The sequence below is a fragment of the Callithrix jacchus genome, chromosome 5 (genome assembly GCF_049354715.1).
Source record: "Callithrix jacchus isolate 240 chromosome 5, calJac240_pri, whole genome shotgun sequence".
In the NCBI taxonomy this organism is placed as follows: domain Eukaryota; kingdom Metazoa; phylum Chordata; class Mammalia; order Primates; family Cebidae; genus Callithrix; species Callithrix jacchus.
Window position 1 is genome coordinate 144,291,996 of NC_133506.1, and position 1,114,418 is coordinate 145,406,413.

Genomic DNA, 1,114,418 nt, shown 5'->3' on the forward strand with positions numbered 1-1,114,418 from the left:
ATCATAACCTAAATAACCCAATCTTTCTGATGTATAAAATAGTCAAGTTGCTATTGGAATCCCATTTTCAGAAAATGAAAAGAAACAGTGTAAGAAGAATGACAGGCTGGCAGCTCCAGACAGAGCAGTGTGCAGAGGCTCACATTGTGAATTTAAGCTCCAGGTCAACTGCAAGAGCAAACCAGCAATCCTGAAAGGACCCACAGACTCTCTGAAGGAAGCAGACTACTCCTGCAGAACTGGGGAGACACCCCAAATACTGTGAGTGCCCTAACAGCAGAAGTGAGAAAGGGAGACCCTCCTCACCCAAACACACACCCCACTGGAGAAACTGAAGGTCCGTTTGTGGGAGAAGTTTCTGACCTTACCTGTAGCTGAGTCAATTTAGAGAGTCGAGTGAAATACAGGGGTAGAGGAAGCAGCAGAAAGGCCCTGGGAGCTCACTGGGTCCCCACACAGCCCATTCCTGCCTGGCCCCACAGGGATCCATAGGGAGGGCAGCCAGAAGATTGGGGGTAAAACTCCACAGGGAGAAGGAAATCTCTAGCTGAACTTTGTAACAATTTGAAAGGAGCAAGAAGCCTCCTGCCAGATACAGGAACAAGAAGCCTCCTGGCCAGAACTCAGGGGAGGGCACAAATCTGTTGTGCAGACTCCACAGGCAAGGGAAGAACCAAGCCCTTTTCTTTCACAGCTGGGAGGCAGGTAGCCTGGGGCAAGTTTTCAAGCCCATCTCACCCACAGCCTGGAAACAGGCTCGTGCTGTTGAGGGAGGTTGTGTGGTGGGAGGTGGGCAAGGCATGTAACTGCCAGCTTTCTCCCACTCCCTGACAACGTGCATGATTCAGCAGAGGCAGCCATAATCCTCCTAGGAATACAACTCCAGTGACCCATCCCCCACAACAGCTGCAGCAAGACCCGCCCATGGAGAGTCTGTGCTCAGACACACCTAGCCCTGTTCCCATCTGATGGTTCTTCCCTACCCACCCTGGTAACTGAAGATAAAGGGCATATAATCTTGGAAGCTCTAGGACCCTACCCACCATCAGTTCTTCTCTGTACTACCACAGCTGATGCTTTCTGGAAAGTGTCACCTCCCAGCAGGAGGCCAACCAGCACAAAAATAGAGCATTAAATCACCAAAGCTAAGGATCCTCATAGAGTCCATTGCAGCTATCCTCCTCCCCTGCCCTACCCACCTCCACCAGAACTGGCGGAGGTATCCATGGCTCAGAGACCCATAGACAATTCACATCACAGGACTCTGGGCAGACAAGCCCCAGTATCAGCACAGAGCCTGGTCGACTTGCTGGGTGGTTAGACCCAGAAGAGTGACAACAATTACAGCAGTTTGGTTCACAGAAAGCCATATCCACAGGAAAAGGGGGGAGAGTACTAAATCAAGGGAACAATCTGTACAACAGATTGTTGTACATATTTAGCCCTAGACCTTCCCTCTGACAGAGCCTATCCAAATGAGAAGGAACCAGAAAACCAACCCTGATAATAGGACAAAATAAGGTTCTTTAACACCCACCAACCCACCAAAAATCACACTAGTTTACCAGCAATGGAGTCAAACCAACAAGAAATCCTAATTTACCTTAAAAAGAATTCAGGAGGTTAGTTACTAAGCTAATCAGGGAGTTACAAGAGAAAGGCAAAGCCCAATGCAAGGAAATCCAAAAAACAATCTAAGAAATGAAGGGAGAAATATACAAGGAAATAGACAGCATAAAGAAAAACAATCAAAAGTTCAGGAAACTTTGGACACACTTATAGAAATGTGAAATGCTCTGGAAAGTCTCAGCAATATAATTAAACAAGTAGAAGAAAGAAATTCAGAGCTCCAAGACAAGGTCTTCAAGTTAACCCAATCAAACAAAGACAAAGGAAAAAGAATAAGAAAATATAAACAAAGCCTCCAAGAAGCCTGGGATTATGTTAAACAACCACACCTAAGAATAATTAGTGTTCCTGAGGAAGAAGAAAGTTCTAAAAGCTTGGAAAACATACTTGGGGAAATAACCAAGGAAAACTTCCCCAGCCTTGCTAGAAACTGAAACATCTAAACACAAGAAGCATAAAGAATACCTGGGAAATTCATTGCAAAAAGATCATCACCTAGGCACACTATCATCAGGTTATTCAAAGTTAACACAAAGGAAAGAATCTTAAGAGCTGTGAGACAGAAGCACCAGGTAACCTCAAAGGAAAACCTATCAGATTAACAGCAGATTTCTCAGCAGAAACCCTACAGGCTAAAAGGGATTGGGGCCCTATCTTCAGCCTCCTCAAACAAAACAATTATCAGCCAAGAATCTTGTATCCAGCAAAATCGGCATACAAGGGACATATCTTAATGTAATAAGAGCCTTCTATGACAAACCCACAGCCAACATAATACTGAATGGGGAAAAGTTGAAAGCATTCCCTCTGAGAACTGGAACAAGACAAGGATGCCCACTATCACCACTCATCTTCAGCACAGTACTGGAAGTCCTTGCCAGAGCAATCAGACAAGAGTAAGAAATAAAGGGCATCCACATTGGTAAAGAGGAAGTCAAACTGTCCCTGTTTGCAGGTGATAAGATCGTTTACCTTGAAAACCCTAAAGACTCCCCCAGAAAGCTCCTAGAACTAATAAAAGAATTCAGCAAAGTTTCCATACATAAGATTAATGTACATAAATGAGTAGCTCTTTTATACACCACCAGCAACCAAGTGGAGAATCAAATCAAGAACTCAACCCCTTTTACAATAGCTGCAAGAAAAAATAAAATACTTAGGAATATACCTAACAAAGGAGTTGAAAGAACTCAACAAGGAAAACTATAAAACACTGCTGAAAGAAATCATAGAGGACACAAACAAATGGAAACACATCCCATGCTCATGGATGGGTAGAATCAATATTGTGGAAATGACCATACTGCCAACAGCAATCTACAAATTCAATGCAATCCCCATCAAAATACCACCATTATCCTTAACAGAATTAGAAAAAACAATTCTAAAATTCATATGGAATTAAAAAAGAGCTTGCATAGCCAAAGCAAGACTAAGCAAAAAGAACAAATCTGGAGGTGTCACACTACCTGATTTCCAACTATACTGTAAGGCCATAGTCACCAAAACAATGTGATACTCATACAAAAATAGGCATACAGACCAATGGAACAGAACAGAGAGCCCAGAAATAAGCCCAGATGCTCATAGCTGACTGATCTTTGGCAAAGCACACAACAGTTGGGAAAGGACACCCTTTCAGCAAATGATGCTGGGATAATTGGCAAGCCACATGTAGGAGAATGAAACTGAATCCTCATCTCTCACCTTATACAAAAAATCAACACAAGATTGATTAAGGACTTAAACCTAAGACCTGAAATTATAAAAATTCTAGAAGATAACATCAGAAAAATCCTTCTAGACATTGGCTCAGGCAAGGATTCAATTACCAAAAACCAAAAAGCAAATGCAATAAAAACAAAGAGAAAAAGCTGGGACTTAATTAAACTAAAGAGCTTTTGCATGGCAAAAGGAACAATCAGCAGAGTAAACAGACACCCCACAGAGTGGAAGAAAATCTACACAATCTATACATCTGACAGAAGACTAATATCCAGAATCTACAACAAATTCAAACAAATCAGTAAGAAAAAACAAACAGTACCATCAAAAGTGGGCTAAGGACATGAAAAGGCAATTCTCAAAAGAAGATAAACAAATGGCCAACAAGCATATGAAATAATGCTCAACATCCCTAATGATCAGGGAAATGCAAATCAAAACCACAATGTCATACCACTTCAACTCCTGCAAGAATGGCCATAATCAAAAAACCAAAAAACAATAGATGTTGGCATGGGTGTAGTGATCAGGAAACACTTCTACATTGCTGATGGGGAAACAGTGTGGAGATTCCTTAAAGAACTAAAAGTAGAACCACCATTTGATCCAGCCATCCCACTACGTTATCTATCCAGAGGAAAAGAAGCTATTATTTGAAAAAGACACTTGCACACGCATGTTTACGGCAGCACAATTTACAATTGCAAAATCACTGAACCAACCCAAATGCCCATCACTCGAGTGGATAAAGAAACTGTGGTGGCTGGGCCTGGTGGCTCATGCCTGTAATCCCAGCACTTTCGGAGGCCAAGGCGGGTGGATCACGAGGTCAGGACTTCAAGACCAGCCTGGCCAACACAGCGAAACCCCATCTCTACTAAAGATACAAAAAATTAGCTGGGCATGGAGGCGCATGCTTGTAATCCCAGCTACTCATGAGACTGAGGCAGGAGAATCACTTGCACCTGGGAGGCAGAGGTTGCAGTGAGCTGAGATCACGCCTGGGTGACAGGATGAGATTCTGTCTCAAAAAAAAAAAAAAAAGAAAAAAAGAAACTGTGTGGCATATGTGTGTGTGTGTGTGTATATATATATGCACACAAAGGCATAAGAATGATACAATGGACTTTGGGGACTGGAGGGGAAGAGTGAGAGGAAGACTTTTAGAGTCTCCTTTTTTAGAGTAGGCAGGGAAAGTTGCCGCATGGGTTGTGTGCACAAAAGCTCAGAGGGTTCCACAGTGTGGCTGAATGGTCAGTGTGTGGATGCTGATGTCAGCCTGGGCTCCAGATGCATTCTCTGGGCAGTGTGCTTATTCTCCGCATCTGGGTTCCCCAGCTGTAACATGGGTGATCATCCCCACCTTCAAGGTTGCTGGGAATGCTAAATGAGAGAACTTCAAAATAGCAGGGCTAGCTGTTACAATCATTTCCCACCCAAGTTCTGGGGTGCTCTGGAGAGCAGCCCTGCCCTGTGGCAGTGTCCTTTCAAAGTGTTAGTTGCTGGATTATGAGCACTAACTTTGCTTTCTTTCTTTCTTTTTTGTGGGGCAGGGGGATGTCTCCCAGGGTGTTCAGTAGTGATGCAATCTCAGCTCACTGCAACCTCCGCCTCTCGGGTTCAAGTGATTCTCATGCCTCAGCCTCCCAAGTAGCTGGGATTACAGGCACATGCCACCAAGCCCAGCTAATTGTTTTGTATTTTAGTAAAGATGGGGGCTTTACCATGTTGGCCAGGCTGGTCTGGAACTCCTGAGCAATCCTCCTTCCTCGGCCTCTGAAAGTGTTGGGATTACAGACGTGAGCCACTGTGCTGGGCCTATGAGCACTAACTCTTTCTAATGCTTACTACCCGCTCACGATTCTTTCCCTGCAAAGGGAGGTAGGGTGCAAGGGAAGGCTAAGGTCTGCAGAGGCATCTGCTGGCTCTCTGTGTACATCAGCTCACTGTGGTAGCTACCACTAGAGCATCTGCAGATCCAAAAAGGACCCAAGAGATCCATTTCCTTGCCACCAACATACAGCATGTTTCACAATGGGATAGCATTTTTTTTAAAATTATTATTTACTATTGATATTTTAGAGACAAGATCTCGTTCTGTCACCCAGGCTGAAGTGCAGTGGCATGATCATGGCTCACTGCAGCCTCAGCCTCTTGAATAGCTGGGACCACAGGCATGCACCCCTGCATCTAGCTAATTAAAAAAAAAAATTTGTAGAGATGGAATCTCACTGTACTGCCCAGCTGGTCTTGAACTCCTGGCCTTATTATATCCTCCTACTTTGGCATCCCAAAGTTTTAGGACTGTAGGCATAAACCACTGTGTCACAGGGACTAGGATTTAAATGCCTCTTTTACAACACGAGGGTATTTCTTATAGCCCTGGCCTTTTTCAGGGCATCTGCTTCTTTTTTTAAAAGGAACAAACCACTATGAATTCTCATTGTTTGCAGATTCTTTAATAACAGAATAGAAAGCACATTATTCTTGTTTTATATAAAAATAAGAGGGAGGTATGTATATAGGTCTTCTAGCTCCAAGTATGTGTCTCCAAATCAATCCAGAGCCACAGCAGTGAGTGACAGAGATGAGAAGAGCTGACAGAGCCACCTGCCTCCCTGCTGACAGCCTCCTGATTATGTTGGGCTGGGGATCCCAGCCAGGGCTGCCCCTGGGCAGCAGCGGGTAGAGACTACCCTAGGTCCTCCCTGGCAAACTGCTTCCTGGAGGGCCCTGGCCAGTCTCTCAGCAGGACACCCCTTGAAGGCTGCATCCCTCGCAGTACCCCACCCTGCTGCCTACTTCCCAGATGCAAGAACATGGAAGACAAGCAGATGTCTTTATACCAGACTTTGTCAGGTTCCAATGCCTAGAAATTGGTCTTTCTGAGTAAGAAACCAGAAGAAGCAATCATCAAACTATTCTAAGATTTCAAAGGCAGTTTTTAGAGCAATCCCTCAATATTGAAAAACTCTTTAAAATGCATAACAATAGCTGGACATCAGATGCATAGGGGAATTAAAAAAAAAGCAATGGTAGGGCAATGAAAAGAAGGGAAAAAGAACAGTTTGCAGGATGAAAGTGCCCAGAGTAAAAAAAAAGTGCTGAAATAATATGCACAGACCTAAAAACAAACCTTTTTAAGGTTCCCCTTAGATTGGGGAAGAATTTAATTTGCTGCCTTCTTTTCTAGGTTAGATGCCACACCGGTGGTTCACTTCTCTAAGGATCCATACCAAATTTTATGGGGAGATGTTGCTTAAAATGTGTTATCTTCTGCTACACATATTGGAATCCATTTTTACTTAAGTTTTTGGAAATGCTAATGCTAGTTGTCAGCATATCCTTATGCTTATTGTTTTATTTATATCATAGTTTGGTCCAGAAAGAATTTTAGATGGCATATATAAATACATAAAATCCAATAGCAAAAGCAAAGAATTGGAAATAGGCAGATGAAGAAAATAAGACAGAGGGAAAATGAAAATAGAAAAAATGGGCAGGCATTCCTATATTTACATCTATGTAAATTCCTATATATCAGTTTACATCAAGAAACTTTTAGTGCTAACTCTGAAAGTGATATATACAAATCATGTAAAAATTAATATTTAGCACATTTAAAATGAAAAGACATGGTATATTTCATGAAAATATATACTGTGTTTAAGGGAGAAGGATGGTGTTGTGATGAGGCAAGGAGGGCTTGAAGCTTCTGGGGTTGCAAACAATTATAATTACTTTTTACGGTGTATGTATTTGTTTTGTGTACTTGTTAGACATTTACCATGCTTAGTTTACTATGATAGAAGAAAAAAGTAATCTATTGTTAAAAGAAAAACTTTAAGCAAAGTAAATTTAACAGACTTAGAGTAAAGCGTGATGCATGAATCAGGCAGCACTCCAGACCAGAGGAGGTTCTGACAGCTCCACTGAAGCAGCACATGCAGCCAACTTTTGTAGCTGATGCAGAAGGAAGACAAAGAAAATGTATTTGATTGGTTAGAGTGGAAATGTGAGGTGAGTTGGTGGCTTCTGATTGGCTAAGCCTCTAGATTCATTTTACTGTTTATGTTGGGCTTGGGTTTGCTTCCATAGGAATTTAAAGGACTAGAGCTGCCATAGCCTAACGGACTCCCAATTAAAAAAATTTTAGGCCAGGTGCAGTGGCTCACACCTGTAATCCCAGCACTTTGGGAAACCGAGGTGGGTGGATCACAAGGTCAGGAGTTCGAGACCAGCCTGGCCAACACGGTGAATCCTCGTCTCTACTAAAAATAGAAAATATTAGCCAGGTGTGGTGGTACACACCTATAATCCCAGCTACTCAGGAGGCTGAGGCAGAAGAATCACTTGAACCCAGGAGGTGGAGGTTGCAGTGAGCAGGAATCACGTCATTGCACTCCAGCCTGGGTGACAGAGTGAGACTACACCCCAAAAATAAAAAAAAAATTTTTAACCCCATATAGGCAGTGTATGGTTCTGTTTTCCTCTAGTGAGACAGTATAGGGAAGATACTCAGTCCTGGCAGACAAGAGACACAGTTATCAGGCTCCCCCTAGGCCTCACACATCCAGGCATCTTTCTTCCTGTACCTTCTTTCCTCCTTTAATAAGCTGACCCAAATCATGGAGTAGAATTCCTAAGCATAAAAGGAAGAATCTTACCATTTGTCTCCCTGAGAAATATCTGCCAAGGTTGTGGAAGTAAGGCTCTGACATTCCTAATAAGCACCTGACCAAATTGGATCCAGCTGGCCACAAGTTAGATTCCAGTGACAAGACAGATTCCAGTGCTGACCTTTCACTGACTTTTGCCTCATTATAATTTCGTGGTAATACTAAAATCTCCACCTGAAGAAGGGTGTATTTGCCATTTTCTGTACATGGAACACATGTTAGGGTGTGATGCCCCACTATACAGGTGCAGAGGAAACCCCACCTAAACATATTTGGGTGCCACTCCCCTTTTCCCCCTCAATTTCCTTAAAATGACAAGTGCAAAGCCCCTTGGTGAGCTGGCACTAGGAGCCCATTTCTGTGCACAGCTCCCCTGTGCTGCTTGAGCCACAAGCTTAACCCTTGCCTGAGAAAAATTCCCATTTTGCCTGGTGTTCATCTCTACTTACACAAAAGTCAAAGACCTCAAGGTCCAGGGTACAGTGACATTAGTGTTCTAATCACTTCTGGAGAGTTAGTAAAATTATTTGAGAAGTAGGATTAAACAAGTATCTAGATTCCATCTGGTTTCGTGTCATTCAGCCTGTGAGCATAGTCTGTGCTTGGCAGCCGACTTGCTGACCAGCCTCTCCACTTCTTCCGCCCATCCCTGTGTGTGACTTTCTTGGTAGCCGACTTGCTGACCAGCTTCTCTGCTTCTTCTGCCCATCCCTACGCGTGACTTTCTTGTGTGTTTCCTGGGTCCTTGTTTCTCCCATCTCTGCTCAGAACTGACTTAGAGAGTACACTGAGAAACGTTTCCAACATTAGCCACAAATTTGTCTGAGATGGCATTTTGGTAGCACTTCTCAATTTGACCTGGATCTTCACACACAGAGTTAGGAAGAGGCTGATGCAGAAGAAGAGGTGACGTTGGGGGAGACTGGTGGCCCCGCAATTCAGGAGTGCCTGGGTCTCCAGAAAAGGGGGCTGAGCATTCAGTCACACGTGAAGGTGTCGGCTACTTTTCAAGTAAATAGCTCACATAGGCTGGTGGAACACAGATGGTGCCTCTTACCAACACACAGCACATAGAGTCAAATCTGTGTTCACTGGAGATTCAAGAATCCAGTGGATGCTCCACTTGATTAGATATTGCTATCCATAAGATTTAGCTCAACACCACCCTAGCCAACTCATTTCTCAGCTTCTGTGTTCATTTATGGTTAACCGGTTTGGTTAAAAACTTCTTCTGCCTTTTGAAATACATAGAAACACGTTGTGCTCCCATCCTGAGTCCCAAGCTAATATACCCCCAAAATATTAGGCTAATTCTTTGTGATGTTCTTAATTCTAAGCATACAGACAAAAATATATACTTCAAAATCTCTCCAAGTTTTCTAATATAATATTATACCCATGAATTGCTCTAGTGCCTTATTTGTCCTTGAATTAAATGAAAGCAAATTGAGAGAAAGGAGTCACTCCTATCTACTGTGCTAAATCCTTCTAAGCATCAAACAAGCATTTCATCTTGGGACCCTAATTAAAGTTACTCCATACCATTTTTATTGTGAACCCCAGAGAAATGCACACGTAAACAAAATACTGACAATATTGGACAGTTATTAACTATCAACGTCAAACCTTGTCACCCTAACACAGAATCCCGTCATGCTGTGGTGGTGCACACAAAGCCCATCCTCAATCTACCATGTAGAAATGATGCCAAAATTGAGGATCCCTAGTAAATTCTCTCCTTAGTAGGCCCTTAAGTGTTAGATTTTTCCCTAAAGCTTTCATTGTGGCCAGTTGTGCATACAGCTCTGTTATTATTGAAGAAATGGTAACAAACTGTTATTCCTCATTTTGACTCTTGTTCATTCATTCATTCAGCAGCTATTTATCTAGTAACTATGTATGAGGCAAGATGCTAGGCTCCTGGGAGTTTAAAAAAAAGAATTTCCCAGAAGGGCATCAACAGATAGGGGAAAGATAAAGTATGTGTTCATCTAATTCCTGGAAATTAAATTTTGGTTCAAATGTGGTTTCAAAAGATACAACTTGAAGAATCCTGTGGAAAATTCTTTTACAAAGCAGGGATCCCCATTATAACAAAAAATTTACAACTTACTTTGTAAATTGGAATTTTGATATAAAGAAAGTGGCTGCTAAGATTGAGAGGTCGCTGAAGAATGGTAGATTTCTTCCTGCCATTCACTAGAGGGCATACGTGGTGAGAAGGGCATCGAAGATGGGGAGAGACTTGGACAAGAAAACAGGAGAGAGTGCATGAGGGGAGGAGGGAGAATGGGGACGCCCAGAAGAGAGGGGAGAGGTAATAGTACCGGTTTAGGGGATGCCTCTAAATTAAGGCAGAGAAGGTAAGACAGACTGAATGCCCACTGTCACCCTCAAGGAGCTGGTGGCATGGTGAAAACTGCTCAAGTGAGGACTATCATCCTGGCCACTGGGTGGCTGAAAGTGAAACAAGCAAAACTGGGAGTAATCCAGGAATTGGGACCTTGACTGTGACATAGTAATTGTCCCATAAACGGCATACCTCGACCATACCTTGGCTTTCTGTTGAAACTGCTCTCTGTAACCCTAATGTGACAGACAAGCAGTCCAAACTAATGGCATTTTGGCCCCCATGCCATTTTAAGAAAAACTAAGACTTGTAATAAGTAACTAAGGGTCTGTAATTTTCCACCCTACCCAGACATTGTGTAAACTAACGCTTATCTTGACTTATGTGAACCACTTAAGTAACCATCGGAATGTCCAAAGCCCCTGGTCCTCGGAATGTCCAAAGCCCCTCGCCCTCACCCCCCCAGGAGGTGGGTTTTGGGCATAAAAGGTCTTGACACCCTCCTTTCAAGGCTATGGGTTAGAGAGACGTGAGTTCTCTGTGGCCGCCAGCAATAAAGACCCTGTAATTTGGCCTAGTCTTTGTCTCAGTGGTGATTTCATGCTCGCTCAGTTACAACATAATGTTCTTTTTCTTTTTTTTTAACCCCCTCAGTGGCTGAGGCCAGGCAGAGAAAGTCTATCAGGCAGATTCAAAGAACCTTGGGGAAAAAGAACAAGTGGCCTTAGGAGATGGATGTGGAGGAAGATGGAGTCCCCCTGAGCCCACCTCGGTTTTCTCTGTGTGGCTTCATGCAACCCTGTTATCCACCCGACTCAATTAGTTCTCCTGGTGTCATGGAGGCAGCAGCAGCCGGTTGCCAGACACGCTGAAGAGGCAGCCTCTGAGAGAGCAGCTCCCTTTCCAGTGTAAAATAGCAGATCTTTGCACCGCTAAGAATAGCCCAATTCACCCAGGGCTGTTTGCTCTTTAACAACAAAAGGGGGAGGAAAGGCTGTTGTGGAGGACTGTCCACACACCTGGCACCCTCACCTCGGCTCAGCTCTCTGGAGACACATACCTCGGTGACGTCATTGACCGTTTCAATTCCTAGATCCCTTCGGATAATCCATTTGGAACCTTTGTCCACCAGCTTATTTCAATCTTTTTGAATGGCTTCAGCTCTCAGCCTGTGCATGTTCTCAGGAACAATGAGAGGCATCTAACTGAACATCACTGCAGAAACGGTCCTTTGGTTTCTGCTTGCCTCGCTAGAATACCAGGGCGTCACAGGGCAGACCCTCATTCTGTGCTCTTTGCTCATGGCCGTTCCTTCGTTCATTTGCTCCACAAGCACCGGTTTAGCATAAACCGTATGCTAGGCTCTGCTTCAGGCAGGGAAGAAACAAAGCAACGTGTTTTCTGCCCTGAAGGAACTCGCGGTATAATGGTGGAGACTGAGAAAAAGATCTTACAGCTGGAATGCAAGGAAAAGTCTCTGAGCAAGAAGGGTGTCATAGAAACACCAAAGAGAAAAGCCAACTCACAAACATGAAATTCTTCAGGACTGTGCCTGTCACTGCCAATTTAGAGAATTTCACAGATTTGGCAGAACTGCAGAATCCTCCGTTTAGCCTCACCTTTTGAAATTAAACATCACATTTTTAGCCAGTCTTCTATGGAAGCCTCCTTAGACTCTTTCTTCACTTTTCAAGTTTAAGATTTGTTCTATCCTTCTTGGCATTTGAGCTGTACTTAAATCATCTTTCAGTTGTGGAGACAACATTATAAAAAGATTAGGCCGGGTGCGGTGGCTCAAGCCTGTAATCCCAGCACTTTGGGAGGCCGAGGCGGGTGGATCACAAGGTCAACAGATTGAGACCATCCTGGTCAACAGGTGAAACCCTGTCTCTACTAAAAATACAAAAAATTAGCTGGGCATGGTGGCGCGTGCCTGTAATCCCAGCTACTCAGGAGGCTGAGGCAGGAGAATTGCCTGAACCCAGGAGGCGGAGGTTGCGGTGAGCCGAGATCGCGCCATTGCACTCCAGCCTGGGTAACAAGAGCGAAACTCCGTCTCAAAAAAAAAAAAGATTATGCCCTCAGGCTACTTTGCTGTTAGATGTCAATTGTGTAAACAATTCAGCAGCATGAACTCCAGGTCTGAGCATCGTTTCTTTTGGAACCCACTTTAACTGTAAATGTTGGGAACCTCTCCCTCTGGAAGAGGCCTGTTCTCCTCATGGACTGATCATGTATGTGAGTGTCTATGTGTCTTTCTGTTTTTCCCTTTTATTTGCTGATGCTGAAGTTGTTAAATTCTTCATAAATACTAAACCACCTGTCCAGAATGCATAATGCAAGGATATAGTTTTACATTACATGCAGCTGAAAGGATGCAGGTATTTTTGCATAAGAGATTTGAGTGGATATAAAGAATGTAGCTACAGCACCAGCGAGAAAAATCCCAGGTTCACCCATCAGCAGGCAGTCCAGTGTCACCAAGTAGTTGACTTCAACTTTTGGAAAAATGAACACCCGGTCTAAAACCTGCAGCTGCAGTTCCACTTCATGGATGCTGAACGTTCCTTGGCCACTATGACAGGAGAAAGCTCTCAAAAGCTTTCCCCAGAGTGCTTATATAATCACCTGAGACCCTCACTCAGAAAGCATGAGAACGGAAGAGGCTTTCCTGCTATTCCCTGTGGGTGTGTCATGAGCTCCCTTCTGGAAGTTGGCAAATCACACGTGAGAAATCCACCCTCACATCTTTTTTTTTTTTATATGTATGTTTCTGATCTGGGCACTAATGAGGGCACTGACTACCCCTGCCAGTGAATCAAGACCAGTAGATTCTCTCCGAGTACTCTGGCACACCAGGACAAGAGTTGTGTCAGGATGTGACTCTAGTCTTGGCCACCCTCACATCTTGACAGGCAACTCTCCTCATATTTCAGAAGCACAGAAGGATACGTATCTAGTTAAAAAGCACTTATGGCCTGAAGAAAGACAAAATAATAGAAATATAAAATTAAGTACTATCTTAGTTTCTTCTCACTACGTTAACAAAATACCTTAAACTAAATGGCTTATACACAACAGAAATTTATTTCACCTAGTTCTGGAAGCTGGAAGTCCAAGATTTAGGTGCCAGTAGATTTAGTGTCTGGTGAGGGCTGACTTCCTCATTCAAAAACGGCACCTTCCAGCTGTGTCTTCACATGGTGGATGATATGGTTTGGCTGTGTCTCCACCTACATCTCATCTTGAATTACACTTCCCACAATCCCCACGTGTTGTGGGAGGGACCTGGTAGGAGGTAATTCATTCACAGGGGTGGGTTACCCTCATGCTGTTCTCGTGATAGTGTGTGAGTTCTCATGAGATCTGATGGTTTTGTAAGGGTTTTTTTCCCCCCTTTTGCTTGGCAGTTCTCCTTCCTGCCTTCATGTGAAGAAGGACATGTTTGCTTCCCCTTCTGCCATGACTGTAAGTTTCCTGAGGTCTCCTCAGCCCTGCAGAACTGCGAGCCAATTAGACCCCCTTCCTTTATAAATTACCCATTCTGGGGCAGTTGTTTACAGCAGTGTGAGAACAGACTAACACAATGGAAGAGAAGAATTCCTCTCTATTCAGCCCCTTATAAGGTCACTAATCTCATTCATGAGGGCTCCACTTTCATTATCTAATCACCTCCCAAAGACCCCTCCCTCCTAATACTGTCACATTAGGGGTTAGGTTTCAACATATACATCAAGCGGGGAACACAAACATTTAGTCCATAGCAAACACATTGATTTATACCATTTAACTAGCTATCCTGATGCTTTTAATCCCTTGAACTGCTCATCGCTGGCCTCACAGCTTGTGCACTGTGGGTTCTCCTGTTGGAACTCTCTCCATACAGCTGCCTGGCTCACCTCTTGCTTCCTTCAGGCCACTTCCCCATTGTCACCCAAGCAGGGGGACTCTGATTAACCAATGTAAAATAGCAACACAGGCCACACACACACACACACACGCACGCACACCCCATTATATGCTGCTATTTATATTTTCCATCCCATGTGTCACCGTTTGACCTACTATCTGTTCACTTCTTTGTTTTTTGCCTCTTCCCTCCCACTAGAATGTAAGCATCACAAATACAAGGTCTTTGTCCATTTTATTCCCTGTTACAGTCCCAGCTCCTACAACACTTGATAGATGCTCAGAAAATATTTACTGGATGAATTATGCCTTTCAAAATAAAGAACTTGCTTCTTAATATTTATCAATCTAAAATGAGGAAGTTTCTATTTGTCTGCAACTTTTCCCATCATTTTAGAGGGTGTTCGGACAGCAAGAGGTTGAGAAGTGAGAGATTTATGCTTTTGTTTTTTATCTATTGTTACTCATTTAAATGAAAATAAGAAACTAAAATACACACGCCAAGTTCTCAGAACAGAAGACACACTGAGACAGCTCTGTGTCCCAGAACTAGGTTGAAAATTAGTGTAGCGGCCGGGCGCGGTGGCTCAAGCCTGTAATCCCAGCACTTTGGGAGGCCGAGGCGGGTGGATCACGAGGTCAACAGATCGAGACCATCCTGGTCAACATGGTGAAACCCCGTCTCTACTAAAAATAAAAAAGTTAGCTGGGCATGGTGGAGCGTGCCTGTAATCCCAGCTACTCAGGAGGCTGAGGCAGGAGAATTGCCTGAACCCAGGAGGCGGAGGTTGCGGTGAGCCGAGATCATGCCATTGCACTCCAGCCTGGGTCACAGGAGAGAAACTCTGTCTCAAAAAAAAAAAAAGAAAAAGAAAAAAAGAAAATTAGTGTAGCTTAATGCCAGATCCAATTCCAATGTTAAGTCATCTCATGTGACCTCTCTTCAGAGAAAACGGCATCTGATTATGGATTCAGGGGCTCCTGGTTAGAATGCAATAACGTTGTAGAGAGTGAGAGGTTATTAGCTGGAGCAAAGGTCCACACTCTTACATGTTGTGATATGGATTCCCCCATCAAATCCCCTTAGATTTGACCTAGTGTTCTGAAACAAGCATGAATACTCCTGTGGCCCCTGCTGCCACCACCTCCACCATTGCTGTCATTTCCCTGCTGAGCCCCACAGTTCTGAAACTCCCTGATGCTCAGGCCTTGGGGAAGAATAAGCAGAGTGGCTATTGCTCTTATAGTGCCCCCAACCCCATCCTAGCTAAGATGGGAGGAGCTGGCCCTGGGAGGGAACCAAAGGCACTGGTGGAGGGAGAAGCTGAGATGAAGCCGCTGGTTTTTGCAAACACAGCAATCCTTGATGTAGATAGCCTCAGGCACTCTGAGTCCAAGGTGTAGGAGAAGATGGATTAATACCAGAGCGCACAGATTCCAAAGGGAACTGAGTAACAACAGACATCCAGCCAGGCCCTCCTCACCACCCAGACCAGAAATCCCAAGTCAGCCTGTACCCCTAAATTGTCCCCAAGCCTCTCCCTGTCTGTTTTTCAGCCAAGAAGAGGACCAGGTGGCTTGGCTTCCTGATTTCTGGAGATTTTTGTTCTGAGTAAGGCTCCATGAGGTCAGTGAAGCCAAGTGGCTCAAGGTGAAAATAAAACCCCAGGCAGCCTGGCCCAGTATCAGCCACAGGTGCCAGTGCTGTGTGCAGTGATTACACAGCTTAGGAAATCATTCTGAACCTCACTAGGCTGAACTCGCTGCAGTTTCCCAAGTTTCCTGTTTGGGAGTTGCAAACCCTCTGCCAGTAAAACTCTTCTGTTCCCAACTGGTTGGCTTGGCTAAGCATGGAAGTCAGCTAAAGCAACACCACCCCCAGGAAGCCTGTAGACATCCATAGCCTGGGACCTCCTGAGCATCGGCAGCATCTTGTGCAAAGCTCCAGTGCCGCATGAATCCCACTGGAGAATGTCCTGTTGGCTAGGCTGTCACCTCCTTAGACTGTGATCTACTTGAGGGCAGGAACTACCCTGGGGGTCATAGGTCTAGAATACATGAGGCACTTAATAGATGTGTATTGAATGAATATGTGAAGAGAAAGAGGTATACACAGATAAATGTTAAGAAAATGCAGAGAATGAAGCACTTTTTTTCCACTAAATTTCTTGGGGAAGAAATATTTTAACAACTCCATGAAAGGTGAGATTGGATTTAGCAGGTGGAAGCTGGCAGAGGGAGGACCCCTCAAGGTACAGGAAGTGCAAAAAGCATGGGTGGGCAACACTGTGGCCTCTGCCACCTGCTCGCTGCTATGGTCTTGAGCAATCTATCAAGCCCTGTGCCTCTCATTCCCCATCAGGAAAGTGGGAATAATAACAGCACCCATTTCTCAGCTTCTGAGGACCAGATGAGCTAACACACTCCCAGAGCTCAGAACAGCAGCTCTGGGCTCACCGCAGCCTGGCCAGGCTTGTGGGTTTCTTGGCTCACATGCTCAAAAACCATGCTCTGGAGGTTCAGTGATGCCAGCCAGGTGCACACAACTGGCTGAAACCGGCTTATGCACCTCCACACTTACACATTTTCCATGACCTCTCCATGGGTTAGCACTGATAAGACACACTAGATAAAGAGTCTCTAAAAGGAAAACTGTGCTCTTACCAAAGCACTTCCTAGTTAACTTGAAGCTCCCTGGTAAAGCCTTAAGGGAACTGAAGTAATGAATAAATCATCTTTCAAAAAAAAAGTGGTATAATTGCATACAGTAAAACATGCAAATCTTAAAGTTTCATAAGCTTTAAAAAGGGTATAGAGCCAGGTAGTGACCAGCTTCATAGAGAACATTCCCCTCACCTCGGAAATTTCCCTCCCCCGCCCCTTTCCTGTATCTCCTCCTCACCTGGCAAACCAGGGTTTGGTTCCCATTCCATAGGTGAGCGCTGTGGCTGCAGCGCTTTACACACAAGGAACCCTGCGGAAAGGACTCCCTGGTGTCTGGCTTCGGCTGAGTGTGATGCTTTTGGGATTCATCCCTGCCATGTATTGGAGGTTTGCTCCATTTCACCGCCTGGTCGTAATCATCTTTAAGTGGATGACTGATGTATTTCAGCAGGCTTTGCCATATCATTATTCATTAATATTTTCTCCATTGCAAGAATATTCACATTTTAAAATTTACATTTCTCATGTTTACCATGACTGTATTTCTTTAATAGAATTAAGATATAAACTATCTTCTTCCAGTAACACATCAATAGACTGACAATATCCTAGGCTAGAATCGCTAAACACTAATTGATGGGTTCAGCGCCCCATTGTTGATAATTAAGGCCATCTGCTTCAAATTGTCATCGTAGAGGGAAACCAAATCCCAATTACAAGGTAAAGCTTCTATAAGTTTAGCTGATGTTGACAGATTGTGGAAGTGAGGAAGTGTTTCTGTGGATGAATTGCAAATGAAGGCAGCTGCACACTGAGGAAAACTGAAACATTTTGCCCTAAAAAAAGAGAAAGGAATGTGTCTTCTGGAAATAGTGTAGCTATTTGAGCATTGTGACCTTGAAAATGACTAGCAAGGGCCAAGTAAAGGTAAAATCTAAGGAGACCGGGTGGCCATGAGGAGGGCGTAGAAGCTCCAGGATGTCACCAGAGATGATAAAGAGAGGTGGAAATCATAGTTTTAGCACCATTTTTTAACTGTAGGTAGAAGCGGATATTGCCACCTTCTCTATGCTCTGTCGACTTCACAAAAAAAAGATTATTCAGAGGAAATTATGAGAAAATTCACTGAGTTTTTTCTACTGAGAGTGCAAGTAACTAGGACTGTAATAGGCGTGTTTCCTTCCCAGGCTCCTTTACAAAATCTTGTCCATCTGATATGAACATTTCTGTACAACTTAGTATATGCCCAGTCCTCCAAGTCCCTAGCCTAGGACAATGCAGTGTATTCAATTATGAGTGAGGTTTAAGAAAAGAAAAAGGAAAAGACACCCAGTTTTAATACAAAGATGCTATTTAAACCATGTGAAGCAGAGCACCAGAACCTACCAACAAATGAAAACTGTGAAGTTAATAACCATTAAATTAAAAGATTGCATGGAGGGGCTGGGCACAGTGGCTCACACCTGTAATCCCAGCACTTTGGGAGGCCAAGGCAGGTAGATCACCTGAAGTCAGGAGTTTGAGACCAGCCTGACCAACATGGTGAAACCCATCTCTACCAAAAATACAAAAATTAGCTAGTTGCACTGGCATGTGCCTGTAATCCCAACTACTAGGAGGCTGAGGCAGGAGAATCCCTTGAACCCGGGAGGCAGAGGTTGCAGTGAGCCAAGATTGCACCATTGCACTCTGGCCTGGGCCACAAGAGTGAAACTCCATCGCAAAATAAATATAATACAACATAACATAACATAACATAACATAACATAACATAACAAACATAACATTCCATAGAGCAAACAAAAATGTGACCAAACAGCACTATGAATTTAGAAAATTTATGGAAGCAATTGCCACATTGGGGAAAAATCACACAGTTGTGTGAACAGGTCTCATTTCCAGCAGATAATTAACAGTATAAAAGTAAACACTAAGGGAGAGAATATTAGTAACTAAAAAGTTGATTGGTGGATAATAATACTACTACTATTAATATTATTTTTGAAGCAGAGTCTTGCTGTGTCACCCAGGCTACAGTACAGTGGTATGATCACAGCTCACTGCAGATGTAGCCGGGACTATAGGTGCACGCCATCACACTTAGCTAATTTTTTTTTTTTGTAGTAACAGGTTCACTCTGTGTTGTCCAGGCTGATCTCAAACTCCTGATCTCGAGTGATCTTCCTGCCTTAACCTCCCAAAGTGCTGGGATTACAGACATGAGCTACTACACCTGATCAGTTAATATTATTAATGAAAAATTTCTCATAGAATGGAACTAGTATATACCATATGAAGAAATACAGGCAATAAGGTATTATATAAAGTGATAATTATAAAGATATTTTCTAAACCAGAAATATAAACTTTTCTGAATTTTATAAGAACATCACAGAAAGTACAAAATAAGAAAAACAAATGACTTAGTGAAAGACTCTAAAAAATTATAAAAATAGAATGTAAATCAAAATGATACAATCAGCCTAAGAAGCAATGTATTTGCCTCGTCAGTCACTGTAAATGGGCTGACTTACTTTTTAAGAGTGTTAAATTAGATGAAAAAGCATGTCTCAATTCCATGCTATCTACAAGAGACGCACCTAAAATGTGTGATTCAGGAAGGTTTTAAAAGAATTAGCTTAGATATTCCAGGAAAATACAAACAAAAGTCAAGGTCACAAACTCAATGTGAGATGTGATGAAATCCAGATGAAATGTGTTACACAGGAACCAAAAAAAGCAATTTATGATACATAAAAAAATTCACAATTTATATATAACAGTTATGAATACCTAAATACTAATAATATTCAGAAAGCTGAAATTACAGACATCACAAGAAGATAATGAAGAAATAACACTACTCATAGCAGACTTCTTTCAGCCCATGGCAGATCATGTAGAAAAAAATAAACATAAGTATACAGAACATTTCTGTAAACTCTGTAATCTGAAGATATAAGTCTTTCTTCAAATGTTCGTGAAATGATAATAAAACTAACCACTAGACTGCACACACACACACACACACAAAACCCAAAGAGAAATGTAATTTTCTGATCACAATATCAGTAAACTAGTAATCAGTAGGAACCCTAGAAATTTAAAAATACTTTTTAAACCAGACATTTTAAAAACCCTTTTAAATAATTCTCCACTAAAAAAGAAATGGAATCCATAATTGTAGAATTTTGAGAAACCAACAAAATGAGAATGCTACATATAGGAGTCTACAGGATTGAACTGAAGCAGAGTCCAGAATAAAATTCATAACTTTAATAATAATATAAATCTAAACAAGAGAAAGGATGAAACTATTCAAATGTTTAAGAGAAAGAGACAAAAGGAAAAAAAAACACCTAAGGATTAAAAACAGAAACTAAAGTGTCTCTTGACTGGGGCAGTAATAACAAAGCAAATTAGTTTGATAGCAGAAAAACATAAAACCAGAAGTTGATCCATTTAAATAAACCAACAAAATAGACAAACCATTAACCTGCAAAAGGAGAAATGAATAAAAGAAGAAAGAGGAAAATAAGCAAACTAGACGTGATGCCAAAAGCTGAAAATACTCCACAAAGAGAAAAATCAGACACACATCTTGCTTATAAATACTGACTTTAAAATTTTAAGATAAGAACCTAGAGGCATGAGACAAGGGTGTTCTTTCTCACCACTCCTATTCAACATAGTATTGGAAGTTCTAGACAGAGCAATCAGGCAAGAAAAAGAAATAAAGGGTATTCAATTAGGAAAAGAGGAAGTCAAATTGTCTCTCTTTGCAGACAACATGATTGTATATTTAGACGACCCCATCATCTCAGCCCAAAATCTCCTTAAGATGATAAGCAACTTAGCAAAGTCTCAGGATACAAAATCAATGTGCAAAAATCACAAGCGTTCCTATACACCAATACTCTTATTTGGCTCTTCAAATGAAGAGCCAAATCATGAGCAAACTCCCACTCACAATTGCTACAAGAGAATAAAATACATAGGAATACAAGTAACAAAGGACAGGAAGAACCTCTTCAAGGAGAACTACAAACCACTGCTCAAGGAAATAAGAGAGGACACAGATGGAAAAACACTCCATGCTCATGATTAGGAAGAATCAATATTGTGAAAATGGCCATACTGCTCAAAGTAATTTATAGATTCAATGCTATCCTCATCAAGCTACCATTGACCTTCTTCACAGAACTGGAAAAAACCACCTTAAACTTCATATGGAAACAAAAAAGAGCCCTCATAGCCAAGACAATCCTAAGCAAAAAGAACACAGCTGGAGGCATCACGCTGCCTGACTTCAAACTATACTAATAAGGCTACAGTAATCAAAACAGCATGGTACTGGTACCAAAACAGAGATATAGGCCAATGGAACAGAACAGAGGCCTTGAAAGTAATGCCACACATCTACAACTATCTGATCTTTGACAAACCTGACAAAAACAAGCAATGGGGAAAGGATTCCCTATTTAATAAATGGTGTTGGGAAAACCGGCTAGCCACATGTAGAAAGCTGAAACTGGACCCCTTTCTTACACCTTATACAAAAATTAACTCCAGATGGATTAAAGATTTAAACATAAGACCTAACACCATAAAAACCCTAGAAGAAAACCTAGGCAATACTATTCAGAACATAGGTATAAAAGCAAGGACTTCATGACTAAAACACCAAAATCAATGAACTGCAAATAATGAACAAAGAGTAAACATCAGACTTAACAGAAATCATATCAATAATTTAAGATAAATGGACTAAACACTCCAATCAAAAGACAGATATTGGCAGTTGAAATGCAAAAGCAAGAACCAACTATGTGTTGTCTGCAAAATATGCTGTTTAAATGCAGAGATGCAAAGGAGTTGAAAGGAAAGAATGGAAAAAATGTACCATGGATACCTAAGAAAGTGTGAGAAAGCTGGAGTAGCTATATGATCATAGACACATCGATTTTATGAAAGAAGTAGTGCTAGAGATAAATGGGAATTTCATAATAATACAAACTCAAAGTAGGTACAAGGAAAGAAATAATAAAGATAACAGTGGAAGTCAATGAAGTAGAAAGTGAACAAACTACATTTTATTGAGAAAAATCAATGAAATCAAAAGCTTGCCCTCTGAAAATATCAACTAATTTGATAAATCTCTAACTCAACTGGTCAATTAAAAATGCACAAGATATCAATATCAGAAATGGAAGAGAATTATCAGTATAGTACTTGTAGTCATTAAAAGAATAATGGCTCACACCTGTAATCCCAGCACTTTAGGAGGTCAAGGTGGGCGGATCACAAGGTCAAGAGATTGAGACCATCCTGGCCAACGGTGAAACCCCATCTCTACTAAAAATACAAAAATTAGCTGGGCATGGTGGCATGTGCCTGTAATCCCAGCTACTCATGAGGCTGAGGCAGGAGAATCACTTGATCCTGAGAGTTGGAAGTGGCAGTGAGTTGAGATCGCGCTACTGCACTCCAGCCTCGCAACAGAGTGAGACTCCATCACAAAAAAAAAAAAAAGAAGTATAAAGAAACATTGCGAACAACATTATGCCAAAAAAGGTTGATGATTTAGATGAAATAGATTCCAAAACAGAAGATTTTGGAAGATTTTCAGGAAAAACAGAAGACCTAAATTGTCCTATAACATATAAAAATTATTTTTTAATTAAAAACCTTCCTACAGAGACAACGCCAGTCTCAGATGACTTCATGGTGAAACCTATCAAACATTTAAGTTGGTTTTTTTTTTTTTGAGACGGAGTTTTGCTGTTGTTACCCAGACTGGAGTGCAATGGCACGATCTCGGCTCACCGCAACCTCTGCCTCCTGGGTTCAAGCAATTCTCCTGCCTCAGCCTCCCGAGTAGCTGGGACTACAGGCGTGTACCACCGTGCCCAGCTAAATTTTTGTGTTTTTAGTAGAGACGGGGTTTCACCTTGTTGACCAGGATGGTCTCGATCTCTTGACCTCGTGATCCACCTGCCTCGGCCTCCCAAAGTGCTGGGATTATAGGCGTGAGCCACCGTGCCCAGCCCAAACATTTAAGTTTTAACATTAAGTTTAAATTTTTCCCAGACTATGTCAGGAAAAAGAAGATGGAATACTGCTGTATACATATTATTAGGCCTGAATTACCCTGATTTAATACCTGACAAAGACATAACAAGAAAACCATAGACTGATATAGCTCATGGACATTCATGCAAAAATGTTTAAGAAAATATTTAAAAATCTAGTGATGTAATAAAATAATAATGTATCATGATCAAATAGTGTGAAACGTTGTAGGCCAAAGTTCACAGCAACATTATTCTTCATGGCTCCAAACTGGAAACAACCCAAATATTTATAAACTAGTGAAAAGATGAACAAGTTGTTGTGTGTCCGGACAATGGAATACTGCTCAGCAAAAAGATGGAGTGAACTGTTGATACCTGCAACATGGATGAAACTAAAACATCACACAAAAGACAACATATTACTCCATTTACACGAAATCCTGGAAAGGCTAAATTATACTAAAAAAAGAAGACCAGTGGTTGTCTTAGGCCTGAGTTGGAGAGAAAAGATTGGCTACAGGGGAGCACAGAGGAATTTTGATATTGGTGGGGCCTTGCATATTTGTATGTATTTGCCAAACTTACTGTACTATACTCTTAAAATCTGTGAATTTAGTTGAATGCAAATTGTGCTTCAAAAATGAAAAACAAAAAGGAAAAATCAGTATTTTACATATGTAAACAATAATGGTCAGTAGAAAATTGAGTGGGAGAAAGCACACAGCCTTCGGTGTCCTGTTTGCCTTCCAGATTCACTCTCACTGGACTCCCTCCTGCTCTCTCCCCAGCAAGGCTTGTCAGGATTGAGTCTATCAATGGACCCTCTTGCCCTCTTGCCTCTGGTTGGCTTTAGCAACTGGGAATTTCTAGCAGGAGATCTAAGGAATAGAGGAGAGTGGGGGAACATACTCATTTCCTCTTTTACCCCTATTCTGTCTGGAGGAATCACAGTGGGCTAGGGAAAGGTTACAGCTCCTATCAGATGGACTCTCCAGAGTGCTGTCTCTGGATTTCAGCAATGACTCCTTCAAACCCTTCATGCCTAGGTGTGAGAATGAGAGACCCAGGACTTCTGCTACTAGCCCAAAGGTACCACTCCATTCCGTTGGTTTTTCTGTGCTTTGTTCACGTTTTTGCTAATATCCCCTTTCTCCTCTAGTTAACCAATTTAAATAGAGTCATTTGTTTCCTATTGGAACTCCTACTGATACAGAGTCCATTTATCACAATAGGAGCAACAAAAAATTCATTGGAATTACTAAGTGAGAAATCACAGGAGCTATATAAAGAACATCAAAATCAACATAAAAAGACAGAAACAAATGCAAAGGCATTTATGTACTTGTACAGAAAGCTTCGACATCATACAGATGGCAGTTCTTCCTTAGCTCATTCACAAATCAGATACCAACAGATATTTTATTGTTTTGTTGCTGTTGTTGTTCTTACGCTATTAAATTAAACAAACTAGTTTTAACATTCATGTTGAAAATCAAACAAACAACAATGGTTAGAAAAACTCTGAAAAGGAAGAGTACATATTAGAACATAAAACTGCAATAATTATGAATTGAAGGAAAGACATGTTATCAAACAGTCCAGAAATATACCCAAATACTCACAAAAATTTACAACAAAAATTACATCTGAAATCAGTGGGGAAAAGACAGACTAATAAGTGGTTTAGGACAATAGGTAGCATTCTGGTAATAAAAATACAATTGAATTTATATCTTATTCAACAGGAAATATTCATAACAAATCAAAGATTTAAATTTCAAAAATGGAATCAAAAGTATTAGAAGGAAACACATGATAATTTGCTGTAATTTTAGAGTGGTGTCCTTGTTTTGTGCTGCTGTAATAGAATGCCTGAGACTGAGTAATTTATAATAGACAGAAATGTATTTGGCTGATGCTCCTGAAAGCTGGGAAGTTCAGGATCAAGCAGCTGCATCTGCCTAGGGACTTCTTACTGTATCATCCCATGGTGGAAGGACAAAAGGGCCCAAGAACATACATGAGAGAGCAAGAGGGGAAGGAGGCTGATCTTAGCTATTTATCAAGAACTCATCCCAAAATAACAGCACTAGTCCATTCATGAAGGCAGAGTCATCATTGCCTGCTCACCTCCTAAAGGTCCCACCTCTCAACATTGTGGCACTGGGGATTGAGTTTCCAACACATAAACTTGGAGGGATACATTCAAACCATAGCAAGTGGTAAAAGCCTTTCTAATTACATATGTTCCTTTGTATACATGTTCCAGGACCTCCCTCAGATACCAAAATTCATGGATGCTCGTCTGTTATATAAAATGGTGTGTTACTTGCATAGAACCTATGCATATTCTCCTGTATACTTAAAATCATCTCTGTGCTTATAAGGCTTACTTATAACACCTAATACAATGTATATCCTATGTAAATAGTGGTCATATTTTTTTAAAATTTGCATTATATTTATTATTATATTGTTATTTTTTTCTTTTTTTCATATTTTCAACCCACGGTTTGGGTGAATTCACAGATACTGATAGTTAACTGCATAACACAAAATCCAGAAGTTATTTTTTAAAAATTTAAAAACAAAAACATTATAAATAACATTGAAAGATGAACTGTGAATAAAATATCTGCTCCTAGAAATTCATAAGAACAAAAGCAACAATCCAGTAGGAAAATGACCAGAACAGGTACGTAACAGAAAAGAAAATACAAAAGAGCTTAAACGTAAGAAAAGATGCTCAACTTTTCTCATAATAATAAAAAAAAATTAAAACAACACTTCTCAAGTAGGAAATTACTACTCACTTCTCAAGTAGGAAAACCGAAAAATATGATAAAGTATTTCTGGTGAGGCTGTGGAAAACAGGTTCTATCATACACAGCTCTTAGAAGTGTAAATTAGTACCAGCTCTCAGGAGGCTGTTGACAACATTTATTAGAATTTCAAATGTGTTTACTTTTTGATCTAGCTCTTCTATTCCTAGATATTTACTCTGCAGAAATATTTGCACAGTTGCAAAACTATGTCTATACAAGCTGTGAGAATTGCAGAGACCAGGATGAAATCACTCTTGTCAGACCCTGACAAACTCGGGCTCGGAATGCACAAAGGAGTGGGAGTTCATGCTAGCATGTCTGAGATAAGGACTGTTTCAAAGGACTTTCTACAAATCTGCCAAGAAATCCCTTCACATCCTTTGCATATCTCTGCCTTGCAAAGTTTGCACATTTCACTCATATGCATGTATTTCTATGACAAGCTGCATCACTAGATACTCTTTAGGTCTGCAGTAATTCATATAAGATGCTCTGAAAAGAACACCTGCCCAGTAACAGCATCTCTACCAATAAACTGATGAGAATTCTGACTTGAACCACTGCAACCAATGAATTATGCTTCTGCGTGGCTTATATGAACCTCTCTTTTTGCCAGTAAAAGCTTTCCTTTACCCTTCTGTCACTTGTGGTTTGCCATTCCATGAATCCCAGATAATAATTCTCTTTTTCCATTCCTGAATAAATTCAATATATTTAGGAATAGTTTTCTCTAATGCCTTTTCTTCAGGTTGACATAATCTGGTGTCAGAAGTGGGATAAAACAATTACCTTTGGAAAGGATTGGTGACCTCTGGGACAAGGTGACGCACACACAATTAGGCCTTCTGTGCACTCCACTTCTACAGATAGCCTTTTTTTCTACCCAGGTACATCTTCTGTCAGGTTAAGCTCCCTTCCTTTGGTAGTGGTTGTCTGTTGATTTTATTTAAGATCTGGTTGGCTTAAGGGACCTTAGTAAGGGCTCCTGCTTCTGGAAATATAAAAGATTTTTTGTCTTTTCTGCCCAGTCCTTTCTGGTGTAAAGACAATTTGTCTTTCTGGTTCTAGCAATGCACTTTTGGTTGCAGTTCTATTCTGAGTATTTGCAGACGCCTACACTTCTGTTTGCTGCTTGATGTTTTTCCTTCTGTTTCCAAACATCTTTTGAGAACAAAATTTATTTTCTAAAAAGGTCGGCACAGTCGACCCTTTAAAAGTCATTAGGGCATTTGCCACCATTCTGCAAGGGATATCAGTCTCCAAAGAAGCCTCTCACGTCAGCATAAACCAGGACACAGACAGAGATCACCACTAGGGGGCCTGCCAGTTTCAAGAAAAGATGTGTGTCTCTAGAGAAAACTTGGTCACCAGTGGGGTGATAGTGCATAGGCTACATGCCATGTCAAACAAAACCCTGTGCCAGGCCCACTAAAACAAACCTCTAACATGCCAGTTCAGACCCCTAAAATTCCCTGACAGGGCTTACAGATTTTTCTTTTGTTCTCAAGAGAGTAATAAGAGAATAGGATCCCAAAATTTCAAAGGATGCAATAATGGTTCCCCTTCTGAGAACCCTGCAGGCTCTATGTCAAAAAATTATCTTCCCAATGGACAGAGTACACCAAAACTAATTTGGAACTTCAATAGCCATCCTGAGGGTCTTTTGAGATCCGTCAAACTTGTCTTTTTTAGGACAAAATTAGAAGACTCTGGTCCTAAAATTAAACAATCCAAATGGGAGGGCCTAAACACATTCAGGATTCTAACATTGCCTCCCTACCTCCCTACAAGATACTGTCCCCAATTAACTGAGACAAACAGGGAAAGAGGACAAAGTGTTGGGGCCCAGACATTTTCCACCTTGAAGGGGACCTCCTTCTCTCTCCTCTGTCCCCTCTCTCCAACCTCCTTTGGCTGAAATGCCTTTCCCTCCAGATTCCTCAGCTCCCACTACCCTGAACCTGATCCTGTTAAAACCTGTCCTTCTAAAGTTAAGCTCACTAATGATTCCTCCACACCCCAAGTTTCTTGTGTTCCTTGGTGCAAGCCTGAACTACAACTTGCTGCAAAGAATTCCCAAAGTTGTTGAGGACTCTCGCCAGCTTGCTGATGAATTAATTCATCGTGGTAATTCTGGTGGGTCGGCCAGAACCTCTCACCTACGCTGGCGGTTCGCGTGCCTGTTGGTGAAGGTCAGGTCCAATGTTGGATGGCCTAGGCTCGCTGACATGGTCCTGAAAAGGATTTAGATAAACATACCCCAAAAGACTGTGAAATAGCTAAAGGTGTGGCAAAAAAAGAAAACTTAACATAGCTATTCTGGAGGCTTCTCCTAAAACCTTAGCCTGGAATAAAATCCAGGCCTGTACCCAAGATCATAATGAGCTAGTTTGTACTTACTATAGTCAGCCTCAGATTGCATTTTAAAAATTCTGGATTACCTGTAGATGTGGATTCTATTCAAATCGGCTTTCATTTTATGTTTGTGAAGGCCTTTTCTCAAGAACTTCCCCAGCTTGTCAAAAAAGCCCACGTAGGACTGGGCACACTGGCTCATGCCTATAATTCCAGCACTTTGGGAGGCTAAGATGAGAGCATTGCTTAAGGCCAGAAGTTTGAGACCAGCCTGGGCAACCTAATGAGAATCCACTTCTACAAATTTTTTTTTTAAATTAGCTGGATGTCATGGTACACACCTGTAGTCCCAGCTACTCAGGAGGCTGAAGTAGGAGGATCACTTGAGCCTGGGAGTTGGAATCTGCAGTAAGCTATAATCAGGGCACTGTAATCCAGCCTGAGCAACAGAGTGAGTCCCTGCCACTAAAAAAAAAAAAAAAAAAAAAAAAAATGGGGAGAGAGAGAGCTCATATAAAAAATTATACCCACTTCTGGTGGAGTTAATTTGACAAATCAGCTCTTTCCCACACACTTCAGACATTAATAAAAATAAAACCACTAAAATTCTTTTATTTTAAAACTTCTATTTTAGGTTCCTGGGTACATGAGCAGGTTTGTTATATAATAAACTCATGTCACAGGGGTTGGCTGTACAGATTATATTGCCACCAGGTAGTAAGCCTAGTACACAATAATGATTTTTTTCTGATCCTCTCCTGTCCCCCCTCCACCCTCAAGGAGGCTCCAGTATCCATTGTTTCCCTCTTGTGTCCACATGTTCTCATCATTTTATCCTCCACTTACAAGTGAGAATATGTGGTATTTGGTTTTCTGTTCCTGCATTAGTTTGCTAAGGATGATGGCATCCAGCTCCATCCATGTTCTTGCAAAATACATCATCTTGTCCCTTTTTATGGTTTCATGCTATTTCATGGTATATATGTACTACATTTTCTTTATCCAATCTGCCACGGATGGACATTTAGGGTGAGTCCATGTCTTTGCTATTGTGAGTAGCAGGACACTATACTGCTTTGCTTGTTCATTTGGTCCCTGTCCACCTCTTCAGATGTGATTTTCTGAAGAGATTACCATGCTGAAATTTCTTTTTCCTGAAAGGGAAAAACTGTTTTAGAGCTTGACACACCAAACTGTGCTGACTCAGCCTGGCAGACTTCTGCCTCCCTGAATTCTCTCATGTGTTACATGGTTCCCTTTCAGAAAACAAAACTAACGTCACCCCTTCACTGCTGGACCAAATACTTGACTCTTTATGGGAAAAATGACTGATGTCGGTAAAATTCATAGCACACCTCCTCCGAAAATCCAGATTGATCCATCCAAACCCCTGCCTAACATTCAACAATATCCACTCATCTAGATGGCATCACACGGTTCCAAACCTATTACAGAAGAATACAAAAAAAGGGCCTTGCTTTTCTAGGAACTGGTCCTGGTAGTACCCCAATTCCACCTAGTAAAAACCCAAACAACTATGGGTGAAGGTTTGCTTTGGACCTCTGAGGAGCAAACCCATTGCTGTTGCAAGCGTGCAGGGGTTTCAGCTGCCACAGTACTAAACCCAGCACTCACTGACCGGAGGACTTTTACCATCACTGATCCAGGAAGTGTATGTGCAGTACTGCACTAGATTCAGTCAGCTGAGAGTATTTTCCCTTTACCTGGGAAGGCCATCAGTTCACCAGGACAGGAAGGCCCCAGGATTTTACTGAAAGCCCATCCTATTTTTCTCAAATATGAAAGGCAAACTTGGAGGATGTGTGATTTCCTCTAAAGCGCTCCATTTACCACCATATGCAGACAATGTCCTTCTTGGCTTGCCTTCAGAGGTAGCCTGTGAGAGAGACCGCACATCTGCCAAAGCATCTAGCTGCCAAAGGTCAAAAAGCACCTCAAGAAACCAGCAGCTTGGCCAGGCATGATGGCGCAGGCCTGCAACCCCAGCACTTTGGGAGGCCAAGGTGGGAGGAACACTTGAGGCCAGAAGTTCAAAAACAGCCTGGTTAACATTGTGAGACCCCATCTCTATAATTTAGAAAATTTTAAAATTAGCCAGGTGTGGTGGCACACTTGTAGTCCCAGCTACTCGAGAGGCTGAGGTGGGAGAATCACTTGAGCCCAGGAGGTTGAGGCTGCAGTGAGCAGTGATTGCACCTCTGCACTCCAGCCTGGGTGACAGAGGGAGACCCTTTCTTAAAACAAACAAAAACAGCAGCTAGCAAAAATTCGGGTGAAATATTTAAAAGAATGGAATGCATTTAGATTCATTTAGATCCTGAGTTCAAGACGTTTTGCAATTTCCTTAGCAAAAGCCAAATGCCAACTCTGTGGTTTCTTGGACTTGCTGGTCACTGTTGTAGCTGAGTCCCTGACTTTTCTTTTTTGGTCCAATCACTGTATGCTTTACTCAAAGTTACCAAACCTGGCCCCATTACTGGGACAGGATCTGAAGAGCAAGTTTTCAACAAACTATAGGAGAAGTTGGCAAATCTCCCAGCTCTAGTTCATTCTCATTAGAAATTCCTCTTTTTGTCTGGGTGTGGTGGCTCATGCCTGTAATCCCAACACTTTGGGAGGCCAAGGTGGACAGATCACCTGAGGTCAGGAGTTTGAGACCAGCCTGGCCAACATGATGAAACCCCATCTCTACTAAAAATTAAAAAATTGGCTGAGTGTGGTGGCTCATGCCTGTAATCCCAATACTTTGGGAGGCCAAGGCTGGTGGATTATGAAGTCAAGAGATTGAGACCATCCTGGCTAACATGGTGAGACCCCATCTCTACCAAAAATACAAAAGTTAGCTGGGCATAGTGACAGGCACCTGTAATCCCAGCTACTTAGGAGGCTGAGGCAGGAGAATCACTTGAACTCGGGAGGCATAGGTTGCAGTGAGCCGAGATGGTGCCACTGCACTCCAGCCTGGCAACAGAGCGACATTGTCTCAAAAAAAAAAAAAAAAAAAGAAAAAGAAAAAGAAAAAAGAAATTCCCCTTTTCCCTCTTTGTGTATGAAAAAGGAAGGGAGTGCTTTGGGGGTCTTAACCCACAAGCATGGAGGCTGATGCTGCCCTCTGGGACACTGTAGTCCACACCTGGATCCCACTGCTGGTGGAGTCCTTTCTGCCTGAGAGCAGCCCCCATGGAAACTGAGAGATGGCTGTGGGACCCCCAACTGTACGTGAGCCTGGAGCTGTGGATGCGCTCACACCTGCACCAGGCCTGGTGGCTTCCTGTGGACCTCCCCACTCCCTGCAGCCCCTGCTGCCCCTGCTCTTCCCACTCACACCGCCAGTAACCTTACCTCCAGGCCAGACTCTGCACACCTGCCTGACTCTGAGATCGTTTATCCCCTTGGTAGGGTCTGCAAGAGGCTCCCCAGGGCAATGCTGAGCTGTCCTGGTTTACACATGACTCACATGTAAAGATCAGCTCTGGTTGGTATCATGTAGGCTGTGCAATCACTACCACCATTGAGGTCGTGGAAGCGGCTTATTTGCCCGTAGCCACTTCAACCCAGCAGACAGAGCTCTTTGCTCTCCTGAGCCTGTCTCCTTGCTGAAGAAAGACTGCTAAGGTTTGTACAGCTTTTGGAATAGTGTAGAAGCAAAGAGGCTTCCCACTTCCAATGGAGACAAAATAAAAAAAATGGGTCTTATGTACAAGAATTATTAAATACAACATGGCTACCTGCTGCCCTAGCCATTATCAAAGCTCAGGGCTGTTCAAAACTAGACTCTGGGCCGGGTGCGGTGGCTCATGCCTGTAATACCAGCACTTTAGGAGGCAGAAGCAGGTGGATCATCCGAGGTCAGGAGGTTGAGACCAGCCTGGCCAACGTGGTGAAACCCCATCTCTACTAAAAATACAAAAATTAGCTGGGTGTGGGGGTAGGTGCCCGTGATTCCAGGTACTTGGGAGGCTGTGGCAGGAGAATCACTTGAACTTTGGGAGACAGAGGTTGCAGTGAGCCGAGATTGTGCCATTGCACTCTAGCCTGGGCGACAGAGTGAGATTTGGTCTCAAACAAACAAACAAACAAAAACACTAGATTCTGTGAGAATAGTGGACCCTGGAGACTATAAAAGGTGGAAGGGTGGGAGGCAGATCAAGGTTGAAAAATTAACTATTGGGTATAATGTTCACCACTCTGGTGAGGGGTACACTAAAGGCCCAGACTTTATCCCCTACACAATATATGCATGTAAGAAACCCGCACTTGTACCCCCTGAATATGTAGAAATAAAAATTAACTTTTTGAAAAAGAAACTAGACTCCATGGAAGCTAGAAGAAATTGCCTTGCTGGTCACGCAGCAAAGGATGCTGCTCTTCAAGGGCCTGTTGACAGCTCTCTGTCATGGCCCAGCTAAAAAGCTTCCTGAAAGATAATCTTACAACAGTTACTAAAGATGCACAGAATCAGGCATGAGAGGCCAAAAAATAAAACTAGGAAAATAATGGCTACTGGTTCAATGACCAAGAGGAACTCTGGTCTTGGACAAATGAAAACCCTGTCCCACACAACACTCCATGATATTTCCATTATTAACTATTGCACATGATTTAAGTCATTGGCTTCCAAAAAGATGATGACCTTTATGAGACAATATTCGTAGAGTAATATCAATGGAGTGGCCAAGGCTGGATGCAGTGGCTCACACCTGTAATGCCAACACTTTGGGAGGCTGAGGCAGGCGGATCACCTGAGGTCAGGAGTTTGAGACCAGCCTGGCCGACATGGTGAAACCCCATCTCTACTAAAAATACGAAAATTAGCTGGGCAGTGTGGTGCTTGCCTGTAATCCCAGTTACTCGGGAGGCTGAGGCAGATGAATTGCTTGAATCCAGGGGCAGAGGTTGCAGTGAGCCGAGATCGCGCCATTGCATTCCAGCCTGGAAGACAGAGCAAGACTTTCGGAAAAAAAAAAAGAAAAAATGAAGTGGCTGAAATGCTCAGTTAGCCTGCCCCACCCATCCTAAGCTCAATCCTGGAAAGCCAGTGCACACGATCCCCACCATTTTCACCTCCCTCACAGCTCCGCAGTGCTCCACAGCCACCAAGGAACTGTAACTATGTCCCTGTTCAAAAATTTAAAAACATAAAAATACATGAAAAGCAAAAAAAAAAAAAAAAAAAGGTTAAAAACAAAAATCTAAAATGGTGAATATGAGTGTGTTACCTAAGAAATACTCCCTGTTTTAGAATGAGGTCCCCATGCCCATTGACACCATGTTGTAAGGTGAACATTTTCCAGCCTCATCCAGACAGAATGGACCAAGACCAGGCTTGTGCCTTTGTTGGCCAGCTTGGTTAATGAGATGAGATTAGACATGCTTCTTCTTCAGCTCTTCACCAGACTCAAGACTTTGACTGATGAAAATGGTCTTAATTATGATTTTCTTTCTATTAATTATTTTTTGGGTTCCTACCTATGCTGATTTTCATAGTCTGGAAAAGTGTGTATTTTTTTTTCAAAATGTTTCTTAAATTTCTAACTTTTATTTCAAGTTCAGGGGTACATGTGCAGGTTGTGCTGGTTTGTTACATAGGTAAACATGTGCCCAAGTGGTGTGCTGCACAGATCACCCATCACCCGGGTATTAAGCCAGCATCCATTAGCTATTCTTCCTGATGCTCTCCCTCCCCACCCCCTGCATCCTCCAGGAGAGCACAGTGTTTGTTGTTTCCCTGCTACATGTTCATGTGTTCTCATCATTTAGCTCCCACTTATAAGTGAGAATACATGGTATTAGGTTTCCTGTTCCTGTGTTAGTTTGCTAAGGATAATGGCCTCCAGCTTCGTCCATGTTCCTACAAAAAAACATGATCTCCTTTCTTTTTATGGCTGTGTAGTATTCCGTGGTGTATATGTACCACATTTTCTTTATCCACTCTATCATTGATAGGCATTTATGCTGATTCCATGTCTTCCCTATTGTGAACAGTGCTGCAATGAATATATGCGTGCATATATCTTTTAATAGAACAATTTATGTTCCTTTGGGTATAATAGCCAATAACAGGATTGCTGGGTCAAATGACATTTCTGCCTCTAGATTTTTGAGGAATCACCACACTGTCTTCCACAATGGTTGAACTAATTTACACTCAAAGTATTTTTTTGCTCCAACCCTTGCCAGCATGTGTTGTTTTTTGACTTCTTAATAACAGGCATTCTGACTGGTGTGAGATGTTACCTCATTCTGGTTTTGGTTTACCTTTCTCTAGTGATCAGTGATGCTGAGCTTTCTTTTATGTATGTCTTCTTTTGAGAAGTGTTTAATCATGTCCTTTGCTCGAAAGAGTATATTTTTGTACTTCTCTATTCGTACAAGTACAAAAGTGTCATTTTGTATGTTTCTATTTGGACAATTTAATATGTGTAGGTGCAACATGAAACATTTACAACCGCACTGTACAACCTGACACCATTGCCCATAATAATGTGTCAACAGGGTAGGCTGACAGCCCATATTTTATGCTTTCCATTTTTAATTCGTTTTTTAACCAAAGAACTGACTTTATTCTGCCTTATTTGTGCATAAGACTACCTTAGGTTTTATCTGAAAACAAACCAAAGACCAGATATTTTCTGCAGATTATCAATTCTCCAGGAGAACAGTCAAACTTATAATTGCTAAAAATCATTAAATGAAAAGGAAGCTCCACAAAAGGGAAGAGGGAAACTGTAAGAATTAGACATGGGGATTTCTATTCCCTATGACTCTGGAAATCGTGGTGACTGAGAGCTGTGATTGAGCCCTATAATATGCCAATATAAACTTCGAAAGATCTGGGAAAGAATAAATTTCTCTGGCCGGGCATGGTGGCTCACACCTGTAATCTCAGCACTTTGGGAGGCTGAGGTGGGCAGATTGCTTGAGCTCAGTAGTTGGAGAGTTCAAGAGTTTGAGACCAGCCTGGGCAACAAGGCACAACCCCATCTCTACAAAAAATACCAAAATTAGCTGGGTGTGGTGGCTCATGCCTCTAGTCCTAGCTACTTGGGAGGCTGAGGTAGGAGGATTGCTTAAGCCTGGGAGGTGGAGGCTGCAGTGAGCTGTGGCCACCGCACTCCAGCCTGGGCAACAGAGTGAGACTCCGTCTCAAAATAATAATAATAATTAATAAATCCCTTCAATCTATTCAGTTTCTTTTCCTTCAAGACAAAAATTTTTCACACAAATCAATTAGTTTGCTAACTTCATTCAGGGTTTGCTCTAAATTGTAACGCAATCGGTAGATTAGTTGCCCAAGGGAAATGGCCTCCTCCTGCATGGTCTAGGCTTGTTTTAAACCCTCTACCATCACTGGGCCTGGGCTTGCAATCCTCAAAACTTTTAGGAAATCTGAAAATGAAGTTACAGATTAAATCATAGGTCTCCAAGAACCCTGGAATTGATATATTACTCCTGGTTTTCTTCCTCCCTAGTGTATATTCTGTGAGCTGCATCTGTTGGGAATAAGAGTGAGCCCATTCTCACATTTTTGTGAATCTGCTTTCCCCCATGAACACATGGAAATGGTTCTGCAAAGCTGCCTTTCTCTGGAAGAGCATTTTGCTTTTGTTAATGAGGCAGAAAATCAATCTCAGATTTTTGAGCAATCAGACCCTTCCTAGCACTTGTTTTTTACAACCCTACACTGTTGGAATGATGGATGTGTTCTTAAAAAGCTGTGCATCAACTTAATTTTTAAACTTTTAATTGAATTTTATATTAGTGGCAACCACTATTTAAAGAAGTCCTCTAGGCCACGCGTGGTGGCTCATGCCTGTAATCCCAACACTTTGGGAGGCAGAGGTGGGTGGATCACCTGAGGTTAGGAGTTCTAGACCAGCCTGGCCAACATAGCGAAACCTCGTTTCTACTAAAAAAACACAAAAATTATCCGGGTATGGTGGTGCTCACCTGTAATCCCAGCTACTTGGGAGGTTGAGGTTCAAGAATCCCTTGAACCCAGGAGGTGGAGGTTACAGTGGGCCAAGATCGCACCACTGCACTCCAGCCTGGGCGACAGAACAAAGTTCTGTCTCAAAAAAAAAAGAAAGTATAATAAACTATTTATAAGATGAACAGACCCTCCTGATATTTTTCGTGGGACTGGACCTTTCCTAAGAGATTTTCTCAAAGAGAATTATTTCAGATAATCAATTACTTAGATATGTAGTCGTATCAGGTCATAAGATTAAGATTGTATATTTATGATTATAAAACTTATACTTAACAATGAATCCCAAACTGATCTCGAGACTATATTATATATAGTACTATATTAACATGATATATTTATGTTTTACATTGTTATATAATATAAAAAGTAGAGTTTATTTATATATATATTTTTTGAGACAAGGTCTTGCTCTGTCACCCAAGCTAGAGGGCAGTGGCACGATCTTGGCTCACTGCAACCTCCACCTCCTGGGTTCAACCAATTCTTGAGCCTCAGCCTCCAGAGGAACTGGGATACTCAGGTGAGCACCACCACTCCCAGCTAATTTTTTGTATTTTTAGTAGATGGAAAAAGAAAATATTTTATAAAAATATATCTGTGTAAAGTAGAACATATACAAAAATATACTAAAGTAGAAAGGAGAAAAAAATTATTTCATTTGATTAATTTTTCCTAGGCATTTTAAATTTGGATTCTAAAAATTATCTTAGAAAAATCATGAATGCTCTTTTATAAAATAACCCGGTGAAGCAGCCAAGCCCGAGCCGCCGGCCTGGGACCCCGCAGCAGCTCCAAGAAGGAACGAAGAGACCGAGGCCTTCCCGCTGCCCGCAACGACACCTCCACCCTCGCTCCCCGCCGGCAGCCAGCGCCAACGGATGGACAGGGTTCTGCGGCCGTTGAATAGTTTTCGATTCCGGAGGTTCTTTGTCCCTCTGCGCTTGCCCCCGTTTCCCCCACCCCCCACCGCCCCCCCCACTCCAGCCCCGGGTCTGGCACTCACCTTCCTCCTCTCAAGGAAAGGTCGCGGCCTGTGGCCCGGCCGGCAGCGGTGCTGCGATGAACCCCAGCACCCCCAGCTACCCCATGACCTCACTCTACGTGGGGGACCTCCACCCCGACGTGACCGAGGCGATGCTCTACGAGAAGTTCAGCCCGGCGGGACCCATCCTCTCCATCCGGGTCTGCAGGGACATGTTCACCCGCCGCTCCTCCGGCTACGCCTATGTGAACTTCCAGCACCCGAAGGACGCGGAGCGTGCTCTCGACACCATGAATTTTGATGTTATAAATGGCAAGTCAGTGCGCATCATGTGGTCTCAGCGTGATCCATCACTTCGCAAAAGTGGAGTGGGCAACATATTCGTTAAAAATCTGGACAGATCCATTGGTAATAAAACACTGTATGATACTGTGTCCGCTTTTGGTAACATCCTCTCATGTAAGGTGGTCTGTGATGAAAACGGTTCCAAGGGCTACGGATTTGTGCACTTTGAGACACAGGAAGCAGCTGAAAGAGCTATTGAAAAAATGAATGGAATGCTCCTAAACGATCAAAAAGTATTTGTTGGGCGATTTAAGTCCCGTAAAGAACGAGAAGCTGAACTTGGAGCTAGGGCAAAAGAGTTCACCAATGTTTACGTCAAGAATTTTGGAGAAGACATGGATGATGAGCACCTTAAGGATCTCTTTGGCAAGTTCGGGCCCACCTTAAGTGTGAAAGTAATGACTGACGAACGTGGAAAATCCAAAGGATTTGGATTTGTAAGCTTTGAAAGGCGTGAAGATGCACAGAAAGCTGTGGATGAGTTGAATGGAAAGGAGCTCAGTGGAAAACAAATTTACGTTGGTCGAGCTCAGAAAAAAGTGGAACGGCAGACAGAACTTAAGCGCAAATTTGAACAGATGAAGCAAGATAAGATCACTAGATACCAGGGTCTTAATCTTTATGTGAAATATCTTGATGATTATATTGATGATGAACGTCTCCGGAAAGAGTTTTCTCCATTTGGTACAATCACTAGTGCAAAGGTTATGATGGAGGGTGGTCGCAGCAAAGGGTTTGGTTTCGTGTGTTTCTCCTCCCCAGAAGAAGCCACTAAAGCAGTTACAGAAATGAATGGTAAAATTGTGGCCACAAAGCCATTGTATGTCGCTTTAGCTCAGCGCAAAGAAGAGCGCCAGGCACACCTCACTAACGAGCATATGCACAGAACGGCAAGTGTACGAGCTGTGCCCAACCCGGCAAGCAAACCCTACCAGCCAGCACCTCCTTCAGGTTACTTCATGGCAGCTCTCCCACAGACTCAGAACTCTGCTGCATGCTCTCCTGCTAGCCAAATTACTCAACTAAGACCAAGTCCTCGCTGGACTGCTCCGAGTGTCAGACCTCATCCATTCCAAAATATGCCTGGTGCTATCCGCCCAGCTGCTCCTAGACCACCATTTAGTACTATGAGACCAGCTTCTTCACAGGTTTCACGAGTCATGTCAACACAGTGTATTGCTAACACATCAGCACAGACAGTAGGTCCACGTCCTGCAGCTGCTGCAGCTGCAGCTACTCCTGCTGTCCACACCGCTCTGCGGTTTAAATATGCCGCGGGAGTTCGCAATCCTCAGCAACATTTTCATGCACAGCCACAAGTTACAATGCAACAGCCTGCTATTCATGTACAAGGCCAGGAAGCTTTGACTGTTTCCATGTTGGTATCTGCTGCTCCTCAACAGCAAAAGCAAATGTTGGGTGAACGGCTGTTTCCTCTGATTCAAGCCAGGCGCCCTACTCTTGCTGGTAAAATCACTGGCATGTTGTTGGAGATGGATAATTCAGAACTTCTTCATATGCTCGAGTCTCCAGAATCACTCCGTTCTAAGGTTGACGAAGCTGTAGCTGTACTACAAGCCCACCAAGCTAAAGAGGCTGCCCAGAAAGCAGTTAACAGCGCCACTGGTTTTCCAACTGTTTAAAATCGATCAGGGACCATGAAAAGAAACTTGTGCTTCACCGAAGAAAAGTATCTAAACATTGAGAAACTTACATACTATGGAAAAAAATTGCAAAAATATAAAATAAATTAAAAAAGGAAAAGAAACTTCGAACCTCATTTATGTACTGACCAAATGCCAGGTCTAGCAAACATAATGCTAGTCCTAGATTATGTATCGATATAAAAACAAGAAAACCCCACAAAAGTAGTAAAATATAAAAACGATGTTTCATAGACCCTGGGGAAAAGAATTTTCAGCAAAGTACAAAAATTTAAAGCATTCCTTTCTTTAATTTTGTAATTCTTTACTGTGGAATAGCTCAAAATGTCAGTTCTGTTTTCAGTAACAGACTTTGTAACTGAGCAAGGAAATGTGATTTGGATTATAAAATTCTTGCTTTAATAAAAATTTCTTAAATGGTTAAAAAAAAGAAAAATCATTAATTTTACTAATAATCTTTCTTTACATTTTCTATAATTGTATTTCCCACTATATTTCAAATATAAAAATCATCTTTTCACCAAAATTTTAGGTCTTTATATAATAATGTTTATTTTTAGTATTTATAAATGAAGAAAATATGCAATGACAAAATAGTAATTATAAATTCAGTAATATTTGTTCAAAATTGTAAGAATTATTAATTTATATTGCATTATTTTTAAATCAAAAATACATAGTTTTAAAATCTATTTGAATAGGTTCTCATCACAGATAATCACTTTGAATCATTTGGTTTTAGTGTTTCTGATAGTTTATTTTCTTCAATAATAATTGTACATAGTTATCTCTTGGTTTATCAATCTCGTAATTTATTGACTTCCTGCCGTGATAAATAAGGAGATGTTTCATTTACCCCTTTCCACCATCCCTCCTCCTCCTCCCAGTATAGTTTATCGCTATTTGTAGTTCCTTTATTGGTAATATTAATTAACATAAACATTTACTTTATAATTAATGTTACACCTGGTGGATTGTATCAAAGGACAGCCCATTTGAGCATTCTCTTTTAAGATGAGTAGAGGCTGTGACACTGCACTACATAGAGAGAAATACGGTTATAACCATACCATATTACTTTGCAATGAACTATGTATATACAGAGAGATGGTCACTATATATATAATGCATGGGTATAGCTATACACACACAAACAGGTAGCATGTGTGCGCATATATATTATATATACACATATATATGTATTAATAATATACATATTGTTTATTCATTCCAATTTTGGGAGCCTGTAGGTAAATTACGGAGAACTTCATTTCGGTTACAGTTAAAGTTAAGCTTAAATGATTTTCATTATGTATACAATCAGAATGTTTATATTTGAAAAAACACAAAAAAGGTTTGGGGTCTATTATCCACTCATGACAATGTCTGATGTACACGTGGTACATCCAGCAGGGCTTCAGTCCTCAGATGTTGCCAGTTACCAGGTTGTTAAATACAAGTTGCTGAAGGTCTTGTTATAAGTATCCCAATAGTTTAAATAGTTTCTTCTTCTTTTTTGTTTTATTTATTTATTTATTTTGAGACAGGTCTCACTCTGTCACCCACACTGGAGTGCATTGGTGTGATCTCAGCTCATTGCAATCTCTGCCTCCTGGGCTCAAGCAATTCTTCCACCTCAGCCTCCCAAGTAGCTGGAACTACAGGTGCACATCACCATACCAGGCTATTTTTTTTTTTTTTCGTAGAGACAGGTTTTCACCATGTTGCCCAGGCTGGTTTCGAACTCCTGATCTCAAGGGATCCACCCACCTCTGCCTTCCAAAGTGTTGGGATTATAGGTGTGAGCCACTATGCCTCGCCTTCTCTTTTAAGATGGGTTATTCTTGGTTTAGCAGTCCTACAATTTATTGACTTCTGGCCAAATTAGATTATAAGCTTCCTAAATACAGAAATGGGGTTTGCATAGCAGACAATTAAATGCTTGTTGATTGGCCAACATCATATGTCCTGAGGATTTTCATATACTTAACACTCAAGTGCTTAAATTCTCATAACACTTCTCAGAATAGCGAGGGAATATTGGTGTGCCTGTGCAGTGCTATTCTTGATGATGTGGAATAAACAGAAAGAAATGACCTCCATTCCACACTATTGAGAAGAGCCCCCTACTGAGGGGCACACATGTCCACAAATAGCTCCTGGCCATATGGAGGGGTGAACAAAGTATAGGTGGAAGCACAAGGTACCACAGCAGAGAGATCTGGGAGGACTTGTGCATAAGACAGCTTGTAAGCCAAGCCTTCAAAGATGAGTAGGATTTTGATGGATAGTCAAGAAGAGAAGTCTGAGGCCAAGGAAATTTGACCAAAGGCAGATGTTTCATCAAATTTGACAATGCATTCTGTGGAGTAGTGTTGTCTCTGAGAAGCAGGTGCTTGTTCAGAGGCTGTGTGTCCCAGCTCCTTTCTGCATCAGGACAGGGCATGTCACTAGCCCTTACCCAGGAAACGTGAGTGGGAGTTATGCATGTCTTTCAAGGCAAGGCAGTTAAGAAACTGATGGACTTTCCAATGTCACTTTTCCCATCCGCTGGGTGAAGAACATTGCAACTCATTGAGAGAGGAGCCACAGGACAGAGGGAGTGTGTGTGTGTGTGTGTGTGATTTTACATATATATATATATATATATATATATATATATATATATAGATAGATATATAGATATATATATATATATAGAGAGAGAGAGAGAGAAAGAGAGAGAGAGAGAGAGTCTTGCTTTTTCTCCCATGTTGGAGTGCAGAGGTGGGATCATAGCTCACTGTAATCTCGAACTCCTAGGCTCAAGCAGTCTTCCCACCTCCGCTGCCCAACAGTAGCTAGGACTACAAGCACACACCACCATGCCTGGCTAATTTATTTTATTTATTTAGTTTGTGGAGGCAGGGGCCTTGCCATATTGCCCAGGCTGTTCTTGAACTCCTGGCCTTAAGCAATCCTCCTGCCTTAAGCCTCCCAAAACACTACAATTATAGGTATGAGTCACTGCATCCAGCCTAGATATATTTTATTTTACATAAAATTACAATGTTTTATATAAAATGTGTATATTACTGATTTGACTTGAATATTTTTACTGTCAATTATTCAAACTTAAATTAAGTCCAACTGCCTGATCAGTGATACATTAAAATATCATAATATGTACTTATCCAACAATCTCAACTCTTAGTCCCTTCAGGCTGCTATAACAAAAACTGGTGGCTCGAAAACAACAGAAATTTATTTCTCACTGTTCTGAACACTGGGAAGTCCAAGATCAAGGTGCCACAGATTTAGCATCAGGTGTCTGGTAAGGGTCTGATTTTTGGTTCATAAAGTCTGTCTTTTCACTGTACCCCCACATAGGGGAAGGAGTCAGCTTTACAGGCCTCTTGTATAAGCGTATTAATCTTTTCCCCAAGGGTTTCACTCTCATGACCCAATCACTACCCAAAGACCCCACCTCCTATCATCGTAGTCGGGGTTAGGACTCAACATAGGAGCTTCTAGGGGATGTAAACATTCAGTCGACGGCATCAACTACCTAATACAGAATGGAAAACATATCATAAGCAAACAGGGCCTTTAGCCAGCTGCAATTAGTAATACAAAGAGCACACATTTTCTTCTACCTTGAACATCCAATATGCCCTCACTCAGAAACTAGCTACTTTTATTTTATATAAATAGTTATAAATTTAAATATGTAGACATATATGTAAATTTATATAAATCTAACAAGGTTAATTATTTCCTTCTTAATAGAAAATCAAATTGAGAGAGAGAGAAAGAACAGAAATAAATACACTAAAAGCAGGAAGAAGTAATACTTGGTACTCAAATAGCAAGGAACAGGAAAAAAGCAAACTAAGTACTCAACAAAAATAGCATCAGCAGGCCAGGTAATCTTAACACTTTGAGAGATCGAGGCGGGAAGATCCCTTGAGCCCAGGAGTTCAAGATCAGCCTGGCCAACATGGCGAAACCATGTCTCTACCAAAAAAAAAAATATATATATATATATACAAATATGGAACAAATATCAGTGACAATGGCAACTCTGAGTCTACAGGAGAAATGGGATTATCCTAAGTTTATTGTCACTAAAAAGGCATGGAAGCAGGCAAAACCAGATAGACATATATTTCCCCAAGGAAAAGTTTTAAAGAAGAGTTTTCTTCTTAAGGTAATAATAAACTTTATGTGGAAACCCCCTTTTCCTAAGAATGCTGTTAACGTGAAACATTATTGTGGTTTATTCCAGAAATGCAAAGTTAGTTAATATTTAAAAATCAATCAATGTAATCCATCATATTAATAGAATAAAAGAGAAAACCCATATGGTCATCTCAGTAACGTTGAAAAACTATTTTATAAAATTCGAGAGCTAGTCATAAAATGCAAAAGCTCAGTAAACTAGGAATAGATAAGCTCAGCGAACTAAAAATAGATAAAGTATATTTACAAAAAAGCTAGAATAACATCACGTTGTTCTAATGGTGAAATATTGAATGCTTTCCTGGTCAAGGAATAAGAAAAGAAAATCCATGATCAACATTTCTATTCAACGTTGGACTAGAGAACGTAACCAGTACAATAGGCAAGAAAGACAAATTAAAGCATAAAGATAGGAAAGGGAAAGTAAAGCTATCATTATTCGTAAATGACATGACTGCATGTGTAGAAAAGCCCAAAGAATCTGTTAATAAATTGAAAGAATGAGTGAACTTAGTAGGTCACTGGATTCAAGGTCAATATACTGAAAAACAATTCTATTTCTACATACTCACACAAACCAATTTAAATATAAAATTTAAAAACCATTATCAATACAATCCCTTTGGAAAAATAGTTTAATACTTTCTTAAAAAGTTAAGATCCAGCCTACCAGAAGATCCAGCCATTTTGCTCTTGGTGTTTTACTCAAGAGAAAGAATACCATATGTTTTTTCAAAGACTTGTACAAATATTCATAGCAGCTTCATCTGTAATATCCCCAAAATGAAAACAACCCAAGTGCCCATTGAAAGGCAAAACAAATTGTGATATAGTCGTACGATAGAACACTACCAAGCAATGCAAAGACTGAAATAGTGATATGTGCAAAAACACAGAGAAATCTCAGAATAATTATGCTGAGTGGGGGAAAAAAACAAGCCAAAAAAACAGACTACATAAAAATTCTAGAAAAACTCAAACTAATTTATAATGTTAGAAAGGTTGCTGGAGGGTAGGAAGGTCAGGGCAGGCAGAAAGCAGCCACAAAGGAGGACTCCACAGGGGCAGGAAAAAACTTTTGAAAGTGATATGTTTGTTTGTTTGTTTTTGAGATGTCGCAGTGGCGCACTGGAACCTCCACCTCCTGGGTTCAAGCAATCTCCTGCCTCAGTGTCCTGAGTGGCTGGGATTACAGGTGCCCGCCACCAAGCCTGGCTAATTTTTGTTGTTTTAGTAGAGACGAGGATGTTTTTTGTTGTTTTACCATGTTGGCCAGGCTGGTCTTTAATTGACCTCAGGTGATCTGCCTACCTCAGCCTCTCAAAATGATATGTTTATTCTCTTTTTTTTTTTTTTTTTTTTTTTTTTGAGACGGAGTTTCACTCTTGTTACCCAGGCTGGAGTGCAATGGCGTGATCTCGGCTCACAGCAACCTCCGACTCCTGGGTTCAGGCAATTCTCCTGCCTCAGCCTCCTGAGTAGCTGGGATTACAGGCACGCACCACCGTGCCCAGCTAATTTTTTGTATTTTTAGTAGAGACGGGGTTTCACCATGTTGACCAGAATGGTCTCGATCTCTTGACCTCGTGATCCACCCGCCTCGGCCTCCCAAAGTGCTGGGATTACAGGCTTGAGCCACCGCGCCCGGCCTGTTTATTCTCTTAATTGTGGTGATGGTTTGATGGTGTATACATTTGTCAAAACCTATCAAATTGTACACCTAAATAAGTGCATTATGTAATATATCAGTAAAGCTCTTTAATTTTTTTAAATAAAGAAATTAATGCATTGTGCAGAAAAAAATACAAATTCTGACATAAACAACACCCATTTCATCAAGTGTCTAGGAATGCATCTAACAAGAGATGTGCAAAAATGTTACATTGAAAGCCAAAACACTGTAGCAAGAAATCTTAAATAACCTCAATAAATGGAGGAATATACCAGGAATAGACTGGAAAATTCACTATGGCAAGATGGCGGCAGTTCCCTTCAAATTTTTCTACAGATTGAATGAAATCCCAAATAAAATCTCAGCAGGTTTCTTAAATGAACAAACCAAAGCTAAAATTTATATGAAAATACAAAGTACCTACTGAGTGTAGTGGCTAATGCCTGTAATCCCAGCACTTTGAGAGGCCGAGACAGGGGAGTCACCTGAGGTCAAGAGTTTGAGACCAGCCTGGCCAACACAGCGAAAGCCTGTCTCTACTAGAAATACAAAAATTAGCTGGGCGTGGTGGCAGGTGTCTGTAGTTCCAGCAACTCAGGAGGCTGAGGCAGGAGAATTGCTTGAATCTGGGAGGCAGAGGTTGTAGTGAGCCAAGATCTCACCACTGCACTCCAGCCTGGGTAACAAAGCAAGACTCCATCTCAAAAAAAAAAAAAAAGAAAGAAAGAAAGAAAAAAAAGAAAAGAAAATACAAAGAACCTAAAATGGCCAAAACAATCTTGAAAGTCAAGAACAGCATTGGAGATTGGCACTGCTAGATATCAAGACCTACTGTAAAGCTACAGCAATAATTAAGGCTATGGCATTTGTGCAAGAATAAACAAATAGAATAGTAAACCAGTTGGAGCATCCAGAACAGATACACACAGAGTCACTTGATTTATAATAAAGGAAGACACCGGCTCAGTTGGACATCTGTATTGTAGAAAACAAACCTTGACCTTTACCTCACAGCACACACAAAACATAATCTGAGATAGACCCTTGACTTAAAAGTGTAAGGTTACTTTAAAGACCATGAATAGGCACATATTTTTTAAACAGGACACAAAAGCAGTAGTCATAATAGAAAAGATTGATAAATCAGTCTTTATTAAAAATAAGAACTTTCGTTCAATAAACAACAACATTGAAAGTAAAAAAGCAAGCCCCAGATGGGGAGAAGACATTTGCCATCCCCATGTCTGGCAAAGGATTCATTCTGAATATTCAAAGAACTCCGACCAAACAACAACACCCAGTGCAACTTGAATTTATTGATTATCTTTTACTAAATGAGAAAAAGACTCAAATGGGCAATGAACAAATGAAAATATCCAAATAACCAGTAAGTATTTAAAAATATGTTCAGCAGGATTCATTACCTGTACAGCACAAATTAAAAGCACAATGAGGCCGGGCAAGGTGGCTCACACTGTAATCCCAGCACTTTGGGAGGCTGAGGTGGGGGGCGTCACTTGAGGCCAGGAATTCAAGACCAAGCTGGACAACATAGCGAAACCCCATCTCTACTAAAAATACAAAAATTAGCTGGGTGTGGTAGCACAGACCTGTAATCCCAGCTACTCAGGAGGCAGAGGCAGGAGAATCACTTGAATCTGGGAGGTGAAGTTTGCAATGAACAGAAATCAAGCCACTGCACTCCACCCTGGGCAACAGAGCAAGACTCCATATTAAAAAAAAAGAAAGAGAAAAAACAATCACAGTGAGATATTACTACACCCCCCCCACCCACAGGATGGCTAAAACTAATACTAACAATACCAAGTGATGGAGAGGATATGAAACAACCAAAACTCGCATATTCTGCCCGTGGGATGTAAATGGCTCCTTTGGAAAACTGGCATTCTACAAAAACAGAGTGAACAAACATCCCAAGATTTTCGTTCGTAGGTATATATTCAACAGAAATGAGGTCTTAACAGAAAAACATGAACAAGAAAGCTCACAGCAGCTTTATTCATTATACCCCCAGACTAAAAAAATCTAAATGTCTATCAACTAAAGAAGAAAAAAATAAATAAATTCCTATGGAAATACTAAAGAACAGAGCACTATACTGCAACAAGAAAGAGCAAACTACTGATGAACGGGCTGTGTGGATGACTCACAGACATTATGGTAAACAGAAGAACTTGGACCTGACAGGGCACGTGCTGACTGACCCATTTTATATGAAGATCAAGGACAGACAACACTAATTGTGATGGTAGAAAAAGAACAGGTGCTGGACTTTGCCGGTGATGGGGGCACTGACTGGAAAGAGGCAAGAAGGAGCCCTTTAGGGTGCTGATAACTTTCTGTACCTTTATCTGGGTGGCTGGTAAATGAGTCTATGAATGTGTGAAAACTCACCAACCTGCACTGTTACATATCAACTTTAAAAAATTAAAGAAGGTGGAAGAGAAGTGGAAGCAACACATTCCCCCAAAAGCTGCTAAACAAAGTTCCTGCCCTAGTGTCAGAGTGGTATTGATCTAAATACAAGAAACTTCCTTCATAAGGAGAAAGCCACACGCCATAGACAGCATTCCTAATTAATCGCTCCGTGGGTGAGGACACACTGCTAATTAAGCTCCCAGCAAGAGAAGGAAGAAAGAGCAGGTCTGAGTTTGGATTCTCCTCCTCCTGTAACTGGTGGGTTTGCTCTTGACATCTGTGTTTTGCTTCTGACTCAGTTGATTTGCTTTTGATTGAAAATTTTGGCCGGGCTCGGTGGCTCAAGCCTGTAATCCTAGCACTTTGGGAGGCCGAGGTGTGTGGATTGCCTGAGCTCAGGAGTTCGAGACCAGCCTGGGCAACACAGTGAAACCCTGTCTCTACTAAAATACAAAAACTTACACAGGCGTGACAGCATGCACCTGTAGTCTTAGCTACTCGGGAGGATGAGGCAGGAGAGTCACCCAGGAGACCAAGAAAAAATAAAATTTCAGAAAATCCAACTCAAATTGGTTTAAAGAAATATATGGCCACGCTAAAGGAAAGCTTGGAGATTCGTGGTTGGTTGACCTAACCGCTCAGTCTCAGTTTTGACAGCTCCGCAGTCTGTCTCCTCTACTGTACACATTGTGGGATTCAGTGTCAGCTGGATCCCTTTGTTGGGGGACCTGGTTGATCATTGCAGTCCAGGCTACATCCATCCTTTCTTATTTTTGCAGGGAGAATTACTACTAGATTTCTCAGGAGAGTGAGGAACGATGTCCCTAGAACTTCCAGCAAACCACTTCTTACGTGTCATCAGCCCAAATGTAGTCATAGTTCTGTCTAAACCTATCACTGGCACTGAGAACACAAGGATTGGTTTAGTCTAATGAGGGTGACCCTAGAGCTGATAATAGGGTGCATACTGGAACAAAATCAGGGTTCTGTTTAGAACAAGGAAGGGGGCTGGGAAATTGATACTGGGTTGGCAAACAACAATATCCAATACAATTTCAAGAAGATTGTAAGTACCTGGGTGGCAGGGACTGTGTTTTAGACCTCTCCCTTATCCTCACGACCTGTTACTGTCTGAGGGCTATGAGATTAGGGAGTCCCACTAGGGACAGGGGAATGTGTAGGACCCCAGAGTCATACACATTAGAGGAATAGTGGCTGATGCCACTAGGTGATTAACCACCCCAAAATGTGGCTAAGCTTGTCAAGCATCCTCAATGTTTAGAAAACTTTGGAAGAGATGAGCTCTTACTTGGTAGAGACTTTTGTGGCCACTACCTGTCTCTATCAAGCCTGCACAGACAATGAGCTAGAACAAAAGTGACAGTCAATCAAAGAGCACATGGCCACCTGCAAGGGACAGTCAAAGGAGAAGGCAGTCATCCTTTGTTCCCTCTCTTCTCCCTCCCCTCATAGTAAAGGACATGGAACAGGGTAGAAGGAGAGAACATAAGTCTAGTAGAGACAGGAATAGAACATGAGGTTGAAGCTTAGAAATAAAACAGTCCATTGATTACATAGGTGTATACATTTTTATAACAGCTCTATTGAGATATAATTCACATACTGTGCCATAAACTTCACTCTTTTCAAAAAGTATACAATTTAGTAATTTGTAATCTAGTTCAAGAGTTGTGCAACCACCATCATGATCTAATTCCAGAACCCTTTTGTCACTGCAGAAAGAAACCCCATACTCATTAGCTGCCACTCTTCCCCTGCCCCTCCGGTCCTGACAATCACTCGTCTACTTCCTGTCTCTACCTAATAGGGTCTGTCTATTCTAGATAGTTGTATAAATGGAATCAAAATATGAGGCCTTTGTTTGTTTGCTTGGGCTTTTAAATTTTTTTATTTTTGTAGGTACATAGAAGGTGTATATATGTGTGGGGTTCATGAGACCTTTTGATACAGAAATAAATGTATAATGATTACATCAGAGTAAATGGGGTATCCATTACCTCAAGCATTTATCTTTTCCTTGTTTTACAAAAATTACAATTATACTTTTAAATATACAAGAAATTACTGCTGACCGTAGTCACCCTGTTGTGCTATCAAATGCTAGGTTTCATTGATTCTACCTTATTGTATTTTTGTACCCATTAACAATCACCACTCCCCACTACCTTTCCCAGCCTCTGCTAACCATTATTCTATTCTTTACCTCCATGAGTTCAATTGTTTTAATTTTTAGCTCCCACAAATAAATTAGAACATGTGAAGTTTGTCTTTCTGTGTCTGGCTTATTTCACTTAACATAATGACCTCCAGTTCCAGCCATGTTGTTGCAAATGACAAAATCTCATGTTTGCTATGGCTGAATAGCCCTCCATTGTGTATATATACCACATTTTCCTTATCCATTTATCTGTTGATGGGCACTTAGGTTGCTTCCAAATCTTGGCTACTGTGAATAGGGCTGCAGTAAACATGGGTGTGCAGATACTTCTTTGACATACGAATCTTTTGGGTGTACACCCAGCAATGGGATTGCTGGATCATAAGGTGGCTCTATTTTTAGTAATTTGAGAAACCTTCATATTGTTCTCCATGGTGGCTGTACTAATTTACATTCCCACAAACAGCGTACGAAGGTTCCCTTTTACATCCTTGCAAGCATTTGTTACTGCCTGTCTTAAAACGGATAAAAGCCATTTTAACTGGTGTAAGATGTATCTCATTGCAGTTTTCACTTCCATTTCTCTGATGATCAATTATGTTGTATACCTTTTCATATATCGATTTGCCATTTTTATGTCTCTTTGGAGAAATGTCTATTTCTCAAAATCTCAAAGACTTTTTTGCCTATTAAAAAAATCAGATTATTAGATTTTTTCCTATAGAGTTGTTTGAGCTCCTTACATAGTCTGGTTATTAATCTCTTATAAGATTGATAGTTTGCAAATATTTTCTCCCATTCTGTGGGTTTTCTCTTCACTTTGTTGAGGCCTTTTGTGACTGGCTTTTTTCACTTAGCATGATGTTTTCAAGATTCATGCATGTTGCAGCATGAATCAGTACTTCAGTCCTCTGTTATGCTGAAGAATGTTCCATTGTGTAGATATACGACATTTTTATAACCCATTCATCAGTTGATGAACAGTTGGGTTGCTTCTACTTTTTGACTGTTTGGAACAATGCTGCTATAAACATTTATGTACAGGTTATTGTATAGATATGTGTTTTCAACCCTCAAGAAGTTGAATGGCTGGGTCACATGGTAATTGTATGTCTAGCTTTTTGAGGAACTGATAAATGGCTGCACCATTGACAATCCCACTAGCAATGTACAGGGAGTGTAGTTTCTCCATAGTCTCATCAACACTTGTTATTGTCTTTTTTATATTAATTACTGCAGTGAGAAAGAAGTGATGCTTTGTTATGATTTTGATTTGCATTTCCTTAATGACTTGATGTTAAGTATCTTTTCATGTATTTATTGATCAGTTGCATATTTTTTTTAAAAATGTCTACTTAAATTTTATTGTTGAATTGTAAAAAAGTCTATATATTTTGGCACAAGTCTCTTATCAGATATAATTTGCAAATATTTTTCCCATTCTATGAATTGTATTTCACTTTTTTGATGACATGTTTTAAAGCATAAACATTTTTGCTTTGGATAAAGCCCAATTCATCTATTTTTCTCTTTTGAAGTTTGTGCTTTTTTTGTGTCATATCTAAGAAATCATTGCCTAATTCAAGGTAGAGATTCTTTTACTTTGAATTAGGCAATGTTTCTTAGATATAGCACAAAAAGCAAAAGAGTTTTCTTGTAAGAGTTTTCTTCTAAGACATCTAGTTTTTACATGTAGGTCTGTGATCCATTTTACGTTGATTTTTGTATATGGTGTGAGGTAAAGATCAAATTGTGTGTGTGTGTGTGTGTGTGTGTGTGTATCCAGTTGTTCCACTACCATTTGTTGAAAAGATTAGTCTTTCCATATTGACTGGTCTTGGCAACCTTGTCAAATATCAACTGATCATACATATAAGCCTTCATTTCCAGATTCTAAATCCAATTCCATTTATCTATATGTCTGTACTCATGTCAATCCTAAACTGCCTTGATTTCTGGAGCTTTAACATACATTTTTAAATTGGGAGATAAATGTCCTCCATCTTTATTTTTCTTTTTCAAGATTGTTTGGCTATTCTGAGTCCTATTAATTTCCATATGAATTTTAGAATAATTTGTCAAGTTCTGCAAAAGAAAGGCAGCCAGGATTTTAATAAAGGTCATGTTAAATTTGTAAATCTAAGGAGTATTACTATCTTAACAATATTAAGTCTTCCAATCCATGAACATGAATGTCCTCCCTTTTATTTATGTATTTATATTCTTTTCAACAGGTTTTATAGTTTTCAATATATACTTCAATAAAAATGGAATGTCTTTTAAAAAAAATGAACAGGACTAAGAATGTTCTAATAACTGAAAACACTATGACTGGACTGATATGTCATTAAGCAAGATTCCTCTCAGAGAATGGAGAGGAAGGGTGGTGTTCAACAGAGCACAGCTAATGGCTGTCCATGGGAAAATGAAGCCCTTCAATGTTGATGCTCTGAAGAGTTAAGATCACTCACTAAGTCAGTAACTATGGTGATAGAGAACATAATAGGCTATAACTTGCATTACACTGACATTTACTTCTTCAGAGCAATCTTACAAAAGAATAGACATTGGTTTTCTTTTAAAAAGAAAATACTGTGCTTTTGTCAAATGCTTATTGAATTTGCATCTGTCAAAATCAATGAGAACCCAAGTCCCAGGGTCCTGGTCCGTAGCACTCCTCCCTGTCTGGTTCACATCTGCAGGCCCCTGAGAATGAATAGAGCTTCTGCTCTCTTTAGCCCCATCCCAGAGGCTGGGCCTGTACTGTTTGGAAACTATCAAGTGCAGACACAGCTATCAAGCCAGGAATATAAGGCTCTGTTTGTGCAGAGCTTCTTGTGAAACTGTAGGAACCACTAGCAAGTCTTCCCAACTACCAAGACAGGCGGGCCCATCCCTTGCAGGAATAAAACCCATTCTACTTCTTCTAGAGAGAAGAGATTTTTGTACCTGAACTTAAAGGAAAACTGACCAAAAAGGATGCAATGGGCTACCCGAGCCAAGTTCATTTTCTCACTAACAGGGTGATTCATCTTCAAAGATATTAGGTCTCAGCAGACCCTAGTCTAAGAAAACCCTGAGTGAAACTAGCTAACATTTATTTAAGACAATCTGCTTATCTGTAGTCTCTTTATATGAGCTGTTATCATGCAAATAATCTAGATGTTCCTGAGATCATTACAAATAATCCCCCTTTAAATTACATGCTGTAAAAAATGGTATTAACATTTGCTGACTGACTGTGCCCCATGCACTGTTCAGGTGCTTTTATATGTAATTCTCAGCTTATTGAAATGTGATAAAAATGATTTAAAAATCACTTTACCTCCCAAATCAATTCAACAAACTGTATTCACTAAACAGACAAGTAAAACATCAACCATGTATACATATACACATGCATGATGGATATATGCACATATTCCACTATTTTTTCTTTTCTTTTCTTTTCTTTTTTTTTTTTGAGACGGAGTCTCATTCTGTCACCAGGCTGGAGTGAAGTGGTGTGATCTTAGTCCACTACAACCTCTGCCTCCCGGGTTCAAGCGATTCTCCTTCTTCAGCCTCCTGAGTATCTGGGATTATAGGCATGCGCCGCCATGCATGCGCCACCATGCCCAACTAAGTTTTGTATTTTTAGTAGACAGGGTTTCACCATGTTGGTCAGGCTGGTCTCATCTCTTAACCTTGTGATCCGCCTGCCTTGGCCTCCCAAAGTGCTGGGATTACAGGCATGAGCCACAGTGCCCGGCCCACTATTTTTTTCTTAATCTTGTTTTGATCTTTCTCTTTTTAAAAATTTGATCTCTTTCCAAAATTACTACAAGAGCATTTAAGAAAAAAGCATCAGAGTTCTACCCTTCCTATTTTCCCAGTAGAGGATGAGAGAAAAGAAAGATCCATATCCATCTAAAATCTATTAGTAAGTACCTTGGCTGAGTCTTGAAACTAAGATGTCACATATCAATTACACAGGAATGAGCTGACATTTGCTTCCTGCCACAAGCAATACACAGATTCAGAGAACTGCTACCCTGAATGTAGTTACAGAAAATAAAATATTTACATTTGCACGGATCTGGGATTTACCAAGCTACTATTAAAAGTTGTATGTTAAAAATGAAAATTTAGATTCCAGGGAGTCTGTGGACGTTCTAGGCTTCTTCAGTGTGGGGTCTCTAGCCAGCTTGTATGAATGTGCTGAAACAAAGAAATGATGCTTTCCTTTACTTCTGGCAGAGTTTGACAGAAGTAATGAAGGAGGTGGTGATAAATCATTAATTCTCTCCTAATACCTCCAGAAAAAGACTGAAATGTTAATACTGAGAGGGCCCCTAGATGCCATGTCTCTCCAGTCCTTACTTTACAAACAAGGAAACTGAGGAAACGGAGACTGTGACTTGGTGAGAGCTTCTAGCCCCCTAGTCATCCCTCCTGTATGCCATTTGGAGATGCTGTCCACCTAGAGTGGTTTTGCTGGTGGGACTGTGACTTAGGTTCTCTGCAGCTGAGTCAAAGCAAATGTGAAAATGATGTTCCCTAGATGTATGACCCACAGTAGCACAGAACAGACAGAGGATTATTGAGAGTAAGAGTGTATTCCGCTCTCAGAGAACAGCTGATCCTTTCCACCATGCTCTCTAAGGAATTTCAGGTAATCCAGATAAACTGGCATTCATCCCAAGTGCCATTTCCATCACTTAGGACAATCTGCTAACAGAAGGTGCTCTGTGCTTCAGAATTAGCTTCAGGCTTTGCCAGCTAGGAACAGCCAGCCATAGACTGGCTGCTTTTAAAAATATCACTTGGCTGCAATACAGACCTCTAATACGACAGTTGTCTACAGTCTTAATATAAAATGAAATTAAGTTGAAAGAACTTTCCTACTATGTGAGATCTGTGATCCATATTTATATATCAGAGATTTATAGTATATATATAATTTATTTGCAAAGTATTAACTATATATTAAACTATAAATGTATACATTTACAATTAGTAATTACTATACAAAATATACTTCTCATTAATATAAATAGACCGAAGTATAATTACTCTGGTCTATTTATATTAATGAGAAGAGCATATGCAATCCTACTAAACATCTTTCTAGGAATAAAATCAACTGTTAAACTATCACTAAAACAATTAAGTTAAAGCTTCCCTTGTCTAAGAAAAAGATGAGTGTCTGCTGGCCGTGGTAGCTCATGCCTGTAATCCTAGCACTTTGGGAGGCCAAGGCAGGTGGATAACGAGGCCAGGAGTTCAAGACCAGCCTGGCCAACATGGTGAAACATTGTCTCTACTAAAAATACAAAAATTAGCCAGGCGTAGTAACATGTGCCTGTAATCCCAGCTACTGGGAGACTGAGCAAGGAGAATTGCTTGAACCTGGGAGGCTGAGGTTGCAGTTAGCCCAGATTGCGCCACTGCCCTCCAGCCTAAGTGACAGAGCAAGACTTTGTTTAAAACACAAACAAACAAAAAAACAAAATGAGTGTCCTTTCTGAAGCACAAAACACATTAAGAACTTCTTACTGAAAGTCTGCAGTAGACCTGAGAAAACCCAAATTTCAGTTTCCCAGCTCTTGTCGCGAAAGCAAATTTTCAAGCAGTGGATCTTATTCATTATCGAAGCAAAGATTTCCAACGGCATATGCAAGATGTATTTTCTGGAAATTGGGACATAACACCCAGCACTTGAATTACAGACCACAGGAAAAGTGTTTTTTTCCTCTTTCTCCGCCATACGATTCAATCATATTGAACAAAAGACTCAGCCTGTTGTTATTGTTCTACAAACAGTGAATAGTTTTACTGGTAGTGCAAAGTAATACAGGCTCAGATAAGAGGAATTAGTCCCCTCAAAGTCTGACTCCTGGGCGACAGTGTCCCGCTGCTGCCATCTTCTGGAGAGTCCAGGCTCAGCGGCCGTGAGCAGACGGTTTTAAAATTCAGATCACCTTGGGCTGATTTCACCTCACTCACTGACAAAGCCAGCCCTGCTGCATTTGCCGGTATGGATGTGGTTATAGGCGGAAAAGCCTTCCTGAAATGGGCTGAAATCATGAAGGCTTGATCTAGGAGGGAAGGTATCCTTCCCTATCTGTATAATAAGTGACTACAATAGCTAAGGAGTGGAACTAATGTCAAAACCCTGTTCTGTCTCCCTCCTCCCTTCCGCCATTGAAATCAGAAATAGATGCGGAGCCTACAGAATCCTCTCCCGGGGCCCCAGCCTGCCCCTGCGTGTTTTCAAGCTCAGTGGCAGAAACACGAGGCCACCTGCCCGCCCGCAGCTAGAGGGAGTCGGCTGTGGTCCCAGGACTCCAACCAGGGTGGTGTCTGATCACCAGAGGGCTGGGTGTCTTCCCTGTCCATTCTCATGATGTCAGGCTACTTGAGAGGGTTGCTGTCCAGAAAATAAATTAATAATAATAATCAGTGCTGCTTCCTCTTCCTCCCTCTGGGCAATTTCAGAGCCCACTTCCGAGAGCTCCCTGGGCAAAGGCTCCACACCTGCTCCAGGGATTGGCTCTGACCAGCCCTCTCTTCTGTTTGGCCCCTCTCAACTCAGTGATCCCACAGGAGATGGCATCCCCAGAGGCCCAGTGAGTGGTCCCAGCCCACGTTGTAAACCCCGGGCAGTTGCTGAAGGCAGATCTTCTGCCAGAGGTAAATGTTGGGTGGAATTCCCAACACAGGAGGTTGCCCCAGGGCAAACTTGCCCTGGAAATACATGGAAATGCTCCCTGATCTGTCAAGTCACCCTTCTCAAGGTTCAGAAAGCCTCAATGACCCAGAGGAATACCAAGGGGGAAATGGTGAGATGGCAGGACTATTCCCTGCCCTCCCCGCATCTCCCCACAGTGTAGTCTCATCTTCTAAGCACCCACCACAGGCATGCACACATGCACGCACACGAACTCAGAGACCCCACCCCCAAAACACACACACTGCCCACTCTTCTACCTTGCAGCCAAGTGTGTGACTCCTTAGATGACACAGAAAGGATTTATTTAATAGGAGACTGAACATTTTGAACACGGGAATAACCTGGAAATGTGAATATTTATGAACGTTGAGTAGGCTGGATTAGCAAGATCAGAGACTGGAAGAAAGACCAGGTGGGTGTCTTCTCCTGTCTTTTCCTTCTAACTAGCATTCGGTCAGCCTGTGTAGAGGGCCTGCTACACCCTGCGGGTAATTCATGCATTGTCCCTGCCTCCCAGTTACCCCTCCTCTGATGCTGGCTTGCAAATGGGCTTTCTTCCATCATTTCACCCCCAAAACATGTATGAATTGACATTGTTACTTGCCAAACAGGAAATAACATAAAAGCATGAATTCTAGAGGAATTTTTTTGGAAATGAAAATACAGATTTCAGAAGCCATTGGGAAAGGAAGATTTACAGGACAAAATAACTAACAAAAATGCTAATATTCAAAACTTCTATTGGCACAAACCTAGATGACTGGGAGAATGAGAGTGCTTGTGTAGAGGAGTGAAAACAATTTTCTCCTCGACCCTTCATAGGTTCCTAGCTGGGTCTCCCTGTCAGACGTGTCTGAGCCAGAGCAACTCCATCTTGAGTGAGGGCTAGGAAAAATGAGGCTGGGCCTTGCTGGGCTGCATTCCTAGAAAGTTAGGGATTCTTAGCCTCCAGATGTTTACAGTTAAGGGAACAGGTTGATAACATTTACGAAACAGACCCAGACTTAGGAGTCTCCTGATATCCCAATAGCTTGAGAATAGGTGCATTCCTAATTTTGCTTTAAAGATAATAATATCGATTCTTGCAAAATAAATTAAGAAAATTAACCCTTTATCACAAACCCTGGTAGCAGAGTACATCTCCCCATGATCTTGTTTTTAATCCTGTATATAGATGAGCACTGTACCCAGGGAGGACGCGTTTCTCCTCTTACTTTCGAGAACACCCTGCTCTGTCTGTGGAGTAGCTATTCTTTCACCCCTTTACTTTCTTAATAAACTTACTTTTGCTTTGCACTGTGGACTTGCCCTAAATTCCTTCTTGCACAAGATCCAAGAACCCGCTCTTGGGGTCTGGATGGGACTCTTTTCTGGTAACAGCGCTATGTTGCCCAGACCGGCCTTGAACTCCTGGCCTCAAACAATCCTACAGATTCGACCTCTGAGTGCTAGGTCACAGGCATGAGCCACTGTGCCCAGCTGGAACAATCTTTATGAAGACGAATTAAAGCTGTGAGAGATGAAACCAGAAAAGAGGCAGCAGGAGTAATGGATTTTGTTGGAGAATGAGCCACAGAAACATGATCATAAGGCAAACCGTGGGGCCTAACCCTGCCTTCTCAGCCCTTGGGATGGGAGATGACACTAGAGAAGAGGAGACTGGTATGAAAATGCCAGGAGGGTGAATTCTGGCAAAAATGGGGGCATCTTCAGTTTTACTTGGCACCAAAAGGAAAATTCAATGCACATTCTTTCCTAAATGCCCAAAAGCCTAATGAGGTTTTGCTTTCTTTGTCTTCTCTTTCCAGAACTCTCGAGCCTCATTCTTAGCCACACCATGAGGTTTTAGAGGCCTAAGGTGTGAGGACACTGTGGTGCCACAAAAATAGACAAGCAGGTAATCATACGGGATGCAAATGGCATGTGCGCTGAAGTCAGAAGAGCCTTCTTCCATATTTTCATTGCAAAATCAGAACTTCGGTGAGTTTTTAAAAATGTTTGTACCTCTGTTTTGCTGATGACCCAACTAAGAGTCCCAACTGCCCCTGGGAATCCCAGCACAGCCTTGTAACCAAGCACTGCTTCTCAGTCTCTGTGAGAGCCTGGAGCTCTGTGCGCGGCTCTTTCTTGTTGTCCTGGGCTGGCCTTGTGCTTTCGTGACTGGGCCAGGCTCCTGGGCTCTGTGTCCGATGCAATCAGTGCCAGCTGAATGCCTGGACGTCCTCAGCATTCGGGATGAAACACTGGGCCGGGCCCTTGCATGTGACACTGTGGCTGTTTCAGATCAGCCGCAACGCCTGGCCCCAGTATTCTCCCCCATCCCCTCACACTCTGGACAGATTTTCCAGAGCCACTCTGTCCTTTCCTTTAGCAAAGAGCCTGCTCCTGCTCTCTCTAAGGCAGGGCCAAGCACAGCTCCTGTCCCCCAAGGGCATGTGCCTTTGCATTGCCTGAGGATGCTCCTCGGTCCCAAGTCCTCGGTGCTTTGCTTCTCGGGACAGTTTTCTGCTCTCAGGTGAGCACTCAGAGGAGCTCTTCCAGTGACACACTTCCAGGTCCACCTGAATCCTTTCAGGAAGGACCTTGTCCCTCTGAATGCTGGCGATCACATTTCCGCACAATTTAAGAAGTACACCTCGTAGAAAAACTTAGAAAGCTTTTCCAAAACCACCAGGCTTAGGCACCCTTCTGTCTTTGCTTCAAAGAAACAAAGATGGTATTTAAGCTCTTTGGGATCTACCCTAGAGAATTCCTCACTGTTCTGGGTCATCGCCCAGGTATTCAGGAGATACACATACTGTTAAACTTCTGTTTGTTTCTCTCTTGTTAATTTGCCTTTTGTTACAGGGAGATTCCCAAAGAGGAACCCGGGAGGGTGGAGGTTTATGGGAATGTCTAGATATATTTATAAATCATAAAATTGTTATTTTGTTATTTCAGGAGAAGCAACAGTATAGCAGAAAGAGGCCAGACTGGGGGCAGCAATCCCAATTCTGCAAAGAAAGGGCTCTGTCACTGTGGGGCCTTTCCATGCCACTGTGGGGCCTTTCCATGCCACTGTGTCCTCACCTGAAAATGAGCAGGTCAAACTAGATTTTTCACTACAATTTCTTTAAGTTCCACCATGTGGAGGTTTTTTACATTGCTACCTTCTTATGTGACGTAGTTTTGCAATTAAGAATTCCCAAGTTCCTCTTTGCCATTGGTATTTGAGATGTTAAGAATGGAAACATTGATCCCCTCAGACTCCCTTTGCAGAAAACCCTGCATTTTACGGAGATGCCAAAGCCGGGAGTGCCTGGCTGGAACATCTGCTGGCAGCCTCGTCTCTTTTTGCAAGATCATGATGTTCTGCATGCTCCCGCGGCCTCTTATTTCATGTTGGTAGGAATTTTACTTTTATTTGTTAACCTAAGGTAATGTGGTAAATTCCATGGTGGCTCACCTAACTTCTGAGTAAGCTTTTTTTTTTTTTTTTTTCATGCTCCCTCCTGGCAAGCTCTCCGTGCAAATTTTGAAGCAACTTTAAAGATGAACACAAAGCAGTTCAGCAAGTGAATCCCAGACCCAGGTAGGAGAGTGTCTCCCCCAACTCACATAGTGAGGGGCCAGATGTGTGCATCATCCCCAGAACCACCGTGAGGGTGAGCCTGGTAGGGGTGGCACCCCGCCTGTGATGAAGCCAGCACACTGTGATGAGCAGTAGCTCCTAGACCCATGGACCACGGGCTCTGCCAATGCTCTCCCTCCAGGGACTCCTCCTGCCACCCATGCAGGGCCAAATGCTGACATCCACGAGCTCGCTCAGAATTGGCTCAGGCCGCAACCACTTCTCTTCTTCTATCTCCCCCCAGTTCCCTGATGGGGGCAGCTTCTCCTTTGAGAATCACACACTCCTTCCCAGCAAAAAGGATTCACCACCACCACCTACCCTCCTGCTGAAGGCTGCTCCCCTGGGGCCTTCTCAGCACACCTCTTTCTGTAGAACACAAAGTTCACATGCTGAATTTTTGCCTTTTTAAAAGTGACTTCACTTCCTTTCCAACTTGGACCTGGCAGAATGGCTCCCACAAAGAAGGGTGGTGAGAAGAAAAAGGGCCGTTCAGCCATCAATGAGGTGGTGACCCGAGAATATACCATCAACATTCACAAGCACATCCATGGAGTGGGCTTCAAGAAGCGTGCCTCTTGAGCACTCAAAGAGATTTGGAAATTTGCCAAGAAAGAGATGGGAACTCCAGATGTGTGCATTGGTACCAGGCTCAACAAAGCTCTCTGGGCCAAAGGAATAAGGAATGTCCCATACCAAATCCACGTGCGGTTGTCCAGAAAACGTAATGAGGATAAAGATTCACCAAATAAGCTCTATACTTTGGTTACCTGTGTATCTGTTACCACTTTCAAAAATCTATAGACAGTCAATGTGGATGAGAACTAATCGCTGATGGTCAACACAGAGAAAGGAGAGAAACCTAGGCTGTCTGGGCTGGAACTCAGGGACCTGTGGCTCCTGTGAAGCACCCCTTGGGCAATGGTTTCCTAAGAAAATATGCCCTGTTCATGCATTAAAAACCAAAGGAAAGGAAACAAAGAAACCCCCTGAAGCGTTTGTAAGAAATGTACCATTCTTTTATTCTGTAAACTTTCATTTATTGAAGACCGGCTTTGGGAATAGAGGGATCAGTAAAACTCAGCTGAAATCCGGGACTGAGGTCTGTCTGGATTGACAGACAGAGCAAGATGGCTGAAAAACATGCAGTGATCATGCCCCGCCCTCTTCTGCAGGAACACTGAATCGAGTGCAAACCCACACATGAAAACACCTTCACAAGAGCTAAAATATCAGGTGAGCGATCTCAGGACCCTGTTTTAGCATAATAACAAGAAAAGAGGCATTGAAGAGAGTAGGAAGGGCAGCCTGCATTGCCCGCACTGTTACCCCCCCAGGACTAGGCAGCTCAGTGTGGAGAGAGAAGCTTTGTGCTTGGGAAAGGGAGAGGGAGGTGACTGTAGCACTTTGCATTGGAACTCACCGCAGGCCCCACCACAGTGGAACACAGCACTGGGCAGAATTCAATGCCCTTGATTCCAGGCCAGTGCTCACAAAGGGAACATTTAGATCTGCCCCAGGTCAGAGGGGATTCCACCACCCCAGTGGGAACAACCTGATTTCCAGCCTGCTTCATCACTTGCTGATTGGAGTGGCTGCTAGGCCTTAGTGTCCATGATCCTTTGGCAAGCCCTAGTGCTGCACTAGTCTGAGGGGTTGTGGGCTTAGGGTGCAACCCAGCCTGACACCAGCCATGGTAGGCATGGGAGTCCTCACCTCACTCCTTTCCCAGCTCCAAGCAGAACAATGTGGAAAGAGACTCCTTCTGCTCAGAAGGAGAGGGAAAGGTACAGAAGATTTTGCCTTGGAACTTACTACCAGCCCTGCCACAGTAAAAGACAGAATTGGGGAAAACCCTGAAGCCCCTGATTTTAAGCTGTTGCTCCTGGACAGTGTGTCTAAAGCCTTGCTGGGCCAGCAGGGAATCTGCTATAACAGTGAGACACATCTCAGTCTTGGCCAACTTCACTACTGGCTGACTAAAGTTGCCTTGGGCCTTGAATAAACATCAGCAGAAATCAGGCAGTAGCTGTCTTAGGCCCTGACAAGCCCTCATACTGCACTGGTCTGGGAGGTCATGGGCTTCAGTGTGATCCAGCATGGTGCCAGCTTCAGTGACCATGGGAGTGCTCATGTCATCCTGAGGGACTTCTCTTCCTGGTCCGCAAGGGGTGTGGTTTCAAAGCCAGGAGTTTCTCGGCTCGACGCCCCTATCAGGAACCAGATTCTTCCCTAGTGACGTGATTTCAAAGGCAGGAGTTTACTGGCTCCACCCCTCCATCCGAGAACCAGAGGGGTTTCAAATGTAAAGTTCTTTGTCTGGGTGGGCTAGGTGGGGAAAGCCAGGTGGGCTCCTTTGTCCCAGAAAACCCGCTGAAAGCTCTGGGAGGAGGGGACTCTGTAACTCAGAGATGTGGATCAAGTAGCCAATCCAGTATCAGAGTCAAAGATCAATCGGTCTAGAGAAAGTCTGAAAGAACTCCTCTCATTGGAGGAGAACATGAATGGGGAAGGAATGACTCAAGGGTCAAAACCCCAGCTGCTCCTCCCTATACAGATTCCTTCTCTGGGTTCCCTCCCACGGCAGCATGGGAGGTCTCTTTCTCTTCTCTCTCCCTCTTCTCTCTCTTCTCTCTCTCTCTCTCTCTCCTCTCTCTCTCTCTCTCTCTCTCTCTCTCTCTCTCTCTCTCTCTCTCTCTCTCTCTCTCTCTCCCCCTCCCTCCCTCCCTCCCTCTCTCTCTCTCTCTCTCTCTCTGTCTAATAAATTGCTTTTCTGCAAAACTCTTTGGGTCCATGATATTTATTCCAACGGCAAACTCACTGCACCTCTGGGGCCCCTTTCCCCATTCTTCCGGGTTTAGTGAGGCTAAAAACCTCTTGGATGGGGAGGGAGCTGAGTAGGCTCCTCTGGTTACAATCCCACCCCCAACTCCAGACTTACAGAATGGAGAGAGAAACCTTTTACTTGGGAGAAAGAGAGGGAAGTGAGTGAAGGACTTTGCCTGGAAACCCAGGGAATTCTCCCTAATCTTACCCAGGTATATCAGAGCTAGGTGTTTAGGAGTCTGCAAGAAAATCACAGCATACCTGAGCTTAGGGTGTCTTCTTGGATTAAATAAGGCACCAGTGACCCACCCTGGAGAGATGAAGATGTGTGACCTCTCAGGGAATTCAAAACAGTTTTTATGAGGAAGCTCAATGAACTTCAAATAACACAGAGATGCAATCAAAAAATGTATGAGTATTTAACAAAGAGATTGAAATAATTTTTAAAAATCAAACAGAAGTCCTGGAGCTGAGAAATTCAGTTGCTGAGCTGAAAAATCTAATAGCTAACAGTAAAATTGATTGAACAGAAGGAAAAAAAAATCCATGAGCTCAAAGATAGGCCATCTGAAATACAGTCAGAGGAGGAAAAAGGAAAATAATTTTTAAAAGAAACAGAACACCTACAAGATCTACAGAACAGTCTTAAAAGAGCAAATCTAAGAGTCATTGTCCCTTAAAGAGGGGTAGAAACTTGATTCAGTGAAATAATAACAGAGAACTTTCCAAACCTAGACAAACATAGGAATATCCAGACACAAGAAGGTCAAAGATCACCAAGCAGATTTAACCAAAATAAGACTAACCAAAGTAAGACTACTCCAATGCATATAATAATCAAACTCCCAAAGGTCAAAGACAAAGAGAGGGTCCTAAAAGCAACAAGGGAAAAGAAGCAAATAACATCTAAAGGAGCTCCAGTACATCTGGCCACAGCCTTCATAGTGAAAGCATTACAGGCCAGAAGGAAGTGAGATAACACATTCAAAGTGCCGAAGGAAAAAACTGCCAACCAAGAACTGTAACCAGCAAAGTTATCCTTCAACATAAAGCAGAGTTAAAGACTTTCCCAGACAACAAAAGCTGATGGAATTCATCACACCAAACCTGTCTTACAAGAATGCTAAGGGAGTTCTATCTGAAGGAAGAGGGTACTAATTTGCAGCAGGCAGACATGTATAAAACTCACTGGTAAAAGTAAGTACACAGACAAATTCAGAATACTCTAATGCAGTGATTGTAATGTAGAAATTCATATCCTTAATATGAAACTAAAAAAAAATCCATTAAACATAATGTTAACTACCACAATGTGTTGAGAGATAGGCAATATAAAAAGATGTAAATTAAGACAATAAAAACGTAAATGTGGGAGGAGAAATGGTAAAGTGCAGAGTTTTTCAGTTTTTCCTTCCTTGTTTGTTTCTTCTTCTTCTTTGCAGTCACAGTGAAGTTGTCATCAGTTCAAAATAACTTGTTATAATGCTAAGATGTTTTGAATAAGCTTCATGGTAATCACAAAGCAAAACCTATACTAGTACAATAAAAATAAAAGGCAAAGAATTAAAACATACTTCCAGAAAAAAATCACTCTCCATAAGGAAGATATTAAGAAAGGAAGATAAAAAGAGGCATTACAAAATAGTCATAGAATAAATAACTAAAGGCAGGAGTAAGCCTTTACCTATAAATATGTTGTATCGGACCAAGCACAGAAAGTCAACACCAAGACAAAAATATGCCAAATTGCAGGGTTTATTGCCAGCGACCACGGAGGACTCACGTCTCTCCAACCCGTGACCCTGTAAAAGTGGGAGACAAGACCTTTTATACCCATAAAAATCACCTTGGGGGTGAGGGGAGAGGATGGGGTGAGGGGCTTCAGACATTCCAAGGGCCAGTGGATTCAAATCACCTTCTGGGCGGAGATGAGGGTGAGGGGATTCCGGACATTTCAAGGGCCAGGGGACTATTTGACATTCTGATTGTCATTTAAGGGGTTCACAGATGCTAAGATTAGCATTCACTTACACATCGTCTGGGTAGGGGTGGGATCCATAGATTTTTATTTACTTGGCGCCAGGATGGAATTATCTGGGGGTGCTTACTCTGGGAAACAAAGGCCAGCAATTCTGGCAGTTACAGATAAGAGAAGGTATGCAGCTTTACCTCACTTTGCATCCTGCAAATAATCTAGCAGTTTACAGAAGCCAAGGTTAGCAGTCATTGTGAGGAGAATGGAAACAATTTTGTTCTTTATAAAATGGCATTGTACAGGTTCTAACTCTAGGCCAGCTATATCACAATAATAACATTAAATATAAATATACTAAATTCTCCAATTAAAAGATTGAGTGGCTGAATTTTTAAAAAACTCAACTATATGCTGCCTACAAGACATGCACTTCACCTATAAAGATATACGTAGACTGATAGTGAAGAAATGGGAAAAGATATTTCCTGTAAATGGAAACCAAGAAGAAAAGTAATAGCTATGTTTTATCAGATAAAATAGACTTCAAGTCAAAACTGTAAAAGGAGACAAAGAAGGCAATTACATAATAATGAAAGGGTTAATTTAGCAAGATGATATGACAATTATAAAAATATATGCACCCAACATTTGCTCACCAAAATATGTAATGCAAATATTAATAGATTTAAAAGAAAGACCTCAATACAGTAAGAGTTGGAAACTTCAACACGCCACTTTCGTCAATGGATAGATCATTCAGACAGAAAATCAACAAAAACATTAGAATTAACTTACACTCTAAACCAAATAGACCTAACTGGCATTTACAGAACATTTCATCCAACTTCTGCAAAATACAGTCTTTTCATCACATGAAATATTCCCCAGGCTGGACCAATGTTAGGCCATAAAACAAGTTCTCAACAAATTCAAACAAATCAAAATTGTATCAAGTATCTCTTTGACCCCAATGGAATAAAACTAGAAATCAATACCAAGACAAACTTTGGAAATTTTACAAATACATGGAAATGGGCTGGGCACAGTCGCTCATGCCTGTAATCCCAGTAATTTGGGAAGCTGAGGTAGAAGGATTGCTTGGACTAAGGAGTTTCAGACCAGCTTGAGCAACATGACCAACCCCACCTCCACAAAAAATACAAAAATTAGCTAGGCATGGTGCCACCTGCCTGTAGTCCCAGCTACACAGGAGGCTGAGGTGGGTGGATCACTTGAGCCCAGGAGGTCAAAGCTGCAGTGAGCCATAATCACACCATCACACTCTGGCCTGGGTGACAGACTGAGGCTCTGTCTCAATAAACAAATAAATTAACACTCACATGGAAATTAAACAGTATGCTCCTGAATGACCATGAGGTCAATTAAGATATCAAGAAGAAAATTTGAAAACTTCTGAAAACAAATGAAAATGGAATTACAGGCCGGGCGCGGTGGCTCAAGCCCGTAATCCCAGCACTTTGGGAGGCCGAGGCGGGTGGATCACGAGGTCAAGAGATCGAGACCATCCTGGTCAACATGGTGAAACCCCGTCTCTACTAAAAATACAAAAAATTAGCTGGGCATGGTGGCGCGTGCCTGTAATCCCAGCTACTCAGGAGGCTGAGGCAGGAGAATTGCCTGAACCCAGGAGGCGGAGGTTGTGGTGAGCCGAGATCGCGCCATTGCGCTCCAGCCTGGGTAACAAGAGCGAAACTCCGTCTCTAAAAAAAAAAAAAAAAAAAAAGAAAATGGAATTACAACATACCAAAACCTATGAGATATTGTAAAAGCAATACTGAAAGAGAAGTTTATAGCAATAAATGCCTACATCAAAAAAGTAGAAAGACTTGAAATAAACAACCTAACGATATACCTCAAGAAAGTAGGAAAGCAAGAACAAACCAAACATAAAATTAGAAAGAAAGAAAAATAAAGATTAGAGCATAAATAAATGAACTCGAGACTAAAAAATACAAAAGACCAACAGAACAAAAACTTGGATTTTTGTAAAAACAAAAAGCCATAAATGTTTACCTAAACTAAGAAAAAAAGAGAGAAGATCCAAATAACTGAAGTCAGAGACAAACAGGGAGTCATTACAACTGATACTACAGAAATACAAATGCTCACTAGAGACTCATATGAACAACTTTATACCAAAAAATTGAAAAACCTAGAAGAAATGGATAAATTTCTGGACACATACAGCCTACCAAGATTGAATCATGAAGAAACAGAAACCTGAACAGAACAATATGAGTAATGAGACTGAAGCTGTAATAAATAGTCTCCAATCAAAGAAAAGCCCAGGACCTGATGTCTTCTTTGCTAAATTCTGCTGAACATTTAAAGAAGAATTAATACCAATTCTACTCAAACTATTTTTAAAATCCTTGGGAATACTTCTGAACTCATTCAATAAGGCCAACATTATTCATACCAAAACCAGACAATAACACAACAAAAAAGAAAACTATAGGCCAGTATTGCTGATGAACATAGAAGCAAAAATCCACAACAAAATACTAGGAAACAGAATTCAACATCACACTAAGAAGATTATTTACCATAATCAAATGGAATTCATCTCAGGAATGCAAGGATGATTCGACATAAGCAAATCAATCAATGTGGTAAAATACATGAACAGAATCAAGGACAAAAACTATATGATTATTTTAATAGGTACCAAAAAAGCATTTGATAAAATTCAACATTGCTTCATGATAAAAATCCTCAACAAACTGGGTATAGAAGGAACATGTCTCAAAACAATAAAGGCCATATGTGACAAAGCTAACATCATAGTAAACAAGGAATAATTGAAAGCCTTTCCTCTAAGATCTAGAAAATGACAAAAATGCTGATTTTCACCTCTTTTATTCAACATAGTACTGAAACTCCTAGCCAGAACAATTAGGCAAGAGAAGGAAATAAAAGGCATCCAAATTGGAAAGGAACAACTCAAATTGTTGTTTGCTGGTGACAAGATTTTATATTTAGAAAATCCTAAAGACTCTACAAAAAACTGCTGGAACTGACAAACAAATTCAAGAAAGTTGCAGCATACAAATGCAATATGTAAAAATCAGCAGCATTTCTATATGCCAATACCACACAATCTTAAAAATAAATCAAGAAAGCAATCTCCTTTATAATAGCTACAACAAATTAAAATACCTAAGAATAAGTAGTGAAATTTCCAAAGAAATTTCAGTTTTAATTGTAGAGATATTTCCCAAGAAGTATAATATCTCTGCAATTAGAACTGTGAAACACTGGTGAAAAAAGTTGAAGAGGACACACATAACAAGGAAAGATACCTCATGTTCATGGATTGGAAGAATTGTTAAAATGTCCATACTACCCAAAGCGATCTACAGATTCAATGCAATCCCTATGAAAATACCAATAATACGCTGGGTGCAGTGGCTCAGACCTATATATAATCCCAGCACTTTGGGAGGCTGGGGCAGGCAGATCACCTGAGGTTGGGAGTTGGAGACCAGCCTGACCAACATGGAGAAACCTGGTCTCTACCAAAAATACAAAAAATTAGCCGGATGTGGTGGCACATGCCTGTAATCCCAGTTAAGGGAAGCCAAGGCAGAAGAATTGCTTGAATCTAGGAAGTGGTGGTTGCAGTGAGCCAAGATTGCACCATTGTACTCTGCCTAGGAGACAAGAGCGAAACTCTGCCTCAAAAAAACAAACAAAACAAACAAACTAACTAAAAAAAAAAAAAACGATGTTCTTTACAGAAAGAGAAAACAAAATCTTATAATTAATATGGAATCACAAAGACTCCAAACAGCCAAAGCAATCCTGAGCAAAAAGAACAGAGCTGGCAGCATCACAATAGCTGACTTCAAATTATACTACTAAGCTATAGTAACCAGAACAGCATGGTACTGGCATAAAAACAGACACCTAGACTAATGAAACAGGATAGAGAACCCAGAAATAAGTCCACATATTTACAGCCCACTCATTTTTGACAAAGGTGCCAAGAACGTACATTAGGGAAAGGGCAACCTCGTCTGTAAATAGCACTGGGAAAACTGGATATGGATATCCACATGCAGAAGAATGAAACTAGACCCCTATCTCTTGCCATATTCAAAAACCAAATCAAAATGAATTAAAGATTGAAATGTAAGACCTGAAATTATGAAATTACTACAGGAAAACATTGTGGAAACACTCCTGGACATTGCTCTGGCAAAGATTTATTGAGTAAGACCTCAAAAGCACAGGTAACAAAAGCAAAATAGACAAATGTAATTAAGCTAAAAAGCAAAAGAAACAATCAACAGAGTGAAAGGACAACCCACAGAATGGGAGAAAATATTTCCAAACTATCCGTCTGACAGAATATATGAGGAAATCAGGTGACTCAGCAGAAAACAAAAGCGCAGATAATACAGTCAAATGATCTGAATAAACATTTCTCAAAAGAAAATATGCAAATGACCAAGAGGTGTATAAAAATATGATCAACATCACTAGTCATAGGGATGTATAAATCAAAACCACAATGAGATGCCATCTCATCCCAGTTTAAATAACTATAATCAAAGAGACAAAAAATAACATACGGGCAAGCAAGCCAAGGAAGGCAAACCCTCATGCAATGTTGGTGGGAATGTAAATTAGTACAGCCATTGCAGACAACAGTATGGAGTTTTCTCAAAAAACTAAAAATAGAACTACCCTATAATCCAGCAATCCCGTGACTGAGTATTTATGCAAGAGAAAGGCAATCCACATGTTGAAGAGATATCTGCACTCCTGTGTTTATGGCAGCACTATTCACACCAGTCAAAATATGAACTCAACCCAAGTGTCCATGAACAGATGAATGGATAGGGAAAATGTGGTATAGATACACAATGGAATATTATTCAGCCAAAAAAATGAATGAAATCCTGTCATTTGCAGCAACATGGATGGAACTGAAGGACATTATGTGAAGTGAAATAAGTCAGGTACAGAAAGACAAATATCATATGTTCTCACTCTCACATGAAAGCTAAAAAAAACAATCTTATGGGGTAGAGAATAGAATGATGAGTACCAGAAGCTGGGCAGGGGAGGGGAGTCGGGGATGAAGAGAGGTTGGTTCATGGATACAAATGCACAGTTAGATAAAAGAAATAAGTTTTAATGTTTCATAGCACAGTTTGGCGAATATAATAAACACTTATTTATTTTATATTTTTAACTAACTAGAAAATAATATTTGGAATGTTCCCAACACAAAGTGATGATAAATGTTTGAAGTGAAAGCTATCTCAGTTTCCCTGACTGATCATTATGTATTATATGCACATACGTATTTTGATACGTAGTGTGTCAAAATATTACATGTACTGCATAATATGTAAAATCACTATGTATCAATAAGAAAAATAAATAAAATATAATAAAGGCTAAGACTGAACATGTTCCTTCAGAAAAACAAATTAAAAGCTTGGCAGTCATTAGAATAGAAGACAGTTGCATTCATCTGTGAAAATACCTACAAAACCCGCTCAGACTGCTGGAACTCAGTTCACACGGTAGCTGTCCCTTATTCTGCACCAAATGGTGAGAGCCTGGCCTACTCCCTAACCCTGAGGTGTTCTTAGAGGGAACAGTTTAGGATTAGAGTTCTCTGACAGCACCCGTGAATCCTTCATATCTTTCAAAACCTTGGTCCCAGCATTCCTGGCAGATCAAGGAAACAGCCCCTTGAACCCTCCATGTCACCACCACCCATCTGAGGCAGCACTCAGAGGATGTGTTTGGACAGTGGGGAGGCAAGGGGCCAGGAGGCCTTTTAAGGTACTTGCCATCCAAAGACACTCTCATCACCCCAGCCAATGTATATCAAGAATACTATCTCAGAGATAATACTTCCAAGAATATCAAGAAGATAAGCAGGAGAGAGAACAGGACCTATGTCTCCTGGGTTCTGGGTCACCTTTCCCCAATTCCCTGAGCTGAAAGATAAAGGTGATGTCAGGCAGGGGTTGGCAAGGATGAGGAAGAGGAATAAAGACCAGCAGGATCAGAGAAGTGCACCCGGAGTCCTGTTTCCACACCACTGTAGGTGACTGCAGACTATTCTGTACTCATGGAGTTGAGGCAATGCCTGGTTTTATTAATATTTTCATGGAAGGGATTATAATCAAAACACAGGCACTGCTTGCACACTGTAGATTCTTAATATTTGTGAGTAAAAGATTAAATGAGTGTGTATCACAGATTAAAATCATTGGCAAGTTAACCAAGTGGAATTTATATGCTCAGAGTCCAAGAGGTTGAAGTGATGATTTGCAGTGTAGTTCAGGAAGGTTTCCTGGAAGAGAGATGGCAGGTGAATGATGGCAGGTTAATAATGGCAGGACAGGCATTCCAGGTCACATGAATAGCATGGGCAGGGCTGTGAGCTGCCTTGAGGGCTAGTTTATACCTTGGTAAGAAATTTGCTATAATGAGACATAAAATATGGGATGGGGAGAAGTGGGAAGTGATGTTTAAAAGATTAAGTTTTTAGTGAGAAATGTAGACTTGTTCTATAAAAGCTAGACATCAACTAAAGTTTGTAAAGAAAATGACACAATTAGGATTTATTTTCAGAAAAACTGGGTAGCAATGTAAAGGAGCAAAAATTCTAGAAATTTCTACAGCAGAAATTCTAGAAATTCTGGTGGTGGTGAATCTAGCTAAAAGGCTGCTGTTTTCCTGAGTGGTGGTCAGGTAATGACGTGGGATAAAAACTTGGGGTCAATTTGGGAACAAATCTGAGCTACACAGGCACTACTAACATAATAATTTGGAACAAGTTGGATAAGGAAAGTGAAAGAAGAAAGAAAATAGGAGTGTTTTTAAGGAGAATAAAATGAGTTCCATTTTCAACATATTAGATTAGAATACCTGAGGGGCACCCAGAATGAATAAATACAAAAATGGGACTATAGTTCAGTTTGGAAATAGAGCTTGAGATACTGACTTCGGAGTCATCAGCATATGATGGTAGTTGTAACCAACTGACATGGATCAGATCACTCAGAAGGAGTGCAGAGGATAAGAAGAGAAAGGACACAGGCTGGGTGCAGTGGCTCACACCTGTAATCCCAGCACTTTGGGAGGCTGAGGCGGGTGGATCATGAGGTCAAGAGATCGAGACCATCCTGTTCAACATGGTGAAACCCCATCTCTACTAAAAATACAAAAAATTGGCTGGGCATGGTGGCGCGTGCCTGTAATCCCAGCTACTCAGGAGGCTGAGGCAGGAGAATTGCCTGAACCCAGGAGGCGGAGGTTGCAGTGAGCCGAGATCGCGCCATTGCACTCCAGCCTGGGTAACGAGCGAAAAAAAAAAGAAGAGAAAGAACACATTCTTAAATAGTAAGTTTGAAAGTGAGAGGTTGACAAGAAGATGACAGTCCTAGAGTTTAGAAGGAGGATCAAGGAGAAAAAAAGGGAGAAGAGCAAAGGCATGGGAATGTTTGAAACCAACAAATAATAACATAGAGAAGGAAACTATGCAAGCTCCAACCAGGGAAGCATGCCCTGAACACTGGCTCTTCAAGGTGGCGAGCAGGTGGGCTGCCAGTCCATGCACGGGGTTTAGATGCACAGCAGCGCCTTCTTGGACACTCTCAGAAAACGAGCTTCCATCTCTCTTGGGCTGGCTGATCACAGCCACGGACTGTGGCCCTCAAGAGTCACACCCCAAGATGCAACAGTCAAAGCACACTGAAGAGTTCCTGTGCAAGCTTTCGGAAAAGGTGGAAGACACTTCTCAGGCTGATGCTGAGACAGTAAAGCAGGTGGCAAAGGTCTGCTTTTCCCTGCTAATGAGGGCCTTCACTTCCTATATGCCAGTTTTCATTTTATCCACTTTTCAATGACAGCTCTTAAAATCTTTAACCGAACCTTCTGGTGGACAGGATCCTTTCTCCCAACATCCCACAGTATTTATTGTGATTCTCACTGAACTCATACTGTGTACTAATCACCCTCCATTCCTCTCCATTGTTACTTAATCCTGCATGCACGACTCTGATTCTCCAACACAGAATAAGTTTACCCCACACAACATCTGGCCTGTAGAAATGTATGAACTCCAATATATGTTTAAATGAGTGATTTTCCTGGCCATCTGGACAGCCAGGACCTCTAGGTGTTTTCCAACTGACAGCAGTGCAGGGCAGACACTGTGAATCAGATCACTCACAAGCAGCACATTTGTGAAGCCTAGACAGTGCATCCTAGAGTTTCTACCTTCCCGCTGGGGTTTCAGTCCAAGCATGTCCAAAAATTGCAGAGTCAAGGAAGCAATTCGAGGCTGAATTATGCTTTGGAAATCAGAATACAGAACTTCCCTGGGCTTCTGGAGGGCGTAATTGACTGAGCCATTTGTAGTATATTCCAACCTAATTAAATACAGATGTCCTCAGTTTGTGAGCAAGGCTGGGAGATTGCATCATTTTCTAGGTTAACACCAAGTAAAGGAGGTCAAAGGAAGGAAGAGATAGGAATGGAGAGGCTCTCAGATCACCTTCCACAAAGCACTTTAGAAGAAGGGTCCAAACTCTGGTTGTCTTTGGCGCGAGTCCTTGGATTTACTTTTCATAGGGGCTATTTGTTGCTGGCTGTTTTGCAAGCAGGAAGGAGGCTTGGGGCTGTCACAAGCCTGCTGCTTCAATAGCAGCAAATAATGTTGGAGAACAAGTTTTGTCCAGTTAAAGCTATTTCTTCTTTAATTATATCCACTCAAATAGATACGCATTTGGGGTCCTTTAAACTAGCTCAGGGTGTCAAGCTTCTGTTTCACCTGAGTTCCTGAAAATTTTTAGTGGAAAGAAAGATAAATTCAATTAAAAACAGTGTTTTAGTCTGTTCTCATGCTGCTAAAAAAGACATGTTGAGACTGGGTAATTTACAAAGGAAAGAGGTTTAATGGACTCACAGTCCCCCATGGCTGGGGAGGCCTCACAATCACGGCAGAAGGCAAAAGAGAACCAAAGGCACATCTTACATGGTGGCAGGCAAGACAGCTTGTACAGGGGAACTCCCATTTATAAAACCATCAGATCTCATGAGACTTATGCACCTACCACAAGAACAGTATGGGGGAAACCACCCCCATGATTCAATTATCTCCAGCTGGCCCACCCTTGACACGTGAGGATTATTACAATTCAAGGTGAGACAGGGACACAGCTAAACCATATCAAACAGGTAACCCAATTCAAATAGAGAAAGTGAGTAAGGCCAGTGGAACAGCATAATTTTACCTTTGTTATAATGGAGCTATTGTGCACTGGAAAAAATATGGCTTGTGCCTGTGTAGAGTGGACACCTCACCCCAGAAAGAGAGAGCCATGTTCACTCTGTCCAGGTAGGGCTGGCCTGCAAAGTCCTCTCTCGGGTAGGCCCCCCATAAAAGCTGCCAGCTTGAAGGAGCACGAGGAATGTGCTCTTCCACTGCAAGGCCAGCCGTCAAGAGTGGGAAAAGAGAAGGCTGGGCTACTGCTTCCTAAGTTACCTATTAGGAATCCAGTTATCTTTGGGGCTTGCATTCTGGTGCTTCCTCCACACAAAAATGGAACATCCCCAGTAAGACGGACCCTCACCCCAACTTATAATAAATATGTAGGTTACATAAGGAAGACAAGAGATTCATCACAAACTTACAGCTTGACAACTATGTTAGGCCAGACCCTTTCACTCTGAGGTGAAAGACAACAGGAGAGCAGGTTCTGAGGCATCAGATGATGAAGACCACAGGGAACATCCTGAATTAGCAGATTGGTCTTAGAAAAAACTCGCCTTTTACATATGAGTAAAAAACATCATCTGAATCCTGCTCCCCAAAGAAAATGAGAGAATTTAGGCCATGCGTGGTGTTTTGTGCCTGCAATCTCAACACTTTGGGAGGCCAAGGCTGGAGGATCACTTCAGATCAGGAGTTTGAGACCAGCCTGGGCACCACAGTAAGACCCCCATCTCTACAGAAAATACAAAAGTTAGCCAGGTATAGTGGTGCACACTTGTAGTCCCAGTTACTCAGGAGGCTGAGGCATTTGAGGTTGCAGTGAGCTTTGAGCACTGCCCTCCAGTCTGGATGAAAGCATGAGACCCTGTCTCAAAAAAAAAAAAAGAAAAAAAGAAAAGAAAAAAGGAAAAGAAAATGATCGAATTTACGTTCCTGATAAGCATCTTAGAAACTCCATGGTGCAGACGGTTGGTGATGGGTAACCATGTCAACTTAGTGAGACGGCTTTCATGGGAAGAACACTAGATTAGAAGAGCTGAAGTCCAGTCTTGGCTCCACACGTGAGTGTGAAAGTGAGTGGGGGAGAGCATGAACCTGGTCAAGTTCCTTAACCTCTGAGGCCCACATTCTCAAACTTGAGTGCCTTTATAAGTCGCCTGAAGAGTGTGTTAAAAACGCGAGTTCCTTTGTGGTGATTATTTCACCAGGTAGATGTATAGCAAAACGTTATATTGTACACCTTAAAATACACTTTCTGTTAATTATACCTCAATAAAAATAAAAAGTCAGATTTCTTAAAAGACAAATTTCCAAACTTCATCTTAGAAGTTCTTATTTCCTGTGTCAGGAGCAGATATCAGAAACCCAGTTTTAAAATAAATGCTTCTGATGTGGATGATCTATGGGCTATAATGTGAGAAAAACTGAGATTGGCTTCTCATGAGTTAACTTAGCATAATTTTTTTCCTGTGTTTCTCCTGAGGTCTCAGCAAGCAAAAAAAAAAAAAAAAAAGACAATCTGTATAAAACCATGCTGTAAATTGAAGACACTATACAACTGCAGAACATTCTGTGAATAAAACTTCTATTATTCCCCATAAATCCTTTTGTATCCTCCACTAAAATCGTCCAGATTCTTTGCTATGTATGCAGTATATTGGGCACAGAGTCTTTTATGATTTCTGTGCCTCACTCTGCATTCTAATCTTCACCATCTTTATGTGTGTTTTTTCCTTTCCATTTTTCCCCAAAGTCCAAAGCTTCCTTGAGTTTGGGGTTTTACATGATCTTGTCAGTCAGCCTTCATCCAGTTGCATTTCACTTGCAACAGATGCTCTTCGAGCCCCTGCACTGTCAATCTCGTCATGAAAATCACTCACAGATGCAGAGCTGTCAGTAGTATAGGTTTGCGACAGATTTGGGACATCAGAGCCATACTGAGTCCCATGGGACTTTACCCAGGCCCTGGGACTTGGTCCAACTTTGGTTGGTGATGCTTTTTATTTCTGGCTTCGCTGCTCCTGCACTCTCTGTCCAAAGCTGTCTCTGACCCTTGGTTGACATCCTCCATTAACAGTCCCTCGATACACAACAAGGGACTACACCTACACACCTGTCTCTCAGAGGCACCGGCCCCTAGGGCTGGCTAGGGAGTGGGACCTCAGTTCTGTTCTTCCCGAACTCCCTGACACCCAACACAAACATCCTCTGTGATTTAATGAATTCTCCTCCTTTCCACTTGTTCTAACTCAAATAAGCTGTACTATTCCTTCTGTTCTGGCCTGTCAGCCAGTGAACAGGCTGAAATGAATGTGAATGAATGAATAAATAAGTGATACAGATACAAAAGAGTCAATGAAGTGATAGCTAACTCTTAGGGCTGTGTGGGCCAGGGTAAGGACAGAGCGAAACTCCACTGAGGGTGGCCAGGGCCTGAATATAAAGTATAAATAGCACGAGGCTCTAATGACATGGCAACTTGGAAAGTCTGTGTAACTCTATCACGCTTCCAGCTATTGTCATTTCTCCAACTTTAGGTTATTCTTTAAGAACACTTTCTTCGGCTACTCTGCAGCTGGGATGCTTATAAGCCGGTTAATTGGTGCCAACATAAAGGCCCTCTGGTTCCATTTTCTTAGGTTTTGGGGGACATTTGAGCCAAGAGAATTGTGACATCCTCATACATTAATGAGCTATCTATGACCTGGGCATTTTGGAACGAAAGTGTGGTGTGGAATGTGGCCAAATCACTCATGCAGTGTGTAAATGCATTCACTTCCTCCTCCTACGTTATAGATGACATGCTGGGGTCTAGCAGAGAGGGGGTGGCACGAGTCCAACAGTGAACAAGACATCCTGGCCTTTCCGAGGTCATCTCAAAAGAAAGAGGAGGAGTCAACAGGCAAGTAAAACAGGCTGCAACAGAAGGTTCTGTTTTGTTGTGTTTGTTCTGGGAAAAAACTGCTCCCCTCACAGTGTAGCTATGGTGTCATGAAATCAGAAAACAATGTTGAAAACTCTGTTCATATTAGATGCCTACCAGAACACTCCCATGGGAGAAGGTGTGTTCCTGAGTCATGGAGAAGCTGAGCAGGCAGGTGGAACTGATACCATGAGCCAGAATATTTTGTGGGTCCAGGGTCCATCTTTCATCAATGCCATGTGAGTGAGCTATGAAGTGGGAGGGGACTGTATATGGACTGGGCCTCAGATGCTAGAGGAGAATGAAGACTCTAGAAAGCAATATTTGGTATAAAACTTGCTTTAGAAGAAGATGTTGAGGCAGCAGCTTCTTCAGCTCCTGGCTCCTCAAAGTTGGCAAGACCTAAGTGCTTGTTAGAAGTGTCAAGTCTCATGCTACATCCCAGATTTCCAGAATTAGGTTATGCATTCAGTAAAATCTCCAGGTGGTTCATAAGCACATAACAGTTTCGGCAGTGCTGATCTACAACTGGAAAGAAGGTACAGCTTAGGGCATATCTCAGAAGTCTAGACCTGGAAAGAAGGTGCAGCTTAGGGCATATCTCAGAAGTCTAGACCTGGAAAGAAGGTGCAGCTTAGGGCATATCTCAGAAGTCTAGACCTGGAAAGAAGGTGCAGCTTAGGGCATATCTCAGAAGTCTAGACCTGGAAAGAAGGTGCAGCTTAGGGCATATCTCAGAAGTCTAGACCTGGAAAGAAGGTGCAGCTTAGGGCATATCTCAGAAGTCTAGACCTGGAAAGAAGGTGCAGCTTAGGGCATATCTCAGAAGTCTAGACCTGGAAAGAAGGTGCAGCTTAGGGCATATCTCAGAAGTCTAGACCTGGAAAGAAGGTGCAGCTTAGGGCATATCTCAGAAGTCTAGACCTGGAAAGAAGGTGCAGCTTAGAATGAAGACAAGAGTTGGAGGAGACAGAGTGGGCACAATGCAAAGAAGCCCAAGAAAGTGCTGCTACAGAGGACTGTCCAGGGAATGAGCACATCTTGTACTGAATAAACTGCTTGCTGCTTTTTCCAGGACCTCCCCTTAAAACCTGAAATCATCTGCCTTTATAAAACCAGTAGTAGCCAAGATTTCAATGGCTCCAGACACTCTTCCAAGCACTTTACCTGTATCAATTCATTTAATCTTCACAACCCATAAGGTGGTTACTAATATATCCTCATTCCATAGATGAGAAAATTGAGGCACTGAGATGAAGTGGCTTCCCCTAAAAGCCCACATGGCTAGCAAGTAGCAGACCAGGATTCAAACCCAGGCAGGGCCATCCTTCACCAACATGCTCTTGTGCCTTGGAGGATCTTAAGTTGTTTTATATTTGCATTTTGTTCTTTTTTGTTTTCCTTGGTGCTGTGGTTTGAGTATGTCCCCCAGGAAAGCATGCATTAGAAGCTTGATCTCCAATGCAACAGTGCTGGGAGGTGGGGTCTAATCTAATGGGAGGTTTTTAGGGTAGAAGGGTTACACTCAAGTAGATGGATTCATCCCAATTACAAAGAGACTTCAGGCTAAAAGCTCAGTCTCCCACTTGCTCTCTTGTCATGCGAATCCTTCTGCCATGTTATGCAAATGCAAAGAAGGCCCTCGCCAGATGCTGAGCACCATGCCCTTGGACTTCCCAGTCTCCAGAATCACAAGCCAAATGTCTTAGTCCATTTTGTGTTGCTGTAACAAAATACCACAGACTGGATGATTTCTAAAGAAAAGAGATTTATTTTGTATAGTTCTGTAGGCTGGGAAGTCCAAGTTCAAGTGGCTCACATCTGGCAAGAGCCCTCATGCTGCGTGTCATCCCGTGGTGAAAGGTGAGAGGGTAAGAGAAGGTAAAAGAGAGGGAATACAATTTACCCTTTTTCCAGAAGCCCACTTCCACAATAACAGCATCAATCCATTTATGAAGGTGGAGCCCTCATTACCTAATCACCTTTTAGAGGTTTCACCTCTCAACACTGTTGCATTGGGGATTAAGTTTCCAACACATCAACTTTAAGGCACACATTAAAACCATGGCACAAAATAAATTCCTCACTCCAGCCTGGGTAACAGCAAGACCCTGTCTCAAAACAACAATAATAATGATTTTTAAATTAAATAATTTCTTTTCTATATAAATTACCCAGTCCATAGCAGCTCAAAGGAACTAAGATGCTTACAGTGTCTGCTTTGGTTTGTTTGATTTTATTATCCTAACTCTACAGTCCTAAAGAGAAATAAGAGGCAGAGACAGGTGTGTCCTAGGCTGTCCCCTCCTCTGGTCTCCTGTCCTGTCACCTTTCACCAGAGCATGCAAACTGGCAGCCCAGGGGCTGAATTCAGCCCTCAGTGTGTTTTGCTTCACTGTAGGTGTTTTAAAAATCAGAAATTTATTTTATTTTATTATTTATTTATTTTGAGACAGATTCTCACCCTGTCACCCAGGCCAGAGTACAATGGTGTGACCTCTGCTCACTGCAACCTCCACCTCCTGGGTTCAAGCAATTTTCCTGCCACAGCCTCCCAAGTAGCTGGGATGACAGATGCCCACACCATGCCTGGCCAATTTTTTTAATGTTTAGTAGAGACAGGGTTTTACCATGTTGGCCAGGCTGGTCTTGAACTCCTGACCTCGTGATCCACCTGCCTCGACCTCCCAAAGTGCTGGGATTACAGGCATGAGCCACTGTGCCTGGCCCTAAAAAATCAGAAGTTTTTACACAAAAATCTATATATTCACATTTGCTCTCTCTAGTTGCCACAGTCTAAAGTCTAATTTCTGGTAGCTTCATTTGTTCACACTGTGCCTCCAAAACAAAATGACATATTTCTTCCATTTGTCTCCTCCCATAAACTACCAGTTCCATAAGACTGCATGTCTTCAGCTGGGTGCGGTGGCTCATGCCTGTAATCCCAGCACTTTGGGAGGCCAAGGTGGGTGGATCACCTGAAGCCGGGAGTTCGAGACCAATGGGGCAAACATGGAGAAATCACACCTCTACTAAAAATACAAATTAGCTGAGCGTGGTGGCACATGCCTGTAATCCCAGCTACTCAGGAGGCTGAGGCAGGAGAATTGCTTGAACCTGGGAGGTGGAGGTTGTGATGAGCCAAGATCATGCCATTGCACTCCAGCCTGGGCAACAAGAGTGAAACTCCATCTCAAAAAAAAGAGTGCATGTCTTCTTTTAGTCATGGGTGTCCCCTAAATCCAGCACTGTGCCTGGAATAATCAGCTGGATTGCAGATCCATGCTTATCACATTGCATATTCTTGAGGAGGAGCAAAACGCAGAGCAGGTGGGAAGCAATGCCTCTGAGGAATGGCTGTGGAAGTGAGAACAGGGGAGTTAGCCTGAATCTCTTAGACTAGATGGAGAAGGCTTTTGTACAATCTTTGTGATTCATGGTGATCCAGGGACAAATCTTTCCTTCAAAGCAAGCTGTTGGGAAATCCCTTTTCTCATTGAAAATTGTAGTAGTCCATGGAAACTTGCCATGTTATATCAAGTAGCTGATTTCTTAATAAGTGAATTTATCTCCTTTTCTACAGTAGCATTCTCTCGCCTTCATTCACCATCTGTCCTTTTGAATTTATATTAATGGATCCCTTCCAAGACATTCACAGGTTCTGATGTGGGATAAATGTGTGCAAAAATGCTCCATTGCCAGGAAGGCTGTTCTGTTCCCCACCCTCACTGGTTCCAATAAAGATGTTCTTCCCTGCGCTCTGCTTCTCAAAAGTGTAAGCGCTTGTGACTCATCGATGCAACACTAAAATTCACTTTCTAAGGGAATATAGTAGTGCTCTCTTAAAGGACAATATCAATAAGGCCAGCTGACTGTGACTGACTATTGAAAAAACCAAAGCCTCCATATTTTCCACTTGTCAATGTGATTCTGGAATAGCTGTGGCAATGAAAGATTTACCATTTTTGGCTGCAAGTAACTAAGTTCAAAAAACAAATCTCCATTTAATGGAAGTGATGATTTTAGTCCACTTGAGAGAATCATGGCAGTATATTTTATATTCTTGTGATCCTTTTGTCTACTGGGAAATATTCAAGGGGAAAATCAGACTCAGGTTATGATTTCTGGGATGAGAAAAATGAATCTCTGCACTCAGCCCTTTTGGATTTGAATGCTGGCCCTGAATTTACCACCTACGTAGCCTTGGGCCAGTTACCTAACCTTTCTGGGTCTTAGTTTTCTCATCTGTAAAATGGAAATAGTAACAGCGGGATCACAGAGTCATTATAAGAAACAGGTAAGGGCCGGGCGCGGTGGCTCACGCCTGTAATCCCAGCACTTTGGGAGGCTGAGACGGGTGGATCACAAGGTCAAGAGATTGAGACCATCCAGGTCAACATGGTGAAACCCCGTCTCTACTAAAAATACAAAAAATTAGCTGGGCATGGTGGCGCGTGCCTGTAATCCCAGCTACTGGGGAGGCTGAGGCAGGAGAATTGCCTGAGCCCAGGAGGCGGAGGTTGCGGTGAGCCGAGATTGCGCCATTGCACTCCAGCCTGGGTAACAAGAGCGAAACTCTGTCTCAAAAAAAAAAAAAGAAACAGGTAAGTGAACATACGTGAAGTGTGTAAGCCCGCATGGAAAGCACCATACACTTGCCTTGTTGTGAATGTAGCAATGTTGTGAATGCCCTGGATGACCTGTGACTGCCAGTTAGGGTTTGGCATAAAAGTCAGTGGCCACACCAGAAAGTCTTACAATCGGGGGTTCATATCAAAATGACTACAAAGTAAGAAAACTCAGCAGTGATTTTGGATATCAGTTTTCCTTTGCTCTCTTCTAAATGCCACCCAGGCTGGAAGTAGCTGTGGTTTGGGATTCAAACATTTAAAAAGCAGTGGAGAATCTTCTGCCATTGTTTGTGGAAATAGCACGCAGCTGGAAAGAGAAAGACCTGCAGGCCCTACCTCCCGTGAGGGTAAGGAGCCCTCTGTCTCTCCCAGTCTCATTAGTCAAGGGATAAGGGCAGCAGTGGCTCACATTTCCACTTCAGCCTTCCCACCAAAAAAAATTAAATCTGATAAGGCAAAAATGGTAACATATTTCAAAGCTCCCATTACATAATTCAAAGAGAGTTTAGATGCTTTATTTCTCTTAAATTATTCATACCATCAATCTTTAAAATATTGAAACTCCTTTCCCGAGCAGTCAAAGGAGAATGCTTATGGCAAGCTCTGTGCCTGACTGCAAGAGACAAGATCGATGCTGGGGGCTTAGGAAAGAGATGGCAGCAGGCAGGGGAATGGCCTCCCCATAGAACCTTCAAAGGATTTCATTCAGCCTGCTCTGCTTTCTGGAACTAGGAATGTTTTTCTTTTGAGATCAAGGTTTTACCAAATGGCATTTATTTTTTCAAATGTCTATCTCAAGGAAGAGCCTTTAACAAGACACAAGCAAAGATGTGAAGAAGTAATGTCCTCCCACAGCAAATGAAAAGTCCCTCATTAGCAAAACACCGGGGTGCTACTATCTAGACACTGGTGCAGCTGGCACCAATTCTGAGAGGAGAATGATTCATTACCATGGTTACTGATGCCAGAAATATTACCTTCTGCAATCAGCGTACACAAAGATCCTTTAAAGAGAGTGTAAAAATTAGAGCACTGTAAACAATCGTGAAAATTGCCAGCAGCACGGAGGCTGAACTTACACAGTGCTGCTTTTGGGCATAAAAACAGGGGAAGCACCATTGCTGCACCAGCAAATCTTGTTGAGGGCAAAAAACAACACTCAAGCCCAAGGAGCTAGCTGAAGTTCCCCCAGCAGACATTTCCATACAAGTTCTTTACCTGTCCCACTGGCAATTTTAGAGCAAGATCTGGCTGACTGGTAATATCTGCAGGATCAAGTTCTGGTTCGTTTAACTCGTTAGTCAGATTTGCAAAGGATCTTGAAAAACGCAGTTTATTATAGTAATGTATTAGTATAGTCAAGCGCTGTTGCTTCTTGAAAACAAGATAGGAATAAAAGCCAGGCGTGGTGGCTCACGCCTGTAATAACACTGAGAGGCTGAGAGGGGCGAATTACTTGAGGTCAGGAGTTTGAGAACAGCCTGGCCAACATGGTGAAACCCCATCTCTACTAAAAATACAAAAATTAGCCGGTCATGGTGGTGCATGCCTGTAACCCCAGCTACTTGGGAAGCTGAGGCAGGAGAATTGCTTGAACCTGGGAGGCAGAGGTTTCATTCAGTGAGCTGAGATGGTGCCACTGCACTCTAGCCTGGGCGACAAAGCGGGACTCTGACTCAAAAACAACATCAACAACAACAACAAAATAGGAATGAAGAAGTTTAAGGAAGGACATTTTGCTGTTAAATGACACACAGTTTTTATTTTCAACTGCAGTAGATGATTTCCCAAACTCTGAAATAGGAAAATAGCTTAACGCCCATGAGAAAGTTTTGCCTGAGTGGATGGGTCATTTCTGTACATATTTTATTCTGTTTAAAGACTGTCTATTCCACCTGATTCTGGTAAAAAAAAAAAAAAAGGCTGTCAATACCTTCAGGTAATCCATGGTACCTTTTTTTTTTTTTTTTTGAGATGGTCTCGCTCTGTTGCCCAGGCTATAGTGCAACCATGCAATCTCGGTTCACTGCAACCTCTGCCTCCCAGGTTCAAGCAACTCTCTCATCTCAGCCTCCCAGGCAGCGGGGACTACAAGTGCCTGGGAGGCACCCACTGTTCCTGGCCAATCTCTGTGTTTTTAGTAGAGTCGGGGTTTCACCATGTTGGCCAAGCTGATCTGTAACACCTGACCTCAAGTGATCTGCTCGCCTTGCCATGGTACTTTCAATGAACTCTAGTTCAAACTTGGCAAATTCTACTGAAAATGACTACAGTAAAACCTGTTATTCAAAACTAATGTCTAAGTCACAAGCATTTGAGCAGATAATAAATTGACATTTACCTTCCTTAGCATAAGTTCTTCATAAAAAGTTGTTAAATTAGTGATATAAATAAAATAATAGTAGGGAATATCGGATCTAATAGAATAAAATGTTTTGCGACATAATTTGCAATGCTATTAAAAACGTTCTAGATGTTATGTTTGTCGTCTATTCGCAAAGAAAGAATAGCAATTTATCAATACCTTTTTAGCCACAGTGTGGGTTTAAGTGGACATGATTTGACAAATACATACGTATACACATACGTATAGTTGTAGATGTAATATAGATCTGTAGATGTAACGGAATCTCCATATGAGTAAGGTGTTTTGTTTACATTGTTCATTGTTTTATCCCAAACACCTAGAAAAGTGAAAGCACCTAGAAGATTATATATGGATATAGCCTTCTTTTTCTTTCTTTTTGAGATGGAGTCTCGCTCTTGTCACCCAGGCTGGAGTGCACTGGCATGATCTCAGCTCACTGCAACAACCACCTCCCAGGCTCAAGCCATTCTCCTGCCTCAGCCTCCTGAGTAGCTGGGATTACAGGGATGCACCATCACTCCTGGCGAATTTTTATATTTTTAGTAGAGATGGGGTTTCACCATGTTTGCCAGGCTGGTCTTGAACTCCTGACCTCAGGTGATCTGCCTTCCTTGGCCTCCCAAAGTGCTGGGATTATAGGCATGAGCCATTGCACCTGGCCTAGCCACTGCACCCAGCCTAGTTTTGTAATATCTATATAGTCTTCAGATACGCGCGCGCGCGCGCGCACACACACACACACACACACACACACACACACACACACACAGAGGAATGAATATGAAAGACTTTCTCCCTCCTCAGAATTCAAAAAGGTTTTCATTGACCTTCTTTGTGAGCTTTCTTTGTCAGAGTCCACACGTCACCAGCGCTCCAGGAAGATGGTGAGCATGGGTCACAGTTCTGTGGGTTCCAAGCCATCTGACACTTGGCAAGTGCTCTCCAGATTCGTGCACTTGGCCTCTCCAGTTTGACTCTGGTCTACCGGGTTCATGGCCTGGCCCTGTGTGCTGCCTCTGCTTCTGTCCCTGATCCTGTGTCCCTGAGTCCAACTAGGAAAGAGCACCTGATTCTTCTTTGCTTCACTTCCACATATTCCTTTCAGCCTCCAGATAGGAGCTGACAGTGACGTCACTGACTTCTGGTCTCTTCCAAGCATGGCAGCATCTTTACTAGCTTTTCCCTGGTGCCAATGGTTGATATTCGACCATATGCCACCCACAGCTTTCAGAGAATGAAATCAGCTGCTGGAGGAGTCCCTTTGTACACCAAGACATGGGGTGGCAAAGGCAAGACTGGCCACAAGGCTAGGGATGGGCTAAAGTGATGAGCTTGCTAACGTGGTAGCTCCCAGACAGATGCCACCTAGAGGCAGTCACTAAACCCTGCTTGTTCTCTTTGAAAGAATTACATACCTCCCTGAGGTTAGCAGGCCGGAGCACAATCATGTGTTTGCTGGGACCTCAGAGTGGAGAGGCTGAGAAGCACTACAGAAATTGCAACAGGAACTCCACAAGATGTGGGTGGATGGCAATGCCTGTCTCTCCCAAAACCTGCCCTATCTCTCACAAAGTGAGGCTGATAGGACCCAGCTGGTGTGGAGCCCCTGTGAGGACCCTCACTCCTTTACCCCACTTCTGTCCAGCGAAGAAACCTGATAACAGATGTATTTGCGAGTCTGCTCTTCCTCAGTTGGCAGTTTGATGGAGTAGGTCAGAGCCTCAGCGTAGAGCCCATTGCAGATGGACTTCAGTCTCTGCTCTGCTACCTACTACCAGCTTGATCTTGGGAAAGTTGCATAACTTCTCTGTGCTTCAATTCCCATAACCATAACATGGCGGAAGCAGTCACCTACCTATGAGTTGTGGTGAGGACTGGTTGCCGGTAGCGTGGAGTGTCTGGTGCTTAGGAAGACCTTGGTGACTCTGTTCCCACTATTCTCTGGTGATCATCAGAACAACCTGGATGGACCGGCCCCACATAACCAGCCTCTGTTTTCTCCTCTGCCCACTCTGAGCAGGCTTAACACTTGGACTCAATTCTCATCTGTGGCTAACCCAACTCTGTGATGCAATGATGGGAAATCCATATTTTATTCAAGATTTCTTGAGGATTCCATAAAGAAGACTCACAATACCTAACCCACAGTAGAAACAAGAAAATTCCTCATTAAATACCTACTTCTTTCTTCCAACGTGTTCCTTGCCTGTCAACCCCACACCTTCTCCTCGCCCTGTAAAACAGAATCTAAACATCTTGCTTGATGCTCTAAGTAGCTGATGCTCTAAGCAGTCCTGTCAACACCTTCAGCCTCAAACTCCACACTGAAAACACAGGGCTGGGGTCAGCGGATGCCTGCCTGGCCTGACAGCTGGTGTGGTTCTGAAGCCCCACAACTTTGGCCTAATCGTCTCTCTCAGGGATTCTCCTCTCCCCTGTCCTTGGGGAAGGAAACAAGACACATCAACCCCAGTGTGAACAATGACAGGTTTCATTCCTTCACTGTTTTTCTGGGATGCTCCAGTTTGCACAACCAGGGGGATTTAAGACGCTCTGACTCCAAGGCTTTATCCTTCTCCATCTTCTATATGGGTTTCTCCTGGGCCTTCCGCAGATGAAAGGTGTTTCTGTCTCATCTTACCTTGGTGCCGTTTAACAAGAATATTGGAGACGCCCATATCCACTCCTTCATCAGCCATGAAATGGAGCGAACCAGAGTACAAAGCCCTTGACATCCTTTCAGGAATTGAACAAAAGACATGGTTTCCTGGCAGAACAGAAACTCTCTGGCCTTCTTGCTTCCCAGAAATTGGTGGGCAGCTTACCTCTGCAGAGCCCTACCCTGCTTCCACCCGGAGGCCTGGCTCACACATCACCCCACTCTGTGTAGTGATAGGGGGTAGAATATAAGCTATACCATCCTACAGCTTGGAGTTTCAATCTTGGATTTCCCCACTTACTAGTGCATAAGTTACCCTCTCTGGGCCTCAGTTTCCCCATCTGCAGAACACAGATAACATTACCTTCCTCCAAAGATTATGGTTAAGACCCAGAGCCTGGCATGACACACATTCCCAGCAGAGAGTTGTGATTTGTTTCTAACATTGGCAGAGCTGGGTCTGGGGTTTCTGTGCCCATGTGGCTGGCTTCATGGTAAGTATCGGCCCAAGGAGGCTGGCATGCTGACCTCAGGGATCCGCTGCCTGGCCACTTGGACCCACATTCTGCCTTCCTGACTAGACCATGGGACTTCATTCACATCATTTATTTCCCTCAGATAAGAAAAAATAGACCAGTGGTCCTCAAGTGAGGCAATTTTACCAAGCCTCCCACCCCCAGGGGACATTTGGCAATGTTTTTAGATGTTTTTGGCCATCACAACAAGAGCAAGGGTGCTACTGGCATCGGTGGCAAAGGCCAGGAGTGCCGCTGATCATCCTGCAATGAACAGGACGGCCCCACAGCAAAAACCATGCAGCCCACAGGCTGACAGTGCTGAGGTGGAAAACCCTGAACTAGACCAAACGACTCATTTGGTTTCATCTGTGTCCAGAATGCAGATAAATACAAGGACATTTTTTTCTTAGGTGCGGGAAGAAGTGGTTGGAGGTAGCCACTCCTCCAACCACTTCTTTGTGGATAAATCCTTTGAAAAGGACAATAAGAATTGTTTTCCAGAGAGTAAGATCGCAGATGAATTTTCTTGTATTTTAAATCTTCCTCTAATGTTATTTGGACAACAAACAAAGAAAAAGAATCATTCTAGGATGTGGCACAAGATTCAGCTGGAAATTTAAACAAGCAAACAGGCATTTAAAGACTCAGCAACCTTCAAGCCCTCCACACCCAATGCACTTTGAAAACACCTAAGATAGAATCAAAGGGAGCAAAATCAGCCTTCGGAAGGGTGAGAAGACCACCCAAGTTAAAGTAATTTAAGTAGGGCTTTTACATTCATTTAATTTTTACTTCACTGTTCATTAAACCAGAAAATGACAGCGATTGTCATGACTGGTTAGGCAAATCGAGACAAAAAATTTCTGGTATGACTGATTGTTTCTTTAAAATTTTTTTTTGCCAGAAACTATTTTGACCTGCCAAGTCATTAAAAACTTGCAAGCCAATCTGTGTGTACAAATAGAGCCAAGGCAGAACAGCGGGGCCTAGGGAAAAATGCAGGCACTTAAAATACCTTTTACATTATTATAGGATCGATAGCTGCCATTATAATGAAGGATAAAATATGACATTTATAATGAAGTGGCTGAACATCAGAAGATGTAATTAAAATGAGGAGGAAAATGACCCCAGTACATGATGCTAAAGGTTCATCAGGGCAAAATGCATAAAGTCCTATTCATCTGAGGCCAGAGAATGGCTTAGATCCCCAAATACTGTACTATTGAAGAATGAGTTACCACATTTCTTGCTAGCCGAACATGTGAGATACAATAAATGCTTTTAGTCACTGTCAGCACAGTGGAGATAATTTGCATATGATTTACATATAATCTTTTTGCAGGCAGATTACGGCGTTCACAAGTCTAATCTTTTTTTTTTTTTTTTTTCCAAAGAGAAGGAGCCATTGACTAACGGATTTCTTTTAGATAATGTTAAGAGTTTTTCAGCTTTTGTTGTTCCTGCCTCTAACCACTGAATATCATTAGCAAGCTCATAAATTGTCCTTTTGATTTACATATTAACACTCTGATCAAGACAAGAAAGCATGACAATCTAACCTTTGAAATGGTTATATACTATGGGGTTGGGCTTAGTTCCCTGGGAGAAAATGCCAAAGTTATAAAATTATAAACTACATTATTTATGAAAGGGAAATGTATCCTGACAGAAATTAATTTCAAGGCAGAAATCTGTAATGGTTACAGCTTTTTTGATCTGCCCATTCTACCCTGTCTAGTCTTGCTGTACTAATCTGTTTACTTACTCATTGATTCATTTATGCTGCACTCCACAAATGATTCTAGAAAACACACACACATACATGGAATACACACACATAGAGAATAGATGAGATGATACAGTAGAGGACAAAGAATTAAGCCAGGGAGAGATTATCACACAAAATGCCAGCCATACAGAGCTACAGTTCCCAGAGTGAGCTACAAAGTTGGTGCCAGACTTCTTAGCAGCCAAAGCAAAAGGTGCACCCCAATTATTACAAGGTTCACAGAAAACACTTTTCAGAAGTAGAGTATTCCTTAACTGTGAGACTTGGAAAATTTCCTATTGTGTCTCATGACAGCAAGTTCTTAAAGGATTTGTTAAATAACAGTAGATTTTATTTTCTGTTTTATTACTTTCTGCACTGTCTGTATTGTTTTTGAAATATGTTAATAGAACACAATTTTGAAAAAACGCTACCCTAAAGAAACTCATATTGTGGGCATAAGAAAACATGCATAAAGAAATTTGTACAGCATTGTTTTATTACAGACTAAATTTTCATCAGTAGAAGAACGGCTCCCAGCATGCACAATATAACAAAACCCTGTCTCTAATTTAAAAAATACAAAAACTAGCTGAGCGTGATGATGCATGCCTGTAGTCCCAACTACCAGAGGGGCTGAGGCAGGAGGATTACCTGAGCCTTGGGAGGTTGAGGCTGCAGTGACCCATGATAATGCCACAGTGCCACTGTACTCCAGCCTGGGCAGTAGAGCAAGATCCTGGCTCAAAAAAAAAAAAAGAGGGAGACAGAATGGCTTTATAAATTTTGATATATCCATACACTGGGATATATGGCAGGTTAAAATAGATAAATTAGACCTATATAGATAAATCTCAAAAACATTAAATAAAAAGTGAAACCACCTTTGCAAAAATTATAACAGTAAGAATATATGTCAGGAGATTATATAATTAACAAAAACATATACATATTTTTACATATGTATACATATACATATGATTAATCAAAATATATAAACATGGATGAAAAAGATACAAGACTTCAGGATAGTGATTCTGTCCAGAGCTGCAAAGAGAGGAATCTGGTGGCTGCCACACTGTGAGTGCCAGAGGGGGTGCAGAGCAGCAGAGCCCCCCAGATCTGTGACATTATGAAATATACATTTGGTCCCTATTTGCTGAAAAAGCTCCTAAAACCCTTGAAATTTCCAGTGATAAGAGTGTCTTTTGTACGCTAATGAGAAGACTGGTAGCTGGGGGCCTCTAGATGGCTTCAGGGTGGGGACTAGTCACTGGACCAAGGCACGATTAGAGGGTTGACACTTTCAGCCCCACTCCCCAACCTCTGGGGAGGAGAGATGGGCTGAAGGTTAAGTTGATCACCAATGGCCAATGATTGAATCAGTCATGTCCACATAATGACCGCTCCATAAAAACCCTTAAAGGACTGGGGTTGGAGAGCTCCTGAACTGCTGAACACGTGGAGGTTCCTGGAGGATGGCCAAGAAATGGCATGGAAGCTTCAGGGCCCTTCTCCCATACTTTACTTTATGTATCTCTCCATCTGACTGTTCATGTGTATCCTTTGTGATATCCTTCATAATAAATAGGCAAACGTAAGTAAAGTATTTCCTAAGCTCTGTGAGCTGCTTTACCAAATTAATCGAATACAAGGAGGCACCATGGGAACCCCAATTCAGAGCTGCTTGCACAGAAGCATGGTTCACAGGTGAGCCTTATGATTGGCATCTGAAACAGGGGCAGGGCCAGTCTTATGGAACCAAGCCTTTAACCTGTGGCATCTGAGGCTATCTCCAAGGAGATAGTGTCAGAACTGAATTGAAGTGAATTGCAGGATACCCAGCTGGCGTCCACTCTAGAACTGTTTGGTGTGTGGGAAAAAAAAACCCACACATCTCGTATCAGGGGTATTGTGTTGAGTGGTGCGTGAGATTAGGAAAACTATTAAATAGTTTAATATTGAACTCCACCAAACATCTTGGTTGGGATTTCCCTCCCCCATCTCTAAGAGTATCTATAAGACTTTCTTTAAACAAAAATCAAAACAAATATGGCAAACCAATTAACAGCCTCATCCTGGTTGTGGGCACTTGGATGTCTCTCATACTCTTCTGTCAACTTTTCAGTGTATTGAAACATTTACTATTTAAACATAAAAAGTTAAAATAATAAAAGGGAAGTTTGAGGACAGATTTGAAAAGTTCTAGAAGATCATAAACATGCAACCGTTATTCTCTAAGCAATCAGGGTGTTTGATCAAGGTGAAGCCTTGTCAGAGCTGTTTGGGAGAAAGATGACTCTCCCAGCCACATAGACAGAAGGGTTGCAGGCAAAAAGATGTATTAGGAAGTTGTTGTGAAATGTCTATTTTAAGAAATATGGTGCAATGGGTATTACTTAGAAAATACACAAATATTTGCTTTATATAAGGAAATCTCTTGCTTTTAAATTCCTAGGATACATAATTAACTCCATCTCTGTACTTGAAGGTCATATTCTCAAAACTTGTTCTATGGGGATTATTGGAGCCCTCACTGTCCCATCTCACCATCAAGCTCAATGTTTTTCTCTGACTCAATTGTAGATTTGTGGAAGATATTTTGATTACTGTAGAGAGTGAATGAGAAAAACTGAGACTGGGGGTGGGGAGGGAATCAGGAATCAGGAAAGATTATTGCTTCTATTAAGAATACCCTAAGGGGAGCAACATAAAATTAAAACTGAAAGCAGATTTTGTGCAAATCACATGCTAATTCACTGGTGGCCCATCTATTTTAAGTACTGGCTTAGTTACATGTGATTAACATGAGCACATCAAATCCAAGAAGGCACAAAACTCACAGTCCTCACAGCAATGCACCGTGTTTATCCCACTGGGGGATCATTCCAAAGCATATAGTTACATTTTCCCCAAGAGTACATTCACCTATAGAAGCTGAAGACCCACACCTGCTCCTTAGCCATAACTTGTCAACTTGTTGCATGATCTGTGCATGCTCCAAGAACTTCCCACAAATCAGTACATTGTGACTGATTTAGAGCACTTTCCATTCTAGAGATAACTCTGCCTACATTGGGTATATGTCTATGAACATTTCTGCTTTCACACTCTAGGTCTGGCTACCAAGTGCTGCATTAAAAAAAAAAAAAAAACACTCTCATTATTGTGCTGATTGACTTATCTATGTATTAGTGCTGTCTAACCTGGGTGGGGTGATGCTTATAATCTTGTATTAATGTGTAAACTATCTCTTCTCAGTCACCTTGCGGCTGTTTCAGACTTTGGCAGCCCCTTAAGTCCCTCCCACTTTCTGGCTTCCCTTTCCAGTTTCAGAACATGAGTCCTCCTGGACCTGAAGGAATGCCTGTGGTTCACATATCACCCTTGCCTGCCCTGGATTTCCTCATCTTTTTTTTTTCTTGAGACGGAGTTTCGCTCTTGTTATCCAGGCTGGAGTGCAATGGCTTGATCTCAGCTCACCGCAACCTCCGCCTCCTGGGTTCGGGCAATTCTCCTGCCTTAGCCTCCTGAGTAGCTAGGATTACAGGCACGCGCCACCATGCCCAGTTAATTTTTTGTATTTTTAGTAGAGACGGGGTTTCACCATGTTGACCAGGATGGTCTTGATCTCTTGACCTCCAGATCCACCCGCCTCAGCCTCCCAAGGTTTCCTCATCTTTTTCCTTCTTGGGAGAAATTTAGTTTGAGTGTGGCTCCTGCTGTGTGCTATGGGATGGAACACCTGACCCACATGTGGCTCTTCAGCACCCAGCAATGATTGGGTCAGAGGTGATCACGTGTCCCAGGGGCTGACCAATCACAGTAAGACAGATCCCTGGCCACAATGATTGGTTCAAGAATGAGTTTAAGATCCCAATCAGTTGACTCCAGGTCAATGCCAAGATTTGGACTTGAGCTCCAGGAGGAAACCACCCTTCTCTTTCCTTGTGCTCCATCCCAAGAGGATGAGCCAGGGACTAAGCAGTGGTCCCTGAGAATTGGAACCAATGAAACAGAGAGGGAAAGAAACCAAGATCTGATGGCACTGTTTGAACTCCTAGATGCATACCTCCCTGAAAGCAGCCCTGCCCTTGGACTTTCTGTGAAGCAGTGACTGTCTCTTTGTTTTAGTAAGTCTGAGCAGGGTTTTCTATCACCAGCTGTTGGGAAGTCCTGACTAAGCCGGTGCCCTGTTCCATCCTCCAAAGCAGCCTCTGCAGTCCTTCTCCAGGCTACAGGCAGACCTTGTCCTCACACCCTTTACAGATGGCCTGCCTCTTATGCCACTCAGCAAAGAGAAGCCACCAGGCACGGAGTCCCAGCTTCTCTCTTCTGACGTATCATCTATCTGCACCTCCACCATTGCAATATCATAAAAGGTGCCCTGTCCAAGGAGACCCTGCCCCCTCTGCTCCTGCCCCACCTGTCTGCCCTCCTCTTTCACCTCACTTTATCAGTAACCCCGCTTCTTTTTATAGCTTCAATCTCTCCTGCCACATAGCTCTTGATCTTCACCACATGAACTTACATATGCCTCTCATAGTCAAAAGAAGAAAAAGATCCAGCATGGTGGCTCACACCCATAATCTCAGCACTTTGGGAGGGCGAGACAGGGGGATTGCTTTGAGCCCAGGGGTTCTAGACCAACCTGGGCAACATAGTGAGACCATGCCTCTCAAAAATAAAGACAAAAATTAGCCGGGCATGGTGGCACATGCCTGTAGTCCTGGGCTATTCAGGAGGCTAAAGTGGGAGGATCACTTGAGCCCAGGAAGTTGAGGCTGAAGTGAGCTATGTTTGTGCCACTACACCCCAGCCTGGCCAGAACGCCAGTGACAGCTCAAGCAGCAGCTTTCTTCATCTAAGTCCTCTAGCTCCTTGGTCAGCAAATCCACTTCTGCAGATTTCCAGACTGAGATCCTCTCTCTAAAATAAATTAAAAATAAAATAGAAGAAAGAAAAGGAGGAAGAGAAGGAGGGAAAACTTTTCTTCCAGAAAATCAATCTCTCATTCTTTTCTTTGCTTCAGAACATGATTTGTTCAAACATCTCCTGTCCTCACTCTACTCTCCCATCATTCACGGCAATTAGGATGCTGCCCTCCACTTCTGGAATCTGCCAAGTGCAGTGGCCTACTTTCAGCTTTTCACTCCTCTTTCACAATTGCTTCTGATTTATCCTCCTCAGCATGGCCTGGTGAGGGCTTCCTCATGGATCTCATGCTCCTTTTCAGTGGCTCTTCCTCCTCTTTCTATCCCTGAACCCAACCAGCTTTTTTGGATGACAAAACTTGCTGAAAATGTGACAAAGTCCACAGTTTGTTTCCCTAGAAACACGTACTTTGCACAGCATCGGTCAAGGCTCTTAGTAACAAACTGCACAATACAGTACAGTAGTTTAAGCAGAAGGGGCTTTGCTCAGAGAACAGATAGCTCAGACAATGGTGGGGAGCCCACAGCCCTGCTGTGAACTGGTCTGCCTCTGCCCAGCGAGGAAGTTTCCAAATAAAAAGCCGCCACCAGCTACTGGCACAGAAGCTCTCCGCCTCCACCAGGATCTGTGCCAGCAAAACGGGAGCCCCACACCCCACTCTTCTCTCCTCCTGTGTAACTCCATCCCAGATCAAATCTCACCTGAGGTTCACTGTCTCCAAGTGACCTTGTTTCTAGTCGAGGTCTCCCGCAGGCTCATCTTACTGGCAGAATCTAAATCTCGTCCAGAGTCCCAGCTTCAAAGGGGATGGGAATGTCATGTCCAACTTTCCAACTTCTGCACTTTAAGAAGGGCTGGAATGGGAGCTACTATACAATCTACTATATCACCATCTACCCATCAACACAGAATCCAGAGACTGAAGTTCAAGAGCCACATTTTAAAGATTAATGCTCCCTAGTGCTTTAGTAAGGGTTTCTGTTGTTATTACAAGTGCTGGAAATCACACTGCAAATCACCTATACTGGGAAAGGGAATTGATTAGCTCAGATAGTCAAAAAGTTCAACAGTAGAGCTTGGTCACATTCACGTCAGGTAAGCGTGAGCATCGCAGTCTGCTTCCCGCTCCCCGTCTCTCTCCAGTGCTCCACTCTGCTTGCTACCTCTTTTCTCTCAGGCAGGATCTCCCTGCAGAGACTGTGGACCAAGAGCCACCAAAAGGAGGAAGCTCAATGCTGTGAAGGCAAATCAAGACTGCCCGGGTGGGTGGCTACCTTAAAACCAAAGTGCTGTCATCCTAGCACTTTTTGAGGCCGAGGCAGGAGGTTCACTTGAGGCCAGGAGTTCACGAGCAGCCTAGGCAACATAGGGAGACTCTCTCTTCCAAAAAAAAAAAAAAAGACCACCCATCCATCCATTATACCAGGATACTCTCAACAAGTCTTGACTTACCCCTTGACTTATTGGAGGTAAATCTTACTTTGATTATTTTCATTCAGTGAAACAGAAATTTAAAATCACCTGAAGACATGATCCAACTGAAAGGAAATTTCTGGAAGGAGAGGCACTCTCCTCATCCATTCCTTCAGAATGGTAAACAATGTTCTGAAGTGACTTGAGTTCTCCTCGTCTTCTACTGAAGGTGAAACTGTTCACTGTTGAAAAATCCAGCTCACTTTGTCAGAAGGATGGGCATAGACATTTCTGTCCACAGAAGAATTTTTAAAACATATATACATATTATTGCTTCCCCAGGAACAGAAGTGTGGATGCTTATGACCTCCAAATCAGATGATTCAGTTACTCTTTCATCTCGTGTAAGGACGGCTCAATGGTCACATTAAATCCCAATTCTGTCAACTCCAAGCAAGCGTGATTTGGGGCAATTACGTTCGTATTGTATTTTCTCCTTCCTCAGTGTAGCTTATCCTCTGGGAAAGATATCTGGGTGGGTGACTGCCTTAAAAACCAATTTTCCTTCCAACATTTGCTTTTTATTCAGTATTTTTCCTGTTTCAATTAATCACCTTCTACCCTTTACCCAAATTAGAAACTTCAGAGTCATCTGTCATTTCTCTCTCTCTCTCTTTTCATACCAAGTTCTTCATCAAGTACTGTTACAAACTTCTCTCTCAAATCTGTATCTTCCCCTCCTCCTCTCTACCTGTCTTTATTAATAAGGCCTGGAAATAGAGCAAAAGCTTGAAAACAGGTTTCTCCCCTCCAGTCTGGCCCTTCTGCATTCCACCCATTGCTGGAAAAGAGAACTGGACTCGCATCTGACTTTGGAACTGCCCCTCCCCGTGGAATCTTGAGAAAAGTCATTTCTCCTCCTTAGACTTGAGCTTCTTCATTTGTAAACTAAAAGAGTTGGGAGACATAATGTCTGAGGCCCTTTCCAGCTCAAAACTCCTGGAATTCTAGTCCCAACAATTCCGCCCTACCCATCTCATAATGTTATTACGAAAATCAAGAGGTAATTCACGTGAGCGTGCTGGAAACCTCTGACTTATTAGGTTTTAAATCTCTAGGTGTGTGATTAATTACCCTTGATTCATCACTGTCACCTCCACCTGGTGCTAAAGGTATGCTAATAGCTAACATGTACTGAGCACTGACTGTGTGCCTGGTGTTCAGTGACGCCTTTTGCACTCATTATTTCATTCAATTATCTCACATAAAAAGAGAAGTCTGTCATCACTTACCAGGTCTTAGAATGTGGTCTACCTGTTATCAGATGAGCCACATTCGCTGCACCGGATCCCCAGGTGGCTGGAGACAGGAAGTCAGAGCAGATAAAACAAAAACGGCCAGGAGAATGTTCATACAGCCCAGGACTGCAGACCGTCAGGGACAAGTGGGGCAGGCACCCTGGTGTGCGGCCTTCAGACACCAGGTCCTCTGGGGTCGAAATGAGTACCCCACCCACAAATGGCCAAGGGCAAAGCCACAAACACCTCAGTCTCTGTCAGAGATCTTTCCGGCCACCTCCCTGGGCTCGGGAAACCTCAGTTTCTCAGCAATTTTATCTTCCCTGTAAGACGCACAGAATGTGCACCTTTCCTAATTTCCCTTTCGCTCTGCCTTCTCAGCCCACATTGCTGCTCTCCAGCTAGACTGCCTCTCTCACATTCACGTGTATTCATTTGGATTCCCTTGTCCACACCTCTCCCTCTAAATCTTAGGAAATCTCAACTTCAGGAAAAATCCATCTTCCCCTTCGATGTCAGCCTGGGTTCCCTAGAAGCAGGGCCGGGTGGGACCCCTGGGCCAGTGTTTTATTCCAGGAGGGCTTCTAGGAGCATCCTGAAAGCAAGGGTTAGGAAAAGCAAGAGGAAGGGTGAGCAAGGATGCGGTTTCTGGGGAGATCTACCCTCTGCCAGACCCCACGGGGGCCTGAAGCAGTGATTTCACCTGAGAGTCTGGCCGGCTTTCAGTTCAGGGAGCCGCTGTCTCCTTCCAGGCACACCTGGAGAGAGAGCTCCAGCAAAGAGAAGGTTGCAGAGATGAGTCTGTAGGAGCCAAAGGAAAGCTTCCCCTTCACCCTCTGAAGGTTCACTGAAAAATCAACTCACAAAAGGCACACACATTTATTAAATGCTCATACGGGAGAACCAGAAAGCCATTCCACCCACCCCCAATGGGGTTCAAAAACATATATCACCTTGAGGTTACAAAAAGAATGGGAGCTTGGATTGTGGCAAAACAGGTTATGGGAGCAGGGAGGAGAGGAGGCCTGGCCAGCAAAGGTGGTCTTGTTATATAGGTGAAAGCAGCCTTCAGAAAGAACAAATGGTAAATGATTTTTTCAGACCTTTATTTTAATTTTTTTTAGATTTACCTTTTATTTCTTCTTCTTCTTCTCCTTTTTTGAGACTCGCTCTTGTCACCCAGGCTGGAGTGCAATGGTGTAATCTCACCTCACTGCAACCTCCACCTTCCAGGTTCAAGTAATTTTCCTGCCTCAGCCTCCCAAGTAGCTGAGACTACAGGTGCTCATCAACACGCCCAGCTACATTTTTTGTATTTTTAGTAGAGATGGGGTTTCACCATGTTGGCCAGGCTGGTCTCGAACTCCTGACCTCCAGTGATCTGCCCACCTCAGCCTCCCAAACTGCTGAGATTATAGCTGTGAGCCACCACACCCAGCCTTATTTTTTATTTTTTAAATTGACAACCAGTAATTATATTCAGGGGGCACACAGTAATGTTTCAAAACATAAAAGTACGGCGATCAGAACAGGGCAATTAGCATATCCATCATCTCAGATATTAATCATTTCTTTGTGTTGGAAACATTCAGTATCGTCTTTCTAGCTATTTGAAACTATCTAATTATTATTGTGACTATAGTCACCCTGTGGTGTTACAGAACACTAGCGCTATTCCTTCTATTTGGCTATAATTTTGTACCTTTAACAAGTCTCTTCCTGTCCTCCCTTCCCCCAGTATCGTCTGTTCTACTTCTTAGTTCTATGAGATCAAATTTTTTGGCTTCCACACATGAATGAGAATCAACTGTCAGCCTCTCAGTTCATCCTTAGATGCAGACAAGGGAAGGCCTCAGAGAAACCATGATGGCCTCAAGCCGGGTTTTCTCCACAGATGCAAATCTCCCTCACAAAAGGCGGCTTTGCAAGACTAGTTCTGTTCGCTGGTCCTCTGAACAGCCATCCCAAAATATGCCAAAGGATATTTTGGGGTGAAATGTTTTTGTTTCCTTCAAGTTAAGGAAACAAAATTCCTTATTATTAGCACCAGCACCTGAACCTCCCTGGTGACCTGGGCAGGGCTCCCCTGGTGTCTGTGGCAGAATTCCTCCTTCCTTCCATTTACTTGCCCTCACTGTTTTCTCTTTTATGTAATCCCAGGTAGCAAGGGTGGAGAAATTGTTGTTAAAGCTGGCACCAGATTTGCTACTAGGGAAAAACATTTGAATTGTCTTGTACCTGGGCAGGTTGAGAGCAGGGGCTTTAGGGAGATGAGGAAACAAAGTGAAAACTAAGCGCAGTTGGTGATCAGAAAACAAAACCCAAACACCCAGTAAATACAGAAAAAGATTCTCCGTCTCCCCGCTGAAAGTTGGCTGGCACGGAGAAGCAAAGGCCCACTCACTTGCGTCAAGGTGGCTCAGGCTTTGTGGTGAAATATATGTTCCAGATCTCCTCTGAACCCACATTTTTGCTCAACTGGATTGCCCACTCCTGTAGTTTGAATATTTGTCCCCTCCAAAACTCGCGTTGCAACTTCATCCCCAATGTGGCAGTATTCAGACGTGATTGGCGGAGCCCTCATGATGAATTAGTCCATTCATGGATTCATGGATTGATGGATTGATGGATTAATGGCTTGATGGGTTATTGGGAGTGGGACTGATGGCTTTACAAGAAGAGGAAGAGAGACCTGAGCTAGCACATAAGCACAGTCAGTCCCCTCCACATGTGAGGCCCTGTGCCACCTCAGGACTCTGCAGAGAATCCCCACCAGCAAGGCCCTCACCAGATGTGGCCCCTTTGACTTCTCAGTATCCATAAATGTGAGAAATAAATTTCTATTCTTTACAAATTACCCGGTTTCTGGTATTCTGTTTTAAGCAACAGAAAATGGACTCAGAAATCCACCATTTGAAGGATTGCATTTAAACTCAAACAACCCGGTTGCCATTTCTATTGCTTTCTGATTTTTTTAATGAAACATTTATTAAACCTGTGTACTTATATTTGCAGTTGAATTTATACTAGAATCCACTGAGATTCATTATGTTATTTATTGGTGCTCTTGCTATTGTTTAACAGCTGCTGGGGGAGGGAGCAGCAGAAAGTCATTTTCTTCTGATGTAAAACAGGGAGAATAACTGAAATTGCTGACTGCAGCCTGGAGTTTCCCTAAAATGTGAGTGAATCTCACATGAGTCTGGAGACCTCACGACATTAAGAAGGACAGGGGCCTCCCAAGCTTTCCCTGTCATGGAGCTCATAGAAAACAACAATATTTATACAGCACTCTGGGGATCTGGGGACAACCATATGGGCCTTGATAAACCACATTACATTTTCTTCTTATTATATCATAATTATGCCAAGAAAAATAAGTATCCAGGGAAATACTTAATATTAACTGTCTATAAAACTTTCCAATAAAGTCTCGAGAACTTTACTGAGAAATGCGGGTTTGCTGTCTTGGGCATAGCTTGTGTCTTGGGTTTTGAGCCAAAAGTGGCTCCGCATTTTTTTTTTTCTAATTCTCCATAGCCACCATCCAGGAGAAAGCGTGTTCATGCGAACGAGTGATAAAAAATTGAAAACCATCTCGTAAATCTTCCAAACATTTATAACACTTGAAATTAGAGTGAAAGAATCTAACGCTTTCTTTTCTTTCATGGAGGAAGGTCTTACAATAGTGGCAAATGGATTTTTACTGCAATTGGACTTTTTGGCATCAAATATTTTGCAATGAAAAAGCTCTCCTTTGTTTATCTCATATGTATTAGAGCAGCTATTCGAGGACAGAGACTCCACTCAAAGTGTCCATCAGCTAGAAACAGACAAGCCTGCTGAATGGGAAGGCAGAGATTGGGGCCTGGCCCACCTGGCTCTCCCACCCCAAAAGAGGCTACATGTTGCATGGAGACCTGCTCCTTGGACATTATCAACAAACTCCACCAGCTGCTCCATCACCTTGTCCGCTAAATAAGGAGCAGGCAGCTGAAGTCCATCTCCAGGTGCTGGGTCACCTTGGTTGCCCTTTCTAGCACTGCAAGGAGTCCCAGTGTTCCTCATCCATGCTCAGTCCTGGGGGTACCGTGGGACAGTGTTGGGTCCCCCACCTACTGCCCAGCCAGTCTCAGAGGAACGCCAGGCCAGCATGCTGGCCAGCCAATCCAGGACCCACTAGGCTGCCCTGAAGGCTGAGACTATTAATTCCTCAAAGGAATATCCAGTGAAAGCCATAAGCAGGGAGGGGACAAGTAATTCTTCAGGGAGACAAAACTTCATGAAATAGCTGGGAAACAAGTGTGGCTGGTAGAGCAATTGGGCATACGTGCTATAAGAACATACTATCAACTTTTACTTCTTTATAGAAAATAATTTTTTTAAATACTTTATGTGGAACTGATAAAGTTAAGCCTTTCTTTTCACTGTATTCTGCAATTTGTTTCTGATGTCAGCCACTCAGGTGGGCATAGATTCTATGAAGTGAAGGGAGCAAGACTGTCTTCGTTTCAGATGCCAGCCACATGTTCAGGGGTCTTGGGCCACTTGCACAATTTGGGGGTTCCCATGACCCACTTATGTTTGATAATTCATTATAACCACTCAGAGAACTTAGGAAAGTACTAAACTTACTGTCATAATTACTATAAAGGATAAAACTCAGGACCCATTAAATGCAGAAACACATGGGGCAAGGTCTGGGAGGGTTCTGAACACAGAGCTTCATGTTCTCTGTCCTTGAAATCGGGACATGTCACCTTCTTGGCACATCAATGTGTTCACCAACCAAAAAGCTTATCCAGGAAGCCCCCGCATCCAGAGATTCTACTAGGGTTTCATTTTATAAATCACTGGCCACATACTTGAACTCGATCGCCAGCCCTCTTCCCCATGCTGGAATTCAGGAGTCAGGAAGTCATGGCTCAGAGGCCCAACCCTCTAATGTCAGGGTTGAGATTTCTGGTGTGACCAGCCCCAAACCTACATCATCATTAGCATAAACTCAGGTGTGGTCCAGGAGCCCCCCATGAATAATAAAGGCAATTTTATTACTCAGGAATTTCCAAGGATTTAGAGGTTATCTCCCAGGAAGAGGAACCAAGACCAGACAAATTACTTATTCTACGAAAATCCCAAAGAACACCAGTTCATCACATGACTCTCAGAAAAAATTTCCCCCCAAAAGCAAGAATTGTATGGATTTGCCCCAAAGGAAAAAGAAATGAATTATTGGGAAGATAATGTTGGGCTAAAGGTCAATATGAAGAAAGTCAGTTAAGAGAATAAAAAATAATGATGTTAATGATAGGGAAAGATTAAAACCAAAAGTCTGAAAATACATGATCAAAAAAATTTTTTTTTTTTTGAGACGGAGTTTCGCTCTTGTTAACCCAGGCTGGAGTGCAATCGCGCAATCTCGGCTCACTGCAACCTCCGCCTCCTGGGTTCAGGCAATTCTCCTGACTCAGCCTCCTAAGTAGCTGGGATTACAGGCATGTGCCACCATGCCCAGCTAATTTTTCGTATTTTTAGTAGAGACGGGGTTTCACCATGTTGACCAGGATGGTCTCGATCTCTTGACCTCGTGATCCACCCGCCTCGGCCTCTCAAAGTGCTGGGATTACAGGCTTGAGCCACCGCGCCCAGCCGTACATGATCAATTTAAAGATGCAAGTCCTTCGGCAGCTGGCACCACAGTTCCTCGGAAAGAGTGCAGCTAAGTATAGTATCACCTTTTACTGCTATTTAAAGACCTAGAGGTTGAGATACCAATATTGGTGGATCATCACTCCTTGAACCCAATGTTGTTCTTAGACCATGGATGGGACACACTGCCTGGGAGAGAAGAAAGCCAGCTGACATCCACCAGGCAGCGACATATTATGGTGGTAGGCATGCATGCATGAGGCCTGGTGCATTTCTACAAGACTGAGAAAACAAGATGTGATGCGAGGCTTCTGAAATGCACTCCCATGGGCAACAGAAAGAATTAGAAGCTTGTTAAGAAACACATTACCATCTGGAAAGAAGTACCAGACATATATCTGTGAGAAACTGGTGTCTTCTGGGAAACACTGAGGTGCCAGCAGCTGACAGGGAGAGATAAAATGATGATCACTGTATTCTTGCCTGCCACGTTGGGAGGGCTGCTTGATGAAGAAAGAAAAGAGGTAAAAATGTCAGGCGTGCAGGCCTTCACTTTCTTCAAAGTGAGAAGCTTGCAGAATAACCTGAGTACAAGTGAATTGGTTCCATGTTCGTTTCACAAAAAGTATGTAAAATTCTATACCAGAAGGAATATACAATTTTCCTAGTCTGAGATCTTGATTGTGTCTGCCTAATGCATTCTTTGCTACATATTAATTGTTTCCACATGTCTGGATATTTGGTATCTGTAGATAACTGTCTTTTTCAAAAAGAAAAAAACAAAAAAACCTTCCTTTCTCTTAGGGAAGAGGAAAAATATGGTTACAAATTTTAACAAACACATCAATATTTCAGCCATTCTAAGATGTGCATTTTCACTATTTTACATCTCTGAAATTGGGAGCATCTTGTAACTGGCAGCTTTTTTTTTTTTTTTTTTGGCAATAAATGAAAGAAGAGTGCATCTATAGTACCTTAAATTGAATGAAATCTGAACAATTGCTTAAAATAATGTTGCTAGACAAGTGTTTAAAGTTTAAAGAAACCCAGTGTCCTGAAGAGCTGAAGTACTTTTAAGGAACAGGACAGGAATTAGGTATCCAACCTCTGGAATTGTTAGAGATCACTAAGGACTGCTTCAGTCATGTGAATCTATCATTTTGAGATCTCATGTTTCTTCTTCAATCTCTTAAAGTGGTAATTTATATTTATAGAGATCTTATTTTAACAGGAAACCATATTTGTATTCCTGGAATAAACCCAATTTAATCATGACGTATGGTTGATTTTACAGACTACTAGATGCAGTTTTTTCTGATAGTTTATGTAGAAATGTTGAATTTCATGATAGAGATGTGTTTATAATTTTCTATAATTATATAAATTTCTATAAATTTGGAATTGCCCGATCACTAGATTTTGCAGAAACACTGTTTCTGCTATCTGGTTTTACTGCTTTGTTTTGTTTTGTTGGAAAGGGAGAGAGTTTAACTACCAATTCACTGTCTCTCATAGTTCTAAGACTCTTTAGGTTAGCTATTTCTTCTCAGGTCACTTTTGGTTATATATATACTCGCATATATTCTGATGTTTCATACACACACATAAACCCACACGCACACACACACACACACAGACGAATTTATATGTACTACCTTAGTTTTAAAAATGTATTGTCATAATAGGCCGGACATGGTGCCTCATGCCTGTAATTCCAGCACTTTGAGAGGCCAAGGCAGGAAATTGCTTGATCCTAGGAATTTGAGACCAGCCTGGATAACATGGTGAAACCCCATCTCTACAAAAAACAAAGTAATTAGCTGGGCATGGTGGTGCGGGTCTGTAGTCCCAGCTATTTGGGAGGCTGAGGCAGGAGAATTGCTTAAGCCCAAGGGGTCCAGGCTGTAGTGAGCCCTGATCACACCACTGCGCTCCAGACTGGGCAGCAAAACTAGACCCTGTCTCAGAAAAAATATTACTACCATGATATTTATAACATTCTTCCATTATACTTTTTATCTCTACTGCAACTGTAGTTATGCCCATCTAACTCTGGACCATACTTGTATCATTTCTGCTTTTTTCTTTAAAAATATTTTTATACCTTTATCAAAAAATTTTATCTTTGTTGATCTACTTTAGGGTATCTTTGTTTTCTGTGTTATTGCTTTCTGCTCTTATTCATATTAACTCTTATTTATTTATTTATTATCTTGAGATAGTGTTTCACTCTTGTTGCCCAGGTTGGAGTGCAATGGCCTGATCTGGGTTCACTACACCCTCCACCCCCTGGGTTCAAGCAACACTCCTGCCTCAGCCTCCCAAGTAGCTGGGGTTTACAGGCCTGAGCCACCATACACAGCTAATTTCGTATTTTTAGTAGAGGTGGGGTTTCACTATGTTGGTCAGGCTGGTCTCTAACTCCTGACCCAAATGATCCACTGCCATGGCCTCCCAAAGTGCTAGGATTACAGGCGTGAGCCACCAAGCACGGCCAGTCCTTAATTAAACTTTCTATGTGTTTATTCTGTTATTATTTTCTTAACTTCTTATATTTAATTAAAATAGATTCTCAGCTTATTAATACTCAGCTCTTTATATTTTATAACCTATTTGAAGTTATTTATAAAATTTCTCCTAAGTACAGATTTGGTTATATTTCATATCTTAATATGGATCATTTTCATAATTATGCACATCTAATTGTTTTCTAACATCCTTACTCATTTATTCTCTGATCCATGAACTATTGAAAGGTGCAGTTTTCAAATAGCCAAACGTATGGAGAGATTTTAATTATCTTTTTATTACTAATTTCTAGTGTAGTTGTGTGTTGGTAAGAGAACACATTCTGTGAGGAACTATTTTTTGAAATGTGTCAAGACTTACGTCATGGTCTAGGATGTAGTCAATATTCACAAATGTTTCATTTGCTTTTGAAAAGAATATGGATTCTCTAGTTGTTTGGTCTAGGGTTGTAATGTGTGGCCAAACATGTTGCTCAAATCCTCTTTATTCTGACAGTTTTTCTGCCTGCTTGACCTATCAGGTACCAAAAAAAGGTCTGTGAAATACTTGCCACCTTGCTGTGGATGCATCCACCTCCCCTTTCTGTTCTCAACCCATTCTTGGACCACAGAATAGAAAGCTCTCGGCCTCAAGGGATCAGTAGCTACATCTGAGGGTTTCCAGCCTCCCTTTCATGAGAGGCTTCCCTACCTATTACACATACAGGAAATGAAAATACACCATCAAAAACAAAATAAACAAAACCAGAAAGCAACTCTTTAGAAAGACTTCAGTGGCCCTAATGTTGCCGTTACCTGTCAGTCACAGTGGATTAGCTGGCCTCATGAGGGATGATAAGGAATGGAGATTTTCTGAGTAAAGGGCTCAGAAATCAGATCAGAGTCAGAATAACATGAGCTTTTCAGAAGGCAGCTGCCCAAACCTAACAAGGAATTTTTCACTTGTTTACAAAGTGTAGAAAGAAATAGGGACCTCTCATTGGTCTCTCCACGAGACAGTCACACACACATCACCTCCTCATTATCACCATCATTAGTGTAATTTCTAAAAATTGAAAAGGCTGGAAACAAAATTGATTCTGGAGAAATAACAAAGAGTTCACTTTAAATGCAAAGGAGCAACAAAATTTATTGACTAAATTAAACACAACAGTTAAAATGGCAGTGTTGTAGTTTCATTTTCAGATGTTTGAATGGAACATGAAAAGTGCTATTAGTCCAACCTTCTTACATTCATTTAAAGAGTGACTATCAAAAACAGCAACATGCACAATGGTACATATGCACAAAATGGAATCATATCAACAAATATACAAAATATCCAAAATAAAATAGTTACAGGTTTAAAAATAGAAACATTGATTCCTCTATCCCATTAAACCACTGGAGTGGAGAAAGGAGAAAAGACCCTATTGCTATTTAGAATCCTTTTTTTAAAATCAAGTTTTTAAAACATAGAATTAGTTCTAGGAGACAATTTTTGATGTTTTTCAGGGGTTTAACATTCTATTATAAAAATAATATCTATAAACCTACTAACAATTTTCCTCCTGTGCACAAAAATAATACCGCCAAAAGCTTGTCCTCAAAGACATGCCTGACCTTCAGGAAAACTAATTATAGACATGGAGTTTCTCGTTTGGGTTTTCTTTGTTACTATTTTGAAATAACCTGCAATTCCCTCTATTACACTGAGATACTTTATATAAACAACTCGGGCAAAACCTGAAGTTCACAATGAGCCTGCTAGGTAGCTGGTGTCAAGTACAAATGACAGGAATTTACTTTGCCTACAGCATCAAAAGCATTTTCCCTGATATTCCTGATAGACCTACCACTATCAGATCCTCCATGCTCAGTAAGATTTACCCTGGAAGAGATGAAAATGTTAAATATTATTTCCTTTATTTAGAAATAAATGTGTAGTGGGAACCAATGGTTGTAACGTAGATATTTGAGAAGGTTCATTAATTCCTTCAGACCACCCGGAGCCATTTCAAGGCAAGTGAACAAGCATTTTCTGCATGTCTACTCCGTGCCCCTACGCTATTTATTGAACCAGATATTTTTGGTAGTTCCGCTTTAGTTTACTAAATGATTCAGGTCTGAGAGTATCTGATAAAGTATAATATGTCTCAAATAACCAGAACCTAGGCTATATCTTATTTAAAACACACCTTCTTACATAGAACAGAAAGTTATTATACTTGATTATTGAAGAATTTCCAAAATTACCCCATTTTACCAATACCTACCTTACATGGTTCTTGTGAACAGTAAAGATAACAATGTTAAAAAAAAAAAAAAAAAAGCAGAGAGCATCCTCCCTGGCACCATAGTAGACATACAGGATATGTAAATAGATTTCAACATAAAATACTCATCTTCACGGTGACTGACTTGTTGACGGTGTTCATAGCTATTAGTGGAATGAGTTAATGAATCAGAAAATGTAGGCCAGGATTCAATGGCTGTAGACACAACATAGGATGGACTGCTCTTAAAGGACCCAGGTGCTTATTTCTGAAGTTCGCAATTGCATCAAAGCAAGAGAGTTCATACAGCTGTCATTTAAACAAACCACACAGATAACAAGTTGGGATAGATGTGGAGAAATTGGCACCCTTGTGCACCATAGGTAAGATGTAAACAGTTGCAACCACTGGAAAGTAGTACAGAAGTTCTTCCAAAAATTAAAAATAATCCTATTTTTTATTAGAATCACCACATGACTGACCCAGTAATTCTACTTCTGGGTATTTATTTAAAAAAAAAAAAAACTGAATTCAGGATCTTAAAGAGATATTTTCACTACCTTGTTCCTTGTAGCATTACTCACAATAGCTAAGATGTGGACATAATCTAAATGTCTGCCAGTGGCCAAATGGGTTTTTTAATGCAGCATATACATACAAGGAAATATTAGCCTGAAAAATGAAGGAAATCCTGCTATATGCAACACCATGGATAAACTTGGGAGACATTGTGCTTGATGAAATAAGCCAGTCACAGAAGGACAAATACTGCACGTTTCCACTTCTATAAGGGACCTAAAATAGCCAAACTCATAGAAGCAGAGAGTGGATGAGGGTTGTCAGGGGCGGGTCGGGGAGGAAATGAGGAGCTGCTGTTTGGTGGGCACAGAGTTTCGGTTACACAGGATGCATGGGTTACAGAGATTGGCTGTACAGCATTGTGTCAGTGGTTAACAATACTGTATTGTGGACTTAAAGAAGGTAGGCTGGGCGCGGTGGCTCAGGCCTGTAATATCAACACTTTGGGAGCCTGAGGCAGGAAGATCACTTGAGGTCAGGAGTTTGAGACCAGCCTGGCCAACATGGTGAAACCCTATCTCTACTAAAAATACAAAAATTAATGGGCGTGGTGGCGCATGCCTGTAGTCTTGGCTAATTGGGAGGCTGAGGCAGGAGAATCACTTGAACCCTCGAGGCAGAGGTTGTAGTGAGCTGAGATCATGCCACTGCACTGCAGCCTGGGTGACAGAGCGAGACTCCATCTCAAAAAAGAAATGTTATAGAGGGTACATCTCATATTCAATATTCTTACTGCAATTAAAACATACACACATATGCCTAGACCAAGGTAGGAAAAAATACAAATGAAGCAAACATGCTTGGAATGAGGGATACCCTATCAGGAGGCAGTATCGCCATGACAACAGAAGAGATTTCTGTCTGTACTTCCCACGTTTATCCTAAGAGAAGAGGATCCCTCCAAGGGAAGGCCAATGTTTGCCTGCTCAGCGTAGCACAGCGGCAGGGTTGCCTGTACATGATTGTGAGCACCGTCATCTCAGACACAAAACTAATTCTCAGCTGCATGGACACAGGGTGGCTCTTTCTATTAGAAGTGAGCTAATAATGATATTAAGCAGTTCTCAGCTCTTCTGTTACTGAAAATCACTAAAGACTTTATATCCCTGTCCTAGAGACTACGGGAAAAGAGAGAGAGAGAGAGACAGAGATGGAAAGGGATAGAAACAAAAAAGGGTGAATTAAAGCTGTCATGCTAGGGAGATAATATTACCTACCCCATATGGCTGTTAAGAGGACTAAGTAATTATTTCTAAATCTCCTTGCAGCGCCTGACACATAGTAAGAATCCAATGAATTTAACCTTTGTTATATTTACTATTTTTTAAGAGGCATTTGTGTGGCTTAATTCATAGTGCCTTTCTTTAACCTCACACCACTCTGCTCCACCCCACAAACCTTAAGCAACAAATGCAAATACAAAAAAATGTAAAATAAAATTGTTTTGTGTTTTTAATGAATATTAAGAAAATCCAATTACAGCACTACTCAGGTGTGAGCTCCAAACTGAATGGGTTTTATTAGTATTAGAAACAGTATATGCCCCATAAATATGTGTTGCATTGAATTAAAGTAAATATCAATCATAAAAGGGGTCCAATTTCAGTTCTGGAGGTTTTGTGACTGTTTTTATCTTTCCTTTTGCAGTTGGAGAAGGAACTCCTTTCCGTAATCATGAAACTATCATTCTGAGTCACCTCTTAAAAACATCATCTGCAGTGAGATAATAATATTCCTTACGAGTGGCTATTGTTGCAGCAAACTGTCTCCTTTAAACCATTACCACAGTACAAGGCTTTTCAGAGGCAATGCATGACAGCCACCAGGAAATCTTCAGAGCAAGATGAGGTCTCACAATCAATGGCCGCCTGTGAGGAACCACACTTACTACACTGACAATGTTACAGCTCGCTTCTGCCTGTGAAGTCCACACTTGCCTTTTGCTTTCCCACACAGGCTCTGTAAGACACTCGTCCACCCTACTATCCATCCCTTTGGTCGCAAACTGTTTCATAAATATTTTTTGTGTGTAATGAATTGAAATTTTCTAAGGCTGAGTTTACACAAATAAGAACTGTTCCGTTCATTCCTTGCTCTGCCTGGAGGAGGGGAAAGAGAAACCCGGTTAGGTGAGGTATTTGGGTTTCTCCTCTTATTTCACTCAGATACTTTAAACTAGCTTTCCTCAGTGATGAGGTGAGGCAATTGTGATGCTTTTGCCTTATGTTTAACTGCAAAAAACTTCTTGAATTTATTTCTTAACAATGAGAGTGGGAGCAAAGCATATGTGAATGTACTGGAACAGGTCTCAGTAGAAGCCAAGCATCAGGGGAGCCAAATCCATATATTTGTAATTCAATAGAGAAATTTAGAATGACTAACAGCAGGGAACTCATTCCCCCAAGCAGACAGAGCAAACATGCTAGCATCATGTGAAGTGTCCCATCACTGTTGTCTGAGGATACTTAGGAGACATGAGCTGTATGAGTCAATCTCTTTATAGCAAGCTAAAGTCAAGAGTCCCCTTTAAAATTAATCTGACAAAGGCATAAATAATGAAAACTCTTAGAAAATTCAAAGAAATCTCAACACCTGACATAGTCTTTTTTACCTGGATAATTGTGTAAGCAAAGGGCTATTTGCATAATGTTTAATTGCAAATACTTGAAGATTACCTCTGAGATGAAGAAATAAATTCTTTAAACTCAGTAAGTTATCACCTTCATAGATATTAATCATTTTGTATTTAAATAAGCAGATAATTTGTGGAAAACGTACCTAAAGGAAGTCCTTCGTATCTTATATTCTATTGTTGTTATTAGGTGAAATAGTAAAAATCTACTCCCCCTTGTGATTATTTAAAGTGCTGAAGTAAAATTTCTCCCAATTGGTGCTAATGGCAGGATAAAAGCATCAACCACCATCTGTACTAAAGCAGAGTGTTTCAGCTAAGATTGTATGCGTAATATAGACATTAAAGTCAGGCTGTCTTTGTGCAGAGCTATTAAACCAACTGATAAATTCTCATCCAACAATTGATTTGGCTTTTTCGTGTCTAATTTGGGCAGCTTTTCAACCAGGAAGTCAATCAGCGAAATATCTTGAATATACACCTACATGGGAAAGATATAAATAGCCTCTATCCAATCTTTCCCTTAAAAAATCTGCAAATATGGGCCTGAATAATCCTCACAAGGTCATTAGATAATGTATTAATAAAAATTGAAATGTAAATCTAGGAAAATTCTTGAAAAATACAACAATCTCCATGAATACGTATAAGAGAAAGTAGCCCTTGGCACAAGAAAGCAACCATGATCCCTTTTTTATGGCTGGAAAAAGTTGAGAATTCACTCTTCCTGCCACTTCAGGGGTTCCCAATCAAGTAATTAAGGCTGTTTAATTCATTGCCCAAATCCTTTATTTGATTGGTGTGCGTTCAATTCTTTAAAATATAGGGTAATATAAAGTGGAAAATATAAATTTCAAAAGAAAATATTTTATATCTTTTATAAGTGGTAAATTGACAGGCCAGTGAAAATTAAGATAAACTTTGCTCACGTGCTCCTTTACTTATAAAGAGGAGACACAGCATAACGGTGTGAATGGAGAAATAAGTCCTAAAATTGTGAAAGCAACAACCTTTCTTCTAGTGCTTAAGAAACATATTGCCTTTACTATTACAATATTCTCATAAGTTTTTCAGGTATTCTTAACTTTCCTGTACAATTGAACAAATGAACGAACATAACTTTGTCATGGATTCATGCAAAGGGGAATCCTTGCAGGAAAATGTACAAGGAAATCAAGATCCTTTGTTTTACAGCAAGGAATAAGATTTATATTTTCTCTATTCACTAGGGGAAGATGAATGTATTTTGAGTCTAAATAGTACCAGCATCATGAAATCAAATTTAAATCCCATGTTTAAGACAGAAATAATTTCAAAAATAATTTCCAAATCTAGAGTAGATGTCTTTGTTAGTCTGCACACAGTTGAGTGCATGAGCACGTGAGTGTGAGATGCTTATATGAATTCTTGGTAGTGTGTTCAAAATGCTTAAGGCTATGTCTGCATACAGGGCCTCATCTACACACATAAAGAAATTAAATATTAAAAGATTACTTTGAAGTAACATTATGGATCTGAGACAATGCAATAAGAGCCAGTCATATAACTAATGAAGAAACTCAGCAAATCTCTCCTAATTGAATCACTGCAAATTTAAAATGGGGAATGGCCTACTTTCTGCTACTGGCTCACATTTGCTTTCCTTTGATGCCCATTTATTTTGTTACTTTCTTTATATTATTAAAATAGGTTTTCATATATTTAACTTGCCTTATTCTTTCATTTATAAAACAGAAAAGAAACTTTAAAAGCATGTAACAAGAGTTCATTTCTAATGCAATCTCTCTGGAAACAAGACTTATACAGAAGCGTTCATGTCATTTACATACGTGTAGTTTACTTGAATATTCATAATCTTCCTGGTATGATGAGTCACCTCCTAGCAGAAGCTCTGGTCTTTTGATTAAATACACCGAAGTGTATTTCAAAAAGGATATTAATTTCATCATTAGACACCAATAGCATTCTAGGAGCTGCTTCAGTTTATCATTCAAACAATCTAGGCATATAATAACCCTTTCTAAAATAAATGTTTCATCTGCAATATTAGAAAACATACATAGAAGCAAACCATTTTTCAAAAAAAATCTTGGCATAAGGTGTTTACAATACACAGGCTTGCCAATGTCATATTCTGAACACACTTGTCTTCATCATAAGTCTATAAAGCAAAAGACAGATGATATGAAAAGCTACATCTTTCTATCATTTTTCTTTATGTGTTCCTCATTTTGCATTCACCATATTGAGGAATGGTTGAATCCAAAATTTTATAATCAAGGTTAAAAAAATATCTGAAAGCCAGGGTTTGGGGCGAGAAACAGACTCTTACCCAAGACAAGGCAGAGCCATTCCTCTGGGACACCAGCACAATAGATTTGTTTTTGTTTTTGAGAACGGGAGAACACATACAAAATAAAACCCGAATCGCTTCCCATTACATCAATGGTTTGGGGACCATCATCATGTCTAGCTATAAGACCAGATTTTATATTCTAGATTATTGACTGATTATAAAATGTTAACAGCTGGATAAACTGTAAAATATGCATTATCTTCACATGAGAAGGTTTCAGCTTATAAATGCTAAAATACTGTATCTAGTGGCATTTAGTAAAATCTTTCCCTGATCCTGATTTCTGCACTGGGTGGGGGAAGGAAAAAAAAAAGCAAAAGCCTGCTCTCCTGAGCCTTTTATATTTCCCCAAACAAATGATCCAAACGAATCAAACCAAAACTCGCCTTTATTTTCCTAGTGTTAGATACTTATCAATTTGCATACCTAGCAACTGAAGGTAAGGAAGTTTTCTGCCAATCAGTGGTGCCCTCTGCTCATCAGGTAAAATACCTGGCTGTTTCAGCTTTGGAGGTGTTTTCCAGACAGTGATATAGCAAAGGGTCTTTTTTTTTTTTTTTTTTTTTTCCTGGAAAGGAAAGAGGAAAGAAGGGAAGGAAGAAGGAAACATGTCTTGGAAGAGGAGATCTCTGGTTCTTCAGTGGTTCTTCCAGGCCTCTGGACACTGGCTCATGCCAATATCCAGGCATGACTCTCACTTAGGTTTGGCTAAGTCCTGTTTTCTGCAAAGGCAAGTAAAGGTGACTTCCAAGTGTTCAGTGCATTAAAGAAAAAAGAAGAAAAACCTAAAGGTAAAAAAGAAAAAGTGCTTGAAAATAATTTTCACGGATTTATCTTGAGAGGAGATTCCCTAGTGTAGCATCCCTCTTTCTGGTATTATCCGGACCCTGCTCAGGGCACAAAGACCTCCTCGGTCCACGCTCTGGAGCAGGGGGTTTCTAAAAGACTTTCTTTAGGAAAAGCAAAACTTACTTTAGTGGTTTCCAGGGAAAAGTTGTATTCCTTGACATGTGGCCTGTCCACAGTGGCCTGGAAGACCTCACAACTTTTTGGCACTGTCGTGGCAGGCCGCTGCCCTGATGGTGGTCCCAGCCAAGCCCCGGTTGCTGACTCTGCGGACCAGCACTTTGGAAACCGGGATTTTTGTTCTGGGCATCTCACTCCTGGAGGGTTGCTGGTGCACCACGGGATGGCTAGATGGAAGGTTGGCCAGGTGCTTGATGCTAATAGGGATCTTAGAGTCCTTCAGCAAGCTGCCTGGTGTTCGCAGTGGACAGGTGATGGTGCCTGGAGACACAGGCTTTAACCGGGACAAGCAGGACGTCTCCTCGTTGTCCTTCCCTCCAGGAAGGGTTGCTGGGCTTCCGTCCGGGTCAGCATAGAGATCGTAGAGCGCGTCCCCGCTGTAGCTATCCCGGGGTATGGCCGCCTTCTTCCCGCTGCTCGAGCTGTCTTCCTCTGGGCCTGGCGTGGTGGAGTCCCAGTAGCCCTCGTCGCTGTTGGGGACGCCCTCCTGCTGCTCCTTCTCCGGGTGCTTGGGCTCCTCCTTCGGATGGGGCTCAATGGGAATACGGTTGAGCCTCCTGCGCTTGACCGAGGACGCGTCCTTGGCCGCTTCCACACACCTTGTGTCTTTGGGGGTCTCAGGCACCACCTTGGTTTCCAGTGCAGCTGCCGCCTTGGCCGCGCCCTCCTGGGGCCCGGGTCCCTGCTCCTCGGTCTGGGACAGCATGTCCCAGAACTCCTGCAGATAGGTGTCGTCCACCTCGTCCGGGCTGGCCATCTCCTCCCCGCCTCCTTGGTAAGCCACCACGCCGGGGTTCTTTTTAGAGAGAACGGGCTTGCCTGGCCCGGGGACATGCTTGTCACAGCTGGGACCTGCCTCTTCCTCCTGGTCTGCAATAATATCTCCACAGCCTGTAAGAGAGTCAAAGCTTTTCAGTGAAGTCACGTCAGAAAACATCAAACAAATACGATCTGCCGACGGGTCTGAGGGTGGATCGACGGAGGCAGGGTCCGGGGCGGCGGACGCCCGGCCGCTGCCGCCTTCGGAGTCGACAAGGGGGACCGTCTTTACCGGAACGGCCCCTGTCCTGGAAGCGTCCTCGGCCGTGCGGACCTCCCCGGGCCCCGGCTCGGGGGGTGCCCGGGGCTTCTCGGCGCGCCGATGCCCCGCGGCGTCCTCTCCCCCGGCGCCGGTGTCGCCGGGGCGCGCCGGGCCCTCGGCCTCTCGGCAGCTCCGCGCTGGGGCGCGGTCGGCGGGGGCGGGCACCTCCTCTCCCCCTGCGGGCTCACCTGCTGGGTCTCGCCGGGCATCCTGGCTGGGCTCCTCCGGCTCGCGCGCGGCTCTGGGCGTCTCCTCCTTGACGCACTCCAGGCTGGCGGTGAGCGAGCCGGGCAGGATCAGGCCGCCCCCGGGCGCGCGCCCCTCCGCGGCCTCCGCCTTGGCCCGCTTGTCCTTCCTGTGCCAGCGCATGCCGCTGAACAGCCCCCGCAGCCCCCGCTTTTGTTTGCCGCCGGCCTTGCTCGCGTCCGCGGGCTCTCCCTTGCCGTTTTCCGAGCGCCCGTTCTTCTTCAGCAGCGAGAAGAAGCTGTGTGACTTGGCCACCGAGCTGCTGGCGAGGGACACCCCGCCGGGGCCCGCGGCTCTTGGGGGCCCCGGGTTCGGCAGCCCCCCGCCGCCCCCGCCGCTGTCGCCCCCGCCGCGCGGCTCCTCCTTCCTGCCGCTCTCCAGCACCAGCACCTCGGCGAGCCCGTCGTGGGTCCTGCTCCTCACCAGCCCCGTCGGACCCGAGCCTTTCCCGTCCCCTTTGTTTTTGACCCCAAAAATGCTGGGCATGGTGCCACCCGATTTCCTCTTCTTGAATAATTTGAAGGCAGCTTTATTAATCTTCCCCGACGGCGGCTCGGCGGCCGGCGTTTCGGCTGCACAGTCACAATGCAAGTCCATGTCTGCCGCGAGGGTCCGGGCCCCGGCCTCCGCCTTCCTCCTGCAGACCCCCACGGACGCGCCGGCTCCGCCGCGCTCGCTGACAGCCCCGCCGCCGCCGCGGCTCCAGCTCGTCTCCATGGAAACCGCGCGGGATAAGCCGCTTTCGTCAGCAATGGGCTCGCGCCAGGCCACTGTCACCCGTATTCTAAATCAACCTGAGTCGAGCTCGCCGCCGCCGCTGCAAAAGAAACACACATAAAAGACCATCTTCCCTCCCGCAAGGGCTTATGTAATACCCTAACCCACTTCCATCCGACTTGGCTTGGCGCTGCATGGCTTTTTTGTGGCAAGGGCAGGCAACACAGCCGCGAGCTGATGGCAGAAATTCGAGTCGTAATTACGGAATTCAAATCCCCTCAACTCTCACCCACCTTCCGATTCCTCCTCTAGACTCGCTCTTCATGGGAGCGCAACCGTGGATCACGAAATGTCTCTTAAACCGACATAGCAATCCAACCCAAAACAAAATGCTTGCTTTTCTTATTCTCTCTTCTGGACTCCATGCATCTTCATGCCTTTTCCAAGCCCTTCATGTCTGTCCTTAGCATCCGTGCACTAAGCCCAGCAGGCAGGAAGCATGTCTGCCTACAACCATGTCTTGTCCAGAGTTGAGCAACACTCTAGGTCCACGCTGTGTGGCTGTCATTGCGGTTATGATTCTTGTGACAAAAGTACACGCCACCAGTCAATCAGTCTATCAGCAACCCAGCAATGCAAGCACAACAGCTCCCCGGGGCGGAGTCTGGCTGTACCTTTGGGACAACCATGACTTTTATCCCAGACTCCAGCCACCACGGGATGAAGTCACAGATGCCGCCGCCCAGCCCACATTTGATAACAATAGACAACTTGACAGAGAACACAGCCTGGGAATCTCAGACCCACTCCACAGGTGGGCCTTGGAGTCCCGGGTTCTGCCCTCTCCTTACCCACTCAGCAGGACACTGGCATTATTCCTGTCACTGCTGTGCCACCCGCCCCATACCACCAGGACTGCCTTGTGGCCCCCTTCCCCAATATACAGAGAAGGAAAAGCTTGATAGGGGTCCCTGAGCGTCCAGTAGGGATCTCTTCTGTGCTCTGATTTCAAAAGTGACTGCTAATATTTTAACCTTGACATCTGATTTCATGATTCCAGCTGAGCACTTTTCAGCAAAAAGAAGAAATTTGGAGAAGCATATACATATATTAATATAACATGAATATATAGTATATATTATTTAATCATTTGATTTATTATTTATTAAATATCATTTAAGAATATATGTAATATTTACATATATACACAAATACCAGTCTTTTCCCCACTCATTTTTTATGTGCTCCCTGCATTATGCCAAGAAATCCCAATCCTCATCCATATAAGCTGGCGTTTTCTTAATAATGTATGTTGGCCATTGCAGCTTCTGTTGTTATGAGACACAGCTGGTTTAAATTTAGACCTTGGGTTATTAGTTGTATTATTGCCTTTTTTGTTTATTTTTATCAAGAACACTGTTTCGTAAAACGAAGAAATCAGTGAGCATAGGTTTAGGAGAGGTTGTCCCTTCTGGACTAATCCCATCATCGAGCATCTCTCCTGGAACAGGAAGTAAGGTGAAGCCAGAGAGAGGCTTTCCTGGATTCTAATTGACCACTTGACATGATAAATCAGAGTCCTCGGTGCTTTCTGGGGAGATCAGGTGTAAGGAACTGTAAAGAAAAACCCATTTGTTATGTCTTTACAACCTTTTGAAAAACAATAGAAAGTCTCTCTCAATTTTACACACACACATACACACACACACATGCTTAGATTTGTGGGTTACTATGTAGCTCTGTCAGTATGGAAGAGTTTATGACTAGGATCTAGGAAATGTGAAGTTGCCTATTAAAAACTCTCCCTTTTTCCATTGGGAAAAAGTGGTCTGCTTTTTCACCCAGCAGGACAGGCCAAATGTGACTCTAATTTACATGAGAATCTTTGGGCCTCCTGGGAGAAATCTGACAGAGAACTTTGGGATGGATATCATTCCTTTGGGACGTCAACAACGCTCAAATGAAGAGAAAGAGACAAAGCTGTCTTCAGCTTGGGGACGGTGCCCTCGGTGTGAATTACTGGTCCTGAGAGAGAAGAAAGCAAGGATCCCTGGAACCACCCGAAGGTACTGGGCATGGGGGCTGTAGAGGCTGTGGTGGGAGTGAGGACCCTCCAGCGTCCTCCTATCCAACATCCCTGTTACAGGGACTATGGGGAAAAGAAGGGTGAGGCCAGCTTAAAGGAACTTACCAGAAGAGCCAGACAGGTGAGGAGAGAGCCTGAGGGGGAGAGAGATGACGGCAGGATGGTTTGATGGTCTGATGGTTGGAGCTAGGATATGAACCATCACGAAGACTCAGCCAAACCTTACATTAAACTTCACCATCAAGGGTGGAGAAAACAAGACGGTGATTTTTTTTCCCCCAGAAAGACCATGAAAGTGAAGACAATTTACCACAAGCACCCCCATTTTTGTTTACAGTTTCTTCTTTCATTCTTTCCTTCCATCCTGCCCCAGTTTGGGAGTGAACAGAATATTAGAGTAGAAAGAAATAGAGAACAGGACTGAGGGGAAATGTTTCAGGGAAAAGCCATTCCAAAAAATAGGGTGCATCACAAATGCAAACAGCAAGTGGATTTTGCTGGAAGACGTGTGGGCTTTTCTGTGTTGGCACTAAAGAGTATTTGTCATTTTGCTGGGGCTTTTTTCTCTAGGTAGTGAGCTTCTCTGGAGGGTGGTACTCAAAACAAGGGAAACCAGAAGAGAAACACAGGAAGAGCCGTTTAAGAACCTAACTTCATCATCATCTTTCTCAACACATCATTGTTTCCTTTTTTAGATACCTTCGAAGCAGTCCAGCCCTTTGCCCGAAGCTTACTGGGTAAAATTTTCTTTCATTTTTTTTTTTTGAGACTGAGTCTTGCTGTGTCACTGAGACTAGAGTGCAGTGGCATGATCTCAGGGTTCACTGCAGCCTCTGCCTCTCCGTCTCAAGCGATTCTCCTGCTTCAGCCTCCCCTGTGGCTGGGATCACAGGTGTGTACCAACATATCTGACTAATTTTTTTTTTTTTTTTTTTTTTTTTTTAGTAGAGACAGAGTTTCACCATGTCGGCCAGGCTGGTCTCAAATTCCTGACCTCAAGTGATCCGCCCACTTCGGCCTCCCAAATTGCTGGGATTACAAGCATAAGCCACCGTGCCTGGCCCTGGGTAGAATTTGCTCTTAGGTGAACCACCAGGAAGTTTCCCTTGGAGGCCCTGTGTGGCCGTTGCTGAGGGACTTCTCAGGTATCACAGTGTTTCTGCTTAAGGAGGCCGCTAGCTTTACCTTAAACTTGCCATGGATTTTTTTTGTTTTGTTTTTGAGGGTTTTCTTCTTTTGAGACGGAGTCTGTCTCATGTCACCCAGGCTGGAGTGCAATGGTGCAATCTCGGCTCACTGCAGCCTTTGTCTCCCAGGTCCAAGTGATTCTTCTGCCTCAGCCTCCTGAGTAGCTGGGATGACAGGCGCGAGCCACCATGCCCAGCTACTTTTTTTATTTTTAGTAGAGACAGGGTTTCACCATATTGGTCAGCTGGTCTTGAACTCCTGACCTCGTGGTCCATTGGCCTCGGCCTCCCAAAGTGCTGGGATTATAGGCGTGAGCCACTGCACCAGGCCTGCCCTGGGTCTTTAAAGGGGTACTGCTTCATCATTATCCCTTAATAGCCCACAATTCAGGTATTATTTGTAAAACAAGCCCACACGTCTTCCAGCAAAATCCACTTGCTGTTTGCATTTGTGATGCACCCTATTTTTTGGAATGGCTTTTCCCTGAAACATTTCCCCTCAGTCCTGTTCTCTATTTCTTTCTACTCTAATATTCTGTTCACTCCCGAACTGGGGCAGGATGGAAGGAAAGAATGAAAGAAGAAACTGTAAACAAAAATGGGAGTGCTTGTGGTAAAATTGTCTTCACTTTGATGGTCTTGCAGGGGAAAAAAAATCACCGTCTTGTTTTCTCCACCCTTGACGGTGAAGTTTAATGTAAGGTTTGGCTGAGTCTGCGTAATGGTTCATATCCTGGCTCCAACCATCAGACCATCAAACCATCCTGCCGTCATCTCTCTCCTCTGCAGGCTCTCTCCTCACCTGTCTGGCTCTTCCAGTAAATTCCTTTAAGCTGGCCTCACCCTTCTTTTCCCCATAGTCCCTGTAACAAGGATGTTGGATAGGAGGATGCTGGAGGGTCCTCACTCACACGGCAGCCTCTACAGCCCCCATGCCCAGTGCCTTCGGATGGCTCCAGGGATCCTTGCTTTCTTCTCTCTCAGGGCCGGTAACTGTCAGTGAAGGTACCATCCCCAGGTATTATTTGTAAATAATACCTGAATTGAGACTGTCATCTCCCATCTACAGACCACTTGGCCAGCGCCTGACCTCAGCCCAGGTTGAAACGTCTACTCCCTGCTCATGTCCACTCTTACCCAGGATTATCCTCCAAGGTGGACTTGAGAAACTGTGTTGCCAATGAGAACCCCCAAATGTCCAACCCAAGTTCCTCTTTATGAGATGAACAGGAAAAAGCTCAGAGCTACTGATCTTAAAGTCCCCTGCTGTCCACACTGTTCCTGTATCTATGGAAGCTGAGACCACGATTTGAAGTGTACGGGTGCTAGGAGAGAAATGTGTGGATGCTCCTTGCAGAAAGCCTGGCCTGGCGTGCAATGCTTCTGGCATGTTCTTTTACCCACCTTGCCTGGGTAGACGAGGCTCGGAGCTGGGACAAGCAGCATGAGGGCTACAGGTCTGAGAACTCTAGGCCCAGAGATAAACTGAAGTTCTTGTCTTTTCTTCAGCATATTTTGATTCCTGATTTCTCCCAAACATCAGCTTTCACTGTGAGTTGATAGCTGTTCTGGGTATATGCTTATTCAGAGGATAAATTTATTTCTAATCAGTAACGTGCAAGCGAAAAGCCCAGTGCAACTCGAGATTTTCCACATTAGCCCTGGCGTACACTCAAGGCTGACAGGGGAAAGAGCCCATCTCAGGAGGAGCTTCAACCCCACGCAGCAGCCTCCAGAGTAAAGGAGCAGCTCAGAGGGGAGGCGTTCCGGGCTCATAGGACAGCACCTCAGCCCGTCTCCCATGGCTTTGTACCTGGATTCCAGGCCAGGAGAATGCCACAGAAGACAAGATAAAAGCAAAAGGAGCTTTTTTTCCCTGTTGGGCTGGTAGGACCAAGGGGGCACAGGGCATGTGCCAGCTGACAGAACTGGTATTGGGGCAGTTTCCACGTCTCTCCCCAGGCTTCCGGTTGCTTGATCTTTGGAGTCCATTAGCTTCAAGACACAGCTTTCCAAACTCTGGCTCAGTGTGAGGCAGAGATGTTAAGTTCTCCCCTGCACTCCTGTCTGTGTCTCTTCTCCTCTTCTTAGAGGGACATTGGTCACATTGAAAGGCCCACCCTTCTCCAGTATGACCTCATCTTAACTTACATCATGGTTACATTTGCAAAGACCCCATTCCCAAATAAGGTCACATTCACAGAGATCTGGGCTTAGGACCCAGCAGGTCTTTTGGAAGACACAATTTATCCCACAAAAGACATCACCGCCAGCAATGGTGACAGCATCTGCCTCACCTTCAGTCCTTCAATGCAGTCCCCAGGCCCTTGGCACAGACACGATTGTCCTTGGGCTCAATCATGAGTGGGTTCAGGTTGAGCATGAGCTTCTTCAGCAGGTGTAGGCCTTCAGCAGAGTTCAGGGTCACTGATAGCACTTCTGGGGTTGCCAGCAGTGTGGGACAGTACCAGTGCCAGCCAGAGGAAGCAAGAAGGAAAACAATGTTGACCAAGAAGGGTAGATCTTGGTGTACACATCTGAGACCCTGGGGTCTCTCTGGATTTTCTAGGAGGAATCTAAGACAGGTCTCAGAGTTCCCATGTAGTGGATAGGGTAGAACAAGGGACCACTGTCTCTCCCTGTTCTCCTCGTCCCTGAGTAGAAGCCAGAATGGCCTGAGAAACATGTCACACCATAACTGCTCCTCCCAATAATTCCCTTTTCTCTGGCTCTGCCATTTAGCTAGAGCTACTCTTAGAAAACATTGTATCTCAGATTGCACAGAGGGTGGGATTTCTTCAGCTGTTGGCACCAAGGTGGGTGCAGTGCAGCCAAAAACAGGGCAGAATGAGGTCAGATAGCAAAGGGTGCGTGGACAGGATGCCAGGGCTTTGGGCATGGATAGATGCCCTGTTAGAGAGCAGCCAAATGAACAGTGGGAATCATCTAACCCCAGCGGAGATGCAAACCAGAACCAGAGCCCAAGATGAGGGCCCTCAGTTGTTAATGTGGAGGCCAGGCTGAGATTCGAGATGGGAGGCTGCAGGGGGGCTGCGGGAATGATCTGCCCCCACAGTGGGATACCGAGAGGAAGCCCAAGCCCCTGGCCCTTGGGTGTACTTTTGCTCAGCTTAAAGAAGCTCTACTCTGCATCTGCTTCTTGACACAAAGCTGGCCTCACACACAGGCCTTAGTCCAGTCCACCCAGCATATACACACAGCATGAACCACCATGTGTAGCTAAGGTAGGCCTTCTGCCCAGTTCCTCATTGCCCCCAATCTCCAGCCATATGAGCAAGCTGCTTTCTGCCATGGCATCCCCACATCACAGCCCTGGACCTTTCCAAATCATGGCCCCTTTTCCCAGCTCCTTCCACTTCCAGCAAAAAGATGTGGGGAAGTTCTCTTGCTTTCTCATGCCACTCTAGGTCTGCCCCTGCCCCTTGTCATAAAATCCCCTCCATTGGCCCTGCCCTGATAGCACTGAGGACATACACAAGGGTTTCGGACACTAGCAGGGTCCTCCCTACTCTCAGGTCCCTAAGCTCATGAAGGGAGGAGTTTATTATCCCCACTCCTTAGGAGCTAACCTGGGAGGAGGGTGCAGGGAGCAGAGCCCCTTCTTAAGGACCCTCAGCAGCTCTCGGATTCTTTCTGTGGAGCAGTTTCACTGTGCACAGGTATCAACCCCAGGGAAGGACTCCACACACTTCACCAATAACCACACACCTGTAGCAATCCACCTGCACAAGTGCAGTGAGACGGAGCACTCACATAACCAGTTAAGTGAAGTGATCCTCCAAGGCTCAAGAGATGGAGTCCCATTTACATGTGCCTTATGTTGCACCATAGCTAAGGGACCCTGAAAACACACTCTGCCTTAGGTTTTATGGCCTGGGGACCCATGGATCGCTGGGCTAAAGGGTTGCAGGACCTCCCGTTGTGGGGGTGATGGGAACAGAGCCCGGGCTATCACAGCCAGCTCCTCCTTCTCTCAGAGTGCTGCATTGCCAGCACATTCTATGGTTATTCTGAGAATTTCAAGCAAGTAATGGGGGAAGAGCTGGTTATCCAAGGCCATCTGGGGACTTGTCCTGCACTTTCCTCCTCTGCAACTTCTATTCTTCCATTTCCCAAAGTCTTGGGATCTTAACTTATCTCAACAGTAGGCACAGAAATTACATATTTGTTTAAACTTATTGCTTAGGTCAAGATCTTGGCTCCTGAAGTTCAAATGACCCTAGCTTTTGCAAACAAAGAAAGCTTTTTCCCCCAAACATATCATGGACTTCAAAAGTATATTTTGAATTCACAAAGCTGAGTCTCGTCATCTTTTTTCTGTGTCTTTGCCTACCTATTTCAGTTTAATTGCCCTTACCCCATCCCTAACCTGCCACACACAATACACAAACATATTTGCTCTCACAGTCTATGCTCCAACAATTTTGAGCATATTTCCTGAATATGTCATTGTCCTCTTGCTCTTGTAAACACTGCAGCTATCTTCTGAGATGCTATTTCCCCCATGTGCAGCTAATGAATTCCTATGCATTCCCCATGCAATGGCTGGGGCCCCCAGATCCTCTGTTCCTGTCAGAGGCCCAGCATATTTCCATGATACATCACGAAAATGCTCAGGCCAGTTTCTATACTGTGTCAATCATCATGGTGCCCCAGGGCTGACTTCCCATTACTTGGCTCTGACTTTAATGGAAAGAGGGCTGTGATGACAGTGAGAGGTATAGTTCTTCCCTTCTGTGACAGGCACAGCAGCCGACCAGCAGAGCTGTACTTGAGTGGCTCAGTCATCTCAAGCAGAGGTAGATGACTCGTTTTCTTGGGCCATGACCTCCTTTCCTTCTTTGAGTCACATGGCAGGGTGAGTTACTTCCCTGGGTAGTCAAATATGTTACTTAGGATTGTGCTAGTTTGTGTATCAAATAAATCCCAAAATAAAACAAGTCAACTCAATAGAGGTCTATTCTTACTCACTGTTTTAGTCCATTTGGGCTTCTATAACAAAACACATATATTGAGTGGCTTATAAAGAACACAAATTTATTTCTCCAGTTCTGGAGGCTGGGAATTCCAAGGTCAAGGGCACCAGCAGATTAGCTATCTGGTGAGGGCTTGTTTTATGTTTCACAGACGATGCCTTCTACCTGTGTCTTCACATAGTCGAAGGGGGAATGAGCTCTTGGCCCTATTTTATAAAAGGACCAGTCCCATTCCTGAGGGCACCACCCTCGTGACTTAATTCTCTCCCGAAAACCTCATCTCCTGATACCATCACCTGGGAGGTTAGGATTTTAACATATGAATTTGAGGAGGGCACAAACATTCTGATCATAGTACTCACCTATAAGTCAAGTATTAAAACCAGAAGGGTGAGTCTCTTCCATGTGATCATTCAGGGTCCCAGGCTTCACTTCTCTGTGTCCCTGCTTCGGGGTTGTTGCCATCTGCATTGAGCTGGTGGAAAGAGAAAGAGATCCTGGAAGAAGCACATCCATTTCTAAGAAGCTTGACTCAGACATGGTCCAAATCACTTCCTCTCACTTCTGTTGGTGACATCTAGTCACATGGCCACATCTGGCTTCTAGGAGTGGGAAATATGGTCTAACCACGTGCCTGGCCACATTCCTATTACCACAGAAGAAGAGAACAGATTAGAGCAGGCAGCTGGCAGAATGTGCTACAAATCAACCTACTTGGCAGCTGTGCTGGGGAAAGGAAGCATTCCGTCTCCCCAGTGGTTCACTTTCCTCCACGCTTTCCCCCCCATGAAATGGTGCATTCCCTCTCAAGACCTCCCTGTACCAATCTCTATCGCCGCTCCCAGCTCTGTTCATACCCTTCAGCCTTCCCTTAGGGGAATGTATTTTTGGTTAAAGCAAACACATCTAGTAGATACTTGAAACAGACTGGTTTAAAAACCTGCTTGTGTTTATTCCCATCACCGGAGTAGCCTAGGAAGGACCTCCATGCTGTCCATTCAATTCCATGAGCATTTATATGGTCTCTCCAGTGTGCTGGGCGCTATCATCAATAAACCATCATGCCACCCTGCACGGTGACCAGGAGGCTTATCAGTGTGAGACTTGGTTCAGTGTGAACTCTTCAGCTCATGAAACTGACAGTACCTTTGGGTTGTAGGCCCGTGTGGTCAGGCCTCAGGTGCTTGGGTGTTAGTTTTTACTTCTTTGAAAAAAAAAAAAATCTATGTTTTCCTCCATGATGGTTAATCCCCAAATAGTCAGGCTTACTTCTGTCCCAGATCCTAACCACCTACTGGGTTTTCTTCGTGGGCTTAAGGTTAAGTCCCTGATCCGGTTTCATGCAGCTTTCATTGATGTTTCATTTGCTATCCACCACAGCAAGATTACTTTTTTCAAAAGACAGAAATCTCAGCAGATGTATTCATTCTGGGATGTTTCCTGGACTCACACCAGTGAGCTCATTAGCCCAGGCTAACTATGGGCCTTTGGAGGCTTTTTCTTTCCTTCTTTTTTAAGTTTGTAGCAAAAAGTGGGATCATGTGATCTGTGCATAGCAGCTCTCCTTCCTGTATGTTCAGTGAGCAGTGACTGAAACTCCCCCCAAGAAGGAAGGCTGTGCTTTCTAAACATGCGTACATCTTAGCAGTGTCTGCTTTTGTTTAGTGGAGACTGAAGCTGAAACCGGAAATTGCTAGGTCAGCTATACCACTCGAATAAAAAAAAAGTCTAGCCAAAAAGAACAGCAAAACTATGGCCTGGGCTTTTTGGAGTGTCTTGTCTGATTACCCAATTATTGCAGCTCAGATTAGGAAGGGATTAACCCCTGAGGTTGGACAGATGGAGAACACTATTAAAATACCCCATGTGGGGTTTCGGAGTGAGCAGAAAAGTGACCACCTGTTCCTGTTTCTTGGGTCAGTCTGCCCTCATTTAGAGTCTGAAGATCACTGTCTCTGATGTCCGTGTGTGAAGAAACTGAATAGCACAGGAAGCAAGCAGAGGCCCCACCCTGTCTGGCCCAGAAGCACTGCTCTCCTGAGTCTCTGTCCCAACCTGGAGCCCTGCCCTAGACTGACCTGGTAAGGAATATTCATCTGAATTACAAGTGATTTTAGGGTTGTTATCTCCCAGGGCCCTTGGGAACAGTCTGAGGACACTTTATGAGACTGTCACAGACAGAAAGGTTTCCATTTCAGACCTCCCTTTTCCTTTGATAACTATTGAAGAAGTTGGTACCTCCTCCTTTCTTGAACCTCTGCATTTCAGAGGCTCCATTGGGGCTGTTTCCTTTTAAGCATTCTCAGAAGCTGCAGAAGAGTGAAGTGAGATCTTTGGCTTTGGGCCTTTTTGTCCCTGCATTTCTCTAGGCAGGGAGGCTGAGTGAGTGTGCCTCATGTTCCAGCCTTGAATTCACAAGCAGGAAGGTACTGTAAGCAGTCCACTCAATAATTAATAAGCCACTTAGTTCTGCTTCAAGTCCTTTATCTTACGGATAAAGGATGTGTTCAGGAACATTAATGGTTGATGAGAAAACATTATGCCAAATAAAATATGTTGGGCAATCTTGAAATTGCCGTGATTTAGCTGGGTGAGTATTTCTTCCTTATGTATCTAACTTGTGTCAATTCGAGAAAAGCATACTGAGCACATTGAATGCCCACTTCATCCCCAGCACCACGGAAACATAGAATCTCGAGGTTGGCAGGGTCTTCGGTCCCAAAATTGTGTAAGCAGCCAGCCATTCATGATTGGAATGCTTCCAGGAAAAGCACCTCACTCATCCAGAGGCAGCTTACTCCATGTCCCAACAATCCCACTAGAGATTTTTTTTAGGGCTGTTTTTTTTTTTTAATCTTCACAGCTTCTATCCCTGAGTTCTAGTTATACTCCTGTATTGAGCAACTTTTGTGGGCTAGGTGAGGTTCCAGGTGGTTTTCGTACATTCAGTTATTTAATCCCCAGAGTCATCATATGAGGTGGGGGCTCCCCATTTTACAGATCAGGAAACTGGCACAAAGAAATTAAATGATTTGCTCAAGATCAGTAACTAGTGAGTGACAAAGCACTCTGGCTCCATTAGTATATCTTCTTCTTCTCTTTTTTTTTTTTTTTTTTTGAGATGGTGTCTCACTCTGTTGCCCAGGCTGGAGTTCAGTGGTGTGATCTCAGATCACTGAAGCCTCTGTCTCCCAGGTTCAAGCGATTCTCATGCCTCAGCCTCCTGAGTAGCTGCGATTACAGGTGCCTGCCACCACACCTGGCTAATTTTTATATTTTTAGTAGAGATGGGGTTTCACCATGTTGGTCAAGATGGTCTTGAACTCCTAGCCTCAAGTGATCTGCTTGCCTCAGTTTCCCAAAGTGCTGGGATTACAGGTGTGAGCCACTGCACCCGGCCTCATAATATATTTTCTTAATCACTGTTTTGATTATCTGTTACTGAGTAATATACTACTCCAAAACTTAATGGCTTAAAATAATGATTATTTTATTTTCTCACAATTCTGTGGGTCACATATTTTGGCAGGGCTAAGCTGGGTGAATCTTCTGCTCCACATGGCATCAACTGAGGTCTTTCATGGATTGTAGCATGATGGCCACTAGGACTGGGATGTCCAGCATAGTGTCACTCACACATCTGGCAAGGACAGTTGGGAGGTTCCATGTGGCTCACACCAAAGAACTAGCTTGAGCTTCTTTTCCTGACAGCTGGACCCCAAAAGCAAGCATTTTAATCAGCAAAGGTGAGTGCTGCATAACTGTTCAGACTCATCTTCAGAAGTTATACACATTACATTCACATATTCTGTTGGTCAAAAGAAGTCACAGTGTAGATTCCAGCAGAGGGCAATTAAGTTCTGCCTCTTTACTGGAGAACAAAAAGGAGCATGTAAGATGGAATGTATTGTTGCATCCATGTGTAGAAACTCCAGCAACCAAGAGCCACAACGCCCATTCTGCCCATCTAGAAAACAAACTGATGCACCCTCCAGATAACATCTATCCAGGTACTTAAAACTAGCTCTCAGGCATCTTTGTCCTGCTCTTCAAGCTTCTTCTTTCTTTAAGTGTTTCTTATAAAGTGTGGAATGGTACTGTCCCTCTCCTCTGATGTGTCCCAGAACTAAATGTCATACTCCAAGGTATGCCTGGCCTGGTGAGAACAGAAGGCCCATCATCTCCTGTCTTTAAATATGGTGATGGAATCAACAGGAATTCTTGACCAGCACACAGAAATTCTGTTACTTGAAACTCCGATGCCCCCACACCCTGTAATTGTGCAGTTGTTTTGAAAGACCAAAGTTAAATTATATTTTATGAAATTTGACCTAGCACTCTCATTCATTGATTTCATCTTCCACTGCATTCACGGTCCACTCAGCTTTCAGTCAAACCTACATTTGACTCATGACTTAACTCCTCCTTCCACAGCTTCTTCCAAGTCATTGACAAAACTGCTGGCCTATTCATCTACAAGAAGATAGCTCTGAGGAACACCATGGAACACCTGTCTCTGTTTTAAAATCCACTGATCTGTAACCTACGTAAACTGATAAGGCAGAATTGTTTAGACAATTCTGGATCCACAACTTGTCTATGTATCCAGCCCACGTTTTTACAGCCTGACTCAGGAGCATCGAAAGAACCATCACCAGCACTGTGCTCACCCATGATCTTGGCAGCAAAAGAAATTAGGTTAGGCTGAATTTGTCTTGTTTTGGTTTGTTTTAGAGACAGGGTCTCACTTTGTCACCCAGGCCAGAGTGCAGTGGCAAGATCATTGTTCACTGCAGCCTCCAACTCCTGAGCTCAAGTGATCCTCCTGCCTCAGCCTCCTGAGTATCAGAGACTATAGGCATGCAATATCATGCCCAGCTAATTTTTTAAATTTGTGTTTTCGTACAGACAGGGTCTCCCTAAGTTGCCCAGGCTGGCCTCAAATTCCTGGGCTCAAGTCATCCTCCCGCCTCAGCCTCCCAAAGTGTTGGGATTATAGGTGTGAGCCACTGCATCCGGCCAGGAAGCTCTTCCTGAGGCCCTGCTGACTCCTGGCAATCGCAACTTCCCTTCTCAAGTAATTTCTTTAACACCCCATGCTGGAAGGTCACCCCGTCTCATGCCCTTTCTCCCTCAACACTGTTCACCCATTTGCAGCTTTCTTTTCTCCAGAGTTCTCCAGAGATAACCTCAGTGATGCAGGCACCGAATCAGTTATAACGGCAGGATCTTAGAACCTAATCCTTTTTTGAATCTGGGTCAGGAGACATGAAATCAGAGCAGCAGGGGCTGCCCACTCTTTTCAAGAAACATGGGCTTCTGCTCCCCTTCACTATTTATTTTACAGCAAGCAAAAGAAAGCCACAAGAGTCTCCCTTCAGGCTGCTTACCGCATACCTCAAGGAGAAGGTATACATGCTAATAGTAATAATATGAAACAAAATAGAACCACTACCTGGGTGCAGGGAACGTGAGACATTATAGGGTTTATAAGACAGATTATTTACAGTTGGTCAGATCACAAAAGGCTTCATGGCGGCAGTGGCATATGGAGTAGATTCTAAATAGCAGGTGGGTGCTGGCGAAGATGCACAGAAATGGCTCTCACATCTTTGCTAGAGAGATCGAGAGATCTAGAGATTCACAGATATTCTCGGGACGTCTAAATATTAATTTAAAATGCTTGTGCCATGCAACCTTGTGATTTCAAAATCCAAGTAGATAATCTGAACACAAACTTGTTCGAAGTGTTACTTAAAGGACACTGGTGTTTAATGGAACACAGAGCAACCACCAAGACTTTGTGAACATCCACCCGATGCCAGCTGAGGGACTGGAGGGGTCTCTCAGATGTCTGATTAACATGCCCTGATTCTCCCTTCCACAATTTGTGAAAATGCAAATCTTTCCCATTAATTTTGTAGATTACCAAGAGCTCCTTTTCAAGTGCTTTTTTTCTGGCTATGCCCTGCCCAGGGCTGCCTTAATTCAGCTGCCATTTCCCTCAAGCATTTCATGATTTGCGTGATTGACTGTGGTTGTGCAAATCCTGGCCGGGGTTGGGATTGCGCAGTTCGGCTCCGTCTCTCACTCGCTCTTGCTTCCTTCCTCTACCCCCTGGAGCAACTGACAAATGATTCCCCACGCTCCTCCTCAGAGCTTTTTTCTTTAAAAAGGCAAGTTTTCCCTAAAAGGAATTCTCATATCAGTTGCTAATAATATATATTTCCCCTTGCATTATTATATGAAGAATTTTTTCATGACATGGGAAAATGCTTATGATAACATATCTCCCCATTCCCTTCTGAGCAGGGAAAAAGCAAGACACAATCTTGAAGCTATACCCAGGGTAGTGTCAACCATGTAAGACCATATGTATCAAGGGAAATTTAATCAACCGTAGCAGTGGCTAGCTCTGGAATTGGATGCTGGGTGATTTGTACTCTTCTAGACAAATTTGCTGTCTCTACCAAGTTTTCAGAGATTACCCAAAGATAGCGCATATTTGGAGCCCGGGTACCTGGGAAAATGGAAATTTTACTATTCAGAAAATGTTTTTAAAAAATCAAAACGCGGGAAGCAGCCAGTGTGGAAAGGGCTGCTGAGGTTTCCTTTCCCCTCCAGCCATGGGTGGTGAGCTTGCCGATGGGTGCTCCTGCCCTTCTTACCCTGCACTAGTAACTATTGCCTCGAATTGGAAGCTGGAAAGTTCAAACATTTGTAAAAGGCAGACCTCAGTATTCTGACTTCTCCTCCTCCTGTTGGCAGTCTGCCTCCATGACATACCGGCAGGATTTCTAGAAGGGCGCAGAAGGCACCAGGAGGGCGGATGAGGACCCTGTGGCCTGTGAGTATGAGTGTGGGTGTGGGGCACATCTGCTGGTTTCAGACCCCCTACAGGTCCCCAACTCACCTTCAGCTAGTACCTGCACTGAGAACTGCATTTTCCAATATAGATGGGTCCCCTTTTGGCAAACTGGCAAAACTCAGCGGGCTACCCAGAGAAAACGCTCCTCTTGCTACCTCTGTTAAACATTTAGCTTCTGACTAATCAATCTGAAACCATCACCCCACTGCAGCCTTTCTGCAGCTGACAGACTTGAATTCAAGAGGACGGGAAAGGGCTCCTAATATTTCCATCTGAAGCGATATCGCTGAAATTTCATAGACAAGCCTTGGAGTCATGCACATATCTTTCGGATGTCTCAGAAGCACAACAGCTATTCACAGCTCCTCTGAGAACAGACAGGGAGTTTGTAGGTGGGTTGTACTTGAATAAGCTTCTTTCTTCCCTTCCTCCCTCCAACAGCATGAAGCACCAGAATAACTCCCTGTTACTAATGTGCAAGAAGTTTCTTGTAGGTGGTCCATGCAGACACTATTCTTTCATTTTTTTTAAATCACTATAAGAGATCAGTTCTCTGTATGGAGGTAATTTCCTTCCTCCCTCCCTCCCTCCTTCCCTCCCTCCCTCCCTCCTTTCCTCCCTTCCTTCCTTTCTTACTGGGTCTTACTCTGTCTCCCAGGCTGGAGTGCAATGGTGCAATCTCGGCTCACTGCAACCTCCGCCTCCCCAGTTCAAGTGAGTCTCCTGCCTCAGCCTCCCGAGTAGTTGGGAATACAGGCACCTGCCACCACACCTGATTAATTTTTGTATTTTTAATAGAGAGGAGGTTTCATCACATTGGCCAGGCTGGTCTCAAATTCCTGACCTCAGGTGATCAGCCCGCCCTCAGCCTCCCAAAGTGCTGGGATTACAGGGGTGAGCCACAGCATCTGGCCTGTATGCTGACAATTTCTTCTTGCACCTATGAAACTTATGTAGGGATAAGGTGGCATGGAGGGGGCAGTTAGGAGGGTTCCTGGTGGTTTGGGCTAAGGTGGTAGCAACAGAGAGAGCAAGAAGTGGCGACATGTCTTAACAGACCACATTCTCAGACTTCATTGTCAGTGACGACATTAAACATGAGGTTGATAGAGCCACTTATATAGCTGGATGTGACAGCTGTGATAACTATGTCTGCGTCTCATCACTAATATTCAAAGCTATTTACTGAGCTCAAGAAAGCAAAATAAGACACGAGCCCTATCCTCAAGTAGCTTACAGAACCTAGGACAGAAGTTTTGCCTATGACCAGGTAGAACAAGTGCCATTTGAAAGGCACAATTCAGTGGGATTCAGACCCTCCAAACGAGGACGATGACCCCTGACAGGGGTAGCCAGGGGTGCTTCCCTGGTGTGGGTGAGCAAATGTGGAGAGGAGGCCTTCCTAACCAGCAGAGGTCTGTGGGCAGGACAGGAATGGCTGGGGATAGGGAAGTGTGCAGTGTCCTCAAAAGGTGTGAGTGCTGATTCGGGCTGGAGGGCAAGATTCACAAAGGAGGAGTTATTGGGAGGGAAAGCTTGAAGGCAGATTAAGATTAGTTTAAGGAAGGCTATAAATGCAAAATTAAAGGGTTTATTCTGTGGGCTGAGGGAAATGTTGAAGTTTTGGGGCAGGAGGGAGTTTATGATTGTCTGTAGGCAAGCAGATTAAAGGGGGCAAATCGGGACGTGAACATGGAGCTCGGTCGCCCATCTGCTGCCAGACAGGAAGAGAGTAGATTCTAAAAACACTGTGGGCATCAAGCCACATTGTGATCACCTAGCTGAACATGAAGGGTGAACAGAGGAGAGAAAAGAGAACTAGAGGATGCTGACATGTAATGACTAGGGGAGTTGGGAGTTGCAGTTCATTTCTCTCCAGTTGAATTTCAGGTGCTTCTGGCACAGGAGGGTCGAGGTGGCCAGTGGGCACGTGGAGATGCATAGCTAACACTGGGGAAAACCAGACTGGAATAATTCTCTGAGCCTTCTTTTTAGAGACAGCAGTCAAAGCAATGGGAGTACATGAAATTGCCGAGAAAAAATAATGAAGAACTAGAGGAGGGAAGGAAAGGGGGAAAGGACTCATCTTATAGAAAACCCACAGCTAAGGGGAGAAGGAGAAGGTTACGCAGGGGAGTGATCGGAGTGTGGTTGATAGCTCTGCTCTGTAGACCTTTAATTTGTTTGGAACTTGGTGCCACCCTGATATCATAGCTGACTTGCTAATCTTCCAATGACCTCCAGCTTGCTTGTCTGGGTACCTCGCTCCTTTACTGGACGTTATGATGCCCAAGTAACAGAATACTGTTGCTGAGAAAGATCTTTTACAAAATCTCCGTTGTACAATTAGGTCCATGAGCTCGTTCATTTTCAGATTCTTTTTTTAAAATCAGACTGTAGTTTTGCATTGTGAGTCTTTCAGGTCTCTATAAATAGTATTTATGTCTTCATGGCTGAGGATCTCAAAGATATTCAACAATATTTGAATCTTAGGCTGGAGGACATTTCGGTATTCTTTGGTCAGGAATAACATTTCCTTTTATGAATAGCAGCTTTTAGGGATTATATCATGATATACAAATAAAGAGGCCTTCACCTGACAAATAATCCACCATTTGTGCATTGTGTACAGAACACAGTGACTGTCAAACTTGACATGCTTCCTGTGTAGAAGAGTGTGGTAGAACCTGAGAGGAGAGAGGGTTGGGGAGAAAGAACCCCAGCTCAGATGGTGCGTGTGATTCAGACTGCAAATCAGGGAGGCTTCGTGGCATGCGGCATCGGTTGCACCGGGCCCATACTGAGCTAATGCCCTGCTGGTGAGTTTTGAAATTCTTAATACTTTTTGAATGAGGAGCCCTGCATTTTTAATTTTTGCCGGGCACTGCATCTGACCTAGCCAGTCCTGCTGCAGAGCTTAACACATGTCTGACTAATAATCAGAGAGGTCAATGGGGTCTCTCTTAGAAATAATGTCTGAAGTGGTTCTATAGGTCCTGCAAGCTGGGACTGCAGCATGTGGCCCCATGGGCTTCCCCGACGGTGGTTCACTGGGGGCAGCCTGGGAGGGCAGGCACTCTGCAGACGGTAGCGCTGGGAGCTCTACCTTTGAGGCCACTGTCTGAGCAACAGCTGCTCACTCTGCATGGCCAAAGAATTTAGCTGCAAAAATCTAATTTGAAACTCCCTAATTAAACTAATGAAGTCAGAGCATTTTAATCTGTTCTTGGTGCAGCCCTGTGTCTAATCCCAGAATAAATAGATAATTGTGACTTAGTGGCATATGTGTGCTGTTTGTGTGCTGCTTTTTTTTTTTTTCTTTTTTCTTTCTGTGATATGCAAGCCAGGCAACATCTTTATATCCTTTTTTAAAAGCTTGGGAAAGGAACTGATTTTCTTTAGCCAAATGCGATGTTTAAAACAAAGGAAAGTTGTAGTGCCTTTAATATCAATCACGCATCTATTTTACCATCCTTCACTGACAGCCATAAACAAGTCATGCCCAGTAGTCCCTATTCCTGAAAGATCCTATTTGATCCTCAAATTTTTTTGTTTTAAAGAACGCTCATGAATAATAAATGCTACCACACAGATGTCGCCTAAAGAGACAGGTTGGGAAGTGCAGACTGAGTCTTGTCTCTCTCCTTTAGCCTCGCATTCTGTAGATGAGGAAAATTCACTGATTAACCTTCAAACTATATCACATTATTTCCCTGAGACACATACATCTTCATAATGTTGGAGAAGCTTATAAAATCCAGAGACTAATGGGTCTTTCTGTTTAATCCTTCCATCTTTCTGCCCAACAAAAGTGTTCTTTATTAAATATTTCTACCTCTTTTTTTTTTTTTGAGACAGAGTCTCACTCTGTCTCCAGGCTGGAGTGCAGTGGGGCGATCTTGACTCATTGCAACCTCTGCTTCCCAGGTTCAAACGATTCTCCTGTCTCAGCCTCCCAAGTAGCTGGGACTACAGGCATGCACCACCACACCCAGATAATTTTTCTATATTTAGTAGAGATGGAGTTTCACCATGTTGGCCAGGATGGTATTGATCTCTTGACCTCATGATCTGCCTGCCTCGGCCTCCCAGAGTGCTGGGATTACAGGTGTGAGCCACCATGCCTGGCCTCTACCACCTTTTCAAATAACTGAAATGGAGTCACTCTTTCCCCCTTCAGAATTTATTGATTTATTTCCTGAATCTTTCAAATATTAATCCGAGTGTTAGGCTACTTTCTTTTTTTTTTTTTTTTGAGACGGAGTTTTACTCTTGTTACCCAGGCTGGAGTGCAATGGCGTGATCTCGGCTCATCACAACCTCCGCCTCCTAGGTTCAGGCAATTCTCCTGCCTCAGCCTCCTGAGTAGCTGGGATTACAGGCACACGCCACCATGCCCAGCTAATTTTTTGTATTTTTAGTAGAGATGGGGTTTCACCATGTTGACCAGGATGGTCTCGATCTCTTGACCTCGTGATCCACCCGCCTCGGCCTCCCAAAGTGCTGGGATTACAGGCGTGAGCCACCGCGCCTGGCCCTACTTTCTTTTTTTGAGATGGAATCTCGCTCTGTTGCCCAGGCTGGAATGCAGTGGTGCACTCTCTGCTCACTGCAACCTCTGTCCCCTGGGTTCAAGCAATTCTCGTGCCTCAGCCTCCCAAGTAGCAGGGTTACAGGTATGCGCCATCACACCTGGATGTTTTTTGTATTTTCAGTAGAGATGGGGTTTCACCATGTTGGCGAGGCTGGTCTCGAACTCCTGACCTCAGGTGATCCAACCACCTCAGTCTCCCAAAGTGCTGGGATTGTAGGTGTGAGCTGGGATTATAGGTGTGAGCCACCACACCCAGCCCTCAGATTCTTTTACGAAGGAAAAATCTCTGTGCTGCAGCCTCTCACTATACCTCTGGCTCAGCTAAGTACTAAATGGAAGACCACTGAGAGAGCAAGGACAGTTAGCACACTCCATCTCTACTGGCAGAGAGGAATAACTTCTCAAGTGAATGATGACTATTTATTATGCCCAAGGCTGGCTTCTCCAACCAGGGGACACAAAAGTCCGCAAAACACAGACCCTACCTAAGGAGGGCTTATGGACACATTACAAATTTTCTTGATGATAAATTTGTAATTTACAGATTTCATTGATAGGATGTGACCAACCACCTCAATTTGCTGAAACAGAGAGATTTCCCAAGATATGGGACTTTCAGCTTCAAAATCAGGAAAGTCCTTGGCAAACCAGGAGGAGTTGGTTACTCTACTAATAAAAAAATAAGTAGTATTATTGTGTATGTGGAAAAGAAAATACAGTACACAGGGCCAGCCACGGTGACTCACACCTGTAATGTCGGCGCTTTGGGAGGCTGAGGCAGGATAACTTGAGTGAGACCTTGTCTCTAAAAAAAGAAAGAAAGAAAGAAAACACAGCACACAGAACCCTGTTTGTGGGGCCTCTGTCTGAGAAAACACACGGCTTTTGTGGACCTTTCTGTGTACACCCCACGAACATGGAGGCAGAATGAGTTACCTGGTTCAGTGACATGCTCAAGACGCACACCTTGAGCTCTGAGTTCCTAAGACTCAGGTGAATAAGGACCAACTCAGGGAAAGGTAGGCTCTACAGGAGACCTTCCAGAAGCCCTGTGGGTGGGGAGGAGAAGGGAGCTGCCCACATGGGAGGCAGTGCTTTGGGAGGACTCCCTGGGAGCATGCTTTGACTCTTCTCCCTTCTCTGTGTTGCTGGACTCCCCACAACCATCCTGTAACACCTGACTTTCAAGTGTCACCCCACAACACTGACTCCTCCAACAGCAGGAGCAGGCGCCACGGCTCTGCTTGGACTCCACTCTAGCCTCGCCCGGCCACTCTGGGCTCACCCTGCCGGTGACCCCAGCAGCAACGTCCTCCCTGTACGCTGCTGTCCTTTGTCTGGGGTCATTGGATAAAGCTCAACAGGACAGACATGCTGGAGAAAGCAAATTTTATACCAGAGAAGCCTTTGAAGTTGGAAAACATTACAGTAGATGGAACTGGGGCTTTTCATGAAGCCCGTGAAGAAATGCCGGAAAACTGGAAGAACAGAGAGACAAACAGCTTCTCTTTCCTTTTGTCTTTATTTTGATATTTGTTCTTGAACAGTCCCTTGTTTATTATCCTAGGGGCGTGTATTCCTTCCCCATGATGATGTCTACTTCAGAGCCAAAATGTGAAATGAGACTCATTGTCCACTGCAGATGTGCTGCTAGAGGCTGGCGGGGCGCGGTGAGGGAGGGAGCTGAACCCATGACAAAGGGATGCTCTGTGTGTTGTTTACCATGACTTTCACGAGAGTCCAGATGGGGAGCTGTACACTCGAGGTCTGAAATCCACAACAAGGGAGATTCTAGGGAGAGAAGAGGAGAATGCGGTTGAGCTTGGAGAGATGAACTGGATCGGAGTTCAAAGAAAGAGGTAGTACTTCACCGTGGGCAGGGTCATTTGATGAGCTGAGAACAAGTGCTTGCTCTTGGGCAATTAACACATAACAGTGTCTTCTGGAGACAACAGATGCTGAATCTTATTACTACTTAAGCTGATTTAAGATTTATATTAGCTTGGTTTAAGTGTGTCACTAGAATAACGTTTTTTATTTCCATTTTAGTTTTGAGGTTGAATTGGGAACAATTATGAAAACAAGGATGAAATTAATTTCTTTATAATCTCTCAGTAGTAATGTGACATCAATCTCAACAGAGCTCGTATTGAAGAACTATTTGACTCAAAAACAATTGTACGTCAGGCACTAAGTTAGTCTTAGAGAATTAACAAAGGGATCTCCAGGTAAAATAAGCACTCGATTTAATTTTATTCCTTATTTTGTTGTCTTCATTCCTGACTGGGCTGAAAACTTCACAGGAACAGGGATCAAATCTGTCTGTACCCCTTATTGCCTTGCACAGTGCCCAGCAAGCATACAGTAGCCACTCAATAAATACTTATTGAATGTGTGAATATATGAATCAACGGAGTTCAGATGAAGCATGATCTCTTCCTTTAAATTGTGCAGTCTCATAAAGAAAACAAATATAATCTTTAAAAAATCCATACAAAACAGACTGAATTAATTGACAAACAGATAACCATATTCTTTCATTTTATTCACTCAACAAATATTTATGGCCATGTAAATATTACATCCCAGGACTTTGGGAGGCCAAGGTGGGCAGAGCACTTGAGCTCAGGATTTTAAGACCAGCCTGGGCAACATGGCACAACCACATCTCTACAAAATGTACAAAAATTATTCAGGCATGATGATACTTGCCTGTAGTCCCAGCTGCTCTGGAGGCATATGAAAAAATACTCCACATCATATGTCATATGTCATCAAGGAAATGCAAATTAAAACAGTGGTGAGATGCCACTACATATTTATTAGAATGGCTAAAATCCAGAATGCTGACAACACTAAATGCTGACAAGGATGTGGAGCATTAGGAACTCTCATTCCTTGCCGGTGGGAATGCAAAATTGTACAGCCATGTTGGGAGACAGTCGGACAGTTTCTTACAAGACTAAACATATTCTTACCATACAATACAGCAATTGTAGTCCTTGGTATTTACCCAGTGAATTAAAAGCAATACATTTATGTCCACACAAGAACTTGCACACAAATGTTTGTGGCAGCTCTATTCATAACTGCTAAAACTTGGAAGCAACCAAGGTGTCCTTCAGTAAGGGAATAAATTGTGGTCCATCCAGACAATGGAATATTATTCAGGACTAAAAAGAAATGAACTAAACTAACAAGCCATGAAAAAACATAGAGGAACCTTAAATGCATATTACTAAGTGAAAGAAGTCAATCTGAAAAGACTGCATAATATATGATTTCCAACTATATGATGCTCTGGGAAAGTCGCAACTATGAAAAAATAAAAAATGGGAGGAGGAAGGAATGAATAGTTAGAGCCAGGATTGTTAGAGCAGTGAAACTACTCTGTATGGTGGGTAGACTACAATGGTGGGTACGTGTCACTGTACGTTTGTCCAGCTCCATGGAATGCTCAATACCAAGGGTGAACGAATGTCAACTATGGACTCTAGGGAATAATGATGTGTCTGTGCAAGCTCATCGATTGTAAAAAATGCACCATTTTCTTATGGGATGTTGATAGTAAGGGGTGGTTTGGTGGGGTGGGGGTTCAGGAGGTATATGGAAACTCTCCAGACCTTCAACTTAATTTTCTGTGAACCTAAAGCTACTCTAAAAAATAGTCTACTAAAAATGTATAGTGAGGAAAGGAAAACATTAATGTCTGATTATATAAAACTTAATAATCTCTATTCAGTAAAGATTACCATAAATAAGATGAAAGGAAAATTATAACACTTTAAAATACATTTACATTTTAAACATTTAAAAATGGAAACACATTAAAGCATCATGTGTTGAAATTATAACATTATAACACTTATTTTCACTGTTGCAAATGTCATCTCCCCAACCCCACAACATTCGCTTCACCTCACACAACTTTTCCCCAAACCGTCAACATCAGCTGGTCTTCATGTACCCGTAGAGACAGCAGCTAAGAAACTCAGCAGGATTCGGATCCCGTCCCTGCTGTCCTCTGGATGCTGAAGGAAGTGCACCTCTCCCCTGTGGTAGAGCATCGCTGGTTTTCCTGTCCCTACTGGAAGGGCCTGTTACAAAGTGCTTCCTTTGGCTACGGCCTTAGTGAGCTTTCTGGGCATTTTTGGTTTTTGATTACAGGGCAGGTGTAGCTCACTGTAGCCAGCTAATAACTTCGCCTTTTCCCCTCTGCCTTCATCACTCTGAGTTTAACCTCTCACTGATGGGAAAAGTAGCTGGTCAGGAAGCTTCAGGCTGCCCGTGAGGAGGGCACATCACTGGCTGTGGTTTCATGTGGCTCTGACAATAACCAGACCTGGGTTTACTTTCCTCCTGAGTTCCTTTTTTTTTTTTTTGAGGTGGAATCTCACTGTCTCCCAGGCTGGAGTGCAGTGGCGTGATCTCAGCTCACTGCAACCTCTGCCTCCTGGGCTCAAGTGATTCTCCTACCTCAGCCTCCTGAGTAGCTGGGATTACAGGCATTCGGTACCACACCCAGCTAATTTTTGAATTTTTAGTAGAGATGGGGTTTTGCCATGTTGGCCAGGCTGGTCTTAAACTGCTGACGTCAGGTGATCTGCCCGTCTCGGCCTCCCAAGCCCGGCCCTGAGTTCCTTGTGCCTGAGCTCCAGGTTGCTAAAGTCATCACAGTAGGAGCATGAAATTCAGTCAGAACATCTTTGTTTTCATCATTTTCTATTTCATCAAAACTTCTTGCTGCCACTACTCAGAGGCCCATGAGGATGGAGGGGCTGGGCTCTTATTTCAGATATTCCTCCAGGTTTCCACCAACACCATTCCTCCTGCAGGTCCCCCACATGACAAACTACCCTTCGTCTGAGCTCTAACAGCCACAACTCCAGGGTGCCTTCCAAGCCCCAAGTAAGAAAAGTTATGGCCCAAAGTCTGCAGCCAGCTATGACAAAGATGGGATTCTCTCCAGCACCCAGAAACTTTTGTGCCCCAAAATTGTACTGTTTCTCCTATCATTAGACTCTTTCACATTCTTTGTACAGTTCCCAACAAAGTCAATCGTGAGTGGGTCACTTCTTTGTATCAAATCTTCATCCTCCTTTGTCTCCTAAGAGCAGAATGTTTTCCTGCATAAATTTCTTTGGTCTTGCCACTCTATGTGTGTTTCAATGACCTATTGCTGAATTACAAATCACCTTGAAACATAGTGACTCAAAATAACACTTCATGATTTCCCATGGTTCTGTGACCCGTGTGAGTGGTTCTTCATGGGTGTCCCCATGGATTGCACCCACCAATGTGTCTGTCTTGGGGCTGGGCTGGCCAGGAGGACCATGAAGGTGTCTTGCACATCTGAGGGCTGGGTGCCAGCTGTACACTGGAGATTGTGGGTTTGCTCCCTACCCCAGGAGTCTCTGTCCCTATGCAGTGTCTAATCCCCCAGGGTCTCCCATGTGGCTGCTGTCTTCAGGAGAACAGTTTGGGCTTCCTTACATCATGGTGGCTGGGTTCCAAAATCAGGAACGTGAAGTTTCCAGGCTTTCCCAGGAACTGGCACAGCGATTCTGCATTCTATTAGCCAAGCAAGTCAAGAGGCCAGTGCAGATTCACAGGGAGGGGAAGTCGCCTCTACCTCTGGATGAGAGAAGTGGCAAAGAATGCTTAACCCACCACAGTGTGCCACAGTCCTGCCCTCAAACGCACTGCCCTGAGGCGAAGAGTAAAGAAGCGATCTCTTTCTGGGGTCTCACACTTCTTCACCAGATGTTCCTCGTGTCTCCTCATGTGCTTGCGTTTGGGTTGGGGGCAGCTTTCAGGAGCCCTGAGTGAAGTCCACCAAACAGGCTTTTGCAGAGCCCAACACAGAAGCATTTTAGCTGTCCGTGAACAAACTCCTGCTTCCTGCCTCCACTGCTTCTTCAGGTGACTGGCAGTTCCACCTAACTTAGGCACCAGGATTGTTCCCAGCTCAGAATGCCTTTGAGTCAGAGAAGCACTGTCACAGTGTTTGCTACTCACGTTCCAGCTGCTTCGGCAGAACTGCGATGAAGGTCAACTCTGGTGCCTGCCTCCTCTCACGCTGGGGAAGGCCTTGGGATAATGCATTTCACGTGTCAACATGGCCAGGCCACCAGATAGTCGAACGTCAGTGTTGATGTTGCAATGAAGGCATTTTTAGATGCAATTTACAGTTAAATCAGTAGACTTGAGTAAAGCAGATGCCCCTCCCTAATGGGGTTGGGCCTCCATTCAATCTGCTAAAGGAGTTAAAAGCTGGAAGCCTCCTGAATAAGAGGGAATGCTGCCTCCGGACCGCCCCCGGATTGGAACTGCATCAACTGTTGCCTGGGTCTCCTGCCCCATGAAATTTGGACTTACCAACCCCAACAATCACATGAGCCAATTTCTTTGAGTCTATGTGGGGATGAGGGGTGTGGAAAGGACCTCACTATGTCACCTAGGCTTGAATGCAGTGGCACAATCACAGTTCACTGCAGCCTTGATCTCTCAGGTTCAAGCAATCCTCCCTCCTCAGCCTCCTGAGTAGTTGGGACTATATGTGCCATCACACCCAGCTAGTTTTTTTGTTTGTTTGTTTTTTTGAGTAGAGACAGGGTTTTGTCATGTTTCCTAGGCTTGTCTCAAACTCCGGCCTCAGTCTCTTGAAGTGCTGGAATTACAAGCATGAGCCACTGTTCCCAGCTCAATTTCTTAAAATATATCCCTGTCTCTATTTACACCCATCCTGTCAGTGGAGGGTGTTTCAGCAATGTGTGGCTCTGTTTCTCTGAAGAACCCTGATTAATGCAGGCCTTGCAGTGCCCTCCAGGTGGGAGAACTGGGTGGGCGGGAGGCTCATGGAGCTGAGGTTGGAGACATGGCCCCAACTGGTCCTCCCTAAGCTCCATCAGAGGCAAGAGTAAAAACAATCCTGGCAAGAAACAGCACCGATACAGAGAAAGGTCCAATGCACATCCCGAGTGAGGGGCTGAGGGAGCTGGAGGGACACAGGGTCTGGACCCTGCTGAGATTTCAGCATCCCAGGGCTCCCACCCCGAGCCTGCACCCTCCGCCTCCTTCCCAGTGTGCTCAGAGGATCTGTTCAGCAGAGAAAAATTGTGTGAGTAGACAGAGCATAGTTTGTTTGCCATCTAGGCTTTTTAAAATTAATAATATTTAGTTATTCACCATGCAGTGCCAGGCATTCTGAAACACTACCACGTATGAGTTAGCTTCTGCTGCAGTCGTGAGTCATAACCAACAATCCCAAATCTCAGTGGGCAGGAAGCGAAAACAGTTCTCCCTCACAGGCATCTGCCCTCCCTCGTGGCCACACTCTTTTCTATTTCATTCTCCACATGGAAATATTCCTGGCACTCATAGCTTCTTTGCATACCTGATGTGCTGTCCTAGGAAAGGCTGGGAATTGGGCTTCATTTTGTCATCTGAAGCCCTGTGTCTCCTCCGTTGCAGGTCACTTGGCCAGCTACATTCAGCAGCACCACACGAAACAGTGAGTAAAATCACCACCAAACCTCTAAGCAAGGCCAGATGCATGGCGTTTCTTTTCTTTCATGGCCGGGTGCAATCATGTGTTCAGTATTCCCAAAGGTTGGCTGCTACCCCACACATTTGCAGGGCGATAGCAGCAGTTCCTATGCTGGCTTCGTATGTGATTACTGCAATTACTGTTAATAATAGCCCACACATCATCAGAATGCCTGGCGTGCTCTCAGTATGGCCCCCAGCCTGCAGAGTGGGGTGTGCTGCTTCAGAGCAGTGTTTGTGTACACGCATGTGTATCTACACATTTGCACATGTGCACTGCTAACCCTTGTTCAGCTGTGAGATGGCTTGTGCCAGTTCCCATCTGGCCATCCATTCTGAACCCTCCAACCTTTATTTCCAGTACCCAGGCAATCCCTGGTGTTCTGGCAGGGTGGGTCTCTGCTCTAGGCTTCAGAGATGACAACTGTCACTATTACCACTGCTGGGTGAACATGAATTAGATGAAGATCCTTACACACAAACTCTCTTACTTCATTCTCATCATAGCCTATTGAGGTAGGTGTTGCTATTCTCATTTCTGAATGAGAAAACCTGAAGCTAGAAATGTTAATTTACAACCGGGCACAGTGGCTCACTCCTGTAATCCCAGCATTTTGGGAGGTCAGTGCAGACGGATCACGAGATCAGGAGATTGAGACTATCCTGGCTAACATGGTAAACCCAGTATCTACTAAAAATAGAAAAATTAGCTGGGCATGGTGGTGCATGCCTATAATCCAAGCTACTCAGGAGGCTGAGGCAGGAGAATCACTTGAACCAGGGAGTTGGAGGTTGCAGTGAGCTGAGATCACACCACTGTACTTCAGCCTGGCAACAGAGCAAGACTCCATTTCAAAAAAGAAAAAAAAGAGAGAAAAGTTAATTCACTTGCCCAGAGCTAGATGTGAGTTAAGAGGGCAGGTCCCAAGACTCTCATCAGCCTCAGAAAATAAAAGTCTTTCCATCCACTTTAATACAGTCTCATTTCTGTAATTAAAAATGTCCAATTTCATGTAATAGCTAAAGCTCCAACTTAATTTAAAGGGAAATGCTTCTCCAGACAGATTTGGTCTGTAAATACCATTTTCCACGAAAAGGAACCAGGGCTCCTTGGAGAAATCATTGGTGTCAGAGTTGGAGCGGAAAATGTACAAGATGAACCTAATATTTCTTGACTCTAAAGGCAAGGGAAATCAGAGGACATCTTCAAAACAACACAGGACCTAACTTGAAGGCACACCAGCTCACCATAGACGAAAATTTGGCCATCGTAAAAAGAAAGGTGATGGCAGTCAAGTGTAGGAAATACTCATGGGCTTATGGTAACACTAAATCAATCAAACAAACAAAAACACCAAACTTATCAGCTCCCTTTGGAAGCTGCTAGGGCACCTACTCATTATTCTGAAAATGGGCATATAACAGAAAGAATCCAGCACGATTCTGCTGTTCTTTTTTTTTTTTTTTTGAGACTGAGTCTTGCTCTGTTGCCAAGGCTGGAGTGCAGTGGCGCCACTTCAGCTCTGCCTCCTGGGTTCAAGTGATTCTCCTGCCTCAGCCTCCTGAGTGGGCATGGGAGGTTGTGGCACTCAGATTAGGACCAACATGGAATTACAGGCGCCCACCACCACACCTGGCTAATTTTTGTATTTTAGTAAAGATGGGGTTTCACCATGTTGGCCAGACTGGTCTCGAACTCCTGACCTCAAGTGATCTGCCTGCTTCAGCCTCTCAAAGTGCTGGGATTACATGCATGAGCCAACACACCCAGCCCTATTCTGCTTTTCATATACAGACTGCATTTCAGAGTAACCAAACAGTCAATGGGGGAAAATTCTGCTTAATAGAAGAACCCACCTAATTGATAGTAAAGTAATTACTTTGTTAGAAAAATAGCAAATCTGTAACCCCCGAAAGAAATAGAGGAGCTTCACGGCAATCATTACCGGCTGATAAAATCCATCAGGAGAAAAGCGATGTGCTAAGAGGCCTACCCCACACATGGAAGGCGAGAGTCCTGTTTAGACCCTGATCTGAATAAATCTGCTGAAAAAATCATTTCTGAGTCCAGGGGCAAAACTGAACATGGACTACCTATTAGGTATTAGATATTATGGGAATAGTATTAGTTGGTTGGGTGTGATAACGCTATTGTGGTTTTTTTTAATATCCTTATCTATTAGAGACTTATACTGAAGTACATACCAGTAAAATGATGCAACGTCTGGGATTTGCTTTAAAATACTATAGGAAAAATGGTGTCAGGGCAGAACAGATAAAACCTAACAGGCAGAACACTGATAATCGTTGACAGTAGGGGATGAGTGAATGGGGTTTCGTTACTGCAGTCTTTCTTTTTTTGTACGTATTTGAAAATTTTCGTAATGACTAAAAAAAAAACTTACAATCTTAAAGCTTCTTACCAGCTTGCTTCTTCTTTGGGCTGGAAGGTCCAGAGGGAAAAGAGGGGCCCCATTTCTCCATGGGTCTTCCATTTCCTCCTTGCCCAGTGTTCCAAAGGAGAAGTAAGGACAGGAACTTCCTCACCCATCGGGTGCCTTCGTGATCCAAGGTTGGTATTTTCTGGGCCTGGGAGGGGTCATAGCCCCTTTTCCTTCGGGGCTGGGTGGACTTGATTTTATTTTGTAGAGACTCTCCTTCGTTGGGGCTCGAGCGCCTCCCACCCACAGGTCTCTTAGCGTGGGCATCAGCTCCTCCCACTGGCCACTAATTATCTTCCCCTCCCCACCCCACAGCCCCACGCATTTGGGTTTCCAGCCTGGCCTTCTCAGATGAAGGGCTGTTTACGATGGCTTTGGGTGGGTTCCCTCTTCCGTGGAGACCACACCTCACCCTAGCCCAGGGACTCAGCAACGGAATTGACTTCTGGGTCTCCTTATTTGTTTCCTTTTCAAATTATCTCCTAAGAGATACAAATAGGGACACTTGACCGGGGTGGCATCTGGGGTCATGAGTGGGGACAACAGCAGAGCCTGTCACTTTCTGGAAACTGGTGTCGTTTCTTGGCTAAGGTTATCAATAGAGGAATCTATCCATCCTCCTATTCACCATTTTTCTCAGTCTTGTGTGCAACAGGCTTCCTTCCTCAGGCTCACTCCACCACTGCGGGCCTGTACCAGGAGGTCTGGAGGTGTGTTGGTGTCTGATACATCAGTCAGGGAGCTTTTGGCAGCAAGTAGCAGAACATGTGAGTAAGAGTGGCTAAAGCAAGGGGGTTGTTATTACAGATAGTAGGTACAGAGGAAGGCAGATCCATGTTGATCCAGTGATTTGATGGTATCAGGGCTCTGCATCAGCTTCTCTGCTATCTGTATTTTTTTCCTCTTGGTCACGAGATAGCTGCCACAGTTCCAAGCATCACATCCTCACACAACAATATGCCAAGGCAGGAAGGAAAGGGTAAATCCTCTTCATGGACTTCTATTTTCCGCAGGATGAACAATCTTTCACCCAATTCTCCAACAGAATTTACATCTCCTTGGCCGGAATGGGGCCCCATATCCCCACTCACCCTGTCCCAGTGCAATCCTAAGGGGACTAGGATTCTCATGGTGGGTTTAGACTCATCATGATTTTTCCTGTGGAACTGCTTCCATCTTCCCTCAGTCAACTATGCCAGAACAAAACTGGGAGTCTGCTAGCAAGGGAAAGGGGTGGGGGGACTGGCTGTTGGTGAGCCACCACACTGTCACCACAGGCGCCAAAGATGACACCACCTACTTCTACCTCATGGCGCTACCCAGGGCATTCATCAGTCCTTCTGACTTGAAATCAGTCACACACATGATTGCGGTGACAGGAGCGAAGCTGAGTTCTCCAGTGTGAAGAGCTTTGTTCTTGCCTCATGTGCCCTGACCTGCCAAACAAGCTGAATGAAGAGTGGGAAGCAGGCCTGGTGTCATTCCAGGACATGTGCTCCAGGCTGCAGTGTGGGGCTCCAGCCATGCCCCTTTACTGGGTGGCACTGCCAGCCTGGCTTTGCTTGTGCCTCAGCTTCCCAAGATGGAAGCCTGAGTCTGCTCAGAATCAGGGCAGGGGAAAGCATGGGAGGTTGTGGCACTCAGCTAAGGACACAAGAATAAAACACAAACAACCTTTAGCTGCACGGGGAGCCGCTGAGAGGTAAGCTGAAAATCCACCAGAACAGTGTGAGGGGTGAAGGAGTCTACAGCGCCTGCAGATGCGGCTGCCAGGACGCCGTGAGGAGCAGACTCAGAGGGAAATGAGACCAGAGTTGAATCCAGAAGAAAGGGAGAGGAAATGGTGAGTGGAAGTAGAGAGGGTGGGGAGGGCTGGCAGAATTGGGAGGGAAAAGGGTCCTTTCCTCTGGGTTTACAGGTTCACTCTTAGATGCTGGACTTCTCTTTGTGTTTTCTCCTGAAAGGAAGTGAGTTAGGAGGAGCTGGTACCCACATTAAGAGGCCTGTGGTGGGAGAGACCCAGCGAAGGAGCATCTCTAAACTAGTTTCTGCCTCTCACTGAAGCGGGTTACAGTGCGGCTTGTCTTCATTAGTTTGAACATCCATGCTCTGGGCTCGGGGATGAATTTAACTTTCACCACTGTCATACACCAATCAGATCCTCCTCATGGGGAGTTCGAATGTGAAATACAGAGAGTTAGAAAACAGAGTGGAAAGTGGAAGGGAAGGCAGGAGCAGAGCCCAAGAGGGAAAGCATTGACGTGAGGAAGCCGTGGCCACAGGGTCCCTGGAGAAAGAAGTCATGCCCGGGTGGAGAGGGAGTGCCAGCGCCAGGGAGGAGAGTGGCACTGGAGCAGAGAAGGGAGGCCAGTGCTCCTGCTGCCCTGGGAACCACACAGCCCTGGAGCTGCCCTGCACTCAGAACGAGAACGCTTCCCCTCTATCCTCCTGACCCCTGCCAGGTAACACATTCCCCATTTCTTTAATGAATATCCCTTAAATAAACCTTCCTTACTTAAAGTAACCAGGTAAGTACCTTTTTCAGCTCTAAATGAGCTCATTAAGATCATCATCCTGTACTTGCTTCTCCATTTTCATCCTGAATCAATAAGAACATTTTTCCCACGGTGAAATATATTCCTGTTTTGTATTCATGAATGACGTGATTGCTGGGGCTTTGGTTTGCACGGATGGTGCGTGTGTGTGGACAAAAAATAAATTCAGTAGTTTATTCACTCACCATGCACATATTTAACATGCATACTAGGTCCCAGGTGATGAGACTCCGGAGGTGAAGAAGATGGTATCCAAGTGTTATGATTCTGTCTAGAGCATTTTATGCCTCAGAAAAGAGCGGAGAAAAACTGAAACTAAAGACAAATGAACTATGGAGGAAGAAAGATTTAAAAGATGTCCACTAGCTTAAGGAGAAAGAAGACAGAAAGGACCACAAGCCCATCCATCTCCTGGCCGGGGTGGGGGACAGGAAAGCAATGAAGGTCCATCCATATGTGCACAGTGGGTCCTCTCCAATAGCACGTGTCACTCAGGGCCACTTGGTCCTTCCTCTCCAGGGTAGTGGCTGTCCTCGGGGGCAACACGAAAAGTCTCCTGCCAGCACCCCTGATAGAGAGCCCCCTCCACCCTGGTGCTTCTGCCATCGGAGGCTCTGTCTGCCTGGGGGTCTAGGGCAGCAGCAGCAGGTGCGGCACAGACATCAGGGACACTGCCTGCGTGCTGGGCAATAGCAGCTAGGTGCTTGGTTTTTAAGATTGAAAAGATAGGCTAGGTGACGCTGACGCCTATAATCCCAGCACTTTGGGAGACTGAGGCAGGTCTCAGTCTCCTGAGGTCAGCAGTTCAAGACCAGCCTGGCCAACATGGTGAAACCCCATCTCTACTAAAAATACAAAAATTAGCCGGGCTTGGTGGCATGCACCTGTAATACCAGCTACTCAGGAGGCTGAGGCAGGAGAATCACTTGAACCCGGGAGGTGGAGGTTGCAGTGAGCTGAGATCACATCACTGCACTCCAGCCTGGGCAACAAAAGCAAAACTCCATCTTCAAAAAAAAAAATTGAAAAACAATAAAGGTGTATGTGTTCAAGCATGACTATGGCAGCGCTGTAAATGATGTGTCTGAAAGAGCTATCTAGACATGTGTGCCTTTGCATGCCAGGGTTTCAGAGGTCATCTAAGGAAAGGAAAGGAATGAGACTTCTTGTCAGACACCAGGTTTGTGCTAGAATGAGAGAGTATCAAAGCACCCGCTGCTTACATTTAGAACAATGGAGGATTGGGCGGGGGGGAGGGGGCGGTGCAGCAGCTGCCTGATTCAAGGCCAAAATCAAAGGCTGGATGCCGAGTCACTGCACTTCATTTACATGGTTTTCTTTTTAGAAAGTGGCATCACGTGGAAATCCAATCGTTTGTGCACTCTCAGAATCCTTCCAACCTTTGAGGTATGTGTGCTAAGTGCACTTGTAAAAAGGAGTCAAGAATGATTTCGCTTATTGCAGTAGTCTGACTTTACACTCGAATAATGATTTTATGCTGACCTTGACTGATTTCATATCATCACTGCCTGGACTCTCACACATTGCATGGGAACTGCTCAAAGACGCTAACAGCCTAATAATGCTTCATTCCGCGTCTCCCTTGATGACCCTGCTCTTACTTAGTGCAAGTGAGAACCATCACCGCTGGCTTGAACCCACCCAGGAAGAAACATGGGCTCAGGAGGGAAAGCACCTGGTAAGAAACAGAGCCTTGACTTTCAACTCACAAGCCATGGTCTGTGAGTTAATTTAAAAGAAATTAACCTAATAATCTGAATAAAACATAATAAAGAAAAAGTAAAGTTTTCGGATAAAGACTGTGGATTTTTTTGACTCTTCATACTGACACAATTCTCACCCCTCTGGCTGAGTTCGCCTGACCCAAGACTGCATAGATTTGCTTCACTTCTTCCAGGAGCGCACACCTGTGTTGCTGAGTGTCTCAAGGAATGGCAAGGAGATTGGCCCAGTCCTGTTTGCTCATGTGTGTTATGTGTTGACACCCAGGACACTACTTTCTGTCAGATGGAAAGAGTCGTGGATCTGTGGGAAAACGGCCCCCTTCTCCCTGGACATGCTACGTGATGCTCATGAGTGCTCCACAGTTTCCAGCCAGAGGCACGTCCCACTGGGGGGGTTGTCCAAGTATCCGGATAGCAAATGGAGAAAAAAAGTCCACCCACCACCCACAAAACAGATCTTCCAACTGCTGCTTTTAGAAAAGCTCTTCAGACCCTTTTCACAAGATGGCGCCAAGGGCGAAGAAGGAAGCTCCCGCCCCTCCTAAAGCCAAAGCCAAAGCGAAGACTTTGAAGATCAAGAAGGCAGTGCAGAAAGGCATCCATGGCCACAAAGGAGGAGAAGGACCAGAAGGAGGAGGAGGAGGAGGAGAGGAAGAGGAAAAAGAAGAGGAAGAAGAAGGAAGGAAGGAAAGAAGGAAGGAAAGAGGAGGAGGAAGAGGAGGAGGAGGAGCAGCGCACACTGGCCCAAGACATTGCAACTCCGGAGGCAGCCGGAATATCCCTGGAAGAGCGCCCCCAGGAGAAACGAGCTTGACCACTATCCCATCACCAAGTTTCCGCTGACCACTGAGTCCGCCATGAAGAACTAGAAGACAACAACACACTTGTGTTCATTGTGATGTTAAAGCCAACAAGCACCAGATCAAACGGGCTGTGAAGAAGCTCTGTGACATGGATGTGGCCAAGGTCAGCACCCTGATTCGGCCTGATGGAGAGAAGAAGGCGTATTTCCACTAGCTCCTGAGGTCCATGCTTTAAATGGTCAACAAAATTGGGATCATCTCAACTGTGTCCTGCTGGCTAACATCTCTTTTCAGCAGAAAAAAAAAATTAAATTTAAAAGTTCTTACAGACTGGGTGCAGTGGCTCACGCCTGTCATCCCAGCGCTTTGGGAGGCCGAGGCGGGTGGATCACCTGCGGGCAGGGGTTTGAGATCAGCCTGGCCAACATGGTGAAACACTGTCTCTACTAAAAATACAAAAGTTAGCTGGGCATAGCGGTGTGCACCTGTAGTCCCAGCTAGTCGGGAGGCTGAGGTAGAAGAATCACTTGAACCAGGAGACAGAAGTGGCAGTGAGCCAAGATGGTGCCACTGCATTCCAGCCTGGGTAACAGAGGTTTTGAGACTCCATCTCAACAAATAAATCAGCTGTTATATTTGCCTGGTTGAAGCTGTGGCTGCATCGCCACCCACTATGCCTGGCACAGTACTTGGTCCCAGGAGGGACTCCGTAAGTATCTGTTGAGTGAACGATTCACACTGCGCAGCCTCTGTCCATCTACACATGGATGTTCCAGCTCACTTTACCTGCACTGTTCCTCTAAGTGAGACCACTTGCGCAGGACCAGTGTAGGCTATGTGTCTCAGCTCCTGGGGTCAGAACCGCAGGGAGCATGGAGGTCCTAGAGGATGGGCCAAGCTTCCAGAGCTGGTGTGAATAGCAGGAGCTCCGTAGAGACCACACCAGCATCTCCTCTTCCATTTCTACTTTCAGAATAAATGAAGTCACTCTCCTGCTTAAATCCTTATAGAAATTTCCCCCTTTTTTTAGGGTGATCAAGTCTGAACTCCTTAACCCGGTCTACCTACCCCTGGCAGCATGGCTCTCGATGCTCTGTCTTAACCTACCTCCGGCCACTGTCCCCTTCATCCACCGGGCTCTGGCCACCTGGCTCCCAACTGCCACCTGCTCACTTGCTGCCTCAGGCTCTGCCTACTCCAGCTCTGCCCACACCTCACCTGTCCCGCACAGCACTCTTTCCACTGGAAATAGAAGCTCACAGATGTCAGCCTCTCCCTCCAGACCACGAGGGAGGCAGAACCTTATCCGTCTTGCTCATCGTCATCCTGTGAGAGGCAAAGCAGCAGAATCCAAGCCCAGCTTGCTCATTCCAGCAGAATTTCACAAAGCCCCCGACTCTGTGTTGACATGCAGCAGCTCTCTGAAAACATGCTTTGAAGACAAAACAGAAAAGAGCAGCTCCCTATGTCTCGTGCCAGTCACTGTATTCCTTAAAAGATAAATTACTCTCGTCCTTGCCTTTTCCTACACAAAATATGGATGGGGCTAGGGATTATTCCTCTGTATTCTAGAAACAGATGCACTCTTACACTCAAACCTTGATGTGATTCTGTTTCAGTGTAACATCTGTGCAAGTTTGATGTGATTGTTGCACATGCTGAATTTCCACCACCTGTATAGAAGCTACAGGCTGAAATACTGTGGTGGAGCAGTCTGACCGAACTTCTCGAAAGGGCTGCTTCTGGGTTCTAGGCCCCAGTACATAGACTTTTTGTGTATGTGTTATTTAAAAAAATTTTTTGTAGAGATGGGGTCTTACTATGTTGCTCAAGCTAGTCTTGAACTCCTGGTCTCAAGTGACCCTTTTGCCTCAGCCTCCCAAAATGCAGGGATTATAGATGCAAGCCACTATGCTTGGCCTAAGACATTTGTTTTTTGGTTTTGGGTTTTCTGGAGTGGGGGAGTGAGATGGGGTTTCACTCTGTCACCCAGGCTGGAGTGCAGTGGCACAATTACAGCCCACTGCACCCTTGAACTCCTGGGTTCAAGTAATCCTCCCACCTCAGCCTCCTGAGTAGCTGGGACTATAGGTGTGCACCAGCATGCCCAGATAATTTTTGTATTTATTGTAGAGGCAGGGTTTCACCGTGTTGCCCAAGCTGGTTTTTTTTTTTTTTTTTGGGGGGGGGAGGAAGGCAGAAAGGAAGGGAATAAGGACGGTAGGGAGGAAGGAAGGGATGAAGGAAGGAGGGAAGGGAGGAAGCGGGGAGGGTGGGAGGGAGGGAGGGAGGGAAGGGAAGAAAGGAAATCAAGCAATGAAAGAGACATTGCCGACCTGGATCTAGAGGTTTACAAGTTGATTTCTTTTTTTTTGGGAGAAGGAAAGAAAAAAAAAAAATAAGTAAAGGAGAGGAAGAAAGAGGAAGAGAAAGAGGGAGAGTAAATGGAAATATTGCTTTATTTTGAAAAAAATTGGGTATTAATAATGGCCAATCAATGTTTCATTTAAACTAATGGGTAGGTGTGATGTGGTATTGACAAGAATGTATATTTTGTGTATTTGAAGTGGAGAGCTCTATAAATATTTATTAAGTTTACTTGTTCTGGATCTGAGTTCGAGTCCTTGACATCCTTATTAATTTTCTGTCTCATTGAATCTAAGTCTCCTATCTGGGTGTTAGGATCGTTAGCTCTTGTTGTTGCATTGATCCTTTTACCACTATATCTTTGTTGCTTTAAAATCTATTTTATCCGATACAAGAATTGCAACTCCTGCTTTTTATTTATTTATTATTTATTTTTGCTCTCCATTTGGTTGGTAAATCTTTCTCCATCCCTTTGTTTTGAGTCTTTGTGTATCCTTGCATGTGAAACAGGTCTGGATGTAACATGCTGTTGGGTTTTGGCTGTGTCTTTTGATTGGGAATTCAGTCAATTTAAATTTAGGGTTACTGCCATTTGATGTTGACTGGCTGTTTAATCCATTTGTTGGTGTAAATTCTTCTTTATGTTGGTGCTCTTACTTTTTGGTGTATTTTTAGAAAGGCTAATACTGGTTGTTTCTTTCTGTGTGTAATGCTTCTTTCAGAAGCTCTTGTAAAGCAGGCCTGGTGGTAATAAAATCTCTGAGTTCTTGCTTGTTCATAAAAGATTTTATTTTTCCTTCAGTTGTGAAGCTTAGTTTGGCTGGATATGAAATTCTGGGCTGAAGGTTCTGTTCTTTGAGGATGTTGAATATTGGCCCCCACTCTCTTCTGGCTTGTAGAGTTTCTGCCGAGAGATCTGCTGTAAGTTTGATAGGCTTGCCTTTGTGGGTAATCTGACCTTTCTCTCTGGCTGCCCTTAGTATTTTCTCCTTCATTTCGACCCTGGTGAATCTAACGATTATGTGCCTTGGGGTTGCTCTTCTTGAGGAATATCTTTGTGGTGTTCTCTGTATTACCTGGGGTTGAATGTTGACCTGATTTGCTAGTTTAGGAAAATTTTCCTGAATAATATCCTGAAGGGTATTTTCCAGCTTGGATTCATTCTCTCCGTCGCATTCAGGTACACCTATCAAACGTAAATTTGGTCTTTTCACATAGTCCCACATTTCTTGGAGACTTTGCTCATTCCTTTTTATCCTTTTTTCTCTAATCTTTTCTTCACATTTTATTTCATTAAGTTGGACTTTGACCTCTGATATCCCTTCTTCTGCTTGAACAATTCGAGTGTTTAAACCTGTGCATACTTCTCGGAGTTCCTGTATTGTATTCTTCAGTTCCATTAATTCACTCATACTCCTCTCTAAGTTGTCTATTCTCAATAGGATTTCATCAAACCTTTTTTCAAAGTTCCTAGTTTCTTTACGTTGGGCTACAATATGTTCTTTTAACTCACCGAAGTTTGTTATTATCCATTCCTTGAAGAGTGATTCTGTCATCAGGAGGCGCTCGTTCTCCATCAAGCCTTGTTCCATTGTTGATGTGGAACTGTGATCATCTTTAGAGGGAGAGGCGTTCTGACTTTGAGTATTCTCAGCTTTTTTACGCTGGTTTCTTCCCGTCATTGTAAATTTATCCTCCTGTTGTCTTTGAAATTACCAACTTTCAGATTAGGTCTCTAGAGTGGACGTCCAGGTTGTTAGTTCCCAGGGCCAGAGCAGCGGTGTTAAAACTGATGGTGCTTTTCTGCCCAGGATTCTCCTGTCGGGCTTCCTTCTTGTGTCCGTAGTAGGCGACTCTGCCTTCCCGGTGCTCCAAACCTCGGTCAGAAGGGGAACCGGTCCTGTTTACTCTGTGCTGAGCGCTGCCGCGGTGCCGGCGGAACCGTTGTGCCGACCACGAGAGTCGCGCTGGCGACTCGTGTGTTTCCACCACTGGGGGATCTTCTGCTCCGTGAGCAACCAGACTTTGTCTGAAAGTGTGGCATCCTCTAGTTCTCTGTGCCTTCCCTGAGAGCTGCAACCCCGGGATGTTAGCGATCGGCCATCTTGGATCGTTCTCCCCAAGCTGGTTTTAATCTCCTGACCTCAAAGGATCCACCTGCTTTGGCTTCCCAAAGTGTTGGGATTACAGGCATGAGCCATTGCACTCAGCCTCAGCCTAAGACCTTAACACTAACTTTAATTCTTGAAAAGCTTGACTTTTATTCATTAGTTGGTCCCCAGTAACATTACCTGTCACAGCGCAGATAAGCGATGAATATTGGAAGGAAGGGAGGGAAGAAGGATGTGGGGAGTGGGGGTGAGCAGCAAGGGAGAAGGGAAGGGGAAAAGGGATGGGAGGGGGAGGCAGAGGGGGATGCTCCTTACTTTAAGAAGGCCCCTCCTTCCTTCCCACGGACTTACAGGGAGAGACAGGGAGGAATTAATGAATAGCCTCCAACAGATGATTCATTTCATTACATCCCATGGTCTACAAAGAAACAGTCATTTAGGAATTTTTCTCACAAAATTATATTAGTTTTATGGTATTGACTGGATTTTAATAGTAGTCTGTTTCGTTAAAGATGCTTTCAAAAGCTTCCCACTGGAAAAACGCCCGGACACAGATAGCACTGTGCTCAGCCTCTTAAATAAGCCATTTCTATAAAATCACTCATTCCCTCATTCTGAGCATAATCATGTAGACTCTCTGACAGAGACTAAAAATCAGACCTGTTGTCACTAGGTTTTTCTAGGTCTCATTGGGGGGGCCACCCCTCACATGGACTGGCAAGGGGCATTTTCCAAAACTCCTGGTTTTGTGAAGAAGGTAAGGCCTAACACCAGGACTCCAGGAGCCCTTGCCCTGTGCCAGCACTAGGAGAAGCAGGGCATGACTGTGTGAAGCTCTGTTTCCATCCACGCTTTGTTGTCCAACAGGTGGCCTCAGGCGGGAACTTCCCTTCCTCTGGAAACTGAGGACTAGGGTAGTACCCATCTCGGGGGCAGTGACAAGGATCAAGGGTCAGGAGGCATGCTGAGTGGCCCATGAAAAAGCCTCTGAAGGCCAGGCGCGGTGGCTAACACCTGTAATCCCAGCACTCTGCAAGGCTGAGGTGGGTGGATCACTTGAAGTCAGGAGTTCGAGACCAGCCTGGCCAACATGGTAAAACCCTGTCTCTAGTAAAAAAAGAAAAAAAAAATAGCTGCATGTGGTGGCACATGCCTGTAATCCCAGCTCCTGGGGAGGTTGAGGTGGAGAATCCCTTGAACCCGGGAGGTGGAGGTTGTAGTGAGCCAAGATCTCTCCACTGCACTCCAGCTTGGGCGTCGCGGCAAGACTAAGTCCCAGGGAAAAAAAAGCCTTTGATACAAGTTGACTGTTGTCTTTCAACAAACCCTCCAAGTGCCTCCTCACAGGAAACTGACAACGGATGTGCAGGTGTGAGCGCCAGATGCACGTGTTTATTTGCTGCTGTATGATTCTCATTGTATAGAGGAGGTTTGGGGGAGTGATGCTAAAAGACAACTGAGGGAAGTCACCGTGACAATGTCAGGTCCTGGGGCAAAGGCAGGATTTTTGCCCATGGTCTTGTTCTCCCAGCTCATGCTGTCCCTCATGGCTGTGTCTGGAAGGAGAAGAGAAGACAGCCATAGCTGCGTGTCCCTGCACCAGGATTGCCTTAACCCATGCAGAGACCGGTGAGATGCCAGAAGCTGCCACTGGTCAGTCTCCCCATGACCCAGCGGTGCTTTTCTCTCTCCAGAAATGAGCACCAGATGAGGGAGTGGGTCCACATTTTCACAGTGGCTTGAGGGCTGTGCAGCTTTGGAAATGTCACCTCATCTTTTTCATCTTCAGATTCCTTAGCTGTGAAATGAGAGTAACATTCTGCTACACATAATCTAAAGGCTTATAGTGAAAATAGAATAGGATGATAAATGGTTCCATTCCTTATACATGTTGAAGGATTCCACACATGTAGCCTTTAGGCTTTGGGAGTTTTTGTCCAGCAACCTCTCTGTGGTCACAGAAGCACAGGCAGCCCTAGCTCCCATGTGGTGGCCCCAGGACCTTAGCCCAAGTCCTCGGAACCTCTCAGACTCTCCTTCCTCCTTTCTAACTGGACAGTAAGCACACGCCCTCCCTGGGGTATTGCAAGGGTTAAATGAGAAGTATTGCAAGGAGCTCTGTAAACTGTAAAACTCTACCCAGAGGTGATATGTTATCACTCCCTCTTTGGGGGGAAGGTCTGTTCTTCTCCCCTGAATGGCACTGCAGTTGCTTTACTGTGTGACCTAGGGCAGGAGGGAAAATTAGACCTACCCAAAGGTCTCATGTAGTTTCCTTTTCTTTCTTTTTGTTTTCTAGAGACAGGATCTGGCCCTGTCACCCAGGCTGGAGTGCAATGGCAGGATTGTAGCTCACTATAGCCTTGAACTCCTGGGCTCAAGCAATCCTCCTGCCTCAGCCTCCCAGTGTGCTGGTATTACAGGCCTGAGCCACAGTGCCCAGCCTCATGTCATTTTAAAATTCCATTTCAGACTTCCTCTCTTCCACGCACAGTACTGATACCGACGAAGCAGAGTGGAAGCCGGTGTTCCTGACCACTGTCCCTCCCCGTAGAGCCAGCCCAGTTCTGCTGCCAGGCGTTCCGAACACATGGGCACTGCGTGATCATAGTCGCAGCGCTCTGACTTCCTCAGGGCAACTTCAGAAGGAAAATGTATGGCTGATAAAATATTTCTGGAATACGGATTCTGCAAATTTTGATAAAAAATAATATTTAGGAAGTATTCCAGGCTTTGGTTGAAAGTGAAACATGAGGGTCATAAATATCTCATCGAGCTCATTAGGCAGGCCACAGTCCTCGTGCCATGTCAAGTAGGTCTCCAGCTCCGGCTTCATTCATCACATGACTCTGCAATTATCTTGAAACCAGTAGTGAGTCCCTTTGTGGGAGTGATGATTAAAGAAGGCATTTATAACTAGGAAATATAAAATTCCATCTATGCTGCTGCCATGCGAAGAAATGCTGGGTGTGTGAAAACTTAGAAAGCAGTGTTTGGACTCCCCCAGTAGCTGTGGCATGGGGTAAAAACTATATTTGGAAAATGGACAGTGTTGTAGCAGGGTGGGTCCCACACTTACCCTTTCCCCAAAATCAGCAGAGAGAAAGGCCACCACTTTCTCCACCCCTGAGCTGCTGGTTCTCAAGAACTGTTCACACATGCAGGGAGGGAGCTGAGGACAAAATTTACCTAGACTCTGTGAATTCAGCCTGCCGGAATCATGTTGGCATCACCTTTAGGATACGCTCACTCTTAAAGGTAAAATTCTGGATCTCTAAAAAACATCTCCCTTCTTTCTGCTCTTCTCCAAGACAGAGGTTGAGAGTGAGTGATGACAGCCTGTGGAGTTGCAGGACTCCTCTCCCCTGGTGTCTTCCACAGAGCCCCTGGTGGTGACTGCAGAGTGGTTGATTGATTGGGGCCAATGCCAAATTTGCTGAGGAACTATGGGGCCTTTCTGGATTTGGGAGGGAAGAGAACGTGCCAGCATCCTCCATGGAGTCCTTGCTATGCTTCTGAACTAGCTTTCTGCCATCCGTGGGTTCTCCCCAGTTTATGAGTGCATGCTGGGTTCTCTGCACACCATCACTGAGGGACCAGCCCTGGCAAAGGGGCTGCCGGCCAGTGGCCTTACGCCACACCATAGGGGATCACATAAAGACTATTGATAATTACAAAGGTACCTTCAAAGAAAACGCCACTGTTTCTCAGCAACCACAGTGGGTAGAACTGACTCAGCAACCACAGTGGGGAGAATAGGAGGCATCTATGGCAGGTGGCTTATCAGAGGCAGTGCCACAATGGGACAAGCAACAGGTGTGGGGTAGCCCTGGCCCTGAGCCCTTTCACTCACAGAGGTGAGCAATGGATTTATTGTCGAAAGGACACACTACAGCAAAGATCCTGGATTCCAGCTCTTCCGGGAAGCCATGCCTCGTACTGTCAGCAGGCAGCGTGAAGACGTGTAACCTTCACTCAAGTCCTCATAGGGCCAGCGAGCCAGGGGCCAGCTCCTGCAGCAATTTCTGCATCAGGGACAGCAGCAGTCAAGGAAAGCTCATGCCTGCTGCTGCCACACTTGCCGGCCACCCCCCTCCTAGCCTCTGGTCATCTATTGCTGCATAACAAGGACTCCTTCCTTGACCAAACTTCCATCAGCTCCTCTGAGCCCTCTTTCATCTCATCTAGACCTCACCCTGGGTCCCCGTTCTTGGCCTCCGAGCCCAGTTTTAGCAAAGAACCCTACTGTGTTCCTCTTGGTAGTTTTCCATCTACCCTGCCGTGGGCTATAGATCGCCACTTTCCCTGCTGTGTTTGGAGCTGAGTTCAATCTCCCTCTCCTACTGCGGTAGTCTTGACACCTGGCTAAAGTTTGGATGTTTTCCCCCAGACTCATGTTGCAATTTGATTCCCAATGTTAGAGGTGGGGCCGAATGGGAGGAGTTAGGGTCATAGGGACAGATCCCTCATGAATATCCTGGTGCAGTCCTCAAGCTGATGAGTAGGTTCTCACTCTGTTAGCTCCCATGAGAGCTGTTGTATAACAAAAGCCTGGCACCTCCCTCCCCCCGCCTCCCTTGCCATGTGATCTCTGTACACACCACTGTCCTTCATCTTCTGCCAAGAGTGGAAGCCACCGAAGGTCCTCAACAGAAGCCCCATCTTCCAGCCGCAGGATCATGGGCCAAAGAAACCTTGTTTTTTTTTTTTGATAAATTACTCAACCTCAGGTATTCCTTCATAGCAAGTTTGTCCAACCTGCAGCCTATGGGCTGCATGAGGCCCAGGACGGCTTTGAGTGTGACCCAACACAAATTCGTAAACTTTCTTAAAACATAATGAGATTTATGAAAAGATTTTTTGTTTGTTTTAGTTCATCAGCTATCATTAGCGTTAGCGTATTTTATGTGTGGCCCAAGACAATTTTTCTTCTTCCATTGTGGCCGAGGGAAAGCCAAAAGATTGGACACCCCTACTTTATAGCAACACAAAACATACTACAAGACGCCCCTATTCCAATAGTCTTAAATAAAATCTTCCTTGCCATTTTTAACAAGTTCAGAATAATTCCTCTTTAAGAGTTTCAATACTACCCCAAAACTCAGTTGCTAGAAACCACCATTTGGTTTAGCTCACAGCATGGGAGGGGCATGGGGGGGCAGTCTGTCTCTGACCCATGAGGAGTCAGCTGGGAGCTGGGACTGAGCAGGCACTTCCATGATGGCATCTTCACTCCCACGTCTGGCACCTCAGGATTTCCTGGCCTCTCCCTCTGTTCCAGCAGCTCATCTTCCAGGGCTTCTCACTGTGGCATCTCCAGCATGGTAGGTGCAGGCATTCCTGACACATCTTGCATGGGGTGGCAGCTGACATTCCTGAGTGTGTGTCCTACCAGGGCCTGGAGAAGCTGCAGAGCTGGAAGTCCCACGTGTCACTTCTGCTACATGCTAGTGGCCAAGCAAGTCTCTGAGGATGGCTCAGAGTCAGGGAAGGGAGAAACAGAGTCCACTCCCAAAGAGGAGGTGGCTTGCATGTCCAGGGAGGCGGCATCTTAGAGACAAGCTACCCATCTACTGTCATCTGTTCCGGGTTTCACTACTCTCAAAATAGGACACCCAGCCAGGCTCACGCCTGTAATCCCAACACTTTGGGAGGCCAAGGTTGGTGGCTCACCTGAGATCAGGAGTTCAAGACCAGCCTGATCAACATGGTGAAACCCTGTCTCTACTAAAAATACAAAAATTAGCTGGTTGCAGTGGCGTACACCTGGAGTCCCAGCTACTCGGGAGGTTAAGAAAAGACAGTCACTTGAATCAGGAGGTGGGGGTTGCCAGTGAGCCAAGATCATACCACTGCACTCCAGCCTGGGCAACAGAGCAAGAGTCCTTCTCAAAAAAAAAAAATAATAAATAAATTAAAATTAAATTAAAATTGAAACAAGACACCCCAAGGAAATAACCCTGGGGCCACTGGCTTCTCTCTGACTTACATTCCAAACTTCACAGTCACTTTATGTTTTTAATAGTAGATGAGTTTCCAACCTGAAATACTTCCAGCGGTCAAAGCTCAAACAATTTGAGCAACAAAATAAATAACATGGTATTCATTTATAATCCAAACTGTAAAATAAAAGCCCATGAGTCCTTACGAGGCAGGAAAATAGGGAATTAGCATAACCAAGGGTTAAGGCAAAAGCAAAAGAACAGCAGGTGCAGCCAGTTCTAGGCAAGGTTAGTCAGCACCCAGATACTCCTGTGATAATGAGACAGATATTTCCACTTCAGCTTCTGATTGACCGCGGGTCAAGTCTCCTCTTCAGCCTCTGATTGGTTGCAGGCCAATCTTTCAAAGGGTGTAACCAATTGGAGGCCTTCAAAGGGCACCCAGGAGTGTTACCAAATTCTTTTAGCCTAATAAAAACCCCAAACAGCTGGGCACAGTGACTCACACCTGTAATCCCAGCATTTTGGGAGGCCGAGGTGGGTGGATCATGAGGTCAAGAGATCGAGACCATCCTGGCCACCATGGTGAAACCCTGTCTCTACCAAAAATACAAAAATTAGCTGGGTGTGGTGTATGCGCCCGTAGTCCCAGCTACTTGGGTGGCTGAGGCAGGAGAATTGCTTGAACCCGGGAGGCAGAGGTTGCAGTGAGCCAAGATCCCGCCACTGCACTCCAGCCTGGCTCCTGGTGGCAAAGCGAGACTCTGTCTCAAAAAAAAAAAAGAAAAAATAAAACCCTAAACATTGCAATTGGTCGGGTGGGGGGGCGCTCTTGATCTGCTTTCTCAAGCCCACTCCCACTCTGTGGAGTAAACTTTCCCTTCAATAAATCTGTGCTTTCACTACTTCGTTTATTTGTTGCTTTGTGTTTTTTGTTCAATTATTTGTTCAACATGCCAAGAACCTGGATGACTCACAGTCAAGACCTTCCATCTGGTAACACTGACTGTTATAAATGAATGAATGAATGAATGAATGTGTGGAGGAGATGAGACAAATATCCCATACAAAAGAATTCCAAATCATGTATATAGATACTCCCCTATCAAGAAAGTGGACTTTAACTCCACCCGCTTAAGTGTGGGCTGCATTTGCTTTTGCTTCCAAAGAGTAGATATGCAAGGAGGGAACAAGTAACAATAGAAAAACCTGTCAAACGCTACTTCCGCCAGGTGATCACGGTCAACAAAACCAGTGCTCTGTCATTTCGATAGTAGGTGCCCTTGATAGGATGTGTGGTCTTCCTGCCAAGAGCACATAGCCCCAGTCTTACTGTGGGAAAACCGTTAGACTCATCCCAGTAGAGGGACAGTCTACAAAATACCTAACCAGAACTCCTCAAAACTGTCAAGGTCACGTAAAGCAAGGAAAGTCTGAGAAACTGTCACAGCCCAAAGGAGGTTAAGGAGACATGATGCCTGGATGGGATCCTGGAACAGAAAAAGAATAGTAGGGAAAAATGGATGAAATCCAAATAAAGCTTACAGTTCAGTCAATAAGAATGAACAATATCAGTTCTTTAGTTGTGACAAGTGATGCCATAGTGTGCCATAGTGATGCAAGGTGTTAACAGCAGGGGAAGCGGCATGGAGTACAGTTAGCCCTCCACATCTGCGCGTTCTACATCCACGAGTTTAACCAACTGCCGCTCAAAAACAATCTGAAAAAAATTAAAAAGTAATGATATAGTAATAAAAATAGGACAAAAGTTAAAAATTATAGCAAAACAACTATTTATATCACATTTACATTATATTAGATTTTATAAATAATTCAGAGATGATTAAAAGTATATGGAAGAATGGCTCACGCCTGTAATCTTAACACTTTAAGAGGCCAAGGTGGGTGGATCATCTGAGGTCAAGAGTTTGAGACCATCCTGGTCAACATGGTGAAAATTCAAAAATTAGCTGGGCGTGGTGGCGCATGCCTGTAATTCCAGTTACTTGAGAGACTGAGGCAGGAGAATCGCTTAAACCCAGGAGGCAAAGGTTGCAGTGAGCTGAGATGGTGCCACTGCACTCCAGCCTGGGTAACAGAGCAAAAAAAAACCTCCATCTCAAAATAATAATAGTAATAATACTGATGATGATGAAGCACATGGAAGGATGTGTGTAGGTCCTATGCAAGTACTTCACCATTTTGCATCAGAGACTTGAGCACCCACAGATTTTGGTATTGGGCAGCTGTCCTGGAACCAGTCCCCTGTGGATACTGAGGAGTGACTATACATGGAATTCTCTGAGCCATCTTTGCAACTCTTTTGTAAATCTAAGACTATTCTAAAACTAAAGAGCACATCTAAAAAGTCAGATACATCTAAGTCAAAACAATCTTAAGTCATTAATATGAGACTAAGGAATAGAAAACTGGGGTTGGGGGGAAGGTCTAAGGCTAACAACACCGGGAGCCTGTTTCTTAAAACAGCAGTTAATAGGACACAAATGGAATCCAAAGCAGATCATGACTTTACTAAATTGTGATTACCTCAGATTTGGGATTTAGAATTTTGAAGTTATCAGTGACTGTACATGGAGTCATTAATTATAAAATATAAGTTAGACTGTGATTCAATTTAAATTTGGAGTTTCGAATTTTGCTCTCCTTTCTTCTGGGTGATCCCAACTGGATATATCTCTGAACCACGTTTGCAATGACAGCAAAGGCATTTGAGTAAGAATATCCTCTGCGTGATGACTATGTTCATGAAAGGGTGATGAAGTGATGCAGTCATCTCTTGTACATTCTAGCTGCCTGATGACCCTTAACCCACCACCAGAAGCAACTTCTCCTAGGTGAGGGAAGCCTGCAGGAATTGCGAGTTTTAGAGCATTAACTCCAAAAGTGCTGTTATGGATGCCGGTGATACCAGAGAAGCAGCAGCGTTTTCCCACAGCTGTTTCTCAGTGGAGATGCTACTTGGACGCTCACTTGGCCATGGCAACGGGCTGTCAGCTTCCAGTCAAGCTGCCATTTGACTGGCAGCTCAGTGGGAAACCCAGATAAGCACAATGAGGCCCCGCTCTTCAAGGCCGACTCCGTAATAAATGTAGCTCTTTTCCCAGGCTAAGGGTGTTGTGCAAATGGCCCTTATTTCCTGCATCCCACTGTGTCAGTTCCCATCGCTGTCTTTTTCATTGAGCCGGCATTCATACACGAGATGCAGTAAGAGCACGGTTTTGAGAGTGCATTTGATTTTGTCTTCCTAAGAAAGGACTCACGCGGAGGACAAAGGCTCCCTTCATCACATCCTAGTGAAGTGCGTGAGAGGGAGGCCAGCAGAGAGAAGGTTACATATGCGGTGAGGGGGTTCGATTTTATTCCAAGTGCACTGGGAAGGCATTGGAAGATGCAACTATTCAAGGAACATGCTGGGGAATTTAAGAGATCTGCCTGGAACTGGGGGCAAGTTCAGTGTCTCTGCCATGGCCCTCATACATTTTAATGACATGGTAGAAAACTGGGATAGGAGGAAGCAATTCCCTGAAGTTCTGTTCTCTTGAAAGGGATTTGCCTACAAGCAGCTGTTTTCAGGGGATCCCACAATAAGATGGCATCAGGTTTTAATTTGCAAAGGGGCTCCTGGAACTCTGGGCCATCAGGTAGCATTTTTTAATTTGTACGCTAATGAATATTTCTTCACCACTAGCAATGTGCCAAGCACTGTGCTGGGTACCAGGATTCACAGTAAGCAAAACTTGGCCCCTGCCCTTAATTCACGTACAGCCCAGGGCTCAAGAGAGGCAGTAAAGGGGAACTGGCCTAGGAAAGACCAGCTCTGGTTTCATTAGGCTTTTGTAAGTTTGACCAACTCATGCCAAGTTTAAACGTCTGAAAGAATGATTTCCAGATTATCTCTGGGACTGAGACCGAGCAGCTCTTTATGTCTGATGCCTCCTTCAATCATCTGTCAAGTGTGTATGTTATTTAAGAACAACTTTTGGCCCAGAGCAGTGGCTCAAGCCTGTAATCCCAGCACTCTGGGAGGCAAAGGTGGGCGGATCACGAGGTCAAGAGATCGAGACCATCCTGGTCAACATGGTCAAACCCCATCTCTACTAAAAATACAAAAATTAGCTGGGTGTGGTGGCATGTGCCTATAGTCCCAGCTACTCGGGAGGCTGAGGCAGGAGAATTGCTTGAACCTGGGAGGCGGAGGTTGCAGTGATCTGAGAATGTGCCACTGCACTCCAGCCTGGTGCCTGGAGACAGAGTGAGACTCTATCTCAAAAAAAAAAGAACAACTTTTTCATTGACATCAATGAGTTTGCCAAGGTCAACAGCCATCCATTCAGATGCCTGAAAAGCTGGGACATTGACAAGGTTGAATTTGGGTGCCTCATGTTCATCCTTCCACATCCTTCCCACTCTCCTTAGAATTCTGAAATCTTTCATTCTCTCTCCTCATTCTATCCTCTCAGGAAAGAATCTAAAACTTATCCATATTGAGATTTAAGGAACTGAGGACTCTCAAAGCATGTTTTAGGGGGACAAAGTTGCTTTCTTTGCCTTTGGCCTAAGCTTCACTGAATTCCTCTGTAGGTGGTTAATACATGTTGAACGAAAGAATAAATGACACACTTAAGCAAAGAGATTAAGGTAAAAAATAAAATAGGCTGGGCACAGTGGCTCACATCTGTAATCCCAGCACTTTCAGAGGCAGAGACAGAAGGATCACTTGAGCACAGGAGACCAGCCTGAGCAACAAAGTGAGACCCCTGTCTCTACAAGAAAATTAAAAAATTATCCAGACTTGGTGGCTTCCACCTATAGTCCCAGCTACTCAAGAAGCTGAGGCGGGAGGATCCGTTGGGTCCAGGAGGTCACGGCTGTAGTGAGCTATAGCTCCAGCCCAGGCAGCAGAGCAAGACCCTGTCTCGCAAATAAAAACAAAACAAACAAATAAATAAAACAAAATAAGATGTGTGGGCCAGAGCAAAAGGGGAAGTAGAGTTAGGCAGTAGCATTCCACTACGCCAAAGGACTTCATTAAGTAATCAACAAACAAAAACAAAGAAAGGATATTATAATAGAAAAAAATCCAGAGATGATGTGGCCCCAGAAACAAGAATTATCTGCCCCAAGAGAAGACAGTTAGCAGCCTGATCCCCACACATGTGTACTTACTACACATTCCACCCTCCACTCATTTGGCCAAGACTGGAAGAGCTTTATCATGGCCTGAGGCCAGCAGCAGCCCTCAGGCTATCTGGTGTCTGAAGCTGCTGGGCCAGAAGTTGACCCCACTGACAGAAGCCCCCTCTTTCTAACTGGGAGGGATGGGAAGTGTGATGTGAAGCAACAGAATTTTGTATCCCACGTGTGCGTTGCTCCTTCCTGGAAGGCGGAAGCCTCTGATCTGTAAAAGGTGAGGACTATTGAACTCAGTCTCCCTGATAACTTGGCTCAGAAAGAGGGCACCACCTCACTCCATTTTCTTCTTCCATCCAGTTCCACTGCCTCGTGTATACATTTCCTTCCAGTAATCAATAAATTGTTGACTTCTTTTTCCAAAAAGGAACACTTAAAGGTCTTAAATTATTCAACTTGTACCAATTGATACTGACTCCGTAGGTAATTCTTTCTTCAAGCCACCCTTTAAACAGCACAAAGACTCTGTGTTATATGTTTGTTATTCTCCATCCACTACACGCGCACGCGCACACACACACACACACACACCTTAGCTAAGTGATTCTTACCTTTAAGATGAATTTTAAGTGGAGTTGCTTCCTCAGCCTTCCCAACTTCTCTGTGGGTTGTATTGTGTGATAAACTTTCCGGAGGAAGGTAGAAGACAAAACCACAGTCTTTTTAATGAGGTTGTGATTACACTTCTGAATTACAACAGACTATTTGTTTTAGACCAAGGAAAGAATGTGGCAGTTTGCTGGGACAGAAGCAAGCTAACAATTTTTAGGTATTTATCTTGCCTTCAAGCTGGGCGTAGTGACTCATGCCTGTAATCCCAGCACTTTGGGAGGCCAAGGCAGGTGGATCACCTGAGATCAGGAGTTTGAGACCAGCCTGATCAACATGGTGAAACCCCATCTCTACTAAAAATACAAAAAATTAGGTGGGTGTGGTGGCACACACCTGTAATCCCAGCTACTCTGGAGGCTGAGGCAGGAGAATCATTCGAACTCGGGAGGCAGAGGTTGCAGTGAGCCGAGATCACACCACTGTACTCCAGCCTGGGTAACAAGAGCAAAACTGTCTCAAAAAAATAAAAAGAAAAAAAGAAAAACTTGCATTCAGCAACTTTACTGATTCTGTATCAAATGAAATTCTTTCCCAGTAGATTGTCTGGTGCCTTTTTAGGTAAACAATACCGCCTGTGGTTTTTTTCTCCTTTTAAATAATTAGACCTCTTATTTCGGTTTGATATCTAATTGCATTGCCCAGAAAGTCCCAGAAATGGTAAGTAATAACAGTGATGACAGATATTCTTGGGTTTTCTTTTCAATTTTCTAGGAAATATTTCTGAGTTTTACATTTATTACTTTAGCGATTGTTTCATAAAGTCACATATTTTATCCCAAAAGTGCATCTTCATCATTCCTTATCATCCCACATTTTTCTATTTATACTGTCAAAAAAGTGTAAATGTAGAATTACACTCTGGATTTCTCTGCAGTATAGGAAGCCAGAAAACAGCAAATCAAGGCAAGGGGAAGTTTCCCAATCTTTCAGCGTCTCTGGTAAATTATCAAACTGTCCTACAAGTTGTTCTGGATTTGAAAAGGTTTTAAAGTAAACTGCTTCTTTTTCTTGGTCTCTTTAAGCCTCAATCCCAGTTTTCAAATGTGAAATGTCCTTCAAGCATAAAAAGGCAAAAAGGGATGGTATAAAATGATATGTTCAAGGAACAGTTTTTATTTTCTTTTATTTGAGATGGGTTCTCACTCTGTTACTCAGGCTGGAGTGCAGTGGCATGATCATAGCTCACTCTAGCCTCAAGTCCTGTGTCCTCCTGCTGCTGCCTCCCAAGTAGCTAAGACCACAGGTGCGAGCCACCATCCCTTGTTTTTTTTTCTTTGTAGAGATGGGTCTCGCTGTGTTGCCTGGGCTGATCTCAAATTCCTGCTTTAAGTGATCTTCCCATCTCGGCCTCCCAAAGTGCTGGGATTACAGGTGTGAGCCACTGCACCTGGTCACAAGGAACAAGTTTTAAAGAATTAGATTGCTGTATCACCTCACAGCAGACAGTTTGAAATGACAATGTGTAGGACGTTTGGTGGTATTAGCAGAATGGTAAATGTAATGTATATGTCATTTTTATTCCAGACAGAAAGAGTAGAGGTAGTTACTAGTGAACGACAGGAAATTCTACCAGATTCCAAGTAAAAGTTTAACAGCTTTATAGCTGCACATCTTATATTCACATATTCATCAGTATGTTAATCTGTAGCTATAGAACTCAAGGTTTGAATACAACACCACATAAAAAGAAAATTACAAAAGTGTCTACAAAACAACATTCGGCTCTTGAGACAAAAATTCAGTTTGATCAATACATTATTCTCTATCCACCCGAGAGAAATAAACATATATCCACACAAATGCTTGTATGTGAATGTTCACAGCAGCGTTATTCCTAACCCAAAACCAGAAAGGATCCAAAGGCACTTGACCTGGTGAATGGCTAACATGTGGTCCATTCAGACAATGGAAAATTATTCAGCAATAGAAAGAAATGAGCTACTGATGGATATACAACATAGAGGAATCTCAAAAATATGTCGAATAAGCCAGATCAAAAGGCCACACGTCGCATTACCCTTATGAAATGTCTAGAAAATAAAAATCTATGTAGAGAGAAAACAGATTGGTGATTACCTGGAGCTGGGTTTGGTGGGAGGGAATGACTGAAAAGGAGCATGAGGGATCTTTTTGGGGTGATGAAAGGCTCCAGGGGTGGATTTTGCTGATGGTTGCACAACTATGGATTTGCTACAAAACATTAAACTGTACACTTAAAATGGGTGAATTTTATAATATGTAAACAATAACTCAGCCAAGTATGGTGGGTCATGCCTTTCATCCCAACACTTTGGGAGGCCAAAGCGGGAGGATCACTTGAGCCCAAGAATTCAAGACCAGTCTGGACAACATAGCAAGACCCCATCTCTACAAGAAACTTTAAAAAATTAATTAGCTGGGCATGGTGGCACCTGCCTGTGGTAATTTGCTAGTATTTTATCCAGGACTTCACATCTATGTCAAAAGGTCTGTCTGGTCTACAGTTTTCTGTTTTAGAATTTTGTGAAGATAAACCTTTATTGACAATTGTAACTTTTTTTAATGGGTCTATTCAAGTTCCTATTTTGTCCAGTTAATAAAGATTTTTTTAAATTTATAAGCATTTACTGTGAGATAAATCTTTTAAAACTGTATATTTATTGATTCCTTCCTACACTTGACAAATGTTGATTGCTTGTATTTGACTATATAGACTTAATTCATAGTAAGGTATCTGCCATGAAGATTGCACGTTTTAAGAATTTAATCACTGTAACTGGCACTGATTTTGCTGCTGGTAACACAGTTGTGAATGTGGCTGGAAAAGTCCTGGAAACCACAGACAAAGTCAACAAATGGATTACAGACAGTGGAGGTGGGCGGGTGGGGCTGCCTGGGACACGCTGGTCAGAGACAGGGTCTCCAGGAAGATGAGGAGCTGTGATTTCAAGGGAAGGAGGCTTGCCAAGGCCAGGGACCAGCATGCCTTGGCTGGGAGAGTAGCAAGTACAAGCCTCTGAAGCTGGAAAAAGCTTGGCAGGTTAAAGAACAGAAAGAAGGTCAGAAAGAAAAGGTAGGCAGGCAATGATAAAGGAGGCCAGAGAGGCAGGCGCAGGTGAAATCAGGGACTTCTCAGCCATCGTGAGGAGGCTGCGGATACTTCAAGGGCAACAGCCATATACTGAGGATTTTATGTGGACAGTGACATGATCCAGTGTATGCTATGTCATCAGTCGGGCTGTTATGTGGAGTTGGGGCAGTGCCTTAGTCTGTTTGCACTGCTAAAAAATACCTTAGACTGAGTCATTGATAAAAAATAGAAAGGTATTGTTTACAGTTCTGGAGGCTGAGAAATCAAAAGGCACCAGAGTAAGGTTAGCTGAGAGAAAGGAGACTAGACCCAAAGTCAGGCAAGCAAGTTTTATTAACCCGCCGTGCTGCTCTATAACAATCAGAGGAGGCAGCCCCGAGCTTACAAAATGAGGGGTTTGTATGGGGTGAGGGAGCATAAGGGAGTTGCAGGACTGAGGTCATCTATCCTCTGGTAACAGGCACGGAGATAGTTTGTCAACTTGTAACAGACCTACAAGACATCATCCTGTGACTTTTGTGGAGGCAGTCTTTTTTTAAAAAAAGAGAGAAACCAGGATTTTTTACAGATATGTGTCAACAGGAATTTACTAATATGGATAACCAGCAGTATTTGTTTTCCCTGTCCTCCCTCAAGCTGCCTGGATGACTGTAATCAGGCTTTGCTTAATTGTAGCACCGGAAGGCACTGTTTTTACTTAAACACAATCAGATCCCCACCTAAGTGTTCATGGATCAGGATCCTTTCATATGTCATTCCTAGAGTTGTAAGCCTTTAAAAGGACAAGGATTTTCTTTGGTTGTTAGGCATCTATGCCGCAGCCACAGCTCCTGGCTGAATAAAACACCACTTCCTTCCCAGTCGATGTTTGAGAGGTTTGTTTGCTACCCCTCCGGCTTCATCACAATCATAGCGGAAGGCAAATGAGGAGCAAAGTCACATCTTACATGGTGGCAGGCAAGAGAATGTGTGCAGGGGAACTCCCATTTATAAAACTATCAGATCTGTAAGACCTATTTACTATCACAAAACCAGCAGGGGAAAGACCCAATCCCATTTTAATTATCTCCACCTGGCTCCACCCTTGACTCATGGAGATTGTTACAATTCAAGGTGAGATTTGGGTGGGGACACAGCCAAATCTTACTGGGTCGAGTTTCCACGTAGACAAGTGTCAACTTTTTAACCCTCTTAAGTTTGAGGAACTCTCCACCATATATGGCAGAACCTCACCTGCCCTATTTTAAATGAATACTCCAGATACTTTCCCAGCTCCTCCTGTGCTAAGACATGGGTCCGAAACACTAAATTAGAATCCAAGGACAGGAAGAGCTGGTGGCCATGCAGCGCCCTCCTGGGATGCAGGTAGCCAGGGCCACAGCCACTACTATGATGGAGGAGCTTGTGGCACCTGGAAACCAACAGCATAAAATGTTCCATGAAAGAGGGCTGACCAAACACATCAAATAGACCAGAGAAAGGGAGCAGTGAAAACTCACACTGGAGACTATGGGGAGTGGAATCAGGGGGCCACCTTTTCTGATGGTGTCTTTGTTCTACATGAACAGGGAAGGAAGTGGAGGGGCGGGGGGATGTGGGAGGCTGGAGGAGAGAAGGTGTGTGGGTGTCCACAGAAGGGAAGACAGCTACTGAGGCTGGCACCTTTTTGAGATTTCTTGAACATATGCAAATCTCCAAAAAATGTCTGTAGCAGCAAGTCCCCATAACATGTGTATTTGTTTCAGAGAATGCAAGAGTAAAAACTAGATACACTGTACTCTACCCTAGATACACTGTACTCTACTCTAGAGCCAATGATGGGGTAGAACCTCCAGGCAGCTGGAAGGATGTACCAGGTCCCCAGAGTCCGTGGAGGGAATTACAGGATTGCTCCTGGACACCCTGAGTGGGCAACAAGGGCCGAGTTGCTGGTGGTCAGGCAGGAACCTTGTGCTCCTCACTGTCTAAACCCTCCTCTAGGTGGTCTTATCTTCCATGAGAAAAACTGGACTTAAAATGTTTGGATTTCACTAATTTAGATCTCAAAAAAATCTTTCAATATATCCCTGTAATTTCAGAAATCTAGTGGAGGTTATTTCATGCACTCACTTCTGCTTTGACTGAATAATATGTCTCCTTCTCCGGATGAGGACACATTTTTAATGTGTTCCATCAGAGGCCTCTGCTTTCCACTGTGGTTTAAATGCTTATCTTTGAATGTGCTCCTAGTCTATAAGAAAATTGGAAGAAGTGTATAAATATTTAAAATGGCTAAAAGCAGTCTTCCCCGTCAGAACAACTGCACTTTGCCTTGAAGAGTGAATCCCACAGAACTTAAGAGGCTTCCATTTCAGGCTTACACCCAGAGACAACACTTCAAACCTAATTTTTGGGCTTTCTGATTACTGACTTTCACTTTTTTTTTTTTTTTTTTTTTGAGACGGAGTCTTGCTCAGTTGCCCAGGCTGGAGTGCAATGGCATGATCTTGGTCACTGCAACCTCTGCCTCCCTTTCTCAAGAAATTCTTGTGCCTCAGCCTTCTGAGTAGCTGGACTACAGGCGCACGCCACCAACCCCAACTAACTTTTGTATTTTTTGTAGAAACGGGGTTTTGCTGTGTTGCCCAGGCTGATCTCGAACCCCTGGGCTCAAGCAATCTGCCCGCCTTAGCCCAAAGTACTGAGATTACAGGCGTGAGCCATGGCTTTCCCTTTTAAAAGAGTCAGAAATTCTCCACACGTGTTCCCTACAATGTTAAGTCTCTGTAGCAAACAGGAGGTTATAAATGGAACTTACAAAGATGCAAATTGTAAATTGTAAATTTAATTATAAATACATAACCGTATAAAATTATAAAATAAATTATACTTTAAACTATAAATTGAATCTATACTTTGAAAGCTACAAAAATTATAAATGCCAAGTACTACAATCCTGAATTGAAGGGTTTTTAACCCTATTACTATTTACAAAAGGATATTTAACTACCAGACCTTAATTTATTTTCATGTCAATGTTAGGCATAAGTTGCACCCCTGTGAGGATATAGACACAGGCAGTGCATATTCTAAGAGTGAAATACTGATTTGATTGTAGATGTCAGCTACGCCACTGAGCGGGGATGTTTTCACTGCCTGCACTTAAGCTCCCGAATAGGACTCCAAGATAAAACCCTAAATAGCTTATTCCTATTTTCCAAGTACACCAGAAAAACCATTGTGGAGAACAACTGAACATTCTACAGGTCAGCATTTGAGACCATAAATAAATAGGAGATGATCAAAGCTGATAAACAAAGCCCAAGATTCTTTGGGTGCTTGTTGTCTTTACTGCCTGTTGCATTTCACACTGTAGATCACTCCGCTTTCAAAGCCTTTCCCCTCTTGATCCCCTCATATCCCCAGTGTCCTTGCGAAGCGTACACTAGATGTTTGACATTTAAGAAGGTCTCTCTGCAGCAGTGCTGAAATTGACAGCAATGATGGGCAGGAGAGGACATGCTGAAGCCAGCGTCTGCTCTGCCCACCTGGTCCTCGCCTGCCTGGCAGTGCCAGCCCGAGAGCCTTCCATCTGAGGGCTGACCCTTGCCTGTTCATCATTGCCTCCTTAGTGAGCCTCCCCATTGCCACTCCAGGTATCTGCAGCCTTCCCCTCCTCCTAAGCCCTAAGGCCCTTACTGTTTTTCACAGCAGGTATAGGTTTCCACTGTACAATAGAAATCGCTTCGACTGATGAGGGTCGATTGTCTCTCCCAGGAAGCTTCCGCAGAGACCCCTCAGTCTCCCTTGCCCTACCTCCACTTCATATGTTCTCTTGGGTGTCATGCTCAGCTTTTTTCAGTAATGACTTAGTGCCTGCTATCCGTCAGACATTGAAGATACAACGATGAAATAAGCCTTGGTTCCTGTCCTCAGGGAGCTTCTAAGTATCAGAGGAGGCAGGCGTGTAAGCATTTTCACTGTTCAGTCCTCTGCTATGAGCTATGTTCAAGAAGTACATGGATTTATTTGAATTCCTAGGAGATCACAAGCAGACCACTCAGCCCTGACTTCAGCCTATGGAAGACCTATCGTTGATGGTGAATTCAAGGATTCATTGGCCTAAGATGATATTGAAGGATGAGGAGAGGTTAGGTAAAAAGAGGGACATGGGGGATAGTAGAACAGGGGTTAGGCTGGCAGAGCCAGTCATCCGTCCCCACTCCCAGGTAGATGTCCTCTCGACCTGAGCACATATGGTTCTTGGTGGCTGCACCTCTTGATGACTTCCCAGAGCCCCTAGAAAACCCGAGCCCCTCACCTGCACACCTGCCCCTCCTACCTGCGTGTCTTGCTCTCCGGCGTGATGGAGGCATTTCCGTCTTTACCATGAGAGCTTTTCTCAGGAAGACAAAATTAAATAATAAAGCTATGATAATATTAGTTGTGATGAAAAAGTGTTCTAATGTTTAAAAAGGAAGAAGATGGTGATAGGCGACTAAACACTGGGGCACAGGAAAGAGGGCAGTGCCATGGTGCTCTCATGGCACCTGACCCTGTCCCCAAAGGTATGGGAAAAGAGCTCCACGCAACTGACATGAGATAGTATTTGTATTTTCACGAGTCACAAATCTGCCAGGACCAGAGCTATTTTCTAAGCTGCAGACTCCTGAACCCAGCTTCCTACTAACCATCTCCCCCAGCCTTTCCACAGTGCCTCTGTCCTTCCTGTGAAAAGCAGAACCCATAATCTCCTGTACATATACCCGACCCCTGCAGCCTTATTTCTCAACTTGGTTAATGACACTGTGGTCCCAGCTGGCAATCCAAGAGATATCAGAAACGCCTATTTCTGCTCTACCCTTACACTGGATCGGTCCTCAAAATCTTTCGATTCTCCTCACTACAACCCTCTCCACTCCTTCCCCTGCTTGACACCCCAGCATGAAATGTTTGCTATTTTATCATTGCCTGAGCAATTGCAAAAAGTTCCTCTTTGGAACCTGCTGTCTCAGTCTGGATTCCCACTCTCTTCCTTTCCCTAAAGCAGAGCTTTGCTAGAACCTGTGAGCAGGTAGCTGTCCTGGGAACTACTAAAGGGGCAGGAATGAAGGAGCCCGATGAATAATGGGAAGAGCAAAGCCAACATAAACGTGAATTACTGAGATCACCTCTGTAGGCAACTGGGGCTTGATGCCACCACTTGGGCACATGCAGATTGTCTCTCTGAACTGACCAGGAGAATGTAGCCACTGGCTCCATCCTTCCCTGTGTGAGGGAATCCCCCAAAAGGGTTAAATCTCCTGCACTTTGGAGCTGGGTCATTCTGAGCTGGGCACGCCCTACCTGGAGTCAGTGGCTCTGGAGAATATCTGGAGCAGAGTACAGAAGGTGTGAGGTATACCCTTGAGACAAAAGCTTTAGTGCCACGTGCATCCAAGCCACAGAAAAGTGCTTACTGCCCCGAGAGAGGTGAGGGGGTGTAAGGCAAGGCTCCAGAGGCAACTGACACTCAATAACCCAAATCCTCCTTCCTTCCAAAACATCTTTCTAAAGTATGTCTGATTATGTAACCTCCTGCTTAAAATCCTCCAGCTCCCGGAGGCTTACAGCACAGCACTTGCTCCCAGAAGAATACAGTCTGCATGGTCTGGCCACCGCTATCTTCGGACCTCATCCCCCGTCTACCTCATCTCCCCACCAAACACATCAGAGCATCTGCCGCACCCTGGGCTACTAATGATTTTTTCATTCCATTGTTATTTATTTTGAGACAGAGTCTCACTTTTGTTGCCCAGGCTGGCGATCTCAGCTCGCTGCAACCAAACTTTGCCTCCCGGGTTAGAGCGATTCTCCTGCCTCAGCCCTCCCGAGTAGCTGAGACTAAGGCGCCCACCACCACACCCAGCTAATTTTTGTATTTTTAGGAAAGATGAGGTTTCACCATGTTGGCCAGGCTGGTCTCGAACTCCTGGCCTCAGGTAATCTACTCACCTTGGCCTCCCAAAGTGCTGGGATCACTGCCTGAACTCATTCCTTTGTTTTTATTAATCTCTTTATCTTGAATGTTCCTCTTCTTTTCTACCTGGTGAATTCCTACTTACCACCTAAAACTCACCCAAGTACCATTCTCCTGTAGAGCCCTCCTGACTCCTACCACATGCCCCCATCTGGCACACAGAGGGGGAGAGCAGAAGCACCCCTCTCTTGTTCCTAAACCCAGTCATCACAGGCCATGTCACCGGTGGAATGGTGAAGGCTGCCTGTCCATTTTCTTGTATTACATGCTGCCTCTCCCCACGATCTTATGAGACCCTTCAGGGCAGCAACTCTTCCGTCTTATTTTTGCATTTCCAGTGCCTTCAACACTGTTTGACCCATCAGTCACTCACAAAATGTTTCTTGAGGAATAACATGAATTAGCCATGCATAAGCAGCCACTCTGCTAAGTATTTAATGCATGTGTCAACCGAATGGAGGAACCAAAAAACTTGCCCTAATAAAGTACACCTGAAACCCTTACCAACACGTAGTCAGGCAAAGGGGTTAAAGGAACAGAATTAGATGTAAACAGCTGAGGGTTTTGTTCCTCCACCACTCATCTTCACCGTGCAGGGAAGCTTATTCCCTTCTATTTTTATATTTACCCTTTAAAATATAGTCCTGGAAGAGAAAATGCTGTATATCTTATTAGTTCAAGTCAGAATCCCCAGGGACTTGAAAATGGACACGAAATCAGAGGATTTGGAGTGAAATGTCTCGAGAAAGGGTAAGCGGAGAAATGAATGGTCCTTGCAGAGTGAGAAACTGGGTTAAAAGCAGTGGGAGCAATCAGGGAAAAGAGCCACAAACACTACATCTCCCAAAGACGAAAGCACTTCCCTAGCAGTTGCATAGGAAGGAGGAGCATGAAACATTTATTAATATTGCACGTTTTCAGAAAGCATTTGGCAAATAGCCACCTGGCCTGACTCTGGGACGTGCAGCCCTAGTCCACCCCAACCCAGCCCCACAGCCAGGAGATGCTGCAGAGGCCCTCTAAGTGGGGTCTCTCCAAGGGCAGAAGGCTCTTAGCCATGGTGGATGTATCCCATTATGATCTTGCATTCTCACTATCTACTATTAACACTAAAATTGTAAAATCCTAACTTTCTTCCAACTGTGTAATGCACTCAAATATTTACAATAAATATTTGCCCAAATTAGGAGGAAGGAAAGAGAAAGCCGAAAAAGGGCCGGACACAATGGCTCACACCTGTAATCCCAGGACTTTGGGAGGCCGAGGCAGGGGGATCACCTGAGGTCAGGAGTTCGAGACCAGCCTGGCCAACATGGCAAAACCCCATCTCTACTAAAAATACAAAATTAGCCAGGCATGGTGATGCATGCCTATAATCCCAGCTACTTGGGAGGCTGAGGCAGGAGAATCGCTTGAACCTGGGAGGCAGAGGTTGCAGTAAGCCGAGATTGTGCCATTGCACTCCAGCCTGGGCAACAAGAGTGAATCTCTGTCTCAAAAATAAAAATAAAATAAAAGGAAAGAAAAAAAAGCAGGTCTAGCAAATGGAAAAGTTATAGGCTATTTGAAATCTAAAAGTATAATTCTTGGTATGTAGCAATATTTTAACATGGTTCCTTTAAATTCCCTCTGAACTCAATCTGAAATTTGAAAAAACCCTCAAAAGTTTGAACCTGTATATCCATCCATCCACCCATTTATTCAATCAATAAGGATTTTCTGAGTGCCAGCAGGATGGCAGGCACTGCACTTAAGTGTTGAGGATAAAAAGAGGGCAGCACTTTTTTGCCACTGAAAAAAAGCCTTATAGTCCAGGACAAAGAAATGAGACATTTTTCCTTTTTCACCAGCCCTTAGGACATTTTTAATACATTCACTTTTTCCAATTCTTCCTCTTTTTTTTTTTGAGACAGGGTCTTGCTCTTTCACCCAGGCTGGACTGCAGTGGTGCGATCATGGCTCACTGCAGTGTTGACCTCCTGGGCTCAAATGATCCTCTCAATTCAGCCTCCCAAGTAGCTGAGACCACAAATGCATGCCACCAAACCAAAATTTTCATAGAACGGAGTCTCATTATGTTGCTTAGGCTGGTCTTGAACGCCTGGGCTCAAGTGATTCTCCCACCTTGGCTTCCCAAAGTGTAGAGATTACAGGCATGAGCCACCATGCCCAGCCTTACTTCAATTCTTTTATTAGAAAAGCTATAAAGATAAAAATATTTTTTCTTCATATGTGGGTCATCTGCATTCATGGTCTCTATTTACTCATGTCCCATTAAACTATAGAGCCTCTCCTACCTAATGTCTGCCTCTACTCCCTACTGAAACTGCTCTTGGCAAATGAAAACGACATGGAAAATTTCTACTCTTTAAACGACTTCTAGGTGGCGCTGGATATAGTTAATAATTTTTTCAATCACACTTCCTCCCAAATCACTCTTTGGTTTTCCAGTGCTCTCTCTTTGTTTTTTCTTGGCTCTGCCCAGTTTTCAGGGATTCCTTCTCAGATCTCTTATGTTATTCCAAGAACTGAAAAACTTTATGCATGCCCACGGCTTAATTCTGCACTATAACCTGGTGGCTTCCAGACTTCCCTCGCTAATCGAGGTCTCTTTTCTTAACACCAGTCGCATACTCCAATTTGTATAAAATAGTTCCACTTGGATGTCTCAGAGACATCCCCAGGTAATACATCTAAAACCCAAGCCTCTTTCCCATGTACCTGATTCTTCTCTTTTATTTCCTTCCTAGAAGAAGGGCAGCCCCATCCACCCCAGTCAGCCTATGAAAAACCTGTAAGTCACCACTGCTTTCTACCCACGCTCATACCTAGGCCCTCTAAATTCAATCTGATCTTATATCGCTCTTGCTTTAAACCAAAACTTCAAACTGCCTCTCCATCATCCTCAATAAGACATCCAGTATCAGCTCTTACTAACTCTCCAGTCACATTTTCATTATGATCATATTTTGACATATGTTGCTCCCCTTCTCCCAAAAGCCATGATCCCCCATATTTGCCTCTCTATATATTCTAACCAGATAACTTTCCCCTCCTTACCTGGCTAAACCCTACACATTCATCCAAAACCTACTCCTATATGCAAACAGGTCAAAAGGAAGCCTTTGATGACCCCTCCCCAATCTAGTCTTTTCTATGCTGTAAGAGCAGTAATTTACAGCAGTGAAACAATAACAGAACATGGCCGGGCGCGGTGGCTCAGGCCTGTAATCCTAACACTTTGGGAGGCCGAGGCGGGCGGATCACGAGATCAAGAGATAGAGATCATCCTGGCCAACATGGTGAAACCCCGTCTCTACTAAAAATACAAAAAATATTAGCTGGGCATAGTGGCGTGCACCTGTAGTCCCAGCTACCCGGGAGGCTGAGGCAGGAGAATTGCTTGAACCCAGGAGGCGGAGTTTGCAGTGAGCCGAGATTTCGCCACTGCACTCCAGCCTGGTGCCTGGCAACGGAGCAAGACTCTGTCTCAAAAAAAAAAAAAAAAAAAAAACCACACAAACAAAAAACAATAACAAAACAACAACTAATGTTTACTCAGGGCTAACCCGTCACACTGGTTCTTACATGTGCATAAGCATCCCCTGCGAGCCTGAGAAAATGCTGGTCTCTGGGGCCCTGTCTGATGCTGAGATCATATGATCTGGAACTGAGCTCAAGAGTCTACATTTTTAACAAGGTGCTCTAAGTGATGCTGACACAATTGATCAGGGAACCAGATTCTGAGAAACACTGGCTCTCCTCCAATCCGCTCAACATGTTGCCATCAAATTAGTATTCATAAAATAGCTTTGGTATTAAAACATCAAGTACTTGGCACCAAGCCTGATTATGTGCTTCACACATACCTGTCAACTAACTTCAATTCAGTGAGGTTGATATTCTCTACAAAGAAACAGATTATTATAGAGGTTAACGTGCTCAAATTCTCATTCCTAGTGATAGGATTTAAACTTGAGTCTCATTTCAGGATACCATATCTTGGATCATTCTCTGTTATTAAAAGTAACGACCAAAAGTTTCACTGGTACCTCCCTGACAGCTGATGGACTCAAATCCTTGGGCTGGATTCGAAGGCCCTGAATCTTCCCCTCCCTATTTACCTCCCAATACTCCCCACATAAGTGCCTTCTGGTAATTTTCTTAGCAACACTCCCTTTACTCTTATATTTTAAATCTCTCTCTCCTCCATTGCATCCCTCTCTGACTGCCTGATACTTGGATCTTCCTTTAATTCAATCGCAGGATCTTAGAATGTAAGGGAACTTGGCAAGCAATGCCTTCACGCAATGGGTGAGGGAATGAGACCCTGTGGGGAGATGTTTTTCCCGGAGTCCAGTGTAGAGCTGGAACTAGGTCCTGGTTCTCCTAGTCCTTGGGATAGCATGCTCTCCTCAGAAACACCACCTCCCTTCATTTATTCCAAAACTATACCTTCCTTTTGTGTGAAGGAGCTTTATGGAGCAATGAAAAGGTTCTAAAACCAGAATTAAGTGATAGCTGCAAAACTCTGTGTTTACTAAAAATCACTGAATTGCACACTTAAAATGGGTGAATATTAAAGTTATGTAAATGATATCTCAATAAAGCTGTTAGAAAATAAAATCTTGCCCTTGGAGAACGGACTGCACAATTAGTCAGAACCAGGGTCCAGCCCAGGCAGACAGTGGTGCATTACAGTTCTCAGCCTGCTGCTTCCTCTTCAAGTTACTGTCCCTGTTCTTCCTGAATTTTTGTGGTTTTTTTTGAGATGGAGTTTTGCTCTTGTCACCTAGTCTAGAGTGCAATGGTGCAATCTTGGCTCACTGCAACCTCCACCTCCCAGATTCAAGGGATTCTTTTGCCTAAGCCTCCTGAGTAGCTGGGATAACAGGTGCCCACCACCATGCCTGGCTAATTTTTGCATTTTTAGTAGAGACAGGGTTTTACCATGTTGGCCACGCTTGTCTTGAACTCCTGACCTCAGGTAATCCACCTGCCTCAGCCTCCCAAAGTGCTGGGATTATAGGCATGAGCACTGCACCCGACCCCCGTCCTTCCTTTCATAGTAGCCATCTTACCTGCTGATACTGGAAGGTAAGCTTCCCGGAGACACAAGCTTCTGTATTTTGTCCTTACCATGTCCCCAGTTTTTACAATAATACCTGGCATGTGGTAGGCATATCAAGTATTTGTCAAATGAATGAATTTAAAACATACAAACTTCTTTTTCATCACTTGACCACATTGAACCTGGCTTGTTTTTCGAGGGAGGGGATGACCAACCCGCCCAAAGTCCACAGATGCTTGGGCCAGGCTCCAGGGTCTGTGTTCTAACCACTGTTCTGTGCTGCCTCCCATGAGCACTGGACACACATTGGCTGGGGGCGCCAGCAAATCTACAAGTAGTAAGATTACCTAAGTCCTAAGAGATGGCCACATTGGTCAGTATCATTTCTTCACTTAAGAGAGAGCTGGGTGAATTGTTTTTAATGAAGATTAAGAAGGGTTTTGGAATAGAAGCAGGGCTAAGTGTGAATACGGATTGCTGGCCGTGTAATGGTGAGCACATTACCTAACTGCTGAGTTGGTTTCTTCACAAAAATGAGGAAGAGACTACTATCCTTGCAGGGTTACTGTGAATCTTGAACAAGCTAATGTCTGTAATGAACGCAGCACCCTGCTTGGCATGCACTAATCACTCAATAAATGCCAAATGACTGAAAGAAATTGGGGGAGTGGGAGGCAAAGCAGAAAAAGCATCACAGGAAAGGAGAGCAAGGAGATAATATAAGACAAGGGCAGAAAGAACGGGCAGAAAGAGGCACTCAGTAACACCTATGTAAATTTTAAACATACACACACTCGCTGAACAAGCATCTTGAAGGGCTTATATTCATTACGTTAAATAGACATTCTGGGGAGAAAGGAATTCAAGTGAGCTGAAGGCGAATACAGAACGAGGCAGAAGCTTGTGTGAGCAGAGGCAGCAGATGCAGAGCTCTGAGACCTGAGACACCCAGTCCCACAGGCCTTTCTATTTCTCTCTCTCACACACACACACCTCCCTCAGACTTACGTGGGACAAGCAAAGAAGGAGGAAAGGGCAACCTCTCTGCCCACTCAACTTTTGTTCCTAACTCTCTGATGTTTTGTTTCCCTATCTACCAGCTGCTCAAAAAATCTCCCTCCTGCTGGCTCCAGTGAGCCCCAAAGCCTCCACAATTCCCTGAGGCCCTCCCTTGCCACAATGACTTTGCCACCAGCCCTCCTTCCCCTCCTCAAATGCCAAGATTGCATGTCAAGGCCTTACTTCTTGACAATCTGCCCGATGTCTGCTATTTCTAGCGAATACATTATTAGATAAAGACTTTGAGATTTACATCTTCCTGTATTGTATACAAGCATGCAGTTGGATGAGTTAAAAACAGAGGGCAGAGAAGCTGGCAATTTCTTCTGTCAAGCTTTTGAAACTAAGCTGAGGAACAGCTCTGGACTTGGGAGATCCAGCAGCCTAGATCTGTGCTACCCAAGGTACAGCAGGTGCACTGAGCACTTCAAATGTGGGGAGTGCAAAGTACAGTGTGCTGTCAGTATAAAACATACCTGATTTTGGAGACTTGGTATAAAAATGTTAAGATCTTAGCAATAATTGTTATATTGATTCCTTGTGCAAATGATATTTTGTATATACTTGGTTAAATAAAATATATCATTAAAATTTATTTCACCTGTTTCATTTTACTTGTTTCGTGTAGCCACTAGAAAATTTAAAATCACATATTGGCTCACGTTGTATTTCTACAAAAGAGCAATGGTCTAGACTTTCCTACTATTGTTTTTCACTCAGCACTTTATCACAGGAACATCCACTGATAATAATGTCTGGTGATCTGGCCATTTGAATAAGAGCTTCTCACTCACCCAAATTCACACTCACGTGTTCTATTCAACATCTCCAACTTCATTTTTTAAATGATATTTTGTGTTTGCTTTCAGATAGGTTGGCTAGAGTGCACCTACGATTTCTTATATATTTTATACGATCCTGTGTGTTTTCATATTTTTGGCAACCATATCAACAGAGCAATTTAGGATGAGTAGAAATGTTTGTCTTCCTTCTTCCTTGCTGAAGTGGTCAGCTTTTTATGGTGGTCACCCTTTCTCTAGTTTACAAACCTATATCCTGCCAACATTAAAGAAGAGATGAATGAAAGCCAAATAAGACAATTCAAGAAAAGAAGGATACTGATGTAAAAATCCTCAACAAAATACAGGCAAATTGAATTCAACAGCACATTAAAAGGATTATATACCATGACCAAGTGGGATTTATTCCTGAAATGCAAGAGTGGGTCACATATGAAAGTCAATCAGTGCAATACACCACATTAAAAGAAAGAAGAAAAAAACCCACATGATCATCTTGATGCAGAAAAAGCACATGACCAAATTCACACGTTTTCACAATAAAATAACACTCAACAAACTAGGAATAGAAGGCAAGTGCCCCAACATAACAGAGGCCATACAGTATATGAAAACCCCACAGTTAACACCATACTCAAGGGTGCAAGACTAAAAGCTTTTCCTCTAAGATCAAGAAGATAAGGATGCTAGCTTCCACCACTTTTATTCCATATAGTACTTGAAGTTCTAGTCAGAACAATTAGCCTAGGCGTGATGGCTCAAGCCTATAATCCCAACAGTTTGGGAGTTCAAGGTGGGAGGGTCACTTGAATCCAGGAATTTGAGACCAGCCTGGGAAACATAGTGAGACAATTTTTTTTTTTAAATAGCTGAGCATGGTGGCACATGCCTATAGTCCCAGCTACTCAGGGGGCTGAGGTGGGAGAATCATCTGAGCCCTGGAGGTCGAGGCTGCAGTGAGCTAAGGTTGTACCACTGCACTCCAGCCTGGGCACTGGAGTGAGACTCTGTTTCAGTAAAAATAATAATAATAACAATAATTCCATTAAAATAGTATCAAAAACAATACTTATAAACTTAACCAGGAAGACTAAAGACTTGTATGCTGTAAACTAAAATATTGCTAAAGAAATTAAAGATGATGCAAATAAATAAGACAACATCCCATGCTCACAGACTAGAAAACAATATTATTAATTTGTCAGTACTACCCCAAGCTATCTATGGATTCCATGTCATAACTATCAAAATCCCATGGCATATTTTGCAGAAATAGAAAAACCCATGGAAGAATATATATGGAATCTCATGGGACCCTGAATAGCCAAAACTTTGTTCTTGAAAAAGAACAAAGAAGACTCACACTTTCTGATTTCAAAACTTACTAAAAATCTACAATAATCAAATAGTGTCAGCTGACAGGGTAACTCACGCCTGCAATCCCAGCACTTTGGGTAGCTGAGGCTGGAGGATTGCTTAAAGCCAGCAGTTTGAGAGCAGCCTTGGCAGGATAACGAGACCCTGTCTCTACTAAACAAATAAATAAGCTTATTTATTTATGTAAATACAGTGTAGTACTGGCATAAGGGCAGACATGCAGACCAACGGAATAACATAAAAAAGCTCAGAAATAAACCCTCACATATGTGGTCAATTGATTTTCAACAAGGGTGGCAAGACCATTCAATGGAGGAATAAATGGTCTTTCCGACAAATGGTGCCAGGAAAACTGGTGATCCATATGCGAAAGAATAAAGTTTGATGCTTACCTACACTATATACAAAAATTAACCCAAAGGGGATCAGAGACCTAAATATAAGACATAAAATTATACAATTCTTAGAAGAAAATATTGGGCAAAAAAATTGGATTTGGTGATGATTTCTTGAAATGACACCAAAAGTACCTGCAACAAAAGAAAAAATATATAGGACTTTATCAACAGTAAAAACTTCTATACATCAAATGGCACTGTAAATAGAGTGAAAAGACAACCCACATACCGGGAGAAAGTATTTGCAAGTCACGTATCTAAAGGGATTAATATCCAAGATATATGAAGTATTTCTATAACTCAACAAAAAGCCCAATTACAAAATGAGCAAGGGACTTGAGGAGACATTTCTCTAAGAAGATATATACAGGCCAGATGCGGTGGCTCACATCTTTAACTCCAGCACTTTGGGAGGCCGAGAAGGGTGGATCACCTGAGGTCAGGAGTTTGAGACCAGCCTGGCCAATATGGTGAAATCCCACCTCTCCTAAAAATACAAAAATTAGCCAGGCATGGTGGCGTGCACCTGTAATCCCAGCTGCCCAGGAGGCGGAGGCGGGACTATCAATTGAACCTGGGAGGCGGAGGTTGCAGTGAGCCAAGATTGCGTCATTGCACTCCAGCCTGGGCAAGAGAAGCGAGAGACTCCATCTCAAAAAAAAAGGAGAAGATATGTAGAAATGGCCAGTCTGCACGGAAAGGATGCTCAATGTCACTAATGATTACAGAAATGAAAATAACAATCACAATGAGGTAACACTTCATACTCTAACAACCATTAGGATGGTTATCAAAAAAAATAAAGTGGAAAATAACAAGTGTTGGCAAGGATGTGAGAAAATGGAACCCTTTGGGATTGTTGGTAAAATGGTAATGTAAAATGATACAGCCACTATGGAAAAGTTTGTTCTTCAAAATAGTGAACATAGAATTATCAGAGAATCCAGTAACTCACTTCTGGATACATATCAGAAATAATTGAAATTCTTTTCAGTTCTTGCTGAGACTGGAAGACTGATACACCAATGTCCACAGCAGCATTATTTACAATAGCTAAAAAGTAGAAATAACACAAGTGTCCATTAACTGATGGCAAGATAAACAAAACATGGTCTATACATACAGTGGAATATTATTCAACCAGAAAAAGGTATAAAATTTTGATACATGCTAATGCATGGATAAATCCTGAAAACATGCTGGGTAAAACACACCAGACAGAAATGGACATAGACTGTATTCTACTTATATGAAGCAACTAGAATAGTCAAATTCATAGAGACAGACAGTAGAATGATGGTACCGGGGGCTGGGGTGAGGGTGGGTTGATGAGGAATTACCATTTAATGGGTACACAGTTTTTGCTTGGGATGATAAAAAGCGGAGGAGGTAATAGTTGGACAACATTGTGAATGTACTTAATGCCACTGAATTGTACATTTAAAAATTGTTAAAATGTTAAGTTTGGTGTTAAACATATTTTACCGCAATAGTGATCAACAAAAGAATACTTGAGGGGGTTGGGTTCCCACAGGGTAAAAGGCAGCTACCCAAATTGGAATGTCCACATCCACCAAAACAACCATACAGATCAACAGGGAGGACAAATTAGGTTGCCCCTGGCATACACTTGCAACAGTATTAAGAGTCAGAGAATTTTATAAATTTCAACTTAAATATGACTGCAGAAATAAAGACCTGAGATCAGTAGATCTGGTTCCAGTTTCCACCATCCATACCAGAGTGGATGGTCAAGTAACGAACGAACAGAGGAGAGTACAATGAGGTTTTGCTGGTGATGGATCAGGAAATGTCAACTAGAGCTCATTCCCAGAAAGAGAATGTCCCTCTCTCAGTGAAAATACTGACACCATGTCTGAAACTGGGGAGTCAAAGGAAGGGGCAGTCTTGAGAAAACATTATTTCTAAAAGAATATCTTTTAGAAGAATTATCTTGGAAGTGTGAAGGTAATGGAAGAGAAGAAAACAGCTAAAGATAAACATCCTCCTGAGACAAGATGATATAAACAAGTCAGGAGACAGACGACAAAGGCGCCCTTTATTAAAGACACTGTACTCCACTATAGCAATGAAAGAGGAAGCTCTTGAACTACGAAAACTGTTAAGACATGCAAACTTTTCCATTCTTCCATTCTTCTACATAGGATTGTCTGTTATCACCGGTCCAGGCAAATCCAACACAAATACTCATTAACAGAAAATGAAAACAAACAACAAAACAAGCATTCGTGTGAAGTTATTAATAAAACAATTATACATAAAACCATTCAATAGATGAAACCCAGAAGAGAAAGGTTAGAGGCAGAGGCAAATGGTAACAAAACTAAAAGATGGATTAAAATATAAATAAAAATGCAAGTACTGATATGCTAAACAGCCACTTACGATAAATACAAGGCTCTGAATAAAGATGGAGAACAAAGGTCAAACAAGAACTACTGAATTTAAATAAGCTAAAGCAAAATATTTCAGAAATAAAAAATTTTATTTGCAAAGGGAAATAATATGAATAACTGAACATACAATAAGAAATATAAAAGAGGACGGGCATGGTGGCTCACACCTGTAATCCCAGCACTTTTGGAGGCTGAGGTGAGTGGCTCACCTGAGGTCAGGAGTTCGAGACCAGCCTCATGTTGTAGAGTGCCCTTGCCATGTTGACCAGGCTGGTCTTGAACTCCTAACCTCAAGTGATCTGCCCTCCTCAGCCTCCCAAAGTGCTGGAATAACAGGCATGAGCCACCCCATGTAAGTAAACATCCTCCTGAGACAAGACAGTATAAACGAGACAGACAACAAAGGGACCCTTTATTAAAGATAGCGTACTTCACTATAGCAACCAAAGGGGAAGCTCTTGCTAAGAAAACAATAAAGACATGCAAACTCCTCCATTCTTCTACGAGAATTGTAGTCTCTAAGTTTTGAGCATGGTAAAGGTAGCATTGGTGGATAAGGCCTTAATATATTTTTAAATTTTTTCATAGAGTTAAGGTCATTTGCACTTTTTCTGTCAATTGTCTGTGTCTTTTGCCAATTTTTTCTAAAAAAAAAAAGATATTATTTTTCTAAAATAAGTTCTATGTTTTAGGGCGATTAGCCCTTTGTGATATAATGTCCAAAGGAACAAAGATTTTTTGGACAAATGGTTGATTCCAAAACTGAAGGGAGAATATAAGATGAGCCTGAGATATCAGAAAACAGGTGTGCAAATAATATTCTCCCAGTTTGTCATTTGCTTCTTATGTTTTTTGCCATATAGAAGAATTTGAAATAGGAGGTAGAATTTTATTAGCCTTATATTACTTCTTGTTTTGAATCATAATTAGACTTCTCTAAAACTAGGCTATAAAGGATTCATCATGTTTTCCTAACAATTAAAGGGTTTGATTTTTTTTTACATTTGATTGATCCATTTGGAATTGGTTCTGATATATAGAAAGAAGTATGGATCCAGATTATCTGTTTCCCAAATGGCTGTCTGGTTATTTGAATCTTTTATTAGTAAGTTCATCTTGTCAGTGATTTGAGATGACATTTATGTAGTTCTTGATTCTCTTCTGTAGCATTCGTATCTGTATTGATGTACCAAACCCATCCAGTTGTATTTATCTAGGCCATGTGGTAGAGCTGGCTCTACCTCATCGTTCTTCTTTCTCAGGGTTTTCTTTGCTATTCTTTTTATTTTGAAACCATCTCAGCCACGCTGAAAAACTGGCAAGTACAGTAGAAGGGACATTTTTTCCTGATGAGAATAAGATGCTATGATATGATGCCCCATGTTCCTTAAAGTGTGTGTTCTGTAAGAACAAAGGCATTTTCATATGACCATGCTCACAATTCTTTCCTAGGTTTTCTTGAAAATGTTCCATTATTTTCTTGTTTTGTATGTTGTCAAGAAGTCTGAAGCCAACCTGATTTCTTTCCCTTGTAAGTGACTTAGTTTTTTGCCTGAAAGTCCAGCCTCATCTCTATAAAAAATACAAAAATTGCTGGGCATGGTGGCGTGTCCCCGTGTTCCCAACTACTTGGGAGGCTGAGGCATGAATCACTTGAACCCTGGAGGTGGGGATTGCAGTGAGCTGATATTGTGTCACTGCACTCCAGCCTGGGCAACACAGCAACGCTGTGACACTGTCTCTAAATAAATAAATAAGAATTTCCTACTTTGGAAGGCCAAGGCAGACAAATCACTTGAGGTTAGGAGTTCAAAACCAGCCTAACCAACATGGTGAAACTAAAAATACAAAAAATTAGTCAGGTGTGGTGGTGGATGCCTGTAATCCCAGCTGCGTGAGAGGCTGAGGTAGGAGAATCGCTTGAACCAGGTAGGCGGAGGTTGCAGTGAGCTGAGATAGTCCCACTGCACTCCAGCCTGGGTAACAGAGAGAGACTCTGTCTCAAAAAAAAAAAAAAAAAAAAAAGAATTCCTTTCTTTATTTACTCAGGATTCCCTGAGTTACTTCTAGCCTAGCTGACCTGTTCAAAACACCCTCAACAAAAATATCCTCTTCTCAGCCATTTTCTTCCTCATATTTACATCCAGATCTGTCTCTGGAGAGACATTTCACCTTGAATATTTGTACTCACTGGACCCAGCGCTTCTTTTAAAAATGCCAGCAAGGCCAGGCACGGCAGCTCAAGCCTGTAATCCTGGCACTTTGGGAGCCTGAGGCGGGTGGATCACGAGGTCAGGAGATCAAGACCATCCTGGCCAACATGGTGAAACCCCATCTCTACTAAAATACAAAAAAGTAGCCAGGCGTGGCAGTGTGAGCCTCTAGTCCCAGCTACTCAGGAGGCTGAGGCAGGGGAATCGCTTGAAACTGGGAGGTGGAGGTTGCAGTGAGCCAAGATCGTGCCACTGCACTCTAGCCTGGTGACAGAGCAAGACCGTCAAAAAAAAAAAAGCCAGCAAATAAGTGTAAAAATTAAGACAAAATTAGAAAATCAGCATTTTATAACACCAATGAAATAATTGATTTGGGCAAGTATAATAAATAGGTCGTTAGAGAATGGGATATTCAATTTGATGCCAAAATATTGCCCCATAGAGCTTTTACTGAGTTCAAAGGGGGGAAAAAATGTAACTTTACAATGAAAAGATAACCAAGTGATTAAATTTAGCATCACTAACAGTGGAACCACTTGACATTATATCCTCCCGCAGTAATTCAATATAAAGTACACAGCATCCTTCCTAAAACTCTAACCCTGAATTTCATCTAGTACCTAGATGACAGCAAGTACAGCAGACAGAGGAACAAGTTAAATTACACCTCAAAGAAACAATCACAAAAGCAAAAAGTGGGAAAACTACAATTGGTATGGTGCTAAAAGTCAATGCAGAGGGGAAGAGGTGAGGGGACTGCCTGTTCCACAAGAGACTGAGGAGCTATAACCAAACGCAAAGCGCAAACCTCAGCTGGATACTGATGCAAAATGGCAGGACAACGGTCATTCGGGAACCAATGGAAAAACCGAACTTTGTACAAATAGTTTCATCCCTCAGGAGGGGCTCGGTTATGTTACAGTAACAAAGAGCCCCAAATCACAGTCTCTATTAAAAATACAAAAAATTAGCTGGGCATGGTGATGCATGCCTGTAGTCCCAGCTACTCAGGAGGCTGAGGCAGAATTGCCTGAACCCAGGAGGCAGAGGTTGCGGTGAGCCGAGATCACACCATTGCACTCCAGCCTGGGTAACAAGAGCGAAACTCCGTGTCAAAAAACAAAACAAAACAAACCAAAAACAAAATCGCAGTGGCTTAAAACAAAGGTTTCTCACTCTACTTGTATCACAATGTTTCAGAAGTGTGATGCTCCCCAGCCCGTTGCTCTTTTTACAAGAGTAATTCTGAGGCTGGGTGCAGTGGCTCATGCCTGTAATCCCAGCACTTTGGGAGGCTGAGGCAGATGGATCACCTGAGATCAGGAGTTCGAGACCAGCCTGACCAACATGGAGAAACCCCGTTTCTACTAAAAATACAAAATTAGCCGGGCGTGGTGGCACATGCCTGTAATCCCAGCTACTTGGGAGGCTGAAGCAGGAGAATGGCTTGAACTGGGGAGGCAGAGGTTGTGGTGAGCCGAGATTGTGCCATTGCACTCCAGCCTGGGCAACAACAGGGAAACTCTGTCTCAAAAAAAAAAAAAAAAAAAAGAGTAATTCTGCATCCCTTTAAGAACAAGAGGTGTTTACTGACCATGACAGGTGGTTTACAGCAGTGTTTCTCAAAGTGTGATTCCCCAACCATTTGCACCACAATCTCCAAAATATTACTAAATGCAAACAATTTATTTGTATGCAAATGATTTGAACTCTAGCGTCCCAACCCCTATCTCCTGAATCAGAAACGGAACACCAGGGCGGTAGAGTCTACTACTAGCTTCTCAAAGTTCCTTTCAGTTATGCAGGCCACTATTTTACAAAAGTTGCCATTTAAATGGGTATTTTACTTTCCTAGAAATAACTAGAGTAGCATAAATACTGTTGATTAAAATGTCAGGGTTTCATGTTTATATTTTCTTATATCAAGTACAATGGTATATATACTCTTTTTTTTTGAGATAATTATTCTAGATTCCAGGCTTTCTTCTAAATACAAGTTCCTTAAACAGGCTCCAAATTTTCTTTAATTAATCAAGGTATGTTAATGTCACTTGGAATTCTACATGGAAAAGCCAACAAAATAACTGAAATGACTGAAGAAGATCAATCAACATCTCTATTAAAAGTCCAACTGCTATATTAGGTTGGTGCAAAAGTAATTGCGGTTTTTGACATCCCGTTCAATGGCAAGAGCCACAATTACTTTTGCACCAACTATACATTTTGTAGATGATCGGCATTTAATCCAACTTAGCATGTCAACTGGAAATTTGTATTTTCAAGCTGACCTTCTGCAAAAATTTTTTCAAAACAGGCTTGACACCATCTCCCTGCTCTGCTACCCAACCAAATAAATTGAATTTGTTTGAAAAAAAAAATAAAAAGAGTTCCCTTCGTCTTTATTTACTCAAGATTACCTGAGCTACTGCTAGCCTAGCCAACCTTTTCAAAACACCCTCAATAAAATTATCCTCTTTTCAGCCAGTCATTTTCTTCCTCATAGTTACATTCAGATCTGCCTTTGGAGAGACATTTCACCTTGTTGTACTCACTGGACCCTGTCTTCCATCAAGTCGGTGAGGTCACAATAAAATACTGATTGTAACATGAGCAAGTGACAGGAACAAAAGGAAAACTTAATGACATTATTACCTACATCTGATGAGCCTTGTATGAAACAGGTATTATTTATCAATAAATTTTTGGAAAATAAACTCCTCAAACCTTATGCTGTTATGTTAATGTAATGGGCAAGTCTACTTGCCTAGGTGAGAAGAAAAAAACAACAACTACAACTTGATTCCATTTGCTTTATCCAGAAGAAAAACATTCAAAGTAAGATGTAGACATTTAGTTACCTTTAAATAATATATGAAATAACTTACATGCTATACATTTCCAAATACACCGAACATAAATCCAACTTTATAAGACATATACACAATCTGCTTTTGCCAACATATACCCTGTAGGTCACTTACGATGTAACTGATTTCTCAGTCCATCTGTGAGCATATTAAACACACAAATATATGTCTAAAGTTGAAGATTAAGATAATAAACCAGAGTTGAATACAAGAAGTCAGCCACAGAAGATTCTAAAACCACAATCAGTGACTGGAACACCAAGGCACAAAAACTTCCCTTTGTAGTCACAGAGATTAAGTTTCCATTCCCAGTGCTTAAATATGGAAGTAGGATTGGTTAATCACATACTGTATTTTATAGTGTATTTCTGTTACTGTTTAAAAAGGAATACTTTAATTACATAATGTGTTACAGAAAAGCACTGGAATAATAAACAGGATTAGAAAGTTCTTATAAAGTTTATTTTTGTCTGAAAAAGATGTTTATGTTCAAAACTAATATAATAGAGGTGTAACAGAAAGCAGCATAAGGGACCCTTTGCAAATTTCCTAATACTTGAATTGTACCTCATGTCACCATGTTATTTAAATTTTTAATTTTAAAGCCAGTGGGTGATACTGCTAATTCCAAGTGATAGCTTTGGGGTTTTTACATTTTGTTTAGCTTAGTTTTTTGGTAATTTAAGACATGTACTAGTACATAAAATAAACAGTAAATATAACATGGCAAAATGAAATCCTTCCCAGAGTTTAAGTTGATTTTGTTAAACAATAACTCTGTACTAGAACTCTTTAATTTTCTTTTCTCTTCTATATTTAACAAGAAGAAAAATAATGTTCCACATAGAAATGACTTCAAAATTCATGCAACCATGCAAAATCTAAACTATCTGTACTTCCCTTTTTTATTTACCCAAAAGTTTTTGGGTAAACTGAAAGTTAGATACTCCAGGAACATCAACTCATCGAGCAATAAGGCAGTTTAAAAATATACGTATACAGGTACTATCATTGTTTCTAAGAACAGATTTAGAGCTTTAGCTCTTTGAACTTACATAGTTATGAAAGAAATAAAGCCAACCACAAAATAAGAATCAATGGAATGCAGTAATCCATATATAAAAGACACAAATGTGTTTATACATGTTCAAGAAATCAATAATCTAAGCTGTAAATAACAAATCATCAAATGTGACACTAAACAAATTATGATCAAAATAAACCTTCAGTTTCATTTATTTTGAATACAAAAGTGGGGCAGGCTAAATGTGAAAAGTGTACTTCTACAATTGCTTATATAGAAGTATTGTAGCATGCAACCCCAGCAGTAACGAGAGCACAATTCTTTACAAACAAAACAAGACTGGCCAAAAGAAAAACAAAACAAAAAATCTTTTGTAGGCTATAAAACTTAAGGGTAAAGAATCCACTGGGAATTTAAGGCTTTCTTAGAAATATTTTTCATGGCACTTCAACATTAAATATCACTAAAAGGCAAACTATGTAAATATTCATAGCTACAAAGCTACATAACTGAAAGAACATGCCATATAAATTATTAAGAAACTATGTTGTCAAGTTTTGTCTTGAAGTTAAATTATACTTAAGGAAGGCTATTGATGTTTGGCTGAATGAACATAAATCATATAGAAATGTCAAATCACTAGTGTACAGTGCAAATTATGTTTTAAGTAAATACATCAAATACCACTCATTTCTTACAGAACTGAATGTCATTCCTTGCTGTAAGTGCAATTGAAATGCCTTATTTCTCTCACAAGGACAGTTATTACCCTTTCTTCAACTATTAGCCTACTGTTAAGCCCTAAAATATTTATTAGACAAATTCCTTTTGGTAATGCTTTCAAACCATCCTCACAATAATCCTTTTCTTACACTACAATCATTGCAGAAAAAACTCTGAGTCTAACAAGTCATTCTTGCCACACCATACTCTAAGCTGACCACAGCAGGTTCTGATTTAGAAAACTCTTCTGCATATTCACTGTAACGATTATCTGCTGGGCTGCTGCCCTCTATAGTTCGAAGAGAATCATTCACAGGTAGCCGAGTCTGCTCTTTAAAACGCAGGGAAGTTTTGAGAGTAGGTGATTCAGGATGAACTGAATGTAACAATTCCTTGGTGAGGATGTCATCTGTTTGCTTATTTTTGCGTTGTTTAATTTTCTAGAACAAACAAAAATTTGAAAAAAAATTTACTAATTGCATATACCACAATATGTTACATGAAAAAAGAAAACATGCTTTTGCAAAATATGTTCTCTATATGTATAATGCAAAACTAAATCTCAAAAAACTAAAAACATCTAATGCATATGACATCCTTGAAAATTCTAATCATATAATTTTTTTGCTGTGGAAAATGGTTAGTTTATATATTTATTAAACAAACACTCCAGCCAGACTTAACTGTAGACGATCACTAGGCTTCCACACTTGAAACCAACATATATTACCTAGAAAACATAATGTATATGAAATATTCACACTGAAAACAAACAAACAATTACTTATGAAGCTAAAGGGCTCACTGACTGTAAAGAGCTTTTCTTACATGGTTTTCCTATAGTGGTTTGTTAGGTAAAAAGAACAGACTTTGGAACACAACAGAACTTTACTTTTTTAACAGAAGATTTTTAAAGTGTCCTGTGGCAGAGTATCATGCTTTCCAAGTTCTTAGACTGTCCAGATAATCTTCCTGTATTACCAATCACCTTGGACTTGCCGCTCTTGACTATATCCTTCTACAATTTGCTTAAGCAGTCATTACTCACTTATCTAAAAGATGACTAAGGGATACTCCTACTTGAGAGGTAGATAGGACAGTTTGACTGATGACTGTCTAGGATTTTAAAAATACACATGTACTTACTGATCTTTTTTGCTTATATATGATGGCGGAAAAAAGATTATAGGAAAGTCTTAGGGTAGAGAGGGATTTGTTAAACAAGACACACACAAAAAGCAAAAAACAAAGACTGATCAATTTGACATGAAAATTCAAAATATCTATATATAGCATACCATAAACAATAAAGTGGAAAAGACAAGAATAGACTGGACAAAGCCATTTATAATATATGTAACTAACAAAGAATTCGTGCCTGGCACATAGACAACTCTTACAAATCAATAAGAAAAAGGCAAATATGCCAACAGAAAAATGAGCAAAGGTTTGAATAGGCCATTCACAGAAAAGGAAAACCAAATGACCAACAAATATGAAAAGTCATTTAACTTCATTTGGAATCATGGAAATCCAAAACAGAAAACAATTTAAATGTTCACCCACAGCTAAATGGATAGACTGTGATATGCTCATACAATAGAAAGTTATACAGTAGTTACTAATAAAACGAATGATTTAAAGCTACATGTATCAACATGGATAAATGTTAAAACAATCTTGAGCAAAGTGAAGCACATAAACAGTATGGTAACTATAGTTTTAAAACATCAGTTTTTTAAGCAGAGTGAAGGGTAAATGGGCATATACATTGTTTCCCTTTAAACCTCATACAAACATTTATAGATAGTATTTGTTATTTTTTTCAGTACACAATAAACATATTTTAAGTCAAGAGAAAGGTATTATAAATTGTGGATACAAACATCTGTAATAAAAGTATAACAACATGCCCAAGAAGGACTCAGACCAAATTCAGCACAGTGAAATCTGCCCACCTCAAAATACATGGGTGAAGACTGGGTTAGTATAGAGGGTCTTCAAATAGATCTATGCTTTATTTCTTAAAACAAGAACAAGAAAGACCTGAGCACATACAGTAAATGTTAAAATCCCACAAAAGCTAGCTGGTGGGTACACAGATATTTATTGTGTTTATTCTCTACATTATGCTATATACTTCCAGTATTTTAAAATATAAAGAAAATGATTCAAACTAGCATATTCAATCAAAGTAGGGTTGACTTAATTCTGAAGCAACTATATTTACTTCAGAAGTTTTTTTATGTGCTGATTTATACCAAGAATACAAGTATTGGTTTAATTGTAAACTAATTTCACATTCCAAATACAGTAATTAGATACTTCAGAATACTTACAGATTCTAGGTCTTTAATATCTTTCTCTAACTGTTTATTTTGCTCATTCATATTCATAATTATATTAAATACAGACTGCCTAGGATGCAGTGTTTGATCAAATTGGTGGTACATGTTCCTCCAAAACCTTTATGACAAAAAGAAAAAGTTTCAATAAATTGTGTTTAAGAAAATCAAATATAAATACTTCATGATGTCAACTTACTTAAAATTGAAAGATACTGTATTTGGCTCCAAAACTATAAATCTATGAGATTTGGAACTGTAGAGAGGATTTAAGTACTTCTTTTGGTCTTCCAAAAGAAATGGCCACAGGGAATAAGTCTTCTCCTTCAACCTTAATGTAATGAGAAAAACAGAGAGATCTTTCCTATAGATGCAAAGTAGTAATGATAATATTCATTTTTATAAATCAGGCAATGGCTTCAAAGCAGATTTAAATTTTAGTTTTTTCTTCTATTCACAGTCTAACCTTGTCTCAAAATTCTGTATTCTCTCTATTCTCTTTTTTCATTCATAATTAAGTAGTAAAGCCATGTTTCTTGAACATAACACGGTATACCATTTTCTCTCAAAACCACATATTTTAAGGAATTCCTGTCAACTCACACAATTTCAAAAACTTGGTCTCTGTTCCACCACAAACACATAGAACAAGACACTAATGTATCTTTCTGCCTGGACTTCTTCTCTTAACCCCATATCTGGGTGGTAGTGGCAAGTATCACAGGGCAGGAACACAAGTAAGTGTGAGTGGGTACAAAAACGGAAATGGGCAAAATCAGGTTGTTATGCAAGAATTTAAAAAGTCAATTATTTTCCTAATCTAAGTGTGGGTGGGCAAAGGTAAGAATGATTTAGACTGGACATTTACCAGGTAAACATAATGTAAGTATCCAGGGGGAAAGCGGAAAATCTTCTCATTTTTCCATAACTCCTAAGATGACCCACAGGTGTGTCTTAGAGAAAAACTGCTAGGAAATATCTACTTTTATTTCCATCTTTCCATTTTTGAGAATGTTGGCACTAATTAAGAATAGTTTTTCCTAAAATAGCTCTGTACTCTTCTTCTAGGAAGAGTCACCTCTGTGCTCCAAATTATAATGAGCTATTTTGAATTACTGTAGCACAGAGCTAAAGTCTCAATCTTCCTTGATTTGTTCATCTCTGCCATACTCATATTTTATTCCCTCTACACAGCTTTAGAATTTTCTACATGCTCTCAGTTCTGCCGTTAACTCTGTTGCGTGTGAACATGTGGCTATCTTCAAATATTACCAGATTTCGATTCTCTATAGTTAGCTTCCCTTGGATGTTAAAAAGTCTGTTAAGTGCCCTTTATTGCCTACTTTAAGAAATCCAGGCCGGGCGCGGTGGCTCAAGCCTGTAATCCCAGCACTTTGGGAGGCCGAGGCGGGTAGATCACGAGGTCAAGAGATTGAGACCATCCTGGTCAAAATGGTGAAACCCCCGTCTCTACTAAAGATACAAAAAATTAGCTGGTCATGGTGGCGCGTGCCTGTAATCCCAGCTACTCAGGAGGCTGAGGCAGGAGAATTGCCTGAACCCAGGAGGCGGAGGTTGCGGTGAGCCGAGATGGCGCCATTGCACTCCAGCCTGGGTAACAAGAGCGAAACTCCGTCCCAAAAAAAAGAAAAAAAAAAAAAAAGAAATCCAAACTCAGAAGCTGAACCTAAAAATATATACACAGGACCTCTAAGACCTACTCCAGAGATCTCCCTTGTATCAAAGTTTAGGCAAAAACCCCCATCCCCAAACACTGGTCAGGAAATAACATGAACCAGGATCAAGCAGTGTCTCAGAGCTTTGCTGAGACCCTCCCCAAGGACGGACATGCTGCAGCCAACATAGGTAGATTTATTTTCCCCAAAGAACTGTCTGTTTAGAAATGTGAGAAGTGTAAGACTCCATCTCACCTTAAAGCAAACCAACAGTTTAAAATATTTCATACTTTAAAACTAGCAACCAATACATTCTGGGAAATTAAATGGTGTAAAGATTTCTCTGTTCTAAAATATATACATGCAGAACAAAACAAGCATGAGGGAACTTTTCAGGGTGCTGGCAATAGTTCATATTCTGGATGCTCATTACATACGTATGTGAGTTTGTTAAGACATACAGAGCTTCACACTTATGCTGTATGTACTTTTCTGTAAGTATGCCACAATTCAAAACACATTTTATAATGTGCTTTTACTACTACCGGAAAGGTTGGGGAATATTAGAAGGGTACTCAGCTTCAGGAGCTTCAGGAATATAAACAATAAACTCTCTACAACAAAGTTTCAAATTGTCAAGATATTTTATTAAGTTTCACCCATGATTTTGGTTAGACCTTGGCCAACTAGTAGGCAAAAGGAGACCCTTGAATCATCTTACTTGAGCTCTTCTCTTTCCTTCTGACAATTTCCAAGGAAGTTTCCAAATTGGCATGAATGAATATGTTCATGGATCTGAAGAAGAAATGCTTCATTGAATTCAAAGGCTTGTGGAAACTGTTCGGTCAAATGCCACACACATTCCAAGAACTGAGTAAACACTGGTGAGACTTCCTTTGGGTCACCATCCAAATGGCCACACCTAACCCCACAGAAAGGACAAGCTTTTAAAAATACCTCTGAAAGAAATACATTGTTCAGGTATTGTTAAACATACAAAAATATTCCTAAAGCACTGTTACATTAGCACAAAACCCATAATTTTTATTGAAATCATTTATGAGCTTTTAAACCACAGCTTTAAAGGATCTGTTTCCATCTCTAAATATAATGCAGCCAAAAAGGAAGGTAATAAATAGCCATGAAAATTAACAAGGGTACTAGAATTGAAAGAAATTACAGAAAAAAAAATAAAATGTCTTCATGTAAAATACAGTACGATACCATGACACTCTTACCTCCCATTACATATGTGAGTTCATAAAGAACAGAAACATTCTGGCATTCTAAACTTAGTTTACTAATTTTATAAAATCTATGATTGTGTAACTGTGACTCACCTCTCTGAAAATTTATGTCCAAAAGAGATCCAGTCCTTTTCTATTAAAACCTTAATGAGAAAAAGTAAAATTCACTTTCTGACTACTTTCAATTATTGCTTAGACTAGATTAAGTCTTATTAGTTTAGAAACAGTATTTACTGTACACTTTTAACTTATAAACAGCACAAAAAACCACAGGCAAAAATTGCCAAAACATTGATTCAAACTGAGGTTAAAGAAGAGTAAAATGCATGAAAAGAAATAGTTGTGTGACTTATATTATTTCCGCTGGATTTACTACATTTTAAGTGAAAAGTACATGTTTTAAGCAGTATTACATTTAAGTTTTTGTTTTTTTTGAGGCGGAGTTTCGCTTTTGCTACCCAGGCTGGAGTGCAATGGCGCAATCTCGGCTCACCGCAACCTCCGCCTCCTGGGTTCAGGCAATTCTCCTGCCTCAGCCTCCTGAGTAGCTGGGATTACAGGCATGCGCCGCCTAATTTTTTCTATCTTTAGTAGAGACGGGGTTTCACCATTTTGACCAGGATGGTCTCGATCTCTTGACCTCGTGATCCACCCGCCTCAGCCTCCCAAAGTGGTGGGATTACAGGCTTGAGCCAAAACTGCTAACAAAAGTTACCTCTGGGTGATAGACTGAGGTGGGTATTTTAAACCTTTTGGCTTACTTGTATATTATTTATATACTATATTTTTGAAGAAAAAACAACTAATGATAAAAAGACCAATGATTTTAATCAAATCATCTTACTTGAGTTCATGTTCAAATCCAAGTGTTAATATCTATCCTCTTGAATGGATTGACTTTATCTTTTCCATGCTTTTAAGATAAACTCAATCCATTCATGAGAACAGATGTTAACACTAAAAACAGATTTCTAACTTTTTCAGTCTAATCTAAACACATATTCATAGTATTTAGTATACTTTATCACTTCATTATGTAGTCACCAAGCACATTCTTTTCATAGTGTCAAAACTGCCAGTTTTAGCTTCTCTGATTTTGTCTCAAGCCTCTGCTTTTGCAAGTAGGCCATACACTGACATGGCTGAGGATGCAGTCACTGGAGCCCAGGCACTTTGTGTGACCTTGGGCAAGTGATCTTTTGGCTGGAGCCACAGGTTTTATTCTGGTCTTTCTGCCATTCTACTACACAACCATGTTTAAAGGATAACTCAATATTTTTCTAACTAAATGTATTCCTCGGCTCATCTCAGTGAAGAGCCAGAGGGCAGCATCATCCATCCTGGCACCTAATACAGAAGCTTGGAAATCATCCTAGAGGAAGACTCCTCTCTTCTATCCTACATCCAATCCATGACCAATTCTTTTTTTGTTTGTTTTTCTTTTTTTTTTTTGAGACAGAGTCTCACTCTGTCACCAGGCTGGAGCGCAGTGGCACAATCTCAGCTCATTGCAACCTCCACCTCCTGGGCAATTCTCCTATCTCAGGCTCCTGAGTAGCTGGGATTATAGGCATGCACCACCATGCGCAACTAATTTTTGCATTTTTTAGTAGAGATAGGGTTTCCCCATGTTGGCCACGATGGTCTCGAACTCTTGACCTTGTGATCCACCTGTCTCAGCCTCCCAAAGTTCTGGGATTACAGGCGTGAGCCACCATGCCCTGCCCATGACCAATTCTTACTGACTCTGTTTTCTAAACATCCCTGGAACCCATCACCTCCCCTCTTACTTGTGTGTTACTGCTTTAGTTCAGTAAAACTAAAAATTCTTTTGTCTGATAAGTTATCAGTGTAATAGTAACAGTAACAATAACAGTAACAGTGTCTATACTGGCCTCCTAGCCGCCATTCCCACTCCCTTTGGACTTCAAGACACCAAGACTTTTTTTTTTTTTTTCAAAAAAGCACATCCAATAAAGTTACTGTGTGCTTGTTTAAAGCTCTTTAATAGCTCCCATTATCCAAAGAGGAGAAAGCCCCATTCATCCTTGTCTTCCCCAGGCCCTGACCCCACTCTATACCTCTGCATCCACTCTAATACTCACTCTGAACTCCATGCATCACACATTACCTGCAGTCACCCAAAGAGGTTATGCTTTAGTTCACACTGTTCCTATTGCCCAGGAAGCTCTCACCTCATCCCTGGTCATTTATTACAATTTCATTCGGATGTCTAACGAATAATTGAAGCCAAACATGGCAACGAAAATATTCCTTATCTTATACTCTCAAGGTAAGCTGAGCATTATTTTCTTATTAGCAGTACTCCCACTTGGCCTGTCCCAGAGTCAGTATGTTAGCAGCATGAAATAGTGGTGCTGAAAAAGGACTGGTGATTTTTATTCTTCCCGTGCTTTAAGACGGCACTGTATTTAATAATTCTAAACTAATGAAAATTTTCTAACATCTCTTCATTTAATTTACCACAAGTCAAGATGTAAATTTTGAAAACATATAATCTGATCACATGTTTAAAAGCAAGCAAATAAAAATCTCATCATACCTTTAAAAGCAAAGAAGCAAAAAGCAGGAACTAGGGCTTTATCTTCACAAAGGAGAAAATCTACTGAACTAGAAATTTAATCTCAGATATAAAACATGCCTAACATGTTACTACACTTACAAATGCAGGTGGTTTAAACAGAAGGTTTCCTTCAGAATTTAATTTTAAGTACTCTTATTTGTGACTTGTTTTATCACATTATTTATATTTGTTAGATAAAAATCTAAATAATGAAAATACTGAATATTTCCATTGGAATATTTAGGAAGAAAAATTCTTTAAATCTAAAGTTTATTGTCAGCGTCAGCACAAATGGAAATGAGTCTAACTCAAGGTTTCTCAACCTCAATAGTGCTGACATTACAGGCCAGATAATACTTTGCTGTGGGGCTGGCCCCCTCAGCAAAAATTTTGTGTATTATAATGTTTAGGTTAGCAATATCCCTGGCCACTACCATGGATGCCAGTCTCATCATTTCCTTTAGTGCAAAATTGTCTCCAACTTTGCCAAATGTCCTCTGGAGGGACATGAAATTACTCCTACTTAAGAACCATCAGTCTAACCAAATAAATCCTTACCATGAATCCTCTGATTGTCCTGTAGTAGGAATCCAATAAAAGAGAACCCAGGGAACAAACCTGGGAAGTCCTATCCCAACCATCAGAACAATGTACCAGCACACTTGCGTTTTCAACCATTATTGCCTGAAAAGAAAGATCACATAGTTAGATTCTAGCGTACTTTTAGGTAAACCAGTAAGTTCTACTTGAAAACCACACTAGCAGGTATTGTGTTACAAAGAAGTGCTATCTATGCCTGCAATAATAATGTCACAGCATAATTTCCAAAATACACAACAAAATATAATAACAAGAACACAAGCAAACAAACAAAAAACAAAGGCAAAAATGTTGCTTCAAAGTATTTGGGAGCATTTTTTTAAGTCTCCACATTAAGTGCCACATGGTATTTTTAAGGCTCAGAATAAAGTGAAGCTTATTAAAGAGGTAAAAAATAATAAAAGTTATCTGATGAATAGATATAGTCCCCAACAGAACAAATCTACTCCTTCCCACCATTACAAACCCCAAGACCAAATATGAAAGATAAAGTGTTACTCTGGCCAAGAAGATTGCAGCATCCATAACAGCTTTGATATGGCGAAGCCATCCTGAGCTCTCCAAACCGGAGTAGAAATCATTGACAGAAAGCCCTTTAGTGCCATTGACTAAAAGAGCGATAAAAATATTTCAGTTAGAATATGGCTAAAATCTCTGTTTTTTTTCAAGATCTTTCTAGATAAGCAAACTAAGAAAGAAGACAAAATAATTAGGCAAGACTCTTTATAAATGAAAAGATGCTATTAAAAGCTCAATAATTGATTTTTGGATATATTTTTCTATTATTCCTGTGCTTAAAAAATGCTCCAATCTCTTTAAAAACATTGTGGCACAAGCATCTAACTAAAAATAATCTTATATTTTAATTTTTAAAATTCCATACTATGAATGGAATATTTAAATGAACATTACCATAAATTAATATTTACTATACTGACTACTCAAGAATATCTATCTAATAACAATTTTTTTGCAAAACCATTAGAATTGTACTAATACAGTAGCCATAATTAAAAAAATGGCTACTAAACATTTGAAATATGGCTTGTGCAAACTCAGATGTACTACTATAAGTGTAAAATACACGCTTGACTTCTAAGGCTTGATGAAAAGAAAAATATCTCATTACTAATTTTTTTATATTGATTACATTTTAAAATAATGTTTTAATATATTAAGGATATTATTAAAATTAATTGCACCTGTTTCTTTTTACTTTTTTAAATGTGACCACTGGAAAATTCTAAATTACATGTGACTAGCATTAGATTTCTTTTGGACAAAGGTGCCTAAAAAAGTAAGCAATAATATACCTTCCAATAATTTCTGAAGGCTGGATCTCATGACATGAATATTTTCAATTCCAACAAACTGAAATCTAATACTGGAATAGTTGTCTTCATTTTCATAACCTTTTCCAGCTGCTCTGTTGGCCATTGCATTCAGCTAAAATTTAAAGTTTTAGAAATTTAGAGACAAATTACTTTTCTCTTTTCATTTATCAAAATGTGATGAAAATACTAGGTAAGCAGTATTTTAGCTAGCAGAGAGTTTAAAGGAACTCATCAACACTGAATAAGCTACCATCTTTTGAAAAGTAAAAATACCACGTTATTAAATAGTAATGAAGGATATAATAAAGTAATATGATTAATGAAAAGGTGTAGACAAGAAGTTCCCATAAGTTCATGAAGCCAATTCATTTATGTTTTTAGTCAGTTTTTCATACGTTTGTAATATTTTAAAATTAGAAAGAAATGTCTCCTATCTTAATTTCTAAATGATTCAGTTGAGCAGAGCTGGCTGGGGGACTTTTCTACCTATGAGATTTACTTCAGAACAAGCCTAGAACACTGATCATTCTGAAAGCCATAGGGACCTGAAAATCAGATCTGAAATATGCTTCAGATTATTTCAGGTCTTCTATATGAGAGATTACTGGAGGCCCATATACCATGTAATATGGCATGTAATCAGCTATCCAGATACACCTCCAAGAACTGGGCCAAAAATAAACTGGTCTCCAGGAAAAAAACAGATTGCTCATAGTCCCATGGTCTTTAGCTATTAGATCAAAATGTTGTCAGTGGTCCCCTTAGGATTTCGCATGATTAATTCTTCCAGGCTAGGATTTCATACAGAATATTAATATAATTTATTAAAAATTTTTATGAACGTGGATAAAACAGACTAAATGAGGAGAAAAGGAGCTCTTCTAGCAATCAAGTTCAAAATAAAAAAATGAAAAAAAAAAAGGAGCTCTTCATTTTGTAGACTGGACTTCAGTTTGGTAACAAGTAGTTAAATTGTATCCTACTGACTCACTAGTTATTCAGCACCTAAAGTAAAATCCACAGTTAGATGTTAAAAAATGCTTCCGTGTTACTATCTGATTTACCTTTAACTAGTAAAACAATCAAAGAATGATATATTTTCTGTGTAGAAGACAATTATACAAATGAGAGCTATGAGGTCTGAAGAACAAATCACTGTCAGACCTCATCTTCAAAAAGTCTATTACGATCACCTTTTATACTTAATATTACTGAAAAAGTGTTCTAGAATTTTTTTTTTTATAAGAGACATCGCCAACACTCTTAACTCCTAATAAAGTCTTTTATTTTTAATACAATAAAAGATTATCAACCAGGCACAGTGGCTCACACAGGTAATCCCAGCATTTTGGGAGGCCGAGGTGGGCAGATCACAAGGTCAGGAGATCAAGACCATCCTGGCTAACATGATGAAACCCGTCTCTACTAACAATACAAAAAATTAGCTGGGCGTGGTGGCAGGTGCCTGTAGTCCCAGCTACTCGGGAGGCTGAGGCAGGAGAATTGCTTGAAACTGGGAGGCAGAGGTTGCAGTGTGCCAAGATCATGCCACTGCACTCCAGCTTGGGCAACAGAAAGAGACTCCATCTCAAAATAAAATAAGATAAAATAAAACAAAAAACGAAATAAAATAAAATATTATCAAGTTATCAATTTCTATTTTTAAATAATTCTTAATTTTTTTTTTTTTTTTTTTTTTTTTTGAGACAGAGTTTTGCTCTATCACCCAGTCTGGAGTGCAATGGCACAATCTCGGCTCACTGTAACCTCCGCCTCCCTGGTTCAAGCAATACCTCTGCCTCAGCCTCCCAAGTAGCTGGGATTAGAGGTACCTGCCACTGCACCCAGCTAATTTTTTGTATTTTTAGTAGAGACAGAGTTTTCACTACGTTGGCCAGGCTAGTCTTGAACTCCTGACCTCAGATGATCCACTCACCTCAGCCTCCCAAAGTGCTGGGATTATAAGTGTGAGTCACCATGCCCAGCCAAATAATTCTTCATTTACTCAAATTAATCTCTTCTTCTGTTTTCTAAATTATCTTTTGTGAAATTGTATAATGATGAGAATCACTTCTAAAGTAGTGACCATTCCTTTTACAACGCTGCCTAAAAACCACTTGTGTTCTATATTGCTCACTCGCTTTTTCTCATTGCTTTCTCTTATTTTCTCATCATTCCGGATTTTTGAAGAAGTCCTCACTATAATTCTGCCAATATCCTTTTGTGTAGCCCACCAGCTCTGTATGCGATGCTATAACAAAAATTAAAAGTAATGTTAACTCTTACCACTGAGGATTTTAATTACTTTAGTTTCAGAATCCTATATGAATTGGTTGTTCAACTATGCTAATAAAAAGAAGGGACTCTGACATTTGTCCCAATGATAAAAATTTAGCCCCATAGCACAGATACCTAATATAACCCAAATTCCTGTTCACTATTTATAATTCTCTAGTTCCATGTTTCCTAAGTATCTGTTTTCCTTATTTTCTTGAATATTTCAAGCTAAAATCCATTATTTTGCATAAAAATGTTTTGCCAATTGAAAATTCTGCAAAAAAGAATAATAAGAATTTAGCCTGGGCATGGTGGCTCATGCTTGTAATCCCAGCACTTTGGGAGGCCAACTGAAGTGGGCAGATCACTTGAGGCCTGGAGTTCAAGACCAGCCTGGCCAACATGGTGAAATCCCATCTCTACTAAAAATACAAAAAATGAGCCAGGAGGGGTGGTACGTGGCTATAATACCAGCTACTCAGGAGGCTCAGGCAGGAGACTTGCTTGAACTGGGGAGGCAGAGGTTGTAGTAAGCTGAGATTGTACCACTGCACTCCAGGGCGACAGAGAGCAACTCTGTCTTAAAAAAAAAAAAAATTAATGATAATAATAATAATAATTTATTTTTCACAACACACATTTCATTATTTCTTCACAATACCATAAGACTTATACACTATCAAGAGTTCTCAATATAAAATTCAGCTTTCCTGAATTTATATAAATATTAGAAGACATAAGAAATCAACATTAGTTAGTCAGAAACTGGTCTTCCAAATTGGTATCCTTTAAATAAAGGATTGATTTCCTTAGTATCATTAGCCTTAATTTAAAACTACGATTCAGATATTTTAAATACAGGAAAGTTTACTAACTCTTATTAAGTAATAAAGACAATTAAACTAGCAGACTGTGCTGTATTCAAGATACATACTTTTGGCCTGGTATCCACGACATACATATAGCAATTGACTGGATTGGCTTTACTAATGGCTTCAAGCAAACGTTCATCCTCCATGCACCTGGCACTGAATCCAGAGAGTGGTTGACTACATCGACAAATGGCAGCCTTGTTTTAAAAGGACAGAAAACAGATTATGCAAAGATCTCTAAAACATGTCTTTAAAAATGCTTAGAAGAAAAAAAGCCAAAAGTGTTCAAATCATATATGACAATTAAGAGGCAGTAACATTAAGATCTTCTTTGAATTAAATATTATTTCAATATCTTGACATTCCCTAAGTTTCCCCAATATTCTCTTTTCATAAGAAAACTAAATACCTTCTTATCTAGTTTGATGAAGAAAACCTATAATTCTCTGTAAAGTAATATACTGCTAAGATACCTGCATTTGGTGCTCCATTTAAATTATAGGATACTTCCAACTGAAGTGCAAGTAAAAGATTAGTCAATAAAAATAGAACAAGAGTTTTTAAGTAGCAACACTGAAACTTGTCCTTTCTAAAGGCTTTAAGATCTCTAATTAGAAATCAGCAATCAATATAAAATGAGAAAAATGAGCTTCAATTCAAATTTGGATTAAAAGACAGTCAATCGAATACAGCAAGAATATCTATAAGTAGTGAGTGTTTGGATTCAATATTTACTGCTTTTTTGCTTGTTTTTGAGACAAGGTCTTGTTATGCTGCCCAGACTGGAGTGCAGTGGTGCAATCACGGCTCACTGCAGCCTTGACCTCCTGGGCTCAAGCAATCCTTCCAACTCAGCCTCCAGAGTAACTGAGACTACAGGTACACAACACCATGCTTGAGTAATTTTTGTATTTTTTGTTGAGATGGGGTTTTGCCATGTTGCCCGGGCTGGTTGTCAACTCCTGGGCTCAAGCAATCTGCCCACCTCAGCCTTCCACCATGTTGGGATTACAGGCATAAACCATCACGCCCAGCCTATAGTTGTTTAAAGTCCTAAAGAAAATTTAAAAGATTTAAATCCATATACATTTTTTCCAATGGAAAATATATACATATATATACACAAATTTGCACATCTGCATATTTTAAATTCACACAAAAAATAAAACCATGAAAATCTGATAAACTAGTAGAAAATAAGCACTGCCTTATTAAATTCTTTTCATGCCTACTTTCTGACTTGTTAAGTTGTTCACTGAATAACTATCTTCAGCCCAACTTTCCAATAAACAAAGTTTACACATATGACTATGTCAAGAGAGGCCATAACCATTTAACGTCTCTATGATTTAGTTGTGAAAAGTAGATTAGAAACTTCTGTCTGAATCCTTACCCCTTTGCCTCTGCTCCTTCCCAAAATCCAATGGAGGTTCAAATAAAGAAAGTTGAAATGTATAAAACCACAGGGACAAAGAGAATGGGAAAAAAGGCAACAATAGAGATGTCAATAAAATTTGGGGAGGTGACAGTCAACTAGCAAGTGATAACCAATTTTACAGGACAAAGAAAGCTGCTAACTCCCTTAAGTCAATAAGAACCAAGGTATTTTGTGCAGCAAAATTCCAAAAGGCACAAAATCTCTGAAGGCCTGAACAGGAATATAACTGAAAAAAGGAGAACTGGTTGCATGCCTATAAAAGGACTAGCTAAGACTACCAGATTCTCTCACCTTGAAGACAAAGTTTATTCTATGATGAGGATGAACCTGGAGACTCTATAGCAACAGACACAGTTGTGGGCAGGGGTGAAGCCCTATACTCACAAAAACTAGGAGAATTAAGTGAAGTCTATATAACAAAATGTGAGATCCTGACATCACTCTTCTCAGATTTGAATCATAGACAGACTTACTATACACATTGGGACCAAAAGTAGAGGTTTCTTCTTTAAGGAAACCAATTTATACAACAGAAAGAATCCCAAAGTCAGGAACGGTAGCTGACACCTGTAATCCCAGCACTTTGGGAGGCCAAGGCGGGTGGGTGGATCACTTGAGGTCAGGAGTTCCAGACAACATGCTGAAACCCCATCTCTACTAAAAATACAAAAATTAGCTGGGCGTGGTGGCACATGCCTTTGATCCCAGCTACTCAGGAGGCTGAGGCAGGAGAATCTCTTGAACCTGGGAGGTGGAGGTTGCAGTGAGCTGAGATTGTGCCAATGAGCTCCAGCCTGGGCAACAAAGTGAGACCTTGTCTCAAAAAAAAAAAAAAAAGAAAGAATACCAAGATACAAACCACTTCTGCACACAAACTTTAAAACAGCTTAAGTATGAGAAGTCACCCAAGAAACAGGTATTTTAAAGACAGTAAAGACAAAAACACTAAATAAATCAAAAAAATGGAACTCTGAGCACAAAGATAACTAATGTGGGAAGCAAGAGAATTTTTTTTTTTAACTTTTAACGTCCTCAAAGAACTCATACATTACATACATTACATCCAAGAATAAAAAACAATCTTTAAAAATTTCAGAAAATAGGAAAAGCTCTCAGATATTAAAAACACTACAGCAAAAAAGGATCTAAGACACACAATGGAGATAAGATGGAGGAAATCGTCCAGAAAATACAAAAATATGATACAGAGGAGAAAATTTTTATTACAAAGTATAAGTTTATTTTACAAAGCCCAATTGTCAACTAATGAATAAAAAGTGCAAAGAAAATTTATAGAAAAGAGGAAATTACTAAAGAAATACAGGAGGAAATTTTCAAAACTGAGACCTGAGTTTCTGGATGAGATTTTAAAAGACATGCCAAGGCACATTACTGTGAAATTTCAGAACAGGCCAGGTGCAGTGGCTCATGCCTATAATCCCAGCACTTTGGGAGGCTGAAGCAAGTGAATCACTTGAGCTCAGGAGTTCCAGACCAGCCTGGGCCAACATGGTGAAACCCCATCTCTACTAAAAATACAAAAATTAGCTGGGTGTGGTGGGGGGCGCCTGTAGTCCCAGCTACACAGGAGGCTGAGGAAGGAGAATCGCTGAAACCAGGAGGCAGAGGACACAGTGAGCCGAGATCTCACCATTGCACTCCAGCCTGGGCAATGAGAGAAACTCCATCTCAAAAAAAACAGAAAGAAAGAAAAATAAATTTCAGAATACTGGGGGGGAAAAGAAGATTCTAAAAGTTCTCAGATAAAAAAAAATAAGGTCACAAAGGATTGGGAGTCAGAAATGGCACAGAATTCCTCAACTTATTTGCTGTGAGATGCAGGGGAAGTGATTACCCTCTTTGAACTTCAATTTCCCCACTTGAAAGTTTCAGGTAAATAGTAAAGCCTACCTTACAAAGTTAGGAAGATATCCATATAAAGCATTTAACATATAGTGCCTCCTGGCCTTCAGTAGGCTACAAAGGTAAATTTTACTCTAAGAAGCAACCCTTATTACAGCATCTCACTATAAGGATGTCTCCTACACCGCTTCATGTTACAAAATCCTTTTGATGTAAGCTTACTATTAAAATGGGACTCTGAAATGCCCTTGGTTCTCTCCCTTGTCTCAGTGGTTGTCTTATCAAAACTATTTGGTTTTCCCAAATACAAGCAGAATCGGAAGAACCACAGGAAAGGAAGAGGATCACATCCGTTAACTAATTCTATTATTTTCAAGTCACTGCTGGAAGGAAGGGAGGGTCTAGAAAAGATGACAAGAAGTATGAAAATTTCTATATTTGAGTAGTTTTGTTTTAAATTTATAAAAATGTAATTAAACAAAAAGCCAGTGCTTCTCCATTAGCAATCTTTTTTATTTTACTTTTTTTTAAGATGAAGTCTCGCTCTGTTGCCAGGCTTGAGTGCAATGGTGTGATCTTGGCCCATTGCAATCTCCACCTCCCGGGTTCAAGTGATTCTCCTGCCTCAGCTCCCTGAGTAGCTGGAACTACAGGTGTGCATCACCACGCCCAGCTAATTTTTGTATTTTTAGTAGAGTCAGGGTTTCACCATGTTGGCCAAAATGGTGTCTATCTCTCAGCCTTCTGATCTGTCCACCTCAGCCTCCCAGAGTGCTGGGATTATAGGTGTGAGCCACCATGCCCGGCCAGCAATCTTTTAATGTAAAAAATAGTGTTCTTGATCCAGGCACAGTGCCTCATACCTGTAATCCCAGCGCTTTGGGAGACTAAGGCAGGCTGATCACTTGAAGGCAGGAGTTTGAGACCAGCCTGGCCAACGTGGCAAAACCCCATCTCTACCAAAAACAGAAATTAGTCAGGCATGGTGATACGTGCCTGTAGTACGAAGTACTCAGGAGGCTGAAGCACAAGAATTGCTTGACCTGGAAGGCAAAGGTTGCAGTGAGCTGAGATCATGCCACTGTACTCCAGCCTCAGCAAAAGAGCAAGACCCTGCCTCAAAAAAAAAAGTGTTCTTTTACATATTTAAATCTGAAGAGGAGTTATACTTTATTTCTAAAATCAAAAGAAAAGCATCCTACCTTCTTATCTTGATGATAATAGGAAAGAACTGGGAATCTTCCCTTGCTCCGGAACTTGGAACTACCAACAATTACTGTTTTTTTTGCTGTCCAGGGAACATAAAGTTCTCTGGGATAAGTTTCACAAATCTGTAAATATCAAACAAAACATAACCATTCTACTCTTAGTTCAAAACCACCTTGAAAAACTTTTAAACCTTATTAAATGCAAGAACAGCACATTTTTAGTACATAGACAACTTGGTACTCTGACACTCTCTGACCCTCTGGTACTAACATTTTCTGAATTTCTCCAAAACATTGTTAAGGTACCTTGTATTCCTGGTTGGCATCAGACAACTCCCAGTGTGAATTTGGCACTCCCATCCTCTTATATTCCTCAGCAAGGTCAATGAGCTGCCAGCCTTGTAGTCGTTCTGAATCATTTTGTTTGGGATTATAAGAAAATGCATAGAGATCTTCGTATTTTGCTATAGAATACAAAATTTTAAACATTAAGTAAAATTTATAAGACTAATACACTACAAATAAATTCAGTTTTTTTCCTTCATTTTCTCTTTACAGTCTTCAAAGAGATGGCTAATAGTTGAATATATTTGATGTTCTATATGCAAATGAGTATACCTAAAAAGACACATATCAATCTGAGATTGGATTTATGTCATCAGCAAAAATAAAGATAATAGACTTATGTGTTAAATACTCTATTGCATTTTAAAGTAAAATTATAAAGACACTAATACTCACTTCCTACTAACCACTTTCCCAAATTAGATATAAAATAGACTAATGTTATAATGAGAAGCTAGAGATGGCATACAGAACATGAAATTGCATTATCCATCCCTATAGGACAGTGTGGACCAAAGCTGTTGCACAGAGCTCTGGGGGCACTTCCTTCTGAACAACGATAAGCCTGGAAGTCATTGAATCATCTTTACTATAAACTCTGGCTTAAGACAATAGGATGTTACAGGCTTATGTCCTCAGAGAGAATAATGAACAAAGACCTGCTCTGAGACTGCTCTTGCAGGCAGCAATCCAGACTGCTCAACCAAAATCCAGTCCAACATGTAATTCAAGTCACATTAGGGGAAGGAAGTCACAAGATTCACAGGGCGTAAGTGGTGATAAGATTCTTCTTTAGCACTGATACCCCTCTCAACCTTACTTCTACTAAAATAAAATCCACCCTTTCTTGTTTCTCTGCTCATCTTCCATATCTCCCATTCAAATCTATTGAATATTTTAGTCCCATTTATACCAAAGAACCGTGACCTCCCTTAAAATTTTCATTTTGTAATATCAACTTCCAAGTCATTCTCTTTGATTGTGAAATACCCACTTAAATACCCACTTAAAAAATACATTGTGCTGCTTGCTATCAATAGATTTAAACCATTAAGATGAACCTGTGGTTTTGTAAGTCTACTATAAATGCTTTACTTTTTCCTTACCTTTACCCCATTGTTATATCAGATCAATAGTTTCTAATTACTTTCAGGCCAATTTTGGGGAGACAGAGTACATGAGAACTTGACTGTCAGAGTAAAAAAGTGTACAATAACAATAATAGAACATTAAATAAAGTATCTTAGATAACCCATCTCAAATTGAGCATGTAAGCTTTGGTCTCTAAGAACAATACCTTGTTTTGACAGTTGTAGCAAAGAGTTGTAAATATCATGGCAATCTCTTTCTCTGGGAACAATGAAATGCACAATTCTGAAGTTCTTGCACTGAATCACAAGTGGGCATCCAGAAGTAGTCAAAGCAAGCTTCTCTACTGAGGCAATATGGTGGTGTAATATCTACAGCATGAAAAAACATCCAGGTCATCAACATGGAAAGCACTAAATATTCTCTTCTAGAATGTGTTTAGTGTTAAGAAATGTCCTCCTCAAAAAAAGTTGCAAATGTTACATACTACTCACTCACACTTCAAGTTTTTAAGTGACTGAATGCCCAAATCAGGAATATGGGTGTCACTCTGATCCTTTCTCTAACACTCCACATATTCAATACATTATCAGACCCTGGGAACTGCATCTTCTACATGTTTCTGTAACCTATCCACTTCTCTCCATCTCTACTGTCTCATCCCTAGTTGCAATCTCCCCACTGTTTCTCACCTGAACTATTATAAATAGCCTCCTAAATGCTCTCTCCATATCTACCCTTGATCCTCTGATCCATTTTCTACAACACTGTAGTGAACACTGAAAAGCAGACTAAAAAAAGAAAGGCAAGCTAGTCATTTCAAGTCCCTCCCCCAATCACTGACTATGTTCTGGTGACAACAGCCTTCTTTTGGCTCCTCAAATGCACCAAGCTCCTTTACACATGGTCAGATGCTCCCACTAACTGGGATACTGTAGCTCCACTCTTCATCTAAGAACTTCTAGACACATTTCTAGCCTTTGCTTAAAACTCATATCACCAAAAGTGCAGCCTCCCATGCCCCACAACCCTTCCCAAGTAAGTTAGGTCTCCTTCCTTTTCTTATTGCAGATCAACCTATACTTTTCCTTCACAGTGATGGTGGCAGCAGCCTGTCCAGAGTGGCTACTGTGAGGAAGCCAGCTGCAGCTAAGGAGGCATAGCCAGGGCTGTGTGCTCTGCAGAGCCAGCAAGACCTGGGAACAGGTGATCCCAGTGGAAGCCACACACCCTACTGAGTTCACAGGGAAGGACCCCACACTCCCAGGCACAGTTGCAGCCGCCCAGCCATGGCTCTGGACCTGGGTATCCTTGCGCTCTTGGGGGTGTGGGAAATCTCCTGCCCCTGTAGGTTCAGAACTACCTGCTCTACTCCCTAGCACCCCCCAACTCCCATCACCCATTCTGTGGTGGAGCAAAGTTGTGGACATGTCCCAATAGCTGAGCCCAGGAGCTGCTGTGACCTGGCTGGGTGTGCATGTGCTCAGGGTGTCATTGACACACCAGCCCCTGGCTGCCTTGGCCTCTCCGGAAACTGCTTCTGAGGCTGAAACTCTGGGTGCCTCAGAACCCAGTTCTGAGCAAAGGAGGGAGACCGAGGAGCTGGGAGGTGGCATGGTATGGAGCTAAGGGCACTCCCCAGGACAGACAGCCCAGGTACCATGGGCAGCATGTTGATGGCAGCAGGAGGCAGGTTTCTAGGTGGGAAGGAGAGGGTCCCCAGTAAAATCCCACTTTGAAGCCAGGGATGGCCTTAAGCCTGGGGACTGGGCTACCAGTTCCAGGTGGAGTCTGCCACCCAGAGAACTTCCTTGATGCCTTTTGGCCAACCAGACGGTACTTTTTCCAGGCCAGCCAATGGAGGCCCATGGACCAATATCACTTCCTCCATTCTGAGCCCATAAAATCCCCAGACTCTGACACCCTGAAATTCATCAGGACTACCTGCCTATGGGTAGAAGCTACCCACTTTGGGTCTCCTCTCTACTGAAGAGCTGAGAGTTGTTCCATTCCTCAATAAAGCTCTTCTCTGTCTTGTTCATCTCCAGTTGTCCACATAACCTCATTGTTCATGGATGTGGGACAAGAACTCAGGACTTGCCAAACAGTAAGAGCAAAAAGAGCTATAACACTTCTCTGACCAGCCTGCCAACTGCAAGTGGGAGCTAAAGGGATTTGTAACACTACAGCCCTCCTGCCCTCTATTGGCACTGGGTGGCCACCCCATGCAACAGGAAACAGCAGCAGGGCCAGGCCAGCCCAAGAGCCGCTGGCCAGAGCAGGGTGGTGGAACCAAAAGAGCTGGAACTCAAACAAGCTAAAACATGCCCCCCAGAAACATGCTCCCTGCTGCCCCATGCTGTGGGTAATGAGAAGGAGAGTAGAACTGCAGCCTTTCTGGTAGCCCAGACCTTGGGGTTCTCCAAGCTAGGGCTGTTACATGTTGTAACTCCCTTGTTGGGGCTCTGCAGTTCCTGATATATCTGAGCTCCAGGGTGCCACCATGTTCCCCTTGTCCAGACACTGGTGCCCATAGCAGAAGCTGCTTGCAGTACATGTGGTCCAGCTGCAGCCTCACATGGAGCCAGCACTTGTGCCAACACCTGGAGCTGCCCACCCCATTGCAGCAGCCAGCATGTCTGGCTGTGCACAGTAACCAGACCCTGGGCTTGCTTGCTCACACACCCATCACTGCCCCACACCTGGCAAGCCCTTGGCAGGCATGGGATCTGGGCTGGTAGCACAAGCCAAGCATAGTCTGCCAGGCCAAGTGAGTGGAACAAGTGCAGCAGGTGCAAGCAAAACTCAACCAGAGGCATCAGTAGCCAGGGAGGTTTCCAGCTGGCTAAGCAATATCCAAAAAATCCTGTGACAACAGCACTCACTACATGAGTAATTTGTCATGTGGTGAATGTCTGTTTCTCCAGCTAGATAGTGGGCAATTTATAAGAAGCGAGTCTAGTGCTCAGATGATCAACATTACATCTCTAGCACCTAACACAGTACCTGAAACAAATATTATCTATCACACAATACAACTTTAATTTTTTAAATGTGAATCCCCAAGCCAGAAATACAGATGTCATCCCTGATACTTCCCTTATCACAATAAGAGTTCACTAAATGAATGAGTAAAAAGTCCTACTATAAACTCAATACTGGATGGTATTTTGAACATATGTTTATCATTCTCACCTACTACCAATAATATTTTGTTTGCTAATAAAAATGTCTACTTTTTCTTAATACCACTCCTTTTAAAGTATTTATAGAAAAGTTTTCTGGAGAACAAAAGATCATAGGCTCCAAATCATGGCAAGAGATCCATTAATCCCAAATTAATCTAAAAATTCAACATAAATTTCAGTTTAAAAATTCCAATCTGCTTTGGGTTTTTTTGTAGTAGAATGAGGGATGAATACATAATACACATATATAATTATAACCACATTTTAACATTAATTATACATATTAAATTTACAGTTCACCTGCAAGATTAAATGCATATAATCAAGAAAAGCCTGAAAGAGAATAATGAGAGAAGCAGTTGTCAATGGAAATTAAAACTACATCAAAAACAAATAATTAACATACACACACACACACACACACACACACACACACAGCCCATACTTACACATTGAAGATTTAGCACCATTATCACTTATACTGATGGGCCTGTGACAAGTTACTCAAAATGATCTAATAATCACATTTAAACAGAGATTAAGGAACAAAAAGCTAACTGTAATATTAGAAGCTGAGAACCCCTTATCCAAAATGTTTGAGACTAGAAGTATTTCAAATACTGGATTTTTAAAGATTTTGTTATATTTGCATTTTACTTATCAATTGACATCCCTAATCCAAAAATCTGCAATCTGAAATGCTCTATTTCCTTTGACCATCATGTCAGTGCTCAATTTTCAGATTGGAGATACTCAACCTGTCTATCACTGTTCTCATTCTAATTATAAAGACCCAAAAGTGGCTGGGTACAGTGGTTCATACCTGTAATCCCAGCACTTTGGGAGGCTCAGGCAGGCAGATCACCTGAGGTCAGGAGTTCAAGATCACCTGGACCAACAGGGTGGTCCTCATCTACACTAAAATTACAAAATTAGCCAGATGTAGTGGCGCATGCCTGTAATCTCAGCTACTTGGGAGACTGAGGCAGGAGAATCGCTTGAACCCAGGAGGCAGAGGTTGCAGTGAGCCAAGATCGCACCATTGTACTCTAGCCTGGGCAACAAGAGCAAAATTCCGTCTCAAAAAAAAAAAAGACCCAAAAGTATTTGCAGGAAGAAAATGAAGAAGAAACCTGGTCCTACCACTAACTAGTTACGTGATCTTGAAAACATAACTGTAAAATGAGAAAAATGATAAAAGGTTGGTAAGGCCCCTTCTGGATCTAAAATGTTCTTATCTACGGCTCTAGTATACTAAACAAACTTCATTTAGGGGAAACATAAGGGAATATACTGATATGAGAGCATTTAAAAGACAAAAATAGAGTGGAGAATAACACAGATATCTTTTTGCTGTCCTTCAAACTATATTCCTAGCAGCTTAAGGAATAGCTATATGGGAAGCCTTAATTTATATCTCTAGGAGATAGACAATAGAGAAAATATTGAAGTAGGTGGACAAAGGAGGGATAGATGGAGTAGATGATAATATGACTAATTATTTCGGAAGGTACTGCTAGGTAAAATTCCTGGCAATTCTTGGGCAAACACTGGATGGAGAAGGGATCTAGTGCCTCTAGGGAATACAATTCTCCAAGATCAGTATCTCAAGTGAATTTCCTTAATGGTTGATACACAATCACATATCAACTGGTTAGCCTTCTTGGGGAAATCAGAAGAGTACAATCAAAGAGAGAAAGAGAAGAGTACAGTATGTGCAGTACAGGGGTGTACCAGAGAACAACAAGACTCTCTGGACTGGGAGGCATAACTGACCTCTAATCTTAATTCTACTGCTTAGAAAAATAGTATGGGCAGCTATAATTTATTGTCACTACGATGTTTTCGGCACAGATGCTTTTCACACTTTCTGTCATCTAAGATTCACAAAAACCCTACATGATGACTGATGCTATATACCCATTTTATATGGGTGCTAAGCTTGAAAGTCACATACTTTTTGGCAGACACTGTTGGTCTGTCATTCCTCCCCACCTTCCTTACTTGCAACACCCCTTTCCCTCAAAAGATCAAAAATACTAGGATCTGCATTCTCTGCCTCCTTTTCAGGTAGGAGTAGCCAACTGTCTGGATTTTCGAACAATCATATGTTAGGGACGGCTGGGGGCCTTCTGAGAGAGGTTCTCTGCCCTGATAAAAGGAGAGGGGGGCTACTGAGGAAAATCCACCCACCTCTCCTGCTTTGCAAGATTTGGCACCATGTTCAGTCAGGTATTCATTTACTTACAGCGAAAAGCACCCTGACACAGTCACCTAAGCAGTGAACAGCAGAGCTGACATTTGAACCCCAAACTACCTGACAACACAGCTTACATGAGCTCCCTTTACTACTCTACACTGAACGAATTGCCATTTCCCTGAACTTCAGCTTCTTCATCTATAAAGTGGAGGTTCTAAAACCTGGCGTAGCTAGTGGCACAGAAACATGCCCAAGTCTCTTCCTCTCAGGCACACAGATGTAAGCCCCATATTCTAACCCCCATGCCTACTTCTTTTTCTGCCTAGCACTTATCACTGTATTTTACTTATTTACCTATTTATTGGTGATATTATCCATATCTCTTAGCATTAGAATGTGGGCTCCACAAGGGCAGAATTTGTATCTGTTATTATTGACTATTATTTCCAAAACACCTAGAATAGCAATATGAAACACACTGGAGATGCTCAATAAATGTGTGCTGAATGAATGAATAAATTAATTCTAAAATAGAAAAGGAAGAACAAAATAGCCATTGCAATTTTGAAGAACAAATTGGAAGACTATGCTCTACTTGGTAGCAAAACTTATTTAAAAGCTGTAGTCAATAAAACAGTACGACACAGCATGGTCAATATACCAAAAGAATAGAAAACGCAAAAGCAGAGCCTCACGTACATGGAAGACACATTTATGACAGAGTTTGTAATAAAGTTGAATGGAATGAAACACTCAATAAATAGTGCCAGTTGTCTATGTGAAAAAATAAAACTGAATCCCTATTCATATCATACACCAAAATATTTCCCAGATGTATTAACAACTTACAAGATAGAATTTAAGCTTTTAGAAGAAAATATAGAAGAACCTTTATGACTTTAAGATAGGAGATGATTTCTTAAGTCACAACAGAGTAAAAAAATGAAAAAAAAATGAAAAAAAATGTAAAAAAAAGAAAAAAAAAGAAAAAAAATGAAAAATGTGTAACATTAAAAATATAAACTTTAACTGAAAGACATATATACTCAGAAACATAGAACACAAGCCACATACTAGGAAAAGCTATCTATGATGCACACATCTGACAAAGCATTATAACCTAGAACTCTTTATTTCTTTTCTTGAATAATACTATTTTTTTTTTTTAGATTTGGGGGTACACATGCCAGTTTGTAATATGAATATATTGCACGATGTTGAGGTTTGAGCTTCCATTGAACCCATTACCCAGGAACATAGTACCCATCCATGTTGCTGTAAAGGCTATGACTTTGTTCTTTTTTATGGCTGCATAGTATTCTGTGGTACATATGCACCACATTTTCTTTCCCCAATCCACTGCTGATGGGTATCTAGGCTGATTCTGTGTCTTTGCTATTGTGAATAGTGCTGCAATAAACATGCAAGTCTTTTTGGCTGGATGATTTATTTTCCTTTGAGCACATATCCAGTAACAGGATTTCTGGGTTGAATAGTATTTCTATTTATAGCCCAGAACTCATAAAATCAATAAAAGACAAACAACCCAATAAAAAAAGAAAAGGAAACTCTTTTTTTTAAAATCTGAAACTGGCAAGTTCTTTGTAATCAGCTCATTAACATTACAATTGCACTAATCTACTAGATAGGCAAAAATTGTAAGTTAACAATATCAATATCATTGAGAATGTAGAACATCGGGTAATACAGTACTGAGAATGAATTGAAACAACCATTTTGAAGAGGTCACATACTCAGTAATGTTATATATGTGCCTATTCGAGCCCCAACAATTTTATTCCCAGGCATATATCCCAGAGAAATTCTAGTGAATATACAGAAAGAAACATATACATATGTCTCATATAAATACACAAAATGTTGGTTATATATAGATGTATTGTAACATTTATACTAGCAAAAAATAAATAAATACCCTAATTGCAATTTGTATAAAAACACTGTGGAATATACCAAACAATCCATTTGATCTGTTAACATGTACATTTTTTATATTTTTAAAAATTAAAAGGAATAACAGGCATTTTATAATTATGGAGAGAAGAGTGTGGTATTTTCTAGAATTCCACATTACACATTCTATTTATTAGAATTTAAATAGATTTATTAGAAGGGAGGGCAGGACTGATCTGGAGACCAAAAGACATTCTGGTTGAGATAGGCAACCAATGATTAAAAACTGTGTTATACACATTCCAAATCAAATACAAGAAACCAAGTCCATTATCATCATTATGATAAACAGTACTGCTGCCGTCCTCCTTACCCAGGTTTCTTTTTGAAGAGAGTCTATAAATAATAGATGTGTAGCCGTAAGATAGAGTGTTCCTGTTAATGACTTGTTGTTGGTAGCGAATCGGTCAAGTAATTTTACTTGTTCAACCTAAAAGAAAGAAAGATATTATTTCTCATTTCAAAAGTAGTATAAATTATTTTTCTGTTAGCCCAGGACTTATATGCACCATTCTCAATTTTTTCTTCCTTCTGTCTAAAATCATAGAGCTTATTTAATACTTAGTGTTAAATTCCATATATCTTTTTGGGGAATCTATAAGCCACAAACAACATAGAGATATTATTTACAGTTACAAATGTAACCAATAGAGAGCTGCATTGTAAAAAAACAGTAATACATATTCAGAGGAGCAAGAAAAAGAGAGGCGCAGTACAAATAAGCAAAAACATTTTTCTCAACATTTTTATCTAAAGTTGGAAAATTAAAAAATAAATATATTACTATCTAGAGTTTTAGAGTAAACTACCAGAAAACTAAATGAGGAAACAGTTAAATGGTTGCCAACTCCAACTTAGTCTCTATATTCTTCTCACTGTCCCACAGCAGGGCAATGATTGTTTTTCTTCCAGCGCTGGGCTTTTACTTACACTGTTCTCTGTTCCTAAAATGGTCTCTTCTGCTTAGCTAAGTGCTAAGCATTCTTCAAAACTTACTAACATCCTGCCTCCTGACATGAATCCTACTTAAAAAAGTAGTTCATTACTTATGTGTTAGCCTTGTATTCTCTAGCTCTGAATTCCCTGGCATAAATTATGTCCCATGCTACTTTGGCCTCCCCTAGTGCCTGAGCTGATCAGGTACATAGTATGTCTTTATGAATACTAGTACACACACACACACACACACACACACACACACACACACACACACGATGCCACAGGAGTGGAGAGTGGGATTGGGCTGACCAGGAATGTGCAGGAGACTACTGCTGGGCATCTTTTTGTGATTCATTCTTATGGAACAAAGTAAAATAACCACTACCAACCTAAAAAATGTTAATTTATGTGTACCAGCAGGTTGTAAACAGTTTTTAAAAATTATCCATATCTTCAAAATCATCTACGCAGATAACCACTAGCTCATTAATTCTGTAATTTTCTCCCATTTATTAATATATTTCATTATCATTACTAATTGAACAAAATGTCACAATATAAAATTAAAATTTTCAAAGTAATCAATCACTACCATTTAAAAGGCTGACTAGCTTCTCCCTCTCTTCCCCATTTCCACAAAGTAACTTCCATGGAAAATTTTTACTTATAATAGCACTTGTTCAAAAAAGTTAAAATTTAAATGTAAAATTAAAAAATTTGTTTTTGATACAAAACTTCACTTGCACAGGTAAGATAATTAATTCAGTTTTAACACTTTCCTCTAGAAACTTAGAGATATAATCTATTTTAAATAACTATGGTCGGACAGTTGATTTGTTACACAAAAAACTGTTTGATCATTATTATATATTGTCCTTCAAGAAAATAAGAAGGCTGACAGTGTGCAGTGGCTCACACCTGTAAGCCTTCTCATTTCAAAAGAGTATAAATTACTCTTATTTGGGAGGCCGAGGCAGGTGGATCACCTGAGATCAGGAGTTCAAGACCAGACTAACCAACATGGAGAAAACCCATCTCTACTAAAAATACAAAATTAGCTGGGTGTGGTGGCACATGCCTGTAATCCCAGCTATTCAGGAGGCTGAGGCAGGAGAATCGCTTGAACGTGGGAGGCAAAGGCTGAGTGAGCCAAGATCACACCATTGCACTGCAGCCTGGGCAGTAAGAGCGAAACTGTCTCAAAAAAAAAAAAGAAAAAAGAAAGAAAAGAGGGAAGGGGAGGGGAAGGGAGAGGAGGGGAGGGGAGGGGAGGGAAGGAAGAAAAGAAAGAAAATAGGAAGGCTTCCTACTTATAAACTTGAATAAAGATTTCTTTTATATGTAAACATTTATTTCATTGTTTAGGACCACTTCCTTAAATAAATATCTAGCTTCATTTTATGACACATTGCAAATCAAAATTTAAACACCTTTTAAGACAAATGGGATCAACTACTGTTTACTCCTCTTCATTGTGCTTCACTTGGCTGGAAAGGGCACTGCAGCCAACCAGCACTGAGCAATTGCTGTAATATAGATCTTGCCTGTCTTTTTGGGTGGGGACACAGAGCCAAACCGTATCATTTCCTAAGCTATTAAAACAAAGTTTTTAAGGGTCTAACAACAAGACAATTGATGAATATATAAGGAAATAAAGGTAACTTACAGTAACCTTAAAGTATCAGCACTACTCAAGCAAATAATTTGTGTCTACATCATTCCATAGAGTTTCAAATAGCTTCTCAGAAAAAATTAAAAAGTATATTGGCAAGTAGTTTAAAAGTAGCGAGGGGCTGATTTTATTACTATTTAATTAAATAGGAAGTTTGCTTTAAGAAGAAATCCATGTGAAATTTTAAATTTGTGAATTTTTCAAAGGTCATAAATATCCCTGGTTGTGCTCCAATCATAAACCTTAAATTGCAACTTCTCTAAGAGGCACAATTATCTACAAAGCTTCTATACATAGAAAACGATCACATCGCTTTTCATTTGGATTTTATTCCTCTCTGTCCAATCCCTGTTCACTACTAATCTTCCTCAAGGGTCCATTCTCTATAGGAATCTTACCCACTGTCATTATTTTAGACTATATGTTTATGACTCCCCAAACTGGACGTCTCCTGAGTTCACACATACTATTGAGGTCTCACTATGTGCCTAGTGCTAAGTACTTAACATACATTATTTCTGTTAATTTTCACAATTCCTGTGTAGTAGGTACTAGCACTGTCCCCACAGAAACTGAGACTTGGTAGGGTTGGTTAGTTATCTCAAAGTCATACATGGCTTAGTTATAACCCTACGTGGTCTGATTCCCAAGCCAAAACACCTTCCACTGTGCTATACTGTCTCTAGTTAGATGTGTTTGAGTCACGTTATACATACTGAAAACAAAACTGATTTCCCCTCCCACCCCTCACAAATATGTTTCTAATTCTGTATTTTGGATGTGAGTTAATGTTATTCTTCCATCCTCATCAAGTCACCCACACTGGAAATCTGTGAATCATCCTATGACTTTTTCTCAGCCCCCAACACGCAATCACCAATTCCTACGATTTGTATCACCTAAAAATTTTTAAATCTGGCTTTTTCACCACTATTAAAGTAATTCCTAAATTATAATGAAAGCCTCTGTTTATGTATCTGTTTTTTTCCCCTAAAGACTATAACATAGCCCAGGGCAAAGACTGTCTTTCATTTATGCATGAATATCTATTGGCTAGCAGAGTGAATGACATAATAAATGTCTCTTGAACTAAGAAGAACTGCCACAGAAAATTTATTTCCCCCAGGTGAAAATCAGAAGGTGTGCTCAATTTACCAGTGAGCCCTTTTGTTGAAATCACTGAATTTATTAAATAAGATTCTTCTTTATCCCATTATACTTTCCCCCTCTCTCTGCTATCTTTTCCCTACACAGTGGGTGAACAGTAGGCATTCATTGAGTAATTCTTGAATACATCAGCAACAACTAAAAACAAATAGACAAACGACTAGTAGAACACATAGGTATAGTTCAGTTTTTTGTTTTGGGTTTTTTTTCTGTGTGTAGAACCCATTTGGACTTTCAATCCTCTATCACTCAATTAGAATAAAATCACTCCTCTAGAATTGTGTAATTCTTTCTGGCTGGGTCTCTTATCAAGATGGGAAATTAGTGAAAATGCTGTTTCCAATACTCTAAGCCTATTTCCTGATTCCCCCTAGTTTTACATGCAAAATAATCTGAAATTATCTTTGTTAGATCTTTCATTTTGGTCAACTATACATGATTCAAATCCTAGCTGTTCATATGACTCACCTCTAAAACTTACAAAAGTACAAATCCAAAGCCTCATGCCAACTTCACTTAGTCATCTGAGGAAATGAAGACCAAGAATCTGTATTTTTCACAAATTCACCTGCTCATTCTTACGCAACTGATAATCCTTCTAACTTTAACTCCAAATTAATTCTTCTGACTCTTAACACACATGAGGCTAGCATCCTTCTCTACCTTTGGCTCTTTTCCCAAATATTTACAGCCTCAGCTTATCTAGCTCTCCCACTTTTTAAAGAAGCTTATTACAAATTTGATCCTTTAAAACACACAATTACTACTACCAGGTGCCATGGCTCACACCTGGAATCCCATTACTTTGGGAGGCAAAGGTGGGCAATCACTTGAGCCCAAGAGTTTGAGACCAGCCCAGCCAACATGGCAAAACCTCTTCTTTACTAAAAATATAAATATTAGTTGGGCATGGTGGTGCACACCTGTAATCCCAGCTACTCAGGAGGCTGAGGCATGAGAATCACTTGAACCCTGGAGGCAAAGGTTGCAGTGAACAGAGGCTGAGTCATTTGCACTCCAGCCTGGGTGACAGAGCAAGACTCTGTCATAAAATAAAATAAAATGCACACCTGCATTACATGCACGTACACACACAAACACACATACATCTTTGGAGAACATGCAGATAAATACACACTATCAGGAAAGAGTTTACTGTTTCACTGAACAAAAATGTACCGGCTATCAACTAAAGGCTGATCTATCTGGATCTCATTTCTTTATCTCTAAAATAAGGACAATAATCTCTTTTCAGAGGGCTGTCGAAAGGTTGGATAATAAATGTCAGGTAATAATATGGTTTGGCTCTGTGTCCCCAATCCAAATTTCACCTTGGATTATAATCCCCATGTGTGGTGGGAGAGACCTGGTGGGAGGTGATTGGATCTTGGGGGTGGTTCCCCCATGCTGTTCTCTCATAACAGTGAGTGAGTTCTCATGAGATCTGATGGTTTTAAAGTGGGGCAATTTCCCCCTTTGCTCTCTCTCTCTTTCTCTGTCCCGCCACCATGAGAAGATAGCCTTACTTCTCCTTTGCCTTCTACCAAGATTGTTAAGTTTCCTGAGGCCTCCCTAGCCATCTGGAACTGTGATCAATTAAACCTCTTTCCTTTATAAATTACCCAGTCTTGGGTTGTTATTTATAGCAGTGTGAAAATGGACTAATTCAGGTACTCTATCTTTATTTGCCAAATAAATATAAGCAACAAAGTGTTCAAGTAAATATTTGTATAATCTAGTGTAGTTAGTATTCTGATGAAGTAGGTAGAGCCTTGACAGTCTTCTATGTTAAGCTACTGTTCAGTTAAATTCAAATTTTAAAAAAGGATGCATTTGGAGTTTAAAAAGCAAATTATATATTCTAGGTGTTCTATAGTTGGAAAAACCCACCACAAATGATGAAAGCAAAGATCAACAAAATGTTCTTCACTAATGGGAATACAGAGAAAATAGAAAATTCTCAACAGAGGAGATATAACATTTATGTCTCAATAGCAGAGGCATAACATTTCATCTGATTAAAAAAACACATATGTTAAGGTACAGAATCTGTGCTGTAGATTAACAAAAATACAGAGGTTTAAAAGTACAGTAGTCTATTAGCAAATATGGCTTATAAAATCATTCCAGTGTCAATGTGGAGAAAATGCTGGGTTGATTAAGGGCAACCAGGTAAGAAGCTAATGAAGCCATCTAGGTGACTGGTTGATATTAAGGCCTGGAGTAAGCTGTGACAGAGTGGAAGTCCATCTTGAGATAGAACAAAACTGATAAAGGAAGCAAGAGAGGAGGAAAAACAGAGGTTTCTTAAGGGTTTTAAACTTGTCACACTGGTTGCCATTCCCTAAGATAAGTAATACAGAGGAGAAAAAGTCCAAAAGAAAAAAATGTCTTTAATATAACAAATTGAGGACTACCTTAGCATATGCCAACTTACATTCTAATCCATATAATGGAAAATCATTACATACAACTGCTTCAATAGGACAATTTCTATATGAATTGGCAGATAGTGAAATTAATCTGAAATTATTCCAAAACATTTATTTAGTATTTACCCTAAAGTTCTCAATAAGAGAATTTCTGAGAAAAAAACACTGATTATTTTGCTGTTTTGGGCAAATCCCACCCTTCACCCCTAACGAGGGGAAATCAAATCTTTATCTTTGCTAAAATCACTGGGATACAAATTTCAAACCACAGACTTAGTCAACTTCTAAAAACCAACTGCTTCATTATATTTCCCTTTCACCAAGGAACTAAAAGTATTTTACAGATGTTGCTACAGATTTTCCCCAGTCTTTTCTTGGAAATGTGTTAAGTCAGATGTTTAGGAAGCAACTATAACTCTTTCAGGTAACTATCACTGAGGTACTACAGAAACAGTGTTAGGATCATTAAATTATAGGTATCATCACAACCAAAAAGTAAATGGAAAAAAGTCTTTGGGAAAAGAAAGAACAAACGAAGAAAGAAAATGGGGCAAGGAGAAAGGAACTGGAAGATGGGGAGGAATGGTACATGCCAACGCACATTACTTTAAGGACTATTTAGCTGAATTTTTGCCAACTATGGGCCTAAACTAAAAGGTACCCTAATCATCTATGCAGAAAGTTCAAATTTCAGCCAATTATGAAGTTAGAATTAGAAAACAGAGTACCACCCCCCCGCCACACACACACACACACACACACAGAATCACATTCAGGAAATGTTGGGGCCAGGTGTAGTGGCTCACGCCTGTAATCCCAACACTTTGGGAGGCCAAGGCAGGAGGACTGCTTGAGACAATGAGTCTGAGAACCAGACTGGGCAACATAGTGACACCCTTATCTTCACAGGAAAAAAAAAATTGTTTTTTAACTAGTCAAAAATGATGGCATGCACTTGTAGACCCAGCTACTTGGGAGGTGGAGGCAGGAGGATTGCTTGAGCCCAGAAAGTAGAGACTGCAATGTGCCTAGGTGACAGGGTGAGGTCCTATTGGACAGGAAAGGAGAAAGATAGGAGAAAGGACAAGGAAGAAGAGAGAAAGGAAAGGGGAAAGAGAAAAGAGGAAAGGAAAAGAAGAAAAAGTTGGAAATGAAAAATGCAGAGAGTTTTTGTTTTGAAAAACACACAAACAGAATCACATTCAGAAAATTCAGATACCTCTTTATCCCCAAGGAAAAAGTGGCTTTTGGGACAAGAAGGGACCAATGGCTTTTTTCAATCAGACTTCCGTGACCAATAGTTAGACTTATTCTACAACTATACACAACAACAACAGATTTCTAAAACAACAGATGCTGTGGCTACTGAAGTAGAAAATGCACCATCACTGCTCCTCTGGTTTGTCATGCTCCTTCCCTAAAGCCAGGCACTCATCTGGCACTCTCAGAATCATTTCCCACTGACATCCTGCCAAGAATTCTCTTACAAAATGAACGAGCACATCAAGTTGCCGTTCGTAAAGTAGAGGGCAGAGATTATGTTTTTTGTTCATGAATTTCTAGAACAGTGTCTGACTGCATAAATTGTCAAATGAAGCAGTCATGGACCTCGAGAGGCGAGAGAGTAACCTCAGATTGTAAATCCAGCGGGCAGTTTTCAGTTTTATCTTACTTTGCTCATTCTATCAATAGCTCCCTATTTCACTCAAAAAAAAAAAAAGCAAAGATTTTTACAGTGGCCTTCAAAACTATAGTAACTTGCTCCTGTCCCCCATCTTTAATCTTCTACTGTGCTCTCCCTTCACTCACCCTGCTCTAACTGTCTTGCTTGTTCTTAGCAACCAGGCATGCCCTCAAAGCATTTTTGCCCCTGTTGTTCCCTCTGTTGGGACTCTCATCCCCTTCCCCCATGTGGGGATGGCTTACTCCCTTATCAGTTTCAGGTCTGTACTCAAGAGTCACCTTCTTAGTAAGAGCTTCCCTAACCATTCGATTTATAGTGATTCTCCCTTAAACTCCCTCCTCAACCCTCATATTCTCCAGAGCCCTGGCTTGCTTTATTTTTATCCATAGCATTTACCACCATCTAACATACTATACATTAATTTGTTTATTGTTATCTCTTCTCCAATAGAAAATAAGTTATAAGGGCAGGAGTTTTTGTCTGAACCTAGAACAGTACCTGGCCTAAGAAGGATGGGGCAGAGAAGGAAATTAGAACAGGGAAGACAGTGTCCTTCCCAACTGTGCTTCACCGCTTCCAAATACATGTGGCTTCCCTTCCTCTGCTTGCCACCCTCCCCCGATTTCTTTTTGTTTGAGACAGAGTGTTGCTTTGTCGCCCAGGATGGAGTGCAATGGTGCGATCTCTGCTCACTGCAACCTCCGTCTCCCTGGTTCAAGTGATTCTCATGCCTCAGCCACCCAAGGAGCTGGGATTACAGGTGCCTGCCGCCACGCCCAGTTAATTTTTTTTTTTTTTTAGTAAGACAGGATTTCACCATATTGGCCAGGGTTGTCTCAAACTCCTGACCTCAAGTGATCCACCTGCCTTGGCCTCCCAAAATGCTAGGATTATAGGTGTGAGCCACCATGCCCAGCCTGCTTGCCCCTTTTTAAGTGTTTAGACTCTTCTCTACAGTCTCAACATATTCTCTTTGCATAAACCCATCCACAATAGAAACTTCAATGATTTACCTAAACACAGACAACTCCCTCACATGTCTACTCTTGAGGCTAGACCTTTTCCCCCACACTAGATCCTCAGAATCAGTTAGCTACTAGAAAAAATCTGGCCACGTAAGCTTCTCCTATCCATCCTCCCCTCTCTATTCTTAAACTGCCCCAACTGACTAATCAAATCTCCTGATTAAATCATTCTTCTGTGAGGCAAGAGAATGTGGTTAAGAAAATAGGCTTGCTATCAGAAAGACCTAAATTCAAATTCCCAGCTCCACCTCTTCCTTGGTAGAGCTAACTGTGTGAGCCAGGACAGGTTATTTTATTTATTCTCTCAGGGTTTCAGTTTCCTCACCTGTAAAATGGGATAGTATTAGTGAAAATCAAAATAGCACTTTACTTAGAAAAAAACATTAAGGTACCCCTCAAAACCTACTGGCTCTTATTTAAAAGATAATTTAAATAATACCAGTTTCTCCTTATTCTTGATCCATTCTTATTTTTATATCTCCTTCCTTCTTTCAGAGAGAAGCTATATTTGTATACATACATGATGATCTCACATTCTAGTGACAAAAAGAGGAAGCAAGCTAAAGAACAAGTTAGGCATAACTTTTGGAATAACTCAATTTGGACCTTAGTAGGATCAGATTTTTATGGGACATTCCATTCAATTACAAACTCTAGGAATCAGTCTTTCATTTATAGCTTTAAAAAATGTTCTTCCATTCCATTCAGTAAAGTTCCATTCACAGGTAGCACAATATCATTCAACATCAATATACGATGTCAGCGAAGTACTGGAGCCTGGCAGAGAGAGGAGAAAGACTGCATAAACAAGAACTGTCTCTGCATATTTCTCATTGTTTCTTGGCAGGACTATGTCATTATGGCAAAATTAGAGCTCAAAGTGATAGGAAGCAGTTACATGATTCATAAGTATAGTTTGGAAATGCTCTTTTGGAAATCCAGATCCAGGGACTTGACATCTTGGATGCTATACAGTTAGTAAACCAAATGTGGCCAAAACAGAAGGATGTAAATGTACATTAGTATTCAACTAAAATACTTAATCTGATAAATCTCTGGTTAGCAAGCAATAATAATCCTAAATATGACTTAGAAACAATGCCACATAAATATTACTTATTTATGACAAGAACAGGTTTGGGGGAAAAAAGCTCTTAGAATTATCAGCATTTATTTCTGAATTAACATTAATGCACATTTAACAGTAAGATTAAAATTAGAGAGGCTCTGGAAAAACCATACATAGTCTTGGAGTTAAACAAACCTTGGTTTAAATCCTAATTCTTTCTCTCATGAGCTAATTGAGCAGGTTACTTAAATTCTCTAAGCCTATTTCCTCCTCACCTATAAATGGAGATAATACCCAACTGACAGGGTTATTTAAGAGATCAGTGATGATACTGTATCAATTAACACATTTATGCAATTGTACATATTATAAAGTGATAATATATAATTGGCTAATTGACATACATTTGCTCAATAAATGGTAATTATTACTTATCAAATACAACTGGTTGAACAACATAAAAGAAATCACTAAACAGTCACAAAGGCCACTCTATAGTCAATCTTGATCACAATGACTAGGCTACATAGAAGTCAAAACAGCTAATAAATCTGAAACAATCCATTTTTGGTTCTTAAATACTTACACTTATTTTTGCAGCAATACAATCCAGAGTCAATACAGTGTCTGCCACATACTAGGTACCTAGCAAATATTTAAATGTGGTCTATACACACCCACTTAATATTACTCCAAAGTAGTGATCCAATGTAGAAAAACAACCCAAAGTAATAAAGGAGCATATCTGAGAAGTAGTTTTAATAGAAAATTCATAAGAAATCTCTTAGCCTCTAAAAAGGCCTTCAGCAAGGAACCACTGTGTCAAGTTAAGCCAAAATCACAACATTACTTGAAGAAAAGTTCATTAATTGGTAGTTAAAGAGGAATATAAGGGCCAGGCGCAGTGGCTCACACCTGTAATCCCAACCCTTTGGGAGCCAAGGCAGGTGGATCACCAGGTCAGGAGTTCGAGACCAGACTGACCAACATGGTGCAACCCCGTCTGTATTAAAAATACAAAAATTAGCCGGGCATGGTGGTACATGCCTGTAATCCCTCCTACTCTGGAGGCTGAGACAGGAGAATCACTTGAACCTGGGAGGCGGAGGTTGCAGTGAGCCAAGATTGGGCCACTACACTCCAGCCTGGGTGACAGAGCAAGACTCTGTCTCGGGGGGAAAAAAAAAGGACTATCAGATAAAATGAAAGTCACCAGAGACAACCTTCAAAGAGCTAGTAAGAGGGGCTACAACTCTACAAATAAAGATATATTCATAATAAATTGAAGGAGGAAATATTTAAAATAACCAAGGGATCCGAAATATTTTCTCAGTCTGTTCACTCTTATCATCTGCCTTAGAATAGGGTTTGTTCTAGTGGATCAGATTTCAGTTTACTTTTACTGTTTTTTTCTCCCCCACCCCCCACGATGTCACCCATGCTGAAGTGTAACGGCGCAATCTTGACTCATTGCAACCTCCACTTCCTGGACTCAAGCCATCCTCCCATCTCAGCCTCCCAAGTAGCTGGGCCTACCACGGAATCCGGCTAACTTTTTTTTTTTTTGAGACTGAGTCTAGCTCTACCTCCCAGGCTGGAGTGCTGTGGCACAATCTCAGCTCACTGCAATCTCCACCTCCCAGGTTCAAGCAATTCTCCTGCCTCAACCTCCTGAGTAGCTGGGATTACAGGTACCTGCCACCGCGCCTGGCTAATTTTTGTATTTTTAGTAAAGACCAGAGTTTCATCAGGTTGGCCACGGTGGTCTCCAACTCCTGACCTCAAGTTAACTACCTGCCTTGGCCTCCCAAAGTGCTGGGATTACAGGCATGAGCCACCGTGCTCAGCCTTTTACTGGTTTTCGATTGTGTGCTAAGCACCATAGAAAGTATATGAAAAATACACAGCGGAGGTTCAAACTGATGCAGAAGGAAGTCACATGCACATAACTACTATATAATACATATCTGGAACCAATACAAGAACCTAATCCAATGTCCACTCTAGCCTCTTTTCCATTTTCTACTAGCTGGTTATAGACTTAAGCACCCTTCTATTTTCAAATTTTAAGTACCAACAACTTGACTTCTCAAGTTATTTTATCTTCTCTTAAAAAAAATTTTTTTAAAGAGTTAGTTTTCAGCATCTTCAATTTTATTAGACGTGGTATGCACAATGTTAAAGACAAGACCTAATAAAAAATCATGTGCACTTTTAAACGGTATGTGAAACATTCAAAAAACTTCTAAAAACACAAATTCTTCTTGGAACAATGAAGACAACAAACGTCTGGTGGCCCTAAAATGAGCCATAACTTTAAGATGGGCAGCAACTAACAGGACTTCAGCTTTGGCAAAACATGGAGAGGCTGCCTTGCACTGGGCTCGCAGTGATCTTAAAATGTTATTCAATTCTTCTCGTCTCGATTTATGTTTTTCTCCCTCCCAAAGTTAAAGTTTAACTTAAATGTCGTTGGACACGTACTTTGGTGATATTCTAATGTCATTTCCTTACGTTTTTTAATTTGTAACGAAATAAAAATATTTGTTCATTCTCAAAACAAAGGTCTTCCACATACAAAAATTAAGCATGGAGTGTAATAAGGTCAATCAAAGCTGCATTCGACCGTTTAAAATACGAAGTAACATTTTTCCCTTCTGCAGAACTCCTGTTCAACTGACTACTGACACTTAGGACACTGCCCGAAGTTCGAAGCGCAGACACGGAAACACCGGATCTGAAAGACTGGAGACCGAGATAGCAAAGGGAGGGGAGCGGAGTGCTGATCTCAGCTCCTCCAAAACTCATAATGTTGAGTCTGTGACACGGAGAACGAAACATGAGCAAGGACAAGCTTACACAGCATCATAATGTTAACACGAAGACCGGTTTTCCGGTAGATGAGGCGAGGAAAGGCTGAAAGACCCCGAAGTTAAAGGAGCCCCAATTTGGTCCGAGAAAACGTAGAGCTAGGAGAGCGGTGACCGGTTTTCCCGGACTTACACCTACACACTCCGAGATGCTGAAAGAGGGACCCCTGCTCCCGTAGGAGGCCCCTGCACCCAGCTTGGCCCAAGCTGACCCTGCCCTCCAAGACCAGGCCTGGCCAGACCTTCCCGCCACGGGCCAGGTCTCCGATAGGCCGGCCGCCAGCCCCGGTCAGGACTACCGAGGCTTCGTAGCCTCCTGGCTCAGCCTGGTCGGACCAGGGCTCCCGGAGATTGGCTGTCCCGCGCCCGACTACCTTGGTCGTCCGGATATGCTCCATCGCGAGGAGACGTCAGCCGGCAGCCGGTCTCACGGGCCTACCATGGGGCTAGAGAAACCGGGCGGTGACAACGACCGAGAGAAAGCGGGAACTCCCCTGGCCAGCCAGCGCCGCGGGTCCGTCAGGCGGGCCCGGTAGCGTCGACCGCGCAGGCGCAACCGGCAAGCGCGGTCTCCCAGAAACGCTTCCCCAAACCCCGCGGCCTCCCGGGGGAAAACTGGGTAGTGGGGCAGAGCGTCGGCGGACCAAGAGCGGCTTGCTGGTTTGTCCCGGACCGCCGCGGATCCCACACCGCCCCCTGCTGGAGGAGGCCGATACTGCTCCTCACCACTCCCGAGGCGGTCTTTGTCATCCCTCCTAGCGGAGGCGAGGGGCGGTCAGGCTGACTGCAAGAGAACGAATCCCGAGTAAAGAACTCTCAGCGGGTGAAGGCAAGACTGGAGGATGTTCTGAATTGCATCGCCATACCACTAGATAGCACCAAATTTAGTTTGAGCTCAGTCTACTCATAAGAATGTATTCTAAGGAAATCATCAGATTTGGAATTACTATTCCAGGAAAATAAGCAAATAAGGAAACCAGGCTTATTTTAAACAATCAAATCTCTAATGCTACGGATTCCTTATGTAAATTATGATGATTAGCTAATCCTCAATCTGGCCTGGTGTCAGAGTCCCACCTCCTACCTCAATTTCATACGATGTTAGCACCAGCATCCATTAAAACTCATCCTGTAGAGGGATATCACATAATGGAAATGTTACTGTGGCATTACCGAGTGAAGAAAAAACTGGCTATAGAGCAGTAAGTTCAATATAACCGTGCTCTGTAATTTTGATTTATGTAAAGAAAAATTTTACATTTCTAGATGAGGGTTACAGGTAATTTTTGTGTTAGAATACGTCTAATGTGGTACTTCTCAGCCTGGAATGCCATTGGTACTTCTCTCCAGGGGACATTTGGCAAAATCTGGAGATATTTTTCATTGTCTCAACTAGTACTGGGGCGGTGGGGGTGGGGGGGCGTGAGTTGTGGGGGGGGGTGAGTGGTGGCGGGGGGGAGGGTGGCGGCGGGGGCAACTGGTGGGTGGAGGCCAAAACCTTACTAGGCACCAGACCAACCCCCAACAACAAGGAATTATCCAGCCCCAAGATGACAACAGTGTAGAGGTTGAGAAATCCTGCTCTACGCCAGGTGCGGGGGCTCACGCCTGTAATCCTAGCACTTTGGGAGGCTGAGGCGGGCCTCATGAGTTCGGGTCCAAGAAACCCTGCTCTGTGTTTTGTAAGTATTCCGTACTAAGTGGGTTAAGGTTTGTAATCTTCATCTTTCTTACTGTGATTGGTGTTAGAAAAGCCTAACGTCTAAATTTTCTTTTATAATTAAAAATTTTATTAAAATAAATTTCACTTATTGTTTCATTTTGTTCAAGTTCTCTTGGCTTGTTTTGTTTTGATGACTACTTATGTGTCAGATAGATAGCCAAAGCAATGGAGATGCTTATTAAACACAACAGCCTTTGTGGTGAAGTTGCTGACTCCTGTAAGGTAAATATGTAATAAGAGTAAGATTAAACCACCTAGAAACAAACCTTAGTATAGTATCACATCCACCGCACCCCAAAAAACCCACAAATCCTGCTCAGAAAAAAAGAATATATATAAAAGTAGGCTGGGCATGGTGGTTCTCGCCTGCAATCCCAGCACTTTGGGAGGCCAAGGTGGGTGGATCACGAGGTCAGGAGTTCAAGACCAGCCTGACCAACATGGTGAAACCCCATTGCTACTAAAAATACAAAAATTAACTGGGCATGATGGCACATACCTGTAATTCCAGCTGCTCAGGTGGCTGAGGCCGGAAAATCACTTGAATCGGGGAGGCAGAGGTTGCAGTGAGCCAAGATCATGCCACTGCACTCCAGCGTGGGCAACAGAGTGAGACTTCATCTCAAAAAAAAGAAAAGAAAATAAAAGAAAAGAAATGTAGGTCTTTACTGAGGATTGCTTTTTGGGAAAACAGAAAGAGGTGAATTATATTGTATAACATACAGCAAGACTTGCTTAATAAAACCTATTTTTATATCATTTTCCTCCCAATTTGTATCTTTCTCCTTCCCTATTCACCTACAGACCATCCTCCCTCTTCTCATCTCCTCATTTTTTGTGTCCTCTCTTTACCAATTCTCACAGAGAGGCAATCATAATGATGTCAGGTCACCGAATGTACTCAGTGCTTTACGGGTATTCTGAGGAAAATGCTATTGCTTTCCTATTTTAGAGATGAGACAAGTGAGACACAACGAAGTGAAGTGACTTGCCCAATATCACATAGCAGATAAAGCCAAGATCCATGTTATAAAGCCAGACAGGCTGACGCCAGAGTCTATATTCTTAACAACTGTTTTACATTGATTTGCTTTTCAAAATCCATATTAAAGTTCTATTTACGGTAATATGACAGGCTAGAAAATTACCCAGCTTTTCAGGAAGAAAGTAAAATAAGAAACAAAATATTAAATGATGCTTCTTTGACTCTTGAGTTGAGTAGGCTTGCACTAGATAGAATATTCCTTACGGTGAAATCTGACAGATCATCACTCAGTTCCATTATTTTTCCTTGAGGCATCTCTTTAGAGGTCTCCAGATGCTTCCGGGAGCCTTTTCTCCTTTTGCTCCAGTTTGCACCTGTGTTCTCTCAGCCTACTGAACAGATGTTTTCCTGGGACTCCCCTCACCATGGGTCTGAGAAATGTGCTGCTTACTCACGTATGCAGAATTTTTAGATCCTGTGGTTTATCCTTCCGGATTTACTTATCTGCACCGTTTTATTTTGATGTAGTATATTCTGTATTAACTTCCTGAGAAAGGGAGAATGGAGCATAAATCCCTGACAGGAGGTTTGGTTGGATCTAGAATTCTATAATTAGGATTTTGCAAGCTCCCAGAGACGTATCCCAGCGTTCAGTGCAGTTGTTCAGAAGTCCTGTGGCATTCCAATTTCCCTTTAGGTGTCGCTTCTGCTTTCTCAGGATGCCTTTTGGACCGCTTTATCTCCAATGGTCTGAAATTTCAACATAATAAATCTTAGCTTTCATGTTTATTTTTCTGCCTGGTGTTTTGAGCTCTGTAATCCGAAAACACAAGGCCTTTAATTCTGGGATGTTTTCTTATATTATTTCTGTAATAATTACTGTTTCGTTCTTTTTCCTTCCTCCTTTTTTTCTTCCCTTTTTAAATTTTTTTAATTCCTCTCACCTGTCTTCTCTCCCTCAACTTTTCTTTCCTATTTCCCTCCTGTTCTCTTTTCTTTTTATTTTACTTTATTTTTGTTTTGTTTTTATTTATTTATTTTTTGAGACAGGGTCTCACTGTGTCACTGAGGTTGGAATGTAGTTGACTACCTCCTCTATCTCCTGGGTTCTAACAATCCTCCCACCTCAGCCTTCTGAGTAGCTGGGACTACAGGCATGCACCACGAAGCCTGGTTAATTTTTTTGTAGAGACCTGGTTTTTCCATGTTGCCAGGTTGGGCTCAAACTCTTAGGCTCAAGTGATCTGCCTGCCTCAATCTCCAGATAATAACAGACAAAATATTAAACATCATTTAATATTTTTTCTGTTATTTTACAGGCGTAATTCCAGCTCCTTTCTTTTTTCAGTAGAAATTCCTGGTCTGACTTCCTAATTTTACTGTTCTTTCACTCTTATTTTCCAAGTATTTGCCTTTCTAATCTACTCTCTGGGAAATTATTACAACTTAATACTCCATTGTTTCTACTATTTTTAATTGCTGCAATTGTATATATGTATATGTGTGTCTACAATTATATGTATATATGTGTGTGTACATGTATATAATTGTAGACACATATGTACACCTATATATGTACACACATACACATATATATAATTGAAGACAAAGCTTGTGCTCAGATCTTGGATTTTTTTTTTCTTCTTTGTCTACTGAGCACAAGGTTTGCTTCTCAAAGTGCTGGGATTACAGGCATGAGCCACTGTTCCTGGCTTATATTTTAATATCTAAGTGTTTTCACTTTAAATAGACTCTATTTTATCTATTTATTTATTGTTTAGAGATGAGACCTTGCTATATTGCCCAGGTTGGAGTGCAGTGGGTATTCATGGGCACGACCATACAGCACTATACCCTCTAACTCCTGGGCTCGAGCAATCCTCCTGCCTCAGCCTCCTGAGTAGCTGGGAATACAGATAAGCTGCACCACAAGCTTCTCCAGGCTCATCTTGCATCTTTCCCACCCCAGCCCTAGAATCATCCATTTCTCCAAGGAGCTTTGCATCCTTTTATTGGAAGATGATATTACAATCCAAGATCTGTTCTGAAGCCAAGATGACCTAACTGGAAAAAAAAAAAAAGAATCCAAGATCTGAGCACAAGGTTGGTCTATAGAATGTTATTGTTTCTAAGTGAAGAGATCTTTTTGATTACATACATTTTCCTATTTTTCTTGTTTTTTAGTGGTTTATTAATTTGTTTTCTAGCCCTGTGCTCTGATAGATGTGAGATCTCATCTCTCCTAGATGAATAATAATTTTATTTATATATTTCCTTTAATTTTTGCTTCCTGAAATCTGTTCCTTTTAGGTTCTCTTTACGTTTGCTGTTTTGGTCTCGGACTTTGATGCCAAAAGCGATCCTCCAATATATGATCGTTTTTAATGGTACTTTCCAGCGATAAAATGCTGATTTGAAATATATTCTTTATAGGACAACTTGCCTATTGGTAATTTCATTACTGAATAATGGGTGGGGACTTGGTACTTTTGTTGGGGATCCCCACATCATTATTTGAAGACCCTGTGCATGTGAAGGGCACAGGGAGCTCTGGGAACCGATGTCCTGTTAGCAGCAGTAGCTGAGTAGAAGCCCCAGTTAGGTACTGTATATAGGATCCGGATGATCCAGGCCATACACTTCTCTGTTGCCAGCTCTCCCCTTGGTGATTACTGCAAGAAACAAAGAGACCCATTTCCCCTCAATACAAGGGGTGGGAAATGAAAAGACATTGGAAAGAGAAGAGGTTCATTCACTAATATTTGTTTTATTGTTAGTAATATTTATAAAGCACAGGATTCAGTTTCAGAGGATTTCAATATAGACCCCTTGTTCTGAAATTCCTACCCTTCCCTTAAAAATGTTGACATCCAATAAAATTCATTAGATTAAGTATTTTCTGCTGTCTGATCTCATCAATTATGCCAAGAGAACACTTAATACAGTTATAATTCAATTGAGTAGTATAATTCAATTCACTGCAACTTACAAACTCATCTGAAAGAAGACAACCAAGAAGAGATCTGTTTTTAGGGTTAGTTAGTCTGGTGAATTTCAAAATACCAGTGTAATCACTGACCACAAGAAAGCAGATGAGAATGAAGGTCAGCATCTTCTCTTCCTGTAAAACTTTGGAGGAGGTCACATTACAGTTGAAAAGATTGCTTAGTTACTATGAATTCAGAGCAGGGGAAACTAGCTGGATGATATGAGAGGCTGTTGCCATTCAGCCAAGTTCCCGATGCATCAGTCAACCCTATTAGGATGTACCAACCACAAGAAAAGGCAGGAGTGACTCTGGGCCAGGCAAGCCTCTGGAAGCAGCCCTGAAGGCTCATTATTTGAGGAAAATATTAGATTCCCCTAATCTAGGCCTCACTGTTGAACAATCCTCCCTCTAAGGGCCCTATTCTTGCTTTAGATATGCCATTCCATCCTCTAGGTTCCTGTCAAGACATGGTATAGAAGCTATGCTGTCTTTTTAGGAGACATATCTGTAACTTCATTTTGTTTTAATGTGTATATTTATAATTTCCTTTATCATTCAACTTCTAGGAGACATCAGGTTCTTTCTTACATGTGCCTACAAAAGCAACTTGAAATAGTGACATGGCTAATAATTAATGATTTTAATAAAATGTCATTTTCTTAATTAACTTTGCATTTAAAGATAGAGGTTTTTTTGCACAAAAAGTTAAAAGTTAAAAATTCACAAAAAGCATCAAATAAACTATTATTATGGTTTGAAATGATGAGGAATCAGAATCCTTTTTTTTTTTTTGAGACAGAGTCTCACTGTTTCCCAGGCTGGAGTGCAGTGGTGTCATGTTGGCTCACTGTAAACTCTGCCCCCTGGCTTCGAGTGACTCTCATACCTCAGCCTCCTGAATAGCAGGGACTACAGGTGTATGCCACCTCACTGAACTAATTCTGTATTTTTAGGAGAGACGAGGTTTCGCCATGTTGGCCAGGCTGGTCTCAAACTCCTGTCCTCAAGTGAGCTCCCCAGCCCAGCTTCCCAAAGTGCTGGGACTACAGGCGTAAGCCACTGTGCCTGACCGAAATCAGTCTTCTACCTTTGTTTCTCTCCAATGGTTAATGCTTATTATTACACTAAAAGAAAAAGAAAAAAATAGTACCCCTGTAAAAGCCACAAGAGATAGTTGATATTTTGATTATTATGTAAGAAAATATTTTACATTTAAAATGAGATATTGATGCTTTTTTGACGGGTGGCTTAAACAACAGAAATGTATTGTCTCACAATTTTTTTTTTACTTTAAGTTCTGGGATACATGTGCAGAATGGGCAGATTTGTTAACATAGGTACACATGTGCCATGGTGGTTTGCTGCACCTATCAAGCCATCATCTATGTTTTAAGCCCTGCATGCATTAGGTATTAGTCCTAATGCTCCCCTCCCCTTGCCCCCACCCCCAACATGCCCCAGTGTGTGATGTTCCCCTCCCTGTGTCCATGTGTTCTCACTATTCAATTGCCAATTATGAATGAGAATATGTGGTGTTTGGTTTTCTGTTCCTGTGTTAGGTTGCTGAGAATGATGGCTGCCAGCTTCATCCATGTCCCTGCAAAGGGCATAAACTCATTCTCTTCATGGTTGCATAGTATTACATGGTATATATATGCCGCATTTTCTTTATCCTGTCTGTCGCTGATGTGCATTTGGGTTGGTTCCAAGTCTTTGCTGTTGTACATAGTGGATGCTTTTATAATTATATTTACTGTTTACCAGCTAATGGGATATTATAAAAGCAATCACAATTCTAATCTTAGTGATTCTTAAGTAAGCATGAATCATTAAAAGAACAAGAATCATTCACTTGATTTCATTTATTGGCTTTTATTTGTAAGAGTTTTATGGAAGAAGGTGAAGTCTGTGATTAGAATTCTCTGCAAAATCAAAGATATCTGAATTCAGATTTCATTTCTGCTACTTACTAGCTATGAATTTACTCAAATTATTTAACTTTTCTAACTCTCGGTGTCCTTATCTGTAAATAGTGGTACTTATCATTATGTTCTCCATCAAATTATTTGTGCAGGTTAATGAAATAATGAACAGAAGTACTTAGCATAGTAGCTGGCCTTGATAAGTGCTCAATAGCTGGATATGGTGGCATGTGCCTGTAGTCCCAGCTACTCAGGAGGCTGAGGCAGGAATAATCATAGCTCAATCAGCTCACTTAAGCCCAGAGGCTGCAGTGGGCTATGATTGCACTATTACACTTCAGTCTAGGTGACAGAGGAAGACCCCCGTCTCTAAAAATAATAATAATAAATAAATACTCAATAAATAATAGTTGTGTGTATGTACATGTTAAACAGAATAAATCCTACAGTTCCCAGAAATATGGAGATACCTGTTGATCCTCATTCTAACGCTTCATTGTGGAGTTCAGAAATGTATTTATATCAGGCTGTGTTCATTTGGGGAGACTGAAGTTGTCTCAAGATGAAATTTGTCCGAATGCACTGTATACTGTATTCAAGTGATCACATTATGTATTCTCTACCTCTGCAATTGAGGAGGTACACCTGGCCCAAAGAAGTACACTAGTATTTTGTTTCCGTCAGGTTGGTGTGATCCTCAGTCTTTCAGGATCTGGGGGTTTGGAAGACTTGTTCCTCATTCTGTCTTTAAAAAGGGTACTAGCCATTTTTTTCCTAAGTGTCCTTCTCTCTAAATCCTTTAGATGAGTAAATCTTGGTGATTTACCCAAATGGTATCTGTGTCCGGGATTTTGCACTTGCTATTGACATTGGCTGATACAGTGGTTAGTCATGCTGCATTCTACTTAACCACTTTATTGTACACTGGGTTCTGTGGGGTGTGAGCAGATAGTATCTTTCTTTTGCTGCACCGCTACCCTCCAAGCCTGCTTTGTTGGCTCTCTCTTCACCTCTCCTCAGTAGGAGCTTGAGCTGACCCTAGAGAAGTACTAGTTCCTCTCGCATTTTGGAATAATCTGATGTATATGCATCAAAATGTATCCAGTTCACAGCTTCTCCTTTTCCCTATACCACCCAGGCTTGATGACAGTGGGATGGAGGTGGGATGGGGTAGAAGAATCTGTTTTGACCATCTTGGCCCACTTCCTTCCTACTTGCCTTCTAGCTCCTGTTTTGGCTCCCCGAGCATCAGGTCTTACTTGACAAAACCTTTTATAATCTGGCATCACTGACTTGTGTGCAGCAGCTGCCTGAATGCCTCCTCTTTCTCGCTTGGGCAACTCGGTCAGTTACTTTTCCCTTCGTCCAACCTCTGGGGCTTACAGAACACCTCAGTTCCCTGAAGTAGACGCCGCTCTCTCTAGTTCATTTCTTATAAGCTGGCTCTTGGTTTCTGATATACTCAAGGCTTGGCTACTCCTCTTTTTCTGGATATCCTTGAAACTCGTCTGTATCTGTACAATAATTCTATGTTCGCCTCCACCATATATGCACACACTTGTGCTTGAACTACCTTGAGAGAGTTTCTATTCCTTGCAATAAAAGAGGTCCAATTAGGTTATGGGGAAACTGCTCAGAGCAAAGGGAATTGGGCAGGTTTTAGGGAGATTGTATCCATGAGATGGAAAAGACGTGAATGTACTCCTATGTCATTGGACATCTGTCTCTAGTGACCAGAATATGTGTATCTGTCAAGCACAATGACTTGTTTCCATGAAAGGTGAGAGCAATAAATGCAGATACATTGTTCCTCTTTGGCTCCCTTTTTGTTTTTTTGAGACTACATGTTGACCACTGCCTTTCTGTTGGCATGCTGCAAGGCAATTAGATAACAGGCTGTTGGTGGCATTTTTGTTCTTATATTCCAGTCCTATATACATTTTTGACTTTGCCAATCTTGGATATTTCCTAGGTTTCCTCAGTAACACATGTAAAATTGAACTCCTACTAAAAAGGCGTACTACATTTAGTTATGAATAATAAAGATTCAGCTCTAATGGGCTAAATAACATAGAAGTTGATTTTTCTTTCATTTAAAAGAAATCTGAAAGTAGGTAGTATAGGGTTGGTATGGTGCCTCTGTAGTATAACATCAGGCACCTAAGCTCATTCTATTTTTTTGTGATACCCTCCTTTGCATATGACTTCCATTCTTAAAGTCACTCATGGACCAAGATGGCTATTGGAGATCCAGCCATTGTGTCTAAGTTCCAGGCAGCAGAAAGAAAAAAGGAGAAGAAAGGCAAAACTGATGTATGCCAGCTATCTGTCCCCAAGAGAATGAATGATCCTGGAAGTCTCATCCCATGCCTCCTACCCACCTCTACCTGTAAAGCAAGCTGGAGACGTTTATCTGGTTAGTTTGCCACCCTGGAGAAGACTGAGGTTTTAAGGAAGAAGGAAGGAAAGAATAAATATTGGTGGCCAGAAGATAGCTTCCATCATGTATCTTATGTTGGCATTGCTTAGTTCCTCTTCTCTGTCTTTATCCACTAAAGTTGTCAAGTCATGAAAGCAACTTTTTCAGGTCTCATCTTTACCAATAGTAAGGGTGTATTTCAAAATAAATGACTATAATTTGAATAAGATACAATTAGCTTTGTGGTAACTCCTTACATTTATTTTTTTCATTTCTTGGGTAATGAGTGAAAAATTTATCAGGAAACAGACAATTACTCTTCTGACCTGTGATTGGGAACTTCTGTTTTAGCTTTAAGCTTTTCCCCCTTAACTTTTTAGTTTGAAAATTTCAAACCTACGACAGGTTAGAAAATTACTGCAGTAAACACCCACATACCTTGTTTTGAGAGTCATCGTATAACTTGCATTATTGATTTATCTCTCTTTATACATTTGGTTGTTGTTGTTGAATCACTTGAGAATTTAAATTTTTAAAGTGGAAGGACACTACTTAAATATTTAAAACCCTAAAATATTTAAGACCGTTTCTGAGAATAATTTTCAAGATAAAGACTGTCATCGAAGGCAACTGGTTACATGTAATTTCTAAAAGATAAACTCTCTTCTGGATATTTCAGAGAACCAGAACTGGAGATATTACCGATTCCTTTCAATAGACCTCAGATGCCCACTTCCTTTCTGTGTTAGAACCACTGCCGAAAGAGGTTTTCAGATGGTTATCCTGATCTGAACACCCCCACCAAAGCAATCACCTATTTTAGATATATTAATGCAAACACAGTGAGAAGTTTTAGCCTGGGTAACATGGCAAAACTCATCTTCACAAATAAACAAATTAGCCAGGCATGGGGGTGCACACCTGTATGTAGTCCTAGCTACTCAGAAGGCTGAGGTGGAAGGATCACTTAAGCCAGAGAGACAGAGGTTGCAGTGAGCCAAGATGGTGTCACTGCACTCCAGCCTGGGCGCAGAGCCAGACCCTGTCTCAAAAAGGAGAAAAAACAGAAAATAAATTATTTACAGTGCTATTTCTGTTTGGATAATTCCGTTTGATTATGACATTAACAATGTCATCATCCAGCTGGCAAATCAGCAAAAGATGGAGTTCTCTAACAGAATGACTACAATAGAAGAAGCAAGGAGAGACAAAGTGGCCTGCTGTAGAATTTGGAATCTGAAGCACTTGCTTCATCCTTGGAAACAGCAACTCACACAGAAGTGACACACGGGTTCAAGTCCTATAATGCTAAAAAGAGTAATATTTGGAAGATCCTTTGGGACAGGATTTGTTACTCTAACTAGACTAGGTCAGAAAGGTTGAGCCAGATTCCAGTGCTCCATGGTTCTGCTCAGTGAGATAGGATTCAGGCTTAGGTAGGCATAAAGTTCGGTTACTGCTATTTTACTGTTGTCAATTGACTAACCAAACCACTGATCTTATTGAGAACTGCTTTCTGTGGAGTTCCATTTCTGTGGAATGTAAGGATGTAATTTCTTTTTTCACTAATAGAACAACTGATACAAGGTATATGAGATGAGAAGGGGTCTCTGAGGTCTAGTCTTTTTTTTTTTCAAAGGCTTGTTTTATTTTAATGGCTGATCTATGTAATCACAGAGGCCAGTATGTACAAAGGGGGAGCTTTTATTTCTTGGTCTCTTTCTTCTTGGACAAAGTCTTGATGATCTCCTCCTTCTTGGCCTGTGTGCTTCCTTGGTCTTAGACCTGCGGGCCTCAGTCTGGTCAGCCAAGAGCTTCTTGCGGGCCTTGTCTGCCTTCAGCTATGGATGTGTTCAATGAGAAACTGCTGTTTTTGAACACATTCCCCTTCACCTGTAAGTAGAGGCTGTGATACATGTGGCGATCAATCTTCTTAGATTCCCAGTATCTTCTGAGCAGCCGGTGCAGAATCCTCATTCTCCTCATCCATGTGAACTTCTCTGGCATTTGGGCATTGGTTGTACCCTTATGCTTACTTATGCCCTGTGCCTGCCCTTCCAGTGGGCCAAGGTATTTTTCTGGCATTGAGCTCAGGAATGGACCATCACAGGCTTGTGGATGATCAGCCCATCTTTAATTAGCTTCTGGATCTGCTGATGGGAGTTGGCATTGGCGATTTAATTGGTCTCATTGGGGTCTAACCAGACCTTCTTCTAGCCACAGAGGAGGACACTAGTGGTGAGCCTCTTCTGAAGCCTGAGCATACTCATGGCTGAGGCCACAGAAGCGAAAGGTTCTGAGGTCTAGTCTTATACTTGGTGCACCTAGTGGTAGATTGCGATAGTACTCATCAGACATTCCAGTTTTGTCTCTGCAGTGCTCCTCCTTGAGTGATTTGGGGATTTGTTACTATAGCATAACTTAAGCTATTCTGCCAGATACAGGGCAAGAAATGCTACACTAAAATTTTGATTAAAAAAGTTGAAAGAATAGTTTGCTTGTTAATTGGAATGGCTTCCCCCCAAACCCAAACTTTAACCTAAGTCGGACTTACTTTCTTTTATAAATGTTTAGCTTTAAAAGATATGGATTTACAGAATTATTACAAAGAGAGAGTTCTCATATTCCTCACACCCAGTTCCCCCATTCTAAACATCTTATATTAGTCCCTACTGTATTTTTACATGCTATTTCCTTCCTGTGAATATTACAAGTCTTGTTCAATTGCATATATTTAAGTGCCAGCCATTTTGCTATTACTAATTTGTAGGTTGGTATTCTTCAAAAGTTTTGGAAAGAATATATGAGAAAATCAAAAGACCTAGGGAGCATCTTTCTATCTTCCCATAAAAATCATGTGGATCTTTTGTTTTTTCAGTCAAAAGGAAGCCCCTAGATTTTATGTAAACAATCCTCATACTGGCCACCCTATAGCCATCACTGAAAATGGCATTCTCTGTAACACTGAAGTTTTAAAACTCACAACAATCTTTTATTTTTGCCTCCTGTTCAATAACTATGAAGTTTTTATTTATATCTTAGTCCAAATATATCCCTGTTTTCTTTTTTATCATTCCCATTATGACCTACATGACATTTAGAATGTTATGGCCAGGTGTGGTGGCTCACACCTGTAATCCCAGCACTTTGGGAGGCCAAGGTGGGCAGATTGCTTGAGGCCAAGAGTTCGAGACCAGCCTGGCCAACATGGTGAAACCCCCATCTCTACTAAAAATACAGAAATTAACTGGGTGTGGTGGTGTGTGCCTGTGATCCCAACTACTTGTGAGGCTGAGGCAGGAGAATCACTTGAACTCAGGAGATGGAGGTTGCAGTGAGCCAAGATCGCACCACTGTATTCCAGCCTGGGCAACAGAGCGAACAAAATAAAATCAACTATAAATTAAGTTAAATTAAATTTAAAACAGTAATAAAATAAAATGTTACATATTTATTTTTTTAAATTATACAAATACAGAGGTGGTATATTAGTCTGCTTAGCTGATAAAACACCATAGACTGAGGTAGCTATAAAAACAGACATTTACTTCTCACAATTCCGGAGGCTAAGTCCCAGATAAAGATGGGGCAGTTTGGGTTCCAGGTGAAGGCCCCTTCTAGCTCTGTCCTCACATGGCACAGAGAGAAGAACAAGCTCTTTGTTGTTGTTTTTTTTCATAAGGGCACTAATCTTGCCATGGGAGACCCACCCGGGTGACCTTATCTAAACTGAATTACCTCCCAAAGGCTCCATCTCCAAATACAAACATATTGGGGTGGGGTAGGGCTTTAACAGACGGATTGGGGGAGGAGGGATATATGTTCAGTACGAAGCTGATGGCAATGCCCAAGCTCAACGCAAGGAAAAGTACTGAATTAAGGAGAGCTGTGAGACGAGATTAGAAAGACTGATCTTATGGACGACATCAACTGCCAGACTAAAGAGCCACTCGGCTTTTTAGATCAAGGCAGGGTTGTGGTGGGTATTGTTTTAGGAAAATAAATCCGGGGGTTGCTTATGGAATGGATTTTGTTAGAGATCACGAGTAGGACAACCATTTGGGACAGTAATGTAACAATCCCTGAGGGAAATATAAAAACTAACACTATGATGACAATCCTTGAATGTACCACCACCAGGAAGTCTTTCTGGATGCTTCGCTGGAGGGTCTCTCTTTAAACGAGAATTTTCCTCGAGATAGCCTAGAAATGTAAGTTACCCCTTACATTTCGCCTTCTATCGCACATCTTTGTGCGTTTCCCAAACCTTCCACTTTGCAGTTCCTCCAGCATAGCGTGTATCCGAGCGCCCTAGAGCCGCGCATCGTCCTCCTGCGGGCGCCACACGCGCTCGGCCCCAGGTCCCGCTCTCCCTCATCAGGATGCGCGGACAGTATTTGTGGACTTAACCGCAGGCCAGGAGATCCAGGGGACCTGGTCACTTCTGGGCGCCAGGACCACAGCCGGACGCCCCACGGACACCTGGGACGCTCTTCTGGGTCCCCTTCGGGGCTGCGCGTCGGGCTCGCCTGACCCGCGTCCATCTGGGTCCGAGTGGCTTGCGGCGCAGGGGTGGGGCTCACTTCGTGGGACGGATGCAGGGATTACTATCCATTGATTTCCGAACTTTCAGGAAGCAGACACGCTCCTCTTCCTTCTCAGGGATGGGGCGGCAGCCAACGAAAGCCCTAAGCCGTCTTCTTTTCTGTGTGGGGAACTTGGAGATGCTCTCGAGGGACCTCCCCAATTCTGTGATTTTGAGCATCATTTTTGGCAGAAGGCTAATAGAAGCAGTAATGACGCTCATCACCCTAAAGTGCAGATTATGTCAGTACACCCTATAGTGCAGATTATGTCAGTACACCCTATAGTGCAGATTATGTCAGTCAGATAGAAGAACTAAAAATGACAGAAATGGTCTGTTTTTAAACTCTGAGAGCCTGCTCCTTTAAGAGATTAGGCTGTGCGCCGATCCCGCCGGGTCCCGGGGTGCCTTGCGCAGCTCGCCTACGCCTACCTTTGTCCCAGGACTCCCTGCGCGGCGGGCTCACTTCCGGCGGGCTACGGGAACGCGGCGAGCGTCGCCCTGCTTTTGCGTGGTTGCTCCACCCACTCAGCCTCGCCTTCGCAACCATTGGGGCTGAAGTTCCCGCCAGGTCGGTGCCGGGCGAGAGAGATGCAGCCCGGCCCGCCTCGGCTTTGAGACGAGAGAAGTGTCCCAGACCCCTTTCATCTTGCTGACGGCGTCGAGCTCCGAGCAGACATGTCCACGGGGTTCTCCTTCGGGTCCGGGACTTTGGGCTCCACTACCGTGGCCCCCGGCGGGACCGGCACAGGCGGCGGTTTCTCTTTTGGGACGGGAGCGTCTAGGTAACCGCACTTTCTCGCCTTCCTGGGCCGGATCTCCCTTTCCCCCGACCCCTCGAAGCTTCCTGGCGTCCCCATCCTCTCTCTTCCCGCTGGCTTCCTTCCCGGTGGGGCTGGAGAGTAACACTTATCTAGCCGCCGGCGTCGTAGGCCTCTCGCTCGCCGCGGTGCCAGGGCCCAGCGCGGCCTGGTGAGGTAGAGGGCGGGATGGGTTCTGTGCTGTGAGGTTTCCGGAATCCATGTAAAGTTCAGGCATCGTTTGGACCTAGAGGGGTCTTGGCTGGGTGGAGAGGCCCGGGGCTCTACCCCGGAGCTTTAGCGAGGCATCAGTCTTAAGCATGGAATGAACATTGAATGAATGAATGAAATTGTAGCATATTGTGGGGTTTTGTAATAGATAATTCCGATTTCATTGCAGCATTTGCGGTTTTGGATATTACGGTGTTTTAATAACTTTGCAGTTATTTATAACCAGCCTTTCAAGCTTTTGTGCCACGTGGGACCTTATCTGTTATCATTTACAAAAACCAAAAACACCTTTTTACAGTGTTTATTGGTGATTTTGTGCAATATGTGCAGTTTAGTATATTGGACTAAAGAATGTTGTATCCTAATAACTCAACATTGTCTTTCACTTAAATTACAAAATGTAGGTAGCATGTTTCTCGTTTTTGTGCAACCCATTTGTTGAGGTGGCGACAAAAATGTAACTGTCCAGAAAGAGACAAAATGGTGAGACATCATTTTAATGAGAGATTTAAGCTTTAAAACTCAATTTTTTTCAAGATAAAGGTGGGGGGGTTCATAAAGTTAAGTGTGCACACTGTCAACAAAATATCTCCTGAAGCTTAAAAGATGTGGCTGTAGATTTAAAAGGCAAAAACCTCAGCGTGACCTGCAGTTTAAAGAGGGAGGAGGCTGCCCCGGGTGGCTCAGGTGGCTCACGCCTGGAATCCCAGTATTTTGGGAGGCCAAGGTTAGCGGATCACCTGAGGTCAGGAGTTGAGACCAGCTTGACCAACATGGGGCGGGGAGGCTGAGGCAGGAGAATCGCTTGAACCTGGGAGGCGGACGCTGCGTCGAGCGGAGATTGCACCATTTCACTCCAGCCTGGGCAACGAGAACGAAACTCCGTCTCAAAAAAAAAAAGAGGAGGAATCACAGACTACACAGTCAAGTCAGACATTTGAGAGTTTTCATCCATTCCTCCGTTATTCTTACTCTACTCGCTCAACATCAAATCCTAATAATTTTTTACTTCTGCCATTTCCATTTGTCTTTATTTCCAGTTCCATCACCCTGCTCAGCTATTGTCATTCTTGGAACAAATATTTATTGGACAGATTCTCATGTGCAAGGCTCAGTTTTACGTAGTAACATGAGAGTCTTGCTCTCTTGATCCTTACATTCTTATGAAAATACTTCTGATTCTTTTCAGATGTTTAACCAGCTGTCTTGTGTTAGATGACAGCTACTCCTATCAACGTCTTCAATCCATTTTGCCACATTGTAGCCAGAATAATTAAAAGACAAATTGCTCCCCCTGTAATCACTTCCCACTATCCTTAGAATGAAGTTAAAACAACAACAACAACAACAACAAACTTACCATAGTCTGCAAAGTACACTTCTGCTGGAACCTCTGGGGACTCATCTGGAGCCGGTCTTTTTATTTCAGTTATCCAGACTCACTCTTAAAAACAGACAACTATATTACTACCCAGTACACCAGTACCTGCAGACAAATAAATAACTGAAACAAAGTTTCAGAGGGGGACACTTACCTTACTTCATTGGATGCACTTTGATATTTTCTATTCTCTTTCTTTTTTTTTTTTTTTTTTTAATGTTTCTTAGAACTTGATGAATTAATTTTTATACTTCTCTCATGGTCCTGATCTTAGTATGAGAAACCTTGCCCTAGCAACATGGCATTTTCTCTTTTCCTCAAGTGGGCTTTGCCAACCCCTTCCTTCTACGCCATATGCCTAGTTCTTATGCCTACTTATCTTTTGCGACTGTCAAATGATTTCTTCCCCAGAGAGGCCTTTACTGACCTGTCAGTCTAGGGGAGGTTTCCATTCTCATTAGTACTCTTACAGTGCTAATCACAATTGTAATCAGTTCTTTATATTTAATGTTAACTTGTTAGATCCCAGCACAAGAATAATTAATATCTATGTCTCTCACTGACTAGAAGCTGCCTGCAGGCAGGGTCAGAGTCTTATTTACCACCTCATCCTCAGTCCCAAGAACAGTGCCTGGCATAGAAAAGGGGCTTTAATAACAATTTGAATGACTGAGCAAATGAGTTACTAGTAATAAGCTAGAAGAAAATGACCCAAGCTTTGGAGAGGCTTGGATAAATTAAAGAGGAGACAGTCTGACGTAAATTTGTTAAGAGTGCTGGTTGGGAGGCCTGACAGCCCCCAGTGCCACCTGATGATTAGATCTCTTGAGGTCAGTCATTTTAGAGGAGTTCTCACATCTGGAAAAGGAGTGTAATATATTTCCTGAGTTGCTGAGTGAGATGAAGCATTTAAATACTTAATATCAAGTCTGGCACTTGCTAAGTGCTCAATAAATGTTAGCTATTATGTTAGCTATGAAGTCTGCATTAGGGCCAGCTGGGCAAGTTAAAATAACATTCCTGATGTGATGGAGTCAAGCTGGCTTTTCTACAGCACATCCTATAAAGTCCCTGGCAGATAACACTGGTTTGAGGAGGTAATTGGTCAAGTCTAGGGTAGCTTTTGTTTTTCTTGAATTTAGTAAATTTCTCTTTTGCTTCTGTGGTAGAATAAGATTTCATTTTGATATGTTTCTTTGGCAGTATTTTCAACTTCCATTATTTTTTCATAATATATTCAAGTTATGAAGTTATTTTCAACTTCCATTATTACTTCATAATATCTTCAAGTTATGTTGTCAAGAAATTATACATGTATACAATTATTATTGTTTTTTTTTTGAGACAGTCTCACTCTTGTTACCTAGCCTGCCTGGAGTGCAGTGGTGCTCACTGCAACCTCTGCCTCCTGGGTTCAAGTGATTCTCCTACCTTAGCCTCCCGAATAGCTGGGATTATAGGCACGCCACCACACCCAGCTAATTTTTTTGGGGTGTGTAAGTTTAGTAGAGACAGGAGTTTTACCATGTTGGCCAGGCTGGTCTGGAACTCCCGACCTCAGGTGACCCCCCACCTCAGCCACCATGCCCTGCCTGTTGTCAAGAAATTTTAGATTTTAATTCATGGTGTAAAAATACAAATGTTTACTTTTCATCTTTTGTATATTTCCAAAATAGCAATTTTAAAAAAATGAGATCACTGATTTGTTTGGGAATAAGGAAAGCTTAATAACCATTTTCCTAATTATATGTCTTCAAAATTTGCCAATAGTGTTTTAATATCCCCCAGATAGCCATTTATTCTATTCCACATTGTACACAGAACAGTTTCAAAATAACAATGCAATCAGACTACCACCAGCTAAGCTAAATGTTTTTGGCATATATGCCTCTTTTATGGTTGTCCTACCTATGTTGTCTGGATATAGCCATTACATACTGTATTCTTTTGCTTGTAGTGCTCACTTAGGTTTTTGTATGTGTGATATCTCACTTAGTTTTGAATGTAGCAATATGTTCTTAAAAATACCTTATAATTTCAGAGTAAATGTTTAAAGATCTGTGGGTTTTTTTGTTTTTTGGTTTTTTTTTTTAAGACAGGACCTCTCTTTGTCTCCCAGGCTGGAATGCTGTGGCGCAATCTCAGCTCACTACAACCTCCACCTTGTGGGCTAAAGTGATCCTTACATCTCAGCTTCCTGAGTAGCTGAGATTACAGGCATGTAGCAGCACGCCTGGCTAATTTTTGTTTTTCGGGGTATTTTCTAGTTTTTTTCCATAGAGACAGTTTCATCATGTTGCCCAGGCTGGTCTCAAGCTCCTGGGCTCAAGCAGTCTGCCCACCTCAGCCTCCCAAAGTGCTGGGATTACAGGCATGAACCACTCAGCTTGGCCAAGATCTGTTTTAATTGTTGGTGAGATCTTGCAGCCCTGCTCTACCTTCTGCCTCGACTTCGAATTCTCTGGTGCACACAAACATATTTTAAAGATCAGTGGTAAACTAAGTACTTCCTCTCCTTTTACCTACTCAGTATGGATGGCCCATCTCAAGTTCTATCCCTTAATAAGCTCCTCTGTCTCCATTCTTATCTCAGTGATTAGCTCTGCCTCAAACTTCTGCAGTATCTCTTTGCTATCATTTGGTACTTGATTATAATCTGCCTAATAGTAATTATAAACTTACTGAAGGTGTACATTTCTACTGCTTGAATATTTCCTTCTCCCTTGTCCCCCAGTGTTTGCAAAAACCTGAGTGGCTTTTCGGGCTGATTATGAAATTGAAGACCCCCAGACCCAAGTAACTTGGAGAACTCTTATGGCTTGGAGTACAGTTATTTGTGTTGTTTATCCCCCAGTAAATGGCGTGTTCCTTAAGTAAGGGTTTAGTCATCTTTCTGCTCCCTCGCTATTCCTGGCATAACGCCTTGTACATAATATGTTTAGTTGAATTTATAAGTATCCCTAACGATAACAGTCATAACAACATTTACTGAAGTTAATTCACCCTGTGCAGTTCCTTAACCCTTTTATTAATTAATTTAATATTAATATTTAAAAAATTCTGCTAAGCGGGTACTATTAATTTCCATTTTGCAAATGAGGAAATAGAGGTTCAGAAAGGTTAAGGAATGGCATCCAAATACCAGAACATGGGGGAATTGGTACTGGAACCCAGCCACACTACTGGGTTCCTCTTACATTTCCTCTTTCATTGAAACGTTCCAGGGTTTTTGAGACTTTGAAAATGATATTGGGTTCTCTCATGATTATTCTTTATGGAAGGACAGTCAGGGAAGTAATAACTGTAAATATGTAGGATAAAGAGGATTCCCCATTATGCTATGCTCCCTTAACTCTTCTACATAATTCTTGAAGTGTCAACTTGTCAAAATTTTTTACTTATTTTCACAATTTGTCTTCCCACCTTTAGATAGCAAATCTGAACTTTTGAGTCTTAATGAGAGCAGTTGAAAAGTTGTGAACTTTGTTCACATTCACTTGTTTTTATCAGCTGTTCTTTTCTTAAGCTTTTTAACACTCTCTGAAGATTTTCTGCTACTGAACACATAATCCCGAGACAGTATGATTTTGCTTTGTGTTTAACTTTTGCCAGGAAATGTCCCCACTAGTTTTTCTGTTTTGCTTTTTTTGGTGGTAAGATACCTAACTATATGCTCTCCCCAACCTCATATTGCTCCATGAATGTGGTAATGTAGCAACAGAGAGGTAGTGAAGACAACTTAGAATACCTATGGCCATTTAAAAATATGCTAGGTTTCAAAAATTGGTGAAAGAATAATTGTGATCTCTACTTATGATTACCTTGAGTTCTGAAATCCTTATTGCTATAGACTGCTTTTCTTGAAATCTGGTACTATATTTTTTAAGACTTTTACATGTGGGTTCATTTTTAAGGAAGAACAGAAACTACCCGTTCTTCCTTAAACTTGGTGGGTTGAAGGTAAATTTATTGTTGTTTTTGGGTCCTATGACAATGTATTAGATATGTTACATGAATGAAATTATCTTGAAGAGGTAATTTTTATTTTTCATAAGTAAATATTGGCTCTAGTAGACTTCCTTTTGTGCCTGTGGTTTTTGTTTTGTTTCTGTTTTTTCAAATAAGCAACCCTTCTGTGGGGCTCAATTTTGGAACTCTTGGAAGTACTGCAACTCCAACAACTACATCTGCTCCTTCAAGTGGTTTTGGAACCGGGCTCTTTGGATCTAAACCTGCTACTGGGTTCACTCTAGGAGGAACAAACACAGGTGAGGAGGATCTGATCACACTGGTAGAGAGTAGGCTTGGGATATTCTTTCCTAAATTCTGTCCTATATCTCCCTTTACAAGGATCATCACTGGTAGTATATCTTAAAAAACGGTAAACGCTAAGATGAAAAGAAATATAAGGAATTGGAATCAAGAGCCAGTGATAGGCGCAATCATAGACTGTCATCTGTTCCTTTTCTGTTTTTCTCACTGAATTGTGGCAGACCCCTCTCTCTCTCTTTCTCTCTCTCTCTCTTTTTTGAGGTGGAGTCTTACTTTGTTGCCCAGGTTGGAGTACAGTGGCTCGATCTCAGTTCACTGTGAGCTCTGCCTGGAAGATCTCTTTCCTTAAATATAATGAATTAAAGTAATATAAATTTTTAGATTATATAATGCAGTGTTTTTCCTTAGTGGAGATTGTTGTTTAAGCCAGCTTTATCAATTTGGAACATTAACATACATGAGAGAGTCAGCATTCTTGCTGTAACGTAATTTACGAGACATGGTCTCGCTCTGTTGTCCTGGCTGGAGTGCATTGGCATGGTCATGGCTCACTGTAGCCTTGCAACCTCTTGGGCCCAAGTGACCCTCCCACCTCAGCCTTCTGAGTAGATGGGGCCACAGGCATGCACCACCACGCCTGGCTAATTTCTTTTCTTTCTTTTTTTTTTCCTTTTGTAGGGAAGGGTTCTCCTCCTGGTAAACTTCTGGGGTCAAGAGATCCTCCTTCCTTGGCCTCTCAGAGTGCTGTTGTTGCAGGCCTGAGTTATCATGCCTGGTCTATAATTTACATTCCTAAGAGATGTTTTACATTTTTGTATTTTTAAAGCAATAAGTGGGAAAAGGGCAATAGGTAAAGGACTTGAAGGTTTCAAAAACAATAGAAAATTTTTGTTTTTAATGCTTACAGCTGGAAAAATAATGTTTCACTGGAGCTGACCATTTAAAAAGTTTGCTTCTTATTTACCCTTTGTTTTCTACCCTCAGAGCCTCTTGGTCTTTCTTACTACTTTTTGCATTGATCTTCCTGCTATGAGTGCATCACATTTCACAGCCACATCTAGAAAATGGAGTAACTACAGAGATAAATATGAGCAGATTGATCAGTGAGCTACTTGAGACAGCTCAGTGTAGCATTTTGCTTGGAGTTGCTCTTTTTGGTCTTGCTTAATTTTGTTATGAGCAGTAGTTACTTGCATTTTATACATTTTTTTCCTTAATCAAATTATATACAGCTAGTAATATGAAAACCAGTGTTATGGGAAAAATGCTTGATTTGTGTTTATGGTGACAGATACTAAGATATGTATTTTTCTAATTAGAAGTGTTGTTAATCCCTGAAGGTGATTTTAAGTCTTTCCCTTGTGACAGGTAAACTAAAAGAATGTCATCTTAATTGATGAATAAATTTTATTTCTCTTTTTGTCCCCAGGAATAGCAACAACGATAACTACAGGATTAACTCTGGGTAAGAATTTTTGAGGAAAGATCCCAGCTCTGTGGTTTTCTAATAATTTTAACAAATTGAATGATCTTTCTACTCTTCTTTCTTCTAATATCTTAAAGAGCTGGGGTATAGAAGAAAGTGTGTATATCACAGATAGTGACTTATCAGAGAACCTTGCAGTATTTGAGTCATGAAAAAAAGGAATGACAATAGAGTACTTTTATAATTCAGAAAAGTATTTTAAATGCAGAAATTTTTTTTTAATGTGGAAATTTATTTCATATTACTTTTTTAGTCATTTGACTACATTTAGTGAAAAAAACAAACTTTAAGCCAGAAATGTTGGAATTAAGCCATGGTTTGTTCCTCTAAAATAGTTGTGAGACCTTAGGTAATATTTGGGGGCTTTTAGTTATCTATAAAATACAGGATGTTGAACTAATATCCAAACACATATTACCTTCTGTATTGTTACACTGAAGGGAATGTGAATAACTAGGGTTTCAGCCAGCTTTCAATCTGGATGTCAGTAAATAATGTGAAAAGAAAGGGAAAGGAAATAAAAGAACATTCAGAAGCTCTTAAATTGAATTTTCAGTTAAGGATTGGCAAACTTTTTCATTCGGTTGCTACACCTGTTGTTAAGAGAAACACAACACATCTGTTTATCACCAATATTTTGGACTGAATTGGCTACAAAGACGAGCAAGTGAATCTTCTTGTTTTCTTTTTCTTTTCCTCAGACAAGTTCTTCTGTTGTCCAGGCTGGAGTGCAGTGGCATCATCACAGCCCTCTGCAACCTCAAACTCTTGGGCTCAAGTAGTCCTAGCTACTTGAGGTTCCCAAGTAGCTAGGACTACAGGCATATACCACAACATTTGGCTAATTTTTTTATTTTTATTTTTATTTTTTGTGGAGACAAGTTCTCACTATGTTGCCTAGGCTGGTCATGAGCTCCCAGCCTCAAGCCACCTGCTCTCCTTGGCCTCCCAAAGTGCTGGGATTACAGGCGTGAGCCACCATGTCTGAGTCTTGTTTTCTGAGGTTGTAACCAGTACATTATTTCAAGGCACTGTACTCTGGCAGGAACTTCCAGTTGTGGTCAGGGCAATCCAGAAGCCTAGTTTCTGGCTTCTCTCAGTGATTTCAGGATAAGTCAATGCAGGTCATTCATACATTTCTTCATTTAATATTGTTTGAACAGTTACTACTTCTAACCATGTGGCCTTGTGTATGTACATAATGCCTCGAACATTGAATATTATCTTGTGGCGCTGGTAGTGAGGATGGTCCTTGATAACGACCTTGGGAACTGCTAAGGGTTGAAGCAAGGCAGTCAGTCTGTTGTGAGGTGAAAGGGATAGGCAGGTATATTAACATAATCTGATAAAAGTCCTAAAAGATGTAGGAGAGGCACCATGGAAGGCAGAGGAAGAAAACAGTAGGGTTTACTTTATGGGCAAGAAGCATTTCAGACAGAGGAGTGGCAAGTGTAGAGGCCAAATCATAAAAGCGTTCAGAGAAATATGAAATATTTTGTTTCGGAGCTTAGAAATCAGAGGTAGAAGTGGTGGGCAGAGCTGAGATTTGAGGAGCAGTTTGGGATCGGATAGGAAAGGGAGATGTATGTCATGCCTTTAGACTGTATTTTGACAATCTAGAATATAATAGGAACTTTAAATTGGGCAGAATCACTAGGATATTTGCTTTGGTTTTGTTGAGACGGAGTTTCGCTCTTGTTGCCCAGGCTGGAGTGCAACAGCTTGATTTCATGGCAGCCTCCTTCCCGGTTCAAGTGATTCTCCTGCCTCAGCCTCCTGAGGAGCTGGGATTACAGGCATGCACCACCACGCCTGGCTAATTTTGCATTTTTAGTAGAGACAGGGTTTCTCCATGTTGGTCGGGCTGGTCTAGAACTCCTGATCTCAGGTGATCTGCCTGCCACAGCCTCCCAAAATGCTGGGGCTACAGGTGTGAGCCATCGTACCTGGTCCCCCCCTTTTTTTAAGGTAACTGAGATAATTTCAAGAATAGATTAGAGGTTGGAAGAGACTGATACCAGAGAAATAAATGCTGTTATAGTAGTTCTTAAGAGAGAGATGGCCTAAGCTAGGGATTTTAAGGATGCTTGGAATACAGGATATTCCTCAAGTAGAATCAGCAGAATTTGTGAGTAATGGAATATAGGAGAAGGAAGAGATGTCAAGGATGACTGGTTTCTGGCTTGAACTGACCAAGGTTGGGGATTTAGCAAAAAATTTTTCTGGTGAGATATATAGGAATCCAAAGGGACATCAAGATAGGACTAGCCAGTAGGGACGTAGGTGGATGTCAATTTAGATTTATGTACCTGTAGTTGAAATGATTAAAGTAGATGAGTCACTGGGGAAGTAAGGAAGTAGGAATGGAACTGTAGAAAGTGTCATTTAAGACATGAACAGAGGAAAGAGAGGTACAAAAAAAGGACTAAAAAGGAAAAGGGGGACAGCTGGGGGCTGACAGAGACACGGGCCAGAAGAAAGGAATAGAGAATGGCTCTTGATAGAGGATTAGAGAGGAGGGACCATTTTTCTGCTGAGAGTAAAGGAAAGGAGGAGGATAAATGCTGCATTAGCAGGTAAATCTAGGGGTGGAATTAAAATTGATATATTGCATCAATTGGATTTTCTTTTCTTTTTTTTTTTTTTTGTAAGATGGAGTCTCACTTTGTTGCCCAGGTTCAGTGGCGCAATTTTGGCGCACTGCAACCTCCGCCTCCCAAGTTTAAGCGACTCTCATGCTTCAGCCTGTTGAGTAGCTGGGGATACAGGTGTGCACTGCCACACCCAGCTAATTTTTGTATTTTTAGTAGAGGCAGGATTTTTGGCCGGGCTGGTCTCAAACTCCTGACCTCAAGAGATCTGCCTCACTTGGCCTCCCAAAGTGCTGAGATTTTAGGTGTGAGCCACCATACCTGACCATTCTTTTGTTTTTCTTAACTCAAAGAGCCATCTTTTCCGTGTTCACCATGATTTAGTCTCAACTTTTATTTTCTCTCACGAGTACACCCTTCTTCTATTGGCAAAAGGTAGTATCACAGACTTTTAGGGATTTTTATTGAAACCAGTATAATAGAAGACTTACAGGTAAAGGATTTTGTTTGTTTGTTTGTTTGTTTGTTTGTTTGTTTGTTTATTTATTTATTTATTTATTTAAATAGGAACACCAGCCACTACATCTGCCCCTACAACAGGCTTCAGTTTAGGATTCAATAAACCTGCAGCATCTGCCACACCATTTGCTCTACCTATTACTTCTACCTCAGCTAGCGGTCTCACTCTTTCGTCTGCTCTGACATCAACTCCAGCAGGTGAGGCAGAATGAAAAACCATTGCATTTAATGGTTAAATTTTGATGTTATCTGATTAGAGAACATAGATAGCCACCTTTACTAAACATTAATTTAATCATTTAGAATTTTGACTACAGAAATTATTGATTTATAAAGAAGAAAAGTGAGCTTTGAGCATTAGAGCAGGAGAGGCTATCTTGGGAGATAGTCCCTATTTAGAGAACAAAGCAGGGGAGAGGGCCAGAGAGGTAAAATGTAAAGCTGTTAATAGTTACTTTGTTTTCAAGGAGCTATATCATGTCAGGAAAAGACAGATTTGGCATAAATCTTGCCTGTCTTATGATTTATTTAATGTGAAGGTGACAGTGGTGGTCTGGGTTGAAAACAATATTGCTGTCAAGAATCAGTTACCTGGTACCATTCTAATATTCCTCAGAGCCCTTATTTCTGTCATTGGTTTTTGCTTTAAAGCTACTGTTTCTCTTTATTCTTAAGTATATAATTTTATCTTTAGCAAGTAGTTCTTCCAAAAAGCCAATTTTATCATGGAAATTAGTTTTTAAAACATTGTATTTGTATTTTTCTATGCTGCTGGTAAATAATATTGCCTTTTGAAAGTTTACTATCTCTTTTTAAAGCTTCCACAGGATTTACCCTAAATAATTTGGGTGGGACAACAGCCACAACTACAACTGCGTCAACAGGCCTCTCTTTAGGGGGAGCCTTAGCCGGTTTGGGAGGTTCACTTTTCCAGAGCACAAACACAGCAACATCAGGTAATTGATGGCATTTATTCTCCAGAATAGTAAATTTAAATGTACTTATTATTATTTTGGCCCTTTGAGCACATGACTTTTTCTGTTTAATCTGCAATTTCCCTTTGAATATGAAAACTAAATTATAAAATGATGGTTTTCATACATAATTGGATGTAGTAGCCATATTTTATTTTATATGTATTTTTATATTTTGAGATGGAGTCTCGCTCTGTCACCCAGGCTGGAGTGCAGTGGCGTGATCTTGGCTCACTGTAACCTCCACCTCCAGGGTTCAAGAGATTCTCCTGCCTCAGACTCCTGAGTAGCTGGGTTTACAGGTGTGTGCCACCACATCTGGCTAATTATTGTGTTTTTAGTAGAGATGGGGTTTCACCGTGTTGGCCATGCTGGTCTCAAACTTCTGACCTCAAATGACGACCTGCCTCGGCCTCCCAAAGTACTGTAATTACAGATGTAGCCATAACACCCAGCCTATTCGCCATATTTTAGACAAAAACACATTTTTGTCTTTCTCAATATTGACTAGATAAGGAAACAAAGAAGAGCCTGTTTAAGGAGTCAGTAAACTGATCTAGAGATAACATTTTGTTTAAAAAGAACAACAGTTGTATCAGCTCAGGAATGCATGGTCTTATAGAAATACAGATTTATTAGGCTGGGCATGGTGGCTCACACCTGTAATCCCAGCACTTTGGGAGGTCAGGGCGGGTGGATCACCTGAAGTCAGGAGTTGAAGATCAGCCTGACTAACATGATAAAACCCCATCTGTACTAAAAGTACAAAATTAGCCAGACATGGTGATGCATGCCTGTAATCCCAGCTGTTTAGGAGGCTGAGGCAGGAGAATTGCTTGAATCGGGAGGTGGAGGTCACAGTGAGCTGAGATCGTGCCATCACACTCCAGCCTGGGCAACAAGAGAGGACTCCATCTCAAAAAAAAAAAAAAAGAAAAGAAATATAGATGTATCAACCCAAGGTTCTTGAAATTTTGCTACTTGACTCACAAGTATACATGAATGACTTATGATTAACCATAATCTAGTCCTTTTTATTTCTTTTGTCAGTGAGGGAAGATTTAAATAAATACATGAATTCTAATACTTTTTTAAAGTTTTGTGAAAAGAACTCGGGAGTGTGAAATTATATTTAATATGTATTATATTCAAATCCTATAAATTGACATTAGATTATTTTAAAAGTATGCGGTTCCAAAGTGTGATTGGAAGACAAGATGTATTCACTTGAAAATACACCAACTGAAACTGCTTTTGTAGAGAGGGTTTAAAAGCCCTCTGTAACAAAACCCCTTTATGACAAAGGTTGAGTGCCTACATATATTGAATTGTTACACTTTATGGCCCTTGTAATAATGAAAAATCACATCATCCAAACTACATACACCATTCAATTCAAGAAAGGTTATCAGTCTTTGGCCAAAACATGCGGTAGACTTATTTCCCTAAATCAAATATGAAGAAAATCTGGAATCTGACTTTAAAATTAGTATTAGAGTCCTTTGATCAATAGGGGGAAATTGTTGTAGTCTTTCAATGAAATTTATAAGTGGTGTTTGATTTATTTATAGGACTAGGACAGAATGCTTTAGGCTTGACTTTGGGAACTACAGCAGCTACTTCAGCTGCAGGCAGTGAAGGCCTTGGTGGCATAGATTTTAGTAGCTCCTCAGATAAAAAGAGTAAGTAATGCTATTGTAATTTTACATTCTGACAGTCTGGGTTGCTCAAAATTCCTTTGTGTGGAAGATCATATATTCAGTAGTAATAGTTTTTACTTTTAAATTTGTTTGCATTAATATTTCACAAATAGTTCACACATTTTGTGTGTGTTGTGCATATAAGGTTTTATTTTTGTAGCTAACAGATTTGTATGTGCATATGTCTTATATAGCTATCTTAATGTGTATATGAATATGTATTTTTAAATTGGGATTATGATACATATGCAGTATTGTTTTGTAGTGTGTTCTTATGTAACATATCAGAAGCGTTTGTCAGTGTCGGTAATTCTTTTTAAATATTTTAATGCTGCTTAATATCAGTTTTATGGATGGATCATAATTTAGTCAACCATTGTTCTCTTGTTAGATGTTTATTTCCAGATGTTCTACTCTGAGATGTAAAAAATTGGGCATCTTTATCTAAAAAGGCAAAATAATGTAGTAGTTTAAGAATGTCTACTCTGGAGGAGAATTGCCTGGGTTCAGATCCTGGGCCATCTGCTTTGTGAGCTCTGTGACCTTATTGAAGTATCCTATGTGCTTTAATTTTCTGTATCTGTTAAATGGTTTGAGGATACTATTTGTAAAACCTTAGCAGAGCCAGACACACAGGTGTCTCCTTTTATTATCAATGTTTGTTTATATTTTTGGTTATTTCTTGGGGAAAATACCTAGAAATTGGATCATTGGCTTGAAGAGAGGGATATTTTGGAGCCTTAGTATATAGATTATGCCATTGCCTTTCCAAAAAGATTTTACCAGTTTTACCCCCTAACCAGTATGAAAACAACTTTCTTGCTCTGCCCCTGCCACATTGAATATTGGTTTTAAAAATTTGCTAATCCAAATTCATTTTGAAAATGTTTTTATCGTTCTGTGTGTTGCTTTGTTTTGTACTATCTCTTCTGCTTCTGACGAAAGCATGTTTCACTAGAATATATACCGTATATACTAGATATGCTAGGGTATACACATACATACTGAACTTCTCTGAAGAATGAGATAAATGGATGAAGGTATGAAATAGTGTCCGTGTCGCTGTATTTTTTTTTAAAACTGGACATGGATTTTATTATAAGGAGATACTATTTCAAGGTGAATTACTATTTTAAAAGTTAGTAAAATCTTTGTAAACTTTTTACAAAGTTCAGTATCTCTTTCAATGAAAACTGGCTAATTTCTAAACAGAGTTTGTTTTTACTTAGTTTTCTCTGTAGCAACTCCACAGTGAGAAAAGTAGCTTTAGCAGCTTATTTATTACTCAAGTGGAATAGCCTGGTACCATTGTTATTACTTTTATTTTAAGCCTGAGAGTACTTCTTTATTATACTTGTTTTTAGGCTCCATGTCAAAGAGCAGGCTGAGTCAGAAGAGTAAAATAAATAAATGTAAGAAATTAATCTTCCCTCCTCTGCCCCTCCCCACATCTTCCTGCTTTTATAGTGTACCTAAGATAGAGTTGAGCAAGGAAAATATATAGAATAAATGGAATAAATGTTTTAAATATGACATTAAATTTTATGAATATGTATACACAAATGTGTATAAAAAACTTGGGCCTGTTTCTACCATGGATCTCTGATTACTACATTCTTGTTTCCTTTTATCTATTGCTCATATCAAGGGATTCTTCTTTTTTTTTTTTTTTTTTTAATCCAAATGATTTCTCTTTTTCTAGTAAGCTATGTCATTTAGCCTGGACCCTGCAGTACTAGTGTGGGATTTAACCAGATGGAGAGTAGCAAAAAATAGCGTTCAGTGAAGAGGGGACAGCATTGAGTGAGCCTAGAGATGAGAAGGACCTTTTGAAGAAATTGTAAAGGCCAGATTAGCCATAGAGCAGAAAGATGAGGTTCTAGAAGTTATGGAGGCCTTGTTTGCCATGTTGAGTTTTGTCATTATATTAATACCTCAGGCAATTTGGTTCTATTAAAGGGATTTGATGAGATTTGTATTTTAGAATTAAGAGCATTCTGACAGCCATATGGAAAATAGCATTCAGGAAGGCAAGAATAGAATGGAAAACTGTTAGGAAGCTTTTGTAGTGGTCTATGTGTATTACTGAGGCAAAGCTAGGTAGTCTAATTGGGGGTCCGTGGTAATCAGGGATTCATGGTAGAAACAGGCTCAAGTTTTTTATATACGTTTGTGTGTATATAAGTATTTATAAAATACAACAAAATGTCATATCAAAGAAATAACATACTAGTCAATTTAAAAGTTGGTGAATTATTTGGAAGAACATAAAATTCCTGTTTTTATTTCTATGTCTCATAAAATTTAAGACATAGTCTATAGAAGATGACAATTTCAGAGATACTAAAATATGAAAAAGTAATCTTAAAATCAGTGAAATACAAAACATGGAAACATAAATTACAGTTAGATGAAAGAGGTAAAAAAGTAAAACCCATGTGCAGAGGTAAAAGGTAATTGAGGAAAGAAATGCCTGATTTTTTGTGGATTGGGGGATACAGAGCCTTGCACTGTCACCTAGGCTGGAGTGCAGTGGTGATCTCACCTCACTGCAACCTCCATCTCCCTGGCTCAAGTGATCCTCCTACTTTAGCCTCCCAAGTAGCTGGGACCACAGGTACACAGCACTATACCTAGCTAAGTTTTAAAAAAAATTTGGGCCAGGTACGGTGGCTTATGTCTGTAATCCCAACACTTTGGGAGGCTGAGGCAGGTGGATCATGAGGTCAGGAGATCAAGACCAACCTGGCCAAGGTGGTGAAACCCCATCTTCTAAAAATACAAAAATTAACTGGGTGCAGTGGCAGACGCTTGTATCTTAGCTACTTGGGAAGCTGAGGCGGGAGAATTGCTTGAACCTGGGCAACAGTGGTTACAGTGAGCTGAGATCGTGCCACTGCACTTCTGCCTGGGTGATGGAGTGAGTCTCCATCTCAAAAGAAAAAAAAAGTTTTGTAGGGATAAGGTTTTACCCTGTTGCCCAGGCTGGTCTCCAACTCTTGGGCTCAAGCACTCTGCCCAAAATGCTTGATTTTTAAGTGCTTATTTTTACACATTTTAACATTTCTGAAATTGAGATATATCTTACAAGAGTCTAACTTTAGAAATAGACACATGAAATTATGTAAATGAAACAAATAATTAATATACTTAATATTGAAATAGCTCTTATTAATAAAAATACCTCAAGAAAATTGTGCAGATTACAAATAGTTCACAAAACCAGAAATATGCTTGTCTCATGAGCATTTGAAGAAAATGGTTTTCTTCACCAATACTGTAAGAAATACAACTAAGAATTATTATGAAGTGACATTTTTCAACTACATGACTGGCAAAAGTTTTTAAAAAAAACTATGTCCGTTGTTGTGAGGGTGTGATAAAGAACGGATTTGTGGCAGATAGGAAGGTAAACTGGGATCATTGTTTTAAGGGATTGTCAGATTGGAAAAGTTTGGGTAATCTGACATAGTATTCTATATTGATAGGGGCTTAAAAAGTGTCAGGTAAAGTTATCAGGAGTTAAACTGGTAGGCAACAACATAAATTATCCATACAGGATATTTTTCATGGAAGATGGTTGAGAAAGGAAGATTGTTGACCTTGAAAGTACATGCTGTTCTTCTGAGTTCATGACGAGTCATGACATCACATGATGTTTAAGAGGCAAGCAAAGAAATGCTTAACAGTTTATATTTATACTTTAATTTGTGTTAATTTAAAACTTGTATTTGGAGTATGTTGTTAAATTACCTGTTTTTTTTTACATAAGCTTCTTGAATTTTCTAGGTGATAAAACAGGAACAAGACCAGAGTAAGTTTACAAATTTACCCTTAAGACATTTTAATTAAAGAGTTTAACTTATTAAATTGTAGGCAGATGGTATAATTGGAAGTAGTAGAATCATATATGTTTAGGAAGAAAAAGTTTTTTTTTAACAGTCTTTGTTAAAAGTAAAATAATATACATGTTCTGGAAAGATAATGAAAGGTCAAATCTTTAGCTTTTAGTCTTTAAGAAAATTTAAAACTCTTTCTAGAAAGGTGTTTGGTATTTCCCTAAATAATACAAATAAATACAAATGTGTGTATTTCTTTCTTTAGCCTATTAAATATTGAACAACTCCTGGAACTTTACTTTTGGAGCATTTTATACACACACACACGCACACACACAAAACACACACGTACATGTATATGCACACACATATATACATATACACACATACATTTTGTGTGTGTGTGTGTGTGTGAGAGAGAATTATTGTGCCAGTCTCATTTTATGCCCTGGTGTTTTCAATGAAGAGAGGAGTCTCCATATACATCATGTATATGTTTAACGATGGTCATTCTTCTTATTACCAATTATATTTTCTCACATTATTTGTACTATATTAAAGTGTTCGTAAATAAATGATAAAATTCACTCCTTAGAAACATCTTGTTTATATTTTAGCTTACTGTTTAAATGAAGAAGATTAGAGAGAAAGATCTGCTTAAGGGTTATGAAGTCTGATTCATGATTCCTTTGCAGTATACCAAATTTCACTTGTTCTTGTCCTCATTAAATATTTATGATTCTGTAAGCTCTGTGTAGGTCTTATTTTTTCATTCTAATGCATGTTGAAGTAATTGAAGTTATTTTTCAAAAGTATTTTGAGCATCTCATAAGTTTTGTAGACTTCCTTTAATGAATACATTAGTATTTTGGAACTGAACAAATTGTCAGTCAGAATCTAAGCCAGAGGGAACTTAGTTTAACATCTTACCCAATTTGTAGTATTTTCTGATTTTTTTTGTTAACATTTAGTCAGTTGCTTTTAAGTATGTTTTTAATAGATGCTAATCTTCTTAGATAAGAAATCTACATGTCAGATGAGTTAACGTTATTTTATAGATTCTGTTAAAAAATTTTTTTTATAAAAAACTTTGAAATCATCCAAAGAAGCTATAAGTGATTCTTTGCTATATTTTCTTGTATCTTAATACCCTAATACTCTATTAAAACTCAGCTGTCAACTTTCTAAAACCTTGGTGATCTTAATACAGTTTTTACATTTTTCTTAGGGATAGTAAAGCTCTGAAGGATGAAAATCTACCTCCTGTCATCTGCCAGGATGTTGAAAATCTCCAGTGAGTGTCAAATGTAATTAGATATATAACACTTGAAGAATTGTAGAATACTTAACATGAGCATTGCCTTCCTTCTAAAATTGCATTCTAGAGGAGCATCTCTTAACTTGGGTTAAAATGTTAATGCTTTTAGAAATCAGAAAGCAGAATGACAGGAATTAAAATTCTTTAACTGCCATTCTGTAAAAATGTATGTGAATTGTAAATGAATTTTTCGTTTTGTTTCTTAAAACTTGGACTGTTTTAAGTATACTTTTTTTTTTTCTGTAGGAAATCAAAGGTATATTTTTAAAAACTCAGTTTTAAATATATACTTTTTAGGAAATTTGTCAAGGAGCAGAAACAAGTTCAAGAAGAAATTAGTAGAATGTCTTCAAAAGCAATGCTTAAGGTACAAGAAGATATTAAAGCTCTGAAGCAGCTCCTGTCCTTGGCTGCCAATGGACTACAGAGAAACACTCTCAACATTGACAAATTGAAAATAGAAACTGCTCAGGTAAAGTAAATTAGGTCATTTTTATCATAGGGTTTTGTTTTGTTTTGTTTCCCAAAATGGAAATACGGGTTTTTTTTTTTTAAGTTACAAACTTTGATACAGACATACTGGTAGAAAACAGGATAGCTCATATACTTTAATAATGAATTTTCATTAGGTATTTTCTGTATACAAGACAGTATCCTAAGCAATTTGTATCTGTTAAAATGGATTTCTGACAAGGCCCTACAAGGTAGGTATTATTATCCTCATTATATAAATAAGAAAACAAGCACAGAGCTTTGTTAGTAAATTGAAGGGCCTAGATTCAGACCCTGGTAATCCAACTCCAGAGCTTATTCTCTTAACTAACTAGGTTTCATAAGAGTGGTTGCTGGCTAAATTTGTCTATTATATAAGATGAAACACAGCTAGTCAGAAAATAATTTTTTTTTAAATCTGTCAGTTATTAAGTAAAAATTGTATCATGCTGTGTGGATATTAAATTTGAGTGGTGATTTGCAAATCATGGTTAAATCTTAGTTAATACAAATAGTAGACTGGGCACAGTGGCTCACGCCTGTAATCCCAGCATTTTGGGAGGCCAAGGCGGATGGGTCGCCTGAGGTCAGGGGTTTGAGACCAGCCTCACCAACATGGTGAAACTCTGTCTCTGTTAAAAATACAAAAATTAGCCAGGTGTGGTGGTGCATCCCTGTAATCCCAGCTACTCGGGAGGCTGAGGCAGGCGAGTCACTTGAACCCGGGAGGTGGAGATTGCAATGAGTTGAGACTGTGCATTGCACTCCAGCCTGGGCAACAAGAGCAAAACTCTCTCAAAAAAATAAAAATAAACAAAAATAGTAATGTGGCTAATGTTATCTGTCACCAGTATCTACTTGTTTTTTCTTCTTATGATATAATGTACAATACATATTAAATATAATATGTAGTCTTTTTCTACATCAGTGGGAAAGGATCATGATAGGTGATTTGTGTTTTATTTATCATAATTACAGAATATACTTGATCGCATCATAACAGTCTAGAAATCTTTCTGTAAAGTTGTCCCTGATCTGCTAATGAACATCATGTGAGATTTGCTTTTTTAATGTGGATTTCTCAGAGGGCTGGGATCTTCACAAATGAAGTGTTAGTATTTTAAGTAAAATTCTTAAAGGTGCTTTTGGGTCTTTAAATCCACTATTGGAGAATACCTTGTGATCTTTTTAATAACTGTAATGGTTAAAGGGATTTCAAAGACTTTATTGTCTATTCTCAGATTTCCTGGTCTCCTAACATGTTTATTTGGTTAAATACGAATATAATACAGGTTGAGCGTCCCTAATTCAAAATCTGAAATGCTCCAAAATACAGAATTTTTTGAGTGCTAACATGATGCTACAAGTGAAAAATCCCACACCAGACCTCATGGGATGGGTTACAGTTAAAACTTTGTTTCACGTACAAAATTATTAAAATTGTATAGTTACTTTCAGGCTATGTATATCAGAGACATAAATGAATTTTGTGTTTAAACTTGTGTTCTGTTCCCAAGATGCCTCATTTTATGTATGCAGATATTCCAGAATCAGAAAAATTCCAAAATCGAAAACACTTGGTGGTCCCAAGCTTTTTGGATATGGTATACTCAACTTGTATTGCCCCATGTTTCCTTTCCACTTAATCTTCCTAATCCATGTATGTCCTTTCTAGGTAATAGAGTTAGTTATGTTTTTATATTGGAGAATGTTTAGACTGTGATTAAACATTACATGAAATTATGTGACATATATGAAATTATATAAAGTTATATAGAATATGTCATTAGAGGAAAATAATGGAGGAGGCAAACTTGAAAAAGAAATGAATGCTATAATGGGACCCATTTTAATTCTAAAACTGAATGATTCCACTCACCACTGTTTGTGGAGTAGCATTCATAGTGGGCATGTTAATAGTCTTTTAGAGATAAGAAGACAACTCCAAAGGTACTCAAAATCTAGGAGGGTGAATAGAATAATAAAAGCTTGAGAAAAGCATAAAGGTGGCAAAGGAATAAGACATGGGCGTCAAAGTTTCCTTAAGGAAGAATCATCTGAGCTGAATTTCAGGAATTGTATAGCGAATGTATGCTGGGCTTCATACCTAGGTGATGAGTTGGCAGGTGCAGCAAACCACCATGGCACACGTTTACCTATGTAACCTGCACATTCCTGCACATGTACCCTGGAATTTAAAAAATAAAATTACATTTTAAAAAAAGATTTTTGTTTTGTGCTCATCAGTTCAAAGAGGAAGAACAAAAAGGAAATAAGAAAAAAAATGAAATAAGAAAAAAAAATTGATCTAAAATTACTCTAATTTCTAGTAGATGGGAACTAATACTCTACTAAGAGTCTAGTGAATTACTAATTTTAAAAAAAATGTTCTGAGTCCTCTATGAAGTATCAATCTTATGTAACCCTAAAGGCTTTTCTTCAAAGAAAGCCTTTCTGGGAAATATAAGCAGTTCTGCAGTTAGAGTTGAGGTAGACCAGACTCTTATGGAAGGCAAAGTCTTTTATATACCTCATTTTTAGTAAGTAACTTGAGTTTAAATTAAAATAGGATGGCTAGTTCTTCTTTTGGGGGGAGGTCCACATGGTTTATTGAAGTTAAATTCCTTTGTTCAGCTTTCCAGTCATTCAATTAACATTTTTAAAACATCTGTTGTGTGCCAGGTACTTCAACAGGCATTAGGGATCAAGATTTAGACTAGGGAGAGTTAAATCCATCAGGTGATATGATCCAGGTAACAGGTTTTGTAGGGGCACAGAGGCCTCAAGTGGACACTTAGCGTTTGTCCATGTAGAATACCTTTACACTGAGTCTTAAAAAGAGGGAAGTATCATGAATGAAGGTATGGGCATGTCTGAAGATCTGTAAGCAGTTTTGTATTATAAGAATCTGGGCCTGGCAAGAATAAGTGCTTACAGAGATAGCAGGGGTCAGAGTCTTGAATCATCCACACATGTATTTGTATTGGAGTAGGGTGGTATGGAAGCCTGAGTTGAGTGAAAAGGAAGTAGGAAAAAACCATCATAGACCTAGCAGCTTGGCAGTTTAATGAGGGAGAGATGTTGCTACAAGGAATATAAAGTTAAGATATTTATTTCACAGTTAACTCTGTGAAATAAAGAATACTTAAATAGAGATCTAAAATGTAGTGAAATGATAGGAATGTGGAATGTAAGGGGGTAAACAGAATGCTAATCTTGGACAACAATTGACTGGAATCGTAGAAAGCAATGTAAGAATGGTTGAGTGTGTAAGTTTTAAAATATTGGGGTGCCTAGATCCAGTTCTCTGGTCTTCTAGCAACATGGTATTGGGCAAGTTACATAATGTCTTTGTAAATTCATTTCTTCATCTATAAAAAGAGAAACATTACCTACATTATAGTGTTGTTATTGAGAAATAGCCTTTGGCATAGTGCTTGGTACATAGCAAGCAACCAAATGTTAATTATACCTGCATCAGCCTCACCATTACTACCTGCTTTTAAAAAAAGTGTTTTCTGCATTTGTATATTAAAGATTTTTTTTCCCTCTCTAAGCTATTTATTCTCGTTAGCATTTCGTCAAACCTTTTTTAAGAAAAGAGATTTTAAGAAGTAATATAATCTTTTCACTGTAGATGAATTTACTTCATGAATCTTACAGAAATCCATAGTTTAAAAAATAGATTCACAGCTTTTTATAATTTTATCATAAAGTTTGTTAAAACTGTAATTTGTCTGCCCTTGAAAGAGGTTTTAGCAACTCGTAAAGCAAGCTTTGTCCATAATATGTTCTTATAGTATGAACCTCCAAGGATGGCATTGTTTGAAGTTTCCGTCCAGAGACTGTATATTTTCTTTAGTATGGTATTTTTAATCTAACCCTTAACTGGCTTTTTTTTTTTAACCTCTGGTATGTTAGGAGTTAAAGAATGCTGAAATAGCTTTAAGAACCCAGAAGACACCACCTGGACTTCAACATGAATATGCAGCTCCTGCTGAGTAAGTTGCTGGATTTTTAAAAACAAATGTTTCTCACTTTAAGAAAACAGAACAATAATAATAGTTTATAAACTAAATATTTTTAGTATACTGTATGGAAAGGCTGAGCTAATAAGCACTTTACATGGATTTTTTTTACATAATTACCCTAAAAAGATTTATCTCCATTAACACCATTCTGCAGGGTAAGTGAAGGCTAAGATCTGAGCTTTTCACTATTATGCATTTACATTTCATGTATATATTATTTACAGGGTCTATTCCATTTTATTTAATTTTGCTGATAATGGAAAATTACCATCATTCAGTTACATAGGTAATAAATGTTCTGGAAGAAAAATTAGAAAATGTAGGTGAGGAGAAGATAAAACCACCCTGTAATCACATCACTCAGTTTGTATATACATCTGGTTTCCATACATGAGAAATATATCTTGTCTCTCTTTTTATCTTCTTCATGTTGATAAACATAATAGTAACTAATGTTTGTTATATGATTACTATTTGCCATGCAGTGTGCTTAGGAGTATATATGCTTTACCTCTTCATATTTCATAAGACCTCAGTAGCTGTTGTTCAGTTTTAGCAATAAAGAAACTGAGGTATGCAAAAGTGAGTTGAATGATGGAGGTCTGTTTGATTCCTGGTCCCTCAGTATTAATTAATTAATTAGTTCATTTGTAGAGATGCCATTTCTCAGTGTTGCTTGATCTGGTCACAGACTCCTTGGATAAAGTGATAACTCCTGCCTCGGCCTCCTAAAGTGGTGGGATTACAGATATGGGCCACCACGCCTGGACCCTTACTTATTTCATTCTTTTAGTTTTTTATTATAATTTTAGTCAGAAAAGAACCAAAAATTCCTGTATACCTTTCATTCTGATTTCCTACATATTAACATTTTTACCGTATTTTTGTTCCTTACATTCTATGTGTATATATACATTACTCCCCCCAAACAGTTTGGGTTATTGGCAGAAATAATGTTCACTATACTAAAGTACTTCAGTGGATATTTCTTAAAAATAAGGATATTCTCATACTTAACATTTCTCAAAATCAGGAAATTCATAATGACCACGATATTCCTCTTATTCAGATTGGCATGGGATGTGCTTCCTCACTGGACTTTTATCTGCTGTTTTATCCCCCTGTTTTGTTCTGAATACTGCTATCAGAGCCAATTTTGCAAAAAGCTTTCATGGTTGCCTTTTTTTTCTTTTTTTTAACTGAAAATCATTCCGATTCCTTTGTCTACTATTCAAGATCCCTTTTTATCTAGCTAGCACTCTGGGTAAATTTATTAGAAGAGTAGCAGTAATTATATGTGCTTTCTGTAGTATACTATAGTGTTCTCAGATTATAAATTTCATTGATAACTATAAATTCTTAATTCTGGAATCTGGTTGATAGACTTTTCTACTTTATTTTAAATTTATTTTGACTTTACAGAAAATTTGCAAAATAGCAGTACAGAGAAATTATTTTTATCATTTCCTCTGCTTCCCCTAATGTTAACATGTTATATAACTATAGTATAATTACCAAGAACAGGAAACTAAAATTGTTACAATATTATTAACTAAACTACTAAGCTTACTGCAATTCAACCAGTTTTTCCACTAATGTACTTCTGTTTCAGCATCTTATTTGGGATTAACATTGCATTTGTAATTTCTCCTTAATCTCTTCCAATCACTATTATTCAGTCCTTCCTTTCCTTGGATAACTGTGATACTTCTGCAGACTAAGCTATTGCAGAATATTCCTTAATTTGGATTTGTCACTCCAAATTAAAAAAAAAATTTGATCTGACTTTTTAAATGTTTTTTAAAGCTACTTCAGAATCTTGGTTCAGCAATTTGAGGTACAGCTTCAGCAATACAGACAACAGATTGAAGAACTAGAAAACCATCTTGCCACTCAAGCAAATAATTCACATATAACCCCTCAAGGTAACATGCTTACTATGGTAATTTTTTTGAACTTTTGTTTGTAGGCGATAGATTAAACTGTGATTATATAATAGGTATTCTGGATAACTACTGGTAGCTGCTCTAAGAAAATTTCCTTAAAAATCATTTATTAGTCCTTTATTCTCTATAAATATAATATGCTTTATTATATGAATTGTTACTGTGGTAACAAGGGCAGAAATCTTAGGGCCTTCCTCCGCCCAGATTACTGTTGAAGACATTCTTCTTTCGGTCTACTACTCTATATGTTGTTCGCTGGCCATGAGAACTCCAATAAAGGTTTTTTCTTTTATGTATTAACTATGCCAAAAATTGGACTCAAATAGAAAAATTAAATTGTGCTCTCTCTCTCTCTCTCTCTCTCTCTCTCTCTATATATATATATATATATATATATATGTATATGTATATGTATATTTGGGTGATAATGTAATTTTCTTTTATAGATTTGTCAATGGCTATGCAGAAAATTTATCAAACCTTTGTAGCTTTAGCAGCACAACTTCAGTCTATTCATGAAAATGTAAAGGTAAGTTTTCATTGCCCATTTATCTACCTGGATATCTATACCCAAGTATTTGTTCATCTTGGGACAAATGTGTCCGTGCTTGGTACAGAAATAGCTAAAATTACATATAAGTGAAAAGATGAAAACTATTGTAATCTATAACATATTCAGACATAACAATTGGCAATATCTGTTCTTTTAAAAAATATCCAAGTACCCTGTATAGTCTGTTATTACAGCTTTTTTTAGCAGTGTATTGTGAATAACTTTCTATGTTATTACACATATTTCCTGAATATCATTTTTAGTAGTTAACATAGGAGTTTGTTGTATGTTTGTACATTGTTTAACCTATTGTCTACTGGATATTTAAGTGGTTTCTTTTACCACTATAAATAGCACTGTAGAAAATGAGTATTCTTAGTAGCAAAATCATTTTGTACTACCTTAATTTTAGTGTGTTTTAAATGTTTTGGCTACTGCATTTAAAACTTGCTTACATTTCTCCCTTCTAAATAAATACAGGGAACTGTTTGTGTTTATTAAATAATGTAAATAAAATGATTTATCATTGAGTATTTTGACTCTCTCTCTCTCTCTTTTTTTTTTGAGACAGAGTCTTGCTCTGTTGCCCATGCTGGCATGATCTCGGCTCACTGCAACCTCTGCCTCCCGGGTTTAAGTGATTCTCATGCCTCAGCCTCCTGAGTAGCTGGGACTGCAGGCATGTGTCACCACACCTGGCTAATTTTTCGTATATTTAGTAGAGACAGGGTTTTGCCATGTTGCACAGGCTGGTCTTGAACTACTAAGCTCAGGCAATCCACTGGCCTTGACCTCCCAAAATGCTGGGATTACAGATATGAGCCACTGCACCCAGCCTGAATATTCTGACTCCCATATAATATAATGTTAGTTTTAAAATATAAAATGTTAGTTTTAAAAATATAAGTGAAATGTTAAATGTAAGTACATCTTTTCTAACTGAGCAAATGTAATTAAATTCTTTCTCAGAGTATATGTGGTTCAAAAAAAACCTTTAAAATTCAAGCGGCCAAACCTGAGTCTAGATAAATTGTCAACTGTGTAGAATAGAGTTTAATTGAGATTATCAGTATTTTCATTTTTATTTTGATCTGATGCATAGTAACAATTTTTTTTAAGTTAACCATTTAAATTACACCATTTTTGAAATGGTAGTGCATTTAGACCTTTTGCTTTAGGAGATTTAAAACTAACCCAAATTTTTAATTTTGTTCTAAAGGAGGAATTTTATCAGATTTTTTGAAAATTTTATTAGTCTAAAATAATTGTTACTTTAATTTTTTAATTAAAAAAATTAATGTATGGCACTTTGAAGTCCATTGTGCAGAATTTTTTTCTTTATTATGAAATCTTTCAAATATACACAAAAGTAGGGTATCATTATAATGAATGCCCAGGAATGATTACCTAACTTCAATCATTATCAAAACCCTGCCGAACTTGTTTTATCAATGCTCCACAGGAAATGCTTTTTTCCCTCTTGAAGTATTTTAGAGCAAATGCCATGTGTAAATATGTACTTTTTTTTAAAAAGCAGCACTTTCTCTTCTCTGGTTTGGAAAATATATCCTTTTCGGTAACATGACCTTTGAACAGTGAGACTGAGACCACATAAAACTGCCCCAGATCATGTCAAATGAACATAGATGTGAAATTTTGACCTCCTCTTTAAGCAACCCAAGAACAAAAGGATATTCTCAAGAACCAAAGAATATTTTATGATCAGATTTGGTATGCTGCCATTATTTTTAGCTTAGTTTAGTGAGCAAACTAAGCTCTAGGCCTCTTTATTTCTTATCTAAGTCTCACAATACATATTTTTTGTTCGTTTCGTTTTTCATTAGATAATCTGTTGAAATAGGCGTAAACTGTCTTATCCAGCCAGGTCTTAGGAACATTAACACATTTGGAAGTTTTAGCAATTTATTTTATAAATCATGGCTGATGTCAAGGTTTTTGTTTGTTTTATTATTTTGCTTTGTTTTTGAGACAAGGGCTTGCTCTGTCTTCCATGCTAGAGTGCAGTGGTGTAATTATGGCTCATTGTAGTCTCAGTCTCCTGGGCCCATGCAATCCTCCCACCCCAGCCTCAGCCTCTAGGGTAGCTAGGACTATAGGCATGCACCACCACACTTAGCTAATTTTTTAGCTTTTGTAGAGAGGAGAACTTGGTATGTTGCCCAGGCTGATCTTAACTCCCGGCCTCAAGGAGTCCTCCTTGTGTAGGCCTCCCAAAGGGCTACGATTATAGGTGGGAGCCACTGTGGCCAGCCTGTTTCTTTTAACTAATTGGTCTTAAGTTTCTAAGGTGGATCATTATTTTTCATTATCTGAAGTAGAACTAAAATTTATGGGGTACTGATGCTTGCTCAGGAAAAGGAAGGGTGGATTTGGGGATCAGTAATGTTTGTTTTTATTATGTCATATGTCTTGATTCTGGCACTTCCCCAATTTCCAGTTCTTCACAGGCCCCCCTTTTTAATACGTCATAAATGTAGCAAAATTTGGAACTGGAACATAGAACACTGACATCCACACAAAAAGGGTGGTAGCTTTTAAATACTATAAACAATACGATTTTTAAGTGCTGTGCTTGTAATCAGAACCTAATACTTGCTAATTTCTGCTAAGAGATGTAAGAAATATGAAAATTCTTTATCTCTTCAAAAAGTGGTAAAAAAAAGTATCTAAATTAGGCTAAATCTTCAATGAAAGTGCTAAATAATTCTAAAGTAAAACAGAATTGTTGCTGTTAATAGCCTTAAGGCAGATGCAGCATTGGGTAGAAGCAGCTCACTTTATGAACTTGGAAATTTTTCTTACTCTGGAATTATAAACTCATTTTTTCTTTGAGGCGGTTGAGTTATGGTTGAGTTCATAACTTTTACATGAATCAGTCTCATTGTACAATGAGGGATAAAGTAGAAGCCCTCATTATACCCTCCAAGCACTCTGCTGTGGTGTAACATCTTATTTTAGCATGTTACCCAGGCCTTCAAAAAAATGTATTTAAAATTTATATATATGTATATGTATTTAGTGCTGACTTTTTTCTTTCTTTTTTTAACTGTTCTAAAGCCTGTGTAAAGATTAGATATTTGAGGGGAAATTTTCTTGAAAAACTGGAATATTTATTTTTAAATTATTTTAAGTCCACCCACCTGCACACTGATGGAGGATTAATTTAAATATTACTCTGCTTGTCTAAAAGCTGAGCTGATTTATTTTAAACAAGGCCTCACAAAGACTATTTTAGGAAGCATGTTGTAAAGATATGTCAAAGATAGGAAGTAAACTATTCAAGGGAGCAGTAAAACTCTTGAACTCATCACTTACTACACGAAAGTGCATTACTAGCACTCTGAAGTTTAGATTGGAATGTATAATATTGGCATTATCTTTGGTAACATCATGTTTATATTCATCCAAATATTACTGTAGTCAATGTGGAACTTCATTTAGCTTTTTTGTTTGTTTGATTTCCATTCTTTTAGGTTCTGAAAGAACAGTACCTTGGCTACAGGAAAATGTTCTTGGGAGATGCTGTTGATGTGTTTGAAGCAAGACGAGCAGAAGCCAAGAAGTGGCAGAACACACCCAGAGTTACTACTGGACCCACCCCTTTCAGCACCATGCCAAATGCAGCAGCCGTTGCCATGGCTGCAACACTTACACAGCAGCAACAGCCTGCTACAGGTCTGAATGCATTCAAGTTATAGCTTCTTACTGTTCCAATGCAGAACATTTATGTGTGTTTTTATAAGTCTTCCATTTGTGTGAGCACTGAAGAAATTTCTATGAGTAGCTGTTCTAATACAATCTAAAATTGTGAAGGACACAATTATAAACATACCTGATAAAAAAAGCAGGGTAGTCTTAGCAATAATTATACATCAATTAGATATTTAATATTGTGAATTAATGTTATTTGCTGTATTGCTATGAATACCCTTTAGAACATGGTGTTCCACTAGTGAATTACATTTAAGAATAACATTAGATTCTAAAATCATGATTGTACCATTTATTGTTTTAAAGTCAGAGATCATCCATCCATACGTTGACTTTTTTGTATATGATACTGATAGATGGTGCAGTCTCATTTTCCTCATACATAGTGATTACAGAGTACCCACATTCAGGATGAAGTACGCTTTTATTGACTGAAGGTATGTTGAAGATCAGTAGGGTTGTTTCTATGTATGTTGACTGTAAACAGAATACGGGCCCTCTAAACCAAATTTTGAAGAAGATACATGCTAGAATTGTACTTTTTCAAGGTGAACAGAACAGCAGGAAGAAGGATGTTTTGAGATGTGAATTGCACATTAAGCACAGGAGAAGGATGTTTTGAGATGCAGATTGCACACTAAGGAGCAATGGGAAGCTGAACAGATGCAAATAATTGGTAACATAGAAAGCAGGTTTTATTCCTTGATTTAGTTACACTTTTAATCAGAGAAACATTTTTGTGGTCATTCTACAGTGTTTTATTTGGTCCTGTGTCTTTTGGAGGTTATTAATTATCTGAATTCTGCCATCCCTTTTGTCAGGTTTGAAGTTTTACATGGAAAAATAGTCTTAATGGATATTGATTTTTTTCTTTAATCATTTGTAATTTTTTAGTAATACTTATTCATTAGCATGTGTCTTTCTGAGAGTTCCATATAGTCCAGTAGTAAATTATCATACAAAAAAAATTAAAAATACATATTTAGATTGCATTCAGACTGCCTATGTTAGGGAAGCATTCTCTGGTTTTCACTATTGGCAGTTTAAAAAATTGTTCTTCACATTTGGAGATGACAGAATTGACTTGCCATAAGTAAAGGGTTGATGAAAGATTTGGCGTAAGCCAAATTCTCCATATTAGTGGTGGCTGGACCCATGTGAATAGTGGCTTGCATGAGCGCTGTCTGGTAGCTCTCTAGCTGGCTGGAGTGTAGGATTGCATTCTCAAGTTATGGAGGGAAAAAGTCATTATGGGATTGATTCATTTGAGGATTGATGATTTCTTCTTTAAAAGAATCAATCCCAACCAAAATTATGACCATCAGCTCTCATGATTATTTAACTAATCACATCAAACAGTACTAGTACACTTTTTAGACCAGTATTAATCCTAAAGTAGGTAAGTGTAGATTTGGTTAAGTGTTCTTTAAGCATAGTGAATTTCCATTCTGATAAATAAAACTTGAGAAGTGTCAGTTATATAAAAAGTTATGTTGTAAGTGAATATATTCTATGATAAATTTCTAAACTTGAAGCAAAACCTCCTGTCAAAGGGGTGTGTGTGTGTGTGTGTGTGTGTGTGTGTGTGTGTAACTTATCTGGACAGTATTATCTTGAGAAATTCGTAGGTTTTCATTTATGCATTTTGAGCTCATGGACATATGGAGATGTGTGTTCATTCTCTAAATGAGTGCCTACTATGTGCTGGGCTCAGAAATACAAAGGTGGACAATATAGATTTTGTCTTTGCCCTCTGTGGTGGTTGAGAATGTTAGTTTCATTTGGAGTAATCTTGCGGAGCCTTTTGCTCATAGGCTTTACTTTTGTCTTTTGCCAGGCTTTGGGGAAATTGACTGCTTTCAGTCTTCCCTGAAATTTTGAAGTCCATGTAAGGGCTTTCTAATCAGATGGCAGAAATTATAATTTATTAACCTAAGCAACCTTACAGTGTTTTCACTTTGAATTTTATGAATTCTTAGAACTGAGAAGCTAAACAATAGTGATAATAATTTTACATTATCTTTTCTTTTTCCTTTTGTTTCTCTAAAGGTTTTCCAGGCCTTCCCAGTCAAAATTTTAGTTATTTTAGTTATGTCACCATGATGTGAGATTTATGGGCTCTGCTAGATACATTTAGAAATGTCCCTATTTATTGAATAGTGTTTTGTACTAGTAAGTTATTCCTTATTCCCTGTGACTTTTGTGAAATCATTTTTTTTAAGTGCCAATAACAAATTTTAGACTATCTAGATGAAGGTAGTTTGAGCTTATGCATTGTTTTTATACATCATTGTTGATATATACAAGATTTGAGTTATCAGAGGGGTTTTGCTTTTATTTTGCTTATGGATTTTTTTATTAACATGAATATGGGCAAATCGCTTCTTAGACTGCTGCCTTCTGTAGGTGGCTTCTGTGTCTTTCTCCAAGGAGGAGGAATAGACTTAAATGACTTCTTTGTCCTTCTTCAATTCTTTTTTAATGAAAAAATCTATATACTAGGGCTCAGGCATGTGTAATTTTATGGTTATTTCTTCTGAAGCCTGCACAGAATTGATGAAAATTCAGCAGGCTATTTGTGTATGAAATTATGAGCATCAATACGTGGATGATGTAGTTTCATGTTGGCAGAACTTGACACTTTTATAAGTGCTTTACAAGCCTCCCGAAAAACTGAAGACTTTACATTAGGCTTTTCAGTATAATTTTAATTTAGGATAGGTTTTTAAGCAATGTACCTGGGATTGAGTTTTGCTGTTGTGTTTTGACACTTTTAAGAGTTCTTGATGTTTACATAGTAAGACTTTTCTTAAGTGACTTAGCTGCTGTTTTAAGGAGAGCCAAGACGTTTTGTTAGAAATTTCTACTTTTTAGCTTAGTATAGGTTTGGACATTTAACGTGTAGTGTTAAATAGGAAACTTTAAGTATTTCATCTTAGTTTCTTGTTTTGTGATTTTGTTGCATTTAATAACCAAAGGAACATTCCCCATTAAATCAGTAAGAGTAAAATTTTCAAGCTGGGGAAAAGGCATTTTAGGTTTATTTAAAGATAAATTATTTTAAAATGTGACTTAGAAATAACCATACTAATTACATTAGGCATTTTGAGTGATCATGGAAAATTATCAAATATTTTTAGCACTTTAGTCCTTTTTCTGTTAATGCAGTTTTACTTTTAAGAAAGTAGAATTTATTCTGGAAAATATGAATTACAGTGCTAAACCTGGTTTTGTTGTGTGTGAATATATTGTATGGTAACTTTTGTAAAATGTTACTCTACATGAAGATTTCACTTTGGGCAGTCATTGGTATATATCACTACTAACTTAATTTTATTTATGGAACTAAGAACCTTTCATTGAATGACTATTCAAATTTCAAAGCAGACTTCTTGAATTGTTTACATAACTTTTGCCTGAAGGATTTAGACTCTGCTTTCTAATAGTGAAAATAATATATATGGTGGCCAGAGTGTAATATATGCTGATACTTTGGCATGGGAGATATTTATCATGAGTTTTTACTATTAAAAAAATGTTATACATTTGCCTTCGAGTTTTATAAATGATGTTGCCTTCAGAATTTGTGTGAAGGTACAAAACTAAAAATATGTATCTGATGTGCAATGGAAAGTCTTGTCATCGTTAGATAAGTTCTTGATTACCTATATTCTGAATATTGATGATTAGAAAAACCTTATGTTCTGTTGCGCTTAACGGTAGACCCACACACAACAAAAAGCATGCTATTTGAGTCACTCTTAGGACTTACAAGGCTGAGGGCTGTGGTGTGCATTCTTTAGGGTCTTCCACCAGCAGTGCCTCCTATTAACATTTGACATGCAAGTCTCTCAATGTTAAAGAAACTGGACATGTGTTTTTTATGTATTATTTTTGTTAGGAATTAGAAAGTATAAAAATATGCTTGGTTTCTTTTTCCTATAGTAACATTTTACAAAAGAGCTGCTAGGCAGGTATTTTATTCTCAAATTGATCTCAAACTGGATGTAAGATTTTAAATTATTTTTTTTAATTATAGTATAAGAATTTTGGCTGCTATTAGTTGTTATTCTTTATTTTCTGGGTAGAAGCTATTCGAAAAATCCAGTTTCTGTCCCAGTGTAGCAAAATGTAGTTAGTTCCTCAGTTGTTTTTCTTTAAATGCTTTATAATTTTACACTACCTTTTTAATATACAAACCTCATTCTTCATTGGACAACTTGAAGGCATTGATTTCTTTAAAAATTTAAATTTTAATTGTATATTACTTTGACAGTTCCCTCAACTTTGAGATGCACTGATCACTGTGCTTGAAAAAGACAGTACTGAAGATTGTACTATGAAATTTATTGAATAATTTTCATAAATTATTTATCCAAATGAGAGATTTTTAGATTTTTGTATTCTGCTTAGTTAAAAAAAAAAAAAATAGTAGTTTAAAAGAGAGGCTAGTAAGTTTGATGCTATTCTTGCCAAACAAACTCAGCCAAAATCTTTAAAGTAACAAGTGGGAAAAGGATGACTAATCGTTCTGCTTCTGAGTACATATTCCAAAATGTTGGAAAGAAACTTCTGAATTGAAATCTTGAATGTATTGAATCTGTCAAGGTACACAGCGGTGCCTTTGTAAATGTTCATTATCTTATTTAATCAGGTGATAAGTGGTGTAATGTAGCAGAGCTTAAGAATAGAACTCAATTATCACATTTTGTGAACAAGTTGGAATTGTCATGTTACTGTGTAATTGATTTGCTTTACGATGAACAATAAATTTAATAAAATAAAACATTGTCTTGTTTTTTTATCTATTTATTGTATATATCATTTATATTTCATATAAGAAATCATGCCTAGTTTTTTGGGTACTGACTCTTATGAAGTAACATGATAGTTTTGCCATGTTAGTGTTAGTCTCTCTTGATCAATTGAGACTTGACTCTAAGGAGCTTGATTTAAACAAAAAGTAAAAACCGCTTACTGATGATACCTACTAGACTTATCAGAAAACAAGTGAGGAGATCTAAAATAATTCTAGAAGTAAATCTAAAGGAACGATAATTTATGTTACATTAAAGATTTCAAATTATTTAGTAGGTTAAACTAACTTCTTTCATTGTGGTAAGCCTCTTTTAATTGTCTAGTTCTGAACAGGTTAATTTTTTAAAATATTTTTTTAATTTTTAGATAGGTAAATCAGTTTGGATACGTAAGTTAGACTGGAGGGACATCCTGAAAACTAAGTTTTGACAAATGGAATCAGTTAAAAGTAATACTGTTCATTTTTTTTTAAATTTCATAAATAAACTTGAATCTTGAAAGAGTAAGGCAAATTTGTTTCCCCCCCCATTTTTTTTTTATACCAGGGCCACAGCCATCTCTGGGAGTTAGTTTTGGAACGCCATTCGGCTCAGGTATTGGCACTGGCTTGCAATCAAGTGGCTTAGGTTCTTCAAACCTTGGAGGTACACTTTAACTTTTCTAATATTTCATTGAAGTATTCTATATTTGAATTGATACTAGCCTGTAAAACAAAAAATTTCTAAGAGGATCTGCTGCTATTTTGGAAGTTAAGGTTCCATCTGGCAGAAACGATTCTCTAAACGTAATCATTGCTTTCTAATATTAGATTTAGAACTTAAAGAATCGTTCCATCTTCTGTGAATAGTAAATATAGAGTATTAAAATTAAGTGGTAGGTATGTTCATGTTTTCAAAGCAATATGCCGACACATGAACTTGAGAATTCTTTAGTTTTAATAATTTTAATTAAAAATCTTAAAATTAGTTGTCTTAATGTTAGTTTGGAGTCCGAACTACTTCTGGGTGATATACATTCTCCTAATCAGAATCTTCTTTTTTTGAAAATGAGAACTTAGGGAAATTATTATGAATGGAACAGCTCAACTCATGTCCATTTCTAAGCATGTTTGGCAGATTTGCCTATATACATACTTGTTTACTTAAGCAATTAAGCTTATTTTAATACTTTAATAAGTTTAGTAAGGTAAGTCCTCTGCAAAAACATCATACTTAATACAAATGCATTCACAATTTGGTATGGATAACCGAAAGTTGGTTGTATATTCACAGGCACGTTATAATGTAATGAATAAGTTGCCCTTATTTCCACTAAAATATAAGATGGGAAACTTGTAAGCTAGTATGGTTGTTTAATATAGACTCTGTTCCAAACTAGGTATTATTAGAATCATGGCAGACAGCATAATTCCTATAATCTACATAATTTGCCATCACATTTCTTACTATTACAGGCAATGATACTGTCACACTCAACATTTTAGATAAGCTTTTGCAAAGTAACTGAAAAAGAATTTGAACTTTATTAGTAGAGCACCTGGCTCTTAGGAGAATTGAAACTAGTCTTCAAGTACTTAGAATGTCATGACCTTTGTGTGATGAAAAATACTTCCTTTTTTAAAATTATGCAGATAGTATTGCTAAGAGAAAAAGCATGATCTCACCACCAATTTTTCACTGTTACATTGGCTGGTAGTATGGCAGGAGTCTACTGTTACTGAGTAGATTTAAAGTGCTTGACTGTGTAGTGCAGTTTTCAGCAGTACAGATTCTTAAATAAAAATGTTTTGGAAAAGAGTAGAGTAAAATAACCTTGTGGTATTTAATATTCACATTGTTGTGCATGTCATGCTTATTAATATATTTAGTCCTTTTTTTGTGAAATGAAATACCCCTAAAGTAGAAATGTTTATAACTGACTAAAATCATACTTGAATGGTGGGTAAAATTTTCTAGCACGTTTAAAAGAGAAAAATACTAATATTTTCTTTTCTTTCTTCTTTAAAAATTATTGATGAGTCACAAACTTAGTCTAAATAGACATAAACGTTTTATTTCAGAGTTAGTCTGGTTCTTCTAAAAGTGTCATGCAAAGGAGTAAATAGATTTCCTTAATAAGGCCATGTTTTTCAACACTGTGTCTATTAGACCTCTGATGATTTTCGGTTGTACTTGTCCGTATCCTTTAACCTGTGTTTTATGTGCCATTGTATATTTCTCTATTACCCTTCCACTAGGATTTGGAACTAGCTCTGGTTTTGGATGCAGCACCACAGGGGCCTCCACATTTGGATTTGGAACAACAAATAAACCCTCAGGAAGTCTTAGTGCAGGTTTGTGTGTTTCTGCCTGGATTTCAGGCAAATTTAAAGATGCAAATTATTTAAAAGTATGTGTTGTTATTTCCAGTAACCCAAAAGTTCCCTCTCTGATTCAGTTTTTGCTTTCTAGATGAAGTGTGCAAGCCTATAACTAATCGTTTTGCTTTATCTCTCTCATAAACTAAAGGCCAGGTTTGTAAAATGTTTCTAACAAGACTTCTTAGTTTGATTTGATAAGTAATTATATCTTCTAACTAAGCAGAGATTCATTTGAACCCTAGTGACTAACTTCATGGTTAAATAATTTTCTTCATTATTGCCAAAAGGAACCCATCATTGTGAAAGTTTAACCAAGTTTTTTATCGTTATTCATCCAGGAGAATGATTTCCATTTCAGAGTCCCTCTGGTTTTAAGAATACCACAGTCTTACAAGTGATGATTAATTTAGTTTCTTGTTTATTTTTGAAATAGGTCTAATTTTTGACTCTTAATGAAAAGTTCCAAATTCCATTTACTTTTGCATTTACTCTATATTGGTAAATATGTCTTGTTTTAATGTGCAGTGCTTAGGGACAAATACTATATCTAACATAATGACATAATACTGTGAAAGATGTGTTTAAATTTACAGAATTTTAAGGAAATTCTGCTTAATATAAGTAGTGTTTAAAATCAGCAGTTCCAGTTGGAGGAAGATAATAAGATTCCATGTTATCAGGATTATAATTGAAATATTATATTAGTTAACTAGGCAGTTGTAGCACTAGATCTTAATTTTGCAAAAGCTCTTATCAAAACAGTAAGTACTACTCTTGTGTGTATTTGTTGTCCTGAACATTGCTGGTTGAGGCTTTCCTGAAAGAATTGGGATTGCAAGGGTAGGTCCAGATATGTGAATGTCCCTCTTCTACATGTTGATAAAATGTTTTTGGTGGGGCTAAGGAGAAAGGCACCTTGACATATTTAATTAACAGGAAAGTTTCTGGCAACTTGAAGTTTCTATAGATTTTAGTTATTTGTGCTAATTTCTCTTTTGGCCTGCATCACTGAACTTTCTTTCAAGGTGCCACTTAGTTGTTAGCTAAATTATTTTCCTGTTAAAATTTTATGTTAGAAATTTAGGGCTTTAAGATATTTGCTGTTCTTATAGATTATGTATTCTTTCAGAAATTTACTGCTCCTCCCTGTTTTTTATATTTGTTTTTGGAATTCAACTTCTGATATGAATATTTTTTTCCCTAAACATAAGGCTTTGGCAGCTCAAGTACATCTGGGTTTAACTTCAGCAATCCTGGCATCACGGCATCAGCTGGTTTGACTTTTGGGGTGTCCAATCCTGCCTCTGCAGGTTTTGGAACAGGAGGACAACTCCTTCAGTTGAAGAAACCTCCAGCTGGAAACAAAAGAGGAAAAAGATAAACATGAGTTGATGTGTTGAGAGAATCCATAGCAGCACCATTCATTCTGAGTCTATTTTTCTAATGATGCAGTAATTAAATTGCATCCCAGGAGATTTATAAAGTTTTGATATTTTTCCCTACTCTGAAATTTGAACTTTCTTCATGTTTGCCATACTGAACATCTTTTTTCCTGTGAATTTAAAATCCGGTTGTGTTTTCTTTTTGATTCTCAGTGTAAGAAATGTTCTGATTACGTTGCTGATTGATAATGGTTAGAAACCGTTAACCTAAAACTTACTATTTAACTTAGTGTTAATAGCAGTGTTTTTGTTGATAAGGTTTACATTACGTGAATACATGCACATTTGTTTCTTATACAGATGGTGTGAACTCTAGGGCCTATACTAGAATCAATTTGTTCCTTGATAAAGGCCTTTTGAATTACACTGCAGGGCATCTTGTGAATATGTATGTAAATATATACAGAATAATACACACAGTTGTGTGTGCATATAAAATATATATTTATGCCGGGCGTAGTGGCTCACGCCTGTAATCCCAGCATTTTGGGAGGCTGAGGTGGGTGGATCACCTGAGGTCAGGAGTTTGAGACCAGCCTGACTAACGTGGTGAAACCCTGTCTCTACTAAAAATATAAAAATTAGCCAGGTGTGGTGGTGCGTGCTTGCAATCCCAGCTACTTGGGAGGCTAAGGCAGGAGAATTGCTTGAACTTGAGAGGTGGAGGTTGCAGTGAACCGAGATTGTGCCATTTGCAGTCCCACCTGGGTGACAGAGCAAGACTCCATCTCAAAAAATAAAATAAAATAAAAAATATATTTGCAGGCCTACAACTTTGCCTCAGACTGTTCCCTTTATCTAAGGTATTCAAGTTTTCACGTTTTAAGCTTCATATTCTCAGTGCTTGTAGAATGATGAGCTAGAGGTAACAGGTCATTGCAGTTGTTTGCTTAAAGACTTGTGAAATGGTTATTGGTGTAAATGTTTGGCCTACTCTACTTTATTGCCCCTGGTCTTTTCCGTTTTTTGTTTCTACCTTAACCTTTAGCAGCTCCTCCAGACGGAATGCTGTAAGACTCATCAAAAAGATTTTAACAGTTTTATTATCCTGTGTGTCCTTATATTGCTTCTGTGAGTTGTTTTTTTCTTATCAGAGATGAACTTTCAGGAGCATATTTGAACTCCAGACTGGTGTTCTGGGGCAAAGAGCTATTAGCCAAATGGATTCTATGCAGGTGAAGGATGCACTGAAGTTCTTTAGTGAGAACTTTTCTAGATATTCCAATACAGAGTTCTTTCTTATAGGGCTATTGATATTGACACCAAATGGAGTGGCTTCTCAGCCTCTTAATGTCTTAAGTAAGTGCTTAATTTGGAATACAGAAACCAGTATATTTTAAAAAAGAAAAATATTCTTTGTAGCAACTGTACATTATCCCATTATAACAGTGAACAGAGCTCCAGGTAATAACACATAGGCATGTCAGGTTACATCTGTATATTTGACTACATTAATATTAGTGACATCAAGTGGATATAAAAGAAAACCCTTGGAAAGAGAACTGCCTTAGCCATGATATCAGAGAGAAACCATTAGTAGACCTATTTATGATTGAATTACAGTTTTCAGATAGAATGTGAACATGGAATTTCATTGAAAATAGTTTAATTTTTTATATAAAAGGTTTTGTACATAATGTATCAGTGACTATTTTCAAACTCACTTTCACCAAGACATCTTTTTTCTAAAATGCATTGCATACACACACATGCACATGCATGTGCACACACACACATAATTTTAGCATAGTGTTAGTTGGGTTTGATTATAAAAGCGTTGTCAAATCTGTTTTATTTATCTGCATATAGCAGTGATGGGCTTTTTGAATTGAAATTTTTGCACACTGATGCATTGAGATAAGGAAAATTATTTATCTCTGAGCACTAAACTTATTTTTGCATATTTCTGTGATATTGCAATCCCCAGATTCAGATCATGGGAAGTTAGGGAAATGGTGTGATTTTGTGTTTTGAATTATTGTCAGAATTATTACACAATTACAACAAACTTTTTTTTAAGAGACATTTCATTGTACTGCAAAAATCTGAATATTTATATTTCTTGTTTTTTTCTTTATATATTTTGCATTTTAATATGTTGAACCACTGGAAATTTGTAACATTAATTTGTTATAGGAGTTTAAATGTGTTGTCATTGTCTCCATTGTCTTTGTCCAGAGCCTATTATTATGGAAACAATAAAATTTATTGTGTCAGTTGCTTTGATTCTTTATAGGTGTCAGTAACTGTTCTTAATATGTAATTTTCTTATTATTGCTCTTTTATTCTCTGGTTGGGTTTTAATGTATTCTCTTCATTGGTTTATACATCTTGCTCTTTTCTAAACAGAAGACTGAACGTAAGATAGAAAATTATTTGTCCCTTGCTTTTGTCTTCTCAAAATGACAAAAAGCATAAACATTTTTATTTATAAATAAGAATACTGAGTAAAAAAGGAAAAGTCGCCTTGAACTTTTAGGCCCTAATTCCACTCCATTCCCTAATGGTTTGATGTGTATCCTTGTAGACCCTTTTAAATGTGTCCCCAGGTGTATATAAATGCTACTTCTCTTTTTCTTTTGTATTCTCTCTGATTTTTTCTCACATTTTATTCTCTTAGATCCCTCTACTTTTTTAACAAATAGATTAAAAAGTCTGTGTTCTGGACTTGTTCTTTTTCCCTTCTGTTGGTATATTATCAGCATCTTTCTGTGTCCATATAGATTTACTTTTTGCATACTGTCCCATAGAATGGGTGTACAATGATCTGTTCCAACTCTTCTCTGTTTTGTTTTTGTGGGGTTTTTTTTTAGGAAATGGAATTCTTTAAAAATTTTTTTTTATTTCCATAGGTTTTTGGGGAACAGGTGGTATTTGGTTACATGAGTAAGTTCCTTTTTTTTTTTTTTTCTTTCTTTCTTGGACGTCCGCATTGAATTCCTGCAGAGGTTACATGAGTAAGTTCTTTAGTGGTGATTTTTGAGATTTTGATCCAGCCATCACCTGAGCAGTATACACTTAGTTTTTATCCCTCACCGCCTTTCCATCCCTTCCCTCCTAAGTTCCCATACCATTACATCGTTCTTAATGCCGGTGTATCCTCACAGCTTAGCTTCTACTTATGAGAGAGAACATAGGATGTTTGGTTTTCCATTCCTGAGTTTCTTCCCTTAGAATAGTGGTCTGCAGTCACATCCAGGTACTGCAGATGCCATTAATTCATTCCTTTTGTTGTTGAGATGGAGTTTAACTCTTTTTACCCAGGCTGACACCATCTTGGGTCACTGCAGCCTCTGCCTCCTGGGTTCAAGCAGTCCTCTCTCAGCCTCCTGAGTACCTGGGATTACAGGTGTGATTACGCCTGGCTAATTTTTGTTTTGGTAGAGATGGGGTTTTACCATGTTGGCCAGCCTGGTCTTGAACTCCTGACCTCAGGTGATCCTCCTGCCTTGGCCTCCCAAAGTGCTGAGGTTACAGGTGTGAGCCACCGTGCCCAGCCGATTCATTCCTTTTTAATGGCTGTGTAGTATTCCATCGTGTGTGTGTGTCTGTGTGTATACACACCTATACCACACTGACTATTCTCTGTTGATGGATAGTTAGGTTTATTTTACTATTTCAATTTGACAGAAAAAGTTGGAGTGAATATCCTTGTACATGACTTTATGTGCTTATGTTTAATGTTTCTTTGGGGTTGATTCTGGAAAAGAACTGCTGAAAAGTCATAAATTATATGTTTTAATGTCACATTGCCTCCAAAAATGCCATACAAATACATACTCCTACCAGCAGGTATATCGACTTCCTAGTATTCTTTGTGATCCTAGTTAATTGTAATCCTAATTATAAGTTTGTGATGTCAAACTTTTTAATATCAGCTATTTGTACGTTAGTGTAATTGCTTATTGTTTGTCCATTTGTGTACCAAATTAGGGTTTTTTCTTAATGATTTGTAGGACTTCCATAGATAATCTGGTCAGCTGCATTCAGAATCTTGCCTTGACCATGTGTGATCTTGAGCAAGTTACTTAACTTTTCTATACTTCAGCTTTATCTGGAAAATGAGGATGATATACAGGGGTGGTTATATTAATAATAGAATCAAATTTAAAGTGTTTGGATAGTGTAACCCCTGACACTTTACACGCATTGGCGATTCCTGCACCGGTACCCCACTGCATTAATCATTGTAGCCAGATGTTTCATTTGCGTACCTGATTGCAAGCTGCTTTATCTTATCCTTTTTGTTTGTTTTTGTGTGGGGAGGCTATTCTAGGACACTTAGTCTTTAAGATGAACTTTAGTCTCTATTTTATTGAGTTTGATTTTTCTTTAAAAAATTCTGTTCAGAGTTTTATTGGATTTACACAAATAATATGTCCTGGGGAAAATTGACAACAATCTGCACAGCATGATATGTGCATTTGCTGGGTGTTTTATCCTTTTAGCAGTTTTTATTAGATTCTTGTTTGATTACTTTTACTAACCATCTTGATTTTATTTCTGAGTGCAAATGTGTATCCTGTAGTAGGTATGAGGTCATTTACATTATTATAACCAGTTAATTCAACTGTCCTTTCTGACGATAATATAGTAAACCCGAGTTAATGTCCTACTTTTTCTGTGAATAATGCTGGCTTTGCCACACTTTTTGAAGCACACACCGAGACAGGCTTATTCAGTCACAGGATTCTGGGACTTGCTAACATGAGCCAGTTTCCTGGGAAGTCTGAACTGGCAGACCTAACTAATCTCAGTCACAAAGTCCTCTTTGCCTGCTACATCAAATCCTCATTTATTGGTTGCATAGTCTCTCCTGGGTACCACTCTCAGTACTTTGTATACTTGACCTTGTTTAATCTGAATATTACCAGGTAAAGCAGAAATACCCAATTTATAGGAAGAAACTGAGGCTAAGGTTAAGCCACTTATTTGAGGTCACAGAGCTAAGTCATAGGTCAAGGGTTTAAACCCAGATCTGTTTACTTCTAAAGCACAATATTTTACTGCCTGTCTGATACAGGAATAGTGTGCTGATTTTCATGACTAACTGAGAGGCACAGAAAGTAATGTGATTACACAGATCATATGGGGGAAACTACAAGTATGTAATAGACTGTAGATCAGGGCAAATTAAGGTAAGTACCTAGGTCTATGGGATTTAAAAGGAGAGAGAATAATTTCTATGGTATAAAGAGTGTTACGAAGAAGCACGAGCCAGACTTGTGCATTCCATCTTTGACCTTTTTCTGCTGGTTTCCTATGAAGAGGTTTATGGAAAAAAGCATCATCCCAGCAACTGGGCAATGTGGGGAGGAAGGTGGGGGTGTGTCCACCTTGGAAAAGGTAAGCAGAGCAATTTTGACTATTTTAGGAACTGACAAAGTTTAACAAGAAAACCTTTCCTGGAAGGCTTATATGACTCCCCTGTCACTCAAAAGAGCACCACATGCTCAGACCAAGTGAGACTTGCTGGTTCAAATAAGCAACTAGCCCTTTAAAAAGCTCAAGAGAATCATGGAAACAGGCAAGAATGAGAGGCCACAACATAAAAGAGAGTAGGGATTAATGGAAAAATTGATAATGGCCCAGAATGTGTTTTTGCCTTTTTCCCATTCATTCATAGAATGTATTTGTTTTTTCTACCTAGTCGATTTGTCAGCTAATAGGAACAAAAAACCTACCAGGCTCACAAAGCTTTCATTGCTGACAAGTGTGCTGTAGAATTAACTTGGGGGGAACTCATTTCTTATGACTACCCCTCTTAAACCCTTGGGTAGCAAGTCAGTTTAATTCAGTAAGCATTCTTTAATAATTTGTGTGATCCACTGCTGGAAATTTAGGAATATATATTAATAAGTATGGGTAGGATATTGTCTATACTCAATAATAGCTAACAGTGCTAAGTAGGGGCTGGGATCTGCTCTTGCGACCTGCCATACATAGTTAGTCCTCAATCTTGTGAGCTGGGTACTCGTGGTCCTTTTTTTTCAGGCAAGAAAACAGGCACAGTTGTTAAAAATAGTCACCACTCAACTAGCCAGCAAATGGGCCAGGATTCAAACCCAGGCAGTCTATGTAGAGTCTGTAGGCTTTCAACTTTACATAATTTAATGATCTAAAGTGGATTTTCTTAAGTGATACATGAAAAGTTCTCAAGTAGGTGAGGAGAAATTAACCTGAGGCAATCAAGAAAATAGCTGGCTTTGAGGAATAAATATGAATATAGTTTATGAAGTATTTACAAGTTTAAAGAGCCATGTATTTAATTTAAAATCTCAAATTTGAACAACATAAAGGGGTTCAAAATAAAAGACACTTATATTTCACCCTCCAGAGGAAGTTTGTATCCCTTACCATGCTTGGGACAAGAAGTGTTTCAGATTTTGGAATATTTTCATATACATAATGACATCTTGGGGAGGGGATCAAAGTTTAAACATGAAATTTATGTTTTTTGTACACATGCTCTGGGGGTAATATACAATATTTTAAATAATTTTATGTGTGAAATAAAGTATTGTCTGGCCCATCACATGAGGTCAGATGTGGAATTTTCCATTTGTGGTTTCATGTTGGCACTCAAGTTTCAGATTTTGGAGCATCTGAAGTTCGGGATTCTCAACCTGTATTTGCCTTCCAGCTCGTGGGAAGAAGGATTGAAGAGGATACCTTTCTTTTGGCAGTATGAGCCAGCAGTTGCATACTTCTGCTCATACCACATTGGCAGTACCTAGTCACATAGCTGCACGTAGGGCGGGGGAATGTCTTGGCAAAAACCTGTACTTGGTGAGGAAGAAGGGGGAAACTTACCTAGGGCACAGTAAGTGAATCTCCACAGGCCACTGGGCCTCGGCTTGCCTCCTGAGCAGGACTATAACCTCTACATCTCTGTTAACAGCCACGAGTCTCAGTGCTCTGTCCTTCTCATACTTTGCCTTCATTTTTGGCTTTTAAGAATTTACTTTTTTTGCTAATTCAGCTATGCATTAAAAAAAGTTTTTAAAAATTGTCATTATTTTCAGGTGTTTTGTAGTGGGGCTGTGTTTTAGGAGTTTACTCAACGTACAGCTTTAAATAGGCCTTATGACTTAGAGTTCCATAATGGAACTTGTTTTTGTAGATGTTTTTATAGGTGCGTTAATAACAAAGATTCTTTCAAATCATTGTTTATGTCTTCTCAATTAGCCAAACAAGGATTGATCTAAAGAACAATACTCTTTTTTTCGTAACTTAGCCAAAAACAATAATGTGCTGAGTATTTATTCCTTCTGGTCTCAAGAATTTCTACTCTTCTGTACTGTGTTTTACTTGCAGTTGGTTTAGAACGATTCTCCCTTTTTAAATCCTGATAATAAACATATTTTGTGGATACCTTTTATAATCCAGGGAGTGTCTGGTAAGTCGTTCTCCCTTGGCTGAGAAGCAGCGCAGTCTGCACTGTCCACACTAGTAACCACTGGCCACATGTGGCTACTGAGCACTAAAATATGGTAAGCGTGGTTGAGGAACCGAACTTTTAACTTTAATTTTTATCAATTTAAATTTAAAACCTGACACACCATTCAAATATTGGGCAACGTTTAAGTATGTTTGGAACAACTTGAGTTTGTGAGTCTACATATTCAATTGTAAAATTTATAAAATCTAAATGCAAATTAAGTTTCAAAGGAAATTTAGCATTCAAATGGAAAATTCTTTAGGTATAAAATTCACACTGGATTTTGAAGATAGTACGAAAAATGCACAACGTTAATGTTTTTGTGTTGACATGTTGAAATATATTGAGTTAAGTATATTTCAAAATGTTATTTACTTGTTTTAATGTGGTTAAAACATTTCTTTTTTTTTTTTTTGAGATAGGGGGTCTTGTTACGTTGCCCAGGCTCAAGTAATCTTTCCACCTTAGCCTCCCAAGTAGCTAGGATTATAGGTGCACACCATCACACCTGGATAGTATCAAATTTAAAGTTATCTATGGGGCTCACATTATGTTTCTATTAGACCATGCTGCTTTAGATGGTGCAGACCATGGTTCTGGGACCAAATACGGCTTATATGTCTAAAAGAGAAATACTTTACAGGTAATTTAATTTGCTTCTTTTTGCCTCTGATGTCAGTTGGTAAAACAGTTCCTTCCTGGTATTCCCGGTTTCTTTGTCTACCCTTGCTCATTATCAGAGTTCTTACAGTTATTTTCACAAACAGGATTATGTCAAGCCCATACTCATTGGGGCTCTTTATTCCAAACTCTTTTTCGTACCACACAAAGCCCCCACAGTCTGGCCTCTACTTTTACCAGTCCCTTCCAACGCTTTCCCACACCAAGGCCATTCCCGAACACTATGTTCTTTCACACCAGGGGCTGTTTGTTTTGTCTGGAGTAAATGTTAGCCCTTCACCATCATCTTTCCTCATCCTTCTCTAACTACCCGCAACAAAGTTAGTCTGTATCTCTTCACTCTGGTTGGACTTTGGACTTTCTAACAGAGGCTTACCAAGCTATATTTTTATTATTTGGTGGTATCTTTGTCTCCCATATTAGGCTGTGTAATCCCCGGGCAGGAGCCCCGTCTTGTTTTAGTTTGGGTTTGTTTCTGTATCCTCAATGCTTACCATCTAACTGGATTCTATTAATGTTTATTAATTAAATAATTAATGCTGTTGGGAAAGGGTCACTTCAGTGACCTTCCCTGCTGATCCTTCTCCATATAAAAGCCTTGGAATCATGCTGCTAGGTAGAATCTCAGCTTTATCACTTGGTGGCTGTAGGACCTTAGGCAAGTTGTTTAACATCTTTGTGCCTCAGAAAACGAAGATAAGAGTCCATCTTATAGGTTGACTGAAGATTGAAATGGGTTAGCATATGTAAGGTGCTAAATACATACTTGGTGTAAGCTAAGATGCAATAAATATTAACTATTGTCATAATATAGTCTAAACGATTTTTCTCTTTCTCTCAGGCAACAAATCAGAGGTTTTAACTGGATTTCGAAAACCCAGTGTTACAGAAACCAATGAAATAGGAAGAAAACTCCAGTTCTGAGCAGTCCTTGAATCAACAAATATCTACCTTTAAGGAACTTCTAATTCTCATTTTGTAAATCTTATTTAAGAAAAGCGCTTTAAGCTTAGCATAGGTTTGGTCAAGATGTTTAGAAGTAAGGAAATAAAACTTGCCCTTGATGTTTAAGGACAATCTAATGGCTTATATACCAGATCCTGGGAGTATTTAGAGAAATTGGGACGCAGACCACTAATTCAATGTATAGAAGGGACTGGTGAAAAACTCATGGAATAGGAAAAGTCAGTGCAAAATAAAATTGACCAAGTATAGTGAATTAAGTACTTTTAAATTCCAATTATGCAGCTCACTCTTTAAAAAAAATTTGTTGAGATATAATTCACATACCATTATAGTTCACCCATTTGAAGTGAAATTCAGTCCTTTTTAGTGTATTCACAAAGTTGTACAATATTATCACAGTCTAGTTTTAATTAAAACAACATTTTTTTTTGGATTGCCTGAGCTCAGGAGTTTGAAACCAGCCTGGGCAACATGGTGAAACCCCATATCTACTACGAATACAAAAGATGCCGGGCATGGTGGCGTGTGCCTGTAATCCCAGCTACTCAGGAGCCTGAGGCATAAGAATCACTTGAACCTGGGAGATGGAGGTTGCAGTGATGTGGAGATTGTGATAGTGCACTCCAGCCTGGGCAACAGGGCGGACTCTACCTCTGAAAAAAAAAAATTTTTTTTTAGAGATACTCTCTATCACCCAGGCTGGAGTGCAGTGGGGTGACCATAGCTCACTGCAGCCTCCAACTCCTGGGCTCAAGCAGTCCTCCTGCATCTCCCTCCCAGGTAGCTGGAACTACAGGCACATGCCACCACACCTGGTTAATTTTTTTTTTTTTTTAGATAGGGTCTCTATGTTGCCCAGGCTGGTCTCGAACTCCTGGCCTGTAATGATTCTTCCACTTTGGCCTCCCAAAGGGCTGGCATTACAGGCCTGAGCCACCATGCCTGGCCTCCATCTAGTTTTAGAATGTTTTTCTCACACCACCCCCCAACCCCCGCAAAGAAAACCTGTAAGAACATTTTGTCACTCCTTATTCCACCCTAAACCCTAGGTAATCACTTTTTGCCTCTCTAGCCTGTTCTGGAATGTTCTGGATTATTTTGCATAAATGTGACTGTCTTTCACTTTGCATAATATTTTCAAGAGCCATCCATGTTGTAGCATGTATGAGTAGTACTTCATTTCCTTCTATTGTCTCATATATATATATATATATATATATTTTTTTTTTTTTTTTTTTTGAGATGGAATTTTACTCTGTCACCACCCAGGCTGAAATGCAGTGGTGCAATCTTGGCTTACTGCAATCTCCACCTCCCAGTTCAAGCAATTCTCCTGCCTCTGCCTCTCAAGTAGCTGAGACTACAGGCACACGCTGCCACACCTGGCTAATGTTTTGTATTTTAGGTTTCATCATGTTGCCCAGGCTGGTCTCAAACTCTTGAGCTCAGGCAATCCGCCCGCCTCGGCCTCCCAAAGTGCTAGGATTAGAGGTGTGAGCCACTGCGCCTGGCCTCTTGTCAAATAATATGTGATTGTGTGAATACAACGCATTTTATTTATCCATGCATCAGTTGATGAAGCAGAGTTGCTAGGTCATATGGTAACTCTAATAAACATTTTGAGGAACTGCCAAAGTTGCTGCACCACTTTACATTCTTACCAGCAATGTATGAGGGTTCCATTTCCTTTACTGTCCGTCTTTTTTACTATAGCCATCCTAGTGGGCATGGAGTAGTATCTCATTGTGCTTTTGATTTGCATTTCACTAATGACTAACATTGAACATCTTTATTCGCATGTTTATTGTCCATTTGCATATTATGCAACTCATTCTCATGCATCCATCATGTCTATGTTCATCGAATTTGCCAACAAAGATTTGTGAGCAACTATTAAGTTTCATTTTTTAAAGTGTTGGAATAGGTAAGTGAACACACCAAACAAAAATTCCAGGTCAGGTGCGGTGGCTCATGCCTGTAATCCCAGCAGTTTGGGACATAGGCAATATATAAGATAAACACGTTAAATATATAGACTGTTAGGGGATGGTAGTACTGTGGGAAGAGAAAGGGAAGGATAGAGACTGCCGGGGGTGAAACTTAAAACTTTAAATAAAGGAGCTAGAGAAGGTCTTGCTGAGAAGATGGTGACTGAATCAAGACAGGTGACCGTAACAGAGGAAGGCACGCAGAGACAAAGAGAAAAGAGGCCCAGAAAATAGCAGATGAGAGCAGAGAGGTAAATGTGATCAGATTGCACAGACCCTTGGAGGTTGCGGTGAGCTGAGATTGCACCACTGAACTCTAGCCTGGGTTACAGAGGAAGACTCTGTCTCAGAAAAAAAAAACCGAGGGGAGAAAGTGGGAACAGAACTTTTGGGGATTAAGTAAATGCTTGCTTTACTGATTGTTATTATTTCATAGGTGAATACGTATGCTTGTCAAATTAAGTGTATGTGGCTTATTGTACACAAATTTTGCCTCAAACATGTTTGAAAAGAGAGACAGGGAAGAGGGAAACTGAGGCAGCAAGTAAAGGCAATCCTTTTGAGAAGATTGTTGAAAACTGGGGTAAGAAATGCCAGGAAAAAAATCAGAATGAAGTGTTTTGTATTTTTATTTTTTTAAGATCCAAGAAATGTGGCGTGTTTGTATGCTGATGTAAAAGACCCAGTGGAGAAGGGAAAATTGGTGATGCCAGAGAGAGAGAAGAGAATTGTCAGAGTGATGTCCTTGGATAAGTGAGGGAAGGTGGGATCTTTAAAATGGGACAAGTCTGGGGCTGCACACAGTGGCTCATGCCTGTAATGCCAGCACTTTGGGAGGCCAAGGTGGATGGCTCACTTGAGGTCAGGAGTTCGAGACCAGCCTGGGTAACATGACAAAACCCCATTTCTACTAAAAATACAAAAATTAGCTGGATGTGGTGGTGCATGCCTGTAATCCCAGCTACTCAGGAGGCTGAGGCAGGAGAATCGCTTGAGCCCAGGAGGCGGAGATTGTAGTGAGCCAAGACTGTGTCATTGTACTCCAGCCTGGGCAACAGAGTGAGACTCTGTCTAAAAAAAAGGCAGGGCACGGGGGTGGGAGGCGGGTGGACAAGTCTGAAGAGCAGAGACATAATAACAGAAGAAAGTGTGGAGTTCACGGGCACAGATGCTAGAAGGTGGGAGATGGGTGGGTGGAAGCTTGTAAAAGCAAATAGTGGGGACGCAAGTGGAGATGGGGAAGTTTGAGTAGAGAGAAGATATAAAATAGTTACCCTGGCACAGTGGTAGAGTGAAGAAGTTAGCTGGCCAAGCAATGCCCTGACATGCTCTTGAGGTTGGCAGTCATGAATTCGATGAGCCCAGTCAGTAGAGCTGGGCATTTTTCTTCTCCATATTGAGATGTGCAGATCTCAGTATGTAGAAGGAAGAGACTCAGATTAAATCAGGTTTCAGTTTTTGCCAAACAGAAGCAATGAAGTGGGAGAAGGACGAGTGTTTGGGAGATGATGGCATGCAAACTGGCCGAGGGGGAGCATACAGAATTGAAAGTCAGTGAACTAGCTGTACAATCAGTGGATTTTAGGTCTCACAGGGCTGGATCAGTGGATTTGATATTAGAAGGAATGTGCTGGAAAGGTAGATGTTGTTGTAGAGTGTGATGATTGAAATGAGGTTGGGGAAGGGCTTTCCAGTTACTGATTGCGACGATGTCCAGAGCTGTGCTTTCCAAAGCAATAGCCACTGGCCTTGGGTGGCTATTTGAATTTAAATTAATGAAAAGTAAATCAAATGAAAATTTCAGTTCCTCAGTCACACTAGCCACATATTTTTTTAAGATGGGGTTTCACCATGTTGGCCAGGCTGATCTCGAACTCCTGACCTCAAGTGATCCACCCATATTGGCACCTAAAGTGCTAGGATTACAGGCATGAGCCATGACGCCCGGCCTAGCCACATTTTTTTTTTTTTTTTTTTTGGTGACAGAGTTTTGCTTTTGCCCAGGTTGGAGTGCGATGGCATGACCTTGGCTCACCAAAACCGCTGCCTCCTTGGTTCAAGCAATTCTCCGGCCTCAGTCTCCCAAGTAGCTGGGATTACAGGCATGTGGCACCACGTCTGGCTAATTTTGTATTTTTAGTAATAAGTGGGTTTTCTCCATGTTGGTCAGGCTGATTTCAAACTCCCGACCTCAGGTGATCCGCCCACCTCGGCCTCCCAAAGTGCTGGGATTACAGACTTGAGCCACTGTGCCCAGCCACACAAGCCACATTTTGAAAGCCTCTGTGACAAGCGGCCACCACACTGAATGGTGCACAGATTTAGAACATTTCCATCATCATGGACAGCTTTATTCGACAATGCTGGGCACATGACCAGGAGAGTGAATGCTAAAGTAGGGTGAAGGTCAAAGTCAACAGAGGAAAGAAAGAACAGCCTGCAAGCAGCAATGAAAACCAAGAAGGACACTGACACCATTGCCTGGCCAGGAGTGTGAGCCACGTGAGAGGAGGCAGCAACTCTGTGAGGAGGCTACAAGGGGAGCAGGGTCCTCAGGGGAGAAGTGGGTTTCGGAGATGAGTTTGAGGATATAGGGGACTTTGCTGATGACTCACCCCGTGTCACGGAGAACACCGGATTCGAGAATTGGTGGTGCAGGGGGGATTCAATGAGAGAGATCCATCTGCCAAGGCTTACAGAATCTGGATGTGGGAAATTCATGGTAAATGGGGAATCCTGGAATTCTTTGGACATAAAGGTAAAGGACACAGTGAGCCTACTTCTGATGGCATCACGGCTGTGGGGCTGAGTGGCAGACGGGTTGGGAATCTTGCCTGGAGCATGCAGAGTTCCAGTGCCTCCTTTTGGGAATTGCCAGTGGAGATTTGGGGCTTCAGGCAAAGCTGTTCTAATACCGAGTCTATGGGGCTTCTTCCTCTTGACTCTTGCAGATGGGAACTTGGACCAAATCTACAGTTATATGGGCTGACTGCAGTGGCTCACGCCTGTAATCCCAGCACTTTCGGAGGCTGAAGTGGGCAGTTTACAAGGTCAGGAGTTCAAAATCAGCCTGGCCAACATAGTGAAACCCCATCTCTACTAAATGCAAACATTAGCTAGGTGTGGTGGCAGATGCCTGTAGTCCCAGCAACTCAGAAGGCTGAGGCAGGAAAATCGTTTGAACCTGGGGGGTGGAGGTTGCAGTGAGCCAAGATCATGCCACTGTGCTTGAGCCTGGGTGACAGAGTGAGACTCCTTCTTGGAAAAAAAAAGTGTTATGTTATATCTGATCTATACAAAATAAGAAAGTATAAGTTGGAAAATAAGTATAGGTACAAATATATCATAAGCATATTATGCATATAATATATAATAACCACAAAATAAGTATAATAATCATAATATGGGTCTAAATTATGAGGAATGATGATGAATACTTGTGAAACCACCATTTGATTTAGGAATCAGAACATGATCAATATTGTCAAAGCTACATAACTTCAGAAAAGTAACCACTACCCTGATTTTGTTTACATTTTTTTCCTTGATATATGAAAAATGGTTGTATCACATATGCGTATTTCCCTATACATTTCATTTGCTTTGTTCTGGGTGTTAATAAATGGTGTATTATGTGTAGTCTTCTGCAGATTGCTTATTGGCACTCAATATTGTATTTTCAAGAGTCAGCCATGTTATATCAATGTGTTGCTCACACGTTTTCACTACTGCGTAATGATTCATGTGAGTACTGAACTATATGGTCTCCTGAAAGTGGGCATTTTTCTTGATTCTACATTGTTTTCTGTTATGAACAAATGATTTGTCATAGGCATTTTTGCACAGGGTTCCGGGCACATCATGTGAGAGGTTCTCCAGGACAGTAGTTTTTCAAACTGTAGGTCACAGTCCATTAGTAAGTCATGAAAATAAATTTAGTAGAATGCAAACAGCATCCATAAAAGAAGCAGAGGAGGGAGAAGTTGGGTGGGGAGATAGGTTTCAACCAGAAAGGACATCTTTTTTTTTTTTTTTTTTTTTTGAGATGGAGTTTCACTCTTGTTACCCGGGCTGGAGTGCAATGGCGTGATCTCGGCTCACCGCAACCTCTGCCTCCTGGGTTCAAGTAATTCTCCTGCCTCAGCCTCCTGATAGCTGGGACTACAGGCGCGTGCCACCATGCCCAGCTAATTTTTGTATTTTTAGTAGAGACAGGGTTTCACCTTGTTGACCAGGATGGTCTCGATCTCTTGACCTCGTGATCCACACCCCTCGGCCTCCCAAAGCGCTGGGATTATAGGTGTGAGCCACTGCGCCTGGCCCAGAAAGGACGTCTTTGACAATAACCAGAATGGTGAACAGAGAGGGAAAGAGATTCTCTACAGTTCCTTAGGCCTTTTGGAAAATATGGAGCTGTTCCTTTTTTTTAATGTTTGTTTGAGACAGAGCCCTGTTCTGTCCATCGCCCAGGCTGGAGTGCATTGGCCCAGTCTCGGCTCACTGAAACCTCTGCCTCTCGGGTTCAAGTGATTCTCCTGCCTCAATCTCCTGAGTAGCTGGGATTACAGGTGCCTGCCACCATGCCTGGCTACTTTTTAAATTTTTAGTAGAGATGTGGTTTCACCATGTTGGTCAGGCTGGTCTCGAACTCCTGACCTCAGGTGAACCACCCATCTCAGCCTCCCAAAGTGCTGGGATTACAGGTGTGAACCATTGCTGCCGGAGGAGCTATTCCTTTTACTGCATGCAAAGGAATCTCCCAGGAAGTTGATATTGTAGACATTAATGGAATGACTACTATTCTGAAAGGAAGATCTCACAAATGTTACCATGGCAAAGCTGGAAAGAATCTAGAATGTTAAACAGCATGTGGCTGAAATTACTGGATCAAAGAAGATGTTTGTCAGGAGAATTAATTTGCAATTTAAGTATATTAAGTCCTGTAATTAACTGAGATAACTTCCAGGAACGTGAAGAAAAACATCGGGAAAAAAAAACACAAGTCAAAAAAGAGAAACACCAGGGTTCATCCTACTTCATCCCAGAAAAATCTATTAATGAAGGCCCAAGGTAAGGAGTCTAGATTGCCAGGATTCACATTCATGCAGTGGTGGTGCAAAAGACATGAAGACTTTTATATGAAAAAATATAAAATATCAGAGCCTATCACTACAGTAAGAGCAAGTATTGTTTGGTTGAATGGATTTTACTTGTAAGCATGTTGGCGCACTGGGTTGGGTTATAAAATGTGTTTCTTACTGTGGTGATGGTCAAAAGGTTTAAAGCCACTCCTCCAGAATATGCAGGTATGCAAATATTCAAAGTCTTTTACAGTGTGAATTTATGCTCCCGCCTGCAGTGTTTGAGAATCCGTTCTCTGTCTCCACTAGCCTTAGTGATGAGAAATTCCTTAATTTTTGCCAGTCTAATTGGTATTAAATAGAATCTCCCGATGGTTTAAATTTGTAGCTCCTAAATGACTAAGATGGTTGAGAATATTTTCACATACTTATGGGCCCATTCATGTTACTTTTCTGTTAAATACCTGTAATATCTTTTGCCCATTTTTGAATTGCATTATCTTTTTCTTATTGACTCAGAAATGCCAGTCATTCATCCTTTGCTACTTAACTATGTTATAAATATTTAATCCCAGTGTGTGGCTTTTTTTTTTTTTTTATCTTTGATGTCTTTTGATCAGCAGAAATTCTCAGTTTTAATGCTGTTGAAATTATTCAGTTTTTTCCTTTATGGCTCGTATTATGTTTGTTTATTATAAAAAATCTTTCTTTACTTAGAAGTTATAAACGTATTCTCAAAAAAGAAAAAAGAAAGAAAATAAACAACCCAATCATTGGAAAATGAGGAGCAAAAAGAAGTTATTTTCTGTGTTACACTATGATAGTTTTACTCTTTCCAATGGAAATTGACTCAGTTGGAAACTGACTTGTGTGTATGATGTGAGAAATCCAATTTTAATTAATTAATTAATTTATTTATTTATTTATTTTTTGAGACAGAGTTTTGCTCTTGTTGCCCAGGCTGGAGTGCAATGACTCAATGTTGGCTCACTGCAACCTCCGCCTCCTGGGTTCAAGCAATTCTCCTGCCTCAGCCTCCCAAGTAGCTGGGACTACAGGTGTGCTTCATCATGCCCGGCTAATTTTATTTTTAGTAGAGTTGGGGTTTTACCATGTTGATCAGGCTGCTCTCGAACTCCTGACCTCAATTGATCCACTCACCTTGGCCTCCCAAAGTGCTGGGATTACAGGCTCCAGTCGCTGTGCCCAGCCAATTCTATTTTTTCACATGGAAACTGAACACTGTTTATCGAGAAATCTATTTTTTCCATACTGCTCTGAGTATGACCTGTGTTATGTAGACCAAGTTTTATGTATGTCTGCATCCTTTTCTGTCTATTCTGCTCTGTTGGCCTGTTTCGCTCAGCATTGAAATGACACTTAATTACTGTAGAGTCTGAATTATCAACTTCTCTAACTTTATAATGTGTCTAGTAGGTTAAGTTCTTCTACTCTGTTCATTTTAGGAGTGTCTTGTCTATTATTGGCTTTGCCTTTGCTATACAAAGTGGAAAATTTGCTTTTTAAGTACATGAAAATTCCTATTAAACAGTTTTAAATTTCATTATGTAATCCAAAAAGTGACTGAGGCAGATGTCAATTGATGAGAAGTTTATTTTGCAAAGGATGAGGACATGCCTGGAAAAAGAAACACAAGTTACAGTGGGATCTGTGTGACCTGCCTGTGCTTTTTCCAAAGAGCATTTTGGAAACTTTAATATTTAAAGGGAAAAGAACAGGCAGGAGGAGAAAAGGGGGGGGGAATGGAGGGAGGGTAGTCAATGAGGCAAGTGGTTACATTCTTGTGAGGTTTTGGTTAGTGCTCAGTGAATCTACATTTTACATGTGGGGAAAAGGGGGAAAGAATCTACATTTCACACAAGGAAAAAGTCAATTATGCATTCGTCTTGTGTGCAGCAAATCTTCATTTTACTTAAGACAAAATATGCATGTGAAATTATAGCTATCTGCCTGGGAACAAAAGAAAGGCAGTTTTTTTGCATGAGTCAATTCCCAAGCTTAACTTTCCCTTTGGCATAGTGAATTTACGGTCCCAAGATTTGATTTTTCTTTCACAATGAAATCTATAGATTAATTTGTGGGCAGCTATGTCATAGACTACTTAGTCTTCCTATTAATAACCATAGTTATAGTGTTCTATTTACTTGAGTCTTTTAATAAAGTTTTATAACTTTTTTCCTAATAGAACTTGCACATTATTTAATAAATTTACTCACAAGCTCTTATTGCTATTGTAAGTGGTGTTGGCTTTTTATTTTTTAACTTAATTTAATTTTATTTTTTGAGACAGGGTCACGCTCTGTTGACCAGGCTGGAGTGCAGTGGTGTGATCACAGCTCACTACAGCTTTGACCTCCTGGGTTCAAGTGATTGTCCCACCTCAGCCTTCTTAGTAGCTGGGACCACAGGCGAGCACCATCATGTCCAACTAATTTAATTTTTTTTTTTTTTTTGTAGAGACAGAGTCTCATTATGTTGTCCAGGCTAATCTCAAACTCCTAGTCTCAAGAAATCTTCCTGCCTTAGCCCCCTAAGGTGTGGGGATTACAGGCATGAGCCACTCTCAGCCCTGTATTGACTTTAAAAAAACCAAAACTTTAAAATATTGAATAGAAATATTATTGAATTTCACACAATGAATTTGTATTTAGCAATTTTGCTAGACCCTTATTGATTCTAATAATTTATCTGTATATGTTTTATAGATTTGTGCTTTGGTAATAATATCACTTGAAACTAACCAGTTTTGTTTCTTCCTTTCTCAACCTTTTATCTCATATTTGGTTTTATTCTCTTCCTTTCTTGGCTGAGTGCTTTGGTACAATGTTGAATAGAAGTGGTAATAATAGCCCACGTCCTTGTCATTTTCCTGATCTTACTGGAAACACTCTCAGAATTTCACTAATAAGGACCATATATATACTTTTTTTTTTTTTTTTGAGATGGAGTCTCACTCTGTCACCAGGCTGGAGTGCAGTGGCACGATCTTGACTTACTGACCTCTGCTTCCTGGGTTCAAGCGATTCCCCTTCCTCAGCCTTCGGAAGTAGCTGGGACTACAGGTGCCACACCGCCACGCCTGGGGGATTTCTTTTTTGTATATTAGTAGAGACAGGGTTTCACCATGTTGGCCAGGATGGCCTCAATCTCCTGATCTGCCTGCCTTGGCCTCCCAAAGTGCTGGGATTACAGGTGCGAATCACTGTGCCCGGCCAATAAGGGTTATATTTTTAAATATTCTCTTTATCTAGTTGAGGAAATTTTCTTGTATTCCTAGTTTGCCAAATACACTTTTTTAAAACATGAAAACGTTGTGAATTTCTTGCTTCTCAAGCAACCATTGAGATAATATAGGTTTCTCCTTTAATCCATTTATGTGGTAAATTTCATGAATATATTTTCTGTTAAACTACCCCTGCATTCTTAGGACAAGCCCAAATGGGTCACAACGTATTTCCTTTTTGATAAGCCACCTTCTTTCCTTCTCTCTTTCCCCCCATGTCCCACCAGTGTTTTCTATTCCATTAGTCTTTTCAAAATGTAAACTTTAGACCTTGTTGATTCTCTGTATTGTGTATTTTTTTCCCCACATTTCATTGATTTCTGTTCTCATATTTAGTATCTTCTGCCTTCTTTGGGTTAATCTATTGCCCTTTTTCTAATTTCTAGGAATGCACATTTAGCTAATAATTGTGTGAAATTTCTTTTTTTCTCATATAAAGATGAGGTTTTAAAACTTACCTCCTTGTATCAATTTAGCATTATGCCACAAGCTTGATACTTTATTTTTATAAATGCTTACTTCTAAGTATTTCTTAATTTTTAGCCCGATTTTCTGGATTCATGAGTTATTTAGAAGGGAGTCTCTACCAACCATATTCTTTAAAATACACGTATTTATTTTGTTATTAATTTCTCCCACCCTCACCCTCCACCCCGACCCCCGCCCCAAATCTCTTTTACTCGGCGGCCCTCACTGTACAGCTTGTTCCTCCGCCCTGCTCCCCGAGTCCTGGGACTTAATCACGTCGGGCAGCTCGGGTGGGCTGGAGCAGGCTCGGTGCACTGGGTCTCAAAGGCGTCGTCTGCTCTGCCCGGAAGGCCAGTCCCACTGTTGCTGGGCCGGTGTCCGTGCTGTTTGGCTGGTGAAGCCACAGTCGCCCAGGGTCTTGCCATCATCCAAGAGTCGGTCGTCCTTACACAGCCGCTGCTCGTCGGGCGGCCGCTGGAGGATGCCCTAGACGACGCGCTTCAGCTGGAACACCGTGCTGGACTCCCTGGGGCCCGTGGCCATGGTGGTCTTGCGCCGCTGGATCACCAGGAACGGGTCCATCGCGGCGGCCGCCTCTCCCCTCGACGCGCCCGCGCGGCCGCGCGTCTTTGTTATTGATTTCTAACTTAGATGAATTGTGATAGCATGTGTTTCAAATATTACTTTAATGTTTTTGAGACTTATTTTATGATCTAGCACTTGTTCTTTTTTTTTTTTTTTGAGATGGAGTTTTACTTTTGTCGGCCAGGCTGGAGTGCAGTGACGCCATCTCGGCTCACCGCAACCTCCACCTCCTGGCTTCAAGATTCTCCTGTCTCAGCCTCCCAAGTAGCTGGGATTACAGGCATGCGCCACCACACCCGGCTAATTTTTGTATTTTTAGTAGAAATGGGTTTTTGCCATGTTGACCAGGTTGGTCTTGAACTCCTGACCTCAGGTGATCCTCCCACCTCAGCCTCCCAAAGTATTGGGATTACAGGCGGGAGTCACCTCTCCAGGCCGCTTTCTAGAAGCTTTAGGTGCTTAGCTTTTTATATTTAAGTTTATGATTGATTTTTAGTTAATTATTGTGTATGATTAAGGGATCAAAGCTTTTTTTTCCCTAAATGAGTATCAAGCTGTTATGGCACCATTTATTGAAAAGACTGCCTTTTCTCTACTGAATTGCCCTGATACCTCTGTCGAAATTAGTTAACCATGTATGTGTGGATCTATTTTTGGACTCTGTTCTGGTTTAATGATGTATTTGTCTATTCATATTCCTATAACGCACTGTTTGATTGGTAATGGTATCATAGGGAGGCTTGAAATCGAGTAGCATTAAGTCCTTCACTTTTGTTCTTCGGGAGTCCAAATGCCTTGTTTTCAGTGTGGTGGTCTTATACATCTTTCATTAATTTTTCCATAAACAGTATGTGATTTTGGTGCAATTATAAATGTTATGAAAATGAAATGCTCCTTGCCAGCTTTGATAAGTCGTATTTCTAAAAATGGCTGCAACAATGCTTCCAGCTCTCACATTCTTCCAGAATCTTGTCATTGCCCCATCAAGAGATGGAGTCTATTTCCTTTCCCCTTGGCCTGACCAGGCCTTTGTGATTGCCTTAACAGGTGGTGCGAGTGATGCTGCGTGATTTCCAAGGCTAGGTTAGATTATGTGATACAGCTTCCACCTGGTGCTGTCTCTTGGGATGTCCACCCTTGGGATGTGGGGCAGCCCAGGCAGAAAGGCTGCAGGTAAGTATACCAGCTGACCACCTGACAGCCCCAGCTAAGATTCCAGCTGCCAACCAGCATCAAATGCCAGACGTGATGTTAATGAATGAGTGCAATAACTTTTGGGGAGGGGGTCTGGGGCAACTGTTGCTTTTGTTATTAGGAAGACAGTGATTCAGAGTTCTAAATATTTCTTCCTAGTCTTGTTTGGGACACTGCTCTCCAAAAAGAATATGTAAAATGAGAAGAATTCTGAGAAGACTTAAGAGTCATCAAAACTCACTTACAGAATGCATAATAAAAGAATAAAGATTTCCATTGATTCAGCTCCCTTCCTGGATCCTTTGCCAAATGCTGTCAGGGTGGCTTTTTAGTTGTTAAGTTTTAAAATAATAATCAAGAGAGAGAAAACAGGCCCAAGGCACTGGGGACAGAAGGAAAGGAAAGGGATGAGGATGAGTACACAAGGGACTTCCAGCAGGCCTCTATTGCTTTGTTTCCTCAACAGAAGAATTAGTACAGGGATGATTGCTACATGCTTATGTATAATTTTTAACATGCTACTTATATGCCATTTTCTTTTTTTTTGAGATGGAGTCTTGCTCTGTCACCCAGACTGGAGTGCAGTGGCAAAATCTCAGCTCACTGCAACCTCCACCTCCTGGGTTCAAGCAATTCTCCTGCCTCAGCTTCCTGAGTAGCTGGGATTACAGGCACCCACCACCACACCCAGCTGATTTTTGTACTTTTAGTAGAGATGGGGTTTCACCATGTTGGCCAGGCTGGTCTCGAACTCCTGACCTCGTAATCTGCCCACATCAGCTTCCCAAAGTGCTGGGGTTACAGGCATGAACCACCTCAGCACCTGTAGAAGGTGAGGCAGGAGGATTGTTTGAGTTCAGGAATTTGAGAACAGCCTGGGCAACATGATGAAACCCGGTCTCTACAAAAAACACAAAAAGTAGCTGGATGTGGTGGTGCATGCCTGTGGTCCCAGCTATTTGGGAGGCTAATGGAGGAGAATTGCTTGAGCCCAGAAGGTCGAGGCTTCATTGTGCTATGTTCATACCATTATACTCCCTCCTGGGCAACAGGATGAGACTTTGTCTCAAAAAAAAAAAGAGATAAAATGTTTACATATATACATATATATGTGTACAGATATAAAAGATACACACACATAACCATTTTAAAAAGGAAATGGGCTTTTTTAGTTTGAGGAAAAGAAGGGTTTAAAAGATGACTTGAAGTCTTCATTTGTATAAAAGAACTTCTTGAGAAGGATGCCAGCAGACTGTTTTCTAGGACCGTGAAGACTTAATAAGGAAGGATAGGCTTAACTTAAAATAGAACTTTATAATGGTGAGAGGATGAACTGCTTGAAAACACTAGTTTTTGAACCCCACTGGAGTGTGCTGCCAAGAGAAGCGATCTGGCCTGCCTCCTTGGGAATATCCACGAAAGGAAGAGGCAGCCTCTGTGCCATCATGGCACTGGAGGGCTTGGGTCCTCTCCTGGGAGATCAGTCTGTCTTGGCTCAATTTATTGTGTAAGGAGAGGGGCACACAGAATAGTGAGAGGATGAAGACAGCTGCCTTTCAGGGAGAGAAAAGGAGTTCTCCCTTTCCCTTCCTCCTCCCGGAGGAAAGGGCCGCTCTGGCTTAGTTAAGTTCAATGACATTCATTGACCCACAGCGTAGGGACTTGGTGTGGCTCCTATGGGGGCTGCAGGCTACCTTTTTTTTTTTTTTTTTTTTAACCTGTATTATGAACATGTAGGGTTGTGCCTCTAAGAATTGAGGCAGATTTTCTTTGTTGAATTCTTGCTTTCACAGAGATAGAGCACATCTCCCTGACTGTCCTGGTGGCTGTGCCTTTTGCATTTGCTGTTTCTCCTCACAGGTTTCTTTATCTCCTTTGGTTCTAACCTAGGCTGCCTCTAGCAAGGGTGAAAGGATGTCTCCTAGCCAAGCATGGGTCACAGGGTGGCCCACATTGGCATTGGATTCTTTTTTTTTTTGAGATGGAGTTAGGCTCTTGTTGCCCAGGCTGGAGTGCAATGGCACATTCTTGGCTCACCACAACCTCTGCCTCCTGGGTTCAAATGATTCTCCTGTCTCAGCCTCCCAAGTAGCTGGGATTACAGGCACGTGCCACCACATCCAGCTATTTTTTTTTATTTTTAGTAGAGACGGGGTTTCACCATGTTGGCCAAGATGGTCTCGATCTCTTGACCTCATGATCCACCTACCTTGGCCTCCCAAAGTGCTAGGATTACAGGCGTGAGCCACCAGACCTGGCTGGCACTGGATTCTAAGCATAATAATAAATACTGCTCATTTGCTAGCTTTTGTCCTTTGTGCATATATTTCCCTTGAAGACCTCAAAGATGGGATTTAGGCAGGGTGAGGTGGCTCATGCCTGTAATCCCAGCACTTTGGGAGGCTGAGGAGGGCAGACCATGAGATCAAGAGATGGAGACCATCCTGGCCAACATGGGGAAACCCCGTCTCTACTAAAAATACAAAAATTAACTGGGTGTGATGGCACATGCCTATAGTCCCAGCTACTCGGGAGGCTGAGGCAGGAGAATCGCTTGAATGCAGGAGGTGGAGGTTGCAGTGAACCAAGATCCCACCATTGCACTGCAGCCTGGGCCACAGAGCAAGACTCCATCTCAAAAAAAAAGGGATTTAGGTCTGGACTCTGGCCAATGCCAGTCTACTAATCTGTCCAACTTCCCAAGAGGCAGCCAGATCAGGGAAATTAACCAAGACATCAAGGAGACAATACAAGTTGCAGTGAAATATTCACCTACTGCTCCTTGCAGTCTGTGCTGTCATCTTCAAGGTGAGCCAACCGAATTATCTTAACACACCTACATAGCCATCAGGGCAGTTTGGTTATCAGGAGATAAACACAGAAAGAGAAGCAACAACCCCATTTCATGATGGGGTTGCACCATGTCAGGGTAGGACATTTCTCCTCAGTGGTCAAGGCAAATATTCTATATGTAACATACTCTGCATCTTAAAAGCAGATTAAAATAAAAAATAACCATTACTCTTTCTGTTCCCATCTAAGTATAGCAAAAAAAAAAAAAAATGTTTTCTATTTAACTTGAAGTTTGAGGATTGAAAAAAACACATTTTCCTTTTAAGTCCCTTTTAATTCTGGTTAGGCCCTCAAGGTGTTATCATAGACAGAAAATTTACTGAATCATTAGTGACAAGTTTTTGACAAATCCGGTCCTAGGATTAACCCCAGCTTTAAGATTATCCTCAGCAGCTATGAAGAGCCACTGAGAAAACATCCCCCACTCTGAAGCTTAACTCACCAATTTAGAAAACGTTGTTTTTCTTCAATTTCCTGATAAAGATTCATTTCTTATCAGAAAATTGTTTTGAGGGCCCATAACAGATGGGTAAAGAATCCTAACTGAAGCTGCATTTAGAGTAAACTCTTGCCAGCCTGTAGTTTTCAAGCCAAGTTGCCTGTCCCTTCTGGATGTTTGTTCTTTAGAAAACCAGAGGCAGAGGCCAGGCAGCAGCCCGCACTGCTGTCTTTGCTAGCACCGATCCTTTGTGCTGAACTCTGTACTCCTCGTCAGTCCCTAATGTTAATTTAGGTTAAAGAAAGTGTAATGATCGCATCAGTAAATGCAAGGTCAGGCATATACTGAAGGGTTTTCTGTTATGTTGTTCCGTTTTTATTCGGAGGTCAGAATGTCATCAGGTACAATAAAGATTTAGCTTTTTTTTTTTTTCTTCATGGGATTGTGCCCGGAAAGACCAAGCACAATCTGAACATTAAGCGATAAGAAAAACAAAAAATAGATCAAGTGACCTTGGACCAGTCACCTTACCTCTCGATGGAAGGTGTGTGTGTGTCGATGGGTGTGTGTGTGTGTGTGGGGGGGCGGTGCTGCTAAGGTTCCCTAGGGCTACCTGCAGCTTTACTATGCCTGGTTAGAATGCCAGGCAGGTTGTGGAGAGTGGGGAGCTGGAGACCCCCAACTTCTCTGAGTGCCAAGTCACACATCAGACACTTTGGAAATACCCGTTCCATGAAGACCCTACCCAGATCCCACCAGGCTGGGCTCGGAAGAACAGAAACTGCGCAAAGAAAGGGGCATTAAGAGTCCTGGGGGATGACAGCGCCTCCACTAACACATAACAAGTGACAGGCAGGTAAATAGCAGACAGGCCGAGACTCCGAGCCCCCCTGGGGTGCCCCTCTCCGGGAAGAGCCCTCGAAAGCACCAGCCCAATCCCCCACCCCACCAAGCCCGCCCCATCGCCTTCCCCGCCACCTAAAAGCCCCCGGTCCTGCGTAACATTGCGGATCCTTCCCAGCCTCCCGTCCGCTCCTCCTCCCGCCGGCCTCCGCTTGGGGCCGGTCCCCCGCCCCCACGCCGCAGCCCGGGCCAGCGGGGCCCGCCGCGGTGGCGTTCGCGGGCGCTGCCGCATTGGCCGCTGCGGCACGGACGGCGCAGCCTCGGGCGCGGCCCGGCACAGGCGCCGGCGGTCCCGGCGAGCTCGCAGCCCGGCGAGGCGCCGGTCCACCCATGGCCCTCGGGCCGCGGCCCCTGCGCCCACCCTTGAGCGTCGCCTCCGTCTCTCGCCCGGGGCCGCCGAGCCCCCGACACGGGCGAGATGCTGAACGGCACAGGCCTGGACAAGGCTCTTAAGATGTCCCTGCCGCGGAGGTCGAGGATCCGCTCGTCCGTGGGTGAGTTGGGAGGGGCGCGGCGGGGGAGGGTGGGCCCGGGGCGGGGGCGGCGCGGGGCGCGCCTGCGGTTCTGAGACACTGCACCGCCCGCGCCGTGCTCCCCTTCCTCGGCTCCGCTCCCTGGGCTCCCTGGGCTCCCTGGGCTCCCTGGGCCTCTGGGCTGCAGAATCCGCCGACGCCGCTGCGTGGCCAAAAGGCCCCAAGCCTGGGCGAGGGGAGCGGCGGGCGTCAGAGACCCCCGGGCCGTCCCTGGGACAGATGTGTGTGTGTGTGTGTGCGTGCATGTGTGTCTGCGCGCGCGCGCCCCGTGCGCGTGCCCGTGCTCCCCTGCGCACGGATGCGGCTCAGGGATGCGACCGAGGCGGCAGCCCCCGCGGTGGTGTGCACGGTTTGGCCGCGCAGAGAAGATCCGGCTTTCCCCGCCGGCGGCCGGCTCCGCGGTGCTGCAGAGCTCAAAGGCAGAGGGGGAAAAGGCATCCGAAGGGGCCCTGGAGTGATTCTCACCACTTGGTGCCCCAGGTCCTCGCGTGCGCACAGCCGCGACGCACTGGCCCGTGACCCTCCCTGCAGCCACCTGGAGACGAACACACACACACACACGCACACGCGCGAACACACACAGACACATACGGGTACACACGCACGGGTGCACACACACCCTGCCTGCAGGCGCCTGGGCGTTGGAACTCTAAACCTAAACCTAAAGCCGAAAACGCATATGCCACCCCCACTCACCACTCACACTGCTAGAGGCCAGCGGGGAGAGCACATTTAGAAACCGTGATGCCGTGAGCCGGATGCCATGTGGCCGTGACACTTGATAAGGTTACCTAGACTACTAGCTAATGCAGGCTTGAAAGAGGAGCCTGAAAAATGATTTCGTACCGTTTCAGGACTGCGGCAAGTTTGCAGGCAGATCTTTGACATGAGGAAGGTGGAGGGTGTACAGTTTGGAGCTGGGGTCACTTGTCTTCGTGCTTTTCTATGTTTTTTGAGAAAACAGGCGCATAATAATTTAAGCGACTTTTGTATTTCTGTAGTTGAGTAACCTGAGAGGGAAGCAAGCTTATCAGGTAATTTAAGCCAATGTTACTAAACTTGAGTAAAGTCAGGACACTTTCACATTCGTTCTGAGGAAAATCCCAGCCTGAAGAGGTCACAGGGCACAGGGTCAAGACTAAATAGCGGGGAAGAGCTTCGGCAGAGAGACAGTGGGAGGGCGCAGTCATCCAGGCTGGGGGTTTCCCAAGATGGAGGCAGCGCGAGGAGACCTGGGGATACCTGGTCTGTAACACTGCAGGTGGAGCCAAAGGCAGTTGCTCATGGTTTGGATGTGGGGCTTCAGTACAAGAAAAGAATCAAACATGGCTGTAAGAATGTTGGTCTGAGACACTGGAAGAATGCACCCCTTGCTGAGATGGTGAAAGTGCAGAGGACCAGGGTTCCCTTCTGCAGAGAGGGAGGGTGTGAAGAGTTCGGTATGAAATATCTACTATAGAGCTAAGTGGAGATGATTAGTAGAGAGCGGGATTTATGAGTCTGTGCAAGGCCAGACACAGAGATTTAAGAGTCCTCGGCAGGACGGGCTCCAAGAGTGTTTGCCCCGCAGCTGCAGTCTGGCTCTTAGAAGAGTCTGCACTTGCTTGACTCTTCTGCGTGGTGTTCTGTCTTGAAAGTCTTACTTTTTGAACAAGGGCCTACATTTTCATTTTACATTGGCCTCTAAGAATTCTGTGATCAGTCACAGCTGTCAATGTGTATAGAAGTGGCCTAAAAAAGAGGGGTCCTTGGATAGAGTCCTGGGCACTCTAACATTGTGAGGCTGGGGAGATGAGGGATAACAGAAAGGGCCTGAGAGGATGGCCAGGGAGCTCATTCCAGAGAGGATGCTCAAAACTCAGAGAGGAGATGTTCAGGAAGGGGTGGGGTGTTCCCGTGCCGGGTGCTGCTGAGCTCAATGAAGATGAGGCTGGAGACCTGTCGTGTAAGTGGAGGTCACTGGCGATCTTGAAAAGAGCTGTTAACAGGTCATAGTGAGGAAGAATGCCTAAAAGAGCAGGTGTAAGAGAGTTACAGGACAGGAACTGGAAACAGCAAGTCTAAAAAACTCTTTTGGGTGAATATGGCAGAAAAGGGAGGAGGAGAAGCAGATTGAGTGATAGCTGGAGGAAGATGTGAGTTCAGGAGAGGTGGTTTTGTTTTGACACTGTCCTACAGTCTGACGGCATGAACATCAATGCAGGGAGCTTTTAGGGAGTAGGGGGAAGGCAGTGATCTGAGAGTAACAACGAGGAGCAGGGTCCTCCTAGCAGAGCAGTTAAGGCAAGAAGTTTCAGGAATAGTCTGAGGGATGGGGTGTGAGGGACCTTGCTGATGATAGGCTGAAAGTTCCAGGAGACAGAGTGGAGGCTCTGAGGTGGGGTCTGTTTAGAGTATTTGTGTAATGTATGGGTAAGAAAGAGGATCTGCATAGTGTGGGCTCCTGGGGACACTGATGGTAACTGGGGCAAAGGGCCTGACAATCGTGTACTCCTATAAAAATACTAAACGAAGATGTATGTTTTTAAATGAAGCCATCTACTTCTCATCTTTAAAAAATAAACTAATGATGAAAGGATTACAGATCGCAGTCAGCTTCAAGATTATATGCTGAACTGTATACTGTTTTTCAAAACGATTCTGACATAATTTCTTGTCATATTCAATTGCACTTGGATCAGTTTTACCTTTCCCCAAATGTCGACTTGGTGCTAGTGTGTCTTATTTTACCAAATGATGAAAATCCAAAGATTTGTGAGCATGGGGGTCCTCTTGCCCTGGTAGAGCTTACAGTCTGCTCAGGGTGGAGCCCCTTGGAATGGAAACAAAGTCAGTGGCAAATACATATCAGTGGCTTCTATGTGCCAGGCATGGTTGTAGGTGCTAGAGACAGAGCAGTGAACACAGCAGTGTGTCTCACGGAGCTTATGGTCTAGGCGATGATTACAAGACACATGGGAAGAACTCTCAACTCTCTTCTCTCATCTTGACCCAAATGAGTAAGGAAATTAAGTGCGTGCATGTGAATGTGGGTGTCGGGGGTTGTGGGAGGGGAGCAGTGGGGACACAAAGGAAGGAATTTGCTTTCTATGGACGACCGCATCAGTGCTGTCTAGGGCAGCCTCTTCCCTATCTTACTGGATTTCTGGGCTTGGTGAAAGAACAGGCAGGCAGGAAATGCGCAGACCAAATGCAGAACACAGAGGACTACAAACCTTCTAGAAACTGCTCCTGGAGAACCTCCTCTGAAGGCCACACCCCGCTCACCCTGCCCTCTGCTGGTCATCAAAGGTGTTTTTTGTGTGTATTTTCTGTTTTTGCCAGAACAACCTGTCCCAAGTTTCAAGGAGAATCAGAGCAGCTGAAAATATGAGCAGCTGAAAATATAAGCAGCACTAATTTGAGAATGTAAGAGCTGGAGGGTATCTCAGAGATGGTCTAATCCCTTCACTTTACAAATGAAAAATCAATTCAGAGAAATTCCTTACTTGCTGCGTAATTTCTGTCAGGACCAGCTAATTAGCAAGTTCAGTGTGGTTCTTACAGCCCACCTGCCTAGTTCAATATCAGATCTAAGTGGAACAGAATACATTCATTGATTCTACATTGTTTTCTCTTCCTTGATAGGAGATAAAGACAATAATCTAATTTCTCCTGCTTCCATTTCCTATACCACCCTGTATGTGTTCAGTAAATACAGTTTTACTCAACTCTGTCATGGGCAACTTTTGGACTTGGTCTAAGGGTCTAGATTCTGCTTGGAAGTTTCTTAAGGTCAGTGCATATGGGGGTTAAAACCCCAGACTTTAAAGAGAATTGAATTCAGATTTTAAAACTACCATTTCAGGCCGGGCACGGTGGCTCATGCCTGTAATCCCAACATTTTGGGAGGCCGAAGTGGGTGGATCACCTGAGGTCAGAAGTTCGAGACCAGCCTGGCCAACATGGTGAAACCCTGTCTCTAAAAAAAACAAAAAACTGCCATTTCTATCTAGATGACATTCAAAAGGTTCATTTACTTATGATATAGATAACAGAGTAAAAATTTAAATAATTTTTAACTTCTGTTAAAAATAAGAGTTTGTACTTCATGGGTGTTTGTAATGGTCTGTGAGTATGTGCATAGAAGTGCATGCATTAATTGACACATGAAAGATCATACCGACAACATGTCAGATCTCTCCCATGCTGTCCATCGTCATCTAAGGCAAAGTCCTCCATCTCGGTAGTTTCCCATGGAATAGAAAAATTGGCAAACACTTTCGTTATTATTTTCCCCTCTATTAAATCTAATGATGGAGGCCTAACTAGGAGAGGACCGCATTGTCATCGCAGGAGAATTTAAGTGTTCTTTTACTGTCATTATCCTGTGTAAATGGTTACAGGAATAAGCACCTACTCACCAGGAGCTCTGATTCTGGATAGAGCGTTCATCCTCTAGTGGCTCTGAAGGTCATCACCTTCTGTTGAAAGGAGTCCTGCCTGCAAGGCTGTCTTCTGCCCCACAGGTGGCCAATACGCACCTCTGTGGACGGCTTCCGTTGTTCAATAATTGATTTTACATTTACAACGGATGCATTATCTTAAACCCTCCTCGGAGAGAGGTGCCAGCTAGGCAAATGGAGTATTTTACAGTTATTTTCTAAAAAGTTTTTAAGCATTTATGAGAGGAAGTATATACGATGCCTCTGAAGAAGGGTCTCTATTCTTCCTCCTTGAATTTTTACATTTACTAAATATAACTTCTGGTCAATACCACACTGGATACAAGATGTTATTTACATCCACCTAGGCTGGGAAAAGTGCTCAGCACAAATGTTAACAACCATTAAGCAGGACTAAAAATAAAAGTGATCTCACCTCCATGCCCTGGGAGTTTCTCCCCATCATCATCAAGGGCAAACATAGAAACAGGACCTACTCCAGGACAGGAGAGAGCCCTTCCAGGAGTAGAGCAAGGAGGGGGACCTGTCATACCCCAGTAGCTACCTGGGTCTGCCTGCACAGATGTGTCATAAAAGTACATGGATGGACTGGGCATGGTGGCTCACACCTGCAATCCCAGCACTTTGGGAGGCCGAGACGGGTGGATCATTTGAGGTCAGGAGTTCAAGACCAGCCTGGCCAACATGGTGAAACCCTGTCTCTCCTAAAGTACAAAAATTAACCAGGTGGTAGTGATGCATGCCTGCAGTCCCAGCTACTCGGGAGGCTGAGGCAGGAGAATCACTTGAGCCTGCGAGGTGGAGGTTGCGGTGAGCCAAGATTGCACCGCTGCACTCCAGTCTGGGTGACAGAGTGAGACCCTGTCTCAAACAAAACAAAACCAACAAAACAACAGTAACGAATGGCCAAGCCTGGTGGCTCATGCATGTAATTTCAACACTTTGGGAGGCTCGGGTGGGAGGTTCACTTTAGGCCAGAAGTTTGAGACCAGCCTGTGCAACATAGTGAGACCCCATCTCTACAAAAAATTGGTAAATAGCCAGGCATTGTGGCACATGCCTGTAGTCCCTGCTACTTGAGAGGCTGAGGCAGGAGGATCACTTAAGCCCAGGAGTTCAAGGCTGCAATGAGCTATTGCACCACTGCATTCCAGCCTGGACAGCAGAGCAAGACCCTTTCTCTAAAGGAAAAAAAAAGAGCGCAGGAATGATGCTGGTTACTCCCCAGCTGTGATGCAGGAGGGCTCACTGGGTCCAATATTTTACCATAGATACATGTGCGTGTGTTTATGTGCATACGTCACTTGCTCTGATGGTTCATCTCTTCTCTCCCTCCCTGCCCCTGTAAAATTTATTGTCTAATATTTCATCATAAAAAGTGATCTAATCCTCATTAATTCTGTTTTTTTTCCCCAGATTTTTCATTTTTGTTTTGTAATCATTAGTTGACAAGTACTGTCCATTTTGCTTTCCAACACAATCATTCCAAGCTGAGTGTAGAAAAAGCTGCATTCAGGAATACGGTAAAATGTTACAGGAAGATTTATGCCATTTTCATTGGATTGTTTCAGGTTGCCTGAATTTTTAATACCCCTTTCTTGTCACAGAGAAAAGAACTTTGTTGTTTTTTGGCTTTCACTGGAGTTCTCACTTCAGAGTTGGTTAGTATGGGTTTCTGCTTTCCAAGCTGACATGTTTTTTTCTTTCTGCATCTGCTCCATATACAGGGTGAATAGCTACAGGGTTCCAAAACTGGGAGTGAAACAGCTCCTTCGCGTATTCCTCACTAGCCAGCATAACCGACAGCACTTGGCTACCTGTCCCTGCCCTCCTAGCTCCGAAGGGACTCTAGCTCTGCCCACCTGATACTGTGCCACTGATGACAGGCAGTGCTGTTGGGAAGAGAGCAAAGGTAGTGAGTCTGGTGTGTGAGAATAAAGATAATAAAGGTAATTACTAATACGCCTTCAGTGTTTTTCATACACTTATCTTACTGATTCTCACACCATCCCTCTGAGAAATATATTATTCTTGCCTCTTATTTAAAAATTCTATATACATATTTGCATACTTTTCTAAGAAAAAGCAGGAGAGAATAAATACTCCAGATAGGAGAAATGTCTTTTTCTTTCCTCCTCTTTCGCAGAGAATGTTAAGGCAGGCTCATTAATTTTGATTCAGAGGTTTTGCATTCGGAAGTAAGTGTTCTCGTCTTGTGTAATCTTTTGCCAAATCATCAGCAATGTACATTTCACACATTGCAGGGAAGCATCTGAGTGTTCCTTCTCCCTTTTCTATCTCTAGAGATACCATGTAAGCCATACGCAGCACTGAGGATCCCAGGATTACTGTAAATATTTTAAGCACATTACAGAGACTGATTACATGGGAAACTAGGGTAAGCAAACTACTCCATGGAGTGAGTGAGTACTTCTCTATGCTGACATTTGGAATCTCATTCCAGAGCTTCAGTTTAAAGACAGTTGCTTTTTTCACTGTCATGATATGTTAATATCAGGGAGCAGTTCATTCATATTCAAAGGCGAGAACAGTGGCCTGGCTGATAATGTATTCAGTTAGTGCACGGTGGGATCAGGCCACTTATCAGTTATTTTTAGCCACATAATGATTATCCTTATTTAAGTGTCTTCCATTTTCTTTTTGTTGTCTTTATTCTAATGCATTGAGGAAATGTAACTTTGGTTTTAAAATGGCAGGATTTTTGTTTTTAAACCCTCAAAGCAGTAGCTACGGTATATGTAGCAAACAAACTAAGTGGTCTTCCATCCTCTGAGATCTCAGGAGACTCAGCGGAACGGGCCCTGCTAAACGTGTAAGATAGTGTGCCGTTTCTGATGCATCTCCTGCCCCAACATGCCACGTTCCCCAGATTACTCCGCTGTCCATTTGTGCTGGATGGAATAATAGAAATAAACAGTCTTTCTGGGTCTATTCTATTTTCCTGTTGCACCTTCCTGAAGCTTGGAAATACATTTATATCAACTTGATTGAACTCTTCTGCTGTCTGATTTTTTGGTGTTCGAGTTTGGGAAAATTTTCTTTTTCTTTTTTTGAGACAGAATCTCACTCTGTTGCCCAGGCTGGACTCAAGCAATTCTTCTGCCTTAGCCTTCTGAGTAGCTGGAATTACAGGCACGTGCCACCATACCCAGCTAATTTTTTGTGTGTTTTTAGTAAAGACAGGGTTTTATCATGTTGGTCAGGCTGGTCTTGAACTCCTGACCTTGTGATCCACCTGCCTCGGCCTCCCAAAGTGTTGGGATTACAGGCATGAGCCACTGTGCCCGGCTGGGCAAATTTTCTAGAAAGGAAGACATCAGTGTGGGAAGGCAACTGAGAAGGGTTCTTGGGTAGGAATAAACTGGGCTGGATGCAAATACAGGGATGAGTGAAGATTATAAATGAAGTGCACAGTTAGGGCCTGTTATCATACCCCAGGTGCAAAACAATGAGGCCTGAACCTGTGCTGTATCAGAGAAAAGTGCAAGTGATGATAGAAAACAGCTGGGTTGCCATCAAGCCATACAATTGGAAACCAGGGAGATGAGAGATGAGGGAGGAGCTTTCCCTGGTCTTGGGCAAGTAGAATTGTTGAGCTTGTACCTTGCTTGTCTAATATTTGTTGTTTAGAGAGCTGAGATACTTTGTACAGAGTAGGCAATACTTTGTAGAGTAAGCTTATTAAAGTTGAAGGTGACTCTACAGGTCTATGCCATGTAGCAGAGTGGCCACCAGTGGCAGGTGGCTAAAGAAATAGTGAGTCACAGTTGAGCTGGGCTGTAATGGGAAAATATGCACTGGATTTCTGAGACTTAGTACGAAACAGGAAAGTAAAACAGTTCATTCATAATGTTTTCTGCTTATTACATATCGAAATAATATTTTGGATATGTGAGGTTAAGTAAATATATTATTCAAATTATTTTATGTATTCCTTTTTACTTTTTTAGTGCAGTTGCTAGAAAGTTTAAAATTGTATATGGGGTCTACATTATATTTCTATTGGTGAACACTATTATAAATCACCTAGTCCAAATATTTTAATCAATTACTTATGGAATTGCAGACTTTCAGAAATAAAATTATCTGACAGTCAAGGTCCTCGTTGCTACACAGGGAAACCAAGGCCATGAAAGGTGAAGTTCCAGGGACTTGTCTGATCTTCCAAGGATAGTACCAGAGTGAAGAACTTAAGTCATGTCTTTAGATTCCCTGAGTATTTAAAATGTTTTTTTCTTTCCTGCCCCCTCCCTCCAGCATTTTTTGCAGGGTTATCTTTCTCTTGAGTGAAAATCTTCCTTGGACACACTCTAAGATACCCACTCTAAAATACCGTCTTAAAAAAAAAAAAAAAGACAATACCGTGTGATGATTAGTAGTCTGATAACTTGTATCAGTGTGTGGTTACTTTGATTTCACTCATAATTTGTGTGTCCATGTAATGAGAGCTGTGTTGTCTGCAGTCTGTGATATTTTTCAGTGGAGATCTTGGCCTTATGAGCATGGGTATAGAGTATGGCTGTAGAGCCCCAGGGTAGGAGAGCTAGTCCAGAGTTCTGAGACCATCCACCAGGTTCTTTCGAGCAGGATGATATATTGACGAGATATTACAGGGCAACGTTGGCAGTGCTGTGCAGAGGAAGTGGAGATGCTCTCTGTGTTAACACTGTGAATTCAGCACCATAGTGTCACACCATATCACACTATCACACTGTGACAAAGTATAATGACATGTATCCCTCAGTGTAGTATCATACTGAAGAGTTTCACAGGTGGAGCCCTAAAAATCCCCAGTGCTCCACCTGTTTATCCCACCCTTCCTCTCTAACCTCTGGCAACTACTGATCTTTTTACTGTCTCCATAGTTACAGTTTTGCTCTTTACACAATGTCATGTAGTTAGCATCATACAGTGTGAAGCCTTTTCAGATTGGCTGCTTTTACTTAGCAATGTGCAATTAATGTTCCCCCATGTCATTTCATGGCTTGATAGCTCATTTCTTTTTATCCTTGAAGAATACTCCATTGCCTAGATGCACTGGAGTTTATCAAGTCACCTACTGAAGAACATCTTGGGTGCTTTCACTTTTTTTGAAATTATAAATAAAGCTGCTATAAACACTCCTGTGCAGGTTTTTGTGTGGACATACATTTTCAAGTCTTTTGGAAAAATGCCAAGGAGTGTGATTGCTGGTTCATATGCTAGGAGTATGTTTAGTTTTGGAAGAAACTGCCAGATTGTCTTCCAAAGTGGCTGTAGCATTTTGCATCCCCACCAGCAATACATGAGGGCTCCTGTTGCTGCACATCCTTACCAGCATTTGGTGCTTTCAGTGTTTTGCATTTTAGCCATTCGGTAGATGTGTAGTGGTATCTCATTGCTTTTTAAATGTGTAATTCTCTCATGACATATGACGTTGAGCATCTTTCCATATTTAATTGCCATCTGTATCTCTTCTTTGGTGAAATGTCTGTTTAGATCTTTTGTCCATTTTTTAATTGGGTTGTTTTCCTGTTTTTGAGTTTGAAGAGTTCTTTGTGTATTTTGGATACCAACTCTTTAAAAAAGATCAGAGATAATGTTTTCCAAATATCTTCTCCCAGTCTATGGCTTGTCTTTCATTCTCTTAACAGTGCCTTGCAGGACTGAAGTTAAATTTTAGCAAAATCCAACTTAAATTTTTTTTTAAGATCTTGCAATCTGACACTGTGTCTTTCTTTCTGGGAGAGACGTTCTCCTGTCTCTTGTCTTCAAGTGTGGCCTCCTGTGCATTCCCCCTGTTCTGGCGCAACTCTGGAATTAGACTCCTCTGGCCACTGGCGTCTTTGCTCCCAGCTTTCTTAACTTTCCTTAAATCTCTTTGTGCCCCCTTTTTGAAGAGTTCTTGGCTTTGTCTTCTTGTTCAATCATTCGCTCTTCAGCTTCATTGTGCCTTTTTCCCTCTCCAGTTCATAGTATCTACTGAGTTTTTATTTCGACAATTATATTTTTTCTTGGAAAGATCTCTAACTGACTCTTTTTTCATAACAGCTTAGCGTTGCTTCATGTATTGAATATGCACCCATTTGATGTCTTTTTCTGACTTATTATTTGAGTTCTGTTTGCCTCTTTTTCTTGGTATTCATCAATCTTAAATCCCTTGTGATTCCAGAACCCCCTTCCCCTGCCTTTTTTTTTTTTTTGGCAGTTAAGAGCCCCAGGAGGGGGCTGTGAGGCCCTGTGACACTGACTTGAGGAAGTGCAGGAATGGGTGGGACTGTGCCCTGGGTTGGCTGCGCAGTAGCTGGTTTGCTGAGCTACATCGCTCAATGTTTCTTCCACATAAGCAGCTCCATGTTCCGTAAACAGCAGAGAAACCTTCTCCAAAGGGCTTGAATTAGTCTTTCGATTTCCAGAGGGCCAGTGTTTTAGTGGCTTAACCCTTAACTCGTTGTCGTTAGGGACCACATTAGCGGTGCAAGGAGCTTAGATTGCTCTTTCCTTTCCTTTCTTTTGCCGAAATGCCTGCATGCTGGTGGAGGAGGGAAACCAACTGAGCTGTGCTGTTTCGTGTGACTTGTGCTGCGGTTCAGGCTGAAATCAGCCCTTTCTTTAGGCAAGGATATAGCTCAGATGACTCCAGTAAGACCTGCTTTTACGTTTTAACCCTTGGCACTCACTAGCTGGGTATCTTTGGGGAAGTTACCTAATTCGATCAGCCTCACTTTCTTCCCCTATAAAATGTCAGTAGGAATACCCCACTCACTGAATTATTAAGAGGCTTAAACAAGGTAACATATATAAAGCACTTCACACTACCTGAAACTTAGTATTAGCTATTCACGTAAAATTAATATTTAAAAAAAGATATTGTAATTATTTCCAGAATAATATACCAGGGGCATAGGGAGCTGAACCTCTTCCATTTTATTTTGTCTATAACTGGATTGGTAACTGCTCTTCATATAATTTGAATTTCATGTGGATACAATGCCTTTGGAAAGTTTAATGATCCCCTTGGTGGGCTTAAGATTTTTGTTTTCGTTTGAGACAGAGTCTTGCTCTGTTTCCAGGCTGGAGTGTAGTGCTGCAATCATGGCTCACTGCAGCCTTGACACCCCAGGCAAGCCTCTCACCTCAGTCTCCGGAGTAGGTGGGACTACAGGTACACGCCACTATGCCCAGGTGGTTTTTAAAATTTTTGGTAGAAACAAAGTCTCCCTGTGTTGCCCCGGCTTGGGCTTAATTATTTTGTTTTGTTTTGTTTTTTTGTTTTTGAGACAGAGTCTCCCTCTGTTACCCAGGCTGAAGTGCAATAATGGCATGACTTTGGCTCACTACAACCTCCGCCCTTCAGGTTCTAGCAACTCTCCTGCCTCAGCCTCCCAGGTAGCTGGGATTGCAAGCATGCACCACCACACCTGGCTAATTTTTATATTTTTAGTAGAGACAGGGTTTCACCACGTTGGCCAGGCTGGTCTTGAACTCCTGGCCTCAAGTGATCTGCCCGCTTTGGCCTCCCAAAGTGCTGGGATTACAGGTGTAATCCACCATCCCTGTAATCCCAGCATCCCTCTAATTCAGCTGTTCCTGAGAAACAAAACCAGTTTTCTTTGTGGTGATGGTGCTTTGTTAAACTTAGAGTAAGTCAGTTATTATGTAGGGTCCTATTAACCAACTTCCCAACCCCTGCCCTGGGCACTGATAGGAATATCCAGGCAGGCTGAGGTGGCCCCATTCAAACTTGCACTTCAGCAAAACTATGTGAAGCCTAAACATTAATAGGGATGGATAGTTCTTCCCTTGGAATCCAAATTGCCATTTCCTCTTCTAAGAATGAAAGCTATGACCCCCACATTAATTCCAGATTCTGAAACAATTATTGGTGGCATTTTTTCTCTGCCTTGATTTCCCTACAGTACATGTCTTCTGGGGACCTCTTGTCAGTGGATCCTCTCAATACAGGATTCTTTGTGCTCAACTACTTATTAAAAAACACAGGATTCCATTACTTCTCTCTGGACTTTTCTGAAGATAATTTTCCCTCTTCTTTAGCCTTGTTAATACAGAACCAGCTCATTCCATGCTTGGGACGAAGGCAGTGAATAACCGAGAAACATTGCTGACGTGGTTGTGCTTGGAAAGCAATCAAGGATTTCCAGGGCAGCGGTGAGCAGCCACGAGCCTCAGACTGCAGTTTTAGCAGGAGTTTAAGTAGTGCGACGAGTCTGAGCTGCGGGGTCTAAATGGACCTGTCTTTTCCACACCTGAAACACTTCTTTCTGTTTGTGCGTTTGTACTCATTCATCTCTAATCATTTGCTTCTGCTTCTGTGGGTCATTCTGAGGTGGACTGAGTCCTAGTCACATCCTAGGGTATTGTATCCTAACCACTTCAGATGTTGGACTGAGCTCCTGGCAGGGTCCACCTGCTAGAGCCGGGGGTTAACAGCGGTCTGCTTCCATTGCTGGGATGTGCACAGCTTCACTGCCTCAGCAACCTCACTGGTCCCTAACATGGGCATAAACAACAAACCCATTTATCAACCTACTTCTAGGTGCACCTAGAGAAACAGGAGAACAGTTGGAGTAACTGAAACATTATTTAGAGCTGTAATTTCCTAAAACTTGAATGATTTCATAATTTTCAGAGTTTTTGATAGGTCTTTAAACTTAAAAGTTTAAAGATAGGTGATTTGTTCTTTAATCTGTAAATGTTTCTGTTTATTGATGAACATCTTGTTACTAGGCCGGGTGAGGTGGCTCACTCCTATAATTCCTGCACTTTGGGAGGCTGAGGCAGGTGAATCACCTGAGGGTCAGCTCATTATTTTGCTTTCTAAAAAGTCAAGGTTATTAAGGTACATTTATACACAGTGAAATGTGCCCTTTTGAGGGGTATAGTATGCACGGTGTATAGGTGTATAGTATGGCTTGATGACTTTGACACATCACAGCTGTGTACAGTCAAGATAGGAATTTTCCATCACCCATAAAGTTCTCCTCTGTCCCTTTGTACTCAGTTCCCTTCCCCTCTCCCAACCCCTGTCAGCCACGGATCTGATTTCTGTCTCCATAGTTTTGTCTTTTCCAGAATGTCATACAAATGGAATGATACCATGTGCAGTCTTTTTGTCTGGCTTCTTTCACTTACATACTGCTTTTAAGATGCATCTGGCTGGGCGCGGTGGCTCACGCCTGTAATCCCAGCACTTTGGGAGGCTGAGGCAGGTGGATCACGAGGTCAGGAGTTCAAGACCAGCCTGACCAAGATGGTGAAACCCCGTCTCTATACAAAAAAAAAAAAGATGCGTCCATGTTGTCACAAGTCTCAGCAGTTTCATTCCTTAGGATTCCTGAGTTGTGTTCTATTATTGTAGGGACGTACTGCAGTTTGTTCATTAGTTCCCCTGCTTCTTTGAGCTATGTTTCAAAGGACAGTAGATTTAAATGATCAGGAGAGAGGGGAAATGGGCTCACTGGAGTCAAAGTGGCATAAGGTGGAATAGAATGAGTCACTGAGATGTATCCTGCTTCTGGGCAGAATCAGTAAATCAGAGAAGACGACTCCCGGATATGAGGCTTCATCTGTATTTTTATTATAAATTAATCCAGCCCAAGTCTTATCTCTTCCTTCATACTCCAACCTGCAGTAACTTTTCCCTTCTCTGAATTTCTATTCACCTGTCCACTCTTCACCCATCTGTCCATCTGTCCATCCAGCCATCATTGATCCACCCATTCTTCCATCATATATCTATTTTATTTGTTCTTCACTTAACTTTGTTTCAGGTCTCCAAGGTGCCAGGCACTGACTCATGAACAGTTTAAACGAGTTAAAAATTGTAATCCCTGCCCCCAGGAAGTTCTTAGGAACTGGAGGAAGCAGCAGAAAGGTGAAGCTAGTAATAGTTACCGTATTGTGCTTTACATCATTGTGTTACTCTCTGTGTGTGTCCTTGCGGCAGGAAGCTCACCTTGCCGTTTACTTCAGTACCTTCAATATCATAAGAGTTCAACAAGTACAAAAAATAGCCAAAGCTAGAGCCCTGTAGCTTAGTTTTGGTCTTTGGAAAAGAAAGAAAGTTGCATGGATGGATGCTGACGTGTTTGCCCTTACAGGAGGCCAAACGGAAGCCGTTCCGAAGGAAAGCGCCAGTGGGGACCCTTAACAGGCTGTGTTAAGTGGACAGAGCATTCAGGGAAAAATCACAGCATGCAACAGTTACATTTTCCTCATCAAGAATATGCAGTTGAACAGATGGTTTGGAAAATGCCAACGGGTGTCAATCACACTGTATGATATATAAGTGCATGAATATAAAAGTAAAACTATCAAATTCCATTGCAGAGGTGGATGGGCAAAGGCAGCCTGTTTGTTGCTGGGTCTACTTGTTTAGTGCTGAGCTGGTGCAGTGTGAGAGTGCAGTGAGCTCCGCCCTCGCTGGTCAGCAGAAGCTCTCACGGGCCGACCTCACACACAGCAATGGGTAGTGAGCACTGCTCCCCAAATGCCTGATACACTAGTCAGAAAGACATTCTGTCTCTTTGGTGCATGTTGTGTCTTTCCTTTGCACATCAGCACATGTCTGTGAAAATAAGAAATTTAAAATCTAAACTGTTGAAACTTTAATCGATTTTGAGCCTTAAGGGAATGTGATTTTGGGACCTGAGCCATGTGACAGGCGGTTGTAACCTAGGAGCCCTAACCTTAGTTTCCCTGATTATAGACTGACCTTCTTCCTTACCTACATTGTTTTTAAAATGTTGTAAATGATTGAAGGGCCCCAGGGAAGACCTCCTCCCTCTCCACTGTCATCTTCCTTATAAAATTAACTGCCCTCTTTGTTGTCTCACACAGAATATCACACTAAGATGAAATATTAAATATATTCTTTTAAATTAGAAAGGAAATAAAAAGCCTTTGAGAAAAGAAAACAAACCGCAACTAATTAAATTGTTGCAACTTATAAACTAGACTTGTATAGAAAATGTTGTAATCCTGCTGAATTTCTTTGTTTTCTTCTTATATATACAGGACCTTAACTTTGAACTTCAGAGCACTGATCCCATTTCTCTGGAACATGTGTTTCTAGGATGCCAACATTTTGCTTGAACAAAGTTTTAAATACTGGATTCTAAGCTGGGCGTGGTGGCTTATACCTGTAGTTCCAATGACTTGGGAGGCTGAGGCAGGAGGATTGCTTCAGGCCAGGAGTTTGAGACCAGACAGTGAAACCTGATCTTTACAAACAAACAAACAAACCAACCCCCCAAAAACAAAAAACTGAATTCTAATTCTTTTGATTATTTCAGGTTGATATGTTCCTCCAAACCCAAATGTCCCCTCTTCTCTGGGACCCTTCATGGCTGATCGAGATTGATAAGCTTTTCTTTCCCTGAGCCATAGTGACACTTTATCTGTACCACTTTTTACTTCTTTTTAAACTTCTCAAAATTATTTACATACTTTTTTTTTTCCTTTAAGACAGAATCTTGGTCTGTCACCCACATTGGAGCAAAGTGGCATGATCATAGCTCACTAAAGTCCAAGCAATCCTCTTGGCTCGGCCTCCTGACTATCTGGGGCTACAGGCATGTGTCACCATGCAAGGCTAATTATCTTGAATTTTTTGTAGAGCTGGGATCTCACTATGTTGCCCAGGCTAATTTCAAACTCCTGGCTTTGAGTGATCCTTCCACCTCAGCCTCCCAAAGTGCTGGGATTATAGGTGTGAGCTACCTCACCCAAACTATTTATATAGTTTTTTTTTTTTGGGATGAAGTCTCACTCTGTCACCCAGGCTGGAGTGTAGTGGTGCAATCTCAGCTCACTGCAGCCTCCGCCTCTTCGGTTCAAGCGATTCTCCTGCCTCAGCCTCCTGAGTAGCTGGGATTATAGGCATGTGCCACCACACTTGGCTAATTTTTATATTTTTAGTAGAGATGGGGTTTCCCCATGTTGGCCAGGCTGGTCTTGAACCTCTGATCTCAGGTGATCTGCCCACCTTGGCCTCTCATAATGCCGGGATTACAGGCATGAGCCACTGTGCCTGGCCCCTATTTACATATTTTTTGATTCCTCTATATGACTTTAAGCATCTTGAGAATCTGAGGTTCATTTTATCTTGTGCATGCCTTGACTATAACACATGCTCAGTACACGTTTATTGATAATCTAACGTAAGACAGTGTGGTTAGCTGAGAAGGGTTAGAGTCCCACATCAGGTAGACTGAGGTTGAGTCTCAAACATTGGTCATGAGATCTTGGGAAAACTATGAAACTTCTCCAAGACTCTGTGTATTAACCTATAAAACAGGAATATTATTTTAGGATCAATGAGAGGAACGAGACAGTCTGCAAACTACCTGGCTTTTGATAGTCATTCTATAAGTACTGTTTTTATTGTCTTGTCAAAAAATGAAGTGAATGATCAGTAAAACTGTCATCACCTTGTAAGTGCATCTTTAAAACAGCTTGTAAAGATTCTGATAGATGGTTTCAGTGTAATAGGCGGAGTTTACAGGCTATAGATGAGCTTGGCTTGTTCTCTGTAGTATGATTAGACACATCTGCCTGTTGTGGCCATTGGCAGGCTGAGAGTGAGCAGGGGGCAGTCCAGAGGGAGGAGAGATCATTACTCGCTAGTGGAGAGGCAGGGAAGCTGGGCTTAGGCAGGCATCAACAAAGCTGTTGCTTGGGATAATTCGTTAAGACATAAACTTGTTTTGTGTAATTTTTGGTATCGATGTTTTACGTTATGACAGAAAACAAAACAAAAGAAGCAAACTGAAAACCAAGACAAAATTAAACTCCAAGTCTAACTAGGACACAGCAGGCTGAATCCGGGATGTTTCCCTGAGCCTGAGGGGCAACCAAGCAGAACAGGAAGATAAAGACAAAGTGAGAGGTGGCAGAGACCAATTGCAGGCCATGTTGACACAGGTCAGATCTAGGCTGGCCAGGCCTGTTAAGGGGACCAGAATATGCCGTTGTAAAATATGCCTTTTGGGCTAAGGGTTATTTTGAGCTGAAGGCAATTAAGAAACATCAGATACAGACAAAATAAAAATAAATAAAAAACTTACTGTCCTTCCCCTATGTGGCTAGAAGCAGAACATAAATTTCCATTTGTAAAAGTGTCTCCCTCTTCTATACCAGAAAGAGCAAAGCCATTCTTCATCACCTGAGAGTCTTATCAGCCCAGAGCACTGAGCAGAGCCTGCATGACAAGCCTTACTAAACCAGCCTTATCTTCCATTAATTTCCCCACATATTTATCCTGCCACAATTTACTGCCCCTAGAAGCCTTCCTTTTTCCTTTGTCTTGTCACAGTTTCACAATTTATCATTCTTTGTTGAAATGGTATATAAGCTGTCCAGCCTGTCCAGACACTACACAGGGTCTCTCTCTGTACATGTACACAAAAGCCTCTATGTCTTCCTAAAACTATGACCATCAAATAACATTTTCATGTCTTTTCTTCTCTTCATCTGTCTTTTGTCAGTTTGATTAGCAGGGCCCTCACTGCTAAACCTAGGGTGGTAGAGGGACAGGGTTTTTCACCCACTATTGGCATTCTTCTGGTTATCTCTCAGTAGGCTCCTGGCCCATCTGGAATGTGTCTACTTAGTTACTAAAGCCAGAGATCTTGTCTTATAGGCCTGAGGGGGCTTCTGTCTTTTTAAAAAAGGCCTTGAGACTCTGCTTGTCATCCTCACCTTCGGTTCTGTGGCTTGCAGGGTCAAGGGAAAGCTTTCTCTTTGCCCTCTGAAAGTTTGCTGAAAAATCTACTCATAAAAGGTAGATTACTTGGAGAAAAGGCATACACATTTATTAACCTATACATGGGAGCCTTCAGAATAAAGACCAAAAGATAAAGGAAAATTTTTCCATTTTTATGCTTAGGTTTAACAAAGTATGGAGAGCCAGGTGGAGACATGATTGGGCAGAGAGGGCACAATCATAGCTCACTGCGCCTTGAACTCCTGGGCTCAAACGATCTTCCCAGCTCAGTCTACTGAGTAGCTAGAACCACAGGCATGTGCCACCATGCTTGGCTAATTTCTGAATTTTTTTGTAGAGATGAGGTCTTGCTATGTTGCCTAGGCTAGTTTCAAACCCCTGGGCTCAAGTGATCACCCTACCTTAGTCTTCCAAAGTGCTGGGATCACAGGTGTGAGCCAGTGTCTGGCTGATTCAATGTTAATAGACTGAGTGGGGAAACCCAGCAAGGCTTGTCTGTCTAGATTCTTCTCGGCCTCTTGGAGCAGCATTTCTTTCTTGTTGGTGTGGAGCCAGACCTTCTCTGTAATGAGAAACTTAGTACCTACAGTCAAACAAGGTGGGTCAGATAACTTTTTTTTGGCCAATTTTTACACAAAAACAGGAAAAGTGAGAGTGCTATTTTTAGGTTTTATGGCTGGCCTTGGGAAAAAGGGATTCTAGTTTCTATGACCTGCCTTGAGGAAGAGGGATTCCAGTTTTTATAGCTAGCCTTGGGGGAGACTGGGCCAAGAGACAATAGGGCAGAAGAAGGTTAGAGAGAAACTTTTGCTTCTGAGGCCTTGATTTTAGGGTTTTGTTTTCTCAGTCCCAGTAGGCTTCTGTCCTAGCTCTTGCTTCTAGGAACATGGGCTAATTTGCCCTTGACCCTGTGCAGCCTGCAATCTCTAGTTTAATGTTAATGATGGTCAATCATGCCTAAACTTCAAAAGAGAGACTGGATAGTGAGGTCTGTCTGGCCCCCTCCTTCCTATCGTGGCCGGAGCTAGATTTTCAGGACATCTTTGGAATCCTTTTGGCTGGGAGGGGCCCATTCAGTAGGTTGGGGGCTTATAATTTTATTTTTGCGTTACAGCTTTCACATGTACAGTTACCCAGTTGTCATCACTGTGGGCCCTTGCCCCCTCTGGCTCCCTGCTGTGTCCCTAGTGCTAAATATACAGTAGATGCGAATAAACATTGTTGACTAAATGCCCTTTGCCAAAACTTCTGGGAACACAAATTTGAATGAGACTTCATCCCTGTCCTTGAGGAACTTGGGAGGGGAGGAAGGTATCTGCAGAATTATTTCCAATACCACATGATAAGCTCTGTTAAGAGCTGAGTGAGGTTAAGAGGTGGCAAGGAAGAGAAGAGCATCCTTCTCACCAGGTGTGGGGGTGAACAAGAAAGTCTTCATGAGAGAAAAGATTGCTGTCTGCCATAAAATATTCATCCATAACTGAAGTAATGCATATGAAAAAAAAATAAGACAGGTGGCAGACATTATGAACTCAGGAGGATGTGATATACCGCCCAGCATGGGGACTACTGGACACGGCAGTGGTTCTTACACTGAAGCACGCACTGGAGTCACTTGGAGGCTTATTCACATGCAGGTGGCCGTTTCCCACCCTCAGAAGTCCTGATTCAGGAAGTCTGGGATGGGACCAAGAATTTGCATTTCTCAGAAATTCTAAGGTGATGCTGCTGCTGTGTCTAGACTGCACCGCACTTTCAGAATCACTCGTGCATAGTAAGATCCCGATTTCTTGGTGTCTCCTCCTCTTCCTCTTCCTCCTCTTCCTCCTTCTTCCTGCTCCTCCTTTCCCTCCTTCTCCTCCTCTCTCCTCTTCTTCTTCTCTTCCTCCTTCTCTTCTTCTTCTCCTTCTTCCGTTTCCCCTTCTTTTTCCTTTTTGGTGACAGGATCTTGCTCTGTCAGCCAGGCTGGAGTGCAGAGCCATCACAGCTCACTGCAGCCTTGAACTCATGAGCTCAAGCCATCCTCCCACCTCAGCTTCCCAAATAGCTGGGTCGACAGGCACACGCCACCATGCCCAGGTAATTTTTAATTTTTCTGTAGAGATAAGGTTTTCCTGTGTTGCCCAGTTTAGTTTGTGAACTGAGCTTAAGAGATCCTCCCACCTCAGCCTCCCAAAGTGGCTGTGATGACAGGTGTGAGCCACCACACCTGGTTTCTTGGTGCTTCTGGGAGCACAGCATTCCACATAAATGACTTATCTAAATAACGAAAGGTTGTTTAGCTGGAGATGCATTTAGCATTTCCAAATGCCAAATCTTTGTTTCTTCAGATCATATTAAAAGAATGCTTTTTGAAATAATGTTTTTTTTTTTTTTTCTTTTTTCTGAGTCGGAGTCTTGCTCTGTCATCAGGCTGGAGGGCCATGGCACGATTTCAGCTCACCGCAGTCTCCACCCCCTGGGTTCAAGCGATTCTCCTGCCTCAGCCTCCCGAGTGCTGGGACTACAGGCACGCACCACCACGTCCAGCTAATTTTTGTATTTTTAGTAGAGACATGGTTTCACCATATTGGCCAGGATGGTCTCGATCTCTCGACCTTGTGATCTGCCTGCCTTGGCCTCCCAAAGTGCTGGGATTACAGGCATGAGCCTCTCTGTCCGGCCACTGCTGCATAGTATTTTACGTATTTATGGAGTACATGTGAGTGTTTGTTACCTGCATAGAATGTGCAGTGATCAAGTCAGGGCATTTTGGGTATCCATCACCTTGAGTATTTATCATTTCTATGTGTTAGTGTCATTTCAAGTCCTCTCTAGTTATTTGGAAATATACACAATATTGTTGCTAACATTTCTTTGCTTTCTTAACCAGAGGATTCTGAACACCATTGAAACCTTTTTGGATGACTCAGGATTATTCTAATGAACATCCGTATGGTTCTGCACGGTAATACACAGTGTGGGTGTTCAAACCATTTAATACCAGACAGCATAGGTCGCACCAGGGAACACAGACTCCTGCTGTAACGGTGCAGAAAGGCTCTTAGGCCTCCTATGCTGTGGCAGTTACTGGCTTATGGGAAGGCCTTAAGGGTCCTGGAAAAGGGGCTGAGAAGGCTGGCATCACGGGGCGACAGAAGGCCTCGGGACAGTGGCTTTTGCCACTGTGTGGAAGCATTTTGATATTCCACCAACACGAAGGATGTATTCTGCAGGTCAACCCTGAATACACATCGGTTCTGTGACTGCCCACTTAACAGGAAGTTTCTGTCTAGTGTTTCTTTATTATCAAGTCCTGGGCAATTGTTTATTGTTAACTTTTCTTCATTCATAGAATAACTGCCAGGCGTTCTGGGTTTAGAGGGACATGAACCAGTGTGCAGTGAGTGTGCTGCACAGCTGGGAAATGAGGCAGGGTCCTTAACTCCGAGACACCACAATCCCAGTAAAATTTGAATACATTCTTATCCTTCCAATATTGCAGAAGAGTGAGGATAAAAGTGAAAGAGGATGCAAAAGCCCTTTAAAATGTGCTGTTTACAATGAGTGTTGTGCAAATGAAAGGATTGTTATTATTTTTTACTGGAAGTGTTAAAAAGAAACGGCATTTCTTAAATATTTTCAACCTGAAATAGTATACTGCAGCAAATGCTGATATCTATTGAGTTATAAATTGAATCTGAAAAAAGAGCTAGCAGCAAGATTACTAATAAATGTTTGCTCTCGGGCTGTGGTAAGAAGGCTCGTTTCCTTGAAGTGGCAGCCAAAAGCTTTTTTCTCTGAAAATAACCAGTTTTCATTATTATTCTCCGGCTTCAAGCTGTTCTTTTTTTTAGCAATGAATACAATTAGGCTAGGTTGTGAGTGACAGAAATAAATGTTTGTTGGTTCAGGAGGGAAAAAGCAGTAGATGTGTCCAGTATTCATGGGATGCACATTCCAGGACACCCAGTGGATGCTGGAAACCTCTGATGGTACCGAAATCTACACGCACTATGTTTTTCCTGTACATACATACCTATCATAAAATTGAATTGATAAATTAGGCACAGTAAGAGATTCATAACAATGATAAAAAAAATAGAACAATAATAATATGCCAACATCACTACCCTTGCGCTTTGGGGCTGTTACTATTATCAGTTAGAGAAAAAGTTTCACTCTGTCACCCAGGCTGGAGTGCAGTGGCATGATCGTAGCTCCCTGCAGCCTTAAACTGGGAGGATCAAATGATCCTCCCACCTCAGCCTCCCAAAGTACTGGGAATACAGACATGAGCCACTGCACACAGCCTGGGACCTTTAGTAAGTTAAATAAGGGCTACTTGAATCCGAACACTGCGTTACCATGACAGGCGATCTGCCAGGAAGACTCCTAAGTGACCAAACGGGCTGGCTGGGAGCAGCCTCATCGTGAATTCTCTGGATAAAGGGATGATTCACACCCAGGGTGGGAAGGAGCAGGATGGTGTGAGATTTCCTTATGCCACACAGAATGGCATGCAATTTAGAACTTATGAGTTGTTTATTTCTGGAATTTTTCATTTAATATTTTCAGACCATGGTTGACTGCAAGGAACTTAAACAAAACAGTAGATAAAGGTGGCTGCTTATATGAGAGCAAGGTGTCAGACACAAACAGTCTTCATGGACGCCTGGCCCTGTGTGTGTTAGGGTGTGAGTGTCTTTCTGCATGGATGAAGGGACAGGATGATTTTAAAGGTCCTTAAAAAGAGCATCATTTCTTTTCTTCTGTGCTGATGTGGCTCCTGGATCAGCACCTAATCAAACATATGATTTATTGGTTCAGTCTAATTCTTTCTTTGCCTGTTCAGCAGGGAATAGCTGAGTCAGGCTGGACTCCAGTGAAAAAGGCCCTCGTGGAAATATGCTTGCTATCGTTTGAATGTTTGTGTCCCTCCAAATTTCACGTTGAAACAGAATTCCCAGTGCAACAGTATTAAGAGGTGGGGTATTTAGGAGATTATTTGGCCCTGAGGGCTCCTTCCTTGAGAATGGGATTAGTGCCTTTATGGAAGGGCTTGAGGGAGCACGTTTACCCTGTCTTAGTCTGGTTGGGCTGCCATAATGAAATACCTTAGACTAGGTAATTTATAAGTAATAGAAATTTATTTCTTACAGATCTGGAGGCTAGGAAGTCCCAGATCAAGGCACAGCCAGATTCAGTATCTGGTGAGGTCCCAGTGTCTGCTTCAAAGATGAAGCCTCATTGCTGAGTCATCACATGCAGGAGATAGAAAGAGAAAGAGGATGGACTCATTCCCTGAATCCCTTTTATAATGGCACCAATCCTCTCTGTGAGAGTGGAGACCTCAAGTCCTAACCATCTCCTACAGGCCCCACTTTTTAATACTGGTGCATTAGGGATTACACTTCAATAAGAATTTTGGAGGGGATGTAAATATTCCAACCACAGCACCTCGTTTTGCCTTTCCACCATGAGGGGACGCAGCAAACAAGGCACCAACTTGGAAGCAGAGAGCAGCCCTCATCAGACACTGACTCTGCAGGTGCCTCGATCTTGGTCTTCCCATTTCTCCATTACTGTGAGACATAGTTTTCTATTTATAAGTTACCCAGCCTGTGGTATTTTGTTACAGCAGCAGGAAGAGACTAAGACAAAGGTCCCAGATGGGTTTGCCTGGGAAAATGGTTTTTCCCAGACTTAGTTTATAATATTGAGTTAAGTCAGGCTTGGGGAGTACAGCAATGTACTGTGCTAAAAAAAACTATAGAAAATTCTTTAAAAGGAGAATTCAGGCTGAGTTGTGGATTCTATCTCCAGCTTCACCAGGACCTTACTGAGTGACCTTGAATATATTTTTCATTCCTTTGCATCCAGACTTTTCATTCTAAGCCAGCTTTCTATCAGGACTTTAGATGGTTACCTCTATCTGTGTGGCAACCACACTTTTTCCAGAACACAGTAGGAACACATGGTCTGGAATTTTTTTTTTCTAGCATTCATTTATTTTTAATGGAATGTTACCTGCCACCTTGATTCCTTGGTCAATGGTTACAGCCATGACACTTGGAGATTAGGGGTTTAGAAGAGTAGATGACTTGAAGTGGGACTGTCCATGAAAATCCCATGTAGGTAGTTGCTACAATCAATACAGAAGTTATCAGTTTGCTTTATTTATCCCAGGTAAGATAAATCCTAAAAGTATAAGGGAGGGAGAGGGGCTGCAGGAAGGGATCCATGCATTCATTCACTCATCCACCCATTGGAATGTTTATTGAATACTTGTTCTATGCCAGGAACCATGTTAGGTGCTGAGGATATACTGGTGAATAAGGTATAATCCTTGCTCTCCTGGAACTTATGGCCCAGGAGACATAGATTGATTGGTAAAGCTTCAGCAGGGAAACTAGAGGAAGCACATAGGAAAATCACCTAGTCTCAGAGACCAGAGCAGGCTTCCTGAGGGCAGTGGTCTTAAGACTGAAACCTCAGTTATACAGATAAGGAAGCTGGGGGTGGCAAGCATGACCAAAGCCAAGGTGACTGGAAGCCTGGAGATGTGTGAGAGCTGAAGAGGAGAGCTAGGAGCATACACCTGGCTGGCATTCAGGGAATGAGGCAGAATTGGCTGAAAAGCTCAGCTTGGTGAAAGGATTTGACTTTCATCTGCAGGGTGGTGGAGATCCTTTGGAGGATGTGACTGTGCCACAGTGAGATTCACACTCGAGGATCTTGGCCCGGGTTCACTGTGGAGAATGGCTTGGAGAGGAGAGTGGTCACGGTGAGAAAAGCACTGAAGGAGAGGAATAAGCAAGGGTTGGGGGGAACACCCAGGGGAGTGGCAGTGAGGGGGTGGGCAGTAGATGTGCATCTGGGAAACTTGATCCATGTGGAAAGGAGGGAGAAAGAGGAGGCTAGTGTGCTGCTCGGATTTCTGGTTTGCACAACTGGGTGGGTGCAGAACGTGGAAGGAAGAGCAGGGTTGTGTGGGGATAATCATTTTTCTTTTTTGGCTGTGCTGGTGTGAGGTATCTGGGGGTGGGGGGCAGTCAGGTGTCCAGCAGGCAGCTGGATCTGAGGGCTAGAAGGTGAGAGACTGGAGAGTCATCAATGGGTGCTCGTGGGAATTGATGTTCTAGTGACGGAGGAGATCTAGCATTCTATGCACTATTGAGCTATGTTTTTAGGCTGGACAGTGCCTTGTACTTCAAATTGCACATTCCAGGCGGGAATGTACTGGGGGAAATGGAAAAAGTGATTTATCCGCAGGCATAGAGCCTTCTCTGCTTCCCCTTCAACTCTTCTTTTATTCTCCTACCCCTGTCTTCTCTCCACCTAGCTTCTGGCATGTTGAGTCATGACTCATTCATTCATCCATTCACTCATTCATTTATTTATTCATCAAATGTATTTTGAGGACTCACCTTCTAGAATATGACTGGGGACGAATTCTGAGGAAGCAGAGAGGCTGAAGAAAGAGACTGATATATACAGTTTCTCAGAAAGAAACATTTAATAGGGACTTATGAACAGGAGCCATGCCTCTGTCTTGGTTGGTGGAGAGAAGGTGGAACCCTAGTGCTATTACCCTACAAACCCAGGGCTTATAGACTGTAGGGGAGGGGTGGTTCAGAAGGAAGGTGCAGACAATTGAAGTCCGAGTAACATAAGGTTGTTTTGACCTAAGGGCAAGATTTATGGTAAGTGCCTGCTCTTACAGAAGAAACAATAAGTAAACTGGAAATCTTAGAGGCCATCCTTGAACGGGAGCTAATCAGAAGCCAACATGGTGAGTTAGCTCCCAAGATGGAGTTGTTGGAGTTGCCTTTGCTTCCACATGGCCAGTGCTACCACAGAACCCTGCACACGCTACAGTGAGAACCCAACAGAGGGCGCTCATGTATCTCCCTGGGAGTGCAGAAGGGACAAGGAGGGCTCACAGAGGAGGTGACATCTGAGTCTAGCCTGGAGTTGGCTCTCTCCAGGTGGCTGGCATTGAGACTATGCTTGAGCTTGGAATCTCCTGCCTCCTCTCCCTCCTGGGGACCCACCTCATGCTTGGAAGACCAGTTCTGGGGTAAGGGATTGCTGAACCAGTTTTGTTACTGCTCCCAGAAAACGTTCTCTCTTCCAGGTCAGATAGTTTTCTTTCACAAACCATTGTATAGCTAATGCCTCAGCCCAAGCAGTGGCTTTCAAGGGGGCCACATTCTCAGGCTGGCAGATGGCCATGCCTCTCAGATCATCAGGCCACCCAGGTGGCTTCCCCTCTTCAATGGGTCCAGCCTGTTACCACTGATTCCAGTTTCTGGACACAGCAACGGCATTGCTGAGAAAGGACTCATACCTGGCAGTGGTGATTTTAAGGGCCACTTAAAGATACCATGATTCGATTGAACTAAGAACCACAGAAGAGACTGCCTAGACCTCACATGTGTTGATATTCTCAGTGTCCATGCAAGGTTTCATGAAAGAAAAGATTCTATCATTGAACCTAATCGAACTAGGAAAACTGCTGGCTTGAGAAGAGAATGGGCGTCCTATCACCCTGAACATATATTTGTCCTGATGAGGTGATTTAGAGAGAAAACAAAACATAGGCATTATTTCTGGATGGCATATTTCAGCTAAAAGGAAGCACGTCTTTGCATTCTGATATAAGGATTTGTTTCTAGACTATATTTTGCATGTTTGTTTCAATGAGGAGACATAACAGGCACATGATAAATATTCATTATACATATAAATGGGAGAAAGAATGAACAGAAGTTTCTCTCTGATTGCAATTACCAAATTACTATGCAAGTTTAAGGTTACTGTAGCAGTTGCAGTTTTCTGCTTTTGAATTAAGGCTGGGGACTGTCTCTCCCAATTAGTGCTTACAGAAGTACAATAAATAAACTGAGCAGCAGCTGCTGATGTCCCCTCTTCTTCAATTTTAACTATTCTTCTCCTCTTAGGACTTAGTGAAATCTGTCTTTGTGGATAGGATTGATTATTTTAACTACCCAGAAGTGTCTGGAAATCATACATCCTTAAGTAACCGAAGGAAACCACCCAGTGAGAAATTTAGATGCAACCCTGGCTTCCTCAACAGGCTGTTTGCCTGGTATGCACCCTGATAGTTTAGGAACTGGTCCCCATGAAGAGAAGAAGCACCATCTTTCCCAAGAAGCTTTGAGGGGCCTGATGTCCAGACAGGCCAATGTCGTGATCATGCGGTGGTGTGGCCAGAGGGTAGGTTGGGCTTCTTCCCAGCATTCTTTTAGATCCAGGGTTTCTTACAGAATTGCAAACACTTCTGAAAGAATCAGCCCCACTTCAGCACAGATCAGTTGGTTGTAACTCAGAGAACTCTCTGGAAATGTGTCACGCTGATAAATACCAAGGCCTGCAAGCCGAGGAGAAAAGCTGTGCTGTTTTGGGGGAGGCAAGAAAGACGAGTTCTTTTTTTTTTTTTTTTTTTTTTGAGACAGAGTCTCACTCTTTCGCCAGACACCAGGCTGGAGTGCAGTGGCACAATCTCAGCTCACTGCAACCTCTGCCTCCCGGCTTCAAGCAATTCTCCTACCTTAGCCTCCCGAGTAGCTGCGACTACAGGCATATGCCACCACGCCTAGCTAATTTTTGTATTTTAGTAGGGATGAGGTTTCACTATGTGGGCCAGAATGGTCTCGATCTCTTGACCTCGTGATCTGCCCGCCTCAGCCTCCCAAAGTGCTGGGATTATAGGTGCAAGCCACCGAGCCTGGCCTGAAAGACGGGTTCTTAAACCTTCATCGTTTGGTTTCTTTCCCAGCCTGTACCCAGAATCTTGAGGAAGAAAAAGGCTAATCGAATTTTTGCTCCAAATGAAGACCCTTCCTCACTAGTAAGGGTTAAAACCCAGCAGACAAGAAAGAAATTTTAAAAAACCAAACTCTTCCAACTGTATGTATTTTGGAAAGTGCCATTTGCATCAGTTATGGTAATACTGAAACACAATCTAAATGAGAAACTCGTATCCCAAATATCCAGTGAAGTCTGTAAAGAGTAAGAGAAAATGCCTGGAATCTCCCTTCATACTGAGGCGCAGGGAAGTGGCTATGAGCTTGACCAGTGGGGATTATTTGATTTTGAGGAGGATTGTAAAGAAACTTATGAGGAAAATGGTGAGCAGCTGCTTAGAGGCTGCACCCAGAGGAAACAATGGGAGACCTACAAGAAAGTGGATTAACATTGAAGATGATGTTTGAGGTCAGGAAAGACTTTCTCCCTGGGTTTTGCTGGGGAGATCTACATGGGTTTCCAAAGGTGACTGCAGTCCGTCCTCCCGTAAGCTGAATAAATCAGCAAACATGCCTTGGATGACATCACGGTTCTGTCGGGGATACCAGGGAGCATAAGAAATGAACTCCCACCTACGGGAGCCCATGGTTTGAGTTGAGGGGAACAGACTCCATCGCCTCTCAAAGCCATTTATTCAAGAGAATGAATTAATCTTCTAACAGTTTTCAAAAATCAATATGGTAAAGAATATTTTGCCTTTACAATTTGTAATTGACCCAGCCAGCCCCCATCAACAAGCCACAACCCCCTTTCCTCCCAGTGCTCTCTATAACTTTTCCTGAACATGCCAGGCTCTGGATCTGGCCTCATCCCAACCTCTTTGTTTTTTTAATAGACTTCATTTTCTTTTCTTTTTGAGATGGAGTCAACAAATAGAAAAAAAAAAAAAAGAGCAATGGAGTCTTGCTCTGTCACCCAGGCTGGAGTGCTGGGGTGCAGTCTCAGCTCACTGCAACCTCCACCTCCTGAATTCAAACAATTCTCCTGCCTCAGCCTCCCAAGTAGCTGGGACTACAGGCATGCTCCACCACACCCGGCTAATTTTTGTATTTTTAGTAGAGACAGGGTTTTGCCATGTTGGCCAGGCTGGTCTCGAACTCCCAACCTTAAGTGATCCACCTACCTTGGCTTCCCAAAGTTCTGGGATTACAGGTGTGAGCCACCACGTCAGACCTTTTAATAGACTTTATATTTTAGAGCAGTTCACAGAAAAATTTCCTGGAAACCACAACCTCCCTCAGCCCCTCTACCAACCTTCCCTATTGTCAATATCCCAAACCAGAATGGTATGTTTGCACAGGCAATGAACCAATACTGACACATCATTATCATTCAGAGTCCATTGCTGACATTAGGTTGTAGATTTGGACAGATGTATAATGACATGTATCCTCCATTATAGCATTGTACAGAACAGTTTTACTGTCTAAAAAATGCTCTGCGCTCCACCTGTTCATTTCTCCCTCCTTCCCTCCCTCCCTCCCCACTAACCCCTGATAAGCACTGGTCTTTTGCCATATTTAGAATGTTAGCGTTGAAATCATACAGCAAGTATACTTTTCAAATGGACTCTTTTCACATAGTAATATGTATTTAAGATTCCTCCATGTCTTTTCATAGCTGGTTAGCTCATTTCTTTTCAGTGCTGAATAATACTCTAACCTCTTTTGCAGACTCTTCATAGCTCTCAGGCTGCTACCTGGTACAGAGACAGAAGCAAAGGGGATATGGCTGGCGGGAGGGCCAGTGTCCCTTAGGCACTGCATTTGAGAAAGGGTTGCCCATGGAGAAAAGCTCTGTCCCTTCAAAGCTCTGTCTTATCATGAAATTTTGGAAATTTTAAAATCCTGTTTTAACGGGAGGATTAACCCTTACTTACTTGCATGATCCTATCATCCTGCATTTGCAGCAACTTGGGACAGATTCCTAGTTTCTGTCTCTGAACTGGAAGGAGCAGAATGATTGGAACTTGTTCCCAGTCCTCCCTTTCCACATAGACCCTTCTCATACCCTGTCTCCTACTTTCTGTGCTGGCACCCACGTTCTCCTGTTGTCACTGTCTGTAGGGCTCCACCGGGCCACTTTGAAGCCTCTGTTCCAGGAGATGTGCTGTTGCATGGGATGATGTGAGCAGGCCTGCTTGTACATTAGTTTTGCAGCTGCAGTCAGTATAATTGGTCTGATTTTTATTGATGTGGAGCTCCTGTCTCCCCTGGTCATAGAGAAGGCTTCCTCTCCTCCAGTGTTAAAATGCTTGTGCAGCACATATGTTTATTGCAGCACTGTTTACAATAGGAAAGACTTGGAACCAACCCAAATGCCCATCAACGATAGACTGGCTAAAGAAAATGTGGCCCATATATACTATGGAATACTCTACAGCCATAAAAAAGAACAAGATTCTGTCCTTTGCAGGGACATGGGTGACGCTGGAAGCCTTCATTCTCTGCAAACTAACACAGTAACAGAAAACCAAACACTGCATATTCTCACTCATAGTAGGACTTGGACAATGAGAACACAGGGACATGGGGAGGGGAACAACACATACTGGGTCCTGTCAGCAGGTGGAGGGCAAGGGGAGGGAGAGCATTAGGACAAACACCTAATTCATGTGGGGCTTAAAACCTGGATGATGGGTTGATAGGTGCAGCAAACCACCATGGCACATGTACACCTATGTAACAAACCTGCACATTCTGCACATGTATCCTGGAACTTAATGTAAAAAAAAAAAAAGTATATTTGACGTTAAAAACAATGCTTTTGCAGGATCCCAGATGAGTTGGCCCTGCCCTTTTGGGTTCCTACAGACAGGATGGTGAGCAGTGAAGACTCCTACACCATTCACTGTGGCAGGCTCATGCATATTTGATGTGTTAATCTTGCTGAAAGACATTTTTCTTTGGTGTTCTGTCAGTGTGTTTTTATTTGGTAACTAGGTTTTAATATAATGAAGTAAAAATTTTCAAAGGATTATAGTAATATCTTATTAATGAGTTCTATTTATCGGTGATCTACACTAAGCCCTTACCTTAAACTCTTTGCTTTCCCAAAATAATCTTGGCCTTATTTTAAAAGACTGTTTAGTTAGAGACTCCTCAGATCTCTTATGCTTTGGGACCGGTCTCTTGGTTCCTTGATTGGATAGTTCAAGGACACTAATTTTACATGCAGTAATTTTAATTTCTGATTGTAGATGTAAACAATATTATGATCCTCTTTGAATGCAGCAAAATGAGCTTTCTGCAAACATGCAAAGAATTATAATAATACTGAGAGAAATAAAGCATTGTTGTGATGGTTGATTTTAGTACCTTCAATTATAGTTTGCAAATTCATATGTCATTTCATGGAATTGTTATTTGAATATCTTTCTTCTGTATTTTTCTGTACTAGTGTATGCCCTCTTCTATTTTGATCTTTCTGTAAAGCCCTCTTTTTCTGCAAACAGCAATTTCTGGAAATAACACTACCGGCGAGACTAGCAGGCTTGCTTTCATCTCTTCTCAGCCCTGGTACATGCTGTCTACTGAAGTATTGACCGAAAGTCTGCAGGCTCAGTAATAATGTCTATTGTGCCTATTTATGGAAAAGACATTTTCTGGGCCTCATTTTATTTCAAGGAGAAAGGGAATAATTATGGACATTTATATATCACCCTGGGCATAATTGTGTTGAAGCAGGAAAAATAGAAAACAAAAAGACAAGATTCTGGACCTCTAGGGCTCAAGGTCTAAGATGTAATATTCCAACTACCGCAGCAAACAGCCAAGCTGGAATATGAAAGAGGTGGCAAAACAGGTAACTTGGAAGAGTACATGGAAAAAGTGATTCAAGAGAGCGATAATGTCTTCTTTCACGTTCTTGTATGGATTCATCATGAGCTTCGTTCAGACAGAGCAAAAACACTGGATCAGGCACCATGAAATTTGGTCAAGTGTGGTACCTCCCCAGAGAGGATAACAAGGGGAAATATTGAGAATTTTTAAAAAGTTGATGCACATCAATGAAACAGGAGGTACAGCCTTGCAATCAGGAAGGATCACCTGCCTTTCAAGGTTTGCCAGGAGGGAATAGAGTTTCTGTACTGCAGTGACACCTAATTTTGTATTGCAATGACACCGTAATTACTTTCACAGCAAGTAGTTGCAGTTAGAGTATAGTCTGACTCCAGTCAGCTAGAGAGGCTGAGCCCATTAGACAATGACTTTCTGAATACATGACATACAACGTATGCTTAGGCTTCTGCACGGCTGCTGCTGTAGTGGTTTGGTTTACCACATAGACCCCATTAGCTTCTCCCATCAGCCATGGCACTTACAAGTGTAAGTGGATTTCCGTAGACAGTCCATAGTGGGTTTTTCCCCCTTATGGTAAAATGTTCTCCCTCTAGTTTCTGGTATCGAATTTATGTTTGTCTTCAAGACCTTGGTCAAATGCTATTTGTTCTGGGAAGCTTTTCATCTTTTGTTCTGTCAGAATAAATTTAACATTTCTTCAAAGCCCCAGTGGTGTCTATTTGTACATAGAAGTTAATTCACTTTCTCCTGTTGTCATTATATACCTGCTTCTCCCACTGACTTTTAAGTTATTTGGACTCAATGACCATATCTTATTCTTATTTGTAATCTCAGTGCACAAAACAGTGCATGATGCATGTCGGTTCATTCTAAACAAAGTAAAAGGATTAGTACCTTGTACAGTAGATCTCGTTAAATCAATACAGTTTTTCAGTACTCCTGTGAACAAGGCACTGCATAAGGGTCAGGTGTTCTGCCAAGCCCTGCAGTAAGGGCTGGAAGAATGTGCGCAGAAAGCTTCCTCATCCATTAAGTGGGGTGGTCTGAAGATCGAGTCACTTGCATATTCAGTCTATAGAAACCAAAGCTGTCACTTGGGAAATTCTCTGTTGGCTACTGACTGAGCTAACATCATCCCTGGGATTTCACTTTGGGAGTTTCTCTGAACGGGTTCAACTCCCTTCTAGGTCTGCAGCCTGCTTCCAAGTTCCCATGACCATGCCCTTAAGCATTTTCCTTTGTTCTTGCAATCAACACCTTCATATAACCAATCCTGCTGTGTTCCTCCAGCTTTTCTGCTCTGTTTTTAGCATCTCTGTTATCCTACTGAGTGTACTCCAGGAGTTCTGGGCTCTTAATCTCCCAGGTAGATCCTTCCCTTTTCCTTTGTCCTGGCAGCAATTCATTATGATAATATTAGCAAAAGATAATGGCTTACTTATAATGTTGTCAAACTTACAAAATTTTTACAACCTTCTTTTAATACTAGCTCTATACTAGGGATATACCACACTATTTGTAAGTTTTAAGGAGGGTGATCTCTTTTGCAAAGACTGAAGGTTTTTCCCCTGCCATAGCTCATGCTTTGTTCTACGCAGCCAGAAGGAGAATACCACATGTGTTTCCACATGGTTGCTTGCTCCTGAGACGTGGCTAGTACTGTGAGAGGAGACCTAGATGAAGAGGGAGAATCCAATGTTTGCTTCATGGCTCCCTCCTTATCAGCTTACATGAGTTTTTGCAAATCACTTAACTTTCTCAGAGCCTTAATTTTCTGATACATAAAGCAGGAGTAATAGTCCATGCCAATCTCAGAAAGTTGTCTATCTTGTCAGCAAAAATGTTTTATACTGTTAGGAATTGAGAAGACTGTGGCCTAATGAATTAAGTGCAGCCGTATGAGGAGGCGTAGCTCTGAGGTCCACTGCTTTGGGAAGATGCTCAGAACATGTTGCTTAAAAAAACTACTGCACAATTCCATTTTATGTTAGAAAGTGCATGTTTATGTGTGTATATACATATAATACACATACATATTTATATATACATACATACATTAAAAAGTGGCTGAAGCTAGAAGGCAGCCCATGGAACTGTGAGTGCAACGTGATTGGAGAGTTATATCATTTCATCTCATTTCTGAGATCTACATTTCTCTAAGTGGTGGGATTCTGGGTGACTTTTATCTTTTCTTTGGCAGTACTGAAAACAAATGAATAAAAAGAACTTTAAATCTTCCTGCCCAAACTCATAGTATTAATTCCAAGGTGCAAAGTCTCAGAAGCACACATGATACTGAATTTCATTGCCCAAGCTGTGGTTAATTACCTAACGTACACTTCGAGCTGAGAGAATTGCCCTTGGTTGCTATTTGCTTATTTTCCCTTCTTTTGTGCTCTCCCCACAACCCAGCCATCATTCACCTCTTCAGTAGCTCCTGTTCCATGCTTGTGGTGAGCAGGTGCTGGGTAAACACTTTACCAGGGGAGCACACAAATTTCCCATTTGTCAGAGAAAAAGCAAAAGAGTGTGGTGCTTTTGCTCAGGGAGATGGTATAGAGAGATGGTTTCAGAGAAAACTGACACTGAAAGCAAACTGAGACTGACAGCTATGAGAGTTTTAAGCTTTTGCATTAGAATGACATTTTCACCGCTACAGATCTGATAGCACAGAACGTTCTTCACTGCCACGTTTACCTATGAACGTGGTTGGATGTCTTGTGGGTATATGACATTTAGCATATCCCCCTCCTCATGTGCTCTCCATGCATCCAATGTGTGTCCCCAAATCCTGGGGCAATGCTTGATTGCCTTTTCTCTCACACCCCACCACTAGTCCTTTAGCAAATCCTGCTGTCTCTGCCGTTGAAACAGGTCCCCAGTAGAACCACTTCCTGCCACCTGCGCAGCTAAGGCCCTAGGCCAAGCCACCATCATCACTCAACTGGGGTCTGCACTGATCCTCTACCCTGCTCCCTTCTTCAACCGTTTATTATCTAGCCTGCAGCAGATTGAGCCTTTGAAGATTTCATCAGATCATATGACACTCCCACTTGAATCACAAAGTGGGTTTTTTAGTTCCATGTAGACATAAACCAGAGCTTGACAGGGTAAATGCCCTGTGTAGTCAAGCTCTTGAGACCTAACGGACATCCTAAGTCTCTTCCCCTTGACATGCCTGCACACTGGCTTCCTGTTCTTCAAAGGCACCAAGCACATCCCTGTCTTGGCCTCTGCTCTTCTGTCTTGGGTGCTCTTCTCTCATTGGGTTTGTTTCTTTAGCTCAATCAATTATCTGATCAAATGTCACCTCTTCAGAAATGCCCACTTGGCCTCCACATCTAAAGGTTATTTACTTAGTCACTTTGTCCCTCTCTATCCCCTATCCTTTTTCTTTTTTAAGACAGGATCTTGCTGTGCCATCCAGGCTGGAGTGCAGTGGCCTGATCATAGCTCGCTGCAGCTTTGAACTACTGGGCTCAAGGGATTCTCTTGCTTCAGCCTCTCAAGTACTTGAGACCACAGGTGTTTGCCACCACTCTGACTATTTTTAAATTTTTTTTGTAGAGATGGGATCTCATTATGTTGCCTAGGCTGGTCTCAAACTTCTGGCCTCAAGCAGTCCTCCTGCTGTGGACTACCAAAGTGTTGGGATTGTAGGCCTGAGTCACTACACCTGGTCTCTTTTTCTTTATTGAATATATTATACATTCATTCATTTGTCATGTGCCCAGCACCCCCAAACCCCGGCTAGATTGCAGTCTTCATGAGACAGGCATTGGGTTTGGTTCAATGTTTCTACTATAGAAAATAAACATTTGTTGAATGAATTACTAAAATTATCTGAGAACTGTATTTCAGTGATTATAATTCCTGATAAAGCCCTTATGACTGAAAGGGCACTGGCAGCCTGCAGACGGTAAGACACTAGGGCTTGTCCTGTCATTGCCATTGGACTTGTTTGTGCTGCTGTTCCCGCCTCCCACACCTACCCCCATTTAAAATAAAATGTTATCAATAGATTTCACTTGAAAGTCTCTTGGAAGTCTCCAGGGTTAGTCCTGGCACCAGGATTAGAAGATGAGAACCCTGGATGATGTGTTTTCAGAGCAAGCACAGACAGTGTGTATTGATTCTGGACAGCTTTAATGTCTGCGTGTTTATCTCCTTTACAGAAATTTAAGAACCCATATTACTCTTGCATCCAGTCCTCTCAAAGTGGACAGATTCCAAAGCCCTCAGGAAACGTTAGCTGTGGAACACTACTGTCATTACTTGGTGAATTTGTTGTATCACATGACTTGGAAGTTGCCCAGGAGAAGCATAAATAGTCACTAGTTCTTCCAGAAAGGTTAACTTTATTGGTATTTATCATTAGCCTCTGAATGGTATCTTTCAGCTTTTTGACTTTCTTTTATTCATGGGAGATACACAAAGCAACTTTTTTTCAGGTTGAAAATTCTGAGCCCTATATACAAAGTAAAGATATATGAATGGAGCAATAAGCCAAACTGTGTTTTGTGCTTGTGACTTGTGTTTCTTGATGAGTGGCATCCGGGTTTTGAGCACTTTTCCTGCTCGGAATTGCTATGTGATTGAAAACTTGGGCCACCATGGGCGGTGATTTAGAACACTGGATTCCAGATCAAGTAAAGCCATTTATCAGAACTTTATGAAGTATTGAGGTACTGAGTTTCTGTCCACTTGCCTGTTGTCCTTGTATCCTGAGACCTTTTGTCCCCAGTTTCCCATTAATTCTTGGCCATTTATGGAGATAGGTGTGGCTTAGCTTCCCTTAGCTTAGCTGGAACGAAGTATTTCCTTCATCTTCAGCCTGTTGGTATAACTGAGTCTCCATCTTCTACAAAGTGGGTCCCAACTACCCAGGAACTTTTGCTTTCATTTCCTTTCATTTCTCCCTTTCCCCCAAATTCCTGGCTTCTAAGTCCTGCCTTTTTGGTCTGGGCTAGACACTGGCCAGTCTCTTTACCATTTTGGCACCCATCTCCTTCATCCGTAGATGAGACAGTTATATTGGACAATCTGTAAGCCAATTTATTTATGAACTCTCATCCCAGATGCTGGATAAGTTTTCATCGATTGATTCATGGACTCATATTCTAATTTGTTTCAGAAAGAATTTAAGGCAGCTGGATAATGATTTTTACTTCATTAGCCTACAAAGCACAATCACATGTATTATCCCTTTTGATTACTCTAATAGGCCTGTGAGGCAGGTAAAAGTCTGATATTATTAATTCATGGTACAGATGTGATTAAAGCCTCTTTAATGCTCCAAATTTGATGAGCCTGTAGCCCAATTTTTCAACTTAGACTTGGTAGGACAGTCTAGCTCAGTGATTCTGAGACTTCAGTGTGTAGGACTGGAAGTTTGTTTAGAGTAGAGATTTCTCACTCACTATATTTGGGATGGAGCCCAGGAATCTGCATTTCTCATAAGCAATAGCACGATTCTGATCAGGAGGCTGCTGGCTGTGCCTCTGTGCTTACACAGTGCCTGCCTCAGCAGGGATGTTCACCAAATGTTCATTGACTTATGCACAGCAAATCTCAAGCCAGTATGAAAACATTTAAGCATAAATAGATATACAATGGATGCAATATGCAGTCGGCTTTATCGTGGAAATCAGTTGATTGGCACTTCAAGTGTCTGAAAGTAAAATTAACTGGTGCTCTGTGTACCATGCTCCCAGGCCTCCTTGTTAATGATGTAGGCTTTGGATTTTACCTCTTACACTTCTCATACCCATATGTCCAGTAAACTCTCATTTCCCCCATTAACAGACCCTCTCAGCCCGCCTTTTCCTTCAGTGGCTCACTTCAGGAAGCCCATGAATTCTCCAATTAGCAACTAGGGAGCCAGCATCTCCCTGCCCAGGACATAGCTCCCAATGAATACACATCTTCACATGCGGAATAACGGGACCGTGTATCGGAAGGTCCCCACCGTCCTGTAATAATGCCCCTGACATTTGTGTGGGACTAGGGAAGGGTCTATGTGAAAGCAGCATCAGCTGACATTTTCTTGCAGTCTTCTAAAGTCAACGGATAAATGGCAGTACCCTATAAAATGTAACAAATAGGGTTTTAAGCCTTGCAGTGCCAGACCTTCACTGAAAAACTGTGTTCTCCTTTGGGACAAGGCTACTCTGCCTTCTGTAGATCTACTACCATACCATATTAGAAGATTATTTTTTTCCAAAAAGTTAAATCATAACTCTCATAGACTTAGTGTGAAAGAGAGAACTGCGAAGATGTTACAACCGATTCCAAGCAGAATTCAAAGGGCAGATGCATTGGTAGGTCAAGAAGATTGAAATGAATGTGCAAACAGAGGCCAACCTGGCATCTCCCACAGTACGGCAGGAGCAATGAGCTGAGCCGCCACCCGACAGCGTTTCCAGGTCTCCAGAGAAGGAGGATTTTGTATCGCCTTCCAAGAACCACAGTTCACAGAGCTCAGACAATGAAATGCTAGAATCAAATCCCAGAAGGGTGTGAGTTCAACAGTTTATATTTTCTATTGAAGCACCAGTTTTCCTTGCCTTGACTATATGTACTTTTGTTTAACAGTCAGTTTGCAGGAGAGAATTCATCCTAAGTTGGGCTGCTCTGAGATTTCTCATCTCGGTCCTTGTGTCAAAAACAGAACCACATCCTCTAATGAAGCGGTCCTTGAAGTAGTAGGCTGAGGGAGGAGGAAATAAAGGAAGATAAGCGAGGGGGTAGAAGGATGTGTCAGAATCACCTTAGAACCAGGGCTGCATATGTGTGTGTGTGTGTGTCTGCGTGCATGGGTGTGCATGCGTGTGTTTAGGAAAAGCTCCCCACACCTTGCTGAGATGTATGACTGCTCTGAAGTTTTAAGTTCCCCCTGTCATCACTCAGTGCAGTGGCTCCAGGCACTCAGCCCTGGAAACTTAGTTCTGGTCTTGGTCAGTGACTTGCACCCTTGGGGCTTTGGTTCACCCACTTAACCCCAAATACCCTCATCAAAACCTGGAGAAATACTGATATTGCTACCATAGGAGAGCAGATTTCTTTTTCTCCCCCATCACTAGCCTCATGGCTGAGGCACCTATCTGTGACAAAAGACAGATTAATAAGAGAAAAGCATACACATTGGATGTAAGTTTTCTGTGACCTGGGAGCTTTCAGGAGTCAAGACCCAAAGAAACAAGGAAACATGTTTTTTATGCTCAGTTTGATGAGAAGTGGGTAATTGTGGAGCAGTAGGACTGGATAAAGCAGTGTGATCTGGTTAATGGTAATGAACCGGAGGAAACTCAGCAAAGCCTGTTTGTTCAGGTTCTGCTCTGTCCCTGTGTCTTAAGAGGTAAGGATGCTCCTTCCCTCCAGGTACAGAGAGGTCACCTCTCCCATGAGGGTCTTATGACCTGCTCTGGGGGAGGAGGGCAAGGGGAAGGTGAGAGTGGCCTTCCTGCTTCTGCAGTTTTCTTAAATGCCACAGTGCCATATTTTGGGGTATTGTGTCCTGAATTTATCACTGTCTTACAAAGTTTCATTGAGGATCGACTTAGATAATGCAAAATGAGACAGTTAATATGTTATAACGTGCAGCACATGTGTGAAATGTTGTCCTCGTTACCATGTGGGTTATTGAGTTCCAACTGGATTGCCTTTGTCCTTGCTGTTAATTCTGGTGTTTCTATTTTATCTCTTCACTATATGAGGGAGTGGAAGGGACAAGGATTTGGAGTCAGACATCACGGCACACTCCCAGCTCTCTTTTCTGCTGGCTATGTGAACTTAAACAGATCATTGAACTTTAAACAGAGATGATGATATTTTTCTCCTTGCAAAGTTTAAATGAAGTGATGCGTGAAATCCCTGGCACTTAGTAGGTCCTCTGCGAAGGTGAATTTGCTTCCATTCTGCTGCCCATTTCTCATGAGTCTGCAGGCTTTCTGCCCATGTCATGTAGTGGAGGGTTGGGGGAGGGGCATACAGCTCCAAAGTGTGCACACCACAGAACTATTATGAAGTTTAACTAATGCCCAAAACACGTACTCACTGGGCAGTAGGAGTTTCCAGGAACACAAAAAGTGCCGTGATGCAAACAGAGAAGAGACCCTGGGAACCAGCAGTGAGGTTCTTTTCTGTTCTCATCAACTGTAATGTTTTAGTACAAGTATTGATTCTGCACAGGCCTCTACAGAACTGTAAGATATAATATCTTGCTTTAGGGAATTTATATCAAACTGGGAATATGAGATTAATGATTAGGAAACAGCAAGTGCGAGGGTGAAATACAACCAAGGGCTGGTAAGCGGTGCAGTGTGAATAGATGATCTTGCTCTAGGTGGTCAGGAAAGAGTGCTCTGCAAAGAACCCTGGCCCTTAATGTGTATTTTCTGACAATGCGCAAACAGGCAATTGTGGCTCTGATTCTGCTGACAATTGAAAGGAACAGAGAATTGAGGCAGGTGGACGTATAGTTCTGGAAAGGAACACGATACATACTTCATGGAAAGATGCACACACTGGTTGTGGATACATTATCTTCCTGGAGCTCTAGGTGCTTTTATGGAAGGGTTTCTGTGGAAAATGCAGTTATGGACTCAGCCTTCAGAACAAGGTTGGGAGCATCTTGGATTTTGACTTCATTTTGAAAGATAGGGAGAGGGCCCAAAGGGAGTCCTCCTTGTCCTTTAAGACTTTCTTCCTGTAATTTGCAGATTCTTCATTTGTATTTTCTTTAAACATTTGAAAAGACCCATTTTAGAATGAATTGGCCAGAAGAAGGTGAATAGAGACAGGAAGGTGGCACAGCAGGGCTCTGTGGCCATCAAAGTCAAGGATGAAGTGGGACCAGGTGGCCAGGAGTGGTTTTGGCTAGAGCAGAGTCAAGGCTTTGGAAGAGGCTGTGCCTCCCTGTTAGCATTTTAAAAACTGTTCTCCTGTCTCAAAAACAAAACAAAACCAAAAAACAAAAACACATCAGAAACTAAAAAAACTGTTCTCTGGGAAATGTGATATCCTTGAGCTTATTACACTGAACAATAGATATGCTTTTAGATGTAATTTTGTGAATAGAAAATAACATTTTTGGTGATCATTGAAATGAGCTTCCTATTTGATTTGTAAAATTCAGTGCTCTCAATAGCAAATGCATGCGGGGCTCAATCCCTAGGTGATGGGTTGATCTGTGCAGCAAACCACCATGGCACACGTATACCTATGTAACAAACCTGCATGTCCTATACATGTATCCCAGAATTTAAAAAAGAAAAAAGTTCAATGCTCTCATTAATGGTCACAGATTGTTTACCTAGAAATATTTTCTGGAATATTGATGGTAGGAATGGATATCCAACAGGCAACTTGAACACAAAAAGCACAGTTTCATTTGAAGTCTCTGTTCTGTTCTTAGTAAACTCAAGCATTAAATGACGAACTTAAGGTTTAACTGGTGTAGCTGTAAACAGCTGTATACAAGCCTCTACCTACTTAAAAAAATGACTTCCATGGGATGTCTTTCTGAGGTTATTTTATTTCAACCATGCCTTCTCTTTATTTCTAAAGCTTTGATTGAGGTTCGAAGTCTGCACATGAAATATTTAGGATTTTGCCTATTGTGTAAAGTGTGACATAACTCTAGATCAACAAAGAGCTCAAATTCTTTAGAAATATTACTAATCACTTTGGCATAGAAAGCACAGATTAAAAGTCATTTCACACAGAGTATTCCCGTAGAACAGATCTGGTTCTAGTGTTGCCGTGGCTAACCAGATGCTTACTTAGGAATACATTTTTTTTTTTGGGTCCTTCCAGAACCCCAATCTTTACTATGCATGAGACACGTAAACTGTCCTTTTTACATTTTAAAACATGTTTCTCTGAAACTTGTAGTCTTTCCTCTTTTAAATTTTTTTTAGAGTCAGGGCCCCTCTCTGTTGCCCAGGCTCAAGTATAGCGGTATGATTATAGCTCACTGTATAGCGGTATGATTGTAGCTCACTGTATAGCGGTATGATTATAGCTCACTGTATAGCGGTATGATTGTAGCTCACTGTATAGCGGTATGGTTGTAGCTCACTGTATAGCGGTATGGTTGTAGCTCACTGTATAGCGGTATGGTTGTAGCTCACTGTATAGCGGTATGGTTGTAGCTCACTGTATAGCGGTATGGTTGTAGCTCACTGTATAGCGGTATGGTTGTAGCTCACTGTATAGCGGTATGGTTGTAGCTCACTGTATAGCGGTATGATTGTAGCTCACTGTATAGCGGTATGATTGTACCTCACTGTATAGCGGTATGATTGTAGCTCACTGTATAGCGGTATGATTGTACCTCACTGTATAGCGGTATGATTGTAGCTCACTGTATAGCGGTATGGTTGTAGCTCACTGTATAGCGGTATGGTTGTAGCTCACTGTATAGCAGTATGGTTGTAGCTCACTGTATAGCGGTATGGTTGTAGCTCACTGTATAGCGGTATGGTTGTAGCTCACTGTATAGCGGTATGATTATAGCTCACTGTATAGTGGTATGATTGTAGCTCACTGTATAGCGGTATGATTGTAGCTCACTGTATAGCGGTATGATTGTAGCTCACTGTATAGCGGTATGATTGTAGCTCACTGTATAGTGGTATGATTATAGCTCACTGTAGCCTCGAACTTCTGGACTTAAGCCATCCTCCCACCTCAACCTCCTGAGTAGCTAGGACTACAGGCTTGTGCCACCACACCTGGGTATTTTTAAAATCTTTTGTAGAGACAGGGTCTCACTGTGTTGCCCAGGCTGGTCTTGAGCTCCAGGGCTCAAGCAATTCTCCTGCCTCAGCCTCCCAAAGAACTGGGATTACAGGGGTGAGCCACTGTGCCTGGACTTCTCCTTTTTTTTTTTTTTTCTCTTTGAGATGGAGTTTCGCTCTTGTTACCCAGGCTAGAGTGCAATGACACGATCTTGGCTCACCGCAACCTCCGCCTCCTGGGTTCAAGCAATTCTCCCACCTCAGCTTCCTGAGTAGCTGGGATTATAGGCATGTACCACCATGCCCAGCTAATTTTTTGTATTTTTAGTAGAGACGGGGTTTCACCATGTTGACCAGGATGGTCTTGATCTCTTGACCTCGTGATCCACCTGCCTCAGCCTCCCAAAGTGCTGGGATTACAGGCTTGAGCCACCGTGCCTGGCCGCTGACTTCTGCTTTTAAAAGAGAAGTAAACTATATGGCAACTTGAAAATTACACAAGAAACGATTAGTTTTTACTTGCACATAACTGGAAGTAGACAGTAGAGAAAAGGAAACACAAATGGGTTTTGATCTATATAGCCAGCAGTGGCTCTGTGTGGTGCCATGGAAATTGTTGCAGATGAAGCAACTGTGTGTATGTATGTGATGCCAAAGTCCACAGCTTGGCAGGACTGAGAAAGGCGACATCTGATGAAAGTTCCCTTTGGGGATATTTCAATTTCTTTCATTTTTTTTTTTTTTTTTGCTTCTCTTAAATTCATCAGCATTTTTCCATATCATGCAGTACCTAGAACAGACCTGTTCCTTACATCCTGCCTACCTCAGTCCCACCAGCTATGAAATGGTGATAAAACAACTTTTGAAAGTGATAAAAAGAGGGGAAGGGCTCAAACCCTGAGCTCTAGTTTTCAGAAAAAACAAAGCAGTGTCATTGCCCCCTCTTTTTTCTAGCTCATTCCTATAGTATTATTTAAACAAAAACACATGTGAATTAATAATAATATAAAGAATTTCTTAAGTACCTAGTAAATACATACAGAGGCATTTTTGAAAGCAAGTATTATTGATCCCAGTAATATATTTTGGCACAAGCACTTGCTTAGTAGACTAGGAAGTGTTTATTTTTAAAACCCTGGCTTGTTTGTAAGGTTTCATGTCAGGTACCGATGAGGTTTGAGAGCACGCACTTGGAAGGCTCCGCCGGCTCTAGAGATTTTTAAAAGGTCTCCGTTAGACCAATGAATTAAAATCTCCGTTGTCATTGTAGCCTTCTGTCAATAAACATCCTTGCCTTCCCTGTTTTGCTCTTAGTACAACCTTTTAAAAAAATTACCAAAAGATACTTGCATCTATTGTCATAAGAAATTTCCATTACTATTCACGCTTTTAATAAAGCTATGAACCTGACCTTCGCACGAGTCAGCCTACATAACACACAGAGAGAGGGCTTTCTACAAGGAAGGATGTTTATTTGGAAATAGGTATTGCAACAGGAATGTCCCACTGTAGGAGGGAGTTAGTTGGCGATTCCCTTCTTCTCTACTCTGAGTACTGCTTATGATCTCTGCAGGGACTTCTGAGCATCATAGGCATATATTTAAGTCTAACTGCTGTTGCACTTAACGGAAAAGTGGCTTGTAAAACACATTAAAATATTTACACGGTTCCTTTGAAACATAATGATAAAATACTCAGCCAAACTTCTTTTTGGAAACAAGTTCATTTAAGCCATTCAATAAAGATGGCTTGGCTGGCTGCAGTGGCTCATGCCTCTAATCACAGCACTTTGGGAAGCCGAGGTGGGCAGGTCACCTGTGGTCAGGAGTTCAGGACTAGCCTGGCCAACATGGCAAAACCCTGTCTCTACTAAAAATACAAAAATTAGCCAGTTGTGGCGGTGGGCACCTGCAGTCCCAGCTACTTGGGAGGCTGAGGCAGGAGAATCGTTTGAACCTGGGAGGCAGTTTGTAGCGAGCCGAGATTGTACCATTACACTCCTTCCTGGGCTGACAGCAGCGAGACTCTCTACAAAAAAAGAAAAGAAGTAATCTAGTATGTTTACTGTTTGGAAGGGCTCTCCCAAATCTGGAGGATTCACCCCCTTCTCCCCAAGGAGGAAAATGGGTAGTTGGATGGCTGGGTGTGTGGAGCGGAATAGTTCTTCATGCTTCAGTAATTTGAACCCTTGAATGTATTCCTTTCAAGTGTATTAATTATTAAAGAAATGAGTCACCTTAATAGACTGCCACATAACGTGTGGGAAACACGGTGGTTCCACAGGCACTGGGTGCCCGATGAAAGATACACATTCCTCACAAGCTTGGGTGAAGTTGTTATTTGAGGAGGCAGGACATGTCCCTTTGAGCCTGGCTGGGAAGAGCCTTGTTCGATGCGCTGAGGCATTTAGGCTTCCTCCTGAAGGCCAGGAGAAGGCCATGGCATTAGGCAGGGAGTGCTCTCGGGCTTAGAGCCAGGGATAAGGCATTGGTGACAGGGAGGTGGCCTGGGCAGGAGTCAGCACGGTGCAGTGGTCCAGGCTGGGAGGATAAGCCTCTGGAGGAGAGGGATGGCTGTGGGGATTTTGAGGAGGGACTGGGGGTTTAGACAGTTTGGCAGTGAAACGAGGAAGGTTTAGGAGCCAGTTATCACAAAGGGAGAAAATCAGTAATAGCTCTGATGTTTGTGTTTTGAGCCCTTAGATAAATAGCAGATTTGCAGAAAGGTAAACAATTCCATTTTGGTTTTAGAGACCTGGAGAAGCAGGCAGGACCTCCAGGTGGAGATGTCCAGTAAACAGCTATAAACGTGGGCTTGGGTCCATGAGAGAGGTCCAGTCCCCAGCCTACCTCAGAAAAGGAGGCTGTGACCTCGGGCAAATGTGCGGCCTGAGCAGGGAGCTGCAATGCAACTGTGGGGGTCTCCGGTAAGGGATGGACACAGGGGAGCCTGTGTGGAGGGGAGGAAGAAACAACCACTGGGAGAATTCCTTGAAGCCCAAATAGGGATTGCTGCAAGAAGAGGGATGCCAAATGCTGCAGGAGCTTTGTAGGAGCAGGAGTGGTTGTGCGCCGCTGGATTTGGCAAAGACTTGTCATTGACCTTAGGCAGAGCAATTTCGGAAAATGGTAGCAGAAGGCTACTTTAGTCAACTGGGGAATGAATCATGATGAGACTAGAGGAGGGTTTGAGATGTTTTGGGAAACAAATGAGGAGCTAGGTTTTTTGTTTTTGAGACATAGTCTCACTCTGTTGCCCAGGTTGGAGTGAAACGGCATGATCTCGGCTCACTGCAACCTCCGCCTCCAAGGTTCAAGTGATTCTTCTACCTCAGCCTCCTGAGTAGCTGGGATTATAGGCGCCCACCACCATGCCCAGCTAATTTTTGTATTTTTAGTGGAGACGGGGTTTCACTGTGTTGGTCAGGCTGGTCTAGAACTCCTGACCTCAGGTGATCCACCTGCCAAAGTGTTGGGATTACAGGTGTGAACTACCATGCCCGGCCAAGGGGGTAGTTTATAGTGGTTGCTTAAACGTAATTATTAGTAAGAAACCTAGTTAATATTGTCACTTGTTGCTTAAGAGGCTATTTCTTCCTAAAACACATATACATATATAAACACATAATGAATGAGTGTATATAATTGGTCTTCTGGTTCTTTTGATAATATAGCCTTTGAATAGATTAGAAAACCTCAACATTGTTAAGTATATATGCTTTCTCTAAATAGACTTTAATTGATGAATTCTAATAGTGACTTTTATTTTGGGTGGGGGGAAATCTCATACAATTTTGATAGAATGGGAATTGATTTTCTTTCCCCTGAGCTCTGGAAAACAATTTGAGATTATCCAGTTCTAGGACTAGCTTGATTTCTTCTAACAAAGTAACTCTTTTTTTAATGTGAAAAAATTAATATGAATTGCTTCTTTTTAAAGGGTGGGCTTGTATCATTTTTTTTAAAGCTTACCTCTTGATTAAAATAGCTACATGCAGAATGCAGGAATTAAATTATTTTTTTGTTTACTGAGCTGTAAATTACATACACTAAATTCATTTTAGTATATTCACAAAGTCATACAGCCATCACAGTGATCTAATTCCAGAACGTTTTCCTCACCCTGGAAAATACACCTGTACCTGTCAGCAGTCACTTCCCTTTCTTGCCTCTCCCAGCTCCTGGAAATCACTAATCAACTTGCTGTCTCTAAGGATTTACCTATTCTGGGTTCTTCCTTCAAATTCAGTCATATGGTATGTGGCCTTTGTACCTGGTTTCTTTTACTTGGCATAAGGGACCGTCTATGTAGTCGCTTGAATTAGAACGTCATTCTTTTATTTACTGCTGAATAATATACCATTTTATAGATATCCCACATTTTGTTTATCCATGCATCAGTGAAGGACCATAATTCCTTTTTAATGTTTTCATTTTAAAGATCTGGGGCTTGATTTGTCTGTGAAGAACGCTGCAGTTGCCGGTATGAGCCCACATCACTCAGCACGGGAGCCAGGGCAGAGATGGCACTGGGGTTTTTGCCAGTTTACCTCGGAGCTCCTTGTGTGTCCACGTGTTTGGGCACTCACGGCCAGAGGACTTTTGTGCTTCATCTACAGTGCTCTCCCAGGGAGTAGGATGTCTCTGGCGACCCTGACATAGAGCAGAAGCTCCAGTCACAGCGTGGCAGGTGACATTCTTTCCTTGGGGATCTTTAGATTTGCATAAACACAGAACGAGCGTTTTCTTCTGGTGTCAACCCTGACTTCTTTAGCTTGGGGGCTTTGATGGTTCCTACCAAAATCTTAGGGATGCGTCTTGTCACGTACTTGCAGGCTGGTCAGAGGCCTCAGAGCTCCTAGGCAGGGGCACCCCAGTTTTTTGATGTTCCATGAATTGATGCAAGCATCTAGCCTGCTCATTTTCTTCCTGTCATTTTTCTTTTGCAGATGATAGAACTGTGTTTACACTTCTCAAAGGGAAGCAGTTTCAGAAAAAAAAACCCTTAGGATGAACTAGGGTTCATAACTAGGTGAACTCCTGGGTGTTCACATGTTCTTAAGTGGTAGACGTTCTTTCCTGGAGCCTGGCTGTTTTTTCTATGTATGTGTTTTTTTCTACTAGAACAGAGTCCATGGCAGGGGACAGTTTGTGACCAAGGCTTTCCAGCATGTGCGTTATCTAAAGAGACACAGCCACACATGAAGTTTTTTGGCTTTGTGTGGAATGGGGGGTAGCTACTTTTCCACAGTTTGGAGAAATCTGAGTTAGTCTGCAGAATGACTTCTACTTCTTTTAAATCTGATCTGTGGGAGTTGAGTTGTTGCAAGCTCTGCCCGCGTTCCTGAGCCTGGGCACTGTGTCTTTCTGCGGTCACAGGTAAAAGGCATCTTCCCTAAGGCTCTTCCTGGATGAGTAGGGGATGGGAAAGGAGAGAAGGAAGTGTTATGGACTTTTTCTGAAAATTACAGGTGTGTCCTGAAGTTCATTTCAGGTCCGTTTTTCTTTTCCTTTTGTTTTGTTTTTGAGACAGGATCTCTCTCTGTCTCCCAGGTGAGAGTGTAGCGGTGCAATCATAGCTCACTGCAGTCTTGAATTCCTGGGCTCAACTGAGCTTCTCACCTCAGCTTCCCAAGTAGCTGCCAATACAGGTGTGCGCCACCACTCGTGGCTAATTGTTGTGTTTTTTTGTAGCAGCAGGGGTCTCACTGTATTGCTGAAGCTGGTCTTGAGCTCCTGGCTCAAGCAGTCCTCCTACCTCAGCCTCGCAAAGCGTTGGGAGTACAGGCGTGAGCCATGGCTCCTGACCTCAGGACGGTTTTTCAAGTGTTGTTTGTATACATGGAAGTAGAGTGCACATACTTGGTTCTCGTGTTTCAGATGAAATGCGTAGTTCCACACAGAATGATGCTGCGCTAGAAATCACATGCTTCTGTTCGCAATAGCAAAGTCATAGAACCTACCTAAGTGCCCATCAGCGGTTGACTGGCTAAAGAAAGTGTGGTATACATACACCATGGAATTCTACACAGCCATGAAGGAGGATGAAATTACGTCCTTTGCAGCAACATGGATGGAGCTGGAAACCATTATCCTAAGCAAACTAACTCTGAAACAGAAAACCAACTATTGCATGTTCTCACTGGCAACCGGGAGCTAAGCAGTGGGTACGCATGGACATGCAAATGGAAATAATAGATACTGGGGCTCCAAAAGAGGGGGAGAGCTGAGGCTTGAAGGACTACCTGCCAAGTACAAGGTTCACTATTTGGGTAATGGGTATACTAGAAACCCAATTCCCACCAGTATGCAATATACCCATGTGACAGACAAACACACCCCCAGATCTAAAAAAGCAGAAATCACGTGCTTGATGAGAGTGGAAGGGGAAGATTGGTCAGCCCCTCTGTGGCGCAAGGAATTCTGCAGAAATGGTTGCCGCTGAGGCTCTTGGTGCCTGTAGGTTGCATTCAGGACACTGACACATAGTTTGTCATTTATTCAGGACTCATACCTGGGCCCATCGCCTAAGGTATGATGAGAAGCATGAGCCTCTTTTTCTTATCCACTTTTTTTTTTTTTTGAGACAGTGTCCTGCTGTCATGCCCAGGCTGGAGTGCAATGGTGTGATCTTGGCTTACTGCAACCTCCAGCTCCCAGGTTCACACATTTCTTGTGCCTCAGCCTCCCGAGTAGCTGGGATTACAGGCATGCATCACCACACGAGGCTAATTTTTGTATTTTTAGTAGAAACAGGGTTTTGCCATGTTGGCCAGGCTGGTCTCGAACTCCTGGCCTCAAGTGATCTATCTATCTCGGCTTTCCAAAGTGCTGAGATTACAGGCATGAATCATTGTGCCTGGCCCCACTTTTCTTTTCAAGCACAGTTGCTGCCCCATCACAGAATTAAAATACGATCTTTTGTTATTTTCCCCTATGTTCCTCAGCACCTAGCCCCATGCATTTTGTTGATGACATGTCTCGCTCTTTTTGCATTTCTGCACCACAATGCCATAAAAGGCAAGAAGAGCAAACAGGCTTGCTGCATGTTTGGTATTTTCTCCAGCGTGCATGCGTTCTGTGGGTATGGACATATCGCCACATTGCTGACACAAGTATGGGTTGTGCAGCATTTACATCTCATCTTGTCTCATCCCTGGGTGATGATGGCATTTATGAGAAAGAAACAGAAATGCTTCTTGCCCTCTGCTGTTCTTGGGGCCTATGCTCCTGTTCCATGCTGGGGCACCTTGAGTTCTTATGTGTTATCTGCTGGAGCTTGGTAGAAAACAGTAGAAGCTTCTGAACTCTAGGAGTTCCTGGGCATAGGAAATCTTTAGTTATACAATCAATTAAGTGATGTGGGCTATGTCTGCAGGGAGAGAAAGCCAGTAAAGCTTAAGTTTTGCTTTTAGCAACATAATCTTCATAGGCTCTTTCTTCTGGAATCACCTAGCCTCAGTATGATGTGGTACTTCTCTGGTGTAAATGTCGCTGGAATTGATGGTGTAGGTTACTCCTTGTTTTTTGTTGGGTTTTACTTGCTGTTCTTTTTCTTTTCCTTTTTTTTTCCTTATTGGCACAGTTAATGGATCTTGTGGATTTTTCTCCACTGAGATATACACTTATTGTATTACATTGATTTATGTCCCTGCTCTTCTTCAAGAGGCCTGCATAAGGAAAATATAATGTAGACTATTAACTTTAGGAACAGTCATGAAACAAGAATCTTATTTATTCTTCCCCTAAATTTAATTTTAAACTGTGGACTAAAATGATCTTATGAAAAATATTACATAGTTAATAAAAAGCAGCCTCTGTGTGTGTGTGTCTGTGTGTGTCTCTGTGTGTGTGTCTGTGTTTGTGTGTGTGTGTCTGTGTCTCTGTGTGTGTGTCTGTGTTTGTGTCTGTGTGTGTGTCTCTGTGTGTGTTTGTGTGTGTGTGTCTGTGTGTCTCTATGTGTGTGTGTCTTTGTGTGTTTGTGTGTGTGTGTCTGTGTGTGTGTCTCTGTGTATGTGTGTGTGTCTGTGTGTGTGTTTCTGTGTGTGTCTCTGTGTGTGTGTGTCTGTGTCTGTGTTTGTGTGTGTGTCTGTGTCTCTGTGTGTGTCTGTGTTTGTGTGTGTGTGTGTCGGTGTGTGTCGGTGTGTGTCTGTGTGTGTCTGTTTGTGTGTGTGTCTGTGTGTGTGTGTTTGTGTCTGTGTGTGTGTTTGTGTGTGCGTCTCTGTGTGTGTGTCTCTCTGTGTGTGTCTGTGTTTGTGTGTGTGTGTGTGTCTGTGTGTGTGTGTGTGTGTGTGCGTCTTTTGGACTAAATTTATGCCACTGGTGATCATTTTATTGGATTGAACCCATAAATCTTCATCTTTTTTTTTGACTTAATATATTTTACTTTTATTTTTATTTTAAAAAGTAATTTCAACTTTTATTATAGACTCAGGTGGTACATGTGCAGGTCTGTCACATGGGAACACTGTGTGAAGCTGAGGTTTGCGATATGGATGATCCTGTTACCCAGACAGTGAATACAGCACCCAGTAGGCAGTCCCTCAGCCCCTACCCCATCCCCCATCCAGCAGTCCCCAGTGTCTATTGCTCCCATCTTTATGTCCACATGAACTCAATGTTTAGCTCGCCCTTATCAATGAGAAGGCATGGTAATTGCTTTTCTGTTCCTGGTTAATTTGCTTTGGATAATGGCCTCCAGCTACATCCATGTTGCTGCAAAGGACGTTATCTCATTCCTTTTTATGGCTATGCAGTACTACATGTGTATATGTATCACATTTTCTTAATCCAGGCCACCATTGGTGGAGATTTAGGTTGAGTCCATGTCTTTGATATTGTAAATAGTACTGTGATGAACATGCACGCATGTGTCTGTTTGGTAGAACGATTTATTTTCTTTTGGGTTTATACTCACTAATGGGATTGTTGGGTTGAATGGTAGTTCTGTTTTAAGCTTTTTGAGAAATCTTCCAACTGCTTTCCATAGTAGTTGAACTAATTTACATTCCCACCAGCAATGTATAAGCATCCCTCTTTTTCTTCAGCTTTGCCCACGTCTGTTTTTGTTTGTTTGTTTGTTTTTAACAGAGTCTCACTCTGTCACCCAGGCAGGAGTCCAGTGGCACAATCATAGCTCACTGCAGCCTCGACCTCACAGGCTTAGGTGATTTTCCCACCTCAGCCTCCTGAGTACCCAGAACTATAAGTGCTCACCACCATGTCTGGCTAATTTTTGTATTTTTTCAGAGATGGGGTTTTACCATGTTGACCAGGCTGCTCATTAACTCCTGAGCTCAGGTGACCCACCAGCCAAAGTGCTGGGGTTATAGGAGTGAGCCACTGTGCCTGGCTGTTTTTTTTAGTAATAGCCATTCTGACTGGTGTGAGACGGTATCTCATTGTGGTTTTGATTTGCATTTCTCTGATCATTAGTGATGATGAGCTTTTTGGCTGCTTATATGCCTTCTTGTGAGAAGTTTCTGTTTATGTTATTTGCCCACTTCATAATGAGGTGATTTGCAATACTTCTTCTTGGTGCCAGAGCTTTCAGGGATACCCTAAGTGAAATTGCAAGATGACTTGGAAGGTGTCCCCATAACCTTCTCAGTCAGATTCAGAATTAATCAACGGATGGATTCAGAACAATGTTTCCATCGTCTTGACATTGCTACTTTAAGTGAAACTCTAATGTTTACATATTTTGCTCTCTCCTCCTCCAGGGATATGTTCATGCTAAGAAATCTGATGAGTTTTCAACAGATCAAATCTCTTATATGAAGTCAGTTGTCAAAGCTTTTGAAGCTGCAGTAGGCTCAGAAAACCAGTGTAAATAAAATCAATATGACTATTTTTAAATAAAGCTTTTCCTGGTATTGCTGGAGATTGTATTTAGCATTTCTAAAAGATTATTGATGGTAACATCTTACCATCAAACAGAACTAAAGAGCCATGAATCTTTTAGAGTCAGTATTACAAATGGATTTTAAAGAAAATATGTTAAGGGAAGCTCCTGCTTTGTCTGAAGTCTAAAGAATACATAGGGAGAAAGGGTGAGAGTGTGTATATGCTGCGTTGGAGAAGGAGTCAGACAAGTTTTAAACAAATTGATATTCTGGAATCTTTATAATTCCCGAAAGGATTATTTGCCCCTGGGCAACATCCAATTTAGATGTAATACTATATGTTGATGATTAGATAATATTAATTTATTGCCTGAACCCAGGAGACGGAGGTTGCAGTGAGCCGAGATCGCGCCATTGCACTCCAGCGTGGGTAACAAGCCTTAATTTATTAATCCAAAGTTAAGAAAAGAATTTTTTAAAAATAAGACTTTAGAGGCTGGGCGTGGTGGCTCATGCCTGTAATCCTAGCACTTTGGGAGGCCAAGGCGAGTGGATCATCCGGTCAGGAGATCGAGACCATTCTAGCCAACATGGTGAAATCCCGTCTCTACTAAAATACAAAAAATTAGCCGGGCATGGTGGCAAGTGCCTGTAGTCCCAGCTACTCCAGAGACTGAGGCAGGGGAAGTACTTGAACATGGGAGGCGGAGGTTGCAGTGAGCCGAGATTGTGCCACTGCACTCCAACCTGGTGACAGAGTGAGATTCTGTCTCAAAAAAAAAAAAAAAAAAGACTTTAGGAAACAACCCTTTCCCTTTCATTCTTTTTCAGATTACAAACTATGTTCATAATTATTTTCATTGTATTTGGATTGTTTTAAAATCTTAAGTCAGTGAATGTCTTTAGGGCATTCTGTGACCTTTAGTTGATTTTTAATTGCAAGGTAGTTCAACCATGAGGGCAGATGAGAAATGAGGGAGGGTCTGGGTAGGAGATTGACAAGCCAGAGACGTCCAGTGAATGTCAGAGAGGAGCCTGCCTCTAAAAACCACTGTCTCTTGTTTTCAAAACAGCTTTAAAATACATTATCAACCTTTCATGATGATTTCTGTAGAAAGATTTTCACTTTCTACAAATGATCAAAGACGGTAAGAGAATTAGAACATGTAATCTCTGCTGAGCACTGTGGCTCACTCTTGTAATCCCAGCACTTTGAGAGGCCAAGGAGGGAGGATTGCTTGAGGCAAGGAGTTTAGATGAGCCTGAGCAACAGAGACCTGCATCTCTACAAAAAATACAAAAATTAGCTTGGCATGGTGGTGTGTACCTGTAGTCCTAGATACTCAGGAGGCTGAGGTGGGCAGTTCATGTGAGCCCAGGATTTGGAGGCTACAGTGAGCTATAACTGCACCAGTGCACTCCAGCCTGGGCAACAGAGCAAAACCCTGTCTCCAAAAGAAAAGAAAAAAAGAAAGAAGAAGAAAAAGAAGAAGAGATATGAAAAGAAAAGAACTGGGAGATAAAGAATCTTTATCTTCCAGCTTTGAACCAAGTTTGTTAGTAAATTCAGCCTAGCTGGTTGGGTTTCTGTTTCCATGTTACTAGGTTTCTATTTCTATATTACTTATTGCTTTATTTTATTTCACTCTAGACCTTTTTGTGGAAGACTTTTTTACCCCACATATCTATGTGACACAGTATGTCATAACCGAAAATAAGAGAAAATAGGAGCAAAGGAAAGAAAGATAAAATCAGAGGTCAAAGAGAATATATTTGGCTCAGACCCTTTAAGAAGCCAAATTGAAAAGGAGACATGATCCCTCACAAGAATTACTGTTCATTAGAGAAGAAAAATTCTGCTCCAGAGACACTGAGCTATTTCTGATACAGAGTTCAGTGTTGAATTTCTCCCTTAGAAGCCCAAAAAGGTGCTGTGATACAGGACCACATCCCCACAACATCCCTGAAGAAAAGCTAATGTCAGGCTGCCTGGGGTGTGGCACAGGAGCTGGCAAGGGGAGCTCGGGGCGATTCCTGCCAGTGTTCCAACTCAAGGGCTGTCAGCCAGGCTCATGGTCTTGGTGCCTAATAGGGAGGCATCTGAAGTCTTCCCAGGAGGCAGAGGATTGCTTCAGGATGGAATAAAGGGCACCACAGGGTTTGCTCACCCTTCTGTAGATCTCCATGAATGTTGTTGTATGGGGGCTCCAGACTCTATTAGGGCATTTGCAGTGAAAAAGAGTAGGTTATTTTCCCTTCACGGTCAAGGATACCATATATCGTCACCTTTGCACACCCTCTTGCTGCTTGTCAGGCTTTCAAAACTTTCTACCACTTGTTTTCTTGTTTTTTTTTTTTTTTTTTTTTTTTGAGACGGAGTTTCGCTCTTGTTACCCAGGCTGGAGTGCAATGGCGCGATCTTGGCTCACCGCAACCTCCGCCTCCTGGGTTCAGGCAATTCTCCTGCCTCAGCCTCCTGAGTAGCTGGGATTACAGGCACGCACCACCACGCCCAGCTAATTTTTTGTATTTTTAGTAGAGACGGGGTTTCACCATGTTGACCAGGATGGCCTCGATCTGTTGACCTGTGATCCACCCACCTCGGCCTCCCAAAGTGCTGGGATTACAGGCGTGAGCCACCGCGCCCGGCCGTTTTCTTGGTTTTAACTAGATACATTTGCCATGGTTTTGTTAAATATATTGAGTTTGGGGACTTACATATGTTTTCTATGTTAATGTCAACCAAGGCCAGGCACAGTGGCTCATGCCTGTAATCCCAGTGCTGTGAGAGGCCAGGGGCAGGAGGATCGCCTGAGCCCGGAAGTTTGAAATCAGCCTGGGAAACACTGTGAGACCTTGTCTCTACCAAAAAATTGTTTCAAAAATTAGCCGGGCACGATGCTGTGCACCTGTAGTCCCAGCTACTCGGGAGGCTGAGGCAGGAGGATTGCTTGGGCCCAGGAGTTTGTGGTTACAGTGAGCTATGATTATATTGCTGTACTCCAGCCTGGGCAGTAGAGTAAAATCCTGTCTAAAAAAAGAAAAGAAAAAAGTTAAAAAGCCAGTCAAAAGCTATCATACTGAGAGATCATTGCGGTCTATGGAGTTTTGTAATGTTCGGGTTCAGGGGAGCCCTCAGTTCCCCTGAGAGGACATTTCTCCAGGTTCTTGGTCTATCACTCCCCTAAGAATGGGAGAGGAGACCACGGCGCAGCGCGCAGTAAATGCCAGACTCAAAAGTGTTTGTAGAAAGTGATTTATTTAGGTAAAGAGAGAAAAAGGAGAAAGGGAGAGAAAGAAAGAGCTAACTCTCACACTGAGTGAGAGAATCCAGACAGATGGAATCCAGGAGAGGAAAGCAGCTTCCACACTGAGTGGAAGGGAATAGAGAGAGGTGGAGTTTAGGAGGGGAAGACAGCCTTCCACGAGGAGTGGAAGGGGACTCCAGAGAGGAAATCCAGGAGAGAGAAAGACGGCTTCAACGAAGGCAGTGTTTGTGGAAGGGGACCCAAACATGGAGTCCAAAGGGGTGTGGAAGAAGGGAACTTTTAACCTGGGGGGAAGCCCCACCTTCTATAAGACCCCAGGCCAACGAAAGGAGTTTCTTAGAACTTCCGCTGCAGTGATTGACTTTTTGATTCTTCCCGCGCCCGCGAAAATTAAAACAGAGACTGTTAAATCTCCCGGATGGAGAGAGATGGGAGCGGGGCATGGCGCTGGGAAGTTCTTGCCCTTAAAACTACGCCCCCTTGTGGAATCGGAAAGAGAACACGTTCCCACAGTTTGAGTATTAAAATCCAAAGGTCATTATATGAGAGAAGGTTAACAAGGGAGAAGTTCTGTGGGGCGCATGTGGGACTCATGTGTCCTTCTTAAATAATCCGGAGGAGGTGCTAGTGTTGGCGTAACTTAATTCTGCATGAAGATGCAAGTCAGCAGAAAGAGCTCTGCACAGATGCTGGGGAAGTCTGGCTCTTGAAGGTGGTTTTCCCCAGTAACTTGCTCACAGGCTCTAGGAATGAACCATCTGGTGTTACTGGGAAAGTAAGCAAGCCAAGGAGAGGTCCCGTTCCTTTAGAAATTGTGCTATAGTGTGTCAGGATATACCACTGAGTGTTATTCTCCCTTCCCCCTTTTCCTTTGCTAATTTGGTAGGTGAAAGTCCCCCCCGCCATTAGACATTGCTCCCCCTCATCCTGTATAGCTCTCTACTATCCATCCCAAGTTACTTGTACTCAAGAGCTATGCCAGGTGAATTAGAACAGGACGGTCTCAGGGCATAATATAATTTCCCCAGATTATCACAGGATGAGCCTTGAGCTCTCTTAATACTCAGAAACGTCACTGCTGCTTTGTCTTCATGTAATGGGTGTAAAGGACTGAACACCATGCCTCTCACCGGCGGCTGGAGAAGATATTGCTCCATAGGTAACGGACACATCTACAAAGTTTTATAAATATATAGATGTAGTCGACACAAGGCATGGGTGAAAGAGGACAATGTGACACGCAGTGACTTTTTTGAGCAGATGGTTGCCTATACTAACAATTTTTCAATCCGATGCCTTCTAGAAATGGATTATAGGTCATATAGCTTAGAATAAAGCAAAAACAGCCTAGATATTATTTATGGAGTTCTTTTCCAGTTTGTAAATGTTAGCCAGATATATTTTCAATATTTTGAGACCCTTGAAATAGCTGTTTGCATTAAAGTTATTTCGATGAATACTTAATGATTAAATGATATGTAGACAGTGAGAAATCCAGCAATTATGTGTGAAAAAGGTCTAATAGTATTCTATGGTCTTAGAATAGGTTGCCTGCTTCAGGAGTCATCAAAAGGAAAACTATAAACGCAAAACTATAAGCTCCTGAGTGGGGATCAGGATGTTTCTGTACTTTAAAATTACTTTTCTCTCCCCTAATTTGTTTTCAGGCTATTTATTTCAGTGTAAATATCATGCTTAATTTTTGTTAGATATTTAATTTTCTCTTGCAGCTTAGAACAGTGGTGAAGTGGCTGCTGAAGTATAGAAATCCAAAGAACATTAAAGGAATTCTGAATCTCTGGGCAACTTCTTGTACTTGGTGAAAGTTACAACTGATGAAAACTCTAGCTGGAGAAAAATCTAAAGCACTCTGTGTCAAAATGTATTGCTTCTGGCAATTGAATGATTTTGTCCCAACCCTACAGTTGGAACAACAATGTCACTGCCTTGAGCACAGAAGAACTGACAGTGGTTTATATCAAATCCACATCACGAGAAGAAGGCTTGAGGCAGTCAGTGCAGCGTGGACTGTGAAATACTTGACCATTCCAGGCTTCTCCAGGCCTCTTCATTCATTCATTTATCACCTTACCTATAACTTGGGGCTCAGGTTTTTGCAATCTAGATACAAATTGTGATTCTTTTAGACATACTTTTTATAAGTATTATACTATTACCAGGAATTGCCATAGTAAACCAATACCCAACCCTACAACATCCTGCTTTGCATATATACTTTATTTAGACAATTGGACTGTTTGCTTTTTCCTCAGTTGTTTATTGCAGTAAAATACAGTAACATAGAATTTACTATCTCACCATCTCTAGGTATCAGTTCAGTGGAATGAAGTACATTCCCATTGTTGTGTAACTATCACCACCACCCATCTCCAGGACTTTTTTCATCTGTAAAACTAAACGCTGTGCCCATTAAACACCAGCTCTCCATTCCGGTCTTCTTCCAGCCCTTGCCAAGCACGAGTCCACTTTTAGTGTGTAGGATTTTGACCACTCTAAGTACCTCTTATAAGTGGGATCACTTTTTGCTTATTTTACTTAGCACAGTGTCCTCGAGCTTCATCCATGTGGAAGCATGTGTCAGAATTTCCTTTCTTTAAAGGCTGAAACATATTTCATTGCATGTATAGACCACAGTTTGCTTATTCATTTATCCGTCTGTGAACACTCGGGTTGCTTCCACATTGTCCTTACTGTGAATACTGCTACTGTAAACATGGGTGTACAAATATATCTTTGAACCCAGCTTTCAATTATTTTGGGTACATATATACTTAGAAGTGAAATTGCTGGATTCGATGATAATTCTCTTTTTAATTTTTTAGGGAACTTTCATCCTGTTTTCCATAGCAGCTGCATCGTTTTGTATTCCCACCGACAGGGCACACAGGGTCCACTCTCTCCACAGCCTAGACAACACTTGTTATTTTCTGTTTTTTCCTTTTCACAGAGTCTTGCTCTGTCACCCAAGTTGAAGTGCAGTGGTGCAATCATAGCTTGCTTCAGCCTCAAACTCCTGGGCTCATGTGATCTCCTTGTCTCAGTCTCCTGAGTAGCTTGGACTACAGGTGCACACTACCACACCAGCCTAGTTAAAGTAAATTTTTTTTGTAGAGATAGGAGGAGTCTTGCTATGTTGTCCAGTCTGTTCTTGAATTCCTAGGCTCAGGTGATCCTCCAGCCTGTTTCCGAAAGAGCTGTGGGTGTGCGGTAGTATCTCATTGTGGTTTTGATTTGCATTTCCCTGATTATTAGTTGATGTTGAGCATCTTTTCATGTGCTTTTTGGCCATTTGCATGCATATGTTCCTTGGAAAAATGTCTATGCAAGTCCTTTGCCCGTTTTACTACCTACGGTGAAATACTTGATCGTTCAGGTATTGTGATGAAGCAAGTCTCTGCCAATTTGTTGTTGTTAATTTTTTAAGGAGTTCTTGGTGTATTCTAGGTATTAATCCTTTATCAGATGTGTGATTTGCAAATATTTTTTCCCATTGGGTGGTTGCCTTTTTGCTCTGTTAATAGTGTTAATAGGTGCACAGTTTTTTTTGAACTTTCATGAAGTCCAATTTGTCTATTTGTCTTTTGTCAACTGTGCCTCTTGTGTCACATCTAAGAAATCATTGCCAAATTCGATAGACTAAGTTTGTTTTTTACAGTTTAATTTCATCCTTACAACTATGCCATGGATTGTTTTTCTTGTTGTGCCATTACGTATAGCAAATGCAACCTACTGAATAAAAGTTGAGTTTGAAGCTGTAGCAATCCATGGTGATTAATCTTAACTTCAGATGGAATTTTATATTTACTTTAACATGAAAAGTCTCCTAGGAAGAAATATTACCATTTCCTTGAGATATGGTGGAGGGTAAACTTGAGCTTTATTGGATTTTTCCTCCCTTGAGTGCTTCATAAATAATAGAAACTCTGTGTTATGAACTAAAATAAAAGGAAAGATAGTAAGTTAATTTCAGATAAAGGTAATATGGAAGGTGAGATAACTGCGGTTCTCAGCATGCAGTGTGAATGGGTCACACTCGCAATGATCGGATAGAAATGTAATCTGAAAAAATAAGCTACACGTGGAATGTGTTGTAGGTGACGTCATGATTCCATTTAAGCAGCAGTGTATGTGGTCAGTGCTGAGATTGGAGTGTGCATTCCCTACGCCCATTCCATTCTGAAATTTTTTGTTCTTTACTTTTCTCTTTATAAAATACGGCATAAAGTGTTTATTTTGTTTATTGTCTCTCTTTCCTCCATAAAACATAAGCTACCATGAGGGCAGAAACTTCTCTCTGTTTTGTTCATTGTTGTAGCTCCTGGGCCTAGAAGGGTGCCTGGCTCCTAGTAGGTGATTAGTGAATATCAATTGAGTGATAGAATATTTTAAGTAAAATGAGCTCCTTAAATGACACACTCATTTATTTTTTGAGATTCGGCATATAAAATAGAGTATATAAATCTAAGGAACATAACTGAATGAATTTTTATATACCTGTGACCAGCACCCAAATAAAAATATAGCCTAGTTCCATTTACCCTTTCTAGCTTAGATCTTCCAGATCTCTCTTGCTCCTTTCCAGGCAGTCCCCTTCCTGCCAAGTGCAATCACTGTTCTGATTTTTCTCATCCATAGATTAGTTTGCTTTTGAACTTCATATAAATGGAATTGTACAATATGTACTTTTTTTGGTCTTTCTTCTTTTGGTCAGCAGATTCAGTCTGTGAGATCTGGGGTGTGTGGTATTCTGCTGCGTGATTGATCCCCATCTGTTCATCCATTCCCCTCCTGATGGACGTGTAGGTTGCTTCCATTGTTTTTGCTAATGTCAATTAAGTTCTTGTATGAATTTTTGTGGATATAACTTTTATATTTTTTGTTTTTCTTTCTTTCTTTCTTTCTTTGAGATGGAGTCTTGCTCTGTTGCCTGGCCTGAGTGCAGCTGCATGATCTCGGCTCACTGCAACCTCCATCTCTCAAGTTCAAATGATTCTCCTGCCTCAGCCTCCCAAGTAGCTGGGACTATGGCCTGTGCCACCATGGCCAGCTACTTTTTGTGTTTTTAGGAGAGACGGGGTTTCACTGTGTTGGCCAGGATGGTCTCAATCTCTTGACCTCATGATCGGCTCACCTCGGCCTCCGAAAGTGCTGAGATTACAGGAGTGAGCCACCATACCTGGCCAGACATAACTTTTAATTTACCTTGGATAAAATACCTAGAAGTAGAATTAACTCAATCATAGGGTAGATGTATACTTAACTTTTAGAAACTGCTAAAGGGTTTTCTAAGTGGCTGAACTACTTTACATTATCTCCAACTTTTGCACATTCTGGAGAACATGAGGAGTCGCTCTTCTTTTTAAGCCATACTTATGGGTATGCAGTGGCATCTCCTTATAACCTTAATTTGCATTCCTCTAATGAGTATGGATATTGAGCATCTTTTTTTTTTTTTGAGACAGAGTCTTGCTCTATTGCCCAGGCTGGAGTCTGGAGTGCGATGGTGCGATCTTGACTCACTGCAACTTCTGCCTCCTAGGTTCAAGCAATTCTTCTGTCTAAGCCTCCTGAGTAGCTGGGATTACAGGCATCCGCCACCACTGCTGGCTAATTTTTGTATTTTTAGTAGAGATGGGGTTTCACCATATTGGTCAGGCTGGTCTTGAACTCCTGACCTCAGATGATCCACCCACCTGAGCCTCCCAAAGTGCTGGGATTACAGGTGTGAGCCACCACACCCACCTCGAGCATTTTTTCATGTATTTATTAGCCATTTGGATATCTTCTTGTGAAAAACCGGTTGAAGCCTTTTGCACATTTGCTTTTCACATTCTTTATTGTTTTACATGCATTCTTTATTCTGGATGCAAGCATCACATACATGTATTGCAATTTTCCAGCCTGTGATTTCCCTATTCCTTTTCCTAATATCTTTCAACAAACAGAAGTTTTTGATTTTAATGAAGTCAAATGTACCAAGTTTTCTTTCTTTATTGCTTCTGCATCGTGTTTAAGAAAACATTGCCTCCCTTGGAATGATTTTAAAGGTATTCATGCTGTTAGCTCAATTAAAATAAGGTTGAATCAGGTGCATTTATTTGAAAGAATAAAAGGGTTAGGTTTAAACAACTCTGAAATCTAAACCCCTCCTGGGGCACCGAAGCTCCTGGTAGCACCTGGCGTTCCCTTTGGAAATCACTTGTATCCTCGCCTCCTTTATCCCTGCCCTGGAGGGTCTGTGAAGGGCAGTGGCTGTCTCATTCATCTTTGTCTTCAGGGCACTACACTGTTCTTAGCACAAAGTAGGCAGTGGTTTTATTGACTGACTTCAGGGATGCTGACTTTACTCAAATGTTGATTTAAAAAAAGAATTTTAGCCAAAATATACATCTTTATGTCCTGATACAAACTCTTACTATACTTCTTAAATAGAGACTATGTAAGAAAAATACCATTTAAGTTTTACAGGGGCTGCAGAGAAGGTTATAAAGGAGGACTCATTGGCATCAAATAATGATTGGGATTCCTGTAGAGGGTGGCTGGGTGCGGGGAGGAGACTTTGGGCAGAGTAGGAGGAAATGCATGCACAGGCTTGGTGGATTAGCAAAGACCAAGAGGTATGATGGGGTGAGATTGATGGTCATCCAATGAACGTACAAGACAGGCAGTGATGAAGAGCTTGGAGGCTGACCTCCTTCCCAGCGCTACTGCTTATTGGGAAGCTGGACTAGTTAACTTATCAGATTTCTATCTATGATAGGAAGTTCATGTATACACCATGGGATTGCTGTAAATGATAGCATATGCTAGAGAAACAGAGGCAGAGGGAGATACAGATGTGGAATTATCCATAGAATGCTGTAAGTGCTCTGTATGTCAGTGATGGTCTTTGTGAGACTTCAGTTTCACCCTTTGGGACTGTCGTATCAGTCTCTGTTCCCCTGGCTGTCCGTCCAGGCCTGCCATCATTGTCTCCTGCCCACCCCCAATTCAGAGAAAGGCCAGCTGTGCTATTTCTGAATGCATGGCTCATAACTCTAATGGCACTTGGAACGCCACAAAGAATATATGTTTATGTATACCACTTATTTTTCGCTTAGATCCCCTGCCCCACATGAGGGCAGAATTTGCTGTAAATATCTTTTTTTTTTTTTTCTTTGAGACAGAATTTCGCTCCTGTTACCCAGGCTGGAGTGCAATGGTGTGATCTCGGCTCACCGCAATCCCTGTCTCCTGGGTTCAGGCAATTCTCCTGCCTCAGCCTCCTGAGTAGCTGGGATTACAGGCACGTGCCACCATGCCCAGCTAATTTTTTTGTATTTTTAGTAGAGATGGGGTTTCACCATGTTGACCAGGACGGTCTCTATCTCTTGACCTCATGATCCACCCGCCTCGGCCTCCCAAAGTGGTGGGATTACAGGCTTGAGCCACCGCGCCCGGCCGTAAATATTTTTATGGATCTATGCCTCAGACTGCTGCCTGCCCCTCCGCCACCCCCAAATGAGAGCATTAGTTTACTGTCATAAGCATTCAAATATGCCGAGTACGTTAATTTATAACTTGTGTAACTGATCAGGACAAATGCTTCTGCCTAGGGTTCCAAAACCTGGAACCATGCCCGCGGTACATTGAGTTTGTTGTTCCTTCCATTGTCTCTTTGGGAACTAAATCACTTTGCCAACCCCAGATCTTCTTCTAATGAGACTGCAGTACTGAATCATTCGGTATTTTTGTGAACTTTCTCATTGAATGAAATATTTATTGTGAGAAGAACATTACAAATTCAAAGTTTATCTAAAATAAATCTGGCTACAGTGGAACAAAATATTTTTTGCTAAGCAGGAAATAATAAAAATTTCCCCTAAATGTTGTACGGAAGGCTTAGAGGCTTATATAATAGAACTATGATTTTTGTAAATGTAGAATTTTGTTTCGTTTTGCTTTGTTTTGAGACAAGGCCTTGCTCTGTCACCCAGGCTGGAGTGCAATGGTGCAATCTTGGCTCCTCACACCCTTGATCTCCCGTGCTCAAGCAATCCCTCCTACCCCAGCCTCCCAAAGTGCTGGGATTACAGGCCTGAACCACCACACCTGGCTTTAAACCTAGTTCTAAAGAACGATAAAACAATTAGAAAATTCCTAATTGTGTTAAATGTTAACTTCAACTTGCTTTTTCGACTAAGCAAACAAACTAAAATTTTTATCTTTGTTCTAAATAGTATCTTTCCTTGGTAAAACAGCTGAGAAATTTAGATTTTCACAAATAAATAATTTTTGGGGGGTTAACCTAGAGTTTGTACACTAGATCATCCCACTTTAATTATTAAGAACTTTTTTCTTTTTTAAATTGATATGTAATTGTACATATTTATGGGGCACATGTGATATTTTGAAATATACATACAATGGGTAATGAACATATCAGAATAATTAGTATATCTATTACCTCAAACATTTATCATTTCTCTGTGTTTGTGAGATGGGAGAGTTCCCTTGTCCTGCTTGTGGGACTTGTGACAGGGGTGGCTCATTTACTTGGCTGCCATGCTCAAACTCCTTGCAGGATGAGAAGCACAGGGAGCTGAGAAGCAGGTGTAGGAGCTGGGGTGAGTGCCTTTGGCACGGGCAGAAGCAAACCTAGTCCCAGCCGTGGCAGCATCTAGGGGTTGCCTGTGGCCTCTGGAGCACCAGAGGGTGTGTGTTCCAATCAGTGTTCTTTTGGCATTTGCTGTCCACAGATGGTTAAGTGTTAAACCAGCTCAGTGAGGATCAGAATGACGGTCTTTTACACCCTGCCATTTTGGTACATGGGTTCTTGTCCAGTATCCAGGAAGAATCAGGTCATACAGGCTCGAAAGATAGTGAATATGGAGATTTAATTGAGTGGTGGAAGTGGCTCTCAGTGGGATTGGGAACTGGAGAGGAGATGGAGTGGAAAGATAATATTCCCCTGGAGGGAGAAGTACTCCTCTCTGACCATCCCCAGCCAAACTCCTCTCCAACCAGAGTCTTTGATGTCCATAGTCTCTGCCCCTCAATGTTCAGATGGTTCTTTTCTTGCTTTCTCTGCCATGGTATTTCGCTCCTCTGTCAGTGGATCTTGGGGTTTTTATGGGCACAGGATGGGGTGTGGTGGGCCAAAAGGTGACATTTGGGCCAGAAAATGGGCACGTGAAGTTCTCATTCAGGGCCACGGGTCCAGGCTTAAGGGTAGAACCCTTGCCAGGGAGTCTACCCTTTTCTACCTAGTATTTTCCTGCTTCCTGTCTGTATCATTGGAAACCTTCAAAATCTGCCCTTCTAGCTGTTTTGAAATATATAACAAATCATTGTTAACTATAGTCACCGTACTGTGCTGTCAAACACTAGAGCTCATTTTAATGGAACATTTTACAGGGAAACTTAAAGCCTAGTTTTTGTTTGAAGAGTTTTGACTAATATTTAGAGTAAAATTAATTTTGTAATCAAAATACACATAAAGTCAACAGAAAAGAACTAAGGGAGATACACATGAGGAAAATAAATTACTTTGAGTAAGCCTAGATCGTTCTGATATTTAATCTGCCCAAAATAACCTTTTTGTAAAAGTGGGGGAAATGATGTCATGTTTTGTAACCTGTTTTTTTTTTTTTGTCTACAGTATCATGAATATTTTCCAAGTTTATTACATATTCTTTTGAAACCTTTTAAATAGCTGCATAGGAGTCTCATGTAGACAAAGCATAATAAAGTTCTTTTTATTTTTTATGAGCTGGAGTCTTGCTCTGTTACCCAGGCTGGAGTGCAGTGGTGCAATCTCAGTTTACTGCAGCCTCTGCCTCCCAGGTTCAAGTGATTCTCCTGCCTCAGCCTCCCGAGTAGCTGGGACTACAGGCACCTGCCACCATGCGTGGCTAATTTATATATTCATATTTATATATATATTTATATATAATATATATTTATATATGTTTTTATAGTACATAATATATTTACTTATATAAATATATAAAATTATGTTTATATGTATTTTTATATAACATACATATATAAAAATATGTTTATAAATATACTTATATATAATATATATTTACATATGTATTATATATATTTGTATATACATAAATTAGCCAGGCATATGTATTTTAGTAGAGATGTGGTTTTACCATGTTGGTCAGGCTGGTCTCGAACTCCTGACCTCAGGTGATCCACCTGCCTTGGCCTCCCAAAGTGCTGGGATTACAGGAGTGAGCCACCATGTCCAGCCAATAAAGTTCTTAATACTTTCTGACTTTTTGCTATTATAAACAATACTGCAAAAAAAACCCTTATGACTTTCTTAGATAAATCTATTTAGAAAGATCTTTTCAAAGAACCAATTCTGACTTAAATTTTTTGTTAGTTCCTTTTCTTATTGGCTTCCTGTCTCATTTTTCTTTTTGCTCTACTTTGTGTTTATAATTTGCTCTTCTTTTTCTAGTTTTTAAAGAAAGCATCTTTATTTTAGACCTTTCCATTTAGGCATTAAGCATTTAAGCTATAAATTGCTAAGTTATATCACACAAATTGTGATATTTATTCATATTCAGTTCAAAATGTTTCCTGATTTTTAAAAATTCTCTTTGTTTACCCTACAGTTTGGGAATGTGTTAATTTTCAAATATATAGAGATTCCCCAGAGAGCTTTCTGCTATTAGTTTGTAATTGCGGTTAGAGGCCATATGTTATATCATTTCAGTTCTTTTAAATGTGCTGAGACTTGTTGTATGCTATAGATTGTGGTGTATCTTGTGTGTGTGGGGAGGTCTATATGCATCTTCTCTTGTGGGTTAAAGTGTTCCCCAAGTGTCAGCTGTGTCCAGTGGCTTCAGAGTCTTGCTCACATCTTGTATATCACTACTTATTTTCTTTCTCCATGTTGTATCAATTACTGAAAAAGAAGTATTGAAGTCTCCAAGTATAATTGTGGATTTTTCTATTTCAATTTAGCAGATCTATTAGTTTTCCATTATATATCTGTTATTAAGTGCATAAATGCTTAGGGTTATCAGTTCCTTTTGGTGAGTTGACCCCTTTCTCATTATGAAATGTGCTTTTTTACCCTTGTAATATTTCTGGTTTTTTAACTTTTCAGTTCAGGGGTACAAGTGCAGGTTTGTTACACAGGTAAACTTGTGTCATGGGAGTTTGTTGTACAGATTATTTTGCCATCCAGGTATTAAGCCTAGTACCCATTAGCTATTGTTCCTGATCCTCTCTCTCCTCCCACCTTCCACCCTCCTAAAGGCGCTAGTGGGTGTTGTTCCCCTCTGTGTCCATGTGTTCTCATCATTTAGCTCCCACTTATAAGTGAGAACATGTGGTATTTGGTTTCTGTTCCTGTGTTAGTTTGCTAAGGATAATGGCCTCCAGCTACATCCATGTTCCTACAAAGGACATGATCTAATTTTTTATGTCGTTGCATAGTATTCCATAGTGTATATATACCACATTTTCATCATCCAGTTTACTATTGATGAGCATTTAGGTTGATTCCATATCTTCACTGTTGTTAATGGCGCACCATTGAACATATGCGTGCATGTGTCTTCATAATAAAGTGATTTAAATTTCTTTGGGTATCTACCCAGTAATGGGATTGCTGGGTTGAATGGTATTTCTGTCTTTAGGTCTTTGAAGAATCACCACACTGGCTTCCACAATGGCTGAACTAATTTACACTTCAACCAACAGTGTATAAGTGTTTGTTTTTCTCCACAACTTCGCCAGAATCTGTTATTTTTTGACTTTTTAACAAGAGCCATTCTGACTGGTCTTAAACTCTTAGGCTCAAGTGATCCTCCTGCCTCAGCCTCCCCACTGTGCTGGGGCTTGATGTGATTTTTAAAAATATTTTGTTTGGTGTTCATTGAGCTTCTGGACGTTTGGGTTTATAGTTTTCAGCAAATCTGGAAATATTTTTCCACATCCCTTCAGATATTATGTCCTTTTTTTCTCTAACCCCTTTTTCCCTTGGGATTCCAATTATGTAAGCCTTAGAGCCCTTTGAGATTGTCTCAGGTCACCTCTGCTCTGTTACCACTTTCCTTCTTGTGCTTCATTTTGGAGAGTTTATTGCTGTCTTCAAATTCATTCATTTTTTTTTTAAATTTTACTTTACGTATATACTATATTCTCCCCATGTTATCCCTCCCCACCCTCCCCACCCCCCGCTGTCCCTCCCCACCCCCCGCTGTCCCTCCCCACCCTCCCCACCCCCTGCTGTCCCTCCCCACCCCCCGCTGTCCCTCCCCTAACCCCCACAACTGCCCCCAGTGTGTGATGCCCCTCTCCCTGAGTCTACGTGTTCTCATTGTTCAACACTCACCTATGAGTGAAAACATGCAGTCTTTGGTTTTATGTTCTTGTGTCAGTTTGCTGAGAATGATGGCTTCCAGATTCATCCAAGTCCCTGCAAAGTACACAAACTCATCATTTTTATGGCTGCATAGTATTCCATGGTGTATATGTATCACATTTTCTTTGTCCAGTCTATCATTGATGGGCATTTGGGTTGGTTCCAGGTGTTTGCTATTGTACACAGGGCTGTAATGAACATGTTTCTTTATAGTAGACCGATTTATAGTTCTTTGGATATATACCCAGTAATGGGATTGCTGGGTCAAATGGAATTTCTATTTCTAGATCCTTGAGAAATTGCCACCATGTCTTCCACAATGTTTGAGCTAATTTACACTCCCAACAACTGTGTAGGAGTGTTCCTATTTCTCCACACCCTCTTCATTCTTCCCTTTGTAGTGCCTAATCTGCTATGAATCCTACCTAGTGTCGTTTTCATTTCAGGTATTCTAGTTTCCATTACAAATTCAACTCAGCAAGACTGCGAGGCTTTTGTCTGAGTTCCCCACTCACTGTACGTTGGCTCAGAAATTATTTTCGGACAGAAAGTGTGATCCCAGTGCTCACTTTGTCTCTCTGCTCTTGGGGATTGCTTTCTATCCTGCCTATTGTTTGATACCAGGAAATAGTTGTTTCCTATACTTTTTCCTGTTTTCCAGTTGTTAGAGTGGAATAGTCTCTACCTCCTTACCCTCTTATGGTCAGAAACAGAAATCCAATTAGTATATGTTAAAGTGTCAATTTGTGTGGTAAGATAATGTCATTTTAATTTCTATTTCCTTGGTGATTGATGTGCATTTTTTTTTTTTTTTTACTTTTAAGTTAGCTTAGACTTCATAGGTTCACCGCAGCACAGGTTGAGGGAGTCAGTCGCTTGCATATCACCTAACACAGGATATTGTTCTGTTTTGTTTTAAAATAGTGAAAAGTTATCCCAGACCAAAACCACAGGTGTCCCACTGGGTTCAATTTTCAGAATCCCAATATAGGGTTTAAAAGGCGAAGAGGTATTCTTTCCTATAAGCAAATATACCTTCATTTTCATGAGTTTAAAAAAGTCCGTAAGTTTGAGTGAGAGAACTTGGAGGGCGGAAAGTTCACACCCCAGCTCAGATGCTGGATGCAGAGAATGGAAAAGCAAGCGACCACCCGCATTCCCCTCTGGGATCATCCCACCACCGCAGGCCGAGCGCACACTGAGAGGAGGTTATGTTCTGTTCCTTAGGTGCAACAGGGTTGAAGGATTCTCAATCACTTCTTCACCAAAATACTTTTTCTATTTAGATGTTTCCTCTCCTTGTAACATTATGACTGGTTTTTATTTCCGTTTGGCTGTGATATTTTTGTGTAAGTAAAATATCAATATAGTGTCTTGAGAAAGGTACTGTTAAAGATTGATACCCCATTCCAGGCTGTGTTAAGTGTACAGTCGTCATTCACTGGCTATAAAAGCACTTATAGACACAGATGTTTTTAAGATACATCACTGTATGTTATATTAGACATTTTATATTTCTGGGAAGATCTCAAATATTTAAAGCAGTAAATTTTTTTTAGCTTCATCAGTAGGTACTGAATTAAGGAGGTAAATTTGAGGCTTGAAAATGCAAGTTTAAACTTTTAAAATTAAGTGTTTAATTGATAAAAACATAATAGGAAATTTTCGAATTAAAAAAACTTAGGATAGGCTGGGAGGATCGTCCACATCTGCAATCCCAGCACTTTGGGAGGCTAAGGTGGGAGGATCACTTGAGGCCAGGTGTTTGAGACCAGCCTGGTGAAACCCTGTCTCTACTAAAAATACAAAAATTAGCTGAGTGTGGTGGTGGGCACCTGTAATCCCAGCTACTTGGGAGGCTGAGGCAGGAGAATCGCTTGAACCTAGGAGGCAGAGGTTGCAATGAGCAGAGATTGCATCACTACACTCCAACCTGGGCAACAGAGCAAGACTCCATCTCAAAAACAAAAAAAGTGTTAGATGAACTTTTCTTGACTCAAGATGGTAAGTGTGAATGCAAGGGATTACATTGTGCCTGAGAAGCGCTGTCTTGGTTGCTGCAGTTTTAGGGCTTATGGCCTCAGGGTTTGCTTGTGTGCTTTTATTCTTCTGTGCTAGCTGTCGCTTGAGTTTTAATTTCTGACTAATGACTAGTGTGCCTGCCTGTAGCTATGTTTTTCTCTGCTCATCCCTAACCTGAGGTGGGGCTGTATCTAGCCTGTTAATCTTATTAGAAACAAACGTAAAGTAAATATGTGCTTTGCTTCTAGAGAAAGACGAATGTTCTCCTATAAGAAAAGCGTTTTGATTTTGTGAAGAACTTTCTGAAATGAACTAGGATTTCTTGACAGAGTTTTGACTCCTAAGTTCTAGGAGGTTGGGAGGGTTTGGCGGACAGCTAAGTTACAGGTGTTAATACTTAACTTTAGGGTACAGTGAATTTGGGTATGGATCTGTGTTCTTTGATAGATTTTCCTGAAGCTAGTATTGAAATTCTGTTTCCTCCTTTAGATACGAGCTGTGGGTTTAACTGGGGAGTGGGGAGGGCTGTTGGGGGAGGAAAGGAACTGGCTTGGTAGTTGGCAGCAAAGAAAGAGATGAGCAGTAAGATGGTTAGTGGTAATGAGGTTGTGACTGCCACGCTTGCACTGTGGGATGTGTCACTCGGGGGTGAACTGTGTGGTCTTTTTGGTACTGTAAAGTGTGTCACTCGGGGGGTAAGCAAAAAGTGGTCTTTTTGTGTCTGGTGCCCTGTGTTGATTGTGGCTGGGCTTTCTCGGCAGATGTGATGTGTACTTTACTTGCTTTGCCATCAGCACGCCTGTCATCAACCCACCATCTAGCGCTTGCTCAAGTGCTGTTGTCATTATTCAAATCAAACTAGAAACTGTCTTTCCATGAGTGTGAACATGTCAGCTGGAGCTAGAGGAGAAGTGTCAACTCGGGTCCTCTGCCGAGCAGACAGAGTTAGGAAAAAAAGAAGTTTCCTGGGGACAACCTCCCTGAACGATGAAGATGGGGAGGGATGGATTTGGGTCCAGAACGCCTTTGTGTGGTGATATTGATCTGCCTGTGACAGAAATGAGAGAAGCAAGCAGAGCTGGGCAGTGCAGTCTCATACCTCACTGCCCATCTGAGGGGACCCTCTCACACTGGGGTTGGCGGCTTAGAGCTGGTGGCCCAGTTGCCTTCTTTTTGTTGTTGTTGAGATGGAGTCTTGCTGTGTCACCCAGGCCTAAATGCAGTGACATGATCTCAGCTCATGCAACCTCCGTGTCCTGGGTTCAAGCCATTCTCCTGCCTCAGCCTCCCCAGTTGCTGGGATTATAGGCGTGCACCACCACACCCAGCTAATTTTTGTATATTTATTAGAGACAGGTTTTCACCATGTTGGCCAGCCTGGCTTCACCATGTTGGCCAGGTCTCGAACTCCTGACCTCATGATTCCCCCACCTTGGCTTCCCAAAGTGCTAGAACTACAGGCGTGAACCGCCATACCCAGCCCCAGTTGCCTTCTTAACAATGGCTTTGACTACTTGTAGAATTTTAAGATATACTCTGGTCTTAGGAGCATCACGTTTACTGATCTTCTGTTAGAATGGCTGGTGTTTCGAATTTTATAAGTAAAACCATTTTGTCTGTGTTTGCATGGAGTTCAGTTTCAGAGGGTGTCCCTAAACTCTGGAGGGATATAATCCCTTGATTACTGCTCTCTCCCTCACTGTCCCCCAAAAGAACGTCTCCTGATACAGGGGTGTGGCCCAGTGTCTGACTGTCAACACAGAAAATGGGAGCTCTAGACCTAATAGGAGACTCCTTGATTGTGGCCCTCCTTGCTGCTAGTGCGTTGGCAGCGTGTGCAGAGTTGAGAATGGCATAGACACTCAGCTATGATTCAAGATTGTATGTGAGACATTTCTGAGAGCTTGGCACAGTTCCATCAGGTTACTGGAATACTTGGCTCATTTGTAAGTAGCGTCTTTGGCAGAATGGTGAGCTCTGCCCAGGAGCAGCACAATGCTTTTATTACTTGGGCCTATAATTCCTTATCTTCATGGAATTATGGGTCATAAGGATATCATACTATACAGAGAGTATATTTGATTGTATTAATTCATACATTTCATTTCATAGCTCATTGATATGAAAACGCTTTCATTCAAGGGGGAGCTAATTATTTAGATGGCTAGAAATTCAATAAGTTCAGGAAGGGTGCCAAGAATGCCAGGCCTCTTGTCTTTCCAATCCCTGCCATACAGTCACCTGCCAGATTCCATTTGTTCATTCCTTCGATCTGCTTCTGAGGTCAGCTGCTGCCCTCTTGGCATCCCAGACCCTCTGACTCATAGAGACCCTTCCTTTGTGTGAACACCTTACCTGATTTGTATCTGTTATAACATATCTTATTCTACTTCCTTGTAAGCTTGTACATGTTTTCACTACTAGATCATTTGGGCTCGTTATTCTTGGTCTATCAAAGTAGTTTTTGCATTCTCTAGTCTTTGCCCTCCTCTTCAGAGAGGTGCCGTGCAGGGAAGCAGAGCTAGGAGGGTTTGTCTTTCTTGTGTATCTGTCTGACTCTGGGGTGGAGGAGAGCACAAACCCAAAGGAGGGGGTGTTCTGGGAAGCCCCGTCCGTAGCTGTTCATGTTGCAGCATGTGTGCTCACGGCTTTGTCTTGCTGCACGGGAGGTTCTTCTCCATCTTTACCCTTTGCGTTGGAAGCTTTTAGATGAATCCCAGCTGCTGACTTAGCAGTGAAAGGCATCTTTAATCTCTCCAACCAATCACCCTTTTCCCCAGCTGGAAGTACCAGTCTTTCTCTTAGACTCTCAACAACCATAGCACTCACTGTCTCTGCTTCTCCCACTCCCACAGGTGCTGAGAATGGTAATGTCAGGAGGGCACAGTCCACACTTACCCAGTGGACATCTTGTCAACTGGGAAGACAGACACATAATCAGAATAATTCGAATGTGGAAAATGCACAGACTGGACCGCTGCACATGGTTACGTGGGTCATGGGAGATTGAGAAATGTGCTTTCTGGAAAGGCTGTCTACCCACCTGTGCTTGGGAGCCCTGTGCATAGAGGAGGGGATCTTACCCAACCTGGGGATGTGTGATGAGGGAAGACATCTCAGAGGAGAGAAAGCCTGGGGTGTGTCTTAGGGGGTGGGTAGTAGTCAGGCAGAGAACTGGCAGAGAGGAAGGAAGTCCAGGTGGAAGGAAACACTCCACATTCTAAGCTGTCTTAGTTGTTTCTGCACTGGTCTGTTTCCTTTCCAGATTACAAGTGCTTTGAAGGCAGGGAGAGGGTTTTTAAATTTCTGCATTATGCACACAGAATGCGCAGAATTTATGGTGACAGAATGACTTCCTGTCTGCCTTACCCTTTTTGCCTATCTCCTTGACTTACTGAATTCCTGTGGACCTCGAGTTGGACAAGCTTGCTCTAGAAAACATTAATCTTTAGTATTTCAGACTTGGCTTTTCCTGTCTTAAGCACCTGGTACCATCACTGCCACCACCACTAAAGCCTGTGACTCTGGAATGGCAACTGGAATTTCTTTTTTTCTTTTCTTTTTTTTTGAGATGGAGTTTCACTCTTGTCACCCAGGCTGGAGTGCAATGGTACAATCTCGGCTCACCGCAATCTCCACCTCCTGGGTTCAGGCAATTCTCCTGCCTCAGCCTCCTGAGTAGCCGGGATTACAGGCACGTACCACCATGCCCAGCTAATTTTTTGTATTTTTAGTAGAGACGGGGTTTCACCATGTTGACCAGGATGTTCTCAATCTCTTGACCTTGTGATCCACCTGCCTTGGCCTCCCAAAGTGCTGGGATTACAGGTGTGAGCCACCCCACCTGGCCTGGAATTTCTTTTTAATGCATAGTGTCTAAGAGTATACTTTTATTTTTAACAACCCCACAAAACCTAGTAAAGACAAAAGATTCAGTTAGTCAACAGATATTTTATTGTCTATTTCTGGAAACTCTTTGAAATGCCACTCCCATTTATATAAAGGTCATATAGATGATTTATATAGGTAAAAGGTCATATAGATGATCATACAGTTAAAAGTCATATGGATGCTTCTTAGAGTAAAAAACAAAAAAATGCACCTGTGGGCATTGAGCGGATTGCTTAATTACTCTTTGCCCCACTTTCATGATCTCTAAAAATAAGCATGCTCCTCATATGCTTGTTATGAGGATTGGATGGATTTACACATACAGAAAGCTTAGATCAGTGGTAGGCTCAGCGATAGTTGTGCTTTTTATCACGCTCATCTACGGCACCTTAGTGACATGGCAAAGACAACAAATTGACCTGGCAACCCTGACTTGGTCGTGGAGGCCTGGGAGTCAGATGATTCCATATGCATCTCTTTGGCAGTACTCTTGCTTTTTACAGATTTTCTCACATTTTAAACTTTCTCACTTCTGTGTCTGAGATGAAAACGTGATACACAAAATGTCAACTCAACAAGAAAGTTGGGAAAAGCCATCCTACTGGGGAAGTCTATTTTGTGTCAGTGGCGTTGGGAACAAGGGTGAATGAGTTGGCCTCCGTAGTGACTTGCTCAAATCTGACTGCATGTATTTAGTGGGTTAAAATTGCTGTTGGAAGTAGAGCATTGGGAAGTGGCCAGTGATTGTAAGCAAACAGGACAGGCTGCTGTACATGAGAAACTGGGGTGATAGTTGAAGCAAACGAATGTGTTTTTCTCTTGTACTTGTCTGCCGACTTCCATCTGTGTGGAGCCTCCACCTCCCCAAGAAAAATTAGAAAGAATGTCAAGGGAAACATCATATGCCTTTCAAAAATAGCAGGATTAGGCAAGCCAGCCTTTTGTTTACAAGGAAGCTTTGTAGGTTAATTCTTCTTTGTAATGCGTGCAATACTTAATTGTATATATTAATCTGCATCATATAGTTAAATTGTAAATATCTCATACTCACAAGAGTTGGATGGCTTGAGCCATCCACATTAAAGAAGAGATGCCTGAGCAAGTTTTTTGGTTTTGTTTTTGAGATGGGGGTCTTGCTATATTGCCCAGGCTGGCCTCAAACTCCTGGGCTCAAGCAGTCCTCCTGCCTCAGCCTCCTGAGTAGCTGGAGTTTACAGGTGCACTCACCATGCCCTGCTGAAGCTGCATGTGCTGGGGCACACCTGTAGTTCCAGCCACTGTAATTTTAAGCATTGTTTGGAATGCAGAAGAATGGTGTGAGGGAAGTGCACGAAAACACTTGCCTCTGTTTTTGATCTCCAGAAGGTGGAATGGAAGGTGGGAGGAGAAAAGAAAGCAGTATAATGAGATTGATGTTTCTCTCCCTGGGGAAAGTTTCTCCAGTGGGAGAAATCAGGTATGTGGGATAAGGGAGGAGAATACTGAGGAGCAACAGGGAGGTCCTGTTTTCTCGAGCTGCCCACCTGTGCTTCCCATGTGGTCTGGAAGCTGATCTGAAAGCTCCTGGTCCTCCCTGGGGCCTGGCCTGGCAGGCCTGTGCATTGTGGGTAACAGAAGGTGGCAGAGAGAGCACAACCAATGCTGTGGTCTCTGCAGAGGGAGACCAAGTGAGGCAGAGCCATCTAGGTAACACAGATGCCCTTTGACAAAGCCAAGTCAGACCAGTCACAGGCAGAGCCCAAATGCCATCAAGGGGACCAGGGATATCATTCTGCAGACCAGAGGAGGCAGAAGGCATTTACGTGCAAGGATTCCAATTCTTCCCGATTCCCCCATCAGTACCCTCCATGGGCCCAGCACCTTTTTCAAGAGAGAAGCCAGAGGAGGGTGAAGTCATGTGGGAGCTAAAGCATCCTTATTCAAGAGTGACTGAATACCACTTGTCTAAACTTTTCACACTGAACTGAGCTATAGACAAAAGTGGACATTTCCATTTCCCCCCAGCTGTCTGTATTGCATGATGCCTTAGGAGTTGGGTCAGATTAGTTGCAGACTAAATTTAAGGAACTGCATTTTTCTCTGTCCACTTAAGACAGAATGTGAAATTTTGTGTTCATTTGATTCACTTGTCAAACATGTTTACTGAATACCTTCTGCATCCCACTTCCTGGGGATGCAGAGGTGATGAAGATGAGCATGGGCCCTGCCCTCCTGGAGCTCCTATTGAATGTTGGAAGACAGAAAATGAACACACATACATTTTATGGAGTGATATGTGCCATGCAGGAGATAATGTGTGGTGTTAGGGAATAAGTGAGAAGGGAAATACTAGAGTTTAGGGTGTGGTCACAAAGTGCTTCTATGGGGATTTGACATTTCAGCTGATGCCTGAGTGATGGGAAAAAGTTAATAAAGACAAGGGAATGGCATTCTAGGTGAAGGAAAAGCAGGTACCAGGTCTCTGGAGAGGGAACAGAGCTGATATCTTGAGGAAAGAAGATCGTCATGGATGGGTTTCAGGAGCAGCAGGAGAGGGGTCTCTGATGTCACTGGGGGCGTGGGCTGGCTATGGGGCCAGTTGCAGTGAGGCCATGTGCCTTTGGCCCACCATGTGGGTCTTCAAAATGCTTAGGACAAGGCTGGGTGTGGTGGCTCATGCCTGTAATCCCAGCACTTTGGGAGGCTGAGGTGGGCAGATCACCTGAGATCAGGAGTTCAAGACCAGCCTAGCCAGTATGGTGAAACCCCATGTCTACAAAAATTAGCCAAGCATGGTGGTGGGCACCTGTAATCCCAGCTGCTTGGGAGGCTGAGGTGGGAGGATCACTTGAACCTGGGAGGTGGAGGATGCAGTGAGCTCAGATTACGCCATTGTGCTCCAGCCTGGGCAACAGAGTAAGACTCCATCTCAAACGAACAAAACAAAACAAAATAAAAATGCTTCGGACAGACAAACCACAACTTCAAAGGAAACTGCCCCTCTCCTAGATTAGCTGTTCAAAGATGGTCTGCATGCATTTTGAATCAGCATTGAGATTTTAAATCTGCTGTCCCTAACTTGGTCCAGTGTTGGGGTCCTAGGAGCAATGGAGAATGTCTATTCTAGCAACAGAGGAAGTAGCTACAGAGAAGTCACTGGACTCATATTTTTAAACCTCAACTAATCCAGCCTATAAGAAAAATTACTCTGAACTGAGTGTTTGAAACAGCTTTTCTTTTTTGTTGATTTTGGTTTTAGATATGAAACACATTTCCTTAAAAGCACATTTGTCTTCATTTAATTTACAAGGTAAATTTAATAGGTCTAAGGTATGAAATGGGTTTCGAGGAACAGAAGCTCCGTTTATATTGCCGTACTTATTGGAAACAAGGCTTCAAATTACGATGGCTCAACTTTCACCCATCGTGCTGGAGCCAACTAGGTTGTAAATAAAGCATCACCAGCATGCGTCCCTGCTCACATGCAATGACACCTGCAATGCTCTGCTCTTTTGCTGCACAACCAAATCATAATCATTCTTATAAGCCTACTTCAAATGGCTTCCCGAATGAATCGCCCTGTTTCTTTGGCCCCCATTGAGGCTGGCAGCCATCTTTGTGCTTTGAATTTCCACATTTCTTGGTCTCTGTTGCTGCAAAAATGGAAGTTTACGCCGCTCTCCCTACCCACTACTTTGCAACATGCCTTCTATCTAGGAGGTGCTCAATAACTCAATGCATTCCACACCCAACAATATTTTAAGTAGCAAAGAATTCATGGCCTGTTACTTCTCTTTGCATCTTCTTTAATCTGAAAAAAAGAAAGAAACCAACAAGCATTTGCAGTAATAAAAATCCTGACCCATCAGTGTCGCTTTCCCTTTGTGTTTATTTCTTTTGAATTCTTGGGTAGAAGTGGATCACAGATGCTATATTTGGAAAGATGTGATTTGTGCAAAGGAGGGTCTTGAAAAGGCCTTCAAAATGTGTCTGCCAAGACTAGAATAATCACATTTTGCATTTGCACAGCATTTTCATTGTGTCTGTTTCATTAGGAGAAATAATCAGCCCAAGTGCTTCCCCAATGGCTGAACCACTTCTGATGTGCCTGTGTTCTGAAGGATTATAAAACATCTTTGTAAATACGGGTAGAGGCCATAGTTGAACTTGAAACTCTTTTGAGGAGGGAAATGTGTGTGTATATGTCTGCACACATGCCACCTGTTACAAAGGCTTTGTAATGACTGCACTGTTTTTCTAGAGATTTTTCTGGGAGCAAAGAGAAAACTACTTTTACATACTTTTCAAGTACCTAAACATTAGGTAAAAGACATAACCAACTTAACTCAGGTAATAACAGTTTGAATACCTATGTTTCCCAGGAAATTTCAGCTGATAGAAATTTAAGTGATTATTTCCTTGAGGTGGGAATTGGGATATAATCAGGTTGTGAACTGCAAAAGAACTTCATTTATATAAGGGCTCAGCAAACCATGGCCTGTAAAGTAAGGCTAGTTTTTACTTTTTTTTTTTTTTTGAGATGGAGTTTTGCTGTTGTTACCCAGACTGGAGTGCAATGGCACCATCTCGGCTAACCGCCACCTCCGTCTTCTGGGTTCAAGCAATTCTCCTGCCTCAGCCTCCCGAGTAGCTGGAACTACAGGCGCGCACCACCATGCCCAGCTAATTTTTGTATTTTTGGTAGAGACAGGTTTTCACCTTGTTGACCAGGATGGTCTCAATCTCTTGACCTCGTGATCCACCCGCCTCAGCCTCCCAAAGTGCTGGGATTATAGTCGTGAGCCACCACACCCGGCCATAGTTTTTACATTTTTAAAGACATGTGAAGAAGAAGAAGAAAAGAGGAGGGGGAAGAGAAGGAAGAAGCAGACTATGAGACAGAGACCATTTGTGGCCCACAAAGCCTACAATATTCACCAACTGACACTTTACTGAAAAATTTGCCAACCCTTGATTTATGTAATCGATTTCTATTTTGCAGATGAAGAAACAAAGGCTCAGATGCTAGCCTGCTTACCTAAGCTCACAAGAAACAGCCTGTTCTATTAAAGGAGGATTGGATTCAAATTTCTGCAGATCTGGCTTCTAATCATATCTTTCGTTTGAGCTAATATGATTTTGTGACTGATAATAAGGTTCCCCTTTTGCCTCTATCATTCTAGAGTTCACAGAGAAATGTCTGCAATGCAATTCTAACTACCTGGAGTGAGGTCAGACTTTACAGGTTAAGGGCACAGTCCTCTAGAAGACTGTCCATGCTTCAACTACCAGCTGCAGGCTCTGGGGTTCCCAGACCACCTGCACATCTGACCAACTGGCTACATATTCAAGGGTTCCCACTACCCCCCAAAGAACCCAGGATAATGCTACACTTATGGTTACAGTTTTGTTACAGAGGATACAAGTCAGGACTAGCCAGTTGGAGACACAGAGGTTGAGGTCTGAGAGGGTCCTGAGCATGAAGCTTCTGTGTCCTCAGGATGTGTCACTTCCCGGCACATTGATGTGAATGACCAACCTGGGAGGCTCCCCTGAGCTTCAGTGTCCACAAGCGTTTTATTGGAGTTTCATTATATAGGCATTATAAATTGGATAATTGGTCACGTGAATTCAATCTCCATCCCCCTTTCTCTCCCTAGAGGTTGAAAGGTCAGGCTGAATCACATGGCTCAAAGCCCCAACCCTCTAACCACATGATTAGCTTTTCTGGGATGGCTGGACCCCATTCCTAAGCTGTCTAGCAACCCATGATAAGTCATCATCTTAGTATGAACTCAGGTGTGTACAGTGCGGCCCACCATGAATAACAAAGATGTTCCTATCACTGGGAAATTCCAGGGATTTAGAGACTCCCTCACAGGAACTGAAGACAAAGACCAGATACATTATTGTTTCACAACAGTGTCCAAGCTGGGTCTGACTCCACCTTGACCTTTCTTTCTATGCATAGAAGCACAGTTACAGACTGACTGACATGGGATGGCCTGTGTGACTGGCGTCAGAAGATGATGGTGGCCTGTGAGTGACTGGCATAGGAAGGAAGCTGAGGGTGGCCTGTGTGTGACTCTGGCATCAGAAGGAAGCTGAGGATGGCCTGTGTGTGACTGGCATCAGAAGGAAGCTGAGGGTGGCCTGTATGTGACTGGCATAGGAAGGAAGCGGAGGGTGGCCTCTGTGTGACTCTGGCGTCAGAAAAAGGATGAAGGTATTACTTTCCTCAGAATTTTTTTTTGAGATAATGAAACTTCTTTGCCAGGGAAATGGACTACATGTGTCTCAAGCATCTTTTGGAGTTTTAAGCATTTCGATTTAAGTTAGGGTGAAAACTTAAATCAAAATGCTTAAAACAAAATGCAAAAACAGTTTCCAGTGAAGGATTTTGTTTCTGTGTTACTTAAGACAATGAAACAGTAATAATTTGCCTTATGTTACTCTTCTTTTGTGTTTAATCGCTTATTTGAATTTCTTAACTCCTTGACCTATTTAGTTATGCTTTTATTTATGTATGTTAAATAAAAGTTGTCAAAAATAAACTAATAGATACATACATATTATGATCATGTTTAATATATAGGAACAAATTCAAAAACCTGTTGGGATTTTTCATTTTCTTCCCTAAAACCGTCTCCATGGAATCTGTTTATGTAATGGATAGAAAATTAGGTGCTATCCTCACTTTTACCTGCTCCCCTGACAATGTGAGGTCTGTCACTTGTCCCTGCCATTGTTGCCAGTGACTTCCACAGTCTTATTGCCACACATAATTCATTCCAAGTGAGTGAAATGATGAGGAATTTGAGTCATTCAGTAAAATGAAAAACATGACTGATCATGTGGTTAGAGGGTTGAAAATATGAAAATATACACCTTGTACAATGAAGTGAGCAAAGTTCATGGAGGAGAGATCAGCTGGAGAGCTAGAGCTGGCTGAAAGTGAGCTGCTGGAGGCACCGGAGCAGCTGAGTTGGTGTCCGTGTCCTTCCACCCCCTCATGCTTCTGTGGGTCACTGGGGTGTCTGCTGTAACTGGCCTGCTCTCCTCTGCTCCTTCCCTGTTCTTCACCTGTCCTCTTATTGCTGGCCTCTGGTGGGCATTCTCTACCATCTCTCTTGATTTCCTAACATTCTGTTCTTTCTCCAACCCCGGGCAGGAACTCTGAAGGCAGGAGGAGGAGGGCAGGGGTGCTTATCTCAGTCTTTCACCTCCCAGCCACTTCAGGGCTTCATCAAAACCTACTGGTTCAGATGTTGCCGTGAAGACTTTCCTTTGCCAGATTCAGCCTCCTGGGTCTGGGTTGTGGCATCTAACAGCATCTGTGCCAGATTATCTAAAATCCTGGGCACTTGGTGGTGATATACAGGTGAATAGGAATTTGTCCTCGTCTTTAATCCTTCCTGCTTTTCTGTGTTATAGGGAAAAACAGGTTCTCTGCATACTGCTTTACCATACTAGTTAAGATATCTGGTTATGAGAAGTTTATAGAATGATCCAGGGGTGGCTCATGGAACCCAAAGCCCCAGTGGAGCTGGGATCTTGGAAAGTACTGAACCTAGGACCGAAAACACTGCTGGGGCTGTTTCCACAGCTCTTCATGCAGCTGCCTCATCTTTATCTCAAAAGAAATCCTTTCTGTGTCTTCTGGTCCATTCAGAAGATAGAAGACTAGACGACAGCCATCTAGAGACCTGGTGTGTGTATGTTAATAAGTCAGCCACATGCAGAAATGATCCCTACTAGTTCCCATGTCAAAGTTCCCAGGAGAGACACTTGGTGGCCCAGTTCAGACCAAGTAACCATCCCTGGTCCAAAGAGCTGTAACAAGTAACTGGGATTGCACGGTATGACCCAGCTGGTGGGCTCCTTGGCTTGTATGAGGAAAGAGGTCTGGTTCAAGGGAGACAGACAAGGGAGAAGTCATTGGTTCAGTGGTTGGGTAGGTCCCTTTAAAACGCACCTACTACATTAGCCTCTTATGTATTCATTTGACATATTCTTTCAGACTGTGTACTGTGTGCTAGGCATGATCCGGGGCACTCCATCCGGGGATAGAGCTGTGAACAAGATGAAGTCCCTACCCTCACGCCCTTGACCTTCCATTGCCTTGTCTGCATTTCCACTTTGCAGGGCGGGGGCAAATTTAGTGCTTGTCTCTTTGCTTACGCTTGTTCTCTTAGTTCTTTCCCTTTCCTTTGGTTTCTTTCTCAACTAATAGATGTTTATTGAACTCCCACTCTGCTGACATGGCGCCTGTTTATATGGGGGAGGTGTAAGCATATACTCATTCTGTATGGTGGTATTTGCAAAATGCATTAACTCAGAATTATCTCATGAGTCTGAATTTGAAACCTTAGTCATCATGTGCTTTGCTCTAGATGGTATAATGTTTCCTTACGCAATATGTTTTCCACAATTTTTTTGAAAATATTAATGTTTTTCTCTATAGGGTTAGGTTGAGATGAGGCCACTGAGGTAGAAAAAATTTTTCTGAATCTTAGGAGCAGGGGCAGGGTGGTATAACTGTTTCTACCTAGAAAAAAGTCCCAGGTTTTTCCTGTTGTGGTATAGAAAGCTGTTTTGGCCTGAGGCATACTAGATAGGAAAAGTGGGAGATATTATTTCACTTCATTCTGTGATCACTATTTAACTTGTGTCAATAATTTTTTTCACTCCAGTATTTGTTATCCAACATCTAAATTCTTATTTGGAAAAATTATTGTTTCTGTTCTTATTTCTATCAGTGATTTTTTTTTTTTGGTCCCACTCTTCTTCAAACATCAGGGATCTCACATTTCTTCCTTTTCTGGTGCACACATTTAACCGTTACCTCTTCAGAAGTCTTGCAGAGTTTTCTTTTTTGTTATTGTTTTTGGTAGATATGAGGTCTTGCGACGTTGCCCAGCGTGGACTTGAACTTCTGGGCTCAAGCTATCCTCCCACCTTAGCCTCTCAAAGTGTTGGGATTACAGGCATGAGCCACCATGCCCAGCTCAGAGTTTTCTTTTGAGATGTTTCTTATGTCTGTCCCTTTATCCCGTCTTCCATTTAATTCATGCTTTTATCATCTTGCTTCTAGATTACCGAATCAATTTCCTACTTGGTCCCCTTATCTAAAATTCTCCTCTCCTGTGGTTCCCCCTTGGCCATCACTGCCAGATGCTCTTCTCACTGCCAGATGCTCTTCTCTTCGGATCAGAAACCTGTGGCCTCCTGTGACCTTCAGGATGAAGTTCAAGCTTCTTTGCTTGGCGTTGAGTCATCCACAGTCTGGCCACAGGCTATTTTTTTTTCCCCGCAAACTTCTTTTTTACTTTTTCCTAATTTGGACCCTCAGGGTTGATTTGTTTTCTTAGTTGGCTGCAATACAATTTTGTCTGCTTGGGCCTTTGCTTAAGCTCTTCTTTCCCTTGCCCACAGTGTCCTTTCCTTTCCTAATTCATACCTCAGTCACACTGTCTCTTCTGTCTGTCCTCAGAATCTATTCCACCCCTGCCCTCCCTAGCGCAAAGAGGCTGCTGACCTCTGAGCTTGCTTAGCACCTTTGGGTCTGCTCTTAGTCACACACTGATAAGTAACTATGGTTAAACCCTCATGCTTTAAATGGGGAACATTTTCGAGGGCAGGAAACTGAGGGAACATTTTCAAGAGCAGGAACCTGATCTTTTGTTTTTGTGTTCTCTGCGGGATCTAACAAGCCATCCTGACTGGGAGCTCATCGGGATCACTCAGTGAGCTTTAAAAACAAAACAGTGACCACGGAATCTGAGAGGGCAGGGCCCAGGAACTAATACATTGTGAGAGCTGCATTCGTAATACTAATGCAGGGGAACTGAGAGCTGCTAGGTGAGCAATGAACCACTTTGACCACGTGCTGTTTGGTGAACCCAGCCTGTCCCTACTGTCCTGGAGCTTGGGCTCATGGGTGCAGGGAGACAGAGCATCCATACATAAAATCAGGTAATGATGATATCTGGTCCTGTGGAGGAAGACAAGGAAGGGTAAGTGGGCAGAGAGAAAAGCAGTACTTCCATATAGGCTAGCTTCAAAAATATTCTCCATCTGTCTTACATCAGCAAATGCTCCAACACCTGGCCTGCCCTGATTGAAGTCCGGGAGCCCCAGCTGGTGGGCCAGACAGTCTGAAAGAAGGGATTCTTGCTCTCTGCTGCAGCTTGTTGATGAGTAGAGGACCAAGCAGTGTCCCATGGAGCCAGAAAGACCCCAGAGAGTGGGAGGCTGGAGGGAAGGAGGTGAGGGATTGTGTCTGCAGTGAGGAATAGCCAGGGCGCTGTGGGCACATACAAAAAGCAAGAGGAAAATGAGTGTGCCTGGCCTGTGACCAGGGACCCAGCTTGAGCCTGGAGCCTGCACCCACCAGGCATGCCCATCTGGATGAAGGGAGAAGCCTTAGCCCACTTCAGACTTAACTCTTAACATTCAGAATAATATGTTAGCTTTCAGTAAACAAGTTTACATTTTGCTTGTCGCTTTCTTAGGATAAGGATTATCGTCCTTCTAATCACTTTAAAAAGATGATGTAGCCAAAACTTTCTCTTTCACAGTGTTTCTATATGACAGTGAAAAGTATTCTTGATATCAGGGAAGTGAAGGTTTACTTGTGTAAGACGTCAGTTTTTTAATGATGCTCAATGTCCGTTTCTTTGATAGTTGGCAAGTATGGTAGGTATTGGAGAGGGAATGTATATTCAAGAAAAACAAGATAAGGCTTCATCTGTAGGGTATTAATTTTCTGTGATCCTTTACCTCAGACGCCTCTCCTCTGCAGGTCACTTCTCAAGCTGGGCAGCCCCTTCTAATGAGGGATGCTGCCTTGGAGTTGGAGACGAGGTTAAAATCTACACGTGTGTACCAGTTTCAGTAATAACTGGATCATTCTCTAGGTCTAGGCTGGAACGTCTCAAGTGAAGGTTACTGTGTGTGGGGAGGGGGCGGGATTTGGACCTGCCCATAGAGGCTGGACCCATACTACTGAAATCAAATCTGAAGGAGCTAGGCTGGCTTGCGACGTAATCACAGAAACAGTAATTTAAACAATAAAATGAAAGCTCGCGCGCTGGCCCAGAACTGGGGTTGGGACAGCTACTGCACTCAGGTCTCCAGGCTCATGTGGGCAGAAGAGCATCGGATCCCTTGCAATCAATGGTGGGAGCAAGCCCTTCACCCTGGGGGTCTGGGGAGCGCGCAGAGGTGTGATTTCGCCATCTCCTTCTGCGGTGGCTGCTTGCAGGACGCATCCCCATTGCTGCTGTCTCTGCTTCTAAGGAAGATCAAAGGAGCCCAGAAAACCCAGTTCCTGAGCTCAGTCCACAAGACTAGAGGGACGCTCGGTCAGATGGCTGGGTGGGGGCCGCTGGCCTTGGCGCCCCCGGCCCCACCGTCCCGATGGTAGCCAAGAGCGGCGCGCCCCAGCCGTCCGCCCTTCCCAGCCCCGCACGCAGCTTGGATGTCCGGCCGGGCACAGGCAGGGCCGGGAGCGAGCGCTGGAGAGGCGGCCGGCTGTCCTGGGGCGGGGCTTGCTCCGCCAGCGCCGGGGGCCGCGCGGGGCGGGGCCTGGGTCGAGGGCGGGGCAGGGGGCGGGGCAGAGGGCGGGGCCGGCAGGGGCTGCTGCTGCGGCGGCGTCTCCAGAGGGAGCCAAGGTACATAGGCGGCGCCCGCCTCGCCCGAGCATCCTTCCCGGCCGATGCCCACCCGCCCGCGGCCCCCGCTCGCTGCCTCCCGCCTGGCGGTTGACTTCTTTGTCTCGTGTTCTCTGCCTGCGCCCTGTCCCTGCAGGACCCGTTCATTCTTCTTTGGGCTATAAGAAGGCAGAGGATGAGATGTCCCGGGCCACGTCTGTTGGAGACCAGCTGGAGGCACCCGCCCGCACCATTTACCTCAACCAACCGCATCTCAACAAATTCCGCGACAACCAGATCAGGTAGGAGAAGGCGGCCGGGACGTGCGGAAGGCGGTGGAGTCTCGGCAGGGAAGGGGCTCGCCCTTCTGCGCCGGACTTGGCCACGCACCTGGCCGGCCCCCATCCATCTCCCGCAGCGCCTTCCCCTGCCCCCTCCCCACCTCACCAGCCCGCGGTGCAGCCCCGCGCTTCCAGTGGGGTCATGCGAGAATACAGCCCTCACTGTCCCCTCCTGCGCATCCGTTCCGCGCCCAGCCTGCCGTGAGCCCCGAGGAAGTTTTCACTCTAATGTCACCGACAAAAATGAGATCTCTGCTCTTCTCATCCCTGGGCTTCCTTCCCAGAACCCCCACTCTAGCCTTGTTTAAACCGGTTGATAGCCCTCTTTAGCAATTTGCTGAAGGTACTGTGAAGGACTTGCTTCATAAGGGAATCCCACAAGACCCAAGGACTCACATTCAGTTTTCAATAATCCACAATTGTTAAGAGATTTTCATTTTCTGGGAAACTTTGCCCAGAGTTAGCAGAAAGATGGACAGAAGCTAGCATTTAAATGTCTACTTTTGCTGGCCGCTATGCCACACACCCTGGCTATAGCAGCTTAGTGAAGCTTCATAACCTCTTGAAGCAGGCCAGGAGACTGGGATATAAAGATGCTAAATAAGGTACCTATAATCATACAGCTGCTAGGTGGCAGAGCTGGAAATTGAACCCAGCCTATCTGACTACTAAGGGTAAATTTTTGCTGCTGTGCCAAGCTAGTTCTTTAGCATGGGTGTTCGTACATTTTCCAATTTCATTAAACTTTCCGTCTTAAACAACTTTGTTTCTGAGAGTGACTTCAGAGGATGTTGTTCTGTGAGCTGCTCAGAACACCATGCCTGGGTGTAGAGAAATTCAGTGATTGATCAGGTTACACAGAGATTATTGACAACCCTGAGTTTCAGTCCAGCGTTCTTTTTTGAAAGGCAAAAACTTTGTTGTTATTTGTTTAAGTATGACACTACTGCACTAACATTTGTACAGACGACAGCCTGACATCTTCAGAAAGGTCAGTTTGTTGGACACTATTGGGGTAGAATAAGTGTGCATATTATATGGAGGTGGAATCTTCACTTATTAAATGAGTGTTAGATTATGCAGCTTTATTTGGGGTTTTAAGAATGACAGTTGGGCATATTTTATACTTGAAAGTGTAACTTAGAAGAATAGCTGAGTCCACATTTCAGAATGTGTGGGCTTCATTTAAGATACAGAGCACCAGCCACAGTGGGTTACCACTTCACAAACTACAGTGGCTCCAATAAAAAAGACAGATAACAAGTATCAAACTTGGTACCCTCATGCATTGCTGATGGGGATGACAAATGATGAAGCTGCTTTGGAAAACAGTTGGTAATTCTTCAAAATTTTCAATGTAAAATTACCATATGACGTAGCCATTCTTCTTCTAAGTGTATCTACCCAAGAGAAATGAAAACCTATGTCCACACAAAAACTTGTACACATATAATCACAGCAGCATTATTGGGAATAGCCCCAAAGTAGAAATAATCCAAATATCTATCAGCCGATGAATGAATAAATAAAATGGAGTATATCCTTACAATGGAATGTTATTGGGCCATGAAAGGAAATGAAATATTGACACATTCTATAACATGGATGAAGCTTGAAAGCCTTATGCTAAGTGGAAGGAGCCAGTCACAAAAGGCCTCGTAATATATGATTCCATTTATGTGAAGTATCCAGAAGAGGCAAGTTTATAGAGTCGTAAGGTAGATTAGTGGTTCCTGGGGCTGGGGAAGAGGGAAGAGGTTGAGGGGAAAGGTGGAATGACTGTGAATGTGCATGAGTTTCATTTTGGGTTGATGGTTGCGTAACTCTGTGAACATATCTAAACCATTGGGAATCCTGAGCTGCTCATGTACTTCCATATCTTCACACCTTCTCATATGTGTTTCTATTGAATTGCTTTCAAAAAGATGATTTTCTAAAAGATATATACTGTGAAAGGATATGGGAACTGAAGAACTACTTTTCTTTTTAAACTTTAGTGTGTTTTCAAGTAGTATTTTTGCCTAATTCCCACTACTTCCTTTAATTTTGTTATCCATTTGTGCATGCTTAAGGCTGGGGGAATAAAATAGAGACCTTTGTTTTTGTCTAAATTCGCTCGTTTTCATGGAAGGTAAAGTTTGTTTGTTTGTTTTTGAGGCGGAGTCTTGCTCTATCCCCCAGGCTGAAGTGCAGTGGTGTGATCTTGACTCACTGCAACCTCCACCTCCCGGGTTCCAGTGATTCTCCTGCAACAGCCTCCCTAGTAGCTGGAATTACAGGCACCTGCCACCATTCCTGGCTAATTTTTGTATTTTTGGTAGAGAATAGATTTCACCATGTTGGCCAGGCTGTTCTCAAACTCCTGACCTCAGGTGATCCACCTGTCTTGGCTTCCCAAAGTGCCAGGATTACAGGCATGAGCCACTGTGCCAGGCCGGAAGGAAAAGATTTTTAAGAATACTGGTAATGGAGCTTCACTATGTGTTCTGTAATCAAGAATGAAAGTGGGCCCAGACTGATGGTATTATTAGTCAGAGGGATTCCGAGTGGCTACCTGCTGTGCAGTTTCATTTGTACTGCTTTGGGAGAGGCAGAATAAGTTGGGGATGTACAGTGGGTTGGTTAGGAATAAAGTAGGCAGATACCAACTTTCTGTTTAAAGCTTTATATAAGTATGTAATTGAATTAGTTGAAATATATTAAAATTCATATAGTGTCTGAGTTCATGGCTCATTTGCATGCCCTGGATGGGGTCTAAGAAATTAAAATGTGGTCCTTGATGTTCTTTAAAATGGCCTTTGAGTATTTGGCTCTGTTGAGAAGGGAGCTGACGCATGACTTGCTTATCTGGCACAGGACGGGAGTTAATGGAAGACCATGCTCCATGCTCAAAGCAGGGAAGATCTCTTTGTAGCACCAGAATTGCTCAAAGCAAAGAAGACCTCTTTGTAGCAACAGAATGTGGCCAGACTTGCTTGCTGTAGCTGCAGCTTTTCCCTCTGACCCTTTACTCAGTGTGTCTAAAGTAAAGCATGCCTATACTTCCCGAGGAAATGCTAAACCGCCACAGCTATGGACTCATCTGCTTGATGCTTTGCTTCCTTTTCACCCCCTACATCCCTGAGCACATCCTTCTCTGTTAAACACTCAATAAATAGTGTGGGTGTCCAGTGCTCGGGGCCTTCGCATCCTTTTATTGCATTGGCCCCCTGGGAGCCCACCTTATGCACTCTTACTTTTGTCTCTTAATGGCTTTATCTCCACCAACTCTTTTTACTCCCTAGGTTGTGTCAGGGCTGGTTCCCCAACATAGTTCACCTTGCCTGTGTGTTTAAATAGGAATTACTGATGGTTATCAGTGACTCGTGGTTCATTAAAAAATTGATTATAGGTCAGGTGCGATGGCTCACACCTGTAATCCCAGCCCTTTGGGAGGCCAAGGTGGGCAGCTCACTTGAGGCCAGGAGTTTCAGACCAGCCTGGCCATCATGGCAAAACCCCATCTCTACTAAAAATACAAAAATTAGCCAGCCATGGTGGTGCATGCCTGTAGTCCCAGCTATTTTGGGAGGTCAAGGCACAAGAATCACTTGAATCCAGGAGGTGGAGGTTGCAATGAACCAAGATCACACCACTGCACTCTAGCCTGGGTGATAGAGCAAAACTCCACCTCCAAAAAAAAAAAAATTGATCATAAAGCTTCTTAGCATTATGGTTTAAGGACTTTACAAAATGTTGAGCCATGTTATTTTAGCACTTTAATGTTACTGAACTCAAGCTTTATGATAATATTGATTTTTTAAAATAAGGCCTTTTCTCTTGGCCATGAATGTTTGTTAACATTTACTAAAGCTAGTCAAAGGAATATTTTTGTAAAAGGATAAAGGATTTGTTTTTAATATAATTTTTCCGGAGAAAAGGTTAATGGTTTTCTTAGAGGCAGGGGCATGGAGGGTTTATCCCAGTTTCTTTGCCCCTAAATTGAGCTTTTTAAGACAAAGGGACCACATGGGATAGATGAGCCCAGGCTAGTCTGTTGAATCAGGGCTGTCTGACTTACCTGGATGTTGTACCCCTTGGCAGGCCTGTCCTCTCTGGAACAGAGTTCTCTCCCCTGCTTTCCTCAACCCCAAGCCCTTTTGGGCTTGAAATCTTCTGGATCATAACAGTTGCTCTGCACTTGCCTTTCTGGGAAGCTGGCGATTGACTAGGACTGGGAGTTTGAGGCACAAGAAGGGAGGGCAGTAAGGGGTGACATGTTACCATTCAGGACAGGAATTGCATGTCCCAAGGTTACTGGAGTGGAACTGATGTGACTTAAGAAAGAGGGTGGGTCTGGGAAAATGCCTAGAAAGCAGGAATTTGGTCCCCTCTGAGGTCCACTGTGGCCTCAGCACCCCCAGGGGAATGTACTACATGGGACTCCAGATTCTGGCCAATTCCTTGAATTTTTGGGAGGGACTGTGTTATGTATGTAGATGTCTCACCAAACCTTGTTCTTGACACTGAAAATAGCATCAGTGTTTGATCTGAAGCCTGTGGTAGGTTTGTTACGTTTTTCATTATTGAAGCCAGTGAACTCAGGTTATCATAATGATGGAGAATTATGAAGTAGTCTTTTTCTCCTAGGCACTGATTTTTCTAGGACCTTAACTATGAGAACAATAACTTCCTTCATCCTCTAGAAATGAAAAGTAATTCATGGGATTCAATGTTTACATACACATCTACGGTTATGTATGTGTCCACCTAACTAGATCTCCTTTTCCTGAAGTGCACAATTGTATCTCCTTTCAAATGTTTTAAAGGTTTTGGTGCATAATTCACCCATCTAAAAGGTACAATTCAGTGATTTTTAATATATTCATAGAGTCGTGCTGCTATCATCACAGTCAGTTTTGGAATAATTTCATCACCTCCAGAAGAAATATCATACTCTTCAGCTATCATCTTCCCTCCCTTCTTCCCCCGACCCTGAAGTAATTGTAATTTACTTTATATTTCTTTAGCTTTCCCTGTACTGGACATTTTGTATAAATAGCATTTAAGCTAAATATTAAATGCTTACAAAAGCTCACTATTTAGAGGAAACTGCTGGTGAATTTTTAATTTTATATATCTAAATTTTCAAAAATGTTTAAAGTTAAACTGTTTCCCCCCCCCAGAAAAATCTTGAAGTAATGTCCTGATCAAAGGAATGAGCAATACTGAAGTCATCACTATCAGACATATGTAATCTTTCTATGTGATTATCAGCATGCCATTTGAAATAGTGAATTTCAAAGCCATAACGCAGTTTTCTTCAATATTTGAAATGAGGTTTTCAAAGCTAGTTAGGAATGTTTACAGTTACTCAGTTTTGAATGACTCATTCCTTTCAGGTGGGCGTTTTAGCTAGCAAAAACTTCATTCAAGTGATAACTCAAGCTTCGTCAAGTTACTGCATTTTTTCAGGTTGGTTTGCCTTAAAGGAAAATTACTTTATATAACTTTTTCTTGGCTTTGCCAAGGTAAATTTTAAATAGAATATTACCTTTACAGAAAAAGGAACTGAGCACTATGCATTAGGTTGGTACAGGATCATTGTTGATAATATTATGCTGAGATCCTAATTTCTTTTTTACCTGGTGTTTTGGTTGTTTTGTTTTAACTTATATTTTAGGTTCAGGGGTATGTGTACAGGTTTGTTATGTAGGTAAACTCATGTCATAGGGATTTGTTGCACAGTTTCATCACCCAGATACTAAGCCTAGAATTTAATAGTTATTATTATTATTATTGAGATGGAGTCTTTCTCTGTTGCCCAGGCTGGAGTGCAGTGGTGCAATCTTGGCTCACTGCAAGCTCTGCTTCCTGGGTTTGAGCAGTTCTCTTGACTCAGCCTCCTGAGTAGCTGGGATTACAGGCACGTGCCACCATGCCCAACTACTCTTTGTATTTTTAGTAGAGATGGGATTTCACCATGTTGACCAGACTGGTCCCAAACTCATGACCTCAGGTGATCTGCCCACCTCGGCCTCCCAGAGTGCTGGAATTATAGCTATGAGCCACTGCACTCGGCCTCAATAGTTGTTTTTTCCTGCTCTTCTCCCTCCTTTCACCGTCCACTCTCAAATAGGCCCCAGTGTCTGTCGTTTCCTTGCGTCCATGAGTTCTCATCATTTAGCTCCCTCTTGTAAGTGAGAACATGTGGTATTTTGTTTTCTGTTTCTGTGTTAGTTTGCTAAGGATAATGGTCTCCACCTCCATCCACATTCCCACAGAAGACATCATCTTGTTCTTTATTTATGGCTGCGCCATATTCCATGGTTTATATGTACATTTTTAATCCAGTCTGTCAATGATGGGCATTTAGTTTGATTCCGTGTCATTGCTACTGTGAGTAGTGCTGCAGTTAACATTCGAACGTATGTGCCTTTAAGGTAGTAGGACTTAGGTTCCTCTGGGTATATACCCAGTAATAGGATTGCTGGGTTAAATGGTAGTTCTGTTTTCAGCTCTTTGAATAACCTCCAAACTGCCTTTCACAATGGTTGAACTAATTTACACTCCCACCAACAGTGTATAAGTATTCTCTTTTGTCTGCAACCTCACCAGCATGTTATTTTTTTACTTTTTAAGTAGCCATGTGAGATGGTATCTCATTGTAGTTTTGGTTTGCATTTCTCTAATGATCTGTGATATTGAGCATTTTTTCATGTTTGTTGGCCACACCTATGTCTTCTTTTGAAAAGCATCTGTTCATATCCGTTGTCCACTTTTTAATGGAGTTGTTGGTATTTTGTTCTTGTAAATTTGTCTAAGTTCCTTATAGATGCTGGATATTAGACTTTGTCAGATGGATAATTTGCAAACATTTTATCCCATTCTGTAGGTTGTCTGTTCACTGTGTTGATAGTTTATTTTGCTGTGCAGAAGCCCTTAAGTTTAATTAGATGAAATCATAATTCTAAAATAATATTTTTTTCTTAGGATTAAAGAGTACAAAATAATATTCAATAACCAATTTGTCCATGCATAGTGGAGAGAGATTATATATATGGCACTAGATCCAATGTCATTGAGTACTGTGAGGATAAAGAATTCTCCAAATGTTTTAATGCTACAGAAATTATGTAGGATCTGGTCTTAACGCACAGGCTGCTTACAATTTAACAAAGAAGCAATACCAACATCCTAGTTAGAATCACAACTTTTTTTTTGAGATGGGGGCTCACTGTGTTGGCCAGGCTGGAGTGCAGTGGCATGAACTGCGCTTACTGCAACCTCCACCTCCTGGGTTCAAGCCATTCTCCTGCCCCTCAGCCTCTTGAGTAGGTGGAATTACAGGCATCTGCCACCATGCCCGGCTAATTTTTGAATTTTTAGTAGAGACAGGGTTTCACCATGTTGGCCAGGCTGGTCTCAATCTCCTGACCTCAAGTGATCCGCCCACTGTGGTCTCCCAAAATGTTGGGATTACAGGCATGTACCACTGTGCCCAGCAGAAACATAACTTTTTTTGATTTATGTAAAAATCATTATCTTAAAAACCAAGGTGTACATAATCTCTGATTTGAGACCACTGTCTTTATCAAGTTAGGCAAAGGTAAAGTATTCCTCATTAAGAGTAATTGCTGATGTTGAAAACAATCTTAAGATTTTACTTTTGGGTATGCTGCTTTTTGTTTAGAAGCAGATATACTTGGTTAATTTCCAAGCCAGGCACTGTATTTTCTGAATGTGAATGGCACCACAATCCTGAGTTCCCATTTTGTGTGTACCAGCAGCAATTAATGCCACGGAAGAGTCTTGTAATGAGAACCGTTATCAGCTTTACACCCTTGGACAAGTCTTTTGAGGAATCCAGCAGATGAAAATATTGGAATTGAGGGAGCTTTGGAATAGTGTATTCCAGGTAAACATTGGATGTGTGAGCTTTCTTATAGTGTATTTTTAGATACAGAAAAGCCTGTCAGCCTTGGGCCAATTTTATATTTGATGTTTCTAAGGAAACAGCAAATGTCTAAGAGGACAGACTTTCATGGTGATTTCTTTATCAAATTGACCCCTGTGTGGGTGGATAATGGACCCCGGTTTGAATTTGACCTAAGAAACATCTGTGCCATTCCCATTGTTTAAAATAGGTAAAGGAATTTGGTTTGAGAATTTGGTTGGTAATTAGTTTCCCCTCTCCTCTCTTTCCAAATTCTGTTATCTCTTATTGTCTGCTGTGAACTTGGGAGCATTTCTGATTCTTTGATAAAAAGAATTAAAATTCTTTTAATTAAAATTAAAATTCAACCAGACAAATTAAAAGTCAACCAGAATTGTAAGAGACCCAAGACATGACAAGTAAGTACTGTGTGGGTCCCTGAATTGGATTCTGAAACAGAAAAGATACATTGGTGGGAAAACTGGTGAGTCTTGAATAAAGTCTGTAGTTGGATTAGCATTGTGCCAGTGTTACTTTCTTAGTTTTGGTAATTGTGCTCTGGTGATGTAAGAGGCTAACATTGTAGGGAAACTGGGCAAAGGATAGATGGCAACTCTATTATTTCTGCAACCCTTTTATAAGTATACAATTTTCGACCAGGCCAGGTGGCTCATGCCTGTAACCCCAGCACTTTGGGAGGCTGAGGTGGGCAGATCAGCTGAGGTCAGGAGTGCAAGACTAGCCTGGCCAACATGGTGAAACCCCATCTCTACTAAAAATATAAAAATTAGCCAGGTATGGTGGTATGCACCTGTAATCCCAGCTACTTGGGAGGCTAAGGCTGGAGAATTGCTTAAACCCAGGAGGTGGAGGTTGCAGCGAGCAGAGGTGGCACCACTGCACTCCAGCCTGGGAGACAAGAGCAAAACTCTGTCTCAAAAAAAAAAAGTATACAATTTTCTCAAAATTAAAAAGAAATCTTAAAATCAACTAGAGGTATCTGAGGGAATAGGAATGAAATGCTAAACTCTTGTTTTTCTGTTAAATACTTTGGTAAATGTTTGGGCCTTTAATTGGAAACAGACATGATTTTGAAGGGAGGATGGTCAGAGGGAAAAAAAAAGGATCAATATCTTTATATGTTTGTTGTGATGAGTAGATGGGAAAACCTTTGCTCCCTGGGCATCAAAGAATGCTCCCTATGCTCACAAACAGCACCAAGAGTTTGTTTGCATAATGTCTGATCTAGTTGCTTAAGTTGAAAAGGTAGGTAGCAAAGTAGACTGCTCTGTTTCTGCTCAGTTTAGTCATGCGAGCTTTTAGTCATGACATTATCCAAAAAGTTGCATCTAAGTGTTTGTTCTACCTCTTATGGTTGAGTCACTCAACAGACAGCAAAAGCTTACTCAGAAATGCTAATCAGCAACCCTTTCAAGAGGGACAATGCTTAGAGAGAACAAAAGGATAGGTCTGACTATTGTGGGGATGTAGGGATGTTTTACAAAGAAATTTCCTGAAATCCATGAGGTTGGGTTTGGTCATTCAAATGCTGACCCATTGTTTTCTCTTAAATGAAAACCAGCTCTTCAAAACTTAAATAATAGGTTTTTAACCTTTACTATTTTATGTTAGATGTCATTGAAAATGATTTGGAGTTGAGTTTGGGATGGTGTTAGTCACCCTGATGGATTATTCCGCCTATCTTCAGTATACATATAACATACAACATCGCTTGAAAGGCTTTTGGAGAGTGTTGGCGGGTTTTGGCTAAGAAAAGACTTCAGCCTGAGAATGGACCTAACTCTCCATAAAATTTTTAGCATGAACCTTTAATATGTATATTTAAAACATTTGTCTACATGTAATATCATTGTTAGTTATCGTCTCAAGACCCAGTACGTATTTACCAAGATTCTCCATTAAGAATTGCAGATGTAAGTACATATTGTTCACAGTTGTCTCTATTATTTTGAATGTTTTTGGCCGATTTATCCGATTTGATTAAATTACCCTAACGTTTAACCTAGTAAAATGGTTTTAAAGAGCTTTTACTGGGAATGTAAGTGTCAATGCTGCTGCTTTTCATTTTCTTGTAATTGCATTATTAATAAGTATCATTTCCAATTTGTGGTTTTGTTGCATGATTCTTAAGCCATTTGTTCTTTTGGTAGGGTTAGTTTAAATTAGATAAAGTAATCCATGACTCCATCCAATTGGGACCCCCAAATGGAAATGTGTAGTAGTAAGGAGAGAGACAGACAGGGAGGGTACCACTGTTATCCTTGCATTAGCTCAGGCTGCCAGAGCAAAATACATAGACTGGAGTGGGGGGCATAAGCAGACATTTGTCTTCTCATAGTCCTAGAGACTGAAAGTTCAAGATCAGGGTGCCAACATGATCCGGTTCTGATAAGGGCTCTCTCCTGGCTTGCAGATGATAGCTGCCTTCTTGCTGTGTCCTCCCAGAACCGAGAATGAGCAAGAGCAAGAACAAGAGTGACAGCAAAAATGAGAGTGAGAGACAGAGTGAGAACTCTGTCTCTAATAAGGGCACTAATCCTATCTTGAGGGTCCCACCCTCATGACTTTATCTAATCCTAATCTCCAAAAGGGCCCAACAGTAGCACCCTATCCCACTGGGGGTTAGGGCTTCAACATATGAGTTTTAGGAAGGACACAGTTGAGTCCATGGCACCACCCACCCTTCCCATTCAGGAGGTTCCCCTCCAGCCACATTACGTAGAATCATGTTGGGACACCAATGTCAGTACACTTAACAAATGGTCCTGAAGCTTATTTTTTTGGAGGTGTATATAAATATAAGCTCTGAAAGCTTCTTCCCAAACCCCACTTGGGAGTCACCTGCTTTAGATTCAGTTGATTAGGGCTCTCCTTCCTTGGAGGAAAACCAGCTGGTCAGACCTGGTCTGACTTTTACTTTAGACCTCAGCAACACTGAGACTGATCATAAATCTTGTTCCTTAGGTACCATTTGTAATCCTACACTTGGTATATGTGAGGTAAGCATTGCAGTCCCTCTCTGTCAAGAATTGGGGGTGCATGGTTATTGGCAGCACTGCAGAGGTAGGAAAGTAGAAGGATGGGGCAAAGCTGCTGGTAGAAACCAATGAGCTGGGCCTAAAAGATGAGTAGGAGTCAGCTTGGAAGCTTGGGTGGGACTTGGTGGGAAGCGCAGGCCAGGCATGGGGAACTGCATGCGCAGAGGTGCAGAAGAGTGCAACAGCCACCTGTGTGTCTTTCCATAAAAGATGTGGAAGAAGAAGGTGATATGGTTTGGCTCTGTGTCCTTACCCAAATCTCATCTTGAATTGTAGCTCCCATAATTCCCACGTGTTGTGGGAGGAGTCTGGTGGGAGATGATTGAATCATGGGGGCATTTTCTGCCATTCTGTTCTCATGGTAGTGAATGAGTTTTATAAGATCTGATGATTTTATCAGGGGTTTTTGCTTTTGCGTCTCTCTCATTCTCTCTTTGCCGGCTGCCATCCATGTAAGACAGGACTTGCTCCTCCTTGCCGTCCGCCATGATTGTGAGGCTTCCTCAGCCATGTGGAACTGTAAGTCAAATTAAACCTCTTGCTTTTGTGAATTGCCCAGTCTCAGGTAAGTCTTTATCTGCAGCATGAAAATGGACTAATACAGACGGGATGATGGAAAAAGTGCTGTGAAAGGCAGGAGTTCGAGACCAACCTGGGCAACACAGTGAGACCCTATCTCTACAAGAAAAAAGAATTAGATGAGAATGCACCTGTCCAAGGCCGCACTGTGTAAGAGCACACAGATACACAGAGTTGCTCATTGACACCAGATATCTAGTTACTATGAATACTGCTCTTTGCTGTTCATGTTGCTCTCTAATTCTTTGACAACCTAAACAATCAATTATAAGCTGTAACTGGGGGAAAAGGCAAGTGGACTTGTGTATTACTCCGCCCAAGAGTTACAGGTTGCCTAGGGAAGAAATATGCAGGCTGAAGAACCACAAGCTATGTTTTGGGCATTAGGCTCTTTTGCATATATATTTTTCTAGCCTGTAACTGTTAGAAACAAGCAGGCTGCACTGCGGGCATAAGACAAGCCTAAAATGTGTTTGAGTGTGCATATGTGTATTGTCGTTAAATCAAGAAATTGGCTTCTCCTTTTGGTGTCGTGAAAGAACAAAGTTGCATATAAATTCACATTAAATTCAGTGACACCTCCTCCTGCAAACAATCACCAGGATTCTTTACCGTAGAATGATTAAAACTTTAAACTTGGTCTATATGTATGAGTTTTATTGAATTGTGACTATAAATTCTGCATCCGTATCTTTCTACCCTTCCTCCTTTTTTTCCTTCCATCTTGCTTGGGAGCATCAGCTTTTTGGCTCTTTGGGGCTCTGCTTTGAATATCTCTAAGGATCTCGGCACGGTGCATAATATGGAAATGGAATACTTAATTGTAGTTTCAATGATATAAAGGAATATTGTTTATTTATTTACTTATTTTTATTTATTTCTTTTTTTGAGACAGTGTCTCGCTCTTTTGCGCAGGCTGGAGTGCAGTGGCGCGATCTCAGCTCACTGCAACCTCCACCTCCCAGGTTCAGGTGGATTCTCCTGCCTGAGTCTCCTGAGTAGCTGGGACTACAGGTGCTCACCACCAGGCCTGGGCTAATTTTTTTTGTACTTTTAGTAGAGATGGCATTTCACTATGTTGGCCAGGCTGGTCTTGAACTCCTGACCTCAAGTGATCCACCCACCTTAGCCTCCCAAAGTGTTGGGGTTACAGGCGTGAGCCACCGACCCTGCAGGAATAGTCATTAAATTATTGAATAAAAAAATGACTCTTGTTTTTATTCTAGTGAAAGGTGGAAATTTTCAAAGTATTGCTGTCTAGCATATGAAACATGTTACCAAGCTCTGACAGTTTAAAAATAGAGCTCTTTATTTTAAAACAGTAAGGCTATTTGCTAAGTAGTATCATAATTATTTTTCTAGTACTCAGCTTTGTTGAAACTGCCTCATACTCATTTTAAATGTTACCCTTACAGATCAGAATTCATTAACCATTCTAACATCGACGTACCAGAGTAAATGGAATAATTTCGCATAATGACGATGCCGTGGTGAGGCAGAAACATGAACTTCTCTCAGTATCACTGTTTTGACTGTCAGCTGTCATGCAGTTTCAACACTACACCTATTTCAACAAAGTTTTGTTCACTGTATAAGATTAGACATAGCAGAAGGAGTCATTTTATGTACAGTGCGTGCGTCTGTATGGGGAGGTGGGGTACCACTGTTATTCTCTGTATATGGGTTAGTCATATTTATAAGCCAAACATTGTGGACATTGGAAAGTCAAAAATCTTCAAGGCAGAAAATAACATAAGGGAAGATTTCTTCTCATACTATTACCAGCCTCTTTCCACTGCTTTGTCTAAATGTGCACACACACAGGCACATGCCATATCTTTTAACGCTTCTAATTCACCGGGTCTACACAGGAACATCTGTCTTCATGGGGGACACACCAGTACACCTGGCAAACCATTCTAGCCCACAGGGAGCTGGTGCTGAAAGTTCTTCCTCTGCATTGAGGCTTCCTGTGAATCCCAGGCAATTGTTCAAGACTGTGGCCGACACATATGTGGCAGTTGACCCATAACAACTGCAAACGTGTTTAATTGCTATAACAAAACGTTAATTCTCACATCACATTTGAGTTAGTACTGAACTGCCAGGAAGGTAGTAGTTCTCTTAATGTTTAGTTTGATAATCACAGACCCACTTATAGAGATGACTCTTCAGGGCTGTCCCAGGGAGCATACGCGGCTTCCTCATTTGTTGGATCTTCTATTACATCTTGGGAAGGAGTGAGTTTTCTTATTTCACCAATTGACAACATAGCTCCTATACTCAAGAAACATTTAAATGAGGGTTGGGAAAACTTTCAATTTTTTTGTCCCTAAAATTGTACCCCCAAACTCTAAAACTCCTTGTTAGTATGTATGAACTCTGAGGAAATGCTGAGAAAGCTGAGGACTGTCTGTTACCTGCTGACTGGCTTTTCATGTGTTTCTAGTTCACTTTCTGAGGTCCTTCTATTTCTAGTTTTACTGTCCCTTTGCTGGCATTTTCTGTGGATGGTTGATGGGTGCAATGTGCAATGCAGTATTCCAAAAAATTGTTTTATCATGTGTGGTGCACTTAACTAGAGAATAAGCTATTTTCAGTTCAGTGCTGCTGTTTGCTATAGAGTTAAATACATTTTTTATAGAAAAAAAGCCTGTGATATTTATAAAGATTTTAGAATAGTACATTATAAGAAAGATAACTGACTTAGATCTTAAATCATAGTACTTTTTACATAAATAGTTTAAAGATATTGATTTAACATTCTTCACAGCCAAGTATATTTTCTTATATATCCTAAAGATAAACTGATTATGTGTCATTTTTTTTGAACTATTGTGCTAAGGGGAATGATGAATTTTGATATTTTGAGATACTACCATTAGAAAAAAAATGAATGCAGTAAGAATATGTAGCCCTTTAAAAGAAACTTATGTGCTGCTTACTTTTTGAAATACATTGCATAATTTAAAATGAGGACAGCCTCAACATGGCTCCTCATATACCCATGGAATAATTATTATAATGTAACAAATAGAGGCTGGACATGGTAGCTCACACCTGTAATCCCAGCACTCTGAGAGGCTGAGGCAGGTGGTTTGCCTGAGTTTGGGAGTTTGAGACCAGCCTGGGGCAACATGGTGCAATGCCGTCTCTACCAAAAATACAAAAAATTAGCTGAGTGTGGTGGTGTATGCCTGTGATCCCAGTTACTTGGGAAGCTGAGATGGAGGATCACTTGAGCCTGGGAAGTGGAGGTTAAGGTGAGCTGAGATCGCACCATTGCACACCAGCCTGTGTGATGGAGCGAAACCCTGTCTCAATTAAAAATATTAATAGTAATAATAATATAACAAATGGAGCTGTGGTTGAGTTCTACAGAAGTGACGAGCTATGAGGTAACTTCTGAGATGTATTATCTGCTTAGTGAGACTTGAAAAACAGTCTCTGACTAAAAAGGTGTATCGTTTTGTTTCTAAAACCTTTTTGCCAAGGTTTATGTTCTCCATAAAATTCTCAAATACAACTTTGCACGGTCTTTGCAGAATGATGTTAGTACTAATATTTACTTTTGCTTTCCAGTTCTCGATCTTGGCTTGTTTGTATTCCACAGGCTGTCAGGTACCTCTCATTTCCTGTTGTGAGCATATAAAGATAACATGGTTGGTGAATCCATGATATGTATATCAGGTATTTTATTTTCAGTCTTACATTGCGTAAGAAAAATCTAGGTTTGGCCGGGTGTGGTGGCTTACATCTGTAATCCCAGCACTTTGGGAGGCTGAGGTGGGCAGATCACGAGGTCAGGAGATTGAGACGATCCTGGCCAACATGATGAAACCCCATCTCTACTAAAAATACAAAAATTAGCTGGCATGGTAGCGCACACCTGTAGTCCCAGCTTCTTCAGAGGCTGAGGCAGGAGAATCACTTGAACCCGGGAGACAGAGGTTGCAGTGAGCGGAGATCACACCACTGCACTGCAGCCTGGTGACAGACGAGACTCCATCTCAAAAAAAGAGAAAAATCTAGGTTCATTTGATCATTTGATCTGGGGCGGGCTCTGATTTCTGTTTGCAGCCAGCACTCCTGGTGATTTTGTTGAAGGTGGCCCTCATTTCTGGTCACCGTCATGCAGCAATGCATAGTTCGTCGGAATTTTGGGAAGATTAAATGAGTTGATACGCACTAGGCACTTTAAACAGCACTTCACTGAGTGCTTCATAAATTTTGCTATTGCTGTTGTTTGCATTTTAGAGAGCGTGTTTGATGGTAAGTCTCCCATCAATTTTGGAATGTACCACTTGAGTTTTACAAAAAAGCCAGGTTTTGATTTGCATTAGTAGAGATTAAAAGCTAAAAGGTAAGGTGCATATTGAGTAGGATGAATATGTTTCTGGAACAAACTAGAAAGGTTTTCTTTTTTCACTAACCTGATTTTGAAGATTCATTCTAGTTTGCCTGAGGTTATCATGGAGAACTCTAAATTATTAAACATGTAATGGAAATAACTTGCAGTGTAATCTTTCTTTCTTTTCTGTTTTTGTTTTTGTAACAGCCAGAATGGAGGGTAGTTAGCTACAGTATAAAGAACAAAGCATAACTGGTAGATAATTGTTGGCGCTACCAGTGAACACCTGAATGACTTTAGTCAAGTCCATAATTTCTCTGAGCCTGACTTTGCTTGTTTGTTTGGTGGAAACACTCTTACCTAGAAAGCATGTCAGGAAGCTACCTGAGATTTCAGATGCAAAAACGCCTAGAACACGATGCCTGTAGATACTGTGTATCCCATTCTGTTTGACAGGTTGGGTAGGCTTGTTGCTCTCTCTTCTTTTTATTGTGGTAAAATACACATAGCATGAAATTTATCTTCTTTATAATATTTAAGTATACGATTCAGTAATGTTAAGTATATTCACACTGGTGTGCAGCCAATCTCATCTTTCAGTTTTGCAAAAACTTTTCATCCTGCAAAACTGAAACTCTGTCCCCATTAAACAACTCTCCATTCCTCCTCCCCATGCCCCTGGCAATCACCGTTCTACTTTCTGTCCCTGTGTATTTGATTTTTCCAGGTTCCTCATGTAATAGTCTTATTGCTCGCTGACATAGTAATTAATACTTTATCATTACAAGGAGTCTTGGCTGGGCATGGTGGCTTACACTTGTAATCCCAGAATTTTGGGAGGCTGAGGTGGGAGGATTGCTTGAGCTCAGGAGTTCAAGACCAGCCTGAGCAATGCGACAAAACCCCATCTCTATGAAAAATACAAAATTAGCCAGGTGTGGTGGCATGCGCCTGTAGTCCCAGCTACCTGGGAGGTGGAGGTTGCAGTGAGCCAAAATGGTGCCACTGTACTCCAACCTGGGCTATAGAGCCATACTCTGTGTCAGAAAGAAAAAGAAAAAAAGGAGACTTAGTACTCTATCACATGGTCATTTTGAGATGTTTTTGCCCTTCTTCTATGCTTTATCTCATGTCTTGCTGTGTACCACTGTAAGCACTGCTTTAAAAAAAATAGGTATAAACATTTAAAGGAAATTCGGATGATTCTCCCACTCCCCATCCTCCATTTCTGCTGTCTGGTTGACTTTACCATTTGCATCTTTCCCTGACGACCCTGGCTAAGCTGAGGGAATATGCGGCAGGACCAGAATGCAGAATCAGAGTGCCCAGGAGGATGCTTGGTGTGGTAGGCACCGGTTTTAAATCAGATCTGCCTTTCGTTGAACAGATCATTTTCATGGCACTGGTACTGGTTCAGTCTCGAGAGACTGAAGCTACATGAGATTTCAGATGCAAAAACGCCTAGAACACGATGTCTGTAGATACTGTGTATCCCATCCTGTTTGGCAGGTTGGGTAGGTTTGTTGCTCACTTTTCTTTTTATTGTGGTAAAATACACATAGCATGAAATTTATCTTCTTTATAATATTTAAGTATACGATTCAGTAATGTTAAGTATATTCACACTGGTGTGCAGCCAATCTCATCTTTCTCGTGTCTCCACCTGTGACAGGGTTTCCCTTTCATCTTCGCGATTGCTGGTGGTTATCATTCTAAAACAGCCAAGGCACTGCCATTCTCCCTGTTCAGGGACTATTGCTACTTCTCTTTTGTCTCCAGTAAGATATACAAGGCCACTTTCATTCTATTCCCGGCTTACCGCACCATCTCCCCAAGCTCCTCTTCCTGTGTCTGGCTGCAGCCCTTAATCACGGCACTTTCCTTGGAGCATTGTCTCCTAACCTACTCAAGTTCGTCCTCCTGGAGGGCGCTGTCTTTTCAGGCTCTGGCCCCATCTCTGTAAGCAGCATTTTCTTCCTCGTCCTGTGTCCCCACTGTTTGCAGGCGGAGGCGGCCCCTCTGTGCCGCAGCATTTCTCAGACTCTTCTGCTCTGGAACTTAGCACGCTGCACCACATCTATTTTTATCCATCTCTGACTCTCCTGCTCTGCTGTGTCATCCTTGATGACAAAGTCTGTCTGTTTCCCTCGCATCCTCCCCAGCAAGGTGCACAGTTTCTGCCAATGGGAAGTGGAAAACCTTTGCTGAAGGACTGTGCTCTGCAAGCGAAGGTCAGAATTGAAGAGAAAATGGGAATTGGCTTAATGTGTTGTTCTCAGATATCCCTTTACATTTAATTGCTTATTGAACAAAGTAGAAGCCCCCTGGTGATGTGCAGTTACTTATGCCTCGGAAATTGATGTATCGTGTAGTGTTGACGTTGTACTTTCATATGTAAACTACTCCCAAAAGGGGGCTGCGAGTTAAACGCTTTTAAAGCCAATTTCTTCAGACTTGGCAGATGGATGTCTACCCTCAAATGCAGGTACCTTTGGGATTTAATGTGACAGCTGGCATCTTCAGTCATTTATGTTGGTCAAGGTTTAAAATTTGTGCATTCTACACATTTATTTGTGGTGGCTAGGGTATACTGTCTTGGTGCTTGGTGTTGCGGCACAGTGGTAGGAAATCGAGGGCTCTGCCTTCAAGGTTACTCCTTTGCTTTTCAGGTATATTTGAATAAGGGAAGTGTCATAGAGAACACACATGTTGAATGATCCATTTCCATAGCTAAGTTCATGGCCCCTTTTTCCTCCCTGCTCTCTGGCTCATGCCCTCAGCCTCTTACAGAAGAATTATGGGAGACAAACTCCAAGCAGCCTCCTGGCCTGTTTTTCCTGAGCCATAGGTGAGCACTACAGGGCTGCCCCGGTATAGCTTTCATTCTTACGGCACTTCCCTCAGAAGCTCTCCTTGGGGAACACAGCACAAACGGGCCAGGAGCTGGGGCTCCCATGCCCAAGGCTGCAGTCCTCCAGGAGCCTAGACACTAGGCAGAGTCAGTCCCAGCTGGCATCTCCATGGCACAGATGAGGAAACATACCAAAGTTACGTAACTTGTCTGAGTTCCTACAGTTGGGGAGCACCAAGGGCTGTGTGGGGTGCAGGGGGAGTGACCTGCCTGAGGTGCAGGCAATAACAAGGTCCACACAATAAAACACGCTAAAAATCCATCTGCTTTTAATTATCCCCATGCACCAGCAGCAACATTCTCCTTGCTGCAAAAGCCTTCAGTTCAACTAAATTCTAAATAATTTCTGTGATTACTAGTTTTTTTTTTTAAGAGATGAAGTCTCACTCTGTTGGCCAGGCTGGAGTGCAGTGGTACAATCATAGCTCATTACAGCCTCATATTCTCCCATCTCAGCCTCCCAAGTAGCTGGGAATATAGGTACACGTCACCATGTGTGACTAATCAAAAAAAAAATTTACAGACAGGGTCTTGCTGTGTTGCCCAGGCTGGTCTCAAACTCCTGCCCCTAAGTGATCCTCCCACCTCAGCCTCCCAAGTTGCTGGGATTACAAGCAGAAGCTTGGCTAGTTTTAAAGATTTTATATATGTATATAGCATACCTAGTATGTACCTATATAAAATATACACATATATTCTTCAGTGTAGCACATATTTATTTCCTTTTTCCTTTTTCTTTAAGCACTGTTGGACTTGATTTATTTCTTTTAAGTGACCATTATGTTCTACACGGAACTCTACTAGGAGCACTCCCAGTTAACCCTTCGTCTCCAGTGCCCACAACCAGCTGAACTGTATGTGTGCATTTTGAGAGCAAGGTCCTACGAGTTAGGACAGATCCAGAATTCCCTTTGGATGCAGTGCTCTCCGGGAGTCCCATTGAGCTACATATTCCTGAGTTAGTTAGTTAGTTAATATATTTATTTATGATTATTTTGTAGATATGGGGGTCTCGCCATGTTGCCCAGGCTGGTCTTGAACTCCTGGCCTCAAGTGATCTTCCCAGCAGACTCTCAAAGTGCCAGAATTACAAGTGTAAGCTATGATGCCCAGTGCCTGAATTCAAACAGCGGCTATGAAATAGTGACAGTACAGTGTTTATAAACACTAAGAAAGTAGAACTTGAGTTACTTCAATTCTGTCATTTTATGTGACCACTTGGGGGGTTTTACATCTAACATTTAAGACAGCGAAACAGAATATGAACTGCAGGGTATGATATTTCATTTCGTAAGCACACATTTTAGTTTGGTTAATCTTTCCTAGATTCTTACAATTGAAATTCATTCATGGTTAGTCATTGTTTTAAAATTGAAGACCAAGTCAAGAAAAGAAACTGTGACATTAGTGGTATGATTTAGTAGTCATTTATATCTTTGACAGAGCATTGGATTTGTTAAATTTCACTTATTAGTTACTTGCCAATTAATGACATAAATATTGTATCAGTCTGTAACCAAAGGATCCAAGTTCAAGTTGTTGCATAGATAGATATCAAAACCATTGAATAAATGCTTGTACTTTTCTCTCTTTTTTTGGACTGTGAAAATTTTTATTATTTACCGGCATGATTAGATGCAATTCTGTTTTTGAGGCAGAGTCTCACTCTGTTGCCCAGGCTGAAGTGCAATGGTGCAGTCTCAGCTCACTGCAACATCCACCTCCTGGGTTCAAGCGATTCTCCTGCCTCAGCCTCCTGAGTAACTGGGTTTACAGGCACCCACCACCATGCCCGGATAATTTTTGTATTTTTGTAGAGACAGGGTTTCACCATGTTGGCCAGGCTGGTCTTGAACTCCTGACCTCAGGTGATCTGCTTGCCTCAGTCTCCCAAAATGTTGGGATTACGGGCGTGAGCCACTGTGCCAGGCCTAGGTGCAATTTTAATAAAGACCATTATTGCTGTTTGTTTCTTTGCTGGTCAATTTTATGTTCTTACTTTGTAGTTATTACTGAAAGAAATTTTGCCACGTAGAGGAGGGGGCTGTTTACAAAAAAAAAAAAATCTCTGAGTGTCAAATGCATTGGGGACATCACCACCCTCAGCCATCATCACAAGAAGCTCAGCCTTGACCCGGTCTGGACCCTCCCACTGTTCCCAAGCTCTGAGTGCAGCTCCTCCCACCCCATGTAGTCGTGTTTCTGTAGATGTAGCACTTCATATTGCAAACCCTCAGTTTCCTCCTGTGTGAAGGAAAGGGCTTGAATGAAAGTTTTCAAGGCCCCCCCCACTTCTGAAATCCTGTGGTTGAATGGACCCTAAGCCGTGCTCTGACTGTGGTGGGGAAGTTGCTTCCATTACCTGCTGGCCCGTTATTACCATGACCGCTGCCCCTGCCCCTTGGAGTGTCTGAGGCAGGTGGGCCCAGTTTCCTTTGGCAAAAGAAGAAAATAGCAAGATGTGGAGGTGGTCCGAGGATGTGGGGTCCATTCTCTGTTGCTTTAGTGCCTCCATGAGGAGTGAGGGACTTATTCCAGGTTTTCCTTTGTGCTTGGAAGGAAGATAATTCTCTGGAGGCTCTAAAATTCATTTGTTCAGACATTTTAATTACATTTTTTGAATCTGTATTTTTAGCCTGTCCAATTAGTCAGTTTGGTAATAGCATCAGTCTCCTGTTACAACTTTCTCAGTCCATTTGCTTGTGAATTTTGTTTTGCATGTTTTCATATAAAACACAATTTGCATTTTGAGTAAAATTTGATTTTATGTAAAATAAAGTGTACCACACTGGTGGTATTGTGGCTGTAATTTTTACCCTGGCCTTCTGCTCATTAATTATTTCTGTCTTAAACTTGGTGATGATAATATTTTAGCCTTTCCTTTCTTTTTGCTCATGTTTGTGTTATATGACTCCTCATACCTTTGTTTTTAATTTTCCGAAGTTAAATAGCAAAATTCCCACGGAGATCCTTTTCCATTTGATGGGGGCGCTTCACCCATTTGTTGGTGTAACGTTTTGGTAGCGTGTTTTTTTTGTTGTTGTATTCTTCTTATTTTTGCTTCCTTGGTGTTTTCTCATCTCCTTGGCTTGGTTGAGGAAAGTCACTGTGGGATTGCTAAACACATGGGGGAACTGGAAGTGAAGACATCAATTATCATCACGTTGGCCTTGCAGTCTTTGGACATTCAGGTAGGTGTAGTCCAGAGAAGTGAAATATGCTGGTCTAGACAGAGCTTGCAGTAGACATCCAAGCTGGAGGTGAGTTTGATAACCATTTGATGAGTACACTGGTGACAATTTGAGCCATAAATGGAAAAGATGGTTCAGTGCATTGAATAAAGACCAGAGGCAGAGGACCTCAGGGATGATCCCTGATTCAGGGTCAGGAAAAGGAGCATGGAGAGGAGGTTACACCGGAGCCTTGGGAGGTGGAGGGGCCAACCAGGAAAGGAGGGCTGCCAGAAGCTGAGCTCAGGTGCAATATTTATTGACTTGGACAGGAAGAAGAGAGACTTCTTTCCTTTATCAATAGGGTGGAAAGAGCTTAGGGAGTTGGTTTGTGTGTGTGGATGTCAAGGTGAATCACGTCCACTCTAAAGCCTCAGTTTACCCCACGAAATGGGGAGGAGGCAGAGTGCTCAAAGTGAAGGGGCTGGGATAGGGTGGAGAGCTGGAAAAGAGAGAAGGGTTGTAACAACAGCCAGTGTGGTGCATGGGAGAGGGAGCTGTCCAAGGTCTGTGTCCCGGAGAACCTAGGTGACATGAGAAAACACATGTGGGTCAATGTCTGTTAAGGGACCTACTTAGAATAGCTGTGTTGAATAATGTACTTCTGTTTCTTAATCCTTTGGTGATTAAAACAAAATTACAAGGAAAAGATCAGTCTGGGTCTGCTGCATTTAATTGTGTGCATAGTAGATATAATCTCTAAGGCAGGAGGGTGGGGGTAGTTGGAGCGATCGCTTTGACCTTTCTGCCACTGCAGAGACTCCTGCTGCCAATATTGAAACATTCATAAATATCTTATTAGGTTTCCTGGGAACAAAGCCATGCTGCAAAGAGTATGAAAGCCTGTTTGGCAGGGATGAATGTAGGAAGGATTATATGAAAAGAGAGGAGACTGTGAGGACACAGCCCGCTTTTCTGTTTGTTTGCCTGCTTGTTTGTTTTTATGAGGAGCCGGCTCTGTGGTAGCTGCATCTATATTTTAGAAGTGCTTTGCCGTTGTTCTGATATTCACAGGGCCTTCCTTTGTGTTTAAAAAACTGAAAACATAAGGATAAAAACTGATTTGAAGCTTCTGACATTTTCATAATTGTTTTCAAACACAGTTAACAGTGTCTTCCGTTTTGCTGTTTTGGACACCTTCTGTCCAAATCCTTCTAGCCGTGGGCGAATTCGACTTTGTAATGATTTCTTTTGTCACAGTGATGTCAGCAAACTTACATAGACCTGGGGGTCTAGTCCAGAGCTCTGCCATGTCCTTCCAGTTCCCTAGAGGCCCTTTCCTAGCCAGCAGGCTTTGGATGACAGCTTGCTTTCTTTCCACAGCTCTTGCCTCTCAAATCTGCTTAAGATTCTGCTAAACTGTCTGAATTAGGTGTCTCCTTAGATTTCCCTGTGGCCAACTACCTCCCAACCAAACACCTATGTTAGCCCACGTTGGGTTTTTTCCCAAGGACGTTGAGGACATTTGGGCAAACACAACAAGAATGGAAAATCGACAATATTCCAGTTATAACTTCCTACTGCTGCCCTTCCGTGGTGGGGCTGGGCTTCTTCCAACCCACTTTACCACCTGTCTTTGTTCAGGAAAGGCCAGAGTGTGCCATTGCTTTGCAAATGGCCTGTGTAAGAGGCTGAGAAGGGGTTTGAATGAGTCCAAAAGCAGTAGAATTGGATCTGGAAGGGTTGACAAGGACTGGGTGTGGTGTTGTGGGACTGTGAGTCTCGTGTGAAGAAGAGCTGGGAAGCACAGATAGAGGTGGAAGGACCCTTCTTTACCTTTTCTCTGCTCTCTCTTGCCACCTGTCTGGTTTTTTTTTGTTTTATTTTTGCTTTTTAAGAGACAGAGTCTTGCTCTGTCACCTACGCTTAGGTGCAGTGGCACGATCATAGTTCATTACCAGCTCCTGGCCTCAAACCATCCTCATTTCAGCCTCCCAAGAAACTGGTACCACAGGCATGCACCACCATGCATGCCTTCCATTTTTTTAAGAGATAGAGTCTCACTGTATTGCTCAGTTTGGCCTCGAACTCCTGACTTCAGGAGATCCTCTTACCTTGGCCTCTGAAAGTGCTGAGATTATAGATATGAGCCGCCACGCTAGACCCCTGTCTGTTGTTATAGCTTACAGTCACTTTTGTACTTCTCATGGCTGTGTTCTGACAGTTTCATACTGTGTGTACCTTGATCTGAGCTGTACACGTCAAGCTGCTTGGTTTGTTTGAATATATTTTGTCTCCCTTTCTGGATTAAAACCCTTTGAACAAAGAGAACAGGATTCTTATTTGTCTTTACACAGGCAATACTAACTGAGCAGTTTATCCGTCAGAACTCTCGTTACAAGGGCTCATGCACATTCAGGCTGGATGCTCCCAACACCAGATGTTCCCCGTGAATCACCTGGGGGTCATCTGGCTGTATTGTCTGACTTTTTTGAAAGGTGCTGTCCTGTGGAAGGAGTGAGGGTGTGGGTTTTCTTTGCTTGACCATTTTATCAAGTTTAATTGTAGGAAGCCATTTCTATGATTAATGACTTTATGTAATTAAAGTGAATCATGGTTGAAGAGGAGACTGGGTGGGAAAAAAAGGATTGGGAAAGTCTCGGCACATGGAAGCAGCTCTGGGGAAGCTGTGAGAGTCTCACACCCCTGGCTCATGTACCGCCTCCAGCTTGGCTGTTAGACCACCTGATCGTTTTCCTATTTGCGTCTGGCTTATTTTGGACCCCTCCATGAAATCTACATGGAAGAGGAGAAAATACTTTTTTTTCTTTTCACATTATAGTTAATTGCTGAAAGAAACAGTTTAGTTAGGAAATTTGAAAAAAACAAATAGTGACTTAATCTACATGGGCCTCGATTTCCTCACTGGCAAGAGGGAGGGGATTTTTGAAGGCAAAATAAATGATGGAAAAAATAAAATGCATGAGATCAAACACATGACAAGCATAGTGGCCAGAACACTTTGGTTTTCCAGGAAGCGTTGTCTTCCTTATCATTAGTAAATTGGAGGGTGACAGGGCTTGGTGATAATCAGGTGTTCTGATCCCTAATAGCCCAGGAGTTTTAAAAAAATTGTATTTACTTAGAGGAACAATTTGTTCTCTTAGAGAGGCACGGGTGGAGTTGACCTTTGTCTGCAGGTCACATTTTGGATTAATGCATTGCTGTGCTTTTGTACTAGAGTATTTAATATTCTTGTTAAAGTATCAGGAGGAAATGAGAAATCTCAGTATTTCTCAAGCAAGAAATCTGCTTGCATTGGTTGATGTGTTAATTCAGCCCTTTGAATCTAAAGCTGCTCTGGGCACGGCTGAAGTGTTGAGACCGTTGTGCTAATGAGACCGAGGTGCAGGGTCTGACCCCCTTGGCAGGCTGCTGGGCCTGGTCACCTCCTGCAGGTGTGTGTTCTTCATGTGAGCAGGTGGTGGGGCGTCCACAATATGTGATGGATCATGATCAACACAGGTCAATCACCTGATTTGAGAAATTCTTTGAAGTTTGAGATAGGCTATTAGTAGTAACAAAAACAAAAGGAATATTATGTGTGCTTAAAGTTGTGGAAAGAGCTATTATTTCTGTGAAGTTTGTAAGCTTCACACTTCACTCTTAACACATTTTATACCGAGTTAAACACAGGGTACTTTTTACATTTAATTTAATCATTCAAAAGAATGGTTAGTTTTAGGACTGATTGCCTATTTAATTCCTGACTATTAAGGGAAATAGAAAGTTTAATAGTTGAATGAAAATTGAATTTGCACTATCTAATTTGGTTTAGACAAGACTTTACAGATTTCAGGGGGAAAATAAAGGTTGTTTTAACGTACGAATGCTCATGAATGTTTCTTTGGTTCTGCAATGTTAGTTTACTTTTCTGTTAATGGGAGAATTTAAAGGTATGTTAAACCAACCTAAGCAAATGTCTATAATTTAGACCCCTGCTTTTTCCTAGTCTGTCTCCCCTCTTGAAGATAACTATTTAAAAGTAAGCTTTTCATTCTTTAGCACTTGTTATCATTGTTGCTCATTTCCCCTGATCCGTATGCTGTATACCCACACATGTGGACACACGTGCTCTGAATATGAGTTGGAAATGTCGGGTGCCCACTACGGGGCAGGTGTCACACTCATTGTTAGGCTTTAAGGGTCAGTAGGGTGAGACTTGCAGTGTTGGAGAGATAAACAGGTGCTTACACTCTGCATGATGCGTATTTGTGAGGAAAACATCAGTATCAAGGCAGCAAATATAGCAGCAATGTTTGTGTGCCTGCTTGGATTCTCAGACAATGGATTCTCACTAAGAGAATTTGAGATTTCACCTTTAAAATCTCTCATCATAGAAAGAAATCAGTAAGCTCTGTGTTTGTAAAGGGACTCGAGCCCTTTTGTGATCACCCATTCCACAGAACACTTGCTCTACATGTGCATATCTATTTCTGGTTATCACAGATTCTCCAATAATACTGCAGATTCAGTCTCTCGGATGTGGAGTCTACCTTTGTCTTGTTACTGATGATGTGCCTAACAGTTAAGCTGGTCTTTTCGGTCATAGAATTGGCCAATGTGGATAATCCTGATAATACTCTACCTCAGCCAAGCTCAGAGGAGGATATTAGATAGCATGAATCTAGTCTTAAAAGTTTTTTTTAACCCTGCAGATATATTCAAGTAAAAATGGAAGGTAAGGGTTTAAGTAATATTAGGAAGAGCTAACATTTGTTGAGAACGTATTATGTCCCAATGCTATTATAAACATTTTATTTCTATTAACTCAATGTCTGACGTCCATTTTGTATATGATGAAAGTAAGGCGTGGACTGATTCCATAACAGCCCCAGGGCTCATGGCAGACCCAGCAGTGCAGTGGCGGAGCTCATGCGTTAGCCATTGTGCTTCGTCTTCAGTGGCAGGATACCAAGTCCTGTACCCAGAGACAACTTATATACAGAGTAGTGCTAGTGTGTTGTTCTAATCAGTACAGGAGGCAATGGACATTTTGCCTAAGGAAAGGAAAACTGAGATTCCTTATATTTGACAATAAAATAGAATCTCCATGTGACAGGGGATATCTGCCCCCAAGATCCATTCTCTACCCTGCACTAATTGTTGCCCTGTATTCTGGCCTAAGTATGTGGTAGTACTCCCTTAGGTCAACTATGGGCCCAGACCCTACTGTATAGTAACCCCCTCTAAATTGAGTGCTGCATGAAGGAAGACTTGGCAAAGGTGAATGTGTTGCTCACAGAAATGAACCTACAGGGAGGTGAGTCTTGAGTGTGGCTTGCAGGTAGAGCTACATATAAACCCCTACCTCACAAATAGTGCCTAGTTCTGAATCTGTATCTGGTGGAATGCTTTAGAACATGAGATTTGGAGCCAGACACACTTGGCCCTGATGACAGATACCTTGGTGAACTGAGTGTTGCCATGTTTGGGGGCTTGAATCTTGGTTTAGCCATTGCCTAGCTACGTGAGCCTGGGCCAATCAGCACCGTCTTCGTGCATCATCCACTTGCCCTGGATGGGGGAGCAACCACTGGAAACACAAAGGTGTTTCCACCTTTGTATGTTGCTGCTCATCGAGCAGATTTGTTTAAAGGTCAATTTCCTGGCATATATTAATTACCAGATTGGATGACAATAATTTCTCATTGGGGACATCATGTTCTATCCATTCAGGAATGGTATGGCTATTATCTCAAACTCTGCCAAGACACGTACTGGTTCTCCTTTCCAGTGTACTCTTTTATTTACTATTCGTGGAGTACTTACCTGAGCTGGTTTGGTTACAAAAAGAGACAGTAAGCAAAGGAACTAGATAACTTCAGATTATAATACGGTCTGTTAAGAAAATAAACAGGAGACATAAGGAAAAGTTGGGATAGGATAGGGGAAGACCAACGGGCAACTCTCTGTGGAGGTGATGTTTGTGCTCAGATATGAGAAACAGGAGATACAGCAGGGTCGGGGGAAGATAGCAGGCAGAGAAGGCAGCAAGGGCAGACGACAGCTATGCTACCCCCCAGTCCTGAGGTAGCACAGCTGAAACTCCTCAAACATGACAACCCTACGGTTCACCAAGGGGTGTGTGTCATGGGGGAAGAGTAGATTATTTCCTCATAAATCCTTCATTTTAAAGTTAGCAAAGTACCCTCCAAAATGTATTGTCTGCCCCTTTCTTATCTTGAAGTATGGTAAAGATCAGTAAGATTCCTGTTTCCCTGAACCTGGAAGGAAGGCACAATAGGGTGAGGCAGGTGCCACATAAGTTAGTAGAAACTGCTGGGGAGAGTGTGCTGTTTGCCCTAGAGAATTCAAGTGAACTCAGTTATGTCATCACAGAGCTTTTCTGAAGGCGTACTGGAAGTATTCAGGTGTAACATCATATGCAGGTAAGATTTGTCCCATTAGAAAAACACCTTTAAACTTACCAAAGGTTTTGAATGTCTTAGTCAATTAAAACAATGCATTAGTGTTACACTGCGGGCATGGATTAGCTCCGTAGTATGGTGTAGAGTGCTCATGCAGTGTTAGAGAAATGAACTAAAGTGAAATAAATTAAAGCAGACTATAAAGACCATGAGAGTAGTAACAGTGGTAACTTTAGGCCCAATATATAATTTTTTTTTGAGGCAGGGTCTCGCTCTGTTGCCCAGGCTGGAGTGCAGTGGTGCGATCTTGGCTCACTGCAACCTCCACAGCTCAGGTGATCCTCCCACCTCAGCCTCCCAAGTAGCTGGGACTACAGGCATGCATCACCACACGCAGCTATCTTTTTTTGTACTTTTTGTAGAGGCGGAGTTTTGCCACATTGCCCAGGCTGGTCTCAAACTCCCGGACTCAAGCAATCCACCTGCCCCGGCCTCTCAAAGTTCTGGGATTACAGATGTGAGCCACCTGGCTCCTATATATAATGTTAAGTTAATTTTTTGTGTGTATTTTTACATTTTTGAGGCATGTAAATATATTCCCTGTGCATTTTTTTTAATTTGTATGCCTCATGTATTTATTTGCTTCTGAAAAACTAAACTTGAGTGCCTATCTTCTTCAACCCATGTTTGGATTTCTTTGACATACTTGCCTCCCACTCTATTATATGATACTATTTTAGAAGAGTGGTTGGGCAGAAAGGGGGAGGCATGAAAGAAATGCAGAAGACATTGTTTAAAAATGTACCTGGGATTTGTTTTCATCGGGTATGGTAAGGCCTGCAGACATAGAAAGGAGCATCATCAAGAAGTTTGTACTCACAGATCCCTACAGACAGGAGGCCAGCACACCATTCAGGGCCTCATGCAGAAGCTCCAAGTGGCTCAGGAAGAATGGACAGTGGCCTCTTCTGTGGTTTCTGTGGGAAGGGCAAGGCAGGGTGAGCAAGTTTAGAATGGACTGGTATGGATAATTTCAGTGAGCTCTGAACATAGGGCTGCTCTGGTTGTCTGGCATCTGGCTCTGGGATGATCAGGGCAGGCTGGTTTACATGTGAAAGCCACACTCCCTGGCAAGTGCTTTCCTATTTCTAGGAATTAGCTAGCCCTAGACACGGCTGTCCCCTCCTGGGGTCAGCGAGGCCCCAGGGGCCAGAGCTTTAGGGTACAGAAAATAAGAAAATATAGTTATTACACTGTAATATGTTACAGGAATCCTTCTGTTATGTATAATAAGATGGAGACAAGATACATTCATGGATAACTCGTAATGGAAGGTAGCATAAAGCTCCATGCTGAAGGATGAGGTAATTTTCCTGGACTTCAGGGAAGGGAGCGTTTGTCCCCTGGGGCTTTGAGGAGATGTCTCAGTGGATGGTAGAACAGCCCAGGGTTTTCCAGAAAGGAGTAGACTAAAAGAAAGAAGGGTGAGTTCAGGGCACAGAAAGACATGTGTGTCTGAAGCAGAGGTTTGCCCTGGATGGGGAGCAACCATTGGAAAGACATGCATGGAAGCAAATGTTGCACCTTTAATTATATACTGGGGAGCTCAAGGGAGGCATTGTGAATTTATTAACAGGGTATCCAGATCCCACGCCCTGGCTTTGCTTCCTAACTCAGTTAAAAAGCAACCCTCTGAAATAGATAATGTCAAGTGCCTCAAAAATTTTCAAATGCTAGCTATGATTTGGATCATGGGGTGTTTTTAAGCATGCTGTGTGGCATGTCAGACAGCAGTCATTGTGGATAGATGCAGGCAATTAGGAGGCGTGATGTGGTGAGGGCTTCCAGGAGGCCGCAATGACACTGGCAATGAAAAAGGAGAAATAAATGGCAGATATTTGGCTACAGAGTTTCATTCAGATAAATCCTCATTGAGCCTCATTAGAACTTCATCATCATGTCATTGGGAAAATGAATTTACTGTCAAGTATTGAAGCTTAGAATGCTGTCAGTGGGCGTGCATTCATTTTTCTATGGAGGGTATCTGTTATTGTCATCTAATTCCCACAGGGGACTAGAATCAAAGAAAGAGATTCAGAGTCTGGGAAAGGGCAGACAGGAATGTGAACCATGCCTCTGTCGCTTGCTTTCTGGGTGATACGGGGCAAGTTAAAATTTTAAGCTGTTAATAATAGCTACAAATAGTAATTCCATGATAATATTCAGAAGAACAGTAGTAGCGGGTGGATCCTCTATCTCTAACACTGATAAATTCACTCCCTTGTCCCGTGGACTCAGGTGTGACTGCACGTGCGTGTCGTGTCACCTGCTTGTTGTGGCTGTCATACTCGCCACTGCACAGTGTCGTGGCCTGTGTGCCATGCTCCAGACTCACACACCTGGAGGCTGGCATCTTGTATTCTGGTTTCTAGTACAATCATGTGTAGATATGGTGGGTGTTTCATGGCTGTTCTTTTGCTATGCATTTTAAGAGGCATTGTCAAATCTGAGTGGTGGGTTTGTTCATTCGCTTGAGAAGAGACCACTCAGGGAAGACTTGGGCGAGCTTTTGGGCATTGAGAGCTGTCCAGGGGACAGTGCTGTCATGGAGGTGTCCAAGCAGGGGCAGAATGTCCAGGACTACGTGCAGGACTACATGGGTGGGATCCGTGTGCTGCCTGGGTGGAAGCGCCTCTCTGATAATCGGGTCTAGAAGAGACATGAGCTGCCATCTGTCTTTACTACACACCCCTCACTGCATAGTTCAAACAGGGACTTCCGCAAAGTTGTGTGATGAGTTGGTGACAGAGCTCAGCTAGACTCGGCCTGGTCTCCCTGTGCAGCAAAGAGATCAAGTCCAAGGCTCCTTCTGTGGAAATGGGTACTGGATAAGAAGAAATCAATGATGTATCCAAGCAGAGTAGCCTATTAGAGAGCTGAGTGAAAAGGGAAGTAGCCCTCCTGTTCGTGAGGCTGGAAAAGGTGGTCAGCATGCTGACAAGGAGCGAAGCTATGAAGCATTTTCCTTTCTGGGTGAGATGCTCAGCACTGGTGCTACCCTTGGGCATTTGGAGGATCAGAATCCACAAGAACTCAGCCTCCATTTATACATGGGGCCGGGACAAGACCTCATGTGCTCAGTAGAAAGAAATATCTACCCTTTGGAAGGAGTAAGATGTTGGAAAAATAATTAGACACTGAATATTTTCTCTTGTGGATCTTTCAGAGTTTGATTAGGTGCCACACACTCTGATGCTGAAAAGGATAGTCCTACAGTCAATTGTGAAGAAAACTAATGTCCTCTGGCTAAAACAAAACAAAACAAAACAACAAGCCACAGGATAAAGCCTGAATACTTAATGGCAGGTTTGGAGTAGGCCGTGACTCTAAGGCTGTTGCAGCATTCGGTAGGTAGAGGAATAAAGATGTGTGTGCACACACACTGGGTGCAAAATGGCAGCTCAGAGACAAACAAGGCATGTAGATCTGTAAAAAGCATCTCCAGTAGGATTTGGGGATTGTCCTTTGCTGATGAATATCCAAATGTTTACAAGCACTGCAAAGTATCTTTCTATATCTGAATTCCTCGAGCTGTAAGAGATGATTATATCATGTACACGGGTATGCTGTGCACTGGAGAGCATGTTGGAAGGAATCCAGTGGGGATTTGCAGTCCACTTCCCTCCGCCTTGTTCCAATGGAAAGTTGCTCGCTGATATTTTTGTGCCTCGCTGCCCTGCTGCCCCAGTCTGGTTTTGCACTGTGTATTGTCAGTATTCAATATTTCTATATAAATGGTATGAGAATTAGATATTATATTGATAGAATTATTTGTGGGTTGGTAATTGGTGTAGGATTTTGAAGAGATAGAACTGAATGGTACCCTATTGTTTCACAATCCTTTTTCATCTAACATTTATTCCCTATGTTTTTTTTTCAGAAGTTGTAGTTAGATTATTTATTGAGAACAATTTTTAAAAATCCTTCTTTTTTTTTAAAAAAAGGATACAGTGCTCAGACAGAGTCACTTTATAGTGTGATGGGAAGGGTCCCTTCTGATGATCTGTGGTACCCTTGCTAGTAAGTGCACGCCCAGAAACCAGGCCATCATTCCCATTACTTCTAAATCTTTGCTTGGGTCAGAGGGCTTGAGGCCATCTGATGTGTCTGTATTCTCAGAATTATATTTTTTTAAGTGAGAATTTACAGTTATTGTTTAGTTGTTAGGAAAATGACTGCTCTTACCCATCTTTCTCTTTCTTATGTGGGATATCCTGATAGGTAGTCACTTTACCAAAAATAGTGTATGTGTTGGTTTTGGAATGATTGGATTGAACGGGTCTGAAATTGCTTTGACTTCCAGTTTCAAGTTGGAGATGATAAAAGTTCTATTCGATTCGTTAACTGGAATTTAACAAATCGAATTGTTTCTTTGGGGGGTGGGTGGGTGGTGGTGGTGACAACCCATTGGAAAGGCCTGTTAATCAATCTCTCTCTTTCTTTCTCTCCCAAGAGATCTATTGACACATACCATTTATTCTTCCAGCTTCTTTTCTTAAAACCATATAAACAGCTTAGATTTATTTTTCTTTTTCTGAGACCGTTCTTTTCTTTTTTTTTTTTTGAGACAGAGTTTCGCTGTTGTCAACCAGGCTGGAGTGCAATGGCACGTTCTCGGCTCACTGCAACCTCCACCTCCTGGGTTCAGGCAATTCTCCTGCCTCAGCCTCCTGAGTAGCTGGGACTACAGGTGCGCACCACCATGCCCAGCTAATTTTTGTATTTTTAGTAGAGACGGGGTTTCACCTTGTTGACCAGGATGGTCTCGATCTCCTGACCTCGTGATCCATCTGCCTTGGCCTCCCAAAGTGCTGGGATTACTGCCTTGAGCCACCGCGCCTGGCCGAGACTGTTTTTTTCTTTCTTGGTTTTCATATAACCTTAATGTCTCATATTAGTTTTAAAGTCTGATTAGTAAAATAGTTTTGTGTTTTATAATTAGTTATATATGTTTAAATCACCTTCGCATGTATAATTGAACTTTATAGACTTCTTAAAACACAACCTGATAGAAGTACCTTAACTTTTCATCACATGCTCAACCCTTTATATTTTTTGTTCTCATTGTATCTGACCTAGAGGCTCTCTCTTGAGATACTGTAGTTCTGAATCTGCATCCAGAAAGACGTACATGTCCCTGTCTCACTCCGCAGGTCTGGTGGACATTACCAGGAGAACCTGCTCACTTATTTCCTTTTCAAACTGTTGCTAGCTGGCTACCATGTTTATGGCTCTACATGACTTAATATTATTGTTATATACAATATATGCTATATCATATTATATGACATTAAATATCATTATGAAAATATTAAATATCAAAGTATCAAAGCATTATTAATGGCAGACATATTCTTGCCTTCCTTTATATACTCCTGTACAGGCATTCTTTCTTGCTCTAGAATTATAAATTAACTGCAACTTCATAAGACCTGCGACAGAGAAAGGAAAATGATGGTCTCCACTGCAGAGTGTAGAGATAGAAGTGTGGAAAGGTCAAGAAGCTTCTACAAGCTGTTGCTGGGATTGGAAACCAGCTTTGGTTATTCTGAGGAAATTGGATCTAACAAGTGCTTGGTTACAGCTTCCTATAAAGGACAGTTAGGTTCAGCTTTGTTGAAAATCCAATTTTTCTCCTAGATAATACCTAATGATGAGAGAGCTCTTCCGCTCTCCCTGTTGAAAGTTGTTGATTTTCTAGTTGAGTGGTGCTCACTTGAGGGGAGCTGATAGATTTTTGCCTCCTGATCCGAGGTCATTCATTTCTGTGGATGCTATAATAGGTACATGCTTTTTTTGTCATGTCTCAAACACAAACCATTAATGTTTCTGCTCTTTCCCATTTATTCAAGGTATAGAATAGTCTCAGTTTGGCTCCCTTACAGGGGTGGATTGGGGCCAGATATACCACCTGACTGAGCTCCCATATGGAAACCAGGAGACCATGTCTTGGACATTTGCTTATTTCAGAAAAATGCATCAAGACAGCTAATGCCCACCAATTTTGTTCCAGATGTACCCAGTTGGAAACCCTTGAAATTAGAAGTGGTTATGAGATAGAGTTCTGGCCAATGAGATGGGAGCTGAGGGTATCTGAGGAAGCCCCACTTCCCAGATCAAGGTGCTCAGTTCTCTGTTTCTCCTCATGTGGAACACGGCTGTGGATCTGAAGGGGAGCAGCATCTGTGGCACTGATGTGAAATGCCAAACAGGAAGGCTGGTGGAGCAGAGAGACCATGCCCAGGACACGATGTAGCATGCCCAGGACCCTGAGTAGCTGGGATTACAGGCGCCCACCACCACACCTGGCTAACTTTTTTATTTTTAGTAGAGATGGGGTTTCACCATATTGGCTGGGCTTGTCTTGAACTCCTGACCTCGTGATCTGCCCACCTCAGTCTCCCAAAGTGCTGGAATTACAGGCATGAGCCACCATGCCTGGCCTGGAAGTTATTTTATACAAGAATAATTTTGTACATGAAATAAAGTTTGTGTACATTGAACCATCAGAAAGCAAAGGTGTCGTGTCAGTACTCAAAAAGGTTTGGATTTTGGAGCATTTCAAATTTTAGATGTTTGGATTAGGGATATTCAACCTGCATGTGTATATATACTGTTTGTGTGTATGTGTATATACATACATATATTTAATATAGTGTGTATATATACTGTGTGTATATATATATGCATATACCCAGTATATATATGTATATACATATACATGTGTGTGTCTATGTACACACAATATATGCATGTATATATACACACAATGTATACACACACCGTATATACATATATAAACAGTATATATACACTATATTAAAAATATATTTTAAAATAGCTTATTTTATATATAAAACTTATAAATAGTAAACTATGTAGTATATGTGTGTGTGTATATGTGTATATCTATGTGTCTATATATAGATTTTGGTAAAGAATAATACTGTGTAGAGAGACGTATTACCTTACCAAGAGTCAGAACATGTATGAGACTACCATAAATCAATGTGATACTGGTTGGGAATTGACAAAGGTATTCACAGACCTAAATACATGCCGATACATTAAAGAGTGATATCTCAAATAAATGGAATGAATAACTGTGCTGGTATCATTCTGTGTGTGTGTTTGTGGGTGTGTGTGTGTGTGTGTGTGTGTGTGTTTTGAGATGAAGTCTTGCTCTGTTGCCCAGGCTGGGGTGTAGTGGTGAGATCTTGGCTCACTGCAGCCTCTGCCTCCTGGGTTATTCTCCTGCCTCAGCCTCCCAGGTAGCTGGTTACAGGCCCATGCCACCATGCCTGGCTAATTTTTGTGTTTTTAGTAGGGAGAAGGTTTCACCATGTTGTCCAGGCTGGTCATGAACTCCTGACCTCAGGTGAGCCTCCTGCCTTGGCCTCTCAAAGTACAAGGATTACAGATGTGAGCTACTATGCCCCGCCATGCTGGTACAATTCTTAAATAAGTGGCTATGTGTCAGGATAAAGACAGAACCGTACTCTATCCTTTATCATATGTGAAAATAAATTCTGATTGCAGAAATTAAAGACTGACATAAAAACATTGATAAAGACAATCTTAGCCATTACATGTATAATGAGGTTGGGGAAGAACTTCTTAATATTAAGCCAAGGTGCTATAAAGTTTTTGGTATGTTTACGATGTCCAGAACCTCTTTGTATGCCAAAGATGCCATTAAAAGCTTGATATACAAATGAGTGGTCTAGAAAATTACTAAATGTAAACTACTTAATAGGAAATAAAGTTAATAGACAATTCCAAGAGGCTTTACAAAGGGACACTGGGAAGATCAACAAACCAATGGGAAAACGGGCAAAGTGTATGAGGAGATGATAGGGCTCACAAAGGTATGAAAATAAATTCAACTTGACTAACAGTCAAGGAAATGCAAATTAATGTGACAGTGATGACTTACTTGACATAAGATTGAGTACTGTAAAAAAAAACTGTTAATATCTGTTGCTGGCAGGAATATGTGTACAAATAATACTCCAACACATTGCTGGTAGAAATGTGAAGTTTTAAAATCCTTTTATCAAGTTATCCACTACATATTAAAATTTATGGTACTCTAGGAAGAGAAAAAAGATATTAGGTAGAAACTTAGGAAATCTGAATGCAATGTGGACTGTAGTTTAATTTTTAACAACCACATGTCCCTTAAACTCATTAATTCCACATCAGGCAATCGATCTCATAGAATTAAACTCACCAGTATTCCTGGACATATGAACATGAGTCTTTATTGTGACATGCTTCATAATATACAAAGCCTGGAAATAAAGTAAATGCTCTTCATAGGATAATGGCTAAATAAATCATGGAATATTATATCACCATTAAAAAGGATGAATTAGAATTATTATCATTGGCTTGCAAGGATTTTGCAATATTCTTGAGAAATAAAAACAAAATTCAGAAAGTGGCATGATGTCTCATACTTCCGGAACATTGACAACCTCTGATTATGTGTGTAGGTGTGTTCAGACATCTATATAATATTGTATAAACTTGGAGAAAAGTATGGAAAGCTATATAGGTAGTTATCAAAATAACCATGTGTAAATCACTTGTATATTTGTATTAGATGATGCATATATCCACAGAAACAGATTTCCTGGAAGCTAATGGTATTTACACTTCAGGACGTCTGCCCCAGGGCCCCAGGAGGGACCCTACCAATGTCGACATGGCCAATTATTTTTGTGTAATGTAATAGACTTGAGCCTTGTTTGGGTAAGAATGCTATGTCTTTTCACCCAAACTTCCCCTCTCTCACCCTTCTCCTATTAGGAGGCATGTTTTGGGGATCTGGGTATGGGAAAGTTGAGTTGGAAAAAGTTGGGTTTAGAGATGTGTTTACATGATGTGCATTCACTTTTGTGAATAGGTAAATTATTAGCTGTCCCAGCATAGAAATAAGGACCAGAAATGTAATAAGGACCAGAAATGTTCTTCCTGCCTACCTCTGCACCCGGGGTTATGATATGGTGTAGCATTTCTAGAAGTATCAAAATATCAGTGTGGTATATTAAATTTGAAGTATGTGAGTCATATTGGAGAGGAACTGTTTGAAATGTATGGAGCCAGAAGCTAGATTTTTTCACTTACGAAGGAAATTTCATAGCATTTCCTCTGAATTTGACAGCAATCCTAAAAATTTACATGACATATATTGATAAGTAGTGGAGCTGAAAGAAGCTTTACCAAAAGATCATTTAAAAATAATTAATTATAGCTAGAGAAAATAATGAATTCTCTGTTCTTTCTATACAAACTATTTACAAAATTTTCCGGTGAGAAACCATCCACACGAATAAAATTAAAAATATGGAGGAGGAAGTATTATAGACTGTTAATAATATAGTAGTTAATAAAAATAGTATGTTTTCTGGATAATGTGATATATTTTTCAGCCTTCATGAATTTGTAATATGTTGTGATTTTTCTTTCATTCTATGTAAACCTCACTTCTGTGCCCAATTTTGTTTTCCTAATACGGTATTTTTCTTAAAGCAATATTCCTAAATTGTATACATGTTGTATACAAATTGCATCCAGTCCCCACAAAATTTAATATCCTCCTCCTCTGATTTCTGAGTAAATTAATGAGTAAATTAAATGAAAAAATGACTAAACATTTTAGAGTTAATTACGAATGAATTATAGTACTTTGTGTTTTTATATTAAAAGGCTATAAGTGAATATGCAAGAACCAAATGCAATAAGGCTATTCCAGTTCTTCCCTAACCATCGCTTCTCTGAGGATTCATTTTAGATAATTGATGAAGAACTTGAACTTCATCTGGCGCAGACCCCAAGTGGCGTTTGCGTTGCAGAAAACACTGCTATGCCGGCTGGCCAGCAGAGGGCACTGTGCTGTTGGTCTGAGTTGTACACGGAGCGCTCAACCTGCAAGGCGTGGAGAGGTGGATAAGAGAATAAATATTTGATGTGACCAGCCTAGAGCTTACAGTACAAGACAAGAAATTGCTTTGTCTCTCTGACTCTCTGCCTTTGTCTGTCCCATCTCTAATACTCTCTTTCTCTTACACACACACACACACACACACACACGCACAGAATGTTTCATCCATTTATTTCCAGATTTCCAGATTTTACACTTTGGGTAGACATGAATAGGGAAAAGCTTGTTAGAGAAGATGACCCCTTGGGCTATTGGCTCCGAAGAGGAGAAGGATGTGGTTTGATGAACGTTCTAGGAATTTGGAGGAGGATGAAAGGAAGCAAGATAACTTAGTAAGAGCAAATACTTTTCAGAATAAAGTATTTCCATTTAAAGAAGACCTGGACTCTTGATTTCCCTGTGGGGTGAGTTTTAGGGTAAAGACTCTGGTGCTAAAAGCCAGCCTGCTTATCTCAAAGGAATACATACAAATGTTGCACTCTGAGTGCTGTACTCCCGTTTGTTTCTTTTTAGACTCTTACGGGGCAGATGAGAATTTCCCCTTCTTTTATCCATGATCTAGCTGTCAATTGCTGCTGGCAGAAGGAAGAGATTGTGAGGACTGATATCAGATATGAGTAGTTACTAGCTCTTTTTGTGGTGGGAAGTAGTATAGAAATAAATTGGGTTTTTAGTTCCATTTCATGTTCTAATGAAAAGCTTCTTAGGTTTGACCCCTAAAGTTAGCTAAAAGAATTGGATATCCCTTGACAGTTATTATTAAAATAACACATGGAGGTAGTTAAAAGTTCAAGTAGTTTAGAAGTGCTTATCATGAAAATCAATAATCTCCTGCCTCCTCTCCCATCCCAGTCCTGTTTCACCAAAGGCATCCACTTTGAACTCTCTGTGTTTTTAATTCATTTGGGGTTTCTACCATTGTATACTCATTTCTAGTATAACTTGCTTTCCTGCCTTGTTCTTCCCCTTAAACAATTTTTTTTGCATATTAATACTTATCTTTTCTGTCAGATCAGTACACATTTATATTATATAACCTCTCTATATATTTTAAGATAAATATCCTAGAATAATCTCTTGGTTTTACCCCTTCACCTCTGCACCCACCATCTTCTTGCCAGATAAACTGGCTGCCCTGTAGATGTGTTGCTATAAAGTAGTCATCCCAGAACTTTCTTACTGCTTTCTTGAGTTATATTCCCTGATATTTAGACACTGTTGGGGAGTGCGGTAGGGGTGGGGTTGCTTTCTTGATTACTGTCTTGTATTGTTGAAGCACATCTTGCTGTAATGGGCTTCCTAAAAAAGCTTCTGTGAAAAGTAGATTTGAGTGTCTAATAGCTTGGCTGGGTATAGAAATATAAAGTATCACTTTAGTGGTCTGTGTTACTATGAAGTTCAATTTCATCTTGATTTTTTTTCTCTTTATAAATAGGCTCTTTTAAATATCTTTATATTTTATAAATATTTAGTATTTTATAATGAAAAATTTTGGTATATGTCTCTTATTGTTTTAGATACTTGATGTACCCTTTCAGTCAGAAACCTTTTTTCTTAGAGTTCTAGGAACTTTTTCTGTATAACTTGCTAATATTATCTTTCTCTGGTTTCTGTGCCACTCTTAATGGTTGGATATTGGTCTTGTACTTGTACTATTAAGTCTCTTTTATTTTGCATCTTGGTTTTTTGGTTTTACTTTTTTGGGAAATTTGCTTAGTTTTATTTTTCACTTCTTTTTTTTGCATTATTTTAATTAGCCTAGCATGCTTCCAATTGCCAATATCTATTTTATTCTGTTTCCTTTTTAGAAACACAATGTTATTCTTGTTTTATATGAATGTATTATCATCTTATGACTCTGAGGATATTAGCATTAGCATTACTCCAAGCTTTAAGACATTCTTTTAAAGTTTGCTGTACTGTTTCTGCAGGTCTCCCCTTTCTTCTGTATTCATTTTTAAATCTCCTTTTCATGGTGGAGGTTTTCCACACATATTCGATAATTTTTCAAAGAGAAAGTGTAGCAGACTGTTGGGGTGCTCTGTGAGTACAGGCCAGATAGCAAGTTTCACTTCTTGGTGAAGGACTTTTGGACAGGAGTGTAAGAGGTTTGTATGGGTGCTCTGGGAATACTCTTTGGCTGTGGATGTAGCAGCCTGGCTGTGTAAGATTTCTGTGCACCCAGAAGAAGGGGGCTTATGAGAGAGGAATCGTGCTGCTTTTGTGAAGCCTTTTGCTTTGAACTCTTTATAATATATCTTGTGCGGTTCCTCCAGACTCAGCCCTGGTTTCCTGTGTCAGCTCCTCTGTGTGTGGATTTCAGACGCCTTCCTTTGCATTCTCTGCTGGCCGCAGACCCTTTTCCATCATTGGTGTCTCATGAGTCTCTTGAGCTCTGTAGGCTGTTCCCTTCCTGTCCACAGGCTCTCCTGTCTCTGACACCCTGGGCTTGTGCCTGCCTCTGCCCTGCCTAATATATGACGATGATAGTTAATTTTCTGTGTCAACTTGGCAGGGCTATGGGGTACCCAGGCATCCAGTTGAACATTATTCTGAGTGTGTCTGTGAGGGCTTTTCTGGATGAGGTTAATGTCTGCTTCAGTAGAGTGAGGAAAGCAGGCGGCCTCCCTAGTGCAGGCAGCCCCATCAAACAGTTGAAGGCCTGACCAGAACAATCCTCTGCAGAGTAAGAGGGAGCCTCTCCTGCCCGACAACCTTCAAACTGGCACATTAGCTTTTCCCACCTTCAGAGCTACTGAAACAACAGTTATTCCCGAGTCTCTAGCCCGCCAGCCTTTGGACTGGAACCACACCATTGACTAGTTCACCCATCCCCACTGCCGGCATCCGGGTTTTCCACACTCCATAGTTGTGTGTGCCAATTCCTCATCATAAATCTCTATATGTTTCCTAGCGGCTCTGTAATAGGTGTGACATAATGACACTCCTATTATAAGTGAATTATTATTTTTTAAATGGATCAACATATCTTCTGAGAAACCATTTGTGAAGGTAGAGCCTGTTCATCTGCCTCTCAGGTCAGGCCCCTTCCGTAGGTGGCAGCCCCTCTCGTGGGCTTCTCTCTCACTGCAGTTCATACGCAGAAGGCGTCTTGCAGGCACGTTCAACTTGTTTGGCAAAAGCAGAAAGAAGACTATTTTAGAAAAAAGAAAACCCCACATCTTAGCTAATGATTCCATTTCTGGTTGTGTGTGTGTGTTTTAAACCGTGTATTTTTACATTCATTTCTAGTATGGTAGTGGTGTTCCTGTAGGCAGAAGCAGTAAATGTGTTTCCATTTCACAATTGTGAGTCTGAAGTTGGGCAGCCTTGAATCTGGTCTTTACTGCTCTTAGCATCCTGGACATACAGACTTACTTAACTCATGTCTCTATGTTAGATTTCACTTAGACACCCACATGGATGGGTTCACTTTATGAAAATGTGAGCTGTACACTTTGGTTTTCTGCACTTTGCGATATATGCATGATAAACAGGAAAATGTCAGTTAGAATTATGCACTTGGATGCAGTTTGACAATGATGTGAGAAATCCAGAAAGAGAATAATATAGCTCGCCTCAGATTTTTAACTCTACAACATGGAGGATGGATAGATATGGCTTTCTACCCAGACCTAAATTAAACATTTGTGCTTTCCATACTAGAGCTCTCTGTGTACCAATCATCTCAGCTCCTGAGGTTCTTCCAACTTGACCACTTCAGTTTAGCTTTCTATCCAGGTCTTGTCTGATGTTGTAGTTCCTGAACGCTGTCTCCTTGGGAAGTGTCCTTTCTGACAAGGTATGTCCTCCCTGAGAACCAGTTCTCCCCTGACTGAGGGCAGAGACGTTTGGGACCTGAACAGGACGGGTTTAGGCACTTGCATTTGGATCACTCGATTTCAGAGTGGCTGCTCCACCTTACTTGGTTTGTAGCATGCCAGCATGTAGGGCTGCTTTAAACCTTTCCTTGTAGTAGGGATTATTTCTCTCTATTTGGAAAGAATATACTGAATTCTGAATGAAAGACCAAATGTGATAAAGTTCAATGCAATGTGTCTTAGTGTTAGAGTTTGATACCTTGACCTGTTGCTTTTCTTTTGGGGCAGTGGCTGCATGGGGCCTGAATTGTGACAATTCCTGTGCTTGTTGAGGCCAGGTATTTTTATAACCAGTATTTGTTGTTTTTTTTTTTTTAATTGAAAATTGAGAATCTCATTTAAAAGGATCCTTTCCTTGCAGTGCAAAATTAAATAAATCTCACAGCTCATGTTTTCTTTGGTTCTTATACTGTAAGTTTCCCATTTTTTCTTTTTCTTTTTGAGATGGAGTGTCACTGTCTTGCCTGGGCTGAAGTGCAGTGGCGCTATTTCAACTCACTGCAACTTCTGCCTCCTGGGTTCAAGCAATTCTGCTGCCTCAGTCTCCCAAGTAGCTGGGATTATAGGCACCTCCCACCACGCTTGGCTAATTATTGTATTTTTAGTAGAGACGGGGTTTCACCATGTTGGTTAGGCTGGTCTCGAACTCCTGACCTCAAGCAATCCACTTGCCTCACCCTCCCGAAGTGCTGGGATTATAGGCGTGAGGCACCATGCCCGGCCACATTTTTCTGCTCACTTTGGCAGCACACACACTAAAATTGGAACGATACAGAGAAGATTAGCATGGTCCCTGTGCAAGGATGACACACAAATCCATGAAGTGTTCTATATCTTTAGAGTTAAAAAAAAGAAAGAATAAATCACTTTGGTAAAACCTGCTTTTCAATAATGTCACATTTAATATTAGCCATAAACATCTGATGTCTTGCATTTGGAATTGGTTATCTAAAAGTTGTTCACACTATAAGATCTGCCTGGCAGCACGCTCAGTGGTCAAAATGTTATCTTCTTCTCAGCTCATGTTTCCGTGCAAGTGTTGAGATAAAGTGTTTCATGTCCATAGTTATTTATTGAATAATGCATTGAGCAACAGAACAGATTTGGAAATCTGATAAGAGCAGGGCAGTCATACTATTTAATAGGAATTATAGGTAGACTCTAATTTATGGACTTACCTTCAAGAGTGCATTGTAGGTTGATTGATCAGCAGTCAACTTCCATTTCACTCATTGGATGTATTTTGTAACAGATAGTCTGAAAGAGCCTGTGTGAGCCATAATAAAGGACTATACAGCATTATAGCACCAATACCTGCCCTGGTCCAATTACTGCATTCTGGAAACAGGCTATGGCATAAGGCAGTGTCCGACATCCTTTTTCCCTGCTGTAGACTAAGAAATGGGAACATGTTGAAAATAGAAATGACGATGTTTTCAAATGAACGCATTGACCTTTATTTGTAACTGGTGAGATTTCAGTGGTTTCCTATTAATAAAATGAAGTGAAAATTTCTTGTAAGGTGTTCATATGTTAACATTGACAGGCTCTGTTTATCAGTGGGAATTCTTGTATTCAAGTTTATTTCCAGAATACAATTTGGGAGGATGGTTGGCAAAACCTAAGGAATTGATGCCAGATGTGGAAGGCCATGGGCTTTGCCATCCATTGGAATATCCTCCGGGGTGGCTCCCAGGTATGCAGTGACGTCCATCAAGAGAAGTGGCAGAGGGCCACTGAGGAGGTGTTGCTCTTGTTCTTTCCCTTGACTGGGTGAATGCACTGTTAAGGGATCAGTGAATTAAACTGCCTAATGTTTAGTGTTACTACCTTGTCCTTAACTTTCAATCATCTGGAACTTCCTGCTGAGTGAATATTTGGGAGGAGGAAGGTGAATGATTTCCTACCGGGAGCCAGCTAGGATCGAAGGCTTCCAGAGCATGGTCATGGAAAGCTGGACCTGCTCACAGAGTCAGCTTCTTGTGGGGAGGATTAAAGACCCCTTTATTCTTTCAGTAAATATTGAATGCTTACTGTACGTTGGGCAGATATAAGAAATGTGTTTTTCCGTGGAATGCGGGAGAATAAGGCAATTGTTTTTGGCTGTCTTTACACCTTAACGTGGATTTACCGTTTTCATTTTGAGGATGAGTGTTAAGCTAGCTTAATTTCTGGGTTTCTGGAGGCTTGCTTGAAGGGGAAGTTACACTGTGAGTAGCTACTGAACTTCGCCTCTTTTAGATCGGCCTCTGGAGAACAGCTGTCAACTTCAATTTTTCTCATTGCTGGAATCAGACTCTGGCATTGTCTGTGGCTTCTTGCTTTCTGCCGCATTCTGGAAGTCAGAGTCTTATGGTGCGGTGTTATTTGTGAGGATCAGATAGACACAGACCCATATTTTTGCCAGACCCCATTTCCTAATGGATTGTTTACCATATGCACCTAATTATGATTTAGGGAGAGGAGCATGTCCAACATACATGTAACAAGATCCACCCCATGAGTCAGGCCCTCAGAGGAGGGGTTTGTGGATGGATATTATTTTCAGGTTTTGTCCTCTCCTGGAAAGCCTCCAGACCTTCCTATCTCCCGAAATGAAAAAGGCCAGTGTGTTGACATGAGTGGCAAGGCCAATGCGCTGGCCCTTCATCCTGTCCATGTCAGTTCTCTTCATACTTCTCCATCTCCACTTGCCCAAATTGGGCTCTTCACTGTCCCTCCTACAGGAGGAGCAACTGGAGCTCTCCCACCTTGCTTTTTCTGCACCTGCTGTCCCCTCCCTCTGCAAAGCTCTTCCCTGTTTGTCCATGAGACTTGCTCATTTAGGGCTTAGTTCATGGCTCACCTTCTCAGTGAAACCTCCCCTTGCCACTCTGTTGAAAATAATTTCTTCCTCCCAGTCCCAGCAGGTGTACCCTTCTGTATCCTCCTTCCCCGACTTGTTTTCCTCTGCAGTGTTCATCACCATCTATGCTGATGCGTGTTCTATTTATGTTTGAAAAATCTTGTTTCTCCTTTAGAGTGCAATCTCCTTGAGGGTGTCCATTTCTGACCACCTGGTTCCCTTCAGTATCTTCAGGGCCAGGCACACTGCCCTAGTGGGTAATTAGGACTGAGGAAATATCTATTGCACATGGTGGATGGATGGATGAATGGATGGATGAATTTTTGATAAACCTCTGACATCTTCATGTCACCCAATTTCAGGAAACACTGGCCTCATGTTTAGAGGGAGACAGAGTGAATCACAGAGAAATGTTCCTGTTTGCTCTTGGTCATTTATCTCCAGCACCCAAGCTCTAAGATCTTGGGTTTCCATGCAGCTAGAGCCCCTCCTTGCTGTGATAGCTGGGAGGGCAGTGATGCAGACACATGTGTTTCATCCCACAACTGGGAATATCTTTAGGGGAGGGGTGGCTTATTTACTTGGGTGAATAAACTATCCTGTTGGGAAGTTCTGTCATTCACCCATTTACCCCTGGAGATGTTTTTCTCCTGGCAGAGTGAATGGTAAAACATCTTATTAAATTTTAAAAAAACATAATAGTTGTATTAACACATATTTTAAAAGTATGTGTGATACTTCGATACATTCATATAATATGTAAAGATCAAATCAAGGTAATTGGGATATCAATGCCTTAAATATTCTTTTTTTATGCTAGGAACTTTGAATTATTCTCTTCTAGATATTTTGATTATATCTTCTAGATATTTTGAGGGGTATGACAGATTATTGTGAACTATAGTCACCCTGCTGATCTTTCAAATACCAGCTCTTATTTTCTCTACCTAACGGTGTGTCTGCACCCATTAATCCACCTCTCTTCATCTCTTCCTCATGCTACCCTTCCTGGCCTCTGGTCACCACCAGTCTACCCTTTTCATGGGATCCACTTTTCAAGCTCTAACATGAGTGAGAACATGTGATATTTGTCTTTCTGTGCCCGGCTTATGACCTCCAGTTCCATTTATGTTGCTGCAAATGACAGGATCTTGTTCTTTTTTGTGGCTGAATAGTCCTCCATTGTGTATATATGCCACATTTTCTTTGTCCATTCACCCATTGATGGCCACTTAGGTTGATTCTATATTTTCGCTATTGTGAATATTCTGAATATTCACAATATTCAGAAAATTCACAATATTCAGTGCTGCAATAAATATGACAGTACAGATATCTCTTTGACGTATTGATTTTCTTTCTTTTGGATCTATAGCCAGCAATGGAATTGCTAGATTATATGGAAGTCCTTATTTTTGGTTTTTTGAGGAACCTCCATGCTGTTTTCTATACTGGCTGCACTAACTTACTTTCCCACCATCAGTGTACAAGGGTTTCATTTTCTGCATATCCTTGCCAGCATTCAATCTTCCCTGTCTTTTTTATAATAGTCATTAACACCGTGGTGAGATGATATCTCATTCTGGTTTTAATTTGCTATTTTCTGATAATTAGTGATGTTGAGCATTTTCCTGTTGGCCATTTGTATGTCTCTTTTGATAAATGTCTATTCAGATCTTTTGTCCATTTTTAAACTGTATTTCTTTATTTATTTTTGCTGTTGAGTTGTTTGAGCTCCTTATTATATTCTGGTTATATTCTCCTTATATATCCCTTGTCAGATGAATAGCTTGTATTTTCTCCCATTCTGTGCGTTGTCTCTTTGCTGATTGTTTTCTTTGTTCTGCAGAAGGTTTTTAGCTTGATGTAACCTTATTTGTCTATTCTTGCTTTGGTTGCCTATGCTTTTGAGGTCTTATACAAAAAAATCTTTGTCTAGACAATGTCCTGGAGTATTTCCCCAATGTTTTATTTTAGTAATTTCCAGTTTCAGGTCTTAGATTTGAGCCTCTAATCTGGTTTTATTTGATTTTTGTATGATGACAGATAGGGGTCTAGATTTCTTCTTTGGTATATAATTACCAGTTTTCCCAGCATCATTTATTGAAGAAATTGTCCTTTACCTACCATATGTTCTTGGTGCCTTTGTTAAAATGAGTTGACTATAAATGCATGACTATATATCTGAGTTCTCTCTATTTCTCTTTTTTTAATAGATGGGGTCTCACTCTGTTGCTGGTGTCAAACTCCAGGCCTCAAGGGGTACTCCTACCTTGGCCTCCCAATGGCTTCTCTATTCTGTTCCATTGGTCTATGTGTCTATTTGTATGCCAGTATCATGCTGCTTTGGTTACTATAGCTTTGTAGTATATTTTGAAGTCAGGTAGTGTAATGCCTCCAGCTTTGTTCTTTTTGCTCAGGATTGCTTTGGCTATTCAAGATTTGTGGTTCCATATAAGCATTAGGATTTTTTTTCTGTTTCTGTGAAGAGTCATTGGTATTTTGATAGGGATTATATTGAATCTGTAAATTGCTTTGAGTAGTGTTGTCACTTGAACAATATTAATTCTAATCCATGAACATGGAATATTTTTCTGTTCTTTGGTGTCCTCTTCAATTTATTTCACCAGTGTGTTAGTAGTTTTTTGTATATAGATTCTTTACTTTTCTGGTGAAATTGATTCCTAGGTATTTTACATTCTTTGTAACTGATATTGTTTTCTTGATTTTTCAGATTGTTTGCTGTTGGCATATAGAAATCCTACTGATTTTTATATATTGATTTTATATTCTGCAACTTATGATCATGTCCTCTGTGAACAAGGATAATTTGACTTTTTTCTTTCCAGTTTGGATGCCTTTTATTTCTTTCTCTTGCCTAATTTCTCTGGTTGGGATTTCCAATACTATGTTGAATAACAGTGGTGAAAGTGGGCATTCTTATCATGTTCCAGATCTTAGAGGAAAGGCTTTCAATTTTTCCCAATTCAGTGTGATATTGGTTGTGGGTTTGTCAGATATGCCCATCAATATTTTGAAGTATGTTTCTTCTATATCTAGTTTGTTGAGGACTTTTATCATAAAGAGATGTTGAATTTTGTCAAATACTTTTTTCAGTGTCTACTGAAATGATCACATGGTTTTTGTTCTTGGTTCTGTTAATGTCATACGGATTTATAGATTTGTATGTGTTGAACTATCCTTGCATCCCTGACAAGAATTCCACTTGATCATGGCAAATAATCTTTTTAATATCCGTTTTGCTGGTATTTTGTTAAGAGTTTTTCCACCTACCAGCTGGGTGCAGTGGCTCATGCCTATAATCCCAGTAGTTTGGGAGGTCGAGGTGGGTGAATCTCTTGAGGTTAGGAGTTCAAGACCAGCCTGGTCAACATGGTGAAACACCGTCTCTACTAAAAATACAAAAAGATAGCCAGGGGTGGTGGCATGTGCCTGTAATACCAGTTACTCTGGAGGCTGAGGCAGGAGACTAGCTTGAACCCAGGAGGTACAGGTTGCAGTGAACTGAGATCATGCCACTGCCCCCAGCCCGGGTGTCAGGGCTAGACTCCGTCTCAAACAAAACAAAACAAAACAAAAAAACAAAAAAGAATTTTTGCATCTATGTTCATAAGTAACATTGGACTATGGTTTTCTTGACTGGCTTTAGTATCAGGGTAACACTGGCCTCACAGAATGAGTTTGGAAGTATTCTCTGATCTTCAATTTTTTTGGAAGGCTTTAGGAGATTTTTTTTTTTGAGTCAGGGTGTCACTCTCATTGCCCAGGCTGGAGTGCAGTGGTGTAATCTTGGCTCACTGCAACCTTGACCTCCTGGGCTTAGGTCCTCCCAACTCAGCAGCCTCCTGAGTAGCTGGGACTTCAGGCACACACCGCCTTGCCTGGCTAGGTATTAGTTCTTTAAATGTTTCACAGAATTCAGCAGTGAAACCATCTGGTCCTGGACTTTTGTTTAATGGGAGACTTTTTATTATGGCTCTGATTTAGTTACTTGTTATTGATTGGTTGAGTTTTTCTGTCTCTTTATGGTTCAGTCTTGACAGGTTTTATGTGCCCTATAATTTATTCATTTCTTCTAGGTTTCCAATTTGTTGGTGCATAATTGTTTATGATAATCTCTAATGATTTTTTCCCCCGTGGTCTCAGTTTTTATGTTGCATTTTTTATTTCTGGTTTTTAGTCTTCTCTCTTTTCTTCTTAGTCCAACTAAAGGTTTGTCAATTTTGCTTATCTTTTCAAAAATTTAAGTTTTTGTTTCATTGATCTTTTGTACTGTTTTTTGTCTCAATTTTATTTATTTACACTTTTACCTTTATTATTTCTTTTCTTCCGCTAATTTGGAGTTGGGTTTGTTCTTGTTTTTCTAATCCCTTAAGGTGCTTTATTAAGTTGTATATTTGAAGTCTTTCTACTTTTTTGATGTAGATGTTTATTGCTATAAACTTCTCTCTTACCACTGCTTTTGCTGTATGCCATAGATTTTGGTATGTTTTATTTCCATTTCCATTTGTTTCAAGAAATTTGTTGAGGAACATGTTTAATTTCCATGTGTCTGTGTAGTTTCCAGGGTTCCCCTTGTTACTGATTTATTGTTAGTGTTTTAAAATTTCCTTTTATTTTCTTTCAAACTGAAGAAACTCCTTTAGTATTTCTTGTAAGATGGGTCTGGTGATGGTAAATTCAGCTTTTGTTTGTCTGGAAAAGCCTTTATCTCTCCTTCATAGTTGAAGGATAGCTTTGCTGGATATAGTATTCTTGGATGGGAATTTTTTTTCTTTTAGCACTTTGAAAATTTTGTTCCACTCCCTTCTGACCTGTTTGGTTTCCATCGATAAGTCTGTCACCAGATGAATTGAAGCTTCTTTATGTGTTATTTGCTTCTTTTATCTTGCTCTTTGTCCTTGATCTTTGAGAATGTGATGATTACATGCCTTGGGGAAGTCTTAGTTGGGTCAGATCTGTTTGGTGTTCTCTGATATTCCTGCACCTGAATTTTATCTCTTTCTCAAGTTTTGCAAAGTTTCCCCATGGTTTCTCTGAAAAAGCTTTCTACTCCTTGCTCTTATTTAACTCCCTCTTGAACACCAGTGATTCTTAGACGTTGTCTTTTGAAGTAATTTTCTTTATCTTGTTGACAATCTTCATTTCTCTTTATTATTTTTTCTTCTATTTTCAAATTGCCTGTCTTTGAGCTCATGTACTCTTACGTCTGCTTGATCCATTCTCCCACTGACAGTCTCTAATGAGTGTTTTCGTGCATCAAATATATTTCTCAGTTTGAAAATTTCTGTTTGTTTTTATTATTATTTCAATCTCTTTGTTAAATTTCTCTAATAAATTTTTGAATTACTTTCCTGGGTTATCGTGAAAAATCACTGAATTTCCTTAAAACTGCTATTTTGAATGCTTGTTCAGAGAGATCATATAGCACCATCTTGTTAGGATTAGTCACTGGTTCCTTGCTTCATTTGTTTGGGGAAGTTATGGTTCCCCGTTTGCTCTTGTCACTTATGAATGTATGTCTATGTGTTTGCATTGGAGAATTAGTTAGTTATTTTATTCTTCTTCTGTCTGGCTTTTTTTTTAATTGAATATATTTGCTTAGAGAGTCATTGTAATTTACCTGTTGAATTTTCTTTCTTTTTCCGTTAGGTTACTGCCTCCTTTTCAGCATTAGATGGTGCCGTAAGCCCAGGTTTGTCTCAGTTCTAATAAACAATTGGTGCACTGCCATTCCAAATGGGTATGGTGCCAAAGGGCATATCCTAGCAGTGTGGGAAGGTTAAGTAGGGGTTTGTGCCCAGAGGACCTGTGAGATGAACCCCCTACATCCTGGTGCTGCTAAACAGACACTCTTATTTGGTATCTACTTTGGCTAACTTACGGAGCAAAGTTTTGTGAGCTGGGGATGGTAGTCCTGCCTCCCCACTTTGTCTCTGGCTGTACCCAGTGATATTTCTTCCTTCAGGCATTCCCCATGCTTCCTATGAGTTGAGGTAGGAAGAGGTATCCTGCCAGGGAACTCAGGATGATGGGGAAGCTGGTTGTCACCTTGATTTTACTTTTTCCAGAGTTAAGCTGAGAGTCAGGGAGAAATTTTCCTTGTGCTTGGTGCCAGCGGATTGGAGAGAGGGGCATCTTGGCTATGGGTGTCCCCTTCTTTTACCATCTGCTTGGAGCTTTTTCACTTCTCTGTGGCACTGAGAGTTTCTCAGCCTCGTATTTTAGTTCTGGGATATTGGTGGTGATAACCTTAGTGCTGTAAATCTGGTTTTTGTTTTCTGTTGGGGGAATGAAGCCATGCCAATATTTGGAACCAGAAACTTGCTTCCACGCCAACATTTTAGAACCAGAAACTTAATTATATTACACCTTATAGTGCTCTGCTGAATTGAATTCAAATAAGAAATCTGAATAAATTTACCTCCTCAGCAACTATCCTAAATCCTTGCTACTCAAAGTGTGGTCATTGCACCAGCAGCGTTGAACTCACCTGGGAACTTGTTAGAAATGCGGAATCTCAGCCGGGTATGGTGGCTCATGCCTGTAATCCCAGCACTTTGGGAGACTGAGACAGTGGATCACCTGAGGGTCGGGAGTTCAAGACCAGCCTGACCAACATGGAAAAACCCTGTCTCTAAAAAAAATAAAATAAAATAAAAAATAAATAACTAAACAAAGAAATGCGGGATCTCAGGCCCACCCCAGACCTACTGAATCAAAATCTGCATTTTAACAAGCTATCCAGGAGACTGATGTGTACCTTCATATTCAAAAAGCACTGTCCTGCAATATTCTGGTAGACTTGTTTTGACAGGCGCTGCCTTTATCTGTTTGTAGTGTTGTATCTTTAATTCTGTAACATGACAGCTAAAGGTTGTATATTTTGGCAATTATTTTAATGCCACATTAATAGACTTTTATTGGGTAAATGTTAGTCTCTGTGAATTTTTGCTCACGCTTACTCTATCTCAGGATGAAAGCACTTGGGCTCATTTTTCTAGTTCTAGTAGAGTAAAAGTATGCATTTCCCTCTCCACTTCTACCCCCTTATATTTCATTTCTTGCCACAAGCAGGATTCCTTTCCTCCTTAACTCTCCATCTTCATGGTTCTCAGGAATATGTAGGTCCCAAAGCACAGTCAGCATTTTGCTCAAGTGGAAAATGTTCATATATAGTTGGGATCATGTGCCAGCTATGTGCATATGTATCTGTTTTATACAGATGGAATCTCAAGTTTAAATGTTATAATCAAGCCATCTTGCAAGATACTTTCTACACTCTTATTTTACAATGTGTGTGAACTTTCTTTTTGTGTTTTTGCTGATAAATGTTGATTGCTTTATTTCACTGGTCAAGATTGCTATAGAGGTATGCATGATATTCCATTTGATTTTGTCCTCTATGCCGTAGTTAAGAAAACTTTGTATTGTGACCTATCACATACATGAGTTTGGTATATTTTCCTTGCTTTTTAATTAGCTTAATGTCAGCCAGTTGATTCTGTATGGCAGAGTTCCCCAGTGACATCCTATTATGCCATAAGGCCATGTGAACAAGGAGGAGATCCATGTCAGCAAATTTCTAGCTAATTCAGGGATAGTCCTTCAAGTTTCATATTCTTTGAGTTTTGACTCTTTTAAAAGTGGTCTTCATATAACATCACGTACATCTTTAGCACCTTAGGTAGAAGACGCTAAAATTGATTTTGTCTTTGAGGACAACTCCAATGCCTGTATTGTGAAATGCGAGGCCATTGTACCATGGGGCGTGATTTTCTCTGAGGCGGTGGCAGATGGGACTGTTGGCAGTGGGACTATTTCCTGTTCCATGAAGTGACCTCTGGCTGCTGTATTTTTCAGTAGTCTGCTTTGGTTTTACCCTGTTGTTCCAGGCTTGGATGCTGTCCGGTCCCACAGCAGTGTACTTTGCCTCTGGTGTATTCTATCTCCTGAGCCCTTTGCCCTTCTATTGTGGTGCTTTTAATTTGTTATATATTAAAAACCTGCTAGGTAATCTTGCTAGAATATATTGTAATTAAGAATAGGCTCAGAGTGATGTCTTCAGAGGATGAGCTAGGAATCATATAGGTACTTTTATGGTGCAAACTTGAATAAAACTTGTGAGCAGCCACAACTGTTCGGTTCATTTTGCCTTTGGGTTATTTCACTGTTCACTGATGATCTGCTATGTGCTGGGAACATATGAGATTGAAGTAAACATTCTTGTCGTTCCCGTAATCTGTTCTGGGGATAGACAAAATACAAAGCAAAGCATTACACCTGTATGATACAGATGTAAACACTGTACTGGGGGCTTGCATGAAGTAGAGTCATAAATTTGACCAGACTTACTGGAAGATGTAAGATTGGGTGGGAGGAAGGCACTTTAGTTGTGGAGAGACAGGTAGGGTGGAAGGGAGAGGATGTCCTAGGTGGAAGCAGAAGTGTGAGCACAGGTGGTTGAAGCATGAACATCTATGCTGGGTACCCAGAGGGAACATCGAAGTGTTATTCACAGTTTTGCCTCGAGGTCTAGGATGGTAGCATTGTAGACTGCTCTGCCTGTGGTTCACAGCATGTAGTGCCTAAAAGGTGGGTAGATGTCTCTCCTTATGTGGTGTGAAAATTAAAGAAGCTCATTTGTGTGGAAAACAAAGACCACATTGGAAGATTTTCTCATCAGGGACATCATTTTACAAAATAAAGCTCTTTAGGAGAAGATGCACAGCAATTTCCTTGTCCTGAGTTTTGAAATATTTTTAAAAACCATTTGTAAAGCTTTTGAAACTTCTTGCTCTTGTGTTTCAGAGTTTACATCTATAACTGATGCTATCATTTTTCTTTACATTTACAGTACGGCCAAGTACAGCGTGTTGACATTTCTACCTCGATTCTTGTATGAGCAGATTAGAAGAGCTGCTAATGCCTTCTTCCTCTTCATTGCCTTATTACAGGTAATGGCTTTTCAACAGTTACTTGGAATTCACAACCTTAATTACATGTAAGATGAGATTTTGCTAAAAGATTCCTTAACTGCTTAAGTGTTACAATCTTGGAATATAGTTTGTTTCCCTCCTCCAGTCCTTGTTTGATAGAGTGAACAAGCTTGACTTTGTTTACAGGGAGAGTTCTTTTGGTATGGCCTTAAGGATGATTGGAGTGACTGAAAGAGGCATTGCAAAGAGGCCTTAGGGCCATATTTTTAAGCTTTCTTCTGTTCCAAACACATAACCAATGCTGGATACAATTTTAAAAAACACATAGGTAGTTTTTAAAGTAAGGTAATTATTTTTGAGTAACAAAAATGGAACAGAACTGCAAAAGTGTGAGCCATGAGTGCCATAATTTCCTTTTCGTGGAGAGGATTTTTATGTGCCAACTTCCTTCTTGTGGTCTCTTATCTTCCAGCAAATTCCAGATGTATCTCCAACAGGAAGATATACCACCCTGGTGCCATTGATCATTATTTTAACAATTGCAGGCATCAAAGAGATTGTAGAAGATTTTGTAAGTTTTTGCTTTTGGATAATAAAATCATTGTATGCAGTAGATCATAACTTGTGTGTTGCCTTGGATGATATATTTAAGGCAGGAAATTGAGCTATAGCTTAACCAGCCTCTCTAGATGCCTGATGGCATTTTTGGGGGGAGGAATATATACTCAGAGTGTCCTAAATACCTGTACAGTGATACTGAACAGTTCAAACTTTGTTCAAATGGTAGGTCTCTGGAGCCCCATTGATTTTTATCACTGATGTTCCTTATAGCCTGCGTTAGAGCTGGCTAATTTGGGTAGCAAATGAAGGACTTCCTTGCAGCCTAGGATGGCGGCATTGTTTCATGGTGCCTGAGGCAACTTTACAAGAATCTTCTCCCCTCATACTCATCCTAGTGTGTCTCTAAGTTCATTGGCTATGACAACTATATTCCTTTTCTCTCTTTCTTGCTCTGTCTCCACCCATATACATATGTGTGTGTGTGTGTGTGTGTGTGTGTGTGTGTGTGTATGTGTGCTGACTCTCTGTCTCTGGATCTTCCTCTCCTCCCTTTCACACACATTCATACACACACACCCACACACACACGCCCCCCCCACACACATACAACCCTTCCTTTCACACACATATATACATCTTTCTGGGAATAGGCATGCAAATAAATATAATACAGGTTAGGCATCCCTAAATCCAAAAACCCCAAATCTGAAATGCTTCCAAATCCAAAACTTTTTGCACACCGACATGATGCCACAAGCGGAAAACTTCACACTTGACCTCATGTGATGGCTGCACAAAATTATTATAAATATTGTATGAAATTACCTTCAGGTTTGTGCGTAAGGTGAATATGAAACATAAATACATTTCGTATTTAGATGTGGGTCCCATCCCGAAGATATCTCATTAGGTATATGCAGATACTCCAAGATCTGAAACAGCCTGAAATCTGAAACACTTCTTGTCCTGAGCATGTCAGATAAGGAATCCTTAACCTGTACACATCGAAGCAAAGTTACTTTATCAAGAAAATGAAGTTGGCTATTTGTTGCTGGGTTTGTCACACTGAATAATCATTTCGGTCTGATCTAAAGCAAGGAGCAGAAAGTTTTGTACTTCCCAGTGCTAGAACCAACATGAAATAGTTGAAACCAGAGGAGACCACTTCTAAACTCAGGGAGTGCTGATAGATCACAAAATTGTCAAACTGAATTTTATAGCATGAGCATTACTGGCAGTTAGTTTCCTTGTCCCCTGTCATTTCTTGATTGTTTTGTTTGCTGTTTCAGTTATTCATGTGGAACTTTTGAATGTTAGAACTATTTTTTTCTCTTTCTATAACAGAAGCGACACAAGGCAGATAATGCAGTTAACAAAAAGAAAACAATAGGTAAGCTCCGGGGCTGAATCATTTTATCTACTGGAAAACTTATGAGTAAGGCCTGCATTTAAGGAATTTAAAATAAGTAGTGAATGGTATTGAGATAAATTGAGAAGATGATCTGTAAAATGCTTCAAAGAAATAGTAAAATAACAAAGAAATTGAACAGAAATTTAGTCCTGATATTAAGATTGGAACAGGATTTGTGTATTTTAGAATGTTAAAAAAGGTTGTAATTTTCAGGCACTAGATAGTTTTTATGTCCATAAAAAGTCTAAGCATTCATGTCCTTCATTTATAATCTTTCCTTACTTCCCTCTTCTGCTTTATATTGTTTGATTTCTACGACATCAATTTTTTTGTTTGTTTGTTTAATTTTTTGAGACAGGGTCTCACTCCTATTGCCCAGGCTGGAGTGAAGTGGCATGATCATGGCTCACTGTAGCTTTGACGTCCCAGGCTCAGGTGAGCCTCCCAACCTCAGCCTCCTGAGTAGCTGGGACTACAGGCACACACCACCACCCCCGACTAATTACTGTATTTTTAGTAGAGATGGGTTTCACTATGTTGCCCAGGCTAGTCTCGAACTTCTGGGCTCAAGCAATCTGCCTGCCTCGGCTTCCCAAAATGTTAGGATTACAGGTGTGAGCCACCGTGCACAGCTGTGTAGTTTTTTTTAAGGATTGTGTAACAGCAGGCTTTTTTTCTTCTGGGCCGAAAATAAGTAGATATAACTTACATACATACAATAAACATTTATGTGTATGCATTAATGTATATGTTACAGAGGCACATGGATTGGTGTTCCATGATGGTGCAACAAAAGATAGGGTATGGGAGAATTAAATGGAATTCCAAGCGAAGGCTTTTGGATTTTAGGAAGTGGATTCAATTTATTACCAGTATTAACCAAAATTTTATTTTTCTCTTTTTCAGTGTTAAGAAATGGTATGTGGCATACCATTATGTGGAAAGAGGTAAAAACTAATTTTCAAGATGTACCAGAACTATTAGTTTGAAGACATGTAACGAATTGCTGGTCTTGATTGCAGTATAAAGTTTGTGTTAAGACATAGTGGAGTTTTCCATGAGGTCTGCTGAAACCTGATACACGTTTACTCTGTCCCCTGCCCCTTCTACTACGGGCCCAATGTGTCACTTCAAGCCATGAACTTTGTTGGCGCCTGACTGACGTTTCTAGAATCTCCAAGTATTTTCTAGTTTCTAAATCCAATTTGAGAAACATTTTCCCTGGTCCTCTGTCTTAACCTAACTTAAAGTTTATATTTGTTTTTAGCATTCGTAATTCTCACTTCTAACAATTTTGGTTGGAAAGATCATTAACTACGGAGTGGTGGAATGTGGGTAAGAAACCATCCCACTTCAGTTCCAACGCAGGGCTGCTTGAATTCAGCCAGTACAGCAGTTGCTGCTCTTAATAGCAAGGAAAGCTTTGTCTCTATTCCCCTGGAAGTGTGAGGTTTGGAAGGTTGAAGAATGGTGTGGCTTTTTGGTTGTTTATAGTGTTGAGTAGAAAATTTAGAAGAAATCTGCCATACCATCTGGGTATTTTATATCTGATAAAATTAGCTTTTTAAATGAGTGTTTTAGCTGGACCTTCTTAATGGACACAAGATGTGTTGGGGGGATGACTCTCATTAGTCCAGCATTCAAAGCCGATTAACATGATTTCAAAAGAAAACAACTTTTTAGAAAGGTAACTTGAAATAATTTTTCTTGCTAAACATTTAGTAAACAGTGTTTTTAAATGGCTCTTACAGTCTTTTGTATCTGAAAAATGCCTGTGATATGGTAACTGCAGCATTTGCTTTAGTTTTCGTTTTACTATGCTCTGTTTTAGGAGAATCCCCCACCCTTTAAAGAAATTTCTCCTTTATAGTGTTTTGCAGTAACGCCCTTAACCTTTGCAGCAGTCTCAAAGTCCTGTGTTGGAAGCATTCATCAACCTCACATTTGGAAGGCTCGTGGTTCTTGGTCAGGAGGTTGGGAATTCTTGAGTCACAGGCAGAGAACTGCTCCCAGTGCTAAAGGAATTCAGGGGTTCTCCCAGCACTGGGAAATTGCCCCTCTATTTCTCTAGGGTTCCTCTTGTTACTCCTTCTCCAGAAAGGTATCAGTATCAGCTGGAGTAAAGGATGATTTGGATTCAGAGGTCCTGACACTACTTGAAACAGCAGAAAATGGAGTGATGGTCTCTGATTGATGGTCTTCTGTGATCCAGGAGCTGACGACTTTCTAGGCTCCTGAAACTCATGACTGTTTCTCATGTTCGTTTTGGGAGAGAAACAATAATAACAAAGAAACACCGGTTAGAAACTGTACCGCATGCATTTTTATTTCAGTTTAAAATGTACGACTGGGCACGGTGCTCACATCTGTAATCCCAGCACTTTGGGAGGCTGAGGTGGGTGGATCACCTGAAGTCGGGAGTTCGAGACCAGCCTGGCCAACATGGCGAAACCCTGTCTCTACGAAAAATACAAAAATTAGCTGGAGGTAGTGGTGGGCACCTGTAATTCCAGCTACTGGGGAGGCTGAGGCAAGAGAATCACTTGAACCCGGAAGGCAGAGGTTGCAGTGAGCCGAGATTGTGCCACTGCACTCCAGTGTAGGCAGCAAGAGATTCCATCTAATCAATCATCAATCAATCAATCAATCAATCAATGTCTATCTATCTATCTATCTATCTATCTATCTATCTATCTATCTATCTTGGCATGCGCCAGAGATTGTATTAGGCAGAGGAAGAATGAAGCACAGTGCTTCCCTTAAGGAGTTTCAAACTTCAGTGGGCATCCCAGTCACCATCCACAGGGCTACTAGAATCCAGATTGCTGGGCCCCACTCCCAGGCTTTCAGATTCACTGGGTCTTGGGTGGGGCCCTAGAATTTGCACTTTAAAATTCTTAGTTGAGGCTGATGCCGATGGTGTAGGGAGCATACCCAAGAACCACCGGTGTCCTGGGAGAGAGAGGCAACTAACCCCATACAGTGCTGTTGTTGAGCTCTGTGTAGGAGAAGGCCCATCTAGACCCAGTGGTTCAAGTCAGGGAAGTCTGCCCTCAAGAGATGCTCTAGTGCTCTCTTGAAGGGTGAATCAGGGGTAACCAGCTGCAGAACTGTGAGTAGTTCGGTGTGAGGATGAGAATACAGGAGAGGGCAGAGATGTCAGGCAAGGGGGAGCTGGCTGTCCTTAAGATCCTGAAAATGGTAACAATCTAATCTGAAGTGCTGAAGCTTAGGTCTGCCGTCCCCTGGGCTGTAGCCGAGTCATTGGTGAGGGCCCAGAGGCAGCTCTTGGGTGGATCTCAGTGCCTTTAATTGACTTCAGGAGGATCTTTTAGCTACTTCCTCAGAATTAAGAGACTTGAGGAACTCTCTGGGGCTAGAGTAGATTCAGGGATCTGGAGCGTTTCTGTTCCCACTGTACTACTTCTTTGAGGGAATATTGTACACACAAGGAACAATCACATAAGAACATTACATAGAAAATCATTTCCAGGCCAGGCGCTCTCATGACTGTAATCCCAGCCCTTTGGAAGGCCAAGGCGGGTGGATTGCTTGAGCTTAGGAGCTCAAGACCAGCCTGGGCAGCATGGCCAAACCCCATCTCTATAAAAATACAAAACTAGCCAGGTGTGGTGGTGTGTGCCTGTAATCCCAGCTACTCAGGAGGCTGAGGTGGGAAGAACACTTGAGCCTGGGAGGCAGAGGTTGCAGTGAGCTTTGATCACGCCACTGCACTCCAGCCTGGGTGATAGAGTGAGACCTTGTCTCGTAAACAGAAAACAACTAATCAAAGAAAAAATCATTTTTAAGCAAAATCCAAGTTAAGTAGTTTTTCATGTGCACCAAACTTCTTAGTACTTGGTTACTGGGATATGAACGTTTCTTTATTTAGAGAGTAAAGATGAGAGAAAGCCATAATTTATCTTGTCCTCCCACTTTGAATTTTAAAAAAACCCACTGCCTTTTCTTATTTGAAAACATGACAAATTTTCCTATCTAGTGTTTTTTCTTTATTAATTACTTCTTCTGATTTTTATATGTAATTAAACTATTTCTATAAAATATTTTCACTTTTTTTTTTTAGACAGAGTCTCACTCTGTTGCCCAGGTTGGAGTTCAGTGGTGCTGTCTCGGCTCACTGCAACCTCCACCTCCTGGGTTCAAGTGATTCTCCTGCCTCAGTCTCCCCAGTAGCTGGGACTACAGGTGCCAACCACCACACCCAGCACTTTGGAAGGCTAATTTTTTTTTTAGTGAGATAGGGATTTCATTATGTTGGCCAGGCTGATCTTGAATTCCTGACCTCAAGTGATCCACCTGCCTCAGCCTCCCAAAGTGCTGGGATTACAGGTTTGAGCCACTATGTCCAGCCAGGAAATTTTTACTTTTAAAAAACACTTACAATTCACATAATATTCCTTGCTTTTTTTTTTTTTTTTGAGATAGAGTCTTGCTCTGTTACCAGGCTGGAGTGCACTGGTATGATCTTAGCTCACTGTGACCTCTGCCTCCCAGGTTCAAGTGATTCTCCTGCCTCAGCCTCCCGAGTAGCTGGGACTACAGGTGCATGCCACTATGCCTGGCTAATTTTTGTATTTTTAGTAGAGATGGGGTTTCACCATGTTGGCCAGGATGGTCTCCATGTCTTGACCTCGTGATCTGCTTGCCTTGGCCTCCCAAAATGCTGGGATTACAGGTGTGAACCACCACGCCTGGCGCCATCCCTTGCTTTTGTACTGGTGATTGTTAAAATAGCTTTGTAGCATTTTCTCCACACTTCAATAAACAACTTAAAGCACCAGTAGGATACCTCTCAGTCAATTTGCCTTTTTCCCACAGAAAATTAAACATGGGCACCTGCCAGTTTATAAGATCTGATAGTTTTTTCACAAGTATCATATCACTTGAAATTCCTGGTTTCTAAGAGAATAGTAACGTGGCTAGAATAGGAAATAGAAAGCAGAAGTGCCTATTTTGAGCTTTGCAATTATTACTGTACTAGGAATGGTCTCCTGTTGTCATCAGATAATTCCAATGTCCTTGACCCTCACAGTCATGATGTCTTTCAGTTACACTTCTGCTGATGGAGACTGACATCTGCACGGACCTCTTTTATGACGGGTGCCAATGTATACTTCCTTAGTCCGCCTTACAAGGCCGGTGGCACTGTTTTCCCGTTTCAGACATGAGACGCCGGGGTGCTGAGAGGTGAAGCAACTTGCTGAGATCACAAAGCTAGCACAGGGCTATAAAGCTAGGGTTGGATCTGAAAGCCCCAGTTCTCGCTGCCCTGGTGTTTTCTGCAGTGTTACTGACAGGTTTTGGGACACTTGGCCATGGTGCCGTTTTGGGGACTACAGCCCTTTTCCTTGGCTTGGGACCTTCTGTCTGGTGGAGTCTGTTCCCCAGAGTGGTCTCTGACTTTGACCGTGATTCTTTTTCTGGGAATTTCTTAAGCCTGTACAAATCTTCTCCATTTCATGTGGTGTATTTCCAGGGGGCCTTTTAGGTGCCCTTTTCATGGGTGAATTTAGTGTTCCCTTTTAAAAAGAGCGTTGGTCTTCCCTGCAGCTTGCCCAGTTTCGAATCCTGGTTCTAACACAGTAGCTGTATTACCATGATCAAGTTATTTTGTTCAGCACCTCAATTTGTAAAACAGAGAAAAATATATGTGTTAACTTAGTTGATCTTTACAGTTACTCTATGAAATATGTGTCTTTATCCCCTTTATATAGATGAGAAAACTGAGGTACACAGAGTTTACATAACTTGTTCATCATTACACAGCTCATCAGGGTGCAGTGGCAATGAAGCCCAGGCATTAGGCTGGCTCGGGAGGTGTGTGCGTGAGCATCCTACCCTACCACGTGCAGCTATGGAGATGCTCAAGTGTTTGTAAATGGATGGATAATTGTAAGCAAAGGAGAGCTTTATAGCTGTTCTGACTTATCCCTTTTCTCCCTCCCTTTCCTTTGTTGTTAACATTGCAGAAAGGCAACATTACCAGTGGCTGCATGGAAGTAACTTTCCTTTGGTTCTTGTCATGGAAAATAATTTGGGCTTCTCTATCTTAAACTTCATGGCTTAGTTATATAGTAATTTTTCTTCAAATATTTAAGCACCTTTTTCACCATGTGTGTTTTCTTTCTTTTCATGCCTCTGTCCTCGTTGCTGGCTGTCTAGGTGGCGGTGGGAGACATTGTGAAGGTCGTCAATGGGCAGTATCTTCCAGCAGATGTGGTCCTGCTGTCCTCCAGGTCAGCTGTGCTAGTGGGCACCTTTTTTTTTTTTGCAATAAATGTTAAGAACAACGAAATAATAAGCAGGGACTGGAGCAGTCTTGAGCCACCTGTTCCCTTCTACCATCCTCTGTCCCATTCTTCCATTTCTTGTCATTTGCCTTCTCCTGCCATGACCCTTGGTTTCTTTCTCGCATTCATTCCTTTGTGTTTTCTCTGAACTCTTTTACATGTATCGCTCCACTTAGTCTTCTGACTATTTGGGGGATAGTTGTTATTTATAGGGACACCGAGTCAAGAGCAGTGAAGTGGTCCTTTCATTACTGTCAGGTTGCAGCATATCCATGATTTCAGAGTTTGTTTCCTGGTGGGCTCTGCCAAGCTCTGTCCTGTAGAACCCAGAGCTCCACTTTAATAGCTGTTCAGGAACCACAGATGTTTTCTCAGTGTAAACGTGACCAGCAGATGGTGTTTGCTCTTCATCCGTTCATGTTTGGCCCTTTCGTGTCCAAGTTTCATTTTCACGTTCTCCAGGTAGTTTTATTCTAGGAGGGAATCATCACTTAGTGCAATTCTTGACATTTTTAGGGCTTGATGCAGGAATGTATATAGCTAGGAAAGAAAGCCAAAATTAGGACAAGAATAGACATCTATTCTTGAATTCAAGATTAAATTGTGTGACGTTAGGACTCTAACTTCCTATATTTATACACTGTTGGAATCATAGATACTCACGCTGCTTGCATTTTCTTTGATTACAGACAGCGTTTCTTATGTTGAATTTAATCACTCAATGGATTTTAAGCCTAAGCATTAGTTTTCTGCTTGAGATAATAGATTTTAAAATAGGACCCCAGGTCTATGGAAGGAGAAAGAACCAATAATGCAGGGCTGGATTTATGCTTGCCCATGTTGATTGATAACAAAGAAATTCTTAGAAATATTGAATTATTGATCACGATAGTTTGGGCTATAAGTCTTGGCTGTGACCCTAGAAAATTGTGTGTGTGTGTGTGTGTGTGTGTGTGTGTGTGTGTGTGTGTATTTTTGTTTTTTTTTTGGAGACAAGGCCTACTCTGTCACAAGGCTGGAGTGTGGTAACACAATCGTTATCTCACTGTAAGTTCAAACTCCTGGGCTCAAAGTGATCCTCCCATCTCAGCCTCCTGAGTAGCTGGGACCACAGGTGCATGCCACTATGCTTGGTACATTTTTACATTTTTTTTTGTAGAGACTAATTTAGAAAAAATATTTTAGATGTTGTCCAAGCTGGTTCTGGAACTCCTGGCCTCAAGCAGTCCTCCTGCCTTGGCCTCTCAAAGTGCTGGGATTATAGGCATGAGCTACAGTGCCCAGCTAGTTTTGTTGTTTGTTTTTTAAACTTAGTCTTAATATGGGATTGCTTGAGCTGTCAGTCATCATATTTCCAGCATTCTCCTCATTGGTGTCTGAGTGTGTGCTGTGTGCTGAACAGCCCGTTGAAGAGGTTGGCCCACTTAATCTTCCCAATAACCCTTGAGAGCCTTCATTTGCACATGACGAGATTGAGATACAGAAAGACTAAACAATTTGCCAAGGCCGTATAGCCCATAAAGGTGGTGCCAGGGGATTTTACCTTAACTAGTGGATTGCAGAGTCCATTCTCTTACATCACTAACTATGTGAACTTAGCTAAACTCAAAGATTATAAATAGAAGTACAATATCTGTTACGCTTATTTTTATTCTTTGAGTTTTCTGTCTTTAATGATAGGTATTTTGATTAAAAAGTTGGCCTTGAGATTGTGAAAATGGCAGAGAAGCAAATCCTTGCTAAGTCTATGCCTCGATCCTTTAACTCCTCTGGCTGTCCTTTTCTACAAAAAGCGTGTGTTTCTACTGGCCGATCAGGCCCAGCCCCAGACTTGAAGGGTTGCCTGAACCCAGTGGTTGCATCTGAGTGGGGACATCATGTGTTTCCCCTTTTCTTTCATCTTCAGTTCATTCCTGTCTTCCTGAGGCTCAGCAGTCATTATGTGGGGCTTACAATGGCAGATTATCTCGGCAACTGACTGAGTCCCAAAGATGAGTGTGTGTTTCCTTTTTCATCATTACTCCTACTATAGAGGTTATTTATAACAATTTATTTTGAAGGACCAATCAGCAGACATGGATTCCATAATAGAGATATTATAAGCTGTGAATTTGTGGAAAGGACTTTACTGAACTTGGCTCTTTCTTTCTCTCTTCTCAGTGAACCTCAGGCAATGTGTTATGTCGAAACAGCTAATCTGGATGGGGAGACGAACCTTAAAATACGCCAGGTAAAGTCGCCTCTGATGACTTGTGTTGTTATGGTGGACCCAACTGCAAATGTGGTCCCCACACATCTTTTTCTAGAGAAACAAAATACTCAGCATAAAGGGTTAGGCCTTACCCCTAACGGAATCTATGGGAAGAATATGCCATCTATGATAAGGGGGAACACGTAAAGAGAGCTGGAAAAAGCGGGCTGCATCAAACTCTAGGTCCCAAAGGGTGCCAGGCCTTCATATGGCGTCTTACTGAGTTTTTTGCCTCTGATGCTGGAGAGAGGGGACATCTCAGCAAAGCTGAGTGGGTGGGAAGGACACAGCTTAGTGGCCAAATGGAGCAAAAAGCTCCAGGTACCCCAGTTTACATTATTGTTGTAATAAAGATTCTAATCCTAGAGAGTGATATAATTAGATACAAAACTTCCGTGCCTCAAATAAAACTATTCTTGTCGTGTATTTTAATTCTAGAATGAAGAATAGTGTTTTTTGGTTCTTTTTCTTTTTTGAGATGGAGTCTTACTCTGTCACCCAGGCTGAAGGGAGTGCAGTGTCGCAGTTTTGGCTCACTGCAACCTCTGCCTCCCGGGTTCCAGCGATTCTCTCACCTCACCCTCCTGTCTATAGGTGCATGCCACCACACCTGGCTAATTTTTATATTTTTTAGTAGACAGGGAGCTTCACCATGTTGGCCAGGCTGGTCTCGAACTCCTAAACTTAAGTGATCTGCCTGCTTTGGCCTCCCAAAGTGTTGGCATTATAGGCATAAGCCACTGTATCCAGCCAAAATGAAGAATGGCCTTTGACATATAACCTTTTTGAGGATTTTGACAATTAAAAAAATTTTGCTGCTTAAAGTTGAATTCAGAATTTCTGTCTATATGGCTTTCTTTTCTACTGTAGATATTTGCTTAAGACTTTTTTTTCCATTTGGAAAAGAGTTACAGCCTGGGTACCATAGCAAGACCCTATCCCTACAAGAAAATTTAAAAAATAGCTGGGCATGATGGCACACACCTGTCGTCCCAGCTACTTAGGAGGCTGAGGTGGGAGGGTCACTTGAGCCCAGGAATTTGAGGCTGCAGTGAACCATGATTGCACCACTGCACTCCAGCCTGAGGGACAGAGTGAGACCCTGTCTTTTAAATAAAAAGAGAAGGATGCTAGATACTGTAAAATATTAAAGGGCTACTCTATTCTATTTTCATGAGCAGTGTTAGAATACAGCTAGTAGATTGTCCTTGCTGTAGATGCTGGGGTATGTTAACTATTACTTATGCGCAGACGTTTCCAGCACAGTGGCGGGATCTGAACTTTCGGCTTCATTAAATTCTTTTGCCATTTTCACATTAGATCGTTGTGGCAAAAGCTGCTGGGAAAGTCTGCCTTGAGGGGCTGACAGTTTGATTTGTTAGCTCCCCAAATTATTCCACTGGGGATGCCTTATTTTTCCTTTTGATTAACCACACAGATGCTGAACGGTGCCCCTAAACACCCAAGACTGTGTTTGATTTCCTCTTTTGGTTTAATCTTTCAGGGTTTGAGCCACACTGCTGACATGCAAACCCGGGAAGTTTTGATGAAGTTATCTGGAACCATAGAGTGTGAAGGGCCCAACCGCCATCTCTATGACTTCACTGGAAACTTGAACTTAGATGGGAAAAGGTAGTGTATTCCTTTTCCTTGTTGTCTGTTAAACTACGTGACCAAAAATTACTGGAGCTTTGGAAAATATGTTTGTTTTCTAGTTTTGTAATATCTTAAAACAGTGAGATTTCATACCCTTTCAATTAATTTAAAGCCTTCCTTAAATTTAAGAAAAAATCCCTGAGCCCAAGGTTCTCAGATGAGGCTCAAAGCATGTGGCATATTCTTTCTGTGCCTATTCTCTGCCAGGCAGGAGAAATGGTTTTAGCTTCATAAAATTGTCCAGAAAAGCAGAGGAGAGCGATCTGAGGTATATAAAAACTAATACACGTGTTACATAAATGTGTATTTTTTTTTTTTTGTGGAGCATTTGTTTGTTTTTAGAAAGTTGAGTGAAATGAACGCTTATTCTTCCTTTAGAATATTCAGTGCCCTCCCGTCTATATCCTGTTATCTTTGTCCTTCTGGCATTCGTTATGTTGTTCTGAAGTTGTCTTTTGTTACGGTGTTGGGTTGTGGTTTCTACCTTCTGGCCATCTTTTGTTTTGTGCCTCTTGCCAATGCCCCCCACCCCCACCCCTGTAACCCAGCCTCTTGGGCTGTCCTTTATATTTTGAGGACCCAAGTCTTGGAAGGACCTGATCATGGGAATCAACCCAAATTGCTATATATATGACAGCTAAGTGTGAGTGCTTCTTGGTTTCATTTAGCACATATAACTATTCTATCGGCTCCCCATTTTGAATTTCTAAATTACCACTCAGGTCTTTATTTACTCATTAAGTCGTCCTTGACAAACTTGATATGATAGATTGCTGCTTTTTTAAAAAAATTCCCTTCTAATAGTCTGTAAAATATACTAGATTTATTTTACAAATAATAATAATACTCATTACAAATGAGTAAGTTTCAGTTATTATGTTAGCAACTTCCTTTCTGGGTGTTGAGTTTCATAACAGGATCCTGAGAGAGATAATTCTCTCTAACATTTTATAGAAAAAACATTTTTTCTGTAGTGATGAATGGATAAAAAAAAGCTTTTTGTGGGTCTTTTTGGGATAGATTAAGCCAGTGGTAACCTTTGTTGCCTGCGTTTCTCAGTGAAGTATGGGAGCAAAGGGAACATTTGATTTATTGTGGGTTCATTTTTAGGGGAAAAGCTCATGCTCATTTTCCAGACTATCATTTAATATCATTTTTTTATTTTTTATTTTTAGCCTTGTGGCCCTTGGGCCTGACCAGATCTTATTAAGAGGTACACAGCTTAGAAATACTCAGTGGGTCTTTGGCGTGGTTGTTTATACTGGACACGACACCAAACTCATGCAGGTAAAACATTACTGACTTCAGTCTTTTTTTTCTTTCTGCTTTTATTAACTAGAAGGTGGAAAATGCAGATGTTGCATTAGGAAGTTCAAGTCTGTCTATGAACCTAAATGTGGAAACAAACTGTCCTTGTTTTAGTTCCTTACGTAGTTTCTTCTGGATTTCTGTTCTCTTATCTGGTATTTGTGGCCTTTTGCCTGAAACACAAACGATCTTTGATTTCTAGATGTGGGGGAACATTCAGTTCTAACTTACTTTATCTTCTGGACTTAAGGGGGGATTAGTTCTAACTTTAAAATTTCTCTTTCTACTTTTCCTCTTTACCCCATTAATTAGGAGTTTATAGCAAATTGTATTATTTAACTGAACGTTGGATACTTTAAAATCGGTTATTTTTGAACTGTTTATTTTTCATATACCAAAGAAAAAAATGAAGTTAAAATGATTTTGCTCTTTTTCCTTGTGAATGTTTTTTTTTTTAAATTGCTTGTGAATTTATAGGTCACATTGATATGATGATGTGTTTTGCCAGACAGTTTTGGAAATTCTACATAAATCAGTGTTCCTATATGTCATTTCTTACATTTCTTTGGTGTCACTTGGCATCTTGTTTTTGCTAATGGTGGCTATTAATGAGAATTGGCTTTTCAGCTTGTCTGCTCTTTTGTATAACTTCTAAAATGCACATTTGGCTGTATTTCTTGATTGAAAAATATTTAGGGACCACCATGTATCAAGAGTAGTGCTATAGACCATATGGGTGCAATAGCGAAAGGCCCAGTCTTACTCTTGGGGAGCCAGTCAAGCTAAGGACTCATAGAGAATGACAAAGCAGAGAGAGAGATACTGGAATGTGTGTCATGACTAAGTGCTGTCAGTGTGTATAGGAGGGCCATCCAACCTAGGTTTGGGGTACCTGGATGCTAAGAATGATTCCCCTGGCAGAAGCACATTTTAGATATTGAGCTAGGGAAGGGAGACTGTTGTGTTGATCCCCTCTTTGAGGTCAAATGATAGTCAGATGAAAGAGGTAACTATCAGAGGAGATGAAGCAATAGACCCTGGTGGCCACCCCAGCTAGTAAACACATTGAGGACTGGGAGAGATGAGATTAGAAGGCTTGAGAGACTCTCTGAAGTTGGAGAGGATTGCTGGAGTTGCTGAGTGACAGGCTGATCAGTGTGTAGAATCTTGTCTTTGTATTTCTGGGGTGGACAGTTTCTAGCATGAGAGAGCTGGGAGTGACCCATGGGAGTAGGAAGCCAAAGGCAGAGCTGTTGAAGGTTATTTCATGTTGACAAGTAAGGAACTGAGAGACTAAGGCATTTAATGGGTCAGCGCTGTGATTTTGAAGATGGGATAATAGTGAGGCTGGGCCACAGAGGAATGCCATGAGCCAGTTGTCAAGTCTTCAGTGAGTGACAGGGAGCAACTGAGAGGTTGGTGGCCGGGCTATGGGGGAGGGGCAGAAGGTAGCGCAGCTAAATGGCATGAATTTTATGAGTGAGTTTTTTTTTAACATGTCATCCAAGGAATAAAGGTCCAGAAATATTATCAGGTTTTGAACATACATCTGGTAATGTTACCTTCAGAGGCCAAAGGATGCAGATATCTGCTTGCTCACCCTCTGCTTGGGTGTGCTCAAGGGAGGTGTGTCCTTGACTGTGTGAGGCAAGGAGGAGGAGAGCTCTTGAGGGAGTCGAGGTACAGAGAGAAGTTCAGGAGCTGGAATGGTAGGGCCTTAGTGCAGCAGGGCGGTTGCAGAGGTTGTGTACTGAAGCAAGGCGGGAGGGCTCCATGGCAGCTAGAAAAATGAAGAGTTGGTGAATGCTGAGAGGCAGCTCTTGGGTAGATCAGGTTTTTTTAGTGTATCTGAGATGTGCCTGATCTATCGCCACTGCTAGGTCCTCATTCATTCACAAGGGCTGACTGGAATGCTTTAAATTTATTGTTTCTCAGCAGCCTGCATATGAAGACTTTATCTTGATGGATGGTTTAGTGCTCTAGCCATGCAAGAACTCAGGAGGTTGAGATTGGTGGACCAGTTGGGACCAGGAGTTTGAGACCAGCCTAGAAGACATAGTGAGACCCCAATAAAAATAGTTTAGCACCCTGCCACCTAGAAAGTGTCCTTTAGCTCCCATAGTGTAGCATCAGTAACCTCTGCTGAACACTTTTGGTGCTCTACTAACCACAGATCACTACTTCTGTTTTTTTTTGTTTGTTTGTTTTTGTTTGAGACAGGGTCGGTTTTCTTGCCCAGGCTGGAGTGTGATGAGGTGATCACATGCCACTATGCCTGGCTAATTTTTGTATTTTTTGTAGGGACAGGGTTTCACCATGTTTCCCAGGCTGGTCTTAAACTTCTGAACTGAAGTGATCCATCCACCTTGGCTTCCCAAAGTGCTGGGATTACAGGCTTGAGCCACCGTGCCCAGCCTACTTCTGTTTTTTTTTTTTTTTTTTTAATGATGAAGTGGCAGAGATCATGGGTAGCTAGCTCACATTTGGTTAAGGTCCCAATACTAGTTTTAAGATTGTGCATATAATAAATTTAAGAACTTTCTAAAATTTCTTATACATTGGGGTTTTTTTTTTTTCAGGGTGTCATATTATGTTTTTCTAGAGCATACATTGGTAATACAGCTTTTGCTCTAGAAAAGCAATATTACAAGTATGCTCTAGAAAAACAATATTACATGAGTTAATTACACTGTCTTTTAAAATGCTCCAGTATCTCTTCAGTGAGTAAGGCATGCACTGGTTTTCCATTCTGTGAGCTTGAGAGGCACTTGTCCTTGCCCCTAGGTGTGATAAGCCTCTTTGCAAGGCTTCTTGTATGTTGATTCCTCTTGTATAGAATGATAGAAAACCCCAGAAACATCTGTGCTAGACCTGCTGTGTCTTTAGGGCTGAAACAACAGGTAAAAATCATGAGTTTTCAAAAGAAATATAACACACATAGCTGGAAGCCATCCTGTTTGTGAGATAACTATGTTTGTCTGTGCTTGTGAGATAACAATGTTTTTTTTTTTTTTTTAATTTTTTATTGGATTATAGGTTTTGGGGTACATGAGCAGAGCATGCAAGACAGTTGCATAGGTACAATGTTTGTCTGTGCTTGTGCTACTTGACCACAGAGAGGAAACTCAATTGCTGTAGGGTTCTTCTACCCGTTTTTTTTTTTTAGGTCTCTTACCTCAATGCCTTTTGTCCTTCAAGGTTCCTCTAGTTCGTGCTTAGGTTACTTACATGCATAAATATTTCAGTCTACTATTTCTATTGGTTGATTTAATGGGAAAAGATTATCACGCTAATTACAGCAAACATAATTACAACAAATCATGCACTATTCTGAGCAATGCACATGTATCAACTTGTTTATTCCTCACAATGGCTAGGTAGTATTGTGGTCATTTTACAGATGAGGAGACTTGAGGCACAGAGTGTCCTAGTAACCCAAGCTTACAAAACTAGTAAGATTCAAAACACAAGCAGTGTGGCTGGGTGTGGTGGCTCACCTCTGTAATCCCAGCACTTTGGGAGGCCGAGCCAGGTGGATTACCTGAGGTTAAGAATTTGAGACCATCCTGGCCACCGTGGTGAAACCCCATCTCTACTAAAAATACAAAAATTATCTGGGTGTGGTGGCACATGCCTATAATCTCAGCTGCTCAGGAGGCTGAGGCAGGAGAATCACTTGAACCCAAGAGGTGGAGGTTGCAGTGAGCCAAGTTTGTGCTGCTGTACTCCAGCCTGGGCCACAGAGCCAGACTCTATCTCCCCCACCACCCCCCAAAAGAGGAATAAAAGCAGGCGGTGAACCTCTAGAGTCAATGTAACTCAGGGGTCCCCAAGCCCCAAACCACAGTCTGTGGCCTGTTAGGAACCAGGCCCCACAGCAGGTGGAGAGTGGCAGGTGAGCTAGTGAAGCTTCATCTGTATTTACAGCAGCTCTCTATCCTTTTCATTACTGCCTGTGCTCCGCCTCCTGTCAATCATCAGTGGCATTAGATTCTCACAGGAGCGTGAACCCTGCTGTGAACTAGACATGCGGGGAATCTAGGTTTCATGCTCCCTATGAGAATCTAATGCCTGATGATCTGTCACTGTCCCCATCACCCCCAGATGGGACCAACTAGTTGCAGGAAAACAAGCTCGGGGCTCCTACTGATTCTACATTATGGTGAGTCGTATAATTATTTCATTATATATTACAAGGTAAGAGTAATAGAATTAAAGTACACAATAAATATAATGTGATTAAATCACCCCAAAATCATCCCCATCTAAGTCTGTGGAAAAATTGTCTTTCATGAAATCAGTACCTGGTGCCAAAAAGGTTGGGGACAGCTGTTCTAACTAGAATTCAGATTCATGTCGGATTTCAGCTTTTTCAAAATCTGACATTTTGACCTGTTTCTATTTATAATTCCATTACACTGAAGTAGCCAGGTTCTTTAAGAATTTTACAGAAGAACTTATAATGCCTGTAGGAATTTAACATTAAAAACTCATCATTGGGCCAGGTGTGGTGGCTCACACCTGTAATCCTAGCACTTTGGGAGGCTGAGGTGGGCAGATTGCCTGACCTCAGGGGTTCATGACCACCCTGGGCATTGTGGTGAGACCCCTGTCTCTACTAGAAATACAAAAAATTAGCTGGGCATGGTGCTGTGCACATGTGGTTCCAACTACACACAAGGCTGAGGCAGGAGAATCACTTGAACCTGGGAGGCAGAAGTTGCAGTAAGCTGAGGTCACACCACTGCACTCCAGCCTGGTGACAGAGTGAGACTCCATCTCAACAACAACAAAAAAAAGAAGCTCACCATTGATCATTGCAAGTACAAATATTCACGAAGTGGGAGTGAGTAGGCTGAGGTTGGCTTTCCACAAAGTGCATGTGTTGAAGCCTGAAGTTTTGGGATAATTCCTCTTCTGTTGGATGAAAGATACATTTTTCTAGTCCTCCTAATTGGCTGGAATTCAACCACTGAAAAAGATCAGAAGTCAATAATAAATGGGGTCATAGAAATGAGGTTTGAAGTTTATGATCATTTTTTTCCTGCCTGTACATTTAGTAAATGTTTATTAAGAATGATAAGATCATGCTTAGTTTTTAAGAGTTAGGATGCACGGTCCTGGACTTGGCCTGCTGGCTCTTACCATGAGGCCAGATGTGGATGTGTTGTCCCAGTTGACCTTGGTATCATATTTTGATTGATGATAAGTTGGTGTTTACTAATGGATTTTGGTTTAGACTCCTGAGGAATTTTTTTTTAAGTTTGTAAAGGATGAATAATTTAGAGAAATAAAGTAAAAAGGAAAAAAGTAGAAATAAAGGAAAAAGCTGCTGTGTTGTTTAGATATTTAAAGGACTTAGCTTTTCAGAATCACCAGTGCAACCCCCCAACCCCTCTACCCCAACAGAATACCAAGGGGAAACAGTACTTTTAGTTTAGCAATAGAATTCGTATAACAACTTCAGTGATGTGGTATAAATTTTTCTTGGAGCTTAGGAGTGAATTGCCTCATGTTTTCATCTCAATTTCATTTTCACATTGTGACTTTATTTGTATTCTTATCTTTGGAGACATTTTCATCACTAGATCAATTGAGACTAGTGAAGGAGAAGGCTGACTTCAGTTTGGTACAAGGTACCATTTTTTATGGTTAGTGCCTTAGAAACTTTCAGATCACCTGAATTTGTTCAATCAGTGTTGTCTCTTAGTAGCCCGGGCCCATGTTTTGTAGAAGGAGACCTGCAGGCTGGTACTCCTGTGCAAACCTCTCCCTGTCCAGTTCCTGGCTTCTGATTTAATTCAGGAATTATTTCACCTCTGGAATGGATTATAATTAATTCCCCTGTGGCTTTCCTCTCTTCAGTGTCTTCTTCCTCCATCAGCTGTATTACTGTACTGATTTCCTCTGGCTGCTGTGACAGATTTCCATAGTTTTTTTTTTTTTTTTTTGAGAGAAGGAAAGAAAAAAAAGGAGAGAAGGAGAGGAAGAAAGAGGAAGAAAAAGAGGGAGAGAGAATGGAAATGTTGCTTTATTCTAAAAAAAAATGGGTATTAATAATGGCTAATCAATGTTTCATTTAAACCTATGAGTAGGTGTGATGTGGTATTGACAAGAATGTATATTTTGTGTATTTAAAGTGGAGAGCTCTACAAATATTTATTAAGTTTACTTGTTCCGGATCTGAGTTCGAGTCCTGGATATCCTTATTAATTTTCTGTCTCATTGAGTCTAAGTCTCTATGTATCTGGGTGTTAGGATCGTTAGCTCTTCTTGTTGCACTGATCCTTTTACCACTATATCTTTGTTGCTTTAAACTCTATTTTATCAGATACGAGAATTGCAACTCCTGCTTTTTATTTATTTATTTATTTATGCTCTCCATTTGGTTGGTAAATCTTTCTCCATCCCTTTGTTTTGAGTCTTTGTGTATCCTTGCATGTGAAATGGGTCTGGATGTAGCATACCATTGGGTTTTGGCTGTATCTTTTGATTGGGGGATTTAGTCAATTTAAATTAAGGATTACTGCCATTTGATGTTAACTGGCTGTTTTATCCATTTGTTGATGTAAATTCTTCTTTATTTTGATGCTGTTTACTTTTTGGTATATTTTTAGAAAGGCTAATACTGGTTGTTTCTTTCTATGTGCAATGCTTCTTTCAGAAGCTCTTGTAAAGCAGGCCTTGTGGTAATAAAATCTCTGAGTACTTGCTTGTTCATAAAAGATTTTATTTTTCCTTCAGTTGTGAAGCTTAGTTTGGCTGGATATGAAATTCTGGGCTGAAAGTTCTGTTCTTTAAGGATGTTGAATATTGGCCCCCACTCTCTTCTGGCTTGTAGAGTTTCTGCTGGGAGATCTGCTGTAAGTCTGATAGGCTTCCCTTTGTGGGTAACCTGACCTTTCTCTCTGGCTGCCTTTATTATTTTCTCCTTTGTTTCAACCCTGGTGAATCTAATGATTATGTGCCTTGGTGTTGCTCTTCTTGAGGAATATCTTTGTGGTGTTCTCTGTATTACCTGGGGTTGAATATTGTCCTGCTTTTCTAGGTTAGGAAAATTTTCCTGAATAATATTCTGAAGAATATTTTCCAGCTTGGATTCATTCTCTCCGTCGCATTCAGGTACACCTATCAAACGTAAATTAGGTCTTTTCACATAGTTCCACATTTCTTGGAGACTTTGCTCATTCCTTTTTATCCTTTTTTTTCTAATCTTGTCTTCTCGTTTTATTTCATTAAGTTGGACTTCTACCTCTGATATCCTTTCTTCTGCTTGATCAATTCGAGTGTTTAAATGGGTGCATACTTCTCGGAGTTCCCGTATTGTATTCTTCAGTTCCATTAATTCACTTATATTCCTCTCTAAATTGTCTATTCTCATTATAATTTCGTCAAACCTTTTGTCAAAGTTCTTAGTTTCTTTACATTGGGCTACAACATGTTCTTTTAACTCACAGAAGTTTCTTATTATCCATCTTTTGAAGTCTGATTCTGTTATAGGATGCACTCGTTCTCCATCAAGCCTTGTTCCCTTGTTGATGAGGAACTGTGATCCTCTTTAGCGGGAGAGGCATTCTGATTTTGAGTATTCTCAGCCTTTTTACACTAGTTTCTTCCCATCATTGTAAATTTATCCTCCTGTCGTCTTTGTAATTACCAACTTTCAAATTAGGTCTCTGAGTGGATGTCCAAGTTGTTAATTCCCAGGGTTGAAATATGAGCAACCCACTGCGCCGGCCAAAACAGCAGCGTTAAGACTGATGGTGCTTTTCCGCCCAGGAATCTCCAGTCTGGCTTCCTTCTTGAGTCCGTAATCGGCAACTCTGCCTTTCCAGAGCCCCAAACGTCGGTCAGAAGGGGAACCAGTCCTGTTTACTCTGCCCCAAGAGCTGCCGCGCCGAGGTGCCGGCAAAACTGCTGCGCTGGCCAGAAGAGTGGCGCTGGTGACCCATGCGGCTCCTCCACTGGTAATCTTCTGCTCCGCGAGCAACAAAAATTTGTCTGAAAGTGTGGCATCCTCTCGATCTCTGCGCTTTCACTGGAAGCTGCAATCCTGAGATGTTAGTGATCAGCCATCTTGGACCATTCTCCAGATTTCCATAGTTTTAGTGACTTAAAAATATGTGAGTTATTATGCTGAAGTTCTATAGGTCAGGAGTCTAATATGAGTCTTCTTGCACTAAAACTCGAGATGGTGGCTGCTCTTTTCTGCAGGCCTCCAAGGGGAATCTCTTTGATCATTTTTCTGTCACTACCTCTCCCTCTGAGCACAATTGGGAAAGGTTCTCCTTTTGATGACTCTGTGGTTAGATTGGGTCCATTGGGTAATCCAGGATAATCTTTCCCCGTATCACAGTTTGTAATTTAATTTAATCCCATCTGCAAAGCTCCTTTTGCTGTATAAAATAACATACTCGGGCCAGGTGCCATGGCTCATGCCTATAATCCCAGCACTTTGGGAGGCCAAGGTGGGTGGATCACCTGAGGTCAGGAGTTCAAGACCAGCCTGGCCAATATGGTGAAACTCCGTCTCTACTAAAAATACAAAAAATTAGCCGGGTGTGATGTTGGGCACCTGTAATCCCAGCTGCTTGGGAGGTGAGGCACAAGAATCACTTGAATTTGGGAGGTGGAGGTTGTGGTGAGCCGAGATCACACCACTGTACTCTAGCCTGGGCAACTGAGTGAGACTGTCTCAAAAAATAAAATAAAATAGCAGGCTCACAGTGCCCCAGGAGTAGGATGTGGGCATCACTGGTGGGAGGGGTCATTACTTTGCCCACCACACTACCTTCAGATATTTTTAAATAAAATGACTCTTCCTTCTCCTACTTCTTATTCACAGTTCTCCAACTGAACTTTTTGTCCATCCACTTATTTTGACACTTATTAATGTTCTGTTTTACATTATTGATATGTATGTGTTCGTGTATGTCTTTTTATTCCTCAAATTCTGGGCTGCAGGAGGAAAAATATGTGCTTTAGAAATATCTCCCTGGCCGGGCGCGGTGGCTCAAGCCTGTAATCCCAGCACTTTGGGAGGCCGAGGCGGGTGGATCACGAGGTCAAGAGATCGAGACCATCCTGGTCAACATGGTGAAACCCCGTCTCTACTAAAAATTACAAAAAATTAGCTGGGCACGGTGGTGCGTGCCTGTAATCCCAGCTACTCAGGAGGCTGAGGCAGGAGAATTGCCTGAACCCAGGAGGCGGAGGTTGCGGTGAGCCGAGATTGCGCCATTGCACTCCAGCCTGGGTAACAAGAGCGAAACTCCGTCTCAAAAAAAAAAAAAAAAAAAAAAGAAATATCTCCCTGTATTTACTGTATAGTTGTGCTGTTACTGTGAAGGTCTTCTCTAGAATTTTATGATATGGAATTTCTAAATTTCTCTGAATTACCATTGTTCTGATTTCTTTGAAACTGGACTCTATTTAGAACCTGTTGTGTTCTAAGATAAGCAAAGTGACAATTTTATGCTAAGATGTAATCATAAGAAGTACAGAATGAATCATGTATTGTTGGAATGTGTTCATTAAACTGGTAGAGTATGTTGTCTTCATTACTTAAAACTAGCTGTTGATTCAGAAGCATGGTATACTTTTGAATTGCATTGATTATTTGGCCAAAAAATAGTCTTTTGCTTGTCGGTTGTTAAATATGATTGTTTTACCTCCTTTCCCCCAACCCCTTTCCCCAAATGTGTTCTGTGACCCTTACTGACTTTCAACGCCATTGTGTAGAATTCAACCAAGGCGCCTCTCAAGAGATCAAACGTTGAGAAGGTGACTAACGTGCAGATCCTGGTGTTGTTTGGCATCCTCTTGGTCATGGCCTTGGTGAGCTCAGCAGGGGCCCTGTACTGGAACAGATCTCATGGTGAAAAGAACTGGTACATCAAAAAGATGGGTAAGTGTCAGGGTGAGTTGCTCATTCAAGTGGAACAAAATCATCCTTGGGACATTCTTGCATGCATGGTTGTTGTATGGTGTCCCTGCTGTCCTTCTGTTCCCTTTGGTTACTGTATATAATGCCAGCCTTTCAAGGAGAAATGAGATTAGAATCATGTGATGAAGTGAAGATGGGCACATTTGGGAATTGATTCATACTCAAATGGTTATTTTTAAACCCTGTGTTAAAGTATTTTCTTAGTGGTTGCCCTAGGAGTTACAATGTATGTGTTAATTTATCTGAATCTGGCCAGGCGCGGTGGTTCACGCCTATAATCCCAGCACTTTGGGAGGCTGAGGTGGGTGGATCACCAGGTCAAGAGATCGAGACCATCCTGGTCAACAAGGTGAAACCCCGTTTCTACTAAAAATACAAAAATTAGCTGGGCATGGTGGTGTGTGCCTATAGTCCCAGCTACTTGGGAGGCTGAGGCAGGAGAATTGCTTGAACCCAGGAGGCACAGGTTGCAGTGAGCCAAGATCCTGCCATTGCACTCCAGTCTGGGTAACAACAACAAAACTCCATCTCAAAAAAAAAAAAATTATCTGAATCTACTTTTGATTAATACTAACTTAATTCTAGTCAAATATAGAAATGTCACTCCAGTGTACCTCCATGTCCTCTCCTGCTTGATGCTGTCATTGTTATATTCCATTTATCTGTGTTGTCAACTCCAAAGTACAGTGTTATATTTATTGCTTTATATAATCTTATGTCCCTTAAAGAAGCTAAAGGAAGAAAGAAAAAAGTATATTGACAGGGTTTGTTGTTGTTGTTGTTTTGAGACAGAGTCTCACTCTGCTACCCAGGCTGGAGTGCAGTGGTGTGATCTCGGCTCACTACAACCTCTGCCTCCTGGGTTCAAGCAATTCTCCTGCCTCAGCCTCAGGAGTAGCTGGGACTACAGGCATGTGCCACCACACCTGGCTAATTTTTGTATTTTTAATGGAGATGAGGTTTCACCATGTTAGCCAGGCTGGTCTTGAACTCCTGATCTCACGCAATCTGTGCACTTTGGCCACCCAAAGTGCTGGGATTACAAGCATTAGCCACTGTGCGCAGCCAAGGTTGTTGTATATTAACATATTTATTTACCATTTCCAGGACTGTTCATTTCTTCCTCTGGATTTGAGTTATCAGCTGGTATCATTTCTTTGCTTCATGTATCTTCATTCTCTCCTCACTCCTTTGCACTGTCATATGTATTACATCTGCATATGAGTTCAACAATGCAATTTTGTGATGCTTTTTGCAATTGCTTTCTAAAAATTGAGAATATATAATTATACTATCTTTTATAAATACCTATAGAGTTATCATTACTAGTGTCCTTTATTTGTTTACGTGGATTTTAATTACTGTCTGGTATCTCGTCTTTCATCCTGGAGAACTTCTTAAGTATTTTTTGCCTTTGTAATTTGTCGGGTATATATTTGTTTATACCTTAGAGATATTTGTAACTATTGGAACTTAGAGATCCTATTTAAAAACGCCTTAATTCTACAGGAGAACAGGAGAGCAAAGTAGTATGTCAGGAAGAAAAGCAACCAGCAGGAACAACGGAAGGTTTGGTAGTGTGTAGGAAGTAAAAGGATTGTGGAAAGGTAAAACTACCGGCCAGCTCCTTATCTTTCCATCACAGCCACCCTCCAGAACTCTAATATGGAATCAGACTACAACCATTTGATGTAATTTTCTGGGAAAAAAAAAAAATCCCAGTAACTGTGCTTTGGAGCCATTACAATTCTCAAGCTCCTTCCAAGCCTAGCCTTCTGCTTCCTTTATTCTCATTCTAGTTCCCTTCACAGGCAGCTTTAATACCAGTTAAACCCTGTTGCAATGTTCCCTTTAAGCCTCTGCTAAGTTAAGAAGATCTCACTACTTTACCCTTCAAGCAGAAGATCGTGGCTGTCAAGGAAAGAACTTCCCCTTGATACCCCCAGAGCCTTTGCCCCTCTCTTTCTCCCCCATTCTCTGTTCTTCCTGGAGCTGACGCTGCCTCTGCTGTGGTGGACTGTATCCTCTAGGACCCTGTGCCATCTTTAGGAGTCTTGTTCCCTCCAGACATCTCTTCTCTTATCTTTAATTAGGTTCAAGCCGTCTCTCTCTTTGTCTGCTTCTCTTGTTCACAATTTTGTCCATCTTTGCAGCTCTTTGAGGTATCCCCAATACACTTGTACCTTAGTGAGGTTGTAGGCATTCCTTACAACCATTTCAAATGCCTGTCTTCTTTTCTACATTCTTTCAAGTTTGCTTCTTTTCTCTTCAAAACTTGACACCAGCATTTCTTTTTCTGGATAGCCTTCAGTGACCATGCCTTCCTACTAGAAAGCCTCCTGTAAGTGTCTCTTTAATAGATGCATCCTGCTGCGTGGTTACATTGCGGGGCCTGTGTGCCTCCTACAGAAACCAGCCATTGAACTCGCAGTTCCTGACATATGGGAGGTACTCAATAACTATTTTAACATGAATCTCTAAATAAGCCAATAGACTTCGGTTGTGAACACCTTTCGGATACTCTGGTTTCTTTCCACAGACACAACTTCAGATAATTTTGGATACAACCTGCTGACGTTTATCATCTTGTACAACAATCTTATTCCCATCAGTCTGTTGGTGACTCTTGAGGTTGTGAAGTACACTCAAGCCCTTTTCATAAACTGGGTGAGTATTAAAGCAGAGTCGAATCGCTGTTCTCTGATGCTATCTCACATCCTTTGACATTTAACCGAGCACTCGGAAAAGAACTATATTCATTGACCATTAGGTCCAGGGGCTTAAACTGGCCATACAAAGAACTGTCCAGGGATGACCAGTGAGTGTGTTCCTGGGGAATGGAGAGGGCAGTGGTGCCTATTAAAAGGTTGTTGTGAAGATTGATCAGATAACGGGGTGGAATCCTGAGCAGGTGTTTGTCATCCAGCTGCACCTGCTGTTGAAGCTTTTAACATCTAATTAGTGCTGAAGAAAAGGCCTCCTTCGTGTGTTTACTATAGTGGTCACTTGCATATCAAAATTCATTGTGACAGTCAACTTGATTTGATTGTAAGGATGTAGATAGGGTTTTTAAAGGATTGCCACGGTGCTTAAGCAGTGGGCTTCAGCAGCCAGTATTTGTAGAGCAGGCACTTTGATGTGCATTTTTATTTGGTCTTCACAACAATCCTGTGAAAAAGGTCAGAATCGTGAGTTAGTCTAGGTTGTGAAATGATCATCTTGAACCCAAATCTTTTATATACATTTCTTTTTTGAGATGAAGTCATGCTCTGTCACCCAGGCTGCAGTGCAGTGGTGCAATCTCAGCTCGCTGCAACCTCCTCCTCCCAGGTTCAGGAGATTCTCGTGTGTCAGCCTCCCAAGTAGCTGGGATTACATATGTGCGCCACCATGCTCGGCTAATTTTTGTATTTTTAGTAAAGACAGGGTTTCACCATCTTGGCCAGGCTGGGTTCAAACTCCTGACCTCAAGTGATCCTCCCACCTCAGCCTCCCATAGTGCTGGGATTGCAGGCATGAGCCACCATGCCTGCCAATCTTCTGTATATTAATTCCATGCTTCCCCTTAAATCGCAGGGTTTCTCTATCCTAGTTGCCACTGTATTTCACCCCAACATTTAAAATGAGCATTTATATTAAAATAAAAGGGCTTTAAATTACCCATTCTTAGCTTCTTTTCTGTGTTAATCTGAATGAAGAATTAATGGTATCTATTTTCTGAAATGCTGTCTCTTGTTCTCTCTCTCTCTCAGGACACAGATATGTATTATATAGGAAATGACACTCCCGCCATGGCCAGGACATCAAACCTTAATGAAGAGCTTGGGCAGGTGAAAGTCTCTTTGGGAACTTTGGAAATGGTGACATGAGCATGAGGGAACATGAGTGTTAGCAGAAGAACCATGGAGAGATTTTGCAAAAACACTTCTCCATGAACATGGCTAGAATATCTGAAGAGCTATGTAATACTTTTGAATGTGCTATTAAATATAAGTGTTTCTCAGTTTTTACTCGCTTTTCAAGACACAGCTATATCATATCACCCAGAAGTAACATGTAAAAAAGAAAGAAAGAAAGATGTAATATAAAAAATACAGTGCAACATCATTTGGGACCCTTAAAAAGGTATTATCAGGAGAAATGACAGGGAAAACAATGGCTAAGATACTCAGATATTGAGTAACCCTACAAAACATGTGGGGACCAGTGTAAAGGACGTGTATCCCTCACATGTTCTGGGCTTTTTCTCTGGAATATTCTAGGGAACAGTATCTTTTCTTCCTTGATGCCTGAACTCCTCTTGCCTTTACTAAGTTGTGCTTTGCATCGTGTCTGTGTCTGACATTGAAATTCCTGTAAGGAATAACCTCTTTTTAAATGTTTATGTAATTTAATTACTTTATTTTTTCAACTTTTATTTTAGACTCGGGGTACATGTGCAGGTTTGTTATGGGTATATTGCGTGATGCTGAGATTTGGGATATCAGTGATCCCCTCACTCAGGTGCCTGAGCATCATACCCAGTAGTTTTTCAACCCTTTTCCCCAACTCTGTCTAGTAGTCCCCAGTGTCTGTTGTTCCCATATTTATGTCCTTGAATATGCAATGTTTAGCTTCCACTTAATAAGTGAGAACATGTGGTATTTGACTTTCTGTTCTTGCATTAATTCACTTGAGATAATGGCCTTCAGCTCTATCCATGTTGCTGCAAAGAACATGATTTCATTATTTTTTTCTGGCTGTGTAGTATTCCATGGTGTATATGTACCACATTTTCTTTATCCAGTCCACTGTTGATGGACATGTAGGTCTATTCCATGTCTTTGTTATTGCGAATATTGCTGTGATAAACATGCTGCGTATGTCATTTTGGTAGGATGATTTGTTTGCCTTTGGATATATACCCAGTAATGGGATTGCTAGGTCAAATGTTGTTCTGTGTTAAGTTCTTTGAGAAATCTTCCACTGCTTTCCACAGTGGCTGAACTAATTTACACTCCCCCCAATAATGGATAAGTGTTCCCTTTTCCATGTGGCATTGCCAGCATCTGTTGTTTTTTTGACTTTTTAATGATAGCCATTCTGACTGGTGTGAGATGTTATCTCACTGTGGTTTTGATTTGCACTTCTCTGATGATTAGTGATGTGGAATATTTTTTTACATTTTTTTGGCCACTTGTTTGTTTCTTTGGAGAATGTCTATTCATGTATTTTGCTCATTTTTTTTTTAATAGAGTTGTTTGGTTTTTGCTTGTTTGGTTGTTTAAGTTGCTTATATATTTTGGAAATTAGACCTTTGTCAGATGTATGGTAGTTTCTTTTGTTGTGAAGAAGCTGTTTAGTTTAATTAGGTCCTACTTGTTGATTTTTAAGGACTAACCTTTTTTGATGCATTACCATTAAAGATTTTTATTTTATTTTATACACCCTATTTAAACCCACCAGGAACCCTAAGGGGAGGGTGTTGTACCTTCATTTTATAGAGAAGAAAGGAGTAATTTATTGAAGGATGCCTGGTTATTCAGTGTCAGACTGGGGACTCCGGGTTGTCTGTCGAGATCTGGCCTTCCCAAGCTTTCCTGTCCGGTGTAGGAACGATACCATATTTCATCTCCCTGGCTCCTCAGCATCCCTCTGTGAAAATGCAGGTAACATGGCTCATTCATCTGAGGGTTAGGAAAACTCCCTTAGGCTTTCTTCGTTTTCCCTTCCTCAGGGATAAAGTGAATTCTGTGATGGTTTGTATATCATTTTTGAGTTTATTGTCAGAAAACTGAGGCTCAAGTTTGTAGACTAAAATAGAACTTTGTAGACAAAAAAAGCAGGTGATTTTGTTTCTTTGATATAATTTTCTGAAACGACTTAGAGTTAATTTTTATGTTTATCTTTCCTTAAATTGTTCATATTCATATAAGTGCTCTTAAATTCTTAGTATAACAGGATGGATTATTATTACAGAGACTGTCCTTGGCACAGAGCGCAAATCCTCCCACCGCCTTTGGGGCTCTGGTCACATAGAGCTAGGTACAGCACCTAGAGCAGGGCTTGGACCTTGGGCATTCAATCCTCATTTGCTGTTGTTTTTGTTTATGTTCTCTTATTCTAGAATGGCCTTGTCAGTTCCCTTATCTGTAAGAATCAGTGAGTTCTTGGTGCATACCAGGCTAAATTTGCCTCCTCTTTGAACTTTTCCAGTTTTCTGGGCTTGGCTAGTCTGTCTTCTATGTTCCCATAACAGTATTTCCAAACATAAATACAGTAAAATAGGGGATAAGAGTGATGTAGTATCCATTTCTCTGTGGAGGCTGTGAGGGAGTGGGTGTGTCCTATGTAAGGTCTTTGGTTGCCTCTGTTAGTTTAGCACAGTGTGCAGTATATATTTGTTCGCAGGTGTCACTGAACTGGACCTGAATAATTCAAGGATTGAAAGTGTTCAAGGGGTCCCCATGGATGCTTCAATAACTCATCCTAACTAAGGATGTGGGGAAAGTTTGCATGGGGAAGAGGTTTCGAGTTGGAACTTTAAGGATAAGTTAGAATTAGCTAATCTTAATAAGCCCTTATCATAAAATGTTCATTTTTAATTTTTTTGAGGCAAAGCAATGGAGAAGGATTCCATATTTAATAAATGGTGTTGGGAAAACTGGCTAGCCATATACAGAAAGCTGAAACTGGATCCCTTCCTTACACCTTATACAAGAATTAACTCAAGATTGATTGAAGACTTACATGTAAAACCTAAAACTGTAAAAACTCTAGAAGAAAACCTAGGTAAAACCATTCAGGACATAGGCATGGGCAAAGACTTCATGACTAAAACACCAAGAGCAATGGCAACAAAAGCCAAAGCAGACAAATGGGATCTAATTAAACTAAAGAGCTTCTGCACAGCAAAAGAAACTGTCATCAGAGTGAACAGGCAACCTACAGAACGGGAGAAAAATTTTGCAATCTATCCATTTGACAAAGGGCTAATATCCAGAATCTGCAAAGAACTTAAACAAATTTACAAGAAAATAACCCCATCAAAAAGTGGGCGAACAATATGAACACACACTTCTCAAAAGAAGACATTTATGCAGCCAAGAAACATATAAAAAATGCTAATCTTCACTGTTCATTAGAGGGATGCATATCAAAACCACAGTGAGATACCATCTCATGCCAGTTAGAATGGTGATCATTAAAAAGTCAGGAAACAACAGATGCTGGAGAGGATGTGGAGAAATAGGAATGCTTTTACACCGTTGGTGGGAGTGTAAATTAGTTCAACCATTGTGGAAGACAGTGTGGTGATTCTTTGGGGATCTAGAACTAGAAAGAAATACCATTTGACCCAGCAATCCCATTAATGGGTATACACCCAAAGGATTATAAATCATTCTATTATAAAGACACATGTACATGTATGTTTATTGCAGTACTGTTGACAACGGCAAAGACTTGGAATCAACCCTAATGCCCATCAGTGCTAGACTAGATAAATAAAACGTGGCACATATACGCCATGGAATACTATGTAGCCGTAAAAAAGAATGAGTTCATGTTTTTTGCAAGGACATGGATGAAGCTGGAAACCATCATTCTTAGCAAACTAACACAAGAACAGAAAATCAAACACCGCATGTTCTCACTTATAAGTGGGAGTTGAACAATGAGAACACATAGACACAGGAAGGGGAACATCACACACCAGGGCCTGTCAGGGGTTGTGGGTCTTGGGAAGGGATAGCATTGGGAGAAATACCTAATGTAAATGATGAGTTGATGGGTGCAGCAAACCACTATTGCACATGTATACCTATGTAACAAACCTGCACATGTACCCCAGAACTTAAAGTATAAAAAAAATATATATGTATATCTATAAAAAACTATATATATGTGTGTGTGTATGTATACACACACAAATACACGCACACACACACACACACAAAGGCAGAAAGAATCCCTGTTTACTAAAAGGCAGATTCTACTAAATTTTCCATACCTCTAAGACTTTCTGCACGTAAAAACTTGTTTAAAGTGTTAATTACCCCTAGGATACTAATATTATATTTAGATGTAGTATTGGACTTCTTTAGGAGCTTTAATAACGTGAACTCCTTTTGATCGTTTTCAAAAAACTTCTCAGTGCATTTGTTTATATTATATCATTAAGAAAAATTACCGAGTGAGCGATTTATGTAATCAGTACCTGTTTTATACAACAGTAAAACCCTGCTTCCCTAGACCAGTTATCTGGGATTTCTGGAAGATATCTAGCACTCAGCAAGTTCTGTCTCTCCTTTGGAAGACCACTGAGAAACTGGAGTTTCCTCTGGAGGCAATTCTGTTAATTACTCTCCCTCGCTAATTCATGCCATCATTTCTCAAATGATACGTGTAGAATGATGGTGCATAACATTCAGTAGCACATCATTCAGTCAGAGCTCTTACTGCAGCTTCCTCTGCATATTCTGGTATGCTTTGACTATATCATTAGTTGTGGAAGAAGGTTTGTGAGCGGACTAAATACTAAAGTATTAATATATTTTTTGTTACTAATTAGCTTGCTTTAAGGAAATCTACCTGTTTCATACAGGTTTTGAAAAGTATAGACGGAAAGACTTCATTTATTGATCTTTGCATCTTGATACTTCTTGACGTGTGTTTCTTCTATTCTTTGATTTAGGTGAAATATCTCTTTTCTGACAAGACTGGGACGCTTACATGCAATATCATGAACTTTAAGAAGTGCAGCATTGCCGGAGTAACCTATGGGTCAGTGTGTTTATCACTTACTGAACATTTACTTGTATTCTTTCAAGAAAATAAGTTTATTTTTTAGCAACTTAGTCAAATATCTTGACTTTCTGATGTTTTGAAAGGATCTTTATCCTTTCAAAATAAAAAAATCTGAATCCTTTACTGTGGATTTAGATATGTAGTTACTATGGAATGTGTTTATAACTAAATTGATCCCAAATTAAACTCTGAAGAGTTAAAATGTGGTTTATTTCTGCAAATATTAACTTGGTAAGAAGTCCCAGAGAATCTGTAAGTTTGTATATCTAATCAAAGAATTAGACATTTACTCATGTTTTGATCAGAATGTCTGTCTTTTGATCGCAGTTTTGTGACCACTCTGTTTTCCCCTTCTCTGACAGTCACTTCCCAGAATTGACAAGAGAGCCATCCTCAGATGACTTCTGGTAAGTAGATTCTAGCACTTCTTGACACTTTAGTGGAAAAGCCTTTGGAATAATTTTTATTTATTTATTTACACTTATTACATTTCTATTGCCCAGGCTGGACTGCGGTGGTACAGTCATAGCTCACTGCAGCCTGAAACTCCTGGGTTCAGGTGACTCTCCTGCCTCCGCCTCCTGAGTAATTAAAACTACAGGCATGCACCACCATGCCTGACTAATTTTGTAATTTTTTTTGTGGAGATGAAGTCTCACTGTGTTGCCCAGGCTGGTCTCAAACTCCTGGCCTCAAGCTATATTGAACCTCTTGGGTTGATCCTCCAATTTTGTTATTTTTTGCTCTCATTTTTAGTAATTTTTTGCTTTATTTTCTGGTATTTTTTTCATCTTGATCTTCTATCCTTCGTCATGAGTTTTTCGTATGCTCTCACTTTCAGTTTTTGAAAGTATTCCCCTAACCTTGCTTTTGCGTTCTGCATTTTCTCTGCTCTCTTCTCCCATCCTCCCTACCGCCCACCCATGGTGTTTTCATTTATTTTACATAGCCTTTCTTCAAAGGCCTGGTGATCATTAGCTATGTGCTCATATATTTTTATTATTTCCATTTGTATAAAATATATGTAACATAGTATTTATCATTTGACTTTTAAATGTACAATTCAGTTGCACTAAGTATATTCATGTTTTGCAGCCATCAGCATCATTCATTTCTAGAACTTTTTCATCTGAAACCCTATCTATTAAACAAAAATTCTTCATTGCCACCTGCCTCCAGACCCTGCTATCACCATTCTATTTTCTGTCTCTATGATTTTGCCTGTTCTAGGTACCTCGTGCAAGTGAAATTGTACACTGTTTGTGTTTGGTGTATTTCCCTTAGCATGTCTCCAGGGTTCATCTATAGTGTAGAATGTGTCAGAATCGCCTCTCTTCAGAAGGCTGAGTAAGATTGGATTGCATGTATATGCCATGCTTTGTTTATGTCGTCATCTGTTCATCGGCATTTGTGTTGCTTCCACCTTCCGGCTACTGTGAATAACGCTGCTGTGAACACAGACATACAAGTATCTGTTTCAGTCCCTGCTTTCCATTCTTGGGGGTGTATGTCTAAATTTGGAATTACTGGGTCATATGGTAATTCTATGTTTGACTTTTTGAGGAAAAATCGTGCTATTTTCCATAACAGCACCACCTTTTGACACTCCTGCCAGTGATGCACAAGGATTTCACTGTGGCCACATCCTGGCCAACACTTGTGATTTTTCAGGTTTTGTTTGTTTTATATTAGCCATCCTAATGGGTATGAAGTGGTACCTTATTGCAGTTTTGAGTTCTCTTTCCCGTATAAGTAGTGATGCTGTCTGTCTGCACGTGTTTTAAAGCTTATATACAAGAAACCTGATTGCTAGGGTTGTGTGTGGAGTGGAGACACTGCGGTTGATGACTCCTTGCCTTCCGGGAGATTGATCTGCCAGGACTTACTAATGTATTAAGGGATTCCTGGATGTCAGTGTCTGTGGGTCTTCTTGTCAGCTGGTCAGCTTTCTTTTCATGAAAAGAACTTTCTAGTTTCCTGCCAAGGGCTATGAATTTGGTGGCAACCGTTTTGGAAGCTGCATGGAGACAGTCGGCCAGTGATTGTGCCTTTCAGCATATATAGAATTTCACTTAAAACTCTGCTTTGGGAGGATGCCCTAGCCTACTCACCTGTGTGCCTGTGTGCCCAGTGCCCCTGGGCTCAGGACTACTCTGGTTTAATTTCTGTAAAAGATTAGCATTTTTTTTTTCTGGCTGTGGAAGATTCAGTAGTCTGGCTGCATGGGATGCAGGAGGGTTCTTGAAAGTTGAGTGTTCCTCAAGTGGATGTGGAGCCTGTGCTGTCTTCCTCCTTCCCTTATCTCACAGATGCTTGTATGCCATTTGCTCCACCTCCCCAGTGCCCTGTTGAGGGCATCAGCTTGCATTTTAGGTGCTCCTCTTTGTGAGCTGTTGATTGCTGTTTTCTGATATCCATTTAGAGCTAAGACTGGCATACACTGTGCTGTCATGTCTTCTTTCATTGTCTTTGTCTTGACAATGTTGAAGTTTCAGGAGGGGGCCGGGCACGGTGGCTCATGCTTGTAATCCCAACACTTTGGGAGGCAGAGGTGGGTGGATCACCTGAGGTCAGGAGTTCAAGACCAGCCTGACTAACGTGGTGAAACTGTTCTGGAAAATCTTACCTGACAAGAAACCCAAGCAGCACTCGGGATCGGAGGAACATACTTTATTATGCTGGCAGGCCCAGAAGGGTTTGCACCCAAAAGTCTGGACCCCAGCTAAGAAAAGAACACAGTTTTTATAGGTAAAGGGGCAAGGGAAGTAACTCAGAGCTTTAGACAATGCAGCAGGTATTAGACAATGTGGCAGTTTCCCTTAAGGTTTTCCAGTTAGTAAACAATAAGCTAATGTATAGAAGCACAAAGAAGCAGTTACTAACAAAAATAGAGACAGTCTCCAAATAGGGATGGTTGCAAACAACTTGCTGACAAAATTCTGGGCAAAATTTCCACTTCAAAACCCCATCTCTAATAAAAATACAAAATTAGCCGGGTGTGGTGGCACGCACCTGTAATCCCAGCTACTTGGGAGACTGAAGCAGAATTGCTTGAACCTGGGAGGTGTAGGTTATGGTGAGCTGAGTTGGTGCCATTGCATTCCAGCTTGGGCAGCAAGAGTTAAACTTCATCTCAAAAAAAAAAAAAGTTTCAGGAGGGAGTGGAGATAAATGAATATGCAGTTGATCCATCACGTTTTCTTCATTGTGATAGCTCAAGCCATCATATCATTTCCTGTCTTGTAATGATTTGTCGTCTTCCCTCTCCTACGTATGAGCTCTGGCCATAAATGGTTGCATGTATACAGTGCGATGCTTCCTTTTGTTTTACTTGCTTTGAGCAGACACTCTTGGAAGTTTTCTCTGGTAGAAGTGATTCAGGGACCAATTGAAATGACAGTTATAGTATCGATCCCTGGCTTCTGTTTCTTCTCCTTGTAACTATTGTTCCTTGTAACTGTTGTTGTTAATAATAACTCATAAAATATTTTATTTATAGTAAGCTCCAGGATTATTGTTTTGAGGTTTGAAATAATAGCGCAGAATTCCAAGTCTTTAAAAGTTTAGTGTGAATCTCTGTAGGACTTGAAGTGTGGTTTTCTTCCGGAGGGCAGATTCTTTCTTGGTTTGGGTTAACTTAACAGAAACTTTTGAAATGAATAGATCTTCTCTGTTCTCTCTTACAGCCGGATGCCTCCTCCCTGTAGCGATTCCTGTGACTTTGATGACCCCAGGCTGTTGAAGAACATTGAGGATCGCCATGTAAGTGCTCTGTTTCACTTTGAAGACAGCAAATAGATACGGTGCACCTTTTAAAAATATATGTGTGTAGTATTTTGCAAGTTGCAGTTTTAAAGCCTGGGAAAAGTCTTGATTTGATGGTGTGAGTCCTTCTAAGAAGTGATCTTAGACAAATGCTTTGTGGTGAACGCTGTGCATGAATTAGTGTATTTAAATACGTGGTGACTTTTTTTAAAAGTAGCACACCAAGGTTAAGGCAAGTCTTACCACAAGATTCTGTAACAGTTCCAATTTCTGTTGCTTTGTAAGATTTCTGCAGTGCTGTTTTGTCACAGTTGTGAATCTAAGAGGTCAAGTGTAATTGCATATCCTTTGACTAGGCTACTTTGGGAAACAAAAGTAAGATATGTGTAATAACAGGTATTGCATTCTACTGTGTGCCAGGCAATTAACATCTATTTCCTTCAACATTTTAGTCAGCATTTGAGTCACATCTGGGAGGTGACAAGGAAGTTAAATAAAAGATTAAATTGGCCATTAGTTACCCAGGACATAAATATGAAATGAGCCTTAAACCGCAGTCTGTTCAATTTTTAACTGTGACATCACAGCACTTCAAATCAGCATTAACTGCAGAATCGCATCAATCGGCCGTTATTTATTTATTTTTCCATACATTATTGGGGAACAGGTGGTATTTGGTTACATGAGTGTGTTCTTTAGTGGTGGTTTGTGAGATTTTGGTGGACCCATCAACTGAGCAGTACACGCTGCATCATGTTTATAGTCTTTTATCCCTTGCCTATCTCCCACTCTTCCTGCCAAGTCCCTAAAGTCCATTGTATGATTCTTACGTCTTTGTGTCCTCATAGCTTAGCTCCCACATATCAGTGAGATTGTACAATGTGTGGTTTTTCATTCCTGAGTTACTATCTTAGAGTAATAGTCTCCAATCTCATCCAGGTCACTGCAAATACTATTAATTCATTTCTTTATGATGGTCGTTTGGGTTGGTTTCACAATTCGCAGTTGTGAATTATGCTGCTGTGATCATGTGTGTGCAAGGTTATTTTCCTCTGGGTAGACACCCAGTAGTAGGATTGTGGGATCAAATGGTAGTTCTACTTTTAGTTATTTAAGGAATCTCCACACTGTTTTCCATAGTGGCTGTTCTAGTTTATTTTCCCACCGGCAGTGTAGAAGTGTTTCCTGATCACCACATCCATATCTACATCTACGGTTTTTTGATTTTTTTATTACGGCCATTCTTGCAGGAGTAGGGTGGTATGCCATTGTTGTTTTGATTTGCATTTTCCTGATCATTAGTGATGTTGAGCATTTTTTCATACATTTGTTGGCCATTTGTATATCTTCTTTTAAGAATTGTCTATTCATGTTCTTAGCCCACTTCTTGATGGGATCGTTTTTTTCTTACTGATTTGTTTTGAGTTCGTTGTAGTTTCTGGATATTCGTCCTTTGTCAGATGTATAGATTGTGAAGATCTTTCTCCCACTCTGCGGGGTGCCTGTTTACTCTGCTAACTGTTGTTCCTTTTGCGGTGCAAAAGCTCTTTAGTTTAATTAGGTCCCAGCCGTTTGTCTTTGTTTTTATTGCATTTGCTTTTGGGTTCTTGGTCATGAAATCCTTGCCTAAGACAACGCCTAGAAGAGTAGTTCACTGTTATTTTAAAGGGTACTCTGAAAAATGCCAACTTAGAAAATTATTCAGTGATCAAAGCATTTCACAACTAGTTGTTAGTGTAAGTTAGATATGATGTGATTAGTTTTGTTTCTGAAAAACATTTCTAGATTTAAAATTAGGTAAGCATGAGAAAAATTAAAACTTTATCTTTTCAAATTTCTGAAATTTTAAAGAGACAGATATATTGAAAACTTTTTGTAAGTTTTCATGAGGAAATCCTGCTTTTCTCTTTTGCAATTAGTGCCCATTTGCTGCTAGCCATTCTGAAATGTGGGTGTCTAAGGTTCCCACACCCACGGGCTGTGATGCTGCTATTCTGACTCAGTTCTTGGTGAGGCTGGTGAAGTAGTCCAAGCCCACAGAGGATGCTGCTGGAGTCTATGTTCTGTTTCAGTCACAGACAGCTCAGAAGTCCTTTCTTGGATTCTGATCTTAGAGGTAGATCCAGCCTCTAGCCTAAAGGTTCTCCAAGCAGAAGAGTGGTGCCTCTGAAGAATCATCTCGGCAGGAAGGTGGTTTTAATCAAAGATGTCAAAGAAACAAGTGTACTTTGAGTACTCAAGAGGAAACAAGTGTTTTCAAATAGTATTCAGGTCGAGGGTAACCACAAAGGTGGGCAGCTGAATATATCTGTTCAAGTTGGGTTGGTGACTGGAAAAGGAGAAAGTGGCAGGGTGACGTAGGAGCTCTGGAGACTGCTCTGGGTTCAGTTTCATGAGTTTGCTTTCCTAGATCAATAAGGAGAAAGTAGCAGAGGAAATAAGATAAACACAGTGTATGGAACATCACAGAATTCCAGTATTGGGCTAGGAATAGCAGCAAATGATTGGATCCCCATTTACATCAGAGACTTCATTTATTTATCCACTCATTTCGCAAACAGTTTACAGCAAACCTAATTTATATAAAATACCTTGCTCTCAGTACTAGGGGAAGAGATGAATAAAAATTACCCAAGGGATACCTGTTCACTGGGGAAGCAGATATGTAAAGTTCTTAGGAGCCATACTATGCGTTTGCAGGATAGGTAAGGTGCAACTCCCCAAGGAAGTGATTTTGGTTTGTGTAGACAGAGAGGAATCCCATTCTCTTTGGTGACTGTCATGGCTACCACATGTGAGCAGTGTGGCCACCCACACAGAATGGTATTTGCACTGACACAAAGGTGGGATGGCATAGAATCTCAGTGACCTGGGGCAAATTCTTATTGGAGAAGAGCTCCTCTGGGGACCCCCTATGTGCTGCTGGGATCAGAGTGTTTGAAAGATTTCAATGCTTGGCTCAGTTAATTTCTGACTCTCACAGGTGTTCTCTCCAAAGCTGGCCCTGGACTGGTGTTTTGAGTCCCTGTGAAGTTTTGGGGTTTTGACTGTCCATCCCACACTCTTCTTGAGCCTGTCTCTGTTGATGTTTGAATGAAGATCTGAGCACAGCTAATACCTCTCCCATTGTCTACCTTCCTGAACTAAATTGCCTTTCAGTTTAATGAAAAAGGCATTGAGAGCAGGGACAGCTGCAACCTCTGTGAAAAGGAAGTGCTGTCATGGGTACATTATGCTGAAGATCCAAACACAGGGACTTTGGAATTTTAATCTGGATACTCATAGTTTCAGTACAAGCATAATAAGGAATTGATCGATTGATATGGGAATTTATTTCCTAATTTTCAGTAAAAGCCTCTGAGCCTAGGTATACCATTTTTAAGTTTTCTTTGATCCTTGAGGCCTTCTGAGGTAGTCTTCATCTTAGCTCCTGTGTAATTAAACTCTTTGACATTTAACATCTAGCTCCGCTATAATAACAAAGACCATAGAATAGCCTCCAATATTTTTCTTTGAGGAGATGTGGGATTGAATTACATGTACCCATTCAATGTTTTTAAGCAGTTTAAACACAGGGCCTATTAGATTACTTGTTCATTTTGCCAAAATGTTTGGGGAGAGGAAAGAAGTATTTGAGGATTTGAGGTTGCACATGCCCCACCTTCTCATCTAAATTATCTTGGGACTATTGACGAAAATTAAAACATTTGGCTCAAGAAAACGCTTACTTTCCTCCCGAGGGAATACTTCCACTTGCTACAGAATTTTCTTTTTTTCCTATGTCATCATTTCAGATTTTCTGGGTCCTTTAGGACTATGTTAAGCTTTGTGTGGGCTGATAGCCAAGATGGAATTTGGCTCTTAGAGAATCAACCTGTGAGAAATTTCAGAGGACAATTCATGCACTCCCTTGCTTACATTGCTAACCAGTGTGTGGGATACATTTCCTAAGGTTCACCAAGGAAGAAGATATAACTTTCTTTTGAATCATTATGCCTAAGATTTTTGAGCTTGAATCTTAAAGAAGAAATCATATATATATATATACACACACACACACACATATGTGATTTGGATAATTTGTGCCTGCAATTTGGCTTGCAAAACAATTTTAGATATGTATCATTTTCTGCTATTTTAAATTCACCTAATATATCGAAAATATCTGAATCTACATATATGGCATTTTGTACATATTAAAAACTATTAACTGAAGGAAAAATATTGTATGATTCTGTTTATATGAGGTACATACAATAGACAAATTCATAGACACAGAAAACAGAATAGAGATTACTGGGAGTAGAGAGAAGAGAGAATGGTGAGCTGTTGTTTAATGGGTACAGAGTTAATGCTGGGGAAGATGAAGTTTTGCATATAGATAGTGGTGATGGCTGTGTAGCATCGTTGAATGTATTTAAAATGCCACTGAATTTTATACTTACAAATGGTTAAATGATAAATATTACAAGTATAGTTTACCACAATAAAAACTTTTAACTTCTAAGAAGACACACATATACACACACACACACACACACACACACACACACACTCACACAAATACAAGCATCCATAGGCTTCTGATTAATTTGGTCTCTTCTCCCTAATTTATTATAGATTGCAAAAGGAAGAAAACCAATGATAGGTTAATTTTATATTAGGATTAAAAAATATGAATTTTGTCTGGCTTACCATTCAAGGTAGAAAGCTCAATTTGTGTGTGCAATTCTTTATAACTCTTAGAAAATATTTCACTATTAGGTTTATTTATTTGTAAAATTTTAGACCCTTTTTATATTGTTTCATTATGGGACAAGGTTATGTTCAGGATTGGATAGTTCTCAGGTATAAGAGAAGGCAATCTTGAATTGAAGCTAAATTCTTACATGAAGTGCTTTTGAGGAAAATATCTTACCATTTTTGCAGTGTAGGCTTTGGGGAATGTGTAGATTCCTTAAGCTCACAACTTCACTGAACTATAGTTTAATGTGCATTCTTTTCATGATAAGAAGTAGCCATGTGAATAGTTGTGATTTGCCTCCATAAAATTTCTCTAAAGTCACATTCACAAGACAGAGAAGAGATTAAAAATATTCTTATGGAATCATCATGCATTTATGACTAAAAAAGCAAGAACTCCATAAAAAGAGGAAGCACATTGCTGCTTCCTTCACATGAAGATATAAATCTATCTCAATTTTATAGCCAGTTGCCTATTTAAAAGGGATACATTAGAGACAATGACATTAAAATAATAAAATAAGGAAGCTTGGTTATCAGCCCTGCCTTGAACATAATTCTGGAAGTGTTAGCTCCTACAGACAGGTGAAAACCGAAAGTTTATATATTGGGAGGAAAAGGGAAAATTCTCATTTGTGGATGATATAGCTGTCTACCTTGAAAACCTAGGATAGTCAACTGGAATTCAGAGAATGAGTAGAAGCTCAATAACAATTGGATATTAACTTACAAAAACCCATGTTTTTACTTACATCTCAACAAGCAACTACTGTAAAATGTAATGGAAGTAAGATTCCATTCATAGTATAAAAGGCAATAGATAAAATGACTCACAAAGTACTTCATGTACAGTGGTCACTGGAATTTTTTTTTAGCAAATAAAATAATTAATAGACATATTCCAGGTGGTATATTTAGAATATTTAGAAGCTTTTAATACATAGGAAGACACATTGTTTTCTTAGATGGAAGACAGCATTATTTTCCCACTAGTTATATATGTGTTCTAAACCCAATTAAAATTATACATTTTTTTCCCCAAAGAGAATAAAAGAATTTTATTAAATACATATCCAGGGCAATTCTGGTTTTTGTTGCTGTTTAATAGTAATGGGTGAGAGATGCCCTGCTTTACAGATGTTGAGAGATTACACACTTAAGGAGTAGACACTGTATTGAACAGATGTGGGAGAGGATGGGGCACTGGAGATGGAGCATCTTTTGTTTGTGGGGCCTGGGGTACAGCAGTGAGGGGAGTGGAACACATGCTTCCAGGGGATCATGCAGGAGTGAGGTAGTAGCACGTGGGTGAAACAGAATCACAGGGAGGCCGGGAGCACGTGGGGAGGCGGAAGCATGTGGGCAAGAGCAAGCAGGTGGGCGAGGCCAAGGCTCATGGGACTGCAGGGTGTGAGGAGGTACAGGCTCTTTCCTCTTTGGTCTCCCCATCTCTTGAGCTAACGTGCAGGAGCTGCATTCCAAGAAAAGCCCAGGGAGGAGAGCATGGGAGAATCAGCTTGGGGACCCCAGACCAGAGTGCTAGGAGGGGGATCAGAAGTCCATATTAACTACCTCTATTCTATCCAGCAGGGGGGCAGTAGGATGACTGAATGTTAGGTGGGGATCTGTTTGTGTGAGCCCTGGTGCCTGTTGAAGGTGGTGTAACTGACAGTAATCCCGCCTCACGTTTGCAGCCCACAGCCCCTTGCATTCAGGAGTTCCTCACCCTTCTGGCCGTGTGCCACACAGTTGTTCCTGAGAAGGATGGAGATAACATCATCTACCAGGCCTCCTCCCCAGGTGAGGGCTCTGGCCGGATACACCCTGCTGGCCCCTTTTCAGGAGACCTGGGTGTTGCCGTCATTCTTGGAGATGCTGCGGTGTAGCCTGCCCCACAGATCCGGCTGTCTGTTGCTGGCCTCACACTGTGGCCAGGCTGTGGCTACAGGTGTTAAAGCTGTAGAGAGCCCAGGATGGGCACTCCTGACTCTCATAACCCTTTAACAGCAAAGGGAGGACCCTGGTCAGGTTGCATTTCCCAGCAGAGGTGATTGGGCTTGACAGAACTCAGAAGACAGAATGGAGTTGGTTTCTTCCTCATCTCCCACATCTCTTAGATTATCCACCTGCTGGGGAAGCTGCATGGGGGTACTCTTTACCCACTTCCTGGGCTTGGGAATGCCACAGCACAATTAAAACACTGCCGGGAGGCCGAGGTGGATGGATCACGAGGTCAACAGATCGAGACCATCCTGGTCAACATGGTGAAACCCCATCTCTATCAAAAATACAAAAAATTAGCTGGGCATGGTGGCGCGTGCCTGTAATCCCAGCTACTCGGGAGGCTGAGGCAGGAGAATTGCCTGAACCCAGGAGGCGGAGGTTGCGGTGAGCCGAGATCACGCCATTGCACTCCAGCCTGGATAACAAGAGTGAAACTCCGTCTCAAAAAAAAACAACACTGCCTTGCTGGGAGGAGATATTTGGTGGGAATCGTGGGACTATTACTTAGGCTAATTGGAGAGAACTTGACCCCAAGCAAGAATAGCAGGAATATAAATCATTCTTGCCCTGGTGAATTAGCATGGACCCAAGTCCCCCCTCTAACAGAAGTGCTCATTTCAGAACCCTGGTGGTAGGAAGAGCTTCTCCACCCTGAGTCCTTACCACTGTGCAGATAACACCAGGCCTCCAGTAGAGTGGGCTTTGTTAATTTGAGAAGTGACACTAAACAGAATTCTGTCATTACCAGTGACATGTCAGTGTTTCACCAACTCCCAATTCACAGATGAAGCTGCTTTGGTGAAAGGAGCTAAGAAGCTGGGCTTTGTCTTCACAGCCAGAACACCATTCTCAGTCATCATAGAAGCGGTGAGTAACACACGTGTTCACGTTTCAGATCACCTGCCTTTGAGAAGCTTGTGCATGTGAAATGCCATGCCTGTTGTAAATATAACAGCTAAATGTCTCTTTTGGTGAAAAGTAAGACCTGTGAAAAACTGGAGTTAACATGATTATATTAGCTTGTTGGAGGTGTTTTGCATTGCAGGACTTTTTCTCCCTTAAAGATGCTTTTCCACGTATCTTTCATACACTGATGTGAAATCCTTTGTAGCAAAGAACTTCACAAATCTACTCTTTGTTCTATAATAATTGGGAAAATAACTTAGTGGCCCACTTTAGGGCAGGTTCTGCGTCTCTTTGTAGCCTCAGAGCCTAAGAGTTCTTAATCAGTGGGGCTTCACAGTCCACTGGGCTTCAGTCTCTTCAGCTGGGAGAGGAGTTAGAGCTTAAGATTTTTGTTGGTGTTGTTTATATGGAGTCTCACTCTGTTGCCCAGGCTGGAGTGCAGTGGTGCAATCTTGGCTCACTGCAACCTCTGCCTCCCAAGTTCATGCAATTCTCCTGCCTTGGCCTCTCAAGTAGCTGGGATTACAGGTGCCCACCACCAAACCTGACTAATTTTGGTATGTTTAATAGAGACTAGTTTTTGCCATGTTGGCCAGGCTGGTCTTGAACTCCTGACCCCACCTGCCTTGGCCTCCCAAAGTGCTGGGATTATAGGCCTGAGCCACCGCGCCTGGCTTTGATCTCTTTTATCTGTATGAGGGATCCCCCACTGCAACTGAAGTCAAGGGGTTTATACATTTTCTGATTTTCTTCTGAGTTTCCCTACCTACAGGCCAAAGGGAGAAATTTAGTGATAGGAAAATAACTGTATCAAGAAGATCAAATATGGACCATTCGAATGGGCAACAGGGGAAAACGACGGTTAGGACTGGTGAGGCAGTGGTGTTTTTCATGATGACCAGTTAGAAGGGCTGTTTTATTTTTGTCTGGATTGGTGATGAGGGTCTGAGGCTAGTCCCTGCCATACCTTGCCTTTCCCTATTCCTCCATTTGGGAAAGACTCAGGGATTATAGTTTTTGTGTTTGTGGATGCATTCTCAAATTCTAGACCTTTAATGCATTTTAAATTCGCTTCCAAACAGTATACTAACTGACGTGGCAGTACTGTAGTAAGTTTTTTCTTTTAGTTATATGTAAAACCTATAAAATATCATATCTTGTAAAATAAAAATGGCACATAAAACTGCCCATTTATTGGCGTCTTATGGAGTGCAGAGATGAGATCGTGTTTACTTTTACCCGGCTTATTTTAGTCAACGGAGGGAATTTAGCTTTGGGAAATATACCATCATTAAAAGTGGAATGAAGTACTGATTGACTATAGAGTTCCCTTACAGAAGTGTTTTAAAAATGAGGCCTTTCCCCTCCTTCAGTTTGAGGAGACTTTTAATCTTAACTGTAGGATTTTCAGTTGTGTGGGTGCTGCCGCATGTCTCTGTATTGCAAAAATGGAGGTTGGGGGTGGGGGGCTCACATCATAGGTGGGAGAAAGAAGAGAACAGGAGCTTCTACTTCACTCACAACACCAGATAAATAAGGAATCTAGAGAGCTTATTGGTGTTGTCCTCCTGGTATTACATGCTGGATTGACACCTCTTTGTTACCTCATTAACGTTTTAAGGTCATATTTCTGGGGGTCACAAAAGACTACCTGATTAGTTAGGACTCATAAATAACAATAATAAAAAGAATCCTATTCAACCATTTATCAAACCACCAATTCTCAAATTAGGAAAGAAAAAACCTACCGCATTATTACCAAGTCAGGAAAAAATTCTCAAATTCCTATGTATTTACATGAAGTGTCCTCACCAATAATCATAACAGCTGCATCCATGGGCTGCATGCAGTGTGGTTGATATAACCGTGGTGCAGAGAGGAGGTGGCTCCTGGGAGTGGCAGCTCTGGTGCTGGGTGGTGGTAGTAGCACTGGGTGTCTTTTGAATGGGGATATGATAGAAAGTAGGGACAGGCTGAGGAGAAAGGAAACGCGGAACTCATGGATCCAGAGAGGTGAATAAAGATTGATGAAAGCTGGCGGAAGTGGATCATTAGTTGTTTTATAGGACGCAAAGAGAAGGAGTGGGGAGTTGTGGGTGTGAAAATGATGCTTCCGTCATATATTTGGTAATTTGAATGTATTACTTCATTGATTATTTCTCTCAGCCCTAAGAGATGAGTGCTTTTGCTATGCCTAAGAAAGTCACAGACTTAAAGACAGAAACGGGATTCAAACTCACATGTAGTCAATGCCAAAGGCCACATTCTTTCCACTGTGAAGTGTTGGGGAAATGGAAAGATTAGATTAAAAATTTGAAAACATCATACACACCATCTGGAATTTTTAGATGGGAAAAACCTGTGACTTATGACATTCGAATTTAAAAGAATGCAAAGAAAAAGAGCATTTGATTGGTTGCTCAGAGACCAGGTACAGATTCACCATCTCTTACCTGCAAATTCAAAACCCAAATGCCTTTGAATTCCAAAAGATTTTTTTCTAAGTTTGGCGAATAGTTATTTGGCAGCAAAAACTAATCAGAACCAACGTGAGGCTGTTTGTCATCTTTATTAATCCCACTTCTTGTGATACGCATACATTTTGCTGTGGAAAGTGGATGTGTTGTGTAGCAGCATGTTACCCCAGACCCTGCTGGGGACATTATGGCGGATAGTCTAGGATGTGTGTATATATTTATGAAATTTGTAAAATCCTGAATTCAGAAGCATAACTGGGCCCAAGGTTTTTGACAAACCCGTGCAACTGGTGGTGTCCTTTATCACCTTCTCTTGGAAGTGGCTACACCAGACAACTGTTAGGACAGCCATTAGCACCGAAGAAACATGAGAAGCTTCTACCAGAAGAGGGAGCTCTTACCCCATCAGACTTGTGAGAAAACACTACATGTTGCAAGGGATTAGAAGGTGGGAAGAGAGAGCGGGCATAGGTCTGTTTATGCTTGGGAGACAATTCCTCTGAGAGTTTAATACTTTGCACCTCAGGTAAGAGCCTATTTTTCTTCCTTTAGATGGGCCAGGAACAAACATTCGGAATCCTTAATGTCCTGGAATTTTCTAGGTATGTTTCTCTTCGTACAGTTGAAATAAAATACTTATATTTATTTACCAACTTCATCAGAGTGTTTACATGACTATATGCTATGATTAAATATAGTTCTTAAGTATTAAATATAATAAATGTATCTCCATAAACTCTCTTCTCCTTGAAATTTGTGACTGTCATTAAAGAAAGTGAAGTAGATTATTTTTCTTTGTTTTATTCAAGAGAAATGCTCTAGTTCTGTGTCCTCCTTTTTCTTTAGATTTCCAGAGCCTGATGTTCTTGCATCAGCAGCTGCAGACATGTCTGAATAGTTTGGAGCATGTGATGAGGGCATTATTTTCATTGGCATTTCCCAAGTCCCATGAGGTCATTCCTCTTGCTCCATTGGAGCACTCCTCTCGAGATCTGAGAAACTGACAAATGATGACAGATGAGATCGGTCCATCCCATTAGAGGCTGGGTCCATGTAGGGCAGTTTTCCTGGACTTCCTCAGTACAATTTTTAAAAGTAAGACCCAGGAATATTTGTTGGACATTTTGTACGCATAAGACATTCATAATTTGTTATAAGGAAACATATCTCAAATTTTGTTTCTTTGCCTCTTTTGGAATTGTCAGTGCTAAAGCAAGGTTCTGTTATCTCAAAAGCATCTTTACCTGTTATTGAAATTAGGTGGATTTTTAAATAACCTTTGTTAAATGATTCACAAATTGTTTGCTCTATCTGCTTTGTATGCTATTTTTAATAAAGATTAGTTTTTTTTAATCTTTGTGTAGGAAATACTTTCCAGCCCTAGTCTTTAGTTTTAGGATCACAGGCTTGGACTTGGAGTATGGGGAGGGGAGGAGGGATGGCTGATGACGGTGGTGGCTCATGTAGAAAGTGGTCACAGTGTCCCTGCAGTGGAGGTGAGCGACGTGTTAGGCATCTCTTCAGACCGTTTTGTGCCCCATCTTTTGTTGGAAACTGTGCAGTTCCCTGTGACTGCATTAACTGGGGCCAGAATTATTAGACAAACAAGGAGGAGGAGTAAAGGGAGTTAGATAAAAACAACTGAATATGGATAGAGACATAAGGATTATTAAAATGTGTACATATATATATATATATATATATATGGGAGAATAAGAACAGAAAGATTATTTGTGGTTATAGTGATGATTCTATCTCTTTTTCATGGATTCATCTTTTTCCCAATGCCCCTTAATCTTGATAATACGCCCTTGAAGCAGTTGCTTTACACATTGAAAAACTGAAACATGGGTTTCAAAAACTGTGAGGCGTGCCCACCTTTGAGATAGTTGAGAGAAAATGCAAATCCAGGTCAGCTAGAGTGCTATGGGTTAGGATGTTGGAATTCATCCAGAGCTGAAGAGAGACTCTTCCCAACTCTTAGGGACTTACAGTCCATTGGAAATCGCTGCACTGAAAGGCCATAGACATGAGCGATCTAGGGCCTTCTGTAGTTGGAGTGTGCTTCAGGGGGATAAAAAAATGTAGGCAAAGGAGGATCAGAATGTGCAAAAGAGGAGAATGGTGAGTCCCATGTTTGCTCAAAGCCTGATGGTGGTGCGTCGGAGGTTTGGTGGGAGATGAGGTGAGGCTGCTCAGGTGGATGGAGAACAGGAAGAAGAATTCATAGGCAGTGGAGACTCACTGTGGGTTTGGTGGGTGAGGATTGGATAGGAGGAAAGATGTGTGAGGAAGTCGTGGTGAGGGGAGAGAGAGTTCCTTGGTGCCGAATTGGGAGTGTTCTGTGGATTTGTGATTTCTTTCTACTCCAGTTAAAAGATGACACAGGGAGGAGCTTTCGAGTTTAGTGGGTCTATACCGAGTCTCCCACTTTGTTACCTGCTGGGCAGGTTTACTCAATAGCTTAGAATGTAGAGTCAGCAATCAATCAGATGTGCACTGTCAGTGCTGGAATTCTCCTTTTCTGTTTTTCCTCCTCTAAATAGCGGTGCTAGTTCATTTTCATGGCAGGGAAAGAAGCAGGTTTATGTTCAGAAGATGTAAATAAAAAGAGTAGGAGATACAGTCAGGTCCTACTTTGAGGAAAAGGGTAGGGAAAGGTAGAGCTTGGCCGTTTTTAGGAGCCCAGACTGCCTTTTGTTTTGGTTGGTGTTCAGCCGTAGGACATGCATCCTGAAAGCAGACCAGTGCTGACTTTTGTTTTTCACTCTCCCAGTGACAGAAAAAGAATGTCTGTAATTGTTCGAACTCCTTCAGGACAACTTCGACTCTACTGCAAAGGCGCTGTAAGTATCGGAGAAGCCTTGTGCATATAGCAGAGTTCCTGGCAGCTTTTCTCATCTGCTGCTTTTCCTAACTGCTTTCCTCATCATTCCTTTATTGTTTGCCCAGAAGATGAAAGGCTCTTTCAGGTAGGCTGCGAAGTTGACTTAGTAGTAAAAGCCCACTGAAGATAATGGTGGTTCAGGGCGCTGTGACAAAGATGGCTAGTTTAAAGCTTACTTTTAGCTATAGATGGTTTCAGAAATAGTGACTCCAAGTGTCATGCAAAATCCTTATAATGTGAATTCTTATTCCAGTTTTACCAGCGTTGTGTGTTGACTTTGAGAAGATAAAGTAGTTTGTATTGACCTATGATCCTCTTAAGTACTCTGATATATAGTGGTTCTCTAGCACCTCTTCTTCTCAATCGTTATGGGTTTTTCCATGCATCACAGAGAGCTGTGTTGTAGGTACAAAGGCAATGTGCATGTGTAGCTGCATTCTTACTGCCCCTTTTAGTCAGTTTCCTAGGTCAGGCTTTTTGTCCTGTCTACCTTCTGGTAACCAAATCTAAATGGTTTATCGCAAAGGAAAACTGTTATTGCTTATGAATCTCACTTATAAAACTATATCCTGTTAAATTGTAGTCTTATGTATTGAGGAAAAGAATCATTAAGCTTATTTTATTTGACTCTGTCAAGAATACAAAGCTCTCCTAGGATTAGTTATTGGTTGACAGTATTACTAATCTTTACCAGTTGTGGCAAGAAGGATGCTTTTATCTGAGTACATGATGACTAGAGCTTTAAAAATGAAGGAATTCTAAAAGCATTATAATTGGACTTACTAAAGAATTCTGTGTTTTTAGTAAACTGACTTGAATTGAGCTCATCTAGGTTTTGTTCTCATATGGTATATTTTTTAAACTTGTTGTTTATTCATTTGACACTGTATTCTAAGTAACATATCAGTACCAAAGGCGTCAGCGTGAAGTGGTAGAGAGAGGAGGGCCCTCAGTATAGAAGAGGTGCATATGAAAAGGCTGCAAAGGTGTATTTTGTTTTTATAGGATTTAATTCTCTCCAAAAACCAAACTCAGTTTAAGAAAATTTTTGTAGTACCTTAAAACTATGCAATTTGTAACATATTTGGTGGATTATCTGTGGAATCTGGTCCCCCAACTGTGCTTGCCAGTCATAGAAATAGTCACAGACAGAGGAGCTGTGCACCTGTGTGTTTCAGCACCCAGTGGGCTGTGCCCTCCCTGCTTAGGTGCTCCTTCCGTGTTGGGAAGCTAGATTGTACCTGAATAACTTAAGATGTGCATTTCACCCTTTCCCCTTCTGCACAAAGGCTTGATAAACTTTGGGATATGAGTTTTGCAAATTTTGGTGACTGTAGGCACCCGTGTGTCCCAATGATTCTTCTGTATCTCGGTTCTCCCAGGATGTTTCTGTTTGGCTTTTAAGATACAGATTTTGGTTTTCTTGGACACATTCATACCCAATTTGTTTTCCAAAGCTCATGCCTGAGCCCAGCCAAGTGCTAAATTCCTGCTTCCCCACTCAGGTATCCTCATGGGTGTTGGATAAACAGAAACAAAACCACGCTTAGCATGCTGGCTGGAAGGTTTACTGAAGGGTTTGCCAGTCATAACATTTCCCTTTTTTATAGGATAATGTAATTTTTGAGAGACTTTCGAAAGACTCGAAATACATGGAGGAAACATTATGCCATCTGGAATACTTTGCCACAGAAGGTAAGTGGAATTTGGAAATGCTGCTTTTGACCATTAGAGCTGTACTTTCAGGCATGTTGTCTTGCTTTCCAGGAGCACATTTTTCTAGTGCCTGCTGTGTCCCCTCCTGTGCCCATGGCAGTGACAATATGCATAGCCAAATCCAAACTCGGTTACCTGTAGATGCCTCTGTCACTTATCAGCAGTGGTGCAGAGGGAGAGGCAGACCAGTGCGCAACATGTAGAATCACCTTTAGTTACTAGTCCTTTTCTCAGAAAACTCATGTGGTTATTTTCCTGGCCCTCTCTTGGTGTCCTTATGTCACTGGCTTATCCATGACTTAAGGAAATAATAATTCATGGAATCCATAGTGAGCAGGAAAGGAATTCCCTGGAAGGCTGTAAACAACACTGACGTCAGGTGTTCCTGCTAGCGAGTGTCATGATAGCTGGAGCTCAAGTGCTGACTGCTGCTTTCTGGCCTTGGTGTGTTCCCCTGGCTCTGCATGCATGCACATGTGAGCACACGCACACGCATGTGTATGGGTGTGGTTGCCTGGAAGCCTGGATTTTTCATGAGTTAGCACATGGGGCCATTTCTTGCTGTCTTGAAACGCACTTCTCACCTTCTCTGCTTGCCGAAACCTGCGGACTGCACGCAGATCATGCCCAGCTCCTGAACCTCTCTGCTATGGAGAATTCACTCTTCTGACTTCTCATGCACACTCTCAAACTTACAGAAGAGGTAGTTTATACTAGAATACAGGAGAGTTGTTTTTAAATTTCCCTTGGTAGATGTGGGAGTGTTGAATTAGAGGGAACTAAAGCAGAGCGTCTCTTCAATTTTTTGAGCATGCTGATGGAAAAGGGAGCACAGGCTGTCCCCTGGGAGGTCGCATGTTCTGCCTGCCTCCATTCACCAGTGGCTGTCTTGCAGGCTTGCGGACTCTCTGTGTGGCTTATGCTGATCTCTCTGAGAATGAGTATGAGGCGTGGCTGAAAGTCTATCAGGAAGCCAGCACCATATTGAAGGACAGAGCTCAACGGTTGGAAGAGTGTTACGAGATCATTGAGAAGGTAACCACACACGATACAGTCGTTACAGCTCCATGAAGGACTTAACCACCTATTTCACAAAGTCTTTGAACAGGAATCCTATTAGTATATAGGGATGGTCTCCTTTCTTGTGTGTTAATGAACCATTAGCTCTGAATCATTTTCTTTGCTTTAAGAAGCCCTTAATTTTCCTGGTTTTTTCTGAAAGGTTAGCCACCCTCAGCTAAGCATTAATGATAGCTCAAGAAATATCAGGTCAAAAACAGCATTAGTGACTCTCTGGGTTTGTTGAAGATTAGGCTTACTGAGATTAGCTCACCTGTTGAGTTACACAAGCAATCGGAATGCTGCGGACGCTGCTTAGATGTTATTCTCACACTGACTTAGTCTAATAATACCTAAGCTTTGCCGTCGCTGCTCACAGTGCCTACTTGGGTTTGGTCGTTGTTTTTCTTTTCAGTTTATCTGTAGACATTAGCTCGTTTTCAGTTTATTGGTTTCCTTCAAGTCTGGGAGCTGGGTTTCAGCTTGTTGTTTCATATTGGCAGCCATAGAGTCATCCAATTTCCAGTTTCTGTAATTAAAAAAAAAAAAGTACGGAGACGGGGTTTCCCTCTGTTACCCAGCACCCATGCTAGAATGTAGTGGTGCAGTCATAGCTCACTGCAGCCTCAAACTCCTGGGTTTGAGCTAACCTCCCACTTTAGCCTTCCGTGTAGCTGGGACTACAGGCTCATGCTACCATGCCTGGCTAAGTTTCATATATTTTTTTTTATAGAGATGGGGTCTTGCTATGTTGCCCAGGCTGGTCTCAAACGCCTGAGCTCAAGCAGTCCTTATGCCCTGGCCTCCCAAATCCCAAAGTGCTGGAATTACAGGTGTCAGCTACCATGTCTGGCCTGGTTTCCATAACTTTGAAACCATCACCTATTTACTTTTTTCATTCCTTTGTTGGTTTCAAAAAATTCTTCTCTGCTTTTTTATACTGTTTTTTGTTTAAGTTTTATATTCAGTTATTTATATTGAGTCATTTTAATGTACTGAATTAAAATAAACTGAACAAAACTGAATTCAGGTGTTTCTTTGCCCTGTTTTACTAGAAATAGCCACAATTATTTTTAGAATTAGAAATAGGTGACATGCCTATAGTGGATGCTCAAGAGGTAGTTAGATCTTCCCACAGTCTGTGACCAAGCAGAGATGCTATGTCCTGGAGAGGCTTGGGATGTGGTGGGTATGTGGAGCAGGCCCTTTGTACGTTCTCTGGAATCTGCCAGACCAGCAGGTACAGCATGGACAGCTGGAGGGAACCACACATCCACATCCATCCTCAGCATGAGCTAATCTGCCCTGGGCCTTGAAGAGGACCCAAAGGGGCAACATTTTATAGCTACCCTCAATCTTAAGATACTTGGATGTTTTTTTCTCTCACTGTTAAATCCTTGGAACCACAGGCCTCTTACTCGTATTCTGCCAGGTAAGCATATCATCTAGAATGAGTTCTCCCCTTCGTTAAATGTGATATAATGTGCTACTCATTAGTGGACTGAGAGGGAGGGCTCAGGTACTGTCAGAGTCCTCAGGATAACCTGCCCATGTGCTCTGCTGCCAGACAGTTTCTATTGTAACAAGCCTCTGTGTCAAGAAATCAGTGATGACTACTGGGCTGCCTGCGTGTGTAGAGTGCGTCCACCATTGCAAGGCATTTGGAAATGCCACCATCTAGATGCCATCTGCAGACACAGGAATAAAAGAGGAAATAGAACAACTGTCTCAGAACAGTTTGATTGCCTTTCTTTGTCAGAATTTGTTAGTGCTATTCTTAAGTCTGTGCCAGTCTTTACCTGAAGATATTTTTTCAATCTAGAATTTACTACTACTTGGAGCCACAGCCATAGAAGATCGCCTGCAAGCAGGAGTTCCAGAAACCATCGCAACTCTGCTGAAGGCAGAAATTAAAATATGGGTGTTGACAGGAGACAAACAGGAAACTGCAATTAATATAGGTAAATTATTTTTAAAAATAATTTCCTGATGCTGGCTTTTGTATTGGTTTTTCAAGTATCTTGTAAATGTGTCTAACTGTGCCAAATTCATGGACAGGTGATGTTTTATAGGACTTTTCATTCACAAGGCTAAGAAAAATTGATCCAAATCAAATAAAGATGCCCTTATGCCTATTATGAACATTAAAACTATCTTAGTTCCTAGAAAAGAATTAAACACACTTACATAGGTCATAGAATTCAGGATCTGACAACTTTGATTTTCTTGTTGCTTTCTCCACAAAATTCTAGTCTGAGACTAAGAGAGCTTGTTTTCACTAGCTTTAAGTATGCATTACTATATTATAACCATTTTAATGGGCTTTTCTCAGGGCCTAGCGTCTTTCTCTTCCAGCTTGGTTGACAATTTTCTTGCTTACAGAGCATCACAGAGATGAAAACTGAAGAAAAGAATTTAATCAGGGTGACTCTGCCATTGTTAAAGGAGCATATTTTAAGTTTGAAAAGGAGTTGCAGCTACTCACATTTAAAATATCTAATCTTGATTCTTTGAAATATTTAAACATTACCTGGTACTTTGATCACCGTTATGGTGTAACAAGACCCGGTGCATATGTGGTGAAATGAACACATAAGGACTGCGTAACTTACAGTATCTTGCTAGAAATAGACTCTGTTTCTAGATTTGTTTGTATGTCTGTGCTCTGTGTCGTAGAAAGAAACCTGCTAGAGCCTCTGTGTTTAAGTGACTGTAGTCCTTATCAGAGTAGTCTTCTTGGAATATTTTCACCATAATCCAAGGGTGTCCCTTTCCTGAAAAACCTTATCTTTGAATCAGTTTTGTCTCTCTTATAACCTCAGTTGGGATAATACCTGCCTTCTTGGGTAAATTTGATTAAAAAAACAGTCAAAAGCCATGTAATCATTTCTTGTCAGGGATATAGCTGATTAAATGAGAGTTGGGCTCCCAAACAACTGAAGTGAAGCCCATAAGAGGGTGGTGTGGGATTCATAAACAGTCCCTGAAGTATCAGCCATGGACTTTGTCCCTGGATTTGTGCTGGCTGTCGCTCAGAGGCGTGGCTTTGGGGAAGAGTATTTGCTTTTGATATACTGTATTTCTGTATAAGCATATGGATTGGCCCTTTGTGTATTATTTTTCACAGAAAGTTAGGCTAAAACACCTGCTATGGATCTGTGGCCCCTGTTGTTTACAGAGGGCACGCTAAGTTGACTGCTACTCTGAAATACTTACCTAAAATTTAGGTGGTATGCTTTCCACCCTCTTAGAGCAATGTGAAAAAAGAGGGGATCACCCCTCAAGTTAAAATCGAGCCGCAAGGTGGTAACCTTTCTAGTTTTCCAGACCTTGAGTGTTCCTGCTGGACTAATAACCTATGCAGGTCACTGCCCTAGACTCAACTACCTTCAGTGTGTTCTTAGCTGTGCCCTGGCTGGAAAAGGGCCACAGCCCCCTCTCACCACCTCTCATCCACACCGCCCAGCCCCTGGGAGGACACGCAGCCCTTTTTTTTGCGTGTTCATTTTGTTATACCTGAGCATATCTAGCTAAGTTTGGGATAAACACAAGAGAAAGCAAAGCACTGAAAATCGACCCAGAAAACACAAATAAATTGTTACTTGAAAAGGAAAGTTTTACTTGTATGCAGTGAGGCTGCTCTGAGCCTTGTGAGATAATTGATACCTGTCCAAACAATTTTTAAAAAATCATATTATTTTGTACTTTTTTCTAAGAGTGTATAGTAACGTGTAGTGCTGGTGCCAGGACCACTCACATCAATTGCTATCTCTTGATCTTTCTTAGCAAATACTCCCCAAGGCCACTAGAAGATGATGCTTTATAAGCTGATGACTTTTTGTCAAAGTCTTGTGTTTATCCTGGAGGCTTTCTCTATTCATGGTTTATCTAGTGGATCAGTCAGATTCAAACATATATTGGGTGTTACTAGGTAAGCCTCTAACAGCTAGAGAATTGATTTCTTGGAGAGAGCTATGTCTGAATGGTTTATTTACTTCGCCTTTGGAACTCAAGTTTGTAGCTCTGGGTGAGGCGGAGAATTTAAATGTCGTTTTATGATTTAAGGTGTCTGTTGAGCCTACAAATGATGCAGAAGGCTTAGGAAAGCATGTATGTCCAGACATGTCATTAGACTTCTCAGTGTCAGACCACAGGTGGCGGCTGTCAGCAGTATGAGGTCATGCTCCAGATACAGGGTGTTTTTAAGCCTGTTTTCTAGTCATCTAGCCCTCATACCCCTGGTAGTATTAATCATTATTGACCTGTCTCCCATAATACTTCACATTTTCATGCAACCTGTGTGGGTTTTAAGGTATCCAGAAGATATTTGGGAAGATCAAATATGTAGCAGTTCTCCTTCTAGATGAAAAAAGGGAAACAGAGCAAGTAAATAGAGTGTCTGGCACAAATGCCAGGCACTATACTAGCAGTGTTTTCTGAAAGTTCTTTTTAAAAAAATCTTTACATATGAACAGTCCCTTTTTTTTTTTTTTTAACTATACTTTAAGTTCTGGGATACATGTGCAGAATGTGCAGGTTTGTTACACAGGTATACACCTGCCATGGTGGTTTGCTGCATCCATCACCCCGTCATCTACATTAGGTATTTCTCCTAATGCTATCCCACCTCCAGCCCCCGACTCCCGACAGGCCCTGGTGTGTGATGCTCCCCTCCCTGTGTCCATGTGTTCTCATTGTTCAGTTCAGCTCTCATTTATGAGTGAGAACATGTGGTGTTTGGTTTTCTGTTCTTGTGTTAGTTTGCAGAGAATGGTGAGCTTCATCCATTCCCTGCAAAGGACATGAATTAGTCCTTTTTAATGGCTGCATAGTATTCCATGGTGTATATGTGCCACATTTTTTTTAGCCAATGTATCATTGATGGGCATTGGGTTGGTTCCAAGTCTTTGCTATTGTGAACATTGCTGCAACAAACATACATGTGCCTGTGTCTTTATAATAGACTAAATTATAATCTTTTGAGTATATACGCAGTAATGGGATTGCTGGGTCCAATGGTATTTCTAGTTCTAGATCCTTGAGGAATCGCGACACTGTCTTCCACAATGGCTGAATGAATTTACACACCCACAAACAGTGTAAAATTATTACTGTTTCTCCACATCCTCTCCAGCATCTGTCTCCTGACTTTTTAATGATTGCCATTCTAACTGGCTTGAGATGGTATCTTACTGTGGTTTTTATTTGCATTTCTCTAATGATCAGTGATGTTGAGCTTTTTTTTTTTCATATGTTTGTTGGCTGCATAAATGTCTCCTTTATGAAAAGTCTTATAGCTCGAGGAGAAAATTCTATGTTTCCCAAGGCTATATTCTACTTAAGACCAAACTGGTACTAGGTCTCAGGGCTCTTGACTTCTGGTATGGGGCTTATTTAGAGGGATTCATATAGCTTTTGCAAAGAATGTTTTCTTAAATCTGATATAGAAGACCACAGAGAATGGTACTATAGTTCATCCATTCTAAGGCGCACATTGTTTTTACATTTTAATGTCTCTGAAATGGGGATGCCTTACAGTTATTGACTCTTATGCTTTTGATCAGCAGCATGATCTTAGTGGTATGTACTGTAAGAGTTCATCTTTAGATTTGGTGACATAATTATGTTTGGTGTTTGGGGGTGTTGACTCTTTTAGAGTTTGGTTTTTTAATATATATGTCTCATAGTTTGAGAATTTATTTTTAAACTTTAACTTTTTGTTCATACCTTGGAAAAAAAATACACTTAGTCAAATCAAGTTCCAGGACATATGTGTCTCCTGTGAGCCAGTGAATTTTATGTTGATCGACAATCATCTTGCATATAGGTTTTAGTAGTTTGAAATTGGCATGTTGCCGGAATCCTGCAATGCTGTGCTTGAATTATGCTAACTAGCTCTGTTTTGAGGAGTTGGTGGTTTTCTTTTTTAACTTAAAAATTTGGCATCGGCTGGTCTAAAGTAAAATTTCAGATGTAGCCCTTATGAATCTCTTGGTGGTCATTTCCTTATTACCACTGCATGAAACATCTATTAAATAGTTATGCAATAGATGTGGAGTTTTTAGAGTGTGTAATTTTTTTTTAAATGGATGTTGGATGAGTGAGAACAAAATCCTAGTGTGTATTCCATTTTAAAGTAATTAAGTTGGAATTAGCTTTCATCTTAAACCATTTCTGAATTAGAATTCCAAGTCTCTCCCCCACCCTCCCTGCATTTTCTTACCCATCATTTGATACTTTTAAACCATTTCTTATGGTCTTAGAGGTTTATTTTTTAAATTTTAATACATTTTATTGTGTATATTTAAGGTAAACAACATGATGTTATTAGATACAGATAGATTATCTTTGAAGTTGAGTTTTAGGAAGTGACTAAATATATCGCTTGCCCCTCCTATAAATTGCCTGTACATTTTCTTGTTCGTTCAAGGGAAGGCGCGTTACCATTCTCAGGTAAAGCCGGACTGACTGCCATTTCTCACAGACGTTTCAGTCCTGTATTTCTTGATTACCTGCAGCTAACACTGTAGCCAGGTGCCCCACTATAAGCTTGGGAACTTATACTCCACACTTGGGGGATGAGTTAATCATGAGACAAATCAGAGAATGAAATATATGAGGCAGTACCAATAGTGCAGTGTAGATGTTAATCATGACGAGCTTTTGTAATAGTTACTAGCAAATGTTATCAGTTATGTGCCAGATACTATGCTAAGCCCTTTACATATGTTTTATATTTAATTTCCTTGGATAATTTAAAAGGCATTATCCCCCTTTAAAGATAAAACTGAGGCACAGAGAGATGAAGTAACTTAGCCTAGATCACACAGATGTGAGAAAGCTGAAAATCTGAGCACTTAACTGCAACTCACAATATTCATTTCTTAAAAGGAAAAATATGAGTTGTAGTAAAGAACCAGGGAAGTCTTCCTGGATGAGACAGGTTTAAAACTTGAGCCTTCAGAATTTTTTTAAAACAAAAATGACCGAGTATAGAATGAGTCAGGATAAGATGAGGTGAGGCAGCACGTTCTTCTGTGTGGTGAGGGTTCCCAAGAAGGGCCTGAAGGGTCTCAAGGGAGAGGTGCCCAGGTGTGTGGTCCACTGACAAGGCCTCAGCTCTCCCTAGTTCTCTGGATAATGAGGGGCACTGGATGAGCTCTCTTTGATCGCACGTGGAATAGCCTAAAAGACCCTCTTTTGTCATGCATTCTTGTTGTCTGCCAGTGTTTTTCATACACGCAAACACTGACTGACCAGATTCTCTGTAGAGCTGTTGGGACCCAGGAACGTGCTTACTGCCCATTGGTACCATGTTGAATCCAGTGATGATGTGATCTCAGGTACATAGTTTGTAAGGATACATTGTTCCTGACTTTTTCAACAGTGTCTTCAGAGAAGTCTGGATTTGTTATCAAAACCAGTGTTCTCCTTTTTTAAGGAGGAAACTGGTTGAGAGAGCTGAGAGATTTGGTTTGGTAATACTTTTTAGTATGAAGCATTATCTTATTGTGTTAAAATCAAATCCTGCTGTAAGTACCATAGACTCTGTAATATTTTGGTTTCTTTGAATGTTGATTATACTCAGGTAGTAGAAAGACTAAACCCTTTTGGAGTATACTGTTAATTTCAGCTGTAGTAAAAAGTGAAATCCCAGCGGTTCTCCTCTCAGTCATTTTATGGCCGTCTTGTTAGATTGCGAGATTAAAGAAGTAGACCTCAATTTACAAGTGTGGATTGACATTCTATACTTGGCTCTTCTCCAATAGCTGATCTCATTTATCCAAAAACATTAGAAATCAAGCACACCAAATGTGGATTGACACAATTTAATTTGCTGTGTTAGTTAAGCCACAATTAGCAGGGTTAAACTTCCATGGTCTGTCTAGTGCGAGTGCTCCAAGTGATAATTCTCTAAGCAAAATCTCACTTCAGTATCCAAACTAAAAACAACAAAAAAAACCCTTAACTTGTTTCTTCTCAGAAGCCTTTAGTTTGTATATTTAAATTTATGAATGTGTCCGTAGTTTTTTTTTTTTTTTTAATTTCCCTACCCCCTGCCATGGCTAGAAAAAAAGGACTTAAGAGTTTTTCCATAATATCTTTGTGTAGCTTCAGTTGTCAAATGGCATTTTGCTTAAATTGAAAAATATAAAGCAGCAAGCAAGGGCTTAAAAATTACAGCCAGCTTCTGCAGCTGTTGTTCAAATAAAAAACTACCAGTAAATCCTTTTGCATTAGTTACACTAAATTTGTAACAGTCTGCATTGCATGAAGTTGCTGGAAGTCTCTGGGGAGGAAGAAAGAGTAAATCTAACATAGAGGGAAATGATTAAAGTTGCAATATCCCCTTTGCAAGTGGAAAGAAAATGTAAACCTCCCCTTTGGACCTAATCTAACAACTTAAAGAAAGGAAGAATGCATTTGTAAAATTTTAATGGGAAACAAAGAGTTTGATTATTCTAGTCTTACCAGGCAGAGTTTTTAATGGCATTTTGAAAGGGTCTCACTTTTATCCATCACTGCTGTTAAAATACAGACTTGAACTAGTTTGTAGTTTGTAAATGTATAGAAAATTGCTTCTTGCTTCCCCTCTGTGTTTTTTAGAGATTTAACAGGTATTTGCCCATGTGGTGTTGTGATTTAAAATTATTCAGTTTGTTGGCCGGGTGCGGTGGCTCACGCCTGTAATCCCAGCACTTTGGGAGGCCGAGGTGGGTGGATCACGAGGTCAAGAGATCGAGACCATCCTGGTCAACATGGTGAAACCCTGTCTCTACTAAAAATACAAAAAAAAAAAAAAAAAAAAAATTAGCTGGGGCATGGTGGTGCATGCCTATAATCCCAGCTACTCAGGAGGCTGAGGCAGGAGAATTGCCTGAACCCAGGAGGCGGAGGTTGCGGTGAGCTGAGATCACGCCATTACACTCCAGCCTGGGTAACAAGAGCGAAACTCCGTCTCAAAAATAAATAAATAAATAAATAAAAATAAAATTATTCAGTTTGTTTTAGTTTTAAAAACAATATGTGTTTAACAAGACAAGTAATCTGATTCCCTTGAGATAACTATTGTCAACAGCCTTGACTGTCTTTCTTATATTGCTTTAAAAAATTAACATTTGGATGAAAAGCCATAATTTTTTTGATCTCTGAGGTGCTTTACAAAGTACTCTACATGACAGTCCTTAGGAAGGATGTACTTTCTGAAATAAACAAAAATTTTTTACTGTTTCCTTTAACCTCTTCATTCCCCAAAAACCCACCACAACATGGTTTTTCTTGGTCTTAATTTTTGTCTATCTTGAATTTCATTTTGTGCCTGTTATGAGGATTTCTTAGGGATAAAAAGAGAACCTGCTGAGTAGGACTGAGCACATAAATGCAGCAGTTCTGATCCTTGTCCCTCAGTTAAATGCCGTCTTCTTTTCTAGCCACATGTAGCCTCTGTGGGAAGGATGTCTTCTTCTCTGTCCTGTGAGGAGAATCCTGGCTCCCCCTGGCTATAGGAATAGTACTGGCCAAGCCTTTCCTTGAGATTGTCACGTGCTTGCTTGAAGATTGATGATTGATTTCCCTTTTCTATAGTCATTAATCCATTATCTTAAGATGCTGAGACAAAACTAATTGTGAGGGCCGATTTTCTGTGGGGGAGGATTTTTTGTTTTGCTTTTTCTCAATGAGAAAGATTGAGTTCTGGATTGGTGGAAAGCACAAGTCTTCGCTAATCCCCCAAGGCACTGAGAGGACTCAGAGTGATCTGAGAGACAGACCATTCCCCTGGCGGACACCTCTAGTCTTGGAGTTGCTAGATCCCTCTCCCCTCCACAGAGGGTGTGAACTGGAGGGGAGGCATCCCAAGAGGCGCTCAGCTTGGTCCATGAGTGCTCACCCAGGGCAAAATGTGAGTGGGAAAGAGCCCAGGGCTTCCTAGAAAATATGTTCTATGCTGGGAGGGAAAGCAAAAAAAAAAAAAAAAAAGTCTTGCTTAACCTGTAGAGGTAACTGTACTGGAAAATGAAAAGAAATTGTTGATAAAAACTAGGAGTACTTTTTTTCCAAATAAGCCTTTAAAAAAAATTTTTTTTGAAATGTAGATTAATTTTTTACAGGAAAAGTGACTCCCTTAGTATATTCCTTTGAAACTTGTTGTGAGAAGCAGCTACTGTTGTAAAGGAAGGGAGGGAGCTGGCTATTCCAGTGGGCATGTGTGTGCTGATTTAGGGGCACCATTGGGGTCCATGGACCTACCTTCCTAAAGTGTTCACTGTTACTTTAGACAATCCAAGGCTTATCTTAATGTTATACAAGGATAACAGAGATCAAGAAAAATCCACAGAAAATTGGAAAGTATTTATTTTATCCTTTAGTTATAAAGACATTCCCAACTGGTTTTATCCAGTCTGTCTACAAGAATTAAAATCAATTTAAGTTACTTTTCCTCCCCCTCACTCTTACCCTTTTCCTCTGTGTGAGCCAGTAGACTTAAAGTGGCAGATACGATCAAGGAGTCGGAATTTAAGGAGCTCACAGAAGGAAAGAGAAATTCACATGTTGTCTCTTCCTCCACTTCAGGGTATTCCTGCCGACTGGTATCGCAGAATATGGCCCTTATCCTATTGAAGGAGGACTCTTTGGATGTAAGTAGCTTTTCGAAGCTGTATTTTCTAGAACTGCATTAAACTCTTTGTTTCTACTATCATTGATAACTAGGGATCATGTTTTGCTAAAAAACAATTATGAAACAACTGTGTTTATTTTCTGTTCATATTAATATTTATGAAGGGATGTCAGAAAGCCTTATCTTTAAACATCAAAACAGTAAGCTTAGAATAATGCCTCATGATAAAACTTTTATTCATCTAGAATTGTGCATTTAAAATGGGATGGTTTCAATCTTGTTTAGCTTGAATCATTAAATATGAAATATTAATGAAACCTGTTATGACCTACATTACATGGTGATGGTTAACTTCACTGTAAGTTACTATGGAGACATGCATGATTTTCTTTCTAGCACAAACTTTAGAATAAAGCTAATATTTAAGTGTTAAGTGTTGTTTAAATTTATATAGTAAAGCCAGGTGCAGTGGCTCATGCCTATACTCCCAGCATTTTGGGAGGCAGAGGCAGAAGGATCGCTTGAGCCCAGGAGTTTGAGACCAGCCTATGCAACATAGTGAGACTCCATCTCTACAAAAAATGGAAAAATGGGCCAGGCATGGTGGTATATGCCTGTAGTCCCAGCTACTTGGGAGGCTGAGGCTGGAAAATTGATTGAGCCTGGGATGTGGATGCTGCAGTGAGTCGTGATCATGCTACTGCTTTCCAAACTCGGTGACAGAGTGAGACTCTGTCTCAAAATGATAAAAACAATAATACATTTATATAGTAATAGGATACATATACACTTAATTCTCTGATGTCCCAGTGCCACCACATGAACCCACCCCATCATGGCATAAAAGCCACTGAAGGGACTAGCAGTGTGAGCTGATTTGAGGGTCACCAGTAACCTGTGAAGTGATTTGATATGAAAATATAACCTGAGCATGAGATTTTTATTTGTCAGAGCTTTTAACAAGGGCTTTGTTACTGGCAGGCACCCATGGTACCCTTCCATGCAGTATATTTAACATTTATATTTAGCCAATGCTGGGGCAGTTGGCACGGTTAATTACACTTTTAAAGGGAGGCAATAAAGTAGAGAGGCTTCTATACTTAATTTCCCTCCCCCCCGCCATGGCTAGAACACAACCACAGTGTCTGTACTTGAGGCTCCCTTTTTTCTGATGATTTTCTGATTCAAAGGTATCTACAACCTTGAAAAAAGCCTCTTTTTTTCTGGTGGTAACTCAGAAATGAGTCTCAGTTTTCCCCTTATATCAGATGTTCTCTGGAGTTCAAGAGATGGACTTTTAACTCTATGTACACATAAAACTTGCAGCACACATTGAGACGTCTGGTTTATCTAGACCAAAGAGTGGTTTCTGATGTTAAACTGAGAAGGTTTTATGGATGTGTACCTGATTCGCCTTGGTTTAACCTCCTAAGTATGATTCTTCTGGCCAGGCGTGGTGGTTCACGCCTATAATCCCAGCACTTTGGGAGGCTGAGGCGGGTGGATCACAAGGTCAAGAGATCAAGACCATACTGGTCAACAAGGTGAAACCCCATCTCTACTAAAAATACAAAAATTAGCTGGGCATGGTGGTGCACACCTGTAATCCCAGCTACTCGGGAGGCTGAGGCAGGAGAATTGCTTGAACTCAGGAGGCGGAGGTTGTGGTTAGCCGAGATCGTGCTATTGCACTCCGGCCTGGGTAACAACAGCAAAACTTCATCTCAAAAAAAAAAAAAAAAAGAAAAAAAAAGAATGATTCTTCTATAACCACTTTGAACTTCATCTTTTAGTATAATTACTGTAATATATATTCAGTATCTACTGAGCAGAGGTGCACTTTCTATGTACTTTTTTGTTCATTATTCAAAAGGGCACTCCATATTTCTGACTAGTGTCTACTGAGGAAGTTCCCCTCCTTCGTTGTCCTCTCCTCCCATTCATTCTCTAGTTGGGTTAAAGTCATTCCTATTCTCATTAAAATTGCATTTGGTGGTGGTGAGGGGGATAAAAGCAGCATCCTAGGGCAATAAATTAGATATACAGTAGAGCTCTCGTGGAGCTCCCAAGTTGAGCTTTTAAGGTCTCAGGGCTCCAGTGATGATGCAGACAAGAAAGGCACACAGAAAATGGCCCAACAATTAGAAGCATTTGGCTTGACTTCTCTCTATTTCATTTTTCATATAAGTGTGAGGGGATAAGGGGCTTACCTCAAACATCCAGACCTGGACCCAATCACTTTCAGCAAACCAGTAAGTATGGCCAGGTTCAGACTCCAAATATTGTAAACAATTAGGATTCATCTCTGTGTTTTGAGTTTTTCATATGCTGCAAAAATAACTTCTAAGCTCCATAATATAGATGAGATCAGTGGTCTTTGAAACAAAGGAGTTGATAGTGTGCACCCCAGGGGAACACTAGATGATATATTAAAATGCAGGGAAAAAGTTGTGATTTCCTATTTTTTCAGCTAAAAAAAGTATTTCAAGGTTAGCTTTATTGATAATACGTAAGGATTGCCACTGGTACCTCCCATTTTTTTTCCTGGCACGCTGACCAGATATTGGTTTGAGAGGAATGGGTAGGAGGAGAGAGGTGTGGCATTTCAAGTGAGAAAGGTTGTTACTGGGACTCTCACTTTTTTGTTTGCCTTTAGCCAATTGTGAAATACTGTCATTCATGTGTACTGATTAAATGGACTTGTGGACTAGAGTTAGTTTTCATTAAAATGACCCTCACAGATGCTAACTTAACAGAATTCTCTTTTTTCAAAAAAGTGAATTGAGGATAACAATATTGTAGGCAGAAGCTGCAATGATTTGGCTTTGCTCAATGTGTGTGCCACTTCTAGCTCTTCTCAGCTACTTGATAGTTAAAACAGTGATCTGATCTGACAGATTAAGCAAGTTTCAAAATTATTCACAAGATTATCATCATTAAGCATGAAAATGTATATGATATCTTGAAATATTAGCTGTGGTCATATGAAATGGTAGGAATTAATGAGACTTTAAAAACTAAGAATCTTGAGTAAGAGAATAAAAATCTACAACTCTACCAGCAGTTTATTTTTTAAAGAATGTTGTAATCTAATCATTCACTCTAAAATTTCACAAAATCTACTGTAATGTAGTGAATGATAAATGTCTTTGGTATTTGTTAGTAAAGGACAAAAAGTGCTGAGCCACTTGGAGAGCATTTGGTTTTCCTGCTGCAATAATATAGAGAACACAGTGTAGCAACAATTAAGTTGAATATGGGTAGAAGACCTACACAAAACCTTGCCAGGGTGTGTGTGTGTGTGTGTGTGTGTGTGTGTGTTTCTTTTAATCTTTTATGTGTATAGGTTATTGGAAAACAGGTGGTATTTGCTTGCATAAGTAAGTTCTTTAGTGGTGACCTGTGAGATTTTGGTGCACCCATCACCTGAGCAGTATACACTGCACACAGTTTGTAGTCTTATCCCTCACCTCCTTCCCATCCTTTCCCCAAGTCCCCCAAGTCCATTGTGTTATTCTTATGCCTTTGCATCCTCATAGTTTAGCTCCCACTTATGAGTGAGCACATACAATATTTGGTTTTCCATTCCTGAGTTACTTCACTTAGAATAATAGTCTCCAATCTCATCCAGGTCACTGTGGGAATGCAAACTATTACAACCACTATGGAAAACAGTGTAGAGGGTCCTTAAAGAACTAAAAGTAGAACTGACATTTGATCCAGGAATCCCAGTGCTGGGTATCTACCCAGAGGAAAAGAAGTCATTATACAAAAAAGATACTTGCACACACATGTTTATAGCAGCACAATTCACAGTTGCAAAAACGTGGAACCAACCCAAATGTCCATCAAACAATGAGTAGGTAAATAAACTATGGTATATATATATATATATATATATATGATGGAATACTAATCTGCCATAAAAAGGAATTAATTACTGGCACGTGCCAAGGTTTCTAATAAACAAGTAATTGAAGAAATTGTGACACATAAGACATTTACTACATATTTGGTTAAAAGTGTGGCTGTTTCTAATGTGTTTCAACTTATGGAATAAGCAAAAGGTTATTGTTTTTGAGGAGCCACCGAAAGAAAGATATACTGGCAAAGATGTGTTTGCTCAGAGCAAAGCATTAATTCTTTAACACAAAAGGTTTTATGAAATAAGTGTGGACAATCACTGATGGAATGGCTACTGAGGAATGAAAATGGAATTAGATAAAATTCATTAATGATGCCTGTGGCAGAGACTACATTTCCCAGCATCCCTGTGGATGGGTGTGTCTGTGGGATTAAATTCTCATTGGTGGAATGTGAGCAGCAGTGAGGTACTAGAAGGAAATCTCTTGCCCTGGTTCCTCAGCTCTTCCCATTTTGCTGGCTGGAAATGGTGTAAGGCTGGAGCTACCTTGGGGGCTGTTGATTGGGCACATCAGAGTTGCTCCCCTAGATTAGGACCCTAGATGACTCTGGGAAACAGAATCTGCAGATTCCCTCTGGAATATTTTTCTGAGAAAAGGTTATATAGTTTGAACTGTTGCATAGGGAGTAGTCTCTTTATTTATCCTTACACTACTAATAGTACAGAACCTGATATTAAAAGTAGGGTCAATACAGGCTCTCCCCGCATGACACAGTGCAGGGCTGTTCTCAGAGAGCGAGTAGGACAGTCTGATGCTGCTGGCAAAGGAGAGCTAATGGGATTTGAAGGTCAGGTGATTTGGATTCATTCAGACCAATACATGTGTCCTCATTCAGGTTTTTAAAGTCCCACTCTTTTCCATCAGGGCCCTAACTTCCATGGAAGAGGCCTGGTTAGTCTATGACTGCAACATTCATTGAATCATGCAACCCACAGAATTAGCTTTTCAGGCTGCATATGTCAGGCTGCTATGAGAGAAGTTCTCTTAGTCTGCCATAGAGACTCTCTTGTCTTCTGACTTTGTCTTGACCTCTGATTTTGCAATTGTCATTCTTTAAGCTTCCCAGTGCAGTGAGAAGTGGCTGACCTATCCTTAATCTTGTATTCTTTCTGCCCTAATGGTATATTTCAACAACTGCATGACCTGCCACAGACTTGGCTTTAATAGACAGTTCTTACAAATCGATCACAGGTAATGATTTAAAGTCAACTCTATTGAGATATAGTTTATATACATACAATTAAATGTACCCATTTTAAGTGTACATGATTATGTGTTTCTACAAATATATATATGCATGTAATTACCACCCAATTTAAAATAATGAGCATTTTCATGATCTCAGAAAGTTCCAGCCCTCCATATCCCCAGGCAACCACGGACCTTCTTTCTAACACAGTAGATTAATTGTGCTTGCTTAGAATTTCATATGAAGGCTCTCTTTTTGTCTGGCTTCTTTCATTCGACACAATTATTTTGATACTCATCCATGTTGCTGTGTTTATCATCCATTCATTCCGTTTTTTTTCTGGGCATTTTATTTTATGGATATTCCACAATTGTTTGTTCATTCAACTGTCGCAGGACATTTTAATTATTTTCAGTTTGAGGTTATTATGAATAAAGCTGCTATGAGAGTTTTTGTACAAGTTTTGGTGGACATCTGTTTTTGTTTCTCCTGGATAAATACCTAGGAGTAAAATTCTTAGGTTAGAGGGAAGATACATGTTTAGCTTTATAAGAAATTGCCACATAATTTTCATTTTTCACTCCCACTAGTACTATTTGAGAGTTCTCATGTTTGCATATCTTCACCAGTATTTGGTATTGTCAGCATTTTAATTTTAGTCATTCTAGTGTGTATTATTGATAATGTCTCATGAGACTTTAAGTTATATTTACCTGATGACTAATCATGTTGATTTTCTTGTGCTTATCGGTCATTTAAAAGTCTTCCTTTGTTGAAGTTTCTGTCAAACTTTTGTCCATTTTAAAAATTGGGTTTTATGCTATTAAAAATACTGAATTCTAGGAGTTTTTAAAAATATAATTTGGATGTAAACCTTGTTTCTTAGATGTCTGTGGCAGATTTTTTTTTTAATCCAGTCTTTGTCTAGCCTATCCATTTTCTTACCAGTGTTAGGGAAAATAGACCCTCGGGTGACCTCCAATACTTCCTGCCTCCTGGCGTTCACACCTTTGCCTAATTCCCTTCCCTTAGTGTGTGTGGAACCTGTGACTTAATTTTAACCAGTAGAATACAGCAAAGATAATGGAATGTCACTCCCTTGCATGATATAAGAGTCCATCTTAGCAGACTGGAGTGAGAGACTTTTCTCCATTGATGGCTTTAATAAGTAAGTTACTGTGTTGTGAGAAGGGCTATGCAGAGGGCCATGTGGCAAGAAATTGCAGACAGCCTCTAGGAATTGAGCGTGGCCAAGCCTACAGCCAGCAAGAAAATGGAGACCTCAGTCCGACAATCACAAGGAGGTGAATCCTGCCAACAACCAAGTGAGATCCCAACTTGGCCAAAACCTTGATTACAGCCTCATGAGGTCCTGAGCAGCAGATTTAGCTAAGCCGTGTATGGATTTCCTGTCAGAAATTGAGATTATATATGCGTGTGGTGTTCTACGTTGCTAAATTTGTGTTATGTTTCGTAACAGTAGAAGAGTAGTATAAACATCTTTTGAAGAGCAGAGTTTTTTTTTTTATTTTGTTGAAGTCCAAACTTCTTTTTCATTTTCTTCTTCTTTTCCTATGATTAGAGCTTTGGTGCTCTAAGAAATATGTAATTACTCTCAAGACTTGGGAGAGTACCTCCTGTGTTTTCTTCCAGGAGTCCTACAGTTTTAGCTTGTAAGTTGAAGTCTGTGATCCTTTATTGTGCATGGTATGAGGTAGGGATTGAGTTCCAGTTTATATCCCACATTGATATCTAGTGTTTCCAGCATCATTTGTGAAAAATACTATTATTTCCTCATTGAGATACCTGTACTTTTGTTGGAAATCGATTGAGCATGTTTGTGACTCTTTTCCTCAACCCTCTAGTTTATTCCATTTGTGCATGCATCCTTCTTTGGGCCCAATTCCACATTGTCTTCAGTGTGATAGCATTATACCAAGTCTCGAGATTCTCCAACTCTATTTTTTTTTAAGATTGCTTTTGTCATTCCAGGATCTTTACATTTCTGTATACATTTTAGAATCAGGCTATAAATTCCTCCAGAAAGCCTGTTGGAATTTTTATGGAGATTTCCCCCAAATTTATGTATGGATTGTATGCAATTTGACCCTTTAATGGGATTGGTATTTGCATTCTATGAATGTGGGATATCTCTCATTTACTTAGGTCTTTTAAAATTACTCTCAGCAGTATTTTGTAGTTTTCAGTGTATAGGCCTTGTGCATATTAAATTTGTTATTTCTGGTTGTAATAGTTCCTTTTGATTCTTCCATTTCTCTTCATTATATTTATGCATTCCCTTTAATCCTTCAATATTGTTATGATTGCTCATTTAAATTCCTCCTCGCTAATTCCACTTCTTTGTCATTTATGGATCTGCTTCTATTTGCTTACTTCTCTTTGTTATAGGTCACATTTTTCTGTTATTTCACATGTCTAGTAATGTTTTTTATTGCACTTTAGGTTTTGGGGTACATGTGAAGAACATGCAAGATTGTTGTATAGGTACACACATGGCAGTGTGATTTGCTGCCTTCCTCCTCTTCACCTATATCTGGCATTTCTCCCCATGCTATCTCTCCCCAGCTCCACACCCCGCACTGTCCCACCCCTATTCCCCGCCCCCCACAACAGACCCCAGTGTGTGATGCTCCCCTCCCTGTGTCCATTTGTTCTCATTGTTGAGCACCCACCTATGAGTGAGAACATGTGGTGTTTGATTTTCTGTCAGTTTGCTGAGAATGATGGTCTCCAGGTTCATCCATGAACAAAGGACACAAACTCATTGTTTTTGATGGCTGCATAATATTCCATGGTGTCTATGTGCCACATTTTCCCTGTCCAGTCTATCATCGATGGGCATTTGGGTTGGTTCCAGGTTGTTGCTATTGTAAACTGTGCTGCAATGAACGTTCATGTGCATGTGTCCTTATAGTAGAATGATTTCTAATCCTTTGGAATATATACCCAGTAATGGGATTGCTGGGTCAAGTGGAATTTCTATGCCTAGGTCCTTGAAGAATCGCCTATTGGTGGGAAGGTAAGTTTGTTCAACCATTGTGGCAATTTTTTTTTATTGTATGATGGTTATTGTTAATAGTTTGTGGCTAAGTGTCTAGATTCTGTTGTTTTCTTTTAAGGAGTATTGCGTTTTAGCAAGTAGTTACTTGTGAGTTTATAGTAGCCTTTACTCTAGAACTACTGCAGCTTCCCTGCCAAGTTACAACCCATTGGTACTGCTGCCTAAGACCCAAGCTGCTCACTATAGTTTTTCCACTGAGAATGGTTGGAACTTAAATACTTCCAATTGCGTGTGAGCCCTGGGATGTTTTTTGAAATTTACGGCACTAATAGTTCTTTATATATACATATATATGAAAAAACATATGTAATTGTTTTAGGGTTTTTCCCCCAAATCTCAAGTTATGTTTCTGTATAGGTGCACAAATTAGCATTTGCTTAAAGACCCAAGGGGGATCCTTACAGATGCTCGAGTTCTTTTTCTGTGCAGTTCCTTCTCTCCCACATGCTGCTCTGCAGTTCCTAGGCACCCAGCATTATCTGTCTCCTCATAACAGTGAGAACATCATCTTCTGGGTTCCTCTTCCCTGAATCACAATTTGGAAAGTACCTCCAGCCAGAAAGCTTCAGCTGTCATTGACTCACCTCATGAACTGCTCTTCTTCTGAAGATGGTCATCCTGTGTTGCCTGTTATCCAGTGTCTGAAACTGTGTTTCATACACTTTCCCAGTTTTCTGGCTGTTTACAAGTCTCGTATATTAGTTACTTTATCACGCCTAGAGGCAGAATGTGAGTAATCCACTGTACCTCTGTCTTTGATAAATATCAATTTCCAGTTTAAAGACCTGTATCACTTGGGTTTTTCTTTTGTAATAATTTGCTGTCCCTAGAGTGTGGCCAGTTGTCTCTGATTTTGAGAACTCCAGGGAAACTTAGCTAGATCAGGAGGAAAGGATACCAGAATATTACATCTGTTTTCACCTCTGGGTTCCAGAAAAGAGGCAGGATGATGACTGTGAAGGCAAAGAAAGCAGACCATAAATGATCATTTCAGTAGCTATTTTGTTCCTCTTGCCATGACAGCTAATACCTTTTTTCCACTGATGATTAGGTCATCAGTGCCTTCAAACCAAAGCAAAAGATATAATTCATGCCAGTTTTTCACCTTTGGAATATTTCTTAGAACTACTTCTGATGCCAATTATAGGAACAGTTAGAGTTCCATGCAAGAAATGGTGACTCTCAAGTTCTGCTTCAGGAGACAAAAACCACATCTGGTATCTGAACAGAGTGGTTTCACGGTTAAGAATTGTTAATTAAGTATAGAGTTTGCTAACTAGGTAACTAAAAGTACAGTAAGAAAACTCTAGGGCAGGCATTGGCAAAGTACAACCCTCAGGAGAAATCTGACCCAACATCTTTTTCTGCAAATAAAGTTTCATTGAACACTGATACCCCCAAGGCTAAGTTGAAGAAGTGATTGTCAAGGGAATTGCAAGCAGACAGGAGGCAAACAAGAAAGAGCATGTTTCTTTCTTTGTCTCCAGACTTGGAGTCTCTTGTTCCCTCTCTGCCTGTCTCCCTGCTGGCAGGACCTAGAAGGGAGCCACCTGCAAGTGAGAAGTATGGTTGGTAGAGTTCCCACTCCAGTAGCACAGACTGAATTCAGAAAGGAGGGTGGACACTGAGAGATGTTAACAGCTGGCACAGAAACTAATTTCAAGTATAAAGACTTAAAATAGGAAATTAGGTGCTTGTGAAATTATTGGGAAAGCGGAAGGAGTGGAAGAAGTCAGCAAGCCCTAGAGAGGCTTCAGGTCCATGCCCCTGCTGCTTTGTTCCTGGAGACAGAGCACTATTGCTGCTGCTCAGGAGACCTCAGGGAGCCACTGCCAGTGTCCCAGCATCCTTACACCTATGAAGCCAGGTCGAGATAGTAGAATGTGGTCTCTGCATGCTCTGTCTCCTCTCTTCCCAATATTAAGCAAATGCATCTTGTTGATAGAATTCACCCAGAATCCTGGTAATAAAGGAGTCTAAGAAATATGGCTTTAAGCCTTCCAGTCCTTGTCATACAGGGAAATACATGGAAGAAGATGGAAACAAATACTGAAGCCAGCAAATCATATGTGACACTGGCTCACCTGTAGGCAGGAAGTGGGAGGACACAGGATACTGCAGGATTGCACGGATGTGGTCGATTCCACAAAAGTCAGACCTTTAACATTCAGTCGAGTCTTTACAGTACTTTGCAATGACCGGTAGAGTGACCATGAACATCTCGTGGACCACACAGAAGTTGACTGTTTGGTTTCTGTTGTTATTCTCATGACAAAGAACAGTTGTCCAGGTTAGAGGTGTTGAAAGAGGTGAAACTCCTGCTCTCTATGCTTAGAAAAGTCTTTGCCCCGTGCTAAACTCTCATAGTAAGTCATAGTTAACTATTTTCATATTTTCTTTTATAACAGTCCAGTTTTCCAGTTTGATCTTTTTTCTGATGACAGTTGGTTTGTGGTAAGCTATCTAAAATATGTTTACAAGGTGTCAGCCCGTGAACACATGTATAATATGCACAGGCATAATGTCATCATTTGTTCCTTCAAGATGAATATGATGTTTTCATGTGAGATATGATGAAGGCCTTTTTTGGCATAGAGTGACCACTTTGAAAAGATATGTTTAGAAATGCTTGTATTGTTTGCTTTGTTGTGTGTTTTGTTTTTTGAGACGGAGTCTCATTCTGTCACCAGGCTGGCATGATCTCAGCTCACTGCAACCTCTGCCTCCTGGGTTCACATGATTCTCCTGCCTCAGCCTCCAGAGTAGGTGGGCATACAGGTGAGCTGGAGGTGCATGCCACCATGACTGGCTAATTTTTGTGTTTTAGTAGAGACAGGGTTTCACCGTGTTGGCCAGGCTGGTCTCAAACTGAACTCAAGTGATCCACCCACCTCTGCCAACCAAAGTGCTGGGATTACAAGTGTGAGCCACTGTGCCCTGCCAGAAATGCTTGTATTGTTAACGTGACTTTTATTATACAAAATATGGGTTACGTATTTTAACCAGAATACTAAGCAGCCTCTCCAGTAACAAAAGCTCATGTCCATTGAGTGCATAGCACTTGATATGAATTACCTCTCTTAACCCTCTTAGCAACTCTGTAAGGCCATGAAATGTTCTGTTTTCAAGGTTATTGCTGAAATTTTAGATAGAAAACTTAATTTTTTCCTACCATCCTGCTAAAAAATTCCTGATACTGTTGCCTACATGTTAAGATCACTTTGTAATTAAAATTGCTTATCAACTTTTTCGTGGTAAGATTGTGGTATACTAGAAATGTTGCTTGAGCAATTTTTTTCTGATTTATTTTTAGGCATATTCAACTAACAATTCTTTTACTCCTTTGAAGGCACTTGCATTTAAAGATCAGAGAGACTATTAGAAAACATTCATTCTTAGGGTTCAGTAGTAAGTGTTATTGAGGAATGTCAGTAGGATGAGGAAACATGGCTGGTCGGGAGAGGAGAAGCTGCTGTGTTGTGTAAGTGGTTAAAGAAATGCTCTCTAATGACCTGACTTTGGAAGTGACTTACAGGGAGGGAGCCTTGGGGTGGTCTGGATAGAAGATGGCACCTCCCACTTTGCCTGGAGCAGTCTCAGTTTGCATTTGCTTTTCTGGCATAGTTTTAAGACTCCCCCTTTTTACTCTCCAAAGTGCCTTGGTTTAGAGGGTAAAATTATATGATCGCTCTATATCTGGAGGAATTGTGTGTCAGGCAGATGGTCCAGCAAATGCAAAGGCCAATGGCCCCCGCTGCATTTGAGCAGTGTGTGGCTGGAGGGGAGAGTGGCAGAGGGAGCCAGAGAGACAGCATGGACTTACCCTGCAGCCGTCTAGGGTATTGTTAGGACATTCTGAGGAAAATGGGTGTCATTGGTGGAATCTGAGAAGAGTGACATTATTTGACTTACCTTTTAAAGGGGTATGTTCTTTGTATCTGTGTATTTGACTTCTCTAGGTCCCTCATGTAATGGTCTTATTGTTCTTTGACATAGTAATTAATACTCTACCATTATAAAGAGTCTTGGCCAGGCATGGTGGTTCACGTCTGTAATCCCAGCACTTTGGGACGCCAGAGTAGGTGGATTGCTTGAGCCCAGGAGTTCAAGACCAGCTTGGGTAATAGGGCGAAACCTTGTTATCTACAGAAAATAACAAAAAAAAATTTAGGCAGGTGCAGTGGTGCATGCCTGTAGTCCCAGCTTAAAAATAAAAAACGGTATGGCTGCTGGAGTAAGCAGAGACAAAAGCTGAAGGGAGGCAAAGGCATGGAGGCAGGGGCCCACCTACTAGCTGGGGGTGCTGATCCAGGCAAAAGATGATGGGGGTGATGGGAGGTGGTGAGATTCTGGGTATATAGTGTTTCGATAGTAAACCTGACAGAGTTTGCTGATGCATTGGATGTGGGACAGAAGAAGGGTCAGACCTGGGTTTGGATCTAAGCAATTGGAAAGATCCAGTTGCCATTTCTGAAATGAGGAAGACCATAGGAGGAACAGGTATGGAAGGGGAATAAGGAATCTTTTTTGGGCATTTTAGGGTTGAGATAACTCTTAGATATCCTGAGGGCAGTTGAATATGTGTGTCTGGGAAATCAGGGGAAAGGTGTAGTATGGAGAAAAATACTTAGGAGTAGTCTGTATAGTGTTTTCAACTCTGTGAGGCTGAATGAGGTCACAGGATTGATAAAAGATAGCAAAGTGGTCTCAAGAATTCAGTTCGAGGTGTGTGGGGTGCTTCATTGTGTAAATGTTTGGGAGAGGAGAGGCAGCAAAGGAGATCAAGAAAATATGGCCACTGAGGTAAGTAGAGAAGCAAGAGAGGTTGGTATTTTGGAAACCAACTAGAACAAAGTCTTTCAAGAAGAAGGAAATGAACTGCTGTATTACATGCTGCTAATGGGTTCAGTGAAATGGGGTCTGAGAAATAATTACTGGATTTAGCCATGTGGAGATCATGGGTGACCTTGTCAGGAGCTATCTGGGGCATTATGGAGATGATTGCTTGATTGGAGTGAGTTCAAGGAATTGGGTGGAGAAGAACTGGAGAAAACAAAGGAAGTTTACAGTGAGTTTTGCTGAAACTTCTTGTAGGTCTTAGGTTAGCATGGTAATGGATTTCCCTATCAGGATGAGCAAATTAATGGGTGGCTTTATTCTTCTGCAATGCATAGTAAACCAGGATTTTTAAAATAATTCAACCAATAAAGTGCATATTCTTACTTTTAACATTTCCTCTGTTTAATTGAAAGTGGTGGATATTTGTTATTAATGGTCTTTAGATAATTATTTGAATCAATTAGAACTTTAAACTTAACATACCAAGCTCTTTATAATTTAAAATTATAATATAATATTAATGGTCTTGAAATAATTATTTAAATCAATCAGAATTTTAATGTACCAAACTTTTTATAATCTAAGAAACATACTTTTGTTTATGCTTTTTACAAAATGAAGGTTGGTAGTATTAGCATTCCTGTATTCTGCTGTAGCTACCTAACAAGTCATTCTTATCCAATGGGTGTGTTTCTGATAGATAGTCCATGTTGTGGAATCTAGCTTTTGGCGGGGGTGGAACTCAGAAATATTTATCCCTCTTTTGTGCCAATGGCACTCTTGAAACCCCCAACTCATAGAGAGAAACAGGCATGCATCATCTGTCAGGGAGCCTGACAGCTCTTGACTTACCACTGTTGGCTTTCTAAGTGAAGAAAATCAGTAATTATGCGGTGCGTCATAAAGGTATATCATGAAAAATGTTTAATGTCAGCAGTGATGATGGTTCCTAGGCTGAGATAACAACCCTACTTTGTCGTGACAATGGAGTCTCAGGGCATTATAAGAGAAAAATTATCATATGAAAGGCTAACATCTGTCAAGTTCCTTCATCAGTGAACTTTATTCTGTGGTCGAGTTTCTAAGTATTGTTCTTCCTATATAAGGTAACATGTAGACCTGGACATGTTTTATTTGGAATGACTTCCATGATGTGTCTAAGACAGAACATTTGATGTAGCTCACTTGATTAATGGGATTATAGCCATCAAGCTTTGTTTTGAGGATAATTTAGGTTTTTTGGCAATCTAATAGTTTTAAACCTCATTTTCCCCCATTTAAAATTACCCTAAATTATTTAATATTGAAAATATATATTAATGAGAAAAAATATTCTCTGGGTAGACTTCCATTACCCAAGGAACTGGAATAAGTAGAAAGATATGGTTTATATCTATTTTTGGCCCTTTTTATTCATAAATAATACAATAACCCTGTGCGTATGCAGTATATATACATATATGCCTGTGTGTATATATGTAGCCATTTTTTAAAAAATGCAACTACACTAGTTAATCTAGTTTTTTCTCTTGTAGCTGAGATTGTATCTCTAGATCAACAAATATGTGGCTGTAGCGTGGTGTTAGAGAACTACTTAGATAACATTGTGTATATTTCTGTGATTTATTTAATTAACCCTTCTCTTACTTTTGGACATTGAGGTTGTTTCTAACCTTGCATGAATAGGAAAAGATCCCATTTTGTTTTCTGCTGTTAATTTTGTTAGAATAAATTCCTAGAAGGCTCCTAGGTCAAGAAAAATATGTCTTTTTGGATGGAGGTGGTCTATATTCACCCATACTTAACATACATATATGCATATAAATCCAAATACTCCTCCTTGCCATCCAGGTAAGTTCTGCCAATTTAACTGTAATTTATTTGTTAGTGAATGAAAAGAGCATACCACAGTTCTGTATGGGTAATATAAATGTTGGAAATGTGGATGTTTTGTCAGTGTTGATTTGTGGAATTAAAGTCCTCTGAATTGAGATTGTATTTAATATATTCTAAAGTTGAGGCTATAGTAGCAAAAATGATAGCTTAATAGATGGCTGCATAGCTCATAACCTGAAACACTGATAGGCTTTCCATTTACATAGCTCTCTCCTGCCTTTCCTATTTGGTGTGCCATAGGAGGTGAACCACGAAAGGTAGTAACTGTTGCTACTGCTGCTTCTGTTTGAATGATTATTTTCTTTTAAATTTTCCAGTCTTGATTATAAGATTTAAGAACATGTTGAAGAATAATAATTCATTGACAGATAAAAACTAAAGCCTACTCTATAAGTTGGAACATGGTTATTATTCCTTAGAGATTAGCTCTCTGCTCTGCTTTCAATAGGGAGGTTCTTGACTTATTAAATTACCACAGTTTCCTTCATCCAGCTGAACGGTTTAGTTCTTCTACTTAAATTTAAATTATAAGTCTACTGGAAAGTATTTTTGTCCAACTGAGCGTATTCATTTGGACTTAACATTACTTTATTCAGGCACTTTTGCCCCATATTACTAGGAAATTGGATGTCAAAATAGTGTGAAACAAAATGATTGCTATACTTAAACACACACACCCACACATTTTCTATAAAGGGTTAGTGAGAAGTGAAAATGTTTTTCTGTGCTATCCATTTTAATAGTTGCTAGTCACATGTGGTTATTATCACTTGAAACAGAACTAGTTTGGTTGAGGAACTATCAATTTTAAGTAATTTAAATTTTAATAGCCACATGTGACTAGTGGCTACTGTACAAGGCAGCAGAGTGTGTATAATTTTCAAAGGTCCCAGACCCTTAGGCCACGGACCAGTACTGGTCCATGGGCTGTTAGGAACTGAGCCGCACAACAGGAGGTGAGTGGCAGGCAAGCTTGCATTATCACCTGAGCTCTACCTCCTATAGATCCGCGGTGGCATTAGATTCTCACAGGAATGCAAATCCTGTTGCGAACTGGGCATGCGAGGGATGTAGGTTACATGCTCCTTATGAAAATCTAACTAATCCCTGATGATCTGAGGTGGAACTGTTTCATCTTGAAACCATCCTCCTCAACCTGTATGTATTAAAATTGTCTTCTACAAAACTGGTCCCTGATGCCAAAACAGTTGGGGACCACTGCTCTAGGACAAGTGCTGGCCGACTCTGGCCACTGTAACAAATCCAGCTCACCACTTGTTTTTATAAAGTTTTATTGAAACATAGCCATGTACACTTACTGACGTACTGTCAAATGATCACTTTAATGTTACAGTGGCAGGGTTGAGTACAGATGCCCCTTGACTCAATGGTTTTATTTCTGGATAAACCCATTGTAAGTTATAAGTTGAAAATAACATAATACTCTGATAAACTGATTGTTAAGTCAAAAAAATCCTAAGTTGAACCATCAAAGTCAGTGACCATTTGTAGTTGCAACACAAACCTCATGGCCCGCAAATCCTGACATATTTACTATCTGGTTCTTTACCAAAAGTTCAGTGACCCCCCTGCCCTGTGTAATCAGATGGAAATTGACCCAATTCCAGTTCCATTGTTTGCTGTAGCTACATTTCTGAAAGTGTTTTTAAAAATGTTAACAAGCATTTTGGGAGAATTGGGATCTACACCTAATTTGAGAAGATGCAGAGTTATAAATAATTAAAAAGATTTCATCCACTACACTTTTGACACAATCTTTAATCCTCTTATTTTGTTATAAATCTTAACAGAGGTTTATATAGAATATCTTGTTAACCAAATATATTTGACTAGTGACTTTCTTTTTTGGTAACTCTTGTTATAAGGGACACAGATTTAGAAATGCTGCTTTTTAAAAATAGTGAATTTTTTACTCTTAATAGATGATAGTAAAATAAGCATAAGAAAGAGATTCCCCTGAGTAGGACAATGGAGAAATGCATTGAATTAGTCTGTTTTGTGTTGCTTGGGTAATTTATCACCAAAGAGGTTTGGCTATGGTTCTGCAGGCTATACAAGAAGCATGGCACCAGCATCAACTCAGCTTTTGGTGAAGGCTTTTGTGCCGTGCAAAAACCTGTAGAGAAGGTCAAAGAGGGAACAGGTATGCAAAGAGGGCCTGAACCTCTTTGCCACGATGAGGGCATCCTGGCTTTATAACAGCCCTCTCTCTCAGGAGCTAATCCATCCCCCAGAACCAATCCTGTGTTGTGTGAGCAAAAACTTACTCATTACCCCTAGAAGGGCCGCAAGCCATTCATGAGGGATCCACCCCCATAACCCAAACACTTCCCAACACCTGCCACAGAGGGGAGCAAGTCTCCACATGAGATTTCAGGTGACAAACCATATCCAAACCATAGGTTGCAGTTTAATTTCTGGGTTTCCATTAAAGCAACGAATATTTGAGCAGTTGTAATAGGTCAGGCAGTTTGCCCAGGTTGTAGACATAGGCTTACATGACAGTATGTTCTCTACTCTCAAGTTTCTGTTTGCGCTGTTATAAATTTGAGCAGTCATCATTAAATCTCAGCTCTACATTTAATTTCTGTTAGTGACAGTTGCCGCAAAGGAAACGTCTAAGGTGCTAAAAGTATATAGTTAGAAAAATGGTTACAAACTTTTTTCTGTAAAGGACTGCATAGTAAATATAGTCTTTGTGTGCCATTTGTTCTCAGTCTCACGTACACAATTCACCTATTGTAATTAGAAAGCAGCTGCAGATGACACACAAACACACATCACATAGACAAATATGTCAGTGTGATTCTGCCATACATACATATATCTGTCCACATTTGCACAATTCTCAAGCACTTTCCAAAAACGATTATTCAAATAATAAAGTATTAACAGAATTTTAGAGAACTGATTTTCATTCAGCTCATGTTCTGTGAGTACTACGCCCGTGTCCAAGACCTTTAAAAGGCAAAACTCTTCTATTCTTGGAAAATTAAAAACCTATACTTACAAATCAGGTGTCAAAGAGGAAATCACCTTGGAAATTAGAAAATACTTAGAACTGAATGATTAAAAAATACCTTTGCATAAAATTCATAGGATATGAATATCCCAAAGAGGGAAATTTTTGTAGCCTTAGTGATAATATTATAAAATAAAAAAGACTTAAAATGAACAAGCTATGCATATAATTTAAGATGTTAATAGAAGAGCAAGAGAAGATCAACAAAACCAATAGTAGATTCTTCAAAAAGACTACTGAGATAGTCTATAAGCAAGGTGGTCACAGAAAAAAAAGCAAAAAGATAAAAATAAACAATTTTAGGATGAGAAAAGAGAAATCACAGGTAGAGCAGTGAGTAGAATAATATGAGAGAGAGTGCAATGAAGAATTAATTTGAAGCCTAGATGGAATGGAAATTACCTAGGAAAAATCCATACCTTTCAAAATCAGGCTTGAAGAAATAGAAAATGTGAATAGATTTGCCACTCTCAAAGGAGTGGCATCATTATGTACAATTTCTCTTAAAGAGAATACCAGAAACCCATGTGACGCTTAGAGTGTAGTTTTGTCAAGCATTAAAAGAAGGCAGAGTTTTATACAGAGTTTTCCAGAAAATAGAAAAACAGTTAACAGTTTTCAGTGTAGTTTGATGCGAGTAAAACCTTTAAGCTAAAACCAGGAGGGGCAGAATGTTAAAGGAAATTACAGGCCAATGCCAGATGTGAACTAGACAAAAAATTTTAATAAAAGATTACAAAATAAATAATGCAAAAAAATACATATGATTAAATTGGACTTAATTTCAGGAGTGTAGCATACATTTTCTTTAGAAAAATCTGTTTTTCCTATACTTCATGTCATTAACAGATAAAAGAAAAAATATATCTTTTTTATGTTTTGCAGATTTATTGAGATATAATTCACATATAAAGGTCACCTAGTTGAGGTGTACAATTCAAAGGTTTTAAGTATATTCAGATAGTTGTATAAACATTATAGTAATCAATTTGGAACATTTTCATCACTGATGAGTTTGTACCACATTATTAATTTATTTTTATTTCAATAGGTTTTTGGGGAGCAGGTGGTGTTTGGTTACATGAATAAGTTATTCAGCAGTGATTTCGGAGATTTTGGTGCACCCATCATCCAAGCAGTGTACACTGTACTCAATGTGTAGTCTTTTATTCCTCACCCTTCTCCCTCCCTTTTCCCCCCATCCCCAAAGTCCATTGTATCATTCTTATGCCTTTGTGTCCTCATAACTTAGCTTCCATTTATGAGTGAGAACATACAATGTTTGGTTTTCTGTTCCCGAGTTACTTCACTTAGACTAATGGTCTTTACATCCATACAGGTTGCCATTATTTCTTTCCTTTCTATGAGTGACTAGTATTCCATGGTGTATGTGTATATAAACAAATAAAGTGAGATATATATGTATATGTATCGCATAAATATACACATATATACAATTCCCATCAAAATGGGAATCACGTATATATGTGATATATATATATATATATATATATATATATATATATATATCACACTTTATCCACTTGTTTATTGATGGACATTTGGGCTGGTTCCATATTTTTGCAATTGTGAATTGTGTAGCGGTAAACATGCATGTGCCAGTATCTTTTTCAAATAATGACTTCTTTTCCTCTGGGTAGATACCCAGTAGTGGGATTGCTATATCAAATTGTAGATCTACTTTTAGTTCTTTAAGGAATCTCCACACTTTTTTCCATAGTGGTTGTACTAGTTTACATTCCCACCAGCAGTGGAAAAGTGTTCTATTTTCACCTCATCCACACCAACATCTATTATTCCTTTTATTAAGGGCATTCTTGCAGAAGTAAGGTGGTATCCCATTGTGGTTTTGATTTGCATTTCCCTGATCATTAGTGATGTTGAGCATTTTTTCGTATGCTTGTTGGCAATTTGTATTTTTTCTTTTTTTTTTTTTTAATTTTTTATTGGATTTTAGGTTTTGGGGTACATGAGCAGAGCATGCAAGACAGTTGCGTAGGTACACACATGGCAGTGTGCTTTGCTTTCCTTCTCCCCTTCACCCACATTTGGCATTTCTCCCCAGGCTATCCCTCCCCAACTCCCCCTCCCACTGGCCCTCCCCTTTTCCCCCCAATAGACCCCAGTGTTTAGTACGCCCCTTTCTGTGTCCATGTGTTCTCATTTTTCATCACCCGCCTATGAGTGAGAATATGCGGTGTTTCATTTTCTGTTCTTGTGTCAGTTTGCTGAGGATGACGTTCTCCAGATTCATCCATGTCCCTACAAGCGACACAAACTCATCATTTCTGATTGCTGCATAATATTCCATGGTGTATATGTGCCACATTTTTCCAATCCAGTCTATTATCAATGGGCATTTGGGTTGATTCCAGGTCTTTGCTATTGTAAACAGTGCTGCAATGAACATTCGTGTACATGTGTCCTTATAGTAGAACGATTTATAGTCTTTTGGATATATACCCAGTAATGGGATTGCTGGGTCAAATGGAATTTTGAGAATCATCTATTCATGTCCTTAGCCCACTTTTTGATGGGACTGTTGGTTTTTTTCTTGTGGATTTGTTTGAGTTCCTTGCAGATTCTGGGTATTAGTCCTTTATTGAATGCACAGATTGCAAAGATTTTCTTCTGTTCTGAGGGTTGTGTGTTTACTTTGCTGGTTGTTTCTTCTGCTGTGCAGAAGCTTTTTTGTTTAATTAAATTTCATCTGTTTATCTTCGTTTCTGTTGCATTTACTTTTGGGTTCTTGGTTACGAAGTCTTTGCCTAAGGCAATGTCTACAGGGGTTTTTCCAATGTTTTTTCTTCTTAAATTTTTTTCTTTTGGTCTCTTTTCCTCTGCAAAGGGATTTTTTCCAATGTTATCTTCTGGAATTTTTATGGTTTCAGGTTTTAATTTTAAGTCTTTGATCCATCCTTAGTTGATTTTTGTATAAGGTGAGAGATGAGAATCTGGTTTCATTCTACATGTGGCTTGCCAATTATCCCAGCATCATTTGTTGAAAAGGGCATCCTTTTCCCACTTTATGTTTTTCTTTGCTTTGATGAGGATGGGTTGTCTGTAAGTATTTGACTTTATTTCTGGGTTCTCTATTCTGTTTCATTGGTCGTTGTGCCTATTTTTATACCAGTACCATGCTGTTTTGGTAACTATGGCCTTATAGTATAGTTTGAAGTCAGATAAGTGTGCCAGAAGTGTGTCCTTCATTTCCAGAGGTTGTGATTGTTTTTTATTTATGTTGTCTATTACTCTGGGGACTTTCCTGTCCATATGCTGTAATATTTTCAAAATTTCTTTAAGTTGATGTTCACCTTTTTCTGGTGCCTCCTTGAGTAGCTTAATAAGCAACCTTCTGAATTTTTTTTCTGGCAATTGAGGATTTATTCTTGGTTTGGATCCATTGCTATGAGCTAGTGTGATCTTTTGGAGGTGTTAAACAACTTTGTTTTGTCATATTACCAGAATTGTTTTTCTGGTTCCTTTTTATGAGGGCACATTATGTCAGAGGGAAGATCTGGGGCTCAAGGGCTGCTGTTCAGATTCTTTTGTCCCATGGGGTGCTCCCTTGATGTGGTGCTCTCCCCCTTTTCCTAGGGATGGGGATTCCTGACAGCTGAACTGCAGTGATTATTATTTCTCTTCTGGATCTAGCCACCCAGAAGAGCTGCCTTTCTCTGGGCTGATACTGGGGAGTGTCTACAAAGAGTCTGTGATGTAGACCGTCTGTAGGTCTCTCAGCCATGGATACCAGCACCTGCTTTGTTGGAGGTAGCAAAGGAGTGAAGTAGACTCTGTGAGATTACTTGGTTGTACTTTTGTTTAGTGTGCTGGTTGGCCTCCAGCCAGGAGATGGCACTTTCAAGAGAGCATCAGCTGTGGTGGTATAGGAGGATACAGGCCTGCCCTAGGGTCACCTGGATAAGTATTGGGGTTTCTTAGGCAGTGGGCAGGGCCATAGAGCTCCAAAGAGATTATGTCCTTTGTCTTTGGCTACCGGGGTGCATAGAGAAAGACCATCATGTGGGGGCAGGGTTAGGTGTGTCTGAGCTCAAGTCCTTGGGCAGGGCTAGCTGCAGCTGCTGTGGCAGATGGAGGTGTAGTTCTCAGGCCAATGGAGTTATGTTCCCAGGGGGATTATGGCTGTCTCTGCTATGTTATGCAGGTTGCCAGGGAAGTTGGGGAATGCTGGCAGTTACAGGCTTCACCCAGCTCAGCTCCCATGAAGCCCAAAAGGCCAGTCTCATTCTTACAATGTCCTCCCCAAACAGCACTGAGTTTCTTTCCAGGCAGTGGGTGAACAGGGCTGAGAACTTGCTCCAGGCTACTAGCCTCCCACTGAGAAAGCAAGCAGGGCTTTCAGGTTTCACACCTCCCCACCTGCCATGGCTTCTGTGCTCTTCTCTGCACTCCTCAGTCAACTCCTGCCCTGGGTTCTGTTCAAGAAACTTCTGGTTTACTTGAAATTATTACCAAGTTCAGCTGGAGGTCTTTTCCCTGTGGTCTTTCCCCAATTCCACTGGCAGCCCTCGCCAAGGATTCCTCTGAGACAAAACCAGAAATACGTTCTCTGGGGACTGAGAGATTCCACAGGACTCTTCCCATTTCTTCCTATACCTGTGTATTTTGCTCAGCTGTCTAAATTTGTCTCAGCTCCAGGTATGGTCAAATCCTCCTCCCGCAATCCAGACCTCCAGGTTCCCCTGTGGTCCAGGGGCAGATAATTCCCCTTTCACACTTCCACACTTTGGGTACTCACAGTTTTTCAGCTTTCTTTCAAAGCCTGCAGCAGTAATCTACTCCCTTCAGAGGGTCTGTGTATTCTCTTGACTTTCCTGGTATGTTCCTGTGGTAGTTCACAATATGAATCTCCACATGTTGCTGTTTGTCCAAGTAGGAGCTGAAACTTAGTTCTGCCTTCTAGCTACCATTTTCTCCTGTATTCCAATTATCTTATATATACAGACCAGAAAACTCCCAAATAGCATTCATTTATCACAACCACCCCCAATAACAAACTTTCAATGCTGAAATTGAACTTTCTGAAACTGACAAGGTATCAAATCCATGCCACCCACCATCCTTCCAGTCCTTCTTTCCAGATGCATAAATATGAATCTTTTCCTTATTTTTATCCTTCAGTATCCACTTAATCTTTTTTCTTTTTGAGATAGAGTGTGGCTCTTGTCACCCAGGTTGGAGTGTGTGATCTCAGCTCACTGCAACCTCTGTCTCCCGGATTCAAGCGATTCTGCTGCCTCAGCCTCCCAAGTAGCTGGGCTTACAGGCACCTGCCACTATGCCCAAATAATTTTGTTATTTTTAATAGAAATAGGGTTTTACCATGTTGGCCAGGCTGGTCTCAAGCTCCCTACCTCAGGTGATTTGCCAGCCTCAGCCTTCCAAAGTGCTGGGATTACAGGTGTGAACCATGACCACTTAATTTTCAAGAGTAGTATTTGGTACTGATTAGCTTGTCAGATTCTCCAAGTCCCTAATAATTTCCTATTTGGGAACTAGAGAGGAGATGAGTCTTCTAGAATGCTTTAATTTTAGGAACATTCATTTTCTTTTTCTGAGTCATGAGCACCAGGGTTCACCCTAAAATATTAGCCAGATCTCATAGGCTGAATTAGGTCACAGGGTTCAAAGTGCTGTGCAGACTGGTACATGTGTCTCCCATTGAATATAATAACAGCCCTTTGACATGTGTGGCAGCTGCTGCCAGAGTCTCCAGCCAGGATCTGGGCTAGAGGGTGGTATGTGTGTAATTTAAGTAATAACATAAAGATTAAATATGTAATTGGAAATGATTTCACAGAATAAAACTGAAGCCTGGTGTATCTTGAAAAGGAAATTATTGCAGACATGTAAATAGCTTACTGTACAGTTTAATTACAGTTTTAGTAGCAGACAAGACTCAATTGATAAGTCCCCACAAGGAGAGTCAAGTAGGTCTGAAATCCCCATTGCACTTGCATGGAATCAACAAAGGCTAAAATGCCAAACTGAATGCAATCTTGGTTCATTTCCTTAAAGTTAATTGTTTTGACTATAATCATAAGTTAGTATTTAATGGCCATACACACTTTCTTTATCATTTTCTAAGAGATTAATTTGAAGGGCTTTGTGTTGTTATTTATGTGGCATGTACAGGAAAGCTAGATATTAGATTGTAGTTTTAGGGGGTGATTATTTTTATAACTCAGTTTATTTAAATGTTAGGTTTTGTCATTTCATTGAATCCATGAGTTATAATCAGTATTCATTATTTCAGTACCCTCTGAGAAATGAGAGGATAGTTTTGTGAGTAGAAAATGATTTGAAGAGTTGGGCAGAATAAAATGAAAACTGATCCATCTGACAGAACTCTTAAGCGGTATGAGACAAGGACTAGATACTGGCCTCACTAACTCCATTCTTGGTGTTCCCTTGACTTTGCTGTTTGTTGTTGTTTCATGTTAGAATTTCTTGAATTTATTAATTTTTGTTACAGTCCCATCATGAAATTTACTGAATTATTTAGATTTAAATTGTTTTCCACGGTATTTCTTTATTAATGCAGAATTTGACAAATTCACCCAGCTCTGGGGAGACTATTTTAAGAAACACCCTCTTCTCCTTCCTTTTTCATCTGACCATCCCCCCATCAATCATAATATTTACACCTAAAATCTTATGAGTGGAGACAATATAGAAATTAGTTATTGATGTGTCAGTTATGTGAAAGTTCCCAACATAGAAGCAGGCTACATATATGAAATCAGTGTTAGAATTCATGGCTAGGTACCCACAGTGTAAAATCGTACTTAGGAACTGAAAGACCGTGAGTGTGAATGGATATTTAGGTGGCAATTGGAAAGATTTCCCAGTATTCTCGAGAACATAAGCTATTTGACCTATTTGACATAAGTCTTATGCTTCCTTTTACTTAGATTTCTGGTTTTGCTTTCTTTTGGTACATTGCTGATATTGCTCTACAGTGGTCTTTAGTAATTTTTTAAGACTTAAAATAGAATGGAAAGATTGAGTGACCTGCTGACGAGGTAACTGGACCAGAATTGATTAAGATCACATGTTTATAAATGTGAGGGAGGGTCTGAGTAGGAGGACTTGGGAAATATGTGGGGCAGCGTGGAAAGGGAAGACGTGGAAATGATATTGATACAGATGGTTCTTCATGTAGGGTGTCGTCACTGCCCTGAGACTCCTTATTGTTATGTGGAAAGATTTGTCATTTAGGGAGCAGCTCAGAGGCAGCACACAATGGCCCTCCTGTGGGTAGGATGTTGGCTAGCCTTGTGTTTACCTTAGTGAAGACCCATGTTTAAACATCTCATTAGCAAATTTGTCTGTTTTAGGCTTTGGAGCAGTGAAGAATTCTATTAATGGCAGTAAACATTTATTTTTTTATAAAAGAAACCCAATTATGTCCCTCTTTTAAAGTTCTAATAGTTAGATTTTTTTTTTTTGTCCAGCAGGATTCCTATGTAGGATAGGGAGATTTCATGCTGCTGGCAGTAAGATGATGCTTAGTAGTAGCTGATGCCTTAAGACTTTGCAGGGTCAGATGGAATAGCATAGTTCTGGGCTACATCCAACATGCGTTTCATTCTGTTCTTGGATGATGGGAAAGAGCTTACTCTATCTGTTTCTTAGCATTGAAATGAAAGAACACCCAATTATCAGAGGGACAGCAAAGTGGTTAAATGCTTGAATGTTGATTTCTGTTTTCCAGTCATGGTAGGCTAGGTTACCCTGACCACCCCTCCTACTGAAAATAAGTAAGATTGTTCAATAATATCATTAAAAATATATTTTTCAAGCATTGAAGAAAGGAGAGTAGGGGATTTTCAGGTGAACTGAAGGAGAGCGGCAACCCAGAGGGGAGAGGGGCCATGGACGCTGAAGCATCTTGCGTGGAGGCTTTTCAGGGAGTGGAGGACCGATCCACAGCCTAGGGAGCTTCCTCACATTAAACTGGGGCCTTGCAGGTCCATACTTGTGGGATAAGGTGACAGAAGACAGCCAGGCTTCCTGAGGATTTGAATCCTGGGTTCTCCTAACCCGTAGGGTCCCAGGACCCTCAGACTCTACATTTTTCAGAAGCCAATGCAGCTGCTGTTCATAGGAGGGCACTTTCATTCTGTATGCTGTTAATTCACTTTCAAAAGATCATAAAGCATGAGAAAAAGACACCAGCTATTAGCACAAAAGATACTATAAAGGAGCTATAAAAATCGAAGATGCTAGAATAGCCAGACATAGAATATAAAACAACCATGCTATGTTAAATAAAATAGACAGTAACCCTAGGGATATTGTGGAGACCAGCAAAGTATACAATGTAGCATAGCAGATGTGAGAAATGACTGCACAGAGTTCCTGGAAATGAAAAACATCACAATTAAAAAATCTAAGGAAATGTTGATAGTATATTAGATAATACTCTAGAAAGAATTAGGAAAGTAGTAGTAGGTAAATAAGAAATTATCTAGAACAGAAGTCAACAAACTTTTTTTCTTTAAAGAATCTGCTAGTGAATATTTTTTATTTTGTTGACCACATATAGTCTCTATTTGCATAGCCTTCCCTATTTTAATTTTTTTCTTTTTTTTATTGTACTTTAGGTTTTGGGGTACATGTGCAGATTATGCAGGATTGTTACATGGGTACATACATGGCAAGGTGGTTTGCTGCCTTCACCCCCTCATCACCTATATCTGGTTCTTCCTGAGTTATTCCTCCTCACCATCCCCACCCCGCGCTGTCCCTCCCCTAGCAATCCCCCAATTGACCTCAGCATGTGATGCTCCCCTTCCTGTGTCCACGTGTTCTCGTTGTTCAACATCCGCCTATGAGTGAGAACATGCAGCGTTTGGTTTTCTGATCTTGTGTCAGTTTGCTGACAATGATGGTTTCCAGATTCATCCACATCACTATGAAGGACATGAGCTCATCGTTTTTTATGGCTGCCTAGTATTCCAAGGTGTATACGTGGCACATTTTCTTTATCCAGTCTATTGTCAATGGACATTTGGGTTGGTTCCAAGTCTTCGCTATTGTAAACAGTGCCACAGTGAACATATGTGTGCATGTGTCTTTATAATAGAACAATTTATAATTCCTTGGGTATATACCCAGTAATAGGATTGCTGGGTCGAATGGTATTTCTATTTCTAGATCCTTGAGGAATCGCCATAATGTCTTTCACAATGGTTGAACTAATTTACACCCCCACCAACAGTGTAAAAGTGTTCCCATTTCTCCATATCCTCTCCAGCATCTGCTGTCTCCAGATTTTTTAATGATCACCATTCTAACTGGCGTGAAATGGTATCTCAATGTGGTTTTGATTTGCATTTCTCTAATGACCAGTGATGATGAGCATTTTTTCATGTTTGTTGGCCTCATAGATGTCTTCTTTTGTAAAGTATCTGTTCATATCCTTCACCCAATTTTGAATGGGTTTGTTTGTTTTTTTCTTGTAAATCTGTTTTGTTCTTCATAGATTCTGGATATTATTAGCCCTTTGTCAGATGGGTACATTGCAAAATTTTTTTCCCTTTCTGTTGGTTGCTGGTCTGCTCTAATGATTGTTTGTTTCTTTTGCTATACAGAAGCTCTGGAGTTTAATTAGATCCCATTTGTCTATTTTGGCTTTTGTTGCCATTGCTTTTGGTGTTTGAGTCATAAAGTCCTTGCCTCTGCCTATGTCCTGAATGGTTTTGCCAATCAGGTTTTCTTCTAGGGGTTTTATGGTGTTAGGTCTTATGTTTAGATCTTTAATCCATCTGGAGTTAATTTTAGTGCAAGGTGTCAGGAAGAGGTCCAGTTTCTGCTTTCTGCATATTGCTAGCCAGTTTTCCCAACACCATTTATTAAACAGGGAATCCTTTCCCAATTGCTTTTTTGTCAGATTTGTCAAAGACCAGATGATTGTAGATGTGCAGTGTTGCTTCTGAGGCCTCTGTTCTGTTCCATTGGTCTATGTTTGTGTTTTGATACCAGTACCATGCTGTTTTGATTACTATGGCCTTATAGTATAGTTTGAAGCGAGGCAGCATGATGCCTCCAGCTTTGTTCTTTTTGCTTAGGATTGTTTTGGCTATGTAGGCTCTCTTTTGGTTCCATATGAAGTTTGAAGTGGTTTTTTTCCAGTTTTGTGAAGGAGGCCATTGGTAGCTTGATGGGGATAGCATTCAGTCTATAAATTACTTTGGGCAGTATGGCCATTTTCACGATATTGATTCTTTCCAACCATGAACAAGGACTGTTTTCCCATCTGTTTGTGACCTCTCTTATTTTCTTGAGCAGTGGTTCTCCTTGAAGAGGTCCTTTACATCCTTTGTTAGTTGTATTCCTAGGTATTTTATTCTCTTTGTAGTAGTTGTGAATGGGAGTTCACTTTTGATTTGGCTCTCTGTTTGTCTGTTATTGGTGTATAGGAATGCTTGTGATTTCTGCACATTGATTTTGTATCCTGAGACTTTGCTGAAGTTGCTTATCAGTTTAAGGAGATTTTGGGCAGAGATGATGGGGTCTTCTAAATATACAATCATGTCATCTGCAAATACATACAGTTTGGCTTCTTCTTTTCCTACTTGAATACCCTTTATTTTTTTTTTTCTTGCCTAACTGCTGTGGCTAGAGCTTCCAATACTATATTGAATAGGAGTGGTGAGAGAGGGCATATTGTCTTTTGCCAGTTTTCAAAGGAATGCTTTCAGTTTTTGCCCATTCAGTGTGATATCGACTGTGGGTTTGTCATAAATAGCTTTTATTATTTTGTGATATGTTCCATGGATACCCTGTTTATTGACGGTTTTTAATATAAAGGGCTGTTGAATTTTATGGAAGGCCTTCTCTCCATCTATTGAGATAGTAATGTGGTTTTTGTCTTTGGTTCTGTTTATGTGATGGATTACATTTATAGACTTGCATATGTTGAACCAGCCTTGCATCCCTGGGATGAAGTCTACTTGATCGTGATGAATAAGCTTTTTGATTTGCTGTTGCATTCAATTTGCCAGTATTTTATTGAAGATTTTTGTGTTGATGTTCATCATGGATATTGGCCTGTAGTTTTCTTTTTTAGTTGAGTCTCTGCCTGGTTTTGGTATCAGGATGTTGTTGGTTTCATAAAATGAGTTGGGGAGGATTCCCTCTTTTTGTATTGTTTGGAATAGTTTCAGAAGGAATCGTACCAGCTCCTCTTTGTATGTCTGGTAGAATTCGGCTGTAAACCCATCTGGACCTGGACTTTTTTTGGTTGGTAGGCTATTAATTGCTGCCTCAAGTTCAGACCTTGTTATTGGTCTATTCAGGATTTCAGCTTCTTCCTGGTGTAGTCTTGGGAGAGTGCAAGTGTCCAGGAATTTATCCATTTCTTCCAGATTTACTGGTTTATATGCACAGAGTTGTTTGTAGTAATCTCTGATGGTAATTTGTATTTCTGTGGAATTGATGGTGATATCCTCTTTATCATTTTTTATTGCATCTATTTGATTCTTCTCTCTTTTCTTTTTTATTAGTCTGGCTAGCAATCTATCTATTTTGTTAATCTTTTCAAAAAGCCACCTCCTGGATTTGTTGATTTTTTGAAGGGTTTTTTTGTGTCTATCTCCTTCAGTTCTGCTCTGATCTTAGTTATTTCTTGTCTTCTGCTAGCTTTTGAGTTTTTTTGATCTTGCTCCTCTGACTCTTTCAATTTTGATGATACAATGTCGATTTTAGATCTTTCCTTGCTACTCATGTGGGCATTTATTGCTATGAATTTCCCTCTAGACACTGCTTTAAATGTGTCCCAGAGATTCTGGTACATTGTATCTTTGTTCTTGTTGGTTTCGAAGAATATCTTTATTTCTGCCTTCATTTCATTGTTTATCCAGTTGGCATTCAGGAGCCAGTTGTGTGGTTTTGAGTTAGTTTCTTAATCCTGAGTTCCAATTTTATTGCACTGTGGTCTGAGAGACTGTTTGTTATGATTTCCATTCTTTTGCATTTGCCAAGGAGTGGTTTATTTCCAATTATGTGGTCGATTTTAGAGTAAGTGTGATGTGGTGCTGAGAAGAATGTCTATTCTATGGATTTGGGGTGGAGAATTCTCTAAATGTCTATTCAGTTTGCTTAGTCCAGATCTGTGTTTAAGTCCTGAATTTCCTTGTTGATTTTCTGTCTCATTGATCTGTCTAATATTGACAGTGGAGGGTTAAAGTCTCTCATTATTATCATGCGGGAGTGTAAGTCTCTTTGTAGGTCGTTAAGGGCTTGGTTTACATATATGGGTGCTCCTGTATTGGGTGCATATATATTTAGAATAGTTAGCTCTTCTCTTGTTGTATTGATCCTTTTACCATTATGTAATGCCCTTCTTTGTCTCTTTTTATCTTTGTTGATTTAAAGTCCATTTTATCAGAGAGTAGGATTGCCACCCCTGCTTTTTTTTGCTCTCCATTTGCTTGGTAAATCTCTTTCCATCCCTTTATTTTGAATCTGTGTGTGTCTTTGCATGTGAGATGGGTCTCCTGAACACAGCACACTGATGGTTCTTGGCTTTTTATCCAATTTGCTAGCCTGTATCTTATGATTGGGACATTTAGTCCATTTACATTTAATGTTAATATTGTTATGTGTGAATTTGATATGCCATTTTGATGCTGGCTGGTTGTTTTGCCCTTTGGTTGGTGTAATTTCTTCATTGCATCATTGGTCTTTACCATTTGGTTTTCTTTCTTTCTTTCTTTTTGCAGTGGCTGGTACTGATTTTTCCTCTCTGTGTTTAGTGCTTCCTTCAGGAGCTCTTGTAGGGCAGGTCTGGTAGTGACAAAATTTCTCAGCAATTGCTTGTCCATAAAGGATTTTATTTCTCCTTCACTTATGAAGCTTAGTTTGGCTGGATATGAAATTCTGGGTTGAAAGTTATTTTCTTTAAGGTGTTGAATATTGGCCCCCACTCTCTTCCGGCTTGTAGGGTTTCTGCAGAGATATCTACTGTGAGTCTGATGGGCTTCTCTTTGTGGATGACCCGATCTTTCTCTCTGGCTGCCCTTAGCATTTTTTCTTCGTTTCAACCCTGGTGAATCTGATGATGTGCCTTGAGGAGTATCATTGTGGTGTTCTCTGTTTTTCCTGTATTTGAATGTTGGCCTGCCTTGCTAGGTTGGAGAAGTTCTCCTGAACAATATCCTGAAGACTGTTTTCCAGCTTGGATTCATTCTTCCTGTTATCTTCTGGTACTGATAAAGCGTAGATTAGGTCATTTCACATAATCCAGTATTTCTAATATTTATTGGAGGCTTTGTTCATTTGTTTTCACTCTTTGTTCTCTTTTCTTGCCTTCTCATTTTATTTCATTGAGTTAATCTTCAATCTCTGATATCCCTTCTTACCCTTGATCTATTCAGCTATTGAAACTTGTATATGCATCACGAAGTTCTTGTGCTGTGTTTTTCAGCTCCATCAAGTCATTCTAGTTAGCATTTCGTCCCGCCTTTTTTCAAGGTTTTTAGTTTCTTTGCTTTGGGTTAGAACATGTTCCTTTAACTCAGAGAAGTTTGTTATTACCCACCTTCTGAAGCCTGCTTCTGTCAATTCATCAAATTCATTCTCCATCCAGCTTTCTTCCCTTGCTGGTGAGGAGTTGTGATCTTATTATGGTGGGGGAGAGCTGTTCTGGTTTTTCACAGTTTCATTCTTCTTGCGCTGGTTTCTTCCCATCTTGCTGGATTTATATAGTTTTTATCTCAGGTAGCTGCTTGCGGAGGCGGCCTTTCCTCTGTATGCCTGCAGAGGCGCTGCTGGGCTGCACAGATTCAGTGCAGCTGCTGAGTCTTTTATTTACTCAGGAAAATTCGGCTGGCTTCTGCAATAGCGGCTTCCCTTACCCCTGTTGAGCTCGATCGTTCCTGGTTGCTCTCTAATTGATGTTCTGGGTGCGAAACTCTGGAGTGAGAGTTTTTTAGCCTGCTGGGCTTCGTGGGGTGGGGGGAGGGGCACATCCTGCCGTACGGGCTGTATCCCCGTTTTCAGTTCCCCTTCTTTCTCGGGGATGGGTAGCTCTATCCCGCCTGCTTTCTGGAGTTCCTTGGCGTCAGCCACTGCTTCTACCTACATCTGTGCTGACAACCCCTGCACCAGCTGAAGTTGCTGTTCTGCCCTGTTCAGGCAGCTCGCTGAGGCTTTTCAACCTGGTGAAGATCACCTGTTCTGTGGGTTGTAGAGAGCTTGGGTGGAGTGCTATATCTGAAGTGAAGTCCCAGAGTGGGAGATCCCCCGGTCCTCCAGTCAGTTGCATGCACTTCCTGGGCGGGCAGTGCCCCGCCTTGCCTCAACTTGCCCTATTTGGTTTATACCCACTGTCCAAACCAGACCCAAAATGAACCTGGTACCTGGTTTGGAATTGTGGATACCACTTGGCTTTTGCGTCTCTCTCACTGGAAGCTGCGTTCTGGAGCTGCCTCTTATTCTGCCATCTTGGGACTGGTCTCCTAATTCTGTTTTTACAGACCTTTAACAATGTGAAAACCATTCTTAGATTACAGGCCATGGGATAGATTTGGCCCACAGGCCGTAGTTTACTGACCCCAATCTATATATACAAAGTAGAGACGAGTCACGAGAAAACCCAGAAGAGAGGTTGAGGCGTACAGAGTAGAATGAGAAAGTTTGCCATGCGCTCAATCAGTCTAAAGGCAAGAGAAAAAAATAGGGCAGAGTAAATATTTGAGGAAATAATGGCTAGGGATTTTCTGAAGGTGATAAAAGATGCTAATCTATAGATTCAGAAGGGCTAGTAAGTCCTAACAAGGATCAGTAAATACATTCTCTCCACGGTACATCACAGCGCAACTTCAGGATGGCACACACTAAGAGAACGTGGGGAGCCGGGGATGGGTATAGCATTGCTTCCTCAGAGACGGGTGGCGTGTTACCAGTAACAGTGGGGCCAGAACACAGCAGAATGCCATTTTCAATGCTCAAATGAAATATCTGCCAATCCAGAGTTTTATAGGCAGAAAAATCTTTGACGAATCAGGTGAAAAATCAAAACACTCACAGAAGTAAATAGATGAACGTTTGTTACCAGCCAATCCATGATAAAGGAAATTTTAAAGGTTGTATATTATACAGAAAAAAATAATCTTGGGTGGAAGATCTAAGCTGTTCAAAGGATTAAAAAAAGAGAGAAATCAGTGATAAAACTTAGGTCAGTATTGAATATGTGCAGCAACATCTTGAGGAGTTTTAAAAATATCAGCTTGAAATATAATACAATTGCCTTTACATTGAGAAGAGTGTGAAATAGGTGTAAGGTGTTTAAAAATCCTCATGTTATCTTGGAAAATAGACAAAATGCTTTATGCCATCTTAAGTGAAATAACTGAATAAAATATTGGAAGTAGGCAAATGTAGCATGTAGCTTGATTCCTGCAATCAAGGAGGAAATGGAGATCAGTGAACCAATGGTAACATTTTACTGTGTTTTAGTAAAATTGTATGAAGCTGTAGAGAAGGGGAAGGAGAGACTTAATAAGAAAAACCTCAATAAATCTGTGATGCTTATGATGATGGGAAGTTGTTTTGAGGGAAGTGGAGAAGTGGGCGACTGGGCCTAGGAGTGGGAATGGAAGGATTATTGATGTTGGGCCTCCATGGTATCACTCCCATGCAACAGGATTTACTGGTCTAAGTGTCTTCCTCACTAGACTCTGCGTTCCCAGGGAAGTCATCTTATCCTAGGTACCTTTGTGTCTGGCTCTTCACCAGTGCAGAAGAAGGTTTTGAAATGTGTCAAAAACTGTTTGCTTAATAACTAGGAAAGATGCTCCTAATGAAACTTGTTTTGTGAACTAATATGTATGAAATCTACATAAATGTGTTAAGTGTCAGAGTTCATCATCTCTGAGCTGAGTGTTGGTGGAAACATTAGAGGATAAATTAACCATGAGATATGTTCTGTTTCTGACTTAATCTTTTTGTTTTTCTCTTATTGTTTTCCTCAACCTTTTCTACTACTTAGCACTTTCTTGTCATTGTCTCAGATTTTTATGAGCCAAATATATTCTACAATCTGTATTCTTCCCAACCAGAGGTGTTATCTGCAGAGATTTTTTATTTTTTTGAGACAGAGTTTTGCTCTTGTTACCCAGGCTGGAGTGCAATGGTGCGATCTCGGCTCACCGCAACCTCCGCCTCCTGGGTTCAGGCAATTCTCCTGCCTCAGCCTCCTGAGTAGCTGGGACTACAGGCACGCGCCACCATGCCCAGCTAATTTTTTGTATTTTTAGTAGAGTGGGGGTTTCACCATGTTGACCAGGAGGGTCTTGATCTCTTGACCTCGTGATCCACCTGCCTCGGCCTCCCAAAGTGCTGGGATTACAGGCTTGAGCCACCGTGCCCAGCTGAGATTTGTTTTTTATCAGACAAATCTGTCCTGCTTTTTTAGAATGAGGTCATTTTTCTTCACTCTACCTAATGTTGACATTTACCAAATCCCATTCTAATATATAATATGTTAGCTTCCATCACCAAGAAAACTGAAAAAAAGATAGAATTGCTCATGAGACAGTAGATTCCCCTCCAGTGCTTGTAGCTCTGTTATCCTCTTTAAAGTATCTGAAGGTTGTCACAATTGGAAGTTGTGGAGAAAACAAATTTGCACTAAATTTAGAAAATGGGATCCCTTTAAAATCCACAGTGAGTCCACAGTTTTGTCCTGTGACTGTGGTTCAGTCACACTTTGACCATGTGTCATTTTCATAAATTAAGCCTTCGGGCCGGGTGTGGTGGCTCACACCTGTAAACCTAGCACTTTGGGAGGCCAAGGAGGGTGGAATACCTGAGATCAAGGGTTTAAGACCAGCCTGGCCAACATGGCAAAACACCATCTCTACTAAAAACACAAAACATTACCTGGGTGTGATGGCACACTCCTGTAATCCCAGCTACTCAGGAGGCTGAGGCAGGAGAATTGCTTGAACCCGGGAGGTAGAGGCTGCAGTGAGCCAAAATTGTGCCATTACCCTCCAGCCTAGGCAACAGAGTGAGACTCTGTCTAAAAATAAAGCCTTCAGGGAATGTATATGCCAAGTGGCAGATGTGTCAATAGCACTAAGCAGATTTTTGGTAACTCTCAAATTGGTTTCTTATGGAGAGGTGAAAAAAAGAAATGGAAATAGTAGCAATAAGATAAGCAACAGTGACAGGAATGATGGGGGCAGAAGGAGGGAGAAGGCCACCACATCAAAGTGGCAATGCCGAGATCTGAAATTATTGTATTTTAAACCTAGACAAGTAATGAATCCCATCCTGTCCTCTCTTTTCTGCCCTCCCATAATTTGGAAAATGGCAAAATAATCTGAAACAGCAATGTTTATGCAGGATGAGCATCCCCAATCCAAAAATCCCAAATCCTAAATGCTCCAAAATCTGAAACCTTTTGAGTGCTGACAGGTGGCCACAAATAGAAAATTCCATATCTGACCTCATGTGACAGATCACAGTCAAAATGCAGGACACAACACATAGTTTCTTCACCATCTCCAAGGGGAAAAAAAGACCCTCTCAAATCTCCCTTTATCTGAGACTCGGGGTCCCATCCTCGAGAAATCTCACAATGTATGTGCAGATATTCCAAAATTCAGAAAAATCCCAAATCTGCAACCCTCTTGTCCCAGGCATTTCAGATAAAGATACTCAATATGTAGTACTTATTGTAGGGTTATTTCAGATGTGCTGTCATATTAGTTAAAGTAAAAAATTGATTTGCAAAGATCTGATAATTTTAGAATTGGTGTTTAAGTCCGGTAGAAATTTTCATAATTAAATGTATTTAATATTTTGTTATAAATTTTAAGTAACGAGCAACTGAATTTTAAAGAATATATTCTTAGAGGCAACCTTACTTCAAAAGAAATTGAACTTGAACAAAATGCCAGGACTGGCCAGGCACAGTAGCTCATGCCTGTAATCCCAGCACTTTGGGAGGCCAAAGTGGGAGGATCGCTTGAGCCCAGGAGTTCAAGACAACCTGGGCAACATAGGGAGACTTTGTCATTACTAAAAATAAAATAACATAGCATAAAATAGGTGCGTATGGTGATGTGAGCCTGTAGTACCAGCTCCTTGGGAGGCTGAGGTGAGAGGATCACTTGAGCCCAGGAGTTTGAGGTTACAGTGAGCTATGATCACGCTGCTGCATTCCAGCCTGGGCAACAGAGTGAGACTCTGTCTCTACAACGGCAACAACAAAAAGCCAGGACTGTGATTTTTTTTTAAATTCATTTCATTGTCAGCTCAGAGATGATAAAAGTTTCTGTACCTTTCTTTGGGTGTTATATATTAAGAAGAAAAGATTTGAAGGTAAATAGAAAAATCTTGTAAATTCACCAAATACATATTTTCCTACATAGTAGTTTTTCTAATTAATCAGTCTCATTTTCTAAATTGATCCTTATGATCAATTTCTCTGTCTTTGCTCTGGATTTACCACATTCATGGACTTTTGGACATGGGAGAATTTTACCCTGATGGCAGCAAAACTGCACGGACTTTTCTTGTGTTATAGAAATGTGTGTGTGTGTGTGTGTGTGTGTGTGTGTGTGTGTACAGCCCAGGAAGGGGAAGGATGGCACTCCATTCACATACACACACACAAACACACAGGCATATCTAGATATATATGCATATACATGCATATATATGCACATATATATGTAGATATGCATATGTATGTAGATATGTGTGTATGTATATGCATATATGTGTGTACATGCATATTTATATATGCATATATCTATGCCTTTCTGTGTGTGTGTGTGTGTGTGTGTGTGTGTGTGTGTGTGTATGGAGTGCCATCCTTCCCCTTCCGGGCTGTATGCTTGTTTATTAGTTAAGACTTCATGGTAGAGACTGCTGTATTCATCTTTAAAATATTTTGCTCATAGGTGGTGTTAAAACACTTAATGAATTGAACTCTCCAAGAAGGGTATTTTGTAACAGAAAACTGTCTTGCTTTATTTGTTTCAATTTTCACTTAACTAGTTGACATAACTTCAGGACAAGGACTGTGGGTGTTTCTTTCCTTACTGGTCATACAAGCTCTTGATATATGACATTTATGACTTTGGAAGAGACTGTGGGTTAAATCAAGGGGCCAGGTTTTCATCATCACCTAAGAACTTGTGGTTTATAAATACAGAAGAGGAAGAGGACACAAATGAAATTCCAGAAATGACCTCAGCTAGATTGAGTTATAACCTTAACTGTCTAATTTTTATAATTGTAGGCAGGTACTTTACCTTTTTAATTTCACCTCAGTGTAGTTTATATTTTGCTAAGTTGTTAGGTAACCCAGTTAACCTTAACAAGATACTTAATGTTAACTAGTTTTCCGAATATTTTCAATGTTACCTCTATTAGAGAGTATTGTATATAGATGAACAGTGTACTTCCCAAGCACAAATTACAGTATTTCCTCAAATTATATGTTCTAAAGGCAATTGAGGTACTTGTGTAATTATGTGTTAATCAAGTTAGTGATTTGCTATTAATTGGGTAAGTACAAGTTGTGTGAATTATACTTGCCCAGGGGTGGTCTTGTCCCTAAGCTGCTTTCAGAAAAATAGTTCACCCAAATAAAGTGATTAGTTCAATTTTCCTGATAACTAGTCCTCTAAGTTTTTCATTTCTATTTCAGCTCCTGTAAGTTTAACAAGGTTATCATTTTAAAAGAAATTCCTTCTATCTGCAGTAGTGTGTTGCTTCTGATATATTTGAATTGGCTGAAATTTAAAAGTTTTTTTAACATAGAAATTATCTCTAAAAATACAAAAGGTCTTATTTTTCCTTAATGGTGTTAGGAAATTTTTCTAGCAACAATGGATTTTGTATGATCAATTTTATGTAGCCACATTTTGGGGGGACTTTAAGCAAGAATAGGCAAAGAGAAAATGTGCATTTAGTGGTGGAAGGGATAAGAGATCAGTTGTGGATCTGATGATTATTCTTGCCTCAGCAAGTGGAGAATTGGAGATATTCTACATGAGGAGTGACACTCAAGTTTGAGCCCCATAATCAAGAGACATGAGAAATGTTAGTAAGAGAAAACCTTTTATTTTGTCAGATCCCTTTTTGAGGAAGAACAAATGCAGTTTTGAAAACAGGCATTTAGGGTGCAGAAATGTAGTAGAACAAATGTGCCTTAAAACATACAGCCCCTTTCTGTCCAAAGCTTCCACACAATGCAAAGTAATTGTCTAAAATTACAAGTGCTGCTATACTGATTGAACTCTAGCTGCTAATTGGGCCTTCAGGTTTAAAAATACACAGTCCTCAGCAATTCAAAGATTATTAAATTACACCTTCTTGTGGGAACCAACATCAATGTGTTTGAGCAGTGAGTAGTGAAGGTCTTTGGGGAGGCAGGGGCAGTGGGTGTCTCATTACAGCGTTTGCCACTGCAGAGCTCTTGTGGGTTGTTGCTTTTTCTCAAGACGCAAGATTTTGCTAACACTTTATTCCATAGGATGTTGAAAACAGTGGAGGTCTTTTGCATCACTTGACTCTTACTGCAAGTTTTCTGTTGATCTCTGAATAACTAGAAATTTAAAAAATTTACTTAGGAGCCAAAAGGCATGATTAGTGTATAACTCAATTACTTTTATTTAATCCTCACAACAGCCTGTGATGTGAACGGCAGTGTCTCCATTTTACAGATGAATATGTTAGGCTCAAGTGACCTGTCAAAGATCATGCAACTCAGTAGAATTACTGAGACTGCATCTGCTGCTCTGAAGTTTCTTTTCCTTTTTTAAACTGTGTCTTAGCCATTCTGATGTTTCAAAAGTTTTACAGTTGAAATTGAATCTAATGTGATTGTAATGTGCCTTTCCAAAGAAAGAAAATGAATACTGGATACTCACTGAACACAAGTGGTTTATTCTTTGGTTCAACAAATTTACTGCTCACCTTTTGGGTGTTAAACCCAAGTTTAGGCAGCTAGGAATACACAATTAGAAAGGACCTAGAAGATCCCTGTCTTGCTCCATTTGCTGTTGCTGTAACAAAATGCCACAGATTGGGATAACTTACAAAGAAAAGTTTATTTAGCTAATGGTTCTGGAGACTGGGAAGTCCAGGAGCATGGTGCTGATATCTAGTGAGGGCCTTCTTGCTGCATCATAACACAGCAGAGGGCATCATCTTGCAAGAGCACAAGAGCATGTGTGTCAGCTCAGGTTTCTTTTAAAGCTACCAATCCCATCATGGGGGTCCCGCCCTGACGGCCTTGTCTAATCCTAATTACCTCCTGAAGTCTCCACGTCCCATCAGCATATGAGGGGATTAAGTTTTCAATGAATGAAATTTGGGGAACACATTTACATGACAGCAGTCCCTTAAAAAGAAACCAGAGTTCAACTGTGGTAAGGTAGACAAATGAATAAGATAACATGAGTACGTTGAAAGATAAATAATAGGATGGTATGTTAAGAAGTGGTTTGGGCTGGGCGTGGAGCTCAAGCCTGTAATCCCAGCACTTTGGGAGGCTGAGGCAGGTGGATCACTAGGTCAAGAGATCGAGACCATCCTGGTCAACATGGTGAAACCCCCTCTCTACTAAAAATACAAAAAATTAGCTGGGCATGGAGGCATGTGCCTGTAATCCCAGCTACTCAGGAGGCTGAGACAGGAGAATTGCCTGAACCCAGGAGGCGGAGGTTGCGGTGAGCCGAGATCGTGCCATTGCACTCCAGCCTGGGTAACAAGAGCGAAACTCCATCTCAAAAAAAAAAAGTGGTTTGGGGAGTAAAGAAGTCACCCTTAGTGTAATAGTCTATTTTCACACTGCTGATAAAGACATACCTGAAACTGGGTAATTTATAAAGAAAAAAACATTTAATGGACTCACAGTTCCATATGGCTGGGGAGGCCTCACAGTCATGGCAGAAGGTGAAGGAAGAACAAAGGCATGTCCTACATGGCAGCAGGAAAAGAGAGAATGAGAGCCAAGCAAAGGCGTTTCTCCTTATAAAACCATCAGATCTGGTGAGACTTACTACCATAAGAGCAAAATGGGGGAAACTGCCCCCATGATTTAATTATCTTTCACCAGTCCCTCCCACAGCACATGGGAATTATAGGAACGACAGTTCAAGATGAGATTTGGGTGGGAACACAGGCAAACCATATCACTTACATAGGGTGGTAAAGAGAGTCCTCAGTGAGGAGCTACTTCTGGCCTGAGACTCCAGGAGAATGAGATGGGACCAGGGGTGGATATGCCAAACAGAGGAAATAGCAAACACAAATCTGCCAAGGTGGTACAGTGACATACGTGAGAGGTGGTGTGGCAGAGCCTCAGGAGTAAAATGAGCCCAGTGAGGTCAAGAAGCAGACAAGGGAAGACCATGCCATGCGGGGCCCTGTAGAATATGGAAGGAAGTAAGATTATTCTAGATGCAATGTGACTCCACTGACAGGGCTGTGGGTTGAATTGTGTTCCCCCAAAATTTATAAGTTGAAGCACTAACCCCCAGTGTGGCTGTATTTGGAGTAAGAAAGCAATTATAGTTAAATGAGATCATAAGGGTAGAGCCCTAATCTGATAAGATTAGTGTCCTTAGAAGAGAAACACCGGATCTCTCTCCACCCTCTCAACACCACGTGAGAACACAGTGAGAAGATGGCTGTCTATGAGCCAGGAAGAAGTCCTTTTTTCAATTGTACTTTAGGTTCTGGGGTACATGTACAGATCATGCAGAATTATTGCATAGGTACATACATGGCAAGGTGGTTTGCTGCCTCCATCCCCCCATCACCTATATCTGGCATTTCTTCCCATTTTATCTCTCCCCAACCTCCCCACCCCCTGCTGTCCCTCCCCTAGCCTCCCCAGTAGACTCCAATATGTGATGCTCCCTTCCCTGTGCCCATGTATTCTCATTGTTCAACACCCACCTATGAGTGAGAACATATGGTGTTTGGTTTTCTGTTCTTGTGTCAGTTTGCTGAGAATGATGGTTTCCAGATTCATCCATGTCCATACAAAGAACATGAACTCATCCTTTTTTATGGCTGCATAGTATTCCATAGTGTGTATGTGCCACATTTTCTTTGTCCAGTCTATGAAGAGGGATTTTATCTGTAACAAAATTGTCTGGCACCTTGATCGTTGACTTCTAGCCTCCGTAACTTTGAGAAATAGATGCCTGTTGTTGAAGCCACCCAGTCTGTGGCATTTTGTTATGGCAGCTCAAGTAGACTGAGATGGAACTGAAAGTATTGTCATTAACTGAGATGGAGATATCTGGAGGAAATACATCAGTCCTTTGGCAAGACTACTCAGGCTGGATGTTAGACCTCCGTGTTCTGAAACACACTCTTCCCTGTTGGATTCTGACATGAATATATTCAGTGATGCCAACTCTCACCATCAAGGCTCATAAGTTCTATGAGCTAGGATGCAGAGTATTACTTGACAATGAAAATTTTACCTGTCAAGTGAATATGGCTTGGGCTGACATAAAGAAGAAGCCATGATAACATTGAGAAGCCATGTTATTTATATTGCATGATGAACTGGGACTCAGGATAGAGTCCCATTTCAGTGTTTCACGGTGTCAGATGTGTGGCTGTGGTTCCACAAAGCCTGGCTGGACTTTCCTAGGCCACCCTCCCTCTTGCTGACTCAGAAACTCATGCTGTCTGCTTCTAACCATCTTTATAGTCTTTCATTTTAGACCTTTTTCTGACCCACGTATTTTTTCCTTAATGTTAATTCCTTCAGTCAAGTTACAGTTGAGGTCCATCGGGCCTGCGAGCCTTAATTCTCCTTAAGATAACACCACACAGCTTTGTTTTACCCTTTATGTTAACTAATCCTGCTGTATTTCCTGGTTGTGGAATGTCTCTCCAAGCCCACAGCCATTGCTCTGAGTTTCTCTTTCTGTAGTCCACACCTGCAAATGCACTGTATGTTTTCATACTTCCCTGCCTTTATTCATTCTCATCCCTTTGCCTGAGTACTCTTTCCTCCCTTCCTAACCCAGGACAACATTGCCTGTATTAGTCTTCTAGGCTGCTATGCCACAATACCACAAACAGGGTGGTTTAAATAACAGAAACTTTTCATCTCACAGTCTGGGGGCTAAAAGTCCAAAATCAAGGTTTCTGCAGGATCAGCCTCCTCTGCAGGTTGAGGGGAGTCTGATCCAGGCTTCTACTCCAGCTTCTGAGTGCTCGAGCATCACCTTCCCTCTATGCTGTCTGTATACACATTGCCCCTTTATAGAAGGACACTAGTTATGATGGATTAGGGCATACCCTGATAATTTCATCTTAACTTGATCACCTGTGCAAAGACCCTGTCTCCAGATAAGGTCACAGGCTGAGTACTAGGGGTTAGGGCTCCAATACACATTTTATTTGGGGACGTTATTTAACCCATAACATTGCCCCTTCTCTCCTATAAGAGGGAAACATCACCTCTCCAGCATTTTGAGCCCCTGTTTAATACTTGGTGATCATCAGTCTTCCAGGGGACTGTGATTGGTCACCTTTTAGACTACAGGACTGTTGGCCACTGTCCTTGTAACTCTTCGGTCATGTTTATTCTCTGACTTGCCTGTCACCCTCACTAGACCATAGTCTCTTTGAGGACAGGGATCAAACCAGCATTGTACCCTGCTCCTGGCACATAGAAAGCATTCATAGAGAGAGCATACAGGCAGTCTCAAGTGAATGTATTGCTGTAGATTGTTGTAATCTCTTCATTCTGAGAATAATTTGGCTCAATAAAAACAATATTTAGAAGAAGCAATAGAATAGAAAATCATGTCATTGAAAAGCCTAGAGAATTAGAATATTTTTTAAATTAAGACTAGTTAACACACTCTAATGAAGGCACAGTTACATTAAGTGTATTTTCTTGGTATGAAAGATGAAAAAATCAATGACTTTCCTTTTAATCAGCCATTTAATCTTATAGTCTTCATAAATGTCTTCCTTCCAATCTTCATTAGTAATATTCTTTCTTTTTTGAAATAATAGCTCAAAATATAAATTTCTTTATTTTATTTGCTCTTCAAAGAGCTGCCAAGTGTTTTGCGTTAGGTGAGATGGTGCCAATGGTCTGCAGCAGTTTGCTCTAGCGTTCGGGAAGCTGTTTGAAGGAATAGCATAAGCCATGTGGCAAGGCCCATCAGAATGTCATCTTTCATTCTTTCTCTTTGCTCTGTGGTCACCCACCCTCTTCCATCTACTCTCTGCCTTTTTCCTGTGTTAGATCAACGTGGCTTCTGTTTTCCAGCATAAAACCCCTGACCTCAAGTAAAGAAATGCTGGTTTAACATATACGGTGTAAGTTGTTCTGCTTTCTATAAACTTTTACTAATATTTTTGTTATTTTGGTATTTGAGAGGGAAAGGGTAATATAATATTGCAGTTCATATGGCAGCCACAGTTTAATTTTATGGCAAAGTCAACAACTTTGGAGATGCTGAAGTATTTATAGTACTGAAAGCTTTGTGTTGGCAATTTCTTTCAAAGAAAGCAATTCTTATTATTCTATCATAGACATGCATACCACCCTCACGCTGTATAAGACACCTTTTTCCCCCCTCACCTCCAAGAAGGGAGCTTGGGAGGGAAAACCAGGCCTCAGATTTTGTGTGATTGCTTCTAATGTTTTGTTTCTAAGTGAATTGAGACCATATGGTAGCATAAACCCAAAGCTAGGTGGTACAGGGATTTAAGTTTGTGGCCTTGAAGTGATTCTAGTTTTGCTTTCAATTAGTGGAAAATAATGCATTCATAGAACAATTTATAACTCACACAGGCTCATTGGTGAAAAAGCCCACTCCAGATACTATCGCGTGTGTCCAGAAGTGGCAGCGTTGATCTCCATAGAGATGACTAATCAGTTGAGACTGAGCCCTTTCCCTTTTCCATGGGACAGCATTTATTTGTTGTGACACTAATTTCACCATGTCAATTTTCCCTGCCAGTGTGCCTGGGCCCTAATCCTCATTTCACATGCATCACTGTTCTCCCCTCATTGAAACTTGGCTTGAGGCTAACAATATTAAGTGGCAGAACTGTGGTTTGCTAAATGCAACTAGCTGATGCTCATGTACTCCTATGAATAGAAAGATCTTCTGAATATTTCCTTGAGGGAATGGTTCTGCAGGAAATCTTGAGACAGCCCTTATGTTGATACATGTAAAATATGCTTCTTAATAATACATGTTGGTGATAATCAGATAAATGGAGTGTTGACTGCGAACTTGAGCAATGTGCCTGGCTGATGAACGGGATGTTTATTCTCCGTTACTACTCTGGACATACCAAAGGCAACTGCATCATCTACTGAAAAAAAAAATCCTTAGGGTCCGATTTCTCATCCTTCATTTTAATTTACAAGAGCAGTAACTGCTTCTGGGACTGACTGGAGTATTTTCTGGGGATTAACGCTGCTTCAAAGGCCCTTGGCTGTGCCGGAGGCCATTGGCTTCAGTGTGTAATAAATGCCTGGGTGTCTGTATTGTCATAGCTTAATTACAGTATTTGCATCTTGAGTTGTTGACTGTGGGTTTTCTAAGACTTTGAGAGTGCTAAGTCTGACTTGCATTTTGGTTTCTGACCCAGCAAGCAAATATCATTTCCCAGGCAATTGTTAAATAAGAAAAAAATAGACCCTGTGGTTTTTACAGGGAGAAAAACTTACCTTCAAAATTGACAGCAGCACCGTCCAACAGGACTTTGTGCAGTGATGGCGAGGCTCATCTGTGCTCTGTTCAGCACCTCCAGTCACGTGTGGCTAGTGCAACTGAAGAATTGAATTTTAAATGGTATTTCATTTTAATTTATATGTAACTAGCCACATGCAGCCAGTAGCTACCATACTGGATGTTGTAGATGGAGAATATTTTTGAAGACCAAATAACCGTTCTTCCTGATGATTTATAGTAAATTTAATGTACTTAGGCCTACTCTAGGAATTTTTGATAATTTTGGTCCTAAGTTGATTTGAGAAGAGCCCTATGTTTTTGAAGTCATGTAAACTTTATATTTATGAAACATCATTTTGTCGAGTGCTGGATAATGATTATATTTACTCTAAAAGAAAGTACTTGCTGCTTATGTGTGAAAAGAGTCATTTAGTGAGCCACTTCATTCACAAGCTAGAGGGGACAAATACTATACCTATATAGGCACTGTACTCTCTCAGTGGCTGCTCATTTACCTTTAGTACCCATGGAATATCATTATAACGTTCTGCAGGGGCATTTTCAAAATGCCGCTTCCACCAACACATAGGTATGACACCCTCCACTTCCTGCAGCTTTATATAGACTGAGATACAGGAAAAGCTAACGTGTTTCACCTGCTCTCACTCACTCAATACAATATTTCTGACACCAGAAATGTGGGGAGATTTCTCCACATACCAAACCAAGCAGTTTTCCAACAGCAAACACCAGCTGGGAACTGGGTGTCCTACAATGTAACTCATTTGGAGTTGGATCCCACAGATGAAGGGCTCAGTCCCACAAGGCTCTCCCCCACCTTAGAGTCCAATCACAATCTCCACCCCGACACCCCCCTCATGGTTCGGTTAGTTTGCTAGGGTAGCTCACAAAACTCAGGGAAACACTCTGCTTAACATTTTTGTATTTATCAAAAAGGATGTTATGGATGAACAGCCAGATGGGGAGATGCATAGTTCAAGTGTGGAAAGGGGCTCAGAGCTTCCCTGCCCTCCTCTGGAACTTGTATGTGTTCAGCAATCTGCAAGCTCCTGAACCCAGATTTTTGGGACTTTTATGGAGGCTTCGTTATGTAGGCATGACTGATTAAAGCACTGGCCATTGGTGATTCACTCAACCTTCAACACCTCCCCTCCCTGGAGGTTGAGGGGTGGGGCTAGAAGTCTCAACTCTCTAATCCTGCCTTAGTCTTTCCTGTTTCACCCTGAAGCTACCTAGGGAAACCAAGTGGGTAGGGTGACCTAGGGGTCACTGGTAGTCATCTCGTTAGCAAGCAAAAAAACATCACTCTTGAGATTTAGGGACTCTGTGCCAGGTAACAGGGATGAAGAGCAAATACATATTTCACAATATCAGACACCTTACACTCAGCCGTGACTTTCACCCTGACGCCTCTATCCTTCGCCTCATGCCGCCTTTCACCTGGTTGGCTTCTGCAGGCCTTGCGTTAAGTCCCTGCTTATTGGGTATGGTGGGCCTTAGGTAAAGACAGAATCCTGAGCTGCTCTGTGGACCAGCCCCCTGGGAGTATCTTTAATTTGATAGAGAGTCAGAGGAAGATTGACAGGCTGCGTCTTCTGTGATGAGAGTGCCTTTTACTTTTACTTCAACTCAGCTGGGAAGCTGCCCTGTTCCATGGGAGAGGTTGTGCTCTGCTCACCCCTCTGAGGTTTTCCTCACTTTCCCAGTGAGGAGGCTCTAGAAGTTACTCTCAGAGTCAGTCTGTTTGCCACCGATAGTTTCGTTATGCTTTTATGCTTAAGTGACGAACTGTAAGTTTTTACTTTTAAGTAAAAGTCCTGAGTCATGGAAGCATATTTAGTATCTAAGAATGTTTGATTCTCAAAGTATTGAAAAAAGGAAGGTTCTGCTCACTTGTTCAACCTCTACTTGATCCCTGTTAGCAAAAAAAAGATGCGGTTAGATTTCTCTTTAGCTTGGTGATATCCTTTATACTAACCTTTAGAGATCCGTTCTGTAAACGAGGCATGATATTGGGGCTACAAGTATGCACACGAGCTGGGGAGCCTCCCTTTCAGAATAGCGGGTAAAGAAATTCCTCCCTTTTGGAGGCTTCATTATATACCCCACGTGCAGTGCTTGGCAGTCTGCTTTTAAGGTGTCATCATATAGTATGATTCTCCGACTTCAATGGCAGATAATACATACCGTGAGCCTCAGAGCAGCTTACTTGACTTTCAGCCTTACCTTCCTTTACAGAGAGAGAGAGAGAGAGAGAGAGAGAGCGCAAGACAGTGCATGGGAATATGAGTGAGATCACCTCTCTCTCTTTGTCTTTTTAGAAATCTTTTATGTGGGCATTAAAATTAATTTTGAGTTTCTTATTATGTCCTTTTAGTAATAGCAACACAATAATTATAATGACAACAATTAAGTAGCCACACTGTGTAATTTTGTCTTTGGGAAAGTCCCGAATTTAGGTGTGAGATAAGCTGGATGTAAAGTAACAGTATTTAAATCAAGGTCATAGCGAGGCTGGACATGGTCACTCCTGCCTGTAATCCCAGCACTTTGAGAGGCTGAGGTGGGTGGATCACTTGAGCCCAGGAGTTCAATATCAGCTTGGGCAACATGGTGAAACCTTGCCTCTACAAACATCGTAAGAATTAGCCAGGTGTGGTGGTATGCGCCTGTAGTTTCAGATACTCTGGAGGTTGAGGTGGGAGAATGGCTTGAGCCCAGAAGGTTGAGGCTGCAATGAGCTGAGAATGTGACACCGCACTCCAGCCTGAGCAACAGAGTGAGACCCTATCTCAAAAAAAAAAAAATCATAAAGAAATAAGAATGCTTTACAAACATTCCTTTGTTGTTGATGGAAAAACCAATTGACAAGAGTAATAGAGACAAACAAACTTGAATGCTGTATCTAAAAATCTGAAAACTTTATCAGGAAATGTGTGAATTTAGAGCAGATAAACTCAGTCATCTTGACACAGACACTAGTGGTCTCTACTTTTGCTTAACAGCTGTTTCAGGAGAAAATCTCAAAATGAGTTGTCAGAAAAATCTGCCTGATTTTCTCGAGGGACTGAAGCTACAATTGGGAATCGTGCTCCTGATGGAGGAGGCATCAAATAAATTGGACCCATGAATATTAATAATTTCTTAAAAGTAAATACTCAGTAATTCTAAACACTGGCCTTTAAAATGGTGACATTATGCTCTAACTTCACCCGTAAGGTGCTCATTCAGAAATAAAATTCTAACATGTCAAAAATGGAACCCAAAACGAAGCTATAAAAATTTTTTTTAATTTAATGACTAATAGTTTGTCTTAAGCCTCTTAAATCATGACTTACATGATCTCTTAAGGCTCTCCTTGGAAGTTTGAACTGATGAAGTTTTCTTTTAAATTGTTCTTTACCAAATAGTGGCATTGAAAATAAGTCCATGTATCTTGGTTTGCCTCTGCCATTGCCTCATGCAGTTGTGTTTTGTTTATTTTATTTTTTGAAATGAGAAATGGCTGGAAGAAGACCTGTACCAAGCAGTTCTTTCACTTGGCTTCTCTAAATCTGTTCGGGTTAATTCAAAATCATAATTTTAGCTCTTTGGTCTCTAACCAAGCATAGGCCTCCCAGAGGCAGTTAAGGACTCTGAAGGCTTAAGCTTATTGACACTTACCATAGTATTTAGCAATTGTTTGGAAACTATAAGAACAATTAATAGATCATTAGCAAACACTTTTTGGGGGCAGGGGAAGTTGCAAAATATCTCCACAAATTGCTCTTCAGGATGCTCCCTCTAATTTTAAGAAGTAAAGGGGAAAAGTGAATTTGCATATTCATGTGTGTGTACTGTTTCTGTGTCACCACTATGCATTAGTTAGACTTGTATTGTGTGTCAGAGCTTTGCTCTGTGCTGGGGATATAAGACCAAAGTCACTATGCTCATGGCTTCAGTCTCATGAAGCATGACCCACATGACGTTTTAAGTGACAACTCATAAACAGACTTAGAGAGCTTTGTAGAAATGAAGGGGAATGTGGGGAAGGTGTGTGCTAAAGTCGAGGAAGGTTAAACTCGAACAGTGAATTGGGAGGAAAGCACTTGGGGAAAATGAGGTATGTAAAGCCATTCCTTAAAAGAAATCGCCATAGTTTGGGGAGTGTTCTAAATATTTGTACTGCAGGCTGTATAAGTGAATGTCCCATGCGAAGAGGTAATTGTGGCTGAGATTGAGAATGTGACATCTCAAAACTCCCCTTTTGGAAATTCTCAAATCACAGAATCATATTAAAGTCTCTGAGACATCCTCCTGCCAGGAAACCTGTTTAGATCCGTTCATTGCAGGGTTTTCCAAACTCAGTTGAGCATGGAGTCCTTGCAATACTCCATGGAATGATTTCTGTTAAATGGTTTGGGGGAACGCTGTCTGCTGGAGGCATCAGACTGACTGGAAAGCTTGGCTGAGGTCAGGCGTAAGAGGCCCTATAGGCCACGCTCAAGTTTTGAAATTTTCCTCTGTGCAAAAATTTTGGTGTCTTCACATCCCCTATCAGAAACAGAATTGCTGTAATTATACTGAGGCTTTCTGCTTTGGAGAGACATAAAAGGAAGAGCTGGACCTTTATCCTCAAGGGGCTCAGAGGTTAATGAGAAGACAGAAATGCAAACTATTATGATACTTAACATAATTATTTTAAATGGAGCTTTTGCAGAATGCTTTCTACAAGGACAATGCGCTCCCTCCTGTTCTGCAGGGATTCACTAAAGCTTCAAGTCCAGATTTGCATGCCTGAAAGATGAATGAGGAAAGATGGATGAGGATGTGGGGAAGAGTTGGGGGATGTGGTGGTGCCAGGATCAAGGACTGATGGAAGTCCACAGTGAAGGCTGTGTGAGTTGGTGAGAAGAGGTAGAAGGTGAAACTGGCAGGATTTGGGGAGTGGATTTTGAGAAGAGGAAGGAATTTCTAAGAATTCTGAAAGCTTTTGTCTCAAACAACTTAGTGTGGGATACATTCCCTGTAGCAGGGCCTTTTTTTCATAACCTCCTGCTGTGTTTCTGTCTAGACTCTTGCTCAGCAGAATAGACATCAAGAAATATGAGTTGACAGATTGTTATATTTTATAATGTACAAAATCCTATGCTACTAAGTTTTAACAACTACTTTTAGTTACAGTGTTTTATATGCATGAGGTATCCCTCGAAACAGAATCCTAATCCTATAATGAGGATTGTCATTGATTCCATCAAATCACATATAGGCTTGTACATTCTTGCTTTAGGAATTGCTGTCTGCCCAGCATTCTTAGTATGCCCCAAAATGCCATCTTGTTATTATTATTTTCTAAATCTAATACCAATGGACACAAAATAGATATGACAATCCATGAAGCATAAATAAACATGAACTTGACATCCAAGTAGGAGATTCCTTTGGATTCACCTGATCTTCCCTACCGCAGTCTTTCCTTCACTCCTGTCCTGAATTTTGTGTTTATTATTCCCTGGTTTTTAGAAGCAGTTTATCCCCATATGTGTATTTTTTTTCTACACGACCTATGGTTTAGTTTTGCTTGTTTTTGAGCTTTAAAGAATATTGTGACCAGGTGTGGTGGCTCATTCCTGTGATCCCAACACTTTGGGAGGTCAAGGCAGGAGGATTACTGGAGCCCAGGAGTTCCAGACCATCCTGGGCAACATAGTGAGTCATCATTTCTACAAAAAATAAAAATAACCAGACATGGTGGTGCATAGCTGTAGTCTCAGCTACTCAAGAGACTGAGGCTGGACGATTCCTTAAGACTGGGAGGTTGGCACTGCAATGAGCTGAGATCACACCACTGTTGCACTCTGGCCTGGGTGACAGAGCAAGTCCCTATCTAAAAGAGAGAGAGAGAAAAAAGAATATTGTAATCATCTGGGTTTTGCTAAAAATGTATCCATATTTTAACACAGGTATAGTTCCTCTTCATTGCTGTGTATTGTTACATTGCAGCATCATGTTTTCATCCTTTCTCCTGTTGATGGACATTTGGGTTGCTTGAAGTTTTTGGTTGTTATGGCAGTGTCTTTGTGAACATTCTTGTATATAACCCCTGCTGTGTGAAGCTTTTTCTACCATTTATATATGGTAAGAGATAGCATTCAGTTTCATTCTGCTTTTCTGTGTATGGATATCCAGATTTCCCAGCACTATTTATTAAAGAGAGTGCCCTTTTCCCAATATGTGTATTCTTGGCACCATTGTTGAAAACAATTGACCATATATGTGAGTTTATTTATGGGCCTTTTATTGGTGAGTCTTTTTTATGTGAGTACCATGTTGTTTTAATTACTATCACTTTGTAGTATAGTTTGAAGTTAGGTAGTGTACCTCCTACTTTGTTCTTTTTCTTCATGATTGCTTTGGCTATTTTTTTTTTTTTACAGTTCCATATGAATATTAGGATTTTTTTCTATTTCATGAAAAAGGACATTGAAATCTTGATAGGGATTATATTGACTTTAGATTGCTTTGGGTAGCATGGATAATTTAACAATATTAATTCTTCCTATCCACGAACATGGTATATCTTTTAATTTGTTTGCATCTTTTTCCCATTTTTTTTTTTTAATTTTTTATTGGATTATAGGTTTTGGGGTACATGAGCAGAGCATGCAAGACAGTTGCGTAGGTACACACATAGCAGTGTGCTTTGCTTTTCTTCTCCCCTTCACCCACATTTGGCATTTCTCCCCAGGCTATCCCTCCCCACCTCCCCCTCCCACTGGCCCTCCCCTTTTCCCCCCAATAGACCCCAGTGTTTAGTACTCCCCTTTCTGTGTCCATGTGTTCTCATTTTTCATCACCCACCTATGAGTGAGAATATGCAGTGTTTCATTTTCTGTTCTTGTGTCAGTTTGTTGAGGATGATGTTCTCCAGATTCATCCATGTCCCTACAAACGACACAAACTCATCATTTCTGATTGCTGCATAATATTCCATGGTGTATATGTGCCACATTTTTCCAATCCAGTCTATTATCAATGGGCATCTGGGTTGATTCCAGGTCTTTGCTATTGTAAACAGTGCTGCAATGAACATTCGTGTACATGTGTCCTTATAGTAGAACGATTTATAGTCTTTTGGATATATACCCAGTAATAGGATTGCTGGGTCAAATGGAATTTCTATTTCTAAGGCCTTGAGGAATCGCCACACTGTCTTCCACAATGATTGAACTAATTTACACTCCCACCAACAGTGTAAAAGTGTTCCTTTTTCTCCACATCCTCTCCAGCATCTGTTGTCTCCAGATTTTTTAATGATCGCCATTCTAACTGGCGTGAGATGGTATCTCAATGTGGTTTTGATTTGCATTTCTCTGATGACCAGTGATGATGAGCATTTTTTCATATGATTGTTGGCCTCATATATGTCTTCTTTCGTAAAGTATCTGTTCATATCCTTTGCCCACTTTTGAATGGGCTTGTTTGTTTTTTTCCTGTAAATCTGCTTGAGTTCTTTGTAAATTCTGGATATCAGCCCTTTGTCAGATGGGTAGACTGCGAAAATTTTTTCCCATTCTGTTGGTTGCCGATCCACTCTAGTGACTGTTTCTTTTGCCGTGCAGAAGCTGTGGAGTTTCATTAGGTCCCATTTGTCTATTTTGGCTTTTGTTGCCAATGCTTTTGGTGTTTTGTTCATGAAGTCCTTGCCGACTCCTATGTCCTGGATAGTTTTGCCTAGATTTCCTTCTAGGGTTTTTATGGTGCCAGGTCTTATGTTTAAGTCTTTAATCCATCTGGAGTTAATTTTAGTGTAAGGTGTCAGGAAGGGGTCCAGTTTCTGCTTTCTGCACATGGCTAGCCAGTTTTCCCAACACCATTTGTTAAACATGGAATCCTTGCCCCATTGCTTGTTTTTGTCAGGTTTATCAAAGATTGTATAGTTGTATGTATGTTGTGTTGCCTCCGGTGCCTCTGTTTTGTTCCATTGGTCTATATCTCTGCTTTGGTACCAGTACCATGCTGTTTTGATTACTGTAGCCTTGTAGTATAGTTTGAAATCTGGTAGTGTGATGCCCCCCGCTGTGTTCTTTTTGCTTAGAATTGACTTGGCTATGCGGGCTCTCTTTTGGTTCCATATGAAGTTCATGGTGGTTTTTTCCAGTTCTGTGAAGAAAGCCAATGGTAGCTTGATGGGGATAGCATTGATTCTGTAAATTACTTTGGGCAGTATAGCCATTTTCACGGTATTAATTCTTCCTAACCATGAACATGGAATGTTTCTCCATCTGTTTGTGTCCTCTCTGATTTCGTTGAGCAGTGGTTTGTAGTTCTCCTTGAAGAGGTCCCTTACGTTCCTTGTGAGTTGTATTCCAAGGTATTTTATTCTTTTTGTAGCAATTGCGAATAGCAGTTCGCTCTTGATTTGGCTTTAAGTCTGTTATTGGTGTAGACGAATGCTTGTGATTTTTGCACATTGATTTTATATCCGGAGACTTTGCTGAAGTTGTTTATCAGTTTCAGGAGTTTTTGGGCTGAGGCAATGGGGTCTTCTAGGTATACTATCATGTCGTCTGCAAATAGAGACAATTTGGCTTCCACCTTTCCTATTTGAATACCCTTTATTTCTTTTTCTTGCCTGATTGCTCTGGCTAGAACTTCCAGTACTATATTGAATAGGAGTGGTGAGAGAGGGCATCCTTGTCTAGTGCCAGATTTCAAAGGGAATGCTTCCAGTTTTTGCCCATTCAGTATGATATTGGCTGTTGGTTTGTCATAAATAGCTTTTATTACTTTGAGATACGTTCCATCGATACCGAGTTTATTGAGGGTTTTTAGCATAAAGGGCTGTTGAATTTTGTCAAATGCCTTCTCTGCGTCAATTGAGATAATCATGTGGTTTTTGTTTTTGGTTCTGTTTATGTGGTGAATTACGTTGATAGACTTGCGTATGTTGAACCAGCCTTGCATCCCCGGGATGAATCCTACTTGATCATGATGAATAAGTTTTTTGATTTGCTGTTGCAATCGGCTTGCCAATATTTTATTGAAGATTTTTGCATCTATGTTCATCATGGATATTGGCCTGAAGTTTTCTTTTCTCGTTGGGTCTCTGCCGGGTTTTGGTATCAGGATGATATTGGTCTCATAAAATGATTTGGGAAGGATTCCCTCTTTTTGGATTGTTTGAAATAGTTTTAGAAGGAATGGTACCAGCTCCTCCTTGTGTGTCCGGTAGAATTCGGCTGTGAACCCGTCTGGACCTGGGCTTTTTTTGTGAGGTAGGCTCTTAATTGCTGCCTCGACTTCAGACCTTGTTATTGGTCTATTCATAGTTTCAGCTTCCTCCTGGTTTAGGCTTGGGAGGACACAGGAGTCCAGGAATTTATCCATTTCTTCCAGGTTTACTAGTTTATGCGCATATAGTTGTTTGTAATATTCTCTGATGATGGTTTGAATTTCTGTGGAATCTGTGGTGATTTCCCCTTTATCATTTTTTATTGCATCTATTTGGTTGTTCTCTCTTTTATTTTTAATCAATCTGGCTAGTGGTCTGTCTATTTTGTTGATCTTTTCGAAAAACCAGCTCTTGGATTTATTGATTTTTTGAAGGGTTTTTCGTGTCTCAATCTCCTTCAGCTCAGCTCTGATCTTAGTAATTTCTTGTCTTCTGCTGGATTTTGAGTTTTTTTGATCTTGCTCCTCTAGCTCTTTCAATTTTGATGATAGGGTGTCAATTTTGGATCTCTCCATTCTCCTCATATGGGCACTTATTGCTATATACTTTCCTCTAGAGACTGCTTTAAATGTGTCCCAGAGGTTCTGGCACGTTGTGTCTTCGTTCTCATTGGTTTCGAAGAACTTCTTTATTTCTGCCTTCATTTCGTTGTTTACCCAGTCAACATTCAAGAGCTAGTTGTTCAGTTTCCATGAAGCTGTGCGGTTCTGGGTCTGTTTCTGAATTCTGAGTTCTAACTTGATTGCACTATGGTCTGAGAGGCTGTTTGTTATGATTTCAGTTGTTTTGCATTTGTTGAGCAGTGTTTTACTTCCAATTATGTGGTCAATTTTAGAGTAGGTGTGATGTGGTGCTGAGAAGAATGTGTATTCTGTGGATTTGGGGTGGAGAGTTCTGTAAATATCTATCAGGTTTGCTTGCTCCAGGTCTGAGTTCAAGCCCTGGATATCCTTGTTGATTTTCTGTCTGGTTGATCTGTCTAGTATTGACAGTGGAGTGTTAAAGTCTCCCACTATTATTGTGTGGGAGTCTAAGTCCTTTTGTAAGTCATTAAGAACTTGCCTTATGTATCTGGGTGCTCCTGTGTTGGGTCCATATATGTTTAGGATCGTTAGCTCTTCTTGTTGTATCGATCCTTTTACCATTATGTAATGGCCTTTTTTGTCTCTTTTGATCTTTGTTGCTTTAAAGTCTATTTTATCAGAGATGAGAATTGCAACTCCTGCTTTTTTTTGCTTTCCATTAGCTTGGTAAATCTTCCTCCATCCCTTTATTTTGAGCCTTTGTGTATCCTTGCATGTGAGATGGGTTTCCTGGATACAGCACACTGATGGGTTTTGGATTTTTATCCAATTTGCCAGTCTGTGTCTTTTGATTGGTGCATTTAGTCCATTTACATTTAGGGTTAATATTGTTATGTGTGAATTTGATACTGCCATTTTGATGCTAAGTGGCTGTTTTGCCTGTTAGTTGTTGTAGATTCTTCATTATGTTGAAACTCTTTAGCATTCAGTGTGATTTTGGAATGGCTGGTACTGGTTGATCCTTTCTATGTGTAGTGCCTCTTTTAGGAGCTCTTGTAAAGCAGGCCTGGTAGTGACAAAATCTCTGAGTACTTGCTTGTTCGCAAAGGATTTTATTCTTCCTTCACTTCTGAAGCTCAGTTTGGCTGGATATGAAATTCTGGGTTGAAAGTTCTTTTCTTTAAGAATGTTGAATATTGGCCCCCACTCTCTTCTGGCTTGTAGTGTTTCTGCCGAGAGATCTGCTGTGAGTCTGATGGGCTTCCCTTTGTGGGTAACCCGACCTTTCTCTCTGGCTGCCCTTAGTATTCTCTCCTTTATTTCAACCCTGTTGAATCTGACGATTATGTGCCTTGGGGTTGCTCTTCTTGCGGAATATCTTTGTGGTGTTCTCTGTATTTCCTGCAATTGAGTGTCGGCTTGTCTTGCTAGGTGGGGGAAATTTTCCTGGATGATGTCCTGAAGAGTATTTTCCAGCTTGGATTCATTCTCTTCGTCCCCTTCTGGTACACCTATCAAACGTAGGTTAGGTCTTTTCACATAGTCCCACATTTCTTGGAGACTTTGTTCATTCCTTTTTGCGCTTTTTTCTCTGATCTTGGTTTCTTGTTTTATTTCATTGAGTTGGTCTTCGACTTCAGATATTCTTTCTTCTGCTTGGTCAATTCGGCTATTGAAACTTGTGTTTGCTTCGCGAAGTTCTCGTATTGTGTTTTTCAGCTCCTTTAATTCATTCATATTCCTCTCTAAGGTATCCATTCTTGTTATCATTTCCTCAAATCTTTTTTCAAATCTTTTTTCAAGGTTCTTAGTTTCTTTGCATTGATTTAATACATGATCTTTTAGCTCACAAAAGTTTCTCATTATCCATCTTCTGAAGTCTAATTCCGTCATTTCGTCACAGTCATTCTCCGTCCAGCTTTGCTCCCTTGTTGGTGAGGAGTTTTGGTCCTTTCTAGGAGGCGAGGTGTTCTGGTTTCGGGTGTTTTCCTCCTTTTTGCTCTGGTTTCTTCCCATCTTTGTGGATTTGTCCGCTGGTCGTCTGCGTAGTTGCTGACTTTTCGTTTGGGTCTCTGAGTGGACACCCAGAATGTTGATGATGAAGTATTTCTGTTGCTTGGTTTTCCTTCTACCAGTCTAGCCCCTTCACTGTACGACTGCTGAGGTCCGCTCCAGACCCTGCTTGTCTGGGGTGCACCTCTAGTAGCTGTGGCACAGCGAGGGATGCTACCAGTTTCTTTTTCTGCTCTCTTTGTCCCAGGATGATGCCTGCCTAATGTCAGTATTTGGATATAGAGGGGTCAGGGAGCTGCTTGAGGAGACAGTTTGTACTTTATAGGGGTTTAATTGCTGAGCTGTGCACTCTGTTGTTCATTCAGGGCTGTTAGGCTGCTATGTTTTATTCTGCTGCAACAGAGCTCATTAAAAAACCCTTTTTTTTTTTTCTCAAATGCTCTGTGTTGAGGGGTTTGGGCTTTATTTTTGGATGTCCGATCAGGTGTCCTGCCCAGCTAGAAGGCAGACTAGCCACTGTTTGGCTGTCGAGGCTCCGCCCTGCTGTTGTGTGATTCGCGCTGTTCCTGCCGGCTCTGCTGTGGTCTCCGCCACGCCCTGCGGCGGAGTCTCTTCGTTGTAGCGTGTTGCCTCAGCAACGGCAGGCTGCGTCAGCAGTGGGCGTGTATCTCAGTAGGGACGGGTTGCCTCAGCAACGGCTGGCTGCGTCAGCAATGGGCGTGTATCTCAGTTGGGGCGGGTTGCCTCGGCAACGGCTGGCTGTGTCAGCAGTGGGCGTGTATCTCAGTTGGGGTGGGTTGCCTCGGCAACGGCTGGCTGCGTCAGCAGTGGGCGTGTATCTCAGTTGGGGCGGGTTGCCTCGGTAGTGGTGGACGCCCCTCCCCCACAGAGCGTCTCGGACCGTCTGCTCGGGATAGTTTGAAATCGCGATTTTGTTCGTCCCACTGGGTATCCCAATCCCTGCAATCCCCTTGGCTGGCCTACTGTCCAAGTCTCGTTCAGTCTCAAGTCCAGCCCTCTCAAGTCTCAGGTTGCCGGTTCAACAGGGCACCCGGACAAGCGCGCCCTGTGGGGATTGCTGGGTAGGGCCGGCCGCCACAGCCCCGGCTGCTGGCTTTGCCAGGCAGACCTACTGCCTGGCGTCCTGTGTCTTTTTTATACTTGGGAGTTTCCCCGTTCTGTGGGCAACAAAGATCAGTCTGGAAATGCCGCTCTGACTCACCGTTTGCGGATTCAACGAGAAGAGCTCCAATCCTGGGTTGTTCTCACAGCGCCATCTTGAGTCCTCTCCTTTTTCCCATTTTTTTAACATTTTTTAGTTTTCAGTACATGTGTCTTTCACCTCCTTAGTTCAGTTTATTCCTAAGTATTTTATTTAATTTGTAGCTATTGTAAATGGGATTGTTCTCTTGATTTCTTTTTCAGAATGTTCATTGTTAGTGTGCAGAAATGCTCCTGAATTTTGTTTGTTGACTTTGGATTTTGCAACTTTATTGTATTTATTAGTTCTGACAGTTTTTTTGGTGAAATATTTTGGATTTTCTCTATGTAAGATCATGTTGTCAGCAGTGATTTTTTCATTTCTTACTTTCCAATTTGGATGCCTTTTATTTCTTTCTCTTGTAAAATTGACATGTTGAATTTTTGTCAGACGCGTTTCCTGCATCTAATGAAATCATATAGTTTTGGTCCTTCATTCTGTTAATGTATCGCATTTATTGATTTCCATATATTGAACCATTCTTCCATCCCAGGGATAAATCCCACTTCGTCTTGGTGAATGATTCTTTTGATGTGGTAGCAAATTCAGTTTGCTATTTTATTGAGGATTTTTGCATCTATGTTCATCAATGATATTGGCTTATGGTTTTTTATTTTTTTTCTTGTGATGTCCATGTTTGGTTTTTGTATCAGTAATACTGGCCTCATAAAAGGAGTTTGGAAGTATCCCTTCCTCTTTTATTTTTTTGAAAGAGTGTCTGAAAAATTGGTTTCAATTCTTCATTATAGTGTTTGGTAAAATTAAACAATAGAGCCATCTAGCCCTGGGATTTTCTTTAATACAAGACTTCTTATCTCTGATTCAATCTCCTCATCTGTTATTGGTCTATTTAGATTTTCTATTTTTCATGATTCAGTCTAAGTTGTATGTATCTAGAAATTTATCCGTTTATTCTAGTTTATCCAATTTTGGGGAATATGATTTGTTCATAGTGGTCCTTATGGTCCTTTGTATTTCTGTGTTGTCATTTGTAATATTGCCTCTTTCATTGCTGATTTTATTTATTTTTAATCTGATTCTGAGTTCTCTCTCTTTTTAGTCTGGCTAAAGATTTGTCACTTTTGTGTATCTTTTAAGAAAGCTAACTCTTGTTCTGTTGATCTTTTGTACTATTTTTCTAGTCTTTATTTTATTTATTTCTGCTCTCTATTAGTCCATTTTCATGCTGCTGATAAAGACATACCAGAGACTGGGAAGAATAAGAGGCTTGATTGGACTTACACATGACTGGGGAGGCCTCAGAATTATGGTGGGGTGTGAAAGGCACTTCTTACATGGCTGCAGCAAGAAAAAATGAGGAAGAAGCAAAAGCAGAAACCCCTGAGAAACCCATCAGATCTCATGAGACTTACTATCACGAGAATAGCACAGGAAAGACTGGCCCGCATGATTTGATTACCTCCCCCTGGGTCCCTCCCACACATGTGGGAATTCTGGAAGATACCATTCAACTTGAGGTTTGGGTGGTGACACAGCCAAACCATATAGTGCTCTGATCTTTATTATTTCTTTCCGTTTACTCACAATGAGCTTAGTTTTTTCTTTTTCTATTTCCTTGCAGCATAATATTCAGTTGTTTCTTTGAGATCATTTTTCTTTCTTAATGTAGGCATTTATTGCTGTAAACATTCCTCTTACAACTGCTTTTGCTGCATCCCATGAGTTTTGGTATGTTGTGTTTCCTTTTTTGTTTGCTTCAATATATTTTTTAATTTTCCTCTAATTTATTTATTGATCCATTGCCTGTTCAGGAGGATGTTGTTTAATTTGTATGTATTTGTGAATTTTTCTTCTGAAATTTCTCATGTTATGAGATTCTAGTTTCATACCATTGTAGTCAGAAAAGGTGTTTGGTATGATTTCAGTTTTATTAAATGTTCTAAGACTTGTTTTGTGGCTTGTCATATGATCTATTTTGGTGAATGCTTCATATGTGCTTCAGAAGAATGTGTACTCTGTTGTCGTTGGATGGAATGTTCCATATATGTCTGTTAAGTCCATCAGGTTTAAAGTATTGTTTAAGTCCCGTGTTCCCTTATTAATTTTCTGTCTTGATAACCTACTGTTGAAAATGAAGTATTGAAGTTTCCTGCTATTACGGTATTGGAATCTCTCTTTCCCTTCAGATTCTTTAATATTTGCTTTATATATTTAGGGGCTCTAATGCTGGGTGCATGTATATTTACAATTGTTATATCCTCTTGATGAATTAAACCCATTGTTATTATATAATGCCCTTCTTTGTCTTTTCTAGTTTTTTACTCATGAAATCTGTTTTGTCTGATTTAAGTATAGCTATCTCTGCTCTCCTTCGCTTTCCATTTGAGTGAAATATCTTTTCTATGTCTTCACTTTCAGTCTGTGTGTACCCTTAAAAGTGTGATGAACATTTTTTAGGTGTTATATAGTTTAGCCTTTTAAAAAATTATTTAGTCACTCTGTCTTTTTATTTAGTGAATTTAATCCATTTACATTCAAGATAATTATTGATAGATAGGCAAAGCCTTAGTATTTTATCAGTTTCATTCTGGTTGTTTTATAGATACTCTGTTCCTTTCTTCCACTCTTTCAGCCTTCGTTTGTGGTTTAATCATTTTCTGTAATGATGTGCTTTGAATCCTTTCTATTTTTCTTTATCTACTATAGATTTTTGCTTTGTAGTTACTATAAGGTTCACATGGAGCAGCTTATACTTTTAGCAGTCTATTTCAAGCTGATAAAAACTTTATTTTGATTACATGTAACAACATTACACTTCCCTTCCCCCATTTTATGTCTTTGATGTCAGAATTTGTCATTTTGTAAATGTATTGCTTCATAATTTATTTTACCTATGGTTATTAACAGTTAATATCTTTTAACCCTTGTACAAGGGATAAAGTTGCCTTATGCACCACCATTACAGTCTTGCATACTCTGAATGTAGCTCTGTATTACTTATACCATTAACTATTATGTTATTAATTAACAGCCTTTTGTTTCAGCTTAAGATATTCCCTTTAGCAATTATTGTAAAGCAAACTTAATGATAATAAACTTCCTTAGCTTATGTTTGGAGAAGTTTCTGTGTCTGCCTCATTTTGGAAAGACAGCTTTGCTATGTAAAATATTTGTGGTTGGCAGGTTTTATCCCCCTTCAGCACTTTGAATATATCATCCCACTCTTAGTCTGCTGGGTTTCTGCTGAGAAATTTGCTGATAGTCATATTGAGACCCCTTTGTATGTAACATATTTCTTATCTTTTGCTGCTTCAGAATTTCTTTTTTATCTTTGATTTAGATTGATTATTATGTGTGTTAGTGAATGCCTCTTTGGGTTGAAGTTGATTAGACACGTCTCTGCTTCCTATGCTTAGATATTGGCATTTTCCCCCAATAAGAAAAGTTTTCAGCCATTATTTTCTCCCTCCCTTCCTCCCTGCCTGCCTCCCTCCCTCCCTTCCTTTCTCCCTCTCTTCTTTTCTTCCCTTTTGATGGAGTTTTGCTCTTGTTGCCCAGGCTTGAGTACAGTGGTGTGGTCTTGCCTCACTGCAACCTCTGCCTCCCAGGGTCAAGCAGTTATCTTGCCTCAGCTTCCCAAGTAGCTGGGATTACAGGCACCCACCACCATGCCCAGCTAATTTTTTTGTATTTTTGTATTTTTAGTAGAGATGGGGTTTCACCATATTGGCCAGGCTGGTCTCAAACTCCTGAGCTCAGGTGATCTGCCTGCCTTGGACTCCCAAAGTGCTGGGATTACAGATGTGAGCCACCATGCCTGGCCCATTAGTTCTTTAAATATGCTTTCTGGCCCTTTTTCTCTTTCTTCTCCTTTTGACTTGTTATTATGTATAGGTTTGGTTTCTTGATGCTATCCAGTAATTCACATAGGCTTTCTTTATTCTTTTTTCTTTTTATTTCTCTGATCGGATAATTTCAAAGTTCTTTGAGCTCATTGATTCTTTTCTTAGGTTAATTGAGCCTGCTGTTGAAACTTTCTATTGTATTTTCCAGTTCAGTTATTGATTCTTCATCTCTATGTTTTTTTTCTTTTATAAAAAATTTTTTCCATTTGTCAGTCTTGTCATTTGGATTGGTTCCAGGACCCTCCTCTCTTTCATGTAATGCCAAAATCTGCAGATGCTTAAGTCTCTTTTATAAAATGGTGTAGTATTTGTATAGAACCTATGCACATCCTCGCATAGAGACTTTAAATCATCTCTAGGTTACATGTAATAATACAATGTAAATGCTATGTAAATACTTGTTATATTGTATTTTACAGTTTTATTTTTTATTCTTGTGAGTTTTTGGATTGTTTCTTTCTGAATAGTTTTGATCTAGTGTTAGTTGAATCCATGGATGTGGAACCCATGGAAATGGTGGGCTGACTGTATTCTGACTATTCTTGCAGTTCATGGAATTTCTTTAAGAGGATTCTTCTAAATTTTTTGTCATTATTTATAGAGTTCCCTTTTATTAGGGTCAGTTTTTGGAGCTTTTTCAGTTTCTTTTGGAGATGTCATTATTTCTTCCTGAGTCGATGTAATCCTTGTGTCCTTGCATTGGTGTTTGTGTATTTAAGGTAACAACCTTTTCCAGATTTTACAGGTATTCTTTGGAACAGACCTTTATTATTTAGTCTAACCTGCAATTCTGGTTGGACTAAGCTGATAACAGCCTTGGGCAGGCAGAGCTTATTTTGGGGTTCTCTAGATGTCTGGGGTGCTGTCTTTACCTTGAGTTCACATGGTGCCGCTGTCTGGACTGAGCTTCACAATGAGGCTGAGCTGCTGGATGGGCATTACAGTAGCCTCGGATCAGGCCAGGGTGTGTTCTCTGCTCAAGCGGTACCACTATTTGAGTTCTGCAGTTGGACAGCGTTGTGGGAGGGGCCCCAAAGTTAAGTGGAGACACTGAGATGGACAAGATCAGATGCTGTGCACAGTAGAAATGCAAGGTTGAAGTTTTCCTTCCTGCCTATGTGGGGCCTTAGATTGAGTTCAGTGTTGAGGTTAAGTGTTGTGTAAACTTTCCCTCTACTGCCCCTGCTCTTCAATGAAGTTTGCTGCTTTGGTTGTCTCCCTGCCTGGGTAGGGTCTGGGGGTAAGCTTTGAGGTCACACCAGGTGTTGTTAGACTCCCAAGTGGGACACAACAGCTTTCCATTTTGCTACAGTTCCCTGTGGTGGTTATTTCTCTCCATGGGCAGGGCCCTCAAGTAGAGTCCAAGGCTGGTCTTGGATTGTGCCGATCTAGGAGTTCAAGCCAGTAGCACTTTCCACCTCTTCTAGGAGTGATCAGCTCAGCTTTGCCTGTGAACTGCACTGTTAGCTAGTACCTCTGATCAGATACCTCTGTTGCCAGGTACACAAAGCTACCACCAAGATCTGTACACTCATTGCCTTGTTTCTACCTGACCCCAGGTGGTCTACTTGCACTGTATTCCCCTGTGTTCCCTTTGAGGTGAGACCAGAGGGGACTTCCTGAGAAGCATCTTGGAATGCTAGGGAAGCTGGATATTTGCTTTTGGGTTCTCTTTTCCCTCTGTAGAAACCATGGTTTTTGGGAAATCCCCTCTGTGTGGCACTGGGCCAACTTGAGGGATGGGGTAGGGCAATGTTGTCAAAGTGAGATCGTTTCTCTTACCCTTTCCCTGCTGTGGACCACACAGCTTTTATTACATGCTGTGGACCACACAGGTGACTCTGACTTTTTCCTAGCTTGGGGGATTTTCACCAAGGTGTTCTTGTCTGTGGATAGTTGCTAGTTGAACATTTTGTGGGGTGGTGGGGATAGTGAAGCCTGAGGCCTCCAGTCCCATCATCTTGCTGATGTCCTCTGAATTCTCTTTGTACGTTATTTTTGTAATCTAGGAACATTACTAAACTGTTTTATTAATTCTAACATGTAGATTATTTTGCATTTTTAAATGTAAGCACAAATACCACTTCTGAATAACAGTTTTGATATATCCTTCCAGTTTTTATAGTCTATTTCCTTTTCTTGACAGATCTAGCTGACTAGGACCTCCATTGCAAAATAGAAGCGGTGTTGAGGCCAAATAGAAGTAGTGCCAAGAGTACTTTTGCTTTTTTTCAAATCTGAATTCTACTAATGTTTAACATATAAGGATGATGCTTATTGTAGATTTCCTGTATTGTTTATCAAGTTATTATGAACATAGTTTGAATTGTATCAATTACTTTTCTTGTATTTATTGAGATGATCTTGTGATTTTTCTTTTTTGATCTCTCAGTTTGTTGTTTTAATAATTACTGTTTCAATAATTTCCCAATGTTAAATCAATCTAGCTTTCCTAGAAATAGCCAACTTGGTCATAACATATTACTTTTAATTATTTTAAAATACATTATTTGATTTTGTTTTAAGTATTTGTTTAAAATTTTATATCCATATTTGAATGTAATTTGCCTTCAGTGTTCATTCTACTGCATTGTCCTTGTTGGATTGTGATACCATTGTTACATTATCCATAATAATGAGTTTGGGAAGTTTTCCCTCTTTATTACCTTTGACTTAATTTACATAAAGCTGAAATTATTTCTTCCTTGAATGCTTGATAGAATTCACCTGAAATTTTCTTTGTGAAAAAATTTGAACTACTAAGTCAACTTATGTAGTTACTTTTTTTTTTTTTTTTTTTTTGAGGCGGAGTTTCGCTCTTGTTACCCAGGCTGGAGTGCAATGGCGCGACCTCGGCTCACCGCAACCTCCGCCTCCTGGGTTCAAGCAATTCTCCTGCCTCAGCCTCCTGAGTAGCTGGGATTACAGGCACGTGCCACCATGCCCAGCTAATTTTTTGTATTTTTAGTAGAGACGGGGTTTCACCATGTTGACCAGGATGGTCTCGATCTGTTGACCTCGTGATCCACCCGCCTCGGCCTCCCAAAATGCTGGGATTACAGGCTTGAGCCACCGCATCCAGCCACTTATGTAGTTATTATAAGATTATTTATTCTTTCTCATTTCTTAGAAGTCAGGCGGTTATAGTAAGCTTTTTTGCAGATTTATTAAATTTTCAAATTTATTGGCCTAAAGTTGTTCACACCTATCATCCTTTTTTATTTATGACTGTAGCATCTCTCAGTTTTATTTAGTTATGTATTTCAGATTTTATTTATTACAGAAATGCGATCAGGGAGTTTATTAGATTTTCAAAAGACAACCTTTTGGCTTTGACAGACATTTTAGGTATGTGAATTATGCCTGGTCATTTCTTTCTTATCTATTGTGGTATTAGTATTTTTCTTGTCAGTGTCTTCTAAAGTATGTCTTTGTATATTTAAGGTGTTCATCATTTAACTGATATCTTGGTTATAAATAATTATCTCTGTTTTTCTTTAATTTTGATTTTAGTCAATTTTCTGTTTGTAATTTTCTTACTTTTATACTTACAGAATCATCCTTTATCTAGCAATGAAAGATTTTAAAATTTCTTTCAACTTTAATTTTATTTGTCTTTCTAACTCTAATCAAATTCTGTCTCTGATCTGGAATTTCATTCTAACCTATAATGTTAAAACTTCAAATCCATGATTGAAAATTCCAGCTGTATGATAGAATCACCTAAAGTTCTTTTTAGTGACATTTGCCAGTTCTTTTCCACACTCACTGAATCCTAAATGTACTGGTGAGATGGGGTGGTAAGATCTCAGAATATTTAAAATATGTATCACAGACAGGTCTTGATGCACAATCAGGTTTGGAAATCACTGATTTAAATGTATTTGTTTTCCAAATAGCTACCTGATTATTCCAGCGCCATTCATTGAGCAAGCTTTTCCCATATTTGGGACTCCTCCTTTACCGTGTGTGTTAAACTCCAGGTATGCTGGGGGTTGTTCTGTGGCTCACTGGTTCTATTAGCAGTCTTGTACCAGCGTCACAGACTTAGTGATTCAAACTTTATGACATGTTTTAATGTTTATTAATGCTAGACCTCCCTCTTCTTTATTCTTATTTTTTAAAACATAACTCAAAAAATCTAGGATATTTTTCCATTTTAACAAGTTATTCAGAACAAGGTTGGTTATACCTGAGCATCTTTTCTATGTCATTTCCACTGCTTTGTTGTTAAGATTATTTCTCTGTGTGTAAACTTGTGTTGTTACATAATTATTTTCTTTGAGTTTGTGAAAAATACATAATTTCCTTGATTTTCTAACTGGCTATTATTGGTGCCTAAGAAAGTTACTAATTTTCTTTTGGTAGAGTTTTTAAAGCACACTCTGCCTTTTGGCTCTGCCGAGGTTTTTTCAATTCCTGAGTTGTGTCTCTCGTCCTCCCACTGACTGTGCCATTCTTCCTTTTATTTGGAAGGTTCTCCATTACTCCCCACACTCCCACCTGTACCTAATGATTTCCTAAGCTTTAGATTCCTGCTGAATCGTCCCTTCCCTAGGATGTTCCTTCAGTCTTTTCACTAGACCTCCTGCTGTGTACTTCCTTACAATCTACACCTTCTGTTACACTGCTGTGTTTCAGTGCAGTCACTCTTCCCTGCTGGATTGTAAACATCTTCAGGTCCAGGAATGTTTTTGGTGTTGTGTAAGTCTTTAATTCATCAGAATTAATTTTTGTATATGGTGTAAGGAAGGGATCCAGTTTCAGTCTTCTTCATATGGCTAGCCAGTTATTCCAGCACCATTTATTGAATAGGGAGTCCTTTCCAGACTGAATTAAGAAAATGTGCTACATATACACCATGGATTACTATACAGCCATATAAAGAAAGAGATCATGTCCTTTTCAGGGACATGGATGGAGCTGGAGGTCATTAGCTTTAGAAACTAACGCAGGAAAAGAAAACCAAATACCACATGTTCTCATTTATAAGGGGGAGCTAAAGGATGAAAACACATGGACACATAGAGGGGAACAACAGACACTGGGGCCTATTGGAGGGCGGAGGGTGGGAGGAAGGAGAAATATAACTAATGGGTACTAGTTAATATCTAGATGATGAAATCATCTGTACAACAAACTTCCATGACTCAAGTTTACCTGTATACCAAACCTGCACATGTAATTCTGAACTTTAAAATAAAAGTTAAATTAAAAACAAGATTTAAACAAATTTTTGTTTTGCTGTCATCTCCTTAATCAGGAGAGCAGGCCACACACAATGAGTATTTAATAAATTTCTTAAAAAAAAAAATAAAATAAAATAAATTTCTTAAATGAATGCATGAATATTTGCTTCAGCAATGTAACTTTGGCAGTGTGGAGATTGTGGTGGAATAGGAGAGAAGATGTAGGGAAGCCAAATGAAATTTGTTCTAACTTTTCAGGCAGAGGAGGATAAGAGCATGAGCTAAGGTGGAGTTACTCAGGATAGAGGGTAAGGGTTACGTTTCACAGTGAAGAGGTGTGATTGGCACCACTTAGGTGCTGACTGGATGCTGGCGAGAGAGAGAACCAGGTGAAGGGGATACCTCTGGAGGACCTGGCCTTGGGAAGAAAGGTGAGGAAAAGGTGGGGACGTTTGCTTTCTTCCCTGTACACCGTGAAGGTAAGACACAAAGGAGAATGCCCCTTAGGAACTGTTGTTTGCCTCAAAATCCAACAAAGTTCTTTTTATGTTTGAAAAGAGAGCAGTTCTCTTTGGCTCATTCATAGAACACTTTTCAGTGAGTTGCTTCTAAAGACTGTAGTGTAGTTTTTATTGTTGATGTTGCTTTGTTTTGTTTTGTTGTTGTTTTTTAGACAGGGTCTCACTCTTTTACCCAGGCTGGAGTGCAGTGGCATGATCAGGGCTCAGTGCAGCCTAGACCTCCTGGGCTCAGGTGATCCTTCTGCCTCACCCTCCTAAGTAGCTGGGGCCACAGATGTGTGCCATTATACCCAACTAATACTTGTATTTTTTGTGGAGATGAGATTTCATCATGTTGCCCAGGTAGTCTTAAACTTCTGTCTTGGCCTCCTCCCAAAGTTCTGGGATTACAGACCTGAGCCACTGTGCCCTGCCCTTGGCAGAGTTTTGAAGACAGTTGTTATGATGTTAAGTCATTGCACTGAGTCACTAGGCCATCCTTTGGCCTTACAGAACACTAAATGTGGGAGTTTCATAGCCAGACAGTGGGTGGTGCAGGGTTTCCTCTTGGGTGGGCAGTCCTGCTAATGGGAGGCTTCTGTCCTTAGTCTGTGCCCTTGGACTGTAGGCATACACGTAGAAGGTCGTCTCCCTTTATTTTGCCTGCCTTCATTGTCACTGGGAAGACAGTCCCCCCATGTCTCACTGTGTGGGAAACTGTAGGTAGTTCAATGAAATGCCCTTCAGTGATACCTATTTTGATGGTGCTGTGATCCTGAGAATTTTCCCACTTGCATGTCCTCTCTTTGTGATATCAGTTGGTACTCAACAGTTTTCAACAGAAGCCTCCAAAATTGGTACTCATTCACGGTTATGTTAACTGCCCAGTGTACCAAAGTGTGATGTGGACAGGTAGAAAAAGACTGGGTAAGCCTAACTGTTTTAGAGGGGGTTAGTTGTCTGAGGGTTAGGAAGAGCTAGATGAGTTTTACATTCTACATCGAGGAAGTAGGCACTCACCTGTGGTGGGTGGTCTGATGTCCTTGTTTCTTCAGTGCACTTCTTCTTTTTTTTCTTTTTTTCTAGACAGAGACTCCCTCTGTTGCCCAGGCTGCAGTGCAGTGGCACGATCTTGGCTCACTGCAACCTCCTCCTCCTGGGTTCAAGTGATTCCCTTGTCTCAGCCTCCCAAGTAGCTGGGATTACAGGCATCTGCTAGCTCGCCTGGCTAATTTTTATATTTTTAGTAGAGACAGGGTTTTGCCATGTTGGCCAGGCTGGTCTCGAACTCCTGACCTCAGGTGACCCACTGTCTTGATCTCCCAAAGTTCTGGGATTACAGTTGTGAGCCACCGTACCGTTCTTCATGTCATTTAGAACATTATTATTGTTGCAGTTGTATACCAATAGGGAGTTGAACTGGAGATGGTTGGAAATAGTGAGATTCTGCATTTGCTGAAACAAGATGCTCCTCCCCCTGTGTAGCCCACCACAGTAGAGAGGTAAGACACTCCAGAGGAGTTGATGGTCGAACAGCTATCAGATGCCTCTAATTGGGAACAGATCCCACAGATTCCTTACTGACCTTAAGCATCGGTAGGTTGCTTCCCAAGCTTGTGGCCCTAAACTAAATCTCTTTAAAAAAAAAAAAAAAACCAAAGTACATGATTAGATCTTGCAATACAATTATTCACAATGTATATTCTGTAGTTTAACCATTTATAAAACTTCAGTGAATGTGATATGTACCTTGTGTGGTTTTAGAAATATTCATGTGCAAATGGGCAGGGTGAATTAGAGTTCAGGTCTCGTTGCCAGCTTGTGAGATGTCACTAGATTTCAATTATGTAGATAAACAAGCTCTTCTTTCCAAATAGAACTGCCCTTGTTATTTCCAAGACTCTTTCAACAAATGGGATAGGGATTCACAGGCAGAGTCTCAGTGCCTGGTTGAATCTGACTCCTCCTGGATAACCTCGGACCCACTAATGAAACTCTGTGCTTTTGTGTTCTTTTTGTAAAATGGGGACACCATCAGTACTCAGGAACGCTGTGAGGACCAAGTAGGTTTACACACGTAAACGGACAAGGAACAGTAACTGACAGTGCTCAAATGCTCATATTAGTAAAATTAAATGATTCCTAGTGAATCACACTACTAAAGTTTGATTTTTTACTTTTTTTGGGATGGATTCTTGCTCTCACCCAGGCTGGAGTGCAGTGTCATGATCTTGACTCACTGCAACCTCCACCTCCCAGGTTCAAGCGATTCTCCCGCCTCAGCCTCCTGAGGAGGATTAGAGACGCTCACCACTGTGCGCAGCTAATTTTTGTATTTTTAGTCGAGACAAAGTTTTACCATGTTGGACCAGGCTGGTCTCAAACTTCTGGCCTCAAGTGATCCACCTTCCTCAGGCTCCCAAAGTGCTGGGATTACAGGTGTGAACTACCGCACCCAGCCAATGTTTGATTTTTTTTTTTTAAACTTAAACATCCCAGTGGATTCAGATCATTGAGATTTGTAATGTGTTATTATGATATATTTTCTGGCTGGGCATGGGAGGCAGAGGTTGCAGTGAGCCAAGATCGTGCCACTGCACTCCAGCCTGGGTAACAGAGTGAGATTTCGTCTCAAAAAAAAAAGAAAAACCTTTTCTTTGGCTAAATGTGGTGGCTCACACCTGTAATCCCAGCACTTTGGGAGGCCAAGGTGGGTGGGTCACTTAAGGCCAGGAGTTCAAGACCAGCCTGGGCAACATGGTAAAATCTCATCTCTACTAAAATTACAAAAATTAGCTGGGTATGACTGTGTATGCCTGTAATCCCAACTACTCTCGAGGCTGAGGCAGGAGAATCGCTTGAACCCAGGAGATGAAGGTTGCAGTGAGCTGAGATCACGCCACTGCACTCCAGCCTGGATGACAGAGTGAGACTCTGTCTCAAAAAAAAAAAAAAAAGATACTTTTTCTTCTTTACTTTGGGATATATATTGTCCAGGGGAATTGGGAAAAATCCTGGACATCAGACATATTATACTGGCTTTATAACTCCAGAAAGCCACATGAAGTGAGTTTGGTGTTCAGGTCAGGGAACCAAAGTGTGAAACGAGAGGAGGAGCTGTCTGTACCCTCTTATGCCTCATCTAGAGATGTGTAGGAGACTGAGAATGGTTTAGTGAGCACATTGCATATATCAGCGATCTTTCCTTCCCGTCTCAGAAACTGACTCTGTGCCCCAGTGTCCCTCTCCGTGAAGCAGGAGTTACATGCTCAGATGCCTGGAGGCGTGAGACAGCAACATAAATGTCTGTCATGGACCAGATGGGGATTGTCACTAGAGGCAGAACATGTTCAGCCACTACTCACTGCCAAGCAGTTGTTTCCTGTAGGAATTCAGGCCCAGTGTTCCAGAACTCCTGATTTTTCAGGAAGAGACAGACATCTGTACTGCGTAGCCCAAATAAATCTTAGATTAGATCCTGACTGCAACCACACCAGTTTGCAGTCTTTGTAATGGGAAGAAAGTATTTATGATCTATGTAGTGCCCAAATGTTGGTGTTAAACAGGTACTTTTACTCTAGAATCCGGGTAAAATGAAGAATGATGACCTTGTTAAAATAATTATGTAGCGCTTGACTTTGGTCATTCAGGAAATACCTACTGTGTGTGTTAACACGTAATTTAGTACATATTTTGTCTTTAAAATGAGCAGTTGCTACAAATGAAACCTGGCCCAGAAGTAGCAGATTACCATTCTGCAAAATATTTGGAAGGCCTGTCTTTTGCCTTTTAGGTTTTATTAATTTGATGGGGTAACGTTATTTTTGGTTCTCTGTTCTTTTACATTTAATTGGCAGTATCATCTTCTAAGTAATTTCAGTTTTACGGATCGGAGTAGTGAACTCAGGGAAGCATTAAGAGCTATTAGAAACATTCGGGTAGATTGAGTGACTTGGCACGAAGGCCACTGGTAGGGACGTGCACACACTCTTCTTAATAACTTAGAGGTGATGAACTCCTGATGGACTGCTTCAGCCAATGGTTATTTGGCTGTCACCAGAAATTATCTAATTTGTATTACTTGAAAACTTAGAATTTAAAAGTGTTAGCATAGAGGTAAAAATTACCTGTGTCCAGGCCACCAAAAATGACCAGACATTCCCCTTTCTTCCTATAAGTGACTGCTACTTCTTGACCTATTAGAGAGTTAGCTTTGGCTGGGCATGGTGGCTCATGCCTGTAATCCCAGCACTTTGGGAGGCCAAGGACGGCAGATCACTTGAGGTCAGGAGTTTGAGACCAACCTGGCCAACATGGTGAAACCCTGTCTCTACTAAAAATACAAAAATTAGCCAGGGGTGGTGGTGCATGCCTGTAATCCCAGCTACTCATGAGGCTGAGGCAAAAGAATCACTTGAAACCAAGAGGTAGAAGTTGCAGTGAGCTGAGATTGTGCAATTTGCACTCCAGCCCGGGTGACAAGAGTAAACTCCATCTCCAAAAAAAAAGAGTTAACTTCTTCCAGATAAAATTTTCAAGAGATTTGCCTCTGCTTTCAGACACTGCCAAATCCAGAGCAAAACCATACTTCTGTGAACTTTCCCCAAAAGCATCTAACAAGAGCCCAGCTCTGCAGCAGGTCACTCCTAAAGCTTTTTTGCTCAGAGCCACCCCATAGTTTTCCATAGACTGCTGGCTCCCTGATTAAAAGAGCCAATAAACCCAACCTTGTTCTACTGTAGTCTGCTCTTGGTGACCTGTGGATGAATGGTATTGCTACCTATGTAAGGTTTGGTGATAATATTACATCACTATTTACTTGTTGGCACTTATGAAAAATTAAAGGTAGCTGGACCTATCATAGGAGGAAAGGAGGGTTGATGGTAAAAATGGAATGATCTGTTTCAGTGAAAGCAGTCTAACAAATCGTCTGCCTCAGAAGGTTTTATATGTGCAAGCTCTTCATTGTCTGGAAGAGCCAGTGAGTCACTCCAGGCAGGTTTGCAGACGGCCGTTTGATTCGAGTTACAGATAGTAGGAGGTGACCCTTTGAAAACTATTTAGAAAAGTTCTTTCTAAAAGCTATCGATTGTGCTGATTATGATCATAGCAGGTTTCAACCTGCTGTCCAAGTCTGGAACTTTAGACAAGTTAAGATCAACAAGCACTCTGTGATCGAGTTTCATTTAATTAGAGTTTGCTGCCAAGTCATGGTTTTGAGGCCAGCTGCATGCCAGGCGCCTTTCAAAGGTTGTCTGTCTGAGCTGGGGGAACCTTGGAGGATGCTCTGCCCTTTCTCCGATATTAACCTTAGACCAAATCCTGGGGGCTTGCCCTGAGATAAGCTATCTCTACACCATTGGAAAGAGAATGCTTTGCTGCTAACGCATGAAGGCAGAGCAAAGATGTAGGACAAAAATAAGTGGGAAATCCAGTTTGGTAGGCTTTTCCCAAAAGCAAGAGAAAAGCATTTGTAATCCTTTATCAGGACAATGGGGGGAAAAGAAAACATAAGCTGACTTATTTTTTCAGGTCCCTTTCCTAAGAAACATGTAAGGACCTCTCTAAGGCACTGCTATGTCTTTGTAGGGCAAGTGTGAAGCTTTCCCTTGCCAGCTTTATGATGTCATTGAATTAGTAATACTGTAAAGGCTAGATCAGAAGTCAATTTGGCAGCTGTGCCTTTAGGGAAATTTTTGGGAGAGTGACCTTCCATTTCTAATAAGCGTGTTATTACATTTAGAATTAAATTACTAAGAGCCAAGCTACTCTCTTGAATTTGCTATTAGCCATTTTTTCCCTTTTATTTTTAATGAACTAGAACAAGTTGAAGCCAGTTGTTTCTATTAGTAATAGTACACAGTAAGAAAGGAACAAAAAATCTTTTACTTTCAGGCCCTCTATTTTGGACAAGTTTAACTCTTCTAAATGTCAGAATTTGTGAAAGACTTCTACAAAGCCTACTTCTTTTTTCCTAATTTCGGTAGAGTGGGAGAAGCAAGTGGGTTCCTTTTACCAATTTTATATTTGGATGCCTCCTCCTGTGTGAGTTTCCTTCCTTAAAGTAAGAAAGGTAATTTTCATTTAAACCTTTGTGTGATTCTGAAATTCGTGTGGAATATAAATGGGCACCAAAGTCCAATGGTATATTCTGTAACAATGCACCTACAGAGTATTTAACCCATCAACCGCTGGATCCCAGTTTAAAACACCAATCCTTAAGGCAGGGTGGTACCTGGGCTGATGTAAATGAATAGAAACCCAGAGGGCAGTTGAGAAATAGCTAGCAAGCAAGTTGGATCAATTTGAATATCAAATAACACTCTCAAATAAGACAGAAGAACTTTTTATAAATGATGTTGGCAGAGAGAGATGGCAGTTTGGAGCCAAAATTTAAATCCCACACTGTAAACCTAAAGCAAACATAAAGAGGTGCTCCAGGTTAACTAAAGATGACAAATTACTGAATTGTGGAAAACACAGGAGAAAAAAAAAGGGAGCACGTTCAGGTATGAAGCAATAAACCAAGTCACAAAGCTGGAAATAACTCCCTTATTAAACAAGACCTTGTTAAGAGCAGGGGCTGTCACAATTTGATGATATTCCACACATTTGCTAAGGTAAATTCAACAATGCTATATGTGGAAATCTGCTGCTGGGGGTCCCGGTTACTCCAAAAGGGGCTCTTTCCTGTTGGGCATTGTGAAGATGGTACACAAACCAAAAGTGAGTGCCAAGTAGTGCAGGCTTTATTCGATGGCTGTGGAATGGAGAAATGGGAGCATAGCTCGCATATCAACGTCTCAGCTCTTGAGAACTGGAAAGTTATAGATATAGGGGATTCTTCATTTTAATAAGTCTGTAATGATGGCCGATTGGTGCGTGTGTTCACACGGGGGTCTCTGAGAGTTAGAGACACAGTTCACTACATGTAGGTATGGTATTTAGATTCCTCTACTAGAATGCAGGTTCTTTGAAGTTTAAAGATATTGTGATGCTCTGACCCAGGAACACAACTTGACTTACCTATCAGACAGGGACCACAGAAACCATCTGTTCCACTCATCCGCATCCAAAAAATCTGCCACTGCTTAGGCTACCCCTACCAAGTCTAGGTGTGTACATTAGCTTAAAAGAATTCATGGTATTAAATGTCAAAATCGTTTTTCTATTTGTACCTTTATTGATTCTGACGGTGTTCTACCACTTTGCTTATCGACTGGTGTTTTCATCATGGCAGAGCCATATGATTTTTGTTTTTGATGATCATTACGCATATAGATGTTTGAGAGGAACGTAAGACTGTCGTTTTCTTTCTTGCTCATTAACATGTTATATCTCAAATATATATACATACTTAATAAAGTAAAAATTGCTTTAAGTAAAGGGTGAAAAAATGATTATGAACCTAAGAAGGATTAAACTGAATTTGCATAGCTCTGGAGACTGTCTTCCCTTGTATTACTTGGGTAATGCAAAATTTAAAAGAGATGAGATTTAATATCTGAATCATGGACAATGTGACCTACCCACAATACCTATTTTTTTAACCTCCCAATGGGCACTGAAATCTGGTTCAGCACATTCTTGGAGGGTGATGAGTAAATTTGTGTCATAAAGATTTTTCAAAAATAGTCTTCAAATTTAAACATGAGAAGAAAGGATGAGATGCTAATTTAAGTGATCATGGGAAGCTGTGATTTATACACATGAAATCATTCATTTGGAGATGGTGGTAAGAACAATGAGGATCTTAGGCACTGAGTTTCTCATTCTCAGGACACTAGAGGCAGCATAAGGTAGTGATTAACTCAAGAATTCTGAAGTCTGATTGCCTAGATTTGAATCCTTGTTCTAGTCCTTTCTAGCTCTCTGACCAGGAGTATATTACCTAAGAGGTCTCTTCCCAGGCCTTCCATCTGTGAAATGGTGTTAGTAATAACGTCCACTTCATAGCATTATTGTGAGGATTAAAGTGAGTTAATATATGCAGATTTCAAGAAGAGTACATAGCATGTTGTAATCGCTGTTAAACACATTTACTCTCATTACTTGCTGTGATAAGAGTGCAGAGGTTAACCAGCATACAAAGGGAGCTCACATCCCAGTTGTTTTGGGGGCTACATTCTTGGTGATGTTTAATCAGTGCCACTGATAGTTTCCCCGATTTTAAGAAAAAAAAGAGGGACAGCAGGGGGTGGGGAGTTGGGGAGAGATAGCATGGGGAGAAATGCCAGATATAGGTGAAGGGGAGGAAGGCAGCAAATCACACTGCCACGTGTGTACCTATGCAACTATCTTGCATGTTCTTCACATGTACCCCCAAACCTAAAATGAAATTTAAAAAACAAAAGAATTTATAGGCTTAGCATGTGATTTATTTAGGCCTAACTTTGGATTGATTCCATATGGGATTCTGGTTTTCTGATTAACTTTGATGTTCTAACTTTACCTAGTGAATATTTTTTTTCTTAATTTTATCAAACAGGGAAGGGGTCTTTTGATATTTGGATTACTTGATATAAAATAATATTCTTGAAATCATCTTACGAGTGTCGAAAACCTTTCTGGAAATGAACAGTGAGCCACTGCAGACTGAAACAATTATTCAGGGAAACATAAATTCATAATCACCAGACCTAAAACGAATTAGCGAGTAATCTAATCTGGGGCGAGAAATGAGCCGTTGGCAACAAATAAACGTTACTCTTCCGGATACTTATGTGGAATTGTCTTTAGGCTGCAGATGGTCCTTGAAACACTATTAGGCAGTGGATCTGAGCACCTGAAAGGCTTAAGGAAGCCTGAGTCTGTGCTAAAGCTGTCTTTGGGTAAACTGTCATATTTCCATGCAGCATCCTTTGCACCTTGTCAGTAAATGGATGGGTGGCATCAGCTCGAATGCAAAGGAAAAGGGTTCATCTAGAATTAAAATAGCAGGAAGGGAGCAGGAGATGGGTATCTGATGGCTGTCCTGCCCTGTGCATTGTGTGAGTGCCACTAGGCGATCATCTCAGGGCACCTGCACAGACATCTGAAATGCAATGTAGAGGCTCTGCCAGGCAGATTTGAGGACATTAAGGCTCAGAGAAGATAACTATATTGGCCAAGATCACATACGTGGAACATGGCAGAGCCAGGATTCAAAGACAGTTTTTGTATAATTCCAAAGCCAATGCAGCACTTGAATGCACAGGTTTAGTAAAATTCAGCCTAACCCTTCTAAAAGTGAATTCAATGCAGGAGTGAATTTAACATCAGTATTAATGTAACTTTCTTTCTTATAAGTTATTTCAAGTTCGCTGTTTCCCTGAAGTTTGAATTGAACTTTTTCTTCTTTTGCTGGGCAAATCTCGTTTATGAGTTTGCAGATGGGAGAGGTATTCTTCAAGTCGGCTTTGCAGTTAAAATTAACTAGTGTAGAAAAGTCTCAATTTAACCTTGTTACCTGATGTAACATTCACATGGCCTCATCATCCATCATCTTTTATGTGTCACTGAGGTGCATCTTTTATGTGTCACTGGGCTACTGGCTTTTATCCCATTGTCTGTAGAGTTGCATCCCAAATTATCTGCTTCTAGGATTACAGACCAGCTACTTTTTCTGAACTAGAATTCTTTTTGTTCTAGGCCTGTTATTTGGGTGATACAGAGATGAAGCAATCTTTGACCCGATTACTATCTGGCTATAGAACTTTATTGTATCCCACAAGATACAAGACTGCTTTGAGTTTTGCCTCTATTCTAGCCATTTGGTGAGAAGAAGGATATTTGTGGAGGTCTCCTCAATCGGAATCTTTATTAACCACAAGTGATTTAAAACCATTGTCAAAGCTGTAACTTTTAAGAGTTACTGTGGCAGAATGAGGGAAAAATATTCTGAAGTTTAATTAGAAATGATAGAAATTAGAGAAGGACCAGGCATGGTGGCTCACGTTTGTAATCCCATCACTTTGGGAGGCCTTGGGTAGGTGGATTGCTTGAGCTCAGGAGTTTGAGACCAGCCTGGGCAACATGACAAAACCCCATCTCTACAAAAAATACAACAACTGGGCTCGTGTGGTGGCAGGCACCTATAATCCCAGCTCCTTAGGAGGCTGAGGTGGGACGATGGCCTGAGTCTGGGAGGGCAACAGAGCCAGACCCTGTCTCACGAAAACAAAAACTGAAGAAATTAGAAGATGAATAATTGCAATGGTAATTTACTTTCTTCTAAGTAAAGGTCTTTACCTACTTTACAAGAAATATCTTTGCTTATGAGAAAATGAGTTACCTGTAAATGGTCTTACATATTCATTAGGGTGTAAGAGAGAATATGAAATTAGAAAAATGTAGCAATATTTGATTTCATCATTTCCTTCCTCACCCATGCCTCTTCTGGAGTGGGCAGTGGGTCACATGATCCTGCCTCTCCCTTCCCGTCACCCCCCACCCCCCCAGCTATGGGACTATGGCTGTGACTGTTACTGTCAGGAGGTGCCTGTCTGTAGGTCTGCTGATAGAAACATCTCCACAGAGAAGCAGAGATACCATCCAAGAGATGTGAAAGATTTGTCCACATCCCAATTGGTACCTTGCATCCTGAGACTTGGTTTTCATTTTCTGCTGTGAATGTAGTGACTGTATACCTTTTTCCTCATGATAACATGGGACATAACTGATTTTCTTGAATGTGAGAGAGCTTTAACTAAAAGATTGACACTTAACACAAAATGAAATATTGCAAATAGTCAAGAAGATCTATACTTGGGTCCAGAATGTTATAGAATTAAGAAAATAATTTTCTATGGTGTCAGAGGTAAAAAAGCCTTTGAGACAGCAGTGTGGCTGTGAATCCTTCCAGAACCCCGATGCACAAGGCAGCAGAAGCAACGAAGGCCGTAGCCAGCAGAGTCCCTGGTAGGCAGAGGTCCCGTGCACAGTGTGGTGCAGCAGCGAATGCAGCATTTTCCTTCACAGGGCAGTCAAACTATTTCCTGGTAAGCATCGGCATTCAGGTTGATAACCAGTTGATAGGATTATATCAACCTGTCTCAAAGTCAAAACAGATTACTCAACTTTTTTGAGTGGTATTTTAGAATACATAGGTTAAAGGTGGGCATGGTGGCACACACCTGTAGTCACAGCTACTTGGGAGAGAGGAGTGCTTGATCCCTGGAGTTTAAGTCGGCCTGGGCAACACAGGGAGATCCTATCTCTAAAAATGAACATTAAAAAAGAACATGTAGATCAGAACTTGGATGATTTTGTTCCTCAGGTGCAGAGATGGTAGGGACATTCTTTCAACCCTGGTGCATGACTTTCTTTCTGGTCCACTTAGCAACATGTGTGAAATGTGGCCAAGGATATGGGGCTTGTGTGGAAGAGTACTAAATGTGTGTTCGGACAGGTGTGCCTGTTACTAGGTAAGAGCCTCATCCAAATAAGTCTGTACCTCTGTCCCAAATTCCAGAAACCATGAATGCATACAATAAGCATATTGGATAGGTTCTCTAATTCAGAGCTTATTATTATTATTATTATCATTATTTTAGAGATGGGGGTCTTACTAAGTTGTCCAGACTGGACTTGAACTCCCGGGCTCAAGGAATCCTCCTTCCTCAGCCTCCTGGATAGCTGGGACTATTGGTATACACCACTACTCCTGTCTCAGAGCTTGGTTTTAACATTAAGAATGCTGTTTCTGTTTTTTAGTTTCTGTTGGTCAATGAAAAGAACATCAAGGGATTGTAGGCCAAATTTATAAAATGTTTACCCAGGACAAGACTGGTTTACTTTCATGTATTTGAATATTATTGTTGTATAATGTAGGTATTTATACTCCCTGGGAAGGTGTTTCTCATTTTAATCGTTGAATCTTAAGAGTATTGGGTTTTATTTATTCATCATTTATTTATTTCTATTATTTATTTTGAGACTGAGTCTTGCTCTGTCACCCAGGCTGGAATGCAGTGGCACAATCTTGGCTCACTACAACCTCTGTCTCTCAGTTCAAACAATTCTCCTGCCTCAGCCTCCAAAGTAGCTGGGATTATAAGCACCTGCCACCATGCCCGGTTAATTTTTTTTTTTGTGTGTGTGTGTGTGTATATATATATATATATATTTAAAACAAAATGAAATACTGCATATATACACTTAAAATGAAATATTGTGTGTGTGTGTATATATACATATATATATGTATGTATATATATACACACATATATATGTATATATATATATATATACATTTTCTTTGTTTTCATTTTTTTTTTAAGTAGATACAAGGTTTTACCATGTTGGCCAGGCTGGTCCTGACCTCAGGTGATCCACCCACCTCGGCCTCCCAAAGTGCTGAGATTACAGGTGTGAGCTATTGTGCCCAGCCAGAATATTAGTTTTTATTTTTTTGTTTATTTATTTTTCCAAGACAGAGTCTTGCTCTGTCATGCAGTCTGGAGTGCAGTGGCATAATCTCAGCTCACTGTAACCTCTGCCTCCCAGGTTTAAGCAGTTCTTCTGCCTCAGCCTCTGGAGTAGCTGGCGTTATAGGCGTGTGCCACCATGCCCAGCTAATTTTTGTATTTTTAGTAGAGACAGGGTCTCACCATGTTGGCCAGGCTTGACTTGAACTCCCAAACTCAGGTGATCTGCCTGCCTCGGCTTCCCAAAGTGCTGGGATTATAGGCATGAGCCACCGCACCTGGCCAGAATATTAGTTTTTAAATTAATGATTCCAAGCTAAGCTTTGCTATCCCAAATATCGGAGTTAATTTTGACAATTATCATTTGATGTTGTGGGGACTAAATGTGGATATTTTTGGTGTTTTTCATTTTTTTGCTACATGCGTTAAACTCTTGAGTCTTTTGACAACACTGAAAGGCATTACAACAAATGTATATACATTTAACTTTGCTTTCAGGGAGACTAGGTCAAGGGAATAAAACTTCAAAATGGATTTGCAACTGAATTAAGGTTTTCTCAGTAGAGGGAAGTAGAGAGATAGCCAAAACTACTTTATCGCTTTAGAAAAACTACTTTATCGCTTTGGAAAAACTACTTTTATTCAGTATTTTCTTACAAGAAATAAGTGTGGTTGTTTTCTTTTTATCATAAGCAGAAGGACAAGAAAATTAGAAGTCATCACTGTTTTTTCCCCAGCTTACTTTTTGTTATTGAGGTAAAAATTATGTAACATAAAACTAGCTACTTTAAAGTGAATAATTCAGCATATTTAGTACATTCCTAATGTTTTACAACCACTTCCAAAACATTTTCATTACCCCAAAATTAAAACCCTTTATCCATTAAATGGTAACTCAACTCTTTTCCCTCAAAATCACCAGTCTGCTTTCTGTCTCGATGGATTTACCCACTCTGATTATTTCATGTAAATGGAAGCATACAGTATATGCTATGGTTTAGATATGGTTTGTTTGCCTCCACTAAAACTCATGTTGAAATTTGATCCCCAGTATGGCAACATTGGGAAGTGGGGCCTAGTGGAAGGTGTTTGGATTACAAGAATTGATCCTTCATGAATGTCTTCATGTATTGTTCTCCCAGTAGTGAGTGAGTCCTCATTTTCAGGAGAATGGATTAATTTTCACGAGAAAGGATTAGTTCTCAAGAGAGTCAGTTGTTAACTCCCTTAACACACCCTTTGTGTTTTCCTCTTTTTGCACATACCTGTTTCCACTTTGACATTCTCTCCCTCTCTCCATCTCATGTTGTGATGCAACATGAAAGCCCTTGCCAGATGCCAGGGACACGTCCTTGAACTCCTCAGTCTGCAGAACTGTCATCTAAATAAACCTCTTTTCTTTGTAAATTACCCAGTCTTAGATATTCTTTAATAGCAACACAAAATGGATTAAGACAATGGACTTAGGCATTATGGACTAATATGTAACCCCTTATGCCTGGCTGCTTTCACTTAACATCTAATATTGCCATCTTTTGTGTTTGATTTTTTTCTAGTGTACCTTTTTGATTCCTTTCTCACTGCTTTTTCTGTATGCTTTTTAGTTATTTTCTTACTGATGTGGATTACAATTAACATTGTAAGTTTATAACATTCTAGTTTGAAATGGGGCCAGTGTAGCTTCAGCAGCATCGAAGAACCCTGCTACTGTATAGCTGTGTTCCCCCTTTATGTTATTTTCACTAATTTTATCTTTATATATTAACATAGATTTATAGTTATTGTTTTATGCATGAGTCTTTTCAATCACCTGGGAAAAGTACAATCCAAAAATACAGTAATAATGAATTTTATGTTTACCTATGGTTACCTTTAGCTGTGATTGTTATTTCTTCATATAGCTTTGAGTTCCTGTGAAATGTCCTTTCATTTCAGCCTGAAGCATTTCTCTTTAGCATGTCTCATAGGGCAGGTCTAGTGATAAACTCCCTCAGCCACTGTATAACTGGGAATGTCTTCATTTCTCCTTAATTTTAGTAATTTTGCCAAGCATAGGATTTTTGGTTGAGTTTTTTTTTTTTTTCTTTCAGCTCTTTAAATATTTTACCCCATGTGCTCTGGCCTCCATGGTTTCTGATGAGAAATTGGCAGTTGATCTTATTAAGGATTTCTTGTATATAATAAGTTGCTTCTTTCTTGCTATTTTCAAGATTCTCTCTTGGTTATTAATTTTTGATAGTTTGAATATAATATATCTCAACATAGATCTCTCTGAGTTTATCCTACTTGGAGTTTCTTGAGTTTTGTGGATATGTAGATTTATGTCTTTCATCATATTTGGGCATTTTGGATTATAATTTATTCAGATATATTTTCTGCCTTTTTATCTCTCTGCTTGTTCTTTTGGAACTCCCATTTGCATATGTTGGTATGCTTGCTAGTATACCACAAGTTCTTAAGGCTCTGCTTCTTTTTCTTCCTACTCCTCAGTATAATTTAACAGTATATAAAATACACATAGGAGTATATCAGCATTTGCTGAGACTTTCTTCTGCCTGCTTATTACTGAAGTCTCCATTTTGTTATCTCACCAGTCAGACAGTGACCTCACAGAGAATTTCCTCAAATGTCTGAAGCCAAAAACAAAACAAAACAAAACACCAAACTTTCTTCTAGTCTTTTCAGCTTAGTTCTTACCTAAGCCCTCAATGTTAAACCAGATCACCTATGACTCTGCCTTAGCCTTCACCTTCTGCTGTAAAGAACCCACAGATCCACCAGTGGGGCAAACCTGTGGTCCTCTCATGTCTTCTCTGAGCATGCGGCATCCTGGGCATGTGTTTTTCACTTTAGTTTCCACAGTATAGACATTTTTTTATTCCCTCTAGAAACTTCTTAGGCTCTGCCTTCCCTGCTTTTGGGTCTGTCCCCTACCAGTTTTTATTCCCTCTAGAAACTTCCTTCTTAGCCTCCACCTTTGCGGCTTTTTGGTCTGTCTGCTGCTTGCCCATCCCATTGTCCCAGCCATAGGTGGTGTGTGTCTTTAAATTTTCAACAAATGCCACTGCTACCTAAAATGCAACTGCAGCACAAGGGGGCAGGAATGAAACAAATAGCAGCCTCTGTGCAGCCCCTCAGGGAACCACCAGGCAGGTCAAAATCCATACCTGCAGTATTTTAAAAATACAGTTTACTAGCTCCCTGACACCAACAAGACACAAGAGGAGGGTAGGCCCCCATCCCCATGGCTGCCCCATGGTGCTGGAGATACAGTGTGGTGGACAAGTGAGAGAAAAGACTCCAGTGCTTTCTTACTCAAATCCAGCTACCTTTTTCTTCATTCAGCACACTCCTTATTATCATAGGTTTTTAATTAACTCCTAGAGTTCAGAGAAAGCTGATTGTGTCAGTATTTGTTAGATTACTCATTATTTTCATTCAGGGACCACTTGTTTGAGTGTCCTATACCACCATTTTGTGTGATGTCATTTGGTAATTCCTCCTGAAGGAAGATAGTCCCACTGCATAGAAATCTAAGTATGAGTATTTTCAATGAATCATGCTGTTATTCAGGCAGTCTTTTCTGCCTGGGGTTATTGAATCAGGCATTCTGTAGCCTCTTACCCTAGTGTTGGACCCTGGGAGCTGGATGGAGGCTGTGGTGAGTTGTTCTCATTCCTTTCCATCTTGCTGTAGGTTCCCTCTTTGAATTTGCTGGCACAATGCCCTGCTGTCTTAAATGTTAACTAATATTTGCTAAATAGATGATTATTTAAGTTTAGCTATATAAGGTGGAAGTGGTTTCCCATTTTCAGAAGAATGGTTTACCACCTTTTGGCTGGCACACCTATATAGCTAACACAAATGTGATTTAAAACTTAAATGAGTTTGCAGAGCCTGACAGGTCTCTTATTTGACTACCTGGGAGAAAAACACTTTATGTCTTAGGGGATGTTCCTCCCAATGCCTTAATTAGAAACTTGTAAATTTAGTTGCAGTCCAGCTGTGTGTTCATTTGCATTGTTTAGTCTAAAGGCTTTACCTAGACAGTCACAACTTGATTGTTGTCCAACTCACACTGGGTCACTAACACTGCTGGCTTGACCTATGTGTGAAATCATGGTGCTGGTTCCTCATCAATTCATGGATAAAAAGTGTGTTTACTTCCTGTTGGTGGTTCTGTTAAGTGTCTTGCTTCAACTGTGCCTGCAGCCCCTGGACAGGTATAGTGGAGCAGCATACTATTTTGCCCAGTGGGGAGCATTGTAGGTCACAGAGTCCACATCGGATGGGCATTAACTTGAAGTTAGTGTCCACCTGCCTGCCTGCCTGCCCACCTGCCTCTCATATGTTTTTTGTGGGGGAGGGGGCTACCTCTATATATGCTTTTGTGTTATTTGAAGATTCCAGTTTTTTTTTTCACAGAGAAGCAATGAAAGATGCCCAAGGATATTCTGACTCCCTTTCAACCTATCATTATAAGACACCATAGAGAAGGTATCTTTTGTTTTTTTCAGACTGTGGCATCATTAGCTTTTCTCCAAAGTGCTGGTGCCTCTCACATCACTATGGTGTATTGTCATGCTGGCAGAGTCTTTCCATTTCTCTTTGGGGTGAGAATGGAGGCAGGAAGATATTATTTTCTAGCACATTTGGCAAGGAGAGTTCAAGTCAAAATTCTAAGGAATTGGTTTTTCAAAAGTGTACCACCTTTGTTCTTTTTTTTTTTTTAAGACATTCCATTTTTCTCATGTTCAAACTTCTCATTCTGGCTGCCATTTATTTTCTTCATTCTCTAAATTGACTCTGTCAGCATTTCTGAAGCTGCCTCTGCCGGTTGCCAGGCACTGGCTTTATTCCTCTGAGAGTAAAGATGAATCTGACCCCAGGGTAGGATCAAAATCTGTACCAGTAGGTCGCAGTTCTGCCTTTTGAGCTAATATAGTCAATCTAATTTCCCTTGCATATGATAGCTATTAAAACATTTTAAGGCTGTGAACATGCTTATTTAAGACCGGAAGAGACTGGGTCACAGAGGAAGAAGAAGGCAATTACAGAGTGGGAGTGGGCAGGCTTCGGTGGTTTGGAGACTTTGGGAGACATGAATAATATATGGCATCGGTGGAAAAGAGGGAGGGAGCAGGATAGAGAAAAGAACCTTTGGTCAGCTTGTAGTTTTTAGGGTCAGCATTCTCTTGAAATAATCTCTCCAGATTCTTCAGAACAAAACATGAATAGTATATTAGATTAAAAATCACAGGACTCCCAAACTAGCACTGACTCTCCATTCAACCCTGCCTCTTTCCTGCCAGGATGGACAAAGCAAGGAGAGGAGGGACAGAATGCTTTCTCCGCCTCTCACTGTTCCTGTGATTTTCAGATTGTACTATTAGCAGAGTTCTGCAGGCATTATAACAGCAAATACTGATGATCTTCTGTAAATGAACATGGAATTCTATTTGGTGATACTTGTGTAATGCCAGAGAGATTTTGGATAGGATACAACAAGATTACCCACAATGTGACAAATGAGTTCAGTCGAGATAGCTACTAAGCAGTGACTCTGACTTCTGTATACCGCACGGGAAATTGAGTCTCATTCCTCTCCTCCTATCATGTATGATATCAATGTAATTGTAGGAATAGAAGTCAAAAATATTTGAACAAATGTGGTACTGAAAATCATACAGCCCTACTGGTGAAGTTACCTTAATTTCATGATGTTTTATAAGCTGGTAATTATTGCTCCCTGTCTACCCTGACTTGTTCCTCTACTAAGCTTGCTTTTTCCTACCTCAGATCTGATCATAGTCTTCCATATATCCCACCCAAACAGCTATTGGTGAGTAGGAAAAATGGTTTAGGCTGATAAAGAATGATTCACAGCAATGAAAAGAAAGCCAACCACTGAAGTAACTTATAAAAAGAATTCAGTAATTCAGAAGATCTATTTATAATTTTATTTGCCTGTGTGGTCCTAGTTACACTTGGCTCTGCACTGGGAAGGGAGGGGAAAAAGAAACAATTTTAGGGGAAAAAGTGAAAGATGGTACCAAATATTTGGTGAAAATTACATAGTCCATATGCCGCTTTGTCATCATTAAGCTAATGTTTTCAACAAGCTATTTTTTGTGGTTCAGCAGAGGAAACTCGGCAGTGTGACTGCAGTCATGGAATCCTACCTGGCTTTGGTTCCCCCATGGCCACATCCTGTCATAAACGGAGACTTAGGGAAGGTCTAGGGAACGTTTTGGTGTTAGTGTCTTCAGTTAAAAGCCAACCGTTCAAGGTTGCGTGTCCCAAAGTAACATTTCTACAATTAGAGAAGCCACCCAACCTCTGTCCCTATTTAGGCAAGTGTGAACAAATTCATCCTGGGCACGGTGTCTTCCCACAATTCCTGTGAGAATCCAGATGTATGCCCCTTGAAAACTAAATCTGTTCTATAAGGACCTTTGGCTCTCTTAGCTGCTTTTTTTTTTCCTTTAACCATGTATGAGAATGAGTGTGTAAAATAAGCCTTTTGTTTTATTTTATTTTTATTTTTGAGACGGAGTCTCACTTTGTCACCCAGGCTGGAGTGTACTGGCTCGATCTTGGCTCACTGCAACCTCTGCTGCCCTGGTTCAAGCGATTCTCCTGCCTCAGCCTCCTGAGTAGCTGGGATTACAGGCTCTTGCCACTGTCTCTGGCTAATTTTTGTGTTTTTAGTAGAGACAGCATTTTACCATCTTGGCCAGGCTGGTCTGGAACTCCTGACCTCATGATCTGCCCACCTTGGCCTCCCAAAGTGCTGGGATTATAGGCGCCAGCCATCGTGTCTGGCCCTTTTAATAAATTATGCATCCTTAAATAATATGTCATTTCCATTCTAGTTAGCTTTAGGCCCCCAAACCAGATCATTAGGTCTCTGGAACTGGCTGAGACAAGCTGGCTTTTATGTCTCTGATGCTTCTTGGCCCGTCCTTTTCAGCAAGAGAGGATTAGAATGGATTCACAGCAAGGGCTGCAGGGAAGTGGTGTATTTAACACTTTGCAATGCCTGCAACAGACTGGAGTGTCAAATTCCTTTTTTCTCTAAAGAACATAAGATTCCCATCAGACTTGGAGAGCTAAACGCAATAGAAACATTGAGGGAAAGAGTGTTCCCTGGTGCATTCTCCCCACCCTAGGTCCTCAACAGTGCATTTTCTCCCATGTAGTGACTATCAGGAGAGCAAAACCTGAATAGTTTTTTGAAATTAGAATGACCACAATAGTAAGTAGGACAGAATGGGAGTGGTATTGAAGTAAGAATTTGCTTATGGGATTAAGCCAAGTCCAAATTATCTCTCACTCACCTCCAAAAGATAATTTTGAGCTTTTGAACATATCAGATTTGCTGGTCATGCTGCTGAGTAGTTTTAAAGCAAATTTCAGTCACCAAATGGACGTAAGTCTAGAAGGACCCTTTAATTCTTGCTGTTGTCTGTTTTCATGAGCGCATTCTGGAACCAAATGGGAGTCATCTGTTTTTCTTTTTCTCTTTGTCCCTAAAATTCAGTTGCTTGCCTGAGTGTACAGCTAGATTGTTTGCCTTTTGTAAAGGTGAGCATATGAAGCAGACAGGGTGGAGCCTTGGGGCCCTATTAGGGCAGAATTTTTGGAATGGCGGTAATGTTACCTCTATAGGGTCAGCTTTGTTCTTTGGATTTGCATCGCATGACCCGTAATGCCAGGTGGAGGAAGCCATGTTGAATTTCTCTGGGGGCCACTTCTCAGCAGTTGTCAATCTTTAAGTGCTTAAAAATGTCTAGCATTCTTCCTTTCCAGAGGGCATCCTGTGTTTACATATTTATGCTGTTGAAGTCAAGCCTAGTGAATAGAGGATTTGTAGAACAGGACAGACAGAATCAAATCAGGCCTGATGTGGAGGTGTACCTTGGGAAATAACTCAGTTGTTTTCAGACACTTGCAAATATATTTAAGTCATAAGTTTTGTCAAATAGCTTTTTATTTTAATATTTTGGGAAAAGTGATAACATTTTTTGTGAATATCTTCTGTTCTTTTAATAGAATGTGAAATCATTACATTCTAAGTAGCAAGAAAGGAATATCATATAAACATGTTCTGGAAGATTTGGGCTTCAGTTTTGTTGTGATTGGTGTATTTCAGAGAGTGAACATGTTTGGAAGAGTATTGAAAATATTCTTCTGGGCTGTGCTGGTGTTCATGGGCTGGACAAGCTCACCTTTAACAGGCACACTTGGATAGAGGGCTTTACATGTGAAAAAAAGAAATTTAAATGGAAATGCCACAATTAGTCATTTTCCCCTTTGATTCATGTTATAGAAATCAAATTAACATAATTAATTATATATATTTGTATTATCATATACTAATAGAAATGAAAAATATTCAAAGTGATGGAGACCTCAAATATTCTGACTTGATCATTACATATTCCATGCATGTATAAAATACTGACATGTAACCCATAAGTGTGTAGAATATTGTATCTCAGTAAAAGAAAAACAAATTATATATGTATATTTTAAGAATCAGTAGCACCTTGAAGGATAAGTATTCTGATAGGTAGGCAATGGTTACCTGCAAATAATCTGATTGGTAGTCTAGATCAGAAAATTAGAATTTCAAATTAGAGAATATGTTTCTGACTTGACATCATAAGCATAGATGTCTTTAAAATAATTTTAATATTCACAGGCATTTGGGGGAAGAACAAGCTAGATTCTTTTTTCCCTTATCTAGCTTAGATATTTCCACATTTGTTATCCTCAGTACAGGATATCTCAGTAGCTCTTCCCCTGGCTTGAGTTGTCCTGGAAAGGTGAAGACCTCCTGAGGGGTGGAGGATGGCAGGGAAATAACCAAGTCCTCTCAGGGCTCTGCAGAAGCGTGACATCTGATTGAGTTCTGAGAGCACACTGAACTCTGCCTCAGGACATTGCCGTCATTGTCCTGGCCACGCACTGTATTGCATGTGAGTACCTCACGCTCCCCACCCAGCTTAACCAGCTTTGTCTCACCAGAAAGTTCTTATTTTCCCTGCGCCAAAATAAAAAAAAAGTTGAAGTTTGCCACGTGGAAAGGAAAAGACAGACAACATATCAAGTGATTTTTAAAATTTTTATATATTCCTTCTGGAAATTGTGTTTGACTTGATGAAAATATAAATATATTAGTAGTCAATTAAAATCTCTTGATAGAGTTATTCGATAGGCAACTCTCAATTTGACAAGTTAAGACTCCTAAACAAAGAGGTGTCTTATGTTTTGTAGTCTTGTTCTTTTGAAGGGATTTAGGAAACTTCCAACTCCTTTTTTTGTTTTTCTTTTCCTAGTGCCTTCGTGTTAGGGAAGAGGAATTTTTCTTTTTCTTTCTAGAGGAAGGGAAATCTCTGGCCCAGATCATTGCCTGGGACAGGGTTCCCTGGCTAAACACCCAGCACATCGTCTTCCATCCTACTGCAGCAGACTCACCTTTTTCAAACTCTTTCACTGTGGCATCTGCTGCCCACTATGGCCTCTGCTAGCCACATGAGGCTATTTAAATTCAAATTAATTAACGTTAAATAAAACCAAGGTTTCAGCTCCTCAGTTGAACTCACCACATTTCAAGTGTTCAGTGGCCACCTACGGACAGTCCAGAACATTTCGAGCATTGCAGGAGGTTTTGTTGGACAACACTGATCTAGACGCATATGGTTTTCAATTATTTTAAGACTTTAAATGTGAACTCTTTAGCCTGGCCTATAAACCTTCCCAAATTTTGCCATCTCATTGAATGGAATTTATTAGAAGGGAGAATGCAGAAGGTAGTCAAGAAAATCCATGTTGGTATAACTCATGTGAGACGTGGGTGCCGGTAGACATTTAATTCCCTTCTGAAGAAGGCATGACACTTGGACAGACAGGAGGTGGTCCAAGTAACTCTGGGATAATGTATGAACATGAAGATCAATTTGAGGAGTATAGAAGATCCTGGTTTTGGTGAAGCATACGGTGAATAGAGGACAATAGAAGAGAGATAGGTGGCCTGGATTCTCTGTTATAGTTTTCTGTAGGGGAGTATGTTCTCATGGTCTTCAGTCTGTGTTTGAATTCAAACATTTCAGTCTCCTCTGTCCTCAGAAAGAGAAGATGAAGGAGTGGATTCACTCATTGCAAAGCAGATGGGAGCAGGGGTGTTAGTGGATGGTGTGGGCTTCGGACTTCAGAGGACTGATGATGAGAGTTAGTGGTCCACAGATTCTGGAAGGAGCACTGTGGTGAACTTGTTATAGAAAGTCACATTTTAATGATGAAAAGAATGCAGGAATTTAAGAACTTTACGAGGACAGAACATGACTCATGATAGCTCAGGTGTCCCAGAAGATAGAGTGGATAAGTAATAGAGGTGCAGGTGGTTCTTGATGACAAGAACTTGGCCTTCAACTCTGTCCCTAGCACCTGCCAAGGCACTTGGTGATTAATGGATTCTGTTAAACATTTGTTGCTTCTGGGAAGGCTGGGCTCACCAAACTAGTAGTTGTGGAGTATGGGGGAAAACAGAGTTCTGTGCCTCAGGCAGTAATTTCACCAACAAAAGAAGGTAGATAGTAGGCCAGGGAGAAGGGTAGAGGCACTTATTGACAGGCTGGTAGCAGGTGGAGGATGTCGCCAGGAGTATTGCTGAGTTTATAGAATTAAAAGGCCCCACTGGGGAGCTGCTGAGTTGATTGAATTCTCTAGACCCCAGATGCCAAGGTAAATGCCGCTGGGGCAGCTCTAGCCCTTCGGACTTCAGAGGACTGATGAAGTGCTGCCTCCAGTGCTGCCTCCAGCCTTGAGAGCGCACCTGTGGATGGGGTTCCTCTGAGGCAGGAGGGCAGGACTGGTGGAGTCAAGCAGAGGAGCTGGCTCTGCAAGACAGCTCCTGGGTGGCAGCTTGCCTTCTGGCACACATTTTATGCAGTAGAGACCTGGTAAATCCTTGCTGTTTGTAAAGACAACTTTGGCAGCAGGATAGCTGGGAAACTCTACCTGGGAAACTAGTCATGGGTTTGAATTGTAGCTGTGCCACTCACTTGCTCTGTGACCTTGGGCAAGTCAGTTCACCTTTAAGGCTGTTGGCTTCCTCATAAAATGAGGAGAAAAATGAGGAGAATAATTATTAATCTCCTCATCACTGGAGGCTGCTGTGCAGAGGAATGTGAAGGCATGCAGTAAGCTGTAATATGCTACAAAAGGTGAGTTATTTATAAGTTGGGTTGCAGGAGCAGAGATTTGCAGAAAGAAAACCCAGTAAAGATGTCTTCACAGTCATCACTGTGACTTAATGACAACATGAATCAAGAATATGATCATGGAAAAACTAGGGAGACAACAGCCAGAAAGGCTTCTAATTAGAATTTTAAAATTACGCTTGGAAACCAGGGAAGCAACGGAAGGTAGGCAATAGGATGAAGGAGAAGGAAGGCTTGAAAAAGACAGTAGGATTCTGGGTTTGAGTGGTTGAGAGAATGGTGGAAAATGATTACTGGAATGAAGATGGTAGACTCTGCTTTGGACTTTACTAAATTATCTTTACTACTAGAACATCCTGATAGAATATGTTAACAGGACATCCTGGTTGTAAGCACAGAGAAAACATTGAGGCTGGGTTTGAGAGACAACCACCAGAAGCAGTGTTTGAGGTTTTGCAATAGAATGTTTATCACCCAGGCAGCAGCGTAGCGTTAGAAGGCCAAGGATAAACTTATGGGGCAGATAATGTGATTTCACTTCGTTGGGTGTTAGGTCTTCCTCAGGGTAAGCGTAGTTATCCTTCCTGCTCGTATGGTGGCCATGACACTTACGACTGATAGCATTACATGCTTATGTGTTCATATTTTTCACATACTTCAATCTTGGAGTTTAGGGATTATATTAATCTTGTATCCCGTAGACACCTGAAGATAAGCTAAATGCCTGCTAGCACACAGTAAATATTCGAATATATTATTTTGAAATAACGAATCAGTGCTCTGAAATTAAGGTGGTCATTGTTAAGGATGGTCGGGAGAGGCCTGGGTGAAGGATATATCCCGGGCCCATTCCAGGTTAGTGGCATGAAGATGAGACCAGTTGACATTGTCAGTATCTTTCTTCTTTGATGCTCTGTAGATTGAGTTGAGAACACAGGTTGTTGATTGTGGATTAGGAAAAATAGGAGGTCAAGGGGATTAGGACAGTGTCAGTCTTCATGAAGTTCAGGGTGATTGGAGAGGTGGGTCAAGCTGATAAATATCGTTCTAGAGTGATTCACCAGTGGCTTATAGAACAAAACACTTTTTCAAAACAAGACTGGTGGAATTAAAGTGGGGCAGAAATTGAGCGAGAGAGAAATTTCATGCTCTAGATTCTTGGGTGTGACTGTGCTAATTGTGTAGCTTTTGTGGATTAGATTGTACCCTTGAAAAAAAATCCTGAGGGGTTGAGTCCTAAAGCCCCCTGCCCAGTACCTTAGAGTGTGACCTGATTTGGAAATAGAATCATGGCAGATTAATTAAGATGAGTTCATAGGGTGAGCCTTTCATGCAATGATTGATTTCTAATCTCTTCCTTCTAACTAGAGGGAAGAGATTCACACATATGGGGAAATCACCATGCAATGATGGAGCTGAGATGGAAGTTAGCTGCAGCTGTGTACTAAGGAACTGGCAACCAGTCACCAGAAGTGAGGAAGAGGCTAGGAAAGATCCTCCCTACAGATTTCAGAGGGAGTATGGCCCTACTACCTTGAATTCATATTTCCAGCCCCAGGAGCTGTGAGAGAGTAATTTTCTGTTGTTTTAAGCCACCTGGTTTGTGGTACTTAGTTGTGGCAGCCCTGGGAAATGGATGCCATGGCTCAAGGGAAGCAGAAATGAAGATCATGGAGACCAGGCTAGTAGGAATAATGGATGCAATACTGAAAATGTGGAGAGCAACATGGAGAGATAGAGTGTTCTGTAGCCTTCATAGCTAACTGCTCATGTCATCCTAAGGCTCCTTGTACCTCAGTCTCTTTGAAAGCAAAGTGAGGGACTTTTGCCTTTGCCATCAAGGTGCCCTCTCCAACCATGTTGGTATTTCTCTCAGCAGCCCAGGCCTGTCAGTTCCTAGCATTTGGCTTTAGGTTGCAGTTGGTGTGGGCGTTTGGTTTCTTTTAGAGGTATTATGAAAGGGACACTATATATTTAAATAGAATGGAGGACTTTAGGTTGAACTGGTCAGATTGCCAGGTGCTTCCTACTTCCTATCCAAAAGAATTCTCATTGCAGACAACTTAATCAAACAATGTAGTTCAGCATATTTTTCTGAACAGAGGGAAACAATTGGAATTGAGGTGACTAATTCCTTTTGCAAGGCCCTCTAGGGAAACTAGAAATTCTAGAATGGCTTTCTGCTTTCTGGAGAAAAGTCTTGAAAGAATTGGGGAACTGTTTGGAAAGAAAAAAAAAAAAAGCAAAGGAAAATCTACGTCCAGGGGAACAGACTTGACAATATTGAGGATGCAGAGAGTGTCCAGACACCCACATGCTCGACAGTCTCTCCCTCTCCCATGACTGCAGACAGTTCGGTACAATGAAATGAATGTCTTTAATTTCTTAGCCTGCAGCTTCTTTTGCATTGGAAAATGATTTTGGGATTAATGTTAACATTTTAGAAGATTTTTCCCATACTGAGTGCAGAATTAAATGTTTGTATACCCCTCACTTACTGTTTACTTTAATTTTCCCACACTCTTCAGTAGTAGGCAGGTATATAGTTCTGGATGATGGCATGTGCTGTGTGTACTGTCCAGTCCTGACGCTGCAGGGTTAGGGCATGGTGCGGGGAAATGTGCAGGCAGGGAGCTGGTCCGAGACGTCTCCAGGCAGATTACAGGAGTGGCCGCTCCTGCAACAACAAAAAATTTCTCCTTGTAGGAAAAGAGAAATAGAGCCAGTCTGAAGTTGAGAACAGGTTTGTTTCCTCCTTCTTAGATATGAGTATTTAATTTTTCTCTTTTTACCTCCCTCTGACTCCCTAACAAGAGAGACAACTCTTTGAAAACACCTCCAAATGATTTGTGTCCCAAAGATGTGTGAAAATGATGATCTTAGATGTTGTTGGGGATGGGGAACAACCCGCAGTGGTTTGTACCATTCTTACCTATCCTTGAAAATAGTTGAGAACAGAGGAAGACTTGGGACTGACTGCTTTGGATGTGGTCTGGTTTGCCCTGTAACTGATAGAGTGGTGGGTCCCCGTCGGGTGATGGCGTTGGAATAGAATCCAGGCTGAGAGAGCACTGTGGTCCTTGGCTGATGCATTGAAGAAACACGTATCAGATAGAAGAAAAATTACTGCATATCCATTTCTCTGTGTAACTATAGCTGAAGAAAAGCAAAATTTAAGAAAAGGCAACCACCATTCTCTGTAATTTAGACTTTTTTGGAGTAAGAAGTTCCATGCAGCGTTCATGAAGATGCTGGTATCTGGTAGCTGCACTCCATTGTCATGGTCCGTCTTCTCCACCTTCCAGTTATTGTGGCTTTCCCTGTTAGTCGGATCCTGTCTCCCCGCTCCTCTGCAAACACCTTATAGTTTTGAGAGATGATAATCAGGAATCAAATCCTTCCCCTGAGTCTGAGTCTGGGACTTCAGTCACCTTCCAGCCTGAGAGGCTGAAGCAGCCTGGCACGCTCCCCGGCAGTTGTTTTTCTTAGCTGTAGCGCTGCTTTAATTGGCCACAGTTCTCCTCATCTGTCATGAAGACTCTTAAAGCTCGTACAAGAGTAATTTTCCCCACCTCCTTTATTGCAAGTTGTTTTCTCTTGATGGGCACACCACTGGCTCTCTGGAAGGCTTCTCTGCTGGCTTTCTCCAGAAAGCCATTATTTGCTGAGTTTCTGCAGGCTGGCCGATTGAGTTACAGCCTGAAGAATGTTGAACCTGGTTCTCAGCTGCAGGATGCCTTTCCCCAAAGTTCTTATACTGCGAGGCCTGCCCTGAGGATTCACATATGTGTATTGGTTTACAACAACATTAAAGCATTCCCTGAACTCCCTACCCCATCTGCCCCGCTAGGTGGGTAGATTACTTTAGGACTATGAGGTAGTACTCTCACAGGGTTTGGAGCTCAGGGATGGCCTGCAGTGTAAGCCAGTTTCCTTCTGGCTGGTTTCATGTACATTTATGGCTTTCTTTTACACCTAATAGGCTTGCTTTGGGTTTTCAGGAAAAAATTCTTCATGCAACTGGGGAGAGATTCTGTGGTCATTTACCATAAAAGGTTGAAAGCTTGAATAATGTAAAACATAAAACAAACCCAGAAAGCTAGCATTAAATGGATTTCAAAGTATTGCATTTGATAAGATATGCATAGAGAGTGAAAGACCTTAAGCAGAAAAGTGACTCGCTAATATTACAATTTGAGGTTATTTTATAATGGTATATAGGATGAAATAGACCAGGAAACAATTTGGAAGGAGGGGCCTCACGTTAGCACGTTGCCCTTAGACAGCAGCTGCTAGCAGCTGCAACCATCCAAGGTGAGGTTGTAGTTGAGACTGTAGGTGAGCGATTTGCATGCAGTTCCCACATCACTGGTGTCCTTGTAGACTGCAGTTGGTCCTCTTGCTTATTAGTGTTCTAGACAGATTTAAGTTACTCAAAATCATTGATTTCATAGTAGAGTCATATAATTATACTAGATCTTGTGTGTACTTTTATGTGTGTGGACTAATACTTATGTGGGTTTCAGTCTACATGATTATATTTTATTCTTTTTAAAAATGTACTTTAAGTTTCGGGGTACATGTGCAGATTTTGCAGGACTCTTACATAGGTACACACATGCCATGGTGGTTTGCTGCTTTCATCCCCCTATTACCTACATTAGGTATTTCTTCTAGTGTTATCCCTCCCCAATCTCCGAACCCACTGCTATTGCTCCTTTAGCCCCTCACCCCCCAACAGATCCCAGTGTGTCATGTTCCATTCCCTGTGTCCATGTGTTCTCATTGTTTAACACCCACTTATGAGTGAGAACATGCAGTGTTTGGTTTTCTGTTCTTGTGTCGGTTTGCTGAGAATGATGGTTTCCAAATTCATCCATGTCCCTGCAAAGGACATGAACTCATCCTTTTTTATGGCTGCATAGTATTCCATGGTGTATATGTGCCCGTTTTCTTTATCCAATCTATCATTGATGGGCATTTGGGTTGGTTCCAAATCTTTGCTATTGTAAATAGTGCTGCAATGACCATACATGTGCATGTGTCTTTATGATAGGAAGATTTACATTCCTTTGGGTATATACCCAGTAATGGGATTGCTGGGTCAAATGGAATTTCTATTTCTAGGTCCTTGAGGAATCGCCACACTGTCTTCTACAATGGTCGAACTAATTTACACTTCTACCAACAGTGTAAAAGTGTTCCTATTTCTCTACATCCTCTCCAGCATCTGTTGTCTACAAATTTTTCTAACCATTTCCTGTGGTTTTGATTTGCATTTCTCTAATGACCAGTGATGATGAACATTTTTTCATGTTTTTGGCTGTGTAAATGTCTTCTTTTGAAAAGTGTCTGTTCATATCCTTTGCCCACTTTTTGATGAGCTTGTTTGTTTTTTCTTGTATATTTGTTATAGTTCTCTGTATATTCTGGATATCGGTCCTTTGTCAGATGGGTAGCTTGCAAAAGTTTCCCCCCATTCTGTTGGTTGCCTGCTCACTCTAATGATCGTTTCTTTTGCTGTGCAGAAGCTCTTAAGTTTAATTAGATCCCATTCATCTATTTTGGCTTTTGTTGCCATTGCTTTTGGTATTTTACTCATGAAGTCCTTGCCTATGCCTATGTCCTGAATGGTATTGCCCAGGTTTTCTTATAGGGTTTTTATGTTGCTAGGTCTTGTATTTAAATCTTTACCCCACTGGAGTTAATTTTTGTATAAAGTGTAAGGAAGGGGTCCAGTTTCTGGTTTCTGCACATGACTAGCCAGTTTTCCCAACACCATTTATTGAACGGGGAATCCTTTCCCCATTTTTTGTTTTTGTCAGGTTTGTCAAGGATCAGATGGTTGTAAGTTTGTAGCGTTACTTCCAAGGCCTCTCTTATGTTCCATTGGTCTATATCTCTGTTTTGGTACCAGTATCATGCTGTTTTGATTAGTGTGTAGTATAGTTTGAAGTCAGGTAGCGTGATGCCTCCTGCTTTGTTATTTTTGCTCAGGATTGTCTTGGCTATGCAGGCTGATTTTTGGTTTCATATGAAGTTTAAGGTTGTTTTTTCCAGTTCTGTGAAGAAGGTCAATGGTAGCTTCATGGGGATAGCATTGAATCTATAAATTACTTTGGGCAGTATGGCCATTTTCATGATATTGCTTCTTCCTAACCATGAGCATGGAATGTTTTTCCATCTGTTTGTGTCCTCTCTGATTTCCTTGAGCAGTGGTGTGTAGTTCTCTTTGAAGAGGTCCTTCATGTCCCTTGTTAGTCGTACTCCTAGGTATTTCATTCTCTTTGTAGCAATTGTGAATGGGAGTTTGCTCATGATTTGGCTCTCTGTTTGTCTGTTATTGGTGTATAAGAATGGTTGTGATTTCTGCACATTGATTTTATAAATAATTATATAAATATCCTGAGACTTTGCTGAAGTTGCTAATCATCTTAAGGAGATTTTGGGCTGAGACGATGGGGTCTTCTAAAAATACCATCATGTCTTCTGCAAATAGAGACAATTTGACTTCCTCTTTTCCTAATTGAATATCCATTATTTGTTTTTCTTGCCTAATTGCTCTGGTTAGAACTTCCAATGCTATGTTAAATAGGAATGGGGAGAGAGGGCACCCTTGTCTAGTGTCAGCTTTCAAAGAGAATGCCTCCAGTTTTTGCCCATTCAGTATGATATTGGCTGTGGGTTTGTCATAAATAGCTTTTATTATTTTGAGATACCTCGTTTATTGAGAGTTTTTAGCATAGAGGGCTGTTGAATTTTGTTGAAGGCCTTCTCTGCATGTGTTTGCTTCCTGAAGTTCTCGTGCTTTGTGTTTTAGCTCTATCAAGTTATTTCTGTTCTTTTCTGTGCTGGTTATTCCAGTTAGCATTTTGTGTAACCTTTTTTCAAGGTTCTTAGTTTCTTTGCTTTGGGTTAGAGCATGTTCCTTTAGCTCAGAGAATTTTATTACTCACACTCTGAAGCCTGCTTCTGTCAATTCATCAAACTCATTCTGCATCCAGTTTTGTTCCCTTACTGTTAAGGAGTTGTGATACCTTGGAGGAAGAGGGGCATTCTGGGTTTTGGCGATTTCATCCTTTTTGCACTGGTTTCTTCCCATTTTTGTGGATTTATCTACCTTTGGTATTTGACGTTGGTGACTTTCAGATGGGGTGAGTGCCTGTTCCTTCCTCTGGTGGCTTTGTCCCAGAAGGGTACCCACCAAATGTCAGCCAGAGCTCTCCTGTATAAGGTGGCTCTTTGGATATACAGGGGTCAGGGAGCCACTTGAGTAGGTAGTCTGTCCCTTTTCAGAGCTCTAACCAGTAGGGGGATGTAGGAGCCATGTGGAATTACACATGGTGGCTTCTGTGAAAGCCTATTAAAGTGTTGTTCAGAGTTTAAACAACAACAACGAAATGCTATGCAAAGTATCATTTCCTTTTTTTATTATGAGTCTCTAATCTTTTTTGATTTTGGGCAAATTGATGGTAAAGAAGGCCAAGGTTAGGCTGCAGTGGAGTTTTGTTTGGACAGCACCATGAATATCATTAGTTGGAGGCAGGCACTTTCCAGACTGCCACAGTCCTCACTACTCCTTAATGTCCTGGCGTATCTTTTTTACCTGCCTGGTGCCCTTGGGTCATTTATTTACATGGCACACAAACACAAAGTACATTTTTATATTTCTTCCTTAAAGAGAATCAAATAGTAAAGCAGATTTTTATTTTTATTTGTTTCTCCAACTGTCATATGACTATGATAGAAAATAAACAATGGATTATTAAAAGGTTTGAGAGGAAACAAAATTGCTAACAAATAAGTTATAATAAAAAGGTTTCTGTCCAGGATAATATATTAACCAGCTAGTTAGCCCTTGAGTGTGTGACATTGATCTTATTGACTACACTTAGCAGAGTGGGAAATATGTATGTTTCAAGTTTACTGTGTGAACAGTCCTAGTATTGAATGATTGTGGTTTAACCTTTTTCATTCTTACTGGAAATATTTTTGCTCCTGCGTTTCCTTTATTCTTCAAATGTTGCTAAATTAACTCAGGCCTTGGAAAGCCCTAAATAGTCATCTCCATTTCACATACTTCTCTTATTTTTTCAAATGGAAGTGTTGATCTCAAGACAAGCTGAAGTCTGAGCCTGCTTGCATTGATCTGATTGATTGTGCCGTGTGCTCTGCTCGGCCGCCATGGCCTTCTTCTCAAAAGACCATATCGAGTTCGTCCACTGTTGTGAATGAAAATAATCAGTTGGTGAAAGCACAAAATTAGAAACCTCTTGGTATATTTATTTCCGTGTCTCAAGAATTCTGATTTAAAGCAGACTTTATTCCAAGTAATGTGAACAGTAGGTCGTTCAGGAGTCTCGGATGAATCAATGTTTTCTTCTCTCCTCTCCAAGAAAATCTATTTAAAGCAAAGGTCAAATCTGTGCTGGATTTAGAACCTATTAAATGTAAGTCTGGAAAACAGAGCCACTTCTCCTTTTTTGTTCTCCACATAGTTTCAAGCACTGGGGACACTCTGGTCTTCTGCAAATCATCATTTCCCACATATTCCTGGTGTTTATAATTTTCCTTTTGCTCTGGAGCATGGAGTGTAACCTGTAGCATATAGACTGAATGAATTTGAGGTCTTTTGAGTTTCTGGGCTTATTAGATTTAGAAAAAATTTAAACCTTGAAAGTTGTCTTGGAAGAGTATTAGGCTTTGAATTATACCTGAGAAGAATGTGTGTGTGTGTGTATATATATATATATATATATATATTAATCAACTCATTTCATTAACCTGCTTAAAAATGGACTGCTCCTGCCTATGCTTCCTCCCCAACCCCTCCTACCCTCTCACCCTCTGGCCTGCTCCATCTCTGTGAAGGCTGCGAAGCTGTAGTTGGAGGTGACAGCCTTAGACACAGCCCCTGCCAGGGCCTCGCACTCAGTTACCAAGCCCCGTCCCCTTTGCTTCTATAAAGCCTTCAGTCCTGCTGCTCTCTCTGTCCAGGACAATTGGACACGTGGGCGTTGGCACAGTCTCAGAACTGGACTCCCTGCTTCCCATCTTTACCTTTTTTATGTCATTCTTTGATTCAGTAAAGATTTTGAATATACTCTGCAGGCCCGGCTGTGCCCTCAGCCTTGAAGATATGATCATGAAAAAGACAGCCAGGAAATTCCTGGTCCCTGCAGCTGTTACTCTAGTGGGGAGGGGGACAGTGAGCAAAATGTGTCAGTAAAAGATGTCGAAAGCGCAACATGGTACGTGCCTCGAGGGAAATAAAGCAGGAAAGGGAAATAAGGAGTTTGCATGGGGAAGTGTTGATTTTAAATGGGGGCACTCCAGAGGCCGTCCCTAAGACGCCACATTGAGGTGGAGTCAGCCACATGGAAATCTGGGAGAAGGGGCGCATGTCAGCCTGTTAGAAGAAAAGCAGAAAGTTAGTGGGGGCCTTGGCACGAGACAAGGTCAGAGGGGTGCTGGGCCTCGCCAGCCATCAGAAGGCCTTTGGCTCTTATTCAGGTGGAAACCAGAAGCTTCGGAGGACTTTGAACGCAGTGACAGGACCTGCCTTCCATGGTAATAGGGTTTCTTCTGGGCGGAGGCCCAGGGACAGTTCAGGAGGCTGCTCTGATGAGATATGGTCAGGGTCTAGATGCATTTCAGAGGCACAGGCGACCTCATTTGCTGATTGACTGAATATATGGGGTATGACAGAAAGGAAGAAGAATGAGTGTGATATTATTAGGGTGAGTAGCTGGAAGGATGGAGCTGTCCTGGACAGGAAGAGACAGAAGTGTTCACTCTATGTTTCTCTGGCCGGTGTTGCGTAACTATTCCATGCAGGGGGGCATGGGCTTTGGAGGGAGGGGACCAGGAACTCAGTTTGGGGCACACTATATTTGGGATGCCTGATTGGACTACTGTTTGGGATGAATTCTGTCTTGTTACAAATCACAGAGAATAGGGCTCATGAGGAGCGATGCAGCACAGGCCTATGGGGCAGGAACATCATGGAGTGCTCCAAGGAGATCCCTGTCTCCAAACCAGAAACTTATAGCCGCCTTGGTCATTTGTATTCCCACTTTTAATGGCGAAGTGGGTCCAGAGAAAAAAACAGTACATGCTAAATGACAGTGATGCTCAGTATCCCAGTATCAGGGAGGCAGTAGAGACTGGGAGGCACCTGACCAAGAGCATGTATGTTTACTTCTTAAGGGTAACAGTTTCAGTGGGAACATGGGGTCGGAAGTCCCAGACACTATAATGTTTCAAGAGAAGCTAGATAACAGCATTTTCTTGTGAAATGTCTTGTCTTTTAAGTTTTGGCTTAAAAATTCTTCTTTTTCTTTTCTTTTCTTTCTTTTTTTTTTTTTTTTTTTTGTTTCTCCAAGATGGAGTTTTGCTCAGTCCTCCCAGGCTGGAGTGCAATGGTGTGATCTCAGCTCACTGCGACCTCTGCCTCCTGGGTTCAGGCAATTCTTCTGCCTCAGCCTCCGGAGTAGCTGAAATTACAGGTGTGCACCACCACGCCTGGCTAATTTTCTTTTTTTTTTTTTAATTTTTAGAAGAGACTGGGTTTCACCATGTTGGCCAGGCTGGTCTCAGACTCCTGACCTCGTGATTCACCTGCCTCAGCCTTCCAAAGTGCTGGGATTACAAACATGAACCACTGCACCTGGTCTAAAAAGTATTTTTTTAATGGAATGAACAATTAACCTCTTATCAACCTATTGATTGTATTTCCTGGCCACTCCAATTCAGTGTCCGGACCTTTTGTGCACTGAGGTACAAACTGTTCTGTTTCTGCCCCTAGGTGAGTCTCAGTCTTCCTGACTGCAGCCCTGAATGCCCAGGATTCTGATGGGCTCCTGCTTCCTCAACCCTTCTCGATTTTCATCCATGACTCTTAACAGCTCATGACACCATGTTCTGTTCTTATTTCTGCAGTTTCTGTTCCCCTCACTAATGTGTAAGCCCATCGAGAGCTGCGCCTTTGGAGTTTTGTGCACAGCTCTGTCCCTATAGTCAATGTTTCATGACTGCTTATTGAATGTGTGAATGGCCCACCAAGCTAAAGTCTCAAATACTCTTCAAAATGTCATCAGAAGGCCCTCGTCACAGCTCCAATGCAGAAGGGATTCGCAGAGCAGAGTACATGGCCCACAGCTGCCGTCAGCAGAAAGCTCTGGCTGGGGCCAGGGGTTCAGGAAGCAGCAGAGAGTCCCCATACAAGAGGTGGCAAGCATTTCTTCAGCAACTGCAGTTTGCTAGGTGATTTGTTTGTTTGCTTTTTTTTACCCAGTGGAAAATGGTAAGGAAATGACCCATGTGATCTTTTTCCATTCTTCAGACAACATTGATTGAAAGGTTATATGATCCACAAAGAGCAAGTGACAGCTGCCGGATGTTCACTTGAAACTAACAGACATTAATGGGGGGCATAGTAGTGGAAGTGACTCTCACCAGGCTGTCTCAGGCACAGCAGTGTCCCTAGAGAGCAGCTCTGGGTATTCCAGGGCCTAGAGAGGCTTCCTGATCCCCCACCATCCCAGCAGGCCTCCCCACCGCCATCACAGGGAGTAGTAGGCAGCTCTTAAACCAAAGACACAGCTCTCTCTCCATGGCACTGAAATTCAGCCACTTCTGATCTGTGGTCACTTGGTCCCCACCTGTCCCCAGTTCCTTGCATGTTGCTTTCTCAGGAATTGGCTCCTTTTTCTGCTGGCCGCACATCTATTGCTTATTCCCGTTTCTTCCCTGGTCCTCTCACCATTCACTGAGCACTGTTTATTCTTTTTAGTAAATACCCTTCTTGGTTTTGTCTGTTATTGCAGGCAGAGGTTAGGCTCCCAGCATCCTAAGCCCCCTTAACTGGCCTGGGTCCTTGTTCCAATCCGTCTTCTATACTGTTGGTGGGTGATCTACAAATGAAAATTCAAGTATGCCATTTCTATCCATACAGACCTTCGCTAGCTCCCCGTGGGCTCTGGGATGAAGTCCAAGTGCTTCCTCCCAGCCTGCCAGACACCCCACCCCCCAGCACCTTCCTGACTTGAGCCTGTGGCTCACCACACTTTACAGGCCTGGGATACTCACTGTCCCAACGGCCAGACACGCAGTGATCTTTGGCCATTTTGTGCTGTTGTGTTGCAGTTTCTTTCTGGAACTCTTGAGCCTATAGGATCCTGTGCACATTATAGGCCCTTCTTGGCTAAGAGTTAATTACAGGATATTTTTTCTTACTCTGTACTTCAGTGAAAACACTTGACTCTGCCAGACTGTGTAGGATAAAGAATGGTGACGAGAGCCCCAGCCTGCCCCAAAGCCCACTCTCTCCCACCCTAGTTGGTTATGGGTTCTGAATAGCCAGAGCCTTTTGGCCAGGTGTGTTTCAGGGAGAAGGCAAGACTTCTTCCTCGCTGTATCTTCAGTGCTGGGGCCACCAGTGGAAATGAGATGTTTCCTACATCTTTTGCTTATTTTTTTCATTTACTTACTTTAAAGTTTAATAGAGTGTGCCACTGCCATTACCAGCTGGAGGCTCTCATGTAGAAAGTATTTCCAATTTTATATGTGGTAACAGTGTCCCACATAAGCATGAGGTATTTTCCTGACATAGCAGAGGATTTGTAGACAGCTGCTCTTTTCCCTTACATAACTCTCTCTGTACTCCCCAGTGCCTGCTGATTCAGGGAGCACTGAGTCCTGCTGGCCGGGCTTTCCAGAACCATGCCCTGTGGGCTGACCTGCAGCCCGGGAGCCTGTGGGAGCAGGCCATCTTCAGCCCTTTGGCACCTTTCCTTCAGCAGGTTCCAAATGTGAGCCCATGGTCCTATTTTCGTCCGTGGCTATGATCTTCACTGCCAGTTTGCACAGCCCACAGCTGCCACACATGCATTTAGAATATTTTAAAATGATCTCCCTTCACTGTTTCTCTTTCAGAAATTTGTCACTGTTTTCATTTGCTGTTTGCAGAAGCCTAAATACAGCCTGGGCACATTATAATTGCTCTAAGAGTCAAGGAGACTTTAGAGATAGTAAGTGCAGTGGCTGTATCTTCAAAATATTGAAGTTTAAATCTCCAAGAGTCAGGAAGTTAAATAATTAAGTTGAGATTACCATGTTCATTTTCTTATTCACCATCTGTGATGTTTGCTTAAAAAGTTTTAGTGTGTCTTTTAAGAAACTGGTTTTATCTTAAAGCAGGTAAGTAGTTCAATAATTGTGATGCCTGTACCACTTATGCGTGCTTATGTTGACAGAACATACATTAACATTTGTCATTGTGAGCCAAATAAAAATCTTAATGAGATTAATTAATGCTGTACCTTCCTTGGGTAAAATTAACCTGATATACTTAATCACACAGTTCATTAAAAATGCTCTTTGTAAACTTAAATTGTCTAGAAAATAATTCATCCAGTAGTTTCATTTTTAATTTGTAAATTCCCATTGTGTTCGATTTGGGTACTTTGTAATTTTCCCAGTTATCTAGGAGACTTTAGAAATAGTAAGTGGAATGGCTGTATCCTTAATATGTTAAAGTTAGAAATGTTAATCCCTAAAGGTCAGGCAATTAATTAAGCTGAGGTTGTTATGTTCATAGTAAACTATTTCTAGTGAGAGTGATGATATTAAATGTGGCAGTGATTCATTCTGTCCCTGACATATACAGTGACTTCCAGAGATCCACTCTGGGCAAATGGTGTGACAAGCAACTGTTCTGTGGGATTATGGAGGTCATTTTATACGTAGCTGAGTGATGGCTTGCAAATGCTGATTTCACATTCTTCTTGTAAGAAGATCACACTTTGAAATAATTTTCTTATAGGAAAAAATCATCTTTTTTCTTTTGTTGAGAAGGAGTTTTGCTCTTGTTACCCAGGCTGGAGTGCAATGGTGTGATCTCGGCTCACCGCAACCTCCGCCTCCTGGGTTCAGGCAATCCTCCTGCCTCAGCCTCCCGAGTAGCTGGGATTACAGGCACGTGCCACCATGCCCAGCTAATTTTTTGTATTTGTAGTAGTGACAGGGTTTCACCATGTTGACCAGGATGGTCTTGATCTCTTGACCTTGTGATCCACCTGCCTTGGCCTCCCAAAGCACTGGGATTACAGGCTTGAGCCACCGCACCCGGCCAAAAATCATCTATTTTAAGAAGAACTCCTTGTTTTAAAAAATTACAAGAAGGATCCACAGTCAAGTAGTAAATACTTCTTAAAGCATATAAATTATTTTTGAGAGATTACTATACACAGCAATTCAAGAATATGTTTGTTTAGTATATAAGAGGACTCCTGGTACTAAACTAAAAATCTAGTGTGGAAGAAGAAAATAAATTCAGCGTATTAGAGTTGCCATTTAACATATTTTGAGAAATGAAAACAGTAAATATTTTCAGGGATTTTTTTTTAACCTCAATGATTCGAGCCCTGTCACAACTATTAGTCAAAATTTCTTTCAGTAAATAGTGGTAATTAATCGTGTTCAAACTTTCTAGGCTCTGGACCCTGAGTGCATGAATAGTCTCTTTCTTATAAATGATACTTGATCATTAACAGCCACTGCCAGTTTTCTCTTAGACACCTACTTTCTAACTCTGTCCTCTCACGTTGCCTGGGATGTTTTTTTGGGAAAATGTGGGTTTTCAGTAAATTTAAGATTTTTTAAAAAGGAAGAAACTAAAATTAGAGTATCTCAGCCACCCTGCCAGAGAGCTTCTTAGGTAAGGCAAACCCACGCACACAGTATGTCCGTCCCTGGTGTTCTTGAAGGATCCTACTGTATGTGTCTTGAAATCACAGCAAATGGAAATTCGGTTCATTCATTAAGTATTAAAAGGTCTTCAGCACACCATTGGTTATTTGGGAAATGCAAATTAAAGCTACTAAATCTAATACTACAAACCCACTGGAATGGCTAAAGTTAAGGAGAGTGAGCATGCAGGTGTTGGTGAGCATGAAGAATAGCTGCAAAGCTTACCTGTGAGCTCACCTGGGAACCCACAGTGACTCAGGCACTTTGGAAAACAGTCTAACAGTTTCTAGGAGGTTGAACCTGCAGTTGCTCTGTGTGTGTCTGTATTGTGGTATGACTGGGTGATTCCAATCTTCAGTTTCTACCCACGAGAAATAAAAACATAAGTCTACACAGAGACTAGTCACACAGATTCATAGAGAATTATTCATAATATCCTCAAAGTGGAAACCATCCAAATATCCAATAATGGATGAACACCTAAACAAATTGTTCTGTGTTCATACCTTTAAATACTGCTTGGCAACAGAAAGAATAAACTACTGACATGTGCATTAATATTGGATGAATCTGAAAGCACTAGGCTAAGTGAATAGGCCACACAGAAAAGACCGCAAACTGTGATTCTGTTTATATAACATTCTAGAAGAGGCAAAATTGTAGTGAGAAGAGGTAGATTAAAGGTCAGCAGGGGCTGGGGATGAGGGAAGGGATTTGTTTGCAGTGTGGCAGGAGGGAACTTTGGGGATAATGAATGGGTTCTGTATCTTGATTGTGGCCGGAGTTACCTGACTGTGTGTACCTTTGGCAAAACTCATTGAATCATACACTTAAAATGGGTCAGCTTGGGCCAGGCGCGGTGGCTCAAGCCTGTAATCCTAGCACTTTGGGAGGCCGAGACGGGTGGATCACGAGGTCAAGAGATTGAGACCATCCTGGTCAACATGGTGAAACCCTGTCTCTACTAAAAATACAAAAAATTAGCTGGGCATGGTGGCACGTGCCTGTAATCCCAGCTACTCAGGAGGCAGAGGCAGGAGAATTGCCTGAACCCAGGAAGCGGAGGTTGTGGTGAGCCGAGATCGCGCCATTGCACTCCAGCCTGGGTAACAAGAGCGAAACTCCGTCTCAAAAAAAAAAGGGTCAGCTTTATTGTATGTCAGTTGTATCTTAATAAAGCTGATTAACAAAAGAGTATTTCTGTAGCAGCTTAAATGTCTGTGTGAATTCAATAAATTGGGTTGGTTTTTCTGGTAAGAATAAGAGTTTTCTAAATTGGAAATAGAAACATTTTGTGGGAGGTAGGGATGGCCAGTGAAGAAAAATGTGTCATGGGGTAAGTGGGAAAAGATAACCTGAAGGTATGAGATTGGCACCTGGATGCTCTCAGGCGAGAGGCCAGACATCTCTTGAAAATGTTTGCTGAATGCCCGTGAGATATCATCTCGTCTTTCTTCAAATTATTAGTATTATAGGTAGTCTTGAAATGTGATACATTTAACAGAAATTTCTCTTATCTATTTATAGACTTTAAATTTAGGGATATTCCTAGATTGGAACAAAGCAATATTCAGAGCAAAAAGGTACAAGCTTTACCTGCCACCAGCAGCTGTCAGCGGAGGCCTCTCATAATTACTTCGGCTTCAGCCCTGGCAGCTTTTGTTAGCCCAGAGTGGATTTGCTATGAATTTTACCGTTTACACCCATTAAGTTCCATAAATACAAAAGCATTGAGAGTGTTAGTGCTGTCAAGGAGGAGGTGTGATTATGTTGGAAATAAATGTGATAGTTAAAATAACGTGAAAGTGGCAGGAAAATGGTGAATGCAGCTGCACTGGATGTGGGAGGCTGGGCAGAGAATGATCTGAAGAATGAGGGAGGGCGACGGTGAGAAAAATGCAGCTGATGGTTGACAGGGGGCAGGAAAAAGAGATTCACGAAGGGGAAGAAAAAGCATTGAATGTGTGGGATAAAGAATGAACATTATCATTAGATACTCACTAGCCCAATTAATTGAGGAGAAGGGAGTCTGCTCTGGAACTCAAAGGTTAAGCATGGTGTGGTCGAAGTGCTGCTAATGAAATTTGAACCATCTGCTTTGGGCATGGTCAGCTCTGAGCCCACCGGAATTTGCGGGACATCAAAGCGAGGGCTGCAGCAGCTGCTGCTCCGTGGCGTCTAGCAGACCCCTCATGGCCCTGCCGAGCTGATAAAGAGGGCTCCTGGTTGTGCAGAGTTCAGTGACGCTGGAACCATTCAGTTTTGAAGAGGGGCCCCTGCCATCGGCGAATTGGTAGAAATGCATCCAGATGCTATAAAGTTTCCTCTCTCCTGGCTTGTTTATTAAATCCAGGGTGATTAACAGTGGAACCATCTTTCGGATCCTGTGTACTCATAGGTTGAACAGGGCTACCTTTCCACGGTATTTCAGGGTTCACCGGATGAACCTCTGAGGATCCTCTATGAATCAGCAAATGCACAACATCTCCTGAGATTGTCAGGCGGTGGATCACCTCCCAGGTTCAAGTGATTCTCCTACCTCAGCCTCCCAGGTGGCTGGGATTACAGGTGCACACCACTGTGCTTGCTAATCTGTGGTGATTACATAATTTTAATTTGTAAACTGGAAATGCAAAGACAGTGCTGACCTTGCTAAGAAATATGAGGTTCACAATAGAACAACACTGGGGAAAAAGGTAGGTTTGGCTAAGGGGACAGTTGTCAGAAGCAGTTACTCACTTTTGACATTAAATAGTGTGGTTTTTTTTTGTTTTTGTTTTGAGATGGAGTCTCGCTCTGTCACCCAGACTGGAGTACAGTGACACGATCTCAGCTCACTGCAACCTCCGCCTCCCAGGTTCAAGTGATTCTCCTGCCTCAGCCTCCTGAGTAGCTGGGACTACAGGCGCGTGCCACCATGGCCGGCTAACTTTTTGTGTTTTTAGTAGAGATGAGGTTTCACCATCTTAGCTAGGATGTTCTTGATCTCCTGACTTCATGATCCACCCACCTCAGCCTCCCAAAGGGCTGGAATTACAGGCATGAGTCGCTGCACCCAGCCATGTGTGTGTTTAATTGTGAAGGAAAATACAATTGTAGAACATGCACCAATAGCTAGAAATATACGATTTAATATTAACACCTAAAAGCAAATTCTAATTAAGGATTTGGGAATATTTTCTATCTTTCTGGGTATGAAATCTCCAGCCCTGACTTTTTATTCCCCTTATAACAGCTAAGTCCATTGTAAGTTTCAGTAATTGGCTTTTTATTAAAATAAGAGACTGCAGTATAAATTTTAGCAACTGGGCTAAATAGGCATTAACAGGCCCTGGGATCCAACCATACTTTGTAACATTGTTCCTCTGGGAAAATGGATTCTAAGTGCCCAATAACTACCTTACAAATAGACTCTTGAATCATAGTCCATTTGAGAATAAGGCACTGTTTGTGATAGCAATACCTTCGATTGGCTCGCTTGAGAACTGCACAGAAGGGACCTATATTCCACCACATGTGTGTGGTGAACCCAGCTCGTCTGGGTTTGATCAAAGATTATTGCCGAGTGGGCATGGAAAGTGCAGGAATTAAACTCAAAGTAGAGGCTGGAGGCACACACATCAAGGGTGATGTTAGAAGGATGGACCTGGAGAGCTCTTAGTGGTAGGAAATGGATTTCAATCCCAGAGGCAAAGGAGTGTATCTGAGCAGATGAAGGGTTGGAAGAGAGGATGGAAGAGTAAGCAGGATTGAGAACCAGTCATTTTCAAGCAAAATGTAACTCAAAATGTACTGGGAAGACTGATAGCCCACAAAGAGGTCAGAGTAAGAGACATCTCTCAGGTCTTTCTCTCTCATTTTGCGTTGTTTTGTTTTGAGGTGGAGTGTCATTCTGTCACCCAGGTTGGAGTGCAGTGGCAAGATCTTGGCTCACTGCAACCTCCACCTCCCAGATTCAAGCAATTCTCCCACCTCAGCGTTCAGAGTCACTGGGAATACAAGGTGTGCCACCACACCTTTCTAATTTTGGGGTTTTTGTTGTTGTTTTGATACATAGTCTTGCTCTGTTGCCCAGCTGGAATGCAGTGGCACGATCTCAGCTCACTGAAACCTCCACTTCCTGTGTTCGAGTGATTCTCCTGCTTCAGCCTCCCAAGTGGCTGGGGTTACAGGCACACACCACCAAGCCCAGCTAATTTCTTTTTTTGTATTTTTAGTAGACACTGGGTTTTATTACATTGTCCAGGATGGTCTTAAACTCCTGACCTCAAGTGATCTGCCCACCTCAGCCTCTCAAAGTGCTGGAATTACAGGTATGGCCCCATGCCAAGCCCTAATTTTTGTATTTTTAGTAGATACAGGGTTTTGCCATGTTGGCTAGGCTGGTCTTAAACTCCTGAGCTCAAGTGATCTGTCGCCTTGGCGTCCCTAATTGCTGGGATGACAGGTGTGAGCCGCCAGATCTGGCTGGCCCCAGATCTCTTATAGATGACCTCCTATAGATATTATATGGAAACATTTAGAATAAAAACTTAAGACACATCATTAGATTTACTAGTTTGTTACATTTTTGAGCACCTGCTATGGGTTAGCATGATCAGAGCTTGGCAAAGGAAGTTTCCTCCTTCATCAGAGTTACAATTCAGTGTAATTCCAGCCAACCATAAGAATGCACCAGACAAAGCAGGCTAGGTATCTAGAATCTGCCCATCAGGAGAAAATTTGAGTTTCATTATTTCATCCTCAATTTTGTGTATTTGTCAGCTGATTGTATGATAAGATTTATGAGGGTAAGTCACATGAAACATATATTCTTAGCAATTTTTAAAATCATCTTGGGAGCACAGTAGGTACTCCAATAACTGTAACTTGACTGGTTGATTATAATAGGTTGGAATGGTGTAACCACCTAATTGAACCCGTTTTTGCATGATGTACTGATATGGTTAGGCTTTTTCCCCACACTCAGATCTTATCTTGAAACGTAATCCCCATAATCTCCATAATTCTCATGTGTCAAGGAAGAGACCGGGAGGAGGTAATTGAATCACGAAAGTGGTCCCCCCATGCTGTTCTCATGATAGGGAGTGAGTTCTCACGAGATCTGATGGTTTTATAAGGAGCTCTTCCCTCTTTGCTCGGAGGTTCTCCCTCTCACCGTGTAAAGAAGGTGCCTTTTTTCCCCTTTGCCTTCCACCATGATTCTAAGTTTCCTGAGGCCTCCCCAGCCATGCTGAACAGTGAGTCAATTAAGCCCTTTTCCTTTCTCAATTAGCCAGTCTTGGTCAGTCCTTTAGAGTAGTAGGAAAAGGAACTAATACAAGTACCTACTCATGTACTGCACTCTTCACCAGTATGTGAGAATATGCCTGGTCAATGGAATAGAAGTGTAAAATTTCTGTTGTTGTTGTAGTGTCACAGTAACGGTTGGTGTATCTACACATTGCAGTTCAACACAGCAGGGGTTTGTCATGCACTCCCATGCAACCCCAGCTCCAAAAGACCAGTCCTGCCCTCCCACAGCCACTGGGCATTAGCAGCCTTCTCTCCCATGTTTGGTACTATGCTGTACATATATCTGTCACTACAGCTACCATTTTGTATACAAGGCTTATTCCAGAGGTAAACATGATAGCAGACATTGCTTTCACACTATATGTCCCCTTTTGCTATGGTTCCAAACCACTTTCTTTCCGCTTAACTATCCATGATGACAAGAATAGTGCTTCCTCACTAGTGAGTTTGAGCAGTTCCCTTCTATCTTAGTTAGCTTGGGCTGCTGTAACAAAAGCACCATAGATTGCCTTTAACAGCAGAAATGCATTCCTCATGGTTCTGAAGGCTGGGAAGTCAAGATCAAGGTGTTGGGACACACAGCACCTGGTGAGGGCCCTCTTTAACGGATGGCTGTCTTGTATCTGCACATAGCAGGGACTGAGGGGGCATGAAACAAGCACTCCTGTGTCTTAGAAGGCACTAATCCTGTTACAAGAGGCCCCACCATCCCTATCTCCAAAGACCATCACATTGAAGATTGGGGTTTCAACATAGGAATTTGGAGGAAATTTCATATAACATCTTTAATAGTTCAACTTGAAAATACTTCAACTTGGCCAGGCATGGTGGCTGATGCCTGTAATCTGAGCATTCTTTGGGAGACCAGGTGGGAGGATCTCCTAAGACCAGGAGTTCAAGACCAGCCTGGGTCTCTACCAAAAAAAAAAATACAAAAGTTAGCTGGGTGTGGTGCCATGTACCTGTAGTCCCAACTACTCAGGAGGCTCAGGTGGGAGAATTGCTTGACCCTGGGGGGGTGGTGATTGCAGTGAGCAGAGATTGTGCCACTGCACTACAGCCTGGGTGACAGAGTAAGACCATGTCTTTAAAAAAGAAAAAAAAAAAAAGGAAAGAAAAATAAAAGACTTCAACTTAGTATAACCCAAGGATTCCAGGTCATGGTGGGTTATGAGATAATGAGAGGCTCTCGGAAAGGGTGGCCACATGTGCTCCCCTGAGCCCACATGACCTCCCTCTTTCCAACTGCCATTAAAACTCCAGCTCCCTTTCAGGTCCTCCCACTCTGTGCTCTGGGGTCAGTGAGAGGAGTGGAATTCTGCACATTTCAGGAATATAGTTTTCTGTTACCACATTTCTGCCCCTCGTCTCCCAGGATGCAGGCTTATTCTGGTGGGACTCTCCTTGTTGGTGTCCCAGAGCCAACACCATGATGGGTTGGTGGTGGCCAGTGCCCACTAGCTGCCTCCCATCTCCTCCTCTTGCCAAGGAGGAAGAACTATGTATTGGCATCCAGTCTGTCCTCATGTGTGCTGCAGAAATAACCTTAAGTAGAGAAAGTACCCTTCCTAAGATGACCATCTATGTCTCCATTTATGCTGTGCCCTCTTACAAAAAGCCACAGGCAATGGTCTCCACATTTCAGAGATTTTTATTCCTCACACTCTCTCCTTGGATCCAGGCATGAGTCTGATGGGGAGGCACATGGGGCTAAAAGACATTGAGCTAGACTGGCCTCTACTATACCACTGCTCTCTCTGGGCCAAATCTGTGTACCTTGTGTCATCTCTTTGGTGACGTGCTTCTCAGGAGGTTTTTCTGTCCTTCATACATTGACCCCTGGCAGGCATACCCTCCAGAATTTCCCACAGTTACCTGAGTTTCCTGGTGAACACACCCAGGCTGCCAAGCTGGCATTTCTCCAAGTTGAGATAATTTTCTACTATGTACCCAAATTCTAAAGGGCAGGCTATTTTTGTCAATAAGAAAGGCATAGATGTTTTCAGGATGCACCTTAGCCTTCTTCTGAGTAGCAGGGACTACAGGTGTGCACCATCATGCCTGGCCAATTTTGTGCCTGTATGTCCCTTTTTTTGTAGTGACAGAGTCTCACTCTGTTGCCCAGGCTGGTCTTGAACTCCTGGCCTTAAGTGATCCTCCCTCTTTGGCAAAAGTGCTGGGATTACAGGCATGAGCCACCATGCCTGGCTTCTTTGTTTTTAATAAAAGTACATTTATGCATAGAACATTGTTCTCTTAATGATTTCTCTGTTATAGGCATACATCAGAGATATTGCAGATTTGGGCCCAGTCCATGGCAATAAAGCACATACTGCAATAAAGCAAGTCACACTATCTTTTTTTTCCCAGTGCATATAAAAGTTTTGTTTACACTGTATGGTAGTCTATTAAGTGTGCAATAGCATTATGTTCTTAAAAAACCAATGTAGGTGCCTTAATTTTAAAATACTTTTTTTGCTAAAATATGCTAACAATCACCTAAGCCTTCAGCAAGATGTAATCTTTTCGCTGGTGGAGGGTCTTGCCATGACATCGATGGCTGCTGGATGATCAGGGTGGCGGTTGCTGAAGGTTGGGGTGGGTTTGGCAATTTCTCAAAATAAGACAACAATGAAATTTGCTGCATCTGTTGACTCTTTCTTTCACAAAAGATTTACCCATAGCATGTGATACTATTTGATAGCATTTACCCACAGTAGAACTTCCTTCAAAATAGGGGTCAATTATCCCAAACACTGCTGCTGTTTTATCCACGAAGTTTATGTAATATTCTAAATCCTTTGTTGACATGTCAAGAATGTCCACAGCATCTTCGCCGGGAGTAGATTCCACCTCAAGAAACCACTTTCTTTGCTCACCCATAAGAAGCAACTCCTCGTTTATTCAAGTTTTCTCATGAAATTGCAGCACTTCATCACCTCTTCAGGCTCCTCTTCTAATTCGAGTTCTCCTGTTGTTTCTACCATATCTTCAGTGACTTCCTCCACTGAAGTTTCAGACCTTTCAAAGTCATGGATGAGAGTTGGAATCAACGTCTTCCAAACTCCTGTTCATGTTGATATGTTGACCTCCTCCCATGAATCATGGATATTCTTAATGGCATCTAAAATGGGGAATCCTTGCTGAAAGGTTTTCTATTTACTTTCCCCAGACCCATCAAAGGAATTACTATCTGTGGTAGCCATAATCTGATGAAATGTATTTCTTAAGTAATAAGACTTAAACTCTAAATGACTCCTTGATCCATGGGCTGTAGAATAAATGGTAGATAAGCATGCATGAAAATGACATTTATTCATCAATGATGTCTCCATCAGAGCTTTTGGTGGCCCAGTGCATTGTTATGAGCAGTAGTACTTTGAAAGGAGTCTTTTGTTCTGAGCAGTAGGTCTTGACAGTGGGCTTAATATTCTTCAAACCATTCTATAAACAGATGTGCTGCTAGCTATGCTTTGTTTTTCCATTTCTAAGAATTGATTTAGCATAAATTTTCAGAATGGTAAATGAGCATTGGCTTCAACTTCAATTCACCAACTTCATTAGCCTCTGACAAGAGTCAGCCTGTCCTTTGACACTTTAAAGCTAGGGATTGACCTCTCCTCTCTAGCTATGAAGATCCTAGATGGCATCTTCTTCCAACAGAAGGCCGTTTCACCTACATTGAAAATCTGTTGTTTAGTAAAGCCCCACCTTCATTTTAGCTAGACCTTCTGGGGAACTTGCTGCAGCACTTACTGCCTACCCTGCACTTTTATGTTACGGAGACTTTAGCTCCTTTTTTAAACCTCGTAAACCAATTTCTGCTAAGCTTCAGACTTAACGCAGCTTCCTCACCTCCTTTCAGCCTTCATAGAACTGAAAAGAGTTAGGGCCTTGCTCTGGATTAGGCTTTGGCTTAAGGGAATGTTGTGGTTCCAGACCACTTTCTCCATACCAGCAATAAGGCTGTTTTGCTTTCTTATCATTTGTGTGTTCACCAGAGTAGCTCTTTTAAGTTCCTTCAAGAACTTTTCCTATGCATTCACAACTTGGCTAGCCGGTGCAAGAAGCCTAGCTTTTTGTCTATCTTGACTTTTAACATGGTGCACCAAAACAATTTCAATAGTAACATCAGAGGTCACTGATGGCAGATTACCACAACAGATATAATCATGAGAAAGAAGTTTAAAATATTGCAACAATTAACAAAATCTGACACAGAGACTCAAAGTGAGTCTATGCTGCTGGATAAATGGTGCTGATTGACTTGCTTGACCCAGGGTTGCTACAAATCTCCAATTTGTAAGAAAGGCAATTGTCTTTTAAGCACAATAAAGTGAAGCACAGTATAATGAGGTGTGCCTGTGTTACATCAACAAAGAAGGCATTGCTTATGATGGCATGTATTCACTGCCCGAAGTAGAAGAGATGTGTATTTTCCTTGATAGGGGAAATTATTATTATTATTATTATTATTATTATTTTGAGATGGAGTCTCACTCTGCTGCCCAAGCTGGAGTGTAGTGGTGTAATCTCAGCTCACTGCAACCTCTGCCTCCCAGGTTCAATCAATTCTCCTTAGCTTCCTGAGTAGCTGGGATTACAGGTGCATGCCACCACACCAAGCAAATTTTTGTATTTTTAGTACAGATGGGTTTTTGCCATGCTGGCGAGGCTGGTCTTGAGTTCCTGACCTCAAGTGGTCCACCCACCCTGGCCTCCCAGAGTGCTGGGATTATATGCATGAGCCACTATACTTGGCCCAGATAGGGGAAATTATTAATGAATAAATAGTAAGAGGAAGAAGAATGGGGTTTCTTGACTGTTTGCTCTGTGCCGAGCCCAGTGGTAAATAATTTACATTGATTAGTTTATTTGTTCATTAAAAAAAGTGCTATGAAGTGTTTTTAGCTCCCTTTTACCCGTGAGACAATGGCAATTTAAAGAGGCTAAGTATCTTGTTGAAGGTCACAGAGGTAATAAGTAGAGAGCTTGGACTAGACCCCAGACCCCAAGCCATCTGACCACAGTTCAGGGCTCTAGACCACATCCTTCTTTAATAAATCTTCATGAAATTGTCAAAAGTCACTTGTTGAGAATAAATACCGAACAATAAGACAGTTTTGGGGAACCTGTTTCTCACTTTTTTTTTTTTTTTTATTTTTTGAAAGAAAGAAAGAGAAAGAGAAAGGGGGAGAGAGAACAGGAGTCTTGCTCTATTGCCCAGGCTGGAATGCAATCTAAAAATAGGTATTAAAAAGCTCTTTTATGCTGATAATTGTGCTTAACAGTGGAGGAAGAAAATAACAAATAAATAGCCAACCAATATTTCATTTAAGTCTGGGAAATGCTATGCAAATGCTGAAGAGTGATTTACTTCCAATTATGTGGTCACTTTCAAAATAGGTATAATGTGATACTGAGAAAAACGTATGTTCTGTGGACCCGAGGTGAATAATTCTATAAATATTCACTGAGTTTACTTGTTCCAGGTCTGAGTTCTAATCATAGATGTTCCTGTTAATTTTCTATCTCATTGATCCGTCGAATATTAACAATGTGGTGTCAAAGTCTCCCACTATTATTGTGCAGGAGTCCAAGTCTCTTTATAAGTCATTGAGAACTTGTCTTATGTATCTGGGTGCTCCTATCTCACTTTTTAATAGTAGCTAATCTTCCATTTTAATAGAGGTAGAAGGATTCTTGTTCATTAAACATATTTCTTTAAGAGTATGTGTTATCATATGATAAATTGCATATGAATATTACTTAATAGGGTCATCTTCCAGACAGAATAATTTTAGCAGAATTCTATGCTTCCTGATTAAATCATATATTTTTATGAGCCCCAAGTTACCTTCTCATATTTGAGCCAGATATCCTATTCATAGTCATAAATTCACTGTGAAAACTGGAGCATCTAGGTTTTTTTTTTTTTAAAGAAACGAGGTCTCACTGTGTTGTCCGGTCTGGAGTGGTGTGCTCAGGGTTCACTACAGCCTCAACCTTCCAGGATCAATCAATCCTCCCACCTCAGCCTCCAGAGTAGCTGAAACTACAGACATGCAAACATGCACTGCCATCCCCAGATAATTTTTTAAATTTTTTGTAGAGATGGGGTTTCTCTGTGTTGCTGAGGCTGGTGTTGAACTCCTCGGCTCAAGCAATCCCTCCTGTCTCAGCCTCCCAAAGTACTGGGATTACAAGCATGAACCACCATACCCAGCCCTATTTTTTTTTAATCTAAAAAATGTTTCTGTGCTTTAATTCCATGTGATAATGGACATTACACAGGTATTTTTAAGGCTGGTAGTCATGTTTTGGTAGGTGTTGGAAGTTTAACTTCATTAAATATTTACTATAACATGGGAAAATGATCAGCTTGTTTCTTATGCTAGCAATGCGTGGAGAGAATGGTTTAATCTGGAGATCTCAGCAGGATTCAAAATTAATCTTTTGTTATATTTTTCTATCCCTTGGTATCTTTTGTATGCTTTAAAGATTATCTGGTGCAAACTGAGAAATGTTAGTATCTTCCATTCAAGTTCCAATAATGGTATCTTTTCCAGATAGCTCATCTGTTTATATGGAGTTTTCTATTTTAGGGGCACCAAGAATAATGTATATGTAGTGTAAAGAAGTGGATTATTGCAAGGCTGGGCGAGGTGGCTCATGCCTGTAATCCCAGCATTTTGGGAGGCTGAGTCAGGTGGATCACCTGAGATCAGGAATTCAAGACCAGCCTGACCAACATGTAGAAAACCAGTCTCTACTAAAAATACAAAAATTAGTCGGGAATAGTGGCACATGCCTGTAATCCCAGCTACTTGGGAGGCTGAGGCAGGAGAATCACTTGAACCTGGGAGGCAGAGGTTGCGGTGAGCTGAGATCGTGTCATTGCTCTTCAGCCTGGGCAACAAGAGTGAAACTCCGTCTCAAAAAAAAAAAAAAGTGGATTATTGTAAATATCAAATGGATCTCACTATGAGGACGTTTTCACCCATAAAACAGACCCAGAGGGCATTCTAATGAAATTTTAATGTATAAATGTACAAAGCTGAACTGTTCGTATATTTATATTAGAATGTGTGTGTTCTCATTTCAAGAAACTTAATTTTGAATTCTATTTTATTTTTTATGTTAAACACACACAAAATGTGATTTTTCCCCCCTACTCTTGTTTCAGGCCACAAGGGCAGCCATTACTCAGCACTGCACTGACCTTGGGAATTTGCTGGGCAAGGAAAATGATGTGGCTCTCATCATCGACGGCCACACCCTGAAGTACGCGCTCTCCTTCGAAGTCCGGAGGAGCTTCCTGGATTTGGCACTTTCGTGCAAAGCGGTCATATGCTGCAGGTAGGAGCATGCAGGCTGTACACAGTTCATGCTCTGCTGTGTCTGTATCCCATGTTTACATGAAAGAAAGGGATGCATGGGAATTCTAGGTTTAAAGTTTCATATCAAAAAAAGGCAAAACAAAAATACTAATTTATTTTTAATTGTTGGCTCACAGATTTTGCAGAGGCAGGTAGTGGTTTTTATATTTTTGTTTTGTTTATTGTCTTCTAAGAAGATAAAAAGAGTAAGAACAAGGGCTTTCAGTCACGTTCACCATAGGGGATAAATTGGAAAAACACGGCCTAGAGCTGCTTTGGGAAATTACTGGGGTCCAACCTACTCTGCATGTCTGAGCTCAACTTCCAAGACTTGTGGGGCTTTGATGCTTCTTTTCTGACGTTTGTTGGGGTATTTCTTTACAGTTAAGGAGGAGCTTTGGTTGGGTTCATGTGACAGCAATTTTTGTGGTAAGATCTAACCAGAAATCTTTGTAGGTTCTTCATGGAGTCTGGGAAGGGGTTTGTTTTTTTTTTCAACTGGCAGTGGTCTGACTGGGATTGTTACATTCCATTGACTACCGGCTACATGGAGGTCTGGTTCTGATAGAAATTTGAAAGTCAGACAGAATTATAAAGACGGTAAACTACTAGAAAGATGAGTGGTCACCAAAGGTCACAGAGAGCTGGAGGGGCAGGCTAGTGGATCATCGATAGTGAAAAGCCATGTCAGTTTTATGCCTGTGGTCACAGGATACTCAGGCACCATGGGGATGAGGACAAATTCAAATGTGTTTGAAATAATGAATGACAGGTCTGTTGTACCTTGAAGTCAGGAAGCCTGGTGCAGCTGTGACGGACCTGGTGCAGGGAGCAATGGCCAGAGCACCTGAAAGTGAGATAACACTGCTTCTGGGTTTTATAATGACCTCCTTCTCTTTTCCTCAAGTAGCTTGATTGTGATACAGTTCACATACCATACAGTTCACCTATTGAAAGCAATTCATTGGCTTTGAGTATATTCACAGAGTTATAGAACCATCATCACAAACAATTTTAGAATATTTTCCTCACCCCACAGAGACCCTCCTGTATCCATTATCAGTTAACCCTGTCTTCCTCCATCCCCTCACCCCCACCCCAAACAACCAATCATCTACTTACTTATTTCTCTAGCCTGTTTGGGACATTTCACATGAAAGGAGCCATAAAGAGATGTTCTTTTTCTGACTTCTCTTTATCCCTGTTGTTGCATGTGTCAGTACTTCATTCTTTTTATGGCTGAATAATATTCCATTATTTAGATGTACCACATGTTCATCCATTTCTCAGTGTATGAGAATTTGGGTTTTTTACACTTTTTGACTGATATGTGTAATGCTGCTTTGAAGATTGATGTACAAGCTTCTGTTTGGACATAGGTTTTCAATTCCCCTGGGTATTTACCTAGGAGTGGAGTTGCTGGGTCATGTGGTAACTCCACGTTTAACCTTTTCATGAACTGTCAGATGGTTTTCCAAAGTAGCTGCACTTTTTCTGTTCCCGTGATCATTTCCATTCCTCCATATCCATGCTAACATTGTCACTAGCTATCTTTTTTATTATTTAGCCTAGTGGATGTGAGGTGGTATCTCATTATAGTTTGGATTTGAATTTTTCTGCTGATTAATGATATTGATCATTTTTTCATGTTTTTATTGGCCATTTGTGTATCTTCTTTGGAGAAATGTCTATTCAAATCCTGTGTCCATTTTTAAGTTGATTATGTTTTTATTACTGAGGTATGAGGGTTCTTTAGCTACTCTGGATGCAGGTATCTCATCAGGTGGATGGTTTGCAGTCCCCTCTCCCCCCAATTAGCTTACCTTTTCATTTTCTTGATGGTATTGCTTACAGCAAAATTATTTTGATAAGGTCCAGTTTGTCTTTTTCCTTTGTGCTTTTGGTGTTATAGCTAATGAGCTCTCTTTTTAAGGCAGCTGATCCTGTGCTTTCTTTCCTGGATTCTATGTGAGCAGTGTAGATTAGGGACATGCAAATGGAAAGAAGGATGGAAAGAATTGTGAGAAAATACTTTTATTCATAAACTTCCCTTTGTTTCTGCATTGTAAAGCTGCTAAGTACGTGGGTAACTGATTTTATGAATTCCTCCACACTGGAGGTTATTGCTCTACTCCAGAGCTATGAGTCATTGTGAGTCGGCCACTTCTGCCTGCCACTGCCCTGTTGGTCAAGGGAACATCCCCCTGACTTGTGGAAAAGTCTGGTAAACTGTAACTCAGCACAAACACACTAAAACCTTATAAGTTTTTAAGAGGGAAATCAAAATGAGTCCGTTGGATTCTCAGGAGAGAGCCAGGAATGCCTGTAAGGGTTTACAGGAACATGCTCTTTTCTTGCCAGGTGCTTGATACTAAAATACACACACACACACACACACACACACACACACACACACCCCTTTTTTCTCCTTCTTGCTGTGACTGCTTCACAGTGCTTTGTGGGTCTCATAAACTATATGCTTAAAGACTTCTGAGGGGAGTCCAAACTGGAACTGGCACAGAAAGAGGAAATTTCTAATTAAATACTGTTCCAGTCTACAAAATGGAAGCATGAATTGAAAAAAGGAATTTAGGACAGTACACTATTTTCCTGCTTTAGGAGACATTTCTCGGCTGATCTCATACTTGAGATTTAAAAAAAATCAACATGTATTTAAAAAAAAGAAAGAAAAAAACCACCTGTACATTTTATATGTACTTACCATTCATTGAAAATGTAAACTTAAGCTAAATTTAATATGTGGCATCAAACATAAAATTGACCTTAATTTTTACTTTTCATCTTCGCAATATAACAGTTGTGAGAGTTATCTATTTCTCTAATAATGAAATAAAGTAATTTTTTTCAGGAAATAACTGGGCTATGAAATCATTAAGCATGTTCTTACCAATATTGATTTAGAGATTGCTTAATGTTGTATAAAAATAAATACCTTTAAACTAAAACAATATTTTAGGCAGCAAAAAGAGGAGAATGCCAGAATGTATTAAATATTTTACTGAAATTAAAATCAAACAATTTGCTAATTATGCATTTCTGTACCCAAATATTTTCCATACGGTTAAAGTCCTAGAGCGATCATATACAGTCAGTGCTCCAGTGTAATTTACTCTGTGTCTGGCAGGGATGTTGCCATGTAAGTTTTTGAAGTGTAAACTGGTCAGTTCAGGGTTTTTATTGTGGGCTCGCAAGTATTGTGACATTTACATTGCAAATTCCTGGGTGTCATGGATGAATAAACAGAGGAGAAATAGTGAATAAGAGACTATGTTATTGTATTTGCCTCTATTTCTTTGCATCTCACATACACCCCAATTCCTTGAAACCCAGCCTTTAGTGAAGTGAGCATACCCAGGATTTCATCTGGCCACATGCTGCAGACTCCCTTTATTTTCAGATCCTTTCAGCATCTGGTGTTTCAGGGTCATCCCTTGAAAGGTTCTCTTTTTCTTCTGTGACACCTCTCCCTTCTCCTAGTTATCTGTCTCCTTTATGGGCTTTCTGGCCGTCTGTGAAATGTTGTTTTCCCAAGGTTTTACCTCTGGCCCTATCGTGCTCCCACTCCACATCACTCCATGTGCCTTCCATCTAATGTATAGAATGACCTCATTCATCTTATACATTAGTGACTTCTCATACCAGTTTCACATAGAATCATCTGGAGAACTTTTTAAAAACATATTTTCCTCAAAAGGCTAAACCTGGAAAGTACCATATGACCCAAAAATTCAACTCTTAGGTAGATATGTATACACCCAAAATAATTAAAAACAGGCACTCAAACAGATACTTGTAGGTACATGTTCATAATGTTCATAGCAGCACTGCTCACAGTAGCCCCAAGTTGGAAACAACCCACATGTGAATCCATACAGTGGAATATTATTTAGCCATAAAAAGCAATGAAGTAGTGACATGCTACAGTGTGAATGCATCTCAAAAACAGGCTGAGTGAAAGAAGCCAGTCACAAAAGACCACATATTATATGATTTCATTCCTACGAAATACTCAGAATAGGCAAATCCACAGAGCCAGAAAGCAGGCTAATGGTTGCCAGGGGTTGGGAGAAGAAGAACGGCGAGTGACTGCCCAGTGTGTATGGGATTTCCTTTTTGGAACAGGCTACAGGGATAACTGAACAACATTGTGACCATACTAAATCCCACTGAATTTCTATACTTGAAAATGCTCAATTTTATGTTACATGATTTTTACCTCATAAAATTATAAATGAATGAATGAATGAATTCATCCATTTAAATGAAATGTTTGTTGACTTAAAAAATGAATGAAAATTCATTCATTTGAATGAAATGTTTGTTGATTTAAAAAAATGAAACCTTTGAGCAGAAGTTTTGTTCATTTAAATGAAATGTTTGTGGAAAGAAAAGGAGTCTGATTCCCAGGCCCCTCCCCAGAGCAATAAAATCAGAACTCTACAAACATCCCTAGCACCTCTACAAACTTCCCTAGCACCTCTCTTCTCCTTAGTTATCTATTGATTCTAATGAGCAGTCAGGGTTGAGAGAGCAACTTCCGCCATCTGCTTGTCCCGTGTGGCCCTTCACTTCAGCTCCAGGTCCATACATCTGACTGCATCTAGGGTTTTTTTTATTTTTGACAGTCTTGCTCTGCCACCCAGTCTCGAGTGCAGTGCTGTGAACACAAACACAACTCACTGCAGCCTTGACCTCCTGGGTTCAAGTGATCCTCCTGTATCAGCCTCCTAAATAGCTGGGACTACAGGTGCATGGCACTATCCCTGGCTAATTAAAAATTTTTTTTGTAGTGGTGGGGGCTCTCTAAGTTGCTCAGTCAGGCTGCTCTCAAACTCCTGGGCTCAAAGTGCTTCTCCTGCATCCTCTTCCCAAAGTGCGAAGATTACAGGCACGAACCAGAGTTTTTTGATGGCATTAGCAAGCATGGTTTTATATGTAGGGGGCCTTTAGAGAGATTAAACCATATAAGCACATTATTAAATTGAGGTCAGAAATTAAAATCTTTTAATTTCATTATTCTCATCAGTATTGTATTTATTTTTATAAATAAGGAAATAAAGGCCTCAGAAAATTATATTTGGTCTCTGCTAGAAATAGAAGAGTTAGCATTTTATCTTCTATCTGAATATCAGGACCTGTGCTCTTAAGTTACACAGTTGGCTGTGTCAGCTAAATCATTGTCACACATGTTTATTACTGATAATACAATTTTGCACAAAGGTTTGGCTTTTAACGTATTTTTCAACTGTAGTATATGTTTAGACTTATTCAACAATTTGACATGAAGTCTGTAGGATTTGTCATTCTCCAAAGGGGTAAAAGTTATGTGGAAAATGTGTAAACCATTTTCAATATGCTCAATAAAGAGTTCTCTTTTCCTTCTTCCCCCTTTCTCATTTTTCCTTTTTCTTTGAAGGTCTTCATTTTTGTCCAAATGTAGATAAATTCTGTAGCACAGTCTACCAGGGGAGAGGACTTTGACCTCTTTTAGAACACTCAGAAATCTTAAAAATGACTGTCTTGTCAGGAAAAGAGTCATGAAAGAATCATCAGTGTCCCCCCGTGAGGATGTTAGTGATGGCCCTATCAGAGTCCCCAGCAAATACAGGTGATGTGAGGGCCTCTGAGCACCGCCTCGTTAGCAGATGTGATTTATAGCTTCACGTCTCTGGGCAGGAGATGGAGTGGAAGGAAAACACCACGGCAGGGATTTTCATGGGATGTGCAAATTAAGGGTTTCCAAAGGCATCATTTATTTTCTCTGATATGTTTGACTTCTGTCTTTCAGGATAGATTCAAATATAAACATGTATAAACCTTCTGTGATATCATAGATATGAAAACAGGAGAGAGAAAAAGCCAGAGTGGACACACTGAATGTTTTAAAAGACTTCTTGGGTTTATTTTTCTAACTGTTAGAGTGATTTACATTTCTTGTGAAAAAAAATTAGGAAATACAGATTAACAAGAAGAAGAAAATGGCATTCACAGTTCCCCCAACTAGAGATTAGCACTGTTGACAATTGGTTCTGAAGTCTTGATCTCTTTCTGTGAAAATACTTTTCGTTGGATGAGGGTTATACCTTTTGCTATATGCAAAATGAAAGGTTATACACAGTTTCTATGTCAAATTTTAATATAAAATTTGTTTTTAAAGGCATAATGGTGTTCTGTTATATGAAAATGCAACAATTAGTTTATTCCTAGTTGATAGATATTCAGGTTAACATTTTTTTTACTGTGAATAGTATTAAGATTTTTATAGCCAAGTCTTTGCAAAGATACTTGATGATTTACATAAAATAATAATGGACTCAAAGATAAGCAATATAGAAATTTGCAAAACGGCTTATAGCCTTAAACTCAGAAAGTAAAATGATTTGGCTTAGAATCAGAGAGAGATGACCAGTAGCTTCTTAGTCCCTGCTGGGAAATACATGTTTTCCTCTGTTTAGTAAGAATAGTATGGATTCCAAGCCCCAGTTTGGGGTTTGTTAGTCTCACTAAGAAAGGGAGCAGTTTAGAGGTTATTTGTGAAAGTATATACATACATGTGTGTGTGTCTCTGTGTGTGTGTATTAACAAGACTTCTTCCCCTACCCCCAAACCAAAAAAAAAAAAAAAAAAAAATCAGACTGGCCTGCTGAACAATGCTGTCCAGCATTTTAACACACCAGCATTGTATCATTCCCAATGCCAGGTCATCCTAAGCTTATTTATCACTCACTTAGCCTGCATTAAAAAACCTGAATATCTGTCTTAACTTTAGACGACTTAGTGGAGAAAAGAACTGGCTCTTCTGATTTGGTTTCTTCCCCAGCTTTGCTTTTTTACCTTAATGAGGCATGATAGATAATAGGAAATCAGAACGTTATGCATTTTGTGTGGTATCTTTCAGCCTGTGAACTACCCACAGAATTATGTCAAAACAGAGTTCAGATGCAGTAATTAGAATTGTACCACAAATTGTGTTTTAGTTGGCCTCCATATTGGTAGGGATCCAATTATACACTTGCACAAACAAAATTTTCTTTAGTTTCATTCATGATGTGATTTCTCAGCATCATGAACATTTAGTTATAAGCCAGCTTCCTACTTTGATATCCTATTCCAGAGAGCATTATTAACTTGTCAAGGCTGTAAACCTATCCTTGGATTGTCTGCATCCTGGCTTTGCATGTATTTGCCCATTTGTTGATTGCATGCAATTATGGTAGAATTCACTTTTAGATAGTTTTTTTTTAATATTTAGCTCTAAAATGAATGCTATTACTTGAATGATTACAGCAATTTTATTTGGTTCTAAATGGCTTTATTATTATTTTGTTAAGGATGAGCATGCTCAGATGTAATAGTTCTTCAGCACCATCTTAAAAAAAAAATCAATTTCTCAAAGCCCAACGCTTAAACACTGTTTTTCCACCCACAGATCTTACCATAATTTCTCTAAAATAAAACTAGATTGATGTAGATTTTGTAGTATATTAAAAATAGCTCACTGGAACCATTGTAGAGACCAGAATATGTAGAGATTTGAGTATTAATCTGAAGAAGGAAAAGGAAACCATTTCTAAATAATTATTTACAGTTTAGGGAAAAAAAATTAAACTTTTTGAAATTAAAGCTAATTTTGATGATGACATGTTTAGAAATGGAGAGCAATTTTCATCTTAAATACCTATTATAGCAAATAATTTACATGAATTACTCTATAAGATCAACTTCTGGCTGGGTGTTGTGGCTCACGCCTGTAATCCCAGCACTTTGGGAGGCCAAGAGGGACAGATCACGAGGTCAAGAGATTGAGACTATCCTGGCCAACATGGTGAAACCCCATCTCTACTAACAATATAAAAATTAGCTGGGTCCATAGTCCCAGCTACTCAGGAGGCTGAGGCACGAGAATCTCTTGAACCCGGGAGGTGGAGGTTGCAGTGAGCTAAGATCACACCACTGCCCTCCAACCTAGCAACAGAGCAAGACTCCGTCTAAAAAAAAAGAAAAGAAAAGAAAAAAAGATCAACTTCTTCTAACTATTAAGAATTTCTGATATTTTTATTCCCCTCTAACTAAAAGTTATATATCATCACTATTTGATTATTAGTATTTCAGGTGAGAAATTTAAGAAACTTAGTGTGTCAACTTTGTTACTTATGTCCTGAACTAATGAAACAATTTGGTGGGGAGCAATATAGTACATGTGATAAAAATGTGGACAAATATTTAGTATAAGATAATAGGAAGCTCTTTTATATGTCTGCTATGAGCAACTGAATGAATGGACATGGATAACATGTTGGGAATACTTACCAAGGGGCATTTAATAATGAGGGTTGATCTATAATAATATGCTGTGTAATTGGGAACTCATCTCTTCAGAGATTTCTTTTTTGGCTTATAAAACTGTTACTGTATTTTTGTTTATATAGTAGATGTACTTTTCCTAATGGTTTTGAAAGCGGACTTACATGGCACAAGTTCCCCCCAGTGACTACCTTCACACCATTGTTTGTTTGCAGAAGATCAGATGCAGACTGAACCGTGGAAGTAATGAAGCCCTTTCCTCTTTTGGCAGTAGTCTAAGATTTATGGTAATAGGGTCTGTGTGATCTCCCATCCATCCACTCTGCAGCTTTCAGCACATGGGGACCCTTGTGAGACACCAGAAGAGCTCACAGACACATGACTTTTCAAGACTTTTCATGTGTTTTTTTCCCTTTCCCCTTTTTCATGAATGATTACTTCATCAGTGCATGTCATTTTTGACAGTACTGCTTGCCAAATGAAACAGGGTGATACGAGGTCACATTGTGGTCTAACATTCTGAAGTAGAAGCTCATAATATTTGGCATCTTTCCTCCTAGAAAAACAAACCAGAAAAAAAAGTCAAGAACAGAGTTTAATTAAACATGTGGAATATGTCATGAATATTTATGTCCCCAAGTCTTGCCTTGTGATGGTATTTGTACTTAAAGTGCTTTTTCTTCTCTTTCCTGTGAAATAGTTCAGAATGTGTTTCATTAATACAAGAACGTGTCATGTTAACTTTCATTAGGAAAAAGTTTCACTTCTGACAATACTGACACCTTTCTGATTGAAAGTATGCAAAATAGCTCTTACGTTAATTGGTCCCAAAGAAAATTATGTTATCCATTTTCCTGTCTATACATCTGACACTTTCCCTCATCTGTCACCTCCTGAATTATCAATGCTTTCCCTTGCCTGATTTTGACAGCCAGTATTCTGCCTATGACTTTAAAAATCATAAAAAAATACTCCATAGTGGGAGCTTTACTATGGAGTTTGAATAGGAAGCACCAGGATTACAGTGAGCAAGGTGTAGCCACATCTACTACTAAGCCACAACTAGACTGCAGTTTCTCTATTTTAAGCCTCTCCCATTGTTTCTTACTCATTTAACTTTGGAGAGGAAACAAATGACAAAGAGGTATGTTTATACTTTTTTTTAATTTTAATTTTAATTTTTTTATTTTTAATTTTTTATTGCATTTTAGGTTTTGAGGTACATGTGCAGAACATGCAAGACAGTTGCATAGGTACACACATGGCAGTGTGTTTTGCTTCCTTTCTCCCCTTCACCCACATTTGGCATTTCTCCCCAGGCTATCCCTCCCCAGCTCCCCCCCGCCGCTGGCCCTCCCCTTTTCCCCCTAATAGACCCCAGTGTTTAGTACTCCCCTCCCTGGGTCCATGTATTCTTGTTTTTCATCACCCGCCTATGAGTGAGAATATGCGGTATTTCATTTTCTGTTCTTGTGTCAGTTTGCTGAGAATGATGTTCTCCAGATTCATCCATGTCCCTACAAACGACACAAACTCATCATTTCTGATTGCTGCATAATATTCCATGGTGTATATGTGCCACATTTTCCCAATCCAGTCTATCATCAATGGGCATTTGGGTTGGTTCCAGGTCTTTGCTATTGTAAACAGTGCTGCAATGAACATTCGTGTGCATGTGTCCTTATAGTAGAACGATTTATAGTCCTTTGGATATATACCCAGTAATGGGATTGCTGGGTCAAATGGAATTTCTATTTCTAAGGCCTTGAGGAATCGCCACACTGTCTTCCACAATGGTTGAACTAATTTACACTCCCACCAACAGTGTAAAAGTGTTCCTTGTTCTCCACATCCTCTCCAGCATCTGTTGTCTCCAGATTTTTTAATGATCGCCATTCTAACTTTTAAATATTTAGTCTTATTTAGTGTCACAAGAAAATTTTGTCAGCAGGAGCTAGGTCAGACTGACAGAGCTAACTCGAGTTGCCAAATTTTGGGAACCTGTGCTTGACTTGAGTATTATGATTGGTGATGTCTGTGCCTTATGACGACTGTCATCTGCAGAGCTTCGCTAGGTCAACAGTCTGCGAGGGTCCATTGAATGATTCGGTTTCTGTTGTTTCTTGTTAACCAGTTAACTGAGCTCTGTGAGAGTCCCAGGGCTGAATTATCGGCTGGTGGTTTAGTTTCTGACAGGCCTGTGAGTGAGAGAGGCAGACAGAGAGACAGACAGACACCCCCTCCCCAACCATCCCATCAAATTCTTGACTCCTGGGTCATCTGAGCAAAACAGAGCATGCATTTTTTCTCTTACTAAGCAAGTATTCATAGTGGCGTCCTTTTACCACTTGGACACACCAATCATTAAAGACCAAAGTAAATACACCAAGTTGAAGATAATCCTTTCGCAAATATACAAGTGCCAAGTTAAAACTGTCTGTCAATCATTTGTGCATTTTTCCTTACTCTTATTTGTTTTAATGGATGGGTGGTGTTTGAAGATATTAGAGCTTGAGAAATTAGGAGTCCTGTGTTGTCACAATTATTTTGCGTCTTGACAGATAAATTGAATTTTAAGTTCTTAGTTTCTCTTTATAAAATCATGAGGAATAGATATTGAATTTTTTTTCTGAAATAGTGAATAACAACATATGTTTCTATGTAGATACATGAACACATGACTATATATTTAAGCTCAGTGTTTTCAAACCCCAATGCTTTACATCAAGAAATGAATTTTGAATTATCAAATATGGGAACAAGTTTAACAATAATATAGAAGGAGATTGAGTCCTTTTTTTTGTACTTTAAATTCTAGGGTACATGCGCAGATCTTGCAGGATTGTTGCATAAGTACACACATGCCATGGTGGTTTGCTGCCCCCATCCCCCTATCACCTGCATCAGGCATTTCTCCCACTGTTATCCCTCCCCTACCTCCCCACCCCCTGCTGTTGCTCCCCTAGCCCCCCCAACTCCCCAACAGACCCCAGTATGTGATACTCTCCTCCCTGCGTCCATGTGTTCTCATTGTGCAACACCCACTTATGAGTGAGAACATGCAGTGTTTGGTTTTCTGTTCTTGTGTCAGTTTGCTGAGAATCATGGTTTCCAGCTTCATCCATGTCCCTGCAAAGGGCATGAACTCATCCGTTTTTATGGCTGCATATTATTCTACGGTGTATATGTGCCACATTTTCTTTATCCAGTCTAGCATTGTTGGGCATTTGGGTTGGTTCCAGGTCTTTGCTATTGTAAACAGTGCTGCAATATGTGTATGTATCTTTATAATAGAACAATTTGTAATCTTTTGGGTATATACCCAGTAATAAGATTACTGGATCAAATGGTATTTCTATTTCTAGACCCTTGAGGAATTGCCACACTGTCTTCCACAATGGCTGAACTAATTTACACTCCCACCAACAGTGTAAAAGCATTCCTATTTCTCCACATCCTCTCCAGCATCTGTTGTCTCCAGATTTTTTAATGATCGCCATTCTAACTGGTGTGAGGTGGTATCTCAATGTCGTTTTGATTTGCATTTCTCTAATGACCAGTGATGATAAGCATTTTTTCGTATGTTTGTTGGCCTCATGAATGTCTTCTTTTGAAAAGTGTCTGTTCGTATCCTTTGCCCACTTTTTGATGAGGTTGTTTTTCTCTTATATATTTGTTTTAGTTCTTTGTAGATTCTGCATATTAACCCTTTGTCTGATGGGTAGCTTGCAAAATTTTTTTCCCATTCTGTTGGTTACTGGTTCACTCTAATGATTGTTTATTTTGCTGTGCAGAAACTCATAAGTTTAATTAGATCTCATTTGTCTATTTTGGTTTTTGTTGCCATTGCTTTTGGTGTTTCAGTCATGAAGTCCTTGCCTATGTCTATGTCCTGAATGGTATTGCCTAGGTTTTCTTCTAGAGTTTTTACGTTGTTAGGTCTTCTGTTTAAATCTTTAATCCATCTGGAGTTAATTTTTGTATAAAGTGTAAGGAAGGAGTCCAGTTTTTCAGCTTTCTGCACATGGCTAGCCAGTTTTCCCAACATCATTTATTAAACAGGGAATCCTTTCCCCATTTTTTGTTTTTGTCAGGTTTGTCAAGGATCAGATGGTTGTAAATGTGTGGCATTACTTCTGAGGCCTCTGTTCTGTTCCACTGGTCTGTATCTCTGTTTTGGTACCAGTATCATGCTATTTTGATTACTGTGTAGTATAGTTTGAAGTCAGGTAGCATGATGCCTCCTGCTTTGTTCTTTTTGCTTAGGATTCTCTTGGCTGTTTGGGCTCTTTTTTGGTTCCATATGAAGTTTAAGATTGTTTTTTTCCAGTTTTGTGAAGGTCAATGGTAGCTTGATGGGGATAGCATTGAATCTAAAAATTACTTTGGGCAGTATGGCCATTTTCTTGATGTTGATTCTTCCTAACCATGAGCATGGAATGTTTTTCCATCTCTTTGTGTCCTCTCTGATTTCCTTGAGCAGTGGTTTGTAGTTCTCTTTGAAGAGGTCCTTCAAGTCCCTTGTTAGTTGTACTCCTACGTATTTTATTCTCTTTGTAGCAATTGCGAATGGGAGTTTGCTCATGATTTGGCTCTCTGTTTGTCTACTATTAGTATATAGAAATGGTTGTGATATCTGCACATTGATTTTATAAATAATTATATAAATATCCTGAGACTTTACTGAAGTTGCTTATCATTTAAGGAGATTTTGGGCTGAGATGATGGAGTCTTCTAAATATACAATCATGTCATCTTTAAATAGAGACAATTTGACTTCCTCTTTTCCTAATTGAATACCCATTATTTGTTTTTCTTGCCTGCTTGCTTTGGCTAGAACTTCAAATACTATATTTAATAGGAATGGTGAGAGTGGGCATCCTTGTCTAGGGACAGTTTTCAAAGGGAATGCTTCCAGTTTTTGCCCATTCAGTATGATATTGGCTGTGGGTTTGTCATAAATAGCTTTTATTATTTTGAGATACCTAGTTTGTTGAGAGTTTTTAGCGTAAAGAACTGTTGAATTTTGTCGAAGGCCTTCTCTGCATCTATTGAAATGATAATGTGGTTTTTTTGTCTTTGGTTCTGTTTATGTGATGAATTACATTTATATATTTGCATATGTTGATCCAGCCTTGCATCCCTGGCATGAAGCCTACTTGATCGTGGTGGATAAGCTTTTTGATGTGCTGTTGCATTAGGTTTGCCAGTATTTTATTGAAGATTTTTGCATCTGTGTTCATCATGGATATTGGTCTTAAGTTTTCTTTTTTAGTTGTGTCTCTGCCAGGCTTTGGTATCAGGATGATGTTGGTCTCATAAAATGAGTTATGAAGGATACCCTCTTTTTGTATTGTTTGGAATAGTGGCAGAAGGAATGGTACCAGCTCCTCTTTGTATGTCTGGTAGAATTCAGCTTTGGGCCCATCTGGACCTGGACTTTTTTTGGCTGGTAGGCTATTAATTGCTGCCTCAACTTCAGTCCTTGTTATTGGTCTACTCAGGGATTCATTTTCTTCCTGTTTTAGTCTTGGGAGAGTGTAAGTATCCAGGAGTTTATCCATTTCTTCCAGGTTTACTGATTTATGTGCATAGAGTTGTTTGTAGTAATCTCTGATGGTAGTTTGTATTTCTGTGGAATCGGTGTTGACATCCTCTTTATCATTTTTTTATTGCATCTGTTTGATTCTTCTGTCTTTTCTTTCTTATAAGTCTGGCTAACAGTCTGTCTATTTTGTTGATCTTTTCAAAAAATCAGCTCCTAGATATTTTGATTTTTTGAAGGGTTTTTTGTGTCTCTATCTCATTCAGTTCTGTTCTGATCTTAGTTATTTCTTGTCTTCTTCTAGCTTTTGAATTTGTTCGAGCTTGCTACTCTAGCTCTTTCAATTTTGATGATAGGGTGTCAATTTTAGATCTTTCCTCACTTCTTACGTGGGCATTTATTGCTATAAATTTCCCTCTAGACATTGCTTTAAATGTGTCCCAGAGATTCCAGTACCTTGTGTCTTTGTTCTCATTGTTTTTGAAGAACATCTTTATTTCTGCTTCATTTCATTGTTTATCCCATAGTTATTCAGGAGCAGGTTGTTCAGTTTTCGTGTAGTTGTGTGGTTTTGAGTAAGTTTCTTAATCCTGAAGTCTAATTTGATTGCACTGTGGTCGGGGAGACTGTTTGTTATGATTTCTGTTCTTTTGCCTTTGCTGAGGAGTGGTAAATTTTAGAGTAAGTGTGATGTGGTGCTAAGAAGAATGTACATTTTGGAGTGGAGAGTTCTGTAGATGTCTATTAGGTCTACTTGGTTTAGATTTGCATTCAAGTCCTGGATATCCTTGTTGATTTTCTATCACATCAATCTGTCTAATATTGGCAGTAGAGTGTTAAAGTCTCCCGCTGTTATTGTGTGGGAGTCTAAGTCTCTTTGTAGGTCTTTAAGAACTTGCTTTATGTATCTGGGTGCCCCTGTATTGGGTGCATATATATTTAGGATAGTTAGCTCTTTTTGTTGCGTTGATCCTTTTATCATATAATGCCCTTCTTTGTCTCTTTTGATTTTTGTTGGTTTAAAGTCTGTTTTATGAGAGACTAGGATTGCAAACCCTGCTTTTTTTTTTGTTCTCCATTTGCTTGGTTAATCTTCTTCCATCCCTTTATTTTGAGTCTGTATGTGTCTTTGCATGTGAGATGGGTCTTCTGAATACAGCACACCAATGGATCTTGACTTTTTATCCAGTTTTCCAGTGTATGTCTTTTGATTTGTGCATTTAGACCATTTATATTTAACATTAATATTGTTATGTGTGAATTTGGTCCTGACATTTTGTTACTGGCTGGTTGTTTTGCCTGTTAGTTGATGCAGTTTCTTCAATGAATCATTGTTCTTTACCATTTGGTACGTTTTTGCAGTGGCTGGTAGTGGTTGTTTCTTCCCATGTTTAGTGCTTCTTTTAGCAGATCTTGTAAGGCATTCTAGTGGTGACAAAATCTCTAAGCAATTGCTTGTCTGTAATGAATTTTATTTCTCCTTCACTTATGAAGCTTAGTTTGGCTGGATATGAAATTCTGGGTTGAAAGTTCTTTTCCTTAAGGATGTTGAATAATGATCCCCACTCTCTTCTAGCTTGTGGGGTTTCTGCTGAGAGATCTACTGTGAGTCTGATGGGCTTCCCTTTGTGCATGATCTGACCTTTCTCTCTGGCTGTCCTTAGCATTTTTTCCTTTATTTCAACCCTGGTGAATCTGACGATTATGTGCCTTGGGGTTGCTCTTCTAGAGGAATATCTTTGTGGTGAGCTCTGTATTTTCTGTATTTGAATGTTGGCCTGCCTTGCTAGGCTGGGGAAGTTCTCCTGGATAATATCCTGAAGAATGTTTTCCAGCTTGGATTCATTCTCCCTGTCACATTCAGGTACACCAATCAAGCGTAGATTAGGTCTTTTCACATAATCCCATATTTCTTGGAGGTTTTGTTCATTTTTTCTTTTACTCTTTTTTCTCTAATCTTGCCTTCTCATTTTATTTAGTTTAGTTGATCTTCAATCTCTGATATCCTTTCTTCTGCTTGATCAATTCAGCTATTGAAACTTGTGTATGCTTCATGAAGTTCTTGTGCTGTGTGTTTCAGCTCCATGAAGTCATTTCTGTTCTTCTCTAAGCTGGTTATTCTAGTTAGCATTTTGTCTAACCTATTTTTAAGGTTCTTAGTTTCTTTGTGTTGTGTTAGAGCATGTTCCTTTAGCTCAGAGAAGTTTGTTATTACCCACTGTCTGAAGCCTGCTTCTGTCAGTTCGTCAAACTCATTCTCCATCCTGTTTTCCTCCCTTGCTGCTGAGGAGTTGTGATCCCTTGGAGGAGGAGAGGTGTTCTGGTCTTTGATGATTTCATCCTTTTTGCACTGGTTTCTTCCCATTTTCATGGATTTATCTACCTTTGATCTTTGAAGTTGGTGATTTTAGATGGGGTCTCTGAGTCGACATTCTTTCTGTTGATGTTGAAGCTATTTCTTTTTGTTTTTTAGTTTTCCTTCTAAGAGTCAGGCCTCTCTGCTGTAGGACTGCTGGAGGTCCACTCCAGACCTTGCTTGCCTGGGAATCACCCATGGGGGCTGCAGAACAGCCAGTATTGCTGCCTGATCTTCTGGCAGCTTCATCCCAGAAGGGTACGGGCCAGGTGTCAGTCAGAGGTCTCCTGTATATGGCATCTTTTTGGTTATGCAGGGGTCAAGGAGTCACTTGAGGAGGCAGTCTGTCCCTTGTCTGCCTGCAGAGGTGCTGCTGGGCTGCCACAGGCTCAGTCTAGCTGCTGTGTAAGCTTACTCTGGCTTTTGTTTACACAGGTAAGATCAGCTATGGCAGATGCCCTTCCCCCCACTGAGATCGATCATCCCAGGTCAAGCTTGACCTCATGTGCTGGCTGCAAAACTCCCAAGCGAGAGGGCTTCAGTTTGTTGGTCTTCGTTGGGGTGGGACCTGCCAAGCTGTATCACTTGTCTCCTTGCTTTCAGCTCCCTGTTTTTCTGGGGAAGGGAAGTTCCATCCCACAGGTGCTCTCAGCACTGGTCAAAACGTCCACCCAGATCTGTGCTGACAACCCATGGTACAGGCTGGAGCTGCCACTGGATCTGTGCTAGTAACTTCCGGCACTTTTCAGCCTGGTGGGGATCTCATTGTCTGTGTGTTGCAAAGGCCATGTAAGCAGTGCAGTATCTGAACTGAAGAACTAGAGGGGAAGAGTCCCCAGTCCTGTATTCAGTTTCACTTCCTGGGTGGGGCAGCACCCTGTCCTGCCTCAGTTTGCCCTCCTTGAGCTACACCCACTGTCTAACCAGTCCCATTGAAATGAACCTTGTACCTTGGTTGGAAATGCGAAGATCGCTCACCTTCTGCTTCACTCTCACTGGGAACTGCACTCCAGACTTGTTCCTATTTGGCCATCTTGGTGGAAATCTGATTGAGTCTTTTTTTAAGGGAAAAAAGAAATGTTGAATGATGTGAATTTAATTACACTTAGATCTGAATTGATAATTCTGTATACCTGTACCTGTAGTATTAACCTACGCCAATATAAACCTAGCAATAATACTTAAAAATAATAAATAATGAATGCAATTAGGGGCTGATACCAACATTTCTTGAAGTTTTGAAATATTTATAATTAGAGAGGTTAAAGAAATAAAGTAGGATCTTTCTGTCATTCTGTTTGTGTTTCCTGTATTTGAAATCTGCTGCCAAGAGTCTTCAGTGTAATTAATCACTGGGTGTCTTGCATTTCTACATTTCTACTTCAAAATGTCTCAAGCTAAATATTTCTTTGGTTTAGTGACACATGTGTTTAGATAATGTTGTGGAGAAGGAGACTTTTTCATTTTTTAAAAAATATTTTATTTTAAATTATGGGTACGTATTAGTTGTACATATTTATGGGGTAAATGTGATGTTTTGATACAGGCATACGATGTACAATGATCAGATCGGGGCAATTGGGGTGTCCATCACCTCAAGCATTTATCATTTTTTTGTGTTAGGAACATTCCAATTTCACTGTTTTAATTATTTTGAAATATACAATAAATTATTGTTAACTATGGTTTCCCTATTGTGCTACTGAGCATTAGCTGTTATTCCTTTTATCTTACTGTGTGTTTGTACCCATTAGCCAATCCCTCTGTAGCTTCCCTCCACACTGCTGTTCCCAGCCTCTGGTACCCAGCATTCTACTTAGGAGAGGACTTTTCAACATCTTATGGGTCTACATAAGATCTGTTTTGTATTTGATCCTAATCTTTCTTCAAAACAGGCTTTTATTAGTGTGGTTTAACAGGTAACCCACTCCATGTCAGGCCAGCTCCCAGGACTGGCCGGGCTGTTCACTGTGACCCAACTGAGGAAGTACCTATTGTTTAAGGTTATTGGGTAAACAATAATGGTGCAACTTTTCCCTGCCTTGAGGGCTCAATCTGGAGGGAAGGCCAGTCTGGATATAACAGATGGTAACATAGTCACAGCATGAGGTGCTATGAAAGCTGAATCTTGGGAGATGACAGAGCCTAGTAAGCTCCAAGGGATAAGTGTGTGGTGGGAAATCCTAATGGCATCACAATGCTAGCACTCAAGCTATCACGATGTCCAGACCTTCTGTAAACACTTACCATTTGCTCTTCCTGAGAATCCTTAAAATGAAGAGGAAAGTTATCACTATTATTTTATAAGTTAAAGAACTGAGGCATAGGCCAGGCAAGGTGGCTCATGCCTATAATTCCAGCACTTTGGTAGGCTGAGGCAGGCAGATCATGAGATCAGAAGTTTGAGACCAGTCTGGCCAACATAGTGAAACTCCATCTCTACTAAAAATACAAAAAATTAGCCGGGCATGGTGGTGGGCACCTGTAATTTCCAGCTACTCGGGAAACCGAGACAGGAGTATCACTTGAACCTGGGAGGCAGAGGTTGCAGTGAGCTGAGATCGTGCCATTGCACTCCAGCCTGGGCAACAGTGCGGGACTCTGTCTCAAAAAAAAAAAAAAAGAAGAAGAACTGAAACATAGATGAAAAAAGATATATTCCTGAGGACCTGTAGGTAATTTTTTTTTTCCTGAGTCAGAGTCTCACTCTGTCATCCAGGCTGGAGTGCTGTGGCGTGAACTCAGGTCACTGCAACCTCTGCCTCCCAGATTCAAGCAATTCTCCGGCCTCAGCCTCCTGAGTAGCTGGGATTACAGATGCACCACCATACCTGGCTAATTTTTATATTTTTGGTAGAGACAGGGTTTCACCATGTTGACCAGGTCACGAACTCCTGATCTCAAGTGATCCGCCTTCTTCCGCCTCCTACTGGGATTACAAGCATGAGCCACCATGCCCAGCTGGTCTTGTAGGTATTAATGAACAGTTCCAGTGTTTGAGCTCCAGAGTCCATGCTGAAGGATTTTATTCTAAAGGTGATAGCGTGGAATTAAATTTATTTTGAGCAACGTTACAGAGCTAGATCACAGGCTGGGCATGGTGGCTCATTTTTGTAATCCTAGCATTTTGGGAGGCTGAGGTGAAAAGGCCATGTAAGGCCAGGGATTCGAAATCAGCCTGGGCAACACAGTGAGACCACATCTCTATATTAAAAAAACATTTTTTTAAAGCAAACAGAGCCTTAGGAGAAGGAAACACTATAAAGGTCAAGTTGAAGTTCATATGCAAGGTAGGAGGCCCTTGTAATACTTCAATTTAGGACAGGGTAGACTTCTACTAGGGTCCCAAGTCTCTGGCACATAGTGGGTGTTAAAAAGAAAAGTTGGACTGAATTTCCAGATTCTCTGGAATGGACTATGATCCAAATTTACAGTCATTTAAGAGTTGGAATCTGTAATTCTTAATTACTGTGAGAATGTACTTGTGGATGGTGAGATAGGGGTAGAGGTGAAGCACTGCTGTAAGACAGCCCATGTCAGAAGTGATCCCAGAGGAGGAGTTCATTTCCAGCATTTTGAGATGTTTAGAATTGCCAGCAGCTACTGGGTGTTCAGTTCTTGTGCAGATGGGATTCTGCTAAGTCCATATTCTCCCATAGGCTATCAATCTATCTGAAGCTAGAAAATAAAATTCCACCTTATTTGTTTATTTTGTATCTAGCATTTACAGAATGTCAATTTCTGGTCAGTCACCATAGTGTACACAGGTATAGGATGAAAAAGGAGAGAGAAACCGAGAGTCAAGGATACAGTCTCACTCCTGTATCAACTTATTTTGCTTCAACCAGATGTATTTATTAGACTGCTCTTTGACTTTTGGTTTATGAGTCAAGGGTGACTACCGGGTTCTCCATTAGAAAGAAATTCTTTTACCTGTCTCTCAGTCTGCACAGGACCATGAAGGTCTTCATCCTCCAGGTGTGGAGGTGGCTTATGTTAGTACTGCTGCCCCTAGCAACCCTGGAGCCTGGAAGATGAACCTTATAGGAAATCCCTCTTTCTAGGTACACACGCAGGAGTAGGAGAAATGTTGAGGAAAGTGAAGGATTCTCCCATAATTCAGTCCCCCTGGACAGGTGACTGAGAGACGGGACTTGGGTGAGGCCCGATTTTAAGCATCCTTGCTGAATAATAAGCCTGTTTAGTGTGGAATCCATGTGCTACTGATAGCAGGGTAATCCTGTGGATTTGCTAACACTGTAAGAGACTAGATGATACATAAAAAGAATATCAGTGATTCCACGAGTGTGTAACACAAGACATAAGACATAGTAAAAGCCAGCCTGATACGAAGCTTAGATTTTCATACTGCTCAGGCTATGTAATAAAAATTCTTACTGTAGAATTTTTAATCAACTGGAATTGTCTAATAAACGAAATTTGTGTATGTTCAAAAGGTCAGAAAGTTGTGGGTGGGGATGACAGGCGGGGAGAATTGCTTGAGTAAGCGATAATAGACTTAAGAATATTTCCTTGCAAAATATCACTGGGGACTGTTTGTGTTTAAAACTGTGCCATTCCAGCAAAGATAAGTTATTTCATCTGACAAAAGCAAAAGTAAGAATTATCATCATGGAACTAAAACCCTATGATATTTAGTTTACTATAGCATGTCTTCCATCAAAACTATCCTGAGATTAACTTGATTTATCTTGTCTCCGTTTAAGTTTAACAATTTAATCCCTAAAAACATATATAGTGCTCACTGTATGGAATTCTCTCCTTTCCCAAAATGCTGTATGCTTCTCTTTTACTAAATTCTCAACTTTGGCAGTCCACTCCATATTTCAGTCTTGCTGTAAGTTCTAGAAAGCAGAAATTGCTTCTTCTGTTTCTAACTTAAAAGGCATTTTTACAACTCTGTGTAACAAATTTCATCCTTCCCACTAAGTCTGTTTTTTTCTGATAGGGCTAAGAGGCAAGCTTTATTGATTCAGAATTTTTCACCAGTTTATATGCATTATGCTCTTCAAACTTGCTTTTATGTGTGCATGAAAGAATATTGATTTAGAACAAATTTATATTAGCCCACTTTTCAAAACCCTGCAGCTAATCAGCATTATTCTTGGTGCTACAGCTTTCATGTAGATGTTATGTGGGAAAAAACCAGAAAGCTCTCATTGCCCTCTACTGAGCTTCTCAGTCAGGATTCTAGAAAAGTCCATCCTGAATCTAGTAGTTAGTGATTCGTAAATTTTTGTTGTTTATAATTTAGTGCTTTTTTTCTGAAGCTGTTCTAGCCAATTCACAAGTCTCCTAAGTATTATTTCAAATGCAGCTCACTTTGTGTTTCTTGAGATGACTTTGAAATCCATCTGTTTGTGTGCTGAATGAATATTGAGCATATGTGCTGCAAATATGTTTCTTGACAAACAACGTGCCATGTTCTGGGTCCTGGGGATCTAGCAGTTACCACGGTGGACAAGATCAGCACAGCCCAGCACAACCCCTGCCTCTGTGAGACTCAGGGCCTGGGAGAAGAGCTGGCCAGTAAAAATTACATGAACTGTATAACTATGAATTAGATGCTTGGTCTCTTGTATTTCAGAAAGTAGGTGCCTTTGATCTTAGGAATGTTGAATTCTTAAATTTAATAGCTTCTCTAATGCCTTAGGCCGATGTAGACTTCTGTGGCTATCCTTAATGATCAGCTTCGATAAACCCAGAGTTTGGTGTTAAAATAAAAGCTGTATCCCTCCACTAAAAGAAAAAAAACCCTTCTGGTGACTTCCTGTCTTTCTCAGAGTTAAATTAAAAGACTGAGTGGGGTACTGCTTATCCCTTGTTTTCCGTGGCCTGGCCACATTGGACTCCTTTCTGTTCCTTTGGTTCTCCAAGCAGGCTTTGCCTCAGGACTAACAGGATTTTGCCCCAATGACACATGACAACCTCACCTGATTCAGGTCTTTGCTCAAATGTCTCCCTCTCCACTCAAGGCAGGGTACCTTGAGTACCTGGTTCTGTTAGTGTCCCTTTTCATAGATTTATTTTGCCTAATAGCACTTATCAGTACCTGACATACCATTATACTTTTGTCTAATTATTGATAATCTGTCTCCACCCCACAGAATGTTCATTTCATTAGAGCAGAGATTGTTTCTCTTTAGCCTTCTCTTCCATCCTCAGCACTGGAAATGACATGAGACATGTAATGAACACTCAGTGAATATTTGTGAATGAATGAACGATGTGATAGGTTACCCAAACCTTCACTTTCTTAGAGGCAGCCAACTCCCTTCTCATGATAGTTGCTGAAGTTATGCTGAGAACAGTGGTAATGGTAACTATGAAACATGTTTAGAGTGTCAGAGTGAACTTTTTTCTCCTTTGGTTATTTTTCCATTCAGGGCACCTGCTTAGCTATCTTTATCTCCATGTTCTTGACTATCTACTTGTAGGAAATTGACACCCATGTAAGTGAACGCAAAAATCTCTTGGAGGAACCAAGGAGCCTTTTGTATCCAAGTTAGCATGTACTTCTGAGTGCAGGGTGCTCTTAAGATCTCTGCTTGGACACTAGAAATAGAAAAAATGTATGAAGAAGTTTGGATAAATGCTTCATTTTAAAGTTTTATGTGCAATATTATTTGCTTTCCCATTCTCATACCACTTATGAAGGATGAAGTTGGCTTCATTGACGGCTAATATGGTTTAATTCTATTATAAAATCAATTCATTAGGTTAGTGTTTATTGAGCAACGAATATGTGTGTGTGTTGTGTTGGAAGTGGTGCAAGATGAGGCTGGAGGAGAAAACTGGGTCTGAATCACCAGGTCTGTAAGTCTCATTGGAATTTGGACTTGCTCCTCAGTGCAAGGTAAAACCTTTGAAAAATTTTAGCCAAGAAATTATGTGGTCAAGACTTGTATTTTTAAAATAACTTTAAAAATATTCAAAAAGCTTTATTGAAATATAATAACATACCATATAATTCACACATTTGAAGTACAGGATTCAGTCAAATTAGTATACTCATACAGCAGTATAACTATCACTATCACATTCCATTTTAGAACATTTCATTATCCCCAAAAAGAACCCTGTGCCCATTAGTCATTCCCAATATCTCTCCAGTTCCCCAGCCCCAGGCAACCACTTATTTACTTTCTGTCTCTACAGATTTACCTATTCTGGACATTTCTTTGCAACTGGTTTTCCCCACTTATTATAAAGTCTTCAAAGGGTCCATTCATATTGTAGTATTTCGGTTCTTTTTATTGCCAGAAAACATTTCACTGTATAGATATATCACCTGTAGTTTGTCCTTCGCTCGTTGGATAGGTGGGTTGTTTTTGCTTCTTGGCTACTATGAATTATGGTTCTATAAACATTCATCTGCAAGTTTTTGTGTGAACATGTGTTTTTATTTCTTTTGCGTATATACCTAGGATTGGAATTGCTGGAGTATATGGTACTCTATGGTTAACCTTTTGAGGAACTGCCACACTGTTTTCCAAAGTGGCTACATCATTTTACATTCCCACTAGCAATATGTGAGGATCCCAGTTTCACCTCATCCTTGCCAAAACTTATCTTTTAAAAATTATAGCCATCCTAGTGGGTATGTCATTGTGGTTTTGATTTGCATTTCCCTGATGATTAAAGATGTTGAACAACTTTTCATGTGCTTGTTGGCTACAAATAACCAGAATCTCTTCCTTGAGAAATATCTGTTCAAATCCTTTGCCCATTTTTAAATTGGGTTGCTTGTCTTTTTATCACTGAGTTGTAGCAATTCTTTATATAGTCTCAACGTAAGTATCTTATCGGATATATGATTTGAAAAAATTTCTTCCCATTCATTGGGCTGTCTTTTCACTTGCTGGTATTGTTTGTAGCACAATAGTTTTAAATTTTCATGAAGCCCATTTATCTACTTTTTCTTTTGTTGCTTATGGGTTCATGTCTAAGAAGCCATTGTCTAATCTGAGGTCATGAAGACTTACTCTCATGTTTTCTCTTAAGTCTCATCGCTTGGTCTTATCTGTCTTTCATCTCGTTTAACTTAGTTTTTGTATATATTACAAGGTAAATGTCCAGTTTCATGATTTTGCATGTGGATATGCAGTTTTTCTAGCACCATTTGTTGAAGAGACAGTCTTTTCTCCTTTGCATGGTCATGGCCAGATGTATATATTTAAAAGATCACTGTCAGCAGAGTTTGAAGGGTTTAAAGGAGGAGAGGAGAGAGTAGATTGAAAAATGTTTGTTTCGTTCTTATTGTATGTTAAACATTATTCTAGGCACTGGAACTATGGTGATAAACAAGTCAGACATAGCCCAGCCTCATGGAGCTTACATTCTGGCATTGAGGACAAGGGATGCAAACCTAACAGGAAAGAGAAAAAAAAGCAAATGCAGAGATAATAAATTGTGAGAGAAGAAACAGAGGGTTGTCCTGTGTAAGTTACATGGCTATTAAGTATGTAGAGCATGAAGTGCTTATTTAGTTTTCTCCTTTAATTTCAAAGGGCCACATCTGCTGGCTCGCAGGCAGGTTGGCTAGAGTGCAGTCAGGAAAATACTCTTTCTGGAAAGAAAGGTGACTTCAATCATGGCTGCCTACACATGCCACTATCACCAGTGAGTCTTTACTGAATATGTATATCTACCTGCTGGCAGCATGGCCAGAGAGTGGCAGCCTGAAAGAATGGCCACTTGTTCATTTGTTCATTCATTCTTCAGATTATGGTAGCATGGATTACAGAAGTGAAGAGAAATGAAGCTATTTCAGGGTGGTTTAGATGTAAAATGGAGAGGATTGGTAGTTATATATGAAAGGTAAGAGTGAGGAAAAAGGAGTTGTTGAGAATGGGATTGAGGATTTGGGATTTTGGTAGTAATGATAGCCATTGAGTGCTAAGAATGGGCTAGGCTCTCTATTGAGCTCTGTCCAGGCACTATTCCATATGATCCTGAACACATTTTTAAAAACCCTACCAAGGTATGCACCGGCACTAGCAGCAGCAGACAAAACTAAGTCTTAAGCCACTTACCCTAGATCACAAAACTATGAAACTAGATAAGTGATGGTACTATGTGCTATTTTAATGAACTTCAAAAAGTATCTAAAGATTGAATGAAGAAATATACAACTATTCTAACTAAATGTTTAATAAATAAATTTTGAATGGAAGAAATAGACCAAAACCACTTTCCTATAATCTCACCAACTATATATAGTGACTGGCTGTCCTTTGGTGGATATGTTTCCTCTGCAAGATCAACCCTCATCTGAACACCACCCTTGGTATAGCTCTGTGGGTCTTGTAGTGTGTGTTTGGCTGTGCAGTTCCTGCGGTCTGGCACATACCTAATACACACAGGTTGGATTGAAGATTGAAGTTAACCTCGCTTATCGTTGGCATTTTAATTGTCTTCCTCTTACTACATTATGTATGTTTTTTATGATAGTGCTTTAACTTACAGGCTAACAATGAAGAGGAAATAACCTTGTCTGCAAGTCCCAAGGGTTTTGGTGGAGCAGATGGCAGGAGGGCTATGGGCATTGTGTGTGTTGCCTGTTTCAAAATTATGTCCTGTGTGCCCCAGCACTTTATTCTCTTGATGTCACGCTGGGTAGGCAATCAGAGTTTAATTTATGTGGTGTGGTGGTCTTTTTAGAGCAGGATAATAACATTGGGGAAATTGGGTTGAGAGCAATTTGTCATAATAAATTGGGGCAAATTTTTCAAAACAGATTTAAGTTTCTTGAGTTGGAGGAAGCCTCCAATTTAAAACTTCTTAAGGAACATCTTACTATCACAGAGCCTCAGGGTCAAAAAAAAATTTTAATGACATATAAATTAGTAGAGTTTTTCATTTTCTATTCATTTTTTTCCTTTTTATTGCCCTGATATTCTGAGTCTCTCGGTTCATTCTTACATGTGTATCATTCTGGTGTTGGTTATAAATACTCACTGGTACATTGGCAGACAGCACTGAGAGCCTGTGTGCTGTTATTTTCCTGCCATTCTGTTGTATCTAGAGAACTACCCAGGGAAGATTGTTTGTTTGTTTTTGCCTGATGAGGTGCAAAAGTCAGGATTGTACTGAAAAGCAGAACACTAAAGGGCCAGCACCAATTTAGGAAACATCTGCGAGAATACCTCTTGAGACAGAATGTGAATCAGAGAAAGGAAATCAGATTTTTTTAGCCCAGAATAAGAAAGAAAGGTTAAAACACCAGCAAATTGTTTTAAATTGATTTTTGTAAGGTTAGTTAGAAGTAAAGGCTTACAAACATTTACTGTTTATTTAGTGACGGATGAAGCTTAGAAGTGTTTCTTCTGTTGTCTTGGTTGGCTCTGTGCATTGATTAGAACTAGATAGACAAGTTTAACAGAAATGGCAGGAGTGAAAGGGAATGGGCTCCTGTTGATGTGTAAGAACATACGTGTGTGTGTGTGTGTGTGTGTGTGTGTGTGGACACCAGTGGCATTTTCTGCATGTTTCAGGGTTTCAGCAGACTTGCTCTGTTCAGCTCCTTTAAGTTTGACCTACTGTGGAAAACTTACAGGTCAGTTTCTGGAAGTGCTTTTCTCCCTGGACTTTCTCAGCTGAGCACTTAGATCCTGTGACTCTGACTCAGTGTCAGAGACTTTCATGATTAGGGTCTATGCTTTAATTCTGAATGTCTTGCCATTTCATTTCTTTGAAAATAAAACAGTTGTACAACATTACAGCCCTGTGCTGTCTGGGCAGCTACGTGTTCTCCTTCAGGGATTGCTTGTTTTAATTGAGTCACAGAGGAGAGAGACAATGGGACAGTTTGTTGCTTTGGCAAGCTTGGTTTTTCTAATGGTGCTGCAGCCTTGCTGGGTCTATGTGGCAGTTAGTAAGAGAAGCTGGCTTAGCAGCTCTGAGGTTGACATGAACATTGCTTCTTAAATTGAAAGATTGGGTGGGTGGGTGGATGAGTGGGTGGATGGATGAATGGATGATACAGACAAGATTGATAGACACTTGGAGGAAGCATTCCCAGAACATCTGTTACTCACGTCACTAAAATTAAGCTCACTAAAATGATTTTGAGATGATGTGGCAGGTAAGGTAGATTGAATCACTTAACATCCCTTCCAACCTCTAGTCTGTATCTTTTCCTGTGCTGTAGACACTAAAAAGCCGAAAATCATCCTCTGGCAACAAGGGTTCTGAAAATGACTAGTTAGCCTGTCAGAGTCACTTATGTAATACTTGAACACAGAGCAGAATTAAGTGGGTAGAGGGATGGTGTGGTCCAGACATCAGCTTGCAGGCCTGACTGGCAGGTGAGCTGTGCCCAGAGTTGGCACCGCTGAGGGTCCCCCTGGGGGCCTCTGTAGCCCCTGCTTGGAAGCAATGTAAGGATGGAGGCCCTTGGAAGCAATGTCTGGTGGGGCCCCTGGGGGCCCCTGTGGCCTGTGATTGGAAACAGCGGTATGAGGATGTGTTCCCTAATGTGGCATCCCCTCTGTGCTGGTGTCTGGGTCCTGGGGGTCACCCTGGAGGCACAGCTCAGAGGCTATTCTTCTAGTCTCTCTCCTGATTTTTATAAGCTCCAAATTCTTGTGTAAAGTTATCTTCAGCCGAGTACAACGTCTCACGCCTGTAATCCCAACACGTTGGGAGTTCCAGGTGGACAATTCACAAAGTCAAGAGATTGAGACTATTTTGGCCAACATGGTGAAACCCTGTCTCTACTAAAAATACAAATATTAGCTGGGCATGGTGGTGCATGCCTGTTGTCACAGCTACTCAGGAGGCCGAGGCAGGAGAATCACTTGAACCTGGGAGGCAGAGGTTGCAGTAAATTTTGGAGGTGATGTAAGGAAGGAGCTCTGGTGGGGCCCCTGTGGCCTGTGATTGGAAACAGAGGTATGAGGACGGGTTCCCTCATCCTCATGTGGCATCCCTTCTGTGCTGGTGTCTGGGTCCTGGGGGCCTCTGCTAAGAACTTCATACAATTTCTTTTATTATAGCCTCATAAAAACCCTGTGGAGGTAGATTAGATGCCATGTCCCATGGCTGAACCTAGTGCTGGACTGGATTGAGATACAGTCCATGGACTAAATAGACTAAATCACGCCACTGCACTCCAGCTTGGGCAACAGAGCAAGACTGTCTCAAAAAAAAAAAAGTTACCTTTTAGTTAAAATGCCCAGTATGGTTTCTATTATCTGCACATGACCTCCAATGAATAATACTTCTATGGGACAAGTTTTCAGAGTTGGCAAAGAAGAAAGGTTCATTCTTATGGGTCTGGGGATCTTCGTGTGAAACTCACCTTCCCTCAGGTCATCTGCTCATTGCACACGTGGCCTCTTCCCTTACACAGGAAGGCGATTCTGGCACGTTGGTTGATGATGGCTCATGCTGCCGACCCCTCAGGTGTGAATCCTCAGAATCATGTGCATTTCTCTTCCTCCTCGTCCCCTTTAACGTTCTCCAGTTCTTGCTTCCTGATGTTTGTTCCTTTTGAATCTAACCTTTCATTCAGTCTCCAGCAAACCCTGTGCTACGACAGCCTCTGCTAAGAACTTTATACAATTTCTCTTATTATAGCCTCATAAAAACCCTATGGAGGCAGATTAGATGCCATGTCCCAAGGCTGAACCTAGTGCTGGACTGGATTAAGATATAGTCCATAGACTAAATAATTCAGCCACTTAGATGAAAATTCAGTGGTTTTATTATATAGTCACAGGTATGTACAACCATGATCACACTTAATTTAGGAACATTTTCATCACCTTGAGTAGAAACCTTGTATTTATCTATTTTGGCTTCGGTTGCCTGATTCTGAGGTCTTACTCAAAAGTCTTTGCCCAGACCACTGTCCAGAAGCATTTCTCCAATGTTTTTCTCCAGCAGTTTCATAGTTTCAGGTCTTACATTTACATCTTTAATTTATTTTGACTTGAATGCTGAGAGATAGGCCTAAATATGTACAGTACAGCTTTTATGTATCAGGTTTTTAAAACAGGAAACCCAGAACCCTGCAACAGCCCTAGCCCCTAGCCCTAAGCAACCACTTACCTACTTCCCATTTCTATAGATTTGCTTTTTCCTCCCATTTCATACCAATGGAATCATACATCATGCAGTCTTTCGTGTGTCTGGCTTCTTCCACTTAGGACAGTGTTTTAAAGGTTCATTCATATCATAGCATCTATGTGTGCTTCATTCCTTTGTATGGCTGAATAATATTCCATTTTATGGATGTACCACATTTTGTTTATTCATTCATCAGTTGATGGACATTTAGGCTATTTCCTCCTTTTATTGGCTATGATAAATTGTGCTGCTATGAACATGCATGTACAAGTTTTTTTGAGGATATGTATTTTTATTTTTCCTGGGTAAGTAGTGGAATCACTGGCTGAAAGGTAACTGTCTGTTTAACCTCTTGAGGAACCATGAAACTGTTTTCCCCAGCGGCTGCCCTATTTTACAGTCTCACCAGCAGTGTGGAAAGGTTCTAATTCCTCTACATCCTTGCCAATGCTGGTATGTGACTTTTTGATGTTATATGATGTCATATGACTTCTTGCTTATAGCCATCCTAGTGGGCATGCAGTGGTATCTCTGTGTGGGAGCTGTGGTTCTGAACCCCCTTGCAGTAATGGCCTTCAGCAATAGGTTGCTACCTCAGAGGCTTACTAAAGTACTGTTGGATTCCAGAACTTCCCTGAACAAGGCCATCAGGAGGTTCCCCATTCCCTATAGGGTGCTACCTGCATTTTGCTGGGGTCATAGGTACCCCATTATTGGCCTCAGCCGTGCATTCTGCTTTTCTCTTAGGCAGACTTTCTGACCAATGAGACCAGTCTATGTTTTGCATCCTGTACATGCTGTGTATTTTCACACTTCTCTTTCTTGATCCCCTTTCTACCCATGCCAGCCAGAAGGGACTTCTGTGCTGCCACAGAATTTATTATTAATAACACACACTTTGCACTAATTCATTGCTTTATGTTAGTTAATTGTCTATTTTGATTTCTGTCTGTATGTACCAAAAATGCATATAACTTATAAAAGCCACAATAAAATAAATATTTTTTTCTAATTCCCTGGCTAAGACACTCAGTCTTTTAAAGGCTGTTGAAGATCCCTGTGATCTTCAACACATGAAGATACCTATGATCATATCCCCCCTTTCCATCCTGCACAAAGGTAACTAATTTTATTAATTTTATCATTCACTTGCTTTTCTTCATAATTTCTATAATGAATCAAATTGTTTATTTGCTCTGTATTCAAACATATGTCATTTGAATGGAATTGATATCTATTATTTTCTGCATTACAGGTTATTTTGTTCAAGGTTGCTTGAGTTTGCTCCATGTTAATTCATGTAGCAGGAGTGTATTCATTCTCATTGTTACATAAAGTTTCATCATACGAATTTTACCTCAACTTACTTTATTATTCTCCTGGCAATGGACGTTTGGCTTCTTGCCAGATTTTGACTGTTACATGTAATGTGACTACAAAAATAGTAAATGTCTTGAGTGAATTTTTTTTAGTGCATAATACTTGGGAGTAGAATTGCTTAGTAATGAGGAGTGTGCATTTTTAACTTCACTAAATAATAAAAATTATATTCTTAAGTGAATTGCGAGGAGTTTATAAAAGTTTCCTTGGATCTACGTTCTTGCCAAGACTTGTATTTTCAAGTTGTTTTAATCTTTACCAACCTTGTGAATATTAAATGCTATCTCCTTTTTCTAATTTTATACTTTTCTTCTTGCTATCGAGATGACATTTTTTATCTTTAGCAATGTGGGTTTGCCTTGGGGGCTCTTTCTTGATATTAAGTTGGCTACAGTGAGTTTCTTGTAGTTAGAATTTACCTGGCACCTCTTTTTACATCCTTTCACTTTTGGCTCATCAGCTAGCCAGATTTTGTTTGTTTTCTGTTTTTAACTGCATGTGAAGGGTCTGCGGAGCTGGACAATGGAGTTCATTTGCACAGAGGCTGTCATTATTGTTAGCTGTTGTTTGGGATGGGTGAAAAATGGGGGAGAGGAGTTTGCTCATAACCATTGTTCTGGGCAGCATTCCAGTCCAAGCACTCCCTCCGCATAACCCTTGAGACTGCAACTGGGATGAGTTTTACTTCCATGATTAGTTGACTTTAGGAAAGGGAGATTATCTGAGCAGGGCTGACCTATCACATGAGCCATTTAAATCTCAGTAGAGAGAACAGAGATAGGGCAAGTCATAGAGATTTAAAATAGGAGTAGTATTTGATGGGCGGTGGCTGGTTTGAAGATGGAGGAGAATGCTTGCTCAGGAAGTAGGTGATGTCTAGGTGCTGGGAGTGGCCCCCACATGGCATCCAGCGTGGAAATGGGGCCCTCAGTCCTACAATTCCAAGGAACTGAATTCTATCACAGCCATGTGAGCTTGCAAGAGGATCTTGAGCTCCGGATGAGAACACAGGCTGGCTGATACCTTGATTTTACCCTTGGGAGACTCTGAGAAGGAAACCAGTTATAATGTGTCATGAATGCATTTGGGAGGGCTCTGCACCCATGATCAGGCACTTCCAGAAGGTAATTGAGCATAAATATCCAGCGTTCCGGAGAAAGATCCAGCCTGGGGATGGATTTGCCACGGTGGCTGCTAACGAGTGGTAAAAATGGGACGTGTGGGTGAGGTTGGTCAGAGAGAGAGTGAGCAGGTAGGAAAAGGCTGAACAGGGAAGCTTGGGCAACACTTCCCAATGTTGAATTGTGAATGATGGCCTGAAGATCTGAAAATTGATAGCTCAGGGCAATATACGTTATAAGAACTGTAAGTTTTATCTCCTTGATGAGTTATAACTCCCTTATGAGCTGGGATCCCATTATGTACTGCCTGCTTTCAAAAATACCCAGTGGTCTCATCTGCTATTATTTCTCTGTTTTAAAAATTCACATTGACTTCTTATAGCTCCACAGCATGTACAGGCTGCCGTCTAGTCCTTAGGTCATTTCCTGGGAGTAAGGAAGAGAAATAAATCACTGTTATATTTCCCTTCTGGTAGGAATATCTCATGGTAGGCATGGAAAAGGAGATGAAAATGAGGTCTCTGTTTTTACGATGTGCTAGGCCCATTGACCACAGGTTGGGCTCACAAAGGGTCTAAATAATTCAGTGAGGACAATCCGTATAAAGCCTAGACTAATTTCATCCTATACGAGTTCAGAAAACTACTGATTTTCCAGATTTTAGGTGTCTTAAATAAAAAAGAGTTCTCAGAGGCCGGGCATGGTGGCTCACACCTATAATCCCAGCACCTTGGGAGGCCAAGGCGGGTGGATCACGAGGTCAAGAGATCAAGACCATCCTGGTCAACATGGTGAAACCCCGTCTCTACTAAAAATACAAAAAATTAGCTGAGCATGGTGGCACGTGCCTGTAATCCCAGCTACTCGGGAGGCTGAGGCAGGAGAATTGCCTGAACCCAGGAGGCAGAGGTTGCAGTGAGCTGAGATTGCGCCATTGCACTCCAGCCTGGGTGACAAGAGCAAAACTCGGTCTCAAAAAAAAAAAAAATAGAAAAAAAAGAGTTCTCAGAGTAAACAAGTGATTAAAATACTATGTGTCAGACCTTCTGCTAGGACCTGAAGAGTAAATGTCACACCAGACAGGCAGATTTCCTGTCCTCCCAGAGTCTGTCATCTGTCAGGGAGTCTGGCCTTTAAACAAGCACTCTGAAGAAGCCATTATAAATGCTGCCTTCTCTATTATTGTCCCCACTGAAGGCCATTGGTAACCTGGAGGAATATTCTTCCACTAACAAGAGAAAGCACAGGATCAAAAAGAAAAACTTTCCTTCATTCTTCCAGTTTCTCTTAATCATTTTGTCTTTTGCTTCCTGTCTTCTGTGAACACGTGCCTGTACTGTTAAACACAGGTGGACACAGAGGTTTCAGGAAAAGCCTGAGTGAGGAGCTGCATGCCTGTCTTGCAAACCAGGGCTAGGCATGGAGATAGGACCAGGTGCATCAAAGTGGAACAAGGTAGGATCTAAGCCCTTTTCAGGCCCTAGGTTCAATCCGTATTGACTCTGACCCTCTGAGGCAACTGTTCCCAAACTTGAGAGACTGAGGATCAGCATCAAGGACAACAGAGAACGCTCTCTGACAGGGGTGCTGGGGTGCAGGTGTAAGTGAGCTGGGTCTCCTGGAGCGCTGGTCACTGTGGGTATAAAATGTTCTGTCTAGTGGAGGCAGCCAGGCTGCTGGAAATGACTCCAGGTAGACCAGCCAGGTGATTCTCCTGTGCCTTCAACTAGATGCTGTCGAGTGGTGTGCCACTCTGTCCCACCTTGGCTGTAGACATTCTGACCCTGCCTTGTTGAATGCTTTTTGTGCTTTTGCTCAGAGAGAGAAATCAGAGTGATATTTTTTTGTCTTGTCAATCAATCTTGTGGCTTTTAAGGCAGCTCTCCATAAGGACCACAGAAGATCAGACTGATAGCTAGATGTCACATGCCGTGGCAGAAACACTTCTACCAGCATACACTCACTTTGTGCTAGGAACTATACTAGGAGTTTTATTTGTGTTATTTATTTCATTCACATGGCAACACCATTTGCCTGGTAAGATGACTGAAGCTCAGAAAGGTCAAGTAACTCAAATACCATTGCTAAATATGTTTATCTTTAATATGTAGCTAGACATGCATTCAGAAGAAAACTAAGGCGAAATAGTTTGGACCCCTTTGTTTCAAATGCATCAGTGGTGTTTATTATTTAAAGAAATCCTTTAAAGGATTTTTTTGTAAGAGGATAATTTTCTAATTTGTGTAAAACAGGTTGTAATGTTTTGTACAATACCTGAACTAGGGTACCCTTGTTGAGAAGGTAGAAAGAGTGTGGCTATAACTACATGTAAATGTAACAAATGTGTCAGGTGTCCCTATAACTAAAGGAGTGAAACATGTGAAGAGAATGGCAGGCAAAGGGCACCTGGAAGGTGGGCATGTTGGGTTGCTGTCGCCACTGCAACAGATGACCACAAATGTAGTGGCTTAACACAACACTAAGTTATTCTCTCCGGTTTTGTGGGCTCCGGGAGAATGTGTTCTTCCTTGCCTTTTCAGCTTCTAGTAGATGCTGGATTCTGATGCCTTTTTTAAAATAATGAATTCTTTGGCTTGTGGCCCCTTCCCTCATTTTCAAAATGTATCTCTTCGTTCTCTGCTTCTGTTGTCACATTGCTTTCTCCAATCCTGTAGTGAAATCTACCTCTGTGAACCTTGGAATTACATTTAGAGTCCACCCAATCTCAGATAACCTCCCCACCTCAAGATCCTGTACTATATCTGCACAGTTCCTTTTTGACACCTAAGGTAACATTTATAGGTTCCAGGGATTAGTGTGTGACCATCTTTGGCGGGCTATTATTCATGTTATTCAGCCTACTACACTTGCCTTGAAAGGATATAGGAATTATCAATTCCAGGGAGTCCTTTTCACAGGAAGAATGCTAGATTTTTGAGGGGCTGGAGGAAAAGTACCCAGCAGTAGGGCAGGAATGCTGGGAAAAAGGCTCCATGGGGAAAAGAGAATCACCTCAAGGAGGAGGTGGTGCAGTGGGCGGATACATAGATGTGTACTTTTCAGCCTAATTTTTCCTTGTCTCAATTTTCTGTGTAGTACCTGGTGTCTTTAATATCACATCCCTGCCCTTCTCCAATGGAGGTACGTGCATGCACGTGATGTAGAGCTGGGGTGAGCAAGCCACAGAGCAAACCTGGCTCATCTCCAGGTGTGTTTTCTTCTCAGATCTCAGAAAATGGCATTTATATGTAAATTAACCTAACTATAGTATGATGGAGAAACCATGAAACAATAAATAATCAAGCTTAACCTTTGTGTGACAAACTTTGGTAGTCTTGGAAATATTTTTGAGCATATTGGAACATTACAGAAATAAGTGGGGAGATTTTGGGGGTGTTTGGTTTCGCAATACATTCGGTCCCACAAAATGCTGTGGCTGACCAGGAAGGTGATTTTGGCTGTGTTACTATTTGTGTTCTGTTTTATCAACGCCGAGGGAGCTGCCCCATGGAGCTGTATTTGCATTACTGAAAAGCAAGTATCGCTGGCGAGACACTCTCACATGCCCTGGAGACTCTGCGTTTGAGATGATTGGAAATGCTCATGGCTAAAGTCAGCCATTATCCAGAATAAACTTCCCCAGAGGGAGTTTTTCAGAATCACACCAGGGACCAGTAATAAAACATAAACTATAAAGTGTCCTCCAGCAACAAAAACACTTGGGATGTTTTTCTATATAATATTTCACATTAAACGTAATTATAGATTAACTTTTATAGGGAAATATTTTTTCAAGCCAGATATGCTTAAATCCTTTCATTTCCTCAAGTATGACAAAGCACTGGGAATAACTCTCCTTTGTAATTTCCTACCGATTTGCCCTAGTTATGAATGGAACATGAACTCCGCAAAATCTACATATGGAAAGCGACCCCAGATGAAAATCTTAAACTGGCCAGAACCCTAACTCTGGAGTCCAAGGCCTGTGCTCTGGTCCTGGCACTGTGACTCACCGGGTGGTCACGTGACCCTACCCACAGGTGTGAATGCCCCCCATGCCTCTCAGATCCCATGCTCAAGCGGGAGTTGAGGATCAGGTCATCTTAAAAAGGGGAAAAGGACCCTTTTTCCCTTCAGCTTGCACGCAGCTCATCTGTGTCAGATTTTGTTAAAGCAAAAACCGGTTTTCATAGTCTTTATACAATGTCAAAACTTGGAATAAACGTCAACAATACCTAAATACCTGTGTGAATGAACAGCAGCTACAGTGATGAAGGGAACAGGTCTTGAAGTAAAACATGCTTAGCTTGGAATTCTGCCTCCACCACTTATCAGCTGCAGGCCTTGATGAGGAATTGCCTGCAATCAGGAGTTTTCTCATGGGTGAAGTGGGGACACCTCATGGAGAAGTCCATGCAAAAGTAAGGTTCTCAGCACAATACCTGGTTAATAATATTACCTGCTTAGAGAATGGGGGGAAAGCAGCTGCAATGTCATGTCTGCTGTTTTATCTACACCAAGCTCCATCTACATCTTGAGTTGACGTCATGAATAAAGGTCATATTACTTTTCAATATTACTGGGAATATTTGATCCATGTGACGGGCAGATAAAATGTCTCTGTCTTGAGAAAAAATGGACTTTGTAGGTAGCAGGATTGCAGCACACTATTGTTAGCAGACATTTGAGATGGCTTCTAAAAACTGTGCAAGTGAAACACCCCAGGTTTCGAGAAGGGGGAGCACTATGTCCCAGGTCACAGGGCTGTGCTGTGAACAGAATTCGCCTGTATCTTCTATCTCATGCTGTTTCACCACTGTGGACTTTTGATTAGACATCCTCATTGAATCCGGAGTGATGGGAAAATTTGTAATTAGCAAATGCATATTCATATAGAAATGTGTGCCCAAAACTGCTGTGCTTTTAGTTCTTATATGTGTGCTCCTTGGAAAGTGACTCTTAGTAACACTAACTTCAAAAATCCTGTTTTTCAGATTGCAGATGTCACTTCTTTCCAGGTCCTATTAAATGGAGATTTTCCTCTTGCATTCGTAAAATCTCAGAGCTAACCTTGGAGTGGTGTCCCTTCCTCTCTGCCTCTCTCTCCCTCTCCTCCTCTGTTTCTTTCCCACCCTCCCTCTCTCTCCTTTCTTGTAATTTCAGTCAGTTTATTAAATTGCCTTCTTGAATTGCTTCTGTTAGTTCTGTGCTCTTCCACATCTTCCTATTTTAGGACTGCAGGCTACGAATACTTAGTTATTACCTTGTAACACACGATCGAGATGATCTGCCCTTGGTTTCTGTGACTGTGTCTCAGCCTTCCTGCCCTCTGTCTCACAGAGAACTGGGGAGGGGTGGAAAGTGACCAAAGGTATGGAATGCCATATGTTGTCTCATTTAACCTGGATTCATACCCTTTAGGATAGGCCGTGATATTCCCATTTAACCGGGTTTTAAAGAAGTTGAATGTCCACTGGGGCACACGTGGAGGGTTTAAGATTTGGATTTGGGTCTGAGTTCAACCATGATGTCATTTATTTGGACTGTGTCTCAATGCATGTGTCTTTTTCCTGGTTTGGTGATAGTATTCCCCTGGCAAGGAGTGCATGAAATCCGTCCTGCCCTACACCTGTTGGCTTGTTTTGTTTGACCTGAGTTTCCACTCCTTTTTAAGATGACTTTGTTAAACTGAAAAATAGCTAGAAATGCTGATAAGATAGCAGATTTGCAGGAGACACAGGTACTCATTACTCTAGCACTTCCTAAACTGTTGGTAAAGAAAAATTGTTCAGGATGCTAAGGGTAATGTTGGGGAAAAATCAGCTCTCTGCAAATAAATACGTACAGTTGTTAAATGTGATTGGTTTTTCCCTGAGTCCTTAATCTGATAATGTGCATTCTGCCAGGGGGGAATGTAGTATACTGCACCTCCCAGCTTGTTTTTTGTTCACATCTAACTTAATTTATTAGAAAGCAGCCTGGCATAGTGCATGCTTGTAATCCCAGTACTTTGGGAGGCCTATGTGGGCAGATTGCTTGAGCCTAGGAGTTTGAGACCAGTGTGAACAACATGGTGTAACCCCATCTCTACAAAAGATACAAAAAATTAGCTGGGCATGGTGGTGTGTGCCTATAGTCCCAGCTGCTCTGGGCGCTGAGTTGGGAGGATTGCCTGAACTCAGGAGGTAGAAGCTGCAAGTGAGCCATGATCATGCCACTGCACTTTTGCCTGGGTGACAGAGGGAAGGGAGGGAGGGAAGGGAGGGAAAAGAAAGGGGAAAAAAAGAAAGAAAGAGAAAAAAAGGAAGGATGAGAGAGAAAGGAAAAGAAAGAAAGAGGGAGGGAAGGGAGGGAGAGAGGCAAAGGGAAAAGAAAAAAGAAAGAGAGGGAGAAAGAAGGGAGGGAGGCAAGGAAGAAGGAAGGAAGGAAAGAAAGAAACAAAGAAAAAGAAAGGAAGAAAGAAAAGGATTAAAGCCATAGTAATTAAAATATTGACCAATTGAACTCTCATGCCTGCCATTTTTTCACTTCTCTTCCCAAACATTTTTGGCCAAAAATGCGTTTTCTTTGGGTTAAATATTGTGTAGCCTTAAATTTTCATTTTTCTGGTAAGGGTTACTAAATCCTAGAGTGCTGATATATGATATTTAGGCCTCACCCCACTGGTAGGTGGGATGTGCCTGTTGATGTAATCAAATTCACAAAATGTAGACTATAACACCCTCTTGGTTAAAAAAACAAGCAGAGGGATTTCTGGCAGAATCCAACTAACACAGAAATGAAGCACAAGATGACTAATGCAATGGGGTCACTTAGAACTGGGAAACCACATGGTCACAGGGCACAGCCCTTGTTCTTTTTACACAAGAGTCTTGTGAACATCCAAATTTATTTCAGTCATATTGAAGGTTGTAAAAAGCTTAAACTCTGAAAATGCAAGTGGTTGATTTGAAGATGACGAATGGAAACTGGGAAACAAGACTTCTTCCATAGGTGGGCAGTGAGTCCCCTTTTCCAGAACTCCAGGGTCCCTGTGAGGGCCAGCACCATGCTATGGGAGAATCTCTGAATTGCGAGTGTTCCCTTACAGCCTTTTCACATCCTCCTGTGGTGTGTGCCTCTCACCCACTGCTGTCTCCCCTGTGTGAGTGAAAAATCAAACTTTTCTCTTCCTAGCCCAGAGAGAGGAGCTTTTCTGAACTTCGCTACTGTGTCTAGGAAAAGGAGGCAGCTTTTTCCTAAAAAGCAGTGTTTGGAAGTTAGAGGCACGGAAGGTGCTTTCCACGCCGTCGTCTCTGATGTCTTTGCTGGATGAGCAACCTTGCGTGTAGGGAAAGAATCTGTACCAGAGTTCAGAAAACGGGGCTTGTGGCCACATAGTGATGAGGTCCCCGACCAGCTGCAATCCCTGGAGGAAACCGTTCACACTGCAGGCCTCCATTTCCTGTTGGTGAAATTCAAGGGGGGGGCCGTGTGAGCTTCAAGCTAGGGTTTGTTGTTGTTCTGAAATTCTGTGTATTATTTAAATTATAATACCTCAGATAAATAAATGAAACGTCTCCTGAGTTTATTTTTAATATGTAATTCATGGCCAAGAATATTAACTGATGAAATGAATCACTTGAAGAAAGCATTTTTAATTTTTCTGTGGGATTGTATTTCACCAGAAGTGCTTCAGTTCCATCCGGTCCTGTGTGACGCACTTCAGCCCGTCTGTGAGCTGAGCTGGTCTAACACGCTAAGTGACAACAGCATGGATTCTGTGCTTTATGAATCAATCAGCCAGATCGCAAACGGATAACAATTATGAAAAAATAGATAATTTATCCCAGTACAAGAACAAGCCTATTGCTAAAAAATAAACTGTACCCTGTATTATTGCTTTTTTTTTGCCCCACAGGTGTGAATAAATCTGGAAAGCATAAACATTTGGAAGTTATTGAAATTTATTGAAAATATAGTACAAAACTCCCACCCTTTCTTTGTTTCCACCCAAAATGTAGAATTACTATAGTTGGCTGCAGTTTTTCTTCTATCTCAGTGGTGTAATTTTCCCACAAGTAAGAAAACTGAATGGGTAGTCTCTAAGAATAAGAAGCTACTAAGCAGCCATTTTACATGCCTTTATGATGAAATATGATAGAGGATGGGAACTGTGTGTCATGAAGTCGTGGAAGTCTTCAGTGACTAATAAGGAAATAATCTGGTGGACAGCATGGGTTCTGATTAACAGAGAATTTAGTTGATAGCAATAATGAAGAATGGCATGAAGAATTATAGTGTCAAAAAAACCTAGCCAGATTTTTTCGAGCAGAGGGGTATTTCCACCCCCTCCAGCACCACCCACTGGAAGAATAAGAGATGCTTATTGTAGGAGGGTCATACCCTTAGCAGTTTCTAATGAAGCAAATAGAAACTGCTAAAGGTATCACCCTCCTAAGATGACTACTGTTATTTCCTCATAGGCACTTTTTGTTCGCATATACCTACACATGACCTGTGTGTGTGTGTGTGTGTGTGTGTGTGTGCATTTCATTTTTCACGATGTGCTCTGTCTACATTTTCCGGAAGGTCAAATGACCCATCAATGACAAAAAGAAACTGGGAATCTCTGTCATTAGGACTCTGACGTTATATTCTTTCCACTAGGAACCTTTGGCTTTTAATTTGTGCCCATTCAGTGGTCATTTATGATTTATTCTGTTCTTCATATGTTGTCAGCCCTCTCACATACCGGATTTTAATGGTTTTTCCAAAGGAGACGGTACACAGAAGTTGAAAACATTCAATCACTTCGTCTGTTTTATAGACGGGCCACGTTAAAAAGCAAAAAAGTGGCTCATGGTCCAAAGAAGTATCTTGAGAAGTCATCAGTTCCATCTCCTTTCCTCAAATAGAACTACTCAGATCCTCTGAAACTAAGGACCTGACCACAGAATTGTAAACCACAAATAGTGTTTAACACCCTTTGATGTCAGCAACTTTTTTCTTCTGCCTAACATCAGTACCTTATGGCACAGCTTAACCCCATTTCCTTTTGATTTTTGTTATTGGCGATGGGGAACAGCTGGTTACCTCTTTTGTAAAAATTACCTTTTCCCAATATACAAACAAGATCAAATTACCCTTTAACTTACTCTTCATGTTACATTTCTTCCTTTCATCCTTCTCTTTTACCATGAAAAGCTTGCTATGCACATCACGGAGTGCCCAGCATATGGTATGCATTCAATGAATGCGTATTTGACTGAATAAACTTCAGTTTGCATTGTTAATTGCTGTGTAAATAAAGCATCACCCTCCTTCCTAATTGCCTTCTCCCATTCCATCCCTACTCCTGTATTGGTCAGTGCTACTGGGAAAGGCCCTGTGTCCAGCTGGGAGTAGGAGCTAGGCCATTGCTGAGACAGTGCTTGCAAAGACCATTGCAAGGACTTGATCAAATCCTGACTTTTCCCATCTTCTGTTTATATCTGGAGGATAGGAAGTGAGTAGTGAACTGAACGTAGAACAGTAGGTTTGTCTCTTTCAACTCATATAGTACTTTATAGTTTACAACACATTTAGTATCGTAGGAAGCATTTATTGAGTGCCTACTGTGTGCTACCCAGTGCACAGGTACTAGAGCTTCAAGGTTGCTTAAAGCAACCGTTGCCTTTAGAGAGCTATAGCCTGGTAGAGGGCCTGGATTATAACAAAAAACAATGTGATAAGATTTCCTTCCTTCCTTCCTCCCTCCCTCCCTCCCTCCCTTCCTTCCTTCCTCCCTCCCTCCCTCCCTTCCTCCTTTCCTTCCTTCCTCCCTCCCTCCCTTCCTCCCTCCCTCCCTTTCTTCCTCCCTCCCTCCCTCCCTCTCTCCCTCCCTTCCTTCCTTCCTTCCTCCCTCCCTCCCTCCCTCCCTCCCTTCCTCTCTTCTTTCCATTCTTCTCTCTCTTTCTCTCTTTTTCCCATTCCTTCCTTCTTTCTTTTCTTTTCTTTTTCTCAGAGTTTTTCTCTCATTGCCCAGGCTAGAGTGCAGTGGCACAATCTTGGCTCACTGCAAACCTCTGCCTCCCAAGTTCAAGTGATTCTCCTGCCTCAGCCTCCTGAGCAGCTGGGATTACAGGCATGCATCACCACACTTGGCTAATTTTTGCATTTTTAGTAGAGACAAAGTTTGGCAATGTTGATCAGGCTGATCTTGAACTCCTGACCTCAAGTAATTCGCCCCGCCTTGGCCTCCCAAAGTACTGGGATTACAGGCGTGAGCCACTGTGCCTGGCCATGATAAGGTTTGTAATAGAGGTGAGATCCAGGCACAATGGTGGCAGAAAGGAAGAAGTGATCAGTTCCATCTGATGATCAGGTGAGACTCCAGAAAAAGTGGTTGACTTGGGCTGTAGCACAGTACCTAGAATGTAATTTATTTAATATGGTTCCATTCCCCTGTCTTGAAGGTGGTTAATGGTCTTCTGTCTCAGACATCTTATTTCATGTTGCCCCCTGGCTAGAGTATTGGATGGCAAGGAAGAAAGTAGCTGAAGAGTTAAGGGTCACATCTTTGAAGACACTGAAGGAAAAATAAGAGTTGGAAGTTTTTTGTTTTTGTTTTGAGACAAGGTTTTGCTTTGTTACCCAGGCTGGAGTGCAGTGGTATGATCATAGATAGCTCACTGCAGCCTTGACCTCCAGGACCCAAGTGATTGTCCTACTTCAGCCTCCCAAGTAACTGGACCGCAGATCATCACCACCCACTAATTTTTTAAACTTTTTGTAGAGACAGGGTCTCACCATGTTGCCCAGACTGGTCTTGAATTCATGGCCTCAAGTGATCTTCCTACCTTGGCCTCCCAAAGTGCTGGGTTTATAGATGTGAGCCTCCACACCAGCAAGGATTAGAAGGTTTTATATTAGGAAAAAAACTGACATTAGGAGGAGGATGAAGGCGAGGAAAGTAAGTCAGGAGGTCAAGGGAAACAGGAGGCTTTTTGTGCACCATGTGATGATGTTTTGGTCAATTACAGACCACATCTACTATGGTGCTCATGAAATTATAATGGAGCTGGAAAATTCCTGTCACTTAGTAATGTTGTAGCTGTTGTAATGTCATAGTGAAAATACTTTGTTTTTTATAAATTTAGGGTAGCCTAAGCGTATACTATTCATAAAGTCTACAGTAGTGTACAGGAATGTCCTAGGCCTTCACATTCGCTCCCCACTTACTGACTCACTGACCCAGAACAACGTCTAGCCTTGCAAGCTTCATTTGTGCTAAGTGCTCTATACTCTATACGGGACTATCATTTTTATCTTTTATACCATATTTTTACCATAACTTTTCTATGTTGAAATGTGTTTAGATACACAAATGCTTATCATTGGGTTACAATTGCCCACCAGATTCAGTACAGTAGCATGTTATACACATTTGTAGCCTTGGCACAATAAGCTATACCATCTAGCCTAGTAAGTTATACCATCTAGGTTTGTGTAAGTGCATTTGATGTTTGCACAATGAGAGATATCTCACACTGCATACCCGTCGTTACGTGACACATAATATATTCCAAAGGTGAAAAGATGGCAGCTCGAGAAAAGGCTGGAGAGGTAGTGGGTTAAGATGAGGAAAAATGTAGAAAGTAGGAGGAGGATTAAACTTATGTTGTCACAGTTGGATGTGGTCACAGAAGGCATTGCTGTGATGAACCCCATGTTCCTGGGTAGGAATCACTTATTAACTGGATGTGACATGAGGTTGAAATGATTATTTGTAAACTCTTGACTGTCAGACGTTTCAGAGGGGCCTGTGAGGTATAGAGGTTGGCAGGATACGTTGGATACATAAATACAAGTGCGACTTTGGACACATGTCTGAATGAAGGGTCAGCGTACCTTTTCTGAAAAGGGTCATCTAGTAAATATTTTAGGCTTTATGGTCTCCTGCATCTGAATTCTGCTGTTGCTGCACAGAAGCTGCCATGGACAGTATATAAATGAATGAATGTGGCTGTGTTCCAATAAAACTTTATGTATAGAACTGGACAGTGGGCCGGATTTGGCCTAGGGCAATAGTTTTTTTATTTCTGGTCTATTTGATTATCAACAGGTAGGCTCTAGTTGGTCATAGTAGTGTGTGAGGGGGTGACCTGTGTGAATATGCCCAGACAGGCACCCTGGGGAATATAACTAGCGATTGTTGAGCACAACAAACTAGCGAAGAAAAATGAGATAACTATCGTTTGGGAAAATGCCAAAGTGGGGAGAGGTTAGCAGTGTTAGTTAGGGAGGGTGTGTGTGTTGAAGTCAACTGTCACAGAGGTAACGTGAGTGCAGAGATGATAACTGACAGTGCTAGTGGGATTTGTGTGCTAGGGGGGGAGTTTTAGTGGAGGATGGGCCAGAAGGAGTTTTAAGAGTGAACAAGAGGCAAGAAGTGAAGACAGGAGTTCTAGGCCGTGTTTCCGGTGTGTTTTTCCATTCAGAGACCATAATGCTGCAAGGGAAGAAGGCAGCAATATTGCCTCCATGTTTAGATATGAGGAAACAGGCCCTCAGGAAGTAAAGAGAATTGCTCAAGCCTGAGCCAAAACTTGATCTCAGGTGTTTGCAGCTTATGTTTGTGTTATTTTATTTTACCTTTTACTATAGCCACCTGGACCCCAGTTAATTACCTTGATGATTCTGTAAAATTTCAAGTTAAGAGAACCCTCTCAGGTTTGACCAAGAAGAGTAACCTGTTGGTCTACTGATCCCCAGTTGAATTCATAGGCAAAAGCCACCCTTTATAGAAGAATCCAGAACAGACTCTGTTTTCGTAAATTGTTGCTTTCTTTCCTGTGTGTGTGAGACAGGGTCTGGGAGTGCAGTGGCACAATCATGGCTCACTGGAGCCTTGACCTCCCAGGCTCAAGCAGTCCTCCTACCTCAGCCTCCCAAGTAGCTGGGACCACAGGCAAATGCCACCACCCCTGGCTAATTTTTAAATTTTATGTAGAGATAGAGATGTAGAGATTTGATCTTCAATTAATGCAACCCTCCCTGTGTTGCCCAGCCTGGTCTCGAACTCCTGGGCTCGAGCAGTCCTCCTACCTTGGCGTCCCAAAGTCTTGGAATTATAGGCATGGTGAGCCTTCACACCCAGCCAAACTATCGCTTTCAGTTACAGAGACCAGATGATATTTTGTGTAAATATGATGCCTCTTTCTGAGTCTGAAGACCATGTGGTACATGAGGCACCCTGGCTTGGTTAATCTCTGCATCACCTCCTGGTTGCAGAAGTGCTATTTCCATCTTACAGTTGGAAACTCCTTTTAGAGTGCAAGGTGCTGTTCAGAGTATGTAGGGGGCTGGGATTTAAACTCCTATGTCACAGAAGCTTCTCACAGGTAGAGTAAATGTCAAATAAACTGGTGTTCATTTGCTGGAACACAGGTATGATGACATTTCCTCTTGCTTGTTGCTTTGATCACAATGCCTCTGCTTTTTTTCTTTTTGTGCAGTCCCCCCCAAACACACACACACACACACACACGCACGCACGCACACTCTCTCTCTCTCTTCTTCTGGTAGTTGCTGTAGTTTAATCTTTAAGAAGGTTGCAGGGCTATGGAATTTTGTTACATCCTGTCTTCTCATTCTGAGGTCTACCACCGTGGCTGGGCATGTGAACCCAGCCAGTAGTAAATGATAAAAATATGCTGTGATTGGAGGGAGGTGGAGAGTGAGCAGGGAACACAGGAAGCAGAAAGGGATTTGTGGTGAAGGGTGGGAAGGGGCCTGAGACTGGATGGCCCCACCAATGTGTCTGTGTACCCTAAACACTTCTGTTTTCAGCTGGCTTGCTTCTGCTCACAGTTTCTCAATTTACATACGTAAGAACTGCAGGCAAAATGACTGGAATCAAGGGCACATGCCACTTGGATCCTGGCCAGCTTCAGGCTGACAACTTTTTGGATGTAATACAAGATTTATAGTTGTTTGTTTCTTCTAATGAGGTGGCAAGGTAAGTCTGCATCTGTTACAGCTGTTTGGCACAGGATATATTGATTTATTTTTTTAAAGAAACATGAAAACATAAAAGTCTCAAGGTCTAAAAAGAGTGTACTGAGTGTATTGAGTTAGTAATTGAACTTACCATAAGTCAACTTATCTTGTTGATGAGTGTGGGTGGGAGACACGATTGGAAGATATATTGACAGCGCCGTTGAGTAAACGTGCTTCCGTCGCTCTTGAACTTCTGGAGCAGGAGAGTCACATCATGGGATTTGAGCAAGGGAAGAAGATCTTCTGGTGTTTCCCTCAGATGTCTGCATAATCCAACCTCATCCAGGGCCTGAAGGCTGGAGCATCAGCCTTCCATGGCACTTGCTAACACAGGGCCCGGGGCATCTTGGCGACGCTCTTCTGCAGGTTCCAGGAGGAGCTGCTATCTGCTTATCAGGGGCTTTGAGTGTATCTCACATATCCTAAATGGAGCTCGTGTACCTCATGCTCTTCTTTGCATGAGAAATTCTGTTCTCCATCATTTAACTATACTGGAATCGAAACAGTGTGGAGCAGAAAGGTTTAAAGAAAGAAACTATGGATTTTAACTTACTCATGTGTAACTAAGTCAACTGAGAGAAGAGAGCAATCTTAATATAGCATAGAAGGAAGTTTTCGCTTCTTATTTTGTTAGCAGAATTTTTTTAGCCTGTTCTGTTGCAAAATAAATTCAACTTATCTTGGAGAAGAGCCACACAGATGGAAAATAGTGGAAAGACAGTAAAAAAAATTAATGTAAATGACAGGGTTACCACTTGTAGCATTATGTTATGAGGATTAGTATGATGTATCCTATTTTATTTAAAGAGGAATAAACTTCATGTTAATGCAGTTGGCAGATGCTTCTGAATCAGGAGAGATACCAAAAATCTGGAAGGACAGAAATATTATAATTATGCCTTCAGGAGATTAAAAATATAGGCAGGAAATAACAAAATGAGATACAGCTTGGAAAATGCACACTAATACAGCTGGGAAAAAATAATGTGAAATGCAGAACCTAAGTGAACAGAAGAAACGTGCACCAGAATGCCAAAGGCAAGCAATATTGGACTTGGACTGCAGTCCGCCACAGTGGGCTGACCATTAGGGGCCACCTACATTGCTCATCCTCAATAGAGAAAGAGGTGATTATTTTACAGAAGGATGAGCAACAGTGTTTATATTCATTTCCATAATTTCACTGTTTAAGAGATAAGGAGATTGTAAGTCAGTCATTGGCAGAAAGTGACGTAACAGTAGGGAGTATGGAACTCTATGACAATAGGAATGATGAATGTCTGAACTGAGACAGTGAATCAGGGTAAGTGGAAATAGTGGACTTACATGAGACTGAGGAAGCAAAATCGACAGAGTGAAGATCCCACAAGGAGGAAGGAGAAGTTGAAGATGATTCTGCGTAGCTTCATAGCTTTGTGGAGTGCATGGACATTGCCACCATCCACGAGAGGGATTATAGGTGGAAATGCAGATTTGGCTTGAAAGATAATGAATTCCACATGGGTTGATTTGCTTAAATTGGTTGGAGCTTAAAGGATGTTCAGCTGTAGGAGTTCCTAGTATGTAAATGAATGTTAACCCAGCTGGGTTTGTCTGTAAGCTAATTTGAAGTGTTGGTGAGTGATAGGAAATTTCACGTAATTATGTTGTAGAGACCTTGCGTATGTTATCCCAAAAGGCTGAAAAATGTGAAAACCTCAGACACCTTGGCAAGCCAAGGGAAGCCAATCATTTAAACAAGCTTATTCTTTTTTTTTTTTTTTCTTTTGAGACGGAGTTTCGCTATTGTTACCCAGGCTGGAGTGCAATGGCACAATCTCGGCTCACGGCAACCTCCACCTTCTGGCTTCAAGCAATTCTCCTGCCTGAGCCTCCCGAGTAGCTGGGACTACAGGTGCGCACCACCATGCCCAGCTAATTTTTGTATTTTTAGTAGAGACGGGGTTTCACCTTGTTGACCAGGATGGTCTCGATCTGTTGAACTCGTGATCCACCCGCCTCGGCTTCCCAAAGTGGTGCTGGGATTATAGGCGTGAGCCACCGCGCCCAGCCTAAACAAGCTTCTTTACATAAGACTCTGCTTAGTCACCTTCCTTAAGTATAGCTGTGGTATTATAGATAAAGCTATGTGAGTAACCAGACATTTAAAAACACATATTGCTTTTAAGAACTACATGAGAAAATAAATATTTTTCAGAAAGCTTATGCATTCTCAAATTTAGTTTTATTGGAAAAATCTTTGTCTGAAAAATTAGTTACAAAATCATCAACCAATTCTCAAAAATCCTGGAAATTTTGATGAGTACTGGATGTGAGCCCTGCATTCTAAGGAAGCTAAAGTGGAAGTCAGATTGTCGCCTCATTTCTTAAGACATCGGGACTGATGACCTCCCTGGATAGTAATGAGCTGTTAAAGAGCATAATACCCAGACTAGAAGTGTCCCCAAAATAGCTGAAACATACACTGAAGGAACATTTTAGGTTTTTTTTTTTTTTTTTTTTTTTTGACAGGGTCTTGCTCTGTTGCCCAGGCTAGAGTGCAGTGGCATGATTTCGGCTCACTGTAGCCTCGACCTCCCTGGGCTCAAGTAACCCTCCCACCTCAGCCTCCTGATAGCTGGGAATATAGGTGCACACCACCACACCCAGATAATTAAATTTTTTTGTTGTTGAGAGACAGGGTCTCACTATGTTGCCCAGGCTGATCTGGAACTCGTGGGCTCAAGCAATCCTCCCACCTCAGCCTTTCAAGGTGCTGAGATTACAGGTGTTAGCCACCATATCTAGCCAGAATTTTAGATCTTAATTGAAAGCTTTGGAAAGTTGAATTATTGATCTTCAACCAAAATGGCAACCTTCACAAAATGAGGGCTCGACATCACAGAATTTGAGGGAAGGGTGCTAGACCCGGAAATGTGAGATTGGGTTCTGGGACAGTATCTGCCCCTTTTACATGCATGAGATTTACAAGGCTCTTGAGATACCTGAGCCTGAGTCTTTAATGCCCGAGGGCGGGAGCCACTCCTATCTTTCACATCTTCACTGTAGAGTTGAAGGAGGCATAGAATTTTATTGATGAAAATTCCAGCAATAGTCCTTACAGGTACATTCATGCATTACTTCATGATGGGAATACATTCTGAGATATTTGTCATCAGGCAATTTTATCATTGTGTGAACATCATAGAGTGTACATACACAACCCTAGATGGGATAGCCTACGACACACCTCGGCTGTATGGCATAGCCTGTTGCTCCTAGGCTACAAACCCCTACCACGTTACTGTTCTGAGTACTGTAGGTGATTGCAACACAGTGGTAAGTATTAGTTGTGTACCTACACACACCCTAAACATAGAAAAGGTACTCGTGGGCTCAAGCAATCCTCCCACCTCAGCCTCCCAAGGTGCTGAGATTACAGGTGTGAGCCACCATATCTAGCCAGAATTTTAGATCTTAATTGAAAGGTTTGGAAAGTTGAATTATTGATCTTCAACCAAAATGGCAACCTTCACAAAATGAGGACTCGACATCACAGAATTTGAGGGAAAAATACAGTACTATAGTCCTTTTTTTTTTTTTTTTTTTTTAAGACAGTCTTGCTTTGTCACCCAGTCTGGAGTGCAGTGGTACAATCTTGGCTCACTGCATCCTCTGACTCCTGGGTTCAAGCAGTTCTCCTGCCTCAGCCTCCCGAGTAGCTGAGACTATAGGTGCGTGCCACCATGCCTGGCTAATTTTCTGGGTTTTTTTTTTTTGTATTTTTAGTAGAGATGGGGTTTCACCATGTTAGCTAGGATGGTCTCAGTCTCCTGACCTTGTGATCTGCCTGCCTCGACCTCCCCAAGGGCCACTATCATATATGTGAAAACATTGTTTGGGGACACATAACTGTATTTGTAGAAGTCAGATGGCTTTGCATGTATATGAGGCATGTGAGATGATGTACGTATATAAAGTACATCATTAATGTCAGCAAAGACCGTGTGTCTCAAACAGACAACGAATTAGGGGTACACGTGTTTCATCGTAAAGAAGTTTTACTTCAAGTTAGGGGCTAACTAGAAACTGAGGCTGCATGCTTCTCAAAACATTTTCTACCTCCTCCCCTTCATCATTAAAGTGTCTCAGCTATTGTCATTATTTATATTTAATTTTCAGAAGGGTGGTAAATAGTATTCACTCATTCTCAAAGGTATTTGACTTAATTAATCCCCTCTCCAATTTGCCCCCTCTTTTAATTTTATTTTAATTGATTAATTAATTAAATTTTTTTTGGTGAATCTTTTGGATCACTTGTTCTGAAGAATATGAGCTGGGAACTCATGACCAGAGATTCTAGAAAAGATGGAGGAAGCAGTGTTTGGGAAATAACCTTTGAAGGTGTAAGGGAAGTTCATCACCCTTCCAGTCTGGAGCATATGGGATGTGGGACGATGTACAGAACAGCCAAGTTTGGTGGGGGTGCTCTTATAGCATAGCCCTTTCTAGGGGAGCCAGCTTCCAGTTTGGAAGTGGGGGGGATCTGTTGAAGAGGTAAAAGGTATATGGCTGTTATAAGTTTTATTGTGTCCACCCAAAATTCTTACGTCAAAGTCCTTATCTGCTGGTTCCTCAGAATGTGAGCTTGTTTAAAAAACAAGCTCATTTCAGACATTTTGAAATGAGGTCATTAGGGTGGACCTCATCTTAAAATTTGGAGAAATTTGGACACAGGCACACAGGACAAACGTCATGTGAAGATGAAGGCAGAGGTCAGGTGATGCTTCTGCTAAGGAACACCATGGAATGCTAAAGATGGCAGCAACCACCAGAGGCTGAGCAATGTCTGGAGCAGCTTCTTCCTCTCGGCCCTCAGAAAGAGCCCATTGTGCCAACACCTTGATCTACACCTCCAGCTTTCAGAGCTGTGACAATAAATTTCTGGTGTGGAAGCCACCTGGTTTATGGTGCTTGGTTACAGAAGCCCCAGGAAACTAATACAAAGGGAGATGTTAGCATGGAGAATTCCAGCAGGATTCTGGCAGAGGGGTGGATGGTCCAGTCAAAGGAAAGCGAAGAAATCATGAGAATTGTTCCTTTTGTGGGTGGTCACAAAAGTCTAGGGGCAGAGCTGCATTTTTGCATGTGGATTTGCCTGCCACGTTTTTCATTTGTAATGGTAGATGTTGCATCAGGTTCTGGCATGTGTGGGACAGGAAAAGCCTGAAGAAATTTTAGACAAATGTGTCCTCAGGTATCCAGCAGCACCACTGAAAGAGCACCACAGTGATTTGTTCTAGAGCTTTCAACAAGTTGATCAGTTTCATCCACTCCACCTGTTGCTGGGTTTTTCTTAACCTCAGCAAGAACACTAATTAGTTATGAAAACCTATACTGATGAATGAGGTGAAGGCTGTGAGGAACATGCATACTCTCTGTGAGCCGCTGATTTATTCACTGGTGGACTGCCCTGGGAAAGAGTATTTCAGATTATAAGAAAAGCTCCAAAATGTTGTAGGATGTCAGTTAATCCTATGACTACATCTACTACTCATGATTCTCCTGTGTCAGCCTCCCAAGTAGCTAGGACTATAGGCGCCTGCCACCACACCCACCGAAGTTTTTTGTATTTTTAGTAGAGACAGGGTTTCGCCATGTTGGCCAGTCTGTTCTCAAAGTCCTGACCTCTTTCTTTCTTCATGAAAGAAGTATGTACTGTCATTTGGAACAGTATAAACGTTTAAAGTAATTAACTATCATATATTGTGGGTCTGGTTTAGTAATTTTTACAAACTAACATCTTCCAGTGTTTGCCTTGATCTTGTAGGAGGGAGGACACTGAAATCCAGTGTGAATTTTCTTAGGCAGTTGCCCGATTTTTAGTTTTTCTGTTTATAAACCCATTTGAATGCAGTAGATTTTACTTAGTCCTGAAACTACAGGCAGAATACAATTTCTTTTTTGGGTGTTGCTTCACTGCGAGTGAAATCAGCTCTCGTGCCTGCACATGATGTCCAGCTCCCTCACCACCCTGCCACCCCATGTGTATGTGCACCCCTCTCTGTGAGCCAGTGGCTCAGCTGCCCACAAATGCAAGTCCGTGGGTACCGAGAAGCAGGAAACTATGCATGTGTTTACACATTGCATTTAGACTGCACTTCCCTTAGTCCTTTCAAAAGAACTAACATAGGGGGAGGGGAGAACTTAATTTCTATACACATTGTACTGTATTCTCAAAATGAGATCATTTCAGTTACATCAGTGATAAAAATAATTAGGAAGTGATAGTAGGCTAATAATTAGATTGGGAGGAATGAGATGGTGTTATTGATCCTAGCCCAGCTGTGTGCTTATTATGAGATATCGGTTAGAATTCTCAATAGCCACTGGGGTGAGAGAGAAATCCTGGAGTTTCTTATCTTTGCTAATTAGAAACAGGTTGTATTTTCAGAGGAAAGGACCTTAAATATATTTTCCAAGAATGTTTTAGCAGTTGCATGACATGATGTAAGGCAGCACTAGAGCAGGGGTCCAGCTTTTCTTTTCTTTTATTCTTTCTTTCTTTCTTCCGTTCTTTTTTTTTTTAGACGTTGTCTTGCTCTGTCACCCAGGCCAGAGTGCAGTGGTGCAATCTTGGCTCACTTCAAACTCTGCCTCCCAGGTTCAAGGGATTCTCCTGTGTCAGCCTCCCAAGTAGCTAGGACTATAGGCGCCTGCCACCACACCCACCTAATTTTTTTGTATTTTTAGTAGAGACAGGGTTTCGCCATGTTGGCCAGTCTGTTCTGAAACTCCTGACCTCAAGTGATCCACCCACCTCCGCCTCCCAAAGTGCCGGGATTACAGGTGTGAGCCACTGCGTGGGGCCCCGCTTTTCTGATTTGGCTTAGGAGTTTAGGGGTTGTGGCTGGGGTGCTCAAGGCATAGAACTCAGCTTGATACTTGTTTTCCTGAGGCTGAGATGACAAGCCCCGTGTGTTATGCCATGAGCAGTTGATGTCAGTGGGAAGTGGCGTGCTCAGTGACAGAAGCCAGCCTAGACTATAAAGTCAACCTACAATGAACTTATCTTTAGTTATGTCCTATTTTGGTTCCAAAAACTTGACATGGACATTTGATTTGGCATCATTTTCAGTATTATCTCATGATGACTCTTGGAATATTTCATTTGCTTGGTCTATATCCATCTAAGCTCTGGACTATGTATCCGCTCTGTGATCAAACGTGGGATTTTCCTGATGCCTGGGGCGGACTGGAGTGTTTACAAGTAGAGTGAATATGAATTCAGCCAAGATATAATTGATACAAAGAGAGGGTAGTATTTAAGGAATGAGATGATAATTATATGAACGGAATAAGGGCCAGTAGTCTTTTCTAATGCCAATGGAACTTTGAATCCTTATTCTTTGAGTAAGATTACTTTTAAGCAAGTAAACAAAAACCACCAGAGTTTTTTGAATCATTCTCTAGTTCAGTTTCTCAGGAATGCAGTATTTTTTGGTGGCGAAAATGGTATCTTAGTAAAAGACACCCTGAACGTGACAGCACGCGAGGCAGCAGGCTGACTACATCCCACCAGGTCAATGCTTTATGTTGTTTTCACCACACTCCAGATGCCTGTTGGGGTTGGCTTCTCGTGCATCCACAGTGGGGCTCTGTAAAAATGTTCCTTAACACTCAAGAGATACCCCATTGCAAATAATACTTTTCAGAGAAGTCTTAAAAATTCAGGTAAAGGCAATTCATTCATATGAGTTATTTCTCCAGCCTAAATTGGCATTCTCAATGATGGTCTCAATGAACTGATGATAAAGCCAACTCAAGACCCCCACCCCCCAAAAAAATCGCAAACCCTCAAAACTGTAGTGAAAAGAAGCAAGTCTTGTTCATGGCTCTCAGGATGTCTGCAGGAATTTGCACACTGACGTGAGCTTAAAGCAGGATGGATGGCAAGGGCTGCGCATCTCACTGGATATTTAACTTGGGAAATGAGAACAGTGAGTCTAGCACGTAGGCAAATAAAGTTCTGCAGAATGAAGCTGATTAAAGAATTTGAATTTGAACGTGGAAAGACTTCTACGGTCCTTTCTATATATGTAATGGCATTTTTGTAGGAAAATAATTGAGGCTGCTCTGTATAGTAGAGATGTTCAAATATTTGTGAAATTGCATTATAGTTAGAAAACAGTGGACCCAGGTTGAGTCTATAATGTTTCCTGCTCATGTGTGAGAAAGCTGATGATCCCACACTGAAAGGAAACTTGACCAGCACCTTCTCTTCCCCAGACAGACATTATTCATTCATGCCCCAATAGCAACAACGATGCTTTGCCTCAAGAGCTAAAAATATGACGATACTAACTGAAGTGTTTAGAGAAAACTGTGTTGAAGACTGAACCACATAAATAGGTCAGAGTGAAAACCAATTTTTATAACAAGAGTCAAAATCGGTGTGGAATAATTCATAGGTCATTCTTAATTTTATATGTTAAATATTCTGGTAGATTATCTCCAGCTTTTTGGTCTGTGCTTTCAAAATATCCCTGCAATCAAAGCTTCATAGATAGAAGATATATTGCTCCATTGTGGCGAAGCATAGAGCCTATGGTCGTTCTGTCCCATGTGCCTCTGCTTCCTCTGTAAAGTGAGAGCTCCTTTTCCTTATATATATTTTGCTCCATTGTGGTGAAGCACAGAGCCTATGGCCATTCTGTCCCGCATGCCTCTGCTTCCTCTGTAAAATGAGAGCTCCTTTTCCTTATGTTTCCTGATCTCATCCAAGTGTTTTTAACTTGTTTTCTAAGGGAGGGTGTCACTGTCTTTGGAAAGATCTAAAATAGCAAATTTTTGTTTTCCTGTATACATATAAGAAAATTGGGCTGGGCACAGTGGCTCACACCTGTAATCCCAGCACTTCAGGAGGCCAAGGTGGATGGATCACGATGTCAGGAGTTCGAGACCAGCCTGGCCAATATGGTGAAACCCTGTGTCTACTAAAAATACAAAAATTAGCCTGGAGTGGTGGCGGGTGCCTGTAGTCTCAGCTACTTGGGAGGCTGAGGCAGAATTGCTTGAACCTGGGAGGCAGAGGTTGCAGTGAGCTAAGACTGTGCCACTGCAGTCCAGCCTGGGCGACAGAGTGAGACTCCATCTCAAAAAAAAAAAAAAAAAAAAAATTGGAAGTAGGGATTAATAGAAACTTAGGTCCACCTCAGCTACAATTCATGTATTTATTCAATGGTAGTAATAGGGGATTAGTGCCTGTTACAGTCATAGTGCTTGAGCAGGCAAACAGGTCTTATCTGTCTGTGCTCCTTGGCTCCCGTCTTCATAAGGAGGACAGTATGGTGGGAAGGTGAGTAGAGAAGGCAGTTTCTAGTGTTGCATTTCCAAATTTTTGTGGTCTTTCTACATAGGAGTTTGAAAGTATAAAGGCTTTAATTCTAATTGTTTGGCAGATGTAGCTAAGGGTATCCTGAGGTTCCTTTTATTTATGTTTGTTTCGTGTCTTCCACATGCTTGGTAACTCTTGCTGAACAGTATGTGCTGGAGCTGAGGAGGTAAGCTCAGTCATGGAGCAGGAGTTAGACACGTGGAGGTGCTCTAAGTAGACCAAAAGCTCTGCAGGGAGTTTAGCATCACCTAGGGACAGAGTGCATGGGGAGGGGTTGGTTTAGGGAAGAGTTTGAGGATGTGTGCTTTAGAGATAAAATTTCATTTAATCTTTAAAATCCCCCAAAGTATGGATCAGCTCCATTTTACAGATTAGGACAGAGTTGCAGCCCACATTGACTAAAATAACACTGAATTACCAAGAAATGTTCTTCAGAGATGTCAAATGAGCCAAGTTTGACTTTACAATAAGCTGACATTTTTATGTGGCTTTGAAAATACGTGGCTTTGTTCACATATTTTCTACAAGTATATAAAGTTTGTTTTATTACAAAGACATTTATTGGGTTTTAAAAAATTCATTCAGCCAATCATTCAGAAAATCTATGAGGGCTGACTACTAACATTTGTAATTCATTCTGATTTAGGAATCACAGTATGGTTTAAATTCCAATTTTAAAAAAATTACTAAGTAGAGATATATTTGTATCATCATATTTGTTTAAGCTCTGGGTTTCCAAAATGGTGTTTATAGATAGTATTGGACATTGTGAATGGGCCAGTTTAAATTAAGAACAATTTCATTCATAATAGAAAAATTATTTTTCGATGAAAAGAGGTGATAGAATTTTCCCCCCATGCTGTTTTATGTTGAAGATATTTCAGCAAATTGGTCAAAGTTCTGCCAAAGTGTTTGAATGTTCTTTAGAACTGTTTGGAATGACCTGATTTTTCTCCTCAGGACACATCTGAAGTTTCTTAAGCTTTTGGAACTCTTTTTTGTTTTAAATGTTACACAAACTCTTTGGTTCAAGCACTCAATGAAATGTTATGACATTTAAGGGGAAAAAATTGTATAAGCATTAATCAATGTAAGATATTTGTTGCTTTTTCATTCGACCTCGTCCAGCTTTCATCCTGACGCACACCACACTGGAGGCACGGCTGGCTGTTTAATTGTTTAGTGCAGAACGTGGTTTGATCTCTTTCTTGTGCTTTCAGTACTGGCAAATTAATCAAAAGAAGTTACTGCTCTGCTGGGCATTAGCATGGGTTTGGATGTTTCTGCTTCAGGGCCCGTTCATCAACTAAAACGCTTTTAAGCCTCAAATGCAGAGTAAACAGTGTCGCTGCGGCCACTTTGAGGTGAGCCATTACTCGTGACCCGCTTACATTTGGGAAGGGGCCTGTTTGTATTAGCAGCTATTCTGGTTTGGGTTATAGCATTTTTCAAATGTTTTTTCTCCTTTTTATTTTAGTGTTTTTAGTATTTGTAAAGAGTGACCCCATCACCACCATGTATAGACACATAGGCATTTCGGTAGCAGTATGTGGAGATTAAAATCGGCAAACATTTCTATGAAGCTTCAAAGGTGAAATGTGTATCTTCACTATAGCTTGTAGTCAGAGGACAATGAAATTATAATGCCAACTGAGATATCAGATAGCAGAATCGTTTTGACTAACATGAAATTCTGGATCCTTAGCTTGTTCTTCTGTCTTTTGTGAAATAAAAGTTGACACATTTCTAACTATTGGCAGCAGGTGGGCCAGGCATTTGGGAGACACTGCAGATGCTCAAAAGAAGAAATCTTTGCCTTGCAGGAATCAGTCCGTTTGGGAGGACAGGCTTGGAAATGGTGGTTTCTGGGCATGAGCTGAGTATTCTGATGGGAAGAGAGTGGAGGACGGGGAAGTGAAGCTGGCAGTGGGGAAGGAGGGCCTGACTGAGATGAGAGAAGCATCAGAGGACCCCACCAGAAAGGAGGTGACATTGGTGGTGGTCTTCAAGATGGAGCTGAAGTTAGCTGAGGGGAGCCCAGATTTGAGGGAGTATGTGGTGGGGATTTTGTCCAGAGCAAAGCAGAGCAGTAAGAATGTGAGTGGTGGGGGCTGTGGGCAGCAGGCAGTTCTGATGCAGGCATTATCACATAGATGTCAGAGCAGGAGGCCGTGCTAGGTGGGGGCAGTCAGGAAGCCCCTTGAGTGAGCGGCTGCGGAGCCAGAACTTAGGCTGCTCCTGGGGCAAGGGGGATGGGGGAATTTAAGCAAGAGTGCAAGGCTGCAGTGTAGACAGGCAGCAGCCAACTCGTGTTCCTTCCGAGTTTCTTTAAACTGGAAATGAAGTTAAAATGGGATGTTCTGGTCATTATTGAGGAGAACAAATGATGGATGACAACTGTCATACTGTTTTCTTAGTTTCTAATTGTTGACATCTAAGTTTGTTTTTAAAATAATTATTTGGCCAGGCATGGTGGCTCATACCACTAGTCCTGGCTACTTAGGAGGCTGAGATGGGAGGATTGCTTCAGTCCAGGACTTTGAGTCCAGCCTGGGCAACATAGGAAGACCACATCTCTAAAAAACAAAACAAAAGTTAAAAAATGAAGAATTATTTGCATGTATGTCAGCTCCCATTTGTATATGATACAACCAAGTTTATCTTTAGAAATAATCTGATTGTCTCAATATTTATTTACTTATTTGTGTCCCTCTAAAGCCACAGTAAGGAGACGTTGGTGAAGTCTTCTCTGAAGGGTCACTGGTCCAGTAGGTATGGAAGACAGGCCAGTGTCCAAACAGTGGCTCCTGACCTGGGCAGAGCACGCTGCATTTCTCAGAGGGCTGCTTTCTGGAGTAGTTGCTAGACTTTTCAGGAGACCAAATAAAATAGTACACACCTGTGTGTAGAGTCATCAAACCAGGAGCATGGGCCCTAACTGTGGCAGTCTCTCTTCTAGTATTCCCTCTTCCCTGGTTAGTCTCTTCTGTCACAGTTTTGGGCCGCAACCCCACACTGAAGCAGCCTCGCTCCCCACAACGCTCCCCGGGATTCTGACTCCCACCTGCTTCGGTGTCACTCTGCCCGGCTCTCCCATTCCGAAGGCCAGTGGTTTCAGCCTAGCTCCAGATTGCAGTAGATATTTTAAGTTCAGCAACGGCCCTTCTCCCCACTAGTGACGCGATTTCAGGAACATATGTGTTCAAGTAATAAAGAGGAAGTGTGGGGAGCCTGGGGCCCTGTCAGCGGGCACCTCGTTTGTGTAGTTTTGGCATCGAGTTTATACAAGCACATAGGCATCAAAAAGCGTGCAAGGAAAAATCCTCTTCTGCTCTATGTATATAAAACTTCTGTTATGAAAGAGTTGCTTGGGGAAAAAGTAGAAATCTTTTTGGAATTACATGTACAGTTCACTGAAGTATTCCTAGTGACCACATTTAAAGCCTGAGATTGTGTTCTCTGTCCAGGGTCTAAGGGTGAATTGAAGTCTTTGAGGTTTTCGGTATCACAGTGCATCGGAGCACTCACAGAGAGCTCGGGAGCCTCAGTGACAAAGGTACCCGTGGGCTCACAGCTAGCACTGCTGTCTTTGGTGGACAAAGCCTCCATTTTCCTGATAAAATTTAGCTTACTGTGCAAATGTGATTTATTTGGTGGGTTTCCTGATTCTCCTACAAAGAGATTATCTGTGGTTATTTGAAAGGAGCTAAGTCAACCTCCCATACTTTGGCTTACGTTGAATTCAACCTCATCAACAGATGTGCCGAGGGCCCCAGACTGTAGGAAGCAGCTTGGCTACAGTGCCTACCAGAAGGGTAAAGTCACAGTGCAAAGAAATGGCCACATCTTGTTTTCTAGGACTTCTTCAAATACCTTGTACTTGGAAAGTTATGTCGGAAATATCCTGTAATGTAGCATCACTGAAATGTCTGCATTTTAGGCAAGGATTATAAAGCTTTAAAAGAGGAATATGGAATATGGAAGCTTTAAAAGAGAAATCTGGAATACATTGAAGTGTATTTATTTTTTATGTATTTTATTTTATGATCTTTTTTTTTTTTTTAGAGACAGAGTCTCACTCCATCACCCAATCTGGAGTGCTGTGGCGCATTCATTACTCACTGCAGCCTCGAACTCCTGGGTTCAAGTGATCTTCTTGCCTCAGCCTCCTGAGTAGCTGGTACTGCAGGCGTGATTGCCATGACTAGCTAATTTTAAAATTTACTTTAGAGACAAGGTCTATGTTGCCCAGCCTGGTCTTGAACTCCTGGGCTCAAGCAATCCTCCCACCTAAGCCCAGGAGTTTGGCCTCCCAAATGCTGGGATTAAGCCTGGCCTGAATTGTTATTTACACTGCTTTTAATAACTTATTTGCTTTTTCTTTACAAAAGTAATCTATGTTAATAATATAAGCAGAAAGAACAAAATGAAGGAATAATACACCTAAATCAGAGACATTTAGAAACTAATTTCTAAATCATTTTCTCTCTAAATCATTTAGACATATACATACATATACATGCAGCAATAAAACTTGCTGCATGTATATGTATGTATGTGTCTAAAATTGGATGCTACTGTACATATACTGTTGTAACTTGCTTTCTTCATTCAACAATAGGTAGTGAGGGCCAGGTGCAGTGGCTCCGGCTCATGCCTATAATCCCAGCACTTTGGGAGGCCAAGGCAAGAGATGGGCCAATGGGCATATATGCTGATGCAATCCTACATAAAGGCAATCTGAATACAAATTTTACATATGCATAACTTCTGAATAGGCAGCTTGGCTATTTATCCTAAGAGGACAGGTGAGGTGGCTCACCCCTGTAAATTCAGCACTTTGAGAGGCCGAGGCAGGTGGATCAGTTAAGATCAGGAGTTCGAGACCAGCCCAACCAGCATGGTGAAACCCAATTTTTGCTAAAAATGCAAAAATTATCTGGGAGTGGTGGTGTATGCCTATAGTCCTAGCTACGTGGGGGATTGAGGCAGGAGAATCACTTGAACCCAGGAGGTGGAGGTTGCAGTGAACTGAGATTGCACCACTGCACTCCGGTCTGGAAAAGAAATTTATCTTAAGAAAGTAAATAGATAAGTAGACAAGGTCATAGGCACATTGTTCATCGGCAGGTCCTTGAGAGTGCAGTAGAGGTACAATGTGTTGTTCTAAAGAATGGACATATGCAGGCTGGTTTGGTTTGGTTTTTAGAGACAGGGTGTCACTATGTTGCCCAGGCTGGAGTGCAGCGGCAACGCAAGCATAGCTCGATGCAGCCTCTAACGCCTGGCCAGTGCTTGTTTGCCCACACACCAGAGTTATGTAATATATTAGTCTACTTTGTTGTTGCCAAACTCTGTTCAAAGTGTTTCCTTCACCTGAGATTCTTTTTGGCTCACCACCCTCTGGTGTGTCTTTGAGCTGTGTGTGATAACAGTTTTTACTGTAGTGACTTATAAACAGGTCATCTCTCCCCTGTTGGAGTGTGGAGTCCTGGGGGCCACCACCAGTGCTGGTTGCTGTGGGGTCTTTATGCCCTCCCTCAGTCTCCTTCAGCAAGCTAGGCCCTTAAGCTCTTGTGCCAAGAGAAGGGACAGACAGGGCAGAGTGGAGGAGTGGGCATAGGGCACTACTGCTCAGAGAAAGGGTAACCCGATGGGCCACAGCACTTCCAAGAACACTGTATGAGCAAAAGTGGCAGGGAAATCTGGAAGGTGGGGAGCCGACAAACTGGGTGCTAACACTTACAGGGTGTGGTCCCACAGCTGCCCTTTAGCTCGACCCACAATCATTTATAAAGCCATTGCTAGCTTATTTCCAGCCTCCAGTGCAGTGCTGACTCATGTGAATGTTGGCCAGACACTCTGGCCTGTGTGGTTATTGGCTTTTTCTCCCTTTGATGCACATAGTCCTCTGTTGGCCTTTCTACAGAGTACAGCAATACATAGCTGCAAATTTGAGAATCTCATTCTAGTGCAGTAGGTCAGTCCACAGGTACTCTCTGAGTGCCAGCTCCCTACCAGGTGTTGAGATGAACACCACAAGGGCCATGTTGGGAAGACAGCAAACATGGTGCTGGTATTGCAGGGAGATCACAGAGGGAAAATCAGCCTCAACCTGGAGGGATGGCTTCTGAGTTCGGTGATGTCCTTTCCCAGCTTCTCCCTTAGAGATATTTTGTCTTTGGAACTAGCAGCCACATGAGAGTCATGTGTTGCTCCCTGATTGTGGAAGGGCCTCAGTTTGCTGAGTGCTTGGGGTGCACCCAAAAGACAAACATCACTTGTGTCAAAATGCAGCCCCCAGAGTTAAGGAAAAGTCTGTTTCTGTCATACTACATCTGGAAGAAATAGAAAATTGCTATTTCCTAATTACTGTTAAAGTGTACTAAGCCAACATCCATGCATATTTTTCCTCTCTTTTATTCACTCAAGGACTTCCAAAGAAATTACACCCCTTGCACTTAGCATGGTGTCTGTGTGACTTAGTCAATGAGCCATTAGGCACTGCAGATACCATTTGCTCAGTCAAGACGGATAGCCCTGCCTTATCCCTGCGTAACGCCTTGGAGGCCGCAGGCTATCTCTGCACATCAGCCTTAACTGCCTGGTGCATTTATGTGGGTTGACTAGTTTGTTGCCATATGCATAGCTGGGTTGTTTAATATATTTTTCTTTGTTCCACTAACGACCTGAGCTTCATTACATGCTGATAAAGAATCCTAAAATGTACAAAGAAAACTGACAAAAAACGAACTGGCCCTGTCCCTGAACAGAGCAGGCATACTACATGCCAGCTGCCCAGACTCAGCACTCGTCATTACAGGAAGAAATGTCTGTTTGCATTGTAGGGAAAACTTCACCTTTTAAACATTTTAAATGGAAAAAAAAAAAATCAATGTGTGGTTTTTTTTTTTTCCAGGTTTTACTGATATGACTTAATCAGCTACAAATAGCTTCTTGGAAGACAGTCAAAACTATCTTTTCAAAAATGTTGAAAGATTTTCCTTTGACTGGAAATTAATACCTTCGATTAGAAGAACACTAATTAGTTTATAGCACAAATATAGCCCCATGTAACTAAGGGAATCTTGGAGAATTATCTGATGTCAAAACACAGAGTGGTATTAGCTCGTTTTAAAAAATTGTTCTAGTCAAATATAAAGACAAAAACAATTTTTAATTTAGTTTTTATAATACTTAAGAATTATTTCAGAGATAAAGTACTTTTGTTTTTTAATATAGCAAAAGACAGGTTATGATGGTAGAGAATAATTATAAAAATTTAATTAGATTTTAGGTTAAGAAAAATGGCCATCTGTTGGAGTGGACAGTTCTGTTTTTCACTTGTTAATTGTCTGGTGTTATTTTACCTAGGATTTTTCAAAATTTATTTTATGACAGTATCTATCCATTTTCTCAGCTAAAAACTGTTTCTAGATTTCTACTTATGCTAATTGCATCTGGACTGGATTATTTGCGGATTTGCTTTTTGGGGAGGTAAGAGTAAGAGGAAAAACTATTTCCAGCATGTGAATGGAAAAGAGTCACTTTGCTGTGTTTGGCATTGCTTGAGGGGATGATGCAGTTACACATGTTCGTATGTTTGTAATCTATTCTTGTGAACAGCTGATACTGTTTTAGGGCATCAGGTCAGGTTGAGCTAAATGTGCAGTTCTAATCAATCAAGACGACTGATGGTACTATCACAGTTCCACCTCCAGAGGCAGGCCCTCTCCACTGTAGCTTCCAGCTTCACCCAGGCACAAAGCTACGGAAAGGGAGACGTACTGACCCTGCCAAAGTTCCTTCTAGCTTCCTGAATCCATCTCCAAACCCAGCTGTGTCCTGTGGCCCTCATACTGCTTATCAAAACTGTTTCCGTTATTGCTGCAATCTTATTCACATAGGCGAAACCGTCAATAGCCATTGTGTGCAAAGCATTCTGTGTGATGAGGGGCAATTAAAAATTGAAGACGTAATCTTTCCCCTGGAAGAACTAACAATCTTATTTGTGTTATTCATATCCAGTGAGTGATAATTTTAGTGGGAATGTGTAATATAATACAATAGGTTGGCATATAAAGGAACCCCATATAGAATTAGACATGGAGATAGTCTGACGCAGGACATGAAGGGAAGGGAGATAAATTCAAACAGGGACACGTCAGCCAAGACTTTCTTCTCTTCCCGGTTCTCTTCCCACCTCCATCCTGAAGACCTTGAGAGGCCTTAAAGCCAGGTGCTGAGAGGGGAAGGACATTCCCAGCCAGGATTAGCTCTGAGCCTGGTTGGTATCCTCACAGAGAAGGGGAGAATGGCACTCCAGGACAGCAAGCAGCAGAGACACCTACTCCAGGAGCCAGGTGGCAGCCAGGATAGATTTTTTTCACCTTTCATCCATCTTTATCACTTATTCAGTTTAATGGTTACCTTGTGAAGCAGATGGCAATGGCGGTGTCCCCATATTATAAGCAGAAAACTCTGAATTGGAAGATTAGGTAACTTTGTTGGATTTTTTTTTTTTGACAGGGCCTTTCTGTGTCATCCAGGCTGGAGTGAAGTGGTACGGTCATGGCTCCTTTGCTGGATTCTTACAGTGTTGGGAGTGAAAGCTCTTGTACCTGGGTTCTGTCTCCCACATCCCCTGTGGCCCAATTGCTCAGCAGAATTGTGTGAAAGCTTCCAAATGTGTGTTTTGAAGAAATCAAAGAATGTAACAGAGTGGGCGAGGCTGTGGAGCCTAAACAAGAAGCCGCTTGTGTTTAGGTCTTGTCTTGGCCACTTGTGAGGTTGTGACCTTGGGCACACTGTGTCCATCTTTCTGAGCTGGGTTTTCTCACCAGTAAAATGGAGAGAATTACGGCACTAATTTTAAAGAGTTGCGCTTAGGATTAAACAGCCAATGCATGGAAAGCACTTAGCCCAGTTACTGATGATCAAATAGTATGCAGTAAATCAGCACTTGCTGTTGCTCCTATCATTATTACTGAATCCCATATTTTTATTTTCAACTTAAAAGCATAGGCTCTGGCTTAAGGGACAGTAGAAATCCTCCTAATTGGTCTCTTCACAGAGGAGGAAAAAGAAGACCAGGAAAGAGGTCCGTCTGGTGAAGAAGAGTCAGGGAACCCCTGTGCAGCCCATCCCACGAATCCTTCTTGCTCAGCACATTTCGTTCCCAACCCTTCCTCCTTGTTCATTTGTTCACACATTGCCATCATGGAATTCTTTTCTCCTGCCCCGCAGCACACACTGAAACCTCTAGGGGAGACATTGTACCTACTCTCCAGGGGATGGGGTGGTGGGAGGAGGATGGAATTTTCCAAGTAGCCCACAGGATCATAAAGGCTTTTTCTCACATGTTGGTTCTTGTCACCTCGGATCACTGGTCACAGAATCTGGTCTGGACCTCGTGCTACTCTGGGAGGTTGGCCATAGGAGAAAAAGAAAAGGCATCAGCTCCTGAGGCTCCAGTGGACACGCCCGTGCTTTCCTCAGTTTCCTATCACCAGAGCCCCAAGACCTAGCAGGCACTTGCCACTGTGCCCTGGAAACTGGGTCACTCTCATCTAAGTGGATGGCAGGTCATTTCGTTACGTGGTTTGGGGAAAAGATTACACCACCAAACTTGTTACTACTTTAGATTCTATCCATGTGCCAGTGCAGTGTAGTGAAATACTCTGCCTCTGTGTGTGTGTGTGTGCGTGTGTGCAGAAGAGAGGGTGTTCTCTGCCACGCTGCTTGCTGCTCCACTGCCTTAGCCTCTTCCTCTATCACGTTAAGTCACAGTTGGGTTGATGACTCCCATATTCGGCTGAGAGGAGAGTGTAATTGTAAGGCACAGGTATGATATTTCAAGATCTTTACAGCATAAGAAGTAAAAGCCTTTTCTTAGTCAGCTGAGAGCCCCTGTTACATGTGTTCGTGACCCCCAAGCCCCTCATTTCTCAAGTTTTTGGCTGGAATGTTCTTCATTCTCAACTCCCCCTTTGGTACCCCACCCCCTCTCCGGGTGGTTCTGTGTCTGGCTCACTCTGGCCGTTATCTCCTTTCTGAGCTCAGTGACTAGCTCTGCTCTGAAGGCGCATGGTCCTGCTGGCTCCATGCTGCAGCTTCCAGCCCAGGTGAGTGAGGCAGGTGTCGGCAGTATTGACCCCACCCATTAAGCCACCACAATGGCGTACTTGATGTTTAGGTTGCGCTGTTAACTCACAAAATGAGGTAACCTGATAAACATGGCTGTCCTCGCGTTAATTTACTCTGAAACATACTTATAGCCACCCAGTGGTGTCAAAGGTTGAGATTTGGCTTCTCTGAACAGGGGTTGTAATAAACTCACAGCCTTAACCTTTCACTCCCTTTGATCAAAAACTACGAGGTGATCATTACTCATTTCATATGGTAAGTGTGTTCTTGAACATGAAATGGAAACAGTTAAAATTAAGAAGAAGGAGAAAGAAAAAAGAGCTGTGTTTTAAGTCCAAAAACCATTGCAAAAAATGTGGGCAATTCAACAAATATTTGTTTGTTATCTATTGTGTTTGGTGCTAAGAGATCTAAAGATGAGTCAAACAAGTGCCTAACACCAAGTAGCTCAGAGCCTAATTATGGAAACCGAAGCAGAGAGCCAACCACATTTCAGATCAGATTTCACCCAGCAAGTGCGATTACAGTGGTATTACTCGATTAGTAGAGCAAATTGGAAAATAACCTTTACATTAGATTATGTTAACTACAGTTGTACTTGGCTATGAAAATGTGTTTCTTTTATGGATACACAATGTCTTGGGGTTCATGTTCTCTCTATATGCAGACCCCCATGTGGTTGACCATTGTACCTGTATTCACCCGCCTGCCACCACCACTACATCTCTCTGAAGTCTGTCTGTCCATCTTTTCTCTGTCATTCCCCAGGATGTAAGCAGACATATAGAATCATTAGAAGTCATTTTCATGTTCCATTTTTGGAATGGTAGAATGACACTCCAGTTTTTAAAACAGTTTTATATATATGATCATGGAAAAGAAAAGCATTATCATTTCCCGATATTGAGATCTAGAATAAGTGGCTTGTTAAACAGTCTTTAGGTTTTAGAAGTTGTGTATGCTACTTGGAAGAAGGAGCTTTGTGTAACTTATCTCCTTTCCCGTCCAAGAAATTCCACTTCCAAGTTAAGAAAGAGAGAGAGAGAAAGGAAGGAAGGAGAGGGAGAGAAAGAGTGAGAAAGAGGGAGAGAGAGGTATTAATCTGCAGACTCCCTCCCTGAGTGTGAGGCACAAGTGGTGTTGGCTGTTGCTGTTCCTGTGACTCTGGGGTCTCTTAATTGCTTGGATTAGGGCTGAGGTGAAGGTCAGAACTGGATAGCCTGCTCACTTTTTCCAGAGTGCAGGAAGTTACAGTTTGGTATAGATATGGGATTGGTAATCAGAGCTTTTGTTCTGTGCCCAGGTGATGGGTGAAGGGCAGGCCTAATTAAAATCATCCAGTGTATTAAGCGTCTCCGTTGTCATTAATTTTCAGCGGCGCATGAGCTCATGATGCCTGGTCCTACAGGAGCCACAAGTTTGCTCTGAAACGTCAAAACTCAAACACTTCTCAGCTTTCCTCTTGGTTCTCATTCCTCTTCCCACCTTCCCCACAGCAGAGGTCAGGCACGCTGTTTTGAAATACTAGTGTAATGTGCGGTGGAGCATAATACATGTATGTTAACTTTGAGGAAGCCAGACACTCCTGAGAGAGTCCTGGGGGCCTTAATAAAGCATTTCAAGGAAGCAAGGTATCAAATTAATGCTTTTTGTGCTAAAAACATTAAGGTATTTAAGTGTGTTATTCTAATCCCCGTTTCAGCCTGGGAACAGAAGGATCTAATATCTTTTATTTAAATCCTAGCCTTCCTAGAGTGCTCCATTCTTTTCAGTCTGGTGCAGGAAGAGACAGACTATAACCGGTTGATTTTAGTGACTATAAAACTGCATGTAATTCACAACATACATCCCATTCAATTTTTACATAAAATGCGCTTGCCCAGACCTTAATACATTCCACATCATTTAGTAGAGACGTCAGATTTTCAGAAGCTGTCAGAGTGCCACTTTAATTGTTCTGTTTTTTGGACATGCGATAAAATTGTCACAGGTGCAAGTACTGATGCGTAAATTCTGAACCCCCGAGCAAAGTAGCCTTATTTCAAAGGGAGCCCTTTCTCAGTTGTGGAGTAAACTGATCTTGAGCAGACACGGTGTCCTCCTTTTTTCTGAGAGCCCCTCTGCAAGTCTCAGCTGCAGAGGCAGCATTTACGGCTCTAGTGCAGGATCGAGTTTTAAGGGTTTTGTTCGGTTAATAAAGAATATCAAGTTGCCCTCGCCACTAACAACTGTACGATGGCTGATCTGTAACTCCTGGTTCAAAGAAGAGAATGCTTGTAGGATGCTGAAAGCAGTCACAAGTCATCGTGTAGTAACAAAGAGCAATAAAATATCTATTGAGAGAGATGGCCATATATATGCCTCATCTCTAAATGGCTACGGCTTCTTCCCGTTAAACATTTTTGGTTTTTGGCCAGGCTTGGTGGTTCACGTCTGTAATCCCAGCAATTTGGGAGGGCGAGGCGGGTGGATCACAAGGTCAGGAGATGGAGACCATCCAGGCCAACATGGTGAAACCCCATCTCTACTAAAAATACAAAAATTAGCTGGACATGGAGGTGTGTGCCTCTAATCCCAGCTACTTGAGAGGCTGAGGCAAAATTACTTGAATCCGGGAGGTGGAGATTGCAGTGATCTGAAATCGTGCCACTGTACTCCAGCCTGGGTGACTCTACCCCCCCGCAAAAAAATCATTTTAAAGGAAATTATTAGAGCCTGTAATCAGGATTTAGTCATCATATAAAAGTATATTCAGGTAAACAGAATAGCTAGTCTTCAAATTACTTTACTTTATACTTTAAGACACTAGCAAGGTTTTTTTCAAGGGCTGCTAAAAGGATTTGTAGAACAAAGACTATATTTTGTGTGTATATGTCGGGAGGTGTATATAACATTGAAATAATTAAAATTAAACTTCATATTATTATTAAATAGCGAAAACTAGTTAAATGAACCCTTTACACAACAAGGAAATTACTAGGAAATGTTAATATATTTTTGCAGTAGTATATTAACATAAACAATAGGTTCTGAAATCTCTTTATTTGTGGAGTGTGAAGAAGAGCTCAAATCCTGTTTTTGAAAGTTGAGTCATAAAGAATCTCTTTTGGAATATGGAAATATTTAGCCTTAGTATTTTTGAAAAACGATACTTCTACCGTGTTAAATAATTTTTGTACTTACATGATGCTGTAAAATTTCAAGCTTTCCACAAGTTGAATTTAATATGCTCAAATATATGTGTTAAAATTCCTAAAATTACCATGGAATTGCAGCACTGAGATAAAAAGCAAGATTTATCTTGCACAGCTGCCTGCTTCTCCCCTCTCTTTCGCACAGACTCCTGCTGTGTTGTTAGCACCTGTTCAATTGCAGTGTCACCAAAGAGAAAGGACCTATGGCTGGTATTGTCAAAATTTGGTGGATATCATCAAAACATCATGTTTCAGCCATAATGCTGTCAGTACATCTGTGCTCTTAGGTTACTTTCTCAACAAATCCTGGAGTGTGTTGACCTGTATTTCCCAAGGGTGGCTGGATAACATCAGGGTTCATCACTATGTCATGTATGTTTTATCACCAATAATGAGATATACATATGTCATATTAGTCAATCAGCAAGTTATATGGTTATTCTACTGGGCACTGTGTGGAATAGTCATTTGTAGTACAAAGATATTACAGAGGTATTCTATTGTGATGGAATCTGATTCTAGGCTTAAATCATTGCACAAAGAGCAAATAGGTGGTTGAGCTAAGCTTGGCAAAGTGATGCCTGTAGCCTCAGCTACTTGGGAGGCTGAGGCAGGAGGATTGCTGGAGACCAGGAGTTTGAGAGGCAACATAAAGAGATCCTGCCTCAAAAAAACGTATATGTATATAAAATATAATATACATTAGTGTATATATACACACACACACGTTAAGGTACTTAAATATAAGAATTTGTTTGGATGATTTGCATTGTGCAACACCCCCAAGACCACTTTTGAACCCTCGGTAAGCTGCGATCTCTTAGGCCCTCAAAATTCTTATGTCTCTTAGGCCCTCAAAGTGCTTATGTGAGGTGTTATGTAGGGGCTGAGGCGGGGCTTAAAATAGTCAAAGCATTATGATCCAAAGAGGCCAGGAAATACTAAGCTTAGGTGTTAGCTTTTCCCAGGAGAGCCTTTGTAAGGACAAAGATTATTGTCAGCCGTATGTCATTAAAAGTCACAAGGCCAGGCAGGGCAGCTCATGCCTGTAATCCCATCATTTTGGGAGGCTGAGGCAGGTGGATCACCTGAAGTTAGGCATTCAAGACCAGGCTGGCCAACATGGTGAATACAACACATATATATATATATATATATATATATATATATATACACACTAAAAATGCAACAACAAAAATATATATATATATTTATATATATATTTAGTGTATATATATATATATATATATATATATATATATACACTAAAAATACAACAACAAAAAAAGCTGGGTGTGGTGGTGCGTGCCTGTAATCCCAGCTACTTGAGAGGCTGAGGCAGGAGAATTGCTTGAATCCAGGAGGTGGAGGATGCAGTGAGCTGAGATTGTGTCATTGCACTCCAGGCTGGGTGATGGAGCAAGACTGTCTAAAACAAAGAAAAGAAAAAAAAAGCTTTCACAAAAGGCATAGAATGTTTTTAAAGGTATTTGTAGAAAATGGAATCAAAACTGCTAGCATGTTGGTCAGGAGGTTTGCAAACGATGTAATGATGTCTGTCTCTTGAATCACAGTACAAGTGGGGTGTTTCATCTGCCTTCGATGAATGATGCATTTAGATCTCACAGACGTGGCCAGTCATTTATGTATTCCTTTCATTGTCTCCATCTGTGAGTAGGCTTTCAGAATTGCACACTAATAGCATGTTCCTAGGTCTGTTGTTTATATGAAAGTTAAGATCATTTTGCTTAAATAGAACTGTATTTTTTTCCATTACACTTAATTATGGGTGGAGTTGTAACTAGTCTTGGAATTATGATTTTGGTAGTTAGTCACCATTTATCGAATGTCTGCTGTACAAATCTTAAATTAGACATTTGGGGAAGGGTGAGGAAAGGGAAGGACAGAAAAGAAATGAAAGTTGTCATCTCTGTCCTTGTGAAGGTTAGAGAGAAAAACATAATCCCCCAGGATGGATATAACCAATTACGTTGAATAGGTTATGGAAAGAAATGTACTGATTAAATAATTTGGAAGCCAATCTTCCAAAACTTTTGTATTACCTAACTGCTCTTTCATGGTGCAGCTGATGGTGTTAGGGAAAGAATGGTTACTTGGGTCACATGGCATTTTGTAGGAAATCCCATCTTTTATGTTCAGATGTGGTTTTGAAATGTTTAAGGATTCCGAGAAATGCTTCCATGGGAGGGGCGCCATAACACCTTCATCTTTATAGGAAATACTGGGATAGGGTTTCCAGAATTTTTTTGCTGCAAAAGCAACCAAAGCTAGAAATGCTCATCCCTGAAAGTCTGCACACATGGCTCATTTAACAATCAGGTGCATGTATTCACTCTGAAACCCACTGGCTCATGGATTGTTCTTTTCTCTGTCAGCACTCACCTAACTTTTCAAAATATGTCCCACCTTAGACTCAGCCCTTGTGAGGCTGCCTCTTGGTCAAATGCTGCATTCTTTGAAATAAAACCTGAACTGCTTTCACCTTTCCTTAGTTGTTGCATCTCTCAAAGGCACACTCTTACAGCTTCCTTAGTTACAGCTCTTTGCCATGTGTAAGTTTTTATAGTGAGGGAGCACTTACATCTACCTTAGAACTACTGAGCCATTGAGTTGAAATTTTCTTTCTTTATGCCTCTGAATAAGCTAACCCACAGGTACTTATTGGGCTCACCTGAATGCACTCCTACCCCTGCTACCATCCGTTTCCACTACTGCCCTCCCAACTCCAAATTCTATATCTGCCACTGTGCTCTAGGGACCATTCCAAGCTGCCCAAATTATCTACTTTTAGAATTTAGGGCTATGATGAAATATACCAAAATCTGGGACATGAGATTAAGTTTTGAGAGGGCCGCACAACTTGGGTCAGAGCACCGATGTTCCAGAGGGAACCACTGTCCAGAAGGCCTGAACATCTGAGCTGTGTCCTGCACAAATGTACTAAATGCATCTCAAGAAAGAACACAGTGGTCAGAAGGGATGTGGTCAGCCATGAAGGCATTTGCTAAATAGGATTGGTTAATTAATTTTAGATTTTAGACTCAGATACCAAGTGTTTGTATATCTGTCTGCTTAAGCTATGAGATTTTTTTTTTTTTTTTGAGACAGAGTTTCGCTCTTGTTACCCAGGCTGGAGTGTAATGGCGCGATCTCGGCTCACCGCAACCTCCGCCTCCTGGGTTCAGGCGATTCTCCTGCCTCAGCCTCCTGAGTAGCTGGGATTACAGGCACGCGCCACCATGCCCAGCTAATTTTTTTGTATTTTTAGTAGAGACAGGGTTTCACCATGTTGACCAGGTTGGTCTCGATCTCTCGACCTTGTGATCCAGCCGCCTCGGCCTCCCAAAGTGCTGGGATTACAGGCTTGAGCCACCGTGCCCGGCCAAGCTATGAGATTTTTAAAGGTACTGAAGTTTTTGTCTGACTGCTGTGAAAAAGATGTTATATTTTATTTAAATAACTATTTTAATAAGAAAATCCTTTTCATAGGATAGTATTTTCAACAGGAAAATGAACACTTTTTCAAATGAAATCTTCTGATATATTAGTAGCCCTTTATTTATGGTTAGATATCATGTGTTTTAGGCTTGGTATTGATAAGTTGGTTTCTGTGTAATTACAAAAAACAACTTATGAAGTCTTGTTTGTCATATTTTGGTTAGTTTCTGCCCCTACCACCTTCTTATTTGAGACACTCAGATTAAAAGAATATTTTTAATGAAATGTCAAACAAAATGTATGTTTTCTGGGTTTCTGTTTGAGGCAGGAGAATTACTTGAACTCAGGAGGCAGAGGTTGCGGTGAGCCAAGATCATGCCGTTGCACTCCAGCCTGGGCAACAAGATCAAAACTCTCAAAAAAAGAAGAAAAACCTGCATATGCAAAACTTTAAGAAAGGGGATGAAATTCAATGTTTTTGTAATTGTTAACTGTCACTGTAGAAATCGTGTACGTATCTTATGCTATGGAGATTCAAGGTTAGCTAGAAAACATTTGTACTACAAAGAACTTGTAATATTGTCTAGGCCAGTGCTGGTGACTTGAGTTTCACCAGAGACAAGCAGCATCAATGTCAGCCGGGAGCTTGTTAGAAATGCACATTCACAGGCCCAGCCCAGACTTCCTGATCAGAGGCTGTACCTTCATAAGCTCTCTGGGTGATTCTGATGCTCACTTAAAATTGGAAACTCATTGATTCCACTTAAAATTGGAAACTCAAGATCTAGTGGTCTTCAAACTTCCTTTTAGTCATAAGGACTGCTATATGTAATAAAGATGTATGCCTGTAATCCCAGCACGTTGGGAGGCCGAGGCGGGCGGATCACGAGGTCAAGAGATCGTGACCATCCTGGCCATGGTGAAACCCCGTCTCTACTAAAAATACAAAAATTAGCCGGGCGTGGTGGCACGCGCCTGTGGTCCCAGCTACTCGGGAGGCTGAGGCGGAAGAATCACTTGAACCCAGGAAGAGGTTGCAGTGAGCCAAGATTGCGCCACTGCACTCCAGCCTGGCGACAGAGTAAGACTCCGTCTCAAAAAAAAAAAAAAAAAAAGATGTTTTCAAATCCAGATAGTGAAAGAATTTTGTGAGTCTAGTTAATTAATAAGTGTTTCGGGCCTCTTGGGTTTTCCTGGGTGGAGTTCCTTGTGACCTCTCTGGCTCAAGGGAGCTCAGTGTACAAATCTGCAATCGAGATCCAGCCCTTCTTTGATAACTGGGCAGGTAAGATTGGAGGAGATAAAGAATCTGCTTAGATTTGCCAGATGATATTGTAAGATCAGAATTAGAAACTATGAGAGCAGGATTTATGTATATCAGATAAATTAATGTATGATTATTAGTTCTATTAAAGCAGTTACCCAAGGTTTCACTTAAGAGCTATATTTGAAATAACTTTAGAAAACTAGTTTTTAAATTTCAGGGACATGTATCTCATAAGATGAGATACTCCAGGAATTAATTTTTTTTAAATCTCAGCAGAAAAACTTATTTTTCATTTTAGAATCTATTGTATTAGCCAAAAAAGCAGATAGAATACTTCTCCAGTCAACTGAATGCTTTTGGATTTTATTTCTATTCATAGTACACCAAAATAGGTTAAAGAAGTGCCCCCAAGCACCTAGCTTGGCTCAGCTGTGGTCTGGAGTTTTTATTTTATAGGTTGAATTATTATATGTTGGGAATACTTATTAAGTGTGGCATGTGATTCCAAGTTACAAGCTAAGATTAACAAAGAGCCAGCTTGTGCTTCCTGGCAACTTAGTACACTAAAATACTGCATATGGCTAAAGATGAGTGGCGCTTCTTCAGTTTTGTAGAAATTAGCTGTTGGACATCTGTTTTGAACCCCTAGTGTGTGCTAGAATTATGTTTTCTCAAAGCATTATAGCTGAGGGCATAATAAATCCTTGATGAGAACTTCATGCTCTAAAACACTGTGGTATGATTTGCTTTATATACCCTGCTTGGGTTTTCTCCTTATTTTTGCTTCTTGGGAAAGGCAGCTGCTGAATGTTCATAGATTGTACTTTAAGCCACTGGAATCCTGTCTTGACTTACTTGAGATCCACATCCCAGAGTGGCAAGCCCAGTGAATCTATTTGACTTGCTCTTCATTTCCCATTGGTTGACCTATCACTAACCTCCCTAATAGAAAGCCAACAACTTTAACCTCAAAGAAAACTCCAGGTCTGTTTAGATCCTTTCCTGTTCCACTCCCGTGATATTCCAACCCCTGCAGTGTGAAATGGCCAACGCTTCTGCCTGTGGGCTTCCTTTCTCTCCAGACCACCTCACATTTGCTGATGAAGAGGCCAGCTTGCTTGATCACTTGGGTGACGTATGGACTCAAGGAGTCGTAGCCTCAGGCTTGCCGAGTCCTGTTTAACTTTCTGTTTTATGCTCTCTTGTGATACTTTCATGGCTGCAGAAGAGGAGTTTGCAGATTAAGCAATGGCCTCCTTAGTGAGGTTCTGCCTCAATGAGTGAATAATTTTGATTAAAAAGTGATTAATGTAATCAATCACAGGAATCCAGACTCTGGATCCACTATGTCCTCAGTGTCTCAGCAATTCCTTTGCACAGCCCTTAGACCAAAAGGAAAACTTAAGTTTCTAATTATTAAGGAGGTAAAGTCAAATAATATAAGAAGTATTTATGACCCAACAACTTAGCAGACATATGAAACGATAATGTCATTGAAAGACATACACTGAAAGAAATAATCCTTATTTCCTCCATCATTAAATAATCATTACTGTTGACAGTGGCATGTGGTGATGTGCCTGTTAGTGCTGCATGACTTCTCAAACCTTAGGGTAAGCATAGCTGCTGCCTTGCTCATTTTCTATTCCACATTGATTTTCACAAGGCATTTGCATTTTATCATCACCACCACGAGAGCTCAGCTTCTTTAAGACATATCATGAAAAGGGGTGCAGTGTGATTTATTGTCGAAACTGTGAGCTACTTCCAGCTAGTATTTTGCACTGTTACCTGAGAGTTGCTGCTGTATTTCCCTCAAAAATTAAAAACTTCTGCTGCAGCAGCAGTCCACAGCTGTAATTGGCTACACAAAAGTGATTTCTCATTTTATTTTTGAACTCCACAGAACCACAGACCAAATATGGCTGGAGAAAGCAACCTTGGAGGCTCAGTTAAAGGCCTGAGTATGACCTTTTCCTGTGTACCACACCTTAACCATTTAAGCAGGGAAAGGAAGTCCATGAGCCTCTGCTTTTCATGAGTGGACCGGGGAAATGAGAACCAGCCACCTTTTAATCCCCAGGGCACCTGCATACCCAGCTGGGAACCACAAGTCTGATGGCATGCAGTTCTCAGAGGTGTCCGGTCTTGTTTTATTTTGCTTTGTTTTTCCAACAGTTAAGATATTTCACATATCATGGGCAAGGTGTACTAAGAGATACAATTGCTTTATACTTGCTAATCAACACACTGGTTTCACATTAATACATCACAACTGTTATATGTACATTTTTGGTGCCACAAAAGTAGCACTCGAGTATAAATTTCCTCAGCAAGGCAACTTACTTCTATAGAAGGGTGCATCTCACAGACAGAGCAATGGCCAGTGCACACCTGGACAAGGGAGGGGAATGGGTTCGTATTCCTGACACAGGTAGCTGCTACTGCTGTGTTGTTCCCCTAGCAGCTAGGGTTGCACCGCACAGTCTAAACTAAATATGATTGGCTATTTTAAAGAGAGCAGGGGTATGAGCTGGCGTGGTGGGGTAGGTAGTTTGGCAGGAAGGAACAGGTCAGAGCAGGTGACGAGGGGTGACTCAGGTCAAAGCAGGTGACCAGGGGAACAGATGTGAACTACTGATTAGGACTAGTGGGAAAGTTGTTTACTGAAACTAGAGGCAAGGGGGTGAAGAGAACCAGGAAGTTAAGCTTTAAAATGGTGAATTAAAGAACAAGAGGGCAGGGCACGGTGGCTCAAGCCTGTAATCCCAGCACTTTGGGAGGCCGAGGCGGGTGGATCACAAGGTCAAGAGATCGAGACCATCCTGGTCAATATGGTGAAACCCTGTCTCTACTAAAAATACAAAAAATTAGCTGGGCATGGTGGTGTATGCCTGTAATCCCGGCTACTCGGGAGGCAGAGGCAGGAGAATTGCCTGAACCCAGGAGGCGGAAGTTGCGGTGAGCCGAGATTGCGCCATTGCACTCCAGCCTGGGTAACGAGAGCGAAACTCCATTTCAAAAAAAAACAGTGAAAAAAAAAGAATAAGAGAGCTGAACACACTGTCATACTGATTCTTTGAAGAGAAACTTGGAGTTCCCTATATTTAACACAAGCATCCCATGAGGTGGCTGGTTCTCATTTCCCCGATTCCACTCATGAAAAGCAGGGTCTCATGGACCTCCTTTCCCTGCTTAAATGGTTAAGGTGTGGTACACAGGAAAAGGTCAGACTCAGGCCTTTAACTGTGCCTCCCAGGTTGTTTTGTTCAGCCATATTTGTTCTGTGGTTCTGTGGAGTTCAAAAATAAAATGAGAAATCACTTTTGTGTAGCCAATTACAGCTGTGGACTGCCTCTGCCTAAAAGAGCAGCCCGTAGCTTCAAGTAGCACTTGCACAAACTAGGAGGGACTAGATACAGCTTAATATCCCTTCATGTTAAAAATGCTTCTGTGGAGTTGACTAGAGGCTTTATTGATAATCAGTGGTAAAGTTCAAGTAACTTTCTTTTAGGCCACGTTAAAGTGAATCTTGCATCTGCTACCAGGGAGATGGTGATTCTGTCCTATTCTGCTTTCAGTTGGCTAAAAGAATATACTTGGAGGCTATTTTGCAAGCTCTGAAACATGCCTATTAAATAATGGTTGAAGAACCTGAGAATATGTAGTGAGCAGCAACAGAGCTTTGGGAGGAAGGATGTGACATATATATATAATATAAAGACAACTATGTCTTTATATTTCAGCATTCCAAATATTTGTAAGAGAAGTTACACTTTTCCTGTTCTAGCCCCAAATGACAGAGTTAATTTTTTTTTTTTTTTGGAGACAGAGTTTCGCTCTTGTTACCCAGGCTGGCGTGCAATGGCACGATCTCAGTTCACCATAACCTCCGCCTCCTGGGTTCAGGCAATTCTCCTGCCTCAGCCTCCTGAGTAGCTGGGATTACAGGTGTGCGCCACCATGCCCAGCTAATTTTTTTGTATTTTTAGTAGAGATGGGGCTTCACCATGTTGATCAGGATGGTCTCGATCTCTTGGCCTTGTGATCCAGCCGCCTCGGCCTCCCAAAGTGCTGGAGTGTGAGCCACCATGCCTGGCAAGAGTTAGTATTCTTAAATATGCTCAGTAACAACAAAATTTATAATAATGTGCAGTGGTTGCACCTACTCCAGCAGGCATCTAACTGCTGCCATTGCAAACCCTTGTGAAAATGGTAAAAGGGAGTTCAGATTGTACAAACCGGCTCCTAAAGTCCTTTCATTATGTTTTTCTAACTTTCTAGTTTTTATCTTTGTCACCGAGCAAAGGCCTTTTACACTGTTCTACATTTGGTTTGCTGTCTCACCAAATGCATTTCTTTCTCAAGTTGGTAAAATGAGGTGTCAGGTAGCACTTAGGTTTTCTGTTTGGAACAGGTGTCTTTGTGCGCGATGACGTTCTTACTGGGCAAATCTTTGAGTATTCATTCTAGCTGATGAGTGAAGTCCATATGTGGGTGTGGCCAGTAGACCTCTGGGAAATCCAGAAAAATCTTTTACTTTGTGTTTACTCTGTGTGTGGGGGGGTGGTGTTTAAATGATTCATGAGTTTACCTGTAAATTCCCCAAATCAAGCATTGGCTTACCAATTCAGAATGTGGAGTCCGTCAGTCGCGAGATGCTGGGATGCTGCTCTTTGCTTCATGCTGCTGTGTTTTCTGGTCTTACACTCTGAATAAGCACTTCATTATCATGAATACCCCTCTGCTTTAGACCCCACAGATTTGTACTGTCCTTTCCCCAGACAACTTGAGGACTTAGGAAAGCTTGCCTGCCATCTTTGATTCTCCTGCTATGCAAGGGCTGACCTTCTCGCCCCCTTTTGGGCTGTGCTTCTGCGTGGCAGAGCAAAGGGAGACTTCTACCCGTTGACTTCCATCCCAAATCCTCTGCCTTGGCTGTCCTTGAAACACAGCTTCCTTTTCTGGGGTGGGCGTAGAGAAGTCTTTTTTCTTTCCTCTTTCCCCAGTCCTCTTTCTACACTTTCTCATGCCCTGCAAATTTCCTTTTCCTTCTGTGAAAGCAGATTTTGCAGAAAATTCCCTTGCCAGCCCTAGGTTGTATATGGATGTACCATAAAGCAAAAGGAGGTCTCTGCTTGTTTCTGATTTATTGGAAAGACATTTCCGAAGACCCCTGTAACTAGCCTGACTGCCTTTATCATTCAACAGGGCACATGTACCCCTGAGGAGTTGGTGCAGATGCCTCTCGCCGAGCAGGGTGATCACAGATAGGCTGTGTTTTAAGTTAGTTTTCTGTTGTGTATTTCATCTGAGAAGTTGGCAAATACTTGAAAGCCACAGGCTACTGTGTTCTGAAAGCTTCTTTGCACGTGAGCATAAAATGTATGCATTGAATTTGGAGACCATGAAGTAACTGTCCTTTTAATGCAGTGGAATGTAGATTATAGCTGTTTCCTCTGGAAAGACGTGCATAGTTCTGATTTCCCTCTCTTTTCTCACAGAGTTTCTCCTCTGCAGAAGTCTGAGATAGTGGATGTGGTGAAGAAGCGGGTAAAGGCCATCACCCTTGCCATTGGAGACGGCGCCAATGATGTCGGGATGATCCAGACAGCCCACGTGGGTGTGGGAATCAGTGGGAATGAAGGCATGCAGGCCACCAACAACTCGGATTACGCCATCGCACAGGTCAGCAGCTTGAACATCCAGCTGTCCCGTCCTGTTGACACATGATAGCTGGGCATGAGGACCTGGCATTTGACCTTCAGCGCAGCCCCAAACTTCTGCCACCCCTCTGGAGGTTGCTGTCTAAATGAAACCCCAGGGATATTTGGATTTCTCTGTAGTCATGATCTTGTGTAGTTTGGAGGCCCTGTCCTGCTGGTTGGATTTCTTTAGCCAGCTGTGGGGTCGGCCAAACTGCTCTGTGATCCAGGCAAGGTGCTGCTCCTGACAGATAGGTCCCTGATCTTGCTACTATAACCTCTCACCCTCAGCTTCTGTATCTGCTGCATTGCTTTTCCTGCTGCATCCCCTGCTGAAGCACAGCTGTGCTCATGACAGCCTTTCTGTATAATTCCATCCCGGTCTCACCCCTCCCAAAGGTGCTGGGACAGCCTCTGGTCAGGCGCTTAAGGTCAGGGAGAAGCAGTGATTTACAGCTGCCTCCTTCTCTGTAATTGTGATTGGGTGCTGCCCAGAACCACCCCTGTGAGGTAAATGGCCAAGAACATGAGCTGGGTTGGGGCTGTAATGACCCCATGGTCAGTAGCAAACAGCCTCCTGCAGTTAGGCCAAGCTCAGTCTCTTCCCCTCTGATCCGAGCGTTGCATGCCGGGGCTCCTGTTGTGCTGTATTGCACTGGTGGCCTGAGGATGAAAGAAAGATTCATTCCATAATGATAGCCCAAAGGTGAAGAAAGATAACCAGCTTCCTGACTTGTAGGGTGCATATACGAAAACACCTTTGCAAAATTATGACTGAGACAGTGGAAGAAATCTAACTTAACCAATTCTATCTTATGTCTAACCTCCAAGCTGTCCTTGTTCATTCCTGGAACTAACTTAGAGAAACTTTTAGTTTCTAGTTTAAACAAAGACAGTAACAGTCCTCTCTCAAGCAGACCTCCTCCTTGCCTGGGTACTAGACTAACATTAGCCACAAGATTAGAAATGGTGGCTTAGGAGTCATGCAGCTTGAGGCTACGAGATTCTGACCCTCCTAAACTGCTCCTAAGATCAGTGCTTCAGCTATTTTTCAGACCCTGCACTTGATGGATCAGCCAGCACCACCCAGATCAGTAAACTGGCTCAACTAATCTTGTGGCTCCCCGCCACCCAGGAACTGACTGAGCTTTGACTCCCTATGATTTCATCCCTGACCAATCAGTACTCCTGGCTCACTGGCTTCCCCTCACCCACCAAGTTATCCTTAAACACTCTGCTCTCTGAATGCTCGGGAGACTGATTTGAGTAATAATAAAACTCCAGTCTCCCTCACAGCTGGCTCTGCGTGAATTATTCTTTCTCTATTGCAATTCCCCTGTCTTGATGAGTTGGCCCTGTCTAGGCAGCAGGCAAGGTGAACTCCTTGGGCGGTTACATATCTAGATGATTTGGCATGCTGGGTCATCCAGAAAACCTAGATATCACAGTGAATGCAAGGCATGTCCCTCTGTCTCCACACTGTGATATGCCATGACTAAATGCCTGCTCATCTGCTGGGTAGCAGGAATTCTCTTGTGTTTCTGTGGTGTTGAGGTGTTTGAAAAATGTGTTCACCTTAATAACGTGAACACAAGGAATAATGGCTATACAATCCTTCAAGCTGAAATCAGGGGCTGCATATAAAATGTGAATGAGCTTCCTATAGCCCCAGGGCTTCAGGCCAGTCCTTTGCAGCTCTGGGGCTCCACCTCCCCAAAGAGGGGGCTCTGTGTTAGATAACCTCTCAGGTTTCTTCTCAGCCTGCAGTTCTGCAGATGTAGGGAGGAATTACAAAATCCTCCTGGCTCTGAAAAGGGCGTGCAATCAATCTTATTTCTTTGCTGATTTCAAATAAATCCTCAAGATAATTTCTGAAGTAGGTAAAAGAAGGAATCCTGATTTTATAGGTGGGCAAACTGGGTTCCTTCGTATCAGGTGACTTACTTCAGGTCCAAGCAAGCGAGCATCTTGGGGTCGGAAAACAACGGACCTGAGTGTGAACTTTGGGGCTGGCCCCCCACACACCTGCCTGTTTACTTTCCTGAATCAAATGCTTTGAGGCCTGTGGGACTCGCACTTCCTGTAGTCTGTCAGCAACCATAGATGTTACACACCCCAGCATTATTAAATACTTGAGTTATAACATCATATGGCTGGAAGGGATCTTAAGAGGTTTCCTAGGAGTTCCAGGCAAATATTTGTCTGTCTTTTTCTTTAAAATTGTCTAGGGAAGGGAGATCCCATGGCCTGCTTTATTGAAACTGCATATGAATAGAATGTGTTATCCACAGCAATTGCTCTCTTCAGATGAAAAGCATCAAAGAAGGGTGGAGCAGGGAGCGAGGCTTTAAAATGCCACTGGGGGTTTTCTTGCCCCTACAGCATCATAGTTACTTCCGGCAAAGAAACTGATGCAGCCCACATGTGGCTGTGCACCCTCATTTCTCCTGTCCATAGTTCTGTTCCCAATTAGGCGGGGGTGCTGTTACACCAGGGCAGGTGCCTGCTAACTTCACACCCTTTCCACAAACCAACATGCTGCCTCTACCTTAATCACCGTGCCAGAAATGCCACAGCTTGATGAATTTCTTTGCCACTGTTGAAACAGTAAACATCTCTGGTTGTTTATCACCTTGGGCTTTATCTGTTCATTTTAATGTGGATGCATTTTTTTTTTAATTACGCTTTGGAGGAAGTATCCTGTAGAGTTGTTATTCTCAAAAGGAAAAAGATATTTAGCTCAAAGACTTATCTTGGGAAAGCTATGAAGCAGGCAAAGCTCTGGTTCTATTTCTTCCCTGCCCTGCCTCGTGCTTTTGTGCCCAGGGCTGCCCGAGACTGAGCACCATCCTTTTTCCGCTGCCTTGTCTGAGCAACCTCGCCGCTGCTCCGTCATGGTGATCCTGCAGGTTTCAGCTTCCCATTCTCCTCATGAGAATCATTCCTGCCCGCCCCCCACCCCCCTGCCCTCTTAATGTTTTTGGAGCAACCTTATGAAGACAGCATTTTGATTTAGAATATACATTTTATTTTTCTGAAAAAAAATCACTGTAGCGCTCAAGTTGAGGCATTCAGGATGACTCAAGCAGATGTTTTCTGTGCCCACTGAAGTTTAACATCACGGGGGCCCGGTCAAATACAAACTTCCTTTTTATTTGTTTAGCTAGTTATTTTATGATTCCCCATTCTCCTTTGGAATCCTTAATGAGCCTTTATGGGGAGTTTTATTTTTCCATGTGCACCTACTTCTGTCATTTTGAAGCAAAGATTTCGATTCTGAGTGCGTGGTGAGCCCCACGCCCGCCCCTCGCCTCCTGGAAGGACACTCTGAGCTGCGACTTCCTCCTGAAATTTTTTTTTTTTAAGTATTGTATTTTCAGTCTGGTCATTTCTTTTCTATTGAGAGTTACATTTCATTTCTTTCCTCCTCTCCTCTCCCCTCCCCTCCCCTCCTCTCTCCTTCTTTTTTTTTCTTTCTTTTTAGACAGAGTCTCACTCTGTCGCCCAGGCTGGAATGCAGTGGCATGATCTCGCTCACCTCCACCTCCCAGGTTCTAGCGATTCTCCTGCCTCAGCCTACCAAGTAACTGGGATTACAGGCACATGCCACCACACCTGGCTAATTTTTTGTATTTTTAATAGAGACAGGGTTGGCCAGGCTGCTCTCAAACTCCTGACCTCAGATGATCTGCCCGCCTCAGCCTCCCAAAGTGCTGGAATTACAGGTGTGAGCCACTGTACCCAGCTGAGTTACATTTAATTTCAAAACTCATCTGAAATTAATAGGAAGTGTACAACAGCAAAAGATTTCTGATGTTCTGGGGCATTCTCAATAGAGCCTGCTTGTCTCTCCTAGTAGTGTAATGGGGTTCAAGTTTGTGGACTTCCTGACACTCTCAGAACAGGGAGCATTCAGGTTTTCATGCAAGGGAACAGAGGCGGAAGTCAAATCCAGCGTGAAACATATCAAATGTGTAGAAATGTGTTGTAAACAGGATTGCCCCCAATGGCGTATTCATGCCAGAGCAGGACACCATGCACCAGACCAAAGAAACTCGTTACCCTCCCTCCAGCGCAAGGTTTACGCTTTTTGGGACCTTTACAAAATGGCACACAGAAGGCAAAGCCAGGCTGAGGGGTGGCTGAGGAGCTAGAATCGGAGTGGTGTCCAGAGACCCCCTCCCCAAGTAGTATTCTTAGATTTACTGGAATATCTATGCCTCCAACTCAAACCACAGGAGCCATCACATCACTCTCAGCTGGGGACCTACCAGCAGCTCCTGACTGCATAGCACTCTGGCCAGAGGTGCTCTGTACTGGTTGGAGAAAAAAGGGGGAAAACAAAATTGGTTAAGAAGTGGAGGCAAAGTGTGTGTGTGTCTTAGTATGTCTATGTGTACATGTGTATTTGTATGAGTATGTGTGTATGAGTGCATGTGTGTCTCTGTGTATCTCTGTCTTGTATGCCACTGTCTCTGTGTCTAGGTGTGTGTGTCTGCCTGTGTGTGTTTATCTGTGCCTGTATGTATCTCTGTGTATCTCTGTGTATATATCCTTGTGTGTCTATATGTGTGTGTAACTTTTTAACCTATGCAGCTGTTAGTGGAAGTAGTGTGTGTGCACCTGTGTGTACTTTCTTTTTTAAACAAAACACTGTTGTGTGAGTGTCCCTGTCCCTTGCTCCTTTCGTCACTGAAAAATGTGTGATTGCTTAGAGGCGTCTGACTCCCACTGTGCTTTTCTTTCAGTTTAGGAGTTCACCTTGTTTAGTAATTCATCCCTATTGCAGCACTACTCACAATAGCAAAGACATGGAATCAACCCAAATGCCCATCAATGATAAACTGGAAAAGAAAATGCAGTACATATACACCATGGAATACTATGCAGCCATAAAAAGAAACAAGATTATGTCCTTTGCAGAGACATGGATGGAGCTGGAAGCCATTATCCTTGGCAAACTAACACAGGAACAGAAAATCAAACCCCACATGTCCTCCCTTATGAGTAGTAGCCGAACAATGAGAGCACATGGACACAGGGAGGGGAACAACACACACTGGGGCCAGTTGGGGAGGTGGGGGGAGGGAGACTGTCAGAATAAATAGCTAAAGTATCTGGACCCTAAAACTTAGGTGACGGGTTGATAGCTGCAGCAAACCACCATGGCACACGTTTACTTACATAACAAACCTGCACATCCTGCACGTGTATCCTGGAACTTAAAATAAATTACAAAAAAGCATTTGTTTAAATAGGATTTTGTGAGAATGATAATTAGAAGTTCAGCAGTATGTTTGTAGAGCAATAATTATGTCGAGTTAAGAGAGGATTTTAATTGTTCTCACTGGGCCTGAAAGCTCTGTCTTCAGAGAATGTCTTTCTGAGATTCCTGCAGAATCTGGTTTCCTCTACCTACATTATCTGACTTCTGATCTTAAGGACATTCTGTTTGGGACTTTTATTCCTCAATGACGTGCTCTTCTGAACTTTGTAATTTTCCTTTTTCAGTTTTCCTATTTAGAGAAGCTTCTCTTGGTTCATGGAGCCTGGAGCTACAACCGGGTGACCAAATGCATCTTGTACTGCTTCTATAAGAACGTGGTCCTGTATATTATCGAGGTAAGAAGGGGCATTTTTTTTTCCTTGAAGAGAAAGATATTTTCAGAGGATATCTTGAGGTATTTAGAGTCATTTCAAGGAGGAATTTTGTTCATGTAAAATTAAAGATGCTGCTGTGACTTTCTATAACCTGGGTCACATGTAAGCTCCCCTGAAGCTGGGTTCGCCATCCTGGTCTAGATCGTCATGCTGGATGACTGGAGCAGGCATCTGCAGCCTTTCTTCCCTACCCACCATGCCTTCCTCCCTAGTTCTCCTCCTGTGTTCCTCTTTGCCCTGCCTCTTCCTCTGTATCCTTGGCTGAGGTAGAATCTTGCAGACACTGACATTCCTTCCAGAGAGGTCAGATCCTTGTGGCAGAGACCCACACCTCACCAGGTGAACCACTGAGGTGTTGCTAGGCAACCCAGTCGCGCATTTCTTTCCTGGAATGAATGGGGCGAGTTGGCCCGATTTCTGCCTTACTTCTCATGAACTCTGCAAGTTTTCTGAGCATCCATTCACTGCTTCTGGGATACTTGGACACTGGTACTTACATGGGAAGGGTGTGGGAATGAGGGAACAGTGGAGAGTAAGCCAGTAAGGTCATTGACAATATTCCAGTGAGTTCATATTCTGTTGTCAGACAATTTTCCGAGATGCTAATTCAGTTACCAGTTAAGCAAATGTGCTCGCTAGAGCGGTGGGCCCAGGAAGAAGTAGAAAAGTCACTTTATATTTGCTATTAGTGGGATTACAGCCCTGCTATAAAGGGGTGGCTTTTGAGACCATCGTGACTAATCAATTTCCAAATATGTCTGTCTGTGGAGGAAGGCAATGTTAACTGTTTATGGTGTTTTAATGTCTCATTCTATGGGTTATTTTATGTCTGATTTCTTGACTGTTAGTAAAAATAATAACCAAGGCAGAAATCAACTTTTTCTGGTGTAAACTCTGACAATACTCAGTTCAAATAACTATTAATTACAACTGCCTTGCTAAGGTAGCTGTAACTAACTACGTCTTTACCAGGTTGTCTAATCTTTCTTATTCAGTCATTGAGGTCAAACATATAAGTTCATGTCACACATCTGGTATCTCAACTACTATAGAGTGATTTCCCCAAGTAGTGCAGCTTGTTCATGGCTCAAGACAGCCCGGCCAAAAGAGTAAATGAAGCAGAAACATAACGTGCGCTGCTTCATTCATCTCTTCAGCTGCCCAGAGCCCAACTGGAAGCAGCAATGCATTTTTCTAAGTTGCACAGGGGCCAGCCTATTCACCAAGACGTGTGTACTTGCAGAGAGGATGCCTCTTCTAGTTCACACAAAAGCCCCTTGTGGGCTGGTGAGTAGCCCTGATTCTTAACGAATATTCCAAGTAATCAAAAGAGATCTGCTTCAAGTCCTGAAACTGACCCGTTCTTCCTCATTTGACGTTTTGGTGAGAGGCGTTCCATCTGCCTAAGTGTTATTTCCCCAGGAAGAACATATGTAGCAGAGGCTTAAGAGATTTGGTGACATAATTGACATTTTATTCAGTATAGTGAGGTTAAAATCAATAATTTTGAAAATTATTCATAATTTGTCTGCTGGGTCTTGCATTGTATATAGTCAACTCAGTTCACTCTGGGTAGGAACTTGTAGAGGTTGCTGTAAAAGCTTTTGTGGTTTCTCTCTTCTGTTTTGACAATTCCCTTTTGGGATTTAAAGATGTTTGTCCCCCTCCTGCTCCCACATTTTTTGTATCTGTGGTAGGAGTCAGTCCGCAGTGTCACTCAGAGTCATGGATGATGGTGTGAAGGGTTATTGGAATCCCCATTCCTTCATGCTATCCCAGGATTCCCAGCATTTTGTGCTCCTGTAGCTGTTGGCTTTCACAGTTTCTTAATAACCTGGTTTGTTTCACAATCAACAAATTACAGATAGTCTAGACTTCTTATCAAGACGTGCTGTATGGAGCTCCCAGAGCTTCCACTTTTCCGATTGTCCCCTTCTTAGTCATTTACACCTACTAGTCGTTACACTGCTGGTGTTATTTATTTATTTATGTATGTTTTTATTTTACTTCGAGTGGGCTGAGTCTGAGAAGAGTGCGGTTTTAGTCTGTCTAAACAATTCTATTTGGAAGGAGGCCCTGAAAGTGCCACATGCGTGCCTCACATTAATATTTCAATCATAGCTGAGCAGCAGTTGTTAAGTGGGCTTTTGTAAACAGCCTTTTAAACATTCCTTATAATGTTAAAGAAAATGTGGAAGTCTCCACCACTCCATGCCCAATTTTCTATTTAGTATTTCTTGGGGATATTAATTTGAAAACCAAGAAAGCAAAATCCTTGACCGAGCCCATATGGTTACAGCACTGACTCAGGCAGAGCCTGCCATTGCAAAATTACTTCCTTGGCATCAACGTGCACTTCAAATACAATTTTAAAAATAGGAAAGTACTATTTACATGCCATTTTAGTGTGTTGTGAACTATAAGATCCAAGATTATTGTAAGTTGATTTGCCTATTTGCAAAGAATACATTTTTGTTGTAAAAGTAACCCTTATAATTAATTACTTAAGTGAGAATAAATTAAACACATTACTTATCTTAAATGGTTTTCTTGTAACTCAAGGAGAGATTCTTTACAATAGCCAATATGTCCTCATCTCAAATGCCCTCTAAGATATATAATTACTAATCATTTTAAAATGTAGTCTAAAGGCAATTTGGCAAATAAAAGAAAAGTGTGATGTGCACACACCTTTTATGGCTTTAGCTATTATGAGGATCTTATATGACTTGAGTTGCCAATAAAGATTGTAGGGAAGAGCTGTGAGCCTGTGTTGTAATGCAATCTACTCACTTGGTATACTAACCTATGAAAGTGGATTTTTCTGTATAAGGAACACATGGATGTACTCATGTTGCTGTACGGAACACAAACTGAAAGTTCCCTCCCCTCTCACCTCCAAACCTCCTTCCATATTATCTGTCCTGACCTTTTTCTCTGTAGGTATGGAGATATTTTTGCATACAAACAAAGCAAGGATTTTAGATAAATGTCATGCTGTGCAGTGCCTTCTGCAATTCATTTCACCTGACAGTGTATTCTGGAAACCATTCCCAGTTACTATGTATAGACCAAGGGCATGCCATTTCACAGGGGGATTTCCTGCAATCTATTCAGCCATTCCCTGCACTGATAAACCTTCTACTTATTTCCAGTTTCAACCCCCAAAAGCCTTGTGGAAAACAGCTTTCTCACTAGCCCATAAATATTCCAACCAAATGATATTGATCTCATTAGGCCGTTTTTACCGCAATACCTTGAATATAACACATGCTTATGTATTTTTATTTATACAAGTTATTTGTTGCTGGCAAATCTTATTTAATGCTTGTTGAGTGTGCCACATAAAATTCAAGACAAAGTATTGGTTCAAGTGATTTAAAAAATAGGAACAAAATGATGCAATACATGGTTTCATGTTGGCTCTAGTAATAGATAAAACTGAAAATACTGCAACCTTTGCCTCCATCTTCCCTGCAACTGCCTTAGTTTACTACTGTTTCCCTGGTTGATTATAAAAACCGCAGTTTCAGTTCCTTGACCATCTCTATTGTAGCTAGGATACTATCTCCGAAACATATATCTGATCAATTTCAGTGTCTGACACAGCGTCTGGAATGGAGGTGGTTGAAAATGCTGGCAATGAAAGAGTGATGATGCTGCTGCTCTCTGCAGCCACTTCGCAGGCTCCCTGTGCCTTCTGATGAAATGCCCATTCTCAGTCCCGTCGCCTGCCCCTCTGTGGTCTGGGTTCCAACTGTCACCAGCCTCTTCTGCCACTGTATTCTCTTTACTGTTTGTAATCGGTGTTACTGAAGTATGATTAATGTATAGCAAGATACACACTTTTTAAGTGTTCTGCTCTGTGAATTAAAACTGAATTTTTATCATTAGAAACACACTGAGGATTTTGTCTGTCTCCCATTGATGGTGATAAGAATGTCCCAGTGAGCTCTGGGGACAGATGGCAGTGAAGGTTGCACAGCACTGGGCACTGGAACTGCCGTGCAAGTGTGAACATGGGAACAAGCACTCATATATGGCTACGGTGGCAGACTTTGTTATCTACATTTTACAACCATTTTAAGATACTAAAAAAAGAGACAGAGAGAGGGAAATGTCACAAACACTTGGCTGTTTTCATTGCCTTGAGAGAGACAAAAATGTATAAGGACAGATTGTATGCTTTGGGGAGCTTATTGAAGGTTTGAAAACAAATTTCACATGTAGTTTTGTTTTGCATTAAACTAATTAAATGCAATGTTTCATAGTCGTGGCCAGATGGACCATATTTCTTAGAAGATAAAATCCTGTCGTGGTCTAGAATGCTCAGAGCTTCAGAGCCTTGCAGGGCAGCCAGCTGGGGTGCGATTGAGGTGGGGGGACAGGCGGTGTATATTCCCTGTGTATGTGCAATGGAAGTGAGAATGGGATGAAATTAGCAAAAGTAAGGAGATAGAGCTGGGTAAGGATATGTGAGTGACCAGGGAAGGGCATCTGAATGGCTCAGTTGGAGTTGTGTTGCCATTAGACGCCGGGATTCCTTTTTTTCCTTCTCTTTTTGTAATAGGCAAATTACACAGTAAATGTGATTTAGGAAAATTTGTCCATCAATATGTAGGGGAGATGGCAAGTAGAGAACTTACATGTAATTTTGTAGTTCTTAAGCCTGGGGCATTAATCATGCCATTATGTAACTATCTCTCCGTGTAATTTATAAGCAGAAAGCAAAGACTGATTTTTTAAAACCCTTTGATTTTGACAATGGGGGAATTTGCCTTAAATGTAAAGATTAGGAATGAAGAGGTTAGGAAAGCATTCCCATAAAATTTTTGAAGTCCTGATTGACCTCGGTGTGATATCTCGTAAAGAGAGGGGTTGAGTAAATTCTTTAAAGCCCCTACTGTATTTAATAAACTAGGAGTTAGGTATTCAGAGTTTTCTGAATACAGTTTCAGAGCACAGCAGCTGCAGCATTTTAAGCATATATTAGGTGGCATATGCATTTGTTTGTGGACTTTCTGAACCCCTGGGAAAAGGTTATTTGGAATAGATAAAATTTTTAGTGGCCATAAAATTCAAATAGAAAAATAATAGGGACATTACTTGAACTTAACCTGTATTTCAAAAAATTATCATAGGGGTCTCTTGTAAACTTTGGTATAACATAAGGAAGATATGCCAGATTATTTTTGAAATCAAGATGAGAATGAAATCATAATGGCAATTAGTTCTTGGTTCCTAATACAAAGAATAACAATAACGTATGTATATTGATGTGAAAAAATGGGTATTGTATGCAGCTACTTATTTTTGGCAACACATATAAGAAATGTTAGTGTTTTCTTGGGGGTAATTAAATTGATACAGGATAAAGGCCAGGAAATGAGATGCATATTTAGCATAAAGTTCTGGAAATATTATCACTGAAATAGAAATAGATTCAAAGACCACAGCAATTTGGGGACCAAATAAAACTGAACCACAGAATTTAGTTGACAGCTATTTAAAATTTGTCAACATCTGACAAGCCTAAACCAAGCAAACAAACCTTTATTATACTACAGCAGAGGTTCCCAACCTTTCTGGCAGTAGACACTGGTTTCAGGGAAGACGATTTTTCCACAGACCAGAGCAGGGATGGTTTTGGGATGATTCAAGCACAATACATTTATCATTAGATCCTCCTAAGAGTGCTCAAACTAAATCCCTTGCATGCACGATTTACAGTAGGGTTCATGGTCCTATGAGAATCAAATGCCTCCACCGATCTGACAGGGGGCGGAGCTCAGGCGGTAATGCCCGCTAGCCCTCTGCTCACCTCCTACTGTGTTACCAGGTCCCCAACAGGCCACGGACCGTCACTGGTCCTGTTCGTGGCCCAGGGGTTGGGGACCCCTGTACTACAGGATATGAGAAAAGCCTTTCCTGCCATTTTATTTTCTGTGTCTTCAGATTTAAAAAGTGAAATGAATTATGGTTCATGTATAAATTGCCATTCTAATTCAAAATGTTCCCAGTAGATGAATAATTTTTTAAAAATTGTTTTGCATATATTTCCTTTTTCTCTCTTACAATTTTATTTTTTTCCTGTTGAAACTTTGAGAGATTTTGTTTTATCATTTTTTTATTATTGTTTGAAAATCATCATTTTTCAAACTTCTTTTTGAGATGGAGTCTTGCTCTCTTGCCCAGTCTGGAGTACAGTAGCACAATGTCAACTCACTGCAACCTCCACCTCCCAAGTTCAAGCAATTCTCCTACTTCAGCCTCCCAAGTAGCTGGGATTACAGGAGTGCACCACCACACTCAGCTAATATTTTTGTATTTTTAGTAGAGACAGAGAGACAGTGTCGCCCACTCTGGTCTCGAACTCCTGACCTCAAGTGATCCACCTGCCTTGGCCTCCTGAAGTGCTGGGATTACAGCCATGACCACGTCACCTGACCTTCAGACATTATTGTTAGAAAATAATCATATCTAAATTGTCTCTTCTTTTTATTATTATGTGATTAGCTTCTTGTTTGAGGAGACTTAATTAAATGTTAATACACAGAGATGCAATGTACTTGGTCAACCCTATTACAAACTGGTATCTATGTCCTGATAGTAACTCATGCTTCATTATAAATGATGAAAGAAGTCACTGGCTTTGGGGTAGATTTCATTTTAAATTTTAGAATCAACAGAGAGTAGATGTTTTAAACCATGATCAAAATTTCATCTAGTGACTTTTCACCTCTTGGATATAGTGTATGACTTAACTATACCTCAAAACAATGTTTCATTTGGGGGACACAGAAATTTCATTACACAGTAAAAGATAAAATCCTAATAGCTAAGCTTTTCTCTTCTGGCCTGTGCATCTGCCTTGGCAGAAGTAGCTTTATGTTTCCTGTTACAGACTTTATTTGAGGGAACAGATTTGCAGCTATGAGCGTGATGTTAACATGTTAATAGGCAAAAGGCAAATTGAAAAGTGTTGTTGGCATATGGACCTTTCTGTAAAGGCTGTGGCTTTCTCAAGTGTGGAACCATTCATTTTCTATGAAAAGCTTTCATAAGTGTTAACTACCTTCTCTAAGACAGGCAGAATGCTGAAACTGAGGTACTGGGACATGCTCCCCAGGGTTCCCCATTTGATAAGTTTGGGGAAGAGGTGAGTGCAGTCATCCCTTGGTATCCTCAGGGTACTGGTTCCAGGACATACCCTCTCAGCCTTCAGATGCCAAAATTTGTGAGTGCTCAAGTCCCTTATATAAAATATTGTAGTATTTGCACACAGTCTATGTACATTCTCTTGTATACTTCAAATAATCTATAAATTATGTAATACCTAATATATTTCACATGCTGTATAAATAGTTGTTACACTGTATCATATTTTTTTTCTTTTTCTTTTTCTTTTTTTTTTTGAGATGGAGTTTCTCTCTTGTTGCCCAGACTGGGGTGAGTGCAATGGCATGATCTCGGCTCACTGCAACCTCTGCCTCCCAGGTTCAAGCAATTCACCTGCCTCAGTCTCCCAAGTAACTTGGGATTACAGGCACGTGCCACCACATCTGGCTAATATTTTGTATTTTTAGGAGAGATGGGGTTTCACTATGTTGGCCAGGATGGTCTCGAACTCCGGACCTCAGGTGATCCACCTGCCTCAGCCTCCCAGAATGCTGGGATTACAGGCATGAGTCACCACACCCGGCCGTTTTTAAATATGTATTATTTTTTATTGTTGTATTGATATTTTTCCTGTTTTTCTTTCCTGTATGTTTTTGATCTGTGGTTGGTTGAATCTGTGGAGACAGAGGGCCTGACTATACAACATAAGCACTCTGACGGCTGCGTGTGTAGAGACCTCTGCATACATAGGCCTAGTGCCAACCCCATCTCAAAAGCATCTGGGTTTACAGAATCTGTGATTACCTGGGTGGTCCCTATCTTGTGCTGATAATTGTTGAGCAATAATTGCAATTGTAATATGTTGGTGAGAAAACTACTTAGAGAGATTTCCCATTGGACAATTGAAAAATGAGAATTAACTAGAAATGTAAACATTCTGAATTCTGCTTTCCTTGCCTCATGCATCCTCATTCTCCAAGTCAAGATCCCTTGGGTCATGGGGACAAGAGGAACAAGACAGTCCCTCCTCTTGGAATCAAATAGGAAATGCAGATAAGAATTCCCACAATTATAATATGGCATGGTGGGGCTGGCTTAGAGGAAGACAGCTTGCAATGAGAACTCTTAGAAGTGGTGTTTTACAGGAGTGGCAGAGTAGGGTCTCAGAATCCCAGAATGAAATGAGTTAAGATCTGAGTAGTAGCTGATCAAGTGAAGGGGCGGGAGGAGAGGATCAGGGAATGTGCCAAAGAGAGCCCAGCACCTGCCTTTCCCATCCATGTTTTCTGTGTGTTCCAGCTCTGTGATAAATGTCAGCAATGAGCCCAGCCTCAGTGCCTAACAGAAAAGAAATGCTGTATGCTGCGGTTTTACATTTCGATCGGAAGATGGCTGGAGAACTAGTTAAACACATGCCTAGGAATGTTCTCTGAAAAGCCAGCTGCTTGCTGCTGGTTGAAAGAGCTGGGAGTTTATTAGCAAAAGGTGGAGAGAGGGTGAGAGGACAGGGAGGAGGTAGGTATTAAACCAGAGAAATACTAGCAGTCTGGAGGGATTCCCTACAAGATACACAATCACTTTGAACTTTATAAAAATAGACTCTTACTGCCCTTTCCATGTGACAATCTATGCTTTTTTATGATGTTTTTGCAGCTGCCTTACCTAAAAGGATTGTTATAGAGATCCAGCACTAAAAAAATGTTTTTAGGCTTGGTGGTTTAAAAATTGAGTCTTTGGAACTCTATGAAATGTTTAAATCTCCTTGAAATAAAAAATAAAGTGCAAGCCCAGAAACAGAGCCCATGCAAAGAACTTCCAGGGCTCACGTGAACTTTGAGAGGTCAGGCCTGTGCTGGAGCTGTGCTTCATAACCCGGGTGACACTCTCCCACCCCACCTGTTTCTGTGGCAGAAGTGATGGGGATCCAGCCCACTTCACCTCATGAATTCCAACTTGCTTCCATTCCTTAAAGGCCTCTTGCATTCAGAGACAGCACCCAAGTAATTTCGTACTGATTGCTTGCAATGGGTGAATGTTACCTTTATTTTTCCAAATTGGTTATGACTTCCCTAAGGGCAAATAGTCCATTGCCTCCATTTCAGTAAAGGCACACATGTAAGAATCTATTGGCGCAGTGGCTCACGTGTGTAATCCCAGCACTTTGGGAGGCTGAGGTGGATGGATCAAAGGTCAAGAGATCAAGACCAGCCTGGCCAACGTGGTGAAACCCTGTCTCTACTAAAAATACAAAAATTAGCTGGGTGTGGTGATGTGCACCTGTAGTCCCAGCTCCTCAAGAGACTGAGGCAGGAGAATCACTTAAACCTGAGAGGTGGAGGGTGAAGTGAGCCGAGATTGCACCACTGCACTCCAGCCTAGAGACAGAGCAAGACTCTGTCTCAAAAAAAAAAAACAACTATATATATATATATATATATATATATACACACACACACACACATATGAATGCACAAATAATATGCTACTTAATGCTACTTATGTAGTCTCATATGTAATATATATGTACATATATATATGAGAAGATTACATAAGTAGCATATTATTTGTATTTTCTTTTAGGAAATGCTTTTTCATCTAACTTAAATCTTTCCTGGTATAATTTTCATGCAGATAACTATACCCTCCAGGTACTAAAAGATACCTTTCTATTATATTGTGTTTAAACCTATCTTTTGAAAGAATAAAGAGTAATTGTGGCTGGGTGTGGTGGCTCACACCTATAATCCCAGCACTTTGGGAGGCTGAGGTGGGCAGATCACCTGAGGTCAGGAGTTCAAGACCAGCCTGGCCAATATGGTGAAACCCTGTGTGTATTAAAAGTACAAACAATTAGCCGGACATGGTGGCTCATGCCTGTAATCTCAGCTACTTGGGAGGCTGAGGCAGGAGAATTGCTTGAACCCATGAGGCAGAGGCTGCAATGAGCTGCACTCCAGCCTGGGTGACAGAGTAAGACTGTCCTCCCCCCCACCAAAAAAAATAATAACTTTTATTCAATCCTTTAAATACATTTCTACCTTAGTAGAACTTTTATTTTGGCTGAAACTCTCAGAGAGATTTTCATTCTTATGTAGTTGACTTTACCGATTAGGTTTTTCCCTGCTAGGTTTTCTTGCCTTAGTTTGTGTTGCTCTCATTTTCTCTTTCTGTTCTTTATTTTGCCAGTAGAGACCTAGTTGTCTCAAACTTTTGAAATCAGATGTCCTTTAAGTTTTAAAACTACGTCTGTGACAGCGTCTGAGCACAGAGCCACTGATCATGCCTCTCTATCCATGTTTCCCTCTCTGTACCGACCCAAATAAAACCATTCTAACTGGATTTCAGTAATAAGTGATTTAGGTAAAAAGCCCAGGATCAAGAATGGAGCCTTCATGTATCGGCTGTAGAAAAGTCAGTGGGCCAACAGAAAGAGTATCTTCTATAGCGAATGAGGGAGAAGATAAAGGAAGGAGGCCATGGGAATTTGTAATAAATCACTACCGTGATGGAAAATGATCCTCATGTTTGACGACCTTACATTTGCTTGTAGAGTATCAGGAGCAGGATACCTTCCCTTCTGCTCCTTCTCTCTAAGCTGGTCAGCCTTAGGAGTAAGATGTAGATTTTTGACCCTCAGTTTTAAAACACCCTTTTATATGCAAGTAAAATGTAACTATTTATGATAATGCACTTTGTCATTCTTTTTCTTGGACCTAGGAGTTTGTTGCCTTTTACCTTTAGTTAAAATAGCTTCTATTTATAAGTATTACATCGGGAAGCTCGTCTCTCTTCTAGTAAATGTCTGTACTTTTAAGTGGTAAATAATCTCCATTGTGTTCTAACCATGCATCTGAGCTGCGATATTGATTTTCCAGCAGATGTCCTAAGAGTTTAGAATGCCCTTCACTTCTCAGTTCCAGTGTCCTGCCAGATCAAGTGGACTATTTAAAGATGGATCAAGAGTAGGATTGATAATATGCTTTCTTGCCTGCTTTTTCAAGCAGAGAGAAAACAAAATGGATTCATCCTGTTAAATACTGCATGGACCTCCAGAGCATGACGGTGAAATATTGATCAAAATATTGGCCTCTTTTATCCAGGGATTATAGGATGAAGTTTATTTTATTCCTTTAATTAAACTGCATGTTGTTTTGATAATATTTTTGTCATTCCCTTGCCCATTTGAAAGTTGCTTTTTCTTTTTTTTTTTTTGAGACAGAGTTTCGCTCTTGTTACCCAGGCTGGAGTGCAATCTCGGCTCCCCGCAATCTCCGCCTCCTGGGTTCAGGCAATTCTCCTGCCTCAGCCTCCCGAGCAGCTGGGATTACAGGCACGCACCACCGTGCCCAGCTAATTTTTTGTAATTTTAGTAGAGACGGGGTTTCACCATGTTGACCAAGATGGTCTCTATCTGTTGACCTCATGATCCACCCGCCTCGGCCTCCCAAAGTGCTGGGATTACAGGCTTGAGCCACCGCGCCCGGCCTAAAGTTGCTTTTTCTTAACATAAACTGTTAACTAGAAGCTTTGATTTCCCTGTTAGTTCCACTTTAGAGGTTGCCTTTATTCTGTTGAAAGTGCTTATTAGTATGGCATTTCGTCTTATTTTTAAAAATAAGCTATAATTTACTTAGAGCAAAGTTAACCCTTTTTAATGCACAATTTTATAAATCTTTTTTTTTTTTTTTTCGAGATGGAGTTTTGCTCTTGTTGCCCAGGCTGGAGTGCAGTAGCACAATCTTGGTTCACTGCAACTTCTGCCTCCTGGGTTTAAGTGATTCTCCTGCCTCAGCCTCCCGAGTAGCTGGGATGACAGGGTTTCGCTATTTTGGCTAGGCTGGTCTCGAATTCTTGGCCTCAAGTGATCTGCCTGCCTTGGCTTCCCAAAGTGCTGGGATTATAGGCATGAGCCCCCATGCCCAGCCGTAGTTCTGTGAATCTTGGCAAACACATAAACCAGTGCTATCACCAGGAAGTGGGCTTGCTTCTTACTATACCTGGGTAAGAACAGTGTCATGGCTCCCAAAATTCGTCAGCCTTCTCTGTAGTTAGCCTCTATCCTCCTCAGGGGACTCAGTTCCTGGCAGCAACTGGTCTGTTTTCTGACCTATAGTGTTGCGTCTCTCAGAATGCCGGGTGAATGGAATTGTGTGGCACTCTGATTCCAGTTTCCTTAGTCGACATAATGCATCTAAGATTCATCCATGTCGTTGTATCAGTAACCCATCACTTTCATTGCTGGGCGGTGTTCCATTGTGTGGGTGTTTCACAATTGGTTTATTTATTCATCTGTTGAAGGACATTTGTGCCATTTCCTGATTTTGGTGATTATGAATAATGCCTCTGAAAACACTCATTTTAGGTTTTAGTGTAAAGGTAGTTTCTGTATTACTTGGTAAATACCTTAAAAATGGGGATTAATTTTATTTCCTTATTCAGCATTGCTGCATGGGCTCATTTCCCCCTCCCTCTTGCTTTGGTTACAGGAGGGAAAAGCCAAGCAAAAGCTTCCCCAGGAGCCTCTGGTTCTGTAACACCATTGGCGCGCCTCTCTGCCTCTGGGCCTCTCCAGCATAGGTGTCCCATGGTTGGGAGTTCTGGAAGCCCTGAATCTGGGAACCAGGGAACCAGGCACCAGGAAGTCACTGGACTCCAGGGGCTATATCATAGTTGAAGGAAGGACGTGAGTAAAATATGACCAGAATAGCATTGACGATAAGCAAAACGATGGTAGAAGAGGGAGGAGTCGGCCTGGTGATCAGTGCCTGCCAGCCCTTCCTGCGCAGCAGAAATGCCAGGACTCACAGACTTGGCTTTCTCGGAACCACTCCTCTGTTGGTGGTCCCACTGGTGCCTGCCACTAGTGGAGAGCATCATGGTTACAGGTGAGGCCCCGCAGCCAGGCCACCTGTGGGACAGAGCTTCCAGCTCAAGCCATGCAAACTTGGGAGCACCTCATGATCCCTCTCAGCCTCAGTATCCTTTTCTGTAAAGTGAGGGGAATAGAAGTACATATATCAAAAAGTTTATGAGGGTGAAGTAAAATCATACAAGACAACCTTTAACAAAGTGCTGACCACAGAATGAGCCCTCATCTTAGCTATTTGCAGGATTTTAAAGTATTTAATATCTGATAGATCATACAGCTATGGCATTGTTAAGAGTGCAGGTGCTTCTCATCTGTTGTCCCCCAACCATAAGGTTTTCCTATATGAGTTTACTTCATCCCCGCAAACCTTCTGATGTGTGTCCTTCTGTTTTCCTTACTTTATAGAAGAGGACACTGAGGACACTGAGGCCGAGAGGGGTTCGGGGGTGTGCCCATGTTTGCAGGGCTCGAGCTAGAAGCCCTGTCTTCCAGGTGGCCAGGCTGCAACCTTCCTAATCCAGAATTTCCCCACAACAGCATGGCAGTCACTGAGGCTCTCCTGGAAACCTTCTGGGGAAGGGACTAAGTCTTCCCTTGTTCTACCTTGAAGACAGCTCTACCTTAAACATGGCTCTTATGTTGCAACTGTATTTCATTACCATAGGGCAAAATCACCATGATTAGATCTGTTAGATTAACTCTTGACTGGGCTTGCTTCCTGTCTCTGCATGCTGAATAATTGGTGCACTAACAAACAATTGTATTTGAGGAATGTGGTCACCAGTTTATAGCTGAGAAATCATTCTCCGTACATCATCTGTGGCCTTATCTTCTCCCCTGACCGAGGTTGGTATTTATAGATTTCAATAGTTAGCCTAGAACCCCAGAGCCTCAGATGCTTTGCTTGAGTTGCATGAAGAGCAGGTAAATAAAACATGAAAACTGATGTACTTGTTTCTTTAAAACTCCTGCCCCAAAGTGTTGAGAAACTCAGATTCTAAACAGGAATACTGAACATTGGTTGAACTGAGAATGGACGTGTGTTCCATGTTATTTCAAAATTATAGATATATAGATCTTTTGAATGACAGTAATGTTAACTGTGTCAATGCTTGAAAATAATGGAATTATGCTTGAAATTATGTTGTTAAAATTCAGTATAAAATAATAGCACATGCAGTCACTACAATTTGTAAAATAAGGATCAGAAGACAAAACATAATAATATAATTAACTTTTGTTTAGAGTTTTGAAAATGATTTTATTACAAAGTTAGTTAAAAATAAATCTCTAGTGTTTAAACAAAACAAAAGCAAAAAAAAAAAAACCACCAGGCTCAGTGACTCACGCCTGTAATCCCAGCACTTTGGGAGGCCAAGGTGGGTAGATCATGAGGTCAAGAGATCAAGACCATCCTGGCCAACATAGTGAAACCCCATCTCCACTAAAATACAAAAATTAGCTGGGTGTGGTGGCGCACACCTGTAGTCCCAGCTACTCGAGAGGCTGAGGCAGGAGAATTGCTTGAACCTGGGAGGCGGAGGTTGCAGTGAGCCAAAATCGCTCCACTGCACTCCAGCCTGGTGCCTGGTGACAGAGTGAGACTCTGTCTCAAAAAAAAAAAAAACTGCTATTGATAAACAACCTCAGCAAAGTCTCAGGATATAAAATCATTGTACAAAAATCACTAGCATTTCTATACACCATCAACAGTCAAGTTGAGAGCCAAATCAGACAAACAATCTCATTCACAAATGCCACAAAAAGAATAAAATACCTAGGTAACTAGGGAGGTGAAAGGTCTCTACAGTGAGAACTACAAAACGCTGCTCAAAAAAATCAGAGATGACACCAACAAATGGAAAAACATTTCATGTTCATGGATAGGAATAATCAGTATTGTTAAAATGGCCATAGTGCCCAAAGCAATTTATAGATTCAATGCTATTCCTGTCAAACTACAAATGACATTCTTCACAGAACTAGAAAAAAATCTATTTTAAAATTCATATGAAACCAAAAAAAGAAAGAGCCCAAATAGCCAAGACAATCCAAGCAAGCATCAGTGGAAAGCTGGAAGCACCAGTGTTACCTGACTTCAAACTATTCTGCAGACAATCCAAGCAAGCATCAGTGGAAAGCTGGAAGCACCAGTGTTACCTGACTTCAAACTATTCTGCAGACAATCCAAGCAAGCATCAGTGGAAAGCTGGAAGCACAGTGTTACCTGACTTCAAACTATTCTGCAGGGCTACAGGAACCCAAACAGCATGGTACTGGTACAAAAGCAGGGACAAAGCTCAATGGAACAGAATAGAGATCCCAGAAAAAGGCCACATACCTGATCTTTGACAAAGCTGACAAAAGCAATGGGGAAAGGACTCCCATATTCAACAAATAGTGCTGGGATAACTGGTTAGTCATATGCAGAAGACTGAAACTGTACCATTTCTTACATATACAAAAATCAACTCAGGATGATTTAAAGATTTAAATTTTATACCCAAAGCTATAAAAACCCTGAAAGATAACCTAGGCAATACCATTCTGGACATAGGAACAGGCAAAGATTTCATGGTGAACATGCCAAGAGCAATTTCAACAAAAGCAAAAATTGACAAATGGGATCTAACTAAACTAACGACCTTCTGCACAGCAAAAGGACTTATCAACAGAGAAAACAGAGAACCTACACCACAGGAGAAAGTGTTTGCAAACTATATGCCTTCAAAGGTCTAATATTCAGGATATATAAGGAACTTAGACAAATTTACAGGAAAATAACTAACAACCCCATTAAAAAGTGGGTAGGCTGGGCACAGTGTCTCAGGCTTGTAATTCCAGCACTTTGGGAGGCAGGCAGATTGCTTGAGCCCACGAGTTTGACACCAGCTTGAAAAACATGGCAAAATCCTGTCTCTATAGAAAAAAAAATACAAAAATTAGCTGGGCATGGTGGTGCATTCCCATAGTCCCAGCTGCTTGGGAGACTGAGGTGAGAGGATCACTCAAACCTGGGAGGTTGAGGTGCAGTGAGCTGATTGCACTGATGTACTCCAGCCTGGACAACAAAATGAGACCTTGTCTCAAAAAAAAAAAAAAAAAAAAAGAAGAAGAAGTAGACAAAGAACATAAACAGACACTTTTCAAAAGAAGACATACACTGTGGCCAACAAGCATATAAAATGAAGCTCAACATCACAGATTATTAGAGAAATGAACATCAAAACGACAGTGACATACCATCCAACACCAGTCAGAATGGCTATTATTAAAAATTCAAAAAATAACAGGTGTTGGCAAGGTTGTGGAGAAGAAGGAATGCTTATACACTGTTGGGAGTGTAAATTAGTTCAACCATTGTGGAAAAACAATGTGATGATTTCTCAAAGACCTAAAAACAAACAAACAAAAAAACCCCACCATTTGGCCCACCAATCCCATTACTGGGTATATACCCAAAGGAATATAAATCACTCTGTTATAAAGACACATGCACGCATATGTTCATTGCAGCACTATTCACAATAGCAAAGACTTGAAGTCAACCCAGATGCCCATCAATGATGAACTGGATAAAGAAAATGTGGTACATATACACCATGAGATACTATGCAGTGGTAAAAAAGAGCAAGATCATGTCCTTTGCAAGAACGAGGATGGAGCTAGAGGCCATTATCCTTAGCAAATTAACACGGGAACAAAAAACCAAACACCACATATTCTTACTTAGTGGGAGCTAAATGTTGAGAACATACAGACACAAGAGGGGAAAAACACACACTGGGCTTATTGGAGAGTGGAGGATGGGAGGAGGGAGAGGATCAGGAAAAATAACCGATGGGTACTAGGTTTAATATCTGGGTGATGGCATAATCTATACCACAAACCACCATGACACAAGTTTACCTACATAACAAACCTGCGCATGTACCTCTGAACACACACACACACACACACACACACACACACACCCGTCCAGTTACTCATACTAAGCAGTCTACTCTGCCTGGAAGTTGCTGGAAGGACTCCATGTGAAAGTGGTTTCTCTCCTCCCAGAACATGATTTTGCTGGTTGCTTTCAAAGCCTATTCATCAGCGTCCCTCCCTTCAGGGCACTCTTAAAATTCTCCTGCTGTGGAGGTCTCTACCATGAGACAAGCAACAATGTATATTCCAGCTCATTAGTGTTAATATTTGCTGATCTGGAGATGCAAAATACATTTTCCTAGCCCCTGTCTTCTTCTTGTTGCTGAGTATATTTTAAATCTGTAAAGCTTAGATGCATTTTGTATATGCTCATGTTTTTTTGTGGGAGACTTGAAAGAGAAGCCTGCCCTGAAAGCGAACTTAGCCACCTCCTATTTGCAGAAATGAAGCAAATTCCATTTTTGTGTTAATTTTGATGTACCAGAACCTACATTGCTTAAATTAAAAACTTTTTAGAGCAGTGTCTAGGATTCTATTTGTGTCCATGAGTATAGCTAATAACTCCACTTTAAGAACCAGAAAAGAAAAGTAAAGTAACCATCTTTCTTGAGCTGTAAAAGCTGCTAATCAGAAACTTCGTGTAACCAATGTACCAATATCAGACTCTGGTTATGATCTATATACATTTAGTGTGCAATTCAGGTATAAAAGCTTCCATTTTTTTGGCAGCCCAGATGCGAACAACAAAGTAATCCTGCTTATTTCCTCTTGGCAGCAGGTTTTGTCAACCATGTGTAACTGACCTAACAGTGTTCAGCCACAGAAACAGAAAACACTTTCTACAGGTGGTTCGTTGTCTTGAATATGTCTCATCGAGCCTGTTTGTGTGCTTCTGGGTGGGCTGCTGTGCTCTTCAAGGCCTAGGTCAAGTGCCTTGGCCAGTTAGTAATTAATCAATAGAGAGTCACTAAATATGTATTATTTATTGACTGGCACTTTCCTGATTGATTTGAAACAAATTAATGAAATGAGCAAAAGATGCAATTATGGTCTTTGAGGAAATTTATGATCTAGTTAGAAGTATTAGGAAATACTTTGCGACCAGACACACATGTAATCCCAGCACTTTGGAGGCCAAGGCAGGAGGATTGCTTGAGCCCAGGATTTCAAGAGCAGTGTAGGCAACATAGTGAGACCTCAGAACTAAAAAAAAAACAAACTAAAAAAAAAGAAAGAAAGAAAGAAAGAAAAATCTAGGAGTGGTGGTATGGGCCTGTAGTCCTAGCCACTTGGGAAGCTGAGGCAGGAGGATAGCTTGAGCCTGCGAGTTCGAGGCTGGAGTGAGCTATGTTCCTACCACTGCACTCAGCCTAGGCAACAGTGAGACTAGAAAGAAAGAGAAAAAGAAAGAGAGAGAGAGAGGAGAGAGAAAGCGAAGAAAGAAAGAGAGAGAGAAAAGAAAGAAGGAAGGAAGGAAGGAAGGAAGGAAGGAAGGAAGGAAGAAAGAGAAAGAAAGAAAGAAAAAGAAAGAAAGGAAGGAAGGAAGGAGGGAGGGAGGGAGGGAAGGAAAAGGGAAAGAAATGCTTTGGCATTGTTTCCTAGGAGTGGTCCCTTTTCCCACACTGACTGTAAAAAGTTCAGAGAAGCAAAGGGATCATCACAGCAGTGCTTGCAATTCCAACATCTGCCCTATGACTTACAATTTCGAGTTAATTTTGAAAGCTGAGGCAAAGCTATCCTTGTTGCCCGCGTAAGTGACCAAGTGACCATCTATTGATAGTCTTTTGGACTTTTTCACATACCTGTTTCAATTGCTCTTGAGAATGCTTGATTCTCTGAGTTATTCCCTAGAGGCTTTCAGAGTAAATTACAAGAGTACTACATAGACTTTATATTAAGTCGGGTCATCACAAGTATTTTATGGAAACCTACACAGCCATTTCTACATGACATGGTAACAAGCACAGAAATGAAAATTTTATTAATATAGATTAGGCAAAATTCTCCTACATGCTATATTTAATTCCACGGATTGCCTATATTTTATCTTTATATTGTGCAAGTGTGCATATGTGTATGTATACACACATGTATTTAGAAATACATATGTGTGCACATATGTGTATATAATTGTATGTACACAAATACATACATACCAGTACTACATGCACTATCAGGCTTTCTCAGGGGAGACAGTGGTTTTTTTTAATCTTTACTGGAAAAAAACTTGGTAATAGCAAAGACATTTTGTGTTAACCATTAAGAAGGCAATGCTGTGAAAAAATCCTTTGCTATCTGATATGTCGTGGTGAAGGCCACTGGGATGAGCCTACATCGAAAAGCAGGATTTTTCTGATGTTGTGAGTATACTCAAGTGACCACATTTTGAATCCTTTTACTTTTAAAAACAATTCCACGCCCCAGTTCTTTAGGTAAGGTTGTCATTTGAAGATGTGTGCCCTGTTCATCCACTTGCACGTGGCCAGTAGGCTCTGGAGAATGATTTAAGCCATTTTGAGGAGCACAGACAGAGGGGAGAAGGAGGTAGTTGTCATCGATACATCATCACTACTTCTTTCAAACTTCTGTGTGTGTTTCGTACTTGGTTGGCTTGTTTTTGAGATGAGGAGAAGGCAGAGGGAGGACAGAGGCTCTCAAGTTGTTTGTGAGCTTAGAGCTGGCCTGATAGCAACCAGCAGCATGCTTTCTATCTTGAAAAAGGAAAGGTAGGAATTCAGAATGGGGCAGCCACCTTGGTAAAGCCTTATGGTGGCTTTATTTCTAATTGCCAAATATTGGAAACAACCTGTATGTCCCTTGACTGAGAAGTGGATAACAGTGCAGTACATCCAGGCAGTGGAATATTACCCAGAAGCCAAAAGGAGCAATGCACAGAATACAGTGCTTTGCTGTGCAAATGAATTGTGCTAAATGAAGGAACCCAGACTCCAGAAAATGACACCTTTTCATATGGTTTTGTATAAATACATGATTCCACTTATTTGACATTCTGAAAAGGACAAAACCTGTGGGGACCAAAATCAGATCTGTGGTTTCCAGGGTCTTTGGGTGAAGGAAAAGCGTGACTCCAAAGGAGCACAAAGGGTTTGGGGAACTGATAAAAATATTCTGTGTATTGACTATGGTGGTTGCACAAGGGTGTGCAGTTATCAAACCCACAACTGTACATAAAAAGGATGAATTTTACTGTATGCAAATTATATCTAAAAACAAATAAGAAGCAGATACATATTCCAGTAATTGCCTCTTAGTATTTGAATCAGGCCAAGGATAACATCTATTGGAAAGGTCTTTTATTGATACTGAAATTCTCTCTTGCACTCTCTCTCTCTCTCTCTCATAAACCCATATGCTTTATTGTAATTATTTTTATGGGATTTGTAGGACGTCCAGCTCATGCACAAATGTCAGCCTCTTTGTAATCTTGGTAGCTCAGCCTCCTGAGAGTGATCCATCCATCCATGACTGAGTTTTGAATCAGGAAACAGGACTGTGATGAAGATATTGACTCCATAACTTATAAACCCAGAACATTTGACAAAAGCTAAAGCTTAGTCTCCTTTAAGACAATTGAAGCCTGGAAAAGTTATGCATGTGCTTTAGGTATGCATATGTGAATAGTAGCAGGGAATTCTCTTGCATTCGCTTTTCTCATTCCTGAGAGGTTAGATGGTTCAAATGTGCTGGGGCAGGGGTTTTCACTGGGCCATCAGAGCTTCATATCCCTCATTATTTTTGAGTTTTAAGATGATGATATTTAAAATGCATATGTTTCTATACATTTCCTTCTAAATAGGAATATTTTAGTAAATAATAAATCATAATTCAGAAGTGCAAAGACCTTCTGTGCCCATGTTTAGCCTATTTGGTCGATTTCTTTTCCATAGCACTCAATGACAGCTGAAGAAATTTCTTTAGGATGACAGATTGTCAGCACATTGACATAGATTGTTTTAGATGTGTATTTTTAGTGGGAATGAATGAAATTTAAGTGAGCTTTTCTCAGAAATGTAATAATAAGGAGAAGAGTTGCTATTTCATGTGTCAAACTTACAGGACTTTTTCCCTCTCTTTGGATTATAGTCAACCTAATTAGCAATTATTAACAAGTATCTTACAAAATAAGAAACTTTGGAATCTGCTGAAAACATTCTAACATCTACTAGAATAGCACTATTGATAAGTAGTAAAAAAATTTATCTGAACTCTCCCTTCCCAAGATAGAGAAAAATTAAGAATAATCTAGAATTTTTTCCTTGTCCTTTATTGCACTTCATTACTTATTAGTCCTTAGAGAGAGGAACCGTAAAAACTAGGTAGGTGGAGACAGCATTTCTTTATATTTATCTGTGAGATGGAACTAGAATATGGAGTTCACAGGACAGTTTTCCCCTACCATATCTTTTTTTTTTTCTGAGATGGAGTCTTGCTTTGTTGCCCAGGCTGGAGTGCAGTGGCATGATCTCAGCTCACTGCAACCTCCACCTCTCAGGTTCAAGCAGTTCTCCTGCCTCTGCCTCCCTAGTAGGGATTACAGGTGCCTGCCACCACAATTTTTGTTCTTTTAGTAGAGACAGGATTTCTCCATGTTGGCCAGGCTGGTCTCAAACTCCTGATGTCAGGTGATCCGCCTGCTTTGGCCTCCCAAAGTGATGGGAGTACAGGCGTGAGCCACTGCGCCCAGCCCATATCTAGTTTTAAAACTGTGATTACTTCATAGAATCCTGGTTTTTTTTCAGAAAAATACTTTATCAGAATCAAGGGCTAATTGTGTGGTTATGACCTAGTTACTACTGGAAGTGCTGAAAATCATTCAATAAGGAGGCAGATGTGTGTTGTTTACTACCTCCAAACATGTGGGACCCTCTTCACTGCATAGGGGCCATGCGGACTGGAGTTCTGATATGAGAGTGGAACACACATGACACCCCTTTTGATGAAGGAATGTCCAGGGTGGTTCCCCAGAGGATGAAATGAGGCAGGGACCTAACAGGGCGACCTATTTCCAGACAAGAGAGAACAGGCCTGGCTTCCTAAAGGGCTGTGCCAGATCCTCAGCACTAGCCCAAAGGGTTGTGTTTCTCAACACTCATTTGAAATGGCCACTGTGCTACGCACAGCCCTTAACTGGATTCCCTTTAAACTGCAAAGATTGTACAGGAGAGATCTTTAAGGACATGGAACCCAGGGTGGAGAATACACCTATAAATTTTATGTAGAAGAGAAGACAGTTCTAATTTTTCTCTGGAAAAATAATGAACAGCTTCCAGGGACCTTCAACAGCTACCTGCAGACACCATAGGTTTCTTGGTGCGATCACCAGCAGGGCTTTTCCAGGTAGATCTACAAACATGCAGTGAGAATATGGATCTCGCTCTATAGATTCTGGCCCTGGGGGCCAAACTGCCCAATCAGCACTTCAGGAGCCCTGCTCCCTGCCCTGCTCTATCCAGATCCTCACTCAGCTGTCAGAAGGCTTTTCCCTTCTCCTTGATAAAAGGAGGCTCCAAGACATTATCATCGCACCAGAGGCAGGAATAAAAGAAACCGAGAGTGGTAACTTAAAAAAGGCAATGAAGACAAAAATAAAACTACTAAAATATACTTGCAGAATGAGTGACAGTCACAGCTTCACTTGTTTGTTTTTTTTTTGAGATGTAGTCTCACTCCGTTGGCAGGCTGGAGTACAATGGCACCATCACTGCTCATTGCAACCTCTGCCTCCCGGGTTCAATCAATTCTCTTGCATCAGCCTCTGCAGTAGCTGGAACTACAGGTGCACACCACCATGACAAGCTAATTTTTGTATTTTTAGTACAGATGGGGTTTCACCATGTTAGCCAGACTGGTTTTGATCGCCTGACCTCGTGATCCACCCACCTCAGCCTCCCAAAGTGCTGGGATTGCAGGCATGAGCCACCGCACCTGGTCACAGCTTCACTTCTGATCCTAAAACTGTGCCCCTTGGCAAAGATATGCCCTTCGTCTTAGTCTATGGCAGTCTTCCTTTTTTGGGTGAAGGATTATGTAAGTGGGAACCACTTAGAAACTTTACTTGTAGTTACTGAGCCAAAGTTTGTACTTAATTAAGACTATCAAGCATTTTTAATGACCAAGAGAAAGCTTTGGTAAAGTAAATAGTGATGATTTTTCATACTATAAACTGAGCTATGCAAAATATGCACATATAAAAAAGACTAGCAGGATGAAAAAGAATATATTAATATACATACTTATCTTTGGATAGTAAATTCATGGAGGATTTTTTTCTATGTTTTACAGATTTTTTCATGTTCTAAAATGCTGTGTTGATTTTATAATCAGAAATAGATCACATTTTAATTAATACAAGTTTTTTAACTGATTCTATAATGAAGGGGTTTAGGAGAAAGCCAACCACAAGTTATACCTGGAATGCCTATTCCAGACAATATCCTGACCCCCAAAACCCTAGAAACAAAAATTAGGATATTACGGGAAGGAGTATCACTTACAGAATCTTAAAAGATTAAAATCATTTTTCTGTCAAGAATACTCATTTATTACCAATATATACTATTCAGTACTTTTTCAAAATGCTGGTTTACCTCAGCAGGGTGTCACAAAGTATCTCTCATTAGTCTCTAGTGGACATTTGATAGTGTATATACCTTTGCATAAGTTGGATTTTATATGTACCAAAATAATAGTAGTAAACTTACCACAACACAGGGTACACAAAACTGTACTGCCGTAAAATCTATTTTAATCATTAATTTTACTTCACTTTTTTTTTGGAGACAAAGTCTCACTCTGCTGCCCAGGCTGGAGTGCAATGGTGCAATCTCAGCTCACTGCAACCTCTGCCTCCTGGGTTCAAGCGATTCTCCCTGCCTCAGCCCCATGAGTAGCTGAGATTACAGGCACCTGCCACCACACCCAGCTAATTTTTGTATTTTTTGTACAGACAGAGTTTCACCATGTTGGCCAGGCTGGTCTCGAATTCCTGACCTGAGATGATTCACCTGCATCGGCCTCTCAAAGTGCTGGGATTACAGGTGTGAGCCACCGTGCCCGGCCTACTTTACTTTTATGAGTTCCAGGTGTATTACTCATTAAATATGGACATTGTGGCCAAGAACAGTGTAGTTCCCATGTTAGTGGACTGCATAGTGTTTTATTTAGTTCTTCTATATTACTTAGGTTTTTTTTTTTGTCTTAAATCTGTGTTTGGCTATTTAAAAGTTTATACTTTGATCGAATGAAGATCTAGTATTTAATAGCAAAACCAGGTGACTATAGTCAACAATAATTTATTGTACATTTAAAAGTAACAAAAACAGCCAGGCTCCCTGGCTCATACCTGTAATCCCAGCACGTTGGGAGGCCAAGATGGGCAGATCACCTGAGGTCAGGAGTTTGAGACCAGGCTGGCCAACATGATAAAACTCCATCTGTATTAAAAATACAAAAATTATCTGGGCATGGTGACACACACCTGTAATCCCAGCTGCTCTGGAGGCTGAAGCAGGAGAATCACTTGAACTCAGGACACAGGTTGCAGTGACTCAAGATCACGCCATTGCACTCCAGCCTGGTGACAAGAGTGAAACTCCATTTCAAAAATAAATAAATAAAACAGCAGAATTGGATTGTTTGTAACACAAAGAAAAGATAAATTCTTGAGATGATGGATAGGCCATTTACCCTGAGATAAAAATGCCTATTTCAAAATATCTCATGTACCCCATAAATATATACACCTAATATGTATCTACAAAAACTAAAAATTTATCTGCAGCTATATAGACTGTTAAGGCATGTGTGCCCACTTTTTTAGGAATTTGATGAAGAGATTGTCTAGAATCATAGGTTTTATTTGGTATCGGTTCTCTTTTCTATAGTAATTTCTACATTTTAAAGGGCCCAACTGTGTATTTAATGGCATGACTGTTCATAGGTGCAGTCTCCCAGGCCCATTAGCTGTTTGAATGCAAGTTTATTACTCATAATGGCATGTTTTTTAAGTGTTAAAGTTTTGGTAAACATTTCTTCTGAATTAATTCATAAAAATTAAAGGTATTGATATTTCATTATAACTGAAGGGAGAAATGGTGTAGAATTAGCAGTTGATTCTGTTTAGAGTATGAATAATTATCTATGGGAAGAGTGCCCTGGTTAAATCTGACTTATTTAAGAGATAAGTGAGGCCGGGAGTGGTGGCTCACGCCTGTAGTCCCAGCACTTTGGGAGGATGAAGCGGGTGGATCACGAGGTCAGGCCATTAAGACCACACTGGCTAACATGGTGAAACCCCATCTCCACTAAAAATAGAAAAAAATTAGCCAGGCATAGTGGTGCGTGCCTGTAGTCCTAGCTACTAGGGAGGCTGATGCAGGAGAATCACATGAACCTGGGACGCAGAGGTTGCAGTGAGCCGAGATTGTACCACTGCTCTCCATCCTGGGCAACAAGAGCAAAAAAATTTTGTCTCAAAAAAAAGAGCCATGATCTCAAATCCTACTTTAAAAAAATTAATTTAGATTCAGCCTCAGCAACAGAATGAAATTCCATCTCAAAAAAAAAAAAAGAGAGAGAGAGATAAGTTAATCTTAAATGCTTAGATAATTACAAAAGTTTGACTTCTATGCAATGGGAATGAATCTCTTTTTGTATTCTATGATTAATTTTTTTCAAGAATTCCTTAACTCACATTATTTTCTCTATTTAATTTTGTGGAGGCTATGACCCCCTCAATGCAAGGTTCTTTTGTGCTTGAGATCTCCTAGTTACTAATGCCACTATGTGTCATATAATGAGCTTCCAGACTGAAATCAAACCAAGTTTATTTCATTTGCACTGTAAGAAGTGGTATTCTTCTTATATAAAATGATCAGTGATACATTTAACTGAAAATCCCTCAGGGAAGTAAGTGTCATCTCGTCCTCTAAGAACTTCCTTAGCTCTTTTTGTTTGTTTAGGGGAGGGCACAGGAGCATGGTGGCGTGGTGTTACATTTGGTGATTTGGTGCACACAACTGTCTATGGTCATTCACTTTGATGTAACTCTTGTCCAACTGGCCTATCCAAAATACAGATGTATCTTATTACAGATGGCTTTTAAAAAAACAAAAAGCCCATCCTCAATGGATAAAAACTATTTCAAACCCTTTTAAATTCTTAATAAAAAAATAATTTCAAATTGCTGTGCATTGACAGTATTTGAAGGGGGTGGGAGTGTTATAAGGGATGGCTTTTAGAAAAAGTGGATTGAACCCCGGAGGCAGAGGTTGCAGTGAGCCGAGATCGCACCACTGTACTCCAGTCTGGTGACAGAGGAGGCTCCATCTCAAAAAAAAAAGAAAAGAAAAAAAGAAAAAGGAAGAGTGGAGAGACATGAATTTTGCAGTGCAGAGAACATGAGCTTTAGATTCAAACTCCAATTGAATGATATTTCTGTACTTCAGAGTCATAATTATAAAATAAAATTTAATTGACTTCTCAGGGTAGTTGTGGCAGTTAAATGATACAGGGGAGGCAAAGCTTTACCTCCATCCTCTTAGGGACCTGGCTGGGCCTGAGAATTAAATTGACATGGCAAATTAAGCCAGGCACAGTAATCCCAGCTAGTAGGGGGGCTGAGGCAGGAGGATTGCTTGAGGCCAGGAGTTTGAGACCAGTTTGAGACCCCATCTCTAAGAAAAAAGAAATTGACAGAACAGATTAACAGGAGAAAAGCAACTAATTTATTAAATATAAGTTTTACGTGGCACAGGAGCAGTCAAAAGAAAATAAAAATTAAAAAAAACTGAGTCAGTTGTTTTTATATATTGAATTGAACAAACAATAATAAGTTGTAAAATGCGATAAGGCCAGCAGGCTTGGCCTAGGGTAGGTCATTAGCTGGAGCAGGGATAAGGATGGTGAGGGTTGGTTAACAACCCTTGTCCGGATTTCCCTTGGATTTGACTTTCTATCTTTGATGATAAGAATGTGACTTTCCTTTTGGGGTAGAAAGGACATCTTTTACATGGGAGTTTCACCTCCTGCCTTTAAGAAACAGAACGGAGGTTACAGGGATCTTGCGCCTGCTCTATTTAAGTTACCTTAAATCAAAATAGTCAATATGCCAGAACATCACATTTTTAACTCCTTCAGCAGCATGAATGTAGGAGCTCCTACCTGAGTCTAAACACTTACATGCTGTTTATTGATGATTATGTGGGACCTGACAGAAGTTTGTCATTTGAAAATAATTTTGCACAAGTCTGCCACATTGGAGAGCAGCTGTGGGCTGCAGGAGAGCCTGAAGAGAGTCGTCCCCATGGCCTTGCCTGTGTCCCTGAGTGTATTTAGATGAACAAGAGCCTTTCCCCTGAACGTTTATCTGCACGGATTTTTAAGGACTCCTCTGGAAGCTGGCCTCAAAGCATTTCGAGTGCTCTTGCTGATGGCAGATGAAGCAAGGGGGATGGGATTATCATAAAGCAGGGGGACGGGATTAAGCAAAAAAATCACCACTTTTGTCTTTCAGCACAGGAGAGCAAAACAGTAACTCTTCTTCATGAAAGTAAAATTGGATATTTCCAATAGAGCACTCAGATCTTCAGGAACATATAACATATTTCCTAAAGGAGATTGAAGAGGAAACCTTTGCTGGAGGCTCCATATAGTCTACCGTAATCATAATAACAGTAGCTCACATTTATTAGGTCTTTTAATGTTCCATCCATTGCTTTAAGTGCCTTATACATACTGTATTCACTTACTTAATGTCCACCAATTTCTAAGCCCCTGTTAGATGATCCTCATTTTATGTGAGGCAGCCAGGGCACCCAGAGGTGTGACATAACTTGTCCACACTCAAAGAGTGGCAAAGCTGGCATTTAAACCAGGTAAGCTGATTTTGGAACACTAACTGCCTATACTGTATGTATAGTGAGTAAAAATTTATAACAGGTAAAAATGTACAATGGAGAATGGTGGGAACCAGTATCAGGAATCTGTGCAGACCTGGTCAGAGCAGGAAAGAAAATAAACACAGTTACATGATTAGAAAACAACAAATTGGATAATAAGGTCAGTCCTGAAAAGTCAGACAAAAGATGCTCATGCCAGACATTATTGCACAGTATCTTGAATCAGGCCCAGATATCTAACATAAGCCTCTTTCCAGTGTTTTTTCAGGAATCTTGCATATGGTGTAGGGTGCAACAACTCATTTGACTTCAAAGGAGTTGTGTGGCAGGTTCCTGAACACCTGGAGGCACTATATGAATTTCTGCCTAAAAATCATGTATGGGAAGGAGATTTGCTGAGCTGAGAAAGTGAACGTTTCATAAGAAGTGCATGTGTCTCCATGCTAAGAGGTAGCTCCCTGGGCGATCGCAGTCGGCCTGCACGTTTCCATCTCTAAGGCCTGCTGCAGCCTGTCCCCTTGTCTCCAACCATGCTTGGAAAACCTAACCCTCATAAAAGTCCCAGTAAGCAACAGTGAGAATAACCACAGAGTGTCACAGGAGAGATGGTTTCAGCAGCCAAAAAGGGCTTACGACTCTAAGATCCTCCTTAAAATTTTTCTGTTGCCCAATTCTGTATTAATTCTGAGCAGAGGCAGCAGAAAGCATCTTTCAGGGTCAAGAATTTCTGAGATCTTGACCCTCAGGAAAAAGACACTTCCATTCAGTCCTGGAAACTGAAATCTGATCCCTGATCTTGCTCAGAGCTTCTGAGGTCTGTTTGTAGGAAAACACTGGGCTATTGTCTGAATAGCATACATCCAAGTTACAACGGGACAGGACATCTGCCTTATGGAAAGACAGTGAACGTTTGCTGGGTAGAGCTTATGCCTGTCTGGATGCTCCACCTCCAGGCTCTAGGTATTCTTCTAGGGAGTGGAATCTGTGCTCCCTCTTCTGGGATGGCTGTGGAGCCCAGGGCATCTCTCTCTAAGGCTTTCAGCAAGTCTTATGGGCTGTCTAGACTCGCTGTCTTGGAATGAGTTAGTGCTCTGACCTGAGGAAAAATCCTGGTTTTTCTCAGTGTCAAGCCAAAATCTCTAGGGCTTCAGTATTGCTCCATAGTTCTGCCCTGTTGGCCAAACACATAACTCTTTTTGCAGCTCATACAGGTAAATGTGAGCCAGTGCTGCTCTTAAAACCTGCCTCCCACATTTCTGTCTGTGGGTGGCCCTCTCCTGAAGACGATACTTCTCCAGAAGTTTCCAGTGATCATAGAGAAACTGCTTCTGGGTACTCCTCCTTCTCCTTCTTCTTGCCAGAGGCCTTGAATTTGCTATTAAGAGATTTGGCAATATACCTTGAAACGTGAAGATAATGAAGTGGTTGGATGTGAACAAATGTTACTTGACTATTTAAATATTAAAAATATGACATACATGGTGTATTAGTCCATTCTCACACTGCTAAGTGCCTGAGACTGGGTAATTTCTAAAGGAAAGAGGTTTAATTGACTTACAGTTCTGCATGACTAAGGAGGCCTCAGGAAACTTACAATCATGGTGGAAGTGGGAGCAAGCACGACCTTCTTCACATGGCAGCATCAAGAAGTGCAGGGCAAAGTGGGGGGAAGCCCCTTATAAAACTGTCAGCTCTCATGAGAACTCATTCATTATCACAAGAATAGTGTGTAGGTAACTGCCCCCATGATTCAATTACTTCCCACTGGGTCCCTCCCATGACCCGTGAGGATTATGGGAACTACAATTCAAGATGAGATTTGGATGGGGACACAGCCAAACCATATCACATGGTAACCTACGTTAGAGATTCCTTATATGAATAGCAGAACTTTAAACAGTTTTGCCTTGCAGAAAGCACTTCCTATTATTGTTACAAATAAGTATACATCATCTTAGAACTTGTCTTTACAAATATGAACAAGGAGTCATAGCAGGGAAACAAGTGATTAAGATGCAGTGATTGAGGCATAGTTTCTATACTGGCAACTCCATGGAGAGCTTGAAGACCAGCAGCTATATTCCCTGCCTTGATCATCCAGGGATTGGCAAAAGTATTAAAAGATGGGATGACTAATGCCTGCTAAATGCTGGCCAACTTTTTAAAAAATTGACTTTAGTATTATGAGATATGAATGGTATGTTTTAATTACAAAATATAGTAATCCCAAGTGAGCTTCATTTCTTATACAAAATAGAGGAAGATGATACATGTTGACTGTGCCTGAGAACTTTTTCTCAAATTCAATGCAGAAAGGCAGTCTGAGAGGCAGTAGGAAATGGAGCTGCTGGAATTATCAGTATGTGTGTCAAATCTGATTGAGTTGTAAAATAGAAGCCCGAGGTGCCAGATATTAATTTAGCAATAGATAAGTCTAAAAATAGACTTAACTTCAATTTCACCATATAAGGAAACCTCCCAGCTAATGAGTTGAAACTCCTGTGTTTGTGAAAGAAGAAAATGAAGTTCCACTTCCCTTTCATTCCATGAGCCCCTTCAGTGGCTACTGCCTCATAGAGGTGCAAGTCACTCGAACCACAGCATATAAACTGTTACATAAAATGATGAAATATGTGCACAGAAAATAAGGGAGCTTTTAAGGTAAAAACTAATTTGTACGCTTTGGAAAGACTCAAAGGTGAGTTTATTTGCTTTTTTTAAAAGCTAATTAGATATGGGTAAGACAACTGAAAAACTGGAGAATTTTTTAAAAAGTCATGAAGGATCTACACTTAATTTTTTCTTTACTTAAAAGAACCCTGAAATTGGACATTTTCTAACTGAAATCACATTGTGGTATGTGTGATGGAGAATATGGAGCTTGAACAGGGAAAGCATAGAGGTAGAACCAAATTTTGGTTGAATGACTTTGTATTTATAAATTCTTAGTTAAATGCAAAATGTATGTGTCAGGTTTCATAGCTTTTTCAACTAAGTGACTGACTGCAGGTCTCAACTAAGTCTGATGACAGGATTGTAACAGATTTTTAAAATGAGTTTAATATACACTCATCAGTTGGTTGAAACTGAATATCAAAATGAGAACCTCAGTGTTTGGGGAACAGTTAAATATACAACACATTAATTTAGTACAGGTTCATGGAATGAATTTAAGGAATATCCCATGATATGTAAAAATATATATTTATTTTATTAAATCATATATTTGTAAAGATGTGGCCCAGATATAAACTTTATTTACCTCAGTCATTTAATAAATAAATATCACACAGATTAGTTGTGCACATATCAGTGTCTGGACCCCAAATCCCACATTCCTCTTCTGCATATGTTAGTATTGAAGTTCTGCCAATCCTTCAAAAACGACTCGGATGTGACCTTTACTTGAAGGCTTACCTAGGTTCTCTGCATCAAACTGTGATTCACTTAGCCAAACCTGTTTGTCGCTGATATGTTGGAATATTTCTTTTTTCTTTTTCGTTTTTTTTTTTTGGGGGGGGGTATGGAGTCTTGCTCTGTTGCCCAGGCTATAGTGCAGTGGCACAATCTCAGCTCACAGCATCATCCTGCCCTGCATGGGTTCAAGCGATTCCCCTGCCTCAGCTTTCTGAGTAACTGGGACTACAGGTGCACGCCACGCCTGGCTAATTTTTTTTTTTTTTTTTGTACTTTAGTAGAGATGGGGTTTCACCATGTTGGCCAAGATGGTCTCAATCTCCTGACCTGGTAATCTGCCCACCTTGGCCTCCCAAAGTGTTGGGATTATAGACGTGAGCCACTGCGCTTGGCCAATACTTTGGAATATTACCTGCTGTTTCCTGTAGCTAGAAGTGGTGCTTAGTACTGGGATTTTGGAATCACAGTACTGAAGAGGCATCCGAGAACTGTGTATGTGTTTGTACACAGTACCCAATCTCTAGTTTTTCTAAAACACCATTTCTAGCACATTTGCTTAACTTATTTTAAGGAGCACACACTGAAATAGTATGACAAGCAGCAGCAAGATCTTCTGTTTTCTGTGTCGGAAGAAATAACAAATGATTATCCACAGCAAGGACAAAGAGATGAGTTTTTAGAGAAAAGAGCACATTAGCAATAATATTCCACTGGCGAAGTAACTACCTATGCATATCATATATTGCATACATTGGCAAAGCATTTGGTTTAAACTTTGTTTTTTATGTTTTCCAGTAGGTAGCAAATGCTTGTCTTAATTTATAGTCATTTTCTCCAGGGGGTGGGGTGAGGAATGGCCATTTTAATGATACTAATGTGCAGTGGATTCTTGATTGGGAAGAAGGGTTACTAAATATTACAGCTTGTATTAAAAGTGTGAAGATAGAAATAAGTGGTGCCCGTTTGAAAAGCTGTAAGAGTTAGAGGCTTCTCTGCTGACAGGGATGGCAAAGCTCATTTTAATTCTGAAATGTAACTTCCATGTGTTTTACAGTTTAATTTTCTATCATTTTAACCAAGTTTAAATAATGAGTTTTGTAGCTTTATAAGTATATTAATCTAACAATTAAATAGAGAAAAACAATTATTTTTGCATGTATAGGACTAGAATGTGTGGCTAGTTTCTCTCTTATTCACTCCCCTAAACAGTGGATCTTTCTGTAAACACATTCTAAATATAGAAGTATTTTTAAAAATGAGCTTTTCCTCTTTTCCTGTTAAGACAGAGCTTCCTTTGGGCTGGCACTTTGTTTCCAGAGGCTCCTCCAGGAGAGACACTTGGGACCCTGGGTACTGTGGCTGCTGAGCTGCCACAGGCAGGTTTAGGGACCCTGCTGAAGGACTTCTCGACTTAGTGCATAGACGAATGAATTCTGTGAAGTTAAAATCAGAGTCCCTGCCCGAGGGGACTTCTAAAATAAAGAAAAGGTAGATGCTAGCTGAGGTTTAAGAGGTTTGTGCAGGAGAAAAATGAGGCGTTAAACAGTAAAACACTGCCAGCAGATTTTTAGCATTGTTTAATAGTTTTAAATTATGGAGGTCTTAGGTCCAGAATGTAACAGTTATCCAACTCACTGACATTAAACATTTAGTTGCCAGCTTCTGTTTTCTTGGTTGTTAATTTTCAGTCTATGTATTTTAGGTGCTTTGCTAAGGATTTTGTTAAAATAACTTTTCTCATTTGCATTCTCATTTTCTATGAATTCATACTTTGCTTTAGAATCCAACAGACTGATACTTGGAGTTAGCTTATCTTTTCCTTCTACCCTTATTTTTTTTCCTTCTACCTTTTATTTAATGAAGACACCAGGTGTGGTGCCTCACACCTGTAATCCCAGCACTTTGGGAGGCTGAGGTGGGTGTATCATTTGAGCCTAGGAGTTCAATACCAGCCTGGGCAACATGGCAAAAATCTGTCTCTATAAAAAACACAAAAATAAGCCAGGCATGGTGGTGCACACTTGTACTCCCACCTATTTGGGAGGCTGAGATAGGAGGATCATCTAAGCCCAGAGTGGTTGAGGCTGCAGCAAGCCAAGATCTTGTCACTGCACTCCAGTCCAGGCAGCAGAGTAAGACCCTGTCTCAAAAAAAAAAAGAGAGAGAGTAATGAGGTAAGATATCTTTTGTCTGGTTATCATAAAAGCTGTAATACATATAATTTACTCAAAAGCAGAGCTTGCTTTTGAAATCTCTACATGCTTGAAATTTTAAGTGGTGTATACATAGTCTCCATATTTTTCCATCCTGTAAAGCATGCTGGTGTTCCAGGGATTGAGTATGAGTGTTTATAAAATGGCACATGGTGCTTAATTTCGAAACTGTGGAAGTATTTAAATTACTCTCTTGATGAAGGCTAAAGATCAATGTAAGAACCAAGTTCTTACATTTTTGGGTTAGGAAGTAACAGGTTCGTTTGTTGAAGAGTAGTGGGGCTTCATGTGTGCAATTCATGGACTCATTACTAAATCCATGTGAAAAATACAGAGTGAACAAGTATCTTTAATTTTGTTACTGTAAATATTTTGCTGTATTTCTGTTGAGTGAGACTTAGACCATTTAATTCCTAAGTTCATACACTGATCTATAGCCTTCATTAAGACAGTAATTTAAAGATGCTAAATGATTGCCAATATAGCTAAATTTTTTCTGGACTGTTTAATTCATGGTAGGTATATCCCCTATGTAAAAGAAAGTAAAAAAAATGTAAACATGTTAATATCAAATAACAGCATGCAGTGCTCTAATATGGCTATCTGCTACTCACTACTCTAAAGGGCAGGTCATAAGAGCAGGCTCCTGGTGATGAGATGGGAGGTCATTCTTCATTTGTTGGAAGATCAATTTTATTTCATGCCCTGGAAATGCTTGCTTTACAAAGAAAGATAAATAGGGCAACAGGTATCATGAGGTTTCCAAAAGAGAAAAGATTTGTTCACAGGGCTAAGTTGAGGAGGTGGGAAAACAGCTCTCAAATCCACATCCCTGCACACAAGGCTTAGGAATATTTTTGGATTAGGAAGTAACAGCTTCATTTGTGCAAGAGCGCAGGGGTTCATGGCACTTCATAGGATGTATACACAGAAGATGGCGGCTTTAGCATGATCTGTGGGTGGAGTTTTTAGCCCTCTGGCTTCAAAAGGCCACCTCTCAGGCATTTGCACAGGCCCACTTGAAGCACTGGGTGGTCTCAACTGGTTTGAACTGAACAGCAGCTGGACCAAATCTCTGAAAAACAACTGAAGCCAACATTACCATGGTGACCCAGGAATGTCATCTGTAGTGCAGCCAGTGATGGTTACATTTCAATGTTCTGCGGCACGACCTTCAGCTATTATGGGAAAAGGACATAAATAACATAAAACAAGTGACCAAAAGCAAACAGAGCAGGCAGTTGTGATCAGATTAACCCCTCGGTCTCACTGCTATAAATATCTGTATACAGGTTTTTTTTTGTATAGAAATATATTTTCAATTCTCTTGAATACCTAGAAGTAGAATTGCTGAGTCATAATGATAACTCTATTTTTAACATTTTGAGGAACTGTTAAACTGTTTTCTGAAGTAGCGGCATCATTTTACATTTTTACCAGCAATGTGCCAAGTTCCAGTTTCTTCATATTCTCACCAGCACTTGTTATTGTCTGTCTTTTTTTTACTGTAACCATTCTTGATGGGTGTGAAGTGCTATGCCATTGTGGTTTTGGTGTGCATTTCTATAATGAGTAATGATGTTAAACATCTTTTTATGTGACTATTAGCCATTTATATATCATCTTTGGAGCAATGCCTATTCAGTTTCATTGCCCATTTTTAAATTGGTTTGTCTTTTTATTGTTGAGCTATGAGTGTTCTTTATATATTCTGTATACATATCCCAAATCCCATATCTGAGATATTATTTGTAAATATTTTCTCCCATTCTGTGGATTATCTTTTCACCTTCTTTATGGTGTTTTTTGCACCAAAAATGTTTGTAATTTTGATAAAGTCTAATTTATCTGGGTTTTTTTTTGTTTTTTTGTCCCTTATGCTTTTGGTATCTCATCTAAAAATCTACTGGCCAGCCCAAGGTCAAAAAACTTTACTCTGTTTTCTTGTAGGCATTCTATAGATTTAGCTCTTAAATTTATGTCTGCTATTTATTTTGAGTTAATGTTTGTTTATGGTGTGAGGTAGTTGTCCAACTTCATTCTTTTGCATGTTGATATGTAATTGTACCAGTACTGTTTACTGAAAACACTACCCTTTTTTCCTATCGAATTGTCTTGGTAACTTGTTGCAAAACAAGCGACTAAAACAGGGAGGAATTACTTCTGAACTCTCAATTCTATTTCATTTATTTGTATGTCTATCCTCAACATCATTTTAATAAAAACAAATAACACATTAATTCATTGTGCATAATTCATGCATTTATTACTAAATCCATGTGAAAAATAGAGAATGGAAAAGTATCTTTAATCCTGTTACTGTAAATGTTTTGCTATGTTTCCCTTAAGTGAGACTTAGACCATTATAATTCCTTTACAACAGTTATTCCTACCTGTTTTTTTTTTTTTAAACTCACTGTGCTCATGTTACTCACTTCTTTTCCTGTGCACTGGAAAAGCCAGAAGTAACACTGCAAAGCAGCGTAACCCCTAAAATCACTTGTCTGTCTCATACACACTCAAGAAGAAAGGAATAAAGGGTAAATTTCCCTTTAATAGTTTATTTTTATTGTTCCCTTTTTCTACAGTAAGCTACTCATTTACTGCCTATGATACTGAGGCTCTACTGCAGCCATGCACTTTAGTCTGTCTCTTAGTACACTTTTGGAGATATTTTTATCAGTGGTTTAAATCCCAAGTTGCCTTAATTTAAAGACAAGAAAAAGAGCAGTCTGAACAAAACATAAACAGTTTTAGCCCAAGTTCAAACTGGCTGTTTTGCTCCCAAAGACCTTTTTTTTTTTTTTTTTTTTGAGACAGAATCTTGCTGTGTCACCCAGGCTGGAGTGCAGTGCCGAAGTTGTAGCTCACTGCAGCCTTGACCTCCTGGGCTCAAGTGATTCTCCCTCTTCAACTTTCTGAGTAGCTGGGACTACAGGAGCATAGTACCACGTCTAGCTAAATGTTTAAATTTTCTGTAGAGGCCAGGCATGGTGGCTCACACCTGTAATCCCAGCACTTTGGGAGGCCAAGGCAGTCAGATCACTTGAGGTCAGGAGTCCGAGACCAACCTGGATAATGTGGTGAAATCCCATCTCTACTAAAAATACAAAAATTTGCTGGGCATGGTGGTGCATGCCTATAATCCTGGCTATTCAGGAGGCTGAGGCAGGAAAATCTCTTGAACTGGGGAGGCAGAGGTTGCAGTGAGCCAAGACTGCACTACTGCACTCCAGCCTGGGTGATAGAGCAAGACTCCATCTCAGAAAAAAGTTGGGTTTTTTTTTTTTGTAGAGATGAGGTCTCACTACGTCGTCCAGGCTGTTCTCAAATTCCTGGGCTCAACCTCTTACCTCAGCCTCCCAGAGTGCTGGGATTACAGGCTTGAGCTTCTATACCTGGCCCCCCAAAGACTTTTTATACCCGAAATATCTATTTAAAGTATATTTCTACTTAAAATTATTTTTTTTTAATCTTTCAGATACCTACACTTGAATACCCATGCCTTAACTTTTACAAACCTCTGTAACTTTCTAAACAGAGATTACTTGAGAAACAACCTGGCAATCCATGTTTTCAGAGAGCTGAGAGGTTTTCCGCAGAGTTGAATGAGAACTGAGGAATACAAATCTCAGAAGGAAGAACTGTGTCCTACGTAGGAGGGAGGCGTGAAGAACACATGCCCTTTTTGCACACTGTGCTGTTGAACATTTACATGCTACATCTTAAATCATCTGAATGGGACAATGACACTGCTGTATATGAAATAATATTAGCTTAAAATTATGAAACAGTGAAATACTGCTTTTAAAAATGAGAACAACAGACACAGGGGCCTCCAAAATGGGAGAGGAAGAAGCCGCAGATTAGAAAAAACTTACCGGGGGGGACTCAAGATGGCGCTGTGAGAACAACCCAGGATTGGAGCCCGCGTTGAATTCGCAAACGGTGAGTCAGTGCTGCATTTCCAGACTGATCTTTGTTGCCCACAGAACGGGGAAACTCCCAAGTATAAAAAGACACGGGACGCCAGGCAGCCGGGGCGGCGGCGGCCGGCCCTACCCAGCAATCCCCACAGGGCGCGCTTTCCGGGTGCCTTGTAGAACCGGCAACCTGAGACTTGAGAGGGCTGGACTTGAGACTGAACGAGACTTGCACAGTAGCCCAGCCCAGGGGATTGCCGGGACAGATCGTTTGGGATACCCAGTGGGACGAACAAAACCGCGATTTCAAACTATCCCGGGCAGACGGTCCGAGACGCTCTGTGGGGGAGGGGCGTCCACCACTACGGAGGCAACCTGCCCCAACTGATATACACGCCCACTGCTGAGGCAGCCAGCCGTTGCCGAGGCAACCCGCCCCAACTGAGATACACGCCCACTGCTGACACAGCCAGCCGTTGCCGAGGCAACCCGTCCCTACTGAGATACACGCCCACTGCTGACGCAGCCTGCCGTTGCTGAGGCAACACGCTACAACGAAGAGACTCCGCCGCAGGGCGTGGCGGAGACCACAGCAGAGCCGGCAGGAACAGCGCGAATCACACAACAGCAGGGCGGAGCCTCGCCAGCCAAACAGTGGCTAGTCTGCCTTTGAGCTGGGCAGGACACCTGATCGGACATCCAAAAATAAAGCCCAAACCCCTCAACACAGAGCATTTGAGAAAAAAAAAAGGGTTGTTTAATGAGCTGTGTTGCAGCAGAATCAAACATAGCAGCCTAACAGCCCTGAATGAACAACAGAGTGCACAGCTCAGCAATTAAACCCCTATAAAGTACAAACTGTCTCCTCAAGCAGCTCCCTGACCCCTCTATATCCAAAAGACTGTCATTAGGCAGGCATCATCCTGGGACAAAGAGAGCAGAAAAAGAAACTGGTAGCATCCCTCGCTGTGCCACGGCTACTAGAGGTGCACCCCAGAGAAGCAGGGTCTGGAGCGGACCTCAACAGTCGTACAGCGAAGGGGCTAGACTGGTAGAAGGAAAACCAAGCAACAGAAATACTTCGTCATCAACATTCTGGGTGTCCACTCAGAGACCCAAACGAAAAGTCAGCAACTACGCAGACGACCAGCGGACAAATCCACAAAGATGGGAAGAAACCAGCGCAAAAAGGAGGAAAACACCCGAAACCAGAACACATCGCCTCCTAGAAAGGACCAAAACTCCTCACCAGCAAGGGAACAAAGCTGGACGGAGAATGACTGTGACGAAATGACGGAATTAGACTTCAGAAGATGGATAATGAGAAACTTTTGTGAGCTAAAAGATCATGTATTAAATCAATGCAAAGAAACTAAGAACCTTGAAAAAAGATTTGAAAAAAGATTCGAGGAAATGATAACAAGAATGGATACCTTAGAGAGGAATATGAATGAATTAAAGGAGCTGAAAAACACAATACGAGAACTTCGAGAAGCAAACGCAAGTTTCAATAGCCGAATTGACCAAGCAGAAGAAAGAATATCTGAAGTCGAAGACCAACTCAATGAAATAAAACGAGAAACCAAGATCAGAGAAAAAAGCACAAAAAGGAATGAACAAAGTCTCCAAGAAATGTGGGACTATGTGAAAAGACCTAACCTACGTTTGATAGGTGTACCAGAAGGGGACGAAGAGAATGAATCCCAGCTGGAAAATACTCTTCAGGACATCATCCAGGAAAATTTCCCCCACCTAGCAAGACAAGCCAACACTCAATTGCAGGAAATACAGAGAACACCACAAAGATATTCCGCAAGAAGAGCAACCCCAAGGCACATAATCGTCAGATTCAACAGGGTTGAAATAAAGGAGAGAATACTAAGGGCAGCCAGAGAGAAAGGTCGGGTCACCCACAAAGGGAAGCCCATCAGACTCACAGCAGATCTCTCGGCAGAAACACTACAAGCCAGAAGAGAGTGGGGGCCAATATTCAACATTCTTAAAGAAAAGAACTTTCAACCCAGAATTTCATATCCAGCCAAACTGAGCTTCAGAAGTGAAGGAAGAATAAAATCCTTTGCGAACAAGCAATTACTCAGAGATTTTGTCACCACCAGGCCTGCTTTACAAGAGCTCCTAAAAGAGGCACTACACATAGAAAGGATCAATCAGTACCAGCAATTCCAAAATCACACTGAATGCTAAAGAGCTTCAACATAATGAAGAATCTACAACAACTAACAGGCAAAACAGCCACTTAGAATCAAAATGGCAGTATCAAATTCACACATAACAATATTAACCCTAAATGTAAATGGACTAAATGCACCAATCAAAAGACACAGACTGGCAAATTGGATAAAAATCCAAAACCCATCAGTGTGCTGTATCCAGGAAACCCATCTCACATGCAAGGATACACAAAGGCTCAAAATAAAGGGATGGAGGAAGATTTACCAAGCTAATGGAAAGCAAAAAAAAGCAGGAGTTGCAATTCTCATCTCTGATAAAATAGACTTTAAAGCAACAAAGATCAAAAGAGACAAAGAAGGCCATTACATAATGGTAAAAGGATCGATACAACAAGAAGAGCTAACGATCCTAAACATATATGGACCCAACACAGGAGCACCCAGATACATAAGGCAAGTTCTTAGTGACTTACAAAAGGACTTAGACTCCCACACAATAATAGTGGGAGACTTTAACACTCCACTGTCAATACTAGACAGATCAACCAGACAGAAAATCAACAAGGATATCCAGGGCTTGAACTCAGACCTGGAGCAAGCAAACCTGGTGGACATTTACAGAACTCTCCACCCCAATTCCACAGAATACACATTCTTCTCAGCACCACATCACACCTACTCTAAAATTGACCACATAATTGGAAGTAAAGCACTGCTCAACAAATGCAAAACAACTGAAATCATAACAAACAGCCTCTCCGACCATAGTGCAATCAAGTTAGAACTCAGAATTCAGAAACCGACCCAGAACCGCACAGCTTCATGGAAACTGAACAACTGGCTCTTGAATGTTGACTGGGTAAACAACGAAATGAAGGCAGAAATAAAGAAGTTCTTCGAAACCAATGAGAACGAAGACACAACGTGCCAGAACCTCTGGGACACATTTAAAGCAGTCTCTAGAGGAAAGTATATAGCAATAAGTGCCCATATGAGGAGAATGGAGAGATCCAAAATTGACACCCTATCGTCAAAATTGAAAGAGCTAGAGGAGCAAGATCAAAAAAACTCAAAACCCAGCAGAAGACAAGAAATTACTAAGATCAGAGCTGAGCTGAAGGAGATTGAGACACGAAAAACCCTTCAAAAAATCAATAAATCCAAGAGCTGGTTTTTTGAAAAGATCAACAAAATAGACAGACCACTAGCCAGATTGATTAAAAATAAAAGAGAGAACAACCAAATAGATGCAATAAAAAATGATAAAGGGGAAATCACCACAGATTCCACAGAAATTCAAACCATCGTCAGAGAATATTACAAACAACTCTATGCACATAAACTAGTAAACCTGGAAGAAATGGATAAATTCCTGGACTCCTGTGTCCTCCCAAGCCTAAACCAGGAGGAAGCTGAAACTATGAATAGACCAATAACAAGGTCTGAAGTTGAGGCAGCAATTAAGAGCCTACCTCACAAAAAAAGCCCAGGTCCAGATGGGTTCACAGCCGAATTCTACCAGACACACAAGAAGGAGTTGGTACCATTCCTTCTAAAACTATTTCAAACAATCCAAAAAGAGGGAATCCTTCCCAAATCATTTTATGAGACCAACATCATCCTGATACCAAAACCCGGCAGAGACCCAACGAGAAAAGAAAACTTCAGGCCAATATCCATGATGAACATAGATGCAAAAATCTTCAATAAAATATTAGCAAGCCGATTGCAACAGCAAATCAAAAAACTTATTCATCATGATCAAGTAGGATTCATCCCAGGGATGCAAGGCTGGTTCAACATACGCAAGTCTATCAACGTAATTCACCACATAAACAGAACCAAAAACAAAAACCACATGATTATCTCAATTGACGCAGAGAAGGCATTTGACAAAATTCAACAGCCCTTTATGCTAAAAACCCTCAATAAACTCGGTATCGATGGAATGTATCTCAAAGTAATAAAAGCTATTTATGACAAACCAACAGCCAATATCATACTGAATGGGCAAAAACTGGAAGCATTCCCTTTGAAATCTGGTACTAGACAAGGATGCCCTCTCTCACCACTCCTATTCAATATAGTACTGGAAGTTCTAGCCAGAGCAATCAGGCAAGAAAAAGAAATAAAGGGTATTCAAATAGGAAAGGTGGAAGCCAAATTGTCTCTATTTGCAGACGACATGATAGTATACCTAGAAGACCCCATCGCCTCAGCCCAAAAACTCCTGAAACTGATAAACAACTTCAGCAAAGTCTCAGGATATAAAATCAATGTGCAAAAATCACAAGCATTCGTCTACACCAATAACAGACTTAAAGAAAGCCAAATCAAGAGCGAACTGCCATTCACAATTGCTACAAAAAGAATAAAATACCTTGGAATACAACTCACAAGGAACGTAAGGGACCTCTTCAAGGAGAACTACAAATCACTGCTCAACGAAATCAGAGAGGACACAAACAGATGGAGAAACATTCCATGTTCATGGTTAGGAAGAATTAATATCGTGAAAATGGCTATACTGCCCAAAGTAATTTACAGAATCAACGCTATCCCCATCAAGCTACCATTGACTTTCTTCACAGAATTGGAAAAAACCACCATGAACTTCATATGGAACCAAAAGAGAGCCCGCATAGCCAAGTCAATTCTAAGCAAAAAGAACACAGCGGGGGGCATCACACTACCGGATTTCAAACTATACTACAAGGCTACAGTAATCAAAACAGCATGGTACTGGTACCAAAACAGAGATATAGACCAATGGAACAAAACAGAGGCACCAGAGGCAACACAACATACATACAACTATACAATCTTTGATAAACCTGACAAAAACAAGCAATGGGGCAAGGATTCCATGTTTAACAAATGGTGTCGGGAAAACTGGCTAGCCATGTGCAGAAAGCAGAAACTGGACCCCTTCCTGACACCTTACACTAAAATTAACTCCAGATGGATTAAAGACTTAAACATAAGACCTGGCACCATAAAAACCCTAGAAGAAAATCTAGGCAAAACTATCCAGGACATAGGAGTAGGCAAGGACTTCATGAAAAAAACACCAAAAGCATTGGCAACAAAAGCCAAAATAGACAAATGGGACCTAATGAAACTCCACAGCTTCTGCACGGCAAAAGAAACAGTCATTAGAGTGGATCGGCAACCAACAGAATGGGAAAAAATTTTCGCAGTCTACCCATCTGACAAAGGGCTGATATCCAGAATTTACAAACAACTCAAGCAGATTTACAGGAAAAAAACAAACAAGCCCATTCAAAAGTGGGCAAAGGATATGAACAGATACTTTACGAAAGAAGACATATATGAGGCCAACAATCATATGAAAAAATGCTCATCGTCACTGGTCATCAGAGAGATGCAAATCAAAACCACATTGAGATACCATCTCACGCCAGTTAGAATGGCGATCATTAAAAAATCTGGAGACAACAGATGCTGGAGAGGATGTGGAGAAAAAGGAACACTTTTACACTGTTGGTGGGAGTGTAAATTAGTTCAACCATTGTGGAAGACAGTGTGGCGATTCCTCAAGGCCTTAGAAATAGAAATTCCATTTGACCCAGCAATCCCATTACTGGGTATATATCCAAAAGACTATAAATCGTTCTACTATAAGGACACATGTACACGAATGTTCATTGCAGCACTGTTTACAATAGCAAAGACCTGGAATCAACCCAAATGCCCATTGATAATAGACTGGATTGGAAAAATGTGGCACATATACACCATGGAATATTATGCAGCAATCAGAAATGATGAGTTCGTGTCGTTTGTAGGGACATGGATGAATCTGGAAAACATCATCCTCAGCAAACTGACACAAGAACAGAAAATGAAACACCGCATATTCTCACTCATAGGTGGGTGATGAAAAATGAGAACACATGGACACAGAAAGGGGAGTACTAAACACTGGGGTCTATTGGGGGGAAAAGGGGAGGGCCAGTGGGAGGGGGAGGTGGGGAGGGGTAGCCTGGGGAGAAATGCCAAATGTGGGTGAAGGGGAGAAGAAAAGCAAAGCACACTGCCATGTGTGTACCTACGCAACTGTCTTGCATGCTCTGCTCATGTACCCCAAAACCTATAATCCAATAAAAAATTAAAAAAAAAAAAAAAAAAAAAAAAGAAAAAACTTACCTATTCGGTACTGTGCTCACTATTTGAGTGACGTGATCAGTAGAGGCCCAAACCTCTATTGTTTTGCCCTCTCAAACTTAACACGTCCGAAAGAGAAGCCATTGATTCTTTCGTCTCAAAACTCGTTCTTCCTGCTCTGTCTTCTCTAGTCCTGTCCTTTCCCCTTCCTTTGTGTTCCGCCCCTGCTGACCTTCCCACCTTTTGACACCACGCTCGTAATTCCTTATTACGCTCCTCCAGTTGTACTGCCCTCTTTACTGATCTGAACAGGTGACACTCTTCTTTCTCTGGCTGCTTTGTTTACAAATGTCCTATCCCCTTTTGAAAAGTTGGCTGGTCCCTCCTCCAGCTGACAATGTTCTTCAGAGCCCTGATGTTCTTATTGGTGTTTCCCTCTGTATTACCTGTGTCCTCACTGGTCCATAAGTGCCTTGGAGACACGGATCCTATCTGTCTCTCCTCCTCAATCTCCAGCGCCTGGAGTACAGCCTAGTCCATAGTTGGTGCTCCATAAATATGTGTTTAATAAATGATCAAGCAGGAGTGAGTTATAACCAAAGGCCAAAACCCTGGGGCATCGGAGAAGACGTGCATATGTGCCAACCCATAATTAATGCGTTGCCCCAGAGAGGACCATGTCAAATCCTTGTTTCCTGGAGAGCTGACTTCTAAATACAGTCAAGGAGAAAGTTGTATGGGTTCTGTCTGTTTTTGTTTTTCCATTGGATTTTGAACCCCAGGAAAATAGTTGCCATAACAGCTTTCCTTCAGCTTTTAGTAGTCTCTGACCTCCATTCAACATTGACTATTGAGGGAAAAGCACTCTCTCTCAATGAGGCTTCTTACTCTTTCTGAGTTTACCCATACTTCTAATCGTATTGCTAATTAATTTGTACAGAAGTCTGTTTCTTTAGCTAGTAAGTTAAAGATGAGAATTTGAATGGAGACTGCTGACCCGCATAGGCCCGTGCAGCCAGCTCCTGGCCACCTCTCAAGGTTCAGCTAAAGTGGCCTTTTCTCAGGGAACCTTCTTCAGGTCCTTGGCATGTTTTACTGTCTTTAATAAATAGCACTGACCACATTCTGAATGAAAAAGCTAATATGCAGTCTGTTATTGGGTCCAGCCCCAAACTAAAAATCTCCTTTAGGGATTTACCTGATATATAATAAATATTACATATTTAGTAAATTTTATATATTTACTATACATAGTAAATATTATTATATTACTATGTATAGTAAATATTATATATTTTATATATTTACTATATATAGTAAATATTATATATTTTATATATTTACTATATATAGTAAATATTATATTACTATGTATAGTAATTATATATTTTATATATTTACTATGTATAGTAAATATTATTATATTACTACGTATAGTAATTACTATATAATAATTACTATACATAGTAATTATTATATAATAATTACCATATATAGTAAATATTTCTGACTGATAGATCCATTTTCCATCAACAATAATATGTGACTGTGTCTATCATAGTAAATAAATTTCTAGGATGCTCAAATACCAGGACATGAATGGCTCTCTGAGAGCAGTAGGATGTTGAGAAAGGGAGAGAGGGAGTGAGCAGGAGGCGCTGGATGTACACTGCAGTTGCAGTCAGTCATGTGTTTCCTGAGTAGACTATTTGAGTTTTTGAACGGTTATTGGTGTGACTATGTCTATACCATCAAATTGTTGATGGACTTTGCCAGTTTTTTGGAAATATTAAAGGATACAATTCTGATTATGTTTATATTTCGTTTCAGTTTGTTTTCAGTTTGCCCTGTGAATTTTGTCCATGATGTTATAATATCTTAAGGGATGAACCTAATACGGAATTATGCACAATTTTTGTCATTTGCCGCCCTTAAAAGAAAAAAAAGTCCGTAACTGTACTAAAAGATACTAACATCTTAACTAAGAGGCAGCTGTTTCCCTGGAGTTTTTTCCCTCTTAACTATATCAGCTATCCTGAGTGAGATGTAATCACATGATTTAAAATTGATAATTAGTGTGTGAAAGGCACTTGGCAGTGAAATACACAGCAATATCAATGACATAATTTTGGCAGCAGAAAATGCTAAATATAATCCAAATGTCAATGTAGAAATGAAAACGGTACTACCTAGTCAATGATTTATATAATGTCTTAGGAAAATGAAGTCAATTACATTAAATTTTAAATCAAGATAAAACATGTAGTTTATTTAAAAGTTATAGCAGCTGGAGGCATTGTATACTCGTGTGCATGTGTATGTATATACAGTGTGTGAATATATTTAATGTCATTAAAAATGATGATCCTTGCCCCCATTGTACTTCTTTAGTAGTCATAAACCTTAAAGGAAACCTCTTCAGATGTTTCTTCTAGGGAGGGGCACAATGGCTCACACCTTTAATCCTAGCACTTTGGGAGGCTGAGGTGGGTGGATTGTCTGAGCCCAGGAATTTGAGACCAGCCTGGGTAACATGATGCAACTCCATCTCTACAAAAAAACGAATACAAAAATTAGCCAGGTGTGGTGGCATGTGCCTGTATTCTCAGCTACTCGAATGACTGAAGCAGGAGGATCAATTGAGCCTGGGAGGTCGAAGTTGCAGTAAGCCGTGATTGTGCCACTGCAATTTAGCCTAGGTGACAGAGCAAGACCCCTGTCTCAAAAAAGGCCCAATTGTTTCTTCTGAAAGAAGAATCTTCATATCTCCGAATATGTATGCCTATTTTGTGATATACTCAAATTTGTTCATTTTAGACATTATCTTTTGACTTCCTGTTTCAACAGATGAAGATTTCCCTTTCATACATTACAGCCTTACCTCCTCTCCTTCTTTCTTCCAACATAGTTTCATCTCTAATTTAATCTCTAATTCAGGGATCCATGATAACCTCTTGAAATTATGTAAATAATGTTCAATGTAGGGCTGAGAAGTATGATTACTTTTTCTTTCCTATTCAGGTTTCAGTTTTCCCTGTAGTTTCTAATGGCCTTTCTTTTAGTCTTTTACCCTAACTGCATTCCACAGTTTAATACTCTCCAGATGTTCCATTATAGTATATGTTTTCCTGAGTCTCCTGTCCACCTTCCCTTTCCTTTTGAAGTACTCTCTCCTCCAGTCCCCATCTGGATTGCTTGGTTTATAGGCTTCTGCTTTCTTCTGGATTTCACTACTCTTCGATGCTCTCCAAGAGGGCACTATTTGTTTCCGGGATTCCTTGTTTTCCTAATTCTTGTTTTCTTCACTCACATTCCTGAAACATATATATCAATGAATTCTTACTGTTACATCAGCAGTATATTTCTGAGACATTGGATAGCCAGGATATTTTTATTCTTTGATTATATTTAATTGGTAGATTCGCTGGGTATAAAATTCTAGGCTGAAATTCTTTTTCTCTCAGAATGTTTTGTGTTGCTTAGCTTACCTCTGGTTGATTGGAAACTCAATGCAATTTTGATTCTCCATCCTTGGTATTTAAACTCTGTTTTCTCTTTATGTTTAGTGTTCTGAAATTTATAAAGATATGTGTTTGTGTGGATCTCCTTTTCTTAATGTCCTTTCCACCTAAACACTGGTTTCATTTAGTCTGGGAAATTTTCTTCTATTATTTTTTGGTTATATCCTCCTTCCATTTCCTACATTCTGTCTTTTCACAACTTAGTCATATATTCTATGAGTTTACATGCTAACCTTGTTTTTAATGTCTTGGATATTTCTGTGACTTATCTTTTAGGTCCTCTATTGAGGATTGGGCTTTTTTAAATCACATTTTTCCTTCTTTTTAATTTGCAAGTGCTTTTTTATGTCATTTTTTTCCCTACAAGCATTCTGATTTTAGCTTACAAATGTAATATTGTCTATCTCTTTGAGGATATGAAATCAAATTTATTTAATGTTTTCTTTTGTTCCCTCATTTATCTCTGTTTTCTCTGTGTTCATTCTTGTGAAAACTTTTCTTAAAAGCCCCAATGTGTGTGTTCAGTCTTTCTTTAATTAGCTCTTTTACTTCTTAATTATATCATTTAACATTCATTTAATAATGCAAACATTGAAATACTGAATGACTAATACATTTCAGATACTAATAATAATGCTCACAGTAATTTGGCCCTGTGATAAAAGATGAGAGCTTTTATCATTGCTTATCATTTTTATTTTCCTTTCCTGGAAGAATTTCCAGAAGACTTATGCAAACAATAGAGAACAAACTTGTTAGCAAATGTAGAAAATGAAAAGCACTATCCTTGCTTCTTTAAATCCTATTGTGGAAAGGGATTTTACACTGTGCAAATACAAAAAAAATTACATTTTAACTTTATATTTATTTATACTTGGGTGATAATTAAGAGGACCTTCTATGGAATGAGTCGTGGATTTTTTTTTTCCAGGTGTTCATGATCATGTCACATATTCAGGTTAAATCATATATTAGTTTATTTAGTGTAAGTCTAATATACAATATCTGCAGCAAAAAAACAGATATTTTGAGGATTTTACTCCTCATAAAACTCATTCCGTGCTGTAATTACTGCCTTCAGCAGTTGCTGACTCCCTATCTATATTAGTATTCTTGGGCTTTTCAACAGGATTGACAAATATTTCTGCTAATTGTTCAGCTACTGTTCTGAAGTCATGAAAGTATGCACTTACAATAGATGACTTGCTATATCGATACCTTAAAATTATTTTAGATAAATTATGTTATTTTCTGAATGTTAATAATGTCATAAGCATAAGGCAATAAAATGACCAGTAGCTTGATTGCTAGGAATTTTTTAAGGCAATATTACTTGTTCCTTCTGAAAATAAAAGCTGAGAGCAAAGAGAAAGGGGAAAGAGAAAGGAACAAGTATTCAAGAATGGTTTTCCCTGTGAGGCTGTGAGCTGAATGCACCAGCATCATCTATCTGCAGCATTCTGAGGCCTGGGGGGACACATGGTGCTGACTGAGAGGTGGAGCTCCATCCTGGCGCTATCTCCCATTTTTGTTCTTGCGAGGTCTTAGTGCTAAGCCTTTTACAGCAGCTCCCAGTGTGGAGCCCTTGAGGAAGCTGCTACTTCTGAGACCAGAAACTGATAGCTGGGATTGTGGGGTATAACAGCGGGGACGAAGGGCTGAGGAAGAGAGTGATTTTACCATGGATGGCCCAGGTTGGGCTCTGTTAGTTTTATGTCATTTTTGATCTGGTGGACAGACAGGGCTGTTGGGCCAGCTTGACTTCTTCTGTAACCTCTTCCCTGCTGCCATTCTCAGCAATAGCTCTGGAGGTGGTCATGCTTCCTGATTGTGGCCAGTCATGTCTGATGAAGTCTCTGCCCCAGAATAAATAATTACTTATGGTTAAAATAAAGGAGCTAAACTTTAGGTACCATTTATGAAACGTATTGCAAAGTACCTTTTCTTTGCTTCTCTCCCTTCCCTTGACCTTTAAATGTTGGTGTCACCCAGAAGCCCACCATGGTCCTCTACCCTCCTTACATAGGTTCCCTCACTGGAGACTTCTACTGTTGTGGTTATAGAGTATTTGCTGATGTTACAAAGATTTTCTTATCAGAAACTCTCCGCTGAGCATCAACCTTGTGCTTTAGATTTTTTCCTTGAGAGCCCACAGTTACTGTGTATTAAACATGCCTCCAAAATACATTCATCTACCACTTGGCACTCTCCCTCCTTAGCTTCACCTCTAGTTATGGTCGTTACCATGTCTCCTGTCTCCTAGCAGAAGATGCCTGGAGTCATTCTTTGCTGCCACCCTACATCAGGTCCATCAACTGGGCCATCTCAGGATCTTTCTTCAAAACGAATCCCAACTGGTCTCAAACTCCTGGCCTCAGGTGATCCTCCTGGCTCAGCCTCCCAAGTAGCTGGGATTAAAGGCATGTACAACTGTTCCTGGCCCATCTGGAATTCCTGCCTTTCCTGACCCTCCAGCCTGCCTCCAAAAGATTTCTGTTAGGTAACTTACAAAAACTGTAACTCCCTACCTCCCTCTCCAGAGCCCACATTTCCCAGCTTACAAAAGGAAAGAATAAATGTCACCTCTTCAAGGCTTACTGTGGTATATGCACCATGATACAAAAAAATCTTAGGGACACAAACCAATGTGACAACATTTAGTGGGAAAAAAAAAAGGCTGCATATGTTTATTATATCCAGACCTTGATAGTATATTTATCTTGTCATGGAATTGAGATAGTATCTATTCAGCTGTACCACCCACCCTTTCACCACACACAGTGGTCAGCAATACCTTGCTCCTAAGCAAGAGTCCAGAGAGACTGGCCATGAGAAGCATGGGCGGCAGCTGACCCTGACTGCATGCAGACACCAAGGCCATGGGCAGATTCTATTCATCCAATCCATCTTTGTCTACGAATGGAAGCTCAGAAGCAAAAGAGTCATCATGGGATTTTTATTAACATGTGCATTGTAGTTGAATATGAAATCAGAATCTTTTTTTCTGATTTAACTGGTTAGAAAGTGCAGACAGAGGTGTTGTCAGAGTGTGACAAAAATTTTCCAAAATTTGAATGAGCTAAATCTGCGACTTTAGGGTTTGAAAGAGCACTTAAGGCATGTAGCACAGTGACTGTGAAATGATATGAGAGAACCTTATTCACAAAGAATACAATGTGAGCAAGCTTAGCCCTCTGTGATAAGAAAACTTTTATCAAATGGCAATGCAGTAGCAAGAGACTATTACAAATGAAGCATTTTTACTTTCTTCAAACTTTGCTGAGTATATTGAGTGAAAAAACATAAATCTAAATGAGACCGTAGCAGGGATAATTCCAGGTTATTTGAAACTTCTTAGTATACCTCTAGATATACTTCTCAGAAGTTAAGAAAGTAAATGATTCTTGTGACTAATTAACAAATAGTTTTGCAAGTCAGTGGTTTCTGTTTTTTCACATTTCAGAAAATTTAGAAAATGACCTGATCACAATGTCAGCAGATAGAAGATTTCAAAGAACTTTGCATTAGAGTACTGTATTATTTTTGGCATATGGTTCAGAAGAAATCTAAAGTGTTGATGGATCTTGCTGTAATTAAGCTTTATGTTCTTTTTAATATGTGAACTATTAATAGATTTTTCAGGGCTGAGATCTATAGAAATGAGCAATAGGAATAGAAATTAAAACAATTAATTTTAATTTCCATTTACCATTTCTGTGACATATAACAGGCGGTCAGTAAAATAAACAAAACTACATTAAATTATGGTAAAACTATACGTGTCAAGTGGAATGGAAAACAAGTTCAAGGTAAAAGGAATGATACAAAATTTTTGACTGTTCAAGAAATGCTTGTTCCTATTCACACCAGCCAAGACATGGAGTCAACTCAAACGCTCATCAATGATGGACTGGATAAGGAAAATGTAGTACATATATACCATAGAATACTGTGCAGCCATAGAAAGGAATGTGATCATGTCCTTTGCAGGGACATGGATGGAGCTGGAAGCCATTATCCTCAGCAAAGTAACGCAGGAACAGAAGACCAAACACTACATGTTCTCACTTATAAGTGGCAGCTGAACAATGTGAACACATACTGGGGCCTGTGGGGATTGGGAGAGCATCAGGAAAAATAGCTAATGCATGCTGGACTTAATACCTAGGTAATGGGTTGATAGGTGCAGCAAACCACAATAGCACATGTTTACCTATGTAACAAACGTGCACATCCTGCACATGTACCCCGGAACTTAAAATAAAATAAGAAAGAAAGTTGCTTAAGTATACAGCTGAGAGTAGGAGAGCCAGGATGTAAGCCAGTTGGTCTGACTCCAGAGTAAGGTCTTCAGGGCACTGCAGAGACATCAAGGCATTCACAGTCCAGTGGGAGAGATAGGCAAGCCAGCCAGGATTATGATATATGATATGATGGTATGATATGATACAGTGATATGATGATTTCATATATGATATGGTATGATATATAATGATATATGATATGATGCGATAGGATGATGTGATATAATATAGCCTGTGATGAGGCTGTGGGAACAGAAAAAGGACACTGAATGGAGTCTCGTGGAGGTGGGGAGATCATGGAAGCATTTCCAGAGTTGGGGTTCTAGTTGTGTGTCCCGCAGGACCCTGTGATGGTTAATGTTATGTCAACTTTACTAAGCCATGGGATACCCAGATATTCAGTTAACATTATTCTGAGTGTTTCTGCGAGGATGATTTTGGATGAGCTTAACATCTAAATAGTGAGACTGAGGACAGCAGATTTCCCTCCCTAATGTGGGTGGGCCTCTTTCAATCCGCTGAGGGCCTGAAGAGAGCAGAAGACTGACCCTTCTGTGAGTAAAAGTCCTCCTGCCTGGCTGCCTTCAAACTGGTACATCAGCTTTTGTTCCTGATTTCAGACTGTAACTGAAACATCACCTGTTCCTGGGTCTCCAGCTTATAGATTCCTTCTGCAGATCTTGGACCTGCCTATCTTTCTAATTGTGTGAACCAATTCCTTATAATGAATCTCTTCATATGCACACACACACGCACACACACACACATGCACACACACACACAGAGACACACACACAGTAAGTGCTTGTTAATGTCTTTTTAAAAGTGGGTTGTGATGAATGTCTGTGGTATTTAGAATCCATTAGCCACATTAAAAAGTGATGTAAATTTATTTTATAGTTTTAATATTTATTATATACCAGAAATTATATCTTTTACAACTATGTATCCTTGTCATTAAAACTTTTAGGTGTTACCTAAATGCAAATATATAGAGATTGCATTGAGTCTGTAGACTCAAAATCCCAATGACATTTTTTGCAAAAACAGGAAAACCTATTCTAGAATTCATGTGGAATCCCAGTGGATCCTCAGATAGCCAGAACAATCTATTTGGAGGACTGAACATTTCTTGATTTCAGAACTTACTACAGAGCTACAGTAGTCAAAACAGTGTGTTACCATAAAGACAGACACCTAGACCCAGTGGAATAGAAAAGAGAGCCCAGAAGTAAACCCTGGAATATATGATTAAATGATTTTCAAGAAGGGTGCCAAGACCATTCAATAAGGAAAAGATGGTCTTTTCAACTCATGAGGCTGGGAAAACTGGATATCCACATGCAAAAGAATGAATTTGGACCCTCACCTAACATCATATGAAAAAGTTAATTTAGAATGACTCAGTGGCTCATGCCTGTAATTCCAGTACTTTGGAAGGCTAGGGCAGGTGGATCACTTGAGCCAAGGAATTTGAGACCCACCCTGGGCAATGTGGTGAAATCCCATCTCTATCAAATAAAAATATGAAAATTAGACAGTTGCGGTGGCACATTCCTGTAGTCCCAGCTACTCATGGGGATGGGGGGGCGGGAACGGGTGTTGAGGTGGGAGGATCACCTGAGTCCTGAGGAGGTTGAGGCTCCAGTAAGCCATGGTTACACCACTGCATTCCAGCCTGGGCGGCAGAGTGAGACTTTGTTTCAAAGAAAAAAAAGTTACCTCCAAATGAATCAAAGACCTAAATGTAAGACCTAAAACAATAAAACTCTTAGAAGAAAACTTAAGGGGATGGTTTCATGAAGTTGGATTTGGCAGTGTTTACTTGAACACCAAAAACATAGGCAACAACAATAAAAAATAGATAAATTGGACTTCCTCAAAATTAAACATTTTTATCCTTCAAAAGATTCCATCAACAGAGTGAAAAGGCAACCTATGGAATCGGAGAAAATATTTGCAAGTCATATATCTGACAAGAGTTTAATATCCAAAGTATCTAAGGAACGCCTAAACACAACAGCAAAAAAACAATGAAGAAAGAGCAAAAGACTTGAGTAGACATTTCTCCAAAGAAGATATGCAGATACCCAATAAGCATATGAAAAGGTGCTCAACATCACTACCGATTAAGGAAATGTAATTCAAAACCACAATGAGATACCACTTCATACCTATTAGGATGGCTGCTATCAATAGAAAACAAGATTGCTGAGGATGTAAAGTTGAAACTCTTTGTGCCTTGCTGCGGGAATGTAAAATGGTTTAGCCATTTGAAAGACAGTATGGCTGTACCTCCAGGATATTAAACATAGAATTACTATATGATCCAACAATTCTACTTCTGGGTATATATCCCAAAGAATCGAAAGCAAGGACTGAATTCATGTTTTTATACCACTGTTCACAGCAGCATTATTCACAGTAGCCAAAAAGTGGAAACAGCTGAAATATCCACGTATGGATGAATGAATAAACAAAATGTGCTACGTACATACGATGGCATGGTATGTAGCCTTAAAGAGAATGAAACATGCTACAACATGGATGAATAAAACTTTATGTTAAGAGATAAAAGCTACACGGACAAGGACAAGTATTGCATGATTTCATAGAGGTAGAGCGTAGAATTAGTGGTTAACCGGGACTGAGGGGAGAGGAGGGTTGCTTAATGGGTACAGGGTTTCAGTGTGGAGTGATTAAAAAAAAAAAGTCCTGGCAGTGGATGATGGTGATGGTTACACATCAGTATAAATGTTTTTAATACCACTGAACTGCGCACTTGAAAATGGTTAGAATGGTAAATTTCATGTTCTGTATATTTTACCACACCAAAAAGTGCATAAAACATATTGAGATAGTTTTTGAGATTTGTAGATGCATGGAGATTTCTCTTAGGGAATGTGTGCACAGCTGCTCATGTATTTGGAGAATTCCTGTCTAGTGTCCTTCACGGTCTGAATCCAGCCCTCTTCTCTCACTTCATTTTCCTTGTTCCAGCCACCTGGCAGTTCACACCTGCTAGGCTTTTGTACAAGTTGTTCTCTCTACTTTCACTGCCCCTTCTCCCCCTGCCCAGTTGGTGAATGGAATCTGATACTTCAAGACCCAGCCCAAGTGGCCACCACATTTGTCACTCCTCCAGACAAAACCTGTTTCTCCCTCTCCTGTGTTCCCAAAGAACTTTTCTGTACCTCAGATACGTTCCATGCCTGTCCCCAAACAGAATGGATTGTTAAGACAGAGATGGTGTCTCACCTTTGCAACTCCTACCCATAGCACAGAGTAGAACTTGAAGCAGGATATTAGGTAAATAGTTTAGTAACTAAATTTTTAAAATATACATGTGATTCTTTCCTTGTAACCCTCCTCTGGGAGAGTAGACAGACCTTTCAGTCTACTTTCCAGAACCAGAAAATAAGACACAAAGCAACTTCACACCTTGCCCAGGCCACAGGGCTCACTGTGGCTGATGGGAATAGCGGGATAGCATCAGAATTCTCTTCTGGTGATCCTAGTCTGTGCAGCCAGGCACTAAATCTTACTGTCAATAAGTTAAGAGTGTTACTTTATTGGTTATAAAACACATGTTCTCAAATATTTGCCATAGATCCTGCCCATAAATGAAGTGATCTTATACATATTTCTACTACTCCTTTCATAATAAACCCCCTGCCACTGTTCCAGCACCAGGAGGTTGGAAACAGCTGGGTCATTAATGAACGATAGCAGATCTTAACCAGTGACCTCCAGATGAAAGGCTCATTATTTCCTCACTGGTCTCGAGAGCTATTCAGTCCCCTAGCATGCCAGCTCAGGATTTGGACTGAAGAGTCTAAGCCTTGAGCTATAAAAAAAATTTACGTAGTCCTTGACACAATTTGGAGCGATTATGTTCTATTGTGCCAAGAATTTCTTATTAAAAATCAATTTAATTGTGCATGCCCCATCTGGTCGGTATTATGGTCTTTTATGGGGGAAAAACACGATTTTGTATTTACCTGATGTTCCATAGAGTAAGTACATAGTTTTGCAGAAATGGAGACATTTTATAATGCTGAGAAATTAGTAATTAAAGAAAATTTTTGAATGTTTTCCAGACTTCTTTCTACTAACTTTTGTGATTTTGAGCTAGAAGATTCGTCTTTCTTACGATGGTCAGGATTTTAATGGAAAAGAAAATGCCAGAAAATGTATATATGTATGTCATCTGCTACATTTATTTCTGTGTAATAATTACTATTTTACATGCTCAAGATTAAAATTCAAGTCCTTTTATTCTTTTTTCTTTTCTTTTTTGTTTTTTGTTTGTTTTTGAAATATGGTTGTCAGTCTGTCACCCAGTCTGTGCACAATCACAACTCACTGCGGCCTGAACCTCTCTGGCTCAAGCGACCCTCCCACCTCAGGCTCCTAGGTAACTGGGACTGCAGGCAGGTGCCGCCATGTGCCACCATGCCTAGCTACTTTTTGAAAACTTTTTTGTAGATGCAGGATCTCACTCTGTTGCCCAGGCTGGTCTCAAACTCCTGGGCTCAAGCAGTCCTCCTGCCTCAGCCTCCCAAAGTGCTGGGATCATAGGCAGGAGTCACTGAACCCAGCCTCAAGTCCTTTTAAACATACTCTAAATTTCCCATTAGCATTTAATTTGTGTTGTTTTTTATTCAAGGAATCTGGATAATGAAAGGTGAGAAGATTACTTCTGATTGTCTGCTAGGTCGGTCTCTACCATGTTGGCAAAAGATTGCAATATTTTCACTCAAAATATTGCCAGATAATATTTCAAACTGGAGTGGTTGCATTTTGTTGTACAAATGGGGAAGATTGTTAAAGCTTGCTTTTCAAACAATTTATACCCTAATCTTTTTTTTTTTTTTTTTTTGAGATGGAGTTTCGCTCTTGTTACCCAGGCTGGAGTGCAATGGCGTATTCTTGGCTCACCGTAACCTCCACCTCCTGAGATCAGGCAATTCTCCTGCCTCAGCCTCCCAAGTAGCTGGGATTACAGGCACGCACCACCATGCCCAGCTAATTTTTTGTACTTTTAGTAGAGACGGGGTTTCACCATGTTAACCAAGATGGTCTCAATCTGTTGACCTCGTGATCCACCCGCCTCTACCTCCCAAAGTGCTGGGATTACAGGCATGAGCCACCACACCCTGCCTATACCCTAATCTTAAAATGATCTCTTGGCATTCAAAGAAAAAGATCAGGATAATTTGTCTTTACAAAATTTGTGGTGTACTTATGCACTTATAGTTGTTAAGTGTTTGGTTCACCTGACAATCTTAAAGTATCAGTAATACAATAAGTTAGTAGCCATAAATACTGATTTGATTCTGAATTGCCTTGTTTTTAAAATTACTTATTTTTAAATAAGTAGAATTGTCTGCTAATCACTGCAGTCTACTAAAGACCTGTTTGATAAGAGCTATATCTTTCATCTTCTCTGTGCCCCGATTTTCTCATTTGTGAAATGGAATAACACCTTTTGTTAGGATTGTTAAGAGATTTAAATGAGATAATTCATTTAAAATATTGCGAGATTCTTGGAACAGAGTAAGCAATAAATACATGTTACCTCATATCATCATCAAAAAATAACAGAAACAACAGTTCTGCAGTGTGTGCTTTTCTTTCCATTTGTTCATTATAATGCTCTTTTAGATCAGCTTTTCTCTTTGACATTAAGTATTAATATTTATTGAGCAAATATCCATTTATTGAGCACCTACTCTGTGCCCACCCCTGTGCTAGATCCTAGGTGTACAATATTGAGTGGAATCAATATAATCTCTCAGCACATGGGGTAGCCAGATGGCAATACAATAAAAATTACAGAATGTGAGAAGCTCTAAGAGAAAAATGAGTATGGTGTGGTGATAAAGAAGAGCAAGTTCTCTTCTTCTACATAATTCTTTGAAGTTGAAGTCATGCTTATTTGTTAAACTGATAATAAAAATGTTTAACAAAAATGAGGCCAGGCACAGTGGCTCACGCCTATAATCCCAGCACTTTGGGAGGCCGAGGCGGGTGGATCACAAGGTCAAGAGATCGAGACCATCCTGGTCAACAAGGTGAAACCCCGTCTCTACTAAAAGTACAAAAATAAGCTGGGCATGGTGGCGCGCACCTGTAGTCCCAGCTACTCATGAGGCTGAGGCAGGAGAATTGCTTGAATCCAGGAGGCGGAGGTTGCGGTGAGCCGAGATCGCGCCATTGCACTCCAGCCTGGATTAACAAGAGCGAAACTCCGTCTTAAAAATAAATAAATAAATAACTTCCCCTCTTCTGGCTCCATGTCTACTCAGGAATCAATAGAAACAGTTTGGTCAACCTTCCATACTTTTCTTTGCGCTCCTACAAATGTACGTAAACATGTAGCATTTTTATTGTGGTTTTACAAAATAACAAATGAATCCTACACGTTGTTCTGTAACTTTATTGATTTGCCTTGAAAAGTCCTTAGAAGTGTTATTAGTGTGTGGTGTTTGCTGCTAGCATTTTACCTGCCCAAGACTCAGTCAGCAAGAGAAAATTCTCCAAAGATTTTATAGATAAGGCCCTGTCATTATCACAATATCCTCTCTGGTCTCCATTTAACTCAGGCCACTCCATCCCATAATTTATTGAACAGAAAAAGATACTCTGGGGTGTCTTACTACTATGACTGCTATTATTATTCTTGACAACCTTTGCTCTGTAATAGCATTTCTGACTTTTTCTCCTTGATTTTCTACCTACTTACCTACTTATTTATTTTGCCTTTTCTTTTGTCAGTATCATGTTATTTCTTGGGCATTCCTTCATTTCCATACTTACAAACTTAATATTTAAAAAAATAGGTGTTTCTAGTTCATAGATTTGCTACAATCACTCCCTACTAAAGAACTTTAGGGTTTTTTTTTTTTTATTCTGAGCTTTTTATTTTGTTTTCTGCTGCCGACAATACTGCAAAACAAGATGAGTTCTTATATACTGGTGCTTTCATTTACGAGAATTAGACTTACATAAATAGAATTTTTAGACAAAGTATATGTTTATATTTTATCTTACTACATATGGCCAGATCAAATTTCAAAAAAAAAAAAAATCTGAAGCATTTGACACTTAAACAGATATCTCTGGTGCCAGTTTATCAGCCCAGACCTGATATGTAAATTAGTAGATTGGACTGTTATTGCCACTTCAGTGAAAAACCATATGTTAATTTACTTCATTATTCTCCATAGGGTACTTTTGCACTTCGGTCCTCTACTAGGGCTCCTGAAAGAGCAGAGTAAATAGAGGAACAGGTCATCCCTTTTCCACATTACTGAGTCATCTGTTAAGTGTCAGCTGTTAGTTGAGAACCTGAGAGTGGCAGCAGGTACAACCCGCCGAGGTTGGACGATGGCAGCGGGACGTCCAGACAGGAGCCTGTGCAATTAGCCAAAACGGTTACTGCATTTTTGGCAGTCAGGCAGCAGTTAAAGCAAAGCAAGGTCTTTTTCCAAGAAGGAAAAGCCATTTAATAAGTTAGGGTCAGTTTGCTCATAACAACACTACATTTGAGGACCAAAAACCCCAGGAGCTTGGCAAGCCAGCAGTGCTTGGCAAGTCTTCCTACCAACTCACCAAGTCTGAGGCCATCCTGCCGGGATCTGGCTCTCTGTGCTTCGACTACATTCATTTAACGGCATTCCTAGTTAACAAGAAAGTAAAGGCAGAGGAATCTTTTTTCCCGTTAATCCAAGAGTAAAATTTAGTGGCTATAAGCAAGCCGCCATCCAAGTAGCTGCACATCAGCTGGGGGCGGACCATCTGTTTGCGTTGAGGGCTCTGTGTTTGGTGTACACAGCTGGGAACCTGTGGCCCACCAAAAATGACATTTATGTTTAGAAATTGGGCGGTGCTGTCTTTTTTGTGTATGAATTAACATTTGTATATGACTAACTAGTGTTAAAGTCTGATTTTATAAAGTGTCACAGAGCCATCATGTACCTGTCTCAAGAATAAATAAAATAAAACTAAGTACATTTGTGTAAATATTTAAAAATACACTGCGTTCTCATACCTTTCCCATTTCACCTATGGAAATTTTGCCAAAATGAAATCAAGTTTGAGTGTTTCAACGTAAGAGAAAACCAGCTCATGGATTTTAAAATTAAGAAGTGTTTTTTTGTTTGTTTGTTTTGTTTATGTTGGTTTTAGGTTTTTTTTTCCTGCCAAGTAAATAGTTGCAATGAAATAAACAGGTCCAATCATCTAATGATGTATCATATGAATATAGATTGAAATTGAATTGAAAATGTTGAGAATAAGTTTGTTTATACTTCTCAAAAAGCTGCAGCACCTGCAACTGATAAAAATTAGTACAAACATATCAAAAGTCTTTGAAGAAACATGTGGTCAATCCAGTGCCAACTTGGACAGAATCAGAACACTGGCTGCTTAGAGAAAATCTTCCAACATTCAGCTAATCAACAATGTTAAATGAAATGAAGAATGAAACTTTTTACATGGCTCAGTATTGCTTGGAGCATGCTAATGTCAACAAGGTCAGTTCACGGAAAGAGACACTAGATTTCTTAAGATTTTTACCCCCTTGTATATTTTCAACAACTTGGGTGCTTTGGTTATACCGAATTTACTCAGTCTTTAAAATAATTTCTCATTAATAATTTATAAAGCTATATGTTTGTTTTCAGGTTCCAAATTTGTGAAGGTAACAGATTCATATGTTTTTATTCAAAAAGGGGTAAAGCTTTCTAAACCCAAGCCCCCATACCTACAAGCAGAATCATGGCTTCATGCAGCCAGCCACATGTTATTATTTTGTTGGTAACAAACATCTGATACAAGCAAGATTCCTGAGTTTATATCAGGTTGACCACATAAACTTATTTCTTTAATCCAGGGTTTCTGAAGAATCTAGGATTTCTCAACAGTCGCAACACTGACATTTTGGTCTATAAAATTTTTTGCTGTTGAGAGCTCTTCTGGGCCTCATAGGATGTTTAGCAGCATCTTTGGCCCACTCAGTGCCAGTAGGTCCCTCCCACAGGCTGTGACAATAAAAAATTTCCAGATATTGTCAGATGTCTCCTCAGAGGCAAAGTCACCCCTAGTTGAGACTTATTGCTTGAAACAGTTATGTAAATAAAGCATGAATGTGTTTTTAAAGTTCAAAACAGTAGAAGAGGTGTAAGTAAGTGCCCCTCTTCCCCACAGAGAACACTTCTTCCACCTAAAGATGATGAATATTAATGATCTCTTATGTACATATATATGAATATGTACATCTGTTCTGCACAGTCATGGCCATTCAGTACTACCCTTATTTTTTCATTTTCATAATGTAGCTGTGAGATTCTGGTATTGCAGTACATGTGGACTTATATTTAAAATTAAATCTTTTAAAAATTACATAGAGTTTATTACAGGATGAGCCATAATTTCTTTAACCAGCTATCAATATACATGCAAGTTCTAATTTTTTGTTTTCCATATGTAAGGGTGTGGCATTGTTTTCCAAATAATGCCATATCATTCTATTTTTGTGTTGAATATTATGTGATTACATCGATAAGATATAATTGAGAGTACGTCCCTACAAGTGCAATCACTTGTTCAAAGGAAAACTAAATTAAACATATTTATAGACAATGCTACATTACCAGCTGGGTATTACAGTGTTATTTTCTCAATTTACCAAACTTTTATATTTTTACCCATCCGATAGAAAAAAAATTGTATCCATTTGTTTACATGTTTAATTAAAACCAGATTTCCTATGTTTCTAAGCCTTTTTCCCCCTAGGATCACATTGCATATACTCTTTGCCCATTTTTCTAGCAGCTTGTAGGGTGTTTTCCTTTTGAGTTGTAAGAACTCTTTATGTATTGAAGAAATAAACCTTTGTTTTCATAGATATTCCAAATACGTTTGTACTGCTTATTTAGTATCAGTTTTCTTTCAACTTTTTAAATATTTTTCTCTTCAGGAATTAATTAGTTTCAAATTTATCCATCAGTTCTAAGTTTAATGTTTTACAGAAAGTCACTTTTCACATACAGCAAAATAATATTTTTCATGTTTTCTTCTAATGCTTTCAGAGTTTTGTTTTTTGTGTTTAAATATTCAAGGCATCTGAAATTTATCTGAGTATATAGAGACTGAAATACCACATATTCTTTTCCAAATACTATGGTAATTTATCATGTGATGAGGGACATTTCAAACAAATGGGATAAAGTTGACTTATTAAACAAATGCTGTTGACATATTGCTGATATTGAGGTGCAAAATAATAAAGCTGGGTCTGTACTTGGTGCAGGGAATCAACAGAACACCATTGCAGCTGACTGGAGGAGATATAGTGTTGTCAGAAAGATAGGTGGGGGCCTGATTGTGTTGGGCTTTGTAAATTCAAGCTAAGAATTTGATCTTTTTTGAGTTTATTTTGCATATTTCTTTTATATGTAGCATATATTTTGGATTTTTTTTAATCCACCTGAGGTTTTATTTTTTATTATTAATATAACACACATGTTTAGTATTATTTCCGTCATCATATTTTATGTTAGTTTTCAGCTTTTGATGTTTCCTTGGATTTCTATCTTTTACTAAAATTCCTATTACACTTTATTTCCCTACGTGTAGGGAAAATGTAAACCTCTTCTACTCTTCTGGTATTGTGTACTGCTAGAGAGAAATAGGAAGCCTCCTTGATTTTTTTCCCTTTGCTACTTTTTCTATCTGAATATATTGAAGAATTGATCCTATGAAATCTTAAAACTCATTAATTCCTATAGCAGGACATATGTGGGTATTGATCTTTCTGTGTCTATTGCTTGTTTTGTTTCCTAGGACAAAGGATCTCCTCCCTATTGGCTGATTAGAGTATTTCAGAAAATTTTCTTCTGTTATATCTTTGAACATTTTTTTAATTCTATTTTTCTCTTTTTTTTAAGTACATCTTTTTGAAATTTTTTTGTTATCTTTAAAGGCTTCTAACTCTATCCATTTCTCTTAAAAATCTTTATTAACCTTTGACCTTTGCTGAGAATTGTTTTCTCGGGTTTTACTACCTATCTCTATATGTGGTTTTAGCAGTGTCAATTCTTTTTTTTCCTTTTTTTGAGACAGGGTTTTGCTCTGTCACCCAGGCTAGAGTGCAGTGACACAATCTCAGCTCACTGCAACCTCCGCCTCCCAGATTCAAGAGATTCTCCTGTTTCAGCCTTCTGACGAGCTGGGATTACAGGCATGCACCACCATGTCTGGCTAATTTTTGTATTTTTAGTTGACATGGGGTTTCACGATGTTGGACCAGGCTGGTCTCAAACTCCTGACCTCAGGTGATTCATCTGCCTCAACCTCCCAAAGTGCTGGGATTATAGTCATGAGCTACTGTGCCCGGCCAGCAGTGTCAATTCTGGCTTTCATGTTTCTCTTTAGGTGGCTTCAGTTTGTAACACTCACCTCTTCCTATTTGTCTCTTTCTTTGCTATATTATACATCTTACTGTAACTCTTGATGCAAAGAAAATTCACATTTTCATTAGCTCTTTTAGTCTCACCAAGAATGTTTGAGATTTTCTTCTGCAGAATAGCCTGGTTCTCCTGCAAAGATTATTTCATGTGTATTTGTCATGTCCTCTTGTCTTCTCTATAATATTTTTGGAAGATGTCTAGGGGAAAGGGGATTCCAAGTTGTCTTTGAGCACTTTGTACTCTGCTCTCCTATCACTTTGCAATCATAAGCACCTCCCTTGCTGTTGTTTCTTTCGCTTGGGAGAGGAGGCCTGCATTCCTCACAGGAAATTTCTGTATGTCATAGGTTTCTGTTGGATTATTCTGCATTTTTTTTCTTTTCAGTTCACCTTGAACTTGATCAGCATCTGCCAAGTTGATTGTCATTTATACTACCTATGGTGCCCTTCTGTCCTCCCTGCTTGATTCTTGGAAAAAAGGAGAGAAACAGCATTTGCTCTTCAGCTTCAATTTGCCTGCTGTGTTGAATCAATCCAGGATTCAACCTCTGCCACTGCTTGCCCCAACCTCTGTATTTCATTGTTTAAATAAGAGTTGGTTTCTTGCATCGTTTCACTATTTCTTTGAAAACTTTTTTTGCTTGGTTTAATTTGTAGGTTCTGTCTGCTGTGGGCATTCTCCCATGATTTGACCTAATCTGATCATATTTATTTGTATCTATTATATACTATTTGTAGTTTTAATTAAAGCTACTCATAGTTTCACTATGTGTATGTTTTTTGTTTTTATTTTTTTTTTTTAGACAGGGTCTCACTCCATAACCTGGGCTGGAGTATAGTGACACAATCAGAGCTCACTGCAGCTGCCCACCTCCTAGGCTCAAGGGATCCTGCTGCCTTAGCCTCTCAAGTAGCTGGGACTACAGAGGTGTACAACACCACGCCTAGCTAATTTTTTATTTTTTGTAGAGATAGGTTCTCACTGTGTTGCTCAGGCTGGTCTTGAACTCCTGGGCTCAAGGGATCCTCCTACCTTGGCCTCCCAAAGTGCTAGGATTGCAGGCATAAGTCACTGTGCCCAGCCTCTTTTCTATTTTTAATTATTTTTGCTATTTTCAGTTGAAGTGAGGGAGGGCAGAGCAGTAGAAATATCACTAATACCTTCAACAAGACAACACATTAGCTGGATTTTGCAGTACAATAAAATACTCACTAGATATCTTTTTGCTCAATGGTTTGAATAGGAGAACTCAGAATTATAGCACAGTCAGGAAAATTAACTTAAAACCCTTGAAACGATTTACTAATGTATTTGAATCTGATGTGGATCCAGGTTCTCCTTGCATTAAAAGTGTGGTCGAAGTATTGATTGCCAAGACCTCCAGTGGCAGGGACAGAGTGGGGTTGAAATTGTGGTTTTAGAGATGGCTGATATTTGAATAAATGTTGTGGGAATTTTCCAAGCACAGAACACAGCATGAACCTCTGGTTCTTAGTTCTTTATCAATATTTCTTCAGTGAGAACAGCCAGACCTCTTGGGAGGATAGTTGAAATTGAGTGACTAGGAGAGAGAGCATCTAATCCTACATAGAATCGTGATGACAGAGGATGGAGGGAATGGGGGTGATGGTCAAAGTGTACAAAGTCTCACACTGGAGGAATAAGTTGTATGGAGTTTTTTGAGATCTATTGTGCAGTGTGGTGAATATAACAAATAGTCCATTGTACATTTCAAAGTTGCGAAGAGTAAATTTCAAATATTCTCACCCCCCAAAATAAGTATTTGAGGTGATAGGTATGTTGGTTAGCTTGACTTAATTATTCTACACTGTGTTCAGAAACTGTAATATCACTTTCTACCCCATAAATACATACAGGTCAATTTGTAATAAAATAAAAACTTTGAAAGGAAAAAGAAATTGAGAATAGAAGCGTGGAAGGGTTTTTGAAAGTCAGCACGTTTATCTTGGATTTAGGAAGGAGCCCTAGTATTTTTTGAACAGGGGAATGACAAGGTGAAAGCTGTATTTAAGGAAAATGTTATTTAGCTCTTGAATTGACGCCGTTAATTTGATCTCACTTGGACTTAGTGAGCCCGTTTGTACTGAGTATCAGGCTGGATACAGTAGTGCACAGAGCAGCATAGGGAACAATTCCTGCTTCAAGAAACTTAGTATGGTGGAGTCAAGAAACTGATTTTGAAAAATCTGCCTCAGTAAAATTTCAATATCAGGGCTGACCTCAACTCTGGTTGTCACGGTTTCTGTTCCACACAGCAACAGTCTCAGTCTGTGATGACGTGACACAGCTAAGTCGATGCTGTGATTGGTATGAGACACTCTAAAGTCTGCCCTCAATCATTGGAATCACATCTCATATAAATATAGCTGAATTTTCAGCAGCAGCTTTTTGTATTCCATATTTTCATCTTTGCTTCCTTCTAAGTCAGATTTCTATCCTCCCAGTGGCTCGGCCCTCTTCCACCCCCGTCCTACTGCCTCTGTGTCTTCCCATTACATTTGGGTGACCTTGACTTCTCTGACTGTGCTTTTGTTGTTGTTGTTTTGGTTTTTATGTTTTTTGGGTTTTTTTTTTTGTACAGCGTCTTTCTCTCTCTAATCACCCAGGCTGGAGTGCAGTGGCACAATCTTGGCTCACTGCAACCTCTGCATACTGGGTTCAAGTGATTCTCCTGTCTCAGCCTCCTGAGTATCTCTGGGATTACAGGCATGTGCCACCACACCTGGCTAATTTTTTTATTTTTAGTAGAGACGGGGTTTCACCATGTTGGCCAGGCTGGTCTCCAACTCCTGACCTCGAGTGATCCACCCACCTTGACTTCCCAGAGTGCTGGGATTACAGGCGTGAGCTACCGCACCCAGCCTCTGACAGTGTTTTATCCCTTGCTGTGCACACTAATTATATCCTGGCACTTGGCTCTGTAGTTGTTTTTGTGTCTTGCATAATCAGTTAGAATCATAGACTACTTGAAGGCATGAATAACAGTCCACATTTTGTTTATTTATTCATACATCTCTCATTACTTCAAAAAATGATTTGAGAATGTTTCATTTATATTATTGTGTTTTGACCTTGGCCAAGGTGGTAGACATCTGATTAAGGAGGGTCAATATTTTATGAACTCAGAACACACATGACCAACAGAGGAGTTTCTGTTGTTGTTTTTTTATTCATGATTTATATCTGTTTGAAAGTCCTACAAAGACAAATTGTATTTCTCGATTCAACTTTAGAGAAAAACAGGAATGTGAAGTCCAGACTCCTCCAGTCCATGAGAAAGTTTTGACACCAAACGTATTAAATACAAATTAAATATAAAGTAGTTTTCGGTGAACATGGGCATATTATCTCTTAAAATAGATGTATGCCTTAAATATAAAATTTCCTTACAATATGGGTGTCTGTGATATCGGGAGTCTGTGTTTCATGGAAGAAGAACTACTGCAGTCCTGTGGCTCCTGATTCCTCAGCAGCTGTGTCCAGCTGGTGGTCCACATTCCCGTGACTTCTTCAGTGAATGGAAACATGTAGGTCAATATTGATATAAAACTTCATGAACTTTCTTCTCTTTCAGCTTTGGTTCGCCTTTGTTAATGGATTTTCTGGGCAGATTTTATTTGAACGTTGGTGCATCGGCCTGTACAATGTGGTAAGCATTCTTCATCTCTATCTGATAGCATGCAGAACTTCAGTGACATTCCTTCACTGTTTATGTCTGGGAGTGTATCTAAGTCAATCATCTGTATACTTAGCAGGCAGCACAAATACATCTTTGGGCCCTTTGTTGCTGTGAAACATCCTGCAGAAGCCCAAACTCTCCACACATGGTTTCAATCATAGCAGATCATTCTTGAATAACCCCATGAAATTATTAACCCATATATCTTGATAATAGACCCTTGTTACCCCCTTACAGAATGCCTGTGCAACATTTTCGTGTTTTTAGCTCAAGTAAAAATTTCTGAACTACATGTAAACTCATTCCACTTCATTATTTTTGTTCTGAATTCTTAAACATAGATACAAATATACAGTGCGTGATCTGTGTCCCTTCTCTCCTTCCTGAAAGGGTCTCTGTCCTTGTGGAAGAACATTTTCTTCTGCAGTTAGAACTAAAATAATGAATTCTGACTTCCAACTGCCATGAAGGATGGTAATCAGCTCATCTGGTATTTTTTATGATTTTCAAGTTCCTTTTTTATTATTCTGATGAATTCAGAAGCTAGAAATAAATATAAACTCTAGCTAAAATGACTCAGTAGCTGCTTAGCTTTCTTGCTTTTTGTTTCACTGGCAGGAAGAACTAAGGGGCTTGTAGCTGAGCGTTCTAGAGACCCTAGAATGGCCCACTTTTTGAATTGTTCTCTCACTTGTTTTGTACCCAAACTCTGCTCTGTGGGAATTTACATTCTGAAGCAGCCATCACAGATAGATATCAATGGAACTTACCAGACATAGAATAATAAAACCTGTGGTGCTGTAAATATTTAGTGTGCATATCCACTGGTGGCTAGATATTTAAGTCTTCTGTGCTTTCAACCCCTTTAATTGAATAACCTCAGTGCTGGGGGGCTGGTGTAAAATGCTGAATGCAGTGGTTTGTGCCGGTCCTGGGTAGCTTGCAGATTAAGAGGGTCAGATGTGTGGATTCAGACACCTCCAAGGAGGACTGCGTCTGGATCTTGAGTTTAAATTGTGTTAATGAGGCACTAACTGTGTTAACTTGCTGCAAAGTGTACTAGCACATTTCTTGCTGATACTGATACCCTAAAAGACAAAGATAAGGAGTGGTAAGAACAGGACAGAATTGATGTCCATTCCTCTCCTGTGCTAGAAAGACTACTCTGACCACCTACCCATGGATAGGGGTTCCAGGGCCTTCCCTTTGTGTAGTAAGGGGAGACCAGAGGTTGCTAACTCTGCAGGACCTGAAACTATTTTGAGCAGGTTAAAGTGATGCAATTATTTGGGGGAAATATGCAGAATGCCGCACGATTATTCAGTGCATGAAAGGGTCAGATGTCATAGAGTTGACACTTCACACAAGCACATGTCACATCCCTATGATATAAACAAAATACTGAGACCTAGGAGATTCTGTTGTAGAGCCAAGGACAAGTATATATATCACCTGCTTCTAGCATGAGTGGATTTGAGACCGATTTCCATGCTTCGGGCATGAGGGCTGGATTCTTTTCTTAGCTTCATGCAGTTTTGGCCAATTCAAATTAATCCAGCAGATTTTATTGAGTGCCTACTATGCATAAGATGCTGACAGGCTAGAGGGCAGTGTTGGTCTAAATAAGGCCCACAGACCATTTGCAGGAAAATAACCACGGTTTATTTGAAAACTGCAGATTCCTTAGCACCACCCGAGATTAACAAAGAATATCTCAGAGATACTGCAATTTTTCCTTTCCCTTTCTTTCTTCTTTCTTTCTTTCTTTTCTTTTCTTTTCTTTCTTTCTTTCTTTCTTTCTTTCTTTCTTTCTTTCTTTCTTTCTTTCTTTCTTTCTTTCTTTTTCTTTCTTCTTTCTCCTTCCTTCCTTCCTTCCTTCCTTCCTTCCTTCCTTCCTTCCTTCCTTCCTTCCTTCCTTCCTTCCTTCTTTCCTTCCTTCCTTCCTTCCTTCTTCTTCTTTCTTTCTTCTTTCTTTCTCTCTCTCTCTTTCTTTCTTTTTTTGTAACTGGGTCTTCCTTTGTCACCCAGGCTGGAGTGCAGTGGCACCATCGCTGCTCACTCTAGATTTGACCTCGTTGGCTCAAGCAATCCTCCCACCTCAGCCTCCTTCATAGCTGGGACCACAGGCAAGTGCCACCACATCCAGCTAAGGGCTCAAGCATTCCTCCCACCTTTGCCTTCCAAAGTTGTAGGATTACAGGCATGAGCCCCCAACCTTTCTAGTTATTGTTATACACATCTCTACGGTTGAGAATATATTCTGTGCAGTCTTTCTGCCCCCCAAACTATAGAGTACACTGTGATAGAAAAGTATATTTCGATCGGGCGTGGTAGCTCACGCCTGTAATCCCAACACTTTGGGAAGCCGAGGCGGATCATGAGGTCAAGAGATCGAGACCATCCTGGCCAACATGGTGAAACTCCATCTCAACTAAAAATACAAAAATTAGCTGGGAGTGGTGGTGCACACCTGTAGTCCCAGCTACTCAGGAGGCTGAAGCAGAAGAATTGCTTGAGCCCAGGAGATGGAGGTTACAGCGAGCCAAGATTGCACCACTGCAGTCCAGCCTGGGTGACAGAGCAAGACTCCATCTCAAAAAAAAAAGTGTATTTCAGGGTGAAAGGGCTTAGGTTACCAGGCATTGAGGTGGGCTTCTGGTGAGTGCTGGCAGTTTGGATGGAATGGTCAAGGAATTGCCAAGTGAACCCAAAAGCACCCCTGGCCTCCAGACTTGCTCATACTGGAGGGGCCAAACCTTTTGGAAACATGGAGATTTGCCCCCATGGAAACTGTTTTGGTGACATTTGTATAAATAGAAATTTAGAGAAAAGTTACAAAAAAGGTACAAAGAACTGCTATTTTCCCTTCATCCAACATTTATTAGCGTTTTACCCCAATTGCATTCTCTTTCTCCATACTTGTTCACATGCATACTTGCCTACACTCATGCACATACAAGTGAATGCATTTATTTCTGACCTAGCAGAGTATTACAGACATCATGCCCCTTTACTGTTTAATACTTCAGTCAATAGTAGCAAGATCTTCCTCTTATATAACCAAAGTATAATGATCAAATCTGAAACATTTAACGTGGATTGAGTGCTGTTACCTAATTATCTTAATCCATATTCCAGTTTGGCCATTCTTGCTCCAATAATGCTCTATTTAGCAATTTTTTCAGTCCAGGATCATTCTAGAGACCCCCTGCAAGAGAACGTTTGTGATTAGGAAGGCATTTGCTGGTAATCCTCCTCCTCTGGGCTGGGTTCTCCCCTGTCATATCCTTTAAGCAGTATTTCTTTCCTGCTTTTTCTTCTAAATTTACTGTGTTTGATTTCACCAGCCAGCTAAAGTAGCAAGTCCTTGTTTCTCAAACTAATTCTCCTAACAAGTTAATAGCATTAAAATAGGCTTGAGGCTGGGCATGTTGGCTCATGCCTGTAATCCCAGCACTTAGAGAGGGTGAGGCAGGTGGATCACCAGAGGTTAGGAGTTCAAGAACAACCTGGCCAACATGGTGAAACCTCGTGTCTACTAAAAATACAAAAATCAGCTGGGTGTGGTGGTGTGCACCTGTAGTCCCAGCTACTTGGGAGGCTGAGACAGGAGGTTGCGGTGAGCTGAGATCACACCACTGCACTCCAGCCTGGAAGACAGAGCAAGCCTCTGTCTCAAAAACAACAACAAACAGGCTTGAAACTCTTGTATCTTCCTCAAAAATGAATGAATCCTGTCCCAGGAGATACTCATTATATCCATAGTCAAATTTCTGTATCATTTTGTTTTGTGGGTAGAATGAGACAGAAGAAAACTACCAGGGACCAATGCTACTAGGATCAGATGGATTTCAGCTAGATTTTGTCTGTTATAGTGCAGAGAATACTCTAATATTATTTAACCTGTTGTGGAAAATGAATCCTGTTATCAAGCCAGCATCATTTGAAGAAGAAAACTGGGCCAGTCTCACTTATAAACATAAATACAATAAATTCTAAATAAATATTGGCAAATGGAGTTCAATAATATATTAAAAGAAAAAGTATATGACAAAGTAAGATTTATTTCAGGATTGCAGGAGGCTCAGAATTAAACATCATTCTAAATATCACTATATCAATAAAATAAGAAAAACACGATCCCCTCAGGAGATGCTACAAAAGTATTTGAGGCAATTCAGCTGCCATTCCCAAAGTAAGGACTAGAACTCTAAATAAAATAGAAATAGAAAAAGCCATTTAACCAGAATTCAGACTATTTACAAAAACCAGTAGCATGCTGCCCAAAATGGTAAAATTCTGAAACGATTTCATTAAAATAAGAAATTAATCAAGATGCCTGCCATCACTATATAATTTATCATTGTTTTCTATTTTTTGGCAACTGCAGAGAAAACTACAAATATTGGGAAAACAGTGAACAATTTCTATACTTATGCAAATATGCTCACAGAAATATGGTAATGTAAATATATTCATATGTGATTGTTTATCTAGAAAACAAAAAAATACCAGTAGACAAATACAAGAATTATAACAGAATTTGATAAAGTGACCAGATCAATGATAAATATATTTTAAAAATCAATAGCCTTTTTCTAGCCTAGCAATAAATAGCTTTCTTTCTTTTTTTTTTTTCTTTGCTCTAGCAATGGACACCTAGAAATGCAAAGGAAGCAATAATTCTTTCAAAAAAGCAATTAAAATTATACATTGCATAGGAAAAATGTTTACAGTACCTACATTTTTTAAAAAAGTATTACTGAACAATGGAAAAGCATACTATTTTCTTGTGTGGGAAGACAGTATCATAAAAGATTCAATTCTTCTAAAATTAATATATAAATATATGTGATTCCACAGAGATGCCATTCCAACAAGTGAATGTTTTGGGAAGAAAGAGGAAGGTTGAATGAAGTCATATTAAATTATAAATGAAATTTTCAAGTATCTGAGAATAAATAGGTAAAGCATGCTCAAAAAGATCGTAAAAGTAGACTTATTTGTGCTAAATATCAGACTATACTATGAAGCCACCATAACCAAGTCACTGTTATTGACAAATAAGTTGGAGGTTCCAGACCTACGTTCCTGTTTGAGATTCTAGGTGTGTAATACATGAGAATTTGATAAGCCTTGAAGGCGATCTTTCAATGTAGTGGAGAAAGTTTGGCCTAATTATGTTCTTACAACTGGCTCTTTATCTGGGAAAAAAATGGACTCCTATAAAGAAAAATTAGGCCGGGCGCTGTGGCTCACGCCTGTAATCCCAGCACTTTGGGAGGCCGAGGCGGGTGGATAACGAGGTCAAGAGATCGAGACCATCCTGGTCAACATGGTGAAACCCCCGTCTCTACTAAAAATACAAAAACTTAGCTGGGCATAGTGGCGCGTGCCTGTAATCCCAGCTACTCAGGAGGCTGAGGCAAGATAATTGCCTGATCCCAGGAGGCGGAGGTTGCGGTGAGCCGAGATCGCGCCATTGCACTCCAGCCTGGGTAACGAGCGAAACTCCGTCTCAAAAAAAAAAAGAAGAAAAATTAATTCCAGATATATTAAAGACTTAAATGTGCAAAATAAAGTAGTAAAATCCTACAAGACACTTCTGAAAACATGTAATTTTCACGGAGGGGAAACTTCTGTAACACAGTTGGACACGCAAAGAAATTTCACAACCATTTAAATGTTAAAAGCTTTTAATACGGCAAATGAACCCATTTAAAAAACCAATAGAGAGTCCATTTGCATGAAATTTCATAACGGAAAGACAGAGTTGATATCTGTTCTACTCAAAGAACTCTTCAAAAAGAGGATAAACTATGGATAGAAAGTGGACAAAAGACATGAGTAGACATTTCACAGAAATGCAAATCCAGAGAGCCAACAAATGTGTGAAAACATGCTCAAACTCACTGTAGTTGGGGAAATGTAACTTTTTAAATTAAGAAGTAACATCTTTAATTTTTAAGACTGGAGAACATTAAAAGACCAATGTAACAACCATTGCCGATAGGGAAACAGGGAAAAGGCTGTGACTGTCTTTTGCAATGGGAGAGGAAAATGCTTTCAAAATGCTTTAAAAGGCAGAATCTAGTAAAATTAAAAATGTATGTATCCTTTTACGCAGCAACTCTACTGCTGGGCCTTATTCCCATAGAGGTAAAAGAAAATGTCTGTATGTTTAACATAGTATAGATATGTATTACATAATATTTGTGGTAACAAAGAACTGGAAAGAAAATGAATGCCTGTCAGTGGGTGAATGGCTAAAAAAATATGGTACATCCATACTATGAATAATTATGTGAGCATTAAAAGACTGCATTAGCCTCAAACCCAAGGGATTTGGAGAGCTTTCTGTAATGTACTGTTCAGCAAGAAAAGCATGATGAAGAAGAATATGAATACTGTCTACATTTTTGGTTGGCAGGGGACAGGGTGTCACTCTGTTGCCCAGGCTGGAATGCAGTGTTGCAACCATAGCTGACTGCAGCCTCAACCTTCCAGGCTGGAGCAGTCCTCTTGCCTCAACTTTCCAAGTAGCTGGGACTACAGGCACACACTACCATACCCACCAATTTTTTTATTTTCTTCAGTTTAGACAGGGACTCACTGTGTTGCACAAGCTGGTCTCAAACTCCTGTGTTGCCCTCCCAAAGTGCTAGGATTGCAGGCAGAAGCCATAACGACTGGCCAGTGTCAACATTTTATGAAACAAGTTATGATCCCGTGTGTGTGTGTGTGTGTGTGTGTGTGTGTGTGTGTGTGTGTGTGTTATGCTATAGGCAGAGTAGAAAATATGTAGGCTTGCTGGGCTTCATTATAGCATGGTGAGGAAGGGCAGGGGAGAATTTGAAGATGGGTAGAAGGAAAAGCTCAAGCTTTTTTTTAAAAAAAAAAAAAAAAAAGACTGCAGTGGAATCAGTAGGCACAATATCACATGTACACATTGATGCAGAGCAACAGAGGTGAGGGTGGGTACTAAGGAAGTGTACAGGGCTTCTGGAAAGCTCTGTACGGCCATAAAACAGACAACTTTTGTTGTTGTGAGGGAAGTGAGTGCAACAAGTCTCCTGTGGATTTCTTCTTGAAGTCTTTGCAGCACACTGAAATCCCAGGCTGCCTTCCATTCTGCTGCGGGCTGAAGGAAGAACGTGAGAGTTTCACTGGCTCTACTCACCACACACCTGATTGCCTGCTCCCAGTGGATGTGGGAACAGCTTGCTCTGGCCACATACTCCATCTCCAAATAGGTAGTGTGAGTTCAGAATTCTCTTAGAGACACACAGGCCTGAGAGCTTGTTCGGTTTGTAGGTGGAGATTTGAGGGACGCTGACGCTCAGCAACAAGTGACCCAGGCTCTGTGAACCATGCCCAGAATCAAGCAGGAGAAGGACCCTCAGGGCCAGCATGTCCTGAGTTAAAATGACATGTTTCTTCCAAGCACCTTCTTCAGCTTCTGCTTTATCTTTCTAATACACAAATGTGAGTACAGGTGAAAGTCAGTCTTGCAAGGCACTGTTTGCCCAAGAATTCACTGTCACTGGAGATGGTTTGATATCCTTCCTATCCTTTCCTGACACTGCACCCTCAGCCAGCCACCATCTTGTGGATCTTAGAAGGTTTCTCATCAAAAGACAAAATTACAACAATTTAAAGATCGAATTGGCTTGTATTAGCCATTCTGAAATTGGGTAACATCTCATTCCATGAAACTGAATGAGTGTTCTGCTCTGATGAGCTGAGCAGAGGAGACCAGCTTCATAGGCAGAAAGAGACTAAAGAAACAGAAGCATAACAAACAAGGATTTGTCATCTTGCCAAATCCTGTCCGTCCAATACCTCACAGATCAGATACTCCAAAAAGTGATTGGTTGTTTCAAAGTGACTTTCCTTACAGAGTTAAACAGAGGGGACTTCTATATCCTGCTGTCTCAGGTAAACTGGGCCCTTTCTTGGACCCAGGTAAACCGGTTGCTGTGAATCTCCTGTTTTTTGGAAAATTGGCCTGTTTCAAAGTTGAGTTTGATGACCCAGCTCTTAGCACAAGTAACAACCATTCTGATTTGGTGAGGTCTGCTGGGGCTGCGTACAGGAGCTCAGTCCAAACAGTGGCCTCCGGTAAACTTTGTTCAACACCCCCAAACAGGCATGCTCATGGCTCAAAGCTTTGTAAGGGGTGCCTCTCTCATGGGAATGCTTCCTTGCCCTCATCCCTATCATCTTGCCAAATCTTGTTGATCCAATACTTTGCAGGTCAGATACTCTTTGGTGCAAGAATCCTGTGGTGACTCTCCCTTCTCCTTCTGCATCCTCTCCCCCACAGGTGTTAATAGTTTTGCGGAGCGCTGCCTTTTATAGACTTATCTCTATACCTGTTGCCCCACTCCCCTCCCCCAATCTTGCAGTAGGTGGCATTCCTGGAGGTCCAGGACCAGCTTCCTTTCCTTCTTTCTTCTTCTATGTGTAAATCTCTCCATGCCTGGTGCTTATCACAGTATCTAGCTCATAATTCATTTATTGTAAATGTCTGTTGAATGAATAAATGGGTGAGGTACATTGTGCTTCCTGAAATTTGAGTATAACGTCAGGATGGAGAGCTGTAAACTGTACCTCCGCTAGCATGACAGAAAACAAAGCAACACTTCACAGAGCTAACTGTGGCATGGTTCCACATCAGTCCTCATTTTACAAAGGAGGGTAGTTGCTAATTTAACAAGAAATCTTGGCTAATCAGATAATTTATGATACTTTTAGTGTTCACGGCACTCATTTTCTAGTGATTAACATTGATTTCCTTTGTTTGGAGGGTGTCTGGGGAGTTGTGAATCATGGAATCTCAGGTTGGGACTTGACTGGAAATGAAGTCATCGTTTGGTAGAAGGGAGTGCTGCAGCCCTGTGGATGGGAAGGGCTGCTCTTAATGGCTCATTGTTCTCCCTGCAGATTTTCACCGCTTTGCCGCCCTTCACTCTGGGAATCTTCGAGAGGTCTTGCACTCAGGAGAGCATGCTCAGGTTTCCCCAGCTCTACAAAATCACCCAGAACGGTGAAGGCTTCAACACAAAGGTAAACAGGGTGTGATCTCAGAATTGTCACCTCAGAAAGGCATGGCTGTTTGATTCTATTCATCTGCCTATGAGATATTTGAAGGTTAAGAAGGAATATTTGAGAAGCCCTGAGAACATGACCCACTCACAAACCCCGTGACTTCAAGACACCTTCTCAGGCAACGGGTCCATGCTGCGTGGGCTGTAATCCCAGTGTGTTGACTCCTTTCTGCTTCTCCCCATCAGCCCCTGATATCAGTGTGAGCAGCAGCTCCCACAGCCCAGGTTCTGCTGTCAGAGACCTCCCTTGCACGGTCCTGCAGCCCCATGTGGAGGCCCAGTGGGAGCTTACCTAATTGTTGCTGGATTTGTCATTATAAATAAAATGTTTCTTTAGCTAGTGAGTAAAATTGGCTAGATATGAACTCAGGGATCACATGAATTGTGGTGGTTTTGTTTTGTTTTGTTTTTCTGGACCAGAGAATCAGAAAGGAGACCAAAAAAAAGTGGGGGTGGGGGCAGATACAGTGGCTCACGACTGTAATCCCAGCACTTTGGGAGGCTGAGGCAGGTGGATCACCTGGGGTCGGGAGTTCGAGACCAGCCTGACCAACATAGAGAAACCCTGTCTCTACAAAAATTACAAAAAATTAGCCGGGCGTGGTGGCACATGCCTGTAGTCCCAGCTACTTGGGAGACTGAGGCAGGAGAATCTCTTGAACCCAGGAGGTGGAGGTTGCAGTGAGTCGAGATCGCGCCATTGCACTCCAGCCTGGGTAACAAGAACAAAACTCCATCTCAAAAAATAAAGGTATAGGTGATACTGACAAGCCCTCGCTGAAGCCGCATGGGGTGTTAAAGGGGTCGTGCAGTCTCAGACAACAGAGGGGTCTGCCACACAGATGCCATTTGTGGCTGAAAGTGGCAGAGTGCTTGGGTGACCCCATCCAAAGGAAAGAGAGATGTGTGCCTGGGCGCAGAGGGGAGAGATGTGAGCGTGGCTGGACGGCCTCGTTTCTGCCTCAGGTCTTTGTGCAGGGGCGATTCAGAAGTTTATAGACAGCAGTCCCTCACACAGTTCAGCTCCAGTACTGTGTGCTGGCGGTGGTCATGATTTGCATGCGTGGTTCCCGGACCGTCAGTGAGAAGGACACAGGGAGTCACCTCTTCAGGCCTCAAGGAGAGAAGAGTCTCCCAGGGCCTTGCTTCTGAGCCCGATGTTCCTGATGTCCCTCACAGCCGCCTTTTTCTGGGGAGGCTCACTAGTCACATCCGAAGCAGGGAAGACACAGAAGGGCTCCTTATTGGTTCTACTGCCGCCCATATCCAAAGAGACCTGAGGATTTTACCCATCCTTGTTAACTATGATTCCACTAATGGGAAAATGTGACCCATTTTCACTGCAATATTTACGTCAGTCCATTTTCTACAGAATTTGAATTCAAAGGCCATTTGAGGTAGGAAGTAAGTAAGAGCTGAGAATGCCTGGAAACTTACCTGCGGGCACTTTGAAGAGGGTTTTTTTTTTTGGTAGACAGGTCAGTGATGGTGCAAAACGAACATTTAAAGCAGGGGAAATCCCATTGTCTTATAATAACATTTTTTACTATTGTCTGTTGTCTCATTACTACTTAGGCTCAAATTATATGATAATTCTCAGCAACAATTTGTAGATGTTTAATCTGGCTTTAATAGTTAATAGTTCTATCATTGCAGTGGTTAAAACAATGATGGCAATGTATTAATGAGACTAAAGTTTAAAATAAACTAAACCTTTCGTTCTTTTTTCTCACCTCTTAAACATTGAAATAAAGAGAATTTTCAAATATGCATATTATCTAAAATCCTAAAAATAAAAGGAAAAGTTTAATGAGAGGAATTTGAAGCAGTAAAACAGAAGAGTGAGAATGCCTTGTAAGAATTTACAACTGGAATGTTTTCAGTGCTTTTAAGACATGCCATCAGCCCCTGACATAGTTTAATTGTTAAGAAGAGACACAATTTTAGTCTCTTCTTTTTTTTTTTTTTAGACGGAGTTTCGTTCTTGTTACCCAGGCTGGAGTGCAATGGCGCGATCTCGGCTCACCGCAATCTCCGCCTCTTGGGTTCAGGCAATTCTCCTGCCTCAGCCTCCCGAGTAGCTGGGATTACAGGCATGCGCCACCATGCCCAGCTAGTTTTTGTATTTTTAGTAGAGACGAGGTTTCACCATGTTGACCAGGATGGTCTCGATCTCTTGACCTCATGATCCACCTGCCTTGGCTAGTCTCTTCTTAACAATTTTGACCTAATACCCTTTTTCTGGATGTTTGTAAAATGTTGCTGTCTCTCTTACAATGCTAAAGAAAACTGATCAGAATGAAATTTTCACATGTGGATAGATTGTGTTCATCCGCGTACATGTGAGCAAGTACTTAGGTCTTTGCAACTAAAGTAATGTGATATGGAGGTAATCCAGTCATTTGTATGTGAAAATTAATAAATAGTTGATTTTCGTGGAGTTTTTTTTTTCCAAATTCAAGAATAATATGCTACTCCTGGAACCATGCAGCAGTGCACGGCCAGGATCCTTCACAATGTGGTGATTGTTGAGAGTTTCACAGAGGTCAAGCGTTTTGGGCAGCTCCTGACTCCCCTGGTTTCTTTTCCCTTAGGTTTTCTGGGGTCACTGCATCAACGCCTTGGTCCACTCCCTCATCCTCTTCTGGTTTCCCATGAAAGCTCTGGAGCATGGTAAGGGCTGGGTGATTTCACCTCTCAACAAGGAGCTTTGCGACCGCTCTGCTGCCTGTGTGTTCACAGTTTTTTTTTCCAGTTCGGCAGAATGAGAGATCACAAGAATACATTTTAGAGGAAAAAACATACCCAAAGCATCATGAGAGCTAGTCCCAGGTTGATAGCTGTTGGGTTTCATCAGTTTGGGCTTTGAAAACCCATTTTCTTTCCAGTTGACTGTATAGTTTGAGTTCTATGAATTCCCATCTCAGTTTGTGAAAACTGTTTGAGGCAGAGATCTTGAAGGAAAGCACTGTACTATAATGAAATGTTGATGCTTTTCTTCCATGGTTTGAAATTCTCTGTTAATTACTTTGGCTTTTATTTCCAAGCCTCCCCTACCCATTTGCAGAATAACTCAAATCTTAGAAGCGTTGAATCTTATTCCTAGCTTTCTGAAAGTGTGTTCTGTCCTTGATGTAAGCTTTGCAAAGTTAGAGAACTAATTCTCCAGATCGGCGTTTGTCTTTATGGCTAGAAGAGCATGTCTGCGAACTGTGGCAGACCCCATGTTTTTTTCCACACTTCTTGATACATCCAGAATGTGGCCTCCTAAAGAGACAGATTTTTATTCTCAGAAAATAAAAATGTATCATGAGAATGCTACTCTTTCATCCCTCTCAAATAGTAATAATCCCCCTGGGAAAAATTACCCCAAATGTTGACTAGACAGGCCCTTTATTGTTCAAAGAACCAAGAATATAAAGTTTCCAAGCGTCTTTGTTTCTGTGTCAGTGAGTTTTATGCTTCAAACAGAAATGATTCATCCTCACTGATATTCTTTAACCTATTAAATACTGACAGGGAAAATGCATGCATTGCTGATTTCTTATGCCACGTGACTTATTCTTTCAATTTCATCAGAACTCCTTTTCCTTTGAGGGTCCCTAAGTCTTTAAATCAGAGAATGCAATTTTATGCTTTCTAGCCCCACCCCCCAAAAAGGCATTCTAGTCAAATCATTTTCTTTTGACTTGAAACCTTTCTTGTGATTCATCTTTACTCAGTGGATTTATTTTTAAATGGTTTTGTAAATACAGGTGTGTACGTATAAGAATTTGGGATGTGATTTTGTTTCAGAAGCTGTGATATTTTGGTGACAGACTCAGCCATCATTGTAGCAGGAAGGACTACTGATGGGAAATAGTATGTCTGATGAGCATAGGAGAAATCTGAGCAATTGTCCTCTGTACCTGAGCCCAGGCTTTGGTACTTAAGAGGAGTCTGCACAAAGCATGGACTAGCCACAAGTATTATCTGAAGACCCCTTACTACTTCTAATCTAGACATCCTACTGCGTTCCTAACTCAGAAGTGCTTGTCTTTTGACTGTCAGAAGCTTTACAAGATGGTCATTTACTTACCTGCTTCAAAAGGAACTAATGTGGCCCTTCTGCAGTGGAGATTATGGTTTTCTAATCCTTAAATTACGATCATATACTTTCAGTTGGTGCCTTGTAGTTTACGGTGGAATTGCTATGGTTGACCCAGATTCCATTATGTAAGTCCATTCATTCACCTAAGGTGGGCTGTGTTTAAAAGGAGGTAGACTCCCAGCAGTTGTCAACTTATCTAAGAGACAACACCAAGTGAATTTTAAATTAGATTGCTATCCTCATCTAATTCCTCCAAATTTGGAAAATTACCTGGAAGCCAGCCAATGGGATGCTTTTTTTCCTCTTTTTTTATCACCATCATCATCAATGTCATCATTTCATTGTATTTATTGAGCCTTCAGCATAGGACTTTTCTTTGAGTTGTGTTGCAAACAATAACCTATTGAATGAAACTATGGAACGTGAAGTAAATTGCAAATATTAAGGGTATCAGAACAACAGAGGGACACTGGTGTCCTTGGTAATTAGTTGACTTCCTCTAACAAATTAAATACTTTAAAATTAATTTCTAAATGCTCACTATTAGTACAGAGAAAAAGATCATTATATTATTGCTCATTAACCTTATTCCTGTTCTGTTCAAGACACTATGGTAAAGTCTAAGGGTGTTAGTAGATACATCAATGTCAGTCTCATCTTCAAAGAGTTTGTAGTCTGGAAAGGGAAATTAGACCTTGTCTTAGTACATTTTGTGCTGCTATAAGAGTACCACAGATCGGGTAATTTATAATGAACAGAAATGTATTTGGCTCGTGGTTCTGGAGGCTCTTACCTCCAGGTCCCAGGTCAGGAGGCTGGCTTCCTGTTAGGACCTACTTGATGTTTCATCCCATGGTGGAAGGATATGGGTAGAGAAAGAGGAAGGAACCCATGCTGGTGACAACACTGTTAATGCATTCATGAGGGTGGTGCCCCCATGACCCAAACACCTCCTATCAGCTCACCATCCCCAGCACCACTGCATTGGAGATCAAAATTTCTGCACATGAACTTTAGGGGCTACATTCAAACCAGAGCAGATTTGCACATGAATAACTCTAGTACAAGGTAGAAAATAGCTGTTTCAAGTAAACCACAGATAAAATGTTATCAGATATCAGAGGACTGGGAGGTGCCTTTCATTTGGAGTTATTAATAGCTTCTTAGAGGAGGTAATATTTAAGTTTAGCCATGAAATCCAGCAGAAGGAAGAACCAAGCAAAGTAGGGAAATTCAGAGCAGTCATGGAAAGCTGAGCACCTAAAGGGTGGAAGATGGGGAAGTTTAGGAAGGCAGATGAAAGCTGAATTACAGAGGGCTTTAAGTGTGCAGTTAAGAAACTGGGAAGTGGCCAGGCATGGTGGCTCACGCCTGTAATCTCAGCACTTTGGGAGGCCAAGGCAGGTGGATCACCTGAGGTCAGTTAGAGACCAGCCTGGCCAGCATGGCAAAACCCCATGTCTACTAAAAATACAAAAACTAGCCAGGCATGGTGGCAAGGGCCTATAATCCCAGCTACCTGGGAGGCTGAGGCAGGAGAATCACTTGAACCTAGGAGGCGGAGGTTGGAGTGAGCCACGATTGCGCTACTGCACTCCAGCCTGGGCAAAAAAGCAAAACTCTGAAAAATAAATAAATAAAAAGAAAGAAACAGGACTTAACTGTTTAAGCATTGAAGGGTCAGTATAGAATGTAGATCTAGGAGAATTTTATGATCAGAGCAGTTTGGGAAATAAACCTGTCATGCCTCACATAGTGAGGAGTAGAAAGAAAACTACTGGCAGAGATTCCAGGGGACAGCTTAGGGAAGATTAAACCCAGAAATGGGATTGTGTTTGGAGAGGATGTTTTGAAAGGAGCTTCTTTGTTCTCTGAGATTATGGCATATCTATGAGGTAAGAGGCTCTCTGAGGGCAGAGTGAGTATAGACGTCAGCAAGCCAGGCACTGCCTCTCCTGCCCTCTGGAGGCTTACCTAATGTCAGAGTTGGTGGTCAGGAATTTCATACATATTGCTTAATTACCAGTGCACTGAGTCCTAGGGTCTGTGAGCAGAGCTTATATAATAAAGGGATACAACCTAGTCTGATGAGTTCGGGAGCGTCTTCTTCCAGGAAGTGATATTGAAGTTCTTGAAAGAGGAGTAGGGGGTGGCCACGTGGGACAAGGGAAGTGTGGGGCATGGTTGGGAGAAGGAACATTCCTGGCCAGGAGCAAGCAGGTGCATAGGACCTGAGCTGCTGAGGCCATGGGAAGTACTTTAGTGGGACTGGGGGTGCCTGGAATCTGGACTCTTTTTTATCAGCCTCTAGTGAGACATTCAAGACACTGAGCCTTCCTGCTCTGGACTGGAAAAACAGTGAACTCCTACTGTGATCTGACTGTTCATGTCCCTCCCCCCAATTTATATGTCACAACCTCAAACTGTAAGGTGATGATATACAACATAGGGCCTCTGGGAGCTGATTGGGCATGAGGGTAGATCTCTCAGGAATGGGATTAGTGTCCCTATAAAAGGAACCCTAGAGAGCTCATTTGCCCCTTCCACCATGTGGGAATGTAGCTAGAAGACACTACCCTATGAGGACTGGATCCTCACCTGACACCGAATCTACCACTTCCTTGATCTTGGACTTCTCAGGCTCCAGAACTATAAGAAATAAATTTCCAGGCATTGTAAGCCATGCAGTTTATAGTATGTCATTATAGTTGGCCAAAAGAACTAAGACACTCCCTCTCCTCCCTTCCCTGTCCTTTTGGAACTATCAATCAAAACACATCTCTACATAGTTCTAGCATCTTCCGTGTAGTGGACAACCACCCCTAGTCAAGACGACTACAGCACAGAGAGGACATAGGGGCTGGAAAAGGGGATGAAGAAGTGAGGGAGGATCTGATCACTAACACCTGGTCGGGGGGACTTTTTCTCAGGGAAGGGTTGGAGGTGGGAGAGTTATGTGATGAGATTTGCCTGTGAAGAAGATTCAGATTGCTCTGTAGAGAAACACACAGGACCTGGCAGGAGTCTGAGTGAGTTTTTGGTGGGGATGGAGGTGGCAGGGATAAAGACTGTAAGCACCAGAGGACCAGGATATGTCAGCTGACCAGAGTACTGGTTTATGTGTGCCGATCTGCTGTTCTAAGTACAAGTGAGTTCTTACTGCACTCTTAATTGTCATTTAGGGGGATGTAATATCCTCCCCACCTCCAAAGAGACATAAGAACATGGCACCAATTTGAGACAAACTAAGGCACTGCAAAGCCAGGAGCCCCTACTCTAACAGAAGGGCACCTCAGGCCTCTCCCCACCTTTCAAGGGCTGCCTGAAGTCGTCTCTCAGATGCCCACCCACACTCAGAGCCCCAGAGGAGTTTTGTTTGACCAGGGTCTAAACTTGCTAGAGTAGTTTGATTTTTCCCTTGATCCTGCCTGTGTGGATGATGTCACAAAGACAGGAAGTTTTACTAGAAAATTCTGTCCCCACCATCTTTGGAGAGAACCTCAGGTATATATCAGTGGTGTTCCTTTTGGGCAAGGCCACATAAACACACTTTTTCTTATTGGAAATAAATCTTTTCTAGAAGGTATGGGTATATTGTTCATTCCCTAGAATGCTTCCAAGAATTTAGCTTTGCTTATTTTCATGTGGTTTTGGAGAGACTTTTCAAAGCACTCCTTTGCTGATGGAGTTTGTGATGATTCATTTCAAATTTCAAAATAAATTTTTCCACTCAAGCAATTCAGTAAATCAGATTTCTTCCAACCATCACAGCCATACACTTACTGCCATGGTCCGCCTGCAGCTCCTCGCCTTTGATCTGGAAAGTGATGCTAGGTTAGACCTAGGCTGTCACCTTCACAGGGACCCACGTCCATCAGGAGCCCTGGTGTCAGGCCACACTCGGGTTTCCCGTTGGCATGTCTGGTTGGCAGTTGAGCAATGCTCCTTGAAGTGTAATGTGGTTATTGGCAAAATAATACAAAATCGGTTTTGATTTTTAAAAAGGAAGTATTCAGACTTTCCCTGATGAAATTTAAGAGGGAGGTGATGGGAAAAAGACTATACTTACCGGAAGAAAAAACCGCCTAAAAGCATTTATTCTTGATTCCCCATAGTCCACACCATAGAAACTGTTCCCTCACTGTTTAAGAAGAATACCATATGGATTCTTATATATGGGCACTATTAAGCAAATGAGCCTTTTGACATTTTTGGAGAAGGCTATTTTATACTTTTTAATAAATGTGCTCCTGAAAGATCAGTCATGTTTTGTATACTGAAAGAATAGTGCACATGTATAAAATAAAACTTGGTGTGATTCTCTTTGCCTGTGGCATTATTGGATCATACTGGTTTAAACTATTTCTGACCCGTAACTTATTACTGAAAACTTGGGTGTTTCATATCATATAAATCCTGATAACTTGCGTTGTTACACGTTACGATAAATTTGAGAAAGATTGCCGATGTTCTCTGAGACTACAACTTCTTAAACTCAATTATTCACTTATTTTTTTAAAAAAGATAAAAGAGTGGCTGGGCGCGGTGGCTCACGCCTGTCATCCCAGCACTTTGGGAGGCCAAGGTGGACGGATCACCTGAGGTCAGGAGTTCAAGACCAGCCTGACCAACATGATGAAACCCTGTCTCTACTAAAAATACAAAAATTAGCTGGGCATGGTGGCAGGTGCCTGTAATTCCAGCTACTCAGGAGGCTGAGGCAGAAGAATCACTTGAACCCGGGAAAAAAAAAGATAAAAGAGTATGTCCTCTATGCCAGGCTCCTCCTGGGTTCTGGGGACACAGTAGTGCACATAACAGAGGAGTTCCTGCCCTCATGGAACTTACATCTAGAGAAGGCAGGATTTGAACAAGAAATGTTAGCAAAGCAGAAAGTCAAGGTCAGGTAGAATGTATTCCAGGGAGAACTAACCTGGGCTGAGCTTTAAGGACTGCTTCCTGGAGGATGTGACAACAGAGCTGAAGGATAAGTAGGAGTGAGGTAGGAGAAGAAGAGAGAGGAAAGAGTTTCAGCTTGCAGGAATAGAATGGTTCCAAGAGAAAGATGGCATGGAGCAGTGCATGGGAGGAATTGGGGGCCAGATTGTGAGACACAGATTGCCTTGGGATGGTGAGATTGGAGACAGAAGTCAGACCTTTCCAGACCTTTTGGCATCAATGAGCCTTCAAAGAGTCAAGATGGTTTGCAGGGCAAGGATCATTTGCTCTTACCTGAATCTCACCCGAGATTGGAGTATAAGTGTAATAAAAGCCAGTAGTCTGATTTATTTTAATATAATCACACAGGCCAGGATAATGATTGGAGTCCAGTTTCTGGGCTGTTGCTGGTCTAGTGTAGCAATAATACTTGAGAGAAGTGGGTGGGTTGGAGCCAAAACTAGAAGGACTCAGTTTTGCATGAATTAATAATCCCCTTCTCCACCTGGTTGTGCTATGTCCTAAACCCGTCAAGAGAATGTGCTAATGCAGTCATTAAGGGCAACAAAATACTATATTTTAAAGTAAGGTACATGAAACAATAACACTGACATTTTGTTCCCCCATAAAACTCACCAACAGTGCTGTGTGCAGCATAGAAAAGGTCTAAAATAAAAGATTGAGAGACAGATATTAAATGCCAAATGGGACAGGAAAACAAGGTAGCAACTCCATGTGGCCTCTGCCATCTGGGAAGGCCTGGGGAGAGGACAGTGTGGTGGAAGTTCATAAAATCCTGAAGTTAGTGGAACTTGCTCCCTAAGACCTAGAAACACAGAACATTCTGGGAGTCTTTCAGATTTATATAAATGAAACTACAGCTCGCAAATCTGCATAACTGGTTACTAACCCAATCATAGTGCATTTAAAATATAACCAGGTTTCCAAATTCAAATGCAAGATTTTTGTTTCTGTTTTGTTTTAAATGCAGTTATGAACTTCGGTAAAGCTCTGACTTGAGCTATTTTTCTGTATTATGACAGTGTACCTCACACATCCTGAAACCCAGAATTGGGCTGGAAGGGCCATTGTTTTCGTTCAGTTAAATATTTCTTATGTTTCAATGTCTCTTTTAATAAACTCTGTGTTGCGTGTATTTTAGACAGTTGAGTTTGATGTAATGTTGTGAGAAGTGTGAGCCAGAGTTCCCAGATTTCACCCTTAGCAGGAAGTTGAATCAAGATGGATTAGCCAGGGAATCTCAGGGGCTTAACCCAGTAAAGATTTATTTCTCACCCATGTCCCTATCCAGTGGAAGAGTGCATTGTTCATAAGTGTTTGAGTATATTTTTCTTATTTTCCATATTCCCCATGCTCTGGCATTCAGGGCCTTGATTCCAAAGAAACTGTCCTCCCAGGGCTAGCTAATTATTGAAGATAGCAAATGCCTCCCCTGCCTGCATGCCTTTGACATACAAACCAACCGAGCCCGAGCCCATGCCCCCAGCCACCTCCTTTATCAAACTCTCACACACTTGAGCTGGTGTTCCCTCTGCCCAACAGCACCCCAGGGCCAGGTACCCAACAACTGGGGGCCATCTTTACATCCCCGAGCCTGCTAGAATTACTCGATATTCAGTCCTAAATGTCCTCAGCATACCTTCCCTGCCTTGCCCTTTTCTCCCTGTGAGAACCCCAGTAGAGGTCTGGGCCATGCCCAGCCTCTCTCCAGCCTCCTGAGCTCTGTAGCCATACATGGCATGGCTTTGCCTAGCATGCTGTGCTTCCTGCTTCTAGGGTCTGTGAGTGTGAACTTCTGCCTCTATGACAATCATTCCACATCTGCCTGTCTTAGCATATCTGTTAAAACTAAGCCTGCTTCGTTTCAACACAGTGAAGCTCCATGGAGTGCACCCTCAGCCTCAACACTGGAAGGGGAGAGACAAGATGGTTTGCAGGGCAAGATCATTTGCTCTTATCCAAGTCTCACAGTACAAGATCCATCAGTTCTGCTCACATATGATTGGCAAGAACAAGACACAGGGCATAGCATGGCATGGGGTGCTTGGGGTATCACTTAGGTGTGTACCCCGGAGTAAGAAACACGTGTGGCCTCACTGGGTGACTGCCTGGGCATTGGCAATCAAGTTTACTTTGCATCATTTTTACTTCCTTTTTCAGATTTATTTTTATAAAACAAAAGTGAAAAATAGATTGAAATTTAAGTTTCATGTCCTTAACTTTATCCAGAAGAAATGGCAATAGAGGAGAAAAATCCAGCAATAGGCTTGTGTAACCAGGAGCTTCACCCAGCAGCACTGGTTGTGAATGTAATTGTAATCACTAACACTTGTATAAACCCTGCCTTTTATAAAGCAACTTCCAATACTTTATCCTACTCTTTATAGGGAGGAAAAAATAAATTTTCTCTTCATGAATTCATAGTGTCAGAGGCAGAAAGCATCATTTTAATTCTGGTACAGGCACTACAGGCATAAACAGGTTAACTTCTAAAAGTGTGTAATTTAGTGGCCTGAAACTTGGAATACGCCTTCACTCTTGATGTAAATCTGGAAGTTCCTCGTTGGTTCCTCTGAGCCACTGGAGTCTTGAGAGGCCCAGAGAGTAAGGTGGGGGCGGGGGGCTGGCTCAATTAATGTTCCAGAATCCCGGCTGCTCTGAAACAGTGCTGCTGGAAGCTCCTGAGGGAAAGGAGGAGAGAGAAAAAGCAGGAGAGACTTGGTATCTGCTCTTGACCAAAATGTCTTGGCAGATGCCTTAGTGTTGAGGGAATGGTGCCATCTCTATCTCAGTTCCCCTCCTGAGCCCTGTGTGAGTGAGACGCCTGCATCCTTCAGTTCAGGTGTTCCACTGATTCCGACTACATCAAAAGTATACATGTAAATCCAGCCCATCTGTTTTCGTGACTGTTACACTCTGTCTCTTCTGACCGCTGTGTTATCATGTTGTCTTGAAATTTTGCCTTTGTCAGAGTCGTTTCTGAATGTACTTTGTGGTTTAGCTGGATGATGATGTAATGTTTTTAATGAGCATTTAATTGCAATGGCATCTTTATAAAATGGCATCAACCTGGCTCTCTGGAATATTCTGAAATACGTTCCTTGATCATTTTGTTTGTTTAGAAAATGAGACATGCTTTTCTTATAAACTGTGGCTTTTCCCACAAATATTTTCAAAGGGATTTTTGCAGACAGCATTTTGAGCTGTTACTACTAACAATGGAGGGCCCATGTGGCTTTGTCCCAGTTGTTCACAGTAGTCTGGTTTAGTGGCTATGTTTCCAGGCCTCATTTGGCTAATCCTACATTAATTACATCAGTTCCTGAACGCAACCAGATTTGGCGACCGATAGGAGTCTGGGAGAGGAGGCTCACCCGCTGCCCTGGCTCAGCGGGTCTTGGAGCCATATATAACACTGAATTGTCTGTAAGAGAGCATCTGGGACTGGTTTCTGTCTCCCTTATTTTATGACACTTTTCATGCATGCCATAAAACCATAAAACACCATCATTATATTAGGTTTTACATCACATGCAATCACACATCATTCTAACTGTGACTTAGTATTTCATCAAACTGAGCAGATGGGGAACTCACGTACCTTTGTTTGTTTACCCTGTGAAAATTGTGCCCTGGGTTTCTGAGATGGGTAACGCCCTCCCCTCTCATCTCAGCCTTCATCAAGGATGGACCTAATCCTGGGTTTGCAAAAGGCTAACTGATCTTAGTCTAGTTCTGGTAAATGCCCCCCATTGCAATGGGGGGCACAGTCTTCTTACCTTTCCCCTTGCTCTTTAGGCCTTTGTGTACTAATGGTGGGTGTCTATGAGGAAGAGCTTGGCTCTTGGACAACACAGGTCTGGTGAGATCACATCTCTCCGTATGCACTTTGGATGGATTTCTTTTTCTAGAGACCTTTTTGAAGCCTCACATTTGACCCCTGCAGACCGCACCACTGTAACCCCACCCCCCACCCTCACATCATCAGCTCACTTTTCTACCTGGAGTCCACCTCCATGCCCAAGGCAGGCTGCTTCTCTTTTTACCTGAAATGTGTTTTCCCTTCTCAACTGACCCCCACCCCAGATATCCATCTCTGACTTTCTCTGAAATTATGCTCTTACCATGGTTTGCACAGACGGTGGATATATACTGTTCCAAAGGCTGGTTTGGGGAACCCAGCTATTTCAGTTTTGGGGTTTTGTTCCCCTTTGAAAAAATTACTTGAGATTTTAAATATCTGAGTAAACTAAAGACAGAAAATGACATGAAAGACTCTCAGAGTGGTAGAATTGTAACAGAGCTCTTAAGATCTAAGCTCACTGGAAAGGAATATGTTGCCAGCAACCTGCTTTAGGAATAAACTGGGCAGTCGAATGGGGCTGTTCCAGCCTGCATTATCAGCAAACTGTGGTTTAGGGACACCTCCATCACAAACACTTTCCTAGGACTTCTCTCTCCATTAGTAGCTTATTGGCAGATTTCAACAAGAAACAACGTCCACAGGTGTTTGCCTCCTCAAACAGTCGGCACACAACCACCCAGTTCCTGGGGTTTCCCCACAGGGTGTGCAGGGTGATGGTTGTGACTTGTTTGAAGGATGCTGTCCTTGCAGAGGCTCTTGGCAAGTCTCAGAATCTCACCTTGGTTTGGGAGTTTCTCCTCCAAGGGAATAAAGTATTTCCAGACAGTGTTAGCTTTGCCTAGGGAAGGAGATACTCTTTCCCAAGCTGAAAACTAAAATGCAATCCTGAGTTACCTCTCCAAAACGAGGAACTAAAATATTAGGCTTAACTCATCTTCATTAAAGTTTGATGCTCAAATTACCTTATGTGTAAACATTTAATTGAATGCCAATAGCATTCACTATCATGACAAGTTAGAAATTAATGCATTGTCAGCTGAGTGTAGTGGCTCACACCTGTAACCCCAGCACTTTGGGAAGCCGAGGTAGGCAGATTGGCTGAGATCGGCAGTTTGAGACCAGCCTGGCCAATATGGTGAAACACCATCTCTACTAAAAATACAAAAGTTAGCCAGGCATGGTGGTGCATGCCTGTAATCCAGCTACTTGGGAGGCTGAGGCAGGAGAATCGCTTGAACCTGGGAGGCAGAATTTGCAGTGAGCCAAGATCACGCCATTGCACTCCAGCCTGAGTGACAGAGTAAGACTCGGTCTCAAAAAAAAAAAAGAAAGAAAGAAAGAAATTAATGCATTGTCAAACTCTAGAAGCTACAGAAAACATCCTTTAGATTTATCTGTTTCTGCTGATCTGCCGAATTGCCAGCCTCCTGTCCATAGTCTTAAGGGTCTCCTCCCATGTAGGTGTTCTCTTCATAGGTTAACATCAGTCCTGAATGATCAGAAAGTTTGTCTCTTGTAAAGGCCATCCAGCTTTGTGAATTGCATCACTCTGTGCTAATACCTCATGCTATTTATTTTATTTTCTCTTTTTAAGATTTTCTTTCATTTTTAGAGACAAGGTCTCACTCTGTCATCCAGGCTGGAGTGCAGTGGCACGATCACAACCTCAAACTCTTGGGCTCAAGCAACTGTCCTGCCTCAGTTTCCTGAGTAGCTGGGATAACAGGCACATGCCATCATGCCCGGCTTCTTCATACTGGTTCTCTCTCCTGATTGTGTAAAGGATTGTATCCCACCCTATTGTCTCCTCCTTATCCTGACGGGACAGATGAGAACTTCCTCTGTTAGACATTTTTTCTTCAGCCTGTGTTCTCTGTATTTACTCTACCTCCTCCTTTTTCTTTCTTCTGGTGCACTGGTTGTCAACCAGGGTTGATTTTTGCCTCCTGGGGGACATTTGGCAATATCCGCTAAACCAAGTGTATTTGGTTGTCACACCTAGAATGGGAGCTACTGGCATCTAGCAGGTGGAGGCCAGAGATGCTCCCGAGTGGTGTGCAATGCACAGCCCCCAGACAAGGAATTATCTGGCCCAAAATGTCCGTAGCACTGAATTTAAGAAGCCTGGGACCAATGAAATGCCCACACCAGCTCAGAATAAAAGGTCGAGTCTCCAGGCTTTCCTCCACTCCCCGGAGCTCTTCACTTTCTGTGCTTCTTCATGTGGTACAAAATTTCTGTCATATGAATCTATTTTTCCGCCCACAGTTCTCTCCTGAGTGTTTCCTTCCCCTAAGGTGTCACTATTTCAAATGCATACTTGTTAGTCTAGTTATTTATTTATTTATTTATTTATTTTGAGGCAGAGTTTTGCTCTTGTCACTCAGGCTGGAGTGCAATGGCATGATCTCGGCTCACCACAACCTCTGCCTTCTGGTTCAAGCTATTCTCCTGCCTCAGCCTCCAAAGTAGCTGGGGTTACAGGCATGCGCCACCATGTGCAGCTAATTTTGTATTTTTAGTAGTGACAGGGTTTCTCCATGTTGGTCAGGCTGGTCTCAAACACCCGACCTCAGATGATCCACCTACCTCAGCCCCACAAAGTGCTGGGATTACAGGCGTGAGCCACAGCACCTAGCCAGTCTAATTATTGTTTTCTTTGAAATTCTCTCCTGTCATTCTTAGGAGTTCATTTTTCTAACTCTGTTAATTAGTACAAACTCTCATGCTGGGCATGGTGGCACATGCCTGTAATCCCAGCACTTTGGGAGGCCAAGGTGAGTGGATCACCTGAAGTCAGGAGTTTGCGACCAGCCTGACTAACATGGTGAAACCCTGTCTTTACCAAATACAAAAAAATTAGCCAGGTGTGGTGGTGCATGCCTGTAATTTGAGCTAGTTGTGAGGCTGAGACAGGAGAATAGCTTGTACCTAGGAGGCAGAGGTTGCAGTGAGCCGAGATCACGCCATTGTGCTCCAGCCTGGGCAACAAGAGCAAAACTCCATCTCAAAAAAAAAAAAAAATTACAGTTTCTTACTAACCTGTGGCCTTGAACGTATTTGACACCTCTTTGCTGCACCAGGTTCCTCATGTGAAATATTTATACTATTTTCTATTTATATTATTTACACATATACTATTTATTTTATACATATGCTATTTATGTTATTTATACATAATTATACTATTTCATATAGTTGCTAAAGTGTTAAAGGAGCTAATATATGTAAAGTGTTTAGAACTGTGCCTCTCATATAGTAAAGTGCTTATATAAGATGTTTTTTAAACATAGAATTATTTGGTTGGGTGTGGTGGCTCACACCTGTAATCCCAGCACTTTGGGAGGCCAAGGCAGGCAGATCACTTAAGGTCAGGAGTTTGAGACCAGCCTGGCCAATATGGTAGAACACCACCTCCACTAAAAATACCAAAAATTAACCAGGCATAGTGACGCACACCTGTAGTCCCAGCTACTTGGAAGGCTGAGGCAGGAGAATCGCTTGAACCCAGGAAGTGGAGGTTGCACTGAGCTGAGATTGTACCACTGTACTCCAGCCTGGGTGACAGAGCGAGATTCTATCTAAAAAAAAAAAAACAACAAAAAAACAAAACAGAATTTCCTATAATGCCTAAAAATTTTGTTTATTGTGTGTATATGTCCATAAAATATGAAATACATTCTAAGTCCTCCCTATTGAACAAATAAATGCTTTGTATGTTTTAGTCCCTAACTCAAGCAGCATTGGAAATAATTGGTATTGGAAGAAAATTCAAAAAGTTGTCAAACCATCACTGAAAATTTTGATTTTTAGCTTAGTCTCCCAAGTCTGCTAACCCTTTGGTCTGATCAGTTTTCTCTAGAGTCCCTTAGGGCTCATGCAGATAGAACTTCAAGAACATAGATCATTGCTCTTCTCACTTCAGATGCATTCATGAGCAGGTGGGTTGAGATGGAGATGAGGAAAGACATCCTAAGCTATGTTGAGGGGGGAGAAGATCTGAGACTCTCAAGTTTCTGCTGTTAAATCTATGGGGCTGATTTAGCAGCTGTGGGCCTTAGCCTCTTAGAGTTCCCTATCTGAAAGGAGCCTTAGAGAAAACTCAGTCGTCGTAATTTTCATCTGATATAAAAATCTTCATTTTATAGGTGAGGAATTGAGACTCAGAACCTGAAATTTTAAAAAACTAGATAATGGCAGAGCTGGAGCAAGAGAGCGGGGCTTGTAAATCTCATTATTGGGGCTTTCTCCATTAACCCCAATTCTCTTCTCTCTACCTCATGTTTTGTCTGGTATATGATCATGTTTCCTTGCTGTCTGTTCTTCCTCTTATGAACTTAAAATGCGAATCATTTGGCACGAAGTTTTCACGTGTCTTCCTGTATTCATATGACGAGAACCAGGCTTCTCCATCCCAGGTTAGTGACACCACTGTTTACCTACATACTCCAGCCAAACACTTTCTTGATTCCTCACATTCTTCTCTACCCTACATCCAAACCATAAGAAAATTTTTTTTTTTTTCTTTTTTGAAGTGACAGGGTCTTCTGTCACCCAGGCTGGAGTGCAGTGGTGTGATCATAGCTCACTGCAGTTCAACCTTCTGGACTTAAGCAATCCTGTCACGTAGCTGGAACTACAGGCATGCCTAGTTTTAAAAATTTTTCATAACGATAGAGTTACCCAGACTGGTCTCAAACTCCTGTGTTCAAGCAGTCCTCCTGCCTCAGCCTCCTAAAGTACTGGGATTGCAGGTGTGAGCCACTGTGCCTGGCCAAATGCTGTCATTTCTGACTTCAAAATCTTTTTAAGTGGCATCTGTCCAAGCCACTCTGGGCCTCCATTGTCCAATAGAACCTTCTGTGAGGATGGAAATGTTCTCTATCTGTACTGTCCGATACAGTAGTCATTAGCCACATGTGGCTATCGTCTGTTTTAAATGACTGAGGAACTGAAGCTTTTATAGCAGCTTTATTGAGATGTAACTTATATGCCATCTAATTCATTTACAGTTTGCAATTCCATGGATTTTAACATATTCATGGATTCGTACAGCTATCACCACAATACATTATAGAACATTTTTATCCCCCACAAAAGAAACCTTATATTATTAAGAGTCACTCACCATTTCCCTCAAGTGCCTCCAGTACGTGGAAACCACTGATCTATTGTCTGTCTCTGTAGATGTGCCCATTTCTGGACATTTCACAGAGATGGAATATGTGGCCTTTGGTGTCTGGCTTCTTCACTTAGCATAAGCTTTTCAAGGTTCATCCATGTTGTAGCATGGATCGGTTCTTCATTCCTTTTTATTGCCTGATAGTGTTCTATCATATTGATACACCCGTCTTACTTAGCAGTTCACAGTTAATGGACATTTGGGTTATAAATAGGCTATTGTGAATAATGAATAATGCTGTTCATTGTTTTAAGCTATTATGAATAATTATAATGATGGTGCTAGAGCATTTAGGTACAAGGTTTTGTGCGCTTCATTCGTACATTTTAATTTCTCTCGGGAGAAATTAAAATGTACCTGAGAGTAGCATGGCCAGGTCACATGGTAACTATACATAACCCTTTGAGTAACTGCCTCATGGTTTCCAGGGTTTGCACCATCTTACTTTCCCACCAGCAATGTATGAAAGATCTAATTTCTCCACATCTTGTTACTGTTTTTTTTTGTAGGCACCCCAGTGGGTGTTAAGTGGTATCTCATTGTGAGATAAAGTTCCACTGGGTAATCATTGTGATTTTGATTTTGTATTTCCGTGATGGCTAATGTTGAGCTGTTTTTCATGCACTTATTATCCATTTTGATATCTTCTTTGCAAAAATGTCTTTTCAGACCCTTTGTCTATTTTTAAATTTTTTGGGGGAGTGCTTTCATTGTTTAGTTGTAGGAGTTCTTTGTGTATTTCGGATACAGGTTTCAGATACATAATTTGCAAGTATTTTTTTCCATTTTTCAAGATGTCTTTTTATTTTCTTAGTGTTGTCCTTTGAAGCACAAAGTTTCTAATTTTGAAGAGCCTGCTTCATCTACATTTTTCTTTCCTTGTTGTGCTTTTGGTGCCACATCTAAGAAACCACTGACAGATTCAAGGTCATAAAGATGCATATGTTTTATCCTAAGAGGTTTATGGTTTTACAACTCAAAAATAAAGTCAAATACTGCATGCTGTCACTTATAAGTAGTAGCTAAGCAATTTGTACACATGGACATAGAGTGTGGAATGATGGATGCTGGAGACTCAGAAGGGTGAGAGGGTGGGAAGGGAAACGGTGATAAGAAATTCTTTAATAGAATCAATGCACGTTATTCAGGTGATGGAGACACTGAAAGCCCAGACTCCACTCCAATATGTCCATGTAACAAAATTGCACTTGTACCCCTTACATTTACATTAATTTTAAAAGGTGATTTTATAGTGTTGGTTCTTTAATCCATTTTTTAAATATTTTATTGTGATAAAAACATAAGCTTTGCCATTGTAACCATTTTAAGCATACAGTTCAGAGACATGAACTGCAGAATGTTATGCAACCATCAGCACTATGCTTTTCCAAAACATTTTCATCACCCTAAACTGAAGCTCAGTGCTCATTAAGCAGTAACTCCTTGTTCTCCCCTTCCTCCCAAGCCCCAGGTAGGAATGGATTTTTTATTGTATTTTTTAAAATTAATTTAAATGTAAAGAACTAAATGCATCTGGTGACTACCATATTGGGCTGCATAGTTATAACACAACTAGTATCATCCTCCTGGATGGATTGCTACAGTCATTTCTAAGCTGACTTTGCATCTATTGTTATTCCCTTTATGGTTGTGCTCCTTTCTCCCTTCCTCCCTCCCCTCCCCTTTCTCCCTTCCTCCCCTCCCCTCTCCCTCCCTCCCCTCCCCTCCCCTCCCCTCCCCTCCCTCCCCTCCCCTCCCCTCCCTCCCCTCCCCTCCCCTCCCCTCCCCCTCTCCTTCCTTCCTTCCCTCCCTCCCTCCCTCCCTCCCTCCCTCCCTCCCTCCCTCCCTCCCTCCTTCCTTCCTTCCTTCCTTCCTTCCTTCCTTCCTTCCTTCCTTCCTTCTTCCCTCCCTCCTTCCTTCCTTCCTTCTTTCTTCTTTCCTTTCCTGTCTCACTCTGTTGCCCATGCAGGAGCACAATGGCATGATCACTCACTGCAACCTCCACCTCCCAGGTTCAAGTGATTCTCATGCCTCAGCCTCCTGAATAGTTGACATTACAGGCATAAGCCACCACGCCCAGCTAATTTTTGTATTTTTAGTAGAGATGGGTTTCACCATGTTGCCCAGGCTGGTCTTAAACTCCTGATCTCAGGTGATCCACCTGCCTCAGCCTCCCAAGGTGATGGGATTACAGGTGTGAGCCACCGCACCCAGTGGCTAATGCATTTCTTCATAGTACTTATTACATTTGACATTTTACTGTGTACCTGTTTATGTCCTCTCTCCCTCACTATGCTGCAAGCTCTATAAAAATAGGGACCTTCTCTCCCCAGGTCTCATAATAGTGCCTGGCATAAAATAGGCTGTTAGTAAATATTTGTTAAGTACGTAAAAGAAGAATCTTATTTATTTCAAGGCTATAAGCTATGTTAGAATCAAAGAGGTGGTCTCTGTGTGAAACTGAAGTATTTCTTCATTGAGGCAGGCATTTAACAGTGTTGCACTTGTTAGTGAAACAATCTTAAGACCACTTCCTGAAAAGTGAACCCCTACAGTTTTGAGTTGCTATTTGCTAATACATCAGTGTGTCAGTTTGTTGCCTTCTTGGGATTAATTTAGCCTTTCCCTTACTTTTTTTTTTTTTTTTGAGATGGGGTCTCACTCTGTCACCCAGGCTGGAGTGCAATGGTTCAGTCTCAGCTCACTGCAACCTCCGCCTCCCAGGTTCAAGCGATTCTCCTGCCTAAGCCTCCTGAGTAGCTGGGATTACAGGCATGCGCCACCACACCCAGCTAATTTTTTGTATTGTTAGTAGAGACGGCTTTCACCATGGTAGGCAGGATGGTCTCTATCTCCTGATCTCATGATCCACCCATCTTAGCCTCCCGAAGTCCTGGGATTACAGGCATGAGCTCTACGCCCAACCTCCCTGACATTTTTAACTTACTCCTTTCCTTCCCTTTTAATGAAGTCCTGCCTAAGCTCCAGTCTGTCCTTGCCACCTCTCCCCTGAACTTTGAGACTATCCCTTTTTAAGTCAGTGGCTGTGGCTCTCCCTGCTCTCCTGGTGTAACTCTACCCAGCATCGGGCCTTCCATTTAGAGCAGCGCATGATGTTGTTTTCCTGGTTCATCTCCCCTCATCCACGGATTTGCATCCTGGCTGCAATAAGGAGACAGCGTGTCTCCCGGGGCTGGATTCAAGGACCCATGATTACCCAGTTCCACTTAGGACTCCATCATTATGCTATTTTAGGAAAATAAATAGATCTTGATTCTCTAATAAGAGTGGAATTCTTCAACCAGCATTGGGTAAATCAACAAGCCCGGATATGTGTGTACATAGTAGCTATTGTTTGGAAATTTGAGCACAAACATTCTTCTCTACCCAGCCTGTGGGACACAAACCAGGACTGAGTATAAAAAAGAATAAAACCAGCCAGGTGTGGTGGCTCACACTTGTAATCCAGCATTTCAGTAGGCCAAGGTGGATGGATTATAAGGTCAGGAGTTTAAGACCACCAGCCTGGACAACATGGTGAAACCCCATCTCTACTAAAAATACAAAAAAAAATAGCCACCTGTAATCCCAGCTACTTGGGAGGCTGAGGCAGGAGAATTGCTTGAACCCAGGAGGTGCAGGTTGCAGTGAGCCAAGATAGCACCACTGCACACCAGCCTGGGCGACAGAGAGAGACTCCATCTCAAAACGCAAACAAACATCATTCTCAGCAAACTGACACAAGAACAGAAAATGAAATACCGCATATTCTCACTCATAGGAGGGTGATGAAAAATTAGAACACATGGACACAGGGAGGGGAGTACTAAACACTGGGGTCTATTGGGGGGAAAAGGGGAGGGCCAGCGGGGGGGGAGCTGGGGAGGGATAGCCTGGGGAAAAATGACAAATGTGGGTGAAGGGGAGAAAGGAAGCAAAACACACTGCCATGTGTGTACCTATGCAACTGTCTTGCATGTTCTGCACATGTACCCCAAAACCTAAAATGCAATAAAAATTAAAAAACAAACAAAAAAAAAACAAAACGCAAACAAACAAAAAACAAACGCCACATGTTCTCTCCTATAAGTGGGAACTAAATATTGGGTACACATGAACATTAAAGCTGAGAGCAATAGACGCCGGGGAACTTGACAAGAGAGTTGGGGAAGAAAGGCTTGAAAAACTACCCATTGAGTACTCTGCTCACTCACTACCTGGTGTCCAGAGCTCAGCATCACACAGTATACCTTTGTAACAAATGTGCGTGCGTACCCCCAAATCTAAAACTAAAGTTGAAAGAAATAAGAATAAAGGGAAGTTGGTTGTGTCATCCAGGAAAGCAAGCCTGAGGTTAAAATAGGTTCTGACCACTCAGGGCAAATAACAGATTTCTCTGGGCAGAGATGATGAGGCAACTCTAATAGCGTTCTGCCTTAATGGTTGTTATATACATTAACATAGCCATCCTTGCAAAGGAAAATGTAAGAAAACTGAAGCTTTAAATTCTTCTTGTATTTTCTAAACTTCTGTCATTGGAGTACTTGCATTCTGCCAATTGATAGACTCCGGAAGTTCATACAGTTGCAAATGAGAACATGAGTAGTAAATACCTCCCAAATTCTTTCCAAATGCAGTCATTATGAATTGATTTAATATGCATGTAGTTATCTTTTTATTGGTCCATAATTCCAATTTAGCAAAAATTAAAGATGAATCATAAACACTTGGAAAAAACCCCAGCATTGGTGGCACTTAATAAAAATAGATGAATATGTTCTTATGCCTTTAAAAAAAAAAACTGGACGAAGGTAAATTTTAATGTTTATAAAAAGGTAAATTTCAGTGCAGATCGAGTGGTTGGTTGGTTTCTTGGAAGCTTGACTTTATTTGCTTCATTTGGAGAGAATGTAAGACGAAAAAGTTCGGCTGGGCGCAGTGGCTCACGCCTATAATCCCAGCACTTTGGGAGGCCAAGGCCGGTGACCAGGAGGTCAAGAGATCGAGACCATCCTGGTCAACGAGGTGAAACCGCGTCTCTACTAAAAATACAAAAATTAGCTGGGCATGGTGGTGCGCGCCTGTAGTCCCAGCTACTCGGGAGGCTGAAGCAGGAGAATTGCTTGAACCCAGGAGGCAGAGGTTGCGGTGAGCCAAGATTGTGCCATTGCAATCCAGCCTGGGTAAAGAGAGTGGAACTTCATCTCAAAAAAAAAAGATGAAAAAGTTTATCATCATCAAGAGAAGTAGGTGTTAGAATCACAGGATGGGATTCTGAAATATTCTGTGGGTTGATAGATATTCCCAAAGCTCCCAGTTCGATGTTCTGAATTAAACAGGTGGCCATGTCCAGTTCCTTGGATATTAATAGTAACTTCTTTGTTTTTCAGATACTGTGTTGGCCAGTGGTCATGCCACCGACTATTTATTTGTTGGAAATATTGTTTACACAGTAAGTTTATCTCTGTTTATTAAGCCATTCTTAAACAGCTCATGTGTGGTTTCACACTTCTCTAAACCCTTTACAAGAGCCTTCCTCATTATTATTATTATTTATTTCAAATCTTCAAAATGTATTTTATATATCTTTTAAAGTTCAGAATGATTGTGAAATGCTTACATCATCCTTTCTGAAGGTTATGCAGAGTCATGGTTTCTGGACAGGTGGTTAACAGATTTCTCCATTCTTCAAACGACCCTGTTACGTCTACCTGTAAAGGAAAGCAACACTCAGAAAGGTGCTTTCTCCCAAGCTAAGAAAAGGGCAAGACTGTTATTTATGAGAAAGACTGTTACTAGAATGAAAGCTCTTCTGGAAGTGAAGCTGCCTGTATGTTCCCTGAAAATAACCCCTAGAGAATTAGCTACTGAGATGGTGCATACTTGCAAACCAGAGCTGCCTTAGAGAAACTAGCTCTGGAGTGGAGAGCTGGGATTTCTCATGGAAAGTGAAAATAACTCACTGTGAATCACGTTTTTCCAAACTGTTTCTTATTTTCACAGTATGTTGTTGTTACTGTTTGTCTGAAAGCTGGCTTGGAGACTACAGCTTGGACTAAAGTGAGTTTTCTCTCAAATTGTTTCTCTATTCAGTACAGTTTTCATGCTATAGTTTCTTTTTAAGCCTTGGGGAAACAATAAGCAATATCTGGCTATCTTATTTCAGATTTTGTATGTAAAAATTGTGGTTTGATCTTTATCAGGTAAATTTGCAATCCAAAGTCTCTTGGTGACTCATTTGCTTGGCACATAATACAGCTGTAAGCTGTTGACAGTCATCTCATTTCAGATGTATATGCTCATTGTAAAAACAAAAACCATATATACACACTGGAAAATAGAGAAGGGCAAAAAACATTTAATGTTCATAATTTTACCAAGAGACAGTCACCATTAACGCTTTCCTGTGGAAACCTCCAGACGTCATTCTATGTCTGCATGTGTGTGTATTTAATAAGATGATGCATGATAGAACACAGGACTTTGTAATCCCTTTTAATTAAATATATATTAGGCACATTTTCTGTGCCTTAAAATATAATTCAGCAAAATTATTGTTCATAATTAAAGAGTATTGCATTTTACAGACGTTCCATCATTTATTTCATCAGTCTTATTTTAGACATTTTGGTTATTTCCAGCATTTAAAGATTATAACTAAAGCTTAATGTGTGTCTCCCACAAAGTCTCGTGACCTGGCTGCTGTTTAAATGCTCTGCTAAGAAAAATGGGGAATGGGGTTGGAGGTCAGTGTGGAATCAGGGAATCCCCTAAGAGACAGTAGCGATTAATCTGGGTCAGAGGTGATGATGACTTCACTTAGGATGTTGGAGAAGGAGGTAATGAGAAGTGGTCAGAGTCTAGATTCAGTTTTATCTTTTTAAAAGCTAACAGAACTGGCACATGGATTAGATTGTGGGGTGTGAAGAAAGAGACAAGTCACAGATCATCATATTAAGAGAACAAAGGAGAAAAAATGAACTCAGTAGATGCTTAAAGGGGCATTGTTAAGAGGCAGTATCCATTTCAGATTAAAAAAAAAAAAAAAAACTCTTGCCTAAAGGAATGGAACAATCAAAGTCTCAAAATGATAAATAAAAACATCTTATTTTGTCTGTTCAGCCACTCTGTTACCAGGTTAATGGGTCCTTATTGCGTGCACCCCCCAGATTGGAGCAAACACTTGCCATGAGCTGAGAGGGGCCCACTGTCACTGTGCGATAAATCTTAGAGTAAGGTCACCTGTGACAGCAAAAGCACCTTTGTCTTCAGAGTACTCTGGGGCCATTCATTACTTGAATTCACTGTTAAAAGTTCTGAGACACAGGAATTCGAAAGATTGACTTCCCATTAACTGCTGAGTCATCAGAATCTTTCCTTAAGGAAAGGTAGCTTGGATGCAGGGATTCTGCAGCAAGTGGAGTTCGGGTGAATCTGCCCTGCCAGTTGAGAAGCCTGTGTGAGCGTCTGTTTTCCTCTGCAGTTCAGTCATCTGGCTGTCTGGGGAAGCATGCTGACCTGGCTGGTGTTTTTCGGCATCTACTCGACCATCTGGCCCACCATTCCTATTGCTCCGGATATGAGAGGACAGGTGAGTACTCCTGATGGTGAGTGTGCCTTCTGTGTTTTGTGACAGCAGTGTTTCTCCATGTGGGGGTGAGCAGGCTCTCTGTGTCTTACAACCACGATGAGCTTCAGGAGAGGCTGGTTTTACCTGGTTCCATCAGAATCTATCAAGAGACAAACCAAACCAAAGCACCTGGAAGAGGTCATCCAGGCCATAGAAATGGCATTCGTAGTTTAAAGTATTATGAAAACTCTCAACTTAAATCCTCTGGTTTATTGGCATGCCCACATTTCCATCATAAATGATGCATTAATTACACGTAGTACTGATATGTACAGTTTGAAAACTGGAGCTATTTTGAGGGGTTCCTAATCCAGTGATTATGCCGATTACAGTTTTGATGTTGTACTCTGGTTTGTTGTTATACTCTGCTGGGTCACCTGTGAGAGATGGATCGCACAGCTCTATGAACCAGATCATTGATAAACCAGACTCTCTCATTGTTCATCTCTTTGAACTAGAGAGGCCAAGATTAAAGGAATTCACACTCATTTGAAGGGTTTTTTTTCTTTCATATTATCTTTGTCCAGTGCATGAGGTTGAGCCATCAACAGTGACAAACTGGATCCTAGAATCCACAGTATTGGGTATGGAGAGGAATGAGCTTGACAATCCTGTGGTCCACTCCTCCTCAGTTTACCAAGGAAGCTGTGCAGGCCAGGTCTCCAAGCCAACCCCAGACCCACCCTTGAGTTGCCCACATCCAACACTGCCTTTAGACCCCAAGAGCTGCTGGGCCCTCCGCTTTAGAGGATTCTGGTCTGGCCCTCTGTGGCTGGGTGTGTTTCTCAGCACAGAGCGAAAAGCTGCAATGCACATAGCCAGTCTTCCCATTTGTAATCTATTCCCTGGGCTCCCAGGACCCCATGTTTCCTTCCCAAACAGCCAGAAGCCTGATGCCCAGGCCTACTTTGTCCTCTTTCTGTATCCAGGCCAGTGTATACACCCCTGGGCCCAATGGGCAACTGTTGGCGAGAGTGTGCACTGAGTAGATTGATGGTGTTCCTGCCCACATTTGCAGGATGTTCATGCAGGGACACAGAACCCAGGGTGGGAAGGGAACTATGGGTCAGGCTTCCATTGGTGTTCCTGCCCCAGGATACATACTTTAGGGCCAGGCCTGTGCATGGCATACCTGGCTGCTAACTCTGCCTTACTTACTCTGTAGAAATGAACAAAACCTCCTGGGTCCACCCAAGTCTGGATCATGTCTAGCAGCTGTTTCTCGTGAGATAGCCCAGGGTAGCATTACTTGCCATAGCTCTGTCAGCTAATAGCCCAGGGTGTCCAAGGCCTTCACTGAGTGTGGGTGCTGAGCAGGACAGACCTGTCCTATAAGAGTGGACTTGCATGTCCTCTAATGCATCTTTGCTTTCTGTAAGAAAAGAGGACAAGCATATAAGGTACGTTTCCGTTATTTTCCAAATCCAGGTGGTAGAGGAAATTAGAGGGTGTCCAATGAACCCGGAAGATTGTTGTGTAGCAAAATGAGCATTTTCCAACAAAGATATTTTGTGTTTTAATAAATCAGTTCTATTTTAAAGCAATGTGATTGATCCACACAAAAAGCAAACCAAGAAAAGTATCCACTGCAAGGCAACAGTCCTTTGGTAAGGCGTTGGTGCTTAGAATATCTGCTTCGTCTTCTCTTCCTTCTGGTTCAGGGTGGATCTGCTGTGATGAACTTTTCATTCAGGGAATTTTATGGTGCTGGAGAATAGATGGGGCCTCAGCTGATGGCCATACACAGTTTTCTAAATTAGAGAGTGACAGCTGACAGAACGGGGTCACTTGGCACGTGACTAGCAGACAAAGCTCATTCCTTTGAAAGCCCCTCTGGTGTCCTAGACAGAGAGCTGTGTCAGGGGGCCACATGTGCTTCAGTAACTCCAAATGTGTGTGAGTTAGGCAGCTTGCCAACTCTTACTCCCATAAAGACACTGTCTTTGGAACTGCAGAAGGACCAGGCTGATCGTGCAGTTACTAAGGTACCAACATTTTCACTGTACCAGTCACATAAGGGTGATGTTCTGTATGGTTATAAGGCTCAGATTAATGGTGAAATTTACATATTTAAGGACTCTTCCAGCAGAAATTTAATGAACTGTTTCTACCATCCAAAAGCAAAGAAGTGATCTTATTAAACTACATTTCACTTTTCTGTAAAAGCTTATTTTTACTTTTATTTGAAACATGTCATTTTAATCACTTTATTGGTTGGTTCCTGGGAAGCAAATGATAACGATGTGAAATAGATCATAGCTGGGTGAAACTGAGGTTTTCATTACGCAGTAAATGAGAGGATTAGTGTGGTTCTCTAGTGGCCGGACTTCTGAGTAGGTACTCTGCTGTCTGAGTCTAAAGAGCTGTGTGTCATCTCTGGTCTTCCCCCAGTGCAGGGGGCTCTGAGTGGGTAAAGGGGGCCAGGAAACCATGTGTGACTTTAGTGGCACAGCCAACTTTTGTACTGTTTCACCTGCAGTCTGCCACTCTGTATTTTGACTCAGAGGTTTGTTCATTCTTTGAAAAATGGCAGGGAAGTATTAGAAAACATTTTTTTTTTAACACTTTTGAAGGATTGCTTGAGTGGATAGTGGCTAAGACAAGTCGAGTCTCAGAACTTCCTACTGGCTCAGGAGTACTTATGTGCTGTCTAAAAAGAGATCGGAACTGGGTTCAGGTGTAGTCAGTGAAAACAGTTGGCTTTTTTGGGGAATTACTGAAAATATGCCCATGCCCTGTTCATTCCTGGGGGTCTAGGTTGGTAAATGCTTAGGAGCAAAGGGTATTCTAGGAAAAGGCCATCTTTTAAAATGACTATTTTAAGAACGCTTCTAGTGATTTTTGTAAAGTATTTTTTGTAGTTCACTAAACAGTAGGTTTTTGGCAAGAGAACCTGGTTATGTGAGGTTCTAGAATTAAATTACTGCCTAATAGCAAACAGCATTTCTCACTCAGAAGCCAGAAAGACATTTGACACACAAAACATTTTGTCTATTCATAACATCTTCAGCCATTGAAAAGATGCATTGTTTCTGCCGGGGGTTTCCTAAACTCATTTGATTAAATATTTCTTTGTCTTGTCCATTATATTTGGAGTTTTTCTCACGGCGGGGGGCAGGGGGGATGCAGGTTTTCCCTGGAGGGCAAAGGAAAGGAAGGGCTATAGAATTGAGTTATTCTACACTATCAAAGAGTCTTTATCTTCACTAAATCACCGCATGATGCGGTATGTGAAACCCAACCAGACAACATGTCAGGAAGTCCCAGTGGAAGTTTCTGAAATCAAAGAAGTCATCTGCAGCCTTCCTCTCCTGAAAATACGCCATATTTGTGGGATTTTAAGGCGCGCCTTACCCTGTTTATCCATTTTTCTCTTTTCAAGCTTGGATTTATAGTAAATTAGGTTGTGTCTGTCCTGGTGGATGCCAGTCCTCAGCTGTGGAAAATACGTAATGATGTTTTTCCATGGGGTACCAGGTGTTTTTCTTTCCCCCAGTAGCATAACCATGAGATAGAATAGGTCCCCAAAGCAGATACTTAAAGGTGGAAAAATAACAAAAAATCCCTTAGCTCACTGCCTTCCCCAAAGTTGCCTGCTGAAGTAGAGCTTTGAATTGGAAAGATGAGGGAAACTTGATCCTAGACCAGATCAGGAAGTGTGTTTCTGTTTTCTTCATGCATTTCCCAACACTTCTGACTTTAGCAGTGCTGGAGGGAATGCCATCTTACTTGTTCTCTGTTCAAAAGTCCAGAGACCTGGCTGGGTTCATACCCCAGCTATGATAGTTATGTAACCATTGGCAAATCATTTTACTTGCATTAACCTTCTAATCAGCAAAGCCAGAATAATGTCACCCACCCTAATTATCTCGGAGGACTGTGGTGAAACTATAATAGGCCAAACTGTGGGGAATCTAAAAACATGCATGTTCCTCTTTTTCCTGGAGTGATGAATTGTTTTTGAACCTTCATAAATAGGAATATTGCTGTGATTTAAACTCCAAATTCTTTTAGCCAAAGAATTTTAACATTTTATGGGTTCTAAATGGGATGCTTTTCAGTAGGGCCTATTGACCACCTGCATCCAAATCATCTGTGTTGCTTGTCAAAATGACAACCCCCACCCCCCATAATATGTGCAGACAATCACATGCACACACACACACACACATGCACACGCACACGCACACACAGAGACACACACTCACATACACAGACACACATAGTAAATTGCAAACTCTGGGTGTGGAGTCTCAGCATCTGAGCTTCAGTAAATCTCCAGGCGATTCTTCCCTTTAAAGTTTGAGAACCACTGCTTCAAAACACCAAAAATATGACTCCATTAGAATGGTTTTAGCTCTTGCTGGGTATTACATGTTAAATGTTTATATAAGACAGTCGGCTGGTGATGGTGACTGCCTTCAGGGCGGCTAGCTTTCAAAATAGGGAATTACACCAAAAGACATGACATTGTTCACCACAGAAAAATTCTCCTCACTAACTTTTGCCGCTTTTCCTTTAAATTTCTTTTCATTGCTAGTAAAGGAGAGGGGAAAAAAATCTTTTGACTTCAAGGCATACAATCTGCAACTCTGCCTCTAGTGCCAAGCTCCTGACTCCAGCCAGTTTCTGGAATATGACAGGCTTTATTATTATTATTATTTATTATAAATACAAGAATGGGTTTACTTTTGGGTTTTATGTACACACTTGTGTACACACAATGCAAATCCCAGTGGACTATAAGTACACAGAGGGAGGAATGGTTCTGCCATCATGGAATCAGTGATTAATAATTCCACATCTTCCCCAATCATCTCCCCTGGATTTGTAACAGGCCTAGGTATGTTCCACATGAAATTTGCAAAGAGTGATGTTTCCCAGTTGTATGTGCTCTAGGAGGTAAGCTGAGAAGTTGGGGTGATGTCAAGTAGGTGGCCATCTTTGCTCAGCTATCATTCCAGAATGTCTCTGGAGGATGGGAACTGAAGGGTAGGAATCTGCCTGAGGGTCAAGAAATGACTTGTTTTCAGGTTAAGGTCTGTGATGTGGGGCATGTTTGGTTGTCCCACGTCCATCCTCCTTCACCCTTTCCTAAGGATGCCCAGTGTGTATTCACAGATGTGCTATGACTTCTACCCCTAAGTCAAGGGGAAAGCTTAATCCCATCCCCTCTGCCACAGTGAGCAGGTCAGGAAGCCTGAAGGAGACTCAGGGAGACACTTACTGGGGGCTTCTGGGATAGCAGCGAGTTTGCTCCTAAAAGAAATCCATAGAAGAGCTGGCTTTCCCATCTGAGCTGCATGCTTGCTGCTGTGATGCTGGGAATGGTTCAGCCACAGGACAAAAACTACCCTCAGAATCCTACCTATGGCATGAAAGATAGACTAGGAAGACAAAAAGGCAAACAAAAACAAAAGTCTCTTTTTTAATGTTTTGTTATTTTATATTTAACAAGTAAAGGACTTCAAAAATCTCTACGCGATTGTTGAGACACTGTCTGAAGCCAGCCTCAAACCCCATCCCCAGGTGGGGCACTCAGTGAGAATTTCCTGTGTGGTGCCTGGCCTGGTGGGCAGCCCCTGCCAAGGAAGCCTCTCTTCACGCAAGTAAGGGTGTTGGGATGTTCCCTTAGCTTCCTCAGTCAAGGAAATAAATTCTTTTTAAAAACAAGCTTAGAGGCCCGGCGCGGTGGTTCATGTCTGTAACCCCAGCACTTTGGGAGGCCGAGGCGGATATATCACAAGATTAGGAGTTCAGGACCAGCCTGGCCAATATGATGAAACCCCGTCTCTACTAAAAATACAAAAATTAGCCAGGCGTGGTGGCGTGTGCCTCTAGTCCCAGCTACTCAGGAGACTGAGGCAGAAGAATCGCTTGAGCCTCGACTGAGGCAGAAGAATCGCTTGAGCCTCAGAGGCAAAGGTTTCAGTAAGCTGAGATCACAGCACTGCACTCCAGCCTAGGCGACAGCGACATTCTGTCTCAGAAAACACACACACACACACACACACACACACACACACACACGCTTAGGACTTCAGCATATTTGAATTGTTTTATTATACTTAAAGTTACAGATTGATTTAAGGAGCTGGTAAAAATTACTTTAGCATTGCAATTATTAGTTTTTTAAATAACATTCCACAAAACACCTAATGAGCATAACTTAAGCTTACTGGAATTAATCTTTAATACAATATTGAATCAACTTGGTTTAGTTTTCCTCAAGTATCGTATTTCAGAAGCCCTCAAGTATCATATTTCCTCAAGTATCATATTTCGTAAAGGGTGTAATTGTCGTTGGTCACATGGGGAGGACTCACATGGGGAGGACGTAGTGTGATGTGGCTGATGGGGAGCGGTCAGCCTCATCAAGGAGGAAGTCCCATCAGCAGAGACTCGCCTTTCAGTTTGAAATAACATTGTGACATCTTTTTGTACAGTTTTCTTGAGTATTGAAATTGGCCTGATTATTCGTTGAAGTTCAACTTACGTTCTAGCTTTTAAACTCATACATTTTGTGGAATAGTGAGACTCGTTTGCAAGAAGTAACACACTGTGTTTCCGGATGATATTCTCATCTGAATGCAAAGCACGATGAATGAAGTTAAGACAGTACCGACTTCCTGGCTTCTGCTATACCTGTGACTGTTGTCGCTGGCACTCCGGAGTCCCCCATCGGTGTGTATTTCCTTCCTAGAAGGCTCCCAACACCAGTCCCTTTCTGAGGCAATCCCTAGAACCAAAAACAAAACTATAACAAAAACCCCCTCTTCATTGGTAATAAAAAGAAAAATAAAAAACATTCACTTGAGCAGTGCTAGCTAGGTGAGTTCTCATAGCCTGTAAATATCCGGGTTCTGAAACCAGAAAACCCAGGCATCCATCAGACAACAGTTCTGTTCGAAAATGGCTTTGTCATTGTTACACAGAATGCCAACTTGTTTTTGTTTTTCTCCTCCTGGTTGAAAACAAAGGGGAAAGTATATTTTTTTAAGTTGGAAGCTCCTTAAAGTGATTTCAGGTTCTTTCTACAGGCAGTGACGGGAACAGAGCTCCCATTATCCTAATTGCCTCTGGATTCTCTTGAATCCTCCTGGATTAAAGTGACCCGAATCTGATTTCTTTCCTATTCAGTGCAAATTGGGACTGTGAAAGTAGGATTCAAACTAAATTAACCTAATGCATAGGACTTTATAAAGCTAAATCTACTGTCTGTAATTTCCATAAGTGCATTATTTCTGAGCTTGTTTTTCAGGTGTGTGAAGGAGATAATATCTGTCTTAGGATTTAATCAGGAAATTAAAGAAAATCAGGCATGTAAATAACAGTAGGTAATGTTTATTGAACAACTGAAATGGGAAAAGTTCCCTTGTTCCCCTCACAGGGCATGTGACAGGGAGTGGCTCGCATCTTCAGTGCCCCACTGCTCAAATCTCTAAGGGAGCATGCAAATGGGCAGGCTATGGGCCTTCAACCCCACAGCAGTGTCTAGGGGTGAATGTTTACAGTTTCTGAAGCCCCAGTTGGCATGTGCTTACCATGTGCTCTTTCAGTTTAGCTGTCTATAGGCAGCTTGTGTTAACCAGCTCAATTAGACCCTCTACCTTGTCGCAAGGAGGGGGAGCTTTCTGTATCCTGGGTTCTTGTCTTGGTGTACTGGAAGAATCAGATCATATGTGGGCTTGGAGAATGAGTGCAAGGTTTTATTGAGTGGAGGTAGCTCTCAGCAGACAGGGGAGCCAGAAGGGAGATGGTTTTTCCCTGGAGTTGGGCCGCCTGGCGGCCGGCTCTCCTCCAACTGCTCCGGCCAAACTCTGTGTCCTTCTGGCGGCCCGTGGCCTGACAGTGCACTGGTGCCCATCAGTGCGTTCCGCTAGATGCCCAGCTGTCCAAGTGTTCCTTTGCCGATCTGCTCCTCTCAACGTCCAGACGTCCAGCCACCTGTTTCTGCCTGCTAGGGTCTTGGGGTTTCTGTAGGCACAGGATGGGGGTGTGGCAGGCCAGGGTGGTCTTGGAAAATGCAACATTTTGGCAGGAAATGCCTGTCCTCACCTAGGTCCCTGGGCACAGGCCTAGGGGTGGAGCCCTAACCAGGGACCATGCCCTTCCCCACTTCCATATCATTTAAAGGGACCACACCCTTCCCTTCCCAGAACTTCCCTTCCATATCACAATTACTATATATCAGACAAAATATATTCATGAAAGCATGTTTAATATATGCAATTACATGTGTGATGAAGTAACCATCAGCTCATTTAGTAATCTGCAACCACATGAGGAAACTGAGGCTTGGAGAGAAAGGACCAGTCTCCTGGCCAGGCAGGGAGTGCAGTAACTGGGATTCCCCTGGAGTCAGCTGGTTTCCAAGCTGAGTCTTCTCACTTTGTGACTGTGGAAAGCAGCTACAGTGATGATGAACCAGGTGTTTGAGAAATGTTGCTCAATTCTCCTTAACATTTTGCTTTTAATAAATTTTATCTGAAGTGACTTACCCTGCGATGCAATAGAATTTTTAAAATATGAACGTTGAGTTAGAAGGAATAAGCAGACTTTGCGTTTGAGCTGCAATTGTCTGCCCATGAGCCCTATCTTTTCTAAAGTAAAGCAGGTTTCAAACAGGATTTATTTTCTACGTACATTATGGAAAGCCTTCGTTTTTTCAGTCCTTGCCCTCCCTTCCCCCATATGTGATTTCCTCCATTTTGGCAGTTTATTTTCTTTTTGGCCTCTCATTTCAAGGATACCGTGGTTAATTAGAGGCCAGGCGGCTTTGCTTGTGAGGGGTTTTTTTTCTCCTCAGAGTTTTGTTGTGGTGTTGGCATTTGTCATTCATTCTGATGTTAATTTTTAAAGTCTCTGTCAGCAAATTAAAGTGCACATTACATGCTGATTTTGTTTGTTTGTAATATTTATGCTCAGTGGTCACAGTGCACATTTGATGTGGTTTTGAACTTCTCCTTTCTTGAAACATGTGGAAGTATGTATGTGGGCCACTCTTGTTAAGACTCTGCACAGGGGTTTTCTTCTCTGACATCTGCAGAGGGACGTGGCCTTGTCTGATGACTGGAGATCATCATCCTCACAGTTCCTCCACCCAGAGATGGCAGGGATCTTCAGATTTATCCTATTTAAAAGGTAGAAAAGTGCCAGAGAAAGGCCACCAAGTCCAGTTATGTAAGCAAACATGACCATGGTAGGTTCGAGAAAAGAAAAGCATAGGATGCTACTAACCATGTACTGAGGTGTTTCTGTTTGATATAAATAATGAGGCAAACGCTATTGTGGACAGTATCTGAGAGGCCCAAAATAGTGAACAGACTCTAAGTAGGTGAGATTTTCAGTGACTATTGCTTACATCAGCAGTATAAAACATCGAAGCATCCATTGAGTAAACTGGATGCTTTCTGAACTTTCATTAACCAGGTGTCATAAGTGTTTGGCATTCCTTTGGCTAAAGACAGGAAAGAGAAACCTACATTACTTGTGTCTCTGCTCGTATGTGTACTTTGATTCGCAATACTTTTTTAATGATTGAAACCTGATTTCAATGCACGCTGGAAACTGAAAGACGGACATATTTAAATGTGCAGAATGCCTTCCACTGTGCTCTGAAGACAAACCCTATCCACTTTGCTCAGCAGGAGCAAAGGCATCTCTTGTGCAGGATATAGTGGCATCGGGTCATCTTCCTCCTGCCCTGCATCCGTTCCCCTCACCCCTCGTGCCCTTTCAGAATGTGCATTCAAATGGTGCTGCTTCTGCCTCGTTGCCACCTCTAGAGTCTGGATCTGTGGCCCAAAGTAGTCAGCTGGGTCCTCCGCTCACTGACCATGGCAATTGATTCAGGAATGCACATGGTGCCCCAGGATGGACTATCACTTAGAGACAATTCAAGGGTATTTTACAGAAACTAATTGGGGGATGGAGCTCTCTTGCTCTGGGTCTATCATAGGAGGATGGTCTCAGCCTGGAGCAGCTAGTAGCCCCTGCAGAAGGTGGCTGGCTGAGGATGAATTGAGCACAGAGGAAAGGTGAACTGGGAGCCATCAGCACTGAGCACATCCCTGGATCCAGCTCTGCCTGAAGCTAGATATTGTGTAAATATTGTCTCTCTGACCTGCTAGATATTGTCGTTCTATAGCAGAAATGCAACGGGTTCCTTTTTCCTACCATGCATCTACCAAGTTGGAGTAGGAAGGGACTTTGTCTACTTTTTGCCCTTCAGTTTGTCCCTCCCTCAGCTTCTCCCAAGGAAAAGAAGACAGCCTTGGGTAGAAGCTAATTGTTTGAAATAGAGAGGGAAGGAAATAAGAGCTTTTCTAAGCAAGGCCTCTTTCTCTTGGCAGCCAACGATTCCAAATGGCTTAGAGTCAAATAGTCCTGAGCAGTGCTGTCCAATAGAAATATAACAGGAGACTTATGCATAATTTTACATTTTCTATTGGCCCCATTAAAAGAGCAAAAAGAAATCCATTTAAGTTGTTTTTCTACAATGTTGGCTAAATAACATGTATCAATATGTTTTTTAGCTCCACATTTCCAAAATTATCACTTTGAGATGTAGTCAACATAAAAAGAAGTTGTTAATGAGATACTTTATGTTCTTTATTTTTTGTACTAAATCTCTGAAGTCCAGCGTGTGTGTGTTGTAAGAACTGCACATCTTAAGTCAGGCTAGACGTATTTCAAGTACTCAGTCGCATCTGGCCAGTGGCTGCTGTGTTGGACAGCACAGCTCTTTGACCAACAGAGAGCTGGAAATGCAGATTCACTCCCCAAAGCTAAATGGAGTGCAGGCAAGTTCAAGAGGTAGGAAACTCGGCCTCAGCCCAGAACCTCCAGGTTCCTCCCCCACACTTGGGGTGCGCACTGCCTGACTTCTGTTTTAGTCACTCATCGTTGAAAGGGTCTCGGCTCTTACACAAGACTGCTCCTAAAAATAAAACCTGGGGACAACCGAGCTGTTAATCTATGGGCGTATTAATTGCTTTAACTGGAGTTTGTATCAAGATTTATAAAGTGTGGCTCTGACTCAAGGCGTTTTTCTACAATGTTGGCTAATCATTTTCTCCTGAATGTTAGAAGGTAGAGGTCAGGACCTAGGACTTTGGTCATATTTATGTCACACTGCAACCAGTTGAGCAAAAAGAATCTGTGCCACTGAAAATTGGTTGGGTCTGTCCTTCTAAATGGTTCATTTATTATGGAAGTGGCAATTTCTAAGTAAGATTATTATTTAATTTCTAAGATTGTGAACTTCTCAACCTTTGTGTCCTTTTTGAGTTTCATTCCCCTCCCCGCTTATTCTGATGAATCCAAGCCCTGTCATTTTTACCCCCTAAGTATCTCTTAAATATGTCTGTTTCCACCCAGTTTCGTCCCATCCAGTTAGTTTGTGCGGCATCATTTTTTGTGTGGACTATTTCGGTAGCCCCATTACTAGTTCTTAGCATCTGATCTGCCTGGACCCACTCTTCTACTGGAGCCAGAGTGATCTTGCCAAATGTAAGTCTGATGACTTGTTCCCTGGCTTCTTGTTGCCCTCAGGATAAAGCTTGGGGTAATTTACCTGGCCCCTGAGGCCCTGTGAGGCCAATCCGTGCTCCCTTTGTACTCTCCCTCACCCCATCCACACTGGTCACCTCCCACTTCCAGGTGTGAGGAGCTAGCTTCCCACAGGGCATTTGTGCCTATTCCTCTCACTTCCTGACTGCACTGGTCTCTGCCTTCTACCACGTTGTATAGATCTCAGATGCCTTGATCACCTCCCAAGGGAAGCCTTTCCTCACATCCTGGGCCTGCGTGCTCCTATTGTATGGTCTCTTAACACAGTTTACCTTTCTCTTGTTGTGTAATACTTACTGCAACTAAAACTCAACATACACGTATGATGTATCATCTGACACCCATTGGGATGGCCACTGTCAGGAACGCAAGAACAGATAAGTAGTTAGTGAGGATGCGGAGAGCTAGAGATGCTTGTGACCTATTGATGGGAATGCAAAATGGGGCAGCTAATATGGAAAGCAGCACGGAGGTGTCTCAAAAAATTAAAAATAGAACTACTATATGATTCAGTTACCCCACTTCTGGGTATATACCCAAAGGGATTGAAAACAGGGCCTCAAGAAGATATTTGCATGCTCATATTTATAACAGCATTATTCAAAACAATCAAGAGGTAGACACAATTCAAATGCCTGGCATCAGAGCAAAACTGTCAAAAAAAAAGGCTAAGATGGTAAATTTTATGTTTTTATCAAATTTTTAAAATTTACCTTTGTGTGATTTACTAATTCATATCAGCTTCTTTCTCTAAACTGGACGCTCCGTGAGTGGACTGAATATTCTCCAGTATATCCTTAGTACCGAGTACCTCTCATTTTTTAGTATTCAGTAAACATTTAAATGAAGGAATTAATAACATTGAACAACCTCTTCTGTACAATTGGGGGTCTATAGTTGGCTCTGTGCAGTTAGTGCATGGTATCTGTTTGCTGAATTAACACAAACAGATGCCAAACAGTTCAGCATTTCCACAATTATAATTGTATAAATTACACGCAGGATCTGTACCTAAGAAGTGACTGATAGATTAATGAACTTAGCATATTTCTTAAGAGAAGTGTGTACAAAAGGTTAGTACCACTACCCATATTTTTTTTCACCCAAAGAATGATAGATATTTCCATTTAAAATTTCAGCCCAACTGTTTTAGCCATGTGGGTGATGTCTGTGGTATGATATTCATTGATATTAGCGTTTGGAACGAGGTAATAGTCACACTTAATTACTTAATGGAAAATGTTTGTTTTGGAGCTGATATTAAAGGAGAGGCAAAAATGAAATTAAGATGGATATTTTTAAGCACCTAATTCCAGGAAGTACTAAGCTAATCATTCTCCAGTGGTTTTATGATGAGAGATTAAAACTGAGAAAGACAGTTGGTCACAGATGACACTAGCAGAAGGTTGGTCAGCACTGCCATTATGATGGTCAAGGGACTGGCATTTCCAGAGTCATAAATATAAGCACGTAGTTGGTTTTGGTTTTAAAAAATGTGACGCATAGATAGCAGCCGGCCTCCAATAAATCTGGGGTGATTTCATGTTAGAAATGGAACTTCTCTGGGGCGTTGTTCCTCAGCAGATCAGGGGGTGGGCTTTCCAGGCCCTGCTGCCTTGGAAGAGGCCGAAAGGGTTGGGCGGGTCTGGCCATGTGGGCTCAGTTGGGGCACAGGATTTCAGTGTCAAGTAAAGCCATATTACAAGAGAAGAAAAAGTTTAGGATTTGGCAAGTCCTTCTCCAACACAGCATCTTAATTAAAGGAAAGAGTAAGGAAAAGCAGCGAGTAAAGTGGCTGTGAGTGCAGTAAAGAAGCAGAGCTGGGAAAAGGAGAGGGAGGGAGGAAACAGTGATTGATAACGGGAGGATGAGGAGCCTGACTGTGATGGGGAAGGCCAGGTGGGGCCATGAAACCTGGAAGGAGAGGCTTTAAAACTTTCACTGCAGGAAATTACGGGCCTGTTGAGAAACTTTCCTACGTATAACATCAAAACAGAATAGAATGACCATGAGAAAAGGTCCTTTAACACAGTAAGACAGAATTTTGCCTTTTTATGATTAATGTGGGAAAAGTAATTCTTAGAAATAAAAGGAAATGGAGGGAGTATCAACATATGAATTTTATTTTGTGCTGTTTTTCTGAATGCTAAATCATTTAAAATGAATACTTAATAAGAAAAAAGAAAAAGCCTTTGTCTGGAATGTAAAGAAAAAAAGAATCTTTTCACTATTCAGAGAATTAAATATTGCATTATAGCATTATAATTGTTTTCTATAATATAAACTTGTTCATTCTAAGCGAGATTTTAAAATCTACAATGAACATGATTTTGGAAAATAGCTCATTATTGCTGAAATTGTTTGTTTTGAACAGGAAATATAAAATATATAAAACCAAGAATCAACTTTAAATAATTAACAAAGTTGTCTACTTGGGGATTTGTTTGTATTTATTTTTTAAAAAAACTAATCCTTCCCCCACCACTGCCGCCCGGCAATGTTTTCAATGGTTCAAACTTAGTGGAATAAGCCTGATGAAGTCATATTTTCATATATGGCATGAAAGTAAATTTGATTCAAGCATTCATCTTGGTGACAGATTGCCACATACTAGATGTCATTTTAGGCCACTTTCTCCCCCAAAAACTTTTTTGAAAAAGGAAAGTAATTCTCTTTATTCTTCAGTATCACTATGCTAGTGTTAGTTGTTGTCTAGAAAATTGCATTTTGGGTCCAGATGGCCTACAGAGCTCACCTCCTTGTTTTTTAAAATTCTGTTAGGGTGAAATGAGCTTCCAAAACTCAAAGCTCCAATCATGGAACGTCTGACTCACAAAGCGGTGTTTGAAGCTATGTTATTTGTGACTTCTCTGTGTCATTTTACTTTGTTTCATTGGGTTGTTTATATTCATTCATTTTCTATGTCTCTTCCCTTCTTTAAGTTGGTTCTCAGTTGTCGTTCCTTTTGATGTCCCTTTGATGCACCCACCTGGTCCCTCCCTCAAATTCTATTTCTAGTTCAATAGTAGTTACTTAAGGGTGTCTCCTCCCATGTTCCTTAGAGCAAGTGCCTTTCCAAGCTTTCATACTAGCCATGTGGCATAAGTTTCTGTTTTAGTTTATCCAATTTTTGCCTAGAGACCCCTCGTAAGCTGTTTACTGCCAAAATCACCATTGCAGTGAATTCTAAAGCCATTGTATAAGCCCCCAAGCCCTCAGACTTGTCAACGTAAGTAGCTGTGTTCATTAAGGACAATACTTAGTACTTTCAATTGCTGACAAAGGGAAAATGCTGCTTTTCCAGCGACTTCCTAGCAAAGCCACCTGTGTATAAAGAGAACCCTCAAAGGCCTGATATACATATGTCAGACTTAGCAGATTACCCAAGAAAATAGCTAGTGTGCTAAATGGATTTTAAACAAAATGTTAACAGTTTAACCACTCACTTCCACTCAGCTCTGGAGATGAGAAACTGTTTGAGGACAGCATATTCTATAGCATGAAGAAGATAACTAGGGAAATGTTTAAGGAGTGGATGACAAGGACAGGAAGGGAGGGCCAGAAGAAAAACCACAGGAGTCCCCTCAGTCACCGCCAGTCAGGCTCCTCCCGACAAGCCTGTTACTTGCTATATAAGGCATATCAAAATGAATGAACCTAAATCATTTTAAGTAATTCCATGTCATCCACATTCATGGCCTCCTAGCGTTACAGGAAAGGGGTCCAGATCCAGACCCAAGAGAGGGTTCTTGGATCTTGTGCAAGAAAGAATTCAGGGTGAGTCCATACAGTAAAGTGAAAGCAAGTTTATTAAGAAAGTATAGAAATAAAGCCGGGCGCGGTGGCTCCCATCACTTTGGGAGGCCGAGGCGGGTGGATCAGGAGGTCAAGAGATCAAGACCATCCTCATCAACATGGTGAAACTCCATCTCTACTAAAACTACAAAAAATTAGCTGGGCATGGTGGCGCGTGCCTGTATTCCCAGCTACTCAGGAGGCTGAGGCAGGGGAATTGCCTGAACCCAGGAGGCGAGGGTTGCGGTGAGCCGAGATCGTGCCATTGCACTCCAGTCTGGGTAACAAGAGCGAAACTCCATCTCAAAAAAAAGAAATAAAGATGGCTGTTCCATAGGCAGAGTAGTCCCAAGAGCTGCCGGTTGCCCATTGTTATGGTTATTTCTTGAGTATATGCCAAACAAGGGGTGGATTATTCATGCCTCCCCCTTCTAGACCATATAGGGTAACTTTCTGATGTTGCCATGGCATTTGTAAGCTGTCATGGCGCTGGGGGGAGTGTAGCAGTGAGGAATACCAGAGGTCACTCTCACCACCATCTTGGTTTTTGTGGGTTTTGGCAGGCTTCTTTATTGCAACCTGTTTTATCAGCAAGGTCCTTATGACCTGTATTTTGTGCTGGCCTTATATCTCGTCCTGTGACTTAGAATGCCTTAACTGTCTGAGAATGTAGCCCAGTAGGTCTCAGCCTCATTTTACCTGCCCCCTATTCAAGATGGAGTTGCTGTGGTTCAAACGCCTCTGACACCAGTACCTCAGACTCTCAACTCCCTGAAGCACAGTTCCTGCCTTTCCCTCACCCCAGCACATTCCACTCACTCTGTCTCCACTCACGTCCATCATCACTTCCCCAGGCACAGGGGCTTAAAACCTTCAGCCACCTTCCCACTGTCTCTCCCTCATTCCTCACATCCAGAGCAGCGTAGTGCATGTTCACTCCTGCAGCTGTGTCGTTTGTGTGTCCCAGAATTTATAGCATTCTACCACCAGTCTCCTCTCAGATCGCCATGCAATATGCTCCCAGAGGGCACAAGCCGTGTGCACACACACTTGGTCTATGGGACATGTGGAGGGGGCAGGAGAGCAGAGGGCATTCGGCTTTGAGGGCAAGAATTTAAGTCAACTCAAAGAATCAGGACCCTGGGTATCTACTTTGGCTGCAGTTTATTCCCACAAAAGCATATCTTAAACTTTCATTCTCTGCTAATGTCTCTTTTTGAGAAATGCTGGTGTCTCTTTTTGAGAGCACCTGGGGCAATATCTCTAGTGGTGTCACTAATTGAAGGTGGCTACTGAGCGGGAGAGCAGGAGGCTCTCTTGGCCACTGGCCTTGACCTTATAAGTTTGGGGCTGTAAGCTAAATGTGCCAAACTTTGTTAACTATGCCAGTCAGGATCTTAGGTTGCAATGAAGGAAAAAAACGGATTTTGCTTAAGAAACAGAAAAAGAATGCATAGATGGTTATGGTGCAATCCATGGAATCTATGAAAAAGCTGAAGAACCAGGTTCAGAAAGCTAGTAGAAGCCGAGGAGGCTACCAGAGACCACCTGGTCAAAACCCAACCCTGGCACTGCCACCACGGATGTGCACCTTTGCTGGCGATGGATTCTGGATTACTTGGGCTCCACTCTGAGTAATCTTTGAGATGCCCAGTGCAGGCAGAAGCATCATATGGAAAAGCCCAGGTCTCCCACTGTGCACCAGCTGTTTCCTCTCTGCAGTGGTTCTTCAAGCAGATTTATGCAAATAGCCCCAAATGGGGAAGATTGTGGCAATACCCACATTCTCCTGCAAATGATAGGAGGGAAAATGTCTTTTCATTTAGCTGCTGTTAGGGAAGGAGTTAGGAGGAAAATCCTGGACCTTCTCTTGAATGTCTTCTCACAGCGAGAAGATACATTTGCCTAACTAAACCGATAATTAGTAAGTTTAAGAAATTAAACTTTTCTGGCTGGGCACGGTGGCTCAGGCTTGTAATCCTAGCACTTTGGGAGGCCGAGGCAGGTCTGAAGTCAGGAGTTTGAGACCAGCCTGGCCAACATGGTAAAACCCCGTCTCTGCTAAAAATACAACAACTTAGCTGGGCGTGGTGGCGGGCACCTGTAATCCCAGCTACTCAGGAGGCTGAGGCAGGAGAATCGCTTGAACCTGGGGAGTGGAAGTTGCAGTGAGCCAAGATCACACCACTTCACTTCAGCCTGGGTAAAAGAGCAAATCTCTGTCTCTAAAAGAAAAGAAAGAAAGAAAGAAAGAAAGAAATTAAACGTTTTAAAAAATTCAGTAATGCACATAGATAAAGCAAGAGTTATCCCTGTAAGAAAACTTAAATAAGGCAGATCTGCACTTGATACGCTTTAAAAAGGTAGATGGTGAAGAAGAGGTGGCCTCCTACACAAAGCCACAGGGGCGTAAGCCTGTCCATGGGGTGGCCTGTCCATTGGGTACTATTTTGGGCACAATGGCAGCAAGGAATAATCAGTTATCAGATAATCCTAAAATCAGAAATTGACTACATGTAATCATCCATAATTAGTCAGTGTCTAAAGCAATTTGAATAACAATTTTCCTTTCCCTTGAGCTTCCAAAAAAATCCAGCAGCTAATCCGTAGAGGGCTACGGATTTTGCTCTTGGCAAACTTTGCTGTTTGTGAAGTAGCCACATGTCCCATCAGATTAAAAAGTGTAATTTCTTTGTCTTCACAGGATGCTGTCTAGTCAGGAGCAACTATAAAGAGAGAAGAGGGGAAAAATGTGATTAGCATTTTGTCATTGTATTAATGAAGTAAATCAGTTACCCCACCCAGGAAATTTGCTCTCCAGCCATAATCCTGACGGTGAGGCCTCAGGGGTATTGAAAGGTTCCAGATGACTTTTGTTTTTGCAGCAGAATTTAGGCATTTGAACTTATTTCTAGAACACAGTTAGGTCTGTTCATATAAATCTGCTGGAAGAACCTTTACAGTAAGGAAATGGTATTGATAAGCTACCATTTTTCCGTTCCCAGGAGCTACTATTTGTTACAAGTTATGTTCCCCTAAATGAAAAAGGCAACCTCACCTATCTCTTCATGCCCCCAGAGCTATTCAGCATAAGTTAATATTTTCAACAGAAGCAGCCAACTTTTCTAGCAAAGGAATTTGCAGTCTTTGTGGTTTGGGTAAAAAGGTGGCTCATTTTACCAGTTTCTTGATGAAATATGTTTCATGATAAATTCAATCTTTCCTCAGAAAAATTCCCCAAATCTACTTTTCTGTGCAAAATTCAGCATGAAAGCCTTTCTCTGTTGAAGCAGCCAAAGACTGAGTTTGTATAGACCTGGGCAAACAGTTTCAGGTCCAAGGTTAAGGATATTTATTGCTGACGGTATTACATGTGTTCGTATCCAGGAAGAACAAAATTCAACACCTTGACACTGGTTTTCAAATATATTAATTTACTTTCTTTTGTTTGGGAGGCATTTTTTTTTTCTCGCTGCCCTCTTTTTAATCCTTTTCCACCCCTGGTAGAATGTGGAAGGACTTCTGCCAGGGATAACTAGCAAAGGTATACAATGTGTTAATACACAGGAGATCTGCTGGTTTCTTGCACAGACTTCAGAGAAAGCTGCTTGCACTCTGACTTTGGCATAACATGCAGGAAATTCCTCATTGGTCTGCCCAATGCAATAAACAGACCTCCTGCATCTAACCACATCCACGCTGAAGTTTCTCATGTGGGGTTACTTTTGCTTTTTCTGTAAAAGTTAAGGGTCCCAGCATTCCCATTCCATACTTTCTTTAGCGCCTCAGCTTTGGAATTTGTGTAGGACTGTGCTTGGGGGTTAATAGGGCTTGTGGTTTGATTTTTTAAAATGTTCTTTATGCATAAAAAAGGGTAGACAAGGTAAACACATCCTCCGTGGACATAGAGAGAGAGAGAGAGATGATAGATGCTCTTGATATACCTTACATCATATCAGCTCGGTCAGAAAGCCGGAAGTCACCATTCGCCTGTGGGTTCTCTTTAAGGACATTGCCCTCACTCTATTCACTGCAGGTAAGTCTCTCGGTAACCCCCTGCTACTCAAAGTGTGGTCCCCAGGGCAGCAGCATCGCCTCATCAGAGGGCTTATAGAAATGCTGAGCCTTAGGTCCCAGCCCTGAACTTCTGGACTAAAATCTGCATTTTAACTTAGCCCCAGGTAATTCATAGAACCTAAAATCCGGAGAGGTCTTGGGTGACACACCATGCCACCAGAGTGCCTGAGTCCATTTCAGTAAGGACACCACGGGAGGGTGTGAGGGGGAAAGTAGGCTGGCCGCTGGGGCAAAGAGGAAAAAGAGCCTGGGAGGACATTGCCTGAGTTAAATTATGCTCATTAATTCAATTTGAGGCAGGAATGTGTGTAAATAAACGCTGGCAGCTGCAGCGGCTCTGTTTCCTGCAGGGCTCAGGCAGGAATGCAGGGGCCATTGGACGTAAAAACCTGACTCGGCATTCGGCAGATATTTCTGCAACCACGAGATAATGACGGAAAAGATGGTATTATCATTATCGTATTAGGGAGGTCTTAAATGCAGAGTTAAGTGCCAAGCCAAGTGGAACTGGAGAGGCTGTGTTAGCATAGATAAAATCTTCATTATTGGAAAAGATTCAGCTTACTTGACTGCTCCCTCTTCTGTTTTTTTAAGTCAATACAGATCGGATTTCCAGGGGGTTACAATGAGTAGGAAAACGCTATGGTCAGACGCAGCCTGTCAGCGTTTCCAAGTAAATAACCTGTTCACATCCACTTTTTCTCATACAAGAAAGACTAAGTTCATGAGAAACAGGGAAGACAAAATTGAATTCTGTAGATTAAGAACAACCCCATTGTACCATAAACCTGTAATATGTTCATTGGTGTAATTTTTGGCTCTTTGTGTGTTTATTGTTTTTTGGGGGGGGCGCATATTTTTTGGGGGTGTTGTTGCTTTGAGACTGAGTTTTGCTCTTCTTGCCCAAGCTGGAGTGCAATGATGTAATCTCAGCTCACTGCAACCTCCACCTCCTGGGTTCAAGTGATTCTCCTGCCTCAGCCTCCTGAGTAGCTGGGATTATAGGCGCGTGACACCATGCCTGGCTAAGTTTTTGTATTTTTAGTACAAACAGGGTTTCACCACGTTAGCCAGGCTGGTCTGGAACTCCTGACCTCAGGTGATCCACCTGCCTCTGCCTCCCAAAGGTCCAGGATTACAGGCGTGAGCCACCTTCATTGTTTTGAGGGCTGAGCCATGATCACCAGTTAGCCAGATGTTTATTAAGCCCCATGCAGCATGCTGGGCAAAGACACTTGCTCACTTAACCATTGGAAGATGGCTCTTGTTTGTACTGTCATTTTTAGAAGCTCACAGAATTTTATGAATTCTAAAGATTTAGATGTCTGTTTTGCAGCTTAAAAATTAGCCACAAATCCCTTGTCTCTACTCACTGATGGAGTGGTGCTATAAATGAAGAGAGTCGTGTTCTTCTTAAACTTTGTCTGGGCATGCTGTCCTTAAAGCTTCTGTCCCTGAGATGATGATGATGATGATGATGATGATGATGGCAGCTGCACGTGCTGGGCACTTTATTGAAAGCTATCTATATTTAATTCACACTGCACCTATTCTCTATAAGAAACTGAAACCAAGTCCTAGTTAACAGCCCTCCTCATGGTCACATAGCCAGGAGTATGGCTGAGCTCTGACCTCAGCTGTCTCCAGGCCCTCTAACAGCAGCCATTCACCCTCAGCAACCCGCTATCTCTCTCCTTAGCTCGCTCTTGCTCTCTCTCTTTCTCTCTCTCTCTCTCTCTCTCTCTCTCTCTCTCTCTCTCTCTCTCTCTCTCCCTCTCTCCCTCTCTCTCTCTCTCTCCCTCTCCCTCTCTCCCTCTCCCTCTCCCTCTCCCTCTCTCTCTCTCTCTCTCTCTCTCTCTCTCTCTCTCTCTCTCTCTCTCCCTCTCTCCTGCACTCTCAGAGCTTGCTGCATACTCTTATGAAAAAAGACAAATTAGCCGTGCATGGTGGTTGGTGCCTATAATCCCGGCTACTCAGGAGGCTGAGGCAGGAAAATCGCTGAAACCCAGGAGGCAGAAGTTGCATTGAGCTGAAATCATGCCATTGCTCTCCGGTCTGGGCTACAAGAGTGAAATTCCATCAAAAGAAAGAAAGAAAGAGACAGAGAAAGAGAGAGAGAGAGAAAGGAAGAAAAAAGGAAGGAAAGAAGGAAGGAGGGTGGGAGGGAGAGAAGGAAGGAAGGAGGGAGGGAAGGAGGGAGAAAAGGAAGGAAGGAAAAAAGGAAGGAAGGAAGGTAGGTTACGAACTGATATGTGTACAAGTCTATCACCAGCTGGACTGTCAGGAGTTTTAGAGGCAGGACTGGCATGGAATAATAAGCCCTAGGTCCACAGCAGTTCCTTCCTCCTGCATGCAGACAGGCCCGTGTCTTCACTCCTGTGCCTTGCACTGGTCCTCTGAGGGGACTGGAAAGGCAGTCTGGCATTGCCAACATGTAGCAGGCATCTGGGGAAGAGTGGAGAATGCCTGTCCCGTGGCGTCTCCCAGCTTCTTCTCACAGCCAGAGAAAGCCACTGTGGGTAAAACCAGAGATGACAACACCACCTCCCAGTCTGCTGCGCCGCCTGGAGCACACACGGTGGTTGATGTGGCCTGCATGTGCAAGTCAGGGTCATGCAGAAAAGCCTTGCAGGTTCCTGAGGCCTTGAGCGACCTTCTTGGTGGACACCCTGTTTTTACCTTAGGAGCGGCAATTTAAAATCAGGCTGAGAATGACGGGAGGCAGAGCAAGGAGTGTTGGTTTCTGGTCATTTCATCCCTTTTGTGCACGTGGCCTTTTCCCTTCAGGAGAAATGGAGTTCAGGGGGCCAGAAAGGTGAGCAATGGGGTTCTTCGGACTCATCTGCCTAGGCCACCTCAGTGTTCCTCTCTTGTACTGACATGGCGGGAGAATGATTAATGGAAGGAGAGAGTCCACCTGTGGGGAGAGTCAGTGGCCCTTAGCAAACCAGGACAAGTTGAAGTTACATGGGTCTCTGTTCCCTTCTCCATCACAGCAGCGTTGGGAAGGATTCAACACATTCATATCAGGGGATTGGGGTACTGCAGGAAGGAAATCATGTTGGGACCACATTCCCTGCCACCACCACCCACACACCCCACTCCCAAATATTCAAGGGCCAATTTATTTGTAGATAAAGCCATTCCACCACTTCTGCTCCCAGTTTCTGCTGTCACCAGCGCTTTCCAACTTCCTCTGCTCATTAGCAGGCTCTCAGAAGGCAGGCTGCCGAAGGAGGCGAGAGATCCCTCCACAGTCAGAAGTGCTTTGGCTGGCGCTTCCCAGCAGCTCCCTCGGGAAGGTAGAGGATGGCGTGATTGCCTGGGCTGGGGCAATGATGAGCTTTCTCCGTCCTGATCCTCTCTGAGATGCAGGCGGTTCCAGCTTCACTGAGCTCTTTAGCTGCTGCCCCCACCTTGGCCTGAGACTCTCCTAAGCATGTTTTGAAAAGTAAAATGCATGAGAATGGGGCCCAAACATCGGAGTATCCGGGTGAACAGAATTTGATTTCCTTGCCCCTGCAGCTTCTCCTGCCACGCTGACCTCAGGCCTCCTCCCATCAGCTGTCCCAGATCCCCAGGGCCCTGCTGCATCTCCTCTGATGGGTCCATTCATGTCCCCTCTCCCAGCCTCTGCCCACTGTTGACTCTGCAGGGAACATGGGAACTCTACAGAGATGAAAGGGGCTTGATGCTGTGCCATCTCCTGCATGGCCTTCCTGTGACTGTGGCAGGGCCCACAGTGGTTCCACTATCCTGTGCTGGCCTCCAGGTCCTGCTCTGCCCGGGGCTTGCTTCCTCTCTCCAGCCTGAGAGTCGGTCTCCTTTCTTTGCTTGCCTCTTTTTTTTTTTTTGAGACAGAGCCTCACACTTGTCCCCAGGCTGCAGTGGCACGATCTTGGCTCACTGAAACCTCATTCCTAGGTTCGTGATTCTCTTGCCCCAGCACCCCAAGTAGCTGGGACTACAGGTGCATGCCACCACACCCAGCTAATTTTTGTATCATAGTAGAGACAGGGTTTTGCCATGTTGGCCAGGCTGGTCTCGAACTGCTGATCTCTGGTGATCCGTCTGCCTCGGCCTCCCAAAGTGCTGGGATTAGAGGCATGAGCCACCACACCTGGCCTGCTTGCCTCTTTTCTCCGATGTCTCTTTTCCTGACCCTGACCCTCCCTCCTTCTGTTGGGGTGACCGGCATACTCCTTGCAGAGGCCATCTTAAAGACTGGAGCCTGCTGGGGAAGTAGCGCCTGCCTTGCCCAGCTCATCTGCAGAGCTGCCGGGGTTGGAGTCCCCAGCAAATCGCAGTGTCCTGCTGTTTCTTATTAAGCTGTTTTCTTCCTATTTATTCTATGGTCTTGTTTCTCTTAGAATTAAACCATTAGAAACTGATACGAGGAGAATTCAATCAGAGCCGGGTATTTGTGGAAGCAGGCCATCTCTCCTCTTTGACACAGCCACACGGCTGCTTTTCATGCACTACTCCTTAATAATGTGTTTATTTATCTAGACTCGCACGGTTCTCTCTTGCCCTGGGTAATCCAGTATTAACTGTTAATAACCAGGATCCCTAGTGAAGGAAGGGATTTTTTCAAAGAAAAGCAAAGGGAATTGAAGGTTTGAAATTCTAGAGAGAAACTGAGAATATACCCCCACTGAAGAGGATGTGGGAAAATAACAGTGCTCTTGGAGAGGCAGGTGTTGTGCTTCTGATGATGCTCCATTGCATTCAAGTTGCATTTTGTTTGAAGGAAGCTTTTTCCTCCAAGAATATTACAGTAACTAGTTCTGCAATTGACAAGCAATGTTATATCACCTCTTGATAAGGTGTATATTTTTATGTATTTGTAACTAATCAGTAATGACATTAAGCTTTCCAAATCACTTAATAGGGCACCTGTCCCTCCCAAAAGAAAAGCTGGAATGTCAGGGTGGTGATGGTGGAATACAGTATTTGTTGCTGGGATTGAGTCATAAAGCTGACTTAGCTCTTGTTCTGAAAGAGTCTCAGTGGGGAAACCATGGCGCTTGCCCTGGTTGGGTTTGCACGTAAGTTTCGTGTCTTTATAATTAGAAGGGAGGTGTGCCTCTGCTTTATGCCTGCCAAATGCTGCCCTCCCTATTTTTGTTGCATCTGCAAGTGAGGTGTGCCTCTTGTAAACAGGTCACTAACTCCAGGCTAATGGCTGGAAGGCAGCTGCTATCTCACTGGAGGCTTCACGCTCCACGTGTGCTAGATGCCGATGGCATGAGGGGAAGCCTCTGAGAGCTTGGTTTTGTGGGACAGAATGTGTCCCAGGCCCACTCCATGGAAATCTCTTCCAAGTGGCAGCCCAGAGCCTCTTTGTGCCATCTGATAGCTATTCCATAGCGTATAGGAAAAACAGCTGAGACTCAGACCTTCTCCAGAGGGACCGCCAGAGATTTACTGCCAGGAGAGTGGGAAATGGTGAGAAAAACATGAGGTGGCTTCCAGTCCACAGGCCCTTAGTACTACATAGGCTTTATTTACATGGCATTGCCAGTTGCTCATTGTAGGGTCAAATTTATGAAGAAAGGGGTAATCAGCTCAGGCACATTGACAACAGCTGGTCTGCCAGCCGACCCAGAACACTTTTCCATATAGCAGCCAATGATACATCATGTCTAAGTAGGCTCTATAAACATCCATGCTGTGTGACTCATTTGTGTAAAGTTCCAGAGCTTGCAAAACTAATTTATGGTGTTGGAGGTCAGGAGAGTGGGTATGCCTGGGTGGAGGGAGGATGAGTAAGAAATGGAAGAGGCATGAGGAGGCTTCTGCTAAGTGTCTGGGTGTTTTTTTTTTTTAATCTAAGTTCTGTCCATGGGTATTCATTTCATGAAAATGGAAAGTCATATGAGATGTGTATGTATAATCTGTGCACTTTATATATAACTATTCTTCTTCTATAAAAAGTTTACACTAAAAATATTACATAAGATCGTAAGGAAAAAACTTCCTTCCTCAGTCCAACTTTTATTAATAGTAAATTCAAACAAGAGAAGAAAGGAAGACAACAAATGTAAATACTAGGGGCCTTCCACATGCAGGCCCTGAGCTGGGAGCTGTCCTTACATCCACCCTGTGAGCCGTTTAGCTTTTAATCACTTGTTACTGAGTTTTGATTTGTCTATTGAGGATTCCAGTGTTTGTTTGTTTGTTTGCTTTTAGTTTGATTCTTTTAACAGACCAATAATTATACCAATATGTTTTTGAATCTCAATGGAATACTTTGGAATAAATGCTTCTGTGGCCTGCTTATACAATGAATAATCTAGAAATTCATTTCAACACACTGACATGGATATTACCACCATTTGGGTGATATTTGAGGTCATGGAAGTAGATGGCGCTGCTCATGGAGAGTAGGAAAGGAGGCAGAAGGGAAAGAGCCCAGACCCCCCAGAGAACACTGGCATTTGCAGGACGAATAAACAGCTTTCTGCGTAACAAGGGTAGCACAGCACAGGCCAACTAGACAGAGGGTTGTGACCGCTCTGTAAGGATGCTTGAATAATTCAATCTTGTTTTCACTTTATAAAAGTGAAATAACTTTGGGCTGTTGTGAAATTCTCTGTCTGGAATTTTTGGTTAGGACCCAAACAATACCCTGATGAGGCTTTAGTAGCACTGCAGTTTTCCTCATTAAAGAACTTCATCTAAAAACTGCTTATAAATATTTTGCATAAAACTTCTGAAATTGCCTGGTAAGAAGACTTTCCTTTTTCTTTTGTGTCAAGTTCAGAAAAAGCTAAAAGCAAAAGACGAAGCAACCAAATATGGGCATTGTAGGTAGTGACTAATGAAGAAAATGATGTGGTTTGGAATATATACAATGTGCTAACACGTTTTACAGCTGGGTTCAACCCAGTGGTATATGGAATTTAGTAGAGTTCATGGGGTCATTTATATAGAAGGAAATTTTATTGAAATTGGTACTTTTTTCTTGTGTGTATGTGAAAATACTGTTTCTGAAGTTCTCTTCTCCACTTAAATATGGCATTTTTCCTATTATCTGTCAATGACTATGCCAAGAAGCAGTGTGAGTTCTACCACATAAGGAAAACTTCCTTTATACATCCTCCACAGAAGATTTCCATGTTATTTGGTGTACCATCTTCAGACAGTAATTTATATGTTTTACTAGTTTTGCTGTTGTTACCTCAGCCCTGATCATTTTCCCCATTTCCTAACAGGAACCAGTGAATAATCTGGAAATTAATTGCAACACATTGGTTTGGATATTACCACCATTTGGATGATATTTGAGGTCATGGAAGTAGATGGCACTGCTCATGGAGAGTAGGCAAGGAGGCGGAAAGGAAAAAGCCCAGAACCCCCAGAAAACACTGGCATTTGCTATTAAATTGTTCATTCATCCTTTGTTATATATATAATTTAAATAATTTTTTAAATATATATATTAAAATATATGGTCAAAAATTCTTTTATTGAAAGGATTGAAAATCCCCTAGGTGAAGGACTGTATGAATAAGTTTTGTTTAAATCACCTTCTTTGTATCTATTACTTAGCTATACAACTCTTGAAGACATAATTTCACTGTTCTTCAGAAAACCTCAGAGATGTGATTTGGTCATAACCCTATTCACACTTGCTTGAGGCCATTGGTGGATTGATGCTCTGTCCTTAAGAAGGGTGATTATCTGAGGCTTGGTAGAGGTTTTCAGGCACCTTCGCTCTTTTCCTGTTGGATGTTGTCAGTATCACGGCTGCATCCTCCTTCCCAAATGCATGACCTCTCCTTAACTTTCACGATGGTCAGTCTCTGTCAGCGTTTACCTCCTCTCCATTCATTTCTAGAAACTCTTTCTGTTTTTTGCTTCTAAAGCATAATTCCTTCCTAGCGCTCTTGACTGTGGCTTTGCCACTATTTCATTGGTTCATTCTCCTCCATGGCCCATTCCTTAAATGTAATTGGTCTGAAAGATTTTTTTTCCTCAGATAATTTTTAAAGTTTTTAAAGCTTTTTAAACTTTAAAAACAAATTATACTTTCTCTCTAGGTTACATTATATATACCAAGGTTTCAATTCCAGCTGAAAACAAATAACTTCCAAATATATCTATATCTTTGGCACAATGCTTTATAGTTGCTTATAACTCAGTTTCCTTCGAAAGTGGAAACAGATCTTTTTCATCTTTTGTAACTCCTTTTTTTTTTTTTAAAGCAGAGTTTTGCTCTTGTTGCCCAGGCTGGAGTGCAATGGCACAATCTCAGCTCACTGCAACCTCTGCCTCCTGGGTTCAAGCGATTCTCCTGCCTCAGCCTCCCAAATAGCTGGGATTACAAGCATGCACCACCACACCCAGATACATTTTTGTATTTTTAGTAGAGATGGGGTTTCAGCATGTTGGTTAAGCTGATCTCAAACTCCTGACCTCAGGTGATCCGCCTGCCTCGATCTCCCAAAGTGCTGGGATTACAGGCGTGAGCCACTGTGCCTGGCCTGTATCTCTTTAAATATCTAACAGAATACCTGGTTCACAAATATTAGACAGAAGAAAAATGTACATCAGTTAAAATTTCTTAATTTCTATGTCAATTTTAGGATTGTAGTCTAATGAAATACTTCATCCTGGAAGATGTACTAGAAGCATGAGTGTAGATATTTCCTTCCCCAGTATGTATTTTTACTGCTGTCTTAATGACCAGCAGACCATCCTTGCATTGGTCCATTTGTAACTAAAGTCTCTATCAGACAAAAGGACATATTGGGGTTTTAGATGACATTTTACACAATAATTACTTTCTTCATCCTTCTGGGACAGACTGATTTGAGCATAAGTCTGTGTAGTAGAAATATGAAAATATTTGGGAATTCTTTTTTTCTTTGGTGGGAGCCTTTTCTTGCTGGAAGTGAGTATCCCGTAGAGCTAAAGAAAGTCCTATGAAATTTAGTTTTTAAAAACGAAGCTGTGTTTAAGTTCTGTGGAAACAGAAGGTATTGCTTAGAAATGACACGACAGATGTTATGAAATTTGTTTTAAAGCATTACTCTCAGGTTAAAGCATGTTTGCCAAGTTGCAACCTGGAACACATTTTTACAACTCAGCAGAGCTCTGAAATTGAGGGTCTGTGATGATAAAAGGGTACTCATGCTGCTCAGTGGACCACGAGTCCTCTGTCAAGCTGTGGATGAGGAGATGAACCTCGCATCACCGTAGAAGAGTCCCAGCATCTCTTCCTGAGCTGACTTAGGGAAGGTAAAGTAAAGGTGAAAATGCAAGCTGCGCTGTCCCAGAGATTTACTTTTGTTTAATGGCAGCCTGTTTTAATGGATGCTGTGTGTTGCTCTCACTCAGTTTTGGAGTTATCTGTGGTTTTCTTCAACACGTATTTGATGTTTCTTTAGGGCAAAGTTACACCACTCGAAAATGATCATTTTGAAAGTGTGTTGTATTCAGAATGGGATAGAAATCAGGTTGCTTCTTATATCTGAGCCTTTTTTAATTTTATTTTTTATTTTTTGAGATGGAGTCTTGCTCTGTCACCCAGGCTGGAGTGCAATGGTGGGAGCTCAGTTCACTGCAACCTCTGCCTCCCAGGTTCAAGCCATTCTCCCGCCTCAGCCTTTCAAGCAGCTAGGATTATAGGCACCCACCATCATGCCTGGCTAATCTCTACATCATATTTTTGTAGAGATGGGGTTTTGCCATGCTGGCCAGGCTGGTTTCAAACTGCTGACCTTAGGTGATCCACCCTCCTCGGCCTCCCAAAGTGCTGGGATTACAGGGGCGAGCCACTGTGCCTGGCTAGATCTGAGCCATTGGTCCCTGCCTTCATCCCTATTAATTTATAATTTATCTGTGTATTAGGGAGCTCTGTGAGGTGGGTTCTGACTAATGTTGGAGGGGATGCGCTATAGTTCCTGCCTCTGCATGTAAGTGTGTGAGTATTTCACCAGGGAGATCCAAACTGTCCCACTCTGAGTAAAAGACAAAAAACAGGCCAAAAAAGGTTTCCTTTTGTCTGACACATTTTTAAAAAATATTGCAAGGTAAAATATTTAACAGAATGATTGTACTGGGTTGGGAGTGTGTGTGTGTGTGTGTGTGTGTGTGTGGTTTGCTTGATTTCGAGAGTTTATCATAGTCTTTTAAAAAGATGGAGGTGTATGACCTTCAAAGTCATTTTCTCATATTGATTAGTAGGTGGTGTCAGCTTAGGTTCTTACCATGCAGAGCCTTTCTTGGCACATGTTGGCATCTCTTTGATTAGGTGACATTCAGTTTGGCTTTATGGGCGGAATTGAGCTATTCTTCTACCTGTGTCATGAAGATATACAGGGAATGAATGAAAAATAAATTAAAAGGCAATGGAAACAACAAAGGTAAACATTTCTCTCTCTCTCTCTCTCTCTCTCTCTCTCTCTCTCTCTCTCTCTCTCCTTTCTTCCACCTGTGTCATGAAGGCGTGTACTGGGACATGGCACAGAGTCTAATGCTCACCTTCATGCCTGGGAGCTGCTCCCTGCATCCCCCTCCTCTACTATGGCCTATTTGATGATGCCTGTGACTATGTGGGGCCACAGGTTGGGTCTCAGCTTTGTGTGAAGCACAGATGTTTTGTTTAGTGTGTTTGCTTTTTGGATCAAAATGGGACCAAATATTTTATGACTCCTGATAGAAGATATTCTTCAAGGAATACCCAGCGATGAAAATATTAAAAATTGGCACAGGGGCCAGGTGCAATGGCTCACACCTATAATCCCAACACTTTGGGAGGCCGAGGTGGGCAGATCACAAGGTCAAGAGATCAAGACCATCCTGGCCAACAGGGTAAAACCCTGTCTCTACTAAAAATACAGAAAAATTAGCCAGGTGTGACGGTGCGTGCCTGTAATCCTACCTACTCAGGAGGCTGAGGCAGGAGAATTGCTTGAAACTGGAAAACGGAAGTTGCAGTGAGCCAGGATCACACACTGCACTCCAGCCTGGCGATAGAGCGAGACTCTGTCTCAAAACAACAACAACAAAGTTGGCAGAAAGTGTTAAGTGGTTGGTAATATTAATATCAGACAGGCTCAGGTTTGGCAATGTTTCTATCAAACATAGGACATATCAGTCAAATATTGTTGTAGCAGAAGTGCAGAGAAGGTTATTACTGGTGAGTGTGGATACACGAAGGCATGGGTCCCCCGTCTGAGTGCTGGAGCTCCGGAGAGCCAGGACAGCTTGGGGTGGCCTGCCAGGACTGCCCCGGCAATTCTGTGTTAGAGGTGCTGTCCTTTCGGCCCCTTGTGGTGTGACACACTACAACTCATTTCACACCCTGCCTAGGTATGTCTGACACATTGAGGATATAGGGCTTGATTTATCTAGAGTTTTGCCAGATAACTCATAAAGGTGTCTGGTATATTCCCCAGAAAATACACTATGGTTATACAGAGAATTACAACAGCAAGTGACTGGGTACTTCCTGTAGATGGCAGGGATAATGGAGTTCTCCCAGTGGGGAGATCTTGCTCTGTCCTTTACAAAGACCTCCGTGGTCTGGCTGCCATGCACCGCTCTGCTCTTCTTTCTGTCCCGGCCCCTTCCTGCCTGCCTGTCTGACTATGGCCTTGTCCTCAGAACACACCATGCTCTGTGTTCTTGGCTCAGCTTGGCCTCCCCTGGTGCAGACACCATCGGCTCTGCTCCTCACTCAGATCTCAGCCGAGATGGTGTCCATTGCAAATGCAGGTGACACACAGAAGCAGCAGGATCACCTGTGAGTATCCTCATGGAGTTTGGATGGAGATGGGAGAAAAGCCCATGTGTTGTCTAAGGCTGCCTCATCTTGGAAGCCAGTGGGCGGTATAATTAGTGCTGAGAGGTGGGCTGGGGGGTGACGGCATTGCTCTAGCGAGGAAGGACAAGCAGGGGGCTGAAGGGAGACAGGTGGAGGAGGCCAAGCAACTGGCTAAGCCCCTGAGGGCTAAGGGAGGCCCAAAATGCGGGACATGGGAGAGGAAACGCTCCAGAGGCTTCTACAGGCAGCCTGCGTGGTACTGGAAGGGGCCGATGAATAGTGTTGGGTCAAGGGTTTTAAAGTAGAACTGAGAGTAGTAAGGGAAGCTGAAAGTTGGTTTGAAGAGGAGAAAAAAGGAAAATGGACTGAAATGAAAGGCCCTTGGGAGTTTTATGAGATTGGAAAACTTTTCTTAAATAATTTAGGAACTCCTGTAGCATTTATTTTTATGTAAAAAAAAAAAATCACACATGGTACTTAGAATTGGGAAGTTTTATGCACCCATGTCTAGGAATTAAATTTGATGTGAATTCATAAGTATATTATAGACATATAATTTAAATTGTGATTTTTTTTGAGAAGTCAAGTAGAAAGAACAAAATAAAAATTTTTAATTATTCGTTTTTCCATTATTTTTATATGCAAATCTTAGACGCAGGAACAGAGGTAGTTTCAGGGGCCAGTTTCTGAGAGGAGTCAGTAGACATGCTTTAAAGTGGCACTGATAACAAAGAAACTACTATGAATGGCTGAGGTTTCAAAGTTAGATTAGATTTCACTCTAGATCGTATTTGCTAAGCTAATAAAGCCATGTAAGCTTGTTCTAGCCTGTTGGCTGGGAAACTATCTCCAAACAGGATATAGTGATTATTTGTAAATGATCATTACTCATTCTGACAATGGATCATCACTGCATCCCCAAGGGAATGTCCCCTTTTGAACATGTGTATAAAGATGACTCTAGTGAAAATATCGTTTGTACAGCACATCGGTATTAGCCGACCTACCAAATCTGAAAATGCCTAAGTAAAGATAATACACAATGATTTAGTTATATTAAGCAAGATTTGGGGTCCATTAAGTAGTCTCATAGTCATAGAAAAGGGTAATAAAAAAAAACTACTCTGTGGTCTTTTGATCCCTGAAAATCAACTGTCAAAATATTAAACTAACTGTTTAGATCCCCAGCATGCATACGTGCACGCACATACATAAATGCACATGGCAGGGTAGGGACACAACGTAGATAAACACTCCTGCCTCCTGCCATAGCTCCTGTCTTGGTTTCAGGTTACTCAGACCAGGAACCCGAGACTTATTCTTGACTTTTCTTTCTCCCACACTCTCCACATGCAAACAGCTTCCAGATATGGCTGCTTTAACCCTGTCGTTGCATTTGAATCTTTCTTTTCCTTCCTGCTGCCCCTCCACCACAGCAATAGCCCCCTGCCCAGTGTGGCTGCCATGGCTCTCTTCCCTCCCTTCACCTCAGTCTCACATGTCACTTCCCACTAACCACACCTGGTCTCCCCTCCTGTCCCCCCTAAGTCTGTTCTTCACTGGAATGATCCTTTCGGAACCTGAATCAATCATGTCACTCATTCCTCCGTTCAGAAACTTGCAGTGGCTTCTGGCCTCGTTAAGAGAGTAAGTGGAAGTCCTTGCAATGATCCAGACCATTGGTGATTATTCCTGCCACTGCTGTCCTCACTCATTGCTTTCTGTCACGGTGGTCTCTTTATTCCACGTGCTGGGGTAGATTTTGTCTTCAGGTTCTGAACTTGCTGTTCCCTTTGCCCTCAGCCCTCACTCAGATCCTCAGCCCTCCTCAATGGCCCGACATCCACACCTTATCCTGATTCCACAGCACATTTCACCTCTGGACACACTATCGGATTTACTTATTTCTTTGGCTTGTTTTTCCACACACATTCGCACAATATATAATCTCTATGAGGCTGCAGTTTTTATCTGTTCTACTGCTGATTTCTCAGCTTCTAATAGAAGGTAAATACGTAGTTTTGAAGTAAATGAATGTGAATCTTCCGGGGAGCATTTAAAAAAAAACACTGCTGTACAAACTCTAAAGGTTGAGGGTCCCTTATCCACAATACTTGGAATCAGGTGTTTCAGATTGTGATTTTTTCAGATTTTTTGAATATTTGCATTGGGCTTACCAGTTGAGCATCCCTGGTCTGAAAACCTGAAATCCGAAGTGCTCTAGTGAGCATTTCCTCTGAGCGTCATAGGACACTCAAAAAGTTCTGGATTTTGAAGCATTTCAGTTTCACATTTTTGGATTCGTGATAGTCAGCCTATACTTCGGACCTATCAAATCGGAAACCTTGGGGTGCACGACCCAGGAGTTGATATTTTTTATGAGGCGCCCAGGGAACCCACTGCCCAGCTCAGGCTGAGCATCGTTGCTTCCAGACAGATTTCCTGGACCGTAGACATCATCCCAGCTTAATGCCCTTCGACAGTCTCCGTTTTCTCATGGAATCACGCCCAAACTCAAAGTGACAGTCACAAACCTGCACCCATTGGGCCCCAGGGCTCTTGTGGCCTGCGTCCTGCCACTCACCACGCACTCCCTCTTGCCTGCTGGAAGCTTTTGCGTCTTCCTTTGGGTGTCGTGCCTCATGCCCTCCCATGCCTTTGTCTGTGCTGTTTCTCAACTAAAAATACTTTCTTTCCATTCTCTGCTAGGTGAATTGCTCGTGGATAAAGTTTGGATTCAAACGTCAGTGTTTAACTGTTGTTTTCCCTAATGCCCTCTTTTTTTCTCATACTTCTCCCTGTAATTAATGGTTGCTTATATAACTCATTGTGTATCATATTCATATCATACACCATTACAGTTCCTCACTCTCTCACCAGACTCTAAGCACCTAAAGGATGAGAACATGTCATCAGTCCATCCTCAACATCAACAAATTATCACATACAGTTCTATTATCCTCAGTGTCTACCAGATTGCCAAATATCATTGTTTAGTATGCCAAAACAAAAATTACGGTAATGATGTGAGGTATCTCTTTTCTTTTTTTGAGATCGAGTCTCACTCTGTCACCCAGGCTGGAAAACCTCCGCCTCCCAGGTTCAAGCAGTTCTCTGCCGCAGCCTCTCGAGTAGCTGGAATTACAAGCACCCGCCACCATGCCCAGCTAATTTTTATATTTTTAGTAGAGATGGGGTTTCACTGTCTTTGCCAGGCTGTTCTTAAACTCCTGACCTCATGATCTACCCTCCTCAGTCTCCCAAAGTGCTGGGATTACAGACGTGAGCCACTGCACCTGGCCTGCTATCTCTTTTTCAAGTTCTCCTGAGTATTCAGTAGCCAGATACCTGCATGCACATGTATATAAGCATTTGTACACCTCCCCCACCCCGAGGACAAGTGCGTGTGCCCAGCCTGGCCCCTTGGTCCTGAAGGAAGAGTGCATGCCACCCATTGTCACGTTATTATCCATTAATGAATCTCCTCTCTACCCAGACTCATCACCCATCACCTCCTCTTTCCTGAAGACCTGACTTTAGCCTCTACTACTCTCTCTTTCAGCACATAACCTCCTTAGGTACTTTACTTAAAAAAAAAAAAAAAAACTTTTAAGGGAGATTTTCTAAGTGACATCTCTTATACACTCATTTCTAAAAAGATAAGGTTTTCTCTTCCTCTACAGATTTAGCTTCCTATGGTCCTTATCTTCTATTACTTCTTAAAATGCTGATTCTGCTCTAAGCCTCATTCACTTATTTTTATATTGTCTCTCTCTTTCTCTCTCTCTCTCTCTCTCTCTCTCTCTCTCTCTCTCTCTCTCTCTCTCTCTCTCTCTCTCTGCCCCTGTCTCTCTCTCTCTCTCACTTTCCTGGTGGTCTTTCAATTTTCTGGTTTCTCCTAGCATTATAAAAAAAGAGCAGTAGCTGCCCTGCCCAGTATCTTGTGCTGTCCCTGTGCTCTCTCCTCCCCCATTTCCCCAGCAGTGGTTGGTGCATGCTGGGTTTCTGTTCACACCACTGGCTCCTCTCCATGCCCTCCACAGGCCCCTGCCATCTGGGTTTCTCTGGAAGTGCAGAGGCCACAGGTTGCCATCTACCCCCCAGGATCGGTGCCTGTCTCTGCCCTGGTTTTCCTCTGCCAGCTGACCTCTTGCCTTCTGATTCCCAGAAGGACAGGGCATTGGCTTCTGTGATTTCCCACTCTCCTGGGACCCCTTCTGCCTCTAGAGTGGCCTGCCCGAGTCAGTCCTTCCTCGACCTGCAGGGCTATCAAAACATAAATGAGAGAACTTGCCAGAAAGCCCGAGGTCCAAATCTTGGTCATTTCCTCTTTGCTTTGTCCTCAAGCAAACGTCTCTCTTGAAATGTTACACTTCTCCCAACTCTCTCTGCAGTTTCTGTTCTAGCAGTAGTCTATATTTGCCTACGTGATGAGGCCTTACCTTAAACTTTACACGTCTAAAAGACATCTTTTCTCCTCCTCGTCCTTTTTAAAAGAAGTCCTTCCAGATTTCTCTCTTTTTGTCATTCATCTTCTGACTCTACCGCCCACGTCTCTGATCATCTCTCTATTCCTCCGCCCTTATTTGCCCTTCACGGCCAGCCTGTCCTTGCATCCTGTTCACTTTCCTCCCCGCATCCTAGAGTAAACCTTCACACCATGTGTTACTTCCTGTCTTCAATCTCTTCTTTTGTATTACAACTACAAACTTGACCTTTCTGAAAGCCCGTTTCATTATGTCACTCTGCTCAGAAGCTGCGGTGTTGCCCTTATTACTCTTCCAGGATACGTAGCCCCACCCAGTCTTCAAGGGTTTCCATAGAGTGCCCACCTTAGCAATTCCCAGCACCCTGAGGCCTGAGGAGCGATGTGGTCTCCTCTCTCCACTCCTCTCTACCTTTTGATGAATGCTCTTTTCTTCCTGTATGAAATCCTCCCCCGCCTTCTCTCTCCATGTTTAGCTGTATATCCCCTTTCTTCCTGTTCCTGTTCCTTCGTGAGTACGTCCATCACAGGCCTTTGCTTTTCTGTCACTGCTTCTACTTAACTACTGAGATGACAGAATGAGAGCCTCCAGATAGGAAATCCTGGTTTCTAATGTTGCTTGAAGTCTTAGCATTTTATTAAGCGAGCCTAAAGCTCAGTGACAGAGTCCCTGAGTAAACCACATCTTCGTCTCTTTCTCCCTCATGCTCAGCCCCGAGCTTGGAGCATGGGTCCTTAATAAATATATTTTGTTAATGAGCAGTCAAAAACAGATAGAAAAGATTCACAAAATCTTTTGTCTTCCAACAAATGATAGTTTTGAAAAGGAGCTAAACTGGCCTGGTGCAGTATCTCATGCCTGTAATCCCAGCACTTTGGGAGGCTGAGGCAGTTGTATCACTTGAGGTCAAGTGTTTGAAACTAGCCTGGACAACATTGTGAAACCCTGACTCTACCAAAAACACAAAAATTAACCAGTCGTCGTATTGCACACCTGTAGTCCCAGCTACTCCAGAGGCTGAGGCAGGAGAATCGCTTAAACCTGGGAGGCTGAGGCTACATGAGCAACCACTGTGCTACCATGTGGAGATCACACCACTGCACTCCACCTGGGCAAACCAGACTCCATCTCAAAAATAAATAAGTAAAATAAACAAAAGGAGCTAAGTTAAAATCAAACACCGAGTTTGATAATCATTTGCTAACAATTGCTAGGAGCTTGGCCTCTGGTGAATTTCTAGATGGTCGTGGTCTTAGATCTCTCTCTATCTCTCGCTTTTTCGTTCATACAGTAGAGGTTTATTAACTGCCACTCAACAACCATTTCATGACATCTGTGACGGGGACATGTTGATCTTTAAGGGCGCTTTCAACTGTAAAACAGCGATGACATTTTCTGAAGACAAACACACTCAGAACCCTTCCTTATTAACAGGGTTGTTGAAGATTTTCTTTTTCCCATCTTTGCCATCACAGGCTTTCTTCACACTCCCTCCATTCCACACCTGCTTTTTCTTGTCCTAACTTCTCTCTACACCAAAGCTAGGCCCTTGTGCTTTTAGCTGTCAAACACCAAACTATACCCTTAAATAAACACTGTAGAATTTGAGTAAAAAGAGATTTTCTCAGAGTTCTGTGATGGACCAAAGCATGAAATGATAGAGCCAGCTCTAGGAGGAAATAGGATCTCAAAGGTTCTTTTCAGAGTTAAACTGTCCTGTTGCCTTGCTTGTTCATTTTAAGACTTTGACTTATGTCAGATTGTTTTTCAGAAAACATTTCGGTGATGACAAATGAACTCCACAGTCTGGCATCTCCCCTAGCATAGCAGACTATCAAAATTGAAATCACTAATATAACATTCATCATTTGAGATAAATACCTTAGAGATCTCATTTAAAGATAGTCACGTAAGCCCCCATGGTTTTCTACCGAGGCGTGTTTCCTTTGCCCCTGCGTCTGTGTGGCAGTTTTCTAATGCACCGGTGTCGGTAGTTTCTTAAGTCAGCAGTTGTGTGCGGCTCTATTCCGAGCACTTTAGGTCTGTGGTAACAGTGACTTAGGTGTATTTGAACATAGTTTCACTCTTCAAGTTGTCTTGTCCAGCTGGGTGTTACAGAGGAACTGAGAAGTTCCCAGTTAGTCAATTAGACTGATCTTGTATTCTTTCATCTTTGAGAGGTCTTGTCTTGCAAGAAAGTAATGAAGCCGTGATGGTTCTTCTTCTTTAGAATAGACAAGGGTGCCCACAGGCCGAGAGTCCCTCCGAGGTGTCTTGTAACGGCATTCCACAACAGCTGTTCTGTTCTAAGACTCAGCACACTCCACAAATTCCAGACACCCCACGGCTGCTACAGTTGCTGCATGGTGACTTCAGGTTTCACTTGGTTCAAGCCTCAAGGGGTCTGAGCCAAAGCTGGCATGACTTACAGTTCAGGCCACAAGTTCCAAACAGAGAACACATTTCAAATACCAACTGACTGCTGCTTGCTTCAAAAGAAACTGCCTTCAGAGGAGAAACTCTTCCTTGTGCTCCCCATCCTGGTTCTGATGACTTCAACAGCATTTTCATTTCCCAGCCCTTTTAGAGTGGGGACAGTTGACCTAGTGATTGTGAATAATTTTAGTGTGCATTGCTTAACTTCTGCAAAACAAGCCAACAAAGCAGAAAATATTTATTTGGATGATAAGAGGAGCAAGCAACGTTAAGGAATATTTTTAAAGTGTGGCTTTAAATTGAATCATAATATTACATTTTTAGGTTTGGTACCAGATACCTTGAACTTCAAGGGTTGGTATTTACTGGTAATATCTATATATTAATCCTTTATTTAAACCTTAGATCAGGAGGAGGAGGGTGGGGAGAGGATGGTCGATGGGTACAGAATTCCAATTAGAAGGAACAGTAAATGCTGTTGTTCCATTGCAAAGTAGAGTGACATCCTAGTCCCGCCAAATGATCTTAGTACCTGCTACTCTAGACAGCAAGGTATTATATATCTCAAAATACCTAGAAGAGAGGATTTCGTACATTCTCACCTTAAATAAATGATAAATCTTGCAGTGATGAATATGCTAATCAGACTTATTTGATAACTACACCATGTAAATAGGTATCAAAACATCATATCTTACCCCATAAATATGTGTAACCATGTGTCAATTAAAAATAACTTTTTTTTAAAAGCTGATATATTTTAGCTGAGTGTGAAAGCTCTGCTAATATAGTAGAGTTGTTGATTAATTTTTCATATTATTATGTATTTCAGGTTGGTGCAAAAGGAAACTGCAATTACTTTGCACCAACCTAAAATACATAATACAGTGTTTATTTCCTTGAAAACGAAATCCTGAGTGCACATTTAAATTATGAGTTCCCAGAATATTGTGGCTGGAATGCATTTTACCATTTTTAAGTGTACATCGAAGTTACATTCATTGATGGTACAACCATCACCACCATCCATTTCCAGAACCTTTTCATCTTCCCAAGCAGATCTCGTTAAACAATAATTCCCCACAGGAATTCCCAGCCACGCCCCCCGCCCCACCCCAGCCAGTTAGGTATACTCTGTTCTACTCCCTGTCTCTATGAATTTGCCTATTTTATGAACCCCATACAGGTGCAACCATACAATATTTCCTTTGTGTCTGGTTCATTTCACTGAGTGTGTTTCCTAGGTTCGTTATGTGTAGCAGGTGTGCGATTTCCATTCCTTTTTCAAGCTGAATAACACTTCATCATGTACGGGCCTCGTTTTGTCTGTCCCATCCTCTGCTGCGGGATGGTGGTGTTGCCGTCTGTGGCTGTTGTGAAGAATACCGCAGTGAACATGGATGCACAAGTTTATGTTTTTGCGCTGATTCATTTTGGAAATATGGCTCATTTTCCTATAATAGGTAATGCTTTTTGACAAGAAATATTAAATATTTTTTCAGAAGTAGTGCAGGATTGGCTTTTTTGCTGTTTTTGTGATGGAATAATACTTTAATGGGTATAGGGCTGTATTGGAAGTCCTAGGTTCTAGGTTGACTGTTTAGAGATTTGTGTAAGTCCTCATGCCTCACTGTAAACACCATCTTCACACAGTAGGGAGCCCTTCCCGGCACCTGTAAATGATTAAGTCAATGTGACAAGAAGACTCCTTATCCCTCTTTAGGCAAACTGGAGATTTGTGAGCGAGGCTTTTGAAAGTTCCACGCAGAACTGCAGTACAGTTGAAGCTGAGCCCTGGGTGTTATCGGCCCTGCATGTGAGCCCCACAGGTTTTATGTGGACAGCAGTAGAGAGAGTCAACAGACTGGATTTTTTTCTTAATTTCTGTATTTGAAAAACATAGGACAAAGGGTGTCTCCTATATTTAGTTTGTGCTTAGATGTGTACTAGAACGTGATGAAAGTGTTTTTCTTTTCCATTTAGGAAAGCATGCTGTTGCACTCACAAGGTTGAATGAAGATGGTGGTCTTTGCGCAATACCCATCTATTAATACATTAATAACAATTGAGCTTATAATAAAGAATTGTGCCCTTTCAAATTATCTGAACTGTCTGCTGTATGTCACATTTTACCTTTTTAGAGAAGTGCTAATTCATGTTAAGTCCGCCTGAGAGATTTGTTTAATGAGCAGATTAAATGGATGATTATCCCTCTCTTAATTTTTTTTTTTTTAGGGAAGGGCTTCTTGTGATGCCTCTCTGTTATTTGGCACAGGAACACAGAGGGGTCTTTTTAAAATTACCCCTGCAGGGTCACTGGGACCCAATCTGTTTGCTTCATTAAACCCTGGTGGCTTCTTTAGAGCCAGCCCCTCCAAACAGCCCTGACACAATTGTATCTAAATTAGCATCTGACTGACCCCCTTTCTCTCCTCCTTTCAAGCCCCTGCTGACAGGGATTGGCAAAAGATGTTAATTGGTTGGGCCTGGCTTGGAACAATAGACTTGCCAAGATGACAAAAGGACTAATGTTTCTTTCAATATGCATCCAGATTCAAATAAGTACCTCTTTTAATTCCTGGGAATTATTGTAATGCCTGGTCAATGGGATAATTGACCCTCGACAGCTAGCTCTTACTCTATAATACAACATGGCACAGGCCTATCAGAGTGGCAGGTACTAGGGTGATTTGCGGGACTAAGAAGAGATTTTCTCAGCCAGCGTTCTTGAGATGTACCAAGGCAGCCCAGTGGGAGTCCCAGAGAGGGAACTAATTTGGGCTTAACGGGGGAGGGGGGGAAATATGCTGAGAGCCACTACGACTTATCCTTAGAATCGTAAAGGAGTTGCATAAAGGAATGAGTTAGGAGTTTGAAAGAAGTGAGTGACTGGCTTGGCAGCTTAGAACTCAGATGGTCAAGGATAGGACATGGGTCTAACCACTCTAGACAGGTACATTGCGGAATGGTGGCTTCCACACATGAAAACACAAGGTTCATTTCCAGCACATACCTTAGCTGCTTCTTTTCTAGAAGAGGGATTTCCATTTCAGATGTTAGGCTAAACGAGCTCTAAAACCTAATCTTATCTCACTCTTAATTATCCCAAATTTACTAGAAATCTTACAGATAGTTTTGCATGGTATTGAGGCTCTTGGAGAATTTGTTTTAAAAAATTTAACTGTGGGGGAGAAAAGAGAATCAACCCTTGTACACTGTAGTTTGGAATGTGAATTAGTACAACCATTATGGAAAATGATATGGAGGTTCCTTAAAAAAAATAAAAACTAGAATTGTCATATGATCCAGCAATCCCCCTTCTGGGCGTTTACCCAAGATATTTCAAATCAGCATGTCAAAAAGATGTTTACACTTCCAAGTCAATTGCAACACTATTTACAATAGCAGAATTATGGAATCAACCTAAGTGTCAATCAGTGGGTGAATGGATAAAGAAAATGTGAGATACACACACACACACACACACACACACACACACACAATGGAATACTATTCAGCCTTCAAAAAGAGATTTTATCATCCACAAAAGTGTGATGGAATTGGAAAACATTATGGTAAGTGAAATAAGCCAGGCACAGAAAGACAGGTGCTGCATGTTGTCACTTACATGTGAAATCTAAAACAATCAAACTGAAAGATGTAGGGAGTAGAACGGAGGTTGCCGGAGACTGGGGATGGGGGATAGAGAGATGATGGTCAGAGGATACAGAGCCTCAGTGAGACAGGAGGAATGTTTTTTTCTTTGAGATATTATACAGAGTAGTGAATATAGTAAACAATAATGTATTGTACACTTAGAAATCACTAAAAGTGCCGGTAATGGTGGCTCACGCCTGTAATCCCAGCACTTTGGAAGGTCAAGGTAGGTGAATAAACTGAGGTCCTGAGTTTGAGACCAAGCTAATCAATCAACATGGAGAAACCTCTACTAAAAATACAAAAAAATTAGTCGGGCATGGTGGTGCCTGCCTGTAATCCCAGCTGTTGGGGAGGCTGAGGCAGAAGAATCACTTGAACCTGGGAGGCGGAGGTTGCAGTGAGCCGAGAGTACGCCACTGCACTGCAGCCTAGGGAACAAGAGCAAAACTCTGTCTCAAAAAAAAAAAATCACTAAAAGTAAATTTCAAGTGTTCTCCCCACAAAAAGATATGTATTTGATGTGAGGAATATATTGATTTGCTTGATTTAATTATTCCACATTGTATTCGTGAATCATCTCATTTTCCACCCCATAAATACACGTAACTGGAATCTGTGAATTTACAACCTAAACATTTTTTGATTAACTGTTTAAGTATGGCATGGTACGCACTACGGAGTAGTCTTACTTGAGGTTTAGGTTGTAATTCCAATCAAGGTTAATGTTTAAAATGAGCTGTCTCCCAACTTCCACTTTGATAACAATTGGCACTACATGGTGCTTAGTGGGAGATTCATTCTGTAGTTATGGCAACCCCATCTCAGTAGGAGGTGTTTGTGAAAGCACAGACATGCAGCAGAGCATTGGTTAACTGAGTGGCCTTGGAGGTCAGATAGCTGTGCATCTCCTTCTCAACTTAGCCACCTCTGTGACTTTTGGTAAGTTACTATAATGCGTAAGTATATGTTCCTGCTTTCAGAAAGGGATAAAGAGTTAAAAATAGCAATTTTATAAAGAAATTGCAGAGCAAAGTGAGTTGATCTCATGTTATTCCATACATGGAACTGGAAAATATTAGGCTAAGTGAAATAAGCCAGATATATTACATAGATATAGAGTAGCACTGGAGAGGCCATCTGTTGTCATTATTGCCCCAATATTCCATAGCCAGGAGGGAACTGAGAGGCAATTCACACTGACTGCTGTTTGACTCTGAAGCCTACCCTGTTTCAGGATCCTGAATGGCAGTTCATTCCTAAAATTTAAGGGAAACTATCCAAACACTTCAAAAATTGTAGAAAAATAATAGTAATGCTTGTTTCCGACTTTTAAAAGAGCAGGCGAGAAAAAATATCAATTAAATGTAACAAAATTCAGATATATCATTCTGACCTTCTTTGCCAGAAAATTATTTTCCTTTCACAAAACTAGAATTTACTTTTTTTCTAGTGGATGTCTGTTGGGGAAGGAGAGCATTTAAGCAAGATATTGATTGCTAGTTCTCAATTGTATTGGTTTCTCACAAAGAAAATGGTCTAATTTATATACCAGAGTGGGGGTGCATGCCACTGGCTGAAGCTGGTGTAGAGGATCCTTTAGGCTTCAAGTATCTGAGTCAGAAATCCATGCTGTGTTTGTTCAGATGCTTGGTCTGGCAAATAAGTTCAGTCTTTAGGAATTAAGTTCTCTTACGTTAATGCGAATCAAATTTTAAAATGCTGAAGAGCAGCATTTTTTGAAGTGATTTGAGTTAGGAAATTAACATAGAGTACAAAGTCTTTCTGAGCGTCTCTGTGAGCAGCTCCGGTTTTTATCACAGAATGTGGGTCCTTTAGAAGGAAGGCTTCTGGTTGACCATGGAAATCAAAGTTCTAGTCCAGCTTCATTATTAAGCAGCTCTGAGCCCTCGGGTGGTTTTGTCCATCACTCCAGGATGCTTGTTCCCTCAGCATTAAAATGAAGGGACAGAACCAGGGACCTCATATGACTCCTCAGCATCAGACCGAAAGACACTTTGGTCATCATCTCACTTGATGTTTGTGCCGTTAGATACTCACAGGTGCCTCTGCTTCCTGAAGCTCTTCTTTATGGACATTCAAGTTATTTCCTGCCTGGTTCCCTCTTATCTATCTCTTTCCGTCTCATTTGCCAGTTCTTCCTTCCCTGGCTTCCAGTTAAGTATGTTTCTCCTGAGAGTTCAGTCCTTCCTGGATTTCCTGTCTTTTCCTATGGCATCACTTCCATTCCCCTGACAATCCTCAATGTGTATGTGAGTATGCATTAAATATTAACCTAAATATCAAATATAAATCTCCAGCCCTTACCTCTTTCTTGAGTACCAGACTCGCCTTTCTGGGAACCTCTCCCAGTTCACACTTGTGTGTTTGCTAGGCCACCTAATCAACATACTTGAAAATAAAACCTACTGCCTACAGCCTATGTACTGATGAGCGCCCTTATCCATCTCAATGCTCAGATGTGGAATGCTGAAGGTTTTTTAATGCTCTTACTGTTCCCTAACCTACACATCCATCTGTTTCCCACCCTCCTGTCCTTCACCAGTATGTCTTCAAATCCACATTCTCAATGCTGCTGGGCTGGTGTGGTCCTGTCGCCTTCTGCTCAACTGCAGCAGTTACTCCAAACCATAATCCCGTCACTCCATGCTTTGCCTTAGGGTACACCCCTGTCACTGCACAGACACCTGTTAAGGGTCACAGCTACCTACAGACCAAATCCCAGTCTCCTTCGAGGGGCTTCACAGTGCTCCCCTATGGGGTGTCTGTCTTCCCATATCAGCCACCCTGTCTTCAACTCCACCTTTTGACTCTGAGGCTGAAACCAAGCCATGCCTTATATGTACCGTGCATCCCTCTGTGGAACGCCCTTCTTGCTCCTTCCTGACCTGTTAAGATTCGGCTCACCTTTCAAGCACCAAACTCTCATCATTTCTTAAGGCTTCGCCATGAAAGGTGCTACTACCTGTGTGGAATCTTCCCTAAACCTCCCAGCAGAATTCATCTCTCTCTCTCCGTGTGCCGGCCCACAGCTCTTAAGCACTTCTGTTCTAAAAACGTGTTGATCTCTACCAGTGCATTGGTCCATTTATCATAATGTTGAAACAAAAACATGAAACGTTTCTGTGAAATTCTTCTTTATAAAAATCATAGAGTTTGTGTAATTATTTACTTAAGCCCATGCTAGAGGAGCATCTGTCATACTGTGTTACCATCAGTGGGCTGTGTATCAGTCAGGGTCTAACCGGGGACAGAGAAGCCAGGCTAATTATTTAAAAGACTGTCATTTAATTAAAGGAATTGGTTGCAGAGGTAGTAGAGGGGGCTGAGAGAGAACTCAGGGGTGAACAACAACAGAAAATCACCACTACCCTGCGCTGGAAGGACAAAGGCAAGAAGCAATAAACATACCAGAGCTCAGTACCTGGGTCTCTGGGCTCAACAGCTCGGGAGCTGGAGCCTTAGTGGGCCTGTCCACAGGGGCGGGAGCCATCAGTGAATCACAGCCAGTTTTGAAGACCTCCAGGCACAGGGGAGAAGTCCTGGCTTCTCCCTTCTTCTCATCCTCTAATCCCTTGCCTGAGTTCCCACTGGGAGGACCCAGTTGGAAGGCGCCAGAAAATCCAGCCTGCACGAGTTGGCCTGTGCAGGGATGAGGCAGAACCAATTCCCCTGCAAGAGACCAAGCGCAGACCCTGGCTGTATCTGTCTCCCTCATCTGTTTTCTTAAACACAAGAGCCTCATCTTACTTGCTTTTGCAACTGCAGTGCCTAGCACCAAGTAAGGTTTAATAAGCATTTAGCGAATTGCAATGAACTATAAGATTTCCTTCCAAGACTAAAATTACGTTGTTCTCTACCAGTGCATTGGTCCATTTATCATAATGTTGAAACAAAAACATGAAACACTGCCATGAAATTTTTCTTTTTTTCTATCATAGTCTGTGTAATTATTTACTTAAACCCATGATTTAGTTCTGTCTCAACCCTATTCCTTTATTAACGTGAAGCCAGTACTATTTATCAGCTCTTGGTTGGTTCTGAAAACACTTTCCACCACCCATGCCTCAGATTAAATACAGGAAGGGGAGTGGAGACATTGATTTAGTAAACGCTAACAATGTGAGAGAAAGGGAAAAAATTATGTTGAGGACATCACATAACTCACCCCAAATATGCCTTCGAACAGGCTCTTCCTGGTCTGTGGCCAGGCGCCCTGCGCCAGTCAGAACAAACCCTTCTGCAGTACAGCCGGCAAGGCCGTGGGCACAGCATAGCGGGTCTGAGTCAGAGAGCTCTGTTGCCAGCCCCAGCCTTCCTTTTTAAGTTATCTAGCTTTCCTTTGGTGGGGACACTCCAAAGAAGACAGTCACTGCAGCAGGTACAAGTGGTGCTGGTGTCCCGCTGCGTGCATTTTCACAGGATGCTCTCTTGCGGGCAACTCAACCTTCAGCCTCACTCTTCTGTCACCTGCCTGCTGCAGAATCCTGCAGACTGCACTGATCAGACATGAAGTTACCGTGTCGGCGGTGCCATGGATCCAGTGTTTGATGCTTGCGGTCCAGCAAGGTTGGAGGAAATCTTAGAGAACATACGAGATTTTTGTTTCTACATGAGGAAATCAAAGCTCAGAAAAGGGTGACTTTTTGTGGCTGTTGGCCCGTAACTCATGCCGCTCCTAACCCATCATCATTTCTGTTTTGCTGCACAAGCTCTGGCAGTTGTTTTAAACCTTAACTCTGAACAGAGTATGGCAGCGTGGTTGTTGTCTGTATTTGTAAATTAGTTTGCTTCTCTTCTTTCTGCCCCCTCTTATCTTTAATTAATTAATTTTTTTTCTATATACCTCTTCTTATTACCTTGAGACTTAAATTCAAAAATCGCGTTGGGCACTTGCTGAGTCCTAGATAATATCCAGGGTCCATATAACTTGTGGGTTTTTTTTTCTGGCGCCCACATCCTTATCATTAGTCTAATTGCTCTCACTACAAAGTCCTTAAATCTTGCACTTATTTTGACTTCTTAGTGCATGAACAGATTGTACACAACTCAGAAAGATTGACCGTAGACACCCACACATGCTAGTAACCTCTCTGCATGTCAGTAGAATTTTAGAGTCTTTGTCTTTCAGGTCATCCTCCAATTCAGCTCCTGGCCAGAGCAGGGGTCTCTTCTGTCCCACATGTCTTCATGGACATGTTGGCAAAGTTGACCCCAAATGTTAAGCATGATAACATTAGTCTGATTTCCTTCCTTCCCCTGTCTTCCCTTCCCTTCCTTCTTTCTTTTTTCTCCCCCCATTTAAAGACTTACTAAATCTGCAGAAAGCCAATTTTAACTTACTCCACAGCTGAAATTAGCAGGTGTGAAGTCAAGGCAAATACTATACGGTAGTAGTTGTTTTGCATGGATTGCAGCTACTCCTTACAGTAACCCTGAAGGGATTTTTACTGTCTGCATCTTATGAAGAAATTGAGAAAGAGAGAGAAGAGGTAACCTACCCAGTGTCACCGAGATGTTAAGCTGCAAAGCTAGGCTATAGTCCCAGGGCCTCATGGATTTCACACCTGCTCATTACACTGTGTAACTCACTCTAAGAGGTACAGCATCAGCTGGTGGCTATAACAATTACAATTCATACAAATATGTGTAATTTCAAGACCAATCACTCCTTAATGTTGACATAAATAATTTACTAGAAAATTCTATCTTGGGGAAATTTTAAAATAGCATGGCTTTCACTGTGCTGTTTTTCCCAGTAAGTATAAAAATAATTGATTCAAACTTTGAGGTATTATTTTAAAATTTAATAGATGTATCACAGCCATGGACTGCAGTAGTATGTTTAAAACCTTATTTAATTCTAAAATTTCTTAAGTATCAGAGAATACATTTTTGTTCATTGAATATTAGAAGCCCCAAAAGATGGTTGACCATAAAGAAGAAAATGAGATAAATAAGAGAAGGCAGATGTTTGAAGAGAATAATTATCTGTAGAGGGACATATGTCTTTAGATTCAATGAATTCATCTCTTATGAAGTGGAAATCCTGGCCAAACCACATAAATGGACCTGAGCTGACTGCCAGATAAGGAGCATTTCAGAAATAAAAGGACAGTGGTGCAGCCTGAAGGATGGGCTTCCCAGATCCTTCTGATAAAAATAAAATGCTTCAAGATGCCCAAGGTTCCTGTGTGATAGATAGGAGCTTTACCTGGGCGAAGCATCAGTGACTAAAATAGGAAGGAGGACAATTTGTAACAGGAAATGAAGAGGCCAAAGTGTGATCGTTGCTGATTTGACTGCGTATGCTTTCAACATATGGCCAATTACAAGATTGCTCGTTAATGGTGGCTCCGTTCTTGCCCAAAGAATTAGATCCGTAGTTAAACAAGAAAAAACCAATGTGGTGTATTAACATCCAACAGTGAAAAACCAGTGTCTATTACCGGGACACCAAAGGGAAACCCAGGGTCCAAAGGGGGCTCTTAATATGGAAGGGAGTAAGCAGCAGTTTATGTTATAAAATATTAGAGTCACTTATTTTAAAGATAATTTGCCCTTGTTTGTGACACAACCCCCCACAATAAATTTTCTATGTGTTGCACGAGTCAAAACATAGAAAATTTGGATGGAGTGAAACCAAGGACAAAATGATTTGGTGTTTATCGATTGGCACTTGTCTCCCATCCCTCCCAGCTGGACCCCACTTGTAACATGATGTTAGGAGACCGCTCTATTGGTTACTGTGATTATTTTAAGTAACGTATTATGTATTCCTCATACAAATTATTAAATTATTAAAGAACGCAAATTGCTACCTGGGGTTTGGTATTCAAATGGGAGCTAAACAGCAGGAAAAAATAGTTTAAAATGCTGTTCCTCATAGGCAGAGATACTAACACATGTGATCCCCAAAAGTGGATATGAACAACTGTGTTGCATAGAACCTTAAACAGGTAACAAATGGAGGTGATGGGGCCCACCAAAACCATAGATAATGAATTCTCTTTTTTAAACCTGGACTAAGTACTTCCTGCCTGGAAAGTAAGTGAAATTCACATGTCAAGGAATGTATGCTTTTCCAGATAGGAAGCTACCCAGCCTTTAATATGTTCTTTTCCAAAAGTATACATTGTCCCTTTTAGTCAAAATGTTCAGGTAAGCTCACAGTTAAGACTCAGACCTGGGCCAGGCACGGTGGCCTGTAATCCCAGCACTTTGGGAGGCCAAGGCGGGCGGATCACGAAGTCAAGAGATCGAGACCATCCTGGCAAACATGGTGAAACCCCGTCTCTACTAAAAATACAAAAATTAGCTGGGCATGGTGGCGCAAGCCTGTAGTCCCGGCTACTCAGAAGGCTGAGACAGGAGAATTGCTTGAACCTGGGAGGCGGAGGTTGCAGTGAGCCGAGATTGTGCCACTGTACTCCAGCCTGGTGCCTGGCGACAGAGTGAGACTCTGTCTCAAAAAAAAAAAAAAAAAAAAGACTCACACCTGAGGGAAGACAACATCAGTTCATCTGGGGGAAAAACAGCAACAAGGTCTCTGCTAAAGCATCCAGCATATGGCAGATGATGGCAGCCAGGGATGATGACTTTTAACATTTAGGATTGGTGTGATTCCTTTTTTTTTTTTTTGAGACGGAGTTTTGCTCTTGTTGCTCAGGCTGGAGCTCAATGGCACAACCTCGGCTCACTGCCACTCTGCCTCCTGGGTTCAAGGGATTCTCCTGCCTCAGCCTCCCGAGTAGCTGAGATTATGGGCACATGCCACCGCGCCCAGCTAATGTATTTTTAATAGAGATAGGGTTTTTCCTTGTTGGTCAGGCTGGTCTCAAACTCCCAACCTCAGGTGACCTGCCTGCCTTGGCCTTGCTAAGGGCCAGGATTGCAAGAGTGAGCCACCCGGCAGATTGGTGTGATTCTTATCTGAATGCCCCCTCTCCTTCATAACTGGATTCAGATCTCCACGTCCGAGTGATTGGGGGGATTTGGGTTTTGCGGTTTTGGTTTCGGGACGTAAAAGAATGTGTGTCTTTCTGCTGAGCAGGGCTGTCTCAGCTCTGAGTTTGTAGAAGGTGCTGCAAGGTGGGCTGCGGGAGCCTCTGGATTCTCTACCCCTCCTTCAGCTCTTGCTCTAAGAGACTGCAGTCTCACTTTTAAGGGACGTTCACCCTCCCTCAACCCAGTTCCCTACTTCCAGGTCAGTCCTTACCTGTCAGAGCCCGCCACTACCCCTCGTTCCTCTGAAACTAGTCTCACCTGAGTCAGCACCTGGCTCTTAGTTCCCACTCCAGAGATTTTGTCTCTTTCTTACAGATCTCTCTGTACTTTTGTCTGTTTGGGGGGATTTTCTGAGACAGAGTCTCACTCTTTTTCAGGCTGGAGTGCAGTCGTGCCGTCATAGCTCACGGCAACCTGGATCATAACTCCCATAACCTTCAACTCTCCCACTTAGGCAACTCTCCACCTCAGCCTCCCAAGCAGCTGGGACCACAGGCATGTACTACTATGCCTTGCTAACTTTTAAAATGTTTGTAGAAACAGGGGTCTCACTACATCACCCAGGCTGGTCTCGAACTTCTGGGCTCAAGCAATCCTCTCACCTCAGCCTCCTAAAGTGCCAGGACTACAGGTGTGAGCCATCGTGCCCAGCCTTGTTTTGTCTTGAACTCACTTTTTTTGGTTCTGTAAAACCCTTCTCCGGATTCTTTTTGTACTCTAGCTAGCCCTTCTCCATCTCAGCTCTTTCCCTCTTCTGTAACTTACAAGTCCAGGTTCTGCACCCCAGCATTCAGCCCGTAGATACTGGTTCATTCTTCCTAAATGGTCCTGTACTCTTCTGGCTTCCATTCATACCTGCATGTGTATGACCTCCAAATCTAAATCTCTGAAAGGTTAGGTCACCCTTCCTAGTGCTGGATTCGGTGTACCAACCTGGTTAACACACACACACATCCTAAGCTTGGCAGGCATGAAAAAGATGTCTTCACATTCCCCTGTCCACTTCTTCATCTGTCTACGTTTCTGCCTCAGTAAATGTCTCCACCATCCAGCAGCTAACAGAGTCAAGAGCCAAAGTCCTCCCTCTCACCAGACTGATCAGTCACCAGGCCAGGTAATTTGCCAAGTCTCCCTGCAGGCTACCCTGCCCAGCCTCACGAGAACCTCACCGTCTCTGGCCAGAGTGGCCATGGAGGACCATCCTACAGCTTCCGGTGCTCTTAGACCCCCACGCCTTTCCTCTGCCTTTCACAGACTCCTTTTCCTGAACACTCCCAACATTTTTTACTTATGTAGGCTCTGAGAAAAACTGTTCACATCCAGAGGGCAGGCTGGGCACGGGGGCTCACGCCTGTAATCCTAGCACTTTGGGAGGCTGAGGCACGTGATCACTTGAGCCCAAGAGTTTGAGACCAGCCTGGGTAACATGCTGAAGCCCCATCTCTACTAAAAATACAAAAAAATTAGCCAGGTGTGGTGGCACAGACCTATAGTCCTGGCTGCTTGGGAGGCTGTGGTGGGAAAGTCTCCTGAGCCCGGGAGGTCGCGACTGCAGTGAGCCAAGATCATGCCACTGCACTCCAGCCTGGCCAACAGAGTGAGACCCTGTCTCAAAACGAAAATAACAAAACAAAACAAAGACAGAGGGCAGAAACTGTATCTTCCTTCCGTGTAGCCCGAGAAGCCATACAGTTCTCTTTCCCCATTCCCATTGAACTGTAAAAGCAATGACTCAGGGATGAGATCTTGGCAAAACTTAACAGCTAGGCTAAAAGAATTTTCTTACAAAACAGTATGCTAATTTGAGTACATATCATGGACGCTTCTTCCTCAAATTATCTGAAAAATCATCAGACATTAGAAAAACTAAGTTGAAGTTCATATTTGTGTTCTGTGTTTAATTTACTTACTTGTAAAATCTTGGGTTGGTATGAAACTTAGGTCTAAAGCTGCATATGCTATTTTGATTGATTAGGTGATATGTTATAAAACAGTACAATATTTATGGTTTGAAGTACAGTTTATGGTGTTTAGGTGATCGAATGTATATTAAAGTGAAAAGTACATTGAAATATTCATATATTTCTAAACCAGATTAAGTAAATAACTTACTAAGGTAGTGAATCTTTTTCCTTCTATAGTTTATTTGTTAGACTTTTGAAAAGAAAAACTATTGGCGCTTTTGTTTTGTGAAGTTTGGGGAGTAAGAATTAACTGCATTTTGGGGTTTTTAGAATACAGCAGGGAAATTCTGGTGTTAATGATTGCCTATAACTTCAATATAGAAGTTCAATACAGAAGAATAAAGGGTGGAATTGTACCACATCATCAATAAAAGTTCTCTTTACCCCAAAATTCTACAGATAAGTCCATCATCCTAATAAGTAGCATGCAATTTCAAAAAATCTCTGTAGTCAGTTTATTGTGCTTGTTAAGAGTTTTTCTTCTAAAGTAACGTTCAGAATTTGGATGATCTAAATGAGTCTGAGCAGGGTCCCAGGTGGACTTATAGGCTTTTAGAATAAAAGGATGCTTTCACATGAATCAGTACAATTAGTTTTAAGATTCCAAACTTGTTTTAGGCATTTATGGTAGCTGGTGACAAGATGGTGAAATCTTTAGATCCTGAAGTTTCAGTGGATCACAAATAGAAGGAAGTTGACAACTATTACACTGTGGAATTGCAACTATTTGCAGAGATGACAGAAAGGGACATCTGTCTCCAGTCAGTGGGCAGGGCAGTTGGTTTCCATGCTGCCTGCACTTTCCATGGGAGGCCACCAAGTGCTTAGAAGTTATACAGACGCATTCCGGGAGCTCTTCAGAGAGCATGAGGCAAGAGGGTCAGTGACGTTCTCGCATTCTTTTTCTGGCCGGCTATTAGAATTGGTAGACCACATCTAATATGTCTGCACGTGTCCAGATATCCTGCACAGGGGTGTGGGTTCCCAAAGAAGCAGGGGGTGGCAGGGCTGTACACATTCGTTGCTCATCTGTTTGCATCTCAGGCACTGTGAGTTGCCTGGGCTTCCTGACTGTCAGACACAAATTCTAATCTTCGCAGCCTCATTCCTGCAATTGTACCCAGACCCTTGCCTGCTGGGAAGCCCAGGGGACACCCTCTCTCATGGGGAACCAGTCTTGGAGCTTGCGCCATGGTGATCCAGCCTCTAATGTGGACTCTTTTCTGTCGATTTTCAACGTGAAGGGAAAGGACAAAAGGGGTTGAACAGAGCCAGACCCAGCCACCCTGTTTGCTTTAGAAAGCAAAGGAACAACCTAGAAACACGTGTCTTAGTAGGAGCACAAATTAAGAAATAACGCCCCTCCCTCCTCACTTCAGAGAAGGATCACAATAATCATTTTTGGCCTAACAATAACAGTCGAGTTTTCCCATTCTCAGAATCACCGGCATCGCCCTGCCAAGAGCAGCAGCAATTTACTCGCCAGATCATGAAGTCTTCCTAAAATTGTCTTTTATTAAAGTCTTCTATTTCACTTTCAGCAAACATTTATTATTTGCCTCCTACAAGCCAGCACACCGCTAGACATTCAGGACAGAAAGGGTAAGCTCTAGTCCACAGCCATAAAGGGCAGGCTAAGTGCTAAGGGCGTGAAACACACAAGTTGTGAAATCCTTTTCCGCTTTTTCCTTCCACTTTGTTCAACTTAAGAAAAACGACACTGCTAATATTGATGTCCAGCCAGCCAACATTTCTTTTTGTAAATTGTCAAGACTGAAGTTACAGTGAACAAGTCCAGACCCCATCCTGCCATCTAGATCCAGGGTAGCCTGGGGATCACTCAAAGGGTTCACTGATTTTTTTTTCTGTAAAGTAGTCATGATCATAAGTCCCTCTGTCCCCCAGAGGTTATCAGAATAATGGACAGGGAAGATTTGTGCAGTTTTCCCATAAAAGATGCTGCCTAGATCCAGGGTAGGAGTATTTTATGATGGCTTTGATCTTCATCTTTCCATAGACATGGGGGAACAATTTAAATTTTTCCTGGCTTTATTTTTTTAAGATTGCCACATAGGTAGGATTATGTGATCATAGCATTTTCTGTGTGTTTGTTCTCTGGCTGCGTAAAACATTACAGGAAAATGATAATATAGTTACAGTGTTCGGTTTTCAAATGATGGACTTTCATCATTATCAAAGGATAATTCTTTTGCAAATAGCTGAGATGGATAGGGGAAAGCAGTACTGGCCAGGAGGCTACCCTTCTGCTTACTTCCCCTGTCTTCGAAAGAGCTGAATGGAGGGATGATGTCCTAAGCTCAGTCCCTTCTCCTTCCACGTTGTCGGCTGTGCCTCTCCCACTCAGAGCAGTCACTGAAGGCTCAACAAGGACAGTTACACGGTGGACACAGACCTGACCTCCTGTAGATATCTGGATCCATTTCCTAGGGCTGCTGGTAGAAAATGCCACAGAACAGGTGTCTTTCACCACAGCAATGATTGCCTTGCAGTTCTGGAGGCTGTAAGTCCAAGATCAAGGTGTGACAGGGTCACTTTCCTCTCAGGGCAGTGAGAGGAAATCTGTTCTAGGTCTCTCCTAACTTCTGCTTTTTTGGCAATCTTCGGCATTCGTTGGCTTATAGAAGCATCACCCTGACTTTTCCTTTCTTGTCGACTGACGTGAGGGTCTTCCTGTGTGCATGTCTGTGTCCAAATTTTCCCTTTTTATAAGAACACTAGTCATACTGGATTAGGGCTTACCTCATTTCAACCTAACTAATTCTATCTGCAGTGACCCTATTTCCAAATAAGGCCATATGCAGACATACTAGGAGCTAAGGCTTCAACATTTGATTTGGTGGTGGGGGGCAGGAAATACAACTTAACGTATAATTTTTTTTATTGAGGTATGATGTGGTTAGCTGTGTCTCCACCCAAATCTCATCTTGAATTGTAGTTCCCATAATACTCATGCGTCATAGGAAGGACCCAGTGGGAGGTAATTGAACCATGGGAGCAGGTTTTTCCCATGCTGTCCTCATGATAGTGAATAAGTCTCACAAGATCTGATGGTTTTATAAAGGGCAGTTCCTCTGCACACGCTCTCTTCCCTGCCACCATGTAAGACATGTCTCTGCTCCTCCTGTGCCTTCTGCCATGATTTTGAGGCCTCCCCAACCATGCATAACTGTAAGTCCATTAAACCGCTTTTTCTCTATAAATTATCCAGTCTCGGGTATGTCTTTATTAGCAGCTTGAGAACAGACTAATACAACGCATTCTGGGTTCCTTCTGTAAATAATTCTCACTGGGAACTAACCAGATAAAAGATTGGATTGTCTTTTTCTTTTTCTATAAGTGAGGTAGTACTTTTGTTCCCTGAAAAAATCATCTCTCAGCTGGGTTTGCGAAGTCATGAGGACTTTGAGGTGCTTACTATTTTTATTCAGATTTTAAAAACTGTGAGGTGGGACTAAGGACCCGCCAACATGGGCCGCGTTCGCACCAAAACCGTGAAGAAGGCGGCCCGGGTCATCATAGAAAAGTACTACACACGCCTGGGCAACGACTTCCACACGAACAAGCGCGTGTGCGAGGAGATCGCCATTATCCCTAGCAAGAAGCTACGCAACAAGATAGCAGGCTATGTCACACATCTGATGAAGCGGATTCAGAGAGGCCCAGTAAGAGGTATCTCCATCAAGCTGCAGGAGGAGGAGAGAGAAAGGAGAGACAATTATGTTCCTGAGGTCTCAGCCCTGGATCAGGAGATCATTGAAGTAGATCCTGACACTAAGGAAATGCTGAAGCTTTTGGATTTTTGGCAGTCTATCCAACCTGCAGGTCACTCAGCCTACAGTTGGGATGAACTTCAAAACACCTCGGGGACCTGTTTGAATCAATGCTGTATTATTTTCAATAAACCTGGGACAACAGCAAAAAAAAAAAAAAAAAAAATTGTGAGGTGGGTCTCCTTCTTGCAGGCATTGAGCTAATTGCTGAGCATGTAATGAGATGCTTGGTCATTACCCTCAAAGACCTAGTAAATGGAATGAACATGGAGTACAATGTGTTTTGTGTAATGACTGAAATATGTACACAGAACAAAAAAATTAACTTAGCTGACGTTCTCAATTTTTTTATTTTGAGATGAAATTTTGCTCTTGTTGCCAGGCTGGAGTGCAATGGCATGAACTCAGCTCACTACAACCTCTGCCTTCTGGGATCAAGCAATTCTCCTATCTCCGCTTCCTGAGGAGCTGTGACTCCGGGTGCATCACCATGACTGGCTAATTTTTGTATTTTCAGTAGAGATGGGGTTTCTCCATATTGGCCAGGCTGGTCTCAAACTCCTGACCTTAGGGGATCCATCTGCCTTGGCCTCCCGAAGTGCTGGGATTACAGGTGTGAGCCACTGCACCTGGTCAGTTCTCAATTTGTATAGGGAACTTCCATAATTAAATTGTCTTAAATGTTGATCTGAGTGTGTTGTTACGCTGTTTGAAACCCTTTAATAGCTTCAACTTGACATTATGAAATAGTCCAGGTTTCCTAACAACACTTAAAGACTCTCCGCAACATAATTCCTTTCCATGGCAGCTCTCCCTTGCACTCTGTGCACTACCTTGTTAGCTTCTGGAATATTCCAGGCCCTCTCCAGCATCTGGGGCCTTGCCTATGCCTAGAGTAGGGTCGTCTATTTCTCCCATTCCATGGCACCTCCCCTGTCACCTAATCAACTCCAATACATCTTTCAGGCATCTGGGTCTTTCCCGGTCACTCTCCACTCCTCCCCTACCTACCATCAACTCCCAGAGCTCTGGCTGTAACTTCTATGCCATTTATCATTCACTTAATATCTTTGTTTTCCAGTGCATGGACAGGGACTCTGGAGAGCAGGAACTGGGACTCCCTTGCAGTCCACAGTACCTGCTGCATGGAATACTGTGTCTGGGATATAATGGGTGATCAGTGGCTCTTTTGCTAAATGAATGAATGAAACATGAAAGAGATCATGGAGATTTGAGGATCATGTCCCTAAAATAAGCTTAAAATTTGAAAATAAAAATGATTTATTACCAGCCACAAAAAACTTAAATGTTAAATTATCATAGGCTAGGCACAGTGGGAGGCACTGTGGGAGGCCAACGCTGGAGGACCACTTGAAGCCAGGAGTTTGAGACCAGCCTGGGCAATAAAGCAAGACCCTCTTTCTACCGAAATTTTACTATTTTGAAACAATTTAAATTATTGCAGAGCTCTCAGAAATGTTTGAAAGCATGAACAAATGGATTGACTATGACTTGGTAGTGACTTCTCTTGGTGCCAGAGGGCCCTGGGAGGACCACAGGGAGATAAGAAAGGCACCCTCCCTGCATCCCCCCATGCCTCCTTCTCCTCCTCCTTGCCACTCTCTCCCATGTGATTGTTTTGTGTTTGATTTGCCTCCTACCCAGTCCTCATTCATTCACCTTCTTCTCTTTCCTGTGGCTCACATGCATGGTTTGTCCTGACACGAGCACACAGACACTATTGGATATTGCCCTCCACACTGCACGGTGGGTCCCTGTGCCCTGGAGCCCCACTCCCCCTTGGCTGCTCCCTGCACTGGAAACTGCATCTCACAGGAAGATTAAACATCGGCATTTTATCACCTTTGTTGAACAAAAGCCCATGGCTTCTTCATTTCAGGAGTGTATTCAGTGTTTGTTTTTTTTTTCTTTGAAAATAAATTAGGTTTCACTTTTTGGGAGCCCCTGAATGATTCCCAATCTCAAAATAGGCTGGTAGCTGCCTGTGTCAGAATTCCTAACTTTTTTGGCTCATAATGCCAGTTAGCATTTCTCAAACCACGGCACTGCTTTTGGGGCCTTGGAGTCAGAAAAGAAATAATAGGATGTATGCTGTAGTTAGATGAGTTCGTGCTGAGAAACACTTGTCTCCACACTCAGAGATTTAAAAGGCCTGAATATTCATATGGTCTTATCTAAGCCACTCACTGGTTATTAGTTCTTCATAGTAAGTGCGAGATATGTAAATCCTCAGAGGTTCATGGTATATCCAGGCTGAATAAATCTGAAAAAGAATTGGCGCATTGAATTTTTCGTAGATGTTCATCCATCTCTGCCGTTCACTCATATAACAAGGCGTTTCTTTCTCAGGCTGCCATCCTGCCTAGAGTATGGCAAAAGCCCAGATAAAATTCCAGTCGCTTTGTCTCCAAACTGTATTTGATTTAGCTTTATGTTGATACCATTTATCTTCTTTTGCTTCAAACATTTTACATTGACGAAGATGGTTTTGAAAGCAGAACACCCACACTTGGTATCACTGCATTCATTTCTCTTATGTTTTGGCTTCAATTACAGTGCTTTTAATATTCATGAAGTTTGAAAAAATAAACATCCTAGACTATTTCCTCTGAATGGAAATGTTATGGTTTCAAACCCCAGAGAAAACAACTGGTAAGTTCTGCAAACCCACATCTTCTCCCTGTCAGTTGGAAAGTGGCCCCAGCTTGGCAGGAGTCACAGCCCCCCTTGATACTCCTGGGCTTTCCAGAGCAGATGGCCAGGGGGCCTGCGTTAGGGAAGAGGCGAGAGCAGCAGACATGCATATATTAAGACTCCCTTTGGAATCATAGATACTAGAATCATTTCAGTTGATTCGGAATGATATAATTTCTGTCATGAAGAATATAGAAGAATCATTTTTTCTGTTGACTTCTCTGTGTTTAAATGAACATCATTCAAATTTTTTCCTTAGTCCTCGCTCTTTCATTTACATGGCGCCTGTATTGATTTTCATCTTCTCTAAAATTAGCTCAGCCAATCCCTTCAATATATAGAAGAACTCCTATAGAATATCAGAGCAAAGAATAGAGAGCAAGAACTCCACGCAAATTTGAAAGCCAACCTTTAAAGAGGAAGAAAATAATTATTCTAAACAATTAAAAGGAAACTGATATTCCAAAGTGGTATTTCAGTAATAGAACACTGTTCTAGGATTCCTGTGCCGTGGTAACTCTGTGGATTACCCATCTTGTTGACTTTCCGTCCAAGGTGACATTCCCAAACTCATCCGCTCTCTTCCTTCTTCCCTTGCATTCAGAAGGTGGTCCCATGCCCCAGCCTGATGACTACACTGTTTCAAAAATGGCAATGAAAGTTCTTCCTTGTTCTTCCACAGTGCGGGGTGAACCTCCCTAATGTGAAAATTCAAAATCTGAAGTGCTCCAAATCAGAAATTTTCCGAGACCCAACAGGACAACACATGTGGACAATTCCACACCTGAGCTCTCGTGCTGAGTCGCAGCCAAAACTCAGATGTCACTTCTCTGTATCATCTATCTTCTCTGTCTTTTTGGAGAATCCCACAATTTGTCTATGTGCTTAAAGCTAACAACCTCTTCCTGAGGTTATGTTCTGTATCTCTGTGGCTGACTCACAAGCCGCTAACAACCTCCTTCCTTCCTACCACTTCCCACTGAGGAAGCTGAAGAGACAAATATGGGCACCCCCAGCCTCCATTGTAAATGTGCGTGGCCATGTGAGCCAGAGTGGGCCAGGGAGCACCCAAGAAGTCGCCAGGCATCCAGCACGTAGGCAGAGCTGGTGGGGGCTGCCTTCTCTCCCTTCCCTGAAGGCAGATGGGATGCCCATTGCCATGGTGACCATCCTGGTACGGTGAGGCTGTGAGAGGAAAGGCAGCCTGCCTGAGGGCGGCAGTGCTAAACGATTGAAAGACCTGGGCACTTGAGAACACCAAGAAGGCAGATACATTCTTCAGAATTACATTGGGTCAAAAATCAGCCACTGTTTATTTGAGCCACTGTTTGTTGAATTTTTAGTTACATACAAACACAACCTGATATTCCCTCCATGCTACGCCTGAACAAAAGGAAGAGTTAAGAAAACCTTACCGGGGCTGGGCTCAGTGGCTCGTGCCACTGAGTTATCCCAGTGCTTTGGGAGGCCGAGATGGGAGGATCCCTTGAGCTCAGGAGTTTGAGACCAGCCTGGCAACATAGTGAGACTCTGTATCCACAAAAAATAAAAAATTAGCCAGACATGGTGGCACTGCACCTGGACGATGGCTTCAGGTCGCAGGGAGCTATGATCATGCCAGTGCACTCCAGCCTGTGCAACAGAGCGAGACTATCTCTAAAAAAATAAAATCCAAACCTTGCCTAATCCTGGGACTACTTGTACATTTTTAATTTCCCTATCCCCGTAGGCTTTCCCCTAATATTGAACCTTCCTAACATGAACTCCCAAAATGCCTTAAATGACTCTGCTCTTTTGCTCGGTGGTTCTCTCCAGCTTGCAGGAAGAGCAGCCCCACCCTCTCCTGGGCCTCCCCACGTGCCTTTGCTCCTTGCCCAGCACTGGGATTTTCTCTCATGGTTCGGAGGGTCTTTCTAGTCTCTGAGACCCATGGGTCTCTGCCCGTCTCCCTCTCAGCCTGCCTTCAGCACTTACTGCTGCTCTTCCCTCCCTCCACACTGACATTCTCCCAGCTCCTGGTTCTCCAGTCTCCCAACCTTAACTTGTTTTTCTTCTGTGTCCCCTGAAATGTAAGGTTTCTTCAAATTTCCGTCACACTCCTCTCTCTACCTTCTCCCTTGCTAATTGGACCGACTCTACACCCAACTTCAAAGGTTATTTCTATGTGAATAATTCTCAGATCTGTTCCACGTGGGCCCATTCTTGAAACTAATCTCTGTTTCCAACTGCTCGATGATAGTTCTTTACTCCAAGTCAACCCTGACTCTTCCTCATCCTCCTCCCTCAAACTATGTTCAAGCATCAAATTCTGTCTGTCTTCCCTCAGCAAAATCTTCACGTCTTTCCTGCAATTTCTGTTTGCAGTGCTCCCCTCTAGTGCTGGCTGGCTTTGTGTTCTTCTCGGCGAGTGTGGGACTAACCTTCTAATTGGTTTTCCTCTTTTGATCTATCCTGGTACAGACACCGCCGTGGGGCCTCCTTCTCCCTAACCTGCACGCCCAGTCCTTCTAGGCCCTGTCTGTGACTTCTCCCGAATTCCCTCCCAGGCTGTCCCTTGCCCTCATCCCCATGCTGTCTCCCCAGCACAAGCCGCCACCCCTACTGTACTCTACCCTCCCCCTCGGCTCTCTGCTTCTGGTCTCCCTCCCCTCTCTTCTGCACTGCGTCTGGAATTTGATCTTTTAACAATGTGAATCAAACTATGTACCTTCCCTCTTTCAAACCCTTTAATGATTTAGAATTATACTTAGAACCCAGATCCTTTACCTGCAAACAAGTCCCAGCCTGGCCTGGCCCTGTCCTCCTGGTAGCTTCCCCGTCAAGCACTGTCTGTCTAACTCCTCCGCCACGAGCCACCCCCAGGTCTTCCCATGGATTAAGACGTTCCACTCAGGGGCTTGGTGCAGGCTGTTGCTTGTGTGTGCAGCTCCCCAAACTCTCTTGCCAATTTCTGCACCTTCTGGGGACCTCAGCTCAAATACCACGTCTCGAGAGAAGCACTAAGCCTTCTCTGCAATGGCACCAATGTGTTTTTTTTCTTTGCCATTTTTGACAAGAATGTTCATTGTGTTATTTGTTTCATGTTAACATGTTTCCCCTTCCCCAGAATGGAAGCACCTCGAGATGAGGAACCTTATGTGGTTTTTCTTCTTCATTGTGTGCCCAGAAACTGGCTCAGCGTCTTACACATAATATGAGCTCAAAAGTATTTTTTGAACGGGTAACAAATGAAGGCTCAGTGCTCTCTCACTGTCTGTCAGAGAGACTCTCAGCCACCAGCTGCTGTGCATGGCTCTTGGGGTCTGGCTGCAGCCGACCTTTCACACTTCCTCTTTCTCCCCCATATGGAAGGCGCTACTCAGCCTTGCTGCCAATTTTTGCATATTTTTGGTAGAGACAGGGCTTTGTGATATTGGCCAGGCTGGTCTCAAACTCCTGATCTCAGGTGATCTGCCCACCTTGGCCTCCCAAAGTGCTGAGATTACAGGTGTGAGCCACCGCGCCTGGCCTGTGCATGAACTTTTACTTCCTGATGCTCCTGAATCTCCAGCTCCCTCCTGTTGCCATTTTCATATGAAAACCACACCCACTTTGACAAGACCAGTTCATGATGCATTTTGGATTTGTCCTCAACCAGAAGTGACCTCTGCCTCCCTTGTTCTTCCATAGCACAGGGTGAGCCTCCATAATGTGAAAATCCAAAGTCTGGAGTGCCCCCAAATCAGAAGCACTGAGTCCTGACAGGGTACCGCAGGTGGACAGTTCCACACCTGAGCTCGTGTGCTGAGTCACAGCCAAAACACAGGTGCATAAGACAGTTCCTTCAGCGTCCCTAAGGGAAAAAGAAAATCACCTCCAGGCCATGTTTGTGAAGTGTATATGAAACATCAATGAATTTTGTGTTTAGACCTGGGTCCCATCTCCAGGATGCCTCATGATATATATGCAGTTATTCCAAAATTTGAGAAAATCTGAACTCCAAAACACTTCTGGCCCCAAGTGTTTTGAATAAGGGATACTCAACCTGTATATTGCTTTATCTTCATTACGGCTCCTGTCCTATGCTGCAGAGTTTGAATGTAGGATGCCACGGAAGCGACTGTGCTCCATGGGCCCTGGTGTCTTCCCCCACCCTCCTTGACTGCCGAGTGCAGAGCCTTGTTTGACAGCCATGTTGGATAAGCAGTGGGCTTCAGTGGCGGGTGTTCTGACCTCCTGTGAGGCTGAGAGAACACTGAGCAATCTGCAATACCTGAACCAAACGGAGGTAAATTAGAAGCAGCTTGAGTTGGGGGAAGAATCTTAAAGCCCGTGGCCAACCTTGAGAATAGCCTTCATCATAGGGTGAAGTGGCATCCAAAACAGGGAAAAGCCAGGGCAGAGTGTGGTGGCTCAGGCCTGTAATCCCAGCACTTTGGGAGGCCAAGGCAGGTGGATCACCTGAAGTCAGGAGTTCGAGACCAGCCTGACCAACGTGGTGAAACCCTGTCTCTATTAAAAATTTAAAAATTAGCTGGGCGTGGTGGCATGTGCCTGTAATCTCAGCTACTTGGGAGGCTGAGGCAGGAGAATTGCTTGAACCTGGGAGGTGGAGGTTAAAGTGAGCCAAGGTCATGCCATTACAGTCCAGCCTGGGCGACAAAAGCAAAACTCTGTCTCAAAAAAGAAAAAGAAAAAAAGAAAGGTGAAAGCTGAAGAGTTGAGGTTTGGGGACCTATTACAAAGTTACCCACACAGTGATTAATGCTGCCCCTAAAGTAGAAAAATCGTGGCCCAGAAGCAGGTCAGCTTAGCTGGCTGAGCGGATGTTGTGCTGAACGGGGCTCTCAGATGGAAACAGAAAGGAAAAAGGCCTCTCGTGTGGTCCTCAGAAAACAGCGCCTACCTCCAGTCTCTTGGGATTGGCGGGGGAGCATTTTGCTTGGGGATTCCCTGGTGTCTGTTTTGTCACAGCTTCCCGCAAGAAAGAACCGTTTTCATCACCTGAGTAATCATTGCCCTCTCCCAACAAAGGAAAATAAACAGGAAAATTTCCCTCTGGGGTGGCTCTTGAGCATCAGCTGTAGCTGCTGTAGCAAAAGATCAAACCCAAATACTTGCACCTTGTGGTCATTGGCATCAAAGGCTGCAGGTTTTCTTTCCACCTCATTTTAATATGCTCGTGAGCCTTGGGAGGCTTAATTAAAACTGCAGGGGAGCCAAAGTAAGCACACAAAGGAACTGTTTTGATGCTTCAAAAACCCAAGCAAACAGAATCTGGATTATTCAATTAGGTATGCTTATGGGATTTGTCCTGGGTGTTTTGATTGCTCAAAGCCTGCTGGGGAAGTCAGTTATGAGGTTTAGACCTGAAAGGGACCATAGTTAATGCCCCCCAAATTTCACTTTTCATCTTCTTAGTTTGGCTTCCCGTTATGAGTGCATTGTTGTGAGCTGTGCATGAACTTTTTTTTTCTTTTGAGACAGAGTCTCAATCTGTCACCCAGGCTGGAGTGCAGTGGCATGATCTTGCCTCACTGAAACGTCTGCCTCCCAGGTTCAAGCGATTCTCCCGCCTCAGCCTCCCCAGTAGCTGGGACTACAGGTGGATGCCACCACACCTTGCTAATTTTTGTATATTTTGGTAGGGACAGGGCTTTTGTCATGTTGGCCAGGCTGTTCTCAAACTCCTGATCTCAGGCAATCCGCCTGCCTTGGCCTCCCAAAGTGCTGGGATTATAGGTGTGAGCCGCTCCGCCTGGCTGGTGCGTGAATTTTTACTCCAACTTGTTTCCTCAGCTTCTCCTTCCACGAATGCCAGATAACACAGCAGAGCCAGCCCAGTTTCCCATCTTAATTTTTCTGCCTGGCTTGGCAGGGATGTTCTGGATTCCTTTCTTATTTTCCCTGATGGTCTTGGCTATGCAAAATAACATGGTGGTTCTGAGCACAGTGTCTCTGAGCTAGACCGCTCTGTCTGCGTGGCCCCAGACCATATGATCTAATCTCTTCATGCCTCTTAATATCATCTGAAAAATGAAAATCAGGGTAATGGAATTTGCATCAAGACCACGGGGTTTACTCTGTTAATTCAGTTGGGTTTGTTTTCTTTTTAACTTCATGTTAAAGTACTTAGCACAATGCCTGGCTCAGGATGAGTGTTGAGTACATGACAGCTGTGGTCATGATTACACTGGGACGTAGTCACCTGCGTCTCAGTCAGGTATAGCCAGTGGGTATGGAAAGACAGGGAAGGTGTGCACCTAGGTGTTCCCAAGGGCATGAGGGTAGACCCCGCTTCAGTGCTGCACTCAAGCCCAGTCTAAGGCAGCCTCAAAGGCCACGTGACAAATAAACAAGCAGAAGTTGGTGCAGTGTCTGTCCTCGGGACTGGCTTACCCAGAGTACATTTCAAGTGACAAAGACTCTTGCAGTGAGCTTGGCTGCAGCTAGTTTGTCATTGACATCATGAAACTCTCCCTCTGAAAATGGAACTCAGAGTCCAATCCACAGAGGAATTTATTGCCAAGATCATACCCACAGCAAGACCTGAAGGCAGGCAGCTCTGTCTCCTGGGGCTGAGTCAGTCTGGGCTGATGGTGAGTACTGTGCAGACCCTTCCGAGAGTGTATACTTGTAGCTAACCAGCTCAGGATAAAGTCATATGCAAAGGCCAATACAGGTATCAAACTGCTGGAAAACTACCCAGGAGAAAAGGTCTACCTGATGCTGACTTCAGAATCCACATGCTAACAGTTTATGAAGTGGGGTTACCTGTGCTGGGCCTTAACTTCTTTTCCAGATGTTTACACCCCAACAAAGCAGGCCTTATAGGATTTACAGTATACACGGGTAGGCTACTTAGAACAGTTTCCCTTTCATTGTCTGTGTCTGCCTGTGACAGAGAAGCCACTGAGAATACAGGGATGTCGAGAAGGTGTGCCTCACATTAGGAGGCTGTCAGTCTAGTGAAGAAGTGAATACACGTAGGCACGGCATTGAGATGATACAGATCACAGGGCACAGTGGCAGGAACATGCTCTGTAGGGTCTGCAGCCTTGATTCCAATGGTGGCTTTTATCTCCGGCCAGCAATGTAACCTTAGGAAGATTATTTGACCTTTCTGTGAACAAACCATCCTCATCTGTCAAATTAAGGATAACGCTCTTATAGGGTCACTGTATGTATTAAATGAAGGGAAGGAAAGTACCTGCCACAGAGTCTGACAAATGATCGTCACACAACAAATGGTGGCTATAGCACTGTTATCATCATAGAGGAACACGGGAGGGAGCAGACAGTTCTGCCTGGAGAAGCTCCGGCAGTGTTCTTTCAGCTGTGTTCTGAAAGAGGAAGAGGAATTCCCAAGGCCAGAACAGTAGTGGAGGGTGCACTGCCAGCTGAGTGAAGATGGGAAAAGACAAAGGAAAAAAAGAAAGTTGAGGATTTGAAGAAATTCAGACAGTTCAGTGTGGCTGAAGTGCATGCTGCTGGTAACTAAGGGCCGGGACCTGGGACCTGAATGATGGGCAAAACCAGGAGTGGACTCAGATACCATTCCGGAGAGCTCGATTTGCCAAATTTGGCTAGAATGTGCTAAAAATCCCAGCTACTGTTACTAAGTGCTAAGGATGCTACTAAGCTGTATATATGTGTGTGTGTATGTGTGTGTGTATATATGTGTATGTGTATATATGTGTGTGTGTGTGTGTATACATTGGCTGCCCAGCAAACACCCTGCAAGGATGACACTCCATTTTATAGATGCGTAAACTCAGGCTTATGGAAATTAAGTTACTTAATCATTAAACTCCCCCTATTAAATTATGGTGGATTAGACCAGCTGCCACCCTGAAGGACACCTGTCTCCGTTGATACTTCATGTAAATTCTGTCATCTTATTTTTCTGATTCGTAGTCACTCATTGTTATTCTGCCTTGGTGAAGCAAGCAAACTCTCTCCACCCTTGTCAGACTTGAATGACTTTAGTTAGCTTCCCCCACCAGGCAGTTGATTAGGTGGAAGGAGAAATGGCTCACTGTTATAGGGTAATTTTCTGATACCAAGATTCATTTTTACTTTGTGTCAGTCCATTTGCATTGCTGTAAAGGAATACCTGAGGCTGGGTAGTTTATAAAGAAAGGAGGTATGTTGGCTAACATTCGTGCATGCTGAACAAGAAGCATGGTACCAGTATCTGCTCCTGGTACCATCTGCGGGCCTCAGGAAGCTTCCAGCAATGGTAGAAGGCAAAGCGGAGCTGGTATCACATGCGAGAGAGAGAAAAGGGGTGGGGGAAGTGCCACACTCTTAAGCAAAGAGATCTCATGCAAACTCATTACCATGGAGAGGGCACCAAGCCATTAGTGAGGCATCTGCCCCCACAGCCCAAACACCTCCTATGGGGCCCCACCTTCAGCCTGGGGGATCACATCTCAACATGAGATAGGCAGAGACAGACATCCAAACTATATCACTCCGCAAATAAATCAAGCTTTATATTAAAAACTGCCACTATATTTTAATTTTTCATGATAGATATTAGGCTTGAGTCGCAGGTAATATGAGACATTTGGTGGAGGTTAAACCTAAGGATTTCGTAAAATTTTGAATGTCACCAAAAACAAGTAAGATGCAAACCAACTTTAGATGAATCATCCTCAGTCAAAAGATGTGAAAGTAGGTGTTAGCATCAGCCTTAGAAATGGGGTACATCATGCATCAAGTACCCAAAGACCTATCATCTGAACTCCTGCTATCACTCCCACCTCTCAAAGTACCGAACTCGCATTGATTTGGGATGAGTTCTAAACAGGTGTTTCCTCTGTTTTGCAAATGGTTTGCACTGGAGCCCCGTGTACCTCCAGCGTATTCAGCCAGACTCACAGACCCAGCTGACGCTTGTGAGTGTGTTTGCTCATCCGACAGCCAGTCCTTGCTGATTCCCATGTTGGTCAGCACACAGAACAGATGTTGGGGATTATAGGGAAGGATTCAGGAGGCCATGGGCCTGAGTGTCTGCGAAAGTCATTCATTGTGGAGACATAGACAGGCCCTGCAGAGCCCTCAGCGAGAAGCTCGATTAAATAAGCCTCAGTGGACCTGCATATAAGGATGCAAAACAAATTTTTCCAGGTACCCCTTAATTGAAAGAAAAATAATAAATCATCATCTTCAAGTCAGGCTGAATGAGGAAGGGAACTAATACCAATTCCACAAGTTTTTATCTGACTTCTAATCTAGTTCATTAGTGGGATCATGGCACATAAGCATCGGAGTAGAATCCTCTGATTAATTCCACGATGAATCATTGGAAGACAGTTTGCAGAGCATGAGAGGGCTGACTGCCCTGCTGGGAAAAGTCTTTTAAGGTTGGGTCCAATTTTCCCCAATACAACACAGGACTATTTCCTCCTGGTCTGTTCTGGTTGTCCTGGAGTTTCTTTGTCAAGCTGCTCCACTGATGGTATTGTCTACACCTCAGCTCACTGGAACTCTGTGGGCTATGACAGGGTTTACTCTCTGCTGGCTCACCCACCTACAGCCCTCTGTTTATTAAAGCAGAAAGCTCACCAGAGGCGGCTTCCTGTTTCCTTCCGTGTTTCCAGGTCACTCTGTAGACTTAGTGAGCCTAAGCTTTGCATTCCTTATAGCTGTATATGAGTCTTTTTCTGGGATAAGTATAGAAATGTTTCTTCTAAGGAGAAAGCAAGTTGGAAATAAGGAAAACAAAGCAACTGACAATAGTTTATTAATATTTTTTAAAGAAAAAGGGATAAAGGACATATACAACTGTATGTCATTGGCATTAAATGCCACACAAAAACATAAGTAAAACTATAAGGAAAAACAAAATGTACCCTTGCAGTAAATATTCTGTGAATCAGAATCTCAAGTGCAGAGAAGTCATTCACTCAGCTTGTTTGGCATTTTACATTCTCTGCTTTGTCTTTTTTTCTTTTTCCTCCCTCCCTCCCTCCCTCCCTTCTTTTTTCTTTTCTTTTCTTTCTTTCTTTTTTTCCTTTTTCTTTTCTTTTTTAATAGCAGCTCAGAGTAACCTCATTGGTTTTGGTTTTGGAAAAATGAAAGAAGGCTAATTTGTCCTTCACTTTTCTGGCTCTGAAAACATCTTCAATTCTCCAAAATTAATGGAGAAATATAAGAAGACAGTTTTATATAAGCAAAAGAAATACCTCAGGACCTTTAACAATTAAAAGGAACAAAGACATGGAAGAGTTCTGGATGATTTTTATGAAGAGTATATGACATCAAATATTATTTACTTGGGAAGCTGAGGCAGGCAGATCACAAGGTCAAGAGATCGAGACCATCCTGACCCACATGGTGAAACCCCATCTTTACTAAAAATACAAAAAAATTAGCTGGGCATGGTGGCATGCACCTGTAGTCCCAGCTGCTCAGGAGGCTGAGGCAGGAGCATCACTTGAACCTGGCAGGCAGAGGTTACAGTGAGCTGAGATCACGCCACCACACTCCAGCCTGTGCTACAGAGCAAGACTCCATCTCAAAAAAAAAAAAATTATTTACATATTGATCCAGTGTTAAGATGGGAAAATGCCATAAACGTAGGAAGTTCGCCATAGAATAATCAGTCGAAACTATTCCTGTTTGCTCATGTCTAAGAATTCTGAAACTAGGAAGACTGTATTGAAAAGATAAATTGAAATATACGGGAAAGGGAAATGTAGCTGAAATGTTTCCATTAGGGTACCAGGAAGAAAACCAGATCTGTTTTATGTAAATTTTCAACAGTGACCTGGTAAAGAAAGTCAAAGTACATTAATTAAATTTACAGAGCCAGGAAAGGTGAAGGCCCAGGAGGTTAAACATAAAAAAATACAGATGGACTGAAAGAGATGAGAGGAAATGGACAGACTTTTACAGCACGATATTCAGCTTAGAAATATGCAGGAGAATACGACGGGGAATACCAGCCAAGAGTCAGATCGCTGGTTTAAAGAAAAAGTTAATAAATGTTGAATCTGAAAAACTGTACAGACCAAAGCCAGGAAATTACAAAGTTATGGATCCCACAGTAACTATAAATTAACCCCATTGCACGTATGTAGTATTTCACATCACTGTCTGTGGTGTTAACTTTCACGCCTAAACATACATGTGTGTATTTGTTTTGCCTGAATTATGGTTGTAAAGGGAGAAAAGGTGCTAACAGGACATGGAATGGATTTCTAGCTCCTTTCACGGGTCACCCAGGAGCCTCCAAGCCCAAGCTGCTCGTTCACCGTGGAATAGAGCAAGCAGGGAGACAGGATTTGATTCAAAGGCAGAGTGTTCTCCAGAGGGGCTAGGACGAGACGCCTGTTTCTTGACAATTGTAAGGAAGTTGTGAGTGTCATGGGTAGGTGGAGGGTGTCTGCAAGACGTTCCAGAGACAACGCATTGGATTTCTATCATCCCCGTCCCTCCCTTCTCCTTTCCTTTTTCTTTTCTTTCTTTCTTTTTTTTTTTTTCTGAGACAAGTCTTGCTGTATCCCCCAGGCTGGAGTGCAGTGGCGTAATCTCTGCTCACTGCAACCTCGGCCTGCTGGGTTCAAGCGATTCTCCTGCCTCAGCCTCCCGAGTAGCAGAGATTGCAGGGCCCACCACCACGCCCAGCTAATTTTTGTATTTTTAGTAGAGACCGGGTTTTGCCGTGTTGGCCAGGCTGGTCTTGAACTCCTGACCTCAGGTGATCCACCTGCCTTGGCCTCCCAAAGTGCTGGGATTACAGGCATGAGCCACAGCGTCTGGCTTTCTCCTTCCCTTTGATTGCTTCATGGAAACTACTGTTTCACCAACATGGTCCTTTTCCCCCCATTTTTTTGCCTCGATACCACACTGTTCTTCCTTTCTGCATACCCCTTGTCTTGGAAGGCTTGTTCCAGGTACAAAGAGGCAGTGCTTTCCTTTTAAAGCTTCCAATCTATGGATCTGGTTATTTCTTTGTCCATTTTGGTTAATTTTTTTAAACATTTTTCAGTCAACTTACATGGCATGCTTTCCAACACATCTCTTACTTCAGGCACAGGACCAGGATGGAGGAGTCCACAGACCCCCTGAATCGTTGCTCAGCCTCTCTCTTCTGGTTCATGTGTCTGCTTCTAGCATCTTCCATCTTTCCTCCTCACAGCAGCATGGTGGTTTTCCACTCTCCTTCCTGACTTTCACCACATTGGGGATTTCTGTGCCAACGTGGAGTTGTGCCAACTTCTCTGTTACTGTGTCCTCATACTGTTCTCACTTCCCTGGCTCCCAGGAGGTCCCTGTCCACAATTCGTCCCCATCCCCATCCCTTGGCAGGGCTGCCCCTCCAGGACCTAGAATCTGTGTCACCCTCAAGATCTTAACAACTGATTCCCCGGCTCACAGCCATCCCTGGTTCTGCTGCCTCCTGCTGCCATCCCCCCGAAACTGCTCTCCCCTTCGCCACCATTGCCAACCCCTCAGCCTTGCAGTCAGCATCTACTCCTACCTGTTTTCCCAGCCTTCGCCTTTCTTCTTCCAGAGGGGCTCCAAAACCACTTATGTAGGTGGGGCATTTCTTCTTGTCCTTACCTCCCCTGCCCTTCTTGGTTCTGGGTTTCTGCCCTGTCGTCCCCACCATCTGCTTGGCCCGGTGCGCAAAGGCTGCTCTGAGTTTGGGAAACATGAAAGGCTGTGGATCCTGCCCTCACTCCTTGGGGGCATGAAAGGCTGTCACAGCAGCTTCAAAGGGGTGGGCTCCTCTCCTCTCCTCTTCACACTAAACCTGACTCTGCCCTCTGCTCACCCCAGAGAATGAGGCCCCTCCCTAGCGGCTCTTCAGCATCCTCCTCACCTCCCTGGAAGCCTCTTCCCAGAGTCCTCTGCTAATGCTGCTGCCTCCCATGTCTGAGGTAAGACCCAACCTTGGCCTTCAGAGCTGCGGCTTTCAACTCCACTCCTGAAGCCGTTCCTCTCCTCACCCGTGGGCCTCCCTGTACCACTTCCCCTCTTGAGGCTCTACGTTTCAAAACTTTCTCCCTCCCTCCCACTTCCTGCTGCCCTCCGGTCCTCTGGCCCCACCTGCCTTTCCTCCAAACTGACTCATGCGTATTGCTGCCGCCCTACTCCCCCCACCCCTGCCCTCCCAAAATTTCCTCCACCTTCACAACGCAGCTCCCACTGACAAGGACTTCATGAAGGGCTGGCTGCTCTTCTTCCTCCGCCTCCTAGCATAGCTGTCACCCCGGCTTGGCCACAAGCCTCTGCCCACCATGTGCTCCTTTCCTCTGTGATCACATGCGTCTCCATGGGTCACCCATCAGCAGGTGCAGGTGGCCCCATCCCACACAGGACTACCCTGGCCTCTGAGACAGGCTGAGAGCTTGGGCTCTGGGGCCTTGGATGCTGGCTCTGCCATGACCCCCTGGCCAAGCTTATTGATCCATCATGCCCAAGTGACCTCACCTGTGAGAGGGGAATCACCAGCAACACCTCCCTCATGGGTTGTCAGGTGGGTGAGCCGAGCTGACTCATAGGGAGGGCTGGGAGTGTGCCATGGTGTGTGGTGGCAGAGTCCACACAGGTCTGTCCTCTCTGTCACAGCCACCCTCATCTGGCCACATGGGTCCATCTTTGTGGAGCACGCCACACCCACACTTCCTCAGCCTCTCTCCAGAGCGAGAACTTTCTGACTCCCTCAGGAAGGGAGATCCGCTGAGCCTCAGAGCTGCTAGTTCCACCTCCCGGAGTACTTTCTGCTCCTGCTTCCCAGGGGTCATTCCCCCTCGCATCTGGCTCTTGCTTGACTTGTCCCCTTGGCTACTTCAGAGGCCTCCTCCTGGGCCTCCCAGATCCTGTCTGCACTTCAGTCCCTCTCATAGCTGGTGCCTTATTGACTGTTCCCTGTTTGGAATGACCCGTGGCTTTCTGTTGTCTCCTGAAGGAAATCTGAGTGCCTGAGTTCAGCAGCCCTCCCCACTCACAGGCTTCCCGCCCCCCTCACGGGCTTCCCTCCCCCCTCACGGGCTTCCCTCCCGCCTCACGGGCTTCCCTACCCTCTCAGTGGCTTCCCTCCGCCTTCACGGGCTTCCCTCCCTCCTCACGGGCTTCCCTCCCCCCTCACGGGCTTCCCTCCCCCCTCACGGGCTTCCCTCCCCCCTCACGGGCTTCCCTCCCGCCTCACGGGCTTCCCTACCCTCTCAGTGGCTTCCCTCCGCCTTCACAGGCTTCCCTCCCTCCTCACAGGCTTCCCTCCCTCCTCACAGGCTTCCCTCCCTCCTCACAGGCTTCCCTCCCCGTCTGTGCCCTAAACCCAAGCACACTGTTCTCCCGCAGGAAGCACCTCGGTAGGAGGTGGGGTGTCTGGCCCTCTTCTGGCTGTAGGGCTCTTCTTACCTGCACCTAAATAGAATCCCAATGAAGCCACACGAGCGTCTCTTCCAGAACCCTTGTGACTCCACTTTGCTTTAGAAATGTCTCCTCGCTCCTCCCACCCTGATGGAGAGCTGCTTGAGGACAAGCACTGTCCCTCTTGCTCCCCATGCAGTCCTGGCAGCAATGTACTGAATCCAGCCGCGGTGACTTCAGGCTGTGTCCAGTCTTTAAACCAGCATCTCAGGCCTCGCACCAAGCACCAGGGTAAAGAGTGGAATGTATCAGAATTGTGACAAATTTTGTACAAACAGACAAAAGCCCAGGAATTCAATAAGTGGCCTATTCAAATATTAACATACCATTTGCCTCATATCTTTTTGAAAATAAATAAAGTGCAGACCACATTATACGAGCCTCCTTCGTTACCTCCTAGTCTCGCTCTCCTTGAGATGGAAATCCTCTCATTACTTTACTGTCCACTGTTTTCATGCATGGATTCTGCGTGTGTAAACCTATAGAAAATAGCAACAATGCCCAGTGCTAGTCATGCAGGGTTTTGAAACTTTAAACAGATTGTATTTTATGCATCCTTCCTCAACACTGATTTTTTTAAAAAACTTTTTGAAGTTTATCATAGTGATATAATTGTAGAACATTCATTTGAATGCTGTTTTCCATTATATAAATATGCCAAAAAAAATTTGATTCTTCTACTGGTAAACATTTGAGTTTTCTCTTTTTTCCCTACAATTGCCAGCAATGCTATAGTGGACACTCTTGAACATACCTAGTTGTGGACATGAATGAATTTCCCACGAGGGCGTGATCTGGAATGGAATGCACACTGCAAATGTCTTGGTCTGTGGCTTTTCTTTAACTTCGTTTATGGTGTCCTTTAACACAAAAGTTTTCCACTGTTCGCGCAGGCAAGCTTACCGATTTTCTTTCGTGGTTTTTGCTGTTTGTATGTTCTCTAAAAGCTAATCAAGGTCATAAAGATATTCTCCTATGTTTTCTTCTAAAAAATAGTGAATGCTTTTCACCGTACGCTCTCTGGTCTACCTGTAGGTAACATCAGCCTGTGGTACGAAGTAGGCCCTGGTGTGTTCTATCTGGACAAGTAGGATTGCCTGTTTGCTAGACCTCCCTCCCCTGTCCAGGGACAGGGCATTTGCTAGGTTTCAAGCCTTACCCAGTGAGGCTTCTCATGTCCCAGCTGAGAGCCTTGGGCATTGCACAGAATGGAGGGGTCTCAGCAGGAGCCGTCGTGCTGCTCTGTGGGCTCCATTAGAGAAAGGAGAGCATTTGCCCCCAGGGTTTGAATCTAGAAAGCATCTGAGATGATCCAGAGTGGGAGGCATCTGCTCTCTGGAGATCCTCAGAACAATGATGATACCTCCAGGATAGGTCAGCAGTTACAAGCTTGAAATCCCTGGAGAGCTGCTATGCTGTCAACTGGAGGCTTCCTCTCCTCACTCAAATTACTTCCCTTTTATAAAATGATTCCAGTGATGCACCATGTAACAACGTTCCGGTCAGCGGCGGACCACACATATGACAAGGGTAGTCCCCTAGGATGACAATGCCATATTTATACCCTACTGTTTGTATGTTTAGATATGTTCAGATGCACCGATACTTGGCATTGTGTTATAGTTGCTTACGGAATTCAGAACAGGAGCACGCTGTACAGGTTTGTAGTCTACAAGCAACGGGCTAGAGCAGATAGCTTACGTGTCCAGTGTGTAATTCCACCTAGGTTAGTGTCAGTACACTCCAGGATGCTCCCACAACGACAAAATCACCTAATGATATGGTTCTCAAAATGTGTCTCTGTTGTTAAGCAATATGCATCTGTATTTTGTAAATGGTCCATTCCTCCAATACGATTTGAAGACTAATGTAATTTTTGCTTCCTAGGTCCCAGCCTTAATAGGACTTGTACTACTAAGGAATAGTAGGAACCATGAAATCCAATCAAACCTGGCTGCCCGTTTAGACTCCCAGCCTTCTATTCATGAATAAGCTACATGTTGCTTATTAACTGCGCACCAAGACGTAGCAGCTTTGCTTTATTGTGTAATGATGCGTGACTGCTTGCTCAGTTAGCACAACTGCAGCATGCTGGAGGGATAGAGAAATCCCCTGGAAACAGTCCAGTTGTTACGTTTGTCCTTTTAAACTGTTATATTTTAAGCAAAACAGAAAAAGACAAGGGTCAGAAATATAGTAAAAGAATTAAGTTATGTATGGTAAACTCAGACTAGGATTGCTGGGCTAGAAATTGAAGCTGGATGATGCAAATTTAAAGGCTTGCAGTTGATTAAAAGGAAAGGCATTTAAATGCTAGCAAATCATAGTATAGAAAATATTAGTAAATGATGACGTATTCAGTAAAGTCATTGTATATTAAGAATATAGGCCTCTAAGGGCTGTGCCAGGGGCTCACGCCTGTAATCCTTACACTTTGGGAGGCTGAGGCAGGCAGATCACCTGAGGTCAGGAGTTCAAGACCAGCCTGACCAACATGGTGAAACCCTGTCTCTACTAAAAATACAAAACTTAGCCAGGCATGGTGGTAATCCCAGCTACTTGGGAGGCTGAGGCAGGAGAATCTCTTGAACTTGGAAGTGGGAGGCTGCAGTAAGCTGAGATTGTGCCACTACATTCCAGCCTGGGTGACATTCGTCTCAAAAAAAAAAAAAATATATATATATATATATATATATATATGCCTGTAAGAGGATTGCTTGAGCCCAGGAGTTCTGAAGTACATCATGCCAATAGGTTATCTGCACTAATTTGGCATCAGTATGGTGACCTCCTGGGGGCAGGGATCACCAGATTGCCGAAGGAGTGATGAATAAGCCAGGCCAGAAACAGAACAGGTCAAAACTCCTGTGCTGATCAGCAGTGGGCTCACAATTGTGAAGAGCCCCTGCCCTCCAACCTGGGCAACATAATGAGAGTCCATCTATCTCTAATAAAAAAGTTATTTTAAAAATATGTATCTCTGACACCAAGGGACAGGCACTGACTCTCGAATTGGAGAGACTTGGATTCAAATCCTGAGTTGGTCCCTTACTGTATCATCTTGGACTGTCTGTTCAACCCCTGAGCCTTACTTCATCTGTAAAATGGGAATAATTACTACCTCCCTTATAAGGGTTTCTGAAATAATATATGTTGGCGAACCCAGGAAAGAAGGGTTTGATAGAAGAGAGTGGAACCTGAAACCAAGACCTGCCTCAGACTTATGCCTGAGGCCAGTGTTTCATTGATGAAAATAGGAAATACTAGGGATGGGGTGTTGGGGGGAGCATGAGGGTTGGTTTTAGGCAAAAAATATATGTGTTTATGATTTGGGATACCCTTGTTGGAAGTTGGAATGACCACAGGGTGTGCTGATGAATCTGCCTGTGCCCCCAGCAGTGTGTATGTGTGTGAATCACTAGCCTAGCCTATTGTATGCACCCCATTCTGTCAAATGTGTAGATGCTTATTGATGAGGTCTGGAGGAGTGTGCTTTCTTCATCTTTGTGTCTCTCAGAAGTAGCCAACAGGTTGACACATAATAAGTTCTCAAAAACTGCTGGTACAGCCAGGTATGGTAGCTCACACCTATAATCCCAGCACTTTGGGAGGCCAAGATGGATGGATCAAGATGTCAGGAGGTCAAGACCAGCCTGGCCAAGATGCTGAAACCTCATCTCTACCAAAGATACCAAAATTAGCTGGGTATGGTGGCACGTGACTGTAATTCCAGCTATTCGGGAGGCTGAGGCAGGAGAATGGCTTGAACCTGGGTGGCAGAGGTTGCCGTGAGCCGAGATCGTGCCACTGCACTCCGGCCTGCGCAACAGGACTCCATCTCAAAAAAAAAAAAACTGCTGGCAGACGGAAGGCAGGTTAGTGGTGGATGTAATATTATTCATTTCATGAAAGAAAGAAATCAACATTAAAATTAGAAAGCATTATTTTAATTTCTGAATTTGATCCTTAGGATGGATATTTTTCACCATTTTCATTGGGTTATTATAAAATCTTAATTAATTCAAGTCTTTTCTCCCCCAAGAACGTTTATCTGGTTTTTGTTTGTTGGTTTGTTTTTTGTTTTTAAAGCATGAACTTTGGTGTGGAGGGGCAGTAAAAAGAGTAATAGTGAGAGGGAGAGAGAGAGAAAGAAGAATCCCTGGGGGGGCTACAAGCTGCTGCTAAATTTCAGTTGCAGTTGTCAGAGTTAAAGAAAACATTGGAGAAAATGTCTCATCAAGGGGTCCCCGGATTTTTCTGCTCCGGGAAGGCTGCTGGAGGGATGGATTGCGGCCAGCTGGCAGGGGCTCAGACGCCTGGTACCGTACTCCAGCCACTGAGCTCATTGGCTCCAGCTAAGTCATTTTACAGTCAGAGCTGTTTCAAGATCAGCACAAGGCACTGTACAGTTATTTGGGGTCAGGGAGGAGTAGAATCTATGGAAGGAAGATGCATGTGCTTAGTTTTAAAGGTTTCATTCCAGGACCTCTCAGGCTTCTGGTGAAATGGATCACGTGAGAGGAGGAGCACAGTTGACTAGGATAAGGAAGACAGCCCTGTGAGGCAGCTTCTACTGCTGTCTTGATTTTACCAAGTAGGAAAGTGAGGCATGGAGAGGTTAGTTAACCTTTTACGTGCCGCAGTGTAAGGCTCAGAAGCACAGTTCCGTCCCAGGTCCATCTGAATCCCAAGTCCTCGCTCCCAATTCACCACCTCACTCCACTGCTGAGACCATCCCTGCGAGTCCAGCCACTCAGTGAGGCCAAGGAGGCCAGTGGTCGTGTCCTCAGGGGATATCTCTCTCCTCCTGAGGGTCTCTCTCACACATCTCAAGTCTGAGATACAGACTGAGAAGCACCCCAGGAAGTCTGCTCCATTGAAGGCAAAACGACCTTGAGCCACAGCAGTAGCCACAAGAGAAGCCTCCCTATGAGCCCCATCATGACATAGTTCAGGGTTGGGAATTCAAGGCCCCCATGTCCACCCCAGCATCTTCAGCTCATGCCCATGTCACTGGTGCATGTCCTCTGCAAGCTGATATAAACTATTGTCAAACCCAGATACACATTCATGACTTAATTCCACTCTCCTCAAACTCACCCATGGAATGCCTCTAACGGGAGAGCGAGGACACACCCCAGGAGGCCTGAGCATGCATCCTACAGCATTACATCTCAAAAAGGATATTTACTCAAAGACACTAGTTTTACGTAAAAAGAAATTATTCAAATGTACTGCAAAAATGTTATTGGTTTTAATATGAATGGATCTGTTTTCCAAATCTTTGGGTAAGATTGAAGACCCAGGAAGATAGGTCTAGTTGATCATGTGACTTGATGTAACTTCCCACCCAGTACTCTCATTCAGCATCCATGAGTCTTCCAGGTCCTATTAGCATTTTCAAGCGTGTTCTCAATGCCCAAAGGAGTGACTGATGGACAGACGAAATATCTCACATTCAGGGTGTGCTCGTGTGTATACCCTTTCTGTTGTGTGATTTTCATTCTCTACATCTTCATTAATTCCAAGTAGGAAAATAGAGGCTGGGGACCGTGTCCTTCCTGGCATCACTCCTCTCAGGCCCTGTGGCTGACTGCTTGCCAGCGAGGCCCGCTGTGGGGCAGGAGAAGTCTTTACCATTATAGTGACAATGACTAGATGTCTTCAGCATATAATTCCTGTCGCCTGGGAGTCCCCACAAAAGCCTCAAGGCCAAGAGGGCCTCCAGGACTTCCAGCTCTGAAGACCCCTTTCATTCAGTGATAAGGAGAAGATGAAGATAAGCATGAGGCCTGAGCAGTTCCACTGTGAGTGATGGAGGCTTCACTCCTTCCCCAACTGTGTAGAAGCAGCTGAGTCTCTGGAGCACAACCTGGGCCGAGAATCACCCTCTTCTTCCTGGACCCATGACTCAGGCAGACACCCTGGTCAGCATTTTGATGTGCAGCTACATGGACAACGCTTTTCATGAGCAATCATCCCCTCTTTCCTCATCTGTTTGGTGAACATCCTTCATCATCAAACAGTGACATCTGAGTGCATCCTCAGTGGTGTTCTGTGGCAATAACAGCAGATAAGGGAACATCACACTTGCCACCACCTGATGAGGGGACGTTCATCTGCACCAATTAATTAAAATAGAAGGCAGCAGTGGGCATTGGGCACCAGGGGCTGATGCTTGTGTTGGAGTATAAAGAAGAGACTTAGCTTTCTCTCGGCACCAGTATCACTATTATCACTTACTGTCTGACACCAATCAGCAACCTGTTCCCAGTATAATCTGGGACTTCTATAGCACAGCTCCACCCTTCCACCTATGTGAGAGGAGTGGTAGGTAGGCATTCTTCTGACAGCAGGAGCAGATCATACTCCCTGGGACACAATTCCCCCTCAAAACTCGTTAAGGAATCATCACACATTACTGTTGGCCACATTTAGGATATTTGAATAAGAATTGTGATTATCAATAGTGTAAAAAATCATTAGTTATATACAGGTAATGTGTATGGCACTTACCATGTGCCAAGCACCTTTTATAGTACTTTACATTTAGTAATTCATTTAAGTCTCACAATAACCCTATAAGATGTATTTTCCCCATTTTACAGAGGAAGAAACTAAGGCACAGTGGTAAGTAACGAGTCAGTGGCAGAGCTGGGATTGGAGGCCCGGCAGTCTGCCCATGCTTGCTATGGACTGAATATCTGTCTTTCCTCAAATCCCAGTGTTGCAGCCCTAACCTCCAATGTGATGGTATTGACATGCGGCCTTGAGAAGATAACTAGGGTTAGCTGTGGTCAAGAGGATGGGGCCCTTATGGTGGGATTAGTGCCCTTCTAGGGGACAGCAGAGAGCTTACTCACACTCTCTATTTGTGCATAAAAAAGAGCATACAGGCTGGGCGTGGTGGCTCACGCCTGTAATCCCAGCACTTTGGGAGGCCGAGGCAGGTGGATCACGAGGTCAAGAGATCGAGACCATCCTGGTCAACATGGTGAAACCCCGTCTCTACTAAAAATACAAAAATTAGCTGGGCATGGTGGCGCGTGCCTGTAATCCCAGCTACTCAGGAGGCTGAGGCAGGAGAATTGCCTGAACCCAGGAGGCAGAGGTTGCGGTGAGCTGAAATCGCGCCATTGCACTCCAGCCTGGGTAACAAGAGCGAAACTCAGTCTAAAACAAAAAAAAAAAAAAGAGCATATGTGAGCTGGGAGGTCTCTGCAAGCCAAGAAGAGGCCCTTACCAGAACCCAACCATGCTGGGTGCCCTGATCGCAGACTTCCAGTCTCCAGGACGGCAAGCAGATACATATCTGTGGTTTAAGTCACCCAGTGTGTGGTGTTTTGTTATGGCAGGCCACGGGGATACAGGTGAATGCTTTTCAAGACTGTACAGTCCGGCCCCTCCTGGAACCTTCAGCTCCTCAGCCTTGTGGGAAACACTTTCTGGTCACTGTCTTTGGTCCTTTCAGAAGCCCTTCCTCAACAGTGCCTCCGCCAGCCTCCTTACTTCATCCCCCTCTGTGAGAGGAGGGGTGAGCAAAGTACCTTCTCCCTCTGCCATGGGAAACGTGGGTTACTCACAGATGGTTTCAGAGGGCATGTGTTCAGGTAGTGCAGCCAGCAGTGAGCAAGTGAAATGAAATGGTACCCATCTGTTCCAGGGCTGGGCTCTGCAGGGGCAGAAGAACAGCTTCAGTTCCTGTATCCCTGCACCTTCCACCTGCAGAGGCCAGTGGGCCATAGCAGCTGGGAGAGGACCCATCTCAGGGCTCCTCACTCAGATGGTGACAAGGCGAGTTCTGCCCTATCTTTATCAGTATCCGTCCTAAATACTGTGCTTTAATATTAACCCTAATAGTCTGAATTATCAGGGGTTTGGCAACCGTTAGGTGTCCAATTTTTCCCTTCAGGACGGAGGATAACTTTGCTGTGTCAGCACAGTGCCTCTCTTGGCTTTTTATAAAACCACCGGATGGCTGCAATCTAGAAATAGTGATTGCTAAAATTGCCGAAAAGCACATAATATAAACAATATACCAGAAGCACAAAGCCCCCCAGTATAATTCCTAGAAGCTTCAGTTTCACCTCGGCCAGAGGAGAGCCCCAGCAAGGGTTGCAGCCGGGCATTCATGTACCTCTGCTGCTCTTCCCATGGCTCTGGCCGGACAATTGCCCCTGAGACATGGAAGACAGACTGCACGTGTGTCTTCGGTGAACTTTGCCTTATTTATGTTGTTCTTGAAAGTAAAAGAGAGTACAGACTGCTTTTTTTTTCTGAGACAAACTCTCACTCTGTCACCCAGGCTGGAGAGCAATGGCAACGTCACTGTAGCCTCTGCCTCCCAGGTTCAAGTGATTCTCCTGCTTCAACCTACCAAATAGCTGAGATTATAGGCAACCCCCCGCCCACACCATGCCCGGCTAATTTTTGTACTTTTAGTAGAGATGGGATTTCACCATCTTGGCCAGCCTGGCCTCAAACTCTTGACCTCAGGTGATCCACCCACCTCAGCCTCCCAAGTACAGGGATTACAGGTATGAGCCACTGCACCCAGCTGACTGCTTATTTTTAAACCACACAGTACCAGTTTTAAATCTGTCCTGTTCTCACCTTGGAAATAAGGCACATGTCTCAGGGGCAGTGTGTTATTTCCCTGCCTCGTTTCCCATGTCACGTACCATGGAGAATGGCATGGGAACTGCTTTTCTTTACATCCACATAACAGCTTTAGGAAAGTACTGAAGAGTAGGGCAGGGGTCGTTCTGGGTGACATAAAGTAGCTATTTGGTTAGACCAAACTGTTGGTCTCTAAAATTGATTGCTAAGGAGAAAAATAGGAAAGAAAATGATCACTACCTGAAAAAGAAAAATCAGGTAATAATTTGAAGGATTCAGGGCCTCACCTTTCTCACAAACAACTAGGCAAAGGACAGTGGCAGCATTCCCCCTCCTCACATCCTGTTTGGGAAAATTGGGAAATGTCTTCTCCTCACTGCCTGCCTGTTTATTTAACAATAAGCAAGAGTTTAAATGTTACCTTCAATTCAAACCAGATACATCCCATTCTTTATGTCCTGGAGTCCTTGTTTGCTTCAGAGTTGCCTTTCTGGAGTTTTAAAAAAAAAAATTTGTTTAAAGACTAGTCAAGGACAGTAGTGAGAAGTGGAGAAAGAGAAAAAGGGGGAGTTGGAGCTGTGCCTGCCTGTGAATAACTAATGGAGGTAACTCACTGCCTCCAGACCAGCCTCCTTTCTAGAGCTTGTAACTTTGGGCCATCTTGCAAGCCAGAGGAGAGCAGTCCCTCACATGCAGCTTCAGTCCTGAATAGCTTACAGGGTGGTGGGAAGGTTTGCCAGAGTCATCCCACTCCATGCACACACTCTTTCCCCTGTGAGCCTCTGGAGTGGCAACAGACATCATACCAAGTGCTAGTGAGGATGTGGAGCAACTGGAATGCACGTGCACTGGCTCTGTTCAGACAGCAACTTTGGAGAACTCTCTAAGCTAATCACACTCTTCCAATATGATAGAGCAACCCCACTCCCAGGTGTTGACCTAAAAGAACTGGAAACATGTTTCCACACACAAAAAAAAGACTTGTAGAAGCTTGTGCATAGCAATCTTATTCTTAACAATAGGTCCAAACTGGAAATAACCCAAATGTCCATCAACAAGAGACTGGATGAACAAATTGTGATCTATTCATGCAATGGAATATAATTCCAAAACTAAAAAGAATGAATTACAGATGCATGCAACAATGTGGATCCATCTCAGAGGCATCATGTTGAGTGAAAGAAGGCAGAGAGAAAGTTCAGGTCACCCACAAAGGGAAGCCCATCAGACCAACAGCAGATATCTCTGCAGAAAACCTGCAAGTCAGAAGAGAGTGGGGGTCAATATTCAGCATTCTTAAAGATAAGAATTTTCAGCCCAGAATTTCATATCCAGCCAAACCAAGCTTCATAAGCAAAGGCGAAATTCTTTACAGACAAGAAAATGCTGAAAGATTTTGTCACCACCAGGCCTGCCTTACAAGAGCTCCTGAAAGAAGCACTAAATATGGAAAAGAAAAACGGGTATCAGCCACTGCAAAAACATACCAAATTGTAATGACCATCATCACTATGAAGAAACTGCATCAACTAATGGGCAAAATAACCAGTTAGCCTCATAACGACAGGATCAAATTCACACATAACAATGTGTGTGGCCAGGCGCAGTGGCTCATGCCTGTAATCCCAGCACTTTGGGAGGCCAACGCGGGTGGATCACGAGGTCAAGAGATTGAGACCATCCTGGTCAACATGGTGAACCCCTGTCTCTACTAAAAATACAAAAAATTAGCTGGGCATGGTGGCACGTGCCTGTAATCCCAGCTACTCAGGAGGCTGAGGCAGGAGAATTGCCTGAACCCAGGAGGCAGAGGTGGCGGTGAGCCAAAATTGCGCCATTGCACCCCAGCCTGGGTAACAAGAGCGAAACTCCATCTCAAAAAAAAAACAAAAAAACAATATTAACCTTAAATGTAAATGGGCTAACTGCCCCAGTTAAAAGACACAGACTGGCAAATTGGATAAAGAATCAAGACCCATCGGTTTGCTGTATTCAGGAGACCCAGCTCATGTGCAAAGACACACATAGGCTCAAAATAAAGGGATGGGGAAATATTTACCAAGCAAATGGAAAGCAAAAAAAAAAAAAAAAAAAAAAAGCAGGGGTTGCAATCCTAGTCTCTGATAAAACAGACTTTAAACCAACAAAGATCAAAAGAGACAAAGAAGGGCATTACATCACAGTAAAGGGATCAATGCAACAAGAAGAGCTAACAATCCCAAATGTATATGCATCCAATACAGGAAAACCCAGATTCATAAAGCAAGTTCTTAGAGACCTACAAAGAGACTTAGACTCCCATACAATAATAGTGGGAGACTTTAACACCCTACTGTCAATATTAGACAGATCAATGAGACAGAAAGCTAGCAAGGATATTCAGGACTTGAACTCAGCTCTGGACCAAGCAGACTTAATAGACATCTGTGGAACACTTCAACCCAAATCAAAAGAATATACATTATTCTCAGTACCACGTCACACTTATTCTAAAATTTACCACATAATTGAAAGTAAAACATTTCTCAGCAAATGCGAAAGAACAGAAATCATAACAAACAGTCTCTCTGACCACAGTACAGTCAAATTAGAACTCAGGATTAAGAAACACACTCAAAACCGTGCCACTACATGGAGACTGAACAACCTGCTCCTGAATGACTTCTGGGTAAATAACAAAATTAAGGCAGAAATAAAGAAGTTCTTTGAAACCAATGACAACAAAGACGCAACATACCAGCATCTCTAGGACACAGCTAAATCAGTGTTTAGAGGAAAATTTATAGCACTAAATGCCCACAGGGGAAAACAGGAAAGATCTAAAATCAACCCTAACATCACAATTAAAAGAACTAGAGAAGCAAGAGCAAATAAATTCAAAAGCTGGCAGAAGACAAGAAATAACTAAGATCAGAGCAGAACTGAAGGAGATAGAGATACAAAAAAATCCTTAAAAAATCAACAAATCCAGGAGCTGGTTTTTTGAAAAGATTAACAAAACAGGTAGACCACTAGTCAGACTAATAAAGAAAGAAGAATCAAATAGATACAACAAAAAAGAATGATAAAGGGGAGATCACCACTGATGCCACAGAAATACAAACTGCCATCAGAGAATACTGTAAACACCTCTACAAAAATATAAACTACCATCAGAGAATACTGTAAACACCTCCACAAAAATGTAAACTACCATCAGAGAATACTGTAAACACCTCCATGCAAATAAACTAGAAAATTTAGAAGAAATGGACACATTCCTGGACACATACACCCTCCCAAGACTAAACCAGGAAGAAGTCAAATCCCTGAATAGACCAATAACAAATTCTGAAATTGAGGCAGTAATTAATAGCACACCAACCAAGAAAAGCCCAGGACCAGATGGATTTACAACTGAATTCTACCAGAGGTACAAAGAGGAGCCGGTACCATTTCTTCTGAAATGATTCCAAACAGTAGAAAAGAGGGACTCCTCCCTAACTCATTTTATAAGACCAGCATCATCCTGATGCCAAAATCTGGCAGAGACACACACAAAGAAGAAAATTTCAGACCAATATCCCTGATAAACATCGATGCAAAAATCCTCAATAAAATGTTGGCAAATCAAACCTAGCAGCACATCAAAAAGCTTATTCATCACAATCAAGTCAGCTTCATCCATGGGATGCAAGGCTGGTTCAATATACGAAGATTAGTCAACATAATGCATCACATGAACAGAACCAATGGCAAAAATCACATGATTATCTCAATAGATGCAGAAAAGGCCTTTGATAAAATTCAACACCCCTTTATGCTAAAAACTCTCAGTAAACTAGGTATTGATGGAACATATCTCAAAATAATAAGAGCTGTTTATGACAAACCCACAGCCAATATCATACTGAATGGGTGAAAACTGGAAGCATTCCTTTTGAAAACCAGCACAAGACAAGGATGCCCTCTCTCACCACTCCTATTTAATACAGTATTGGAGGATCCAGCTAGGGCCATCAGGTAAGAGAAAAAACTAAAAGGTGTTCAAATAGGAAGAGAGGAAGTCAAATTATCTGTTTGCTGATGGCATGATTATATATTTAGAAAACCCTATCATCTCAGCCTAAAATCTCCTTAAGCTAATAAGCAACTTCAGCAAAGTCTAAGGATACAAAGTCAATGGCAAAACCCACAAGCATTCCTATACACCAATAATAGACTAACGGAAAGCCAAACCATGAGTGAATTCCCATTCACAATTCCTACAAAGATAATAAAATACCTAGGAATAAAATTTGCAAGGGATGTGAAGGACCTCTTCAAGGAGAATTACAAACCACTGCTCAGGGAAATAAGAGAGGACACAAACAAATGGAAAAACATTTCATGCTCATGGATAGGAAGAATCAATATCATGAAAACGGCCATACTGCACAAAGTAATTTATAGATTCAATACTATCCCCATCAAGCTACCATTGACTTTCCTCAAGAATTAGAAAAAAAACTACTTTAAATTTCATATGGAACCAAAGAAGAGCTCATATACCCAAGACAATCCTAAGCAAAAAGAACAAAGATGGAGGCATCATGCTACCTGACTTCAAACTATACTACAAGCCTACAATAACCAAAGCAGCATGATACTGGTACCAAAACAAGTATATAGACCAATGGAACAGAACCAAGGCCTCAGAAATACTACCACACATCTACAACCATCTGACCTTTAACAAACCTGACAAAAACAAGCAATGGGGAAAGGACTCCCTATTTAATAATTGGTATTGGGAAAACTGGCTAGCCATATGCAGAAAACTGAAACTGGACCCCTTCCTCACACCTTATGCAAAAATTAACTCGAGATGGATAAAGACTTAAACATAAAACCTAAAACCATAAAAACCTTAGAAGAAAACCCAGGCAATACCATTCATGACATAGGCATGGGCAAAGACTCTATGACTAAAACACCAAAAACAATTGCAACAAAAGCCAAAATTGATAAATGGGATCGAATTAAACGAAACAGCTTCTGCACAGTGAAAGAAACTATCATCAGAGTGAACAGGCAGTCTACAGAGTGGGAGAAAATTTTTGCAGTCTATCCATCTGACAAAGAACTAATATCCAGAATCTACAAGGATCTTACAAAAATTTACAAGAAAAAAACAACCCCATCAAAAAGTGGGTGATGGATATGAACAGGCTCTTCTCAAAAGAAGACATTAATGTGGCCAAGAAACATCTGAAAAAAGCTCATCACCACACACTGGGGCCTGTCAGGGGGCAGGGGTCTAGGGGAGGGAGAGCATTAGGAGAAATACCTAATGTTGATGACGGATGACGGGTTGATGGGTGCACCAAACCACCATGGCACACGTATACTTATATAACAAACCTGCATATTCTGCACATGTATCCCTGTAATCTCAGCACTTTGGGAGGCTGAGGCAGGTGGGATGAAGTCAGGAGTTTGAGATCAGTGTGGCTAAGATGGTGAAATCCCGTCTCTACTAAAAATACAAAAATTAGCTGGGCACAGTGGCACGTACCTGTAATCCCATCTACTCAGGGGGCTGAGGCAGGAGAATCACTTGAACCTGGGAGGTGGAGGTTGCAGCAAACTGAGATCACACCCTTGCACTCCAGCCTGGGCTACAGAGTGAGACTCTGTCTCTAAAAAAAAAATTTTTTTTAAGTTTGTCACCACAGCTGGTGCTGGGACACTAGGGTGCATGTAATTAGTGGTGTGGCTGAAGCTAATGCATTCACGAATCCTGATCTGCAGGTGTGTGAGTGTCTGTCGTTAATACTCCTAGTCTGACCCAGGGCAGTGCTACCCAGCTCATTGGTTTTACAATCAGACAAGCCTCCAATCCTGTGTCTGGCTCTCACCAGCTTGTGTCCTAATGTGTCAATAATTCCACTGATCTGAGCCTCACTTTCCTGTAATTTACTGCAGTGAGTTCCTAGGTATATAGGACCTAAGTGGTCAGCAGATCACCTTAGAAGGATTTCAGGACTCTGAGTCTCAGTCCATCTGTGAAAAAGTTGGAACCTTTCTTAGACAAACCTTTAAAATTAGTTATATGTATCACATTCACAGCTCCTAGTTTTGAAGACGAGCAACAGAACAATACTTTCAAGTCTCCATATAACCTTCATTAGTTTAGGACGGGCTTCATAGTTTCAGCAAGAGAATTCAAAGTTCATTTTCATTTTCTCCCTCAGCAACTGAAGTTCTGAGTTTCATAATCTATTTTGTATTGATATATAATATTTTACATATTTTCAGGTACTGAGTTATAATCTATTTTAAATGATGCATTATTGTAAAATCACCGTTTTCTTAAATAAATACACATAGTGAATGGCCCTACATGTATCCTCACAAGCACAGCTTGAACAAGTCCATCTTCCAGGGGCCAGGCACCACCTCAGGCATCTATAGCATCAGCAAAACCCAAGGTCCTAGCTGGGCTCTGGAGATGCTGTTTACCCTGGAGGCAGGACAGCAGGAAGTGGAAGGAGCAGGCTGATCCAATCCAATCCCTTTCTTGTAGTTTTCTGGGTTGGGGAGAGAGAGTTCTGCAATAGAAACAGGAAATGCAGAAAGACAGAGATATGATGATACAAATCACCAGTTGTGCCACCCAGATCCTTGTTTCCCTATACTGCTCCGTGCATTGTTCCTGAGCATATGAGCATGCCCACACTTGACGGAGGTACTCTCAAGTCCACTGGAGCCTGGGCCACCCCACTGTTTTTAAAGTCCTGGAATGCTTTCCTAAAGATAAGAAAATACCAAAACAGGACTACAAAAATTATGGTATCTATTGATGTGTATTCACAAATATGTAATAAAGATGTGTATGTGGGTGTGTACCTCATCTGGGGATGACACCTCAAGTTTAATTTTGAAGCTTAGACCAGTCTTGTCCTTTCCCACAACCACCATGGTAGGTCCTCTGTGAGATGTTATCATAGAACTCGTGTTTCTCAGTAGCAGTAGAATACGACATCTCTGTCAACAAATATAACTCTACATTACTTTAATTGCTTGCATGGAAGTCCGTCATATGTAAGTGCCGTGGAGCATTTAACAGGCCTTCTTCTAGGACATCTATTTCTGGTTTCTTTGATAGAACAGCACTCTTGTGAATATCATTGTCTTGCTTCTTTGCATGTTTTCCTTCTTCCTTGGGATGAATTCTGAGAGATGTAATTGATAGGGCAAAATGTACTGACACATTTTTAAGGTTTTAAACTTTTCTGTCAAAAGCTGTTGCTCTTGGCCGTTTGAAAAGGAAAGCAAATCCTTCCATTCCAGGGTTGAATTTCAACTCTTTTCCTGCAAACCTCATTGCTTTTTGGTTTAATTGTCATAAAATGCCAAGCACCACCAACAGGGCTATGTGAAGGTGCTCAGAGGCAGAAGGGCGTGGTTAGGCATGGCCTTGGCTAGATGGGGAAGCTGGGTGCTCGGGATCAGGGTAAGTGGGTGGGAATGTTGTGAGGACAGAGGCTGGACAGGGAAGCCCTGCAGGGCAGAGGCAGTGGCACGGCTGCAGTGCACGTGGCCATCTGTCTGGAGCAGAAGATGGAAACCAAGGAGTGGGTTGACACTTGGATGCGAGGCTTGAGTCAGGTAAATCCTGCCCTCGTTGTACTGTATAAAGGGAGCTTCTCCAGGCTTCCAGGATTCTCAGACCCTCCCAGTCCCTGTGGGGGGTCCAAGAGGCAGTTAATCGTGCCTCAGGCCCTCTGCTCTCCCTCCCTCTGTAAGACTCACTCTACTTTGCAGTGAGCTCTAGTGAAACCTCTATTCCTGCAGGACCTAATGGATGAGGACTCCAGAAAAGAAATCTGCTGAACACGAAGGGTCTGTCACACGAACTTGAGTCCCTTTCTCAGGTGTCCCACCCTTGCAGGCCAGCCTCCCAATTCCCAGCCAGCTCCACACTCCAGGCTTTTGCCCATTCAAAACCAAAATTGAAGGCATCTGTTCTACTCAGGCCCCCATCTCTGTTCAGAGTAATCTCCTCCCTCCCTCTGCTTTTGCCCTAAGTTCTCTTTTCAACTCACCTAACATCTAACTTGGCCCTGCAGCTGTGATCTTCAAAACCCTCTCTACCTGTTCCCTCCCAATCTATCCCTGACCAGCATGCCAGGAACAAGGAAGTCTCCTTGAAAGCTGCACTCCTTGCTGCTCTCCCCTGTCCTTCATCCTTCCACTTGACATCTCTGTCCATCTACCCATCTCTAGCTGCTGAAATCCCATTTATGTTTCCAGGTGCATCTCATACTCTGTCATCTTTAAGAAGTCTTCCCAGAAGCCCCACTGGATATTTTCATGATATATACTGTATTCACTGTCTAATGGAGATTGCACCAGAGGGTATTTAATTCCCTGAAGGCAAGGACTATAACCTATTCATCTTCCTTTCCTGGGTGGGGAGAACCACCATGCCTTGTACCAAGTATCGATGACATGGGTCCTGCCTCCATGAATGAATGGGCATTGGGAGAAAAGGAGCTGATGATGTGTGAATGGAGAAACCTAGTGAGGCAAAGTTTAATCCTCAGTGAAGCAGTGTTGGTGGCTCCAATAGCTCTCTTTAGGAAGACTTAAGACAGCATCCCAATCGGAAGGGGCTTGAAGCACTTTATAAAAGAGAGAGGCAAGAACATACGTCAAACTAGAAGAATGGAAGTGAGAGGAGAGAGGGCTGCAGAAAGGAGCAAGCCCTTCCGTCTCCTTGACCATCCTGCCAGTGCATGGGTTACCTCTCATTGCATTTAATACGATGGGTTGTTTTTGTATTGTGAGATATTTTCCTTAATTAAATGACATTGTGCTCTTTTTGAAAGAGAAAGTATTCAAGCAAGTGTCACTTCTATTTCTTGCAGGCAACTATGGTCCTGAGCTCCGCACACTTCTGGTTGGGATTATTTCTGGTTCCTACTGCCTGTTTGATCGAAGATGTGGCATGGAGAGCGTAAGTTTAAAAGTGAAGGGGGGACCCCCAAGTCTGACTTATCTGTCCCTGGAATTGTCTTTCCCATAAGCCCTGCCACAGGGTATGAGAATAAAAGGAATTTGGAAGAAATGGGTCTCCCGCCACCTGCCAGAGAAAGATATCTTTTAAAAAAAATTTTTAATTTAACTTGTGCTTCATCTTGATATCAAAATATAGACAACCATAAAAATAGAAAAATTAGCTGGCCATGGCGGCACATGCCTCTAGTCTCAGCTACTTAGGAGGCCAAGATGGGAAGATCACTCAAGCCCAAGAATTTGAGGCTGCAGTGAGCTATGGTCATGCCACTATACTCCAGCTTGGGCAACAGAGCAAGACCCTGTCTCTAAATAAAAATAAACAAACAGAAAAGAAAAACTGCAGACACAAAGGAACCCTGAGAGAAACTGTGAAGATCAATAGGGCCATTGCCTTATAAGGCAGAATTTCTAAGTACACACCCATTCCATCAGTTGAGAAAGTGTGACTCAAACTCATCTCTCTATATTGTAAACTCAGTGCTCAGTGATCACACATATGGCCTGGCTTCACTTCCCATGCTTAGAGGAAAGCTACGTGTAGGTAAGTCATTTCAAATTACCAGAATGAAGTATTCTTCATTTTTCCAACCAACTTTCAGTAAAATTCTTTCAAAGTGTTAGTTCACAGGTCTATGAGAAAACCAGTCACCAAAATGACATTAGCCCATACGTTAAATAGAAAATCATTCATATTCAATTTTTACATTTATGTTTTAAAATATGTCATTTTCAAGATATCATGTTACAACGTAAAAAGCAACTAAGTTCAGGGTCACGTAAATTTTAATTTTATCCATGAGCAAAAGGAGGGGCTGCTCCAAACAAAATATGACTGATTTTTGTTTTGGGGGGGCCAAATTCTCCTACAAATAGGTGCCAACTTCTTTGAAAATTGAGACTCTGTGCTCAGCTTTACTTTGGGCAAAACACAATTACTTTGGGACCCTGAGATAGAGAAGTGAGAGTTTAATCCAAACCTTCCAGAAAAAGACATCAGATTTCATTTTTATCTCTCCGTTCCTCTCACTCTCAGTGAGAATTTTTCTTGCCTGACAGTTAAGGATTATTTTTAAAAAGTCTTCATTTTGGCATTATCTTGACAACCAATGATACCTCATGCAGATCTAGATAGAGGGGGAAAGAATATTATAACATGGACTTTTGTGGGTTTTTTTTCCTATTCACTAAGTTTTTTAACTGTTAGAAAAAATAAATAATTCTAATTTTTTAAATTCTTTGATTTACCCTTACTTCCATTTTATTTAGTAAAACCATGTTCTGTAAATAGCAGAATCAGAATCCTCAGAAGTGAAAAGATTATAGCCAGAAAAGATATTTTCTTAATCTAATAGATTTATCATAAGAAAATATTCATTCTCTTATTTCCTCTTTCAGCCAATAGGCCCAATTGTGACACAATCTATCCCCGTGCTGAATTTGTTCAAAATTTTGTTTTGCAAAAATAAGTTTGTTTTAGGTAAATATAGGATAGTCTTGGCCACATCAGCTGGCTTTTTCTATTTCTAGTCATTGAAAACTAGTAACATGATTATAAATTAGTTTATTTAAATTCAGCTATCTCAAATTAGAGTCATGAAAAAAATTCTACTGAGACTGTGTATTTGCAGACTTGAGCAATAGTCTCTTTCTTCCATCTGAAAGAGAATGTTTATAGATTTCAAAATGTCTGTGCCTCTTTGTCCGTTTTCTGGCTCTTTTCCAGTGCGTTCTAAGTAATCATTCCCTGTCACCACAAAGCAAATTGTCTATTCCCTCTAACAGGACTTGTTTTTGGTTTCCCCGGCGCTATAAAATTAGCACCATTTACATTTTAACAAGGATAAATCAAATGACACTACTCCCAGCTTCACCATATGGAAAGAGTAAAATCACTTCCTTTCCAAGGAGCTTGCCAACCGGGTCAGAGCACATACTCTGCTGTGGAGGTGCTGGCGGGGCAAGCTCGTGAGGCTGAGGGTCACCCCTCTGCAGCAGGAGCACTCTGCCGCCCAGCACCTGGCACCACAGGCCCAGAACTCAGCATTTCCCAGAAACCAACAGCATTTCTGGGTTAAGCCAAGAAAGGTCCCTACTGAATCCCAAAGGCGCTTTCCAAAATGTATTTTTGTCTTGTTTTATTTGGGGGAGCAGGGAAAATAGCATATATTGGTTGTCACCTGGAATATTTGCCCAAAGCACATATATGCTCAATTTGTAATATTTATTTAATATCTAAACTACCCTCACCCCTCTCCTCAAAAACAAGAAATTTTTCAGTTTACTGGTGCATTTTCCCTCTGATCTTGAGGCCCATATTATGTCTCATATTATACTCTGAGCCCAAAATGTTTGTTTTTGAGGCAAGTCAATTCAGAGGCTTCTTACAAAAAGAGGAGGCATATTGTGAATCGCTTACCTCTGAGAAAGCTACAGTGTTTCACTGAGATTTCTCTTTCTAAATTATAGCTTTAGAAAACACTGTTAGCTTCTTCTTCCCATGCACTGAACAAAAAAATACTAATCTTGCTTGTCCCCAAAAACCATCATTGGATTTGAATTGGGGTTCCCAGAAGTGGTGAGCATTCATGAGTGGGCACAGGGGCAGCTGAAGACCCTGCCCTGTGATGGTAGCACATGGTGTTGCCTAGGGAGCTTCCACCGTGGTGCTGCGGGGCTCTCATCTTGCCTTGGGCCCATCTTAAGAATGTCTTGTTTTATTCTGAACTTTGGTGGTTATCACCCTCTTTTGAAAGGGCTTTTAGGCCAGGTGCAGTGGCTCAGGCCTGTAATCCCAACACTTTGGGAGAGAGAGGCAGGCAGATCACCTGAGGTCAGGAGTTTGAGACCAGCCCAGCCAACATGATGAAACCCCTCTCTACAAAAATACAAAAATTACCCGGTATGGTGCCTATAGTCCCAGCTACTCAGGAGGCTGAGGCAGGAGAATGGCATGAACCCAGAAGGTGGAGGTTGCAGTGAGCTGAGATCACGCCATTGCACTCCAGCCTGGGTGACAGAGCAGGACTCTGTATCAAAGGAAAAAAAAAAGGCTTTTAAATTCCAGCTTAAGGCAGGCCTGCCTTTCAAGTATATTTCTGTGAGCACTGAAGAAAGTGAGTTGCTCCATCTTTCTACATTTTCCCCATTTTTTTGCCCAGTTTCTCGCTTTCATTTCAGGACCTGAGCTGTTAAGAGTAAGGAAAGAGAACCAGAATGAGGTAATTCAGTCACTTTTTCCATGAAGTCTATTAGCTTTCTGGATGAAGATCCATTATTAGACTATCTTAAGTCAGATTTGGCACGCCATAAAATGCCTGCACTATTATCCTGCTAACCAAAATCTTCATGTGGGACAAAACTAACCTACCTGTTATTAAAATAATTGATTGATTATATGTGATACCTGGTTAACGAGTATTTTTATTAGAAGCACGAAGTTTAAATTGCCCAGAACTATTTTAATGTCCTTTGCTTATATTCATCCAAAGTGTTTACCGATGACAGCATGCTTAGGTAAGCTGCCACATACCGATTCTCATCTAGGTGAAATTTGTTAGTATTGCTTTATAAAAATAATATAAGTTCAAGGCCACTGAACACAGAGGAACCGATTTCCTTTTATCTAGATGTATCTCCTGTATTTTCCCATACATCTACAACAGTGCCCAATTCCAGAATGACTTCATTTCCTTATTATAATCCCAGATAGGCAGTTAAATGGAAGTAAGTGGTAATGAGCAATTTCTATATACAAATGGGCCTTGATTTCTTTTAACTTTCTAACTAATTTCTTTTGCAGCATGTTATATTTACACTTCCATCCACATTTAGAATTAAACGTTTCCTTTGACTTGCTATTCTTGCACACAAAGGAAAAGTTCAAGATCCTAAAACAATCTGTTTCTTTTAAAAGTCTCTGAGAGCCTGGAGACACCTTAGCATATCTGAAGACTCACAGATAGCTCTCACACTCATGAGTCAGTAGCCAGCACCCCCACTCTGTCTCTTCTGTGGTCATCTGGCCTCTCGATGTGGGGTTAGATGAAGCAAGGCCTGGACCACTGGGCAAGAAGCCATTTACAGATAAGGGGCTTATTCTGTCAGTGCTGTGACTCAGAACATGCCAAACCCCAGCTCCTGGTGAGACATAAGTGACAGGCCAGTGGCTAATGCTTAACGACTGACTTTATAACCTATACATATTAATTTTAGACCACTCACATGTAGCCTTTAGAAGAGGAGATTTTAGAATCAGTTTTTTTAATTCAGGCATTATTAGATAAAGGTGCTTGAGAACAGGGTTTTAAATTGCCAGCATCCCTTTACTCAGGTGCTATTAAATACATGCAGAAAGAGAAGTTGAATCATCCCCAGCATTGCAATTCAATGTTTTCCAACAGCAACAAAGTCCCCAGGCTAGCTCACAGGGGCTGGCCTAGTGGAAATAGTATCAAATTGCTGAGTAACTCTGGGATATGGGTGCAGTTTCATCCACCGAGGGCACACACAATGCCTGGGAGCATTGAGATGCTCACACCGTTGCCGTCTGAGGCCGTGTTGTGATTGAGTGAAAACCGTCAGCTTCCACAGTGGGTCGGGTTCTAGCCTAAGCTGTCGGCTCCCAGTGCTCAAGCTTCCTATTCCAGCCTCCCTCTTAGGAACCCCCTTTCCTCCCAGCCCGGGAAATAACAATGGGATCTGTTCTACCCCTGTGCAGGGGAAAGGGAGCGAGGGAGAGAGAGGGAGGATGATGGTGGAGAGAGGGATCCTGTAAGAACCAGCAATGCTCTTCATCTTTCTAGGACTCATGCAGGCCGGTGGCGCAGGGCAGGCAGGACAGGCACTCGGTGGCCTGGTTGTCAGTCTAGCCTCAGAAGCCCAGGAGATAAAAGACCACGTTTGTGGCCCCACATATTATATAATAACGAACAGGGTACATTTTAACATCCTTTCTAGCAAACTGTTAGACGTTTGCTCATTTACTGTTTAAATTAAAATTCCACAGGCTGTGCTTTGAACTGCAGTATTTTATCAATCCTCAGTCTCGGGACACTGTTTGAGGGAATTAAGGTATTATGTGTTAAAGCCTGTGTGGCTTTCCCTTGTTTACTTTGGGGGAAAGGATGACAGGGGCACATACAGTATCTCAGTGCTAATACTCCATTATAGATTAACTCAGAGTGTCGGGAGATGACTCACATTATCTTAACAGGCTTTCTTTCCTTGAAGGTGGAAGGTAGGCGGGGTGGTACAGGATTCTGCAGGAAGGGCCCACATCTTCACAATGTTCCCATGACATTGTTGTCATTTCTGGGCAAAGGTGCTCCGTTTTCATTCTCATTCTATCTTTGGGTCCTGGTACCTAGCAGGATCATCGCGTGTATTTATATTGAAATTAAACCAATGCAAAGCTTTTCAATCTGCTGTGTTGCTAATTTATGAGCCTTTTCTCTTTACAGTTTTTTTCTCTTATGCAACCCATATCTTGTTAAATGTCTTTTTGCCTAGGCTGTTGCCAACTAGTAGCTCAGTTTTAACTTTGTTTAGTTTCCATTTTATAAAGACTCTGAGATCAGCCAATTATTTGAACATTGTGAGGTATTCATCTTAGTTTCATTAGTAAAAGCGTACAGGGAACTCTTCAAGAAGAGTGGGCTGTCCAGGCTACAGGTTATATCATAAGTTGTATTATGCCACTGAGGCCTGGGTGTGTGGACTTCAGTGGTGAGTTGAAGTCCACACACCCAGGCCTCAGTGGCATAATACTGAGGAAGATGGGAAACCTGCACTCGGGATTTCTGTTGACTCCACATTTCAGGCCAAGTGTTTTGCATCCAGACCATGCACTCTAGCATCCTAAGCCCCACAGATGCTATGGCAGTGGCTCTTTTCATACTAAAGAGGGAGGGAGGAAACTTACTAACCCCTGGACTCTCTGACTGTAGTTGAGGTCCTTGGACCAGAGAACCAGTGCCTGTTCACTAAGGTGAGGATTTTAAGAGTCTTCTGGGTTTTCAGATCCTGCCAAGAGATGCTTTAGAGGTGGACCGTGGGTCTTCATGAACCCCACCCAGTCTCTGAGTGACTGGGCCCCTCAGCAGACATTCAGTTCTTTGCAGGGTGGGGTGACTCTTGATGTGCACGGTTGGGGTCTGGACTGCAGCACTCAGGATGCTTCCAGGCTGTGGAGATGGAATCCATGTCATGCACAGAAACTGAATGCTCCACCATTTCCCAAGCCTCGGCCTCCACCAAAGGCCCTTTGGCTGTGGCCTGAGAAGGGAGCGGCCTGTCTTTCCCAGCTGTATCAAGTCCCTGTGCCATGCGTTGTTTTTTGTTTTTGTTTTTGTTTTTATCTTTTCCTCATGATACAGAGCCAAGCACACCTGCAAAAAGACATTGCTGGAGGAGGTGCAGGAACTGGAAACCAAGTCTCGAGTCCTGGGAAAAGCGGTGCTGCGGGATAGCAATGGAAAGAGGTGGGGAGCTCCATCCCGGTCCACACAGAACACAGGTTCTCCCATCCCTTGGCCCTTCCTCCCTCCTGTATTTCTTTTTCTCATGGTGGTTTTCAGTGGGAGCACAGTATGCTCAGGTGTAAGCATTTTGGTTATTCTCAGATTTAAATCGCACTCTCAGTGACCACATGAAGTCCAAATCTCTGGAAGTCTCCAGGTAAGACTGGGGGGTTTATTGGGCTTAGAGGTGAGCAAAACAACCCATGTGCAGAAAATCAACATCGTGGCAGTATTATCTTAAGGTGGAAGAGGCCAGAGTTAGCAGCATTGCCACAGAGGAGTTAAAGCCAGGCCTTTGGATTTCAAACCCAAATATTGTACCCAAGGATGAGTGTCACCTGTGAAGGTTTGATGTGAAATAACGCATGCTGTTACTTGTGCAAACCTTGTTACATTCCACTTCAGCATATCCAAATGAGGGAGCGTTTTGAATGTGAACATTTTCAGCTGGGGGTGAGAGGGATCGTGTGAACTCCTGGAGCAGACACGCTGCTTGTTCTCCTAATTCCTCCTGAACAGGAGCCTGCTCTTCACCACATGTAACAGCTGGGCCTGGTCGCAGTTTTTGTTTCATTACAAGATGGTAAAATGTTGTTAGAGTGCACTCTGTTAAAATCTATGTACCATCAAGGGAAATTTCTCTGAGCCTGAGAACAATTTGCAGGGTACTAGAACGCCATTGCTGTATTAAGCACGTTCTGAGTACAACTCTCTTACAAATGCTTAGAAGGCAATCAGTAACTAACTGCTAATGCAACAAGCATCAAGAAGGCAAATGCTGGCAGAGATCTCCACTTTGTATTTTGTTTTATATTGTGTTTATTTGTACCATCTTTTAGAGCAATGCAAACAAAGCAAGTTTTTGTTAAAGAAAGAAAATGCAAACATTTTGAGAGGCTTTCAAAAGACAGTTTCAAAGAGATTTTAGGAAAGGGATGATGGCATATAGTTGAAGTTGTGGTTTTGGATTTATTTATGAGTTATCTTTTAGTAAGTTTATTAAGCATTCATTTTATAGCAGCTATGCTAGTCACTGTAAAAAATCAGCAGTTGGGCCAGGTGCAGTAGCTCACACCTGTAATCCCAGCACTTAGGGGGCTGAGGCAGGCGGATGATGAGGTCAGGAGATCGAGACCATCCTGGCTAACACGGTGAAACCCCATCTGTACTAAAATACAAAAAATTAGCTGGGCATGATGGTACATGCCTATAGTCCCAGCTACTCTGGAGGCTGAGGCAGGAGAATCGCTTGAACCTGGGTGGCAGAGGTTGCAGTGAGCCAAGATCACACCACCACACTCCAGCCTGGGCCACAGAGCAAGACTGTCTCAAAAAAAAAAAAAAAATATATATATATATATATATATATATATGTCAACAAGACAAAAAGCACTGTCTTCCATAATCTTAAATTTGTGAATACATGGGGATGGGGGCTGATTTTTACCTCAGGTGTACATATAACGGCTATGAGTGGCTGAGGCTTGCACAGGGCTGTTCCATCTGTCAGACAGCTGAGGCACAGGTCTCGGTACCTATTAGTTTCAGGGACCTACCATGCTCTTTGAGACCTGAAGAAAAAAAATATATATATATATTCATAGGTCCAAAACTTAGGGAGCAGGAAATCCCTACATAATGAAATTAATAAATGTTTAAAACCCCATACAATGCATATCAGTCTTAATAGCTGTTAAGTTTAGTAAGCACAGTAAGTTTATTATACTTAGAAACAACTTACAGGTTCTTATATCTCAAGTATACACAATGATTGCAGAGGGGGAATAAGTAATTTCTAAGTATAATGAGAATTTCAGAGCAAAATTCTAAAATTCCTTTCAAACATTTTACAGGGAAATATGACATATAATGTGGTATGAGAATGTGCTCCAGCATGTTTGTTCTGATGTGGGGAGGGGTCATCTGGCTGGATTGATCAAGAAAGGCTTCATGTTGGAGGTGGAGGAAACGCAGGCCTTTAAGGATGGGAGGGACTTGACTGGGCAGAACTGCTGAGAGTCTGATTTGGGCAGAGGGAGCGGCTCACACCCAGGCCCAGGTCCAACACTGTGTGTAGGGACCAACCACTCAGTTTGGAGGGCCATGTGCATTTCACAGAGATATGGAACCTGTGTTTGAAATCAAGCTTTGCCACCTACCAGTGAGGCGTTATGCAGGATATTTCATAGGATGAGATTGTCTCTTCATCTGTCGTAGAAGAAGGCTAATACTTTTTTTGGGGGGTTAGGGTTCGTGAAACATGTACAACACAGCATATTGCCTGACCCATCTTGGGAGCACAAAGTGTCCTTTGCTCATCTGCACTTTGGCTGGAGGACCATGAGCTCTCAATTTTGAATTGTATTGAAAGGAGTCATGGGCTGTCAGCCTTGAAAGAGTATGTGAGCCCATGTTTGCTTGTTGATGATAAAATGAATGTCATTTTAAAAAATTCACTTATCCTGTTCAAAATTCACTTTTAAATGTTCAAATGGATATCAGAAAATAAGAGTTTCAACATGGTTTCCTGCCTTCTACATTGAAAAGTCTATTTTCTGGTCCCTTGTAAATTTCACTTTGTAGTTCATATGATGGGGTGTGTGTGTGTGTGTGTGTGTGTTTGTGTGCCCACGCGCATGGGCGGGTGTGCGTGCCCCCACTTGGTTGCACCATTTTCCTTTTCTTCTAGTCCCAGCATCTTGCTTCACTTTGGAATTCCTAGCCAGAACATAGTTTTAGGGGCTCATCCTCAGTGCCCCCCTCCCATTTGTTTTTCTCACTCCTAATTGCTCACAGATTTTCTGGGTGGTCCATCTGCAGACTAGATAATGGTGGCGTGCTGCTCTCTGCAGAGACTGTGCTGTCCTGCTTGGCCTCCTGAGCTGCCTCACAATTGTTCTTTTATCACCTTTGTTTTCTTATTTCACACCTGCTTAGATTCCTGAGGGGTGGAGGGTAGAGACTTCTTCAGCTCGGTCCTCCTTTCTAAAGATCTTATAGACCCCCACCTCTGTGAGGGGTCCTGAGTGTTTTTGTCTCTTCTCACCCCTCCCTGTTCCTTCTTTCCTACCCCTATCTGATCTGTTAGCTGATTTGTGTGTCTCTCTAGCTGTTAACCACACAGGAAGCTCTGTCAATATTTGCTGACCGACTGGCTGGCAATACCGAAGTCTAGTGAGGTGGTGGTGAGTAAAGGGTGGTGACTTCAGCGCCGGATGAGCTGACACACTGGTGCCTGGTGTGTCAGCTCGTGCTGTAAGTGGCCACAGACAGATGCCAGCAGTCACCGAGCCTCTTGGAAGGGGGCAGTTTATCTCATTGCTTAAGAGTACAGCTAACATAGGTTCACACATGGAGAGGCATTTGCAATGTAAGATTAGCAAATCCTATCCTTGCAAAGATGCACAGGCCAGGAGCCTGTCCTCCCTGAAGCCCACTGCCTCTCTTGCCTTCCTGTGCCAGCCAAGCTTGGGCATCCCCGGGGTCCTCAGCATCCCTGACCCCAGGGGCTTACTCAGTTCAGTCCTGACAGCATTGCCTAGGGCCCCTTAAAGGTGATTCTGCCAGGTCATAAAACCCAGGTCCAAGTCACCGGCAAATATTCTAACAGTTTTTCTCAGGAATGTAATCATAGAAAGTAGAACAAAAAAATCTTTATGCATTAATCTTTTTAGAAAACCCTCTTGTGCCAAAATTTACAATTGCAATTTTGAAATGGTAGCCAGGGAGTCTAAGTTTCTCTCTGTGCCTTTTATTCATTCAATAAAATATTTTCATCTAACATTTTATTGGACTTGTCTAAGCCCCATCCATACTTTTACACTGTTTTGATAAAGTTAAATTTTCATGATCATGCTTCTGCACTTTCTCATTAGTAAATCTTGTCTTCAAAAATCAACCTGTGGAATTGACACTTTAATAAGCCTGTGCTCATTAAGAAGCAGATAACGAGAAAGGGTGAGATCAGGGAATTAGATATCCAGAAAGGAGAGGGAAGAAAATGCTTTAGGGAGTGAATACAAACGTTTGTCTTGATTTTAGTTTGTTCTTGAAGGAGTGCTTTTAACGATGTGGTGTTTATGCACCTTATAGACACTGGACACGTGTGACCGTTTGGGTTGATCAGAATCCCTCTTCCCAAACTGCCTTCCCAGTAATCCCTGCCTGGGGAAGCAGGAGCCCCTGTACCGCACGTGCAATGGCAACCATGCATATCGTTATTTTGTTTGTCTAAAATTGAGGAGCTAAATGGAAGAAAATTCCTTGTTTTTTTTTAATGTCTTGGTAATATCTTTCCCTTCTTTATTCCTAAAGTGTAACTCATGCAAATTTTACTTCCTGGTGAAAGAAAATCTACGTGTGGCCACTCACCTTTATAGATATAGCATAAACCAATGACTCAAATGGCACGGAAGATGACAGACTTTTTTTCCTTAACTTTTTTTGGAATGAGATAAGCGGTTACCCTGTAATATTTTAGGTATAATGGCAAGCAAGAAAAAGAAGGGGGACTATATGTGTTGAAAACATCTAGTTTTTGAGTTTTGTGTAGCCTGAATAAACAAGGAGACTTTGTTCTATTTCTTTTTTTATTATTTTTTCCTTTCAAACGAGTTGGTTTAATTTCAGGTGATACAAAGTTTAGGGTAGAACGAGGACCAAAGAGCAGACTCTGGCAAGATTCTGAGCTGGTTTGACTTTAAATTTACAGTTACGGTAGGAATGACTGAGTGAAGATAAGCCACTCTAAGACTTTTTTTTTTTTTTTTACAAAAGTTTATTCTTCAATGTACAGCAGCTCTAAGACAACACTTAATTCCAGCTATAGGTGGCAAAAGATGCTATGGCAGGGAATACAATGTTTAAATACAGATAAAATAAAGGCTCACCATCTCCTCAGGGACAAGGAACAGCCTACTTTTTGCCAGATTTCTTAATTCCACCTGTGGCCAGGGCCCCCCTCCCTGAGGCCTTCGTTTTAGCTCCTAGAGTTTCTTCTGCTCTTCTTTTTGTTTCTGCTTGAAAGCCTGATCTTCCTCCTTCATCTACTTGGCCGCTTCTTGGGCTTTTCAGGCTTCTTCTTGCCAGCTTCACGGGCGGACAGGGCACCTGCCGCCCCTTTCCCCGACCTAGTTCTATTTCTAGATCGCCTTTCACTCTGTTCATCCCAGTTGGTGGGAGCGGGGTGGGGTGGGAGGGAAAGTGGGCCCAGGGCTGATTTTCTCCATTGTCAAGGGCAAGCAGACCCTGTTGCTGCCCCGCCTTTGCCAGGAAAGCAGTGGATTCTCTTTCCTTTAAGTGCTTTCCCTGGGTGTAGCTTCTGCTGTGACTTGGGTGAGGGTAGCTGTGTGGCTGGTCTTAAACCTTCTGGCGGGCTGTTGCCTCCTCTCCCTTCGGTTTTATGTTCTGTGAACATCTGTGCATGGCCCTGTGACCCAAGGTAATCTGGATGGGCCCATCACAGCCATGGAATTCAGGAGGGAAACCTGACTCTCTCCTTGGCCCGGGCTCCTCAGATGCTTGCTCTGTGTCTTTCATTTCATCCATGCTGCCTCTAAACAGGCAGGGCCCTGGTCACAGCCTCAGACAGGTGGCCTGGGATCTGAATGGAGCTCTCTCGGTGGAAAAATAGGGACAGAGCCTGAACCACAGCAGCAAGATTTTCTTTTCTTTTTTTTTTTTTTTTTTGAGACGGAGTTTCGCTCTTGTTACCCAGGCTGGAGTGCAATGGCGCAATCTCGGCTCACCGCAACCTCCGCCTCCTGGGTTCAGGCAATTCTCCTGCCTCAGCCTCCTGAGTAGCTGGGATTACAGGCACGCTCCACCATGCCCAGCTAACTTTTTTATTTTTAGTAGAGACGGGGTTTCACCATGTTGACCAGGATGGTCTCGATCTCTTGACCTCGTGATCCACCCGCCTCGGCCTCCCAAAGTGCTGGTATTACAGGCTTGAGCCACCGCGCCCGGCCTAAGATTTTCTTTTTTTTTTTTTTTGAGACAGAGTTTCGCTGTTGTTACCCAGACTGGAGTGCAATGGCACGATCTCGGCTCACCGAAACCTCCGCTTTCTGGGTTCAAGCAATTCTCCTGCCTCAGCCTCCCGAGTAGCTGGGACTATAGGCGCGCACCACCAGGCCCAGCTAATTTTTGTACTTTTAATAGAGACGGGGTTTCACCCTGTTGACCAGGATAGTCTCGATCTTTTGACCTTGTGATCCACCTGCCTTGGCCTCCCAAAGTGCTGGGATCATAGGTGTAAGCCACCACGCCCGGCCCGTTCAAACAAACCAAAGATTGTTCCTCCACTCCAGGCAGTGCTCTCAAGTGCTCCTTTGAAAACCAGTCATATTAACAAACACAAACTCCCCAGTTCATTCTGAGTGACTTCTCAACTCGGAAATACCTGTCCTGCTTTGATCTTTAACGGAAATCCTTTGATCTTTAAAGCAGCATTGAAAAAGCTGTTTGGTATCATCACACCTCTGAGTCAAAGTCAGCCCCACTGCCAGGCTGAGCTTGACACTGAGCAAGCCTGAGGCAGGAGCTACGCAGGCCTTTTGCCCAGGACTCCCACATGGATTGTGTGGCTTCAGAAAACCGGTTTTCTCACAGTACTGGTGTTGGCAGCGCACATGTGGTGTCTTCCTTTTGCTTTCGTCCTGCCTCTCCCACACTTTTCTCCTAAAATATCTACTACTGGCTTTTTACTAGCCAAAGGATAGGAAATTATGGCGTCATTTCAGCAAACCGCTCCAGGCCAGGTGGCAAATGTCTGCTTCCAGCACCTGGTTGAGATTTATTTTACTTGAGCTGCATTCTTTCCATGGCTCCGCCGGGAAGCAGAGGAACGAGTGCAGACAGAGGAGACAGACGACCTGAGCTGTGTGGCCTGGGCTGAGTTATTAACTTCTCTGAACTTCAGTTTTCTCATCATACATTCGCTCTGAGGTTTAAATGAATGATGCAAATTACATCTGTAACATATGTAGACGTTCAGAAAATGTCCCTAACTGAAAAGCCGTTAACAAGTACATTTCACTGGCCGTGTTTACTGTCTAACATGTAAGCCTGGGGAAGAGGTGAATGCAGCAGGCTCTCCAACTTGCATCATCGAGGCACGCCTTCTAGTCTGAGGTAAAAGGCAGAAATCGAGCAGAATCGTAGGCACGTGGGAGTGGTGTGGACGAACGGTCACAGTGAATGTTGGATCGGGGTGTGCTGGGGACTCTAGCAAGTTCTGAATGTTGGTGGTCTCCTTGAGTCAGCCTTTGGATTATGGCTTCAAGGAGCTCTTCTTTGTGAAGAGGACATTGTACCCAGCCCAGGCTGTCCCTTCTGCCCCAGGGTTTCCCACTGGCCTGCCCCTGTCCATCTGAGCTGTGGTCTGTCTGTACCATCTGTACCGGCCCTCATCACTCCTCCCCAGAAGCAGCCCTTCCTTCAGAGGCTCCTGCCCCATCGGGATGAATTGTTCCCACACTGCAGACTCCGTCTCTGTGTCCGCACTGTCCCCTCATGGCCTGCGCATCCCTGGGTGCCAGGTCTCAGCGTCTTCCCAGCATCTGCGCAGTCCTCCTCCTTGGCCCCCTGCTGTGGTGCCTGTCCCTCTTCACCCACCTTCCTGCAGCTGAAGACATCCTTTGTGAAGCACAGCGTCACCTTATCAGCTTCTGCCCTCAGCCCACCACCTGCTGAGCCAGTGCAGACCAGAGCCACAGTGACTCCTGCCTCTGCCCTCTTCCTACATGTACGAACCTCCGCCTCATCCTCCTCTGTCCTCCCCACGCTGTGCCCTTCTGTGGCTGACGCTACCCTTGGCCCTTCTTGATTGACTGGTTTTATACAGCGGGGTCACACTGTGTCCCAGGCGCTAGGCCACGCGCCACACGTCAGCTACTCAGGTAGCAGGACAGGCCCTGTCCTGGAAGGACTTGCAGCATTTGTTCAAACGCCCCCCACCTCCAGACACACTCTCAATGTCACTGACTTCCCTGCTGCGCTGATGGCAGCCTGGGCTTCCCTCAAAACACTCCTTTTAAAAGTTGTAGTTTCGTTATTCAAATATTCAAGCATACACAGTAGCAGGGAGATGAGCACAATGAGCTCGTATGAAGTCATTGCCCAGATCCATTCAAGATTCCGCCAGAACCGCTTCATCTCGCCCCTTCTGCTCGGAATCTTTCTTTGCTGAAACATAAAGCAAATCCCGGGCATCACGATGGTCCACCTACGCTTTTCGGGGCCTCTCTAAGTATTCCTCGAGAGTTTATAACACCTGTGATACACAGCTGCTTGTTTGTGTTATTAAATATAAATATTGTAACTCCAGTCCCCATGATCACATCCAACAAGTGAATAATAATTCCTTGGTATCAGTCAAACACTCAGCCCACTCTGGGTGCCTCAGCCCTGCCTTTTTAGGATTGGTCAGTTTGTGTTAGGGTCTGGGCAAGGTTCACACATAACATTTGGTTTCTGTGTTTCTCAAGTCTCAAACATTCTCTGAAGGATGCTTCCTTGGTGGTTTTTTGTTTGTTTATTTTTGTGTTTTTGGCTTTTTTGTTTTTTTAAGATCCAGTTCCTATTATGTTGCCCCCACTGGGCTTGAATTCCTGGGCTCACTCCATCTTCCTGCCTCAGCCTCCTGAGCAGCTGGGATTGCAGGGGTCTGCCACCACACCCAGACCTGCCTTCTTGGTTTTTAGTGCCACAGACTTAGACATTATGCTCCACTTCATTTTTTATCATAACACTGATCCTCGCATGCAGGAAATCAAAGTTTTCTCATGTGCAGAAAAGGGGATGAGGCCTCAGAGAGATGGAGTCACCTCTGCTCAGTGTCACCCAACTAAAGACAGAGGCAAACCCACATCTTTTTCTTCCGGCCTCTTTCCACCAAGCCAAGATATGGAGAGCCACTCAAATGCTTGCATTTGCAATTTTACCTTTATTAGAGAGACTAGAAACCCAGAGAGACCAGGAGGGGTGCTTGCCTTCAAGCAGAGTCTGATGAAAAGGGTCACAGTCTGCCGTCTGGTGAAGCTGCGAGCAGAACCCAAGGAAGCTAGAGAATAGTAGTTGCATGTTGTTGCCTTTTAGACCCCTTCATGCAGAAAGAACACAGACCACAAAAATGTGGGAGAGGCAGGACAAAGGCAAAAGGAAGACACACCACATGTGCAGAGAAATCATATCCTCCTCCCAAGAAATGCAGAAGCCAAACCAGCAGACAAATTCAGAGCAAATAAAGACAAAGGAGTGCATGAAAGCAGCTCATGTTTTTGTTTGTTTCTTGTTTTTTTGAGACGGAGTCTTACTCCATCACCCAGACTGGAGTGCAATGGTGAGATCTCAGCTCACTGCAATCTCCACCTCCCAGGTTCAAGCAGTCATCTGCCTCAGCCTCCCAAGTAGCTGAGATTACAGGCCCCTGCCACCACGCCCTGCTAATTTTTGTATTTTTAGTAGAGACAGGGTTTTACCATCTTGGCCAGGCTGATCTTGAACTGCTGACCTCAGGTGGACCTGCCTTGGCCTCCCAAAGTGCTGGGATTACAGGCATGAGCCAACGTGCCAGGCCACGGCTCACATTTTGATATGGCTCAAGAAAGAGAAGCCTGGCTGAAGAAGCCAGTTTCCACCCACCGTCACCTTCATGGAGTCTAAGATGGTCTAGGAAATAAATTAATTGAATGCATATAATCTTGTAGAACAAAGAACCTTGGGCAGAGCCTAAAGCCGTCAACATTTTAGTTGAGACAACAGGGACACTTCTTAGGAGAACAGTTGGAGGGCCACAGGGCTCCTAGGCAAGGCCAGTTAAAGCTCTGCCTTGCCGACAAATACTCACGACAGGTGAGGAAATAGATTAGTGGAACAAAGGGAGTGAATGGGGCAGGAAATGACAGAAAGGCTGCCCGAATGACCCAGCCGGGCTTCTGGGGACTGTTTGCATCCCGGGCACAGGAAGGAGAGGAGGAGGAAAATAAACTCTTCAGGAAGTAAAACACCTCATTAGCATTTAGTTAATGCCTAAGCTGCCTGTGTCAACTAAAAATAATTGATTCTCTGTTATTTTAAGAATGTTAAATTCCAAGAGCCTGTTGTTGTGATTGTTGGTATGGACTGACTTTAATAATTTAAATTTTTTAATTAAATACCAGATGTCATTTATTACTAAGCATCTTGTTTACCTTTAAAACTTTACTGTAGCTGTATCAGCAGTCCAGTCAGGAGCTTAGCTGCTTGCCCAGTGCTGTGATGAAGAAGTGCAGCATCTCTAGGAAATGCCTGGAGAGAAAATGGAAAGAAAAATGCTTGTGATGGAGGGAGGTGAGCGGGGAGGAACCATCCGTGTCAGTGGTTTGCTGGTAACACGGCCCCAGACTGTATTTCCAGGATGACTTGAATACACTTCCTTTTTTGAATTATGACTTAAATTAGTTCCATGTCAACTTTCTCTATTTGCCAACAAGACATTTTTTTCAAGAACCATTTTTGCTGATGAATTTATTGTCACTGGTGCTGACAGCTCACTGTATCCCTTTTAAAGTAGTAACGAATATTTTAATCCTTTCTGGGGGAGATTAGTTTTATTTAACCAACTTGAGCAGCAACAGAAACATTTAAAGGTAGATTTGCCACACACAAAAAAATAGCTTTTCACTGTATAGGTCACGTGATTTGAATAGGGATATTATACATTCCAGGCAGGGATTAGTTCTGGAGGTTCTGAGATGGCTTTGCTAATCACTTTTCTCCTGCATTATCATTGAGTTGTTTGCTTTTCCCTCGGCTTCCCGTTTTGCCTACCTCCAACTGTGGCTGATCTCTGAGAGTAAGACATTCCAGCCTGAAAACAAACAGGCAGGTACACCCATGCTGAAATTGAGTTACAATTTAGATGGTATCTGTGAATAACCGGACTCTACTGTTCATTTCTCAATGAGCCTCTCAAAGGCATAGAGAAGCATAGACTTCCAGGCACCCCGGCCTTCAGGGGTGAAGTGACTTTGTAGCGCATCTGAGAGAACTGCTGGATCCCTGGGACGTACCAGACTGTTAGAGTGGAAAAGAAGCCTAAGGAGAGATGCCGGGTGTTTTTCATTCCTTTCCAGGTGGCTGCTTTTGCACACTACAACACAGAGCGTGCCCTCCCAGCTCCCTGACACGGTCTCTGTTGTAAGGTACACTAGTTCTGTATCTATAGCTGGCACTTGGAAAGCCAGTCAAGGTCCAGTTAGGTCACGGGTGAATGATATCATGTGCCTGAGACGAACTTGGAGAATATGTAAAAGTTACCACTAAGACATGGTCATTGTAGCAGGAATCACTACAGTTAGCAATAGAGTTGTTGGCTTTTTGGAAACATTTCTCTATTAATAGGAGCAGGAAAAAAAAGATCTTCTTGGGTTTAAAAAACATGGCATGGGTCTCATGCTAGTATGCATAAAAGGAAATGCTTCTGTAGACCAGGACACGCGAATGACTATCGTAGAGCCTGGATTGTTAGTGAGTCCGTGAGGCCCAGTTAAGTCTTCCTTTTCTAATAGGGCAGTGATAATATGATTATTCAGTGTTTATTCTCTGTCTCTGGCAATTAGGATTGGCTCAAGGCCCCTTAGGTGGTGGTAATTGGGACTTCACAGTTACTAATGAGTAAACATGTTGGCCTCATAGCAAATAGAATCAGTGGTTGGCCTAATCTGGGGTGAGTCATTTATGTATCCATGCAACAGACATTTATTAAAAACTGAGGAAGTGCCAGGCCAGACTGCGGACTAGAATAAGAGAGGGAATTCCTACTGCGTTAGAGCTTGCCTGGTGGTGGGAGAGAGTGAGTAGTGACTGTTGGAGGAAAATGAAGCAGAGGACATGGTGGGGAGTGAAAGGCTGGGCTGGAGCAGTCAGGGAAGCCTCCTAAGATGACCAGTGTCTGGGAAGAAAAAAGTAGTGTCTTTTCCTCATCCGTTACAAGGCTCATGGCTGACACTCCTGTAACAACAGTCAGATTAATCAGAGAAAAGCATAGTAGACTTATTTGTCAAAGTTTTATATGACATGGGAACCTTCAGAAATGACCCAAAGACCCAGGGAAAACTGTATGTATTTTTATGCCAATGAAGAACAGACAGTTATGTAAAAATGTGATTGGACAGACAAAGAGAGGGTAATTTATCAAGTGTGGGGAACTCAGCAAGGCCTGTCTGTTGGGACTCTGGGCTTCTCTATGCAGTCTTCCTTCATGCTCGGTGTGGGGCAAGACCGCTCTGGAACGCAGGTCTTATAGCCTTCTCTCGGGGAAGGAAGGTCAGGGAGCTCCTTCATGACCTTGCCTCCCATTGTAGGGTGGATCAGAGCAACTTTCTTGCTTCTGACCTCTCAATCTCCTTCAGTTCACAGTGCTCAGGTTCGTGTTTTCTGAGCCATGACAACATTGAAACCGAGACCTAAACAGGCAGTCAACCAACAGGAGATCTAGGGAAGGAGCGTTCTAGACACCAAAATTTGGTAGGGAGGCCTGCAGAGGGAGTGGGAGGGATGCTTGGTGTGACCAGTGCCTGGGAAATGATTGACAAAATCATCTAAGAGATCTAAGAGGCAGCAGGAGCCAGATCACACAAGCCTTTGTGAGCAAGGCCCTAGGGTAGCCACCGGAAAACATTTCCATGGGAGGACTTTAAGCAAAGGACATCCATGACACACATTTTTAGAAAGTGTGATCACCATACCACTTAAAAGCCATAGAATCCCATTCTCAAATTTAAAAATTAAGTAAAAACTCTAGCCAGGCACAGAGGCACGCACCTGTATTCTCAGCTACTCAAGAGGCTGAGGCAGAAGGATCACTTGAGTCCAGGACTTTACGGCTGCAGTGAGCTATGATTACACCTGTGAACAGCGACTGCACTCCACTAGCCTGGGCAACATAGCAAGACCTGGTTTCTAAAAATAAAAAGTTAAGTAAACCTCAATACTATGTATAAAACATACATAAAATATAAAATATTGGTGTGAATTTATGATACATGTTCAAATTAAGACGTATTATTTTAAAGTCAAGTAGCAGTAGCAGTGACGGGATTTTTCAAAATGACAACAATTTGAAGTGAGTATTACAGAAGCCAGTTTGCCTTGTACCATCTCTGCATCTAGTTTACTTTTGTTTTCTTTTGGATTGTATTGTAATCTTATGGATAAAGACTGGTTGCCACATTTGTGTTTTCTGTGACCTCACACTGTTTCTCATTTTTGTTCTTCGCTATAGTTAACTGTTGCTTAAATGCACAAGTCATGTAAAGAAGGAACCAACAGTTTGCTCACACACTCTTTGAAATCGAAATAGCATCATGTGATGATTGATTGTTCTCTCCTTATGTAACTGACTTATGCAGACAGGAACATGCATCAGGTCATGCACTTTGTGAGAATAACCTAATTGCCAGTATTATTTTATATAAATGGACACGTAAGAATGCTTGTTTGAAAAACAGCAATATGTAATTACAATTACTAATTACTAATCAATGACCTATTTGTAAGATCGAAAATAAGAACCTTTATTTAATCTAAGATCCTGACAGAAGCAAGTTAACTTGAAAACATCTATGGATTTCAATATATTAAGATTTTATATGTATTATATGAAGCAATATGTTCATATGTTCTTATGAAATATTTTTTAAATGTTCAATGTATAAAAAATGCAATTTAAAAACCAGTGGCTGAAAGAATAGTAAACCGCACTGTAACCCTAAAAGCTTGAATTAACTTTATATTTCAATGTAGTCACAAAGTCCGGATGCATACATTCCTCAAAAACTGTGAAGTCTTTGGTAAGAATAGACATTTTTGAGAGAGTAAGGCACATTTAATTATTTAATATTATATATTTAATTTAGGGGCATAAAGTGAATAATTTAAAATTTTAATAATTATAAAGGTATAATTTAAACAAGAGTTTTATATGTGCTCACTGAATTTACTGATAAATACAACTTTTCATGACTAGTGAAATCAAACATTTTTAGTTCTCCCATGTTTATTTTTTTGGCCAGTTCATCAGAAATACTCAAGAATTTTAGATAGGAGAAATTTTAGATTCTTAGGGTATTTCTGGAGTGATGGTTGTTTTGCTTCTCAAAGCATTGACCTGTTGCCCAGACCTTTTGCCCTTCTTGCTCTGTCTTACCTATTCAGAAAACACTTGCTTTTGAAAAAAGAACTGAGGACAGGAACTGGCGGAATCCACTTTTGTCATATGGAACTTTGGGCTTATTGTCTAAGCTATCATCTTTTCACCATCCTCACAAATCTGTTGAAAACTGAAGAGTTGTCCAAGTTGTCACAGACTGGAGACAGATTCCTTTTGCATGTTCCCAATTTATGCACAGTGCCTTTCACATGCTGCAGACGATCACAGACACAAAAGCACTCAAAAGCAAAGAGACACGGGCTGGGTTGGGCACAAGCTTGCTGCCATGTTGCTGGACAAATTGGCTGTATTCTGTGATCAAACATCTAAAGATATTCTGAATACTGGGGCATTTGAGACACAATGACATTTCGAAGTGAAATCCAAGTGAGCTTTTTTGTTTGATAACCCAGAGAAATGCAGTGGCCACACATTTCTGCTCCATTTTGACCTCTGCTTCTCGAACCCATGAACTATGATTGCAAAGCAGCTAACTGGAGATAACATTTCTGCTGTGGCCTCAAAGTTTTTTACTTTAGTTTCTTTGGTATTTGAAAATGAAAATACACCTATGTCCTCAAAACAATGTATTAATCTTTGTGCTGTTTTGCAAGGAATGTCTATCAAGTACACCATTTGATTCCAGATAAAGAAATTTCTTTATATGGCTTGTCAGGCAATTCTTCCATTAGGCACAGCAGCCGTTCTTATCTGTGCGCTTCAGATTCAGATTTGTTCCATATAGTGTGTCTTTTTCTTCTTCCTTTGTATGTAATATTCTCAAAGGATATAACCACATCATTCCGTCAAGTTTACTTTATATTTGTGTCGTTGCATTATTCTTGCATTTGCTTCTTTCTGGAACACAGCAGTTTATACCATGCAGAGGTTTCATGTTTTCCGACTTTTATTCTTTCATAGCTCTGTTGGAGCAAGTCCAACTGATGACATCATTAGCAATGTTGGGTAGGCTCTGGGATGCACCTTCCATGTGTCTGCTTTGATTTTCTGTGCTGCCTTCATGATAGTGTCATCAGAAAATAATTTCACATTCCTAAAAAAAGATATATATTCAGCACATTTCTTGTTTACTTATACCATGAAGAACAACAACAAAACAAAATAAAGTAAAAACAGCAAATGAAAACCAGATCACAGAGTCAGCAGTGAAGTTTGTAATTTGTTCTCCCAAAACTTGGTTCACCGAACTGGGAGCTGCCCAGAACATAATGCACTCGCTTTTGTCTTCTACAAACCATTACCCACTGACATTCTCATGCTTAAAAAAAAAATGGCACATATTACCTGCTGATCATGTAGCATTTTAAGTTTTTAAAAACGCCTGCAAGTAGGTATATCCTGTTGCAGAGAATCATGGTCTAAGAGTAGATTTCCTTTATGAAACGTTGGTGCGTTTTCTTCCTAATCTTCAGGGGTCAACTTGGATAAAACTAGGGCTTCTGAGATTTTTTTCCAGGTACGGTTCCTGTCTTGTAGTTGTTACTTCAAGATTTAAGTATTGTCTTCCTTTATGGTGATGCAAATCCAGGCAAAGGCATGTATCAAACCCTTATGATTTGCCAGAGGTCAAGCTAAGCAGTGAAAAAAACAGAGAAATAGCAAGGTAATGATGACAAATGAGTAGACAGAAAATGGGAACACAGTGTGAGAAGCATTTTCATAAAGTGACAAGTGACATTCCAGAGAGCCAAGGGAAAATTAGAATTGCTTAGCAGGTAGTGAAGCAGGGGATGAGAATGACACAGCCAATGTGTAGAGTTATCTGGAGCCTGGGAGCAGTGGCTCACACTGTCATCCAAGCACTTTGGGAGGCCTAGGCAGGAGAAAGACTTGAGGCCAGGAGTTCGAGACCAGCCAAGGTGACATAACGAGACCCCTGTCTCTACAAAAAAATTTTTTTTAATTAGCCAGGAATGGTGGTGCATGCCTATGGTCCCAGCTACTTAAGAGGCTAAGGCATGGGGATCATTTGAGCCCAGGAGTTTCAGGCTGCAGTGAGCCATGATCAGATCACGGCACTCCAGCCTGGGTGACAGAGCAAGAAACCATCTTGCTCACGCCTGTAATCCCAGCATTTTGGGAGGCCGAGGCGGGCGGATCATGAGGTCAAGAGATCAAGACCATCCTGGCCAACGTGGTGAAACCCCCACCTCTACTAAAAATACAAAAATTATCCAGGTGCAGTGATGCACACCTGTAATCCCAGCTACTTGGGAGGCTGAGGCATGAGAATCACTTGAACCCAGGAGGCGGAGGTTGCAGTGAGCCGAGGTTGCAGTGAGCCAAGGTCACCCCAGCCTGGCCGACAGCATGAGACTCTGTCGTAAAACAAACAGAAAAACCAAGAGGTTAGGTTGGATGAGTAAGTGAAGCCAAGTCGTAAGAGCTGTGATGAAGTTGGGGCTATATTCTGTAAGCTACGAAGAGTCATCAAAAGCCTCCCTTGTGAGAACTAGTTATTGAATGAGATCCTGTGAGTAGAGAACATTTGCCACTTGGCCTTTCCTTTATCAAGATCTCGACAGCATGACTATGTAAAAACAAAGTGAAGTGTCATCAGGATTCCTCTCTCATGCAGGGCTGTTGGGACACACATATTTCATTTGAGGTTGTTTGGAAAGTCACCCCTCACCCCACTCTAGAACAATTTACATTAGAGAAGGGTTTCTTCCAGTGGCCTCACACATGCCCTTATGAGGAGAAATAAAAAGCTGTAGTTTAACAACCACCTTACATGTAAGAAGGAAGGAACCAAATGTGCAAATTTAGAATGACCGTTGCCTTGGGCTGACCATAAAGTAGCCTCCATCCCCAGGGCACTGCTAATGTGGAGAATGTGCTTTGTCATTCAAGACCTACTGGATTGCTGTTTATTTAGTTGAAATAGTGTATGTTAGTTATAAGAATGGAAAAGAGAATAAAACTAAAATCACCATTATCCAAAAAGCACACTTAAAAAAATAACCACCAGGTGTATATCTCAGGGGCAGAAGGCCAAAAATAAATAGACAAATTCTTTCTTCCTTCTGCTGCATATCCTTTCAATTCATTCTCCCAGCTGTCACCCCAGGCATATGCTCACAGTTCCTCAAAGTCTGTCCTTGGGCCACTGGTTGTTGATTATGTTAGAATGAGAATTCTTATGTTAGCAGAGGATGCTTTCATTGCCAATACCAGAGACCTCACCTCAAACTGACCTTTAGGGTTGGAGAAGCACTGATCTTGTTTAATTCGAATGTCCCTCTTGGGGGGCAGTCATGGTTGATTGATCCCCAGCCAGAATGTCATCAGAGACCTACCAGTCTCTTTCCAACTTTTCTCTTTGCCCCCAGTGCTGGCCCATGGGCCCTGTGGAAATAACAGGGAGGTGACCCAAAGTAATGAGGACATCCTTGTTGTGGAGAGTGGGTGTTTGCCCCTGACAACCAATTGAGCAAAGTTTCTGTTTACCTTGCTGGGGATCATCCTGAGCCAGTCCCTGCAGTTCGGGAGATACCACACTAAGCTGGTTTCGACTTGGATTACCAAAACCCATCCATGTAGGAAGATTGGAATGGGGTGTCACTGTGACTATACATGCTCTTCAACAGGGAGGGAAGAAATGTTGGAGAGAACATTCACGTGTCTCCTTCAGGCCTCGGATAATCTCATGAGAGCCATGTGCTATCTCCCTGTGTGTTCATTTTGCATTAGATTTTTGCAGAATTTACTAACCCACTTAGGACTGTCATTCTTTTTCTTCTCTTCAGCTTCATTGGGGTATAATTGACAAATAAAAATTGTATATATTCAAGGTGTACAACAAGTGGTTTGATATATGTATACATTGGAAAAAGATTGCCACAATCAAGCTAAATAACATATCCATCACTTCATATTTACCCTTGTGCATGTGGTGGTGTAACTGGGGGACAGGAGCAGGGCTGCAGGGACATTCCAGTGACGCTCACTGTTCCCTGATTGGATGTGTTTTTTCCAGATCCTTGGGCTCTCACTCACCCAAGAATAGGGAGGAGACCCAGGTGGCACAGTGATATTGTTCAAGTACATATGGGACCCAAAGAGCTTTGCAGAAAAGCAATTTGTTAGGCAGAGAGAGAAAGAAAAAGAGAGAGAGAGCTCCCACTCTGTTGTGAGACAGGATCCAGAGATGGAGTCTGCACAGGTAAGGGGCAGGGGACTTTTAATCTGGGAGTTACTCCCGCCCATTCAAGTTCTTGTCCCATGAGAGGAGTTCCCTCAGACTTCCGCTGGAGTGATTGATCTTTGACTTTGATATGGGATTGGCTGCCTCTCAATAGAGCCCCTCCTTCCAAGGCTTTTGGCGGGCTTTCTAAACAAAGGAAGCTCACCTGGGCAGTCTACCTAGCCTGTGCTCATGCAGGTCAGGCATGTCACTGAGAAATTTCTGCCTTTGAAATCACTCCCCTTGTGGACTTGGGAAGAGAAGTTAACACAGTCCATCCCTGAGAACACTTAAGACCTACTCTTGGCACGTTTCAAGTATACAATGTTATTATTAACTATAATCAAGATGCTGTGCATTAGCTCTCCAGAACCTATTCATCTTAAAACTAAATGCTAATACCATTGTCCAACTTCTTGCTGTTTTGTCACTTCTTGACCTCAGGTAACCACCCTTCTCCTCTTTGTTTCTGAGTTTGACTTTTTATAGATTTCACATACAAGTAGGATCAGGCAGTATTTGTCTTTGTGTGCCTGGCTTATTTCACCTAACGCGATATCTTCCAGGTTCATCCATGTTGTCACCAACGGCAAGATTTCCTGGTTTATGGCTGAATAGTATTCCATTGTGTCTGTGTACCACATTTTCCTTATACATTCCTCCATTGATGGACACATAGGTTGATTCTGTATCTTGGTTATTGTAACTAATGCTGCAGTGAACATGGCAATGCAGATGTCTCTTCAACATACTGATGTCATCTCCTCTGGATGTATACACCTGGTATTGGGAATGCCGGATCATATGATCATTCTATACTTTTTTAATTTTTTGAGGAACCTCCATAATGCTTTCCATAACGGCTACACCATTTTACATTCCCACCAATACTATAAAGAATAAGGATCATTCTTTACCTTAGAAAAATAACATTGCTTCCCAGAGGCAGAGGTGTACCTCATGCCTAGATTTCAGCATTCTCCTGTACTGTTTATCCATTCAGGAGGAACTACAGTTCTCAGACATGGGAGATAAATTGTGGTTTTAAGCTTTTATTTCATAATTTTTACAGATGATATAGAGACAGGCCAAGTAATAATATATAAATAATTGATTTTAAACATCCAGCTCATCCTTTAAAAACTCATAACCCAGAGGTTTGTTGGTTGTTTTTTTCCACTGGGAAAGGACAGGGAAATGTGGCCTCCCGCTCCTGTGCTGTGTATGCGTATGTTGTTATATTTTATCACGTCTTTCACAGAGCTCTCTCATCATCGGTTGCTGTGAATCTTTTCACAGACTGCAAGGTACCAAGAGTAAGGTAATTTACCCAGACCTGTCGGGACAGCCTTACTTTGTGGGGCCCAGGTAAAGCTTTTCAATAAGAGCTGTTTTCCCAACTGGAAAATATGAGCAAGCAACAATGCAGCCAGTCATCTTATTTTGAAGTTTTAAAAGAAAGGGTTTGTCAGAAATACTGGGCAGATTTAGCAGCTGTTCTACCTGTAGGAAAGCAAGGGTCTTGACCTGTGAAGGGCCCATTAGCATTGTCTGTCCATGTGCTGATCAGTTTTAATTAAACCCAGAACTGAAGCAATGAAAGTCACTAGCAAGTCAGCATGCTGTTGCCTCACTCCCCGTCACCACAGTGAAGCCTCCTCTTTAAACCCAAGACCCAGAGAGGATCCAAGATGTTGCCAAGACCACTTGTAGCCACCAGCCATGCAGGGGTGGAGCCGAGTTTCTTAGCCCACAGCAACGCAGATGATAGGCCTGGTTCTGGATCTGGACAGCCTTTGCACAGCACCAGAAAACTGAACGCTGTGATAACCAGATAATTTCCTCTCCATTTACCTTAAAGCTCAACAGTAACACAAATAAAAATTAAAAAGACGGCCGTGGGATGGGTCCTGTTTGTTCCGCAAAGAACTTTTCCCCAGGTCTGGCCTCCCTGGAAAAATGGCTGCACCCTTGGCTTTCTTCATGTGGCTAATTTGCAAACCCATTAGTCACTTTCACCTTTGGCTAAAGACTATGGGATAGTTCATTTATTTTGGATGATGCAGGATTCTTCAAGAGAAATTTTCATATATTTAGCCCAACTGCCTGGCCACAAGAAACAAAGTTGTAAGTATCTATACAAGATTACAGAAAATGAAATTTTAGCTCCAGCTGCAAAGCAGCTCAGCCAATTCACAGAGACCTGTCACAGGTTGGTGACTGAGAAGGGTCCACCTGAAACACTGTGTGTCCAGCGCCGGCTGAGCATACATGTCAGCCTCAGCTGCTGGGGGTCCCCACCTGGTCTTGCATCAGCACGTGGCCCAGATGGTGTCTTCACTGTGAGTGCAAAGACACTGGGCACCAGCACCTGTACAAGCAGATGGTGAAAGGTCCCAACTCTCTGGTAATGAGAATGGCAGCCACACGCTTTCTTATGCATGCAGCTCAGCCTCCAACCTGCAGTACCATAATGATGACATGTGGGAAAGTCTAGGTCCCATGCCACATCCCAGTTGAAATACATGCACTGGAAAAGGGAGGGGAGCTCAGCTGCATACACATTACTTTTTTCCTATGGCCTTTTCTGCATCTACCCAGGACTTAATTGCTAATACTGTCTTTCTCCATGTGGGATGAGGTGGGAGAAGGATGATAGGAAAATATTTCCACCCATTAGACTTTAAAGTGCCCAGGACTGCTAATTCATTCACCCCTTTGTGACAGCTTATTTACCCACACCCCACCTTATTTCCAAAAGGATTCCAAGCAGCTCAAGAAAGGAATAAAGAGCTATAGTTAAAAACTAATTTCTCGCCGGGCGCGGTGGCTCAAGCCTGTAATCCCAGCACTTTGGGAGGCTGAGGCGGGTGGATCACGAGGTCAACAGATCGAGACCATCCTGGTCAACATGGTGAAACCCCGTCTCTACTAAAAATTACAAAAAATTAGCTGGGCACGATGGCGCGTGCCTGTAATCCCAGCTACTCAGGAGGCTGAGGCAGGAGAATTGCCTGAACCCAGGGGGTGGAGGTTGCAGTGAGCCGAGATCACGCCATTGCACTCCAGCCTGGGTAACAAGAGCGAAACTCTGTCTCAAAGAAAAAAAAAAATTTTTTTTCTCAAAGTCCTCTGGCTCTCTCCCTGGGCTGGGCTGAACTTTGAGTGACTCATCCATGGTCTGAAGTCCAAGAAACAAATACGCTAGGCTGAGATCTGGAGATTGTTCCATTTGCAGTTCTTACAGAGGGAGTTATTATATTCTCCACGGATTGGGCAGTGTGTTTTCCCAGGGAGACAGCATGAAGCAGACACCTGCATCCACTTTATTCTTTTCCTCTTTGTGAGTCTTGGACGGGCCGTCAGCCTGTGTGTGAACTCTGGCAGGACATGGAGGTCAGCCTGTGCCAAGCACCTTGAACCCTCATTATCTTTAATTAGTGTTTAGGAGGTTAATCGGTGGTGAAGCTCATCTTTCTTTAATTACTTCAACAATTCAGTCAGGGGGTCCCTGTAGCCAGCTCTGAATTATTCTGTTTGTTTGGATGCTTATTTGAATTTGCAAAGTTGGATGTTTGTTGCCCAGACCTAGTCCCTGTGTGCATTGAAGAAGGTGTCAGGAAAAGAGGAGAGACAGTATGGGGAAGGTTATTTTTATTGCAATTAATTTGCAGCCTAATGAGCCCAGTAAGTGTGCAGTTTTAGAATCTCACAGTCATGTGAGGGATAGCGATGATCCAGACTTGATCCAAATCTTCTTAAGCTCCAATTAACACATTTGTTTTATTTTTCATACAAGGATAAGTTCACATTCAAATAATTTTGTTGATTAAAACGTACTATTAAGTCTCTACTTGATATCTTGACATACTAGGTGCTTTGTGCAGGCACAGTTAATTTTCAGAGTTGTGCATGATAAAGCCACCAATCTTGGGAAATTACGTTCCAGCCCAAAGGCTTTGTTCAGAAACTCCTTCATGCCTGGCTGACATTTTCCTTTCCTTTTTTCTAGCACCTCATGCTTGTTCTCTCCTCTAGTTATTTTCAGTGACCACTTTCAGACACTTTAAAGATTATCTATATTTACCTTATTATAAAGATCCTTCCCACCCTCCTTTCCTTTCCTTCCTCCTCACTTCCACCCACTTGTTCCTTAAATGCGGCCATTGTTCTCATGCTTCATGGAAGGGTGAACTTTGGCTAACGTCATGATTTCCACTCAACAGGACAGTAACTCACAGCTATGTTGTGCCTCTGTCTGCAAAGCATCCACTCTTCTTCAGCAAAGTTAGGATGTAGCCTTAGTAATCCTTTGGCCCTGGAGATTGTGTTTCTAACAAAGCAGCTCCCTTAGAGTGAGTTTTAGAAGGTCAGCAGGCCAGCACCTCCCTTCCCCTTCCAGGAAGAAGCCGAATCCCGGACATGGTTCTCAGAGGTGCTCAGAGGAGCCTCTGGCAGGAGAAAGGCCTTGTGCTGTTGCCATTTCCATCTTGGTCTTTGTTTTTGTTCTTTGGCCCAGCCTACGCTGACTCTTTCATCTTTCTGCTTCTTCAGTCCTTCAACAAATAGGTTTTGAGCATCCACTGTGTACCAGGCACTGTTTTGGGTGCCAAGCATATAACTGCTAAAAAAAAAAAGCAAAATTCCTGCCCTCATAGAACTTATATTCTATTGAGGAACACAGACAGTACACACAAACTATGTTGTGAAAAATGTGACATGAAAAGCCAAGTGAGGTGTGGGTGCAGAGTGCTGAGGGGAGGGTTTGTGGGAAGCTGGTTGGGAGAGTCTGGTCCGAGTGAACTGAGGGAGAGAGAATTTCCATGGGAAGAACATCCCAGGCCAAGGGAAAGCATATGCAAAGGCCCTGAGGCAGGAAACCAGAGTGATCCAGGAAGTAGCAAGGACCACCACGTGGCTGGAGCAGCAGGAGGGAGGGAAGCACAGTAGGAAATAGTGTTGGGAGGAAGCCAGGGTCCTGCGTTCTTTGGCATGGTTTTATTTGTGGATGTAGAATTTTAACAGAACTTTCTGCTTATAAAGCTGCATCTCTGTGATTAACTTAGTGCTTCACCACTATAGTATATTTTCTCCATTTCCCAAATGCCCCTATTTGTAAACGCACAGAGCCTAGACTATTCTTCACTCATTTGGTGACACCCAAGCCTTTTCAACCCATGGCCGGCATTTCGCTTGGGGCCTCTGTAGGTCAGCCAGGTGCCCTGCTAATTTATCTGTTCCTAGCAGCCCCGTGACTCCAACCTGACCTTTTCATAGGCTTGCCGACAGGACCACGGAGCTCAGCCTTGCAAGTCGTGGAATGAGGTAATGGTTTCCATATGTGCTGGGGCTGTCATTCAAATTCTTCGCCTGCTCAGCTAATGAGGTCAGAACGGTTCTGCCTGAGGTGGACAGCCTCTCCCTCGGGTAGTGTGCCTGCACAAGATGCAGGAGGAAGTCTCCCATCCACTTTAAAGGAAGCTCGGCGAGATGGCATGACTTAACGCTGTTCACAAAGGGATAACTGCAAAAAACGTGAAATAAAATGGAATAGAAGGGAAGAGACAGACTGATTTTTTTTTTAATTTAAAGTTTTTATTTGGGGATAATTGTGGCTTCATAGGCAGTTGTAAAAAATCATTGAGAGCTCCCATGTACCCTTTACGCAGTTTCCTTAAATGGTAACATTGTACAAAACAATAGTACAGTATCACAACCGGGAAACTGACATTGACACAGACAACACAAAACGTACCCGTCACCACAAGGACTGCTTCCCCCCGACCCTTTCCACCCCACCCCGCCATTGTGCTTTTATAGCTACCCCTACTTTCTACTCACTCCTTAACTCCTGGCAGCCATTAATCTGATCTCTATTTCTGTGGTTTTGTCATTTCAAGAATGGCACAGAAATGGAATCATATAACGTGTAACCTTTTGTTAGTAACATTTTCTCTCAGCATGATTCTCTGGAGCTTCATCCACGTTGTTGCATGTGTCCATAGTTTCTTCCTGTTTACTGCTGAGTTATATTCCACCGAATGCAGGTATCACACCGCTTACCCATTCATCCGCTGAAGGAGATCTGGATTTCCAGTTTCTGCTCTTATAAATAGAAACATTTGTTTACTTGCCTTTATGTCAATGTTAGGTCCTAGTTTTTCGGGAATAAATGTCCAGGAGTGCAACAGCTGGGTTTATAGTAGATGCATGTTTAGTTTCAGGTTGGTTTCATGGGGTTTTTTTGTTTCCTTTTTCTTTTTTAATAACAACCATGTATTTAGCTCATGATTCTGTGGATTGGCAGTTTGGGCTGCACATTAGTGGAAAGTTACCTGACTCGTGTATGTGTGAGACATAAACACATAAACTTTACCATTTTAAAGTGTATAATTCGGTGGTTTTTAGTGTTTTCACAAGGTTGTGGTATGTTTGGTTTTTAAACAAACTGCCAAGCTGTTTTTCAGAGTGGCCATACCGTTTTAATCCTCATCATGATGTCTGAGTGATCTCGTTTTTCTACATCCTTGTCAGGCTTTTTGCATCTATGTTTGTAAGGTATATTGGACTGGGGCTTTCTTTTTTTGTAATGTCTTTGTATGGATTGGTATACTATAATAATAGCTTCATAAATAAACAGAGAAGTGTCTTTTCCGTTTCTGTTTTCTGGAAGAGATTGTGTAGAACGGGTGGTAAATCTTCTTTAAACTTTTGGTAGAATTCTCCAGTGAGGTCACATACATTCCATTTCCTTAATATTTAAAGAGCTATTAAAATTATTTCAAGTTGTGCGAATATTTGGTAGTCTTTGTTTTTCAAGAAACTGGTCCATTTCATCCAGGCTGTCTAATACATGTGTAGATTTGTTTCTGGTATCTCACAATTCTCTTTTTGATATCTACGAGGTCTTAATCATATCTCATTTAATTCCTAATATTGGTAATGTGTGTCTTCTCTTTTTTCTTCTTTGCAGGTATTGCGAGAGGTTTGTTAATTTTATTGTTCTTTTCAAGTAAGAAGCTCTTCATTAACTTTTTATTCTTTCTCCGTTTTTAACCTATCAGTTTTTATTCTTTTTTTTTTTTTTTTTTTTTCGAGACGGAGTTTCGCTCTTGTTACCCAGGCTGGAGTGCAATGGCGCGATCTCGGCTCACCGCAACCTCCGCCTCCTGGGTTCAGGCAATTCTCCTGCCTCAGCCTCCTGAGTAGCTGGGATTACAGGCACGTGCCACCATGCCCAGCTAATTTTTTGTAATTTTTAGTAGAGACGGGGTTTCACCGTGTTGACCAGGATGGTCTCGATCTGCCGACCTCGTGATCCACCCGCCTCGGCCTCCCAAAGTGCTGGGATTACAGGCTTGAGCCACCACGCCCGGCCTCAGTTTTTATTCTTTATGATTTCCTTCCTTCCTCTTGCTTTGGGATTATTTTGCTCCTCTTTTCTAGTTTCTTCATGTGAGAACTTGGATTTAAAAAAAATTTTTTTAAATGTATAGATTAACTGCTGTGAATTTTCCTCTCAGCACTATTTTGACGGTGTACCCTAAGTTTTAATATATTTTCCTTTTTATTTAGTTCAGTATTTTTTTATTTCTCTTAAGGCTTTTTCTTTATTTCTTTATTATTTAGAGTGTGTGTTGTTAATTTCCAAGTGTTTGAAGATTTTTCTGTTATCTTTATTTATTTCTAGTTTGATTCCACTGTGTTTGTAGCATGTATTGTGTATAACTTTTAAGTGTGTTGAAGTTCATTTTATGGCCCAGAATATTCTCTTTCTTGCTGTATGTTCCATGTGCACATGGAAAGAACGTGCATTCTGTTGTCATTAGGTAGAGTGTGCCATGAATATATCCTGCTGGTTGATGGTGTTTGGCAGTTCTTTAAATTTCAGTGGTAATTTTCGATTTGTACTATCCATTGTTGAATGAGGAATATTGAAAAATTCAAGTATAGTTGTGAACTTGTCTCTCTTCTTTCAGTTCTAACAGTTTTAGCTGCACATATTTTGCAGTTCTATTGCTTGGTGCATAGGCATTTAGGAGTGCTATGTATTTTGAGTAGATTGATCCTTTTGTCATTACATAATGTCCTTCATTGTCCCTGGTAAGTTACTTTTCTCCAAAGACTATTTTTCTAATATTAATATAGATACTTAGGCTTTATTTTGATTAATGTTTGCTTGATATATCCTTTTCATTATTTTCTATCTGGCTATATCATTATATTTGAAGCGAGTTTCTAAAAGACAGCAGAAAATTGGCTGTTTTTAAATTCACTGTCATTCTGTATCTTTTAATTGGCATATTTATACCATTTATATTTAATTTATTGCTGATATGTTGGGGCTTAAGTCTGCCATTTTACCTTTTTTTTTCCTGTTTCTTCTGTTTTTCATTTCTCTGTTTTCTTTTTCCTGTCTCTTTGTGGATTATGTGAACACATTTTAGAATTCCATTTTGATTTATCTATTATGTTTTGAGTACATCTTTTACTATAGAATTTTTTTAATGGTTGCCATTACATTATTTAATGTATATATACATATATATATAAAACTTATCACAGTCATTTTACCAATTTGAGTAAAGTACAGAAACATTACCTCCTTTTATATCTCTATCTCCTGCTCCCATTTATAATATAGTCATCTTATAAATTGTTTTATAATATAATGATCTTATAAAAGTGTTTTCTCTACACACATTTATTTTATTTTATGAGACAGGGTCCCACTTTGTCACCCAGGCTGGAGTGCAGTGGTGGGATCATGGCTCACTGCAGCCTCAATGTCTCAGGTTCAAGTAATTCTCCCACCTCAGCCATCCAAGTAGCTGGAACTACAGGTGCATACCACCACACCCAGCTAATTTTTTAAAAAATTTTCTATAGAGACAAGGTCTCACCATGTTGCCCAGGCTGATCCTGCACTTCTGGGCTCAAGAAATCTGCCCACCTTAGCCTCCCCAAATGCTGGGATTACAGGTGTGAATCATCATACTCAGCTCTGCATACATTTAAAACCTTATCAGACAGTGTATAATTTTTACTTCAACTCTTCAAACGTAATTTGGAGAAATCAAGAGCAAAAGAAAAGCTTATCATATTTACTCATATTTTTTCTTACTATGTTCCTTCTTATTTATGTTCCAAGATTTCTTTTGTCATTTCCTTTTTGTTTATAGAATTTTCTTTAATTTTTTTTCTTTCTTTTTAACATGGAGCTTACTCGGTTGCCCAGGCTAAAGTACAGTGCTGTGATCTTGGCTCACCGCAACCTCTGCCTTCCAGGGTTCAAGCAATTCTCCTGCCTCAGCCTCCTGAGTAGCTGGGATTATAGGCACACACCACCACACCCAGCTAATTTTTGCATTTTTAATAGAGACAGGGTTTCACCATGTTGGCCAGGCTGGTCTCGAACTCCTGACCTCAAGTGATCTATCTGCCTTCTCCTCCCAAAGTGCTGGGATTACAGATGTGAGCCACTATGCCGGCCTTATAGAATTTTCTTTAGCTATTCTTATAAGTTAGTTCTGGTGGTGACAAATTTTCTTAGTTTTTCTTCCATTTGAGACATTCTTTCTTCGTTCCTGAAAGATATTTTCACTGGGTTGACAGTTCTGTTCTGTCAGCACCTAAAAAATGCTATTCTCCTTGCTCTGGCTTCAGTGGTTTCTGATGAAAAACCCACTGTCAGCCTACGTGGATTTCCTCTGTTGGTGTCATTTCTCTTTGGCGGCCTTTGGAATCTTTGTTGTTAGTTTTTGGAAGTGTAATTAAAATCTGTCTTGGTGTGGATTTCTTTGGGTTTATCCTCTTTAGAATTTGCTCTGTAGGTTTATGTTGTTCATCAAAATCAGGACATTTTCAGCCATTATTTCTGAGTGCTTTTTTTTTTTTTTTTTTTTAGCTCTACTGTATTTCTCTTCTTCTGAGACTCTGAAGACATGAATGTTAGATCTTCGATTATATTCTTACAGGCCCCTGAGGCTCTGTTAATTTTCACAGTCTATTTTGTCTCTTTGATTCAGACGGGGTAATTTCTACTGTTCTATTTTTCAGTTCACTATTTCCTCTGTCCCGTGCATTCTGCTATGGAGCCCAGCCACTAAGGTTTTTATTTCAGTTGTTGTATTTTTCCATTCTGAAATTTCACATTTGTTCTTTATGTCTTGTATTTCTTTGCTGCAGCTTTCTACTTCTTTTCCTTTTAAGTGTGTTCATAATTGCTTATTGAAACATTTTTACTTTAAAATGGCTACTTTAAAATCTTTGTCAGACATTTCTACTGTTTCTGACATCTTGGTGTTAACATCTATTAACCATTTTCTCCCTGTTTGAGATCTTCCTGGCTTTTGGTAAAATAAGTGATTTTCAAATGAAACCTGGACATTTTGACTATTATGCTGTGGGTTCTGGGTTTGATGGCAGCCTGGCTCCTGCCACATAGAGGTAATCCAGATTCACTAACGGCCTCTGTTTATGTCTTCAGGGTAGGGATGGGAGCTTCTGCTCTCCAGGTGGTCTCCCTGATGCTGCAGGGATTCTGATTCTCTGTAAGACCTTTTCTGACATCACCCAGTGAGGAGGGAGAAGGATGCCTTCACATTTCACTGGGTTGGGGATGGAAGTCTAGTCATCCGAAGTGATCTCTGCTGACACCCCAGCAGGGAGGGGGCCTTATTATTGGCTGGCAGGGATGAAAGTCCAGGCTCCCTGCTTGGTCTTCTTTGTCACCTCCCTGTAAGGGTGTTGGAGAGCCTCATAGCAGTCTCCTAAGGGAAGAAGTCTAAGATCACCACTAGGTCTTTGCCAGCATGGGTGGGAGGGGGCCACCTTTTTCTCTGGGGTATCTGGCTGCAGATGAGTAATTTGGGCCTACAAGTTTTCTGTTTTGCTAGGCTGACCCTTTCCTGTTCCTTTGTCTAGAGATAAAAGGTGTTTTGCTAGGCTTTTTGTGTTCATACCTGTGGACATCTAGTATCATCCGCTGCCTCCACTAGCAAAACCTTGCCTGGACAGAGAACAAGCTGCTACAAGTTTCTCTCCAGTGCCCAATTTTTATTATTAGAGGAAAGTTGGGTCCAGGTAGGACTGGAGGAATCTGTTGTTTGTTTTTGGAATGGAATTTGTATTAAGATTAGTTAACCTTGAACGGTATGGTGTCTTCAGCCAGAATGTCCCCCAAATTGTTCCATGTAACCTGAATTCTTTTTAAAATTACAATGTTTCATCTCTATATATCCACAAACATTGCTCACAGTATCTTCTAGAGTTTGGAATGGGCTTTTCTCTCTGGAAGAGAATAGAGACAATGTCCCTATTCTGGCATTTTAAAAGAATAATGCAGAGGAATGTACCTTGGCCACTATTGGAAAACCCACTGTGTCCTGAGCTCAGCACTGGGCATGATGACTAGACACAGAGACAAATGATGAAGGATTGAGTTGTGGAAACACAGCACAAGAGCACAGTCACACCACAAATCAGTTAATATAAAGCACAAATGCAATTTTATATATTGAACTATGTCCTCTGTTTTCAGCCCAGCGTAGGTACTGTGAAAAATGTACAAAAAGTGTAAGACTTGGCTCCAGCTGAGAGAATGAACCCTCTAGCTGAACACACAGATGGTGTGTTGGTGTTTTCCTGGAATCACCAGGCACAGCACACCTTCTCAGTCTACCGGCTCTCCATGGGTTTCTACAAGCTGAGTCCAAACGGGCATCGCGGCTTGGACCTCTCTCAGGTCCCTTGGCCTCCTGAACACCACAGAGGTGCTCACAGGCCTCACATCTGAAACTGGATTCATTGTTGTTCCTGCTGAACCTTTACTTCCTCCTGTGTTTGCAACAGGGTGGTCAGCAAAAAGCTATCCATTGTTCAGGACCCAGCTTCAGTGTTGATTCCCCACCCTTCTCCAGATTCTTACTCCTCCATGTCACCTGTCCTGAGCCTAGCACAATCTGTGTCAGCGCATCATCACCTTATAGCATGATAAGTGTCTGCACAGCGAGGTCACCTTGAGGACTGTGAGTTCGTGAGGGCAGAGGCTGTGTCTTGGGTAACTCCGTTTCCAGCATTGGGTCTCACACACAGTAGGTGCAGTACAAATGCTAAATTAATGAGAGGTCAGGAAATCATGTTTTTTAAAAAGGGGATGCATGTGGATTGGCAGAAAGGGGGAAGGAGAATCGTCTACTACCATGTAATAGAATGGGATTTCTGGAGGGCTTCTAGTTCCGGGGTATATAAAACAAATATAATTCTTCCTGGAACATTAGGCTGGAAAACCTATTTTGTTTTTGTTTTATTCTTGTGATTTTCCTCTGTTACATAAGTGTCTTTAAGGTAGAGTTTTAGATACAGTAAAGGTCTGGGCAGATCTGTAATACACTTGAGCCCCAAAGGTTTTCGTTTCTTCATGATAATGAGTAAAATAAGTTGCCAGTTAAGGCTATGAAATATCATTCTTTAATAAAACAGGTTAGAATGTTAACAGCCTGCTGGATTGGTAGATGTTTGGCGTTCCCTGAAGGACAAGGATCTTGGGACCAGTTTTTTTTTTTTCTTGAGGGCCTGTCACATCTACATTTTGCCAACTGCCCAGCAGCGAATTTAAAAATAAGTTCTAAAATTACCTACTTGTTTTTGGCTCTGTTGTAGTGTCTGCTGTGATTCAGATCTGCCGTTGTTTGCTGTGTACTCCACGCTCCTACTCTTTGGCAGTTATGCATGTGTGATTTTTGCAGGAATAGCTGTCTAACAGAAATGTGGACACAAGAGTTTATTTTTCTCCATCATAACCCTTCTCAGCTCTCCACTTCTTCCTGAGACTGATCATTTTTTGAGGCAAGAGCATAACACCTCCTCTTGGATTTGTCAGCTTCCAGAAAGAGCCTTTTTTGTAAGGACTTGTATGAGCTTGGGTTTCACCATCATTATGGGGGAGGCACCAAGACTGCACATACCCTGGCGAATTAATGTCTACACAACACCTTTCATAGCAATAGTTCCCAGCTAGCATACCTGCTTCTGCCAGTACAGAGAAACAAACAAACAAAATTAAGTATTTTAATGCAATATCCCCCCACCATGGGAGAAATAAACTGTAAAAATGGCATCATTACCAACAGCTCATGTGATAGGAGGGAATTGACCTTGATTTGGGACCAGTCCACCTTTTTAAATTTTTTAAATTAAATTTCCTTTCTCAAAAAAAATTGTAATAAAATGCACATAGCATAACATTTACTATTTTCTACTGTGCCATTACGTGGTAGTTGGTAGAGTCACAGTGTTGTATAACCATTACCACTGTCTAGTTCCAGAATATTTTCATCTCCCCCAAAGGGAACACCATGTGCATGAAACAGTCCCTCCCCTCTCCCTTCCCCCACCTCCCTGCCCTACCGCCCCTGTCAACCACCAGCTTGTTTTCAGTCTTTACATATTTGCCTATTTTGAACATTTTATATAATCATATAATATACAGCGTTTGAGGTTGGGCTTCTTTCACTTATCATAATATTTTCAGTCTTTCTCCCTACTGAAGTGTGTATCTGTGCCGTATTTCTTTATATGGCTGAACAATTATTCATTGTATGCAGAGACCACATTTGCTTACACATTTGTCAGTTGGTGGACATTTGGATCATTTCTACTTTTGATTTTTGTGAATAACGCAGCTATGGATATTGTACTGGTATCTTTCTGAGTTCATTTTCCATTCAGTTGGGTATATTCTTAGGAGTGGAATTGGTGGGTGATGAGATAATTCTGTGTCTAACTTACCAAGGAACAGTGGCTGCACTATTTTACATCTCACCAAGTAATGTACAAGAGTTTCAGTTTCTCCCTATCCTCTCCAGTGCTTATATTCTGAATTATTTTGGTTTATATGGTTTTGGGTTTTTTTTAACAGCCATCCTAGTTTGTGTGAAGTGTTCTCTCATTGTGGTTTTGATTTGCATTTCCCTAATGACTAATAATGCTGATTATCTTCATGTGCTTGTTGGCTATTGTGTATTTTCTTTCAATAAATGTCTATTCAAGTCCTTTGCCCATTTTTTAATCAAGTTGTTTGTCTTTTTGCTTTTCAATTGTAGGTGTTCTTTATATATTCTGCATACTAGACCTTTATCAGATATGATTTGCAAATATTTTCTCTCATTTTGTTTTTATCTTTTCATTTCCTTGATAATGACCTTTGATGCACAAAAGTGTTTAATTTTCATGAAATCCCACTTACTTATCTATTATTTTGTTACTTGCATTTGGCCATTGCAAAGCCAATGTCATAAAGATTTACCCCTGTATTTTTCTCTAAGATCTATATTGTTCTAGCTTATATTTATGCTTTTTATTAATTTTAATTAATAAATTATAATTTATACACCTCCAGGGTATAAAGTTATGTTTTAATACATCTATACAATGTGAAATGATTAAATCAAAGTAATTAACATAGTCATCACCTCACCAGCTTATCATTTTTTGTGGTGAGACATTTGAAATTTACTTAGTTATTTTGAACTATGTAACACATTATTATTGACTATAGTTACCCTGTTATGCAATAGATCTTAAAACTTATTCCTTTTGTCTAACTGAAATTTTATACCCTTTGACCAACAGCTACCCATTGTCTCCCTCCTCTACTCCCAACCCAGCCTCTGGCAACTATCATTGTACTTTCTACTTCCGTGAGTTCAACTTTTTAAGATTTCATATATAAATGAGATCATACAGGACTTATCTTACTATGCCTGACTTATTTCCCTTAGCATAGTGTCCTCTTGGTTTATCCATGTTATAGCAAATGACAGAATGTCCTTTTTAAGGCTGAATAGTATACACACACACACACGTAACAAACACACACACACCACAGTTTCTTTATCCACTGATTCATTGATGGACATTTAGGTTGATTTCATATCATTGCTGTTATGAATAATGCTGCAGTGAACAGGAAAGTACAGATATCCCTTCAGTGATTTCCACTCCTTTTGATTATATACCCAGAAGTGAGATTGCTGGATAGTTCTATTTTTAATCTTTTGAGGAACCTCCATACTGTTTTCCATAGTAGCTATACTAATTTATATTCCCATCAGTGGTGTACAGGGGTCCTTTTTCTCTGCATTCTCACCAATACTTGTTAGCATTCTTTTTTTCTTTAATAGTAGTAATTCTAACATATGTGAGGTAATATCTCATTGTAGTTTTAATTGACCTTTCTCTGATGATTAGTTGTTTGAGCATTTTTCATATACTTTTTGGTCATTTGTATATCTTCTTTTGAGAAATATCTCTTCAGGTCCTTTGTTCATTTTTTTAATTGAGTTATATTTTATTAATATTGTTTGAGTTCCTTGTGTATTTTGGATATTAACCTCTTATCAGATGTATAGTTTGCAAATACTTTCTCCTACTCTGTAGGTTTCTCTTCACTCTGTTGATTGTTCCCTTTGCTGTGCAGAAATTCTGTTGTTTGATGTCATTCCATTTGTCTATTTTTGCTTTTGTGGCCAGTGCTTTTGGAGTTATATTTAAAAAAAATTAGTGTCCAAACCAATGTCATAGACCTTTTCCCCTATCTTCCTTTAGTAGTTTTAGTTTCAATTTGTATATATAAGTCTTTAATTCATTTTGAATTGCTTTTTTATATAGTGTGAGATAAGGATCAAGTTTCATTCTTCTGCCTGTGAATATCCAATTTTGCCAACACCATTTATTAAAGAGGCTGCTTTTTCTCATTGTGTGTTCTTAGCACCTTTGTTGAAAATCAATTGACCATAAATGCATGGGTTTTTTTCTGGGCATTCTATTCTGGTTTATTGTTCAATGCATTTGTTTTTGTGCCAGTACCATGCCATTTTATTTACAATAGCTTTATAATATATTTTGAATACAGGGAATGTGATGCCTTCAGCCATTTTCTTTGTGCTCAAGATTGTTTTGGCTATTGAGGGTCTTTTGTGGTTACATATAAATGTAAGGATTACTTTTTTCTATTTCTGTGAAAAATGACATGGGCATTTTGATAGGGATTGCATTGAATCTGTAGATCACTTTGGGTAGTATGAGTATTTTAACAATAGTCATACTATTGTTGACTTATCACAAACATGGGATATCATTAATGAACATGGGATATTGTTCCATTTACTTCTGTTTTCTTCAATTCTTTCATCAGTGTTTTGTAGTTTTCTCTACATAGGTCTTTTACCTCCTTGGTGAAATTTACACCTAAGTATTTTGTGTTGTTGTTGCTCTTGTAAATGGAATTGCTTTCTTTTTCATTTTTGGATAGTTCATTATTAGCATATGAAAACATTACTTATTTTTGTATGTTGATCTTGTATCCTGCAAACTTACTAAATTTATTAGTTCTAACAGTTTTTTGGTGGAGTCTTTAGGGTTTTCTATACATAAGATTATGTATACCAGCAAACAGAGATAATTTTGCTTTTTCCCTTTCCTTTCAGGAAACCTTTTATTACCCTCTTGCCTGATGGCTCTGGCTGGGACTTTCAGTTATATGTTGAAAAGAATTCGCAAGTTCTGTAACTGTAGAGGAAAAGCTTTCAACTTTCCACCATTGAGTATGATGTTAGCTATGGGTTTTCCATGTATCCTTTCCATTATTGTATTGAGATATATTCCCTCTATACCTGTTGAATTTTATCATGAAGGGGTGTTGAATGGTTTTTCTGCATCTATTGAGATGATCATATGATTTTTATATTTCATTTTTGTTAATGTAGTGTGTTTATGTATTTGTGTATATTGAACCATCCTTGCATCCCAGGCACAAATCCCACATGACCACAGTGAGTGATTATTTTAATGTGTTGTTGAGTTCAGTTTGCTAATATTTTGTTAAGGATTTTTGTATCTATAGTCATCAGGGATATTAACCTGTCATTTTTTTTTCTTGTGATATCCTTGTCTGGCTTTGGTATCAGGGTAATGCTGACTTTGTAAAATGGGTTTGGAAGTATCCCTTCCACCTAAGTATTTTGGAAAAGTTTGAGAGTTGGTATTTTTTCTTTATGTGTTTGGTGGAATTCAGAAGCACAGCCACAAGGTGGTGGAATTCAGAAGCACAGCCTTTTCTTTGATGGAAGACTTTTTATTACTAATCCAATCTCCTTCCTTGTTATTGGTCAGTGGTAGGTTTTAAGGGTTTAGGAACTTATCATTTCTTCTAGATTATCCAATTTGTTGCCATATGATTGTTTATAGTAATGTTTAATGACCCTTTACATTTCTGTGGTATCTGCTATAGTGTCTCAACTTTCAATTCTCACGTTATTTGAGACTCCCGTTTTTTTCCTAGTCAGTCTAGCTAGGAGTTTGTAGGTTTTATCTTTGGAAAAAAACCAACTGTTAGTTTCACTGATATTTTCTATTTCATTTATTTCTGCTCTGATCTCTTTTGTTTCCTTCCTTCTGCCAGCTTTAGGCTTAGTTTGTTCTTCCTTTTGTAGTTCCTCAAAGTGTAACATTAGGTTGTTTATTTCAAATCTTTCTTCTTTTTCGATATAGACATTTATTTCTATAAGTTCCCCTCTTAGCATTACTTTTGCTGCAACCCACTAGTTTAGGTATGCTGTGTTTCCATTTTCATTTGTCTCAAATGTATTTATATTTTTGATCCATTTTAAGTTCATTTTTGTATGTGGTGGGAAGGGCCCAATTCCATTGTTTGGCATGTAGAAATCCAGTTGTCCCAGCACCATTTGCTGGAGAGATTATTCTTCTATCATTGCATGGTCTTTACATCCTTGTCAAAAATGAATTAACCATTGGTGCATGGGTTTACTTCTGGACTCTCAGTTATATTCTATTGATTGTAAGTCTGTGTCAGTACCATGCTATTTTTATTACTATAGGTTAGTGATAAGTTTTGAAATAGGGAAATGTGAGTCCTATAGCTTTGTTCTTTTCTCAAGATTATTTTGGCTATTTGGCTCCTTTATAATTCCATGTGAATCTTAAAATTAGCTTTCTTATCTTTGAAACAGAATGGGATTTTGATAGGTGTTACACTGAATCTGTAAAGCACTTTGATTAGTAATACTATCTTAACAGTATCATCTTTCAATCCAGGAACACAGGGTATTTTTCAATTTATTAAGGGTGTCTTTAATTTTTTCAGCAGTGCTTTATAGTTTTTTATGTACAAGTGTTACACTTCCTTGGTTTAAATTATTGCCAAGTATTTTAATCTTTTTTATTATAAATGGGTTGTTTTCTTAATTTTTTTTATCAGGTTGTACATTGCTGTTGTATTTGTATACAAGTGATTTTTATTGTTTCACCTGGTATCCTACAACTTTATTGAATTTACTAACTCCCATAATTTGAAGTTGTGTGTTTATGTATAGTCTTCAGAATTTTTGAGATATAAGATCAGGTCATGTACAAATAGAGGTGGTTTTACTTCTGTCTCTCATATTTAGATGTATTTTATTCCTTTTCCTTGTCAAACTGTTTTGGTGAGAACTTCAGTAAGTTTGTTGAATAGATGTGGTGGAAGTTGGCATGCTTGTCTTGTTCCTGAACGTGGAAAGATGGCTTTCGGCCTTTTACCATTAAGTATGATGGTAGCTCTGGGCTTTTTAAAATTAATGCCCTTATCATGATAAGGAATTTCCCTTATATCTTTATCTTTTTTCATGATAAAAATGTCATGAAAATGGTACTGAATTTTGTCAGTTGCTTTTTCTGCATCAATTTAAATGATCATGTGATATATTTTCCTTCACTCTATTAATTGCTAGTATGTTATTTAAGTATTAATATACTGAATTTAGTTTGCTAGAATTTAGTATTTTAAAGAGATTCTTTCTTTAAGAAAAAGGAAAACATAGAACTAAATTGTTTTTTCTGTGCCAATTTGTACTCCTCTTTTCTTCTCATTATTTCAGAATTAACCAAATTAAATATTTGGTTGTTTCTTTCACCTTTTTCACGTTGTCTTTGTGAACAGATAACTTCCAAACCATGTACAGATGATATAATATTGTAAATGGTAAACATAATCCTTTCTTACCCATTTCCATTTTGAGCTTTTCCAATATTATTATTCATGAGATATTTTATTTATATCTCTTCACAATGATCTTTTTTCCTCCAAAGAAGAGAAGGGTAAGTTGGAAAAATAATGTTCCTTGACATTTCAACATTGGAGTGCATGGAGAAATCAGTGCCTCTGACACCTCCGGTAGAGTGTTTTTATAAGCTCTGGTTCCTGTTTTACGATCTTAAAGCTTTATCACATCCGTTGCTGTTTTAAAAGTTTCAGAAAAGGTTGTTCCTAAGGATAGCAAGACTTTGCAAAGAGTAGTTCTGTGATTGCATTCTGTAGACATGGTGTTTTCCAGTAGTTGGTTCAGTGAAATAACAGATTATTTATAGAAACCAGGTGGAATCAATATGATGCGCTGAGCTAACTCAGAAAAGATCTTTCTAAAAACACATAAATGTTAGGTGAAATATAAACAAAGGAAGGCTCTCAAAACGTAACTAAGCTCAAAAGAACGAGAAGGAAATCCAGATACCAAAAATAGAGGCATCAAAGCCAGCAGGGTTAGAGGAGGTGAAGCCAGGGAGGCTGCATGGGAGTATCAGACCATGCAAAGGGCTCAGAGGCAGAGGTTTCAGGGGTTAATGCAGCGAGAGAGCACCTTAGTCCCATGTGCTTTATAACAGAACCCTATGCATAAAGTTGCAAATTGTATAGGGATGCCCTTTTAGTGAAACAAAAACTAGAAAATTTTTACTCCTTAGATTGACAGATAAGTAATGAGTCATACTGTAGCCACAAGGAAAGAGATGAAAGAAAGAATTACCCACTAGAAACTGGAAGCCCATGCTTATATATGAGGTCCAATTTCAGGCTAGCCAATGCTACATACTATTAATATACAAATTGATGTAACCCATAGGGGCCTAGAAGAGGCAAAAGAAAACTCATTCTGAACAGCTAGAGCATACACAGGAAACGAACCGCAATGAAGGAGGGTCCTTCTGTACTAAGGATAGGAAAATTAGCTTCCCAGTAGCTGGAATTCTAAGAAAAGTCTGAAAGAGTCTATAAAACACCGATGAAAGAAGATACAGAAATCAAAAAGCAAGAGAAGGGTGGTATGTAAGAACAGGTAGAATTGGAAGAAAAATTCCAATAGACATGAAAAGTCTAGTGCTTTAAATTAAAACATATTGGAAAATTATTAAGTGGTTTCAATAAAGCTGAAGGGTGAAGGGAAATTAAAAACATGGAAGAGACTTGGGGATGTGGAAGACAGAATGAGATCGATATAGAGATATTATAGATGGAAGCTCCAGGAGAAGGAGAAATATAGAACGGAGGTGAGGCAGGAATCTCAGTGTTTTCTGTAAGTGAAGATCAACAAACCTTCAAGCTGTTGTAGCTTTCCAGACCTGAGCAGCTGAACAGGATATGAAAACAAACCTCTACCCAGTCATACCCATTCCCTCAGCAATCAAAGACAGAGGGAATTATTGCAGAAGAAACCAGAAGGAAAAGACAGATTCCCTGGAAAAAAAGAAAAAAGGCAAACTGAGTAAGCCTCAGTGCTGATGAAAAGAGACAGGAAAATCGGAGTTGTGTGTTCTGAAGTGTTTGCATTGTTCAAAACGGGGGTTAAATTATTTTCTAACTTTTGACCTTGTCAAATATGCAGGCTAGAAATGTAAGGGTGACCACTAAAATAAATAATGCAGTATTCCTCTCAACCAAAAAATAAAAAAATAAAGCAGAGAAAAAGCCTGATAAGCAAGAAGCATAAAATAAATGACACCATACATATTTTTAAATATAATTGTATATTTATTACCCATACATATCTCTGGAGCAACAGTATAAAATATAGACTGGAAAGTTGTTTCTTTTTTACAGAGGGAGAAGAATGGGGAGTATAAGGAATTTATATTTGAGATTTTATTCTTTTATGAAAATCTGAAGCAGTTCTCAGTTAGGCCTGCTCCTGACATTGCAGGACTTGGTATAACAGTACCAACGGAGACCGTGAACCGCGCATAAATATGCGAAACTATAAATCAAGCTAGCAAAGAATTGTGCTTTTATGATGACACCTTCATAAAGTCTGGTGCACTTCCTGGTTCCTCGCTTACTTGAAGGCCTTAGTGGGGACAAGGCAGCCTGGGAAAGAGCTCACTCCCTGGACACCCCCTCTTTTCTTCAGAACCCCAGCTCTGCCCTGCACACTGAGGGCATCTGCACACATGTGGTATGGTGGACATCCTAGCCCACACATCCAGTTTCTGTTCATATACTGTGCAAAAAGCAGCCCTTGGCCACCCCACAGGCCTGGGGTGTGCACATATGGTCTGCTTTTAGGGGGCTGGAGCTCAAGATGAAGTTGAGTTAGCCTTGAATGCAGGCCTGGGGGTCACTAAGCAGGGACTTCTAAGGTCCCAAATAACTGAGGTGGTAGAAGGCAGGCCTGGGCAGTGGGTGGATGTACCTCCTCAGCTGTGGACCCCTCACCATGTGTGGAGAAAGGGCTGTGGGACAGATTGGGTCCCTCTGAAACAAAGAGTAGCGTTTTTAAACAATATTTCATTACAGGCCGAGCACAGTGGCTCACACCTGTAATCCCAGCACTTTGGGAGGCCTAGGTGGGCAGATCACCTGAGGTCATGAGTTTGAGACTTGCCTGGCCAACATGGCTAAACCCCATCTCTACAAAAATACAAAAATTAGCAGGGCATGGTGATGTGCACCTGTAATCCCAGCTACTCAGGAGGCTGAGGCAGGAGAATCACTTGAACTCTGGAGGCAGAGGGTGCGGTGAGCCAAGGTTGTGCCACTGCACACCAGCCTGGGCAACAGAGCAAGACTCTGCCTCAAAAACAAAAAGAAAAAAAAAATCATTATTAAAAAAAGAGAGAAAAGCATACACCACTCCAGACGGCATCTGCCAGCACAGGAGCCCTGCCAGCAAAGCCCCATCTGATCTTTGTCAAGTTATTTGATACAGCTGAGTCTGTTCTCTCACCCGCTTGGTGAGAGACCAACATATGTGATTTCAGTGATCCTTCTCACTTCTGGGGATCTGTGACATTCTCATAAGCCCCATCACAAGGAGGAGCTTCTGGGATGTCCAGGGTGGTTCAGGAGGCATGTTCCTCTGGTTCAGGGGCGTGGGGGCAGAGCCTAGTCCTGCATGGGCCCCAGCTTCTGCGGAAATAATGTATTTTATGCCTTTTATGTCCCCACGTGGGGCCTGGCTGGTGAGGGTACCCTGGGGCCAGGCAGCGGGAGGAGCGCCTTCTGCGCACAGTGCCTTTTATTTTGTGCAAGAGTCACGGCCAATGCTGGGCCCATGTTAGACAGGGAGGACAGGCCCTTCTTTATACCTGTCACATTCTGAAACCAGGCAGCACAGGGAGCTGTGGACAGTCAGTGATGTCAGCTACACAGAGAGACAGGTGCCACGAGCTAACTCCTGTGTCTGCACATCTGTGCCGTTCAGGGCAGTTGTTCAGCTGGACCCAGTGAGATTAATTTGGCCCATGGAAGAGGAGAGGGGAGGAGAACCAGTGTGAAAGGATGGAGAAAGTATTTTTCTTCCTCAGCCATGAGACGTTTTGCCAGGCTTAGCTAGCTGAGGCTCACCCTTAATTGGTAATTGTTATTTCAACCGAAGGGATCAGAAATGCTCTCTCTTGGAAAGTCAAAATGAACTTTGGCTCAAAGAACTGTGAAGAACAGCCAGAGCCCCACTTCTCTTTCGATGGCCCTGGGGGAGGTAGGCGGGTCTGCGGTCATGAGAGGGGCCTCCTCAGGCTCCAGACTAACAATTGGGGTTGAAGGGGTTGTACATGGGATTCAAGGACCTGCGGCTTCTACAACTCCATATGTCCTGACGTTCCCACAAACGCTATGGGTCCCTATTCGTCTGCCTGGGCTGCCGTAATAAGGTGCCATAGGCTGTGTGGCTTAAACAGCAGAAATTGACTTTGTCACAGTCTGGAGGCTGGAAGTCCAAACTCAAGCTATCTACAGGTTGGTTTCTCCTGCGGGCTGTCTCCTTGGCTTACAGGTGGCTGCGTGCACCATGGTCTTCCCTCATCTATTCTTATTAGGACAGCACCCATGCTACATTAGGGCCGTCCTAATGACCTCGTTTCACCTTAACTACCATTTTAAAGGCCCTGTTTCCAAATGCAGCCCCATTCTGAGGCAGGAGAGGTGAGGACTTCAACATGTGAATTTAGGGGGGACACCATTCAGCCCATAATCTCCTCGTGGGTACTAGCAAACTCCTGTAACGACAAGCAAAATGACAGCCTGATGGTAAAAATCAAAGCACTTTGGCCTGCCTGGGCAGTTTTCAAGCACTCCCTTTGGGTTTATAGAAATAAACAGATTGGGCATGGTGGCTCACACCTGTAATTCCAGCACTTTGGGAGGCCAAAGTGGGAGGATCACTCGAAACCAGGAATTTGAGACCAGCTTGGGCAACAAAGCAAGGCCCTGTCTCTACCCAAAAAAAAAAGTTTAAAATTAGCCAGGCATGGTGGTGCACACCTGAGGTCCCAGCTGCTCAGGAGGCTGAGGTGGGAGAACTGCTTGAGCCCAGGAGCTCCAGGCTGCAGTGAGCTGTGATTGTGCCACTGCACTCCAGTCTGGACGACAGTGAGATCCCCATCGTTTTAAAAAATAGAATCGAATAGCCAAGCTCCACATTTCTTCACAGCCGTGGCAACCTTGAAGGGAATAGGTTCAGGAAAGGCAGGGATTGCTCCTTAGCCTTCTGTTTTAGAAGAAAACTCGCTTGATTTTCATTGGGGGTCAAAATAATCAAGTTCTGCGGAACGAAGCCGGCCTGTGGCTGGGGTCCTGAGCCTCGGCGGGGCTCTCACCCGTGCAGTGCAGGGGGCTGCAGGAGGAGTCAGGCGCGGAAACGTTCACCCGGAAACAGGCCGCTCCTTGCAGAAATGTCCTGGGAAGCCCAGAGTCCAGCGGGTATGGACCGGGCACATGCACACTTCGGCAAGGAGGGGGCGCTGGCTGAGGGAAGGGCTGGAAACCGCGTTTTCCACAACGGGGAGCCAGCCTCGAGGCGCCCAGATGGCCTCTGCTGGAAATCAGAGGCAGCTGGTGAAGCATCACGCCTCCCCCCCCCACTCCCCCCACCCCAGTCTGTCTCATTGTACGATCCGAGTGTTGAGGTGACCCGAGACTGACGCGCTGGCTTTATCTGCAGGCTGAATGAGCGCGACCGCCTGATCAAGAGGCTGGGCCGGAAGACGCCCCCGACGCTGTTCCGAGGCAGCTCCCTGCAGCAGGGCGTCCCGCGTGAGTGCAGCGGTGGGGGAGGGGGGCGCTGATGGAGCTGTGGGTGTCGGTGGGGGCGGGGGCGGGGCTGGTGGGGAGTTGGGGGAGCGGGTGCTCATGGGGACCGGGTGGATACTGATGGGGATGGGGCGGGGCGCACCTTTGGAGGTAGAACTTCAAAATATGTATTTGGCCCCAGGAACGTGCAACCTGAATGTAGGTAATGCCCTGGGACCACAAAACCCTTAAAGTTCTGATGTGGTTAAGATCCTAACGTCAGCCTCCCAAGAAGGGTTTTTTGAAGGCTTAAGCAGTATGACCTTTAACTGTTGCCCCTAGAGATAGCAATATGAACTGTTTTGTGTAGTATTGCCATATTCATTGAAACGATGACCATCATTGGGGAAAAACGTCTCCATGCTTCTCCCAGGAAGGCTGCTCCATATCTGAGGCGTCCGCCTGCCACCCCCGCCCCCACCTCCAGATTCCCTCAGCGGGAGCTCATGGGCTTGTTTTTAGCAATCCAGTCATCAGATCTCAGCTGCCACAGATCCAGGCTGCCTTCCCCAGGGCCAAGGCCAACCCAGCCCTGCCTCTCCCGGCCCTGTGGCCTCTCCAGCCCCTCTCCACCCCATCAGGGGCACAGGCCAGCTCTTCCTCCCATACCCACTCCCTGCCTCCCTTTCCCTTCCCGAAGAATTTAGAGGGAAAGGACTGGTAGAAAGAGATGAGTTGGGCTGGATGCCGTGGCTCCCACCTGTAATACCAGCACTTTGGCAGGCTGAGGCAGGTGGACCACTTGAGATCAGGAGTTCGAGACCAGCCTGATCAACATGGTGAAACCTCGTCTCTAATAAAAATACAAAATTAGCTGGGCATGGTGGCGTGTGCCTATAATCCCAGCTACTTGGGAGGCTGAGGCAGGAGAATCACTTGAACCCAGGAGGTGGAGGTCACAGTGAGCCAAGATCACACCATTGCACTCCAGCCTGGGCAATAAGAGTGAAACTTTGTCTCAAAAAAAAAAAAAAAAAAAGAAGAAGAAAGAAAGAAAGAGACAGAGAGGTTTATGAACGTGAAGAACCATTGTTCACACAGTACAGGCAGTGAAGGATCTGTGTTCAGTTGAGCTCCACCTATCAACAGGTATTTGCAGACTTTCTCAAAGGACAGACGAGGAGGAAGACAGAATATCATCGCCTTTTAGTAATCTACTCCCTGTCTTCACTTTCCCATGTGGAATATCACATGGAAAGAAGGGGACTGACGTGCTTCTGTCCTTTAATGCTCCAGTGTCCAGGAGGTGGATAATGCTGCCCCAAGGACACAAAGCAGAGGCTCAGGTCAGAAAGTGGCTGACCCAGCATTGCTCAGTGACATGCCCTGAGGTCTGGACTGCAGCCTCAGACTCTAGCCCAAGAGAGAGGTGAAGTCAAGAGGTTTGATGGGACGGGAGTGCTGACTGCTGGGCAGCCCTCTGGAGATGGGCTGCCTGGGTTCCTGTCCTTGCTTCCCTGCTTTTTTGTGACCTTGGGCAAGTTACTTAATGTCTATTTCTGCATCTGAAAAGTTGGGTAATATGAGAATTTTACTGAATGCTAGAGGTTCAGTCTAGGTCCTGTCACCCACAGCTGCACAGAAGGCCAATCACTGAGACAATTATTGCCAAGGGAGAAGGCTTTATCTGGTGCTACAGCCAAGGAGGTGGCAGATTAGTCTCAAATCAGTCTCCCTGACTGACTAAAATTAGGGGTTTATAGAGCAAGGAAGAAATGTAACGATGTGTAAGAAAATCAGAATCAGGAGGGGTAAGGAAGCAATCAGGATGAATGAGGGGCTTGGCATCCTATAGTCTGGATGAGATCACTGGGTGAGTTTCAGATCTTTGATACTGTTTGCTTGTTTGTTTTGTTTTTTGGGACGGAGTCTTGCTCTGTCACCAGGCAGAAGTGCAGTGGCGTGATCATGGCTCACTGCAACTCTGCCTCCCCGGTTCAAGCAATTCTCCTGCCTCAGCCTCCCAAGTAGCTGGGACTATAGGTGCACGCCACCATGCCCAGCTAATATTTGCATTTTTAGTAGAGACGGGGTTTCACCATGTTGGCCAGGATGGTCTCAATCTCTTGACCTCGTGATCCACCTGCCTTGGCCTCCCAAAGTGCTGGGATTACAGATGAAAGCCACCATGGCCTGCCTCTTTGATATTTTTTGGGAGGCCTGGGAGGTCCTTACCTGAGGAAGAAACTCAGATAAAACAAATGTAAGTGTCAAGCTTTAAGACCAGAAGGACCATTTCTGTTTTTCCAATTAAAAAAAAAAACACAAAAACTGTCTGTGGGACTATTGGGTTGGTTTCAATTAGGAGGATTAAATGAGATCATAAAGTACCTAGAACAGTACAGGCAATATAGAGTCCCATCAATGTTGGGTATTATTATTCTGCCATTATCTGAATAATTTGGGGAAACTTACATATTTCTCTAAATTTTTATTTTCTCCTGTGGAGAAAAAAGAATTTTAATGACATATATCTTACACAGTCCTTGTGAGTCTTCACGACAATATGTGTAAAGCACCTTCTGTATGCCAGACACGGAGAAAACACGTACAGGTTCCCAGAACTCTACAGGGTCTCTTCTGTAGAGCTGTGTTGCCTCTCTGACGAATGTTTCAAAACAACCGTAGACAGAATATACACAATATATATGTTGTGATCAAAGACAGAGTGAGAATTTTTATGGGAAAGTCATAAATGTCTTAAGACAACTACTAAATGCTTTTCTTAAATCAATATTTTGAAGGCCAAAAAAATCTACTGAATAAATGTAAGAAATAAGAAGGCTTCTAAAATCACACCACATTTTTTAAACACTCAGTGACTAGTACTAGAATCTGATGGATAACTTATTAGGACGTTTCTGTCATTAACAGCCAGAGAAGACCATCGGGTGGTCAGAACTGGTCCTGGGGTGCAGGACGGGTGTTTAGTGGGTCTCAGCCTTTGATGTTCCCCCTGGGTCTGTTGAGGAGGCTGGCAGGAAAAACTCTAATCTTGGTAGTACTGTGAGTTCCTGTGAGCCACCAGCATACACTGTTTGTCACCAGCGTTTCCTACACAGTCTGATTTCCTCACCGTCCCCAGGGTCTTCTCGTTTCTGTGGCTATTAGGAATCTTTCCAGACAGGAGGCTGCTATTTTCATTAAGATCCTATCAGAGCTCAGATTCAAAGGAATGCTACTTAAAGGGAGTTTTATTCCAAAATAATGAAAAAAAATGACATGATTTTATGGCCTTCACCACATGTTCTATGGAGAAGACAAAACAACTAAGAAATCCATCTATCCTCCCACCTCCTGTCACCTACACGATTCTTTCCTCCATTCTGGCTGTGGCAATTTAGAAAGCAGATGTGTTAGGAAGCCAGCCAGAGAAGGTTCACAGTTAGCTGGGTCCATGCGAGCTCCTTCCAGGCCTCCATCAAGACTTTCTGGCTGTTAGGACTTCCTGAAAGATGAGTGAGAGTGGGGAAATGCAAAGAGCTGGAGGCTTCCTCTGAGCTGTCCATTTGGATGCAAATGTCAGTTAAAGGTTCATTAGGCAGAGCAGGGGAGCAGGCCTGCCTCTTTATCAGGTGGGGCGGGTCGCTGGGCAGGCAGGGCTGGGTGAGTGGTGATGGTGTCTGTTTTTCCAGTGAAACCCCTCTCTTGACAGCTTTAACTCCCACCAGGCCTGGTTTCTAAGAGGAAAACGTTTTATCTGAAATTTTATCTGAACCTGGGAGGACTCCCTCTCCCAAGATAAACCTATCAGGCCCTCCTCCTTTCGCTCTTGAATTGTAGAGTCCACTTGTGTTCTCAGTGAAGGTTAAGAAAGCCTTAGCGCAGAGCAGGCTGGAAATGTGGTGGTAGGTGCACCCAATGGGAACTAGGGAGGATGGTGGGAGACATTTGACACAGACCTCAGGGTGCTCTACTTACCCTGGGAGGTTTGCAACAGGAGGAGGAACTCCTCTGTCTCTTCAAAGGGAAACCTCAAAACCCTTCCCACCCCAGGGGGGCTGAATCATCCTGCTGCAATGCCACGGGAGCCCCTTGTGGCCATGGCACTAATGCACACAGAAGAAGTGACAGAGTAATGAGCTGAAGAAACCCCCGGAGTTGGGTTTGCAGAGGACACAGGCATGTTATGGAAAACAAGATAAATAAAAGAAAAAGCTTTTGCACCTTTCATTTGAACAGGGAGTAGATATTCCAAAGGCTAAGGTACCCTTCCCAAAAGCACACATCCATACTTATTTTTACGTCTCCATGAGTTTCTCCATGAGAAAGAAAGCAGACCAAAAAAGATATAAGAATTGTTCCTTTTGGGTAGACTGTTGCCCCGGCCCTTTCTTTCTGGCATGGACGTGGAGGCCTCCATGTTGGTGCAGTGTGAACTGGCACTGAGAGAAGGAGAGAATCCTGCAGCCTGCGTATGACTGGGCACGACATGTCCTGGAGCCCATAGAGAGGAGCGGAGCTTGAGAGTACTTGGGCCTTGCCTGGTCCAGGCCATTTAATTTACAGAAAAGTACACCAAGACCCAGGGGACTTACAGAGCCCAAAGTCACATGGACAAGCAAGGGCTAGAACAAAGTCACATGGCAGCAAGCAAGGGCTAGAACCACCCTTTCTTTCTTGGCCACCACGCAACCCCATGCTGCAGCCACTCGGGGTCCCCAGAATCTAAGATAAAAACCAGCGAGCGGAGAAAGACATCTTCAGGGTGGAGAGCTCAGCAGCGCTCAGCCTGCCACCAGGAGAGTTTGTAAAGAGTATGTCCGGTCCTTTGGAGTGACTGTTCGTTACTCAGAAACACTTCTGTAGGACTGAGGAGCAGCCCCTGGGTGGTGCAGCAGCTGTGGAATTAGCGGCTACCCTGCCATCGCAGCCGCTGTCCTGCCAGGCCCCCTCAGGAGACATCAGATGTGTACTAGAAATGATCCTTATTCAATCAAGGACTGGAGAATGGAAATTGTCCAAGTTGACCACAGTATATAGCCTTGTTACTGGAGCAGACGAGGCAGTGTTATTTGCTAGATTTTGTTTTGAAACATCCCAAGGAAAGACATCTCCTCTTTGACTGCAGTAAAAATGCTTCACAAAGAGCACCTTGTACAGGATTTGGGGTGGGAGTGTGTGTACCACACAGTGCCGGAGGGAGGCAGGAGGCTGGGGCAGCTCCTGCAAACCAGGCAATGGAGGTTTCTTTGTCCCTGCTGAACTCTGATTAAGCAACTTGGTGAAAAGCCAAAAGCTCTTAGGAGAACAGGAATGGTGGCATTTGCTCTTCAGTGCTTGGAAGCAGATCATGTGAAGACTCTGAAGCTCTCAGAATCAACGCATAGCCACCTCATCAGAGAGTTCAAGTGCACTGGATGTGGGCCCAAGGCTGGAACAAGCATGTCTGCCCCCAAGGGAGCTCCCCTCCAGGCTGGTGCTGCCTTCAGGCTCAGGGACCCACCTGCTCCTCTACCCAGTAAATGGGGGCTCATACCAGTCTTCACCTTGGCTACCACGTGGTGGTAATTTTTGGTTCATGTGTTTTGTTTTGCTAGAAATGGAGGTGAGCAAATAGACAAAAGTCCCCTGTGGAAAATTCCTCTCTGTTCTTCCATTCACCCTGGCTCAGCTTGTGTCACCTTCTGTCCCGCCTGCTGCCTCTTCCTCCCATGGCCTCACTGGTCTGGGGCCTCCTCCCTGCTGCTCAGCCCATGTCCACATTCAACTCTCAGGCCACCCCTGCAGACAAGCCCATGCCTCCCCGGATAACCCCCCTGAGCCTTTGGGATTTGCAGGCAGTGGCTGGAAGGCATGTTCTCTGGAAGAGCCGGGAAGCCAGCCCAGGACTGGGACTCTCAGTTATGGGAACACACAGAGTCAGAAATCAGCCTGAGTGTCGTGATTTAAAGCCTCCTCTTCTCCATCCCAAAAGGACTCTTCTGTCTCATTACTGTACCTCTTGATACTCTAGAAATTTCATTTTTAAGCCAGATGTCTGAGGAAATCAACAAGCAGTTTAGGAACTGATACATGGGCACATTTTCTGACAACTTTTCTCCTTTTAAAGAGTATGACACTGAACAAACAGCTCCCTTGATAAGTTGTAGGCATGCATGGATGGAAGTCAAGAGTGTCAGGTTTTTGATTGTGTTGTCTTTTGGCCGAATGTCTAATTGAGCTGTGGGACTTTCCCATACCCCTGACACAGGAGGGTTAGCCATGGAGAGCAGTGCTTATAAATGTCTTTCTGTTGGAAGGGCCCGTTGGAGGCAAAGCCTCACTCTGAGCTTGTGAACACTAAAGCTCTTCCTCAGCTCTAGAGTGTGGACCCTGAATTTGCTTCCCAGCTCTGCCACTCACGAGGTCTGCACCTCGGGCAGGTCACAAAAATCTCTGTACCTCAATGTTCCCATCTGTGCAGTGGGAGGAATATAATCACATATCTCATAGGGTTTCTAGGAGGAGTAAGTGAGCTATATTTGATAGAACAGAGTCTTAGACACATGGCATTTAATGAGTACTAGCTATTATTTATTTTATTAGTAGTATATAAACTGATTATATGAGAACAGTCTTCCTGTGGCCACAGGTCCAATGGTCACTAAATTCCTTTTGACTTTATTGTGTAATCTTTTTCTTTGTTTACATGAAAACAAACCTACCTTGATTACTTATCACCACTCCAGATACGTCTGATTTAAAAACAGGGCCGCGTGTGGTGGCCCACACCTATACTCACAGCACTTTGGGAGACCAAGGTAGGCAGATTGCTTGAGGTCAGGAGTTTGAGACCAGCCTGGCTAACACGGTGAAACCCCATCTCTGCTAAAAATACAAAAAATTAGCTGGGCGTGGTGGTGCGTGCCTGCAGTCCTAGCTACTCAGGAGCCTGAGGCAGGAGAATCGCTTGAACCCTGGAGGCAGAGGTTGCAGTGAGCCAAGATTGTGCTACTGCAGTCCAGCCAGGGTGATAGAGCAAGACTCTATCTCAAATAAATAAATAAACAAACACAGGAAGCCTCCACGCATCACGTGCATTTTGCCAGCTTGCACTACTAGTGTTGTGTGTGTTTTCCCTGGCATGTTTACAGCTTCATAAATTAGCCGGCTGTCCTACAGCATCAGGCAGACAGGAGTACTTCCTCTTAATTGGCAGTGGGAAAGTGGAGATGGGGACTGATGACCCACTGTGTATGATTCCCACACTGAGCTCAGATGCAGCCCCCCACAAATAGGAAACTTACCCTGGCAGCCCTTCCCATCCCAGCATCAGCAGCTAGAACCATGGGACCCCAATCAGCCTGTACATGGCCATCATGGCCCCTCTATGGTGACAGGTTTCTTCGTCTCACACCTCCACCTACTCAAGGCTAAGGAGACCAGGTGTCGCATACCACTTACCTGCATGCTGCCAAAAAAGCAGCTCATTTTAAACCTAGTGTGCTCCCCCAATTCTCCCGTTAACCAGGTTCTCCTGTGTGCTTCGCTTTCAGACGGGTATGCTTTTTCTCAAGAAGAACACGGAGCTCTGAGTCAGGAAGAAATCATCCGTGCTTATGACACCACCAAAAAGAAATCCAGGAAGAAATAAGACGTGAATTTTCCTGACTGATCTTAGGAAAGAAATTCCGTTTGTTGCACCCGGAGTTAAAACATCTTTGTCAGAAAAGACTGGCGTCAGCAGCCAAAACACCAGAAAACACATTTCTGTGGCCTTAGCCAAGCAGTTTGTTAGTTACATATTCCCTCACAGACCTGGAGTGTAGAGCGCAGGGGAAGCCATCTTTTCCCTCCCAATTTGTCTGCAGTGCTTAGGCTGACTTTTGTTTACGTTGTCATGAAGCATTCAACTGTGCTCTGTGAGGTGTGAAATTAAAAACATTATGTTTCACCAATATTTAAACATCAGTACTAGTTGTCCTGGGAGAAGGGGAAAGGAGTTTTATGTTGCGTGAGAGGCCCATCCTGTGTAATCGGAGCAGGGCACACTTGCTTCCTGTTTGGTCAAGTCACAGATTAAGTCCAACGGGCCACATGCAGACTTCACTGTAGGCAGGTTGCTCTCCTGCTTTGATTCCTGTTTCGTTTGTATGAAGTTGGCATAAACTTCTTGATTGCAGTGAAATCACAAAAATCTATTCCAGGGTGGTCAACCTGAGAACATTTATTTGAATCTGTTTGCCGCATTTCCAGCAGGGTGAACCCACTGATGCTCTGGCAGAATTTTCCTCACCCTCTCCAGGTGCACTCGGCCCAGTCCCACCACCGTGTCCAGGTGCCCCTCACCCCCACATCTGCTGCATGGCTGGCCATGGTGCTCAGTGCATGGCGGCTGATGGGCAGCCAACCCAAACCCACGCCTTTCCTTGTTCCACTGCAAACTCAGATACAGATGCGAAAAATTCCTTCTTCCACCACCCTTCTCGTTCTGTAAAGAAAAGAAATATAGCCTTTTCCGCATATATTCTGAATGTCTCCTTGCCTCTGTCTGATGTGGGGCCACCCCGAAGGTCAGAGTGGTGGTGGAACCCTTCAGCACTCCGAATACTCACCTCCCAACCTCCAGACTGCCCGGCCTTTGGCATCCACTTATATTAGAGCCCACGCTTGTTTCAGAGCACATTTTGGACTTTCACTGTTGGGAACTGAATGAATTTATAACGTGCCTGTGCGACGCCGGAACGCACCTGTTGCTCTTAGCTTTAGAGGCAGAGGATGAGTAAACCCAGTTGCAAGGTTATAGGACATCGAGCGGGGAGAACAAGAGGGCCACAGAAGTCTTCAGAAGGAGAAGGAAGGGCATGGAGACACTGAGAGGAGGGCACAGAGGAATCACCACCAGATCTCTACAGTAGAAACTCTGAAATAAGCCTGAGACCCAGACAAGTGTCCTGGTCAGCCAGTGTATATTAAAGCTTAAACAAGACCTTTACATACAGTTTTAATTGAAAAGAATTCCAAACATTTCAGGGAAACACCTTTTTAAAAATATACTGACGTGGTTTCCTTTCTGTATCCCATCGGTGTTAGACACAGGTACCTATCGGAATACGGCGAATCCTGAATTCTAAGACAAGGAAGGGAAGTGCTGAGTCACTGACTTTCCCAACTGCAGAGTCCCACACTGTAAATCTGAACCAGAACCTAGATGCCCTCAGGCATGAATGTGAGCACCTGGAGCCCTTAATAAGCAGCCTGCCTGGAGCCCTGTTCTCTGCTCTGCTTGCAAACCAGATTTTGGATGGCCTAAAGACTCTGGCAACTGTTACTGGTGAAAATGGGAGTTCAGAGCATGTTTTGGATTTTCACTGTTGGGAACTGAATGAAATTATAACGTGCCTGTGCCGCGAAGGAGCACACCCACCACTCTTAGCTGGAGAGTCAGAGGATGAGTAAACCCTATGGGGATGAACGTGCTTAATTAGGAAATAAGACATTTGTACGCTTTGCTTCCTAACCCTTCATTATCAGAAATCTACAACTTATTGGGCATGGAAATAATTTAAAATACGATTTGCATTGACTAAGAAAACCAGTCTTTACCTGTGAGGTGACCGGAATGCAGAGAGGGCCTGAGGGGCAGCAGAACAATGTAATTCACGTTGCTGAGGCTCCCAAAAGGGCCGTTTCTTTCTCCCCAAGGTGCGTAAAGCATTTTTAAATACTAGAGCACCCAGCAAGACTGAAAGACTGTCACGCAGGAGCTAGGACACGAAATGTGCCTGTGACTAACACGACAGACCCAGAAAGGTGATGACCAAAATATCCAGAGGAGAAATGAAAACTGGAATTGAATGTGAGTTACGTGTCGTAACTGTTAATGCTTGGTTGTGTTTGGGAACTAAGCCTGTTTGGAAAGAGTGGATTAAAACCTCAGTTTTTTCTCAGCTCTGTCTTGAACTTGGAGCCTTCCAAATCAGAACTATGAATTTAAGTGTGTGTTTGTGTTTGGGGGTTTTTGTTTTTATTTCTTAGAGTTCATATTTTTTCTGGGATTTAAGTATACAGGTGTATTTTCCTATTCACTTGAGAAGTAGACTAAACAGGCTTTGCAATGATGACACATGCACACGGAGGAACACATTAGAAGAGGTGCTTTTCTGTCCTCTCACGTGGTTGAGCATTCTTACAGCTGAACAACTAAATTGGTTTTCTAGGAGGAGCAGCTGTCACTGCATGTGATGTATAATATTTAGCCAGGGCCGACTCGGGGGCTCAGTCATTTGTCCTATCTTTAAATTGAGGTCAGAGTGTCACACACAACCCCTCCCCTGGGGCAGGGTGGACTGGCCTAAGTTGCATACCCTGGCTGTCAGCTCAGAGAAAATGCCACATGGTGCTTGTCACTCTGCCACACACTGACTCCCGGGCTGGCAGGTTACACTTGGTTAGTCCTCCAGGGCCAGACTCTGGATTGAGCTAAACTGGCAGAATCCACTCAGACCGACCCTTGGTCTACTGCTGTACACAGCCCACTCCTGCGTCGAGTCTGTTTTGTCCTGGATGTCCCTGCAAAAGGAAGAGACCAGTTGTGCTCTGAGCTTAGTTCTGGGTTTCCACTGCCCACTGACACCTGCCAGCAAGGGTAGCTGTGGAAACATACACCAGGAGAGCAGGGTAGCCTGGGTAAATACTGCATGCTGATCAGAACAGGCTCATCGTCATTTAGGAGTAGAGCTGATAGTCTGCCTCAATGCAGACTACTCCAGGCTTCTTGACCATGGTTATGTTCCCCCATCTCCCAACACACACATGCACACATGAAAACAAAAGCATGGTAACTCTTGGTTCATTCGGTACACCATACAAAATGTGCTTTGGAGAGAGAAGAGCTATTTCTTTGACACTAATGGAGGAACAGCCCGAGAAGTGAACCTGGGCTTTGGGAGAACTCTGCTGAGATTCTGTTGACATTTTCCTTTCCTTGACAGGCTTCAGATCTGTCTTTCTATAGGGAGCTGGCTGTGAAAATCAGTAATAACTTCTCAAGCGTGAAAAATGGGGGGGAAAGTGAGTCTGGGTAACTAATGTCTTATAATGCATATGTATGTAAATATTACAGGCTTTAACGTTGAATTTTTTAAAAAGAAAGCTATAGTCTGTAATTTCCATTTGTTATAAGACCTTTAATCTTGTTGTTTGGAACCAGACAGCATTTTTATCAGGTACTTGTGTTCCAAGGGATTTATGTCTTAAAGCACAGCTGAATTGGATGTTTGCAAAACTCTGCTACGGGATAAGGTGGTCTTTAGTTTTGAATGTGTGAAAGGACTGCGTACTCTTCAACCAGGTTTGAGTTACTGCCCAGGGTCATTGTCTCAAAGTAATTCAAGGAGTGATTTAGCTTCAGCATTTGAAATGTAGCCTTTATCTCCTGGGATCCATAAAAAAATGTAAACAGGGAAATGGTGGCTAAGCAGAGCCTGAAATAATAACTTAGCAAAGAAATGAGTTTATCAGATCGAGTCAAAAGATGGCATCCCCCTATTACACTCTAGAAATGCTTTCTTCGTGTAAATGTTTACACGCACATATATAATAATGCGGACAGTTAAAGCCCCCTGCCATCAAAAACAGAAAGTCAGTTGGCTTTGTTGTTGGTTCTTCATTGGCTCAAGGCAATTAACTGTCTCAGTGTAGCCTTGGGGGAGATTATTTAACCCCATCATAGCCATTTTTCCATCTTGAAGGGCAAGAAGGACCATTAGAAGGTTTTCAGCGGGTTTCGGAAGTGAGGGCTCCAGACCCCATCATTAGGTACTCTCGAAAGGAGCAGAACGGCCATATTCGATGTGTTGTACTCTTCATTTAGTTTTTTTTCTCAGCATCCCAAATTGTCCATCAGTACATTCCCGTTCACCTTACCCGATCTTCATTTAATGCCCAGTTTCTAACTAATGCTCTGTTTAAAGCTCTCTTAATTTGTTGGATATGAGTGATTTGTGAATCCAGCATGTAACCCTGAGCAAGGAAAAAAGGGAATTAAGCCAGCATAAATCTTAATGGGCAGAAGCCACAAACAAATGGGAGCAAGAAAGAAGGCTTTGCTCCCCTGCGCCCCACCACACGTATAATCCAGTGTTAACCTCCGAGGAACACCTCTGCTCTCCAGACTGAGGAGAGACAAAAGAGTGATTCTTTTTACACCCAGCCTGGCGCATTTTCAAGTGACAATCTCGGGCCCTAGTTGCCTTTGAGACATCCACTCTGCTCTTTCTCCCAGGCCTCAGCCCAAGAAAAACATGCTCTCAAGATTAGCCCATAGGCAGTTCTTGTGACCTGGCTAAAGAAAGAAAGGAGACCTGTTTGTTTTAAAAGTCAAGCGCAAAGTGTCAGGTGGCTTTGATTTATGACAGAAAGAGGAAGAAGAAAGTTGGAAGAATAGCACTATCCAAATAACCCTGCCCAGGAAACTTGGGGGTCAAGAGAGCTTATCAAGAGCCTTTTATAGGTGAGCTCTTCCGTGTGAAAGAAAAAAGGCCGGAAAGAGGGAGAGAGGCCAGAGAGCGGGCTGCCAACTCACTTCCAGTGGGATTGGAGAGTGTTGTATTCTTAGAGATAACCTGGTATGTGGTTATAGGTGAATCAATAAATAACTAAAAAAAAAAAAAAAACAGAAAAAGAAAACCTGTCGTGGAGTTTCTTTCCTTCCCTGCACAGTAAATACTTTGGGGTTTTCATGGATAAAATCAGTGTTAAGTACTGTAACTCTTACTCTCCTCTCCCACCCCGCTCTCTCTCCCCCGTTGCCCGAGATGGCCAAGTTCAGGCCTGTCCCATGCCGCTTCCCTCTGAGCCTCCCTCTCAAGGGCCATGCAGGCAGCTGCAGCAGGGCCAGCTGTGGGATGGGGCTGCAGGTCACTGAATTGCCGTTCAAAAGCATCATCTTTGTGGCGTCTTTCTCATGCGAGCAAAGCCATGTGCTCTCCTGTCTGCTGTCACATCTGTGCCTGGATTGCTTAAATATTGTTTGCAATGGGGAGGTTTTAATCTGGTTATGCAGAAGGAAGCAGGGCTGTGGGGACATGTTTAATTGGCTCCCAGCAGAGTGGTGAGCACTTCCATGGCGTGTGGGGTTTTTTGTTCCCTCCCTCTAGAAGTGTTACCATTTTCACGTCCTATTAATGTCCTCTGGTTGTTAAATTACAGCAGCACATTATAGTGCACTGGGTTCCCTCCTGGAGTGAATACAAATGAAGGGCATCTACTTGTATTTTTAGAAGTTTTGGGATAATTTCGTGATTTGTGGCTTTGATCAATCCTGTTGACTGGTGTATGTCTGCGCAAACCTGTTTCAAATAAATCTTTTGTTAAAGTAAGTGATTGGACTCTGTTTTCTTTCGGAATTTTCGTTTCCACTAATAAGCATTTACTGCCACGGGGACCGTGGCCTGTAACACAGGGTTTGTCAGCAGGTGCAGGCTCAAGTACACATACACTGCCTGGAGAGCCAAGGCCTGGGCAGCAGTGTTCGGTGGCAGGAGCACGGGAGAGTGAATTGCAGATGAACGCATGCTCCTTGCTCTGAGGCAAGGCCCCCTTTTCGAGAAGAGAGTCCAGGAGGCCACACTGAGTTTGGATTCAGTCACTCAAAGGAAAGAATGGTGCTTACATGACCTTCTTCCTGCATTACTTCCCTCCCTCTAGTTCATCTCAGCTGGCTACAAAAGGAGAAGGAGGCAGCTCAAATTCAACTGGCGAGCAGGAAATTGTGACCTTGTTACTTTAAAAAGAGGAAAGACACCCCTGCCCATTCTCTGTAGGTACAAGGAGTTGCATTCAGGTAAGCATCCATTGCCTCCAGGTTCTCTGTGATGCCTCAGCCAAGGCAGCCTCCTCACACCTGGGGTAAAGTGGGAGGAAGCTGGGGGGCCCAGATGTTGGCCCCTTGCCTGGCTTTGTTTGGGTAGCTCTATACTTCCCCAGCAGCGCGTGACCTGGGGGTGAAAGACAGCCTGTTGGATGACCGTCCTCTTTAGAAGCTTGAGCCTGGATCCCAAAAGACTTCTTAATTGCACTCTGAATTTATTGCAATCTTCCATAGCGGACTTTGATTCCTCCCAGATGGTCCAGTCCTATCAGACATGGATTTGACCAACTCAGGGCAGTCCTGGCCTCGGTGGCTGCGTCCCAGGCATGGAAAGGACATGGGAGGCCTCAGTTGCAGGCGGAGAGTTCTACAGCTTAGAGCTAGCCAGGGAAGGGCTTTCATCTCCTGCTCTACATTGGCCAGGCCTTTTTTCCCCAATGGTGAAAAAAATAAAAATGATTTATTTTATTTATAACACAATCAACAGCAAAGTGTTAAATTCCAACCTTTGCCATTTCTTGTTCATATCTTTACAAAATCTGCCTTTGCTGCTGCAATGGTTTTCTGAAATGTCATTCTTCACTGGTGTTCAGCAGAATAAACTCGAACCACTGAGAGGCCCTTATCAGCTGAAAACAGTCTGCAGACCTAACCTTTCTGCCTAAAGCAATGTTCTTTGTAATGGGGTCCTCCAAAAAAGTCTTAGGATACTTTGAAAAATGATTCGGCTTCTGCTACTATTTTCAGAATGTTTATGGAAGAGACATATGTAATGTGAGGGGTTGAAGTGTACAGCAAATTTGTCCAACCTGTGGCCCAGGGGCTGCATGCGGCCCAGGACAGCTTTGAATGCGATCCAATTCAAATTCATGAACTTTCTTAAAACATTATGAAACTTGTGTGCGATTTTTTTTTTTTTTTTTTTTTTTTTTTTTTAGCTCATCAGCTATAGTTACTGTTACTGTTTTTGAGACGGAGTTTCGCTCATTGCCCAGGCTGGATCACAGTGACATGATCTTGGCTCACTGCAACCTCTGCCTACTGGGTTCAAGCGATTCTCCTGCCTCAGCCCCCCGAGTAACTGGGATTACAGGCATCCACCACCATACCCGGCTAATTTTTTGTATTTTTAATAGAGACAGGGTTTCGCCATATTGGCCAGGCTAGTCTCATACTCCTGACCTCAAGCAATCCACCCACCTCAGCCTCCCAAAGTGCTGGGATTGCAGGTGTGAGCCACCAAGCCTGGCCAGTGTTAGTATTTTATGTATGGCCTAAGACAATTCTTCCCATGGAAGCCAAAAGATCAGACACCCCTGGTGCATGGCAGAGCAACAGGGCATGTGACATGAGGCCTCTCTGCCTCTGATATCTTCTGCCTTATTCCGTCCCACAGGTGAATCTTTTGAGGGAACTTTCCAGTGTTGGTTGGAACGCCAAGCAGTTAATGTTAACCAGGGCTATAGAAGAGGCTCTGGGACTCAATTACCAAAGGGGAGCAAAAACAAAACCCCTCCACCTACTAAAGCTACAAGCACCAAACACATCCAGCTCAGCTCAAAAGCATTCAGCGTTCATTTATTAAAAGTAGGCCATGCGCATAAATAAAATGACTTAAAATTCTTAAGGGTTGGCCTCAAAGCTCGGTCTTCAGCTGTTTGTCCCTCTCTACAATGAAGTCTTCTTGACTTAATATTCCAGACCGGGCACGGTGGCTCAGGCCTGTAATCTCAGCACTTTGGGAGGCAGAGGTGGGCGGATCACCTGAGGTCGAGAGTTCGAGACCTGCCTGACCAACATGGAGAAACCCCTTCTCTACTAAAAATACAAAATTAGCCAGGCTTGGTGATGCATGCCTGTAATCCCAGCTACTTAGGAAGCTGAGGCAAAAGAATCACTTGAACCCAGGAAGCGGAGATTGCGGTGAGTGGAGATTGGGCCACTGCACTCCAGCCTGGGCAACAAGAGCAAAACTCTGTCTTAAAAAAAAAAAAGATTCCAGAGCAATGGATATTTGAAGAAAGGGTGCGCGGTGATCTCTAAAGCAACAGCCTTGGCCTGAGCCTTGGATTTGAATGATCTGTCCCAGGAGTTTCTATATCATTGTTATTAGATTGTTGACAAGTTTAACGCTACTGGTACTGTCTCCCCTTCTCTAAAAAAATGGGTTTCAATTTGAAATATTCTAAATTAATTGTTGAGAAACTCTTCCTGCTTTTCCCCCAACTTTTTATTTGTTTGTTTTGAGACAGAGTCTCACTCTGTTGTCAGGCTGGAGGCACAATCTTGGCTCACTGCAACCTCCACCTCCTGGGTTCAAGCGATTCTCCTGCCTCAGCCTCCCAAATAGCTGGGACTACAGGTGCCTCCACTGTACCCTGCCAATTTTTGTATATTTAGTAGAGATGGGGTTTCACCATGTGGGCCAGGCTGGTGTCGAACACCTGACCTCGTGATCCGCCTGCCTGTGCCTCCCAAAGTGCTGGGATTACAGGTGTAAGACACCACACCTGACCTTTTCTCAACTTTTAAAACCGTGATGTGTGACTAAAACCACTTGTGCCAACCTAATACATCTTGCCCTGTGGCTGGGAGACCAGACGGTTGTCACTTGTCACTGTTGCTTCTTGAATGGCCTTGAGTGGAGGCTATGACTAGCTCTTAAGAGCTGAAAGAGAACAGCTCACTAGCCACAAACAAAGCTGTTAAGCTCACTTTTTTCCCTTCCCAGTGCCCTTAAGAGGAGCTGCCTGCAAATTACTTACAAAGATGGCTGTAGGACAAGCCCTTGAATTTGTTTCAATATTACATATAAATTGCATGTGGTTGCAGAGAATGAGGTTGGGAAGCCCTTATTCAAGAAACTGCCTCCAAGCAATGTATTTAATACTTTAGCTGGAAAATGTCTTCATGCAATTCCACTTCCCAATTTATTTGATGAATCCCACCTCCCTGCCTTACCCCATAGTGCAAAGCTGAGAGCTAAGGGGTGCTCCACAGAAGCAGCTGTCCTTGTGAGTGTGGGAGAACTATTCAGACAGACAGGATGCTTTTGCATTTGTGTGCATGAGTATACACATGCATATGTACCTAGTAGTTCTACGGGGGAAAAAATGAAGTAAATAATGGTACAGGAATACAAAAAAAAAATTCACTTTTAACTTTGAGAATTTGGCAAAGCAGCTCTGACAGTGCCATGGAAGGTATGTAAAGGCTTAACCCATGTCTCGTTTTAGGAGACAATAGATAACCCATTCTCTGGAAACTGTGTGTGCTAAAGGGAAAACGCTTTGGGCCCTTTCAGTCCCGGCTGAACAGCCAGCTGGACTGGATGTTTGAGAACCAGGGGCTTTTCTGCTAAAATTGCTGAGGCTCCTGCTCCCAAGGAGAGGCCTCAGATTGTGGGCAGAGGCAGGGGAGCACTGGGCCTTGCAGTTAGAGCATGGAAGGCCAGACTTGCTAGTGATCTGGAATCTCACCATCTCACCATCAGCTTTTAGGCCTCTCCCATGCTGTTCCTTGCTGCTCTTGTGAATACAAGCTGACTTCCAGGCACTGGAGAGGTAGTGGCCCAACAACCAAAGTCCCTGCCCTCATGGAGCTTACATTCTAGTGGGAGAGAGAGACAGTAAAGGAACACGTAATGTGACATCATGTCTGACAGTATAAGCACAGGCTCCAAGGTCTGGTGCTGGGGCCAGATCCTGCGGCTCCCAGTGGATAGTTTGGTCTTACACAACAAATGCCATCATCTTTCTCTTTTCAAAAGAACCTCTTAGAACTCTGACTTGACTTGTCCCTGTTGGCCATACACATAAGTGCCTGGGAGAGAGAGTAGTGTGTCCTCTGTTCTTTCCCACCTAATGGCAATCTCTCCGCTCACCAAAGAGAATCTCTGCCTCAGCCAGACTCCAGGGTTTATTAACATCTCAAACTTATCCTCCCCACTGAAGCTGTGCAGGTGACTCTTCCTTCTCCCTCTTGGCTTAAATCCATCCTACCTTTGGAGGCTTGGTTCTCGACAACCTCCTGCGTGAATCCTTTTCAGACACTACAGTGCTCCCTTCTCTCCTCACGGATAGCTTTACCTGCAGTATCTAGGCACCCAGTCTTGTAGTTTTTTTTATATTATGCATCTTACACATGTAAGCCTTGTATCTCCAAGAAGATTATAAACTTTCCCACAAGAACCTCTTACCACAAGTACATGGTGTGGTTTCTATAATGAGATGAACTTTGGACTTGGAATCGGAATGATTGTGTTCAAGTATTTGTTTGCCTAGCTATTCGCCTCAAGACCTTGAAGAAATCATTTCACTTCTCTGCACTTCATTTTCGTCACCTACAGGACTGGGACTCTGCCTTCCTACCTCCTCACAAGGTAATATAAACAGGGCTGACATGCTGCAGCCACACTGTAGTGGTACAGTTAGTGGTTGATCAATAGCTATTTCTCTTGTCAGTTAAGTAGGTGGGGCACCCACCACTACCTCCAGACCTTTCCACAGTCCAGCAACAAAGAGGTAATGTTGGCCATGGGGCCTCCTTACCACACAACACTCTTCCTCTAGGTCCTGTTGCTGGCCACACAGGAATCCAGTCACCAAGACAGGTACTGTCAGGAAGAAGGCTTAATTAAGGATTGCAGTGAGGAGAATGGGAGATGAGTCTCAAATACATCTCTACAACTGAAATGTGGGGTTTGTTAGCCAGGAAAAAATGTAACTACATGTGGGAAAACAGGAATCAGGGAGGGATAAGGAAGGGGAGCTGGTCAACAGGTGATCTTAGGCAATCATGACAGTGAGGAGTCTGCCATTTCATCGTCCAGATGCAGTGATCCAATAAACTTCAGTTCCTTGCTACTCTCTGGGAGAACTGATGATCTGTTTCCTGAGAAAGGAACTCAGATAAGACAAATATAAGTTTCTCACCTGTTAAGACTTGGGGAATCAATTTCTGTGTTTATTCAAAAAAACCATAAACTTAGTTCTGTGGGGAAATTGCCGCCAGTTTTAACATGATGGTCTTTGTCCATTATGACTGGTTAGTGCCTACTGCCCTTCAGATTGAAAAGTGGGTTTTGTTGTTTTTGTTTTGGTTTTTTGTTTTGAGATGGAATTTCACTCTTGTTGCCCTGGCTGGAGTGCAATGATGCAATCTTAGTTCACTACAACCTCTGCCTCCTGTGTTCAAGCTATTCTCCTACCTCAGCCTCCCAAGTAGCTGGGATTACAGGTGCCCACCATGATGCCTGGCTAATTTTTATTAGAAATGGGTTTTGCCATGTTTGCCAGGCTGGAGTAGAATGGCACATTCTCTGCCAAACTCTGTCTCATGAATAAATAAATAAAATAAATATTGGGGGGGAAAAAAGAATAAAAGCTAGAAAAAATCCACTCCAGTTCATCAGGCTTAGCTTTACAGTTTAGTGTTAAAAGAACGTGTTTTAGGCTAGCTCTGGTGATTTTAAGCCTTTGCCATCCTCTCTTGGTTCTGTCAGACCAAATGTTTGCTGCTAAACAGCAACTAAAATCGAGTCAGAAGCAGCAAGTATCATCTGCACAAAAGTCACCAAACAGAACGTCTTGGAATAACAAGAAAAAGGACTGATGCTCCTGCTCTATCTGAGGCATTGTTAACTCACTGGCTACTTGAAAATTTTTGTAATCAAAGAAAAGCCTGTAGCTAGTCCATATAATACCTAGTTATATAGTCCCTATAATGCTTAGTTTAAATAAACGGGATATAGTTTCAGCCTAAGGCTATCTTTTAACTTCCTTTTGAAATACTTAAAATCTTTATGTACATATTTTTGACCTCTACAAATAGTAGTTGAAAATGTGCAGATGCTTTTCAAGTTACAATGCAGCTACATCCTGATAAACCCACAGCAGGTTGAAAATGTTGGAAACTGGAAATGCATTTGCTACATCTAACCTACCAAATACCCTAGATGTGCTCAGCATTTGCATTAGCCTGAAATTTGGAAACACCATTTAGCACAAAACCTATTTTTTCTTTTCAGGTGGAGTTTCACTGTTGTTGTCCAGGCTGCAGTGGAATGGAATGATCTCGGCTCACTGCAACCTCTTCTTCCCAGATTCAAGTGAGTCTCCTGCCTCAGCTTCCCAAGTAGCTAGGATTACAGGCATATGCCACCATGCTTGGCTAATTTTTCTTCTTATATTCAGCAGAGATGGGGTTACACCATGTCAGGTTGGTCTTGAACTCCTGACCTCAGGTGATCCACCCACCTCAGCCTCCCAAAGTGCTGGGATTACAGGCATGAACCACCACGCCCAGCCCCACAAACCTATTTTATAATAAACTGTGGAGCATCTCATGTAATGTATTGATTACTATATGAAAATGAAAGTTAGAATGGTAGTATGGGTTCTTGAAGGGCAGTTTCCATTGAATACATATCAATTTGACACCATTGTAAAGTTTAAAATTAAGTCAAGCCATCATAAGTCAAGGACTGTCTTACTGTGTGCAGGCATTGTACTAGGTGCTGAGGAGCCCTCTGTAGATGAAGAAATATTGGTTTCCACCTTCAAGGAACTCACCATCTAAGGGGACATGTATACACTTAGATGTGGTGCCGGGCAGAATGAAATCAGAATACAGCAAGGGCTGTAAAAATGAGGAACAAAGAGGAGATAACTATATGCCAAGTGTATGTGAGAGGAGCAGACAGCAGGACTGCCCTCTACCCAACGCTACTGCTTTTTGTTCTCGTCGCCTGATCTCTAAGGATTGTTGGATAACATGAAAACAGAGGAACTATAAAAGGATCCAGGCCAGGTGCAGTGGCTCATGCCTGTAATCCCAGCACTTTGGGAGGCTGAGGCAGGTGGAATGTTTGAGGTCAAGAGTTCGAGACCAGCCTGGCCAACATGGTGAAACCCTATCTCTACTACGAATACAAAATTAGCTGAGTGTGTTGGCACACACCTGTAATCTCAGCTACTTGGGAGGCTGAGACAGAAGAATCACTTGGACCTGGGAGGCAGAGGTTGCAATGAGCCGAGATCACACCATTGCACTCCAGCCTGGGCAACAAAAGCAAAACTCTGTCTCAAAAAAAAAAAAAAGGATCGAATTAGAATGTGGCTAGGTGAGGTTTTGAAGATGGTTTAAAATTTAACCAAGAAAACCCCACCACTTACCTAAAACCAGAGGTCCCAGAAAGCTCCCTACAAAAGCAGTACCATCTTAGGAGAAAGCTGTGGTGGTAGGCACTGTGGTGTTGTCTCACTTAATCCATACAACTACCCAGTGAGTAGGTGTGACTGTGAGTTCCATTTCAACCAGCGGAAGCTCAGAGAAGTCTCCTGATTGTCACACACTTGTCAGGGGTGAAATAGGGACCTAAATTCAACTCTCATGTCCTCCAGCACCTGTGCTTCACCTCAGCAGAACTACCTTTTAGGCTGGGCACAGTGGCTCATACTGGTAGTCCTGGCACTTTGGGAGGCTGAGGCCAAAGGATTACTTGAGCCCAGGAATTTGAGACCAGCCTGAGCAAAAGAAGGTAGCTCCGTCTCTATAAAAAAAATTTTTTTTAATTAGCTGATGTGGTGGCACAGATGTGCAGTCCCAGCTACTCAGGAGGTTTAGGTGGGAGGATCGCTTGAGCCCAGGAGTTCAAAGCTGCAGTGAGCCATGATCATTCTGCCACATTCAAGCCTGGGCAACAAAGTTGAGGCCCTGTCTTAAAAAACAACAAAAAATGTCCATCTAAAAAACAGGCCTGGAAAAAGATGTCTGCAAAGTCCTCAGCAATGCAACTGCCCAGGAAATGCTAGTAAACTCAGTTTTAATGGAGTATTCAATGTTTATTTTTGCATTAAAATGAGATGTATGACTATTTTAATTATCACTGACTTTATAAATGCCTATAATAAGTAGATTAATATAATTTCAATACACACATCAGAAAGATGCGGAATGTCATAAGAACTATTTACTTTCGCAAGGAATAGTCTCCCCTTGAGGTGTGCCAGTTACTGCCTTCCAACGTGGCCCTTCTCTGCATACAAGTTTCTGCCATTCAGGACCCTGGACTCCACAAAGCTGGTGTGCTAGGCTCTGCCAACAGGGCCCAGTAGAGGTAGACTGCAAGCCTGAAGGAAAGAGAGGAGCTGGTTTTCCCTCTGTCTTGCCAGTATCTTCTGTAGTCTCAGCTTTCACCCTGGCAGCAGCTGGTACCAGTCTCCAGGGGTTTTCTGCACTCCCAGAACCAGCCTCACTGTGTCCCCATGGGGCACCAGCACCAGCTGTCAGAGGCCCCTCCCTGAGCATGGCAGGGCCTCTCCTTCAAGCTTTTAGATTCCAATACCCCCAGCGTCTACCTTTGTGCCCTCAGCCCTAAGGGTGGTAACAGCTTCTGTCATTTACTATTTCCGTGTTATCTCAGCATTCTCTCTTTCTATTTCAATTCCCCAACATCTGTTTAATCAATTCCTCATATGAATTTTCTCTGTTAAAGGCCAGGCATGGTGGCTCACACCTGCAATCCCAGCACTTTGGGAGGCCAAGGTGGGAGGATCACCTGAGGTTGGGAGTTCAAGACCAGCCTGACCAACATGGAGAAACCCCATCTCTACTAAAAAAAAAAAAAAAACAGCTAGGCATGGTGGTGCATTCCTGTAATCCCAGCTACTTGGGAGGCTGAGGCAGGAGAATTGCTTGAACCCAAGAGGCGGAGGTGGCAGTGAGCCAAGATTACGCCATTGCACTCTACCCTGGGCAACAGGAGCAAAACTCCATCTCAAAAAAAAAAAATCTATATTCATCAATAGAGTAGGATGGATGGAAAAATTATGGTACAGTCACAGAATGGAACACTAGGCAGCAATGGAAAGGAACAACAGCAGCAAGCCAGACACCAAAGAGTACTTACTGTGTGATGCCATTTATATGATGGTCAAAGCCAGGTGGAGCTCATCCACAGAGACAGAGATCAGAGGAGCACTTTCCTTTGAAAGCGGCTATTAACCAGATTTCCTCTGTCTTCTGATCTGAGTGATGGCTTATGGGCTTATTGAGCATACATTTAACATTTGTGTGCTTTACTGTGTATAGGTTATAATGAATTCAGTAGAAAATTAAAATAGTTCAAGGTCGGTAGATCACCTGAGGTGGTCAAGAGTTTGAGACCAGCCTGGCCAACATGGGGAAACCTCATCTCTACTAAAAATACAAAAATTATCCAGGCATGGTGGCAGGTGCCTGTAATCCCAGCTACTCGGGAGGCTGAGGCAGAAGAATCACTTGAACCACTGAGATTGCGCCATTGCATTCTAGCCTGGGCGCCAGAGTGAAACTCCATCTCAAAAAAATAATAATAATAAATAAAATAAAATAGGCTGGGCTCAGTGGCTCATGCTTATAATCCCAGTAGTCTGAGAGCCCAAGGCCAGCAGCTCGCTTGAGCCTGGGAGTTCAAGAGCAGCCTGGGCAACATAGAAAAACTCTGTCTCTATAAAAAATTTTTTTAAAAATTAGCCAGATGTGGTGGTGACCCTGTAGCTACTTGGGATACTGAGGCAGGAAGATTGCTTGAGCCTGGAAGGTCGAGGCTGCAGTGAGCCATGATTGTGCCACTACAATCAAGCCTGGGCAACAGTGAGACCCTGTCTCAAAATAGGTACATAATAAATAGTTGTAAAACAAAGTGATTTGATCTATATTCCTCACTCAACCTTGATCGGTTCAAAGAGATGCCAAGAGGCAGGCTAGAAAGGCTTGCAGGGAGAAGCCAAGCTCAGCGAAGACCTAAGCATGAGATGTCCTGTGATCACACAGCAACAGTGCGGAGAAGTCAGACACGACCACTCAGGGCATTCCAAAGAGTGGTATTGACTCAAGGGGCAGAGAAAGCCAATTCTGTACAAGTTGCTTAGTCAATCTAAAAATACAAGAAATGTAGGCCTTCCTCCGTAAACAACAACAACAACAATAACAACAAAACTATTGACTCGTTACTGTAACAAAAATAAGAAAAATCTCTTACACAGGTTCTAAGGAACTATATCTATTTGACATATTTTGTCAATACAAATGTATATATTTTCTTATATTGGAAAGGCTCAAACTGTCTGAAAAGAAGTAAAATTATACACTTATTATAAAAATCTATCAGATGGCACTAGCACTGTGTAGTATTATATCCTTCTGTCCCCTCACCCGTCCCCTTTTACAGAGAACACTCCAAGGTTCAGAGCCATAGAGTGCACCCGAAGGCCACAGCACAAGTGGTAGAACTGGTTTCTAACTTGGGTCCATCCTATTCCAGAGGAGGTTTGACAGAACCAACTACAGCTGAGACAAGCAGAGCTGACCACTGCAAACTCCTCTTTTAAAAATCAGCCAAGAGTTGAGAACAGTCTTGGATGAGATAGCCTCATATAATAAGTTCTTTCTGTTTCAAATTTTCCTGTGATTCTTCTGTACACATATGTATATACCCATGTGGCAATTTCATATACATGTAATTAATTGATGGCAATCAGTCTTCTCCAGCTGTGAAGTCTTCTGAGTAAATAATGTATTGTGTAACCTGTGATTTTTCTAAATGGAAAGACCTACATTTCAAGATGGTTTAAATTAAGATGCAAGTTGTTATGCTTAAAATTTGTCTTAAGGCTGCCATTAGCAACTTTTTTCGACTCCTTTTATTATTTCTCATTTAGAAGTTTTAAAAAGCATCACTTTTAAACTTCTTGTTGGTGATTTGCATCTAGGTCCTTCAATTCTGAGTATAAATGGTACAGATATTACAAAGAGTTAACTGGGAATGGCAAAATGACCCTGACGGCCACATCTCTACTCAAAGCTGTAATTTTATCTCCAAGTTATTCTGCATGGTGATGTGAGGTTATAGTTAATATCCAAAAATACCTAACATCTTTGACGGGAGTGACTGAGTGTTTTCCTCGGTTTTTTTCCATTTTTCACTGATAAATTATTCTATACAGGAAAAAAAAAAAGAGAGCAGAGGAGAGAAAATGCAAATTAGTCCCCTAAAAACATATCTACCTAGTACACTGCAGTGATTTTCAAGGAGAAGAGTTAGTAATTTCTTTTCTTTTCTTGAGATGGAGTCTCACTCTGCTACTGAAGCAATCTTGGCTCCCTGCAACCTTCACTGCCTGGGTTCAAGGGATTCTCTTGCCTCAGCCTCCAGAGTAGCTGGGATTGCGGGCGCCTCCCACCACGCCCAGCTAATTTTTGTATTTTTGGTAGAGATGGGCTTTTGCCATGTTGGCCAGGCTGAACTCCTGACCTCTGGTGATCCACCCGCCTCAGCCTTCCCAAGTGCTGGGATTACAGGCATGAGCCACAGTTAATAATTTCTAATTCTTTGTCATTTTTCACTTAATCTCTGATAGGCACTTGAACCACAATAACATTAGTGTTTTCAATTAAGAAAACATTTTAGAAGGCAAAAAATATTTGACATAGGCATTTCTGAATGAATTGGGTGAATGCAAATAGCTGATCTCCAGGTCTAAGATGGACAGAGAGACGGGGCGCGGGGTGGGTGGGGGCCGGGAGAGAAAGAGAGATGTCCTCAAAGCTCTACCATCTAAGCAAGTAGAATAAAAAAAAGATTAAGGTTAAGTGATCAGGAAGGGTGTTCTTTTACATGCATGCTTCATCCCTCATTGCACTATTTCAGCTGCTCCTTTTAAACATAAAATGTTCATAAAAGTTGAGCACAAAAGGTGTAGCTTCCTTAGAGACCAGGCCCAGACCCAGACCCAATCTTCCCCGTCCCTTCTCTGGCAGGCCGCAGGGAGTTGACACACTTTCTTGGGAGTTTAAAGCCTCAGTACCCCCCATCCCATGCCTTGCGATTGCTCTGCTTAAAGCAGTGCCATTGTAAGATCATACAGCTTCCTCAGAGGCTTTGGTTGTTCTCTTACGAGGCAAGAGAAATAAGCAAAATGGGAAGTGACCACATTTTTTAAAATCCTAGAAAGTTCACTGAGCCATTACTGCTGATGCATTATTTACTTAGCAGTAACTCAGTCCAGTAGGGCCAGCAAGTGCCTGGGATGCTTATTTTCCATCCTGACGACTGACAGGGTCAGTCTGATTTGTCTGCCCAGCATCACCTCTCTCCCCAGATTCCCATGAGTTCCCCGGCAACTTCCATGAGTGGAAGTTAGCCTCAGACACAGGTGAAGTGCATACTGCATATTTTCATGACGCCATTCTGATGGACCAGAGGAAGGTCAGATTAAGTGAATCAGAAGCCTCCATTCTGAAATTCACTAAAGAGAAACAAACTTATTCCCTTTACACATTTAGGAAGCTCAAGCAACTAAAAGCAAGCTTGCTGTTTATTAATTTCAACTGCTGACCCACTTGAAAAAATCATTGAGAGTATGTATGGTAGGAAACCTGCACTCTTAGCAAAAAACCACTGTGAGTTTGCAGGAAACAGAGACACAGCCCCTGAAAGAAAAAACACTAGTCTTGAGTGCTACTACAAGGTAAGGGCCAAACAGAAGAGAATGTGTTATTCTAAACTCTTTACAATCTTAACTTTTAGCACCATTCAAACTCTCTCTGGGGTTCAGTCCATTTCTGAACATTTGCCCTGACTTTCATCACCAACTTCATTCTAAACTTCATGGTTTCTTCAGGCAATGCTTCTGAAAGGAACTTAAATCCTCCTTTGTCACTTTGGGAGGCCAAGGCGGGAGGTTCCCTAGAGCCCAGGAGGAGTTCAAGACTGCAGTGAGCCATGATGGAGCCACTGCAGTCCAGCCTGAGTGACACAGTGAGACCCTGTCTCAAAAAAAAAAAAAAAAAAAATCAGCATTTGTAATAAAACAAAGAGAAAATTTGGGTTAGAGATCGTGAAATTAAAACTGTATAATCTTAAACGAATTAGCTCAAGGTAAATTTAATAGGTGAAATACTTCATTAGTCAAGTTTGTGGGAATGTAATCAGAAATGGAAGGCCGCATGGAAGTGTGTGTTGCAGAGGAAATATGCTAAACACTTGTCTTAATGCTATTTTTACCACTTCGGATGTTGATCTTATTCCTAAATCTTAACTTCTCCGGTGACAGCAAAAATGACAGATGCATAGTTTTCATTCTTTTCATAGACACAGCGAGCTAGTTAATTTCTACTTCTTTGCAGTCAAAGAGTCTGACTCTGTCCTATAAGCAAGGCTATAGAATCTCCTGGAACTATCATAAACCAACACTAGAGGTTTAGATACAGCAGAAAATGTACAGCAGCAAACTATTTTTTTATCCGTAAATGACAGAATTGAGAATATTTCTACAGGGTTCAAATTACCCTTTATAGGTCCTGATTTTTATATTTCATGATAGCAAGGAAGTTGCCCTTAAACCAGGTTAAATATTTTTGCTTTGTCAGCCAAATTTCTCAAGCTCTTACCAAAACTGAAAGATCTGAAGTTGCTTCTCATGTTATATTTTTGGAAAACCAATTAGCATTCACCAAATAAAAAATTAACTCATTCAGGTGTATGTTTTTTGCTTTAATCATAGTATTTAATTAGCACATAGAAAAAGAAGAATTATACAATCTTATGTAAGAAAAGCAAGCATTTTCCATCCCTCTGTGTAAAAACAGTGCCAAAAATGTCACAGAGGTGACTCGTGCATAGGGGAAGGGAGGATTAGATTAGGGACTGTTGAACTCTAGCCTGCTGGCCAAATCCTGCTCACTGCCTGCTTTTGTACAGCACTGAGGCTTACAATGGCTTTTACATTTTGAAGTGTTTTGGGGAAAAAAATGGAAGATATTGTGACATGCCAAAATCATCTGAAATTTGAATTTCAGTGCCTATAACGAAGGTTTTATGAGCATGTAGACTTGCTCATTTGTTTATGTATATCTGTGGCTGCTTTTGTGCTGCTACTGCAGAGCTGAACAGCTGCTAGACACCATATGGCTGGCAAAACTTAAAATATTTACTCTCAGGATCTTTTCTTCTATTTTTTTTGGAGACAGGTTTTCACTCCATCACCCAGGCTGGAATGTAGTCACAAAATCATAGCACACTGCAGACTCAAACTCCAGAGCTTGCAAGTGATCCTCCTGCCTCAACCTCTCAAATCACTGATATTACCCAAGTACGCCACCACTCCCAGCTAATTTTTGAATTTTTTTCTTTTTTGTAAAGATGGGATCTCACTATGTTGCCCAGGCTGGTCTGGAACTCCTGGCCTCCAACAATCCTCCTGTCTCGGCCTCCCAAAGTGCTGACATTACAGGGTGAGCCACTGAGCCCAGCCAGTCTCTGGATTTTTATTGAAAAAAAGTTTGCCAATCATTAGGCTGGGTGATATCTGAGGTCCCTTTTAACTCCAAAGTTCTAGGAATTTCACTTCCTGAGGTAAGCAGGAATTCGCCATCAAAAACAAGGTAGGGAAAATCCATTAGCTTCATAATGTGATTCCAAAAAAACTTGTTTGTGTTGACAACATCTCCCAGGAAACCTGTAAAATGACACTCACTGACTCATGGAACATTCACAGAAGTTTCCCAGATATTGATTACTTTGAAAAGTAGGTTCTTGGTTCTAGAAAGCAATATTCACAATTTTTAGAAATCGTATTCTATCAACAGGTTGACCAGACAATCTGAAAAATTACCAAGTATGATGAAAATGAAAAAGAAAACCCAACTCCCCTAAAAATTCACATCATAAAATATTTATTAATAAGTAACATGATTTTCCCCTGCCTTTGGTTATTAACAAATGAGTATCTTTGATGATACCAATTGCAAACAATGGTTTTACATTATTCAGTCGTGAGACAGATAGGCTAGATAGATATTTATAGATATAAATGTGTAGAAGACCATACCATACAATAATTTGTTTAATTACAAACCTTGGCTTTGCTAGCAGTTGGAAATTTACTTGACATCCTTAAAGTTACCTTTTTTATAAGTAAACAATACACAAATAAATTCACTTGAATTTGATAATTTGTAACATTGGCAATGAATACAGCACCTGTTGAGGCCCGAAAAAGAGAGGAAAACAAGAACTGTGGGGGAGAAGAAAGGCAGTACTTCTTTGAAAAGCTTTTCTCCTGACTTAATAATCCCTATTGCCTGAAAAAATAAACCATTTTGATAACAAGAATATAAAAAACCTTATGATCTACAAAGTAAATCATATCTGTGGGTTAAATTTCATCCCATGTCTCAGGTTACGGCTGAGAAGCTATACTAAGTATCTTTGTAACACATTTCTTTGAATTTTTATAACTAAAAAGAAAATGTTTTATCAGATCTAGGCAGAAATACGGATCTTCATTTATAACTATAGTAATTACACGCACTCAGGACTATATAGACACGGGGATCTGAAAACCAAACAGAGGGAAATGCCAAACCATAACCACAAGGCAAAATTAAAAGGAACTCAGAGAAGCAGTGGGTGATAGTTTATGATTTCAACACAAAAAAGAACCCATTACCTCTCAGATGTCACCTTAAAGCCACAAAATTAAGACACAATCAAAAAGGGATGAATGGTTTTATTACTACACCACCTACTACTTCAAGATTAAAATAATCCCAGAGTTCTGAAATGTCTTCATTAGTTAAGTAACTATACAATTGATTTCAGTCTCTTTTTAATGTAGAAAATCACTTTGTAGTAAGATCTCTACACAAGGTAAAAAAGGACAAAATAGGCCCCAAAAAAGCACAAAAATAGACAAAATATATATATCTTTTTACAATGAAATTAAGGTGTACCTGTGGAATACTGAGACTGGACTGATTTCACAAGGTTTAAACAGGTTTTCTTTTAGTATAGTCCTGTAATTTGTGTCTTCCCCTTAATCTTGTATGCATTTAAAAAAAAAAAAAGGCTGAGGCCAGGTGTGGTGGCTCACGCCTGTAATCCCAGCCCTTTGGGAAGCCAAGGCAGGCAGACTGCTTGAGGTCAGGAGTGTGAGACCAGCCTGGCCAACATGGTGACATTCCATCTCTACAAAAATTAGTCAGGTGTGGTGGCAGGCACCTGTCATCCCAGCTACCTGGGAGCCTGAGACAGGAGAATCGCTTGAATCTGGGAGGCTGAGGTTGCAGTGAGCCAAGATCGCACCACTGTACTCCAGACTGGGCAACAGAGGAAGACCCTGTCTTAAAAAAAAAAAAAAGGCCCAGATAAAAGGGAGATAACAGGTATTTTGATCTTGTGCAGTCAACAACAAAAAAGAAATAATAACAATGTAATAAAAAAAACCCTAATTTATCAGTTTATAAAATTCTTTCGCCAACCATACCTCAAGGGCACTTAGGACTCAAGCATTTGTTACACACCCATCAGCAACATCACTGGCCAGCTGAGGCCGGTTTTCCATGATAAATCAACGACACCCTGGATGAAACATATCCAGAAATGCTAACTAGGAGATATTTTCATACAGTTTGGGGGCAAATGAAGCCATCCAAAGGAATCGTGCCATAAACACCACTGACATGTGCAGACTTCTGCCTCGAGAATCCACCCCGCCTTCCTCTCCATCCAGTAAAGGAACCCGCCAGTGACTCTCGGTTATACAGTCACCGCTGGGTACATCTTCTGTTCACTGTTGGTGGGGGGAAAGGGGGACTGAATCTGCCTGTAGCCAGGCTGCAGCCCATCCATGAAAGGCGGTACAGCTGTCATGGGCACAGAGTCATGCTGCACTGTGTACCCCACGTATGGGGGATGCAGATACTGCCCTTGATGTGGCACAATCTGAGTGGCCTGCTGACAGTTCAGCACAGAGAAATTCGTGGGCATGTTGACATACACGTTGTTCATGGTCCCCTCTGGCAAGCAACAGTTGGTCTGTGACCTTGTTGGGGGTGCCCGGGCCCCCGAGTTGGCGCTGGAGCTGGAACTGGCAGCTGTGCTGGACTGGCGTGAGGATGACCCCCGGGAGGTGCTGGCGCTGGGGATCATGGGGATGGTCTCCATCAAGCGGTTACCCCCAGGGGCTCGGCTCTGCTGGGGATCCTGCTTAGGCCGGAGACATCTGCAGCAACAGGCTGCCACCAGGGACCCCAAGATGATAAAGGCAACAAACACGGAGCCAACGATGAGGAACGGCACGTAGATGGGCACTGAAGCAAAGGACAGAAACACAACATTATGACTGACTCTAGGAATGCAGTACAAATCACCGACTGGCAGTGGCAATGAATGAATGAGCAACCCTGATACCCAGAGCAGAAGGACCTACCTGGGCTAATTTGTTCACAAATTAGGAGCCCATAAGATGCACCATCCTTAATCAAGTGCTTAGAAAGCTCCTAAGACCCTATAGCCATGGCAGGTCAGCCCCTAGAAGCAAACTGTTAATATTTATAATTCAATTCATCAACTGCAAGGCTGATTGAAGCAGATATCCAACTTAGCAAAAATATGGGTTTCATAGGTTAAGACGGTTATGGTTCTAAATTTCCTATCATAATCAAACTGTCCAAACTTAAGTCTGCCCTACCATGTAGTTGTAGGATCTTCATAATAATAATGGCTTTAACTTATTTCCAAGTCTTTTTTCCCTAGAAAGTTATTTAAACTCCTCACAAATTTCTTTTTACCATTCTTTAGCAAGTTCTTTCTTCAAAGGCAGTTAAGTCAAAAATTTAGGCCAGACTCAAAAGTCACTACCATTTTCAAAAGGCATCTGTAAGGCACAAGAGGGTCATGGAGGGATTTAAAAAAGACCCTCCTCACTCTTGCCTAGCAAAAGCCAGGGTCCTCGGGTGGCACTGAGTCCAGGTGACAGGGTCTGTGTGGAAGTGGAGGGAAGTTATCCAGGCATTGGGCCAACCTGAAACAATGTCCTAACAGGAACCACAAGACGTGTGTTCCAGGAAGAGTCACCCACAGCGAGCCAAGAAGGCAAGAGTGCACAGAGCATACAACAATGGCCACCATACTTTACACAGGAGGCTGACTTGAAAATAAAAAAACCATAAAAAATAAAAACAAAAACCTTTGCTAAAACCACTAGCAAACCCCATTTTAAGGTTAGTTTCTGGTGGGGTGCCGTGGCTCACACCTGTAATCTCAGCACTTTGGGAGGCTGAATCAACTGAGGTCAGGAGTTTGAGACCAGCCTAGCCAACATGGTGAAACCCCATCTTTACTAAAAACACGAAAGTTAGCTGGATGTGGTGGCAACTGCCTGTAATCCCAGCTATTCTGGAAGCTGAGGCAGGAGAATCACTTGAACCCAAGAGTTGGAGGCTGCACTCAGCTGAGATTGTGCCACTGTACTCCAGCCTGGGTGACAGAGTGAGATTCCATCTGAAAGAAATAAATAAATAAATAAAAATTCGTTTCTAAAAAAAATCTTTTAGGAGCCATAAGGATGGCATTCCAAGGCTTTAGAAACTAGACACAGGTTGATAGGGGCAGAATCAGGTGGGAAGTGCCTGCAGAATGCCTCCGAGCCACTTTTGTGGAATTCTACCCTATGTTACCAAGAGCCTGCATCTTCTGATGTGTTCTTGCCCGATCCCCCGGCCTATACTTTTGGAAATACGTGAGGACAGGGATGGATTGGGTCTTACTGGTCTGGGCAAAGCACAATGCCAACACAGAGTCGGGGGGGGGGGCAGCATTTTAGGAAGGAGCCCACGCCTTTGAGGTCAGCTCTATGAATACCCTTTGATCATCCATTAGAGCAGCGGGGCTTTCTAATTACACTCCCTTTGACTGTTCTTGTATTCCTGGAGTCAGTGTTTTTAAAATATAATACCAGGTGGAATTATGGACAAATAATGCCTTATAAGTAAAACGATACTTTATAGGTATTTAACCAAAGGCTGACTATGGAAGATTTCCTGGAGTTTCAATGCTGAACGGAGCAATTTCTATATATAGCGCCCCTTTAGCAGGTAGAAACACTTGCTACAGTGTCTGCAGCACAGCTGGTGCCCGGCAGTAGAACTGCTCTAATTACACCATCACTTCAGGCTAACTATGGATCACTGGAGAAATGGATGCAGGGCTTTTTCCTTGGTGTGTTATAAATATTTCATTCTCTAAGACATCAGCCCTAAATATGTTATCAAAAAATAAATAAATAACAGTAAAACAGAAAAAAATTTTACCCCAATCATAGCAGAAACTAGCTGAAACTAGCCTCAGTCCATATAATGAGTTTTGGGGAGAAATAACTGTTCTCTTTCCAGGATTTTTAATTGGAAGTGTAAATAACTACACAGGGGTAAGGAATGCAGCGCTACTATAAGCCCCCCGGCCGGCTTAATTAGGCATGTTGTCCTTCACTGCAGAAGAAAAACGAAAGGAATATAACTTTTAGAGGAAAAAAAGTTTAAAAGTAGCATGAAGAAGACACCCACGCACAGCACAAGGCGTCATGAGAGATCTGTATCCCGACTAGTCCAAAGCCATCCCAACTTTCTGGAGACCGTTAATGAGCCAATTTAGCAGACATCTCACTGCAGCGGTTCGGGCTCTCTAGGCTTCTCTAGGCTTTCTTCCATGGCCACACAGTCTGCGAGGCTGAGCTTGCGTTTTAAGACTGCACTGGTTCTGGAATTACGCTCTCTTCAGATTCAAGACAGCAGAACAACAGGAGTACCATGCTAATAAAATGCCTGACTGCAAAAGGGAACAGCACTGAAAAGAGCTGTCTCTCACCAGGTCCAGCGAGTCAGCTCTGTAAACACAAACCACGCTGTGCCAAAGCTCAGGCAGCCCAAACCCAGCCTCCTGGTGCTAGCGAAAAGTCTCCCAGGTGAACACAACCGGCCCAAAAAAGGAGGAGCCGCCCCCTCGGGGGCATGTTTGCCATTTTACCTCTACACCTCCCCTTCCCCGAACTAAATACACACACACACACAAACGCGCGCGTGCGCACACACAGAGTGGCTGGTGTAGACACCCTAGGGAGGCATTCCGGAAGGTTTCTGGAGTGGAGAAGTACAACCTACCAAATTCTTTCGCAGCTTTACTTTCCAACTCTGGCTTTGGCAATTTGAAACAAAACAAAACAAAAATCCCAAAGACGCAAAGAGCAAGGCTGGGCACTGCTCCGATGTTACACTAAGTCTGGGGTGGTAAGGAAAACAGTCCAGAAACCTCAGAGGCGGCCGCTGCTGGGGAGAGGGGCCGCCGCGTGGAGAAGGTGGGAATCCACGGCGTCTGGCACAGGGCAGCAGCCCGGGGAAAGCCCTGAGGAGCTGCCTTTCTTTCGGGGAGCCTTCAGGAAAGCACCCCTGCCAGGCTCTCACGGGCGGGGGCGCATCCTCACTGTCCCCTTGGGTACCCCTAAGACATTAAGCCCTACGAAGACAGGAGACTCCAGAGGGGCCCGGAGGACCCTGGTCAGAAGGAATATGGGGGCTGCCTGTGACCCACGCTACTTAAGGAGTGTGATTTTCTTCGGAAAATTCACTCTAAGCCACCGTTTGGCTGGCAGATGAAGAAACTGAGGCCCGTGGGGTGAATTAGTGACTCACTGAGACCAAGTAATAAGCCAGAATGCAGACTGCCTCCTGATCCTAGGCCCTTTCCTGAATCTCGCCCCTAGAAGCTCCCAGGTCCCTGACGTCCAAGCCACGCCAACCGTCCTCCCCGTTCGCGCTGGGCCCCGGCCGCCCTACCTGCAGAGCCGTCGGGGCCGTCTTTGTCTGCCCGGCCAGGCTCTCCCGCGCCCTGCTGGCGGTCGTTGTCGCAGCCGCCCTGGTCCAGGCGCGCCTCGGCGCTGGAGCAGCAGTAGCGCAACGTGCAGCTGCCGCAGCAGATGGTGGCGTCGCCGCCGTCGAAGCGCTCGGGACACTGGAAGCCGATACGCCAGACGCCCTGCGCGTCCAGCCAGCCGTGGCAGTACTCGCCGCTGGCTCGCGCCCCCGCCGCCAGCAGCGCGGCCAGGAGCAGCTGCAGGAGCGAAGCGGAGTTCCGGGAGGAGGCGACGGCCGAGCGGCGTCCGCCCCACATGGCACCACCCGGGGCGCGGGCGGCGCGTCTCCAGAGGGCGCAGGGCGGTCTCCGAAAAGTCGTGGCCCCGGCGACCCCCGGGCCTAGTCGCTGCCTGTCCCGCGGCGCTTTCCGCGAGGGCCGCTCCCCTCTGCCGCGGCGTCCAGGGGGCGACGACGCCGGGCCCTAGGTCCGGGAGCTCCTAAGCCATCCCCTCCTCAGTCGGCGGCCGGGTCCCCTGAGGGGCTGCCTTTCGAGTTGCACTCGCTGAGGGAAGTCTCCGGATGCAGTCAGAAGGCCCGCGGGGCTGTCGTCCCGAAGCCCCTGGAGGCTTCACCGGCACCCGGACCCTCTCTGTGCATCCCCGAAGGGACGCTCACTCGAGCCGGAGGACCGCTGGGCGCGCCGCCGCGGACCTGGAGCCGGGGCTCTGCCGCAGAGTTTCAGCCTCAGGGTTCCGCGCGCGAATCGGGGCCAGTCTCCCCTCCTTTATTCCCTCCTCGGGCGGGTAGAAGGGGCGAAGGCAGGCAGCGCGCGCAAGGCTCCGGGCAGCAAGTGCGGCAGCCGGCCGCGCTTAGCTATGAACTCGGTCCGCATGGCTCCGGCCGCGCCGCCCGGGCAGCCCTCCGGGGTGCAGCCCCGATGCTCAGCTCCGCGGGGCCGACGGCCAGTCCTCCCAGCACGTCGCCGAAGTAGCGCTCCCGACCCTGGGAGTGTCCAGGACGCAGGCGAGGGTCCGGCGCGCTCCCAGCCGCAGTCCCGGGAGCCTGTCCGGGTGGAGGCGGCAGCGGCTGCTGCTGGGCGCGGATCCAGGCGGGCGGCTCGTCCCGGCTCCCCTTCTCCGTCTCCCCGGCTGCAGCGCCGTCCCAGAGGCGCCCAGCAGCCTCCTGGTCGCTCCTTCGCCCTCGGGAGGTGCGCACAGATGGGAGCCTCCAGGGAAGTTTGGTTCCTCCGACCTACGGGAGAAGCCGAGCACGACAGCCGGCCGCAAAATCGCCTCGCCGGGCGCCAGGCACCTCTGACTCCGCTCGCCGCCGCGCTGAGCTGAGGTCTTATAGAGGCCGGCGGCTTCCCGGCGCGCATGCGCGCTGCCGGCTCCGGTCCGCCCCCAGGACGCCTGCGGGCGCCAGGCAGCCCCTCACTTTCAGACCCCGGGCGAGGAGAAAGGTGTGGCCGCGGGCGGGGTCTGTCTGCTGGAATAGGCGCGGGAGGAAACACAACCTAAGCAATCCCAGCCTCGCGAACACAAATAACAACAGTAATAATGGAAGAAACTCAACTTGCTTTGTGAAGATCTTTGGCATTCAACATTCGGTTCGATTCTGCAAACTTGTCAAATGATTATGATTACTTTCCACTCTACAGATCATGAAATCGCCACTCAGATGAACTCTCTCGGCTCCCAGCAGCTGATGTTCTGGCCACGGTTGTTCCCAGGCCCACTACAGGAAGAGCTCAGATGTTTGTGGCAGTGCTCGTGGGCTGGAGGCCTCCACCACAAGGTGGAACGGAGGACATCTTTCAGCAAAGATGTCACACATTCGGCCACGGTCTGGATGATCCGTGTCCCTTTTTCTTTCCATATTTGGGTGTGGTGATTTATCGGATTCCAGCAGGAAAGTGCCTCCGTCCAACATGTGGCCTTAGTGGTTTAGACAGCTGCAGTCAGGAAGAAAACAAGATTCAGACAGACCAGAAATTCAGCTTTGATGAAGGAGAAATTAATAGCTTCTCTCTTGCAGAAGCTGGAACAGGTGCTGATGTTATTAAAGCAGCGGTGATTATTTTTAAAGGAACGAATGCCCCTTCCCTTCCCACACCGTCTGGGAGTCAGCAGACCTGAATTCGAGACCCAGCTCTGCTAGCAGAGAATCACTGCGTTTTTCTGGTCTCAGTTTCTTAAAGTGGAGCACAGGATGTGATGACCACTAAGGTCCCTACCAAGTCCATGACTTCAGAACACAAGCAATTTTACTTACAGCAAAGACACTCAGGTTCAAGCAGCCATTGGGCGCTGGTGTATGCCTGGTTAATGTGGAGATTCAGACATTGTTCATTATTCTTCCACTTGTCCCAACAATGTCAAATCCAAGAAAAAAAGCCCTGCTTTATGCTCCCCAACACACATCTTATTCATTTTACTAAGCCTCTCTCCAAGCATTGCACTTTGTTTCTTGCAGTTTTTTGGTTGTGTATCATTTTAACTACACAAAATTATATATTTTAAATGCGCTATTCACCAAGAAGCCAGACATCATGACAATTTCCTTCAAATAGAGCCTATACATCTCCAGGATAAAATACAGAAATCAGACAAAAAGACAAAGAACTGAATAAGCAAAGAGAATGCAAGTATGACCAAAGCTCTTACCCGAGATGAAAAGCATCAATTTAAGCACATAATCTGGGGTTAGGGTGGGGAAAGAGGACAGAAAAGTCATCAGAGGCATAACACTTAAAATGAGACCAGAAGCAGCCAAGGGAAGACTCGGTTTTTCAGAATGAGTCATCTTCTTAGAAGACACCATTAGCCAACATTTACTGAGAGCTTACTGTGTGCCAGGCATCATGCTAAGAATTTCATGTACATGGTTTCATTTAATCCTTACAGCAGTCCTATAAATAAGACAGTGTTACTATCCTCATCTTACTGGTAAGGACACTTACTTGATTCCTAAAGAGCGTGTCAGTTTGCATGTGCTGTACCCAATTCTGACTCCAAAGTTCACCCACTGCACTGCTGGTCACCACAGCCTCCACTACAGAAAGCCCTGGATTGATTAACCGGGAGTTCTGTGCAGAGCATGAGAAGGTTAGGTATCACTTTCCTATGGCAGCACGACTTGATTTGGGTGGTGTTCAGAGGGTGAATACTTTCAATGTTTGCTGTTTGGAAAAAATTAATGCAGGGGCATTGTACTTATTGTACTATTTAGAATTGTTCTATTTCAGACAGTACCTATATGCCATAACCTCCTTCCACGATCCATTTATCCGCTTCACCAAAACATCCACAATTTGTCAGAGTTTATTTATGAAGAAAAAAATTAACGTTTCATATTGGGAGTGATTTGGTGACTGGATAGTGCCACCTTTAAAAAACAATGTTTTTCCCAAATAGTCTGCAACTGGTAAACGTAGAAGTATGGTGCTCCTCTGAGCAATTTATCCTTTTTTTTTTTTTTTTTTAATTACTGTGTTTCCTTTATTCCTTAAAAGTTAAGGAGAGGCCCTTTCATAGTTACTTTAGGTAGTGGTTGATTGTCTTCAATGCTGAAAGGTCCTTTACGTCAGGTTGTCTCTCTTGTTTTATTGTTTCTTTGTGTATCTGGAGTGTTTTACTGAAATTATATAACTTGCCAAGTATTTAGTGAGGTTCTGCATGGGAGGTGCCAGTGGGAAATGGTCTTGTTCCTTCTATAGGAAATAAAAAGAAATTCCTTCATTGTTCTTAACAGACAACCAAAACTATTTTACTTATTTCTTCTGAGAAACTATAACTAGCAATTATAACATATAGGTAGTAGTAGCAATAATTTATTATAATCAAAATGAAATGTCAGGCAGTCTGCCAAAATATATTGAAAAATATATGAAAGAGTGCTGGCCCCTTTTTAAAGAGTTGAGTCCTATAGACATTAACTGAAAAAGTATATTTTCAAGTTATTTTGCCTTTCAGTGTGTGCCTGTCTATGTATATATATGAATAAAATCCAATTGATTTAAAAGTAAATTTCTAACATATCTTCACTAGTACAAATAGCAAGTCGTATAACTAAAGAAATGATTACTTATAACTTTACTAACTGGAGTTGATACAAATCAGATGGAGGTAATCATATTTCATTTGGCTGGCAGTTCTAAAAGCTGCAAGATCTACAAGGTTTTTCTGCAAGTTTCAGCAAGACCAGAAGTTCTTACCATCTGCACATCCGCCGGTAGTGTGTTTAGGAAGAATGGCTTTCACTAGGTTCATTCTTTTTTTCCTCTTTTCTCTCATAAATAGAAATAGTATTGAAAATTGACATTTGGTTTACCGAAAGTTCTTTTAAGTTAAAGTGTTTTTGTTAAAACCCAAACAAATTTGTTAATTTACATTTATTTTAATTTTGTCTTATGATTACCTAGTCTCATCTTAAAATAAAAATGTTCATGAATATTATGAAAATTTTTTTCTTGCTTTAAAATTTTTAATTTTTCACTCCTTTATTTTTCTTGTAATTGACATACTGACTTCCAGAAAAGTAATTTCCGTATTTTCAATTACAGTTCTTCTCATTTGTCATTATAAACTATTGACATGGTTCTCTCTCATTCCTACTCCTTACCCCATTGTTTCACCGAACCCCTTTAGTTTTGATTTTGATGTTTACTATGGATCTATTTTCTTCTTGAAGATACGGAGTTTCATGGAGGGCTTATTTCACTAATACCCTCATAACTAAAAGAATGGCATAAACGAAATCAACATGTGCAAAGATTTGTAAGTCATATATATGAAAAGAATCTAGTGTCCAGAATGTAAAAGAACTCATAACCCAGAACAAAAAGACAACCCAACAACAACAAAAGATGGCTTGAATAAACATTTCTCCAAATAAGATCTACGGAAGGCCAATAAGCACATGAAAACACCTTCAACATCATTAGTCATTCAGAGAACTGCAAATCCAAACCACAAGATACCACTTTACTTTCACTAGGATGGAAATAATGGTAATGGCAATGATAATGGGGAATAGTGTTGGTAAGGATGTGGGGAAACTGGATCCCTTGAGCGCTGTTGTTGATGGGGATGTAAAATGATTCAGCCACTGTGCAAAACAGCTGACATCTCCTCAAAAAGTCAGAGATGGAACAACCATCGGACCCTGCAAGTCTCCTCCTAGGTAACCCCAAAGAGATGGAAGCACATGTAGATACAAAAACTTCTATAAAAATGTTCATGGCAGCGCTATTTACAATAGCCATAGGGTGGAAATAACTAAAATGTCTGCTAACTGACAAATGGATATACAAAAGTAAACTTCTGACGTCTCTTCATTATTATAAATAGCAAGTCACATAACTAAAGAAGTGATTACTCATAAATTTACTAACTGGAGTTGATACAATTAGATGGAGGTCATCTGTTATGTTCATACAACTGGATGAATTGTATGTTATGTTCATACAACAGGATGAATTGTATGTTATATTCATACAATTGGAATATTATTTTGACATAAAGAGAAATGAAGTATGAATTCAAGCTACAACACAGATGAACTTTGAAAACACTAGGCAAGTGAAAGAAGCCAGACACAAAATGTACATATTGTATGAGCCCATATATATGAAATGTCCAGAACAGGCAAATCCATTGAGACAGAAAGTAGATCAGAGCTGGGTGTGGTGGCTCACACCTGTCATCCTAATGCTTTGCTGGGGCTGAGGCAGGTGGATCTTGAGCCCAGGAGTTTAAGACTGTTCTGGGTAACATAGTGAGACCCTGTCTCTACAATTTTTTTTTTTCAAAGTAGATCAGTGCCTGCCAGGGGCTGGGAGGAAGGAAGAAGGGGAAGGGACTGCTTAATGAGTACAGGGTTTCCTTTTGGCTTGAAAATGTTCTGGAACCAGACAGTGGTGATGGTTGCACACATTGCCAATGTAATAAATGTCACTAATGGTATTTTTATGTTGTGTGTATTTTACCATAATAAAAAAGAATCTAAAATAAATAAATAATGTCTACAGTTGCGAAAGTAGTTATCTGCCCTCACATCACTTGAAGGTTCTGAAGGAGAACCTTCTCTGCTCTCCAATTTTGAGAGCCTTTATTCTTTTAGCAGTGAATGGCGCAGAAAGAGAATAATTTAAGAAGTCTGAAACACAGCCGGACACCTCTGAGCGTAATTCCAAGTCCCTAAGCTAAATGTTGCAAACCCTGTTACAGACTGAATTGTATCTCCCCAAATTCACATGTTAAAGCCCTAATCCCCAATGTGACTTTATTAGGAATAGTGCCTCTAAGGAGGTAATTAAGGTTAAATCAGTGGAGCCCTAATCCAATAGGACTAGTGTCCTGATGAGAAGAAGAGACACTAGCCATGTGCTGGCACAGAGCAAAGGTGTTGTCCTCACACAGTGAGAAGGCAGCTGTCTGCAAGCCAAGGAGAGAGGTCTCAGGGGAAACCCAAACTTACAGGCAACTTGATCTTAAACTTCCAGGCTCCGGAGCTGTGAGAAATAAATGTCTGCTGTTTAAGCACTAGTCTGGGCATTTTGTTGTGGCAGCTCAAGTTGACCAATAGATCCTCCCTCCCCTAGCTAGTGGAGACTCCTCTCCACAAGCATCAGGAATCCAATGAGATGCAAGCATGAGGTCTTCCTTCACCATGATCCTCAAATGTGAGGCAGCTCGGGCCTTAGCTCTACCTGTGGATCATACAGGGATGACCTGAAGTGACAGGAGCTGTGCCCCAGAAACAGCCTGAGAAAACCAGATCCCAGTCTAGAATAAAAGAGTAAATTTGTGCTGATTTGAAATGGCAGGAGAATGGAGTGAGGCCAACTGGCTGCTACGAATGTTATATATACCCAGGTTCAATTTCCTCCAAAACATTTTATTCTTGTCTCTATGGTATTAGGATTTCTTTTATTCCGTTGCCTCTTCTTCTAGACAATCAATTCCTTGAAGGCAGAAACCAAATCTTGCTCTCTGTTTTTTGCTGTTGTTTGTTTGTTTGTGACAAGATCTCACTGTCACACAGACTGGAGTGCAGTGGTGCAACCACGGTTCACTGCAGTCTTGACCTTCTGGGCTCAAGAGATCCTCCTGCCTCTGCCTCAGCCTCAGCTGGGACTACAGGTGTGTGCCACCATGCCTGGCTAATTTTTTATTTTTGTAGGGATGGGGTCTTGCTTTGTTGCCCTGGCTGCTCTTGAACTTCTAGGCTCAAGCAATCCTCCTGTCTTAGCCTTCCAAAGTGCTGAGATTAGAGATGTGAGTCTCTGCACCAGCCCTTGCTTATCTGAGTCCTCAGAGTGCTGGACATAGAGTAGGCTCAGTTTATCCATAGATATTTATTGAGCATGTACTATATGCCAGACACAAAAATCCTCAGTATTGACTTATTAGTTTCAAAGAACTTGAAATCAATGAAATTATCTAAATGTGAAAACCACTCTGAGTGCTGTAGAGCAGCTTGGATATAGGTATCTGATAAGACTAGGGCCAAAAAAAAAAAAATAACTGATGCTTGGTCTCACCCAGTGGCTCACACCTGTAATCCCAGAGTTTGGGGAGGCAGAGGTGGGGGGAATCACTTGAGCTCAGGAACCAGCCTGGCACTATGGTGAAACCCTGTGTCTACTAAAAATACAGAAACTAGCCAAGTGTGATGGTGCATGCCTCTAACCCCAACTACTAGGGAGGCTGAGGGATGAGAATCACCTGAACCCAGGAGGTGGCGGTTGCAGTGAGCTGAAATTGTGCCACTGCACTCCAGTCTGGGCGACAGAGCTAGATTCCATCTCAAAAATAAATAAATGAATGCAAATAACTGATGCTTGGGAGGAAATCCTTGGGCAGTAGTTTCGGAGGAAAAGATGATTCCTAGTACGTAGCCTCCCGTGGCCCCGCCCCCACAGATCTATGTTGGAGGCTTAAAGTAAGAGTTTTGCAATGAAAGAAGATGCAAAAAAGGAGTAAGTTGTTTCCTCTCCATTACCATGAGAAAGAAAAATGTAAGCTACCCACAGACTGGCGGCAGGACACAGCAGCTCTGTGCTGTCATTGACGGTCTCCACTCGGGTTGCAGCTGCCTCATGCTCAGTACTGGTGGAAAATGGCAGTGCCGGTGCCTTCAGCAGCACTGGGTGTATCTCCCGGACTTCTGCTCTCAGCATAGACGGCAGGGCTGAGAGCTAGAGGTGGGACGAGGAAACCGCCAACTTCCTGGTTACAGGAATATGAGTTCGAGAAGCTCCCAGAGACACTTTTCAGGGATTACCACAGTGGAGAAACATTTCTGGATGGGATGGAGCAAGAGGAGGTAGAGAAATGTTTTCTATGAAATTATGTCGTTTTACATTCAGGCTGAGAAACTAGCTTGCTTGACTATAATTTCACATTTTTAGTTAAAATAATTCAAAAGACATTTTTGGATTATAGTTTCTTTGAGATTTCTCATTATTAAAATTATTGTTCTTATATAGGATCAGGTCATAGGGAAAAAAGTCCCACTGATTCTGAGTGTTTAGATTTGGTATAAATAAGAACTCCTTTATCAAAGCAGACTTAACAGTCTCCTGGTAAGAACATAAAAAGATAAAAGAATCATTGTGCTGCTTATTTTAACAGAAGCAGAATGATGGCCTTCACAGCACAGCCTCACAGTGGTCGTAATTATCCCTGTCCAAATACGTTCACTTTTTCAAACCAAGCCCTCCCCTGTTCTATGGTTTCCACCTCATTTTTGTACCCTTTGGATTAGTGAAAGATTTTCTTTGGCTTTTGAAAGAAGTCAACCTCGCAGGAAACAACTGAATTAAACTTCATGTTTGTTTAAAGGGTCCTTGGATAGTACCCCACCTCTGCCTTTCCTCAAAATGTCTCCGATGAAAGAATAAAGAGAATGTTCTGTATTGTGTAGTATTCAAATGAGCAGGAAAATGTTTAACAAGTTCCCTATTCTGAAAATGTGATCGTCCCAATGACCTGAAGACTTTAGTGTTTCAGACCATTTTGCAGCTTTATGGCATTCAGTGTGCTCTGGCTTCATATTGTTAATTCTTATATAGTGTAACAGTCACCTGGAGAGTCTCCAACTAACTAGCCTTCATTACCAAATTAGAAGGAAGGGTCTTTTTCTTTCTTTTTTAATGTTTTTATGTTAGAAAATATACTTGAACAGATGAAGTTCAATCAGCTAATAGCCACCATTTATTGAGCATCTGGTATGTGCCAGACATTGTGCTAATTTTTTTACGTCATTATAGTGTCTCATCTAATAAATACATTATCAAACAAGCTATGAAGAAGTTGGGGGGGGTATCACTTCATCCACTTTTCTAAAATTTTCCGAGTTAAAAAGAAATTCCCAGCCTATGCGGAATGTCATCCAAGTATTTTAACACACAACCTTTTCCAGTTTTTATTGTCGATGAACGGTTTTCTAAAGTTACACAAATGAGATGCGATGTCTTATCAGAAAAAATCCACAAAGCACTGGCATTCTTAATTTCTATTACTAATTTCCTTTTTGGTGCACAGCAGTTTGGTTTTATTAGGTGTACATATTACTTTATTCCTGGAAGTGGAACAATTTATTTTGGAGACATGAGGCCCAGAAGAAAATATTAGAAAAATGGAAAGCAGAGAAGTATAGCAAAGTTTAAGATGATTATTATTAGGCACAAAGAAAGTAAAGAGGGAGGTTGCTTGGAAACTATCTTTAACAATGTGAAGGAATATTTTAGGAGGTCCCTGAGTGCAGGGAAGACAGACCAGAGGAAGTGGAGTTGAATTACAGAAAAGAGATATTTAAAGAACACTGTCTAACCAACATAGATGCAGAAGCAGTCATGCAGATGACTCGAGAGGTCAGGAGATCTCCCAACCCCTCTGTTCCTTAAAGACTTGTGATATCACATTTAGAAGGAGAGAGGAGGTCTTAGGATACAACCATGCCAGTGGACAGGGCCAGCACTGGTTAAAATCCTGGAGACTTCTTACTAGGATTTCTTGAGCCTTAGTATAGAGCGAAACATTTTGAGGCTTGTTGTAAAGAAAACAGTAAACATGGCTGATATTTGTTCTTTTGACAGGGGTCAAGCTTCCGGACTTCTTCAAATAAAGATGATGATGATGATGATGATGACGATTATAGACAGTATCTTGCTCTGTCACCCAGGCTGGAGTGCAGTGGTAAGGTCTTGGCTCACTGCAACCTCTGCCTCCCAGGTTCAAACAATTCTCCTGCCTCAGCCTCTTGAGTAGTTGGGATTACAGGCACACGCCACTACACCTGGTTAGTTTTTGTATTTTTAGTAGAGACGGGGTTTCACCATGTTGGCCAGGCTGATCTCGAGCTCCTGATCTCAGGTGATCCGCCTGCCTCAGCCTCCCAAAGTGCTAGGTTTACAGGAGTGAGCCACCATGCTCGGCCTAAAAACATTTTTAAACAAGACAAAATTGTTAGTGCTATTAAATGTATCTGGTAACTCATACCAATAGTATTTTAATTAATACTTTGGAACAATAAGCGTTTTTAGTGCTTTTGAGAGTGTGAGGAAAGGGAGAGCGGAGAGTGGCTTGCCGCAGGGGTGCTGCCTGGAGACCTGGTGGGTGATCTGTGGGAGTAACACAGTTCCGACTTCTGCGCTCTGGAAAGCCAGAGTCATTTTCAGATGTAGGCAATTTACATTTATAGACCAGGCCAAGCAAATTGGACAGTTTAAGTGAGCACTGAATGAATGGGAACATAAATATGTTGGGGCCTATAAATGGTCATATTTATGGAGTGCAGTAAAATCCATATCTCTCCCCACTTGGAGAACTCTTGCCAACTGCATTGAATGCAGTGGTCGTGATACTGAGTGCCGAAACCACAGGAGAGACAAACTCAGCCCTTGATATTTGACTTCCAATGCCTGTAGTACTATTTCAGATGCACTTGAATATTCAGTATCCCATGGTGGAGAACGGGTAGTAGGTGCTAAGAAACATCATCAACAACAAAACACAAATAAACAAAGAAGCAAACCCCCCAAACCAAAAAACAAACCACTTCCTTTTGAACTCATTCCTAAATCTGCAAAATAGGTACCAGACTGCCAAACTCAGCCTAATTTTTGAGAAAATATACTCATTTGATAGGAAGAGAGAGACTAAGCCGACTCCAGGCAATAAAAAATGGAACCAGCCCCACGGCACAGCACTCACTACTGTTTTATTCATTACAGTGGGTCCTGTTTTGGTAGTCTTAGAAGAGAAGTTGAAAACTGGAGCTTGGTTTACTTTACAATCCGAGTGTTAGAATAGATTTAGCCTTCCAAATCTAGGAAGCACGGTCCTCCAGCTGTTGAACTCTAGTATGAGCTAGCATTGTGGTGTCTGAGTCATGAGTAGGGAGCAAACTCACGAAGCCAGAAGTCTTTCTAAAAGACACTAGAGAAGTCCAAGAACAGATCCTCTCGTCCTCTTTCTGCGTCACAGTGACTAAACATCACCTCCCTATGGAAATACTCTGACATTGCTGCTTCGTGTCCAATTCACTGGAGATTCCAAGATTCCAAGGACAAAGAAAACTTGGGATTCTGATCATGGATGTGGATCAAGTTTTCACACTCCCTTAATTAATGCTGATTGAGTTTAATTTCACCATGAGCTACTGATCTCAGCAAACTTCAACACTGATTTTTTTTTTCTCCACTAAAAAGTAGGTTAAGGGCAGTTTAAGTGCTCGAGTTTTTACCAAGTGATAAAATCACGCTATGTCTAATTGACTAAAATGAATTAGAAACTATTTCATGTTTGTTTTTACTTTTCACTTGCAAATAATTTCAAACTAGAGAAAAAGTTGCAAAAATTAAGAATAGTACGAAGAACCACTGATTGTTAAGATTTTGGGCAATCAATTTTATGTCCACACAGTGGCTCATAAAATTGAATTAACCCTGCTCCTTCTGATTTGGGCCTATTTGATGTATAGACTTGTAGACAAAAGCACCATCATTACTAGTCGTACATTGTTTGGTATGACGGAACTCAAACCATTCTCTGGTCATTGATTTTTCCCTGTTTTCGACAAATTATTAAATCTAAATCCTATGCTTAGTGAAATACTATTTGGGTGGCCCACTGCTAGCAGCTTGGCTAACTTCACACATGTTATGAGGCTGAACTTTGGGCTCCAAGTGCTAAACTGAATACAATTCTAGGCCTTTCAATTCAGAGAAAAATAAATCAACATCACAAAGACCCTAAGATTTCCTAGCTTTGGCTCTTGCACTCCATCTTGTGGCTAAAAATTGGTCTTGAGCTGTTTAAATTGAATACACCAATCGTTAACCATCATTTACATAACACAGAACTTTCAGAGCATTAAATTGATTTAAGCAAAAGAAAGATATGAACGTTATACCCATGAAAATATACTACCTCCACAGAAAAAAAGCCATTTACAGGATCAGAAGGAAGGTGTCTACAAAGCTGAAATGACATCCTGCACTTACCTGGAAAGCCAATCTATGAAGCTTCTGTCAGGGGTAGGCAGGTCAAGGTTTTATGGCCAGGTGACACAGGCAGGGGAGACAGAGATGGGGGGAATGCTGGGGGGAGGGGCTAGGCACAGGGAGCCATGGTCTGATTATTGCGATTTTACTTTACATCTTAAGTAACCTTTCTCCAAGACACCACCTCTGAGATGGACACTCCTTGAAGGCAAGAACTGAGTCCAGTTCATCTTCGTATCATCCACAGACCACATAGTTTCTTGCTGAATGAATTAAGAATGAGCCACTAATGTATTCACTTTTTAAAAAAACAAGTGCAGCCATGCTATTTAAACTAATCTGAAACACAAATATTAAATTTAGAAATTTATCTAGAAATGGCCTGGTACGGTGGCTCACACCTGTAACTCCAGCACTTTAGGAGGCCAAGGTGGGCGGATCATGAGGTCAGGACTTCGAGACCAGCCTGACCAACATGGTGAAACTCCATCTCTACTAAAAATACAAAAATTAGCTGGTCATGGTGGTGGGCACCTGTAATCCCAGCTGTTCAGGGGGCTGCGGCAGGAAAATTGTCTGAACCTAGGAGGTAGAATTTGCAGTGAGCCGAGATCGTGCCACTGTACTCCAGCCTGGGTGACAGAACGAGACTCTGTCTCAAAAAAAAAAAAGTATATATATAGTCACACTTTTCAATTCGCTCCTGAGATGGAACCTATCTGTGGAAACAAATGATTTATTCAGAGTTCTAATTATTCTAGACCTGGAGGGGGCTATCATGAGTATATAGTTTACATCCAAAATTAATGGTTTTTAAAAATCATCATAAACGATTCTACAGATTCTATCTATAGATTCCATATACTTTGCCTGTCCTTGGTTTAACGGCATTTGCAACCTACTCTTGAAGAGGTGAAATAATTGCCGCCATGCGGTGGCAGTGACTGTCTCAACAGTGAGAAACGTGGAGGTTTTGGGTAACTGAAGCAACAAGGCGTGGAGACAGCAGCTTCTACACAACGTCAAGCGTGACTCTCCCAGGGACCAGGATCCTTTTCGCACAGATATTCCCTGTCCTTAACCTCATCTGTGCTTCGACTCAAGAAGCTTTGCTGATAAGTTTCACTGAGGGTCAAAACACAATGCAGGGCTGGGCACAGTGCCTCACGCCTGTAATCCCAGCACTTTGGGAGGCTGAGGCGGGTGGATCACCTAAGGTCAGGAGTTCAAGACCAGCCTGGCCAACATGGTAAAACCCCATCTCTACTGAAACTACAAAAATTAGCTGGGTATGATGGCTCATGCCTGAAATTCCAGCTACTTAGGAGGCTGAGGCAGGAGAGTCACTTGAACCTGGGAGGCTGAGGTTGCCCTGAGTTGAGATCACGCCACTGCACTCCAGCGTGGGGGACAGAACGAGACTCCATCTCAAAAAAAGAAAAAAAGTACAATGCAATATTATAACTAACTCTGACCAAAGGGGAAAATGGTGAAAAAGAAGACTTGCCATTTATCAAAGACCTACTGTGTGCCCCATGTTCTCTACATATGTTGGCTCATTTCTTCTTCTAAGTGTCATCTGGGATCACAGAGACACCCAGAGCTCAGCTTTGGCCTCACGTTCAGCTGAAACCCTGCTGTCTGCCTGTGCTTCCTCTCTGGAAGCCTGCTGCAACCTTATTTATGTCACTCCTGAACCTGCATCTGATCAATGGTCATCTCCTTGCATAGGTTACCACTGTATCTAATCATTGTGAGAACATTAGTGATACAAACGTGGTGTGACATTTTAATTTGTTGTTAACATTAAAATTCAGTATTCACTTTTAAATCTAGGTAAAGATTCTACATGAAACTTGGAGTGAAAACATTCCTTTAAGTGTTTAGAGATTGGAATTCTATCAAACTATGAATTTGCACTTCTTCTTCTCATTATTATTTTGAGACAGAGTCACACAGGCTGGAGTGCATTGGTGCAATCTTGGGTCACTACAACCTCCACTTCCTGGGTTCAAGCAATTCTCCTGCCTCAGCCTCCCTAGCTGCTGGGATTACAGGCACCAGCCATCACGCTCAGCTAACTTTTTAGTAGAGATGGCATTTTGTCACGTTGGCCAGGCTGGTCTTGAACTTCTGACTTCAGGTGATCCACTCACCTTGGCCTCCCAAAGTGCTGGGATTACAGGCATGAGCCACCACGCCTGGTCAGTACATGATTCACTTTTAAAAGTAGGTAGACATTCTACATGAAACTTGGAGTGAAAAATCTCCTTTAAGATTGGAATTCTATCAGTCCAAGTCAAAGTATGAATTCATACTTACTATTGTAAAACTGTGGTGAGCGCAAAAGTCATTAATCTTATGTAAAAGAAAGCATGCTTTAGGATACATATCTTTATTTGAGTCCACAAATGTTCATGCAAATTTAGATGATAATACATGGCAGAATAAAAAAGATTAATAGGCCGGGCACAGTGGTTCATGCCTGTAATCCCAGCAATTTGGGAGGCCAGGTGGGAGGAACACTTGAAGTCAGGAGTTTGAGTCCAGCCTGGGCAACATAGTAAGACCCCTGTCTCTACAAAAAAACACTTGTTTTTAATGTAGCCAGGTGTGGTAGTATGAGCCTATAGTCATAGCTGGGAGGCTGAAGCAGGAGGATCGCTTGAGTCCAGGAGGTTGAGGCTTCAGTGAGTTGTGATCACACCACCACACTCCAGCCTGTGTGACAATGTAAGATTCTGCCTCAAAAAAGAAAAAATCACAAGAAGGAAAAGCTCCCAAATCATTCCACCTCAAGGCATGTTATATATCATCTTTGATTCAGATATAGTAAAGACCAAAGGGAGAAAAGTAGAATATTTATATTAAAATGAGCGAGTCAAACACTTGCTCCTCTAACAGTCACGGGTGGAAGTGGGCTCTGTCTATTTGTGTGTATGGTAGGCAGCTGGCAGAGGAGAAATCTTGCTGACAGTGGAGAAATTATTGTATCTTCCCCATCATGTCACACTTATAACATTTTGACATGATGTTTTATCATTAAAGTTGTAGGATAAAAACTTTAATGATAAAAACATGTCAATGTGGCAGGTTGAATGCAAGAATGGCTCGAATTCTCTCCCCCTGCTCATATTCAGCATCACCTGGGAACTTGTTAAAGGCAGATTCTCAGGCCTCGCCCCGGCCTGCGGAATCAGAACTAGAGTCAGGCTCAGCAATCTGGGCTCCAACATACACTACTTATTTTATTTTATTTTATTTTATTTTATTTTATTTTATTTTATTTTTTGAGACAGACTCCCACTCTGTTGTCCAGGCTGGAGAACAGTAGTGCAATCTCAGCTCACTGCAGCCTCCACCTCCTGGGCTCAAGCAATCTTCCCGCCTCGGCCTTCCGAGTAGCTGGGGCTACAGGGGCACACCACCATGCCCAGCTAGTTTTTGTGTTTTTTGTAGAGACAAGGTCTCGCCATGTTGCCCAGGCTAGTCTTGAACCCTTGAGCTCAGTGATCTGCCTGCCTTTGCCTTTCAAAGTGCTGAGATTACAGACCTGAGCCACCACGCCCAGCCTCTAACACACTCTCCATGATTCTGATCCTGCTGAAGCCTGAGCGCCACATGGCAAGAGAAAAGTGTCACTCCAAAGGCGGGTTTCCTCCTTCCCACGCTTCCAGTGTGGGTCTTACTCTCCGTCCAGGAAGGTGGAACCAGGTAGCTCTTACCTTCCTAGTTCTCTGCTCTCAGAGGTTCCTGCAGAAATTGGAATTTCCTTGTTCTGTGGCTCAGTTTGTTAAAAATGAAAGTGTGCAGGAGAAAAAGTGAAAGGTAGGAGAAGGTAGCTAGCGACTGCTCTTGGCCTGCCAGTGACAGCGGCCTGGCCGTGGTCGTGGTCTGCTGCTGCCACCTCACTTTCCTCTGGTTTCTGGGGCAGGCCGGCAGCCTCCCCTCTCCTTCAGTGGAATCCTCTGGCTGCTCTGAGGAGGTCAAAGCACCTTGTATGTCATGTGAAAAATATTTCCAAGCAAAGTGCTTTGCCTCCAGCTGTGAAATTGATTAGTGGCTTAAAATCCCCAAACAGGGTCTGCCACCAGCTGGAGTTGCTATTTTAAACCTGGACCAAAAGGAGTGTGTGAGAGGGGAAGAAAGGATTGTGTATTATAAAAAAAAAAAAAAAAAGCAGTTTTAAAATATTTTTTCCTCAGAATTGGGAAATGGCACACAGGGAAAGAAATATATGATATTATTATGATATTATGCATTAAATATGCATTATAATGAGATATTATTTTACTTCCTATAGTCAAATTTTTGTTCAAATAGCCTAAAATTTAGTTAATTGTAGCAAAGCTCCTTCTGAATTTGGAATCAAGAAGTTTAGCTTTTGGGGATTTAAGAGACTGTGGAATGAGGTGAAAAAGAAGATGAAACTCAGCCCCTGCAGACTCTGGGGAAGGGGTGTTCCTTGCTGACTGCGTGCCCTGGGTAACTTGTCTGGTTACATTCAGGAACATTCTATGAAATATGGCATGGAAATCAAAAGTGCCTTTTACAATAGATGTGACAGATTCAAATTATTCCTCAGATCTGGACTTTTCCCCCTCCGAGTTCATTGTTCTCCGTTCAAATGAGTTTCAAATGTCCAGTTAAAATCTGCCAATCATTCACTGCCTGCAGAAAAGTTCAGCCATGGATCATTCGATTAATGTTGCCATACTTGTATTTTTTACTGACACCTAATATACATATTTATAGAGTACATATGATGTTTTGATATACACATATAATATATAGACCAAATCAGGGCAATTGGGGTATCCATCACCTCAAACATTTATCATTTCTTTGTTTGTTTTTTTGAGACAGAATCTTGCTCTGTCACCAGGCTGGAGTGCAGTGGTGTGATCTCAGTTCACTGCAACCTCCACCCCACGGGTTCAAGTGATTCTCCTACTTCAGCCTCCTGAGTAGCTGGGACTACAGGCTCATGCCACCAGACCCAGATAATTTTTGTATTTTTAGTAGAGATGAGGTTTCATCATGTTGGCTAAGCTGGTCTTGAACTCCTGACCTCATGATCTGCCGGCCTCAGCCCCCAAAGTGCTAGGATTATAGGCGTGAGCCACCATGCCCAGCTTATTTATCATTTCTTTGTGTTGAGAACATTCCAAATCTTCTCTTCCAGCTAGTTTGAAATATGCAATATTGATTACTATAGTCATCCTACGGTACTGACAAACACTAGATTTTATTTCTTCTAACTGTATGGTTGAATCCATTAACCAACCTTGATTCATCTCCTTTCCCACTACCCTTCCCAGCCCCTGGTAACCACCATTCTAACCTCTCCTCTATGACATCAATTTCTTTAGCTCCCAAATATGAGTGAGAACCTGCAATACTTATCTGTGCCTGGCTTATTTCACTTCACACAATGACCTCTGGTTCCATTCACGTTGCTGCAAATGACATGATTACCTTCTTTTCATGGCTGCCTAGTATTCCTTTGTGTTTATGTCTTACATTTTCTTTATTGATTCGTCGATGGATACTTACATTGGTGCCACATGTTGACTGTGGTGAGGAGGGTTGCAGTAAACATGGGAGTGCAGAAATCTTGATATACTTAATGCTTTTGGGGGGTATATATGCCTAGGAGTGGGATTGCTGGATCAGATTAGCCATCACTTTATTTACCCTGCAGACATTCATTGAGCACTTACTGGGTGGCAAACTAACACAGAATATAAAAGTAAAAAGATACTTAACCTATAGGAAGGAAACAAATGTGATAAATTATATATTAAATAAGACGTAGTGAGTGCTGTGGTGAATCTTGTCCAACCTCGGCATAGAAGAGGTGGGCAGTGAAGAAACCATCCCCCCCCCGCCCCGCCGAAGAGGAGACTCCCAAGCTAGGTGAAGAAGAGGGAGAGGGGGTTTCAAGCAGGAGGAGGGGACTCCGAAAAGACAGACCAGTCTGAAAACCCAAAGGACTGAGACGTCCTCCTGACTGGCAGGTCACACCTGGAGAGCGGCTGCAGAAGGGAGCTGGGAAGAGGGTTCCGCTGTTGCTATCATCGTCTGCCAAGGTCAAATCTAGACGATAACTCCACCGGGAGTTTGCAGATGGCCTGGACGGGCTGGATGGAGGGCAGACAGACCAGACAGACGACAGGAGAAGCAAACTGAACATTTTCATTTGTCTCCAATTAATTACATGGTAAACTCTCATCCTCCCAAACCACAGCGGACACTTCCCCAACCAAAACAGGCCAGAATTCCTGCAGGATAAAATTCACTGTTATAAGATCTGTGACTCTTTGCAAAATGCAACAAACAAATCAACAAAAGACTTCTTTTGAAATTTTCAGTATTATTTAAGAAAAACCATCAACAATGTTTTTAGCTGTTATGTTTTTAAAATGTTAAAAAGGTTAAAAATATTATATGTTATATGTGTTTTTAAAATGTTGAATGCTACTGAAGCACCTTTTCAATGCACCCTAATAATCTGAAGGAGAAAGACGCTGCCTCCAGTGCTCGGCCACTGCTTTGGGAGCAAGTTACATGAAACAGAAAACTATTCTTTTGGCCCATATGTTTTATTTTCAGCTAATGCATAGATTCTTATACAGTGCAGGGGGGGAATCAAGATTTGTGATAGAAAAATACATAAAAATTGAAAAAATACACATGTCATGGGTGGAAAGCCTGCAAGAATAGCACTGGAAGCAAGTGTGTTCCGCCTTCACAGGCTCGGCGACAGGGCTGAGAATGGGAGAAACGTCTCTCGTGCCCCCTAGTGTTTACTGGACTGACCTGCAGCATTCCAAAGACTTCCGAATCATTTAAACAGAGAAAAGATTCCTATAGATTTTTCCTTAACCCAGAACAATGTACATCACAGTAAATGAAACTTAATTCATCACCCCTATTTATGAAAGCTTCCTCCTCCTTTTTCATTATTATAACAATAATTTAAATATCCAAGTGTGGTAGACAGAGGCCTGGTGTTTGCTGATGGCTCTGTGCTTGGAATTTACTCTGGCTGCAATATGCAGCTAATTAAGGATGCCAAGAGGAGCTTGAGGACATGATGAGGTGCCTGCTACCCACGATAAATGTGGGGGATCTTCTGAAATAATCACCGAGAGGACAGGGAGCCGGGCTGCGTGTGTATACACTGCAGTGGAGTTTGGGAAAGTGAAGGCCAGTGCTGAGCAGGGACCACGGCCAAGGGGAAAAACTGAGGACAAGAGGAGAACCAGAGGTGGGCACTTGGCGGGAAGCCCGCATGAACACTAGACCACGGGAGGAAGAAGAAGCTGACTAGACCGGGAATTCAGTGCTGCTCCAAGCTAGTTTAGATGTAAGACATGCAGTGGAATAAGCAATTCTCGGTAAACAAACAAGAGGCCATTAAGAAAAGAAAGGAAATCCCATTTTAGAGAAGCAATCAAATAATGTAGTCAAACAACTGAAGAAATGGTTTACCTATAACTGCTCTTACAAGTTGTACAAGAAGCTGCTAAAATTTGATGTTTAAAATTCTTTTAAATCTAAGAACATGAACATTAAAATCCAGACAACAGACTTTGAGGAAATATCTTTTCTGCATGTGATTTTGGTGGGAGGAGGAAATAGACCCACCACAGCTCAATGAATCTATTTGTTCGCCTGTTGTCTTGGAAGCCCAATCTCCTCCCTCTCCTTAAGCCTCTAAACCAAGCCCCCAGCGCCATGCCCACTGTACATGAGATCTCAGCAAATGTTTATTGTAGGTTTTAAATCCTGTAAACCAAGGTAAAATGACGCAAGGAGGTCTCACAGACACAAAACAGTGATCACTATTACATCGCGAAATACTCCACAGCTCATTTGTCAGTAGGTTGGATATTTTTGTGAAGCAAATTCTCATGTGCTGACATTTACCCATCCTTCTATATTTCCTCAAGAGTAGCTTATTATTGTCGGTCTCCACCCACTTCCTCCCTCTTCCCCTCAATAAAAAAGTATTCTTGGGCCGGGCACAGTTGCTCACACCTCTAATTCTAGCACTTTGGGAGGCCAAAGCAGGTGGACCACATGAGGTCAGGAGTTCAAGACCAGCCTGGCCAACATAGTGAAACCTCATCTCTACTAACAATACAAAAATTAGCCAGGCACGGTGGTGCACACCTCTAGTGCCAGCTACTTGGGAGGCTGAGGCAGGAGAATCTCTTGAACCTGGGAGGCAAAGGTTGTAGTGAGCTGAGATTGCACCACTGCACTCCAACCTGGGTGACAGAGTTAGACTCCATCTAAAAAATAATAATAATGAATAAATAAAAAGTATTTCCAACAGGAACCACTGTTCATTCTTTCCTACGCTGAGTTATTATAATCACAAAGCACTGCTTTTCAGAGCACAATTTATGTGGTTGCTCAAAACCGTCATGAGATGTAACAGCAAAAAAACTTACTAACAAAATCACAAGATGATGCAAATGTATTCAAAGGAAGAAGCAGCATTTTTGTTGACTGACAGCCCTGGCTGGACTTACGTGAACCTGAAGCAGTGGGAAGCATGGAAGCAGTTTTAAGCCACTGCTTCCCACGTTTCATGCTGTCATGGTCCAGGGACAGTATTTTCAAAACACACTGTCTCTGCCCTTTTGAGATGCAGCAGATGAACACGACAGTCACGCCTTACTTTTTTCCAAGAATTAAAAGAATGTGAACTATGCTGATGAAACCATCTTTGGCTGTACCCACTGAATGAACCCAGGAACACATTGTGTCATCAGGAGAGGGCAGCATGCTCCCCATGGCTCCGTCCAGAAGCTGGATGGAGTTAAAGTGTCCCAAGACTCACTCTTCCCTAAAAAGCCCAGGGTTACAAGTGTGGGCAGCTGAAAACTGCAACCGAGTGGCTTCCCAAAAATCAAGGCTGACTCCTCATGCAAATTTCAGGACCACCCTGGACCTTAAAACAAACAAACAACCATACAGAGGGTTCTCTTTTCTGGGACCTGGAGTCCCGGTTCCCACCCACATAGAAATAACCATTCCTTGATGTGAAAACTCCAAGAGGCCTCAGGGGCAGATGGCTTTCTTTGTTCTGCAGAAGTAACATCCTTGAAAAGTGACTTATCCAGGGGCATCTTAATTTTTGTTTTTATCTTTCTAATGTTTTCCTATGTCTTTATTTTTATTTTAGATGTGCTGGTCTTTCTGGGCATTGTTCCATAAATGTCGTCTTTAAGATAACTTCACAAATCCTGACTTGGTCAGGTGCAGTGCACATGACTATAGTCCCAGCTACTCGGTAGGCAGGAGGCTGAGGCAGAACCTCTCTTAAGCCCAGGAGTTCAAAACAGCCTGAGCAACATAGTGATGCCTCATCTGAGATTAATTAATTTAAAAACATACTAATGTGGGGGGGGGAAGCCACATTCAGGAAAAACCTGATCTTACAATTGGTGTGTAATTGCATATTTCCTAGTGAAGACTGCATTTTATTCCACCTAAGCTGGGGATCAGCCGTGGACCACGTGCAAAAGCCAGCAGAGTAGATGAAACACCCAAAGCCACACGTGGCCAGTGGCTGATGTATTGAGAGGAAAATGAGACCATGGGTTCCATCTACTGTCCTATTTCTTGAGAAACTAAGCAAACAGCACACACAAAGTCCGAGGAAATAGCCTTGAGACATGCAGGCTGGCAAGAGACTGCAGACATCCTTACCTTTAGAGAGTTCCATCCCAAGAGGGAGCCTTAAAAAATAAAAGTCTTCCTGAGAAGGAAAGACACTTTGGCAGGGAGCTTTGGAGCAGGAAGTTTTCCCAAATGATTTATGTAGGGTGGTCCATACTTGCGTTAGTTTTCGTGTAAGGAAATCTTTTCTCAAGGAGCCACCTGGCTGGGGACAGGGTATTTCTCTGGGAATTGACAAGACTCTGTAAAAACAAATTATGTATCTAGTAATTTTTCCCTGACCTGACTGTAACCTACATGAGCTCAGGCAACAGGTTTTTGTTTCCTGCTGTCACCCTAGGGCCCAGCAAAATGTGTGGCGAGTGGCTGCACAGGAAACATTTGTTACAGTACACACTCCAATTAAAGTATTGACGAATCAGATCATCAGCTGACATGACTGAAAATTGCTCAAGTAACCCATGTGTCAGCTGACGGGACTCTGTGTGCTGACATTAAATTCACATTAACTGGCCAGGCACAGTGGCTCACCTCACACCTGTAATCGCAGCACTTTGGAAGGCCAAGGTGGGCAGATCACTTGAGCTCAGGAGTTCAAGACCAGCCTGGCCAGCATGATGAAAACCCGTCTCTAGTAAAAGTACAGAAAAATTAGCCAAGTGTGGTGGCACATATCTACAGTCCCAGCTACTCAGGAGGCTGGAGAATCTCTTGAACCTGGGAGGTGGAGGTAAAAGGTTGCAGTAAGCTGAGATCTCGCCACTGCACTCCAGCCTGGGCCACAGAGTGAAACTCCAAAATTCCGTCTCAAAAAACAAACAAGCAAGCAAGCAAACAAAAAAACATATTAACTCACCACCTCCCGTTCTCCCACTCCCCAAACATCCTTCTGGGAGCCCAACCTCTTTGAGAGCTTTCAGTGAGCTGCTCTTGGTGACCTTGCAGAAATTCCCTTTCACTCACAGTCATTCTGGGTATGCTGACACCAAAATAGAACCCATGCATTTTCTCCAGATTTCCCAAACGCTATTAATGAGGGAATGTATTTTCTTCCCAGGTCTGCAAGAGGGCATAGTTTCAAGGGTAAGAACTTCCCAGTGCCATGCCTCCTCCCCCACCTCCATATGGGGGATTAGAGGTCTTTGCTTAAATTTTCGTGTGCAGTGGAAGAATCAAAGATAAATCACTCCAGCAGAAGTCTAAAGGAACTCCTTTCATAGGTCAAAGGGCTTGGAGAGGGAGGAAGTTCCTCCCAGGGCAAAAGTCCCTGTCCCCCACATCCAGGCGGATTCAATATTTGGGTACCCTTCCACAGTCTCATGGAAGCTTTCCTCTCTTATCTTTTCCTTTCTCCTTTTTCTCTTTGTCTGCCTAAATAAATCACTTTCTGCAAAAACTTTTTGGGGTCCGATATTTACGTGCGAGCACACCGTGCCTGGCGTGGTCCCCTCTCCCATTCTTGGGTGAGTGAGAGACCAAGAGCCTGGAAGAAAAGCCCACCCGGGAGCGAGCTAAGCCTCCCCCAGTGTCCCGGAACCCAACAACACTAAGGTGGCAGTGTGTTTTAGACATTAACTGAAGGCTTGGGAGTTAAGATTGGGGTTGTGTCATCATACAGATACTAAGTATCCTAGGACCCCTAGAGATTCAGGCCTTGGTTTCCCTTTCTTACTCTCAGCTTTCTCCTGAGCCAGCTCATGCAGCCTCCCGTAGACCAATGACTGACAGCTCTGCCTGCAGCCCCTTCTCTGTGCTCCCCATCTGTGGGCAGTCGCTCCCCTTACGTCTCCATGTGGATGTTGCACAGGCTCCTCAGATGTGTGTACTTGACAAAACCTGAAACAGTAGAGAACGCTCCTGATGCAACGTGCTCAGACCCTGGGAGACTACGACACTGCGTGATCTTGCAACAAGGCAAGGATTTCACTAAGTTGTAACGAGGGGCGACTCTCTTTTCAATGCACTCTGCCATTTCTTGGCTTCTGCTTGGTTCACTTCATATACATCGTTTCACGGCATTTTCCAAGCATATTTCTCTATTGACAAGCTATTCTTCTTTGAACTTATAGAGGGGTGATAATGTTGCTTAGTATCTTGTTGCCTTTGTTAATATGTAAACACAACTCATGTACTGGAGGAGTTGCCAACGATGATCACGGCCACTAGCACATGGGACACCATCTCCTTAAGCTGCAGACAGTATTGTGCTGTGCACACTGGCATGGTGGGCCCGTGAGGGTTCTGTATTCTCTTCCGGGCTTTTCTTCTCTATTTTTTGTCGTGCAGTTTTATGATACTCTGGACACATTTCAAGTGCATTTTAGGCACCTTTTGAAAGTGTTACCAGCTCCTACCCCTTTCTCTGAGAGAGGCACTGACAGCCATTTATCACGTGATCTGGAATTCTCCAGAAGTGATTAAACATGTTATGTGACCTCAGTAAATACATATTATCCGGTTCTTACCAATGGCTTAAGTGTTCATGTTAGAATTAGGTCTTGGGCAAAAACTAGAAATAAATTGTAAAAACACACTGCTCAGATGTTTTTTACAGCTCCAGTGTAGATCAATCCGTGATCTTTCAAAGTATGAACTGACTTAAGGAACTGCCTAACATTGATGAAGAAATTACTTCTCTCTCAAAGTTTAGGTGGTTTCGTGTTTCCTTGTCTGCTTTTTACATGCTCTAATGCTTAAAGTTTATGACGGCAAAAGTCTTAAAGGTTTAAAAATTATAAATGCTAGTATTTCAAATATGGTAATCTGGCACTATTTTTAAAGTAATTTATGTTAGGTAAATTGGGATGACTTCAGCTGCAATGAACAGACGCCCCTGACTTATGGTGGCTTAAGTAATAAGACAACTTATTATTAAGGGTGGCCCAATTGCTGATTAAGACAGCCACTCAAAGGTATCACTGCAGGGACCCAGTTTTTTCCATGGCTCTGTTTCATCATCCTGAGGATTGGCCTTGCCTCCCCTACGCTAGCTCCCCTTGTTCTCCTGTGATTGCTGCAGCAGTTCTGGGTATCACATCCAGGTATAGAAACAGTCAGAAGCAGAAAAAGGCCACCACTTCTGGTCTCTTTCTTTACAGGAAAACAATCTCTCCTACAAACTTATCCACAGAACTCCCCTCTAATCTCATTGGCCAGAATGAAGTCACATGCCCACTTCTAAGCTAATCACAGATGCAGAAAGAGAACCATCATAATTGGCTTATACCAAAAAAGGGACTTACTCTGAGTTGACTAATGTGATGAAAGTATGGCTACCTGAACCAAGTCTTTCTGTTGTTAATAAGCACGTAGAGGAGAATTGTTGGTAGTGAGCCAACAATGCTTCCTGCATTACCGTAATACATTAAATGTACAGTAATATAGTAAATATATTACTTTAATGTAATGTGTTAAAACAGTAATATATTAAATATGATACTGTAATGTAATGTGTTACAATACATATATATATATAAAAAACCACATATGTTATGAAATAACACTGATGGAATATATTAAATAATGTTTGTTTTTCTTCATTTTACTAGATTAATAATTACCTGAGCTTTAAGTTTAGATGCTTTAAAATTTATTGTTGGCTGGGTACGGTGGCTCACGCCTGTAATCCCAACACTTTGGGAGGCTGAGGCAGGTGGATCACTTGAGGTCAGGAGTTCGTGACTGGCTTGAATAACATGGTGAAACCCGCTCTCTACTAAAAATAGAAAAATTAGCCTGGCATGGTGGTGTGCACCTGTAATCTCAGTTACTTGGGAGGCTGAGGCAGGAGAATCATTTGGACCTGGGAAGCAGAGGTTGCAGTGAGCTGAGATCCTGCCACTACACTCGTCTGGGTAAGAAGCTGGAGATGGCCAGGCTGTTCTCAAACTCCTGACCTCAGGGGATCCACTCGCCTCAGCCTCCCAAAATGCTGAGATTACAGGCCTGAGCCATGGCACCTGGTAGAAAACAATCTTATCATTAAGATATTTCAATTTGGGATTATACAAGGATGTACTTAAAGATATTCAAAGCAGTATTGTTATGAAGAAGATCTCCACTGTAAACAAGCTGAGTGCCCAAGACATGAGGTTGGGTTAATAAATTGTGATATATATCCATACTATAAAATAGTATGCACTGCCTTTTCTTCTGAATTACACCCACGTGCTTATAGTTTTCATTTACATAATTAGGAAAAGCACGTAGAGATTGCCATGTTAAACTACTTACATTAGGATCAATGTAACACTAGCCATGAGCCTACCTAGAAAAGTAAGGTGGGGTCAGTTGGTGAAAGAACTTGAATACCATCTGGAAGAGACTTAGCATTTCTAAGGAGGAGAGGAGGACATGATACATTTACTACCAGAGTCGGAATGCAGCCAAGGGAGGTATAGGTTAATATATCTTTTAACTAAATCAGACTGTGTCAGCAGGGCAGATGAGGAGAATGCATGTAGGGCAGACCAATGGCAGTCTCTACCACACCCCAGATCTGAGGAAGAGTGTGACATTGGTCACAAGTGTGAGAAAAGTAAATCAAAATTTAGGTCTATAAGTGACAGTTATTTTTATTAGGATCTTTGTGTAACAATTTATTCCAAATATTAGACTAAAAAGCACCAAACATTTCTTATCTCACAGATTCTCTGGGGTAGGACTCCACCTGTGTGCTAGCCGGGCCCTCTGAATCAGGGTGTCTCACAGGCTGTGATCCAGGTGGGATTTGGCCAGGGCTGCAGTCTCATCTGAAGGCTCAGTGGGAGCAGAGTCTGGCTCCAAGCTCACTCATATTGTTGTCATCAGGATTCTGTTCCTCACAAGCTCTTGGTCTAAGAGCCTTAGTTCCTTGCTGGCAGTTGGCTGGAGGACTCCCTCCACTTCTTGCCATGTGATTTTTTTTCATGCAGTAGCTCCCAATATAGCATCTGCCCTTAATCACAGCAAGCAAGAGGGCCAGAAAAATGGCAAGATGGAATTCTGGGTCTTTTTACAGCTTCATCTTGGAGTGATATCCCATCCCTTTGGTCCTGTTCCGTTCATTAGGAGCAAGTTGTTAGATGCAGCCTGCACTCAGGCAATGAGATTACGCAGGGGTAGAATCCCGGGAAGGAGGCCTTGGGTGCCATCTTAGAAGCTACCTACCACAATGTCAGTCACAAATCATTCTATCTACTAGAACAAATGGCTCCTTCTCCTTACAGAGTTCAGAGGGAGATGCCCAAGAGGAAGGACAGTTTGGGCTCCTCTTTCCTAACACATTCCCTTCTGCCTGCTTGAGTTACGTAATTATTTTGGAAACACACAGATGCACAGACACACACACACACACACACACACACAGCACACTTTCTTGTCTCAGCATTGATAATTGTATTGTTTTTAACTTTTCTCTGTTACCTTCCTAACATTGAATTATTTTTTAAACCTCTATTTTTGTTTCAACTTTACTCTTGCCCCTCACTATAAATGAATTCCTATCTACTTATGCCCTTCTATATCCTTCTATATCTCCTCTCCTATTAACTCTCTTTGCTTTATGTTTCCCAGCCTGCCAGTGTTTTTATTCTGAGTCTTTTGTGCTTTCTCATGAGTTGAATCCACACATAATATCATGTAATAATTTTTACATGATTTTTATTGTATGTGTTCCTTGCTGAGCAAACTAGTATCTGAAAATTACATTTTCTTCTCTACAATTTCCTATGTTCAATTTTATTGAGCTTTTGTCTTCCTTAGTCAAACTATAGTAGACTGTGGGAACAAGTGTATCATCTCTCTCTCTTTCTCCCCCTCTCTCTTCATACCATGAATATCATGCAACTTTTTATTTTCTTCTAATTCAGAACACAGTTTTCTTCTACAGTATTTTTGGGGTTTTCCTGTCATTTCTAACTGAATTAAATGTATGCCTCTTTCACATGTTTAATGTATTCCCGAGTCTCAACCATGTTACCTACTGTAGGCCCTCTTCTTCTTCTTGAAGACATTATTTTCAGAACGTTAAGACCTTCTGTTCCAATCTGGGTCAGTTTTCTACAGCAAAGCCAAAGTTCCATGTTCACCAAACTGCTTAAGTTCTCCTTGGCACATGCAAAGATGGTCTCTCCCAGATGATCTAGGTGATGTCACGTGATTAATTTTGGCCAATGGAATGCAGTCAAATGCGATGCCCACCACTCTCACCTCTAGTCTATGAGAAATCTCCCACACAGAGTCTCCAGTATCACCCCTTTCATAACAGTCTTGGGCTGATGACCTTGATGTGTTGATCAACATCTGTGTAGATGATCTGTGTTGGTGACGGTGGCATCACAGCATAGAAGATGTCTGTATCTTTGAGAAAACACTTGGACAAAAGCCACCCAGGATCAAGTATCTTAGACTGTGTGAATAAAAAATGAATATTTTGGTTTTTGGAAGTTTTTGGATTCAGCAGTTAGCGAATTCTGATTAGTTCAAAAATTAGTGCTGCACGGAGTGCCACAAACTCTCACATGTAGCACTGGCTCAGTGGTGAAGTGGTGAGCAGCAAGAAGATTGACATCAGACTGTGGAAAGATAAAGGCCCATGTTATGCACGTCTGACACAAGTGTCACCCACATTAACTTTGCAAACATCACTTGCTCAATGACCATGGATTTAGGGGATATGGATGGAAAGAATACCATTGTTAGTGACTATATTTGGCAAGCGATTGCAAGAAAGAGAACAGCTCAGAGAGAATTGGCTGATTTGCAAGTAGAAAGCCAAGAGAAGTGAGAATTGAAGATTTAAAGTCTTAAAGGACTGAAAATGCTAACTTCAAGTGGTGGGAAATGGGATTTAAAAGCGTTTGGTGGAATGAGTTAGTAGGATTTTTTGGTTGTATGGCATGATTGAGCCTTGTGGCCAAGATCAGATTAACAGTGTGGTTTTCCTACTTAAATGGATAAGTTCAGGTTAGCTGCTGTTAAGAAGAGAGGCATGCCCAGCACTTTGGGAGGCCGAAGTGGGTGGATCACCTGAGGTCAGGAGTTCAAAACCAGCCTGGACAATGTGGTAAAACCCCATCTCTACTAAAAATACAAAAAATTAGTTAGACATGATGGCGCATTAGCTACTCGGGAGGCTGAGGCAGGAGAATTGCTTGAACCCTGGAGGTGGAGGTTGCAGTGAGCGGAAATCTCGCTTTTGCACTCCAGCCTAGGGGCTAGGATGAAAAAAACTGAAGCCGTCTTGAGAAGTATGTCTAGGAGGAAAGAAGGGTGTTTTTAAAAACTTGAAGTACAAGAAAAATTGCAAAATAAAATATGAAGAATTTTCAGTTTGTGCAGCATTCTGAGAAGTAGTGGGAAAGGGGCCTAAGGAAACTAAGAAAGCTGGATTAGAAACAAGACATGAGACAGAAAGTAGGCTGAGTTTGCTGTCAGAAGACTGGAGCACAAGCGGAGGGCTAAAGAGAAAGTTCTGTTGGCAGGAAAACCCAAAGGACTGAAAACAATAAAAACACACATCATTCTATTTTATTTTAATTTATTTACTTATTTATTTTGAGACAAGATCCCGCTCTGTTGTCCAGGCTGGAGCGCAACAGTGCAATCACAGCTCACTGATGATCTTCCAGGCTCAAGGGATCCTCCCATCTCAGCTTTCCCAGTAGCTGGGACTACAGGTGAACACCACCATACCTGGCTAATTTTTAAATTTTTTTGTAGAGATGGGGTTTTACTGTGTTGCCCAGGTTCTTCTTGAACTCCTGAGCCCAAGCAATCCTTCTCCCTCAGCCTCCCAAAGTGCTGGGATGATAGGCATGAGCTACTGTGCCTGGCCTCTATTTTAAATGTCTTGTTTTCCTGGATGTAATATTGGCTGTGAAGTCGATTGCAGCTGACCTGGAACTGACTTGAGTAATTTTACTAAAGTACTTGCAGTATACTAACCCCTGGTCAAGGCATGAAAGATGCTAACTCATGGTGTTTCTTTGTAACAGTTGGTCTGACAATTTGTATGAGTCTGTCGACATTGTTTATTGATAATAGGAAGAATAATGATTCATACCTTGTCTCAGTGAGACTCACCCCAGAGTACTCTGCCAGTGGTTAAGTAACAAGAAGATGTCTATGTGACCAGCGGGGTGTAGGAAATAGCTGAGATTACATTTTGGACTCCTGGGTTGATTTTTTCTTTTTCTTTTCTTTCCTTTTTTTTTTTTTTCTTGCAATGGAGTTTTGCTCTTTTTGCCCAGGCTGGAGTGCGATGTCATGATCTCGGCTCACCACAACCTCCACCTCCTGGGTTCAATCAAGCAATTCTCCTACCTCAGCCTCCCAAGGAGCTGGGATTATAGGTGTGCACCACCATGCCTGGCTATTTTTGGATTTTTACTAGAGATGGGATTTCTCCATATTGGTCAGGCTGGTCTCAAACTCCCGACCTCAGGTGATCTGCCCACCTCAGCCTCCCAAAGTGCCGGGATTACAGGTGTGAGCCACCGCACCTGGCTAGACTTCTGGGTTCTAAGATTTTCCATGAGAGAGAAAGCGTGTCTATACAGCCTTTACAGAGGAAGAACTTTGCAGCTTGAGGCAGCCCTTGACCATGAAGCACACCTTACTTTAACCCTTTAATGCAGTTGCTATAGTGTATCCTTTTCCTGCAATAAACTATACATTTGTGGGCATTGTCATTTTGAGTCCTGTGCCTCTTTGGCAATTGAACTCTAACTGCCACCTTTAGTGAAGATGGCCACCTCATCCCAGTTTGCCCAGGAACTTGGTTTTAGCACTGAAGTTCTGTGTCCCAAGAATACCTTCAGTTCTAGGCAAACTGGGACACTTGGTCATCCTACTGTTAGTGCAAGTATAAATCCCCTTCATCTTACTCCTCAAGTACTTTCAAATATTCAGCAGAAGTCTACTAATATTAATACGATGGTTTTGTGTTAATGAATAATTCACTCCTTGTTTAAGGACATGAATAATCCACCCCTTGTTTAAGGAAATCTAAGACAAAAAGGGACAGGTACAGTGACTCTGGCCTGTGATTCCAGCACTTTGGGAGGCTGAAGTGGGCTTTTTAAAAGTTCTCCCAAGGATCCTAAAGTACATCATGTCCTATATAAAAAGCGGCTGTCCTACAGGATGCAGCCTGGCCAAGGCTATGTCACTTATGCTATTTTGACCATCTTGGGCACTTGCTGAGACTGAGTGGGCAATTGCTCCTCCCTGTGTGGTTGAGCAGTGGCCTTGTGAGCCCCTGGCTTCCTTTCCTCACCACCATTGGAGAGGAGCAGCTCTGGAGATGTCTGAATCTTGAAACTGACATTGCAATTGAAACCCAGAAAAGTAGTTTATGAAGCCAAAAATTTCCTGGGGGATAACACATAACATTAATATTAAATTTGGTAAAGAATCCCTCATGCTGGAAACATTCCTGCCTTAAAACTTAGCTGATATGGCCAGGCGTGGTGGCTCATGCCTGTAATCCCAGCACTCTGGGAGGCCAAGGCAGATGGATCATGAGGTCAAGAGATCAAGACCATCTTGACCAACATGGTGAAACCGCGTCTTTACTAAAAATACAAAAATTAGCTGGGCATGGTGGTGTACATCTGTAGTTCCAGCTACTCAGGAGGCTAAGGCAGGAGAATTGCTTGAACCTGGGAGGCAGAGGTTGCAGTGAGCTGAGATCGCACCACTGCACTCCAGCCTGATGACAGAATGAGACTCCATCTCAAAACAAAACAAACAAAAAAACCTTGGCTAATTTAAATAGGTTTTCAAAGTGGTCTACACACTTTTAAATAAATAATAAGAAATTCCCAGTGGCATCAATACATTGATAAGCACAGTGTCCTCTGGAGGAGCAATCTTATTATCCTATCTGAAAGTAGTTCAGGCACTCACTATAACTCACTATAGAGAGCTAGCAAGTATTCCTGTCTTTCTCTAACTCTTGATCTTGATAGGCTGGACAACAGAGTAACCACCCACGAATATATATTCAGATTAAAACACAACACATAGAGCTAGACAAACATCGTTTCCACCCACATGTATCTAAGGTTTATCGCTTGGCTCATTAATGACAGTGGATTTACAAGTAATCAGTCACACTCTGAAGAAAGAAAAATAAATTATACATGGAACCTGTAGCCACATGTGATCTACTGAATTATTAATTAAATGAGATGCTTCTGTGTGGAAGGAAGGCCGAGTGGTCTGCAACCTTCTGTGTACATTAGCATCCCCTGAGGATTTGCAAAAACTCAGAGTAACCTGCCCCAGCACTAGACCAGCAGTTCCCTGCCTCCGAGTGAGCACCAGGAATTCAGCTGGTGACGGCCGGGCTGCACCTCGAGTTTCCAAGTTAGTGACTCTGAGCGGGGCCCAACAACTGACATTTCTAACAACTTCCCAGATAATGCATCTGTCAGAGGTGTTCGAATCAGAGCAACTCCATCTTGAATAGGGGCTGGGAAAATAGGGCTGAGACCTATGGGGCTGCATTCCCAGGAGGTCAGGCATGGGATGAGCTAGGAGGTCCTCACAGGACACAGGTCATAAAGACCTTGATGACAAAACACATTGCAGTAGAGAAGCTACTAAAACCCATCAAAACCAAGATGGCTAAGAAGATCCAAGATGGCTGATCGCTAACAGTTCGGGATTATAGCTCCCAGTGAAAGCACAGAGAACGACAGGATGCCACACTTTCAGACGAATTTTCGTCGCTCACGGACCAGAAGATTCCCAGTGGCGGGGCCCCACGGGTCGCCAGCGCAACTCTTGTGGCTGGTGCAGCGGTTTTGCTGGCGCCTCGGCGTGGCAGCTCTTCATGCAGAGTAAACAGGAGGAGATTCCCGGGCAGAAGAGTCTTACTGCTGCTGTTTTGGCTGGCGCAGTGGGTTGCTCGGATTCCAGCACTGGGAATCAATAAACTGGGCGTCCACTCAGAAACTCAACTAGAAAGGCGGTAATTGTAAAGACGACAGATGGATAAATTTATAACAAAGGGAAGAAACCCGCCTAAAAAGGCTGAGAATACCCAAAATCGGAACTCCTCTCCCTCTACAGGGATTACAGTTCCTCATCAGCAACGGAACAAGCCCTGATGGAAAAGGACTGTGTGCCATTAACAGAAGTAGGCTTCAGAAGGTGGATGATAAGAAACTTCTGGGAGTTAAAAGAACTTGTTCTAACCCAATGTAAAAAAACTAAGAACTTTGAAAAAAGGTTTGACGAAATGCTAACAAGAATAGACAATATAGAGAGGAACATAAATGAACTAACGGAGTTGAAAAACACAACACAAAAACTTAGCAAAATATGCACAAGTTTGAATAGCCCAATTGATCAAGCAGAAGAAAGGATATCAGAGGTCGAAGACCTACTTAATGAAATAAAATGAGAAGACAAGAATCGAGAAAAAAGGATAAAAAGGAATGAGCAAAGTCTCCAAGAAATATGGGACTATGTGAAAAGACCTAATTTACGTTTGATAGGTGTACCTGAATATGACGAAGAGAATGAATCCAAGCTGGAAAATACTCTTCAGGATATTATTCAGGAAAACTTTCCGAATCTAGCAAAGCAGCACAATACTCAACCCCAGGTAATACAGAGAACACCACAAAGATATTCCTCAAGAAGAGCAACCCCAAGGCACATAATCATTAGATTCACCAGGGTTGAAACGAAGGAGAAAATACTAAGGGCAGCCAGAGAGAAAGGTCAGGTTACCCACAAAGGGAAGCCTATTAGACTTACAGCAGATCTCTCAGCAGAAACCCTACAAGCCAGAAGAGAGTGGGGGCCAATATTCAACATCCTTAAAGAACAGAACTTTCAGCCCAGAATTTCATATCCAGCCAAACTAAGCTTCACAACTGAAGGAAAAATAAAATCTTTTATGAACAAGCAAGTACTCAGAGATTTTATTACCACCAGGCCGGCTTTACAAGAGCTTCTGAAAGAAGCATTACACACAGAAAGGAACAACCAGTATTAGCCTTTCTAAAAATATACCAAAAAGTAAAGAGCATCAATATAAAGAAGAATTTACATCAACGAATGGATAAAATAGCCAGTTAACATCAAATGGCAGTAACCCTAAATTTAAGTCGACTAAATCCCCCAATCAAAAGATACAGCCAAAACCCAATGATATGCTACATCCAGACCCATTTCACATCCAAAGATACACAAAGACTTAAAACAAAGGGATGGAAAAAGATTTACCAACCAAAGGGAGAGCAAAAATAAATAAATAAATAAATAGCAAGCAGGAGTTGCAATTCTCAAAGCTGATAAAATAGATTTCAAAGCAACAAAGATATAGTGGTAAAAGGATCAATGCAACAATAAGAGCTAACAATCCTAACACCCAGATGCATAAGACTCATAAAGAGATTTAGACTCAATGAGACAGAAAATTAATAAGGATATCCAGGACTTGAACTCAGATCCGAAACAAGTAAACTCAATATTTATAGAGCTCTCCTTTTTAAATACACAAAATATACATTCTCCACCTTAAATACACAAAATATTGATCGGCCGTTATTAATACCCATTTTTAGAATAAAGCTACATTCCCATTTTCTCTCCCTCTTTTTCTTCTTTCTTCCTCTCCTTCACTCTTTTTTTCTTTCAAAAAAAAAAAAGTTGTTATTCGACAGTTGGAGACAATCAAAATAGGATTTAACACCAGGGGTTGTTTCTTTCTCTCCCCTAAGAGCAATATGAGTGTAATCATTTAATAATTTAATTTATCAATCAGCGCTTTATTACAATAATAAAAATTAAACAACTCTACGGTATGTTCAACTATATTAAGCAAAGCAAGTGATTTTCTGAAACTTTAGATGCATCTGTTTTCTGTAAAAAAAGATGGCTAAGAAAGTGGCCTCTGGTCATCTTCACTGATCATTCTATGCTAATTATAATGAACTTGCATGCTAAAGACACTCCCACCAGCACCGGGATAGTTTGTAGATGCCATGGCAATGTCAGGAAGTTACCCTATATAGTCTAACAGGGAGGAAGCCTCAGTTCCAGGAATTGCGCACCCCTTTCCCAGAAAACTAATAAATAATCCACCCCTTGTTTAGCATATAGTCAGGAAATAACCATAAGTATCCTTATCAAGTAGCTCATGCTGCTGCTCTGCCTGTGGCGCAGTCATTCCTTATTCCTTACTTTGCTAATAAACTTGCTTTACTTTAGGGATTCACCCCTAATTCCTTCTTGCACCAGAGCCAGGAACCCTCTCTTGGGGCCTGGATTGGGACCCTTTTCAGGTAACACATCTGCTGCTTCCTAGGACTGAGAATGGAGAGCCACTGTTTTAGGTCAAGGTCGTCACAGTCTCTGGATGGAAAATATCAGTATTTTCCAACCCTTTGGGATTTCTTCCCTTCTCTTTTCCTTCTTTTCCTCCTTCCTTCCCACTTCAGGAAAATTTCACTTCGAGTCTCAAGGTGGAACTTTAGAGTTTTGTAAAAGCACCTACGTGTTTCTTGGAATAGCCATGGATGAATGACGAGTGGTTCAGAGCAGTGCAAGGAAGAAGGAGAGACTCTCCTTGGGGAGAGGGGATTACCTGCGGGAGAGAGGAGGGCACAGTGCCTGGGTGTGGCTGGAAATCCCTGAGGAAGGTGTCCTGAGCTACCCTGATGAGGATGGACCCATGCTAAGTCAGCTACACAAACAACCACAGTGGGAAAATGCCTATCCTATATTTAATTTAATTTAGTTAATTAATTAATTCCCTTTTTTTAAGACAGAGTCTCATTCTGCTGTGCAGGCTGGAGTACAGTGACGGAATCTCTGCTCGCTGCAATCTCCACCTCACAGGTTCAAGCAATTGTCCTGCCTGAGCCTCCCGAGAAGCTGGGATTACAAGCACGCACCACCACACTGGCTGATTTTTGCATTTTTAGTAGAGACAGGTTTTGCCACGTTGGCCAGGCTGGTCTTGAACTCCTGACCTCAAGGGATCACCTGCCTCGGCCTCTCCAAGTGATGGGATTACAGGCATGAGCCACCTGCCCGCTGCCTTCTATTTTATTTTTAATGTTGTAATCATAAAAACATTTAGGATTCTAAAAATAAGCTGGTAAAAAATATTGCCACTCTCTTTTAATGGAAGTTGTATTCACATTTTAAATAGTCTCTTCCCTAAAGGGAAAAAACAAAGTTCTCTTTTTGCCAGGCCCATTTCATTGCTTTTCACTCTTGACCTAATACCTGCAGGGAGCAGGACAGGCAGATTTGGCCTAGAAGGAATGTTTCTCCTCCATGCCCACCAAGACGCATGCGCACAGAGGACTTCCCGGAGCTCATTGTTTCAGCGGCATCTCCCCATCCAACGTTCTGGGGGATGTTTCGGAATACGTCAGCTTCTATACATTAGTGATATATGATGATTTCTTTCTCATTCTAATAAATATTTGATTTTTGAACCTAATTTTGCATTTGTCGTTTGAGATTCTTTTCCTGAAGAGTGTCCTCCAACTATGTAAAGTTTTGGCCTCACAAAACCGGGTTCTGATGTGTATTCAGAGGCAATATGTATATCATTTGGAAACCTGAGCTGTTTTTCCTTTTCACAGTCTCCCAGGGAAGAAGAGTGAGAGCTGAAGTTAAGTGGGAGAACAGAAACCCAGGCCACCAGCCTCCACCGCACCTGATGAGGACGCAGACAGGCTCCCAGCTCTGCCCTCTGAACCTTTAACTGCCATTTACATCCCAACCGGGAGCTCAGAGGAAGCCTCCAGCTCTTTGCATCTCCCGCTTTCATTCGCCTTTCAGGAAGTCCTGACAGGCAGAGAGTCCTGATCAGGGGTCCTGGAGGGAGCCCTCCACGGACCCAACTAATTGTGAACTTCACTGGCTGGCTTCCTAACACATCTGCCTCCTCAATACTCAGCCACAGCCAACAATATGAGAAAGAGCTGGTATCTTGAAATTAACAGAGAATTTTCCCCTTTTGTTTCTTATCTGAATTGCTTAGAATGCTTTACAAATTAAAGTTAATATCGTGGTATATAGCAGAATAACATACAGCATCTAAAAAGCCATGAACTGGCTGAGGGTCTTCGCCTCAAGTAACAAGAAAGAATGTGAAGAGAAAACACCTTAGGACCTCTTTGATTCAATATAATGTCTAACCATCCAATAGTATTTCCTATTATAATACTAAAAAATAGTAAGTCATGAAAATAATTTCTTCCTACACAATGAATAACTTTTTAAAAAGTAATTGAAATCTATTTTTTCTATTTATCATATGCATTCAATGCTATTTTGAGGTCATTCACACTCTCCATATTATATTGGTTTTAGGATGCTATGGTTCTAGCAAAAAGCACTTATTCCTCTATTTGAATCCAGATGCATATGGCCTTTTACACCGCACACTGCTTAGAATGATGTCAACAGCAGGAAATCCTACAAGAGTAGAGAGACTGAAGCTCAGAGACAATAACTAACTTGCCTAATGACCCATAGCTGGTTAAGTGGCAGAACTGGGATGTCCACCTATCTAATTTCCATGTCTCTACTCTGGAACTTAGCAATGTAACACTTTGAGTGAGGCAGAGTGAAATTCCAGTCTGGACCCCACCACTTAGAAGCAATATAATCAAAGGCAACTGACTTAACCTTGCTGGGCCACCATTTCCTCCCCTGTAAACAAAGATCTGAAGATCCGATCCGTTGAGCTAACCTTTCATTCAACAAGTGTCTATTCCCTATCTCCACATGGTGTCTCTAAAGATCTAATGTAATAAAGGAGCTCAAATGTTTAACAGAGGGCCAAGCTCACAATATGTCCTCAATAAGTATCTATTCCATTTTGCCCATATTTATGGTTTACATTGGAGAGACAGAAGAAGGAATGGGTCTCTGTTAGTATGTATAATTCAGCATGGAGTGGTGACTTATAAATTAGATCGTTCATCCCACAAAATTTTTGTTGAGTGCATACTATGTACTGGGCATTCTTCTATATGCTTGGAATAAATCAATGAAGAAAACAAAAAATGCTGTCATGGAGCTTACATTATGGCAATGAAGATGGATTACAAGCAAGGGCACGATTAAAAACTAATCATATAGTACCCCAGAGCATAATAAAGAGCTACAAAGACAAGAAAACATAAACTGGAGATAGAGGGTGAGAGTTGGGTAGCATTAGAGCAGCGAGGGTGGGCTACACTGAAAAGGTGTTACTTGGGAAAAGATTTAAAGGAAGTGAAGAGGTGAGCCAAACCAGCATATGAGAGAGGAGCACTCTAGGCAGAGGGTAGATCCAGTGCAAAGGCTCTAGCATTCCTGCTACATTACGAGAAAAGCACAGAGTCTGGAGGGGAATGAGGGAAGAGCAAGGAGAGTGGGAGATGACACCAGAGAGGTCATGGAGCCCAGATCAAGCAAGTCCTCGCTGGCCATTGTAAGGACTGAGGCTTTGCTTTGAGTGTAATGAATAGCCACTGGATAGCAGGGTTTTGAGCCAAAAACTGATGTGCTTGCTCTGATGTAGTAACAATTGATTACTTTGGTGCAGCATGGAGATGGGGAGGAAGCAGGAAGACTTGTAAGGAGGCTGTCGTAGTGCAGGCAGAGGTGATGGTGGTTCAGACCAGAGGGAAGTGCGTAAGAAGCAGTCGGGGTCTGAACACAATGTACTGGCAGAGCCAATGCGGTGGCCTAATGTGCAACTCAAGGATTTTGGCCTCAGCAACTGGAAATATGGAGTGGTCATCAACTGAGAGGGACAAGGCTGTGGATGGTGCCAGCTGGTGGAAGAGGAAACCTGGCATTTGGTTTTGGAAATGTGAAGTCTAATATATTTATTAGACAACCAAATGGGGATACTGAATGCGTAGATGTTTGAATTTGGGATTTGAGAGAAAAGTGTGGGTGGGCTACACATACAAACTTGGGGGTTATCAACATAGAGTTGATACTTAAAACCATGAGACTAGATGAGATTATCAGTGGAGTAAGTATAGACAGAGAAAAGAAAATGGGACATTTAAGTATTAAGAGACTGGGGAGAAAAGGAGAAAGTCAGCCAACATAAAAAAGAGTGACCTGTGAGGTAGGCAGAAACTCGGAGTGTGGGACCCTGGACACCAGGTAAAGAAATGTCCCAAGGGGAAGGAAGCCATCTACAATGCCACCTGCTGCTGGTAGATCAATTGAGATGAGAAGCAAGAAGGGACAGTAGATTTTAGCAACATGAAGGTCACAGTGACCAATGTCAGTTGAATGGTGAGAGTGAAAGCCTGAATGTAGTGGATTTAAGAGAGGACGGGAGTAGAGGAGCTGGAGGCAATGGATACAGAAGCTTTTATCAAGAACTGCTGCTGCAAGGGAATGTAAGGACACGAAGTGAAATGTAATGGGTAATGTGTGGTCAAGAGGAAGTTCCACCTTTTTTTTTTTTTGAGACAGAGTTTCGCTCTTGTTACCCAGGCTGGAGTGCAAGGGCACGATCTCGGCTCGCAGCAACCTCTGCCTCCTGGGTTCAGGCAATTCTCCTGCCTCAGCCTCCTGAGTAGCTGGGATTACAGGCCCGCGCCACCGTGCCCAGGTAATTTTTTGTATTTTTAGTAGAGATGGGGTTTCACCATGTTGACCAGGATGGTCTTGATCTCTTGACCTTGTGATCCACCCGCCTCACAAGGGGTGGGATTACAGGCTTGAGCCACCGCGCCCGGCCCGAAAGTTCCACCTTTTAGGACGGCCTGTTGTATGTGCTGGTGAGAATGATCCTGCAGAATTGAAAATAGGTGGTGTAGGAAATAGGGGAGAATTCCTGGAGTGGTGTTCTCAAGTAAGCAGCAGTAGAATTCGATGGTGCAAATTAGATGGGCTTTAGACAGGTGCGGACAGCAAAGCTGTGGGAAGGCAGAGTGTGTGGGTGGGCATTGCTGGAAGGAGAGGTGTGGTGAGAGCCCAGGGAAGGTCATTTCTTGTTCCACTTTCTCAGGGAAGTAGAAATCGAGGTCACAGTTGGGAATGAGGATGGGAGAAATGTAACCTAAATCCCTAAGATACATGCTCTGCCTTATGTGTTCCTGTCGTGGTTCATTTTTCACTTTCTGTACCATGTAGCCATTTCTTTCTAAATGTCTCTAGAGAGTTGGGAAAGTGAAGTAATGACTTGTGAGGTAAGAGGAAACTCAGAGTGTGGGACCCTGGAAACCAGGTAAAGAAATGTCCCAAGGGGAAGAAAGCCACTTACAATGCCACCTGCTGCTGGTAGATCAATTGGGATGAAGAGCAAGAAGGGACTAGTAGATTTTAGCAACTTGAAGATCATGGGTGACCGATGTCAGTTGAATGGTGACAGTGAAAACCTGAAGGTGTGTATTTAAGAGAGGACAGGCGAATCATGCATATTTATCTTTTTGTGTCTTGCTTATCTCATATAGTGTGATAATCCTCAAGTAGAAGGACATGACTTTTAATTATTGATCCTTCTCATGAGTAGATGGGGTTTCAATGTCATAGCTCACTTTACTGTGCATTGCTTACCTAAGACATTTAGTTCAAGAGAGGTGTTCATGAAGACATTGTTGGAGAGCGACTTAGGTGATTGGGGAATTATTCTCTTCACCCTGGGAATAAATATAATACAGCCTGGCTTTGGTTTATTGGAACATATCTCAAAGGAGTTTATTGGAGAAAATCAAGTTGCAAAGTGAAAGTAAAAAACTGTACTCACATTTTGGAGAGTGTTCATATATTTAAAATAAGATAGGCTGGGCACGGTGGCTCAAGCCTCTAATCCAAGCAACTTTGGGAGGTTGAGGCAGGTGGATCACTTGAGGTTAGGAGCTTGAGACCAGCCTGGCCAACATGGCGAAACCCCATCTCTACTAAAAATACAAAAATTAGTTGGGTGTGGTATTCTCCACTACTAGGGAGCCTGTATTCCCAGTTACTGGGGAGGCTGAGACATGAGAATTGCTTGAACACAGGGGTCAGAGGTTGCAGTGAGCCCAGGTTGCACCAGTGTACTTCAACCTGGGTGACAGAGCAAGACTCTGTCTCAAAAAAAAAAAAAAAAAATCCCCAGCAAGATGGCTGAATAGTGAGGAAGGAGACCTTTAATCCTCTTAAGCTTCTAAGAGCCCTTCCCCCTAGACTTCTACACTGCATTTCAATAGGAGAAGTAAAGGCTGGCAGACCAGGCTCCACCCTTAATCACACTCCTGTAGATAGCAGGCACGGTTTGGAGGAATCTTTCCGGAAGGCACTGGTTTTGCTTTAACAGGATCACACCCACCTAAGTCACATAACCCATGCCTACTTCATAGATCAAGACCCTTTCACATGTAATTTCTAGAGTTGTAAGCCCAGGACCCTTTCACATGTAATTTCTAGAGTTGTAAGCCCAGGATGCTTTCACATGTAATTTCTAGAGTTGTAAGCCTAGGATGCTTTCACATGTAATTTCTAGAGTTGTAAGCCTTTAAAAGGACAAGGGTTTTCTTTGTTGGGGAGCTGGCTTGTTAGGCATCTATGCTGCCGCAGCTCCTGGCCAAATAAAACACCACTTCCTTCGTAAAGTATCTGTTCATATCCTTTGCCCACTTTTGAATGGGCTTGTTTGTTTTTTTCCTGTAAATCCATTTGAGTTCTTTGTAAGTTCTGGATATCAGCCCTTTGTCAGATGGGTAGACTGCGAAAATTTTTTCCCATTCTGTTGGTTGCTGATCCACTCTAGTGACTGTTTCTTTTGCCGTGCAGAAGCTGTGGAGTTTCATTAGGTCCCATTTGTCTATTTTGGCTTTTGTTGCCAATGCTTTTGGTGTTTTGTTCATGAAGTCCTTGCCTACTCCTATGTCCTGGATAGTTTTGCCTAGATTTCCTTCTAGGGTTTTTATCGTGCCAGGTCTTATGTTTAAGTCTTTAATCTATCTGGAGTTAATTTTAGTGTAAGGTGTCAGGAAGGGGTCCAGTTTCTGCTTTCTGCACATGGCTAGCCAGTTTTCCCAACACCATTTGTTAAACATGGAATCCTTTCCCCATTGCTTGTTTTTGTCGGGTTTATCAAAGATTGTATAGTTGTATGTATGTTGTGTTGCCTCCGGTGCCTCTGTTTTGTTCCATTGGTCTATATCTCTGTTTTGGTACCAGTACCATGCTGTTTTGATTACTGTAGCCTTGTAGTATAGTTTGAAATCCGGTAGTGTGATGCCCCCCGCTGTGTTCTTTTTGCTTAGAATTGACTTGGCTATGCGGGCTCTCTTTTGGTTCCATATGAAGTTCATGGTGGTTTTTTCCAGTTCTGTGAGATGCAAATCAAAACCACATTGAGATACCATCTCACGCCAGTTAGAATGGCGATCATTAAAAAATCTGGAGACAACAGATGCTGGAGAGGATGTGGAGAAAAAGGAACACTTTTACACTGTTGGTGGGAGTGTAAATTAGTTCAACCATTGTGGAAGACAGTGTGGCGATTCCTCAAGGCCTTAGAAATAGAAGTTCCATTTGACCCAGCAATCCCATTACTGGGTATATATCCAAAAGACTATAAATCATTCTACTATAAAGACACATGTACACGAATGTTCATTGCAGCACTGTTTACAATAGCAAAGACCTGGAATCAACCCAAATGCCCATTGATAATAGACTGGATTGGAAAAATGTGGCACATATACACCATGGAATATTATGCAGCAATCAGAAATGATGAGTTCGTGTCATTTGTAGGGACATGGATGAATCTGGAGAACATCATCCTCAGCAAACTGACACAAGAACAGAAAATGAAACACCGCATATTCTCACTCATAGGCGGGTGATGAAAAATGAGAACACATGGACACAGAAAGGGGAGTACTAAACACAGGGGTCTATTGGGGGGAAAAGGGGAGGGCCAGTGGGAGGGGGAGCTGGGGAGGGATAGCCTGGGGAGAAATGCCAAATGTGGGTGAAGGGGAGAAGAAAAGCAAAGCACACTGCCATGTGTGTATCTACACAACTGTCTTGCATGCTCTGCTCATGTACCCCAAAACCTAAAATCCAATAAAAAATTAAAAAAACAAAAACACCACTTCCTTCCCAGTTCGGTGTTCGAGAGGTTTGTTTCACATCCTTTCCTGATTCAAATACGAACAGCTCCAGTCTGCAGCTCCCAGTGAGACCCACGCAGAAGGCAGGTGATTTCTGCATTTCCAACTGAGGTACCCAGTTCATCTAATTGGGACTGATTCGACAGTGGGTGCAACCCACGGAGGGCGAGATAAAGCAGGGTGGGGCATTGCCTAACCCAGGGTCGGGGAACTCCCTCCCCTAGCCAAGGGAAGCCTGAGGGACTGTGCAGTGAGGAACAGTGCACTGCAGCCCAGATACTATGCTTTTCCCATGGTCTTCGCAACCCACAGACCAGGAGACTCCCTCAGGTGCCAACACCACCAGGGCCCTGAGTTTCAAGCACAAAACTGGGTGGCTATTTGGGCAGACACCAAGTTAATAGCTGCAGGAGTTTTTTTTTTTTCATACCCCAGTGGCACCTGGAAGGCCAGTAAGACAGAACTGTTTGCTTCCCTGGAAAGGGGGCTAAAGCCAGGGGGCCAAGTGGTCTAGCTCAGCAGATCCCAGCCCCATGTAGCCCAGCAAGCTAAGATCCACTGACTTGAAATACTCGCTGCCAGCACGGCAGTCTGAAGTTGACCGGGAACACTTAAGCTTGGTGGGGGGAGGGGCTTGAGTAGGTGGTTTTCCCCACACAGTGGAAGCACAGCCACCTGGGAAGTTTGGACTGGGAGGAGCCCACCATAGTACCCCAAAGCCATGGTAGCCACACTGCCTGTCTAGATTCCTCCTCTCTGGGAAGGGCACCTCTGAAAGAAAGGCAGCAGCCCCAGTCAGAGGCCTATAGATAAAACTCCCATTTCCCTGGTACAAAACACCAGAGGGGCCAGCACAGTGCTTGAGCTCTGCTAAGGAACAGACTGCATCCTCAAGTGGGTGCCTGACCCCCAAGCCTCCTGATGGGGAGACATCTCCCAGCAGGGGTCAACAGACACCTCATATAGGAGAGCTCTGGCTGGCATCTGGCAGGTGCCCTTCTGGGATGAAGCTTCCAGAGGAAGGAGCAGACAGCAATCTTTGCTGTTCTGAAGTCTCTGCTGTTGATACCCAGGCAAACAGGGTCTGGAGTGGACCCCCAGCAAACTCCAGCAGACATGCAGAAGAGGGGTCTGACTGTTAGAAGAAAAACCAACAAACAGAAAGGAATAGAATTAACATCAAAAAAAAGGATGACCAAGCAAAAACTCATTCAAAGGTCACCAACAGCAAAGACCAAAGGTAGATAAATCCATGAAGATGAGGAAAAACCGACTCAAAAAACACTGAAAATGCCAAAAACCGGAATGCCTCTTATCATCCAAGGATACAACTTGTCACTAGCAAGGGAACAAAACTGGATGGAGAATGAATTTGATGAACTGATGGAAGTAGGCTTCAGAAGGTGGGTAATAACTAACTCCTCAGAGTTAAAGGAGCATGCTCTAACCCAATGCAAGGAAGCGAAGAACTTTGATTAAAGGTTAGAGGAATTGCTAACTAGAATAACCAGTTTAGAGAAGAACATAAATGACCTGATGGAGCTGAAAAACACAGCACGAGAACTTTGTGAAGCACACCCAAGTATCAATAGCCAAATCGATGAAACAGAAGAAAGGAAATCAGAGACTGAAAATCAACTTAGTGAAATAGAGTGTGAAGACAAGATTAGAGAAAAAAGAATAGAAAAGAATGAACAAAGCCTCCAAAAAATATGGGACTATGTAAAAAGCCCAAACCTATGTTTGATTGGTCTACCTGAAAGTGATGGGGAGAATGGAACCAAGTTGGAAAACATACTTCTGGTTATTATCCAGGAGAACTTCCCCAACCTAGCAAGACAGGTCAACATTCAAATTCAGGAAATACAGGGAACACCACAAAGATACTCCTCGAGAAGAGCAACCCCAAGACACATAATCATCAGATTCACCAAGGTTGAAATGAAGGAAAAAATGTTAAGGACAGCCAGAGAGAAAGGTCCGGTTACCCACAAAGGGAAGCCCATCAAACAAACAGTGGATTTCTCTGCAGAAACCCTACAAGTCAGAAGAGAATGGCTTGTAGTGTTTCAATATTCAACATTCTTAAAGAAAAGAATTTTCAACACAGAATTTCATATCCAGCCAAACTAAGCTTTATAAGTGAAGGAGAAATAAAATCCTTTACAAACAAGCAAATAGTCAGGATTTTGTCACCACTAGGCCTTCCTTACAAGAGCTCCTGAAAGAAGAACTAAACATGGAAAGGAAAAACCAGTACCAGCCAGTGCAAAAAAAACCAAAATGTAGACCATCGACACTATGAAAAAACTGCATCAACTAATGAGCAAAATAACCAGCTAGCATTGTGATAACAGGATCAAATTCACACATAACAATATTAATCTTAAATGTAGATGGACCAAATTCCCCAATTAAAAGGCACAGACCGGCAAATTGGACAGAGTCAAAACCCATTCATGTGCTGTATTCAGGATACCCACCTCACATGCAAGGGCACACATAGGCTCAAAATAAAGGAATGGAGGAATATTTAACAAGCAAATGGAAACCAAAAAGAGCAGGGGTTGCAATCCTAGTCTCTGATAAAACAGACTTTAAGCCAACAAAGATCAAAAGAGACAAAGAAGAGCATTACATCTTGGTAAAGGGATCAATGCAACAAGAAGAGCTAACTATCCTAAATATATATGCACCCTATACAGGAGCACCCAGATTCATAAAGCAAGTTCTTAGGCACCTACAAAGAGATTTAGACTCCCACACAATAATAGTGAGAGACTTTAACACTCCACTATCAATATTATACAGATCAATGAGACAGAAAATTAACAAGGATATTGATATTCAGGAGTTAAACTCAGCTCTGGATCAAGCAGACCTAATAGACATCCACAGAACACTCCACCCCAAATCAACAGAATATACATTCTTCTCAGCACCACATTGCATTTATTCTAAAATCGACTACATAATTGGAAATAAAATGCTCCTCAAAAAAATGCAGAAGAATGGAAATCATAACAAACAGTCTTTCAGACCACAGGGCAATCAAATTAGAATTTAGGATTAAGAAACTCACTCGAAACAACACAACTTCATGGAAACTGACTAACCTGCTCCTGAATGACTACTGGGTAAATAAAGAAATTAAGGCAAAAATAAAGAAATCATTTGAAACCACTGAGAACAAAGAAACAATGTACCAGAATCTCTGGAACACAGATACATCAGTGTTTAAAGGAAAATTTATAGCACTAAATGCCCACAGGAGAAAGCAGGAAATATCTGAACTTTACACCCTAACATTACAATTAAAAGAACTAGAGAAGCAAGAGCAAACAAATTCAAAAGCTAGCAGAAGACAAGAAATAACTAAGAGCAGAGCAGAGCTGAAGGAGATAGAGACACAAAAACCCTTCAAAAATCAATGCATCCAGGAGCTGATTTTTTGAAAAGATTAACAAAATAGACAATTAGCCAGACTAATAACGAAGAAAAGAGAGAAGAATCAAATAGACACAATAAAAAATGATAAAGGGGAGATCACCACTTATCCCACAGTAATACAAACTACTATCAGAGAATACTATAAACACCTCTACACAAATAAATCAGACAAACTAGAATAAATGGATAAATTCCTAGACACATATACCTCCCAAGACTAAACAAGGAAGAAGTCAAATTCCTGAATAGACCAATAACAAGTTCTGAAATTTAGGCAGTAATTAATAGCCTACTATCCAAAAAAAGTGCAGGACCAGATGGATTGAAAGCCAAATTCTACCAGAGGTACAAGGAGGAGCTGGTACTATTCTTTCTGAAACTATTCCAAACATTAGAAAAAGAGAGATTCCTCCCTAACTCGTTTTAATGGGGCCAGCATCATCCTGATACCAAAACCTGCCAGAGACACAATAAAAAAAGAAAATTTCAGGCCAATATTTCTGAAGAACATCCATGCAAAAATCCTCAATAAAATACAGGCAAACTGAATCAGCAGCACATCAAAAAGCTTATCCACCATGATCAAGTCAGCTTCATGCTCGGAATGCAAGGCTGGTTCACCATACACAAATCGATAAACTAAATCATCACATAAACAGAACCAATGACAAAAACCACATGATTATTTCAATAGATGCAGAAAAGGCCCTTGTTAATATTCAACACCTGTTCATGCTAAAAACACTCAATGCACTAGAAATTGATGGAACTTATCTCAAAATAATAAGAGCTATTTATGGCAAACTGCCAGCCAATATCATACTGAATGGGCAAAAAAGCTGGAAGCATTCCCTTTGAAAACTGGCACAAGACAAGGATGCCCTCTCTCACCACTTGTATTCAACATAGTATTGGAAGTTCTGGCCAGGGCAATCAGGCAAGAGAAAACCATAAAGGATATTCAAATAGGAAGAGAGGAAGTCAAATTATCTCTGTTTGCAGATGACATGATTGTATGTTTAGAAAACCTCATTGTCTCAGTTCAAAAACTCCTTAAGCTGATAAGCAACTTCAGCAAAGTCTCAGGATACAAAATCAATGTGCAAAAATCACAAGCATTCCTATACACCAGTCACAGACAGAGAGCCAAATCATGAGCAAAATCCCATTCACAATTGCTACAAAGAGAATAAAATGCCTAGGAATACAACTTACATGGATGTGAAGGACCTCTTTAAGGAGAACTACAAACCACTGTTCTAGGAAATAAGAGAGGACACAAACAGATGGAAAAATATTCCAAGTTCATGGTTAGGAAAAATCAATATCATCAAAGTGGCCATCCTGCCCAAAGTAATTTATAGATTCAATGCTATTCCCATCAAGCTACTATTGACTTTCCTCCCAGAATTAGAAAAAACTACTTTAAATTTCATATGCAAACAAAAAGGAGCCTGTATAGCTAAGACAATCCTAAGCTAAAAGAACAAAACTGGAGGCATCATGCTACCTGACTTCAAACTGTACTATAAGGCTACAGTAACCAAAACAGCATGGTACTGGTACCAAAACAGAGACATAGACAATGGAACAGAACAGAGTCCTTGGAAATAACACCACACATCTACAACCATCTGATCTTTGACAAACCTGGCAAAAACAAGCAATGGGGAAAGGATTCCCTGTTCAATAAATGGTGTTGAGAAAACTGGCTAGCTATATGCAGAAAACTGAAACTGGACCCCTTCCTTACACCTTATACAAAAGTTAACTCAAGATGGGTAAAAGATTTAAATGTAAGACCTAAAACTATAAAAATTCTAGAAGAAAGCCTAGGCAATACCATTCAGGGCATAGGCATGGGCAAAGACTTCATGACTAAAATGTCAAAAGCAATGGCAACAAAAGCCAAAATAGACAAATGGGATCTAATTAAACCAAAGAACTTCAGCACAGCAGAAGAAGCTATCATCAGAGTGAAAAGTCAATTTTCAGAATGAGAGAAAATTTTTGCAATTTATCCATCTGACAAAGGGCTAATATCTGGAATCTACAAGAACTTAAACAAATTTACAACAAAAAAAAAACCCCATCAAAAGGTGGGTGAAGGATATGAACACTTTTCAAAAGAATACATTTATGCAGCCAACAAACATATGAAAAAGAAAGCCATCATCACTGGACATTAAGAAATGCAAATGAAAACCACAGTGAGATACCATCTCATGCCAGTTAGAATACTGATTATTAAAAAGTCAGGAAACAACAGATGTTGGAGACGATATAGAGAAAAAGGAACTCTTTTACACTGTTGATGGGAGTGTAAATTAGTTCAACCATTGTGGAAGACACTGTGGTGATTCTTCAAGGATCAAGAACTAGAAATACCATTTGACCCAGCAATCCCATTACTGTGTATACACCCAAAGGATTATAAATCATTCTATTATAAAGACACATGCCCATATATGTTCATTGCAGCACTATTCACAATAGCAAAGACTTGGAACCAACCCAAATGCCCATCAATGTGGGACTGGATAAAGAAAATGTGGCACATATACACTGTGGAATACTATGCAGCATAAAAAAGGATGAGTTCGTGTCCTTTGCAGGGACATGGATGAAGCTGGAAACCATCATTCTTGCCAAACTAACACAGGAACAGAAAACCAAATACCGCATGTTCTCACTCATAAGTGGGAGTTGAACAATGAAAACATATGGGCACAGGGAGGGGAACATCATGCACTGAGTGAATTGCCTGTTCACTCTGATGATAGCTTCTTCTGCCTATTGGAGGGTGGGAGGCAAAGGGAGGGATAGCATTTGGAAAAATACCTAATGTAGATGAGGGGTTGATGGGTGCAGCAAACCACTATGGCACATGTATACCTATGTAGCAAACCTGCATATTCTGCACATGTATCCTAGAATTTAAAGTATAATTTAAAAAAATTGAATACTAAAGCAATAATGAGATCCTATTACACATCTATTGAGATGGCTAAAATCCACTGTCTGCCCTGTCAACACCAACAGGAACAGCAACAAGAACTCTCATTCATTCCTGATGGGTATGCAAAATAGTACAGGCACCTTCAAAGACAGTCTGGTGGCTTCTTATATAGCTAAATATATTCATACCAAACAATCCACCAATTATGCTACTGGGTATTTACCCAAAGAATTGAAAACTTATGTCTATGCAAATGTTTGGAGCAGCTTCATTCATAATTACCAAAACTTGGAAGGCAAATAAACTGTGGTATATTCAGATGATGGAATATTAATCAGCACTAAAAGGAAATAAGCTAGAATGCTATGAAAAGGAGGCATGGAATAACATTAAATACGTATTATTAAGGGAAAGAAGTCAATAGTCAATCTGAAAAGGCTCTGTAGCGTATGTTTCCAACTACTTGACATTCTGGAAAAGGCAAATCTCTGGCAACAGTAAAAAGATGAGTGGTAGCCAGGAGACGGGTTTATAGTTGGAGCACAGAAGATTTTTAGGGCAGTGAATCTATTCTCTTATGATGCTATTATGGCGGATACATGTCATTCTGCATTCGTCCAAACCCACAGAATGTGCAACACCAAGAGTGAATCCTAATGTACACTGTGGACTTGGAGCGATTCTGATGCGTCAATGGAAGTTCGTTGATGGTAGCAAATGCACCGCTTTAGTGGGGGGTGCTGATAGTGGGGGTGCATGTGTGAAAGAAGGAGTATGTGGGAAATCTCTGTATCTTCCTCTCAATTGTGTTGTGAACCTAAAATTTGTCATTAAAAAATAAGGTCTTTAAAAAGGGAGTGGGATATTTAAACAGACATTTCACCAAAGAAATAGTGTGCAAGGAAGTTCGAACAGCAGGCTGGAGACAGCTATCCTTTGCAAGACCTACTTGCAGTGTTGGCCCTTGGCTGGTATGTAGAAACTTGGCTGGTAAAGAATTCCCTAAGCTGATGTAAACTTTCCCTGTGTGACTCCCAGGAAGCCCACACATGAATTCCTCCAGACACTGCCTATGTCTTTTTACCTTATGATTGGGCTGTATATCTTTACTATGTGACTGTGCATTCTCCACGAATACAGGTATATGCTAAGTCACCTGGGTCCTTTCCAGTGTATCTCCAAACACAGGGATGGGCATGGGGACCACCAACACCAATGGCAAACACGTGCAAAGATGCTACTTATCATCAGCCGCAGAATGGAAATGGAAATGAAAACCACAATGGGATCCACATCCATTAGAACGGTTACAATTCAAAAGACCAAACCATGCCAAGTGTTGACAAGGAATGCTGGTAGGAATGTAACCACAGTTTAGTGGTTTCTTAAAAAGTTAAACATACACCCACCTTGTGATCCAGCCATTTCACTCCTAGATATATACCTATGAGAAATGAAACCAAGTGTCCATACGCAGACTCACACACAAATGTTTATAGGAGCATTATTTGCAGTAGCCAAAAATTGCAAACAAAATACCCACCAGCAGGTGAATGGATAAGCAAACTGTGACGTGGCCATACAAAGGAATGCTACTCAGCAGGACAAAGAAATAAACTGTTGATACAAGCTGCAACAGGGGGGAAGCTCAGAATATCTATGAGTGAGAGAGGGCAAACAAAAAGGCATATGTACTATGTCATTTCACATATGAAACTTTAGTAAAGGCAAACAAATGCACGTGACAGGAAGCAGATCAGGGTCAAAACTTATCAAATTGTGCACTTTAAACATGTGCAGTTTATTTTACCTCAACAAACCTCAATTATACCTCAGTAAAGCTGATTTTTTTAAGTTCATGGTAGTGACCAAATATGTACCTGCTTTAAAAATATAAATAAATAAAAAAAGATTTACAGAGGTTAAAAGCAAATTCCTGAGACCCAATAAATCCGAGCACTAAAGGCTTAGAATTGTAATAAAAATTCCTGCTACAACTGACACAAGAACAGAAAATCAAACACCACATGTTCTCACTCATAGGCGGGTGTTGAACAATGAGAACACATGGACACAGGGTTGGGAGTATCACACACTGGGGTCTGTTGAGGGGAAATAAAGGAGGGACAGCGGGGGGTAGGGAGTTGGGGAGAGTTAGCTTGGGGAGAAATGCCAGATATAGGTGAAGGGGAGGAAGGCAGCGAATCACACTGCCATGTGTGTACCTATGCAACAATCTTGCATGTTCTTCACATGCACCCCAGAATCTAAAATGCAATTAAAAAAATTCTTGCTACAAAAACTTAGCATCAACAATGCAATCAATAAAACAATTCTCAGTAAAACAATTGAGTGGCAGCAAACTTCTCAATTGCATTAAAACCTAGTGAACATTCTGGTGTGGGCCACCATACATTTCAAAGGGCTGTGGCTGTTGGGGAAGCTTTTTGGCTTCCTTGAAATGAACTTTTCAATCTTGGATAATGCGGTCAACAGCCAATGGCAACAGCAGATAAGAAGCAAGGACATTCAGAAGTACTGTGAAGTTGTAAGTTTCCTCCAGGTGGTTGGAATAAAGGCAGAGTTAATGGGAATAATGAATCCCAATACTTACAGCCCCTTTGCAGTAGAGCTGGAGCTGTCCCATAGGAGTCTGACAATTATGGACACCCTTTTTCTAATTCTAGAACAATATCAAAAGTATCATGAGTTTCTGTCTTCTTCAGTCCATGATCCCAGAGACACACAATACACACTCAGAATCAAAAGAATTCCAATAGTCCTCAGCTGACAATTAGTGAAAAGGTCAGCATAGCTTTTTATTGTTATCGTCCAGCCTGGACTACTGCTGCCCAGGCTGGACTGTAGTGGTTCAATCTTGGCTCACTGCAACCTCTGCCTTCCAGGTTCAAGCAATTCTTCTGCCTCAGCCTCCCAAGTAGCTGGGATTACAGGTGTGCACCACCATGCCCGGCTAGTTTTTGTATTTTTAGTAGAGACGGGGTTTCACCGTGTTGGCCAGGCTGGTCTCGAACTCCTGACCTCAGGTGATCTGCCTGCCTCAGCCTCCCAAAGTGCTGGGATTACAGGCGTGAGGCACCACGCCCGGCCAGCATGTTTCTTTAATTGCCATTCTTCACTTATTTTTCTTTACGACATTTCCTAAACTTGGCTTCCATTATAAATCTCCACATCTTTCTACTACTACTGTTTCTCAGTTACTATCCTTTTCTTGCATGGAAATTTACTAGCACAACTATATATAATATATATTATAGTATTGTATATATAACATGATTGTCATAAATAACAATCATATGGCAACAGCAGATAAGCAACATAATTATATATTACACACATGATTATCATATGTATGTATATAACTATATTGCATATGTGATACATATTATGTATTATATATCATAATAGAATCACTTAAGAAAACTAGTGAGGAAAGAAGAAAGCTATTCTGACCTCTGTATTTTTTTTTTTTTGAGACGGAGTCTCGCTCTTTTGCCAGGCTGGAGTGTAGTGGTGCAATCTTGGCTCACGGCAATCTCCACCTCAGATTCAAGCAATTCTCCCAAATAGTTGGGATTACAGGTGCTTGCCACCACACCCAGCTAATTTTTGTATTTTTAGTAGAGTCGGGGTTTCACCATGTTGGCCAGGGTGGTCTCGATCTCCTGACCGCGTGATCTGCCCGCCTCGGCCTCCCAAAGTACTGGCATTACAGGCGTGAGCCACTGTGCCTGGCAGAACTCTGTATTTTTAAGTCCTCACAACATTTCTATCAAGTAGACCTTCTTGTCCCTATTTTGCTGTACGAAGATGTTAAATTGCTTGCTTGATAGATCCCAGAGAGATTTTAATGTTTGCTGCCTCAAAGTCCTCTGGATTTCTTTCTTCTGGTTATTACTATAGGTAGAACTGAAGCACATTCCTATTATTCCTGAGATAGCATTCCAAATGGTTTGAAGATCTCTCCTCTCTGCCTTAATCCTATACTCTGTCAAAGCAAACTTCCCGAGACAGTACTTCTTCCTCATTGTGTGACTTCCTCACTCTCAACCACTGATGGCTCCATATGTCCTATAGAGATAGTTCAAGAGATTCTGTAAATAAATTTCACGTCACCAGGACTTCTTAGCACCTCCTCAAATCCCACACCCCATATGTTGCACAATCAGAGATTTGATCACACCAGAACATCCTCTACTCCCCAAACAGCTTATGTTCTCCTCTGTGTGATCACTGCCTCCATGTCCTCTCCCTAACGTATGTGTCCTACTCCCGACTCCCATATCTACCTGTTAAAATCCTACCTGTCCTTCCGCCAGAGATGCAACCTCCTCCACGAAGCCTTCCAAAACTCTTCAATCAGAAATAACCTCTTCTCTGTTCACTGAGAACGTAATATATTCATCTGCTTAGATGTGTCTAGTGCATTTTTTTTTTGCATATAACTGTGACTTCAAATAGACTGTGAGCTCCTCAGGGCCAGGGCAATGCATTCATCTTCATACAAACCCCCGCTCCTTGGCACAGCTCTTAATACAAAGTAAATGCTTACATGTTCCATAAAATGATTAGTAAAAAGAATGACTTCTTCAATAGTGAGAACTTCTCCCAGTGAAAAGTTTTATGCACAACTTTCAAATATGGTGGAATACAGAGGAACCCAGGCAAATAAAAGATATATTAAACTCTAAACTGCATTCGAATTGCTAATCTTAAGCTTAGTAATTTAACATTCTCTTTTCATAGAAAAGAGAATGGATGCCTTGCCTTCTCCTTTTCCCTAACATTCTTTAGAAAAAACATCGGCAAAGACTTAAAGGAGTAAAAACTAGAAGTAAGAAGTGTAGATAATTACATGATTATAGCTAAGTGGCCAGTGGCCAGCTGGCAAATGAACAAAATACTACAAATGTGAGAATGAAAAGATCTTCTGTTCTTTACTATGTGGTAGCAGTACAGCAAGTAAAAATGGTATAAATACACCCAAGAGCCGTGTCTCATGCCTGTAATCCCAGCGCTTTGGGAGGCTGAGGTAAGAGGTTGGAGTTTGAGAAAATTTTGATCTCTTTACAACACACTTTGGAGAACATTGTCTTGCTTAAAACCCTCTATTTATTTTTTTGACATGTTTGGGGAAATATCAAATTCCTTGCCTTAGGCTACAAAGACTGGGCACATCCTTCTGTGAGCGTTAGCAAGCCCAGCTCCTGCTCTGCCTGCCCCTTTGTTCCAGTTCTGCCGCACTGGTGCCAGACCAGTCTCTCGCAGGGTCTGGCTCTTGCTGTCGCCTCTGCCTGAAATGCTCTTCCTCTGTATCTTCTCATGGCTGCCTCCTTCCATCCTTCAATTACTCGCTCAAATCCCACCTCCTCAGAAAGGCTACCTTGACCACCCAAATGAACCATCACGATCTGAAATGATTGGTTTTTGTTTCTGAGATGGAGTTGTACTCTTGTCCAGGCTGGACTGTAATGGAGCGATCTTAGCTCACTGCAACTTCTGCCTCCCAAGTTCAGGCAATTCTCCTGCCTCAGCCTCCCGAGTAACTAGAATTGCAGGCATGCACCACCACACCTGGCTAATTTTTTTTGTATTTTTAGTGGAGATGGGGTTTCACTACGTTGGTCAGGCTGGTCTGGAACTCTTGACCTCAAGTGATCCTCACTCCTTGGCCTCCCAAAGTGTTGGGATTACAGACGTGAACCACTGCACCTGGCCAGTTTAAAATTACCTGTTTACTTATCTGTTTACTATCTGCCTCCTTCCACTAGACCATAAGCTGCACACACAGGCAGTGGTCCTGGCCACTGTAATTCCAGAAAAGTGACTGACATGTGAAAGGTAACTGAAATCATTTGTAGTGGCATAAACTGCATTTTACCCCCAGGAGGACGAAGATATATTTTTTGCCTTATCTTTCACCTCCGGAAGCAGAGATTAGTTGAAAGCATCAGGGAATGTGGAATCAGATAGACTTGGAGCTAAATCCCGATTCTGCCACTTATTTTCCTGGCGATGTTGGCAGGGTCATTTAAAAGGAGCTCCAGCTACAAATTTTTCAGTGTGGTTGGAAATGAAATGGATGAGCCAACTCTGAGGCCTGTCTACCTCAGAGGACTGCTTTGCACATGTAAGGGCGCCAGTCTGGCTCTCAGTCAGGAGCTCTTTCCTGGCCTCCTGCTCTTTCAACAAAAAGAATTTTATTTCTCCTCAGGAATAACGTTGCTTAAGAATGTTCAAGTTTAACATTCAAGAAGTAAGAGATTCGCAGAAACAATTCCTGAAGAAGAGAATAAACAGCTTCTTTCATTAGTAGGAAGAGTAAAATTCAAACACTTTAAGCATCAGAAAGCAGTGCTCCAATTAAAATAATGGTAATAATAAATAAATACAGTGAGCCCTACACACGTGTTTACAATATGTCGGGTATTGTTGTTTACCTTCACAACAATCCTTGAGGTCAATGCCACTGTTATTCTCTCATTACTTTTTGCTTTCCTTTTTTTTTTTTTTTTTAAGAGATAGTGTCGCACTTTGTTGCCCAGGCTGCAGTGTAGTGGTGCAATCATGGCTGACTGTGGCCCCGACCTCCTGGACCCAAGTGATCCTCCTGCCTCAGCCTCCCGAGTAGTTGTGACTATAGGTATGCATCGCTGTGCCTGGCTAATTTTTAATTTTGTTGTAGAGTGGTGGGCGGGGGCAGGTATCTCACTGTGTTTCCCAGGCTGGTCTAGAACTCCTGGGCTCAAGTGGTCCTCCCGCTTCAGCCTCCCAAAGTGCTGGAATTAAATATGTGAGCATTGTTCGCATCAAGAAACTGATGCAGAGAGAGGTTCGACAGCTAGGAAAGTCACATAACAGAATCTCAAGGGTGACCACAGATGATGCTTGTCTCTCGCTCAGTCTCCCATGCTCTTTCCACCCTTGGTGCCCTTCCTGTCCACATGGATCCCGTGTGTCCTCTCCCTCTTCCTCCTTCCTCCTCCAGCCCACTGGCACCAGTCATTAGCCACAATGTAGCATATTCACCGCCAAGATGTCAGCTCTGCCAGGCTGCCCGTGAGCAGTGTACCAGCAAGACTGACCAAAAGAGGTGGGAGAAATACCTGGGCATCTTCCACCTCCCTGGGAGCCCCCTCAGCTGTGCCTACTTAAAGCACAGTCTTCATCGGCTCCCATCTCACTCATGAGAGTCCAAGCCAAAGCTCCTGTCCCCCAAGGTCCAAGCGTGTACAGTCTTCATACTGAAGAGCACTGAAGACAGGGGGATAAAGGATCAGCAGTTGCTTTAAGTCCTTGCAAAGCTGTTAGAACACTACTCATGGCACTGTAGCCCTTTCAGTGGCACCTTGTTATGAGCACATTTTTTTTTTGAGACGGAGTTTCACTCATTTCACCCAGGCTGGAGTGCAGTGGCACGATCTCAGCTCACTGCAACCTCCGCCTCCTGGGTTCAAGTGATTCTCCTGCCTCAGCCTCCCAAGTACCTGGGATTACAGGTGCCTGCCCCCATGCCCAACTACTTTTTTTGGTATTTTTAGTAGAGACGGATTTCACCATGTTTGGCAGGCTGGTTTTGAACTCCTGACCTCAGTGAGAGGTCAATAACAGAGAATGACTGATTTAGTAGTAGCAGTCAAAAATCAAGGAAGGGAAAAGCTACATGAACATTAAAGTGTATTTTCTTGTAATAAAGGTTTTAGAGAAAGATTTCCTAGACAGGGGGTATGTTGATAACAACTTTTCCCAGGCCTTAAAAGCTTTTTTTTTTTTTAAGTCATTAAGAAATATGGCTTTGAAAAGATGATTTTTTCAGAAATCATCCAGCTTTGGGAAGAATGATCTAGTTTGTCGTTTCCTTCCCAAATGTTTCAGATTCAACATTAGAAAGGCTCTGATGGTTCCAGAGATAGGACTGCATGAGTCTTGAGGAAAGGCCAGTGAAAATAACACCACTGTTGATATCCTCCCAGAATGCTCTGGGGAGTCAGGCCACAGCTGCTAGGGGCTCAGGCCTGCTAGAGTATGAGAAGAGAGGAGGATGTAGATGAGCATTTTTCCTTTACAAAGAACAAAATGAATTCATTCACTGTCTATTTTAAAGAAACAGTTTTTGGTTTAACCGTGAAATAATTGCTAACATCCATCCTTTCGTCAAATATTTATTGAGCACTTCCTGGAAGCCATCCCAGGCAGGAGGTGATTAATATCCTCAGGAGCTTACATTCTAGTTTGTGGGACCGTCATTAAGTGCTAACAGATTCAGAATCACTACCCTGACTCAGACAAGTGCTGTAAAGGAGAGACCCACATGAACTTACCAAAGTGAGTTTGGCCCAAGAGGCCTGAAGAAGTGAGAACTAAGCTGAGATTTCAAGGTAGAGGATAACTAGAATTTCATTATTCTGCATTGCAGTTTTCATTTATGTTCCCAACTCTCAATCTGTACAGTCATGGAAACAGCCCTGAGGAATACATGAATTTTATAAAAAGGCAGCTTACCTGGAGAACTCCAGAACATTCAGATTTTCAAAAGTGGGAGGCTGAGGCGGGTGGATCACCTGAGGTCAGGGGCAAGACCAGCCTGGCCAATATGGAGAAACCCCGTCTCTACTAAAAATACAAAAATTAGCCTGGCATGGTGGCGCATGCCTGTAATCCCAGCTACTCGCGAGGCTGACGCAGGAGAATCACTTGATCCCAGGAGCTGGAGGTTGCAGAGAGCCAAAACCACTACCATAGCATTCTAGCCTGGGTGACAGAGAGAGACTCCATCTCAAAAAAAAAAAAAAAAAAAAAAAAAAAATCAAAAGTGTATTTTTCTCCCATCTCCAGAAGATAACATATTCTTACCTAAGGAAAAAATATTCATCTTGCAACATGATTCTTACCCCAATCACAAATAAGGTTTACCCTCCAAATACACATCTTTCCTCAAAATGTAAATTTTCTTGCAAGTCTGATGGGATGATGGCGCCCTCCCCTGGTAAGAGCAGTGTTTGCAACCTGGGCAATATTAAGAGCACAAATGATTCCAATACTACTAGACAGCGCCGATTCAGGACAGAAGTACCTCCCTTTTCAACCTAAAATCAGCACTATTAGAAACAGTCTAAAAATAGTCTCAGCTGTCAGGGTACGTGCAGTAAGTGAGACAATCAGCAGACAGCAACGGGAGAACAAATCAATCTTTGTGTTACATCGCACAGATCAAATGAAATCCTTAATGCTTCGTTTGACGAGGTACTTACAGTAAGAGGTGGAGTGTTATACATAAAATTTTACAGCAACGATGCATTCTTTTCTAATTTTTTCCATTTCTAGCCTCTTGATTCCTGTAGGCAAGATCAATTTATCTCTGAATCTTCCATCCCCCAGCAACTCTAATATGGCACTATAGGATTTTAAATAATTTGAGAGTCATCCATATGTCCGATACTATGGATATAAAGATGAATTAATCAGTCACTTCTATTAAACACTCAATGTCTAGTAAACATCTTTAACCAATAGTGTGTTGGCCACCATGTTTATATTGCTTCAGCTTTTTTCCTCATAAAAGGTTTGTGATGAAAAGTTATCAAGACAGAACAAGGAAATATGTACAATAAATAGCTTAATAACTGAACTCACCTAAAATAGTTTAAACCATATTAATTCTTCATTGGAAAAGCAGTATATTTTATTTTATTTATTTGTTTGTTTGTTTTTGATGAGTTTTGCTTTTGTTGCCCAGGCTTGTAGTGCAGTGGCGCGACCTCAGTTCACTGCAAACCCCGCCCCCCGGGTTCAATCGATTCTTCTGCCTCAGCCTCCTGAGTAGCTGGGATTACAGGTGCCCACCACCATGCCCAGCTAATTTTTGCATATTTACTAGAAACAAGATTTCACCATGTTGGCCAGGCTGGTCTCAAACTCCCACCTCAAGTGATCCGTCTGCCTCTGCCTCCCAAAGTGTTGGGATTACAGGCGTGAGCCACCATGCCTGGTCTAAAACACAGTATATTTCTTGAAGCTCTGAGGATACTAACTCTTTGGAATTGCTTACTTTAATTATGCACCTTCTATGTGCCAGGCACTAATTTAAATTACTTTACATATATTAACTTGGACCCTATGACATGCTTGATGATAAAACTGGGGCAAATATAGAGACATTAAGGAATGTTCCCGAGAATGACGGCTGGAAAGGTGTGGAGCGAGGTTGAAACTCCAGGTACTGTGACTCCAGGGCTCCTGTTCTGAACCAATGTTCCCTTGCAGCTGCTCTCTGGAAAGGCAGGTAAATGTAATGCATTGAAAAATCTTCTGGGTGCTACTCACAGCTTCTATGGTGGCAGAGTATGGTGCTCTTATAGTGAAAACAAAGCCAAGATTTTTTGTTCCTTTCACGAAAGCTGCTTCATCTGTCAGTAAAAGGTTTGTATTAGTAGAAATTGAGCAAATAGAATCAGACTGAATTTAATTTAGAACAGATTTCCACTCTCCAGCACTAACACCTTGTCAGTTTTTTAAACTTGACTTTTTTGATCCAAATGCACTTATATCTCCTTCTAGGGACCAGCTTGGGTTCACAAAAGTGGAAATTTGGTTAAACAGGACCTCTTTCAGTGGGGCTGAGATGAATTAACCAGGCGGAGGGTGAAATACTTCCTTACTGTTTGTGATGATCTTGTTTGTTCTCAAAGCCATTCGTAGTAATCCCATAAAATGTTGCAAGGCCTTAACTTTACCTCTGTTTTGTAATTGATGATAACTAAGTGCACCGCTGAGCCCCACGTTCTGAGCACCTTCACAGCCTCTTTACAGCAGTCTTTGTGGATGAACCATAAGTGCTGTAAGAATTCCAGGGAAGGTGAAGGTCAGACGCAAATAAGGCGATTGGTGGTAGCACCCACTTCTTCTGAGGCCTCATCCCCTGCCAGTCACGCAGAGCTATGTACACCTACCTACCTGGGGAGGAAGCCTGGGGGATTATACTGTTTCCATCTCTCTTGGGAATAACAGAGTGGCATACAGATAACAGGATAAGAAATTCTGTGATATAGTCTTGCATGGGCTATAAAAGAAAAGGCACCAGATTAGTGAGACTCTTTCAACATCAATAACACAAGACATATATATGGTCTAAAATTTGTGCCAGCCATTGCACTCCAGGCTGGGTAACAAGCGCGAAACTCGGTCTCAAAAAAAAAAAAAAAATTTGTGCCAGCTGCGTTTTGACCTCAGGTGCACACATAGTCAGGCCCCAGCAAAAAACCATATCATGCATTCAAAATGTATTTGGGGAGTGGCGACTGAGTCTAGGAGGTATAGGAGGCTGGAGAGACCTCAGGAAACAAGCTGACCCTGGCTTCTTGGAACTTTATTCTCATTGGAGGGAGAGAATTTCCCAAAACTGGAGAAAAACAATAGAGATTGTGATAGAGAAAAGAAGAGTCTGTTGTGTTGTGTTGTGTTGCATTGTATTGTATTGCATTCTATTTTTGAGATGGAATCTAGCTCTGTTGCCCAGGCTGGAGTGCAGTGGTGCAATCTCAGCTCAGTACAACCTTCACCTCCCATGTTCAAGTGATTCTTCTGCCTCAGCCTCCTGAGTCACTAAGATTACAGGCACCCACCACCATGCCCAGCTATTTTTTGCATTTTTAGTGGAGAGGAGGTTTCACCATGTTGGCCAGGCTGGTCTCGAACTCCTGACCTCAGGTGATCCGTGTGCCTTGGCCTCCCAAAGTACTGGAATTACAGGTGTGAGCCACCGTGCCCGGCCTGGAATCTTAAGTCAAGAAGAGTTCAATGTGACTTTATTAGGAAATAGTGCCTCTAATGAGGTAATTAAGATTAAATTAGTGGGACCCTAATCAATGTGAATGTGCCCGGGAGGACACCCAAAAACATTCAGACCATTTTCTTTTCTTCCCCCTGCCGTGTGTGCATGCGTGTGTGTGTGTGTGTGTGTGTGTGTGTGTGTCTAGAAAGCTTAACATCTATTCTCAGCAAATTTCAACTATATAATATCATTAACTACAGTCATCAGACATATATTAGATATCCAGAATTTATTCATTTGCATAACTAAAACTTTTTACCCCTTGACAAACATCTCCCCATTTTCCCCTCCCCTGAGCACCTGGCAGCCACCATTCTACTCTCAGCTTCTATGAGTTTTAACTATTTTGGGTCCCACATATATGTAAGATCATGCAGTGTTTGTCTTTCTGTGTCTGACTTATTTCACTTAGCACAATATCTTCCAGGTTCATCCATGTTGTTGCAAAGGGCAAGGTTACCTTCTTTGTTAAGACTGAATAATATTTCATGGTATATACTGTCAAGCGGAAATGCTGTGAGTTGGTATTAATTCCTAGGAGGAGAACACCGTGCACCAGCTATCAGTTCCAGAGGAGGACTCTAAACACCTCACCAGTTTCTGCTAAGGTTCCTAGTCTGGCAGGAGGTTTTGTACAAACCCAGCTGCCAGAGTTCTGTAAGGGTTCTTGACTCTGGCAGGGGCTCAGAGCAGATCTAGCTGCCATAGCATTTGTGCCTCTACAACTTGCCTTCTTAGGTCTAGTCGATGAGACAGACACTCGCATAACAAGTCAGGCAAAGGAAATGTGTTACCCAAAGTTAGACAGCAAGAATCAACAGAAGCCTGGGATCCATGGCAAGCCAATCTCCCAAGGATCAGGAGAGCTGCATGGAATGAATGGAGTCTCATCTGCCTGTACCCCACTTCACACTGTAGCCGAGAGACCCCAAAAGCACTCTGCTCTGGGTTCTGTATCCCAGGGGCATCTGAGATTACTGAGTACAAGCACTGCAGGACATCCTGTTCTGGGAGGAACGAGGACAAAGCCTGGGCTATTCCAAACAGTTCCTTCTTATCTCACGGCTCTGCATTCTCAGCACATTCTATTCTTATAAGAACTGTAAGTGGGAAGGAGAAGTGGTAGGTCTGCCAAGGCCATTCACGGTCCTGTCCTTCTGCAACGCACTCCCCCGACCCAGGTACCTCCTAGCAAAGCCAGTCCACCTCACACGCTCATCAACCTTCTCGGATCTGGAGGCAGGGATTTGTCTCTTCAAATAGATGTAGCACCTTGACTGACATGATCTCAGTGCAACATCATCAAGCTTTCACCAGAATACACTTTGCTAGGCCTAGGAGGATTCCTACCACAAGCAGGACGTCCAGGCCTGAGACTAGCCCAGGATCCCAGCAGTCCAGGCAAGAAGTTGCTAAAGAGTCAAAGAAGAATCCTCAGGCGGCTCCTCTGTCTGCAGCCAGCGAGCCTGCTTCTGAGCCTCTTCCGCTTGTGTCCCTTGCCTGCTTCCTGCACTTCCGGTAGTTGGATATGTTTCTATCACTTGGGGTGCTGGCTGTCCAGGTATTGTAACCCAGTCTGTCTGTACAGTCCTGAGCATACTACCTCTGCAGCACCTGCTGACCTACTTCTTAACCTACATCTTTCTACATCAGCCTTCCAGTCTAGGAAGGGAAGTCACATCCTGTACAAATCTGACAAGGCACCGGACTAGAAGGATCACTAGAAGGACCCTAGTGTCCAGGTACTCCTTGGTTCCATTCCCGCCCCTGTACACCCAGGAAAAGCAGCACCAGGGAAAGCATGGCTTCCAGATTAGAATCAGGCGGCTCTGCTTGGGGTACTATAATGGCCTGAACCACAGAACACCCCAGGATGGCACTCTAAAGGGAAGAAGGAAAAAGAATGATTGGAAACACCAAAATTGGGATTTGATAGGCAGGCACAGGCCAGTCTGGTGTCTGCCTGGTCCTTTAAGAGTCTAGTCACTCAGCTGCCATTTTCCTGATCAAATTCCTAGGCTGTTGACAACAGCCAGTGAATCCATGAAAATGTAGCAACATGTGGTGTCAGGGTGGCCTGCACAGCCAGAACCACTGCACACAGTTTAACCCATTGAGTGAAAATATCCATGCCCAGTGTCAGTCAAAAGAAGGCAAATCCAGTGTACCCCTTCTGCATTCAGTTTCACAGAGTTGTCAGTAAACCAAGCTACACCATTGGTAGGCATGTGTCTATATGTTGGACCCTTCTCCTCCACAGGGTCCTAGGACAGGAGAAGGTCAAGACCAAAGGGATTCCTCTCGGCATTAAGCAGTGCCATGCTGGGGGATAGACTGATGCAGATAAAATGCTCCAGTGCTTTTCTATGCAACCATCTTCAGTTTTTGTGCTCCACTGGGATGCTACGGGTTCTTAATTATACTCCGGAGCACTCTCAGAGCTATTTTCACTGGTAGATAAATTGCTGTTTTTGCAGGACAAGAGCTGGTGCCTCCTCATCCACCCTCTTGCTGAAGTCATTTCTCTTCAATTCTCAATCACATCTTTTGAGTTGTTTTTATTTCTTGCCCCGGATTTAATCAAGGATCAAACAGCTAGCCTTCTTTAATCTGGAACAAATAGTTCCTCCATATTTTAAAAAACCTTCATGACATTGACCTTTTTTAAGGTTTGTTTTATGAAACTCTCCTGATAATTTAATTGAAACATATATCAATTGAAAACATATATCTCCAGAAGCTTTCAAAAATGCTCTAAACAGGCTAAGATGTGGACAGAAGACACACTAAATATTTTAATGATTAACAAATTATCACACAATAAAACATTACTACATAAAGCAAATAGCATGGATTGAAATGTAGTGTTTCATGTCTCTATTATTCTCATGTTTATTTTTATTCTTACTTATAGATATTTGAAGAGTTCAGGCCCATTGATTTAAAGAATGTCCCTTAATTACATTTGTCTCTTTGCTTCCTCAAATTAGATTTTGATTAAACATTTTTGGCAAAAATGTTACATAGGACAGGTCATGCCTTCCTCAATGAATCACATCAGAGGCATAAAATATAAAATATCAGTGTGTCATTTTATTGATGATAAATTGATCATCTAATTAAAATAGCATCTTCCAAATTTCTTCATTGTAAATGGAATTTTTTCTATTTGTAATTAATAAGTAATCTGTGGCTGGGCATGAGGGCTCATGCCTATAATCCCAGCACTTTGGGAGATAGAGGTGGACAGACTGCTTGAGCCCAGGAGTTCAAGACCAGCAACATGGAGAAACCGCATCTCTGTAAAAAATTAGCTGGACATGGTGGTGCATACCTGTAGTTCCAGCTACTCAGGTGGCTAAGGCAGGAGGATTGCTTGAGCCTGGGAGGTCAAGGCCACAACATGCCATGATCATTCCACCGCAGTCCAGTTTGGGTAACAAAGTGAGACCCTGTCTCAAGGGAAAAAAAAATTTTTTGAAAAAAAAAAAATTTCTTTGGTGACCTTGAGTAGCCAAATGGCTGGGAGCATTTGAATTAGCATGTGGGCTTTGAGGTAGGAATTCTGGGAGATTTGTACCCTTTGGATACTGTGCCTGGATTTTATGCTGCTGCATAATTTTCTTTCCTGACATTTGCTATGGAGCCAAGTACAGCCTCTCTCCCAGTTTAGCCTCTGCTGAAAGGAACTTTAAAATGTGTTTGAACACTGAACTATTCAATTCAAAAAGACATACTGTTTTATAGAAATCTGTTAAATGCTTTTGCTCTCAAAGTCTTTAAGGCTTAAAAATCAGCAAAACTACAATAGTATCATTTAGTTTGTCTTCAAATGGGAAAAACTTGTGAGACTTGATACATGAGAACAGATTCACTAATTGTTTTCCCTTTATAGAGTATTGACCACGACTCTACAGAGACATATAATAAATTGTGAAGAAAGCCTCACAATTTAGAAGCACCAGTGTGAGGAGCTTGAAATCAATGGGACATGTAATGCAATTCTTCTCTTGCTTCCTTCCTTCCTTTCCCTACCCTGCCTAGACACTTTTGGGCATCTGTGTATATTTGCTGGTAGGTGTGTTATTCGTGAGATAGGATGAGGGATCAGGACTCATTCATTAATGATCATTTGCCTCCCTGCCTATAACCATACTAGACTGTGAGCAACTTGAAGGTAGGAGCAGCTTAAACAGATTCTGACACATACTAGTTTTTGCAGAAGTGGAACTGAGAAGGTAAAATGGAATACGTTAGTCATGCAATGAAAAAATAATTTTGGACTAATAAATAATAACAACTTAATTATTTATACAGTTCACAGCTTAGAAAACAATTTCATGGTTGACTGCATTCTGTGGTATACGTTTCACTCATATTCTCACAGAAAGTATAGATTACTTTGCTGGAAAACTCATACATAGATCTGCAATATATTCCTAAAATTATATTTTAATCAGACTCCCTCAGTTTAGCCTCTGCCTAAAGGCACTTTAAATGTGTTCAAACACTGAACTCTCAAGTGAAAAAGATATGTTGTCTTATAAAAATCTGTGGCCGGGTGCAGTGGCTCATGCCTGTAATCCCAGCACTTTGGGAAGCAGAGGTGGGTGGATCACGAGGTCAGGAGATCGAGACCATCCTGGCCAACATAGTGAAACCCCGTCTCTACTAAAATACAAAAAAATTAGCTGGGCTTGGTGGCACACTCCTGTAGCCCAAGCTACCCAGGAGGCTGAGGTAGGAGAATTATTTGAATCCGGGAGGCGGAGGTTGCAGTGAGCTGAGACCATGCCACTGCACTCCAGCCTGGTGACAGACGAAGACTCCGTCTCAAAAAAAAAAAAAATCTGTTATATGCTTTTCGCTCTAAAAGTCTCTAAGCCTTAAAAATCAGCAGGGTAGGGCCGGGTACAGTGGCTCACACCAGTAATCTCAGCACTTTGGGAGGCTGAAGCAGGCGGATGACGCGGTCAAGTGATCAAGACCATCCTGGCCAACATGGTGAAACCCTGTCTCTACTAAAAATACGAAAATTAGCCTTGCATGGTGGCGCCACCTGTAGTCTCAGCTATTTGGAAGGCTGACGCAGGAGAATCTCTTGAACCCTGGAGGCGGAGGTTGCAGTGAGCCAAGATGGTGCCACTGTACTCCAGCCTGGCAATAAAGCGAGACTCCTGCATTTCAAAAAAAAAAAAAAAAAAATCAGAAGGGCATATTCTGCTATCAAAACTACAATAGTATAATTTAGTTGCTTTCAAAGTGAAAAAAGATTTGTAAGACTTGACATATTAACTGTTTCCCCTTTGCTGAGTATTGACCATGGTGTTACCGAGATGGACATTCAGTTTTGAGTCACTTCCACCCGCAGATAGTTCAACGTTTCCTGGTCATAATGACTGCACAATACGAGTGTCTCTGCCTTTTAAAGCTGTTCTGGCTTAAAACAATGATTCACCTTACATTTTCTATGAGTGAAAATAACGTAGACTGAATGCTAAGTGTACACACCATGTAGGCCACATAGGATCAATCTGTGGACTCCCAAAGGCAGGCTATCCAAAGCAAATAGCCTTAGGTCCTCTCCACCAGTAGAGGGCAGTCCTCTCCCTACAAACTGTCTACCTAGTGGGTTCCAAAATGCACACTGCAGGAAATTATTTCAGAACTTTTAGGTACTTTTATTTATTTATTTATTTATTTAACTTACTGAGACAGGATTTCGCTCTGCCACCCAAGCTGTAGTGCAGTGGCACAAACACAGTTCACTGCAGCCTCAACTTCCCAGGCTCAAGCCATCTTCCCACCTCAGCCTCCAAAGCAGCTTCAACTACAAGCACGCACCACCACGCCTGGCTAATTTTTTTGATTTTTTTTGTACAGATGGGTTCTCACTATGCTGCCCAGGCTGGTCTCGAACTCATGGGCTCAAGCAATCTGCCCACCTTGGCCTTCACAAGCCCTGGGGTTACAGGCGTGAGCCATCGTGCCCAACCAAGGTATTATTTTTACTTTAGCTTTTTAAATTTTCTATTTGGTGTGCTCTTTCTAATAATACCTAAATATATACGAGCATGCATTACATTTTTATAACTTACAAATAAGTATATATAATATACATTTGGAATGCATTTTTTTAAGTTGTTACTGAAAGTAATGTATTGTCAAAGTGTAGAGGCCATGATTCTAAAATTGTGTTCTCTACACCTAACTATGAACCTTGTGCCCTTCCAAAACCAAAGATCACACTTCTGGAAAGTTCCTTCCTCACATTCAGTATCTATTTAGATAACATACACTATCTCCTAGCTTCTGCTAAGTTCTGGAAATACAGTAAGAGGCAAAAGAGCCATAGCCCCTCCCACCCCGTGCCCTTATGAAACGTGTAGTCTATACAAACATAAATATTAAACAAACACAAAATGCATGTTTTAACCCTACCATGCGTTGGGGAAGCCAGTCAGACGATTTATTCAGGAATAAGAATTCAGTCATTCACCGCGGCACCCATGTCAAAGCTTCATTACCCTTGCGGCCCTAAAACGTGTCAGAGTCTTGATATACACACTGCAGAGTTGAAAAACAGATCTTTTTTTTTTTTTTTTTTTTTTTTTTTTTTCCCCCGAGACGGAGTTTCACTCTTGTTACCCAGGCTCGAGTGCAATGGCGCGATCTCGGCTCACCGCAACCTCCGCCTCCTGGGTTCAGGCAATTCTCCTGCCTCAGCCTCCTGAGTAGCTGGGATTACAGGCACGCGCCACCATGCCCAGCTAGTTTTTTGTATTTTTAGTAGAGACGGGGTTTCACCATGTTGACCAGGATGGTCTGGATCTCTTGACCTCGTGATCCACCCGCCTCGGCCTCCCAAAGTGCTGGGATTACAGGCTTGAGCCACCGAGCCAAGAGAAGTGAAAGCAAGCGATCAAAACATTTCTGGAAATCTGACAGATCTGGAGTGCTGCTGTGTGGGGACGCCAGAGCGCTTGGAGTGTTGAGCAGATAAAAACCCAGACGGGAAACCCAGTGCGTATGTGGCCGCGTTTCTCTGCAGGGCTGTCCCGCGGCCGCAACGCGCTCATAGGGCCGCAGAGCTAGAACTGGACGCGCCCAGGGGCGGGCAACCGCGTGGCGCCAGGCGCGTCACCGACGGGCAGACTGAGGAGACGCATCTGAGCAGGTTTGTTAGGGCGCGCGCGAGGACGCACAAGCACCTGCACGAGCGCACGTACACGCGCACACCGCCAGCGCCGACCCTGACGGGGCCGAGCCTCGGGAATGGGCCTCCTCAGCCGCCGTCTTCTTCTCGGCCGTTACGCGGCCTCCGCGGGCGCTTTACCCCCGGCCGCAGGCCGCGCGTTTGCTGTGCTAACCGTTGATCCAGGAGGCGCTACAGCGCCGGCTCCGGGAGGACAGAGAAGCGTCAGGGACCTTTCGAGAGCCTCGCCTCGCCTGGAGTCCGGGGCTGGGGCCGTCCCCGCGACCTGTTTCTGCCATCAACGGGTCCATAGGCCTGAAGACAGCTTGTACCGCAGCCGTGGGCGCCTCTGCTCCTGGCTGCTACGTGGGGTGTTCTAGCCTTCGGACCGGGAACCCGATAGGACACGAATAGAAAGGGGGAAAGCTCTGAAAAATTAAGCCAGCATAAGAAGGGGAAACGTTTGGTAGTCAGGCAAGGCTGACGGCCTTGGGGATCGCGGAGCAGGAGTCTTAGAGGGGTGCCCAGGGTAGCTGGTGAGAATGTCAACTCATGAGCTCTGGTGTGCAAGAAAAATGCCTCTTTTCCGGATTTCAGGTGAATTTCTGATTCCTCTGAGCTACATACAACCACCCTTCCCTGGGTGGTATTTTTTTTTTTTTAATGGGTTTTTATTGTGTGTCCACGAAAACAAAGTCATGGTGGCCTTTGGTTAATCCCCTCCAGATGACAACTAAAAGGAGGCATGCATGACAACAGTAACCATGTTCTCCTCTGATGGAGCAAGGCCCTGACCTCCTGGACCCTAAGGGTTACAGGCAAGTAGGGCCAGGAGGCTAGAGAGGAAAGGACACCCAGGTCCCCCAGACCATGGAGGGCTTGAGTCTGCTGCCTCCCTGGTGTGACAAGGCAGGGGAGCAAGCACTACTCTGGGCTAGCCCAGCGCCCCCCAAGCGAGAACACACGCAAAAGCCCCCGCCCCCATCCCCGTCCTCACTGCTAAGGCAGTCAGCCAGGACTTCCCCAGAAGAGCTGGCTCCGAAGCCCAGACCCTCAGGGCTCCCTGCAGAAGGGGTTGCCTTCCTCCGCCTGCATGGAGCAGTAAAGAAGAGGAAGATCTAAGACCAGGAAAAGCAGCAGGTGGCCAAGCCCGGCCCCAGGAGCATGCTTTTCTGGCCGGATGCCTCGGCGGGTAAGCCATGAAGGGGAAGATGATTAGGACACAGAAGAGGTGGAGGAGGTAGGATAATAGGACAGGCCCAGGGAGCTCCTGGAGGATGAAACAGGGCGGTAGTCTGCGATGCTCTGGTAGCCACTGTCCCAGCCGCACATGGGGCATTCCCTATCCTCGCACTCCTCTTCAGAAGACGACAAAAGATTGTCATCACGCACCTGGTGATGGAAAGTGTCAGCATCTGGGAGTGAAGTCGCAGACTGGTGGAAGCCCCTGGACTGGCCCGCAGAGTCGGGCTCCCCATAAATCCTGGTAGTTAAGTAGCTCTCTTCATAGTAGTCGTCACTGTAGCCCTTGCTCTGGTAGAGTAAGGCGTCCTCTTTCTTGGGAAGATCATACATATCTGAATCCACTGGCTGCCATTTTGGTTGTCAGCCGGGAGCGGATGAACCGTGCTTGGCCGAGAACCCCCTCGGGGATATAGGGGTGAAGTTTCTGTGTGAGGGCTTGAGTTACCGCGAGTGTAAACTACAGACCCTGGTGCTGTGGAACTGTGACGTAACTAGCAAAGGCTGCTGTCACCTCGCAAAGCTTCTCCACGAAAAATCCAGCCTAACGAACTTGGATCTGGGGTGGAATGACATAGGAGTTCCCGGAGTGCAGGGCCTATGTGAGGCTTTGAAGAAACCACTGTGTAACTTGAAACGTCTGTGGTTGTGGGGATGTTCCATCTCTCAGGCCAGTTGTGAGAACCTCTACTGTGTCCTCAGCTGCAACCAGACCCTCATCACTCGGGACTGAGTTCCTTGGGGTATAGTGGAGTAAAGTTGCTGTTTGAAACCTTGACACATCCAAATGGCACCCTCCAGACACTCAGGTTGAAAGTCAATGAGTTTACTGATGAACTTGATACGCTGCTGAAAGGAATGGAAGGCAGCAACCCACAACTGACTATTGATACTGAGAGTCAAGAGCCCTGGAAGAAAAGGCCTTCTAGCTACTTCATTGCCTGAATCGCCCCCAGAGTCATTCATTCTCAGGGAAGCCAAGGATTTCCCAGGTGTTGGTTAACGGCCTGTGACTCCCTCCCCCCCCCCCCCCCGCCCCCACTCCTCAGGGATATGAGCTGATTGCTGGGCTAGATGTTTTAGCCATGGTTCTGCCTCTGGTTTACATAGATCGTGCATATGTCCTTGACCTTGTTATGTATGAAATGTCTGTATCACGGGTATATGGAGGGAAATAAAGGTGAGAGCATTCACAAAAAAAAAAAGATGAACTGGTTAAAAGAGAAAAATTACCCTATTTCTTCTCAGTGTCCCCTCCCCAGGGTTTAGGCCAAGTTCTGGAAGCTTATTCTGTGACTTGCTGAGTATGTTAATGTTAACTTAACCAAGGTCTTATTGCCAGTCAGTAGCAAAGTCACAATTCAAATGCAGATCTGCAGAGGCTGTAGTTTATTAAATGTTTAGCTCCAGCTCTATTTGATTTTGGTTTTTTTTTTAAGACCGTCTCCATCTGTTGCCCAGGATGGAGTGCACTGGTGCAATCACAACTCACTGCAGCCTTGAACTCTTGGGCTCAAGCAGACCTCCTGCCCCAGCCTCCCAAGTAGCCAGGACTACAGGTGTGTGCTGCCACACCTGGTTTCTAGCTCTATTTGAACCCAGCTTAGACCACGGTGTCCTGAAGTATAAAAGACACTGGATGCTAGGAGTCAAAAAGTAGAACTAGAAGTCAACAAGTGATCTAAAGCAGGATTCTGTATGTAGGTGTCTGGGCTTCAGTTTCGTCATCTGGATGAAATGGACTTGAACTTGTGTTAATAGCCAAGGTCTATTCCAGAACAAATAGTCTAGGAATTCTAGGGAGTGTAACTGGTCATTTGCAGGCTGCCATCCAGACCATCATCACAACTGTCTTGTGGCTCATGGAGACTCAGATTGATGCAGCAGCTCCAAGGCAAAGTGACCTCAACTGCTGATGCAAAACTACATTCTATAAGGGCAAACTGGTGGTTCACAAGGACAGGTGAGAAGTGCTGATGGTGGCCAGGGAGGCAGTTATAACAATATCCCTTCTATGCCATCCTCCACCCCATTTCTGACAGACATAGGCAAGGACTTAACTGTGGCACAGAGGAAAGGCAGCTGACTCTTGAGACCAGTGAATCTGTAGTCAAAATGCTACCTGATCACTGTGAAGGAGCCCTCCCCAACACAACTGGCTTAATAACTACTGGAATTAGCAAGAGCCTGGTTGAATTTACATTTTACTTTCCAAAACAAATATAGCCAAAAATTCCAGTCACTGCTTAAGCCAGAAGCAGGTGATACACAGAAGTGCAGACTGAGGAGAGTTTAGGTGAAAGCTGCAGCTGTTCTCTTTTCCCTCTTAGTGGGAGCTTTAGTCGGACAAGTCAGAACAGATTTCTGGAGAGGATATGTTAAAACTGATTTGTAGGCTCAAAGGCTTGCACTCCCATGAAGTAGGAGGGAGCTTTCTTAAATTTAAGATAGAATCAAAATCTTCCTATTAGCCAGGCGCAGTGGCTCACACCTGTAATCCCAACACTTTGGGAGGCCTAGGCTGGTGGGTGGATCATCTGAGGTCAGGAGTTTGAGTCCAGCCTGGCCAACATGGTGAAACCCTGTCTACTAAAATACAAAGATTAGCCAGGCGCAGTGGCAGGCACTTGTAGTCCCAGCTACTCAGGAGTCTGAGGCAGGAGAATAGTTTGAACCTGGGAGGTGGAGGTTGCAGTGAGCCGAGGTCATGCCACTGCACTCCAGCCTGGGCAACAGATCCAGACTCCCTTTCAAAAACAAAATGCTTCCTATTGTAACAGACCCTTGGATGAAAATATGCAGCCCTGCCTCAATTACTCTAAATCAAATAAAAGGCTTCATGTGAGTTGGAATAAACCTATCAATGACTACATTATTTGTTTATGTATATCTGTGTTCATGCAGAATTTCATATTTTATGCCAAACAGGAAATGGAAAACTCCTAAGACTTAGAAGGGAAACTATTCTCATTTAAAGGCAGTTTGCCCAATCTTAAGGAAACTCTGCCTGTTTGTGCTTCAGGCTTCCTTTTACAGAATCCAGAGAGGTAGAAAATCATGTAGCTTCACCCCCAGGACATTGGGTGGTAAAACTTCAGACTGAGTTTGAGACAGGTAACATTCATCCAGTCTCATTTTTAAGCTCCTTGGAGATAGGGATTTCACAGTCTGCTTAATAAACCACTTCCATATTTGTTTGTTTATACTGCTCAGTTTTGCTGTAACTTTCATGTTTAATAACCCTTACTTTGGAATTGTTTTCCTGACTCTGATCCAATCACTCCTCTGACAGTTTAGCATTTTGGATTCTTAGATCTGGAAAATAGCCTTAAATGTCACTGTATTCATTTTTCACAAACTTGAGGTACTAAAACGCACAGATTTATTTTCTTACAGTTCTGTGCATTAGAAATTCAACACAAGTCTCACTGGGCTAAAATCAAGGTATTGGCAGGACTGTGATTCTTAATGGAGGGTGCAGACGTTAATCTTTTCCTTGCCCTTTCTACCCTTTAGAGGCCAATTGAACATGGTCTATGGCCCTCTTCCTCCATCTTCAAAGCCAGCAATGTTGCATCTCTGACCATTCTTCATATTTTCCTCTGACTCTACAGGGAAAAGTTCTCCGAGGACATGCAAATAGATTGGGCCCACCCTGATAATCCAGGATCATCTCCCTATTTTAAGGTCCTTAATTTAATCACAAGAGCTCTTTTTTTAACATAAGGTAACATATTCATAGATTCTGGGCATTAGGATGTAAACATCTTCAGAGGGTGAGGTGGGGGCATTTTTCTTCTACCTATCATAGTTATCTCTTTCAATTCACTTCTCAAAGCTGGAATCCCTCCTGTGTGACTTCTGACAGATGCTTACCTAACTCAGTACCCCCACTGTTGTGGAGGTTGCTGATTCATGAAGCTGACAAGGATGTTGGCCAATACTAAATGTGAGAAAATTCTTCTGTTCAGTCACAACAATTCACGTACAGGGGTTCTTACCTTAACCACAGGAGAAAAGCTCATCTTTTATCCCCCATAACATACCCACCACATGAAGTTTTTAAAATATTTGAAGATAGCAAATGTTCCATTCAACAACTGAACATTTGAACACCTGTGATATGTGGGTGCTACTCTAGGTTCTAGCAATAAAATTATTAATCAGCCAGACAAAGTTTACTACTGTTAGTGTGACCTAATTTGTCATTGTTTGCTACCTCTCTTCCTCAAAGGATGCAATGGCTAGTGTGAATTCATGGGTTCATCATCATTAATATTAACATTGTGATTTTTTGGTCATTTAGCATTTCATCATTAATATTAACATTGTGATTTTTTGGTCATTTATAAAAATCTATAAATCCAAAGGGGCTGAGTCATATAAAGTATCAGAATAAAGCGACAATTCATATATTAGTTCGGAGACTACAGAATCATCATCCAGCTCGTGTTCAGTAGGCCAAGCTCATTAAAGGATGCCATAAAATGAGAACATTAAACACTAATAAATAGGTGATACTCCACAGAACAGACTTTCCAGTTAGAAAAAAAGACATTTTAAGTTGGGAGGTCAGGGGTGGTTTAATAAATCAATTGTTCTATACACAATGCTGAGATAATTGGTCATCTGTTGAGAAGGAAAAAATGGCTAAGCCACATTCTTATCTCCAACCATTCATAAAAATTAATTCCAGACGAATTAAATATCTACATTCATTCACTCAACCAATAGTTATTAAGCCACTATCCTGTTCAAGTTGCTGTGGATACAAAAATCAGACAGAAATCTTTCTTGTGGAGCCTACATTCTAGTGCAGAGTGGTGGTCAATTAAATAATAAGCAATTAGCTTATTTATTTGATACGGTTTGGCTCTGTGTTCCCCAAGCAAATCTCATCTCAAATTGTAATCCCCACATGTCAAGGGAGGGACTGGGTGAGAGGTGATTGGATCATGGGGGCAGGTTCCCTCATGCTGTTCTCATAATAGTGAGTGAGTTCTCACAAGATCCGATGGTTTAAAAGAGTTTGGCAATTCTCCCCTCACTCTCTCTCCTGCTGCCTTGTGAAGAAGATGCTTGCTTCCCCTTCACGTTTCACCATGATTGTAAGTTTTCTGAGGCCTCTCCAGCCATGCAGAACTCAGTCAATTAAACCCCTTTATAAATCACGCAGTCTCAGGTAGCTCTTTATAGCAATGTATAAATGGCCTAATAACAGCTGGTGATATGTGTTATGGAGGAATAAGAGCAAGGAAGAGAAGTAGGGAATAGGAATTTGCAATTTCAGACAAATTAGGGAAAGCATCACGATAAAGTTGACATTTGAGTAAAGACTTAAATGAAGTGAAGAAGTTGGCCATGCAGTTATGAAGGGAGGGCATTCTAGGCAGAGGTGATGTGTAATGCAAGACTCTAGAATGGGAACATTTTTTTCTGAGAAATATCAAGCCTAAATGGTTGAAGTTAAGTGATCACAGGAACAATAATAGGAAACAAGATCAGAGAGATAGCCAGGGACAAGATCATGTAGAAACTTGACAGTTATTTTAAGAACTTTAGCTTTTTCAAGCAAGATAGGAAGCTGCATTATATGATTTAAACTGTAATGGAATTGCTCTTATTTTTGTATGTATTGAAAATGGGTAAAGGCAGGAGCAGGGAGACCAGTTAGGAGGCTGCCGCAATAATCCAGTGGAAAGAGAACAATGGCTAGGAACAGAGAGTTAGTAGGAATGATGGTTAGAAGTAGTTGTTTCTGAATATACTGAAGGTAAAGCCAAGAGAATTTGCTTATGGATTGGTTGTGTAGGCAAAAGATAAAGAGGAGTCAAAGATAATGTGGCTGGAGACCCTAAGATGGCCCCCACTTATCCCTGCCTTTTGGTACTCATGCCCTTGAGGGTAGGGTGGACCCAGTGGCTTACCTCTAATTAGAAGAATATTACAAAGGCGGTGGGATGTCACTTTCATGATTAGATTATGTGATAATGTGACATCTGTCATAATAGCAGACTCTATTGCCTTCTTAACTTGCATGCTTTGATGAAACAGCCTGTCTTTTTGGAGAGGCCCATGTGGCAAGGAACTTTGGGTGTCCTCTGGCCAACAACCAACTAGGAACAGAAGCCCTCAATCCAACAGCCCTCAAGGAACTGAATCCTGCCAAAAACAGATGAGCTCAGAAGTAGATCCTTCTCAGTTGAGCCTTCAGATGAGCCCCAGCCTTGGCTGATATCTTGATTTCAGCCTTATGAGAGACCCTGAAACAGAATCTAGCTAAGATGTGATTAGACTCCTGACCAACAGAAACCGTGATATAATAAATGTAGTATATGGTAAACTGCTAAGTTTGCAGTAATTTGTTACACAGCAATAGGTAACTAATAAAAAGACATCAAGGTTTTGGTCTGAGTGACTGGTATAGATTTACCATTTACTGAAGTGGGGAAAACTGGGTTAGGGGAACCAGTCTGAGCTGCGGTGAGATCAAGAGATCAGGCAGACATGCTAAGTGTGAGGTGCCTATTATACACTCAAGTTAAGATACTTGTAAGCAGTTGGATATACAAGTTTTCCATTTAGGAGAGACATCTGGGGACATAAATTTGGGAGGCATCAGCTTATAAATAGTTTTTAGAGCCATGAAAGTTAATGAAATATTAAAGCAGTTAGTGTACATAGAGGTACAAGAACAGAGCCTGGAAAATTTCATCAATAAGAGATTTAAAAAGATGAGGAGCCAGGAGATTGAGAAGAGGGCAGTAATACTAAAGGAAAACCAGGACACTATGGTGTCTTGGGAGCAAAGAAAAGAGAGTATGAGGGAGTTATCAACTGCCATCATGGTAGGTCAATTAACATGAGAACTGATAATTGGCCAAAGGATTTAGAAACCTGGACGACATTGGCGACTTTGATAAGAAAAACTTAAATGGACTAGTGGGGTCTAAAGCCTAAATGGAATGTGTTCTAGCAAGACCCAGGGGAGAGAGAAGTTGGAAATATGGAATACAGACAACTCTTCCAAGGGGCTTTGCAGTGAAGGAAGGTGGAGAGAATGTATAGTAGTTGGAGGGGTAAGTGAAATCAAGAGACGGTTTTTCAAATACACTTGCAGACTGAAGTAATGATCCAGTACAAGAATAAAAACTGTTGACGTAGGAGACAGTAGATATTTGTCAAAGCAGTTTTGCTGGATGGTTGAAGAAGGGTTGATTGAACAAGTGGAAGGGTTGATCTTAATTTGAAGCACAGACAGTAAGTGAGGAAAGAGCATGAACCTGCAGAGAAGCAGGTGAATTGTAGATGTAGTAGCAAAAGCTTGCAGATGTTCTTGTGTGATTATTTCTATTTTCTTAGTGAAATAGAGGGTAGATTATTACCTAGAATAAGAATGGAACAGAAAGCAATGGAATTTAAAATAATAAGATATAAAATAATTACCTAGGATGACAGGGCACAAAGGCACTAAAGAATACAATATTACTGCTGGGAAGCACTAAGATTCCACATGAGGTTGGTAGTAATGAATTTAAATGAGACTAGTCAATATAGATGAGAACAGTCAATACAGACAGACAGGTATTTTTCTCAAGCCATATTCAGATGCTAGTGTGAGCATCGAATTACATTTTACCAGTGGTTGTGGTTTACCCAAATGAGTACCAAAAAGCAGGAAAGAGGCAAGGGCATTGAGGGTTTAAGCAAGAAGACTGGTAAGAAAGATTAGCAAATACAAGGGCAATATCTAACTCAGGTCCACTGCAGCCATTCTATCCCATCAAAGGGGAGGAGAAGAAAAACTGAGGAACACTTGTGAAGTTTATAGTCCAGAGGCATAGGTTCACTAAAAGACTAATACTTAATAATAGGACAATGTGACGCTTCACCTCACCCTATACCTTATCATCACATTACTAAAGGCCTGTTTTCAGCAGGTCCCTTTTACCCAGTTCATCATGCCCAGCTATCAAGAAAAAATTGCAAGGCATATTAAATATTTGAAGATATAATGGCTATATTAGTCAGGGTTCTCTAGAGGGACAGAACTTACAGGATATATATATGAGTTTACTAAGTATTAACTCACTTGATCACAAGGTCCCACAATAATAGGCCATCTGCAAGCTGAGGAGCAAGGAAAGCCAGTCTGAGTCCCAAAACTGAAGAACCTGGAGTCTAATGTTCAAGGGCAGGAAGGGTCCAGCACCACAGAAAAATGTAGGCTGGGAGGCTAGGCCAGTCTTATCTTTTCGTGTTTTTCTACCTGCTTTATATTCTAGCTGGGCTGATGGCTGATTAGATGATGCCCACCCAGATTAAGGGTGGGTCTGCCTTTCCCAGTCCACTGACTCAAATGTTAATCTCCTTTGGCAATACCCTCACAGATACACCCAGGATCAATACTTTGCATCCTTCAATCCAATCAAGTTGACAGTATTAACCATTGCAATGGCCAAAATACACAATTTGAAGAGAGAGCTGGCTTAAATCCAGATATAGCAGAAATACAGAAGAAATATCATCAGATTGGGGATTAAAACCACTATGATTAATGGATAAAGTAGACAGCATGGAGGAACAGGTGGGCAATGTAAGCAAAGATGGAAATCCTAAGAATTAAAATGAAATGATAGAGAGAAAAAAACTAACATTTATTAGTAGACTGGACACAGCTAAGGAAAGAATTCTGAGTTTTAGGATATCTTAATAGAAACCAAAGTTGAAAAGCCAAGAGCATAAAGACTAAAAAAAGCAAACCACAATATTCAAGGACTATGAGACAACTATAAGGGTATAACATACATCTAATAGGAATTCCAGAAGAAGAAAAAGAGAAAGGAAAGAAAAAAAATATTTGAAACAATAAAGACTGGGAATACCCCCAGATTAATGTCAGATGCCAAACCACAGCTTCTGGAAGCTCAGAGAACACCAGCAGGATAAATGCCAAACAGAAACAAAATTACACCTGGGTATATCATTTTCAAACTACAGAAAATCAAAGATAAATAAAAAATCCTGGCCAGGCACCGTGGCTCACACCTATAATCCCAGCACTTTGAGAGGCTGAGGCGGGTGGATTATGAGGTCAGGAGTTTGAGATCAGCCTGACCAACATGGTGAAACCCCAACTCTACTAAAAGTACAAAACTTAGCTGGACATGGTAGCATGTGCCTGTAATCCCAGCTATTCAGGAGGCTGAGGCAGAAAAATTGCTTGAACCCGGGAGGTGGAGATTGCAGTAAGCCAAGATTGTGCCACTGCACTCCAGCCTGGGAGTCAGAGCGCCACTCCATCTCAAAAAAGAAAAAAAGGAAAGAAAAAATCCTGAAAGAAGCGAAGAGGCTAAGTAACTTGCCTAAGATCACACCATTAGTAAATGGCAGAATTTTAATTCAAAGCAAGTATATCTGTCTTCAGAGCTAGTGGTCCTAACCCCTATATCATCATGGGGTGATACATAAGCCTCAACATCTCCCTTCTTACACACACACACACACACACACACACACACAATTATACACAAGACTGCATCTTTTGGTAACTTCTCTCAAGATGATCTTATTATATTTGATCCTGATTTTCAACCAGACATTATACATGATTACTTGCCAGCAACCTAATTAGATAAACCCAGGGTCTAATGGAAAAATTTCAAACAGACTGACATACATAGCGCAGGAGACCCAAAAGAAAAGGTGAAATAGACTGAAGTGTAAAAAACACTTGAAGACAAAATGGCCAAAATTTTATCAAAACTTACAGATCCAAAAAGTTCACTAAATCACAAACAAAATACATTCAAAGAAAACTATAGCTTGGGACATCACAGTCAAGCTGTAGAAAACTGAAGATAAAATATCTTAAAAACAAGAGAAAAAAGATATCACAAACATACATTGCTACTCATCAGAAACAATGAAGGCCAGAAGTCAAAAGTATAAAATCATTAAAATGCTGAAAGGAGGAGACTATCAATTCAGAATACTATATCCAACAACAACAACAACAAAAATCTTTCAAAATGAGGAAGAAATAAAACATTTTCTGGTTGGGTATGGTGGCTCATGCTTGCAATCCCAGTACTTTGGGAGGCCAAGGTGGGTGGATCACCTGAGGTTAGGAGTTTCTGACCAGCCAGGCCAATACAGTGAAACCCAGTCTCTACTAAAAACACAAAAAATTAGTTGGGCATGGTGGCATGCACCTGTAATCCCAACAACTTGGGAGGCTGAAGCAGGAGAATCACTTGAACCCAGGAGGCAGAGGTTGCCATGAGCCAAGACCTCACCACTGCACTATAGCCTGGGCAACAGAGTGAAACTCTGTCTCAAAAAAAAAAAAAGAAAAGAAAAAAAAAGAAAACCACAGAAAAGAAAGAAAACATTTTTCGATATCAAAAAGCTGTGAGAATTTGCCACTAGTAGTTCCGCACTACACTGTCCTTTAAGCTGAAGGGAAAGTATACCAGATAGAGATGCAAATTTACAGAAAAGAAAGAAAGCCACTGGAAATGTTAAGCAGGTAGGTAAATATACAAGGCTATTTCCCTCTTCTTGTAATTTCCTTCAATGAAAACTGATTGGGAAAACAAAAACTAACATTATAAGGTGAGTCTATAATGTAGGTGTAGAAATCAAAGACGTGATAACACAAATGATGAATAGGAGAATGAAATTATATTGCTCTGAAGGTTTTATATGTAAGAAGTGAGAAGTTTGAAATGGAAAGTTAAATATGGGAAGTGGGAAATGAGACAGGGGAAAAGTGACAAGTTAAGGATGCTGACAACTGCAGAAACTCTCAGCATGAATGACTATATCCAAACCCCTGTACTAAGAGACTTGGCCAAACTCTAACATGACTTCTGGCAGGCTAAGGGCCCAAGCCCCTGGGGTGATCCATCACCCCGTGAGATCCTGCCTGGAAAAAGTCAAGGCTGCCAAAGAATTTACCATTTGTTCCAACCAACACCTGGGGAAAGATCCCTGAGTTTTCTTTCCTAGAGTATTTACCTTAAAAAGCTTACAACTACAAATCTTTTCTCTGCCCGTTTGGGATGTACAAGTATCTCCTACAACTCAGGATTGTCTTTCCCAAGGACCTAAAAACCAATCCTGTGGGCGCAGTGGCTCACGCCTGTAATCCCAGCACTTTGGGAGGCCAAGGCAGGTGGATCACGAGATCAAGAGATCGAGCCATCCTGGCCAACATGGTGAAACCCTGTCTCTACTAAATACAAAAAAATTAGCCGGGCATGGTGGCACATGCCTGTAATCCCAGCTACTTGGGAGGCTGAGACAGGAGAATTGTTTGAACCCAGGAGGCGGAGGTTGCAGTGAGCCGAGAATGCGCCATTGCTCTCCAGCCTGGGCAACAAGAGCGAAACTCCGTCTCAAAAACAAAAAACAAAAAACAATCCTTTGAAATACAATACAATCGTTAGAAAGGATAGGGCCTTTATCTCTCAGTCTCTGTGGGAGGGTAGAAGTCTAACTTTGATAAATGGCAGTAAACAAACATAGATAGTTTAATCATATTTACATTGGCCAACCCTCTAATCCACTTTTTGTAATTTTGTCACTTTCCTGACACTGCTCTAGCCCTCTACTTGCTCTCCCTCCCTATTCCTTCTCACACTCCCTTTAAAACACCCAGTTACCTGTGTAGAAATCAGAATGGAATTCAGCTCTTTTCTCTACTGCAATAGTTACTGAATAAAATCTGTTTTCACTGGTTTAATTAATGTCCAACTTTACTCTGATAATACATGTTTTAGGCCAGTTGCAGTGGCTAACGCCTGTAATCCCAGCACTTTGGGAGGCCAAGGCGAGCGGCCTCACTCGAGGCAGAGGTTGCAGTGAGCCTAGATCATGCCACTGCACTCCAGCCTGGGTGACAGAGTGAGACTCCATCTCAAATAAAAAAAAAATTGAAAGACATATGGCCAATTATCCAATAAAGAAAACAAAATTAAATATAGAAACAATATTTGATTAATTCAAAAGAGGGCAGCATAGGAGCAACTAAGACTCAGAGAGCAGGAAAGATAAATGGAAAACAAAGATTAATATGATAAAACATAACAATATAAAGATATTAAAGCAGGTAGACTAAACTGCAATCAAAAGGTAGAGCTTGTCAGACTAGATAAATAAACAAGAATTAATTTTTATACAGACTTCTAGAAGTTTATTTTAAATATATATAAAAATGTCAGCCTATTTAGATTGGAAGTGAAAGAATGAGAAAAGTATATGATGCAAACAGCAGAAGAAAGCTGAATGGCTATATTAATGCCAGGTAAGTAGAGTTTAAGACAAAGACTGAGATGAGAGACAGAGGGCAATTTCATAACGATGAAAACAGAAGTTCATCAGGAAGATGTAAAATTCCTAAATATGTATGTATCTAATAACAGACTCAAAATTTATGAAGCAAAGTTTGATAGACCTAAAGGGAGAAATAAACAAAAGCACAATAATAGAATTTTTTTCTTTTTTTGAGACAGAGCCTCGCACTGTCACCCAGGCTGGAGCGCAGTGGCGCAGTCTTGGCTCACTGCAACCCCCACCTCCCAGGTTCAAGCAATTTTCCTGCCTCAGCCTCCTGAGTAGCTGGAATTACAGGTGCCTGCCACCATGCCCAGCTAATTTTTGTATTTTTAGTAGAGACGGGGTTTCACTATGTTGGCCAGCCTGGTCTTGAACTCCTGACCTTGTGAACCGCCCTCCTCCACCTTCCAAAGTGCTGGGATTACAGACGTGAGCCACCATGCCCGGCCAATAATAGAAATTTTAATACCCCTTTCTTAGTCATTGATAGAGCAACTAGACAATATGAACAATAAACACTATGTGCCACCTCGACCTGATGAATAACTAAAACACTACACCTAATAAGTGATGAATGCAGGGCTTCTATTCAAGTGGACATGTATGTTTACAAAGATAGACCAGCTGCTCAGTAGTCTCAATAAATGTAAAAGGATTGCGAGCGTTCAGAATATGTTCTCTGATCATATGGGAAATGAATTAGAAATCAGTAACAATAAGGTATTCGGGAAGCCCTGATAACATCTGGAAGTAAAACAAATCCTAAATAATTTGTAGGTGAAAGAAGAAATCACAAGGTAATTAGAAAATGTTTTGAACTGAATAAAATTAAAAATGTAAAATATCAAAATTTGTGGATGTGTGTGTATATACCTACATACATATATGTATATATGTGAGAATACATATATGTATGTATGAAAGTATATATATATATACTTTCATATATATATATATGAGAGAGAAATATTCATTTTAAGGAATTGGCCCATATGATTGTGAAGCTTAGTATATCAAAAATTTGCACTGTAGACCAGCACCATAGAGACCCAGGAAAGAATTACAGTTGGAGTTCAAGGGCAGCCTACTGGCAAAATTTCTTCTTGCTCAGAAGAGGTCGGTCTTTGTTTATTAAAGCCGTCAACTGATTGGCGGGGCCTGCCCACATTATGGAAAGAAACCTGCTTTACTCAAAATCCACTGATTTAAGTGCTAATTTCATCCAAAAAACACCTTCCCAGAAACATCCAGAATAATATATGACCAAAATCTGGGGGTACTGTAGCCCAGCCACGTTAGCATATAAAACTAATCATCACAGCATCTATGAAAAACCTAGAACTAACATACTTAATAGTAAAAACTGAATGCTTTCCAGTAACAGCAGAAACGAGGCAGTGATGTCCACTCTCACCACTTCTACTTAACACTGTAATGAAGGTCCTGGATAGTGTTACAAAGTAAGAACAGAAAAGGAAAAAGCAAAAGTATCTTGATTTGCATATGACATTCAGTACACAGAATATAAGAAATATTTTTAAAGCTATTAAATAAGTAAATTTAGCAAGGTCAGAGAATATAAGCTCAAAATACAAAAATCAATTGTATAGGGATATATATGTGAATAATAAATGGTTAAACATTGAAACTGTGAAAAAATAACATTTACAATAACTTCAGACAGCTTGAAATGCTTAGGCATAAATTTAGCAAAATGTACAAAACCCAAAAACACAAATCACTGCTTAGAGTAATTTAAAAAGACCTAAATAAATAGAGGTATATACCATATTGATAGGTTAGAAGATTCAATATTGTTAAGATATCAGTTCACCAAAGTGATCTATAGATTGATTTAGTGCAATCCCACTCAAAATCCCGATGTTCTTTTACATAGACATTAACAAGCTGAGTTTTAAATATATGTGAAAATGCAAAGGACCTCCGGCAGTCAAAATAGTGAAGAATGATATCAGAATTGATATATAGGACAATAGGACAGACTAGGGCACCTAGAAACAGACCCACACATATATGTCCAACTAATTTTCACTGTAGAAATCCAGTGAAGAGGATATTCTTTTAACATATGTTGCTGGTACAAATGGTTATCCATCTGCAAACAAACAAAATGTACCTGGATTCTTTCCTCTTGCTACACTAAAAGTGATCTTAAAATGGATCATAGAAACATAAAAGCTAAAAAACTAAACAACAACAACAACAAACACCTGAAGAAAGTCTTTGTGATTTGGAGATAGGCGAAGATTCTTAGGTATCACACATAAAACATGGACCACAGAAGGGAAACACTGATAATCTGGACTTCATCAAGATTAAAAACTATTTTTTCTTCAAGATACCATTAAGAAAACAAAAATTCGGAGACTGAGAGGGTAAAACATGTATCTACATATATCTATATATTGGTATATATAAGCAGATATAAATTACAAATGAATAATACTCCTAATACATAAAGAATTCTTACAACTCAATAGTAATGCAGTAAACCAATGGGGTAAAATGGACAAGGACACATAGACATATATATACAGAAAGATGAAGATACATTAAAAAATAAGCACAGAAAGAGATCATTGTTATGGGTTAAATGTTTGTGTGTTAAATTAATATGTTGAAATCCTAACCCACAATGTGATAGTACTAGAAAGTGAAGGCTCCGGGAGGTTATTAGGCCATGAAGGTAGAGCCCTCATGAATTTGGGAATAGTGCCCTCATCAAAGAGATCCCAAAGAGTTCTCACCCCCTCCACCATGTGGAAGAAGCCACTTACGAAAAAGCCAGAAGCTTATGAACACAGCCATCTACGAATCAAAGAGTGAGCCCTCACCAGACACCAAATATGCCAGTGACTTAATCTTGTACTTCCCAACCTTCAGAACTGTGAGAAATAAATGTTTGTTGCTTTTAAGATACTGTCTATGGTATTCTGTTATAGCAGCCTAAACAGACCAAGGCAATACATGAAATCATTAATCATTATGGACATTCAAATTAAAACCATAACAATATACCATTTCATATCCATACAAATAGCTAAAATTAAAAAATCTAACTATTCATTGCTAGGGAGAATGTAGAAAAATTGGAATTCTCGTCCTAGGCTTGGCTTCGCAGGTGCCATGCTCAGATGAGCCCCACGCTTGGTTTAATGTTCTGCTGTCATTGTTTGAGATTCTTTTTTTTTTTTTTCAGGCAGAGTTTTGCTCTTCTTGCCTAGTCTAGAGTGCAATGGCACAAGCTCAGCTCACTGCAACTTCCACCTCCTGGGTTCAAGCAACTCTTCTGCCTCAGCCTGCCGAGTAGCTGGGATTACAGGCGCCCACCACCACACCCGGCTAATTTTTTTGTATTTTTAGTAGAGACAGGTTTTGCCATGTTGGCCCTGAACTCCTGACCTCAGGTGATCCTCCTGCCTTAGTCTCCCAAAATGCTGGGCTTACAGGCATAAGCCACCACACCCGGCCTGAAATTCTTTTTTTTTTTTTCTTTTTTTGAGATGGAGTTTCACTCTTGTTACCCAGGCTGGAGTGCAATGGTGCAATCTCGGCTCACCACAACCTCTGCCTCCTGGATTCAAGCAATTCTCCCTCCTCAGCCTCCTGAGTAGCTGGGATTACAGGCACGTGCCACCATGCCCAGTTAATTTTTGTATTTTTTTAGTAGAGACGGGGTTTCACCATGTTGACCAGGATGGTCTTGATCTCTTGACCTCGTGATCCACCCGCCTCGGCCTCCCAAAGTACTGGGATTACAGGCTTGAGCCACTGTGCCCGGCCTGAAATTCTTAATAATTTAATCTTTCAACTAGTGTTTTGTAAGTGAAGTTCAATAGGGCAATGGAGGATAGTGTGAGCAGAAAACATACAGTATGTCTGCTGTTCTTTGCTGCCCTATTCAGATATAGTGTTTGCTTGACCCATAAGCATGAATTCTGATGGACATGACGCATGGGAGTTCAGCAAGACTCAAAGTAAGTAAAAAGTAATCATGCTGTTTTTTAAAAAATTAACAATAGAATTACCATATGATTCAGCAATTCTGTTTCTAAGTATATGCCCAAATAACTAAAAGCAGAGACTCTGGCATTTCATAACATAAAGATGAAACAGCAGTAAAATTCTGCTGATAAGTAATAGCAGGAATAGCAAATAAAAAACACCGTGACAAGTCAAGAAAAAGGTGGCAAAAGAAAAGAGCTTTATGCTTCTCATTTTTTGAACAATGAACCCCACATTTTATTTTGCACTGAGTCCAACAAATTACGTAGCCACCTGTCTTACGCATGATTAGTAGGAACCTAAAATAGTCCAATCATTTTGGAAAAACAGTTTGGTGACTTCTTGTAAAGTTAGCAATGCACATGACCCATGAGAGCCAGAAGCTACTTGAACTAATTTGGTTGCATTTGTACACTAGTAAAGAGAGTGAAAGAGATCTGATGATTGGCAGCCCCACAAGAACCACATGGAATGGAGGAGGAGTAATTCTCTCAAATGAATGGAGTAAGGGATGCTGGGCAAGCAACAGTAACAGAGGCAGAAGAGGAATGGTGGGGGATGTCGGGGTAGGGGAGGAAGGAGGTAAGAAAGGTGAGAATATTCCATTTGCAGATGGCAGAGCTCAAATTTAAGATTCCTGCCACCTTCAATAAAGCACTTGTTTGATTCAAGTCTACGTTAGGACACTATCTAGAGAAATTGCTTGTTTATGCAAAGAATTGGTTGTCAATTCCTGAGACAACTGAGCACAAATTAAATGCACGCAACCTCACATGGGACTCTGATCCTGGGAGTATTATAAATTGTTAATGATTTTGCTTACAAGTAGCATAATTAAGAGGCAGACATGGGCTCAGATTCCTAAAATAATAATTTATGGTTAAATGAGGCCCATTACATGTCATCATGCTCCAACCCAAAAGTTTGGTTTCGTCCTTTGAGAGCCCGTTGACTGATACTCAATGTCTCAGCTGCAGATCTGCTTGGAACCTGCAAGAACTGACTCCTTATTCAGTATGGGGACCACAAACAGAGGCTGCTAATGAAGGCGTGTGGTTCTAGACCCCAGGATAATGGAAGAAAGAGAGGGTGGTCCCAGTAGGCCCTTATTCTGAGGGCATGGCCCCGTCCCACCACATTGGGCCATTTGGCCAAACTAAAGCTAACAGTGGTAAATTTGGAGAACCAAGGCCTATTTCGGGTGCTGCCAGTGACCGCTCAGATGACTTGGGTAAATTATACATCTCTCCATATTTCAGTTTCTTCCAAAATAAGCACAGGTAATTCTCACCCAACCTACTCTTGAGTTGGTTTGAAAGTCAGATGAGACAATGAGCATGGAATCTCTTCAGGTAAAATGAGATGTGATCAAAAATTGAGATGATGTGTCTTTATTATTCTTAGCATTTCCAGGGGTGCTGGCACCTTCCCCTTCTCTTTCAGATTACTGGCAATAGGAGAGGATCAAATTAAGATCATAATTAGATGATTTGAGAAATTCACATTACTCTTCAAAATACTGAAGAGTAATTCATGAAACAAAAATCAAAAAGTATTGTGGCTGTGCCGGTTTCTTGAAATCCTAGGAACCACTATGAATTCAGAAGCATTAGCTGTTATAGCTCAGAGATGAAATATTTCAGCAATGGCACAAGGCAGCTTCTTATCTCTTGCTTCACAGCATCACTAAAAATAAATTTAAAAAAATACAAAACAAAACAAAAATAAAAACTTTTAACTGATACCCAGAAGAACAGACTCTTCAGAAAAGCTGGAAGACAGAGGGTCAATGATCAAGAATAAAAATAGTATGGTACATTTAGGAAGGAAAAACAAACAACCATATCACATGGCTGGGTACTTACTGTGAACAAACCATGAACAAAAGCACCTCAAGGCTAAGGCAAATGGGCCACAAACTGGATATGAATCAGCAACAAAAGTCATTTTATTAATTAAGCTCGGGACTGGATACAGCGTTAATAATATTTTATGCTGATGTTTGTGAAGCCCTTACCGCATGCTAAGGACTTTTAGGGTATACCTGTATTATCTTACTTAACCCCACTGGGTAGGTGCAACTGTTATTTATATTTTACAAATGGAAAAACAGATGATCAGAAAATTAAGGTACTTGCATTAGGCCTCCAAACCATTATTTGGCAATTCGGGCCATGAGCTGACATCTGTCACCAAAGTCTGTGTACCTAATCATTGCTGTAAGTTGCCTCTCGAGAGCATGCTGTTCACATAGAGCCCAGAGGTGCAGTTCTGGGCTTTGACAAAGAGGCTTGGCAGACCTTAAGAGGATTCAGAGGACAGTGGTGGAGTAAGATTATTTAACCTTGAGAAGAAAAAACTAAGATATGATCCCTAGCAGTGTTAATTTCCCTGATGGCAGTTGGGATCAAGAAATAGGTAATAGGTGCAGGTGGTCTGGGAGAGCAAGGGAGGCTGTGGGCTAAGCCAGAATCAAACTGTGATTGTTTCTAAATGTGCTAAGGATGCTAAATATTTGTGGTGGTCATGGGGATGCACCACTTAAGAGAGCCTGCTTAAAACTCGATCAAGACAGTTGCAGGTGGGCAAAAAAAAAAAAAGAGAACCTGTTGTGAGAAGCACTATTGACTGATTGCCTCCAGTTCTCACACCTTTGGGTGTGCCACCGTGCTCAGGCCAGGTCATGCTTCCTCCAGGATGCCCCTAGCAGTGACTATGCATGAAGACAGTATTAGCCATTTCTGTCCAGCAGTGGCTCCTCTATGATCTTGGAGGGCTCTCTTAGAACTACACTGCAATCTGAGGCTTTTCCTACCCCAGGCTCTTTCCTTCCCTTTCTTCTCTGGAAGGTATCAGACCCACAATGCAGCCTGGAGGTTTTCCTCACCTACTCCTGCTCCCTCTGCCTTTATCATCAACAAGTGTTTCCCCAATAAATTTCCTGTCTGTATAATCCTGACTTGATGTTCACTTCTCAGAGACCCAAACTGACAAAATATTGAGTGTGTAGAAAAGGGAAATAGGCTTTATTAAAAATTCTGTAATCCCAGCACTTTGGGAGGTGGCTCAGGCCTGTAATCCCAGTACTTTGGGAGGCTGAGGCGGGTGGATCACCTGAGGTCAGGAGTTCAAGACCAGCCTGGCCAATATGACGAAACCCTGTCTCTACTAAAAATACAAAAAAATTAGCCAGGCATGGTGGTAGGTGTTTGTAATCCCAGCTACTCGGGAGGCTGAGACAGGAGAATTTCTTGAACCCAGGAGATGGAGGTTGCAGTGAGCCAATATTGTTCTGTGGCACTCCAGCCTGGACAACAGAGTGAGACTCCATCTCAAAAAAAAAACAAAGAAAGAAAAGAAAAACTAAATAATAACCCCTTTGGTCTTTAAACGTAGGGTTGGCAATTAACTAAAAAATTTTAAGTGCAGGTTCTTGAGAGACCAAAGAGGATGTGTTTAGAAGACTGTCCATCTTCTCCTAGGCCTGAGATTCTATGAATCTGTACTCATCATTTAAATATAACAGGTTAAATGTTTCTAGTTTATTACCATGTAAGAAGGGCCTAAGAAATATGACTATTCATCTAATTGAAAATGAGAAATGCCTGACATGGTATTCATCTAATTGAGAGGTATTCAGTTCAAATTGAAGGTATTTATTTAATTGAAAATGAGAAGTGCCTGACATGGCATCGTCACTGCACCTGCCACTGTTTCTGATCTGAAACCTTCACTACTCTCACATGCTATTAAAATTATTGCAGGGTGGGCTGGGAGTGGTGGCTCACGCCTGTAACCCCAGCACTTTGGGAGGCCGAGGCAGGCAGATCACAAGGTCAGGAGATGGAGACCATCCTGGCTAACATGGTGAAACCCCATCTCTACTAAAAATACAAAAAATTAGTCAGGCATGGTGGCACATGACTGTAGTCCTAGCTACTCGAGAGGCTGAGGCAGGAGAATCGCTTGAACCCGGTAGGCGGAGTTTGCAGTGAGCTGAGATCACACCATTGCACTCCAGACTCAGCGATAGAGCAAGATTCTGTCTCAAAAAAAAAAAATTATTGCAGGGTGAACAGAGACCATACTCTGCAGACCAGAGGCTGCAGAGCTGAGGTCTGGGCTGTCCAAACTGTCTTCGGAAGTGCACTCAGTTCCTGCAGCACCATGATGAATTGCCCAAATCTCCCCAAAGTCCTACCAAGCCAGATAGACCATGTCTCATCATTTTGTCCTGAATAGGTTAGAAGAGGTCTTTCTCTATATTGAGCCTCAGTTGTTAGCCTTATAACACCCATAATTAGACATCTTCTAACAATAAACAGAAGGAGTCAGAATTTACAAAATTCTTTGTAGTTAATAAAGGCATTAACAATACAAAACTACTTTTGCATTGCTTCTAACTAGCCACATGACCTTGGATAAATTATCTAAGGTCTCCAGATTACCTATGAAATTCTGGGAGTGGAGGCTCAGTGTTATAAAATCATTTAAGTTACAATCCTCTCCCTGTTAAGGGTCATTGTTTCTCAGTAGGACTGGACTAGTTTGGAAATGCCTTTCCATGGGATATACAACCATTTTCCTCAGGTGGATGTGGTAATCATCCCTCTCTCAGCACGCTCATGCCTGTAATCCCAGCACTTTGGGAGGCCAAAGTAGGAGTATCACTTGAGTCCAGGAGTTCGAGACCAGCCTGGACAACATGTCAAAACCCTGTCTCTATGAAAAATACACGATTCAGCTGAGTGTGGTGGCACATGCCTGTAGTTCCAGCTACTCAGGAGGCTGAGGTGGGAGGATCTCCTGAGCCCAGAAGGTAAAGGCTGCAGTGAGCTGTGATGGTGCATCACTGCACTCCAGCCTAGGAGACAGAGTAAGACCCTGTCCCAAAAACATTTTTTTTAATCTGAACAGAGTTCAGCATGAAGCTTAATGCAGCATTAAGCTGTGAAGGGTTAACCTGCTCTACCATGCTTCTCTCCCGCCTTGCTCTGCCCACAGTCTGAATAGCCACAACTTGCTGGCCAGCCCTTTGACTAGAGGGCCCTTTCCCCAACCCTGCTGGTTGGGGAAAGGGAGCCAGCAGAGGAAGTAGATGGAAGCAGTGAGAGACAAGAGAGAGCAAACAGCCCAAGCCACCATCTGCCTGTCAAGGTGGCATGAGACAGAGTTTGGGACCCTGGTGTAACCACTGCGGTTAAGCAGACAGTGTCTGCAGCAGACTGTCAAAGACGAGGCAGTTCGAAATTTGAGAAAGGCAGGCTTTGCACAGTGTCAAACACTTGGGTTCAAGGTAACTTTTTTTTTTTTTTTTTGAGATAGTCTCACTCTTGCCAGGCTGGAGTACAGTGGCGCAATCTCAGCTCACTGCCACCTCTGACTCCCTAGTTCAAGAGATTCTCTTGCCTCAGCCTCCTGAATAGCTGGAATTACAGGCATGCGCCACCACCCTCAGCTAATTTTTTGTATTTTTAGTAGAGATGGGGTTTCACCATGTTGGCAGGATGGTCTCGATCTCCTGACCTTGTGATCCGCCTGCCTCAGCCTCCCAAAGTGCTAGGATTACAGGCATGAGCCACAACACCTGGCCTCAAGGTAAACTTTTAAAACCGTTTCTTCAATTTCATTCTTGTTCTATTAACTTTAAGGACCACTGGATTTTTCTGCTTTTGGCTGCAGAAACATTGTGGGTTATATGGGTTATACATTTTTGTGGACTGGCCTGGGAGCCTTTCCTCTCTTGCCTCAAACCACAAACATCTGATATTATTTCTTTGGGAATTGTGTTCTGAGTTTCATAGAAAATTTTACAAACAACATTTTAATGTAGAAGGTATTTGTAAGCCAGGATCTACCTATATACTGAAACTTCTATGCATTTGCTCATTAAATATATATTGAGGGACCTACTATGTACCAGGTATCATGCTAGGTGCTGAGGATAACCAAGGGTTTCACAGTCCTTTGAAGCAGCACATAGATGGGAAACTGAGCAGGACCACATTATGACTCTCATGTGCCCTCAACAATTCTGCCTTCAGGGGCCCCTTCGCCTTAAAAAAAATTAAAAATTATATTTTATAATTGTAAAATATATAGGGGCCAATTCAGAGTCTTCAGAGATTTAATATTTAAACTAAACTTGTTGAAAGTAATTATGAATCTCCAATGATCAAAAGGGCAAATATATTCAGGGACTAGCACACTCATACTCACTGAAAATAATGTGCAATCTGTCTCTAGAGACTAAAGAAAAAAATACCACTGACAGCCATCCTCATGACTTTTGGAACATGGGATGATGTTCTCAATGATAGATGATTTCCTGGGAAATCATCTCTTTATACAGAGATACCAATGATTTCCAATGTTACACAGGACTGAGGGAGAGACCCCAAGTGAGCCGCCCACTACTGCAAAGGGAATTAACTACCCTGGCTTTCACGTCAAGTGCTGTTTCTAGTTTCTCTCTCCCCTGGCCACAGATTATTCCAAAGGAAAGATGCAGGAAGATTAAAAGTTCATTAGATGTTCTTGTCTGGGAGTAATATACATGAAAATGCCTCAGACTGAGCTTGTTAACTTTGGCCCTTAATACAGCATCTTCAGATGCCACATTCATCTCTTTCCTGGGTTCATCTTTATAATATAGATTCTGTTTTATATCTTTCAGGGACAACCCTTCCCCTCCATTCATCAGACAGGATGTATTTGCATATGGAAATGAGGGTAATCAAACATTAATAGAAGAAAGTTGTAAAATTAGAAAAATATCTTTAGGAGGAATTAAATTAGACTGAAAACTTTCCAAGGCGTTTCGGCTTCTCCAGAATGCAGCATAGTGGGAAAAGCAGGAGCTTTGGAGGCAAATGGCCACATGAAGTGATTGACTGACTCCCTAAACTCTGCCAATTACTAGGTTAGGTAGCAAAAATACTTAAAGGAGACCTTCAGAGGTTCAAATTGTGAATTCATGTTAAATACTCAAAGGACAATAACCTCATAAGAGTGATAATTAAGTACAGGTCATAATGCTGGCTGAAACAAAAAATCTAGGAAAGGAGAAACCAGGGTAAAAGGATGTAACTATGTGGGAGAGCAGCTGGAACCCGCCAATCTAGAAATAGAAGTTTGCCAGACAGCCACACTCTAAAGAACAAGCTCTACAGACCTGACATGGAACATAATATCCAAATGAAGAATTTCTATTTGTTCCTATCTATATTGGAACCACAAAGGGTGCAATCATTGCTAAAAATAAGCTATAAATAGATTAATGGGCCTTTGTATTTGTCATCAGCCTTGTTGGGAAATGAATGAAAATATTAAAGAATATTTTTTTTTGTTCTCAACTGGGTCATCAATTTACGAAATTAAGCTGTACTGCCGCTTTCAGGGAATTTTCCATACAATACACAGCCTGCTTCTGTTTCAAATGCCTATATGTGATTTATTTTCATGCTGGTAACACTATCACGTCTTGCAAAGGACCAAGTCAAAGAATCAACGTCTTTTTCTGTATGCTTACTTTTTTCATCACCCTCTTCATTTTCCACCTTTTTCCTATTGCACCAGGCCAAGGGAGGTAGAACTTCCTAAGGAATATTCCATATAAGACATAAATCCCGGCCAAGCACAGTGGCTCATGCCTGAAATCCCAGCACTTTGGGAAGCCGAGGCGGGCAGATCACCTGAGGTCGGGAGTTCGAGACCAGCCTAACCAATATGGTGAAACTTGTCTCTACTAAAAATACCAAATTAGCTGGGCATGGTGGCGCATGCCTGTAATCCCAGCTAGGCAGAGGCAGGAGAATTGCTTGAACCTGGGAGGCGGAAGTTGCAGTGAGCTGAGATCATGCCATTGCACTCTAGCCTGGGCAAGAAGAGCGAAAACTCCATCTCAAAAAGTAAATAAAAAAACTAATAAATCTTGGATTTCGTCTCTGCTCATACTGGGGACAAATTGTAACACTAAAATAAGTGAGATGTATGAATTATGTTCAAGATGTTTAAACTGGCATGCCTTGTAACTAATTTGTGCCACCTCTCCCTCTTCTACCTGGGTGATCTCTCTTCATCTGTGAATATATGACTCTCTTCCACCCCTTCATACTTAAGAGACCAAATAAGGTCTTTTTTAAAAAAACAAAAAACATTTTTACACCCTTCTCTTTCCTTTCAGTTTCACTGCCATCACTCTAGGTTAGATAACAACTGATGACAACTGGTAATAAAAATAATGTCTTTTGTCACAGTACTTCTTTTGCTTCCCATCTCTCCATTCCATTGTGTTCTATATGCTGTAGTAGACCCATCCTCCTGGGACATGAAAAATGATCTTACCCTCTGCCACTAAAATCAAGAGACATTGAACATCTCTATAAGGTAAGATAAAAAAGTCCTTAGTTTGCTATGTAAAGCCTTTAAATCTGACCCAAATGAACCTTCTCACTCTTAATGTCCTCAAATTGACCTATATAAATAATTTACTCCAAACAAAGTAACAACTTTTATGAAAACCTTTCACTCTGTGCGTTAAATGCACTCAACATTCTTGGGCATGCATCTAACCTAATGAATTGAATATATTCACCAGTCAGAAAGAAAAATTAAATGTGGCGATATTTCTAAATCTCAGAATATGGCCTTAAGTACTATTCTTGTGATTTTGCCCAAGCAGTGTCACCACAAGAAAATCCTGTCATATATTCATAAGCAAATATGAAAGTAAGACTAATAATTCACTTTATCAATTGATTTTCAGTTTCTAAGAGCAAATATATCTTTTCCATGAAGCCAGGGACTTTTGTCTGTCGTCTGGGGAATACTCTATACCGTAACACTGCCTGGCATCTAGTATAAAATATTAGGCAGGTGAATAAACCACAGTGGAGCAACAGAAAAAAATACTTCACATACAGTCTTTGTTTTAATATTTATTGGTAGAAACAGATCTTCAATGCATACTTTGTGTTTATATAAACTCTACATTCTCTTAAAGGTTTTTGTTTTGTTTTCATTGCAAATGTTTAGCTTTCAAGTGAACTTAACATATTATGTATGCATTTGATTCTTTATAGACTTTTTTTTGGATTTTAAAACTAAATTTGAGAAACCATGCATATTGTATACCTTATTTAATAATCCAAAGAATGGTTTGCACTTTCAAAAGTTACAAAAAGGCTGAACACAAGTTAAATAACCTATATGCTGTAATTTTTCCATTCCTGAATATTTTTTCAGTATATATTGCTTGCTGTCTAATAAGTTAGATTGTCAGAGACGCTTCAGTAAATTATCTTTATTTTAAAAATATATCTGATTCCCCTCTCTCTGAGATGATCTTGCCAATAAACATTGTGCCATATGCAGTATTAGCCCAAAAGCTTAAATAAGAACCAAACTTGTAGACTGAATATTTTAACCTTAAAATTATATACCTATATATACACATATTACGGTGTGTTGCATATTAAATTTAACATTTCAAGTAACATATATAGAGCAAACATTCAGCCAAATACTCTTTCATGAAAAGACACTGTCCTTAAAATAAAAAGTTAATGAAAAGCTTATTTAGACACCAATGTCTAGACATAAGTACTAAGCCTATGAAACTTGAAAGTAAAGTCTGCTGTACTATTAAGAAAAAGAAGATTGATTTTTAACCTACTGAATTGTGCAGATACAAAAGTGCTTAGCATGACAAAATTACCAAAATAAAGACATCTTAGAGGTTATTTGGTTCTAGCAATATTGACTATTTTGTATTTCTGGATAATTTAATATTTTATATAAATTTCCTCTTTTTAACAAGTTTAAAAAAGCACACAAAAAATAGTTCAAACTATATATAATCTGTTATTTTTCATCCTGGTTAGCTCATCACAAATAACTCGGCACAACAATGCTTGAACATTCAATTCTACTAAAAAAAACAATACTTGAGGAGATCCCATCACTTTACCCATTGCTTGCTATGGTGGACCCTAAAACAGGCTGCCGACAGATTGGACAAGTGCAATTCTCTGAGAGCCATCGGTCAATACAATGAATGTGAAATTCATGCATGCAAGGTAATTGCCTGAGTTTGTTTCCAGTTACATAGTCACTGATACAAACACTACAGATTTTACCTAGTTCACTATCAATACTGTTATGCTCATAGTGCCGGGTAGAAAGATTGTCAATCTGCTCTTTGGTTAAACCACGTATTCGATCATCATCATCACCTTCATTTAGCAAAAAAAAGTGAGCAAGGCGAAGAATAGGTAGTGTTCCAGTTTCAACTAAATTGTTTGAATTTTGCAACTGCCTGCCACCCCTAGTGTCACTGTTTCGGGTATGAGGCTGGGTGGTCTCGTTTTCATCATGCATTTCAGTGTTGTCTCCTTGGGCCTGCCTGTCTTGAGAGGAACCTTCCCTGTGCTGGCTCCTGTCATTAACTGTATTTAAGTTACTCAGTTCTGAATGCATCTCTGGTAAATGCTGACCATTTCTCTGAAGCTCTGAATCAGATTCAGCCTCCATTAGAGAACTCAGTTCTCCAAACCCAGTCACGATCTGCCTTAAAATTGACCGAAGAGCCACTGACGATGGCTCAACAAGCTCATTCTCAGAAATCCTACGAAGAGGAACTGTTACAGTACTAACATAGGTTCGAATACCTGACCGCTCTAAATGAGAAATGGTTCGGCGAAAGCCCCCACTATTGCTTTCAATAGTGACTGTATTTTCTGCTAGCCCTACTCTGGATCGAGTTCTATTTGCAATACTATCCCGATCTCTATTTTCTCCAGGACGGATCCTTCTCACTTGAAGGTCCAGTGTGATTGTTGGATGTCGTCGCACAGCAGTTGAGGATCTGCTAGATTCTTCTCCTTCTTCTACTGTTATTCTCGACACAAGTCTTGAATTAGAGAGTGGGGTATATGCAGTACCTCTGCGTTCTCGTTCTCTATCTTGCTCTAAAAAGACTCGAGTTACACCTCTCCTCCTAACAGATCTTCTAGTGGTTTGTGGTGCTGGCCTACTTTCCCTTTGGGAATTATGATGAACAGTGCTATTCTGTCTCTGAATTGGTGAACGGCTTCGACTACTGAAAGTAGATCGTAATCTTATTGGCTCTAATCTTTGGTTTGTATTCCTCACTGTAACATTACTTCTAGCCCCATTTTCCCAAACATGTGCTGCTCCAAACCGTTGCCCTTCCCTTTGCCTGAGTTCACTACCGCCTGATTGGTTTGTGTGACTACTGTAATTAGTGCGTGAAGCACTAGCTCGAGGAATACCGGCTGCTCCCTCAGTTCCATTTCTTAACCTTCCCAATGATGAGAAAGATCCTTCAGCTGGATTTTGCCCCCTTGAAGCCAGCCTAGTCCTTGGAATGTTGGAGCTACTATCACTGATACTCACTGAGGTTTGGCTTCTTGTTCGCCTAGCCACAGGACTAGTTGACCTTTGTTGCCTATTTGTAGTATGATCTCTGTTACTATCTGACAGCGGAATGTCTATATAATCTTCTCCATGAATTTCAAATCCTCTATTTTCATGATTTATGTGGACTTCCAAACTAAACCGAAACTCTCCACTGTTCGGGTTCGTTCGACTCACAGCTCTCCAAGTTTGGTTCCCATTTTGTCCACTTCGAGTTGCATTTCCTGTGCGTCGGAAGGTGTTCAACCATTCTAGAAGAGATTCTTCATCTGAACTTTCTCTAGGCACTTCTGAGTCTACAAAGCAAAGCAAATCAACTGAAGATCAATTTCTAAGACACACCTTACAGCTTTATTGAAAACTTGTAAGAAAAACAAAGTGTATAATAAAGAACATCTCTGGATTTTAATAAAAAAAAGATGGCCAAAAAAAACCTTTCTAAAAGAAAAGTATATACTACAGCATATTATAAAAATTAAATTACTATTTACATAATTACAAAACTTTAAATACTATTTATGCAAAGCTATGGAGAAATCCTCACTCTTACTTTCTATCTCCCATTACTGCAAAATGTTAAGGCAAATAAGAAATATATGCAAACAAAATTTTACATTTAAATTGCTTTATCAATATAGTATTATCAATAAGATACAATGACAAACTTTATGTAAAATCTGTCCTGTATTTGTGAAATCTTTCTGGAAAAGTTAAATTTTTGCAACTAGGTATTTCTGTAATCTTAGAACTTTTTCCTATTTCTCAGGTGCTGCCAAAAATGTGTATATCCAGACATGTGAACCTCTGAATATAACATTAAAACCACATTACTGTACTTGTCTTTGTGTGAAGCTGAGAAGCTAGGCAAGTTACTTAAGGTCTCTATGGCTGATTCCTGTCTCTAAACTGGAGATAATAATAGAATCAATCTCATAGGGTTATCCTGAGGATAAAATAAGATGCTATATATAAAATAATTAGCATAATATCTGGCACATCAAAAGCCACCCCATAAATGGTGTTAGCTGTTAAACATAATAAAATGCATTTTCTATTCACTTAGAATGTAAGCTCCATGAAGACAAAGATTTTTGTAGTTTCAGTCACTGTTACATCCCCAGCATCTACAACAGTATCTGGTACAAATCAGACTTTCGATTAATATTGCTCAATTAATCAATTTGGAAATAAATGTGTCATATTTAAACTTCTTTGACTAAGATACTATCACTGTGCCAAGTTTAAATTTTCCACTTATAACCAGTAGAGATTATGTAGAGTACAAAACTTAACAAAAAGCACATTAACTAAAAACATGCTAACCATACAAACTTCAACTTTAAAGTTTGTTCTACTCAAAAGTAGCTATTATATGAAACCATTCTGACTTCATTTTATTACTGCAATCTCTCTCATAAGTCTTTTTTTAAATGTTGAAGTTAAAGCTGTTAATCAGCCATTGAGGCCAATAAAGTAAACAGCAACTTAGCCATATTCCAGAGATGATGAACTATTTTATATTTGATGAGTACATTTTCCATTCAAACATATTCAAAGGATCAGTATTAATTACTGTATCTATTTAGTACAACTTACATATCTAAACACAAAGAACAAAATGTGTGAATGTCCACTTTCCATTTGTTTGGAAAAAGGGATGAGTAAAAAGCAGTGAACATGAATTATTTTAAATGCTACTTCCTTCTTTGATTAACAAAAGTGTAGTGATGATGGTGCATGTGAAAGAGTTTGCTAACTACCTACTCAAATCTACCCTACTCTTCGTCCTTTGTAAAAACATTAGAAATGGGCACGTGGACAACCTGGCAGTTAGGTGTGGCCATGAGACTAAGTTCTCATGAATGGAATAAGAGAGCAAGTGATACATCCTACTCTCAGTGCCTGGATCTCCTTCCTACCAGCTAGAATCTAGATAAGGTTGCGACTTAGCTTGATCATATAAATGGCACCCTGGAGCAGTGATGCCCATGAAACTTTTTGCAGTAATGGGTATTTTCTGTATTTGTGCTGTTCAATACAGAAGACACTAGCCACATGGGACTATTAAGCACCTGAATGTGGCTAGTATGAATGAGGAGCTAAATTTTAAATTTTATTTAATTTTAATTAATTTCTACTTAAATAGTCACATGTGGCTAGCAGCTACTGTACTGAACAGCACAGTTGTAGAACCATTCTGTTAGCTGAGTAGATTCCATGAGGATTTCATAGTAGCCACATTCAGGTGCTATCTTATTGAGCCATTGCATTTTGGAGTTTCTATACAGACTTTACTGTAACTAATGCAATGATTTTGATATAATATGTGCAACTACTAATAACTACCTCTGAGGAGGGAAGTAGAACTGGTTAAGAAGGACACAAAAGTGGCTCTTACTTTTAACTCTAGATACTTCTATTTAGTTTGAAATTTCTTTTACAGTACTTTCAAGAACTTTTTATATGTAAACCGTCAAACAGAAGAAAGAAACAAAACCAGGTTTCCTAACGGTCTCTCTACATGGTTCTGTATATAAATCTTTAGAAACTGAGTAATACCACTTTATAAAAAGTAGTGTATACATTCCAAGATTAAAAAGACCTATGCTGGGAATTAATTGCATATTATTTCATAAAGCTCTCTGAAGGCAATCTGCATGTTTAAGACATCTTTGCATTTACTCCTCTGTCCTATACTGCTTTACTATTCATATACGTATTATCTGAATGAGTAACACATTAAAACTGGAAAAAATTGAAGACAAACATACTATACTAGTTCTAAGAATTTCATTTCTGCAAGTGCTCCGATCAGGCCTGTTGCTTATGGAAAGGACTCCATAGTACCTCTGTAATTTCTTCCATTTCTCATGTCAGGCTGAGAAGCTAGTTGTTCCTTGACCCCATCTAACCGCTGTTGCAGTTCTTCTGATGTTATTTCTCCTAAAACAATAAAAAATTGCCATTTAAATTAAAAATTGTTTAATTCAATTCTGAATTAAGTTTTCTGAGACCTTATGTAGGGTAAGACTAATCTTTAGTAACTTGCAGAAGACAAATGTCTTATTACTTTCATATGTTCTGCAGATTGAAGACAGTTAAAAATATTTAACTGGTGCAAACATGCATCAATTTGGTTGTGCTTCACTTAATCTTTTATTAAAAATTATTAAAATAAGATTAATTTGAATAGCTGGTGAAGTGCTGCCAACTGATACACTTAGGAACCAATAAGCTATAACTGTGGATTTTTGTCAGTTAAAAAGAAATTAAGGGAGCATTTATACAGAAAACTTCAAATCCATACTTGAATTTTACCCCAAATACTTCATTATATGGGTCTTCAATATACAAACACACAATATATAAATATACAAATTTCCATTAGTTCATTTGTAAAAGTTTTATGGAACACACTGGGCTTTGGGGGGAGTTATTAATTCAGCTGAATAAATTATAATACCCCAAATGAGTTCAAATTGGATTTTAAGTCATATTTTATTTGCATAAAAATTGCAAATAGGACCATATATGTAAATATTTAACACTATTATGTACATTAACCTCCTTAGTAGTTTGGCATTTGTGTAATAGTGCTCCATGGTCCATATTTTCACCTTATAAAATACAGAAGCAAGCCAGTGATTTTCTACTTTGTTTCTACTAAGACGATCTTAAACTCACCAAAACAATACACCATATTTTCATAAAGAAAAGCAGGGAAAACTACCAATTCTCCTTATTTTGAAATCCCTCCATCTAATGATGAAAAAAATTGTCTCCTCTTTTACCCTTCTCTTACCAGGGGTGCCTAAAAGATTATGGTCTCTCATAAGTCGATAATCTTCATCACTGAGTTCATTAATAAACTGATAATAGGCCTCTTCTCTGTGGAGACGCTCTTGCTGCCATCTTCTCTCATTTTCACGATGATTATGGTCTTGAGATAAGGTTTCTTCACTACCACCATCTGATCTAGATCGAGACTGACTCATTCTGAGATTCCTGCCTTTCTGTTCAAACAATATAAACAAAATTCAAGGTGTTATGAACCACATACGACTTTGTGTTTTTAACTTAGTTTTTCTTAATTTTTGAATGCTGTCCCCTACCCAAATACTGTATTTGCCAAATCTTGCAGTGAGAAACTTACATACAAAATGCAAAACAACTTCTAGGAAATACAACACAATTGGAGCTACTTCTTTGCCTAAAGCCATTAAGTCAGACTGGATTTGGGTTTACCACACATCACTCATGCCTGAATACCATAGTGATTATCTCATTTTTTACCTGTTGACGATTTGGAAAAGTTGATCTAAAAGTCCTCATTTATGTTTCAATATCTGGGTACTAAATTTAAATTTTAGGCTTGAATTATTCACATTCTTCACTTAATAAGCAAAAGGCTATTGGGATGATATGATTTACATTTATTCTCAGCAAGGTATTCTTTCCAAAATAAGGCTCATGAAGGTAATATTATCCCTCACTGCACTTTGTTGAGGTGAAAATCATTTAGCCTAATTAATATCTACCAAATAGACTGGGAGGTGATCTCTCCTTAAAGCCTACGAGGAAGACTTTGAAACCCAACAGGAAACCAGACATCATGTATGGCTCAAGGACTGTGGAAGTACATCAGAGCACTTTGTGTCTCCCCATATCAAGCCTCATCCTTAAGCCTGGAATGTTAGTCCCAGGGGTTTCGGAGTGCCAGTGGAACTTCTTGACTTTGCCTAAGAAAACATTATTTTCTGATTATATTTAAATGTCATTCCTGAGAAACTCACTTTTAAACTACAAGGAAATCACAGGAGAAAGATGTTTGTTTCATAATATTCTAGAATTTCATAAATACATCTATTTAGTAAACCACACTAAAGCAATGGTTCTCAAACTCACTTAAGGATATTTTTAAAAACACAGATGCCCAGATCTCATCACCCACCAATCCTCAGAGTTTTCCACGTAAGAGCCAGGTCTGCTAAGAGCTAATTTGGGTGTTCTGCAGCTGCAGATGAAATAAACTATTCCTCGACAATTTCTGGCATGTCACTAAGGGGTATGAGTAATCCAGCAACTGACTCAGGAGAGGAGAGGCTGGAGGCTCAAATAGTTAGGCTACCAGTGAAGCAACTGTACAACTCTGCCTCTCAAAATGTACCAGCTGTTTAATAAACAAGCTGCTTTAAATATAAGGTAAAGTTAGCCTAGAATTCTAAAATACTGTAGGAGCAAGTAACTATTCAATTTCACCTGTAACACTAAATTACAAATTCAAGGATTTTTTTTTTCACTGTGGTTATTTTATTATGCCGTTTTGATCAAAGGACCTAGTAGCATTATCCACTCAAATATGAATTAACACTACTAAAAACTCAAGATTTCTATCTTCAGATTAGGACTATAATTAGCAAAAAGCGTATTTGGTAGGTACAGCAATAATATGATTTTTGTAAAAAATAATTTTACAAGTTGAAACCTATCATAAAATCAAGGTACCTTAATATTAAAATTTAAGAGCTTCTCCTCAAAGGTAATTTTCTTATACAATCAATCACAATGAAAACAAAGTGAATACCTTATTTTCCTTTCAACATGCTTTTAACATATGCCATGGTATCCATCCTTCAATTGTTTGTGCCTTTTTTGAGAGCTGCCCATCTGAAAGCAATAAAAGAGAGTTCAATAAACTCTCTTTGAGGGCTACTCTGCTGCAAAGCCAAAGCAAATTCTCCAGTGGATTTTGTTAGACACGCCTAGAAAAGTAGATCTCCATACAATTAGGTCACGAAAACCTCCCGCAAGGCCCTTCCTCCCACAACAAACTTAGGCCTTTCTTCCTACACTGTCACTGCTCCTGGGTTTACCCTCCTCTCTCAAAGGCCTTCCGTCCTATCCGGTTCCCATTCGGATGTTACCACGGTTAGGCGTCTCCAGTTTACTTCTAAACCTTGACTTTCTCGCCACCCCCGCCCTCTGTCCCGCTACTGGTTTCTTTCCTGGCCGTTGCGACGGAAGCTCGCGCCGGGGGACGATCCTCACTACGATAAACAAAGTGGGCTCCAGGGACCCAACTAACCTCTTCACAACCGAGCCTCAAGTAAACGCTGCGCTTAGCGACCTAGATTCCCACAGGGAAGCAGGTGACAGATGGTGTATCCCAACCAATCACCAGCCGGGGGGGCGTATTAAGAGGGCAGTTAACCAATCGGAGAAGTGGGTGACCCGAAGGATGGCCTGCTTTCCCCGGCGTCTCCAGGAAGTAGTGGTAGGACCCAGAGCTTTCCCCCGAGCCCACCTCTCCAGGACAGGGGCCGTCCGCCTCCTGCCGGGAAAAAAGTCTGCCGCAGGCGGCTGTCCTCTAGGGTGCAGGTGGCTGTGGCTGGGAGGCGAGATAGGCTTACCGCGCCTCCAGAGGCCGCTGTGCCCTCGAATTATCTCCACTGAGGAGAGAAGCCGGAAGGCCGTGCTGCCGCGTGGGGTCGTCCCGCTGTAGGGGGATGCTCCGGAGGAGGAACTGCAGGCTCCAGCACGTCTTTCCCGACAGCCAGGTCGCCCTCTGACAGAGGGTAGTCGCTCCGCAGCCGGCCCGGAGCTCGCCAGTGCTACCGGAAACTGCGTCCGTCGAAAGCTAGGGTGGTTGCGTTCCGCGTTCCGCCCTCTTCGCGCTGCCGTTACAGTGCCTCCTCCTGGAGGCCAAATACCCGGCCGCTCAGCGCTCTTGGCAGCCCCGTAGTCGCAGAGATACAGCCTGCTTTCCAGGCTTGGGAAGTCCCAGCACTTAACTGCGCGTCCGTGTTCCTAGTTTGCCGGCCTGACTACAACGTGCAACCGACTGTCTGTTCGTCTCTTTACTTCCGGGCGTAACGTACTAACCAGCCAGGCCCTCTCCCTTGCTGCTCGTTGGAACCTAGAAATTACAAACTCTCATAAATTCTGAAGTCTGTTTATCTTATCTGTCTTTCTCTATTTGAGACAAGGTCTCGCTCTGTCGCCCAGGCTGGAGTGCAGTGGAGCGATCGTAGCTCATGGCAGCCTCCAGCGATCCTCCCTCCTCATCCCAGTAGCTGGGACTACAGGCGCTTCCCACTAATTTCAAATTTTTTCGTTTGAGAGATGAGGTCTCTACAAACATAGCGGGGTCTCGCTATGTTGCCCAGGCTGGTTTCATAATCGGCCTCGAGCAATCGTCCCGCCTCAGCAAAATGGGATTACAGGCTTGAGGCACCGCACCCCTCTATATTTGTGTTTTTTTACTTTCCCACTAGGAAAGCAGTTTGAAACTCCCAACATTCCTCTCTCTGATTTTATTTCTCAGATGTGAGGCTCACTAAACTCAACTCACCATTAGTTAAGCTGCCGAGTATGTCTCTGCCTAAGCTGGTATAAACTCCGTTCCTGACATCCCCACCATCCGGATGACTTCATCACTGGAGAGTGCTCACAATGCCATTACTTGTCATTCTTTCGTTTGTTCTTTCATTCATATCTGCGTTAACTTTTGAGGAACTACCATATCCCCATTATTGTGCTGGGAACCCGGATAACAGACAAGATGCAGTCCTTAGCATCAGTGAACTGCCAGTGTAGTAGAGATCCATGGACAAGTTTTAAAGATAAGCATATTGATATGGAGACTAAAATGGAAACATATAAAACAGCCTAGAAAGCCCTTCCAGATCTCTCTGCTGCTTACATTTACAGACTGATGTCTTGGCACTCCGAAACTGCTTGAAGTTCCTCTACAAGATATGGGAACTCCTAAGCAACCTCCAACTCCACTTTTAATTTCCTCTGCCCCCCAAAACTCAGCTCAGTTCTCATCTTTAAGGAATTGTTCCTGATAATTCTGAAGTAACACCCTTACCTCACCCTCCAGTCCAGTATCTTCACATAAAACTAGGCAAATGTCCCTTTTGGAGGCTCCCATACTCCCTCTATATAACTATTTTAGCATGTAGCCATGTATTTAACAAATACTGAGTGTGACTACGTATTAGGTGCTGGTAATAACAGCAGCGAATCAAACAGTCAAGTCGTTATTGAATGAAGTCCTTGTACTCTTTTCCTATGAAAAAGCCACTGAGCAAGTACTTAAAATGATTTTCTGTTTTTAGGTCTTTCCTACCTAGAGTCTGAACTCCGTAAGTGTGAACAAATGCTCTTATTCATTTTTGTAGTCCTAGAACTTAGCATAGCACCTGGCAGAACCTTCTCCTCAGCCTACTGCATGGATGAGCAGAGAAAGGTGCAATCTTTTTGGCAAACAGGATTAATGCACTTAGTACAAGGACTTCAGATATTGTGAACACACATCATAGAAAATAACAGGTAGAAATAATTTTTAATATCTGTGAATTTTGGAGAGTGCAATCAAATGCAATAATTCAAGTGCAAATACTTTTTACATGTTAAGTGGAAAAACATATGTGTCTCTTCCTATTTTTCCTATTTCCTATTATATAGTCTAAGAGTCAAAAATTTTATTATAAAAATTTGTAAATAAAAATCCAATCAAGTGATTTACCAGACAGGAAGCTACAGGTTTTTGTGGGTAGAGATACAGGTAATGTATGTAACTTGAATCCAACACTTTGCTTCAGTTTCTGTAGTCCAAGACAAAATGACTACAAAGAGGGGCTTAGACACGATAGCTGGAATAGACAGATGAATCATCCTTTATATCTACTCCAGGTCTCAGAACCTGCCAAGTTCTCTGGTCTAATTATTTCTGTTTATCTGATTGGTACCTGGCCTTTTTAGTGCATATGCCTTGTTTAGTTTCTGGACTTTTTACACTTAGGAATAAAAAGGTGTAAAATAATTAAACCCATACCATTAAAAGGATTCTCTGTATATCTGGTAAATTATGTACTTGTCATGTTTAAGAGATTTTTGGCTTCGCAAAAAGACAGTCTTAATTAAAATTTAAAACACAAAATGGAGCACTCGATTTCTAGTTTTAAGATGAAATCTTACTAAGTTTATGGATGGCATGAGAACAGCAAAGAGAAATTTAGGCTTGCCTTATTGTTTTATTATTAGTTTAAAAATTATTATGTAAGGATTCAAGAAGGAATTAAATTAGACATTTGAAGTACTTATGAATGAGATAAAATATTAAATTTGTAAATACAGTTTAAAATGTTGGTTTGAAGATAATTGCGTATGTGAATGAGACTGAAAGTTAATGAAAGGCAAATTCCAAATGACTGTTAAGATTTACTATAGTTACCACAAGAATAGTAAGAGCCGTAAACCAAATGTAAAAGCCTAAGGTATAACTAGGACATTGAATTTTAAACTAACAAGTTGAATATTAACTGTTTAAGGCAAAGATTTTTTAAAAGAATATTTTCTTTATTTCCTCATAGCTCTTTTAATAGTTTTATTGAGATATAATTCACATACCATAAAATTTGCCCATTTAAAGTGTATAATCCAGTGGTTTTTAGTATATTCAGAGTTGCACAGCATTCACCACAATCTAATTTTAAAACATGTTCATCACCCCAAAGGAAACTCTACACTTATTAACCATCACCCCCATTCCTACTCCACCCTATTCCCAGCCCTGGCAATCGCTAATGTCCTTTCTGTCTCTATGAATTTGCCTATTCTGAGCATTTCAAACAAATGGTATTCTACGTGATGTGGTCTTTTGTGTTTAGCTTCTTTCACTTGGCATAATGTTTTCAACGGTCCTCATGTTGTAGCATGTCTCAGTATTTCATTCCTCAAGAGAAACTTTGGAATAGTCCTTTTCTGCATATAAAAACAACCCTCAAGGACACTCCTGATAACCAGGGTCTTAATTAGGCCAGCGATAGTCTTGGATCAGGTTATCTAGAAGCGGAGCCTGAGAAAAGGATTCTTATTGAAGTGTTTTATTAGGACCGTGCACTCTAGAGAAGAGGATGGAGGAAGCAGGATTGGCCAAGAGGACAAGGAACAAAGAATGAGCCTCCACTGATCCCATGAAATTCACCACCCAGTGCTGTCCAACAAGGCCAGCTCTTTGGACACAGATGCCTGTCCATCATTGAATGATCTCTTCAGGGGCAGGATTGCAGCAGAACCTCATGCATGAGGTGGCTTTTGTTTTAGCCAAGGGAAATTCTCCAGAGAAGTTAGCTGAAATTGTTATTCAACATTCCCAGCAGCTGGAGTACAGATGCATGAGCTTATAAAATGGATTTGGGCAGGAAACAAGAAACATTCACTATGGTCCACTCTTTGTATTGCTGAGATCATTTGCTTCTCATGTTGTTTCTCCATCTAAGTAGTTTCTAATCCCAATTTCTGGGAGGTTTTTAAAAGACAAGAGTAATGGGACAAAGTACAGCCCTGCTGCTGCAGCTGGTCCCAAGGCCATAATTGATACTTGTTTCCCTCCTGCACTACCCTTTCTAGATTGCCTTCCACCTCAGCTAGCACTTCTGTTGGTGCAGGTGGCTTGACTGATGGATTGAACCAGGCACTTGTCCCCGAGGGGTTTCAGACCTTGGTTATTACGCTGTTACCAGGCTGTGGTGGCTGTACTTATTTATTTACAATTACAACTTGGCACAGGAATACCAAGAAAATCCCCCAGTGGATCTCCTGAGGACCCAATATATTCCTCTCTGGTCTCATTATGTAGCAGCAGCCTCCACCTCCTTCTGATGGTTTGCTTGCAGGTCTTCTGCTGTTAAGAGCCCACAGTGATCAGAGGGCAGCCATAGCTTCCCGTTTAGTGGGACTTTTATTGTATCCTATAATGAAAGCATCCCACCTCTGAGTATCAGGACCTGATTATCCCTGGATCACTGGATCCATGTATTCTATCTACTGTGAACACAGCACCATATACCAGCCATTGGCTTAAGGAGTATATTTGCATTGTCCTGAAGGATAACACTCCAACCTCACAAGGGGTTATTTCCAAGGTGGAGTTTCAGCTATGCATTCTATAGTCCATTGTTCCACTCTATCAGTTTGATAGCTTCCAAGTGGTATGATATATAGTATGACCAGTGGATCCTCTGGTCAAGTTCCCAACACTATACCTTCTAGCTAGAAAGTGAAATCCTTGATCTGAGGCAGTGTTATGTGAATTCCTGTGTCAGACTGTCTGACATTCTTTAAGTTCTTCAGTAGTGGTACTGGCTGAAGCACTATGGGCAGGAAAGGCAAAGCTGTACTGGGAATACGTGTCAAACCCAGTCACGATGAAATGGGACTCCTTCCAGGGTGGAACGGCCAGTGTAATCAACTTGCCACCCAGTGGCTGTTTGGCATTCTCAAGCACTCAGTGTTGGTCTCTGCAGCAAATAGGTTAGACACTCAATAGCAAAAGTAGTTTTATCACCTTTGGAGAGAGTCCAGGCTGTTGGGCCCATGCAGAACCACCATCTCTGCTACCATGGCTACTCTATGGTCCCCTTGTGTGAGAACTGGGGTGGCCACAGACAGAGGCTGCCTAATATCTGCTGACCTAGTCATCCTGTCCACACAGTTGGTTGATGCCTCTTCTGAGCGGAAACTTTCTAATGGGCATTATGTACTAAAAGGTCCTTACACTATATGCCCCCTCCCATAAGTCTATTTACCTGCCTCTTCTCCAGCCTTTCCCAATCTTCCTCTTTCCAGGCTCTCAACCAACAAGTGAAGCTAACATTTGTCATTGCCCATGCGTATATGGGCAACATTCTTCTCTGCCAAACAAAGTTAATGCCTAAATGCACTGATTGAAGCTCTGCTGAATAGGATGCTTTCCCTTTCACCTCTTTCAGAACCACCCCTGGGTGGGGCACAAGTGCTGCAGCAGGTGTGTTCAGCTTGCATCCACACCCAGCTGACCATCCATGATCCAAGCTTGGATTTTTTCCCTTTGCTGTCAATTGTTCATGTGGAACTCCCCTGAGGCCATAACTGTGAGTTTAGGGAGCAGCATTGGTACAACAGTAGCAGGTGACATGGGGATCTCTGCCACCTATTTGTGCAGCTCACTCATGCTCTCTGGACTTGCTTGAACCTAATTGCAGACCTACTGGATTCCTTATAGGGGACTGCTGCTCCACCCAGCTGACCTTATGACACAGAGAGTCTGACAGAATCCAACTTATGACTTTGTGTCACAAGGTCACTTAGCATCCCACAGTCAAATGCTCAGTTTCTACCAGGGCCCGGTATCATGACAGAGCTGTTTTTCAAATGCAGTATAGTTTTCTGAAGCAGATGGTGTGGCCTTGCTCCAGAATCCTGGGGTCTGTGCTGTGACTCGCCTATTGGGGCTTGCCAGAAGTACCACAGGGCATCTTTCTTTATGACAGACACCTCTAGTACCATGGAATCTGCTGGCTCACAGAGTCCAAGGGGCAGGTCTGCTTGTACCAAAGAATGTACCTACTGGAGAAGATCCAAGATGGCTCTTTAGGAGCAGCTCAGGATTGCAGCTCCCAGTGAAAGTGCAGAGGGTGAGTGGATGCTGCATTTCCAGATGGATCTTTATTGCCCACAGACCAGGAGATTCCCAGGCGGAGGAGCCCCACGGGTTGCCAGCGTGGCTGTTTCGGCTGGCGCAGCTGTTTCGGCTGGTGCGGCTGTTTTGCAGGTGCCCCAGCGCGGTGGCTCTCTGTACAAAATACACTGGTCTGGTTGCCCTTTTAAGTAGTCAGTTGGAGCTCCAGGAAGGCAGATTCACCCATTCATCTGATTAAACGGGTCTGAAACAGAGAGCCAGGCCAGCAGATTCCCAGGCAGCACCATTGTTTCAGCCGGTGCAGTGGGTCGCCACACAGGAAATCACACAGATCCCGGCGCCCTTTCAGCAGGCGACTGGAACACCTGGGAGAGAGTCAACTGTTCAATTTAAAAAAAAAAAAAGGCTCTGAGGCAGGGAGCCAGGTGATTAGGCTCAGTGGGTCCCACCCCCACAAAAACAAACAAACAAAAAAACAGCAATTGAGAGTTTCACAGCAAGCACAGCTGAACCCAGGAAGGTGTAGCTCAGTGGGGGAGGGGCGTCCGCCATTACTGAGGCACACCACCCCTATGGAGGTAGTCCACCATTGCTGAGGCAGCCTGCCGTTGCCGAGGCAACCCGCCATAACAGAGAGAGTCCACTATTACAGAGGCAGGCCACAATAGTGGAGGCAGTTCTAACCACACCCATATAAACAGGACTGCAGGGAAGTTCACAGGGCAGCAGGGTGGAGACCACAAAGCTCAGCAAAGCCTCTGCAGGCAAACAGTGACAAGGCTGCCTCCTTGCTGGGCAGGGCAGCCCTGAAAAAAAAAAAAGAAAGAAAGACAGCAGCACAACAGATACTCATAAATAAAGCCCTAACTCCCCAGGACAGAGCACCTGGGGAAAAAAAGGGGGTTTATGAGTTCTGCTGCAGCAGGCTTAAACGTACCTGCCTAGCACCTCTGAATGAACAATGGAGCTCAACAGCTCAGCACCTGAGTTCCTATAAAGAACAGACTGTCTCCTCAAGCAGCTCCCTGACCCCCGTATATCCAAAGAGTCACCTCACAAAGGACTGATCAGACTGACATTTGGCAGGCATCATTCTGGGGTAAAAATAGCAGCAGAAGAAACTGGTAGCAACCCTTACAGTTCTGCACCTGCTGCAGGTGATCCCCAGGCAAGCAGGGCCTGGAGTGGACCTCAGCAGTCTTACAGCAGAGGGGCCAGACTGTTAGAAGGAAAACTAAGAAATAGAAATAACTTCATCATCAACAATCTAGTTAGAAGGAAAACTAAGAAATTAGTTAGAAGGAAAACTAAGAAATAGAAATAACTTCATCATCAACAATCCACTCAGAGACCCAATCTGAAAATCAGCAATTACACAGACGACAGGTGGATAAATCCACAAATATGGGAAGAAACCAGTGCAAAAAGGAGGAAAACACCCGAAACCAGAACACCTCTCCTCCTACAAGGGATCACAACTCCTCACCAGCAAGGGAACAAAGCTGGATGGAGAATGAGTGTGATAAAATAAAAGAATCGGACTTCAGAAGGTGGGTAATGAGAAACTTCTGTGAGCTAAAAGAACATGTTCCAACTCAATGCAAAGAAACTAAGAAATTTGAAAAAAGATTTGAGGAATTGATAACAAGAATGGACAACTTAGAGAGGAACATGAATGAATTGATGGAGCTGAAAAACACAGCACAAGAACTTCGTGAAGCATGCACAAGTTTCAACAGCCAAATTGACCAAGCAGAAGAAAGGATATCAGAGGTCGAAGATCAACTCAATGAAATAAAACGAGAAGGCAAGATTAGAGAAAAAAGCGCAAAAAGGAATGAATAAAGTCCCCAAGAAATGTAGGACTATGTGAAAAGACCTAATCTATGTTTGATAGGTGCACCTGAATGTGACGAAGAGAATGAATCCAAGCTGGAAAATACTCTTAAGGATATTATCCAGGAAAACTTCCCCAACCTAGCAAGGCAGGCCAATATTCAAGACCAGAAAATACAGAGAACACCACAAAGATATTCCTCAAGAAGAGCAACCTCAAGGCACATAATTGTCAGATTCACCAGGGTTGAAATGAAGGAGAAAATACTAAGGGCAGCCAGAGAGAAAGGTCAGGTTACCACAAAGGGAAGCCCATCAGACTCACAGCAGATCTCTTGGCAGAAACTCTATAAGCCAGAAGAGAGTGGGGGCCAATATTCAACATCCTTAAAGAAAAGAATTTTCAACCAGAATTTCATATCCAGCCAAACTAAGCTTCATAAGTGAAGGAAAAATAAAATCATTTGCGAACAAGCAAGTACTCAGAGATTTTGTAAAAACCAGGCCTGCTTTACAAGAGCTCCTGAAAGAGGCACTATACATAGAAAGGAACAACCAGCACCAGCCACTCCAAAAACATACCAAATGCTAAAGAGCATCAACAAAATGAAGAATCTGCATCAACTAATGGGCAAAACAGCCAGCTAGCATCAAAATGGCAGTATCAAATTCACACATAACAATATTAACCCTAAATGTAAATGGGCTAAATGCCCCAATCAAATGGCAAAGACTGGCAAATTGGATAAAAAGCCAAAACCCATTGGTGTGCTGTATCCAGGAAACCCATCTCACATGCAAGGATACACAAAGGCTCAAAATAAAGGGATGGAGGAAGATTTACTAAGCAAATGGAGAGCAAAAATGCAGGAGTTGCAATTCTCATCTCTGTTAATATAGACTTTAAAGCAACAAAGATCAAAAGAGACAAAGAAGGATATTACATAATGGTAAAAGGATCGATACAACAAGAAGAGCTAACAATCCTAAATATATATGGACCCAATACAGGAGCACCCAGATACATAAGGCAAGTTCTTAATGACTTACAAAGAGACTTAGACTCCCACACAATAATAGTGGGAGACTTTAACACTCCACTGTCAATAATGGACAGATCAACCAGACAGAAAATTAACAAGGAAATCCAGGACTTGAACTCAGACCTGGAACAAGCAAACCTGATAGACATTTACAGAACTCTCCACCCCAAATCCACAGAATATACATTCTTCTCAGCACCACATCACACCTACTCTAAAATTGACCACATAATCTCAGCAAATGCAAAAGAATGGAAATCATAACAGTCTCTCAGACCACAGTGCAATCAAGTTAGAACTCAGAATTCAGAAACTAACTCAGAACCACACAGCTTCATGGAAACTGAACAACTGGCTCTTGAATGTTGACTGGATAAACAATGAAATGAAGGCAGAAATAAAGAAGTTCTTCGAAACCAATGAGAACGAAGATACAACATACCAGAATATCTGGGACACATTTAAAGCAGTCTCCAGAGGAAAATATATAGCAATAAGTGCCCACATGAGAAGAGTGGAGAGATCCAAAATTGACACCCTATCATCAAAATTGAAAGAGCTAGAGGAGCAGGATAAAAAAAACTCAAAATCTAGCAGAAGACAAGAAATAACTAAGATCAGAGCAGAACTGAAGGAGATAGAGACACGAAAAACCCTTCAAAAAATCAATAAATCCAGGAGCTGGTTTTTCAAAAAGATCAACAAAATAGACAGACCACTAGCCAGATTAATAAAAAAGAAAAGAGAGAATAACCAAATAGATGCAATAGAAAACAATAAAGAGGAAATCACCACAGATTCCACAGAAATTCAAACCATCATCAGAGAGTATTACAAACAACTCTATGCACATAAACTAGTAAACCTGGAAGAAATGGATAAATTCCTGGACACTTGCGTCCTCCCAAGCCTAAACCAGGAAGAAGTTGAAACCATGAATAGACCAAAAACAAGATCTGAAGTTGAGGCAGCAATTAAGAGCCTACCACACAAAAAAAGCCCAGGTCCAGATGGGTTCACAGCAGAATTCTACCAGACACACAAAGAGGCACTGTTACCATTCCTCCTGAAACTATTCCAAACAATCCAAAAAGAGGGAATCCTTCCCAATTCATTTTATAAGACCAACATCATCCTGATACCAAAACCCAGCAGAGACTCAACAAGAAAAGAAAACTTCAGGCCAATATCCATGATGAACATAAGACACAAAAATCTTCAAAACAATACTGGCAAGCCAATCGCAACAGCACATCAAAAAGCTTATCCATCATGATCAAGTAGGATTCATCCTGGGGATGCAAGGCTGGTTCAACATACACAACTCTATGAACGTAATTCACCACATAAACAGAACCAAAAACAAAAACCACATGCTTATCTCAATTGATGCAGAGAAGGCCTTTGACAAAATTCAGCAGCCCTTTATGCTAAAAACCCTCAATAAACTCAGTATTGACAGAACGTATCCCAAAATAATAAAAGCTATTTTCAACAAACCAACAGCTGATATCATACTGAATGGGCAAAAACTGGAAGCATTCCCTTTGAAATCTGGTACTAGACAAGGATGCCCTCTCTCCCCACTCCTATTCAATATAGTACTAGAAGTTCTAGCCAGAGCAATCAGGCAAGAAAAAGAAATAAAGCATATTCAAATAGGAAAGGAGGAAGCCAAAATGTCTCTATTTGCAGGCGACATGATAGTATATCTAGAAGACCCCATCGTCTCAGCCCAAAATCTCCTGAAACTGATAAGCAACTTCAGCAAAGTCTCAGGATACAAAATCAATGTGCAAAAATCACAAGCATTCCTATACATTAATAACAGGCTTAAAGATAGCCAAATCAAGAACAAATTGCCCTTCACAATAGCTACACAGAGAATAAAATACCTGGGAATACAACTAACAAGGAATGTAAAGGACCTCTTCATGGAGAACTACAAACCACTGTTCAATGAAATAAGAGAGGACACAAACAGATGGAGAAACATTCCATGTTCATGGTTAGGAAGAATCAATATCATGAACATGGCCATACTGCCCAAAGTAATTTACAGATTCAACATTATCCCCATCAAGCTACCAATGACCTTCTTCACAGAACTGTAAAAATCCACCTTAAACTTCATATGGAACCAAAAGAGAACCCACATAACCAAGTCAATTCTAAGTAAAAAGAACACAGCAGGAGGCATCACACTACTGGACTTCAAACTATACTACAAGGCTACAGTAATCAAAACAGCATGGTACTGGTACCAAAACAGAGATATAGACCAATGGAACAGAACAGAGGCATCAGAGGCAACACAACATATCTACAACCATACAATCTTTGATAAACCTGACAAAAACAAGCAATGGGGAAAGGATTCCCTGTTTAATAAATGGTGTTGGGAAAACTGGCTAGCCATGTGCAGAAGGCTGGACCCCTTCCTGACACCTTACACTAAAATTAACTCCAGATGGATTAAAGACTTAAACATAAGACCTGGCACCATAAAAACCCTAGAAGAAAATCTAGGCAAAACCATTCAGGACATAGGAGTAGGCAAGGACTTCATGACCAAAACACCAAAAGCATTGGCAACAAAAGCCAAAATAGACAAATGGGACCTAATCAAACTCCACAGCTTCTGCACGGCAAAAGAAACAGTCACTAGAGTGAATCGGCAACCAACAGAATGGGAAAAAATGTTTGCAGTTTACCCATCTGACAAAGGGCTGATATCCAGAATTTACAAAGAACTAAAACAGATTTACAAGAAAAAAACAAACAAGCCCATTCAAAAGTGGGCAAAGGATATGAACAGACACTTTACAAAAGAAGACATACATGAGGCCAACAAATATATGAAAAAATGCTCATTATCACTGGTCATTAGAGAAATGCAAATCAAAACTATATTGAGATACCAGCTCACTCCCGTTAGAATGGCGATCATTAAAAAATCTGGAGACAACAGATGCTGGAGAGGATGTGGTGAAATAGGAATGCTTTTACACTGTTAGTTCAACCATTGTAGAAGATAGTGTGGTGATTCCTCAAGGACCTAGAAATAGAAATTCCATTTGACCCAGCAGTCCCATTACTGGGTATATATCCAAAGGATTATAAATCATTCTACTTTAAGGACACATGCACACGAATGTTCATTGCAGCACTGTTTACAATAGCAAAGACCTGGAATCAACCCAAATGCCCATCGATGATAGACTGGACAGGGAAAATGTGGCACATATAAACCATGGAATATTATGCAGCAATCAAAAACGATGAGTTCGTGTCCTTCATAGGGACATGGATGAACCTGGAGAACATCATTCTCAGCAAACTGACACAAGAACAGAAAATGAAATACCACATGTTCTCACTCATAGGTGGGTGTTGAACAATGAGAATACATGGACACAGGGAGGGGAGCACTACACACTGTGGTCTGTTAGGGGGAATAGGGGAGGGACAGCGGGGGGTGGGGAATTGGGGAGAGATAGCATGGGGAGAAATGCCAGATATAGGTGAAGGGGAGGAAGGTAGCGAATCACACTGCCACGTGTGTACCTATGCAACAATCTTGCATGTTCTTCACATGCACCCCAAAACCTAAAATGCAATTAAAAAAATGTGCCTATTATATAGCCCTTTATCACTCTGGGCTTCACTAACAGCAGCTTTCCAAGTCACCTGATAAATATATTGCCAAGCACAGTGAATATGCTGCCTCTAAAACCCAAAGAGGCCTACCAAATACTCTGCTTTTTTTCTTCGTGGTAGGAATTCAGGCTACAAGAACTTGTCTTATACTTTGGAGGGGATATTCTACCATATCCCAGCCCACTGGGTCTTTAAAAACTTCACTGATGTGGCCGGCCTCTGCATCTTGTTAGGCCCTATCTTCCATCTTGTGGAGAACATACTTTTTTTTCCATTTTAATCATTTGTTTTGAGTCAATATATCCAAAATAAATTTTAAACATTCAATTGTCATGAAGAAATATTAAGGAGATACTTTGCACCCTTTTTTGGCACTAAGTCTCTGAAGTCCATGTGTCTACCACACTCATGAAATGGGACCAGAACCTGCTGCTTCTCAAGTGCTCAACACCACAGGCCACCATGGCAGATGGCTGAGCTGAGGGTCCACTGCCCTGCAGGAAGGCTGGGGCCTCTGGCCCAGAGCTTGTGGTCCCTCATCTTCTCCACTGTGGTGCCTCTGGCTAGGCTTTTCTCTGCCAGGGAAATGACTCTACCCCACCTCTGTGACCCCAGTCCTATCTATCCAGACCCAGGGCCAAGGACCACCCCCGCCTTCTCGGGGCCTTCCCTGAGACTGTGTGGGAAAGAGCCCAGCCCCTGTCAAAGCTGGGGGACAGGAGGAGTTGGTATGTACCTACTGGCTCCCGTCCTTCTGGAATCTCAGGGGAAGCAGCCAGCAGGGACTCACCCTCCCCTCCCCACCAGCGCCTAGCAGGAGGCAGCTCCCTGGCCACACGGCCAACATCCACATGTTTCAAGGGCCTTGGAGGCAGGCCCAGGCTCCCCGGGGTTGGGCGGAGGCAGAGAAGGTATCTGGGTTGGACTACATGTTGATTTTGGTCCAACACACATAGTTGGCAATGGAGCCTGGCAAGGCATGGGGACGCCTGCGAGGTGGGCCCCACGTGGCTATAGCTGGGCCCTGTGATGCTGGTGGAGGTCATGGGCAGCCTGCTCTGCTGCATGGACGCGTGGCTCAGACCACTGCCCTTCTGGCCCTGTGTGAGGGAGGAGGGTGGCAGGCTTGTGCTGATGGCACCGCTTAGGCGGCCGGGGAGTGCAGGCTCTGGCTGGGCCGCTCTGAGTCAGGGATCCGAGGCCCAGGTTCATGTCCTGCCTGGGCGGAGCGGGGAGCGGGGACTGCATGTGGAGAACATATTTCCTACCAGGGCATATGGAGTACTTGCCATTTCTTGCTTCTAAGATCTAATCAACACAGTGTCATAAATATTGGAGACCAAAGCAGTGTTCTGCAGGATGCCCAGGTTGTCCAAGTCCCTTTGGACTATATTATATGACAGAAAGCAGGATAATTAACATTGTCCCGGCAAGAGAATATCACGTCCATGCCATGTGAAGAAAACTACTCTTTCCTCCTGGTGGATATAGAAAAGAACACATTTACAGATTGATAGCCATTAGGCTAGTGCAAAAGTAAAAGCAGTGGCAAAACCCGCAATTACTTTTGCACCAACCAAATACATACACATACCAAGGCTATAGTAATATGCTCTAGTAAAGATACCAGATCTTACAAACCGGCTTCAATGAGGCCAATATTTGGCTAAATTCTTGGTAGTGCACTGTAGTATACCTGAGACCCACCCAGTGATTCTGAGGTCAGACTGGCTAATTAAATAGGGTTAAAACAAAGAGCACTATCTCTGTGTTCTTTACGTCTTTGAGGATGGCGCTAATGTCTGCCATTCTCGGGGCCTGCAATACTCCTCCTGGTGGGACAGGGTCTATTTCAAGGACTCCTATCTGGAGTTCCTACTAAAATAGCTCTAGTTCCACAGCTCAAGAAACCAATGTGAGGATCCTGCCAAGTGCTAGGTATTTCCATTCTCCATGAAGGAACCAGAGAAATATCCACTGGTAGAGTCCACAGATTCAGTGAGCCTGTTTTAGAACCTGTTTAGGGATACTCACAGGTATCCCTTTACTGGTGAGTTTCTTACTCCATCAGTTTCCTTGGACCCTCCTGAGGAAAGTAATCACTGGTGGACTTCCTGGTCTTAGAGGGTAGATCTGGGCCAGACCTTAGTTATATCACCTGACTCTCAATCAGTCCTTCCTCATAATAATGCAGCCTCTCTTTCAGTCAGTTGTTTCTGAGTCTGAGACATGGCTCAGGTCTGGAAACTGGACAAGAGATCGTGACTTTCCATTGGGGTGCCTGACCTCAGCCTTCTGCTAACCTATTATTAATTGCAGGTTATCTTCTATTTATACACTTTAGCGCTATTTTTTCTGCTGCACTATTCTCCTACCCATCTTTCTTGTTCCTAGGAACACCATATTCAATTAGTCTCTCCATAGGTCCCTGAAGGTCAGTCCCCCTGGCTGACATCCTGACCTGGCTGCCCATTACAGTAATTAAGTTGTTCTAATGGTTAAGTGCTTCTGATGGCTAAGTGCTGTCACCTGGCCTCTGCTATTCTGGAATGCTCTAATCTCCTTTGCTACCAGGAAGTCTGGCTCTGTAACAGCATCACTTATCATCAGCCTCAGCTGCAGAAGGCAGCTTCACAATGATGAGTATACCTTTCACCGGTGAGTTTTTCTTTTCTTTTCTTTTCTTTTTTTGAGATGGAGTCTTGCTCTGTCACCCAGGGTAGAGTGCAGTGGCACGATCTCAGCTCACTGCAACCTCTGCCTCCCAGGTTCAAGCAATTCTCCTGCCTCAGCCTCTCGAGCAGCTGGGACTACAGGCACATGCCACTATGCCAAGCTAATTTTTTGTATTTTTAGTAGAGACGGGGTTTCACTATATTGGCCAGACTGGTCTTGAACTCCTGATCTCATGATCCACCTGCCTCAGCCTCCCAAAGTGCTGGGATTACATGCATGAGCCACTGCACCCAGTCCGGTGAGTTCCTTAATCCATTTGTTTCCTCCGACCCTCCGGAGGAAAGTAATCACTGGTAGACTTCCTGGTCTTAGACGGTAGATCTGTTCCAGCATGCCTACTTCCATGAGCCCTTTGACCTCTTCTTCCACAGCCTGCCATCGCAATTCTGGCCTCTCAACTTCATTTAATGTAGGCCACTTTTCCCCCTAGCTTCCAAGAGTCATCCAGCAGCATAATAGAACCATCCCTGAGGCAATTTCCAGGGAATTATTATTATTATTATCATTATTTACCCTCATCTTTGAGATGGGAACTTTCCAGGGAATTAAATTCTGTCTTGTGGGCCCCACACCCAGCTTGATACGCTATGCCCCTTGGTCCAGCACCTCGTGGTCCCCTCCCAGACATTCTCCCTGTTTTGCTGGTATACATTACCCATGTCCAGTAACACTTTGGCTTGTAGCCCCCTTCCACTCAGCACAGCAAACATTACCCCAATCGAGTCATGATGAAGTGTGACCCCAGTTTTGGTCTGGTGTCCAAAAGTGAAAGGTGTAAGGAGGGAAAACATTGTCGTATAAGGGTTCGTTTCAATTGAGACTTCTGCATAGCAACAAAGGAAGGCATTATCTTTTAACAATGGGGAAAGGATCACATCTGCAGGCACATTGCTTTGGTGGAATCTGGGGGTCAAATGCTGCATCTATCCAGCAATGAGAAATAGCCTTATTTCACAGTTCCAAGTCCCACCCTACCCTTGCAGGGCTCTGCCTTTAGCAAAGGAGATCTGCTGTGACTGAACATTCAGCCTTCACCGTAGCTCTTTGTTGAAGAGAAAGGTTGGCCTGTCCTCCAGCTGCAGGTGACGAGAGCCTCTTGCAATGCTGTCTAGCAGGCTCTCTGCCTCTCACACTGCACTTTTCATTCATGATTAGCTCACCTGAGCCTGTTTCCTCTCTTGAGCACATTAGTGGTGACCAGCTGTAGTCATCCAATTCTATGGTCCTTTCAATGACTACTTTCCTTCATCTCTACAATGCCAGGGACCAGCCACTGCATTCCC

At 41.7% G+C, this 1,114,418-nt stretch overlaps 8 protein-coding genes, 6 long non-coding RNA genes, 3 other non-coding genes and 3 pseudogenes across 41 annotated transcripts; 10 read left to right on the plus strand and 10 right to left on the minus strand.

Annotated features, from left to right (window-relative positions):
• Window positions 1–13,148: 13,148 nt before the first annotated feature.
• LOC118154356 (small nucleolar RNA SNORA3/SNORA45 family) lies at window positions 13,149–13,279 on the minus strand. The gene has a single exon (XR_004744223.1). It is a non-coding gene; the product is annotated as a small nucleolar RNA SNORA3/SNORA45 family (small nucleolar RNA).
• Window positions 13,280–37,201: 23,922 nt separating this feature from the next.
• PABPC3 (poly(A) binding protein cytoplasmic 3) lies at window positions 37,202–39,631 on the plus strand. Its single transcript, XM_008998034.5, has one exon. The coding sequence runs from the start codon at window positions 37,284–37,286 to the stop codon at window positions 39,192–39,194; it is 1,911 nt and encodes a 636-aa protein (XP_008996282.2). The 5' UTR covers window positions 37,202–37,283; the 3' UTR covers window positions 39,195–39,631.
• A 20,245-nt stretch (window positions 39,632–59,876) lies between these two features.
• On the plus strand, window positions 59,877–61,449 carry LOC118153462 (large ribosomal subunit protein eL31 pseudogene; annotated as a pseudogene).
• Window positions 61,450–105,919: 44,470 nt separating this feature from the next.
• On the minus strand, window positions 105,920–116,374 carry AMER2 (APC membrane recruitment protein 2). Of its 2 annotated transcripts, XM_008998042.5 has the most exons (3): window positions 116,002–116,374; window positions 114,934–115,808; window positions 105,920–114,555 (listed from the first exon to the last, which is right to left on the minus strand). In XM_008998042.5, the coding sequence occupies exons 2-3, from the start codon at window positions 115,706–115,708 to the stop codon at window positions 113,678–113,680; spliced, it is 1,653 nt and encodes a 550-aa protein (XP_008996290.1). In that variant the 5' UTR covers window positions 115,709–115,808; window positions 116,002–116,374; the 3' UTR covers window positions 105,920–113,677. The 2 variants fall into 2 exon arrangements, with proteins under 2 accessions (XP_008996290.1, XP_008996288.1); XM_008998040.5 differs by having other exon boundaries at window positions 105,920–115,808.
• Window positions 116,375–125,859: 9,485 nt separating this feature from the next.
• Window positions 125,860–134,139, plus strand: LOC103793466 (uncharacterized). Its single transcript, XR_620512.3, has 3 exons — window positions 125,860–126,059; window positions 131,058–131,238; window positions 132,737–134,139. It is a non-coding gene; the product is annotated as an uncharacterized LOC103793466 (long non-coding RNA).
• Window positions 134,140–136,946: 2,807 nt separating this feature from the next.
• On the minus strand, window positions 136,947–142,983 carry LOC144582756 (uncharacterized). Its single transcript, XR_013536162.1, has 2 exons — window positions 142,837–142,983; window positions 136,947–137,231 (listed from the first exon to the last, which is right to left on the minus strand). It is a non-coding gene; the product is annotated as an uncharacterized LOC144582756 (long non-coding RNA).
• Window positions 142,984–146,989: 4,006 nt separating this feature from the next.
• On the plus strand, window positions 146,990–149,043 carry LOC144582757 (uncharacterized). The gene is made up of 3 exons (XR_013536163.1): window positions 146,990–147,272; window positions 147,394–147,891; window positions 148,197–149,043. It is a non-coding gene; the product is annotated as an uncharacterized LOC144582757 (long non-coding RNA).
• A 42,931-nt stretch (window positions 149,044–191,974) lies between these two features.
• Window positions 191,975–233,486, minus strand: MTMR6 (myotubularin related protein 6). Of its 4 annotated transcripts, XM_035302373.3 has the most exons (15): window positions 233,265–233,486; window positions 220,346–220,462; window positions 212,879–213,041; window positions 211,543–211,700; window positions 211,231–211,359; window positions 206,790–206,924; window positions 205,716–205,829; window positions 203,558–203,690; window positions 202,743–202,852; window positions 202,203–202,328; window positions 199,154–199,203; window positions 198,535–198,735; window positions 196,337–196,468; window positions 196,132–196,258; window positions 191,975–194,232 (listed from the first exon to the last, which is right to left on the minus strand). In XM_035302373.3, the coding sequence occupies exons 1-15, from the start codon at window positions 233,286–233,288 to the stop codon at window positions 193,972–193,974; spliced, it is 1,980 nt and encodes a 659-aa protein (XP_035158264.2). In that variant the 5' UTR covers window positions 233,289–233,486; the 3' UTR covers window positions 191,975–193,971. The 4 variants fall into 4 exon arrangements, with proteins under 4 accessions (XP_035158264.2, XP_002748976.2, XP_078231324.1 ...); XM_002748930.6 differs by lacking the exon at window positions 205,716–205,829; XM_078375198.1 differs by lacking the exon at window positions 196,337–196,468.
• Window positions 233,487–248,061: 14,575 nt separating this feature from the next.
• Window positions 248,062–295,107, plus strand: NUP58 (nucleoporin 58). Of its 2 annotated transcripts, none has more exons than XM_035302374.3 (16): window positions 248,062–248,298; window positions 254,051–254,193; window positions 255,627–255,662; window positions 258,842–258,991; window positions 259,612–259,749; window positions 261,339–261,449; window positions 265,257–265,281; window positions 266,535–266,600; window positions 266,922–267,096; window positions 271,038–271,117; window positions 272,954–273,072; window positions 273,540–273,622; window positions 277,141–277,342; window positions 282,742–282,840; window positions 284,433–284,528; window positions 294,961–295,107. In XM_035302374.3, the coding sequence occupies exons 1-16, from the start codon at window positions 248,192–248,194 to the stop codon at window positions 295,041–295,043; spliced, it is 1,713 nt and encodes a 570-aa protein (XP_035158265.2). In that variant the 5' UTR covers window positions 248,062–248,191; the 3' UTR covers window positions 295,044–295,107. The 2 variants fall into 2 exon arrangements, with proteins under 2 accessions (XP_035158265.2, XP_002748977.2); XM_002748931.6 differs by lacking the exon at window positions 294,961–295,107 and adding an exon at window positions 285,767–288,213.
• A 6,833-nt stretch (window positions 295,108–301,940) lies between these two features.
• LOC144582759 (uncharacterized) lies at window positions 301,941–307,992 on the plus strand. Its single transcript, XR_013536164.1, has 3 exons — window positions 301,941–302,143; window positions 307,559–307,684; window positions 307,865–307,992. It is a non-coding gene; the product is annotated as an uncharacterized LOC144582759 (long non-coding RNA).
• Window positions 306,136–306,549, minus strand: LOC144582758 (elongin-B pseudogene; annotated as a pseudogene).
• A 4,087-nt stretch (window positions 307,993–312,079) lies between the features above and the next one.
• On the plus strand, window positions 312,080–972,424 carry ATP8A2 (ATPase phospholipid transporting 8A2). Of its 8 annotated transcripts, none has more exons than XM_035302377.3 (37): window positions 312,080–312,394; window positions 398,197–398,341; window positions 452,410–452,509; window positions 452,964–453,062; window positions 454,397–454,442; window positions 455,370–455,410; window positions 460,647–460,720; window positions 462,935–463,004; window positions 464,530–464,657; window positions 465,857–465,968; window positions 475,731–475,896; window positions 478,475–478,602; window positions 479,688–479,765; window positions 484,610–484,698; window positions 485,085–485,129; window positions 488,409–488,484; window positions 494,925–495,030; window positions 496,019–496,101; window positions 499,170–499,219; window positions 501,394–501,463; window positions 503,115–503,199; window positions 504,116–504,255; window positions 506,102–506,240; window positions 514,852–514,916; window positions 633,078–633,250; window positions 712,061–712,244; window positions 717,773–717,883; window positions 784,530–784,604; window positions 793,581–793,703; window positions 796,339–796,417; window positions 817,231–817,292; window positions 817,844–817,900; window positions 819,324–819,431; window positions 909,654–909,742; window positions 916,179–916,283; window positions 958,993–959,084; window positions 966,599–972,424. In XM_035302377.3, exons 1-37 carry the CDS (start codon window positions 312,319–312,321, stop codon window positions 966,694–966,696), a joined length of 3,567 nt encoding a protein of 1,188 aa, XP_035158268.1. In that variant the 5' UTR covers window positions 312,080–312,318; the 3' UTR covers window positions 966,697–972,424. The 8 variants fall into 8 exon arrangements, with proteins under 8 accessions (XP_035158268.1, XP_078231327.1, XP_078231329.1 ...); XM_035302378.3 differs by lacking the exon at window positions 312,080–312,394 and adding an exon at window positions 369,182–369,255; XM_035302375.3 differs by lacking the exon at window positions 312,080–312,394 and adding an exon at window positions 398,012–398,060.
• On the plus strand, window positions 441,418–441,524 carry LOC118154217 (U6 spliceosomal RNA). The gene has a single exon (XR_004744109.1). It is a non-coding gene; the product is annotated as a U6 spliceosomal RNA (small nuclear RNA).
• Window positions 589,900–589,980, plus strand: LOC118154307 (small nucleolar RNA SNORD25). Its single transcript, XR_004744178.1, has one exon. It is a non-coding gene; the product is annotated as a small nucleolar RNA SNORD25 (small nucleolar RNA).
• LOC144582760 (uncharacterized) lies at window positions 748,995–755,624 on the minus strand. Its single transcript, XR_013536165.1, has 3 exons — window positions 755,271–755,624; window positions 752,492–752,567; window positions 748,995–751,316 (listed from the first exon to the last, which is right to left on the minus strand). It is a non-coding gene; the product is annotated as an uncharacterized LOC144582760 (long non-coding RNA).
• On the plus strand, window positions 874,736–875,197 carry LOC128932211 (small ribosomal subunit protein eS17-like). The gene is given in 2 exon segments (XM_054256722.2): window positions 874,736–875,082; window positions 875,084–875,197. Coding segments are annotated over 2 exon segments (408 nt in total). The 5' UTR covers window positions 874,736–874,752; the 3' UTR covers window positions 875,162–875,197.
• A 15,192-nt stretch (window positions 972,425–987,616) lies between the features above and the next one.
• Window positions 987,617–994,909, minus strand: SHISA2 (shisa family member 2). The gene is made up of 2 exons (XM_002748933.7): window positions 993,571–994,909; window positions 987,617–990,051 (listed from the first exon to the last, which is right to left on the minus strand). The coding sequence occupies exons 1-2, from the start codon at window positions 993,902–993,904 to the stop codon at window positions 989,498–989,500; spliced, it is 888 nt and encodes a 295-aa protein (XP_002748979.1). The 5' UTR covers window positions 993,905–994,909; the 3' UTR covers window positions 987,617–989,497.
• Window positions 994,910–1,045,064: 50,155 nt separating this feature from the next.
• LOC118153463 (uncharacterized) lies at window positions 1,045,065–1,061,488 on the minus strand. The gene is made up of 2 exons (XR_013536166.1): window positions 1,054,271–1,061,488; window positions 1,045,065–1,054,152 (listed from the first exon to the last, which is right to left on the minus strand). It is a non-coding gene; the product is annotated as an uncharacterized LOC118153463 (long non-coding RNA).
• Window positions 1,061,489–1,062,111: 623 nt separating this feature from the next.
• On the minus strand, window positions 1,062,112–1,063,947 carry LOC103793482 (emerin pseudogene; annotated as a pseudogene).
• Window positions 1,063,948–1,088,878: 24,931 nt separating this feature from the next.
• RNF6 (ring finger protein 6) lies at window positions 1,088,879–1,098,016 on the minus strand. 13 transcript variants are annotated; one of them, XM_035302388.3, is made up of 5 exons: window positions 1,097,802–1,098,016; window positions 1,096,976–1,097,058; window positions 1,095,194–1,095,400; window positions 1,094,239–1,094,334; window positions 1,088,879–1,091,687 (listed from the first exon to the last, which is right to left on the minus strand). In XM_035302388.3, exons 3-5 carry the CDS (start codon window positions 1,095,384–1,095,386, stop codon window positions 1,089,919–1,089,921), a joined length of 2,058 nt encoding a protein of 685 aa, XP_035158279.2. In that variant the 5' UTR covers window positions 1,095,387–1,095,400; window positions 1,096,976–1,097,058; window positions 1,097,802–1,098,016; the 3' UTR covers window positions 1,088,879–1,089,918. The 13 variants fall into 13 exon arrangements, with proteins under 13 accessions (XP_035158279.2, XP_008996294.3, XP_035158281.2 ...); XM_008998046.5 differs by having other exon boundaries at window positions 1,095,194–1,095,404; XM_035302390.3 differs by having other exon boundaries at window positions 1,097,696–1,098,016.
• Between the last annotated feature and the right edge of the window lie 16,402 nt (window positions 1,098,017–1,114,418).

Bases quoted from the DNA above. Each gene is read 5' to 3' on its own strand.
- ATP8A2 (XM_035302377.3), top strand. From the start codon at position 312,319: ATGCTGAACGGCACAGGCCTGGACAAGGCTCTTAAGATGTCCCTGCCG. The intron at 312,395-398,196 runs GTGAGTTGGGAG...CTGTCCCTGCAG, and splicing joins GAGGATCCGCTCGTCCGTGG to GACCCGTTCATTCTTCTTTG. The intron at 496,102-499,169 runs GTGAGTAACACA...TTCTTCCTTTAG, and splicing joins TCTCAGTCATCATAGAAGCG to ATGGGCCAGGAACAAACATT.
- PABPC3 (XM_008998034.5), top strand. From the start codon at position 37,284: ATGAACCCCAGCACCCCCAGCTACCCCATGACCTCACTCTACGTGGGG.
- MTMR6 (XM_035302373.3), bottom strand. From the start codon at position 233,288: ATGGAGCATATCCGGACGACCAAG. The intron at 213,042-220,345 runs GTAAGGAGGACG...TTCATGCTGTAG, and splicing joins CTCTTCAAAAAGAAACCTGG to ATATTACACCACCATATTGC. The intron at 203,691-205,715 runs GTGAGCAATATA...TTTAAATTTTAG, and splicing joins AAAGCAATGAGAAAAAGCGA to CTGAATGCAATGGCCAACAG.
- RNF6 (XM_035302388.3), bottom strand. From the start codon at position 1,095,386: ATGAGTCAGTCTCGATCTAGATCAGATGGTGGTAGTGAAGAAACCTTA. The intron at 1,094,335-1,095,193 runs GTAAGAGAAGGG...TTATTGTTTTAG, and splicing joins TAATCTTTTAGGCACCCCTG to GAGAAATAACATCAGAAGAA. The intron at 1,091,688-1,094,238 runs GTACTATGGAGT...TTTGCTTTGTAG, and splicing joins AAATGGAAGAAATTACAGAG to ACTCAGAAGTGCCTAGAGAA.
- SHISA2 (XM_002748933.7), bottom strand. From the start codon at position 993,904: ATGTGGGGCGGACGCCGCTCGGCCGTCGCCTCCTCCCGGAACTCCGCT. The intron at 990,052-993,570 runs GTAGGGCGGCCG...CCTTTGCTTCAG, and splicing joins CGGCCCCGACGGCTCTGCAG to TGCCCATCTACGTGCCGTTC.
- NUP58 (XM_002748931.6), top strand. From the start codon at position 248,192: ATGTCCACGGGGTTCTCCTTCGGGTCCGGGACTTTGGGCTCCACTACC. The intron at 259,750-261,338 runs GTAATTGATGGC...ATTTATTTATAG, and splicing joins CACAAACACAGCAACATCAG to GACTAGGACAGAATGCTTTA. The intron at 273,623-277,140 runs GTAAGTTTTCAT...CCATTCTTTTAG, and splicing joins CTATTCATGAAAATGTAAAG to GTTCTGAAAGAACAGTACCT.
- AMER2 (XM_008998040.5), bottom strand. From the start codon at position 115,708: ATGGAGACGAGCTGGAGCCGCGGCGGCGGCGGGGCTGTCAGCGAGCGC.